We start from the raw sequence: 1,134,717 nt of genomic DNA, 5'->3' as shown, positions 1-1,134,717 counted from the left end.
ATCTTATGACACTACAACATTTGTAAAAAGCGCAAATGATTTTATAATGAATGACACTGAAAAAATATTAAATAACAGCTTTTTCTAAAGATAAGCTTAATAATTAAATAGTGGAAATGAGCAGAGCGTTCAAAGGATGCGTTCCAAGGCATTGATTAGATTGCCACTAACTTTGTGTTTTGACACCTTCGTTGTTCTTGGTATTATAGTGTCTCTTGTGCATCTCACAAAAGAGGCATTTTACTACGTCTTTGCACAAACAGCATTTATGAAAGGGACTGTCAAGCTTGCAAGCCAAAAAAAAGAGTCTCATTTGGATTTCAAGTAAAGAAACTTGGTGCATTTCATTTCAATGTATATGAACCTCTGAGAAAATAAGATGGGTTAAGATTCTCATCCCTGCTAATTTATTGAAATAGATTCAGTTTGCTTTTGTAATCTATAACGTGCATTTTTTCATACAAGGGAACATTACCATAGTCCCAATAAGTAAATAAGTTGTGCTGCTATGTGCACATACGTTAGATGAATGGTACACGAGTTTCTCAGTAAATTTCTTTTAAATGGTAAAAAGATACATTTCAATAAAGACCACCCTGTTGAATATTTTATAGTTTGCTTTTAAAAGCCCCAGAGTTAGAGTATTTTCCAAATTGAACAGTTTTTTTAGTAACTTGGATACACTGACAATAAAGTAATTGAAGAACAAATAGTCTCAAACAAAAATAAAACACAAAAGCTTTTATGAGACTACTGGATCCATAGATTTTAACCTCTAATATACCACCTTTAAATTTACTGTGGAAGAATTCAAACATTAAGAATTCTATTACCTTATTATGTACCCTGTTGACCCATCAATACCCACTCACTCTTCATCAGAATCAGAATAGAAGTGGGCCATTTTTTGGATAAGCTATTATACCAAGGCTCTTCTCAGGTGAATTTAAAAGTCCCCCAGCACTATTATGAAGAGAACTAAGAGCTGCCTCCCATACCCTGACCAATATTCATCCCTCACTCAACATCACTGATGAAATAGTTACCTGGTTATTATTACTTTTCTCTATGTTGGAGTTTGCTGTGTACAAGTTGGCCACTGCATTCTGCCCATTACAATAGTTAATACATTTTCAAAGGAAAAAAAAACACATTTTCAGTGACTGTAAAGTGCTTTGGAACATCCTGAGGTTGTGAAAGGCAATATATGGGTACTTTTCTTTTGCAGTATTTTGAAAAACATGGTGTAACTCAGCGAAACAAGCTTAATGTATAAAGATATAGGTTCTCTCCCTTGGTTCACCAAATAATCCAAACATGTAAAAAGACTTGTATTTGGAAACAGCTATGACTGTCACGTTACTACATTCCTATAAACCAGAAATTACAAATCAATTTAATGTAAGAACTGTACAACAATAAATTAAACCAGTGTCCTTTCCCCATGACTGTAGGTCCCAAGTGATAAGTATGTTCAAGTCACTGAATAATACAATTTATTCGATCAAATCTTCATAAACACTGTATAAATTATATTGCTTCTCGGCCTTCATTTTATAAAATTCAAGTAGTATACACACACCTAAATAATATTTTCACATTTAAGAGAGTGTTGTTTAGTTTTACTATTGCCCACATAATTTAAAAAATACAATTGTAATGACATGTTATAAACAGAGTGGTCCATGAAAGTCTGTGAATTTTTATTTCTTCTAGGGATTCCAACTAAAACTTATTCTGATTTCCTGCAGACGAGTTACATAGTTGTCATTTTTGGAGAAATAAGTAAATCACCCAGCTTCCTGTGAAATATGCAATATTAGTATTGAATGTGAAGTTAGTGTTTGATAAACTGAATGCAGTGTCAGTGTCACAAAACACTATACAACATATCTTGAATGACTAGCTTGACAAATTAACTTTCTCATATAATGAAACTTAAATAAAATGTGTTTATTTTACTTATGCCTTGATATAGTTTTCTATTAAAACTAATCTTTCAATCCTTCAAGACATTTTTGTGCTTTCATTTCTTTAGTCAATCACCTACACCTTTATACTTTTTTGAGAAAATATGGCATTATATAATTGATTCCGGATTTTTAAAATAAAAACACCCAAAGCATTTCATCAATAAATTAGGATTGGCTGATTTACTGTAATAGTGATAGTCTTGAAAACTCTAATTAATAAAAAGACTTGGAATAAAAGAATACTATAGCACATTTCAGTAAATCATATCTTTTCTAGTGCCTTGTTAAATGCTGACCTAATAATACATCTTTTGTAGAGAATCCTAAGTTTAATTTCAGAAGTGCAAACGCCATGTAATTGCTGAGTAATGAAGCAACTGTCTCTGAATCTGTTCATTACCATCAACTTTGAATAAATACTAAAATAGACGGGAGAAAAATGGGGGAGGGGTTGCAGTTAGATACTGGCCTTTCACCTCTGAACCTTGCATTTAATTTTAGTGAAGACTTAGACGATGAAAGCATGCTCTGTCAACTGGCTGCAAGGGTTTTTTGTGAAATTTGCCATCTGAATCCAGTTCCTAGTAATAACATAACTGTTCCTAAATTCAACATTGACGGGAAATCTTAATAAAAGGTCAAGGTATAGCTAGCCTGAGAAATAAAAGAAAAATCTTATACCATTATATTTGGAGACACTTTTTTTTAAAATTGTGGTCCAAGCACGTTGTTACAGCACAGCAGAGCCAGTTCTGTGTGATGCTAACAATGGATAATAAAATAGGAACAGTATTATTGCCAGCATTAACATCCCTCTGTCTGTAGTACACAGAGATAAATAGAAGAATTATTTATATAGTTATGGCAAAAATAAAATTTTACAGTACATGAAAATTCTGAAAATATATATCATCCGACATTCTTTACAGTACATTAAACTCAAAGTAGAAGATAAATCATACACTCAGATGTGCAGTGTTAAATGTGAGATGGGGGCGGGGAGGTGAGGTAGGTTACCAGTTTTTTTGGAAGAGTGTAAAAGTCAAACCAATGAAATTATGAATTGTGCAACTTTAATTCATAAAAATATTTTTTTCACATTTGTTTTAAATTTAACTGTTAAAAAAATAACAGAATGCATGTGAGACAAAATTTAATTTCCTTTGCACAATTCCAGTGGCCTTGCCATTATAACAGGAAGATGGATGCACCATTTGTTTTAGCTTATGTTTTCAATTGCAGGACGGACAGAAAACAGACACCTGATCTTTGATGCTCTATTAAATGTCTTGCTTTTTCTAAGGATACAGTATAGTTAGCGTATGTGTGCTGAAAGAAAATGGGTAGAAGGAATGTAAATACTGTGGCATAGAAAGAGGCCATTCAGCCCATAGAATCCATATACAGTAATCCAGTCACTTCCATTCCCTGCTCTTTCCCCCTTGCCCTACTAATTATTTTCACTCTAATGCATATCCAGTTCCCTTTGGAAGCTGTAATCATCTGTTTCCACCAGCTTTACTGGTAGTGAGTTCCTGGTAATTACAGCTCTCTGCATTATTAGATTTTTACTCACATCCTCCTTGTATCTTTGGCCAATCACTTGGAAACTCTGTCCCCTCATCCTTGAACCATCCACTAATGAAAACATCTTCTTCCTATTTGCTCTGTCTGAATCCATCAAGACTTTGTACACATCTATCAAGCATCCTCTCAACCTTCTTTATTCCAAGGAGAACAACCCAAGTTCTCCAATTTAACTTTGTTGCTGAAATTCTTCACAACTGAAACTATAGTAAAAAAATAATAGGGTGATGGAAAAGCAAACTTATTTATAGAGATCTTTGAAGATCACCTCCTTTAGAGTTCTAACGTCTGCACTTAATAATGTCTATTGACTGTAAATCTGGTGTATAGTATATCCACATAACTGACTCTTTAGAAACATGCGTTGCAAGGAGATGCGTACTATAGTCAGAGTCTGCAAAGACAGAGATAAAATGAAAAAGCCAGGAATTTAGATTTATGCAGAAATTTGTTTGTCTTGGGCAAGGAATTTAAATGTGCACTTCATTTCAATACACTGGAAGAGCACTGAAGAAGTTTGCCACTGATGGGGAGATATTACATTTGATCAAGTAGCTGTCTTATCTGTCTGCAAGGTAACCAAACTTTCTCACCTAAACGCAGATGGAACATCTCCAAACAAGTAATACAATTCTGAATAAAAAATTCCAACATTCTCACATATTTATTTGCAAATATTTTTTCACCTATCTCATCAAACTGCAGTTTGACAGAACTAAAGAATATGATATGTTTAACCACTATTTTTAACATAGTGACAGCATCTGACTGAAAAAAAATAGTTTACCTTCAATTCACATCTTCAGACACTTTGGCTCAACAATACTTTTCAACTCCAACCTCAAAATACATATTCTTCTCTCTGCTTTTTATTGCATTCAGATTTTTTAGTTACGCGTGCCTCCAAATGCTGCAATTTACTAGTCATTTTAGCTTATGAACAGATGTCCACAAGGAGTTGGAGTAATGTATCCAAATTTACTTAATATGCAAGACCAAAAAGTTTTAAGAGAGGTTAAGGTTAGATCAAGGGGTTCTAAAGGTCAAATTGTTAAATCAACATAAATATACATATTAAAATGACACCCATTTCATTTACCACTTTGTTTCAAATGGTCCATGTACAATACAAAGACAGGTTAAATTCCTTACATAATTTTAGAAATAGACATTAATCAGTTTGTGAATTCCCAGGTGACAATTTATTAAATGTTGTTAGATTGAGGATTGCAGGAAGGAAAAGGTGTAAGTTTGATATTTATTCAAGGGAAGGAAAGGAAATAGAAATAAAGAATAGACTTTTAAATTGCTGTTATTTTATATAATTTAAAAATGGTGGGTGTAGGAGGTATAAAATGGAAGAAAAGAATTAAAGTAAATAATTAAAAGTAAATAAAAGAGTTGTGAAACAGGAATACAGCTGCAAAATCAACAGACATCTTAATTTACCAAATTAAAATGTCTTAAACCAATTGGTGAATTGCTTCACTTGAAAGCAAATGAGATCAGATTAATACATTTTGTGCTATGGCATTTTTCTTAGATCAATATGAAGGAACACACTGAAAAAACATACATATGTTGAAACAAGCTGAAATTAACTGTATATTTGAGAAAACGAATCATGTTAATACATTGAATACTATTCTGTTTATTCAGATAATCACTTATGTTATGAAATGCTATAAGGACCATGGGAGTTACTAATTTTGTTGTTTAAGTTAAAATTTGCATTTAAACGTTAAAGAAATCACAAACATATAAGCGTCCTGAAAAACTGCATTGAAACTATACCTTAAACCAAACTACAATTCTGAAATAGGGGATACGAACAAAGAATGGCATATAAGCTGCAGTCACTTGGACTTTTTATCAGACTGGTCTACAAACAAACATTTTCCAATTGCTGGACAGCTCAATGACCTGTTAAGACCTTCACATTTTGTTTTAAAGAAACAACAAAGTATACTTTGCATATGTATACAATCTTTGTATCAGCATTCCTCAAATAATACCTTTGCGACATCTGGCGGCATGAAGTGTCTACAAAAATTTGTTTTTGAGAAAACTAGTTATTCTTCAGGTTCTGCTGCAAAAGGTTTTGATACCCCCTAGTGGGGGGAATATGACAATCTAGTTGTTTGAAAGCAATGAGATGGGACATAATGCAAAGGAAATGCAAAGGTCATACATGTTGGGATGGAGTGACGCCAAAACAGTACAACTGCTTCTAGCCCTAGGACACAAAAGCTAACCTATTTTTGTATAATAAAAAAATGACAGTCAACACTCACTAACAATGTAATTGTCATTTAATGCACAGATATGTCAAGTTTAAATCAGTTTTCAACATGACCTGTGTGATTCTTATAAACATGGTAAAATTTGGCAAGAGATAGGAAATCTATTAACTCTTTTATCTGACAATCCAATATTGTGAACACAATGGCTATAAATGTACCTGAGTGAGTACACAGCACATTTCCACTTACAACACTGCCTTTAGTGTTGCAACAAGTTTAATGCTTCATGCAATAAAGTTGAGAGATAAACATATTTATTTATGAGTCTCTAATCTATCCAGTAAATATACTTTGATTTCCATTTTAATCAGAACATGGACATATGATCTATTTAGACCTTATCTACTGAACGTCACTTTCCTTCCTTAAGATGACCATAAATCCTGCCACTTTCACTAAGTTGTTAGTCACTTTTCTTACAATTCCTTATGGGGCTTAGCAACAACTTTTTTTCTTCAATAACTCTTGTACGACACTTTGCTACATTAAGGTAGCTATACTAATGGAAGTTTGTTTTGTTATGCAGTTTATATTGTGTCAATCATGAACAATTTTCAGAGGTACATTCTCATTTCAGGAATACTTGCCTATAATGCAGAGAAAATAATTTGCACGTCAGCTGGATAATGTTGTCACCGCTTTGATATGTCATAATAATACGATAATCAATTTTTAATTCTGACCAACTTTATTAACTTCTTTCAATATGTGAAGAGCACATTTAAAAGTCTATGACACACATTTACACAAGGTTTCTATGTCATTGCTATTCTTTTAAAAAAACTAGTATTTCAATCATGTGAAAAAGAGAGAAAACGTAATTTACTTTTATAGCCTGCAGCTTATTACAATGTTTTTAATAAGTATAAAAATTCCACCTTAGAAAATTAACAAGATATTGGATAAGGACTGAAAGGAAGGAAATGTATAGCATGTGAATGATCAGAAGTTTACTTGACAGGTTTATGTCAAGCAGGTCAACATACAGAAATGCAATCTGTGACTTCTTTTATGTCACTAAGAGTCCATGTCTGTATGGTTTAACTGGTACTGTAGATAAGCAAGACTGAATCAATTCAGTACATATTCACTTTTTAAATTTTCATATGCCCCAGGTGTTTAATTCTTTGAACAGTATACTTTTTATTCAATATCACTGTCTGTAATATTCAAACTTCATTGCTTTATAAGAATAAAATAGGAATTTGGCACTGTTTCTTGTATTTCTTACGAAAGAAAATATGATGACAGTACACACACCACTTATCAAAAAATTACAGACTATTACCTGCTTCAGTGGGGCATATCTTGCTGGCACAGGGCCCACAGCCCACAATCACCACCAACAATCACCTTACATCCAATCACACCCTTTTTCTGGGGGCAGAGAAACCTGCATTGCTGACCCTGAGCAACTCAGACTCCAATGGCTTATATGGTGGCAGAGATTTCAAAGTATAAAAAACTGCACCTTGGACAAATGTACACGCCACTGAAGAAGTTCTGCTCTGCCAACCAGCAGCCCTTACCAGCAAAATCCCAGCCATTATTTTTAACAGTCAATCACTACTAACATCTTATGTAAAAACTGCTTTATTCTTTTAGATAAAATAATGGTGCACTAGGTTATCTTCCAAGAACAATCTGAGTTACTTTTTCTCACAGGAGCTAAAAACCATTCTCCTTCATTAGGTCACCTTCAGATTTCAGTCAGCTAGTGAGACAGTTCAATTTTAATAGAATATATATTGCTGAGCTGTCTTGCAGATATCCCGCAGCCTTTGACTAACAGGTACATGATGTTTTAGAAAATGACTTGAGCAAACTTGAACTTGGTGGGTCAACGTTATAGACAGACTGAAGGGCAGAGGCTATAATGAGGCCTACTGAAAAGTAGGCTTCAATACTTCCATTTCCTCCACTGATTTGGTCCAACATAAAATGAAATGCCTCCTTTTTACTCCCATTTGGGTCCATTATCACAGGGCACCCACTCACAAATAAGCTAATATTTTACTAGGTCAGTATAAATACATTTCAATAATAATAAATTTGTTGTTGAATGAATACTCCAGCTAGCCTATTTTAACAGTATTTACTAAACGCTACACTTTTCATCATTTCAGCTTGCAAGGAAACTCATGGTCTACAGAACATAATAAATATCTCCTTTGAATGATACCTAAATTTGTCTCTTTATATGTGATGAAGTGAAATATGAGACATTAATTACTGTTACATTTTAAGATAATCTACATAAGACCAGGCACAAGGGAGCTCTTGAACACTGAGGACTGTAATTGATTTAAACTTTAACTCTGGTGCTAGATTTTCTTATTTATTCTCTCTTGGGCTTTAGGAGAAGCACTTTGTGCAAGCCCAGAGTATGAAACAGTATATGTATCTGGATTTCAATTTTCTGATTAAAGTCTTATTCTATTGTTCTGCTCATTACTTTTCTTTACTGCTAACACAGAGTAGAAAATTAATTGCCAAAAGAAGATAAACATAAAATTTTCCTAGCTAAAAGATACTGCTTACTGAGTACCTGATCTGAATATGAAGAATATTAAGAATTGGCATTTTTAAACAGAAATGGTTGTTTGTATCCATCAAACAATTCAAAGTTACTTTGCACAAAAAATTGATTCATTGCAGCTGGAAGGAGTCAGTGCATCATGTACATATGAACTGTGAAAGGTTGCAGCCTCTATTTGAACATATGAAGGGACTGCTCCTCAAGTTTTGGCTGCACTTCAGCCCCATGCTCCTGATCTTCAGTCACCCAGTGTGGAGGGGGATGGGTCGGTCGGGGATCTCCTGGTTGGTTTGTTCCTGGGCCTGGCCAAGATGGCTATTCATGGGTCTAGGTGGCAGGCAGTTGAGAGTTCTGCCTGAGCTGATTGTCTGCCCCTCTTCCGGGATTACATCTCTGTCCGCGTGTCCCTGGAGAAGGAGCATGTGGTATCCACGGGTACAATGGGGGATTTCTGGGACCAGTGGACACCACAGGGGCTCAAGTACCTTCCAGATGGAGATTACAATGTTATAATTTGAAACTGTAAATAGTGCAAATTGTATAATACTGTAATATTGTAATAATGTGATGCTGTAATCACTAAATAAACCTCCTTTGGAAAAGAGAAAAATTGATTTATCGATAATTAGCATTGGATATTACAAATTTGGTGTCAAATAATGAATTATTAGCTAATTTGCATGAATGACTTAGAGTTAATGGAATAAGACTGCATTATAATATTTATTTAAATTTACAGCCCAGATTTTGCTGATAAACTAACAATGTTTGAATAGTGCAGGTTGTTATTAGTGTGTGTAATTTGCGGTGAATATACCATATGAATTGTGAATTCCACAGATTGTTAGACAATTTGTATGTCTCTGCCATTTGTGTCACAAAACAGCATCTCACCCTTAATCTGTCCAGGACGTTCATGAAGTCGTTGCATTTGGACAAACACCATTCATTAAAATCACCGCAGAAACTTGTCTTGTAGCTAAGTGCAATTATCCTTTAAACCAGATGATAACGGTTAATGACTGCACCTCAACCTCGTCCCAATTAAAAGTGTGGATACTGATTTATTTCTTTTTTGATTTAGAACATAGAACAGTACAGCACAGGAACAGGCCCTTCAGCCCATGATGCTGTGTCAAACCAATTAAGCTAATGACACATAATTACACTAATCCCTTCTGCCTGCACATGGTCCATATCCCTCCATTCTCTGCATATTCATGTGCCTATCTAAGAGCCTCTTAATCACCTCTATCGTATCTTCCTCCACCACCACCCCTGGCAGTGCATTCCAGGCACCCACCACTCTCTGTTGAAAAAAACTTGCCCCGCACAAGTCCTTTGAACTTTCCCCCTCTCACCTTAAATGCATGCCCTTTTGTATTAGACACTTCAACCCTGGGAAAAAGATACTGGCTGTTTGCTGTCTCTACCTCTCATAATTCTATCAGGCCTCTCCTTAGCATCCACAGTTCCAGAGAAACCAACCCTAGTTTGTCCAATCTCTTGTAGCACATCCCCTCTAATCCAGGCAGCATCCTGGTGAACCTCTTCTGCATTCTCCCCATAGCCTCCACATCCTTCCTGTAATGGGGTGACCAGAATTGAATGCAGTACTCCAGATGAGCCCTAACCAAAGTTTTGTAAAGCTGCAACTTAACTTCCTGACTCTTGAACTCTGTGCCTCGACTAATAAAGACAAGCATGCCATATGCCTTCTTTACCACCCTTTCGACTTGTGTGGACACTTTCAGGGAGCTATGGACTTGGACCCCAAGATCCTTTGTTTTGGTTTTGGTAATTTTTCAGGAACTCATATTTTAAAATTACTTTTTTTCTAACGGTCTTATTGGGCCCCTTACCCATTCCTCAGTTAACATCATTTCTCTCTCTCTCTATTTCTGTTCCTGATTTGACATCGAATTGACTGAATCTAATTCACCCTTCTCTGATAATTTATTTAATTTGATTGGTAGTGGAGATACACTTTGCTCCAGCGTACAGTGAAGCCTCAGATATCTTGTTGGCCTCCTTCAGCTGTTATAAACTAACTCTGCCAGCAACCAAATTGGAAAACCCAAACATGCTGAAGCAAGTCAAAGTATGATTTGAAGTGATAATTGATATTGTTTTGATTTAAAGTTCAAAATTTCATTACTCATAAAAAGTACTGAAAGTTATATGCAATACACATATCCTCTTCCTTTCCTGTCCGGATGAAGGGTCTCGGCCCAAAACATCAACTGTTTATTTCCCTCCATAGATGCTGCCTGACCTGCTGAGTTCCTCCAGCACTTCTTGTATATTGCTCCAGATTCCAGCATCTGCAGAAGTTCTTGTGTCTCTGTGAAAGTTATGTGCATTTTTCAAACTAAAAGAGTAGCTACTTGCAGGGAAGCGTAAATGCAACCCGTTAGAGTAATTCAAAAATTAAATAGTGAGACTTGGAGGCAAGGTCTTCCCATGTGTAAAGGCACAAGAGACAGCAAATGCTGTAATCAGGAGCAAAAAGCTCCAAATTACAGCATCTGCTGTAATCAGTCCTGACGCAAGGTCTCGACCCGAAATGTCGACTATTTCTTTGCTTCCACAAATATTGCCTGATGTGCTGAATTCCTCCAAAAGTTTGTTTTATTTTGCTACAAGAACTGTGTGTTGGGAAAGGGAATATAATTAGGAGGGTGAAGTTGGGAGACTAAATAGTATGGCAAGCAAGATGAAGGAAAAATAAAACTTTTTATAAGTAGATTAAGGGTGAGAGGGTAACCGGAGAAATTAGTAATTGGTTTATTATTGTCACAAGTACCAAGGTACAGTGAAAGACTTTTTTTTACATGCCATTCATACAGACGAATTCATTGCACAATGCATTGAGGTAGTGCAAGGTAAAACAATAACAGAATGCAGAATAAAGTGTTACAGTTAAAGAGAAAGTGCAGTGCAGGCAGACAATAAGGTGCAAAGCCATGGTAGATTGTGAGGTCAGTAGTCGATCTTATAGTACAAGAGTTCAATTCAATAGTCTTATCACAGTGGGATAGAAGCTGTCCTTGAGCCTGGTGGTACGTGCTTTCAGGTTTTTGTATCTTCTGCCTGATGGGAGAACGGAGAACAGACAATGTCCAGGGTGGGTAGGATCTTTGATTATGCTGGCTGCTTTACTGAGGTAGGGAGAAGTGTAGATAGTCCATGGAGGGGAGGCTGGTTTCCGTGATGTGCTGAGCTGTGTCCACAACTCTCTGCAGTTTGGGCAAAGCAGCTGCCATACCAAGCCCTGATACATCCGGACAGGATGCTTTCCAGGGTGCATCTATAAAAATTGGTGAGGGTCAATGGGGACATGCCATGAGGGTAAATGGAAAGAGTAAGGCACATTCGATATCAAGTTGACCATCTGTGTGTGGAACTGGAGTATGTGGGTGAGGCCTTAAGTAAATAGTTCTCATCTGTATTCATTAAGGAGGAGGACATTTCAGCTGGAGAATTCATGGAGGGGAGCAGTGGAATTCTAGAACAAAATACCATTGAAAGGGAGGAGGTATAGAATCATAGAGTCATAGAATCATACAGCTGGAAACCAAGCCATTCAGCCCAACTCGTCCAGACACACTTTTGTATTAATCCCACAGCCCAGCACTCAGTCCATCACGTTCTGTGCCTAAGTGATTCAAGTGCTCATCTAGATACTTCTTAAATGCTGTCTGCAATCTAGCTTCAACCATTCTCTCAGGCAATGCATTCCAGATACTTACCACTGTCTGGATGAAGACGGTTCCCCTCTTATCTCCTTTAAATCTCTTCCCCTTACCTATGTCCTTGAGTTTTATCTGTCTCTTATATGGGGAAAGATTTCCTGCTTTTTACTCTATTTATACCCATCATAATTTTATATATCTCAACCATCTCCCCTCTTAACCGCCTCTGCTCCAGTGAGAACAGACCTAGTTTCTCCAGTCTCTCCTCATTCAACATCCTTGTGAATCCTGGCCTGACCCCTGGTTTTATAAAGTTGGAGCATCTTTCTTCCTCTGTCTTCAACGCCCTGACGAATGAAGGCCAGTATCCCACATGCCTTCTTAACCACATTATCAACCACATTATCTACCCGTGCTGCCACCTTCAAACTCTTTGGATTGCCCCTCAGTTCCTCAAGTTCCCTGGGACCTTCCCATTCATGGTGTATGTCCTAGCATTGCTGGTACTCCGAAAATGCATCACCTCACCTTTACCTGGATTAATTTCCATCTGCCATTTCTCAGCCCATTTCACTAACACATCAGTTTATTAGATGTTTTAGCAGGCTTAGGGATATATAAATTCCCAGGGTCAGGTGAATTTGTTTGAAGTAAGTAAGTAAACTTATGATGGGAGTGAGAATGATGTGGCCTCCACAGAATTCAGTAAGGCCTCTGACAAGGTCCCAAGTGAGACACTAGTCAAAAAGTTATCATATTGATGAGTTTCTAAGATGCGCAGAGGAATAGCAGATTGACTCATAGAGCACAGAAAGAGGCCTTCAGCCCACCACACCCATGGCAACTATCAAGACCCATCTATGCTAATCTCATTTCCAGCATGTGGTCCATAGCCTTCTAAGCCTTGGCGATTCAAGTACTTGTTGAGATACTTTTTGAATGATGTGAGAGTACCTGACTCTACCACCTTCTAAGGTAGTGCATTCCAGACAGCAACTACCCTCTGGCTGAGGAAACTTTACTTCAGATCCCCTCTAACCTTCTCACCCCTCACCTTAAACCTATGCCCTCTGGTTTCAGACATCTTCATTATTGGGAAAAGATACTCACTGCACACCCTATCTATGCTCCTCATAATTATGTGTACTTCTATCAGGTCCCTCCTCAGCCTCTTCCTCCCCAAGTAAACAAACTCAGCCTATCCAGTCTCTCCTCATAACTGAAACATTCCATCCCAGGAAATACCTGGTGAATCTCCTCTGCACCTTCTCCAGTGTATTCACATCCTTCCCATTGTGTGGTGACCAGGACTGCACAAAATACTTCAGCTGTGACCTAACCAAAAGTTTATACAGTTGTAACATGGCCTGCATCTTCTTATATTCTGGCTAATGAAGACCAATATCCATGTGCCTTCTTCAAAACCTTGTCTAGTTGTGCTGCCACCTTTTGGGATCTATGAACTTATTTACCGAAGTCTAGAAAATCTTAACTGCCTGGCAAGTACATCCTTTCTTGGGTAAGGAGATCAAAACTGTACAAACACTCCAGGTACAATCTCACCTAGGGTCTACACAATTGCCATAAGACTACTGTACTCAAGTCATCAAACTTTCTCATAATAAAGTCTAACATATAATTTGCTCTCTTAATCACTTGCCACACTTGCATGTTGGCTTTCAGTGACTTGCATATAAGCACACCTCTGTTCCTTTGAGGATAAACACAACTTAGACTCTGATCATTTAACAAACAATCTGCTTTTATGTTATGAGCACTAAAATGGATGCCCTTACATTTTTCCACATTATATTCCATTTGCCATGTTCTCACCCATTCATTCAGCTTGCCCATATCCCCTTCAAGCTGCTGTTCAGTATTTCCAGCATATTCTGTTTTTATTTTATAATGGAGATTTATAATTGAATAGGAAGAGAACAATTAATTACATAATTACTTTCAATTTTGAAGAATAATTTATACTTGGGAATCTCAATAGGCTTTTCAGATGAGGTCAACATTTTCTGCAGCATATCTATCAGAGTCACATAACACTCAACTGTATTTACACTTTCTGTGTTTCCCAGCCAATTAGCATCAGCAGACATCATGACAAAGCACAATTCAACTTTAGCTTCACTGATTAAAAGGAATATCACAACAATGACAATTGATGGTTTCTTGCATGGGCAAATCAACAAAAAGAATTGTAATTAAATTGGTAAATTGGTTTATTATTGTCACATGTACTGAGCTACAGTGAAAAACTTTTATGCATGCCATCCATACAGATTACTTCATTACAACAGTGCATTGAGGTAGTACAAGGGAAAACAATAACAGAATGCAGAATAAAGTGTTACAGTTACAGAGAGAGTGCAGTGCAGGTAGACATAAGGTGCAAGGCCATAACGAGGTAGATTGTGAGGTCAAGAGTCCATTTTATTGTAATACAGAACTGTTCAATAGTTTTATAACAGTGGGATAGAAGCTAATAGACACAGATCCACTGAGAATACTCCATGATTTACAGATACTTTGTTGAATGTCATTCTGTATTTATAAGGGCCTGTAGTGCACCATGATTACAGTTACCATCATTTCCTGCTGATGTGGGGAAGGATCCTATAAGTAATGCTAAAAAAGGTGTGGTTAGATGTAACCATAGAGCTGTGTTACAAGTATGTGTTTCCTCAGTTCTGGATTATGCCATAAATAATTTATTGACTGCATCAGATTAGAAAGCATTAGCTCAGTGGGACATTCGCGTATATCCTCAATGTCCTCTCAGGTCTACTTCAACACATCACTCCTCACAGCGACTCATTTTGCAGTTCTCCTCAAATCCTGTAGCACCACTCACATTCAACCTCAAATTTATATAATGATGCATTCTTCCTATCAGTTACTATTAACAAATGTTTTTCATTTATCCACTATAAACAAGTCATTATTGACACCCAGGTCTCTTGCAGAAAAGAACATTGAGCACTAGCGAAAGTCAGAGAACTGGATCTACCCACCAAGCTGGGTAGATCCAGGAGAAAATGCTGGGGTCATCAAGCATGAAGGGATGCATTACATTCAAAAACAGGGAATTGGGAACCTCACAGCTATCTAGCGACAGAATTGCATCTCATGAAGACAGGTTCCATAATAATCCTTAGACATCATTTCCTGACTTCAAAGTCTTTAATCTCCCACAGAGCTTTCATCAGTTCTTCCTCCTCATAGCAGATGATAGGACAGGGAAAGCAGTGAATATTCATCATCTGAGGGCATAGGATATTCCTGCTCAGCTGGACGGTAGCAACAAAGAATGCATGATGTACCAGTGGTGCTCCAGCCATACTGTGGATTACTACAGAGAGATTTGAGGAATCTGAAAAGAACATGTGTCATAATGTTGCAGACCTTGCAATGATGCCTTTGTCCATGAAAAAATGCCCCCTTGCATGAAATGCATGCAATCCCTCACTGAAGCCATATACCCTATGAATTCTATTTTCAACAGGGTACAGAATACCCTAGTTTTTGCTACTTAATGTACCATTATTGTGCAGCATTATAGTCAGCCTCCTTTTGCTAGCAGGTCCATGAAAGTGGGAATGTGAAAGTGGGGGTTCTGAACAAAGTGCTTTCACCTCTTGGCCATTGTCCTGCACCTATCAGTCAATACTTGACATGTTGCCTCATTGCTTAATAGCTGGATCTTGATTTGAGTAGAACAATCTATGGTGGGGCCTTTATGGCTTCTAAATCCTTTGGGACTTTGGCCATGAATATCCGAGCAGTCAGAACAATGCTCTAAGTAGCCTGCTTAAAAGCCAAAGGGGTTGTATCCCATAGTTGGTAGGAACAAGAACGGTTAAGATTTGTAATTGCACAAACATATACACGTGGATGTTTCTCGGAAGTTAAGTGTGTTAAGTTTCAATTCTTTTGACATATATTCTAATTAAGCATTGTGACAACTACACATCCTGGAACATTGCTTGATGGTCAATGCATACTTGGGCCAAAGAGCTCGTCTCCGTACTGTACGACTCTTTGAGAATGGAGGCCTTCATGGAGGATGTGGAAATGTACTTCCTGCACAGCAGACTAGAAAGCTTTCCACACTCTGCAAAAGCAATCTAACTATGAAGTTTGAATGTCATGAGTAAAGACACAAGGATATGGATATAGTAGCACAACAATAATATTACACACATGCTCAAAGTCACTGACTACTGCATCATTAGTGTCAACCACTGCTCTATGGAAGATTCCTGTTGAATGGAGAATAGGGGTTATATTTATTTGCAGAGATGCATGATGGACATCTTGTAGCCTTCCCAATATAGCAGCTATTCTCATTGAGACATGGATTGAAAGCCAATTTGGAAACAAATTGAGACCCATAGCTCTACGCAGCCAAATTTAGCTGCATTCAAATCAGAGGATGTAAATACAGTATATACTGTTTCATTCTTACAAGGCAGTCATCCCCACTATCTTTTAATAGAGATTAACAAAGATGATTATTGCCAAATATTTTAGACACCAAAGTGGGGCCAAGGGAGAGGGTATGCTCTGGTAATGGATTAATCCACAGGTTCAAGAATTCCTTTCCCTTTGGACCTCCGCCACTCAATGTGGACTTAAGCTTAAATGTCACTTTAGAATGTACTGTATTTTGTGCAAAATGTCATTTTAGGAAAGGGTTTGAAATTAACATGACGAGCAGACACCTGGAGGCTTGTCATTTAAAATATCTCCTGGTGTTAATTACAAAGAGATTTTACAATGTTGTGAAGGAACAAAACTGTAGCAAATGAACAAGCGAATTTCAATGTAAGCAAATGTCAGATCAGCTGCATGCGCCTAAAAGGGATAGAATACCACTTAACAAGATTCTCCGCATTTTATGGTCAATGCTACTAACAGTTATGAAGAATACCTTTGAAACAGACCTTCTGGGACACTGCTAAGTCTCTTATAATGCTTGAACAACATTTATTCAAGAAATTTTCCGAAGACCTCATCTAAAAAGACTAAGTGTTATACTATTGGACAAAGGAAATAAATTGGACAGTTCACAGGAGAAAGGAAGTGTTTGGTTACGGGTTTCTTGCTAGGGGTAACCTCCAGGATTGGAATAGGAATGGGAGGAACTCATAAGGCCAGGCAAAGCAGTACCAGCTGCTGAAGATACAGAAAGAAGGGAAAGGTGTTGTGTGTGTGCCCCTGTGGGTTCAGTACATCCCTTTCCATCTGAATCCCCTCCATTAGAATCCACAGTGATACATCCAAGAACCAGTGTACTCTTTTCCCTCGTCCTCGAGTTATCCTACAGAGTCCTGCCATGGGCCAACTAGAACAACATAAGTGTGAAAAGCTCATGTATTCTGTATTACAAAAATTGTATCCGATTAGTGTTCATCCTAAAGAAATATTTAGTACAGAAACTTATGGCACAAAAAATTCTTAGCCAAAAATTTCATTTAATTCAACTTCCTGGTTCTAGATCCATGTTTAACAGTTATGAATCTTCAGGATCAAAACTACATTCAGATATTCAAATAAGCTAGTCTTATTTGCATTTTTCTTATTTGGTGCCTTTTTTTCACTCTTTAGCCAAAATAGTCCACACTACCTTAGTTGCAAGTAAGCTGCCATACTTTCCCAATAAAATGTTCCCTATGCAACCTTGAAAGTAAATCATGCTAAACTGTCAATATGAAGAATGGGACTAATGAATGAAACACAATTCAACTCTTCTAAACAGCATTCTCTAAACAACAAGCTGGCCATTTACCATTTAGTGAGGTGATATGTTACTGTCATAGGCTATTAAACCAACCTCTTAATCATCTGAGATGAAATTTCAGTTTTAGAATTATGTGGCGCCCTTTTAATTAGTTCAAATAAAGAGCATCCCTTTTTCTTAATGTGCAACAATTTAAATAAATCAAAGTCTCACAACTTTAAAGTGAATATTATTTCATTTTTATGTTTACGGGATCTCAGTTATAACATTTTATAGCCTGCCTCATTGACAGTTCAGTGTGTTGGATGTGACTTTCACAGTCTGTTGGCAGGTTCTGGGAAAGCCATCACACCTGTGACTTTGGTTTTGATTAATGAGTCTTTCAACTCATCACGACCATCTGAAGGAGGGCCATGGCCTTTGTGGGCATCAGTGATTTATTCCCTTTCACTGCAATGATACCACAGTATCTTCCGTAAAGAAAACCACACCTGTTAAAGCTAATGAAAATCTCAACATGTTGTTCCCTCAGTAAGCCAAATAACTGATGAAACTAAACAAAAGATTTCTTCAAGGAATACGAATGCAGTTTTATCATAATCTGTCACTTTAAGTCAGAGAAAAACTTTTCTCAATGACATTCTACATGATGTCAGGTTTCTGAGTCACAATTTAAAAACTTGTGTGTTGTCATCTGGACAACTTTCCACAGAACAAAATAAGATATTTGGTTGAAAGTCTTTTAATTTTCATCTGTTCTTCAGAAAATGAAGGCAATTTTTTGAGGAAAGGCTTTTCCTTTCGCTACTAAAAAGGCAAACTTGCCAATATATGCAAATTGTATATAAAGATGCAAAATCTTAAAAATAAGACAATTATTTTAGCATTCTGAAATTTAAATTTAAAAAAAAGTATTGTCCATAAGATTGATATACTTTAATAAATGGCATATTTTTCTGATGCATACTACACCATCTAATTTATAAATTTGTACATTTCTAAGCATTTTCTATGTGATAGCAGTTGACAACTTTTTATTTTAATACTTCAGGATCCAAATGGTCATGTTATATTTTCCATATTGCCATAGAAATAACTTTGCTTTAGAACAGCATGTTACACATTTATTGCATTTAAAATGCATTTAAACCCACTCCAATTGTGATTATGTAGAGATTTATTGCATTTTGCACATAAACATCACAGTGCATGATGGAATTTCGAGGCCACTCTGCTTCATATGAGATTGACTGCAGTTAAACCTCTCAGGTGGATGCAAAACCTCCACGTTTATACTTCGACAAAAAACAGGGGAACTAATTCCTGTGCCCTGACCAATATTCATCTCTCACTCAAAGTTGCTAAAAAAAATATTGATCATTAAATTGTTGTTTGTGAGAGGCAGCTATGTGAAAATTTGTTTCTGTGTTTCCTATGGTACTTCAGAAATACTTCATTGACTATAAAATGCTTCAAGGTCTATTGAAAGGGATTTGAAATGTGCTATATAAATGTAAGTTTTCTTTTATTGCATTACATTGATTGGTGCTGGTAGTTTAGTATTTGAATATTTTAGGTTGGTGCCATTCATGTCTAATATCTCCATTATGTTAGACTGGTACCTAAGATTGGTATCTAAGATTATTTTAGATTATTGAGCAACAAAATAGCAGCTGAATATGTGCATCTTTCCAAATGCAGCCTCCAGTGTAGTTTCTCGGTATGCATGATCAAAATATTCTCTGTTGCTGAATTCAATGTGTATTTTAAAACAGACAGTACTAGCTAATTTAGATGCTCAGAGGCAGTGGGCCATATTATCTGCTTTCTCAAACAATTAACATGTTTCCAGATTAAATACTGTGGATCATCTGCATAATTTTGAAGGATAGCCTGGGATTAAACTGTGGCCTATTACAGGCCTCCTGCAGTATGGACGACACACTACAGGTAGACAAATTTTATTTTCTAATAAAAAAGAGTGCTAAATCAGAGTCAAGTTATACTGCTTTTTTTCATATTAAAAGGAGTTGTTTTAGCTGTTAATAAATAGCAAAAACTGCTTCTTTTCAATATGAAAAAACACATACCTCTATTTGAACGTTTTCAAGAAAATACATATTTCATACCATATATTATAATTGCAAAGCTGAATGTAATTGCTATTTTTGTATTTTATTTGTACTAATACTAATTAATGTAATATGTAAATTACTGTTAAGCATTACACACAATCCTTTGGGCCTTCAAAAAATTTAAAGATGTGTACGGTCTTATCCTAACTATTAACATAAAGGTCTACTTCATCTGTGGAATTCCCAGTATAACCACACGTTTGTAGGAGCTCACTGTGAACAAAAAAAATACATAAGAAAAAGGAGTAGGCCACCTAGTTCTTCAAATCTACCATTCATCAAGACTACAGCTGATCTTCTACCTCACCACTACTTCCCAGCACTCTCCCATACCTTTTGATTCCCTTAATGTCCAGGAACCTATCATTCACCATTCTGAATGAATACAATGACAGATCCTTCACAGCCCTCTGAGGTGGAGAATTCAAGAGATTTACTACCTTCTCCATGAAGGAATTTCTCCTCATCTCAATCCTAAATGGCCTAGCCCTTAGTCTGAAACTTGTCCTGGGGAAACTGAGCCTGGGGGAAATATCCTTTCTGCATCTGGTTTGTCAAGCCGTTTAGAAATTTTGCATATTGCAATGAGATTCCTCTCATTCCTCTAGACTCTGAAGTATACAGTCCCACGCGTATACTTATCCAAGCTATCTCTCTGCACGTGGCAAACCACCAGCTCTGGAACCAGTCTAGTAAATCTTCACTGCATTTCCTCAATGGTAAGTATATCCTTTCTTAGATAAGGAAACCCAAATTGCATACAATACTCATCAAGGACCTACACAATTGCAAGAACATTCCGTTACTCTTGTTTTCAAATCTTTACAAAATAAAAGTTAACATCCCATTTGCCTTTTTAATCACTTGCTTCACCTGCACGTTGGTCTTCAGCAAGTTGTGTGCAAGCACACTTAATCCTTTAGTGCTATAATGCTGTCCAGCAAAGATTTCACTTTTGAACTAAAAATCTTTTTACATCTGACTAATTTAAATGTATTATTTACTGCCTACTTTGTAGGAATTAAGAAATAATATAGAAGCAATTACACTGCTGGGTATGTACACCTGACCACCAACTGATGGAAAGGAAATGGAGGAGTAAACTTACAAGTGAAGTATATAAAAAAATGTGAGAACTATAATTACTTTAATGTTAAAGAATACAGTGAAAAGAATGAAGATAGCTGAACACTGATAGCTGAAGATAGCCAGGTAATATTTTTTATTATACAGGTAAAGAAACAACAGATAAATATTTTAAAATGCATCAGTGATAGGACAATCATGTAACTAGGTGCACAAGAATGTGTTAGGATCTAACTATACTTAAGCTATGTACGTATAAATATACACAGCTAGAAATTCATCCTTCAAGGGGACGCAGGAACTGAAGCCACAGGATGTCAAAGGATGAGGTGTTCACTTTGGGAGATGAAATGTAAAGGGAGCGTACACAGTTAATGGGAGGACCTTTAACAGCATTGACTGACAGAGGGATGTAGGGGTCCAAGTCCATAGCCCTCTGAAAGTGGCCACACAAGTTGATAGGCTGGTAAAGAAGGCGTACAGCATGCTTGCCTTTATTAGTCGAGGCATTGAGTACAAGAGTCAGGAAGTTATGTTGCAGCTTAATAAAACTCAGGTTAGGCCACATCTGGAGTATTGCATTCAGTTCTGGTTGCCCATTATAGGAAGGATGTGGAAACTATTGAGAGGGTGCAGAAGAGGTTTACCAGGATGCTGCCTAGATTAGAGGGCATGTGCTATAAGGAGAGCTTGGACAAACTTGGGTTGATTTCTCTGGAGCGGCGGAAGCTGAGGGGAGACGTGATAGAAGTTTATAAGATTATGAGAGGCATAGATAGAGTAGTCGCTGGTATCTTTGTCCTTGGGTTGAAATGTCTAATATTAGGTGAGAGGGGGAAAGTTCAAAGGAGATGTGTGAAACATGCTTCTTCTTCACACAGAGAGTGGTGGGTGACTAGAATGCACTGCCAGGGGTGGTGGTGGCTGCAGATACAACAGAGGCACTTCAGAAGCTCTTAGACAGGCACATGAATATGCAAAGAATGGAGGGATATGGACCACGTGCAGGCAGAAGGGATTAGGTGTCATTAGCTTAATTAGTTTGGCACAACACCGTGAGCTGAAGGGCCTGTTCCTGTGCTGTATTGTTCTATGTTCTATGATGAGCAGGAAGCAGGGCCCCAGTGAGCCAGTTGCTGAACCAGCAGGATTGTGGTTGATAAGGAAGTTGAGTATCTAGACCATAGGAAGATATCAATGGATTAGTTAAGGTGGGCACAAAAGAATCAAAATGAATTCAGTCCAGAGAATGATGAGGAAATGCATTTGCTGAGTAAAATAACACACAAGGAATGCAATGAATCAGAATCATATTTATTATCTCTGACCTATATGATGTGAAAAGCGTTGTTTTGCAGCAGCAGTACAGTGCAAAGACATAAAATTACTATAAATTACAAAAATAAATAAATAGCACAAAAAATAATGAGGTAGTGCTCAGGGACTGTTCAGAAATCTGATGGCGGAGGGGAAGAAGCTGTTTCTGATATATATAGAATATGTAGAATAATTGTAAAATACTACAAAATGTAGACAAACTTGTAAGGTCCTCCTTACAACATCTGTGAGCTTGTGCTAAAATTAGGAGAGTTGTCACACAGACTAGTCAAGCAACAGCCTGAACTCCTCAGACAGCACCTTCCAAACCCACAACCTCTACCAGCTAGAAGGACAAGGGCAGCAAAAGCATGGGGACACCACCACCTGGAAGTTGCTCTTCAAGCCACACCATCTTGACTTAGAAATATTTCATTGTTCCTTCATGTCATCAAAATCCTGAAACTCCCTAACTCTCTCCTTAACAGCATTGTGGATATACCCACACTTCGAGGACTGCAGCAGTTCAAGAAGGCAGCAGACCATCACCTTCTCAACGGCAATTAGCGATGGACAATTAAATTGCTGGCTTAGCATGTAAAGCCCATATTCCTTGAATGAATCAAACAACAGGGGTGGGTGGGGTTAATGAATTAAGAGGAAAGGTTTTCTGCATTAGGTTTGTTTAATTAGGAGTAAAGGAGACAGAGTGGGAATTTATTTTAAGTATATAAAATGATGAGAAGCCGCAGAGGATGAACAGGTAAAATCTATTCTATTTAGCAGATAGGGCAGTAATTCAGAATTCAGATTAAAGTGAATTGGTAGAAGATTAGAAGGGAGTGTCTAAATCATTTCCCTAAATAATTTATATATACTATGAAAAGCAAGGAGTCTTCCAGAATCCCACTGCGTACACTCTCCAGTCAATAAAACTTCTGTTGAACATCACCCTTATTCCCTCCCTGCACCCATCCCCACCCCTCCCCCCCCCAGAGCCAATTTTTGATCCTGTTGCCACTCTCCTTTGGTTTTACTTTCTTGATGAATCTGCCGTGCAGAAGAGTTCCATGGTCATATCTGTACAGTTGCCTGTGTAACTGATCTATGGTTCAGGTTTTATACATCTGAGCTATAGATCATGAGATGTGAGCAATTTCAGCAAGCTCGCCTTTACTACTCATTATAAAATTAGGCTCTCAAAAGTGCTTGCAGGAATGATGAACTCATGACATTAGGTATTTGGTATTGGTATTGATTCATTATTGTCACTTGTACCGAGGTACAGTGAATGCAGTTTATTCAGTGGTAGCATGAGGATCTTTTGTGAACATCTCTGTATAGCCTTGGTCTTGAAGAGCTTCTCTTCAAAATTTTTGAAGATTAGAGAGAGAGAGCCAATTACAAAGTACTTCCAGCTCTCACAGTCTCAGGGACCTGCTTCTGTACAGATCATCGGACATAATGTGGGGGGTTTACATGCAGCATGTATGTTGAAATAGCTGCCACTTATCTTTAGATTCCATCTTAAAAATCAGTTGCAAAGCTTCTAACACCGTTCATTCAAGTAAAAAAATAATAGCAGCTGTGGTTAATATTAAGCCTACAGTGCATCCAAATATGGATTCAATATAGGTAAAAGGGAAAACATTCCCTTGACTGGACTCATTGCTGACAGATAGAAATGTATTAGTGGTCGCAGAATCTGAAATATGAACTCTTATATTCCATTAAAACATAAAAAGAGGCCATTCAGAACTACAGAGTCCATGCCAGCTCTCTAAGCATTCCCATCAGTCCCATTCCCCCACTTATTTCCTTTGTATAATCATAGAATTATAAAGTATGGAAAAAGACCCTTTGGCCCAACTTGTTCATGCTGACCAAGTTGCTTATCTGAAATAGTCACATTTGCCTGCATTTGGGCTATTGTAACCTATTTTTTCTCAGATGCCCATCAATTATCCTTCCATCCATCTACACTGCAGGCAATTTACAGTAGCCAATTAATCCTGCAGCATGCCTTTGGGATGTGGGAAGAGACTGGAGCAGCCAGGGGAAACACAGTCACAGGGAGAATGTATAAACTACACAGAGACACTCCAAAGGCCACGATTAAACTGGGTTGCTCAAGCTGTGATGGAGCAACAGTACTGCTTACACAGCTGTGCTGTCCAAAAGGAGGAGACCATTCAGGACATCATCTATACCAGCTCTCAGAACAATGTCATAAATCCCCACTTGTTGATATATTCACAGCACTTCTGATAACGTTGATTGATGCTAGGCTATCTCAAGACCCAGGCTTTTCCACAGAGTGGCTGATAAATGGCAGGTACACTTATATCACATCATAGCCAGACAATTACCCTCCACACAAATTCACTCAACAAATTCTTTGCAACCTTCAACAATGCTACTATTGCTGCGTTCCTTTCCATCAGCTCTTGCTGAGGTCACCAATCACCAAGATTTGAAATGGAACAAGCATATCAATAATGTGGCTGCAAGAGTAGAGTATCCTAGTAGTAACAAGTCTTTGGAGTCCCAATGCTCCTACATATTTCCTCCCCACATTACCACACCCTCACACTCAGAGCTGGTGCTTCCAGAACAAACCTAAACCTCAGCACTTCCCAGTGTTGCAATATCCTCCCACAATGAAGAGTTTTATTATCCTCTACTCTCAGCTTATTAATTGATTGGTTTCACCCAAAGATGTACAAAGATTGAGTTCCATTTAATTTCTACAGTCCCAGGCCCCAAGTCTATCTTTCCTTCTGTATACCATCAGAAGGATGTGATTGCACTGGAGACAGTGCAGAAGGGATCCACCAGGATGTTACCTGGGATGGAGCATTTTAGTTATAAAAAGAGACTGGATACATAGAACAGTACAGCACATTGGGTCTGTATTTTCTGGAATAGAGGACGCTCAGTGGGGACCTACTTGAGTATTACAAAATTATGTGGAGTATTGTTAGGTTAAACAGAAGTCCCCATTACAGAGGGGTCTAAAGCTAGAGGGCATAAGCTTAGGGTGAGGGTAAGGGGTAAGAAGTTTAGAGGGGATCTGAGGAAGAACCTTTTCACCGTGCATGGAATGCATTGACAGACTGGGTGATAGAGTCAGGTACTCTGACAATATTTGCGATGTATCTAGATGAGCATTTGAATTCCAATGACATAGAATGCTATGAACCAAGTGCTGGAAAATGGAAGTATACAGATAGGTACTTGTTGGTCAGCAGTTACAAGGTGGGCCAAAGGGCCTATTTCTGTGGTGTATAACTCTACAACTCTGACTTCTGAAAACTGACAAATAACAACCTTCTTCTTGAATACCCTGCCACACCCCAGTGTTTAACATTTAATGCTACCCATGAGCCAACTTCTATCTCCTGCTTTTCCAATTCCTATCTTCCAATCCTTCCTAACCAAAATTACCAGTCTCTTACATTGCAAACTTACTAGATTGCTGTGTGTCTCATTTTTAAAGGAACAGATTCTATGAACTTACATCTGAGGTGGTTGGATTACCTGAGTACAGCATGTACAGAAAAATGAGTTAAGTGGAATTCACTTTATGGAGGCACCTAGTTTTCTATCCACCTGGAGACTGGCAATGCTATCTCACAGCTTCAGAGAACTGGTTTTGATCTTGACTTTGGGATTTTGCCCGGGTGTTCTGGTTTCCTCTTAGACATGAAAGATGTGCCGGACGGTAGGTTAATTGGTTACTATAAATTGCTCCTAGTACAGGTAGGTGGCACGAGAACTGGAGGGGCACAATGGGAACGGGAATGTAAGATCGAAAAAATGGATTGGCATAAGTGGGTGCTTGATGGTTGGCATGGACATGGTGGGCTGGTTTCTATGTTTTATGACTCTAACATAAATGATAGGAATAATTTGATAACTGGTGTGGCATTTCTCCTCAAATCTGAATCAATGCTATTATACTTTGACCAAAGGCTGAATACACTTGACAACATACATCAAGGTTTTCAAATAATGCACTGCAGGTCCTCATGGATGAGGTTGAAAGGAGAGATATAGTGTGGGAAATACCATTGAATGTCAAAGGGGATTGATGGCAATGATGTTGTTTGTTGAATATGGATGGGTGAGATAATGGAAGATGTTTAATTACCTCACGCAAGATGTCAAGGTGAGTGACTTCAACTTCAAGTTCCTCATCCTATCAAATGCACCTATAGACTCATCCACTGTTCAATTCACTACCTCCCCATAACCTTCCACCAATCCCAATTGATCAGAACTTAGCCTTATCATGATATACCTCCATGGTCCTCACATATTGATTCTCACAAATACAATTCACAGTTATAGAACATAGAACAATTACAGCACAATTCAGGCCCTTCGGCCCACAAAGCTGTGCCGAACATGTCCCTACCCTAGAAATTACTAGGCTTACCCACAGCCCTCTATTTTACTCAGCTCCATGTACCTACCTAACAGTCTCTTGAAAGACCCTATCGTATCAGCCTCCACCACCGTTTCCGGCAGCCCATTCCATGCACTCACCACTCTCTGAGTAAAAAACTTACCCCTGACATCTCCTCTATATCTACTCCCCAGCACCTTGAACCTATGTCCTCTTGTGGCCACCAATTCAGCCCTGGGGAAAAGCCTCTGACTATCTACCCCATCAATACCTCTCATCATCTTATACACCTCAATCAGGATCCCCCCCTCATCCTCCATCTCTCCAAGGAGAAAAGGCCGAGTTCCCTCAACCTGCTTTCATAAGGCATGCTCCGCATTCCAGGCAGCACCCTTGTAAATCTCCTCTGCACCCTCTCTATGGCTTCCACATCTTTCCTGTAGTGAGGCAACCAGAACTGAGCACAATACTCTACAATACAATATTGAACCATGATAGTCATATCACCCATATACATTTTACAATAGTCACTGACCTTGCAGGAGAAGGTGGTGCATAGAGGAAGCAGTAGCAAACTATCAGTGGAAAGTAAGCTTTAATACCATGGAAGGTCCAATACTGGAGATCATGAAAAGGCTTTGATTACCAGTAACACTGAAATGATTGATACTGTTGGTACATATATACCCAATCCCCTTACTCTTATTTGGTTGTCCATTATTACTTAATTTCCTCTATCTGACTGGCTGCAGAGAGTGTCAAAGCACACTCCAATCACACACCTCAATCATCTCTCTTTTTCATTTCATATACTCAAGAACTGGATCCTACCAAGAAACTGGAAAACAATGGAGAAGACAATAATGATAAAAGTGATACTAATACTTGAGCTAATACCTATTGACCAGTTCAGAAACTGATTCTGCACATTAGCTCAGTGGTTGGGAAAGTGTGAAACATCAGGCCCATGTCTGCAGGAGCCAGGGCAGAGGGAAAAGGTAGCCTGGATATTAACTCAGAAAGTGAAGTCACATATTGACTCTGCTGCAGCGGGTTCATGAAAACTTTAATAGTCTAAGCTATAGAAGGAGTCCACAGAGTACACAGGTAGATGCTGAATGGATTAAAAGGCCTTTAGGAAACATGTACCTGAGGTAAATCAGCAAAGAAGAGCACATTGTTAATTTGGCAGAGATTTGGAACTCATCCTTCCCAACTTGGAACAGGTGATCACCTTCATCGCCATATCCATGAGACCCAACAGTGCAGCATCTGTTGACTAATGCATCAATTTCCATTGCAGCAAAAAGAACATCCATAAAAAAGGTCATGCTGCAGTGTAAGTTTAGACTGGTGCCATCATTTTTCTGTATGCCAATGTTCAAAGGGGCCTCCAATTTGCCATAGCATTCCATCAGTCTGTTCTGCAACAATTAGTACAGTTGCTAAGGTGTTGCTCCAGGAGACTGGCAGCAACTGCAAAGAGTATGAACCTGTCAGTTTCCATTAAAATAAAAGCACTTATGCTTCCATCATTGCCACTCTGTCAATGATCTTGCTGTTGCCAGTCTGCTTCAACTGCAGTCTGAAGCCAGGACTTCTAAGTCCAGAGTTGTTCAAAGTCCTTCTGGAAATCTCTTCAATTGAGTCAACAACTTTCCACAATCTAAGCTGCAGCTACTGGAACAGCAACAGAAGGAGCTCAAAGACAGGAAAAAGAAAATGGTGGAGACATGAAGGAAATGCACAAGAGTGATTTGTTTATTCTCATATGTATTATATATTTCCTGAATTTGGATTGAAGTATAGCTTGTCAGAAGGCTTTCATTTTTGTATTATTTTTAGAAAGAGGATGATGTGATGGTCAGAGATATAGAAAATGTAAAGAGAGTTGGACTCTGAGTGAATGGGGAACTGGGGTTAAGATTATTGGCATCAAGTATTAGCCATAAGGAGATGATGGACAAACTTGGGTTGTTTTCTCTGGAGAGTCGGACGCTGAGGGACCATGTGACAGAAGTATATATAATTATGAGTGGCATAGATGAAGTAGATTATCAGAGTCTTTTTCCCGGGATGAAAATGTCAAATACTGGAGGGCATGGGTTTAAGGTGACCAGGGAAAAGTTTAAAGGATATTTACGTGGCAAGCTTTTTTGTAGAAACACAGAGAGTGGTAGGTGCCTGGAACATGCTGCCAGGGGAGTTGGTAGAAGGGTATACGATGACAAAGTTTAAGAGGTGTTTAGATGCGAACAGGCAGGGAAGAGAGGGATACCACATGCAGGCAGATGAGATAAACTGGCATTATGGTCAGCGCAGATGTATTGAGCCAAAGGGTCTGTTCCTGTGCTGAACTGTTCTTTGTTCTAAGTAAAGGGAGAAAAGAGCTGCCTATCTTCCTTTTCTGTCATGTTGTTCTTGTTATCCTTCACTGTTTTCTCCTCATCCCCTTCCCTTGCAGCTACTTGCATGACTGATAGTAGCACGGGCTATTCCTTCAAGATAATATGCATCAAACCACTGGAAGTTATGGTATCCACTCAGCTGACAAACACAGAATTCCTTCAATGTGGTCTGGCAGTGAGGTGCTGCTTGAAGATGCCTAATATGTTCCTTGAAGCAGCATGGTTGCTATTGTACGTATGTCTGTTATGCATGTTCATAAGGCTTCCTGACTGCAGGAATCAGCTATGCCATGAATGAATAACTCTTGTCACCCAACAATCAAGCTTTGACTTGGCAGATGTTAGTCTTAGAATGTTGGAATTATCACCACTTGGTGTGCTGCCTGTGGTCCTGCATCAGCTGCATATTGAGGAAGTGCAATTCCGTTCAGTTCAGCAGGTTGGACGGAGCACAATTCAGTCCCACATTTTTTCAGATCTTAAGATTTAAAATAAAACTCCTCTCTGTTTGCTTGTCTACTCAAAATGGGAATAATAACACACAGTGGACTCAGGTGCTTAACACTGAAAACAATGATTTTCTTTTGACAAGAATAGTTGAAAAGTAGGAGAATATTTTGATTGGCATTTGTATCCAGGCAATGTTGATGCTTTCCATGTATATCTTGCATTTCTATTGTCTTGGTAAAAATAAGGAATGAGTTTATCCAGGGTTGTATTCGTGAACCCTGAATGTGATCAACAACATGAGCAACTCAAAGATCTATATTTACCAGTTTCTGTTTTTCATGCATCATTATCTTGAGTTATTGTGGAATTATTTTAGGATAAATGATGCTAATTAGTGCCAAATGGGATTAGCAACTCACCAGTTTCAATTTATTTCTTCAAATAATAATACTTTAGTTTTTTTTCACCTATGTATTATGGGCTCAATTTCCTCTTGGCATATAAATGTCTACATTATATTAATTGAATGCCTTTCATTTTATGATTAGCTAAATGCATATTTTAAACAAAATAATTCTGTTTAACTCTTTTCTGTTGCTAGAAAATAGTACTATGTAACCAATAAGTAGATAACAATCAATACTAATTAGAGTAACGTTGTTAGCTTTGGCACAAAGTAATTTTACATTTAATTCAATACTAAAACTTAACATTAATTGGATTGACATTCCCTCATCTTAATTAGGTTGATCTACTAGCTGGATCACTAACAAGTTTCTCTGTATTAGAAGGCAAAGCAAGACCATACCCTAAAAATTGCTTTTAGCAGTATTAGTATTAGAATATTTATCACACTCACATTAAGTTTCTGAATTCATCATTTTAATGAATGTGCTCAACTGCTTATTTCAGAAGGTGAACGAAATGGAGAAAGGAATATTACATAAACCAATTTAGTACCTATCTGTCAACGGCAAATAGAGCAATTTTTATATCTCTTGATCTAGATCTTTGGAATATTTTTTCTAGCTTTAGTATTGATACATACCGTGATTGTCAATCTTTTTTTTCCTCAAGTTGGACTTCCCTTGTAATTATTAATGCAATAAGATGTTCATACTGATCCTGGGTACTACAGATTAAAAGGTATGGTAATGTGTCCACTTTCTGAAAGTGCAGCTGATATTTTCTAAAGTAAAATAAACCAGGCGTAATTCCATGAATAACTGATGCATGCTATTTCATTAGTCTGGATAATACTAGAAATCTTCAGTTTTGTTCTGGTCCTTATTGGATACTTCTCTCAATGTGCATGATTGGTGAGAGAATATACTTACACCCTGATGATACAACGATGAATCTAATTATACATTCTTATAAGCATTTCAGGAAAAATATTAGCAACTTCAGCGCAATACTCATGTAACCAGGAGAACTTGAGATATTTTTTAAATTCCTCCAAAACATTTTTGCATACATTATGATAAAACTCATGATAATCTGCTGTACCTTACTTGCCTGATATACGCTCTACATTACATTAACATCCATGGTCAGAGTTATGAAAATAAAAGTTCTAGCAGAGAGAAAAATCAGCAATGACACCATGGGATACATTTCATGATTTTGTACTCAAGTGTAGATATTTACTGAATGGGAAAAATGAAAGGTTGATATGAACTACAACATTTTCTCAGTGTTACTTTGTTTCTTTTTACCTTTCAAAATCAAATGTATCTTTTCAGACTGATAAATTATCATGAGATAACTAAGAAAAAAATGGCTAAATATAACTATGAACAACATATAGAATGGAACTGAATTTTACAATTACATATTATTCCCTAGTGCTTCGAAGTATTAAAATGTGTCCTGAAATGTTTTTTTTAGATAGAACAAGGTTTCTAGAGGAAAAATTCTTGCATGCAACTAATCCCAACTGAAGGATTTTTATTTCAGTTTGGATGATTACTTTATTCAAAGTCTCATGTTTTTTTCCCCTGCAAATTAATAAATTTGAATGTATTCTGCTAAAATCTCATTCATAACGAATCAACAGTTATGGTCAGACTTTTCAGCAATTTTGACACTCATTACTACCCAAATTAAATTAGTTATGTTTAAAGTTCCAGGACCATCTCAATATTCTCTTGACTGCATGGCTCCAATGTTTCATCTGGCTTATCATCCAGAAATAACCATCATGAAGTCTGCACGAAGCGAATGTCTTTTCAATCACTTCTCAGAATGAAAAGTATGACTTTTTTTTGTATGTTGTACTAAAGTGATTAAAGGACATACTAACAAAAAATGAACCAGAACTTGAAGCTGGATAACAAATCTTTAGACTTGCTATGCAAACCAAACCTCCAAAATCACAACTACTCAGGCTATCATGCCTAGGTTTATTCAGGTAGATCTAACAATGGACGTTATTGCTGTCGTAACACTATCGCAAAGAGTTCACATGTTTGATATGAACCTAGAAGAATCTCACGTTTGTTAAAGAGATAAGCCAACAAATTCAAAGTTCAGTTGCAGAATGTTGTTCTTCATTCTATGTAGGTTTAAAACACTTCTTTTAGTGCAATGAGTTTCTAGATCAGCAAGTGGAGCTGCTTTCCTAAATTGCATTAACCATAAAGGTTATTTATTACCTACAGTTTTTTTGACCATCTATGAAATTTCATATGAATTCATTGAATATTTCCTACCAGCTGTGCCTACACATTTCTTTGTTTTCTCTACTGGGTGTGAACATGATCTTTGTGACACAAGTCTGATATTTTTGTTTTATGGACTTAATGCAATTTTCATCTTATGAATTAAAAATATTCATGATGCTACCATGGTTTCTGTGCCAACTTCCTCTAAAGAATCCTCAGAAAGTTTCCTCCACCTCACTTCTAAAACAACATAATGTTCCCAGTCATTTGTTTATGTTATACAAAATACGAATATAGAATGTAGAACATTCCTAAATCAAGAGAAAAAACTTATTGGTATAATTACCAAATTTCTACCAGGATGTGTATCAATACCAGGCAAAAGGAAATTCAAACCTTACAATTTTTATGAAAGATAGTGAGTTCAGTAAAAATAAAATCTTTATTACAGCAGGTTTAGACCAAATGTTTGTCATTTAATACAACCCATTACATACTATATAATATATGAAAAGAAAATATCATATTGACAATAAAATCACAGCTTAACACAAATTCGACAAATGAGAGCTTACAAAAAAGAAGCAACAATTTCCAGTAAATGGAAAAGAAGAACGATGAGCATGTTCAGATTAGTTAGTTATGTTTACTTTAGTGTGAAATAGGGAAGAAACAGAAAAACTAAAATGCTGAGCAAGTATCCAAGGAAGATAACTTAAGTTGTATGCATTCCAAGGACTACCTAATTAAAACATGAACTGATAACCTAAATACAGAAAAAAAAGAACATAAATGCATCACTTAGTGAACTTAATGTTGCTGTTTTGTGCTTTTACGGTCAGATTTATGATATAGTGTTGCTGCACAAATCAGACGAACATTTAATTCTTGGAAAATTGCCAGATAAGACGTATAATAAAATAACATTTAAACTTAACATGACAGTCAGCTCTGAAAAGAAGCTATTACCTGTTTGCTAGCAGTGTCCTGAAGGTCAATTGACTCAGTCCCAGATTACTCTGCAGTACTTTTGACCAATCCCAATTCCACTCAGTTATAGTTGACTGTTGATAAATGAAAATAAAGCACTGTTAGTTATTAATCAGAGTTAATGTGATCAGTAAATTACAGCCCCGACTGTGATGGACTGAATAAGAAGTAGGGTGGTCCTGAACAAGAGCTGAGACAGGAGATATCAATCATCCGCACAGAAGAAGCTTTCATTTCAATAAGATGAGAATTAGTTTAAAAATTTATTTGGTGCTGTAGCTATTAGTTAAAAAGCCAAACCAATCTGTGTTTCTCCTATAGATTTTTGTCTTTGCACTGTACTGCTACCTCAAAATAACAAATTTCACGTCATATGTCAGTGATAATAAATCTGATTCTGATTCAAACCAATTTGTTTTTCTCCTGCTTTTTATGCTACAGTACCACTTCTTATGGGCAGATTCTGAATGCGAAATTTTTAATAGATGAATTAAGTCACACAAGGATTTTTGTTGATACAATTTTAAATTATTAAAACAAAAAAAACTGATAAAGGTGAACTCAACAATCATCATGTGCAATTAACTGATATTTATGTCTGGATGGGAGGCATACTCAAAGGGAATGTGGATTAAATAATTTGTGCAAGCATGTTGTAGCCATTTAAATGTGAGATCTTCTGTATGAGGTCAGGATAAATGAATTTACTCTATTGACCTTCTTAAAGAGCATTCAGATCAGAGTGCTAAAAATGTATTGGTTTCTGGAAACGTTTGGCCCTGCCTTATTGGTGAAGGTGCTGTCCAGCAGGTGTTGGTGATTGTTTCTGAACTCACCAACGTGGGCAGATTTTGGGCATCTGCTGGTAGGTGGAGAAAGAGAAGGGAAAACTGGAACAGGAAATGTGATGCCAGTACCTGTTTGGCAATCCAGCTTTCTGAGGTGCAGTTGAATGCACGGCTAAAGAGCTGGAGTAGGAGGGAGGGCTTCTGACACCTGGATCATTGAGGTCTGATCCTGGGCAGGGGGTCCTAAACAAGAAGTACAGGCTGCATCTAAACTGGTGGGGCACAAATATCCTTACAGGGAGGTTTGCTAGTGCTACTCAGGAGGGTTTAAACTAGTGTGGCAGAGAGTGGGCACCAGAGCAGTAGGTCAGTGGGTGGAGTGATTGAGAAGGTAGAGGTTAAGTCAAGTAAGTTTAATAGGAAAAACATTCAGGGCCAGGATAATGAACATGGCAGAAATGATGGTCTAAAGTGTATTTATTTTACTGCAAGGAGTATAATGGGTAAGGCAGATAAGCTTAGAGCCTAGATTAGTAAACGGAACTACAATATTGTAGCCATTACAGAAACTTGGTCAAGAAAAGGGCCAAATTGGCAGCTCAATGTTTGCGGGTCTAGATGCTTCAGACTTGGCAGAGATGGATGTAAAAGAGGTGGGGGGAATTTACTATTGATCAGGGAGAAAGTCACAGAAGCACTTAGAGAGGAAAGCCTGGAGGGGTCATCCCCTGAGGCAATATGGGTAGAGATCAGGAATAAGAAAGGTGCAATCACTATGATGGGGTTATACTATAGGCCTCCCAATAGATAGCAGGAGACAGAGGAACAGGTATGAGGGCAGATTATGGAAAGAAGTAAAAACAACAGGGTAGTTATAGGGGGTGACTTTAATTTCCCAAATATTGACTGGGACTCTGTTAGTACCAGAGGCTTAGATGGGGCAGAATTTGTTGGGTGCACGCAGGAGGGTTTCTTGAAACAATATGTAGATAGTCCAACTAGGGACAGAGCCTATGCTAGACCTTATTTTGGGGAATGAACCTAGCCAGGTAATCAAAGTTTCAGTAGGGGAACATTCTGGAAACAGTGACCGTAATTCAGTAAGTTTAAAGATAATTATGGATAAAGATAGGACTGGTCCTCGGGTGAAGGTGCTAAATTGGGGGAAAACTAATTATAATAGCATTAGGCAGGAACTGGAGAAAGTAATCTGGGAGTGACTGTTTGAAGGTAAATCCACATCTGACATGTGGGAGTCTTTGAAAAATCAGTTGATCGGATTTCAGGTACCAGCATGTTCCTGTGAGGATGAAAGATAAGGTTGGCAAGGTTTGGGAACCTTGGATGACATGAGATATTGTAAGTTGATTCAAAAACGAAAAGGAGGCATATGTAAGGTTTAGGAAGCTAAAATCAGACAAGGCTCTTCAGGAATATAAAGGAAGCAGGAAAGAACTTAAACAAGAAATTAGGATGGCTAAAAAGGGCAATGAAATGTCTCAGGCAAATAGAATTAAGAAGAATCCCAAGGCATTTTATACAGGACGAGGGGCAAGTAGAAAGCTTAGAAAATGATAATGCCACTCAAGGACAAAGAAGGGAATTTATGTGTGGAGGCAGAGGAAGCAGGTGAGATCCTTAATGAGTACTTTGCATCGATATTCACCAAGGAGAAGGACATGGATGATGGCGAGATTAGAGAGCAGTATGTTTCTTTTTTAAGACACATTGATATTAAGAAAGAGGAGGTGTTGGGTATCTTGAAAAAACATTAAGGTGCACAAGTCCCCAGGGCCTGATGGGATCTGTCCCAGGATATTGAGGGAGGCAAGGAAGGAGATTGTGGGGGCCTTGACAGAGATCTTTGTATCCTTTTTAGCCATGGGTGAGATGCCAGAATCCTGAAGAGTGGACAGGGTTCTTCCCTTGTTCAAAAAGTGCACTAGAGACAAAGTAAGAAATTATAGGCTGGTGAGCCTTATATCAGTGCTAGGGAAATTATTGGAGAAGGTTCTCAGTGGCAAAATTTACTTGCATTTTGAAAAAGATGGCCTTATTTGGGATAGTCAGCATGGCTCTGTGTGTGTGTGTGTGTGTGTGTGTGTGTGTGTGTGTGTGTGTGTGTGTGTGTGTGTGTGTGTGTGTGTGTGTGTGTGTGTGTGTGTGTGTGTGTGTGGTTGGAAGGTGTTCTGTCTCACAAATTTCATCGAGGTTTTTTGAGGAAGTCATGAAGATGATTGATGAGCTCAGGGCAGTGGATGTTGTCTGTGTGGACTTTAGCAAAGTGTTTGACAAGGTCCTTCATGGTAGGATGGTCCAGAAGATTAAGTCCATGTGATCCACAGTGAGTTGGTAAATTGGATCCAAAATTGGCTTGGTCAAAGAAGACAAAGGGTAATGAGAGAGGTGTTTCTCTGACTAGAGGTCTGTGACCAGTGGTATTCCACAATGATTCATGGTGGAACATCTGTTGTTTATAATGTATATTAATGATTTGGAAGAAAATGTAGGTGATCTGATTAGTAAGTTTGCAAATGACACAAAAATGTGAATAGTGAGAAAGGGTGCCATAGGATACAGCAGGATATCAATCAGTTGGAAGTTTGGGTGGAGTAATGGCAAATGGAGTTTAATCCAGACAAGTTTGAAGTGGTGCACTTTGGGAGTCAAATGCAAGAGGAAAGAATACAGTAAATGGCAGGACCCTAAGTGCATTGATGTACGGAGAGATCTTGGTGTGCAAGTCCATAGCTCCCTAAAAGCGGCAGTTCAAGTCGACAGGATGGTAAAGAAGGCATAAAGCATATGCTTGCCTTCATTGGTCAGGGCACGGAGTACAAAAGTTGAGAAGTTATGTTGCAGCTATTTAATACTTTGATTAGGCCACATTTGGAGTATTGTGTGCATTTCTGATCACTACACTATAGGAAGGATGTGGAGGCTTTGGAGAGGGCACAGAAGTAGTTCACCAGAATGTTGCCTGGATTGCAGAATATCAGCTATAAGAAGAGTTTGGCCAAACATGGATATTTTTCCCTGGAGTGCCAGAGGCTGAGGGGACGACCTCATATAAATATATAAAATTATGAAAATCATAGATAAGAAAAAGACTCTGACTGATTACCCTATGTCAAATACTGGAGGGAACAGATTTAGGAGTATAGGAGGAATGTTTAAAGGAGCCATGCGAGGCAAGTGTTTTATTTTACAGAGTGGTAGATGCTTGGAATGTGCTGCTGGGGAGGTGGTAGAAGCAGATACGGTAGCAACTTTTATGCCACATAACAAGCAGGGAATAAAGGGATACAGACCATATGCAGACAGATGGGATTAGTTTAGATTGGCATCGTGGTCGGCATAGACATGGTGGGCTGAAGGGCCCACCTTCTCACCAATTATGTCAGCCTTTGACATGCCATGATTTTCTACGAATAAGATGTTAATAATTTTTTTCAATATGCTTCCAGAGGTGGAGTGTATAGCCTCTTAGCTGATGACAGAGCGACACCGTGGCTGTTATGAATGTAAAATTCCTGAGTTCAAACTAAACACCCTACTGATTGAAGGACTGATAACTAGCAGAAAAGAGGAGCTTATCTGGAAATAAATAAACCATACATATTAATTTTAAAATTTGATTTGGGAAAAGCTAAAATTATAATGAATTTTAAAAATAAATCAGTAGCAAAAGCATACAATTTATTAAGTGTAAGAAAAGGGTGTACAGTTTAAGAATTACAAAGTCTCTAGTTCAATATTTCAAATACTAGCCAGGGTTGAATGTTGACATTATGAATTAACCACTACTATGTATTACCATGAAACAAGAAGAATGGAGATTTGCTGTCTTAAGAGACATCAGGGAAGAGATATATAACCTCTTTATAGAATGGAGAGAACATCAGGAAATACATCCTGTCTAGGTCATGTCTCTATGAAGATAATGGAAGGCAAGAAAATCATAACATTTCCCTGTAAAAAAAACACTGATAAATAATTAATAAACCAATAACCCTGGTGTATATTTCCTTCCAATAATTATTCTATTATACATTTACCTGGTTAAAGTTAGTAGAGCCAATATGGTTGAAGACATGCAAAGGGTTAAACATCAAATGTTGCCGAAACCCCTGCAAAGCAAGATGCCTAGGCTTCAGTGGTGTCTCATTACAATGTGAAAAATCCTGAGAATAAATTTGTCCCTTCAACCAATCCTAGAGATGAAAAAGAGAATATCAACTTTGAACCAAACAAGGAGTGGAATAAACATGCTTATTTGAATATGTAGATTATTTTCAAACCAATCTTCTAAAACTGAATATTTTTCAAAGATTTCAATAAGTTTATGGGCATTCTGGGATAATGAGCCTGTTAGAATCAAGTTCCTCAGTTTTTACAAGAAAGAAAAATAACAAATTTTAAGTTTTTGCATTCAGAACATCTTTAGATCTCAAAATATCTCCATTCTTAAAAGTCCAGACAACATATCATGACATTAGGATAACAAAAACTAACAGATGATTTAGTTATACTTTTACAGAATGTTTTAATGTATTCAAAATCAACTATTGTTCTTAACTTTTATAATTCTTGCAATTTGCCCAATGCTCTTGCCTGGAATGGCAACCCACAGTTGCCCCACATCTGTACACATTTGGGCGGATGTGGAAGCCTGTCCTGCGAGCTGTCAACATTGCGAGTCCAATAGTGTTGTCCTAATGGCTGCTGGGCACCCAGTGGTGTACTAAGGAGGCTCCACCTCCAAAAACTTTACATCATCTTTGAAAGCCAGCAAAGTTCTAAAAGCTGTACTGGATTTTAAATCATTTGACAATGTCTCTGACATCCCCTGACATTCAGAGACATTTAAAAACTATTAAAACAGAAGTAAATAAACTTAAAAATTAAAATGAAGTTAAAGTACATTAATAATTAAACATATTAAAGGAAAATAATTTTTAATAAGTAACTTGCCTCCTAACCTTGCCCCCTAAATCTTTACCCTACATTCAACATTGACATGAAGTCAGTACAGATACTTTGTTCTCAATAGTATCAGGCTTCTTGAGTGCTGCTACAGCTGCACTCATTCAGGCATGTGGAGTATTTTCTGTCACACTTTTAACTTGTACCATGTTTGTGGTGGAATGGCTTTGGGAAGTCAAGCAATGAATTATTCACCAAAGGACACCAAAACTCAGGCTTAGTCATGTAGTACTTACATGGCTGTTGCAGTTAAGTTTCTGGTAAATATTGATCCTAGGATGTTGATGGTGGGGGATTGGGTGAGAGAAATGGTATTAAATGTCAAGGGCTAGGTGGTTAAATGCTGTCTTCTTAGAAATGGTCATTGCCTTGTACTAGTGTGGAGCAAATATTACTTAGCATTTATCAACCTATGGCCAATTGCTGCTAAGTCTTGCTTCATAATGACATGATCTGATTTATTGTATGAGGTGTTGCAAATAGAATTGAATATTTGGATTCATCAGCAAACATCTTCACTTGTGCCCTTATTACAATGAAGTAGCTAAAGATGATTAGATCTAAGACACTACCCTCACAATCTCCTGCAGAAATGTCCTGGGTTGAGCTGATCAAACTCCAACAATCGCAACTATCTTCCTTTGTGCAAGGTGCAACTGCAACCATTGATGTGTTTCCCCTTGAAGACCATTGACTTCAGTTTTATAAGGACCCTTTGTTGACAATTTTCAATACTGTTCCAACATCAAAGGCAGTCACTCTCATCTTGCCACTGCAATTCGGTTATTTTATTAACTGTATTTGCACCAAGGCTCTAATACATTCGAAAGCCAAGTGACCCTGTTGAAACTCAACTTTGAACAGGTAACTAGTGAATGTACCCCTCAACAAACTATTTACAACACTTTCCATCACATTGTTGATGATTGTGAGTAGCCTGATTGTGTAGCAAAGAGCCTAATTGAATTTGAACAGCTTTGTAGGAGACATACTACGGCACTTCCCCACGTTGTTTATATCAAGAAGGAGGAGGTGATGAGTCTCCTAAAGAACATTAAAATGAATAAATCCCCAGGGCCTGATGGGATCTATCCCAGGTTATTGGGAGAGGCAAGAGCGGTGATCGCTGGGGCCTTAAAAAATAGATCTTTGTATCCTCTTTAGCCACAGGTGAGGGTCCAGAAGACTGCAGAATAGCCAATGTTGTTCCTCTATGTAAGAAGGGCAGAAGCGACAAACCAGGAAATTATAAGCCGATGAGCCTTAAATCAGTGGTAGGGAAATTATTGGAGAAGATTTTTAGGGATAGGAGCTACTTGCATCTGGAAAAGCATAAACTTAGTAAGGATAGTCAGCATGACTTTGTGCAGGGAAGGTCATGTCTTACAAACCTGACTGAGTGTTTTGAGGAGATGACAAAGATGATTGATGAGCATAGGGCAGTATTCTGTATCTATCCTACTTTGTATGATGCTAACGCTAAACAATATGAATTGGGTTTCATTGAATTGGATTTTGTCTCATCGCTGACAGTGCAACCATTATGCAAGTGAGCAATACAGTGGTGCAGCAGGTGATGCTGCAAGTCTCAGCTTCAGTGACCCAGGTTTGATCCTGACCTGCAGTACTGTCTGTGTGGAGTTTGTACATCTCCCTGCGACCATGTGGGTTTCTCATGGGTATGTCAGCTTCCTCCCTCATGCTTGCTGGTGTATAAGACAAAGGGTGGTGGTGAAGAGGCGTTACTCTGACTGGAGGTCTGTGTCCAGTATTGTTCCACAAGGATCAGTGCTAGGACCTCTGTTGTTTGTGATATATTTAACTGATTTGGACAAAAATGTAGGTGGGCTGATTAGTAAGTTTGCAGATGAAACAAAAATTGGTGGAGTTGTGAATATTGAGGAAGGTTGTTAATGGATTCAGCAGGATATAGACCAGCTGGAAATGTAGGCAGAAAAATGGCAGATTAATCCAAACAAGCGTGAGGGTTTACACTTTGGGAGGTCAAGCATAGGGGGAAAGTATACAGTAAATAGCAGGACCCTTAGAAACAATGAAGTACAGAGGGATCTTGGGGTGTAAGTCCATAGCTCCCTGAAAGTGGCAACACAAATAGATAGAGTGGTAAAGAAAGCGTGCAGCATACTTGCCTTCATTGGTTGGAGTTTTGAGTATAAAAAGTTGGGAAGTCATATTGCAGATGTATAAAACTTTGATTCGGCCTCATTTGGAGCACTGTGTCCAGTTCTGGTTGCCACATTACAGGAAGGATGTGGAGGCTTTGGAGAGAGGCTTTGCAGAGGATGTTCACCAGGATATTACCTGGATTAGAGTATTAGCTACAAGAAGAGGATGGACAAATTTGGATTGTATTTTTTGGGGCGTCGGAGGCTGAGGGGCGACTTCATAGATGTATATAAAATTATGAGAGGTATAGATAGTGTAGATAGAATCTTTTTCCTGGGATGGAAATGTCAAATACTAGAGGGCATAGCCTTAAGGTGTGAGGGGGAAAGTTTAACAAGGCAAGCTTTTTTTTTTACATATAGAGTGGTAGATGCCTGGAATGAGCTCCCAGGGGAAGTGGTGGGAGCATATACAACACTAATGTTTAAGAGACATTTAGACAGGCACATGAACAGGCAGATAATGGAGGGATAAAGACCACGTGCAAGCAGATGGGATTAGTTTTGACTGGCATCACGGTTGGTACAAACACCTTGGGCCAAAGGGCCTGTTCCTGTGCCGTCCTGTTGTATGTTCTATTACAGTTAGAATACTAATATGGTAAATGTTGTTGGATGCTCTGAGACTCCGTGCCCATCAGCTGTTTAACTTTAGGGTGAAAGGGTTAAGGTTTAAGGGGAACATTAGAGGGAACTTCTTCACTCAAAGAGTGGTAGGAGTTTGGAATGGGCTGCCATCTGATGTGGTAAACGCGGGCTCGCTCTTAACTTTTAAGAGTAAATTGGATAGATACATGGACGAGAGAGGTCTGGAGGGGTATGGGCTGGGGGCAGGTAAATGGGACTAGCAGAATAATGTTTCAGCACAGACTAGAAGGGCCAAATGGCCTGTTTTCTGTGCTGTAGTTTTCTATGGTTCTATGGTTCTACCCACTACCATTTATGACTCGATGAGGCAGGTCTACAGAGCAAAAAAACAAACTGCTGGAAAAATTCAGCAGGTCAAGCAGCATTTGTGGAGGCATAGTGAGGGTTGATGTTTTGGATCGAGACCCTGTATCAGCACTGGAGCTTTGTATTTGAGCTGTTTGTATTCCAGCTGGACTGTAGAACTTTGATTAGATCTGTGGGTTGCTTAATTCTGTCAAGTGCATGCTCATTCTGCTGTTGAGCACACATATAGTTTTGCCAGGTTGGCATCTCATTTTTAGGTATGTTTGAAGCTGCTCCCATTTCCAATTCTCACCAAATCAGGATTGGTATCCTGGCTTGATAGTACACTGAGTTCTTGTTATTCACGAAGGATAGGGGAATAGAATATCTGTGGATAACGAAAATACCATTAATGCCCTTGGCAATGATACTAAGGCTGCGTTGATTCACAGCGGTCAGCCCCTTCATGGATATAACAACTCTATTTAAGTTTCAGTTTGTCAAACATACCTATCCACAACCCCGGCACCCGGTGATCCTGACCCTGGCTCTGGCAGCACACCAACTATTGATGCTTCACTATTTGCCTAACAAGAAGTCAAATCAATCCATCTGGTGGCAAACAGGATTCATAGAACAATACAGGAAGAGGCTCTGTAGGAAATAGCTAATTCACCAACACTCCCAGTAATACCCGTGAGTACAAAAATCCATGGATACAGAGTCAGTGGATAATGAGTGACAGCTATGATAGACCATGAAATTAGGGATCAGAGTGGAATTCAATTCTGCTTTCTGCGATGGTCCACAATGGTTAATGTCTGTTCAGTTTTGAGCTGCAAAATCTATTCTGTATCTATCCTACTTAGTCTGATGCTAGTTCTAAATAATATGACTTGGACTTCAAGAAACAATCTTCTGTCTCATAGGTGAGACTACAACCATTATGCAAGTGAGCAACACAGTGGTGCAGCAGGTGGTGCTGCAAGTCACGGCTTCAGTGACCCAGGTTTGATCCTGACCTGCGGTACTATCTGTGTGGAGTTTGCACATTCTCCCCGTAACCATGTGGGTTTCTCATGGGTATGCCAGTTCCTTCCCACATGCTTGCTGGCTGGGAAGTTAATTGACAGTTTCAAATTGTCCCTCATGTAGATGGGTGATAGGAGAATCAGGGTGGAGATGGAATGTGACAGAGAATAGGTTATAGGGAAAAAAAGTGGAGGAGCAAACAATCTGCTGGAGGAACGCAGTGGGCTGAGCAGCATCTGTGGGAGGAAAGAAATTGTTGATGCTTTGGGTCGAAACCCTGCATCAGGACTGAGAGCGGAGAGGCGAGATGGCCAGTATAAAGAGGAGGAGGGGAGTGGTGAGACAGGAGTCCGAGGTGACTGATGGACCGAGGAGGGGTGTAAGATACAGGCAGGTTGTCCAGGTGGAGTTTGGAGTAGAGGGTGGGGGAATGGGATTGATGGGACTGCTGTGAGAGCTGGCTTAGATTCAATGGGCTGAATAACCTCCTCTGTCATAAGAAAGTATGAAATATGAGAAATATCGAGCTGTGGCAAGACAAAATTAATAGTTTCTGAAATGCATAAAATGAGATAATGTTGGGAGGATTAGTCTCTGACATAGCAGATGACTGCTTCACACAAAATGTAGAGCAGATCTAGCTACATTCTCCAGAGGACTAATTTTATTTGTTACATGTACCATAAAATACACTTAATTACAATATATCTTTGGTTTTAAGTGATTGAAGTAATATAGAAACTATATAAGTCAACATTTGACCGGCAAGATATATATCTGCAGTATATATAATCTATTTTGAACAATGTTGTTATATAAAGTCTTCTCCTCATTTATTTTCATCTTTAATGAGGATTTGTAACTGATTATATTTAGATGTGCCACCTGACTAAACCTTAGCTGGTAGCAGATACTGTCTCAGGCCAATGCACACCTAATTGCTTGGTAAAAAGACCATTTCCCTACCTCATTGAGTTGGATGATGTGATAAATTTGCCTCAGGTATTCATTGCCACCTGGCTGGTGGCAGATATCCAGCAGCATCATACTTATTTTCTGCTTAGTCAATTCAGCCAAACTGTCTTTCTTCTGTGCAATGGAATCTTTGTCTGTGAGAAATGTACTGTTAGAACAAGAAAGAAAATTACTAATTAATTCACACAAATTTAAGTTAAGTCAGAAAAAAATTACAACAATTTTTTTTTAAAAATAACAATCTGCTGGTTAATGCTATGACAAAAAAAATTCCTGTATGTTCAAAAGTGCTCAGAAGAGAAACAGTAAATATGGCTGCACTGTTTAATTCTGTGTGCTATTATAAAGAAAAGAACATTTGGATGTAAAAGTAATCTTACTGAAGTTGCCTAGAAATTATATTGCATTGTGACATTTTTTTGTGCATTACCCTTTTAAAGTTTATTGAAAACCTAATTGCTAAATACAGATTTTTAGTTTGGGACCTTCATATTGAAGCTTGTTTTGAGGCCAGCAATACTAAATTGTTCTGCTTGCACAAGGGAAGCTTGCGCAATGACATAACAATTACCTTGCATACTTAAGTATTCTCTAACCATAGGGTTGAGGGTTACTTCAGTATTATTTAGCCCCTTGGTTTTCAAGCTTCACTGCCTACTTCTCACACAGAAGATGGAAATTTCCATTTTGGTTTATATCTGTCCCGTTCATTCAATTGATCTTACTCATTGAAAAAAGACAGTGGCCATCTCCCCTGTCCAATCATCTCCATTGCATCATTTTTAATGAAAACAGATCCACGTTTCCAATTGGTTCTTTGCATTTGCCTGCACCCATCTTTAGCACTAGGTGCACAAAAATTTAAAGACAATATACTTTGACATTAAATTTAAAAGTTACATCAGCAAAACACCTTCTTCGGATTCATTTCTCAGTTTCTCATAGTTAAAACTGTCCAGTTTGGTGCTGAGTTGCTGAAGACATGAATTGCATCCTCTGGTATAAATTTCAACAGACATCTCCAGGGATTTATGGGCAGCAGTTAAACTAACATACTGACAGTCTTGAATTTTATTGACCCTTCTCAAATAAACATACAATGAAGGGTTCCAGTTCTGTTTCTCTTTCTCAATTAATGTCCTTACCATCTGCTTTAAGAACCAGATTCAATACTGTTATTCCATAAAATGTAAATTTTGATTAAAGGCATCAACTGGGGGTTGAATAGTTTTATCAACAGTTAGATGTATTTGGACAAAATCATGTAACAGTTTCGTTTTTTATTACCGATAACCCAATGGACTCAAATGTTAGCTTCAAGGGTATTTGTTTGATGAAACTCTTTTCCAGAAAACAAATCCAACTAATAGTCTGAAAATACATGATAAAAGTCCTTTGACTGAATATGCAACTGCTATTAATGGAGTTGTTAAATATCATGAATGCTTAACTTCTAGTGGAATTACATCTGCAACAGGAAAGTGCAAAAGAGTGTAATATCAGATTATTATATGAATCTGCTTTCCGCAAGGATATATCATTATTTCTGCAATTCCACATGCAGCCTCGTGGATATTTGAAATGACAAATTTCTTGGTCATTGAAGACCTGCAGGGAAAGCATTTCTGACAGGTCTGTTTCCAGCTAGCTACGATTGAAGTGAGTGGTAATCAGGGTCTTCCCAGTTCTGTAGTACAGACCTGGCACTCAAACATAATTCTATTGCTTAGTACCAATCATTAGATCTAACAGTACTTAAGGGAGAGCACTTCATTTTAAGAGTACTACAAGAACTACATTCTAGGCATTTTTGACATCCATTTAACTAAGTATTTGGAAAGTATGCAGGTTCTACATTTTAAGTGAGAAAAATGAACATTATGACTTTTTTCAATAAAGTTGATCTACCAATTTATCAATCATGTTATTGAATAGCAAGTATTTTAACACTGGGACATTGACGATAAGCAGGATGCGACTATAACACAGCTCTAATTAAAGGCTGTTGGCACTTTGCAAAATTATGTATTCATAATAGTCAAGGTGCCAAGTTTTAGAAATTTTAGAATTTTCACAAAATAATATTTAAAATTATATATTTTTACTTTCTAAGATGAACTTAAATATAAAATCAATTGTGATTAGAGAACTACTATCTAATATTAACAACAATGACTGAGATTCCAAGAAATTGAATTTCAGGAAGACATCTTTTTCTGAATACCTTTTTGTTCAGTTAAGTGAACGATGTCAGTTATTTTTATCTATTCCAACAAAATACTTAGACTAGAACCAAAGAAAGTACTCGTGCTGATTCCTATACAAAAATAATTAGGAATTTTATCCAGATGAGTGTGAGGTAATGCATTTTGGGACATCAAATACTAATAGGACATATGCAGTAAATGGCAGGGATCCAAGGAGCGTTGACATACAAAGGGATGTTAGGATGCAAGTTTATAGCACCCTGAAAATGGCAACACAATAAGGTAGTGAAGAGGCCATATGGCAGGCCTGCCTTCATAGGCTGAGGTATTGAATACAAGAGCTGGGATGTCACATTGGGATGTCACATTGCAGCTGTACAAAACGTTGGCACTTGGAGTACTGCAGTGGAGTGTTGTAGGCAGCATTAGAAGTAGTGCAGAGGAGATTCACCAGGATGTTGCCTGGAATGGAGGGCTTTACTCATAAGGAGAGATTGGATAGGCTGGGTTTATTCTCACTGGAACATAGGAGGCTGAGAGGTGACCTTATAGAGGGATACAGGTAGGGTAGATAGTCTAGTTTTAGACTCCCTGCACTACGATAGTCATCTTTTTCACAGTGTGCAGAGTCTAAAACTAGAGAGCTTAGGTTTAAGGTGAGAGGTGAGAGATTTAAAGGAGATCTAAGTGGCTACTTTTTCACATAGGGGGTGGTGGTTATATGGAATGAGCTGCCAGAGGAAGTGGTCGTGGTAGATACAATTACAACATTGAAAAGGCATTTGGACAGGTACTTGGATAGGAAGGGGGTAGAGGGATAGGAGTCTAATGGAAGCAAATGCGATTAGTAGAAATAGGTATCATGGTCAGCAAAGACAGGCTCTGTCCAAGCTCCTATTTCTGTGCTGTACAGCTCTATGACTCTATCAAGGTTTGGGCAAAGATACTTTGACTGGAAAACACAGCAGGTAGTGCTGTATGGAAACACAAGAGACTGTAGATGCTGGAATCTGGAGCAACACAAGAAGCACTGGAGGAACTCAGTAGGCCAGGCAGCATTTGTGGATGGAAATGGACAGTCGATGTTTCAGGTCAAGACCCTTCATCTGAACTGGAAAGAAAGGGGAGGTAGCCTGTATAACAAGGTGGAGGGAAGGGGGAGAGCAAGAGCTAGAAGGTGGTAGGTGAATCCAGGTGAGGGGGGTGATAGGAAAATGAGGGCGGGAAAGATATCAAAAGCTGGGGAGTTGTTATCAAAAGTTAGGTAGAAGTTGACAAAGGGCTGAAGATGATGGAATACGATGGTACAGGACAGTGGATCATGGAATAAAGAGGAAGCAGGCAGAGAGGGGAACCGGTGGGAGGAGTGTGTGGGTGATGGGCAGATGGAGAGGGTGGGGGAGGGAAAAGACATAGGGTGATAGGGGCCAGTTGGATCAGGAGGAGAGAAAAAAAGCGAAACATTAGGGGAAAAAGGGGCAGAGGGGGAGAAGTTGCCAGAAGTCTGAGAATTCGATGTTCATGCCTCTGTACCTTATGCTGTCATACAGGTAGTGCTGCATTTTTTTTCAGCATTATCTAATCCAATTTTGATTATACCCAGAATTGTAACCTTTTCCACATGAAATGAAGTAAAATTTCAAAACTGGACAAGACACACCCTCTTGCCTGATATTTGCCCATATCAAATGATTTCATTATTTATGCAGTTCTCATTTCTACCTGTACCATAAAATGGACCTCAAAGCTCCAAATAAGAGGCCATAGGTTTAGGGTAAGGGACAAAAGGTTTAGCAGGTATCTGAGGAAGAACTCTGTTGATACTGGAGGAACTCAGCAGGTCAGGCAGCATCCATGCAGAAAAGCAGGTGGTCAACACTTCAGGTCAGGACCCTTCTTCAGGACTGAAGATAGGAAAAGGGGAAGCCCAATATATAGGAGGGAAAAGCAGAGCAGTGATAGGTGGAAATAGAGAGATAGGCTAGGAAAGGGAAGGAGAGGCATGGTTGGGGGGGGGATTGTGGGGATTATTTAAAGTGGGAGAATTTAATGTTCATGCCCACCGGAGCATGGGTCAAAGGTGAGGAGGAGAAAAGGGGGATAGAAAACAGAGATAGGCCAGGAAAGGGAAGAAAAGAAGAGGCATGGTTGGAGGGGGTGGGGGAGGGGGGTTTGTGGGGATTACTTAAAATGGGAGAACTCAATGTTCATTCTCCAACTTTAATTAATCCCCACAACCCCCCTCCCACCCATGCCTCTTCTCTTCTCCCCTTCCTAGCCTGTCTGTCTCTTTTCTACCCCTCTTTTCTCCTCCTTACCTTTTACCCATCCCCCAGTGAATCTGCTCTCCCCTCCTCCCCCACACCTGCTTATCACTATTTCTTACCTGCATCTACATATCACCACCTTGTGCCCACCCCGCCTCCCCTCTTTTGTCCACCTATCACTGCTCTGCTTCTCCCTCCTATATATTGGGCCTCCCCTTTTCCTATCTTCAGTCCGGAAGAAGGGTCCTGATCTGAAGTGTTGACCGCCTGCTTTTCTCCACGGATGCTGCCTGGCCTGCTGAGTTCCCCCGGCATCATAGTGTTTTTCATCTAGATATTCCAGCATCTGCAGTCCTTTGTTTTTCTGAGGAAGAATTCTTTCACCTAGAATCTAGAATACACTGCCTGAGGAAGAGACTGTCACCATATTTAAGTCAAGAAACTAGTATGTCCACATAGCAACAGAGTCTCTCAGCAAAGGGTCAATACTAGCATGTTCAAAAGTAATGAAAATCATACAGTTAATACTAAACTTGCATTAGCATATGGAAACTCACCAAATGTCATAATTAAAAATGAGAATAAGCTAAAGCTGGCCCACTGAATGTCAACTGCACTCTAGCTGGACAATTTAGTCCTCTTTTCAGAGTCTCAGAAAATTAGTAGAAAAAATGTGAATAATTATTCTTATTTTATACTTGGATCCAGAATTATTCACATCTTTCAGAATTTTTTCTTAGTTTTCTGCCATTATGCAGCATGCATAATATTTCTATTAACTGGATGAAAACTTAAGAGGAATTGAGATATAACATTAATGAAATTTTATTTACAATATACTATTACTTAATTAGGAATCTGTTATGTTTGAAGTGGACATAGTAAAATATTTCAAGATTGCAAATTAGATTTATTTCTGGATGTGGGGTTAACCCATAAAAATAGACAGGATGGCTTCCCTAATTAATCAGAAGTTAAAGAAGTTGTAACATCCATCACAGCCTCAGGATGTCCATAGGCAATGCACACCCAGTGAGGCCCTGAAGTAGAGTTAAGTCTCAGAATTTGCAAAAGGCAATACATTTATACAAACTACAAAGTTTTAAGCTTGATTCCCTGGCTGTGCTGAAATAGTTGATCCTGAGTGACATTAAGGAGGAAATACTCATGTTGTATGTTTCAACACTCAGATAAAAATGCTCTCATAAGGCAATGCAGTATACTGTAAATATCAAAAGTGAAGAATTATTGTTACTTCATTGAAGATGAGAAATATTCCCAAAATTTGAAATAAAAATGATTATATGTATGGGCTAACACAATATTTTGAAACATGGCCCTTTCCAAAATCTATGAATACTATATTCCAGAATGGAAAGGTGAGCTGAAAATTTGCTGCCTTTTTTAGTGATGTGCTATCGTCCATAGAATGAGTATAGCTTGTCTCAGATTGGTTCACAGTGGAGATGAAAATATAGCAGAGGTCTAAAATTTAGCTTTAACTAGTTTTCAACATTAGAATTTAAAAAAACACTGAAACGAACATACTCCTCTGAGATTATGATTGAGGTATGGAACATTTTGCAAATTTCCTTGTATTATGTTATGTCATGCCTCAATATACCAGGTTCCACGCACGAACTGACAATAGCCTGCTCTACCTCACCACCTCTGTCATCCTCACCTGTCCTGATTTGTCAGCTGCTTGTCTAACATACAATACTAAATGATCAGAAATTTGTTCCAGCTAAGTTTTGGGAAGACTAGAAGTCATTATGTTCAATCCCATTGATAGCATCATTCTGAAGGAAATAACTCCACAGATCTCCCTAGCTTTTGTCTGAAGCTGAAACAGACCAATCAATAATTAGCATCCTACTTGACTTTTCTACAGAAATCATAGGCCATGTTTTCATGAATATGGTAAATTATAATTAAACAAAAATCAAAATAATATCAATTCATACTCTGTTTATAATGCACAAAATCTTAAAATTAGTCCATCTCCCAACAATATCTTACAAATTAATTTATGTGACATATATAATAATTTAATGTATATTATGAACTGAACATTTATTTTTGGACATTGGCACAGTACTGAGTTTTGAAATTCATCACCAGAAGTAGTCTAGTACAAAGGGATTAGACTAATGGATTAGAAAGATGTGTTCACTTATTCATGGGAAATGATAGCAGGTCCTGTGGTGTGTTCACATCCTCCCCAGTTTGAAAAAGTGGCCAAGTTGATTGACTCTGAAATTAAAGGATTAAGGGTACAGAAACAAAAAGGGAGTGATAAAGAAGAAATGTAAATGCCTTTCAGAACTTCCTAATGGCACTTTTGTATGTACAATGGCAACTATAAAGTGGTTGGTTTTATCTTTAATATTTATATCTAAATTTCTCTTTATTTGTTAAATACTGGCTCAACAATTCTAAAAGGATTATGTTTTCCAAACAGAAGGGTGGTACAAACTATGTCATTTATCATGGATCTTTCAGGTTGACATTGAAAAAGTTAAGGCCTCTGACCAATCAGTGAATCACGTTAGTACCTAAATCATATCCTTTTCTGTCTATCACTTTGCAGGTGAAGCAGATGATTGTATTCAGTCACAGCAATGATTAATGTGTTCCTCTGTAGATTTGGGACAGCCTATCAATCATGTCATTAGAGAGAATGTGCCCTGAAAGAGGCAGTCACCAGCCAAGGAATAACTGCATTCATCTTAATCTATGTATGCACCCAGTCAGCCAAGTCAGGGTCACTATGATGAAAAACAATAATCTTTTCTTGGACAAATTATTTTGCAAAGTCAGGCATTTCTTTCATTTCTGAACAGCTTTTTTTTTAAGGATACTGATACTTTACCACTGAGACAATACTGCAGACTGAACGTTATTTTAGTAGACAATTACATTGCCATAAAGTATACATGGACAGATGAAGCAAACTGCTGCTACTTACTGTAATGCTTAACACATTGCATTATTTGAATGAAGAATAAAAGCAATTTGATGTTATAAAGTATCTATGTGATGACATTTTGCAAAACCATGTGTAATAAGATGTTTGGTAGAATACAATTCATAGTTTGACTCGACACATTCATTGCTGTTGCGGAGTCAGGCTGTTAGTCTTATATCTTCGATGAACCAAAATTTCTGCTATTTACTGGGAATTATCTACGCCCTTCCTCTCTGTGGGAATTGCATGCGGTAATTATACTTCCACCCACAGCCACCGTCCCAGGTTAAACCAGTGAGGTCAAAGTCCTGGCTGCTGGAAGGAACCTATCAACCCTTATATTCTTGATCAGACCACTTATTTCCACCTCTGTATTATCACCCGTTTTCATTCATTTCATCTCTCATCTAAAACCATCTTCCACACCTTTAGAATGATCCAATGCTTTCTTTTCCACTATACAAGCTTTACCTTATCCAAAACCATAATCCTGTTCCACAGCACACCCTGCTGACCCATGTTTCCTTAAGATTGCTGCTGGTCTCCCAACATTTATAATTTATAACTTTAATGGCAGCCTGGATTTTACTACGATAGGTCTGCAGTACATAGACCTAGCTCACAGTTGTCAGTTACTCAAATTTACTTCAGCTGAGCCAGTAAAAGTGATTTTACTTGGCTAGGTGATTCTGCAGTTGAGTGACGTGGCCCTAAGCAGTGGCAGAGCCTTCAACAACCATATGGAGTTATATGGGAGTTATGTGCTCATTGCAGCCAAAAAGTTCTATTTTAACTTCATTAGTCCACAGGACTTGTTTCCAAAATGCATCAGGCTTGTTTAGATGTTCCTTTGCAAACTTCTGATGCTGAATTTTGTGGTGAGGACTCAGGAAAGTTTGGAGAAAAAAGGGTGCAGAATTTCATGAAAAGAACACCTCTCCAACTCTTAAGCACGGGGGCAGATTGATCATGCTTTGGGCTTGTATTGCAGCCAGTGGCATGGGGAATATTTCACTCATAGAGGGAAGAATTAATTCAATTAAATACCAGCAAATTCTGGAAGCAAACATCACACCGTCTGTAAAAAAGATGAAGATGAAAAGACGACGGCTTCTATAACAGGATAACGATCCTAAACACACCTCAAAATTCACAATGGACTACCTCAAGAGGCACAAGCTGAAGGTTTTGCCATGACCCTCACAGTCCCCTCACCTAAACATCATCAAAAATCTGTGGATAGACCTCAAAAGAGCAGTGCATGCAAGGCGGCCCAAGAATCTCACAGAACTAGAAGCCTTTTGCAAGGAAGAATGGGCGAAAATCCCCCAAACAAGAATTGAAAGACTCTTAGCTGGCTACAGAAAGCATTTACAAGATGTGATACTTGCCAAAGGGGGTGTTACTAAATACTGACCATACAGGATGCCCAAACTTTCGCATTGGGCCCTTTCCCTTTTTTGTTATTTTGAAACTGTAAAAGATGGAAATAAAAAAGTAATCTTGCTTAAAATATTAAAGAAATGTGTCATCTTTAACTTTATGCCTTTTGCTTACCTCATCTTTTACTTGCTTAGCTATTACAGTAACAGAAATTTTGACCAGGGGTGCCCAAACTTTTGCATGCCACTGTATATCAGTTGGAAACTTAGGCAGAGAAATGGCAGATGGAGTTTTGTCTGGACAAGCATGAGGTGTTGAATTTTGGGACGTCAAATGCAAGAGGAAAGTATACAGTGTGTTTCTCAAAGGGGCGAACATTCAGAAACATTTCAAAACTATTAAAAATAAATAAATGTTTTAAATCAATTTAAAATCATTAGAAGCAACAAAAACACTTAAAAAATTAAAATGATTAAAACAACATTAAGCAAACCACAAATATTTTTTTTAAAAAGTAACTTGTCTTTCTTTCCCCCAGCCCTACAATCCCTATTAAAATCAATGGGGCTTGCGAGTCTCACAGCAAGTTTAATTTGACACAGAATCCAATAGCAGTTTCCCTACCTTTACCACGGGGCTCCAATCAAGTCACTAACCACAGCCTGAGATGGTCAGTGGAGCTTTATCAGTATGTTTGGAACTTCATTATTCATGCAGGAGTTCCAAAATTTACTGGCGCTTACCCTGAGAAATGCCAGCACTTTTGAATCTGAGGCATTTTAGCTGCAAAATACAGATCCTTGAGTTTCAACATATCATCGGTATTTCATTATTCTCCTTCCGTCTCAGCAACCTGCTTCAAGATCCAAATTCACTGTTCCTCTGGTTCTCACTATTTTTATCAATCCCTCCTTTATTCTTGCATTCATTAATTGTAATGCCTTTAGCAAATGAGGTGGCAAACTGGAGAATCACCTCCCAAAATTGCTCCATCTCAACATTTCCTATAATTTATTCAATGACCTCCTTAGAGTCCAGTTCTTTGATCAATATTGTGTCTTTCAAAATTCTTTTTTTCTTTTTCAATTTCATAATGTTAATAATAGGCTCCTATTAAAACTGTTTATGGAATGATGCCTTTTCCCATAAAGACAGAAAGGATTTGAATATTTTCTATTCTTAGAAACATGCCTTAAAGTAGTGCATGGGGACCCCAGGCAGTTTTTCTTCCAGTGCCACTGATTCCAGGTTTTTTTAAATCACACTGCTCATGGGCACATTTAAAATGCATGGTGCATTGATTTCTTGATTACTTTGCATCAAGCGCGTGTAGGCACATGAATAACAGGCACTTGTAGATCTCATCCTGTGCTAAATATTGGTAGGACTTCAGCTGTTAAAGAGGACCTGACCAAAAAAGCCAAAGAAAATGGTCATTGTGGAGCTTCATGTTTCGCTACATTCATAGCTTGGTCATGAGTCAGTCCCAGAACAATGATCTAAATATTCTTGCAGATAAGGTGGAAAGTCTAAGGGAGTAGGGGATGCTAGGAGGCCAGCCATGTGCTGAAATGAAGCAGCATGGCAAGAATGTGGCATGGGAATTCGTGAGTGAGTCACCATGGAACTGTGTCCAGTGCAGGAAGAAATTCCATCAAGGTTAGGGCTGTAATTTTCAAATGCTATTAAACGAATCCAGCACTGCAATACTCACACATCACACACAGAGCTATTCCAGCATTCTGGCCCATCTACACATCTCCCATCATGGCACTGAGTTTTCCCTCTACCTTGCAGGTTCCAATGTCTAAATGAACATGGGGAATGTGTTAGAAATGAAAGACTTGCATGTCATCGACCCCCTTGCCACATGGGATCTGAAGTAATAAGCAAGTATTTAATCTTCCTTTTCAGATGTCCTTTCCCCTCAATGCACTGAACGTAATACCTGATACACGCTTCTTACCAGTCTCCCTGCATCATTTCCATGTTATTTCGCCTTTATGGTTGCAGAATCACAAGAGATCACTTGGCTAATCTCTCCCAGCATGACCCCAACTTTATTGCAAACCAAACCACTGATGGAGGAAAAATCCACCAAAGAGAAATATGATGAGACCATGATGTTGTGCTTGTTACCTCCAAGAACTATCTCATGTCCTGGACACTCCTGCATGAACTGCCACAGCTCCAGGCAACCCTGTAATCTCAGTCTCTGAGGCTAACGTCAGGGTATCCGTCAAGAGGGTGAACCCACGAAAAGCGTCTGGCCCAATGGCATACCCGGCCAAGTGGTGAAGATCTCTGCAGACTGGCTGGCTGGTGTATTCAAGGACATCTTTAACCTCTTGCTTCTTTGGTCTGAGGTTCACACCTGCTTCAAAAGGACATCTATAGTACAGGTGCCTAAGAAGAGCATGGTGACCTGCCTCAATGACTGTCTGGTAGCACTAACATTCACTATAATGAAGTGCTTTGAGAGGTTGGTTACAGCATAAATTAACTCCAACCTCAGAAATTACATGGAACCCCTTCAATTTGCCCATCATCACAACAGGACAACAGCAGATGCTCTCTCACTGGTTCTCCACTCAGTTCTGGATCATCTGGACAACAGTAATGCATTCATCGGGCTGCTGTTCATCAACTACAGTTCAGCATTCAAAATTGTCATCCTCCCTAAACTTGTCATCAAGCTCCAAGATGTGGGCTTCTGTACCATATTTTGCAACTGGACCCTTGACTTCCTCATAGGCAAACCTCAATCAGTACAGATCGAAACAACCTCTCCTCCCCACTGATCATCAACATAAATGCACCTCAAGGCTACATGCTTAGCACCCTGCTCTACTCTCTTTATACCCACAACTGTGTGGCTAAGCACAGCTCCATTACCATCTATTAATTTGTTGACGACACCACTGTTGTCGGCTGAATCACAGGTGATGATGAGTCAGCATACAGGAGTGAGACAGAGCATCTAGTTGAGTGCTGCCGCAATAACAACCTCTTGCTCGACATCAACAAAACCAAGGAGCTAATCATTGACTTCAGAAAAGGGAAGTTAGGAGACCACGCACCAGTTCTTGTTGATGGGTCAGAGATGGAGAGTAAGCAGCTTCAAATTCCTGGGCATTATCTTCTCGATGACTTGTCCTGGGCCCAGCACATTGATGTAATCATGAAGAAGGCACATCAGCAGCTCTACTTTCTTAGAAGCTTAAGGAGACTTGGCACGTCAGTAAATACTCTAACTAACTTCTACAGATACACTGTTGATAGTATCCCTACTGGTTGCATCATGGCCTAGTATGAAAGTTCCAATGCAAGAGGCTGCAGATAGTAGTGGACACAGCTCTCCCCACCACTGGCGGCATCTACAGAAGACGTTGCCTCAAGAAGGTGGTATCCATCACCAAGCATCTCCACCATCTGGGTCATGCCCTTTTCTTGCTGCTACTGTCAGACAGGAGTTACAGAAGCCCAAAGTCCCACACCACCAGGTTCAGGAACAGCTACTTTCCTACAACCATCAGGTTTTTGAACCTACCTCACAACCCTAACCCTACCTCAGCAATGGAATACTATGGACCACTTTTTTCCACCACTGTATGGTATAATATTATGTATAATTTATATTTTGTATGTTGTATGTACCTATGTACCTGTGATGCTGCTGCATACGTTTTTCATTGTACCTATACCTCACCGTACTTGTGCACATGACAATAAGCTCCACTTGAACATACTGGATAATCTTGATGCATGTTTTTCAAAACATGAAGTACCAGTAACAATAGACAAAGGAATAGGAAAGCTAATAAATCTGTTCAGACTGGATTAGGGAAACAATTAACAGCCAATCAATTCTCCTTATGGCACGACTGCATAAGTATGATGGGTACCACAAATAGTGAACAATGGAGTGCTTCAGAAACATGGTATTCAATGTGAGAAATCACATCTCATAATCATAAGTTGTATATACAGAGAGTAATAGCCCTTGCAAACATGTAGAATTCTGGGTTCGCAGGGTAGTCTTAGGCATCACATGGGTGCAGGCTATCTCACCCTGAAGTTAACTTTGGGAAACCCGTAATCCTGGAAAATCCACGTCTGTGATGAAAACGTTCCCCTCTGTTCAAGGGGAAAGAGATTAAGTCAGCTCTCCATGAGTAGAGAGCATGTATGGTATCCCTTACGTAGTGGTTAGCTGCACAGTGTTTTGGAATAAAACAGCATCTCTCCCTGGAATGATCTCTAGTCAAAGTAGTCCTAGCAATGGACATGACTGGAGGTCAACCAGCAGAAGCTGAAGGTTTTTCTGACTGGGGACTTTAATTTCCAGATTTATTGATATTTGGAAAACTGGAGGTACGATTGTGGCTCCCTGTATATGTTTGCTGAACTTCTACCTGCTGGCATGACTTCTTTTTCGCTTTCCTCCCTTGGGATCCACTGTCAAGTTTGTGATGCCTCAGGTCCTTCATCTTTGGTTCTCCTCACATGGAACTTCCAGCAGGACCAGTGCTGAATCATTTGTGGCAAAGATATAATAACTGAAGAAATGACTTTTGCATTCAGCAGAAGTTGTCTTTCCAGTGACTCTCCCCTTGTAGACTTGTTAGACAGTGCAGGTGCCCTGCTGCACATGTGCCATGAATGCCTAAAGCTGTTTCCTAATCACATGGTTTTTTTAATGAGGGTGTTTCAAAAAGTACATTGCATGAGGAAATTAGGTCTTCCTTGCAGTCTACATGCTACCTGTGTAAGAAGACAACTTTGAGTACTCTGAAGTGCACAATTTTACAGTAATATAACATGCAAAAACAGAGGGATTCAATTATTTTACTATGTGAAAAGATTTTGAGCTTGACATTCAACTAGTTGATCTTCCCTAAGTATATTTTTAAAAATTGTAATCTGGCAAAAATTGAGAAAACTAGCCTTACGTATTTTGAAATGGCTACACATAAATATCCATGTAAATATGGGAAAAGAGTATTTACCTGTCACTGAAAGAGAACAAATTGATGGTTTGAAATAAAAACTTGATTCAAACATGGGTTAAATCATGAATATTAAATTTCTATCTGCTAAGTAACTCCAAATTACTCAATCCCAGTATGATAAAACTGGTTTGTGACACTTTTTCAAGATTTTACTTTGTACTTTAAATGACTATTTTACTATAATGATAAATATATTATTCTCAAGTATGTACTTTTGAACAATATTTAAAATCAGAATATTACAATTCATTGTAAGTTACCTTTCTGAGCAGAACGTTTTTGCATTTTGTAGTTGGACTTCAATCCATTTAGGTCTTTGTTTTTCCAGACAGTTGATGACCTTCCGTACTACTGGTTTGGGATTTTCCTTTTGCTGTCCCACAATGTTCAGCAGACACTCACTCACCAACTCCAGTTTCTCTTTACTCCATCTATCTATTGTAACACCTGACAGAAATTCTATGGCATTCCCACCTTTTAGTGTTTGGCAAATAATAGTAATAACATACCAAAGAAGGTATGAATTTTCGAGCTCAGGAATATTGTTCAGAAACTTTCTTTCTGCTAAATTGAAAAGGTATTTAATTGTTGAAGGCAATGAAGCAACTATTGCAGGTAGGTTATCAATTAAAACTGAAACAACCTGAGCAGCAAGTTTTGTAAAATCTGAAAAAAAAATTAGATCTTAATTAGTACTGCTATTCCTGAAGAACAACATGCTTTTATATATTTACACAAAATTAATATCTTCAGGTTATTTACAATGTAACAATGTAATTTTCAGTGAAGTGGACTTTGATTTTATTGTGGAGCAAGACTCTTCTTGGAAAGAAACCAGGGCAATTAGTATACAGACATGCCAAGGCTGGAGAGTTTATAACTCAAAGACCTCATTTTTATATTCAGGTCCGAATTCCTACCCAAACCACACAGAAATCACTTTCTAGCCACAGGAGGCGGCACAGAAAAAGGTGAGTGGGACTAAAGATTCAGTTGTCATGAAATTAACTTCATTCAGGGAATCGTTACCAAATTTTTTAACAAGATATTTACTCAGAACCTTTGAATGTGTTTCTCACATTGTTCTTACAATTGGAGCACAAATAAATTACTTGTCCCATTCTTAAAACTACGTATAAAAATTATTTTAATTGCCAGTTGTTATTAGAAGCAACAAGATTCATTTTCATTATCAGAGAACTAAAGGTTACCTACTATTTCCACATTCTCTTCTTTTAAATTCCCTTGGTATATAATCCCATTCTTTGGGAATTTTACTGAGTAAACTCTCAGGAAGCACTTGCTTATGACCTGTACCAGGATTTTCCAGCGCTTGCCACATATGAAGCAAGGAGATGACATGCTTTAAAGTTTCTTTGATTGCTTTGAATACGAACATCTTCAGACACCTTGGAACATCTGACTCATCTTCAGCTGTAAATGGTGATACCATAAATCAATTTTCAGACTTTTTACTTAAGATAAATCACAGCTAATATTTGTACTCTTTGGAGTTTTAGCTTTTTTTTGCTAATGCTAAATATAACTACATCAGAAATGTCACTGAATTTGTGGCAATTGCCCTTTTTAAACAATCAGCACCTTAATTAAAATAGACAATAATTTCAGGTGTGGTTACAGTAAATTGTCACTTTATCTCTGCAATCCAAACTGAACATTAGAGGCTACATCCAGCCTGATGGAGACTTTCTTTGCCTCAGACCAGAGCTTACACAACATCATTCACAAAGCACAGCCCCCAAGGCATGATCGCATTGATCGTAGCTTGGAATGAAATGCAGGGCAAGGGGTAAAATACAGTAATATTAATGTTGATGCCTGACACTTGCTAGATGTAAAATAACAGAAAACATCAAATATTGAAATATTAATCTTAGGAGCTGAACAACATTCTGTTTCAACTCTCCATATCTTAAAATTCATTATTTAAAAAATAACTTTTCATAGCAAAAGTAATGCAATAAAGATAGAATTCCCATAATTGTGAGTATTATTTGGAAGCTGACATCATTTTTAGCATGGGCTATTTGTGCACACTCGGATTAACTGATGTTAACCTCTTAGAATCTCCTGCAGCACAGTGGCATAGATAGTAGAGCTACTGCCTCACAGTGCCTGAGACCCAGGTTCAATCCTGAATTTGGGTCTGTCTGCGTGGAGTTTATATGTTCTGTCTGTAACTACATAGGTTTCTTCCAGGTACTCCAATTTCCTCCCATAGCCCAAAGGTATGTGGTTTGGTAGGTTAAGTGGCCAATGTACATTGGCCCGAGTGTGAAGGTGAGTGGTAGTACCTGAGAAGAGCTTTTGGAATGTGGGAAGAATATAATCTGGGGATCAATGTAATATTAACGTAAATGGGCAGACTCAGTGGGTTGAAGGGCCTGTTTCTGTGCAGTATCTTTTTATGACAAGTGGGCTGCTGAGATTAAATATCCAGTGTTGACTACGACTGATATTTTTGAGGAAACGATATTTAATAAATGTTTTTTCTGAGATTGAGAATAAAGTCTAATATTTAGGGGTAAAATGTTTGCAAATAACCAGTTTAAGTCTTTGCAATTTAGGAAATGGAAATTTTATGGCATTTGCAATCTGATTAACAGTGAATGTTGAGGACCCCTTAGTGTAAAATATGTTTGATGTCCAAATTAATCCTAAATCACAGAATGCAGTGACGTTTTAGTGTTGCTCCATTTGAATCAGCAGATTGCGTGTGTTCTTACCACTGTCCACTGCAATAAAGAACATAAACAATACAGAAAGTAGCCTAATTCTCATTGTTGTTTCCTACAGAATGGTTACTGAAACCTTTCATCCCCTCTACAAAATACTCACCATGAATTTCCTTCACAGAAATTCCAAAGCAAACAGATAAATTTTCAGGCTTAAAACAAACAATAAGTGTTTGCAGCCATTTTTTTTAAACACCCAAGACAAAACAAGTTGGATGTGGCAGAAAAAATGTGACCGACTCTCCAAAGGCCTCATTGGTTGAGGGTTCTGAAAATTTATTACTGTCTGGGTGAAGACATTTCTTATTATCTCTGTTCTTAGTGGCCAACCCCTAGTTTCGAGAATGTGAGCCCTAGTGCTAGACACCCCAACCAGCAAAATCCATCAGTATTGCATCTACCTTATTAAGGCCCTAAAGATGTTTGTACATTTCAGTGAGATCACTTCAAAATTCAAGACAGTTAATACAGTCTGCTTAATCCTTCCTCATACAATAAACCTGCCAGCCGAGGAATTAATCTGCTGAATTTACAAATCCACCATCCCAAGAATTTATCAAGTGTTCCCTTAACCAAACTACAATGCAGTTTTCAACATTAACACGCATGCAGGTCTTAAACAAACTAGAATGCTGTTTCACCACACCTGCTAAGAAAAACAATTTATTCCACAGCTGACGTTTGTCCATATAGCCTTCAAGAACAACTCCAAGACCTCTGGGCAATGATTTGCAGTATGTCATTACCATCACAATTGCTTCTATCAATGTCGATTGTTGGTCACTATTTTTTTCTTTCACGTAATCATCATCAAAATTCTCTCGATCAATAGCTAGAAAACAAAAGCAGCAATATCTTCAGAAAGAATATTGGTAAAGTTGCAAGCAATATAGTAAAAGATGAGTAAAACAAGAGCCGCCCTGCAAAGTATGCCTATAATTAAATAAGATATTGCATACATTAGGAATATATTAAAGCTGGAAAGCTATCATTCCTAGAGAATGATCACTATGAAATGGAATTCCATAGATTACAATCAGCACGTCCAGTAATCTCTGCAAAATATGGCAACAGCAAATCCGCATGTTCCATCGAAAAGTGCAATATGACTCAAAAGCACGCAACAAAAACACATTCATTCAATAAGTTAAATAATTTGCTGAGATCATAAAACAGTTCACTGAGACAGTTATTACTTAAATTACTAAATTCATCTTTCAAACCAGATGCATGCTGTTTACTCAGGGAATGATGAAATACACAATCTAAAATTTAAATTAAGCTTAGTTAGATTAGTTAGTTCCCACTAGTTCATCCTCAGTTTATGCAATGAGCCACCTTTGACTCAATCAACAAGTCAACGATTTTTCAAAATAGTTTCTCAGATCACTCATTCTGGTGAACTTTTGTAAGGATTTTAGTGCTAGGAAAGAAAAAGCTGGAAATAATTTTACTCAGTGCAACTTCGTTGTGCATCACTCAGGAACAGTTGCAAAACCTGATCAGTTTCTTTGTGAAAGGATAAAACTGTTTCCGAAATTTGTTTTGAGTTCTCCGTGCATATCACGTGCATATGCACAGAGGCCTCTGACCTCATGTAGTAATGTCAAATGGTGTACAATACCCACTTTGATGTCACTTGTGGAAAATTCATTTGTGCAGTCAAGGTCTGGGAGACCATGTCCTACTTGCAGAGAATCAAGTCTTAACTGAAGAGATAAGGCCTTTTTAAAGGGTCCAGCATTACCCAGTTCATAACCAGAGATTCCAAGGTGTTAGTCTTCTGTCAATAGGCCCTGTTATAAAAATTTTGCTTGTGCATTTTCTCTCACGCAACTCTCTCACCTCTTACATGAGCCAATAGATTGAGGGAATTTATCAGCTTTAATCTAGTAATGTTTGTAGTATTTTATCTTTGTTTGCATTAATTACTTTAAGTTCCTCATTGGTATTGCCATTCCTCAGCCTCTAAAGAAAACATGCTTGCCTTCATTATTCTCTTCTTTTGTGCATACTTGGAAGCCCTTACAACCAATTTTATGATTTTTGCTAGTTTACTCCCATTTTCAACACATGTATTTTCTGCTGATTAGCAAGCCATCTGAGTTTGCTGATAACCTGCTCTTGGACCATAATGTTTCTTCCAGTGTAGTCCCAGGTGTAGTCTTCCTCTGGGAGATTGGCTCCTAGCTTGTCAATGTGGTCCACCATAATACAGATTGCAAGTGGCTGGCTATCCTCCCACATTGACTGTGGCAACTGTGGTGAGACTCATCCCCCATGCATCAGCTGTTAAAGTTGTCACTGAAGTTGAACATCTGTCCCAAACGCAAACAGATACACACACGTGCATACACATGTGCACAAAGGCAATTAAATACATTTACATTAACTAAATTAAATCAAATAAAAATATCTATTTATCAATTTCTAGAGCCTAAGCTCTGGGAAATCTTACAAAATCTGCACTGCCCCATAGGACTCCCAAGACCCAGCAGATTCACTCTGACTCTTGCAGAAGATCTCTCTCAAATTTTTCCCCTTTCTTCAATTTTTTCATGAGTATTTGCTGCTTTTTTAAAACCCTCCTTATTCTTAGTCTTACTAGTTCTTTAAACTTAACAAGCTGCTTCTTTTAATTTAAAATTACTGTTGGCTTTTCTCATTATCTATGATTAGAACTTTACCTCGGACAATATTATTTCTGAATGGAATGTAACTTTGTTGAGAAAGTTCAAATATACAGAATACCAAATTGAAAGTATATCATTATCTTATTCAGAAATAAAAAAAAACAGAGTGTCACAGAGATAACACTCCTTCTGAAATGCTAAAAGGGGAAACATGAATATTGTGGTGGTATCACGCTGGGGTTGTTAGAAGTGTCAGAGGCTAGTCCAATGAACATTGAGATGAAAGATAACCTTATGCATATCAAACTTCCTTCGACCTTTCCTTGGTATGAGCAGGTAACAATGCTAGTCACAAATCCCAACCCGCCCCACACCCCCACCCATTACCTCTCAATTCTCACCCCATCATACCCAACACCCCCACCCCTCTCTCAACCCCCACCCCATCACCCGCCACAACACCCCAACCCCACACCAACCCTCACCTCCCCCATCCCCCAAGCCCAGGTCAGTCAAAGTATCACCTTAGCATAATAGGAAATATGTGCTTCAGCCTTATCAATAAATTTACTGATATCTTATTTAAATAAGAAAAATATGCACATCTTAACAGGTGAAAAATATTGACACAAGAAAGACTGCAGATGCTGGAAATCTGCAGCAACAAACATAATTATTGTTACACTTAACATATAAAATATTGTTACATTTTCACAAACAGTCAAAGAGTTACACCAGGCTCCTGTATTCAGTCTCATGTTAGTAGTACCACATAGCCAAATATAAATACACACTGGTATACCAGTACCTGAATCACAATAATTATTACACTATGAAAATATTGGAAAATATCAGCATTTTTGTTTTTTTTTATATATATGAAGTAAAGTATTCAGAGTATTTTCATTAATTGATCAAATGCTATGGTTTAATTTATTGTGGCTCCACAAAGTAACTTACAACCCTAATAACAATATGCTGAGGCCACTTTCATCGCAAATTACTTTATAAATTATGTGATTATGGTACTATTTGTTGCAGAACTAGTTTCTCCCATTGAAGAAAGACTGGTCATTTGATGGATCTTTGTTGCCAGTCCTCTTTGAAGAATATGTCCATCTGACTTGCGCATGTTCATCAGCTCGAAAGGTTTGCTTCTATTTGGCCCACATGCACTTGCCACCCCACAAGATCCAAATGTTCATCCAGTGTTGATAGAGTCATAAAGTAATACATCATGGAATAGGTCCTTCGTCCATGTCTCGCCCATGCTGACTGAGATGCCAATCTAAGCTAGTCTCATTTGTCCTCATTTGACACATATTCATCTACATCTTTCCTATCCATATCCTTATCCAAATGTCCACTAAATGTTGATATTGTATCTGCCTTAACTACTTACTCTGGCAGCTCATTCCATAAGCGTGCTATCCTCTGCATGAAGAAGTTACCCCCCAGGTTCGTTTTAAATCTTTCCCCTCTCACCTTAAACTTATGCCCTCTGGATTTTCGTTCCCCTTCCCTGGGAAAAAGACTGTGTGCATTCACCCTATCTATGCCCCTCATGATTTTATGCATCTCTAATAAGGTCACCCCTCAGTCTCCTCTGTTTCAAGAAATAAAGTCCTAGCCTGCCCAACCTCTCCCTATAACTCAGGCCCTCAAGTCCTGGCAACATTCTTGTAAATCTTCTTTGCACTCTTTCCAGTTTAATAACGTCTTTCCTATAACAGGGTAACCAAAACCATACCCAATACCCCAAGTGCGGCTTCACAAACATCTTGTACAACTGCAACATAACGTCCCAACTGCTACACTCAATGCCCCGACTGATGAAGGCCAATGTGTCAAATGCCTTCTTCACCACCTGATGGAATGGAAGAATAGACTCTTATTTGAATGGTCCAACAAGAGAAGGTTCCAATAGCTTGAAACACTGGTGCATGGTGCAAAGTTTGCCTTCGAAGCACCACCAGGCCTTAGTGGTCCTTTGTAAATTTCTGATTGGACCATTAAATACGAACCCTTACACCTTTCCAAAAAGAAAGCATGGGAGATAGAGGTCATTGGTGAGGTGGGAAGGAGCAGTGGAGATGTAGCAAAGGGGGCACTAAAGGAATTGTTAATTCATAAAGCAAAGAAAATGTTAAATTTAGCAAACCACTAATAAACCCTAACTTTTAACTACAACACTTGTGTCTTCTTAAACACTAAAAATATCGGTATCTGACTCTGCATGGTTAAAAATCAAGTTTTTGTATGAGTCACTCTCAAAAGTGTTTTGGATTGTCAATCCTCACTCCCTGCAAAAAAGTTATGTATCACTGTAATAGATTAATACCTCCTGTCAGAATGTCCTTGAACTTAGAGTACCTGATGGCGGGATATAATACACTCCAGCACAGAAATATGAAGGAGGCTATGATTGTTCATTTGTCAGTCTTTGTGAGGGATGACAGGTATTTGAATAAGCAAGCAAATGCAATACCCTGAACCAGTAAAGAACATGATGGAAACTGAAACCTTATTTGTACCTCTGACAAACATTAAACTGCTTAAAAATGACAACAATAAATTAGGTTATCAGATTAAAGCATGTAGACCTGATTTTTTTCCTATTTGATAAGAACTGGAAATCATTTTCTGAGAAAGGATGATCAAAAAATTGATTGTTCACTGTACACTTTAGTAATAATCACAATAACCTTAAATCATTTCATACATTTTATTTATTTGGATAAAACCTTATATGCTGATAATCCTATAAATCTTAAACTATATTTCAATGAATGCAAATGAGATGCTAAATGTTAAAATATTTTAAAACCAAAATATAATGATACAATAAAATGAAATAAACACCAGTAAAATATCCACGCAATACACATCTCCAAAATGATCTGTTAATGAATATAATTTTCAACTTACAACTAGAGCTTAAAACAAGCAATGCAAATTGGAACCTCCTTACAAAAATCCACAGAATTTATTTTCTACTGAAATACAAAGAAAGGGAAATCATGTATGCAACTCTTAAAATGATTTCAACCTTCAGCAGCAGGTTCAATAATTACATTTAGCTTAAGAAAGTTATGAGCTATTATCAGGGGTAGCTCTGGTAATAAAGAAAGGCAGTAGAGCACTTTGGCAGAAAGGAAATTGGATTAGAAGGTCAGAAACACAGGGCAGAAAACACAGGTGAGAGTAGCTTGTGGTCCCTAATTGTAGCCATATTATCGGAGAGAGTATCAATCAAGAAGGAATAGGGAACTTTAATACAATAATCATGAGTGACTTTAATCTTTATATATATATAGGAATAATAAAGATTATCAAAAGGTGGTCTTGAAAACAACATCATAGAATGTTTGAGGCGGGTCCCTACAACAATATGACCTGCACTCAACCAGAGGACAGGTTATTTGAGATCTAATATCTAATTAGAATTGTAGAATGCATTAGTGTTTCCATGAATAAGTTTCAAGGGGCTGTTGATGTCTGTAAAGAAAGCCAGTGTAGGAAATGATGCTTTGCACAATGCAAGTTCTTCAAAAAAAAGAACATTTCATTTATGAGTTTAAATTGCAGGCTATTTTCAATGATCTTGGAGAGTGAATGAAGGAAGATGCTGAGACAGATCTGGTCAAGCATAAAGCAAAATTAATTAGTAACCTTATAGTAAAGAGTAGTCTAGGGAAAAAAATAATAACCTCAATTTAATTTGGAAGTGACAAACTAAATATGAAACTAGTCTTAAATAGAAGCAAATACGTCGGTATGGTGGTTGACCTGGCTAATGTGAATTAAAAAGTATAATGATAGTTAGCAGTTGCTGACATTTAAAGAAGAATTTCATAATTGTCAATGCATTGAAACAAAAAGATTCTACAGGGAAGTGATCCATTTTGAACCCTGCAAAGGCTGTCTAATAAATTGATAGGGAGAGAGAAAATAGAATGTGGGAGCAAATTAGGAAAAAAAAAGACTGTCTGCTAGTAAGCAAAAAGAAAGAGAATAGCAAAACTAAATGTAAGTAGATTGGTTTCTAAGTCCCCGAGAAGTTGAGACAGGGCAATTAATAATGAGGAATAATGAAACAGCAGAATTATTTTCCATCTTACTTCACATTAGAAAACACTGAAACTATACCAAGACGTAAGTAACAAAAGGGACATAAGAAGACAAGAAACTGGAAACAATCAATATCACTACTGAAAAAATACTAACAAACTCGTGGGACTAAAGGCCATCAGACCCCTTGGATCTGACAGCTTCATCCCTGGGTTCTAAAAGAGGTGTCTGCAGTGATGTTGGAGCAAATTGTTGTGATTTCCCCAAAATTCTCCAGATTTTACAAAGGTACCGGTAGATTAGAAAACAGCAAAGCTAACCCTATTATTCAAGAAAGGGGGAAGAATTATATTAGGAAACTAAAGTCCTGCTAGTCTAATATCAGTCTTCAGCAAAATGCCAGCATCCATTAGTAAGAAAGTAGTAACTGGACAAATAAAAAAAAAATCATAAAATAAATAGGCAGAAATATCATAATACGTAAAAGGGAAATTTTGTTTAACACATTTATTGGAATTCTATGCGGATGTAGCCAGGAAGTAGAATAAGCAGAGCCATTGAATTTAGTGTATCTAGATTTCCAATAGGCATGCAATAAAGTGTCACATAAAAGATTATCGATAAGGGCTCATAAGGTTGAGAATAATACATTACCATGAGCAGGGAATGGTTAACAAACTGAAAAGTGAAAGTAAAGATAAGTGGAACATTTCAAACTGGCAAGCTGAAACAAGTGGGATCCTCAGGGATCAGTACTGGGGCCTCATATATTTACAATCTCTATTAATGACTTAATTGAAAGGACCAAGTGTAACATATCCATATTTCCTGACAACAAGAAAATAGCTGAGGATGCAAATTATGAGGAAGATATGGAGAATCTATAAAAAAACAAGTGTAAAAAAGATGGTGCATGGAACATAATGTAAAGTTATTCACTTTGATAAATAGAAAACAGATTTGCCTAGAAATCCATCCCCAGACAGTAAATGGAACTGAATTTTTGAGGAAAAAAATACAATGTTCTGTTACTAAGAGTTAGGAAATCTTGGTGCAACTATATAACTTTGCTGAGGTCACACCTAGAGTGCCACATACAGATTTAGTCTCCTTATTTAAAGGAAGGGTATGCTTGTCTTAAGGACAGTGCAGAGAAGGTCCTTGAGATTGATTTATTAGAGAAGTGATTTTATTGAAACATGCAAGAATCTGAAGGGTTGACAGGGTGGATATTGTTCAGGATATTTCTCATAATGGGGGAATCTAGATTGTGTTGGGGTAAGGTTGTTTCCCCACCAAATAGTGCTGAAACATGAGCTGCATGCTGTTAGGTATCACTGTGCATCCAAACACCTCCGCATGTCGTAACACTTACCAAGAAGCAAATTGTTAATGTTGCTGTTTTCCTACAAAGTTCTGTTGAATAGCACACGTAAAAATTTTATTATGTGATAGAATTTCTTAGGCTTATTTCAATTTCTGCAATTTTGTTATGCTTCAAACATCAGTTGCTTAAACTCTCTTGCATACATGTGTTTGTTGCATCTAAGCTTCATTGCTCTAATGCTCTGCTAGCACGCCCTCCTTGTTCTTCTCCCTGTGAAGCTAAGGTCATCTAAGATAAATTACTGGACGAGTAATTCAGAGGCTGGAGCTGTCAATCCTGGAGTTATTAGTTTGAATCCAACCTGGAACTGAGGAATTCAAATTAGATTTTAATTGAAAAGCAACAACCAATAATGATGTCCATGAAACTGTCAGATGGCCTTTAAAGTACATTTACCTCATTAATGTCATTTAGTAAAGAAACTTGGCCTAAATGTCATTCCACGAATATGGTAAATATGCTTAACATCTAATCGCCATTGCAAATAGTAATCCAAGCATTGAAAAAGGCCCTTTGGCCCATTGTGTCTATGCCCTGCTCATTCAAATATCTGTCAAAATGTGTCTTATATGTTGTTACTGCTTCTGCTTCCACTACCTCCTCTGACAGTTCATTCAAGATACCAACTACACTTTGTGTGAAAGTTTACCTCTCAGATCTCCTTTAAATCTCTTTCCTCTCATCTTAAACGTATGCCCTCTAGTTTTAGACAGCTGCATCATGGGAAACAGACACCAGCTATCTACCCTATTTATGCCTCTCATAACTTTATATTCCTCTATCATGTCACTTTCTACCCTCCTTTGCCCCAGGGAAGATAGACCTAGCTATCCAATTTCTCCTCATAACTCAAGCCCTCCATTCCAAGTAACATCCTAGTGAATCTTTTTTGTACCCTCTCAAACTTAGTTATGTATTTAGACTAAAAACAGATTGACTACCAAACATTGACATCTGACACAACAAAAGCAGTCTCAGTCCAGTCAACCCTCCATCACCAAAATCCATCAGGTATGAGGGCCTACTATCTCACCTGGTGTAATCTATATGACTCATCAAGGTGGTTTATGCTTAACTACCCTCTGAAATAGCCAAAAGAAAGCCAAACAATTCAAAGGGACGTTGATTACCAGAGTTAGTCACGGTGAACTATACTTCATAGCTATGCAGGTCCCAAATCCACACAGTTCCTCCAGCTAAGTGGACCTTCCTGGACCATCAGATGGATAGGTAAGAAGTCAGCACAAAAATTCTGTAAGGTTAATTCTGTGAACATACAACCTTTTCCAGGCCCAACAAAGAACATCTCCACACAGATTTTATTACAGATTACCAAATTCCTTACAGGAAGGTAATTTATTTCAACATACTTAATAGAAAATTCCCCGGTTATTAAACAAAATTTTATGCTTACGCATATTATTCAGGAGAATACGAGGTACCAGACAATCATGAAGTATAAGCAATTGCAGAAGTAAGTTCCAATCGCAGCTGGGTTGTGCCGATAACAATGTCAGGTGCTGGTGAACAGATATTTTATCATATGATGGTGAGCTGGAACACATACCAAAGATTATACTTAATTTATACTTCAGAGATTAAATGATATTTCTTCCCAAAGTTCTCAATTATGTTCCAAAAATGATTATATCAAGGTTTGTTCTCAAGGGCTTATCCAGTCTTAAGAACACCCCAGATAATTCATATCTAATATATCATATCCATTTATTGCTATTGACAATAAAACAATAGCAATATATATACTTAATGAAATGGAAAGAACAACCATCCAATGTCAATAAAACAAATGTAAATCTTATTACTAATTCCCTTTAAACCTATAGGTGACTAGGAAGATGATTATAAAATGTCTAATGATTGAAGTTTGGTTAAATTATTCACTAGGATTTAATTTGGGTATAGTGTTGATCTCCAGTCAGAAGGAAGACTTCTGGAAATCAAAGAGAATATAACTAATATGAACAAGTACAAATAAAAATATTGTATGCCTGACTAGAAACGGCTAATCCAATTTCACAAAGATTGTGACTTCACCCAGAAATGGCTGCTTTCATTATTTACTTATGGGAAAATTAGTATAGGATCACATAATGCTGTAAAAATGGGTGGTAAACAATCCAGTTTCTAGACTCACATGTCCCAAAATATCTAGTCATTTACAAGCCTTGAAATGGATAACCAGGAAGTCTGTAGCATTTATTTTTAAATCTGTAAATTGGTAAATTGGTTTGTTATTGTCATATGTACTGAAGTACAGTGAAAAACTTGTTTTGCATGCCGTTCATATAGATCATTTCATTACAACTTTCACATCAATCGTACCTGATTAGTGAAGCTTCACAATGAATTGTGTAAATATTTGGCACCGTGCTTCAATTAAATAAATCAATGGAAAGCACACTTACCCTTAATTTTAATTCGAGATTTCACATATACTTTTGTAATATGTAGTTTAATTTTCTAAATGTACCCCAAAAAATGTTGAGCCATCTAGTTTGAGCATTTTCAGAAGAAAAAGGAATGCGTAGCAAAGTTGCTGTTTGGGCTACAGTTCTATTTTACAGTTATAAAAGGTACTTGGACAGGTACATGGATAGGAAGGGTTTTGATTTAGAATTTTAAAAGTTTTATAGTTGCTTTGATCAAAAATACGTCTATTCAAACATACTCCTTGTTTTGAAATGTAAGTTTTGTCCATAGAGTCACTTGACATGTATAGAAATATAACATCTATGGGTCATATGGATGAATAGCATGAAGATCCTATGCTCTCAGAAACATATTTTGGGAAGAATCAGAGCTAGATCAAAGCAGCACATACATCAAACCTCTATGGAGTAATATACAGGATTCCCCTGTAGACTACTTCACATTGTTTCCTGGTAAAATTACAGTAATCAAAAACAAATAGAGATTCATTATAGGTGATTAGGAAAAAATATGATAAGCTGGACAATTTTAATCAACATCATAAGACACAGGGGCACAACTCATATGACACAAACATTTCAGATGAATTCCTGAATAAACTGCAGCCTTGAACATATTTGTGCAGATCTAGCTGTGTATATTCAACAGCATCAGTTTAACTATTTCTGTGGACTTAGAGTCATAGAGCACTACAGCACAGAAACAGGCCCTTTGGCCCATCTAGTCCATGCCGGCCTGGTTTTCCACCTAGTCTCTTCTACCTGCACCTGGACCATAGCCCTCCATACCTCTCTCATCCATGCACCTATCCAAACTTCTCTTAAATGTTACAATTGAACTCCCATCCACCACTTCTGCTGGCAGCTCGCTCCACACTCGCACCACCTTCTGAGTGAAGAAGTTCCCCCTCAGATTCCCCTCAAATATTTCACCTTTCATCTTAGACCTATGATCTCTAGTTCTAGTTCTGCATGCATTCACCCTATCTATACATAGAACACAGAAAAGCTACAGTACAATTCAGGCCCATACCCTTCATAATTTTGTATACCTCTCTAAGGTCTCCCTTCACTTTCCTGCATTCCAGGGAATAAAGTCCTAACTTATTCAACCTTTCCCTATAACTCAAGTCCTCAAGTCCAGGCAACATCCGTGTAAATTTTCTTTGCACTCTTTCAAGCCTATTAATATCTTTCCTGTAGGTAGGTGACCAGAACTGCACATAATATTCTAAGTTTGGTCTCACCAACATCTTGTACAACTTCAACATAACATCGCAACTCCAGTACTCAATGCCCTGATTTACGAAGGCCAAAGTGCCAAAAGCTCTCTTAGAACATAGAACAGTATAGCACAAGAACAGGTCCTTTGACCCACAATGTTGTGCCGAACCAATTACATTAGTAATAAAATACCCAACTAAACTAATCCCTTCTGCCTACACAATGTCCATTTCCTTCCATTTCCCTCACATTCATGTGCCTACCTAAGAGCTTCTTGAATGCCCCTATCGTATTTGCCTCCACCACCACCCCAGGCAGCACATTCCAGGCACCCACCACTCCGTGTAAAAAAACTTGCTCTGCATATCTCCTTTGAACTTAACTATCACCTTAAGTGCATGTCCTCTAGTATTAGACATTTCAACCCTGGGGAAAAGATACTGGCTGTCTACACTATCTATGCCTCTCAAACTTATAAACCTCTATCAGATCTCCCCTCAGCCTCCGCCACTCCAGAGAGAACATCCGAAGTTTGTCCAACCTATCTTCATAGCACATGCCCTCTAATCCAGGCAGCATCTTGGTAAACTTCTTCTGCACCCTCTCCAAAGCCTTGACATCCTTCCTATAACTGGGTGACCAGAACTGAATGCAATACCCCAGATGCAGCCTAACTAAAGTTTTATAAAGCTGCAGCATAACTTCCTGACTCTTGAACTCAGTGCCTCGACTAATAAAGGCAAGCATGCCATATGCCTTCTTTACTGCCCTATCAACCTGTGTAGCCACTTTCAGGGAGCTATGAACTTGGATCCCATTAATGGGTCTTGCCATTAACAGTGTACTGTCTCTTTGCATTTGATCTCCCAAGGTGCAACACTTCACACTTGGCCGGGTTGAAGTCCATCTGCCATTTCTCCGCCCGTATCTGCAACTGATCTATATCCCGCTGTATCCTTTGCCAGTCTTCTACGCTATCCACAACACCACCAATCTTTGTGTCATCTGCAAACTTACTAACCCACTCATGTATATTTTCATCCAGGTCATTTATATACATCACAAACAGTAGAGGTCCCAGTATAGATCCCTGAGGAACATCACTAGTCACAGAACTCCAGCTAGAATAAGTAGCATTGACCACTACCCTCCATCTTCTACGGGCAAGCCAGTTCTGAATCCAAACAGCCAATTCACCATGGACCCCATGCATCTTAATCTTCCAGGTGAGCCTCCCATGAGGGACCTTGTCAAATGCCTTACTAAAATCCATGTAGACAACATATTTACGACCCTATCTACCCATGATGCCACTTTCAAGGAACTATGGACCTGCATTCCCAGGTCCCTTCGTTCTACCTCACACCTCAGAGCCCTACCATTCACTGTACAAGTTTTACCATGGTTTGTTCTCCCAAAGTGCACCACCTCACACTTGCATTAAATTCCATCTGCTATTTTTCAGCCCATTTTCCCAGCTGGTCCAGATCACTTTGCAAGCTTTGGATAGCCTTCCTCGCTGTCCACTGTGCCCCCAGTCTTGGTGTCATCCGCAAATTTGCTGATTCAGTTTACCACATTATCATCTAAATAATTAAAATAGATGATAAGGAACAACTGGCCCAACACCACTACCTGCGCACACCACTAGTCACAGGCCTCCAATCAGAGAGACTTCTATACAAGTTGCCTTCACTCAAACATCCAAACTCCAATATGCAACTCCAGAAACAACCAGATAGAAAGGCAGTGCAGAGTCCGAATTAGGAAGTGTAAATTAGAAAAGTAAACTCTTTGTCAAATGAGGTACAGAAAATGAAATATGGAAAAGAAAACTGGATTAAGATAGAGAAATAAAAGACAGTAAGAGAAAAAAAAGTGAATTGGTTACTTTATTTTTATTTGATTTTTTTAATCCCCAACAATTATTAATGACAATTATTAAAAGCTTATAAAGTTAATTTTCACTGCCAGAGGCAGTTTGGCAGAAATCACAATGAACTAATATTTAGGCTGGAACACAGAAGCCAGAACATGTTATGGCAACTTTTGATTATTTCAATTACTTAAGTACAGGAACTTCATAATGTTCATATAAATGTAAATAGTAGCTTGATAACAGGATGTTGCCTTTGCACAGCTTATAAGAGTTGGAGTGTGGGGTGGTTGGAGGTGTGTGGGGGGGGGGCAGGAAAAGGTAAATTTACCCTGGATTGCAACTTCCATATTTTTATCGTGCATAATTGGATCACTGATCCTACTTATTCATTTTATGCTTATATAATGGTAAGTGCATTTGGCTCTCCCTCATTTTTTTTTCAGCAAAATCCATCCCAATGTATACCATTTATTTTTTAAAATTAACTGTACCCCTATGGCATTACTGGTTTGGGTTAGGGGATCCAATGTTTTATACAAGAGGAGGTGCAATTAATAAAATATGAAGGAAAATTGCCACAGGCAGCAAATATAACATTTACGGAAAAATATGCCAAACATACATTAAGACATCAGATATGAAACATCTATATTTTCATAATCAATATAAAGTACTGAATACATAAGATAGCTTTATATCACCTGAATAATACAAATGCTTAGAAAGTGTATTTGTAAGAAAATCAATTTCTTTGCTGCAAAGAAGTTGCCAGTGATGAGTTACAGGAAACAAAGGATGTTTAGAAAAAGAAAGGAGCAATAAAGATGATGGGTTTTAAATTATTCCATTGCAATGACAGGAGGTCACAAAACTTGTTGGTGAAATGAGAAGTGAGCGGGCAAAAAAAGGTCAATATCTCAGGGACTTCTGGGGGTTTAGAAGTTCTTAGGACCTATGAATGAGTGAGATTGGATAACAATCATGGGTGCTCTTCAGTTCTATTGAATGTGCATGGGGGTTCATTGTGACAGAAAGAAAGACCAAAGGTAGTTTTGATTTGTGAAAGTGACTTTGATTTGTGAAAGTGAATAATATGGCTGTTATTAGAAAATCAGAGCATATTGCATCTTTCTATTCTAGAATGATTTTAGGATTTTAAAAATAGGTGGTCTATAAGGTGGTGCACTCCTCATGCATGGTGTCTGTGTGCACCTGAAGCATTGCCTCAAAGTTCTCAACATCATCCTGAATGCTCTTCTCCATGTTGAGCAGTCCTGGGCCAGAGGTTTCCAGAAGACAATGAAGATGATGCATTTCTTCAAGGAAGCTTTGGGCATTTCATTGGATCTTTTCCCCTACCCACCTGGTAATCTCCTCCCACGACAGAGCTCTGAACGGGGCTGACCATTTGAATTCATATGAAAAGGAAGTTTGAATCCAACGTGACTATTCAAGTAAGCCACTATTCATGTGGCATGTGAACAAGGTGGACTGTCCATCATAGCCAATTAGTACTTCAATGCTGAGGATATTGGCTTGAAAGGGGACACAAACACTGGTTCACTTATCCTTGTAGGGAATTTGGACTATCTTTCTAGTGCTATTTACAGTACATGCCTGCTGTGGGTAGTCCAGGTCTCAGAACCATATATACTACTACCTGATGGACCATGAATTTTGTGCCAAGTCTGAGTTCTTGGTCTTTGTGCATCCTTTACTCAAATTTAACATGAATAATGACTGCAAAGTTTGAGGTTCATGCAAAAATAGCAACTAAAAACCCATAAATTCAAGAATGTGGACACCATACTTACCTGATTGATTCATATGAAAAGGAAGTTTGAATCCAACGTGACCATTCGAGTAAGCCACTATTCACTGGCTTTAATGGTAGAGCAGAATCGTATTCACAGAAACCATTACAAAATGCTCTGACAAAATCAAAATGGAGAAAAGAATGAACAAATTAATTGTAATTAATATAAACAAAATGAAATATATTAACATAATAGGTTAAAGCAATCATTTAGCAGACAGAAGTCTTGGTACATGTGGGTACCAATGACATAGGTAGAAAAAGAGAAGAGGTCCTGAAGGAGGAATACAAGGCGTTAGGGAGAAGGTTCAGAAGTAGGACCTCAAGGGTAGTAATCTCAGGATTACTACCTGTGCCACGTGTCAATGATAGGAAGAATAGAAAACTCTGGCAGATGAATGCATGGCTGAGTGACTGGTGCAGGGGGCAGGGCTTCAGATTTTTGGATAATTGGGACCTTTTTTGGGGGAGGCATGACCTATTCGCTAAGGATGGGTTGCACCTAAACTCCAAAGGGTCCAATATCCTGGTAGGAATGTTTAATTTAGCTGTAGGGGAGGGTTTAAACTGATCTGGCAGGGGGGATGGAAACCAGGATGTTAGGTTACAAGATGCTAAGGCAAGGGAGGAAGTTTATAGAAACAAGTCCAAGGAGGATGGCAAGAAGGACAGGCAGGTGAGAAGTCAGGATAATTTGCTGAATAATAGAAGTACAACAAATCAGGATGTTAGGATACAGAATGTTAGGATAGGGGATGAGGTATATAGGAACATGTCTAAGATAGTATGTAGTGAAGATGGTAAGAAGGATAGACAGGTGAAAAGTCAGGATAATCTGCTGAACAATAGAAGTACAACCAAATCAATAGCAGATACCGGACTAAACGTACTATATTTAAATGCACGTAGCATTAGGAATAAAGTAGATGACCTAGTGGCACAACTACAGGTTAATAAATACAACATTGTGGCAATCACCGAGTCATGGCTTCATGATGGATGTGATTGGGAACTGAATGTCCAGGGGTACACAGTGTATAGGAAGGATAGGCGGGGAGGCAGAGGGGGAGGTGTGGCCATGATGGTTAGTAGCGATATAAAATCAATAGAAAGGAAGGACATTGGGTCAGAGGAGGTGGAATCCTTATGGGTGGAGCTAAGAAATAGCAAGGGTAAAAGGACAATAGTAGCAGTCATATATAGGCCCCCTAATAGCAGTCATGAAGTGGACGATAAATTGCAGTTTGAGATAGAAAAAGCATGCCAGAGTGACAATGTGAAGATAATTATGGGGGATTTTAACATGAAGGTGGACTGGGAAATCCAGCAAGGTGGTAGAACTCAGGAAAGTGAGTTTGTGGAATGTCTAAGGGACGTTTTTCTGGAGCAACTTGTTGATGAGCCCACCAGGGGATCGGCTGTTTTGGATTGGGTGCTGTGTAATGAACTGGAGGTGATTAGGGAACTAAAGGTAAAGGAACCACTGGGAACCAGTGGTCACAATATGATCGAGTTCAGTTTCAAGTTTGAGAAGGAGAAGCTGATAGCTGGTGTATCGATATTTCAGTGGAACAAAGGAAATTACAACGTATGAGAGAAGAGTTGGCCCAAATTGATTGGAAGAGTAAGCTAGCTGGAGGGACGGCGGAGGAGAAATGGAAGGAATTTCTACAGGAAATAAGGAAAATGCAGGATAGATATATTCCAAGAAAAAAGAAGGCTTTGAATGGAAAAAAGGCACAAATGTGGATAACGAGAGAGGTGAAGGCTAAAATAAAAGCAAAAGGGGCGGCGTACAAAGAAGCAAAAATTAGTGGGAAAACAGAAGACTGGGAAGCTTTTAAAAACCTGCAGAGAGAAACTAAGAAGGTCATTAGGAAAGAAAAGATGAATTATGAAAGGAAGTTGGCGGATAACATTCAAAAGGATACTAAGAGTTTTTTTAAATACATAAGGAGTAAAAGAGAGACACGGGTTGATATAGGACCAATTGATAACAGTGCAGGAGATATTATAATGGACGATAGAGAGATGGCAGAGGAATTGAATGAATATTTTGCATCGGTCTTCACTGTGGAGGACATCGGCAATGTGCCGGTTAGTCAGGAGTCTCACGAAATGGAACTGAGTTCAGTTAAGATTACTAGGGAGAAGGTGCTAGGAAAACTAAATGGGCTAAAGACTGATAAGTCTCCCGGACCGGATGAGGTGCATCCCCGGGTTCTGAAGGAGGTGGCTTTAGAGATAGCGGAGGCATTGGTGATAATTTTCCAGGAATCGATAGATTCAGGCATGGTTCCGGAGGACTGGAGGGTCGCAAATGTAGTTCCGCTGTATAAGAAAGGAGGGAGGCAGTGGAAATTACAGACCTATTAGTCTGATGTCAGTGGTGGGAAAGTTATTGGAATCTATCCTCAAGGATGGGGTTACGGAATACCTAGAGGCGCAAGGCAAGATAGGTCCTAGCCGATATGGTTTTGTGAAGGGAAGATCCTGCCTGACCAACCTATTGGAGTTTTTTGAAGAAATCACAGGTAGGGTGGATAAGGGAGAGGCGGTAGATGTTGTGTATTTAGACTTTCAAAAGGCCTTCGATAAGGTGCCTCACAAGAGACTGGTTAATAAGATGAGAGGTCATGGAATTACGGGTAGGATAACAGAATGGGTGGAGCATTGGCTGGTTGGCAGGAAGCAACGAGTGGAAATAAAAGGATCTAGTTCTAGTTGGCTACCGGTTACTAGTGGTGTGCCGCAGGGGTCGGTGTTGGGGCCGCTCCTTTTTACCTTGTACATTAACGATTTGGATGATGGAATAAATGGTTTCGTGGCTTAGTTTGCGGATGACACCAAGATAGGTGGAGGAGTAGGGAGTATTGAGGAGATAGGAAGGTTGCAGAGAGACCTAGACAGTTTTAGGAGAATGGGCAAGGAAATGGCAGATGAGATTTAATGTTGAGAAATGTGCAGTTGTACACTTTGTAAGCAGAAATAAGCAGGCAGATTATTATCTAGAAGGAGAGAAAATTCAAAGTACAGAAGTACAAAGGGACTTGGGGGTACTCGTGCAGGATACCTTACAGGTTAACCACCAGGTCGGATCGGTGGTAAAGAAAGCGAATGCTATGTTGGCATTCATTTCGAGAGGTATAGTGTATAAAAGTAAGGAAGTGTTGATGAGGCTCTATGGGGCACTAGTGAGGCCTCATTTGAAATACTGTGCGCAGTTTTGGGCCCCACATCTTAGGAAGGATGTGCTGACGTTGGAGAGGGTTCAGAGGAGTTTACGAGGATGATTCCAGGAATGAAAGGGCTTACGTATGATGAGCGTTTGTCAGCTCTTGGACTGTACTCACTGGAGTACAGAAGAATGAGAGGGGACCTCATAGCGACATTTAAAATGTTGATAGGAAAGGACAGAGTAGATGTGGCTAGGCTGTTTCCCTTGGTGGGTGAGTCCAGGACCAGAGGGCACAATCTTAGAATTAGAGGGTACAGTTTCAAAACAGAGATGAGGATAAATTTCTTTAGCCAGAGGGTGGTGAATTTGTGGAACTCCTTGCCACGTACAGCAGTGGAGGCCAGATCAGTGGGGGCGTTCAAGGAGGAGATAGATAGATATCTAGATAGTCAGGGTATCAAGGGATATGGGGATAAGGCCAGAAATTGGGATTAGAATAGGTTTTTTTTGTTCCCCCCCCCCCCATTCCCCATTTCTCATTTCTTTTTTTCCCTTTTCCTTGGAGCAGACTCGATGGGCCGAATGGCCTGCTTCTGCTCCCTTGTCTTGTGATCTTGTAAAAATAAGCTCAAATCCAGACTTGAATATTGTTTATATTAGGCATCTCAAAGCCATTAAGTGCATGAGTATTGGCTACTGCAGGGAGCAAAAATGAATTTGTCAGGTCAGCACTGGGAACTTAAAATTTCACTATAATTGCTGGAGAGAATGTTGTAGCACCAACATTATGGCCATATTTTGAGATCTAATTCAGGTATGTTTGAGTTACAGCTAAAAACACTAAAACAGTGCCACAAGAAATTCCATGATCTCACTAGATATGCCAAGATGGGAGCTCTGATACTTGGGTAGATTTTCATTAGAGAACATTCCAAAGACATCCCGATTCTGAGTAGACAAATATTATTTTTCTTTCATGTACACAGCTCTAATTCGAAATCAGTAGAAACAAAGTTCACTCATTACAAATGTCATCATATTTGTTGTTGTAATCCTCATGAGGCTAAATAAGGATCTGTCTGCTTTTCTTGGAACCCAACGATATAGATAATAAATTACCTCATCTGAGCTATTCTCAAATTTATTACTCACAATTAGACTATTTTGACCATTGCAAGTAAATTTCCAAACTCTGAGTACCCATGAAAAATTCCACAAGTCATCTAGTAAATCATAATCAAATTGTCAGTTTTACAAATAACCAAAAAATTTGTAGATATCAATAAATATATTTTAATTCACTTACTCGTACAGTTTATCAAGTGGTGATGTCAAGACAGCTAGAACAGCCAGAAGTGCATTGCAGTGATTATGAATGGTGAGAATCCAGTGAGACATATCCTCCAACGGCTGAAACAATTCCTCAGTTGACTGGCAGACCGACCATAAAAGGTTCTCGGTGCAAAGTAGTATGGCTGTAATGTCAGTTCTGTTGAGGAATGTACACTCATTAAGTAGATTGCATGCTAAAATATTTACACGTCACATTATGGTAATGCTATGAAATGTTAAGGACTGGTGGTTAGACTCTCTTGGCTGAGATGATGATTGCCTAACACCTCCGTGGAGCAAATTTTATTTGCCATAGCTAGATATTATTTGGGTCATGGTACATGTAGACATGGACAACTTCATTTTCTGAGTTGCAAAGGGAAATAAACATTGTGCAATCATCAATGAACATCCCCACTTCCATTAAGGTGTGATGATAGAAAGGAATCAATAAAGCAGCTTAAGTTGACTGAACCTGGGACTTACCTTGATGAACTCACCTTATAATGTTCTGGGTATCAAAGAACAGATCTCCAACAAATAACCATCTTTCCTTGTACAAGGTAGAACATTTTTACAAGTCTTGCTTATCATTGAGAATTTGACCAATTTGAGAGTGTAGCCTCCTAAATCTTACACATGCTTCCTTTTTCTTCTTGACTAAATTCACCACTTCTATTGTAATCTAAGGATCCCTTACCTTGCCATCCTTGTCCTTCCTTCTTACTGGAACAAACCTGTCCTGTACTCTGTGCACTTGGTCTTTAAAAACCCTCAACATGTCAGATGTGGACTTGCCCAAAAACAGCTGTTCCCAGTTAACCACCGCCCCCCCCCCCCCCCAAGTTCCTGCCTAATACTCTTGTAATATGTCCTGCTCCTGGTCCATACCTGTCCTTATTTATAGCTATCTTAAAACTTAAGGAGTAGTGATCACTGTTCCCTAAATGTTCTTCCATAGCTTCTTTCATCAGAACTGGGGGGTAAAACAGAGATGGGCGGAAAAATGGCAGATAGAGTTTAATCCGGCCAAGTGTGAGGTATTGTAAAGGGACAGTACACAGTTAATGGCAGGACCCAGCAGTGTTGATACACAAAGAGATCTTGGGGTTCAAGTCCATAACTCCCTGAAAGTGGCCGCACAGGTTGACAGGGTGGTAAAGGTGGCATATGGCATGTTTGTCTTTATTAGTCGAGGCACTAAGTTCAAGAGTCAGGAAGTTATGTTGGAGCTTTACAAGACTCTAGTTAGGCCGCATCTGGAGTATTGCATTCAATTCTGGTCGCCCCGATATGGGAAGGATGTGGAGGCTTTAGAGAGGGTGCAGAAGAGGTTTACCAGAATGCTGCCTAGATTAGAAGGCATGTGTTATAAGGAGAGGTTAGACAAACTTGGACAATTCTCCAGAGTGGCAGATGCTGAGGGGAGACCTGATAGAAGTTTATAAGATTATGAGAGGCATAGACAGAGTAGACAGCTGGTAGCTTTTTCCCAGGTTCAAAATGTTTAATTCTAGAGGACATGCATTTAAGGTGAGAGGGAATAAGTTCAAAGGAGATGTGCAGGGCAAGTTTTTTTTTATACAGAGAGTGGTGGGTGCCTGGAATGTGCTGCCATGGGTGGTAGTGGAAGCAAATACAATAGAGGTGTTTAAGAGACTCTTAGACAGGCACATGAATGTGCAGAGAATGCAAGGATATGGACATTGTGTAGGAAGAAGGAATTAGTTTAGTGAAGCATTTAATTATTAGTTTAATTAGTTCAGCACAACATCGTGGGCCGAAGGGCCTGTTCCTGCGCTGTACTGTTCTATATCCTATGTAAGCTCACTGATCAGAAAAATTAATGCTCTTTCTCTCTCCATAGATGCTGCCCAACCTGCTGTGTAATTCCAGCATATTCTGATTTAATTTCAAACATCCAGTATCTGCAGTTTTTTTTGATTTTGAGTGCACATTCTGTTTCTATGTATAAGTGAAAAATATATGGTAAACTTGCTTCATTCAAATATATATTTGTAACAATTAAAGCTTACCTTATCTGTGAGGTTCTCTTATATGTAGGACGACACCTAGAGTACCTGGATGTCAGAATGGTTAAGGTTTCACTCAACACCTCAGCTAGGAGCTGCTGGCCTATCGTAGAGGGAACCACACTCCAGAGATCATAACGGAAAGCACAACAGTGGTAATGCCACATTTGAATGGAAAAAGAACATCTCTCTCCCTGTCAAATTAATCAGAGAGCAACACTGAGTAAGCTAAAGGTTTATGAAAAGTTATTCTATTTCCAATATCTCTATAATGGATTCAATGTGAAAAAGAAACAAATGAAACAATGTGCATTGGACTAGAGGACTGAAAAAAACCCACAGGGGCAGATTTAATAAAAATCAGTCCTCTTATTTACATTAATAAACAAAAGGAAACTAATTTGATCTAACATATAAATATATGCTGAGTTTGCAGTTATATTTTAGTTATCCAAATTATTTGCTTCAATGAGAATAAATGGATCTAAGTTGGTTATAATTGTTTCTAACTATGTAAACCAGAAAGAATGAAGCATTAGAAAGCATTATTCACAACCTTAGATCCCAAAAAAAAAAACCCAAAAAATTGGGATATATTTGCAGTATATGCAGAAAATATAACAACTTCTACTCTGTAAATCCCACAAGCAGCAGCAAAATAAATCATTGGATAATCTGTTTCTCGTTTTTATCTCCCAATAAGCAATACTATCAGAAAATTTAAAACAAACATATCTTCTTCAAATAGTAACACAGGATCTTTTATTTCTTGAATAAAAGATCTGAAAGACGGGACCTCCAACAATATAATACTCCATTTGCATTATATTTAAGAATCAGCATCTATTATGGTTCAATTTCAGCAGCCCCCTCTGTCCGCCAATTTGTAAATATATAACTTACTACAAATGACTAAATCAGAATTAAGCAAACATACATTTGTAGAACTGTCAAAAGGATTTTCAGCTGAGGTATGGGAAGTAGGGAAATCATATCCACTCGGGTAACTATGACCTAACCATTCAAGTTAACCTAGACCCTTAAATTTGTTGAAACTATCATTATCATATGATACTGAAGACTTGTTGTGAAATTTTCCCAAAAGTAACTTTCAAAACTTGAAATCATTTCATTCGATAACAGATGCTCCAATTTAAAGACACTTAGCTATGGAGCAGAAAAGCCCTATTTAATAGTCAAGGTGTGTGAAATTCAAAACTTATGTTACATTGAGGTCTCTAAAAATCTCACTGAATATTTTAATTCTAATTAAAAAGCCACACAAATTACAGCACAAAATATAGTTAAATGCTTCCTCCAGTTCTCCAGAGAACACGCAAGGTGTAATACAAATCAGAGTAGTAATTACAGTTTAGGCGTAAAATATTCCAAATAATTAGTGTGTTCAATTTAACCTAATGAAATGAACTACAGTTAATTCTATTAAACCAAAAAGAGCTATGAATCAAATTGCCTCAAAAAATGACTTAATACTTTAATTCCTTTAACATTACTTAAAATTCCATTACCATAATTAAGATGTAAGGCACCTAAAGCATCTTGAAATTTCTGTGTGTTTATTAACAATTAGGCCTAGAACTGTTTCAGCCCTGAAAACATATATTAAATGTGCAGTGTGTGAATGGCTAACAAATGTTTTGGGTGAGGCCACTGAAACAAAATTCTAGAGCACTCATAATTCATGCACAATAGCACAAGCCTTGGACATTTAATGCACTTTCTTCATGCTCCATATTTGTAGGGAAATCAGATGCACACAACATTTGTAACAAGACAGTGGAACTGATGGCAATGGCACAAAGATTTAAATAGCTAAGATCTAATGCCCAAGGAACTGAATATTCCAAGGGAATTGACAATTTTTAAGGTGGGGTACCTCTATAAATAAAGGATAACATTAGAAGAGTAGTGAGAAATGACCTTGTCTCAGAGAATCAGAAATTAGGATCTGCTTCAGTAGAGATTTGGTGGGCATAGTCTACACGTCCCCTAATGAAGGCTGTATTGTTAGACAGAGCATCAGTAGATTGAAAGAACAGCGTTATAGCATTTTAAATTATCTAAAAATGCTGAGATTGCAGAGTTCTGAGATGCAGAGGTATCTGGGTGTTCTAGAGCATGTTTCCCAAAATCCATTAAGTATTTATTGTAAGTAATTAGGAAAGCTATCAGAATGTTATCATTTATTGCTAGGGAAACTGAACACAAAAAGTAGGGAGACTATGCTTCAATTATATTAAGCATTGTTGAGATTACATCTGGAATACTGTGCACGGTGTTAGTTTCCTTATTTAAGGAAGGATGTAAACATGTTGGAAATAGTTCAGAGAAGATAAGAATTAGGAGCAGGGGGAGGCCAGTCAGCCTCTAGACCAATACCTGAAATGGACAGATTGTCTTATGAGGAAAGTATGGACAGGTGAGCTTTGTATCCAATCGAGTTTAGTAAAATGAGGGGTAAGTTGATTGAAACATAAGAACCTGTGGGGCTTTGACAGGCTGAATGTGGAGAGGAAGTTTCCTCATGTGGGAGAATCTAGCAATAGGGGTAACTGTTCAGAAATCAGGGATTGTTCACTTTAGGTGATTTTTACTTGTGTCAGAGTGTTGTGTCTCTTCGGAACTCTTCAAAGGAAGTCAAAGCAGAGTCTTTGCATACTTTTAAGGCAGATAGATTCTTGGTAAACAAGGAAGTGAAGGATTACCATAGGGTCACAGGAACATGAAGCTTAGGTCAAAGTCAAATCAGTGATAAACTTATTAAACAGTGGAGCAGAGTTGAGTGGCCTACTCCTGTTCTAAATTTGTATCTTCATATAATGTGACGAGTATTGTCGGGCCTACAGTTTGGGAGAATTCTATAAAGCATCAAAGGATAACTTTAAAAAAAGATAAAGAAGCAGGAATTGGAATATGAGAGTTAGCCAGCAATAAATGTGAAAACAGATTGGAAGCCTCAATAGTCAACCATTTAAGATTGAAATGAGGAGGAATTTTTTCTCTGAGAAGGTCATGATTCTTTGGAATTCTTCACCTAAGAGTTGTAATGGCAGAGGTGGAAATTTGAACTAAAAAGGAATCAAAGGGTATGGGCAGGGATTGGGAAAGTGACATTGAGATTAAGACTGGTTCAGCCGTTAATTTATTGAATCACAGCAAGGCTTGAGGGCTCCTGCTTCTTATGTTGTTATGCATGGATTTCTATGTTTATTAAAAACAGAATAAAATTACACAAGTAATTATTGATCCCATAGAAACTGTGACAGGGCATACTGTATAATGACCAGGAAAAATAATGTGACAGAAGAGGTAAACAAATACTTATCCATCCCAGTTTATAGTGGTAGACATAAAAGGCACACTAAAGATAGTTGGAAATAAGAGATCAAATGGAGCGAAGAACTTAAAGCAATTATCATGATTAGATAAAATGTATGGGGTACTGAAAACGCGATAAATCTCCAGGTTCTGGTGGATTGTATCCTAGATTGTAAATGAAATGACTGCAGAGATAGTGAATGTTTTGTTGTGATCTTTCAGAATCCAGAGATTCTAAAAGGTCCCAACAGATTGCAAAAAATGAAAATGTAACATTGCTATTCAAGAAAGAAAGGAAACAAAGAGCAGGTTCATATGGGCCATTTAGCTAGCATCTGAGATCAGGAAAATGCTGAAGTCCTTTATAAGAAAGTGGTATTACGACAGTTAGAAAATCTATATTTCTATATCTATAGATTACAGTGGAGAGCATTCTGACTGGTAGCATCACCGCCTGGTATGGGGGGTCCAATGTGCAGGATCGAAGGAAGCTGCAGAGCGTTGTAGACTCAGCCAGCTCCATCACAGGCACAAACCTCCCCACCATCAAGGACACCTTCAAGAGGCGGAGCCTCAAGAAGGCGGCATTCATCATTAAGGACCCTCACCATCCGGGACATGCTCTCTTCTCATTACTACCATCAGGGAGGAGGTACAGGAGCCAGAAGACCCACACTCAACATTTCAGGAACAGTTTTTTCCCCAGTGACATCAGATTTCTGAATGGTCCATGAACCCAAGAACTCTACTTCGTTATTCCTCTTTTGCACTATCTTGTTTATTTTTCTGTAACTTACAGTAATTTTTACTTCTTGGACTGTACTGCTGCTGCAAAACATCAAATTTCACGATGTATGTCAGTGATAATAAAACTGATTCTGATTCATATCACAATTAGATATGGACAAAAAAGCTTTATAAAAGAGAAATAGTATTAGACAAATTTACTCAGGTTCTTTCAGGCAACTAGAAAGGTGGACAGTAGTGAACAAGTTAAATGTAGTTTATTTCCAGAAGACATTAAATAAGGTGCCACGTAACAGGTTGGTCAACAAGGGCTCATGGTACTGAGGTAAAATGAAAAAAGTGAGTGTGCAAAAAAAAAATGACTGCCAGTATACAGAGAGGTTTGGGTGTCTTCATACGAGACACAGAACACTAGCAAGTGGGTACAGCAAGTAATGAGGAAAGCACATAGAATGTTCATCTTCATTTCATGAGGGCTGGAGTGCAGAGTAGGGAAATCTTGTTGTACCTATACAGGACATTGGTGAAACCACTCCTAGATTAACATGTAAAGAATGGTCATGGTATCAAGCATTGTACAAGGCAAACTACAAACTTGTTTTATAATTTTACTTAATAAAGAATTAAATAGTAGTCCTATTTATAAAGTGTTGATTTTTCTTTTACTATGGACATGTTATTTTGAGGCATTGCAGAGACAGTTCAACAGACTGATTCCTCATATGATGTTGTTGTTTTATGACGAAAGATTAAATAGATTAGGCCTATAATCTCTGGATTTTAAAGAATAAGAAGTGATCTCACTGAAACAAATAAGGTTCTGAGGCAGGGTAGATACTGCGAAGACATTTTCCCCCATGGGCGAATTTTAAAATGAGGAGCATTCTCACGAGATAAAGGGATCCCATTTGAGATGGAGGAAGCATTTCTTCTCTCAGAGGATTATGAATCTTAGGAAGGCATTATGCCAAAAAGCAGTGGATACTGACTCATTAAGTATATGAAAGGTTGAGACAGCTTAATATTTGGATCATGAGGGAAGCAATGATTATGGAGATCAGGCAGGAATGTGAAATTGATGCTATCAATCTGATAATCCAATGGTAAAGCAGATGTGAGGAGCCATTGGTCTATGCATACTCCTGTTACCTTATATGTAATCAGAAATGATTATTCTTTTCATTAAGCGTACAGTCAAACAAAAGTTAGACTACTACTGCAGAAACAGATGAAAGTCAAAAGATTTCCAAATTAATTTTCTCACCTCATAAAAAGATTTGGAGTCTTCCCAGTGGTGGCTTTGTGCATCCTGGAAAATACTTGTGGCACAAACTCTTATGCTGTAGCTTGTAATTTGAAATTGGATCATTCTGATGAATTCCTGATACTGCTGAATTGGCAGCAAGAACAACGGCCTACTCAGAAAAAGATCAAATATACATTTATTTAAGGCCTTGGCATAAGACAACAATCTCCAGTGCCACAGATGGTCCTGATTATTATGTATCTATCATTCACTTCCTCTTTCCCTAAAGGTGATGTTAGTATTTAAAACAATTTTATAATTTGTTCTTTGCTTTAAATTCTATCATGATCTTGATTGCATTTAGGTTCTCTTCTCACCAAAGTGTCAAAATAAAAGTAATAAAATTTTAACATTACTTCAACATTTTGACCACAGTATCAATTATGTGAAGTGTAAGTTATAAATTTGCTTTTATAATATTATATAAAAATATCAAAGTAAATAACAGTCCATCTATATGGAATATTGATTATTCTTTTCTTATTGTACAGATACAATTAGAAGACATTTAATAATGAGGAAACAGATTCATTTAATTGCTTAGTTTTATTTCAATTTGCAATTTAAATGCTTTTGAGTGTGGAGAACTTACCTTTTGCTTGTCTCTTTCAGCATATTTTCATACTTGGTTAAGTAATTGTGGACAAGTATTGCTGTGGAGAGGATAATATACAGATTTTGTACTGGAACCTTGGAAGGGACATCTTTGCTTCTTTCTTCAAGTCGAAACAGGACATCTGCAGCTACTTTGGAACAGCTATCCACAAACTTTTCCTTATTTTCCTGAAGAAAGTTTTCACAGCTTGCCAGAGCCAATGGAAGTAATGTGTCAACTTCCATCATGATGTCAGAACAAAACTAGGGAAGAATAAATAGAACATCAAATTGTTGAGTCCTGATAAAACAATGTAATTATCAAGAAAGTTGCATTGCACAATAAAGTAAGAGAACTATAATAAAATAGATTGAATCACAATAAAATACATTAATGTGTGCTTATTGCTTTATAAAAGACTAATTATGATAGCTTAATTTAAACATACTAGCATTCTGTTTCTGAAATTGAATATGTGCTTGAATATTATGAGCCATTCACAGATTGCTCGTTGGTTAATTTGGAGAATGCACTAGAAAAGAATATGCCAGTGATGATTTGTAGCTCACCAGAAATTATGGGACAAAGTGCATCAATTACAAAGACACACTTTTTTTGAGTTCCAAAGTTTAGTTAACCAAGTTTGATCCCATGTAAACACTTCAGTCAATTATTTTTTTTAAATCTCCAAATAGTTATGAATATTACTAATCAAATAAATCACTATTGTACCACAAATCAAACCAGAAAACTGCAAATGCCATATTGGGATCTTGTGACATCAATTTACAATTTAAAAATAAATGTATATTCAAATGAAATATGATTTAGAAGCACTAAGTAACAATTATTCATGTTTAACAGTCAATCTACAATATTTATCAGAGCTGAGAATGAAAAGAAGAATCCATCCATACAACCATATTGATTTGGAAATATGGCTAGACTGAATTTGCCAATCTCATTTTTGGCAGTGGCCAATACCACAACTTCTATGGATTCTTTTGCACGAGGAAAATTATCCAGAGTTTTCTCTCTTCAGTCCACTGGGGATGCACAGCTGTGCAGATGTCATAAGATGCTTGGATTCAGCTTTGATACAATTTACTCTTAAGTAAACAGCCAACAGTCACAACAAGCTTATTAGGACTAACTATTTTTTGATAAGGGTTAAGGTTAAAAAAAAATCAGAGAAAGAGAGAAATATAAAACTAGTAAACAAGGCTACTGTTGTTATCAACAACTAAATGTCTGAGGAGATGCACCCCAAGGGATAAGAACATGACAAAAATAAACACTCTCAGACCCATTCATGCCCATGGTGCAATTTTATGCATCACTCTCTCCAGTCTCCTAGAAAGGCTAACTTCTGGTGAAGGCAATAAAAGAGAAATTGCCTGATTTCCTAAAGCAATCAAGTCAGGTCTATAAGTCCACATTTATCCATCACCATAACTGAATTTACTTAATTAGCCATTCTACTATTCGTAATCTTCCTCCCTCAGGATATTAAGGCTACATAGAAACCAAACTTCTGGACTAATAGTCAAAAGGTATTACCATGAGGCTACATCTAGAATATCGATATATACATTCTGATGATAAAACACAACTTTTCATTGGGGAAAGTTGGATTTTTCAAGGGCAAAACAAATTTGTCCTAAATAAGAAGGAAGTGAGATACCAGAACATTTATTCTCTCTCTATGAATAGTCTGGCAATGTCAAGTAACTAATGTTTCTGTAATGATGAGGACTGAGGTGGTTTTAACATAACGGGATTGAGTTCTAAATGTACTTTATGGAAGGTTCATTGTTCAGATGAAAGAGAAGCCAAGGGTCAGGGTCAGTTTGTATAAACTTGTATCTCCTGCAAGTGTAGTTAACCTTCTGCATCCTCAGATGACAGCTGTCTACATTGCTTTTCCCCATCAATGAGCACTGGGGAAACACTGGCTGCAGAGCTATCTTCTAAACTGGCTCAAAGCCTTGACATTTATAATGATAAATGAAAACGCTTTGGCAAACTTGCCTCAATGAATTGTAATGTTTCTCCATATTGCAAGGGCAGCATCAGATGTCTGGAATGTTAATAAGCAAATGCTGTACAATGAATTTGTCCATTTTTATTGAGCATGGCCATTTACTCTTCTTAATAATGTCTTCATTTCACAGAGGATTTCAAGATGCTTCTCCCATAGGCCCTTTGGTATTCATCATTAAGCCAGGAATTGAGGGGTATGCTAGACATGCGGCTACAGATTGCTGTGGTGATAGTCCACAAAGATGCCTAAATTTGAGCTGCTAGATCTGTTCTGACTGTACCCTATTTAGCATGGTCATAGTATCAACACAACACAGTTGAATGTCTCTTTGGTCTGAAGATGGAACTTTGCTTCCACAAGGTCTACGTAGCAGTCAGTTTTACCAATACTGTCATGGAAAAATGCATGTAATCGGTAGATTGATGAGAATGAGGCTGTAGGTTCAGCCTTCATGTTGGTACACTCTTTGCCACAGGTCCTTCTGGCAATTTTCTCTTTCAGAACTTGGCCAGCTTGGTCAGTGCTGGTGCTACCAAGATATACTTGGTGATCAACATTGATAAGATATTTATTTATTAGTACATGGAAACACACAGTGAAATGCGTCTTTTTGCATTACTGAGAATGTGCTGGGGGCAGCCCACAAGTGTCACCACTCTTCCAGCGCCAGCATAGCATGTCCACAGCTCCTAACCTGTATGCTTTGGAATGTGGTAGGAAACTGGAGCACCTGGAGGAAACCCACGCAGATACAGGGAGAACGTACAAACTCCTTACAGACAGCGGCAGGATTGAACCCAGGTCACTGGCGCTGTAATAGCGTTACGCTAACCGCTACACAACTGTGCCACCCACCTTCTGCCCCCTTACTACTTGCAGTGTTTCCAAAGTTTGCTTAACATGGAGGAGCACTGATTCATCAGCTGAGAGAAGATGATGGTTGGTAATCAGTCAGAAATTCCCATGCTCATGTTTGACCTGATACCATGGGGTCTTGAATGAATGATGAGGACTCTCAGGCCCATGATGTGCTCGTGACTCTCCTTGAACTCTTCCCAGCTACGCGAGATGGACTCCTTCAGGTTCCCAATCATCGCGTATATTTATCTTGACAGACAGGAAGTGCAACAATTATTCATCAGTGGGGTTAATGAGATGGCTGCTTTGCTGTATGAGGAGAGATTGGGTTGACCAGGCCCGTATTCGCTCGATTAAATGAGAGGGGTTCTCATTGAAACCTATAAACTTCTTACAGAGCGGGACAAGGTAGGTGTATGACGGATACTTCTCTTGGCTGAGGAGTCTGAAACCAGGAGGCATGGTCTCAGAATAAAGGGTAGCTGAGAGATAAGATGAAATCTCTTCACTCAGAGGATGGTGAATCTATGAAAGTCTCTACCCTTAAAAGTTGTGAATTTCAATCATTGAGATCATTCAAAACTGGGATTGATGAATTTTTGCATATCAAGGAAATCATTTGATATGGGGATAGTGCAGGAAAATGGAGCTGAGATGGAAGATCAGACAAAATCTTGATGCCTTTTTGGAACCTCTTTGCCAAGTGTCTCTCCTCTTGCAATGTATCTTTATGACCTATGTTCTGTTCTCAGTGAAAATACTTGAGATGGCGATGAGCAGGGGAAGGCAAAATGATATAGACTGTTCTTCCTCTACTGCATCAGCCATTGGTTCATCATCTTAAGAATCCAGCTCCATTGCCACTTGTGCTTACCCCTCTCTCTGTTGGAAGGTTTCTTACTGGTGAGCCTGCAATGTGGAGGAAGCAATCAATGGCAATGCAATGCTGCATGTACCATCACTTATAAAAAGAGCTGAATATTTTAAACAACAGGTTTCCTTCAAATTAGGAATGAGAGATGTGTATGGAATAGAATATAATTGCACAGCATGAATTGTGAGGCCCTTTAGCAGATCCAGAGACAGAGTGTTCAACTCTCCTAATATCTGCCAGGCCAGTCATAGATAGTACTACTCAGCAGCAGGTATGAGCTGTAGACTTTTGACCACATTTTTTGTGAGGTCATGATTCACTAATGTCATTCAATATTTTGGAGTGGAGGTCCTGAAGGTCAGCCGCTCCTCCACTTGATGAAAGTTTGGCCAGTTAAACTTAAGAAAATATATTTGGGAAAAATGTAGCCTTTACAAATATGTGTAAAATTAAAGTATATTTCAATATTTACACAGCCTGTGGGGGGTAAGTTAGAAGTTGATTATAAAGTCAGAAAATATAGTTTGTGGGTAAATGGCGGAGGAGTGCAACACCTTGAATATCTTACTGGATGACTAGCAAAATGAAATAAGTGGATCAGTGCCCATTGTGCACACCACCAAGAAATTCTGAGAATAGATTCAGGAAAAGAAAGCAAGCTTTCCAAAAGCCGTCTTCGTAACGTTATTTAACTGTATCATTGCCTAAGTAGATGGCATAAGTATGCATTTTACAGAATGCTGCCTATCAATCTGTTCCATGTTTACTGTTAGCTCATGTTTACTCTTCAGATAATGTTACAGGTCTTTTATCTTTATTATCCACCAGCAGCAAATTTAGATTACCATTTATGAGAAACCTGTGCACATGTAAATCTTCAGTGGTTTTCTTGATTAACTTTTGATAATAGAATAACATTGGGTTAATCCCTTGAATATCAGATTGCATAATCTGTAGATGGAAAGAAATTAACAGGCTAAAATGGTCGTTTGATCTTTTATCGAGTTTTACATTAGTTTGATGAACTTATGGAACACAAGTGCATCACATGGCTCCTCGAGCCTACACTGCTTGGTTAATCCTTTATCTCATCCTTGATTCCCCTTGTTCCTTGATTTCCTTAACGTACAAAAGTCTATCATCTCAGCTTTGCAGAGACTTAAGCAACAAAAAGAGTGCAGAATTCCAAAGGTTCACAACTTTCTGAATAAAGAAATGCATTCTGGTTTAAATGGCTAACCCCTTGTCCTCAAGACTATACACCCCAGTTCTTGGCTCTCCAGACAGAGTAAACAACACATCTTTCCTATTAATCTCACAGGATTTGACATGTTCTGATGGCTCTCTAGACTTTCGAATGCTGTAGCTAGGCTGTCTATGCTAAGTTTCTATGACTCTCCTCCCATCTTTTGCTGAACATATCAACATTCTGTTAAACTGGCATTACCTTTGCGACTTTTTTAGGTTGTTCTTTCTCCGTACATTGATTCCACGTAGCTTCCACTGATTGTGTGCACATTGCTAAACTTTTACCTGAGCTGTAAAGGTTTGTTTCTTGCTGAAGGCATTTTGAACATGCGTCTTCAATTACCATCTTCACAGAGTGGGCTGCAGAATGTGCCAAGCCCTTGAAAGCATTTCTCCAGTCACATTCAAGAGAAACACACTGCAATTTAAAGAAAAAATAAAACCATAGTTAAATAGTATTAATAGAATTGCAAATATATTTGAATTCAAATTATGATTATTTAATTATTCCAAAATAATATTTTAATTTTTAGTACTAAAATATTCTTACCAAAATCTAATGACTTTTTATTGCAAATAATATTTATTACCACTTATTAACTAACACTAGCATAAAAAGTGTTTCACTTTAGGAGTGACTTCAAGATGTTCTCAGTCTGCATATTCATCTGTAGAAATTTATAACCAAAACCCTTTCTACTGTTCAATTTTTTCTGTCTCTCATGAACGACTTTAAAAACAACATGCTGAAATTTCCAAGACAAGAGAAGGAAGGAAAAGTGCAACGGCACTTGGGAGCCAAACACTTAGATCAGAACCAAGTTCTACCTCATGCAAATTCCTACTTTGGTGGCTCTCAGAGCATCAGAGTATAAAAAATAGAAGCAGAAGTAGGCCATTTGCATGTTTGTGCCTTATCTCTACTCACATGACAAACTCGCTATCACAGTAATTAATCCGGTTAACCACTGCACTGCCTTAATCAAAACTATGAGATTCCTTACATGGAAAGAGCAGATCTATGCACAATATTGCAGATGCAATCTCAGCAGGGCTATGTTTAATTGGAGCAGGGCATCTCTACTCTGGCACTCAAATTTACTTGCAAAGAAAGTCAATACATCATCTGCCTTCCTTGCTTGCATACTAACTTCTAGTGATTAGAGTATGGGGACATCCTGGTCCCTTTAATCGTCAATATCTTTCAGTCTCTCATCTCTTAAAAAATACTCTACTTTCCTATTTTTTTTAACCAGCAAAGTGGATGACCTCAACTTTTTCCACATAATGTTTCCACTTTCACATTCACCTAGGCTATCTATGTGTCTGCAAAATCTCTCCACATACTTCTCATGACCCACATTGTCACCTTGTTTTGTATCATCTGTGACCTTGGTTATACTACACTTGATCTCCTCATCCAAATCATTGATACAGATTGTATACTGCTGGAGCCTCATCATCAATCCCTATGGCATCTCCCTGGTCACAACCCCCCAACTTGAAAATAGTTGTTTACCCTTACCCTTTGTTTTTTTCTCTGTTAACAAATCCTCAATCAATGCTGGTATATTAATCAGAAAACCATGTCTGTTCTGTTTAATGATCTCTTAAGTGATATCTAATCTGTTCTTCGAGCCATAACCTCAAAAACTCTAACCAATTTGTCAGACATGATTTTCCTACATAATTCTATGTTGACTCTGCCCAAATGCTGAAAGGTTGTTTCTCTGGCTGTAAAAAGTCAGAGGGTTGTGAATTGTCAGAATACCCAAGTCCAGAGGGCTATGAAAACCTTGCCATTTTATATACATTTTGTAACGAACACTGATAGATATTTAGGCTCTAGCTTATCAAAGGATATGTGGAATTGAATAATAAAGTGCATCTAAGGATGAAAATTCGCCACGATTTTGTTTCGAATGGAGGAGAAATCTTGTAGGGAACCACATGGCATAACTCTGGTTCCTATCTTAAAGCACTATTGTCTACTGAAAGTGAGAATACAAACAGTGCTGGTAGCATTGTGAAATAAGAATTAAAAAATATGGTATTCATTACCATCAAACATGGAAGAGATTAGATTACCTCAGTCACAAATAGTAACTGCTCAGCTTGGATGCTGGTTTTGTTCATATCTGATGGCATGTCAGCATTTGTTAGGGTCTTCTTTAGCACTCCTAGCAAAGATAAAATTACCATACTAAAAGTTATTGATGTTATTCATTCTTGACAAACTAGATATATACAAATATCATGTCCTATTTCAAAGCTGAGCCTGCTTTCGATCTGGGAAATTGCCTAACTTTATAAGTTTTCCATTTTAAATGGTGAGGCTGATTTTTCTATTGAATGAAAACAGCAATCTGGGGGCAAAGTGTCCTCAAAATTGTGCTGCATATATTCTCTGAATTAAATATGATATGTTTCTGCTCAAACTCATTTGGATCTTGCCAAATCTAAAATGTGCCATAAAGTAATCAAATTGAACAATGTTTTAAAAAATAACTGTTTTCCTTCCTTGCATTTAAATATTTTTCATATATTTAAGAAAGATAATGTGTTGTATTATTGTTATTAATACAGCTGAAAACGGCTTTTACAATAAAGTAAGCATTTTAAATAAATGTTTGATTCATCACCTATGAGTAATATTTTAAGTAACTTAAAAGTGTTTAATTCCATAGACACATAGAGTAATTTCATTGGTGTAATGTTGTCATGTTCCACATACAATAAGTATTTAATATTTAAAACAGAAACCAATCTGAATTGAGCACTAGGCCAGTTTAGTGGACCAAGCTGAATTCCAGCACAATGCTTTTTAAACTAGGATTAAGCATCCAATCTTATAATGACACAGAAGGAAGCCATTTGGCCCACTGGGTTCATGTCTGAACCCAGCAGCCCTTTTAGTTGCGCGTTCTTGGAGCTGTGAGACAGCTGCACTAAATGATGTGTCACTCTGCCTCCCTGTTAGTTTTTTTTTGCTTAGACATCATCTGCACTTGACATCCTCAATCATTTGTAGTTAATTGGAAACTTCTGGGTAAATTCCTCTGCAAAAACTAGTGCAACTTGACAGGACCTTTTAAAATTGCACTTGATTTGGTGAAATAGCACTCCATAAAAATTATAATTAGTATAGGTATGTACAACAAATGCATTTAACTTTTAGTCAGTGTTCAAAATGTATGCATAAAAAAAAGAATGTTGGTCCCATTCAACAGTTTTATAATAAAGAACTAGAGAAAAATACTGTGAATGCTGCAGATCTGAAATCTTCCCATCTGTAAATTTGCATTCCTTTCCAGATGCAGATGTCATGCTGGAGTACAATATGATTGATAATCTGATCAGATAGGGAGATAGGTTAAATGGGGTAAATATAAGCCATCTATTGGAAGTGAGCAAGTTACTGTAAGAAAATCTGAAGCACGGATTAAATTATCATTTAAAAAGACAATCAAGAACAATGAATATAGCTTTGTTAGAAGATGGTGAAGTCTGGAGGGAACAAATAGGGTCAAAGGGCATTGCACATTTGACACAAGCTAGATGGATTTTAGCAAGGCATTTGATAAAGTCATACACAACAAATGGATCAAAAAATGGCCCATGGAATCAAGATTAAGTGTTAAACTGGATGTCAATGGCATTTTAGTAAATGCAAGACTTTTTGGAGTGAGGTTCTATGGGGCTCAATACTGGGTCACCTGCTTCTTCTGGGGTATATATATCAGTGATACAAACTTAAAATAAATTTGCTGAGCTCACAAAAAATGGCTGTGTGGTTGGCTGTCAGGAAGAAACACTGCAGACTTCAGGAAGATCACCCCCCATTATCAGATCTCACTCTCTCATGCCAAGCCACTATGGCATGGATGAAGAAAGTCAAGGTAAGCAAAGGGAACTGTACTCTTTCAAAGTATACAAGAATGGCCTGATTTTGTAAATTGATGGAAAATGAAATCAATCAGTTTAAAAGCCTAATGGATAAGACATACCTCGAACATTTCTGCCTTGCTGTGTGAAAGTGTTTTCCAAAAAGACTTCTGAAAGGAGTTCCTTCATTCTTTTTTCCATATGAAGAAGAATTTTAATCAGCTGGGAAAGGCCTCTAAGCTGATAGGTAGTGAGATCTAAGTTTCTTATCTGCTTGGTCTGTTCCTGGGTAACTGGCCAAACAAAACAAAGAAAGTTTAAATTGGTAAATTACTGCACTTACTTACACAATAAATATAGCCTGAAACTATTGCTAGCAATGATACTTTGTGAAAGTCTCTGACAGCTACTTCAGCAGAGACATTAACATGGGTTTCAGGAGTTACCTTTCTTTAAAAAAATGGGAGAGGTAAATCTGATACAGTTACTTGGAGCTGTGAAGTTCAGGACCATCATGATCCTCACTTCCATAGGTGAAACTATACAGGTATGGGACTGCCCACAGCAGTTGGCAGATTTCAGTGACCAAGTACAATGAAAATCTTAGAGATGGAAAAGAACAAATTTAGGAATAGGAAGAACAAAGTGGGTTGCAAACTTAGCAAAGCATTTCCATTATTTATAAGGCATATCAGAAATACTTAAGAATGTTGACCAAGAAATTGACCTGCAGCGTTAAAGGCACACTAGAGCATCATTACTTGGCATTCCACAACCGCTTTGAAGAGGTTGGATGAATTGCTGACATCAGTTGTGTAGATAGCATATGCTGTAACAATACACCCAGCCTTCTTCAGAACCCATGGAAATGCCTCCAACAGTGTCACCTAGAAGGACAAATGCATTTGCCTTGGTATTCTATTACCTACCACTTCCCCATAGAAAGATTGGACTCTAGGTTCTACAGAAAGTTGTATGCAAGTTTGGAGCTAGTTCCCCATACTCCAAGGCATTTCATACCACCCTTACAACAGCCAAGCATCTCAAAGTGCATGCCCATTTGCCTCCATTTGTAAGGAACTCCATTGCAGCCTTCGTCTGAGTCATTTGAAGTAGAATTAGTATAACACAGCCCCTCCAGCAAGTTGGTACTAAAGCAAAAAATAAAATTGGCGTGTTTAAATACTACGTTGTGCTAGGTTCATACACAAATTTTAGGTGGAAACAGCACTAGGATAAAGTGTTTCGAGTCCCTCATGCGTCATTACTGTGGTATAGCTTGTCCAGCATTATCCAATTTCTTGTAATCTCTATTGGAGTAAATGTGCAAAAAATAGTACTGATTATGTATTGTTTACTCAGCAAAATGTGAAATATCTATTTTAAATATTATTTGACATTCAAGTAATCAGACTTTTCAACACTTCTTAAAATTCTGAAATATGTCAACTATATGAGCAAATATTCTCCTAATCCTATGCTCTTTTTTTCAATTCACTCTTTCATGGAACTTTCTTGTCGGAAAAAAGTTCCTACAGATGATTTTAACCAGTGGTTCCAGTGGCAAAGTATCTTCACGTTGCAGTATGAACTGCGACTACACAATTTTTATATTTCAGCTTCTTATTTCATACGATTAAGTAGCCAAATGTTTAAAAACTCATACAGCACAGGAACAGGCCTTTTGACCCTCTGAGCCACACCGACCACCAAGAACTCATTTACACTAATCCTACACTAATCCCATTTTATTCTCCCAAAATTCCGATCAAACCCCTCCCAGATTCTACCACTGACCTAGACACTTGGTACAATTTACAGCGGCCAATTAACTTACCAATGCACACATTTTTGGTATGTGGGATGAAACCAGAGCACCTGGTGGAAACCCACAAGGAGAATGTACCAACTCCACACAGACAGCACCGGAATGTAGGACTGAACCCAAGTGAGGCTGGAACACTACAAGTTGCGCTTTCCTATGTAACCGCAGGAGGTGCAAATTCTGTCCTTCCACCTCTTTACTTCCTACCATCCAGGGATCTAAAGTGTCTTTCCAGGTGAAGCAGTTCTCCCAATAAGACATTCTGTATTTGGCATTTACAATGTGGCTTCCTCTACAAAAGTGACCCCGCACTTCCGTTTGTCTGCTTCGTTAATTCACCATGCCACTCCCACTCTGACCTTACTACAACAAGGCCCGATGCAAGCTTGAGGAGCAGCACCTCGTTGCTGCTTGCAAGACTCAATATTGAAATATCCAACTTTAGATTACTCACTTTATTTCTGTTTGTATGAGAACTGGCCATTTTTGTTTGCAATCCTATTTTTCTTTCCCAACTTTTTTTTTAAGTAGTCTGGTCTACATGACTTGTCCCACACTATACAATAATATTAGCAACCTATTTCACAAAGAAACTTAATCAGATCTTAACTGCTCCTTAACTGCCACATTATTTCACACTAAAGGTACAGTGGCCAATGAACTTACCGACCTGCACATCCTTGAAATCTGGAATCAAACCAGAGCACCCGCAGGAAACCTATGTGGTTACAGGGAGAATGTGCCAACTCTATTCGGACAGCACTGAACATCATGGCTTCAGTGACTCGGGCTCAATCATGAGGCAGCAGCTCTACCGGCTACACTACTGTGCTGCCCACAGCGGCAGAGCTGGTTGAGCTACTCTTTTAATGTTCAACTTAATACTCCCCTGTACTGTATTATCCAGCTGGCAACCATCATACACTTTTTCTTGCTTCGTTCTACTTTCTGCATCTTTGTCATCCAGGAAGCTGTGTATTTTGTTGCTCTCTCTTTTGCCCTTGTAAGAATATACAGCTGCCACCTCAGTACTGAAGTGGTGTGAGTTCATTTGCAACCTTGAGGGGCTACCCAAGAGGAAGAAGATACTTTATGGCATATCCACAAATCTTCGGATGCACTAGGTAATTCATCTAGTACAGACATTTCTTACTTATGGTCATACTTTTGTTTTAAGCCAGCAAATGGGAGATATTGGAGAAATCAGCTATGTAGATCAAAAAGCAAAATCTGGTTTTATTCACATGCTGGTCTGAGGATGAAGAATTAGGTACCAAAATGCAATAAATAATACTAGTTTCAAAGGAATTTATGACAGCTTTAATCCAACAGATTTCCTATACTCAACAAAGTTATACGTCTTAACACATCAAACTTACTAATATATACAGCACATTCCAAATCCACAACACTATCATAAAAAAAAGTAAAGTCCCAAAATTCCAAAGTAACGCCCCACCATTTGCATGCTCCCCTCCCAATCATACAGTCCTTAGTTGGAAATGCCATGCCATCACTTTATGGTTGCTGGATCTAAAATCTTAGAACTCACTACCCAATGATATTGTTGGAATATCTTTACTAGAAGCAATGCAGCAGTTTAAGAGATGGTTTACCAACATCATCTTATGGGCATATACAAATCTGCAATAATTGCTGGCCCCGCCTACACTTAAATAAAACATTGCAGTTAAAGTATAATTTGCCTGTTTAATGTCAGTGTCTAGTTGCTGTCAATTAATACATTCTGAACATTATAGTTAATTGCTTCTTTTTAAAACCATCTTGTACCACTACCCATACAGTTTTAAATTTACTGGGGTTAATTTTGACATTTAGTGAGTTTTGGGTAAGCAGTCTAATGAGAAGAATGCAAAATACACTTCCTGACCTAAATTTGATGCCAGTGGTTTTTAACCTCTATACTGCAACTGTGATCTGAACTGATACAAATCTGCAACTGGATGGTGGCTGGGAGTGGAAATTTGGCAAAATAGATGCTCAAGGGAATGATTTCTGGCAAGTTACAAGGACAGAGATTTTCCCGTCTCTTCTATTTTGGCTGTCCATCAGAATGAAAGGTCATGGACCTGAAACATTACTTCAGTTTCTCCCTCCACAGACACCGCCTGACCTGGTGGGCATTTCCAGCATTTTCAATCATAATTTGCATAATTAGCAGCATCAGGTGATAGATCAAATTCAAATTCCATTAAGTGGAAGGGTTGAACCACTTGTTCTATTCCAGCCAAGTTTTTTTTATTGGTTGCTTTTGACTATTTTGTGGTCAGTGTGCCTTGTCTTGAGCTTCTTTTTTTTTGGTCATCTTGCTACCTTCCAATGCCAGTCTAATCACATTGGTCTGCTAGCTGTCTGATAATAAACCAGCATTCTGGTAGGACCTTTATTAGTTTCAAATATTGACTTCATGATTTCAGAAATGTGATTGAATAGGGGAGATAAAAGAATAGAAATTCCTAAATCCCACTTTCTTGATTATGGATTAAAAATTCAGATGCTGGTTTATAGGATGCTCAAAGCCAATGAATATTTGTCTGGGAATCAGATTATCTGTGTGTTATACTTGTTTATATAACATGGTCTATATAACATGATGGATGTAAGAGAATTTAAAACAGAGGGATTGAATAACTTTTTTAATAATAAAGTATATTGGACTTAAGATATGCTTTATTAAAATTCATGCTTTTGTATTAATATTTCATGTAGATTCTGAAATTTAAACAATTTGTTATAATCAGCAACATATAATGAATTCAAATTATACAGATTTAAATGCTTCAAACCTTTCATCTATAATGCAATCATGAAAATTCTGATCACATTGTATCTTCTGTATATTATTCTTAAACAAACATTATTTATATTGGATGACTGATAGTGAATACTTTAAAGGGGAAAATCCCTTAACAGTTGTAATTTAACTGGCACTAAGTGCCATCTGAAGAACAGAACAGATGGTGTTGCAAAGGTAAACAATCATCAGATGGCTTGCTGCCAGATTCCAAGAAATATTAAACCCTAACTGAAGTGCAATTCCCTTATGGACTATACTTATTGCCACTTCATTTTCTATGTACTTTATCCACAGTGTCAATCGCAGAGCAAGCCTATTTCCAGCCTTTCTTATTACCCCTGTGGCCTAGCGCTACCATAACAGCCTTTGGTAGAAGAAATTATGTGTCTGCCATGGTCTAAAGCCAATTATTATATATTTTCTTCAGAAAGATGCCCTAACCTTCTGGGAATTGGTAATCATGAAATGATTTACCACTGATTTAATTTTCCTGCACAAATTTGTTGTCAACCATGCTGGCTACACCCAGCTGCATGAGATAAATTTCTGCCTTTTAAAGATTACACTTCAAATCTCGAAATAGAAATAGATGGCCTGGGGAATCCTGCTGCCTTTTGTATTCTAAAATTCCATTGGCAATTCGATCAGATCCACTTCTTATACAGGGAATACATATATGAAAAAACAATAAAAGGCGGCTCAATGTGGTAAGGAAAACTAAGGATACATTTCTATACTTTCAAAATTTAGCTCTCCTTAGTCTTTACTCATCATTGCTTTTCCTTTCTAGGATTTTGAGAATATATCAGAAACTTTCTAGCTTTATCGCTTCACCTTTCAAAACAGCTACCATTACCTTAAGCTTTAAAAGCCCAATCTGATCTACTCCAACTTCTATCAGTTACCAAGATAGTTCCAATGTTGAACACCACTCTGAAGTTTTTAACCACTTAATTCCATCTTCACCTAATACATTCTAAGTTCATTTCTCCATCTTCAAAATCTCCAAAAACTTCCAATGATTGTGGCCCTGCAGCTTTGTTCTCTTTAAATTCCTCATAGTCCCTATATCCTCTGTAACCTCCTCTCATTCTCAGCTCAATATTTACTCCTCATAATTCTATTCCTAACCCATCCCCTTCACCCCATCAAGCCAGCATTCTGAATTCCATACTTGTATGCTGCATCATGATGCATAAACATGACACATATTTCTAAATGGTAATGGCAAACAGGTGTAGCTGTCTGACTGCTTGTCAGACAACCAATTGTTAATGAGCCAGAATGTGCTGGAGCTGAATCATGGTAAGATCAAAGTCATAGAGTCCCTCGTGACTTTTCCCCATATTACCTTGTAAACATGCATTTTAAGAAAAAAATATCATTGATGGAATGTGGTCATTATTGGCAAAACAAACATTTATCACCCATGTGTAATGGCCCTTGATGACTCCCCACCACCAATTCATCTTGAATGCTGCAGTCCTTCTGACGAAAGCAGCATCAGAATATTGTTGGGCAAAGACTTCCAAGATTTAATCATAATGATGATGAAAGAACAGGAACGTATTTAAAAGTCAGGATTGTGTCCGACTTGGAAGAGAACTTGCAGGTGTGGTGCTCCCATATACTTGCTGCCTTGTCCATCTTGGTGATAGATTGGGCGAATACCTCCATTCAGTCCACAAGACTAACCCTGAGATTCTAGTTGCCTGTCCCTTTAATTTTCTTCAACCTGCTTCCACTCTGACCTCTGGCTTTGGCCTCTCTCACTACGTACACTTTTCCAACAATTATCAATGAGCAGCAACTCATTTTCCAACTGGACACATTGCAGCCCTAAGCATTTAATAACAAATTCAAAAATTTTGCAATAGCCTACAAACATGGAGGAAAGCCCCAAGGTCCAATCTGTTTCAGAGTGCAATGATAACAATTCTTGATAGATTCAGTCATTACAAAATCTAAGCTGCAGTGTCTCATCCCCTGAAGATCAAACAATAAGTTCAATACAATAAATTTTATTTCTGTTCTTATATCTCAGAATTTCAGTGATGGCATTTTATTTCATGCAAATACATCAAAACCCTGAACCAACAAAACCAGCACACTGCAGAAGGCTGAAAGTTTATTTATTTTTTGTGGTATTAAAGTTGGGACAAAATGCTGGGAAGGACATTAGGAGAAACCTCAGTCATCTCCTAACCGAGAATTCAGAGCGCAACATCTGAGACAAGATGACAAAGGAGTAATATCAAGTCGTTTCATCACAAGAATGTTAAGGATTTTTGCAAAGCTTCTATTTCCAATCAGGTAGTGAATTATGAAGTACCTAGAACATCCAATGCATTCTGTAACATTTTTCTCATTATATACACCTATACATTCCCACATAATTAGCATATCAAATTATATTATAAAGAGTAAACAGTAAGAGATTAAGTAAATGGCAATAAATTTAATATCAATATTTTTAAATATAAAATAGAATCTTTATCATTCAAGAAATTATGTCTGCCATCAAAACAATTAAAGATAAATTATATTGCAAATGTGTATACAAAATATTTATGAAAATTATTCAGTTAGAATTAACATATCCAAATAGATAATTGCAATAGTAAATACTACTCATTTAATCTCTTCTGGTTTCTGCCCTGCAAAGCACCATTTTGATTTTTCTTCTTGCTATTTCCCCACCACCAGAACTTAAAGTTTATCTTTTTCCATTTCTATAGTAGGTCTTTTCACAACAAAATAGAAAGAATTTAATAAGTGCAAATCTCTCAAAATTGTGAAATTAACTGGTTTATGACAGGCCTCTCCTCAAACACATAGTAAAAAAATGCATGAAATTACCTTGCAACCACTACTAAAATGGAAAAAATATGACCATCTCTAATCACCACTTTTTTTTAAATATATGCTGTAACTCTTTGAGGTAGCTTTCAGCAATGCATTTTCATATTTACTAAAAGCAGAACAAAGAGTATTCTTAAAATAGGAAAGGAGTGCAGATTAAGATTGGATGATATAGTTGAACAATTTAAATATTAAAATATTTATCATCTAATAGTACATCAATAAGAATGTTGATGGTTGTTACTTGCAGCAAGTTAGAAAGCACAGGATCATAAATAACATCCTGACCTTAAAACTCAATGCTACTTTAAGATTATCCTTAAATTAACATGAGAATTTTGTGCCATTCATCCTTCATGCCTGTGGCTGCTTGAAGCAAACAAGAAAAAAGAGAGAAAATAGTTGTAAAGTGCAGCATCTTTTACATCCACCTCAGCAAGCAAATGTTGCCTTCTTTATCTCCGCCAAAAGACCATACCTTTATCACCACAGCATTCTATCAGTATTACACTGAATCGTCAGCATGGAACACATTCAAGCCCCAAAGTGGGTTTTTCCACCCAAAACCCTGTGAATGTTATGTCTGAGCCAAGGCTGATAATGTAATAATTTTTTTATTTAAATAATAAATTCAACAAGAATCTGCATAACTATTAAACATATCAAAGTTCTTTCTAGTAAAATAAATAGCAACAGAAAGCACTGACCCACAGAGTGTACTGTTCCCTTTTGTTTGTTTAAAAATTTGTTTGCCTTTGTCGAATGCAGTTTTGTCGAATGCGGCACACTTTTCTTCAACTGCTGCTCACAAAACTTTTCAATCAAAATGTAAAGTTCGCCTGCAATATTCTGCAGGTATGTATCATTAATAAACTTCAGTACTTTAGACTCCTCCACAAGTGTTCGTAAAGCATATAAATCTTGTCTCATCATGGTTAACACCAAAGGAATCATGTTTTCAAACCCATGAGCCATTTCGTCAAAACTGATCTCACTGACGTTGATCAAGACTTTATTCTGTAGCAGATCTTGTACAGATTGGTACTGCATATTTTGATATCTGGTTAGAACTTCCGTTTCTGGATACAAAAATAGAAGTTGCTGAAGACACTGTGTTTTGAATTGAATAGTTGAAAGCATATCATTTATTTCTTGACAATTTTGAAGCTTATCAATGACAAACCGACGAAGATACAATCTCACATCATCCCACATGGACAGGGCATCGAGAAAACCATCGTCTTCAACAGCATGAATAGACGTGGTGGAAGGAATGTGAAATGAAGCTCCACAGGAACTCAGTGGAAAGACCACACCACACTCAGCAGAGAGATCCAGAAGTAGCTGCATGATCATTTCTTCCAGGCCTTTTTCAGTCTTCAGAAAATGAAGCTTGTAGTATAGGAAAAATGAGATGATAATTAGTAAATATGAAACAAATAATCAACAGAACTGACATAATATGCAACTAGTTTTACAGTCCAAAACACATACTGCATTGCGCATGACTTTTTAAGATTCCTCTTAATTTCATGGGGAAAACCACTTTACATAATGACTTGGGGGAAAAAAACCTGCCCTGCAATAAGCCTGAATTGAGTTTAAAACCATGAGTCAAATTTTGTATTATTTCCTAAATGCTACTCTAAAATACTACAATAACTGACCTTTCAGGAAATTGACACTCGGGATTGATACTTGTTGATACATTTCAAAGCAATCATTAACCCACTTTACTTTTTTGTCTTAGCTATTCTTTCCCTCCCCCCCTCAGTTCTCCTATACATAAAACACAGCCAAGAGAGGCCAATTTGGGTCTGTGTTTGTCGGTGGTGACTCAATTCAAACATAGAAGATGTTAAGGGAGCTTGATGTAGATGTTGAGATGTTTTCACTAGTGGAAGAGTCACTGACAAGTGGATATAGTTACAGTAAAGGAGACGATCGCTTAAAACTGAGTTGCATAGGAATTTCTTCTTTCAAAGGATAGTGAATCTCTGGAATTCTCTGCCCCAGAGGACGGTGCAGGCTAGATCATTAGATACATTTAAAATAGATAAAGATTTGAAAGATTAAGGAATTGAGGGTTATGGGGAACTGGCACAGAAGAGAAGTTGAGTCCAGCATAGATCCTCCATATTCATAGTTAATGGGAGGACTGTTCCCATCTTCTTGTGTTCTCTCTGCGAACAAGTGAGCAGACAGTTCAGTTTCAAACTTCACAACTGCTGCTTTAAACCAATGCACCTGAACAGAATCTTAGCTTCAGTGTTTTGCAGATTTTCTTTCTTTCTTTTAGTGGGAGAATGATTAACCTGCTTATAACACAAGTTCTATATCATGTTTATAGCCCAAGTTTCATGTGGTTTGTCTATTTTGGACATGGATTCTATAAAATGGCCTTTGAAAACCCTTGAAGCTATATTAGGATGCTTAGCCTAACACCTGCAGGAACAATTATTTTCACAAATAGCTGTCAAAGAGCAAGAGTGTGAGGGAAAGCCCCAACGTTGTGTCTGAAGTCCATCACCCACATCTCATATACTGCTAGGCAATAACATGTTTTTCCCCTTATTTAATGCAGGTTAGGTTCTCTGCACAAAGGTAAGGGGCCTAATGTCAAATGAAGTAATCTCTTGATAATAGACTGAACAGGTTATTTACTTGAATGTTCCAGCCACCAAATGTCCCTTCTCCTGACCCTAAACCTGGATGAACTAGTCTCCCATGAATCCAAAAACTGATTACAGCTTTTTAAATAGGGATCATGACAAGAAAGAGGAATGGGATCAATGAAGAGCTGTTTCAAGATCTAGCATTGACATATCAACTGTTTGACCCTTTCCATTCTTTAAGATTTTATGAAAGAGCCATCAGAAAGAGCCGCCCAATGCTCGGCAAACTGGTAGTCAAATATTCCAATGACAGATATCCAAGGTGGTTTCAAATGGGGTACATTCCCCAAGTTTAAACATAATAGTTTTGCAAACTGAGACAAGAGTAACTTTATATCAATTCCTTCCACTATTTTACAGCACTATAAAAAAATCATTTACCAGTGCTTTAAGAAAGTCAGTCAATTGATTACATGGAGTTGTGAACAGTTTGATAGAGGAAATATTGGAACTGTTTAACCATTGCAGGTAGTCAGCATTCTTCTGCCCGGCACAGAGCTTATTAAGATCTGACTGCAGTTCCCTCACAGTCTCCTCAATACTGAAAGACAAAGGGAAAAAATAAACAATGCAAATCAAATTTTAGAAAATCAGTAAGTTTATGTGAAGCGAATGATCGTTTAAATAAAAACACCTTGAACAAGCAATAATAGAGTTTTCCTCGTTTTAATCTTCACTTTTTTCAAAAAGATCTGATTAGCCATGATCTTATTAACTTGTGATGCAGGCTTAAGCAGCTGAGTGGCCTACTCCTACTCCCAATTCATATATTCACATGTTCAAATTTAGATTATTTCATTGAAATCTATTAGAATATCTTAATATGTCCCACTGCAAAATTTTGCTGGCAAGCCATTCTGGATCTGTTAAGATTTACATTTAAAAAAGTACTTCCTTTCACAAGCTTTTTACACAATTGTCTGTCCTGCATCTCTGAAATGGCTTAATTTGTAGGTGTGATTAAACTTTTCTGCTCAACTTAACATGCTGCATAACTCAATGAACTCACATCCTTTGCCTCCTTTCAATATTGTAGAAACTGGACCCCAAAAAATCAGTTGGACTATTAACTTGGTATAGTGCCAAGATATTTAGGGGTGGGGCAGTATCAGGAAAATGTTCTCCAATTTCCATATAATGCAATGGATAACTCTCAGATGACTATCAAATCTTGGATTGAGACCAGGCAATGCACTGTTGGACAATCAATTATGGCTCTTCCAGCACTGTCGTTTGACTGTGAATTTATTTGCAAATCATTCATTCCTTTATTGCAAGAAAAAGCCTAGAGGCTTCTTCTTGGTGCTTCCTTAACAGACAGACATAGTTAAGATCAGAAAATAATTTACAAGGTTGAAATTCCACAGTGCTAGATCATATTTCCCCAACAACACATTTCTTGTAGGTTAACAGTGAAATTTCCTCACAAAGCTATATATCTTCAACCAAGTAGCACTTAAAAACAGAACCATGCAATCCAATTTTTGATCAAACCTTTAATCTTCAGCCCTACTTCAGCTATACCACTGCCAAAAAGTTTTGGCTGCACATTTACCACATGTTGCTCTATGACACAGCAAACCAAACAGAATTGCTAAATTGGATGTATCATAAAGTGGCAAGTTCAGCAGATTAACATATCTTGAAGACATCACAACTCTGAAATAACCAATAACTAATAATACTTGTGGTTAAAGCAGGAGCACTCAAAAAAGAAATCTCAGCCCTTATCCTCTCCAGACATTAGCTACCCACAAATGGGAGGATTTTCCAAAATGCCTTACTGGAGCGTCAGGCAGCATTCTTTCAGTCACTGCTGGCTGTCACCTGCTCTGACATTGCACTTTTGCCCGCTAGACATCTGTTTGGATGGGAGATTGATTAAGGTCATGGAGGTAAGACATGGAAGGTTAAAATTTTCTACCCAATATAGTGCACAGGGCAGTTAGTCATCTCTCTCAGACATTGCTCACGTTGAGTACAAGTCAGGATTAACTACACGTTAAACAAATTAGCTGAAGTAGAATTGTGTGATTTTTGTGAACTAGTAACCCATGAGTTTACCAACTGAGTGCAAGATGTTTAGATATATTATGATTTAGTTCAACTAAAACATTGCTCAAAGAAATTAAAAATAATTAAATATCAAGGCGGCCCTGTAGGACTGGCATCACCCCTTGCCCACCTATGTTTACAGAGGCCGGTAATTGAATTACCACTGGCTGTGCAGAAGTCCTGACCAGAAGTTCTTAGTAAAATGACAGAAAAAAAATCATTATTCTGCAGTCAAATACCTTTGAGGTTGAGAGATTGCACACATCTTAATGTGGCAGTTGACATTAGGATACCATTCCCTTTCCTTCTACCCTATTTGACAAGAACTGAATCCCGTGTTTACTCACTCAGGGATCGATCGGCCCACAATCCACTGAGGCACAACCTCCAGTGACTGACAACATCACTTTTTCCCTGACTGCAACACTGGTGTTTGAGCAATCTCATCTTTAAAAGTAAAGCTCAAAATGCCAGTTTCTGCTTTGATCTAATGCTAAATTTGCACTCCCTCTCCCCTCTGGCCTGAGCAAACAGTACTTCAGCTCTCTTCCTCTTTCCTGTCTGGGATATGTGTCAGCTGTATGATACATATTTTAACATTACAAAGGCATAATTTTGAATTCCATTCCAGGTGATTAAACACAATGCATACTTCAAACAGATTTTAATGGTAAAACAAATCAGGGTAATTACACATTCAAAATGCCTTTTTGCTGGGGAAATAAAAACTTTACAACCTTCCCAGCACCTACTTTCTGTTGTGAAACAAAGCTGATTCCATGCCATGTCAGCTTTTGTAAAAGCTCTCAGGCTGTAATTCAGATAACAATTTGTTAGCTAATGACAATATTGTTAATATAGCACTGTGAACAATACGCCAAATTTACTAGAATGGCAACTGAACCTAGTCAGTGTCCTCTCCTAGACCAGGATCCCAGGTGTGGAAACCCTTCTTACACTGAGTCAGCTTCACTGGGCAGGCTAAATCATTGCATGCCATTCAAAGGCCTGGCATGGGAAGAGATTGCCAGGAGGACAGGGAAAAAGATTTAAGAATATGCTCAAAGCTTCCTTGGATGAAAAGCAACATCTCCACTGACTCCTCTGTTCAAAGTGGAGGTGGTGCATTTGTGATGCAAGGACCAAGCATCATGAGCACACAGAAGCCCTCCATAAGTCGCAGGAGTGGATGACCTCACAAACTATCCACCTGCCTGCCCTGCTGCCCACTACCTCCTCCCCCATCTGTGGAAGATTCTGCAGTTCCCAAAACCAGACTAGAAGCAGTCATTCTCTGTGAGCAATCAACAGTGATTCTTAAAAACATAATTTGATCACAAATAATCTGTTTAATTCAGAAGTATTCAATTGCAAATGCAAAATGGAGTGAAATACAATAATGATAATTTCCAGAGACACAAGAGACTGTATAGACTGGAATCCGGAGCAAAAAGCAAACTGCTGGAGCAACTCAGTGGGTCAGGCAGCATCTGTGGAGGGAAATGGACAGTCGATGTTTTGGGTCAGGGCCCTTCATCTAGACTGAAAAACAGAGGGGAGATAGCCATTATAAAGAGGTGAGGGGAAGGGATGAAGCAAGGTCCATTCCAGATATTTTAACATCATTTCTGAAATTCAATGGGGAATGTCACCATGAGCTACATGGGTGCCTGATGCAATTTCACTGGCAGACTCAAGAAAATATTTCACTCCCCACCAGAGATATTCGAGAATCTTAATAGCAGAGGAGGCAGCCATTTGGCTCATTGATTTCATACTGGCTCTTACTAGAGTAATCCTATCCATCTCATTTCCTAGGCTCTTTTCACATTGGCCTGAAAATTATTTTCCCGCATGACTATTTAATCCCATTATTAAAGCTCTGATTGCTTGCAACAGTGGTGGAAAAGAATCAATGTGTTCCAGATTAAAAACACTCTCTGCATAAAGTACTTTTTCCTCAGATCCCCCTACACCTTTTGTCCATCATTTTAGATTTGTGTTCCCTGGTTTTTTGAGCATTTATCAAGAGTATAGATGAGTTGATAGGGACAAATTGTTGCCATTTGCCAAAGTGTTGAGAATAGGCTGAAGATAATTAGTAAAAGAACCAAAGGTGACATGAGGAAAAGCTTCTTATTTTACACAGAGAGTGGTTAGGGTCCTGAATGTACTGCTAGAGTAGTAGTGGAAGCAAATTCATGACGTAGCCTTCAAAAAAAAGCTGTAGAATGCACAGTAGTGCAACGGTTGACATAACACTATTACAGCACCAGCGATCAGAGTTCAATTCTGGCCACTGTCTGTAAGGAATTTGTACGTTCTTCCCATGTTTGTGTGGGTTTCCTCCCACATTCCAAAGACATACGGGTTAGGAAGTTGTGGGCATGCTATGTTGGCACTGGAAGCATGGCGACACTTGCAGGTTGTCCCCAGAACACTACGCAAAAGATGCATTTCACTGTGTGTTTCAATGTACATGTGACTAATAAATATATCTTATCTTAGAAGTATCAGAAAGGAAATAAGTTGGAAGGTTCTGGGGACTGGGATAGGCTGAGTTGCCTTTACATTGATCTGGTGCAGACTTGACAGGCTGGATGGCCTCCCCTCTCCTGTTTGTTGTTAAAATGGAATGCTGGTTTGCCCCATCCATGCATTTCAAAGTTATCAAAGGATCAATCCTGCACTGATGCCACAAGATCATAATCTTAGAGTAATAGCACAGGAGATTTTTTTTTAAATATTTCCTTACTTGGAAAAACAAACTCCAATGAAATTTTGAGTTGCTGCCCTTTTGCCTGTGAAGTGCCACTTAACAATAATTGGATCTGAGAGTTTTGCTGTGCTCACTATGAACCAATACTGAAAAGCCATATGGTCTCCAACTTCTAAAGGGACAGCTTGCATACACCACTACTGCAAGTGGTGTTCCACAGAAGGGGAGAGGGGAGGAAGCAAGCAATTACCATAAAAATTTCAGTGTCTCCATGGAGGAAATCCAGAATGGGTGAAAGGTCCTTTATGCCAGGAGGATGTCTAAGAGAAACAGCCAGGTGCAACCGGCAAGAACTCATAGCAGAGCTTATCTCAGGGGAGTACTACTCAGAAATGTGGAGGAATGTTGGAATTACCATGATCTCAAAGGAAATGTGAATTTCTACATATTGCACTTGTTAGTGATATGCTTTGCCTTAGGCTTCATCACACTGACCTCTCAGGCACCCCTCATCCTGTCCACCACTCACTGACAGCCAGAGACACGTCCGTCTCTAATCCTCTTGCAGACTGACCAAGACCCAGGCAGAGACTCAGCCATCTTTCACTCACCAATTCTTAATGACAGCCAGTCACAGTCACCCATTTCTGTTTCCCCCTGAATGATGGTCAGAAAGAGACATCTTTAACTCTCCCAGATTCAATGATAGACAGACAAAGGGACACCTATCTTTCTCCCATACCCACATAAACAGCCAAGACGGGGCACCTCTTTCCTTCACCCACCACACTTGTTAACAGACAAAAATATTTCTACTTCCCACCCCCTCCCCCATAGTCAATAGCAGCTGGACAAAGATATGCATAATCAGATTCTTCTAGAGTGGGTAATATCTGAATAGACTAAATGAGCTTTGGAGGTTGTGAAACTGCTAAAAGCCTGGAAAATTAGTTGTATAACCAAGAAGTTAACGAGGTTTATTTTGGTAATATGTGGTGAATCTTTGATTTGTTTGAACTACTCACGATTAATAAAGAAATACAGTTAATGGAGAAAATAATTGTCTGGTGTGGTTTGTCGTCTGCTGCATTTAATTTAGTTTAATTGGCAACAGGTAGAACAATGAAATGCACTGTAATCCAAAGTAATCGATTCAGCCCCCACTATACTGAGGGAGATCATATATCATTGAAACATGACTGCTTAGCCCATTGCTTTTAAAGCAGCATCCCAAATGTGTGACTCCACAATGCCTATCGATGGAGGTGGAGGACACTTTCCTGTAATTCATGAAGGTGCAGAAACTTAACTAAACTCACATGGTATGTGTGTTTCTATATGTAGATGCTGATTATTGGCCTTTGTCTACGCCGAAAAGTTTTCTTCAGGGACTGTAATGCTTAGTTTGCATGTTAATTGACTGTATTAATGTTAAACTGGCCACAGTCCTCATTACGACAGAAACAATAGAAATTTGAAACTTGCAAATGCCATTCTAATCCCAGAATCCATGTTATGGCAAAAAATATTCTACTTGGAGAATCTCTTACCATTGAAATATATTTGCACAGAATTAAAGCTGTAGAATAAATGGCCCATGAGTATCTATAGCAGCCCACTGTCAATTCAGTTTCAGAGTCTACTCCTTAGGGAACCATCAGGCACACAGATACCTGTGACGGCTGTGCACCCATATTTATGTATCCATTTAGAGATCATCTTGATGAACACATTTCACCTGCTAGCTCTAGAACACAATATGTCTGGGGCTGAGCTCTCAGATACAAGCATTCAAACTGCGATTTTCATAATATTGCTATAAGCCTCATAGCCAAGCCTTTTAACCAATCCTGTGCTGGCAATGAGGTGTTTCAGAGTGAAAGCATTTGTTCACTAAGCTTAGGCACCTAACAGAGAATGTGCAATCACATCATCCTATTAACTACTAGCTCACTTATGAAATTGACACTGACAACACACATATTGAGCCAGTTTATTCCAAGTCACTAACAACTGGAGTTGGTTGAGGATGCATAATCAAAAGAACTGTTTACCATGAGGATATGACCCAGTCTTGAAAATGGTATCAAAAATGGCCTGGGATTGGCCTCACTAACACCTAGTACAATTGTGGTAAAACTTCCCCATTTCTAAATGCCAAACCCTTTGTAATGAAAGCCAATATGCCATTTGCCTTCTTAACGACTTGTTGCACCTGCCTGCTAAATTTTGATCCTTCTATACTTTACTCATTTGCTGTCTCATTTTCATTTTGAACCATCTTACCAAAATGCATGACCTCACACTGTATCAAACTATTTGCCAAGTTTTAGCCCATTCACTCAATCTATTTATATCACATTGCAGAGTCACAATATCCTCAGCATGCCTTTCCCCCTACTCATCAGTAAACTTGGACACTTTACATTCTGCCCCCTCTGCCAAGTCATTAATATAAATTGTAAATAATTAAGGGCCAAACACTGATCCTTGGGGTGCGCCACTGGTTCCAAACTGAAAAAGATTCATTTCTTTTGGCTCTCTGTTTCTATGCGATAACCAGTTTTCAATCCACACTAATGCAGTTCCTCCAATACCTGGGGCTGTTAATCTGTGGACCCACCTTTTAGGTGGCACCTTGTCAAATGCCTTTTGGAAGCTCAAATATACCACATCTACAGGTATCTATCTACTCTGCTTGTTATAACCTCATAGAACTCAAATAAATTTATCAAACATGAAACATGATTTGCTTTTATGAAACCACTGACTTGGTTTGATTAAATTAACCTTCCCTAAGTGATCAATTATTTCTTTTTTGATTGCAGACTCTCACATTTTGCAAAAGATGTTAAACCAATTGGCCTATAGTTTTCAGCCTTTTTACTTTCTCCCTTCTTAAACAAGGGAATCACATCTGCTTTTTTCCCAATCCACTGGTAACCACCACTTGCAACCCCCACTCACACCCCTGTCCCCCAAAATTCAGTGAGCTTTGAAAAAAACTTCAACCAATGGATCCACTATCTCTGCAACCACTTTCTTAACACCCTTAAGTGCAGGCCATAGATGCTGGCAACTTGTCATCCTTTAGTCCTGTTATCTCATGATTGGGATTTTTACAAGTTCTTCCATGCTAGAGGAAACTAGCCCACCTGTTATCATTGGAATATTTTCAATGTCTTCTCCACAGCAAAGACTGATGCAAAACAAAACAAAATATATAGTTTAAAGTGTCTACCATTTCCTTGCTTCCTGATATTAATTTCCCAGTCTCATTCTCTAGAGGTCCCACATTTAGCTATGCCAATCTTTTTTAAATATACATCCACAGAAACGTACTGGTCATTTTGATATTACATGCAAGTTTTCCAGCAAAAATCAATTTTCTTCTTTCTCATAAGCTTTTTAGTTTTTCATGGCTGGTTCCTGAAAAATTCCTCATCCTCTGATCTACCATGAGCTCTTCCTATTTTGTATACACTGTGTTTCAATTTAACATTATCCTTGACCTCCTCTGTTAATCTTGGAATCCCTCTTTCAACTTGGAATAAATCGCTGAGTGATATGAACCAGCTGTTTAAATATCTGCCACTGCTCATCTAATACAATTAACTGATATATAAAAAAAAACCTCTTGTCACCTGTAAGTTCATCCCCCATCCTATTACTTCCAATTTGGTTTAACCAATCCACATGTAAACTAACTTCCCTCAAGATCTCTCTATTACCCCAGTTACATTAATTTCCTTACTTCAACTATGCCCCACACCACCAATTCAGTTGGAGGACCTATATGCAAGTCCCACCAATATTTTTGATCTCGTTATTTCTTAGCTCCAGCCAAACTGATTTTGCTTCTTCTTGATTTTCAGAACTAAGATCCTTCCTCTCTACTGCACGTACAACATTTGTGAAAATCAGGGCTACCCTATCTCCTATTCCATTTTGTTTCTCTCTTCTAAAAGAGAAGCTTCATTGAATATTTAATTCTCAACTTTGGTCATTTTGCAACCACAGTTTGTATGGCTATTAGATCACACCTGTTTATTTCTTATTATGCCATTAATTCATCTTGTAACCTCCAGATTCTGTGACCCTATGTCTAACTATTGAACCAAATTTAGGGGTCTTACCATGCCAATGACATCTAAATTAGCAGTGTGGTTGCAAGTAAGGAAGATATCAATGGACTAGTAAGGTACACAGAACAAACAAATGGAATTCAATCTGGAGAACTGATTGCATTGGAGAGATTTACCAGGATGTTTCAGTTAAGAGGGGAGACTGGATAGACTGGGCTTGTTTACCTTGGAACAGAGGAAGCTGAAGTGGTACATGATAGAGTAATTCAAAATTATGAGGGCACAGATAGTGTGGATAGTGAGAAATTTTCCCCACAATGGAGACGTCTCAATCAGGAAGGGCATAGATTTAAAGTGAGGAATAAGAGAGTTAAGAGGTGATCCAAGAGAAGATCTTTCACCCAGAGGGTGGTCGCAAGCTGGAATGCACTGTCTGAAAAGGTGGAGGCAGGTACTCTCACTACATTTAAGAAGTATCTGGACAAGCATTTGAATCACTAAGGCATAGAAAGTTATGGATCAATTGCTGGTAAATGGGATTAGTATTGAAGAGGACTTGATGGCTGGCATGGACCTGATAGACCAAAGACCAACTTCTATAGTTATGACTCCAAGTATGAAATAATATGCTTAGGCAGAATAAACAAGGTAAGGGAATACATGATAAATGGTAGGGCATTAAGTATAGAGAAATAGAAGAATAGTGGTCTGCACATTCAGAGATCCTTATAGGTAGCAAGATAAGTAGATAGGGTAAAGGCATACAAGATATCTACCTGTATTGGCTGAGACATAGAACAAGAGCAGGGAGATAATACAGGACCATACTTAACCCTAGTTAGGCCACAGCTGGAACAGTGTACACAATTCGGTAACTATTCGACAAATAGGTAACAGTACCAATGAGGGTACCGAGGATGTGGCCAGGCTTTGAGAATTATAGTTTTGAGAAAGGATCATATAAGGAAGGGCTGTCTCCTGTGGAACAAGAAATGATTGAGGAAAGACTTAATTGTGGTATATAAAATAATGAGGGGCTTAGACATGATGAACAGGAAAGACCTATAATTTCCTTAGCAGAGACAATAAAAACAAAGGGCATGTTATTGGTGGAAGAGTTAGAGTGGAGCTGAGGATTTTTTTCCCCCCCACTTACCAAGCAGTGGGGTTCTGGAACTTGCTGTCTGAAAGACTATGCACCAAGAGCTAGTAAGTGAGATTAACCCAAGAAGTCTGTTGGCATACTGTTTCAGAAACAACAAAGATAATTTAATCTATGACTGGAAGCGCTGCCTAAAAGGTAAGTGGTGGCTAGAACACAAAAATAGTTCCTTGTATTGTATTACAGTGTTGTTATATCCACCTAACAGAGAGAATGGAGTTTGAATAGAAAGTCTCATCTTTAGCAAACCATCACCAAGAATACATGATTTCCTTGGTATGACATTGAAATATAGAACTACATGAGTCAATTTCGCCTGCAAGTAATACAATAGCAAATACCTGGAATTGTAATAAACCCTGTATCAAATGATTTGTGATTAAAACAAGCACATTTATTTTGACCACCTAGACATAATGGGCTGATTAGCCTTCTACGTGTCATGTTTTTCTTAGATCCTAGAACCTCTTGCACCTAATAAAGCAGTAACTTACAAAACTAGATATGAGCATATAATTCTGAAATAACTGCTACCTGTAATCATCCAATGCAAAACATGAATATGGAGAATAACCTACCCTGCTGCATTCTTCTTCAGTCTCTCATCAATGTCACTAAGAGCTTGATGCAATTCCAAATCCCCAGGTATACAATCCAAGAAGTAGCATGAACAAGAATAATCCAAATGGTAATCTCCTTTCCATGCCATCACCAACATCTGAAAATAATAGTTTAAAGAAATTATTTAACAAAGGCTGGTCAAATGAAAGAAATTCACTGACATACAATTCAAATAGAAAAAATCCAGCACCAATATAAAGAATGAGTTGGCAATGAAAGGGCCTACACTATTAATCTTGGACAAGATGGCATCAGAGTGTGGCGACTCGTTGCAAACTGCTCTCTGCAGATCTACTCATTACTTCTACTATAATCGTTCTACTCTTTTAAACTTAAATTGTATGTCATTAAGTATTACTAACAATGTTCTTTTAAATCTTCTTACAGGACTTGGTGATCTTCTGACCTCCAGGAATGATTGAGCAACTGACCCACCTCCTGGACCCAGATAGAATTGACCAGTGAGGCCTAGGATGGGCCCATCCACGTGGAAGCCTTCGCAGGGTGAAGAGCCAACCCCAGGGAGCCCCCACCACCAAAATCCGACTCCTGAACCCCACTGGAGCGCCTGATGCTGAGACCAGAGGACCCGAAGCAAAGACCCAACTAACGGGGGCCTGACGCTGACCCCCACATCCTGGCCTATCTGGAGGCCCGACCAGCGAAGGCAGAGTCCCAAGGCCTGACCCAACATGAGGCCCGACCAGAGGAGACCAAGTCCCAAGGCCCGACCTGACGCAAGACCCAACCAGAGGAGGCCAAGTCCTGAGGCCCAACCCAGTGCAGGGCCTGACCAATGAAGACGGAGTCCCGACCCGACGCAGGGACCAACCTACAGGGATACCCAATGGCGGGGCCCCTCTGGATCGGAGGCCCAACCCTACGGAGCACCGGAGGCCAAGTCTCGATGCTGAGACCCCCTAGATGCTCCTTTATTCCATGGTCCACTGCCCTCTCCTACCAGATTCCTTCTTCTTCAGCCCTTGGCCTCTTCTACCTATCACCTCTCAGCTTATTACATCTTTTCCCTCTCTCACCTATTCCCTGCCTGCATGTACTCCTCTACCCATCCACCCCCTCCCCCCCCCCCCACCTTCTTATTCTGGCTTTTGCCTTCTTCCTTTTCCAGTCCTGATGAAGAGTCTCAGCACGAAACGTCGACTGTTTATTTCCCTCTATGGATGCTGCCTGACCTGCTAAGTTCCTCCAGCACTTTAATGCTCCAGATTCCAGCATCTGCAGAATTTCGTATCTCCTAGATGCCCCCACTTACCTGCTGGGGCAGATCACTCCTCTTCAGGACCTTCAGATCTGTATGGGAACAACAACTCACTTCACAGGCCAGCTGAATCCATTCCAGGTCTTCCAAGTCTGTTCACAAGCAGTCACTTACCTTCCAGTCCAGATGAATATGCTCCAGGTCTGTCCTTAAGCAACCACTTACCAGGTGGCTCTACTCCAGGACTTCCAGGACCAACGAGTCGCAACCACTTACCCTGGAAGTGGTGGTAAGAGGGCTAGGCTGCAGGCGAGGCTGAAACAGAGTGGACCCCCCTCCCCAGCATACTATTAGCTAACATCCAGGCCATTGAGAACAAAGTTGGTGAACCAAGGGCAGGACTGACCTACCAAAGAGAACTGAGGGACTGCTGTGTGCCATGTCTCACCGAAACATTGTTTACACCTGCTTCACCTGACTGTGCCATACAACCTGAAGGCTTCTCAATCCACCGAATGGACTGTACAGCGTCCTTGGGCAAAGTTAGAGGTGGTGGGGTCTGCTTCTTAATCAATAACTCATGGTGCTTGGATGTGACAGTCCTGGCGAGCTCCTGCTCACTCTGCCTGGAATATCTAACGGTGAAATGTTGACCATACTACCTAACATGGGAGTTCACTTCAGCTATCCTGATGGCAGTCTACATCCCACCCCAAATGGACATGAAGCCTGCACTCAATGAAATATACTCTGTGGTCAACAGCCTTGAAACAGGATAGCCTGAGGCCCTCTTCATTATTTCAGGTGACTTCAACTAGGCCAACCTCAAGAGTGTGTTACTAATGTACTACCAGCACGTCTCCTGTCCCACCAGGGGCCCTAACACCCTTGATGATTGCTATACAGCCATCAAAGATGCCTTCCAAGCCACCCCTCGCCCTCACTTTGGTGAATCAGACCAGCAGGCTGTGCTCCTTCTCACTGCATAGAAACAGAAACTCAAACAGCAGGATCTAGTACAGAAAGTCATGCAGTGCTGGTCTAAGGAAATACACAGTGGCATGCAAAAGTTTGGGCACCCCTGGCCAAAATTTCTGTTACTGTGAATAGCTAAGCGAGTAAAAGATGACCTGATTTCCAAACGGCATAAAGTTAAAGATGACACACTTCTTTAATATTTTAAGCAAGATTACTTTATTTCCATCTTTTACAGTTTCAAAATAACAGAAAAGGAAAAGGGCCTGAAGCAAAAGTTTGGCCACCCTGCATGGTCATTACTTAGTAACGCCCACTTTGGCAAGTATCACAGCTTGTAAATGCTTTCTGTAGCCAGCTAAGAGTCTTTCAATTCTTGTTTGGGGGATTTTCACCCATTCTTCCTTGCAAAAGGCTTCTAGTTCTGTGAGATTCTTGGGCCATCTTGTATGCACTGCTCTTTTGAGGTCTATGCACAGATTTTCGATGATGTTTACATCAGGGGACCGCGAGGGCCATGGCAAAACCTTCAGCTTGTGCCTCTCGGGGTACTCCATTGTGGATTTTGAGGTGCGTTTAGGATCGTTATTCTGTTGTAGAAGCCATCCTCTTTTCACCTTCAGGTTTTTTTTAAAACAGATGTGTGATATTTACTTCCAGAATTTGCTGGTATTTAATTGAATTCATTCTTCCCTCTACCAGTGAAATGTTCCCCATGCCACTGCCTGCAACACAAGCCCAAAGCATGATCGATCCACCCCTGTGCTTAACAGTTGGAGAGGTGTTCTTTTCATGAAATTCTGCACCCTTTTTTCTCCAAACTTTCCTGAGTCCTCACCACAAAATTCAGCATCAGAAGTTTGCAAAGGAACATCTAAACAAGCCTGATGCATTTTGGAAACAAGTCCTGTGGACTGATGAAGTTAAAATAGAACGTTTTGGCCGCAATGAGCAAAGGTATGTTTGGAGAAAAAAGGGTGCAGAATTTCATGAAAAGAACACCTCTCCAACTGTTAAGCACAGGGGTGGATCGATCATGGTTTGGGCTTGTGTTGCAGCCAGTGGCACAGGGAACATTTCACTGGTAGAGGGAAGAATTAATTCAATTAAATACCAGCAAATTCTGGAAGCAAGCATCACACAGTCTGTAAAAAAAAAAGCTGAAGATGAAAAGAGGATGGTTTCTACAATAAGATAACGATCCTAAACACACCTCAAAATCCACAATGAACGACCTCAAGAGGCACAAGCTGAAGGTTTTGCCATGGCCCTTACAGTCCCCTCACCTAAACATCATCGAAAATCTGTGGATAGACCTCAAAAGAGCAGTACATACAAGATGGCCCAAGAATCTCACAGAACTAGAAGCCTTTTGCAAGGAAGAATGGGCGAAAGTCCCCCCACACAAGAACTGAAAGACTCTTAGCTGGCTACAGAAAGGGCTTACAAGCTGTGATACTTGCCAAAATGGGTGTTATTAAGTACTGACCATGCAGGGTGCCCAAACTTTTGCTTTGGGCCCTTTTCCGTTATTTTGAAACTGTAAAAGATGAAAATAAAAAAGTAATCTTACTTAAGATATTAAAGAAATGTGTCATCTTTAACTTTATGCCGTTTGGAAATCACGAATTAAAGATGACACATTACTCGCTTAGCTATTTACAGTAACAAATTTTGACCAGGGGTGCCCAAACTTTTGCATGCCACTGTATGAGCTTCTACACGATTGCTTTGAGTCAGCAGACTGGTCCCGTGTTCAAAAACTCAGCTGCCAGCCTTGATGAGTATGTCATCACCATAACAGACTTTATTAGCAAGTGTGTTGAAGACTGTGTACCAAAGAGGACAATATGGGTGTTTCCAAACCGGAAACCATGGATGAACTGGGAGCTCCACTCCCTACTGAAGTCGAGGACTGCTGCATTCCAATCAGATGACCCTGGCCTTTACAAGAAATCGAGATAAGACCTCCATAAAGCTATCAGAGATGCCAAAAGACAATACCAGTTCAAAATAGAAGACCAGCCGTCAGTTGTGGCAGGGCTTACATGCTATAACGGGTAGCATAGTGAACAACAGCACATCCCTTCCTGTTGAGCTTAATGCATTCTATGCATGTTTTGAACAGAAGGGGACTGGTTTGTCACCACTCACCCTAACAGCCTCCAATGCAACTGAACCTGTGGTCACCATCAAGGACTTCTGGAGAGTGAACCAGAGGAAAGCATCTGGCCCAGATGGTGTCCCTGGCCGTGTCCTCAGATATTGTGTTGTTCAGCTGGTGGGGGTATTTGCAGACATATTTAACCTCTCCCTGCTTCAATCTGAGGTTCCCACCTGTTTTAAGACCTATCATCCTGGTTCCTAAGAAAAACAAGGTAACATGACTTAATGACTACTGACTGGTGGCTCTGACATCTGCCATCATGAAGTGCTTCGAGAGGCTGGTCATGGCATGCATTAACTACAGCCTCCTGGAAAACCTCGACCTACTGCAATTCTACAGTGGACACCATTTCCCTGGCCTCACACTGATCTCTGGAGCATCTGGACAGTAAAGACACCTACGTTAGACTATTGTTTATTGACTACAGCTCCACCTTCAATACCATAATTCCAAGCAAACTCATCACCAAACCCTGAGACCTGGGACTCAACACTTCCCTCTGCAACTGGATCCTTGACTTTCTGACCAACAGAGCACAATCAGTGAGGATAGGCAGCAACACCTCCAGAATGATTATTCTCAACACTGGTGCCCCACAAGGCTGTGTCCTCAGCCCTCTACTCCCTATGTACTCATGACTGTGTAGCCAGATTCTGTTCTAACTCCATCTACAAGTTTGCAGATGATACCACTATAGTGGGCCATATCTCAAATAACGATGAGTCGGAGTACAGGAAAGAGATAAAGAGCTTGGTGACATGGTGTCATGACAACAACCTTTCCCTCAATATCTGCAAAACAAAAGAGCTGCTCATTGACTTCAGGAAAGGGGGTGGTGTACATGCACCTGTCCACATCAACGGTGCTGAGGTCGAGAGGGTTGAGAGCTTCAAGTTCCTGGGAGTGAACATCACCAATGGCCTGTCCTGGTCCAAACACAAAGGCCACGACCAAGAAAGCTCACCGGTGCCTCTACTTCCTCAGGAGGCTAAAGAAATTTGGAGGATCAGAGGGATCTTGGGGTCCAAGTCCATAGGACGCTCAAAGTGGAGGTGCAGGTTGACTCTGTGGTCAAGAAGGCATATAGTGTATTGTCCTTCATCAATCGAGGAATTGAATTTAGGAGCCGTGAGGTATTGTTGCAGCTATATAGGTCCCTGGTCAGACCCCACTTGGAGTACTGTGCTCAGTTCTGGTCGCCTCACTACAGGAAAGATGCGGAAGCCATAGAGGGGGTGCAGAGGAGATTTACAAGGATGCTGCCTGGGATGCGGAGCATGCCTTATGAAAGCAGGTTGAGGGAACTCGGCCTTTTCTCCTTGGAGAGACGTAGGATGAGGGGGGACCTGATAGAGGTGTATAAGATGATGAGAGGTATTGATAGGGTAGATAGTCAGGGGCTTTTCCCCAGGGCTGAATTGAAGTCCACAAGAGGACATAGTGTCACGAACCAGCAACAAAAGAAACACACTGAGCATGATTCAGTGTTAAAAACTACTTTATTAATCACTACTTATGATAATACGTAAAATAAAAGTAAAAATGTTAGTATGTTAGAATTCAAAAATGTTAAACCTCGAACGTTAACCCCAAAACTAAACTCTTCGTGTGTGTGTGTGAGACAAAGTCCAAAACTCCCAGTTCCGGAATGGTTCTTAAAGTTCAGTTCCGCAAGCCATAAGGTGAAACATGAGCAAGGGCTTCTTCAACAACCACCGTTGTCTGAAGATAAGATGTAGATGTAGAAAAACATAGAGAGAGTACATACGAAATCCAAATGTTCCACGATGGACCCCAAACGACACTCCAGTGTTTACTCGGTAGTGACTTCCTCACCCCGAAAAGCATCCGAACCGTGGTCGTCCACATACAAATATCTGTTTCCTTCTACAGGTCAGCAACAAAGTGAACTCCACCGGATTACTTCCAACTTCCATACATGGATTTCAGTGGCAAACACAGTTATTGTTTCTCATCCATCGATAGAGAAAACAAGCAGGCTGGTGTCTCTCTCCCTTCTCTCTCTCTCTCCTTCTTCTGACTTCTTCAACAACGTCATTACGTCCTTTATCTTCTATTGACGTAAGCACGCCCCACACACATATTCACACACACTCTCTATCTTAAAGGGACTTTCACTGAGTCCGTAACAATAGGTTTAAGGTGCTGGGGAGTAGATATAGAGGAGATGTCAGAGGTAAGTTTTTTTACTCAGAGTGGTGAGTGCGTGGAATGGGCTGCCGGAAACGGTGGTAGAGGCTGATACGTTAGGGTCTTTTAAGAGACTGTTAGATCGGTATATGGGGCTGAGTAAAATAGAGGGCTATGGGTAAGCCTACTAATTTCTAGGGTCGGGACATGTTCAGCACAGCTTTGTGGGCCGAAGGGCCTGAATTATGCTGTAATTGTTCTATGTTCTATGTTCTAGGTCTCCTTTGACATTCACCAACTTTTATTGATGCACCATAGAAAGCATCCTATCTGGATGCATCACGGCTTGGTATGGCAACTGCTCTGCCCAGGACCGCAAGAAACTGCAGAGAGTTGTGGACACAGCCCAGCATATCATGGAAACCAGCCTCCCCTCCATGGACTTTGTCTATACCTCTTGCTGCCTTGGTGAAGCAGCTAACATAATCAAAGACCCCACCCACCTGGGTCATTCTCTCTTCTCCCCTCTCCTATCAGGCAGAAGATACAGGAGCCCGAGGGGACATACCACCAGGCTCAAGGACAGCTTCTATCCCACTATGATAAGGCTTTTGAACGGTTCCCTTATATGATATGGACTCTTGACCTCACAAACTACCTTGTTATGACCTTGCACTTTATTGTCTACCTGCACTGCACTTCCCTGTAGCTGTGACACTTCACTCTGTATTGTTACTGTTTTTACCCTGTACTACCTCAATGCACTGTGTAATGAACTGATCTGTACGAACGGTATGCAAGACAAGTTTTTCCACTGCACCTCAGTACAAGTGACAATAATAAACCAATATCAATCCAGCATCCCCGGTCTTGTTGGCCTATGTTCAGCATTATGGAGAATCGATGGTGCACCCTTCAATGATTGTGACCTCTTTAAATTATTAATTGGAAGCTGCATGCTACAACCATTTGCTTGTTGAGTAGCCCACACCATGCCGTAATTTGAGGCTACTTGCTTGAGTTTATTAGGAAAATACAAAGAGTGCCACGTTCTAAACACCACACATTTTCCCTCTCCTTCATGACCGTCTTCTCTGCTGTTATACTGTGGATGACACGGGAAGACTTCTTTTAAGTCTTCACTCACTTCCCAATGCAGCAATTATGTGACAGTGGAGAGCTTTGCATAAAGCTCCCAACAGGAATAATACAGGTCTCAGACCTGAACCATGTTTCTCTTTCATCAGATGTTGTCTGACCCAAGTAATGTGTCCAGAATTGAATTTTTTTCTGGCAAGATATCTGATTGTCCTTTTTGCCTGGTCACCTAGAGAGCTTTGACCAAAACTCACTTACACCATTTCCTCAAGCAAAATGTGCTTCTGACAACTACATTTACTCATTTGGTATTACGCCATCAGAAATATTGTCTTTGTTCTATCCATTCCTCCTCCACCTTCTTTGTTAACTCTGTTTTTCTTTTCACAGATGTTGCCCGAACTGTTGAGTGTTTCTATCATTTTCTGTTTTTATTTTGGGTTTCCTGTATTTGCAGTTTTATTCTGAATTTCTGCCATTTCTTTGTCTCCCATTATAACTTCTCCCATTTCTTAACACAAAGGACTTGCATTTAACTTCACTAATTTTTTACTTTTCACATACTTCTAGAGTCTTTTACAGTCCACTTTTATGCTCTTTGCAAGTTTACTCTCATACTTGTTTTTCCTGACTTAATCTTGACATTTCTATGCTAAATTCCAAATTGATTGCAATCCTCTAGATTGCTACATTTTCCTGACTACTTTACATGCCTTCACTTTGGAATTTATTACTTCTTTTATTAGCCATGGTTGGGTCACTTCTACTTTTGAATTTATTCTCTGGAAAGGAATGTGTAACTGCTGTTGTTCCTTAAACATTGCTCATTGTCCATCCACTATAATGCTGTTTAGAACACAGAACAATTACAGCACAATTCAGGCCCTTCGGCCCACAAAGCTGTGCCGGACATGTCCTTACCCTAGAAATTACTAGGCTTACCCATAGCCCTCTATTTTACTCAGCTCCATATACTTATCTAAGTCTCTTGAAAGACCCTATCGTATCAGCCTCCACCACCGTTTCCGGCAGCCCATTCCACGCACTCACCACACTGAGTAAAACACTTACTCCTGACATCTCCTCTATATCTACTCCCCAACACCTTAAACGTATGTCCTCTTGTGGCCACCAATTCAGCCCTGGGGAAAAGCCTCTGACTATCTACCCTATCAATACCTCTCATCATCTTATACACCTCAATCAGGTCTCCCCTCATCCTCCGTCTCTCCAAGGAGAAAAGGCCGAGTTCCCTCAACCTGCTTTCATAAGGCATGCTCCGCATTCTAGGCAGCATCCTTGTAAATCTCCTCTGCACCCTCCCTATGGCTTCCACATCTTTCCTATAGTGAGGCGACCAGAACTGAGCACAATACTCCAAGTGGGTAAGCGGGTTTAATGAAGCTTCCCAAGATATTATAACCAACTCTATTCTTTAAACTAGAATCATAGAAACATACAGAAAAGAAACAAGCCCTTCAGTCCACCAAGTCCATGCTGATCATCAAGCACCCATTTACACCGATCCTTTTTTAAAGTTCTCCCCAGATTCCTATCAACTTCCCTTAGATTTTTAATCATTCACCTATATATTAGATATACTTTACAATGGTTATTTAACCTACCAACCTCCACACCTTTAGGATATGGGAGGCAACGAAAGCACTTGGTCACAGGGAGAACATGGAAACTCCATACAGGCAGCACTGGAGGTCAGGTTTCAATCTGGGTTACTGGAACTGTGAGAAAGCAGCTTTACTAAATGTGCCATTGTGCTCTCATATTTTAGTAGTTCCCTTTCTTTAAATTTAGGACCTAGCTCCATATTTTGAGTAAATCACCGTCCATCGCAATGAAACACTATCATATTACAATTATTCTTCTCTATAGGACCCTGCACAACAAGATTATAAACTAACCCCCTCTTATTGCACAAAACCTCATTTAGGTAGCCTATTCCCTAGTGGCTCCTCAATGTACTGGTCTAAATCATGTTTAACTAATCTACTGGCATTCTTGAGGACCTGAGTAGTAGAATAGATAAGGGGAAGCCACTGGATGTGGCATACTGGATTTTCAGAAGCCTTTCAATAAAATCCCACGTGAGGTTGGTACAGTTTTAGCCAAGAAAGGATGTACCTGCCATAGAGGGAATGTAGCAAAGTATACCTCCAGTAAATCAGCCCAGGTCCTTCCTACTCAAGATGCACATGTGCATGGAAACCACAGGACACAAACAGTGGCTTCAATCAGCACACAACACATGACTGTTCAACATTCTACCACATACACAAGACTCAGAAGCTTGCTGTCGATCTAATACTCCCAACCATAGAATTTGGATCTATTCCAAATTTCTTTGCCACACAATCCCGCACCATGACACTCTGCCCTCTCATCAACATTCTCTCCATAGCCTCACAAATTGTCTCTTCCTCTTCACCTCAATAATCCACCATGGGCCTTATGCATTGTAGAACGTTGTGGCCTTGGACTAAAACTGGCCCATGATCCTACACAGCTCCCAAGGATTTCTAGCTCCATGTATTCTGTGAATGAAAATCTAAATGAAGTTTTGAAGATACCATACAATGCAATGACCAATAATTTCAATGCTGTAAGAATCTTTAAGCATCATTTTAAAAATCTACCAGAGCTAGGGATGATGGAACTGAGGAAATAATCACTGAAAACTTTAGAAGTGGCAAATTTCTGAACTATAACACTTTAAAAAAAATCCTTTGTAGCGTTAAATACATTGCCAAAAATTAACCTGTTGTGCTGGATGCTTTGGAACTACCATTTAAATCCAGTTATCATTACTCAAGTACAAGATAATTGGAGATGTCAATGTTAATTGCATTTTCACACACTCAATTTCCTATATCTATCCAGATTTTAACAATTCCTGTCAAATCACAAAGTCCACATTATTTTCCTGACACACAAGCCTTTGCAGGGAGAAAGGAGCTCAATATTCATTTAATTCCAATAAAAGATAACTGTCTAGCTGGACAAATATTATTTTCACACTTGACAAGCCTTCCAGTTAACCAAGTACTTACTTTTAAACTGAAATTGCCAGCATTTTGATGTGGGCTTCAAGTTTGGCATTGATCCTTTCAAGAGTTAAAAAAAGGACTGCAGATGCTGGAATCTAGATGAAAAACACTATGATGCTGGAGGAACTCAGCAGGCTAGGACCTGAAGAAGGGTCCTGACCTGAAACGTTGACCACCTGCTTTTCTTCACAGATGCTGCTGGCCTGTTGAGTTCCTCCAGCATCATAGTGTTGATCCTTTCAAGACCTTGACCACCTCTAAGAACTGTATCTATGCATTTAAAATCTAAAAAAAATAACATTGCAGAAAAGAGATTTCAGCTTCAGATGCCAGAAATTAAAAAAATAAAACCATTTGCAGACAGGAAAATTTATGATCTGAAGGGATATAAAATTTGTAAAAATGTTTGGGTTTTGTGTGATCACTTCTACTTCACGAGGACATCAAGAGGTAATTACGTATTATGGGACCACAGTTGCACATTGACCTGTAATGGCACAACAACAGGATCACATCTGACTTAGCAAGTCCACCTGCACTGCTTATAACACAAGGAATCCTTGACCCTAAATAATCATATTCCCTGATTAATGACACCTTGCTTGAACAACTAAGATCTCTGCATCAAATCATCAAGGCTATCCCTAGAGGTCGAGGATGATGGTCTTCGTTCCGTTGATCTATTTATGGGCTCTCACCCACATCAAATACACTTTCCTCAGAGCAGTTCCACTCTGCAGGTTTAAACATTGGTTAAGATCTTGAATCAAGTAGACTGTTGCTCAACATTTGTAACAAAGTAGGAGCAAATGATCCATAATGAAAAGTCATGATACGTGTCTCTAAACCTATATAACCTAATGTCTTTCCTGTCTGACAACCAGCAGATGGATTTTGGTGTTCTTGCATGACTACACTTTGTCCCCTATGTAGCTGTAGTCTGATTATTGAAAAGGTGCTCTCAGTCACTTTAAAGGTTGCACAAATGTTCTTGCTGATTCATAAGAAGCTCTTGTCCTGGTTGGCCTGGCTTCAGACTGAAGGAGCAATCTAGGATGGCTGGCTGCAGGCAAGTGTCGAATGTATACCTTAACTTCTGCAGGAAAGAAACAATTTCCAGCTTGTCACGTCGCTACTCCAATGAGAAAGTGATCTACTTACATATGGCATATCACTGCTCATAAGGAGAGCAGCCTGGTAACATATAATATCTCTTTTTGTGGAAAAAAAGCTTACTAGAGAACCACAAGCTGCCAATAAGGTACATCCTGGTGTCCATTGAGAGCAGCAATCTGGTCAGGCATAGCATTGATTGGATCATGAGTGGCACCTCTCTGCTGTTCTTGAAGAGCTGCAAGCTGCTCCAGTTTGGCAGAGAATAGACCTCTAGCCGGATCAGAGTGAGACTGAATGGAATGAAAGACCTTTGACAGTGCCTCCAAAGTAACTGCCACCTGAACAAGTGAGCCATTTATATTAGGTCTGTGCCAAGCCCTTGCAAAGCTGTACAAATGGCTGGTAGAATAGAGGTCACAGCCTTCTGGTTCCACACAACCTCCTGTGAAAGCAACAAGGTGGACTCATCCATGTTATTACCTGCATTTAGCCAAAAAGGCCTAACAACACAATAACCATCTACCTTGTCACAGAAGCACATCAATTATGGCTCTCATCCGAGTTTTCTACAAGAGTATAAATGCAGGAAGCCTCCACACAAGATTCCCTATTTCTCCTGCTGGAGCGCAACAGAATAATGCCCAATGTATCTCCCCATGTTCTATCCTACCTTGAGGCTAGACATGTGTGAGTATTGGAAGAATTTGAACTTCAATGGGTAGACAAGGCTGGGAGTGGTGAAGGAGAGGCTGGAAAGAATGGAGGGTATTACTGTACATAAGTCTGTGCTCTTTCTCTGTATCAGACAGCTGTCTTTTCACTGGTGTGCAGTTCATCTTGACATATATGGAGAAATCATGATCATTGCTCAGCAGGGATTTTTATTCCTGTACAAGACTCTCTAATACCTCCTACCAGGAGGTTTTATTGGTGGTCCTGACAGGTTTCCTGCCTTCTCCACCACTGCACCTCAGGGCCTCCTTCCAGACATATATTTCATTGACCGACTACCTCAGAAAACCGTGCAGCTTGTTCTCCCTCCTTTGCAACTTTTCCATGGCAGCCATGTTAAGCTGCCTTTAAGTCCTGATACCTTCCTCTTATTGCTGTTCAGCAAGGTGTCAGCAGCTGTGTTGATTTACATGCGATCCCATCACAAACTGTGTTTGTCACATTTTAAAGATTCTTTCAGGTTCTTTCAACCTAATGCTGCTTCAAACTTGCTTTTGACTAATATTACAATTTTTTTTGAGATCATGGTTTGATGCTACCACTAAACTATGGGTTAGTGCTGCAAAAATAGGTAAAATCCAATTTCTAGGCACATGTATCTAGAATTCTATGACTTAGGATATCATTTGTCCTGGCCCTATCTTGATAACCTTGCAGTTTTTCCTGTGACTGTGATTAAGTTCCTTCTCTGTCCTCCCTCTGCTGCTTTTGATGTGCAGCCTTGTGAGTTCCTACTCATAATTATGATTCTCCAACCCTAGCAATATCCTCAAATCTCCTCTGCAATTCTCTTATATTGTTGCACAATTTTTCTGCACTGTGAAGCAGAACTGTACACAGTATTTTAGCAAATCCATTCTGATTATGAATGATTCACCCCTGCCTCTCTAATGCTGATTTATGATGTGCCATCAGTTTTTCCAATAATTTGTCCATCACCAATACAAGGCCGACTGGAGTATAATCTATCCCTTTTTTTTTGAAACAATTATACCAGTATTCCAAGGCATCATACTGTCAACAGTGCATCTGTCAAAGTTTGTTGGAGTATTTGGTGACATTGCCAAATCTCCTTAAGCTCCTAAACAAAAAAACTACAGGCACCTATAGCCAATGCACTGTTCACCTCTTACATTATTGAGACTCAGCTTGCTTACTCTTGAAGACCCCATCAAAGCCTGTATTATCTCTTGACTTGAATATTCCACAATAATCTAGTCAGCTCCAAACAAAAATGAACAAAGGATGACCTGTCATGGGCCCATCACATAGATGCAAGAAGGCAGCAGCTCTACATTTTTCCCCCCCCGGAAGCTTTAGATTTGGCAACGTCACCAAATACTCCAGCAAACTTTGACAGATGCACTGTGGTAAGTATCCTGACTGGTTGCATCATGGCCTGGTACGGCAATTCCAACAAACAAGAACACAACAGGGTGCAGAGAATTGTGGACACAGTCCAGTCCTTTATAAGGGCACAGCCCTCCCCACCATCGACAGCATCCACAGGAGGTGCTGCCCCAGGAAAGCGCATCAAGGATCCCCACTATCTGGGTTGTGCCCTCTTCTCACTGATACCATTAGGCATGAGGTACAAAAGCCCGAAGTCCTACACAACCAGGTTCAGAAATAGCTATTTTCCTACAATCATCAGGTTCTTGCACAACCCTAACCCTACCTCAACAAGGGAACACTATGGACCACCTTTTGCACAACCATGGACTTAACTCTTTTTTTTGCACTAAGGTCTTGTTTCTACACAGTCTTTTTTCTCTCTCTCTTCACTGTCTTGTATAATTTGTGTAATATATACTGTGTTGTTTATACCTACGTGCCTGCGATGCTGATGCAAGTTTTCCTTTGCACCCGTACCTCGCCATACCATTGCAATAAACCAGACTTAAACACTCAAAACTCTGCTGCCCAATACCCTAACTCACCCCATGTCCTGTTCATTCATGAATCCTTTTCATTCATTCAACAACCTACACTGGCTCCTGATGTGCCACTGCATCAACTTTAATATTCCAATTGTATGCATTTGTCCATGACCTGACATTTATCAAACTCTAACTTCTTCCAGCCTTTTCTCTCTTTTTTTCTGCACTGCACAAATCCTGGTTTCTTGGGAACTCCAAATTTCACTGCTTCATTACCTCTGGACTTGGAATCTTGTGCCTATGCTGCACATATTCTTTTCTTCTATTTTCTATTTTTAGAAACACCCCTAAACACATATCTAAGCAAGCTTCTGCCAGTGAAACTGGAGTTCACTTTGGAGTTCAATCCAGAGAAGTGTGAGGTGGTACACTTTGGAAGGATAAACTCCAAGGCAGAGTACAAAGTTAATGGCAGGATTCTGGGTAGTGTGGAGGAGCAGAGGGATCTGAGGGTTCATATCCACAGATCCCTGAAAGTTGCCTCACAGGTGGATAGGGTAGTTAAGAAAGCTTATGGGATGTTAGCATTCATAAATTGTGGGATCAAGTTTAAGAGCCACGAGGTAATGATGCAGCTCTATAAAACCCTCGTTAGACCACACTTGGAGTACTGTGTCCAGTTCTGGTCGCCTCATTATAGGAAGGATGTGGAAGCGTTGGAAAGGGTGCAGTGGAGATTTACCAGGATGCTGCCTGGTTTAGAGAGTAGGCATTATGAGGAGAGACTAAGGGAGCTAAGGCTTTACTCTTTGGAGAGAAGGAGGATGAGAGGAGACATGATAAAGGTGTACAAAATATTAAGAGGAATAGAGTAGACAGCCAGCGCCTCTTTCCCAAGGCACCAATGCTCAATACAAGAGGGCATAGCTTTAAAGTAACGGGTGGGAAGTTCAAGGGAGATAGAGAGTTATCTAATTAGTCAAGGTATCAAGGGATATGGGGATAAGGCTGGAAATTGGGGCTAGAAAGGAGTAGTTTTTTTTGCTCATGGAGTTTTTGTTTGCTCATGGAAAATGCCCATTTCTCATTTCTTTTCCTTTTCCCTCTCTTTTCCTTGGAGCAGACTCGATGGGCCGAATGGCCTACTTCTGCTCCCTTGTCTTGTAATCTTGTGAGATATCAGAGGAAGGTTTTTTTACCCAGAGAGTGGTTGGGGCATGGAATGCGCCGTCTGGGGCAGTGATTGAGGCAGGCACATTGGTCAAATTCAAGAGATTACTACATAAGCATATGGAGGAATTTAAAATAGAGGAATATGTGGAAGGGGTTAGATAGTCTTAGGCGAGGTTTAAAGGTCGGCACGACATTGTGGGCTGAAGGGCCTGTATTGTGCTGTACTGTTCCATGTTTTATGTTCTATGGAAACAAGGGTAATGAGTAGCACAGTTTTTCATCATCCATGAACACTACCTCGTTATTCTTTTTTTTACACTATTTTGTAATTTATAGATTTTTATGTCTTCACACTGTACTGCTGCTGCAAAACGACAAATTTCACATCATATGTCAATGATAAAATAAAACTGATTCTGATTCCGACCGCACCCAATATAAACCATTATCCAGTGAAGCCTGGAATAATAATTTTTTTAAAAAATCACTTCCCTCGCAGAAAACAAACGGTGCATTTGGAAGCATCAGAAGATGCATTCGCTGTCTATCTGCAGGCCTGAGATCAAGTTCCGAGACCTCTGCTGCCACAGCTCTAAAATAAACTACAACATAAAAGACAAAGAACGGGAACGGGATCGTCAACGACACACCCGAACAGATCAACATAAGGTGCAATAAAAGAAGACTGAGATATGTTGGGAGCTGCCAAACTTACCGGCGCGGCACTGAATTCTCTCTCGTTGCCTCCGCGCCGTGTTTACCAACCAACGCGTCGCTCGGAGACGCGCAGCAAGCGTCAGCCCCGGCGCCGTACGTGGGCGGCGGGTACCCCCAGGGGCGGCCGGAAACCGGTTACCCCCGCTAAAAAAAATATAAGCGTCGTGACAAACAGAGCCTTCGTTTTTCAGATTTAACAGACGAATTTTCTTTTTAACCCGTTGGCCTCAGTGTGACACGAGTGAGGGGAGGGAGAAGGGGGCGGTTGTTAGCGAGAGGAAGTTGCGAAATAACCGGCGCTGCTGGTTTAAATCAAGGCGCGAGGGCGGGGTGGGGACTAACGGCGGCGGCGCGAGGGCCAGGCGGGCGGGGTCTAACGGCGGCGGCGCGAGCTCGCCGGGGGTTGGCGCGCGATCGGCGGCAGCCCTGGGTCGGTGGCGGGAGAGCGCCTCAGACCCGTTGGCAATTGTCTGCATGCGCTCCCTTTCCTTGCAAAGGTAACGTACCTCAGGAGTTTGGATTTCTCTCTCTCTCTCTCTCTCAACGTGCGTCTTGCTTGCAGTTTGTCTGTATTTTGAGACCCACCCAGCCGGGTCATTCTCTTTTCTCTTCTCTTCCATCGGGTAGCAGATACAGGAGCCTGAGGGCACGTACCGCCAGACTTAACGACAGCTTCTACCCCACTGTGATAAGACTATTGAACGGTTCCCTCATACAATGAGATGGACCAGGAGTTCACGATCTACCTCGTTGTGACCTTGCACCTTATTGCACTGCACTTTCTCCGTAGCTGTGACACTTTACTCTGTAGTGTTATTGTTTTTACCTGTACTACATCAATGCACTCTGTACTAACCCAATGTAACACCACTGTGTAACGAATTGACCTGTACGATCGGTATGCAAGACAAGTTTTTCACTGTATCTTGGTACAAAGTGACAATAATAAACCAATACTATGATTATGGATGTGAGGGTTTCCTTGCAGTGCAGCTGCATGTGACTGATTTCACCCGAGTCGTGACAGTACCAATTTAGCCAGGGGATAAATTCCAATCCTGGAATGGTTTTGGTGCTCTGGCTCTTACTTCCAGGATCTTGGGTGCCATTAATTGCTTTCCCAGCCTGCCCTTTAGTTTTCAGTGTTTTGTGTCTGTCAACACTTGGGCGTTTCTGATCCTGCACCTGTTAAAGTTTCACCTATACATCTAGTCTTTTTTTCACTTTGAAATGCCCTGTTATAAACTTGCCATGTTTCTGCCTCTAATAAAAAGCCTGCCACAACCATCTTGCTGTATATCACGCTACTAAGATATGTGTTTATATGTAAGTTCAAGAAAAGCAATGGTTTCAGCACCAGTGGTTGGGGAACATCATTTTGGTCTGGAGGAAGAGATGCAATCATCATGACTATTTTGTGCCTAAAGCCAATATTATTTCCAAATTGCCACCAGCCCTTTTATTCTGTGGGCTTCAGTTTTACAGGTGAGATTGGTATTGGTTTATAATTGTCACTTGTACTGAGGTACAGTGGAAAAACTTGTCTTGCATACTGATCGTACAGGTCAATTCATTACACAGTGCAGTTACGTTAAGTTAGTATAGAGTGCATTGAGGTAGTACAGGTAAAAACAATAACAGTACAAAGTAAAGTGCACAGCTACAGAGTGCAGTGCAATAAGGTGCCAGGTCACAACAAGGTAGATCGTGAGGTCAGAGTCCATCTCATCGTATAAGGGAACCGTTCAATGGTCTTATCACAGTGGGATAGAAGCTGTCCTTAAGTCTGGTGGTATGTGCCCTCAGGCTCCTCTATCTTCTAGCTGATGGAAGAGGAGAGAAGAGAGAATGACCCAGGTGGGGTCTTTAATTATGCTGGCTGCTTCGCCAAGGCAGTGAGAGGTAAAGACAGAGTCCAAGGAGGGGAGGCTGGTTTCTGTGACGCGCTGGGCTGTGTCCATAACTCTCTGCAGTTTCTTGTGGTCCTGGGCAGAGCAGTTGCCATACCAAACTGTGATGCATCCAGATAGGATGCTTTCTGTGGTGCACCAATAAAAGTTGGTGAGTGTCAAAGGGGACATACCGAATTTCTGTAGCCTCCTGAGGAAGTAGAGGTACTGTTGAGCTTTCTTGGCTGTGGCATCTACGTGATTGGACCAGGACAGGCAATTGGTGATGTTTTCTCCCAGGAACTTGAGGCTCTCAACCCTCTCGACCTCAGCACCGTTGATGTAGACAGGTCCATGTACACTGCTCCCTTTCCTGAAGTCAATGACTAGCTCTTTTGTTGACACTGAGGGAAAGCTTGTGACGTGGTTTTGAAAATCTGTAATCATCAACCACATTACCTTCATCAGTCCTATCTAACCTCATTTTAAAAAAATTATTGATTTTCAGTTCTCCTGACTCATTGAACAGTTAGGTGGTTTGTGAATGGATGTGCTCCTTCTGCAAGGTTTCTCTGCATGTGTGGATTTGAGGTTTTCAATACCATCCCAAACATTTCTTCTTCACTTTGAGCACTTACGGCTTTGAGCCGATCCTTTTTAAGATATTTATTTATTCATCACTTATACATCGAAACACACAGTGAAATGCATCTTTTTGCATTACTGAGAATGTGCTGGGGGCAGTTCACAAGTGTCGCCACTCTTCTGGCGCCAACATAGCATGCCCACAGCTCCTAACTTGTATGTCTTTGGAATGTGGGAGGAAACCAGAGCACCCAGAGGAAACCCATGTAGAGACATGGGGAGAATGTACAGACTCCTTACAGACAGCGGCAGGAATTGAACCCAGGTCTCTGGCGCTGTAATAGCATTATGCTAACCACTACACTACCATACCACCTCTCTGTTGAGTAATCTCTTTCCATGATAGGATACTGCATAGAATGTCTGATTTGGGAGTCTGGTGTTGGCCATGCAAATGACATGCCTGCCCAAGGGAGATGATCTGAGTGTAACTGAGGCCTCAATGAATTTGCAGGATTTCTGTGTAAACAGCATTGGTAATGAATTTCCAGTGCCTTGACATGTTTACTGTAGATGGTCCAGATCACAGAAATACATGTAAGATGGGGACCACTGCTGCCCTGTCGGCCAATAATTTTTTTTTACCAGGGTTGCGGTCTTAAACTTTGAGTACTCTTTTCCTCAAGTGACTGAAAGCTGTGCAAGCACATTGAAAGGCAATGGTCTTTCTGTGACTCAAATGTGAACTGAATTGCCTGAAGTCTAATATTAGTGACAGTGAGGATTTCTGAAAGTACCGGCCACTCAGTGTTTCTAACTTATGACATCTGCAAATGTCCACACTAGATTGTAGTTTCTGAAGGTTTTGCCTCCCTTTTTAGATGCTTAATTTTCTGCCAGTGTTCAGGATGAAATACTGCAGAGATGTAAACTTTCACCTAATCTTTTGATTGATGTATCATTTAACAGTTATAGAGTACAATGAGGAAACAGGCCCTTTGGCCCTCTGCATCTGGGCTGACCATTAAACACCCATTTTATTCTCCCACATTCCCATCAACTTCTCCCACATTTTACCACTTGTCTACACACTTGGGGCTATTTGTAGTGGCCAATTAACCTACCAACTTGCACATATTTGGGATAATGGAGAAGACCAAAGCACCTAGCAGAAGCCCTGTTGAACACGAGGAGAATGTACAAACAATTTAGCAACACGATGACCACTTTACACTAAAGTGGACTTTTTTTGTTCTAATTGTGTGTTCTTGTAAAAAAGAATTGTGATTAACTTGTGTTCTTATGAATGTTGCTTATATGATGCTATGTGCCTATGCTGCTGCAAGTAAGTTCATTGCATCTGTGCATACATGTACTTGTGTGTATGACAATAAACTCGACATAGACAATGCTAGAGGTCAGGATTGAATGTGGGTCACTGGACTGGAACTGTGAGACAGCAGTTATGAGGCTGTGCTGTCCTACTGTAGAATACCATGTGGTAATGCCTGCCTCTCTCATTAATCTCCATTAGTACCTTTGGTTATTTCCAATCTTTGCCATTTCCATGCTTTCCTTGCTGGCCTCTTGTCTTAAACCCTCTATAAATTCACTTTTCTTTTATCCTGTTGCCCCAGTATTCAGTGAAATGCATCAGCTTCCTGAGCATCAATGTCATGAATTTAACATTTGTTGTCTTCATGGTCAAGTCTCCATTTGTCATTGCTCCTTCTGAATTTAACCCCATTACTGTTACTGTTTTTCAATATCTGGGCTGAATCTGCACACAGCTGCAGCTCCAATTTATCTTAAGTTAATGTATTTGATTTGCTTATTTAAAATATGCTTGATGGGTATTTGACTGTAGAAAAGGGGTATTTGATTACTGGCAGATAGAGGGTGTGAAACATTTTTTGAATGGGTCCATGGGAAATAACTTGTGTGAATGCAGTAATGATAGCTGCACGTGTTGCTTATTAAGAGCAGTAGTTCTTAACTATTTATTAAAGATCTCTGCATGACAATATTTGGCTCTTAAACTTTCTGGTTTCCAGTGCAACACCACAACTAGAATCTGCTCAGTTTAAGGCATGATTTGAGATTAGAATTCCTGCAGAAAACCTAAGTTTCTCCTTTCTTGGCCAATATGAGAGGAGGTTGATGGGTTGTGTGCCTTAATTTCTTCTATAGGGAAGCTTTATTTGCAAAATATGAATGTGATCTTATGCACTGCTAACTTTTCTTTTGCAGATGGCTGGACTGGTACAGAAACCTATAATACAATTGACTGGGTTCAAACAGCCTGAAAAAGGGGCACTTATCAAATTACTTACTCGGCTTGACTGTGTTTATTTTCATGAACAGGTAAGTCTCAAATTGATAAACTAATCTGGGCTGCTGGAAAGTCCAATATATCCATCTTCTTCAAGGTCTGTGCTACTTTTAACTTCCCACGATTGCTGAATGTATCTCCTAGCCCCTTGCCTCTGGAGTCTCTGCCCACTTCCTTATCCCATATATACAATCTATCATCACCTTAGCAAAAGCTAAACTCGTAGTGTGTGTGTGTGTGTGTGTGTGTGTGTGTGGCAAATTCCCAAACTCCAAGTCCAGGAACAGTTCTCAAAGTTCCTTTCAGCAAGCCGTAAGGTGAAACGTGAGCAAAGGCTTCTTCAACAACCACCGTTGACTGAAGACAAAACTTAAAGAGAAATAAGAGAGTAATTACGAAATCCAAATGTTCCACTTTGGAACCCAAATGATACCTCAGTGTCTACTCAGCAGTGACTACTCCACCGCATCTGCCTCACCCCTGAAAAGGCACTCGAACAGTGGCCGTCCACACAAATACCTGTTTCCTTCTACAGGTCAACAACAAAGTGAACTCCACTGCTTTGTTCGAAGTATCTGCCACCCCGAAAGGTATCCGAGACGTGGCCATCCACACAAGTACCTGTTTCCTTCTACAGGTTAACGACAAAGTGGACTCCACTGGATTACTCCAAAAATCCATACGTGGATTGTAGTGACTCAGTTACTGTTTTTCGTCCATCGATAGAGACTAGCAGGCCCCCTCCCCCTCCTCCTCCATTACGTCCTTCTGTTGACATCATCACGCCACACACACTACTCTAAAAGGGACATTCACCAATAGTAACCTAGTCCGTAACACCTGTCCAAATATTATAAAGCAATTTCTGTTTCACAAAGAACAAATAAGTATCTAATTAATCCAGTTTCAGTCTTTATTGAGGAATTTTCCACTTCTCCTTGTCCAAAAATTGGCTCTTTAAACAGTGCGGCTTTTTCCCCTCAGTGCAATGAAGTATTAACCTTTATTATGTGCTGATGTCATGACTGCTTTCCACCATGTATAGTATGTCACTGAACTAAGGTGATTAGAGACATTAGGACAGGTAACTTGGGTACAGCTGAAGACTTGTTTTTAGGTAGTGGCTTTCTTTTGGAATAGCTGTAGATAATGAAAGTCAAATGACTGAAGACTCAAAATAGTTTCATGAATTAGTGTGTCAGTGGTGACAGATTTGAAATGTGCAAGGTCCTGCAGGGTCTTGATAAGGTGGTTGTGGCAGAATCTAGAAATATACAATAACAGGGTGACCGTTTTAAAACCGATGGGGTGATTTTTGTTTTTCTCTTTCCAAGTAAGAGAGTCTCTTTGGAAACCCTGTTCTCGAAGGGTAGTGGAAGTAGAAGCAAGAGAAGGGCACTTGGCTCTTTATCTGCTTCACCATTCAGTGAGGAATTCAGAGAAAGCTTGGAAGATGTTCCTCATTGTCTATAAAATGAGGAAAAGCAGGGGATCAGTAGTAGAGCTTTGGGATATACCAGAAGCCATGACTTCTTCTCTAACTTTGGCTCTAAAAGTTATACAAAATGTTTTTCAAGGTTTTTTAGTGTTAGGTACATTTGCTCTGTATAGTTCTGCTTGTAACACAAATGAAATACCAATAGCAAGATACTTTTTTTTTGGGTGGCTTCAGGTATTGTTGCTCTCCAACACTTGGGCTGCAAACTGTTAACTTCTGTTTTATTGTCTGATGTAGCCATTTAAAATTCCACATTACATATAGCTTCTTAAATTGAACCAATCTTGCACCTTCAGAAGGACATGGTCTGCTGACTAATTGAAGTAAAATCATTACGTGTATTGTCTTTAACAGCAGCATTTTCAGTTTGAAAATAATTGCTTCAGTCAGTGTTCAGGCCATTTGAAAGCTTAAAATTTGCAAAACATGTTATGGGAGAATCTATTTTCTTGTGCATTGGACAGTAATATTCATATAAAAATTTCCCCCTTTTGAACTGTCTGAAATGGCAGTAAGTTGCAATGGCTGCTCTGATTATAGCTTATAACTGACTGCCAGTATAATTTAGTCATGAATTTGATTTATTGAAGTCTTGCATCTCATGTGTAAACAGGAAACCAAAATGTTATTTGAAATAATTGACATTGACAGTTGTGCTATGTAATTCACAAGAGGCTTAAATTGTGTACTTGTCATATTTGTCAATGATAATTGTATGTTCAACAGTGGTTATTGTTATTACTGCAAATAAGTACTTGCTAGGAAGTGATTATATTTAGTGACGAAAAACTTAAGCCACCAAAATATTTTTCTGAATGCTGGAATGTCCTTGCTGCACTGTGAAGGGACATTGCTTCGTGGTTTATCTGCAGTCCTGCTGTGAGATGCTTAACAGAACATAGAAAATGACATTTTAACTGAGGTCAATTTTTCATGCATATGGAATTGAATTAGGATTATTATTTAGATTGAATAAATTGATTATTTAACAATTAAATGGTATGATGGGGGAGTTGAAGTTCTAGATTGGGCTAATGTGCCTTACTTACATCTTTGAGAACAGAAGGACAGATTTATGATCATTTTATTTAAAGCAAAAAAACTCCATAATTATTAGAAGCACTTATTTACAATGTTTAAAAAGCTTCTGAAAGGTGCTCTGTAGAGTATTTGAATTATCTCTTCCTCTCCTAAAATAGGAATACAAGCAACAGTGCACTCATATGATAGCAAATAAACCAACCCGAAGTGAGAAATTTTTAGCAGCTTGTGCAGCTGGTGAGTAGACCTATCCAACGTTTGCCTTTTTTGAATATGAGGAAGTTATTATTGCAAATGGTATAACTACCATATCCACATAGAAATATGCACATTTTATTCCCATTTAAATATTACAGGTTGCACTTCTGTTGGAGTACAATTTCTTGCCCTGCAGCATCTGCTATTTTGCCTTCTGCTGGTCATGGCTTTGCTGTACTTGAATGCAGTGATATCTGATATCACTACCTCATTCAGTGTTGGTTATGTTGGTGCAAACTTCTGATCTTGGATTAAATCTCTTTAACATGGTTGATTTACAGAGCAAAACAGCAAGGCTTGGGTATAGGTTGATTTTTTTTTGTATTAGTAATATCATTGCACCAAGGTATGTCTCCTAACATGAGATTAGCAGGGTGTAGTTACATTTGAAGCATGTGAGAGAGAGGACAGTTAAGAGAGTGGTGAGTAATTTCCAAAGATTCAATCAGTGCAGATATGGGGTTGGTTCAGGAAAAATGGTGCGGAAATAAAACATCAGACAGGAGAATCCAGGTGGCCTATTTGTTTCCATTTCTTGAACTGAAAGCATTGCAAGTATTATTAAGTGAGTCAGGGAAAACAAAATAGTGGTCCAAGCTTTGATAACTAGGGATCTTCTAAGATTTGAACAGTAAACCATATGATGAGGGAATTTTTTTTTAATGCATAGTATTTTAATGCTTGATTGCTAAAGTGTAATCGAGACCTGAACAGACAGTTGGTAAATTCATTGATCTTTTGTCTTGAATTTTCTTGGGACCTAAGCAAAATGTTAATCTGGGACTCTTCAAAGTTCTTCTTCCCAGTTTTGCTTTCCCCATTCCTTTCTGGTAGATATCCCATGATTCGGACATCCATCCCATGTATGTTGTAACACTTTCAGAACTTTTCGCCACCTTTAGTATTTAGTATGGCTGGCAGAAATCATAAGTGTATCTTGAATAAACCAGTGGTCCTTTTGTATCTCCTACAAGCTTGCTTTATCAAATTGTAAATTCTCATTTCAACAGTTAACAAACTTTCATGAGAGTGTCTGTCTAAGCAAGCTTTTTGATACTCCTTGCTATAGCAATTTACAGAGCCTTAATTGCTATCAATAAAATATTCCATTTTGAATGATAAATTCTTGGTTCCTGTCATCAGCAGTTTCTCATGGATTTATTTACCCTTCTGCTGTATGTGTGTAATTAACTCTATGGTTGTGGAAGAAATGTACATCTTTTGGTGCTTCTCTCTTGTGTTTGAGGGATGGGGTGAAGAAGCTACTACTTTCCAGTCTAGGATGTTATTTAAATAGCTTCTGTTAATAGCTTGAAAGATTGATCTTCATGTCTCTATCTTTGAACAAATTTGACCACTTGGTTCCTTCGTCTTCCATCATAAAACTGTTCGGAGCCCAAGTTCAGATTCTCATGGTTCACTGCATCATTGTACTGTATTTGTTATCTTTACTTGCTCAACAATTCAATTAGATTGTGGCCACAGGTATTGATTGTAATCCTTAATTACTCTGCTTTATGACCAGCTAAACAACTTGATACATATTCTAATATTAATTGTCTATGGATCTAGGTGAAAATATCTCCTGAACCAGGAGAGGAATAAAAAAATCAATACTTGGCAAACTGTCATATTAAAGATGGAATAATTTAGGAAACACAACTTTTTGTTTTAGGAAAATGGGTCCTAACCAAAGATTAATATCAATGATAGTGCCAAGAGTGGCAGGTGGCTCAATGAAATCCAATACGAGTGGGGATATAAAATTCAAAGTAATACACAGTTGCCTGTACCAATGGATTCTGTACCAAAGATATGGCGTGAGGAGCTGGCTCGTTCTGGGATACCAGGAGTGTTTCACAACTGGAAAGTAGTACTTCTCATTAACGATGAAGCAAAGAGAGCTTCTTTCAGAAGGTACCATTCAATAGAACCATTACACTTGGACTATATTTTGGATTAATTTTGTGATTAGAAATGTGACTCCTGTAATATTTAAGTCATTCTTCCAATAAGTAATATATTCCTGTGTGTGTGTGCTTGTTATGAATTGAAATTATTTCATCATGGAGAACAATCTACACTTTGGAAAAGTGATATGCAGAGGTGGGAAAAGGAGTGAAATACTTGTAGCACTTTTTTAAAGCATGGTGGTATCCCAAGAAACTTCTCAGGAGAGTTGAGCAAAAAATTGATGGCCAAATGGGGGAGATAGTGGATTTGGGGTGGGAGGGGGCTGGTGGTTGGGGATCAAAATTTTGTTCTGTTTTAAGCAAATCTTAAAGGAATGAAGCATAGGATGGGCTTGGAGACGGTTATGCAGCTGACCATGAGTGTCTGAAGACAAGATAAATGAACATTGACAGAAAGCCAGAGTAAAAGAAATACCTTGTGTGTTATGCAATATGAAGGATTCAACTAGGTAGGATGAGGATAGAAAGGATTAAGTATAAAGGTGAGAATTTAAAATTGGAATAACCATTAGTCAACCATTGAATTCAGTTTTATCATAGCTCCTTAATATTACACTCAGTTAAATTCTTTCCTGATGTCAAGAACAGTAAGTATTTTCTCTGGAAATCCATGTTTAGTCCTGTAACAAGCTCTAAGTCCAAGTGATTCTGCAAAACAAACTGAGCATTGCTGAGCAGTTTATTAGTGGGGTAGATGCTACTTAATAGCAGTCTATGCACTTTGTGTCTTTGATTAAATGTGATACTTAGCCAGATTGGATTTGTTCATTAAAAAGCAGGACAGGACTTAACTGGGCAATTTTCTGTATTATTGGCTAGATACCAGTATTAAACAATATTGGAATGTGTAGAGGTCGAGCTTAATCAGGAGTATGTTGGCTTTGGTCCTTTGCTGTATCTTATATACTGACCCACTTTCTTGTTGCTTAGAATGATTTGAATTGGCTGGCTTCTGTGGAAAACATAGGCAGTGATGGATTATCCACCTGACACTTGCAAGCACTTCAGTCACATAATTTACCCTTGTGTGCTGCGTCCTTCCATTGTTAAGAATAGGGTTGCTCATGGAGATTTCTCCTCATTCAAATAACTTGGATTCACTACTGCACGTGGCAAGCCTCCTGTTTGGAACTGATCTGTTAGTTGTGGGATTGTGTATCAGTCTTGGCATAGTAGTTCCACTATTCAGCATGCATGCCTGCTGTTGTAACTTAACCAGGCTGGCACCATCCTGGGACTGCTTTAGGCATGACCTTTCACATTGTTTCAGTTGAACCAGGGTTATTGCTTGGCTTGATGGTCGTGGTAGTCTTGTGCCTCAGTTACAGATTGTGGTGGAATACATTTCTGTTGCTGATGGCTGTCTGTGCCTCATGTATGGTTGGTTTTCAGTGGCGAGAGATTTCTGAATCCATCCTATTTTGCGTAGACTGTGTTGGAGGCACCATATTCTTGCTTTCCAAGTAGGATTTGGTCTTTACAATGATAATGTGATCACTCTATCAATCACTGTCATAGGCAGACTCACCTGCAAAAATCTGAGGGACAAGGTTTAACTAAGTTTTGGGTGTATGGAGTACGTGGTGGTATATCTATAGATGTGAAAATGTACACTTAAAACAAACTTAAAAAGCAGTTTCTAAGTCATTCTCTCTTATTAGAGTCCTACATGCTGGGAAAGCAACAGTCTATCGTCAACCAAGAAGAAGCTGTCAAATTACACATGTATTAACAGAAAGCAGAAACTACACTATGGAAAGGCTGAGAAGTACATATAAGGCTCCTTATTATCCTGTGGAATACATTGGACAGTTCATTCTGCAGGTATTTACAGCTGCTTAATCTGAAGGTTTGATCTCTTGGTCGTAAGGGAAACTGGTCTTGAATGATGATTAACCTACTGCAGGATTGATCAGCTGTGTTTTTAAAGTAAAAGCTTAAAATGTTTAAATTCTATATAAAACCAGTTTTATGGATGTTTTCATGAGGACAGTTTTTGTGAAATATAGCCATTGGGTTTTTTCAGCAATTAAAATAATTATTTGGAACTTGGTGGAAAATATTCTCCTGGTATACTGACTTATTTGATTTGGACACTGCTACTAACATTTGGGTAGAAGTAATTGAGGACTATGGGAAATAGGCACAGTAGAGCAGATGAGGCTGATGGCAGATCTGCCATAAGCAGAATGAATGGCAGGGCATGTTTGAGAGTCCAAGCTGCCAACTCCTATTTTCTTGTGTTTTTGATAAGATTGGATAAACTTCTCATTGGTTTGCTCATCACCTGCTGCTTTCCTAGTCTAGCAGTTGTGCCTTTTTAGGACTTGGCCAGCTCAGTCTGTGGCAGTTTCTGGTCATTGTCTCCTACTCAGTACATTTTCTGGCCTTTCTATTTTGTACTTCCAAATGTTGCTGCATGTGGAGTATTAATTCTTCAACTGCGGGTGGATAAATGTTAACCAGGAGGAGCTTTCCTTGCCCGTGTTTTGTCTTCATGCCATGAGTGTTCGTGGGATCTGGAGTTGACATTAAGTGCTCCCAGGCCCCCCTCACCTACCTGTATGTTACTGTACCACCACTTCTTTTAGGCAAAATGTACCCAGGGATTGTGATGGAGTGTGGTGTATTAGCTGCAAGGTATAAATCTGTCAATCCACCAATGTCTTGCTGTTCTTTGACTCGTCTGTGGGGCAGGTCACCTCAGACACCTAGTCTTCCAGATGTTTATAGGCAGGACTGTTCAAGATTGGCTGGGAGCAACCTTGTGAAGATGTAAATGTTCTGATTTTTATCCAGTCAAAATGGGTGATGTATTGTAGGCTTTTCCAACCTCTATCTAGTGACACCTGATGTGCTAATGCAGAAGTCTAGCTTTGATTTATTTAAGATGGTTGAAAGTTGAGTACATGAGATAGCTGATACTAGCTTTCATTTAGTTCTGGAGTCAGTTCCTGGTATTTAAATTAAATATTTCTCCATTTTTTCCTCTTGAAGTAGAATTTGTCAAGACTGAATTACTTTCAATTCACTTCTTGGGATAAGAATTATTGAAAAGACGGACATTTATTGGCACAGCAAACACACACGAGGTGTTGCTAATCTCTAAATACTGAATAAATTGTATTATGACTTGTGTAGTTTTACATCATTGGTTCAATCATAATTTTATAGATTTACGTAAGCTGGAGACTTAACTCCTAAAGGAACTGATATTTGGAGTTAATGGGGCAAGTTCTTTTGAAGGAAGGGGAAGGGAACCTTTTATCAGATCCATTGCTGTGGAATGTGAAAGTGCCAAGCTGCACTTTTACCCACCTACCTTAGAACTGATACACCACACTCCATCACAACCCCTGACTAGTTCCTGTGCCTTAATGATTTACATTTGGTATGTGCTTATTCTATTTATTGAATTGAGTAGACTTTGAATTGTACATCAGTTACCTAATTTACAGAGGGAGATTCCAGTGGTTCCAACCTGGTCTTATGTAAGTGTTGTTAATTGATGCCTGGATTGATGGCATTCTATCACCAATTTGATGTAGTTGGATTACTTTCTTTTGGGCCCAGATGTTTGTTATCAAATCTGGTAAGAAGTAGATATTTGTTCCTGCATATGCAATATACATGTATTAAGCTCCTAAAACAGTAAAAGGGAAATTTTTATGAAATGCAATATCACAAAGTTCAAATTTTAATTTGCAGCCTCTTTGTTCTATAATGCCAAACCAGGATTTTGAGCTCTCGTGTATGAATATTGTGGATATTGATCACATGAAATCCAGTTCTTTTCTGGATTCAACATTTGAAGATACGCAGACCTTGCAGCCAAGTTTCCTAGAAAGAAAGAGTGTAAAACCTGCTTTTACTTCGAATGATCAGAGTGACACACTAAAGCACAGACTTAAGATGTGCCTCAGTTTGCCTGAGGTAAGTGGTAAATGCTTGAAAACAGCTTGTACAGAAACCACCTCTTGATTCCATTAACAAAATCTACTTTACTAATGTGCTGGTTTCAAGTTTTATGAATTTTTTTTTTTCCTGACATTTTTTTCAGGCAATACGAAGCAAATATGTGCCATCGGGTGTAGCCTGCTGTTTACATGCCTCAACTACAAGACAACACCAGGTATGCTGATTCTTAACATTTATACATGATGAATGTTGTAAGCCCTTATGGCTGTAATAGGTTGGGATATGCTAATTTTAAATTATAACACAAAGGGCAAATCATTGTGACCTAGTATCTAAAACTTTAATGTGCCACATATGGCATGAATTATGCCAAGTATATTTTGTACATAACTTTTTCTTCCTTTACACACAATTCTTTATAGAACATTTCAAAATGATCTAAGAATGGATCATGTTAGTGAGAAATCTTCTGCATGCACTTTTATTTGATAACCATGAATGACCACACTTTTAGCAATTGAGAAGTGAAACTGCAACCTGAGATGTAAACTAATTTGCTACATTCGGATCAAAGAAATGACTGGCAGTTTGTTAACAGCTGTCCTTCTTGCTGCTACTTGCTCTTAGTTTACTCAGAAGGATAAAGCCAAAGCCTATGTGGATGTCCTCCCAAAGAATGTCAAGATATTTAGAAAATATGTAATTATCTTGATAAATTTAACTATCTAACCATGCTATTGCTCTTTCTCTGTGGCAATATAAGCTGTTGCTAGCCTTTCTGTATTATTGTTCATTCTTTCCTGCAAGCCATCGTGTGTCTAGTGAAGTATTTTGCCATAACTAACAAGAAGATACATAGTTATCTCAGCTAGGTGTCAGCCTGGTTTTCAATCATGTCTTTTTGTTCTCTGTTCTATCACTTCTTAAACTTTAGCAAGGTCAGTCATTTTTGCTCTTGAGGAGGTGGTGCACCACCACCTTGAACTGCTGTGGTACTTCTGGTTAAGGTACTGTCACAGTCCTATGGGGGAGTGTGTTCTGGATCTTGGACCATCAATGATGTAGGAACAGTAATATATTTTCATGTCAACATGGTGTATGACTGGAGGGGAAGCTGCAGGTTATCGACTGGAGGGGAAGCTGCAGGTTATCAACTTCCTGTGCTGACAGAGGTCACAAGATAGGGATGTCCTATTGAAGTACCTAGGCTAATAGTGTATTTTGTAGATGGTATACACTGTAGTGATGTTTGAGAGTGGTGGGAGTAAACAATTTAGAGGTGGTGGATGGGGGTAGTGATAAAGAGGATTGCATTGTCCACGTGATGTTGAGCTGCTTGAGTGCTACTGGAGTTGCACTCCACATGGTAAGTGGAGAGTATTCCATCATGCTATGGATTTGTACCTTGCAGATGATAGTATGGCTTTGGGGAATCAGCTGAGTCACTTGCTGCAGTATAAAGCAAATTTACATGCTTGGTCCAATTCAGATTCTGGTCAGTGGTGTCCCCCAAGGATGTTGGGATATTCAGCAAAGTTAATGCCACTTGAATGGCAAAAGTGGATGGTTGGACATTTCCTTATTGGAAATGGTCATTGCCTGACACTTTTTTTTGGGTAAGACATCAATCATGTCAGAAATGGGGATATTCCTGGTACAATGTTCAATGCCACTCACCCCAGCAACAAAACTTCCATGCCAGCATACTGTCCAGATTTTATTGTACTGTACTGCTTCATTTGCTGAGGGATTTTGAATGCAATTGAACATTATATAATCATCAGGAAATATCCCCTTGTATGGAAACAATCATTGATGAAGCAACTCAAGATGGTTGTACCTAGGACACTGCTGAGGAACTCCTACAATGATATCCAGAAGTTGGGAAGATTGACTTTTCCAACAACCATAACCCTGTATCTTTTTGGCCAAGTTGAGACCAGCCATTAAAGTCATTACCCAACCCCTGCATCCAGTGATTTCAGATTTCTCAGTACTCCTTAATGCTGCATTTGGTCAAAGACAGTCATCCTTGCCTCCCTTCTGGTATTTGGTTGGTTTGGTCCAATTTTGAACCAAGTCTGAGATCTGAAGCCAAGTGGTCTTTGTGAAACCTAAACTGGGCTTTGGTTTGCAGTTTAATGGTGAGCTGGTGCCATTTGAAAGAACTGTTAACAACAGCTTCCATCACTTTGCTGTCAATTGTGTGATGGGAGATGACTGATTTAGATTTGTGCTCCTCCTTGTGGCATTCCAGTGTTGTAGCTGTACTAAAAGAGCTTGGCTAGAGATTCAGCAATTCTGGAGCTAGAGTTATCTGGTCCCTTTTTAGCTTTTGTTGTATACAACACTCGGCCATTTCTGGATATCACACAGAGTAAATAAAATTAGCTGAAGAAGGGCTTCTTTGAGGGTGGGGAGCCTGGGAGGAAGCCAAGATGCATTGTCGCATTGGCACTTGGTTGTAAATGCTTTAATCTTTTAACACTTGTATGCTGGGCTATGACATCACCGAGGTGGGAAATTTTCTATGTTGCATCCCCATTATTTAACTGTAATGAGTGGCATTGCATTTGTAGGCAGTGTGCAAAATACACTGTAGTCATTCAAATTTTTATCCCATTATTGCTGAAGTTGTACACAGTGGTGCTTTTGTTCATGATTGGAAATTAACAATTTAGTTAAGTGCCATCTCTCACTGTTTGGCAATATATTCAGTGTTTTAATCCCATTTTACATTTTTTATCTTTAATTATTTACATTTTTGCATGGACTGAACTATTGGGTCTGACCTATTCCTCCCTTTCCTCCTCTCCTCTTTACACCCACCCCACCACGAGCACTTAACCCAGACTGGGTAGTGAGACAAAGTAAGGTTTCGCCATTGAGCAGCTCTTGGGCAGTGTAGTCCAGAGGCATTGACCCTGGATTACCTTAATAGCTGCTCACTCCTGTCCAAACTGGGATTGGAGCTTCACCTATGGTCAGTCTGTGAGGACTTTCGTATTTATAAAATATCACAGACATGGAGATGATATAATAAGCATTAAAACATTAAATAATCCACTGAGATAGGAAATAAAATTCACCATCATGGAATTTGTATTTGTTGGTGGGGGCAGGGGGAAGGCTGGTGAAAAGTAAATGAACACAATTTGCTTTTTTCCAACCTACTTAATGCGCACACAGATGACAAAGTTTTGTGCCATGGAAAATCATGGTATACTGATTTCTAAGAATGCAACCCAATCCCAATAACACATGGGTCGCCTGTACTTTCTAGTTTTGGGTGTTCCACTATACTGAAATGCCATCTTCAGCATTGATCAGAAACTTGATAGCTGCCTTTGCATCTCTTCATTAATATTCAGTCTTTGTATTCTACATTCACAATTACTTCAACAATTATAATGTGCTAGCTGGAACAGGAGAGTTTTAGTTCAAATTTATTAGGGATCTTTACTGTTATGGATGATTGATTAAAGATTATCTTCATTCAAAACTGAAGTGAAAATCTTTAAGATATTACAGGGAAAGGAAAGATATTTGAGAGAACTTTACACTCATAGCTATTGATAACTGGATGATTTGTGTAACAGTTATCTGAATTGGTAAAACATTTGAAACTTTGTTTAGTCATCTGTTTCATATGATAATGTATCTACTCTATACCCCAACTGTCTCTTCTGTTGAAGGCATTCCAATACTCATTCATTGTTTTAAGATGCAAGTATTTTAATTTCATTCCATCTGGATCAGATACTTTCTCATCTTGCTTAAATTAACCCCCCTCATTTGAATAGTTTTCATATGTTTTGTACTCTTACTCTCCTGACTACTGATTCTAATGATATTATGACCACCATTTCCCAAATGCTTCCCCAAAGAACATGCTCTCTTTACTCCAATTCATTATTTGGATTGTCCCTGTTTCCTTCCTCTTTGGCTAAAAATCTACTTACCAAGAACATTTTCCATGACACATTTTAGAAACTTTTCCCTCTGCTTTTGTCATTTAAATATGCTATTTTCCAGCCCAGTAGGGTAAAAGATGCCATTATCTTTCCCACTCTTGCAGCTGCCTGCAGTTTGCCTGGAAAGTTGCTCCTCTGAGGGCTTCCCATCTAAAGTAACCATTCAAATTATATTGCTTTATGGCATGGCAATGTTTAAAAGTACCAACTGTCATCTATTACTTGTAATATTTCTAAGTTTCAATTTCTTTTTATTGATTTTTAACTCAAATATTTAAACTAAGTTGTTAATTTAAAATCACTTTCTCTTCCAGATTCGAGTAATGTTTCCTGGAGTTACCATTAATAGAATAGAAGGTATTTTGGAGGGGCAGTTCTATATGGAAGCATTGAAGGAAATGCGCTTCCATTTGTCGTCCAAGTTTTTTCCGCCAGCACGTCTTCTGCAATCTTTCTTTCAACTGATTCTGGAAGTGAGTTTTAAAAATTCAATGCTTAAGTAATTCAACTCTAATTATTTTCTATTGGCAGTGGGGAAGAGGAATTGCCAGTTTTTTCTTAATTTTATACTTGTGGGTGTTACCAATATGTAACAATCATAAACTGCCTACAGTCTACCTTTAAAAATAAAGATGGGTCCAAGATTGTGCTATACCAGCAATGGTCAGATTAACAACTTTTGCCCTCTTTGAAGTTGACAACAACTTCTTGACATCCTTACCACGCAAAACTGAAGTACAGAACTTGCTGGAAATTGTGCCTACTCATACACAAACCACTCCGTTGCATTCTTCACTAATGATTTCTGTGTCAATTCTGACACTGCATAGGATAAATGCCTTCTCCCTCTTTTTCAAAAATAAAACACAGGGCAGTATTAGAACCTGAAACATTGGGAGGCATCTTTATATCAAGTAATAACCATGCTTGTATTGCCAAACACCCCCTATCCCAGAATTTAATTTTACAAAACATGAAATTTTATTCCTTCCAGAGGAAACAAATGCAACAACTTTTTAAATGCATTCTTTTCCTTCAATCCCTGGTGTATATCTCAATCAGTACTTTGCTTCCTGTAATTTGCTGCTTTACTTGGTCACATTTAGCACAAATGCCCTATGAAGAGAACTCAACATTCAAGCAGAAACTCAGTGACTGGATGGATATCTTGCTAGCAAACCCACTTTAGGAAATTGTACAGGAGGAGAACAACAAATGTTGTTCACAATTTAGTGCAAATTTCAGGTCACTATTCATCCCTGTCAACTTGATGCAGATTCCTAGCTATTATTGCACTTGATTATTTTATTGTTTCCACCTGCCTGCTCCAAATTTAAATTATTTTCTGGTCTTCAAAATCAGAAACTAATGATAGAAACATCAAATGGTCATCACAAAATAGTTCACAAGAAAATTCAGGGGTTCTGCTGGTTCTGGACACCCCTCCAGCCAAAATCATTAAAGGCAAAAGCTATAGTTAAACTCCAATAATCCGGCATCCTCTTGCATTTGTGTATGGAACAGCCATCATGTTTTCAACAATAATTCATTGGTTCTGAAGACCTTCCCAATGTCCAAGGGACAAGGTAAAGCAATGACCTTGATCTTCTGCTTTAAAACAAAAGCAATTCTGCAAGTGCCAATCTTTTTTTTACCTACACAACTGTTCAGATATTTGGAACTAGTGAAAAGTGGCAGTCCCAGCCTTCTGCACAGTTATTGAGATTCTTGGGGCAACACAGTGTTGCTTTTGAACTCTATAAAGGGTCCAGTAGGAGATCAAAACTCTAGATTTTATTATGGTATGCTTACTTGCTGTACAAATATAAATGAAATTATTTTCGTTTCATTTAATTGAGTTTAAAGTTTTAAGGTGTTCTGTTGTTGAATATTGGAGTTTTATTTTCTTGCATTGCGCATGCCAGCAAGACCAGCATTGATTACACGTCCCTACGGGCTCTTTGAAAGTGATGGTGAGCCACATTTACTCACTGCTGCAGCTTTTGTGTTGAAGGTACTCCAATAAAGTTGTTGGTTAGGGTATTCTAAGATATAGAAATATGGCCATTCCTTCATTGCTGGGTCTAAGTTGGGAAGGTATGTGAATTGTATAGAAGTTGTAATGAGTAGATTTCCTCTGGAACTGCTTTTCATTCTTCTGGTGGAAGCGATTGTGGATTTGTGAGCTGCTGCTGGAATAGTCTGGGCAAGATTATTTTGTTAATGGTGCACAATGCAGCCATGGTGTCCTGGTGTTGGAGGGAATGAATATTTAGGGTAGTAGAATAGGTGCCATATCAAGTAGACTATTTTCTCCTGAATGGTGTGAGGCTACCTGATTGCGGAGTTGCACCTCTCTGGTTAAATATAGAGTATACCTGTGGCCTTGTAGATGGAGGAAAGTCTTTGAACTGTTGAGACTTGAGTCATCACTGCAAAATGCCACACCTCCTGACTGCTGTTGAGGCCACAGTATTTATGTGAATGGTCAAGTTGTGTTTCTGGTCAATGGTGGACCTCAGGATATTAATAGTGGGTACTTGATAGTGGTAAATGCCATTGAATGTTAAGACTAGGTGGTTAAACTCTCCTCATTGACTGGCACTTTAGTGGTGTGAGTGTTATTTGCCACTTACCAGCCATACTTGAATATTCCTCGCTCTTGCTACATGCAGACATGGGCTGTTTTATTTGCTGAGGGGTGATTTGAATTGAACACTGCAATCATTAGGTAATATCCCCATTTCTAACTTTATGATGGGAAGGTGGCTATTGAAAACTTCCAACAACCTCTGTTATCTTGTGTGACCTAAAATTATTGAAGTATTTTCCCTTGATGCCCTTTTAACTTCAGTTTTACTCTAACTCTTGATGTCCCACTCTGTCAAATGCTGCCTTGATGCTGAGGTCAAACTCTCACCTCATATTATCTGTGTTAGAACAGGAATGTAATGCAAGAATACTATCTATGACATCTTCTATAACTTTGACAATCTGGTGATGCTTGGTGAGATTAGATTTATCTTGTGTTTAATGGATAAGACACACCTAGACACTTTACCACAATGTTGGGCAAGTCCACTTTTGTAATGGTACTGGAATTGCTTGGCTAGAAACTAGGTTATTTCTGGAGCATGTAACTCCTTGGTAAAGCCAGGATATTGTCTGATCCCATAGCCTTTGCTGTGTCCTGTTCTTGGTATCATGTGGTTGAATTGAACTGGCTGAAAACAGGCCAATGTTGATTAAATCTCAGCAGGTAGCTGATTGATGTGTATCATCCACTCAACACTTCCAACTGAACTTGCTTGGAATTGCTTTAGCCTTGTCTAAATGCAGGGTCTTATCAACACTGAGTCCATGGATTTTTTTTGGAGTTGCTGCCCACCACCATATTGCAGAGGTTTAATCTGATCGACCAGTAGAATAGCTATCTATTGCATGCTGCTTTAGCTTGTAGCAGCTTCACTGGATTGGCACCTCCCCTTTTTTTAAAGCAGGTCTAATTCTGCTCATGACTTGCTCTTTTGTACTCCTTGAACCAAGGTTGATCTCCCAAGTTTGCTTCTAAGGGGAGTGATGGAAATGTGGAGCCATGAAATTTTAAAGATTGTCGTGGAATACAGTTCAGCTGGTGCTGATTTGTCTACAGCCCCTTTAATAGTTTTGATGGCCAGGTCTTCTTGACTATCCTATTTGGTCTAGCAGTAATTCTACACAATTGAATGGAGGTAATGGCTTAACTAACTGTTAAGGCCTTTCTGGGGCAGGGCCTGGTAATCTTATTCAGAAATGCCCAATGCAATCATTGACTTTCCTCGTCAGCTGGGGGTTGCATTTCGTTGGGTAGGAAGCTTCCCAGGGACATGCTGCCGGTGAAATTGTGCTTCAAGAGCAGGAGGAGGGAGAAATTAGTGAAAGATACTGATCTAGGTTTTTCTACCACTGGAAAAGTACTTTGTATTAGTTATCTGCTTGTGCCTGGGACATTGGGTAATATTGTGGCACTGTTTATGGATGTGAGGTTATATTGGTAGGTTTTGTATTTTGTTTCAATTTGTGGTGAACAAAATCTGTAAGGCTTTTATTTATCGTCTTTTAGTTGCTCATAGATGCTACCGTTATGCATGCATGCTAAATGGCAGTGTCAAAATAAAAAATAACAATTTTTGTCCATTTGAATAGTCTGATAACTTGAAAGCAGCTCCTAATTCCTGTCATCAAGGAAGACTAGTTTGACACTGCTAAGTTTCTAGCCTGTGTGCTAATAATTAATTTTTGTTTTTTTTCCTTATTTATTCCAATTCTTTAATGACTGTCCAGTCATCCTCCATTTTTATCCAATAGTATGTATCCTAACATTTGCCATGTTTTGCTTCAGAATTATTGCTGTGCTCACTGACTTGCCTTAGCTTCTGGTCCACCAATGCCACTTTTTGTTTAATTCTTATCCTTTTATTCACCTCCCTTCCTGACCTTGCCCTAACCTATTCTGTAACCTCTCACAATCAAATGAAAATTCAGAATATTCTTCACTTATTTAACCCTACCACTGGTGACCATTTTCTTCAGCAGTCTAGGCCAGAGGCTCTGAATCTCATTTCTAAACTTTTAAGAATCCTTGGTACTAATCTACCTCCTAAAGTTTTTTGTCATCAATTTAAACACCTTTAAAATGTTGCCTTTTTTTGACTGTTTACTTTAAAGGAATTCAGTAAATATTGATGTATCTGGTCCAGGTGGATTTTTATTCATGTGCTTTTCATTCACCAGAATATTGTCTATGTATTTTTATCATTTTCTATTAAGTTTCTTGCTAAGATCTGAGATTGAGAAAGGTGAGTTGTACTCAAATAGTGCAGTCAAGTTGTATTCACTAAAAACAATCTGTTTTCACTGTAGGGTAATGTAGGCCTGGGTTACTTGCACGAGTTCATCAGCATTATGCAAAGTCTAATTCTTAATCATCCACCCTGGCAACATTCTTCCACAGTGGGTTACTATATGGAGATTCTTCAGTGTTCCATTTGTAAGAAAGGAAGTTCATTTCTTTTTGAATCACTGGCAAGGTAAGAATATTGTAAATGTGAAATTCCTTTTTATGGCAGTATTTTTCAAATTTATTGTAGGGCAAATAAGGGGAGTTCCAAGTTCCACTACATTTGCATCTGATTAAGACTGAACTACCACCAGTTGCACAAGATTCAGTCTTGGGGATTTAATAAATGATTCTTGATCTGTATGAACGGTATGCAAGACGAGCTTTTCACTGTACCTCCGTACACGTGACAATAACATCGACAGCATCCTCTTCTCTGCCAGTATCCCCAGCACTGAAGAACTCTATTATGTTATTTGCATGCCTGCCACCATTCTCCAAAAAGAAGTGTTCTATTCCGAGCTGTCATTGGAAGGAGATTAACAGGTGGAAAGAGAAAAAGCTCAAAGCTTACTTTTAAAATTTGCAGGAGTAATCTGGATGGTTTAAGAATCTTGAGACTATTGATCTGCCCTCCCTGCCAGCCACCACCTGCCCCATTCTTGGGAAAGGGTGAGAGTACCACATCGGCCTCATTAGCCACCTCGATACCCACAAAACTGGAGTCATCTTCGGCCTAAGGTGGTTTGTTGAGACTGAAGGTCTGTTGGCACATCTTCACAATTGGTGAAAGGCTGTGAATATGATCAGATTTCATTTGCTTGTTATGATTGAGGGATGATAGACTTGGACTTAAAACTTATTTGAAAACAGTGATAGGAGCTTAGAAATTCTTGTGCTAATTCTTATTTTTGAAGCATAATGCATTTTATCTTTTTGGTTGTAGTTCAGGCAAAATTAATTTCCTCTCCTTGGGGAAAGTTGTATGAGTACTTGAAGCAGAAGTACACCTGAATGAAGTGTTCTACCAAGCCATTGGAATAAACTTAGAGTTAAATGACCTTTAAATTTTATTTACAGCATGGTAACAGGCCCTTCTTGCCCAATGAGTCCGTGCCGCCCATTTTAAACCCAAATTAACCTACCCATAGGCCTTTGGAATGTGGGAGGAAACCAGAGCACCCAGAGGAAACCCACACAGACACGGGAGAATGTACAAACTCCTTACAGACAGTGGGAATCGAACCCCGATCACTGGTGCTGTAATAGCGTTGCGCTAACTGCTACACTACCGTGCTGCCCCATAGAAATTACCTCCCTGGTGGGGAATTGAACCCCGGTCTCCCACTTGACCTTGTCTGCTAGGTCTCCCTCTTTGCACAACAGCGTAATCATTTAGCATTATTTGGGAGTGGGTGGAAGGGGCATCATAAGAAAAGTATGAGAAACTTGCTATGTGAATGCTTTTGTGGACTAACAAAATGAGGAAAAAATGAAATTTTCTCCTGTGAAAGAGTTTTTATCGTCATAAACGTTTCATTTGACTGTTTTGGAGAAATCCTGAGGTTGTGATAATCATGATTAGGATGAAAGTTTATGTATCTCAAGTCTTCTTTCTCAGTCAGCAATATTTTTATAATGGTGTATAATTAGGAATTTTGAATTCTATCTTTGTGATCCAAGAATCATGAGATCCAATAAATTGCCCTCCATTGTAAGGGTTTCTTTTAAATAGTTTTTGTATTTGGTCATTTGGGAGTAATTCTTTAGTCATTAACCTTACAGACATTTGATGTTATCACCTGTCAATTTTGCTCCCCTCCCCACATTTCAATTCCATCAATTTAATAAATTCAAATTGGAAGCAAGGCCAGCCAATGGTTATTATTGTACACATTCAATGCCTGTGACCAAATACTAATTTCTCCATAGACCTTTTCATCATTTTGTATGGGTTATCATTTGCCTGCATTCATAATGAACTAAATTGGGGGAAAAAAGTTGGGCAGTAAATATAATACTTTAAGTAAAAAGTTTTTTTTTATTAGTGAGTGATTAGACATTACTTTTGAATTGAAACAACACAGATGTAGGAATTTCTCTTTGCTAATCATAGAACTACCGAAACCCAGATTCTCATTTTGGCACTAAATACCTGGTGCTGTGAAATTTTCATATCATGCAAATAGTTGCATTTAATTGCTGGATCTTGAAGATATTTGTGAATTGTATCCTTTTCAATATAAAAGAAATAATGCAAATCGTTAAGGACATGTATGTTTAAAATTTCTTCTTGCCAAATTCATTTTTCTTGTATTGCTTTATCAAATTGATTTTTCTGTTTGTTGTGTGGCTCACAAATCAGTAAATGGTGTACTTTAAATGCATTAAGTAATTTTGCCACTCCGTAGCTCAGTCGCTCATGGAAATCTTAATACTGTTTTTATACAGAATATAGAATGTCTTGAAGTCAAAAATTAGTGCAATATTCTATTTACGCTGAGTAAATTGTCATTTTACTGAGTAAATTAAGATGGTGTTTTTTTAAAAAAAAGTAACAACTAGAGTAATGGGGGGGGGGGGGGAAACGAGACTTTGTGCTTCAATTATTTTTTAAACGTAGCAATGTGTCAGTGGTTTGCAGTTGCACTCATGCACCGGTAGTTCTAACAAAATGATGGTGCAGTCTGAATGTTTGCATGGAATAGATGTCTGTTGTTGACATTTTATAAATTGCTCATATATAAAAATGAGTATTATTGATCTGTGGAGATAAAGTAATGGCAGTTAACTGATAATTTCCCACAATTATCTAAGTGCTAATTTTGTTGATTGGAAAATTTGCTTATTTTTGACATTGAAAAGTCTTTTAATATTCACACGGTACAGGAGTTGGCTTAACAAAGTGAATTGTGTCTTTCTTATTGGTAGTTGAAAGTAAAATTTTGCATTTATTCCCTGCATTTCAACATTCTGAACAGGGGAAAAGTACTTTTAGAAACATGTGGGAAATTCTCTTAGAAAATGGCTTTATATATAGAGTTTGTAATCAGGTCGAGAGGTGGTAAATTTAAAAAAAAATCTCACACTTTGCATGTCTCATTGTTAATAAAAACACTTCTTCTGCTATCCACTAATTTTAAAGTAACTTTTTAATCTGGAATTTTAGATCCTGTGTTTTACAGTGAAGAACCTTGCCATCGACCATCAAATCAAGAGCTTTCTTTTTGGAACTGAAGCCACTTTATAGATTAGTACTAAAGTACTATTTTGACCTCTTTGAAGCTGAATGGAGGCTTTAAATAAAAGGTAATTAGAACGTATTATAAGGATAAGGTGGAATTTTTCCTGCTGCAGGATCTTGAGTCTTTCTTGTTAATAGTAGTGGGATCTGAAGTGTTACCATGGCTACTCCACATCAACGACTGACTAACAGTAAAAGGGGTCCTCTTTTGAATAAAGGGTGGTAATAAGGTAATGGAGGTTTTGTCTTCCTACTATGTTAAAATTTCTATGGAATTTTGAAATATTCCATTAGCCTATTTTCATCTATATCCATCCATTTCCTGCAGGTTCACGTGCCTGTCTAAACGCCTCTTAATCATTATTGTATCTGCTTCCCCCACCTCCCTGGCAGCACATTCCAGGCACCTACCACTCTGTATTTTAAAAGAAAACTTGCATCGCACATCTTTTTCCCCCTCTCACTTTAAAGCCTTGCACTCTAGTATTTGGCATTTCCACCCTGGGAAAAGGTACTATCTACCCTATCCACGCCTCTGATAATTTTGTATACTTCTATTAGATGTCTCCTCAGCCTTCAACACTCCAGAGATTTTATTTGTGCAGAATTGGTGCAGCATTTGGTTTTACTGGGAAAGTTATGTTGACATGTGAATTTGCAGTTTAAATTCAACTATAATGGCTATTTAGAATAATGCCTGTGCTGTTTTTTTTTTTGTCTGGGGAAGGACTTGAACATGATCAAGATGTTGTTATACCTATTTTCAAAAATTGCTACAACGATTGAGATTATAACAATGTTCTCTTTCACTGTGTAATAGCTGTTATGAAAACGCAAACAATGGTGGTTCTCCTATCATCCCTCTGTCTGTCCTTGCAAAAATTTTCCTGGAATACGCTGATGCAATGACTAATCCTGTAGTTGTTTTATTGGATTGTGTTCTTCAAGCAACTAGAGCATTGGTTAAAAAACCAAATGATGTAAGTAAAATTGATCAAAACAAGCAAGGTATAGATTGGTTTGCAAGTCGTTTCTTTATATTCAGGATGTGGATCTCTTGCATGTAAATAAATTGGATGTTTTCTATACACGTAGAGAATGTGAAATTAAATTGAGGGTGATTTGCATTTATCATTTAGTCAAATTTTTTCAATAGCATAATTATGCAATTAAAGTTCTGGTTGGTATGAATCATGATGAATAGTATATTTAATGGTCTTTGGATTAGGTTCTGGTTCAAGGCCTGTTAATATGATTTAGAAACAATTGGCTATCAATAGTCACTGAAGTTTAATTTTTTTTCTCAAAAGAAGCAGAATGGACGATTTTGGCAGCTGATGCCTGTTCTTCCTTTCAGTAAGATCTTGGGTTAACAGCAACACTTTCATACACTAACCCCACATCCCTTAATTAATATCTTAAAAATAATCTACTGATAATATACTTGCTGATTTGGTCTCCATAGCCCTCTTAGGAGAGAATTCCAAAGATTGACTATCCTGTCCTGATTTGCTGATCCCTTATTTTGAGATGGTGATCCCCAATTCTAATTGTGCAAGCCAGAGGAAATGTCATCTCAACATCTATCCTGTTAAGGCCCCTAAGAATATTGTACATTTCAATGAAATTAATTCTTTCTTAAACTCGCAGTACAGGCTTAGTCTGGCTAACCTCTCCTTGTATGACAAATCCATTATCACATGAATCAATCTGGTGAACCTTTGCTACACTCCTGTTGCGTATGTTTCTGTATGTTGGGAGACTAGACTGTACACCATATTCTGAATGTGGTCTCTCCAAGGTCCTATATAATTGGAGCAAGATGTCTCTATTCTTGTACTCAAATCCTCTTGCAAAAAAAATGCTAAGACTTTTTTTGCCTTCCTAATTGCTTACTATACCTGTATGTTGACTATAATTGGTTGGTGGACAAAGTCACCTTTTTGATCTCAACATTTTCAAAAAGTGCTCTCTGCTTTTTTTTCCTACCAAAATAGAGGTTCTCCCATCTTTTCAACCATGATATCATATCTGCTATCCACTTAAACTGTCATATCACCTTGAAGCCTCTACATCTTGCATCTCACAAGGAAACCTGGCATGATGCCATCAGCAAACTTAAAGTAAGATAAGAGATCTTTATTAGTCACATGTACATTGAAACACACAGTAAAATACATCTTTTGCGTAGTGATTTTTGGGGGGGCAGCCCACAAGTGTCGCCACGCTTCCGGCGCCAACATGGCATGCCCATAACTTCCTAACCTGTACATCTTTGGAATGTGGGAGGAAACTGGAGCACCCAGAGGAAACCCACACAGACACGGGGAGAACGTACAAACTCCTTACAGACAGTGGCCGGATTCGAACCTGGGTCGCTGACGCTGTAAAGCATTATGCTAACCACTATGCTACTGTGCCTGCCACTTGTACTTGATCCCCATATCCATTGCTATATATTGAGAGTAGCTATGGCCCCTATTATCCAAAATCCATGTTGATTTTGCCTGATATTATTTAAGTACCCTGTTACCAATTGGTTGTAATGGGGCAAAATATTGGAATCTGACAACAGGTTAACTGGTATGTGGTTCCCCATTTTATCATCTTAACTACTGGTGTGTGTGTGTGTGTGTGTGTGCGTGTCTTTGCTTGCTCGCCACCTTCCAATCTGTGGGAATTATTATAGACTCTATGGAGCTTTGGAAGATGACGGGCAGTGTATCTCCAAAGCTACTTTGTTCAAACTTTGATGCAGGTTATCAGGTCCTTTTGTAGTTTGCTTTATTTGGATAAAATTCTGTTTACTCAAATTTTATTCTGATGTTTTTTTTCTTCAGAAGGCGTTCTATGAAACTGCCTACATCTTGCATGGCATATTGGGAGTAGTTGTGGAATATCGACTTCTGTTAAACAGACTACGTGGAAAATCATTATCTGGTCGAACTTGGGATGATTTACAATTTTACATTCCTATATGTTGTCAAGGTAAATTGGTTTATTTATAGTTGCATGTACTGAGGTACAGTGGTAAAACTTTGTTTTGCATGCCATCCATACAGATTATTTCATCACATCCAGTACATTGAGGTAGTACAAGGGAAAAACAATAACAGAATACAGAATATAGTGTTATAGTTACAGGGAAAGTGCAGTGCAGGCAGACAATAAGGTTCAAGGTCATAACAAGGTAGATTGTGAGGTCAAGATTCTATTTTATACTGGGGTCTGTTCAATAGTCTTAAAACAGCAGATGGAAGCTGTCCTTCAGCCTAGTGGTATGTGTTTTCAGGCTTTTGTATCTTCTGCCCAATGGGACGGGGGGAGAAGAGAGAATATCCGGGGTGGATAGGTTCTTTGATTATGCTGGCTGGTTTACCGAGGCAGTGAAGTGTAGACTGAGTTCATGGAGGGGAGGCCAGTTTCTGTGAAGTGGATGCGGCTCAGCACAACTCTCTGCAGTTTCTGGTAGTCTCGGGCAGAGCAGTTGCCATACCAAGCTGTGATGCATCCAAATAAGATGCTTTCTGTGGTGCATTGATAAAAAGTTGTTGAGGATTGAAAGAGACGTGCCAAATTTCTTCAGCCTCCTGAAGGAGTAGAGGTGCTAGTGTGCTTTGTTGGCCATGGATCTGTGGTTGGACCAGGACAGGCTATTGGCGATGATCATTCCTGGAAACCTGAAGCTCTCAACCCTCTTGACCTTAGCACCATTGATGTAAACCCAAAAGACAATCCGTTGTTGCCTTAAATACCCATTATGAATTTATTTTCAGAATTACAACTTTTTCTGTAGAATAATGTCACAAGATGCTTCCCACTAATGTTGCAAACAATTTGAAACCAACCTAAACAAGTTGATATTGAGTTACGGATGACTGATGATCAGAGTCTTGAATGACACTAGCCAGTTTGTTGGAAAACCAAAATCTAGAAAAGCATGCTTGAGGTTTCAGCAGGAGATGTGTTGAGGTAAGAGGGGAGTTTGTCAATTAGCAATTGGTTCGTGAGTAAGCATAAACAGGTGAGCAGAAATTCATTTTGAGAATAAACTTGTACCAGGATTGTGAACAGAATGGTTTAGTTTCCTACAGATGACAGTTGGATGTATGGTCAGTCCCTACAGAACTTTGCTTGTGAAGACAATATTTGGCTAAAATATAGCTGATGAAACTTCTGCTCCAAACTCTGGATGCCAGATAATTCAGAGATGCACAGTGAATGAGTCAAAAGAAGTGATAATTGTGGCAGATGGCACTTTCCAGAAGATAGCATTGAAAGGCAGCATGTAGATTTTAAAAAAAACCACTATCCTTGAAGGATTTCAGAGGTAATGTTGAATGACAAGCCTCTGAAGGTGTTTATCTAGTTGTAGTTATGTAAGAATGGAATCCAGTTAGTTTGTTCTTGCTATGTGTTAGTGATCAGCCATCTCGAAGATCATGGGTAGAAAATACATATTTTTCTATCATAGTAGCACTGGCTATTGTGATTTTTGGTAAGAGCTACTGTCTATCAGAACTATGGCAAAGGCAGAAACCTGATTTTGGTGGAATCCAGATAATGAGAAGGATGGGCAGTGGTTTTGGAAGCCAAACCATGTTCAAGGACTTTGAAAAGGATAAGAAAATGAGAAATGGGGCAGGGTACTGGCCAGTGGACAGAATTTATTAATTCATATTGTTCATGGGTTTAGCAGAAATCTTAGAATTGACAGAACTCAAAACTGCTTCAAAGAAAAATACTGTCAAATATAGGAATAATAATCAATTGTGCTTGGTTTCAGAGAATTATGTGAATGCTTAAACAAAAATACTATCCTAAAGTAACTTATTTTTATTGTTATTCTGTCAGATTACAATCAAGAGGAAATTGAGATGATGTTTAAACTGACACCATCACCTTGGCTGCAAATGTTCATTGCACATGGCCTTTATAAGCAGACGTGTTTCAATAATGGCATTGAAATCTCTGAGAAATCTTTCTCACTCAAACAAATTGTGAGTATTTGTTATCAAAACAGAAATAATGTTGCAAATGCTTGGGCAGCTTCTGTGGAGGGAGCATTACAAGTTGTTGACTTTTCATCAGAACTGGTGGGTTTTGGCTGTTTACCTGAAACTGTTGAATTTGTTAAGTTCTGAAGTTTTAATATATCTAATCAGGAGATTTGCTGTTTATTGTTGCCCAGGTTTTCATTTGAACAGTGTAAGAATCCAAAGAGGTCCAGAGTGGAATGGATAATTAAAGTGACAGGCAACTGGAATTACTGTTTCAGCTAGAATGTGTGTTTGGGTCAATAGTAGGAGGGGGGAAAAAAGTCTAGTGTGGCCTGGGAAAGTGCCATGAGAAGGAGAGTGGTGGACATGAAAGGGTGAACAAGGGAGTTGTGGAGGGAATGGTTCCTTCATGGAATGTCATCAATGCAGATACAACAAAGCCAAAGCAACTGAGAAAATATAGTCCTCAGGAAGCTGGGTGGTAGGCAGTATATATCCTACACAGGTAGTAGGCAGTATCCCTCCTACGCAGCCCATAACCCTCCAACCCTCCATTTTTCTTACATCCATGTGCCTATCCATGTCTTTTAAATGTCCCTGTTGTATCAGCCTCTACCACCCCCAGCAGTACACGCAGAGACAGACACAGCTGCCTGTCCACTCTATCCATATCTCCCATAATCTTGTACACCTCTATCAAGTTGCCTTTCCTCCTCCTATGCTCCAAAGTGAAAAGCCCTAGCTTGCTCAACCTTTCTTCCAACCTTTCTTTAATCCAGGCAACATCCTGGTAAATCTCCTCTGTACCCTCTCTAAAGCTTCCACATCCTTCCTATAATGATGTGACCAGAACTAAACATGTTTCTCTAAGTGTGGTCTAACCAGAGTTTTCTGGAGCTGCAACATTTCCTCGTGGCTCTTGAACTCAATCCTCCGACTAATGAAGGACAGCACACCATACGCCTTAACCAGCCTATCAACTTGCATGGCAACTTTGAGAGATGTATGGACTTAGACCCCAAGATCCCTCTGTTCCTCCACACTGCTAAGAATTCTGCCATTGAACTTGAAGGCAGAGTACAAGGTTAATCTTCCAAAATGTATCACTTCACACTTGTCTGGATTGAACTCCATCTGTCACTTCTCCACCCAGCTCTGTGTCCTGTCTATATCCCATTGTAACCTACGACAGCCTTCTACACTATCCAACACTATCAACCTTTGTCATCTGCAAACTTACTAACCCACCCTTTCACTTCCTAATACAAATCATTTATAAAAATCAAAGAAGTGGTCCTAGAACAGATCCCTGTGGAACACCACTAGTCACCGACCTCCAGGCAGAATATGCTCCATGTATTGCCACCCTCTTCCTTGTGTGGGCAAGCCAATTCCAAATCTACGCAGCCAGATTTCATGGAGCCCATGCCTCATGATTTTCTGGATGAGCCTACCATGGGGAACCTTGTCAAACGCCTTACTAAAAATCTATATTCGCCACATCCACCACTCTACCTTCAATTTGTTTTGTTACCTCCTCAAAACTCGATTAGGCTCATGAAGCACAACCCACCCCTCTCAAAACCTTGCTGACTATCCCTGATAGACTCGCTTCTCCAAATGCCAGTGTATCCTGTCCCTAAGAATCCTCTCCAATAGTTTGCCCACCACTGACATAAGACTCACAAGTCTATAATTCCCAGGATAATCCCTATTTTCTTTGGAACAAGGGAACAACATTTGCTATCCTCCAATCTTCTGGTATCAGTCCTGTGTCCAAAGAGCACGTAAAGATCATCATCAATGCCCCAGCAATTTCTTCCCTTGCTTCCCATGGTAACCTGGAGTATATCCCATCCGGCCCTGGGGACTTGTCTATCCTAATGTTTTTCAGAAGCCCCAACGCTGCCTCTTTCTTAACCTTGATATGCTCTAGCACATTAGCCTGTTCTATGCTGACCTCTCATTCAAAGTCCCTCTCCCTGGTGAACACTGAAGCAAAGTATTCATTAAGCATCTCCCCTACCTTCTGCCTCCAGGCAGATGTTTCCCCCTTTATTTCTGAGTGGTCCTACCCTTACCCTAGTCATCCTCCTATTCTTCACGTACGTGTAGAATGCCTTGGGTGTTCCTTAATCCTGCTCCGCCAAGGCCTTCTCGTGTCTCCTAGCCTCTCCTAAGTCCCTTCTTGAGCTCCTTCCTGGTTTATCTTGTAACTCTCTAGAGCCCTGTCTGATTTTTGTTTTCTAAATCTTAAGTACACTTCCTCCTTCCTCTTGACTAAATATTCATGCAGAAATGTTTAAAATAAATAGAAGCAGTGAAACTACCTGTTATTTAGCATTAATTACAACATTGCTTAAATTTAATGTTGTAGTATCTTACATTCTTGGTGTTAGTAATATTATTTAAATGAAACATAATATTGAACTAAAACAACAATTTTGCTGTTTGAAATGCACTTGGTTCTGTGGTAAGCACAATAGCGCCTCTGCCTTATGACCTTAATTAGATCTGTAGTGACTGACTTGGTGCTGATGCCGTTCAGCTCCCACGGAGGTGGAGTAGACTGCAAAACCTCACTGAATGAATTTTCCTTGTTCTGATAGATCTCTTCATATTTAATAGCCCTGGGGAGGCTGGGAAGTTGTAGGAATGTGATGAAGGACTCCAAGGGAAAGAAGATGGACAGTGGCCTTGGCCTGAACCTTTGAGGCCATCAGTTTCTTTAACTGGTGACATGCAGAAGCAAGTGGATGCACTGGCCATTCCAGCGTGAGTAATTCTTTACAACATCACTGCTTTAAAGTGACTTCTGGGGAAATAGTTTGAACGGAAAATGGCTCGGCCTTTTGATGACCTGTATTTTGTTGCCAGCTAATTGTAGTCAGTGGCAGAAAGCCATTTTTTTTTGTTTTAATGGCTTTGGCACCAAGTGCAGAAAACTAACTTGTGAATCTGGTTGTGTGTACAAACATTAATTCTGTGAACTTAAGTTACCTGTATCTGGTAATGCTTGTTTGTTGTGCTGTATTAAATAGTACCAGACTTATGGAAAGATTATCGATTTCAAACTAATGTTTCACTTCAATCAAACATTATAGGAAAATATTCGTACAGTAAAAAAATCTGTCAATCTGCCACTTCTGAGACTTTGGTGCCAGACTGACAGATTTTCCAGGCTATAGAATGCTATTCCCATTAATGCTCCTGCACAGTTTAAATTAATTTTTTTAAGATATAACACAATAGTATAATTTTCATTGGGACTGTATCAATGTTACAGGTCTTGGTGTTTCTTGTGCTAATTATTGCACCAGTGTTCAAGCTTGATTAAATCTTCGTAATTCATCAAAATAAAATCTTGTTTGTGGTGATATCGGCTTAAACTGTAAAATAGCATCTTCCCAATTAAGATTAATTCCATGAGAAGTATGCGAGTAACAAAAGGGAAAAACTGCTTATTTTCATCTGCCATGCATAATATACTACATGCTGATTTCTGTTGAGTTTAGATCTAATGGGCTGGAATCCATCACACAAGGTACAATTGAGTTTGGAAAAAGCAAAACAAAAACTACAGGATCTGAAATAAAAATGTTGGTAACTCTCAAATCAGACAACATCTGCAGTGAAAGAAGCAAAATTCATCTACCAGCAATGTTAATTGCTTTAAATATACTTGTACAATTATGCTGCTGCTGTGATCAGTTTCCAGTTTGGGCCAGTACATGTGCCTCCTGAAGCTGGTATCTGGGGGGACTTGACATGACCCTGAGCAAACCCATAGACTTCTTTCCCTGCTGTATCCCTATTGCCCTCCTGCCTGAAGCTTTCCCATCCCCATTACTGTCTGCCCTTGCTAATCTATTTCTTTTTGTTTTGCTGCTTTTACTTAACTTCCTTCATTTGTTGAGCATTGTTGAAACCTGATGTACACAGGTGATATGAATATGCCTGATAAATTCAGATTAAGAAATTGCTTTGTTCAGTTATGCTGGGGATTTTCCAATGGATTCACTGCCAGCTAACCCAGTGTTGCCAAATGGAAGGAATCCATTAGCAAGCTCAAACCTGTATTGACCTACACACTCAGATGCTAGCAGCAATAGGTTAAATAACCATTGTTTACTTTCAACCTGGTGCATGGTGCTATTAACAACATGAAGTCAAAGTATTTAGTCCAGCCAATGTGTGCCACCATTTATAGTCCCATCATGTCTTTCATTCTCGCTATCACCATAGCCCTCCTCTTGTAAGCTCATCTAGTTTTCTTTGTGCCCTATGCTCTACCTCTAAAACCTTTGACAACAAGTTCCATGTTCATCATTCTTGTGGGGTGAAGGTTTCTTGCTGATTATATTGTGCTGATAGCTATTAAATATTCTTCCCATCAGTGAAAACAGTAGCTACTGTGCTTAATCTTCAAGATTTCTTTTAGTTCTCTGTACAAAAGGTGAAAAAAGATGAGCTATTCATTCTCTCACAATGGGTAATTGGTAGTCCATATATGGATCTGAATATGTTTGGCTACGAGGTCTGCCATTCCAAATTTTCCCACCTCATGCATTCTTGTCACATAATGCTTTAGCAACCTCCATCCAAGGAGCCTATGTTTACAATTCATTTTGCAGCCAAATAAAATTCATTGTTATGAATTGTTCAATGCCGCTACTGGACTGGTATATTAAATGTCAGTGAACTTGCAGTTTAGAAATCTGAAATAAAATTGTATATTAAACTGGACTTGTAGAAAAAAATTTTCCTTTTTTTTGTATTAGGAAGACACATCTTCCATTATCAGCAAAGAGGGTTAATTGCCTGGAAGTTAAGGAAACTAAAACTGGATCCAATAAAATGAAAGGTAAGAATTGTTCAACTATAAATTTAGTTCTGTGGGAATCACAGCTATATTTTGTCTAAATGATATAATTAAAAAAGAGCTGTTGGAATACAGATCTCTGCATGTGTACGTGCATATACCTTTTTAAACCTTCATTAGCTTTTGTCCAGTTCTAGGCATCCCATCTTGGGAAGAATATGACTATTTTTGTAGGGGATACTGAAAAGGTTTATTGGAATCTTTCTAAGAAAGACACTCCACTTCCACAAATAGACCTGAGTGTTAATTTTAGCAAACTTTGGTGATTATTCATATATACAAATCATAAAGGGTCTAGACAAAATAAGGAAACTTCCCTTTGGCAAAAGAAGTGAGAGCCAGAGGACACAAATTTGGGATCATTGGCAATGAACTAAGGGGCGGCACAAAGGAAAGTTTTGTATTTCAGGAATACTGGTCTGGTCCTCCTGTTGAGATTCTAAATCGGAGTAAGGCCAATTTTGATGGCTCAAGAAGGGATCTGGATTGGGATAGGCTGTTTTCTGGCAAAGAGGTGCTTGGTAAGTGGGAGGCTTTCAAAAGTGGAATACTGAGTACAGAATCCGTATGTTCCTACATAAAAGGCAAGGCTAACAGATTTAGGGAACCTTGATTATGGAAGGATATTAAAAGGAGGTGCATATCAGGTGTGGGCAGTTAGGATCAAATGAGGCACTTGAGGAGAATAAGAAATACAAGAAAATATTTAAGAGAAATCAGGACGACGTGAGGTTGCTCTGGCAGACTGGATGAAAGAATCCCAACAGTTTCTGTGGCTATATTAAGACCAAAAGGGTAGCAAGGGACAAAATTGGTCCTCTTGAAGATCAGCATGGTCATCTATGCATGGAGCCAGAAGAGATGGGGGGAGATCTTAAATGATTTTTTGCATCCATATTTACTCTGGAGAAAGACACAGAGACTATAAGAACTAAGGCAAAAGAATAGTGAAGTCCTGGACTGTATCTGGATTATGGAAGAGGAGGTGCTGGTTGTCTTGAGGTGAATGAAGATAGATAAATTCCCAGGACCAGACAATGTGTCCCTTTGGACCTTGTGGGAGGCTAGTGCAGAAATTGCAGGGCTACTGGCAGAAATATTTAAAACGCCTGTAGCCGCAGGTGAGGTGCTGGAGGATGGCTAATGTTCCGTTGTTCAAGAAAGACTCTGAGAATAAGCCGGGAAATAATAGGCTGGTCAGCCTGATGTTAGTAGTGGGCAAATTATTGGAAGGTGTTCTAAGGGACGGGACAGGACATAAGTATTTGGATAAACAGGGCCTGATTAGGGATAGTCAACGTGGCTTTGTGCGTGGTAGGTCATGTCTAACCAATCTTAGAGTTCTTTGAGGAGGTGACCAAGAAGGTCAATGAGGGAAAGGCACATTATCTACATGGACTTTAGCAAGGCTTTTGACAAAATCCGACTTGGGAGGCTGCTCCTGAAGGTTAAGTTGCTTGGCATTCAGGATGAGGTAGTCAATTGGATTCAACATTGGCTTAGTGGGAGAACCCAGAGAGTGGTAGTAGATGGTTGTCTCTCTGACTAGAGGCCTGTGACTAGTGGTGTGCCACAGGGATCAGTGCTGGGTCTGTTGTTATTTATCATCTATGTTAATGATTTGGATGATGATGTGGTGAACTGGATCAGCAAATTTGTAGATGACACCAAGATTGGGGGCATAGTGTACAGCGAGGAAGGCTATCAAAGCTTGCAAAGTGATCTGGACCAGCAGGGAAAATGGGCTGAAAAATGACAGATGGAATTTAATGCAGACCAATGTGAGGTGATGCACTTTGGGAGGAAAAACCAGGGTAGACTTGCACAGTGAAAGGTAGGGCTCTGAGATGTGAAGTAGAACAAAGGGACCTGGACATACAGAGCCATAGTTCCTTGAAAGTGGCATCATGGGTAGATAGGCTTGTAAAGAGAGCTTTTGGCACTTTGGCCTTCATAAATCAGGGTATTGAGTACAGGAATTGGGATGTTATGTTGAAGTTGTACAATACATTGGTGAGGCCAAATTTGGAGTATTGTGTGCAGTTCTGGTCACCTATCTACAGGAAAGATATATCAATACACTTGAAGGAGTGCAGAGAAATTTAAAAGGATGTTGCAGGGACTTGAGGACCCCGAGTTGTAGGGAAAGGATGAATAGGTTAGGACTTTATTCCCTGGAGCACAGGAGAATGAAGGGAGATCTTAGAGGTATACAAAATTACAAAGGATATAGATAGGGTGAATGCATGCACCCTTCTTACCCCCCCCCCCCCCCCCCCCCCCCCCCGGTTGGGTGAGACGAGAACTAGAGGACATAAGTTTAGGGTGAAAGGTGAAATATTTAAGGGGAACCTGGGGGGGGAACTACTTCACACAGAGGGTAGTGCAAGTGTGGAACAAGCTGCCAGCAGAAGTGGTGGATGCAGGTTCAATTGTAATGTTTAAGAGAGGTTTGGATAGGTACATGGATGGGAGGGGTTTGGAGGGATATGGTTTGGGTGCAGGTAGATGTGACTAGGCAGAAGATCAGGTCAGCATGGACTAGATGGGCCGAAGGGCCTGTTTCTGTGCTGTAGTACTCTATGACTATTTAATATATCTGTCAAGATGGTTCAGTTGTATCTTTCATAGGAATAGAGTATGTACTTGAAGGGGAAAACTGTTGAAGAGATGGCAAATGAGAATAACATAATTGCATCTTTATCACTTCAAAACAGCTGTATCACTGGGTATATAAACAAATATTGCCACCAATACAAAAATTGTTCATGATATAGCCTAATTATTTATCTTTTCTAACTTCTAAAGGTTTTATGTGTACCCTGTTGCTATAACAAAGGTTTTTTTTATTCCACATTGTTAATCTGAAGGGTGAATTGGGCCAATTTGGATATTAAATTAAATGGAGAATTTTAATTGTTTTAACATGGAGAAGCAGGTCATTTGATGTACTGGGATTGACCTTCATAATCTGACTATTTGACTATTTCGGCAGCGATGTTCCCAAGCTTCCTATGCTGGCTATTCAAAATTTTAAAATTATAATGAGGGTTGATTTTTTTTCCATTTGCTTAATTATCTTGAATCTAGCAGGTGTTCTTGCCAACTTTATCATGCATTTGGTTGGTTGCAATAGCACATTCTCAAAGCATTACAAATACAAAATTAGGAGAAGGTACAAATGAAGGAATTGAAAATAAATAAACTGTATCAATCAAGCAACTGAATTGTTATTAATAGACATTCTGAGAAGATTTTAAATTATTTAATTTTGTTACAAGCTTTATCTTGCAACTCGCATGACTATGAGCACTGAATCTTCAAGTTTGTAATGTAACAATCTTGAATGCACAAAATTTTAAGGAAAGTACTAAGGTTGAAGTTGTAAGAAACATTGGTTAAGCACTCATGATTTATGTAATATTCAGTTTTTTTAAAAGAAAGCATGCCATTTTGGTTTCTTGGAAGAATTTTTTTTGTGTGTAAGTTGTTTCAGGATGTTGAACAGACTATTGCTAAAACTTTGACTGAAGTAACTTGGCTAGATCTAATCAAGTGCATGCTTGCTTTTGTCAAAACGACTTTTTGTAACTAAAATTGAAGTAATCCATCGTGTTACTTTTTTCTTTGCAGAATTCATTGTCCAATCCAAATTACCCCAATCTGTGGAGGCAGTTAAGGGTCAATCACATTGGGCCTGGAATCGCAATTAGACCAGAAAGGATAAGGGTAGCAAATTTCTTTCCCTGAAGTCCAAAATAAATAAGTTTCTTGGTTACTATAAACTAAGACCAGCTTTTAATTAAATTCTCTGGTTGCCATAGCACATTGTCTCATTACTTATGCTGTTCAGAGTTTGGAAGCTTATCTTTAGCTTCTGATGCTCGACTGCTGGGTCCATCCAGGCCGTGAGGATTAGGAATGAGCCTTAATGCAGGATACTCAAGGATGCCTTTTGGCCTGCCTTGCCTGCTTTTGACACCAAAAGCCAATCATCAACTAGAAACTTGATTCACTGTATAAACCTTGTGACCATGAAAGCAAGGCATAAGTTTGGTATTTTGATGTAATTGATTGAACTGATTATCAAAGCTTTTTTACCATCTACAAGTCAAAAAATATATTTTCACTTCACTGGATTTGTATAGTTCTAATTAGGCAGTACAATGATATTCTGTACAAAGCTGTTCATTTAGTTGTATATTTCCTTAAACATGGGAGGCCATCTCACAGAACAATACCATTTCCCCACTAATTTTCCCTTTTAACCTGTTCTCCCCATATTCACACAATTTCTCCAAGCCCCTCTCCTCCCAGATTCTACCATTCACCCACACATTGAGCAATTTATAGTGCCAGTTCAATTGCCATGCTGCATATCAGTTAGATGTGGGAGGAAAGTGAAGCATGAAGGCGAAACTCATGTGGTCAGAAGGAGAATGTGCAAACTCCATATAGACAGCAGTGGGGGTCAAAATGAACACTGGTGGTTGGAGCTGAGGCCGCAACATTATTAGCTGCTCCGCTCTGAGCATGCCATCCACTGCATTAATTCCTACCTTCTTCAGCAATTTATAACATTGCCCAGATACCATGTATAAGCTTCTTTTCAGCAAGGATCATGGAAGTATTTCTTATTCACTGAACCCCTTTCTTCCTGACCCCACCCCTCTCCTGTTCCCAACCTACCATCCCAGTGTTATCTTTTTTTTTGCACTACTTATTTATTTTTGTAATTTGTCTTTGCACTGTACTGCTGCCACAAAACCAACAAGTTTCACGTTGTATAAGTCGGTGATGATAAACGTTATTGGTAATTAGAAATGTTTGATTTGAATGTCTATTTTAGATCCATTTAAGTTTTGTCTGTTGTTATAAAGGAAAGCAGCATCCAGTTTGTTTAGTAAGGCTACACTAATAGTAATGAAATAATTAACTAGTATTCAATTTTAATATTATTGTTCAGAGTGTGTGCTGGTCAGAATGTTAGGGAAAAGTCACTTGGCCACTGAATTGTTCTGTAGAATCTTTGTCTGAATAGCAAGTTTGGCACCTCTTCAGTACAGCAGTTCCAAAATTACAAGCAGTTCTTTTCACCTGACTTGGAGGTAGGCTATCACAATACCCAGCCAACAAAGTGGTAGTCTTTCCATTTCAAATGGTATTAAAGAATAATACAAAATGATATTTGGTCTAATGACTGGAATTGCATATCACATATTGCAAAAATGAAATTGGCTTGAAGTACATCATGCTTATAGGGATCTTGCATACTTGAGTCTTCCCATGACTCATTTTATAATCAATTAATTACTTCCAAAGGACAAAAATGGCTTCACTGACTACAAATGTGATTAATCTATTTTTTTGGAGGGGGTGGGTTTTAATATTTTAATGGTCTGCATTTTTTCTTGTACATAGACAAATCATGTAGTAGCATTCAGTGATTTGTCATCAGTTTGATCTTGTGACTTGGCTGTTACAAAAGTCATGAAGGAACCTCCGGGCTAATTTTAACTATTTTGTTAGCAATCAGCTGCACTGTGCCCTGGGTGGTAAAAGTTTTGTGCAATATTGGTAATTATAAATGTTTGCTTTTAAATATGACTTTTGTATTGGTCAAAAGCCACTTTCAACAGAACCAATCCATATTTCTAGCTACATCTAAGTTATCATTATGGTTGTGACTGAGTTCCAAAGAGAACTGCTGGTATTCAGTCCTAAACTTGAGCATACCTGCTGCAAATTGGGAACTTTGACATTTACTATTATGGGTCATGCCTCCCATTTTTTTTAAAAACAAAAATAGTCCACAGCTTTCAATGTAAGCTGTGAACTCAAGGGGCAAAGGAATTGAAGATCACATTTCCAAACTATATTTTAACTTCCATAACCATGGTCATGCTGTGATGGTCTCGTACTAGTGAGCTGATCCCAATTTATCTCTAGCTCAGTGATTGAAAAGTGAAGGGAAGTCAAACATGTGCAAGGTCCAGGGTACTTGAACAAGGGATACAAATGTACCTATTGTATAGGTTTATTATTGTCACTTGTACCGAGGTACAGTGGAAAAACTTGTCTTACATACTGATCGTACAGGTCAATTCATTACACAGTGCAATTACATTGAGTTAGTACAGAGTGCATTGATGTAGTACAGGTAAAAACAATAACAGTACAGAGTAAAGTGTCACAGCTACAAAGAAAGTGCAGTGCAATAAGGTGCAAGGTCACAACAAGGTAGATCATGAGGTCATAGTCCATCTCATTGTATAAGGGAACCGTTCAATAGTCTTATCACTGTGGGGTAGAAGCTGTCCTCGTCTGGTGGTACATGCCCTCAGGCTCCTGTTATCTTCTACCCGATGGAAGAGGAGAGAAGAGAGAATGTCCCAGGTGGGTGGGGTCTTTGTCTTTACCTCTCGTTGTCTTGGTGTAGCAGCCAGCATAAATCAGAGTCCAAGGAGGGGAGGCTGGTGTCCGTGATGTGCTGGGCTGTGTCCACAACTCTCTGCAGTTTCTTGCGGTCCTGGGCAGAGCAGTTGCCAAACCGAACCGTGATACATCCAGATAGGATGCTTCCTATGGTGCATCTGTAAAAGTTGGTGAGAGTCAAAGGGGACAAACCAAATTTCTTTAGCCTCCTGAGGAAGTAGAGGCGCTGTTGAGCTTTCTTGGCCGTGGCATCTATGTGATTTGACCAGGACAGGCTGTTGGTGGTGTTCACTCCCAGGAACTTGGAGCTGTCAACCCTGTCGACCTCGGCACCATTGATGTAGACAGGTGCATGTACACTGCCCCCTTTCCTGAAGTCAATGACCAGCTCTTTTGTTGACATTGAGGGAAAGGTTGTTGTCATGACACCATTCCACTAAGTTCTCTTTCCTTCCTGTACTCTGACTCATCGCTGTTTGAGATACGGCCTACAGCAGTGGTATCATCTGCAAACTTGTAGGTGGAGTTAGAGCAGAATCTGGCCACACAGTTGTGAGTTGATAGGGAGTAGAGTAGAGGGCTGAGGATGCAGCCTTGTGGGGTACCAGTGTTGAGAATAATCGTGCCGGAGGTATTGCTGCCTATCCTCACTGATGGCGGTCTGTTTGTTTGAAAGTCAAGGATCCAGTTACAGAGGGAGGTGTTGAGTCCTAGGTTTTGGAGTTTAGTGATAAGCTTGCTTGGGATTATTGCATTGAAGGCAGAGCTGTAGTCAATAAACAATAGTCTAATGTAGGTGTCTTTACTGTCCAGATGCTCCAGAGCTGAGTGTAGGGCCAGGGAGATGGCATCTGCTGTAGACCTGTTTCAGCAATAGGCGAATTGCAATGGGTCCAGGTTGTCTGGGAGGCTGGAGTTGCATGCCATGACCAACCTCTCAAAGCACTTCATGTTGGTGGATGTCAGAGCCACTGGTTGGTAGTCATTGAGGCATGTTACCTTTTCTTCAGTACTGGGATGATAGTGGTCTTATAACAGAATGGATAACTAATGATTTCATTTTGTTCCTGATAGTAAATGCTGGAAATTCAGTGAATTAATTTTGTGTATAATGCAGGTCAGACATTGAAGGGTGGGAAATACAGAGGATATTACATGTTTCCAGTTGTCTAGCATTTTCTTAAGTTGATAGTATGGGTGAATGGAGATTTTGGAAGGATAACTTTGTTTCTATTTAAAATAGCTGAAATGCAAAACAAGGTAGAATTCTCCAGTGATCTGAATTCAATCCTGACCTCCAGTGCTATCTGTGTAGGGTCTGCATTTTCTCCCTGTGACATGTAGGTTTCCTCCAGATGCTCCAGTTTTCTTCCATATCTGGGGAACGTGCAGGTTGGTAGGTTAATTGGCCATGGTAAATTGCTGACGGCGTGTGGGTGTGAGTTACAGAATCTGGGAGCATTTAATGGAAATGTGGGAGAACAAATTGAGATTAGTGTAAATGGGTGTCTGATGGTGGGCTGCAAAGATCTGTTTCCATGCTGTATGACTCATGACGCTATGAAAACCAAATAATTGCAGTAGATTAGTTTTTGAGCATTCTGCACTAAGCACATGCTTTTCAACATTTGTATTTGTTTAATGCTTATAATTACAAAGTATAACTTAAGATTTTCAGTTGGATAGATGATCACTTGTGTGACACTATTGCAAATTAACCCTTTTGCTGTGAAGTCATATGCCACTGACAGTGGAAACATGGGGACAACTTATTCCCTACAGGCAGCTTTTTCTGCACCACCCCCCCCCCCCCCCCCCCCCCCCCCCCCCCCCCCCCCCCCCCCCCCCCCCCCCCCCCCCCCCCCCCCCCCCCCCCCCCCCCCCCCCCCCCCCCCCCCCCCCCCCCCCCCCCCCCCCCCCCCCCCCCCCCCCCCCCCCCCCCCCCCCCACAGGCAGCTTTCCCCAGCAAGATCCAGCTGTGGTGCCTGACTCTGGACTCTTCGAGCCAATGACAAAGAGTGCAACCAGGAAGTGAAAAGTGAAGCTTGGCCAAATAGTTTGGGACTTCTACATTTATTTGGGAGTCCTGAAATTTACCAGCACTTTTGACAAATGCTGGCAAAATCCAGATTATTTGTTTTTATTAGCAGTTGTTCCACACATTTTTGATCCTACTATGTGTGGTGAGTAATAACAAACCTGTTGTATTCTTCAATTACCTCCTACTAAGCTTGGTTTATACTATATACAGTTCTATCAAATAATGCAATAGCACATTGAAGTGTTATATGCAGTTAGGGCATAATACTCTAGGGAAATACACCATAGTAAGCCCTTTCACTTGTTTAGAGAGCTCCCTTGATATCTTCCAGATCTAACAACCTCAGTGTTAAAGCTGTATTGACTTTGATTTTAAGCATTTTTTGAATCTAAGGTACTCTCCTGCCCCCTCTTGGTTGTTTTAACTTGTTATTTTCTTGCAAGTGTGTTTTTAATGTGAATGCTTTGCTAACTCACCTGTTTGCTTTATTATGGATTTGCCCTTTGGTCATAGAAACCCTACATTAAATTCCACAAGTGCATTTTACAAATTTATTTAAAAGTTGGGCAGCTAGCGAACAACAAACCAATATCAAAGCTTATTTCAATTGGTTTCAATGATGAGAGACAATATCATAATCCTGCTTTTCAGTTTGGAAAATACATAATCTGTATTTTACCATTTTAAAAAGACATGAGCTATTTCTTTTGCCTTGAACTTGTTCTGCTGGCAGCTATGCAGAATACATAATCTACTTTTAACTTTTTATACTTTCAGGTTTTGATACTACCTTTAACTAAAACTGGTTCTGTTAACTTTTGTCAATGAATTTGTAGTACATTTTGTACTATTTTGCTGCTACTCATGCAGAAATTTTTGAATTCTTTCAGCCCATACAATTAATAATTAAAGACAACTTAGTAAGTACTAACTATGTGACTACTATTCTTTTCTAGATTTATGTATTTTGGTGTCTTAATGATCATAGCTCATTACATCTTGTGGCCTTGCAGGAAAAGGATATAGAAATGCTGATTACTTTTTCAATAAAATCCTATGTTGGTAAAGTCTTTCTTTGTATAGTATATTCATCTTCGAACACTTGTAAATATTGGTCTTTTCTGGCATTCCAAGATGCTCTTTAGTTTGTCAATTTACGGTGGTGAGGCCAACTTGTGTGCATTGGCACTTTTGATTCTGGTCCAAGTTGATGGCTTTTCTTAATTTTAGTAGTCCAACATTTAAATACAATAATTTAGATAATCAGAATTTTGAGTAACACTGAAATTCAGGATTTGACCTTTGTGAATAAACAAATGTAGTTCCCACATTCAAATAGGGTGACTAGGCCTATTAGTAACAAGGAAAAGTTAAGGAATGAATCATCAGAAAATCACATCAGCAATTTGCAAACTATTGTGGCTTCCTATTTGTATACATTGGGCTCACTTTGCAAATTCTATAATTTTACAGAAAATGAACCTGTTAAAGTGAAGAAAGCTGGCAAGATTTTAAAAAGATGATTCATTTGTGTTCGTCAGTTCTGAGATGGTTGAGGCTGATCTGGGACTGATTGATTGGAAACGTTTGACTGGGCAGTGTTGTAATTTGGGAGGTGGTGGCTTCCTTTTGCTTCTTTGACAGCACAAAAGCCCAGTGTAACGAGTGGACTCTAGATTCTCAATGTCAATCTAAATGCTCCTTTTTCCATTTTGACCAGTCATGGGACAGGGATTCCCATAAATTGGTATGAATGCTGGACTTTCTGAAGGTTATTATGAGAACATTCTTGAACCATTTCCTTGGTCCACCTAGAGCTTGTGATGGAGCTTGGAGTAATGACTATTTATTTTGGTGATATGCATGCTGTGGCCTGCCCATGGGAACTGACCACATTATAGATAAGGCCTCCGGCTGGAGATGTTGGCCTGAGAGAGGACACTGACATTGGTTCTTATCCTTCCAGTTGATCTGGAGGATTTTGAAGTACCTGCTGTAAGTAGTCCATGACTCTGAGTATTGGAGGATAGGGATCACTATTGCCAAGAAAACAATGAGCTTTGTGCTTTTTGAGATCTTGATCTCCAAACAGACTTTTCCTCAGACAGCCAGAAAGTGAAAGTGAATTGTATCAGCTTTTTCTGCCTTTCACTGAGAAATGGCTCCTGAGATTGAGGATGGGATCCACATTTTCCAAAGTCTTGTTGTGGATCTTCTATTGTTGGAGAGAGTGTACTGCAGGGGCAGGTTTGTAGAAACGATGTCATTTTGCAGATGTTAAGTGTAAGGCCCATTCTGTTGTGCTTTGGTAAATAAATTGACAACTGGAGGTGACATAGGTTGAGCAGTTTCCAACTGGTCATGTAAGTTAGCTCCACTCCAGCAGGGACCTTTTATTGGTGGTAGTATGGTGAGGAAAAATTGGAAAAAGTGTTGGGGCATGGTGCAGCCTTTCTGAATGCTATTCTGCACTGAGTTGAGTCAGGTGCGGATATAATTTGGAGACTAATTTTAGAAGAATTTGATATTGAACCAAAGGCATTTGTGAAGTCCACTCTGGAATTCAAGTCACTCCAAGCTTGGTCACTTGTAGAATTGCAGTACACAGATGCTTGCATATGTGCACAGAAGCTGAGATCCAAACTGTCATCAATTCATTCCAAAGTATGAGAGAGTGGCTCTAATCTTTTGTTGTGAATGCTAAGTGTTTCTGCCAACCTGTCCCTGTATAACACATTCACAATGAAATATGAACCACTCAGGAGGAACCTCATTTATAGTGGTTAATGCTGCTTTCTTTTATTTCTCTTCAGTAAAAATGCAGTGAAGGTTGTATCTACTGCACTGCAAGATGGACAGAATCCATGTTGCAATTTTTGGGAGCATATTGCTTTTTTGACTTTGGTTGGGGTGGCAAAGGACCGAACTGGACGGTTTGCTGTGGAATGAAATCACAGGCACTCGTGTTTAGGACAGCTCAGTCTTCATGTCAATTTGCACCATGATGATATTCCTTTCTGGTTTACATTTCCAGATGTACCCACTACCTTGTTCTTTGGGCTGGACATCTCTGGCCCATTGTGTCTCACTCCAAGCATCAGAGATCCTGGAGTAACATTCAAGTATATGGCACTGTTGAAGCTGTCCCTTAGATTGCTGATTCATCAGGTCTCAAACTTCACGTTGCAAGTTTTTTTTAAATGTACAATAACTATTACACCCCAGCAATCGTGGACTTGACAGGTCTTGATCTGATGACAAAGCAGTCCATTATGACCGGAGACCAGACTGGGGTGCTCTGGCTGCACTTGGAGACTGGGGCTCATGTCCATGTACTCTTGTTGTGTACACCTGCTTTTTACCCCCAAGTTAAGAATAGCGCAGAACCAGCATTATATTTGGTAACTGCTAGCTCACTGCATTCAGAACAAGTAGAGTTTGTTAGAACAAATTTGTGTAGAAAGATTTTAAGAAATTTTGAGTAAAATGTGGCTTTACACTCACTGGAGCCATTCATAAGATGGCTAATTTATACCTCTTCAGTCTCCATTGCCTCCCTTTAGCACTCAAAATCTATAGATCTTTGCCTTGAACATTCCTGATGACTGAGCACCACACCTCTCTAAGGTAGAGATTTCCTACAATTCACAATCCATAGTATATAAGTGTTTCTTCATACCTTGAACATTAAAAGCTAACTTCTTAGCTTTGCCTTTGGCTGTCTTTCCCTCATTTCAAATTCTCCAGCCAAGGAAAGTTTCTCAGCATGTAATATGTCAGTTCCCCTCAGAATCTTGCATATCTCAATAAGACAACTTATTCTTCTAAACTGAAGTGTTAGATTTTAAAATGATTCAAATGTAAACCAGTTTGACAGTTGTACCATCAATTTATTCAATGATCATGACAGTTGCTTAACAAAAGTTAAGGAAAAGCAGTTGCATGACCTTTAAGAATTATTACATTGCTGGACTAAGTTACCCGACTGGCAGCTTGGCTTTTTTTTAATATTTCTTTTCCCCATTGACTAGCCTAATACTTCTAATTTAGGTCTCCTTTTCACCACCAGATATGTAGTCTTGGGCTAAAATTTTATACCTCTTAAGTTGAAATGAGTAATCTGCATTTGTATGGGTATTTTTCTTTTTGTTGTTCATTGAGGGCTAGACATACCATGGCATTGCCATTCATTTAAAGCTGATAAACTGGTGGTATCAATTCCTCCTCTGGCTGAAAATGCCGTAAAATAAAGTTTTCACCATATCCAATCCTTCCAGTTACTTTCTTTTTTTTAAAAAAAAAGCCTTTGACAAATCAATAGCTATTTTCCCCTCCCAGTAATTAAACTTTCTTGAACAGCATTTGCTACCTTCCAATTTTTGGGATTGTCAGAACAAGGGGAATTTTGGAAGATTGGAATGAATGTATTCATTGTTTCTGCAGCTACAACTTTAAATTCCTGTAATCTGCCCAGTTCTTCAGCAACATTCGGTTACTTTCTCTCATCGGATTCTTGGTTGCCCACTATTTCTGTCGTGTTTTGGATTCCGTTGTAAAATTATATAAAAATTACTTTTTAATGCCTCGACCATTTCCTTATTCACCATTATATTTTTTTCTGTCATTGTCTCTGTGGAGCCTGCATTTATTTCCTGTTCTATTCTTTTTGTATAGTTGTAGATGTTCTTATTTCTTAAAATATTTTTAAGTTACTTTAATATTCTATCTTTTCCTTCATAGTCAATTTATCATGTGCTGTAGCTTTCTTAAACTCTCAATTCTCAAGGTCATTTCTGCTCTTGGCAGCATTGCAAGCCTCTTCCCTAAATCTTAACCACCTCGGTTATCCATGAGCTAATCACTTTCCCCATGGATTTTATTTTTACTCTATGGAATATACATAAATTAAGAAATATTTATCTTCAAATAAACCTTTTTGAATTTCCCAGTTTACTTGTCCCTTGCGCCTATATAATTGGTGCATCTAAGTAATTGGCATTAATAAAGTTCAAAACTCAGTTTTGACTGAGCTGCACCCTCTTGAACTGAATACATGTGGTGACCCTTTTTCCCAATAGATTTCCTTACTGAGATTACTAATTAACCCTGTCTCATTATACAAGGTCTAAAATAATCTTTTTTCATCATTGGGTTCATAAGATATGGTGGCAAAAATCAGCCTGCTTTCTGTAAGCCTTTCTCTAAATGAATTGTCTATTTGATTTTCCAATTTATGAAGATTAAAGTCCCTGTGATATTATTGTTATTTACGAGCTTTTTGTTGTTGCTGCTATTTAATTCTCTGATGTTACAGGCCTTGGAGTCCTCTCCCACCAGTACTTTTAATCTCCTTTCCACCCATATTGATTCTACTTTCTTATCTTTAAGGGGATATGACTATTTATTGGGTTTCCCTGGCCACAAGCATACTTTGTATAATCTGATTTCTTTGGTCTCTTTACAATCATGGGAGTTTCCCAATAGCAGCAACATCTCCCCATTGACAAATGTACATTAAACAAAAAAAATCAGCCACATCCTCCCTCGACATCCAAATTCCTAGTTCACTGAAACCTATTGGACAAGCCATGTAAATGTTCAAAGCACTTATTCAATGGAGATTGGACTCTAAAGTATTTCTTTTAGTCCCTGTTCAAAAAAAGTGAAATTGTTCACATTGTGTATTTATTTTGAACTCTTCAGCACTCAAGGAAAAACTTGTTGGCCCATGAGTGGCAAGTGACAGGTGACAGAATAGACTTCAGCAGCATCATGATATAATTTCTCCTGGCAATGCTCTAAGTAGTTTTGCTAAAGGAACGACATCATTACATGAGTATCTGATCCAGAAGTAGGATTGACTATGTGAAATGCCTGGTTAACTTTCCAGTATTGTACAGTAATTAGACCAGAAACCAATGTAATTGCTTTTCATTTTGGGAATCACCAGGTTGATTTCTGGGATAAAGGATTTGTCTTGTGATGAAAGATTGAGTAGATGAGGGCTGTGGAAGAGCTTGGAAGAATGATAGCTGATCTTGAAACACAAGATTCTGAAGAGGCTTGAAAGGATGGGTGATTTGAGGATGTTTGCCCTAATGGTTAATGTAGAACCAGGGGGCATGGGCTCTGGAGTCTCAAGCAAGTGAACTTTTATTCAATGAGGAGGAATTTCATGTTTAAATTTTAGGAATTCTCTATCCTGGGGGTGATGGCTGCTGGGGCATTGTTCAAGGCTAAACAGATTTTTTGGATGTAATGGTTTGGGGAATTCAAAGAACAGGGAGGAAAGTATTGAGGTCAATGATTGGATAATCCATGATTATTGAATAGTGAAGCAGGCTTGAAGAACTATTAACCTTGTAACTACTATTTCTTTTGCTCCTGCTAAGTGCAAAAGAATGGTCTATTTTTGAGCTTTGAACTGTGGCTATGGTCATGACTGAATCATCGATTTAAAACGTTCTGCCACTAATTTTATTAGCATGTGTTCAGAACTGCAGAGAAGTTACAGAATGGAAAAAGACCAGTTGAATCAAATCAGTGCAATGTCAGCAAAGTAAGAGTTGGTCATTGATTTCAGGAAAGGGGGAGGTGTACATGCACCTGTCCTAATCAATGGTGCTGAGGTCAAGAGGGTTGAGAGCTTCAAGTTCCTGGGTGTGAACATCACCAATAGCCTATCCTGGTCCAACCACGTAGATGTCATGGCCAAGAAAGCTCACCAGTGCCTCTTCTTCCTCAGGAGGCTAAAGGAATTTGGCATGTTCCCTTTGACACTCACCAACTTTTATTGATGCACCATAGAAAGCATCCTATCTGGATGTATCATGGCTTGGTATGGCAACTGCTCTGCCCAGGACTGCAAGAAACTGCAGAGAGTTGTTGACACAGCCCAGCGCATCACAGACACCAGCCTCCCCTCTGTGGGCTCTGTCTATACCTCTCACTGCCTTGGTGAAGCAGCCAGCATAATCAAAGACCCCCATCCACCCGGGTCATTCTCTCTTCTCTCCTCTTCCATCAGGTAGAAGATACAGGAGCCTGAGGGCACATACCATCAGGCTCAAGGACTGCTTCTGTCCCATGCTGATAAGATGATTGAACGGTTCCCTTGTATGATGAGATGGACTTTTGACCTCACAATCTATCTTGTTTGACATTACACCTTTATTATCTACCTGCAATGTTCTTCCCTGTAGCTGTGACACTTTACTCTGTATTCTGTTATAGTTTTTACCCTGTACTACCTCGATGCACTGTGTAATGAATTGATCTGTACGAATGGTATGCAAGACAAGTTTTTTCACTGTACCTCTGGTACAAGTGACAATAATATACCAATACCAAAGAGCAATCCAGCTGGCCCCACTTCCCTGTAGCCATTTACTTGCTTTACTTAACCAGCCCCCATTTGAATGCCACAGTTGAATTTGCCTCGACCACAATCCTTGGCAGTGCATTTACTTGTTTTGTAATAAATTTTCCCAGCATCCCACTTCTTCGATTCATTTGCCAATTGCTGCCTTTATGTTGTTCCTGACCCTTCCTCCAAGGGAACAGTTACTATCTAAACTTTCTGGGACCCTGCATGATTTTTAAATGCCTCTATCAGATCCCTCCTTGCCTTCTCTGACTCAATGTCTCCAGTTTCTCCATGTAGTTAGAGCCCCTCATCTCTGGAATTATTCTAGTAAATCTCTTCTCAGTCTTTACAAAGCCTACACCAGTTCCCCAAAGTGAGGACATAAACCTGGTTTGGCCACTAAACTATTACAAAGGTTTATAGTGACTTTTTTTTTCTTGAACTCTATATATCTGTTTATGAAGTGTTTTTCTTTGACCACTAACTCAATCTACCATAATACTTCCAATGAACTATGCTCATGATCACTGTTCTTGAGTTCTCTTGTACAAGAGCACAAGAAAATAGGACGGGAATATGCCACCTGGTCTCTCAGGCTTGCTCTGCCATTCAGTATGATCATGGCTGATCTACACTGGCTTCAACTCCTCTCCCATTTTCCCTGGTCTTCCAAAAAATGTATCTACTTCCACCTTAAATGCTTCTAAAGATCTAGCCTCCATCTTTCTGAATTCTAGGGATTCACCAGCCTCTGGGAAAAGAAATTTCTACATGCCTCTGTTTGAAATGACTGGCCCCTAATCATTACACAAGTTTATTCAAGACACTCCAACTAGAGAAAACATCTCAACAGCTAGCCTGTTAGGCCCCCTTAGGATCTTGTGTGTTTGAATAAGGTCATCCCTCATTTTTATAAACTACAGACCTAAACTGTTAAGCCTCTCATATCAACTGCATTTCTCTCATTTACTCTCTGCTTTTTGATGTAACAATTTTGGCTCCATGCTGGTTTTCCCTAATCGATCCATGCTTATCCAAGTGTGTGCCAATTCTGCCCTTGACATATTTCTAATACTTTCTCTACCAATGAGATTAAACTGACCTATAATTTCAGGGTTCATCCCCACACTTTTTTGTTCATATAGAATTGTTTGGAAGACCATTGTGTAGGACTTTTTTAATTTTTAGGACAGTCACTGTAAAACTGAAATAAGATTACCTTAATATTTTAATACAGTGGGAGGAAAAATCTTTTAAATTGAAAGAAACATTTAGGAGCAAGTGAATGAATCCAAATACATCTTTTATTGAGCATGATGTGTATGGGCATTTTCTGCAAAGTGATCAGGTGCAAGTTAATTAGGTCAGCAAAGTTATTGCCTAAAGTAGTTACAGATGTGCCCCAAAGGTGCAAAGAAAACTTGTTTCAGTTCACTTGTATAGGTGTCATTATTAATCTGCAATTGTTCTTACAGGGGCTGTTTCATTACAACAAGACTGTCTTGGAAGAAGGCCCTTAAATTGTATCAATTCTCCAAAGATGAAAGAAGATACTTTTGTCGTTAATGAGGTTGAAAAGGAGGAGAATACAGGGCTGTTTGGAAATTTTAAGAATGACATCAATCCTACTGAATTTGAATCTGGTGCTTACCTCTGGTCTATGTTACTAAAAAGCTATATTGAAAATCATAACTTGCCCTTAATCCGTCATGTTATGAATGACGAATCTCTGAACAAGGTTCAAATTCTAGGTAAGAGTAGGTTTGAGAACCTGGTTAATTCCTTTCCTGACCAGCTGATGGTGCAGTATGCTGAAGATGTAAAAGCTTGCAAGGAACTTCCAAATTGTATTCAGCAAGTGCTTGGCAATCTCAGGAATGGATCTCTCGTGTTTGGAGTGCATACAGAATTGCTACTTTTGCACTTGGAATCAACAATTACTAATGGGAAAGATGCATTTTCAGTTCAGAATGAATGACGTATTTGCAACTTCCTATAATTTTTTTAAAAAGTTGCTTAGAACTAGAGACCAAATTGAAATTCTGATGGGATAAGTACTTAATCATGAAAACCTGATGCTGCTTCTATTTGAAATGATTGTTTTCTCCAGCTAATAAAAGTAAGAACTGCATTCCAGAGAAACCTGGTAATGTAACAGTACATAGCAAGAGAAAGTAGAAAGTATAATGTATGATAGTTCTTTATATCTATATTTTGTAAAATAATGCTTTGAGGAGAATTTTTTGACCTTGTTATCTAGTTATTTTATTTACATGAAAACTCTACCCACAAACCAAGATTAAGTTTAATGAACTCTAGTTTTCCCCATCTTTTGCACAGTTGTAAATCTTAATGCAATTTAAATTAAGTATTTGTATCACTGTGTTCTTGTGTGTTGTGATCCAATTTTAATGAAAGAATTAGACCATGTAAGTTTCAAAGATTTTTGGGTTTGCTTTGTACATTTTCCCCCATTGCATTCATTAGCCTACCTCAAACCATCCAATATAGCTTTAATGGTACTATCTAATTTACAGGTAAGAATTTGTTTTTAATGCAACTTATGCTTTCTTTTCTTTTTTTTTATAATTGGAGGGGTGGTCTTGAAGCCATTTTGGCCTACTGATATTCCCATGAACACTTTGCTGAAAATTAGAGGAGTAGCTTTGGATCAACTGTGTATAAAGTTGCATTCTCTTAGCTTTGGTACCAAATGCTGATGGTTTAAAATTTGCCAAGATAACCCTATTTCTGTTATAGAGCATATTGTTTGTAATCTAGTTGCTTTGTCTGTGCAATCAAAATGCAAAATAAAAACCTGCAAATACCAGAAATATAAATAAAAACAACATACTGGAAATGCTGAAAGGTCACTGACCTGAATTGCTGGCTTGCTGTCTCGCTCCAAATGCTGCCTGATCTGTTAAATATTTCCTATCTTTACTGCCTATGTATAAGGCAAGTGAAACTACTGGCCAAGATTAGAAAATTTGTGAAAGGTTATAGCATTGTACTTTGGTACTCAGAATTGTTAAGTCTTGTGTAGATCAGCTTAATGAGCCTGTTGAGCCTCACAACAAAACAATTTAAATATTGGAACAAATTTTCTAGAAATTTCCAAAGAAAAATAATTTATTGAACCATGTAAGCAGCGGATCTACATGGGCTCTATTATAGGTTAGTATCCAAGATGACTGATTTTCTGAACCTGAGCAAAACAAATGATATTTTGATACTTTATTTAAATGTTTAAATTTTCAATGCAACTATGTGGGGGGAGGGAAGAGGGAAAAGTCACACAATATAATATCTCCCTGAAAGTGGTAAAACAAAATAACTGCATTATTAGAAATATGAAATAAAAAAAACAAAATGCTAGAAACATTTAGCAGGTTAGATCTTTTATAACTTTTCTTGTGCATGAACTTAAAAACTAAAAATACTGGGAAGATAGAAAACAAGGTAACTTTAGGTGATGGAGAAGATGGGAGAGGGATGCATCGAATAAAGGGAATATCCTTAATAGGGTGAAACCAGATGATCACTGGTGGTGGTTAAGTAGCAGTTAAAATCAGATTAAGCTTCTTTGTATAATATGTAGCTAATAGGAAGGCTGTGGAACATGGCCAGCAGGCCAGACTACATTTTAAAAATGAACTAGGCTACAATGAAGATGAGCAGGAATTGCCAGTTCTAGTACAAAGTGTGAATTACCTAAAGTTGGAGAATTCCATATCAAGTCCAAAAGGTGGTGTTTCTGAAACTTGCATTGGGCCTCATTGTAACATTGCAGGAGGCCACAGACTGAAAAGTCAATGGGATGGTGAATTAAAGTGACAGGCCACAGGTAGCTGAGGGTAACTCCTGCAGATTGAACACCAATCTGTGTTTAGTTTCTCCAATGTAGAGGAGGCCACATTTTGAACACTGAATGGAGCACACAAGGTTGGAAGAAGCGCAGGCAAAACACTGCCTCACCTTAAATGAAAAACTGGGTCCCAGTATGACGGGAAGGGATGAGGTGAAAGAATGAGTGTTGCATCACCTTTCTTGTGAAGATCATTCCCCAATACTGTCACCAGAAACTATTTTGGTAGAAACTCTGATAAAAGCCCTTCCATTAACAAACTCTGGGCTTGGATCCCAAATTCCTTGGTGATGGCTAGATGACAGCTAGTATCATTCAATTTTTAAATATAAATCTTCTGTTGACTCCTGTGCATGAAAAGTTCATGGTAGTGACCTTGTTAGTCACAGGTACACTGTACCAACTCTAGGGATCCTCTCATTGCAAGTCTAATTGTCTTGGATCACTGCAGTCGAATCCAAATCCAAACACGCTTTGCACCTAGGTAGTTCTGTGTGCCAGGTAGATTCATTTGACTGTATAATGACAGGTAGGTAGATGCATTTCTTTGGTGATTGTGTTAATGTTGCACTATCGTGGTATACAAAATTTCTATTGTCTTCAAGTTACTCTGTTTGAGGTTATTGAAAAGCAAAAATCTGCAGATGCTGGAAATGGTCTGAATTATTAACTGCTTTCTCTCTCCACAGATGCAACTTTGCATTATGAGAATTTGTTTAATGTTTTTTCAAGCAAAAATAGTCTTAAGGTTCTCAAAAATAAAACTGCAACCCAATGCCACAGCAACCTTTATGGATTTTTAAGTATGAACTCCAAAATAAGGGTTATTCATCTATCTTAACTTGTCTATTTCATCTGCTCAGTATTTGTCACCTGACTACCCAGTTTTTTTTCCAGAGGTGGTATGCTTATAACTTATTGCCCAAAAGAAACACTGTAGTTATTTAACCACATTTTAAATGCAATTTATGTGCAAATACCTTCGTGATGTAATGAGCTACCCTCCAGTACCCAGAAACTGGAAACACACAGTTGGTGCATGAGGTCTCTATAGATTTTTCCTTTGCTTTTTATGCTGATAATGGATACCCTTTTGTTTTGCATTCTAAATGGTCTGATGCATTAACATTGGGTGGGTGGGGGGTTGCTTTATGTGGTAAATGACTTTAAGTGCCATTGACAGTTTGTTATAAGCTGAAATGCATTGATCAGAAAAATGTACATTTTAAATAAATTGTATTTGCAATACTAAAATGTTGAACTTTGAACAAAACCAAATTTGAATCTGTTTGGCACAACTTTATGATGAAGCTTTCTATTTTGACCATTCAAGCTAAATTGAAAGGGGTATCCACTGTAAGCCATATTAGCATCATAATAGAAAAATGATAGAACAAGGGAAAGCCCCTGTCTTTCTGCAAACATGATTTACAACTTATTTTTATTCAAGATTCTTTTAAGTATAATAACCAACTTTTCTTACCAGTTGTCAAATCTATTCAATTGTAACATAGAGATGTAGATCATCTGGGTTATGTTGGATACTTTTGTATTCTTTTGTCTTTTAACAATGGAACTCTAGTGATTTTAATTTTGGCATGTAGCAGCAATGCCTTTATATTTAGAGTTAATGTCAAATTGTGCTGACTGATAGCTGGTTTTCTTTGGAACAGCCATTCATAGCTCAGCCTTTGTTAGACTTGCTATGCATGTACCATAAGAAAACTAGCTGGAGGTTGGATGCCAGTGCATCTTACTTTCACTCTGACTCTGGGCTCATCGTTAAATCCAGCAGCAGTAGAATGATGTGCCCAGATCTGGTTGGAGGTGGGATCCCAGTCTTGAAACACTAACTCTATTCCTCTCTCCACAGATGCTACCTGACTTGCTTTCCAGAATTTTCTGTTTCCTTTTCAGATTTCCAGCATTTATGATGAAGGGTCTCGACCTGAAATGTTGACTGTTTATTTCCCTCCATCGATGTTGCCTGACCTGCTGAGTTCCTCCAGCATTTTGTGTATGTTTCTCCCGATTCTAGCATCTGCAGAATCTCTTGTGTCTGTGTTCCAGCATTTATAGTTTTTTAAATTATTTTTCACTTGCTGAAGGGAAGGCCCAGATGTACATTGTATCTTTATCTCGGCTTTATGCAAAAGGGAGTTGGCACTTGAGTCAGATCATTGACCCTGTGGAGAAAGGTAAGTGCTTGCCTTATTTTACTCAGTTTTCTTTTTTTTGTATATTCAATTTTTAAAAATTTGATCAGTTTTTTTAATCTCTTGATAGATTGCAAGCTGCCAAGTGCATTCTGGGGCAAGACCTAGAGGTTCTTTGCCTCCAACATGCAAATGGAAAGAGCCAATCAGGTAAGCAAAGTCAGCTCATTAATCTTAAACAATTTTTCTTTTTAAGTTGCTGTCATCATGTTTCTTTGTAAAAGAATGAACTTTGGTAAAATACTTAATTTTTTTTATTCCATATCAGAATAGCATTGACAGGAGAACTACACTAGATATCTTTCTGTGGAGTGTGACAAAAAAGTGCTGCAATGTTAAATATGCAGTAAGGTTATTGTTATTAAAATTAAATTCATGTATTTCTTTTTGATCTAAAAGAACCCTATCAGGACACCTGTTATGTTTGTTCTTCATCACGAGACAAACTTGGCGTGGGTTTAACATCGGAATATTTATTAAAACAAAAAACAACAGACTGCACAGACTTACAACACCAGGCTGGCTGGCTTTTCCCGCTCTTTCCAGCCACTTCCTGTTTCCCCCATGTGATCTCTTGCATTGCCTGCTGGAAACTGTAGTTCTTTATTATAACTACATAACAGCACATAATAACACACCTTCCCCCTTTAAAGAAAAAACAAACACAATACTTTGTCCTTATAAACCTGCCAAGAATCCTTGTCCACTCAGCAGCTTTCAATCAGTCTCTGAGGTGGTTTAACGGTCCTTTTTGGTCTGGTACTACTTTCCGCAGGTGTGTTGCTTTCATTTGCTGCATTGGTGTTTTCCTGGGAACTCTGGTCCACATGTTCATTTTCTCCATATGCTGCCCCTTTGATGTACTGACAGGAGACTGGTCACAGCCATGAGTTGGAGCTTGTGGTCGTAGATCTATGCGGTTCCTCCTCAGAGGTGTCCCTCGCTCCATCTGGATCTGGTATGAATGTGGATTTACTTGCTCTTGCACAACTCCTTGCATGGACCATGTGCCAGAATCATGATCTCGGATTCGCACTTGATCCCCAGGCTTCAAGACTGGTAGGCTTTTTGCTGTCTTGTCATGATTCCATTTCTGTTTTTCTTTCCCTTCCTCCTTAGCCTGTTTGACCCTGTGTGCTCCTTCAGGTGTCAACAGGTTTTCATGTTTTGGAAGGTTAGTGCATATGCATCGACCCATCAGAATTTGGGCTGGTGAAAGGCCGTTTTGCAGTGGCGAACTTCTGTAAATCATTAGACTTCTATGGAAATCCTCTCGTCCATCTTGCGCTTTCTTCATGAGACCCTTCACCACCTTAACTGAACTCTCTGCTAGGCCATTAGATTTTGGGTGATGTGGGCTTGAGGTTATATGTCAAAACCCCCCAAACATCAGCAAAGGATTCAAATTCACTGCTTTCAAATTGTGGACCATTGATACTACTTCACATGGAACTTCATGCCTCGCAAACACAGCTTTCAGGAACGTGATAACTGCTTTGCTGGACATTGATTGCAGTGTCGCAACCTCTGGGTAATTGGAAAAGTAGTCTGTTACAACAATGTCTCTTCCCATTACAGTCAAACAAATCCACTCTAACTTTGAAATACGGCCTGTCTGGTACAGGGTGTGGTGTAAGTGGTTGTGGCTCTGCTTGCTGCTTTGGTCTGTAGGTAAGGCATATTTCACATGAAGCAATAGTCCAGCTGATGTCTTGGTTCATTCTTGGCCAGTACATCACTTCGCATGCTCTACGTTTACATTTTTCCTCCCCAAGATGCCCTTCGTGTACCTTCTGGAGCATCTCCTTGCGTAGTGACACTGGAATCACAAACCTGTTCCCTTTTGAAAACCATATCTTTCACTACTGACAGTTCAGCTCTGCATGCCCAATAATCCCGAATACACATTGGACAGTCATCCTTTGCTGCTGGCCATCCTTTCCATATTGTATCCTTGAGTACTTTCATTGTTTCATCTGCCTTTGCTGCTTTCCTAATCTGCTCTGTTCTATCTGGAGATACTGGAAGAGAGGTGACGATCACGTCAACATAGGCCTGTATATCTGCATTAACCTGTTGGTCACTTCTTTTCTGTCTCGTCGACTTCTCGAGACAGAGCATCAGCAGCAAACATATATTTTGCCGGTGTGTAGATCATCTTCACATCATATTTCTGCAGCCTTATCAACATGCGCTGTATCTTCATGAGACAATCATTCAGTGGTTTGGACATAATTGAGACCAATGATTTATGGATTGTCTCCACTTCAATAGCTTGCCCATAGATGTACTGATGGAACCTTTCACATGCATATGTAGTGGCGAGAAGCTCTTTCTCTATTTGTGCATAGTTGGCTTCCGCACTTGTTAAAGCCTTTGATGCATAGGCCACAGGTTGCCATTTGCCATCATGCTGCTGCAGTAGTACTGATCCAAGGCCGTGCTGAGATGCATCAGCTGAGATCCTGATACACCTTTCCGGATCATAAAACTTCAGCACGGGCTCTTCAGTTAGGACCCCTTTCAATGTCTGGAAACACTCTTCTTGCTCATGAGACTAAATCCATTCATTTTGTTGCTCAAGGAGTGACCTAAGTGGTGCTGACACTGTTGACAGTCGAGGGATGAACTTAGCCAGGTAAGTCACCATCCCTAAGAAATGTTTCATCTCCTCTTTGTTTTGAGGCCTCTCCATGTTTTTAATGGCTGACATCTTTCTTGGGTCAGGCTTCACTCCCTCTTCAGATATGACATCTCCTAAGAAGGTCAGTGTCTTCACACCAAACTCACATTTCTCTTTATTTAATTTCAAATTGACATTCCTTGTCAATGTCAAGCACTTGTCTCAGTCGAGTATTGTGTTCCTCCTTGGTGGACCCCCAGACGATGATATCATCCATCATGGTCTTGACACCAGGTATGCCCTCGAAAATCATGTGGATGGTTTTATGGTAGATTTCTGGTGCAGACAGGATCCCATATGGCAGCCAAAGATAGCAATATCTTCCCTGTGGTGTGTTAAAAGTGCACAGTCTCAAACTTGCTTCATCAAGCTTCATCTGCCAAAACTCAGACGATGCGTCGAGCTTGCTAAACCGTTTGGCACCTGAAAACCGGGACATGATCTCCTCCCGTGTTGGCAATTTAAAATGCTCTCTCTTGATGGCTTTATTGAGATCTCTTGGGTCTAGACATATCCGTAGTGCTCCATTTTTCTTTTGCACAATAACCAGTGTACTCACCCAATCTGTTGGTTCTTCAATTTTCTGTATGACATTCATTCGTTCCATGCGTGCTAGTTCTTGTTTAAGTTTATCTCTAAGTTGAAACAGAACTTTCCTGCATGCATTGTCAACAGGAGGCACTGTCTCATCTATGTGAATTTTGTGTACACCAGGTAAGCATCTGAGCCCCTCAAAGACATCTGCATACTCTTCCATGAGTGTTGTGTGGTCATCTTTTGGTATGTGAAGCTACTGTGAAAACTCTTTTCACTAGGTTGAGCTTTTCACATGCACTCAGGCCTAATATTGGCTGTACTCTCTTTTTTACAATCAGTAGCTGTGATTTTAAGTGCTGCCCTTTGTGCTTAAAGGTCACCATACAGCCCCCTTTTACTGGAACTTCCTCTCCAGTGTAGCCTGTCACTTTTAACTTCACAGGGTAAATCTTACTCTTTACTGTGAGAGTCTTATAATCATCCATGGATAACAGATTCACCTGAGCTCCGGTGTCAAGCTTGAATGGAATTACTGTCTCATTCACAGTTACTGGAACAATCCATTCAGTTTTACCAGCAGCCACAGTCTACAGAATCCACAAAGAATTCCTCCATTTTCTCATCAACTGTGTGCACAGCTTTACAGCACCTTGCAAAGTGATTCTTCTTCCCACAGCTATTGCAGGATTTCCCATAAGCAGGGCACATCTTTGGAATGTGTTTACCTCCACATCTGCTGCATTTGCTGTTTGAGCCTTCCTCTTTGATTTGCTGTTGCTTTCGGAAACGCCTTGGGAGCTGCTTCTCGGTTTTCACAGCATGTATTGTTGTGTCTGCTCTGTCCAGCTCCTTAGCTTGTGCTCGTGTAGTTTCTGCTGACCTTTTCCTTTTCACCGCCTTTTCCAGGGTCAGATCTTTTTCCCGCAACAGTCTTTCTCTGAGTCCATTATCTGGAATTCCACAAACTATTCTGTCTTTAACTAGTGAGTTTCTCAAATCTCCAAATTCACAAGATTTACTTAGTGTGTGAAGCTCAGCTAAGTATTGGTCGAAGCTAACACCTTGTTTCTGGTCACAGGCAAAGAATTTATATATCTCAAATGTGATGTTTTTACTTGGGATAAAATGAGGAGTATTTTAATCAAGGTGCCCAACTCAAAAGCTGTCTCTTCAATTTGAAAGCTGTTATAGATGTCCAAAGCATCTTCGCCAATCACATGCAGAAAAACAGACGCTTTCAATTTTTTATCATTCCTTCCCACTCCTTCCCACTCCACTACATCTAAGTGTATGTTGAATCGCTGTTTGAAGTGTTTCCAATTATCGGCTAGATTGCCAGTAAGCTGCATAGGCTTGGGAGGACTTAGCTTATCCATAACGGGAATTCTTGGCCTCTCACCTGAATCTCTCTTGGCAAATCCGGTGACTGCTGAACTTCAGGAACAATGTGCTCCTTTGTCACGCCGGCCGGCTTTTTCTCCGTCTTTTTACAGCTTTTCTTTCATATTCACTGAGTCTCTTTCTCAATTGCACACAGTATTCGTTTACTTTCCTTGTTCAGACCTCACACCAACTTCTGACACCATGTTATGTTTGTTCTTCATCATGAGACAAACTTGGCGTGGGTTTAACATCGGAACATTTACTAAAACAATAAAACAGACTGCCCAGACTTACAACACCAGGCTGGCTGGCTTTTCGTGCTCTTTCCAGCCACTTCCTGTTCCCCCATGTGATCCCTTGCATTGCCTGCTGGGAACTGTAGTTCTTTATTATAACTACATAACAACACATAATAACACAACATCTGCTTCCATTTCTCGGGAAATCCCTCAATGTCAAGAATGACTTGTTTTAACATGAGTTCCTGTGCAGGATCCGCAGCTCTGCCATTTGTGGGGTAGGTGGAACTTGATGGGGTGGGTTGCTTGAATTGCTGTAAGCTGCTTCTACTGTTTGCATTTGACCTCTTCACGTTCATGTCAGAGAGGTTTGAGGTGCTCAGTGCTTTCTCAATATTTCTGTGCTAATTTAAGCAGAATTTGGCCAGGAATTCCTGTGAGAACATTGTATTTCATTTAAGGCTTTCAGCACATACTTGTAGTGTTTTCTCTATCCTGGAAGTTACTTGCCACTGTTGGAGCTTGGGGTAGTGCTGTGCTAAAGTCTGGTGTCAGCCAACAACTGGTTCAGTGTGATTGGAGCCTCTGTTGGACTGGGAGAATACTCTTGCATTAGTGCACCTTTCCTGCCAGTGGATTTGGAAAATGTTGCAGAAGCAGTGGCAATGCAATGCAATGCAAGGCATTAGAATGCTTTGAAGTACCTGCTGTTAAATTGTCCAGATCTCTGAAGCTGGTGCATTGGAGGTAGTAGTGTATCGTCCTGGACCTTGGTTGTTGTAGGACAGTGTTCTATGGCAGAGGCAGATTGGTGAAGGACTTTTGTATTCTTGGAGTTTGGTCAAAGGCCCACATCTTGTTTATGAAGCTTTATTGAAGGAGTTCATCCTCCAAATGTGCATAGACACAAATATCATTTGTTTACTGTAATTCATTGCTTAAGATTTATGTTCTTGTAGATAGTTGCTAATATTAATTTACTTGCTAACCATATAGGAATAGGAGATGGCAATTTGAATATTTAAATTTATTCCTCCATTTCTTAGGAATCTGAGTAATCTATCACCTAACTTCATATACCTTTGTCTCACATTCTTTAATACATTTGATTAACAATTTATGAAATTTCAGAATGGACTTGGTATTAATTACTAGTTATAGAAGATGATACCAGACACTTGCAATTCTTTGTGTGTTTAGAAGAATTTCTCCAATTCAGTTTTGAAAGGTGTGTCTAAATTTCAATTGAGAACCCAGGTCTTAAACATCCTATGGATGATTTCTCTCGAACTGGGTGACACGGTGGCTGAGCTAGTAAAGCTGGTGCCTTACCCTCCAGAGAACTGGATTAATCTAGTGCTCTCTGCATGGAGTTTACTCAATTTTCCTGTGTCCGCATGAGTTTCCTCCAAGCACTCGGGTTTCCTCCCACATCACAAAGATGTGCAGGTTGGTTGCTAATTGGTCACTGAGCTGCCCCTAATGGCAAGTGGTAAAATCTGAAGGAAGTTGGTGGGAATGTGTAGAGAATAAAGTGGGACTAATGTGGGTTTAGTGTAAATGGGTGCTTGAAGGTCAGCATGGAATCAGTGAGCTAAAGTGTATGACTATGAATCCAAGTACTACATCAGCTTCCTTTAATATCTTGAAACTTGAATCAAATCCCTCCTTGACCATCTAAATACCAGGGAGTACAGTCCTAATTTCTGTACTCATCAGTTAACCAATGGAGTCTAGGTATTATCCTGAGCTGCAACATCGATTAGGAAGGCAAAGGCCAGTTGGCTTTTATGTGGGCTTTCAGTGACTTGTGTACAAGGACACTTGGGTCACATTATCCAGTCTGTCACCATTTAAAAATTATTGTGCTTCGCTGTTTTGTGCGCCAAAATGGAAACTTAGTTTTTCCACATTATATTGTGTACGTCATATTCTTGCCTGCTCACTCAAATTGTCTATATCCCCTTGAAGCCTCATTACATCCTCCTCCCTACTCGCAATCACATCTTGTATCATTTTGCATCATCTTCCTACATTGCAGCAGTGACTAGAGCTATTGCATTACTTTTTAAAGTGTAAATTGCTTTGGGGCATCCTGAAAATGTAAAAATATCATCAAATCCACTTTTGAAATGTCTATTGAACTTTGCAAGCAGTCATATAATCAACATTTCCTATAAAGTTTGACAGCTATGATAGGATAGGGTTTGTGATTCCAGACTATCAGCCCAAAATTAAAATCTCAAAGTGGTAGACTGAATTCAATCATTCTGGCAATTTTCAAGTTAAGTTAAAAGATAAAAATTACCTTCTGGGAAATGAACTCAACATCCCTACTAATGAACAATCCTGGATTTCCACATCTGTGGGAAATGTTTTGATCCATTCCACCAAGATTATTGAACTGGGGTACGACCTAATGACACTGAGAACTATAAGGGAGGAGATGGAAGCTCTGGGCCATTTCATCTCAAATAACATCTACAGCCCAAGTAAGAGAAGGGTGTGACAATCGAGGAACTCAATAGTGCCAAGCTAGGAGAAGTTGTAATTTATTCATTTTGAAAAAACTCAAGTTTACAAAAGCTGGCCAGAACAACTTTAGAAATATCACATCCAGACAGGTAGAAATATGGTTTAGCATTTCAAAGGCAGAAAGCAAATATTCCAGTGGTAGAAGTGAAAGTGAGAATGAGGTTGGAATCTTAGCCAGGGGTTGAAGAGGCAACTATTCCAGCTCAGTTCAGACCATTAGATAAAATATGGTGGCAGCATGGACTTCATCATCAAGAGCTGATGAAAACAGCCTTTGTTTCTCAATATTAAGTTGCAAGAAATTGTAGTTTAAGACTGAATGTTAGACTTAGATATTTTCGTATGCCATAGGAGGAAGCCATTTAGTGCATTGAGTCTTTTCTGGATCACAGTTGGTCTAGTTATTAAGCCCTATCAACAGAAAATGCTGATGCCAGCACTGGTAACAAGCACCTTTCTCTCTACTCCTGATCCACCGAGGTGCTCTCATCCACCCACCCCTTTTGTTTTTCAAACCCTAGCCCCCACCCCTGCCCCCCCATTATCCAGCTTTACTCCCCTCCCCCACCTGGTTCCATCTGCCCATCACCCACACACTTGCACTGTCTGCTTTCCCCTCCTCCAATTGTTTTCATCTGCCCCTCATCCCTCCCTTTATCCGGTTCCACTTATCACTGTCCTTGTTTATACCGTCCTCATCAGATTCCAGAATCTGCAGCCCTTTGGCATTTATCACCTTCCAGCCTCTTTCTCTACCTCCATCTGGCTCCTTCTGCTCATCATCCCCCTCCTCGCCTTGTCCCAATTATCACTTGCCAGCTTCTGTCTTGATCCTCCTCTTTACACTGACTATCTTTCTACACTCAATTCTGATGTAGAGTCTTGACACAAAGTGTTGACTATCCCTCTGCCACCACAGATGCTGCCTGACCTGCTGAGTTCCTCCAGCAGTTTGTTTTTTTTTTGCTCCAGATTCCAGCACCTGCAGTTACTTGTGCCTCCACCTCTGCAGAGATACTTGGATAGGTCCCAAGGCTGTAGATTTGCCTCATTAACTTTGGAGGCACAATTAAATTACTGATCTAGTAATGAAAATATAGAAAAAATGAATATGTTGCTGATATCATTTTATTTTATGTGTTTATTATTGGAATTGTTTTCAACATTTTTCTTGTAAACAGTCAAAACTTGTAATATTTTTAAATGACTGGACACTTGCCACTGGACAGTTCGTAAATATTTGCCACCTTTTTTTTTAATATATACTATTATAAAGATCCAGGCATTAGGCACATTCTGCGAAGCTTTAATACAATGAAAACATAATTTCAAAAGATTTAATGTAAGTGATTTATACAATAATAAGTATTTTCAAATACAGTTCAATATTGTACAACATTTACAGATGCTATATTTCATTATAAAAATCAAAATAGGTGAGTGAAGGTAGGGGAGCTCCAGCAGCTGATCCCCTTCTAGTTTTCAGAAAGCAGATGCATAGCTCTGTGGTTAAGGAGCCTTGGCTAGCCGGAATTGTTTTTCTTCTTAAAAATCAACAGGCCATGACTGGATTCTTGGGTCAACTCATGGAAGTGCACCTGTTTAAACAGAAGTTTTGATAAACCAAATGATCAGATGGTTCTTTGTTAACATTGGGAAAAGCTGTATGAACAGTCAGGTTGGTATATGGGAAAATTAGTGGCCCTTTGTAAATAGTTTCAGTGACTCAACTGGGGATGAAGACAGAAGGATAACATAAATCATATTAAAGATTTTAAATAAAGCACTGGGGAAATTGCTGCCAGCCATAAATGTACAATATTGACTCCATGTGTGTTCTTGAGAACTCAGAATAGAGGAAATAAACAGAACCTGTTCAAGGTATTATTGCTGTGCAATAGGTTTGTCATGATGAGCTAATGACTATTTCCATCCTTCCTATGTTAATGTTTTTTTTAATGGGAATCAAGATCACAGAACTGATGCATCCTCAATTAAGTTGACATAATGCACATTCTACAATTAACAATGAACTGTGCAAATAACTTGCACCAATGTTACCAAACTTTATTTAAAAAGCAATTTTGTGTCAGTGAAATGCCTCTGGAACCCTCAGTTGCCATGATCATTGCAGAGAAAATAGGAATATAACTTTTGGAGGAAGTAAATTTCAGCAGGAACTCTCCCACTCACTCAGCGTCAGACTCTGACCAGAGCCTAAATATCTCTTGTCATCCAGAGTTCCCTATTCCTGTCAGCCTTGCCCTTCACTCTAACAGGAACATGCAGACCTTGAACTTTTGCTATCTCACTTTTAAAATCCTCCCACTTGCTGGATGTCCCTTTGCCTGCAAACAACCTACTCCAATCAAATTTTGCAACTTCCTGTCTAATACCATCAAAGTTCACCTTGTCCCAATTTAGGACTTTTAATTTGTGGACCAGTTCTGTCCTTTTCCATAAATATGTTTTACAACTAATAGAACTATGGTCACTGGTCCCCAAGTGCTCCCCTACTGACACCTCAACCACTAAGTCCTGCCCTTTTGTCCCTAGGAGGACAAGCCTTCTATATATTGCTTGAGAAAACTTTCCTGAACACTTAACAAATTCCACCGCATCTAAGCCCTTAGCACTACGGCAGTCCCAGTCTATATTAGGAAAGTTACAATATCCTACTATGACAACTCTATAATTCTTGCAACTCTCCCTACATACTTGTTCCTCTAATTCCCGTTGATTATTTGGGGGCCTATTGTACAATCCCAACAAGGTGATCATCCCTTCTTATTTCTCAGTTCCACTCAAAGCCTCACTGGATGATCCCTCAGTAATTTAATCTCGGACTACTGCCTTGATATTCTCCTTAGACAGAAATGCATCTCCCCCTCCTGTTTCCTCCATTCTATTCCTACCTGTAGAACCTGTACCCTGGAACATTAAGGTGCCAATCCTGTCCCTGCTTTAGCCATATTTCTGTAATAGCTATAATATCCCAGTCCCACCTATCTATCCATGTCCTGAGTCCATCCACTTTACCTGTCATTGAAATAAATATAATCTTAACAGTCTTTCCTTGCTCCCTGCTGTGCCCCTGCCTGTCTTGTTAGTGAACTTGCGGACGTTGACTTGGGTATCAACTTCCAGCCTCTCAAATGCCTCACTACTGCTTTGGATCTCACCTCCCCCCCCCCCCCCCCCCCCCCCCCCCCCCCCCCCCCCCCCCCCCCCCCCCCCCCCCCCCCCCCCCCCCCCCACCGACCCCACTGTGAATCTAGTGTAAACCCTCCCTAGTAGCACGAGTAAATATACCACCAGGATATTGGACCCCTCCAGTTCAGGTGGAACCTGACTGCCTTCTACAGGCCACTTCTGCCCCAGAAGAGATCCCAATGGTCCAAAGATCTGAATCCCTGCCCCCTGCACCAACTCTTCAGCCACGCATTCATCTGGCCTGTCCTTCTGTTTCTGCCCTCACTAGCACATTGCACTGGGAGTAATCCAAAGGTTACTACCTTCGAGGACCTGCTTTTTAACCTTTTGCCTAACTCCCTATGTTCACTCTGCAGGATCTCATCCCTTTTTCTTCCTATGTCATTTGTGCCAATGTGCACAATGACTCCTGGCTGCTCGCCCTCCCCCTTGAGGACATAACTTTTAGTAGAATAATCAGCGAAAATGGTAAGACCTTGGCCTCTGGTCTCTGGTCTCAGGTCTCCAATGTAACTGCAGGATTTTCAGACTTTACTGAAATCAAGCAGTAGGCCTATGCAGAGGTAATACCCAAAAATCTGACACAGGTCTTGTGCAAGAACTCCTGTCAGAGTGCTCAGTTAAGCAATTCAGGACTGATGCCAGGCTGCTAGGCCTTGGCTGCTGTTCTGCAAGAGCAATTGGCCATTGACTCCAATGTTAGGCTGCTATGCTCTAACTTCAACACTGAAATATAGGCCTAGACCATGCATTCTGGGTTTCCTAGTGAGAGGCCTGAGAAAGGTAGCTCTTGGAACACTTAATTTTTAATTTATCTTGCTGATAAATTAGTTTTCATTTTATAAAAATATAATGGCATGTTTATTGAGCACTTTTCATTGCATCACTCCATCCCACTTAAGAACTAATGAAATACTTCTAGAATGTAGTCATTATCATAATGAAGGAAATGCAGCAGGCAATTTACACACAGCAGCTTCCCACAAATAGAAATATAATAATGATCAAATAGACTGTCTTGAGATGTTGATTGAAGGTTAAATATTGGCCAGAAAAAGGGGTCATAGATTTTTTAATTCCTACCTGAGGGGGCAGACATACAAAGTTTGAAAGTCTATGACTCTTTCTGGTTTATGTAGTGCTAACTGCCAAGCAAGAAACTGTACCAGCTAAAGTATATTGGAAGCTCGATTACAGAGTGCATTGCTCAATGTAAAACTTAATTACATGAACCAAGGTGCCATTCTGAGTTGGTGTTGGTGACCAAGGATTTAAGCTTCAAGTGCTTTTGCTGGATGATATATGCAAATACACACATCCTTTATGTGCTTAATGATTATTGGGGATGTCCATTCCCTTTGCATGTCCTTGCAATTTATCTCAGTGCTCATATGAAAATATTGTTTGATATCCTCAGACCTGGCTGCGATACACTTGACACAAGTGATTAGATGTCTCTGACCCTTCAAGGCAAGGTATAAAATGGATGAAAGTCCACCTGATACATGTTGTAAAATTTCCCAGAAAAAGGATAAGTTTTGTTTACATTTAAGGTAATGAAACTGTTAGTAACACTGTATGCTCACTATCTTTTATTTCCTACTTTTAAAATAGCAATGCCTAGAAACTCAATTATAGCATTGTTTTTCCCAGATGAAATGCAATAACAGCTATTTCCAGATAATTTTCATCATTCTGGAAATTCAAATTGTGGGAGAAACTAGACTGTATAGCGCAGGTAATGATAGCATCCTGTGCTTAACTGCAATCATCTTGTGTAGACAAGGATGAATTGCGCTCAATGGGATCCGAGCTGTAGGTAAGTCCCATACTTTTGATCTTTTGGTGATACTACCACCACTTTCCTTCCACAACCTTAACCTGACACATGGCACTAACCTCCCCAGCTTCCCAACCTCCTCGTGCAAAAAACAAAATGCTGGAGGAACTCGTCAGATCAGGCAGTATCTGTGGAGGGAAATGGATGGTTGATGTTTCGGGTCGAGACCCTTCATTTGGACTGAAAGAGTAGACGGGACATAGCCAGTATAAAGAGGTGAGGGGAAGCGGTGGAGCAAGAGCTGGCAAGTAATAGGTGGATCCAGGTGAGGAGGGGTGATGGACAGTTGGAGGGGGGAAGGTGGAAATAGTGACAAAGACTGGGAGATGATAGATGGAGGCAACAAAGGGCTGCTGATGACGGAATCTGATATGAAAGTAAGGTGGAGCGTGGAACCAAATAAGGGAGGTGGGGTGGGCAAATGGGAACAGTGAGGAGAGGGAACCCAGTGGGAGGAGTGTGGTCTTGAGCAGATGGAATGGCTGGAGGAGGGGAAAGGAACCAGGTAACCAGGAGCTGGGGGGTGTGGGTGTATAGGAGGAACTGGGTAAGGATGAGAGAGAAAAAGGCTAGTGGGGAAGAAGGTTATCTAAAATTGGATTGTGTTCCCAATCTCCTTTCTGAATTTAACCTTTCCAATTTTGCTTCCAACTCCCATTTCCTTAGGCCCTACTGTCTTCCTCTTTGAGGTCCAGGTACTTACCCAACACCCACTCCCCCCGCCCCCCGCCCCCCCCCCACCCCGCACCCCCCAATCTCACCTTTGTTCCTGCCCATTTTTGAGGCCCAGGCTCTGACTCTCTGATCTTGCCCTCAACCCTCTGCTGGTGCCTGGGTCTTGATTGTGCCTCTCATCCTCACACCCTTCTCTGCAGGCCACCTGCCAAACCGGCCACTCCCCTGATCTCCACCACATCCCTTTCCTGACTTCAATCTTGCTTGCAAATGCTCCTCCCAATTCCTGATTTCTTTTGCTTCTCACCTACACAACCAGAGCCCTGGGTTATTGATCTATCTATGGCCACTAGCCCTCTTAATCCTCTGAGGTCTCAGAATCAGCCTGCAACACCCTTCCAGTAGCCTTTTACAGTGCTAAGCTTACAGTGATGTCTGAAAAGATCATTGGCACACTTGCAATCACCATCTAGTGCATTCAACTGAGTGCACTAGAATTTCTAGGCCTAAGTATTTATTTAATTATGTGAAGATTCATTCTAATGTTACAATCCACATGTTGGGTTAACAAGGAACTTAATTTTTTTTTATAAACAGCAAATTGCTTTAAAATAACTTTTGTAATCTTCATGATCTTCAAAAGGAATTGTGTCATCTCTAAGCATGACTGGAAGATTAATGTCTATAATGGCTCTGGAAAAAATAGTTATTTCTTCATTTAACTTAAAACTTTTTATTATATGCCATTCCTATGAGTGCACATGATGTGCCATTAGTGTCTTTCAGAGTTTCTAGAATGGAGCTGGACTGTTGACGTTGAATATTCCTTTCGTGTGATAAAGACATTTTTATTCTAGTCCTTATGAAGTGAATTTATGAATACAAATGTACAGTGCAATTACATTCATCACTCATGTTGTGTGTAATGGATACAGCCTTTAGGGACTATTGATGTATCTTTAGGACTTCTGATACATTTCCCTGCTTTTAAAATTAAGTGAGAATTAAAATGTAAATCTACCTATAGCATTCTGCACTTCATGATGAGCAGTACAAGTGTCCTCAAAATTCTACCCTATGTTGCATACAGACTCACAGAATGGAAAGGAGGTCATTCAATTGATTCTATACCAACTATGTAAAAGCAATCCAGCTAGTTCCACTTCAGCTCCCTCTCCTCAGAGCCCTGCAAGTTCAGATATTTCAGGAATTCAGTTATTTATCCTTCTCTCTTTTGAACATCACAATTCAATGTGCCTCGACTTTTATCCCAGCAATGCATTCCAAACCCTAGCCACTCACTACATTTAAAAAAAGGTTGATTTTAAAGTCACTTTTGGTTCTTTTGTCAATCATCTTCATTCTGTTTCTCCTTGTTCTTGACTTCTCTGCCAATGGTAGCAGCTTTTCTCCAGGTACTCTGTCCATAACCTTTTGATTTTAAATAATTCTATTAGATTCCCATGTAACCTCCTTCGTTCGAAGGAGATCAATCCCAGTTTCTCTGGTCTTTCTATAGTTCCTCATCTTTGGAATCATTTTGGTAAATCTCTACTGCAGCTTCTCCAAAGCCTTCACATCCTTCCTAAACCATGGTGCTCAGAAATGGACACAATACTCCCACTGTGACCAAACCGGTATTATCTATAGACTCATCATGACTTCTTTGCTCTTGTACTGAATACTAAATAAAGCCCAAGATCCTGTGTGCCGCCTTAACCAATATTGCAATTTGCACTGCCTCTTTCAACAAACAATGCACACATCCATTCGACCCTCTCTCTGTTCTTGAACTCCTTGTAGAATTATCCCCTCTAGTTTATATTGTCTCTTCTCATTCTTCCTCTCAAAATGTAACACTTAATTTTTTTTTCACTCAGCATTAAATTCCATTCACCATTTATCTGCCAATTCCATCAACCTATTTATGTTTATCCTTGAACTCATTTGCTATCCTCCCCACATTTCATTATGCCTTCACTAGCAGGAATATTATAAAGAAAAGATTGTGATTTTGAATTTTATCACTTAAAGTCATATCTAGAATTCTTTAGATTTTCTCAAAGATATTTTACTGGCTTAATACACCAATCTGAATAGCCACAACTAAACAGACCCTGATTGTCATGTAAAGCTTTTGTTTTTTTTTAATCTCATCCCGTTTAAGTCAAGGTATTTTAAAATCAGAGTCATGTGATAGATTTCTGATCAATCATGAGAACTCTTACTGAAATGTTATGTTTGTTTGGAATGAATTGCCATTCTAACTAAAATAGCTTACTTTGGTGAGGAGTCTCTGGGATCATGGCAATAACTCTGGCAAAGTTATTTTCCCATTTTAATATATATCATAGTCATTGAAAATAAAATGTTGAGTTGTAAAATGGTGTTTGTAGGAATGCCTGGCTGGAAAATCATTCAGAACACACAAATTCATGAAAGAAAATAGAGCACTATTGGTCCAAGATTTCTCAAATCAGTGCTCTATACTCAGGGTGCTCAGTCCTTGGATAAAAAGCTACAAAAGTAGTAAGATGGATGGGCTAAAGTGTATTTATTTGAATGCGAGAAGCATCAGGAATAAGGGTGATGAACTGAGAGCTTGGATAAGTACATGGGACTATGATATTGTGGCTATTACAGAGACATGGCTGACATCGGAGCAGGAGTGGATATTGAATATTCCTGGTTTTCAGTGTTTTAAAAGGGATAGGGAGGGGGGGAGAAGAGGAGGAGGGGTGGCAATACTGGTCAGAGATATAGTTACAGCTGCAGAAAGGGTAGATAATGTAGAAGGATCCTCTCTAGAGTCAATATCGGTGGAAGTTAGGAATAAGAAAGGGGCAATTACCCTCCTGGGAGTATTCTATAGGCCCCCTGGTAGCAGTAGGGATACTGAGGAGCAGATTGGGAGGCAGTTTTTGGAGAGATGCGAAAATAACAGGGTTATTATAATGGGAGACTTCACCTATCTGAATATTGATTGGCACCTACTTAGTGCCAAAGGTTTAGACGGGGCGCAGTTTGTTAGGTGTGTCCAGGACGGATTCCTGGTATGTTGACAGGCCGACTAGAGGGAATGCCATATTAGATCTAGTTTTAGGTAATGAACCGGGTCAGGTGACAGATCTATTGGTGGGTGAACATTTCGGGGACAGTGACCATTGCTCCATAACCTTTAGAATTGTCATGGACAGGGATAAGAGCAAAGAGGACAGAAAGATATTTAATTGGGGGAAGGCGAATTATGAGGCTATAAGGCGAGAACTTGGGAGTGTAAATTGGGGTGACATTTTTGAAGGGAAATGTACCATGGAGATGTGGTCGATGTTCAGGGATCTTTTGCAGGATATTAGGGATAAATTTGTCCCGGTGAGGTAGAGAAGGAATGATAGGGTGAAGAAACCATTGGTGACGAGAGAGGGGGAACTGCTAGTTAGGAAGAAGAGGGCAGCATACATAAGGTGTAAGCAGCAAGGATAGGACAGGGCCCATGAGGAATACAGAGTAGCAAGGAAGGAGCTTAAGAAAGGGCTGAGGAGAGCGAGAAGGGGACATGAAAAGGCTTTGGCGAGTAGGGGTAAGGAGAATCCCAAGGTTTTTTTCTCGTACGTAAAGAGCAGAAGGATGGCTAGAGTAAAGGTAGGTCTGATTAAAGACAAAGGTGGGAGGATGTGCCCGGAAGCTGTGGAAGTGGGTGAGGTTCTCAATGAATACTTCTCTTCAGTATTCACCAAGGAGAGGGGTCTTGATGATGCTGAGAACAGTGTAGGTGAGGGTAATGTTCTAGAGTATGTAGATATTAAGAGAGAAGATGTGTTGGAGTTGTTAGAAAGTATTGGGACAGATAAGTCCCCGGGGCCTGACGGAATATTCCCCAGGCTGTTTTGTGAGGCTGAACCGTTGGTTAGGATCTTTGAGTCCTTGTTGTCAATGGATGGTACTGGAGGATTGGAGGGTGGCAAATATTGTCCCCTTATTCAAAAAAGGTAGTAGGGATAGTCCAGGGAATTACAGACTGGTGAGCCTTACATCTGTGGTGGGTAAGCTATTGGAAAGGATTCTAGATAGGATCTATGAGCATTTGGAGAAACATGGACAGATTAGGGACAGCCAGCATGGCTTTGTGAAGGGAAAATCTTGCCACACAAGCCTGATAGGGTTCTTTGAGGAGGTGACCAGGAAGATTGATGAGGGTAGTGCAGTGGATGTGGTCTACATGGATTTTAGTAAGGCGTTTGACAAGGTTCCGCATGGTAGGCTTCTTCAGAAGGTCAGAGGCCAAGGGATCCGGGGAAGCTTGGCCATGTGGATTCAAAATTGGCTTGCCTGTAGAAAGCAGAGGGTTGTGGTGGAGGGAGTGCATTCGGATTGGAGGGCTGTGACTAGTGGTGTCCCGCAGGGATCGGTTCTGGGACCTCTACTTTTTGTGATATTTATTAACAACTTAGATGAGGGGGTGGAAGGATGGGTTAGCAAGTTTGCAGATGACACAAAGATCGGTGGTGTTGTGGATAGTGTGGAGGGCTGTAGAAGCTTGCAGACGGATATTGATAGGATGCAGAGCTGGGCTGACAAGTGGCAGATGGAGTTCAATCCAGAGAAGTGTGAGGTAGTACACTTTGGAAGGTCAAACTCCAAGGTGGAGTACAAGGTAAATGGCAGGATTCTGGGCAGTGTAGAGGAGCAGAGGGATCTGGGTGTTCATATCCACAGATCACTGAAAGTTGCCTCGCAGGTGGATAGGGTAGTTAAGAAAGCTTATGGGATGTTAGCTTTCATAAATCGGGGGATCGAATTTAAGAGCTGCGAAGTGATGATGCAGCTTTACAAAACTGTTTAGGCCACACTTAGAGTAGTACTGTGTCCAGTTCTGGTTGCCCCGTTATAGGAAGGATGTGGAGGCATTGGAAAGGGTGCAGAGGAGATTTACCAGGATGCTGCCTGGATTAGAGAGTATGGATTATGAGCAGAGACTAAAGGAGCTAGGGATGTTCTCATTGGAGAGAAGGAGGATGAGGGGAGACATGATAGAGGTATACAAGATATTGAGAGGAATAGATAGAGTGGACAACCAGCGCCTCTTTCCCAGGGCGCCAATGCTCAAAACAAGAGGACATGGCTTTAAGGTATTGGGTGGGAAGTTCAAGGGTGATATCAGAGGGAGGTTTTTCACCCAGAGAGTGGTTGGTGCATGGAATGCGCTGCCCGGCGTGGTGGTGGAGGCTGATACATTGGACAAGTTCAAGAGATTGTTAGATAAGCATATGGAGGAACTTAAGTTAGAGGGATATGTGGGAGGAAGGGGTTAGATAGTCTTAGGTGTGGTTTGAAGGGCGGCACAACATAGTGGGCCGAAGGGCCTGTATTGTGTCGTATTGTTCTATGGTTTAAGCTCCATTATTTATGCTGACTTGTTACTTGTTTGGAATTAGCAAGTTTACACTCTGTCATACTGTTGTAACAGCTAAAAACCTGCACAAATCTTCAGGATTGTATAATTGAAAATTAAGACTTTGTTTTAGTACCTGAACACATTGAAGTCAGAACTGATACTATTTCACCAATATTCTCATTTTGTCATGATGGAACAGAACATAAACTAGCATAGTTATCATCCTATTAGGAGTTTAATCAGAAGGGGTGTGATGAATTTGCCCACCCACACCATTCCCCTTGTCTGTCTAGATTTTGCCCTCTGAGACTCAAGAATTTCAGTTACATTTAACTATGATGTCACCAAATCATAGTTCATCTGTTACTCAAATGGATACAAAGGTACTTACCACTTGTACATCGGAATGTACTCTGGAGAGAAAGTCAAGCAGTTCATTGTTATCAATGAGATACGGATTGCGAAGTTTCTTTGTGAATTTGTGGATACCTATATAAAAAAAATTAAAGAAAGGAACTTGGGTAAATTTTTTCTCAACTGTTAGATTGTTAATGTGATGAATTGCAAACAATGGATAGGGACTACTTATACCTGTGAAATTAGCAAAAGTATTGACAGTCCTCAAACATGATTTCATATTGCAATTTTGCATTAATGGATCGTGTCCCAATCTTCTGATTTTAACTTGCCTTAAGATATAATTTGTACTTAACTTCATGGAAGCTGTGACACCAAAGTTCTAGTATGTTTTGCTGCCATATCCTACTTCATTTCTTTTGTATCTTGAAATTCATCATCACTGGAGAAGAGAATCCTGGATTTTGTTTAAAAGCCAGCAGATCTGCTTAAAACTGTTGGCTTTTGCCCATGTAATTGTACAGTGGTTTGGGATTCCTTAATGAAGGTGGGAGTCCTGAACTTCCACTCAGCTGATTGCTATTCAGGGGACAACTGTGCTCTGCTTCTGAACTCGGGAATTTCCGCAGGGAGCACAAACTTCTGTAGATTACCTGCTTAGCCTGTGCCAAATTAATCTGGTGCAAGTCTAGAAGGCCCATGCAGTTTAATAAGAAAAAAGACTTTGGAGACTATGTAATTTCCTTATTTTAAAAATTAAATATATTGTTTTCTAATGTCTTTATGTTTTAATTTTTCAGGTTTTTATCAAAAAAAATGAAATATCTTAGGTTTTAATAGAATTTTTAATTCAAGAACAATTGATCTCATTGATAATTTTGTCAGCCAGTGTGGCCTGGGACTCGATTTAAGCGGTTCCCAAAGCAGTTCTGGAGGGTGGGGCCCGTCAGGTTTGATAGAAAAGAACTTGCACTGAACTGGGCCTACTGATCAGCTGGGAAATAGCTTCCTGGAAGAGGCTGCACTCAGAAACCTGCTCCGGGTCATCATGGGCAGGCAACCAGCAAGCTTGATCTACTCACCAGTCAGCAGAACATCCTGACATACCACAGTTTTTCTGTAGTCAAGATTTGAGGCAATCAGTTGTACTTTACATGACTATCAGATCCTATAATGTTGCTTTAGAAAAGGAAACTAATTAGTAAACACAACTGTTTCTATTTTTGGTTAACACAAATGTTTTACAGAGTTCACTGGATAATGGGAAGATGGAAAATACAACAAACTTTGTAACTCACAGCAGGGCAGATAATATGACATCAAGCACCTTTTTCCTTGCTATCTGAAGCAGGATTCCAAGGTCTGCAAAGTTCCTTGGGAATTCAATATACCCCAGTACAGGCATCCAGTACAGAGGATAAGCAAAGTTCATTTGAAATAAATGGGGTCACTCCATTGATGGATAAGAGGAGTATTGGATGACATTGCACTTATCACCTATTGCCAATGGAATGGTCATTGAGTGGAAGGTCTGAGGTGGAGAAAACAGAAGTCCATTGTTGGTCTTCACTGCTACTCAATTTCCCCTTACCCCACAAGCTAACAGCCAGCAGCTCTCCATCTGCTACTTGGCACCATAACTTTGAGTAATGTGTGCAGAATTCCAGGAGACTATCCAACTGACCTGAACTCGTTAATGAACATGGTCATCTCATTCCTAAAAGGCAAATGTCACACAAGACATGCAAGCAATGGAAAAATTAGCTAAGCTTGACCTAATACTTAAATGTTGCTGGTGAGCAAGTGACTATCCTGTTGTTGTTCCGTAGACAAGAACAGCAAGAAGCCAGGAGCTGGATAGTAGGCTGGCTGGATTGGGAGTTGGGTTGGGGTGTGGAAATCTCAGTTGGATTGGTAGTGGATGGACAAATTAAAACTAAGTAGTCACTGGGTGATTTATGCCATTCATGGCTTGATATGACTAGCAGAGTGTCATCAACCATAAATGTGCCAGATTTCCACATAGGTGATTTTACAACAGGTAAAGCTTGTATATTTAAGAAGCCTAAAACATTCCAGATACAAATTCAAATTAAGTGAAATGAAATGCCATCCAATACTCCTCTGATCTATCATGCGGAACATATTTCAATTTAAAATATCAAAGCCCTACGCCCATTTTTACATGCAAAGTAGGCACATTGTGATTTTTTTTTTTCTTTCTTTGAACCAAGTAGCCTTTGTACATGAAATCACCTGAATCAAACCTTAAGTTTAAATAAGTTAACTTCATGCACAGTCAAGATAGCTATAACAACTTCAAGATTCCAGGAAGCTCTCAGTTCTACTCTTTATGTTGCTGTTAAAATCTTAAAGTATTTGAATGATTATGAAGGCTGAATGTGGGCACGCAGCATCAGATTTTCATTTCTATTTTGCTTAGTCAAAGTGGTTTACACACTGCATTGTTGAGCATTTCTATCATCCTCTTGTATTTCAAATTTTTGGCAATTGCAGTGTTTTGTATTTCACAATTCCGGCATTGTTTATTTCCTTTCTCTTCTGTCCTTATTCATCTCCTTCTATTTATATCTCCTCCAGATTAGCTGCAATTAGTCTTCACCAAATTCTATTGGCCTGCACCACCACTATTTCTGGTTCTGTTCCTCTTGGTCATTAACCTATCACAATCATTCCTTTTGTTCTCTCCACCCCTCCCCTTTCTCTGCAACTTAAAACGTTTGATTTTTAACTTTTTGTACTTTTCTGATGATCTCCTTCTCTCACCTGCTGAGTACTCCAGCATTTCCATTGAGAACTTAAAGAAAAAAAGTTTTACTCATTTATCTCTGCTAATGGATAAAATTCAGAAACAGCCGCATGCATTCTGTTGCCTGTCATTTTATATTATGAGATTGTAAAAGAAAATGCAGATTCTACATGAAATCATTCAGAGTATAGTAATATGTGAGGAATATATATTAAAGCAACTAAATATTTGGGTGTCTTAAATGTTATCCAATGCAAAACAGTGCACAATGAACACAGTGTGCTATAATTAGTCTCCAATGTAATACTGAAAGAAATTAGAAACTAAATATTTACAAAATAAGCAGAATTAATTTCATAAAACTATATTTAGTTTGAATATTCCTGAAGAAAGATCAATGAAATGAAATGTTAAATCTGGTTTTCTGTCCACAAGTATTTGTCAAATAACCTTGCTGAACACTTCCAGATCTTTCCATATCTATTTAGCTCGAGTTCTTAATGAAATTTACAAGCAGAATTAGTTAGTGGAACCCAAGGTCAACCAGCCAACTATAGTCTTGTACATATTTTACTGTCCAGAAATCCATCCTATTTAATGCATTAAACACTATATAGTCACACAATCCTCTGAAACTAGTCAATGGTATGATTTTTGGGGCAGTATGCAATTTTCTAACAATTATGTAGTGCATTAAGCTTAACTGCCCAGTGCTTATGTCACTTGATAGCTCACTTTTATTTTCACTCTATTCATGAACTTGTTGGCCATCCTTTGCTGAATTCAAATATCTCATCCCAGATTTACTGCACATTTTGACTACATTCTAAACCTCTTGTAATCTAATACTATCTATCTTTAACTTCTCTTGTTATTCAGGGTTGGACCACTTTTCCTGTGGGGCTTTTATTCCTTAAGGGAACAGAAAATCTTGTAACATTTTAATAGTTCAACTTATTAAAGCTCAGAAAGGCTAACCCCTTTTGTGGATTAATCTTTTAAAAAAATAATTTAATTTTTTTTTACTTTGGTGCAGAATTATGACAGTAGTTCTCTAAAGAGCAATGCTAGGCTTTAGTAGGCCATCTGAAGATCAAAAGCCGAAAAAGACAATGCCCTACAGAGGCCTGTTCTATATAGAGAGCCCAATGTGGCCTGTGTCTGAAAATGATCAACTATAGAAGCTATACAGTAAATCTACTTTAACTGTAGGGCACAAAAGCTCTTTCAGGCAGACTGCCCCTCATCCTCCTTTGTATATCTAAACTTAACCCAGATAATAGCTCTAGTATTGCACTTATAAATGGCAAAGTTCCAGGGAACTGGAACAGCAAAGTTTTTTTTATTAAATTCTGCATCATTCTAATTTCATAATGTTGGAAAATGAACCAGGTTTTACGATTTTTGTTTAAGTTGAGCTCCTACTTTGACTAGTTTTCAAGTTAATTCAATAGTTCCAAAAAATTCATTGGTTTCACTTGTTTTGGAAATATGTTGTTTTCATTTCTTTCAGCATTGCAAGAGTCCACAATTTTCACCAAATACTAAATCATGCATTTTATGGTTCAACCTTTGATGGTATTTAATTCCATTAATATATATTCTTTAAATACTTTTGTACAGTTTGAACAAGTGTGCTCTGCATGCTTTTAAATCCATGAGGCTACTCGGTCCTAATGCTATCTTAGGTTCAACAGATGATTTTTTGGCCACTGTGTAGATATATATAGAAATGAAAAAACATTAAAAGCATTAGCACCATAGTTGTGTTTTTGTTCATGAAAATATATACCCACCGAATATACTATTCAAATCTGAAAAATAAAACGGAATGTATTTATTAATTTATTTATCCATTCGGTAAGGCTTCCTAACTGAGGAAAGCCAGGTGAAACTAAGCAACAGTGAAGGAGTATATGCTCTAAAAGATGGCTAAAATTCTACACTACACAGTAGGGTTTTGGGATCCTTTGAAAAAGAAAGCTGATCTCTACAGCACTACATTTGAGGGTATTCCAAACAGTGTGCTTTTGAGTTCAATATACAGAATTGTACCTGTTCTTCTCCTACTAAAATTTTGCTCTACTTAAACTGTGCTAGAAACTGAGCCCTAAAATGAGAAAACCATTTGGGAGACTAACAACCTTTGCTGACTTTAGCGCTTTCTCATACTTTGTCATCAGTGTCATATAACTAATGAATGAAGGAGAGAACCGTGAAATTACAGGAAGGTGCCAGAAGATCAAAAAGGACAGAGCTGGAACAGTAAAACAACAAACAAAGAAGAGACAATGTCAGGGATTAGTAAAAATCAAAGAAAGCTTTTGAAGAAATAAAAATATAGAAAGCACTGAGCAAAAATGCAAATTCAGTGAAGAGGGGTGCATGGAGGAAAAGAAGATAAGCAAAACAATAATAGAAGTGAAAAATAAACTAAAGATTTGTATATAAAAAAATACATTTTGTAAAATAGAGTTTATGATAATTCAGTTTATGTCATAAAGTATTATTCATATTTTGCATTTTAACTAGAATTCTTCACCAGCGTAATGAAGACTATTGAATTCTGTATTCTGTACAGTTTTTATAAACTGAGTACAATGATTTTTAAAAAAAATTCCCTTAATGATTGTTGTCCAGGCAATATAATCTTTGATTTATTGCATATTTGGTTAATTCTGCATTATGCTGGATGAATAACAATAGTTATTAGAGAATCCAGCTCCAAATTTAGTGTTTAGCAAACTGTTTACAAACTTAATTCTCAACGTACAATATCAGACATCTTTGTGAAATCTCTCTGTGATGTGGTATGAGAAGGGTTCAAAATTTTGTTAGATTTTCATCTATCCAAATGTAAAATGAGTTATCAAACATAAGGAATATCCTTCCCTTGATCCCTCGTAGCATTTCTCGTAACTCAGTCTACACATAGATTTCTTTGAGAATGAAAACTAATGAAAGCATATCGCTGCTCTATTTGTATCTTCACTTGTAAAGCTGACAGAAAATGTACTGAGACCATCAAGCAAAATAATGCAGTTACTGAAATAGTTCGATGCAAAACATACATCTGTTAGGAGCACTTAACTTTAGTCCCTTGCATCAATATTAATTTACTCAGCGACCAGAAAATGAACAATTTGTAAAAAGTAATGAGTCCAATTACCATGCTTTCCCTGTGATAGCTATTAACAGTTCCTGAGAATCATTGCATAGCTTCTGCATTTCATTTACTGATCAAAGCTTGTACAGTCCTGTTTCTTTCACACATTCCCAGCTTTACCTTCCTCCTCATATGTAACTTTAATTTCCGACTGTAATTGTAACCAAGGAAAGCACATGATAAGACAAGTCTCACTTCAAATTAATTTACTGTTAAAAGATGGGGAAATTTAAATTTTTACATAACTGCAGGGCTAGGCAGCACAGTGGATGAAAGCTGCTAAACATAACTACAGGCAAAACCTATACAGCCAAGTATTAAGACACAGTGCTTTTTATACAATTTGATGAACCTGTGCCCTACTAATGTTTCAATGTATCAAAGTTATTGTAATATAATATTTGAATAATTAATCAGTCTCCAGTAATTATTATTGAAAGGTAAATTTTAGAGTTTTTTTGTTGTCTCAAATAATGTTACCATTGTGATGTATTAGTAAAACAAAGATCCAGTAAATTATTCTGTCTAATCAGCGATCCTTTCTGGAAAGTGTACTTGCCTAGCATTTCGTTTAAAACAGGATTGAATCATCCAAGGACAAATGACTTGCCAACATTTATCATCCAGACCTCCACATGTGGAATGTACTTGGGCAAATTATCAGAAGTTGTCCAACTCACAGTTTCTCCCATCATAGAATAAGTATGTTTAACACAACTTGAAATAATTGGTTTAAACTAGTTTGGCAGGGGGATGGGAACCAGAGCAGCAGGTCAGAAAGTGGAGGGATTGAGAGGAAGGTAGATGTCATGACCAGTAAGAACAGGCAAGGTAATAGACACGATGGGACGGACAGTTTGAAGTGTGTGTGTATTAATGCTAGGAGCATTATGGGCAAGGGTGATGCACTTAGAGCATGGATCAGTACACGGAACTATGCTGTTGTGGCCGTACAGAGACTTGGTTGAGAGAGGGACAGGAATGGATGCTTAATGTTCCAGGGTTTCGATATTTTAGGAAAGATAGAGAAGGAGGGAAAAGGGCAGGGGGGGAGGAGTTGCACTATTAATCAGGGACAATATCAGAGCTGCACGCAGAGGGGACTCATCCACTGTCACCATGGGTAGAACTCAAAAATGAGAAATGTGCAATCACTCTGGTGGGATGATACTGCAGACCACCCTGTCCCCCACCACCCCCCCCCCCCCAACATCCACTGGGACATTGCAGAATAGGTATGCAGGCAGATTAGGAAAGGTGTAAAAACAGCAGGATTGTTGCAGTGGGTGACTTCAACTTCCCTAATATAGACTGAGACCCTTAGTGCAAGAGGTTTAGATGGGGCAGAATTTGTTAGGTGCATCCAGGAGGGTTTCTTAAATCAGTATGTAGATAGTCCAACAAGAGGAGGATCCGTAATGGACCTGATGTTGGGTAATGACCCCGGCCAGGTGACTGACCTTCCAGTGGAAAAATGACCACAATTCCCTAAGTTTTAAGATAGAAATAGATAAGTATGGACCTTGCGGGAAAGTATTACATTGAAGCAGGGCAAATTACAAGAGTATTAGGCAAGAACTAGGGAGAGTTAATTGGGAATGGCTGTTTTTGGGCAAGTCCACATCTGACATGTGGAGGGTGTTTAAAGACCAACTGCACACGGTACAGGACAAGAATGTTCCAGTAAGAGGGATGGCAAGGTAAGGAAATCTTGGATGATGGGAGAGGTGGTGAATTTAGTCAAGAAGAAAAAGGAAGCATATGTAAGGTTTAGGAAGCTAAAATCAAACAGAGCCCTTGAGTATTATAAAGAAGCCAGAAAAGATCTCAGGAAGGGAATTAGGAAAGCCAGGAGGGGCCATGAAAATTCCTTAATAAGTAGGATTAAAGAGAATTCCAAAGCATTCTGTACATACATCAAGAGCAAGAGGATAAACTAGGGAGTGGGTAAGACCATTCAAGGATAAAGAAGGGAACATGTGCTTGGAGACAGAGGATGTGGGAGAGGTCCAAAATGAGTAGTTTGCATCAGCATTTACCAAGGATGAAGGACGTGGACGATAGGAAGATCAGTGTGGAGCATGCTAATATGCTAGGACATTTCAAGGTACAGAAGGAGGTAGTGTTGGGTCTCTTAAAGAATATTAAGGTGGATAAGTCCCCAGGGCCTGATGGAATCACAAGATCACAAGACAAAGGAGCAGAAGCAGGCCATTCGGCCCATCAAGTCTGCTCCAAGGAAAAGGGAAAAAAAGAAATGGGGGGGGGGGGGGGAAGAAAAAAAAAACTATTCTAATCCCAATTTCCGGCCTTATCCCCATATCCCTTGATACCCCTACTATTTAGATATCTATCTATCTCTTCCTTGAACGCCCCCACTGATCTGGCCTCCACTGCTGTACGTGGCAAGGAGTTCCACAAATTCACCACCCTCTGGCTAAAGAAATTTCTCATCTCTGTTTTGAAACTGTACCCTCTAATTCTAAGATTGTGCCCTCTGGTCCTGGACTCACCCACCAGGGAAAACAGCCTAGCCACATCTACTCTGTCCTTTCTTATCAACATTCTACATGTCGCTATGAGGTCCCCTCTCATTCTTCTGTACTCTAGTAAGTAGAGTCCAAGAGCCGACAAACGCTCATCATACGTAAGCCCTTTCATTCCTGGAATCATCCTCGTAAATCTCCTCTGAACCCTCTCCAACGTCAGCACATCCTTCCTAAGATGTGGGGCCCAAAACTGCGCACAGTATTCCAAATGAGGCCTCACTAGTGCCCCGTAGAGCCTCATCAACACTTCCTTACTTTTATACACTATACCTCTCGAAATGAATGGCAACATAGCATTTGCTTTCTTTACCACTGATCCAACCTGGTGGTTAACCTTTAAGGTATCCTGCACGAGTACCCCCAAGTCCCTTTGTACGTCCATACTTTGAATTTTCTCTCCTTCTAGATAATAATCTGCCTCCTTATTTCTGTTTCCAAAGTGTACAACTGCACATTTCTCAACATTGAATCTCATCTGCCATTTCTTTGCCCATTCTCCTAAACTGTCTAGGTCTCTCTGCAACCTTCCTATCTCCTCAATACTCCCTACTCCTCCACCTATCTTGGTGTCATCCGCAAACTTAGCCACAAAACCATTTATTCCATCATCCAAATCGTTAATGTACAAGGTAAAAAGGAGCAGCCCCAACACCGACCCCTGCGGCACACCACTAGTAACCGGTAGCCAACCAGAACTAGATCTGTTTATTTCCACCTTTTGCTTCCTGCCAACCAGCCAATGCTCCACCCATTCTGTTATCCTACCCGTAATTCCATAACCTCTCATCTTATTAATCAGTCTCTTATGAGACACCTTATCGAAGGCCTTTTGAAAGTCTAAATACACAACATCTACTGCCTCTCCCTTATCCACGCTACCTGTGATTTCTTCAAAAAACTCCAAGAGGTTGGTCAGACAGGATCTTCCCTTCACAAAACCATGTTGGCTAGGACCTATCTTGCCTTGCGCCTCTAGGTATTCCATAACCCCATCCTTGAGGATAGATTCCAGTAACTTTCCCACCACTGACATCAGAGTAATAGGTCTGTAATTTCCTTTATACTGCCTCCCTCCTTTCTTATACAGCGGAACTACATTTGCGACCCTCCAGTCCTCCGGAACCATGCCGGAATCTATCGATTCCTGGAAAATTATCACCAATGCCTTCGCAATCTCTAAAGCCACCTCCTTCAGAACCCGGGGATGTACCTCATCCGGTCCGGGAGACTTATCAGTCTTTAGCCCATTTAGTTTTCCTAGCACCTTCTCCCTAGTAATCTTAACTGAACTCAGTTCCATTTCGTGAGACTCCTGACTAACCGGCACATTGCTGATGTCCTCCACAGTGAAGACCGACGTAAAATATTCATTCAATTCCTCTGCCATCTCTCTGTCGTCCATTATAATATCTCCTGCACCGTTATCAATTGGTCCTATATCAACCCGTGTCCCTCTTTTACTCCTTATATATTTTAAAAAAAACTCTTAGTATCCTTTCGAATGTTATCCGCCAACTTCGTTTCATAATTCATCTTTTCTTTCCTAATGACCTTCTTAGTTTCTCTCTGCAGGTTTTTAAAAGCTTCCCAGTCTTCTGTTTTCCCACTAATTTTTGCTTCTTTGTACGCCACCCCTTTTGCTTTTATTTTAGCCTTCACCTCTCTCGTTATCCACATTTGTGCCTTTTTTCTATTCAAAACCTTTTTTCTTGGAATATATCTATCCTGCATTTTCCTTATTTCCTGTAGAAATTCCTTCCATTTCTCCTCCACCATCCCTCCAGCTAGCTTACCCTTCCAATCAATTTGGGCCAACTCTTCTCTCATACCATTGTAATTTCCTTTGTTCCACTGAAATATTGATACACCAGTTATCAGCTTCTTCTCAAACTTGAAACTGAACTCAATCATATTGTGACCACTGGTTCCCAGTGATTCCTTTACCGTTAGTTCCCTAATCACCTCCAGTTCATTACACAGCACCCAATCCAAAACAGCTGATCCCCTGGTGGGCTCATCAACAAGTTGCTCCAGAAAAACATCCCTTAGACATTCCACAAACTCACTCTCCTGAGTTCTACCACCTTGCTGGATTTCCCAGTCCACCTTCATGTTAAGATCCCCCATAATTATCTTCACATTGTCACTCTGGCATGCTTTTTCTATCTCTAACTGCAACTTATGGTCCACTTCCTGACTGCTATTAGGGGGCCTATATATGACTGCTACTATTGTCCTTTTACCCTTGCTATTTCTTAGCTCCACCCATGAGGATTCCACCTCCTCTGACCCAATGTCCTTCCTTTCTATTGATTTTATATCGCTACTAACCATCATGGCCACACCTCCCCCTCTGCCTACCCGCCTATCCTTCCTATACACTGTGTACCCCAGGTTATTGAGAGGGGCAAGAGATGAGATTGCTGGGGCCTTGACCGATATTTTCTTGTCCTCCCTAGCCACTGGTGAGGTCTCGAAGGACTGGCAAGTAGCTAATGTTGTTCCAATATTCAAGAAGGGAACTGGGGATAATCCTGGTAACTATAAGACTGGTGAGTCTCACGTCAGTGGTAGGGAAGTTACTGGAAGGGATTCACAGGGAGAGGATTTATGAGCATTTGGAAAACCATGGCCTAATTTGGAACAGTCAGTATGGCTTTGTGCAGGGCAAGTCGCAACTTATTCACTTGATTTTTTTGAGGAGGTGATGAAGGTGCTTGATGAAGGTAGAGCTGTGGACGTTGTCTCCATGGATTTTAGTAAGGCATTTGACAAGGTCCCTCATGGGAGGCTCATCCAGAAGATTAACATGCATGGGATCAACGGAGAATTGGCCATTTAGATTCAGAATTGGCTTGCTCATAGAAGACTGAGGGTAGTGGTCGATGGGACTTATCCATCGTCTGGATATTTGTGAGGTCTGTGACTAGTAGTGTTCTAGCTAGAGGATGTTTGTGATATATCTAAATGACCTGGTTGAAAACACAAATGGTGGCTTAGCAAGTTTGCAGACAATACAAAATTGGTGCTGTTGTGGATAGTGTAGAAGACTGCCAAAGGATACAGTGGAATATAGATAAGTTGCAGATATGGACAGAGAAATGGCAGATGTTTAATCCATCCAAATGTGAAGTGTTGCACTTTGGGAGATCAAATGTAAAGGGACAGTACACTGTTAATGGCAGGACCCTTAACAGTGTTGATGTGCAGAGGGATCTTGGGGTCCAAGTCCATAGCTTCCTGAAAGTGGCTACACAGGTTGATATGGTGGTAAAGAAGGTGTATGGCATGCTTGCCTTTATTAGTCAAGGAATTGAGTTCAAGAGTCAGGAAGTTATGTTGCAGCTTTATAAAACTAGTTCGGCTGCATCTGGAGTATTGCATTCAATTCTGGTCGCCCCATTATGGGAAGGATGTGGAGGCTTTAGAGAGAGTGCAGAAGAGGCTTACCAGGATGCTGCCTGGATTAGGCAAGTGCTATAAGGAGAGGTTGGACAAACTTGGGTTCTCTGGAGTGGCGGAGGCTGAGGGGAGACCTGATAGAGATTTATAAGATTATGAGAGGTATAGAGAAAGCAGCCAGTATCTTTTTCCAAGGGTTGAGATGTCTAATACCAGAGGGCAGGCATTTAAGGTAATAGGGGGTAAGTTCAAAGGAGATGTGCAGGGCAAGTTTTTTTTATACGGAGAGTGGTGGGTGCCTGGAATGCACTGCCAGGAGTGGTGGTGGAGGCAAATATGATAGAGGCATTCAAGAGGCTCTAGGATCAGCACATGGATGTGCGCAGGAAATGCAGGGATATGGACATTGTGTGGGCAGAAGGGATTAGTTTAGTTGGGCATTTAATTTATCAATTTAATTATTTCGGTACAACATGGTGGGCCAAAGGGCCTGTTCCTGTGCTGTACTGTTCTACGTTCTATATTAAAAAATGTTCAGGGGGATTTATTTCTTAATACCAATAGAAAATAATTTGCATCAGCCTGTGGGGTTTCTGGTGCAGCAGATGTGCTTATATTTGGAATAGTGGCTGAATGGTGCAGGACATGTGCATGGAAAGAAAAGTGCTTAATTATATAAACTTAATTTGCCATGCCTTCCTGCTGCAAACAGAACTATGAAGCACAGGGTGTCTATGACAGCAGACTTGTCAGTAATCCCACTGGTCCAACCTGGAGTGAGGTGGCATTGGCACTCTGGCAATTTACTCACCACAGAATGATAATGCTGTGCCATAGCAGTTAATATATTGTACACCGATCCCTCGCTCACCATAGTTATCAACATGCGTAATAAATCTCTTAAATGAACACTACCCTGTGGAAATAAATTCAGGTCAAGATGTAAACTGTTAGCCTTACCCCACCTAATCATTCCTCTTGCAAAACAAAATGAAGCATAATTGCCACAAAGTATAGACCATTGGTGGGGAATACTCCACCTAAGGTTCACGTTCTTTGAAGGGTAGGTAATAGAGCTTTCTCAGAGGCAAGGTTCCTTTGCTGTGGGAGATATTGAGGTTAGGGACCTAATGATTTACCATCTGCAATGCTGTTCTGATGCCTGTGAGGCTTCACACAGTCACAAACCTCCAACACAGACTCAAACTGATAATGCTCATCTCTGACCACGTTTCTTTTCTGCAGATGTACCACAATAAGACAGTGCGGGAACAAGAGAAAGAAGCTAATGTTACTGAGAAGGGAAGACAACACAGACACAAACCATCTTGATGACTGTCAGACTAAAACTGTGACACCTGTTTCTAGAACCCTCAGTAAGGGTAAACATCATCCCTGCACCCAGACTATTCAAGCCCTGTAAGAATTTTCTTTCAATGAGATCTCTCATTCATCCAAGCTCTAGATAATAAAGGGCTAGTGTTATCAAATCTCCCTTCCTACACAAAGCCCATCATTCCTGGAACCAGTCGAGTTAATCTTCACTGCATTCCCTCCATGTAAGTATATCCTCTTTTATTTAAGGAGACTAAAACCGTACACAATACCCCAGGAGCAGACAGAGCAAGGTTCTATATAATTGAAGTAAGACAACTTTACCCCGTACTTAAATCCTCTTATAATTAAGGCCAACTTATTATTTGCCTTTCTAATTGTCAGTATCTAATTGCCCTTGAATTGAAGAGCAAGTAAAAAAAAGATGGGTTTTTACCAGAATCCACTAGTTACCGGCACCCTTTTTTAAGATTCCAGATTTCTTTTAATTACGCTAATATTAAATTTTCTAGCTGCCACGATGCATTTGAAACTCGTATCTTTGGATCAAAGGTCCAGAAATTTGGCTGCTGGGTCAGGAACTTAACTCCACCTCAACTGTACTCTCCACCTATAAAAAAGCACTCAACCTAAAAAGCACTACCACACTTAGAGTATTGTGTTCAGTTCTGGTCGCCTCATTATAGGAAGGTTTAGAGAGGGCACAAAGGAGATTTACCAGGATGCTGCCTGGATTAGAGAACGTGTCTGTAAGTAAGCGAGGGCTTTTCTCTTTGGAGCAACGGAGGGTGAGGGGCGACTTCATAGAGGTGTATAGAATTATGAGAGGCAGAGAAAGAGTGGACAGCCAGCACCTTTTTCCCAGGGTGGCAATGGCCAATACCAGAGGTCATCCATTTAAGGTGAGTGGAGGAAAATTTAGGGGAGATGTCAGGGGTGGGCTTTTTACACAGAGAGTGGTGGGTACCTGGAACGCACTGTGGGGGTGGTGGTAGAGGCTGATTCAATAGGAACACTTAAAATACTCTTAGATAGGTACATGGATGTAAGAAAAATGGAGGGTTATGGGCTGTGTAGGAGGGAAGGGTTAGATTGACCATGGAGTAGGTTGGCACAACATCGTGGGCCAAAGGGCCCGTACTGTGCTGCACTGTCCTGTCTTCTTACAGGGGAAGCCAATGTGCAGTGAGAAGATTAGAGTATTCCATGATGGTTGATCCTGGAATATCTTGGTTTAATTTCTTCCTGATCGTTCCAAAGAACTGTTGCACAGGGAATGACATCAGCCCTTGTTAGGCAGTGGAGAAGTTCCCATTAGGTGCCAGGAATTGATAGACAACATGATTATTATTGTATCTTACTCCAGAAAATAAAATGGTTTTCAATTGCATAATGCTAAAAAAAATAGCATCATTGAATTCCTAGGCAACATCGTCCAAAGATTTAATATGTATCTGCCAAAAACCGTTTAATTTATTGTTCTTTCTGACTCCATTGTCTTTAGCCACATGCTTAAAACGTGGAAAGTAACTGGGCACAAACATGTCAAAAGACATCAAAAAAAAGCTGCATTCAGGTGACAGAATTGGTAATCCAGTATACCACTGATGGCAGAGGTCCAGCAAAATGCCCATAACCTATGAAACGGATGGTGGATAGAGAGAGCGCACGAGGCTCAGCAACTCACTGGCACCCATGACATGGCCTTGTACAGCAATGAAGAACGTACCCATATATGGTCCAAACATCCAAGGCCACATCCCACTGAGAGCCAGGAACGGATGGGAACTCATCAGGGACAGAGAGGTAGTCACTGGCCACTGGAAAACATCCTCAATTCTGACCTTGACACAGGCATTAGAACATAGAATACTACAGCACAGTACAGGCCCTTCGGCCCACAATGTTGTGCCAACATTTTATCCTGCTCTAAGATCTATCTAACCCTTCCCTCCCACATAGCTCCCCATTTCTCTGTCATTCATGTGTCTAAGAGTCTCTTAAATGTCTCTAATGTATCTGCCCCCACAACCTCCGCTGGCAGTGCGTTCCATGCACCCACCACTCTCTGTGTAAAACTTATTGATTCCATCCCAACCAACCTTTTCAGGCTAGGTTTGCTGCCCCCCTGACCAGCAAGAAGTTGAGAAGGCCTCATACTAATTCAAAATCAACTAGGCCTTGGAAGCATATAATATCCCAACTGAAATCTTGAAACCAAGAGAAGAACTTGAGTCACAAACCTATGGTCTCACTGCATACATCTTTGCAGAGGAGGTTATACCAGGGGGTCTCATGTTGCCAAAATCATGAAATCTTTGAATGTGGTAGCTGCAGTGAGTTCTCCCTGCTATCTGCCACAGGGAAAATCATTATTAGAATCCTCATAAGCTTGCCTCCTCCCAGTGGCAAAATAGCTGCTCCCTCAATCACAGTGTGGATTCCATCGATCTGAAGATAGAGTGGACATAGAGACAGATTCATGCAGCATGGAAACAGGCTGTTTGGCCCAGCAAGTCCATGCCAACCTATCTGTATTAATGTCATCTTCCAGCACTTGGCCTATAGTCTTGAGTGCCTAGACGATCCAAATGCTCATCAGATCCTTCTTAAGTACTGTCAGTGACTCCTCTTCCACTACTCTCAGGCAGTGCATTCCAGGTACTCACCACTCTTTGCTTAAAAAAAATTCCCCTCAGATCTTACCCCTTACCCTAAATCTATACCCTCCAGTTTTATTAGCCTCTGATAAAGAGGAAAAGGTTCCTGCAGTCTACTCTATTTATTCCCCTCAATATTTTATATACCTCAATCATGTCCACTCTGCTCCAGTGAGAACAGACCGGGAGGATCCGGTACAGACTCGTACAGTGCTGGTCTGAGGAAGCAAATGAGCTCCTACATGACTACTTTGAGACAGTGGACTGGTCCATGTTCAAAGACTCAGCTGCCAGCCCTGATGAGTATGCCACCACCATCACAGACTTTATCAGCAAGTGTGTGGAGGACTGTGTACCAAAGAAGACAATCCGGGTGTTCCCAAACAGAAAACCACGGATGAACCAGGAGATCCACTCCCTATTGAAGGAGAGGACCGCTGCACACAAATCTGGGGATCCTGATCTGTACAAGAAATCGAGGTATGACCTTCGGAAAGCTATCAGGGTTGCCAAGAGGCAATACTGACTCAAAATCGAGTCCCTGACCAGTCGTCAGTTACGGCAGGGCTTACATGCCATAACAGGATACAAGACGAAGTCGGGCTGCATAGTTAACAACAGCGCATCCCTTCCTGATGAACTTAACACATTCTATGTGCGTTTTGAACAGAAGGGAAGTGGATTGTCACCATCCACCCTGTCAGCCTCCAATGCAGCTGAACCTGTGATGACAATGGAGGACGTAAGATCAGTCTTCCGGGGAGTGAACACGAGGAAAGCACCTGGCCCAGATGGTGTCCCTGGCCGTGTGTTCAGATCTTGTGCTGATCAGCTGGCAGAAGTATTTGCGGACATATTTAACCTCTCCCTGCTTCAATCTCAGGTTCCCACCTGTTTTAAGAAGACCACTATCATCCCAGTACCGAAGAAAAGCAAGGTAACATGCCTCAATGACTACCGACCAGTGGCTCTAACATCCACCATCACGAAGTGCTTTGAGAGGCTGGTCATGGCATGCATCAACTCCAGCCTCCCAGACAATCTTGACCCACTGCAATTCGCCTATCGCTGAAACAGATCTACAGCGGATGCCATCTCCCTGGCCCTACACTCTGCGTTGGAGCATCTGGACAGTAAAGGCACATACGTTAGACTTTTGTTTATTGACTACAGCTCTGCCTTCAATACAATAATTCCGAGCAAGCTTGTCACCAAACTCCGAGACCTAGGACTCAACACCTCCCTCTGTAACTGGATCCTTGACTTTCTAACAAACAGACCACAATCAGTGAGGATAGGCAGCAATACCTCTGGCACGATTATTCTCAACACTGGTGCCCCCACAAGGCTGTGTCCTCAGCCCTCTACTCTACTCCCTATACACTCACGACTGTGTGGCCAGATTCTGCTCTAACTCCATCTACAAGTTTGCAGATGATACCACTGTTGTAGGCCGTATCTCAAATAGTGATGAGGCGGAGTACAGGAAGGAGATAGAGAGCTTAGTGGAATGGTGTCATGACAACAACCTTTCCCTCAATATCAATAAAACAAAAGAGCTGGTCATTGACTTCAGGAAAGGGGGCGGTGTACATGCACCTGTCTACATCAATGGTGCTGAGGTTGAGAGGGTTGAGAGCTTCAAGTTCCTGGGAGTGAACATCACCAACAGCCTGACCTGGTCAAATCACATAGATGCCACGGCCAAGAAAGCTCACCAGCGCCTCTACTTGCTCAGGAGGCTAAAGAAATTTGGATCGTCCCCTTTGACTCTCACCAACTTTTACAGATGCACCATAGAAAGTATCCTATCTGGATGTATCACTGCTTGGTCCGGCAACTACTCTGCCCAGGACTGCAAGAAACTGCAGAGAGTTGTGGACACAGCCCGGCGCATCACAGACACCAGCCTCCCCTCCTTGGACTCTGTCTTTACCTCTTGTTGTCTTGGCGAAGCAGCCAGTATAATCAAAGACCCCACCCACCCAGGACATTCAATCTTCTCTCCTCTTCCATTGGGTAGAAGATACAGGAGCCTGAGGGCATGTACCACCAGACTTAAGGACAGCTTCTACCCCACTGTGATAAGACTATTGAATGGTTCCCTTATACAATGAGATGGACTATGACCTCACAATCTACCTTGTTGTGACCTTGCACTTTATTGCACTGCACTTTATCTGTAGCTGTGACACTTTACTCTGTACTGTTATTGTTTTTACCTGTACTACACCAATGCACTCTGTACTAACTCAATGTAACTGCACTGTGTAATGAACTGACCTGTACAATCGGTATGCAAGACAAGTTTTTCACTGTACCTTGGTACAAAGTGACAATAATAAACCAATACCAAATAGCCTCTCCAGTCTCTCCTCTAACCGAAATGCTCAATCCTAGGCAATATCCTGCTTTGTCCTAGGAAGATCACACGCTATCACATGCTATCATGTGATCTTCACTCTTGTGATAACTCCAAGAAAAATGCAGAGTGCAGCATTGACTACTACACATGGCTTTCTTTGACCTCACTAAAGTCTTGGATTCCATCAATCCTGAGGTACTGTGGGACACCTTCTGCAAATCTGACTGCACAGAAATTTGTCTCCGTTTCACATTTGCTCCATGGCAGCAGGCAAGGTTGCAATAATTTAGATATGATGGCAGCTATTTCATTTTCACAAGTTTAGCTTTTCTGTAATTTTGACATACATAGTTGAGTATAATTATTTTTCAAATTCATAATTTATACTTTGATAAGTGTAATTCTGATTTCTCATTATTTAAGAAATATATGACTTTCCTCAAAGCAATTCAATACTTTATGTATATATATATTTTACAATCTATAATATATTAGAATTTTATAACGGTATGGACTTGCTGTCACTTTACACATTTTAAATTCCTACATCCACATTAATATTAGAAATTGCTTGCTTAAAATTATTATGTTTGAATTGCTATTTACAGTTAGTGATGACACTACACAAAGAGTTATATTATTAAAAGAAAAATAAGAACATAAGGCTTTAAATGAGAAATGAATTAGATATATGCATTCTGTTACAGTAACTCCCTTCATTCTAATCTCATTTCACTTAAAGAACCCATGTGGATACTTCTTGCCACAAACAAAGCTAAAAATTCTCCCTTTATGACTTCTGAGGAAATATATTAATTTTTGCTCATATTAAGGAGATAACCATGATTAAACAGAGAAAAGAAATGGAGCAGTTTATGAAGTTTAGCATAACCATAATTGACATTGGTTTACATGGCTCATTGGTTCATCAGTAGTGCTCTGGCCCCTCTCTCAGCAGGACAGGAATAGATTTAAACTGGATAGATGCTAACAGCATGTTGCATTACCTGAAGCTGCTGACTTTTGGATGAGGCCTTGCATGTTCACCTGCATATTAACAATCCAGTACCATTTTTCAATGTAGAGCACAGAGTTCTCCTGGTGATGGGACCACGAATCATCTCTTGATCAGTAAAAGAATCTCCTCAAGCAAATTGTTTAATTTGCTTTTAGGAGAACTTATTGTATGCAAAATTGGTTTAGAATGATAAGACTTCAAAGTTTGTGGATTGTAGAGCAGCTTATGACAGCATGGGAACATTAAAAGAGTTAAATAGAATTCCAAAACTATGTTTTGCCTAATATTTCTTTTCTTTTAGAAAATACAGTGTAATCTCCAATTAAAAAATATTTCATGATTGATACAGTTATATACAAAATATTAATAAGGATTACCTCTAGACAAGAAGTAAATGATGTCACAAATACATACTGTAATACTACCAGGGAATAAATGATACATCATACCAAGCAAAATTCTCAACAAAAATAAACTATGGAACATTTGAATAAACTGTATTAAATGAAAGCAATTTCCTGGATGGGTTAGCAAAGCAGAAGTTAATCACATAATTTCCCCTGGTTATTACAAAATGAACATATTGGTACATTTTACATCAATTAGGTAATTTAAAGGATAAATATCCATATAATTACCTTTGCTATTTGTGAATATAGGGAGTTGTTCCACACTACCAGAGTAAATCCGAGTTAATAGGCAACTCCAAAACAATCAGTAGCAAGAATTATATCAATTAGTACGCTGATGAAAGGTGTACAACAAAGTGAAGAAAGTTTAACCTACCCCAGACAAGAAGAATGTATCTCAGAGGAACGAAACAAAGGACTATTGTGCCAACAGTAAGGATAAAAACAGCCAACCAACTCAGGAATGGGACTGTCCAGTTGAAGGTACTTAAATAGAAATGAGAAATATATGACTACATGCAATGATTGACCACAGTTAAATAGGTCAATACTAAAACAATGGCATGAAAATTAAGAACACTTTTGGGTAATTCAGGGTATTAGTGAGACCACACCTGGTATACAATGTGCAATTTTGATCCCCTGATTTAAGAAAGGGTTTACTGGCATTGGAGACAGTACTAAAAAATTCACTAGGCTAATTCCAGGAGTGAGAGGGTATCACAATGACTTAAAAAGTAGATCTATATTCTTTGGGGTTTATAAGAATGAGAAGTGATCTTGTGGAAACCAGTCTTCGGGGGAAAGGAGTGGGTAGATGTTGAGAAGAATCTTGAACGAGGGGATATAGTTACAAGATTAGGGGATGGTCATTTAAAACTGAGGTGCGTGGGAATTTCTTCTTGTAGAGGGTAGAATATCTTTGAAATTCTCTACCCCACAGGGTTGTGGAAGCTAGATCATTGGGAGTATTTAAAAAATAGGTAATTTTTTTTGAATTGAGCGCCATGAGGAACTGGAACAGGAGAGAACTGGGGCAGATCAGCCATGGTCATATTGAATGGTCGGGCAGGGTTGAGGCGGCAAGAAGTCTACTCCTGCTCCTATTGTCTGATGTTCTTGTTTATTTTTAGAGATCTGTATTGCAATTTTAAGGTAAAGTAGATACTATTTATTATTGCTAAATATTTTCTTACTGTTTGCATGCTGACCATCTAAAAAAATATGGTCCAGATTTTAATGGAACAGAACACCTTTTGCATGGCTCATTTGTTCACTTACAATTATGGTTAAAATAATGCACACAAAATTTCTGGAAGTTCAACTTGATAACAATGCATTGAGTGCAACAGTGCATTTAGGTGTTGGTGAACAACAGGTTAAGTAAAATATCACCTTAAACCTAAGAGATTAAGGCTTTAAAATAAATAGGAAGAATTGAAAAACAGTGTGTGAATTTGAAAAGGAGAATTCAATGTTAATTCAGGTAAAGAAAGAGAGAGAGAGACAGAAAAAAAACTAGATTAAGTCAGAGTAAAAACAAACAGTACAGGAAAACAAAATACAATGATTAAATTGTATCGTTTTTAGAGCATGAGAAATAGTAGTAAGGGGAGGCTATTCGGTCCCTCATGTCTGGTTCATCATTCAGTAAGATCATGGCTGATCTTCTACCTCAACATGACTTTTCCGCAATAACTTCATATCCCTTGATTCCTATAATATCTTAAAAAAATCTATAGCTGTCCAGAACAATTCATAATCTGAATGAATAAGAATTCATTCTTATAACTGTTTATTCTCTGGGCAAGGAAGATTGATAGGCAGACATTAATAATTATGTCATTAAATTAATATTTATACAGTTAAATTACTTGGTGTGGTGTGTTTAAAGGAATAATTAATGTGCAAATACTCTAACTTTGTGAAAATCATGGGAAGGTTAAGGGTGGGATACTGTTTTATTAAACTTGCAACAGGCGAGCACAACATGCCCAGTAGCTTGTGGAGATTCATTGTTAATGTGATGTTTCTCCCCTGCCACAGTTGCTGGGCAATGTACACATTAAAGTTCAAGTGGTGTATTTTCAGTAAAATTTGGCATGATGTATACATTGCCATCAGTATCTAATTTATATATAAATGTGTTTAACTACTTCCATTATTTATAACAGTTGTATTTATTTTTTCATATAACATTCTGTTCATTTAAATTAGATGTATCAGGAAATATTAGAAATAAATAATCAATGAATTTATTTTATGCATAAAAAATTCAGAACATTCTGAGGAATTGGTGTTACTAAATAGAAGGATGAAGCACACATACTATTTTTCCAAAAGTTAATCATCTAAAATATTAAATCTTCTGTTAGAATAGCTCCAGTAGCATTTATGTATCATAATCAGCTTAGCAACAATCTAATTACTAGCCTTGTATGTTTCTTTGTCTTTTTCCACATATCAATTAAAAACATCATCTAACTCAAAAAAGATAAATTCCACTTTCTATTTCAAAAGCTACAAGTCATTTTTCCAAAAGATTAATTACACAAGAGCTAGTACGGCAGATCCTTATTGTAAAGGCTTGTGTGTGGAAAGGTAACTAATGGCAGGTTCAGATCATACATCATCTTGGACTGGTGCTCCCTGCCAAAGAAGTAGCATTTCACACCTAGCTCAAAAGGAATGTAAGGTCCATCACAAAAACAGACAAATACAATGTGGCACCACTCACTTTTTTACCCTTTCATAAAGGCAGGCAGCCTCATCCAGGCCATTTTGCACAGCTATACACACTTCTTGGATGGCGAACAACTTATCCATCAAGGTTTTCCTTTCAGCTTCCTGAGAGAAAACAACAAAAAAAATCATGTAATTTGTTATATTTAGATGGTACAAATTTTACAGTATAAACATTGTCGTTATTGTAATTTTTGTTATGTAAAGAAATAAATGCTGGAAACAACATTTTTGATAGGAAACATATCTATAACATAACATCAATGATCTCACTATAGTCTGCTGTAAGAGGAAAATAATTTATATTATAATCACTAATAAAATATAACTGGTTCAGTCCACAATCTATGTTACACTCCATTATAATTCTCCCCGTGTCTGTGTGGGTTTCCTCCGGGTGCTCCGGTTTCCTCCCACATTCCAAAGACGTATGGGTTAGGAAGTTGTGGGCATGCTATGTTGGCGCCGGAAGCGTGGCGACACTTGCGGGCTACCCCCAGAACATTCTACACAAAAGATGCATTTCACTGTGTGTTTTGATGTACATGTGACTAATAAAGATATCTTATAATTGGCTTCACAATATTCTATGAGCTTACCAAGATGAAGAATGTCATATTCTTAAGCTTTTGTACCCAGCATCACCTTAAGTGAGATATCCAAGGGAGCAAATATAGAATTATGAAACTCTTCCCATGCACTATATCACTCCCTACCAACCTAACTTCATTTATTGGTTCATGTGCTTCTTAGGAATCTGCTGAATTTTACACTGAAAATAGTTACATTAGAATGATGCCTAGTCATATCCATAATCATTCATTTCCGATATAGCTGGCAATAGCCTACTGCCCACTATCACTGCCTGTAGCCACTTTATGCCCAAACCTCCCTGATTTGAATGTGGAGGCCTATCTTGCTGATCTGAACAACACTGGAGTCCAGCAACAATGAAGCCCCACTGGTGAAAATGCCTGACAGCTTCAACAGCGAGCAAAGCCCCAGCTTTTTATAAAATTTTAAAGTCAACTAAAAACTCAACTTTATAATAAAACAAAAGTGAATTTCTTTTGTATAAAGAAAGCATATCACTTTCTTACCTTTCAGACCTAAGTTCTCTATTGAAGTCGGGGGCTCACACACACTGCATCAGGTCTAACCTTGGGTGAGGTAAATGCTGGTAAAAGTCTCAGCAAAACTGAACTCTACAGCTGGACATCAGCAGTGGAACAAATTGAACCATACAGCATCCAACTAATGATAGGTGTAGGACTATGCACGTGCAATCCTGGATTTGTTGACATTTAAGTTGCTAAACTGATGGCATCTACCAGCAAAATCAAGGCCAATGTGTTTTGATCTATTATGGTAAATGGCATGTTGCCTTATTCAAAAAGTTCATATCTTAATTTCATCAGTAGGTACCTGAAGATTTGCTCCAACCCTTTGTGAGAAACATTTTCTCTCATTCAGAGATCATGTCCCTCTTCCTACTATCACAAATTATGTTAGCATTCATTGTAAGACAGTAAACCTAGTTCACTGGTGTTGCAAATCTTTGGAAAATAAAATTGGGTGGCGTGTTCAAATGGTGCTTTATCCCCCACTGCCACTTTTTCACCACTACTGATAGTTACAACCACCTTTAACGTTTATCCTCTCCAGTGCACAATAATACATATCTTTACAATATCCAATTTAGATGTATGCTTCTTTCACTCCAGTTCACAAAAGTGTTCTCCTCCTTCTCCTTTTTGACAGTGATATCCAACCCTTCTTGACACTAACCACCTTCTAACTGTAAGCACAACTTTACAATGTCATCAGGTGTACACCCCGTGCACAGAGAACATTTCCCTCCCTAGATGGTTGTCCTACTTCTGATGCTGCCTGGATTATCCTAATGTCTCTGCTTCATTTCAGAATCCTACTCTGTGCTGCAGGCAAGAGTCCCTGATACCAGGTTATAGTGTAGCAGCAATCCTCCAAGAGATACTTGCAGCTTCCCATCAATTTCACAGAGACTAAAATCAGCAATATTTTTTGTTCACAACGTACCACTTAAATTTACAATACTCAAATTGTAACATAAGAAGAGCAATTTTTTCACTATATGGGTGTGATTTTTTTTGCTACCTCTGATACTAGCTTTGTGCACTGATGCTGCTAATTAATTTTGTTGGGAAATTTTTGTTCAGTGTGAAATTGAATTGGTTGGCCAAGCTCAACAATTCTTCAAGTCAACTGTAAACTCTTGAAGTTAGCTGCTCCTGATTCAATTGTTTTTAACTATTTGATGCTTGCTTTATTATAGTATTGTGATTATTATAACTCTTCGGATAGTCAAAACCTGGTTAAACTAGGAAAAGTACATGCCCCTCTCTCTTTCCCTCCCCCTCAGATCTCATATCTTGTCCATTTTATAAACCATTGGATTGCAAGGATACAACATTTTTGGTTAATTTCTGTGTTCTGGGATCACTGTGATTCAACTTATTCCATACGGTTGTTAGGAAGGGATTGGAAATGGTTACATCACAATGGTTAGGTAAAAATTTGTCCCAACCTCTGGGTGACTTTAGTGACCGTGACAAAATGTGGAAAATCCCCAGTAACTCTTTGCAACATTTGAAGCACATTGAAGCTCATCATCACAAACCAGATTCACTGGCTGAAAAGTAAAAGAATTGTTGATATGCCTTAACTGGTCAAAGTGGTGTGATATTATTAATCCTCCCTTTTCTTATTCATATGCTGAGAGCACCTTCTAAAAAAATTGTCAGGGCTGTTAAACTCCTTCTGCACCAAAATATTGTTTTTAGATTCCTGTAAAAAAAAATTGCATCATTCTGTAGTCCATAAAAAGTAAAAACGTAGAAAAGTGCAAACACAGATTATTGGCCATTTGAATTATTACTCTCCCTACTGCCGAAGTGAAAAGCTTGGTACAGTCTTCAAACCATTGTTTTTGGTGGGTTAAGCACAGTAAAAAGCTATTAAAATTTCAAGGTTCTTAACCCTGTGCCCTTACCAATCTCCTTTTTTCATGAAAAACAGACTGCTGTTTGAAAATGTAATTAATGTGGTGTTAAATGGTGCAATCTAGAGCATAAGAAAAGTCAAGGATCGGAAAGGACATTCAGTTCATCAAAGCCTGTGCCTCTAATATCCTAAATATTCCATTATATCTTTATGAATTGTGCTTAATGCTTTTCACCATACCATGTGATATTTCTTTAGGAAAGAATTTCTAGCAATATCTGTTTTAAATTCAATTTTCATGAATTTGTGCCCCCTGCTCCTAATTTTCTGGTCTAATTTGAACTTAATATCGCAGAAATTTGTTTAGTCCCAGTTTTTTGCCCTAAAGTAGTTAGCACACAAGGAATACAGAGCAGAAGATGGAGACCCAGGGCTTGCTGAGAATTAGGCAGATTTTATCAACGTTTCCAAAGAAATTGTGCTTACATAAGAATGTAACAAAGAGAAGCAGGAAAGGTCATTTGGCCCCTGGGGCCTGCTCAGTCATTTAATAAGATCATGGCTGATCTTTTACCCCAGTGGCACTTTCCTGTATTAAACACTGGATCCCATATCCATCAATCTCCATCTTGAATCTTCTTGGTGACTGAGGCTCTACAACCCTACTGCAAAAAGAATTCTGAAGATTCACCACCCTCAGGGTGAAGACATTTCTCCTCATCTCGTTTCTGAGCAGCCAACCCCTTTTTTGAGACCAGAATCAGAATCAGGTTTATTATCATGGACATATTTCATGAAATTTGTTGTTTTGCAAGTTACAAAAATAAATAACTAGTGCAAAAGAGGAATAAATGAGGTAGTGTTCATGGGTTCATGGACCGTTCAGAAGACTGATGGCAGAGGGGAAGAAGCTGTTCCTGAAATGTTAAGTTTGGGTCTTCAGGCTCCTGTACCTCCTCCCTGATGGTGGTAACGTGAAGAGGACATGTCCCGGGTGATGAGGGTCCTTAATGATGGATGCTGCCTTCTTGAGGCATCATGACCTTTGGTTCTAAATACAGTATCCCAGCCAAGGTAAATATTATCCCGACATCCACCCTGTCAAGCCCCGTAAAACTTTGGTTTGTTTTAGATCTCATTCACCTAAACTCGAGAGAGCATAGGCCCAGTCTGAGTAATCTCTCCTCAGACCTATGAATCTCCTCATAGAATCAATTTAATGAATCTTTGCTGAACTCCCTCTACCTCAACTAATATCCTTTCTCGGATAGGGAGACCAGACCTATACACAATCTTCCAGGTGTGGTCTCACCAGCGCTCTACATAATTGCAGTAAGGTGACATTATTTTTATGCAAAAAGACAAACTGCCGGACCACATGAAAGATCTCGACCCAAAATAACGACTGTCCATTTCTCTCCACAGATGCTGCCTGACCCACTAACTTCCTCCAGCAGTTTGTTTTTTGCTCCAGATTCCAGCATCTGCAGTCTCTTCTGTTGACATTATTCTGGTACAGGAAGTCCCCGGATTACGAACGAGTTCCGTTTGTGAGTCTGTTCATAAGTTGAATTTGTATGTAAGTCAGTACAGTACTTATAATTGTTATTTATTCAAGTTAAACGGACCCATTTCGACGGTTTTCGTTACGTTTCTTTTTTTATTCAGTGCAGGATGCAGCGAGTTAAGGTTCAGTGGGTCGCGGGTGATGTTAACCAAACGCGGAGTAGTTATTAGTATTTCTTTACTTGGAAGTACCTGGCATGAACCCTTGTCCTCCTCGGTGTTCTCCCCAGGATGAATTGCTTTATAGCTCAGCATAGGGAGGCTACTTGTGAGGGCTGGTGCCGGACAGGCCGTGTCAAGCAGTGCGATCATTCAGCATTGAATGTGGGCCATTACTGGGGACTGGGAGCATCTGCTTCACATGTTAATGTGCTAGGAGATATCTTTGTGGTAACAACACAACATTGATTGCTGGCCAGTGAGCTTGCACCATAAAGAAATCTCTGGGCTGGGGAAAGCTGAGCAGCAACTTCCATGATATCTAAGTAGAGCACACTGTGGAAAGAGCACACTGAAGCCCACGCCCTCCCTCCTCCTCACCGCCCAGCCCGGTGCTTCCTTCTGTACTCGGGCAGAAATCTTTCATTCGGTGAGTCCAATGCTGACAAAATATCAAACAGTACGCCGGTGGTTTGACAACATTCCTCAAAAATAAAACGATTACATAATGTCTGGATCCAGTGTTCACCACCTCTGTTCTAAGACATGGTCAGATGTTCAGAAAGCATCTAACTCAAATCGTTGTGCAAGCGAATCGATTCTTCTACAATGTTTTATGAATGAACATTAAAATTCTTCACATTCAGATGCAAATATGGACAACCATTGCATTAAACCATACATGTAAATATTTACGGTTCGTCCCGTACTAACGAACGGGCGGTTCGTTAGTATGAACCATTGTGTGTAACTCGAATTTTTTAAAGTAATAGGCTTTATGGAGGTCGGTTCGTAAGTACAGGCGTTCGTAAATCGGGCGTTCATAACCTGGGGACTTCCTGTATTCAATTCCTTGGGCCTTTCTATTTGCTTGTTCTACCTGAAAATTAATTTTTTAGTGATTTCTCCAGAGACATTCAGTCCCCTCTGAGCACCACTACTTTTAAATCTCTCACCATTTGAAAATACTCTAACTTCTATTTGTGTCTATAAAAGTATATGAATTCACATTTTTCCATTTATATTCCATCTGCATGATCTTGGCCATTCCCTTTAGTCTTTTTCTAGCCTCTTGAAGTCTCTGCATCTTCCTCACACTGTCACCCAGTACCACAGGGACCTTCACAAAGCCTCTTCTGAAAGCAGATATGAGATTTTGGTATTTGCCAGACTTGCCACCATATCATCAGCCCTGATCCAATGTTGCTGTGCTCTCACTATGGTTCCACTTGTGAATTCCAGTAAGCTTGAGAAATCCATGTGTACTGAGTTAAAGTTCCAAACTCTTATAATACATCACACCTAATGAGTTAATACTAAATTGAAATTGCTGATCTTCCTCTTCGGAGGATATTATTGCCTGCTGCCTGACTTGTTCGGGTCAAGTGCAAAAGTCAAATGGGTTGGTATTAGATTTCTCTGGACTTCCACTTTTAGCACATTTAACCCCCAACCTCTTCCAATCCCATCCACACACATGGTTAAAACTAACCCCTTGTTTACAGTTTCAGCTGTAAATTTTCCAATCAATTCTATTGTAATCCAATGTTAAAATATTTATTTTAAGTGAATGGCAATCACAGCTCAGAACATGACTGAACTGTTACTCCCACTTTCTTTCTAAACCGGTTTCTGCTAATATCATGTCCAAGTTATATAGTGAAAGGAATATGGTTTTTGACCATTCTACAATATAAAAATGAACTTGCTATTCATGCCTCCCTCTTTTCTCTAACACTCTCTCCATAGATGCACAACCACTCTAAATCATTTGTAAATTTTTGCAAATTCTACCTCTACATTTTTCTTACCGCTTTTAGTATTCCAGTGAATTCACCAAACTCCTATTTATTCTTGGTTTTACAGAATTTTTTACAAGTTTGAATCTTTCATTACAATAAATTAAGTTTGTATTTTAAAATATTTTGTATTTTAAATATTTTATTTGTATTTTAGTAAAGCATCTATGAGTAAGTCTAAATCATCAGACTGAAAGAAAAACTACACAAAAAAAATGTGATGCATTGGTTAAGAAATAGTTGCCTGGAAGTTCGTCCTTGGTTAGGAGAACAGAAGTCAAGTCAAGCCATTGTACTTTGATTCTGAAATTTATTCCACTGAAGTCAATGGAATGAATTTTAGAGGCAGAATACAACATGCTGATATTACCTTATAGCACATTTAGCACTACCAACAGGGAGTGAGTTTCTAGGCAAATGCATAGTGAAATTTCTCTTCTAGGGATGAAAGGGGAACTGCATAATTAATGACATACTAATGAAATCAAGGAAAACATTGCTTTGAAATGTTGGATTTCAAAGAATTTGATTTTGTTACTGAGTGATTAATTCCATAGAAAACTGTCATTCTCCTGTTTTCATTAATAGAGGAATTTCACCCTATGATGTGACTTGTACACTTAACATCATTAATTATTGATTAAACAATTTACCCTGCTGCAGCTATACATATTGACAATTATTGAAATTACAAAAGTAATGTCACTTCAACTGAAAATGCAGATAAATAATGCATCTCCTGTTAGTGCTTCAACATGTAATAAGGCCTTTGTTCTCTGTAAGGAAGGAAAATCATTTGTCATATGCATAAATGTTGTTGTAATGTTGGCTAAAAACAAAGTATTAAGTCCTTCCAGTAATTCAAGTATTTTCTGTAAATGTAGAAGGCTACAGCTACTGCCTTGGCCTTATCTGCCACCATTCATATCTTACAGGATAAACTAAGGCTACTGGGGAGAGTTTAAACTAGAATTGTTGGGGGGTGGGATCTGTACTGGAGGGACTGGGAAAGAAGTGTTTGGTTCTCAGATAGAGGAAGCTAGGAGTAAGTACCATAGGCAGGTGATAGAGAAGGGAAGTGTTCAGACAGGCTTGAGATGTGTCTATTTTAACACAAGGAGTATTGTGAACAAGGCGGATGAGCTTAGAGCTTGGATCGATACTTGGAGCTATGGCGTGGTGGCCATTACGGAGACTTGGATGGCTCCGGGGCTGTAATGGTTGATTCAAGTGCCGGGTTTTAGATGTTTCAGGAAGGACAGGGAGGGAGGCAAAGGAGGTGGGGGAGTGGCACTGTTGATCAGAGATACTGTCACGGCTGCAGAAAAGGTGGACGTTGTGGAGGAATTGTCTACAGAGTCTCTGTGGGTGGAGGTTAGGAACAGGAAGGGGTCGATAACTTTACTGGGTGTTTTTTATAGGCTGCCCAATAGTGACAGGGTTATTGAGGAGCAGATAGGGAAGCAGATCCTAGAAAGGTGTGAGAACAACAGAGTTGTTGTGATGGGGGATTTTAATTTCCCAAACATCGACTGGCATCTCCAGACAGTGAGGGGTTTAGATGGGGTGGAGTTTGTTAGGTGTGTTCAGGAAAGGTTCTTGACACAGTATGTAGATAGACCTACAAGAGGAGAGGCTGTGCTTGATTTGATATTGGGAAATGAACCTGGTCAGGTGTCAGATCTCTCAGTGGGTGAACATTTTGCTGATAGTGATCATAATTCTATCTCCTTTACGTTAGCACTGGAGAGAGATAGGAACAGACAGACTAAAAAGGCGTTTACTTGGAGTAAAGGGAATTATGAGGCTCTCAGGCAGGAGATTGGAAGATTAAATTGGGAACAGATGTTCTCTGGGAAAAGTACGGAAAATATGTGGCAAATATTCAGGGGGTATTTGTGTGGAGTTCTGCATAGACATGTTCCGATGAGACAGGGGAGTCACGAGAGTATACATGAACCATGGTGTACGAAGGCTATAATAAATTTAGTCAAAAGGAAGAGAAAAGCTTACAAAAGGTACAGAAAGCTAGGTAATGTTGGAGATCTAGAAGAGTACAAGGCTAAAAGGAAGGAATTTAAGAAAGAGATTAGGAGAGCCAGAAGGGGACATGGGAAGGCCTTGGCTGGCAGGATTAAGGAAAACCCCAAGGTGTTCTACAAGTATGTGAAGAGTAAGAAGATGAGATGCGAAAGGATAGGGCCTATCAAGTGCAGCGGTGGGAAAGTGTGTATGGATCCGGAAGAAATAGCGGAGGTACTTAATGAATACTTTACGTCAGTATTCACTATGGAAAAAGATCTAGGGGATTGTAGTGGGGACTTGCAGCGACCTGTAAAGCTTGAGCATGTGGATATTAGAAAAGAGGTGATGCTGAAACTTTTAGAAGGCATCAAGTTAGATAAGTCGCTGGGACCGGATGAGATGTACCCCAGGTTGCTGTGAAAGGCGAGGGAGGAGATCGTGGAGCCTCTGACGATGATCTTTGCGTCGTCCATGGAGACGGGAGAGGTTCCGGAAGTTTGGAGGGTTGCAGATGTTGTTCCCTTATTCAAGAAGGGGAGTAGAGATAGCCCAGGGAATTATAGACTGGTGAGTTTTACCTCAGTGGTTGGTAAGCTGATGGAGAAGATCCTGAGAGGCAGGATTTATGAACATTTGGAGAGGCATAATATGATTAGGAATAGTCAGCAAGGCTTTGTCAAGGGCAGGTCCTGCCTTACGAGCTTGATTGAATTTTTTGAGGATGTGACTAAGCACATCGATGAAGGGAGAGCAGTAGATGTAGTGTATATGGATTTCAGCAAATCATTTGATAAGGTACCCCATGCAAGGCTTATGGAGAAGGTGAGGAAACATGGGATCCAAGGGGACATTGCAGTGTGGATCCAGAACTGGCTGGCCCACAGAAGGCAAAGAATGGTTGTTGAAGGGTCGTATTCTGTGGAGGTCGGTGACCAGTGGTGTACCTCAGGGATCTGTACTGGGACCCCTACTCTTTATGATTTTTATAGACGACCTGGATGAGGAAGTGGAGGGGTGGGTTAGTAAGTTTGCAGATGACACGAAGGTTGGGGGTGTTGTGGATAGTTTGGAGGGCTGTCAGAGGTTACAGAGGGACATAGATAGGATGCAAAGTTGGGCTGAGAAGTGGCAGATGCAGTTCAACCCAGATAAGTGTGAAGTGGTTCATTTTGGTAGGTCAAATATGTTGGTGGAATATAGTCTTAATGGTAGGACTCTTGGCAGTGTGGAAGATCAGAGGGATCTTGGGGTCCGAGTCCATAGGACGCTCAAAACAGCTGCGCAGGTTGACTGTGGTTATGTGGTCATATGGTGTATTGTCCTTCATCAATCGGGGAATTGAATTTAGGAGTCGAGAGGTATTGTTGCAGCTATATAGGTCCCTGATCAGACCCCACTTAGAGTACTGTGCTCAGTTCTGGTCGCCTCACTACAGGAAAGATGTGGAAGCCATAGGGAGGGTGCAGAGGAGATTTACAAGGATGCTGCCTGGAATGCGGAGTATGCCTTATGAAAGCAGGCTGAGGGAACTTGGCCTTTTCTCCTTGGAGAGACGAAGGATGAGGGGGGACCTGATAGAGGTGTATAAGATGATGAGAGGTATCGATCGGGTAGACAGTCAGAAGCTTTTCCCCAGGGCTGAAATAGTGGCCACAAGAGGACATAGGTTTAAGGTGCTGGGGAGTAGATACAGAGGAGATGTCAGGGGTAAGTTTTTTTACTCAGGGAGTGGTGAGTGCATGGAATGGGCTGCCGGAAACGGTGGTGGAGGCGGATACGATAGGGTCTTTCAAGAGACTGTTAGATAGGTACATGGAGCTGAATAAAATAGAGGGTTATGGGTAAGCCTAGTAATTTCTAGGGTAGGGACATGTTCGGCACAGCTTTGTGGGACGAAGGGCCTGAATTGTGCTGTAGTTTTTCTATGTTCTAACACACTTGATCTGTGGAAATAGGTATACAAAGTCAAACATTTGTAAGCTCTGCTGCTTATTTTCACCTTTCATAAACTTTGCTTGTGTATCTTTGAGAAAAGCCTCAAACTGACATTATTCAAAGATAAATAGGAAACCACACTCTAGGAACTTGAAGCTGTTTCTTTTTACAAATATATGAGAAGTACAAGACAAGACTACATTTTCCTTTTGTGCATCTGGTTTAAATTAGGTTTGTGTGAAGTTATTCAAAAATTCAGCAAAGGACTGAAGAAATTTGTTGACATTTTCTGCACAAGCCATAGACAAAATAGGACAGGAAAGAGGAGGCGGTCAATGGGATCAGAGTTCGGCTTTACTCAAACCAATTCCACATGCCCCCCGAACCATTAGCTGTTTTCTATTTCCTGTGTTGAAGTCTTACAGAAAAATAACCTAGGCAATGAAGAGCTTTGCTTGTTTATTCTTCAACCAGCTGCTGTGTTAGCAAATAGAATTGATAAGACAGCTTTGAATAACTGTGGCCCTCACAAATGCAGTTTGAATCTCAACTTGTATTTCCCTTCTGTTGCAAAATGGTTGGAAAATGGAATTAATTCTAACATTTTTGGCTACTATAGAAAGTTTCTGAAAATAATCATTAGTCTAAGACAGAAAAGGGTATATTTTACAATTGACTAAATGACTTTACATTTCCATGTCTACATTTTCTTTCACTCACACATTTTATAGTACTTAAACTGGCAACATCTTGCTTTGTTCACCACTGCTTAAAATTACTTGTTAACAAACTCATTAAGAATAGATAATCTGATTTAATAATTTAAGGCCCAAAGACCTGGAATATTCAACACTTGTAAAACTCAGGTCTTACAAGATGTTATTTTAAGGTTATAAACATAAATTTAAAAAATATATATAATTCAGGACAAAAATGAAATGGAGCAATTGTGGAAGTAGAATAGACTTCAGAAATTAACAGCAACAGGTTTGGAATTTATTATAAGCCAGAACAAGCTGCAGGTGAAGTCATAGTAAGTTTTCTCTGCATCCATATTTCCTGTTCACTAATAGATCTGTAAATTTTCCAATGGATGTTCAATAATTATCTTGCTAGATATGTGTTTTTTGCCTGGCATTCTTTTGTCTCTTTGACCTAGAAAATGGATTCACTAGTGTCTGTTTTATACTATATGCAATTCACAGCAAATCTGACAGTTCACCAGTGTTAGTTGCACACCTAATGATGTCATTAGATGGGCATCACATTTCCTCTCTTAGATTAGTTATAGCATACAATTTATGACCTTTGTTGAACACTCACAATACAACTAGGAGTACATTGTGCTACCTACATTTGTATTTATTAAAAAGGACACTCTACTGACATTAGGAGATTTGACTGGGCAGCTCCAGAAATGATTGCAGTCTGCTCGAACTTCTTGCATACACAGAGTGTACTTAGACAAACTAGGAGTGTTCTGTTCTGCAAGTAGCTGCTTAGATATTCATTCTATGGGTGTCTCAGTGGCGACACAACCACCAACTCTCTAGTTGCTTTTCCAGGCACAGAAAGGTCTACAGTAATGCCAGCAGCTGCCACACCAGAGTTGATTATCTTTGCACAATGAATTATGCTCTAATGAGGATGCATTTAAACAGTGCTACTGTACTCAGAATAAATTAAAACAGGAAAATTACACATCCTGGTGCCTTTCTCTTTCTCAACTGCTTTATGTCAGTTTCAAAGGTCTATACTGCTTTGCGTTTTTTTTTTATATATGAGATGTGAACTTTGCTGACAAGGCTAGTGTTTTTTGCCCATTCCTAATCTCCCTTGAGAAAATGGTGGTGGACAACCTTCTCAAAATGCTGTAGTCCTTTTCACAATGCTCTCCCAGGAGCCACAGAGGTCATTGCTAGGTGATCCATCTGCTATAATGTAGTGGTTAAATGGCTTGCTATACCATTTGCCAGGGTGTGCAAAAGCCAATCGTATTGTCAATCACAAGAGGGTATTGTTTTAAAGTGAGAGGGAGGTGATTTAAAGGGGATCTTTGGGTTTATTATTTTACACAGAGAGTGGCAGAGGAGGTGGTGAAATCAGATGCAATTACTATGTTTAAGAGGCATTCAGGCATACACTTAGATAGGCAATGCATGGAAGTAAACGGTCCTAATGCAGGCAAATGGGATTAGTGTAGGTGGGCAAAAAGGTGCATGGACCTGGCAGGCTGAAGGGTCCATTTTTGTGCTGTACAACTCCATGACCTGTGACTGCAGCTCTGAAGTCAATAGAAGACACATCAGGACAGCAGATTTCCTCCCCAGAAAGGTATTAGTGAAACAGATGGGACTTTAAGACAGTCTGATAGTTTAGATCATGTGATTACTATTATTAATTGCAAGTTTTTTTTTAAATTCCAGATTATTAACTCTTTTTAAATTCCGGAGCTGTTACGGCAAAATTTGAATTTGTGTCTCTGGATTATAAAGGGCTTTGGTGAGGGCACATCTAAAATATTGTGTACAATTGTAGAATCCTCAGGCTAAAAGAAGGATCTTCATGGCTATTGACAGAGTGTGGCCGGTTGCTGGGATGGCAGGTCTGTCATACGAGGAGTGATCGAGTAGGCTTGTCCTCTGTTTGGAGTTTAGAAGACTGAGAGAGCTCAACAGGGTAGATATGAGGAGGATGGTTCACTTGTCTGAGGAGTCTAGATCTAGGGGTCTTGATCACAAAATAAGGTGGAGGACTGAATGAGGGCAAATTGCTTCACTCGAAACATGAAGAATTTTTGAAATTCTCCACTCTGGGGGTTGTGGAGGCTCAGCCTTTGATTTTATTCAAAACTGGGTTGAGAGATTTTGGATATTAGATATCAGGGATATGTGCTTAGGGCAATGAAAATGAAATTAAGGCAGAAGATTAACATGCCCTGTGTGGGTGGAGTATGGCTTCTGGAAGGTGGCTCCCTTACACTTTAAATCCATACAAGTGTCTTCAATGACCCACAAGAAGCTCTTGTCTTAGACTATTGCCAGTCTAACTGAAGGAGCAGTCTAGGATGCTGGCTGTAAGATATGGGTGAGTGTCCTCCTGCAAGGGTACCTCCTCTCTTACCTGTTTCTATGTTTTACCCATTGTAGATGGCAGAGGAGCAATAGAGGGGCAGGATGGTGCAGGACAGCATGGAGTACCTGAGTTGTGTGGATGGAATCAGAATCAGATTTATTATGTCATGAAATTTGTTGTTTTTGTGGCAGCAGTACAGAGCAAGATGTAAAGATATAAAAATTACTATAAGTGACAAAAATAAGTAAATAGTGCAAAAGAGGAATAACGAGGTAGTGTTCATGGGTTCATGGACTGTGCAGAAATCTGACGGTGGAGGGGAAGAAGCTGTTCCTGAAACATTGTGTGGGGGTCTTTAGGCTCATGTACCTCCTCCCGGATGTTAGTAATGTGAAGAGGGCATGTCCCGGGTGGTGAGGGCCCATAATGAGGGATGCCGCCTTCTTGAGGCACCAGCTCTGAAGATGTCCTCGATGGCGGGGACGGTTGTGCCCTGATGAAGCTGGCTGAGTCTACAACCCTCTGCGGCCTCTATCAATCCCGCACATTGTTGCCTCCATACCAGGTGGTGATGCAACCAGTCAGAATGCTCTCCACTGTACATCTGCAGAAATTTGAAGAGCCTTGGGTGACATATCAAATCTCCTTAAACTCCTAACAAATTAGAGCCGCTGGCATGCCTTCTTTGTGATTGCATCAATGTTTTGGTCCCAGGATAGATCCTCTGAGATGTTGATGCCCAGGAACTTGAAGCTGCTCACCCTTTCCACCGCTAACCCCTCAGTGAAAACTGGTGTGTGTTCTCCCAACTTCCCCTTCCTAAAGTCCACAATCAATTCTTTGGTCTTGTTGACGCTGAGTGCGAGGTTGTTGTTGTGACGCCACTCAGTCGGCTGATCTATCTCACTCCGTTATGCCTCTTCATCGCCATCTGAGTTTCTGCCCAACAAACACTGATGTTATTGGTGAATTTACAGATGGCGTTTGAGCTGTGCCTAGCCACACAGTCATGAGCTAGAGTGGAGTTAGAGCTGTTGTGATAACGTGTAAGCACGTGTACGTGAGATCATGAAATTTCTGGCGACCTTGCTCCAAGACCCATGGATTCTCATTCTTGAAGCAGAAGTATGTCCTGCCAAGGTCCTCTTATAACAGCCCTAGCAGGTCTTTTTACTCCCTTGGCCTCTTATTTCCTGCACCAGGGTTTCTATTTCCTCTTGAGTGAGCCTTGGTGTTCTCTCTTTCTCTATTGTATTCTCTTTCTCCTCCATGGCAGGCATAATGTATGTTCTTGGTGTTCGGCTGCCATGGGGAGCGTCACTTCAGGGGCTGATTCCCTTTGTCATTGATAAACAGTTAAATGCCTCCAGCTGTGCCAAATTGAGTGTAGTCTCATTGGGAATTGCACACATCCTGCTTTAGCACACAATTCTGGGTGTAAACCACCCTAGCGTTGTCTCAAACATATTTTTGACAAATTTCATGACTGTTTTGTGAGGAAACAGATTGGGTGTTAGTCCGACACTCAGCACATATTTAGCACTCCAATGAAGAGTGAAATCCAGTTTCTAGACATTTGTCCTTCTGATTCTTCCACTTACTCTAATCTCTTTATTTTCTGTATGCTTCATAGTTTGTTTTATTGTCCTCCCTCAGCAGAATATCTGCCTTAATTTTACTCACTCCTTTTCTCAGCTTCATTCTCTAAATCATTGCTATTCTCTAAATCATTGCTATTCTCTAAATCATTGCTATTCTCTAAATCATTGCTTTTCTCTGTCTCCTCTCCCTTCCATATATTATGGTTGCACTTACTCCCTCCATGCCTTTCACAGATGCTCCATCAGTGTTTAATTTGTATTATTTACTTATTTTACATGTGCTATGAAGCAACTTGACAACCAATATACAGTTGGAAGATGGAGACAAAGGGATCAACTTTCATTTCCAGGTAATGATTGCACATTTATATAACTTATAGTAATTATTGTGCCTTTATGTCTTGCACTGTATTGCTGCAGCACAACAACAAATTTCATGACATATGTCAGTGATAATAAACCTGATTCTGATTCTACTTATTTTTTGACTGTAGCTTATGGAACTTTATTTGGAATACGTATGTTGAGCACTGCTTATTTGGCATAACCAGAATTTATTTGCTACATGTCTGGGGTTTCTTCTGGATAAAGGAAATTCCCTCTTCCATCACCAAGACTGCTGTTAAGTTTTCAGCTTTTTCATGTCTCAATCTTACTGAAAAGCAAGATTTTGGATAATAATCTACTTAATACAAGTTACATTGCATAAGCAATTTATTTAAAATCATTGGAGCTACTGCCAATGCTGGATCCAAATGACTTATTATTACAGTGCAGTCAAACCAATTTTCATAGTCATGAGGTTGGGAATGTGTATATTGGGATGTAGTGGATAGGCCAATACCCTCATTGTCGGGTCTTCTGCAAAAATATTGCTAAGCCACCCCATACCATTGCTCAAAAGGTTGTGAACATATTTAGTATTGTCTCCTAAAGACAAGAGTTACATGTGAGGATTGATGCTTATAATGTATAGTGGAGAGTAGCAGGTACTTTCTGGAGAAAATTGCTTATTTGATTGGAAAGTGGGAATGATACATTTACAAATATTTATGATTTATTTTGTTAACTTTGAAACAACTTCTTTGTTGTTTATTTTGGGACAACATTTTACTGCAATAGGACTTACCGTAGATGTTGAGGACTATCACAATAGAGAATTTGTTCGCAACAGATTGATTGTTTGATATTATTGAATGGGGAAAATCATAATATTTGCATAATTTATGAAATACCTAGAATGTTATATGCATTTTTAAACTGATGATGACATTTCTATATTAATAGTGATGGTTATGTGATTGGTTGCAGATTTTCAGACAGCCAAGGAGAATCCATGAGTGTGACATTTCAGTCAGCACATTGTGCGTTTATGCCTCACTGTCATTCAAGGCCAAAGGCAGGGTCAGATGGGGTAGTATGGAAATAGCACACTTACCAGTGCCACAGGTATTGGTTCATATGAAGTGTGGGGCAAAATCTATTGGGTAATGAATGTCTATACCACTCTTAGCTGAAATTGTAATTTCAGATATGGGCAGTCCATTCCGGATCCTCCCATCCATTAGCTCAATGTATTAGTCTGTAGATACATAATGGAATCACTTTAAGATTGCATTCCATGCTGCATATTTTACTTGAAAAGGAATTCAGTCAGGTGCAAATTCCTGAAGATAATATCTAGTGGTCCAAAATATACATTCAACTTAACATCAATTAAATAAAATTATTTAAATTATATTCTCCACACTACATTACACATTCATTTGTACAAAACTATAAATATGCTATTTTCTGTTGCTTTACTTATCCAAAATATCAATAGAAAGAGTGTAGTATGATCATCTCACTAACAGTACATTTGTACATTAACATATATGACACTCTCATGAACTTTTCACCTTCCACATATGTAACATTACCAGAACCACCTGACTAAATTGCTGCTTTATAACTCACTGTGGGCATTTATTGTTTGTGTGCATTTATTACTAAACTCTCACTGGAACATATGCCTGCATTGGCCAGTCATAATTCATAATGAACTTTGTTTTCCAAAGAAGCACTTAAAAGCGATAAAATATTGCTCCAGACATCTGCAAAGGCAGTTTCCCTCACCTCTGTCAATAAAATTAGTATTAATGTGCTAGTAACCTGTGTCATCAATTTCAGAAAAAGCAGCATTTTAAGATTAACCACAGGCTTAATGCTGTAAAATTCAGTGATTTTAAGGCCCCAGTGTAATGTGCCCAGAAACACTCTTCAATATGAAAAATACACAAACTCATGTCAACCTTGCGGACAACCTAACCTTGCTCAATTATGTGTGACCACTTTGTTAAATAGTAAGTGTAATGGACAGATGTGCCACATGTGTAAAAAAACACTGGCTTGTGTACACACTTAAATAACATTTTTTTCACTTATTCTATATGGATGGTATAATGGCACCTTTCAAGCAATTAAATATATTGTCTGTCAATCCTTTCACAAGGCAGCTGTGCAATAGCACATTTCATTACAAAATATGCTAGCCATTAATGCTAATTTTATTGACAGAGGTGAGGGGAGGTAGTTAAGTGAGCAGCGAAGAAGCATAATGCAAAAATCACTTACCTTGCATGAGGTATTTTAACAGCCCTTTTCCTCATTTATTAGCTGGTCGACTGTATTAGATTGCAAACTAAATGAAATCACATATTCTCTCTCACATTCAAGAAACTTGAAGTTTATCACAGGTTGGTTAACAGACTAAATTCACAAAATGGTGAAAGCAATCACCACTTGTTTAATCACTGCGAGAAGAGAATCTGTACTGACATCCAATTAGCTGGTTTCCCAGTGATGGGCAAGTGCATACTTGCATTACCAAGCCACCCCATACCTATTGAAAGAAGGATGCTATTTGCACTTTAGCGCACAATCTGGAAACTCAACTTAAATCAAATGAAGATAAATTCACACCTTAATTAGTAACACCATTAGTTATCTCACTTCAGTATTTTAAATCACAGTAAACCACATGGTTCAGCTTTTGCAAATAAATGAATAAGAAAAAAATGTCAGCTAGTTAGTAACTGCGTACATCTCCACATTATTACATGTAAATTTTTGGTTGCAGCATTATTTTAGCAATAATTTAAAAAAATACCATTACACATTTTTAAAAACTGTAATGTAGTCATAAAATGTTCTATTTCACCTTCTGCAATTTTTCCAATAGATGTGACCAGTGTTGAAAACTCATCTGTGTGTGTTATTACTGAAGTTCACAGAGCATGCTGCAAGGTTAAAATAAGTGAAAGTGATCATTCGGCTTATCGAGCCAATACCTGCCTTTGTAGAGAAATCATTTCTATCCCATTCCTTGCTCTTTCCTGTTGACCCCACTACTCACAAGCTAGTTTCCCTCGTCCCTATCCATTCCCTATCAAAAGCTCCAATTGACTCTGTTTGCATGACCCCTATAGGCAGTGAGTTCCAGATCATAACCCACTCTTTGTGTGAAAAAGTTTTTCTTCACATCTCCAAATGTTGCAAACTATTTAAATATGATTCAAGCAATATAATTTATGTTCTGCAATCCACTGATGACTGCAGCCTAAACTAGTACTTAAATTATGCAAAATGCTCCAAAACAATTGCAAAGTGGTTGTTAACTTTGGCAGTCAGCTTTTGAAAAAGTTGAAGGTGTAATTCTGCACTTTCTAACACAATTACCATCAAAAGGCAACTCTCACTGGGACTAAAGGACTGACAGTCTTTCAGATGGATTGGGTTCCACTGCAGCTGTAGGCTGTTGGATTCCATTGGGTTGACAAAACAAAAATGCCTGGGATGATGCGCAAGTGTTGTACCAGAGTTTTGTTTTGCAAAGGGTAGTTTCTTCTCCTTTCTCCAAATTCCTCCCATTTACTCTGGTTTTGGGATACAGTTCAGCAAGGGGCAGCATGTCCCTGATACTTTGCCCAAGTGCCATCATTCAGTATGAGCTTTGGTGGTGAGTTTCAGTAGGTGTTGGAGAAACCTCCAGCTAAGAATGATGCCATCCTTTTTCAACAAACCAGCAGGTATATACACTCAGCAAGCACACACTTTTGGCTGATTTAAAATTGTTTGCAATTGTAGTCCTCCCTACTGGCAAAGGATGATACTGGCAGTTAACAGTATTCAACAATAGCTACTTCGAAGTGTCAGTCTTCACAGTTAATGTCGGTAGGCTATTTGACTGTGGAGGATCATATTCAAAGTCTTAACCCATACTCCCCAAGCTTTATACTCATAGAAATCGCTGGTGAGTGATTAGGAACAGATAAGCTTGCTGTTCTTGCTTCTTTTCCCCAGCCTGGGGACATGTAGCCTCTCCCACAACTGGAAAAAGATCAATTAATGCAGCAGAGATTTGATATATCAAACTTGGGATCTGACCCAGTCTCTGTAATTCGATCTCATATCTTGTAAAACATTCACCAGCTGAAACTTTGGGGAGCCAAACATTCCATTTTTGAAGAAAATGATGAGATATCTTGTTTTCCAAAAGTGAAATTTCAAGCACACTCTTCTGTATTTATATATTAAATTTCATTTCATTCATCAAAATCAAAACAAAAACCACCTCTGCATATACTGAATGATTGCTAATCTTAAATCTCTGCCAATGGACACCTGCACTGTAAACAAAACATGCAGTTCTCAGGAATGCCATCTTGTACCAGATTGCCTATGTAATATGATATCTGGTATACATCTTTTCTTGACAATAAATGTAATAGACGGAAAATGAGCCAGTGGGATTTTGAACTTAAAGCAGGATTTCAAACAGTACTTACAAAGGTGACACAGTATCAGTAAAATATTTGTATCATAGTTACATCAGTTCTTATGCTTTAGGGGGCAGTGCTTCAATGCTGTCAAAACTTAAAGTTTCTAATATGTTACAAGGTCACAGAAGGAGACCTTCTGGCCTGTTGTACCCACACTGGCTCCCATTAGTCCCATTCCCCCTCAAGTTGTACCACTGCAACTCCTTCTCTGTCATACATTTCTAGCAAATCCCACTAGAGTCTTTTTGCTATTAACTTTCACAAGGGACAATTTGCAATAGCCAATTAACCAGCATATCTTTGTGATGCGGGAAGAAACCAAGGCATCAGGAGAAAACCCATGCAGTCACAGAGAGAATAAACAAACTCCGCACAGACAGCACCTGAGGTCAGGACGACCTACTGGACTGACATTCTGAACTTATGAATTCATGGCTGGGGCTTTTCCAGTGCAGCAGTAGAACCCTGCTGCTGCCTGGGCTGCACAGATGGACTTCAGGGCACTTTAAGCCAACTGGGTAGGCCCAATACATCAACACTAGTTAAGTTCAGGCAGTGGGCCCCGAAAGATTGGCATTTATTGGCAACTCCTGGTTAGCCTTGAAGACATAGTGGAATCCCATCTTGAATATGGTTGCCAGCAGTCCAGTATGGTGTAGGAGCTCCCAATTCTGGAAGGAAATCTGGCTGGCCCATTTGATATTGATATGGGGTGCCAACTTTCCAATAAAACCAACAGGGGCAATGAGGAGGAGGCTAGGAATCCCCAGGCTAGGCAGGTCCATATCCAGGGCTACAAGACACTGGGCACAGGTCTCACCATTTAACATTGGGGTACAGTATTTGTTTGCATACATCTGTCATGTATAACAGTGGGGTATAGTATTGACTGGCACAGGTCTGAAACTGCATAAAACCGCATGGCTAACACGAGGGGACATAATTTTAAGGTGACTGGAGGAAGGTATAAGGAGGATGTCAGGGGTAAGTTTTTTTACACAGAGAGTGGTGGGTGCATGGAACGCACTGCCGGCAGAGGTTGTGGGGGCAGATACATTAAGGACATTTAAGAGACTCTTAGATAGCCAAGTGAATGATAGAGAAATGGAGGGCTATGTGGGAGGGAAGGGTTAGATAGATATTATATTGGAGCAGGATAAAATGTTGGCACAACATCATGGGCTGAAGGGCCTGTACTGTGCTGTAATGTTCTATGTTCTAAGACTGGAGTACAGGACTGGTGGGCACAGGTCTATCATCATATAACACAGGGGTATAATACTGGTCAGCACAGATGTTTCGCTATATAGCATGGTGTACAGTACCAGTGGGCACAGCCTTTCACTGCCACTAATTACAATTTCAAAGTGATCTAGTTTTTAAAAGAATTGATACAGGCATGGTGGGTTGTGAGATTCTTTAGACTGCTATCCCTGCCTCCAGTCCTTCTCCCAGAATTCACTCTTGGTCAAGGGTTGCACTTGTACATGAACTCGAGAAATTGCCAGGTAAAGCAGAGTACGTGGGACAGTGGCTATTGAGAGTGGTCAGGGAGGAAATGTGTCCAGGGGAGTGGGAAATGTTTGTCCTTTGTGAACAGCTAGTTTTTTTGAATGCTTTGGAGTGTTGTCTTTAGCACACACTTTGAGGATTGTCTTCTTTTCATAAATAGGTCATATTTAAAGAATGGTTAATGGGGCATATCTTGTCATATATTTTCTCTTTCCTCTTCACTTAAGATAAATTCATACAATGTCCACGGAAAGTTTGGCCTGTTGAGCCTTGTTGCTCTCTTATACAATGGTGTTTATTATGGCACTGCCCACCTTCGCCAGCTATATAAAGCTCCACCTACAACCAGCCACTTACTGCTAAAATACAATGTTGGCGATTTATTCCTGAACCTGTGCATTCCTTATGGTGAAGATAAGGTTGGAATTGGAATATTATTGTCACAGGTACTGAGGTACAGTGAAAAACTTATCGTCCATACAGATCAATTGACTACACAGTGCATCGAGGTAGTACAAGGTAAAACAACAACAGAATGCAGAATAAAGTGTAGCAGCTACAGAGAAGGTGCAGTGCAGGTAGACAATAAGGTGCAAGGTCATAATGGGTTAGATTGTGAGGTCAAGAGTCCATCTTATCGTACTAGGGGACCATTCAATAGTCTTATAACAGTGGGATAGAAGCTGTCCTTGAGCCTGGTGCTACGTGCTTTCAGGTTTTTGTATCTTGTGCCATAAAACTAGTAATCCATACACCAGGTGTAACAGAAACTGAAAAAGGGAATGTGACTTTAAATACCAGGCAAGATAACTTGAGGATTTTAATTTGGTGTAAAAGCAAATAGAATTTAATAAGTTGATTAAGGAGCTGTTTATGAAGCTTCTGGATTCCTGGATACACGCAAATGATTCACATGTCTTTTACTGAAGAACATCAGCTGTCCTCACCTTTTCAGGCCTACATGTTACTCCAGTCCAATTCCAACTTATTCTTTAATGTGGCAATCAAATCATTCAGTTGCATTAAACTTAGATAGTTGGAAATGTTGGGATGAATCAAGCCGCTCAGTCCCCTGGGTATCTTGGAGTTTCACTCAAGCTCAGCCAAATATTTCAGTCTGAAATGAGCTCATTTCAGACTGAAATATTTGGCTGAGCTTGAGTGAAATAACATGGAACTCCAGTGATGGAGTCACTGATCTCCCTCACATGTGCTCAGAGGGGGTCAAGGTGCACTTTGCATCTTGCATCTGAGCAAACAGTAGACAGACAGAGCTGGCATATGAATGGCTACCCATTCATTTGAATGGGGTCACCAACCCTGGGGAAAACAGTAAATGTGGGTATGTCCATGACTCTCATAGATCAGTTCAATGCCCAATCAGTGGCAAGCTGTCGAAGGACACAGGGCCTCAATTTATGATATCTGAGGCTTTCTTCCCAGTTGAAGCCTATTCTGTCGCATGGGATGGCTTTCACTTCAGCTAAGCCCTCACTCTAAATCCAGCAAAGATAAGTTCAGACAGGCAAACACCGCGATCGGGCAGTTTGGGGAGCAGAGTTGGTCCAGCACTATCCAGTCTGATTTATAGTATTTCAATAGGTGAAAACCTTTTAAATGTTTAGAGAGGTACTGTGTCCCAATGTAAGGATCAGTTGTAGATGAAAACATAGGCTAGAAGTTTAATGTGGTACTTGTGACAACTGACTGAAAAGCTCCAAGTGCTGGTAACATTGGGCCTCGTGGTTAAGCTCGTAAGCTGTAGATGATTAATGGGTCTTTTCCATTTAGGAAGCCATGTGGAATATGTGAGTGGGCAAAGCCCATGCCACAAATTTCAGTTACATTTAAGGCTTATTGCCCAAATGAAGGGTGTTGCTCATTTCTGTGATCAAAAATATGCTGCTTGAGAGTAGGACCAATGTCAGGCTTGAGGGGAAGGCTAGCTCACAGAAAACAATGAAGGAGCTCTTGGGCCAAGAGGATAGAGAAGATGTAGTTGGAGGTGTGGGGAGATTTTGGGTGAGACAGGTTGGGCGTTGGGAAGGTTTTCCAATATAACCCTTGGGGATGGCTGGGTCTGGTGCCTGAGCTGTGTGGATGTCCAGGACGGGGAATGGTTGGCAATTGGTTGGCGTTGAGTGAATTGGGAGTGGGAGAAGTTTGGGGGGGCCCTATAACCTGTTCAGGTGGATTAGATATCTGGGGATCAAAGGAATGGAGGTTGAGACTGCAGATGCTGGAATCTAGATGAAAAACACGATGATGCTGGAGGAACTCAGAAAGCCAGGCAGCATTGAAACGTTGACCGGAACACTGATCGCCTGCTTTTCTCCACGGATGCTGCCTGGCCTGCTGAGTTCCTTCAGCATCATTGTGTTTTTCATCACAAAGGACTGGAGGTGCTTTGGAACATCAGGGAGCCAGGGACCTTGGGGACAGAGGGTAGTGGGGGTCAGGATTTGGAACTTCAAGAGGTTTGGGAGTGAGATTGGTGGGTGGGGGACGATGCCAAATAATCAAAGGTAAGTTAAAGGGGTCTCAATTCAGCACTGCATTATTAAGACATTATTTTCTTCCAAGTGTCCATAATGGACTACCTAAGTTCTCCCTCAGAAGGAAAGCTGTCATCTGTGCATTACTGCTATGCAAACTGCACCAGTTAAGCAAAGGTGAATCATTCCAGGAAGTGCCTGCTGGAATTTCTGCAGTTGTGCAAAATGACCTAGATATAGTTGTTACCATGCTTCGTGCCCAAGAAACTGATTTTAACCACATAATTGATGGTTGGAAATGTTGGGACCGTAATTACATTTCTAAATTCCAGTGCACACTTTATTTTCTTATGTTCATGACCCAATCTTCATTCAGCCAGGACTGATGAACCCCACAGTTCAGACCCAAAATGTGTCCAAGTGAAATCATGCACATCCTTTGAATGAGATCTCCTAGTGGTTGACCATGAAATGGTATATCCTGCCAGTCTATCACAGAAGAGGTTATGTGGAGTCAAAGTTTTGCGGAATAGGAAGTATTAAAAATCAAAGTTAACAAAATGAAGAGTGCTTTTTAATATGAAAATACTGTGGAAAAAAATTTGCTTTGTGATACCCTGCTCATTTTATTTTAATAGATTCCTGAAACTTGTCATGATTCAATTGTACTCGGCAACCTTTAACAACTAAAGGAAATGAAAATTATTACACCAGTAACAGATGGGAATTTTTTAGTACCTTTTAAAGGTCAGACCAACTAGAATCTTTGTACTGAACTAAACAGGATGAGTAAAGGACTCCAGGGGATCAAAAAAAATAAGGTTAATTCCAATAAAAATCAACTCAGCAATTTACTAGACTGAAAGCCACAAGGACAAGATTGTCATTGTCAACTGGTGTCACATTGTTACTGCTTCCTGACACTACACATAACACAGACAATTCCGGGAACTCCCAAATACTTCCACTGCTACAAGGATATGCACTGAAAGGGTTTTCAATTAAAGGCACTTCTATATCTAACTGGATAACTTAATCTTGTGTTCACAATGTCATTTACTTTTACCCATAATGTGAAGTGGATGTTATAGAATTAGCTTGGAAAATCAAAATGGGAGAAGTATGTAAAAAGTGTATAAGAATTTACCCTGTGCATAAAATAAGAAAGAATTGCACTTTAAATTCTGAATATAAACATGGAGCAATGTTTCATAAATGAAAATTGATGGATTTGTACAAATGTGAATTAAATACTTTAGCATTTGCTCAACTGCATCTTTCTCTCTAAATCAGAATAACGTGAACAGTAACCATAAGCACTGGCTTATATCCAATAGTCATCAAAATATTGTGTTATTTCTAGATTATCATGTTGTCAAAAATATCCCATGATAGTCACTTTTCCATTGCTCATTTCTCACACTGAATCTAATTTGCATCTTTAATAAAGCTGGGCTCCACTGATTTCATCCTGCAACATTTGTTGAACAGCCATGTGTTTACATGATACACTTCTGTCACTTCGTCATTTCCAAGTCCACAATTCTTAACTGATTCTGTCTATGCCATATTATCATCATTTTTAATTTAGACTTTTTTTTAAATGGCAGTTATTTTAGAAGAACTTCAACACTGTAGATTAAAATTTTTCCTCTAGATTTAATGTCACATTTTAAATAAATTTAAAGTTATGTTATTATACACCCCTTATAATTAATCAATCATGAAATAATTTTTAGGTAACAATAATATCATATATTAGTACTATAAAGACTTCAAATTATAGACACATACTCTATTGGCTAAGCCCAACATTTGTTCTCACCACATTTTTGCTATTAATTATTCCAAAAGAAATAGCATCATCAATAATGTAAAGTCCTAACGGGGCTATATTTGTAAAGCTTGTTAAATATTTGGACATACATGACATGTTCTTACAGAGGTCAAACTGCAGAATTAGTTATAAGTCCATTTTAAATGTTAAAAGAAAACATAAATAGATGTTGTTAACATAATTTTATTGCCAAAACTGCTACAGATACCTTTCACTTGCTGAATGTTTGCTTCAGTCAGATTACTGCTCAGAAGGTATTCAAATGAGTGTGGATTAAAGTTGGAATTCATTACCTCCTGGTTAAAAAATTACTTTTAGAGGACATCCATGACTGTGATTGGCATCCAATGAATGAATCGATGGTCTTGGGATTTTGTTCTGAGCTTTAACAATAATGGATTAATTTTGCCAAAAGAATCATGATAATTACCAGAAAAATATTTATACACATTTTAACTAGAATATTCAAATCAAATAAAAAAATTCAAGTTGCAAATGATATTTGTAATTTTTACTAAGCCACAAAAATGTTGCAAAAATTGTCCAACATTTGAAAAGTCAAATGTTATTTATTGGAATGCAAGTTAGCTAATAATAAATCTGCTTCCATTTCTCAACCTTGAAACATATTTATCTCAGGTAAAGAGAATCGAATATCTCCCTGTCTTAAATCAACTTTGTTCTTGTTTTAAAAAGCATTAGTGTAATCCTGTTACATTCCATTTACTGACAACTATTACATTACAATATATCTGAGGAGTCAGGGGAATATATCAGATTTTGAGAGTTTATTTTCCCAAGTGTTATCTCGAGCTAAGCAAGGCTGTAATTCCATATTTCACCTTTTCTTTTATAATTGTTTGCGGATATTGATCTGATTTAGTTTTTTATCTTTCTACTCAAAGCCAACACATTTCTTTTATTTAATCCAGTGAAAGGTAACATAATTGCCAAGTCTGAAATCTGAAGCCTCAGATTAAGAAAATCTTAGTACAAAGGTCAAACAATTGAAAAGCTACCTCACAGACCCACACTGCAGGCAAAGAAAGCTTGATGCAAGATGAACAGATGCCAGTTGTAACAATCAACAGCTGATCAATACAAACATCGCATTATCAGACTTCAACTAATGTTTATTAATGTATCAATTTAGTGTTACTGCCTCAAATACTAAATATGACAGGATTAATGAATTTTCCTTTTGGTGAGAGCATATTTATAATCTCCCACACTTTATGCTTTGTTCTGTCTACAGCCATTTCTCCCCTGCAAAAAACTTTTTCTTTGAAGGTTTTTTAAAACAATCTAGTCATTACTGTTATAAAGTCATAGATTAATACAGCAGGGAAACAGGCCCTTCGGCCCAACTCGTCCATGTTGACCAAGGTGCCCATCTAAGCTAGTCCCATTTGCCTGCATTTGGCCCATATCCCGCTAAACCTTTCCTATTCATGTACCTGTCCAAGTGTCTTTTAAGTGTTGTTATTGTACCTGCCTCAACCACTTCCTCTGACAGCTTGTTCCAGATATGCACCACCCTCTGCGTGATGAAATAGCCCCTCATGTCCCTTAAACCTTTCCCCTCTCATCTTAAACCTGTGCCCTCTAGTTTTTGATACCCTTTCCCTGGGAAAAAGACTGTGGGCATTCACCCTATCTATGCCACTCATGATTTTATGTACCTCTATAAGGTCACCTCCCCCCCCCCCCCGTCTCCTACGCTCCAATAAATAAAGTCCTAGCCTGCCCAACCAGCACTCCCTTTAACTCAGGCCCTCAAGTCCTAGCAATATCCTCATAAATCTTCTTTGCACTTTCTCCAGATTAATGATGTCTTTCCAATAATGGGGTAACTGAAACTGTACACAATACTCCAGGTGCAGCCTCAAGAATGTCTTGCACAACTGCAACATGATGTCCCAACTCCTATACATAGTTCCCTGACTAATGAAGACCAGCATGTCAAATGCCTTCTTCGCCACCCTGTCTACCTGTGATGCCACTTTCAGGGAACTATGTACTTGTACTCCTGGGTGCCTCTGTTGTACAACATTCACCAGGGCCCTACAGTTCACTGTGAACGTCCAACCCTGGTTTGACCTCCCAAAATGGAACACCTCGCACTTATCTGGACTGAACAGCATTTATCATTCCTTGGCCCAGTTACCTAGCTGATCAAGATCCCCTTTTAATTTTTGATAACCTTCTTCACTGCCTGTGATGCCACTTATTTTAGTGTCATCTGCAAACTTACGAACCATGCCTTGTACATGCTCATCCAAATCGTTTATATAAATGATGAACAACAAGGGGCTCAGCACTAGTCACAGGCCTCCAGTCTGAAAAACAACTTTCTACCATCATCTTCTGCTTTCTATCATCAAGCCAATTATTTACCAACTTAGCTAGCTCTTCCTGGAACTAACCTTCCAGACTAGGTTTCCATGCGGGACCTTGTAAAAGGCCTTGCTAAAGTTCATATAGACAACATCCACCGCCCTGCCATCATGAATCCTCTTAACTGAAGCCAAGTTTTTTTTTCCCTTTGAAGACCAGAATAATTTAATTATTGGATATTAAATTCTGGATCAATAGTCCAGACTGGTGGATACAAATCCAGTACCTTAATCACCATGTTTCTGTATCTCTAATCTCACTGCTCTGAGAGTCTCCCCCCTGCCTGTTCTTATCTAGTTTTTACATGAGGGTCTTTCTTGCTGTTCCAGGACATCTTGGATTCTTAGGGTGAGACCCCTCAGGGTCACATTGAACAAGCTTCATCCTGAAACAACTCGAGTAGTAACTTTGACAGCCAGCAAAGTCCTGCCCCTGGCTTTGCCTACTGTCAACATTACCACGGATTTTCAACAGGATTTAAATGTCTAATGTTCAGAGACATTTTAAGATTATTAAAAATTGAAGTAAATAGTGAACAAAAAAATAAAAAGCTGAAAAAACAAATTATTTAAAATAAATAATATAAAATTGAAATAGACTGAAATAAAGGAAGTAAATTGCCTTATTATTTGCCTTATTACTGCAGCCCCACAATCCCCATTGAAATCACTGGGATCACAGATCACATCCTAGATTAGACCTTGTATGTGATAAAATATGCGCTTTCTCCCAACATCCATGCTGCGGAATCTCAGCAAGATTGAGCGCCCTCATTGGACTCCATGCCTACTAGAATAGCTGAGGTATGCAGTGCATTATAGAGTTCAACATGATTGAAGGCAGCAAAGACCTTAAGATCAGTGTTCAAGTTTCTATCCAAGCTCTGAGGATGTACTACCAATACAGTTAAGTTTAACTGAGACATTGTTTAAAATTTCTAGGCTGGAAACAGATTCACTGTGTGATTTGGTCATTGAGTTGACTTACATCTGTATTTAATCCTTGCAATAAAAAGACTAAAGGGGATGCATGTGAATGTCATCCAGACTATAGCTCTCTCATTTGTTCCACTGTAAAATTCAATGGAATTGCTTAGGTGGATGCATTTTAACATTAAATGCAATTCTGCAAAAATAAAGATTTTGGACAGGAAATTGATAACATGTTTCTTTGAAATACTATGATTCACTTCCCAATAAATGTTATTTTTCATTTCTAACTTGGTGATTTATAAGTATTATTCCCCTTAATACACTGGATTAACTGCATTCACCTGTTTTATGAAACTGAATCAGTCTGGTATTGTGCGAGTTCATAACATATGGCCTTTTTTAACTGTATTTCATCAGTATAGTATTGGTGCTGTCAAAGAAATTATACTAACTGCAGTCATTTCCTGGCTGAGGTCATCTAATTTTATTCAGAATGGACTATATATTACCTCAGAACAAAGTATACTAAATACAGTGCCACAGATTGGCATGTTCTAATTGGGAGCTAGGATTATAATTTTTAAAGAAAATGTTTTTATATGTTGTATTCTTAACACTTGACCTCTATCACGATAATTACATGAAAACAACTAGCATGGGTCTACCAATAATGAAAACAAGTTTGCAAGATATTTCAATGGCTCTGCATGGGGTGTGTCACCATAATGTTCCTGTCTCAATGGGGAATCCTGTATATCAAAAATAGCAAAAATGTCATGCTGTCTGCATATTTTTCATGGTTTTCTTGATGCATTTAGATGTTTTAATATAAACACGGTAAAATGATCAGTAATGCAGAATAGTCCTGCGGACAGGCTGCAGAGGGAAAATAGGAACTCTCAGATCTTTATGTGGTAAGTACATGTGCCAGCAAAGTGCAAATATGTGTGCAGGTGTGAGGAGTGTGACACATATCAGTGTACCTGACGATCTATTAGGGTAGAATTGATGATCAGTAGAATTTATATGAAAACTGTGTTCACACAGCATTTAATACTTGTTACTTTTGTATAGTTAACCTGCTTATTTTCATTGTGCAAATAGCACAATGAAATCACATACAAGTGCTGTAGACATTTACAGTATATGTGACTTTTGGTATAAGTTGATAAAGGTTTCCCTCAAATAACTGGAACCACTAACAGACAGTATTCATGTTGAGTAATGCATTGCACAGTAAATAAAAAAAATTATAAAAATAATTATCAACATCAGAATCACATCACTGGAGAAGCAATGCCTATGCTATTATAGATCTACATCAAGAGATGCCACTTAGTAATTGTAACTAAAACAAGATCTTTCGCAAACCACAATATAGAAATGATCAGAAAACATGGCAATAGTACTGAAACGAAAATAGAAAATGCCGGAAAAACTCAGCAGGCTGGGCAGCATCTGCAGAAAGGGAAATAATCATTGTTGTGGGTCTGATGAAGGGATGCAGACCTGACTGTTTCTCTTTCCACAGATGCTGCCTGACCTGCTGAGATTTTCACCATTTTCTGTTTTTGTTTCAGATTTCCAGCCTTTTTTTCACTTACATTACAAAAGTACAATATTTCCTGGCTGGTTAACGGGACAAGAAAATCTAAGTAACATTATTTGTTGAATCACCTATACAAATTCCAATACCACTTCCAAAGCAAAATAATACAGATGGAAATATGAAATGAAAGTAGAAAATGCTGGAAATACTCAGCAGTATCAGAGGAGAGAGGAGCAGAGTTAAAGAGCTGAATTGTGCTCAGACTGGCCTGTTCCCCACTGTCTCTCCCCATACTCACTTCCCATGCTAACCCTCTGCAACATTTAATTTTTGCGGCCATGGAGGGCCACTTGTCCTGGAGGCCATGCTGGTGATGCCAGTTCTTGGATGGCCTCAGGCGGTCATCCCAAGGCCCTACCCTGGATCACCCTGATGGCCTTTTGACAACTCGCTACTATTAAAGGACTTCTATTTGCTTTAAAGTATCTTTGATGATCAAAGGCATTCAAAAGTAATTCAACATTTTTTTAATCATTAAAAAGAAATGAAATTAAGTAATGCATTTTCTTAAAACACATTTAGTTGATACAAATGAAGTAAAACATAAAGTAAAGCTCAATCAATGCCAGTGACTCCATCCAACTGAATGAGATTGCACTAAATTCACCGAACTGGAGCTAAGAGGCAACCCCTCAGCTCAGCATGATTGATTTCCTCTCTTGGCTAAGTTGTCTCCAAGTTCTGCCCTGCTAGGCGCAGGCGTAGAAGTTAGAGATGAGCTAGCCTGCAGCTCACCTTGGAACTACTGGCAAAATGGAAGTATGTTTTGGGGCAAGATTTCAGGTCAATTTTCATTAAAAACACTAATTCTCTTCCAAAGATGCTACTTGATTCACTGATTGTTTCCAGCATTTTCTGTTGTTATTCTATTTCCCATTATATGTACACTTAACTCTATTTGCTATGCAAATTTAAAAGGAAAAGCACAACAATTTCCAGCCAATATTTCAATCACATTTTTCCTAAACTGCCATGTCATAAATGCTTGTTACACAGAAAAAGGAAAATGCATATAAGAACACAAACAAGGTCTTCATATTAAACTGTTTTTCTAAATTTTGAAAAGTGCATGGAATAAGATATCTCTTATCTTCTAGACTTCACATAGAACTCAATGCTGAATAACAGGGACAAATCTATAAGTGCCTTTGATGGGATCAATTCATTTTGGACATCTATAGTGGGCAATTAAAAAGATAAGTTGTCTGGCCTTTTAAGGATCCAACAGGATTCCTAGGAGTCATACTGAAGATTCTCTTGCTTAATGCCTGAAAGCATATTCTATTGAAATAGTGACAGACAGGCCTCCCTGGGAGTGCAATGGGGGTCTAAAGGTGTAGAAGATGGCCCAATCTAACAATTTACACATGTCTTGAAGCTTAAGCAGGTAAGATGTGTTTTAATAACAGGTTTCTGCACAGCTGGCAACATTAAACAACATCCAATCAAAGGCCCAAAGCTTAATCAATGTATCGGCAAGACAGAGGGAAAAGTGAATAAAAGAAAATAAAATAATAAAGGGCTCCAAGCAAGAGTAACAAATAATCCAGAAAACCATGAAGAACAGTGAAATTGCCAGTCTCATCTACTTATTACTTGGGTTTCTATATGGCAGATTGCATGGTGTATAGGATTCATGTATTACAATGTACCTCATATAATGTATCTAAAGCACTGTACTCATATCACAATTGATGAGTAAATAAAAAGCTTGCTAAATAATTAAATCCATTAATTACATTATATATTTTCTGCCACAACAAATCCAAGCAGGATTTTTCATTCTAATAGCTATAAATTGAGACTAACCTGAAGCCCGCGCACAACTTTGAAAACAGAAGGCCCCTTTTTCTGTTACCTATACCAGTTTACGAAGTCAGCTCTCATCAATTAGCCACTGACTTGCCCTTTCATTGTGACTAAGTGACTAATATCTACATTGGCTCCAAGAAAGACACTTTTCACAATCAGCCAATAATCTGCTAAATGAAAACACATGCAGGGGCTTATGTGACGCCCGTGAGGGGTCCTTATTGAATGGGAAACAGGTGTGCGAGTTTTGTGCCATGTAATACCCCATTTACCCCCGAGTACAAAGGTTACACGACTAATGGGTGCCTTGTGCTGCATAAGCAGTGCAGAGGCATAGGCCAAGGTTAAACATCTGGGACATATTTCACATACTTGCAGCATATGCTTCAACTTCAATTAGAATGAGGCTCTGGCACATTTATTAATCTTTTACTTTCATCTTTTAAAAAGCCTCTGACCTGACCTTAATATTTTTCAGCCTGAACAAACAGAGGAATAATGAAAAAGAGTTTCGACCTGCTAGCAATAGAACAGACAAATTTGTCCCACAGCGAACTTCAATTTATTGTGAACCTACAAGAAAAAATAATGCTTGTAAAAAGGGTAAAGAATCCCTCTGGAGTCACGTGCAGCAAATATGAAGTTTTTTAATCTACTGGATTTGATCATGGTGAATAAACACTACATTTATAAATCCATTCTCAGCCTCCATTATGCACAAAGCACACAGCCTGCAGGTCTTCCATACACATGTTAACAGTTTCATTAAAATTAATATCACAAATAAAAAGATACTTAATTAACAGAAGACATGGATTGTGCTTCCATTAGGAAGCAGGATAAAGGAACAAGTTGCCACTTGTAATCAGTTTGTGTTGTGGAAATGAATGGAGGAGTGTGAATCAGTGCTCCAGAAAACCTTGATACCTTTTCCCTTAACTATAATTTGCTTTTGACTTCACAATGGAGCTAATAAACACGTGTGCTGCAGGCAAGAAATTCATTTGTGATTGCATGCATTAAATGTAGAATATAATAATGATTAGATGTTGTACTTCTTAAATTCATCTCCAAAGATTTCATTCGAATCAGATTTTATGGGAGAGTATAATATGCATATGCTATTTTGTATTAGTGCATGTGATTGACGACAAGTGTCTGTCCTCATACATCGGTATTATATAACAGAATATATCTGATGTTTGCTTTTGATATTTATTTATACAAATAATTCAACTGCAGTTCCAGAGAAGATGTAGCTTACAATTATGTTTATTTGATATGCTTTAGTCAGATTTGCTTTTGGCTTCAAATTCATAGAGTATAGCACATATGGTGACCATCACCTCCAGAAAAACCCTCCTCCACCTGGGCAAATTTGTCACTTACTTCTTACAAATAAAATTTGTTGCTATAGGAGCCCATATGGGTCCCAGAATATGTGCAACATTCTTTACTTTGAGAGTTACTCAGGTCCCTACCTTACCTCTTTTACCTCCTCCCGCTCTTGCCCCAAGCTAAAAAAAAATCAACTTTGCAACCAATTTCTAGCTTTCCCACATCTTCACATGGTCTGTGTCTGACTCCTTTCCATTTCTCAACTTCTCCACCTCCCCTTCAGGAGAAGAAAATAATGCCAGCATTAACCAGAAGTCAAAAACTGCCACAGGTACCCTGACTACATGTCTTTACCAAGGACATTCCAAAAAGGGCTTTACTGCACTTTCCCTGGTTCTTGATCTTCCTTGCATCTGTTATGATGATGTTATCTAGCATATTTTTGCTTCTAATAAATTTTCCGTTTTCTTTTGAGAAGTTCCCTCAACCATAGTTGACAAGAGATGCACCAAATTACCTTTTATCTCCTTTCTTACCATCCAGCCTCAAGCACACTTTCCAAGTGAAACAATGAATCTACTTGTACTTTTTTCAGTTCAGTGTACTGTACTTACTGCTCAAGATGCTGTCTCCACTATGTAGGCAATATCAAGTGAAGAACAGGTGATTACTTTGCAGAAGACATTTGTTTAGTCTGCAAGCATGATCCCAAACTTTCAGTTGCCTGTCAATTAAATTATCTGTCCCACTCCCAGTTGACACCTTTGTCCACAGTCTCCTTCACTGTATAGAGTCATAGAGCTATAGAGCATGCATAGAGGCCCTTCGGCCCAACAAGTCCACGCTGATCAAGGTACCCACCCAGTAGTCCCAATTTCCTGCATTCAGCCCATATCTCTCTAAGCCCGGCCCCTCCATGTACCTATCCAAATGCTTCTTAAATGATACTATTGTACCTGCCTCAACCACTTCCTCTCGCAGCTCGTTCCATATACTCACCACCTTCTGCATGAAAAATTTGCCCATCAGGTCCCTTTTAAATCTTCCCCTGCTCACCTTAAACCTATGCTCCCTAGTTTTGGATTCACCTACCCTGGGGAAAAGACTATTACCATCCACCTTATCTATGCCTCTCATAATTTTAAACACTTCTATAAGGTCGCCCCTCATTCTCCTACCTTCCAAGGAATAAAGACCAAGGCTGGTCAGCCTTTCCCTTTAACTCAGGCCCTCTAGTCCTGGCAACATCCTTGTAAATCTTCTCTGCACTCTTTCCAGTTTAACCACTTCTTTCCTATAATAGGGCGACCAAAACTGTACACGATACCCAAAGTGCGGCCTCAGCAAATGAATTATACAACTGCAACATAATGTCCTAACTCCTCTACTCAATGCCCTGACTGATGAAGGCCACCATGCTAAGTGCCTTCTCCACCACCATGCCACCACTTTTAATGAACTATGTACTTGTACTCCAAGGTTCCTCTGTTCGCTTGCACTCCCTAGTGCCCTACCATTCAGAGTATGAGTCCTACACTGGTTTGACTTTCCAAAATGCATCACCTCACACTCACCTGTATTGAAATCCATTTGCCACTCCTTGGCCCAGTTCCCTAACTGATCAAGATTCCCCCTGTAATCTACAATAACCTTCTTCAGTATCAACAACACATCCTAATTTCGTGTCATCCGCAAACTTACTGATCCAGCCTGAATGTAAACTGGAAAAACAGCACCTCGTCATTTGATAAGGTACATTACAGACTTCCAGGCTGAACTCTCGAGTTTAGCAAATTTTAGATAATTAGCATTTCCAGCATTTTCTCTTTCTGTTTCAGATTCCTAGCATCCATAGTATTTTCCTTCTGAGCTTTCAGATAATGATTCTGCTTCTCCCATGTACATCAACCTTAGGTATTTTCAGCTAAGCTACTTCCACCTATTTTTACCTTGTGTTGTCATGTCTAGATCATTTAATCACTCTTGCAAACTGCCTTCATCAGTGTGCACTGGCTTTTCTACTAAACCCAGTGTGACTTAAATCTCCCCTGTGCCAGGGTTAAGGATATCACTGAACTGCTGCAGAACATTCTCCAGGTAGAGGGTTAACAGCCAAATAACCCTTGGTACATCTCGGTAATGACAATGTCGGCAGAAAAAGAGCTAAGATCCTGCCAGCAGTTTTAAGGCGTTAGGAAAGAGACTAAGGAGCAGAACCTCACAAGAAGTAATCTTTGCATTGCTCTCGATGTCACAAACCAGGGAGTAGAGAAACAGAAGGATCAAGCAGATGAATGCGTGGCGGGAGAGATGGTCCAAGATGGTGGGCTTTAGAACCAAATCTGAGAAAGTGGGACCTCCATACGTCCAATGGATTACCCAGTCAACACAGTCTGGACCAATACCCCTGCAGACTGGTGTGCTAGCCAGAAAAGTTTAGACTAGCTTGGCAGGAGAATGGGAAGCAGGGGAAAATGTAGAACTGGAGATGGAACACAGAAAATTAATGAAAAACAACTAGGATTGAAAATAGATAAAAAGGAATCTGGTTGTGATTTATTGTTATATTTCTAAGAGCTAGAAGTATATTGAATGAGACAGATGAATTGAGGGCACTTACAGACAATATATTTAGAGCTGTTAAGCAAACTTGGCTTCAGAAGGGGTAGGACTGGAAGCTTAGCATTCCTGGTTATGGAGAGGGGAATGAAGAAAATCAGAGCTCTGAGAAGGAATGATATGTTAAAAGTATAATCAAATGAGGTTATACGGCTTGAAGTAAAGAATGGAAAAGGGGCAATCAAACTGTTGGAAGTGTCCAGTAGACTACCAAATGGTCCAAGAGAATGAGATCAGCAAATTTATATGCAATATTTTTATAAGTGTTAATACACTATAGGACTTATAGCGGGGGATTTCAATTACTCTAAAATTAACCAGGAGATAGTCAGTGTAAGAGTATAGAGGGCACAGAACTCATAAAATGCTTTCAGGAGAACTTTTTTAGACAGCATATAGCATGCCCAGCAGAGGGATGATGGCAGTATTGTTAGTAGAAGGCCAAAGATAAAATATGAGTAAAGGTTCTGAACAGGGATATGGCCAATTGAGAAGTGAGTTAGTAAAAGTGGGTTTAAACAGTACTTCAAGGTAAAGCAGTCTTAGAGCCACGAGAGGCATTTAGGGAGATTCAAGGGATTCAGGATAAGTTCAAAAGAACAAGAGGATAAGGAAGGAAGAAGTAGAGCCTAATTGTGTGTGGAAGTGAAGGATGTGGGTAAAGTAACCCATGAATATTGTGGAGCTGATGCCAGTGCTGTAGTTAAGTGTGAAATATTGGATACGATAAAGATAGTAAAAGATGAAGTATTACGAGGCTTATTAGCTCAAAAAAGCATGAAATATGATAGCAGGGAGGATGCTACATTAATTAGATTATAGCTTGAATGCTCTATACACTTCTGTGTATACACTTGCAATTTCATTGACGAGGATGCAAACAGATTTACAAAGATGTTGTTTGTACTTGATAAGCTAGGGTTACTTTCTTTAGAGTCATAGAGTTACAGTATATAGCACGAAAACAGGCCATTCGGCCCAACTGGTCCATGCCACCCAGAATACCCCATCTAAGCTAGTCCCATTTGCCAGTATTTGGCCCATATCCTTCTAAGCCTTTTCAATCCATGTATCTCTTCAACTATCTTTTAAAAGTTGTTATCGTACCTGCCTCAACCACTTCCTCTAGCAGCTCATTCCACATAGATACCACCCTTTGTGTAAAAGAGTTGCCCCTCAAGTTCCTATTAAATCTTTTCCCTCTCACCATAAACCTACACCCTCTAGTTCTTGATTCCCCAACTCTGGGAAAAAAGACTGAGTGCATTCACTCTAGCTATGCCCCTCATGATTTTATGCACTTCTAAAAGATCACCTCTCAGTCTCCTACACTCCAAGGAATAAAATACTAGCCTATCCAACCTCTCCCTATAACTTAGTCCTTCAAGTCCTGGCAACATCCTCGTAAATCATTTCTGCACTCTTTCCAGTTTAATAACATCTTTCCTATAGCTGGGTCACCAAAACTGAAGACAATACTACAAGTGCGGCCTCACCAGTGTCCTGTACCGCACCGTGACCTCCCAATTTTTATACTCAGTGCCTCAACTTATGAAGGCCAGCGTGTCAAAAGCCTTCGTCACCACCCTGTCTACCCGTGACTCCAGTTTCAGTGAACGATGTACTTGTACTCCAAGGTCCCTCTGTTCTACAACACTCCCCAGGGCCCTGCCGTGGGGAGGATTCTTTGGAATCCTCTTTGGATTGTTTGGAGTATTCTTTGGAATAGAAGAGGTAGAGGGGAGAGGGCATTGAGAGAGTTGAGGTGTATAAAATTGTGAAGGGCCCAGATGGAGTAGATAGGAAGGAACTATTTCCATGAGCAGCTGAGGGCATAGACTGAAAGTAAATGGTGATACAATTAGAGGAACCTGAGGAAAAGTTTTCACCCAAGTGTTACAAGTTGGTCACCTATTGACTGGAAGGTGATAGAGGCAAAAATGATCATCACATTTAAAAGGTATTTTTAAATGTACGTATATGAGGAACTGTGACCTGCAGGACTAAAGGCCAAGTGCGGGAAGGAAGTCCTAATCAGATCCAAAATCTTATTGCTTCCACTTTTGTGAGGTTGTACTGATAGTAATGGTCATTTTACAAATGCCTCAGTAGCCATCTGTAACAGTGGGAGGCGCAGCACTCAGATGAACTGTAAAAGAGTTATTTACTAGCAGATTCAAAAATCCTGCATATCAGTGAATTTGCAGATGAATAACTCTTCAGCGCAGATATTTGCATGACTGATCCAACTGCAAATAGAGACATGCAACTGCAAGCCATCCATTTCCAGTAATAAGCCCACCAGGACCCAGACTGGTGATGCACAACATCCCAGAACTTGTTTCTTTCTAGTGTCTAAGCTTCTATTTCTTTCTGGTGGGTATGTTTTTTATTACTTAAAAACAGAATAAGCTTCCCTATACTTATCCCACCATATATGACTTTTGCCTCAATCACCACTGAGTGTCAGTTGTGGTGAAAATAATATATCAAGCAAACTAGCTTATTGAGTATAAATATATTAAACATTCTCAAGTTATTGAGGAAGGATGCATTGGGTGGAAATACTTTAAAAGCAGCAGATTCCCTTCTATTTGCCTGCTGGATTCTTGATTCCAATGCATCCAAAATGTAACATTATAACGTACACCAACTATACTATTTCATGGTAATCAACTGTAAATTATATCTTGATCATCTTATGTAACTAAAATCTGTAGTTCATCAATGAACACCCATGTGCAACAACATCACCGGCAGTCTCAGCACTTAGAACTAAATTAGGTAAAAATACCACGTGATATTCAGAGTACATATTATCGACAATGTTGCCTTCTGGAATGATTTCAAAGATCTAACTTAATTCATGGTTCAGAATTTGTTGCAACTCTTTGTAGCCTATGATTTCCAATCTACTCTCTCCATAAAGAGAATTCACAACACGAGTGGGGATGACCCCATCGAGGGTAAAAGATTTGGCACTATACTAACATATCTTATCCCAAATAATATTAGAGCAATGCTGAGAAAAATTAGCTGCTAACTGATAAGAAGAATGTTTGATTTGTGAATTTAAAAAAAGTTCTTGCTGATCTTACAGATGCTTTGGAATGTCGTTGCACTTTGAGGTCCTGTTTTATATCAGACCTTCTTCCCTTCTTAACATAAGAACATAAGAAATAGGAGCAGGAGTCAGCCATCTGGCCTGTCGAGCCTGCTCCACCATTCAATAAGATCATGGCTGATCTGGTCGTGGGCTCAGATCCACCTACCTGCCTTTTCCCCATAACCCCTAATTCCCCTGCTATGCAAAAATCTATCTGTGTCTTAAATATATTTAATAAGGTAGCCTCTACTGCTTCCCTGGGCAGAGAATTCCACAGATTCACTACTCTCTGGGAAAAGCAGTTCCTCCTCATCTCCATCTTAAATCTACTCCCCTGAATCTTGAAGCTATGGCCCTAGTTCTAGTCTCACCTACCAGTGGAAACAACCTTCCTGCCTCTATCTTATCTATTCTTTTCCTAATTTTATATGTTTCTATAAGATCCTCTCTTATTCTTCTGAATTCCAGCGAGTATAGTCCCAGGCTACTCAATGTCTCCTCATAGGCTAACCCCGTCATCTCCAGAATCAAGCTGGTGAACCTCCTCTGCACCACCTCTAAAGCTAGTATATCTTTCCTCAAGCAAGGAGACCAGAACTGCACGCAGTACTCCAGGTGCCGCCTCACCAGTACCTCCCTACTCTTAAATTCAATCCCTCTAGCAATGAAGGCCAACATTCCATTTGCCTTCTTGATAACCTGTTGCACCTGCAAACCAACCTTTTGCAATTCATGCACAAGCACTCCCAAGTCCCTCTGCACAACAGCATGCTGCAATCTTTCACCATTTAAATAATAATCTTATCTTCTATTTGTCCTTCCAAAGTGGATGACCCCGCATTTACCAACATTGTACTCCATCTACCAGACCCTTGCCCACTCACTTAACCTATCCACATCTCTCTGCAGACTCTCCGCATCCTCTGCCCAATTTGCTTTTCCACTCAATTTAGTGTCATCAGCAAACTTAGATACGCTACACTCTGTCTCCTCTTCCAAATCGTTAATGTATATCATGAACAGTTGCAGGCCCAGCACTGACCCCTGTGGAACCCCGCTCACCACTGATTGCCAACCAGAGAAACACCCATTTATCCCAACTCTCTGCCTTCCATTGTTAACCAATCCTCTATCCATACCAATATCTTTCTCTCAACTCCAGGCATCCTTATCTTATAGATAAGTCTTTTATGCGACACCTTATCAAATGCTTTTCGGAAATCCAAGTATACAACATCCACCTGTTCCCCTCTATCCACTGCACTCATTATATCCTCAAAGAACTCCAGTAAGTTTGTTAAACAGGACCTGCCCTTCCTGAATCCATGCTGTGTCTGCCTGATGGAACCACTTCTATCCAGATGGCTCGCTATTTCTTCCTTAATGATCACTTCAAGCATTTTCCCGACTACAGACATTAAACTAACTGGCCTATAGTTACCTGCCTTTTGCTACATCCTATTTAAAACAGTGGCATGATATTCGCTGTCTTCCAATCCGCCGGGGCCTGCCCAGAGTCCAGAGAATTTTGGTAAATGATCACAAACGCCTCTACTATAACTTCCTCCATTTCTTTCAGTACCCTGGGATGCATCCCATCAGGGCCAGGGGACTTGGCTACCTTTAGGCCCACTAGTTTGCTCATCACTACTTCTTTAGTGACAGTGATTGTATCGAGGTCCTCACCTCCCATCACATCCATAACATCTCTTTTTGGCATGTTACACATGTCCTCCACTGTGAAGACTGACATAAAATAGTCGTTCAAGGGCTCAGCCATTTCCACATTACCCAAAATTCATTCTCCCTTCTCATCTTCCAAGGGACCTACGTTCACTTTAGCCACCCATTTCCACTTTAAATAATTATAAAAACTTTTACTATCTGTTTTTATATTTTGTGCCAGTTTACTTTCATAATCTATCTTCCCTTTCCTTATTACTTGCTTAGTGGTTCCTTGATGCTTTTTAAAGTTTTCCCAATCTTCCAGTTTCCCACTACTTTTGGCGACTTTGGATGCATGAGCTTTTAGCATGATGCCTTCTTTTATTTCCTCAGTTATCCAAGGCTGGTTCTCCCCACCCTTGCTTTTAACTGGAATATAGTTTTATTGAGCACCGTGAAAAATCTCTTTGAAAGTCTTCCACTGTTCCTCAACTGCCCCACCATATAGCCTGTGCTTCCAGTCTACGCTAGCTAACTCCTCCCTCATCCCATTGTAGCCTCCCTTATTTAGGCATAATACACTAGTTTTAGATTGAACTACTGCACCCTCCATTTGTATGAGAAATTCAATCATACTATGATCATTCTTTCCAAGACGATCCTAACTACAAGATCATTAATTTTACCTGTTTCATTGCACAGGACCAGATCTAAGATAGCATTTTCCCTTGTAGGTTCACTAACATGCTGTTCAAGAAAGCTATCACAGATGCATTCTATGAAGTCCTCCTCAAGACTGCCTCGACCAACTTGATTCACCCAATCTATGTGGACGTTAAAGTCCCCCATGACAACTGCCGTTCCATTCTTATATGCATCAAATATATCTCGATTTATTTCCTGTGCCACTGGAATGTTATTATTCGGTGACCTATAGACAACTCCCACCAGTGATTTTTTTCCCGTTACTCTTCCTAATCTCTACCCAGATGGACGCAACATTCTGCTCCTTGGATCTTATACCGTCTCTCACTATCGCCCTGATCTCATTCTTAATTAAGAGCACTACCCCACTTCCCTTACCTTCCTGCCTATCCTTCTGTATTACCTGATACTCTTTGATATTTAATTCCCACTCATCTCCACCCTGCAACCAATTGAATCTATTGAACAGTTCCCTTATACAATGAGATGGACTATGACCTATGACCTCATGACCTCACGATCTACCTTGTTGTGACCTTGCACCTTATTGCATTGCACTTTCTCTGTAGTTGTGACACTTTACGCTGTACTGTTATTTTTTTTTAACCTGTACTACATCAATGCACTCTGTACTAACCCACTGTAACTGCACTGTGTAATGAATTGACCTGTAAGATCGGTTTGTAAGACAAGTTTTTCACTGTACCTCGGTACAAGTGACAATAATAAACCAATACCAATACCAATACCAACCACGTTTCTGTAATGGCCACTAAATCATATTTTTTTATACTGAGGCAAATAAAGGGAAACAACCATAAGAACACTTGAAGTCTCTCACTCACTATATCTGACCAACAAGCATTCGCTTCCTCACCACAAAGTCCACCAATATGCAAATCTCAAAATGCGTGTGTATTATTTTAAAACTTGCTCATTCTTCATACGAAAGTGCATCAACCTGCAAAATAAAACCTTTTCACTCTCCCACGGGGTATTAACATGCATGTCCATTAAATACTGCTAGAATGTTTAAGACTGAAAATGTGCCAACTCCTCTTTCAGCTGAGAAAGTTTCAATGTGCATGTACGAAAGTTCCTCTACAAAGCTGCAAGTGGAAGACTGCAATCTTTATGTCCATTTTTGGGACTGGTAGTGGTATTGTGAAATTTACACTTATCAGGTAGAACAGAAATCTTAACTCACAGCAACAAACAACTTTGTAGTGTCTTGGCATTCATCTAAAGATTAGTCCCATGACAGAAGTCAGGGCCAAGTGTGTCCACCGTAGTGCAATTGATCCCCAAAGATTGAATTTTGTTAGCAATTTGACACTGTCCTCAGCTATGTGTATGCATGTTTTGAAGCAGCTCAACACGTGAAATCCTGTTTTTTTTTGGTCTCTGATATGGGCTATCGCCAAATTCTGTAGGAGTGGGGGAAAAAACAAATGGGAAGGGGGACATGAGGATAGGCGACCTATGGCCTGTCGTAATGTTGTGTGTCCTGGATTCTCTCTTCTCCTAGCCTCAGCTTAAATAAGTAAAAGCAATAGCTTAAAGTTGAGGCTGTTTAACAAAACTTTGGGGAGCGCGAGTGATTTTTGTTAACTTTGCGTTCTGCTTTTGCTAATAGATACCTGAATAATTATTTAGATAAGGACCTGACACCTTGAAGCATTAGTTGCCAAGGTCAATTCAGAAGCTCTGCACTCTTGGGGACTTTGGGCAAGTTATTGGCTGTAAAAGGCTGTATCTAGAGTTAGGGAACACCTATTTTAAATATATTCGAATTTTTAAAAAATATTATTTTTTGCTGTGAAAACTTACATAATATATTCAATTAAATTATCCACCAGTATTTTTAAACTTTGATACACTGTGAATCACCTTTTTGTTAGTTTCTGCTGGAAGCTACTTAAACAGTATCAACATCTTACCAAAAGACTGAGTAGTACTTACAATACACACTTCCATTTTCTGATGACTGAATAAGCTCTTGCCAGAAAAAAGGAAGATATTCTAATATCATGCTGTGTCTTGTAGATAAGTACAAGAGTGGCAAGAGTTTGTGTTAGGAAGTGAATCATTTATCATCTGTTCCTTTGATGGACAAAACCATTCAAGCTTCATGTTGGAGATTTATAAAGCAACCAAGCTTTGAAAATATGACATTCTGTCTGAGACCTATTTGTCCAGCATTCTGCAACTATTCTTGTTGCATCATGTTTACACCAATTATTCAGTTTTGGGATGTGTTAATGTCCTTCTAAAAAGCAGTTTATAACCTGTAATATAGATTGCCAAAACATTTCTTACATTTCCTCAGTTATTTATAGTATCCTTGAGTGCTCTCATTATTCCTGGAGCAGTTTTAACAGAGCACAGCTTATTTCTTTCTCTAAACACAGCACATTCTTCATTTGTATTCTTTTTCTGGTATGTCATTATTATAATTAACATTTTTATTATTTAATGCGCAATAAAATCAGTCAAATCTAGAGCAAAATATTTCACAGAAAGTAACGTAAATATCAAGAATCATGTATAAGGAAGACTTTCCAGTAAACTAAAGAAACGTTTTAAATGTGTGCCAATTTCAACAGTTTTACATTCAGCATTTCATTCAAAATGCTCTTCACTTTAAAAAAAATTTGGAACTTATTCTGATTTCTCAGATGCGCTCGGGGATTTACTCTATATTTTTACCAACCACCACTGCTGCACCATTTCTAAAACTCAGTTTTCTCCTTCAGAAGTTTGCCATTTCTCTTCCGTACGGAGGATGATCTTTTTTTACTAAAGTGCATGCACCTGCATACACCCACCAACATACATGCATTAAAAAAATATGCTTAACTTAGTTACAGGCCTGAGAAAAGGCTTTCTCACTCAATTTTCTCCCTTCCATGTTGTACATACTAACAGTTGTTAAGGATGATAAACAGCTCTCTCCAATTATCTGTACTCAAACACTTCAAACACTCCTTTCCAGTCTGCAAAGCTCCATCAGGTCTAAAAACAAAAGTCCTTGGTACCTGAGGGAAAACAGAAGTGTTCAAAGGATAATTACCTTGTCAACTCTGTCCTCTTCATCCTCCTCATATGCTATCAAGCTTTCTTCTAACTCTTGCTGTTGGAGAGAAAACAGAAAATGCAGCAGTCATCAGCAAAACAGTAAAGAAAAACCATACTACTGTGTGACTGGAAGGTTCTACTTTCTAAATAGCACTAGAAATAGATAAATGTTAAACTGCCTTTTGAGGACTTTGTTGTAATGTAGAGAAATGTGGAAATTAATTCACACATAACAAGGCTCTATAAGCAACAATGACATAGAAAGCCAAATAATGTATTTTACTGGGGCAGTTTTACAGATATATATTGGCCAGCACACCAGAACTCTGAATTCTTTTAAGCACCATCTACAGATATTGCTTAAGTGGGAAAATTGGCTCCAACTTAACATCTTACCCAAAAGATTAGTCTCTTCCTAAGTAGAACCCACCTTCAGAAGCAGAGATGAATGCAAAAGTGCTACTTATCATGAATTTAGTGTATGTGACTATGAATGAATGTATCCTGAAATTGCATTGCAATCACTTACTACTGAACTGAAATATCCTCCTACCTTATCCTCTCATACTCCTTGGAACTGTTCCCACTCTCCAGTTGTAAGTTCACTGGAAAAGTGGCAGTAACCTTATTTATGTGCAAAAGTGTATATCTGCTGCATTTTCAATGAAATGGAAGCAGCACAGAAGAAACTTACAGCCTCTACATTCATGTCTCTTGAGTGGTACCATAATCTTTTGACAAGACTACTGTCCTGATCCAAGTCTATGAACTCTGCTGAATTTGTAGTGACAAAAGGAGATGTAACTCCAAATATCTTTTTACCACAAGAAACCTCCGAATGTATGGAAGATATAGAGACAAAGAGGATTCATCTAATTTATGATCAATGTCATTGTCATACTGTCATTTAGAATATTCAAAGCAGAAATCAAGAGATTTTGGAAACTCAGAGAATCAAAGGATATGAGAAGTTGAGAGAGAAGATCAGGTTACCACACGGTGGTTCAGATTCAAAGTACTAAATCGTCTACTCCCATTCACATTTCTTCAGATTAGGTATGCAGGATATCAATTGTGCCCAGCAGCACTTGGGAACAAAAGGTGAATAATGCTCACCCCTCATTGGATGGCAGGTGTATGACCCCTCATTACATATCTGTTTATTTTTGGACCCATTGTGTTTCTCTGTCTGTACAACTAATGCTGCTGGTAATCTATTTCACACAAGATAAAAGCTGGCAAGGCCCGTTTTTCCCTCTAATTAATTAACAACATTTCCATTGCAGAAAATGCCATCATTAGACTTGTATATCTCTATATAACATAAGCTTCGAATAAAACATAGATATTTAGTTGGCTTAAAGTAATATTAACAATACAAACTTAATTGTGCAATAAGAGTATTTTGCAAAAAGTGGTAGAATATTTTACAATAAAAGGGACAAAAGGCATATTATCTGCATTTTGTTACAATTTGTAAAACTTTCTCACAATCTGAGGTAAGAATAATCCTTTGCTTACAAAGCAAAATGTGTATTTTTGCAGCATTTACTGGTGCGATATTTGCATTGTACACTGACACATATCTAATGTAAAAGCTGCACTGGAAATCCCCCAAAATACTATGCCACTGTGTAACAATTTACACAGTAAACTGGTCAATGTAATGAGGTGACGATGGAAATGGAGGCTGCTTATTCCTGCTAATATGCTGACAGGTTATAGACTGGGGAATATAGAAATGTTGATCTCACTAATGCTTTAAATTAATTAATGAGTATAGCAAATCAATCACAATTCATCTTCAAATACTAGTCACTATTCCATGTTGTTTATTTAAGGGCATGAACTCCTATTTTTTCCCAAAGCAAAATGACTATATTTACAAGACACCAACATAGAACTGCTTCACACATCACAGACTCCATTGTCTTTTAAGTCGAATCCCTTACATCGTGATTAATTACTCATTTATTCCTAAACTCTACATTTTCAGATAGTCAACTGACTCTTCATAATCAAATGACTTCATCAATGAAATCAAAATCAAAAATGATAACTAAATCTTTTCATGTACATAAATGAATTTGCAACAATATCTCAGGTCACAGCTATAACAGCTCGCATCTATGCATTGTTTCTCTCTGCAGCTCAAGTTACAAGACTAAAAGTGAAGCTTGTATTAAAGGATAATTAAACAAATGCTTCACTACCTTCTTTATTTTCAAGACAAGGTGCAGCACAGGGAACTAGAATGGAGTCCAAGACATAATTAGGAATGGACTAAAAAATGGTTCAAATTCAGTAATACTCAAGACCATTGAAGAGAAAAAAAATTCAAACTAAATATCAGGCTTGAGGTTTTGCTTCTAACTCCTGGTGTTTTCTAAATGATGATACTAACCCTATAATAAAAAAAAATATACAAAATGACTTGCATTTCATGGCTAGACAAGCATTCAAATAATTGATGTAACTGCAAGATCACACTGAAGTACAGCAATAATTAATTTGGGTGATTATAAATGACTTCTTGAAAATAACTGACATTGCTTGTGAATACACAAAATTCATTTAGAAAGTTGTGTGTAATCAAAAGGCTCTTCTCAGCTAATGGCAACAACCAAGATAGAATCTTAATCAAAACTGTTTTTAGAAAAAAAAGTCTATGTATTAACTTAAAATATGATTTTAAAATAAATATGTGAACTTGTTAATAGTACTAATTTGTGTGATTATACATTTGGACTAGAAATTCTATCTCACTGTGCAATATTTTTACACATTTTATGATGGTTTTTTGATCCAGAAATCAATCGTGCATTTGGTTAACTGTACTCTATGTATATGGTATGCATCTTCACAGAGGCTATTGGATATGCAGGAGTGATCACTTGCAATATCGCAGCTGATGCTGCTGTGCTAATGCAGTTCATATGAGTTTAAGGAACGGTACAGGTTAGAAATGCAGGGGTGGATCATTACCATAGAGTGAAGTATGCATCTTCACAGAGGCTATTGGATATGCAGGAGTGATCACTTGCAATATCGCAGCTGATGCTGCTGTGCTAATGCAGTTCATATGAGTTTAAGGAACGGTACAGGTTAGAAATGCAGGGGTGGATCATTACCATAGAGTGAAGGTTTGCTTCAACGTATTAATGAGGCCATTCCTACCTTAGTTGTTGTTTTGGATTCTTTCAGTGAGTATCAGCCTCCCAATGACATAGAAAAGAGCACCCATCTCTCACCTGCTATATGAAGCAGGTGACAGATCAGCCTCACTACTAGGACTGGGATTTCCTGATGTCATTGTTGTAGATCACACTTTAAAGTTTGCATTCCATATGCAACTTTCAAAGTAATATGTGACTTCTGCACTTACCACACAAAAGGCCTACGATTTGTGATTGCCATCTATATTAGAAAATTGTTCCTGTTTGTCCCTGCACAAAAGTGGAATAGACCACCCACAAAGCAAGTTTAATCATGTGCTTTAAAGCATGAAAAAAAATTACATCCTTTTATCCATTTCATTCACAATGTTATGTGCTCTCAGATGTCTCTCTGTACTACTACAGAACTCAAAATAGATGAAATGCTGTTAGTACAACAATAATTTGAACCTCATGATAACATCCGGGCAAATAAAAAGGAAAATTATGTAGTTTTAATTTTTAATCCTTGGTTCATAAGCCATAAATAAAGAAATATTTCTTTGCACCAAATAGCATTCAAAAGTAAAGACCAGAATAAATCTAAAAATTGAGGGCATTATTGAAAGTTAAAATGGATTCATGGAAAATGACTCTTTCTACCCTCATGATACCAAAGACTTAGTTGGAGATCAATTAATCTAGCTGGTCTGGACTTGATTTCTTCAAGACCCATGGCACATAAATAGATCACAACATATGTTTGTGTGGGAATTGATTTACATTTTATGTGTGTAAATGTAATAATAGGTTATTGACATTGTATGGATTGAGGTCTGTCTAGAAACACTGAGGTCAGTCCACTGCACCTATGGTTCAGCTGACTTCACACAGATTCAATAACCTAGTTATTAGTCATTTTGATCAGTCTGTTTTACAATGCATGGTCAGTTTGTCAAAAGCTGCAGAGATTTATTAACCTGTGACCACTTCTCATTAACCTTTTGGCTGCTGACTTTGTAGGAATTTTACTATTTATGCTACTTTCTTACTTCAATTTTTTTCAAATCAGTGGGGGTGAAATTGATCTTCAGAGACCATGCAAATTGGACAATAGTGAAAAGCTTGTTTTACACCCTGCTCAGTTTTATTTTCCTAGAAAACCATTTCACTCACAGGGAGCCAATAATGAATAATTATCCAAGGTAATAATGAACTAAATAAACAAATGTTGCATGGACACCGATGAATTTGTTTGTTATATGTTTCACATTCAGGTGTTTTACATTTTTAAGATTTGAGCTTGACCACCTTTGTTCATTTAGGTAATTTAAACAATGCTAATGAGTTAGAGTCAATTTAGATGTATGGATGGCTTCCCAGCTTCTCTTTGCCTGCTGAATGATTGAGGGGAAAGAATGTAATCTGGACCCAAAGTATTTTGAACGGTGTGGTGTGTGAATCATGCATAGATTTCCAATGTCAGTCTCCACATTATCACCACCTGTTTCAGGTGATAGCAACGGAAGCCATCATCAGAAAATGCTAACGAGACCAAGAATTTGAAAATTGTTTGGTCTCTCAGTATCAGGCAGATGGATCGCTGTCCTTTTCAGCTCTTGTTTCCCTGATTCCCATCGAGGCAAAATCGAAGCGAAGAAGTTGGCAGGGGGCAGGTGGTGGTGGATCAAGTTGCTAAGTTTCTTCCGACATCTCTGAACATACATGGGCAATAATGCTGCACTAACCATCAAAAGGCAAAAAATGTACTTGGGATCAAAACAATTTGATTTAAGAGGATGCTATATGAATTAAACATTACTTGCACAATAATTAGGATTAACTCCAAATTGTTTTATTTAAAAGAATAATTTCACAATTTCAAAATCTTATCTGCTCTTTAAATGAGACTGCAGAGTTCTGACAAATTATTGCCAAGCAGATAACATCATTGGATATGAAGGCACAGTCCATCCAAATGAAAAGTTGCTTTGATTTAAATTTGCTAGCAAATTTTTATGTTTTCACCTTTTTGTTTGTTCGATTTTTGAAATCTCAGTATCACTGGTAGACAAGCACTTATTGACCATTCCTTGAGAAGGGGGTAAAGTAAGTCCACTCCAGACCTTCAGATAAAGGTACTTCCACCGTGCTGTTGGGAATTGAGTTCCATTTGATGATGAAGCAATGATGATATAATTCCAAGTCAGGATGGTGTGTAATTTGGACAGGTAGCGGTGTTCCTGTGCACCTGAAGTATGTGTCATTTTTGGTAGAGGTCACAGGTTTGGCAGGTGTGGTTAGAATAAACTGAGGCTAGTGACTACTGTGGGTTTTGCAGAAGAAATACAGTACAGTCACTGTGCTCTGGTGGTGGAGAGAATGAGTATTTAGGGTGGAGGATAGGGGTACCAATCTAGTGAACTGTTTTGTCCCATATATAGTTGAGCTTCTTCAGTGTTGTTGGAGCTGCATCCATTCAGGGGAGTGGGGAGCATTCCACCACACTCCTGATTGGTGCCAAAGGCCTTTGGAGTGTAAAAGACATGTCATTCAATGCAGGATATCCAGTCTCTGACCTGCACTTGTAGTCACAGTATTTATGTGGTTGTTTCAGTTGAGCTTCTGATCAATGGTGAGTCCTCAGGATGCTGTTATTGCAAGGACAAACTGTTGATTCAGGTTTTGAGAGTATGTTTGAAGTTTGAGAGACCATATTGCTACAGGAGTTCTGAAGCTTTTACCCTGATTTTGAGGATAACTGGGTGTAGAAATTCACTCCCCATTGAGACTGGTGAAGCTGCTTGTGGTCATGGTCTGTGAATGTGTGAGTTTAATTTATCAGTCACTGGAACTTAATTACTAAGAATTCACTCTTTCTCTGTTTAAACTCAGTGTTAAGTAGAATAGAGTTTAACTGTATTGGAGAATTCCTTTCTATAACAGTGGATATACCCCCATCATTTCCATGCCAGATTTGACAGCCTATTTTAACTAGTAATTTTAGAAAATTTAGCCTTTATCTGCGAATAACAACTGAGAAAATGCTTTGTCCATGCATGACTTAGTGATGGCACAGATATCAGAGAAGGCTCTTCTCTGGATGACAATATACTCAACTGTTTTCTGGTGGAAAAAAAAACTCAAACTGATGTCATGCCAACCCTATCGATTTGGTGTTTTCATTTTTTGCTTTTTATTCTTCATTTTTTTTTCTACTTGGCATGATATGAATTTTGAATGTAATAACACTTCAATTACAAATTTCACTATCTATATCACTCAGATCACCAAGGGCATTTCTCCCCTGGGGTTGGCAGATGTTCATTAAAAGAAACAAAATTATTTTATTTCATGAACTGTGTCTCCCTCTGCAGGACAGGTTTTATACAACATTTTGAAGTCATGGTATGAATTATTCACTATTATTTTTCATGAATTCAATAATGAATTTAATAATACAAAGAAGTAAAACTGGCTCAGGATTTGCTGAAAAGTTATAAGCTTATGAGCCATGCTACTGTTGAAATGCACATTGTTTAGTAAGAAGTGGGGAGGGATGAGTAAGTATACTCCAATGAATACTCCATATTAATATTGCTGACTGATTTATGTTCTTCCACCATTGATTTTGTAGACTCAGTACTGCACCTTTAACTGTTTCATAACCTCAATAAAATCTCTGGAGTTGTATTTTAATTGTCCATTAACCTTTTTACAGCAAAAGTAGCATGCAAAAGACGGAACCAAGCAATCTTACAACCAATGGATCAGACTGAAGCTCTGAAATCCTATCACATCCATTTGTAAATGTATTGGAGGATTAAACAGCTAACAGGAAGGGACAACTCCAGGAACATTCCCTTCCACAATGCTAGCAGGGCCCAGGATGTGTGCTAAAGACAAGGCTGAAGTGTTCATCACCACATTCAGCCAAAAGTGACAAGTAGAAGATCCATCTTGGCTTCCACCCAAGATCCCCACCATCATAGAAGCCAGCCTCCAGCTATTTCGACTCCCTCCACATGATATCAGGGCCGATAGCAATGGATACAGTAGGCTATGGGACCAGGCAACATTCTCGCTATAGCACTGAAGACCTGCGCTCCAGAATTAGCTATAACTCCAACCACCATGTTCTTCCAATAGTTAAAACATTGGCATCTACCTGACAACATGGAAAAATTGCCCAGGTATATTTTGTTCACAAAAACTAGGTCAAATCCAATCCAACTACTTCCAACAAGTCTACTCTAAATCATCAACAAACTGATGGAAGCTACTGTCGACAGTGCCATCAAGTGGCACTTACTCTTCAATAACCTGCTCAGCAATACCCAGTTCGGGTTTCACCAGAACCACTCTGCTCCAGATCTCATTACAACGTTAATTCAAAAATGAACCAAAGAACTTACTTCAAGAGGTGAAATGACAATGAATGTCCTTGAGACTACGGCAGCATTTGACTGAGTGCAGCAGCAAGGATTTCTGGTAAACCTGATGCCATGGGCATCAAAGTGAAAACATCCAGTGGTTGGTATCATACCTCGCACAAATGAAATTGTACTTGTTGAAAGTTGATCATGTCATCCCTTGCACATGTTCATTGGTGATTGCTCAACGTTCAATTCCATTTGCAAATTATCCAATAGAACATGCCAAAGGGGAGGGGAGGTGGGGTGGTATTGTTCATCATGGAAGGTACTAAAGCAGTGCTGAGTCATGATATATGTGGGATCAGTTTGGGTTGAAATTGTGAATAGCAGGGCAAGGAAGACATAAGTGGGAGTAGTTTAAGGATCCCCAAAGTGTGACCTCTCAATAGGTCAGAGTATAAATGGGGAAATATCAACAGCATGTTTGAAGGGAACTGCAATATCATGGGAGATTTTAATCTGCATATTGATCAGACAAACCAAACTGGCAAGAGTAGAATTTTTGGAATGCATCAGGGATTGCTTTTTAGAGCAGTACATTGTACAGTGAAAGATTAATAAGGGATCTGGTGGTTAAAGATCCCCTAGGGGTTAGTGACCATAATATGATAGAATTCCAATTGCAGTTTGAGGATGAACATCATAGGTCCATAACCAGTGACTTCACTTTAAATAAGGGCAATTATAATGGTATGAAGGAGGAATTCCCTAAGGTGGACTGGGTAAATGATCAAAGAGACAAGGCAGTAGATGAACAGTGGCAGATATTCAAGCTGCTAGTCGATAATGCTCGGCAATAGGTCAAAGAGAGGGATTCCATGAGAAAGACGCACGATCTGTGGTAAAGGAAGAGGTAAAGGATAATATTAAATTGAACAGTAGTGTATACAAAGTGGCAAAATTTAGTGGTAGACCAGAGAACTGGAACATTTTTAGGATCCAGCAGCAAAAGACTAAAAAACTCATAAGGGAGAAAATGAATTTTGAGAGAAAACGTGTATGTAGTACAGAAACAGTGTAAGTTTCTATGGATATATTTAAGAGGGTGCCATTGACAGCATCTATCATCAAGAATCCCCACTATCTGGGTCATGCCCTCTTCTTGCTGCTACCGTCAGGCAGGAGGTACAGAAGCCCGAAGTCCAACACCAGCAGATTCAGGAACAGCTACTTTCCTACAGCAATCAAGTTCTTGAACTGACCTGCACAATCCTAACACTACTTCAGCAACGGAACACTACGGACCACCTCTTGCATTACTATGGACTTGGATCTAAGTGTGCTTCTTTTGCATTAAAGTTTTGTTTTACACTCTTTTTATCTCTTCACTGTCTTGTATAATTTATGTACAATTTATGTTTTGTGTGTCGTCTGAACATACATGTCTGCTGCAAGCAAGCTTTTTGTTGTATCTGTACCTCACCATACTTGTGCACATGATAACAAACTCGACAACTTGAGGTAAATGTGGGGCCTCTAGAGAATGAGGCCGGTGAATTAATAACAGGAACCAAAGAAATGGCAGATATGTTGAAAAAATTGTTTGCATCTGTCTTCACCATGGAAGACATTGCCAATAGCCCCAAGATATCAGGGGGACTTATTCCAAATAGTATGTTAGAACTTACAGAGGTCTTAATTACAGGGGACAAATCATTGGAGAAACTCAGGGAACTAAAGGCGGACAAATTGCCAGGATTCAATGAACTGCATGATAGGGGTTTTAAACAAGTGGCTACAGAGATAGTGGACCCATTGGTTGCATTTTTTCATCACTCACTGAACTCTGGGAGGGTACCAGTAGCTTGGAAACAGCCAATGTGACTCCCTAGTTCAGAAAAGGAGGAAGGCAGAAGGCAGGAAATTACAGGCCAGTTAGTTTAACAGCTATTATTGGAAGATGTTAGAGTCAATAACCAAAGAGGAAATAGCTTATCATTTCGGAAAGCTGAATATAATTAAACCTAGTCAGCATAGTCTTATGAAGGTTAAATCATGTTTGACAGATTTGCTCGAAATCTTTGAAACTCTTTGAAAGAGGGAAACCTGTAGATGTAGTGTATTTAGATTTCCAAAAGGTATCTAACAAGGTGCCACATAAGAAGTTGGTGCATAAATTAGAAGCCATGGTATCAGAGGATGTGTGTTGGAATGAATTGAAAAATTAGTTGTCTCATAGAAACAGAGTTGGAATAAATAGGTCCTTTTCAGACAGGAAGGAAGTAACTAGGGGAGAGGTACGGGGATCAGTTCTTGGCAGCAATTGTTCACTATTTACACTAATGACCAAATTTGCTGATATGAAAATAGGTGGAAGGCATGTTGTGATAAGGATACTGTGATTCTGCAATGGGATATAGATTGAGTAAGCAAAAGACTGGCAAATGGAGTTGAATGTGGGGAAGTGTGAGGTTGTGCAGTTCAGTATGAGAAGTCAAAAGGCAGATTATTATCTGAATGGAGAGAGACTGCAGATGAGTGAAGTACAGAGGGATCTGGGTATTCTAGTAAATGAATGACAAAAAGCTAGCAGGCAGGTCTAATGAGTAGTTAAGGCAGCAAACGGCATTTTGGCCTTCATTACAAAGGGGTTGGAGTTTAGAAATAGGGAGGTTGTCTTGCAGTTGTACAGGGTATTGGTGAGGCTTTACCTGGACTACTGCATATAGTTTTAGTCTCCTTACCTAAAAAACAAAGGAAGCATAGAACATAGAACAGTACAACACAGGAAGAGGCCCTTCAGCCCACAAGATCTGTGTTGACCATGATACCAATCCAAACTAATCCCATCTGCCTGCACATGGTCTATATCCTCCTATTCCCTGTCTGTTCATGCATCTGTCTAAATGCCTCTTAAACATTGCTATTGTATCAGCTTCCACCACTGCCCCTGGCAGTGTGTTACAGGCACCTACCATTCTCTGTGTAAAAGAGTTTGCCTCATAAATCTCCTTTAAACTTTCCCCCTCTCACCTTAAACCTATGTCCTCTAGTAATTAACATTTCCAGCCTGGGAAAAAGACTATCTATTCCATCTATGCCTCTCATAATCTTATATACTTCTTTCAGGTCGTCTCTCAGCTTCCTACACTCCAGAGAAAACTATTCAAATTTGCCCAACCTCTCTTTATAGCTGATACTCTCTAATCCAGTATAAAGGCAGTACAAAGGGGATTTACTGGGCTAATTCCTGAGATACGAGAGTTGTTCTACCAAGAGAGACTAAATAGGTTTGGCCTGTATTCCTTGGAGTTTAGAAGAATGAGGGGTGACCTTATTCAAAGATACAAGGTCCTAAGGGGGTTTGATGGGGCAGATATTGGGAAGTTTTCACTCGTGAGAGAGCTTCAAACAAGGGGATATAAATACAAGATAAGGGGTCAGTCATTTAAAATGGAGGTAAGTAGACATTTCTTCATGCAGAGGATAGAGAATCTCTGCAACTGGTGGTGGAAGCTGGATCATTAGAAGTATTTAAACTGGAGGTGGATAAATATTTGATAGGATGAGGGATACCGAGAAATGGCACAGAAGAATTGTTGAGGCCAGCAGAAATCAGCCATGGTCATATTGAATGGTGGGGCAGGATGGAAGGCCCTGATGGCCTACTCCCGTTCCTATTTTCTTGTGTTTAGCAGATGAAGCAACCTATGCCTGCATGTTGCATGACCAGAAATTCAACTGGACCAGTCCCATAAATACTAACTGCAAGAACAGGTCAGAGATGAGTGATTCACCTTTTAATACCCCAAAGCCATTCTACATTACAAGGCAGAAGCATTATGGAGCTCTCTCCAATTTGCCTGGATAAGTGCACCTCCAACAACACTCAAGCTCAACACCATTCAGGACAAACATTCATTCTCTCCAGTGGCTGGATGGGTGAAGCTCCAACAACACCCAAGAAGCTCAATACAATACATTGATTGGTGCACCATTCACCACCGTAAACACTCCCTCTAACTCTTGTGGTAGTGGTGTTTACCTTCTAGAAAATACACTGCAGTTACTCACCTAGGTTACCAAAACAGCAGCTACCTGCAAGAAGAGCAAAGGCAACAGATTCCCCTCCAAGCTGGACAAGACCCTGATTGGAAACCATATCACTGGTCCTTCATGTCATTGGGACTAAATCCTGGAACTCCCTACTGAACAGTACTGTGGGAATACCTGTCCCAGAGGGACTGTAGTGGTTCACCACCACCACCTTCACAAGGAAAGTAAATGCCGACTCTGTTAGCAATAGTCAGATCCTCAAAAATGAACAAATAAAGTTGTATAGTTCGTGACACAAGTTTCCTTGATTTCCCATCAACCAGGTTTGCCCAGAATGAGCAATTACAAATGTGGAGTGCATTCCTTTATGTTGAAAATAATTGCTGAATATGTTAAGAATGTCAAATTTTAGTCTTTACATTTTCTTCTTAGTTTTCTTTTTTGCCTCATTTTTCCCTCTCTTAAAAGCCAATCTTTCTTCCTTCTTTATTACAGCTGAAGAAATCATCACCAGTGTGGAACAATTAAAACTGGAGATAAGCAAAAGGACAGAATTGTGGGAGCAAAAAAAGAAATTCATGAGTGGTATGACTGGAAGAGATAATGAAGATTTTATAGATGGTTGATTGTAGAGGGATTTAATAACAAGGATAAGTATTGCAAAGCTAAAGCAAACTGCTGGAGGAACTCAGCAGGTTAAGTAGCATCTGTGGGGAAGGGGGAAGGAATTTCAGGTCAAGACCCTACATCAGGTCTGCATCTGCAATCTCTTGTAGGAGGCTAAAGAAATTTGCTATGTCTCCATTAACCATCACCAATTTTTATCGATGCACCATAGAAAGCATCCTATCCAGATGCATCACGCCTTGGTATGGCAATTGCTCTGACTGAGACTGCAAGAAACTGCAGACAGTTGTGGACACAGCTCAGCTCATCACGGAAACCAGCCTCCCCCCCCGTGGACTCTGTCTATGCTTCTCGCTACTCGGTAAAACAGACAACATAATCAAAGACCCCACCCACCCCGGACATTCTCTCTTCTCCCCTCTCCCATCAGGCTGAAGATATAAAAGCACATACCACCAGGCTCAAGGACAGCTTCGATCCTGCTGTTATAAGACTATTGAATGGTTCCCTAGTATGATAAGATGGACTCTTGACCTCACAATCTATGTTGTTATGACCTTGCACCTTACTGTCTACCTGCACTGCACTTTCTCTGTAACTGTAACACTTTATTCTACATTCTGTTGTTGTTTTACTTTGTACTACCTCAATGCACTGTGTAATGAATTGATCTGTATGAATGGTATGCAAAACAAGATTTTCACTGTACCTCGGTACATGTGACAATAATAAACCAATTTGTATTGTAAAACTGAGACATTGCTGGTCTGAGGGCCAATGTAGGTCAGCAAGCAAAGGGGTAATGACTAAATAAAACTGGGTGTGAATTAGAATATGGGCACCAAAGTTTTGGATAATGGAGACACAAGAGACTGCAGATGCTGGAATCTGGAGCAACAAGCAATCTGCTAGAGGAACTCAGTGGATTGAGCAGCATCTGTGTGGGGAAAGGAATTGTTGATGTTTTGAGTCAAGACCTGCATCAGGACAATTTTGGATAAGCCATTTTATATAAGGTGCAAGGTAAGAGAGCAGGCAGAAATCCTTTGGAAGAGACAAAACTATTAGTAATAAAGACAAGGATGAGTATTTTCAACATTAGAACAGCAAAGGCAATAGTGTGGTTGGGCATTGTTAGAGAGGTGGATGTAAGTGTTCTTGATGATGCAATAGAGTACTGGAAAATTGCCTTAGGATTAAATATGAAATTGGACTAAGCAAACTTGAAAGGAATTGAATGGTGTTGCTGAGATTACTGCAGAACTTTTGTTAAGGCTTTGGACTGTCCAGAGCTCAATCTGAGTCAGTTCCAGTTCATCCACAATCTAGCATCATTGAGAATTGTTGGGCAATGCAGCAATGGATCTCAGGTCAAGAGAAGATATGAAAATGTTGTGCTGGGATTGGCAGGTCACAAATGGAAGATTACTCTAGATTTAATCTCTGCTTTTTATATGATTTCAATTGGGGTGACAGAAGAGGCAGTTTCTGAGTTGGGTGGGTGGGGGGGAAACCATGTCTTTGACATATGCTTTCTATCTACTACCAGCCTCAAAATTGTGTGCGGAGCTAGGGGAAGACAAATAGGGTTTGGTTTGAAGTCATCACTTCTCCCATGCCATTCCCAGATCTGAATAGCTTACTGACACCATCTGAACTCTCATATTAATAATAGCTACTTAGGTGATCTTCCAGATGGTAGAAAGTGAACAAGTAAGTCTTTGACGTTATTGAATTCCTGATATGTGGAATCATCCTTGTTGCTATGCTTGAGGTCTTTCAAAATATTGGCCAGGATTTTCTGATCACTGGAGGGAAGCTTGTCACTCATGCCTACCATGAAGAATTATAATACCCTTCACCTTTACATTAGTCCCCACCTATAATTAATACAACATGGAAGTCTAGAAATTGTCTTGTACTCTATTAACACATAATGAAATAAATGGTTAATTTTTGTTGAGAAAGCAGTTTAATTTCACATAAAGTAGTTAGGCTAATATTGCACAGCATAATTTCTAGTCAATAGAAATTCATGAACAGATGACAAAATAATATCAGATGAAGTAACATAAATATTATTCTTATTTGTGCCATCCACCATAGCAATGATATGCAGCATAATTTATTTAAAAATGATGAAATGAAGGAAAATCATAAATTACCACAGTCAAAGTATGAAAGAAATTAAATATGTTATAGCCAGTTGTATACTTTGATTTATATTTCCACTTTTCACTGCATATTTCTCCGTGTATTTATGTGTGCATACTTCACAGATTTAGATGGTGATATGAAACAGTGATGGAAGAAAGATATAGTTAGACAAAGTGACCATCAATATTTGTGTTTCCATCAATATTTTTTTTAGAAGGAGGAGATAAAAATGGCTTACGATTTGAAGAATTCTACCTCACTCATGTTTTAATGTCACCTTGGCTATCCAGCAGCAGAGAGTAATCTTGAGGTCAAGGGATTGGGTTGGAGAGATAGAGCTGGCTGTCCTCAATGTACATATGAAAGCTGACCCACAACTGTAATCCCTGATTTGTGTTAGACCATCTGATTATAGTTAACATAGAAATAATAGGCCTAAAACTGGGCTCAGAAGAATAGGACTTGTATGACTTCCCCTATAACATTTTATTTATCATTTATTCTTTAATTTTGTAGCCCAGAATTCACTGGGCTAACAAAGTTGCATGATATTATTTTTACTGTAACAGAAGTAGGTTCATGCTTTTTATCTTAAACCAGAATTGCACTGCTTAGGGCATATTATACTGCTCTATAATACATATATGTGAATAACACCTCCCTTATCTAAAAAATAAATAAATGGGTTATGATTCATGGAAATTCCATAGCCTATTTAACCATTCATTCAGTTATTCAAATGCACAATAATATATTGATACTACACTCTTTCAACTTCATATACACTTGTATCTCTTTGTTCTTTATGTCTTCAGGCAGTATTTGATGGAGCATTGTATCAAAAATAAGATAACCAGGGACCTTTAGTTTTGGATCAGGAGAGAATGGGAAGCAGCTCGCAAGACTTGGATCAGATGTGTGCTATCTATCATTGATTATGTATCCATGGTAAAACTTGGTTAAAGTAACTTATGGAAATTACTGAATGATGTCTTATAGACAATGTCACCTATCCCAGTCTCAATTCCAATTCTTTCACATGATATTTGGTGGGTATTTACCACATATGTTTTTTAAGGCATTTCACTATCTATACAAATATATCTTTTATGTATTTTTTTAAGGATTATTACTCTACTGCTTATTGTACCTGCTTCTGTCTTGGTCTTGCCTTTGATCTTGTGTGTTAATTTCCTTGCCACTCTGACTCATTGGGATGGACCACTTCTGGGCCTAATTAGCTACACTTTATAGGACCCATATGATATTGATTCAGCAAAACGAAAATCAGACTTGCTCTACAAAGGCATGCTATTTCCTACTCCAATTGCACTGTCTCCAACTTTATGCCTTTGGATTACTATGCAGGCTAAGATGACAAAAAGTCACCTCACAGCCCCAAGTTATAGTTCAGAATATTACAAAGTACTCACAGCATAGAATCATTTAGCCTAATAGATCACTGTCAATGCCTATGTCCCACTTGAGCCTTCTCCCACCCTTTTTCACCTGTAATTATCTATATATCCTGCTAGGAATAAAACCAGTCTTTGTGCTAAGGTGTGGTAAATAGTTAAACATTAGGAAACTTAGGAAAATTGAGGTAGAGGAAACAACTATATTTTTTCAATTAACTTTATTGTCACTAATTCATTTTCATCAGGCAAGTGCCTTTTCAAATGGCCAGCTACTCATACTCCAATCTCACCCTTGACCTAATTCATTGAGTTTCATTCCCTTCCTTTGGGCATACAACAAGCCTTGCTGAGCACTTCACTTGGATTGAATTGTAGTGCTACTTGCCACCTCAAGGAATGTTGCTGTGCTGCAGCAAGATTAGTCTGCAAGTTCCCAAGAGAGTCATATTGTTGTTCATTTTCTGTTGTAAATCCAACTAATGCTGGAGTTCTCTAAGATAAATACATGGGCCAGCTTCATCTAAGTCAGCCTGTGGGAGAAGCAGGCAACAAGCAAAGAATTCTCTTGAGAAGTCACAAACTATGTATAAAGAAATATCTTTCAAAAAAAAATATAACTGACATTGGTTACAGTTCCCTGTAATACAGAATCATATTTGGGATCCCAAAATTCATACTGGCTTCTTTGAAGATGGAAGGACCCCCTTTCTTCACCCTGCACTAATATTAATGATGTACTGACTCTGCAGTTTACCCAGAGGATGCACTACTGCTTGGGTAAAGGCTGGGGAAGGCAGAAAGGGATGAGGAAGGAAGGTATGTAACAGCCCTTGTGTAAGCATGCCAAACTTGTCAGTTTACAACCAATGAACCTCCAGGAGTTGGCAGACAACTTCAACAATTTCAACCACACAGATTATAATCCAATTTAAGAAATGTGAGCTGCATGTGTTACTTTTAGGCCTCCAGGCTAGTCCTGTGTTGAACATTAAAAGTAATTGAAACACATCTACACAGGGATTTAGATACATAACAGCAGTTATTCGCTTGTTATTCAGTGATTCTATTTGTCTAAGAGCAAAACATCACACAAGCAAATATAAAAAGAGCAAAGCTCTTTAGTAATCTCATTGTAAGAAAAGATTGACTTGTTTAGTTTGTTTAAAAAAAATTCAGTTGTGTCACATGAAATTTGACAAAAGTGAAATCTTTTGTCTGTCAGAGTTTGCCTGCTCGTTTTTTTTTGTCTTCCCATGCATGTAGCATTTGCACGGCAGGGAAGAACTGAACTCAGAATAAGTGGAACTGATAAAGCTGTGACAAAGGGTAAGTACTAAATTATTGAATGGAAACTAAAATAAAATGTAAGTTCAGTATTTTGTATTTATGCATGTCACAAAGCATTATTCTATACCTTCTGCAATGATTTTTGGGACTTTTGGTACCAACTACGGATTTTAGGTAGGGGTGGTAGGAGGAAGGAAAACAACAAGCAAGAATGCACTGCATGAGATCAGATACAAACTTAGAGTCAATGGAAAAATGAAAAGATGCCCTGTGTCCTGCTCTGACTGCATCAACCTTTGTTCTCCTGTTTATTTTATTTATTATTTATGACTCATTTACTTCTGATTTTCATTCCGTGACCATTTTGTTACTATTGCCTTGAGAAGTCCAAATAATTATGAAAAAAAAGCATGACTCCAAAGTGGTTGTGTAATGCCAGAAAGACAAGACTCTACCACTGCACTCCATGTGGAGTACAATGGTGGGGGTATATGTGTGTGTGGAGGGCAATGACAGAAGTGTTGACATCTGTCATTAGTAAGGCTCAGGGTTCCATGTTTGGCTGCACATGTCCAGGCCTCCAACACTTACTGAGGTTTCAATCAAAACCAGCAAGACTTGTCAGCAAGATTAACCTCAATAAGTAACTTAACATCATGGTCAAAAATATTCAGGAATAATTTCAAATAGCAGAACACAGATGTTTCTTTAAGAATTCTTTATAATATTTCAAAATAAAACAAAGGAAATAATTTTAACCCAAAAGACCAGTAGTTTCCAAAACACTTTGAAGTCAACACAGCGGCACAGCTAATAGCTGCCTCACAGCACAGGAAACCCAGGTTCAGTCATGACCTTGAGTCTTGTCTGTGTGGAGTCTGCATGTTCTCCCTGTGACACTTTGGCTTTCCTCCGGGTGCTCCGGTTTCCTCGCACATCCCAAAGATATGCAGGTTGGTAAGTTGATCGGCCAGAGTAAATTGCCCCTAGCGTGTAGGTGAACGGTAGAATTTGGAAGTGTGGCGGGGAAGGTTGGCAATTAATCAGAATGTGGGAAAAATTAAAAATGGGATCTATGTAGGATTAGGTAACTGCGTAGTTGATGGTCACATGGACTCAGTTGGCTGAAGGGACTGTTTCTGTGCTGCATCTCTCTGAGACCCCATGATTTATTTTCCAAATAAATAGTAAGCAATTCTATCCTAATGTATGGTGGCCATCTGATGTTTAAAGTGCTAACTTAAATAATTACATAGAGCATTGCTGGATGAAATTAGTTCACATGGTTCTGAAGCATTTCTGTCGTTGGACGCAGTTTGTCCTTCTGCAGTGCTCGACGGGCCAGATGGCCTTCTCCTACTCCTATTTCTTATGTTCTGAATATGAACTCCTTGAGGTCATTTTAGTCTTTTTCTTACTTGCCAAATTACTATCTCTCACTGTACACATCATAGCTTTGCAGACGTGACTTGTCCATCTCTATTTCAGGGGACAGGTTGGTCACAAGTAGCCATTCCAAGTCCTTGGATTTTCACTGCTACCTTGCCTCTACTTCATCCCTCCCTGGTTCCTGTGAGAATTCATTTCCATTCTCCAAGCTCCTTTGTATCTGTTGCATCTATTTGGTGAGGCCACCTTTCACATTTGTGCTTACCATGCACCTTTTCCCTCGACCACAGGGTTCCCCTTCACCAGAGTTGTAAGGGATCTCAAGTATGTCCACTTGCTGCTTCAGCTCTCATGTCCTCTCCTCCCTCCCTGAACAAAGATGGAGTTCCTAATGATCTGACCTTCCATCCTAGGAGCCTCTTCATTCAGTTGATGTTACACTATAACTTCATACACCTCACTGCAATGTCCTGATCATCATCCTCTCTCCTCCTCATTCTGAAGGGTTCATTTCATTCTTCTATTTCCACCTTCTTCTGTGAAACTGCAGGAGGTGCCACATTTGCTATTTTACCTCCCCTCCCTCCTCACACTGTCCATTAACCAGACTGCTTCATCAATAGCTTATCACCTCAGCAGCCCTGGCCTCACCCTCTTCCCTATCCCATCCAGCCCTCTCCTACTCACTGTGAAACTTAACACCAAGTGGTTTTCTCACTGTTCCAGTACTGACAAAGCGTCTCCAACTTGAAACATTAACTCTGCTAAGTGTGTTCAGCTTTTTCTGTTTTTATTTCAGATTTCTGGCATCTGCAGTCTTTTTTTTGATTTCCAGTTATTTTTTTATCTCCGATTTCCAGCATCCAGTGCTTTTTCTCTGTTGGTAATTTTACCTATCTTCTCCAATTTACACCTCCTCTAGATGTACTTTGTGTTATTCACCCGTTGTGCGTGGGAATTCAAACAGCTTCATCATCTCTTTGGTCATTTCATCTTTCCTTTTCTCCACCCTATCACAGATCTTTATTTGCAATCTTTCTTCCCGTCCTCCTTTCATTGCAGCTTCAAATTTGTTTTACTGTTAACTATGTTTTATCTTTAGCTTTGTATCATCAAGGCTACTGACTTGATGTGTTAACACTTTGTCTCTCCACAGATGCTGCCTAACCTGTTAAGTATTTCCAGTATTTTCCACCTCTAATTTCAGATTTTCAGCCTCTGCATTATTTTGCCTATGTGTGATAGCCAATGCCTTTTTACAATCACTTATAAATAAAATATTTTAATTTCCATACTTTCAATAAACATTGGGAGGAACCTCAGTTGAGCTTTGCAAGACAAATATCGCTGAGTTTCCATTTCTGACTACAGGCTGTCCCTGGGGTAATGAACAATTCCTTTTGTATAGATGTCCATAAGTCGATTTTGTCCATAAGTCAGAAAATACACAAAAATAATCACTCGATATGGCAACTACACCTCCACAGTATTGGTAATGAATGGCATCAAAAGTGCATAAGACTGATTTGAAAGAACAACTACTAGAAGTGGAGAGAGAGTGGAGAGTAGTTCTGCTGTTCAGAGGAACGAACATATGCATGTTCATCAGACTTCTAAGTTTAATAATATTACAGGAGCTCATTCGAATGTACAGGTGTCCATAAGTTGGACATTCATAACCAGGGGATGGCCTGTATTTGGAATGACCCTTGTTAAAAGCACATGCATAAACACATTAAGGTCAGGACTGGATTGGGTTTGCCCTTTGATTTCCTGCTGGTACCCTCTGTCCTGCTCAGAAACTAAATAGCAAATTGTTATAGGGACTAAGGGGTTGAAGCCTAAATGGAAATGTACACAAGACTAAATTATTGCCTCCATGAGAGAATGGGCGTTTGTCATAATTGAAGATTAAAGCAGAGGAAGTAAAGGAGCAAGAGAAAGGTTCATTTTGTTTCTCTAATCTAACAAACTTTAAAGGTTACGGCTATTCCTGTTAATTTTCTGAATTTAAACCAATGGCTAAAAGTTCAACAAACAAATTGAAACCAGAAATTATAATCCAAAAGAGCAGCACAGCATTATTACTCTTTAAAAATCCATGGTGAATCAGCATTAGAGTGTAATACTTTCTTGATTTGTTATGACTTCATATCAGCCAATACAGAATTCGGATCTAAATAATACTCTTCGCTATTTAGCCACAACAGATTCCCAAAGGGCTTCACTAATTGCATTTCTAACCAGCATCAATTAATTTGAGCAGTAATTCAAAATTTGAATTGACACAATAAATGTTTGGAAGAACTCTATATGTGAATGGTAGGTGAACAAAGTAATAGTTTTAAGCAACATTAATCTGTTGCAGAATAGTAGGGACGGTGAAGTTGTAAGAAAAAGGTTGAACTTCCAATAATTTCATAACCAAACAAGTTTTATCCCGAGGCTAATTAAGATAAGAAATGACAAAATGTGATTCTTACCATTGAGCGTAAACTGTTGTCCTTTCCTGATCTAATTAACCAATAGTTGTAGATCAGCAAAATAAGTAGCATCAGTGGGATCATAAAGAGTTCAAAGTTCCAAACTACAACAAGATAGACCTAGACAAAATAATGAGGTAAGTTGTCAATCAAAACCAAATCAAATTGAATATAATAAAGTACATTTTTTATTATCTATTTTTGATCTTTTCAGGTACTTTTGTGTTGCATTTTGTCCTCTTAAACATCATAATGGGTGCTGCTGACAGAGTTTGGACAATACTGCTATGTTACTTGATAAGCCAAAATGAATTATATTGTGGGGGCGGCCGCCAACTCCTTTTATGCACTTCATATTATAGATGTCAGTGGAGATTATATTGCAAATATCAGCTGAGACTAATACCTTAACTTGTTCTGCAGAAAAAATATATTTAAATACAGAGCCACTGAACTAGTAAATCTAACTCTATTTAGGTTAATGATTAGTATTTTCCATATAAAAAAAAGTTTTCTTTTGAGTTTGCCTGGGGAAAGGGGTCTTTCTTGCTTTAAACAGCTATTATTCTCACCTGACACTTGGTCTTTTATGACATACAGGCTAAATGAGTGATCAGCTTATCCTAGATATCTACAAAGCCTTCTCAAGGTGATATCTCAAATAAAATACATGACAAATACAGCTTTGATTTTGTCTCCCCTGTCCTCAAAGTACCACAAGGTTTCCCACCAGTGCAGAGCATAAAAGGCATTGCAAAGGTAAGATAAATCCCTACCAATTTGGTGCAGGTCTTTGAATGCCCGCAATCCAATGCTTTGCTAGCAACATTTCTTTATGTTCCTCAGCCTATCAAGATGGTATTGGTATTGGTTTATTATTGTCACTTGTACCAAGGTGCAGTGAAAAACTTGTCTTGCATACCGATTGTACAGGTCAATTCATTACACAGTACAGTTACACTGAGTTAGTACAGAGTGCATTGAGGTAGTACAGATAAAAACAATAACAGAATACAGAGTAAAGTGTCACAGCTACAGAGAAAGTGCAGTGCAATAAGGTGCAAGGTCACAACAAGGTAGATCATGAGGTCAGAGTCCATCTCACTGTAAAAGGGAACCGTTCAATAGTCTTATCACAGTGGGGTAGAAGCTGTCCTTAAGTCTGGTGGCACGTGCCCTCAGGTTCCTGTATCTTCTACCCGATGGAAGAGGAGAGAAGAGAGAATGTCCTGGGTGGGTGGGGTCTTTGATTATGCTGGCTGCTTCGCCAAGACAATGAGAGGTAAAGACAGAGTCCAAGGAGGGGAGGCTGGTGTCTGTGATGCGCTGGGCTGTGTCCACAACTCTCTGCAGTTTCTTGCGGTCCTGGGCAGAGCAGTTGCCGTACCAAGCCGTGATGCATCCAGATAGGATGCTTTCTATGGTGCATCAGTAAAAGTTGGTGAGAATCAAAGGGGACAAACCAAACTCCTTTAGCCTCCTGAGGAAGTAGAGGTGCTGGTGAGCTTTCTTGGCTATGGCATCTACGTGATTTGTAAGGTTTTTTTTAACCCCCAATATTTAGCCACTTGCTTCTGGGTATAAACCATCCAAATCTCATTTCAAATATTTTTTCCCTAATATTGTGATTTCCTCTGAGCAACCAGACAAAATTTGGTGAAATCCAATCTCTGGACATGAGAATTGAACAGTCCTGGACGCAGTGTAGCGAATGTTAAACCACAGATATGTATTTTGCTAATAATTATGAATAATTAACACACAGGTATTTCAATTTTTGTATGATACTATAATGTAGATGTTATGTTTATTTTAAATGATAAAAGGAAAAGAGCTGAATGAATGCATTAAGGCTTATATGCTTGGGAGCACTGAGATTTACAAGGGTGCAGAATGTACTCTTGGTGGGGGCTTCAAGAGTGGCTTGGTAGCACTCCCACATACTGAGCTGGCCAAGACCTGAAGGACATCTCCTCCAGATAATAAGGAAACCAACATCATGGATAAACCTGCTTGACCTTGTCCTCCCCAATGGACTATGTCACATAAGATAAGATTTCTTTATTAGTCACATGTACATGGAAACACACAGTTAAATGCATCTTTTGTGTAGGGTGTTCTGGGGGCAGCCCACAAGTGTCACCACACTTCCAGCACCAACATAGCATGCTCACAACTTCTTAACCTGTATGTTTGGAATGTGGGAGGAAACCGAAGCACGTGGAGGAAATCCACGCAGACACAGGGAGAACGTACAAACTCCGTACAGACAGTGGCCGGAATTGAACTGGCGCTGTAATAGCGTTACGCTAACCGCTACACAGGCACGGTAGTGTAGCAGTTAGCGTAACACTATTACAGTGCCAGCAACCCAGGTTTAATTCTGGCCACTGACTGTAAGGAGTTTGTACATTCTCCCCATATCTACGTAGGTTTCCTCCGGGTGCTCCGGTTTCCTCCCACATTCCAAAGACGTATGGGTTAGGAAGTTGTGGGCATGCTATGTTGGCGCTGGAAGCGTAGTGACACTTGCGGGCTGCCCCCCGAACACTCTAAGCAAAAAGATGCATTTCATTGTGTGTTTTCTCTGTACATGTGACTAATAAAGATATCTTATCTTATCTTATATGAATTTGTCCATGGTAGTATTGTGGAAGTGATCACCATGCAGTCCTTGTGGAGGTAGAAGTTCCACTTTCATACTGAACCAATCCTCCATTGTGTTGTATGGCACCACAATTGTGCCAAATGAGAAAGAGACCACAGCTTAAAACTAGGCATCCATAGTGTGGACAGTGTGGACAGACAGCATGGACCATCAGTAACAATGTACATCACAACAATCTGCCATAGAAACTGAGAAGTCCATGAGATCCCATTATCCTGGCGGCTATAATATTAGTACTGAATGCATTCTCGTTATACGAATTTTCTTTGTCCTCTATTTTAATAAAATCATCAACCTGCTATTAATGTTATGTAGTAGGAGTTCAGATCAATTTGAGGTAGTCACAGATATCTTGATGATAATCTGCGAGGGTGGGTTGCACAGTCTCTACATTGATTTTCATTCCATTCACTTAATTGATGATCCAACAAGATTATCATTCAGCGAAGATTAAAATCTGTTGTAATGCAGCATGAGGCCAAACTGGACATTCACCACATTTTACAGATATTTAGAAGCCTGTGTTTGTCACTGTTCTGATCTTCTTAAAAGTAAATATTATTCAGAAACCTGAAGCACTACAGTGGTACTGGGAAATAGGAGCAGTAGCCAGTTATTTAACCCCTCAAGCCTGATCCACCATTTGATCAGATTTCAGCCCTGGACTCATTGTGGGGCACATGGAACAAAATCCTTTCACACATGCCTGTTCAGCAGCACACAATAGTTTGGGCTTTATCACCACTGAATTTTGCAGTGGCAGCCCTGGAATAAAATATTTATTGGCCCAGTTTCAGTCCTGATGAAGGGTCTTGACTCGAAACGTCAACTGTTTATTTCCCTTCATGGATGCTGCCTGACCTGCTGAGTTCCTCCAGCATTGGCCCAATGTACATTAACAGTTTAATATGCCTAAACAGTTGCGATTTAGGCACATATTTCATGTCTATTATAGACTAAATGCTCAACAATAATATGTCTTTAGTGCTTAAAAGACATACCCATTTAAAGAATAAAGGTGAAAAAGTAAAACATTGCATGAAGGTGTAGCGGCCCGTACTCACGGGACTCGAACTGCCATCGGCAGCCGTGGGCGGACGCGCAGAAGCATATCGTAGACTAACCACGGGGCGGACCTACCGGCAGGAATCTTACGTCACATCTGCCGGAGAGGTTCTCGGGTACTTTTGCGCACGTACGCATTTTGCTTGTTACAGTAAAGTGTGCTCTGGTTCAGCCTCCACGTCTCTGAGTTTTCCTTTCAGCAACGCGTTGCATTTGGCTACAAAGGTATGATTTTCAATAATTTTTTTTATACAGTTTCCTTTTGCTTTCTTCACGGATTCTCCCAAATTTCAAGTAATTCATATGTGAACTTAAATAGTGCATGTCAATAACGCGATTGACAAAGTGATGTATCAGAGTCAAATCCAAAGCTTTCTTCAACTGATATGCAGCTTCTGACATGTGGTCACTGAATAGTAATGCACTTCCTTGCCCAAAGGTGCTGAGGCCCATATGAAGTCCTTGTTGAAACAAGCAGGATCAACACAGATACACATCAAGGGGTTTTCTTGTCGGTATGATTTATTGCAACATCCTGCAGCATTTTTAACGACAATGCTCTCAAGAAGCAGTTATTATTAAAGTAGAAATCAAAATCAGCCTTTTGCTTTTGAACAATGCTATCGGCATACAAATCATGATAGCCAGATTACCACACAGATGTAATTATGGTGATACCAATACCTTTATAAATAATTTATCTGATATTGGGGGATTAGGAAGTTTGATGGGGCTGGCTGGTGTTTGTCGTACTACTCATCACTTCAAAAAAGCTGTTTTTAATCTTATCCCATGGAAGAAAATGAGTGTCAAGGTCACGAACAAGTTAATTACCAGCACTTGGTGTTACAGTGCTATGTCCCACTCACGTTATCAGTGTGTATGTGAATGTTGAAAATTAAGTGCAATCTCAGCTACAAAGCTTAGAGGAGCATGTTAAACCCACCTCTAAATGTGCTGCCCATCATGGGTCTGAAACTGTACTCAACTTTTCATTAATTGATTTATTCTCAGGGCCTGTTTTTAATCCTCATTAATCTGTACTGATATTAGTACAGTTATCCTTTGCACCACTTCCTTGTAAACTCCACTCCTGTAATTACTGAATTGGTTTCTGCTGAAGAAAGTAAGAAAGAATTCTTATTATTCAGGCTAGCTTACTTTTGACCTGGCTATGAAATACTGTATCATGATGATGATCCAGTCTAACTGCTAGAACTCAGCTTTGTATGTTGGAGGGAAAGCTAAATATCAGCTGTTAAATCATAGTCTGGAGACACCCAGATCTTGGATTGACTTTGCCAGCACCACTGATGCTTTTGGAAATACTAAGCCCTCTGATTCTCCCAAAGACCCTGTGCAAGAAGCACAAGTGTCTTGATGGAAGCCCAGAGTAGGCAACAGGGTGGTTACAGCAGGAATCAAAGAGAATCTTCATGAAAAAAAATGTGTCTATAAATTGGTATGTACCTAATTGCGTGAATTAAAATATTTTTGCATTTAGTTCTAGCATTAAATTGGGTGCCCTTCAGAACATCACAAACTTAGCCAAAAACAAGTCTGAAACAGTGTTAGCATGATTTACACACCAAAAAAGTGCTAAAATATGACTTGCATGATTTCCGATGGGACTTCCTAATGTCAGCACATTTGCTGCAAGTACTTCGGGAAAGATGTTAGCCATTAAAGACACATTCCCCATGGGGGCCACACAATAGAAACACTCAGTCTGCCATGGGGAGAGAGGAACTGCAGTGGAGAGGGAGGCAGCTCTGATGCTGAGAAAGACTCAGGCTCCATATTTCCATACAGTGTGGAAGGAGGCCACTTTGACCCATCAGGTCTATACCAGCTCACAGAGTAATCTCATTTCCTACCAATTTTCCTTGTAACCTGTTCTCCTCACATTCCCTCCAGATTCTACCACTCACCTATACAACAAGGGAAATTTACTGTGGCTAATTAACCTGCAAACCTGCAGGTTTTTGGTATGTGGGGGGAAACAGGACTACTAGGATTACATAGGAGTACGTGCAAACTCCACATGGACAACACTGAAGGTCAGGATTGAACCCAGGTCGCTAGAGCTGTGAGGCAGCAGCTTTACCAGCGGCACCACTTTGTTGTCCCTCGAGGTCTCCTTGCTGCTTTTCCTCCAGCACTGGCTGCTGTCTGTGGTTGGCTGGGCTGTGCAGCATGCAACACACTAATATGAAGTCTCCTGACCTGCTTGTTACATACAGCAGTGTGCCCATGACTGATGCAATATGAAGTCTCCTGATCTGCTTGTTACATACAGCAGTGTGCCCATGACTGATGCAGACAATGGAATCTCATCTTGAGGAGACCAATAACACCTTCCATGAGTATCCTGGTGCTTTGATGGCTCTCAGTGTTGCTCACCATATGGGTGGAGTACAATCAGATGCAAGAAGATATAGAAGTCAATGGTAGTCCTTGTCGCACAGCTGGGAAAGCATTAGATGTACTTTGTAGATTGCAACTGGAAGTGACTGGTCCAATCTTGTGATTGGTGCATCTTCACCCAGCAATTATTTGTCGTTACCTCTCGTTGTCTTGGTGAAGCAGCCAGCATTATCAAAGACCCCACCCACCCAGGACATTCTCTCTTCTCTCCTCCTCCATCGGGTAGAAGATACAGGAAACTGAAGGCACGTACCACCAGACTTAAGGACAGCTTCTACCCCACTGTGATAAGACTATTGAACAGTTCCCTTATACAGTGAGATGGTCTATGACCTCACGATCTACCTTGTTGTGACCTTGCACCTTATTGCACTGCACTTTCTCTGTAGCTGTGACACTTTACTCTGTATTCTGTTATTGTTTTTACCTGTACTACATCAATGCACTCTGTACTGACTCAATGTAACTGCACTGTGTAATGAATTGACCTGTACGATCAGTATGCAAGACAAGTTTTTCACTGTACCTCGATACAAATGACAATAATAAACCAATACCAATAATCTGATTTATTCCAGGTAACATTAAGCTTGCACTGCACAGTGATTAAAAGATAAAAAATCCGATATCTCTAAAGGACAGAAAACTCTCCAGACTTATGCACAGGAGGCCGTGGAGGAAATAATGTTGGCGTGTTGCCAGGAATATTGGTCCAAGAACAGGAATGAAAAGCAGGAAGTTATTTTAAAATCTCACATGGGATGTGATGGAGTTCATTTTTAAACAGCAACCACTGCTCAATTAACTACATCCTCATTGTCCACTTATTAGCAAATGCTCTCATTTGAAAATGTTTCTTCCCATTCATAAACATTACCTCACCCTCAGCCTTGCTCCCACAACTTGCAGGGCACACATACTGGCTACTATTTTACAAAGGCAGCCATATATATATAAAGGAATATGTTGCTTTGAGATTGCAGTATTTGGCAGATTTCAGTCACAACCACTTGTGAAATGAAGACATCTCACTTTGAAGGCAAATACCCAGAGACTTCCCTCCTCCCCTCTATTCTCATAGCTTGTTCTGCTTTGCACAACACCTTTTCAAATTTTATATTTTATTTAAAACCAGTGGAATTCCTATCAGGCCATGAGTGGAATGTATGGAATTTTTTATATGAAGAAGAACAACACCATGCATTTCAAACATTAGCCAAATATACAAATAAAGTTGAATGCTTTTGTTTGAAATGAATAAAGTTACACCATCTCTCAATAAACCTGTAAATAGTTTGCGATACCGTTTAAGTAGGGCTGGTTGGGGATGTACCTTCATGCTGCTGTCTTGTGTGACATTGAGTGATGATCACTGAAGAGCTTCAGCCATGAATCCACAATCTCATTGTCCACATCCGGAAAGAGAAGGATTTAACAAGGGATCTCAGAGACATGGCGATTTTTGACCTGGCTATAGCCTCTGACTCTATCAGTTGGGTGGTACTATGGAACAACCTCCTCAAATCTTGCTGTCCCACAGATTATTGTCACTTCATAAGGCACATACACCATGATCCTAACCAGTGGGTCTAAAACGGAACCAATCTTGGTGAAGACCAGTGGCAAACAAGACTGTGTTATGGCCCCAACATTTCTCTCAATCTTGTTTGTCAAATTGTTGCATCTCTCCTCCAGCAGACACCCTGTGGGAGTGGAGCCAATCTTCAGAATTAATGGTAAACTGTTCAACCTCTGGCAACTACATTCCAAACCAAGATCACCTGAACCTTAGTAGCTGAGCTGTTTTATGCAGCTTACTTTGCTTGTGCTTAGAGGCTGACTTCCAAGCTGTTGTTGACGTACACTGAAGCATGTGAATAGATGGGCCTTGCACACAACAAGTACAAGGGAAAGGTCCCGTATCGATCTGTCCCTGATTGCCACACTTCCCTCTGACAATAATGGCAGAACACTGGAAAACATGAGCCCATATCTCAGGAGCTACCTTTCAAGCAGAATTCGATGATGGGGTTCGCCATTGCCTTCAAAGCACCAGCAGAGATTTTGGTTGGTCAAGGAAACAGGTGTTTGAAGGATAACATCTCAGAGCTGCACAACACCCATAGTTTCCCAAGCACCAATGATCCCTGCCTACCTGTGCACTTCTGAGACCTGGACGACCCACAGCAGGGACATCAACACATTTTAAAGACACCACTACTGGTGATGCTGCAGAATCCTTCAAATCCACAGGAATGATGTGCCCTTTGCCAGACTAACATTCCCAGGAGTGAGGCCCCAATTACACCGGCCACATCACTTGCATGCTCGACATCAAACTCCTGAAACAGATAAGGCATTCTGGGCTCTGTCGTGGTGAGTGATTAAAAGGCAGATGGAGGAAAAGGATCAAGGGTGTACTGAGAACCTGCTTGAAATTTTGCAACATCTCCACTGAATCTTGCAAAGCCCTGGCACATAAATACTCTAGAAGCGTTTGGGATGGTATCGAGGATTTCGAGGCCATGCATCAGGAACACATACAAGCCCTGCGTGAATGGCATAAAGCTCACCCCCTCACAAACTCTCCCATCGCCAGTCCTATCAGGCACCCATGGAAGAGTCTGTGTTCCCACATTGGCTTCATTAACCAGTTCAGAACCCACAATCCACATAATCCAAACATACATAAGATTTATACAGCTTTGCAAATAATGTAAAATAGATGGGAAGAGGGAAGAATGCAATGTGCAATTTTGAACTCTTCTGTCTTCGCCTTCTGATGTAAACCTAAGTCTTCATTTCTGACTATTAGACACAATCAGCCCTGTTGTTTTATCAGCCTCCTATGGTATGAAGTCTAAACTGCAGACCATGCTTCAAGTGTGACCTTGCTGATTTTTCATTATCTTCCCATGGCAATTAAAATAACCAATCATTGCAATGCCAGTGTCCCCAATAACTTGAGATTTTTTTTAATGCAGATGAATACAGGAATCAATTATTTGGCAGCATTTAAAAAGAATAGATGGGCAGCTTTATAGCCTTGAATATAATACCTCTGAAGATACAGATTGTAAAGATGGAAGGCTAGCTGAGCAGATACGCTGGCTCAACAATTCTGGCATGAAAAATGCAAACCATTAGGTCAGAAGATTTGGGACAGCTTGCTCTCAGAAAGTACAAAATATATTGATGAGTGAAGAGTTTGACCAAACAATCTGAAATTTGGACATCAATAAAGTAAATACAGCACACAACTGATCATGACCACATTTGGCTGAATGGCAGCTCATTGCCCTCACTCCAGCAGAACGAGGGGTATATGGGCACCAACCCGGTCTACATCCATAAAGGTAATGTTGTTGGTACATAGAAAAATACAGCCTTTGGCCCACTATGTCTGTGCCAACCGTGATGCCAATCTAAACTAACCTCATCTGCCTGCACATGGTCCATATCCCTCTATTCCCTGCCTGTTCATGTGTCTAGCTAACTGCCTCTTAAACGTTGCAATTGTATTTGCTTCAACCACCTCCCCTGGAAGCACGTTTCAGGCACCTACACGCTCTGTGTAAAAAAAACTTGCCTCGTTAATCTCCTTTGAGTTCTCCCCCTCTCACGTTAAACCTATGTCTTCTAGTATTTAACATTTCCACCCTGGGAAAAAGACACCGACTTTCTTCCCTATCTATGACACTCCCAATTTTATACACTTCTGTCAGCTCACCTGTCAGTCTCCAACACTCCTGAGAAAACAATCCAAGTTTGTCCAACCTCGCTGATACACTCCAATCCAGGCAACATCTTGGTGAACCTCCTCTGCATCTTCTCCAAAGTTTCCACATCCTTTCTATAGTGCAGTGACCAGAACTGCACACAGTACTCCAAACGTGGCCTAACCAAAGTATATTACAGCTGCAACATGACTCCCCAACTTCTATACTCAATGCCCTGACCAATGAAGGCAAGCATGCCATACCAATGAAGGCAAGCATGCCCTGACCAATGAAGGCAAGCATGCCATACCAATGAAGGCAAGCATGCCATACCAATGAAGGCAAGCATGCCATACGCCTTCTTTCACCCCACTCTGCACTTGTGTTGCCACTTTCAGGGAGACCATTCTGGCGCCAGAGCCTTGTGCAGTATAGCGAGACATGGGTGGGCCAGAAAAAGACCCACACATCATACGCCAATTAAAAAAAAAACTTTGAGTGATGCCAAAGCCATGTTTTGACACCTGCCAGAATTGTCAAGTTTTTCATAGTGCCTCCAAGGCTCAGAAAGAATTGAAAATTATTAACAATGAAATAATTCTAAAAAATCAAAAATGATTAAAAATTTAAAAAGTCTCTTAAAATACTGACAAAAACTTAAATAATTAAAGCCATTACTTGAGAAAAGTGAAGGCTGAGGGGAAATCTGATAGAAGTATATAAAATGATGAGGGATCTGGACAGAGTGCATAGTAGGCAGAATGCAGAGTGTTCCCACTGGTGCATGGGCAGAGGACTGGAGGTCACAGGTATAAAATAAAGGGGAAGAGAATTGATTGTGACAAGAGGAAAAACTATTTGATGTAGTGTGTGGGTGGAATCTGGAATGCACTGCCTGCCGATGTGGTGGAAGCAGTCCTTCCCGTCAGCAGGAAAGGTTTCCATTCCCTCAATGTTCATGTTGTGGATCATGAGAAGAATTTTCTGATGGTGAAAACCATGTTTCCTGGAAGCACACATGGCTCCTTCATCTTCAGGAAGACCTAACTGCCAGACAATTTCAGTGCCTTGCACTGGCCAGAGAGATGGATCATAGGGGACAACGGGCACGCGCTACTTTCCCAGCTTGCGACTCCAATGGCAGTCTGAGTGCCAACACAATGAGAGCCACACATACCAGAACCTTTGTGAAAATAAGATTCTGGTACATGCAATCTGGGGGCAGTCTGCAATAGATGCCCAGCACAGGAGGAAACATCATCTTTGTGTGTTGTACTTCTACAAACTAACACTTGGAAGAAAGTAATCAGGGGAAGTGCAACACACAGGGCTGGAGCCTCAGGAACATGAGGCAAAAGGTGAAGAACAAGAGGAGCAAGAGGATGAGGAAGACTCCTGAGGGAGATCTCAGCAAAACAAAATCAACCTCATCTCTCAGTAGTGACTGTCAAGGCAGTGAAAGACTGACTCCCTGATAGCATGATAATCCTTAAAAGCAGACTGCTAAATCATAATCCCCTATCTGGAATATGACCCTCTCCACACTCCAATCCATAACACCAGACTGGTTCACCAATAATACATAACCCAGATGACATATCAGAATCCTTCAAATCCCACTCCGAAGGGCCAACAGTGTTGAATATAATACAATAGTGAGTGAATTCCTCATCAATTTACTGAATCGCACATCACAACAGTTTTCAGTGGAGTGCAGCTCATCTCAACCTGCCTTTATCTCAGTGATGAATTAGGCTGCTTTCATTACATACTGGAGCTCCTTCTCTCTTTCCTGCACCCTGTTTCATCCATAGCAGCCATTATGTGTGTCACTGGTGTGGGGCTGCCATAGGAGTGTACCTTTAAGGGCTGACTTTCTCAGCAGAGTTGATTAAGTTGTTTGAAGCTGTGTTCCTCTGAGCCTGGTCTCATCGGGAACTGTGCAGGTCTCATTTTAACAATACATTTCTGGGTTAAACTACCCTAGCGCTGTATCTAACGTACTTTTCACCAATTCCATAATTTTTTTTTGCAGTAGATCTCATTGGGCATTAGTGCTAATATGTAACACAGGTTTAGCAAACTAAAGAGAGTAAAATCTAGTTTCTACATATAAATTCTTTCAGATCTTTTCTATAATTAGGACTTGCCTAATATTTCTGATACAGCACCACCATCTAGTGGTTATATAACAATATTTCAGCAGCAAGATAGGACAATCACTGCATTGATTTGAAAACTTTATATAACATGATATGTATGTTATATTCATCATGAATCAGCATTTTTGAAGAAGGTAAAAAGGTTCTTATAAGGCACTTTACTATAGGCTAATGGATATAGAACCCTGAGATACTGGACACCATGATCTGGGCTTGTTTTCATCACCCACCCAAGGTTGAATTGGTGTAGTCCACAAGATGAAATTCTTGGATTTTATATGTTTCTGAATTTTCACAAAGCCTATAAATGATTTATTGTAATTGTTGCAAAGTGTTGTCCTGCTATATCTTTATTTGACTAGGTTCACTCATAAAACTACTCTATTTCAATACTCATTCCTAGCTTAAAACCGATTTCATGGCATTATGCAAGAACTCAAGCATTTCAGTGTTACCATTGATGCCAATTATTCTGCAATAGCTGAAGTAGAAACTGCTTGAAAATCAAAAGTAAAGAAAAAAGAATGATAATGGGTATTCCAAAGAAACAGACCATTTGACCCAAACTGTGTCCACATGAGCCCTGTTTCACTCCAGTTACTTAGGCTAACCCTGTCAACATATCATTCTCTTCCTGTTAACTGGGTCTTACTGTGAGTTAGTGTATAAACACAAAGCTTTCGATGAGCTAGATAGTGGGGAATTGGAGGCAGGCCAGGAGTTCAATTGAATAGTCAAGGCCTTGGCAGTGACAATGGCAAGAACTGCAAAGTGGAGCAGCAGGGAGTACTGCTACCTTACAGTTCCAGTGACCCAGGTGCTGTTTGTGCGGAGTTTACACATCCTCCGTGACCCTGTGTGCTTAGTCCGGCTACTATAGCATCCTTCTGCATCCCACCGGTATGTTGGTGAGGTAACTGGCTACTCTAAATTGTCTCCAGTGTTGGTGGGTGGCAGGAGAATCGGGGAAGAGTTGATGGATATGCAAGACAAGATGGGTTACAGGGAAATAAGCAGGGGAATGGGAAGGATCAGAATGCTGTGAGATGTGGCATAGACTCAATGAACAGAATAAACTCCTTCTATGTTGTAAGAAAATTAAAAAAAATGAAGGGCAAAGTAAAGTTGGCTGAGGTAGGTTAGAGCCAAGTGTAGTTAATGAGCAGATGATTAGTTCGAATGAGATCAAGATTATAAACAGTTCACTTCAGCATGAAGTAATACTGGAATAGGGCTGAAACTGATGATTAGCCAATGTGATTTGTGGTGGCAGCCAAACTCAATGTCTTCAGCTTACCAGTTGTTTAACTGGAGTTAATTGGATGCTGATCAAGCAGGCTGACACTGTAGAGACAAAGGAGGGGTCAAGAGAATGATATTGGTGTCATTACTTTATATGTGGAAGTTGGCCCATTTTAACATGATGCCACGGAGTAGTGCATCTATACGGAGGAGATGGGGGCCAATGATAGATCCTTTAGAGACTCCAAATCAAACCACTCTATATGCATTTACTAAATCTACATCTATTGAAAACAAAATATGCATTTATATGCCATTTTTGCTGTCTGAGACAGGATATTACAGCAGCAAAAGGGGTAATAGAGTGCCAAGGAACACCATCCTTATCTACCAGTGTTGATAATGTGGACAAGCCTTGTCTGTTCAGCAATCATAAATAAATCAGAAAATGAACATACTACATGACTAAATCACAATGTGGGAACAGCAGAATAGGATATTACAGGGTGGCACAGTGGTGCTGCAACTACAGCAGCTGTCTCATAGCTCCAGAGATCCAGGTTTAATTTTGTTCTCCAGTGCTGTCCTTGTGGAGTTTGCACATTCTCTGTGATCCCATGGGCTTCTCATAGCTGCTGCAATTTCCTCCCACATTCTGGTTGCCAGATTAATCTAATCCTGTAAATTATCCCTGGTGTAGTTGGCTGATGAGAAAACTGGGGAATGGGCATGGAAGAGAAAATAGGGTACAGGGGAATAAGTGGGAACAAAGGGATTGCTCTGAGAGACAGCATAGATGAGCCTGTTGGTCTCCTTGCATATCACATGTAATATGCTCAGATTCAAAGCACAACATTGTGGGCCGAAGGGCCTGTTCTGTGCTGCATTGTTCCTTGTTCAAAGTGCTTAGAAATGCTAGAATAACTAAACAGCACTCTTTACCTACAACAAAAAGTTTCAAATATCTAATTAGGTTCCATTTTAAAGACGCAGTGATGATGAATGACTACTGATATATTTCTAAATTGGGACTTCGAGGAGTACCTGCAGATGATATTGTTCCTGTGCACCTGCTCCCCTTGTTTTTCCTGGTGATAGGGATCACATGTTTGGGGGGTGCTATTGGACTACCCTGGGTAACTGTGGAAAAGTTACCTATCATTTTGTAGATGACACACTGCATCCCGGAGGGAATGAATGTTAGGAGTAGATGGTTAGATTCTTCCTTGTTGGAGAAAGTCATTGCCTGATATTTTTGTGGTACAAATGTTGCTTGCTATCTGTTAGTTCATACCTGAATATTGTCTAGGTCTTCTGCATGTAGGCACAGAATGCTTCAGTTGCTGAGGAGTTGCAAATGGAATTGAACATTATGCAGTTATCAGCAAATATATGACTTTACGATTGAAGGAAGGTCATTGATGAAGCAGCTGAAGATATATGGAACCAAGACACTCTCCAGAGGATCTCCCGTAGTACTGTCCTGTATTGGAATGATTGATTTCTGTTAACCACAACCATCTTCCTACTTGCAAGGATGACTCCAATCATTAGAGTGGCTTCCCATGCACATTAATGTCAGGTTTACCAGTCCTCCTTGATCCCACACTCAGTCAAATGCTGCCTTGATATCAAGAGCAGTCACTGTTAGGAACGCAGTCCTTGGTCATGTTTGGATCAAGTCTGTGATGAGGTCTGGAGCAGAGTTTGCCTGGTGAGGCTCAAACTGGGCATCAGTGAGTAGGTGCCACTTCATGGCACTGTCAACATCGGCTTCCATCACTTTGCTAATTGTCAAGGCTATACTGATCAGCCAGGAATTAGTTAAACTGTATATGTCCTGCTTTTTGTGAATGGAATGGATGTGGGTAATTTTCCACATTCTCCAAAGGCATAACTCTGGAGAAGAATTAAAGAAGCATCGAAATCCATCAACTCTATTGGCAAAGTATCTGCAAAAGGATCTGTGTATTTGTTGCTGCTAATTTATTTGATGGGTTTCCTGCAGATCACCTAGAGTTCTCCATGCTTTTCAATTTGCAACATATCAGAAATAATGGCCTGGAAATTCTGTGGCATCTGGAAACATGCATTAAAGTTGCATTCCTTGGACCAACAAATATTATTCTTGAGGTCAAAATACTATCGAAATACTGCCTAAGGGTTGCATGGAATAAAACATGTCTTGCGCACTTAAAGTACTCAGGGCATTTCCTCTGCTCGTTCTGCAATGGAAAACAGGCGAGTTTCAGGATCACAGACCCCTGATCACAACTTGAGGGGAAAGGTGTGTGGGGCCACAAGGTTCAGGGCATGAGGGGGAGAGCTCACATCCAGCTGCTCATCGATGGGTTGAGATCAAGATTAGACTGGTTGTTGCTGAAGCTGGGCTAAAGGGGATAGTTGCAGGGTACTAAGGAGAGCTACTGTGAAAGTTGACCCGTGCTGTAATAAAGCAGAAAACAACAGAACCAAGGAGCATACAATTAGTGCTTTATTATTTAACACTAGCAGGAGTGAGGGATACAGAGAAAGAGCAAACACTGTAACCCGAGCTCTGTACTGATCCCCACTCAAAGATTTACATGTTTGTGTCCCTCCTTTTATACTTAATCTAAAGATACCTACGTGCAAAGTTGCACACACTTGGGCAGTTGCTTACAGCAAACATTTAGCAAAACAAGATATGCCTTAAGCACTCCCAAGCTCCTGCACATCTTACAGTCATAACTATAGTCACACCATGGTTGAAGCAATAACAGCCGTACATTATTAACCCTTACATATCCAGTTACTTTTACACTATGACAAGGGTTAAGTGCACCATTCTGAAGCCAGTTCTGTGCTGGACTCCGACTCTAAACTACGCTGAAGCTTGACTCAGATTTGCATGAGTGACCACCAAAGTTCAAATGAAAATTAAAAGTGGCTTCCTGACATACACTGCAAACCTAGGGAGTCCTCTGTATATGTCCAGCCATCTCCCTATGTTACTGCATCACAAGAAGGGAGCACTCAGTAGATTTCTTAAACTGCAGAGTAAATATACAATTATGCTTCACAATCAAGTTTTTTGTCAAAGTTCCATTGCATCGTGCACATGGATATTAATCTATGCTTTAGATTTTCTAAATCAATGTTATTTCCATTGGGAATCTTGTTTTACTGCTTTTATAGATTAAATGACAAACTATCCTTCCCCACAATCCTTTCCTAGAGGACTCCAGTTTGAACTCGAAGTCTTCAGATGAATAAGGCAAAATGAATTTTCAGGAAAGTCAAGAAAACTTTTAAGCAGAGTTATGCTTCAAAATTCTTTGAAAATTTTTCAGTCATCTGGATCCAGCACGCTATCCTGTTTTAATATTTGCATACTATGATGTAGAAGACCATTCAGGCCATTGAGGTGATGCTTATTTCCCTGTAGCCCTGCAATGTATTCTCATTTGTTCTCTCTCTCTCATTCCCAACAGCTTCCCTTTCTGCCAATTCCCTACACTTTATGGCAGCTAATTAACCAATGAATATGTTATTCACGCATGTCAGGAGAGTTAGGACATGAGAAACAGGGACAGTAGTAGGCCAACCAGTCCCTCATGCCAACTTTACCATTCAATAAGACCGTGGCCAATCCAAACTTGGCACCAATACAATTTTCCTGCTCTCAACTCCTTTGTATTCAAATATCTATCAGTACCCATCTTGAATATATCTACTATCTCCACAGCTTTCTGGAGTAGAAAATTCCAAAGAATCACAATGCTCAGAGAAAAAATATCCTCCTCATCTCCACCTTAAATAGGCAACCCTTTATTCTGAAACTACATTAGAGACATAAGAGATTCTGCAAATGCGGGCATCTGGAGCAATACACACAAAGTTCTGGAGGAACTCAGCAGGTTAGGCAGCATCTATGGAGGGAAATAAACAGTCAACTCGACCCAAAACTGTTTATTTCCCTCCATAGATGCTGCCTGACCTGCTGAGTTCCTCTAGCATTTTGTGTGTGTTGCTGAAACTACATTCCCTAGTTCTAGATACCTCTCAAGAAGAAATATCCTCTCATTTCAGTCCTCCTCAGAATGGTACACGTTTCAATAGAATCACCTCTTCCTACAGCGGACGCCATCTCCCTGGCCCTACACTCAGCTATGGAGCATCTGGACAGTAAAGACACCTACATTAGACTATTGTTTATTGACTACAGCTCTGTCTTCAATACAATAATCCCAAGCAAGCTTGCCACCAAACTCCAAGACCTAGGACTCAACACCTCCCTCTGTAACTGGATCCTTGTTTCTAACAAACAGACCGCAGTGAGGATAGGCAGCAATACCTCCGGCACAATTATTCTCAACACTGGTGCCCCACAGGGCTGCGTCCTCAGCCCTCTACTCTACTCCCTATACACTCACAACTGTGTGGCCAGATTCTGCTCTAACTCCATCTACAAGATTGCAGATGATACCACCGTTGTAGGCCGTATCTCAAACAGCGATGAGTCGGAGTACAGGATGGAGATAGAAAGCTTAGTGGAATGGTGTCATGACAACAACCTTTCCCTCAATGTCAACAAAAGAGCTGGTCATTGACTTCAGGAAAGGGGGCGGTGTACATGCACCTGTCTACATCAATGGTGCTGAGGTTGAGAGGGTTGAGAGCTTCACGTTCCTGGGAGTGAACATCACCAACAGCCTGTCCTGGTCAAATCATGTAGATGCCACAGCCAAGAAAGCTCAACAGCGCCTCTACTTCCTCAGGAGGCTAAAGAAATTTGGATTGTCCCCTTTGACTCTCACCAACTTTTACAGATGCACCATAGATGCACCGTGATACATCCTATCCAGATGTATCACGGCTTGGTACGGCAACTGCTCTGCCCAGGACCACAAGAAACTGCAGAGAGTTGTGGACACAGCCCAGCGCATCACGGACACCAGCCTCCCCTCCTTGGGCTCTGACTTTACCTCTCGTTGTTTTGGTGAAGCAGCCAGCATAATCAAAGACCCCACCCACCTGGGATATTCTCTCTTCTCTCCTCTTCCATCGGGTAGAAGATACAGGAGCCTGAGGGCACGTACTACCAGACATAATGATAGCTTCTATCCCACTGTGATAAGACTATTGAACGGTTCCCTTATACAATGAGATGGACTATGACCTCACGATCTACCTTGTTGTGACCTTGCACCTTATTGCACTGCACTTTCTCTGTAGCTGTGACACTTTACTCTGTACTGTTATTGTTTTTACCGGTACTACATCAATGCACTCTGTACTAACTCAATGTAACTGCACTGTGTAATGAATTGACCTGTACGACCGGTGTGCAAGATACGTTTTTCACTGTACCTCGGTACAAGTGACAATAATAAACCAATACCAATACTTCTATACTCCAATGAGTGTAGGTCTGATGTATTCAAAACCTCTTCACACATCAATCCCTTCATCAACTGGGTGATTCGTTATACAGCATGGAAACAAGTCCAATTCATCCATGCCGGCTAAGATGCCTATCTATTTGCCTGCATTTGGCCCATATCCCTTAAAACCTTTCCTATCCATGTACTTGTCCAAGTGTCTTTTAAACATTATAATTGTACCTGTTTCTACCACCTCCTCTGGCAGCTCCTTCCATACACCCACACCCTCTGTGTGAAAAACTTGCCCCTCAGGTGCCTTTTAAGTCTTTCCTCTCTAAACTATGCCCTCTAGTTTTAGACTACCTTACCCTGGGAAAAAGGTTGTGACTATCTACCCTCTCTATGTCCTCTATGATTTTATATACCTCCATAAGGTCACCCCTCAGCCTTCTTCACTCCAGGGAAGACAGTCCCAACTTATCCAGTCTCTCCTTATAACTCAAGCCCTCCAGTCCAGGCAACATTCCTGAGAATTTTTTCTAGCTTAATCACAGTGTGGTGACAAGAACTGCACACAATTTTCCAACTGCAGCCTAACCAACAATTTGTGCAACTGCAACATAAAGTCCCAACTCCGATACTCAATGCCTCAACGATGAAGGCAAGCATGTCATATGCCTTCTTCTCCACTCTGTCTACCTGTGTCGCCACTTTCGGGGAACTACATACTTGTACCCCAGGGCCTCACTGTTCACTGTGTGTGTCCTGCCCTGAGTTAACTTCCTGAAATGCATCACTTTGCACTTGTCAGAGTTAAATTCCATCTGCCATTCCCTTGCCCACTTTCCCAGTTGATCCAGATCCTGTTGTAACCTTAGACAACCTTCATCACTGTCTATTATACCACCAATTTTGGGGTCATTTGCAGACTTTGTAAACCTGTGAGTGTTTCCAGCATTTTTTAATGTTCATTTCAGATTTCCAGCACCTGAGCTATTTTGCTTTTGCATCAACTGGGCTTATCTGGACCCTGCTTCCAATATAAAACGGCCACAATATACTCTTTGAGCACAGTAGTTTTAGGACCACAGACATTTATCTTGTCTATACCATTTAGATAAAGAATAATTCAACCTGGCCATTTCTGAGCTTGTCCTTCTCCAGTCTAAACTTCTGCAGCCTCTTACTGCCTTATTCAAATTATCAATTCAGTTTCCTTTCTCTGACCCTTCTTTACGGGTAAACCATCTCTCCCATAACATGGTTAACATTATTTCCACAGTACTCCAGGAAGCCAATAAAAGGTAGAATACAAGTCAAAGCAGATCAGGATCAAACCATACAGTATTCAGGTCAGACCTTGCATTCACTTGCAAACAATGTTCTTATCAGTTTTAAATTCATTGTGGATCAATCTATTTACATTTGGACTATGACCAATCTCGGTTCCATAGGTGATCACTTTTTCTCTCAATGAAGTTTCCATTCTAGCTATATGATTCTTTCTGCCTTGTTCGTGCTCTTTTACCCAAGTCCACCTTGGCTTCTATCCCTACTTCTCTGGGATCTCCCCTCTTCCACTCAACTGCTTGTGGTAAGCGCTGTGGTGCTTTCATCCTTTCCCGCACTCTTCACTCTCTGGTCTCCACTGCTTCACTAATGCTGGCAGATTGATTTCATTTTGTCCTTTGAAGCTTCATCTATTCCTCATCATATCTCTTCCCTTTTGCTAATGTTCCTTTTCTTTTTCTCCATCTGGTGCCATGAAGGCACGATAAATAGGAGGCTCTTGTTGATGACATAATTGGGAGAAAAATGAAATACTAAGCCTGGCACCATCACATGGAGGTGAATTATCTATTGTTGAAGCTATAGAAACAGCAAACTATTTGAACATTTGACTCTAGGCATGAATTTCCAGAACACTGATTCAGCTTTCTATCTTCCATAACTTAAACATTCAAAATTTTACTACCCATATCTCAACTCACACCATCCCATTTATCTATTATTTCTTTGCTCACTAATTTGCATTAGCTCCTTATGAGCAATAAATGGATTTCAACATTCTCATTCACATTTTGAAATGCCTCCTTGACTACCCCTCTCGATCTATGTAACCTTCTCCAGTCCTACAACCTTTTAAAATCTCTGTACGCATCCAATTCTAATATTTTAGCTATCCTTGATTTTAATCACTGCATCAAAGGCGCCTTTGCATTCATCTGTCTCAACCCTAAACCCTCCTTAAACCTCTTCAGCTTTCAATCTTTCTTTCCTTCTTTAAAGTGTACCATAGAATCTACCTTACAGAGGCTTTATCTCTGTTTTTCTATGACGATGCTCATGTTAATCATGGTTATTATGTTAATGATGGTATACTACTTCAACTTTTAGGCATTATAGTATTTAATGAATTGATGACAGGAACAAGAAGCAAGGCAGGAAAACATAGGCCTAAAATCTGTCATTGGGAAAATGCTGGAATCAATTACCAAGTGAGTAATAACAGGTCATTTAGAAAATGATGATTCAATCAAGTGGAGTCAACATGGTTTTATGAAAGGGAAATAATGTTTGACAAATTTGCCAGAGTGCTTTGAAGTTGTTACAAGCCAGTTGGATAAAGAAGACTAGTAGACGTAATGTATTTGGTTTTCCAGAAGATATTGGGAGAGGTGCGACATAAAAGATTACTGTGCAAGGTAAGACCTCAAGGCATTAGCAGCAATATGTCTGAATGAATGAAGGACTGAGCAACTGACAGTGACTCCATATTATTGACTTGGATGAAGGAAAATATGTACTATACCCACAGTTGCTGATGATACAAAGACAATAAGATTTGCAAGTCATGAGGAGGATACAAAGTGATCTTGATAAGTTAGGTGGATGAAGGAACCAAGTATATAGTATCCAAATCTGCTGATGACACAAGTTAAAAAGAGGATTATAGATAGGTTAAGTAAGTGGGCAGAAATCTGGCAGATGAAGTGTCCTCATAGATGAAACACAGATATTTAGCATGCAAACCAGAAACTAACTAGGAAAGGAAACAAAATGTAGTATAAAAGTAGAGGAGTCTTGCCACAACTGTACAAATTGCCACAGCATTTAGAGTACTCTGTACAGCTTTTGTTTAATTGCATTGAAGGCAGTTCAGAGAATGTTGACAAATTGAATTACAAATTTGAGCAGGTAGAGCTTATGTGTATTAGATGTGGGGTAATATTATTGAAATATAAGATTCTGACAGATTTGGCAAGGCAAATGGCAGATTGGCCATGATCTTATTCAATGATGCAGCAGGATTGAGTGACCATGTAGCCTAATCACTCCCTTTTCTTCTTGCATTTTTAATGATGTCCATTTAATTCCTCTAGATTGGCAGATCCAGTAATTTCAGTTTTTAGTCTCATTCTCTTCTGTTTTAATTCCAAATGCATGAATGCATATATTTATATATTTTCAAGAGGATTAAGCATTATTATTGAATATAATTATTAATTATTCACCTTGCACTCCAATTTTACATTACAATATTAAACCTGGATTATGTCAGCACAAAACAACGCATCATAATAAAATCTGTCAAAACGTACAGTTCAGAGTAAGGACTGTCACAATGAAAATTCAAATATGCATTCTGCTGATAAGAAAAATCGTTTTGCTGTACTTTTTAAAAATCTCAATGAATGATTTCCCTTTTATTTTATTTGAAAGGTAACATAACACTCATTTCCTTAGACTAAATAAGTACCCTTGGAAAGCAAGTAATCCATTGCCACTGTCCATTTAGTTAGAAGATACATTTTTCTAATATGCTTGCAATAGTGCTTCCATTGTTTCTTTGGGGAAAATGCCTCTTATCCGTGCAAATCTCCAGCTTACTACCAGATGGGTACTAACTAGTGCTTTTCAGCAGCTGACACTCAGTATGAAGTCAGGAATTTTAATTATTCATTTTTACAAGGAGTGGAGGCTTAAGACAGCCCCTGAGTTTATGCCCATTACTGCTTCAAGTTAACTAAGGTCAAGTCAAACAAAGTTTGGCTTCAAGAACAAAAGTAGTAATGGGGAGTTCATTACTCCAGGACGTGACCCTGCCTTAAAGAAATAACATGACTCATTGACATTTTGTAGTGGCCTCAGGAAAACTGCAATTTTAATGTATCAAAGAACCACAAGACGGCCACAAACATTTTTGTAACATTTCTCACAGTGCTTTATTTATTGAAATTTAAAACAGGTGTTTGGTGCCGAGATTGCAACCAAAATATTTTCAACTTCATAGTAAAACCAGCCTTGATAAAGAAAGCCCAAGAATAAAATGCTTACATTCTCTTTGCATGCTGAACAACTGTTCTTTCTCTTTACTTGTATAATACACTACAGTGTCTATTTGTGATTCTTCAGTGCTAAATGCTTGATAAAGTTACAACAAATTTGTTTTCTTACAAAAGCAGTGATGCTTATGATCCCATGTGAAATAATGCCCTTGTCTTCCTTTCAGGTCCAGAACTGGAATCATTTTCTCCCAGAAACAAACACTACTTCCTGTCACAATGGGACTGTTCTCTCATGGTGAAACGGGAGAGAACTTAATTTGCAGGTGTACGAGTGGAAAGGTAAATGGAAATATGATCCCTGAGAGAGTGTGGTAGGTAACTCTGGGTTTCCTCTCACAGAATTTAAACAGCCAGTCTATTCAAATTCATATTTATGCAATCTTTCTCACATAAATTATAACTACCGTCTTCGGCACAACAAAACCAATAAATATTAACTCTGGCACTGCCTGTGTGCAGTAAAGTAATGCTTAATCTTCAAATTCACAATCACGCATTTGAGCTGCTTCACTCTGAAGTTGAAAGATTTAATACAATGTTTCCAATTCTTAAGATCCAGTTGCCTAGAAATTCACCACAGTCAGTGGCAGTACTTATATAGTACCAGCAGTGAATCGTGTTCTGCTTCCAATGTGTGGCGGCAACCCAGTAGCGTGTGTGCATTACCATCTGGGGATAATTTTTGAGACATGTTAGTTCTCTTCATCTCTTTACTTTGCATAAAAAAATGGATTATTCAGAGTAGATGTTGCTTTGGTAAGTAACTTTGGCCAATACTGCTTAATAACTGGATTCTCTTAATTGTTGCTAAAAAAAAAAGTGTTTTTTTCTGTTTAATACTGCAGTGCTGTACAATCAAATAGCGCCAAAATAAAATAACCAGATTAGTTGGTTTTGGTCATGGCAGTTGGAATGGAGTCTATTGCACTCCTGAACACAGGAATAGGAACTTATCTGTCTATGTTTGCTTCAGTGTGTCAAGGTTTTAGTGTGTGATGACTCATTATCATATACACTAAAGACTTGTACCTTCTGGTTACACAAATAAAATGTGATTATTTAGGTGAAGCAGCTGATCACTACTGACACCCATGCAAACTAAACCAAAATTGGTATCACCATCGGAACAGAAAATTAAAAATTTCCTGCATGTTGAGAGGAAGAAATGTTTTTAATTTTATTTTGTATTGTTTTCTACAAATAACTCAATTGTACACCAAATACAAATGGCCTTGTCCCACTCCATTGTATTTGGTGTGAAATGGAGTCTGCCTGTAGATCAGCATCTATATAATTACTAGTTAACTGCAGAATAATAAAAAAAAATGCACTTCCTATTGAAAATGGTGGTTCAGACAAGAAAAGCCTTCACATTTGAGGAATTGCCAAAGTTCTATTGGTTATCGGCAACAAGATATGCAGATACACCCCTAATGGTGCCTGTGCCTGCTTTTCTCTTGTAAGCATCATTGGTGCAATTTCTCTACCTACTAATTTGGAGCATTTTCAGGATCCGTCATGGGATTTGTAATGGGAATTCAATCGTCTCTGAGGCTGAGCAAGAGACAGGTCATCAGTCCGGAGCCTGGACTAACTTAATTCCAGGATTTCATTTGCATCTGCCGGTCGACAGCAGCTGCCAGGTTCCAGAGGAAGGAAGAGGGCTTCTTTGATGAAGTCTGGAGGGCTCTCAAGTTTCTCATTTCAGTTTATGTTACTGACTTAGCCCAGAGGGTCTCCTTTTCTCCAACGCCAGGTATTACTAAGCAGGGTGCCTGACCTGGGTGTCCCATTCAACAGCCCATTAAAGTAACATTGGAGCCCTAATTTACATTTTAGATCCCTCTGTTTTTATGAGACTGCTGCCTGATTTAGGCCAGCACTTCAGTGGCCCAAAAGTAGCTGCAATTAACTTTGCAAAAATCAATGGAAACAAGGCAGCAGTCCTTGCTAGCCATGTTAACAAATGTTCGACCCATTTCTGCCAAGCAGGTACAGGTTAATTATTTCTGCTTTATTACTGTAAATTGTCAGATAGTTTCAAATCTGCAGCAGCAGAAGTTAATTCAGTAGATTGGTTTGTTTCTTGATGGGATAACACTTGTGAATTTGCTGCTGTTGATTATTTAAAACTTGCAATAGGCATTCTTAGGGTGGTAGAGCTGAGTAAAGGTCTCACAGGTCTGCTTCACATGGGAACACTAGCAAGAGCTTAATAGACGTCCAAACAAATACAATCCGTCAATAAAACCCTGAACAATTACTACAATTAAAATTGTAAAAGGTATAAATGCCTTTTTTGGAACTTCAATGCAGTTAACCGAAAATGAAAAAGAACTGGCAAAGTGAAAAGTCCACAGAAATGATAATCTAACAAATGAGAATTGAATGTGTACTTAACAGACAAACATTTTCAAAGGTGCTCCACTAAAGTGCTAGCAAAGAAAATTTGACACTGACCCACAGAAGGGAATATTAATACTGGTGACCCAAATATTTATTCCAATTCTGCCTCATGCAAACAGGAGGGTACATCAATTTAGCTAATCACAACCTCCCATCCCCTACCTGATCCCTGGTGGCAGTGACATTTCAGGCACTGCCAGTAATGTGAAGTATTATCCAACATTACCAAAGTGAATAAAGTATTCAATACGTCTGTCAAAGAATTTGCCAAGTACTGAGTTTTTCAAAAGTACTGCATGAATGCAAACATATCTCACAAAGTTCTTTCATCGTTAATGAGGTGGTATCTGTGCCAGAAATATTTAGTGCTCTCAGATTTAGTATTATGCACCTGTTCACAAAATCTCATTAGTGAACATTTGTGTTTATTGCGATTGTAGCTGTTCATTTCTGGGAATACAGCACATTTCCATTTCCAGCTTCCACTGTCAGCATGAAGCATTCTTAATACAGGAAATAAAAGTAATAAATGCTGATTAATACCCTAATTATTCTGACTAGGGAGACCTGCAAGCCTAAATTCAAGAATATGCCGTGCACCATCAGCATAAAATGTAGGGGTTCAACAGTAACATTTTTGTGAGTCCTCCCACACAGAGAAGAGGAAGTGCTAATTTCATATAAAAAGGGGAAATGCTGCAATTACTCAGCAGATCAGACGGGATTTGTGCGAAGAGAAACGTTTCAGGTTGAAGACTCTTCACCAGAACTGGGAAGGAGACAAAAGAAGCTTGTTAAGATGAAGGGTCGGAGTGGGGGGCAGGGGGGAGAAATGGGGAATGTCTCTAATAGGGTAAAACCAGGGTGACCCTGGGGATAAGCTATAAACAAGGTTATATGGCAAATGAGCGAATGGGAGCAGTTAGAAAGTAAGAGCAGTGACAAAAGAACAAAGTGCATTCTGTACTAATTACAGCTGAATTGTGGATAAGTTTCCACCATTGCCACAGCAGAGAACAAAATATACCTCTCCTCAAACTAGATTCAAGTATTGATATTTAATTGTGAAAGAACTGTGCAGATTCTCCTGATTTCTCATCGTTCTTCTAATTTGGCGTTAACAACTATGTAGGACTATGTTGTCTCAGTGATGCCAAGGGACACCTTAATGGTAGAGCTAAGGTCAGACCGTTAGAGTTCTATCATTATCTCCTCTCCAGACATTATACCATGCTGGTTGAGATTTGATAAAGCATTTCCAAACTGTAAAAGTCCAAAAATAAACAACACCTCATATTCCACTTGGGTAGCCTCAACATAGTGGTATGAACATTGAATTTCAGGTAACCATTTGCCTGTGTTCCTTTCCCATTCCTACAGGTTCACCTAGGTCCTCTCATCCTTTGTTCACCCCATCCCCCTCCCGTTTCCTAGATTTGTTACCCTCCTCCACCTGATTCCATCTGTCCATCACCCACACCCCTATCCACCTGGGTTTCTTCTCCCTGGGCCTACCTTTCCTATCCCCTTCCCCATCTGGTTTCATCTCCCCATCATACCTCCCTTATTTGGTTCCATTTATTACCTCCCAGCTTCTGTCTCTACTTCCCCTTCCCCTCCCCCCACCTGGATCCATCTGCCTATTTTATTCCTTATCTGTTTCCACCAATCATCCATCAGCGTCTGCCTCTAAACTTTTCCCTCCCTCCTTCCAACTTGCTTCCATCTGCCCATCTCACCTGGTTCCACCTATCACCTACCAGCCCCTGCCTCACCCCTCTCTCTCAACTCTTTATACTGGTTGCCTTCCCTCCACACTGTCAGTCCCGATGCAGGGTCTCGACCCAAAATGTCGACCATCCCCTTGCCTCCACAGATGCTGCTGACCTACAGAGTTCCTCCAGCAGTTTTTTTTTGTTTTGCTCCAGATTCCAGCATCTGCAGTCTCATCTCCAAACCATGCACTTTATACTTAAACTGCAGCATCAAGGCAATGTCAGGACAGACAAGATATTTATCTTGAGTCTATCGACTTCATGTCCTATGCTATGTAAAGAACGTATTTTCAACTCAACCACTTTGTTAACCCATCAGTGAATCCAGCATTTTATGAGTAATATTTTTCAATGTACATTTTCTAATAACTTGCTCATTGTAAACATGTGGAGGTTATATGAGAATGTGCTCTGAACTTCATTATTCATGTGCAAATTTAACCTGTCCACTCACTGATAAACACCGTTTTCGGCAGTTAATCCTTCCGTTGTCCAACACTAAACTGACACCACCACCACCATACAGCTTGTCCAATGAATCTTTCAATTTATTGCACCATAGTAAACTGCGTTCAAATTTGTTTTTTTGGCTCTGTGAATGGGTTGCAAGTCTTTAGGAGGCCCCTACACCTCCATAACCCAAGGTTCAAAATATTGGCACCACAGCACTACTAATTGGAGCAGAGCACCGAGAAACTGCATTTTTCTTATCCACTGTGAACTATGGCAGGGATATAACAATACCAAAACATCTTCAGCAGAATGTTCTTTTCAGAATTCCCACAAGGGCATCTGTAACAACACAACAGCTGTCCCCAATGAGCAATCAGATGAGTTTATGTTCTGACATCTGCAAACCCCAAGACATCATCTGTTTTCTCCTCTATTGCAAGACCCTGTCATAATTGAGACATATGATATATCAATTGAGAATTCAGGATTACCTTAAGAAAGCTTCTTATCCCTAGGCAAATAAACTTGCAATTCTAATGAAATTGAAGGATTAATATTATGCTCTAATATATTGATTATCAATTCACATCCCACTTTCCAAAATTCACATAAGATCTTAATTTCTAAAATACAAATATAGTTTTGACCTTAAGCCACTAAATATTAATTGCATGCACTATAATCACAGTGATCTTCTGTGTGCCCTTTACTTTGGCAGTTTTGTGCTATTTGTTTTCATAATCTAGGAGAAAACATATTTCCTTCCAAGTCCTGAAGGGAATTTTATCTCCCAAGAAGAGGTGAATTCCGGTCTGGTGAGTCAGTAATGTGTTATCCATCTCAAATGCCACTCCAACCTGCCTACTTTCAGTTTTAATGAAAGCAAGCTGTTGGAAGGGATGGCGGAATGGTGGGGTGAGGAAGTGGTTGTGTCGGTTGTTGTTATCCAACCTGCTCATTTGCCAGATCAGCTACCAAAGACTTTTAAGGAGTCTGTGTCTCTGTCTTAACAGCACTTTCCCATGCTCAGGACACCAAGATGGTGAGACGAGTTAAGAAGGGAGAGTTTAATTTGTTAAGCACCTTTCCTGCACTTCTAGCTGCCCAGGTGGAATAAGAAAGTGTTCTCCAGACCCAATATGCTTACCTGCACTCCTGACTCTTCCACTTGCACCATTATATTCGCTTTACCCTCCATCCTATGACACAGGAGTTTCTGACATCTGACACCAGTCTATGATGACTAGCAGGAAAACCCTCCACCCACACCCTTGTCTGAGCCCATGTTGGTTGTTGAAAAGCAACGTGGTTAATTTCTGCAGGATGACTAGGAAACGTGTACTTCCAGGATTCCTGTACAACAATCCTCCACCCTCTCTTCCTGGTTCCAGATATTCAAGGTCCGTAGACCTTAAAGAGTTAAGCTGAACATTTCAAAGAGATGCTATGCAAGAATGCTTCTGATTGGATTGCCATTCCCTGCAGAAATGCCCTATTTTGTAACTGACCAGACATTTTTTTAAAATCTACAGTTGATTAACATTCAGACCTCAAAGTAATATTTCTATAATGTGACAGCCAGCAACCAAGTACAAGATTATAACAGCAAACATTAATAATAAACAAATGTCCTGCAGGTTAATTTTTTCATCTACTTAATAAAAAAATACCTAAAATGACATTTGAAAATGTGATTTAGAACTGCATTATGTTGTAGAGCACTATGTCTATTTAGAAATCACCTATTAGTATTATTAAACAAGGTATTTTGTTTTAATAATAACTTTTTTTTCATTTATTCATTTTCTAAACTGTCGCCTGAAAACAGCATAATTTATTACATAGTTTCTCCAGCTACATATGAATGTTAACATGCCAAAACAGTTGGTTAGAACAAGATGCCCTCAATGCTGATGCAAATTGTTTTGAAATGTGGAATTAACTCAGGGTCTACAATAATGGTGGTCTAATAGGGTGCTTTAAAGTTGTAAAAGATTCCAAATATATCTTGTATATATATTATATACAGTGGGGCAAAGGTTAACATCAGAACAAGAGAAATGTCTTTTTTTTTAACTTCCAAAGATTTCATCATTAATATTTCATAGAAATAGAAAAGCAAAAATCAGAAATAAATTTTGCCTTTGGTATTTCTTCAAAATGAAGCTCCAGAGTAGATTTAACAACTTTCTGCCCGAGGCACTGTACAGTTTAACAGTTCCCTGTTCTCCCAAAGGACAATATGTGAAGTTTAAAAGTAAGAGAATCTATATGCGAGAAACCATGGCTGTGCTTTACAGCTGGCGCAGATTGTCTCTTTTTCAAGTTCCTCAGCCAAATACACAAAATTGGAGTGAGATACATCATAATATCAATAGATGTAAAAAAAACTCAAATGGCACAGTAAATGTGTTAAGGTAAAATATTCAACTCTGCAGATTTGAATAGAGACTGAAGCTCCAAAATTATTTGCAAAGTACTGAAATTACTTTTCTTTGGCCTGGAATTTGCAATTACTGGCAAGCAGTCCACATCTGTTGTTGAACTATGAAGAACGAGTTTATACTGCCTGGTTTTCTCCAGAGGGATCCTATGTAGAAGGGTTGGCCTCTTTAACAAAAGGACCTTCCACATTGTAAATGCCAGGGATAACCTCTCTCACAAGAAAGCTGAAATAAAACTTTGATAGCAGGCTGACACAATCCGCCTGTTTACGTGGCTGTCAAAGAATTTAATGTTTCTGACATTCAAAAAGTATTACAAATGTTTCACATTATAAAAATATTATTTAAAACTTAAAATAAAACAAAAATTAAATCAACTAAAACAATTTTAAATAATCTAAATTAACTAATACATATCTGAGCCCTTTGTAACCATTACCAACACAAACAGTTGGGGGTAGAGAGATGTGGAGTGAGTTAGCACCATTTTTTTCCTCTCATTAGATTCTGCAAGTTTGTTTAGAACTTTCAAGCTTATTAGGAAATATTGGAAATAGATAAGAAGTTGCTTAATTTCCTCAAAATATTGGCCTTCATTTTAGAAGCAGAATATAGCAGATGTCTTTTTAAATTTGCCTGAACTGCATAACATTCAGTAAAATGATTATTAAAACTATAAAAATGCTAATAAAATAAAATCTATTTATATAATCGTTTGTAAAATTAGATACCAACATGTCAATTTCTATTAAAAATGTTCCAATATATAGGCTATCAATAAAGCTTTCAATGAAATTTAAGATAAGATATCTTTATTAGTCACATGTACATCGAAACACACAGTGAAATGCATCTTTTGCGTAGACTGTTCTGGGGGCAGCCCTCAAGTGTTGCCATGCTTCCAGCGCCAACATAGCATGTCCACAACTTCCTAACCCATACACCTTTGGAATGTGGGAGGAAACCAGAGCACCCGGAGGAAACCCACGCAGACACAGGGAGAACATACAAACTCCTTACAGACAGTGGCCGGAATTGAGCCCGGGTCACTGGCGCTGTAATAGTGTTATGCTAACCGCTACACTACCGTGCCTGGTGTTCTGGTGAGGCAAAATCTAGTAAGTTAAAAAGGGATGAGGCAATAGCTCAGGGTTGCAAAATGGGTAATGATAACCCAAGTGTGTCAGGAGGTGACAGAGCATTCAAACTTAAGAGTTTGCTTCCAATAAGTCAGATTGGGGGGAAAAAAATGTAAAACAAAAATTGAAGGCTCTTTATTTGAATGCAAAGTACTTGCAACAAAGTAGACAAATTAATAACACCAATAAGCATAAATGAGCCCAATCCAGAGACACAAAACCAGTAATGTCGAGAATTAAATATTCCAGGATATTTAACTTGTAGAAGAGGTCAGCAAAATGGCAAAGAAGGAAGGGCAGACCTGGGATAAAGAAATAGGATCTTACTTTGGAAAATCCAGAAATGTTAGTCTGGTTGGAGGTAAGAAATTATAAGGGGCAGAGGACATTTGTGACAGTTGTTCTAGACACCACAGCAAGGAAAACCAACAACCATCTACCCCCTTTTCTTTATTTTCTTCAAAAATGTTAACAGATTAGTTAAACATGATTACCCTTACATAAATCAATTTCAGATTATGCTCAATCCTTTTATTATTTTGTAAGTGCTCTTTTACCACTTCCTTAATAATTTACCATTTCTCCTATTCTTGATGTTAGGCTAAATGGTCTGCAGTTCCCCTTTTGCTCTCTCCCTCCTTTGGCAAATAGTGGGATTACATTTGTTACCCTCCAAGATGATATTCAAAATGGATTGGTATGAAGGGAACCAAGGGATATGGGTTAGTGCAGGGAAATGAAGCCAAGGTGAAAGATCAGCCACACAAAGCAGGCATGAATGACTGAATGATCTGCTGCCTTAGTTCTATTTTTTATGTTCTTAAAATATTAAACCTATTTTTGGTGAAATCAAATCACATATTTCATTTAAAAATGTTAGTACACTAAACATCAGCACAAATCAGGACTGATTTTGCATTTTTCATTTAGTAGTGGCACCAATGTCCCTTGAATATGTACATCTGTTTTAACTATGTCGATTATGTAAATCAATCAACAAACTGGTCAAAAACCTCATCAATGTGCACACAGCCAGATCATCAGCTCATTAACTCAGCTACTGCACTCCTGGTACTCTTCATTCTGCATGAGACAAGCAGCATTCTCCAAGTGAAATTGACAATAAAGATGTATGAAGAGGCCCTGGAAAATATGGACCACTTTTCATATCTCGGGAGCTACTTCTCAGTGAGAGCCAAGATTGGTGCAGAAATTTACCATTGCCTTCAACATGCTAGAACAGGCTTTGGTCAACCATTAAAAAAACCTGATGTGCTTCTGAGACTGGACAACCTGCAGTAAGCATCATGAGGCATCGAAAAGATATCACCAACATCATCCATGCAAAATCCTCCAAATTCACTGGCAGAATAAACAAACCAATGTCAGTGTCCTTTCCCAGGCCAACATCCCCAGCTATACTCCAGCAGTTCATTCACACACTCAACATCAGATTTCCAAAACACTCCATTCCCGATCTGTCACAGGATGAGTTTACTAGGCAGACAGAAGGTTCAAAGATGTGCTCAAAGCCTCCTTGAAGAAATACAACATCCCCACTGATTCCTGGGAATCTCTTCTTACTCATGCCCACTTAAAGTGGAGAAGGAGCATTCATGATGGTACTGAGAATTTCAAGGCCGGGCATTGTGAACACACAGAAGTCCTGCATAAATGGGGGAAGAAGCATAAACCACACAGGTGCCTGCCCCATCAGGTTTCTCCTGCCTCCTCTGTGGTTCCCACATTAACGTCAAAAGTCACCTCGGACCCACCACACAGGAGTGGAAGGAGAAGAAGAGATATTTGTATGGGGAATGGTGAGGCAAAGGGATAATCAGAGGCAGCAATCATGGCCCCCAGGAACCATATGACAGGAATTCATAGTATACAAAGAAGTACTTATTTTTGTGTGGCAACTTCTCAGATCCCATGTAATGTAAATGTTGGGGTATTATTGAGCTAATTGATGCCTAGATAAAGTTGATAATGATGTTCCTGTTATTGTCAAGTGGATGACTCATCCTCATTAGTAGTTTTAACAATTGTAAATGGATTGGAGCAGAATGGGGTGTGGAACTACTCTATTTTAAGTGTTCAATTCCATTCCACTGGGAAGTTTTCTCCATGATATGTTAAATTTCAGTGGATTTGGTAATTCCTTAGCATATGCATTACCCACTGGTTAAATTCACACCTTCCACCATGGCTTTCTAAATTACATGCCAAGTGTTATTCTAACAGCACAGTGACAATTAATAGAAATAACAAAATACTGAAATGGAGAGCTCAGTCAAATTGAAACAAACTCTATGTTGACATCAACAGATAAGCTAATGATACATATACACTCGGTCGTTTCTGTGGGTCCAACTCTCATTTAACACGACAAGAAGTTGAGTGTCACTGTTACAGATGCCTGAATAAATGAACCTATAGATTCTTCTTGGGGGCAAGTGGGAAGGGGAGGGATAAATATCTTACAATGGATGCTCTTTAAATGCTGCCTCACCCTTCAACCCTCCATACTCTGGTGAAGCTGCTCCATGGAAAGAGCACCTGTTAGATGGTTGAAGTGAAGGAGTTTCTCAGTCTCTAAAACATTAATGCCTAGAATTAGGATCCATTTGTGCCTTTTAATGCATAGATTGTGCAAAATGAGTGTTTGCATGTGTTCTGAAATGTTTGCAGCCATTGCTTGTTGAGGTCCCACCTATCAGGAACGTGCTGCCATCATTCATTGGAATTTGCATTTCATTCCACTCTCATATTTTGTGCATCAGGTCATGTCACTAACATGCAGGTCTAGTTTTCATGACAATAAGAACATAAGGATTTGGAGCAGGACCTTTGAGCCTACTCAATCATCATCAAAACCATGGCTGATCTTCTGCCTCAGCACCATATTCTTGCCCTATACCCATATCTCCTGATTCCCAGGTATGGTCTCACCATGGCCCAATATAATTGAAGTTTTTAGAATAGTAGTAAAACCTTGATATGTGAGCCCGATGTTGTTGCTGATTGGAGGAGTATGGGGCCACCCACAACCATGAGGCACCATTGGGCTTCCTCCACAGTTACAGAGTGGTCTCCAGAGGAAGACCCATGAGCTGATACCCTCCTCCCACCCTTGTTTTTCCTGCCTCCATCCCTCATTCTACAATATTTTCAACCCATTTCACAACCAACTGTTGGGAATGTTGGATTCGACTGTTTTAATTAGTCTTTTAACATATATAGTGTTTAATACACCTCAAGTGGCTGCACAAGGAATGGCCGCTTACCAGCTTATTGGTTCGTCCATCAGGTGAATATGTGGTTTTTTCATTGGTTGGTTTGGCCACAGGTATCTAATAGGTTTCCTGATTGGACTATTGTTAGCTAAAGAGCATCTCTTATCTCAGGTATAAAAGGTGTTGCTTTTTGTTAATCTCTCTCTTGCCCTTCCGGTCCCCTGGCCTGAGCTTTCTTTAGTTCCTTTGTCTCAGCTCATCAAAGCCAGTGCCACGTGCTCTGTGACTGTTTCTTTGTTTTAAACTTTCCAATAAAACTTTGTGAAGCACCAAGTTGTTTTCAACTCATTCCTGGACTCCTGAAAGAACCTGCGGATTTGAAAATAACCAGATCCGACAGGAACCACCCTGTTCCCCCACCCCCACACTCCCTGCTCTCCCTCATCTCCATGATTGGCAGTCACAGGCCAGGGCGTTAGGGGCAGTTCCCTGTCTACAAAACAACAATTTCTAAAAGCCAGTTGCCCAATTCTGTGATAAATTTGTAGATTGGCATTAGTGTTATATCCAGCATCCAATGAGTGCATCAAGAATGCCTAAAGTGCAATGTCTGGACATTAAACTATCAGAAGCTCTGACTAGATAAACACCAAAAGTAAACACTTCAAAAACATTGTGCAATTCTATCTGCTGGTATCAGATGAAATTAATTACAGCTATAGGCATTGTTTAACTCTTGATTAGTTGCCTTGATGTTTTAGGGATGCAGGTTACATTTAGATTCATATGCTAATGCACTTCCAGTATCAACAGCACGTCTACAAATACATTTTCTAAACTACAATGGATGCACAAGTAGAGTCAGAATCAGTCATGCTATGTCCAGAATAGAAGTATATCACATTCCAGTATACACCACCAAAAATCCTGAAGCACCTAGATTCTGACTCAAAGTCATAAAAAAAATCATGTGAATCAGACAATAGAAGATCACGAGCACAAGAAACCAGAACTGTAAAATCTGGGACAAGTCTGCAGATCCACAGAAGCTCTCAATGTGTAAAAGAGGCAGATAGTTGAATGTTTCCTTGAACCTATTTGACAGAATATACCTCAAATCGAGATCGTTGACTTAATAATCTAGAGTGCTCTGCAAATCCCTCTGCACTGTCCCAAACCTGTTGTGCCATCTGAATACAGCAACCAACAGCGCATAAGATTGCTGAACAAAAATGCCACAATCTCTGGCATTCAGTCACACCTCCATATAAAGCACACCAGTCCATCAGTCCACCATGTTGCAGATGCTGACTCCATTAAAAAGTAACTGATTCTAAATGAAGCAAATTTACTTCCAAAGGAGTGAGGAACTCAACACAGTTTAAAAAAAACTGTTATTTGCAAGTAATTAAAGAAAAGTATATTCGAGGAATCAACAGAAGGATCTTGGAAACTTCTGTTTTTCCCCCAACTATCCAAGTAGACTGCAAAATTAATTCATTCCATCTGTTATTTGTTCTTAAGGAGTTAATAATAAAAGCAAACTAGGCATACTGTGAAGTTAAAGATTGCCCCAAACTTTGAATGAGAATACTCCCTTCAGTGGCTGAGCTGCTCCTTTATGTGCACAGTAAGCAGAAGCAAGGCTTTTTCAATAATCTACGATTTATTAATTTGAGTAGACCAGAGATTGTAAATGTAAAACTAATCATCATTGCTTACTGGAGTACTTTGACATTTTTGTCTTGAAGTCTCATTAATTTCAAGGCATACAAAAAAATGCAAGGGAAATGTTAACTGATCAATACACTGCCTCTTTTATGTAGCACTACAGTTCAAATCCCAATAGGCTTTTAGACCAGAAATTAACTGTGTGAAATATCAAATGTAAATGTTGAATAGTGTCACACAGATGAGAATACAACTTGCAAAATCTCATTTAATGCAGACGAAAATGCTGGCCCAGCAAATTACCTGTACTTCTTTTAAAAAAAAGGTTAAAAGTTCCTCTGTTAAAATGATGTATTGACTTTTGCATGTGAACTTCAACTTAAAAAAATTGCCACCCTTCTATTTACCAGACAATTCGGGTGATGGGTAATTGAAGATACAGGATATCTGCTGATTAACCTATTCTGGAGTCCTACCGTTTTTATTAAATGTCACAACATCCTCCAGGCAGGCAGATGTTACTGTTCCTCAGCAGTACTCTTGCACCTTTAACATCTGGAGTTGTTTTGGTGTCAGGAGGTTATTCCTCACCTTGCATTTGAACAATCATTAAGACTAGAGGGACCCTACAGTGTTAATCCACCAGAATAATTTGGATGAGAGACTATAATTATGAAGAGACAATTGTGACAGTGGAACTATTTCTAATAAAGCAGAGGAAACTAAGGTGAGATAAAACAGTTTTTGTAAGATTTCTCACCTTCTAATGAGAGGAGTGAGAATTAATGGATCTTTTTTGACCTTATTAATACGTTGTCATGTTTAAGAGAAGAAAGCTATTAGTTTATAATATGCATGAAAATCACACATTTTTATCTTTTAAAAATGTATTTTACTCCATAAATTTAAAAATCACAATTTCAATGCTTCTCTCTGGGACTGAAGCAGTCAAGTAAGTGCACACTACACTAAAGAAGCTAGAAGTCTACTAGGTTAGGTGATCTCAGGCAAGGTATGGTAAGGGACTATAATTGTCTTCACATTTCCTTAATTTACTCCAGAATATTGAACTAGAGTTTCTAGGAATGTACAATATTCTGTAAACCTTCATGGAAAGAGTCAATGTATAGACACTAGGCAGGGTCATGTTTCAATCAACAGTCCAAGTCATCTGCAAACACTCCTTAGAAAACATTCCAGGAAAACATCCACTTGATCCAGTAGTACAAACCAGGATCCAAAATAAGGACTCCAGTATTAAATGACAGCAACACTCTTGCTTCCATTGATCCCTCGTGGTCGCAGTTTAAATGACCATAGTGAATTACCTAATCCTGCTGCATTCATGCCATGTCCTGATATTAATCTTCTCTCTAAAGCAGATGTGCACAACACCAGCTATAAAATATTGGTGTCCAGCTTTAAATTTGTAAAGTTCTGGAATCTTAGTCCCAGGTTTGAAGAAGGAGCCTCAGGAGCAGTGGGAATGTTCATCTTGGCCTCTGTGAAGCTTTGGTATTGTTTTAGCTGTGCTTCCTCCATTTCCCTCCAATCTCTGAACCACACAGTTCAGGTCCTGGTACTTCAGTTCCCTGAGTGCTGCAGACCATTTCATGAATTGGCAGCTGAGAGCTCCTGCCTTTGAATCCCTGCTCTTGGACAATTAGCGAATCTGGTCAGATTAGGCCAAGTTACAGAGACAAGGCATCGGCTGTTAAAGTTGGCCAGGTTTCATCCTCTCAGAGTGTGCACACATTACATGCCTCATGCACGTTACACCTGCTCCCCTTCCATTAAAATCAAGACCCATTCAGCATTTGAGGGAGTAAGATAAGCAATATGGCCAACAGATAACAAATCACATAGTACACAAAGTATTTCCCCAAACTTTACTTCTCCTACAAATAACAATGATATATTATGTACATATATTCATTGTTCTGCATATGAAGATTTATTAATGCACTCACTAGAATCTCAACATGTTCCTAAGTAAGCCTATTATTTTATTGAATTTAATTTGCAAATGTAGCAAAATCCTTTCCTGTACAAATCAAACCTGCTTTAATCAGTGTGCATGATTGTGCATTTCATTTCATAAATCTAAAACCCTTCAACATGATTGTGGTAATCCTGAATTGTACATACCAAGAAGGCTGTGAGACTCCTCTGCGTTGACTCCCATTCAAAGCAACTGTTAATGAAGCGACCAGTATTAACAAGCACCATGATGCAGCGCCTCACACGGTAGTAGTTTTGCTGGAGGAGCTGGAAAACACAAATAGGCTCATAAAGAAGAGCACTAGTACTTGTCCTACCCATTTTTGAAACACAAAAGCAAATTACAAAATAAGGGGAAAATGGCTTAATTTCATTGCAGTAAACAGAAATATTATTATTATTATTAGTTTTAAACATTTTTGAAGGTCAAATTCCACCTTGCTATAAAGACAGATCTGAAAATGCTGGAATCAGCTAGCATTTGTAGAAAGGAAAACAGAGTTAATGTTTCAGGTCAAAGAACAGGGAAAATGTGAAAAATTCCCCAGTTCTGATGAAGGGTCTCTGACATTAATTCTGTTTCTCTTCTCACGAGTACTGCCTCACCTGCTGAGCATTTCCAACATTTTCTGTTTTTATTTCAGAATTCCAGCACCTGCAGTTTTTCAGTTTTCCATCCTTCTATACTGACAACACAAAATCCCACCAGTGTGAAATAAGAAAACCTTTTTGCAAAATGGAATGAACAATTGATAACATAATCTGCAAGTTCTGCACAGCTGTGATTCTTGGTAACCACAATGTGTTTGATACAGATACACAAGTCTAAAATATGGACAGAAGTAGAAGATTGAGTGAGTTGCAAACTGTGGCAAAAGGGCTTGTTTAAAGGTCAGTCAAAACAGCAGAAAAGCATAGCTGACCAGCTTTAATCAGGTCCATGTTGTGAAGTACAGCATCCGCCCCTAGCACCAGAGTAGGTCTTGGATTGATTGAGGCTGCTTCATGGGTGGGAATGGGGAGTATAGTCGAGGTCACCAGAGACCCAGACATTCCTAGGATATGGCTCTATAGGACCACTCTCGCTATCCTTGATGTCATTATGGAAGACTTTGTCTTGGCCGAGCCCTTCTTTTATCCCAGCCAAAATACTAAAGAACAAGGCATCTAGGCCAGCCACTTTGCTTATCAAGCCATTGGTTCCTAATAGGACCATGATTTGTGTGTCTGCTGAGGCTGGAACTAATGTAGTGTGGAACATTATGGATCCATCCAGTTAGGTCGATCATGGCTAGGAATTTACTGGGAATAGTCATTACACCATTATTTTAATAGTGTCCCCATCAGTCAGGGTGGATATAAATTACTACATCTCGTATCATAACTCTTTCTTACATTCCAAACACCTAAAAAGGAAATGGAGACACAAGAGACCTGGAATCTGGAGCAAAAACAAACTGCTGGATGAACTCAGCAGGTCAGATAACATCTGTGGAAGGAAATGGACAGTCGATGTTTTGGGTCAAGACCCTTCATCTGGACTGAAAAAAGGAAATAGGGACACAAGGATAGTTCAAAGTAGTTAAAATCAAAGACAACTGTAGAATATTTCCTTGGAGCCTCTTCCACTTTGTCATCTTGGTTTTCTTGGAAGTGTGCAGAAACCCTAGTAACATTGCAACTTTAAGGAAATTCCTCTATAAAATGTTGAATATAAAGGGAGATTTAACAAAAGCAAAGAGAGTCAGATTAGAAAAAAAATAAAGTGGGAACAAACTTTAAATACGGATTGATCGAAGACAAGATTTAAAGTTTAATTCATATATCAAGGAATTCCTGAGCAGTCATACTTGACAGGGATAATCTCTGAAGACCATTTTAAAATCAATCAACTGTCTTCCAATTTGGCTACCTTGGATGAAGTTGGAAACTGACAAGCAAATTTTAAAATTCCTTCTGACCTTTATTCAAATCATATAAACTAAATATTATTCCAGATTTGTCCATTATTAATATATATGAATAAAGTTATAATGAAACCAAACAGCTTTGCAATAGCTTAAAGACAAACAGCACACAGAAATTGATTGGTGTACAGGTCATTCCTGGGTTAAGAATGCCCGATTTACAGACCCCTCTACATATGAATGTGCTCCCATAACATCACTAAATTCAAAAGTTATGTATATGAATATGTTTGTTCCTATGAACAGCAGAACTAGGTTCCTCCCTATCTCTCTCCCCTTTTAGTAATTGTTCTTTCTTATCAATCGTATGCGCCTTCTTTGCCATTCATTACAAATACTGTGGAAGTATGTTTACCATGAAGTGACTTTTGTGTGCTTTCTGACTTATGGACAAAATTGACTTAAGGATGACTATAAAAATGGAATCCGTTTGTTACCTGGGGATGGCGTGTAGGCAACTTCAGCAAGTTTTGGGCCCATCATTAGAACTCAATCCTGGTGAAAGGTCTCAGACTTGAAACATTTTCTTTCCACAGATGTTGCCTGACTTGCTGAGTTTTTCCAACATTTTTTGTTTGTATTTTGGATCTGCAGTTTTTTTGATTTTCATTTAGCCCTGTCATTATCTGAAGGCAGATCCTCAGCTATGTATTGGTACATGAAATGCACTGCCAGATGAAATGAATGTCTGATAGCATCAATGCTACACACATTCAGTTATAATAAAGAAAAGAAATCTCAATGCCCAAGATCAATATCATAATCTTTAAGAAAGGCCACCTCCTGGGAGCTGATAATATATCTGTGGAATAAGCCAAGTCTCCACCTAATTGCTTATCTTTTATCAAATATAACTTTCTAGAAAATTAACTTTAAGTATCTCCATCGTAACTCTGACACAGGAAGTACAGCACCACTTAAAAGACAGTACATGGATTATAAACCATTAAGGAGAAGGAAGCAATTGCCTAAGGACTGAAAAATCTCATCAATCCTTATAAGCATGGTACTACTGTCCTGTGACACACTTTTGTTTAAAGACACAAACGATAGAGTTTAAATTGGATTTAAGTATTATATTTAGATGTCATGATTACTGAGTAGGATATTCATGAGATGCAAAGCTGTAAGGAAAAAGTCACTTATTACTTTGCAAATTCTAAATGAAAGTTTAACATGTCTTCTTGGATATACAAGGTCACACAGTTATCAGTCAAGGAACTTCTAAAATAAAACATGACCTTGCTAGTTGACGCAATTCAGAACGTACAATTAACTGAAAACCCAGAAGCTAAATTTTATGAAATATAAATGACTGGAATAAGAAAAAAAACTTGATTAAAACATATTGGCCACACTGGGCAATCTAATTCCAAATCTATGGCCCAGAAATTCAATCGTATAGCACATTAACTTGAAGGACTACATGAATGAATCATATCATAAAATCAATCATGACGTTTGATCAGTATTTTGATGAAGACAAAAAGTGCCTTAATTGTGGTTCCATTGGGCCTCAGGCACAAGGAGGAATAGAAAGCAAGGGCTGAAGATAAGGATTTCCTTACAGAGGAGTTCAAAAAGAGCAAATGGGGTGTATTCCCCTGCACTTTAGGGAGATCACATTGCTTTATTAACTTATCAGAGGAGCTATTTAAGATTTACGAAGTTAGTGAAGGTAGAGATCTGTCATCATCTGAAGGCAGATCTGCAGCAATGTATTGATGCCTGGATTGCTCTGCCAGTTGAAGGTCAGAGTCACCCTGCATTTCTTTATCACAGGATGAATCCAAGCACGTCACTCTTTAGGGCAATCTGTTGCGTCGGTGATGTCACTGATGCATCAGTTCCAAGGGGAGGGAATTTCTCACTGTGTTTATGAGACAGGTGCAAGTTAGTCTCAACTGCAGACATCCCAAAAGTTCAGTGAGTGATACACTGAACCTGTTATTGCTCTGGGATACGTTTGTCAACACAGAAGGGTCATCACTTCCAGAACTCATAGACCTCCTGGTCTCCACCTGCTGTGAAATAAATTAATTCAGGTCATTTTCTGCTGTTGTGTGGAACTCCAGCAATTCCTTGTGGTTAATGTGTGCACTAATAAGGTGAACACTACCCAAGTGCTCAAGTCCTCATACAATGTGTGTGCATGAAAATCTTATGCTGTTCGCATTGGGGCAAATTTCCAAAACAATGCCATTTTCATCCCCATTTCTCTCTTGATTTCCAGTATTGATAATATTTATCAAAGTACAAGTTTTGACTATATTTCAATGGCAACAATGAAATCAAAAAGCTGCAGATGCTGCAAGTCTGAAATAAAAATAGAAAGTATTAGAAATACTCAGCAGGTCAGATAGCATCTCTGGAAAGAGGGAAACAGTTAATATTTCAGGTCAAATACCCTTCATCAGACTGGGTGTTTGCAGCTTTTTCTAGTTTTATTTTAATGTCTTTCGCCCTTTTGAAAGTGCTAATGAATGCTGGGTTTACTGGGGAATGACACTATAGCTGCTGGGAGCCATCTGGTGCAATGCTGCCTCCCAGGGCAGCAAACACATTGGCCCCATTACCCCACTCCTTACTTCCATGTACCCCTGAAACTTGTTCCTTCTCACCCATCAATTCCCCTTTCATTAGTTTTGTCATTAATGTGTATTAAAAGATAATTTACAGTAGGCAATTGACAGGTTAAGGTAGGGGTGTGGCACCCCGAAAGCATTGGGCAGATATGTACAGCTGCCCTGATAGTGAAACTGCTTATTTGACTATACATGTAGATTGAAAGGATAACAGAAGCTACTTTCACCAGACATCTGCACATATTTTCACTGGGTTCTTGACAGCAGAAACAACGGGTATGCACTGAGATTAACTACAGTTTACTTAATAGAAACAAATTAAAAGAGTCCCCAAAGACTCAATGGTTTAATGTATTTTTATTCTGGTTGTGAATATAATGTTCTAAAATACTAGAAATGGCTAATAGGCCACCTTATCTGTCTAAATGTTAGGGGATTTGTTAATTCCACACTTTGTAGACTCCATATTTGCTCCATAGAATGATACCATGTACAGTCCATGTACAGTCTGTCCAGACACCAGAAGTTTTGTGGATTTTGCAATGGAAAACAATGAGTACACACTTGGTAGGGAATGGGTAGGGAAAGAGTTATGTGTGGAAGTTCATTATTAGCATGGGCAACGCACTGTCAGCGAGTAGAAAGACCCGAGCAGAAAACTTTACAAATTAAGGAAGAACACAAAGCAGTTATGTGATATTGTTGTCAAGTAGTTGAATATACTGAAGAGCAGGAAATGCAAACAATATATAAAAATGAAATCCATCCAGATGTAGAGAAATGTTAACAAGAATATGGAAAGATGGATGAAATAGCAGCAGTTTTATGCAAATCACATTATTCATGTCATGAAATGAGAGAGAATGTTCTGCAGAAAGCAATTTACATTGTCTAAATCTCCAAGGCAAATCTGGCATTCAGCTGAAGAGCTCAGATGAAATGAGTGCAGGAGCCCCTCCCCTTAAGCCACTAATTGCAAAATTCTCATTTTTTTTACATGCAATGAAAAAATAAGCGCCATTCATCAGAATTCCTATGATAATTATAAATCTGAAATGTTAAATATGAAAAACGTTAACCCAATGAAATATTATTAAATGATGTGAAGCATCAACTGAAGGAAACATACACTTCAAACAGGTCAGCTTACTGATTTGCTTAAAGAGGCTGGATGACCTGTTAAGTATTTTCTTTTTTATTCCACATTTGAATTGGATTGGTAATTTTTCATTATTTCTTGATCTTTTTACTGTTTTGCACAAAAATAATCAGCTGTATATAAAAAATAAACAAGTTGGCCAGCTCCATTACTGTCCACTGCCAATGCCTGTGGTATTAAATTGTAGGGCAGTCTGTCCTGCATTGCCACTCCAACCCACATGGCTCATTGTCACTCTGGACCTACACGCTTATGCATGGGTCACTGTTTCTACACACTACTCATGCTTGACTTACGCACTCTGTTACTGCCAGATGCAATACCCACAAGGGATATTAACTACATCCTATGCCTTCTGTTCTCTTAAATTTGTTTATTCTTTCTTCCCCTTCCACTGTGATAAAGTTGTCTTACGACAGATAATTTCATTCTTCCTGTCAAAATATCGTGTACAGAATTCAGTCACTGCTCTGCTAATATTTGGAAAGGTTCTCATTTGTTAAGCATAATTCTGCACCTTTAGTTCTGGGTTCCTGTGTAACCCCCATTTCCTTCGTCCATTAGTAGCTCTGCTTTTAGAGATTTAGGCATTGTACTCTGGTGTTCCCATGTTAACCTTATCCCTTTTAAGACCTTCATGAAAATCTGCTTCTTCGCTGCCCCCAATATTGCTCCTTTGGCTCAGATGTCATTGGAAGACACTTTACAAAGGCCTCATTGATATTTGGAGACAAAGGACACTGGAGATGCTGTAAGTCTGGAGTAAAAAACAAACTGCTGGTGGAATCCAGCCAGCGGAGCAGCATCTGTGGAGGTGTCACAGATGCAACTCAACCTGCTGAGTTCCTCCAGTTGCTTGTTTTTTGTTCTGCTTAATATTTGTCTGACTTTGGATGTTTTTCTACACGAAAGATTAAATAACAAGAGAGGACACTGATATAATCTTATAACCTCAGCCCATTCTTGTGCACCATAAATGGCAAGGTGATAAATGCCCAGTTAATCTGCTTCACGGATTGATATTGGGCAGGACATTAATGAGAGCTCCCCAATCTCTTTTAAAGTATGCCATGGAATGTTTTAGATAAACCTGAGAAAATGGAGAGGAGATTGAGCAAAAAAGAGCATACCTGACAGTGTAACACTCTAGAGTACTGCATTGCAGTGTCACATGAGATTACACACTCTAGTCTTTGAAAGGGAACTAAATGTGGCTGTATTGTGTGCCAATCACAAAATGTACTGAAGCAATTCCCCAAGGCACCTTTAACAGCACCTTTCAAACTACTTGGAAGGGCAAGACATCTTCATGGAAACATCACCACCTTCAAATGTGCATCCTGAACTGAAAATATATCACATTTCCATCAGTATTGCCAAACAAAAAACCTGGAACTCTTTTGCATTGTAACTGTACTTCCACTGCACATATTGCCATTCAAGACAGTCCCCTCCCAATTTTATGGGGAAATTTGAGATGGTTAATTCATGCAGGCCAGAATCAATCATGTACTACAAATGAATAAAACACAAGCCGGGATGTATCTGAGCCAAGACCGAGACTTGGAAAAAAAGATAAAGGTTGGGGGTGCTGCTGTTGTTAAAATAGTAATAAACATAGTTGGTATAAATGTTAGCAGTTGTTGCTATTGCTAAAAATATACTTGGAGCCTAGACACCAGCAAGCAACTGGAAAAGAAAGTTTATCTCTAATGTGACTGTTAGAACTACTCATTCACTGGTGACAGAAGAACGCACCTCTTCTGATTAGAAGGCGCAAATGACCTGTAATGATCTTGGATGTAACATCTCTAAATTATTATCAGCATAAGGCATTAGCTGAGGTAATTCAGGGCATATAGGAGCAATTACAACATATGATGTATTTCCTGAGCAGCCTTCATTGCATTCAAGATCATTTCCCTGACTGCCAAAATCCAGCCAGGAGTCGTGCACCTTAGTATTTACATTAAAAAAAATGATCTAGACTCTAATTTATGTTGCTTCACTCCCTTAGGTAAGTATTAATGGTTGAAGACTTAATTTTACTCTCCTCTGTTACACAATACTGTAAGGAACTAAAATCCAATTAATGGAGAATACAGATTAAATCAGAATAAAAAAGGCAACTGATCAATTACAAGGAAATAAATTTCTGGGTTTTTTAATAAGGCAAGACAGCTAACCTGCCCTTGGCCATCATGCTAATTGGTTCAAAAATTTTGATGTTAAGATAAAAAAAAGACTTGAAAATTCAAAAGTAATACATTGTAAAGCATTAATATTGATATTGAAAGTTTAACTAATGAATTAACGAATTTAACTCATCAGTTTCTAAAGACATATCATACATAAGGTGCCACGGAGCAAAAGAAAACATAGATACATACCTACCACACTATCAGAAGAACTGGGCATGTCAGATCCAAGACCACCAGAGAAAGAAATAATTACTACATTGCCAGGAAGCCTAAACTTACAGTCATTTGATGGCCAAAAATCTAACTCACTGGCTTGCCAGAGTATACGGGGCACCAGATCCACAGGTGCTTAATTACCAAGGAAATGAAATGCATTGATCCCAAGAGGCCAATCAAAGGCTGGAACTGACAAATACATAGCCAGGAACCTATTAAGGAAATCCATTAAATGGATGCACAATTAGGAAACTGCTAAGGAAATTTGACAGCTGGATAAGAAGCCAGAAAAGTGAATGAAAAGCAAAATTAGAATGAAAAATGGGAAATTACACAGCTACAAATACACTTGAATACCACAATGGATCATATGAGATGCTAGGTGAGTGTACATGGGAATGGCTCAGACTTATTTATTGAATTTTTATGTATTGATTTGTCATGTGTTCTTGAAACCATTGTATTTATGTTGTGAGTCCAGTTGAGTTTTCGGTCCCTGGTCCCTGGGACGTTGATGGTGAGGGGCTCAGTGATGGTAATGCCATTGAATGTTCAGGAATGCTAATTGGTTTACAATTGTCACATGTACCAAGATACAGTGATACAATATACTCACCCACCCACCCGGGTCATTCTCTCTTCTCCCTTCTCCCATCAGGCAGAAGATACAGGAGCCTGAGGGCACGTACCACCAGGCTCAAGGACAGCTTCTATCACACTGTGATAAGACTATTGAACGGATCCCTTATACGATGAGATGGACTCTTGACCTCACAATCTACCTCGTTATGACCTTGCACCTTATTGTCTACCTGTACTGCACTACCCTGTAGCTGTGACACTTTACTCTGTACTGCTATTGTTTTTACCTTGTACTGTCTCAATGCACTCTGTACTAACTTAATGTATCTGCACTGTGTAATGAATTGATCTGTACAAACAGCATGCAAGACAAGTTTTTCACTGTACCTCAGGACAAGTGACAATAGTAAACTGATACCAATACTCAAGCAAGCCTAGCTTGGCCAAGTTTTGACCAGGCAATCCCAGAATTGAGTGACAAAGCCCAGGGCAGCAGCACGGCCCTGCATAATGGAATTGAGTGATGTCAGTGGGTCAAAACAAGCTCCATACATCAAGCTCCTCCATAAACCTAATTCACAGCTTTGCTGGCTATCAAAACCAAAGGGTTTTTTAACATCTTTGACATTCAGAAATAATTAAAATCTATTCAAAATTAAATATTGAATTAAAAATGACCATTAATAATGAAAACAAATGTCTTGCCCTTACCTTTCTTCACTGCAGCCCTACCATCTGTACTGAAATCAATGAAATCAGCGATTGTACACCAGGTCTAACCTGGCACATAATCCAAGAGCAAATTGGCAGCATGTAGCCTTTGTTCTGGTGTTGACCTCCATGGAAGCTCATTGAAGCTAGGGAATGTCCAATACGTTGCAACCAGCACATTACTATATTTACTGTGTATACTGCCCTGAAATGTATACTGTGAATCACTGGCATGGAATCATGTTATGAAATTGTCAGCATTTCCCAATTTGGGCCCAATAATTATGCTTTAGACTTTTCCACACAGCTATGATATTGTGCAAACAGCAGATGAAAAGTATTTCTCCAAAATAACTGTAAATTTCAACCTGCCACCATTCATATCGAGTCATAGAGTCATACAGCACGGCAACAGGCCCTTTGGCCCAACATGCTGACCAAGATTCCCATCTAAGCTAGTCTGATTGGCCTGTGTTTGGCCCATATCACTCTAAACCCTTCCTATCCATGTACCTGTCCAAGTACCTTTTATAACTATAAAATAGAACTGTAGCCCAAACAGCAACTTTGCTACTCATTCCTTTTTCTTCTGAAAATGCTCAAACTAGATGGCTCAACATTTTTTGGGGTACCTTTAGAAAATTAAACTACATATTACAAAAGTATATGTCAAATCTTGAATTAAAATTAAGGGTATGTGTGCTTTCCATTGATTTATTTAATTGAAGCACGGTGCCAAATATTTACACAATTCATTGTGAAGCTTCACTAATCAGGTATGATTGATGTGAAAGGTAGGGGCATATTAGAAAACTTCAATGTGCAAACAGCATCATTGCTATTATTCTGAATCCACGTTTTGAAAGATTGTTGTGATAATACACAGAAAAATGATTCAATGTGGCAAAATGTACCTCTTTGGAGATTTTCTGCTCCTCTTCAACATACTTCTCTTCTTTGGGAGTGATCGTTCTGATGCTTGCTCTTACCTGCATAGTATCACAGAGACACAAAAATGTTTCAGTCTCAGTGTAAAATACTTCCCATGGCAACCTCAGGACTGTGAAAACAATTGTTCAACATTTACACTGGCAGTCTACAGGGACAAAATTTGAGGTAAATAAAATGTTATATGTAACATAAAGTTACTCTAAAGGATCACCAATGAGACTTAACCAACTAAAAAGTTTGTGTCCAGTATAAAAAGACAAAGTTAGCACTTACAACATTAAAAATCACATCCATTTGAAGATAGATGACCCCCTTTGTTGCCCCTGTCAGATTCTTGTTTTTCAAGACGTAGGCTTTCTCTTCACCATTTTGAATCTGTGGGAAAACGACACGACAGCCGTCTGTCTCTCAGTCTCTGCTGAATACACACACCCAGCAACCCTTGACCCCAAGCTGCTGAAACTGACAGAGAACCCAAAACAACTGTGGCAACTCTGACAAGTACCTGTTCATTACCAGCACCAAGTCTGTCAAAAAAAAATAACTATCATGGGATTCAACACGGTTGTGGATTGGGCATGCGAGTATTTTAGCGTTATTACTGCAAACCTTGCTTGAGAAATGACAGACACATAGATGGAAATTTTATTAAGCAAGAAAAACAAACAATGTGTCTGCCACATTAAACTTACTGTTAGCAAAGGTATGGCAACTTTGCCAAGGAAGTCAGCTCGCCGATCCCGGTCTTCATCGTAAACTGACACTTCCAGAACTGAATGGATATCTTTAATGTTGCTAAATAGGAGACAGTGGAAAGAAAGTAAATAAAGAGTAGCAAATATAAGTAATGCGCAGCAAATACTAAATTTCATAATATAATGTATAGGTGGACAGAAAACATATAAAGACTAACACATGAAAAAGCAGTAATGTATGTAGAAATGAGATTACACAGGACAACTCATGCGTAATGAAGCAGGGGGAAATAAGGAAAAAAACAAGTTATTTATGTTCGTACTGAGAAATGAGATGTAATTACTTACATTTATATTGTGCCTTTAATGTAAAAATATCATTCAAAGTAGAGTTAGGGAGGAGGGTGTTGGGTGAGGTATGAAGAAAAGAAATAGATGTAAAAATAACGGAACAAGATACAAGCCACTGCATGTTCTTTTAAGAGGTAACAAGTGTATCGATGAGGGCAGGGTAGTAAATGTGATCTACATGGATTTTTGTAAAGCCTCTGACAAGGAGCCACAGAGGGCACACAAGAGACAACAGATGCTGGAATCTGAAGCAAAAAAAAAACTGCTGGAGGAAATGAGCGGGTTAAGCAGCATCTGTGGAGGAAAAGGGATAGGCAACGTTTCTGGTCGAGCCTCTGCATCAGGTCAGAGAGTATGCAGGGAATTTCGCCAGCATAAAAAAAGTGAGAGGAAGGGGTTAGACAGGAACTGGTAGGTGATAGGTAGAACCAGGCGAGGCAGGGATGATGGGCAGAGTTAAGAAACAGAGGCTGGTGGGCGAGAGGTGGAAACAGATGAGGAAAAAACAAAAAATAATGGGCAGATGGAGCCTGGGAGGTGGAGGGGGGGAGGGGAAGGTAAATACAAGAGGCTGGTAATAATGTGGAAACAGGTAAGGCTAGGGTGATGGGCAGAAGGATCATGATGAGGAAGGGGAAAGGGAGGGTAGGCCAGGGGAGAAGAAAGCCAGATGGATCCGTCTGTGGGTGATGGGAAGGTAGAAATGGTAAAGGTGAATAAAGGGAGACAGAGCCTAGATGGATCAGTAGGAGTGAGGAAGGAATACAGAGGGTATGGGTTACCTGAAATTGGAAAACCCTCCCCTTCCCCCACCTGGCTCTGTCTACCCATTGTTTTTTCCCTTAACTACCTCCATCTCTCACCTACCAGCCTCTCATCCCCACCTTACCTGGTTCCACCTATCACCTACCAGCCCCTGCCTCACCTTTCACCTCTTTATACTGGTTATTTTCCCTTCACACTCTCAGTCCTGATGCAGGGTCACAGCCCCAAAACATCAAATATTACAACAACAGATGCTGCTTAAGCCACTGAGTTCCTCCCACGTAGGAGACACTTCTAGTCACAGGTATACTAGCGCAAAAACAACCTTTACTATCACCCTCTGAGGTTGTTTTTGCACTAGGATACCTGTGACTAGAGGTGTCTCACAAGGACTGGTGCTAGGACCCTTGCTGTTGGTGATATACATGAATGACTTGGATGAAGATGTGGGAGACATGATCAGTGTTCATGAATGACACGAAGATTGTAGGAGTAGTTGAAAATGTGGAAGGCAGTCTTAGGCTGGAGAGAGATATTAATGTCTTGGTGAAATGGGCTGAAAAATTTCAGATGGAATTTAATCCAGTCAAATATAAGCTGATGCATTTTGGGAGCACTTCTGGTCACTAAGGTATCGGAAGGATATGATGCAGCTGGAGAAGGTGCAGAGGAGATTCACCAGGATGTTGCCTGGGATGGAGCAGTTCAGTTATGAGGAGAGACTGGAGAAGCTGGGTCTGCTCTCCCTGGAGTGGAGAAGGTTAAGAGGGGACATGACTGAGGTATGTAAATTTACAAGGGATATTGATAGGATAGACTGAAGGAACTGTTTCCCCATATCATAGTTAAAGGTAAGACTAGAGGGTGTAGGTTTAGGGTAAGGGGGAAGAGATTTAGAGGGGATATGGGGGGGGGTGGGGTGGGAACCCAGAGAATGTCAAGCACCTGGATTACACTGCCTGAGAGAGTGGTTGAAACTGGGTCACTGACAGCATTTAAGAAGCGACTAGATGAGTGCTTAGTACCTAGGCATAGAGGCCCATGGACCAAATGCCAGGTGATGGGAATAATATTGAAGGGTGCCTGCTGTACATGAATGAGTTGAGTCAAATGGCCTGCTTCCATGCTATATAATTCTACGATGCTATGTTAAAAGAGAAAGCTGTGATTGAAATGAGATGGTTTTCCAATGTTCTTACATAAAGGAGAAAGCAGATAGAAACTCATCTCTGGTCAGCAGCACTCAATATGCTATATAATAGGTGCAGTGCATTGCACGTGCCTCTGAAGCCATTGGATGAATTTTTAAGCAAGAGAATTTTACAGAAAATGTTTGAAGCTGTGGAGACAAAGCAAAGGGGAGTGGACAAAATGCCAGGCTCAAAGAGCTGAAAGCTGGAGAAAGAAAGATAAGGTAAGGCATTATTGATATGGTTCAAAGACAAAGTTAAGGATTTTTACAATGAATGCATTGTGAGATAGGAGCAGATAGTTGTGCCAGCTAAATGGGAAATGACTGGGACAAGACATAAGTGTCTGAAGTCAAAGTATTTGGCAAACAGATCACTCAGGAAGTTGAATTGATAAATGCATGGATGAGCTTTTTGTGACAGTTGGCAGGAGGGAAATGAATGCAGTTTGGAATATGGATTGAACATGGAATTTGAAGCTGAGCTATGGATCAAATAGGATCCGTGGTCTCACTCAGCTTAAGCAACTGGTTAAGGAAGGGACATAATCCATGGCATGGGAGCAAATTTACAATCATTGCTAAAAAAAAATCAGAGAACATTAGATTTGTTTATGATAATATCAGGCAAGCTATCTGACAGGGTTGAAGAGGTAGAATTGGGATTTAGCACATGGAAGTTGGCCCTATTTTCAAGAATGATGTCTTCATTAGGATACCTTAGGTAAGGAGGAGGGGAAAGCCAAGAACAGATCTTCAAGAAATTTCCAGAACTGACAGTGAAGAAAGAAAAACTGCCCAGACGTCTAATATGGGCATTCAGCCGATCTAGATAACAGTGAAACATGACAGAAGAGGACACTGTGGTTGGCTATATTGAACACTACAGCACGTAATAATCGACTCCAAAACAAAACATAATGTAAGTGAGTTAACCTCATTGAAGTTAGACATAATAAAAAGTAAAAATTATGGTAACTATTATGTGGACCCTTTTCTGGTCAACTGACCAGACCATCTATGTCTCCTTGAACTGAAAAGCCATCCTTATCTTGTCAATCACAATGACAAGTCTTTTTATCATCTTCAAACCTCTTTGTCATGCTCCCTACATTTAAATCTAAGTCATTCGTCTATACAACAAAATTCAAGGGATTTGTTACTGGGCCTTGTGGAACATCAGTGGCAATAGCCTTCCAGTCACACAAACATCCATTAATCCTTACTCTCAACCTCTTGCTACTGTGCCAGTTGTGGATACAATTTTTCTCTCTCTCTCTTGGATCCCATGTGCCTTTACTTCTTTCAGCATGCAGGACCTTTTCAAAAGTCTTGCTGAAATCCATGGAGACAACACCAACAAAGATGCCCTTATTGACCATCTCTGCCATCTCAAATAGCTCAATTACGTAGGTCAGACATGAACTTCTCCAAATCCATACTGTTCTTGATTAATTTGTGCATTTCTAAATGAAAGTTTACACTGTCCTTTTTGATAATTTGCCCACTACTGAAGTTAAACTCATTGGCCTGCAATTACTTGCTGCAAACTTTCCTCCATTTTTGAACAATAGTACAATATTCACAGGCCTCCATCCTCCAGCAACAACCTCATAGGAATGGATAATAGGAAAATGATAGCTACTTCCTCTGCAATTTCCTCCCTTGTTTCTTTTAATGACCTGGGATATTTTTCACCTATGCCTGATGATTTATTCACTTTCAAAGGACCTAAACTCCTCAATGATTCATCTTTTATTATGCTTAGCCCATGCAACATATCATACTCTTCCTTTCAAATACAACATCAGCATTGCACTCCTGTTTCGTACAGTCTAAAATGTTAAAAGACAGAGACAGATGGTCAGCAAGTCAATTCCAGCCAGTTTAACACCAACAATGTCACAATGTATACATAGATAGCAGTTGGTCATGTGATACAATACTTGAAGTTGGAAATATCCAATATTACAAAAACCACATATGTTCACTCCAACAGACCATGGCACCTGGATCTTCTCTGTAACAACAAACAATTTTCAAAAATCTTCAAAACCATTTTCTAAAAGTCACAATCTATCTATTTCTATGGTGCTTAATGAAATTATAAATGGAATGGTTAGCACCATGATACTCATTCCTTTTCAAGTTTACCTTGGATGCTACTTGGTTTCCCTTATTCCCTGAGGAGTTCAGGTGGGTTATTAACACATAAGCACACCTTAAATGGACTTCTGATGCACTTGTATGTATAGACACTGATATATCATTGTGGGTATATCAGGTCTTGCCAATTTTTTTCCCAATTCTCCCATTAAATCCTTTGATCCCTGGATAGCAGTTCAGCTGCTATGTCAGGCATCTCAACAGGTCTTCTCTCCACTCTTTATGGTGCTTCTGTTCCCCTACCAATGTTTACATTTCTTCCAGATATTCCCTACAGTTCTGGGACGATCAGAGTTCAGACAACGATAACATCTTTATATGTCCAAGTCACCCATCTTTGGAATTCATCTATTTTCTCCTTCTTATCCATCAACTTGATTGAAAACTTTAAAAGGATAATTCCTACAGGTGGTTGGTTATTGCTATTTTTGTTAATGTGGTTAATTAAATCATTTTGTACAAAATTACACATTTAAAAGGTTGCACTCATCCTTATTGCAAATATTTGTAATGTAATTTATAAATATCTGTAAAAAAAAGTTATATTAGTTCTTCCTCTAAACATATCATAGCCCTGAGGGTGCTCTGAAATTGAAATCATTTAGCATCCAAGAATAATGAATGAGAAAATAAATAGGAATGTAGATGAGTGGTGTCAGCATCTGAAGCAACAGCTGTTGCAGTGCCACAGGTACTGAAAGCTGTCACATTAAACCCAATTGGCCGACTTAGTACAGCTGGCATGGCTGGGACAGCTAGCACATCTGTCACAGTCAGTAAACTTGACACAGAAAGCAGATTTGACACAGACAAAATAGTTGGTATGGCTGGTAGAATGGGAAACCTTCAGAATTTAACTCAGAGCCATTGTATTAAGATAGACTGGTTTAACTTGAACAGGTTGTTCACCAGGTATATTGGTTAAAAAAGGTAAATACTGGGCAGGCACGATAGTGTAGCAGTTAGCGTAATGCTATTACAGCGCCAGCGACCTGGGTTCAATTCTGGCTGCTCTCTGTAAGGAGTTTCTAAGTTCTCCCCATGACTGCATGGGTTTCCTCCGGGTGCTCCGGTTTCCTACCACATTCCAAAGAGGTATGGGTTAGGAAGTTGTGGGCATGCTATGTTGGTGCCGGAAGCGTGGCGACACTTGCGGGCTGCCTCCAGAACACTACGCAAAGATGCATTTCACTGTGTGTTTCGATGTACATGTGACTAATAAAGATATCTTATCTATTGCCTGAACTAATTTGGTTAGGACAGTTGATATAGTAAGTATAAGTTCCTCATGTCATCTAGGTAGAGAAAAATCTTTTTTCAAAGCAATACTTAAAGTTCAGAATATATTTCAAAACCAGACTGAATCCTACAAAAAATTGATTCTGAAAGATGATTCAGAGAGTTCCATTGAACTGTTAGATCACACTCATTTAAAGATATTTATTTAAAATAATTAAACATGAGGTTTAAGCATCTCTCATGGTCTTCTATATTTCTCCCTATATTTTCTTGCTGCTATTGTTCTTTAAATTCAAATTTTTAGGTTTTTCATTTCTTTTCCTCTTCTGAAATTTCAGCTCATAAGATTTGATTGGCATTTCTGCTGTTTAGTATCTTGGGGAAGTGAATATTCTTCATGTGTGAGCCTACAGACAGACTATTCAATTGTCAACAAAAAATTGTAAACTTTCGTAATACATTCTAAATAGTCTACTTTTTATTTTATGATCTCTCTTCACTATGGGTTGAAGAAATTTCTGCTTTAGCAGTTAATAGATTATGGGGACATTCCTTTGTATTTGATGTAGTACTGGGAAGTGTGCATCCAATAGCAGATTTCAGGAGAAATAAAGGACTGCAGACGCTGGAATACCTAGATGAAAAACAAGATGATGCTGGAGGAACTCAGCAGGCTAGGCAGCATCCGTGGAGAAAAGCAGGCGGTCAACATTTCAGGTCAGGACCCTTCTTCAGCCTGCTTTTCTCCACGGATGTTGCCTGGCCTGCTGAGTTCCTTCAGCATCATAGCTTTTTTTCGTCTAGCTTATTTCAGGATGTTAGCAAGTCGAGCAATGCCACATCTTGGAACTGGAAGACTAATGGCCACCTTTGAATAGAACCCACCTAGTTACATCTGAATCAAACCAACATGAATTAGAAGAGTATATGCACTCCCCTATAGCTGTGACACTTTACTCTGTATTCTGTTATTGTTTTTACCCTGTACTATCTCAATGCACTCTGTACTACCTCAATGCACTTTGTAATGAATTGATCTGTACGATCGGTATGCAAGACCAGTTTTTCACTGTACCTCGGTACAAGTGACAATAATAAACCAATACCAATAATTAATTATCTCAAATGATGCTATAAGGGACCCTGTGGCCTGAGAGGCTATATTAAATAGCTCACTGATGTTATCTGATGGTTTAAAATTCTCAGGATAGTGAAAAAAAACAAAGAAAAGCTAGAAAAGCAAAGGATCCTTCCCCTTCTCCATGTTGAGAAGCTACTAGGTTTCAGAGAACTAAACTACAACCAAATCCTTGTGCATAATTGTGGTTCCTAAGCCTCGGCTATCCCCAACTTAAACCTAACTTCTCAATGCTCAGTTCTCAATTATATAACCCAAAAGAGGAAAATTATGTCATCCAAATGAGGCAAACAGAAACAGTAAATGTGAATTCCAGGACTGATTTCAGCAGTTACACAGGTACCATGTACCCCTCAAAATTAATCCCACCAGTATTTGTAAGATCAGTGAGAAAGCATCTCACCATCTTACCAGTGTTCGTCTTGGATTTTATCAGGACCACTGTGCTTCACATCCCAGTACAATCATGATCCAAACCAGAACAAAAGAGCTGAACTCCAGATGTTAGGTGAGACAGACCTCAGAATCAAAATAGTATTTGATGGTATTTGCTACCAAAAGCTCAGTAAAATCAAAAGTCAAAGAGGGTCAAGGGAAAATTCTCCAATGATTGGAATCAGATTTTTTACAAAGAAACAGGCTGTGGTGTTTTGGAGGATAATAATCTCAGTGTTAGTCATCACTGTTGAAGCTCTTCAGGGCAGTCTCCTAGGTCCAACGTTCCTCAGCTACATCAACAAGGTATTAAGTATTAAGGTGGGATATGTGGCCAGCCACTAATGAATGCAGTATCCAGCTCCATTCTCAGTTCCTCAGTTAACAACACAGCTCAAGTCCTCGCGTCAAAGTTGTGGTTAACACCCAGGCTTGTGATAGTAAGTGGTAGATAACGATCACACCACCAGTACTAAGCAATAACCCTCTCTAACAAGAGAAAGCCAAATTATCCCTCTATGACAATCAAAATCATAAAATTATCAAATCGCCCACCATCAAAAATTTGGAAGTCATCACTGATCAGAAACTTTTGACACCAAGAAGGAAAAAGGCAACAATTGAACGGCAACACTATCAACTCCAGATCATACACAATCATTAATAATTGAATAAATTACAATTACAGAGGTCCAAATAGATAGAAGTAGAATGTGAAGGGTGTCTCAAGTTACCAAATGGGAATAAATTTCTATATTGAAAAATGAAAAAGAATTGCAGATGCTTAAAATCTGAAATAAACACATAAAATACTGGAAATAATGGAGCAGAAGTGTGGTCCAGAGTACGCTATGGCCAATATTGGACCTCCAGTCTCACTTAGGTCACAGACTCCAGCTGAGCAGCTCATTAGTGAGTAATTTTCTAATATTGAATCACTGACTCTGGACTTCGAGTTGTTTTCATTTTATTTGATGCTTAGGATCACCATTTTGTTTTAATATTATTTGCAGTTTTGGGCTATTTGTGTTTTTCATTTCATAGACTGTCATTTAACTGAGATCCTAATATCCATTTTGAACAACATGATTAGGATTGACATTTATTTAGGAAATTCTCTTGCCCTTAAAGCAGATGAGAAATGAGCAGAAGTGGAAGAATAAATAGTAGATCCTGGCATGCAGCTATAGAAAATTCTTTTATTTAATAAATGTTATATCATGCATCTCCAGTGTAGTCCTGACTATATAAGCTCAATGAAATTGTCCAGTAAACACCATTATATCTATCTTAGATACCCAAACAGTTATCAGTATCTAAAGTTCTATAATTATACACAAACATTTTCAGCAAAATTATTTATTAAAAACTGCTATTCATTCACACACTGCCCTATTTCTTAATCACAATTCTTCTCCTTGGTAACCATGCAATTTAGTGTCGTAATCAATCAATCTGGTGCACCTGCCAACAGCAATTTGGAAGGGGAGTGAAATGATATGGCTGGCTGTTGAACATCAGCAAATGGCTCTTGGGATATTGCTGGCTTCTTATCTACTTGTGAATATCATCAGCATACCCTGCTGTTGCCACATCCAGTGCTGGGCTTGCCATACCTCTACCTCGGGCTTGGTAATTTACGTGGGGCAGATGGTTAGAATAAATGCTGTGCTGCCCTGAGAGACAACTTGCTTATATACATGCCAACTCTTGTGATACCCCTGCATTCTTTCAGTCTGTCCTATGATCTGTGAGGGAACAGTTCATAAGTCTGCAATGAGGCTAAAACCATGCAAGAGGATTCATTCTTGTTGATTCCCCAGCATGGTGAATCTCGACAGATTAAACCTAAACTGTGCAATCCAAGATATTATTTTGCCTCAGAATATTGTAAGGAGAATTGAAGGCTGCACACAGATCCTCTGTTGAGAGGAGCTTTTCTGCAGATGGCTCCAGAGGTGGCATAAATTCCACAGCCAATTGAAATTGAGTGAAGCTACCAACTATTAGTACTACGATGTGGCTAAAGCTCTCCTCCACAAGAGCCATCATATCACCCAAGATGATTTGCATATTCATAAATAACAGAATTAACTGGGTATAGAGGAAACAATGATTTTATGTGCAAGCACAGAATGGTACCAGTTAGGCAACTTGGCAAATGATGCTGCCCTTGAACTGACTGATGTTTTTGTCATTAAGCTCTTCCTCCTCTGCATTCAACATCATTTCCTCCTTCTTACTTGTGCTGTGCATTTCACCTACTCTTCAATTTTAAAATCTAAGTATTGCAGAATGGGTGTATCCATGCTGATGTCTAGTCAAATGAGTGCCTTTGAATGTTGCAACTGACAGGATGAGTAGCCTCAGGGGCTGTGGCTGGAGATACCTGTGGAAACACAGGCAGAGCAAATAGCAGGACAGCAAAATGTTACTATCAGCAAAATAATCTGAACAAGTGTGATTTGCTAAGGCAAGGCATGATATGTCTTTGAATAATATATTGTTGTGCTAATTAAAGGGAAGTAATATGAGCAGGTAAGTTTCATGCCAGGTTGGAGTTGTGCATCTTGATTCACATGACATTTCTCAATTAGATTAAACTCACTGGAACATAAGGGGCTTGGCACTGAGGGAACCCCTGTCTGTTCTTAAGTCTGTTCCTTTGATTCTTCAATTTTTTTTCCCTACAAACAACAACAATATCACAAAATGCTGGAAAAGCCAGTGGCCATCCTATATCCCATACCAAAGCTGTAAGAAACATGTGAGCGGTTGCTGTGGGAAGCTAGGGCTGCTTTAGCAACATCATTGCAGAACAGGAGGAAGTAGTCAATGAAATGGACTGCCTTGAAATTGTGTGAGAGGGGTTAGTTAACAAATGAAACCATTGCTTCCACAGTCAAAGTGTAGCCAATAGATTGGAAGCATTTGTCACTGACATGCAATTAAGCAGTTAAGTGTAGGATGCATGAATCCTGGTAAATTTCTTCAATGTAAGAAAACTGGTTCATTGTGTGTTCCTGACTTCAGCATATATAACCTCATTCAACTGTTCTACCACCTTCCAGGCTAACTGGACAACAACCTTGGAGAGCCATTCTTTTTCTCCTGTGTTCCTTGTGACATCCACAGCTATCTCTCAGAACCTAATGAATGAAATTACTGCACATGAAAGGCACCTGTTGCCTGAGCCATCTTGTCCCCACATTGTGAATACTTCCTGTTCTAGGCCTAGTGGACAATCTTTTATGAAATTCATGAATGGATGAAATGCAAAATAAACTTTTGACCTGTTGGTTGTGCAAACACTGCAACCAGAAAATGACTCTGCACATATTTTAATGTTGAAAAATCCTTATAAAACTTCCCTTTTTGCTCATTTCTGAAGGAGAAATCTGAGATACAAAGCCAGTTGGGGTTAATTTTCATTTTCACTGCCTCAATGATAATATAGTAGAGCAAATTGTCTGCTCATTATCGAATCCACCTAATAATCATTTCAACGATCCTCTCCGCAAAATTACAACCCAGACAGTCAAGGTGAAACTTAGCCCATTCCCATTTGGCTAGTCATTGTTAGACTGAGAGACAGATATATGGATACCTGCATGTACTGAAGGATATGCAAAGCTCATGTCATATGAATTCATTGCTTGCACAGTTTTCTGTAGGTTGTTTCAACATAAACCAATAATGACACAATAAATCAGATTACATTCTATTAAATGAATAGAACATCTTGCTTTGACAGTGTGCCATCATTTTCAGCCACATTGAACATGGCAAACTCTTCCTTTATTCTGTATAATTTAAGAGATGAAAGACCTGACCTTTTTGAATGGGATGAAGCAATTATGGATTTTTTTTCTACCGTTTTAAGCAGCACAAATTGCACTTAGCTGAGCTTTACATAAATGATGTTAGCTTGTACTTAAAGGCACGATCACCAAATTGACATTGCATTTTCTGAACAGCATGTAAAAAACTATAAATGTCTTTTTATCTTTCTTCCCTACACTTATATCTTTATTAACTATAACTATTTCATAGACAACACCAAAAATTACCTATTAGAAATGATTTATCAGAAGTACCTGCAGAATTACAGCTCAACTGGAAAAGTTATCCTGAAACTTTGAAAACACTTTCAGTGGCAAGGTGGCATGATGTATTGACACTCAATGCACCACACCATTGCACAGCAAATATGAGCTCAGGTACGGCAACTCTCTGCTATGGCATGTTCCTAATTTGACCTCTGCAGTCAGTATGCTGCAAACATTTTCTCCACTTGCAGGCAAAAAGATGAAGGCAAAAATCCCACATCTCGCAGCCAATTTACAAACTGCACTGGGAGCAGAACAGTTCTGTGCCTTTGCTTCTGGAATAGCAGATAATTGAAGAGAAGGAGAAGGCAAACATGAAGTTTAAGAATACTTCCGCTTTAACATATTTATTTTCCTAAACATTATATGTTTAATTGCTTGGAAGGCAAATTTGAAGTTGCAATACTATCTTTTGATGTCACTTGTATACTGTACTAAACACTGTACATTTTTCCTTGTGCTGCTGATGATAATTTTAACTGTGTCAAGAGCTCTGTAGTTAGGACCAGGAGACTGCATTTACACAAAGAAAGTGGGAAATCACTGTGCTCATACTCACAATGTGAAGACTTTGTTCCATACAGGGTTGAGACTCCTATGGACAGTATGTGTCTGTAGTCTATCGTTGTTCAGTTCAATCACACAAAATGGGTCACTGCTCCCTAAAGAAACATAATTTTAAATATAACATTTTTCATAAATTTGGAAATATAAGCTAATAAGTGACAATTACTTGGCAGTAATGGGAAACTGAAAAATGGATCAGATTTTTATTTGTATAACTGAGATGTAAAACATTTAATCTAGAATATTGGTTCACATAGATCAAGTTAGGCTGAGACCAGTGCAGTACTGAAGAACTGCTTACTGTCGGAGGTGCTGACTTTCAGTTGACACGTTAAAATAAATCCATGCCTGCTGCTTAACATCTCATAATACAGTGTCATTTTGCTGACTGTGGGATCCTATTGTGCACAAATCGATGGCTGCAATTTCTATATTTTTAGAAACATACTTCATAAATAATTACTTCAATGCACATAATGTCCAGAGTTCATGAAATGGGCTGTACAAATTCTTTTTTTCTCTCTCCTGCTTTCTTTGACCTCTCTTGTCATAGATAGCTTTTACTATCATACAACCTCAAACACCAGGAGAGCAGTACAGTTGAAACTGCAGATTTCATTTTGCCAATGTAATTCCAAAATCATTCACAGCAAAGTAAACTGTGAAACATCATAGCATTTCCCCCCTCTATTTTAAAGTGCAATGGCACACATTTTATCTTCTGCAATCTCATGACCTAATTGAAAACTGACAGGTACTAACCCACAATAGACCGATTAGATAATGTTATGCCATAATTACATAGTGATCTGGTCAGACGGCCACTGAAGAACTCCATTCAGTTCCAGGTATTGTACTTCAGGAAGAAAATTTGACCTCAGAATGAGTATTGCAGATCATTGGATCACTGATGTGATCCTTTAATTAATTAAATGATACAGATTACAGTTCATCGTAGACAATAGCCTGGGTATCTGAGTTTATTTTAACTATTTACTTTTTGTTGTCCTGCATTCAACAGAATTGTATGTGCAACAATTCCACTAGAATAGCTGGGCTTTCTTAGTGGAATTGTGACTTTTAGTCACCCTGAAGAGGATGGAATGAAAGTGTCTATTACATTCACTGAAAGCTAGGAATATTTCTGCATTTCTGTGCTACTAAACTTGATCATGCAGCAGAGTGACATCAAATTTAATACATCAGCTCCAAAGAGGGAAATAAACATCTCAATGGAGTCTGCCACATTACCAGGATATCTGAGATAGCTGCAACTTCTTTGATCATATAGATCAAAAAGGCCTTTCATATGGCCACAGAATACTGCACAGCTATTCAGGCCATTTAGTTGATGCCAGACAAATGTGTTAATTAAATCAAACAGCTATAGGAACGATCATGAATGTAAAATCAGTTGTCCAAAATACAACATGCTTGTAAAATAAAACAGGCATAAAAGTACTCAAACAGAAAAATAAATGAGAGACAATTGAGACAAATGAGAGACAGAAAAGAGATGGAGGCACAAGAGATACTTAGGAAGTGCACTTACAGGACATTCACTGAGATATCGTGGTTCCACATGTATACTGAAAGCATTCATTATTAAGCAGACAATTGTCTCTGAAATTCCTTCCCAATATTTTCCTCAAGCACGTTCCTGACTGGTGAGTCATTTTATAAGCACAAAGGGGGATCTCAATTAAAGCATGTAAATGCATGAAAAAAATTACAATTTATGCATGCGGTTTTCACATGCATTCTTTCCCAAATAAGTTTGCAAGTTTTTTTTTAAGCTTGCTTTTTCATTTACTCTGGAATTACCATGACCTCTCTCCTATGGTGAAGGGAGGGTAGTGATAAATTAGTATGAAACCTAATGGAAATCATAATTTTTATTAAATACACAAGTCTTTTCAGTTTCAGTTATGTTTCTTTCTCAGTGCCTTTGCAGTAGAATATACTCAAAGCTTTCAGTCTCTTTGCAAATGTGTCGACAGATCAGGCTATTAACCTGGTTAACTCATGTGAACTGATTTTTATTTCTGTCTCAGGCCAAACTCTGTTACCCTTGTTAGATAATAATTCCACAGATCTACTGGATATGCAACAACAAGTAAAGCAGTTTAAAAAATCCATATGTAATTATGACAGATGGAGGAAAGCACAACTGAAAACCCTGAAATATTGTCCAAAGGGACTTTCAACAGGGCTTATCTATATTTAACACAGGGCTCCATATGATGATATGATGATCACATAGTTATACTGGACCTATATAACAGTGACCTTTAAAGTCTAAAAAACATGCATTTTAATGTGGGGATATCATTATATAGAATGCAATTCACAACATCCAAAGAAGCCTAAGTATGTTGATAATTATATTGTAATTGTATTATTGTAAAAACTGGACTGAGTGTCACCTAAAATGTTATCTATTTTAACTGAAAACTCTGGCATGTTTAAACAATATTGAGATTGGACCTCTCTGAGAGCTAAAGCAGAATTACCTTATTAAATATAAGAAAGAGAATATTTGAACAATTACATTATTTTTATGGTTTCAAAAAGAAATTAACTTCAATTCTAATTAATGCAAATATGCAGGTAGATTTTCATGAATGATAACTTTATGTTAAATATAGTGAGCTTGGCTGCCCCTCCTTATCTGGAACAGGTTAGTGTGCATGGGTAAGCCCCACGGGCAGCAAGTTCTGGCAGCACACAGCATCCTGGATGTTCAGACCAATATCAACTTTTCATGGTGCCAGAAGATATCCAGTTATTCCTTTATTGAATCTAATGTGGGTAAATTCACACTACTGACACAAAATAGTTTTGCCCATTTTTGAAATCAAGGTGAATAGCCATGAATGGGCTGAAAATTTACATGGGTTCCCTGTATGCGATGCAAGAACTTGACAACTAAAAAACTTTAAAATCATGATTGTGACTTCTGCGTATGCAGAGTTCTCCTAAATTCTGAAACCCATAATGCAAACAGAAGAATTCTAAAGTATGAAAACCCTAAATACATAAGCCTGATAGATACTGTGTCTCAGATTTATAATGAAGCTAGCTACCAAATGACAAAACACTGAAGAGCTTTTCACAGGTTACAGTTGTGGGTGCCATTTATTATCCATCACTAATTTACTAGGTTTGATACAACTCACTAGCTCACCAATGTTTCTGAGAGGGACTTCAGATTAAGAATTAACCATAAACAAAAGCAAAGTATGCTGGAAACACTCAGCAGATCAAGCAGCATCTGTGGAAAGAGAAACAGATTCAACATTCTGTCAAAGACGCTTCATTAGAACAGTCTTTGACCTGAAATCTCTTCTTCTCCTCCCACGTGATGTCTGACCCACTGAGCGATTTCAGCATGTTCTGTGTCAGATTTTCAGCATCTTCATTTTTTTTTCTGATTGTCATGAGGAATTAGCTATGTTGTGTGGGACTGGAGTCACATATAACTCAGAGCAGGTAAGGACATCAGGTTTCCATCCCATGGTATAGTGCTGAACCAGTTGAATTTTCACAAAAATTTAAACACCAGGTTTTTATCTTCCAGGTTTTTTTCACACTGAATTCACTTCATACAGTTCCATCATGAACAGTTCTCTACATTATGAGTCTATGCTTCTGGATTGTCGCACTTTAATGTAACCTCAATGCTGTCAAAGTTCATCATTATTATCCATAATAAAAATTCCTTTCAGTTCAAAAATATTTGGTAAACTTGCATATATCTATATCTCTCCTTTATATAAATAGATAAAAATCTTATTCAACAAACTGAATAATAGAAAACACTATGGGAATATACAGATTTAAGGGAGGTAACACTTCTCTTTTGGTAAACCCAGCCTTTTAAGCTGATTCAAAACTCTGAGCTCTTTATTAAAAAACGCTATTCTGTAGCCCATAACCCTATTCCTTGACACCTCTCTAGTTTCCAATTTAAACAAGTCCCCATGAGCCCTACACTAAAGGGCTTTGTCTCCCTGTCATTGTGAAGAGAGGCGAAGCAGCCTGGAAGTGTGAAATCAAACCTCATGAGCTGAACGGTTCCCCAGGGAACCTTGGACTGCTCAGAAGGTCAAAGTCATGGGCTAGACCAGCTGAAAATGTCTGAGCACTGGTCTGTGACACAGCAGGGGAGTTGGAATTGAACACATCTTAATTAAGGTCCACAGACAGCCAAATAGGCTGTTTTCTAGACCAACTGCCAACCTTAACCCGGTCAAATTTAGAAGCACTACTAATGGCTCTAATGGTTAGTTTTGCATCACTGTTCATCACACTGCAGCTAACGTGCATTGTAGAGTATCTGATTAATGGTGATAAGCTTTCAACATGCAAAGGCCTCTCCCTCGGAGCATGCCGGGCTAGCCAAAGAATGAATAGCCCCAGACTAATTTATATAAAATTTCAACCCACTCTTTTTTTGTTGAATGATGCTGCAGTTATACTTAATCAATATGTGGGAGTTGTTAAATGAGGTATTAACGACAACAGTTAATCCCTTTTTTCTTGTTAATAATCTCCAGCAATTGAAATGCAATGCTCCACACTGAGCCATTCATAAAAGAAAAAAATATAGTCCTCTCTCAACATTTTATGAGGAGCTTAATTGAGGTGAAACACTGTGGTGGTATTCAGTTAAACAAGGCAATGAGTCATTGTGTAAAAGAAAAGAATTCACAGTTTCACCAAACGTGATTTGTTCTCTTAACCCTCTCATTCAGAAGAAAACCCCAAGTATTCCTAATTGCTTTTTAATTGAAAGGGTTAATGTAGTATTCAATTGTTGCTAAATGACTCTTTAGGGCTCTAGAAAACAGTCTTTGAAAAGAGGGAGAAAAAATCTTTTGTAGTCACGAGAAGATTTATGGCAACACAGCATGTAACCAACATTCTCTGAGGTATGATAGCTTTATATTAGTGATACAATACTCATGCTGAGAAATTGGATTTCACCATTTCTTGGTAAACTAAACACATGCTATTGTACTATGCTAACGTCCAAATGGAACCTCCACAAAAATTTGTGAAATTAGGCAAAAATCCTATGGAAAGGTAATGTGGGCATTTTGCACAGAGATTCATGAAGTAAAACGGGACCTGTCCAGTTCTTGATTGGGGGGCAGCAGTAAGAACTTGGAACTGCTCTGCCACTGAGGGTGGGATAAAGAAAACAAAATGGAAGCTTAAGGCAAATATAGAGAACTAAAATAGGAGAGGATCTATTGGAATTTAGAAAGTCTAGAACAGAACCTTAAAAAAAGAAATTGGGAGGGTAAGAATGGAGCATAAAATAGCAATAATGGATAAGATTAAGGAGACCTGAAGCATTCTGTAAGCACATTAAGTGCAAGAGGGTAATCCAGGGAAAGAATAGGGCTCATTCACGTCCAGAACTGGAAGATGTAGGCAAGGTGTTAAATGAATGCTTCTCATCTGTATTCACCCAGGGGAAGGACATTGTGGTTGGATAATTCAGAAAGGGGCACAATGGAATTCTAAAATAAATTAGTATTTATTTTACCAGCACGGTAGCGTAGCAGTTAGGGCAAGGCTATTACAATGCCAGCGATCAAGGTTCAATTCCGGCCACTGTCTGTAAGGAGATTATACATTCTCCCCGTGACTGCATGTGTTTCCTCTGGGTGCTCCGGTTTCCTCCCACGTTCCAAAGACGTATGGGTAAGTAGGTTAACAAGGGTGTAATTGGGCGGCGTGGGCTCGTTGGGCCGGAAGGGCCTGTTACCGTGCTGTATAAATAAAGTTTAAAGAAAGATGCCAAAGTGGTCTTAAAGGTGGCTAAATCCTCAGCAGCCAATGAGGAGCATCCCAGGCTGCTAAGGGAGACAAGGGAGGAAATTACTGGGGCCATGGTAGAAATTTTCAAATCTTCTCTGGCCACAGAAAAGGGACAAAGGCACCAGATGACCAGAGGACAACATAGTGCTTTTATTCAAGAAGGGCAGCAGACATAAGACAGGTAATTTAAAGCCAGTGGGTCAAACATCAGTGGCTGGAAAAACTTCTGAGGGACAGGATTAACCAAGGATAGTTAGCATGGCTTTGTTCAGAGGAGATCCTGTCTGATTAAAGCGATTGAATCTTTTGAAGAGATAACTAAATGTGTAGTCTACGTGGACTTCAATGAGGCCTCTGACAAGGTCCCATATGAGAGAATGGTCCAAAAGTTAAATATCCATGGATCTGAAATTGGCCTGGCAATAGGAGGCAGAGACTAATGATCAACAGTTGCTTTTACATCTGGAAGCCTGTGACCAGTAGTGTACTGCAGGGACCCTTACTGTTACATACGTTAAGAATCTGGATGCAAACATAGGAGGACTTTGCAGAAAAAATACTAATCATTACTAATTTTCAGGTAAATTGTGGTGTTGTTGATATGAGGGAATCTTTGGCTACAGAATTATATAGATGATTAGGTAAGAGAAATGACAGATGGAATTTAATGCTGAAAAATGTGAGGTGATGCATTTTGGGAGAACTAATAAGGTTTGGATATACACAGTGAATGACAGAACTCTAGGAAATACTGAAGAACAGAGGAACCTTGGTGTACATGTCCAATGATCACTGATGGCAACAGGTAGATAAGGCAATCAAGAAAGCATATCACAAGATCACAAGACAAGGGAGCAGAAGCTGGCCATTCGGCCCATCGAGTCTGCTCCAAGGAAAAGGGAAAAAAATGAGAAATGGGGAATGGGGGGGGGGAAACAAAAAAAAACAACTCTAATCCCAATTTCCGGCTTTATCCCCATATCCCTTGATACCCTGACTATTTAGATATCTATCTATCTCCTCCGTGAACGCCCCCACTGATCTGGCCTCCACTGCTGTACGTGGCAAGGAGTTCCACAAATTCACCACCCTCTGGCTAAAGAAATTTCTCCTCATCTGTTTTGAAACTGTACCCTCTAATTCTAAGATTGTGCCCTCTGGTCCTGGACTCACCCACCAAGGGAAACAGCCTAGCCACATCTACTCTATCCTTTCCTATCAACATTTTACATGTCGCTATGAGGTCCCCTCTCATTCTTCTGTACTCCAGTGAGTACAGTCCAAGAGCCGACAAACGGTCATCATACGTAAGCCTTTTCATTCCTGGAATCATCCTCGTAAATCTCCTCTGAACCCTCTCCAATGTCAGCACATCCTTCCTAAGATGTGGGGCCCAAAACTGCGCACAATATTCCAAATGAGGCCTCACTAGTGCCCTGTAGAGCCTCATCAACACTTCCTTACTTTTATACACTATACCTCTCGAAATGAATGCCAACATAGCATTCGCTTTCTTTACCACCGATCCGACCTGGTGGTTAACCTTTAAGGTATCCTGCACAAGTACCCCTAAGTCCCTTTGTACGTCCGTACTTTGAATTTTCTCTCCTTCTAGATAATAATCTGCCTGCTTATTTCTGCTTCCAAAGTGTACAACTGCACATTTCTCAACACTGAATCTCATCTGCCATTTCCTTGCCCATTCTCCTAAACTGTATGGGTCTCTCTGCAACCTTCCTGTCTCCTCAATACTCCCTACTCCTCCACCTATCTTGGTGTCATCCGCAAACTTAGCCACGAAACCATTTATTCCATCATCCAAATCGTTAATGTACAAGGTAAAAGGAGCGGCCCCAACACCAACCCCTGCGACACACCACTAGTAACCGGTAGCCAACCAGAACTAGATCCATTTATTTCCACTCTTTGTTTCCTGCCAACCAGCCAATGCTCCACCCATTCTGCTATCCTACCCGTAATTCCATGACCTCTCATCTTATGAGGCACCTTATCGAAGGCCTTTTGAAAGTCTAAATACACAATATCTACCGCCTCTCCCTTATCCACCCTACCTGTGATTTCTTCAAAAAACTCCAATAGGTTGGTCAGGCAGGATCTTCCCTTCACAAAACCATGTTGGCTAGGACCTATCTTGCCTTGCACCTCTAAGTATTCCATAACCCCATCCTTGAGGATAGATTCCAATAACTTTTCCACCACTGACGTCAGACTAATAGGTCTGTAATTTCCTTTATGCTGCCTTCCTCCTTTTTTATACAGCGGAACTACATTTGTGACCCTCCAGTCCTCCGGAACCATGCTGGAATCTATCAATTCCTGGAAAATTATCATCAATGCCTCTGCTATCTCTAAAGCCACCTCCTTCAGAACCCGGGGATGCACCTCATCTGGTCCGGGAGACTTATCAGTCTTTAGCCCATTTAGTTTTCCTAGCACCTTCTCCCTAGTAATCTTAACTGAACTCAGTTCCATTTCGTGAGACCCCTGACTAACCGGCACATTGCCGATGTCCTCCACGGTGAAGACCGATGCAAAATATTCATTCAATTCCTCTGCCATCTCTCTATCGTCCATTATAATATCTCCTGCACCGTTATCAATTGGTCCTATATCAACCCGTGTCCCTCTTTTACTCCTTATGTATTTAAAAAAACTCTTAGTATCCTTTCGAATGTTATCCGCCAACTTCCTTTCATAATTCATCTTTTCTTTCCTAATGACCTTCTTAGTTTCTCTCTGCAGGTTTTTAAAAGCTTCCCAGTCTTCTGTTTTCCCACTAATTTTTGCTTCTTTGTACGCCGCCCCTTTTGCTTTTATTTTAGCCTTCACCTCTCTCGTTATCCACATTTGCGCCTTTTTTCCATTCAAAACCTTTTTTCTTGGAATATATCTATCCTGCATTTTCCTTATTTCCTGTAGAAATTCCTTCCATTTCTCCTCCGCCGTCCCTCCAGCTAGCTTACTCTTCCAATCAATTTGGGCCAACTCTTCTCTCATGCCATTATAATTTCATATGGTATACTTGCCTTTCCTGGCTGTGGCATAGAAAATAAAAGCAAGAAAGATATCTGACAACTGTGTAAAATGTTGGTTAGGTCACAACTGGAGTATTATATGTCATTGCAGGAAAATGTGCTTGCACTGGAGAGAGTGTAGATGAGATTCACCAGGATGTTGCCTGGAATGGAGAGTTTCAGCTATGAGGAGAGACTGGATCAGCTGGGTTTGTTTTCTTTGACTGATGAAGGACTTGATTGAGCTAGGGCCACAGAAAGAATACATAGTGAGAAAGCTTTTCCTCTTGGCAGAAGACATAGGTTTAAGGCAAGGGACAGGAGATTCAGAGGGAATTTGAAGAATGTTTACACCCAGAAGGTGGTTGAAGTCTGGAATACCTGAGGGGGTGGTGGAGGCAATGCTCTCACAATTTAAGAAGCTTTCACATGAGTGCTTGCAATGCCATGGTAAGCAAGCTTTGGGCAGAACACTGGAAAATAGGATTAGTATTGATAGGTACTTGATGAACACAGTGGACTGAAGGCCTATTTCTGTGTTGACTGCTCTGCTGAATCCTGAGTAGTGCATCTGAACTCAGAGGATCTCCCATGGCAGCCACAGAACAGCTGCTGTGGAAGTAAGGGAGAACATGGGAGTGAGGGGACACAACAATTTTCTGCATTTCAGGACAACACTCATATGGTAATCTGTCCCGATAAAGTTCCTTGCCCTGAGGGGCTCCATACTATAGTGAGGTAATACAATGGTCAGGGGACAATGACTGCGGCAAGCAGCTCAGACATGATTAGCACAAAAATGGTTGTGAACAGTGAAGGGATCACCAGATTCCATGATTCTGACCAATGAAAGATCAGACTCACAGATACTGCATGCAAGGCATCCACATCACAGGAACTCAGCGAGTCGAGCAGTATCTGTGGAGGCAAAGGGAGAGTCCATGTTTCGGGTTGAGATCTGCAGGATCTTGACCCAAAACATCCCTTTGCCTCCGCGGATGCTGCTCGACCTGCTGAGTTCCTCCAGCAGTTTGTTTTTTGTTCCGGATTACAACATCTACAGTCTCCTGTGTATCTATGCCATGGTGCTGATCCATGGAGGTCATGGGGTGTGTCTAAAAGCTCCAATTTATGGAGGAAATGAAACACTTGATTGAGGCTTAGAAATGCCAGCTGTGCTAAAGTGAATCATGCACAAAAGTACATAGGCTAGTTTCGTGTCAAACACAATTTCAGGCATAAATGATCACTATCGTATACGACCCCAGGAATTTGCACCTGAAAAATAAATTAGCTGACGAGGATTAATCTTAAACTGCCAGAACTTCAGGATATTAGATAGTGCTTTGAATTTCCTAATATTTATTTAAATGTTATATTAATATTTTACCCCATAAATATTGATTTAGCCATGATGACATTATAGACTCTTCTTCCTGTAGCTGAAGAACTCTCCCAGAACTGCAGAGAGGACTCCATTCCTTTACCTTCACTGCAAGGCAACTCCATGAAGAAATGTAGGTGCAGTATCAATCTTTTATATGGCCTTTATTGTATTTATAAATACCTTTGATTTTGTTGACTGAAAGGGACTGTGGAGAATCCTTGTCAAATGTGTCTGCTCTCAGAATCTGTCCCCATTCTATATATGCTGCATGATAGTGTGCATGCTGCAATTCTAATCGATTTACCTAATCTCAGTGTTGACTGGGGTCACACAAGCCTGTGTCATTGGTCCATTCTTTCTTGTTGTAATGTCAATGGCCTTTTCCAGGCCAACTTACCCAACAATGATACTCAGTCAGCTCCAGTGGGTGGGTCACATTTGTCTTATGCCTGACAATGGAGCCGTAGAAATTGCATGCTATTCTGAGCTCTGTCATGGCAAGAGATTAACTGGAGTAAAGATGAAATGCTTCAAAGATGTTTTCAGTCATGGGATTTCTGGCCAGTGACCAATCAGAATGAAGAACGAGTATCTGGGAGTGGCACTGACAATATCAAGTCTGTTGACCAAGAGCACATGGATGCCCAGCAATGCCAGTGGAAAGAGTGATCACCACCCACCCACCTGCCCTGTCTAGCATTTTCTGTCCCATCTGTGGTAATCTGTGGATTCCACACCAGCCTCACCAGTCACCTTAGAACCCATAGAACTGAGGTAGAAGCAAGTCATCCTCAACACGAAGCAGATACGGATTGATATTGTAGCCAAAAATCCATATTGTCAATACAATTAAGTTAGTATTATTTTGAATAAATACAGCTTTATGCCTCCAACAAATGATGGTCTAAAGTTGTCCGGAATTCTATGATATGTATTTAATTATACAACAGAATAAAGATATTCTTGATAAACTGGGTGTTAAGGTTTGTATTCCAAAAGAAGTGAAAGTTTTTCTCTTTGATTAGCTATGATTGAATGGTGGCCATTTCACCTGATTAAACATAAACAGCAACTGTTGCCAGGTTAATCTCTGTAATGGGGATACCACAGTAGCCTAATATTATCATTTTTCACCAAACATGGAATAGAGAAGATGAACAAGAAATCTGACTGACAACTGCTCTTAGGAAGAAAATGAAAAAGAACTTATTTCAAATGTTTTGGTGCCAGATGTAACAGATTACAAATGTTTTGGTGCCAGGAAAGGCATGCTAAAGTCAGTATTGTGTAAGATCCCCCAACACAGAAATTCTGTCAAGCAAGAAAAGAAGACGAAGGAGCAAAGGAACAGATTTTTCACAAGGAATCTGTACAGCTAGCAGGGGAAATCAGGTTGGTAGTTGAATGTACTGACAGCATCAAGAAGGGGCCATTGAAAAGCAGGACTGGTGGGGGGAGAGGTTGGGGGCATGAGGGGAAGGAGGGGAAGGATTTCTGTTCCTACTATCCCCTGCAGAGAGAAGGGGTTAACATAGGAGGTGGGAGGGAGGAAAGGAGAAAGAGAAAATCAACTTGCCAATGGTCCTGCCTACTATCCCCTGCTTTTCTTCCCTTTGTCCCTCCCTCATTCCCTTTCTCCTCCCCTTCCACTTCCTGCTCTAGTAGAAGTAAAATGATTAGATTGGATCTCTTTATTAGTCACATGTACATCGGAACACACAGTGAAATGCATCTTTTGCATAGAGTGTTCTGGCGGCAGCCCGCAAGTGTCGCCACACTTCCGGTGCCAACATAGCATGCCTACAACTTCCTAACCCGTACGTTTTTGGAATGTGGGAGGAAACCGGAGCACCCGGAGGAAACCCAGGCAGTCACGGGGAGAACGTACAAACTCCTTACAGACAGTGGCCGGAATTGAACCCGGGTCGCTGGTGCTGTAATAGCATTACGCTAACCACTACACTATCGTGCCTGCCCTACACTACCATGGTAGTCTTTAACAAAATTGTCAATTGGCTAAACCACATTCCTGACCAAGCTAGCTGTCAAAGTGACATTTGATTGCTGCTGCCAATGGAAACCTATTGTGGAGGGACCTGCTGTGGCAGTGATTGTGCTTCACTCTGAAGATTCTTTCCTGTGGTCCCTTGGAAGTTCCTCCCAGGAGGATTGATGTATAGTAAGGTTCAATATATTCTTGCAATCACAGGTGAGCTGTCATTGCTCTATACTGCTTGCAAAATTCTGACAATTTTGTTTTCCCTGGCCTGGTTTTAGGAAAATCACAAGGGAGAAAGGGCAATCCATTCTGATCGTGCGTACAGCACCTTACTTTGATTTTACATATGGGTGATCCCTTTCAGTACAGGAACAATGACCATCCTTAATGGAGCACCTATAGATGGGACATCAGAAGTCAAAGCACCAAGAGCTTCAGGAGTGTCAGATTCATGACTGGGTGGCGGGAAGGGGTTGAAGAAGTGATTGGTGTCCATAGGGTGACCAAGAGGTGTCTGGGCCAACTGAACATGTGTGCAGAGTACTTAATGACAACGGCAGGGAGGGGTTGGATAGAAATGAACACTAAATAATATATTTAAGGAAGGAACTATCTGGAAGGGGATTGGCACTTTGAACTTCAGCAGACCAGGTAAGGCTAGTCAACTTCAACTAATGCTCCAACAGGCCTCTGTTTTCTGGTTAAGGACTACTTTTGTGCCATTGGCCTGCACTGTTTAAAGATCGTGAATATACAAAAAAAAACAAATTGGCAAGTGACATCGAAATGTAATTGCATAGTGTTTGATGTCACTACTCAAGTCCGGGAATCTTTGTGTATAAGTGGGTCATATACACTGGGGATCCAGATCAAATTTACAGAAGTGCACACAAAGGATCCGATTGCCTTAAGCAGTCAGGTCTTCACTCAAATTCAGTCAGAAAGCACACTAAAATGTTGCACTTCAAATTCATTACTAGTCTTGTATCCTTGGGAAGTAATTGTACCTAAAGCATATCCAAGCCAATAACATATTTTATTGTTATTATGCAAGAAATGTAGCAGCCAAATGCATATAAAAAAATTCACCAACAGCAGTCAGATAATGACCAGCTAATTTATTTGAATGATATTGATAGAAGATAAATATTGAATGGGACACTGGGAAAATCCTTGCTCCTTTTGATCTGTGCTTTTTGGTTTACTTGAGAACTGTAGCCTACATCCTTGAACTTTTCACATTAGTTATTTTAGTTTAACTGAAACAAACTGTGAATCCTTCTGATCTGTATGGTTCAATTTCATGTTGGGCTGTGTCCTTGCTGACTGAGCCATCAGCAGAATTTTAAAGTCTCTGTCCATTTGCCATAAAATATTCTCCATTGCTGCTGCAGTGTCCATCAAACATCAGACTTCTGAAATATCAACTGGATCGCTCATAGGAAACATAGGTCCAACAATTTGTTGTATATTAAAATCTTACATTGGGATGCAAATTTCTAGATCTCACTGTGAGAAATCTCTTGGGACATCTGCTTGGAAATCTTAATGGCATTTTCAATAAGGCAGTAGATTCTTTCACTTAAACCTATAGGTAAGACACTAATATCTCCCAGTTATCTTACTGGTAATAAATGACTTCAATTTCCATTGTGGAAAAGGAAACTGGATGATGTGCAAACCAGGCTGCTAGTTCACTATTACCCATTTTACGTCCAGCAATCAAACTTAAAATTATATTCATACCCACACAATGATCATTTGTGTTATGCAACAACTTGCAAACCAGTGCCTCCGATACTTCATTCTTGTAGGAAGTCAACTCCACCAGAAGAGGAGAGAATGAAGAAAAATGGTGAGACAGGAAGGCACGAGTTCTGGTCACGTTGGAACCCTGGCAAGTTGTGGATTTCAGATATGCTGGATTTTGAATCAATCAGTACACTGCTGTCTCATTTGAAAGGATTAGGAAGTCCAAAGTAATTTAGTTCTTGTGGTTGCTTTCAAAATTTCAAATTAACTTACTTCTATCCCCTCTCACCAAATCAGTGTTGAACTTTTAAAATTCTGGTGCTTTGAAAAAGACTAAATGTTAAAAGGTTTCAGATACTAAAGTCATACCTATAATTTTAGTGTCAATTTAATTTGCCTGTTCAATGGACTAAATTACTGCATATGTCATGAATTAAATCTTTGCCCAGCTCCTCACGGTATTTGATCAACCATGAGAATCCTCAGATGAACATTTCATATAAAATGGAAAAAACATTATCTGGTAATAAAATTAAATATGTGTGTTAAAGATATTGAACTTCTGAACTGCCGTTGGAATTTTTTTTAAAAATCTCTAAATCAGAGATTTTAAATAATTCACTGAATGATCCTCTGAACAGTACATATGAACATACAAACATACAGTACAAACTAGGAGCAGGAGAAGGTCATTTGCCCCTCAAGCCTGATCCACCTTTCAATAAGTCATAGCTGATCTCATTATAATCTCAGCTCCCCACTGTCATAACCTTTTATCTCCTTGCTTATTATGAATCCATCTATCTCTGCCTTAAAAATATTCACTCCTCCCACCATCCTATGAAGAAGGGAGTTCTAAAGACTATTACACCTCCGAAAGTGGAAGAAATATGACCTGATTTTTGTCTTCAATAGGTAACCTCTTATTTTGAAACAGTGACTCCTATTTCTTGATTCTCCCACAAGAGGAAACGTCCTCTCCACATCCGATCTGTCAGGACCCATCAGGATCTTACATGTTTCGGTCACGTCACTTCTTATTCTTCTAAACTCCAGTGGACACCAACCCAGCCTGCCATCCTTCCCTCATAAGGCAACCTGCCCATTCTGTGTTCCTGCACAGCTGAAAGGGGGTGCTGGAATGACACTGAAATGGAGAACAGTGACCACTCAATGTCCCATCTGGGCATGACACATGTTCTTGTTCAACAATGTGCCACCTGGTCCTCCTCTCCAAAGACTGGGCATGGAATGACAGCCACAGGCCCAGTTTTTGGTAATGGTGGTGCTCTGGCACTGCCTTCTTGTGGGAGGGGAATAGAGGGTGGGGGCGGGTTAGTGAGGAGACAGAAGGAATTGGAATCACTTCTTATGCTGAGGAAGAAGGTGGGGAAAGGCCTGGACACTCTTAGTGCTTGGAGAGGGAAGGGATCAGAGTTCACTCTTGTAGGCTGCACTGAAAGGAAGGAAGAAGGCATTTATTAAACTCAGGAGGAAATAGAAGGAAATCGTGTGGCCAACATTTTCTAATAGGAAGATTGAGAGCAGATACAGGGTGGGGATGGAGGAACAGCAGCTGCAAAGGCAGGGGATGGGCACAGTTAAGAGGACCTGGGAGGGTACTGGGGATTGGGAGAAGTGGAGTGGTAGCTTGGAAATTAAGCTGGTATCTGGAGTTCTCCCAGTGCATTTATAACACTGTTGTCCTGTGATTGCCCTTCAGTGAGGGCTCCAGCACAACATTTTTCAAGTTCCTCTGTGATACTCGAAAAGGAGTGTTGCATGGGAAATGCTGTTATCACTTACACCTCTAATGTGGAAATCATGTCATGATTCCAAGGTTGACTCATGACAGGAAGATCCAGGTCAGATTCCAAACAGCACAAATTCACTCTGAAATGGTCACAAACTAAATTGATTTTTAATTGCAAAACACTGACAAAATCAGTATTATGTGATTTAATTTCTATGGACCTATCTTTTTCTAGTGTGTCTACAATTGGAGTTAACCTGCAGGTATCTAAATTATGCAATAAAGAAGTCTAGAGGAACACTTCCTTTTCAAGATACTTTCCATGTGAACTAATTCAATATGTCAGAGCTAACACCTGCAATAAACTTGTCTACTCATTTTATGCATTAACATTCAGCTAAAGCCTGTGGTTCTAAAATACTTCCAGTGAACAGTTTCGCTAAATGGACCCAGTGCTCCCAGTTTTACTGAACCTTGCTAAATACCACTTGAAGGTGAATGACAATATATACACATCACTGTCTTCCAGATAGATTCATCTTTAATAGCTCCTGTTATAAAAGTAACAAAAAAAGGTAACCGAAAAAGTGAGCAGAACCCCAGAATAATGTAGAGCAGGTAATGTTATAAGAAACAACTCATCAGTTTTGATTCACTGAACAGCTTGGCTAGATCATGTGTCACAGTAAATATTCGATGGAACAGGAGGGCCTGAGGCTATGCTAGGACCCTAGTAGGAATGACTACTGCAGCATGCCTAACTCCAATGACAATGTACGAAAAAGCCATATCTCAGAGGTAACTATAACTCTCCAATCTCCTGGAAACATCAGCATGACATGATCACTAGAAGTGAATTAGTATTAACATTCAGCTTCTTGTTGCAGTTTCCTTCCAGTCTTGGCAGGAATTTAAGGCTTCCCCATAGCGATGAATGCCAGAGGCAGCGTTCACTTAGTTTGCGAGTGCCCTCTACTAACTATGCCGCATTCTAGGACCTAAAGATCTTGTTAATGTGTCACAAACAACTGTCCATTATGCAGGACAATGGCCAGTATCGCAAAATGCCTTCATTTTGAGACAGTCTACAGTATTTCAATTATCAAGCTAAAATAAAAACAGTGGCCTTCTGCTGATGAGAAGGCTCAAACTCCTTTCCACAATCTGTGCACAAGTGTCTGATGAAAGCCATTCTGCTACAAAAAATGTGATAGAGCAGACACTTGGAATGCTGAAACAATAATGCCCTGTTAGATCACTTTGCAGGTGCCCTGTATTCTTAACTGAATTGGTGCCAAAACATTGGGTGGGAGGGAACCTGCTGCATGCTTTACGACTGCATTATTAAGAGTGGGCAGTTGTAGCCAAGGAGCAGGATCATGAAGAGGATGTGGAATAAGGAAGGAAGGATATGCAAACTGGACATCCCTTTCAACCCAACCTGTACGTGACGAGTTAATTCAAGTGCAACACCACTGATGGCAACCTTTGATCTCAGTTACCAACAACCCCATACTCCTTCTCTCTGAAAACGACCATTACATTGCCTTCTTGCTCACAATACAGAAGTAAAAGTCGACACCAATTAGAAGTTCAAAATAAAACTTAAAGATGAAATAGTATAAAGTATTTACCCATGTGCATCACCTTCATGTCTACCTGTTTTTGCTTAACCTATTCCGAACATTCACAAGAAGGTACAAGTGGAATCAGGGAAAAGCCCTGGGCCTTAGGTCTGGATTCAGAATGTATCTTCTTAGCATGAGTGACAGCAGTCTGGGCTGATTCTTTCTTATTTATTCATTTACTGGTATCTGGGCATACTTGGCAAAAGCAATATAAATGCCTATACCTAATTACCTTGGAGAAGGTAGTGGTGAGTTACCTTCTTGAACCATTTCTTCTGGAGAAGGTACTGCTACAGTGTGGTTAGGTAGGACATCAAGGACTTCGACCCAGTGACAATGAAGGAATGGAATGTAACTTGAAGGGAACCCATTACATGGTGGTGTTTCCAAGCACATGAAACCCTTGTCCTCTTGATGGTATATGTTGTGAGCTTGGGAGATGCTGCGAGTGTTCCCTTGGTGAGTAACTGTGTATCATTGAAAAACTGCACTGCAATAGAACTGTGGGTGCACTAAAAGTGGAGAGAGTGAATGTTTAGTGCAGTGGATGGAGTAACAATCAAGTGGGTTGCTCCCCTGTCCTCTATGGTGTTGAGTGTCTTGACCAGCTGCACTCATCCTAACTCATCCTTGTAGATAATGGAAATAAGGAAATGAGTTACTGGCCACAAGATACAGTCTCTGACATGCTTTTGTAACCAAAGTACTTATGCGCGTGGTTCAGTTGAGTTTCTGGTCAGTGGTGACCCTTAGGATATTCTTGCTGGAGAACGTGATGAGGGTAATGCCATTGAATTTCAAGAGTAGATGGTTATACTCCATATCTTATTTATGGAGTTTAATCTGGGCAAGTGTAAGGTGTTGAACTTTGGGAGGTCAAATATAAAGGGAAAGTATACAGTTATTGAGAGGACCCTTAACAGTAGTGATGTACAGAGGGATCTTGGCAACGCAAGCAGAGGGTTAAAGAAGGCTTATGGCATACTTGCTTTCACTGCTAAGGGCATAGAGTATAAAAGTCAGGAAGTCATGATGCCATTGTATAAAACTTTGGTTAGGCCACACTTAGAGTATTGCATTCGGTTCTAGTCGACCCATTACACAAAGGATGTGGAGGCTTTGGTGAGGGTTCAGAAGAGGTTTACCAGGATACTGCCTGGATTAGAGGGTATTAGCTATAAGGAGAGGTTAGACAAACTTGGATTGTTTTGTCTGGAGCATCGGAGGCTGAGGGAAGACCTAATAGAAGTTTATAAAATGATGAGAGGCATAGATTGGGTAGACAGCCAGAATCCTTTTCCCCAGGGTAGAAATATTGAACACTAGAGGGCATAGCTTTAAGGTGAGAGGGAGAAAATATAAAGTATAAAGGGGTTGTGCGGGACAAGTTTTTTTTTACACAGAGTGCTAGGTGCCTGGAACGCATTGTCGTGGGTGGCAGTGGAAGCAGATATGATAGTGGCATTCAAGAGACTTTTAGATGGGCGAATATGCAGCGAATACAAGGATGAGGATCACGTGCAGGCAGAAGGAATGAGCTTAATTTGGCATCATGCTCGGCACAGACATCGTGGGCTGAAGGGCCCGTTCCTGCGCTGTATCGTTCTATGTTGTGTGTTCTATCTTGTGGTGACTTGTGAGCAGGTGCGGCAGGACAACAAATCTTTGATCTAATATGTTTTTTTATCACACTGCTGGCTATTGCATACTGTTTTGCTGTTTGGCATGCTTTTTATCTTATGTTGCAGTTTCATCAGATTGGCATTTTTTTTATATCTCTGTTGCTATTCCCAGCATGTCCTTCTGTACTACTTATTGAATTAGGGCTGATCACTTAGCTTCACAGAAATGGTAGAGTGAGGGATATGCCAGGCCATGAGTTTGCAGATTATGGTGGTGTTTAACTTTGCTGCTGTTGATGGTCTACAGCACCTCATGGAGGCTCTGTTATGCTGTTAGAGCCATTTTCTAGTCTACTGCCTTTAGCACAATTGTAGTGCTGCAATAAAGAATGGAGCATGTCCATGGTATGTGGACTGATAGGGTAGAGCCAAACCATTGAAGTGGTAGGGGTGAGGGAATAGCAGCTTCCGGAGAGGAAAGCATGCTAATGATTCATACAGCTACTACAATTGTCCAGGAATCCACCTCAGCAATCCTAGGAATATTGCTGGGCTATTTTTCACCCATTGCACTTTTTAAATGCGAGAATTCACTGCCTCAAGGCCACAGGCAGGGTTTGCATGGCAGGAAGCTGAGTTTTCCTCTCAGAAATCTAATTTTCCAATGCGGTACAAAGACTTTTGGTGGAAGCTAACTGTGTCACATCAAATGCTAAATGCACTGCTATTAGATGCTGCAATGCAACTCAGTCCATGACCATGTCCTTCTGCCCTCCTTATTGAATGAGGGTTGACTTCTCTTAAAGGGCTGTGAGACTTTTGAATCCCTTGGATGGCCATGGGCACCACTTCCATGCTGGAAAGAACAGGAGTAAGAGAAGGTCATATGGTCCCTGCTCTGCCAAACAATAGAATCATGGCTGATTCTGTACATTATCCACTTTCCATCTGATTCCATATACCCAATTCATATCCAATATAAATCAGGCTTGATGAATAAGCATCCAAAGTCCTCTCCTAATGATAGTTCTAAAATCCAGACTTGTTCTACACTCTCCAGTTAGAGGAAGCAGCATCTTATTATCTATCTTGAAAAGCCCTCTCAGAATCTCAATGAGGCTCCTTCTCATTCTTCTCTACCTCAGTGAAATCGCCAATCTAACTCAGTCAGTCTGCATAGGACAATCCACTTAACTCTGGAAATGAATCTATTCTGCACTGACCCAAGGCTCATCCTCCACCCAGGGATATACTCCAATCTCTGTTCAACAGTGCTGAGTCAAATTATGCTGGATTCCTCTATTTCTTTGGCACTGAAAGCAAGCTTTCTGGCAGGTTTCCAAATTCACCAAGCTTTTGGTTGTCTATGGCTATCAACATCCTTCTGCAGCCTTGTCTTTGAAATCCTCATCTAAATCCTCTGTGTTTGAACTCATAACATTCCTCATCCTTCCTCTAGGCAGTACATAAACTTCCCTTGCCACAAAATCACAAGAAATAGCAACAAGAGTAGGCCATTTAGCCCCCTCGAGCTTGCTTCAATATTCAGTAAAATCATGGCTGATCCAATTTATCATTCCCACTTTTCCACCCTAATCTTTGATTCCCTTACTGATTAAAAATCCCTCTCTCAATTTTGAATATATTCAAAGAATCAGCCTCCATAGCTTTCTGGGGCAAGGGAGTCAAAAGTCTCACAACCCTTTAAGAGAAGAAATTCCTCCTTAGTCTTAAATAGACTCCCTTTATTCTGAGACTATGCCTTCCAGCCTTAGACTCTCTCATGCGGGGAAGCAACCTCCCAGCATTTACCATGTCAAACCCCCTAAGAACCTTGCCCATTCTTGTCTGTAACCTGTTGTATTGGGCATCTGACCATGTAAGGATCCCAATTCTGATTTATTCATTGAGATACCCACTATCTCGGTAAGTGAGCTGGTGGTAGCAAGTAGAACATCACGTCTCAACCTTCATTTCTTGTTCCTTCTCCACTGCCTAGCCAAACTGCAATTCAAGGCATTTGAAATGGGAAAATATGCAATGATTACATTATGAAAAAGGATGGATAGATGTTTGTGGGCAACTTTCTCTGTTCCTTTGACTGTAAAACCCTGGACTTTATATGTTGAATTTAGTAAAACAAGTGAAAGTTGCTTTATACCTGTTAAAACACATTTGCATGGAGAGAAAATAAATGATAGAATAATTATGTGCAAAAGTGGGTCATATTTCTATCTTTTAGCTGGCTCTTCAGCCCTGTGGTACACATTCCCAACTGATGACCTCAGTGATACTGCCTTTGGAGGAGGTGAGCAGATTGGCTTTCCGTGTCCCCTGCTTCAGTCTCCTTTGGAATATAGCTTTTTTCGCTAAGTAGTATAGAAATACAATTTGAAAGAGGGAATGTTTTGTGATCTCTACGCGAAGGATCAGCATTGTAATGGCATTACTTAGAAATTACCTTAATTTGCCTACAAAAAACTTGAGGGAATATTTTAGACACAACTGTAACTGTAAAATTGTAACTGTCAGTTAAAAATGTGTTAAATTAATCCCAATTGAATTTCAAATACATTGCTCTATTTTCACACCATAACATAACATGCAAAACTTTTCAGTTACTTCTCTCCACGTTGTTTGTGTGGAAGATTATAGGATCACTTATGCCAAGGAGCAATGAAGGTGGTCAAGTAACTCCATCATTTATCTGTCATAATCTGATTGACATGAGTAGCTATCTGCAGAAAGATGAGACTCCATATTTAGCAAGCTATGTTTATTCATGTACATTCTCAATTCTAACATAATGATGGATTTAACAGCTGGTCTGATCCACAATATACTATTTTATTGGTTAACTGGACAATTAGACATTTAAGCAGGACCTTGTTTGACTAGCTAATGGGTTTTGGGTTACCGTAACCAAAACCATTATACAAAGAAAATTTCTAGAATAAATACTGGATTGAACTACTACACTTATGCAAGTGTATTCAAAATAAGCTGGAAACAAGATAGCACCATTTAAAGCACTGCCTGTGTGCCAAGCATATTTTTACTATTCACATGAAGATATTTAGGTACAAATATAACAGTTATCTTTTAAGAATGAAATTTATAATTTTCTGCCAAGTCATTTTGGATTCCTTGTTTCTAGAGTCATTCAGCTAATGTTACCGATATACAAGAGAATTTTCATTCACTTTAATGAGATCCATAACTTCAGACCAATTTAGGAGCTGCTCTGGAACTGTCTAAAATCTGGGGAAATTATAACCAGAAGCTTATGCAGCACTTCACACCAGTTGCATTTTTCCCCACTATAAAGCTACTTCAAAGCCCATCTGAATTTTTGGCTCTGTTATATTTATTGGAGGAATCAGAGACAATTGCATTTCTTTATTCTGTGATGGTACTAGATTGGCTCTTGATTGGATCCAAAGTAGCAGTTTCAAAGTAATATGTAAATATATATGCATTTTACATTCAAAAATAACGTATAAGCACTTGAACAGGAAATACTTATGTATCTTTCTTCCATCTTTAATATATAAATATAGAAACACAATATAGGCAATTCAACAAAATAAGACTGCATATGAAATTGCTGCTTTTTAAAAAATTATTGTGTAAAGTATTTTCCTCAAACTAATTTGACTGAATTGGGAATTTTATAGGTTTATACATTAGAACTGTAAAATTATTCATTACAACTTTAATTTCAATTTATGTTTGTGTGAATACTTCAAGTAACAGAACATAGATGGGCAAAACCAAAGAAAAATCTCTGCAATCTTCTCATATCAGAACAAGCACAAAATGACCTCTCCTTACCTGTGACATCAGCCACCATTAAGCCTTCTGCCTTGACCACCTTTACCTGGATGAATCCTATGTCTCTTAGATTGTGAAAGGATCTAAACCATGACTGGAAAGTAATACAGTGAACAATCAGTTTTGCTTTTCTAGCATGGAATGCTCCATTCTATCTGTACTCTGCTTTTTATATCTCTATGCTATGATGTAGCAAAGGTTTAATAATCTTGAACAGAGCCAATTATTTGTTTGTCCATTTAAAATTATTTCAGATATTCTTTATGCTTCTTCACATGAATTGCTGTGGGAATTTATATACCAAGACAAAACATCATTAAAATCCCACTGGTGTTATTGCTATTGCTCAATATACATAAATAGGATATAATTTCAGATGATCTTATTGGGTTTTATCTGTTTATTATTTATGGTGCAAATTGATTAAATCCAAGTTACTTTCATTAATGATTTTTATACAGATAAATGATAGAACAATAATGAGCACTGGCAACTATATCCTTTGGAATTAATCTTCCGTATCATTTACTAATATGGAGCATTTTGCAGAAAACAAAAACCTAATGGTATTGAATTTTTATGACATATGTCAGATTAAACAATTCCTGCATTAGTTATCACTGTTGAACCATATGATATGCCTAATACAATGGTTTACTCCTTATCCCCCAATCACTTGAAAAGTACTGCCAGAATTTGGCTACAGGCATATTTCAGCATATAATGTGATGGGTGAGTTGTTCCAGTGAGTGGTTTCTCTTTTCCTTTAGCATTAGTGATAAAAATACTTTTAAACCAATGCTAAACCAGTTTCTGATTTAGTGACACACTTATCAAATTTCAGTTGGAAAGCTGGAGTTCTACAAAATGGCCTCTGATTTCAAATGACACTAAAACAGTTTCCTGAATATAACACACCTTTGAATGAATTCTGGCTTAACATGGGCACAAAGACAGTGACATGAATCAAGGAAATTTAGTTATATTATATCTGATATTTGTATATTTGTGAAACTAATTGAAGCAAATCAACTTAGAAAAGTACAAGGTGATTATGGGGCAAATCAATGGTCATTATCAATGTTCTAACTTGTACTGTTGATTCCACTTAAATATTAGGTAATTCATTAAGTACTACAGAAATTCCCATTTATATTCTTCTGGGTTCCATTAAGGTAAATGAGGCAGGCGGAGGCCTACAGCCATTCCCAATTACAATGTCAAAGTGCCATTATTAATGAGGCTATTAAACACAACTCAATACTCAATGTTGCAATTGAAAGAATTTAAAATCTGTTGGTATTTATCCCGTGTAACTCTTTAAACTGTGCATATAAATAAATATAAAGTTAATTCTATAAAAGCTTTGCACTTTTCAGACCCATTTAACATTTTGGACATCCATGAAAAGAATTATTCTGTTACATAGATCATTGTTAAATGCAACATCTATCTAAAACCAAAGTAAAAGAAAATGCAGGTCCTGATTGAGTCCCATAAACAGAATTTTGCCTTTCAGAGGAGAAAATTTATTAGTCTCTGTACCATTAAGGAAAGCTCTTAAATGAACCATAAAGTGAAAAAAGTTGCCTAATCAACATGCCTGATTATTCTTAACACTTTAAAATGTTATGTTTAAGCACCCATGCATGCTTTTTCGACCCAAATCACCTAACAATAAATACTGTACTCTTTTAAAAAGTAGCTTTGCCTGGAATAATGCAAAATCCTTTGAATTTAACAGTACTTTATTAGTTTGAATATTTTATTTTCCATCAGATTATAGTTCAAGAATAAAAGTTTATCCAACGAGCAGCTAACCTGCAAAGACCAAATGATCCCAAATTCAAATTAGGGTTGTGCTACATAAACTGATATTCACCAGGGCAATGAAAGCATGCTGTAATATTTCCATTAAAAGGCAGAACCTTATCATGACTTCTACCTGATCGTTATTCATCAGGTGACTAGACATCAGATGAGAATCACATCACACTAAGCTACGATCCCATCACAGTTAAAAGTCCGATGGTATTCAAAGTGAAGTTTCAAGTGTGAATAAGAACCACTTGGCCAGAGCAAAACAAAATCTTAAGAGTGACTGAACTATTATAAAACGAAGTATAAATATCCTCATTGCAGAGGCGTTGAGGAGAATAATTGCAGTATAAATAAAAGATAAATTAAAGAGGAATTATAATATTAATCAGGGTCTATGGAGTTGTACCTTTTCAACAAAATACTGTATACTCATGATGCTGCGGATTATTGCATCTGCCTGCAGCCAAGTTAGTTGTCTCATGGGGACTGTTGCTACCCCATAATGAAAAGTCTTTGCAGAAAATATATAGTTCTCCTTCTCACCTTAGCTCTTAAATCTGATAATTGACAACATGAATAGGCTTGTTTAACTCTGCATATTCCATAAACCTTCAAAATCCTGCAGTCTGAATATTATTCCTATTTTCCTAAACTATTCTGAAGGATCCAAATATTACAAGTGTAACACAGAGCTCCTCTAAATAAATCAGGATGGAAATCAAGTCATGATGGTAAAATGTAATGGGATACGATGTCTGACTAATGCTTTTTCACTTTGCTGATCCCATTCACAAATCTAGGGGACAGACATATAATAATATTTGAATGGGTGCCTGGAGCAATACAATAAAAGACATTGGCCCCACTGAGGAAATGAAATTTGGAGATACGTCCTGCTGCTTTAAACCTCCCTCTGTGAAAGAAAATTGACCCCTAGATTCCAAAGAACTCCCTCAGGAAATAGAGGCAAGTTTTTTAAGATAATTGAACCCTCTAGGATTAATTATGTTTTTAAAAGTTCAGTTAAATTTTTCTCAATGTAAACTGTGTCTATTCTTAGAAAAGAATAGATTTTGATGGCCCATCTGGATAGGCTGAATGGATTTTCTTGGTGGCCCAGGGAATGCCTGCACATTATCTCTGAGCTGCAGCTTTTAATCTTCTCTTTAAATGGAGGGGAAGTACAACTGGTCTGGATTCCTCTTCAAATTACAGCCTTGGCCTGAACAGCCACTTAGTTTTACTCAACTACAGAACTTTTATCATATCTTTACCAAAATGGCTATGTGGTTGATAATGCAGGAGGAAAGATTTGGACTACAGACAATAGCAATTGTCCGACAAATTGGACAGATAAATGGCAAATGCAAGTTAATCCACAGAAGTGTGAGGTAATATGAAAAGTCCAACATGGCAAAGGAATATACCATAAACGGGACGATAGTGAGAGATTTGGAGGAACAAGGAGATTTTGGAATATATGTCCACAGATCCATGAAGGCAGAAAGACAGGGCAATAATGTGCTTGGAAAGCGAAGAGAATAATTTCCTTTTAGGGTTGACATTCCAAAACAATACTGAGGGAGTGCTAACGGTCAGAGGCACGATAGTAAATTGAAGTACAGTTCACTTCTTTATGTTAAAGATGATATGGCATTTTTTCAGAAATAGCAGGGGAATCATGCACAATTGTTATTACCCAACTAATATTATTAAAACAAAGTGGGGCAGATACTCATTCTCAGTTGCTTCTCTTAATTGTTAAGTAGAGTGTGAGCTGATGGGTTTCACTTTCGGGAATAGTGATTGAGCCAGAAACTACGTCAATATTCAAGAACGGAAGAAGGAAAAGTAAATGTGGGAATTAGATGAGCAAATGTGGTGAAAATTATTTTCTCCCTGGCATGGATTGATTCATGTTTTCTGTGTTGTAATATTAATAGCAATTTAATGGTATCTCCAAAACTAACACTGAGTATTACTTAGTAAGATTTCATCACTTAATTTTACATGAAAGCTATGTTAATGGTTATATACATCCTTCTAAAATTATTCTAATTACTTAATAGATTTTGTTTATTCTTTGATTCTTTTCCTATTAACAACGATTCCCTAGCAGTCTCTCATTTCTCACATTTGTTCCTTCTTCATGTCAGTGACCTCTTGCACTCATTGTCCAGACAGAGTCATTGATAACTCCATTCTATATTTATCCTGCAGACATCAAATCTTGATTGGTCACAATCTCCACTGCAATAAGTGAATAGCATGCCAATTTCCTTCACGTGTTTCAGTTGAACAGTGTAAAAGTTGCTTCTTTCAAATCTTTGGAGTAAAGCTGTTAAATATTTTTCAAAAGTTTAACAAGCTTCCACTGTGATGTTTTTTATTATTTTTGCTCTTTCTTGCTAATTATATTTTTAGCTTTTGAACCTCTGAGAAATTGTACAAATGAACTTTCAATTCTTGCATTCTAAGTCCTGGAACTCCCTCCCCAACTGCACAGTGGGAGTGCCTTCACCAGAAGGACAACTGCGTTTCAACAAGGTGGTTCACTACATCTTCTCAAGGGCAATTAGGGATGGGAAGTATATGCAGGCTTTGCTATTGTTGCCTACATCTTATAAAATGAATGAATAATTAACATGGAAAGTTTCTTTACTTTGGTTGAAGCTGTTGAATCCAAATGATCCTCAAGAAGTAACAGCATGATATAATGTAAATTGTTTTTGTAGACTTTAATTATCAACCATATTTACTTAGCAATTTCTGAAAAAGTGAAATAATAATAATAGTACATAACTGTTAGACTTTGCTAACTTTTCACAAACGGAAATAATGTGTTTTGTAAACTCTCTAGTGAGCTAGAATTTACTATTAATTCTACTATTCTTATATATTGTGGAATTGGTTAATTAGTTGATTATTGTTAGAATTTCATTCAGATAAATTTGCTTTTCAGACTCCAGATCAAATTTAAAGAATTTTGAAATACCACTAGACATTAAATGCCATTGACATAGTTATTCAAAATTAAATAATTCCACAAAACTCAAAAAGGATCTGGCAATTTATGCATATCCAAACCATTCATATAGTATGTATGGTGCTTGAATTGTGCTCAAATAACCTTCAGAGTAACACTTGAATCATCCTCAAAATGTGGTATCAATTTAGATTGGGGTAATATTCCCATTAATGTGCTGGTTTTTTAAACACCTTATGTACACTTACTGACTTAAGGTAGCCAATACCCACTTAAGACCAAACACAAATGTTTCATTTTGTTATTACTATTTTCAGTATATATGCTGTATAGACTTTTTCAAATATTATCATTCTTTCAATGATAGTTTCTTCTGGCCAGAACTCTCACATCTGATAAAGTTGCCTCTAATAAATGTAATTTTCCTTTTAGCATAAATACTACTTTTCCCTTCTGACCAATTCTTGATTTTCTCCATTAGGTTTGAGTAATGTTCCCACATTTGGAGAAGCTCTCCTACCATCTATTGCAAGCAAAGGCTTATCATTTGATAGGTGCACTGCCTCATGTCCAGCTTTCAGCCTTCTTCATTATCAAAACCTGAGTTGTGCCTATTTACAATACAGAAGATAATACTTGTTTAAACAAGTTGCCAAAGTACATACTCTTTTCTACATTGCCACTGCAGAATTTCTTTCCTACGATATCCAAAGTGTGAAATTATTTATGACCACCTTCAGTTTTTCATTCCTCCTCCATTCTTAGGTTTTCTCAAAAAGCTAACCAAGTACTACAATCTTTTTTTCTGTTCCTTCCCACTTTAAGGTTTGACCTTTCTTCTTGGTTGGGAACCAAGATCACAACAGCTCATGGTGTGATTCACCCAGCTGTGGTTAGGTAAATTTGCCCTGGGCTTGTATGGGTCAAATGTAAATTCAATATAAGGATGCTGGCGCACCATCATTCTGTTCTGTTACTGAGGTCCAGCATCAGAGCCTGGACCAGCTGGGTGGTGAATCTGCCTTTGCAATCCAATGCCAGCCAGAGTTGAATTGCTATTCATTTTAATAGGGATGCCTAACTTGGAGATAAGGAAGGAAAAAGTTCTGCTGTAATAATACATCAGACATATTTAAAATGCAACAAAGGACACTGCCCCAGCCTTGCCTCCTGTGAAGGGCTTTCAGTGCTTTCTGTGGGTGTGGGTGTTGCGGCACCTCAGTGGTATGCTAATGGTGGCTAGCCACTATTGAAGCCCAGGAATCCCTGACAAATCACTACTCCTGACCAATTGGCTCTGGGATTGGGCAGCACAGGATCCTAGTGTCCGTATAACATTTGTACAGGCATAGTGAGAGTGCAGTGATTCATTTCAGGCAGCGAGCTGAATCTAGCAATAGTTGGTACATGCAGTACAAATCAAAAATTGTTTTGTTTAAAAAAGGGAAGGCTTATTTTGCATCAGTTTTCAGCCTTGCATAAGTTAAATAAATGAGGAAGGTTGCATTTATCAGAGATTCAGTAGCCTGGAATTTGCTTTTGAGCCCAGTTTACTGTGGCTGATAAACACAGTAAACAAAACACATTCTTATTTGTTCTGAAGCAAACTACTTTATTCCAGGCATTAACATGCTCAATACTGTCTGAGTGAGTGCTAAGACAGTACTGAGCATGTTAATGCCTAGAATAAAGCCTAGAGTTGTCAAGTTAATAATTCCCTTCAGATTAGTATATGGGCATTTTCATGTCTTAAATTAGTTAATTTAATTTTCCATTTTTCTAATCCTCTCAGTTTCACAGTACCATCTCTGATGGGAGCAATAATCTGAATATGATTGTAGCCAAGTAGGCCTTGAGTTTTGCCGTGGTTCTTAATTGGAATTGTTTTCTATCAAGATACATAGTTACTGGCAACAATTCTACAAGAGGGCATCAGAATTCCTTCTGAACCTTTGGTATTCAGAATTGCTATTCTTAGATAATTAAAAATCAAGGCATCTATGCAACTCTGACATGATACAGTTTAAGGTGACAGATAAAGGAACCAGATTTAAAATAACTTTTCATCAGAAATGCAAAAGGTTTGAGATTAAACAAGTTTTAAGAATCAGAGAAAATTTTGAAGGGAATGGGAACAAGGGTGACAGCTTCAGGTGATATCATGAAAAAGAGAGGATATGAATGTGATAAACCACATTTCACTAAACAAAACTGCTGCTTGTGGGACCCGAGTACACAAATTGGCTGCTTTGTTTCCTGAGTTACAACAGTGACCAGAGTTGAAAAGTTCTTCAATGACTGCAAAGTCCATAACAGGGCAGAAATTAGGTGAGATGAAATGACAACATCACCCCTTTTGCAAGTAAGAAGTGAATGATAATAGGAAAAGTAAGGGAATCAAAGGTCAGTCTGGAGAAGGTGCAAGTGCAGAATTATTATTTTTCTTCACACCATGAGCTGTTGTGATCTGAAAAGCAAAGCCTGAACGAATGGCAGAAGCAGATTCAATGGTAACTTCAACTAAAAATGGATAAATATGAAGGGGAAAATACACTAAGAGGCTACAGAGGCAGAGCTGGGATCGAGATCAATTGGACAATTGTACCAAAGAGCTGGAACAATTGTGGTTAGCCTGTCTTTTGTCATTCAGCAGAACACTAGTACTGTCGATGACAGCAACAGGTGAAATCATGACAAGAGAAGATTTGACTGTGGTAAACTGTACTTAATTTTTTTTTTAAATGCCATTTCTGGGACCTGAGTACACAAATTGGCTGCTTTGTTTCCCAAGTTAGTTGAAAAGTACTTCAATGATGACAAAGTCCTTCGGGATGTTCTAAAGTTGGGAAAGAAGTTTCTCATTTTCTTTCTGACTTAGTGACTGGTATGCAGACAGATGGATAGCAGGCATGCCTCCACCAGAGATGGAGGAATTTCAGAAGTGGTATCCTGGAAAAGACCAGTAATACCCATCTGGTGGTTGCCCAAAGAGTCCTAGCATACCACTAAACACTCCAACAATTAAAAAGCAATTACAAATACATGCCTCTGTCCCTCACAGCCTTTCTATTCCATTGAAACAAATGGCACTTGGTCCAAATGAGTGTAGAACATGCAGATTCCACACCCAAATTAGTGAGGACTCTCCACGAGGAGATTATGCAACAGAAAGCACTTAACAAAACAATAGCAAAACCCAACCACAATTTTGAAACTTTCACATGTAGAAACCCCTAACTTGGTGACAATTACATGAGCAAATGTCAGTTATTTTGCCTACATTCCTCAGGAAAAACTGGACAGTATTTGAACAGCTTAAAGCAGCCTGAAAGAGAATGTAGCTTTCTCCTTGACATTTTTTGTTGTTTAACCTTTGTGCCCTTCACCACTGGAAAAAAATGTGTATTCCTTTCATTTAAATTTTTAATCATTTGACTTTGTATGCAATACAGCTTTTGCTGCTCTTCTAAACCAAACCTATCACCCTTTCCAGCAATGCAAGGATTGTGCACAGTACCAGAAAGGTCACAGTGATGATTTTCCATCAAGAAAAGGGATAAGATATCTCTATTTCTGAGAAAAATAAAAAAAATGTGGCCACAAAAATGTCAGCTTGATATAACAGCAGCTTAATATACAATCTTCCTAATTTCCTTTTACACTGATGCAATCCTGCTCTCACCTGCTTATTGTGAATATGGAAGAACAATTAAGAGGCTGTACGTGCCATGGTTATTCGGGCTCACTCATTTCTCTTCCTTAATGAAGCTTGAACTGTCCTTCTTGCCACATTGTGCTGGATTTTCCCCACCCACTACCCATGGGGTTTTTCTTCCTACAGTTTCAGCCACAATGCGTTTGACAAATCCTCACAGACCTCACCAAACTTTGGATGGACATTGGCAATCCCTTTCATTGGTGAATCACATGCCATGCTAGTCACCTTGGAATGCATGAGAGGCCAGGTGACAGGCTTTTGTGCCCGCTGATGACACTATTTTCATTTTACACTATTGCTATTACATAGTTGACCTGTTTTAAACAATTATAAAAGCACATGTTAGTTTATGATGTACAACCCAGTGTGGGATTTGGACAGTACATTTGACAGCATATTGAAGGAACCAGAGGAAAGCTGCAGCAGTCAGGTCGCTGGCACAGAATCTGGCTCTGTGGCTCAGAAGGGAAGGGGGGAGAAGTGGAGAGCAACAGTGGAGAGGGGACTCTATAGTTAGGGGAGCAGACAGGAGATTCTGTGGACGTGAAAAAGACTCCCAGTCGGTATGTTGCCTCCCAGGTGCCAGGGTCGGGGATGTCTCAGATCAGGTCCACAGCGTTCTAAAGGGGGAGGGTGAGCAGCCAGAAGTCATGGTGCACATAGGTACCAACGACGTAGGTAGGGAAAAGGATGAGGTCCTGAAAAGTGAATATGGGGAACTAGGTAGGAAGCTGAAAAGCAGGACCTCAAGGGTAGTAATTTCTGGATTGCTGCCTGTGCCACGTGCCAGTGAGGGTAAGAATAGGTTGATTTGGCTGATGAATGTGTGGCTGAGAAATTGGTGCAGGGGGCAGGGTTTCAGATTTGTGGATCATTGGGATCTCTTCTGGGGAAGGTACGACCTGTACCAAAGGGACGTGTTACACCTGAACTGGAGGGGGACCAACATCCTTGCGAGCAGGTTTGCTCAAGCTGTTGCGGTGGGTTTAAACTAGTTTGGCAGGGGGATGGGAACCCGAGTGATAGGTCAGAGGATGGGGCAGTTGACGTACAGGTTAATGTAGCATGTAGAGAAACTGTGAGGAAGGATAGACAGTTGATAGGGCAAAATTGCAATCAGCTGGAATGGGTTGAAGTGTGTCTTTTTTAATGCAAGAAGTATTAGGAACAAGGGTGATGAACTTAGAGTATGGGTCAGTACATGGAACTACGATGTTGTGGCCATTACAGAGATTTGGCTGTCACAAGGGCAGGAATGGCTGCTGGATATTCTGGGGTTTAGATGTTTCAAAAGGGACAGGGAGGGAGGTAAAAGAGGTGGGGGAGTGGCATTGCTAATCAGGGACAGTATCACAGTTGCAGAAAGGGATGATGTCCTGGAGGGATCATTTACTGAGTCAGTGTGGGTGGAGTCAGAAAAAGGAAAAGAGTAATCACTCTATTGGGAGTATTCTATAGACCCCCCACCCCCCAATAGCAACAGAGACACTGAGAAATAATCGGGAGGCAGATCTTGGAAAGGTGCAAAAATAACATGGTTGTTGTCATGGGTGATTTCAACTTCCCTAATATTGATTGGCACCTCCTTAGTGAAAAAGGTTTGGATGGGGTGGAATTTGTTAGGTGTGTCCAGGAAGGATTCCTGACACAATATGTAGACAGGCTGTTCGGAGGAGAGGCCATTCTGGATCTGGTACTAGGCAATGAACCTGGTCAGGTGCCAGATCTCTTGGTGGGTGAGCATTTTGGAGACAGTGACCACAACTCCCTGTCCTTTACCCTTGCCTTGGAGAGGGATAGGAGCAGACAGTATGGGTCAGTATTTAATTGGGGGAGGGGGAACTATGATGCTATTAGGCAGGAACTTGGGAACGTAAATTGGGAACAGATGTTCTTGGGGAAGTGCACAATGGAAATGTGGAGGTTGTTTAGGGAGTACTTGCATGGGGTTCTGGATAGGTTTGTCCCACCGAGGCAGGAAAAGGATGGCAGAGTGAAGGAACCATGGTTGACAAGAGATGTAGACTATCTTGTCAAGAGGAAGAAAGAAGCTTACCTAAAGTTTAGAAAGCAAGTATCAGACAGGGCTCTGGAGAGTTACAAGATGGCCAGGAGATAGCTTAAGAATGGATTTAGGAGAGCTTGAAGGGGGCATGAGAAGGCTTTGGCGAGTAGAATTAAGAAAAACCCCCGAGGTATTCTACATATATGTGAAGAATAGGAGGATGACTAGAGTGAGGGTAGGATAAGATATCTTTATTAGTCACATGTACATCGAAGCACACAGTGAAATACATCTTTTTGTGCAGAGTGTTCTGGGGGTAGCCCGCAAGTGTCGCCACACTTCCAGTGCCAACAGTGCATGCCCACAACTTCCTAACCCGTTCGTCTTTGGAATATGGGAGGAAACCCATGCAGACACGGGGAGAATGTACAAACTCCTTACAGACAGTGGCCAGAATTGAACCCGGGTCGCTGGTGCTGTAAAAGCATTACGCTAATCGCTACACTACTGTGCCTGCCCAGGGACCAATCAGGGATAAAAGAGGAAACATGTGCCTGGAGTCAGAAGCGGTACGGGAGGTCCTTAAAGAATACTTTGCTTCAGTATTCACCAGAGAGAGAGACCTTGACATTTGTGAGGACAACATAAAGCAGGCTGATAAGCTAGAACATGTCGATGTTAAGAAGGAGGATGTGCTGAAACTTTTGAAAAACATTAGGACATGATAGATAAGTCCCTGGGGCAGGACGGGATATATTCCAGGATACTACGGGAAGCGAGGGAAGAGACTTCTGAGCCCTTGGCAATGATCATTGCATCCTCACTGGCTGCAGCAGTAGTACCAGGTGATTGGAAGATGGGTAATGTTATTCCTTTGTTCAAGAAAGGGAGTAGGGATAACCCTGGGAATTATAGACCAGTGAGTCTCACTTCAGTGGTGGGCAAATTATTGGAAAAGATTCTTAGGAACAGGATTTATGAGCATTTGGAGAAGCATAGTCTGATTAGGGATAGTCAGCATGGCTTTGTGATGGGCAGGTCATGCCTCACGAGGATGTGACAAATCACATTCATGAGGGTTGAGCAGTGGATGTGGTGTATATGGACTTTAGTAAGGCATTTGAAAAGGTTCCCCATGATAGGTTCATTCAGAAGATCGGAAGGCATGGGATCCAGGGAAACTTGGCTGTGTGGATTCAGAATTGGCTCGCCCATAGAAGGCAGAGGGTGGTTGTAGATGAAGTGTATACTGCCTGGAGGTCGGTGACAAGTGGTGTTCCGCAGGGATCTGTTCTGGGATCCCAGCTCTTTGTGATTTTTATAAATGACTTGGATAAGGAAGTGGAAGGGTGGGTTAGTAAGTTTGCAGATGACACGAAGGTTGGTGGTGTTGTGGATAGTGCAGAAGGTTGTTGAGGGTTACGACAGGACATTGATAGGATGCAAAGCTGGGCTGAGAAGTGGCAGATGGAGTTCAACTCAGAAAAGTGTGAAGTGATTCACTTTGAAAGGTCAAATCTAAAGACAGAATACAGGGTTAATGGCAGGATTCTTAGCAGTGTGGAGGAACAGAGGGATCATGGGGTCCAAGTCCATAGATCCCTCAAAGTTGCTGCGCATGTTGAAAGGGTTGCTGAGAAGGTGTATGGCGTGTTGGCCTTCATTAGTCAGGGGACTGAGTTCAAGAGCCACAAGGCAATGCTGCAGTTCTATAAAACTCTAGTTAAACCAAAGTTAGAATATTGTGTTCAGGTCTGGTCACCTCACTATAGGAAGGATGTGGAAGTTTTACAAAGTGTGCAGAGGAGATTTACTAGGATGCTCCCTGGATTGGAGAGCATATCTTATGAGGATAGGTTGAGCAAACTAGGGCTTTTCTCTTTGGACTGAAGAAGGATGAGAGGTGACCAAACAGAGGTGTACAAGATGATAAGGGGCATAGGTCAAGTGGACAGCCAGAGACTTCTTCCCAGGACAGAAATGGCTAACACGAAGGGGCATAATTTTAAGGTGATTGGAGAAAGGTTTTGGGCGATATCAGAGCTAAGTTTGTTTACACAGAGAGTGGTGGGTGCATCAAACGCACTGCCAGGGATGCTGGTAGAGGCAGATACATTAGGGACATTTAAGAGACTCTAAGATAGGCATATGGATAATAGAAAAATGGAGAGGTATGTGGAAGGGAATGGTTAGATTGATCTTAGAGTAGGTTGAAAGGTCAGCACAACATTGTGGGCCGAAGGGCCTGTACTGTGCTATAAGGTTCTATGTTCTAAAAAACCAACAGGTCAATTCACAGATTATTAAATGATACCCTACGCTCCTCACAGCTGTTACATTCAAGTTGCACAATGCGTGTAAATACATATAGATTGCAGTTAAATTGGGAATAAGCTGTCCATAACATCACTGAGACCATGTGCAACTATAGAACGACACTTTACCAGCCTACCGTTATGACTCCTCTAAAATATATCTAAAAAAAATTGTGTACCCAGAATAAAAAACCATTGGATACTGACAACCAACGTTATCAACTCACTGAAAAAAGCTCTGGAAAAAAAATGCTAATTATCAGTGGTAATTCCTACTGATTAGGTTCATTAATTCTTCCCAATGATTGTAATTATTTTAATTTCTTGTCTGTGAACTGAAAATTTCCAGCTCCATACCCAGTAAATTATTTTCCTAACTCATAAACTGATTATACTTGTTAGAAATTCCAGTAAGCAATGGTTAACTAAATTAACCCACTTGTTGAAGTGCATGTTCACCAAGTGAGGAGATGTTGCTAATGTCTCATTCTATTTGTCTCAATGCTTCCCTTCAAAAACTTTCACACTTCTCCCTCCTGAACCTCTATTTTGCACCACAATCCCCACCCTGAGTCCCAGACTTGGGCAGAGACCCAGTCCTTAAAGGGGTATCAAAAAGCCAGAGGCTTTCCACCTCCCAATGGTCCAGGTGCAGCAAAAAACCTTGCCGCTAGTTGGATGGCGGTAGCAGTGTCTGTCCACTGGTACAAGGACTTAGAAGATTCCAAATTCAAAAGCAACTCAGCGAAGGAGTGAGGGATTGGATTCAACAATGCATGTGGCAGCTGGAACCTTGGAGGACTGCTGATCCCTGATTTCTGTGGGTAAGCCATCCCAGCCCACAATGTTGCTATACCTCAGCTGCCCAGTTCATTATGCCATCATATATCATCACTTTAACAATTTTTTCAGTACTTTTGACCACCAGAAAAGCTGTAATTCCACAACGGAACATTTGTCATTTTTCTCATCTGTGAAATAATGTTGTTGTTCATAAATCCTTATTTGAAAGAACAACAGTTATTAAAGAGCCACTTACTGATGGAGCCAATATTACTAAAATACAGATTTCCCCTTGCTTCATCAAATTAAATCTGAGCAGTTTCAATGAATAACCACAGAACCCTCTTATTATCAGACCCAATTTGCCAACCAAATGTAGGACATTAAATAGCCCATAGGATTAAACTGGGAAAAAGTGAACTAAAAATGAAATGAAACAATCAACGAAAATTAAAAAGAGCCAAATGTACTTTATTCTATTCTACTTAACAAAAGTATACACTTGTGAATAGCTTTTCCAAAGACAAAATGTCTCCCCATTCATTTCAATGGAAGCCTGTTTCATTAAGTGTGTAATAATATGGGTAACTGTCTTTGAGTGGATAATTTTATAGCTCAACTCTCCATTCTCACCAGTGCTAATGGAAATCTGTTAATTGTTCATTGATTTATTAGTCTATCTCATGTAAATATCACAGTCTGAGCTCTTTAACGTCTTAAATTTTATTCTGACTGTAAATACATGAAAGCATTCTTGTAAATTAGTTTTAATACAACTGCACATACTACGTTCAAGTACTTCTGTTGCGTGTAAATTCCAAATTCTTTTACATTCCCTTGAGAATGAGATGTATTTGTAAAATAATGGAAAAGCAGCCCCATACTGAAAATATCTAATGTATAAAAGAAAAATAAAAGACATAAAAGAAAGTGAGAAATAGTTGTGGAAATCTTGTAAAATAGATGGGAAGGTATTAAAGGATTAACTCCAAGGTCAGGACTGTTCACATATTTATGGAGCTAATGAAAGATTTAGGTGTGTGTCTTCATGTGAAATTTAGGTTAGCTTGGAAGTCTGTGGGAGATTAAATTAACTCAAGTCACAAAGTTGGAAGCATGTATCAATATTAATGCAAGTAGTGATGAATTTTAAAATTTACAAAAGTCAATGAGTTTACTATATTTATTAAGTTGTGCTGTTTTCACTACATGCACTACAGGTGGATGGTCACAATCTTTTTCCCAGGGTAGGGGAGTCTAAAACTAGAGGGCATAGACCTAAGGTGAGAGGGAAAGATTTAAAGGAGACCTGAGGGGTAAGTTTTTAGGTGGTGGGTATATGGAACAAGCTGCCAGAGGAAGTGGTAGAGGTAAGTACAACTCAAACATTCAAACATTGAAAAGACATTTGGACAGGTTCTCAAATAGAAAACATTTAGAGGGAAATATGTCAAATGCAGGCAAATGGGACTAGCTAAGAAAGGTACCTAGGTCGGCATGGACGAGTTGGGCCATGGGGCCTGTTTTTATGCTGTATAACTGTATGACTCTATGCCTCAAAAATGGAAGACTGCAATTTTGAAGAATTTATTAATTGAAAATAAGTATTTTTTTGCATTTTAGACACTAGTTAATTTGAAAATAGAAAGGTTTAAGTTTCCATTTCTTTAGCACTGTGACAGGTCCCTAATTAATGCATTGCACAACATACATACCAAAGTACTAAAATGGCAATAAAAGATTAGTGGCATATTTCCTGTAATTTTAATGCAACCTATTACAACAATATAATTAAGGTGCACCCTAATGAACATATTACACTGTGGAAAACTTGCATGATATAATTTCCCTAAATATGTTATGTAAGAAAACTAAAGCTAAAAGAATAATGCCACAAAACTAAATCTCAAAGTCTTGCACAAAACAATACTGCATTATCCAGATGTATATCAAACCAAAGATACTTATGCCACTAAAGGAAGTCCTTTGGTCAACTAAGAACTCTTGCCCTGCAGTCCTCAAAAGTTTTCATCCAAGGAATTTTTAATTGTGATAAAGATTTGCACTCTTCGACATTTTCAGGCAGTGCTCAGAAACCTCTGGGTAAGAAATATATTCTTTAACTATCCTCCAATCTTTCTACCAATTCCCTTAGCTGTTAACTTATCTGTCATGAGAAATGGGTACTTTAATCCATTCTTTCCAGGCACCTTTTTAAATTTGTACTCTCCAATTAAATCTCCACTCAGCCTTCTCTGTTCCAAAAAAAAACCCAGGCTAGATAATTTTTCCTCAGAGCTAAATTTCTCCCACTCCTGGGAAAATAACCGTAATTCTTCTCCGTATCCATTTCAGTGCTATCATATCCTTCCTGAGATGTGGTGTCCTGAACTATAAGGTGTAGCCTAACAACTCTACCATAATATCCTTGTTCCTAACTTCATGCCATATGGAAATTACTCCTTACGCCTTTGTTCAGCAATTACTTACCTGTACTAAGACCTTGAAGAATCTGTGAACATTCGGGTTTCCAACACTGTACTTCAAAAACAAAGGACAGTTACCCCCTTCCCTGCCCCATTACTGTTTTATACAATAACACTTAGAAGTAAACCTACATTTGCCTACGGTTATTCCTTGATGCTTTTTGCAGCACTCAGCAACCTCTGAGCCTTAAAAATAGACCCATTTAAACCGATTGTTTTATGTACAAATCACAATGAAAACCATTTGGTATGCTTTTTTAATGCAATAGCAACAATTTTCAGTGGAATTCCCATCCTTTAAAAAGTTAAGCCAGGTGTTCCATGCATGATTCACCTAGATGACATTTTCTAGTGTTGTCTTTGCACTTGATGTTCACATCAACTTGCATGACACTTATTTCTGCTTCAGTGACAGAAATTGGAGCAATAATGTGCAAGCTACACCTTCAGTTAACACTTCCAGAAAATCAAGGAGCAAACTCAGAGTATTAGCTGGGAAATAGGCATTAAAGGATCCTGACTGGGACGTTGCTGTGTGCTATCTGCACGTGCCTGCCTCAGTTTTCAATGCTATACACGCTTACCCATATTTCCATCACCTCACAGCAGCCTTTTATGCTGATAAACTACGGCTGCCACATCGAGAGTTTTTTAAGACTGAGACTCACTTGCCTTGATACCTAATGGGAAAGGTGCAGCATCTGCAACAGCTGCCAAACCTGCACAGGTACCGTTTTAGTGCAGCAATGTGAATGAAAACCACCCTGAAGATTATTTTTTAAAAAGGCATCATTTCAGAACTTTGCTTTTTTTTGGTGGCCCACTAACTGGGTGTTGGGGAGAATGCAGCACCTTTTAGTGAAACAGATAAGGGCAAAATACTATTTCTAGGCATTGCTCCTTTTCTCTGCAGGTGAGGAAACCTGTGCAGGGGATCAATTTAGTAGAGATAAGCTGATTTTCCCATTTAAATACTGACCACCCCTTATTATACTGGACCACTGGCAAATCCACTGACTGTTCTTTCTAAAGCCTACCCTGTCTACAATGTACAATCCCCGTACAATGTCCAGAACTGACTGAGACAGTGTTCTGAACAAATTCATTGCTGTACCATAGTGTTTATCTTTTATCCCTCAAATTATGAGCCTTAGCGTCATACAACTTCACTGTTGTTAGACAGGTGGGGGAAGATGGTTGTATTGCCTGTAACTGAGCTGTGAAACCTGAGAAAAGTAACATAATGGCAATCAGTTTTTGTTTCTAGTGACGGCTGCTCATCTGTGGATAGGTGGGTTGATTATTGGTTCACTTCAGCAGTTTCCCCCTATCTGTTCCTTCTGACTCTGTGAACCAATATGCCATACGGTTATCTCTGCTCCACATTTTGGTTTTGTCAAAACAAAAAAGTCACCAGGATGTTTTCCCACGTAACAAGTGAATGCTCCCAACGCAAAATTGAATTGTCATGAATATGGTAGGGTTGTAACCAAGTTACTTTTCAACCAAGGCCTGGAATCTGGGTGGTGAAAATCACCATGTGACATCCTCAGTTATTTTTTAGATTAATTTTGGGGGGATCTGGGTGTCACCGATAAGGTTAACATTTATTGCTCATCTCTATTTGCCCATGCATCGTGTGGGCTACTAAGCCATTTCAGAGAGCATTAAGAGTCAGTCACATTGGTGGATCTGGTGTCACCTCTAGGCCAGATGAGTAGGGATGGCAGATTTCTTCCCTGAGGACATTAGTGAACCAGACGAGTTTTTACAATAATCTAGTAGTTTTTGTGGTCATCATTACTAATGACTAATTTTTTTTTTAATTCCAGATTATTAACCGAATTTAACTTCCATGGTTGCCACAGTTTGATTTTGATATCAGGACTCTGGTATTTTTTAGTCCAGGCTTCTGTATTACTTGCCCAGTAATTTAATCACTGCGTTACAATTATCTGCACACTATTTTCCTTCAATACCCGGATGAATCATACAGTAAACTAAAAGGTCACAGATCAATGTATCCTGGAGCAGGCCTTCCTGGAACTACCCACAATTACTGCAAAAAAAGCTGTTAGGAAGATGTTAGAATATGGGAAAGGAAGCATCCCATTCTGACTTAGTACTAACTAACCAATTTTTCCATTAAGTGCAGTCCCATTATACAGACTGTTGGCAAACCACATGTGCACACATTCCAGGGTCCCTCTGTTCCTCTGCTGCTCACTATCCAACCATCTATTGTGTATTTCCTTTCCTCATTTTCCTACCCCAAATGCAATATTTAATGCTTCACTAGATTGAAGTCCATTTTCCCCATTTGAACAGTCCCTTGATAGTTCCCTCCAGTCTACAGCTTTGTTCCTCACTTTTATACAGCCATCCAGTTTTCGTACTTCAAACTTTTTATTCACACGGTTTATATTTAAGTTTTCATCACTGATATATTACACATAAAAGGAGGATCCTGGCACTGAGTCCTACAGTAGAAACAACTTCCTAGTTACAAAACAGCACTACGCTTTGCTTCCTGCTACTGAGCTAATTTTTAATCCAATTTACAAGTGACCAGCTTCGCTCCCTAAAACTGTCCTGAAGTGTTCCCTTTCCAATTACTCAGATATCCACCTTACTGGTACAGTATGCAACCTTTAGTGTCACGATTAAATCAAGTGAGGACTATGTCACGGCAGCTACCTGTTTTGATTTTAGCAATACAAGTGTTTGGACCTGTGGAAATACCACAAGGAATGAAAAGAATTTTTGTCTTAACGAGCTTGCTTACAGCGTTAAGCATTAAGAAAAATCAGCTCCTTTTCCTTCTCATCTTGCAAGTGGACCTACTTTCTAAAAGAATTTATAAAAGCACAGGATTAATAAATTGCTGGGCATTTGGTTGATTATTAATTCAGGGGACCACACTTATTTGTGGAAAAGGCTGAAGTCCAGAAAAACCATTTGATCTGAGCCAATTTACTTTTATAGATGTTCATATATTTACATATAAGTACAATGCGTCAAAGGGAAAATAACACAGTAATTGTTACTGAAATATTGGTTTACTTAATCTTGAAGCCAGAAAGTGTGCTTGTGTTATGAAATATATAGGCTGACATGAAGTAAGTGTCTATACTTCGATAAAAACAATCAATCAAAACAAGGTAGGAACAGGGATGGGCATAAGTGAATGAATTAAAAGAATGGGACTTCTTAAAAAATATATATTTGAAGGTACCATTTGCAGAGCATAAACAAAGTTTGCAGGACTGACATGGCATTCAACTGGTTTCTTAGTTCGCTACTGATAGCTAATGCAGGAAATAAACCTGATGAAAAATTCCCTAACGGGAAGGATCCCTCTTTAAAAACATAGTCAGCAATCATAAATGTGAATATTGGAGTTAAATGAACAGAAAAGGAACATTTCATAGTTATTTCTGACGTAAATATGTCTGTTAGTCGAATGATTTTAGCTTTAAATCAAGTTCCAGGAATTTTCTTTTGGTCAACTTATCAGTTGTACCAAGTTTACAACCAAATTCACAACAAATTAAGTTTGCTAAAAGTTCAGGCAAACAGCCACAGAAGTTATCTTGGCATTATCTCACTGCCTTTCCACCAAAATATTTTTGTATCGTAAATATAATGGGAAAAAAGCCTCTAATTTGGAAAGAAGCACCAAAAGCACTAAACATTCAAAATATTTCAAAAAAAACTTCTAAAATTAATTTTATAATGTATACAGTTTGTAAATGCAAATACATTTCAAAAATATGTTTAAGGAGCACATTTGGAGATCTACCATCTCTGTAACATGTGCAAACTGTGAACTGGATTTGAGTAGTACTCTTTAGGCTTCACAACTTCAATGAAGTAAATTATCACCGTGAACAAGGTTGAAAGAAAAGGGAATTAAAAAAACTCTTATTCCCTGACAATGAAATAAAATTTGTAAGTCATGTCACATTTAATGGTTTTCTGCAGAAATGCTCTCAGTACCCTGAGGGTTAATTACCATTTGGATTCTCAGTTTATGTTTGACTGGTGACTTAATTCATTACAAATTGTGACAGTCTTGGTTTGTTCTATGCTCTACCGCTGCTGGAATAGGGCACACTATTTTTGTGTGAAATATCTGCAGGTTCACCAATTTTCTATAAATTGATTATTTATCATGCACCCCTTCCCACCATATTTTTTTAAAATATTGGAATCCCTATAGTAGATTATTTTTTTTCCTCCTATAAATCCTTTCAGACCTCAATAGACAGAAAAGATTGAAATGCTCAGGAGATGATTCCTCTTTATTTTTTTAATGAAAGGCTGTATAATAAATTTTCTGTATGGCAGCAGCTGTCAGCAAAAGCTTTCCAGTTCAGGTCTATTATGGGAGAAGCAATACCCTATCCTATGGCACTGAGATACACACAGGGACCAGCTCTGATTGACAGCTTGTCATCATGACGTCTTATTCCATCTCTGTTATGGAGAAAATTAATGTCATGCCACCAGCCTTATGACTTGCTGTCATCTTATAACTGCTCACCTTTTATCAATGCTCCAAATAACATTTCAAGCCCATCGTCTCACAGTGGACAATTCGGTCAAGGGACATTAAATCGGACGACTGTGAAATGTCATAATAAAAATGGAATGCTAACAACTTCTTTCTAAACTAGCTTGACTGAATTTAAGGAGTGACAAAAGGGAAACCAGTGGTTTCATGCTCCCATTCCAAGGAGGTCACTAAATCGCCTTCAGGCAGCAATCCATTAATGTGCATTAAAGAAAATCAAGGGATATTGCAAGAGGTTTCTTCACATTAATGACATGAATTGAAATGTCTATTTAATTTGATGCATTTGCACATTGGTTACAAATGGTTAAATTACTGTAATACACTCATTTTCCAGGCTAACTCAACCTGATAGCAGGGTCACGGCTGCAAATAGTTCTCAGCTTTGCCAAATGATTCAAGTAATTTAAGCAAAAGAATCACAGGCACCCCCCGGCCCCTCCCCACTGCCCACCCGCTAAGCTTTTACATTACTTTAGAATTTTCAAAACATTAGCACTGAGGAACACCACTTTTTATTCTTTCACTGCCAAACTTGTTCTAAGTATTAAAGCCACATTAAAAAGAGGTCATATTAAGGGAATCTGATTCCTTGCATCAATTAATGTAGTGAAATGTCAATGTGATTACAAAGTGGTACTTGCTTCATGTGTTCACGCTGACATTTACAGTAGAATTATTGACGGATGGTATATCACCCCCACCTGAGAAATCTATAACAAAATTTGAAAGGTATCAATGAGCCTTTCATTACCTTGCAAAGGCATCACATATTTATGATTTCTGCAAGCCTAGCAGGCTGCTGACTCAGAGTCGACAGCAAGAAGAAACTCAGCAGTGAGTACAGCAAGTGCCCTGTTAATCTATTTGAACAGCAATGTAAAGCATTTGTTATCCATCCACTGACTGCCTGATAAGATAGGTCTTTATTAAATTTGGTTATCCAGTGCATGTCTGTTAGGGATGAGGATATTTTCATATAATATCCACACTTTTAAAGCTCAGTCAACTGTTCCTACTCCCATGTTTATGGGCCTAGTGTACTTGTATTCAAATAATGGCCCGCATTTCAAAATGTGAAGTTTTATTTTAATTGCAGGACATTGTCACTGTTTCTGTGGAACCTTGGTACATTGTCTTAAGTGAAATCCAGTGTAATAGCTCCTCTCTCTGCTCGTTCTGTAAAACTGCAGAGAGTGAGCTGCACTTCAGGTAAACTGCATTTCAGTATTTAATCAAAAATATTTTCATATATAAATATTCATATGTCAGCATGCTGGAGAAAAATATTTGAAATCAAATGCACAACATTATTCAGTGGTGGTTCACAGGCTTCCACAATTATACATCATGCCTCAGCCATTACTATGCCACCACAGCCAGGTATATTCCTTTGGGGTGTAGGCAAAAAGTACAAGTACTTAGTCCGAGCCAATCATACACAACTCCTTAATGTTCTTCACAGAATTTACCAACTGAATTGTTCTCTAGGATACAGTTGGTGCATGGCACACAGATAAATGGGAGAAAATGTTCAAGAGTGTTAGCTGAAGAAACAATGACATACTAGTTCTTTATGAGATGTTATTTTATTCAAGTCTTTTTCAATTTAATTTACTCATAGTCTTCTCTCTCAGCAGATCCCTGGACACATACCATTCAGACCATTTATTGGCATTTATTAACAGCTGAGATGTTCATGTTTCAAGAAGGATGATCTGCTACGTGTTCCAGCCGCAGCTCCGACCTCAGAGTAGGGTGACTGACGGCCTTCTGAGTTAGAAAATCCCAAAGGTTCATTACACTCTGGGTAAAAACAAAATCTTTTGTATTGTGAATGGTGTACCCCTTATTTTGACACTTTGATCCTTGGTTCTAGATACTCCAGCCATGGGAAACATTATCCCCGTATCTACCCTGTTATAAACTCAAGTACAGGCCTAGTCTGTCTAACCTATACTCACCTGACAAAATTCACCACTGCAAGAATCAATGTGGTGAACCTTTGCTGCACCCCCTCAAGCACGTCTGACCTCTACGTGCTTGTAGACCCACCAATAGAGAAGTTAAATGCTTCCTCAGTCAGGACAGCTCAGGATGCCAGCAGTGCTAGTGAGGTCTCATTGAAACGTACCGAATATTGAAAGGCCTGGATAGAGTGGACGCGGAGAGGATGTTTCCAGTAGTGGGAGGGTCTAGGACCAGAGGGCACAGCCTCAGAATAGAAGGATGTCCCTTTAGAACAGAGATGAGGAGGAACTTCTTTAGCCAGAGGGTGGTGAATCTGTGGAATTTATTGCCACAGACGGCTGTAGAGGCCAAGTCATTGAGTATATTTAAAGCAGAGGTTGATAGATTCTTCACTAGTAAGAGTGTCAAAGATTACAGGGAGAAAGCAGGAGAATAGGGTTGAGAGGGAATAATAAATTAGTCATGATCGATTAGCGGAGCAGATTTTGCTCCTATGTCTTATGGTTCATGTTTCATGAACAGAGAAATAAAAGGTGACTGCACTCCTTCACCATAAAGCTGGTCTGCAGTCATAGCCGGTGAAGCCTGCAAGTCATTGCCATTTTGCAGTGGTCTGCCGCACATCTGCACTTGAGCCACATTTGGACGGCACTTGAAAAGACAAGACATAGAAGGATATGGACTTAATGCAGGCAAATGGGATTAAAGTTGATAGGCAAAATGGTCACATGGAGAAGGTGAGATGAAAGGCTCCTTTCTGTGCTGTACAACTCTACGACTCTATGAAACACCAAGAGCTCTGCAGTCTTTGGCAGAGTGAAGATTTGTGATGGCCTACTGTACATCACACAACTTTGTCATCTGGCTAGATGCTGAACCATTGAGAACTAAAAGAAGAAGAATGAAAGAGGCACCCTGGACAGTCCCAGCTGACAGGATGCAGGGGACGACCTATCTGACAGCATAAACAGTAAACACTCAGCCTCTTAAGCTCCAGAGAAAGAAGTCCCAGCCTCTCCTTATAACTCAAACTCTTCAGTCTCGTTAACTTGCTTGTGAATCTCGTCTACACCTTTTCCTGACATCTGTCCTCCGGCTGGGCAACATGAACTGCACACAATACTCCAAATGTGGTCTCACCAATGACTTGTACAGTTACAACATGACATCCCAACTCCTGTACTCAATGCCGTGTAGACTGAGAAAAATCAGATGGGAAAAGGAAGATAGAGTTCATAGAGTGCTTTTGGGATAGAGTTTAGAACAGCACTTTTTGGAGTCAACCAGAGAGCAGGTTGTACTAGGCCTGGTACTATGCAACTAGGTAGGATTAATTATTGACTTCATAGTGAAGGCTGTCCTTGGTAGCAGTGATCACAATATGACTGAATTTTACATTCAGTTTGAAGATGAGAAGAATGGATCCCAGACTAATACTTAAATCATCAATAAGGGCAACAATGAGAGCATGAAGGCAAAGCTAGCTAAAGTGAACTGGCAAATTAGATTAAGAGAGTGGTCAATTGGCATACAGTGGCAGACATTTAAGGGCATCTTTCAGAACACACATGCCAATGAGAAAGAAAAAATCCATGGGGAGGACCCCGGTCCGTGGCTGACTAAAAACATTAGTTAATATCAGACTTGAAAGAAAAAGTATAAAATTCCACAAAGGTGGATGACAGGTCAGAAGATTGGGCAGAATGTTGAAAAAAAATGACTAAAGCATTAACGAAGTAGAAAAAATTAAGCATACGAGATAAAGCTAGCCAGAAATATAAAAACATATAATAAAGGGTTCCATAGCTATTTTAAAAAGAGTTAACCAAGTAACTCTTGAATCTGTAGAAAATGAACTAATAATGGAAAAAGGTGGCAGACGAGGAATATTGTACCAGTCTGCACTAGAGAAGATAAAAGATAAGATATCTTTACTAGTCACACGTACATTGAAACACACAGTGAAATGCATCTTTTGCGTAGAGTGTTCTGGGGGGCAGCCCGCAAGTGTCACCATGCTTCCGGTGCCAACATAGCATGTTCACAACCTCCTAACCCATTCATCTTTGGAATGTGGGAGGAAACCGGAGCACCCAGAGGAAACCCACGCAGACACGGGGAGAACGTACAAACTCCTTACAGACATTGGCTGGAATTGAACCCGGTCGGCTGGCGCTGTAATAGCGTTACGCTAACCACTGCACTACTGTGCCTGCCCATCTCAGCAATAGCTGTAAACTGGTAACCGGAAAAGAGGGAGAAACTCAGGAAAATTACAATCACCAGGGAAAATTGTTGGTGCTGTGGCTGAAAAGTCTTTGGTTCCTTATGGATTGAATCATAAAGGTCTTAAAAGAAATTACTGAGATGGCTGGTACTTTGGTTTTAATTTTCCAAAATCCTCAATTCAGGGAAGGCTCCGTTTGATTAGAAATGAGCAAATATAACTTCTTTATTCAAAAAAAGGGAGTCAGGGAGCAGAATCCTACGGTTCAGACAGGTTAACATCCATCACGTGAAAAAGGTTAGAAGCTATTATTACAGACGTTGTGGTTGGGCATTTAGAAAAAGTAATCAGGCGTAGTCACTGGGTTCTGTGAAAGTGATCTGGCTACTTAATTGATGTAGTCTGAAGTAGTAAATTGTGCTGTGGATAAAGGGGAATCAGTAGATCTACTACACCTAGATTTCCAGAAGGCATTGAATGAGGTGCTGCACCAAAGAATATTGAGGCAAATAAAAGCTCATAGCATAGGCCGTAACATATGGGCATGGATAGAGGACTGGCTGGCTAACAGAAAGCAGAGAGTAGACATCAATGGGTCTTTTACTAGCTAGCAAGATGAATCGAGTATTGTGCCACAGAGATCAGCGCTGGGATCTGCAATTCACTGCTGGATATAGAATCAATCAGTAGCTGCAAAGGAGAATTGGGTAGGAACTTGAGAGAGACTGGTTGGCACAATGGTACGGCAGATAGTGCTGCATCCATACAGATCTAGCAACCTGAGTTCAATCCTGACTTTGTGCTGTTTTTGTGCAGTTTGCATGTTCTCCCTGTGACTGTGGGTTTTCCCTAGATGCTCCAGTTTTCTCCCAAAGATACGTTGGTAAGTTAGTTGGCTGCTGCAAACTGCATAGATCGGTGACAGGATAATTTGGCGGGGGGGGGGGGGGTGGAATTGATGGGACGTGAGAGAGAAAGACTATAGGGAAATAAATCGGGGAATAGGACTGATGGGATTGTTCTGAGAGCTAGCATTGGTACAATGGGCTGAATGGCCACTCTCTCTGTTGTAGGAGGATATGAAAGATGAAAAATTACAAAGCTACATGCAAAAACTGGGAAAATAGGCTGATAGGAATGCTTTCCCAGGAGCCAGCACAGACTCAGTGGGACAAATAGCTCCTTCTGTGCCATAACAATTCTACATTTCCCAAAACTTATTATCTTTGCTTGGTCTGTTGTAGGCAAATTGATCATGTTTTATGGCTCATATTAATTATTTTGTTAAAAACTTCCTTATCATTAGAGATTTTTAGTTCTCACAGGTCTTTTTTATAAACAGATTTCCTCTGGAAAATCCAAAACTTTACTTGAATAGTGAACTGCTAAATTTGATTACTTAACTCCACAATACAACAGTTATGTTGTGGGAATACCAGGATTGTGTGGCAAACTGGATTAACCTTGTTTTTTTATTTCTAACTATACCATTGTTGCTATCTAAAAAGACAATAATATTAAAGTAATATAACTGACCAGGATAGATACTGTACAGGTGAGTAACTTATGAGCTCTGATTCTGTACAGATGAACTATGCTTCTTGTTCTCATCCAGTAAAGAGAATCAATTCTTTAGTTATAATCCTATACAGATGTGCTATCCTTGCAGTTCTGTTAGTTTCTGTCCAATATCTGTCTAATTTCTGTGAATTTCTAGCTTCTTTTCAAATAATTGAATTTACTGGGTTTAAGATGTGCAAAGATGTTTAAAGAATGAATGAAGTATTATTCATATCTGTTGATATTAAAAACTTCCTTATTATCAGAGACTTTTAGTTCTCACGGTTTTTTTAATATACAGATTTCCTCTGAAAAATCCCAGACTTTAATACAATAGTGAACTAAATTTGATTACCTCATGAATGTGAATTTGGGAATCCTCCTAAAACCAAAAATCAAGTGCAAAGATGCCCTTCAGTTATTCCTTTATATCAGCTCACAGAGTACTGAACATGTTGTGGCTTCACAAATGCATTGCCTTACTGAACACAAGTCAATTTGGGTTTTTATACTACAGCAACAGTTGGGTAGAGAGTAAGAGCATGAATGCAGTGATAATCTCCTGCAGGTAAGCAAAGGCCGATTCAGGTCACACACTAAGGCATTGCTGTAATAAAAAGAAACCATACATTTCCAACCATTTTTGATTATCATATTATTAAGTGACTTTTGCAAAAACAATAAGCATAGGAGTTCTGAAATTCTGCGAAGGTCCTGGGGAAAATGATTGCCAATAATACCATTTCTTAGCAGGTTCAACCACTCTCCCACGAGAACTAATTTAACTTTCAATTTCAATAAAATATCAAACAAGGATTTTGATGAGAGTTTGATGTGTGTTGCAGAACTGTGTAAATCATTGTGGATTGTTATCTTCCTCAACTGCATCATTTTAGCTTTAAATCTTGGCATTTTAGCAACATTACATATAAACTCATTTTTTACAGATTTTCTTTACATTAACCTCCCTCACTGATACTCTCTTGCTTTTTTTTATACTGTTAAAAATAAGCTTTAAATTGATATTAAGATTTAACTTTAATGTTGCTTACAAAAAATAATCTGGTAATACGTACATATCTTGCCATTATTTTACTCCATTCTTCGTTGTTGTCCAATGTGATGAGATCAGAATCATTGACAGGAGCAGTTGCTGTCAGAGTAACCAGTAGAACTATGTGACCTTTTCCTTCTGAGAGGGCAAGGTCCAGTTTGTGTGTATGTTCCTTACTTAGGCCTGGTAAGTCAATTTGACATCTGCAAGAAAAAGTGTAAAATAATCAATTGTCCATCTACAATACCTGACTGTGGAAAAAAATATTTCAGTTAAGTTGTTGCTTTTGATTTTTTTGTCCTTTTCTTGTCTAAAAATGGGCAAGAAGCAATTAAAACTTGGAATAAAACAGCAACTGGAAATACTCAACAGGTCAGGAGCATCTGTGGAGAGAGAAACAAATTTAACATCACAGGTTGATGACGTTTCAAAAGGACACTGACCAGAATCATCGACTCTGTTTCTTTATCCACAGATGCTGTCTGACTTGCTGTTTCCAGTGTTTTCTGTTTTCATTTCCTACTTTCAACATCTGCAGTTTTTTTTTGCTGTTCGATTAGTTAAACATCTGGCGTCAACCATACGGTCTACATTCCAACCTCCAACCACTTGAAGGCAGACTTATGGGTATGCCCAGAATTTTATTTTGATTATGATTAGCTGTTTGTTGTAGGCCCCAATTTCAACGTTCAAGCTGACCAATTACATTCCTCCAAATATTGAGCGTGCTAGCCATTGTTGAAGACTGTACGCAATAGCAAATTTTTGTGGGATTAGGATCTACAGGTATGAGCACCACTCAATTTTCCAGTCTAAAACCAATCCTTTCTCATCTCATAATCCCAGTAACCACTTCAACCTTACAATAGGTCTTACGTGTGGCCAGGTCTATCAAAGGGCTAGCTAATTCTCCTTTGCAAAAAAAACTAGTGGGGTGAGGGTAGGGAAGAAAGGCAGCATGAAAAGGGTTATTCATTTGCTGCCTGGAGCTTGCTGACATAAAAGTCATGGGATTCAAGCCTGGAAGAGGTTTGAGCTCCCAACTGTCACGTTGTATTGGTATACAGGTACATTGTCAATACTTTGTTCAATGACACTTAATTTGAATATCTACTCTCAAATGCCCTGTTAAAAATCATAGTCAAAATATGTCAACAGGTACGGCAATCAGTATGGCAAAATATCCAAACTTTGGTTAATTTCTTGTTGTTAAGCATAATCCTAATTACATTAAAGAAATATTGTGTATAATACTGCCATCCCCAAATTACAAGAATGGAGAGTTTGACAATTTCTGACATTAAGATATGTAGGTCTGATAATTCTGCCTATTTGTTCATGAGTATTCACAAATGCTATTAGCTGGCGAGAAGGGCAATGAAAGTGGTAACATCAATATAGTGAAAAATATGCCAAGCTTGCCAGGCACATGCTACACGTTACATGTTACAGAGTGAAAGCAATTAAAAGCATCAGAAGTTAACTGCTTGATCAGAAACATTGATTAGTGAAATAATAAACAGCAGGGTTTTCTCCATAAATTTGTTTTGTATGGAAAAGACACAATTAGTGATTCTGTGTAAGAGGTTACAATCTCCTTCTTCTTAGGCAGTCCCTTGGGATTTACTTGATTCCACTCTAGTTTCGTGACTGATGACGTGACTAAAGAGACTCTACCACAGATGGGTCGAGATGTATGAACAGAATGGAACAGAGGGTTATTTGGGTGGATGGGTATTTTGGGCTGGTGGGTAGTTGGGAGATGGGCAATCCTTCTGTTATACATGTTGGGTTGCTGATTACTCCTAACACGTGGACTCGAGGTTCTCAATGCCAACCTGAACACTTTTCCACTCTGAGCTGTCGCAGGCCAGAGATTCCCAGGGATAAATAAGTTACTTCTGGTTGGCATCAGTAACCAGTGGGATGTCACAGGGATCACTGCTGGGGCCTCAACTAATTATTATTTATAATGATGACTTGGATGAAGGGACAGAATGTATTGGCGCCAAATTTGCTGAGGATACAGATATAGGGGGCTTTGCAAGCTGATAGTAGGATTTAAGGGCCTGCAAATAGTTAAGTTAACTGAGTAGGCAAGTAGTTGACAGATAGAGTGTAATGTGAGGAAATATGGTTATTCACTGGACAGAAAAATGATAAGCAAAGTATTATGCAGCAACATTTTAAAATATTTTGATACAAAGGCATTTGGAGGTCTTTGCGCATGAAACAAAATTATTGGTATTATTGGTACAAGGAATAATCAGGAAAGCTGATGCAATATTGGCCTCTATTGCTAGAGCTGTAGAACATAAAAGTAAAGATGTTTTGATGCAACTTTACAAATCACTGTGAGACCAGACCCGGAATACTATTTAAATTAAATTTAAAAAAAAAATTTATTTACAGCGTGGTAACAGGCCCTTCCGGCCCAACGTGTCCGCACCGCCCATTTCAAACCCCCATATTAACCTACCCGTACTTCTTTGAAATGTGGGAGGAAACCGGAGCACCCAGAGGAAACCCATGCAGACACGGGAGAACGTACAAACTCCTTACAGACAACGACGGGAATCGAACCCCAATCACTGGCGCTGCAATAGCGTCGTGCTAACTGCTACGCTACCATGCTGCCCACTATGTACCGTTTTGGTCTTCATATTTAAGAAAGGATGTGCTGGCATTGACAGCACTGCAAAGAAGGTTCACTAGGTCCATTCCTGAGATAAAATGGTTGATGTATGAAGGTAGTTTGAGCAGGTTGGGGCTTCACTCACTGGAGCACAGATCTCATTGAAACATAAGATTCTGAGGGAGATTGACTGGGTAGAATCTTTCCCTTTAGTGGCTATGTCAAACTAGGAGGCATAACTTCAGAATAAGGGGTCATCCATTTCAGAAGGAAGCGAGGAGGAATTTCTTCTTGCAGAGAGTTGAGACACTTTGGAATTCCCTGCCTCAGAAAGCTGTGGTGGCAGTCATGGAATATATTCAAGGTGAAGATCGATAGACATTTAAACTACAAGGGAGTCAAGAGATATGGGGAGAATCCAGCAAACTGGTAATAAGGCCAAGACCGGATCAGCCATGATCTTACTGATGGTGAAGTCGGCTTGAGTGGTAACTCCTGTTTCTGCTTCTTGAGTCCTTATGCTCATATCTTTTCCTCTAGACACCAGGCAACCTCTTCCTGTGAAACAGCTTGGAATAGGGTCAATTTTCACAAAAAGAACAAACAAATAAACAAAGCAGTATTTATATGAACATACAAATTAGGAGCAGGAATAGGCCACTTTATCCCTCAAGACTGCTCCGCCCTTTAATAAGATCATGGCTGATCTGATTGTAACTTCAATTCTGTATTCCCAGCTACCATCTGCCCCCTTGCTTGTCATGAATCTGTCACTGTCTGCCTTAAAAATGTTCTAGGACTCTGCTTCCACAATCCTTTGTGGAAGAGAGTTCCAAAGACTCAAGACACTTTGTCAAAAAAAATTCTGCCTCATTACTTTCTTAAATGGCCAACCCCTTATTTTCATAATTCTCAATTCTCCCACAAGAGGAAACATTCTCTCCAAATCCACACCGTCAAGGCCTCACAGGACCTTGTATGTTATCCTACTTCAGGATGTCCCAATGCAACTTGTAGAGAATTGACTAAATTTTGAAGTACAATCCCTGCTATAATAAAGAGAAGCTTCTTAGCTGATTTGTACACCACAAATTTCCATAAACAGTAATGAGATGAAGGCCAATTAATGGCTGACAAGAACACTGGTGGTGGAGGCCACCAGATGTCATGTCAACAACAGTTGATGTTGAGCCCCTTCAGCAGTACTTGAGGCACAAGGTCAGGAAGAAAAGGCTGATGGTTGGATTGGGAATCAGATCAGGACCTCAATCAGGATTTGTCAGGGTTCAGGTTGGGGGAGGCAGAGCTGTGGGGAGTAATCAGGAGCTGGGGTGTGCACCTCGGAACAATAAGACCCAATTTCAGATGAATGAAGCCATCTTCATTATGCCAGGTATTGTTGCCTTTATCCTATGCCCTCGGATTCACTGATGAGTCCATTTATAGCGCGGCGGGGGTTGAAGTCAGACGTATCAGAATCTGACCTCTCACTCTTTGCTGACTACTGCGTTTCAATGCACAGGTGCAGAAATCAGAGATGAGCAGCACTCCGAGAAGGACGTTGTCAGTGATTGCCCATAGAATCAATTACAGTTTACATTTCAGTCTATTATTCATAACACTGAGGAAAGGTACATTGTTCTTTGCTGTTTTGTTCTCAAGACATTTTATATCCTCTGCAAGAGAAAGACAGGGACAAATTTGTTCTGACAATTGATGTTCTGACAATGGAGCACTGCACAGGTGCCTGCCTAGACCTTATAGTCAAATCTCTGATGTGGAACATAATCTTCTGGAAAAGTGACAAAGTTCTACCACTGAGCCAAGCCCAACACATCAATTTTTGATCCTTCTCTTGGGGGCACACTAAGTTTTTGATTAATTACCTAATAACTGAATAATTAACTGAACCAGTTATGGCTCATATCATAGTTACGTACAAGTGATTAACCTTTAAAACTTCTTCATTCCATAAGATATAAGACCATAAGACATAGGGAGCAGAATTAGGCCATTCGGCCCTTCAAGTCTGCTCCACCATTCGATCATGGCTGATTTATTTTTCCCTCTCAACCCCATTCTCCTGCCTTCTTCCCTGTAACCTTTGACACCCTTACTAATCAAGAACCTTTCAACCTCCGCTTTAAATATACCCAATGACCTGGCCCCCACAGCTGTCTGTGACAATGAATTCCACAGATTCACCACCCTCTGGCTAAAGAAATTCCTCCTCATCTCTGTTCTAAAGGAACATCCTTCTATTCTGAGGCTGTGCCCTCTGGTCCTAGACTCTCCCACTACTGGAAACATCCTCTCCACGTCCACTCTATCCAGGCCTTTCAATATTCGGTAGGTTTCAATGAGATCCCCCCTCATCCTTCTAAACTCCAGCGAGTACAGGCCCAGAGACATCAAATGCTCCTCATACATTAACCCTTTCATTCCTGATATCATTCTTGTAAACCTCCTCTGGAGCCTCTCCAATGCCAGCACATCCTTCCTTAGGTACGGGGTCCAAAACTGCTCACAATACTCCAGATGTGGTCTGACCAATGCCTTTAAAGCCTCAGCATTACATCCTTGCTTTTATATTCTAGTCCTCTCAAAATGAATGCTAACATTGCATTTGCCTTCCTTACTACCGACTCAGCCTGCAAGTTAACCTTTTGGGGAATCCTGCACTAGGACTCCCAAGTCCCTTTGCACCTCTGATTTCTGAATTTGCTCCCCATTTAGAAAATAGTCTACGCCTTTATTCCTTCTACCAAAGTGCATGACCATACACTTCCCTATGTTGCATTCCATCTGCCACTTCTTTGCCCATTCTCTCAACCTGTCCAAGTCCTTCTGCAGACTCCCTGCTTCCTCAACACTACCTGCCCCTCCACCTATCTTTGTATCATCCGCAGACTTGGCCACAAAGCCCTCAATTCCATCATCCAGATCATTAACATGTAATGTGAAAAGTAGCGGACCCAACACCGACCCCTGCGGAACACCACTAGTCACTGGCAGTCAACCAGAAAAGGACCCCTTTATTCCCACTCCTTGCCTTCTGCTAATCTTCTATCCATGCTAGTACCTTTCCTGTAATACCATGGGCTCCCATCTTGTTTAGCAGCCTCATGTGCGGCACCTTGTCAAAGGCCTTCTGAAAATCCAAGTAAACATCTACTGACTCTCCCTTCTCTATCCTGCCTGTTACTTCCTCAAAGAATTCCATCAGATTTTTCAAGCAAAATCTCTCCTTAAGGAAACCATGCTGACATCAGCCTATTTCATCATGAATTTCCAAGTACCCCGAAACCTCATCCTTAATAATGGACTCTCACATCTTACCAACCACTGAAGTCAGGCTAAATGGCCTATAATTTCCTGTCTTTTGCCTCCCTCCCTTCTTAAAGAGTGGAGTGACATTTGCAACTTTGAAGTCCTCCGGAACCATTCCTGAATCTAGTGATTCTTGAAAGATCACTACCAATGCCTCCACAATCTCTTCAGCTACCTCTTTCAGAACCCTGGGGTGTAGTCCATCTGGTCCACGTGACTTATCTGCCTTCAGATCTTTCATGTATAACTTCCATTTATTGTCCATTATTCATAATATCCATTCATAGAGAACGTTTTTGAAAGTTACCCCATAACATTATGGATTTTGTGACCTACCAGACCGCTTCACAAGGTTGTAAGGCTCAAGGACTTTCAATCAAAGTGCTTTTTTTATGGTTTATTACAGATATACTTCACTTGTGCTGTAGTTAAATTCTATCACTGATTACTTATTGTGACCTTCTGATAAAATTGATGGAGATTTAGCTAAGCATCTGGATCAGTGTAAACTCTGGATTCTGGCACTTGGAACTGAGGTGACCCAAACTTAAGCAATGCACCATATCTTTAAACGGTAGTGGTATTATAGGGAGACAAGACAAAGAAATGAAAATCATGTATCTCAACATATTCACCCATGATGTTTAAAATGAGGAAATATTCAACAATTTGGAATTTATGGTGAAACTGTAAAAGACTTTTTTTAAACATACACACATTTACATCTTCCAGTGGTAAATCACAACAATTTTGTTCAAAGCCAGTAAATCAAAGATAACAGAAGAAATTTAATATTGGCAGTGATCGGCAATAGTCTGGCAAAAATGATACATCTTTTCTGTTGTATATCATCGTATTGGTATCGTGCAAGACACATATGCTATTGAAAATCAGCTTGATCACAGAAAATTGCCTTGCATGTTTTGATAACAAAAACACACAATACAGGTCATGATGGAGAAGCCAAACCATTAAAATACATTGCAAGCATGTTGCAACTTTTATATAGCATATAGCTGATTGCTTGAAAGGTTTAAGAGCAACAGAATTAAATTTCCTTTGCATTTGTCATTTATTTTGTTACAACTGAATTGTTTTTCAGAACTAAAAAAGAGACTCGGTGTATCATTGGCAGCAAATCACCACAAGAAAATAATAGTCAAGGGCCAGCTGTCTGATCAATAATGCATGGCAGACTGGATTAGATGCTCCAGTTTAGGGTTTAATTATTCTGTTTGCCAGATCAAAGTCCATGATTCAGTGAGATGTTTCAACACGAGGCAAACCATGAGAAGGCATCAAAACAGTAACCAAAAAACAGTGAAGAGGGTTCTGCTTAATCCTTTTACTCATATTGAGCAGATGGAGATAGCATGTCAAACCATTGGACATGAATACCTCAAAAAACAGTCAATAGACCTCAACATGCAGGGTGTGTTGCAGAGAAGGTAGAGCTGTAGGAGTTGGTAGGGTTGTGGCAGGGAGTGATGGAAGGGTTGCAACTGTATGTCTCAGTTTCTTGTAAGATCCAAAAAATGTCACACAGCTTGAATTTTACTGAGGGCCTCATACACCAAAGACAAACTCAAACTATATAGGATTACCTCTGAAGACATTTGCTCCCTTGCATTTTAAAACCAAATTCACACTTTATGATGGGGTCATATACCTGGTGGCATGTTTTCTGTGGTACAATACAGGTAATTTCAAATGCAAATTACAGGAAGTCCAACTATATTTTTGAAGTTAATTGATGGACAATTCAAAGAATCACAAAGAGATACATCACAGAAACAGGTCCTTCAGCCCAGTGAATCCATGCCAATCATCAGATTAAGATTAGGATTTCTTTATTAGTCACATGTACATCGAAACACACAGTGAAATGCATCTTTTTGCATAGGGTGTTCTAGGGACAGCCCGCAAGTGTTGCCACGCTTCCATCGCCAACATAGCATGCCCACAACTTCCTAACCTGTACGTCTTTTGGAATGTGGGAGGAAACTGGAGCACCCAGAGGAAAACCATGCAACACGGGGAGAATATACAAACTCCTTACACACAGTGGCAGGAATTGAACCTGGGTCACTGGCACTGTAATAGCATTACACTAACTGCTACACTACCATGCCTGCCCATTAGACTTAATCCCATTTTGTTTTATTCTCCCAACTTTCTTATCAACTCCCTGCTGATTCTACTACTCATCCAGACACACTAGGGGAAATGTACAGTGGCCAATTAACCTACCAGTCCACATATCTTTGAGATCTGGGAGGAAACTGGAGCACTCAGAGGAAACTCCACAGAGACAGCACCAAGTTCAGGATCTTGAACCTGGGTCTCTGGCACTGTGAGACAGTGGCTCTGCCAGCTGCATCACTCTGTGGCTCAATTCCTACATATTACTGGCTAAAGTAGTGAGGGTCTCATGTTAACAAATCCACCCACTGCTTATGACAGATCCTTGAGATATGTCCATTGTGGCAGAGGCACTCACCAGAAATGTTCAAAACAAGGAATCTCTCTGAGCTTCATTTATTCAGAAGAGGTCTTTAGACATACTTAGCTGCCCAAAGTCCATCAAAACATGCTGGCCAAATAATGGGCTAGATCTTACTCAGTCTGTCTCCCCATGTTACCCCGTGACTACAAAAACCTTTCAACAATCTCAAGATCTCTGTGGGTCTCAAAGCCTGTTGTAAACATCTTTAATAATCAAATATATTAAAACAGAAATTAATTTAAATAACAAAATGATCAAAAATTGTTAAAACAGCTTTTTAAAAAAAAATCACAAAAGCCATATTAAAACAAATATACAAAAAAAATTAAAATCAAGTGTGGTAATGCTGAAAGACTGATCAACTGATAACTGGAAACTCCATAACTAAATAGGTACTGACCCTACCTTTTCCAATGATTAAAAAAACAATTGTATGATTAGGATTAAATTCTTTTCTGAGCATGATTAAATTCCCAATGAAGATATGGTAAAAATCTGACATGCACTAATGTAGAGAGGGTGCAATATAGAAAAGTTCAGTACAAATAGCAGATCGGAAATTACTTGATTATCTTTAAGTTCTTGTCTGGCCAGAATTAAAATATTATACAAGTGAAATCTAACTTAATCATCCCAAAACATGTTAAAGGGAAAAGGGCAGAGCGGATAATTGAGTGTTCCTTTTGATATTTTTAAGATGCAGCACTTACATTATTTAATAAAGTAATGACCTCATAAATGTATTAGTTATGAATAAGTCACAAGATTTTCCAATGGCTCATTTTCACATTAGTGTGCTGTTGCAAAAAGCTATATCATCAAGTAGTACCAACTGATTATTTGGACTATCCAGGTGAAGCAACAACTTGTACTTCTAATTCAATATATTGCATTTAGTAACTCATGATGTGCTCTCCTCTGCGTTAGGGAAACGAAAACAGATTGGGTGACTGCTTTGCAGAACATCTCTGTTCAGTTGATAAGGGTGACCCTGAGCTTCTAGTTGCCTATCACTTTAATTCTACAACTTTAGGCATCCAACAAAGCTACATGAAAGTTCAAGGAACAGCAACTCATCTTCTGACCAGACACACAGCAACCTTTCAGATTCAACAGTGAATTCAACAATTTCAGATCATCAACCGTTCCAGTTTTGTGTCTCACATTTCCAGCATTCAGTCCAGGTAATTTCATAATTTGTTTACCTCCTCCTATTAATACCTTCCCTGACATACCATCTGTTATTCACTAGCCTCTACGACCATTTTTCAGCCACCACTATCACCACCTGCAATGTGAAATCTCTGCTGGTCCCAACCCTATCAGAAACCTTCCCTTTTGTTCTCTCTGCCCTTCCTAACTTTCTCTGCAACTTAAAATGTTTTTAATCTCTACTCTTCCTAGTGCTGAAAGGTCATTGAATCAAAACATTAACTCTATTTCTCTCTCCACAGATGCTGCTTGATCTGTTGAATACTTCCAGTACTTTTTGTTTTTATTTCACATTTTTACCATCTGCAAAAAATTTTCTTTTGGTTTGTCAAAACTCAACTGTCCCTCAATACCTCTGAGTTCCCTAACAGAAATACACCCATCAATAATTAGATTATCAAATTTTCATCTTAGTTTTAAATTCTTTTTTGGCCTTCCTGCCCCCTCTTCTAGTCTTGTACAGTTCACCAATGCTGGCTGCATGCACATTCCAGGTTTTTTAAATCATTCTACTGTTGACAGTTTTGCAACTCTGTTGTCCCCTTCCAAAATCACTACACCTCTCACTCTTCCTTCAAGACACTCTTTGATCAAGCATTTGGTTAACTGTTCTAGTTTTTTTGTTTGCTCCGTGCCAAATTTTGTCTGATAATGTCCTTATGAACTGCCTGGGGATGTTTCACTACATTAAAAGTATTACATTAATACACCCAGTTTTTATTGTAACATCACAATGCTAGATGCTGTTTTCCTCTGCAAGGTCTCAACTTTTTGGCACTAGAGGAACGGAATGCAGGGCACCCACTAAGGTCTAATGTCCTTCTGGAATCATGACTGCTACAGTAAAAAAATGTATGGAGTGCAATATTAATATTCCTCCTTAAAGATCATCTTTATTTCTTGTAACTTTCAATTGGTTATTTTCTTGACATACTGTAATTGAATATCACCATGGGAATTCAAAACCATACTGAAGGGATGCAATTAACTGCCACCTTTATCTGTACAATCATTCCACATCCCACTTGTTGTAAGCAGCAGCTCCTAATGGAATCCAGTAATTCAAATGTGAGGCAGTTAATTGACATATTTGTTGCTCATAAGTGTATCCAGTTAAACTGGAGAGATAAGAGGAGCAACCAACTGATTTTGGTGGTTGAAAACAAATGGGAATTTGATCCCTCTGGAGACTTTAGCATGTGGTCTCCAAGAGTCGAGACAACTTTCACAGTATTTGGTTGTCCTTTTAATAAAATAAAATTAAAAGACAGGCTTCGATTTCTTAGATGAATGATTTGATGACGACTGGTAATTATTTGCCAGAATCCATCTGTTCTGTTCTACTGGAACTAAACTGGGAAAGGAACGGAGCGGAACATTGTGATTTGAACATGTAGATGTCACCAACGAGACCTAACATGAAGATTTTGTTAAAGAAAATTGTTCTATCAATTAACTTTGTAATTCTGCTGCTAGTTCGAGTGCACATCAGAAAATGGAGGTATTTATATTGTGTTTCTTCTACATCTGGGCTTCCCAGAGCACCTCACCATGAAAAATGTGACGTACACTGGTTGAATAAATAAATAAAGAGTATTCTATATTTATGTGAATTTCTAAAGAATAAGAGAATTAAAGTAAAACACTGCTTCTGACCTCAAATTACTTGATGCCTACAGTTATTGTACTGCCATGAGATGGAACTAAATGATTCTACTTCCCTTATACTTTCCTTTTATTTAAGAATATTTTGATTTCAATGTTTAACAGAAGAGTCCATGCTCATAATAGTCCAATAAACTCATATCGATGAACATGAACTAGTGCCCATGCAGATTAACTAACTTAGCATAAACAGCTGTGCTTCAATTTTTTGCGTTTGCAATTTGTTCTTCCTGCAGGAAGATGCGCGTGACTCAACATGTTTGTGAAAGACATTGTACTACCCAGATAGTTGAAGATCTGTGTATTATATGTCTGCAAATACAGAATCAGTCATTGTAAACTCTTTGGGGATTAGTGGAGATTCTTCATCACAATTACTTTAAGAGGTTTGTGATCAGTGTGCACATATAGCCTCATCCCATATATGTATACTGAGGAACATCTCAAGCCCAAATGTCACAGCCAAAAGCTCCTATTTGATGTGACTGGAGCATCTCTCTGTCTCTTTCAAAGTTCTGCTTGCATGTGCTATCGATTGGCCACCTTGCTCCAAGACCCATTTCTGCTGGAGGAACTCAATGGGTTAGGTCAGATGAAGGGTCTTGACCCAAAACATCGACTGTCCATTTCCCTCCACCTATGCATCCTGACTCGCTGATTTCTTCCAGCTGTTTGTTTTTTACTTCATTTTCCAGCACCTGCAGTCTCTTATGTCCCCATTTTTGGAATGCCTCCTTATATCATCAGTTATTTTCTGTCATCCAAGTAGCATATTATTGGCTCTGCTGTGAACATCTCTATGGGCTATTTGCTAGTGGATGTCCATTCAAATACTTCTTTATTTGCCTCACTGCTTCACAAACTTCATTTAAATGGGGCAGGTTTTTGCTTCAGTCATTAACAAATCCAAGGAGAAATTGGATTGCAACAATATCTGTCAGGCTTTGCATTTCCATTGCTGCTTTTACCTGTACTGGATCTGGTTTGAGTCCCTCTGTGGTGACTACATGACCCATAAAACAGCCATCCTGTGGCAGGAACTTTAGTTCACAAAAGCTGGATCGGGCTTTTGGAGGATTTGCTGGAGTAAAGACTCTGGCAGTTGATATTCTTGTCTTTGGAGAAGGACAGACTGGTGCACATCAACTGTTCTCCTCTGTATCTGTTCATTAAGGATCCCATCTTTCTGGCTTGGCCTCTCTCTGCCTCTTAGGCAGTCTGTCCTTCTCCAAAGACAAGAATATCAACTGCCAGAGTCTTTACTCCAGCAAATCCTCCAAAAGCCCGATCCAGCTTTTGTTGACACTTTTTGTTTTGCAGTGCTGACCCAAAGTGCATGCTCAACTACTAACATTTCCCCAAATAAACATTGAAGGTTCTTAAAACAAAATCTCATTGTTGAGTCCTACAGTCCACTCTTAACATACTGAACACTGAAGATTTGGTAGAATATCTTCAATTGTCTTCTTGGATATCCATTCAGAGCCTTATTCAAAGTACGTAGATAACCATACAGAACGTGAGCTTATTTGGCCATCAAGCTTGGTGCTCGAGGGATAGGAGTATCTGCTCATACAACGATACCTGTCTCTGCCAGTCTCTCAAGCTCAGTTTTCAGTTTCTCTTCGACAGCTACTGGAAGATGTCTTCGAGAATGTACTGCCTGCTGCTTACTCGCATCTAACTCCAATGGAATTTTCCTTCTAGTTTTCTGGAACTTTAAAATGTGTCTGCAAATTAATCCAGCAGCTACTTCTTGTTGGTTGTCTGCATTGTGCTCTTATCATTCCATTGTCTGGGCTGCATGGCTCCCAAGTTCTTTACAAGTGTCACAAACTCTGCATTGTATTTCTTTCCTTTCTTTGGATTTTTCATTTTCAGCTTACATTTGCACAGGGAAACTTCAGTTGCACAATTGTACCTTCTTAGCACTCAATTTATTTCTAAGTTACCTTCTTAGGAATGATATTGCATGTTGCACACATCATACCTCACTTCTTTCTCCTTCCATAGTTCCAAAGATTTGTTTTGGGTATTTGGCTCCCCTCCCTCTCATCTTGAGTTCCATGATGATTTTAATCTTGTCATACCCTTTCTCAAATTTCTCATGGCAACTGCAGTCAGCTTGTGGAACATTGTCAACTGGCGATGTCCCTTTCCTGGTTCTCTCCGTTTCCTACCAGTCCTTTTGGAGGGAAGATGATTCTTTGCATTTCTGACATCCCTATCTGTTTTTTGACATTCCATTCCAAAAACCAGGCAGTTTTCCTTCTGCCATTCATGGAAGTTTTCCAAGATATTTGTATACTCTTCACTGTGACTGTTCCTGTTGTGCTTTTGTTTGATTGCATGAACAGAATTGTGTTCTCCACAATCACATTCATCAACTCCAGCTTTGGACAGCTTGAAGGCGCTACAGCGTTTGACAAACTTTGCCAGGTTTAAGTCTGTTTCTGTGAACCAGGTGCTTCCTCAATCCCACAACTCCAATTCTACATGCAATCCTGTCATGTATCAACAAGTCCCTCAGATCACTTAAGTTACAATTTGTAGCCAGTCAAGTATGCGGTGGAAATCTGAAATAAAACAAGAGTGCTGGAAATACTCAGCCGAGCAGGTAGTATTGTTGGAGAGAGAAACAAGGTTAACATTTTAGGTCAATGACCTTTCATTATGCATCAAATGTCTGATTCACCGTCCATCCCTTGAAAAAAAGTCTAGTGGAGAGATTTAAAAGGAACCTGAAGGGAAACTTTTTCCATGCAAAGGGTGGTGAGTGTAAGGAATGAGAGGAAGTGGTTGAGGCAGGTACAAAGTTTCATTTAAGCAGCACTTGGATAGGTACATGGAGGGGAGGGGTTTGGAGGGATATGGGCTGAACGGAGGAAATTGGGACTAGCTGGGTGGGGACCATGGCCGGCATGGACTGGTTGGGCTGAAGGGCCTGTATCTGTGCTGTATTGCTCTATGACTCAATGCTGCTTCACAAATCCAGAGTCATAGATTTGTACAGCACAGAAAAGAATCCTTCAGCCCACTGCATCTATGCCAACCTTTTTTTGCCCATTTACAAAGTTCTGTGTTCAATCCTGATCTCAGATACTATCTGTGTGGAGATTATACTTTCTCACTGTGACTGCATGACTTTCCTCTGGGTTCTCTTATCTTAACAACGTTTGGATTAGTAGGTTAAATGGGCCACTGTAAATTGCCCCTGGTATGTATGAGAGTGGTAGATTTAAGAGGGAATATGGGGAGAATAAACTGGGTTATGGTAGGATTAGTGTAAAAATGGGTATTTGATTATCGGTGCAGACTTGGCGGGTTGGAGATCCTATTTCCATGGTACATCTCTCTATGACTGTCTTTGACATTTTGTGGGTTTGTTGTGAATCATGTTATATCTTTGAGCTACTTGCTAGCCTGAAATGTGATCATTCTCCATCTTGGCAACATATCCTGATCTCTAACCTCAATAAAACCTCAAGTTTTACCATGAGGTGGCACCAGATCTATTATAAACATAAGTTCAAATACCATAAGAAGCAGTTAGAGAAGATAAACAGTTTAAAAATAAAAATTGGCAATGAAAAAAAACTAACTTTGTGAGATGCCATTAGATTGTCCTATGACACCTAATGGTTCACAAATTTCCTTTACAGGAGCAAAATTACCTCCTTTACCTGGTCTGGCCTATAAGTGATGTCAACATGGTTGACTCTCAACTTCCCTTCTGAAGTGAACTAGCAAGCTGTATTAAAAGAAAAGGTGCTCTGAACAATTAGAATGCGGAAAAAATGCAGGTCCTACCAACCATACCCACTTTCTGAGAATGGTAAGAAACCTGCCATAAATCCTACTGTCAGTATGGTACAATTGACCAGACAGATTGATTTAAAAAATGGAAAATGATGTAACCTTCCTGCTTCTAGAAACAGGCAGCAAGCAATGCATGTCAATGACAATTTATAGACATTGTTAATAGCTTAGAGAATCCTCAATCTACCCATTTTGTGGGAAAGCTGTGTACATTAATTGTTTGACTAGTTCATCAATTGTTTGACTAGTCCATCACTTAAAGGCATTTTGAACATATAGCTATCTGATTATCTTAAAGTCTCAATGAAGTGTTTATGTGTGAAATACTAAAGTCTTCTTCTTTCAACCTTGATCCACACTAGGTATGGATCACACCCTAGGTATTTCCAGCAATAGCCTTTTATTTTTCATTTAGGCCAATTCACTATTGATTGACTGTCAGTTATTGCAATTAATTTCCCATATGCCTGGGAAATCTCAACTTAAATAAACTGATATTTTAAACTAGGAATGGGCAGTGTAATGCAGATTTCCAAATGTTCCTGTACAAATATTTACCGTTCTTCAAAAAGGATTACTACCTGTAGAAGAACAGCACATATAGGAATGTTGCATGAGCACATTAGATGTCTGTATGTGATCGGTGCCCATTTTCTGGTTTTCCTATTCATTGCTTAGTTTAAATGTGAACTCACAGAAATGACACAGCATTAAGGAGATCACATTCAGGCCATTGTGCCTGTGATGTTTCTTTGTTTGACCTTTTCGACTGGTCCCACTTCCATGCAATTTCCTCCATTAAATGGTAACCTTTTTACATTCATATATTTATCTGTTTTGTTTTTGAAATTTAGTCCTAACTACATCTCCATCACCCTTTGAAGCAGAGATCTGCAAATCACAACTACTCAGTGAATAAAACAGTTTTCTCTTAAACCACTCTTTATTAAAAGATACCAACTCTTTATTTGCTGGGAACAGTTTCTCCATACTTATTCAGTCAAAGTTTTTCATGATTTTGATAAATTTCCTTTTAACTTTCTTTCTCTAAATGAAGCAAGCCCATTCTCTCCACCAAACTAAAGTCCAACATCTGTGGTGTCATTCCTTAATTCTCTTTTGCAGTCTTGCTCAGGCCTTGACTTTCTTCCAAGTATCCAGTGCCCAGTACTGAACACATAATTTTATTAAGATTTAGCGTAAGTATTTTGACTTTGCATTCCACAGCTGTCATAAATTTACAATGGCGTAGTGGTTAAATTGCTGGATTAGAATCCAGAAGACTAGGCTATAAATTGAGTGGCACAAGTTTAAATCCCATTATGGTAAACAATTAAATAAATCTAGAAATTAAAATCTTTGTAATAATTGGAAAACTAATTGTAAAAACTTATCTGGTTTGCTAATGTCCTTCCAGGAAGGAAGTCTGCCCTATATGCAATCCTTAACTGCCCTCTGAAAAGTTACTTGGTTCAGAAGGCAATTAGTCAAACAATAAATACTGGATTTGCCAATGATACTTGCATCCTATGAACAAATAATTTTTGTTTTTAAAAAGCAAGGATTTTGTTTACGAGCATTATCTTGGCTTGCCACTTAAAGATTTGTGCATGCAGACCCAAGGGTTCTCTGTTCCTGCACCAACTTTAATGGCACATTATCTGGGTTATATTTCCTCTGCACATTCTTTCAACCACATTTCTTTAATAAACTTTATCTGCCATAAACCTGTGGAATTTATCAGCTATTATCAACTTGATCTGTTTCTGTCTTCCTCGTTCTTCAGTACATTTCCAAGCTCTCCAGTCTGAAAAACAACCATTCACCATTCCCATGCTACCTTTGTTCTTTTTAAGCTCAAAGATAAAATGTTACACCAACCAACACATAGTGGCCGGTAAAGTTCTGACTTGTTGCTGTTTCATAAACAGGAAACATATATAAAAGTTAATCAATCTGCCGCAAGGGATCTTGTGCACCAAAGCATGATGCTTCAGTATTAAGCATGTTACCAGAAGATATCTGTAATCATGGTAAATCATAGTGTACTGGCCAAGAAATTTGACGGCATTCTGCTTATTTCAGTACTGCAAAACACAGTACTTTTCCTGGAGTAAACTGTGATATAACAATTACCTCCACGTTGTTTTATATCATTCCAGAAATTCAGATAACCACTTTCTGCTGCAAGTAACACTCACATCTGATGAAAGTTACAAGTCAGATTTGCATCAAATGATGTTGTTTCTTTTTGTTGAAACATTGCTGGGGAATTAGACCATGTTGTTCCAAGTAGCAATTATTGTGTCACACTCACAGAGTAACTACAGTTTTTTTTGCACAATGTTGGCTCCCCACTGATGTACTAGTGCAAATAATGAAGTACCTCTGAAGTATTGTTACTGCTGAAACACTGCAGTTAACCTACTCAGATCCATTCCACCAACAGCAATGAGGTAAATGACAAAACAATCTCTTTTAATGATCTTGGCTGAGGGACAAATATTTCCCAGAATACTGGGAGAACTCTCCAGATTGCACTTCAAAATTTTCACACCAAATGGATCTTTTATGTTCTCCTGTAAAAGATTGTAAGTCTGACGATACAGTTAACAGTACTGCACAGACACCTACATCTGGATCATAGAGTCAAATTTCTGGAAAAGGTCTAGAATCTGCAACCGTCACACAGAGGTAAAAATGCCTTCACTAAGCCAATGCTGACATGTGTACTACATAACACTCCAGTCATTATAAAACAACATATAATTCGATTTCAAAAAGCAAAAATCTGCGGACATGAAATAAAAATAGGAAGTACTGGAGCTGAAGAGAAGGACACAGTTAATACTTCATGTCGATGATTTTTCATCAGACCAGAAAGTCATTGACCTGAAATTATAACTGTTTCTCTCTCTACTGATGCTGCTTGATCTGCCAAGTATCTCCAACGTTTTCTGCTTTCACTTATATAATTAGATTTTTTTCTAGCGATGTCTCAAGTGATATGCTCATATAAAAATACACATCTTGGAAATTCATCCCTGGCCAGGTAGCGTGCGTATTCTACTCTGGTTCGGAAAGTTAATGACACTGAAGTCAATGGAAATGCATGATTAAGGATGAACTTTAGGTACATGCCAAATGTTACGGACTGGGCATCAAACACAAAACATGTGTTCTAAATGTGAGACTAATCTTAAAAAAACAGAAGTCGCTGAAGTCATTGAATTATTACTCAGATTTACAAATAATTAGTTCTGACCTCCGAATTTGACTTACCGCAATAATTTATAAACGACTACATTTAGAATGGTGGCATGAAAGACACAGCCAAGGTTAACATTAAACTACACAGCTTGGAGCAAGTCATGAGATAACGTATATGGAATACCACAGGAGATCTATTAAATTGCTTTCCTTTTAAATGTATAACTTTACATTTACTTCCATGCAGTGTTGTTTTCTGGTTCACTATTGAAGATATTACAGTGCAGTCTGAAATGCCTCCACTGGATTGTATTCTGCATGGCATTAATTTGTAATACATATAAAAATTACAATAAGTTAGCTGCTCAAATAGCTTCGGTTCTCGAAACCAGCATTCAGTCAAAAGGGAACTAATGGTTAATTATCTGTAGGTACTTTAACATGTAGAAGCCTATTGTCCAAAAGTGATAAAGCTTGCAACCCACTGGTCAATCTAGATAGCTGAAAGTGGAAATTATCTTGACAAAAGAATATTTTTTAAGAATCAGAGGAATAACCATAATTCCCATAAGGCTGTAAACTTTCATTTTCATTTCTAATTTCTTAATACCCTTTAATGCACTTAGAATCTAGTTCTTATTGTCATGTGCTTTCAATACAAAACTCCACTAACTAGAAAGAGCACAGGTTGGCAGATGTAATTTGGTAATAGAAAATACCATAGTTGAGTGGTAGGGATGCCTTGAAATTCGCCATCTGTTAACAGCGCCAAACATGTTAGGTAGGAGCAGTTGTACGTTCTATTGCACTTCTGAAATGTGGGTATATTGGTTTCAACTAAACAAATTTCAAAGCAGAACAGAATGCATAGCTCCTAGAAAATCACAAATTTACTGGTCATGCTTTTGTTTTTCTTTCTTGACTTAAGAATTCAATCTCTAGGCCGGTAACTAATGAAAAAGAAATGCGGGTCAGGGCCAGTAAATAATTAAAGGGTTGGTTGCTGAATAATTGGTTACGGAAAGGCTGGTGAACATATTGGGGAGATAGAATAACTAGGTGGGGATAGTGGGACAAACTGAGGACTCCCATGCCTCTTCTGGCTCCACATTCTGATGATTACATTTTCAAAACTTATCTTATTGGGAGGAGACTTCTTTACAAGTGCTTGCAAAGCCATATGTGGACTTAATTGTCTTGAACACAGTTCAGTTTTGGCCACATTCAAACCAACACTATACTGCAAATGGTGCCTTAATATGGTATTAGCACCTTATTTGAATATGCTAAGGACCTAGTAGCTGTCCAGCATGAGCCATGGATGCCTATTTAGTGGCAATACATTTCTGGATCATGACTTCCTACCATAACTGATCATAAACTTCCTGCCCACCATATTGATGGTTATATTATCCCTTAAACACTCATGATTCTGTTCCACTAACTTTTTTTTTATGAGAATGGTTGAGTTTACTGGCTGAGCCTGCATTTACTGCCCCTGCTTAATCGCCCTCAAGAAAGAAGAGAGAACCATCTTTTTGAACCTCTATGGTCTTTCCAGTGAAGATACTCACACAATGGGATTGGTTAGGGAGCTGCAGAATTTAGACTTAGCAGCAATGAAGGAATGGTGGTATATTTCCAATTGAGGATGGGATGTGATTTGGGCCCCATATCTAAGGAAGGATGTGCAAACGTTGGAGAGTGTCCAGATGTTTATAAGAATGATCCTGGGAATGAAAGTGTTAAGGTATGAGGAGTGTTTGATGGCTCTGGGCCTATACTCGCTGGAGATTAGAAGGATGAGGGCTATCTCATTGAAACCTGGACAAAGTGGACGTGAAGAGGATGTTTCCAGTAGTGGGAGAGGCTAGGACCAGAGGGCACAGCCTCAGAATAGAAGGGCATCCCTTTAGAACAGAGATGGGGAGGAATTTCTTTAGCCAGAGGATGTTGAATCTGTGGAATTCATTGCCACAGATGGCTGTGGAGGCCAAGTCATTGGGTATATTTAAAAATAATCATCCAATGTGGCTGATAGGTTCTTGATTAGTAAGGGCGTCAAAGGTTATGGGGAGAAGGCAGGAGAATGGGATTGAGAGGGAAAAATAATTCAGTCTTGATCGAATGGCAGAGCAGACTCGATGGGCCAAATGGCCTAATTCTGCTCCTATGTCTTATGGTCTTATTTTAATAATGTGAACCTGAAGATGGGTGAGTTACCATGCCCTCATCCATCTTGATGACAGAGGCCACAAGTTTGGGAGATGATGTTGGAGTGGCCTAGTCAAGGAACAGAAGTGCATTTTGTAGATGCGCTGATGGTAGAAGATATGAATAAAAAGGGTAGAGGATAAGGGGCCAATCAAATGCATTGCTTTGTTTTAAATGGTGTCAGTCTTCTTGGGTGCTAGTTGAGTTACACTCATTCAGGCAAGTGAAAAGTATTCCATGATAGCCCCAACGTGCCTTATAAATGATGGAAGGTCTTTGCTAAGCAAGGAGATGAACCACTCACCACAGGGAACCCAGCTTCTGACCTGGTCTTAGATCCACAAGTTTCTATTGAATGATAGTCCCCAGGATCTCAGTTGGTTACTCAATGATAGCTGTGCTATTATATGCTCAGGGCAGGTGCTTACATTCTTCTCGGAGATGCCCTTGCCTGCTACGTATGTTACCAGAACATCACCTGCTTCTTAGCAGCTCAAGAATGAATGTTGCCCATGTTTTGCTGTCTGTATGCTTGAACTGATTTATAATCAGAGTAGTTGTGTATGAAACTGAACACTTCCATTATCAATACATTTCCAGACTTAATATGGAGGAATGTTCATTAATAAAGCAGCTCAGGTGCTTGGACTTGGAATCCTACTCTAGGGAACTCTTGCAGCAATGTCCTTCAATGACCATAATCAGCTACATTACATTGCAATTGAATAAATAGGTAGAGAAATCATAAGTCTTTGGCAAGCTCATTAAACCGCAAGGAATGTTTCATGATTCAAGTATCAACATGTCAGCTGAATCGTGAAGGCCACAATTAAGCTTGAGTAATGGAATGAAATTTGACTGTAAAACTCAAGTAACTTTCACACTTGGGCTCATTGTCACTGCAAAATTTTGAAGAGATGGTGCAGTTTGCCACCTACTGGACAAAATTATGAAATCATCTTTTCAAAAGTCTGCATGAAGTATACATTTTGCAAGGCTCTGCTCCTCGTACCAAATGGGACAAAACCAGGAATATTCATGTCATAGTTGATGGTGCTATCACCATTCACCGAGTAAATTAACATCGTTGTTCCTGCAAACGGAAGGATCCATAACTTCGGTGGATGAACATGAGAAGAACCACCAAATTTTACAACATAAGTCCAGATCAGAACAACATACATGGACGTCATTGCACCTAACTTAGTGACTTGTTGGGAACACTCTGCCTGAACAAGGCCATTCACATGAGTTGAAGTTCACCTAAAGTGTGTAGAATAATACATCTTGCATTTCAAAGGAACACAAGAGGAAAGTTCAGAGGGGAGTAGATGTTTAAAAAAATATTGGAAAATTAACCAAAGAAGGTGCTTTTAGGAGAGGTTAACAAACCTTGGTTAAGGAGTTTGGGTTTGATGAGGATGTTAAAAGGAGGAAAAGTAGAGCACAAGATGAAGAACTTTAATTCTAGAATTTGAGGAGTTAGGCAGCTGACAGCATTGGGAAAGGGAAATAGAAAAGGCCAGAGTTAGTTGAAGGTAGGTATCTTGGGGGAATTTTGGAGGATCAATGGAAACTGCAGAAGAAAAGCATATATGTCATAATGTTAATTCGGAATGGATTTTAAAGTCTGCTCACTGTACCCCAATGTTGCAGGGCTGATCCACACACCCACTGAATCTGTTGACCTTTGTTGCTCCTGTTTGAGCAATGCTTTAAGTTTAAGATTCCTGTTCTTTTTCAATCCTTCAATTCACCTCACCTCCTCCAGCCTTACAACCCCCAAAGATCTCCACACTCCTTCAATCCTGACCTATTCTTCATACAAAATGCTTCTTTCCAGTGCTGGCAGCGTGCTTTTAGCTGCCAAGCGGTTGCACTTTGGAATTCCCTCCTTAAACCTGCAGAATTTCTATCTGTTTTAAAATGTTCTTTAAGACCCAGTTCCTAGACCAAGCTTTTGATCAGCTGCCCTAGTATGTCCTTATATGGCTCAACATCAAATTTTGTTTGATGATATTGTGAGGTGCCTCAGGCATTTGGCTACATGAGAAGCTTTGGTGGGAGATTTTCCATGCCTTGGTGTTAAAGGCTAAACTCGACTGAGGGAAACAGGGCAAGTTTGATGTGTTTTGATCTTCACCAATTTTGCAGGCTGTGGTCTTCTTGCTCCATATGAACTTAGGATTACAATGGAGTTTAGTCTAACGCACCCTTTGAAAATTACATTGGTTGATTATTTTTATTTATTTATTCTTTTTACAGAGCCTGGCCATCATTTGGCAGACCAGCAGTTGCTGTCCATCACTAATCAAACTGGAGAAGGTAACAGTGACTGGCCTTCTTGAATGCTGTTAACTTTCTGGTAAAGATAGTCCCAAGGCAGTAATGGGTAGGAACTTCCTGGATTTTGATCCAGCAATGGTGAAGGACTGGTGATCTCTTTCCAAATCAGGATGGTGTCCAACTTGGAAGAGAACCATCAGACTGTGGTATTACTACATGGCTGCTGCCTTTGCCTTTGTTGGTGGATGTTGCTGCTTTGGGAGATGCTGTCAAGAGTAGACTAGGTGAGTACCTACAGTGTATTTTTAAAATGGTACACATTGCAATCAATATGCTCCAGTGGTGGAGGATATGAATGTGCAGAATGGTTAATTAGGTGTCACTCAAGTGGGTTGCTTCATCCTAGATGGTGATGCGTTTTTTGAGAATTGTAGGATCTATGATCATTTAGGTATGTGGAGGTTATTCCATTGCATTCCTGACTTATACCTTGAAGATGGTGGAACAGTTTTGGGGTGACAGTGAGTGAGCCACTCACTGCAGGATATCCAGCCTCTGAGCTTCTCAGAGGTTGGCAGTGGGGGACACAGGGATGGCGACACCATTGAAGGTTCAGAGTAGATGGTTAGACTCTCCCTAATTGGAGATGAATGTTGCTTGACCATTTTATGGCACTAATGTTACTTGTAGATATTAACTAAAGTTATTAATTAAAGATTACTCTTGATAAACAGGAGTGGTTGCAGAATATTCTACAAGAGGTGCACTAGGCAAGAGTCAAATGACTCTTAGGGATTTAAAGAGCCAGGATTAGATGTGACAAAAATGAGCTGAATTCCCAGCTGATCAAATATATAGGAGAAACAGGATATAAAACATTTGGTACTTGATATCAATGTCCTTTGATCAAAACATGAGAAAAATACTGATTAAGAACACCAATGCCACTAAGGTTGTTTGGCTAAGTAAATGGAATTATATAATTATACAGAAAACTGAGGATGGGCTTTTAAAGAATGAAAATAACACCACTGACCTGCCGATGAAGTCATCCTTCTTCAGAGAGTCTTTGTCCCACACTGTGATGTCTATGATGTCACCCTTTTCATTTGCAAGAAGGAAATCAAATTGTTCTCTCCATTGAGGATTCAGAGTTTTTAAAATAACCTGGAAAATTTAACACAAGTTATACTCAGATTTATCTAGTAAACTGCATAAAAATCAGAATGGAAGACATTCACTCTACAGTTTTGCAATGCTACAAACAATAAATAACATACTGACATACTAGCAAAGAGTTTTCGTAGGGCACAGTTGACAACTAGGAAGAAGTTGCTAGCTTTGGGAAGTGATTTTTTTCCCCCTCAACTTTCTGCTCAAACCTATTTGCACATAATATGCATCATACACCAGCATTATAGAAACATAGAAAAACTACAGCACAATTCAGGCCCTTCGGCCCACAAAGCTGTGCCGAACATGTCCTGACCCTAGAAATTACGAGGCTTACCCATAGCCCTCTATTTTATTCAGCTCCATGTACCTATCTAACAGTCTCTTGAAAGACCCTATCGTATCCGCCTCCACCACCATTTCCAGCAGCCCATTCCACGCACTCACCACTCTCTGAGTAAAAAACTTACCCCTGACATCTCCTCTATATCTACTCCCCAGCACCTTAAACCTATGTCCTCTTGTGGCCACCAATTCAGCCCTGGGGAAAAGCCTCTGACTATCTACCCGATCAATACCTCTCATCATCTTATACACCTCTATCAGGTCCCCCCTCATCCTCCGTCTCTCCAAGGAGAAAAGGCCGAGTTCCCTCAACCTGCTTTCATAAGGCATGCTCCGCATTCCAGGCAGCATCCTTGTAAATCTCCTCTGCACCCTCCCTATGGCTTCCACATCTTTCCTGTAGTGAGGCGACCAGAACTGAGCACAATACTCCAAGTGGGGTCTGACCAGGGACCTATATAGCTGCAACAATACCTCTCGGCTCTTAAATTCAATTCCCCGATTGATGAAGGACAATACACCATACGCCTTCTTAACCAGAGTCAACCTGTGCAGCCGCTTTGAGCGTCCTATGGACTGGAGCCCAAGATCCCTCTGATCCTCTACACTGCCAAGAGTCCTACCATTAATACTATATTCCGCCAACATATTCGACATTTTCAATTCAAGCAACTCCTGTCCCCGTTCAACTTAGTTTAGCTATGAACGTTAACAAAGCACAAGGACAGTCACTATAAGTTGTTGGTCACAGCTCAAATACACAGGATCGCAAGAGGCTGCAAAAGGTTACTGATTCAGCCAGCTCAATCATGGGCACAACCCTCCCCGCCATCGAGGACATCTTCAAGAGGCGGTGCCTCAAGAAGGCATCATCTATCCCAAAGTACCCTCACCATCCAGGACATGCCCTCTTCTCATTACTACCATCAGGGAGGTGGTACAGGAGCCTGAAGACAATTCAGGAACAGTTTCTTCCCTTCCACCATCAGATTTCTGAACTGTCCGTGAACCCATGAACACTACCTCGTTATTCCTAGTCATATATTTATTTTTGTAATTCATAGTAATTTTATGTCTTTGCACTTTACTGCTGCCGCAACACAACAAATTTCACAGTATCGAAGTCAGTGATAATAAATCTGATTCTGATTCCTTCTGGGGAAGGTACTCCCACAGTGCTGTTAGGCAGTGAGTTCCATGATTCAGTTCCAGAAAGGATGAAGGACCTGTGATATATTTCCAATTCACAATGATGTGCAACCTGGAAGGGAGCCTGCAGGATATGGCATTTCTGTGCACCTGCAGATTCCATGTCCTTGTCCTTCTTGGTGGTAGAGGTTGAGGATTTGGGGGGTGCTGTCCAAGTTTTTGTAAATGGGAGATACTATGTGCATTGTGTATCAGTGATGAAGTGACAAATGTTTATGGTGTTTAATTGGGTGCCAATCAAGCAGGTTGCTTTGTCTTGTACATTGGTACTGCACTCATCCTGATATGGAGAGGGTATTCCATTATGCTCCTGACATGGTGGAGAGGCCTTAGGTGTTAGGAGGTGAGACATTCATCACAGGATACTCAGCCTCTGACCTTCTCTTGTAGCTGAGGTACTTACATGACTGGTCTAGCTGAGTTTCTGATCAATGAAGATCCCCAGAATATTGATGGCAGAAGACTCTGTGATGGTAGTGACATTAATATCAAGGGCAAGTGGTTGAATTCACTCTTGTTGGAAATGGCACTCCTGTGGCATCAATTTATTTGCCACTTATCAGCCCCATGCAGACTATTTGGATGTTGGGTTTCCAACATAATTTCTGAGTCCATGTTTATTTTCACATATATGCATCTTCCATTGGGAATTTTCACGTAATTTTTTCAGCCAGTCATGACAGTGCAACCTTCTCATCCCAGGAATTAGCCTTGTGAACCTCTTCTGGACTGCCTTAATGCTGGTACACCACTTCTTAAATAAAGGGACCAAAACTGTATGCAGTACCCCAGTATAGAATCACCAATACCCTGTACAATTGTAACAATACTTATCTATCTTTAAACTCCAATGCCCAAGCAACAAAGACCAATATTCCAGTTGCCTTCTTGATCATTTGCTGCACCTTAATGCTGACGAAAGACTACATATTATTCCAAATTCTACATCAACTGTTGCATTTATTAAATAACCCATTGTATACGCAGCTATGCTAAAGTTGAGTGGATTTCCAGTTGCCTTGATTGTACAAAATACAAGCTGCTGGAGGAACTTAGCAGATCAAACAACATCAGCGGAGGCAAAGGGATGGTCAACGTCTCAAGTGGAGACCCTGCATCAGGACTGTAGTTTGTTTTTTGCTCCAGCTTCCAGTACCTGCATGTCTTTGTGCCTTGATAGTACTCCCATTTATCTTTCCCTGCACATTTCACTGTTTCACAGTTTTTTCCCCCAATCTATTTGGTGTCCATGTTCCTTGTGGTAGTAAGATCATGGCAGGCACTGATGAGAAACTTAGGCCAAGATTTATTAGCTTCATACAGTTTATATACTCTGCCCACTAAAACACTAAATAGCTAGACACTGAATTTAAAAAAATTACAAAACACTTTAATTCATTATTTGCATTCTGATTTATAATGCTTGAATTTCATTGTTACGTTAATTTTGAATTACCTTACTCTTGTATTTCTGGCAGCCCATTTTGAACTTCACATAGGGGTCACTGAGCCCATTTGGATCCATCGGCTTTAAGTCTCTTCCCTCAATTAGAGTGACACTGACAACCCCTTTCCAGAGCTGGTCCTTTTTGTGTGCCTCCAGAAGACGTGCATTCTGCACCTGAGGGACCAAACAGGAGAAAGGAAATTGTTAAAAAATAAATTAATTAATTCATATAAACACTGTTTCCTGACCGTGTATTAATGTTTTTCAGTTTGATGGATAGCAGTAAATACATGCTTAAAATGCAAAGACAACTTGCAAGAGTATTCTGTTTTGTCACCTATGCCATTCTGATCATTAGGACTGAATGTTTACTGTAATGCCTCATCTATAGAATATGTACTGAGCATATCAGACAGTATTCTTAAATCAATGCACTACCCCTATACATTAAGTCTGTTAGGAAGTTGTGGGCATGCTATGTTGATGCTGGAAGCATGGCAACACTTGCAGGCTGCCTGCAGAACATTCTATGCAAAGATGCATTTCACTGTATTTCGATGTACATGTGACTAATAAAGATATCTTATCTTAAGTGTAATGCAGATTAAGCAGTCTCTACTACAGAGGAACGAGTCTCTGATCAACATTTCCTTTGTGAATAAATTTTCTTTTCAATATTTGAGGGACTATTTGTCACAGCTATTAAAAGTGTGAAAGTACTGAAAAATTAAACATTGTAATCCTCAGAAGATTTCTGTCACTTGTGTAGTGTTCTTTATCTTAGAAGGACACCAACTGATGACCTGCCCCAAGTAAGCATTTCAATTTGTATAATTAAGATCATTGCATCTGTGCACTGGAAGGTTCTACATTCACTTCAACAAATCACCATAGAGCTAAAAAGGAATGGTCATGTCCACCAGTATGTTAAAGATGCTTTGAGCAGATTTGAATACCAATGTGCATAACCAACGACTATCTTCACACTAATATTGTTTATCTGAATACGTGGAATTTCATCTTCTGAAAATCTAGCTTAAGACAATATGGATGGTAAATATTATAGCCCCTGAAAGCCAGCATAAGACATGCAATATAGAATTAACCTGACCTTATTGCTTCTGATGCATGCAACCACTTAATATCTACACTGTCTAAAAATTACCAGGATTGCAAAACATAATCATTGCTAACCAACTCAGCTGAGGCCAATATCATGGGTTGGGTTGTTATTTTGACTGACACAGATTCACCAGATAAATCAGAGCAGCATCGAATGTTTCCTATTTCAACTCAGTTGTCAGTTGGAGAACTTCATGGCCAGATTACTTCAAGCAAAGTCGTGATGGTGATAAGAGGAGCTCGGCGCTAAGTTGTGTCAGGTGGATGGGATTGGTGAGGATGAGGTGGGTAAGAGAGTTCCAGGATGGTCAATGAAAGGTAAAGACCAGGGGTTATACAAATCATCCCTATAAACCACAACTTCTGTTCAGCAACTATAAGAAAGGAATTTATCATCCACGGCTTTGAATATTACCTCCATGTGCCTATGGTTTACATTTCAAAACCTCATCACCTATGTTGTTAGTACTTATTTGATTTGCCCAATCTATATGTAATTGATAACTGTATTACCCCAGCTGCATGCACTGTTACTCTCCTTATGTATTCCCTGCTCTACACCACAAGTACTATTTGGATGTCTATAAACAATTCCTACCAATACTTTCTTTCTCCTATTGCTTCTTAGCTCAATCCAAACTGATTCTAATTCTATACCACAATTTGTGAGCCAAGATCTTTTCTAACTACTGTAAAGATTTCTTCCCTCATTGACAGTGCTGCCACGGTTCCTCTCCCTTGCCTCTTCTTCTTAAATGTGGAGCAACCTGTAATATTTAGTTCCCAGTTTTGGTCACCCTTCTGCCTTCTCCGACATTCAATGAAATCACGTTTGGTTGTTTCCATCAACTTTCCTGCTCAAACCCCATATTCCTTGATCTATCTAAAAATCCATTAATCTCTGCCTTGGATATATTTAGTGACTGAATGTCTATGGGCTCCTTAGATAGAGAATTCCAAAGGTGTCCCCCGCCCTCTGGATGAAGACATTTCTTCTCATCTCAGACCTGAATGGCTGCCCTGGCCTTCTGGAGCTCCCGGTTGCCAGCTAGTTAGTTCGCCTTCCCATTCCCTCACCAAATTGTCCTCGGCCTCCTCTAATGCTAGGGTGAGGCTAGATGCAAACTAGAGGAACAGCAACTCATATTCCGCCTGGGTAGTCTACACCCGACAGCATGAACATTGAACTCTCTAATTTCAGGTAAACCGTTGCCCCCGTCCCTTTTTCTCTCTCCTCCTGATCTACCCAGTTCCTCCCACACCCACCCCAGCCCCCATCACCCTGTTTCTTTCCCCCTCCTCCACCCACTCCATCTGCCCGTCACCCACACACCCCTCCCACTGGGTCCCCTCCCCCACTGTTCCCACCTGCCCTCCCCACCTCTCTTATTTGATTCCATGCTCCACCTTCCTCTCCTATCAGATTCTGTCATCCACAGCCCTTTGTCACCTCTACCTCCAAGCCTCTGTCAGTATTTCCACTCTTCCCTCCTGTGTCTGTCTATCATCCTTCCTTTCCTGGATCCACCATCCTGCTTGCCAGGTCTTGCTCCACCCCTTCCCCTCACCTCTTTATACTGGCTATCTCCCCCCTATCTTTCAGTCCAGATGAAGGGTCTCGACCCAAAATATCAACTGTCCATTCCCCTCCACAGATGCTGCCTGACCCACTGAGTCCCTCCAGCCTCTTGTTCGTTGCTCCTGAATGGCTGGATCCTTTTTGAGACTTTCACCCCCACTACTAAATACCTCAGCTGGTGGAAACATCATCTCTGTATTTACCCTGTCAGTTCCAAGAGACTTCTCTATGTTTCAAGGAGATAATCTCTTATTCTTCCAAACTCTAGAGAGCAGAGTGTCAGTCTAACTAATCTTTTGGCATAAAGCTTACGAACTACCTGTGTAGTTACAGCATTTACATGACTTGCCAGTTAAGCTTCTGGATAACACTGTTATCCAGGGCGTTGATTATAGATAATAATAATGCCACTGAATGTTAAAGGAAGGTGTGATAAACTTTTGCCAGAGACGGTAATATCATTCAAGGAAGATTGGTTAAACTCTCTTGTTGGCAATCATGGTTGCCTGCCATTGTATGGCATGAATATTACTTAACCATTATCAGGCCAGGTCTGGATCTTGTTCAGGACTTGCTTTAAACTGTGATTGCTATGAAGAGTTGAAAATGGAAATAAACACTGCACAATCATCAATGAACACCCCAATTACTGACACTATGATGGAAAAAAAGCTGTGAATGAAGCAGTTGAAGATTGTTGGTCCAAGGACCCTACCCTGAGGAACTCCTGCAGTGAAGTCCTGGACTAGATCTGAAAAAGCTCACCCATGTTCCAATGTAGTAGGTTTGACTCTGAGCACTTTTAAACTGAATCTAATGACTTCAGGGAGTCAAAAGCCAGTACTCACAACAATCTGCAGTAAAAGGTGGTAGCAAGTAGGGTAATGCCACTAGAATGCAAAACTAACATTCTATCCAACATCATGAAAAATACAGCATGATGTAACAAACGGGGGGGGGGGGGGGGGGGGGACATTGAAAATCTGTGAAAGGGAAAAATGACTGATAACAAAAGGAAACATGTTTTACAGCTCACCCAATTTTAATGAAGAAGAAAATGTGGGCAGAGAATAAGACAAAGTAAAAATTCAGGCCTTTTGCACAAGCAGCTGGGAGTGATTTCACTTCTCATTTGTCTCCACCTTTCCTGTACGCTTCAATATCATATGAAATAAATTTTGCCATCATACACATCAGACTGAATCAAGTCTATGGGAATCCAACAACATTCAAGCTTAACACCATCCAGGTAAATCAACCCACCTGATTAGCAATCCATTATTGGAGGAAAATGGCTGCACTGTGTACTACCTAGAGGATGTACTGAAGCAACTTATTAAGATACCTTCATCAAAATCTCCCAACACATGGGCACTACAAGCATGGAAGGACAATGCTGACACAAATAGGACCATCACCAACTACAAGTTCCCCTCCAAGCTAAATATTAATATGACATTGGCCTAGAAATTCACCCGTGCAGATTCTCTGGTGCTAAAACAGTTAGGAATCTCTCTAACACTACTTCAAAAAGCTCAAAAAAGTTTGTGTAATTCATAGAGTCATAGAGTAGTACAGCAAATTCATTGGCATCAGTTCCAAAACAGTACCAGTGGACTCCCTCACATAACCCTACTCTGCTTCAAGAACAGGGCGAATGAGGAGTTGAACTTTCCACATTAGCGGTACCTTTACTCACAACTCTGAACTCAGGACATGGTTTTCAAAGCATCATGCTATAGTGTAAACATTACTCTTTTAGCTGGTGGACAGTATTGGCAAGGAATGTATGCATGCTAGAATGACGGAAGGGTGCCAAAGGAACCTACACAGGCTTCCAGTGATAAATCCATGCAGGAGTCAGCCTCCTTGTGTGAAGGGCATGTATGGAAGAAACTTATGAGGGGGACTAAGGGCATGAAAGCTCTCCACAAATACCTGGTTTTTGGGAAGCCTGCACTAAAGCCAAATGAGCCTTTCAGCATGAATGCAAAAGTTGCATTTATCAAAAAGCTAAGGTTCTTTCCTTTCCCAGTCGAGCAGTTCCTGAGATTTGCAATGTTGCAGTAAACAGAAATGTGTCACATGTGGCATATCTCAGCACAGGGAGTCTGCAAAGATCCTGAGGCAAGGTTTCTGAAAACTGACCTTGATTGTGAGAGCAGCAGAGAGGTTTTTGTTTTTCGTTGCTTCAGCTTTGTACAGCAATGTGAACACAGGAAAATGAAACCTGGTTCACTAATTCTTCCTCCTTAAAACCCAGCTCTTTCAACAATACTTGGATTATTTTACCTACATACATCATTGTGAAATTTAGTATCGGATTTTATTTGTGAATCACCCTCAAAGTATGTGAAAGGTGCACGGTACCTGTTGCTATTTCAAACAATTATCAAACTATCCATTACCTTGCAGGAAGGTGTCCAATTCCTTCTCAAAATCATTTTCTGTGGAGAGGACAAAATATTTAAACACCAATAAGCTGTCATTTTGATTATAGTAAATCCATTGATAATTATATGGGAACTAGTGCTGTCACTGGAGAAAATGGAGAGGACTGGGGAGAGTTTAGTATAATCTATGTGGCCTTATAATAGGTGAGAAGTTTAATAACTAAGTAAAATTAAATGAACGGCACACAGGCTAAATCAAAGGTTTAACATGAGCTCAACAACTGAATGGGGCATTTTCAAGAGATTTATAGCCTTAGTTTATTCCATTTTAAATTCCAGAATTTAATTATCACCAAGAATAGTGTATTCCTAATAAATCAGTTTTCAATGGAGAAACTGCCTACTGACCATGCTGAATGACAGAACCTAATCTGAAATATTAACAGCTCAAGAAACCTAGGAAATTAAAAGTTGACACTAATATATAAATAATCCATCAATGTTTCAGACTCCCAGTGTAGCCTAGACACCAGTAATTTATGCTTTGCACTTAAGCAAATCCTGCTATTTAAATCTGAGGTTTGGCCTGACCTGACACACTCATCCCACTTCAGTTGGAAGCTGCATGGTGTCCAAGTCAAATGTTTTATCAGATCTGGTTTAGAACCTGCTCATGGGTTCAACAGAGTTGGTGAGCACTTCTATTTAATTTGTTTGAAGACAACTTACATGTTTACAGAACAAAGTTTTCCACTTAAATGTGAAACTCTGCATATGCATGACATAAAGTAAAAACAGTACTCTCTCCTGCACAGAGTATTTAGAATTCCATCATGGAAGATGCAATCAATGTTAAATACAAATAGCAAATGCTGTAAGTGCTCCACAAATCGAGTGAACAGAGAAACAAAATTAATGTTTTAGGCTGATTGCCTTTCATCAGAACTGGAACATAACAAGAGACCTTGCAGATTTTTAACCAGGTAGAGGGGCAAAGAAAATAGGGAGGAAGGGAAAGGACAAAAGGCCAAGATAGGAGTACGTCCGAAGAGATTAAGTGACAGTTAACAGTGCAAGGCAAATGAAATGGTAATGAAACAAGTAAAGAAGTGAAAGATAGGTCTGGAGGAAGTGTAAATGCCAACTAGAGATTTCTCACCAGCAGTTACCGATCATGATATTACGTAATATTAGCCTAGAAATTTATTGGTCATATTTTTCTGGCAGTAAGACTATTTCAGCATTCTTTGTGACAGGATTTTAGAAGAACCTGCACAGACTTTGAAGAACAATGAGTTCAGGAGGTAGCCTCCTTGTGGAGGGCCCACATAGAAGGAAGTTGTGAGGGAGGGCATGAGGACCCTCTCTGGATGGTTGTACTATGGGAGCTTGGAAGCCCTGCCTTCCAGGTGAGAAGGCAGGAGTATCATATCAAAAAGGATAGTTTCCCACTTTGCTGACAGAGCTTTCCTTGTCCACTGCAAAAGTGAGCAGCAAAGTGTCACGTGTGGCAAATCTCAGCACAGAGTCTATATGGATCCTGAGATAATGTTTCTGGGAGGGAGGTCAACCCTGAATGACTTTGACAGCAGTGTAGGTATTTGTATTATTTTCCTAGAAAAATCTCAAGTAGCAAATACGACAATAGAAGAATAATGACCACTTACCCCCTCAACCTTAATTTACTGGAAGAAGCAAAATGCAATTTTTTAAAATTCCTATTTCAGGAGTTTAAGGTTTATGAGCCTTCATAAAAGTTAATTTTTGAGGGTGATGAACTTCTGATGAAACATTAACTAAGGCATTTGACAAGGTCCCTCATGGTTGGCTGTTCCAGAAGATTAAGATGCATGGAATCCATGGCGAACTGCTAGATTGGATTCAGAATTGGTTTGCCCATAGAAGACAGAGGGTAGTGGTGGAAGGGTGTTAGTCTCTCTGGAGGTCCGTGACCAGGTGTTCTGCGGCGATCTGGGCTGAGACCTCTGTTGGTGATACATATAAATGACTTAGACGAAAATGTAGATGGGTTGGTTAGTAAGTTTACAGACGAGTTGTGGACAGTGAAGGAGGTTGTCAAAGGATATAGCAGAATATAGATTAGTTACAGAAATAGCAAATGGAGTTAAATCCAAGCAAGTGTGAGGTGTTGCACTTTAGGGGGCCAAATGTAAGGGGAAAGTACACAGTTCATGACAGGACCCCTAACAGCACTGATGTACAGAGGGATCTTGGGGTCCAAGTCCACAACTCATTGAAAGTGACCATCCAAGTAGATAGGGTGGTAAAGAAGGTGTATTGCCTCATTGGTCAGGGCATTGAGTATAAGAGTAAGGAAGTCATATTGCAGCTATATAAAAGTTTGGTTAGGCCGTATTTGGAGTACTGTGTGCAATTCTGGTCACCCCATTACAGGACGGATGTGGAAGTTTTGAAAAGGGTACAGAAGAGGTTTAACAGGATGCTGCCTTGATTAGAGTGTATGAGAGGTTGGACAGAGTTGGGTTGTTTTCTCTGGAGCATTGGAGGCCGAGGGGAAGCCTGATCGAAGTTCATTAAAATCTGAGAGGTATAGATAGGGTAGACAGATGGAACATTTTTTCCCCAGGGTAGAAATGTCAAATGCTAGAGGACATGCATTTAAGGTGAGGCGGGGGGGGGGGGGGGGGGGGGGGGTGGGGAGGGGGTGGTAGGTTTAAGGGAGATGTGTGAATTTTTTTTTAAACACACAGAGTGGTAGGTGCCTGGAACATGCTGCCAGTGGTGCTAGTGGAAGCAGATACGATAGTGGCAACAACTCATGTGCTGCATGAACTCAGCGGGTCGAGCAGCATCTGTGGGAGGAAAGAAGTGGTCGACGTTTCGGGTCAAGACCCTGCATCAGGACTGAGAGTGGAGTGTCCTGATGCAGGACTCCCCTTCTCCTCTTTATGCTGGCCAACATAAAGAGAAGGGGAATGGTGAGAAAGGAGTCCGAAATGATTGGTGGACAGGAAGGGTGTGAGATGACAGGCAGGTAGTGCCAGGTAGGAGAGGTGAGTGGGGATGGAGTTGGAACACTGTGGCAGGTGAATGATAGATGGAGGCAGACAAAGAGAGGGAGGAAAATGAAAAAAAAATGGAGCAAGGTGGGGGGGGGGGGGGGGGCGGAAGGGGAGTGTGACCATGGGAGACAGCTGCTGGAGGGAGATAAGCAGGAACATAACGGGCTACCAGAACTGGAATCATATAAGTAAAGGAGGTGGGAATGGGAACCACTAGAGGAGAGGTGAACGGCAGGTGGAACCAGATGTGGGGGTTGGTGGAAACCTGTGTGTGACGTGGGTGGAGCAGGAGGGGGAAGGGGGATGAAGATGGGTGAAGGGGGGGCTAGGGGGTGGGTGGGAAAGGGGATAAAATGGGAGGACCAGAGGATAGGGAGAGGGAGAAAAAGGGGGGAGGAAAGAGTGGAAAAAAAAAAGAAAAAGGGGGTTACCTAAAATTAGAAAACTCAACATTCATGCTATTGGGTTGTAGACTACCCAGGCAGAACATAAGGAGTTGACCCTCCAGTGTGCATTAGTGGCGATAGTGGCACTTAAGAGGCTTTTAGACAGACACATGAATATGCAGAGAATGGAGGGATATGGATCACGTGCAGGCAGAAGAGTTTTAGTTTAATTTGGCGTCATGTTCAGCACAGGCATCATGGGCCAAAGGGCCTGTTCCTGTGCTGTACTGTTCCACGTTTATGTTTTATTAACTGTTTCCCTCTCCACAGATGCTGCCTAACCTGCTCAGAAGTTACAGCACTTTTTGTTTTCATTCAGATTTCCAGTATCTTTAGTGTTTTGCTTTTTGATTTATTGGCCATCCCCAGTTGCCCCTGTGAAGGTGGTGATGACGCGCCCTCTTGAACTGCAGCAATCCTTCTGGAGAAGATACTCCCATATTTCTATTGGGGAGGGAGTTCCAGAATTTAGATCTGGTGTTGAGAAAGGGGATGGTGGTGTATTGCAAAATCAGAATGATGTACAATTTGAACGGGAATCTACAGGTGACGGTGTTCCCATGTGTCTGTTGACTTTTTTTGGTGGTAGACTTCAATAGTTTGGGAGATGCTATCAGAATAACCTAGGCGAATAACTGCAGCGTATTTTGTACATGGTAACATTCAGCTGTTGTACACTGGTGGTGGATGGAATTAATGTTTTCTTGCGTGTAAAAGGTATCAATAAAGAAAATATACTGCAAAAAAATTCCTCATCAATCCTTCAGGTAATCTAAGCCATTTTGACACCAGGGTAGATTGCACTGGACACAGTCCATGCCTGATGGTTGTGTGCCCCATAATCCTCATTGCTCCCAAACTTTTGCAGCTGTGCAACTCCTAATGACCTTGACGTCTTGCTACGACACCCATTCTGTGAAGCCTGTTGGCCATCTGACAACTGAAGCTATAAGGAGACATTTTCACTGTTTCCAAATATCTCTAAGGGTCATAAACATTTAGAAAAAGTTGAAAACAAAAATAAAACTAAAATTAACAATGAACAAAAAATTAAAAGAAAATAGAAAGAAAATAAATTCGCTTAAAAATCAGAACAACTCTGGTTAGTCTAAAGTTGAGGATAAAATATAAAGTGTATTTGGCACCTCAGCTCAATGCAGAGCCCTCAATGAACTCAGAGCCAAGTCTGGAGCAGAACAAGAGTGCAGATACACCTGCATCCATCTCAGTGCGTATTATACTTCTGCAGTGTAGTGCACAGGTGTGCGAGTCTAGAATGTGCTGGCATATAAACTGCAACTTGTCAGCAGTTCTCTACATGATCCAGCCTAAATGTGGTCCCTTTGAAATTCCACACTTGTCTGATGTAGGAGTGTTTCTTGTTTCTTTCTTTCTCTTTGGTGGCTATTTCTGTAAGCATTACCATCTGATCTTTAAAACTTTAGATCTCTCCACATTGCTGTTTTAATCTTGCTATCCAGCTTTTATAAATTTTTTTTACTCGTCTCTTGTGCCCTCCCTAGCCTTTAGTATCGGTTTCTGGTAGACCACATTTTCCTTTCCTATGAAATATAATAAAAGCAGCAAGTTATTCTGTAATTTTAGATCTTATGTTTGTGACTGTTCAATTTCAACCTATCTGCATATTTGTGAGATAACAGCTTAAAGGCTGGAACATTATTTGTGCAGAGAGATCAAATTTGTATTCTTTTTTGAGGAAAAAGATTTTTTAAGCAAAAGGGTTTTCTTTCTACTTGAGTGTCTATGGATTAGTATTTCCCTTACGACATGCTATTTATTTTCACCAATTTTTAATGAAGGATAACAAGGCAATGTGTTAGTTAGTCTCATTACCAAACTGAAAATAGTTTTATAAAATACAGTGATATTAGAACATTAATTTTAAGGTGATGTACATGTGAATAAAATGAACTCCTTCAAAATATTCTCAGCGCTGCTGAACCATATTTGAAACCTTTTATTAATAAACACTACAGACCACTGAACAATACATAATACCCACCAAGTATGGTTAAAGACAACAGCTGAGTGTATCAATATCTGGGCACATATAGGCTCATTAACACTGACCACTCATGGGTAAATGAGTGAATAATTATATAGTTCTCTGCCATATAGGAATTGAATTTCTTACTAGCCTCTGTCACACTGGCACTGCCACTTTGGAAGACATCTCATAAAGGGATTTACCTGAAGACTGGAGGAGATCAGGAAAAAAAATCATCCAACAGTATTTCTTCAGCTCAAAGAGAGTTTGAAATAGAAACAAAAAAGCACAAAGCAAAGACTACCAGAGATCTTACTTGGTAGCAAGTATTATATTCTTGGTGGGTCCACCTAAGCAATAAGATCAGGTTCTAATTCTTTACATTGTCGTCCTTAGGGGGTCATCCTAAATGAACTGAGTTTAAAGCTAGAGCACAAGGTCCTAAACAATGTATGATACATGCCCTTCAAGCATAATGAGCAAAACTATTTTGCACCTCAGTGTATGCAGAGCCCTATAGAATGTACACCCATTCCTGTCTGCTGGTGACATTTACAAAGACACAGGATACTTCTATTTTAAATTAGAAGAAAGGATTAAGAGTTTGAATCAGGCACCCAATTTTAATCCAGATCACTTTCCCTTTAGAATTCTGGAATCCGGCTCCTCACATTTGACAATTCCAACACATTGAATAGTCATCTTGATGAACCAAATGAAGCAAGTTCTTTTATTAATGTGCATTAATTTTGTCAACTCCAAGAAAATACTGCTTATGGTTCTAAAGTGTGCAGACACAGCTCTCAGTAATTCAAAGCACTAAACAGCTTTGGACACATCCTGAATTCAACTATAGTTTTCTGTGCTGCAATAAGCAACCAGACCCTTTACGTATCACTGAAATGCTTTCATAAAAGCAAATGAGATCAAAAGCAACATAAAATTATCCCCACATATCTCACATTTCGAAGAATAAAATTACAAACTTACAGCATCTCTTGGATCACCTTCTCTGCACACCAAAGTAACTGTCATTAACAGACTCCCTAGAGTCTGAACAGGGCAGTTTGGGTCTTTCAGATTTAGCGTTACTTCAGTTGGTCTGTGGGAGGGAAATGTAGACAGTTTAAATACATGTAAACAAGTCTCTTTTGTCTATGTGGCTTCTTTATTTATGAATTATACTGTCAATGAAGACCAGGACTGTCCTCACTTAATTGTGTAAATGAAATTTGATCAAATATCTGTGAAAGGACTGGTACATCCTTATTTTATAAATTGAAGGCATTTATGAATGATGATTCCTTGACATTTTGCACATTGCCATTTACAATCTTCTGGTGACATTAAAGCCAAGCAATTTTAGAAAGGCCCGTTTAAACTAAGTTTTAATTTATGATATATTTTTAGCTATTTGTCAAGTGGCAATCATTGTAGAAAGAGCACCTTGAAGTGCCAGGTGCAATATCTATCCTTTTTGTCAGTGGGTGCAGTTTAATTAAAGTATCGAAAACAGTGCAGGTAAATTACCAACGATACAGCACTTTTCCTTCTAGCAACAGAGGCAAAAAGAAGAGCAGTAACAGGACCAAAAACAACGCAAGGATCATCAGCTCCGGCTTCCCTATAATTCACCCTGACTTGGCCATATATCATTCTTCCTTCATCGTCACCAATTTAATAAAATGGAATTCACTACCTAATCACCATCTCTACAAGGACATTGACGGTTCAACAGGAAGCTAGTCAGTAGATTTGTGGAGCAACTAGGGATGGTCAACAAATGTGGCATTGCCAATGGCACCTATATTCAGAGAACATCCAATGCTCTGGAATTAAAGGTCTTCTACTGTTTGTATTCATTGATAGTTAGATATCTTATGGGTTTGGATCCTCCCTCTTCTTTGCACAACAAACACATCTCATCTCCAAACATCCTCCCACCTTAGCATCTATTGTAAGGTGCCAAATTATTTGTTCTGTTTTACAGTCTTCAAAAAAGCAGACTTGGGTTATTCTCTGTTTGTGAATCACACATTTTGACGTCAGGTAGAAAATATTTGCTCAAAGTATTTGTCTGAAGATCGAAAGTACTCATTTAAGCACACTAATCAGTCAGTTTGTGGCAGGCAAATAACATTTTGTTCATGGAACTACCGCTGGGAAATTCAGTGAAGGAGCTACGCAATTTCACATTGTTGCAATAACAGATGGTGCATCAACAAGGATTGTATTGATTTGATTCCAATTTCACAATTCCTGAAACTTTCTGCTTCTGTGTATGATTTCCCAAATCATTTAACCCTCCCACAGAATGATCACAGTTTACTCCCCCATACAGAATGCTGATTCCACACCTGAACAGTTTATACAAAAGAAGAAATGACGATGTCATATATTAACTATAATGTCAGTTACCTCTTTAATTCCAATTTGGTTAGATCCAGATAGGCTGAACCCATAAAGTCATCATGTAACCCAAAGTCATAATCAAACACCTAGATGAAAGAAACTAAAATTAAAAGCAGTAGTAAACAACTTAGCTATAATAAAAGTAAACATTATGGCCTGGAACTTCCACTTGATTAAGTCTATTTATTTTTTGGCTCAATTTGACTAATTTGCAGTTCTGGTTGCATAGCTGTAGGATGTCATTAAGCTGGAAAGGGTGCAGAAAAGATTCACAAGGACATTACCGGGGCTGGAGTGCCCCAAGGCACCTCTGTTCATCCATATTTCTCAGTGCCCCAACATTTAGCATCCAGCCCTTATTTGACTTCCCATCTCACACTTGTTGGAATTAAATTTCATCTGCCAATGCTCTGCACAACTTTCCATCTGATCTATTTCTGCTGTGGCCACCAAGCCAATTTTAGGTCCAATTATTCAGCTTGCCTTGGATCCATAAGTCTTAACCTTCTGGACCAGCCTACCATCTGGGACCCAGTCAATTGCCTTATTAAAGTCCATATCGACAAAGTCTACTGCCCTGACTTCATTGATCTTCTTATCTACCTCCTCAAAAAACTTCATGAAGTTAGTGAGGCAGGATATCCCCCACACAAAGCCATGATCATCCCCTGCCTTTCTGCATGTAAATAAATCCTATCGCTTACAAATTTCTCCAATAATTTTCCTACCACTGACTTAAGGCTCACAGGCCTATAGTTTCCTGGTTTATTTCTGCTCCTTTTCTTAAATAAAGGAACAACATTAGCTATCCTTCAGGCTTCTGGCATCTCACCTGTGGGTAACGAGGATGCAAAAATCTATGTCAGGGCCCCGGATATCTCCTCCCTTATTCCTCATAGCATCCTGGGATAGATTTCACCCAGCCCTGGGGATTTATCTACCCCCATGTGCTCCATGACATCTAACACCTTCTCATTCTTTATTTAGAAATGTTCTAGAATATCAGTGTACCTATCCCTTGCTCTCTAGCCTCCACATGCTTCTCCCTGCTATATTCTCCTTAATTAGCAATGGGACTCCCCTTCCTCTTTTGCATTCCCCCTCTGTCACATCTGAAACCTCTATACCCTGGAACACTAAGCTGCCAGTCCTGCCTTTCCCTCAACCACATTTCTGTGATTGCCATAACATAACACCATAATTCCAAGTGAAAATAAATTTCTAGGCCAGTGTTCTTCAAAATATTTTACTTCAGATTTTGCTTTCAAAAGTATTCCTTGATAAATTTAAAATCGCTAACTTTTCTTTGAAAGAAATCTCCTCAGGCTTTATTTTAGAAAATAAATTATCTATGATCCAGAAGTATTTTATCATGACATCCATTACACAGGCCCTTTGGCCCATGACGTTGTGACGAACTAATTAACTAATGACACTTAATTAAACTAATTCCTTCTGCCTGTATATGGTTCTTATCTCTCCACTTTCTGCATACTTATACGCCTATCTAAGATCCTCTATCATATCTTTCTCCACCACCATCCCTGGCAGCGCATTCCAGGCACCCACCACTTTCTATGTAAAAAACGTGTCCCACACATCTCAGATATCTTTATTAGTCACATGTACATCAAAACACACAGTGAAATGCATCTTTTGTGGAGAGTGTTCTGAGGACAGCCCCCAAGTGTCACCACGCTTCCGGCACCAACATAGCATGTCCACAACTTTCTAACCCGTACGTCTTTGGAATGTGGGAGGAAACCGGAGCACCCAGAGGAAACCCATGCAGACACAGGGAGAATGTACAAACTCCTTACAGACAGTGGCTGGAATTGAACCCAGGTTGCTGGCACTGTAATAGCGTTACGCTAACCACTACACTACCCTGCCTGACTGCTTTGAACTTTCCCCCTCTCACCATAAGTGAGGCAACGTACAATACTAAGTAACAATTTTTGGACAGAAGTGAGCAGATCCATGAGCGGGATTATTTCCAGGCAGAGGAACTAATTGAAAATTTTGTGATATCAAGTTCAAAGAGCCTACAGCACTTCCACCGACTAGTACATAAGCTGGGGTATGTTTTGCGCTCCAGCTGCAGATTCTGAATACAAGTACCTTGGATAATGGAGCAGCCCAGAAGCCATTGAGCTGTCCATTACACAATCTATTTGTGTGCAGATTCTACGACGAGAAGCTTCTTCACTGTTCAGGGTGTAGGAGCAAGTCCAGTCATCTGTTCAGAGGAGAGTCATTCTGTACATTCAGATCACTTTCATCTGAAAATCCTCACAGAAATGAGGTTTTGGACACTGCTGACTAGTATTCTCAATATTCCAAGAGCATATAAATTGGGCAAAGTCAGAAGTCTTAGTGTCAAAACTGGTAAATCTAATGCTATCACTAATACACCAAGAGAAAGTCAACTTCCATCTATAAATGATCAAAAGAACATACAGAAAATCCCCAAGGTTCAAGGACAGCTTCTACCCGACTGTGATAAGACTATTGAACGGTTCCCTTATGCAATGAGATGGTCTCTTGACCTCACAATCTACCTTGTTGTGACCTTGCACCTTATTGTTTACCTGCAATGCACTTCCCTGTAGCTGTGAAACTTTATTCTGTACTCTGTTATTGTTTTTACCTGTACTACCTCAATGCACTCTGTACTAACTCAATGTATCTGCACTGTGTAATGAATTGACCTGTACGATCGGTATGCAAGACAAGTTTTTCACTGTACCTCAGTACAAGTGACAATAATAAACCAATACCAATACCATTAACAGTAGCCTGATAACACTGAATATCATCTCCTTCGATACCGTCCCCTCCCTTTCAATAATCTGCCATTATCACCGTACCATCAAAAGTCTACCCCTGATGTATCTGATGCCTTTACAAACCTGCAACCCCCTCTCTGGCTTCCCCTTTCTTTCAAATGACTTTGACTGCATTGTCAGGTGCCAATCCAATCCCAATTTTCTTGCACCTCTAGTAACTGAAACAACCCAAATCAAAGTCATAAATGACTCATGTGACTGTTACTGACATGTGCCCTTCTACACTCATCCTATTCAACCTAACCACAAGCCTCCATGCAAACTGATCATTCCACCTTCTCAGTGCATCTCCTCCGTTGGCAAGCTCTGTGGCCCTGGCTACGACTGGTCCCACTGTTTTCTCTCCAGATGCAGCCAAAGAATCTCTTGCAATGATTTACCTTTCCACCACTTCACCATTACCCCAGAAGTACCTCAAAGATTGGTGCTTGGCCTCCCATCTATTTCTCAGTTTTGCGTTGCCCCTCAGAAATCTCTCTGAAGGGAGTTGGTGGCCTTCCATCTTCCACACTCATCCAAAATTTCATTACTTGAATCCAAATTTGCACCTCCCCGTTCCTTACCATACTCACCCTTTCCCTTAGTACCCTCCACTTCTGATCTTTGACCTTTACTGGCCTTGCCTGTGTAACTTCCTCCAGTCTTACAATACTTTAAGAGCTCTATATTTGCCCATCTCTGGCCTCTTCTATTTCCTTCAATCCATATCAGTCATGTAGGCCTAAAGCTTGCAGATGCACAATCTAAACCTCTCTGCCAAAGACTAATGGGTTTATACTTACTGAATTTGATTTGATTTACATTTTGAACATGAGCCTCACTTTAATATATCCATAATCAATTAGAACCTTTAGTGGTTTTTCGCCAACCATTGGCAATGCTTACTTCACAGATCCTTCCACCTTGATGGATTGTTATGGCAGGGTCTCTAACTAATTACATTTTACTGTTAAGGATTTTTTTGCACTAGGCAGGACCTTCCTATAGTTCCCAGACAGTAATTAATTGCAATTAAAACTGAAGTCTTTAGCTAGCATCAACATAGCACACCGAGTTGGCCTACAGGCCCTTAACAACATACACAACCCTAGGCCTATGAACAAAGAAGACTGTTACTCACCAGCTGAGTGGTGGGTGCAACTGATTTGGAATTCTTAGGGACGCTTGCTGTCCAACAGTCAGAGGTTTAAATTAATGTGAATTCTAGCGCTTGTGACACCTTATGCATGACACTTGAATAGCCTGATTGGTGATTGGCCAGATCCCTGCCCATTATTGTGCCTTTAGCCAATGCAATTTTTTTTCCCTCACTGCCAATGTAAAAAATACAATTGGCTGGAAATTGATACAGAGTTGAAGATTAATACAGTTAATACATTTTCAGTATTTCTGTAAGGAAATAATGTGGTTTGTGTTCAAACCCATTGACAATACTTAAGAAGTTGATTCATGCGGCAGTAGGGTCAACATCCAAAAGGCACAAAATTAGGTTTATGATTTGGGAAATCTCATAGTGGTGAGAGGAAGAACATCAGGCAGAGGGATAGCAATGAGAGATGTACTTTCAAGTACTTGCCCAAAAGATTTAATTGGATTAGATCAACTTCCACAGTAAAGCTCAAAAATGTCTCAAATCAAATTTAAAGATCATTCACAACTTATAATGTTCCACAACAATGATAGATTTATATCATTACAAATTTTTATACGTTAATACTGATAGCAATTTTGTTTTAAGTTAACAAAATAGGAGTCTTTATAAATAGAATATCATTTTCCTTTAGCGAGCTGAAGTAAAAGAAAAACAAACAATATAATCAACAGGATGATCAGGATATGACTGCCACATCTCAATTGCATAGAATGTTCCTTGAAGGTTGCTGTTCATCTAAGCACTGAACTAAAAGGAAGGCAAATACACATCATAGAATGTGTGACCTAAAACCAAGATACTAGACTCCAGAAACCTAAAATGAGAACAGAGAATGTCGGAAGTATTTAGCAGGTCAAGAAATCTGCGGGGAACTAAACAAATTAATGTTTCTTCCAACCTGGAATAAGTTGGAAATGAAGCAAGTTTCATGTTGCAAACAAAAGGAAAGGTGCAAGACTAGATATAGATTAGTGGAATAGGACCTCATCTTCAGACCTGGCAGTTTTACAGCCCTCGGTATTCAACAATAAGTTCAACGTTTAGATAATCCACTGTTCCTGTGTAATAATTTTGCAAGACTCTGTGCATTTCATCTCTCTCCTCTTTGGTACATTAGATATCATTTGTCTCTTATTTACTTCTCAGCCAAACACACCTTTACAATCCCTGTTCAGCAGGTATCATTACATCTTGCGTCAATCTTTCCTGGTCCCACCTTATCAAAGACTTTCTATTTTGTTCCTTTCATCTCTTTCTTCTTCTCCCTGCAACTTGAAATTTGTTTCATTACAAACTTTTTGCAGTTCTGATGACAGGTCATTGACTTGTAATGTTAAATCTAATTCTCTCTTCACAAGTGCTGTCTGACTTGCTGAGTATATCCAGCATTTTCTGATTCCATTGAGTAACATTTGGATACTTTAATAATCGTGATGCTATCTATATATCTTTTCTTTTACATAGGGTGTATCAACTAGGAACCCCACAATTTCAATCACTTTTATTGTATTCCAATAAAAATGCATTGAAAAATAGAATGAAAATTGTGTACAGTAATTCCTTAGTGCCCCACACGTAACAAATAGCACACCAGTCCCCACTTGCAGAAAAACACTATACTGAAATCCCCATCGTGCATTCCGATCTCCATTTTCAATTTACAAAATGTTTCCCAGGAATGCATCCCTTTTATAAATCAAGAAAATGGCAATATGGTCTTATACAGGCAGTCCCCAGGTTACCACAGGTTTCCATTCCTGAGAACTCTTTGTAACCTGAACTACTCAAAAGTTGGCAATGAACAGAAACAATGTGTGGGAGAGGATCACAGGAACGGCTGTGACGGGAGAGCGAACAGGCATGGGAAGAGTGGGCGCCAGGCCGCCTCACTGATTGCGTGAGCAAGTGAATAACCTTTATCTGTTAACCTTCCCTCCTCATCAATGTTTAGTGACCCCATTTTAACAAATCTTATGCATATTTCCCAATCTTTATTTTGCTTTTTGGGTAACGTTTAAAAAGTTAGATAAAAATTATTCTTCTTTTTTCCCCTGAGTTCACTGTCCCTGAGAATTCTTCAATGTGACTGGTAGCTCAACCTGGGTGATGACACTACTGTTGCTGGACACCAGACATCTGACAGAACTGGTACCTGACAGCAACCAATGTTGAGAAAGTAAAATTCAGAAAGATTGCAAGATCTTTTTGGATAATTTTCTTGAAGGACATGATGGCCTGCAAAATCTGAGCCAAGTAAATAAAGTGCAATAATCATGAATGTCAGAAGGTGGAGCTCACATCCCATGGATATTCTCATTCATATTCTGTTGTGTCTTTTTATATATGCAGCTACTTTCTCGATATTTGCCTTTACTAATGTCATTTCTTGCTTACAAGGGATAATCATTGTATTCATTCCAGCGTTTCTCCCTTTTTCAAAATTTCAAAAATTGTTCAGTCTATAAAATCCATTTGTTTGTAAAAAGAGCTAATAAATTTAAACCTGTAAGAAAAAGGCTAATTTTATTTATAGTGTTTTTTTTAAACTTTCAAGATGTTACTAAGTAGTATACGATCAATAGGTGACTTTTAAGCCCCTAGTTAAGGATGGATATTTTTACATTTTTAATTCATGCGAAGACCAGATTCTTTAATTGCCCTTGATAAAGTGATGGTGTCCCAACTTCTTGAACTTCCACAGGTTGTTGGGTAGGGAGTTACAATATTTATACTCTGCAACAGTGAAGGAAAGTGATATATTTCCAAATCAGGACTGTGTGCATCTCAGTGAAGCACTGCATGTGGTGTTATTCTATGTATGTGCTGCCCCTGCCCTTCTCAATGGACCTGAGAGCTGCTGTTGGAGCAGCCAAGGTGAGTGACTGCAGTGCAGCACTTACTCTGAATTGTTCAAAGTTTGCTACCGTACAAGCCAAACTTATTTTGGCCAAGAACATATGCTGAGGCTGCACTACCAATTGGAGGGTTGTGCCCCCACTGGGAAATTAGTGGAAATCCTGATACATGTATTTTGTGGGTGAACTTCCAGTGGAAATTACTGAATAACCTACATTTGTTAACCTTCCCTCCTCTTCAATGTTTTAGTTAGCCTACTTGGGGGGAGGGAGTGGTGGGGAGGTTGGTTACTGATACCAGCACTGGTGGGATCGACTTAAGTCGTTAACAGAGGATATTTTATTTCCTCCTTAATGAAGTGTATTTCTGGACCTTTTTGGATTTCCTAAAACTCCATTATTTATAATTAAAATATCCTAAGAAATCACTTGACTGGGAAATTTTCCTGCACAACGTAACTCACTCAGAATATTTACACACTGCTGACTATATGATCTATTAGGGCCTGAAAAGTAATTAGTTTGAGTTTTCAGTCAATAGTCCCTCAATTGTGTATTTGAAGAACCTTCACCAATTTTTAGATGAAGCTATGGGCGTGTGCTATGGGCATGATCATTTGAAATAGTGATACCAGTCTAGGAAAGGCTTGCCTTAAGTGGTGGGGAAGTAATATTTAAGGCCACCACCCTCTCTATGTCAGTTGATGGGACATTGTGTCCTTGGATACGTGTACATGAGGCAGGGATTTTCCTGGTCCTGGGAAAAGAGGAACTTATTATCAAGGAGGGTGATTCAGGGCCATTCCAAAGAAATGAAGTGGAATCAGTCTGGCAGAACACTTGTTACAAACAGGCTTTTTAACCTGTGAAGGAACAGGTCTTCAACCACCATTCACCCTGGGTACCTCCTAACCCATCCTTGTCTCAAGAGTCAAGACCTGCACCAATCACAAACTGCATATTTAAGAAACATAGAACAGTACAGCACGGTAGGGCCCTTCGGCCCACAATGTTGTGCCGACCTATATAAACCTACTCCACGATCAATCTAACCCTTCCCTCCTACACAGCCCACAACCCTCCATTTTTCTTACATCCATGTACCTATCTAAGAGTCTTTTAAGTGTCCCTATTGTATTGTATCCCTCTACCACCACCCTCAGCAGTGCGCTCCAGGCACTCACCACTCTGTGTATAATAAAATCTACCTCTGACATCTCCCCTAAACTTTCCTCCACTAGAAGATCATGTTTGTTGCCAACAATCTGTTGTATATTGGCAGACACCACTTAAACATCCCCAGCAGCATACATCCTTGAGCACTATATTTGTATAGAAGATTGGGCTATGATTTCTGAAACCATATTATGAAAACATGGTGTTTTCACTGGTGTTCAGCAGTGGTGTCACAGATTAAATGTTTCACATAACACACAAAAGCATTCCACTGTATCACAGAATTTCTAGACAACTGGGTTTCAAGACCATAGAGATCCATTCTCAAATTTTTGGTTTCCTTTTAGAAACAAGAACAATAAAGTGGGAAAATGTGTAAACTGCAAGAATAAACAGAATTCAACATCGCTTATTATTAGTTAATGTGGACATTCTGCTGGGGGGATGTTGGTGATAGCATAAAACATCAATGGAAAATAATAGAACATGAAAATAATACAGAGGGTGGTGGGTATATGGAATTAGCTGTCAGAAGAAATGGTAGAGATGGGTACAATAACAACACTTAAAAGATATTTGGACAGGTTCATAGGTGGGAAAGGTTCAGAGGACTATGGGACAAATGCAAGCAAATGGGACTAGATCAGGAAGGCACCTTGGCCGGCATGGACGAGTTAGGTCAAAAGGCTTGTTTCCATGCTATACAACTCTACAATTCTATGTAAACCTAACCATTGATTTGCTATTATCTTGTTTGCATTGCCACTCAAGTTGCATTTTTCTCTATTTTTCTAATGATGCTAAGAGAAAAGAAAATCAGACAGGTTGCTAACTAGACTGCAGGTTTGCTTTGCCAATTTGCATTATTGCCCAAGACAAATCTCACCCCTTTGGCATTTATTAACCTGTAAACACAGAGTGCAGACAGTGGAGAGTTTTACCTACCTTAATGTACAAAGGTTCTGTAATATTTTCCATAAGGAGAGAAATATCTTCATCCCAAACTGGATTGAGGTTCTTATGGATTATTTTACTTCTAAAGACTTCTTTCCCTGCAATTTTAAACTTCACATATGGATCACTTGTTCCTGAAATGGTGAAGAGAATTCAGTATAAGGATATACTTCATTATCTGTGGATTAATAATTTCAATCAAAGTTATGTAAATATTTTACGTTAATAATCAATACATATTTATTAAAATATATTACATGTTGTCCTTTAGAAATATCTGTGATTGCTATTTGCCACAAACTTCATAATTTTTCTCTTTTGGCTGCCAGGGAAGAAGATTTGTACAACAAAAATATTTTTAGAACAATTAAATGTTTGATGACTTTTGTGTACATTAATCGTGTGTTAAATCTTTGCAAATAGTTTTTCAGACCTTTTCCAAAAATAACTGCCTCACAGAGGTCTGTTTAAGGACCGATGTTTAAGCCATTTAAATGTTTGTCACCAACCGACAGAACACGCATGGCAAACTTTCCAGTCTCTGGTATTTAGGTTTTTCAGTGAGGTCCAATAAACATTAAAAATTTCCAAGCTGTAATGGCAGAACAAGAGGGGGCTTTGGATGACCACATCAGGACCTTGTCGCAGAATACAACAGGCAGATTAGCAATGTAAATTCAGTAGTAATGCTGGTTCACCAATCTCGAGGTTGCTCTGTTTAACATTGCATAAAACTGGTAGAAATCCAGTCACTGGTTGGGGAAGTAATGAAGCTGTATTCTACCATTCTGAAGACAAATCGTTCAGTATTTCAGGTAGCACAAGCTATTCTTCAGCAATCAGAACACTGCAAGTTACACAAAAAGAAAAATTGAAAGCTATTAGAAATGATCTGATGGGATTGCAATGCACAAGTAACCCAGTCCCTGTTTGATGTAGAATAGAAGCCACAGCCAAGATGCCAAATTTTGAGAGTAACTGGAACCAACTGAAGCTGGGTGGCACTGATTAAATCCTTGCCTACCTCCTAAAATAAAGCTGCTTCCTGCCTGCAGCTGGTGGCGAAAGTCATTACTGAGCTTTTAAAAGCTTGGTGAAAACCATTACAGAGCATAGATGAGAGCAGACACACCATTTTCGGAAAGTAGATGAGTGGAGGAGAGAGAGAGAGAGTCCCCACAGGAAGCCATAAAGCCCTTCAGACAGATAGTCAAGAAGATTGGGGTGAGCAACCATGGAGATCAATTACAAAACTGAAGCTCCATTATCAAATCTCATCAACAACTAATTCCACCACCAGCTTTTCCTGTCCTTCCATGTGAGTCACTTGTATTTGTTGTTCAGCAACAACCAGGATTGCTGTCTAACTTTCAAATCCCACCAGTCTATCACATGCTTATCACTACTTTAAGCCCAACAACCACATCTCACAGTCATTTATTTAACCATGGCAGGCATATCAGCCTCTCTTGCAGTTCATGATGGTAGATAACTGGCAGCAGCAACACTGGACCATAAGGTTCAGGGCTATAGCCACAGCAGGAAAGGGTACGACAGAAAATGCAAGAAGCTGATCCAGTCCTAACCTCAGCCATCTGCTCTTGGAAAGCTTTAAAGAATTTTATTTCCATCAATGCACTTCTCTCCAACCGTTCAATCAAAACTGTCATTAAGGAACTATTTAAATTGTGCAAGTGGGAGAGAGGATGCTTTTCACTATGGCTGAACTCCAGGTCCACTATGCATGGTTAACAGGGCACTCATTTGAATCAAGACCTCATCTGTCAGCATTTCTATCAATTCAGTATTACATTAGGATTGATATTGTGATCTCCCAAGTCTACATTCTTTCTGCCCGTGTCAATAATGCACGCACTACTGCACTGTCCAATTTTCAGGATGGAAGAAGTCACACTAAAAATGCACACTCATGACTTCCACGTGAAACTGGAAGTTAATTGCCGCCCATAACATTGAAAAATCTTTATCAGGCAGTCCAACTTCATGATCAAATTGTTACAGAAGCACGGCTATGTTTTATAAGTATGGAGACAAAAGTAATTGGTTGAATTCTTCCACTGGCTTTAAGTAATGGGAAATTTAAAGAGGCTTGTTGCACTAATATACCAGCAATCATTTGCTATAATCAAGAATTCAAAGCATTTCATATCACTGTGTAATGTGATAGTGAGCTGTACTCCACAACATTCACTATACCTACCTGCAAATAATGGCAACATGCCAGGATTTTGCAAACCTTCAGACTATCTTAATGAAAGAAATAGATCTTTGTCAGTGTGTAATTTGTAGAAAAAGTGAAGTGAATAAAGTCCTTGGATGAATGTTCAAAATATAAATGTAATCTCAGACCAGAAATATCAATATACACTGGATTAATCAATTCCCTGTTTTGACTTTAAGATTTCTGTAAATATATTTCATCACTGCATTCTGCTTGTACAACACAGATCAATAGATAATTAACGATAAAAACAAATATACTAACACTATACGTTAAGTGCATTAATTTCCCCACAAGATGGCATTTCATTCATTGAAATCTTTTATTCACTTATCCAGAATCTGAATTATAATCACATATAAAGAGTTGGGAGAGAATTCAGCAACATATTGGTTACAGTACTAGACTAACATATGAAGTGATAAAAATCATTACCATGCAAAGACCAAAGAATGCTGAAATATTAAATGAGAAAAACAGTATAAGATTAAGAATTGAGGCTCTAGAAATAAAAGTCAAGGTTGAGATCTGCATATGGAAAGCACAAAGCATTCATTTAGGTAGCATGATCCTCTATGACTGTGAAGTTTTTAAACAGTATTAACATTTGACAGTTGCATTTCAAATAGACAAAAATAATTCCAACTGTATAGTACTGGCTTAAAAACAAGGTTGCCAGATATAACAGCCGATAAGCAGTGACCACTGGTGTTGCCACAAGTTTCAGGGAAAAAAATGCAGTTACAATGAATTTGTTTTACAATTTTAATAAACACAGGAGATTAAAGGAGATCTGAGGGACAAGTTTTTCCACACAGAGGGTGATGGGTCTATGGAACGAGCTGCCAAAGTGGTTGAGGCAGGTATAATTATAGCATTCAAAAGACATTTGGACAGGTACCTGGATAGAAAAGGAGCTGAGGGATATGAGCCAAATGTGGCCAAATGGGATTAGTGTAGATAAGCATCACAGTCGGCATGGACAAGTTGGCAGAAGGGACAGCTTCTGTGCTGTACAACTCTACGATATGGCTGAGAAACATATGCCACACACTGTCTTCCAGGTGTCCATGACTTCAATAACTTAACCTATCATCCTAATGCATCTGCAACTGAATGCCTAGCAGTGGTCACATCTTTTCCAATTTATACTTTGGTGCAATAAGGAGGAATTGAATGTTTTATCCTGTCTACACAAAAATACCATAGGTTGCTACCAGCCCGAATTCTCACCTCTGGTTTCACTACCTCCTTCCAGGATCCATCCCAACCCCCTGTTATTACACCAGCCAGAAGTTGACAAGATGTAACAGATGCTCATTCAAGGCTTGCAACTTGTTGATGGCATATGAATGAATCCAGGGCCTCAAGATGGGTGAAGTCTCTCATGGTCAGACACCAAGCCATGGTTTCCAAGATGCTAATGTCAGTGTACTATTTGTTTCTATTACTGTAACTTCTCATGCAGTTATCACAATCTTTCTTAATACTGCTCTTAATCTGTCTCCCAAGGGTTATGTTTGAGTGATTAAGAAGGAAACTAATTATTCAGACTGTTTGGCTAGGGTTGGAGAGGCAATCCTGATTGCAGATGCCAGAGAAAAGAGCATTATTCAACTGGGAGATGAGGTTTTTCTTTTAATCAGTTTACTATCCTCATAAATGATTTAACACTTGTGAATTGCATTTTTACTTTTTCCATCTATGGCTCATAGAAAGTATAAACCAGTAGACATCAACCGGACTGGAATCACTATTTTGTACAATCAAAATGTCCTTGTTACATTAAACTCACAATTACATTCTAAAAATTTTAAGGGTCTGCCCCTTCAGTACATGATATGAAAACTAACAGTTTTGTATTTTTATCGATATGTACCAAAGCAAAGAAACAGACTTATGTCTATATGGGTCCTTATAAAGTAACTTTCAATAGGCTTTGGATGGCAGTTGATAAGGGAAGATAATGTTAGTTTACAGTGTACGGTCAGGGAAGAGAGATTAAATATATGACTGTATTAAATTACCAGCAAAAGCACAATGGACCATGTAACTTCCTTCTCTACTCTATGATTCCACAAAGTGACGTTAGTGGATGAAGCAATTTTAGCTAGCAAACTGGAGGTATCCACTACTCTTCTTAAATAACGTCAGAAGATCTGAACTGTTTGGTGGAGCTTCACTTTTATTTCTTATTAAATTCAGCACTCCTTCAGTACCGCACTAAAGTCTAAACCTGTGTAATTAATTCAAATAATTAATTGAAGTAGAATTTAAATTAATAACTTACCATTTTGGAAGCAAGAACATTATTAAATGAACTAAACTAATATTTACAAAGAAATAAAAACAGAAAATGCTCTAAGCACTCAGCAGGTCAAGCAGCAGCCATGGGTAGAGAAAGCAAGTAACTGCTTGAGATCAAGGACTCATTGTCAGAACTGGAAAAATGAGAAAACATTTGTGCTTTGAGTTGCAGAGAGGGTGAGATATAGAGAGAACAGAGGGAATGCCTGTGATAGGTTGTTAGAAACAAGAGGAAAGAAACACATTGTAAAAAGTTACAGCCACATCTGTGAGGAGAGAAAAAAAGGACATTTACCGAAATCACTAAATTTAATGTCAAGTTCCAAGGGCTGCTCTGTCCCAGTCAGTAGGTAAGATGCTTACATTGGGCATCTTTGGAACAGTCTAGGAAACTGATGGCATAGAGTTCAAAGTAAATGTTATCTTGACAACTTTGCTCTACACCCTATCACAGACATTCTCTCAATATCTGCAAATTTTTATTGCTCCATTTATAAAGAAATTCAATATCAAGATATAATTCAGGATCCATGTATAATTTAGCAGCTAATGTAAGACATATTCTCCAATAACTCACTATATAACCAAATAAAGCATTTTTATTCAAGTTTCTTGAAGTGCTCCTGCAAGCAATATATTATCCTAGGAGAATATTTTCATTTTGTTAACTTATTGAAGTCTATGATTGCCAGGTGATGATTTTATTTTGAAATGAATAAGAATACTTCCTAGTGTTCCCTTAAGAAGACCACCATTTGTTTATGATATGCATGATCTGGTCTGGGCTACTAACTGGCTACATGAAAACTCATCATTGATATACAAACATATTTGCATGCATTGGCTCTTTTCTGAGTTCAGTTGAATCCTTGTTTAACGAAAGGGATTTTGCCAATGTGTCCATTGGTGTACTATGGTTGAATGCAGCAATGTGGACACAATGCATTCTGCAATACGGTGAAACAATATTGGATGTCACTTTATTTTTTATAATATATATTTTAGCTTTATTCACTAATTTAACAACGTCAAATACTGATTTTCAATAAAATATTCACTAGTCTCTGAAGTAATTGTTGAACTAAAATCCACAGATATTCACTGCTTTCTAACATAAGGAACAAACAAAAATCATAATTTAGTAAGTATTAAGTGGTGGCAACAGGAGCTGCTTAACTGTCATTGGACCAGGTGTGTCCCAAAAGAATAACAAGCCCCATGAGGGAAAATACAAGTCTACAACAGCAGTTGATACACTGTCAAATGAACCAATAGTGTCACCCTGGGGGAAAATACAGGGCACGCTAAACTTCTACCCCAATATTAAACCATTGATCTTTGCATAGTACTTTTTTCTTTATTCCTTTGTATTATAACACAATATTATCCATTGTGCGAAAGCAAAATGCTGCCAGAAATCTGAAATAAAGCCAGAAAATGTAAGAAGTATGCAGCAAGCCAGGCAGTATGTGTGGAGGAAAAATACCAAAGGTAATGTTTCAGGCCAATGGCTTTACCATCAGAACCTGAAAGGTTGTTTCTCTCTATACAGATGCTGCCTTGCTGAGTATTCCCAGCATTTTCTGTTGTTACAACACATGCCAGTTGTCTTACCCTTTAATGCTTGCTAGCACATTGAGATATCTTATTACAGTTGTTGACTAAATTATACTTGCTTAAGTTATACTTAAGTGTTGAATTTTAGACATTTATACATGCTTTCTTTGTAAATATTGGTTTAGTTCTTTCAATAGTGTTCTTGCTTCTAAACTAGGAAGTTGTTAGTTGAAGAATGTTGAATTGCCAAATGGTTGCCTCTTTAGGTGGTCCCAAAGAGACCAAAGGTTTATTCAAAGGGGAGAAGAAATTTCTCCTGGTTTCCTGGACAAAATATATATCCCATTACCAATACCTTAAATCACATTTCTGTATTTTTTTCAATTTACTTTTTCTTTTTTTTGTATCGGGCAAAAGGGCGTTCCTTCCAAAAATATTCTGATAGAATTAGAACTTTCTAAATGCTAATGGAAATCCTGAGAAATATCTGAGTGTTGTTCAATTCAGCTCCAATTTCTAGCCCATTCCAAAAGAGCTACACTCCGACTGATGCTAGGCTACATCATGTGGTCAAAATTACCAGGGGTGTTTTTCCTGCCTAATATTTAAAACATTAAAACTTTACTTATACAGCACAGTAACAGGCCCTTCCAGCTCAACGAGCCCATGCCGCCTAATTACACTCACATTAACACTTGGAGTATTGTGTTCAGTTCTGGTTGCCTCATTATAGAAAGGATCTGGAAGCTTTAGAAAGGGTGCAAAGGAGATTTACCAGGATGTTGCCTGGATTGGAGATCATGTCTTATGAGGATAGGCTGAGTGAGTTAGGGCTTTTCTCTTTGGAGAGGAGGAGGATGAGAGGTGACTTGATAGAGGTGTACAAGATGATAAGAGGCATAGATCAAGTGGACAGTCAGAGACTTTTTCCCAGGGTGACAGTGGCTAACATGAGGGGACATAATTTTAAGGTAATTGGAAGAAGGTATAAGGGGGATGTCAGGGGTAATTTTTTTCCACACAGAGAGTGGTGGGTGTGTGGAATGCACTGCCAGCAGAGGTTGTGGGGGCAGATACATTAGGGACATTTAAGATACTCTTAGATAGACACATGAATGATAGAAAAATAGGGGGCTATGTGGGAGGGAAGGGTTAGATAGATCTTAGAGCAGGATAAAATGTAGGCACAACATTGTGGGCTGAAGGGCCTGTACTGTGCTGTAGTGTTCTATGTTCCATGTTAACCTACTAACCCATGCGTCTTTGTAATGTGGGAGGAAACTAGAACACCTGGAGGAAACCCATGCAGTCACGGGGAGAACATACAAACTCCTTACAGACAGTGGTGGGAATTGAACCTCGACTGCTGGCGCTGTAATAGCGTTACACTAACCGCCACACTACCGTGCCGCCCCTATTCTTGCCAAAGGAGAAGTGCATTTTTTGAGAATCACTGACTAACAGAATTAAATGGTAAAAAGTAGGGCAGTATGGACATTTAATTCATATCCATCAGAACTGGGCATCAAATAAAGTTTTTGTGATAATTCCTCTACTTTCAGTGGCCTTCCCAAAAAAAACCTAAAGCTCAGCAAGACTGCCAGAAAGTGGAAGGCCCTGCTCACAGAGGGATCAAAGATAATGCAAGTGAAAGCAACACAATAATGCTAGTGGACCTGCTGTAACCAACATGGGATGTAGAATACCTTGAAGTTACTTAATCCTTCAAAATGGCGGCACAACATTGTGGCCAAAGGGCCTGTACTGTGCTGTAATATTCTATGTTCTATGTAAAACATTCACTCGTCAATTTACTGAGCATAATCTATTTCCATGTACAAACATACAAAAATTAAAAGTCATAGAGTTGTACCGCATAGAAATTTGTCCCTTTCGCCCTCCACGTCAACCTTTTCTCCCCATCTATACTAATCCCATTTGCCCACATTAGGACCATATCTTTCTATTTAAATGTTATCTACTGAAATGTCTACCCAAATACTTCTTAAATGTAGTCACTATATCTGATTCCACTGGCACTATGCCTTCTTGTTTTTGATGCCCTTATCATGGGAAAAAATTTGGACTAGTTATCTTATCTATGCCTCTCATAACTTTAATATACTTATATCAGGTCACCCCTCAGCCTCCTTCGCTGCAGGGGAAACAAGGCCAGCCTATTTAATCTCTCCCTATAACTAAAGTCCTTCAATCCAGGCAACCTCCTGGTGAATCTCCTTTGCACTATCTCCAGTGCAATCATTTCCTTCCTATAGTGTGGCAACCAGAACCACACACAATACTCCATGTGGTCTAACCAGCATTTTGTAATCTTGCAACATATTGTCCCAACTTTCATTCCCTGTGCCCTGAACCATGAAGGCAAGCATGCCATATACCTTCTTCACCGCCTATTCACCCATGTTGCCACTTTCAGGGAACTATGAACTTGGACCCCTAGGTCTCCCTGTTCATCAATATTCCTTAGTGCCCTACCATTTACTATATATGTCCTACGTTAAAGGAATAATTAACAATTAAAAGATCATCAATACACATGGAAACCTACCATGGTCAAGCATGGAAATACATCACTGTCCCTAAATTCCATAATTAAGCCTAAAGAATTTACATAGTAAGGTTCAATCAGAGGTAGAAGAAAGTAAATATACCTGTACTCTTTTGTGATCAAGTGCAGCACAGCCTCTTTATTCTGTGCTCACGTTTGACAGATCTGAATTAAGTGGAGCTCAGGTTACAGGGAAGGAGAGGAATAGAAAAGTCAAGTCCTGATATGCCAAAAGATAGATAAGCATTTAAAAGGTAAGAGGTGAGACTCTGCAGTGCAGGCCACGTCAATCAAATGCATGACTTTTGAAGTGGACATGCTGTTCTATTTGTACCTATAGTCCACAGACTTAGAGAAGATTTCCTGTTTTGGGAGTCTGACGTTGGGCATACGGTTGACATAGAAGCCAGAAGAGCTTCAGTGATTAAGTCAATGATCACTTGGAGCTTCGACTCCCAATTTGTGCATATGCAAGGGTTATCTTCATATTTCAACTCTGGGGTGCCCTTGGGTTAGAGTGGAGGAAACGTGGGGGTTGAACAGTTGCTCATTTGCCCTGTTGATTAGCTCCACTGAGCTTGTTGGAGGTGAGATATAGCATTGTGGTAAGCAAGACTGAGAAGTGGTGAGGCAATGACACGGCCTTGTACATTTTTAAGAAGCTGCATCTTCACACATACATTACATCTGCTACTGACCCCACTCACACTATGCCCACACTCCTCTCCCCACCTATCCAGCTTCTGTCACTCTTGGCAATCTCAGATGCATCCAAAACCCTGCCTCAGGGATGAAAATCACATTACGCTGAATGTTTTGTGGAAGATGTAACCCCCCACCATGTTTGCCTTAGATATCATAGGAAAACCATCCATTGACCCCTATACTAAACTTCTGAAAATGTTTACCTTGTCTTGTCTCCTAGTGTTAACATCTGAGACTCAAACTTAGGCAAAAGATGGGAGGGGGGAAAAGGGAAAGGCAATTGAGCAGGGAAAGCACAACAAGGTCAGGATAAGGAGGCTCCAGTGATCATATTGGTTGGGCCTCTTGCATATTGTGGAGTTGGCTCCTGCCTGGCATCTAGTCAAAGTAACTGCCTGGATACTGACGAGAGGGGACACCAATAACTAAAGGCTGCCTCCAGAAATCCAGCTCCTTGCTGTTTGGAGAGGCCTAGTGTTGTGTTCTGCATTGCAGGTGCTCTCCTACGTTGGCTCTATTCCCAGGAAGGCTTGGACCCTCAGTGAGGCTTTGTCCCTGGCTCTGACTGTCAAGGCTATCACTGTAATTGAATATTTAAAAGGTACAGAATTAAATCAGATAAAAATAAGTCTACCTTCCATTCTGCCAGTACCCTGGGAGCTGGAAAGCCTGAGAAAGTCTACACTACCCCATTGGGCTCCAATGGGAGTCCACTGGCGCTGTTCAGATGTCTGGGCATTGGGACTGAACTGTAGCAGAAATCTGTACTTCAGCTTTTGGTAGGGAACCCAAAGTTTTGTAATTTTGTAATTTTGTTAATTTTGTAACTGATAATTTTGTTATAGGTTATAATTTTGTAATTATAACCATAATTTTGTAACCAAATTCCAAAGTATCAAGTTCAAAGTCTCTCAGACTGTGGTCCACAAAGCCAGCATACCCAGAGATATTGGCAAGACCCATACAAAATGTTCAAGTCAGCTTAGAAAATAGAAAATGTTAAGGTCTTTTTATTGAACCAAAGAGGCCCTTGGTTCAACTTGTAAGAAGACTGTAAACCTGAAAGCAAAAGATAACTGACAGGCAAAAACAGCTTGAACAATGGATTTGGAGGATTATCTGTGATACTGTCATTGTTAACAATGCTCAGGATTTCAAGGTCAAAAGAACTAAACCAGAAACCAAATGTCTAGGATGTGGGAAAGGTTATCAAAGAAATATTCTGCTGTCTTAGCTCAATTCTTACCAACTCACTTAGCTTTGAAAGAGTTCTTGATGAGTGGATCAGCAAGTGTCTATCACCATTGTCAAATGTACCTCTTGTGTGGAACAGCAAACTATCAACTACGATGCATAAAAGTGTCTGTCTAATAGGATTCTCTTTACATGGCTCTGAAAGTTGGGCCACGTATTCCAAGCAGAAACAGAAGCTGAGCAATTTCCACCTTTTACAGCCAGTCTCTGGAATCACTTGGAACCAATGGATCACCAGCAATAAGATTATTAAGAGAGCTGGTCAACCTTCTATGCAGGCCTGGCTGGGCTAGAGGTTTTACCAGCTAGGGCACACGGAGCACAGTTCTCAAGATGGCCTGCTGAAGGCTGTATTCCTTGGCCAACTCACGGACCATCTCCAATGCTGAAAAAGGCCAAAGCAACAAGGCCAACCAAATTCTCTAAAGATTCAGCATTTCCAGATTACTGTAAGTTACTCCTGGTGCAGGTAAATGGCAAAATGGTCAACGGAGTGTTGATGTGCATGTGAGAAGGAATAATTTTTAGGGTTATAGGGAAATAAAGAAAGGGAGAATGGGACTGAATGGGAGACAAATTGTCTCCTTCAGTATCAAAATAAGTACGTGAGTAAGCACTGATCTTGTTGCATTTCGAAATTGTTAAGGAATTAGAAGATCTATCTGAAGATCCAAGTTCCAGCCAATGTTCTCTCTTAACCTTGCATGAACAAGCACCTATTTAATAGCACATTAGACCCACACTCCTTCACATTAGTGATACTTAAAGGATTATCCACTCCTCGTAGGTGAGCTGCTGGTTAATTTTACTGATGTCCCTGATTTCACAGGTGTTGTACTAGCTCTTTCAAACTGATAAGAGTTTTCAGTGAGACCAGTGGCAGGACTGGAGATCTGGAGGACTTTTCACAAACTTTTTGCTTCACCAAGTAATGGCTGTTCTCAAAACGGGTGCATCAGAAGGCATTTGTAATTCTGCACGTCCGTGAGAATGAGGATGACGTGCAAAGCAGAACGTGATGGATGAGAGAGGGTGTGTTGGGGAGAGAAGATTGCGGAAGACTATTTAAACCCAGTTTGTTCAAGGAGCAATTGTCTAAGTGAACTCCAGCAAGAAGTGGTGTTTGAGAGCACAGTGCTTCACTCCTGCAGCTACAACTCCAACCTCAAAGTAGAGCAAGGACTGCAGTGCCACAGCTGTCAAAGGAACAGTGACGAAGAAATTTATCCTGTGCTTCTTTCAAGGCTAGATTTGCAGATATTTACAACATTCCCGAATGTGTCATACACTGCCATTTTCTACTCAAATGGAGCTAACTGCACTTCAGTGGAGTGGCACATATCTTTAGTAGAATTGCAAGCTAACCCAAGGGCAGGATGCCATTGAATGCACATATACTGTGGTGTACGTCAACCCTGCCTTATACCAAATATGAAAGAGATTCTACTGAATTGACATCTGGTGGGTGTCTGGCCATAGGCAGGGGAACCATACAGGTCAATGCCGAGTAACGTGGCATCAGGTGTGACATCTTCATTTTGTGATAGATTGGCAGTTGCGTAAGAGACTCACACCAAACCAAGGTGTAGCTTTTGGACGATAGGAGTTACCTCAGAATGGGTCGGGATTTAAAAGTAGAGAGACTTTGTTATAGTTGTACAGGGTGCTGGTGAGGCCACACCTTGAACACTGCACACAGTTTGGTCCCCTTACTTAAAAAAGATGTAGTAGCATTGGAAGCAGTCCAAAAGAGATTCACCTGGCTCATGCCGGGGATAAGAGGGAAGACAGGTTGGTGTCCCTTGTTTAGAAGAATGAGGGGTGACCTTATTCAAGCATATAAGATTATAGAGGGCTTGATAGGGTAGATATTAAGATGGCAGAGTCACAAACAAGGGGACATGGATACAAGATAAGGGGACAGTCATTTAAAACTGAGGTGCGTAGAATTTTCTTCTCTCAGAGGGTGGTGGAGGCCAGATTAGTAGAAATATTTAAGGTGGAGATGGATAAATATTTGGAAGAACGAGCAATTAAGGGATATGGGGAACTGGCACAGCAAAGGAGGAGAGGCCAGTATAGATCAACCATGATCATACTGAATGGCAGGGCAGGCTTGAGCACCCTGGTGGTCTACTCCTGCTCTTATTTTCTCGTGTTCTACTGATAACTCCAGCAATGGCAATGCAAAATGCAAAGTAATACAAATTAAACACTCAAACCAAATTTATACATGAATTCATGCTTTGCTCCACATAAGTCAACATCATTCTTGGACACTCACTTAATGACCATCTTCTGCGTGCCTCTGTCTGTTGTAGTGTACCTACACAGAGGTTCCCCAGTGGTTCCAGCATGCTTGATGAAAGGTTGCTTATTGGCCATCTGAGAGGACTAAAGGTGGTCATGGAGGACAAGCTCAAAGAGGTCTAGCCTAAAATGCCAGCTATAGCTGGCACCATCTCTGTTGGGTGACAGTAGTCTGGACTGTTGAGTTAAAAAGCAAGAGCACTGGTGGTGTGAGAGGGTTAATGACACCCTCTTGCTATAGGCCACCTATTGCGTGTGTCTTAGCATTGTACGGAATCTGTCTCTATATTGTTCCCTAAATTACAGACAGTGTCAAACTTTGAGCTAGTGTTCTAAGTGTGAAATCTAATAATGTTGTGCCTTTTTCACAGTCTTCTTACACTGCCGGCTGTGGTTCTTGGCTATGTGAAAGGAAGGAGGCAAGTGTAACCTTGTGATCTCTATTGGTACAAAACCGGAAATGTCTGATCCCTTCTAATCTAAGTAGACTCATGACTACTTAGAGTCATAGAGCAATACAGCACAGATACAGGCCCTTCAGCCCACCGAGTCCATGCCGAACACATTGTCCACCCAGCTAGTCCCAATTTCCTGCATTCGGCCCATATTCCTCCAAGCCCCACCTCTCCATGTACCTATCCAAGTGCTTTTTAAATGACACTATTGTACCTGCCTCAACTACTTCCTCTGGCAGCTCGTTCCATATACTCACCACCCTCTGCGTGAAAAAGTTGCCCCTCAGGTCTCTTCTTTCCCCTCTCACCCTAAATCTGTGCCCCCTAGTTTTAGACTCTCCTACCCTGGGGAAAAGACATCACCATCCACCTTATCTCTTCCTCTCATAATTTTAAACATTAATTACCAAATTAGTCAAAAACTATGAAATAATTTTAGTTATCAAATTTACTGCACTAGTACTTTATTGTTTTTTGAATGTACAGTTGTAGGGTGGCTGGAAAGAAAACAAAGAGGAGAAAGATTGGTTAGTGACGTCAGCACTAAACAACATTCAGAGGAATTGGCAACTCACTGCACACCACTCCCGATTTTGTTCTTCAGTTTTTAGCCAACGTTAGGTCTCCCAGTTCAGAGGCATACTGCAGTCACACCACTCTCTCTGTGCTGTTAGCTATTCCCAGAGTTTGGATTGAATCAATGAACTTTTTCCATTAATACATGTATGATTGTGGCTGAAGTCAATAGTAGACTATGAAAATCACTTAGTATATGGATGGGAAATAATGTAGAAATAACAGGTGCACTAGGGTTTACCTAGAGAGGAGATGGAAGCTATTAGGTCACACTACCTGAGAATCAAAGCATGTTGGAACATTGAAAGTGCCTCAATTCAATTTACCTCAGAACTAATGTTGAAGGCTGTAAAAGAGTCAGAAACAGGCCCTTCAGCCCACCAAGTCCATACCCATCTATACTAACCTCATTTACCATTGGTCCATAATCATCTATACATAAGCAGTTCAAGTGTTCTTGCAGATAATTCCTAAATGTCTACCTGCCTCCACCACCCCCTCAGGTAATGCGTTCTAGATTCCAAGCACTCCCCAAGTGATTAAAATCTTCCTCAGATCCTCCCTAAACCTTTCCCAGTCTTAAATATATCTGTTATGGGGGGAATTTTCCAACTATCTGCCTTACCTATGTTTCTCAGGAGGCAAAGGAAAAGTAAGACGTCCATGCTTATACCGTCTGCAGCAGGTAAATCAGAAGAGATTGTGACATAAACTAGTGGTGGAATATGGGAAGGATAATTATAGGAGGATGCCATCTTCTTGATGCTTTCGGCCTCTCAGCTGACCACAGTTTCTGGAAGACTTTCAGAGCAATGGTCAGCAACAAATCTTCCATAAGGGTTAATGCATGCAGATATACCTCTCCTCTTACAGTTTGCTTCCGCTGCTTCTGGTCGTGTATTGCTATTGCACTTCCTCTTAAAAAGATGCAGGCTAGTTTTGACTCATAGTATTGCCCAATCTAATGATGCATCCAATTTATAATGCAGTCAGTGCCGAGTGGACACTGAAATCATTGAAGGGAGCACACAGCACAAAGTTGGCATGTTGCCTTCATTGAACTCAATGGTATGGATTAATTGCTTATCCCAATCCTTGCACCCATTATCAGGGAATTATTAAACTTGGCCCTGATAGCTTTCAATATTTGCTTTGCACTGAAATGCTAAAAGATTCTTTAGAGGTAGTTTTTCAGTGCCTTGTATAGGTTCTTAAATTTATCTTAATAATATCCAACTTCCAGTTCTACTGATCCAATCTTACTCAACACTTATTACAGCTTCATGGTGTACAACACATTTCCCAGAAGTGAGCTTTAACAATTTAGGTCTTCAAGTGTCATCATAGCAAAAGGTACCAGTGATTTTATTTCTGAAACTACCTGGATGGTTATTGATAGCCATGACACAAAAATAGATACTATTGATTTTGATACTCATGATGTTTCATTATTTTACTGATAAATTTGTCTTTTATCGTCCCAGGTTTTCTAATAATTTCATTATCACCCAATGTAATAAAGTCACTTATATCACCTATATCAAAATGTCCTTATACTATGAGCCTTTAGTGATAACAGTAACCAAATCCTTCACACCAAAATAAAAGCAACAAAATAAAACAAGGAAAACAAATTACTTTTATGAGAGAAGTGAAAAGGTGTATTTCTGTTCTATGATTTTGAGTTAGCCTTAACTTAATAATGAATAAGCATGAAGGATAGTGTAAAAACTTTTCATATGTTCAAGAACTGATCAAAATGTAATGAAGCATATGGCACTGTCTAACATATTACAAATGAAAACTAAATTAATACACCCAATTATAATATTAAAGTAAATACTGTGCAAAGAATGAATGAATATTAATCAATCAGAAGTTCATTAGAAAAATGATTTTCATTTGTGACTATCTCATGAGGGGAGGTTTTGCCCATTGTCAGAAAAACTCAAGATTTGCAACTTTGACTGCGAAACAGTCACCTAGTCTGCGTTGGGTCTCACCAATGTAGACGAGGCTCTCTAAATAGCATATCAGTTGGGTAAAATCTCTCTTTATGGCATGGGAGTTAAGCAAGGCTGGTGAGAACGGTGAAGAAATATTTATTGGGCAGGATTTCACTTAATTTTAAGGATCTGCTGGATTTTCAGACTGCTGATTTTAACTTACGGAGTATCTAGTGTTCTCCACATCTGATTTCAGAGATGGATAGGAGAGGGAGGGATGGACATTGCAGGTGGATTGGAGAAAGGGAATATCTGGAATAGGCTGAGGCCAGGTCTGGTGAATTAGCGGGGACAGTTCGAGGGTGATTACACTTTTTTGTACGAGTTGTCTCGCTAATAGCAGGGCTATATTAATGGAGAGACAGAGCCAATGTAACAGATGGATGACTTGGAGCAGAAATGGCCAGTTCTGATGACAGACAGAGAAAGCGAGATTCCTGAAGTTGGAGAATTTGATGTTGAGTAGGGAAGGCTGCATGGTGCCCAGAAAGAAGTTGAGATGTTATTCCTCAAGCCTGTGTTAGGCCTCATTGTAACAGTGCAGGAAGCCACAGACAGAAATCAGAATGGGATGTGTTAGAGAATTAATAGGGCAGGCAATAGGAAGCTGAGGGTGACTCCTGCAGAATGAACACAGATCCTCTGCAAATTGATTACTCAGTCTGTGTCTGGTTTCTCCAGCGTAGTGGAGACCATATTGTGAACAGTGAATGCAATATAGAATAGAATAAGTGAAAATGAATTACTGCTTCACCTGAAATCTCTTTTTCTTCTCTCTTTGTATCTATCTGTAGCTTATTTTACTCTTACTCACTATTTCTTCTCTACACATTTTGAACTTTCTTCCTATCCAAACTCTTAATGCTTAAGGAGTTACAGCTCTCAAGACATATTCTGATTCTTCCCTCTCGACCATGACTTCACAACTGAGCATCAGCCAATGTCCCCCGGCTAGTCGTAGACCTCATTTCCTCAGAAGGTCTTCACTCCACAGCTTCCAATTTTATAGTGCCCCAGCCCTGTACAGCTCAGTTCTGCCTTCTGTCCAATACACTCATTCACCTGGCCAACCTGTTCCTCACATTAAAAACCTTCTCCTTCAACCCCACATAACTTTCTCCAAATCGAAAGGTGCTATGGGGATTCACATGGACCCAAATTTACGTGTCCTTTTGTGGGATACATGGAACAGTCTTTGTTTCATATCCTACTCAGACCCTCTCCCTCAACTTGTTTTCTGGTATGTCGACAACGCTGGTGCTGCTTGAAAATTTCCACCCTATCAAAGGTCCATTTCTGATTCTTTTCTTCCCTTTTTGGATTACTCCGTCTCCATCTCAGGAGGTAGGTTAGCAAGAAATAATAATTACAAGTCCACAGATTCCCACAGCCATCTTGACCATAGTTCCTCCAGCCCCACTCCTGTAAGGACTCCACTCCATTCTCCCAATTCCTCTGTCTCCATTGTATTTGCTGTGAGGACAAGACTTTCCACACAAGTGCCTCTTAAATGTCCTCCATCTTTCTGAACTGTGGTTTTCCCCTCTATTAGAGTCGGCAAAGCCCTTGACTGCATCTCATCTATTTCCAGCACCTCTGCTTTCACCATCTTCCTCCTGGACTGAGCACAGAGTCACCTTGGACCTTCCACCTCCCATCTCACTAGCCTCTGCATTCAACGGATCCTTTCTGCAACTTCTTCCAGCTCCAATAAGATTCCACCACCAGACTCACATTCCTCTCCCCTCTCCTTTCAGTACTTTGATGGGACTGATATGTTTGCAACCCCTTGCATCAAATGGAGCAACTCTGTTTTACAGCACTTTCCTATGCAACCAGTGGAGATGTAACACTGGACTTTCACCTCCTCTTTCCCCAGGAGCCCCAACAGTCTCTCAGGTAAAGTGGTGATTCATTTGCACTTCATCCGATCTGGTGTACTGCATTGTGTTCATAATGTGCCCTCCTCTACGGTGAATAAACCAAATGCATTCAGTTCACTGAGGTGACCTTGAACTTTTGGTTGCCTGCCACCTTATTTCCCAGTCCCACTCCCTATCTATCTGTGACCTCCTGTACTGATACATTGAGACCCAACACAAGCTGGGTACATTGCAGCCTTCTGTATTCAATAGGGAATTCTGAAACTTTAATTAATTAACTTTTTCTGTCTGTATCAGAACTGGCCACTTCTGCTGTAAGGCTCAGGATTTTCTCTCCGTTATTACAGCCTCACCTACAGGGCATGTTGCATAGCCCTGTTATCAACAAAAAAACATAACACAGACAAAGTCGTGTAATCACCTTCTACTACCCCATTAAACAATATGACTCAACTTCATCCTTTCAAGTTCCTGTCCCCTCCACCACCTTCTCTGCAACTTAAAAGTACCATTTCCATTTCTCTTTCCCAGTCCTTAAAAAAAAATCACTGACTTTAAATATTAACTCTATTTCATTTTCCACTGTCTGACCTGTTGAGTGTTTCCAGCATTCTTTGTTTGTATTTGTTGCCTATGATGTTCTATGGTTAGTGTATGTCAATAAAAGTTCACTGATAGTACCAACAGGATTTTAATCTAAATTTTGATCAAGGATTACACTCCACAGTGAATGTAATCTATTAAAGCAAGTAATAGTTTTATATTAAGAAAATAAAGACATACAAAACAAGAGCAGGAATAAGCCACACAGAAGAAACTGTGTCCATATGCTTCCATTTCTTACCTCCCCGATCTCGTACTGCCAGGTTATGGCCACTCTTCAGTAGAACGTTCAGCTGGTACATTCCTGTGCTTGCCGAGAGGTGATCTATGTTACTTGATCTAAGTACTTGGTTCCCCTGCAGAAAGTAAATGGGGGAAAAAAAACGAATATCTATTGAAAAACTAAACTGGGATACATTTAAAAAAAACTTTAAAGGCAACTTTATAATATATGTTGTATATTTCCACTGCTTTTCCTTCAGCTGTGTCCCTCCAGTATTATCATTGCCTGCAGTGGAAGTCATACTCCACAGTGTTGATCTATAGCTGGCTGTTATGAGGTTATTATCACACTCCTTTGAAATTTTCCTCCTTCTCTGAGGAGATGTAGATGATCTCTAGTCTTCCCTGCAGAAGCATTTATGAGATGGTGATTCATTCTTGACAAGAACCCTCTGCTAATGAATCCAGCAATACATCAACCACAAACATACTGACGTTCTTTTAATTTCAAAGCAGGAAACCTTCAAACTCTCAATAAATGTTTAGTTTAACCTGTTACCAGTGTTCCTAGTTACATTCAGCTTTGAAGTAAAATTACATTTGTAGTAGTCTGTTGATTGAAGATGTGTACACAATTGGAAGGAGATGTTTGGGATTCAACTGTTTGGATTCAACCAACATTTTTGTCAGTTTTACGTCACAATGCAATGGTTCTTTTTCTCCTACTCCTTTCACTATGTTATAGCAGTGCAAGGTTACAGTGCACATTGTAAAATAATCCACTAATGCAAAGAGGAATTACATATGGTGATAACACACTGAAACCATCTGCTTTTAATTTAAGGAAGGGAAAACAAGTTGCTCATGGCTAAACCTTGATGTCAAACTGCTAGTTAAGAAAATACTAGAATAAATGAGGATTCAGTGAAGGCCTCAGGTTAGTAGACTATAAAGTGGAAACCTGTTCCAAGGTCGCAAAATAAGTTGTCAGCAAAATAAAGTGACAATGCCTGACTAGCAAATATCCACTACAAACACCTAACATGCTCATAGTGCATTTCTGTATTACACTGGCATTTAAAGTAACTCAGGAATATAAGAAATAGAAGACAAAAGAGGCTGCAGATGCCGGAATCGGCAACAAAAAACAGAATGCTGGAAGAACTCAATCGTTCAAGCAGCAACTGTGGAGGCATAAGGTGTAAGTCGACATTTTGGGTCAAGACCCTGCATCAGGACTGAGATGAAAGAGGAGCAATTGCCAGTATATAGCAGTACAAGGGAAGGGTGAGGCAGAGGTTGGTAGGTGATAGGTGAAACTAGATGAGGGGGAAGGGGTGATGGGCAGATAGAACGAGTCCTGGTGAGGACATTAGGTTACATGGCTCCGTAAACCTGCTCTGCCATTCAACAAGACCAATCAGCAGATCCAATCTTGACCTTGCTTGCAGTGCATTCTCGTGCCTGGTCCCCACAGTCCCTGATCCTCCTAAAGTCTTAAAATCGATTTACTGAAAACTTATTCAGGTTTAGCCACTTCTGTTGTGCACAATGTGTTTGCTGACTTTCTTTTAATTGTTCCAGATCCAGAAAGCAATAATGAACACACTGTAAATAGTCATTATTGGTTTTTTGGTTCACTAACCATCCAGAAGCATTAGTCAATGTAATACTATATAAGCAATATACAAGTCCCACAAATAATAATTCTTGAACATTCCTTAACTCTTGGTACAAGGTTGTTATCTTTATAAGGTTGAGTGAAATGCAATGGATTATCTAAGATGTTTCACCTTTGGACAAATCAGTCCGTTTATGGTGTTTTGAGCTTTTAGCACAGACCTTGATGAGAACTGAGGGAATCTGCTGGTTGGCTGAGTGCCAATGGGAAATGATAAAGCATGGGAATTAGTTGTAGAGTTGGAACGAGATGCAAAGTAATATAAACCACTGGATCTTACAGACATAAGCAAAGTAATGGGATAACATCTATTGCCTGTAATTTCTGTGCCATTTGGCAACTTCAGGATGTTTGAAGTGGACCTAAAGATTAAAAACTGGAATGAAAATATGTCAGTTCTGGATATGAATTTAAGATCTCTGCTGCACTTTTAGCTTGTATTAGGGACAGATACAGTTCTTTAAGCAACATTCTCATTTTCAATGCACAAGGAAGAAAGTTAAGTCCAATAATTAGAAGCCATTTGGCCTAAGATAAGAATATTTTTAGAGACAGTAATTCAGGACAAAATGATTGGCACTGGGAAAAATAGAGATTGATAACACTTTTGGATAATTTTGGATGTTAAAGAAATCAAAGGAATGTGGCAGTGTGGTAAAAGGTCCTGATCTCATTGAATGTCGAGCAACCATGACCCCCACAACCATGCCTTGGCCCATTTCTGATTCTTATGTTCTTACAAATGAAAGTTACAATGAATTTGTTAAAAATAAATTGCAATAATCTTACTTGAATAACTTCTTTGCTGAAGTAATGGAAAGGATGGGTGGATTAGTATAGTTTATACTATGTAATTAACTTTCAAAAAAGTTTTGTTAAAAAACTATAATATATTTGTAGATAAAATCTAAGAACAAAAAATTAAAAAGGGAGTGTGTGAGAATAAAATTGGCTAAGGGATGGAGAGCAGAGGATAGTGGTGAATAATTAATTTTCAGAATAAATAGAAGTGTTCAGTAGTGTTTCGCTTGGGTTTGTTTTACAAACTCTTCTCCTTTTGTGCATAGGACACTCAGAAATGAAGCAAGCAATAACACACTTCAGGAGGACACAAGGCAGATGGGTGAAACGGAGGTCACATGAAAATGAAGCTTAATTCACAGTATGTGAAGCAATTTATTGGTCATGAAGAACAAGGAAAGCCAACATAGAACAGAGAACAGTACAGCACATGAACAGGACCTTCAGCCCACAATGTCTGCACCAACCATGAAGCCAATTTAAACTGTTTGTTCGATTGTTAAAATGCCTCTTAAACATTGCAATTGTATCTGCTTCCACCAATTACCCTGTAAAGTTATGCAAAAGACTTGCCTTGTAAACTCCTTTAAACTTGCCCCCTCTCACTTTAAAGCTATGCCCTCTAGTATTTGATATTTCTACCCTGGGAAAAAGACTCAGTCTACCTTCCTTAACTATGCCTCTCATAATTTTAAATACTTCTTTCAGGTCATCCCTCAGCCTCCGGCACTCTGTAGAAAACAATCCAAGTTTGTCCAACCTCCTCTTATTGCTAATACTCTCTAACCTGGGCAACCTCCTGGTGAACAACTTCTGCACCCTCTCCAAAACCTCCACATCCTTCCTGTAATGTAGCGACCAGAACTGCACACAATACTCCAAGTGTGGGCAAACCAAAATTTTATACAGCTACAACATAACATCCTGAGTTTTACACTCAACACTCCTACTGATGAAGGCCAATATGCTGTTTGCCTTCTTTACCACCCTATCTACTCATGTTGCCACTTTCAGGAAGCTATGGAGTTGCATCCCACTATCCTTCTGTACATCAGTGTTCCAAGGATCCTGCCATTTACTGTATACTTTTCTCTTATATTTGACCTGCCAAAGTGCAACACCTCACACTTTTCCGAATTTAACTCCATCTCCCAGTTCTCTGTCCACACTTATCTGGTCTATATCCTGCTGAATTCTTTGACAACCTTTCTCATGATTCACAACTCTTGCCAATTTTTGTGTCATTGGCAAACTTACTGATCAGCCCACCAACATTTTTATCCAGATCATGTATACATATAAATGAGGTCCCAGCAGCAATCCCTGCAGAACACCACTGATCACAGACCTCACGTCAGAATGACATCGCTTCACCACTAACCTTTGTCTTCTATAGCCAAGCCAATTTTGAATCCAATCTACCAATTTCCCTACCACTGATGTAAGAATCATTGGCCTATAATTTCACGAGTTGCCTCTATTGCCATTCTTAAAAGGAGGAACAACAATGGCTATTTTCCAGTCCTCTGGGACCTCACCTGTGGCTAAAGAGGACACAAAGTTCCCTGTCAAGGCTCCAGAAAACTCCTCTCTTCACTCTCTCAAATAACCTGGGATAGATCCTGTCAGGCTTTGGGGACTTATGCACTTTAAATGAACCCCAACACCTCCTTCTCCTTGATATCAACATGCCCTAGAATATCAGCATACCCCTCCCTGATCTCACTATCCTCCATGTCCTTCTCCTTGAAGAATACTGATGTGAAGTAGTTGTTTAGTATCTTGCCCACTTCCTTTGCCCAAGTAGTCCTACTTTCCACAGTTACCCACTTGTTTTTAATGTATGTATAAAAATCTTGGAATTCTCTTTAATCGTCAAGGACATTTCATGCCCCCTTTTAACCCTGACCGACTTCAGCTTCCTAAACCTTACGTATGCTTCCTTTTTCTTTTTGACTAAATTAGCAACATCGCTTGTCATTCAACATCAACAAAATGGTGCAAGTTCAAAGAAGCTGCAGGAAGATAGATGCCTGTCTTTGAAGGTGGCAGAATATATTAAGACAGCTTTAAAAACGCAATCAGAAAATTTGCTTTATAAAGGGATAGAATACAAAGCAGCTTGTCCAAAATGCCAAGCTTGCCCAATATGCTTTCATGTAGATAACCTGAACAGCATTGGAAAAGTATTAGATGCTCTTTCAGTTCACTAGATTAGGAACAATCCTTGAATCCCATTTTAATGTTGTTAAAATTGTAAAGATATTCATTATAACAGCTTTGAGTTTAATTACAATATGTTCTCTCATCAACTAACTGTTAATTATACCACCTTTAATAGTCAATTTCTAATAACATAGAAACATACAACACAATTCAGGCCCTTCAGCCCACAAAGCTGTGCCGAACATGTCTCTACTTTAGAAATTACTAGGCTTACCCACAGCCCTCTATTTTTCTCAGCTCCATGTACCTATCCAAAAGTCTCTTTATAAGACCCTTTTAATATATTTTAATAACATTGAAATATATTAAAAGCCAGTAATCAGTCATACAGCATGGAAACAGGACCTTGTGCCCAACTCGTCCTTGCTGACTGTGTTGCCCAGTGAGCTAGTCTTCACTTGCTAACATTTATCCCACAGCTCTCTAACCTCTCCTATCCATGTATTTATCTAGATGTCTTTCAAATATTGCTAATGTGCATGCCTCAACCACTATTTCTGGTAGCTTATTCCAAATATGCACCACCTTTTGCATGAAGAAGCTGCCCCTGAGAGAAATCTCTTGCCTCTGATCTTAAATCTATGCCCTCTTGCTTTTAGCACCCCCTCCCTGGGAAAAAGACCACGTGCTTTCACCCTCTCTATGCCGCTCATGATCTTATATACCTCTATCAGGTCACCATGGAATAAAGTCCTAGTCCACGTAACCTCTCCTTGTAACTCAGGCCGCCAAGTCCAGGCAACATTCTGGGAAATCTTTTCTGTACTCTTGCTAGTTTAATAACATTTTTCCTATAACAGAATGACCAAAACTGTACACAATACTCCAAGTGCTGCCTCATCAACATCTTTTATATCTGCAATGTAACTTCCCAACCCCTCTAATCAATGCCCTGACTGATGAAGGCCAGTGTGCCAAATGCCTTCTTCACCACCCTGTCTACCTGTGACACCACTTTCAGTGAACTATGCACTTGCACTCCTGGGTCCTTCTGTTCCATAACACTCCCCAGGGCCCTACCATTCACTGTACAAGTCCTATCCTGGTTTCATCTCCCAAAATGCAATACCTCACATTTATCTGGGTTGAAAGCCATTTGCCAACCCTCAGCCCACATACCCAGCTGATCAAGATCCACCCATAATTTTTCACAACCTTCTACACTGTCTGCAACACCACCTATTTCAGTATATCCACAAATTTACTAACAATGCCAATTCACATCCAAATCATTTATATAAATTAGAAACAACAAAGGTCCCAGCACCGACCCCTGTGGCACACCACTAGACAGAGGCCCCCAGTCCGAGAAACAACTCTCGACCATCACCCTCTGCTTCCTAGCACTGAGCCAATTATGAATCCAATCTGCCATCTCTCCCTGGATCCCAGATGCTCTAACCTTCCAGACTAGCCTGCCATGAGGACCCCTGTCAAAGGCCTTGCTAAAGTCCACATTCACAGCATATACTGCCTTGTTAAATTCCATGTAGACAACATCCACTATCCTACCCTCACCTACCCTCTTGGTTACCTCCACGAAGAACTCCAGGAGATTTGTCAGACACGACTTCCCATGCACAAAGCCATGCTTACTGCCCTGAATCAGACCCTGTCTCTCCAAATGTTGGTAGATCCTGTCCCTCAGAATCCCCTCCAGCAATTTACCCACCACCAATGTCAGACCCACTGGCCTGTAGTTTCCTGGCTTGTTTTTGTGACCCTTTTTTAAACAATGGTACCACATTAGCCAGTCTCCAGTCCTCTGGAACCTCACCTGTGGCCATAGATGAAGCGAGAACCTCTGCAAAGGTCTCTGCAATTTCTTCTCTAGCTTCCCACAAGGTCCGAGAACACACCAGGTCAGGCCCTGGGGATTTATCCACCTTAATGTACTTTAAGGCCTTGAATACCTTCTCCTTGCTAATTCATATGTGGTCCAAGACAACACCACTCATTTCCTCTATTTCCTTAGCTTCCATCATTTTCTCCACAGTAAAAACTGAAGAAAAATATTCATTAAGAATCTCTCCCACTTCCCTTGGTTCCACACACAGATGGCCATGCTGATATTTAAGGTGACCTATTCTCCCTTAATATACCTATAGAATCTCTTGGGATTTTGCCTCACTTTGCCTGCCAGATCCTTCTCATATCGTCTTTTTGCCCTCCTAACTTCTTTCTTAAGTGCACTCCTACACTTCTTGCAGTCATCAAGAGATTCACTCGTTCCCAACTGCTTATGCACAGTGTATGCCTCCCTCTTTTTTTTAAACTAGAGCCTCAATGTCTCTGTCAACCAGGGTTCCTGAAACCTGCCAGCCTTGCTCTTCACCCTAACAGGAACATGCAGACCCTGAATTCTTAACATCACACTTTTAAAGGCCTCCCACCTAGCAGACGTTCCTTTCCCTGTAAACAATCTTGCCCAATCAACCTCTGCAGGATCCTACCTAACGGCTTCAAAATTTGCTCTGCCCCAGTTCAGGACCTTAACCTGTGAACCGGTCTTGTCCTTCTCCGTAACTATTTTAAAACTAATAGAATTATGGTCACTGGACCCAAAGTGTTTGCTGACAGACACTTCTGCCACTCACCCTATCTCATTCCCCAGAAGGAGGTCCAGTGCTGCACCCTCTCTAGTAGCTCGCTCTATATATTGATAAAGGAAGTTTTTTGGACACATTTCAGAAATTCCACTCCGTCCAAGCCTTTTACACTATGTTTAGTCCAGTCAATATTAGGGAAGTTAAAATCTCCCACTAATACTACCCTATTATATTTACAACGAGCTGCAATCCCTCTACATATCTGCTCCTCCAATTCCTGCTGACTATTGGGGGGCCTATAATACCATCCCATCAGAGTGACCATTCCCTTCTTGTTTCTAAGTTCTACCCATTTGGGCTCACTGGATGATCCCCCAAGAATATCCTCTCAAAGGACTGTGGTTATGTCCTCTTTCTTTAAGACGGCAATTCCCGCTCTCTTACCTGTATCTCTGTTACACCTGTGGCATCTGTATCCTGGAACATTGAGCTGTCCTTCCCTCAGCCATGTTTCTGTTATGGCTATAGATATCCCAGTGCCCAGGGCCAATCCACACCCTGAGTTCATCCACCTTACCTGTTAAGCCTCTTGCATTGAAATAAATACAGTTTAAACCAATGGTTTTTCCTCTCCCTTTACTGTGCTCCTGTCTATCCTTACAACTAAACTTGCTTTCATTGGCTACAGTATTATCCCCTACTGCTCAGAGACCCACTCCTTGCCACTCTAGTTTAAACCCTCCCGATCAGTACCTGCAATACTGGAGCTGATTTTACTTCACTATCCATGGAAAAGTATCTGACATCTATTCAATTTTACCTCCCGCTGAAAATCAAGTTAATTCACAGAACGTAGTTTAATTCAGATCTACATTTGGTCACTTTGGGTTTCACATTGATTCAATTTTGACAGCTAAACTTTAATACCTCAAAGGAAGATTCTGTATCTGTGGCAAGCACTATATGCAGTCTGCTTTCTTTCTCCACATATAATAAATAGTAATTGACACAATACACTGCACACCAAATTGCTGTTCCACAAATACAAATATATGGAGCGCTTTGTGAAACATATGCAAGAAAATAAGGGTCAGAGCTTTGAATACAGGAGTTGGGAATGAAATGTTGCAACCGTACAAGTTGTCCGTGAGACAACTGTGCACAGTTCTGGTCGCTCAGCTATAGGAAGGATATCATTAAGCTGGAAAGGAGGCAGAAAAGATTCACAAGGATGTTACTGGGATCAGAAGGCTTGAGGTACAAGAAGAGAATGGATAGGCTGGGACCATTGTTCCTGGAGCACAAGAGACTGAAGGTGACCTTACAGAAGTATACAAGATCATGAGGGGCGTAGATGGTCACAGTGCTTTTCCTTGGGTGGGTGAGTCCAAAACTGGAGGACATAGATTTAAGCTGAGGAGGGAAAGATTTAAAAGGGACCTGAGGGGCAACGTTTTCCACACTGCGGATATATGAAATGAGCTACCAGAGGAAGCTGTAGAGACAGGTATAATTACAATGTTTAAAAGATATTTGGACAGGTACATGGAAGAGAAATGGTTCAGAGAGATATGGGCCAAACTCAGGAGAATGGGACTAGCTTGGATGTACATCTTGGTCGGCATGGATGAGTTAGCCCAAATGGCCTGTTTCAGTTCTGTATAACTCTATGACACTATGATTATGATCCATGAATAGACTTCAGAGAATTGCTTAGTGCACTTATTTTAAATTCACTGAGCAAAATTAACCACAATATTATTATCAAACTGAAAAAAAGTCTGAGAGGTTGCTTATTACCTCAAACATAATCAAGCTATAGGTTAAAGTCCTGAAATGTTACATGTTAAATCAACTAGTTTTATTCCACAGACATCTTCACCTTCAAACAACAATGTTACATTGAGTATTTAGTTATTGCTACATACATTTATCATCACTTCTGATCCCATTATTAACCAAATATTTATCCAGATCACCTTAAATGGATTGATCAACATTTTTGTTAGCTTTCCATAGAAATCTAGTGTTTCTATCTCTTGCACTTTGAGAAATGCTCTCTGAAACTCAAGCTTCTCTTGACACTTCAGAAAAATGTACTTAAATCTTCTAGTTCTTCAATGTATCAGTTAATATTGAAATAATATTGAAACTACCTTTGCCTTTCTATTTTCTAAAAATATAAGTCATGTTTTCTCATACAAATTGCTTACTTCTGCCCCTACAATTTTGCAGTAACAGTTAATTTTCTATTGTAGAAATGGAACACTTTAGTACATTTGAACCTTGACATTAATGGTAAGTAATGTATGGGAGGCATACCTATGTGCCATAGGTAAAAAAGACAGAGTTGGGAAAGAATCCGATTGTCATGAGGCTGGTTGCAGAGGACTTCCCTGCTTTCCCTCCAAGAGTGCCTTTAGATCTTCTACTTTCATTTGCAAGAGCAGATGGGGATTTGATTCAGCATCCAAGAAGAAATACATCAGACAGTACACCACCCCCTCATTTTTGCTGTGAAGTGTGAGTTTGGATTAGTTACTCATGTCTCTAGGGTGGGAGGCAAGCCTCTGCGATGAATCCATAATCTTATGATTCATATGCGAGAGCACTACTACTGATTCAAGGCTGTCAATTCGATAAAGCACTGTGACATTCCAAGTCACTTCACAAGGTAGAAGGGTATAAAAGGCAAACTTTTGAATTTGCTGGTTTATTGGTTGCATCAGAGGGTGTGATGCACAATTGTAAAACAAAATAACACATAAGTGAGAAGAGCTAGATTGCTGAGACTGGTTCTGGGGCCATGATTTTTTAATAACCTGGAAGAATGGACAGAAATGAAGGTCTTCAAATCTGCAAATTATACCTGTTGGGAGAAAATGGGATTAGAAGGGAAAATTTGACAGAAGGATTTAAATAAATTGTATTTTAATAGTATGAAGGCATTCTAGATGCAAAGGTCGCTGCTTGCAGTCTGTGCTGCTTCACAGGATGGTCATAGCGGCAAGGAACTCCAGTTCAATTGAACCCATGGTGTCACAAAAAGTTTGTGTAGATTGCACATGGGGTGAATGGGAGGAATACAATCTGCTCTAATAAAGAGAGGGTGATGGTAGGATTGAATGGTTACTACTTGGGTAGAGAGTGACATGATTTCTCTTTTCAACACCTCAAATGATATGCATCCAGATCATCTCCCAGATGGTAGATTTGTTTGTTATTAATACTTGAAGTTAAAAACAGGTCTATTTCCATTTGTATGTTTGTGAATGAAAACTTTTCCTACACGTTATGACTTGATCTTTCTGGAACTGTCAGCACAGGCTAACTTGGGGCAAAAAAAAGATTACACAGGGACCAAAGGCAGTTATTTACGCACTGTTGTTTATGCACATTTGTAAATGGACTAACAACTATATCAGATATGAGTACAAAGGACATGCCTGCATGCCCTCTCCTGGTAGGGTGGATGTTGTACTTCCAGTCAAAGGTTCATGGATGTTTCCTGGCCACCACCTTGTAGCCTAAGGAGGATATACAACACTAGAAAAATGAGTGCCATATAACTCAATTTAACTCATCACACATCTTTAAGGATTACTAGTACAGAAAGAAAGTACATCTTAAAAGGGGCCTTTCATATTCTACCTTAACAAGGGAGCTAGTGAGAAGACTTACATTTAACTCTCAATATTTCTCGCTTATTAACATAAATAGACATGTCCAATGTAACTGATGAATGAGGTCTTCCACTTTGACATATGAAAGATCCAGTAAATGATCATCCTGTTAACTTTCATTTAAAATGCCATCAGATTAAAACACATCTTCACTATCTTCCAATCAATGGCACAATTAGATATTGCTGAACCATGAACAGAAATATGACATATGTTTAAAAAAGCTTCTAGACATAATGTTAAACATCAGTTTTTTAAAAGAATATTTTGCAGTATGTCACCAACTTTGACTATAATCCACCAATTAAAACTGATCCAATACACCAGCTTTTAGTTTTCATTTAGTAGCTTTCAATCTTCAGATTTGTTCAATTATTTATGACTTGCTTAATGCTTACTTCCTCAATAATCTGTCACTGTTAGCATGGCATTACTTGTGTTTCATAAAAATTGCACATGAAGACCCTAGAACATGATGTTTTTGTTTCAATATAGTACATTTGTACTTCGTACTTTGCTTCTTTATTGTCAATGGAACAGTGTAAGAGGCCACAGATTCATTGGTCAGAGCGGAAGTGGGATAGATAATTAAAGAACTAGGCAACTGCTTAGAGACAGATTCACACTTGCAAACTGAGTGAAACCCAACAGAATCTTAAGCAACAGTACTTCCTCTTCTATCTAGGCAAGTTACAGCCTTTGGGGCTCAATATCAAATTCAACTATTTCTAAAAACTTGCTTTTGCTGTTTTTATCAGAATTGTCCGGTTCCACTTTTTAATATTCATTTTCCTCTCTCACTGTTTTCATTAATTTATTAACCAGATAGGACCCGCTTTAACTTGTTTTCTCACTTTTCCAGTTGTGATAAATGGTCTTAGATCTTAAGCAATAACTCTGTATTTCTTTCCACAGATGCTGTCTGACCTGCTGACTGCTGCCGACATTTTCTGTTTTTATTTGGAATTGTACTATAGGCCCCCCAATAGTCAATGGGCAGTAGAGGAGCAAATATGTATGGAGATCATAAGTAGCTGTAAGAATAATAGGGTTGTAATAGTAGGTGACCTTAACTTCCCGAATATTGGCTGGGACTGCCATAGTGCTAACAGCTTGGATGGGATGGAATTTATTAAGTGTATCCAGGAAAGTCTTCTCAAGCAAAGTCTCAAGCAATATGTAAATGGCCCTACTAGAGAAGGGGCAACACTAGACCTTCTCTTGGGAAATCAGGCAGGGCAAGTGACTGGCTTCAGTGGGGGAGCAGCTTGGGACCAGTGACCATAATTTTAAAATAGTTATGGAAGAAGACAGAATTGGTCCACAAGTTAAAGTCTTAAATTAAGGCAAGGTTAATTTTGATGGCATTAGACAGGACCTTGCAAACTATGATTGATATAGGCTATTTGCAGGTAAAGGGATGCTTGACAAGTGGGAGGCTTTTAAAAGTGAGAGAGGGAAAGTTCACAGCCGGCATGTTGCTGTTAGAGTGAAGGGCAAGGCTGGCAGGATTAGGGAACCCTGGTTCATGAGGGATACTGAGGCTCTCATCGAGAAAAAGGTGATATACATCAGGTATAGACAGCCGGGATCAAGTGAATCCCTTGAGGAGTATAAGGGATACACTTAAGAGGGAAATCAGGAAGACAAAAAGAGAACATGAGGTAGCTTTGGCATATAGGGTAAAAGTGAATCCTAAGAGATTCTGTAAGTATACTAAGAGCAAAAGAGTAACTAGGGAGAGAATAGGGCCCCTTAAGGATTAATGTGGTCGTCTACATGTGGACTCACAGGAAATAGGTGATGTCTTAAACTAATATTTTTTGTGTATATTTACTGTGGAGGAGGTCATGGAAACTAGTGAATTTAGGAAAGAGAACAACGATGTCTTGAAACAAATCCACAATACAAAAGAGGAGCTTCTGGCGGACTTAAAGCGCATTAAGGTAGATAAATCCCTGAGGGCTGACCAAGTGTATCCTAGGACTATGTGCAAAGGTAGGGAAGAAAATCACTAGGGCCCTAGCAGAGATATTTGCATCATCGTTAGGTACAGGTGAGCTACTGGAAGACTGTAGGGTGGCTAATATTGTGGCTTTATTTAAGAAGGGCTGCAAGGACAAACCAGGGAACAACAGCTGGTGAGCCAATTAGGGACAGTCAGCATGGCTTTGTGCATGGAAAATTGTGTTTGACGAATTTGATTAAGTTTTTTTTTTGAAGAGGTGAGAAAGAGGATTGACAAGGGCAGGGCAGAAGATGTTGTCTACATAGACTTTAGCAAGGCCTTTCACAGGGTCCTGAATGGTAGGCTGGTTTGGAAGGTTAGATCACATGGGATCCAGGATGAACTAGCCAATTGGATACAAAATTAGCTTGGTGGTCGGAGTCGGGGGGGGGGGGTTAGGTTAGTGGAGGGTTAATTTTTTGGATTGGAAGCCTGTGACCAGCATTTGGAAAGGTACATATAGAGGGATATGGACAAAATGCAGACAAAGGGGAATAGCTCAGATAGGCACCTTGGTTAGCATGGACGTTGGGCCGAAAGGCCTGCTTCCATGCTGTATAACTCTATGACTATTTCAGATTTCCAACTTCTGGAATTTGTTGATTTTTCAAACAGCGACAGATTGCTTGGTTTCCAATTTTGTCTAAATTTCATTTTCCTTATAAATATGATTTAATGATTTATTCCACAATTTTGTTTCAAGCACTACCGTGTAAAATAGATTTGTTTCTTCATATTTTCACAGCATTACATGTTGATATCACATTGATAGGAAAAAAACTTTAAAAAGAACTTTGAGATACACACCTCAAAATCAACTGAATATGAAATTAGTCATCCTAAATCCACCATCTTTTGGAAAAAAAACTTTGCAGTTCAAGAATATATCTATACACTTTATCAAACTGTGAAGATTAAACAATGTTCCTGCACTATACAGGAAGACAATGCAAGAAGTGTGATAGATTCTCAACAGTACAAATGCAGCCCACAAAAGTTCCCTTCTATGGTGTGCAACAGTTTTTTTTAAATTTAACTTCCTGCTATATCTCTAGAACAAGCAGTCAAATATTTAAAATAATTTAATAAGCTAATTAACAGGTACAAGCATTCAAGCACAACATAATTAATTTCCAGCATAAGTAACCAAGTTTTACCTGAGTATTTGTGTCCTAAAATTATTCATGAATGATAAAGTATTTCTCCTAGGTATCACAGAACTTGTCCAGGGGCAGTTATAATATTGAATCTTCCTGATGGCCCCACCTTCACAGCAACTAGTCTTTAGTCAATCTAATTCATGTGACATCAAAAAATGACTGTGAACAAACACAGCTGTACCAGACAACATTGTGGCTTTGCGGTAAAGACCAGCCAGCCGGATACAGCTCAGCTGATCTCCTGTCAGCAGGAGGAAACCTTGTTGAGGTGTGAAAGTCGACCCGCACTGTAATAAAGCAGACAACAGCAGAACCAAGGAGCATACAAAAAGTGCTTTATTGTCAACGCTAGCAGGAGTGTGGGTACATGGAGGAGCAAACAGTCAGTGTTGCTCTTCCCTGCACGTGGCCTGACTTAAAGAATACAGGGTGCTAACTTAGCTTAAATACATTGTTCTCTGGCTGGTGTCCACCTACTGCACAGGCATACCCATATTTGGGTATGCTTGACCAGCTCACATGGCCATTGGTCAAACCAAGGACCCTCTGTGCAGCCAGACATGTTAACACATCTTTCACAGTTGGTCACAACCCTGTTTCCTTGTGGACTTGAGGTCTCACAGCTCAGTAACTTATCATCAATCACGCCAGATGGCTTTTGCTTTTACAGCGGCTATATAACCAGTAACCCTTTGTTCACCAGAGTTCCCTTCCCATTGTCTTCTACAGAGGTGATGATGGCAGAACAAGAAGGGAAGTATTGGGCATTCCCACATTAATGCTAGCAGTACTGTATTCCAGACAAACCAGGGTGGAGAAGCTGGTAGAGCCTGAACTGTGTCAAACTGAGGATCCTTGCAAAATGGTACAGACGGTGTCAGAGATTCCTGCATGAAGAGTAGGCAGGTTCATTGCACTGTCTCCGTTCTGCATGTCACACAAATTTGGCATTCTCGTACACGTTGTAGAAACTCTCCAGCAGGTAGTGCAATTTTTTTTGGACTTCAGTCGTTTACTCTGTTCATAGACTGGGTCCATGAGGTCTTTGCATTTATGTATTGCAGCAGAGGTTGGACATGTGTTTTCCCTCCCAATGTGTACTTAGCTTTCCATTTTACTCTTATTATCCTCACATAGCAGCATTACAAATGAATAATTCCATCAAATTTTCTTCAGTTAATAACAGTGCCAATAGCAACAAAGGGGATGTACGTCAGTCGGCAAAAGGTACCAGCTCAGCAAGCCCTGGTAGCAGCATTGTGGCACAAAACTGGTCCTTGGCGAAGGGGTCAGGGATTGGAGTGGTGAAATGCACAAGTGATAAAATAGCATCATGACACCTCATTGTGTCGCATAGAATTTAACAGCACAGAAACAGGCCCTTTGGCTCACCTCATCCATGCCAACCAAGATGTCTACCTGAGCATTTGCAACATATCCCTCTAAAACTTTCCTATTCATGTACCTGTGCAAATGAAAAAAACATTGTAATTATGCCTGCCTATACCACTTCCTCTGGCAGCTTGTTCCATATACCCACCAACTTCTGTGTGGAAAAACTTGTTCCTCAGATACCTTTTTTTAATCTTTTCCCTCTCACCATAAGCCTACGCTCTCTAGGTTTAAAAGTCTCCTTCACTCCAGGTTTAAAAGTCTCCTTCACTCCAGGAAAAACAGGACAAGGCAAGTCCCCCCCCCCCCCCACCAGACCAGGCAACATCCTTGTGAATCTTTTCAGCACCCTCTCTAGCTTCACACCCTTCCTATAGTGTGGAGACCAGAACTACACACAACGTTCCCAGTGCAGCCAAATCAATGGTTTGTACAACTTGAACATGAGGTCCCAACTCTTGTTCTCAATGTCATGGCCGATAAAGGCAAACATGTCAAATGCCTTCTTCATCACTTTGTTTACCTGTGTCGCCACCTTCAGGGAACTATGTACTTTACCCCAAGATCTCTGTTCTACCACAGTCCTTAGAGCCCTGCCATTCACTGCGTATGTTTTCCCCGGTTTAACTTCACGCTGAATTAAGTTCCATCGGCCATTCCTTTGCCTACTTTCCTAGTTGATCGAGATCCTGTTGCCACCTTAGACAACTTTCTTCACTGTCCACTCTATCACCAATTTTGGCATCTTCCGTAAACCTGCTCGATCATTTTCAGTCATCATGCTGATGTTGCACTAGGTATGATGGTATCCAAATCCAACAGATGGTCAGGCTTCCCAGTCAGTCAACCACAAATGGAAGCACACATAGAGGTTTAGTCAGAAGACTTATTCAGTAACTTTAAATTACTTCTATTCTGATTTCCTGTTGACCTGCTTTGCTGAAAAAAAAAGTGCCTTACTGTCCTTGTTTTTGTGTTGCATTAGAGTCAAGATGATATCATTGGGGGAATCCTCCATCTCAGATAAATAAAGGTCATTGAAGTGATGCCTGACTGCATTTATTATTGATACCCGTCATTCATAACTGCAGAGAGAAGCAAATATCTCTCAGTTTGAAAGATTACAGAATCACAGAGACTCCATCCACCAAAGGAAGCTGAGGTAGAAATAAGAGATTATAAATACGATGTATGATTGCCTGATTGATTATAACACTGGATATTTCCATGAAAGCATCCTATTCACATGATTACATTGAGTATTTGGCACAGCAGCTCACGATTTGGCCCAAGCACTTGTGCGTCTTCCCATCCTTCTTCAGGTAAAACTAATGTTACATCTGCCCCTACCCCTCCTCCCTTACCACTAATCAGGGCCCTAAATAGTCCTTCCAGGTGAGGCAGTACTTCACATGTGAATCTATCAGTGTCATTTATTGCATCCGGTGCTCCCAGTGCAGCCTCTTCTACATCAGGGGCATTGCTTCGTCAAGCGCCTTCGCTCTGTCGCCGTAAGCAGCTGGGATCTCCCAGTGGCCAGCCATTTTAATTCCACCCCATTCCCACGCTGACATGTCTGTCCACGGCCTCCTCTACTGCCAAGTTGAGGCTAGATGCATATTCCGCCTTGGAGGTCTCCAACCTGACAGCATCAACATCTATTTCTCTAACTTCCAGCAACCACTCCCCTCTTCCTCCCCTCTTGTTTTCCCTTATCCCTCTGGCCCCATTACCTCTTCGCTTTCCTCTCCCCCACCCTCACGACCTGCCCGTCACCCACACCTTCCTCCCTCTGGTTCCCATCTCCTTCCCCTTATTCCATGATCCACTGTCCTCTCCTATCAGATTCCATTTTCTTCAGCCCTTGGGCTCTTCCACCTAATCTCCCAGCTTCTCACACCATTCCCCACTCCCCCCCAACCACCACTTTCCTCCCTCCCCACCATCTACTTATCTTCCCCCCTCACCTGGATTCACCTATCACCCGCCAGTTCATGTTCCTCCCCCTCCCCCCACCCTTTTATTCTGGCTTCTGCCCTCTTTCTTTCCAGTCCTGATGAAGGGTCTCAGCCTGAAACGTCGACTGTTCATTTCCCTCCATGGATGCTGCCTGACCCACTGAGCTCCTCCAGCATTTTTTGTGTGTTGCTCCAGTGTAACCAGCTGTTCCCTTCTCCCTCATATGTGTCTCTAGCCTCCCCTTAAACACATCTATGCTATTTGTTTCAACCACTCTCTGTGCTAGTGAGTTCACATTCTCACCACTCTTTGGTTGGACTTTCTTCTGAGTTTCCAATTTGATAGTTTGGTGACCACCTTATAATCTGGCCCCTCATTATACTCTTCCCCACAAGTGGAAACATTCCCTTTGCATCTTATTTATCAAAAATATAATACATTTAAATAACTATCTTAGATAATTCTTCAATCTTCTTCTCTTGAGAAAAAAAACCCAATCTGTTCATCTTTTCCTGATACATAGATCCATGCATTTCTGGTATCATCCTCATAAATTTTTGCTGGACCTTTGCCACTTCCTCTGTACCCTTTTTATAATAAATAAACCAAACTATAAACAGTACTTTTAGTGTGATCTAACCAAGGTTTGGCACAGGTTTAGCATTACTTCTCCATGCAGAGCTTTGATGAAAGATCTTCAGCCGAAAATACCTCTCTCCACAGCTGATATATAACTTGCTATTTCCAGAATTTTCTGTTTCTATTTCAGATTGCTAGCATTCATAGTAGTTTGATTTTGAATCATCAGTTCAGTTTTGGTCTGATCTTTCCCGTAATTTGTTTATTGCTCTGTGAAAGTTTCAGCAACAAAATTGATGGATTTTGCTTTCCCCATCAGAAGTAACAAGTTATTGTATTTTCCTATCAAGTTACATGAAAGAAAATAATGCTGTTATTTCATACACAATGGTTTGTGAGAGGATGGGGTCAAAGCATTCATTTGAAAGAGATAAACAGATAGGTAAAAAGGTTGGTGTGCAGCTGATGGGCTGAAGGGTCTGTTTCGGTGCTGTACAAATAAATTTATGAATAGAAAATAAAGTAAAACTGTCCTTTGTGGATTATTTTGCGATACATCCATCTATCTTTTTCAAATTTCTAGGAATGAATAATATGTAGCATTGTAGCAGAACTGCATTTTACTGTTATTTTAAAATGAACTTGAGCTGCTAGATTGCACTCTCATTTGAAGTTCAAAGCTGATTTTCTAAATATTCAATTTAAAATTAATGTAGAAACTTTATTCCAGACCTCAGTTAATCAGAGATCAAACTCCTGTGAATGCGTGCCAATAAAATGAAAATAGAAATCAGACCTACACAACTACCAAAGCACATCACACATTGCCTGGGAAGAGAATACCACAGATGCATAATAAAATCCCAGTTAAATGAAAAGCGAGTAAGCATTGCTAAATGATGACTTGACCCCATCATCAATAATATTCTGTGGTGGCTATTAACTACAAGGGTCTTGAGTGAACTACAGGACCCTGTGTGATTGTATTATATGATCATTCTAGGACTCAGAATACCAACAGGCAATCACAGAATCTCTCCCCAGCAATCCTACACACTCTTGGTCTCCAATCCCTTTACTATTTTATGGTAGGTGAATCAACACAAGCAGAACAAGAGAAAACTTGAGTACACTCTACCAGCTGAATTCTTCACATTGTAATCTGCTGTTCTAGTCCAGAAGGCTAGTGGAATGGAGGATGAGAATAAGCAGTATTAGTCACCTTAATTTCATAATTTTGATGCAGTCATCTCAATAAGATCATTCTTACTGCGCTGTTTTTCTCAGCAATTTCACTCCTCTGTATCTAGTCTATCTCATATAGCTCTATCCTCTGTTCCCAATCTCACACTTTTTTCTCTTTTTCCATGATCATCACCGCCACCCCCATCACAAAATACCTTGAAGCTTTGCCCTTCTCACCAATGCCCAATAAAATGCCTTTCCTCTTGAAATCAGGTCCTCCACATCTATTATCACATCAGGGAGAATTTATTGACTTCTTATGTCAAACTGTGATCTAACTCACATCGATGACCTCCTTCTCCATTGTAATACTAACTCTGCCTGAAATCAAGTTTCACCAGTTCAGTCCTTCTCTTTAATCTTACCCACAATCCACATATTATCCCTCCCCATTTTCTCTCTTTTCAAATCCTGCTCAACTGCCAATGTTTCATGTTAAATTCAAAGCATTTTGACTCTTTATTTTGCACACAGTTATAGATTTGCAGTTTGAAACTTGCAGAATCACAACACGAAATTCTTCTGAAAGATGATACTATTGTTTTACAATTATTATAGCAGCATTTTTAACCCAGTAAAATCAAAAAGTGGCAGAGAGAAATGCAGGCAGTAATTTTGCAAAGCAAACAAAATATCTGTACATGGAACCATACAGTTGTAAAGCATAGAAATAGGCCCTTTGACCCACCACATGCATATCAGCCTTTAAGCCCATCTATACTAATCCCATTTGCCCACATTAGAACCCTGTTCTTCTTTGCCTTGTCTATTCAAGCATCCATCTAAATGCCTCTTATACATAGTCATTGTATCGAATTCCACCACCTCCTCAGGCACCGCATTCCAGATGTCAACCACTCTCTTTTTAAAAAACTTACTCCTCAGATCCCCTCAACTTAACCCTATGCCCTCTTCTTTTTGCTACCACAGGAAAAAATATTTTGACTATCTACCCAATCCATGCCTCTCATATCATATATACTTCTATCAGGTCATCCTCAATCTCCTTTACTCCAGGAAAGAAAAAGCCCTGACTGTCCAACCTCTCCCCATATAAAATCTTCCAATCCAGGTAACATCCTGGTGAATCTCTTCTCCATTCTCTCCAGTGCAATCACATCCTTCCTTTAGTGTGGTGTCTAGAACGTTATTCCACAATGGCCAAACCAGTCTTTTGTAAGGTTGCAATGCATATTCTATGCCCTGACCTATGAAGGCAAGCTTGCCATATGCTTTCTTCACCATTCTATCAACCTGGTTTTCCACTTTCAGGAAACTATGAACTTGGACCCCTAGGTCTAGCTTGTTATCAACGTACTTTAGCACCCTATCAATTACTGTACATGTCTTACCCCACAACTTCCCAAAATGCATCATCTTGCAGTTGTTGGGATTAAATTCCATCTGCCAATGCACCACCCAATTTTCCATCTGATCCATTTCCTGCTGTAGCCTTAGACAACCTTTCTTGCTTTCCACAACACCACCAATTTTCATGTGAAAATCAAAACAAAACCACAGATGCTTGAAATCTAAAATAAAAACAGAACATGCTAGAAATACTCAGTAGGTCAGGCTGCATCTGAGGGAAGGAAAACAGTTTCAAGGTGAAGACCCTTCATCAAAACTGTGAAGTAGACAAAAGAAGCTTGTTAAGCTACAATGAAGGTGGGAGAGAGGAGACATCTTTAGACTGGGACAACCAATTTTCATGTCATCCACAAACTCCTACATAACTCCCACATTCACATCCAAGTCAATAATACATAATCATAAATAGCGAATGTCCTGACACCAATCATGCTGTACACCACTAGTCACAGACTTTCCACAGAAAAACACCTTTCCACCATGATCCTCTGCTTCCTATCACCAAGCCAATTCTGGATCCAATTAGCCAGCTCGCCTTGGATCCCACATGCTTTACCCTTCTGGACCAGCCCACCATGCGGGACCTTGTCAAATGCCTTACTGAAGTCCATATAGACAACATCTACCACCCTGCCTTCATCGATTTTTGTTACCTCCTCAAAGAACTCAATAAAATTAGTGAGACAGGATTTCCCTCCCCCCACAAAGCCATGCTGACTATCTCTGATCAGTTCCGCCTTTCCAATAATTTCTCTACAATTTTTTCCCATGGTAGGTGTATCAAAAAGAAGAGCGCATAGGTTTGTGGTGAAAGGAAGGAGTTTTAATGGGTAAGTTTTCCCTTTCCATAACTACCTTGAAACTTACTAAAAGAATGCAGTAAAAGTGCAGAGTAAAGTTGATCATAATAATTTATATTCCCTTACATTTGGAAAGTAGTAAATCAATAGGGGTTTGGAGTTCATAAGTTAGACATACAGTCTTTTAGTTGGGGAATCACTGCGAAAGGGAATCATTTGAAAATTCAAGGCAGGCAGACTATCCAGAAGTGAAATCAGTAGAGCCATTTTCACCCAAAGGGCAATTGAATTACCATCGCCAACTTCAAGGAATCTTTGATAATTTATTTAGTTATTAACCATTATTCTGCCTTTGTTTTGGATGGTGGAAGATTTCCAAATTTCCATTACTTTTCAAATAATGATTCCTGATTCTATTCCTAAACTGCCCAGCTCTATATTATGCCCTCGTAGTTTGATATCCCAGCAGAGAAAATATTTTCCTCTGCATATGCTCCATTGAACATCCGAATAGATTTACAGCCAACTTTGGCTGCAATTATCATGCATATCTAGTATGACCCTTCTTGCTTTACAGTGCGAACAGTTGCAAACACTCAAGTCATCTTACAGAGTACTTCACACTGAAAAGTGCATGCTGTCCACCAGTAGAAGGTATGGGGCTTAAGAATAAGTTGAGAGCCGCAATATCTCAGTGGTTATACCCTATTTTTAAGGTGTTCTTTGGGCAAATAGGGATCAAACTACATGATTGTTCTGCCAGATTTGAGTCACTGCACACCCAACACAGACAATTCCGCCAGTATAACTGCTGTTGTTATTTTGTTAGGAAATGCATGCTTTGGTCCACAATAACTGCTCATTGCCCTCGGTAGGTTCTCAATAGGAAAAGTAATAGGTTTTTGAGTAAATCAGACAAAGCAAATCTCTCAGTAATTGAGAGATCGTGTACCTTTTGAATCAATAACCTAATGGGATAGTTTATTTTCATAAATAGAATACTTAATGCAAGCACAATTATCCAAGGCATTTAAAGTGAACTTTAATTGATGAAAAAATAGTTAAGTTCTTCAATAGTATTATGTTTAACACAATGTGGCAGATATTATGATAAAACTGTACCAATTGCACAAACTCTGCATTTAACCTAGTCAAGGCAGTACGTGAGAGAGAACTGGATACAGGGGAAGAGTGGGGGAATGAGGTTGCTCTGGTAGTCGATACGACTCGATGGACCGAAAGGCCTCTTTCTCTGTCATAAGGAAAATTGAGAAACGATGGCAACCACCCTCCTTAGTGTAACGCAGAAAGAAAGATGTTCTTCAACTAACCTGCTGTTGCTAAACAATGGATATTTTACTCTTCGCCTGTACCTGAGAGGCAAGCCCGCTATGTTCGCCCGCAGGACTCAGAGCTGCCAAATCGCAGTGCAGCTGGTGGAAATGCCCGTTGAATCCCTGGAGTTTGTGCGTTGACTCCTTCACCAACACGGAGTTCCCCAGCCAAGCCGAGGAGGATCCACCCACTCTGGACTACGTGTTTCCTCGCATAAACAAATCTTTTGGTGAAACGGTTCCTTTGGGTTACTCCAGTTCAGAGTGGACAAGACGCAGCATGCTTACTTTTGTGTGGTAGCCTCAGTGAAGGAACAGCCCAGATAAACCCCAGTATTAAGCCCGCGAACAGTTTGCAGAACTGCCGCTACACGAGGAAACCTCGCAAGTTGATCCAGGCACATTAATCTTATTGCGTATTACTCAGACCGGTGCGCTTCCCACCAAGCCGAGGTGGGAGGAGATAAACGCGATGACAGGATGCAGTGAGAATCCCCTCTTGCTGAAAACTTCTAATTTAATCCCTACAATCCATAAATAAAAACGGAGCACAGCAAATGCTGAAAACCAGCATCAGCTTTGCATTCTGCACTGTATTTTATTGTGTTTCAGAGAAACAATAGACGGAAGGAAATGTTAAAAATTATTTTCTCATCATGGTTAAGGATAAGGATAAACAAATAATAGGTTAAGGATAAACATTAACAAAAATGGCAAGATGATGACATATTTATTAATAATAAGAATTTTAAATTATAACTTCATAATTTTGGGTATGTTCTTTTCATGATTTCTTATTGACTGCCCATGTGTGGGCTAATTACTCTGCCCCAACTATCGAAATGATCTATATGAAATGGTCAAATAGTACAGACAATGCTGAAAATTATTAAAATAATCAAAAAAACAGTAAGCTAAACAATTTAACTAGAAAACATTGTCAACCTTGCCTGGGATATTAATGATCTTATACATATTTTTAAACAAACTTCATACTCAAAGCAAAAAGCAATTTGAAGGAGGAATCAGTCAGGTTCAATCATGTGTTATTATTGCACATGAAAGATTCAAAGGGAGGCTCAATGAACTTTCTGGTGGTTCCACCTATTTGTGAACAACAAGTAAGATAAGGTAAGGTATCTTTATTAGTCACATGTACATCGAAACACATAGTGAAATGCATCTTTGCACAGGGTGTTCTGGGGGGCAGCCCACAAGTGTCACCACGCTTCCGGCGCCAACATAACATGCCCACAACTTCCTAACTCATACGTCTTTGGAATGTGGGAGGAAATTGGAGCACCCAGAGGAAATCCACGCAGTTACAGGGAGAACATACAAACTCCTTACAGACAGCGGCCAGAATTGAATCCGGGTCACTGGTGCTGTAATAGCGTTACACTAACCAAGTAAAACAAAGCTATGCCAGTCCTGAAGGCTGGATTATTCTTCTGCCTTTCTGCTGCCAACCCCAATTCTGTGCAATTCAATTATTTCTTTTCATGTTTCTAAAGTTTAAAACTGTTAAAGCTGAGTCTGCTTAATCTCTCGTGAAAGCCTGCAGCCAACCACCCTGCCCTCCCTCTACCACTATCACCACTACATTCCACATATCAATCTGGTGAACCTTGAGCTGACTCCTACAATCACAAATATATCTTTCTTTAGGTAGGAAAATCTGACCTGTACACTGTATTCCAGGTGCAATCTCACCAAGGCCCTATATAACTTTAATGATTTGTCTTCAGTGTTATACCCATAACAAAGACCACATACCATTGGCCTCTCTAATTGCTGTATCTGCACGTTAACACTCTGGGATTCATCTGCAAGTTTGTGTATATTACATGGCTTTATTATCTAAATCATTGATATAAGTTTGAACAGCTAGGGCTGCAGTACCAATCCCTGCACACACCAGGAGTCACAGTCTCTCAACCCGAAAATGATCTGTTCATTCCTACTCTGTTTTCTGTCTATGTACCAATCTGTAATCCTTGCTGGTATATCTCCACCAATTCTATGTGCTCTAATTTTGCGGCACTTTATTGTAGGACCTCTGAAGGTTCAAACAGACAAATCTACCGGCCGTCCCCTATCAATTCTGATAATCATAGTCTCAAAAAACTCCAACAGATTCGTCCATACAGGTTGACTTTAACCTGATTGATTATTACTTTCTAAGTGCCTCGTTACCACTTCCTCAATAATGATTCAAGCATTTTCTCTACTACATACGTCAGGCTGATTGGTCTGTGGTTCCTTATGTTCTCTCTTCCTCCTGTGGGATTCATTTGTTACCTATGGGTGGCACAGTGACACAGCTAATAGAGCTACTGCCACACTGCTCCAGTGAATTAGGTTCAAACCTGATTCTACCTGAGACTGCCTGAATTTTCTCCTTGTATAGAATGTAACTGTATACCTGTCCCTTTACATTTCATTACCTTGAATCATTACCTTGTCCCTTCACCAGAACTCTCTCCCCAACAATTTAGTTTAAAATCTTTATCTACAAACATTAGTACCAGCCCAATTCAAGTGAAGCCTATCCCAAAAGAATTGCTTTAGTTTTCCCCAAAAATTGGTGCCAGTGCCCAATGAACTTAAACCCATTTCTCCCACACCAATCTTTGAACCATGCATTCAACCTGATTGTAATATGGATGAGATCAAGTAGTAATCCAAAGATTATTACCTTTGTGATGCTATTTTTTCCAAGTTTGGATTGTAGCTACTCAAAGTCCTTGTTATAACTACCTATGGACTGCTTTTTGCTGCACAAAGTACATAAAGTACATTTAAGTGCATAAAGGTGGATAAATCCCCAATGCCTGATCACGTGTATCCTAGAATGTTGTGGGAAGCCAGGGAAGAAATTGCTGGGGTCCTGGAGAGATTTTTGTATCTTCATTAGCCATGGCTGTGGTAACCAGAAGACTTGAGGATGGATAATGTTGTGCCTTTTTATTTAAGAAAGGGTGTAAGGGCATGCCAGGGAACAACAGACCAGTGAGCCTAACACCAGTGGCAGGAAAGTTACTGCAGGGGATTCTGAGAGACAGGACTTATTTGCATCTGTGAAGGCAATGACTGATTAGGGATAGTCAGCATGGCATTGTGCATGGGAAATTGTGTCTCATGAATTTGATTGAGATCTTTTGAAGAGGTGACCAAGAAGATGGATGAGGGCAGGACAGTAGATATTGTCTACATGGACTTTAGCAAGGCCTTTGACAGGGTCCGGCATGGCAGGCTGGTCCGAAAGGTTAGTACACATGGGATCCAGGGTGAGTTAGCCAATTGGATACAAAATTGGCTTGGTGGTAAGAGGTGGTAGTAGAGGGTAGCTTTTCAGATTGGAGGCCTGTGACCAGTGGTATGCCACAGGGATCAGTGCTGGGTCCCCTGCTGTTATTCATATATATTAATGATTTGGATAAGAACATAGGTAGCATGATGAGTAAGTTTGCCGATGATACCAAAACAGGTGGCATAGTGGAGAGTGGAAAGAGGATCGGAGGAGCAAGTTTTTCCACACAGAGGGTGGTGGGTATATGGAATGAGCTGCCAGAGGAAGAGGGGGAGGCAGGCACAATCACAACATTTAAAAAAAATATTTGCACAAATACACGGATAGGAAAGGTTTAGAGTGATATGGGCCAAAGCAGCAAAATGGGACTAGCTTAGACAGGCATCTTGGTCAGTACAGATGAGTTGGGCTGAAGGGCTTGTTTCCATGCTGTATAACTCTATGATTCTATAAGGTAAAGCATTCTTTAATGTCTCTGAAGCTGGGCTCAGAGAGCTAAAGACTGGACATTTAGCAATGTTACCTTTGTTGCAGAAAAATCCTCTCACAAACTTGTCTTCTGCCTTTACAGATTAAGGAGCTAAAAGTGATATACACAGCAATCGACATTAGAGCCATAGCATTTATTTGTTACTCTCCACTAAATGCCTTGGCCCATGGCTCTGATTATAATTGCACCTTTCAACATAACTAGGAATTAAAAGTCATCAGTAGAGGGAATAACCCTTGATCTCCAAGAACAATCTGTCAGTTCAGTACTGTGTATGAAATATGGTATGTGACCTATTCTGTCACAAAATAAATGACTCTTTGCAGCTTCCTGAATGCATGAATGTGCTGCTGGTCACACATAGTCTGAATGAAAGCTAGCTTTTGGAGTCCAAAGGCCACGTGGATGCAATTTACCTCTGGGAAGCCACTCTCGGGGCACATCTGCAAGCTCATGCTGCTTTCTGCTCTCTACTTAAAGAGACAAATTCTCTTCCCATTGAGTAAAATGTCCCTACAATATCTTGTATACCAAGACTGCTGAGAATTGGGACCCACGGCAATAGGACACCCCAAAGTCACACAGGGGGCAATGGAAATACAAGTCTTTTTTCCTATATTTCCCATTTGTCCACTTTGAGAGTGAACAGTTATTGGAGCCTCAGATTATGTTTTACATTTGAAACTGTAGGCATGCTTGATTATGTATCTGACTGCACTCACCCCATAATTTGTCTCACTTCATAGGCACAATATTCTAATAGAAGTAGTTACTGCAATACCAGAGTTGATTTTACCCAGCAGTAAATTCAGCTGTTCTGCATGGCCATATGCAAAATACATAAATAGGAATCAAATGGCAACTGCTATAATTCACGGTGTACATTCTTTCCTTTCACTCTCCAAGGACTTAATTATCCTATGATATTAATTGGGATTTAATTCCATGTTTCCTTATTTATGTTTATCAATGTTTCTGTTTTTTTTCCTTTACAGGTCAGTCTATTTAAAATTTCATTTCCACCTTCAAGCTAACGCATCACTTGACTTTTTTTTAAATGTTTGCAGGTTGCAGGCATCACTGGCAAGATAATGGTGACCTGCCTTCTTGAATTACTGCAGTTCATCTGGTGTGGCTTTTTACACAGCACGATTGGTTAGTGTTCTAAGATTACATTTCATCTCAACACTAACCCTGAAGTGGATCATCCGATAGGGGGAATAGGAATAAGAGAATAGATATTGTGCAAGCTATTATCTATTGATATTTCCTTTCTTAATCACCCATCACAATGTGGAAACATTAAAGCACATAACAATCATTCACACTTAAACGCAATAAAGCCTTTGAAAAGTACAAAGGTGTCACTGAAAAATTTGAAACAGATTGGTCTATGAAATCTAGCATTTTAGATTCAATTTAATTAAAACTCATCTGATTGATCTGCACTTGGACCTGTGACCAGTAGTCAGCTGAAATATTGATTAGCTGTTCTTTTTTTCCACATTTGTGGTGATTGCATGAATAGATGTTCATCTTAATCAGTTATCTTGAGTCCCAATTAACCTTATTGGGTCAAAGAGCCATACAGCATAGAAACAGGCCCTACAGGCCACCAGTTCTACACTGAACACTCCTTTACACTAATCCCAGTTTTTATTCTCTGCACCTTCCTGTCAGCTCCCCTATATTCTACCGCTCACTTATACACTAGGGGAGATCTAAAGTGACTAATTCACCAATGAACCAGCACATCTTTGGGATGTGGCAGGAAACTGGAGCATCCGGAGAAAACCCACACAGTCATAGACAAGCTCAGCACAGACAACACCAGAGGTCAGAATCAAACCCAGGTCCTGTCAACAAAAATAATGTTTGATCAAGGCATTTATTTGCAATGATTCACCTGAAATTTAAGTTTTAGAGTTGGGCAATTGTAAATAAATTCGCATGACAGGTAATACCCAATGCTTTGTGGCTGTACTTTCCCAACTGCACCCATTGCAGAATCTCCATGTCAAACATTAAAAGTTAATATCACATTAATAATGTAGTCAATGTTTGCATAAGAACATTTGAAAAGCAACCAGAAAGCAAAATTGGTGAACTAGTACGTTGACTTGCATTGGTGGGACTTTATCCCATTTAAAATCAAAATTGGCTCGAGTAAAGACAGAAAACTTCTCTTTTATCCTTCCATTACCAAATGTCACTGCAGTTTAATTATTACAGTTTGTGCTTAAGATTTTTAATATTTAATGCACCAATATACTCAAGAGCAAATTCATAATGGAAATCATTATCTTGTTATAACATAGTGCATGCAATGCACTTTCTTTAATTTGATTAATTTTAACACCGGATTTTTAGGATGAAATCAGATATCTTGATTTTGTATTGCTTTATGTAAAGAAATTTCGATATCTGCATAAAAAGCGAGTCCTGAAATTCCACCCGTTTCCTGCCCCTATTTCCAATATAAACACTGAGGGGCACCAAAAGATACCTGGGATCTAATTATACTAGATTCCAGCCCCAATGAGAGAGGTCTGGCAAATTCTGAAAGGCAATTCATGATCATCCTTTGCTATATCTAGGCAAATCTATAGCTTACCTTTCCTATGCCTGTGAGGAGTTTCTAGCCTCCTACAGATGCACTTGTATCCCAGCTTTCAAGGACAAATTCATATCTGGGCTAGAGAAACAAAGGACTGCAGATGCTGGAATCGAGATGAAAACCACTATGATGCTGGAGGAACTCAGCAGGCCAGGCAGCAGCCCTGGAGAAAAGCAGGCGGTCAATGTTTCAGGTCAGGACCCTTCTTCAGCGCATATTTTGGCTATATGGGACTGTGACACCTATCCTAACGGAAGCCCAAAATGTGGGAGTAATTTTGACATAGCAGGAAAAAAACAACTAGATAGCTATTATATTTTTATTTGAAGCACACAAAAAATGAGAAAAATTTTCTCTTTATCCATATTTGGATGAGTCAGCAATGGAAGATCGTGACAGCTAAAAAAATAACCTAATCCTTTAGTTTTTCAGTCCATGCTGTATGATAAAGACAAGTGATTACCAGAGTTACAGAAATTGTCAACTGTTGCTTAAAAAAATATAAATGCTGAAGATCTGAAATATGTGGGGAGTAGTGGAATTATGTAGTAATCCCTTAGCATTTGAAAAGAGAAAAGACTTTCATGTGGAGAACCCCTCTTGTGACAAAGAGGGATTGCACTTGTTTTTGCTTTGGGCCACAACTATATTTCTAACTTGCTCAGAAGAAACCTAATTCTGCGACCACCCCCATCCCCTCCTCCTATCCCATCCATGACTAAGGTTATACAAATATCTCTGATGGGCATCGAGGTGACAAATTTGCTGGGACTCAGGCTCCAAGGGTAGGGAGGAAAATCTCCATGCACCTCTACTTTTAGGTAGGCTGGCCTGCTGTGCCAATGAAAGTTTTTCTAGAAAGTTGTAAATATTTCCAAGAAGTAACCTGATAGGAAAGAAATATTAACATTCACTGAAGTAATGGAGGGAACTTGCAAAGCGAGACTGTCATGAATGAAATTTTTAAAAACTGTACATGTTAATGAAGGATCTCGGACCTGAAACATTATCTTTATGTCTCTTTCCAGCGATACTGCCTGGCCTGCTGAGTGCTTCCAGCATTTCTGTCATGAATGTTTTGGATGTAAACTGGATATAAATCTACAAGAAATAAAAGAGATTGAATGAAAGATATAGTAACTTGGATGAGTTAGAAAAATTAAAATGGGTTACTGGGATATTACATAGACCATATGGCACGTAATAAAACAGAAATAGTAAACGTGCTTATAAATATATCAAAAGTAAAAAAAAAGTTTGTTCACAGGGAATTAGAGATGAAAAATTATATTCTGCAGTGACTGAAACAAAAGCAAGAAGGTACTAAATGAACACTTTGCTTCAGATTTTACAGAAATAAAATACATTTGTTTTTCATCCTTTGAGAATATTGCATGAAACGTGGTCACTTGCCAGTGAGAATGGAAAGGTATGATAGAAAAATATGTACACATTAGTTCGGATAACAATGAGTAAGTACTGGATGTGATGACACATATTCCGTAATAGAGGGAGAGCAGGAAGGAAACAACATTCATTCTGACCACAAACTTCCAAACACATTTAAATGCAGTAGTTCAACACTTGTACAGAGTTGGTCAAGGGCTTAAAAAAAGGGAAAAATAAGTTGCAGATATATAATACCTTTTATGTTCCTAGGATGTTCAAAGGTACATTGTAGCCAATGAGGCATACTGGCAGTGTTGTCAGTGCTGTTGTGTAGGGATCTCAGCAGCACTGACCCACAGATATAAAAAATGCCTGATAGTCTGCTTTTATGATGCTAATTATAAATTGTTGGTCAGAGCATGAGGATGTCTCCCCTGCCCTACTTCAAAGAAGGGGTGTGTCCACCTTGGAGAAGACACAAGACCTCAGCTTAACACCTCACTGGAAAAATAGCTCCTCCAATTTTGCATCATTCCCACTTTATTACACTAGAGCATCAGCCTGGATGTTTTGTTCTGAGAGTGGTATTGGAAACTAAAACCTCCTGGCTCAAAGTCTGGAGTCCTACTGCATTGTAATTTCTGATTGTGTTACTTAATTGCTTTGATTCTCTTATCACCAGAAGCTTTATATAGGACTAATTGTAGCGTCCCATGATCTGGAAGACACAGAAAAAATTCAAGTATTATCTCATGTAAAACCCATAAAACCAATGGTTTCTGTGATCTATGTATTTTCATATGTTAAGAAGGACTCAATTCAGAAGGATTGAATGTTGCCTGTTTTAAAGGAATAATATGACAGGTAATTAATCTGAATTATCGCAGATAGATCACATGAGGAGGTGAAGATAAGATATATCCTTGCCACTGTCAGATTGACTTTTCACATCATTTATAGTAGAAATGCAGCCTTATGTCAATACAGTTTATTTATGGGAGGTGCTGCCATCAATTGTCTTTATTACACTGCAAAACCTTCAAATGGGCACAATATTCACTAGTGATTTAAAAATAGGAAGTATGGTTAAATCAGGAAAAAGGCCACAAGTATCTTTAGGTAACAACTCAGCAGGATTGTTAATTGGGTTGGCAATTAAGAAAAGAAAAGCACAGTACTTTTCAAGGGATTTGGGCATCCTTGTTCACTAATCATTGAAAGTGAACACATAGGTACAGCAAGCAATTAGGAGAACAAATGATCTGCTGGCCTTCATTGTGCGAGGCCGCATCTGGAATATTATGAACTGGTCTGGTTTCCCTGCCTACGTGTGATTGACGCAGTGCAGTGAAGGTTTAGTGGACTGACTCTTGTGATGGTATCGCATGAGGAGAGGTTAAGCAGACTGGGCTTACGCTCTTGAGTTTAGAAGAAGTGAGATGTGATCTGAGTAAAATTAATAAATTCTTATGAGGCCTAGCAGAGTAGATGCAAGGATGATGTTTCCCCTGCCTGAGGTGTTGAAGTGTCAGGAACCACAATCTCAAAATAAAAATTTGGCCTTTCAAGACAGATGACAAGAGATTTTGTCATCCAACAGTTAGTGATTACCAAGAATTCTCTGTGCAAGAATGTGTGGGAGGATCCAAGAAAAAGAGCAAATGATTTTTAGATATTAAGTGAATCAAGGACTATGGGGTTAGTGCGGGGACATGACACTAAGGTAAAAGGTTAGTCAAGATCCTATTGAAGAGACCGTTATTAGTTCTATTTCTTACAGTCTTGTGTCCAATTTATCAATTTTAATGTAGTACAGGAGCAATGGAACACTGGAATTCCTGATATAAGTGGGATTTGCGCAATTTTCCTGGCACTTTTACATTCTCTTGCTATGGTTACAATGAACAAATGGAGGAAATGCAAAAAAATTACCCTCCTCTTCCCTAAAGCCAGCAATCTACACAAGAACTCAAGACAATAGGAGGAGGAGGAGGCCACCAAGCCCCTCAAGCCTGCCCCACCATTCAATATTATTATGGCCTATCTATGCTGGGCTCTACTCCCCTTCTCCACCAATTCCCCATGACTCTCAATTCCTTGATCTTTCAAATCTTTATCTATCTCCACCTTAAATATATCCAATGATCTGGCCTCCAGCTCCCTCAGTAGCAGAAAATTCCAGAGATTCATGCACCTCAGTTTTAAATGACCACCCCTTTATTTTGTAGCTATGTCCCTTATTTGTGATTCTCCCACTAGTGAGAACATCTCAAAATCTTCCCTGTCGAGCCTCCTTGAGATCTTGTATGTTTGAATAAGGTTACCTATCATTCTTCCAAATTCCAAATAATACAGACCCAAGCCATCTATCCTTTCCTCATAGGACAACCCTCTCGTCCAAGGAGTTAGCCTGGTGAATCTCCTTGCTACCATGTCCTTTATGAGGTCAGATGACCAAAACTTGACACAGTATTCCTCACCAACACACTGTACAGCTGTAATAAAGCCTTCCTATTCTTAAACACCAGTCCTTCGCAATAAAGGCAAAAATGCAATTTGCCTTCTTAACCACACTTTTTATGATTCATGCACTAGATCCTTCCAAGCTTCACATATATGTAGTCTCTCTCCATTTAGATAATAACCCAACAGTTTGATTCCTCTTACTGAAATGCACGAACACACACTTCCCCACATTAAACTCCATTTGTCAGGTTTTCACCAAAACATTCAATCAATCTGTATCCTGTTGCAGAATCTCAATGTCCTGAGCACAATATGCCCTTCCACCTATGTTCGTATCATCAGCAAACTGAGAGACCTTACATTTTGTTCTCACCTCCAGATCATTAATGTAAAGTCCTAAATGATTGAGGGCCAAGAACTGATCCCTGGGATACTCCATTAGTTACATATCTCCAGCCTGAAAAGGAACCCATTTACTCCAAATCTTTGTTTTCCATGTGACAGCCAGTTTTCAATCCGTGCTAACACGTTTCCTCCAATAATTTGGGTTCTTAACTTATGCACCAGAGTCTTATGTAGCACCTTGTCGAATGCCTATCGGGAATCTAAATACATTAAATCCACAGTTTTCCTTCCATCAACTCTCTCCATCACATCCTCAAGAATTCTAGCAAATTTGCTAAACATGATGTACTATTGAACAGTTCCCTAGTACAATAAGATGGACTCTTGATCTCACAATCTACCTCATTATGACTTTGCACCTTATTGTCTACCTGTAATGGACTTTCTCTGTAGCTGTGACACTTTATTCTGCATTTTGTATTATTTTACTTTGTACTACCTCAATGCACTGTGTAATGAATTGATCTGTATGAATGGTATGCAAGACAAGTTTTTCACTGTACCTCAGTACGAGTGACAATAATAAACCAATTCCAATTAAAACTATGTTGACTAGGTTTAATAATATTCAGCTTTCCTAAATGATGTTATTTCCTCTTTGATTATTACCTCCAGTATCTTGCCAACATTAGATCTCAAATTTGTTGGCCTATACTCTCTGCCTTCTGAGTTCCTCCTTTTTTGAACAAGGGAGTCACATTTTCTGTTTTCCAACCTTCTTGGTACCATCCCAGAATTTGGGAGTTTTGAAAGATTGCAACCAATGGGTCCATTATCTGTTCAGTCACATCCTTTAAAATCTAGAGTGCAAGCTGTCAGGTCCCAGCAATTTGTTTGTCTTTAGCCCCATGAGTTTCTCGAATACTGTGCCCTTTGTGATTGGGATTTTTACAAGTTCCTCCATGTTATTTGAAATTAGCCCTTCTGTTATCTTAGGGGTGTTTGCAGTGCCCTCCATTGTGAAGAGTGATGCAAAAAATTAATTTACCACATCTGCCATTTCTTTGTTTCCTGTTATTATTTTACCTGCCTCATTGTCTAGAGATTCCACACTTACCTCAGCTGCCTGCTTCCTATTTGTATATGCATAGGAACTCTTACTGTCTGTTTGATATTATGCATTTTCTCTCAAAATCGATTGTCTTCCTTCTTAGTCTTTCACTCCTGGATCCTAAAAGTTTCCCAGTTCTCTGGCCTAAGACCAGCCCATGCCACTTTGTAGGCCCTACTTTTCAACTTAACATTATCAATCTTCTTGGTTAAGCACAGACTGTGTCTCTTTCTTATGGAATCCCTCTTTCTGATTGGGATATGTGCCTGCTGAGTGTTATGAACAAGCTATTTGAATATCTGCCACTTAAACATGTCTCTGGGTTTGATTTCTCATTCCACCTTGAACAACTCCACCTTCATACCATTATAATTGCCTTATTTAAGTTGAAGGCAGTGGTTTTGGTGCTGTGGTGTTAACCTTCAAACTGTATTTGGAATTCTATAATATTGTGGTCACTACCTCCTAGGGGGTTTTTAACCACAGGACCTCTTATTAATCCTTCCTCATTACTTGTGGCCAAATCTAAAATAGCCTGTTCCTAGGTAAGTTCTGTAACATACTGCTCTAAGAAGCAATCCCTGATGCACTCCTCAAATCCTTCTTCGACGATACCCTTGCCAGTTCGGTTGTAGATTAGAATCTCCCATGACAATTTCAGTTTCCCCCAAACATGCCCTTGATATTTCCCCATTTATGTTCCACCCTATCAAGAGGTCACATTTTGGACACCTCTAGATTACTCTCATCTATGGCTTCTTCCCCCAGCTATCCAGGATTTCCACCTAAATTCAGGTGCTGAAACGACAATGGGATCTGATTGGACAGATGGAGAGAAACAATTGCTTGAGGTGAGCGAATCTAGAACAAGATGGAGTAATTGTAAAATTAGAACTAGGTCACTTCAGAATGAAATCAGAAAGCACTTTTTTCCATAAAGAAGTTAATGGAAATCTGGATTTTGTTCCCTAAAAGGTCTTTGGCAGCTGAGATCAAGACTGAGATGGAAACTGTATTTTTGAATCAATGGCTAAGCAACCTGGATGTCCTCCTTGTTCTTATGACTACTCATTAGACTGAATGGATCATCAAAAGCTACCTAATCACAGGAATACATGCTCTAGATGGTACTTTACATGAACCAACTTATCACAGAGACGTGATGATTGACCCACCAAGCTCTCAGAAGCCTTTATTAAGACCTAGCACACCTCCCTCTTAAAGGTATAGGAAAATGTCTTGATAGAGCCTGGCACGGCAAAGGAGGGATTTGAGGACTGAGGGGCAGGTTTTGGATGGAGGGGAGAGCGTGCTCAGTTCATCATCAGCTGCTGGGCACCATTGGGGGAGGGGGATGGTGAGGATTGGGCCCAGGAAGTCTGTATTGGTGGGTGGAAGGTGTAATGGGGAAAGTGGATAGCATATCAATGGAATGGGGTCTATCACAGTCACAGTTAAGACCCCATGTATACCTACATGCAGCAAGGGGGATTTTGAGGGAAATTTAATAGCCCTTCTTCACAGTGGTGGGAAAATTCAAGTCTGTACCAGGAGTTCTTTTTTTCTTTTCCACTGGCCTTGACAAAGGCTGCTAATTGGAGACTTGTCCATCTTTCTCTACATCCCTTTTCATTAATCAGTTTTATTTTGACCTACACTCAGTTTTACACACCAGCACCTGTTTGCCCCCTAAATTTATGTCTTTGCACATGAATAATTATGGAAGCACCATTATATTAGAAAAAACGGAGTGCTATTAGCAATAAATATTTAACATACTTTATTCTTCACTATTTACAACAGATTGACATCTGTAACTGAAAATCTGTAGACAAAAAGTAACTACACAGATTCCAAAAGCAATGGTTTGTGCTCCCCTTCAGACCTCTTTCTACAAAATGCATTAATATTTTTAGGTTAAGCCTGCTTCAGAAACACAATAGAAAGGATATTCCCATTAGTTATGTGATTATAAGGACAAGCTTGAAAATATGCAGCTGTTTTGATTGATACTCATCCCTCACTCCCACAATCCCTGCTATTAATGATACAGTCTTCAACTACCTTGGCCCAAATTCGAGATATTCTACCTCTACACACTTGCACCTCTTCCCTTCTCTATTCAGCCTAAAAACCCTTAAAGCACTTTTTTTTACATGAGACTAGACCATTAAGGAAACACAATAGAAATCTTTGAAGTATGAAAGAGTTCAACAGGGCAATTTAGTGCTACACTTTACAATTGTGGGAAAGTCCAGTAACAGGAAATTCAAATACATAAGAATGATGAGTATCATAATACTAAATCATTTTTAAGTAGTTTCACTACCCAGAGATTGGTCAGAACATGGAATTCGCTGCCAGATGGAGTCGCTGAAGCCGACAGCATGGTTGTATTTCTTTGGTTTTAAGTATTCATGAGGATGAAGGAAACAGTGGGAATCAGAGAAGGGTGAGGAAAAGGGAGGAGACTTACATGGGGTAAAACACTGGTAGAGAGCCAGTGTTTGCTCCTTCTGCTGCATGTCAGACATAGAAACATAGAAAAACTACAGCACAATTCAGGACCTTCGGCCCACAGTTGTGCCGAACATGTCCCTACCCTAGAAATTACTAGGCTTACCCATAGCCCTCTATTTTTCTCAGCTCCATGTACCTATCCAACAGAAAAGACTCTATCATATCTGCCTCCACCACCGTTGCCGGCAGCCCATTCCATGCACTCACCACTCTCTGAGTAAAAAACTTACCCCTGACATCTCCTCTACACCTACTTCCCAGCACCTTAAAACTATGTCCTCTTGTGGTCACCATTTCAGCCCTGGGGAAAAGCCTCTGACTATCTACCCGATCAATACCTCACATGATCTCATTGAATAGTAGAGCAGGATCGAGGAATAGAGTATCTGCTCCTACGTCTTGTTTTCCATGTCACAGTGATATATTAGGGAAATAAATAATGATGCTAAACTCCTTTGGATGTTCAAAAGGTACTCTAAATGGGTATTGCATAAAAGTCTATGCCTCCTCTGTGCATGCAGAGTTCTGCCTACATAGGAATATTACACACATCATTGTGAGCATCAGAGTTTTCCTTACATTTGAAGATACAAATAAAGTCTTTCCCTTCACCAGCTTTGCAGTAGAAATTAGCAACTGAAAAATTGCTGGTTACAGGTGGGGTAGCAAGAGAGGCCCAGGGATTAGGGTACAGGTTGCTGGTAGGGAAGGTTATATCTGATACGAGGGAGGTTCGTACTCATGGATCAGGGCACCAGATTAGGTAGAATTCATTAGGTTTGGGTAGGAGTTTGGAGAAATAATCAAGTCAGGCACAAGAGTTAGGGACAAGAGAGTTGGAGGAAAGGACTGAGCTGGGATGTGGGGTCAGGTGATTGAGCTGCAGCTCAGTGGTCATGGTATTGGCAGAGGAAGAAGGTGAATGACATCAGCAATGAGATGGGGATAAGGTGAAAGCAAGCAGCAAGTAGAACTCCCGAAGTCCCACATGTTGAACTCAACAGCCATAGAGCAGATACTGATGCTCCCCTTCAAACAGCACAGAAGCAAATCACATTTATTTTTACTGTCACTGTGCACGTCCAGTGGCCTCTGTGAACCTGTGCATTACATTCATGGAGGACCCAGAAGTGAGTTAGCAATCATACTATCTCATTCTTCATAAAATTCAATCCAATAGCACACTAAACATCGCACAGCGTGACTGAATTTCTAGACTCATGCCCGACTGTACTGCAATTAATATGTGAATGATTAATTTAAAGACAAAGATTGGTGATTAACTCATACAGCACAGAAGTGGGCCCTTCAGCCCATCATGTCTATGCTGTCCTTTTGCCCACCTGCACTAATCCCATGTGCCCACATTAGAACCATATCCTTCTATGCCTCGCCTATTTAAGTGCCTATCTAAATGCTGCTTAAACATGGCAATTGGATCTGATTCCGCCACCTCCTCCGGCACTTTCCAGACATCAACCACTCACTGTGTACAAAAAACTTACTCCTCAGTTCCCCTTTAAAACTTCTTCCTCTCACCTTAAACTTATATCCTCTTCCTTTTGGTATGCCTACCCTGGGGAAAAGATTCTGACTGTCTACCCTATCTATGCCTCTTATAATATTATATATCTCTATCAGGTCACCCCTCAGCCTCCGTCACTCCAGGGAAAACAAGTGCAGCCTACCCAATCTCTCTCCATCACCGAAGTCCTCCAATCTAGGTAACGTCCTGGTGAATCTCCTCTGCACTCTCACAGGGCAATCATATCCTTCCCATAGTGCGGTGACCAGAACTGCACACAATACTCCATGTGCGCTCTAACCAGTGTTTAGTGAAGTTTCAATATATTGTTCCAACTCTTATATCCTATGCCCTGACCTATGAAGGCAAGCATGTCATATGCCTTTTTCATTACTCTATCTACATGTGTTGTCACTTACAAGATAAGATATCTTTATTAGTCACATGTACATCAAAACACACAGTGAAATGCATCTTTTACGTAGAGTGTTCTGGGGGCAGCCAACATAGCATGTCCACAACTTCCTAACGCGTACGTCTTTGGAATGTGAGAAGAAACCGGAGCACCCGGAGGAAACCCACGCAGACACGGGGAGAACGTACAAACTCCTTACAGGCAGTGGCCAGATTTGAACCCAGGTCGCTGGCGCTGTAAAGTGTTACGTTAACCACTACACTACCGTGGGAAAATGTTTCATTTCCTTTTGTCTGGCTGAGCAAATGTTTTTTTATAAATTGTAAATTGTAGTTGCAAGTATTAAGAAGGATGAATTTAAAGGCAGACATGGATGAAAGCTGATATTTGGAAATATTGGAATTTAAAATACCTAATCATGGAATTGACAATAGCTGTTACACACCAAACTTTGATGTTAATATCTCTGTCGATAATCACTTCTTCTCCTAAGAGAAAAATATGTTACAGGTTTTAACATCCTGAGTAACAAATAAGGTAATTTAAGGTATTTAATTAGAAAGAATTGAAAGTATTTTGCATAAAGCAAAACTCAAGTTTGGAGATGTTTTGTTTTACAAGCTAACAATTGAATGAAAATGTTTTCCAGCTGAAACAATTTAGGTAATGCCAACAGATCACACACATTCCTCTGACCCAGCCTTCCCAACTAGTTTCATCCCTTGCTGTCTTTTGACCATCCCTTTCAATCTCTCCCCCCCCCCCCCACCCACCAGTGTCAAATAACCTATCCACAATAGAGACCTCAGCTTTCTCCCCTTCCATCCCCATCTCAATGAATCCTGAGCCAGACATGCTGCTGAGCTCTTGTTGCACTGCATTTACCTTCCTGCCAGGAATCATCACCCCAGACTGTGGATCCTTCAGATTTATCTTTCTTTTCTTCAGAGTTACCAATATACTCCTTCCTGCCTCTTACCCTTTCTAGATCCATTCATCACTAACTGTAAACATGATATCAACCAGCTCAATTTTTCCACTGCCCTTACGCACTCAAGACTACCCTTTCTAGGCACCCTGCTCACTGAGGAACAATCCCAACCTTGTCATCAAACTTCCCAAAAAAGGGTCGTGAACTGACCTCTGCCATCCAGAGGCTGAACATCAGCTCTCTAACATCTTCTCATACCTCTCTCTGGACCACCAGGTCAATGTCTCCTAGATAGTCCCCAAGCTCCTTTCCTCAGGAGATCTTCCCTCCATAGACCAAACTGCTTACTTCTACCTCCTCCCTAAGATTCACAAGCAGAGCAATGCTGGTAGACACATTGTTTCAGCCTTCTTTTTACCCTTGAGAACTTATTTCTTTCTCTTCTGATTCTGTTCTTCCCCTTCTCACTCAGTCCCTTCCAATTTAAATCTATGAACCTCTGATGCTCTCTACCATTTTCACAGTTTCTAGTTTCTTGGTGCCAACTGAAAATTTTTCAACCTTAGACACCTATTCTCTCTATACTTCCGTATTACACCAGGATGGCCTGACAGCCCTACACTTCCTCCATCAACAGGGGCCTAACCAATATCCTTCTACCACTTCCCTCCTTTGCCTGAGGGAACTTGTTTGGTCATGAAGCAACTGCTCCTTCCATTCCACCCACTTCCTCCAAATCAAAGGTGCAGCTATAGGAACTTGCTTGTGCCCAAACAATGCCAAACTCTGAGATGTGTGTAACCGTCCTTCCTGACCCCACCCCCACCATCTCTTTCTTCTGGTACATTGATAATGGTATTGTTGCTGCTTCCTGTTCTTCTACAGAACTCGAAAGTTTCGCATTTGCTGCCAACTTTCAGCCTGATTTCACTTTCACATAGTCTATATCTTTCACTTATATTTACTTTTCTTTCTCCATTGGGGAGATAGGTTTAGTGAGCAAAATCTATTACAAATCCACGGACTCATAGAATATAGAACATTACAGCACAGTACAGGCCCTTCGGCCCACAATGTTGTGCCGACATTTTACCCTGCTGTAAGATCTTTCAAACCCTTCCATCCCACATAGCCCCCCATTTCTCTATCATTCATGGGTCTATCTAAGAGTGTCTTAAATGTCCCTAACGTATCTGCCCCCGCAACCTCTGCCGGCAGTGCATTCCACACACCCACCACTCTCTGTGTAAAAAAACTTACCTCTGACGTCCCCCTTATACCTTCCTCCAATCACCTTAAAATCATTCCCCCTTGTGTTAGCCATTTTCACCCTGGGAAAAAGTCTCTGACTGTCCACTCGATCTATGCCTCTTATCATCTTGTACACCTCTATCAAGTCACCTCTCATCCTCCTTCGCTCCAAAGAGAAAAGCCCTAACTTACTCAACCTATCCTCATAAGACATGCTATCCAATCCAGACAACATCCTGGTAAATCTCCTCTGCACCCTCTCTAAAGCTGCCACATCCTTCTTATAATGAGGCGACTAGAACTGAACACAATACTCTAAGTGTGGTCTAATCAGAGTTCTATAGAGCTGCAACATTACCTTGCGGCTCTTGAACTCAATACCCCGACTAATGAAGGCCAACACACCATACGCCTTCTTAACAACCCTATCGACCTGCACGGCAACCTTGAGGGATCTATGGATGTGGACCCCAAGATCCCTACGTTCCTCCACACTGCTAAGAGTCCTGCCATTAACCTTATATTCTGCCTTCAAATTCAATCTTCCAAAGTGTATCACTTCAGTTTTCCAGGTTGAACTCCATCTGCCACTTCTCAGCCCAGCTCTGCATCCTATCAATGTCCTGTTGTAACCTACAGCAACCTTCTAAACTATCCACAACACCACCAACCTTCGTGTCATCAGCAAACTTACTAAGCCAACCTTGCACATCCTCATCCAAGTCAATTATAAAAAATCACAAAGAGCAGGGGTCCCAGAACAGATCCCTGCAGAACACCACCGGTTTCTCCAGCTCAGTCAGTCCATCCTGATGATGACACCTTTCACCCCAGTGCTTCTAAGGTGCCTTCCCCCCTTCCATCAAAGCTTCCCTTCTACTATAGTTGACAGGGTTCTCAAAAAGTCTGTTCCATTTCTTGCAGTTCTGCTCTCACCTCCTTTCATACAGAGCAATGATAGGATTCCCTTCCACCCCATTAGCTTCCATATTCAACGGATTTTCCTCTGTAACGATTGCCAGTTTCATTGTGATATTGTCACCAGACACATCTTCCCCTTCTTTCCTGTTCAGAAACATAAAGTAACCAGTTCCTTTGCTACTCCCAGATTCACTCTTTCATTTCCACCAATCACTTCCTCAGTCACTGCTCTTTTCAAGGCACCTTCCCATGCAACCTCAGTAAATGCAACACCTGCCCTCTCACCTCTTCCCTTCCTACCATCCAGACACACAAACAATCCTTCCAGGTATTGCAGCGAATATAAATGTACTGCATTTGTTGCTCACAGTGTAGTCTCCCCTGCATTGTTGAAACCAAATGCACCTTGCAGAATCCCTCCATTCAGTCCAGAAGGGTGACCCCGAGGTTCCAGTTGCTTGTCATATTAATTCTCCATGTCAGTTCCAATTCTGACCCCTTTGTCTTTGGCCTCTTATACTTACCAACAAAGACTGAGGTACATCATCTCATCGTCTGCCCAGGCTCATAAAAGCTCAGGGGTCTCAGCAATGAATTCAACTATTTCAAATAACCAGCCATTCCTGTTTGTATCAGAACTGACTAGCTCTGGAAGGTTAACTCCATTTTGTTCTCTCCACAGATGCTATCTGACCTGCTGAATATTTTCAAATTTTCAGCAACTAAGATGTTTTTCCTCTCCAAAGTTTTGTATTGCACAGTTCCAGCAAGGTATTTTTAATAATCTTTTTCTTTCTCTCTCTCATTCTAGTTATCATTCATTTCCTGCTATTTACATCTCTTCCAGGCATCCAATCTGTGACCAATATGCCTGCACTACCCTCTCACACCCAACACCACCACAACTAAAAAAAACTTTGAGGTTGGTAGGTTAATTGACAACTAAATTTCCCTTAGTGTGCAGATGAATGGTGGAATCTTGTGGGGAGGGGGGTGGAGGGGTGGAATTGACTGGAATGTAGGAAGAGTAAAATGGGTTAGGGTAGGATTAGTATAAAAATGGGTGCTTAATGGTTGGCATGGATTGTTTCTGTGCTGTAACTCTCCAAGATTATATGACTCAAACTTGTCATTCACTCTCTTCTGATCTCCACCTTATTTCTGTGTTCCTTCCACACACACCACCAACACCGCGCCTCCCCCTCCCCCCGCAACTTACAATATGTTTGCTATTTCTCAATTCTGATGAAATGTCATTGTCCTGAAACATTAACATGTGCTGCCTGACCTGCTGGGAAGCTGATAACTGGGACAGCTGATAGTGAGTGGTTAGGAAAGTAAATGAAATACTTTGTTTTAGTGGTCAAGGCACATAAAAGAGTGCAGAAAGGTTATTTTCATTTTCATGTCACATTAATTAGATGATTGTATAAAATTCTGGTTACAATTTTACAGGAAAGCACTTGAGAGAGTGCAAAGATTTACTAAAATGTTACCACGGCTTGAGAATTTTAGTTATAGAGAAAGATTAGCCAGGTGCTGTTTTCTTTGGAACTAAGGAGGTGAAGGGGAATTTAATAGATTAATCAAATTATGAGTGACAGAAGGGCCTATTTCTTTTAAAAGGTCAATATCCTTGACTAATGGTGTGCCACAAGGTTCGGTGCTAGGTCCTCTGTTGCTTTGGATGAGAATGTGGGTGACATGATTACTAAGTCTGTAGATGACACCAGAATTGATGGTATAGTGGGCAGTGATGAAGGTTGTCTAAACTTACAACAGGATCTAGATCAACTGGGAAAGTGGGCAAAGGAATGGCAGATGGAATTTGACTTGGACAAGTGTGAAGTGAAACATTTTGGGGAGTTAAACCAGGGCAGGACACAAACAGTGAATGACAGGGCCTTGGGGGGCGTTGTAGAACAGAGAGATCTAGGGGTACAAATACATAGTTCCGTTAATGTGGCGATACAGGTGGACAAGGTGGTGAAGAAGGCATATGGCACAGTTGCCTTCATTGTACAGGGCACTGAGTTGAGACGTCATGTTACAGCTGTGAGTGAGACTGCTCCTGGAATGTTGTGTGCAGTTGTGGCCGCCATACTGTAGGAGGATATCATTAAGCTAGAGAGGCTCCAGAGAAGATTCACAAAGATGTTGCTGGGTCTGGAGGGCTTGAGTTATAAGGAGAGAATGGATAGTCTGGGACTATTTTCCTTGGAACAGGGGAGGTTGAGGGGTGACCTTATAGAGGTTTATAAAATCATAAAATGATTGGTCATGGTCCCTTTCTCAGGGTTGGGGAGTCTAAAACTAAAGCGCATAGGTTTAAGGTGAAAGGGGGAAAATTTAAAGGGGACATGTCGAGTAGGTTTTCACACAGTGTAGTTGGTATATTGAATGAGCTGCCAGAGGAAGCAATAGAGGAAGGAACAATTACAACATTTAAAAGGTATTTGGACAGGTAGATGAATGGGAAATATTTCAAGTGATAAAGGCCAAATGCAGGCAAATGGGATTAGCTCAGGTAGGCACCTTGATCAGCATGGATGAGTTGGGCCAAAGGGCCTGTTTCTGTGCCGTATAACTCATCAGTGGGGGACTGAAGATATTGAAGATCATTGGAGGTGTGAATTTGATTGGGGGGGGGGCAGAGATGATGATCAAAAGTCTGGGTGAATGGTGGGAAGGGATGTGGAATGATCACAAGTTGCTGGTCCTCAATTGGAATTCCACAGTTAGAGAAATCAGTGAGGCCACTGTAAGCCCAAAGTTGGGAATATTGATATGACCAAATCACTGGATGAAGTCCAATTGATAAGAACTGCAGGGGGTGTCTGATTCCTCAGGAAGTTAAGGGAACTAGGGCACTAGTTGGTGGGGTGTCAATTAAAGTAATTAAAGTATGAATCTCATACCTTACCAGCATGGCTTGTAGGCCACTTCCTGTGGTACCTGAAGGATTCAATTACTCAGAATTCTCACTCCCTGTGTTACTCCCACCTCTGCAGCTACTATTTTGTGGCCCCACTGGTCCTGTCATCCTGGATACCTCACTGCAGTAGAAATCCATCGAGATGGTGTGGTCCAGACCCAGATCATCTAGATGGAATTTTGACAGGTCACACCTAAAAACTGTTCCAAAGGATTTAAGTAATTCTAAAAAAAAATGTCAAAATTATTTAAAAAGTTGATAAATGTACTTAAGTACACCTTCCAAGTCTGTTGTAGTTTAATTTAAGGAAATTGATGGTTGTGATTATTCAACCAATCCATGATCACTCATTGGGTGCTCCACAGGTCCTGAACACGGGAACTGCTGTTTCCATGCTTCATTAATCAAGAATGTTGGAACAATTCACACGTACACACACACACACACACACACACACACACACACACACACACACACACACACACACACACACACACACACACACACACACACACACACACACACACACACACACACACACACACACACACAGCCATTCATCTTAAGGGCTAATTTAATAACTTCCAGAGACAACTGGTTTACAATGTCTTCTACAAATGCTTGTTCATTAAAATATATTCCTTCTTTTATCTCTCTCTCTCTCTCTTTCTCAAAATCCACTGTTTTTCTTTCTTCTCTTTTATTCCTTATGCATTCTAACTCAAATTCACCACATTTCATTCTCCATCTTTTGTCTGCATCTAACACAGAAATTGAAAATGTGGAAAACAAAAGGAAACTAATAATAAATATACTTCAGGGGGACTCAAATTAATTAAGTGGCAGATTCGTTTTAGACCCAATAAGTCAGGTTATATTTATGTAGAGAAGTAGGAAGTGATATATTTTGAAAAGAATAATGAACAGGGCACTAGAAATTGCATAGTACGTTTTTAAATGGTGAGCAGGAACAGAGGGATCAGGAGACTTCACATAGACTAAACCTTAAAGTGGCGTGGCAGATTGAGATTGTTAAAAATGCACATTGGAACATTGGCTTTAGAGGCATAGAATTAAAAGCCAGAAAATATTAAGCCTTTCTTAAGTCAGTTGTTTGTCTTCAGTTAAGTATTGTGTTCAGTTCCGCACATCAAATGTTAGCATGAATGTGGAGGAATTAGGAGAGGGTCTAGAGTAATATGCCAAAATGGACCATGGATGAGGGACTTCAATTATACAATGAATGCAATAAATTGGGATTGGTTTCCTTAAAGCAAAGAAGGGTTTCATAGAAATCCTTCAAAATTAAAGACCATTTTGATGGAATAAATTAGAAGTTGTTTACACAGCAGAATGATTGAAAAAAAAAGACACAAATTTAAAATAACTGACCAAAAATCACTTGGAGAGGGATTATATATTTTTTTAGAAAATCAGAATAAGATGCAATAATCTATAATGAATTACCTGAAAGAGTGGATTAAAGTAGAATCAAGTATAACCATCAAAAGAAAACTGGATATAGAGTTGAAAACTACTGAGTACCAGAGAAAAATAAGAGAGTGAGATTAATTGGATAGGTTCTTCAAAGAATACTGAGCAGGAGGCCATATTTACCCAGGGTTGTCAGGGAGAAGTCCCTTTATCAGAACCTCAGGGGGGATCAAGGAGAGAGAGGGGTCAGCCCTTCAATAAAAATATCCTCAATGAAACTTGCCACCTGATTGTAGTTGATCTTAGAGCACTGCATGAATCATAGGTCTAGTGCTGCTAAAGCCCCTGTGAATTTTATGCATCTTGGTTTTTCACAGCCTTCTGTCGCCTTAAATATAGTTGATGCAGCAGACAGTGTGAAGGCATCATGGTTGATACTGGGCATTGATTTATGTGATTCCCCTGCCTTTGGTCATATCCCAGTGGGACACTGAGGGACTGGGATCCCCTATTGTTCGAATATTGGGAAGTTGACAAGCAGAAGGGCAGGTGTTGCATCTCCTGCAGTTGCAGGGGGAAGTCCCGTAAGACAGGGAGTGGTTAGTGGGGACAGAATTAACCAGGGAGTCACAAAGGGAGTGATCCCTTCAAAATGCTGAAGGCGGGGGGGGGGGGGGGGGGGGGCAATATGTTCCTGGTGGTGGAATCATGTTGGAACTGGTAGAATTGTGAAGGATAATCCACTGAATGCGGAGGTAAAGACTAGCAGAACTCTGGTCTTGCTCTGTCCAGGAGGACTAGGAGTGAGAACAGAGGTGCCAGAAATAGATAAGATGCTGTCAAAGGCTCTGTCCACTTTGGTTTAAGATCCTAACACCATTGGCGTGATGCTATTGACCTTCCTGCGATACTATATCCAGGTCCTTGAGGTCTGACTCCTGGCACTGCTTGCCATAGCTGTCTGTTCTAGCTGCTTCGATGGGTTCTAAGCATGTGTCTAGAGGGTGTCTTGACCACCAATGAATACAAGTCACGTGTGCCATTCTACTGACGTCTTCAAAGCAGCATTCAAAAACTTTGAAACATGCTCTCTCCCACGTTTTCCTATTCTACAATGTTTCCCTATTCAGTCTGACTTCTTGCACAACTGCCGGTTCTGTTCAAAGAATATTGTTGCTTCTTCTGAGGAGGTACAGGCCAACTTTAAGTGGTGCAAACTAGCTTCAACTGTGGTGAGTTACTCACAATATCATTCCAGTGCTCAGCATTGCACAGAGCAGGCCAGCTGCTGAATTGTTCTGAGTAGGCAGCCTACCCATGCCTATTTTTAGGGGCAAACAAATTTAAACTTTGGTTTCTTAAAGTAGGCTTCACCTATCACCCTGTCCATGACACAAGTGCTCATGTAGAATTCAATCCAAGTTCAACCATCCATTCCAATCTGTAAATACTGTACTTTCTGTCTTCCAGGAAGTTGCAATTTAGTAGTTCTTGTTTTTAATGGATTCACTCTGTATTTTAGAAACTTCAAATTAAACAATCCGTTTGATTGCTATTTTATGAAACAACTTTGCAACCTTAGTGTTTTTTAAATGATAGTTTCCCCTTTTAATGTTTGTATATTGTTACTGCAGGAACTTATTTTGCACTGGAAATTTCATTATGGTTCCCAGTCGGTTAGCTTTCCAATTCAATTGCAATAGCACTTATCTGCTCCCAAATATCAACACTGCATTTGTGTTGTGCCATTTTCACTCTCCTCACAAATTTTCTTTCCTCTCTTCTTGATTTGTCTCGGGACACAGTTAATTCACAGCACAGTAGCTTCCCATTTCATACCCAACTTCAAGTATGTGTGTCAGGAAACTATTTGATCATAGGAAGCTATTCACAGTCATTTCACTGATCTTGTTTTTGCCTGGCATTCATATCTACACATTTCCAGCTGAAGATTTAAAAATGAATGGTAGTCGTGGAGGCTGAGTCATTGAATATATTCAAGGCCAAGTTATTTTCAGATTTATCAAAGGAAATGTGAAACAAGCAGGGTGGTGGAGTTGAGGCCAAGATTTGATTAGCTATGATCTTATTGAATGATGGATCAGGCTTAAGGCTTACTCTGCCTATTTTTAATGCTCTTACATTTATTCCCTCCCAGTCATTGATCATTATTTAGGTGTAGCTTCCTACAAACAGGATTGTTTTAGAAAGGAACTGATGCTCCATCAAGCAGGATGTCAAAGAATAATACTGCTGTCTATATTGGGCAAGGTGGATATCATTTACAAGCCAATAGAATAGTTTCAATCAGAAATAAATAATGGAAGTATCTGCAAGACACCACTGCAGAATTTGTGATGCTTACATTAACTGAGCTTTGAAGGAGCTGGAAAAGTAGATCCTGGTTATTAGATCCTACTTTGAAAGAAAGTGCAATGAATTCAGTCCTCTATAACATTGTAGAAAGCATCTTAGAATGTTAAATGCCTCAAAATTCATCCACGGGCAGTAGTACAAAATGCATATCAGTGCATTATACTCTGGTTTTTAAAAATCAGTCAGTACCTGTCAAAACCAGTCTGCATCTTACAAAAGGGAAGTCCACTATGACACCTGGAGATGCTGACAGATGTTCCATAACTAAAACTGACTTTGAGACATTTGAAAACTGACCAACATTGAAGAAAGCAGACTCTGTGGATTTCCAATGCTACACTAGAGGCCTTGAAGTAGGAGGTGGCCAAAATGAGAAATGCTCTGTTTGCACAGGGTTATGGGAGGTCATTCAGACACACACTTGGAAGGCGGTGGGAAGAGAAAGCTGTAGATCATTGTTGAGGGGATGTAGCGTTGCAGGAAATTCAATGACATTGTGTGTGATGGAGTCAATGAATGCCATGTACTATTAAATGCATCACCAGTCTCAGAAACAACTCAATGTACCACAACCCATCATTAAGCTACGGAGAAATCCAACAGGGCTTAATATTTATATCCTTTGCCAACCCTCATTCACTTGGCAATGTTGCAGCTCTCACACCCATGTCTTGCACACATTGCCAGATATTCAACCATGACAGCCATGCTGGCCAAACAGATTACATCGCATTCACTGACATTTGCTCTTCCCACTGCAAGTTAAAGTTAAGCATAATCACAGACAGCTGCAGCTACCCAGCTGTATCATTTTACCCCAGTCTAGGAGATAGTTTTCATCATCAGTGACCTGATCATTATTAAGTCCATGGTCCACAGTGCATATAAATAATATCCCCACACCTAATGCTCCAGCTCACATCCCGTTACCCCCTCAGCTCACACTTACTACTGGTTTTAAAGATGCACCTCTTCCTTTACCACCCTTGTCAAGTCACTACCCTATGTTACTGCCTTTCTTCTTCCAATTACTACAGCAAGGGCAGAAAGTATCAGATAAGTGAGAAGAAAGTGAAGATGAACCCATTCCATCACCTGGTTTAATGGTCTCAGCTACCAGTTCCTTCCTTCCCAGCAGATCTGATGCAACTAATGTGCATGCACTTTTATTGCCATGTTGAAGCTGATTCAACACCAGTGGCACCCAAACATGAATGCTGTAGTGCAGAACCTCATTTTTTCCCAATGATTCTTTTGATTAAGGCCTCAGAAAGAGTATTTGCAATCTTGGTATTCTAATTGATCACAAGCTATAAACCCAAAACTGTATCTGAAGAACAACTACTTGCATCTCCACAATCCTTTTTGTACCTCTGTCCCAGTAACTACCTTAGCTCATCTGTCACACCCAAATCCAAACTTCTCACTTGTGACGTTCCTCTTTGGTTGACATTATCTTTGGTAGTGCTTTGATTGTACTGAAGTACACAGATCAGACTCTCATCCTTTAAGGGAGTTATGGTGGATACTTCATATCCGAGTTTGGTGAAGCAGAAAAAGGATTTGAAGTACAACCATCTGGAAAGAACAGGTGTTGAAACAGTTCACAGCTTGACAGGAGCAGCAAGAACAGTAAGTGACCTAGTGGTGAGGAGAGGCATGCTGTGTTAGGGGTGGGGGAGGAGTTACAGCTACCTTGGGAAAGGAACAGTTACATGTTTGACAATGAGTAATTGCAGGTAAAAGGTATTATCTGTATTTTTGCTTGATAATCAATAACCTTTCAATGGTCCATGGGGTGATCCAGAACACCAACAGGCATGTCAGATGAGATATCATTTGAAATCTTGAAATGTTTGCTTCAAGGCTTCCAGATATTAATAGTTCAGCTCTCTCAGGCAATTAATTTTGGAAGCGTCCACGAGAGTGTAAATTGAATATAGTCCATTGAATAACTTTTTCTCATACCATATTTTTCATGTATGGGTTGAAGTGAATTTGTGAGTAAACCACATGCTTCCTCACTGCTTTTATAGCTTTTACCTTAAACCCTGAAATTAGTCCAGCAGATAAATTCTTCCTCTGGTCCTGCAATCGTTGACTCCTGGCAGGAAGATGACAACTAGCAAAAGCAGGGACAATGACAAAGGAGATTTTCACCAAAAGCCGGGCAAGTGAGGCCTAAGTTTCACAAATATACTAATGTTTTTAAAAAGGGGATGCTGACAACTATAGCAAACTCATCTGATAAAGAGCACTATCTATTTATGCAAGTAATTCCCTTGTGAGTAAAATAATCCCTAAATTACATTTACCCTACCCCTAATACAATCCAAACATCAAGCATAATCCTTAATCCAACACTGTCCAAACCCCCCCACAGTTTCCACCCACAATTCAACCACAACGCTAAACAAAAACCTAAACTTAACCCTGAACATTATCTAAAAAGACACTAACATAGAAATTCACCTGGGCACATTGCAAATAGTCGAAGAATCATTGAAATTCAACCTCATACCTCCTTTACACATTCTATGCACGTTTTGAACAGAAGGGGAATGGAATGTCACCACCCACCCCAACAGCCTCCAATGCATCTGAACCCACAGTCAAACGACAGATCAGTCTTTCGGAGAGTGAACCCGTGGAAAACATCTGGCCCCGATGGAGTCCCCAGCCGTGTCCTTAGATCCTGCACAGATCAGCTGACGGGGGTATTTGCTGATATTTTTAACCTCTTCCTACTTCAATCTGAGGTTCCCACCTGCTTTAAGAAGACCACTATCATCCCGGTACCTAAGAAAAATAAGGTAACGTGCCTTAATGACTACCGCCTGGTAGCTCTGATGTTCACCATCATGAAGTGCTTAAAGAGGCTGCTCGTGACACACATCAACTGAGCCTCCAGACAACCTCAACCCACTGTAACTCACCTACTGCCGAAACACGTCCAAAGCGGATGTCATCTCCCTGGCCCTACGCTCATCTCTGGAGCATCTGGACAGTAAAGACACCTACATTAGACTATTGTTTATTGACTACAGCACCACCTTCACGACAATTCCAAGCAAACTCATCTCCAAACACCTAGACCTGGGACTCAACGCCTCCCTTTGCAACTAGATTCTTGACTTCCTGACCAACAGACTGCAATCAGTGAGGATAGGCATCAACACCTCTGCCACGATTATCCTCAACATTGGTGCCCCACAAGGCTGTGTCCTCAGCCCCCTACTATACTCCCTATGACATTCTGCTCTAACTCCATCTACAAGTTTGCAGGTGACACCACCATAGTGGGCCAAATCGCAAATAACGATGAGTCATAGTACAGGAAGGAGATAGAGAGCCTAGTGGCACGGTGTCATGACAACAATCTTTCCTCAATGTCAACAAAACAAAAGAGCTGGTCATTGACTTCGGGAAGAGTCAGTGTACTCACTCCTGTTACATCAATGGTGCCGAAGTCGAGAGGGTTGAGAGCTTCAAGTTCCTCAGAATGAACATCACCAATAGCCTGTCCTGGTCCAACCACAGAAATTCCACAGTCAAGAAAGACCACCAGTGCCTCTACTTCCTCAGGATGCCAAAGAAAATTGGACATGTCCTCTTTGACTCTCACCAATTTTTATAGATGCACCATAAGAAAGCATCTTATCCAAATGCATCACAGCTTGGTATGGCAACTGCTCCGCCTGACACCGCAAGAAAACTGCAGAGAGTTGCAGACTCAGCTCAGCATATCAAGGAAACCAGCCTCCCCTCCATGGACTCATGTCTATACTTCTCACTGCCTTGGCAAAGCAGCCAACATAATTGAAGACCCCACCCGCCCCTGACATTCTCTCTTCTGCCCCCTCCCATTGGGCAGAAAATACAAAAGACTGAAAGCATGTACCACCAGGCTCAAGGACAGCTTCTATCCTGCTATTATAAGACTATTGAACGGTCCCCTAGTACATTAAGATGGACATTTGAACCTCGACAATCTCCTTTATCATGGCCCTTGCACGTTTATTGTCTACCTGAACTGTACTTTTGTACGACCTCAATGCACTGTTGTAATGAAATGATCTGTATGGATGGCATGCAAAACAAAGTTTTTCACTGTACCTCAGTACATGTGACAATAATAAACTAATTTACCTAGTTAGAAGCCTGGGGGAAGTTAGTGACCCCAGAGGTAACTTGCCCACAGAGAATAAAACAATGGGACAGCGTAATGGCATAGATGTTGAAGCTGCTGCCTCACAGCTCCAGCGATCCATGTTCAATTCTGAACTACAGTGGTCCCCGTGTGGAGTTTGCACATTCTCCCTTTGACTGCGTCGGTTTTCCTTGGATGCCCTGGTTTCCTCCTACATCCTAAAGGTATGCAGATTGGTAGGATAATTGATGACTGTAAACTGCACCTAATGTGTAGGTGAATGATAAAATCTGAGAGGGAGTTAATGGGAGTGAGGGAAGATTAAAATGGGTTAAGTATAGTATGAGTGTAAAAGGGTACCTTATAGCAGCATGGACTCAGTGGGCTGAAGAACAGACTTCTAAGTGCATGACTCTAATAAAAGGCTGCTGCCTCACAGTTCCTGAGAAGAGGGTCAGAGCCAGCCCCAGGTAAGAGAGGTGAGCATGATAGTAGGTCATGGGAGCACTCCTGCTGGATCCTGGTTGTTACTTCCAGGCCCATATAAATTAGACAGAGAGACAAAGCCTGTACACATTGGTCCAGGGCCATTCTACTATTGATACACTAAGTACCAACTAAATTCAAACCATTTTCTGCACTGCCAAATTTATATGCCAAGTGTTCATAAACACACCAATTTCCATACCATTTTTTCAGGGTAAGTTTGTATTTGTGGTTGGGTTTGATGGTGCTGACTTTTTAAGTGTTATCGGGCTATCACAGGAAAGAGATCAAATCCTGTACTTTCCCTCCCACATATAATGTTTGTTTGTTTTAATGCGAGAAATTGGGCATCCAACAGTGCGTAAATGAACAATGGACTTCATGGTAAATCAGAATTACTGCACATAGTTCACAGTTGTGACTGATTATGAGCACAGACTAAAGTTACAAAATGTTGGAATTACAGCCTCATTGCAGCACAGGAGGAGATCTTTCGGCATGTTGCACCTTTTCTGGCTTCCCGTGGAGGGACCAAGCCAGTCCCATTCTCTTGCTGTGCCGTGCAAGTTTCTTTCCCTTAATAACCTACCTTTGACTCCATTCCACACATACTGTCAGGCCCAGTCTTGCCAGTACCCAGACCAAGAGGTTTAAAAGGCCACATATCAAATGAACAACAAGGGCTATGGGCCAGGTGGCATCAGTACTAAAAGAAAGTCACATTAAACAGGAACACTTAACATGAAATCACAACCTTATTGATGAAGATATGGACATGCCAAGGGACCATAGATACAGTATGCTCTAATCAAGTCCAATTAAAAGAACAGCAACAAATATGACTGCAAAGCTACAGAGGAGTTTCCCTGCTGTCTCCCACAGGGCATGCTACTCCTCAATCATCCTTTCCTATTGATTAAAGAACTACTCCACAAATCACACTGTGGACTCTGTGCATCACAAAGCACACAACCTGTGCCATGTAACGGCTCCAAGGAGAATGAAGGATGTAGAACTGATCTCTAAAAGCCTGCAACTTTTGTCAACTGCAAGGGACAGTGGAGAATTCCTCTCAAATTTGACAGCCATTGGAAATAAGCCTCCCCTCCTTGGTACACGATGACATGCTAGCCACAATAGACCCAATCCCAGCAAAGGCAGCATCATCACTCCAACTTCCTTCTCAATTTTGTTGTTGCAATATTGTATCTCAGCTCCCACAGCTTCCGGTTCAAGTGGATCTAATCTACAGGATGAATGGTAAACTCTTTAATGTGTGTCACATCCACTCCAGAACCAAGATCGTTTCAGGTTCAGAAATCAAGGCACAGTAGGCAGATGACACTTGTTTAGTATGCACCTGGAGGTTGATCTCCAAATCATTTTTGACTTGTTCACTGCAGCATAGGAGAGAATGGGGCTTACACTTATCATCTGCAATAGATCCACAACAAGACTGCAGGAAACATGAATCATTTTCCAGTTTTGGAGCCATCTTTTAATAAATGGAGACATTGATGGTGAAATGCACCATGTCCTTCAATGTGCAATATGTTGTCTGAGGAAGAGAATTTGAAGAACATGGCTTCAAACCTTCCATAAAGTTATAGAGTTCACTGAGCAGCTGTTTTTTTCCTATTCATTTTACAGATGTTGATGTTGCTAGCATAACCATTCCTTAACTGCCCTCAGAAGGTAATGAGGAGCCACTTTCCTGAATTGGTGCAGAATTTTCAATGAAAATGTGTTGTTGGGCAGAGAGCTCCCTGCTTTAGAATCTGATGATGAAGGACCGGCGCTATATTTCCAAGGATATATTAGGATAATGCATGATTTGAAAGGGAACCTGGAGATGATGGTGTTCCCATGCATCTGTTGCCCTTCTTGATGGTAGAGGTCATGGATTTGGGAAGTGCTATTGGATTACCTGCTTCCATATACTATGGAACTAGTTTTTAATCTCCTGGGCTATTGAACATTGTGTCCTTATTTCTCCTTTTTAATTCAATATGCTTGTACCCACCCCCACCAATTTTGATTAAGCCTTTTGCCAAACATGTGTGTTAACCTCCCCAAAAGGACATTGACCCCAACAATTTGGAGGTGCCACTGACTAAGTCTGAATACTTGCTGAGTATCCTAGAACTGGTTTCAATGGACGTAATTTGATTTAGGAGGTCAACATCCTGAGAGAGCTCTCACTTTAAAATCAACTTATGGAGGAAAAGGGCATTTTTGAAATATTTAGTGAGCATTTTACTAAGGAACAATGATGTTGGAGTCTCAGTAAAGAAAAAGATAATTAAAATTCTGAATGGGTTAAAAATTTATAAAGACAAGGTACTAGAAAGCCTTGAAGTGGATAATTGCCACCCTAGACTGCTGAGGAAAGTAAGGCAGGAAATTACAGAAGTGATGGACATAATCTATATAAAAAAAAATCCACTAAATCAAGGGTGTTGCCCGAGGACTTGCATACCAGTCAGTTTAACCTTAGTTCTGGAAATAATAATCAAGGACAGAATTGGCAAGTGTGGATTGATTAGCGAAAGGCAGCATGTGTTTGTTACAGGCAGATCAAATCCAACTAATAAGAGTTTTTTTGGATGAAATAACAAATGGAAATGCAGTTGATGTGGTATACATGGACTTCAGAAATGCATTTGTTATAAATCATACACAATAAGCTTATCATCAACATTGAAGCCCATGGAATAAGAGGCTGTAGCAGCATGGAAAAAAAATGGCCTAGTAACTGGAAACAAAGCATGGCATTGGAAGGTTGTTTCTTAAACTGAAGGAACCCATACAATGGAGTTCCCCAGGGATGAGTACTGGGACTAATGCTTTACTAATAACTTGGGATTGGATGTACAGGGCACAAGTTCCAAATCTGCAGATGGCACAAAACTTGGAGATGTAGCAAACTAGGAGGTGGATAGTAATAGACGTCAAGGAGAAATAACTAGGCTGATGGAATGGATGGATAGTCTGTAGATGAAACTTAATGCAGAGAAATATGAAGTGCTACATTTTATTAGGAAGAATGAGAAGAGGCAAAATATATGAGAGGGTATGTTTCTAAACGAGGCACAAGAACAGAGAGATATAAACTATATGTGCTTAATTTGTTGAAGGTAGCAGTAAATGTTAAGAAAATGTTTAATAAAGCATGCAGGATTCTGGGCTTCGTAAGCAGAGACAGTGTACAAGAGGAAGGAAATCATTATGAACCTTTATAAGACATTATTTATGTCTAGACTATTGTGTTCAATTTTCAGCACAACATTTTAGGGAAGATGTAGACTTTAGAGAGGGTAAAATGATGATTACTGGGGGGTCTTGATCAGCTACGCAAATGGGCCGAGGATTGGCAAATTGCATTCAATCCTGATAACTTGGATTTCGGGAAGTCAAACCAGGGTTGGACTTGTACAGTGAATGGTAGGGCCTTGGGGAATGTTGTGGAATGAAAGGACCTAGGAGTAAAGGTACATAGTTCGCTGAAGGTGGTGTCACAGGTAGACAGGCTGATGAAGAAGGGGTTTGGCATGCTGGCCTTCATCAGTCAGGGCACCAAGAGTTGGGACATTATGTTGCATTTGTACAATACATTGGTGAGGCCACACTTGGAGTATTGTGTACTGTTTTGGTCACCCTGTTATAGGAAGGAAGTCATTAAGCTGGAAAGAGTGCAGGGAAGATTTACGAGAATGTTGCCAGGACTCAGGAGCCAAAGTTATAGGGAGAGGTTGGGCAGGCTAGGGCTTTATCCTTGGAATGTAGGAGAATGAGGGGTGACTTTATAGAGGTGTATAACATCATGAGGGGCTTAAATAGGGTGAATGCACACAGTCTTTTTCTGAGGGAAATGGAACCAAAAACTAGGGCGCATTGGTTTAAGGTGAAAGGGGAAAGATTTAAAAGGGACCTGAGCAGTAACTTCCTCATGCAGAGGAAGGTGTTTATATGGAACAAGCTGCCAGAGAAAGTAGTTGAGGCAGGTACAATAATGACACTTAAGAGACATTTGGATAAGTATAAAGATAGGAAAGGTTTTGAGGGGTACAGGCCAAAAATGGGCATATGGGACTAGCTTAGGTGGGCACCTTGGTTGGCATGGACGAGTTGGGCTGAAGGGCCTGTTTCCATGCTGTATTACTCTATGGGGGTCTGGACAAGTTTGGATTATTGGAACAGAAATTATTACATGGAAATCTGATATAGGTACATAAAACCATGATGGTTATGGACAGAATAGATAATGCTTTCCGGTTTCCACTGGCAGAAGGATGAAGTACTAGGGGACATAGACTGAAGATGATTGGAAAAAGAACCAAAACAAACATGAGGAAATTATTCTAAGACAACAAGTGGTTGGTATATGAAATGCACAGCCACGGATAATAATGGAGGCAGATTCAATTGTACCATTGAAAATGGATCTTAAAAAGTATCTGAAAGGAAAGAATTACAGAGTTGTTCTTCATGCAATGCCCAATCTAAGCATATGAAAACAAACTAAGGAAATTCAAAATGCATACATGCATGTGGGAGAAAAGATGGTCATAGATTATAGCTCAAATGGGATTTTGTATTGCCTCAGGTTTGCAATGTCATTAACAAAGAATGTGGGACCATGCGCTTTATAAGTGGATGTATAGGGTAGAAATTTATTCATGGTAATAAATGCTAACTAACATAACAGACACCACTTTTAAAATTTTGTTTCACTGGTGTCAATCTGAAGTTATTCTTTTCTTTCCAATGTTGAATATGTTAAATAAATTATCATCTCTGGCAAAAAGCATGTGCAAACTTAAACCAGACCCTCACAGCCCTCGCACACACCATGTCTTGAATTTGGCAAGAGATCATCTCCAGCCAGGCCAACTAGATAACAGGAAAAGAAAAAAAAAAGGTGTGCATCTATATCTTCTCTTTTACCATTTCTAGAATTCCCTCTGCTAGTTTGCCAACAACGATGTACTCTTCAAGTGTACTCACAGTTCTAATGCAGTTAATACAGCAGCCAATTTGCATAGATCAGGCTCCTTCAAAGAGCAATGTGCTGACGACCAATTAATTTCAAGGTAGTAGCCATGAAAATTGTGAAAAATGAGATTTGGAAATAAAAGTTAAAAATGTGACTAAAACCTAGGCATTCAGTTACTCAAAAGGCTTGATATAATCAAATAATCCCTGGTAAGTGTTAAAAGTCATAAAACAGATCCTCCCTATTCATCTTTTGGTATTAGCAAAAAACTCACACTCCAGGTTGTAATTTTCCAAGCTCCTATCCCAACGTGTACACACATACAATTTCCTTGGAGCTTTAACAAATAGATAAAACTGACTTACTGCCCTGGTGCACAGCACTCGGCAAAGGGAGCACCAGGATACTTGCATTGCTAATGAAAGAAGCAATCAAATGGAAAAGAAGGACAGAAGGTGAAGAAAGAAGGACTCTCATAAAAAGGTTAGAAGGCAACAAAGTATATTAGGGACACTCGACTGATCTTAATTTCCAGTTAATGGAAAAGACTGGCTTTTTTAAATCATGATTTTGACATTTATCTGTGGCACTTGTGGATGGGAGTTTTAGATCGAATTTGCCGTGATTGTGGCTCAAATTTTTATAGTTTTAGTCTCTCGCAATCCCTGAATTCATGAGCTAGAATAAAAGTCTTACATGGATTGGTAGAGTACTTCTGCAGTGAGAGCTTAGAGCTTAAAATTTCTGTTGCCCAGTTTCAAAATCTTTTGTTTATATTAAAAATCATAAGATTACTGTCACTAGTTTTTATGGGTTGATTTATTTCAATAAGAATAGTAGACTATTTGGCTCTAAAGGTGCACCGGAGATAGTACAGCTTAGGGAGGTTGCAAACTGCAGTGGAGGACTAGGAAAGCAGGGAGGAGTTGCTCATCCACTCCAAGAAGAAGCATTGACCTACAATGAGCACAATGGGACCTCTGCAATATAATAGGAAATACTTGACAAGAGACAAGCCCACAATTCCACTCTGAACACAAATGCTGCGCTGTCATTTGTTAGCCTGCTAACTGCCAATGATATACCAGGTCTCTCTAACAGCTAGAGAATGTGTGAACTCCCATATTAGGATTTCCACTCCTTACTCTGCCCTCTATTTCACTGTTTGGCACTCTATCCATCAAATTTTCTTAATTCTGGTGTGCAACCACTGTATATACAGTGGCAATGATGTCCCAGAAAGGGTACAAGATTATTAAAATGATATTTACAATAATCATCTTGGAATTACAATGCAGAAGTAGGCCATTCACCCTAACATTGATTCTCCACATAAGCAGGAGAGCTAACCACTATTGTTATCAGAATTTCTCGACAGTCTCCTGCCTTCAGCCACTATCCAGGTTATTCTTGCATGTTATACTGTTATACGTTGATGTATTTTGTACTATGATGTGACATCAGTTAAAATCAACCAAATGTTGCTTGTCATTAATAAATCAATGATGAGTTACAACTTACACATAAAGATTTGTTCAGAAAGAACATGGCAAAGCTCATTAAAATTAAATTAATGAAAAATACTAGGCAGAAATGCTAATCAATTAAGTTCATGTAGAAAAATTTGCAGATGATCTCTTCTACATGTTTGTGTGCACTATTTTTGGACAGTTATTTTGTTTTATTACACACCATCAATTAGAATTAATGAGAGGTTGTCTTAAATGGCAGCCACACAGATTTTAATGGCTGTCAATCTGGGAATCAGTGTACTCCTGGGGAGACTTTCCATGTAACGTCAGGAGCTGAAGTTACTCCGCATAATCCTAATTTTCTAACCAGAAATGAGACTCACCACATCACAGTTTTATCCCTTTTAGTCACTTAAGAGATAGAGCCTTGCTATGACATGGAGAAATAACTTCTTGTAGTGGATGCCTTTCTCATTAATCGTGTTTGTTATCTATTTCTTTCTGTCTGGGTTGCTTACATCTTGGCTTGCTGCCGTTTTGTTCCATTATCTCACTTTGGAAACTGTTCTCGTGAACCAGCAACAATTGTGTCTTTGAAATAAAAAAGTACTTTTGACAAGAAATGACCTCCTTTCTAGAGTGCTTCTGACTTTATTTACTAATGATTTTCTCTTGATATTGTGATGTGTTCTCACAATGTGGGATGGTTTTTCCTCTGCAATTCTGCTTTAACTTTTGTGGGATAAGAGTGAAAACAGTGGGGAAAATTGAGTGACATTAAAAATGAAAATATCAATGGGTATAAATCAGGCTGATCCATTTCGCAAAAAAAAAAGTTGCCATATCACCCCATGACCACTAATTCAGGTGTTTGGGTGGAAAGAGCAAATCCACTCCAGTATCTTGATAATTTCATATAAAATGTGAACAATTTAAAAGCTTTTAGTATTGCTATTGGTGCCAACCATAATATTCTAATGACTAGCAAAAATAACAGTCACCTTACAGTGATCTCTCCCAGAGCTTTATAGAAAGGAACAAGTTGGCCCACAAAAAGGTAATCAGAGTCGGCCTATTGTTCAATTTTCCATTTCTTTACCTTTGAAGATTTTCTTCACTCTTCGAAGAAGTGACTTTTTTTTTGCAAATGTAGGTGGGCTGTGAATATCAGCAAGTTATTCTCCCTAGAAAAGTTTGAGAGACAAGGCTGCAAAGACCCCACCCACCCGGGACATTCTCTCTTCTCTCCGCTTCCATCGGGTAGAAGATACAGGAGTCTGAAGGCACATACCACCAGACTTAAGGACAGCTTCTACGCCACTGTGATAAGACTATTAAATGGTTCCCTTATACAACGAGATGGTCTATGACTTCACGATCTACCTTGTTGTGACCTTGCACCTTATTGCACTTTACTTTCTCTGTAGATGTGACACTTTACTCCGTACTATTATTGTTTTTACCTGTACTATATCAATGCACTCTGTACTGACTCAATGTAACTGCATTGTGTAATGAATTGACCTGTATGATTGGTTTGTAAGACAAGCTTTTCACTGTACCTCGGTACAAATGACAATAATAAACCAATACCAATGTCCACATAGACTTACTTTCCAATTTGAGTTACTGGATCACAATTAAGGGAAACTCTGGCTGATTTTGCTCTCCCTAATCTCAGCATCAGCAGCTAATTGTGATTAACTATATTCCATGCTAGGCAGTGAACTTGTGTCCTTGGTACATTGTATGATTAAAAGAGGAAATGCATTTAAAAAAAGTGTTTTGCAGATAAAAGCACCGAAACATGGAAATATGCAAAAATAACAAATCCACAGACAAGTAGACACAAAGAAGGCAAATCATTATTAGAAAGACCAACAGCTCTACTGTCAACCAGATATCAGGCCACAGCTAGTTACAGGAATGCAATCACAGATTGCAATACTTACAAGAGACTCTCCACAGCTGTGCATTGTGAAATCTCCTACATCTAATGAAGGTCTAAGATGACTGGTCGTATGTCCCTGAGAAGAAAAGACAGATCACATTTCAATACTTGAAGAATATAGCGAGCACTCTAATGCTTTAAGCAGTGACATGAAGGTTTATGACCATGTCAGGGTCCAATTTATAATTTCACCTGTCAGTGGTTTGCAATGGATGGTACATCAATTTAATTCCCTTCAACTCATCCTTGCCCCTCTGTCTGAAAATATGACTGATCCATCAATTTAAACTGCTATTTATTTTCCCAATGAAATACATTGTGCCAAAACATAAAGTGTGCATGAAAAGGTGAGACAACAGTGCAGATTTTTCTCACTGGTGTGCTTGTTGATGGATGATCCCAACACCAGCCCATGAAATACTCATCAGCAAATTTTATTATTGTTACATGTACCAAGGTACAGTGAATAACTTTGTGTTGCTTGCCATCCATACAGATCATTTCATCACATCAGTGCGTTGAGGTAGTACAAGGGAAAAACAATAACAAAATGCAGAATAAAGTGTTACAGTTACAGAGAAAGTGCAGTGCAGGCAGACAATAAGGTGCAAAGCCACAACGAGGTAGATAGTCAGGTCAAGAATCCATCTTATCGTACAAGGGGATCGTTGAATCATCTTGTTACAGTAGGATAGCTGTCCTTGTGCCTGGTAATACGTGCTTTCAAGCTGTTGTATCTGCTGCCTGATGGGAGAGGGAAGGGTGGAGGAGAAGAGAGAATGTCCAGGGTGGGTGGGGTCTGATTATGTGGACTGCTTTACTGAGGCAGTGAAAAGTATAGACGGAGTCCATGGAGGGGAGGTTGATTTCCGTGATGGGCTGAGCTGTGTCCACAACTCTCTGCAGTTTCTTGTGGCCTTGGGCAGAGCAGTTGCTGTACCAAGCTGTGATACACCTGGATAGGATAAATTTACAAGCAGTATAGCAACCACAGAACTATCAGCTGCTGGAAAGAGCCTGTAAGAACAAACCCCCAAAGTTAATACTCAGTTGCCTTCATCAGGAGATTGATCTGGGCATGGGCACTTATACTACAATTCAAGTCTGTACATCTAATTTTTTTTTGCCCCAGAATCAGGTACATAGCTAATGACAGCATATTTTCTCATTCACTGACACAAATTGGAGCTTTTAGGGTATAAACTGCAGTCTTCATTGACTATTCACAGTACTATTGGGAGAATATCACACAAGTTAAAGGAACACGCAGCTGACCTGCTTGGGCAGCTTCAGAACTCACCTCCAAATGTTCAAATACCTTCAAAAGTTAACGGGATATGCATAAACTGCAGGGAAGTGCAGCATTTTGCTGTTGAAATATTCATTTAACTGCTGCCCCAGTAGAGGTATTGCTGGCATAAGTTTCTCAGAAATTACCTTTGTTTCTTGCCTTAGCCTGGGATCTTGTGTCTGTCAAAATGTGACCTTTCTTTTGGCAATGAAGCACTTGACTCTTCTAGACAGTGATGCATGATAGCAAATGACTGAACTGATCTTACTGATATTCTCTGGACTCAGTTTCATGGCCTTGTCCATTATTATAGCTCTCTGCCTGTTGGGCAGGCAATATTGTCTGACTCCTATTCAGCAGTAACACAACTAAACTTGGTGGTTGCTAAAGTCCAGTGGTAAGTCAACACTACTGTCCTTTGTCACAGTGGTTTTGTGCGCTATGCACACTTACAGTATCTATACACTCCAAAAATAAAATCAAAAGAAAACAGTTTTTGCGCCACAAGCCTTCCGAAAGCTTGTCACTTGAGAGTCAACAATATTTGAAGGAAAACTACCATTGTTGCACTATTGTTTAACCCAGTCCATTGAGAGATTGCATAAGTAGGTTTAAGACACTGATGTTCCTCCCTCACAAGGTCATGAATGCCCCTGACAGCCAGACATCCAAGACTGTTCCTTCATTTGACCATGGACAGTAGTCTGAAGCTGGCTTCTCTGGGGCAAAAGCCTTTTGTGGATCTTTATGGGTATCTCCAAGGACTGAAAGAGAAAGGAAGTCTTTCCTGAAGAAACCAGGCTGCTGTCACACAGGATACATTGCAGCCTAATATTAAGGTAATATACAGCTGTCAAATAGAAAAGGCATTAGGTTGTGTAACTTCACAGACAAATGTCAATATTTTCTATGTAATTTGATGTAAATTGGTAAATTGGTTTATTATTGTCAGATGTACTAAGGTACAGTGACATATAGCAGAGTTGGCAGTAATGCCGGCAGCTACCCACCAGTTCCCTTAGTCTTCAAATTTAGGCAACTCACTCTTTTTTTCTCTCTGTACCAGAACTGGCCATTTGTGCCTGCATCATTTTGGCTCAGTTATTTTTTTCTACTTACAATATATAGTCTAGTTTGCAGGGCATGTCCCACAGCCTTGCTATTAGCAACATATTACACAAACAAAGAAACATAATCTGATCCTAACCACTATGCCTACTGTCATGTTAATTCATTTGGTCTCATCCTATTAAAGATACTCCCTCTTTTTTTACCCATTTCTCTCCCACCTTCTCCGTTACTGAAAACTAACTCATTTTGCTCTCTCTTTCCCAGTTCCGATAAAGAGTTCCGGTCCTGAAACATTAACTGTTTGGCTTTCTACAGAGGCTGCCTGACCTGCAGAGTGTTTCCAATATTTTCTGGTTTTATTTCAGATTTCCTTCATCTGGAGTTTTTGATCTTCATTCTGTATCTCTGCACTAGGAACCTTGTTATTGGTACTAATTGGAAAACTTTTTATAATGTATTAAACACTTATTTTATTCTCTTTTTTTATAAAGATAACTCTTATTATATCACTCCTCTTGTGAAGAATTCTCAAGATGCTGGCAACATTCATATCTTTTTCTTAGTTTATACAGCTAACATATTTTGCAGTGCAGACATAGTGTAGCAGCTCTCAAGCATTGCTGCATGCTCTGCCGTACCTCAGCTAGAAAGGTTGCTGGTATTACGCATGCCATGTAAACATGCCTAAGCAAAGCCTTGATTGCCACTAAACATTGAGTAATGCTTTCCCTTTAAAAATTATACTGTCAGTGCAGTGGACCATATGGCTGTAAAATAATCATACTTATGCCATTGTTGCCATGGTATTTTGACATTTATGCATCTTCATTAGCCACAGGTGAAGTACTGCATGATTGGATGATAGCAAATGTTCCGGCTTCATTCAAAGAGAACAACAGCGATAAGCCAAATAACTACAGGCCAATGCATCTTACATCAGTGGTAGGGAAACTGTTGGAAAAAATTCTAAGGGACTAGATTTATCTTCACTTGGAAAGGCAGGGTTTAATTAAGGATAGTCAGCATGGCTTTGTTCATTGGAAATCATGCCTCACAAATTTGACTGAATATTTTTCACATGGGAACTAAGTATATTGATGAAGGGAGCAAATACTTATTTCTGTGCTGTAGAACTCTATGATTCTATGACAATAATTGCATATGATCTCCAAAACAGTTGATTTCTATCTCAAGAGTTTTCTCCCCTGCCTTCTTTGCTCTTACAAATACTCATTATGGTCAGCTCTAAGAGATGGATACTACAAGAGGATAAGGAAAATCAACAAGGTCACATGCACCTTGAATAGAAAGCCCCTTTATGTAGGGAACTGAAAGTAGCAGCAGTAGGTGAGAAATCATTTGAGAAACCTGTTTGCTTGGCAGGGAAGTGTTTTAACACATCAATCAAATACAATGGTGAGATGAATGAAATGCGGTGCTTCTACCACTGACCCCTCATCAGTTGTGCTCCACTGGGTGCCATGAAACAGACAAATTGGAACAAAGGCTTAAATTGAACCTCAACTGAAGTCAATTGATAGTTGTCTCGTTACTGAATGATTATGGATTTAATTGCCTTGAAATGTTAGCCCCTTGGTGCATCTACTTACCCAATAAATGCCAATCTGATCAACATGTTTTATGTGCATTACTCTTAGCTGCTGTGGCTACATACCGACGAGCTACCATCAATTTTGAGCAGTAATCCAAAGATCTCAACCTGCTAAATGTAGCTGATTTTGTGCAGAAGTCATAATTATTTTATCAAGAATTATCTTATCAAGAGGCTAGATTGTGCAGCATGCAACACATCACAATGAAATCTCTGCATCTCACTGGCATACACTGCAAGGCACCCACAGACTGACTGAATGCCAACCCAGAGAAATGTGGCGGCAATGAGTCATGCTTGACCCCAACAGGCTGCTTAAGAAAGGTGCTGGTTTAGCAGCTGGCTGTAGAGACCAAGTAAAATACCAGAAGCTACAAGAACTTGCAATAGATCGATAAATAGGCTGACTTCAGCACAGAATTACACAGAAGAGGCTTACAATGTTATTTTGTGAAGATTTCAATATCTCTGGAAGGTTCACAAACAACATTGCGTGATCCAATTTTTACAACATTATTAGCTAGTACAGCAATTTTTTTGTCCTATATGTTGAGAGTTAGCTTAGCAGAAGAGGTAAGCACGTGTCCCTTTGAAAAAACATTAACACAAGGAAAAATGTGGTTGTTAGAGATTTTACACATCTCCAGAAATTAAAATCCATCATCTAAAGACAACAGTAATTAATGGAAAATCTGGACTCTATTTTGAGTCATGTTCATCCTGGTCAAACAGGGATTGATTACACTGGGGTCAGGAATAATTATTAGTTGCCTTTGTAGCTTTTGCATTATTTAGTTCAGGCCTAATGAAGTCTGACAGCATGTAGCAACAAGATGAGAAATGGTATATAGTAAAACAATGCAATTATCTTCCCCAGATCAATGCTCTTATTTATGTATTATACTTAAGCATCCCGTGCATGTGCTTACTACTTTGACGATGGTTGTAGTTGTTATTCCGAAGCAGACATTCTTCCCAATATTACTATTTACCATGCAAGTTTGTGCAGGATTTACCAAAATTACCTGTTACCCAAGCTTCCTCAGAGGCTAAGGCTGCAAGATAACACCAGTGTAGACTTTGTAACTTCTGGATAAAAGGCTCGTTCAGATACATGGGTGATATTCCAGGAGTTTAAAGCAGCTAGATGTCTCATGGCAATCGTGGATTTACAGACTGATTTCAAAATATCTTACAAAACTAAGAATAGTGCATGCATGCAGGGGAAAATAAATCTGTCATCTTTTTTTACATATAGTCTAACAGAAAATGGAGATTGGGAGTTTTAATGCCTCTTAGTTTATATGTTCAAGGGACTACACTAAATATTAATTGTTTTTCTTTCCACCTGGCCTGTGATGGTTCCAGTATTTTCTGTTTTTATTTCAGATTTCCAGCAGCTGTAGTATTTTGATTTTGAGATTCTGAGGCGGACTAACAGGGTGGATACTGAGATACGTTTCCCATCCCCAGACACATCTTCTTCTTTCAGAGGGTTATGAATCATTGTATTCCTCTTCCCCAGAGAGCTACAGAGACAGAGTCATTGAATGTATTCAAGGCGGACCTAAAGAGATACCTCAACTACAAGGGAGTCAAGGGGTAAGGGGTTGGAGGGGGAAAGAACTGAAAAGTGGTGGTGAGGTCATGACTGGATCTGCCATGATCTTTATGAAGGCAGAGCAACCTCGATAGCTGGTTTCTTATGTTCTCACAAAGATTTCTCTTTAAGATTAAGATAAGTTATGATCATATATCAAAATTATACCCTGAAGATACCAGCAAGGTTCTAAGGAGAAACAAAGGAAATGAATGATAATTTTTAGCCCTGCATTTCAAAAATGAATAACAATATAAAATATTTTAATGGCATTAATATTAGAATGAATGAATCTTATTGTGAGTTTTAGAGGTGAAAAATAAAGTGAAAGTTTTGTTTCAAAGTTAGAGTTTGAAAATTTAACTTTTAGATTAAAGTTGAGGGAGGTTTCCACATAAAATGTTTTTGGCAACGATGTATAAATTCTCCTGGGTTATAGAATCCAAGCATCATGAAATCACACATTACTTTAATTGCAACTGAATAGAGCCAATCTTCTGCCAAGAATGACTTGGCACTGCTGGCATACGAGCTCCCAACCGGGCTATTCCTGAGCAGAGACTCCAGTGTAGCCTTCTGCTCACAATGCTGAGTGAACTCCTCATGGAGTTCAAGAGGGCAGTGTGAACTTCTGCAGAAATCCCCATTCTGCTAGATCTGCAGCAAGTTCACCTTGTGCAAGTACAGTGGGCCCATTGAAACGTATAGGAGTAATTAGCTGCCAGTAGAGCCTTTTATTTAATATAATTTATTTCAAATGTTTATAATTGTTTTGAAGTGTTTACATATTTTTAGTCTTTCAACTACTAATATTTTAATAATTCTAATGTTATAACATTATTTTTCCTTTTAACAGGTTCAAAGTGATTTTGAATACTGGTGAATGTTAAAGACGCACACAATACTAAGGTTTGTAACAGGTTTGACAGTCAGTGAGCCAACAGATAGGGCCTCATCAGCTATCAAAGATGTTGTCAGTGCACCTGGCCACTTGTGCTGGGAGAGGGCCTGATTTGCTGTTTTTGCCCTGGGTACTACTGATGTATTGAGAGAGAGCCTCCCAGTGGAAGACTGCACTCAGGACTACACTGGTAGACAAGATGGTCCAGAGAGCTGATGACTGGCAATCTTTGGGCAGTGGAAAATTGGTCCTGATAGTTTCAATAGTTAATACCAGAAGAAAATGATGGTCTGTTCTTAACTCAAGACGAATAATTTTAGATTGTAATAAGTTACCTCATTTAGTTAGTTTATAGGTTAAAAGAATGGAAGCAGGCACACATTCAGAGCAAAAACATTGACATTGATTTAGAAAAGTCTATCAAAAAGCAGATTAGAAAATATTGACATTATAATTCAAAAAGTGGAAAGTAGAACAAAGAATAGGAAAGTACCAAAACAATCTCAAAAAGAATATTTCCCAGCATTGTAGCTTACTATCCTTATAAAAGTCTTAATCCATTACTGCAAAAACTACATTTTTGTGTAGTTCCACTGTCGGATTCCTGATGCAAACTGCCTTTGCTGTCGTTTTAAATTATGATAAGTTGATGCACCGTTGCAATCCAATTGTAATTGTAAATAAAAACAGAATGCTGAAAATATTCAGATCAACATAGTTAATGCTGAAGATCAATGATCTTTCACCCAGAACTGAGGAAAAAAAAGATGAATCAAATATGTTTTAAATTGTGGAGAAGGAGGAAGGTATAGAAGAGAACAAAATGAATATCTGAGAAAATGTGGTCAAGTGAAACAGTATGTGAGTGATGGCAGCTGAGAGAGGGTGTCAAGGTTTGTTAATTGCAGTTGATAAGGAGAGGTGTATGTAGAACAAGATGAATTAAAATCAGAGAAGGAGACATAAAGAAAGAAACATTGTTCAGATAGGTTCCCTATAAGTAGCATATTTGCAGAGATCTCCCAAGTGACCCTACGCCCTCCTCCATTACTGGTAGTGATCTCAACCCTCACCAGTTCAAGGTTTCTGCCTAATTCCATCCAACCTCTATGGACTCATTTGCTCTTAAACTTTGCATTGGTGGGACCTTGAACAAAACCTTTGGGGTGCAAACTAAACACTGATAAGTGCAAATACAATTTCTAATTTAAACAAAAAGATGAAAAGTAATTTAGGAAATAAGGTGGAACATATGTTTCAATTTAGCAGCATCATTAAGGAGGCTCCATTCAGTTTCAAGGCATGTGCATTTTATTTCCCCAACTATCCTTGTCACTGCCTCTCTGGCCCTCTCTGCTGAAGTAATGTCCAAGCCATGAGCAAACTACTTCAGTACAGAAATAGTTAATGAGAAAATTGGATTGTAATTTTTTTTTGTAATCTGTTATTTTTCCCTTCATCTAAATCTGCTGCAGAATATTAATTTTAGAAGCACCTTTCTTTAATTGGATTTCCTAATCCACTAAATTTTACAAAAGCAAAAGACTGCAGTCACTGGAAATCAGTAATGAAAACAGAAAATGCTGGAAATACTCAGCAGATCAGGCAGCATCCGTGAGGAGAGAAAAATATAGTTATTGCTTCAGTTGACCTTTCATTTGAGTTCCTGCTCACAGTATTATCATGTGCCTCCAGTGACATGCTCCTCTTCTTACCGTTGTAGTAAGTTCTACCACCTTAGAAGTGCTTGTTTCTTTCTGCGTATTTTCACCCTGAACACTAAATTAGACGTTGCTGTTGATCTGCTCTTGCTTCATGTAGAGAGCAACAAAAATAAAAAATAGCATAGCATCACATCCACAAATTAACACTGCTAAATCAAAACAAATGTTCCATCTCATATCCTGAATGACTCTTCATCTTTCTGCTTGGATTAAAATTGCGTATGCATTTACAGTAACTGTTCTGTTTTGCACAAGTAGTTCAAACCCCAAAGGAAGAGTGAGTCAGGCTACCAATTATACAGCAAACCACTAAAGAGTATTCTGTGTAGCTTGTGATACTTATCTGGAATAGGAAGTAACACATTGGTGTGCGACAAACAGTTGATATGCTATAGCTACCAAACAAGACCAGAAAGACAAAAGTTTGTATTTCTCTTCAAAATCATCTCTTAAACGAATAACCAATCCAAATCAAATTCTTGACCTGATAAATGAAATATTTTCAGTGAACAATTTCACTGTTTATCCAAACAGTTCAGTTCTCTTAAAGCAATGCATACAAAAAGCAGGAGGAACTCAACAGGGCAGACAGTATCTATGGAGGGAAATGAACAGTCGACGTACCGGGCTGAGACCCTTCATCAGGACTGGAAAGGAAGAGGCAGACGCCAGAATAAAAGGGTAGGGGGAGGGGGAGGAGCACACACAGGCAGGTGATAGGTGAGTCCAGGTTAGAGGGGGAAGGTAGGTGGGAGGGGGGGTTAAAGGGAATGACACAAGAAGTTGGGAGGTGATAGGTGGAAGAGGCAAAGAGCTGAAGAAGGAGGAATCTGATAGGAGAAGACAGGTAGACCATGGAATAAAGGGAAGGAGATGGGCAGGTTGTGAGGGCGGGGAGGGGAGAGAGAAGGGATGAAGGGGCCACAGGAATGATTGCTTTGCATTTTTCCTTAAATACACTTTGTAGTACTACATTTATGAAATTAATACAGTTGGACCTAGCTCTGTGGATAGCTTGTGCCCATATACAATTATATAAGCCGGTCCCTTGGACTTAGATGTCAAATACTGTTAACAGAATGAGTGCCAGAACAGTGCCCCAGAAGATTAGGGAATTTGGAAATCTGACAAAGTTTCAATACGGCTTTCTATTTTTTGTTAGTTCATTTATGGAAGGATGCAGTGCTCTTGGCAGTGCTTCCTCAAGTGAAACCACAGAGTAAAGGAGATTACAGGTAGTGACTGGAGATACACGCAATGAAAGGGATGGGACTTCAGTAAATTTGTTATCAAAGGGGCAAAGTGGATAGGACCATAATAATGAACAAAGAGTACTGTTACATCTTAATTAAAAGAGAAAATGTTGGAAATGCTCAGACGATTATAAAACATCCATGGAGAGAACAGGCAGAGGAAGATAATGTTCTTAACCAGATGTAGCTCCTTGATTTCTTTACCAAGGAAATTCTAAGGATGTGGAACTTCCTATTCCATAGAATAGGTTAGGCAAATAATAGAGAAGTATTTATGCAGGGTCAAGGCAAGTACTTGACAAAGAAATAAATAAAAGCAAATACAGTATAAGAACAAATAAACAGACTGTAAATGTTATAGGCTGGAATGTTCAATTACTGTGTTATATCTGCAGCTCTATAATTAAGCAGATACACTGTCATGATGCTGAACCAATTGCATCTTCAATATTTATAATATGTGTTGCCTCTGGATTAGAGTAATGCTATAGATGAATGAAAAACTGTATTTTCCCAATCTGTTCATCTTGCCTACTTGCCAAATAGATGCCCTTCTGTATTAGCTGAAATGCTGAGCCACTTCTAATTAAAGTATTGATGATTAACTTAGTAGATGTTTGTTTGTAGAATCTCAAAATGATAATCAGTATCAGTTTTATTATCACTAACATGTCTTAAAAATTGTTGTTTTGCAGCAGCAGTACAGTGCAAGACATAAAGACATAATAATTTTTATGTTACAAAAATAAATAAATCATGAAAAAAGGGAATAACAAGGTCATGGACCGTTCAGAAATCTGACGGCAGAGGGGAAGAAGCTGTTCCTGAAACGTTGACTGTGGGTCTTCAGGCTCCGGTACCTCCTCCCTGATGGTAGTAATGAGAAGAAGGTGCATCCCGGGTGGTGAGGGTCCTTAATGATGGACGCTGCCTTCTTGAGGCACTGCCTCTTGAAGACGTCCTTGATGGCAGGGAGGGTTGTGCCGTTTATGGAGCTGGCTGAGTCTACAACCCTCTGCAGCTTCTTTCAATCCTGTACATTGGAGCCTCCATACCAGGCGGTGATGCAATGTCAGAATGCTCTCCACTGTACATCTGTAGAAATTTGCAAGTATGTTTGTTGACATACCAAATCTCCTCAAACTCCTAATGAAGCAGAGTCACTGGCGTGCCTCCTTCGTGATTGCATCAATGTGTTGGATCCAAGATAGATCATAAGAAATAGGAGCAGGAGGAGGCCATCTGTCAAGTCTGCTCCGCCATTCAAGAAGATTATGACTGATTTGGCTGTGGACTCAGATCCACCTATCTGCCTTTTCCCCATAACCCTTAATTCCCTTACTATGCAAAAAATCTATCTAACTATGTCTTAAGTATATTTAATAAGGTAGCCTCTACCACTTCTGTGCAGAGAATTCCACAGATTCACTCCTCTCTGGGAAAAGCAGTTTCTCCTCATCTCCATCCTAAATCTATTCCCCTGAATCTTGAGGCTATGTCCCTGAGTTCTCGTCTCACCTACCGGTGGAAACAACTTTCCTGCCTCTATCTTATCTATCCATTTCATAATTTTATGTTTCTGTAAGATCCTCTCATATTCTTCTGAATTCCAGCAGGTATAGTCCCAGGCAACTCAATCTCTCCTCATAGGCTAACCCCTTCACCTCCAGAATCAACCTGGTGAACCTCCTCTGCACCGCTTCCAAAGCCAGTATATCCTTCCTCAAGTAAGGAGACCAGAACTACACACAGTACTCCAGGTGCGACCTCACCAGTGCCCTGTACAGTTGCAGCATAACCTCCCTGCTCTTAAATTCAATCCCTCTAGCAATGAAGGCCAACATTCCATTTGCCTTCTTGATAACCTGTTGCACCTGCAAACCAACCTTTTGCAATTCGTGCACAAGCACTCCCAAGTCCCTTTGCACAACAACATGCTGCAATCTTTTACCATTTAAATAATAATCTGATCTTCTATTTTTCCTTCAAAAGTGGATGACCTCGCATTTACCAACATTGTACTCCATCTGACAGACCCTTGCCCACTCACTTAACCTATCTATATCTCTGTGCAGACTCTCTGCATCCTTTGCGCAATTTGCTTTTCCACTTAATTTAGTGTCATCAGCAAACTTAGATACGTCACACTCAGTCCCCTCTCCGAATCGTTAAAGTACATCATGAACAGTTGTGGGCCCAGCATCAACCCCTGCAGCACCCCGCTCACCACTGATCACCAACCAGAGAAACACCCATTTATCCCAACTCTGCCTTCTATTGGCTAACCAATCCTCTATCCATACTAATACATTATAACTTCTGCCATTTCTTTCAGTACCCTGGGATGCATTCTATCAGGACCGGGGGACTTTTCTACCTTTAGGCCCACTAGCTTTGGTGATAGCAATTGTATCAAGGTCCACCATGAAGACCGACACAAAATAGACGTTCAAGACCTCTGCCATTTCCACATTACCCAATATTAATTCCGCCTTCTCATCTTCCAAGGGATCTACATTCACTTTAGCCACCATTTTCTGCTTTATATAATTATAAAAACTTTTACTATCTGTTTTTATACTTTGTGCTAGTTTACTTTCATAATCTATCCTCTCTTTCCTTATTTCCTTATTGCTTGCTTGTGGTTCTTTGTTGCTTTTTAAAGTTTCCCACTACTCTTGGTGACTTTGCATGCAAGAGCTTTTAGCATGATGCCTTCTTTTATTTCCTTAGTTATCCAAGGCTGGCTCTCCCCAACCTTGCTTTAAACTGGAATACACTTTTGTTGAGCACCGTGAAAAACCTCTTTGAAAGTCTTCCACTGTTCCTCAACTGTCCCACCATATAGCCTGTGCTTCCAGTCTCCACTAGCCAACTCCTCCCTCATCCTGTTGTAGTCTTCCTTATTTAGGGATAGTACACTGGTTTTAAATCAAACTACTGCACCCTCCATTTTTATGAGAAATTCAATCATACCATGATCACTCCTTCCAAGAGGATCCCGATCTACAAGATCGTTAATTTTACCTGTCTCATTGCACAGGACCAGATCTAAGATAGCATTTTCCCTTGTAGGTTCACTGACATGCTGCTCAAGAAAGTTATCACGGATGCATTCTATGAAGTCCTCCTCAAGACTGCCTCGACCAACTTGATTCACCCAATCTGTGTGGAAGTTAAAGTCCCCCATGACAACTGCCATTCCATTCTTAAATGCATCAAATATTTCTTGGTTTATTGCCTGTGCCACTGGAATGTTATTATTCAGTAGCCTATAGACAACTCCCACCAGTGATTTTTTACTATTCCTTATCTCTACCCAGATGGACTCAATATTCTGCTCCTTGTATTTTGTATCATTTTTCACTATTGCCCTGAGCCCATTCTTAATTAAGAGCGCTACCCCACCTCCCTTACCTTCCTGCCTATCCTTCCGTATTACCGAATACCCTTGGATATTTAATTCCCATTTATCTCCACCCTGCAACCACGTTTCTGTAATAGCCACTAAATCATACCCCTTTGTACTGATTTGTGCCACAAGTTCACCGACCTCGTTTCAAATACTACGGGCGTTCAGATAAAGCCGTGGTGGTGGCTATCCCTCGAAGTCGAGGATGATGGTCTTCATTCTGTTGATCTATTTATGGGCTCTCAAGTGGCTTATGTGTCCAGTCTTGGCTCTGAAAGTTCTTCCACATTCAGGACAGGTAGTTCCAGATGGCAGATCGGGCTTTGGTTGTTTCTGCCTCCCTTTCCATTTTCTTCTCTTTTCCTCCAATTCTGCACATCTGTTGGCTTTGAAAGTTGCTGTTCCTTCTCGGATGATGGTTTGGCAGAGTTTCCTGTCCTTGGCCTTGGTTTCGCAATTGTTGATGTCGATGTTACATTTCTTCATGTTGGCTTTTAAGACGTCTTTGAATCTCTTCTGTTGTCCGCCTCTTTTACGTTTGCCTACTTTAAGCTGGGAGTAGAAGATTTGTTTCAGCAGACGTTCGTCTTTCATCCGAACAACATGACCGCTCCATCTTAGTTGGTTCTTGATAACGTAGGCTTCAATTCTTGTCGTTTTTGCTTCATTTAGCACGCTGACATTGGTTCTTCTATCTTCCCAGCTGATATTTAAGATATTTCGAAGACAGCGTTGATGGAACTTTTCAAGTGCCTTCAGATGTCGTCGCTATGTTGTCCAAGTTTCTGATGCATACAGGAGCATTGGGATCACCACTGCTTTGTACACTAACCTTTTAGTGTCTGTTCGGATGTCACGATCATGAAAGACTCTTGTTTGGAGATGTCCAAAAGCTGTTCCAGCGCATTTAAGACAATGTTGGATCTCGTCATTAAGGTCGACATTGGAGAAGAGGTAACTTCCAAGATATGGAAAGTGGTCCACATTTTCTAGGGTTGTTTCGCCAATTTGGATTGATGGTTCTATCCGATTTGTCTCAGTTGGTGACGGTTGGTAGATGATCTGAGTCTTCTTGGAATTGACGGTAAGTCCAAGTTTTGTGTACGCACGGTTGAAGGCAGTCAGAATCTGTTGTAGGTGGTTTTCTGAGAGAACTGCAACACAGTTGTTGTCTGCATATTGGAATTCAATGAGGGAACTCGTGGATGTCTTGTTTTTGGACTTGAGACGGGCAAGATTGAAAAGTCTGCCATCTGCTCTGTAGACAATTTCGATTCTTGGGGGTAGTAACCCCTGTGTTACTAGAGAATCTAGTAACCCTTGTGTCCTTTGCATTTGACTTTTCTGTACTCCATTCTTACTTTTCTCTTTTCTAACTTTTGCTCTGGTCTCTGCTTTGCTTCCCTCTGTCTTTCTGCATGCATTCCTATCCCCCTGCCATATTAGTTCAAACCCTCCCCAACAGCACTAGCAAACAATCCCCCTAGGACATTGATCCCAGTCCTGCCCAGGTGTAGAATGTCCAGTCTGTACTGGTCCCACCTCCCTGAGATGGTGATGCCCAGGATCTTGAAGCTGCTCACCCTTTCCACCGCTGACCGCTCAATGAAGAGTGGTGTGTGTTCTCCCAACTGTCCCTTCCCGAAGTTGACAATCAATTCCTTGGTTTTGCTGATACTGAGTGCGAGGTTGTTGTTGTGACACCACTCAACCAGATCTCACTCCTGTACACCACCTCGTCACCATCTGAGATTCTGCCAATGACAGTAGTGTCATTGGCGAATTTATACATGGCATTTGAGCTGTGCCTAGCCACACAGTCACAAGTGTAGAGAGAGTAGAGCAGTCAGCTAAGTATGCATCCTTGAGGTGGGCCTGTGTTGATCATCAGTGAAGAGGAGATGGAGCTATTGATCCACACTAGCTGTGGTCTCCCAATAAGGAAGTCGAGGATCCTGTTGCAGAGGGAAGTACAGAGCCCCAGGTTTTGAATCTTGTTGACTAGTATTGAGGAGATGATGGTGTTTAACGCCAAGCCATAATCGATAAACAGCAGCCTGAACGTATGTTTGCTGTTGTCTAGGTGCTCCAAAGCCAAGTAGAGAGCCAGCGAGATTGTGTCTGCTGTAGACCTGTTGTGGCGGTAGGCAAATTGCAACGGGTCCAGGTCCTTGCTCAAGCAGGAGTTCATTCTAGCCACAGCCAACCTCTCAAAGTACTCTGCTCTGAACAAGCATGAGACTTCAATATGGATTGCCCAGATCAGCTGTTAAATAAGACAAGAGGCTGCACAATTAAGAGCTGAATTCACTACATTAATATTCTCTTGACATTTAACGCCAACTCAAACTACTTCTTCTATTTAACTTCAACACTTAGTAGAGACAATATTGAAGAGCCTCTGAAAAATAGATGCACTAAAATGGGTACTTTACATCTGCCCACACCAGGAAGATGACACTGCTGAACTATCAGTAAAGGAAGATGTAATTAAGATTTTGAGTGGGCTAAAAATTGAAAAAAGAGGTACTAGAAAGTTTAGCTACACTTATAGTGGATAAATAACCCGTTCCAGATGGAATAGATCCAAGTTTGTTAAGAGAAGTAATGAAAGAAATTGCGGAGACTCTAGCCATAATCTCCCAACATCTATAGATTCTGTGGCAATGCCTGAGAGGACTAGAAAATTGCAAATTTACACCCTTATTTAAAAAAGAAAATGGAGTAGACCAGAGAAGCTGGAACAGAGAAGGTTGCGAGGAGTTCTGACCAAAGTATTCAGAATTGTGAGAGTACAGACAGATTAGATAAAGAGAAATTGTTCCCATAGGCAGAGGGTTCAAGAACAAGAACAGAAAGTAATTTGCAAAAGAACCAAAAAAGTGGCCAGAGGATTTTTTATTTTATGGAGTAGTCAGGATCTGGAGTACGCAAGGTGGTAATGGAGGCAGATTAAACTGTAGCGTTCAAAAGTGAGCTGGAAAAGTATCTGAAGGGAATGAATTTGCAGGGCTGTGGGGTGAAGGACCAGCTGGGTGGCTCTTGGTGAACCACTATAGACTTGACTAGCCAAATGGCCTTCTTCCATGCTGGGATGAAATAGCTGTGTTTGTCTTGCCAGCTCAAGATCTGAGGACTTGTATAACCTTTTTGAGCATTCTATCCAAGTGATTAATGATCAAGTTTAGTAAATGTATCTTCAAATGCCACTTCTTTCTTTCTTTTTCAATCTTTTTATCAGTTTTCAAATTAATACAGATTAATATATAACATCAATGTTTGTACATGTAATACAAAGATCAGGAGAACTATCATGGCATAGATAATCAAAAAGAAGAATAAAATAGAAAAAGAAATCTGTAGATCCCACAATCTCTTAGTAATTGAGTATAATATAAAAGAAAGGAAAGAAAAAGATTTATTATATATATAAAAAAGAAAGAAAAAAATCCCCAAATCAATACGAAAAATTATAAACATTATATATCAAACCAAACTAAACAGAAAAATTTCAAAAAAAATTTGAAAAAAGAAAAAAGACTGGACTGAAATTTCTCAATAGAAACAGAGCAATATTACGTTGTCAACTCCGTTCCTCTAAATTGGAAAGTTATTGAAAAGGGATCTATATCATGTGAAAATATTGAATAAATGGACTCCAAATATCTTCAAATTTAAGGGAAGGATCAACAGTACCACTCCTAATTTTTTCCTAGTTTAAACATAATATAGTTTGAGAAAACCATTGAAAAGTAGTAGGGGGTATTGGATCCTTCCATTTAAGCAAAGTGGATCATTTGGCCATTAATGTAACAAAGGCAATCATACGGTTAGCAGAAGCAGATAAATGGCCAGACTCTATCCTTGGTAATCCAAAAATTGCAGTGATAGGGTGAGGTTGTAAATCAATATTCAATACATTAAATGTTAAAAACGTCTTTCCAATATTTTTCCAAAAGAGGACAGGACCAAAACATATTTGTCAAAGAAGCCACATTCGATTTACATCTGTCACATATAGGATTTATATGGTGATAAAAACAGGCTAGCTTATCTTTTGACATATGGGTCCTGTGGACTACCTTAAACTGTATCAAAGGGTGTCTGGCTCCACTTCTCATTTACTGCACTGCAGACTTAGGCTTCTTCAATGTGCCCTAGCCCCGTCACTCAACTACCAACAATCTCTGTCATCAAGAACTCGCATCCAACAGTAATATAATCAACTCCATCTTCATAGACAGCAACCCTCAATTCCATTTCTTACATCTTGTACAATCTACCAACTATTCAACCATGACCGGCATATTACACGACATATGCACACATTCCCTTCTTGCAGGAAAGGCAGCAACAGGGAAAAGATGCTTCACCTTTTACTGAGGGAGGAGACAGAGAACTAGCTACACTTGCAGCAGGTATTAATAGGACCAGTGCTGGGGCTGAAAATGATTGCATCTTCATTCCTAAAATTCCTACTAGCAACTCATTTCTTCCTTATACCATAATCCCTTCTGATTTTAAAACTTCAAATGTATGCTTACACCCCTTATTTGCCCTACCCACCCACCACATCATAACCCTATCCATGTGCCTTTTCTCTTTCCAGGTAATTAACAACTGTAATCTGGCTACGTAGTGAGAGAAGGGCAAGAACATTGTGAAGATGAAGTACAATGGCACTTAATTTCATCCCAAGGCACCAGCTCAGATCCTGACACACAATGTACATTTAGAGGTCAGAGGTGGGATCTGCACATCGGAACATAAGAATGGAAGAAACAAGAACAGAAATAGGCCAGTTGGCTCCTCGAGCTTGCTCCACTGTCCACTAAGATCACGGTTTACCCACTCTTGGCCTCAACACCACTTTCCCATGCTTGCCCTGTACCCCTCGACTCCCTTGTAATTTAAATGTCTGTAAATCTCTAGCTTGAATGACTCCTCCTCCACAGCTCTCTGTGATAAAGATTTCCAAAGATTCACAACCCTCAGAGAAGAAATTCCTTCTTATTTCTGCCTAAAATGGGTGCCACCCCCCCCATTTTGAAACTACATTCCTTAGTTCTAGATAACATCCGATCTCCTCCACTACCCACACCCACTAAGGAGAAACATTCTCTCAGTATCCCTTCAGAATCTTACGTTTCAATATAATGAGCTCTCATTCTTCTAAACTTCGATGAGCATCAGCTCAACCTGCTCAGACTTTCTTCAAACATCAGTCCCTCCAATCAACCTGACAAATCTCCTCTGCTCTGCCTCTGATGCAAGAATATCATTCCTTAAATGTGGAAACCATAACATCACGCAAAACTCCAAGAGTAGTTTCACCAGTGCCCCATAATCTGCATCAAACTTCTCCTGTTTTTAAATTCCAAATCCTTTGCAATAAAGGCCAACAATCCACCAGCCTTCCTAATCACTTGTTGTTTCCGCCTGCTAACTTTTAGTTTCATGTACTAGCACACTGAGATCTGTTTACACCACATTTTGTAGCTTCACTCCATTTAAGTAAAACTTTGTTTTCTCACTATTCCTTCCAAAGTATCAACCTTACATTTTTCCACATTATATTCCATCTGCCAACTTCTTACCCAGTCACTTATCCTGTCCATATCCCTCTGCAACCTCTTTGTGTCCCTTTCACAACTTGCTAACTCACCAATTTTGGTATTAAATGCAAATTTGTTGCAGCAAATTTGTTCCCTTCATTCATCAAAATAAATTATAAATAGTTGAGGCCCCAGCATTGATGCTTGTGGCATCCCAATAGTTACTGATTGATAACCTTGAAATGATCCATTTATCCTGACTCTGTTCTCTATTAATTAGCCATCCTCCAATCACGTCAATATATTAAACCTAACCCCATGAGCACTTATCTTGAGCAGTAACCTTTTATGTGGCACCTTACTGAATGCCTTCTGGAAATCAAAAAACAGTTCACCAACCATACGGTTTGTTACATTTTCATAGAATGCCAGTAAATTTGTCAAACATGATTTCCCATTCATAAAATCATGTTCACTCTGCTTGATGATCCTACCATTTTCTAAATGTCCTTTTAATCTGATACCATCCTTAATTTATTTAGTTAGCCCTGAATGGTGCATCTTTCTCGTAGAGCCTTTCATCCTCACAGGAATATACCTTTACTGTCTAAAATGTCTCCATGTTCCTAGTCCATTTTAGACAACTCTGTCCTCATACCACTGCAAGGGCCTTTAATTAAATTTAAGATATTAGCTTACCATATTAATAATGGATTCCAGCATTTTCCCGATGACAAATTCAGGCTAACTAGCCGAAAGTTTCCCATTTTCTGTGTCTCTCCTTTCTCGAATGGTGCCATTACATTTGCAATCCTCCAGGATCCCTCCAGGCTCCAGAAAAATGTTGGTAGGTTTTAACCAATACATTCACTGTCTCTTCAGCATGTCCTTTAAGATCCCAGGTGTAGGCCATCAGGTTCAGGAAACTTGTTGACCTTTAGCCCATTAGTTTGCCTAGTACTATTTTTCTATTGATAAATATTGTTTCAAGTTCCTCCCTCCCTACAACTCTGTTCACATACCATTGTAAGTGCCTTAAACTAATATCTTAAATTTAATTAAAGTTTCAAGCTTCTCACCCTCAAACTGAATTTGAAATTCTATCATGTAATATCACCCTTACCCAAGGGATCCTTTAATCCGAGATTAATTATGCTGTCTCATTATACAATACCAGATCTATAATAGCCTACTTTTGGGTCCTAAATGTATTGCCTTAAGAAACCATTCTGAGTACAGTCTATGAACTTGGCCTCAAGGCTACTCTTTTCAATTTTTATTTCTCCAATCTATATGATAATTAAGGTTGCCAAGGCTTATTCTTCCTTTCATACAAGTCGCCATTACTTCTTGATTTATAGTGTCATAGACCATAGCTACTGTTGGGGCAGGGACAAGGGCAGTGCCAGCAGGCAGGGGTGGAACTATGTACTACTCCCACCAGTGACCTCTCCTCCTTGATATTTCTCATCAACATTATACCAACTCCATATCTTGAGCTAGGTTGCTGACCCAGGGGAATGGTAATGGATTCTATGCAGCATTAATCGGCCGTCCTCTCTCAGCATAATAACAACTGTGATTCTACCAGAGTTCGTCTGCTAGTGTCATTACAGCAGAAGAAGAAACTACCAAAAGCTTGCAAGGAGCTGCTGTAAACATTCAGGTGGCTGCTACTATGCCTCTGGGTACCAATCTTGAAGTAACCTTTGAGGATGGCACAGCACCTCAGCAATCCATCCCAACTGGATACTAGGATGTGGTAACGGCTCCTGTAGCAGCCAGAATGAAGTCAAGTATCCCATCAGGCTTTGGGAGGATACTCTGCTGCCTAGGAAGAGATGTTGGAAACCACAGAACAAAGGGGCACAAGGAAGGAAGGTCATGTAAGGGGGTTAGCCTATAAGGAGAGATTGAGTTGCCTGGGATGATACTCGCTGAAATTAAGAATGAGAGGGGATCTTATAGAAACATATAAAATTATGAAAGATATAGATAAGACAGAGGCAGGAAAGGTGTTTCCACTGGTAGGCGAGACTAGAAGTAGGGGACATAGCCTCAAGACTCATGGGAGTAGATTTAGGATGGAGATAAAGAGGAACTGGTTTTCCCAGCGAGTCATGAATCTGTGGAATTCTCTGCCCAAGGAAGCAGTGGAGGCTACCTTATTAAATATATTTAAGACACAGTTAGATAGATTTTTGCATAGTAGGGGAATTACGGGTTATGGGGAAAAGGCAGGTAGGTGGATCTGAGTCCACAGCCAGATCAGCCATGATCTCATTGAATGGTGGAGCAGGCTCGATGGGCCAGATGGCCTCCTCCTGCTCCTATTTCTTATGTTCTTACTTTCTAATCGATGCCTGGTCAGTCTCAAGTGAGAACGTAGCTGAGACAGCTTTACAGCCCCGTGGACTATCCCATTGTAAACATCCCACTGTGAGCTACCTGGAAGACAGGACGGAGGCGTCTGGGACCTGACATCTTGTGGAAAAGTACTATATGATAGATTACAAGTCTAAAATAAACACTCGAATAATTTAGAAACCAAATGGTGAAAATAATTGTAGGATGGCAGCAGGAGCAATTTGAAGTAGTTAAAGAAACACTTGCTTGTATGGATAAGTATTGGAATTAAGGCTGTGTAAAGGCAATAAAGAACTAAGCAATGTTTGGGAGGTATGTGAAGAAATGTATAAAAGTTGCCTTACAAGATGACCAGCAGCAGAAACTCCAGGGACCAACCACTGAAGAAGACTCTGACTCAGAAGAACTCGCCAAGATCAAACTCCAGCCAGGGATATCAAGAGTGGGTAATATCTGAATATAGGTAGCGGGTTTTGGGAGTTGTAGAGGTGGACTAAAGAGTTGTGCAAGTAACTAAAAGAGTCGTTAAACTCAAAAGTTAAGTGATTGTTTGAAACTATGTTGTGAATCTTTGAGTGGTCTGAATCAATCGTGATTAATAAAGTATAGTTGTTAGGCATAGACATTGTCTTATTGGGTGCTGTATTTAATTGGCAACACTCCATACAGCACACATTGACTAGCCCCTCTCTATATGACGGCTTTTGTGATCTCACCATTTCGCCGCTACCCTTGCTATTGCCTATCAGGCACCAAGGCCAGATCACCTGGTACTCATTTAATGGCCAAAGAATTGGCACGATGCATACAATGTCTGCATTTAATTATTTCTGCTTTCTGGGTAATTTTGATGCATTTCCGCAGGTTCACAGAGAAATATTTTCTGCTAAGGCATTCCAAAACAGCAGTAGAACCGAGACCTAGGTCATGCATTTCTCAAAAATCAATAATTAATGTACTTAGTCCCAAATTGGTAACAAATCCAAATTCCACTGAGTCTTTGTCAGTGAAATATTCTGTGGAGCATTTTGATTTTTTTTAAAGAACTGTCATTTATAATAATTTCACTGCTGATATAAATCGTGCTGGAATGAAAATGTTATGCGACTGAAATGGTTGTTTTGAATGATTCTGAAGAAAACAACTAGGGACCTCCTTCCAGCCAGAGGGTTGACTGAATAATTCATTTAGCATGGCTCCAGTCAGTAATTCAACATGCCGCAGCCACTTTATAGAAGATAGAGTTCAAATGGATACAAGGTCTGAAGCTGAGGACAAGTAATTGCAAAACTACTACTTCCAGAGGATTATAGATAATTCACCAAGAGGGAACATTTTTGCTTCCAACACAAATACGGCCATTGTAGGCCGTATCTCAAACAGCGATGAGTCGGAGTATAGGAAGGAGATAGACAGTTTAGTGGAATGGTGTCATGACAACAACCTTTCCCTCAATGTCAACAAAACTAAAGAGCTGGTCATTGACTTCAGGAAAGGGGGCGGTGTAAATGCACCTGTCTACATCAATGGTGCTGAGGTCGAGAGGGTTGAGAGCTTCAAGTTCCTGGGAGTGAACATCACCAACAGCCTGTCCTGGTCAAATCACGTAGATGCCACAGCCAAGAAAGCTCACTAACACCTCTACTTCCTCAGGAGGCTAAAGAAATTTGGTTTGTCCCCTTTGACTCTCACCAACTTTTACCGATGCATCATAGAAAGCATCCTATCTGGATGTATCACAGCTTGGTATGGCAACTGCTCTGCCCAGGACTGCAAGAAGCTGCAGAGAGTTGTGGACACAGCCCAGCGCATCACGGACACCAGCCTCCCCTCCTTGGACTCTGTCTTTACCTCTCATTGTCTTGGTGTAGCAGCCAGCATAATCAAAGACCCCACCCACCCGGGATATTCTCTCTTCCATCAGGTAGAAGATACAGGAGCCTGAGAGCACGTACCACCAGACTTAAGGACAGCTTCTATCCCACTGTGATAAGACTACTGAACAGTTCCCTTATACAATGAGATGGACTATGACCTCACGCTCTACCTTGTTGTGACCTTGCACCTTATTGCACTGCACTTTCTCTGTAGCTGTGACACTTTACTCTGTACTGTTACTGTTTTTACCTGTACTACATCAATGCACTTTGTACTAGCTCAATGTAACTGCACTGTGTAATGAATTGACCTGTACAATCGGTTTGTAAGACAAGCTTTTCACTGTACCTTGGTACAAGTGACAATAATAAACCAATACCAATACCAAAACCAAATTATTTTCTGAGATTTTCTTTTACAGTGATCCAGTTCAGGGTTAACTGGAATTAACTTGGAGAACTCCTGAAAATAGATTCAGAGATTTCAGTCTGCAGTTAACTTGCATTAAACTATTAAATAGAATGCAGGCAGCACACCAATTTCATGCTCTCTACTCATTTCCAGGATTGCAGAAGTCAGTTTTAACCATGCCAATGATTTCCTTGGTGTTTCAGCAAAGGGCCAATATCATGGATGCCACATGCTACTTAAATCTGGCTCCTATTTAGCTTGCAAAGCTTAAAGCTGAAAGGGAAGAGCAAACGTTGATTGATTTCTCTAGGGCAAACTGGCCTGACAATCATTGAACAATGGAAGGGACTGGCCTCAAAAGTCTTTAGAAGCTACACTGGTGGCCTTGATATAGGTGACGGAAATTAGATGAGAAGTCATTTAACAGAAGGTTGCCAGAAGACCTTCTGAAGCCAGCGAAGCAGCTAGCCTTGGAGTTCAATGCCTGAAATGCTCAGGAAGCTTAATGTCTTTGCAGAGGTGGTCAAGACTGATGGATGTCTCTTCATGTGTATAGCGTATAAACTGTACTGTCATCCTCAAACAATGTACAATTCACCATCCCGTCATTCACCAATCTCTCTCAATCAGACGCATTCCAAAAATTTGCATGCTCTACCTCAGCATCATATTTTGTACTGCTTCAAGCCTCACACATACATTTCACTGCCAGCTATTCAACCATGACAGCAAGAACACCCAAACACTTTGAATGTCACACTTCTTTTCAGGGCAAGCCAGTGCTAACCATATATAGCATATATATATTGTTTTGTTAATATTTTGTACTTCCTCAATATGCTTACATATAGCATTTTCTGTCGGGATGGCATGCAAACAAAACCTTTTCACTGTGTCTCGGTACACGTGACAATAATAAATCAATTACCTCCATAGAGGACATAGCATTTGCCCATATAGGGACCTCAGAAACCATGGCCACCGACAGGGCTAAAACCATGAATGCTGTTTATGTCTTCACACCAAATTCTCTAGTTAAGACCCAGCTCTTCTTCTAAGGTTCTATGGATTTTATGGATTCTATTCTATTCTATGGATTCTATGAATTCTATGGATAGTGAAAACTTGCAGCTCTTACTTCCTCATTTCCCATTTCATGGCAGAATTGTAGTCTCATTCTTCTAGTTTAGACATCAGAAGAATTCAACCAGAACAGCAAGGCAGTAAAAGGCACAGCTCCCAGCTCAGACATTGACAATAAACATAACTTAGAGGATAGTATGAATTTGTTATCTGCTGACAGTTGACGCCCTGCATGAAAGGGTTACACTAACCACTTGGGAGCAAATGGTTTATGAAGATGCCTTTCCACCAATAAAAAGTCTTTCACACCTCCTACACCACTTCCTGTAGCATTTTTTTTAAAACACCAAACACTTATACAAGTGTACAATCACTAAGCTAAGTCAACCAGCAGCTAAACTAAGTAGTTGATGTGTATTCAGTCATGCAAGGTTGAGAAAGAGAAATAGCTGGAGCACTGAGTTTAAAAATGGTAGTCCCAATGTCAAGTCAGTCAGTCACGCTATGACTAATTGCATTTTAATAACAGTGGTAAACTACTTAGGTGCAAACCTCTTCATCAACATGGTGCCCAGTTCATACAAGTGAATTTGTGCCATGATTGCCATTTTGTGCCTTGGATAACTTCACAACATCAGTAATCAGGAGCTACCAATCTGAATATTCTATCGTTTAAAGCCCTATCAACCAAGTGAAACAAAATGTTGCAGTGGTTGAAGGAGCACATTATTATAACAGTATATTATACTTCATGACTTTTAGCGTAGCGGTTAGCGTAATGCTATTACAGCACCAGTGATTGGGGTTCAATTCCCACCGCTGTAAGGAGTTTAAGATATCTTTATTAGTCACATGTACATCGAAACACAGTGAAATGCATCTGTTGCATAGAATGTTCTGAGGGCAGCCCACAAGTGTCGCCATGCTTCCGGCACCAATATAGCATGCCCACAACTTCTTAATCCGTACGTCTTTGGAATGAGGGAGGAAACCCATGTAGACATGGGGAGAACGTACAAACTCCTTACAAACAGCGGTAGGAATTGAACTCGGGTCGCTGGTGCTGTAATAGCATTACGCTAACCACTACACTACCCTGTCTGCCTTTTGTACGTTCTCCCCATGACTGCGTGGGTTTCCTTCGGGTGCTCCGGTTTCCTCCCACATTCCAAAGACTTACTGGTTAGTAGGTTAACATGGGTGTAATTGGGCTGGAAGGGCCTTTTACTGTGCTGTATAAATAAAGTTTTTAAAGTTTTATAAACTTTAATAGGTTCTGATATATTAAATCATTAATAATTAATTTTAACTTTAATTAACAGATTTTAAAGGAATATTTTCTTCTATTTTTAAACACAGAACTGCTGCTATTCTTGTTGAACATAGAAAACATAGAGAGGAGCTGGGGAGGCCATTTGGCCCTTCAAATCTCCTCTGCCATGCAAGATGGTCATGGCTGATCCTCCATCTCGATATCAGATTCCCATTCTCTCCCCATGCCTCCAGATGCCCTGTGTTTAGAAATCTAGTCATTGCCTTCTTAAATATATTCAGCAAACTGGCATCTACCATGTTCTCAGTCCTAAATGTCTTTGCCGATATTCTGAGACGGTGACTCCTGGTTCTAGAATCTCTGCATTCAGCTCGTTGTAGCTGGTCAGAATGCAAGGATACATGTACATCAACATTTCTGTGTTTCCTACATTTATCCACTTATACTTCATCTGCACTCACAATCCCACCAAGTTTCATGTTGTCAACCCTCATTTTCCTAATGTATACATTTTGTATACACTGGCGGCCCAAGCATTGATCTGCATGGTATCCTACTAACAACTGCTGGTCATCACAAACAAAAAAGGCCTATTTATTCCATCAACCAATTTTCTCTCAATGCCAGTCTTTTACCCGCAATCTCATGAACTTCAATTTTGCATGTTGCCCATCTGAGATTTTACCAAAAAGCTTCTCAAAATCTTTATATACCATATCCACTGTTTTTATTTCCCTTCCTTATTCTACCAGTGACATTCTAAAAGGTTAAGAGAATCTGGGTATTTACTAGCTTTCAGACATCAACTTTACCAATATTATTTTATTTTAGTATTAATTTCCTTCAGATCATCGTTTTCATTAGATTCTTGGTTCCCTAGCATTTTGGGAAAGTTATTTGTGTCGTCTTTCATGAAGACAGAAACAGAGTATTTGTTTAATTGCACTAACATCTTGTGTTGTCATAAAATTGTTCCAGTTCTAACCGAACGGATGTACATTTGTCTTCACAATCCAAATTCCTGTGCGTTTTTGGTCCTGGTACATTCTCCATTCATTCACAACCACTGTAATGAACAATCCAATTCATTTATTGGACTGCAAATGACTTCAGTTCGAAGCATCCCTGCTGCAACAAGTTTCTTCAGGTCTTCACAACCAAATAAACAGTCACGGCAGGGTAGCATAGTGGTTAGTGTAACACTATTACAGCGCCAGCGACCCAGGTTCAATCCCAGCTGCTGTCCGTAAGGAGTTTGTACGTTCTCCCTGTGTCTGAGTGGGTTTCCTCCAGGTGCTCTGTTTTCCTCCCACATTCTAAAGATGTACGGGTTAGGAAGTTGTGGGCATGCTATGTTGGCGCCAGAAGCATGGTGACACTTGCGGGCTGCCCCTAGAACATTCTACACAAAAATGATGAATTTCGCTGTGTGTTTCGATGTACATGTGACTAATAAAGAAATCTTGCCTTCGTTCTTGAAGCAGCAAACAGAGGCCACCACCTGTAAGATGTGGATCTTATTGTGCAATGAGAAGGAGCCATTGACAGGTACCACTGTTTCACCTTTCCCCCTACCAATACATTGCTGAGATGCTTAACCAGCCACTGAATTGGTTGATTTTACCATCATCAATGATCAATAAGCTGCCTCAATGGCCCCAGTACCTGCGATAATGAAGTCAGGTGTTAAAATGTCCATGAGTACTCCACCGGCCACATAGCTGGACTGCAAGTATGCTTTAATTGAGCATAACCCAACTTTCAACCTCTCCTAGTTATTAAGAAATTCTAATGTCACTGGCTTTTTCCATTTGACCAATGAACACATGGAACTTCTGTAATTTTTATATGATATATCTCAATTAGTTGGTGACTGATTACACAAGAGCACAATTTAGTTACAGATAAGAAAATCTGAAATCTTTCCTCATAATTCAGTCCTTTGCCTCCTCTCTGCACTGCATCCGGCACTTGAATGTATCTCAGTGTCAGAACTAAAAGCAACACTTGAGTTATGATGTGACCATATGATTTAATCACAACTTCCTCTCTTACTTATACAGTTCAACATTCTGCTGGTTTGTATTGCTTCAAGTCTTGATTGTTAGCTTTCAATACCATTCACATACTATGTTGCTCGCTTACTTAATTCACTGATACACAATGGTTTGTTTGTGTTAAGTATCATTTCTCACTGTTTTACTCCCTGTACATAATATCTAAATATTCCCCAGTTTCTGAAGGGTTTAATGTTCAATTACCAAATTTGAGATGCTAACATGAAGGTGGTTTATGAAGTAATCATTTGCTAAGATCGTGACTTTGCTTGCAATAAGCTTTATGCAATGGTAATATTTGGCAGCATACAAGTAGCTGTACCAGCTTCCGGTTTCAAAATTAGAAAAAAAATCATTGTATTCATGAACTCAGAAAATTACATTTGCAGTTTCACATAAGAAAGAAAGCACTTTCTGGACCTTTTGACAGATCTAATGAAGGGGATACATGTGGACATCTCTTTCTGCTCCACAAATACTCTATGCTCAATTAAAGTGTCCTTTAATTGAGCACTGGGAACAAACTCAACTGACACAATGACAGTAATCATCCCCAGCACCTCATTTGAAATCCAATCCTATGAACAGCTCCTGGATCGATCACTTGACTCCTGCAGACTCTAGACCTGAACACTGTTCAATGACTGCTGACATCACACCATCCAGAATGGTACTTAGAATGTCATTTTGGATTCTGTTCACATCATCTTCTCCTTATCCCCTGTTTGTGACCATGACAGGTGTTGTCTAATTGAATTCATGTTATCCAAATTCCCTTTATGTCCATGCATGCCAGCAGCTTAGCTGTTACTTCAGAGCTACACCTGTTGCTTTTTTTTTGGCTTCTCTTGGACTCTTCTCTACTGCTTCATCTTTCAAACTGGCAAGCTAAGTTTCTGCTCTCCTGTCTCAGGTTTCTTGTGTCCCCATTTCCAATCCCAACCCTTGCTATTCTTCTGAATTCCTTCTTTCCTGACACCATTTCACATTTGAATCATTCTTGAGCAATCCAGAGCTACTCTTTGAGTATCTCTCAGCATGCACAGACTGGTTTATTGAGACACCCAGAAGTGGTTCTTCAAGAGCATTTACCTCAATTTCCTCATCTTCCTCTGGTGCCGATCTTTCTATTCACTGCATCCCTCACAGCCTACTTTACCAACCTCGCCAATGAATCATCAATCAACACAATCTTTGACTTTTCTTTCAAAATGCATTGTGAATCATGAAGATATTCACAACATTATTGCAGATTAGCATGGACATGCTGCTAATAACAGTAAGATTGATCATGAGTGGTTGCATCTTGCCACTTATTAAAAAGCCTCGTTTGCCTCCACTTCCATTGCTTGCATCTGCCATCTGCTCCTCCTAGAAACATCTCATTCCGGATCATCCCCCTCAACTCTTCTCAAAATCTTAATTTTATATTTGGCTCCAAACTCCGCATTGCATTTCCTCAGATATCCCTCTCACTGTTCCAGAAGACTGAAGAATCCTCACAGAAACTTTAGCTGGCACCTACTTTTGTCTGGCTTTTAGCTTACATTTTCTGTTCACTGCCTCTCCTCTTCCTGGATCACAAGTTCTAATTGTTTCTTTGATTTGAAATCTATTTTTTTTTCCTTTTTCACCCTCTTCCACTTTAAAAAGTATCTAGACAAACACGATAATTGACAAGGCATTGAAGGCTATAGGCCAAGTGATGGTAAATGGGATTAATATAGATGGGTGCTTAATGATTAGCATGAACATAGTGAGCCAAATGGCCTGTTTTTGTGCTCTATGAGTCTATGACTCTATAACTTTATAGCTACCTTCCTTTGTACTTAATGATCTTTTGTTAAGACCCATATTTTATCGTTCCATCTCTTTTCGCAGTAGAATCTCCTGATCTTACTCATGCCAGAACTTAAATTTATCCTTTTCCAGAACCATCCACAACCCACGAAGTGCAGCCATTATGAATTGGTCACGATGAATTGATTTCTTCCTTAAGCAGAATGCAGGTGGTGTGAATGGCCCCTGGTTTTATGAGAATCGGCCCCTGGTTTTATAAGAATCTGGTGACAGATGACAGCAGAGGATATGAAGTGCAGTAACAGCTGTCATGCACAGCAATGAATGAGGTTAAAATTGAAGGTGACAGCTTAGCACAATAACAAAGCCACAATCCCTTGGAGAGTCGCAGAAGCCATTCATGCAATACAATCCAGTTGGTATAGATTACTGGAGCATTCGTTTCCAAATCTTTACTAAGGCTGATACAGCAAGGTTATTAAACAGTTTTCATTTAATGAACAACTACTTGAGGAGTTGTGGGAATGGCATTATCTACCACAGAACCTTTATGTACTGTGCCGGCTCTCTTTACTTGGATAAGTTGCAGCTTTCTGAACTAGACAGGGCCACCATCCTCTTCCAAGTCTCAACAAGGACAACTACTATGGTACCACCTTGAGAATGTTTTGGATTCTCTGAGCTGAACATACATTGTGGGCAGTTGTCTTTGTTGCATATTCTCCACTTCATCTTTTGCTCCTGTCACGAACCAGCAACAAAAGAAACACACTGAGCATGATTCAGTGTTAAAAACTATATTATTAATCACTACTTATGATAATACGTAAAATAAAAGTAAAAATGTTAGTATGTTAGAATTCAAAAATGTTAAACTTTGAACGTTAACCCCAAAAACTAAACCCTTTGTGTGTGTGTGTGACAAAGTCCCAAACTCCAAGTTCCGGAATGGTTCTTAAAGTTCAGTTCCGCAAGCCATAAGGTGAAACATGAGCAAGGGCTTCTTTAACAACCACTGTTGTCTGAAGATAAGATGTAGATGTAGAGAAACATAGAGAGAGTAAATACGAAATCCAAATGTTCCACAATGGAACCCCAGCGACACTTCAGTGTTTACTCGGTAGTGACTTCCTCACCCCGAAAATCATCCGAATCGTGGTCGTCCACACACAAATACCTGTTTCCTTCTACAGATCAGCAACAAAGTGAACTCCACCGGATTACTTCCAACTTCCATACATGGATTTCAGTGGCAAACACAGTTATTGTTTCTCATCCATCGATAGAGAAAACTAGCAGGCTGGTGTCTCTCTCCCTTCTCTCTCTCTCTCTCCATCTTCTGACTTATACAACGTCATTACGTCCTTTATCTTCTATCGACGTAAGCACGCCCCACACACACAAACACACACACTCTCTATCTTAAAGGGACTTTCACTGAGTCTGTAACACTCCCAATAATGCAAAGCTTTTCAAGCTCTAGAAACATTGAAAAGCTTTTGGAGCTTCTAGTTCCTGACCTGCCAGCAATAAACACTCAGTCAGAGGCGAGTATTCCCCCTGGGGGGTCTTAAATTAGGTGATGTGTTAAACCCAAAATTAAGATAGAGTCAACATTAGCTGTTACTACCTGGATGAAACCCTGCCCCACCACAGTTGAATCACACTGCCTATGGGGAAAATCTAGATGTGTAATTATGCCAGCATGACAAATTATGAATAGATAAAAATCTTGCTTATCTCATAGAGTAGCAAAATTAACACAACCATTTTCTTGAATGTCTCATGAGAAATCTCCCCATTACTTCGTTTTCCAGTATTAAGAGTGACCAAGTAGGTTAACGGATAAGGAAATGGTCCCTTTTGCTGAGGAAGCAGCTAGACAATTCCACTCTTAATGGCATTAGCCTAAAGGCATTTTGTTCATGATCTTTATAGGTTAAGCTATCAAATGGACAGAATCTGTCTTTCCAACATGACATTGAGCCATGCTATTGAAATCAGATTGCAAGTGATCTATAGTAAGCAACTCAGCAATATCTATTTCCCATATATTTTATTTTTCAATATATCTGATATCACAGAATCTTACTTTCTCTCTTGCCTAATAACTCAATAAATTCACACATGTACAAGGCTCCTAAAGAATCAGCAATTTCTTTGCTTTCCTGGACATCTTCGTATTTTCCATAAAATTAAGCCTATCCAAATTCACCAGCCCTTTCTCTAATGTACATCCTCCCATTCACCCCCCTCCTCTGCGGTCACTGTTTGTCATTAACTTTCCATCCAGAAACAGCTTAAGTTTAAACTTTACATTCTTTTTTCTCCCCCCAGATCTCTCCTAAGCATTCCTCTGGCAACATCTGAAATTCTCTCTATCCCTATAACCCTTCTCAATTACCTGGAACTATCTTTCTAAGTATCTCCACTAATCTCCTACACTCTTCCTTTGACATTCTTGAAAAGCTGCCTCTGATCCAGCATTTGCTCACCTATTCTAGCATCCTCTTTTCATCTCAGCATCAAATATTTGTTTGATAATGCTCCTGTAAAGTGCCTTGGGATGTTTACCTATGTTGTAGGTGCTACATTAATGGAAGTTGTGCTGTTGTTGTTGCTGTTGACTAAACCAATTATCAAAATCTTGATTGATAAGCAAAAAAACCACAGATGCTGGAAATCTGAAACAAAAGCAAAAATTCTGAAAGTACTCGGCAGCTCAGGCCACAGGTGTGGGGAGAAAAAGAGTTAATACTTCAAGTCAATGTTTTTTTTACCAAACTTTGGAATCTCAGAATCATATGTAGTTCTCTGATTAGTTTCATCCCCTGATCTTTCCTCATAGCCTTTGCATTTTCTCTTTGAGTTGTGCAAGTTGTGAGGTGGAGCTAATAGAACTTCTGCCTCACATCTCCATCGAACCAAGTTCAATTTTGTCATCCGGTGCAGATTCAGTGCAGAGTTTGCACATTCTCCGTGTCCACATGGGTTTCCTTCAGGTATTCCAGTTTCATCCCATAATCTCAAAAGTCAAGTGGGTTGGCAGGTTAATTGTAAATTGCCACTAATATGTAGGTGAGTGATCGAATCCAAGGGGAAGCTGATTGTAATGTGGGGAGAATAAATGGGTGTGGATTGGTGACAACGAGTTTCATGGTCTGCATGTACTGTGTAGGCCGAAGAGCCTGTTTCAGTGGTCTATGTTTATAACTGTAAAAACACCTTTTTTTACAACTTACTACTGAACCCACTTTGATAACCCTTTCAAATGTTGCAATTCAGATCATATCAAAAATATTATCACCGTCTGTTGGTTCTTTCCTATTATCTTACATCTTTGTTCTCAACTTCCCAATCTCCCCCACCAATAGAAATGCCTTCTCATTATTACTTCGTTAACACCTACACTCTGTAATTCTGAACATCCCTATTAAATCTCCGTATAATGTTATTAATATTGAACAGAACAAGCCCACCTTCACTAATCAGTCTTCATTAGTGAAGATTTTACTTTCTGGTATCATTATGGTAAATCTCGAGTCAAAGAGAGATACAGCATGGAAACAGGCCCTTTGGGGCCCCACAGAGTCCATATTGACCATCAACCACCCAGTTACATTAACCCTCATCCTCCTTACCACCACCACCACCCCCCGCCCCCAAATTCTACTACTCACCTACACACTGGAGGCAACTTACACGGCAAATTAACATCAACCCACACAAAACCCAGAGCACCCAGAGGAAAGCCACACAATCACAGGGAGAGCATGCAAATGATACATAGACAGCACCCGAGGTTGGGATTGAACCCAGGTCTCTGGCCCTGTGATTCAGCGGCTCTGCTGGTTGTGCTACTGTGCCGCCTACTCCTTTGCATTCCTAAAAGGTGGACTCCTAATCAGAGTCCATACGGCACTTACGGAAGTGCCATATCAAAACATACACCCATGTACATTCATGGAGTTAGGAAGTTATAAAGCCCCCTTAGTTTTATGGTATCATAGAAAGGCCCATGCAGGTGGCTATCACCACAGTGGTGTGGAAGGTAAGGAATTAAGCAAAAGTAAAAAAGAGAAATAAGAGACTTGGCTCACTTTGGCCAGATCAAAATCAGAGACATTAGCTGAATTACTCTGTAAAATAGTTGTACTTGTTATCGGAAACAAGTTAGTTAAATTCAAAGAAGAGAGCATGATGAGTGTCAACGAGTGATGACTTAAACAGAGTATAATTAGCATCAATAAACAGGGAATATTCTTGCTAGTGCAGAAACAACCCTGTGTGGTCTTCTTTATTAAGAATGCGCTATCTTGATGCTTGCACAGTGGTAACCGGATAACGACATGATTAGAATATGTGAAAGGGACTCAAGGAGAATTAGCTGGAGATTTTCTTCAAACACTACCAGTAATTCCAGAAGTACTAAAGCAGATTAATTGAAAGCCTGTATTAAAGCAGCATATATTTGGGAAAATGTTCAATGATTACACATGAAAACCAACATGTGGATGCATTTGATGGGTGATCAATCCGCGAGAGAATTTGCTTCAATTTTAAATTAGGAGGTGGAGAAATTAAGCACAAAGACTCAAAAGGAATGATTTCAATGAAAAACTTGGGGTGAATTGTTACTTCACTTCATGATCTGACATAAGCTGTTTTCCCCAGACATCACTCACCACTATTTGGATTACCAATGAGAGAGCAACTTCAGCATGAAAAAAATGATGCAGTGCAGGCCATGAATAAAGAACTTCTTTCAAAGCTTCCCAGGCAACCTGTACAATATAAATCTATTGACAGTGTATCAGACATTGATCAGGCTAGATATTTTCCTGTTGAATTTTTAAACGCTATCACTACCATCACAATCTTGAACTAAAAGGAGCTCCAGTCATTCTACTGAGGAATTTGGATTCATCAGTACTGTGCAGCGGGCACAAGATTATCAGTTCAAAAGTTACTACAACATGTAATTGAGGCTATAATACTGACTGGTAATGCTGTTGGGGAAAATATCTTCATCCCTCATATGCCAATTATCCCATCTGCTGTACGTTTTCAATTCAATTAACTTCAGTTCCCTGTTCAAATTAGTTTCGCTATGAGCAACAAGGTGAAAGGACAATCGCTATAAGTTGTTGGTGCTAATCTTGAAACTCAGTGCTTTTCCAATGGTCAGCGATATGTTTGTTGCTCCAGAGTTGGAGATAAAAATAATTTATGCTTTTTTTTACACCAGGTACAAAAAGAAATAGAATACTCTGAAGCACTGACCTTGCACCTTATTGCACTGCACTTTCTCTGTAGCTGTGACACTTTACTCTGTACTGTTATTGTTTTTACCTGCACTACGTCAATGCACTCTCTACTAACCCAATATAACTGCACTGTGTAACGAATTGACCTGTACGATCGGTATGCAAGACAAGTTTTTCACTGTACCTTGGTACAAGTGACAATAATAAACCAATACCAACCAATACCAATACTTCAACATTGAAATCAAGTAAATTTACACAATGTACATAGTTACATACCTAGTTAAAGAGAACAATGTTAAATATATTTTTGTATACATATTTATTTTCAATGTGTATGTTTTTATTGGCAACTTCAGTTAAATGACATAATTTTAATCCCCTAATTATATTTGTGGAATAATTATATATTTAAGTTAGATTTTATTTCAGTTACAAGGAGTGTTACAAAACCCAATTGCATGGAAACAATTGCCAGCATAAAAGCCTGCCAAGTATAGCAGCTAGTTTATAAATAAAAGTTCAATGTAATTTCAAAAGACTCTATGCAATCCATGATGTAAACAAGGAGTCTCCCGTAGCCACCTCAGAGATTTCGATGCTATCATTCACTCCTTTTATAATTATTTGTGCAATAATTTAACCCAGGTTTATAATAAACACTACTATTGATAGGTTATTGTGGATCAAACTTTAGATAATTATGCAATTTGCTCATGGTTTTATAGAATTTGACAAATTACGCATTTAATATGATTATTTAACACTTGGATAAGCTTGTTCCACACTAAAAATAATTGGCCTCAAAGCTAATTCCGAAAATTTGAAGTCTGGTAGGAAAATCAGCCCAGATAGCATCCTGCCAACCGTTTACGTTTGAATGTGGTTTTGCTGAAGGCTACCATTGCATCACTAGACTTCCTATAACGTCCATCTAGATTTTAAAAAAAGTTGCATTACTTAATGCAAATTAATTAACATGCCAAGCTTCCCCACATCACTGGATGAACTGCCTTGACGATGGATTTTCTGATTACTCTTGCCTGCAGCATCTTGTTCTGATAGCACACATTGCCTGGCTGCCTGCCTTTGTTTTAAATTTATTTAAGGGATCTGGGCATCAGTGGCAGGACCAGCATTTATTGCATAGAATTAATTCTCCTCGAGATGGAATGTAATCTGTCTTCTCATACTGTTGCACACCATGCAATGAAAGATATCAACACTGCTTTTCAGTAGGGAATTTTAAAACTGTTATCTAGGACCAAGGAAGGAATTGTGCATTGGAAATGAACTTGCACTTGGTGGTGTTCCCATGTCCCCGTTGTCCTTGCCCTTCCCAGTGGAGGAATGTAACAAGTTTGAGAGATGTGGCAGCAGTTCTGATGTGTTGCTATTGTGCACCTGGTGGCTGGTATAAACAGCAGCCACAGTGCAGCAGTAGAGAAGGCAGTGAACTTATAGGGAGAAGGATGGAATATCATCAAGCAGGTTGATTTGGCATGGATGATTCCAAGTTTCTTAAGTGCAATTAAGTAGAGAGTATGCCATCCTGCTTTTAACATCGTGAGTGGCAAGTCAGGAGACGAATCAATCACCATGGAGTAACAGGCTTCTAATATGCTTTTGTGGAATCTTTAGGCCGCAGGAGGCCATTCAGCCCATTGTGTCCATCCTAGCTCACTGTAAAGCAATCTGTTCGACCTGCTCTTTCCCTGTAGCCCTGCAAATTTTTTTCCATCAAATGCCAATCCAATTTCCTTCTGAAAACCCTGATCGGCCATATTGCCATCACCCTGAGATCCAAAACATCGTCATTCTCAAGGTTAAAAAAAATGGTTTTCCCACCCCGCCCCCCCATCCCCTCCTGCCACCACCACTCCCTGTATCTTTTGCCCATAACCTTGTTTCATGACCCTCTGGTTTTTCAGCATCTGCTAATGGGAACAGGTGCTTTATATTTAGCCTATCTAACCTCACCATCCACACTTCTGTCAGTTAATGGTTCTAATTCCTTGGACAAAAGAGTAATTGACAACCCAATTCCTTTGTCAATTTTGCTTCTATGTTACAGAGACAAATAATTTTATATGACTGTGTCTTTAATTTTGTTTCAGCTTTATTTAAAAAGTGCAAGCATGCTTTTGGTAATTTCCTAGACAGTGGGGTAGGGTTTTGCAGAGGAGTAGATGAGGTGGTTGGGGCCCCAAAGTCCAGAATACCACCTGTGACAAGTGTAAAATAATATCTTCCAGTTCAGCACTGGCTCCTAGAACCTTACTGCAAGCAGGAATGATAACCAGAGCCTAGCTACCTAACCCCAGCCCTACTGGACATGACTATATATATCAAGTCAGGTATTAAAAACACAGCAAGTCTTTGGCCCAGGCTAGTTCTTTATAAATAATTGCACTAAAGCTAAGTACTTTATTGAACTGGCTACCCAACCTGAGCCCAATGGGAATTAACAATACATTTTGAGTACAGGCCAATCAGGTCAGATATTAAAAAAAATGTTCTTGGGCTTGGATTGAATTCAGAACTTCCATAGTCATTTTGGCTTGGGATGGATTTTAACCCTGTACCCAAGCAAACCACCATCAGATATGGACAACACTGAGGCTAGAATCACAATACTAAATTTTCTTTTTATCAAATCCTAAAAAATATATTGCAACCTTGATTCGCTTAAAAATTGTAATTTTTGGGCAAAATATTTACATGCATTTCCATTCCTCCATTTATTCCCACCCCTACTGCAGGAAACCCACACCAAATCTGTTACACTGCTCCTCCCCTCCAATCCTGTAATTAAAGCTAAACTAATTCCTGAATATGCATTTCTGAATGCACATTTAAAATACTTCTTTTAAAAAAAACATCAATGACATCAGCTTGCAATAATCAGAACTTGGATCAGTGCCCTTCATATCTAAGCCAACAGCAAAATGCTGCAGATGCTAGAATTCGGAAATGAAAACAGAAAATGGTGGAAATACTAATTAGGTCAGGAAGCAACTGTAGAGAGAAAAGCAGAGTTAATGTTTCAGCTTGATGACCTTTTATTTTTAAGAGATAAGATATCTTTATTAGTCACATGTACATCAAAACACACAGTGAAGTGCATCTTTTGCGTAGAGCGTTCTGGGGGCAGCCTGCAAGTGTCGCCACGCTTCTGGCACCAACATGGCATGTCCACAACTTCCTAACCTGTACGTCTTTGGAATGTGGAAGGAAATCGGAGCACCTGGAGGAAACCCACGCAGACATGGGGAGAACGTACAAACTCCTTACAGTGGTGGGAATTGAACCTGGGTCACTGGTGCTGTAAAGCGTTACGCTAACCGCTACACTACCGTGCCTGCCAGAAAATTATTAGCCCAATACTGATCAATCCCTACCCTTTCTCATCCAAAGAAAGTTGTTCATAAATTTTGTCATGTGATGAAGGCAAGGCTTACAAGCCCCATCCCGAATTGCCCTTGAGAAGAAGAAAAAGAGGGCATTCTCGAACCACTGTTCTCCATGCATTGTATGTACACCTACAGTGCCAGATTCTTAGCCAGAAGGATGAAAGAATGGCCATAAATTTCCATAAATTTGGATGATGTGCAACTTGGAATGAAGTTGAGATGGTTTGCTGCCCTTAACTTTCCAGGCAGACGTCTTAGGTTTGGGTGGTGTTATTGATGAAGGCTTATTAAGTTGCTGCAGTGCAGATTGTGGATAATACACATGGTGGTAGAGGGAAAGCTGAATCTTCTGGTTGGTGAATTAAAGACTGTTCTGTCACACACCCAATTTGTTGCAGGGTGAGTCATTTATTGCAGAATACCCAGCCTCTGACCTTTTTAACTAGTTCAGACTCAAATATCCTGTCAACAGTTTCTGGTCTTCATAGAAATCCATTGTGTGCATGATCAGGAATTCACTGTACAATCATCAGCAGCAATGAATCAATAATAAACTTCTTCTGAGATGTTCCCTCTGGGTCAAAGACAACTTTCTGTTCTGTGGGTTCTAAGATGACAGATAAAGCCAAAGTGGGACCCGCAGATTCCACTAAATGTGGGAAGGTGGTTCTTGATGGTGCAGGATGGTGGATAGTTTGCAAGGTGGTCCTCATCCTCAGCCATGTATGTTGGATTTCTGGCTGTTCCTGCCACATGGACTTGAATTCTGAGTGCCATCCTGAATGCTACTTCTCCACACTGACTAGTTATGGGCCAAGGGTTCCCAGGGATCAGAAGGGAGCTCAGAATAGAGTCTTTGTTTTGGCAGTCTAATATCAGGCACACAAATGACATGGCTAGTTCAGCAAAGCCAACTGAATATAATTAGGGCTGGAGATTTTGGTCTGGGAAAGGACACTGATATTGGTTCACTTTTCTTGCTATGGATTATGCAGGATTTAGTGGAAATAGCAATGATGGTCTTTCTCCAGTGCTTTCAGGTGTCTTCCCCAAATAGAACAAGTCTCAATAGCATATAGGGTTGGTCTGTTGATATTGGGAGCATGCTTGTCTCCAGTTGTCTACAACTGATATTTACTCAAAACACTCCAGACAGATTTGAGATCCTAAACATAGAATCACAGAGTCAGTATGCCAAAGGAGGCCATTTGGCCCATTAATTCACTGCCAGGTCTCTGAAGAGCAATCCAGTCAGTCCCATTCCCCATCGTCATAGCCCTGCAAGTTTATTTTCCTCAAGTGCCCATGCAGGCACCATACCTATCAAGCCGAGTAGAATTTAGCAATGGTAAGATAGAAGTGAATTTGATTGCACAGGTATCTTCTGTGATCATTATCTTTTTTATTCCCCAGTTGTCTTTTTCTCATCCTAGATTCTGACTTCCATCTTGCCAGTTGAGCAACATTTTGGAAAAACATTTAAAAGAATGAATTACCTTGACTTAGCAACATTGGCATTATTCTATAACCTGAGTTTGATTAGCAATTAATTTTATTTATTGGTAATGAACGTTTTAAATCATGCTTTCCCTCCAAATCAGTTAACTTTGGAAGGTTTTGAGAAAGTTTTAAAGAAGGAAGAATTTAAAAGTGAAATTAATGAGGTTTTGGAGGAGGCATTCAAGAAAGAAGAAATTGGTAAAAGGAAACAATATTAATTGAAAAGGAATAAAACTGCAACTCAATACAATTCTTCTATTACTGCAAAGAATAGTTGGTAAGTCCTTTAAAATGTTCTGGAATGTCTTGAGGTTATGAAGGGTGATATATAAATGTAACAGTTTCTTTTCCTTTAACTATTGGTTGGTAGACTACCGGATCTGGTTATTTTCGAATCTGCAGGTTCTTTCAGGAGTCCAAGAATGAGCTGAAAACAACTTGGTGCCTCACAAAGTTTTATTGGAAAAGTTTAAAACAAAGAAACAGTCACAGAGCACATGGCACTAGCTTTACTACTGGGAGATGAGCCGAGACAAAAGGAACTAAAAATGAGCTAGGGAAAGAGTGCAAGAGAGTGATTAACAAAAAACGACAACTTTTATACCTGAGATAAGAGGTACGCCTTAGCTAACAATAGTCCAATCAGGAAACCTGTTAGATACTTGTGGCCAAAACAACCAATGAAAAAACACATATTCACCTGATGGACCAACCAATAAGCTAGGAAGCGACCATTCCTTGTGCAGCCACTTGAGGTGAATTAAACACTATACATGTTAAAAAAATCTAATTAAAACAGTCAAATCCAACAAGACCTAGGAATCTGGTTGCAGAGAATGAAGTAAAAGTCAAATGGCAAAGAAAAACAAGGTTAGCTGATCCCAGATTAGAATCAGATAACTGAGAAAAAAATAATATTGCTGGAGGCAACTGTGAAAACTAAATTCAAAACTGTCATACCATTGCTAAGTGTAGCTTGTGTTACAAATTCTGATTAAAGTTGATAATATAAAGTACATTTATTTACAGTATATATTCAGATGGATCAGACACACAAATTGCAACATGGTTGTCCTAGATATTGTTCAATAAAATATTTGTAAACAATGTGCTTCTGTGTCCATTTTCATGACAATGTAAGAGTTAATTACAATTTATTTCTTGCTGTGCTCAGAACCTGTTCCTATTGATTTGGAATGGACTGTGTTAATCTGGAGTAGCTAATCTAAATATTGTAAGGCATGAATGGTAGAATCTATTTTATTTACTAAAATGCAAGTGTTGATAAAGGAAACCTACAATCTTTAAGTAATATATATTGCATATTAAATGCAATGGTCCAGAAATCCTGCAAAATCTCTACAGGAGATAGAAGTGCAGCAGACCAGGACATTGGCCTGCCACAGTAGCTTCAACACAAAGGGCCTGTACTGTGCTGTAATGTTCTATGTATGTGCTTTGTGCATTCTTACTCCACTGAACAAAGGTGTGCACAGATTGAGGAGGCTGAACTTTCACACTGCTTAATGCCCATAAGTCACTTCACTGGTACCTTACATGACATTTAGGATGCATTCCCAGCAAGGAGAGTACTGTAGGTACTAAAAGGGTTTATTGTAGCACTATATACGTAGAGATGTATAACAACCTTGATGTCATTGGCGAATTTATTTATGGTATTGGAGCTATGCTTAGCCACACATTCATGTATGTATAAAGAATAGAACAGGGGGCTAAGCACGCAGACATGAGGTGCGCCAGTGTTGACTGTCGGTGAGGCAGAGATGTTGTTACAAAATCCTCAGAGGTCTGCCGATGAGGAACTTGAGTAACCAGTTGCAGAGGGAGGTACAGAGGCCCAGGTCGAAGCTTGATGAGGAGTTTGGATGGGATGATGGTGTTGAACATCAAGGTGTAGTCGACAAACAGCAGCCTGATGGAAAAGTTCCTGTTGTCCAGATGGTCCACAGCAGAGTGAAGAGCCAGAGTAATCACAACTACTGTTGACCTCGTGGCAGCAGGCAAATTGAAGAGGATCCAGGTCATCTCTGAGGTAGGAGTTGACCTGTGCCATAACCAACCTTGAAGCACCATTATGGTTGATGCAAGTGCTAACATACTCTATTAAATATTCAGGTTGCAAGAACAACAAGCTCAAGGTGGGAGTCAAGAAGCTGAAATCGTTGGAATGGCAGTACACTGGTTAGCACTGCTGAGCATACACTGCTTAGAATGCTTAGCACTGCTCTATGCTCTTGGTCCTGAAGTCCAAACACTGAAAGGTCCCTTCAGGCTACATGCTGCTGTGTTGGGAAAATGGTCTGAACCTTTGCCCTCCTGTGGTTCTCCTGCATCAATGAAATGGTTATCTCATCACTGCGTGGCTCAGTATGGAGGGAGCCACTGAGACAATGTGCCGAGGCTTCCTCTGAGGGCTGGTGTTGGGTGGGTAGGAGTGAGCAGAATGGTCACTGTGTGGTCAAATAGGGAGCTCAAGATCACAGCCTGTCCAATTGTGGACCACAAACACTGATTGTGGACCATTGCTGGGGACTATGTTAATAGGAGTCTGGCTGAGATGTGTCATCTTGGTTAGAGTGTCTAGAACCAGAGATGCAAGGAACTTTTTTTTTTAAAAAGATATCTTTATTAGTCATATGTACATCGAAAAACACAGTGAAATGCACCTTTTGCGTAGAGTGTGCTGGGGGCAGCCCGCAAGTGTCGCCACGCTTCCGGCGTTAACATAGATGCCCACAACTTCCTAACCCGTACATCTTTGGAACGTGGGAGGAAACCAGAGCACCCGGAGGAAACCCACACAGACACGGGGAGAACATACAAACTCCTTACAGACAGTGGCTGGAATTGAACCCGAGTTGCTGGCGCTGTAAAGCGTCACACTAACCGCGACACTATCGGGCCTGCATGGATGTTGTGACTAGTAGGAAGTTGTGGGCCATGGAGGGCATTAATGTCTGTGTGTGAAGTGGGGGTCCAGTCGCACGGAGAGTAATATCTTTGAGCTGGGGGAAGGGGGTGGAATCCCTCTTTCTGCTCTTGGCCCACAGCCATTTGGCTGGTCCATGCAGCAGCACACTCCTTCCAAGGTCAGGGCACGGTAGCGTAGCAGTTAGCGTGACACTATTACAGCGCCAGCAATCGGTGTTTGATTCCAGCCGCTGTCTGTAAGGAGTTTGTATGTTCTCCCGTGTCTGCATGGGTTTCCTCCGGGTGCTCCGGTTTCCTCCCACATTCTAAAGACGTACGGGTAGGTTAATTTGGATTTAAAATGGACGGTGTGGACTCGTTGAGCCGGAAGGGCCTGTTACCATGCTGTAAATAAAATTTAATTTAAAACTAGAACAACATCAGGCAGATTTTGTTTCCTCTTTGGAGTTCTTCTCCTCTTCCATATTCCCTATAAAAGACCCCCATCCCCAAAAAAAAACTTGCAGGGTGACCACCCAGCATTCTGACAGTACCTCTCCAGATGCTGATGGCCCGCCCAATCGTCCAAAGGTCTGTTCACATTTTAAAGGGTAGAAATATAGCATATTTTCTTTAGTTTGTTGTCTTAAGGTTAGGTGATATGGTTTGTACAACCACTTCACACCTTCAGCAACCCAGCTTCAATCCTAACCTTGGGTGCTGTCTGTATGGAGTTTTCGTGTTATCCCCAGTCCAGTGGTTTCCAAAGTTGTTTCAGTTTCCTCCCACATCCGCTGTTTAAAATTTCTTCCAGGCTGATTTCATCTTGTGGCCACATTATATATGCAAATAGTCCTTTGGGTATTTTTTTTACAGACAGAAAGCATTGACTCAGCAAATTTACTTTCAAGTGGGCATAATTAAGAGATAAGTCCAACTCAGTAAAAGTTTAGAACCCTGCCAGGTCCAAATATAAATCCTGCAATGTGATAATGGGTAGTACTCATTATCAATAATGCTATTTAGAGTGGTCTTTAATCAGTACATAACTGCACCTTTTTGTCCACTAAAATGACAGTCAGCAGGATTGCCCACTTACTGCTGGACACCATCCGGCATCCTTAATGACTCATGGATCAAACCTGCATACTGTTCAGCCTCTACAATGACGAACTTAAATTGTAGATCTGTACCCAATCCAGTCAGAGTAACCATACACAACCTTAACCCAATGGAGTAGGTTATTGCATACAATTCGTTAGATGGTAACAGTCTTTTCACCAGGGTAGGGGAGTCTAAAACTGGGGAACACATATTGAGAGTGAGAGGGGAAAGATTTAAAAGGGACCTGAGGGGCAATATTTTCCACACAGAGGGTGGTGAGTATATGGAACACGTTGCCAGAGAAAGTGGTTGAGGCAGGTACAATAGTATCACATAAGAAGCACTTGGGTAGGTACATGCAGGGTCACGACTTAGAGGGATATGGGTCAAGTGCAGGAAATTGGGACTAGCTAGGTGGTCAGCATGGACTGGTTGGGCCGAAGGGCCTGTATCCATGCTATATTGCTCTATGATTCCATTATAAACATGGTAACTTTTATCTGTTTACCATTGTGAAGAACCTTGCGTACAATTTCCTCCAGAGTTTAAAATGATCCAGTTATCATAATCCAGACCATGAGGTGTACAGGATAAACAACATTTTACACAACATTGGCAGCCATGTGGTGGACCGCAAAGATTTTAAAATCACCATTGCCTTGCATGGTCTCAAAATAAAAATGATTGATGTGTCTGCAGATTACTCAGTAATAGGGCATGGTACATATCAGTGGCTGTAATACACCTCTAATCTACAGGTGCTACAACTGTGGAAAATCTGGTAACAAAAGTGTTGAGTCCATGCTTCTGTCAACTCCTTTACAGCCAAAACATTAGGAAAATTGGATATCAATTTTAGCCAAATAAAGAAGGGGTGGGTTTAAGTTGTATGGCAAACAAAAATATCAGAAATGACCCCAGCCTGATTTGAACCACCTACTTCCAGGTTTAAATCAAGCAGAACAAAGAGGCTAAACCATTCTCGGGAAGCAGGTTGGTCATTTGAGGTATAGTCACAAGAACTCCAGCAATGGTTCTGCATTTTCCTCACATCTCCTCCACATCATTCCAATCTCTCTTCATCCACCACTAACAATCCACCCAATTCCACAGAACCACTTAACCCAGTTGCAGCTTTCCCCACCAAATGGGCAAAAAAACTAGGGAACCTGGCATCAAAAATTGCAAACACATCTTGGTACTAAAGTTCAATGGTACTTGGAAAAACCTGGACTACCAGGTTTCCCAAACCCTCTGGACCCAGGATCTTGCCTCCATAAATATTGCCACCCATGGAAATGCATGATCCCCAGAAACATGCACCTAGAAATTCATCCCTAGTTGTAGCCCTGAATATGCTATATAGTTCCTAGGCTCATATTGCACTCTGCCTCTCAATTTCATCCCATTGACTTTAATGTGCTGGCAAGTCTACATAACACACTTAATACTGTCAACCTGTAACGTATTTCTGGGAAATATTGCTTTATATTTATTGTACAAATCCACATACAGAATGGTATATAGGGAAAAAAATGATTTGCATACCTCTTATGTACACACAGAGGTTTGATTCTTCTTGCGTTTAAACAAACAATGTCACACACTCTGCCAGGTGTCTAGAGAGTCCAGCTCTTATTATTCTATTTAAAAAAAAGGTCCTCATCATCAGGACTATTGACTTTGCAGAATAATCAGAATAATACTGGAAGCCAAGTTTCTTTTAATGAGACACCAGAAATGAAGTCAAGAAAATATTTAAAATTTTGTTCATGTACGAGTGTTAATGAGATGGTCATTAATCAAAAGTCTTTTTTTCAAAGAATGCCAACAATCATCATCAGTACAGTTCCATCCATGGGATTCCATGAGTGGAAATTCAATGGACAACATGAAAGAAATACCTAATCAAATATGGAGTGGACAGAATTGGATGGCCTCAGAAAACAGATGCAGAGATCATGGTACTCGATTAACCAATCCTCACTATAGTACAGGCAATGCATCACATTTATTCAGCTTGCTTAATATAAAGATTTCAGCATCCAGACGCCACTAACTGTAGTGTTGCTCACCTTTGAACATCAGGGAGATGCAATGAGATCAGAGTGTCCTTGTACCCCAGTTGATGAAAGTAAGCATGCAAGTGCTGTAGGTGGTAACAAAGCAAATTGTATGTTGGCCTTCATAGTGAGAGGGTTTTACAGGATGTCTTACTACATGGCTTTGTAACAAGCAGAGTAATAAAGGGGAACCTGTAGATAGAGCGCATTTGGATTTTCAAAAGGCATTTGATCAGGCACCACAAAATAGGTTGGTGCTCAAGATAAGAACTCATGGTACAAGGGGAGTGTATTAACGTGGATTGAAGATTGATTAATGTATAGAAGACAAAGAGCCAGAATAAACAAGTCTTTATCAGGTTGGAATGATGTGCTCCACGGATTAGTTCTTGGTCCTCAATTACTTACAATTTGTATTGATGACCTGGATGAGGTGACAAGGTGTAAGGTATCCAAATTTGCTGATGACGCAAGAATAGGTAGGACAAGTTTGCATTGAGATATTAGGACCGTGCAAAAGAATATAGATAGAGTGAGTGGTGCGAAAACTGGCAAGTGGAATTTAATGTGGGAAAGTGTGAGGTTATGCACTTCAGTAAGAGGAATCTAAATGCAAACTTATCTAAATGGAGAAAGATTGCAGATGAGTGAAGCACAGGAGACCAAGGTGTTCTTGTGCACAAGTCGCAAAAAAGTTAGTAGGCAGGTGTAGCTTGGTCTTTATTCCAAGAAGGTTAGAATTCAGAAATAGGAAGGTATTTTTACAATGTACAGGGTGCTGGCTAGAGCGCACCTGCAGTACTGTGCACAATTTTGGTCCCCTTATTTAAGGATGTATTGGCGTTGGAGGCAGTCCAAAAGAGATTCACTAGACTAATTCCTGGGATGAGAGGATTGTGCTATCACCAGAGGCTAAAGAAATTTAGAGATTCTTTGGAGTTAAGAATGAGAGCTCATCTTATTGAAACATAAAAGATCTTTGTGAGCATAAAAAGTAGATGTTGAGATGTTTCCACTAGTGGGACAGTCTCCAATGAGGGAACACAAGAATAGAGTGTAGCCATTTAAAACTAAGAGGTGTAGAAACTTCTTCTCACAAAAGGCAGTGAATCTCTGAAATTCTCTACCATGGAGGGTTATGAAGTCTGGATCATTGTGGGTATTTAAAGAGGAAGTAGATAAATATTTGAAAGATCTGGGAATTGAGGGCTATGGAGAACCAGCACAGAAGAGGAAATAAGGCCTGGGTAAATTGAATGGCAGGATAGACAAGGGACCAAGTGGCCTTCTCCTATTCCTGCTTTTCTTATGTTATATTTGTTTTGATGTACAAATCTGGTTTCTGTTGATTTTGTGGTTGAAGCAGTGGGTAAGTGGCAAAGAGAAGATGGGAACAAGAGTTACAAAGGGAATTGAAGTTGTTTATTGGCATTACAGTCTCGTGTGTTAGCACACAATGGTCTAACCATAGAGGGTCCCTCTAGACCTATGCCCTTCCTACTCCTCATCTTCCTTACCCTAGCACTTTACCCTCTTCTACCTCTCTCTACCGTTTCTCCCTCAATAATTAGCAACAAGAATCGATCCCTCAGATTATGACAGAGCACCATTCAGCAGACTGTGATGTACACCAGCACCTGCTCCTCTAACTAATGCAGTCAGTCTCCACAGCAAATAATGAAACCTAATCAGTGTAAAAGCACCAGTGGTCCATTCTACAATTTTACAGCACAGCATTCGTCATGTGCACTTTGCCCACACACCTGAAAACTCTTGGTATATGTGGCCTCATGTTAAGCGTTATTTTTCAATCCTTGCAGCACTCTTCTGGCTTTACATGTTTTCTGCTCATTCTTCCCACCATGCTATTTAAGGAATGCCCCCTAAAGTAAACATCTCTGGTATTGAAGAAGCCTTGGCACGGACAAACCTTCTCAACTCATATGTACCACTCCTTTTCAAGTCAAGAAGTCTCAAACTATCATACAGCAGTTAGTTGATTTCTACTGAGTGTTCATTTGAGTTAGTCATCTGCAAGTATTCAATGAACCTTTTATATAGCAGAGCCCTGGGGGCAAGTGATCTTCCTGTTGTTTAATGTTAAATCCTCATTGCATATTAAACAAATGGTGGAAGATGTTTTGTTGCTCTACAATTAAGCATGATAACAATGTATAATGAACAATGTCATTATTTCCCTATTCTGCATTTTCTAGGAGGTAACAGCATCACATAGCCTTTCTAATATGCTGCACAGCATGGTTTCTACTATAGATATGTACACATTTATTGATTGCAAAATCAGAACCAAATCAGGACTACTAGCACTGAAGCAATGGAGCACTACTCAGTAAAATATTGCAGTTTCATCTTATAGACCATGTACAATCTACTCTCCCATTTAATCACCAGGGTAAATTTCTGCACTAGTATTTCCTCACCCTCAAAGACGTTTCAGAACATCCATCTGTTTTCACACCTTTGTTCCATTCTGGGTTCCAGTTCTCCAATACTGTTGGCAGCATGTAATCATTGCACACTGGGAGTATTCGATTGTCTCTATTCATACTTGGGTGCAGCTTCATTCCCCTCCCCCTCCCCCAAAAAATACTTATTAAGCTCCCATTTGATGGATTTTGTCAAAAACAGTTTTATTTTGCTGTGAGACTGTTCAAATATCCTCAATTTTCTTGGTGAAAGATTTTTAACCTTGCTTGAGGTTTGCTGATTTTAAACCTATTAGATTAGTCTCTTAAATCAAACAAAATAGCCTATTGAATTTAATCACAATCTGCAGCTCTCAGAATATTAAAGGCCTATATTATGCCTTCTCTCAAATTTCTTTTCTCCAATTAAAATAAGTTTAGTTCTTGTGAAAATCTCCTGATAGCTAGGACTTTACACTATGACAACCATTTTCTTCGGAACATTTTCAGTGCATCAATATTTTAAATGAAAACTTTCTTAGCTACAAAGAGCATTCCAAATACATTATTAGAAATGCAAATTTTCCACATTTGGTACGCAGAGCGACAAGCTTCTTTAAAAAATATTTTTTTAAAATTAACATGATAGCTTGGAGGGCTAAATTCTGGAGTGCCCACTTTTGGCCATTTCAATAATGCGTTAGTTCCACCACACACAAAATGAAGTGGTCCAAGGCACTGTGACTCTAAACCAGTCCTGAAGGCAACACTGTAGTAGGTGGTAGGTACTCCAAGCTTAATTATGTTGTCAGGTGCTTCAGCAATGGAAAGTTGTTACCTGAAATGTATTACATCTGTCAATGAATCCAACGCAATAAATACTTCAAATAGGAAAATCTTGAAAGCACCAATTTTGCAATGATGACTTGCATCTATGCAATCCACATCTGTTCTGTAGAATCAAATACATATATAGGGTACAACAATCTTATACCTGATGAACTTCAGATTACTTAGCTATACCATTAGTGAGATCAGCAATTTCCATCGCTGTCCTAGCTCATATCAAGAACCATCAACACACTGTTTACTAAACTACATAAACAACTGATTAAGAAACATGATTGCAAAATTCCAACAACTATTTTCAAATATCTCCAGGGCATCTCCCCTCCCTACATCTTAAATTTTTATTGCTCTGCATCCCTCCACAATATCCATATTCTTCCAGTTCTACTCTGATTCATTCCCAAATGTAAATGTTCTACCGCTGGCATTGGAACTACCAGGATATGCTGGCATTGGAGAGGGTCCAGAGGCGGTTTACGAAAATGATGCTAGGCATGAAAGGGTTAACATAAAAGGAGTGTTTGATGTCTCTGGGCCTGCAATTGATGGAGTTTAGAAGGATGAGGGGGGATCTCATTGAAACTTACTGAATATTGAAAGGCCTGGATAGAGTGGATGTGGAGAGGATGTTTCCAGTAATGGGAGAGTCTAGGACCAGAGGGCACAACCTCAGAATAAAAAGATGTCCCTCTAGAACAGAAATGTGGAGGAATTTCTTTAGCCAGACAGTGGTGAATCTGTGGAATTCATTGCCACATACTGCTGTGGAGGCCAAATCATTGGGTAAATTAAAGCGGAGGTTGATTGGTTCTTGATTAGAAAGGGTGTCAAAGGTTACAGGGAGAAGGCTGGAGAATGGGGTTGAGAGAGAAAAATAAGTCAGCCGTGATTGAATGGTGGAGCAGACTTGATGGGCCAAATGGCCTAATTCTGCTGCTATGTCTTATGGTCTAACTACACCTTCAGCTGCCTTAATCCTAAACTCTAAGAAGCTCTCCCTAAATTGTTCTGCCTCTTCAACACTACTTACTCAATTAAGACTCCCAAGTTTACCTTTTTGAACAAGCTTCTAGGTAATTTGCCTTAATATTTCCCTGTGAGGCTTGATTCAAATTTTTTGGTTATCCTGCAGAGCACCTTGAATAGTCCTGATGCATTAAAGGTGCTGTGTAAATACCATCTGTTGTGTTGCTGCAACTGCACTCATCCTTTGCTTTCTATGCACTTCCTCACCCAACGAATCAACATTTCCACAAAAAGTACTCTCATCCTTCTGTAAGTTCATATCTCTTCTCAGTCATCACCCTCCTCCAGTGTTCTATACATATCAGGTGAATACATGCCATTATGATCACTTATAAGTTTATTCTGTCTCTTATTGTGGAAGGGTACACTAAAACCAAGAAGAGAATCAGAGGTAGGTGCCCACACATTTCCCAGCTCAGAAGGTGCTGGAGATGGAATTCTGGCACCTTTGATGGATAGTATTGGGGAGACAAAGAGCTCCCAGCTACTTGGTAATCTAACGAAATACTGACAACCCACATGCCCTTGATATCAACAGTTAGTGAAATGCGGTTATCACCATACTGATAGACTGCAGTATTCTGCAAAACTTTACCTTGCTCACACTAATTCATTTTTTTTAAAGTATCTACGTATATACCTGTTCTGCATGCAGATATCATTGAACACCAATTCCTTGGAGGAGTGATTCCTTTTGAAGGGCACACTCAAGTAATTTCCACTTTACTAGATAAGTGACATTTTAGATGTACTGGAACAACTTGTTCAGGAGAGCAGATAGTCCTGGAGCAGATGAAGTCAGTAATACAGCCATGCTTTTAGCTATCATGTTAAACAAAAGATTAAATTTGAAGGTCTTATACAAACTCAGGAGTAGCCTCCAAGCATCTGCTCACCAGCTCAGATACTTGCATCATCACCCAGGTAGATGGTTGTGTTTTCATCTGGTGACTCAACGCACAATCAGCTAATAGTAGAGATGGTGGCAGTCTGTGGATGGACCCCTCTAATAAGGATATGATTGGCACATGTGCTGTATCCAGTACTGGTAGAAGTGAAATATATCTGGTTAATGCAGATGTAAAATGGAATTTGGATCTCTGTACTCAGTCCATCTTTTCCCTGGTTTCCCAACCCCTTCTGCACATCTTTGTTGCTATAATTATCTGTATAGTCACAGAAATCCTCATCACTGGTGTGATGTGTAAAATATTGTCCCTGTGGTTAGATGGTTGATGTGAGTTAATGCATGGTACCAGGTGTTTGCAAGACAAGGTGCATGCAAAATGGTTTAAATTTAGATTTCTGCAAATAATCCCTAAACCTTGCATTTAACAATATGGACACAGCTTAGAATGAAATGCTTAGTAGCTGGTTTTAAGGCAGACTAAAATCTAAATGTGTTGTTTGCACATAAATTTCTAAGTCTATTTTATTTGAATATTTCAGCTGGAAATTTGAATGAACCCAGAGGGAAGACGAATGATGGGTGTGCAAAATTACACAGAAATGAAATTTAAAGTCAGAAACAATAAATCAGGAGAAACTGAAAGGAGTGATAAAATTCTACAAAGTTTTGGAAAAGTTTGAAGGCTACTCCTGAATTTGTACAAGATTTTGTTTAACATGAGAGTTAAGCAACAGTCAGTTGTATTACTGACTTCATCTGCTTCAAACTATCTGCTCCTCTAACCAAGTTTTCCCAATATAGCTAAAATATCACTTACCTGGTAAAGTGGAAATTGCTCAAATATGCCCTGCAACAAAAAGCAGGACAAATCCAATCCAACCTATAAAAGCTCAGTCACCCTTGGAAAGTAATGGCAACTGTCACTGATCACACACATCACACTTACCTTCAGATAAGCTGTATGCAATGCTTAGGTTGGATTCCAAGAGGAGCACACAGTCCTAGATGCATTAGAGATTTAAAGTAAACTGAATAAAGGAGATAAAATTGCAGGGATGAGGCTAGAGTCAGTTCCCTTGGCATCAAGGCAGCAGTTGATCAAGTTCAATACAAAGAAGTCTTGGTGAAGCTGAAGTCAATGGAGCGAATGGGGAAGGTGGGGGTGGAGAGAAACACTGGAGTTATACTGACCACAAAAGAAAGTGGTTATGGTTACTGAAGGCCTAATAAATGTTATATGAAATTTGTGCTAGACTTGTACTACATAATGACCACCATCAGCAAAAGAGAGTCTATCTCCCCTCGTCATTCAACAGTATTACCAGTTGCTTAGTCACTCACCAACAACATATTTAGGAGCCATCATTGACCAAAAACAACTTGAACTGCAACAACAAAGGCTGTGAGTGACATGTTGCCTTTGATTGGATGAGGCAACAGGTATTTTAAGACAAAATTTACAATCTACTAGGCAACAATGATCCCTGCCCTCCTATATATTTCTGAGACCACATTCAGCAGGCCCCTCAAGACACTGGAAAGCCACAAGCAATACTATCTCTGCAAAATCCTCCAAATTCACAGGGAGAAGAGAACCAATGCCAGTGCCCTCTCCCACACCAACATTCGGAGCATTGAGGCCCTATTTATACTCAGTCTGCTCCGTTGGGTAGGCCACGTCATTCACATGCCCGACACTGAACTTCCAAAGTAAACACTCAGAGTAAAGTGTTATGAAACTCTTATGGAAAGATATTACCAGGTGGACAGAGGTAAAGAGTCACAATGTGCTCAGAGTCTACTTGAAGAATCTTCACTGACTCCTGGGAATCCCTGGCCCATGACTGCTCAGAGTGGAGAGGAAGTATTCAGGATGGTATTAAGAACCTCAGGATCATGCATCAGGTACAGAGAAGCCCTGCACAAGCAGTGGAAGGAGCACACAACCTCAGAAGATATCCACCCACTTGTTCTGTCAGCTATCTCCTGCCCCATCTGTGGAAGAATGTATGTTTCCCACACTGGCCTCATTAGCCACCAAAGAGGCCACAGCACCAGAATGGAAGCATGTCATCCTCGATTCCAAGAGACTGCCTAAGAAAAAGAAGACTCACCTAATTCCACAAAGCCTTCCTACTACTTCCAAAGTATGTTAGGAGTATGACTGAATATGTTCCAGTTAGCTGGATGAATTCTAGTCCAAAAGCGGAATCCTCAACTCCAACTAGGTCAGAGAAGTCACCATCCCATTCACTACCTTGAACGTGTAGGGTCCCAACCCCGAAAACATAATGGCTACAGTATGTACTGAATGAAGGATGGCACAGTAGCAACTTACCAAGGTTTCTTCAACAGTACCTCCAAACCCATCAATTTCTACAACACAGAAAGACAATAGTGGTAGTTGCATGGGAATATCCCACCTCAGAGCTCCTCTGCTAGAAACATTTAGACATCTTCATTCTTGCTGCACAAAAATGGAGATTGCCTTGTACACGCAGTGCATCATTTCAAGTAGGTGGCTTGCTAATAACTTCTCAAGATCAATTGACATGTTAGCAATGCTCACATCATATGATGAAACTTAAGAAAATCAATCTTTACAACAAAGGTATACATTTTCCAAATGTGGCAGTGCCAGTTGCATGGCACAATGGTGTAGCTGGTGGTGCTGCTGCTTCAATCCCAAATTCAATCCTGACATCCAGTGTGGAGTTTGCACATTTTCCCCATTGCTGGGTGTGTTCAGTCTGAATGCTCTGCTTTACTGCCACATCCCAAAAGCAGGAAGGTTGATAGGTTAATTGGCCACTGTAAATTGCCCCTAGTATGTAGACAAGTGGTGCAATCTGGAGAAAGTTGATAGGAATACGGGGAGGATAAAATGAATTAAGGTAGGATTGGAGTGCTCGATGGTCAGCATGGATTCAAGTGGCTGGTAAGCCTGTTTCTGCACTGTATCTCTATGACTATTTTACTATGATTCCAAGTGTCCAGAGTACCTCAGAATCTACAGATACGCCATTGTGAAGCATCCAGGAAACTGCACTTCAAATGCTAGCATGCGAGTTTGCAATAGTGATGCAGAGCATCTGCATTATGAGCTGAAGATCTAAGCCACATAACTACATGCCTTTGGTATCGAACACATAGTGAATGGAAATTAAGCCATCATTCATCTCCTGAGATTGTGGCTCATTTCAGGGAAACCGTGCCAGAATTCTGGGAACAAGTTAATGTTCAACAATCAATCATGTGGATAATTGGAAGAAGGGAATGTTTTTCCTTTATTTATTAGTCGGTTAGTCTTAATCTTCACAATAACAATGAAAAATTGGTAATTGGTTAATTATTGTCACATATACCAAGGTACAGTGAAAGACTGTTTTGCATGCCATCGATATAGATCATTTCATCACATTGGTACATCAAGGTAGTACATGGGAAAAGCAATAACAGAATGCAGAATATAGTGTTACAATTACAGAGGAAGTGCAGTGCAGGCAGACAATAAGGTGTAAGGCCATGATAAGGTAGATTGTGAGGTCAAGAATCCATCCTATCATATAAGAGGTCCATTCAATAGTCTTATAACAGTGGGATAGAAGCTGTCCTTGAGCTTGTTGGTACGTGCTTTCAGATTTTTGTACCCTCTGCCCAATGTGAGGGAGGAGAAGAGAGAACGTCTGGGATGGGAGGGTTCTTTGATTATGTCGGCTGCTTTACTGAGGCAGTGAGAAGTGTAGACAGAGTCTATGGAGGGGATGCTGGTTTTCATGATGTGCTGAGCTGTGTCCACAACTCTCTGCAGTTTGTTGTGGCCCTGGGCAGAGCAGTTGCCAGACCAAGCCATGATGCTTGGTATGGCAACTGCTCTGCCCAAGACTGCAACCTGATGCATCCAAATAGAATGCTTTCTATGGTGCATCTATAAAAATTGGTGAGGGTCAATGGGCAATTTCCTTAGCCAAGCCAACCACAGAATAAATCTAAATTCCCTTGCTTCTTTATTTTCAGTTAGTTATTTAGTACTATTTTCACTACAACACAACAAGCTGTGTAATTCTTCGGAAATTATTGTGGCATTCTTCAACAAAAAAAGTTTACAAACCTGGAAGAAATCCAACGGCTGGAAGAATGGATAAAAGTTGAAGAATCTATGTGGATCTGACTTTTATATTTGAAAATTACTGTAAAGCAATTAGATTTGTTGCCTAAAATAAATAAAAATGCAAATATATATGTTTTTCTTAACAACACACTGCTGGATTCATGCATGTAGAGTGTGTATTTCTTGATGGTTGGGTGAATAAGAGATTCCCCCCCCCCCCGCCCCACTCAATCCAATGCAATAATGAAATAAAATCAACCTATATCCAATTCTATATTTTGATTCCTTAACAATACTGCAAGGTGGTTTCCAACTCAATTCTCTAGTCAACCACTTCCAAGTTAAATGCTGCAAGATCCTCTCAAGCAAGCTTCAGAAACCTGGATGATAATATTTAAGAGTATAATTCAAGTGGAATACTAGCAACTCATTAGCAAAGGTAAATGAGGTGCTGACTCACAGAATTGGTTCTAGTCTCGATATATTAACTAACTATATTGTTAATGATAAAACATGAGAGAGTAACATAATTAATTGCTACCAACCTCTATTGGTGTTGAAGCTTGGGCCACTGTGCGTTTTTAAGCAGGGTTTGTCATTATGCTGACGGGGTGGTTAGGTAAACTTGTTGGTATCAGCCAACTCGCTAGGCTTGACCTTGATTATTTAAATTCCAAGACCTTTTGTATTGCCAGTTACCAGATGTGGGAGAATGAAATATTGTATCCCCTTTACCGGGCATCTGGGATCAGTATGAATCTGACAATAACCAATCAATCAGATTGAAGATCAATGAAACAGCCAAAGTCCATTCCAGAATATTTAATTCAGTGGCAAACTGGATACAGAACACTATTATTGGATCTATGCACAAAAAATATGAACCGCAATTCCAGCTATACAATCATTAAGAGTAAAATGGAATCCTTTTATTAAAAAGATGTGAATGATTAGAAGGCAGAATATTATAAGCTTATCTCAATTGATTATTGAAGTTTATATTAAAAAATAAGATGGAAGTGATAAAATGGTTTCTATGTCCTGGTTGGATGTTGAAAGTGAAGCAAATAGTTTTGCTCCATCTGTCAGTGAAAAGTCACTGAGAACCAAAGCCTGGACAACAGTTTACTGTTGGAAGATGACTGGGTTGAAGCTTCCTGATGATCACTCCAGGCAGAGTGCTGATTTCCATTGTAGAGAAGTCCTCAGTGAGAAGAAAATTTAATGAGGCAGTAATATCCAAAGCTGAAGAATGAATTATGGAAGGCTTTGAACTTGCTTAAATTTTGAGCAGGCCAGATGAAATTCAGTGTAGAGAATGTGAAGTACCTCACATGAGGATAATAACTCCAGGAAGAAACTACTACATAAATGGAAAGAAAAAGTGTGGAAAATAAAAACTTCTGGCAGTGCTAGTGGACAATAAATTGAATCTTCTGTAACATTGCTCACTGCAGTGTGCAAAGTAAATCAGATATTAGAATGCATTAAATGATCAATTGTGAGCCAAAATGATGAGGTAATCCTGACAGTATAAATCATTAGTGTTACAACATTCAGAATACTAGGCATAGTTCTGGACACCACAGATTAAAAAGGATATTGCAATTACTGACTGAATATAGCAGAGAATAAGGAGATACTCGAAAATAATGAGTGATTACATGAGTGGATATGTTTACAATGGTCCAGGGAAAGTTGGGAAGCAGGTGGTATTTTACAGTTCTAAAAGGAAGGAGATAATCACGAGTTGTTTCACCCTGCTCAACGTACAAGCCCAGAGCCTTGGGCCCATTGACTGACAGCTACTATCATAACTGCCAGTACATACATTCTTTTCAGGTCGAAGAGCAGCTCACTGACAAGGTAGTAACCTTCTGATCGCCCGCTCACCAGCAAAGCCAGTCTCTCACTGCACTACTGGGAGCAAGAAGCTCCCCAGATTTTGTTTGACAGCCGCCTACAACTGGCAGCAATCCAGGCTCTGACAAGAATTTTCGGTTTACCAGGATTGCTGACTGGCAGGAAGCGTCCAGCTGAGCGAGACACGATTAGGAGCTCTGTCTCAGTCTTGGACGTGGAGGAGTTGGGGAGTAAGCAGGGATCTGGTGGTGGAGGAACTATACTAAAAAGGCCCGGTACATTAAGTTACATGAAGGGAAACAATAATAAATTTGCTATCTTGAAAAATAACTGCTGAAAAAGGAAACCAGGTGTTTCCTGCTGCTTTCTTCTGACTTCCCAAAGAAAAGATAGGCTAATTACTTTCCAATGCAAAAATAAACGGAACTGAAGATAAAATTTCCTGAAATAAGAGAAATTAGCCTCTAAAGGACCTCGGAATATGTCTAATGATAGCAACTCTCCAAAGGGAGAAGGTGGACAGTCAGGAAATTTTATTTTGGCTCTGCTCTATTTAACAGGCTTCACTTCAGAACTTTATGTTCACTAAGGGCTACTTTGCATTTTAACCAGATGCAGCAAAAGGAAAGATATCAGACGGGATAGATCTAATGACATTCAGGGAGCTTATCCAAGTTTCTATCTGTTTAAGTGGAGGTAAAATTGGATGGAAAGATTAAATGTGTCCAAACAGGAGAGCTAATCTGAGAAACTCAGGAATAATGAAATGTGTTGCACATTTTCTGCAAAACATAAGCATTTCCCAAGAGCAGCATTCATTACAAGATGAAAAATGTTTTATCAACTTTTGGAGAGAGAAGATAGGAAAGGGATCAGAGAGAAGATTTTCCAGGGGTGGTAAATTCAGAGAGGGATTCAACAGAGTTGATTTCACAGATGATTAAGGAGGAATGTGGGGTCACCTCATTCTTTAGGGTAAAACCTGGACAGATTATTGAGGATCAGAGTCAGGAAGCCTCTGCTTCAATAAGATCCCAGCAAGAGACTCTGGTTCAGTCTAGGTTTGGGGGTGGTGGTGGAGGTGGGAGAGGAGGCAGTATTGTAGTGGATAAGTGACCACAATTTGAGAAACCTGTTATTTATTTACAAAGTTATGATGGAGAGAGGGAGAAAATACATTTCTTGAAGCCATCATTATTAGCTTACATATTCAACCAAAAAGCTGTAAAAACTTGTTTTCAGTCTGATAATTGATCTGGAGTATATATAGCTGATGCGCCAACAACTCTGAATGAAGTGATGGCAGGGCAAGTACCAACCTTTAACCCAGGCTTCTCCATTCCCAGCACAGTTGCACAACTTAGCAACACATACTTCACACAAGATGGAGACATTGTGCACCAAAGTCCACACCCCTCTAAATACTGATATCAAAATGTGCTTTTCTTGGCTGAAAGCACACATTTCCTCTCTGTGAAGCGTTACCACTGAGCTGGCCAGATTTTTGTTTTGGGGATTAATTGTGCAGTAATGCCCTGTAGAGATTTTAAACCTGCTAATCCAGCAGCAGTTTACACAGAAATATGTACTTGGACATCCTATACTTTGAAGGAGGCAGGATTTTGTAATGAAATTTGATATTGTTCAATTTCCAAGACATCAATTACACTAAATTTGTCTTGGTTAAACCTTGGCATATTTTTATATCCACATTATAGGTGTTGGGTATTGCCTGTAAAGTTGAGGGTTTGCGAAGTTGCTCAACAATGGTATCATCAGAGCATGCGATGGCTGGTCACATGACAACCCGCGCAGGCTGATGAGACCAAAGCAGTGTGGGATTAGCTGCTGGGAGAAGCAAGAGCCAAGATTTCACCAAAGAGCACACCTTACCACTCAGGCAGCAACTTCCAAATGGCAGTTCAGACTTTCTAGACCATTAAAATGAGAAGACAGAACATCCATTTGAAAAGTCGAGGTTAAACTTACACCCCAGCAGTGGAAACACTAGCAAATCTTATCCTTCAGGAATGGTCAGTTTGAGTAGGCAGGGGGTTAAAATGTTAAAAATCTGAAACAGAAATTCAATCAGGCATGAATATGTCAACTTCCAGTTTTAAGAAGCGGGTAACCAGTGTGTTTTCAGGATGCAGGTTGACTATTTAAACTCTTTAAGAGAACTTCAATGCTTATAGTGTTTTTATTTTTAACACTTGTTGGCTTGATTTCCCATCATTCAGGAAACTCAATGGACAAGAAGAATTTGGTCCACCGGGTAAGTAATTTTACAGAACCTTTTAAAAGGAACAGGAATGTTTCCTCTAGTTCCAACAGCTCCAAAACACAAGAAATATGAACACGAGTAAGCCATTTGGATCCTCAAACTGGTCCAACAAGCTCACTGCTGATCTTCTACGTCAAACATCATCTTCCTGCCCTATCTTCATATTTCTTAATTCCTTTAATATTTAGAAATCTATTGAACCTCCCTAGTCTTGCAGGATAGAGAATGCCAAAGATTCACCACCCTTGGTATTAAGAAATTTCTTCTCATTTCAGTCCTTAATGGCCCACCCAACATTTTGAGATTGGGACCCCGAGTGCTAGATTCCTTGGACAGGGGAGAATGTCCTCCTGCATCTACCATAAAACCATTAGACTATAAAAAGTGGGACAGAAGTAGGCCTTTCAGATCCTTGAGCATGATCTACCATTCAATAGGATAATGGTTGATGCTCTCAGAACTTTGTGTTTCAATTATGCCACCTTCCATTCTTGTAAACAGGGTAGTTCACTCAGTCCCCTCTGACACACCTGATCCGCCAACCCAATAGCCTGTCTATGCTGCCTACCATCTCTAGCTAGTGTATCCTCTCTTAGGCAAGTAGGCCAAAATTGTACACATTACTCCAGGCATGATCTCACCAAGGCCCTATATAACTGCAGCACAACATCTTGTAGTCAAATCCCCTTGCATAAAGGCCAATATACCATTTGCCTTCCCAATCACATGCTGCACCTGTACATTAGCTTTCAGTACAGAAATATACATTTCCATCTGAACAATGGAGACTCAAGAGACTGCAGATGTCTAGAACACAAATCCAAGCAGTTCCTCCTCTACTAACACCCTCCTCCGCCTGGCAGAAGGTGCTTAGCCTGAACAATTTCGCTTTTGACTCCCCCCACTTTCTACAAATCAACAGCATAGCCATGGGCACTCACATGAGCCCTGGTTATGCCTGCGTTGGTTACTTGGAGCAGCCCATGATCCAAACCTATTCTGGCACAACTCCCCAACTTTTTCTCTGCTACCTCAACGACTGTATTGGTGCAGCCTCCTGAAGAACTCATTACTTTCATCAACTTTGCTACCAACTTCCACTCCGCCCTCATATTCACTTGGTCCATTTCCGACACCCTTCTCCCCTTTCTTGTTCTCTCTATCTCCATCTCAGGAGATAAACTATCCACTGCCATTTACTATAAGCCCATCAACTCCCACAGCGACCTAGACACACCTCCGCCCACACTGTCTTTTGTAAGAATGCCACTTCTTTCGCTCCATTTCTCTGTCCCTGCCACATCTGTTCTCCAGATGAGGTTCTCTACTCCAAGACATCCTCCTTTTGCAGAAAATGGGGCTCCCCACTCCCTCACTGTGGTTGATGGAGCCCTCACCTGCATCTCCTCTATTTTGTGCACTTTTGCTCTAACCCCACTGCTGCCTAGACCAAACAGGGACAGAGTTCTCCTGTCCTTACCTTGCACCCCACCAGCCTACGCATCCGGCATATCATTTTCCGAAACTTCTGCCAGCTGCAACATGATTCCATCACCAGCCACACCTTCCCTGCCTCACCTCTTTCCGCAGGGACTACTCTCTCCATGACTCACTGGTCTGCTCATCCCTCCCCTTCCCCATGCACTTTCCCCTGCAACTGTAGGAGGTGTAGCACCTGTCGCTACACTTCCTTCCTCACCACCACCCAGGGCCCTAAAAAGCCCTTCCAGGTGAGGCAGACATTCGCACACATCTCCAACCTTGTTCCAGTGCTCTCGATGTGGCCTCCTCTACCTCAGTGAGATAAAGCACAGACTAGGTGACTGCTTTACCAAGCACCTGCACTCCATCTGCCATGGCCTTCTGGAGCTCCTGGTTGCCAACCATTTTAATTCCCCTCCCTGTGTTATTATGTAGTTATAATAAAGAACTACAGTTCCCAGTAGGCAAGGCAAGGGGTCACATGGGGGAACAGGAAGTGGCTGTAGAAAGAGAGGGAAAGCCAGCCAGTCTGGTGTTGGTTAATAAAATGTTCAGATGTTAAACCCACGCGAAGTTTGTCTCTTGATGAAGAACAAACATAACACTCCCCATTCTCACACTAACCTCTCTGTCCTCAGCCTCCTCCACTGCCAGAGTGAAGCTGAAAGCAAAAGAGGAACAGCACCTCATATTCCAGCTGAATAGTCTACAACTCTACGGCATGAACATTGAATTCTCCAATTTCAGGCGAGCTGATCGCTCTCCGTCTCTTTTATCTCTCATCCTGATCTACCCACACCCATCCCAGCCCCTCATCACCATGTTTCTTCCCCCTCCCCCACTGTTCCCATCTGCCCTCCTCACGCCCATTACTTGATTCCATGCTCCACCTTCTTTTTCTATCAGATTCCATCTGCAGCTTTGTCACCTCCACCTATCACCTCCCAGCCTGGTCGCTATCTCCACTCTTTCCCCCTCACCATCTGCCTATCACCCATCCTCAACTAGATCCACTTATCACTCACCAGCTATGGCTCCACCCCTTCCCCTCAACTCTTTATATTGGCTAGCTCCTCTCTATCTTTCAGTCCAGATGAAAGGTCTTTACCTGAAACGTCAACTGTGCATTTCCCTCCACAAATGCTGCCTGACCTGCTGAGTTCCTCCAGCATCTTCTTTGTTGCTCCCTTTGAACAATAACATTTCCCAATTTCTCTTCACTTAAAAAATACTCAGCATTATGTTTCTCTATGGATAACGTCATGTTTTTCCACATTGTACTCCATATGCCATGTTATTGCTCACTCACACAGTTTGCCTATATCCCTTTGAAGCTTCTTTCATACTCAACACTACAGGTGACCCCACGTTCTGGCCATTTGGGTAATGGAACTTCACCATTACAGAATTCACAAATCACTACCCACAGATTTGAGATACAGAATAAAATTTGCTCTCACATAATTTATACAAAGTAAATAAATACAAAATTTATTACTTTTTTTGAACTTGCATTTCTTGATACGTGTGCAGATGATGTAGCTTCACGTTACGGAAAAATCACTATACAAAACATTTTCTAGGAATGTAACTATCTTGTATGCGGAGTCATCTGTACTCACTTAGCAAATTACTTTCACGTCATCATCAAACTTGGAAATTTCACATTTGGTCCCCTCAGGTAAATCTTTGATAAAGATTAGAAATACTGATCACTGCAGTACCCCACTAGTCACAGCCTGCCAATCTGAAATGGAGCCATTTATTCCTACTGTTTGAATTCTTACTGTTAACCAACTCTCAGTCCACGCTGATAGATTACTTCCAATTCCAAGTGCTTTCATCTTATTCACCAACTTTGTCTCGGAGATCTTATCAAACAGGAGTTGGTTATTCAGACCCTGACAATCCAAATACACCACAATTGTTTACCCTCATCTACTGTCCTCAAAGATTTCCAATAAGTTAGTCAAACATGATTTTCTTTTCATAAATCCATGTTAATTTCACTCATTCATATTATCTTCTAAGTGTCTCGATATCACATTCTTTATTGTAGATTTCATATTTTCCCAACTACTGACATCGAGCTAACACATTGATAGTTCTTTGTTTTCTCTCCCCTCCTTTCTTAAATCATGGGGACATATTTGCTGCCATCCAATCTGCTGGAACCATTCCAGGATCCATTGAAATTTAATAAGATCATAACCAGAGCATCCATTATCTTGATATCCACCACTTCCAAAACCCTGTAAAGTAGATCATTCTGTTTTTGCGATTTTAGTTTTCAGGCTCATCTACATATCTAATATTTCATTTACTAACACTAATTCCTTTTACTCTCTTATTTGCACTTCTCTAGGTTCTCCAGGATTTCCAGGAGCTTTGTCTCTTCTTCCATGCTTATAGATTTGTTTAATTCCTCTTCCTTAACCTTATTCTTATTATATGTTCCCTAAATTCTATCTAAAGGACCCACATCTACAATATTTGAGCCTTCACTAATGCTCCCAACCAAGATCTACTCAATAATCCCTACCGCTAACAACCAGACAGCTTATCCTATTCTTGGCTGTTGCTTTTCCTGGAAAACCTCCCTGCCCAACATACAGTTAATCCTGTTATTTAAATTATATTCCAATTGGACAATCCATTTAAGAAACACACCATCCAAAAATTAAAACCACAAATTCATAGAAATAGACACATTCTGGTTTCTGAAAATCTACCCAGGAAATTCAGGGCCATATTTCTGTTAGCATAGTTAATCAACAAAATAGTTTGCTTTGGATTATGATGGAAATAGACAGCATTCATACTTCCAAAGGCAAATTATTTGTAATTTTATAAAGTTCTGAGTAAATGAAGACAAATGCATATAATGAGTTTAGAAAACCAACGTTGGTCTCTTATTGAGAGAGGCAGAAGAAATTAGATTGAGGAATAAAGAAACGGCAGAGGCACTAAACAAATAGATTTTGTCCGTTTTCATGGAAGACACAGAAAGCCTGCCAGAAAAAGTGGAGGTCAACAGGTCCTAAGTTAATGAAGAGCTTCAAGAAATCATCATGAGTGAAAGAACAAGTATTGAAGATGTTAATGGGAATTATAGACAATAAACCCCCAGGGCCTGATGACCTGCATTCTAAAGATTTGAAGGAGATGGTTGTAGAAATAGCAAGTTATCATTTTCCAAACTTCATTGATTCCAGAATGATTTCAACAGAACAAAAGGTACCAAATGCATTTTATCGTTGCAATTAGGATGGCACAGCAGGTGGCAAAGGATGGCACAGCTAGCATAGCCACTGCCGCATCGTGCCAGAGACCTGGCTAAGATATATGCATCATCATTAGCGACAGGTGAAGTGCCGGAAGATTGGAGGGTGGCTAATATGTTGTGTCTTTATTGAAGAAGGGCTGCAAAGAAAATCCTGGTAACTATAGACCACTAAGCCTAACATCTGTCATAGGTAAGTTACTAGAGGGGATTCTGAGGGATAAGAAATACAAGCATTTGGAAAGACAGGGGTTGATTAGGGATAGTCAGCACAGCTTTGTGCGTAGGAGATCAGGTCTCACTAATTTGAGTTTTTTGAAGAAATAACTAAGAAGGTTGATGGGAGCAGGGCAGTAGAATTGGTCTACGTGGACTTCAGCAAGGCCTTTGATAATGTTCCACATGGTAGGCTGCTATGGAAAGTTAGATCGCATGGGATCCAGGGAGTGCTAATTGGATACAGAATTGGCTTGATGGTAAGAAGCAGAGTGTGATGGTGGAAGGTTACTTCTCAGACTGGAGGCCTGTGACTAGTGGTGTTCCCCAGGGCTTGGTGCTAGGTCCATTAATATTTGGCATCTATATCAATGGTTTGGATGAGAAGGCACGGTTAGTAAGTTTGCAGATGACACTAAAATAGGTAATGTCATTGACAGCGAAGGTGGTTATCAGGATTACAGAGGGATCTTCATCAGCTGGGTAAGTGGGCCGAGGAATGGCAAATGGAGTTTAATTTGGATAAGTACAAGGTGTTGCATTTTGGGAATACAAATCAGGGTAGGACATTCACAGTGAATGGTAGTACCCTGTGGAGTGTTGTAGAACAGAGGGACCCTAGGAGTACAAGTACATGGTTCTCTGAAAGTGGCATCACAGGTAGATGAAGAAGGCTTTTATCATGCTGGCCTTCATCAGTCAGGGAATTGAGTACAGAAGAAGAGACGTTATGTTGCAGTTGTACCAGACGTTGGTGAGGCCACATTTGGAACATCATGTTCAGTTTTGGTCACCCTGCTATAGGAAAAATGCCATTATTAAGCTGGAAAGAGTGCGGAGGAAATTTACGAGGATGTTGCCAGGACTCAAGGGACTGAGTTATGGAGAGACATTGAGCAGGTTGGGACTTTTTCCATTGGAGCGTAGGAGAATGAGGGGTGATCTTACAGAGGTTATGAAATTATGTGGGGCAATAGATTGTGTATTCACCCTCAGTATTTTTCCCAGGGTTGGAGAAATCAAGAACTAGAGGGCATAGGTTTAAGGTGAGAGAGAGGAGAGATTTAATACGAACCTGAGGGTGAACTCTTTCACCCATGGAGTGGTCAGTACATGGAATGAGCTGCCAGAGGAAGTGGTTGAGGCAGGTACATTAACAATATTTAAAAGGTACTTGGACAGATACATGGATAGGTAAGGTTTAGAGGGATATAAGCCAATGACAGGCAAATGGGACTAGGCTAGATGGGAATCTTGGTCAGCAATGGACCAGTTGGGCTGAATGGCCTGTTTCCTTGCTGTATGACTCTATGACCTGGGTTCAATCCGATCCTCGGGTCCCGTCTGTGTGGTGTTTGTATGTTCTCCCAGTGACAGAGTGGGTTTCCTCCCACATCCCAAAGAATTGCAGGTTGATAGTTTAATTGTCCACTGTAAAGTGCCCCTTTTAATTAATGAATCTGGGGGGAGTTGATGTAAATGGATGGCTGATAATCTGTGCAGAATCAGTGGGCCAAAAGGCCTGTTTCTGTGTACAGCTTGAAATGGAGAAGGGGGAATAGTTGATATGGCATATTTGGACTTTCAGAAAACCTTCAATAAGCCAAAACAGTAGATATTATTAAACAACATTGGTGTGCATACGATAGAGAGAAATGAAGATTGGGTAACAGACAAAAAACAGAAAGTAGGAATAAATGGGTCATTTTCAGGAGGTAGTGACCAGGTCAGTGCCACAGGAATTGGTACTGGGGCCAGCTGCTCACAATCTATATGAATGATTTGGATGACTAGATCATGTGTAATCTATCCAAGATTGCTCATGACACAAAGCTAGATGGCAGTATGGACTGTGTGAAAGATACATAGGTACCTTAGAGGGATCTGAGGTGAGGTGAATGGGCAAGGACATGACAGGTGGAAACATGCACTTTGGTAGAAAAAATAGGAGGTTGCAATAATTTTTTTAAAAATATGGTGGGAGTGTGAAAGATGGTGTTCAGAGGGATCTACGTGTCCATGTTCATGGATCGCCTACAGTTAATATGCAGATACAGCAAGCAAATAGGCCTTTATTGCAAGAAGATTTGAGTTCAAGTGCAATGATACCTTACTCCAATTGTAGAGGGCCCTGGTGCAACTTCATCTGCAACATGGAGGGCAGATCTGGGATCCTTACCTACGGAAGTCTATACCTGTGATTCTGGGAGCTGAGTGAAGGATCCCCAGTTTTATTCTTGGGACGATGGACTTGTCGCATCAGGAGAGGTTAGCAAACTAAGCCTGTGCTCTAGGGTTTAGAAGAATGAGAGGTGATCTCATTGAAACATACCGAAGTCTTAAGATTCTTGACAATGGCGAGTTGATGCTTACCCTGGCTGGAGCATCTCAAACCAAGGGTCATGGTCAGCCATTCAGGACTGAGATGAGAAAAAAAAATCTTTGGAATTCTCCAGTCAATAGAGCTGCGGAGGCTCAGTCACTTGGGGCAGAGTTGAATAAAGTTTTTAGATATTAAGAGGCAAGGGATTTGTTAACAGTAATTGTTGAGGATGATCATCCACTTCTAGACCAAATGAGTCAAATTAAGAATAATAAAATGGGGGATTCATTCATGGAATGCATACAAGATGATTTTCTAGATCAACATTTCAAGGAGCCAACTCAGGAAAAAGCTATTTCAAATCTTTTGTCCAAGAGGAAGAGTTAATTGATAATCTTATTGTTATTCATTTATTACTATTTATTTTGTAATTTAGAGTAATTTTGCCTTTCAGTGTACTGCTGCCACAAAATAACAAATTTCACAACATACAAGTCAGTGATAATAAACCTGATTTTGATTCTGAAGGGGCCTTCAAGGAAGAATTATGATAGAATTTTACATCGAGTTTGAAAGTAATGTAGTTTAATTGAACACTAGGATTTTGAATCTAAACAATGGAATCTATGAGGGAACACTTGGATGCAATTGACTGTGAAAATGCATTGAAAGGTCGGTCAGGCAATGGCTAGCATTTATAGAATAAATGCATAATTCACAGAAAATACAATCACTGAGTTTATTCAGAACCGTGATTGATAGCTGGAGACACAGGAGACTGCAGATGTTGGAATCTGGAGCAACAAACAATCTGCTGGAAGAATTCAGCAGGTTGAGCAGCATCTTGGAGGAGGAAAGGGATTGTCAAAACCCTGGATCAGTGGACAATTCCTTTCCTCCCACAGATGCTGTTCCATCTACTGAGTTCCTCCAGGAGATTGAGTGATTGACAGATTTCTGGATATTAAGATAACCAAGTGCAGGAAATTTGCCCTGAGATAGAAGATCAGCCTTGATCTTAAGCAGAGCAGGTTCCAAGGTCCAAATTTAATCCCTGCTCCTATTTCTTGCATTCTGGCCACACATGGGTTAGTAAGAATGAAACATCATCATACCACACAGAACTGGGTATTTCTGCCCACCCAGTATGCACCAACCATCAAGCACCTTTTTACACAGATCTTACACTATTCTCTGCACGTACCCATTAACTCCCCAGATTCAGATTCTGCCACTCACCTACATAGTAAGTGCAATTTACATTGGCAAATTAACATATCATCCCACGCCTCTAGGATTTGGAAGGAAACCGGAGCACCCAGAGGAAAACCACATGGATACAAGGACAACTTAAACTCCACAACAGCAGCACCTGGAGGTTAGGATTGAACCCGGGCCGCTGGAATGGAGAGGCAGCAACTGTGCCACTGTGTCACCCTGAGACAGAAACTGAGCACAGACCCACCCGGAGGGGCAGGTAGAGAAGCATCTCAAGAGGCTTGTGTGATCTCTACATCAAAAGGCTGCAGGCCGCCCAGTACGGAGGCTCCAACGCACAGGATCGGAGGAGGCTGCAGAGGGTTGTAGACTCAGCCAGCTCCATCACGGGCACAACCCTTCCCACCATCGAGGACATCTTCAAGAGATGGTGCTTCAAGAAGGTGGCATCCATCATTAAGGACCCTCACCATCCAGGACATGTCCTCTTCACATTACTACCAACAGGGAGGAGGTACAGGAGCCTGAAGACCCACACTCAACATTTTAGGAACAGCCTCTTCCCCTTTGCCATCAGACTTCTGAACGATTCATGAACACTACCTCGTTATTCCTCTTTTGCACTATTTATTCTTGTAACTTATAGTAATTTATGTCTTGCACTGTACTGCTGCCGGAAAAACAACAAATTTCACGACAAATGTCAGTGATAATAAACCTGATCCTGATTCTGAGACAGGTCGATAAGGACTGGAATTACCTTTGATGCAATCGCCAAACACGTCATTAGCGACGGAGCTGAGCTGTATATTGTGGCAGGGACACATGGAATCAAAACACACAGAGAGGATGGAAACACGTTTATTCTCATTCCATTCCCGAGTTACTCTACAGCGTTTCCACAGACAGGCGTTGCTCCGTGGAGTTATCCGCACGTACGGAGCTCAAGAAACTCCCTGTAGCTGCGCTTTTCCCTCTGCCAGTCTCTCCCCATCGTGGACTGCCCGCGGTGGGGACGCTGCAGGGCGTACGTGTGGGAAGTGGGGAGTTTCAAGTTGAGGAGGGGGAGCAGCACTCGGCTGCTGCAGACACCAGTGTGATCGGAATGAGAAACCAGAAGTTACCCGGCAGATCCCAACGCAGAAACCATTTGCCTACTGTAGCGTGAGATTCCCCGAGAGCAGACTGCCGTGCTGCCTTCAGTGCAAGTGTTCCCTACAACTGCAAACGCTGCCCTGACCGTTCACCCATTTTGACAACTGACGAAGTTTAGGATCTCCCTCCAGGACAGAGACGTCCGTCTGAACCCCCAACATCTGCGCCTTCCCCCTCGGGTGGAATCCAAGCCTTATCGAGTGGGTCCCTACGTTAAAGTTGCTACCAATTTAAAGCGGTCTACACCGATAGGCGGCGACCACCCAGACCATTGCTGTCAGCGAATTGACCACAGCAAACACGCTGCAGACATTCACACACTCCGTTTTAAAGGCCCGAGTGTAAACGGCCCCCTGGACCCGACCCTACGCTCGCAGAAATCGGGTGTATGCAATAACAGTAACACTGCGCCAAAAGAGCCCAGAGCTGTCACTGGCAGCTGTTACTCACATCCTCCGCAGCTCCGGCCTGACTACACGCCTCCTGGTCCCGGGCGGGCTCGGGGGGGTTCGGGCATAGGTTTGAGCCAAGGGCCGGTCGCTTCTGGTGTGTCACAGCCGACCAGACGGTGGCTAAAATAGCTCTCTGCCTCACTGGCGTCACCTGTTTGGACTCAGAGACCAGCTTCCCTCCGGCTCGGGAAACCTTCTGCTCCCGCGAAGCGGAGTTGCCATTCGGACCCGAACAGCACAGGTTGGGTTGCGAGGACGAAAAGACGCGGTCCAGCACCTGCCTCTTGCTCTTCCAAGTCACTTTCCCCGCCGTTTCTCTCTTGCTGTCATCCTTCGGGTCGGACGTGATTCTGGAGCCGCCGAGAAAGGGTCTGGTCTTCATGAAGTGTCTCCGGAGGCGAGTCTGGATGGAGTGGGATTCCTGTTTGGAGTTGGTGTCGGTCTCGGCCACCGCCTCCTCCATTCTGCTGCAGTCTGCTCCAATCTTGGGGAGGGACCGACCGCACGGCCCAAGGAACCTGTGCTGAAAAAAAGTTGTAGCGCCCGCCTGCTGCCCGGGAACCGTGTCTGGTGGTCTGGTTGCAGGGGCAGTCTGCTCGGTTTCATTCAACAGTTAACGAGGAATAACCGCCTCACTGGCGTTAACACCTTGCTCCAGCTACATCTACCACACCGGCAGTTGTCCGTAGGTCAAAGCTCCTGGGGTGCCGAAGAATTGGCAATGGGAGTTAATGAGAGGGCGAAATGCTTGGATTAGGAAATTCATTCTAAAGCAAGTCACCTGCCGGCGGTGGATGCAATTGATCTGAACGCCAAAGTCGCCTCGCATCACGGAGGAAGCGAGTTCACAGACAAACGACAGCCTCCTGCTGATCGAGCTAACACGTGTCAGAAAGGGGGTGGAACTCTGAACTTGTGGATTTCGTTGAATTAAAACTAATACACTTGATTCAAACATTTACACTCAACGTAATCCTGCTGGTTGCCCTGAAAAATGAGGCCATTCGGCCCTTGGGTCCATGCCGAATCCCATCCCTTCCATTCACTTTCCTTTCCATGTAGCTCCGCCAACTCCCCTTCAGTTATTTTACCTTCACGAAGGGGTAATTTACAGTAGCCGGTTAAACTACCAACTGGGAAACGGGAGGGAAGGTGAAATTCTAATGGAAGTCTCCATAAATGAAGAAGCGGTATTCGAAGCTTCAGTGGGCTTAGAGTTAGATAGATTCCTAGGGCTGAAAGAGATTTATCCCGGGCTGTTGTGGGAGGCAAGCGAAGAGAAGGCTGGGGCTCGGAGTGAGATTTTTAAATATTCACTGACCACAAGTGAGCCACCAGATAACCGGTGGTCGCCAGACATGGTCTCCCCACCCTTGCAGCAGGGAGACGCCTGGCCATTACAGACCCATGAGCTTAACACCAATGGTAGGAAAGTCATTGGAAAAAAATTCAGAGGGACAAGATTAGTTTTTGCCTTTCCAAATGTTCATTAATCAGCATAGCTGTCCGACCAGGGACAATGCAGTGGATGCAGTTTATATGGACTTCAGTAGGGCCTTTGACAAGGTCCCACATGGGAGACTTGCATATAGGATCCAAGGCAAGTTGGTAAATTGGATCCAAAATTTGCTTGGTAACAAGAGACAGAGGTTGTTGGTAGCGAGTTATTTTTGTGAATGGCTGCCTGTGATTAGTTTTGTTCCACAGAACTGGGACCCTTGCTGTTGGTTACATATGTGAATGATTGGATGTGAATGTAGGAGGCATAATCAGTAAATTCGCAGATGACACAATGATTGATGGAGTAGTTGATTGTGTGGATGGCAGTGTTGGGCTGCAGGGTGATATTGATGTGTTGGTGAAAGGAGCTGAGAAATGGCAGAAGGAATTTAATCCAGATAAAAAACAAACTATGATGCTGGAGGAACTCAGCAGGCCAGGCAGCATCCACGGAGAAAAGCAGGCGATCATCGTTTTGGGTCAGGACCCTTCTTCAGGACTGAAGACAGGAAAAGGGAAAGCCCAATATATAGGAGCAATGATAAATCCTGAAGAAGGGTCCTGACCCAAAACATTGACCACCTGCTTTTCTCCACGGATGTGCCTGGCCTGCTGAGTTCCTCCAGCATCATCGTGTTTTTCATCTGTATTCCAGCATCTGCAGTCCTTTGTTTCTCTTTAATCCAGATAAATCTCCGGTTATGCATTTTGCGACTACTCATGAGGCTAGGACATACATCCTGAATGGTAGGATCTTAGGGAGTACTGAGGAACAGAGAAACCGTGGTGTACAAATCCAAAGATCCTTGAAGGTGGCAGTGCAGGTAGACAACGTGATTAAGGCGGCTTATGGGATACTGGCCTTCATTAGTTAAAGGAGGTCATGCTCTAAATTTATAAAACCATTGGTCAGACCTCAGCTGGAGTACAACATACAGTTCTGGTTACTAGGAAAGATGTGAGAGCATGGAGAGGGTGCAGAGAAGGATGGAGCATTTCAGTTATGAGCAGAGACGAGAGAAGCTGGGTCTGTTTTCCCTGGAGCAGAGGAGGTTAAGAAAGGACATGATGTAGGTATATAAAATTATGAGGTGTATAAACAGAATTGACTGCAGAAAATGTTTACCCATATCAGAGGTAGATGAAACCAGAGGACATCAATTTAGGGTAGGGGTAAGGAGTTTAGAGGGGATCTGAGGCAACCTTTTCCACCCACAGTGTGGCGAGTCCCTGGCATACACTGCCTGAGCGAGTGGTGGAAGCAGAGTCACTGACAGCATGTAGTCAGTATCTAGATGAGCACTTAGACAGAGAAGGCTATGGGCCAGGTGCCAGAAGACTGGGCGGATACAGATGGGTGCGCAATGGTCAGTGTGGACGCGGTGGGCCAGATTGCCTGTTTCTGTGCTGTGTGACCCTCTATGAAACTGGAGCACTCAGAGGAAACCCACTCCATCACAGAGGGAACATGTAAACTACACACAGACAGCACCCAAGGTCAGGACTGAGAGTCAGCAGCACTGGTTGCTGTGCCATGTCGGTGGGGAATGGAAAGTATTTTGGGTCTATTGGGTTAATTCTACACAAAAGAAGTTCACACATTACCACATGTTGGATAGCATGGAATGGATATATTTTCCCTTTTGGGCACAAAGGTCAAACTGCTCTGAAATTGCCAGGTGTTCACAAGGTTAGGTTTATGACTTTGTGCAAGGTCATTTGCATAATCAGAAATGTAAATTTTCCATAATCCAACACAAATAGGCGTGTAAGATAACACAGCTTTTTTATTACTTTGCTTTAATTTAAAATATTTTTGTATACTAAACGGCTGAAAATGTGTTCAACCTAAAGAAAAGGCATTTCATGGCCTTCCACCTGTGAATAACCTGATTTTAAAATCAATGAAAATGACTTTAAAATATTATACTGATCCATTTACTAATTTCGTCTGGATACATTAATCTATTTCTTTTTAAATTAATTCATTTTACTGTGTGAAAAGCCTCGAGAATGTACCTTTCATTGTCTAAATGCATTGCAGTCAGTGGAAAATTATTTCAATCAAAGGACATAGCCAGCTTCAGGCAAAATTATTATATACACTGTTAATGATACTGCAAGTTTAATTTATGCCCATCAAAAGTGACGCTTGATTTTCTGTGATCTGTTGTGCAGACCTGGCCATTTTATGATAAGATTAGTGGAATCATTTCCTCGCGTCTCGTATATTGATTCTAAAATCACATTCTGTCACAGGAGTCTGGAAAATAAATATTGACAATTTTTTCATTTACTTTCCATTGGAGTTTATTTGGAATGTGTTTCGGCATTGATGAGACCACATGCTGTCTTGAGAAATTTACTGAATCTGACCAAGCCTGATTAGAATAAAACACACTCAAAATTGATGCTTCATTGATTAACTGCTGCCAATCTGAAATGTTGGAAGTGCATAAGAGGCTCTGAATTTCTCATCACGGAATACATTTGCTTCACCATCTGATATTATCAATCATATCCACACTTCAAATTTGCCAACTCTATTGGAGGTATCCTAGGGTATTTATCATACTAACATCTGATTGTGTGTGTGTGTGTGTGTGTGTGTGTGTGTGCGCGCGCACGCGCACACACACGCGCATGAGAGAGCAAATTAGAGTGAGACTGGGAGGAGGCTGGCATATATTGGTGCTCCCATGTACAACAGCCCTTGTATTTCTAGAGTGGCAGAGAACATGGGTTTGGGAGATGCTTTCAGAAAAGTTTTGGAGAGCAGGTATTTGGAAATTTCTACTTTTGGTTTTAACCCAGCAGTTGTGCAAAAGTTTACCCATGAGGTGAAATGAAACAGAGGGTGGAAACAGAGGAATGTTTCCTCTACGTTCCTCTGCATACCGTTCATACAGATCAAGTCATTACAACAATGCATTGAAGTAGTACAAGGTAAAACAATAACAGAATGCAAAATAAAGTGTTAGTTACAGAGAAAGTACAGTGCAGGTAGTCAATAAGGTGCAAAGTCATAACAAGGTGGATTGTGAGGTCAAGAGTCCATCTTATCGTACTACAGAACTGTTCAATAGTCTTATAACTGCAGAATAGAAGCTGTCCTTGAGCCTGGTCGTAAGTGCTTTCAGGCTTTTGTATCTTCTGCCCAATGGGAGGGGTTAGAAGAGAGAATGTCCGGGGTAGAAGGAGTCTTTGATTATGTTGGCTGCTTTACTGAGGCAGCAAAGTGTAGACATGGAGGGGAGGCTGGTTTTTGTGATGTGCTGAACTGTATCCACAACTCTCTGCAGTTTCTTGTGATCACAGGTGGAGCAGTTGCCATACCAAGCCATGATGCATCCAGATAGGATGCTTTCTACGGTGCATTGATAAAAATTGGTGAGGGTCAAAAGGGACATGTCTCCTGAGGAAGTAGAGGTGCTGGTGAGCTTTCTTGGCCCCGTTGTCTACGTGGTTGGACCAGGACAGGCTATTGGTGATCTTCACTCCTAGGAACTTGAAGCTCTTAACCCTCTTGAACTCAGCACCGTTGATGTAAACAGGAGTATGGGCAGTGCCGTCACCCCCACCCCCCCCCCCCCGCCTTTCTAAGTTAATGAATCAGAATTAGGTTTATTATCACTGTCTTATATGACATGAAATTAGTTGTTTTGCAGCAGCAGTACAGTGCAAAGACATAAAATTATGATTACAAAATAAATAAATAGTGCAAAAAGAAAGGAATAATGAGGTAGTGTTCATGGACCATTCAGAAATCTGATGGCAGAGGGGAAGAAGCTATTTCTGAATCATTGAGTGTGGGTCTTCAGGTTCCCGTACTTTCTCCCTGATGGTAGTAACAAGAAGAGGGCATGTCCCAGATGGTGAGGGTCCTTAGTGATGGATGCCACCTTCTTGAGGCACCACCCTTTAAAGATGCCCTTGATGGTGGGGAGGGTTGTGCCCGCAATGGAGCTGGCTGGATCTACAACCCTCTGCAGCCTCTTGTGATCCTGTGCACTGGAGCCTCCATACCAGGCTGTGATGCAACCAGTCAGGGTTCTCTCCACCGTACATCTATAGAAATTTGTAAGAGTCTTTGGTGACATACCAAATCTCAAAATCCTAACCAAGTAGAGCCACTGGCATGTCTTCTTCATGATTGCATCAACGTGTTGGGCCCAGGATAGATCCTCTGAGATGTTGACACCCAGGAACTTAAAGCTGCTCACCCTTTCCAACACTGACCTCTCAACGAGGACTGGTGTGTGTTCTCCTGACTTCTCCTTCCTGAAGTCCACAATCAATTCCTTGCTCTTGCTGACATCGAGTCCAAGGTTGTTGTTGTGACACCACTCAACCAGTTGATCTATCTCACTCCTGTACACCTCTCAATGACCAGTTCCTTTGATTTGCTGACATTGAGGGAAAGGTTGTTGTTAAGTGGCCATGTCACTAGGCTCTCTATCGCCTTCCTGCACTCTCACTCATCATTATTTGAGATACAACCCACTACTGTGGTGTCATCTGCTAACTTGTAGATGGAATTAGAGCAGAATCTGGCCACAGTCATGAGTGTATAGGGAGTAGAGTAGGGGGCCGAGGACACAGCCATGTAGGGTACCAGTGTTAAGAATAATCATGGCAGAGGTGTTGCTGCCTATCCTCACTGATTGCAGTCTGTTGGTCAGGAAGTCAAGGATCAAGTTGCAATCACTTAATTTGTACAGATAATTATTAGTATTAATTTTAGTTTAAAGATTTGCCTCAGAACATACAACAATAGTCATTGCTGTCACTGCAACAGGTGAGCACTTGGTAGTTTCACTCGCAATAGACTTAGCAGTGGGTAAAAGAGAAGTGGTCTGTAGCAGAGCGGCCAGCTTGGAAGGGGCTGTTTTGAGGTGTAAGTGCTGCTGGTACCTCAAAGTGTGGGCTTTGGTGAGGACGGTGAGCAGCAATAAGGCAAGGCAAGATTTTGTTTTCTTTTTTCTCAAGTCCACTAGTTTACTAAAGAGGCAGTCACAGCAGTTAGTGGAGTGGTATGCTCCTCCTGTGAGATGTTGGAGATCAGAGAGAGTTCAAATTTCCCTGATGACTACATTTGCAGGAAGTGTGTCCAGCTGCAGCTTCTCTCAGACCACATGGATTGGTTGGAGCAGCATCTGGACTTACTGAGGAGCGTACAGGAGGCAGAGAACATCATAGACAAGAGTTTTTGGGAAGTGCTCACACCAAAGTGTTAGCCAGGTAGATGGGTAACTGCCAGGAGGGGAAGGCATGTAGTACAGAAGTCTCCTGTGGCTGTTCCCCTCTCAAACAAGTATACCTGTTTGGATACTGTTGGGGGTGATAGCCTCTCATATGATAATGACAGTAGCAGCCAGATCAATGGCAACGTGATTAGCTCTTTTGTATAACAGGGTAGGGCAAGGACTAGGCGAGCGATAGTGATAGGGGACTCTTTAGTCAGGAGCACAGATAGGTCTCTCTGTGGCCACAAGAGAGACACTAGGATAGTGTGTTGCCTCCCTTGTGCCAGGGTCAATGACGTCTCTGAGTGGGGACAGGACATTCTGAAAGTGAGGGTTAGCAGCCAGAGGTCATGGTGCATATTGTACTAACAACATAGTCAAGAAGAGAGATGAAGTCCTGGAAAGAGAATTTAAAGAATTAGACAGAAAGTTAATAAACAGGACTTCTCAGGATGTAATCCTGACATTACTCCCTGTACCGCACGCTAGCAAGGCAAGAAATAGTGAGATAGTACAGTTACATGTGTGGCTAAGGAGCTGGTGCAGGAAGGAGGGTTTCAGGTACATGGATCATTGGGCTTTCTTCCAGGGCAAGTGGGACCTGTACATGAAGGACAGGTTGCACACAACTTTGGGGGGGGGGGGGGAGCCAATATCCTTTTAGGGAGGTTTGCTACTGCTACCCAGGAAGGTTTAAACTAGCATGGCAGGGGGCTGGGGGTGAACTTAGGTCGCGGATGAGTACAAGGAACTATGATGTTGTAGCCTGAACTGCTGAATTTCTCCAGCATTGTGGGTGTTGCTCCAGGTTTCCAGCATCCGCAGACTCTCGTGTCTACATTTGCCAAGCACAATTTTCCCTCAAAAAGCTATATTGCCTTATCATATTATTATTTTTAAGTGCCCTATTGCTACATCCTTTGATTGATTTTGCTATCAACTGAAGTGAAGCTAACTGATCTACAATTCACTATTTTTATCATCCTCTTCAAAATAGTAATATCACACTTCTGGCTTGTGCCTTATAGATGATGGAAAGGGTTTGGCAAATTATGAACTGAATCACTCAGCTCAGCCTCTTACTTGCAGTTTTTATCTACAGTATTCACAAGATAAGATATCTTTATTAGTCACATGTACATCGAAACACAGTGAAATGCATCTTTTGCATAGAGTGTTCTGGGGGCAGCCCACAAGTGTCGCCATGCTTCCAGTGCCAACATAGCATGCCCACAAATTCCTAACCCGTATGTCTTTTGGAATGTGTGAGGAAACCCACGCAGACATGGGGAGAACGTACAAACTCCTTACAGACAGCGGCAGGAATTGAACCCGGGTCGCTGGCACTGTAATAGCGTTACGCTAACCACTACACTACCGTACCATACCATTTATGTGATGGGTCCAGTTCAAAGATGACCCTCGCAACATTGAAGATGAACTTGGTGCTGGTAATGCCAGTGGCTATACATCCTTTTGTTGGAGATGGTCATTGCTTGCCACTTCTGTGGTACAAATTTTACTTGCAACTTATAAACACATATCTGAACATTATCTAGGCTTTGCTGCTTGTATGCATGGATTGTATCATTATCTGAGGAGTTGCAAATGGAATGTTAATTTCCCTTAAAATGTATAATTGTCATTGATGGTTGATCTATAAATTCAACACTCTGATACTCTCATGGTGATGAGTAATAATTTTATAACCCATTGATGTTCTGTACCATACCCAGAAGATCCTGCACTGGAGAAGGTGCAATCAGCTTTCCAGTCATCTTTCTCACTCTCTTTACTATGCAATCAACAGCTGAAAATTGCTGAGGCAATTATGCAAACAGAATGAGTGCAAACTTTCTTGAAATCAAAGTAGGCAATACCGAAGTCACCATGCTTTGCTTTTCCTGGAAACACCACATTAGCTTCAGATTCACTCCCATTTGGCAGTTTCCTTAGAATGAACCCTAGGGTATAGCTCATCAATGTTCTGTTTGATCCTGAAGAGTGCTCTAAACACTAAATCTATGCAACTTTCAAAAATGTAGATTTTCTCATTACAGTACACGTACCTCCCTATTTCACCCCAAAGATTGTTAACATGCTTGTAAATGATTCCTGATCAATGTTAGTGAGAGGGACGAAATCATTGGCTAGGATTTTGCAGCACAGACCACAGAAACCGAGTTAGAGTGACGGGAGAGGCTTAAGATTGTTAAAGTGCTTATGCCCCTCCCTTCACTCTAACTCATCCAAAGCTCTGAATCCTATCCTACAACTTCTTTGTGTCTTTAACATAGTAACTTCTATAGTACACAACAAGAGTGTCATTAAATTCAATCTGACCTCATAATGGTATTTTATAACATTTGTCCAAAGGCTGGCCAAAGTGGTAGGATTTAAGGCATGAAGGAAGAGAAATTAAGGGATCGATTTTCTGAGCTTAGAGCCTCGGTAGTTAAAGATGTATCTGCCAGCTGTGGACCAATTAAAACTGGGGGACGAAGTGAAGTAACTTGTCAAATAACTTGAAGAGTTATAGGAGAAGAATATTACAATGAAGAAGACTACAGAGAAATTAAGTTGCGTGGGCATAACTGATTTGAAACAAGAATAAGGATTTTAAAGTCAAAGCAGTTCTTCACAAAATGCTCAGCAAGCACAAGTGATGACAAAACGACTCGGTACATCTTAGGACTTGGGGAGCAGAGTTGCGGATGACCTCAACTTTGTCGGGGTGGAGGGGGGAGTAATGGACGTCTCAGGAGTATATTGGAATAGTTAAAGCGGCAGGATATAAAGGCAATAATGAGTGTTTCAGCAGAGGGTGAGCGCAAACCAGGGGTATGGTTGGAGAATGTGATGTTAAGCTTGTAAATGGTTTCTGATAAATGTCAGTGAGAGGGAATGAAGTTACTGGCTAGGATCTTGCAGCAGAGACCAAATAAAATGGCCTTTGTCCTCCCGATGCTCATATGGCGGACATTTTGCCCCTCTTGTGTTGTATGTTGGACAAACAATTTGGAACTGGTTCAGCTGTCAAAAAGAGGTGATGGCGTGGAAAAGTTGCGGTTTGTTACCCTTTTTTCCTGTTCTCATGCAGCCTCCTAGGACGAGGATGACCGGCATCAAGTCTGGCTTTGTGTGTTCTGAGGTGACCGATGAGGCCGCGGCGGAACTGCAGGCTCCTCCGCAGACGGGGCGTTGTTGCCTCAGGTGCGGAGTTAACGCTTCTTCAATCCAATCCTTTTGTACTTGCTGACTTTCACTGATTCCCTGTCCGGCTACGTTGATTTTTAACCTAAATCCAAAAAGCGACATCAGTAAATACTGTTTTTTTTTGTTTTGCAAGCCCCGAAATCATTTAATCTGTGTTTTAAAGAACCTCTCATATTTTTACTTTCTAGTGACAACAACTTTTAAATATAGGCAGGCGACTGAAATTTTAAGAAGTTCCCATTTGCTACTTGTTTAATTAATTAAGTGTATTTTTCAAAAATAATTCTGCGGGGAATACTCCAAAGTAAACAATGCCAGGATAAAAGTTTGCAAAATGTTCGCTTTAATGTTTATTTAATCATGACTATTGTTGCAAACGAATTAATTCTCTTACACACACTGAGTGCCGGCCACCCTGTAGTAACTTGGAAACAACAGTAAACAAATATTCCGATCCAGACTTCCGGGAAAATGACCCGGTTTGTTTACAGACTGAGCCCAGCAGCCGTCAGGCGTTTTCTTCCCTTTACCCACAAACTGAAGCAAAGGAAGGAACACCGCGTGGACGGGCTGCTAGTTTTACCCGCGCTTGGTTTCGCGCCTCTGAAGCGCCGCCGAACACAAGGAAAGTCACTGCGAAACGAACGGCCCAAACACGAGTGAGTTTGCTTTTTAAAAGAGCAAAAGCTAAAGTTGCGATTCGAACAGTCGGATCTGGCACAAGGTGTTCAGTAAATTACAAGACTAATATCCGTTTTGTTTCACATTTACTGCGCCTTGATGTTCTTCGCATCGTTCCTATCAAAACGCAATTCGCCTGTCTGCTGGAATTTGCTTACAACTGTTGACTGGTGAGGAATAGTGATTTCTGGTGTGGTTTTGTTGGGAAGACCCATCCTGAAGTAGTTTCCAAATCACACTGCTGACTTGTCAGTCTAAATTGAAATACTGACTGGGGTAAAAACTCGTACAGTGTGATTCAACCCACGACTCGCCCATTCTTTCCGAAAATGCACACCTGGTAATAATGTCATTCACAAAATCCGGCAGCTCCTCTTTCTCTAAAGTATGGTCGATAGTAACCAGTCCTTTACATTTAAAACAACTGGTAAAATCAACCCTGGAATGAGATTGCCACAGTTGGGTCGTTTTGACTTTGTGGTATCCAATCTTCAAGTGGGGAGGGTGAAATTCAGTTAACAACAAACATGGTCATTCCTGGGCCACCATCAGAAAAAGCTACTGGTTCACTACTGTCCCTTGGGAAAGTGAGACAGCCTTTTTTTCTGAGTCCATTTGTGATTCCAGTTCCACTTTGTGCAATTGTTTTTCATGCTGTCAAGGCAACTATGGGTGATTAATTAATATTGTCTTGCCTCTGTCACCCTAGAACAAACAAAATAGATGGTCATTACTCATCTAATCCTTGAAGCACTAGCCTCAAGCACCTTCATTCAGCTACTGAAATCGCCTCAGCAAAATGGAACCTCAACACTCAGTGATTCCAGAGGGTTAGGAATGCAGATTTTGGATTGAAATCACATTCAGGAACTTGCAGGCTGAGAAGCATCTAATAAGCAAGGTGCTGGAGGAAATCAGTAGGCCACGCAGCATCTGTGGGAGGAAAGGAATTGCTGACGTTTCGGGTCGAAACCCTGCAGATTGGTGCAAGGGTTTCAACCCGAAACATTGACAATTCCTTTCCTCCCACAGATGCTGCTCGACCCGCTGAGTTCCTCCAGCACCTTGTTTGTTGCTCCAGATTCCAGCTTCTGCCGTCTGTTGTGTCTCCAAGCATCTAATAAATGCAGTTAATAAGAATTCTTCCAGATTTTGACCAACTCCAACCACCAGGCAGCTCTCTGTTTCACAGGTGCCTGTGGAAACACTTATCACTCAGACCCAAAATTACGCATTCGTACTGTGATTGAACTGCAGTTAGTTACAAAGAGCATGACTTATTGCTTGGTTACTAGTGTCCTAGATGAAAGATGCCATTGATCATACTAAAAACTACCTATCAAATGTATTGCCCTCTGTAGTATTTGTAATACAATAAATTGATTTTCTGTATTCTGAAGTGAATACGAGTTATAATTGTGATTCTTTTGTGAAAATAAAAACTGCAGATGCTGGAAATCTGAAATAAAAATAGAAAATGCCGGAAACACTCAGCAGATTAGGCAGTATCTGTGGCGGAAAAAAAACATCAGATCTGAAACATTAACTGTTTCATTTTCCATGAGTGATGCTTGACCCGCTGAGTGTTTCCAGTATTTCTTGTGATTCTTTTCTGCTAGTTAATCTCTCAGATTCAGTGTTCATTGTTTTTTTGTTGTGTTGTGAATGATCTAAAGTATTTTCTTTCTCCCCTATAACTAATGAAAACAAAGCAAGACTGAGGAGCATAAGAGATGAACAATATTTTGTGAACTTTGTAATGAAATAAGACTTGTGTAGTCAGTTGGATTCTCCTTAATTTGTGGAAGGTTGACGAAATCATAGCAAAACATCACCCCAGCTACTGATTTATCAGAACAAGTGAACAATATATAGCTTCTGCAGTGAGAACTAACAACCTTCTTGATTAGATAAATGAATAGATATGCAATTTGTCAAATGTCTACACACAGGTCTGCTTTCACGAGCAAAGCTAGCCTGGTACTGGAAAAACATAAAATACTGTCACAGAGAGAGTTTGAGAGAGAGAGAGAGAAGATACATTGGCAACCTCTCCACAGTTTCTTAATTTTCAGGAGTGGCTTTTGTACTGTTAACTATAATGATGTGTTGAGGTGAATATCTGTTGTTTATTGTATAAGCAGGTTGAGCCCATTATCAATGCAAAAATACCTGAACCCTCAGATGCTACAGCCATCTTCTCACAATATGACAAACTGTTTAAGATTGTACATCATAACCTCACTTTTAAATAACCAATCATGCTTCAAGTCCAATTTTCTATGCAAAAATACTGGTTTAAGGGATGGGATGCTGAACTCAAACACTAAATGAGAATTAGTACAATCCAATTAAGTAAGAAATGCATTAGATTACCTATTGCAACTACTACATTTTAAAACATTTTATTGTCTATTGATATTTACAGTCATCTCCTGTTTTTTGATCTTCTCAGAGGGCTGGTGAATAATTGGAACTTTGTTTACAAAAATGTCCAGAGAAAACCTGCTGCAGGTTCAGATTCCAGAGAAGTAAGTGTTTTACCTTGCGGTGATGATATATTGTATGAATTAATAGGGATACATTAGACTAACCAGCTTATCATATGGATAAAAATGGTGATAGGATTGTGCTATTTTGTTATCATGGAGTTATAAAAGGTAATGAACACTGCAGAATCATTAATGAACAACTGCACTCCTCATCTTGGTACATATAATACCATTGATGAAGCAGTTGAGATTGGTAGGGTTGGAACACTGTCCTCAGGAACCTCTACAGTCAGTATCTTACAGCTGTGATGTTTGTCCTCTGGAACTATAACTAGTTTCCTTTGCCTCAAGTGTATCCAGCTCCTGAAGGCTTTTCCTGTGCCCTAATCCAAACTGAACATCTAACGAGACAATTGAGCAGGGGCTACTTGGAGAAAGATTTGAAGTCAGGATTGGTGCTTGGTTTTGGGTGGACAATGATTAACGATCAGAGGTGGTTGTTTGAGGTTGTAGACAAATAGTTAAGGGTCCTGAGGGCATTGGCAATGAGATGAAGGCGGAGTGGATGAGACCACACAGTAAGGAAACCACTTGAAGGACCTGGATGGAAAAACAATGGATGATTGCATTCCCAACCAGCATACTTATTAAGCAGTGGACTCATTTAACTAATGCTAAAGCAGGTCCCAGCGTTCCAATTAAGGTTTGTTTTGGTGTGTGGGGCTACACTACATGCAATATACGCTGTTTGACATCCTTGCACATGCCTGGCAACTTCTGGACTTATGCATGGAGAACTCAGAAGTACGTGAAGTCTATGTTCTGCATGGTGTAATTGGATTGCACAGCACACAAAAAAAACTGTTCTATGTGCTGTCATTTTTATACCAGAAAGTTTGAGTATGACATGTTTATGCATCTTTAAAATATATGTTAGATGGTTGGCAAACTTTTCATAAAGCAGCCTTCTCTTAAGATCTTTGAATAAATAATATGTGCTGTAGATAAAGGTGAACCAATAAATGTACTAAGATTTCCAAAGGAGTGTGATAAGGTGCCACATAAAGATTGTTGTGGCAAATAAAAGCTGATGGTGTAGGAAGAAGCAAATTGACATGGGAAGATTGGCTGGCTAACAGGAATATTCAGTGGGCATGAATGGGACTTTTATTGATTGGCAAGATGTAAGAAGTGGTGTACCACAGGGATCAGTGCTCGGCCCTCAACAACTTATATAAAAGACTTGGATGAAGGTTTGGTTGCTAGACTTGCTAAAGACACATTGGTAAGTAGGAAATGTAAGTTGTGAAGAGGACATGAGACTATGAAAGTATTGACAGGAAAGGTTTGGAGGGATATGGGCCAAACACAGGCAAATGGGATGAGCTTAGAATGGCATCTTGGTTGGTATGGATTAGTTGGGTTGAAGGGCCTGTTTCTGAGCTGTATTACTCTCTGATTCTATGACTCTATATAGATAGATTAAGTGAGTCGGCAAGATCTGGTAAATGAAGTATAAGGTGAGGAAATGTAAAGTTGTTCATTTAAGCAGTAAAAAAAATTTAAAAAAGGACTTATTATCCCAATGGTGAGAGATTTCAGAGTTCTGAGACACAAGTGATATGGGTGAACTTGCCTATGATTCACAAAGGATTAGTATGCAGGTGTAGCAAGTAATTAGGTAAGCTAACAGAATGTTATTGTTTTGTCATTAGGGGAATTGAACACAGCTCTCCCGGGTTAATGAATATTTACCTAACAAACCTCTGCTGCAACAAAGCATTTTAATTAATTTAATTTGTCACTTAACAAAGGTTTTGCTTATTGCAATGAAGAGTAGGAAACACATTTTACATCTTGCGCAGCCCCCCCTCCCAAACACACACAATTTCCTGCCTGTGTCCATATGCGTAATTACGTATATCTCACAGCATCAGTTTACAAGATGTCAGCTTCCAAAACTAAACAGCATTCCGACAAGTTTTTGTAACCCTATCCAATGAGAATGTCATCCAAGCACCTAACATCAACTTCACCAAATGTCCCAGCAAAGAAATGGAAAGGCATAACACTAGAGGTGAAGCTGATACTGAGAAAAGGAAGGAAAGAAGAAAGAAGACATCTGTTATTGCCTGGATATTTGACGTGGCAGAGCCAATCATCACCATCATTGTGGAAAACAGAAATGGTGAAGAAGATTGCATATGCTTCAGTGAATGTTGGTTCATGTCACAAGAGGTAGAGATTGGATGATGGAGGAAATATCCACCCTGGCCCTTCCTCCTCCAACATCATTCAAGAGAAGGCACATATCATATGGGAGGACTTGAAGAAGTAGTGTGGTGAGCAGAAGGATGAAGTACCCACATTGACAGGACAGAAGCAGTCAGCAGAAACATGCAAGCCACGGGTGGCTTGGTCATATTTGCAAACATTATAATTTATATTCAGTTAAGATGCCTGGAGAGGTTCCCAGTATAGATATTGTTGCTGCCCAATGATATACTAAGACTGCAAAAGATTATGAAAGATGGTGGCCATGTGCCTGAATAAATGTTTAATTTCAGTAAGGCAGGACTTGGTTGGAACAGATTACCATTAATACCTTCATATCCCAGACCAAGAAGCCTTCCCCAGGATCTAAAGCAACCAAGGACTATATTGCAGGCAATGCAAATGGTAATTTCAAGTTTAAACCATGCCTTATTTATCACTCAAAACCATAAGGCAATAAAAAAATTTATTAAAGGCACATTCTAAGACTACATAAAGGGATACTTTGGACATGAAATTGAATGCTACCTTAAGGAAAGAAATTTGGATGATGAAGCTTTATTGATCATTGGTAATTCTCCTGGTCACTCGGAGTAAATCACTGATCCATGGAGCAACTTTAAGTTATATTTTTGCTGTCTAACACATCAAGCATGTTTCAGCCTATGGACCAAGGTTTACTTCAACATTTAACTTGCTTTGTGTGATGCATTGTTTGATTAGGGAAAACACGAAAAACAGGGGATTCACTATCACTCATTTCTATATGGAAGAAATACATCATAAAGGATGCAATCAACATCATAACAGCCACTTGGGATAAAGTGAAGCAAATGATGATCAATGGTGTTTGAAAGAAGTTGCAGCCTGAAGGAGTGAATGACGTCAAAGGCTTCCTCAATGTAACCAACAGCAAGAATAGCATTGTTTCCCTGGCAAGCAACTAAGCTGTTGACAATGTCTACATGGAACCAGTCGAGAAGGTGCTCATGTCATCTGTTGAGAAACTTGCAACTGAACTCGGCACAGCTTTGTGGGCTGAAGGGCCTGAATTGTACTGTAGTTTTTCTATGTTTCTAGGAGCAGGCAGCAGCTCAGTCAGAAGATGAAAATCAGGACCCTTCAAGAAATCTTAACATTTGAATCAAATAGAAGAGACTTTTGCAACTTACAAAGAATCCCAAAATGGAAAGTAGCATAAAGGTTGGCCGTGGCATTGATCTAACTGTTTGCTGTTACTGGAGTTGTATGAAGAAAAATGGTAAAAGTTACAAGAGTCTTCTTTGATAGTTCCTTGAATTGTCAACATTTGCTTCCATTGACCCTGTGCCAATCACGTCAACGTCATCCCACAAAATTACTCCAAAGCACCTACCTCATCCTACTCAAGCTGCTCCCCTCCACAGCCATCTAAGGTGTAAACTACTCATCCACTTCTCACACCAACTTCTTGTGTGGGAATGTGTCTCCCTCTCCTTGTCTTCTAAGTGTAACATCTTATATAACTAAAACAACATTTGTAATTTTTAAAAAATCTTTTTGACCCCAGATTACTAAAAACATAATGCTAGGTTCCTAGCTGGATTAATTCAATAAGAAATCATAGAAAGCTGCCTCCCACTGTATGAATTTTTGCATAACAAAGTGTTCTGTAGGAATCTTTATTAATCATGGGAGAGCTGTGTCAAAGATGTTATGACTCACTTATATAGGGCAGTGGTGAGACCACATCCAGAGTTCCATGTACAGTGTTGGTGTCCTTATTTAAGGAAAGGTGTTAATGCAAGGGAAGCAATTCAGAGAAGGTTCACTGGACTGGTATCTATATTGGATGGGTTGTCTTGTGAAGAAAATTTGGACAGGCCAGGCTTGTATCTTCTAGAATTTAGAAAAATAAGAGGTGACTTGATTGCAACAATAAAGTCCTGACATGGTGAATGTGGAGAGGATTCTTCGTCTTGTAAGAGAATTTAGAATTCAGAGTCATTGTTTATAAATAAGGGCAGGGATGACGTGAATATTTTTTTCTCTCAGAAAGGTCATGAGTCTTTGGAGCTCTTCTTCAGATAATAATGGAGATAGAATCCTTAAAGCTGAAATAGATAGATTCTTGATTAGTAAAGAGGTGAGAGATTGCTGCTTGCCGACAGGAATCTAGAGCTGAGTTACAGTCTGATCAAACATGATTTTATTCAATGGCGGAACAGGCTTGAGGGGCCAAGTGACCACTCTTGCTCTTCATTCATATGTTCTCGTGCATGTCCATATTATATAGTTGGATGCAAAATAAATTTAATTCAGCGCTTTTCTTCTTATCCAGAGACCACACCTTTCTTCAAGTTCCTCTAGTTCCTAGAAGCCACCTGCAAATTATGGATGATCGTATATCCAACCAGGAAAGAACCACTGCAACACTTCTGGAACAAGCTTTTCGGATAAAAGAGGACATCATTACTTATTTGAGGGGAAACCAAGGCAACAACACTGTGGAGAGAGTATCCCAACAGCTGCTGGAAGACCACATACAAATTATAACCAGTATCCTCAGGCAACTCAGCACTGACATAGAGGTACTTTGTTTCTTTTGATTACAATCAACAGTGAGTATTGTGGATTCAGTTTGAGTGGGGGTTGCTTGTCTGGACTGGTTGTTTTATATTCCATGGTGTGGCTGCAAGATCTGAAGAAGACCAAGAAACTGCATTCTATTTGATCCATTTATCTCTCCGTAAGCCTCCACATGGATGAGTATTTCAGCAGCACACCCATTTCCCCCATCCCACTGAGAGTTTTCCCTTTATCCTGTTGGTGCCTCATTATAGAATGCTTTTAAATTACAGCAAAATGTTTGTGTCGGGAGATTGTGATACATTAGGAATACACTTCTTGATCTGACTACAAATGCATCATAACATAATGTTGTGTACTTCCAACCCTTTGATGCAAGTGTCCTTCATGATATTAATCTGCAGCAATTCCAGCCTTATCCAAAGGAGTGAATGCTACAGCACAGAAATATCTGAAAGTATTTTAACTAGTTATTTTCCGAGATCATTCAGAGAGATCCAACATAACACCACTGTGCTTGGGAGGCTTTGTGGACATGTTCTGTTGCTGCACTGAGCATTGTAGGTACAGTTAAATGGAGTTGAGATGGAGCTGCTTGTAAACAGTTATTCAGAAGAGTTTGAGTCATTTAGTCACAGGATACAGAAACAGGCCCTTCCACCCGTCATGTCTGCAGTGTCCACAATTGCCCAACTCATTTTTCCTCTTGCATCCACCATCAACTCTAATTCCCCCCCTTTGATTCTCCTGCCACCCACCTACAACAGGGTCAATTTGCAGCACCAATTAACCCACCAACCAGCATTCCATTGAGATAGTTGTTAGGTTACTGGAGCACCTGGGGGGAAACCTACATGGTCACAGGGAAAGTCTGCAAACTCCACACAGACAGGCCAAAGGTCAAGACTGAACCTTTGTTTCTGGAGCTATGAGGAACAGTGGAACATTATGCATTGTGCTGGCCTACTACTGACATTGGGCTTAATCAATAAAAATAACCCTTCCTTAACTCGCTTGCATTTCAGGCTCAAAAAATAAAGTTGGAGGTGTTATTTTATTATCTTTGTGTATATGTTAAGCACAGAAAATAAAATGTGTGATTTACCCTAGATTTTGGAACAGCAGATCAGAACAAGAGATGGCGTGACTGCAGGAACTAACTATGCAGTTCTGAGCCTGGATCACAAGCATTTGACTGGTATTGGGGACTTACGTGGAAGAGTTGCCAGGTACTTGGATGGAGCACCAAGTGGTGGGGCAAATGAGGCAGAAACATTCCACCTGACTCAATGGAATTAATGCATTCTGAGTTTAGTCATATCCCCTGGGCAGCATATCCACTTGAATCAATTTACAATCTTTGCATTTAAAAGTTTACTTTAGTTATTATTTTTCATACATAATATAAAAGAGGCACATGAGATTTGAATCAAATTTTATTCAGTATTTCTCTTTGCGTGTAAGATATAATTTGAATTCTATGATGTCTCACTATGTGTCCTAATAAATTTTGAATATATAAGTAACTCTACTTCCTCAGAAGGTGAAGGAAATTTGGCTTGTCCCCAGTGACCCTCACCAATATTTATAGATGCATCATAGAACACATTCTATCTGGATGCATCATGGCTTGGTAAGGCAACTGCTCTGCCCAAGACCGTAAAAAAATTGCAGAGTTGTGGAACAGCTCAGTCCATATGAAAACCAGTTTCCCTCCATGGACTCCGTCTACACTTCCTGCTGCCTCGGAAAAGCAGCCAAATAATCAAAGACCCCTCCCACCCCAGTCATTCTCTCTTCTCCTCTCTTCCATCGGGCAGAAGATACAAAAGCTTGAAAACACACACCACCAGGCTCAAGGACAGCTTCTATCCCGCCGTTATGAGATTCTTGAACAGACCTCTTGATCCCACAGTTTACCTCATCATAGCCCTTGCACCTTATTGTCTACCTGCACTGCACTTTCTCTGTAACTGTACCACTATATTCTGCATTCTGTTATTGCTTTTCCCTTTGTACTACCTCAATATACTTATATATTGAAATGATCTGTATGGATGCCATGTAAAGCAAAGTTTTTCACTGTATTTCAGTACATGTGACAATAATAAACCAATTGCCAATTGTTGTAATTGTCCAGAATTCAAATTACTATGTTGCTACAGGTGAAAGTCTGAGCTGTTACCTTCTGTAATGTTTGACAACAAGTTTCCAATCAGCACAAATTTCCTAGCTAAAAATCACCAAAAAAGAGAAGGGAAGTGATCCGAGGTCACAGCCTCAGAATAAAGGGACATCCCTTTAAAACTGAGGTGAGGAGGAATTTCTTCAGCCAGAGGGTTGTGACTCTGTGGAATTCGTTGCCACAGAGAGCTGTGGAGGCCAAGTTATTGCATATATTTCTTGATTGGTAAGTGGGTTAAGGGTTACAGGGAGAAGGAGGAAGAATGGGGTTTAAAAAGAAATCAGCCATGATTGAATCGCGGAGCAGACTCGATGGGCCAAATGGCCTAATTCTGCTCCTATATCTTATGAGCATCAGAAGAATAAAACTTTGGTTCTACAATATTTCTAAAATGTTCCAGAATTGTGATTTTCAAATAACTGTGAATTCTAAAAAGGTTATGGCTTTGAGGATCTAAAATTTCAGTTTTTACCTGGTGCACCCATTTGCTGTTTAAATTCTTTTTAATATTTTAATTTTTTGTGCAATTAACAACAGACTAAATTTTTCCTGAACTTTCATGTCTTTTTTTGTGAATTTATAAGATTTGGATCTGCACTCCTCTACTTGTAGAGGTAGCTGCTGGTATCATTTCAAAAGCCTTCTCTCATCTGCTAGACAATAGGAGATCATGCAACTAAGAATTTTAATGATTTTGTTTTAGTGTCCTGTTCTGTCTGGTTGACTGGTTCATTAATTTCTCTGGTGGGGGATGACCTGCAGGGGCCTAGCTGCAGTTACCAGGTCTCTGGGACTGGTACTGCTGCTCAGAAGGGAAGGGTGGGAAAGAGACATGCGGTAGTGATAGGGGACTCGATAGTCAGGGAAACAGATAGGAGGTTCTGTGGCAGTGAGCATGAATCCCGGATGGTATGTTGCCTCCCAGGTGCCAGGGTCCGGGATGTCACTGATCGGGTCCACAGGATTCTTGAGCGGGAGGGAGAGCAGCCAGAAGTTGTGGTCCATATTGGCACCAACGACATAGGTAGGAAGGGGGATGAGGTCCTGAAGAGTGAGTTCAGGGAGCTAGGCAGAAAATTGAGGAACAGGACCTCAAGGGCAGCAATCTCGGGATTGCTGCCAGTGCCACGTGATAGTGAAGGCAGGAATAGGAGGAGGTGGCAGATAAATGCGTGGCTGAGAAGCTGGTGCAGGAGGGACAGTTTTAGATTTCTGGATCATTGGGATCTCTTCTCGGGAAGGTGGGACCTGTACAGAGAGGACGGGTTACACCCGAACCAGAAGGGGGCCAATATCCTTGCGGTGAGATTTGCTAGGGTGGTTCGGGAGGGTTTAAACTAGTTTGTGAGGGGGAAGGGAACCGGAGGAGTAGGTCAGAGGAAGAAGGGAATGGGGAAAAGTTAGATCAAACCGGTAGAGAGGATTTGGGGAAGGAGAAGCAGAATACAGGCTATAAAAGTAGTAAGGTAGATGGACTGAAGTGTTTACTTAAATGCAAGAAGTGTCAGGAATAAGGGGGATGAACTGAGGGCTTGGATAAGTATGGGGGACTATGATACCGTGGCTATTACTGAGACGTGGCTGACGTCAGGAGAGGAGTGGATATTGAAAGTTCCTGGTTTTCGGTGTTTTAAGAGGGATAGGGAAGGGGGGAGAAGAGGAGGAGTGGTGGCGATACTGGTCAGGGACACTGTTACGGCTGTGGAAAAGATGGATGTTGTAGAAGGATCATCTCTAGAGTCCATATGGGTGGAATCAAGGAACAAGAAAGGAGCAGTTACTCTACTAGGAGTATTCTATAGGCCCCCCCGGTAGCAGTAGAGATATAGAGGAGCAGATTGGCAGGCAGTGTTTGGAGAGAAGCAAAAATAACAGGGTTGTTATAATGGGGGACTTCAACTTCCCAAATATAGACTGGAACCTGCTTAGTGCCAAAGGTTTAGATGGGACGGAATTTGTTAAATGTGTCCAGGAGGGATTCCTGACGCAGTACGTTGACAGGCCGACTAGAGGGAATGCCATGTTAGATCTAGTTTTAGGAAATGAACCGGGACAGGTGAAGGATCTATTGGTGGGTGAGCATTTGGGGGACAGTGACCATTGCTCCATAACCTTTAAAATTGTCATGGACAGGGACAGGTGCAGAGAGGACAAGAGGATTTTCAATTGGGGAAGGGTGAACTATGAGGCTATAAGGAGAGAACTTGGGAGTGTAAATTGGGATGTCCTTTTTGAAGGAAAATGTGCCATGGAGATGTGGTCAATTTTCAAGGATCTTATGCAGGATGTTAGGGATAAATATGTCCCGGTGAGGCAGAGAAGGAATAGCAGGGTGAAGGAACCGTGGGTGACGAGAGAGGTGGAACGACTTGTTAGGGAGAAGAAGGTAGCGTACGTGAGGTATAAGTAGCAAGGTTCAGACAGGGCCCATGAGGAATATAGGGTAGCGAGGAAGGAACTTAAGAAAGGGCTGAGGAGAGCTAGAAGGGGACATGAAGAGGCTTTGGCTAGTAGGGTTAAGGAAAATCCCAAGGCCTTTTTCAAGTACGTGAAGGGTAGGAGGATGGCTAGGGTAAAGGTAGGTCCGATTAAGGACAAAGGTGGGAGAATTTGCCTGGAGGCGGCGGAAGTGGGAGAAGTTCTGAATGAGTACTTCTCTTCGGTATTCACCAGGGAGAGGGGTCTTGATGATGCGGAAGGGAGTGCTGGTAGGGGTAATGTTCTCGAGGTTGTAGATATCAAGAGAGAGGATGTGTTGAAGTTGTTAAATAATATTAAGACAGATAAATCTCCGGGTCCTGATGGGATTTTCCCCAGGCTGCTTCGAGAGGCTAGGGAGGAGATTGTTGAACCGCTGGTAAGGATCTTTGAGTCCTCGTTGTCCACGGGGATGGTGCCGGAGGATTGGAGGGTTGCAAATGTTGTCCCCTTGTTCAAAAAACGTAATAGGGATAGGTCAGGGAATTATAGACCGGTGAGTCTCACGTCTGTGGTGGGTAAGCTGTTAGAAAGGATTCTAAGGGATAGGATTTATGAACACCTAGAGAATCATGGACTGATTAGGGACAGCCAGCATGGCTTTGTGAAGGGAAGATCTTGCCTCACAAGCCTGATAGAGTTCTTTGAGGAGGTGACAAGGAAGATTGATGAGGGCAGTGTGGTGGATGTGGTTTACGTGGATTTTAGTAAGGCGTTTGATAAGGTTCCTCATGGTAGGTTTCTTCAGAAGGTCAGAGGCCAAGGGATCTAAGGAAGCTTGGCTGTGTGGATTAGGAATTGGCTTGCATGTAGAAAGCAGAGGGTTGTGGTGGAAGGAGTGCCCTCGGATTGGAAGGCAGTGACTAGTGGTGTCCCGCAGGGATCGGTTCTGGGACCTCTACTTTTTGTGATGTTTATAGATGACTTAGATGAGGGGGTGGAGGGCTGGGTTAGTAAGTTTGCAGACGACACTAAGATAGGCAGTGTTGTGGATAGTGTGGAGGGCTGTCTGAGCTTACAGAGGGATATTGATAGGATGCAGAGCTGGGCTGACAAGTGGCAGATGGAGTTCAATCCGGAGAAGTGTGAGGTGGTACACTTTGGAATGACAAACTCCAGGGCAGAGTACTGGGTGAATGGCAAGGTACTTGGCAGTGTGGAGGAGCAGAGGGATCTGGGGCTTCATATTCACAGTTCATTGAAAGTTGCCTCACAGGTGGAAAGAGCAGTTAAGAAGGCCAATGGGATGTTGGCTTTCATAAATCGTGGGATTGAGTTTAAGAGCTGCGAGGTGATGATGCAGCTTTACAAAACTCTAGTTAGGCCACACTTAGAGTACTGTGTTCAGTTCTGGTCACCTCATTATAGGAAGGATGTGGAGGCGTTGGAGAGGGTGCAGAGGAAATTTACCAGGATGCTGCCTGGATTAGAGAGTATTGAATATGAGGAGAGGCTTAAGGTGCTAGGGCTTTATTCACTGGAAAGGAGGAGGATGAGAGGAGACATGATAGAGGTATATAAAATACTGAGAGGAATAGATAGAGTAGACAGTCAGCGCCTCCTTCCCAGGGCACCAATGCTCAAGGCGAGAGGGCATGGCTTTAAGGTTATGGGTGGGAGGTTCAGGGGAGATGTCAGGGGGAGGTTTTTCACCCAGAGAGTGGTTGGTGCATGGAATGCACTGCCTGGGGTGGTGGTGGAGGCAGATACATTGAACAGGTTCAAGAGCTTGTTGGATAGGCATATGGAGGAGTGTGGGATGGGGGGATATGCAGGAGGAAGGGGTTAGGTAGTGTGAGAGTGGTTTGATGGACGGCACAACATGGTGGGCCGAAGAGCCTGTTTTGTGCTGTATGGTTCTATGGAATACATGGTTTGTCCATGGCCGCTTCTCTGTTTCCCTGCCTTGCTCCCTAGCTTTGCCTTCCTGATATATATCTCATGACTGTTCTTGCATTACAAAAAAACAATATAAGAAAACAAAAACAATCTAATTTTAAAGTAATCTCCTGAAGATTAGGAGTAAATTTTCCTTTTACGGGAGGTATACAATCACTCAAGTGCAGAGCATAAAGGAAAATTGGATGTGTAGAAAAGCATTCCATTAGGAAATGTCTGTTTTTTTTTGTCTATTTAATTTGATGCTGTGATTGTAAAGTATTGTTTTCCATTATAAGATGTGATGCTAGTATCTCCAAGCTTGCTGGTGATGTCAGTGTAATCAGCAGTGAAATACAGAAAGTAAAGAAAGAAATTCAAGATGCCAAGTCTTCTCTCAAATTGCAAATGAAAGAATTGGAAGCAAAGGTTGGTAGGAAATAACTTACATTAAATTATTTGAATTTGAATAGAGCTTTTGATATAAATTATTTTATCCACTCCATCAAATGCAAACAAGAAAATGCAAACACATTGTTTACTATTCTGTGTCTTTTTTTCCCTTTCCAAAGCAGAAGGTGGCTATTCAGCCCATCAAGTCTAGCACATTTTGTCATAAGTTATGTATGAAGGGAATGTACACACATTTTCTCATTTCCTCTCTTGCATCATCAAAATTGAATTTTTAACTTAATTGTATATGTAGAAATGTAGGTTGTGTCGGGCAAAGAAACTCTGACATACAAAGTTTTAAGAAAAAGATAATTTTAATCAGGAAAATGATTTTCCTAGAACATGGAGATTGTTATTTGTCATTGTTTTTGCAACAGGTGATGCAACTACTGACCAAAATAGACAGCTCGAAATATGAGCAAAATACCAAACTAAAGGCAGCAAGAGGGGAGCAACAACATGAACTACAGCTTCTAGATTTCAAGTAAAAGTATATTAGAATATGAAGAGTATAAATAAATAGCTTTTAATTGTTTATTACTTAAATTATTCTTGTGGATTATTCCAATCACATTCTTTTTCATGTAGTGGAGACATGTCATATGAAATAGGAACAATATCAAATTGTACTCTTAACGTTGAAGATGACAATGTGTACATTGCAGTCTTGTAACAAAAGGGTTAATAGTAACCTGACCAAACTGATTTTATATGTAGAATTGCGACACAACCAAAAATAAATTTAAATACCATCAAGTTGTAGTCATTTAGAAAAATTTCTGTTATCCAGATTTCATGATAAGTATCTTGCATTGTTCCTAAAAGTAATTGGGGCACATCACTGAGATGAATTCTGCCTTTACGTAATGCTCTAGTGTATAGAAGTTACAAGAATGTTGATATTAAATTAGTTTTCCAAGAATCACTGCAAATCAACAATATCGGCTTTTGTAAATCAGCTTTATTTTCTATTTCTTTGAGCCTGTGACTAATTTATTGATAGTACTTTAAACTATTTTTGGATGTTCCATGAATTTCATAAATATAAGTAACCACTAAACTATTCTCCAGGATTAATGCTGCGCAGTCTGAAGTACGTGCACAGATACAACACCAGCAGGAGTGGGCAGAGCATAAACTGAATAAAACAGAGGATGAACACGGACAACGTGTGGATCGCTTATTACATTTTATGCAAGAGAAAACTGTAAGCGGCTTAATTTATATTCACATAGAAAAAAACTAGCAGTGGTAATAAATCTTGACAGAATGCAAATGAAGCATGTAACTAATCTAAGAGCTACAAAATATTTTCATGATTAAAGAACAAGAATTTGCACCAATATTTTGAAGGCATTTTACAATGATAAGCTGGAGCAATGCCACAAAGGGATTTTTGTGTAATGTACTGAAGCACAGAGAATCAATGAAGGCCATTCAAATGGAGCTACGAATGAGTGGGATTCAATGCAGGACAGCAATCGTCCGCTGAGTTTTAGAGGGAACTTATGAAGAAGACGGGAGGGCGACATGGAAGATTAATCTGTAGGAGCCAAAGATGGGGCATTCCAGAAATGATTGTGGCAATGAAAAGCTGTTGCTGGATTTTCATTGGCAGAATGGAAGCATGTAAAGGCAATCCAACAGAGCTGGTAAGAGGATAATTGATGCAGGAGAATGGTGTGGTCAAACATTAAACATTTCGAAGAAAACAAGTAATTTGCTGCAGTCATAATCATAGAGCTTGTCATTCGTAACTTTGCCTAAGCTGGTCTAATTGCTACAGCAGTGGTAGCTGCACTGTGGGTCAAACAGGTGGTTATGGAAAACATTAGTATTTTATCTCTTAAGTTCATGCTTATGAATTATTGAATAAAGATTAGAGACGGATGAATAGATGGAGAGGATTGATGTATCAAGGATTCTGGGGAGATAGGTGATGGCAGCAGCTCTGTACACCATTTACAAGCAAAAGGAACCAATAAATGTCACTAAGGCTTGGAAAAGTTGAGTTCTTGCAGTTGAATTGGGGAGAAGGAGAGAGGAGGATTGAGGTGGGGACGGTCAAGGAGAAAGCAACAGCCTCCAGGAAGAGGATTTATTGACCGAAGATTTTAGGTACAAGAATAGAGGCACCTTGCTCTAATTATATAGAGCCCTAGTGAGTCTGCATTTGGAATAGTGTGCACCGATCTGGTCTCCCTACCCAAGGAAGGATATAGTTGGTAGAGGGAGTGAAATGAAAGTTCATTACATGGATTCCTGGGTTTGCAGGTTTGTTGTATGAGGAGAGATTAGAAATTATATGTCCAATTTTCTTAAAGTGATCTTGTTGAAGCATACCTAACTCTTAAGGGGTTTCAACAGGATAGATGCACAGATGGTTCCCCATGGTAGGCTCATCCAGAAAGTCATAAGGCATGGGATCCATGAAAACTTGGCTGCATGGATTCAGAATTGGTTTGCCCACAGAAGGCAGAGAGTGGTAGTAGAGGGAGCATATTCAGCCTGGAGGTTGGTGACGAGTGGTGTCCGGGGCGATCTGTTCTGGGACCCCTGCTTTTTTGTGATTTTTATAAATGACTTGGATGAGGAAGTGGAGGGATGGGTTAGTAAGTTTGCAGATGACATGAAGGTTGGAGGTGTTGTGGATAGTGTAGAAGGTTGTCATAGGTTACAAAGGGATATAGACAGGATGCAGAGTTGGGCAGAGAAGTGGCAGATGAAGTTCAATCTGGAAAAGTATGAAGTGATACATTTTGGAAGATTGAACTTGAAGGTGGAGTACAAGGTTAATGGCGGGATTCTTAGCAGTCTGGAGGAACAGAGGGATCTTGGGGTCCAAGTCCATAGATCCCTCAGAGTTGCCATGCAAGTTGATAGGGTGGTTAAGAAGGCGTATGGTGTGTTGGCCTTCATTAGTTGGGGGATTGATTTCAAGAGCTGTGAGGTAATGTTGCAGCTCTATAAAAATCTGGTTAGACCACACTTAGAGAATTGTGTTCAGTTCTATTCACCTCATTATAGGAAGGATGTGGAAGCTTTAGAGAGGGTGCAGAGGAGATTTACCAGGATGCTGCCTTGAATTAGAGAACATGTCTTATGAGGAAAGATTGAGCAAGCTAGAGCTTTTCTCTTTAGAGTGATAGAGGATGAGAGGAGACTTGATAGAGATGTATAAGATTATGAGAGGCATAGATAGAGTGGACAACCAGCACCTTTTTCCCAGGGTGGCAATTGCCAACACCAGAGGACATCCATTTAAGGTGAGTGGAGGGAAGTTTAGGAAAGATGTCAGAGGTAGATTTTTTTTTTACAAAGAGAGTGGTGGGTGCCTGGAATGCACTACCAGGGGTGGTGGTAGAGGCTGATACAATAGGGACATTTAAAAGACTCTTAGATAGGCACATGGATGTAAGAAAAATGGAGGGTTATGGGCTGTGTAGGAGGGAAGGGTTAGATTGGGGAGTAAGTTGACATAGGTCAGCACAACACTGTGGGCTGAAGGGCCCATACTGTTCTATGTTTCCCCCAGCTGGGATGTCCAGAACCAGGGTTCATGGTTTCAAAAGAAGGGGTTGGCCAATCAGGACATACTTGAGAAGTAATTTCTTCACCAGAGGGTAGGGATTCTTTGGAGGTTCATTCAAAATAAGGATTGCTAGATGTTTAGATATTAAGGCAATTAAGAGATATGGGGTTAGAGCAGAAAAGCAGCACTGAGGTTTAAAAAAATTAGCCATGACTTTATTGAATGGTGGATCCAGCAGGTGGGGATTAATAGCCAACTCCTGTTACTATTTCCAAGGCGAATAGGGTGAGGAAAGTTGTTTGAAGCAGCAGCACCTCACAGCTCTGCGTATACTGTGGAAGATATTATGGTAACAGAAGAATATGACTTGGGTTTGTAAGCCACAGCCAAATCCAACTAGCCAATCCTGTGCTAATTAGTGGCTTTTTGAAATGAGGGCATGAATAGAACTAAAAAGTAAGACATTGAATAATTTCATGATGACAGGGGCATGAAAGGCAGAGGTGAGGAAACGTGACAACAGAGGTAGAAGCATGGTGGTGGTTTGATGGTCAAATGAAAAAGTGAAAGGACATTGGAGGTGGTTTGAAGTAAAGAGTAGCAGTAAAGACTTTACACAGAAGCTCAACACAGAGAGAAACTTGCTTCCAGAGTTAGTAGCCACCTCAGAAACTGTATCAGCTTTCAATATTAGTTTGTATTGAAGGAAAAGTGAACAAAGAATTCATGAGAAAACAGAATCTATGATCATGATTAGATTGTTCATGTAACATCATAGAGGGCGAATTGTCTGTTTCAGTGTTACGGTTATGTTTTATCAAAACATATCTTGGAAGGCAACAGCAGATTTATATTGCCTCAATGTTTGGTGTGCCATGTACAATTCTCACTTGCATATTACAAACACAGACACATAATTCTGGCTTCATCCTATTTTTTTTTTCACCATGTATTTAAACATGCCAAGAGACTTTGAACAGACTTGGCCTCTTCTCTAGAGAAACCCGAATGGTGACATCATAGAACAAAACAAGTTTATTGTACAGCCAGCCATTTGGCCCAATGTGCTTGTGCTGATTCTTTGAAATACTCCATAACCCTACATTCATCATCTGCAAACACCTGACCAACTCCTTTTTAAAATGATTTATGGAAGCAGTTTACATTAGGATGGTGATTCCTCGGCTGCTTTCAGTCATTTCCTGGCAGTAACTTTCAGAGAAGCTTCATAAACAATGCAGAAAAACCACAAAGGAGGAACAAATCAATTTTTATAATGTATTGAACTAAAGCATAATCTGTGGAGAGCCAGGGGAACAGTATGTTTTGAGAGCAATGAGTTAACTTTTGTTTTACAGGAACTCGTAGAGAAGAAAATACTAGAGAAACTTAATCACATCTCTGTGAGACTAGAAAAATTAGAAGACAGACAAAGTTTGGATATTGAAGTCAACAGAAAGAAATACTCTGACACAAAGATAAATGAAAAACTTGCCAAAGCAGAGAAAAATATCTGGCATGAATTAGAAAGCATAAAGAATGAATACAGGGAAGGTGAGTGGTTAATTCCATTCATACTGTTTCAGGTGCCACAACAATAGATTAGTGGAAGGATTTTCAACTCTGGTGATTTCTTACAATCTAAAATTTTAAAGAGCAAGTCTAATCACGATCTTAAGATTTAGCTGTAGAGTCAATATTGTGTGTACTTTAATGATGCCAAATCTTAGATGCCCTGAAGCTCTAGTTGTGACATTATTAGCTTGCACCTCTTGTAACTCTGTGGGCAAAGAAGTGTAAAAAAAACATAAAAAGTAATGTATGTGTCCAACAGGACATCTTGTGAGGTGCCATGATCCATCAGATCCTGGTCCGGTGTTAGGCTTTGAATTTATATAGCTTAATTGTCATTCAACATGTTATAAAAACAAATTTTTCACTGAACCTTTTTAATTCCACGTTACATCAACTGTAAATACCTTGTCAACCTTCAAATACAAAAAAAATACTTAATACAACCTATTATATCAATGAATTATTAAAAGGGTATATGTAAAATGAAATAGAAATCCATTCCAGGTAACTTATGACAAATTTGCAATTGAGTGGCAGCTGCAGGTTGTACTCTGCTTCCAAAATCCAGTTCCCTTGGCCATATCACCCAGCTCATACTTGGCAGATTTACCTGGTTATAGGCAGTGACCAGTCCTGAGCAGCGTAGTGCAGAAGTTCTACTCTCTGGTCTTTAAACAGATGGCCAGGTTGCTACTTTGATTTCTGCCAAAGCTGTCAATGATTTTTAAAAATTTTATATGTCTACATTTGAAGACATTTAAAATGCAAGCAAATAATTAAAGAACAAACTATTAATGAAAACAAAACAACTAGAAACATTAAACTAAAGCAAATTAAAAATATTTGCCTGTTTCCTGCAGGCTCAGAACCTCCACTTAAATCAACAGGTTCAGATCCAGCACCAGGTCTAGCTGGATTTGTCAGCAAGTCCCGGAGTCCCAACACAAAAGCAAATGCAGGACTGGTTCAGTTTGAATAGCTGAATGCTGGCAGTTCCTTTCAAAGCTGTCAACCCAAGCCAGCAAGATTTGGCCCTGGCTCAATGACTGAAGCGAAACTAAATTTTAGAGGCTTCTGCTCTAGTGTTTAAGGTATCTTTATTAGTCACATGTACATCGAAACACACAGTGAAATGCATCTTTTGCGTAGAGTGTTCTGGGGGCAGCCCGCAAGTGTCGCCATGCTTCCAGCGCCAACATAGCATGCCCATAACTTCCTAACCCGTACGTCTTTGGAATGTGGGAGGAAACCGGAGCACCCGGAGGAAACCCACGCAGACACGGGGAGAACGTATAAACTCCTTACAGACAGTGGCTGGAATTGAACCTGGGTCGCTGGTGCTGTAATAGCATTATGCCAACCACTATATTACCATGCCGGCTCTATACTAACTGCTATATAAAACTAATTTCAATACCTTTGTTTCTACAGTTTTTTTTCTACAATGGTGAAATCATTAATGTTTAAAGTCATGCTGCAATTAAATTATCAGACAAGAAGTAAAAAGTTAATAATGTAGTTATCTTTCAAATCAATGTTAAGTGGGAACAAAATGTATTTTAGGAAGTTACTTTAATTACGTTTTGAGTTGAACATATTGTGCCAATCTCAATTTTCTTTTTATTATTTGCAATTATGTCTATGGAAAATAAAATTGCATTTTAGATGAATTATTTTAATATCTGAAATGTAAATTTTCTTTAACAGGATTTCAATCCATTAAGGAATCAATCAATTCACTGAATAAAATCAGTGACAGGAAGATAAAAATGGACAAAGAAAAGATTCAGAAAGACTTAAAACAAATCAGACGGCAGATAATTGATCTTAAAAGCTATCCATAAAATTCTGTAGGATGTGATTGATATCTGTAACCAGCAAGCCATTTGAAGCTTTTCAGATGTCATTTGCATAGCCTGTAGTTTGATCCTTATTTTTCTTAGTTCCAACAGTGGAATATTTTTTGAAATTAATAATCAAACCCCAAATGAATTATGTACCCCTAAAACAAATGAAATAATGAATGTCTTTTGGAATTGCATGTTTAATATTTTCTGATCTTTAGGTATATTTCGCATAACAACAAAAGAAAAATGATTTGCCTCAGAAATGTTCAGTTTGTCATTGTTCAAACAATTCAAGAAATTTCCAGTGAAATGTAACCCTGCTTTTGAAAGCTTTTATTTGTTGCTTTGGTGAACAGTAATGAACTGCGAAATTAAAAAAAAAGGCACTGCAACTCTGGTAATACAAAATAATGGAAGAATTCTGAAAGAATGATCTTTAACATCTTTTAATCTTAAGATTACCCAGAATGATGCAGAACAATGTCAGAAAACCTCCATTGATACCGAATTTAAATCTAAAATCTATTTAACTCTGTAATACATTTTGGTATTTGTCCTGGTTCACTTTTAATCACTATCAATACCTCCTCCCCTGAAACAGCTGCTCTTTTACTTGCTCCTTCTAACAGTCATTCAGGTGAAAGTGATTAAATTTATTTCAATTTAGTGCATTGTATTGACTGCTTATGATGGAATCCCTTCTAAATTGAAGAAACCAAATGCAGACAACCTTTGTTCAAGCTGCTGGGTACTGTCACTTCAATTCTCCGCCCCATCCCAACTCTGACTTTTAACATTGAATCCTGCACTTTTCCAAGAACGATCAATGGAAACTTGAAGGTCAGCAGTCAGGACCTCATCTTTAGTCCATACACATTACAAACTTCCAGATTCAGTATGCAGTTCAACAACTTAAGATGATTCTATTTTCATGATCACCTCTTTCAGATTTTTTTTAAATTCTACTTTCCTCTTATATCAAGCTCATCTTAGCAACATATCTCCTTTCCTTTCCACTGTATCACAGAACTTCGCTTTTAATTTTTCCTTCCCTCCTCTTTTTATTAAAAAGAAAAGAAACTTTATCCCTGAATTTTTCCACTGAAGATTAACCTGAAACAGCTTTTTCACTATTCACATCTGCTGGTTAACCTCCAGCATTTCCCACACTGTTTTAATTTTACAATTTTGACACTATGCTTGTTTCATAACCTTGTGTACAAACTAGATCTGTGCATCAAACTATCTTACCTGTACAGTTAACCAAAGATTTATATTTGTGTATCAGAAATTAAGGCATTCAGATGTAGTTATATTAAAAATTCAAGTGCACTTGTTTTGATTTAGCTATCAAGTACTGTAAGAATCAATTGCATTCACACAGGGCATATTTTACAAAATTAAAATTAATTTAATTATTTTTTTAAAATCAGTTTTAATATAAACTGTCAGCTGAGTATATCCTGGATGATAGCACGATTTTGTTTTACATAAAAACAAATTTATTACATCATACTTTTGAATAAAGTGCAGATATTTTCCTAGGTTATGTTGATGTCATTTATATTGTTAAAATAACTATCCCCAACAATGACACGTATCCTAAAATGTATGTGGTACTCACAGTCATTTGCCTTAGGTTACTTTGTTTTAAGAAAATTACTGTTAAATGTGCACAGGACCTTCTCAAAATCGTGTTGCTGCACCTTTGTTGGCTCCCGTCCTTTATTTTTAGGTTCTTTGCTCAGGCAGTGTTGGAAAGCCAGTCTTTATCATAATTAGAAACATCTTCAACTAGAATTGTTCAACTGAACATGCTGGGGAAGATAGTCGTTTGACTGTAATCCAATTCTTTTGAAACTGCTACATTTTTGCCCCCAAAACATCATCTGTTTGCAAATATTAAATGTTTAAAAGAGATCAATAAAGTCATCATTTCTTTTTTATTGCAAGCTGACTGATGTGGTTCCCCCTCCATTCTGACATCGGCCATGATTCCGCCATAGATTTCTACTGCAGATACCAATGAGTTTTGCTGGCAGTTCTGATTGCAACAGCCAGTGCTCAGTTGTTAGTATAGGTCAGATGCAAATCCCAGACCTCCATGTGTGCACTTTCATGTGCACAAGTCCAGGACTTACCAAATGACAGATGGCGATGCATCTATTCCTATGATCCTTCACTGGGCTTCACACAGAGTCCAACAGTGCAGGATCTGAGACCCCATTGATTTCAATAGGAATTATAGCTCTGTAGATGAAGAAAATGGGAATTAATTTTCTTTTAAATTATTTTGCTTTGGTGTTTGAAATGACTTTTGTTTTATTTTTAAAATGTTTCACTATCTTTAATTTGAATAGTTTTTACATCTCTCTAAATATTAGGAGATTTTTAAAAGAAATATCACTTACAAATTTCAGTTAGCCAAATGTCAGCTCCACCTTTGCAAGGCAGTCTGAGTATTTTGGGGGTAAGGCCTCTGCACTGCACTGCCTTTTGCCCATTCTTCAATGAGGCCAAGTCACTGGATTTAAAGGTGCAGAGGGCCACTGCAAAGGGCACTCACCATCCATCCCAAGCAACTGCACAGGCATGTGTGGACTGTGGGCAGTGATTCTGGGTAGGGGATCTTATCTACCAGGATTTCACCCATTAACAATTTCTCTCCCCACAGATGCTGCATGATTCCAAATTTCCAGTATATGTAGCATTTTCCCATTTCTACAACAGTTTCTATGCCAAAGCAGCCTTAAGATTTCACTTCAATATTGAACTTGCATATTTGCTATCCAGTAACAAATTAGAGGTATTTGAATACATTTGGTGCAAAGGAATGTTTGTCAAAAATAATTGAGACTGTCAGTGGTGACTTTAATGGTCATAAGCATAACATTAAATAAAGAGCTTAAAGATTGGGGCAAGATAATTACTTTAATTATAATTTTCAGCAGGAACTCATGATACGAATGCATAGCTTGCTGTGATATTATTATGAACTCTGCAACAAATGTCCAAACATGATTATTTCTTTGTATTCATACTGCAACATTACAGATTAATGGTCAAGTTACAATGAAAGTATTCATCTAAAAATAAAGAAATCTGGCAAGCTCCTTGGCCTTGATGACATATTCAGATGCAAAAGACAGGACAATACAATGATTGCATAGAAGAGAAAGTATGGATCCAGATAATGATATGTGGATTTTTTTTTAAACATCTATCCAAGGTGCAATGAACAATAGCAGTGGTATTGCTTCAAAAAAAGCTAGCCCGCCAGCCATAGGTACTGCTGTTAGACAGCCAGAAATCCTAGTAATATTAGCAACCAAAGCCATAGTTCCCATGCTACAGTTTATTGTTCAGGCATTCAAAGTTTGTCTTTGTTTCAGTTCAGTAATCATGATGACTCATTAAGCTTCTGGTACAGTTCTTCGACTCTGGAATCACCTTTCATTTTTGCATTTTGAAGTAAAACCTGCAAGCACAATAGATTCATTTAGAACACAAATGATTTTGACCAAATGTTGGTCCTTGCTGCGTTTCCCAAACATGAAGTTTATCAAATGAATATTTGACCCATATAAAATCAGAAATGTCAAGGTTCTCCATCCGTCTTGTGCCACATTATTTAAACTTGGTCAAGGCAGTGCAAGGGTTGCCCCAGTCATCTCAACTTGTAGTGAAGATACGGAAGAATGTGGAAGACCGAAAAGGGAGCAAAGAGCTTGTATTATCACTCACAATAAGGATTTTCCACCTCTGCTACTAGTCTGTGATGTCTCTGAAATCAAGTAGTTTGTTGATACTCAACTACCACCTTTTCATTTTCAAGTGTTTATTAGACCTTCGACAGAATCTACGTCTGCAGTCGGCACACACCTAGAGTTCCTGAAGTAGTTCAAGGTTGCTGCCAGTTATGTTCCCAAATCTAATTGTGGGGGATAGAAGAAAGGCTCATCCCTGCCCGAGCTAAATTTTGCATGGCAATTTGCCTACAATGTATACTGGCTGATACAGTACGCTGATTGGAGTTCTGCCTCTCTGGACCATCTCCTTTTCTCCTCTTAAGACACCTTTTCTCCTCTTAAACTGTTAAAAAAAACTCTGCTGTGTTCAGAGTATTTCATATCGTTACATTATTTTCATGAAGGCAATGCATTGTGTCCAAGAGAAATGAAGAAGTAATTTGGTTTAGTTTGCAGCTATTACCAGAGTCAGAAAGTTGAATGTTCAAACCCCACTGGACGACTAGCCTGATTGGTTTATGTAATAGAGGTAGTATGGTGGACTTAGATATTAAACCAAGGCTTCTTGCAATCTGATCGGATACACTTTTCAAAACATCCACTGCTTTTTTTTTTTAAGTATCCTATGGAAATGATAGTAAAAACTTTAGAGGAACAACGCTAACTAAAGTATTAAATGTTACTAATCAAAGTAAATTTAGGCTTTCTTTTACATACCAGTTCATCTTCTGTACAGCAAGAAATGCCCCAACTAACATCATGCTAAAATAATTTTTCACTGCTGTTTGTAAAATCTTCACGTGCAAATTGATATTGCCTACATTAAAGCTGTGAGCACATTTCAAAAATAATTCATGAACTACTTTAGGATTTTGAAATATAAATGCCATGTATTATTTTAAAATACTCTAGTCTTACCGTAATAAGTGCATCATCATTTTTGGCCCACAAATGTCGGAGGAGGTACCAACGTGCAACTGATGCAATGCTTTCAGTATAACCCGGCTGATATACTACTCTCTCCAGCAGCCGTCGAGTCTCCCTGGGGGATGGACACATCATTAACTCATTCTTTTATTCCAGCACATAAGCTTCTCAAAGCTTAGAAATGAAAATCAAATCAATCTGATGATTATACATTATTATACCTGCCATACTGAAATTGCCTCATCACACCTTGTGTTTCCCCAATTCCACTGGTATCCTCTTGAACACTACACACAGTTACATCTCTCTTGCCTTTTCCTTACATTTTTTAATCTGTCCTACCCCAAGCTTCATTTATTTTCCATGCATCGGCATTAAGCAAATCCTTACCCTCATTGTTAACCTCAACTCAGCATAATTCTTTCTCTTCAGAGTTTACTGCCCTCAATGTCCTTAAATATTTCCTTTTAATAAATCTATCCTCATGACCTTGCCAACCAGTCATTTTAATCACTGATATTGGCCTTAATCGTCTCATTAATCTTTTCTTGACTATTTGCCTACATCTTTCATAACTCAAGTACTCTTAACTTTTCAACCCCCTTCTTTCAACAGCTGCTGAAGTCCTATCAGGCTCCATTTAGTGGGCATAAAAAAACCATTAGTACAATTTCCATGATGAGTTGAGCTATCACTAGTGTCACAGCTAATATTTAATTCTTAATCAACATCAAAAGTTCCAAATTATCCTGTTTTACTACATTGTTTGTGGAAGTCTGTAGTGGGCAGGCACAGAAGTGTGGTGGTTAGCATAACACTATTACAGCGCTAGCGACCCGGGTTCAATTCCAGCCACTGTCTGTAAGGAGTTTGTACATTCTTCCGTGTCTGCATGGGTTTCTTCCGGGTGCTCCGGTTTCCTCCCACATTCCAAAGACGTACGGGTTAGGAAGTTGTGGGCATGCTATGTTGGCGCCAGAAGTGTGGCGACACTTGCAGGCTGCCCCCAGAACACTATGCAAAAAGATGTATATTGAAACACACAATGAAATGCATGTGACTAACAAAAGATATCTTGCATCTTAGTGCAGAAATGAACTGCTCAGTTTCTTACAACAATTACTATACTTCAAATTATTCCAACATCATGAAAGGCACTTTATATTCATTTGCCCATGAGTAAAACTTTCCACCAAATCATTTACAACCACTATTTCAGAATCTCATTTGTCTGTCTTTCAGTTCTCTATCTTTCATGGGGAAAAATGTGAAGTTATCCACTCTGAATTTTTTTTTTTAAAATAGAGAGAATTTGTGTAATGATGATGTTCAAAGGAACCTCTGTTTCTGAAGACACTGAAAATCAGCATACAGGTGTAATAACCAATTAGGTTCACAAATGGTATGTTGACCTTTATTACAAGAGGATCTGGCTACAGGAATAGTGATGTCTTACTATAATTATATGGGACCTTAGTGAGACATCTGGAGTACTGTGTACAGTTTCGATCTCCTCACCTAAAACAATATATTTGCATTGAGGGAAGGCAGGTTCCCTGGACTGGTCATTGGATGCCAAGTGAAAAATCAAAAATAAAAACTGCAGATGCTGGAAATCTAAAATAAAAACAGAAAATGCTGGAAATACTCAGCAAGTCAGGCTGCATCTGTGGGAAGAGAGACGGAGAATTGATGAAGGGTCTTCAACCTAAAACATACTGCAGATGCTGGAAATATTTAGCAGGCAGCATATATGGAGAGACGAATAGTGTTAATGTTTCAAGTTGATGACCCAAAGAACACAGATGTTGTCTATCACTATGTGATCAATGAGGAAAAAGAATGGGTTTTTGCATTTTAGAAAAGTATAGCTTGAAATGACTCAATAAACTTTATTCGCAACATCTATAAGTTCTAATAAAGTGGTGAAGTTACCTTGCTCCCATTTTAACTATAAATTGCAGAAGTGCTTGGAACAGACCAGCTAGAGGGCAGAAGCAGATTTTCTGAGCTTCATTGGTTGCTTCTTTTACTAGAGATGTCCATCGATTGTTTTGAAATTTTATCTAGCAAAAAACAGTCAAAGTTAAAATTATGATATAATATGTTCAGCTCAATTAAGGAGTTATTGAGATGCAGCAAAAGGTCAAACCTTGTTCCAGTGTTCTACATACTTAATGTATTTGATGTAGCTAGCCTCTAAATTCATTGTGCATTGTGGTTTAGTTCCTTTAAAAAATTACAAAACCCATCATGGAAAAGTGCAACTTCACTGACTTAATTGGAAATAGAAGAAAACTGGGCAAACATTCACTTGATATGATCACTTACTGGCCCCCATCTGTTTGAAAAATCTACATGCTTTCATACAATTGTCTCTCACTTGTTTCAACACATTTATATACTTGGGCATAATTGTCACAAACTTATAATGATCAGCAAATGAAACTAATTGGTATGCTAAAATATGTAAATGCAGAAAATGCCAAATATTTACATGCTTTTTCACATCTAGTACAGTGATCATTTTCAAACTCAACACGATAGATTTTGTGATACAACTCCGCAAGTGAAAATGCTCAGATGGAGTCAGGTATGATGGACGATGTATTGCTGTCTGCTGGATCCAAATCTTTCCTGATTGAGTGTACAATTCTGATGCAGCATGTAATCCTCATCATTAAAGATACTGGGTTGGACAAGAGCTGAGAATCTGCGATAGAAGTAATTACAAAGACAGAGGATGAGGCTACGAATTCTGAGATATACTCATTGGGATTAATGGCAAAGGCGAAGGGGATCCAGCATGATACTTGAAGTCTCCCAGTATTCCCATTCCATGAATAGTGTCCTTGGGAAAAGCAAACTGGCATTTTGTAATATAGGAAACTCACCAAATGTGATAACTTCAGTACTTTAGTTAATTAAACTGATTTGATTCTTGATAAACACAAGTTAAGTTGATTAATTATGAATACAGAAGGTAGCTGCTCTAAGTGCTTCTAGTTTTCAACCAACCATATCGTCATAGAACACACCACTACTGGAAATATTCCCCTTCATTGAGTGCTTGACTAAAAAGTGGACGACTGCTGTTATATTTTGTAAGATGTTAACTTAGAGTTTTGGTTCTTGACACAAATTCCTGATTTAATGCAAAACATCAAGGAAAATACATAACCTAGACTGTTTAATCACAGGGAAGAAAATAAAATCAGTGGGCCAGATGCAAGAAGTGATTTTACATATCCATTAGAAACAGTGAAACTGGTGAAAGGGCTGTGTTTTTTCTTTACAGCTCATGAACTTGAAAGGAAAAGAGGAAATTAAGTTGACAACATCTGAATGACAATGCATTAAACTTTCTCACAAAGTATGCAATGTTTCTAATTTCCAGAAAAATCAACACGGTTTAATCACACTTATTGATGCACATATGTACACATTGAAAGTAGCTACAAATTTGTAGTGTTACAAATTTTCACTGGATGACCTCAGTGAACTTGAAAAGTTCTGCACCAAATTCAGCCTCTTCTCAAAATGCCTTTATTTCAAAACATCTGGGAAAAGAGGAAAAGATCAAACCAGCTTGAAAATTTGTTCCGAAACTTGCAGCTAATTAAGAAATCCTTACCGTGCTGAGTGAAAGTGCAAGCAGTGCTAATCGGAGCAGACTTGACAACTTGCCACTCACATCACCTTGTTGTGAAGACAATTGCAATCCTTGCCTGTAGCACATCTCTGCAGCTACCATCAAACCCTGAGATTTATATATTTCTGCCAGCCACTAGTGGAAAACAGATATTCAAAAATGAACATAGATTCCTGTCAAATGTTTTATTCTTTACTTTTTACTTAAAACTTTTTACTTAAATAAATTATGAGCTGAAGAAAAGCAGCTGTGCTGGATGAAAGAATTTTCCTTTCCAAGTGTCAGCAGCAGGCATCCGTAAGTTCCATAAAGTTCTCAATAAAGAATAATAAAATCAGGGTCGAAAGCAGAAAATCACTTAAAAGTCTGGCTTCAAACCAATGAAAATCGACTTTTTAAAAAATCTGAAACCAGATTAGAAGTTGGTACGATTTCTAGAAATATTGCATCTATAAAACACAATTTGAGGGAATAGAGTGTAAGAGTAGGCAAGACCCTATAAAATTTCAGGATCAAGGGCATTTTCCTTGAACTGAACATACAAATCATCATCTGCACGAGGGACATGTGGGCAGTATAATGGTGCCGCAGATAGTGCTGTTCCCACTCACCTCCATCAACCCTGGTTCAATTCTGTGTGGAGTTTGCACATTCTCCCTGTGGGTTTCCCCCAGCTACTCCAATTTCTTCCCTCATTCCAAAGGCACATTGGCACATTAATTGGCTATTATAAATTGCCCCTGGTTAGGTGGGTGGCAGGAGAATCGGGGCATGCAGCGAGAATAGGTTATAGAAAAATAAGTGGGACTGATGGGAACATTTCAAGAGTTGGCACAGACTCAATAGGTTGATTGGCCTCTTATTAAAAAATTATGAGATGTGATTCACAACTTGGCCACTCACTTATCCAAGAAAACCAAACTAATGGAATTATTTCCAACAACACAGTACAATGCATTTACCATTAGGGATAATATGCAACAAGTGAAAAGACTTGCAACAAAGGAAAAGGGCATTTGACCAAGCCAGCCTTGTTAGCACCAATGTTTTATATTGAGCCACCTCCCAACTACCTCATCTAACTCTATTAGCATTTCTGTAATACTTAAACAAGTTTAGATGTAGCAGATGACAATTCTCTTAAAAGTGTTTTTCATATAACTGTCAGAATGTTCATTTACAAAAGAAACTAATGATATCAATGACTGAACCAATGATTCTCTTAGTGATGAATGCCAAGAACTTAAAAAGATGGTGACAATTTATGTTAAGAATATTTTTAAGCAGAATTTGTTTTAACAGATACAAACATTGACTTCAGGAAAGGGGGCAGTGTACATGCACCTGTCTACTTCAACGATGCTGAGGTCGAGAGGGTTGAGAGCTTCAAGTTCCTGGGAGTAAACATCACCAACAGCCTGTCCTGGTCAAATCATGTAGATGCCACAGCTAAGAAAGCTCACCAGCGCATTTATGTCCTCAGGAGGCTAAAGAAATTCGGTTTGTCCCTTTTAACTCTCACCAACTTTTATCGATGCACCATAGAAAGCATCCTATCTGGATGTATCACGGCTTGCACCTTATTGCACCGCACTTTCTCTGTAGCTATGACACTTTACTCTGTACTGTTATTGTTTTTACCTGTACTACATCAATGCACTCTGTACTAACCCAATGTAACTGCACTGTGTAATGAATTGATCTGTACAAATCGGTATGCAAGGACAAGTTTTTCACTGTACCTTGGTACAAGTGACATTAATAAACCAATAACAATTATGAATTGTTTTAAATTACTGCTCCAAAATGTGGTGCAAAGACAGTCATAAAAAAAGGACTACTAATGTAAAACTAAGCCACAGCATACAACATACATGCCAAGCTGTTATTGATGTGAAGTTTGACATCACTGCCTTCTTCAGCTCTTCTAAAACTGTATCAGGAAGCTGCTGGTGTGAAATCAAGAGCTGTTCGCATTGAACCTGTCTCAGCAAGAGGAACACTGCAGGATGGTCTGGGTGGTTCTTAAGTACCTAAAATAAAGGAGAGTGTCAATAAAACACCAAGCAATTTTTTTCCTTGAAAATCTGGTCTAACCTGTACACTTCCACTATCTCTTCAAAACCCTCTGTTAAACTTTTGGACCAAGTTTTAATCTTGCCTTCTTTGGCTCAATGTGGAACTTCATCCAAATACATTTCTGTGAAGCACTTGAAACATTTTCCTAAATTTTTATGTACATACAAGTGTCTGTTATATTACATCACACAGCATCTTTTCAAAACAGCAAAACTGCACGTGGTGACGGGAAATATTTTGGAGGCAAAACCTCCTAGTGGTTTTGAAGGGCATCCATTTAAGGTGTAGTAAATCCGGGAGCACCATCTTGCTGGGATTCCAATGATTTCAATGGGAATCCTTGGCCTGTGGATTAGGAAGCATCAAGCACTATTTTTAATGAATTTAGTTAAATGTTTTTAATTACAAGTATTTTATTATGATTTAATTTTTTTTATTTTTAAAATCTTGAATTCACTTACAGACTTAAAAGTAGCCACAGCTCTGTCCCCAGGTTTTTCATCTGTCAAATCTGTCAGCGGCATTTTGAGGACAGAGCCTTGGCATTTGGATCAGTTGCCACTGAGGCCATTCATCTTGATGCAACCCTACAATGTGGAGCTACAACAAGAATGCCCCACAACATCTAGTTTGCAGAGATTGGCAGAGACCTAATATGGCGACTTGGAGTGGCAAGCCAGATCCATCTCAATCCAGCCCCTTAAAGTTTCTCCATCTGAAAATGCATACTTAAAATTTCACTGTTGCAGTGACAGTACTGAATAAATACATAAATGGGAGCACGAGTTAGGGACATGACCCTTTGAGTTGCTCAACCATTCAACCAGATCATGGTTAATATTCTTCCTCAACACTTTCCTTCTCAATTCTCATAACCCTTTCAGCCTTGAGTATACTCGATTGATAATCAATTGATCATCAAGAATAGAAATAAATTTGATTTATAACCCCCTCAGTGTAGACGTTGCTCCTGATCTTGGTCCTAAATAATTAATTCAGTATCCTGAGATTATTCCCTGTAATTCTAGGCCCCCTTGTCAAGGATAACAATCTTTCAGGCACCTTCAGAACAACATTGTTTCAATTAGACCATCCCTCAATTGTTTAAGCTCCTGAGTATAAAGTCTATTCTACTCTATCTTTCATCATGGAAAAGTCCCCTCATCTCAGGAATCAATCGAGTAAATCCTGTTACATTGCTTCCAAGGCAAGTATCCTCCCGAGGTAAAGAGATCAAAACTAAACACAGCACTCTTGGTGTCATCGCACCAAAACCCTCTATAATTGTAACAAGCAGCACACAAAATGCTGGAGGAACTCAGCGGGTCAGGCAGCACCGAAAGAAGAAAATGGACAACACACAAAATGCTGGAGGAACTGTTGACGTTTTGGGTCAAGACACTTCTTCAGGACTGAAATGTCGACTGTTTATTTCCCTCCATAGATGCTGCCTTAGCTGCTGAGTTCCTCTAGCATTTTGTGTCTGTTGCTCCAGATTTTCAGCCTCTCTTATGTTATAGTTGTAACAATTAATTTTATACTCCAACTCCTCTGTAATGAAGGCCATAGCAACTGCATTCAAATTGTTTGCTAAATCTACCTACAACTACCTGTAATTCATGTACAAGGACTCCCAAATTAAGACTTTTTTTTTCTAAAATGCTGTTCATTTTTTCCTACCAGGGTAAGTAACATCACATTTGCCTGCATTATATTCTACAATTGTCCATATCCTTTTGTCAATGCTTTGCATACTCGTTGCAGCCTACTTTCACATGTAGTTTTGTCAGCCAACTTGGAATGTATTACCATTCCTCTTTTTTATCAGTCAATAAATACGGACATTAGGAGGCTATAAAAGAAATATTGCTATGTTAAGTGATGGTTAAAATCTGGAAATTCAGTTTAATGTGGTAAAATGAAAACTGTCCATCTTAGTAAATAATAAAATATATTATCTAAACTGTGAGAGACTAGAACTCTGGGATACAATGGGATCTGGTTGTCCTAGTGCAAAATTCACAAAAGGCTAGTATGCAGGTATAGCAAGAAAGCTAAGGGAATGCTATCATTTATTGCTAGGGGAATCAAATACAAAAGCAGGGCGTTCATGCATAGTAATATATTAAAGCTCCTGTTTGAATTATACAGTACTTTAGTACAGAAGGCTTCAGCATCAGAATGCCTGCCCATTTCTTTTAGTCCAGTGGCAGCCTGTTGCAGAGACCAGTTCTCCAGGGACTGAAGATAGGAAGTTGGCATGGTCTTCTCTGTTTTTACTGCAGAATAATAAAAATGTTAGAATTATGTATTATGTATCATTCCTCCTCCCTCAAAATATTCCAGTACGAGCCAATAAACATTTCAATAATTATGAATTAAAACAAGGATGCTTTCAGTATTTCCCTCAATTAGGTAATAGCACAGATAACAGGTATAACAGCTTAATTTAGCAGGCAACTGAGAAAGTTACAAAACAGCATGCAATTGATCAGCAACATGTGAGGAAGGAGGACAAGAATGTTGAGATGATATTACTAAGATGCAAGGGTTTCAGCTACTGTGACGGCAAAGCAAAAACAGACTACACAATGCTAGAGATATACAACTAAGCCCCTTTATTTTCAAACTGAATTTCAAAAATCAATTTAAAGGTTGTGCCATATTGAAATAAAAGAATGCAGGTCAAATTTTGCAGGCAACCTACCATGTAAAGCAAAATGCATTACTTACTTTTTGTAGTGATCATTGCAACAAACAGTTCCTCAGATGCAGTTAGCTTTGGAGTTGTACCATTCAAATGAGATGATATTTTTTCCATGTGGCATGCTGCCATTAAACTGGCCCACACAGCGGGATCATCTACAAAATGAAACAGACTATTAAAAACATATTAACTCTAAAAACCAGGCAACAACATTCTTCAATCTTTCATACTACAACTTATTGTACAACAGTATTATTGCCTCCCTTGGTGTTTAGAGTTTTAACATGGAGACACTAAGGCCATTATACCTTAACTTTACATTTAAAGATAAAAGAATGATTCCTTTTTAATTTTAGGAAAACATTTATCAAGTTTTTTTTGTTTAAATGCCTTGAAATAATGATGTTTCTTTTCAGTTTCTTTCTGACAAATAAATTCAACTGGATGTCCTCAGCCTTTGGTCATTTTTGTTCAGTTATGATTAATATTAATATTGATATTAATATTGTGCCTTTTGTTATTAACCACCCACATAATGGGCAAAGATATTAGAGCTGTGTATGACAGAAAACACTACACATTAAAGCTCAATGATGAACCTAATCTTCGTGATTTCCTGACAAATTCATTGCTGAATATGGAAATTAATTTCTTTATGAGTTATAAATTTATTTCCACCTGGAACAGTTGAAACAACTGAACCTCAAAACGGGAAAGAGCAAAGAGATGGAATCTAGAAAAAAAGATTAAAATGATTGTTTACAGGTGGTGGACACCAACTGTTAGATTTGATATGCATAGCACAACAGCCAGAAAGCCAAGAAGTAGATAGCCAAAAGCCTTTTACAGTCCATACGCAGTGTTCAGAATGCTTTTCATCTCCCTGGGTAGGATAAAGGTCATTTTTGAAAAAAATGAAAATAATTAAGGAATTAGAAGTTGAGTTATCACAGTTACAAGGACACAACACTATAAAAAAGGGGAAGGTTTTAAGTCCTATGTGAAGAGTTAGGGATTACAGAATTCGTGGATGAGACCAGGACTTTAAAGACTGGCAGTCTCCAGGTCCCTGTGGTCATACTAGAATAGGAATGTTAGGAAGATTAAGAATTTTACATTAAAAGGTATGTTATTACAAGAGAACATGTGCATTAGCAGCAGTTTCATGGAAAATAACAGCTTTTCTACAGGAACACACAAAGCACTGGAGGAACTCGGCAAGTCTGAACCAGCGCTTTGTGTGTTGTTCCAGACTCCAGCATCTGCGGCCTCTTGTGCCTCCAGCTACTCTACAGGGTTGGCTATATCTAAAATCAGAGAAGTTGGTAAATAGGAAAATGAACAATGAATCAAACTAGGAAGGAAATGAGCAAGGAAATAAAAGCAATCTAGAGTGGAGGTCAATAAAAACAAAAGCTAATTTAGTGAATAGGACAGCAAAACAAAGGGAGTAGAAAAAAATAATTGAACTGTTCAATTATAAAAGGAAAGAAAAGACCAAGAAAAGACATATCAGCTGGTAACCACACACAAAAAAGAAATCACAGGAAAAGGAATAGCATTAAATACAAGGACAAAAGATGCAGCAAATGCTTAAAGAAATAAAAGGGGAGAATTTGATGCAATTGCATTACTGGGAGATCAAAATAGCTGTAATAGAACCATAGCAAGAATGGAAATATATTAGGTGATAACATCTTTAGGCAGGCCAGAAGTAGCTTAGATAAAAAAGAGAGATAAAAGCTATCATTATTAAATGAAGGAACTTATAGAGTCATAGAGCAATACAGCACGGATACAGGCCCTTCGGCCCAATGTCCATGCTGACCATGCTGTCCATCCAGCTAGTCCCAACTTCCTGCGTTTGGCCCATATCCCTCCAGGCCCTGCCCCTCCATGTACCTATCCAAGTGCTTCTTAAATGATACTGTTGTACCTGCATCAACCACTTCCTCTGGCAGCTTGTTCGATATATTCACCACCCTCTGCGTGAAAAAGTTGCCCCTCAGGTCCCTTTTAAACCTTGCCCCTCTCACCCAAATCTATGCCCCCTAGTTTTGGACTCCCCTGCCCTGGGGAAAAGACTGTTACCATTGACGTTATCTGTGCCCCTCATAATTTTAAACACTTCCAAGGTCGTCCCTCATTCTTCTACATTCCAAGGAATAAAGACCCAGCCTGGCCAACCTCTCCCTATAACTCAGGCCCTCAAGTCCTGGCAACATCCTCGTAAATTTTCTCTGCACTCTTTCTAGTTTAACCACGTCTTTCCTATAACACGGTGACCAAAACTATTCACAGTCCTCCAAGTGCAGCCTCACCTTTAACTTATAAAACTGCAACATAATTTCCCAAATCCTATACTCAATGCCCTGACTGATGAAGGCCAGCGTGCTAAATGACTTTTTCTCCACCCTGTCTACCTGTGACGCTGCTTTCAACAAACTATGCACTTGTACTCCTAAGTCCCTCTGTTCCCCAATGCCCTACCATTCATTGTATAAAGTTTGACTTTCCAAAATGCATCACCTCCTTGGCCCACTTCCCTAACTGATCAAGACCCCCCTGTAATCTTCGATGACCTTCTTCACTGTCAACAATACCTCCTAATTTCACGTCATCCGCAAACTTGCTGATCGAGCCATGTGCATTCATATCCAAATCACTGATATAAATAACAAATAACAAGGGTCCCACAACCAACCCGAGGCACACCATGAGTCACCAGTCTCCATTCCAAAAAACAACCTTCAACAACCACCCTCTGCTTCCTACCTCCAAGCCAATTTTGAATCCACCTAACTAGCTCTCCTTGGATTCCAAGAGACCTAACCTTACAGACCAGCCTACCATGCAGAATCTTGTTGAAGGCCTTGCTAAAGTCCAAATAGATAGCATCCACTGCCCTACTGTCATCTACCCTTTGTGCCTCCAGCTATTCTACAGGGTTGGCTATATCTAAAATCAGAGAAGTAGGTAAATAGGAAAATGAAAACTCAAAATATTAGTCAAGTACGACTTCCCATGCACTAAGCCATGCTGACTCCTCCTAATCAGACTCTGTCTATCCAAATGCTGGTAGATCCTGTCCCGCAGAATTTATGCGGGAAAAAAATGGAGGGGGGAAAAAATGTGGCAGATCAAATAAAATATGTAACTTCAGTTTTTTGTTTAAAAGTTTCACAGCAAATATAGTGATTCAAATAAGATACGGCAATATAGAAAGACGGTGGGATTTGGAGGGTCAGGTTCACAAGCTACTAAAACATCTCAAATTGGTAGGACAAGTAGAAAGGAAGTAATTGTATATTGGAAGAGTGATGTGGCAATAGAGAGGGTGTAATGTCGATTCGCCCACGTACAGCAAATAGAGAAATTAGGAATAAGATGTCAAAAACTGGGACTACTCTTATTTGAGCATGAGATTTTATAAAGTTATGAAGGGAAGGCAAGTAGACAGAAGTAGACCACTTCTACTTACTGAGGTCTTAAATGACAGTACAGAGATAACAATAAGTGTAAAAGATTTAGGGCAGACAGCAGGAACATATTAAAAATAAACAAGAAAATGTACAGCATGCATCCTGTTAGCTGCTGAAACAAAGGACACATAAACATCTCAATCACAGCTGCTTGACAAATAGTTGTTAATGGGAATAAGGCGGACATGGAGAATAAGTAATAATACAGGCTAACTGTGCTGAGCTTCTTAATATCAATTTCTCTCAAGCTTTGCAAAGCCATTGATAGATTAAAATCAAATGGAGATTGACTGATGGAGAGAGAAAGGGGTGGGAGGAAGGGGTTAGATAGTCTTAGGCGAGGTTTAAAGGTCGGCACAACATTGTGGACTGAAGGGCCTGTATTGTGCTGTACTGTTCTATGTTCTATGTAAACATTTCAGGTCAATAACCCTTCCAGAACTGGGGAAGTGAGAAAATAAGTGTATTCTTAATTGAAGATAGGGGAGCTTAGGAGAGAACAGAGGGAGTGTCTCTGATGGAGCAGAGATCAAGGCTGTCCACTGGCATAATATTTCAGACACATCTTTTTAAAAAGTTGAATGGGGGGAGTTAGAGAGAGAATTCAAAACAAAAGAATATGTTGGAATTATGAGGCAGTAGCTGCTGGAAATACCCAGCAAATCAGGCAGCACTTGTGGAACAAGACAATCTGAGTTAAGATGGTTGGCATTACATCAGAATAGGCCAATTTTGACACAATTTTTTTTTTAAAAATTGGGTGTCTGAAATAGTTGTAATCAATATCGAGTCCCGAGGGCTGCGCCATGTCTAGAGGGACGATGCGGTGTTGTTACGCGAATATACATTGGTCTTTGTTAGAACAGTGCAGAGTGGGAGTGGGATGGAGAGTGACAAGTGACTAGAAGCACAGTTACTGATTATCTCAATTGTATTGAATATTGATTTACAACCTCACCCTATCACTGCAATTTTTGGATTACCAAGGATAGAGTCTGGCCATTTATCTGCTTCTGCTTATTGTATGACTGCCTTTGTTACATTAATGGCCAAATGATCCATTTTGCTTAAATGGAGGAATCCAATACCCCCTACTACTTTTCAATGGTTCTCTCAAATTATATCATGTTTAAACTTGGAAAAAATTAGGAGTGGTACTGTTGATCCTTCGCTTAAATTTGAAGATATTTGGAGTCCATTTATTCAATATTTTCACATGCTATAGATCCCCTTTCAATAACTTTCCAATTTAGAGGAATGGAGTTGACGACATAATATTGCTCTGTTTCTATTGAGGAATTTCAGTCCAGTCTTTTTTTTTCCTTTTTTTTTGAAATTTTTTTTTCCAGTTTGGCTTGATATATTGTTTATAATTTTTCTTATTGATTTGGGTTTTTTTTCCCCCTTTCTTTTATATACACAATACATTTTTTTTCTTTCCTTTCTTTTATATATTCATTTACTAAGAAAGCATGGGATCTACAGATTTTTTTTTATATTTTACTACTCTTATGATTATCTATGCCATGATTGTTCTCCTGATCTCTTTGTATTACATGTACAGACATTGATGTTATATATTAATCTGTATTAATTTAGAAACTAATAAAAAGATTGAAGAAAGAAAGCAGCACAGGGCTGCCCTTGAGGACTGAAGCAATGACCCAATCTACATTTGGTTTCTCCAACTGGAAGTCTATTAACCAGACAGCTCCAACAACATTGCGTCACCAGGACAACCTTGGTCTCCACCAATCACAGACATCCACCTCTCACATTTCTGCAGTTTACAAGTTTCCCACTTCTCCAGTTCTGATGAAGGGTTATTGACCCAAAACATTAACTCTTTCCTTCTCAGCAGAATGCTGCCTGACCTGCTCAGTACTTCCCGCATTTTCTGTTTTATTTCAGATTACCAGCATCCTCATTTATTTTTCAATTAAAAAAAACTGATATTGCCTCAACTGACTCAATTTCATTTTTTGGTTGATGATGATTGCTCATGGTTGCATAAAGCCACACTGAATATTGGAGTCAGAATTAAAATCAGATGTGGTATCACTGGGTCATCTAGCAGACAATCTCAGTACTTAGCAGGTTTTTCCTGAGACTGATAACCTTGGTACCTAGCTGGATATACATTAGCTATTTAACGTGAGACACGTTACTCCATCAGCAAAATGCCTTCAATTATAATTAAAATTCTCCCCTTTGGTGACCTATGAATATTTAAAAGACATTAGCTTGTGGTGGTGGTGAGAGGCAGCAATAATGGAAGCATTTTTCTTTTAATCTGAATCTCAGACTGGCATACCTGGATATAGATGGACTGCCTTTTGGATAGTCTTTAATGCATTATCCTTTTTATCAATTGCTGCATGTTTTCCTGCTGCCATCTGGTTTATAGCACTGAACAAAAGAGCATTCTGGAAGAGAAGAAAAATGAATATCATATTTATAAACTGCAAATATCCCACGTTAGGTGTCAGATTTAAGTATACTAGATCTTGTTCTAACATTGCATGTGGCAGTTGGTATATTACTCTGAAGACTAAACAAAAATAGTCACATAAATACTGTTTTAGTTTGAATTTACCTTTGAATGATGAGAACTTAGGGCCTGTGCGACCTTGCCAGCCACTATTCCACCCTACAAAAAGAAAGATTTGTCAGAGAAAGGCAAGGTCCTCTTCCCAATGATATTATTAGCCATAATGAAAATAAGATAATACCAAAGTTATTCAAAATTCAGTTCACACATCATATTCTCCCACAAGAGGTTACATTTCATGAATTATTTTACCTTTGTTAATAAAGTACAAAAGAAGAATGCCTTAACACAAGAAAAATATTGGTGCAGCTTATAGACTACTGCCATTAATACATATTGTTGAGGAAGGGGTATTTCTGATTGTGGCCATGGGTGGAGGTAGTGGATGCAAGTTACTTTCAGTGCCTGGAAGGTTGCAGCCAGTTTTCTATGCTTTAAGCAGCTCAGATCATAAAGACAATTCAAACAACCTGTTTGCTCTTCAGCAGCCCCCACCCCTTCCCCATCACTCTACTATTTCTTTATGACTGGGGGAACAATTTTGACCATTACCACATGTCACTGGGGCCCACAGTTTTTAGCAAAATTAGCATTCCAGGAAGTTTTCTGATGGACAAACCTAATCAAAAATTTCTGTAATGAGAGGACTAGCATGGTTATGATGGCCGCGGGTTTAGAAATATCCTTTAGAATTTGTGTTCTTGATATGTCCGTTGATAACAGGATTTCAGACAAAAATATAGGCTACTTACTTCTGCCTTTTGGGGAGTATGTTGAGGAACAACTCTGGATAATAATGTCCAAAGGGCAGGATCAGCTGGATTGCTGGGAGGGGTGGTGGGGTAAGAAAGTTATTAAAATTTGTAATATGTTTTTCAATTAACCTACAAATACATTTCTTGGAATAAAAGAATTCACATTCTATGATAAAGAGATTGGCAAGTCCCTCAAATACACTTACAGATCATTTCATAACATTGCAAAATAGAGATCTCTTGTTCCAGCAACAAAACAAACTTTATACATAAAATCTACATTAGAATTATCCAAGTTACATTGCAGTGACCAAGGAATAATAAATATCTAATGACTGAAAGCAACAATCTTCAGAGACAGTTCAGATATGCAGCTGTAACCTTCAGTATGGATGTGCAGCACAGATACTACTACTGATTATTATGCTCAGTAGCTGCCTCACACTTATTTCCACTTCCTTCAACCACTCTGCAAGTCTGACCTATGAAGACTGTATCCTGATGTGGCAAACAGGGCCATCTGCCTGATTAGAACTACTACTTCTGCTATTAAACAGATGGTCAGACACCAGGACTGCTCTTATTCCTTGCCTACAGACTCCATTTCATACCATTTTCTGCATCAATTTCAAATTCCCAGTATTTAAGTTTACCCTTTCTTTAAGGTTTGGCTAAAGAAAGAACTACAAATAATTCTGATAATAAGCTCACTAGGCAAAGTCACACGTGGTCAACACAAGAAGATTTGTTTGAGCTACGTACTCAAAGTGGTCATTCGTGGCTAAACTGTAGCATTTAAAATTAGCTGGTTTTCTGATGTTCATAATTTTGCTCAACATCTTTAAGTTAGCTTAAAATTGATTTGCTTTTGCCAATCACTCTGTTCACTATACAAGTCTTGCTTTAATATTTTTGGATTCAAATTTTCAATTACCAGTAATTATTCTGGAAAACACCATCTCTCTTGCATTTGTATTTCACTGAATGCAAACTGCTGATACCTGCCATAACTAACTTCAAAAAGGATCTCTGTGAAATACATTAACATTTCAAGCCTGAGCCACTACTTACACAAAATAATTGGCTGTATTACAGTTGCCATAACTCATTCAAGCCTGTAACAATATGATTAATAGTATGTTCACTTAATTTAAGCCACTGATCGAGTTACATCCATAAATTCTTTAAAATTAGATAATAAGGAAATAAATAACTTTCCACATTCAACTTTTGGCACTAATGAGAAAGGCCGAATACAAAAAGAGTTCTTAAAGGTAATAAATGTAAACTCAACCAACTGCTTCAAAACTACAAGAACAAAATTGAAGTAGCTTTGACCACTTAAGCTCAAATTAAATTGAAAGTTTTAATTATATACAAATGCTACTTTTCTGAAATTTGAATAAGACTTAAAAGTAACTGACAACAGGATCCACAATTCCCACCAAATTAATCAACATTTCACATGGGGGTATATCTGGTAATTATTTTGCTGCTAGGAGAGAAATTATAAGGAGATAAAGATCATACATCTCTTCTGTTATAAAATGAATTCTAGTCTGTATATTAAAGTATTAGTTTTAATCTCATTTCTCTTACCTATGAACAGCTTTCGCAGCCTGTCTCTGTACAGCTAAACTGTTACCTTGCAAAGAAAACATTCCTGAAGAAAGAAGGTAGGTTTCATAAGCTGAACTGATTTTATCCCAATGTTTGAACAGTTCATTAAGTGCTGCTGTCGTTAGAGTGGTATCCTTCTTCAATAGTCCCAGAGCACACAATGCCTGCAGACTTTCTAAACTGGGCTCTTTCAGCATGGAGCTGTTAGAATAAAAGCAAAAGACAATTAACTTTGTAATTTACTCTATTCTAATATGCCCGCATTCATAACTGATGTGCTTTCAGCATCTATCTAAAACAACTGAATTATTAAATACATTAAACGAGAGAAAGAAAAATAGATGCAATTTGTTTAGTGAGTTTATGCCCTCTTTTCAAGTGCAATCGTGTTAGCAAATCTTACGGCTATTTCCATACAGGCTCACAAATAGCAATCTGATAAAACAAGCAGATAATTTGTTTCTGGTGGTACTGGAAGCAATTAAGGGTAGTTAATCAGATCTGTTAAAAAGTTTAAAGCTGTTCCAATAAGGATGGATCTGAATAAGAAGAAATATTTCAAAAACTTGCAGCTCACACCAAATAATGCAAGGGTGGGAATAGTGGTTTACTCAATTCCACTACCAATGAATGAATTAGAGCAAAACTGTGCAATCCCACCACAAATAAGAGTGAATGGGGTTGGATAATGAATAACTAATTCAACCATGAAAACTCCAATAATGCCAAAGCTCAGCATGTGGGTATAAAAGACAAGGCAGAAACATTTGGCATCACCATTAGCTTGAAGTGCCAAGGGGATAATTCATCTTGCCTTTGAAGTCAACACCATTGCAGAATTCAATTAATTCCACGTAACATCAAGAAAATTCAGGGTACTGGAAAAAGCAAGTGCTAATGCTGTTCCAGCTACAGTCTGGAAGACATGCTTCAGAACTAGCCACACCTTCAACATAGCCATATAAATTTGGTATGCTAGAAGAACAGGTTAGAGCAAGCCTAGCACCTTGAAGTGAGTGATTGAATCCTCAACTACCCAAAGCCTTAGCATCATCTGTAAGGCAATACGGGAATGGGAACACCCTCATCAGCAGGATCCTCTCCAGGTTGCAGATGTTCTTACTTAGAATTATTTTCTTGATATATCAGGAACATATTCCTGATATCACAGGTCAAATTCCTGGAACTCCTTATCTGTCTAAATATGGAAGGGGCACTAACTTATTGCAAGTACATTTCAAAAATTTAGCCAGGAAACCAATCTCTCACCTTCCTCCACAGTGAGACAATCTGAAAAGTATTATTTCACTTCCTTGCAAGCAGAAATTGCAACACTTTTTATCCAGTGGGGAACTACTTATCTGATGCCTCATACTAAGTCTAAAAACATGTACATACACTAAAAGGGAGTAACCCAAAAATGTACATTTTTGAGCAAAGGTCCTTCCATAAATTATGCCACAGAAGGTATAAAAATTCTGAATGTTAGGTACAATTCCAGCTCTTCTACTTATCAGCATCTATAAACTAGAAAATAAAAACAGAGAAACATTCTGAAATTGAGATCGTAATGTAAAGTGAATTATGTTTCCCAGGTGCTTACCACTTGAAAAGTAAAGTTTTAGCATTGTCCATTCTGTTGCCTTTAAACTCAATCATGGCAAGCGCAATCAGTATTTGAGCCTTCTCTTTCTCCGTGTGAGCAAGACTTAAAGCCTTTTCATAAGCTGGAAAAAGATAAATGAGCCAAAATGTTAGTCTTCCAACAAATTAACTTGTATCCTACCAAAAAAACTCAATAAATTACATAACTTACAAAATTAATCTCAATACAGGAAGAATAAAGTGCACCAGTAAATTGCAAAATGGAAATAATTGCAGTTCATTGGATAAATACAACAAGATAGTGGAATTTCTCTCTTTATGAAAGCTAGCATATAAATAGTGCCTTGGGCATTTCCAAATGTCAGAATGGATTTGTTCCATGAATTACCTAAAATAAAATTGCAGTGACAAGAGCTTTAAAAGGCAGCCATTGGTGTAAGTAAATTGAATTGGTTAATCCAAGAACACATCATACTCGGAGATAGTTGGCAAGAAATTGAAGGTAGTGGGACTCATTTCTCAGCAGCAAAAAGCACATTTGTGTGATGAAATGCATTAGGTGCCATTTTAATAAAAGCATTAGCACATGTACACGGTGAATGGCTGCCAACGAGAATGTGAGCAGGCAGATCACGACACCAATCAGCATGCAAAGCTGATTTGCTACTAACACTGCCATCTTGGAACTCAGTGTTCCAAGCAATGTGCTCCTTTAATTGATAATCGCTGAACATGCATTCAGATGCAGGAAGGATCCACCAACAGGCGATAATGTCACTCTTTGCCTGGGCTATTCAGAAAAAAAAATTATGCAAGATACCAATAACCACAACCTCAATTCACCAAGAGTCCAACATTCCTTCTTTCTCCACAATCAAAACATTTGCTTGGTCACAAAGGTATTACAAAACCAACATTTTTAATTAAACCTGTAAATTAAATCAGGGCACATTACTTCAAAAGGTAAGGCAATTACCCTGTGGATGTCTTCTGTGCATCTCTGCTCATTATAATGCAATGTTACCCCAGTACTGTAGAATAGCTTGTGGAAAGTTGCTGACTTACAGTTGGGGTGGGGGGGGAAGAGGAGGTGGAAGGCTGGAATGCAGATGTCCTTGGAAGACAACACCATGCAGATCTAGATCAACAAGACAGACTGTGTGCTCCTACATGAACAAAGGTTGGGTTGGGGGGCAACAGTTAGGGGACTGGCATATTGGCAGAGAGAGTGAACAAATGTTCCCAGCTGAATAGACTTATGCTTCATGGAACCACTTTCACCTCTTGGGGTAGTACTTCTGCCACCCTAATACAACTGGGAGATTGCTATATTGCTGCCAGAGCCTGAAAGCCACTTTGTACACCAAAATGCAGCCACAATAAGCCCACTTGGAGTATTGTGCTCAGTTCTGGTCGCCTCACTACAGGAAGGATGCGGAAGCCATAGGGAGGGTGCAGAGGAGATTTACAAGGATGCCGCCTGGGATGCGGAGCATGCCTTATGAAAGCAGGCTGAGGGAACTCGGCCTTTTCTCCTTGGAGAGACGGAGGATGAGGGGGGACCTGATAGAGGTGTATAAATTGATGAGAGATATTGATAGGGTAGATAGTCAGAGGCTTTTCCCCAGGGCTGAAATGGTGGCCACAAGAGGACATAGGTTTAAGGTGCTGGGGAGTAGATATAGAGATGTCAGGGGTAAGTTTTTTACTCAGAGAGTGGCGAGTGCGTGGAATGGGCTGCCGGAAACGGTGGTGGAGGTGGATACGATAGGGTCTATTCAAGAGACTGTTAGATAGGTACATGGAGCTGAACAAAATAGAGGGCTATGGGTAAGCCTAGTAACTTCAAGGGTAGGGACATGTTCGGCACAGCTTTGTGGGCCAAAGGGCCTGAATTGTGCTGTAGTTTTTCGATGTTCTTCTATGTTTCTAATAAGTCATATTACTATTCTTGGCAACAAGCTACACTCACAAGACAGCAGTCTGAGCTTCCCATTGCATTACTCATACAAGGTGGCTGTTGCTTGCACTATAATATTGGGCCTCAGACTCAGCATTATGGTTGAGTCCACTAAATGTGCCACCACTTGCACAATAGAAATGACTGGCTCTAAGCTGTACCAAATTGTTGCCAGACTCCACCATGCAGTGTTATGGCAACAGTCCACAGCCTTCTGAGTATACATCAGCAGAATCTTGTGCTCCACTTCTCAAAACAGGACATGTCCTATTTTGCACCCCTTTCATCAAGGCCTTCAGGTTTGATGAAAAGCTGAAAACCTGTGCTTGACCATTCTTCAATGTTTTCTAGGTCAGTTTCACTTTCCAGCTGCTCGCACTTGCTATCAAGATGCAGACCCTCTTTAACAGGATATTTAAGCACTATAGCTATCTTTAAACAGAGATAGCCACTCATGATATTGATTCACTATGATCTGTCCAGTCAACAAGCAGCATGCTTAGTATCAAATGCAATCACTAAACTGTTAAAGTTCAGCACCTTGTGTGTAATGTAATCAGCAAGCACAAGTTAACTACACATCACATTCTATATATCTGTATTTGAGGGCTGTACAATTTAAATTAAAATAATTCTGATTAAAATGACCTGTACATTTGAACAAATGAATACTCAATGTCAAGACGACAGACTCTTCCAGTATACTCAGTTTATGTTAATTCCATGTTTACCTTTGGCACTCTCCTGAAGTTGGCCTTTCTTTAAGTAAGCTAAGGCAAGTCCAGTAATGTCATCAAACTCCATGAGTGGATTCAACATATAAGCCTGAATGGATTCCTGATAGTGACCTGCAGCACTGAAGAAAGAAAAGGTGACTTTGACGTAGCAGCGCACATATGTCCAAACCAAAGGGCAAGTTTATTCAGCAGGCTCACTCAACTGGCAAGAATCTGAACCTTGGCTAATTAGGTAAAAGCACTATATATATGGCACTCACCAAAAAATTAGGATAAAAGCATTAAAAGCATTGGGGTATGATTTAATCTAACATATTACCGAAAACCAGAGACCCAGAGATTTCATCATATTTTCCAGTTCAACTAGTTTCCTTCCCGATTCTCCTCATTCCCGTGCAGAGAGAAAAGGTACCTTAATACAGCTTCGCGGTATGTTATGATTATCCTACCTGGGTGCATCATAGCTTGTATGGCAACTGCTCTGCCCAATACGGCAATAAATTACAGAGAGTTGTGAGCACAGCCCATCCATCCCAAAAATCAATCTCCCATCCATCGACTCCATCTACATTTCCTGCTGCCTCAGGGAAGCAGCCAAAATTATTAAAGGACCCCTCCCACCCCAATCATTCTCTCTTCTCCCCCCTCCCATCTGACACAAGATACAAAATCTTCAGAACACGTACCACCAGGCTCGAGGACAGCTTCTATCCCACTGTTATAAGACACTCGAACAAAATTCTTACTCTCTCAATCTACTTCGTCATGGACCCTGTACTTTGTCTGCCTACACTACACTTTCTCTGTAACTGTAATACTATATCCTTCATTCTGTTTTATTTTCCTTTTGTACTACCTCGATGTACTTATGGAATGATCTGTCTGGACGGCACGCAAACAAAAGCTTTTCAACATATTTCAGTACATGTGACAATAATAAAACAATTACCATTAACTTTCTGCATTACAGAGGAAATATTTAGAGCAAAATCATATATTCACATGAAGAATTGATTGTGAATCACAAAGTTAGTGTATTTCCCTTATGTTAGGATTTGTGTTTACCCTGTAGCTGTTGCTTTGAAATTCCAGATTTTGAAAGTACCACATCACAAGACAATAGTACAAAGTGCATTGTAATCATACTTCTAACTGTCTCATCCCTCAGGCTAGCTTTGCATGTGCACCATTGAGGAAATCAGTTAACAGCTTTCAAATTAGAGTGATAGAACTGTACAGCATGGAAACAGGCCATTTGGCCCAACATATTTATGGCAACCAGCAGGTAACCTTCCATACGAATTCCTTCTCCCAGCATTTGACCTATAGCCCTCTATGCCTAGGCAATTCCAGTACCCATCCAAACACTTTGAAAATGCTGTTAGCAACCTGGCTTCAACCATTCTCTCAGGCAGTGCATTCCAGGTACTTGCCAATCTCTGGGATTTAGAGATTCAGAGGGGATTTGAGAGGGAGCCTGAGAGTGGTGGAAGGAGAGTCACTGACAGCATTTAATAAGTATCTAGACAAGCACATGCATCACCTCAGCACAGATGGCTACAGGCCAAGTACCAGAAGCTGGGTTTAATATGGATGGGTGCCCATTGATCAGTGTGGACATGCTGGGTTGAATGGTCTGTTTCCATAACGCATGACTCCAAGGTGGGAGAAAGGATGGGTAGAACAAAGAGAATCTCCCTGATAGGGCATCTACAAAATTTTGAATTCCATTCACTCCTTAAATAGTGTGAGACTAATGTATTTTGGTGTTCAGAGAGATATGGCCATTGTATGAGAAGCAAAGAAAGTTAGTTAGTTAGCACTAAGTTAGTTAACTAAGGCGGCAAATGGAACATTGGCCTTTATTGCAAGAGGCATGGAGTACAAAGGCAGGGAAGTCTTGCAATAAAAGTACAGAGCCTTTACGTACAGTTTTGTTCTTCTTATTTAAGAAAGAATACCATGTGAAGAAGGTTTATCAAGTTAATTCTTGGGATGAAGGGTCACCTTATAAGGAAAAGTTGAATACATACACAGTGGAATATGGAAGAATAAGAGGCAATTATATTCTGAGGGAACTTTACAGGATAAATGCTGTGAAGAGGTTTCTCCTACCTAAGGAATTTAGAACGACAGGTCATAGTCTCAGGATAAAGATTTACGATGGTGATGAGGAAGAACTTTTTTCAAAGGATTATGCATTTGTAATTCCTTGGCCAGAGAAATGTGAATGCTGAGTCATTAACATTCAAATATTAGACAGATTTTTGGACTACAGGAGAGATCAATGGTTTAAAGAAAGTAAAGTTGAAGCCAATGATCAATCAGCCATTATCGTCTGAATGATGGAGTTGGCTCAAGGGCCACGTAGCCTACTCCTGGTCCTATTTCTTATGTTTTTGTGCAGTGCCAAGAGAGGAGTGCATATGCTCATACCCATTAAGAAGGGACAACAATTTCTGATATTTTTGTACTTATATACATTTGACATGTATAAGAATATGTATGCATCCCCACAAACAATCAAAACACCAATTTCAGTATTCAATTTGACATGAGTTTCATAATTAATTTGTCTATTAGATTCAGAGAATAGTTTAAGGCGAAGGTGATGACAAAGAAAATGTGAACTTTAACCTTGCTGCCTTGTATAAAATAAACTGAATTTAATGTACATGTTGAAACACGATAATAAACATAAAAATATTCATATTATTATTTGATATTAAAACGCTCATCATTACAAAAAGTAAATAATACCTTGTCATACTCTATTCAAGTTATCGGTAAGATTTCTTTATTAGTCACATGTACATCAAAACACACGGTGAAATGCATCTTTGTGTAGATTGTTCAGAGTCACCATGCTTCCAGCACCAACGTAGCATGCTGCTATAAACAACTTACCACAAGGCTCGAGCCCAATTTCTTCGAGCAAAAGGAAGTTTCTCGTTGTCTTCTGCATTTTGTAATAGTACAACCGCTCTAAAAATCAAAGCAGCAAATATTGGTCCTATCAAAATGAAACAATTTTCCAAAACACAAAAATTAGATAGAATTTATAACACAGACCATTTATCCAACTAGTAGAGGCAGTGTTTTATCTTCTATGTTACCTTCCTATCATTCTTGGTTAACTGTGTTGGTTAATAACTTTCTCTATCAATTGTGTTTTTGAGCCACCTTAACTCCAAAGGAAACCTTGCTTGTGTGACAATCCCTCATCTTTACACACTAGCCAAGGCAGTCACCAGATTTTTTTATTTGGACATTATCAGCAAGGCCAAAGTTTCCTCATTTTAACTACACATTCCAGAAATTGTACTTGCTTCAGAGTGGACCAATAGTAAATGTTGACAATAACATTATCAGCATAACTGCAAAACCCAGGGCAATTTTTTTTTATTTGATATTAGTTGACCATTATGCACCTTGCAAATGCGGGTATGTCACTTTTGTGTTGATCAGGTTGTTGGCAAGCAGTGCAGCTCTCACTCTCTCAGACCACTCTCCCAATCCACTTATCTCTGTAGCACTGATATGGATCATACCACACTGCGTGATGGTTCTAGCAAGTGTTGGCAGATCATAGCTGCCTCTCTCTCTCTCTGGAACCTACCAAACCAAGGAGTCAAAAATCTGAAAGAATCAGTTCAATCCAAGTCCTGAGGTGAAAACCTTGGAATATGGGGGCAACAGAACAAAAGCTTGAAACTAACCTAAGCCCCTCCTCTCAATTTCCCCATCCATGGTCAATCTGCATGAACTTTGCACTGCAATATTTTGCAAAACTTTGGACAAAGTGACTAAACAATAACTCTGTTCAGAGATGCAAACAATATTTCTATTCTTCAGTAAGTTCTGATTTATGTGGAAGCAAGCCTAGAAAGAGATCATTTCCCTTCTAAATATTGTCACTTTCACTTGTCTATTATAGATTTTAAGACCATATTATTAAAATATTTGAGGATGGTCCTTGAATCAGATTTCTAATCCATGGGAGAAAATTAGTTTTAGTGCAGACAAGATCTAATTTTGAAATGGTGCAGCCCCGAGATACAACAGTCAAGCTGGAAATAGAATGTATTGTCTTTAAAAAGTTGCATTGTTTTCTTGTTCTTTACCAAGATATTTCTACTAGAAGTACAGAACATGTTGAGTGATAGATCTTGCTGATGTAGAAGAGGCCTTCTAGTTTGACAGAAATTTTAATGCCAAATTTACCTGTTCCAGAACTAACCTTGTAAGAACCCAAGTTTAAGAAATGTGCATAGAACTACATTTTAATCAAATTATTATAAGAAATTAAAGTTTTACTATCAAAATGACGATTTTAGAAATGCTTTGTGGCCTTGTACACAGAAGAACAGGTGAACATTCAAGGCTGATGTTGAAACTCAATTGAAAGACATTTACCAGCATGTAACTATGAGGTTTAGCTTAATGCATAAATTCAATGCAAAGTGATTAGAATAGATGTAAATATATGGACAGTTATTTGTATGCCAAGAAAATAAGGGGATTATATGCTGCATTAGCGTAGATGGGAGGGTTGATAGTCAGTTTGGACTCAATGGGCTGAAAGGCCTGTGGCAGTACGACACTATAACTCCATATCACAGAGCATTTGTGAAGTTCAGATAATCTCATCTGGCACCTTATTCACCTTTCCAACTTTCACAAGGAATTCCTACATGCGCATTTTAGAATTTAACTATCAAAGTTATTGTTATTTTCTTTATTCCCTGTAAATTTCTTTGCCTTGCTCTTATGAATTCAAGACTGCAACAGCAGATGTCTGCTCAAATTCAATAGCTCCCATGTGGATCCCCTGCCACATCTGCTGTAATCTCACACTACCTGTAAACTAGATATACAATAGGTGTATAATATGTACATAGTTCTAACAAAAGCATCTGCTTGTAAACTAAGCCAAATATTAATTTATTTTGCACATTCCCCCACTCTTCTTTCTGAAGATTGAGAAGACAACTGAAAGGCACACCCACATTCAAGCAGATAAGCTCTTTTATTTTACCACAAGTGACCAATCAAAGCAATGACCAGGATCCCAACTCGATCAGTGCAACTTCCTTTTCATGTTATAATCAATGACAACTCTGTCGTCTATATATTAATGGATCGTTTTAATTAACATAAGGTAATTCTTGATTAACTTCATGCATTCTAAACTTCTCAACCTATTGCCAACTTTCTTTTTCCACTTTAAGGATTGATTCATGTTTGTGTCTCCATCATTACTTTAAGTCACACCTTGTTCTTGAGCTGAAGAGGTTTTTGCACCCACCCTTGCCCAACACCCACTAGCTTTCAAAACCTAATAGATGCAAAAAATATTTTTTGATTTGCAAGATCTCATGAATCGCTCAATCTTTCCATCCTAGGAGGAAAGAACTTTGAAGCAACTTATCTACATGCATGAAATTCTGGTTCAGGGTCACGTCAAACGTTTTTATTTTATAATGCAACCCTTACCTGCGATACGCCTCTGCTGCTTGCTTCTTCAGGTTTAGATACTCGCTTAAGTAACCCAACATTGTGAAAGCTATTGGATCTGTCTGAATTCTCTCTGTTCAAAAAATAAATTAAGTCTTATGTTATCTACTTCAAACAAAACAGCTGTGCAAACCATTGTGTACTTCCTTCACAAAGTTGGATTATGATGGATTGCCCTTATTTTACCAGCATGAACACAGATCAAGTGAAGCCCTGTGGCATAAATCCTTGTTTGATTCTATAAAACTCATTTACTACCATCACTCCCAGACCCATGACATCCATGTTTTCTCACTCACTGCACTTTGAAGGAGGCCTTTAAACTTTCACTACACTTCATTTTGCCCCAACCTGTAACTTCTCCCTTTATATAATTCATATGTTAATCACCCAACTTTGCCATCCCATGCTACCTCCAACCACTTTGTCCTTCACCATCCATATCCATGTATCCTCTTCAAATGATATCTGTTCTTATACAATATCCTGCCACAAGTTACTTACAATTATACTTTCAAGCTAAGACCTGGACCTTTCGTCACCCATTTAAACTACCTGTCTCTTTGTCTTCTCAGCCACTTACTCACCCCACCTTCAAGCTTCTTGTTGACAGTTAAATTTTTTTCTCCTTTATTTCTGTTTACTGCCCATGGTCCTGCTTCAATTTTGCAAGTCCAAAGAATGAAAACTTAACTGTGTCTAATACATAATTGATTTTGACATCTACCAACTTGTGAAGTATCCCCCCTTTCATCACAGCTTTTATACTTAGACCAGAAACCCTTCCACCTTTTTCTTCTTTTGATATATTACAAAAAAAAGTCTTTGGTCACCCTGAATTATCTGCTTGGCTTGGCATCAATTATAATCTGAATATGCCTCCATGGAACACCTGAGGAAGTTTTTTCATACTGCAGGTGCTATGAAAAAAATGTTATTAATACTTAGGAAATATTGATTAATGCATCATTAATTTGCAAACCCAATATTATTTAATATTTTATTTTTAAGGTGTACGACAGTTTTATAATGGAAACTAATATTATTGATTGAGGTACTGTCAGATGTTTAAGCTTTTATTGTACATCTGTATTAATAACTATATTTATAGTTAGCAATGTTATGCTGGAAAATATTTCTAAATTAAGAAACTGTGAACATCAATTCCTGTTTAAGTGCCCAGCTTGTCACTGCATTTTACCTTACCTGTATACTTGCTCATGACAACTTGTGCAGCAGATATTGCATTCATCTGTACAATGTTGTATTTGTACAGTTCTGAATTTCTGTTCGATTTATCCTGCAGTGTTGTGCACACCCAGTGCGCATAACCTTTTGCTCCTTCAGTCTGTACAAAGGAATATTTTTTCTATTTAGTTTTCACATTGTAAAATTAAAATAAATCCTAGCAATATTTAAACCATTTTTCTTTACCAATTCAGTCCTCAATTGCATTGGCAGCTAATTATAAAGCTGGTGTCACACTTGACTCAATTTTTATACACATCTCAAAAACCTCAATGGGTAAGCATTTTCTATGGAGGGGCATATAGCAATATCTGTCATTAGCAGGATTTAACACTACAGCAGCTTCAGAGTTGTTGAAATTGTAAGCTCTTCAGGCTGCAATGATGAAAATAAGGAACTTTGAACCCAAGCAAACAGGACAATCTTAACCAATTAAATTTAAGATCTGATGAATAAATACAAAATCCTGAAAAGGAGGCTGCACAGGTGAAATTAATGCCGAATCATGTAAACAAAGAATAATGCCTGAATTACAAGAGGAAAAAAAAATCATAAAATTAACATTCTTAGAATCTTCCATAAATTCATATACAAAGCAATGATACCATGCTTGTAATAATCCATTTTCTATGTCAGAGCCCTGCATGGTGGAAAGTAACATTCATCACATCACTAGAATAGCATTTATGTTATCCATCACTGGAGTGAAATATCTGTGGTGACTTCTTCACATCCACTCTGCAAAAACAACTACTTCATAATGTTTAAACAAAAGGTAAAATGCTGTCTTTGAAGCCAATGGCAGAGCAGCAACAATCGGGCACCAACTTTTGGATCTTATCCTTTAATTGTTCTTACACCTGAAGATGGCATGCCAGTTGCAAAGAAATATTACTTTGACAGCAAATTTTGTCTGAGATGTAAATCACCAAAAATTTCCAGATCTCAGAAAGGGATTTCTTGCAAACAGTTAACAGTATTGTTGATGATAATCATTTGATTTCATAGTACCACAGGTTAGACTTGATTAAAATTAATCCTGCAAGTACAATTAAGATAGTAGAACACTTACATTGACACCAAGCTCAGTTGTATGTCTAAATAAGTCCATTGTCTCATAGCTGCCAACAGATTCCGCTATAAGTGCCTGCAAAAATGTGACTGAAAATTACAACTGCCATAAAAATAAAAAAAGCAATTTCTCTGTCAATGTATATGGAAAATATCAATATTCTTATATAAGTACTTAGAATGAAAGCAATGATATTGACAATTAAACAGTGTGTGCCAAATACATTGTGTTTGTTGCTTTAATTTGATGTCACAGACACCAGCCTCCCCTCCTTGAACTCTGTCTTTACCTCTCGTTGTCTTGGTGAAGCAGCCAGCATTATCAAAGACCCCACCCACCCTGGGCATTCTCTCTTCTCTCCTCTTCCATCGGGTAGAAGATACAGGAGCCTGAGGGCACGTACCACCAGACTTAAGGACAGCTTCTACCCCACTGTGATAAGACTATTGAACAGTTCCCTTATACAATGAGATGGACTATGACCTCACGATCTACTTTGTTGTGACCTTGCACCTTATTGCACTGCACTGTCTCTGTAGCTCTTATTGTTTTTACCTGTACTACATCAATGCACTCAGTACTAACTCAATGTAACTGCACTGTGTAATGAATTGACCTGTACGGTCGGTTTGTAAGACAAGCTTTTCACTGTAGCTCAGTACAAGTGACAATAATAAACCAATACCAAAACCAATTCAGTGTAGAGAATGTGAAGTACCTCACGAGGATAATAACTCCAGGAAGAAACTACTACATAAATGGAAAGAAAAACTGTGTGAAAAAAAAGCTTCTGGCAGTTATGAAAGAAATAATGAAAGGCAAGCAGTATATCAAAGTGAAATAAAAAGTCAACAGAAGTGAAGTGAATGACCAGTGTTGGCAATCCCTATTGTATTTTGAGAGCAAGGTAGCTTCAAAAAGGTGGGTTAGGCATTTGGTTCTTCTGCATGGCATGTCATTTGATGCTTTTGCTCCACTAAAGTTATTACATAAACAGGTCATTGTTGCATCAATGAATAGTAGCATTATAGTTGAAACTACTTTTATTGCTAATATGCTGCATCTCTTCTTTCCAAAATTCTTTCTGAATGCTGCAATACTTAACTACAGATTGTGGAAAAAATTCAAAATACAATGTTTTTCAATAAAATGGGTGAAGCTGTGCCACTATAGTACGGCTAAATCCCGAATTGGCCCAATGTCCTCTATACAATTTTAAACTTATACTAGGTGCACCAGTATTAATCAAATAGTTACAAGAAAATATAAAACTACTTCAATGAATATGATATTTTGTAAAATGTGTAAACTATCTACCTGTCCAATCCAGCACATAACATAAGAGGGTTCCAAAGACTGGGCTACTTTAAAGGCTTCATGGGCAAGCTAGATTGAAAACACATGAAAAACAAATATGGTGATAACATTACAAATGGCAATCAATCTTAAAACATATTGATAGTTAAACAGCTGTACGGTTAGAGAATTTTATAACAGCCATTTCTGTACCTCAGGGATACAATGAACAGACTGTAAATGAGTGTAGAACTACTAAATAAACCCAATTATCTTGACTTTGAATTATATTATCACTGAAAAACTAATGTTCTCAAATATTTACCTCAATGTTTTCATTCTTCAAATAAGTAGCCCCCAGGTTGGTCCATGCCACAACATTCTAGTACAAGAGATCATTACACTTAATGATCAAGGTGTAAACATTATCACTACACTTTTAAAAAAGATTTGCAATTACTCTTAATTCAAAGTTGCATGATTTAACTTATCATAACTCCTCATATCATTATGAAAATCACTTTATTTCAGCAACAGTAAACGTGAATTAATGGCAAATAGTAAAATGCATTTACTGTTAAATATGAATGAGAAATCATGAATTTACTTACATTTTGTTCAACCTGAACAGATTTAATAAATGCATGCTGTGCGAGAGCATAATTTTCAATACCTGTATCACAACAATGTGGAAAAGCAAGAAGATTCACTTAGTTCTGTGAATATTTAACTTAATATAGTTATATACATTGATAGGCTGACTGAATAAACAGACAAGCAGCATCGAAGTTTAATACAGAAATGTGTGAAATGATGCGCGTTGGCAGGAAAAAAAAAGACAATATTGGCTAAATAAGAGACCTGGGTATATATGCGCACAAATCCTATAACACTGGAAGTGGATGTCAAAAAAGTGCCAGAGACCCGGGTTCAATCCTGACCTCAGGTTCTCTGTGTGGAGGTTGCACACTCTCCCTGTGACCACGTGGGTTTCCTTTGGAAGCTTTGATTTCCTCCCACATCTGAAATTTGTGCAGATTAGTAAAATCATAGAGCAATACAGCATGGATACAGGCCCTTTGGCCCAACCAGTCCATGCCAACCACGGCACCCACCCAGCTAGTCCCAATTTCCTGCATTCGGTCCATATCCCTCAAAACACCGCCCCCCCCCCCACCCCCACCCCCACCCCAGTGCTTCTGAAATGGCACTATTGTACCTGCCTCAACCACTTCCTCTGGCAGCTTGTTCCATATATTCACCACCCTGTGTGTGAAAAAGTTGCCCCTTGGGTACTTTTTAAATCTTTCCCCTCTCACCCTAAACCCATGCCCTCTAGTTTTAGACTCCCCTACCCTGGAGAAAAGACTTATCTACCGTATCTATGCCTCTCATAATTTTAAACACTTCTATGACGTTGCCCCTCATTCTCCTACATTGCAAGGAATAGATACCCAGCCTGGCCAACCTCTCCCTATAACCCAGGCCCTCTAGTCCTGGCAACATCCTCGCAAATCTTCTCTGCACTCTTTCCAGTTTAACCACATCTTTCCTATAACAGGGTGACCAAAACTGTGCACAGTCCTCCAAGTGCAGCCTCACCTTTAACTTACACAACTGCAACAATGTCCCAACTCCTATACTCAATGCCCTGAGTGATGAAGGCCAACGTGTTAAATGCCTTTTTCACCACCGTCTACCTGTGACGCCACTTTCAATGAACTATGCACTTGTATTCCTAAATCCCTGTTTCATTACACTCCCTAGTGCCCTACTATTCATAGTACTAGTCCAATATTGTGGTAGGTTAATTAGCCACTGTAAATTGCACCTGTTGTGTCGGTGAGTGATAAAATCTGGGGAAGTTGGTGAGGATATGGGGAGAATACAAAAAATGGGATTAATGTAGAATTTGTGTAACTGGGTGGTTGAGAGTCGGTGCAAACTCAGTGAACCAAAGGGCCCGTTTCCATGCTGTATGGCTCTATAACTCTATCTTCACACCAAATTCAGCCCACCTTAAAGTTTGTAAAAGAAACTTGCACTATTTCAGAGTTGGACTGAAAAAAAATCAGTTTACACCCCAAGATTAAGTGCCATCTGGCAATACCTTTGTAACTGGCAACAACTCCAAGTGCATTCCAGTATTGATGATTTTTGCTGTTCAACATCACAGATTTTTTAAGGCACTGTTGAATATTAAAAAAAACTGTTACTGGAAATGTTTTAAAAACAGAAACAAAAGTTAGGTAACATCAAGGAGCAAATTTTATTTGTTGATTGTCCTGAGAGCCTCACAAAGGGGAATAAATTGAAAGAGATGGGCGAATAAAGAAGTCGCATAAATCAATTGGAGCCTATCTGTTCATTAATTTAAGTAAATGGAATAGCTGCTGGGCTCAGTGATAAGAATGTAATATTCCATGAAAAAGCAATTATGTCCAAACCAAATGAAGAAAATTTGCCTAATATTGGCCTCGAGCTTCAGCTAAGAATGCACTTACCAAATTCTTCTTTCCAATCTGAATTCTGACCAGTTTTGTGGAAAAAGAATGGTGCAGGCAAATGTACTGTTTAATTATTACAGATGCTCCAGCATATAGTGTTTTCGCTCACAGCTTTTTTTTTAAATATCACAGATGCTTGAGCTTAGAGTAATTGTTTTACAATTCTACAATTTTTAGTATTTTCGATTTGATTCTGTCAAGATTAAGGATTTATTGGGTGTACCGGAGAAGCCAGGCCACGATATCCAAATTAAAAGATATTTTAAGTAGTTGTGATTATAAAACTGACAGAAAAGTTTAAAATGAAATTTATTCGGGAAATGTTTTAGTCATTCAAAATTAAATTGAAGTCTCTTCTGATTGGCTCAAAAAGAAATAACCACAGAAATCAATCAATCAGGAATAGTTTTTGGAAGGGGAAATATTTATCCCAGTTTTTGGGACTGTGTGATAATTGGTAAGGTAATACATTGAAGAACACATTTTTATTGCGTATATAGATCCAACCACTAAGCAATATATGTTATGTAAACAAAAACTTAATGATTGCTGGCAGCAGAGTAAACAGTTAAACTTCATGCAAAGAGACAGTATCAGAAGTCAATTCACTGCAACACACTTTCATTTTAAAATCTGGTATATCACTTGGATGTTTAACTTCTAAATCTTGTTTGTTTCAGTTTTGTTTTACCTGCAGTGATTTTTCCAGCAATTCATGCATTGTATTTTCTTCTCCTGTAGTGGCCAGGTGTTGTACCTGTCGGTAATAATTCACACCAAGGTCACACCACAGATTGGCAGATGTAGACATCAATGTGAGGGCTCGCACATAGCATCTAAGAAACAAGTAAGTTCCAGCTATTAAAAGTGACCACTTTCCTACATAATAAAAATATATTTGCAAATATAAAATTGTAATTTTAATTAGTTTGATTCACAATTTCAACTGCAGTTTAAAAGACTAAAATTTAATTTTGCAACATATTCTATTTTAGTTCAAGAATTTGGGTTACATGACATTCAGAATAAATTAATTTAAAATTTTGTACTCACAAGGTTAGCAACCTCAACACACAAGAATTTAGATCACATATGATATATTAAATGATTAATTTAGCTTCCAAATGACATACTTTTCTTCAGTTTAAAAGATTTCATTTTTAATTTGTATGGGTAGGCTAAAGGAAAACTGCCTGTGAGGAAATCTTCCCTTCATGTACACATGGGTATAAATGAGTTGCTGGCACAAAATCTTATAAAATTGATAAACCATCTTTGGAAGATTAAAATGTGCAACTTATTAAATTGAACATAATTTACCTTCCTCCCAGGCGAAGCAGTTCATTTTTGTTTAACGCGTGCAAATTAGTTTTTTCAGTCTGTCCAATGAGAACAAAAGGGACTTGAACATTAACCTTTGCTGGTGACAGAACATGGAGTGTGGTACATGTGTCTCCAATTAGCTTCCAAAGACAAGATACATCAGGTCGATACTGCACAGCTCTACAATAAAATGAAACATAAAATATTGTCACTTAAAATGAAAGAATAGTCCTGTTGAAAGGTCATTTACCTGAAAAGGTTAACTCTGTTTCTCTCCGCAGGTGATGATGCTTGATCTGCTGAGTATTTCCTGCAGATACTGTTTTATTTCAGTTACAAGTACTGTCGTTCAAATAAAGCCCAAGGCTATCAAAACAGACGTTCAAGAACACATTAAAATATTTGAAGATTACTTTAATTTGTTTTAAAGTAGTTGATAGCTCTTAAAAATAAGTACCTGTATTTTAAGGATCTATTTAGTAGATCCTCTCATGTTAACATAGTTCCACTAAAACCACACATAAGTGACAATAGAGAGACTTAATTTTGCATCCAAAATCTTGATTTAAGACTTTTCCAAATAACAATTTTGGCATTGTGCTTTCAAATGTTGAGCTATTTGTCCTGATGGCTTGCACTCATTTTAGCTTTTATCAGTTTGGCTTAGTTCACCATTCCCAACTTAGGCCCAGAAGGCCCCTGAATTACACCCTACTGCAAGAACCTGGCAGACATTTCAGTGAGGTACTAAGAGATTACTGCAATGCTACAGAAGTTTTTCAGTTGTGATGTTTGAACCCAGGACTTCATGGAATAATTCAAAAAGCTGGGAAGTTCTCCCTCAATCATCACCCAGAATAACGTATGAACTGGTCATTAATTTAATTGTCTGTTAAGCACTTTGGAATATCGAATGAAAGAGCTAAATGAATGCAAGGCTCTTTGTACTGTTTGTGTGATCTTGCAGAATGCCAAATTGCCCACAACGTTCCTCTGGAAGAAAGACTATTGTTCAAAGGTATGATAGGCCCATAACCCTCCAAGCCCCTCCCCTCCATGTACCTATTCAAATGCCTCTTAAATGTTGCAGTTGTATCTACCTCAACCACTTCCTCTGGCAGCTCATTCCAGGTACTCACTACCCTCTGTGTAAAGAAGTCACCTCTCAGGTTTCTTTTAAATCTCTCCCCTCTTATCTTGTATCTGTGCCCTCTAGTTTTGGACTCCCCAACCCTGGGGAAAAGACTATGACCATCCACCTTATCCATACCCCTCATGATTTTATGAACTTCTGTAAGGTCACCCCTCATTCTCCTACGCTGCAAGCAATAAAGATCCAGCATGGCCAACCTCTCCCTATAACTCAGGCCCTCTAGTCCAAGTAGCATCCTCATAAATCTCTTCTGCACCCTTTCCAGCTTGACAATGTCTTTCCTATAACAGGGTGACCAAAACTGTACACAATACTCCAAATGTGGCCTCACCAATGACTTATATGACTGCAACATAATGTCCCTACTCCAAAATTCAATGCCCTGCCTGATGAAGGCCAGCATGCTAAATGTCTCCGTCACCAAAAGTTCTGGAGTAAAAGCTAGCGTCAGTTATAGTGACTACAAAGTTAATTGAATGTTGTAAAACCAAACTTATTCCTTTACAATAGAAAACATGCTTCCCCAGCCTAAATTTCAGTTTGGGTTCATAATAATCAAGTTCATGCTTAACTTTCCCCTGAAATGGCATGTCACACCACTCACATGACACTGCCATCTAGTCAAACCAGTGAGATCCATGAATGAACGAAAAACAAGTGTAAATTCTTTCTTGCATCCAGGCCAATGCTCGAGTGCAGCACTGAATGAACAGGGCAAACTGGAGTTCACAAGTGTGATACATAATCCAAAAACAAATATTTTAAGCCATTTTAAATAAATACAATATCATTTTGAACAGATGGGGCCATAATTTGATCTGATGGGGCACTTAGTGAGATCAGTCACTCATTTGACATGCCCATATATTCTTCTAGGTATTAAGTTTCTTAAAGTGTGAGTTGACTAACTGACAGCTCTTAAAAACAGGACAGGTCCTCAAGTTAACATCCCAAATAAGGGGAAGGCTAATTTTGATGGCATCAGACAGGAACTCTCAAAAGTTGATTGGGAGAGGTTGTTTGCAGGTAAAGCGATGTCTGACAACTGGGAGGCTTTTAAACATTAAGTAAAAAGAGTTCAGGGCCAGCATATTCCTGTTAGAGTGAAGGTCAAGGCTGGCAAGATTAGGGAATGTTGGCTGACAAGGAATATTGAGAGCCTCGTCAGGAAAAAGGAGGCAAGTGTCAGGTATAGGCAGATGGGATCAAGTGAGTCCCTCGAAGAGTACAAGTGATATAGGAGTACGCTTGAGGAGGAAATTGGGAGGGTAAAAAGTGTCCAGAAAAGATAAAGGTAAATTCTAAAAGATCCTATAAGTATATTAACAGGGTAGCAAGGGACAGCGTAGATCTCCTTAAGGATCAATGTGATAATCCACCTGTGGAGCCACAGGAGGTAGGCAAGGTCTTAAATGAATACTTCTCGTCTGTACTTACCATGGAGAAGGACATGGAAGCTTCCGAGTTCAGGGGATGGAACAGTGGTTTTTTGCAGCATATCAACATTATTAAAGGATGAGGTGTTGGAAGTCCTGAAGTGAATTAAGGTGGATAAATTCCCAGGGCTTGACCAGGCATATCCTAGAATGTTATGGGAAGCAAGGGAGGAGACTGCTGAGGCCCTGGTGGAGATTTTTATATCTTTGTTAGTCATGGGTGAAATACCGGAAGACTGGAGGATAGCTAATGTTGTGCCAATTTTTTTTTAAAGAAAGGAGGGTAGCAGGGATAAGCCAGGGAATTTTTCACAACTACCAGCAGGTAGGAGGTACAGAAGCCTGAAGTCCCACACCGCCAGGTTCCGGAACAGCTACTTCCTTTCAACCATTCGGTTCTTGAACCAACCCAGCAAAACCCTAATCACTACAGTTTAGCAACACTATGGCCACTTTGCGCTAAAATGAACTTTGTTTTTATTTTGTTGTAATTGTGTTCTTTGTAAAAATTGTGTATAATTTGTGTTTAATTTATGTTTGTCTTGTGAATGCTGCTTATATGATGCTATGTGCCTGTGGTGCTGCTGCCCTGGGGTGTGTTGTAGAACAGAGAGACTTGGGTGTACAAGTGCATAGTTCCCTGAAAGTGACAACACAGGTAGACAGGGTGGAGAAGAAGGCATATAGCATGGCTGACTTCTTTGGCTGAGGCACTGAGTGCAAAACAGATTAGGCTTTACTTGGAGTATTGTGTGCAGTTCTGGTCGCCTCATTACAGGAAAGATGTGATTAAGCTCGAGATGATGTGCAGAAAATATTCACAATGACATTGCCTGCATCGGAGGGCTTGAGTTATAAGGAGAGATTGGACAGGCTGGATCTGTTTTCTTTGGAGAAAAGGAGACTGAGAGGTGACATGATAGAGTCAAAGTGAAAGTTGAGTTTATTGTCATATGCACAAGTACACGTATGCACCGGTGCAATGAAAAACTTACTTTCAGCAGCATCACAGTCACATAGCATCATATAAGAGGTATATAAAATTATGAGAGGCATAGATAGGGTAGATAGCTGATGTCTGTTTCCCATGGTAGGGGTGTCTATAACCAGAGGGCATAGGTATAAGGAGAGGGGTGGAGGTTTAAATTGGATCTGAGGGGCAAAATTTTTCACACAAAGTGTGATTGTATCTGGAATGAGCTAACAGGGTGGTGGAGGCAGAAACAGTAACAACATTTAAGAGGCATCTTGTTAGTTACTTGAATGAGAGCGATAAGGAATTAATGCAGGCAAGTGGGATTACTATAGGTAGGCATGATGGTCAGCATAGACGCAGTGGGCTGAAGGGCCAGTTTCTATGCTGTACAGGTCTACGACTTTATAACTGGACATGGGAGCTGCCTGTAAAGAGAAAGCCACTGTGTAATAATTCAGCTGAATGATTATGAAATAGACATTGTAAGAATGAGAAGGTAACGCAAGTCTGAAGAATGAATTCAATGTCAAATCTGTTACAGGAAGAGATAAATGGAAGGAAAGGTGACTATTCAGAGAAAATAAACTTTAAAATTACATTTTTCAAAAAAATTTCTATGAAATGAGACTCCACACTTCTAACAGTTAATTTTCAATTGGAAACCAGAAGTTGGTAAACTGAAACTGAAAACCCTTATCACAGTATTTGTCTCTTTGCTTTGCTCCTTGCTTTTTAGAAATTGCTATAGTAGTTATAAAAGGAAAAGATACTAGTTTGCAAATAAAAGTATTCCATTTTCCCACTAGTGTGAAGGGTATCCAGAACTGAGGGCCAGGTCTTAACTCTTGATGAATAGGCTTTCAAAGAGGCCAGTTCAAAAATGGTTGTGTTCATTTAACTACCTGCTTCATCTTTACTCACCCAGCTAAGTACTGAAGTGCCTGTTCAGCTGAATCCAAAGCTCTTCCATCCAAGTAATCGCTGAGGGCACTTCGTGACATCATTAAATAGCATTCACCTAGACCTAGAAAAGAAAAACAGTACAAATTGAGGGTGCTTATATACTTAAAAGTGGATGAGGATCCTATTACTTTATTTTTTCTGCTAACATAAAACTTCTGTATATTTTGTAGTGAATTTGCAAAGAACATGACATTTAAATTGGATTGCCTGCATTCCTTCGCCTTTCAAATTATACTCTTCTGTGAACTTTGTCAGACTCCTGCCCTCATTCTGAGCAATTATGAATCTGAAAAGGGCACAGATTTCTTCCTTTTCCCCACCTCAGCCCAAAGATTACATCAGAGCTTTCCTGCATGCCATTAGCTTTAACTATACGCAGGTCTAATTCTTGGTAAAGGACTTGAAAGAAGTATTCTTCTCAGCTTTGTGGGCCAAATTTTACTGTTCCAATCCAGTGCCATGAATCATCAGCTGTGATCTCCCCACCCTTGTACTTACCAAGTCAGGATGAAGAAAGGCTACCTTGGAGGTCTAAAACATCTCAGTTTCTACTAGCATGGCCTGAACTATGGCATGGCCTCCAGTTGTGTCTGAGGAAGTATTGCCCTAAAACATCCCTAAAAACTTTGACAAAACCTCACCATTAGCTTTGTCGGCTGTAGAAGTAGTGTTTCCTAATGGTTTTGCAATGTTCCTAACTCATTATGGTTCAGAGAGTCAATCTGGGGATCCAATTTTCCATTCCCTGTAGGATCGCATGTGTTTTTACTTTTTTGACCAAACTGCCAGGTGGGATCTTGTCAAAAGCCTGGCTAAACTCCATATCAACACCATCAAATGCACTACCCTCATTGACCTTCTTGTCACATTCTCAAAAACGTCAATCACATCAGTCAGCCAAAACCACCCCTTTAATAGATCTATGCTGACAGCTTCTGGTTAACCTGTCAGAATGAAGATTTTAGACTGATCCTTGTAGAGAATTCCACCCACTTTTCCTCCACTAAAGCTAAACTAACTGGGTTGCAATTATTTCACTTATCCGTTGTTTAAGGAACGTTATAATGTTAGCAATCCTCTAATCTTCTAGCATCATTCCTATTGCCAGGAAAGATTGAAAAGTCAGTGGATCACTGCGATTTCTCCCCTGCTTCTCTGGGATACCTTTCATCTGGGCCTCAAAATTTATCCATTTTCAAAGGTGGTAAATCCCTTCATACTTGCATTTTTTTTTTAAAACCACATTACTCCCATGAAATGTTTTGCACTTGTTCATTCATACTCATTCACATGTTGATCCTCAGTTAACATAGAAAAATATAGTTTCCCCAACAGCCTGGGTGATACATCCTTCTGACAACCCTTCTGCTTCACCCCCTCCCCCCCTGTCCATCTCCTGGACATGTCTGTTCTTGCACTCTGCTTTTTTTCTTTCAATTGTGCTGTACTGCAAGGGCAATATGTACTGATGCATTAATGGTTAGGTACATCAGACTTCAGTAACATGAAACAATTATAGAAAGCACTTAGATTGAAATCAACCAACTGAAAGGAATCAGCCTGAAACTAAATCTTTAAATTGCGATGGTTAGGATCCTGCTACTCCTGAATATGTTCTTCAATCCAAGGTTAAAAGACAATGTTAGTTGGACCGTTATGCTCGAAAATGACAATACTGGTATCTATTTAGCATTATATGCTGATTAGTGTCACTAGTTAACTGGTCTATAAAATTTTGATGAACATTCACTGAGAGTGCATTACAGTTCATAACAGTGATTAATCTGCTGTGATAGACCAATATGGCATTTGCCATAATCACTAAAAATGCACATGTATATCATTTATGCCCTTTTGAACTTCTTAGGACACTTGTAGCACTCAAAAAAAACAGGTACCTCGGAACATGATTTTTAACTGATTGGTGTGCACCCATCAAAAATAAAATGTATAACATTACTCCAAGATTGTTAAGGAGGACAATTTTAAAAAACTTACCTTTGAGTGCTGGCACGTAGTTTTCCGAATTTTGAACTATCTGTTTATACTCTGTAACTGCATCTGCATACTTGCCAAGAATCTGCTTGATGGCTGCTATCTTGTAAATGTTGTACACAGCATTTGGATTGAGTTCACTGGCTTTTGTGAAGGCCTTTAAAGCAGCAGTGTAACCTCCTCTGCTGAGATAGGCCTCTCCTAAACATTCCCAGCAATTTGAGTCTTTTGGGTCTGCCCTCAAAGCTGCTTGTAAGCTTAAAAAGACAGATTGTTAACTTGGCTAATATAATCAAGCACAACAATATCATACAATAAGTTTCAAGACAACACTATCATTGTACTTGTCTGCCTGAAGCGATTTCCTTCTACCTTCAATATTTCAATCCCTCAATTGTGAAGGGAATAGCTTTACTAGGTAGCTTTAATGTCAGATTGGAATATTCCACACAACCAAATATGGATGTAGAACTACTATTAAATACAAAAATGTTACAAGTATAAAGTTACTAAATAGTTCAGAACATTTAGATTTATTTTAAGTATTCATTCTTCCTTCAGTTTTGGAAGATAACCAAATCCTGAAAGCAGTTTATGCTACAACTAATTTTTTTTAAAAATGCTTTCCAGACAAGGAGAAAAAGAATAATTTAACCAGCTTAAACTCTTTTCCAATCCTCCCGAACTTCTAATAACTATTCAAAGCCCAAGAGACCAAGTGTTTAGCTGATTGCTTCCTTCTTCCATAACTCATCTTCTTTTCACCAGGACACTGACACTATCTGTGCCAGTGCCATTTCTCCAACATCTCACTTCTCACCCACAAGCCCCAAACTCCCCCCCCCAGTGACTTACTTCCTTAGACCATCTCAACTGAAATTGCTGATCACCAGTGCTCAAACAAATAACATTTCTTACTCTGCAACAGCTTGGGAATTCTGGTTGACTCTCAGGTAATAAAGTCCTCGTCTAAGCCAAGCCCATTTGGCAGTCCCAGCACTCGAGCGATCAGTCACTATTCTCAGAACTGTCAGAGCGGTTTCCTAAAGAAAAAGACAATTTGAAAAGTTTTTAGCGTTTTGCTAATTAATAAAGTTAGTTATCTAACCACAAATTCAGCTTATTAAGCTTCAGCAATACAGGAAACCATGAATGAACCAGGAGATCCACTCCCTACTGAAGCAGAGGACTGCTGCACACAAATCTGGTGATCCTGATCTGTACAAGAAATCGAGGTATGACTTTCGGAAAGCTATCAGGGATGCCAAGAGGCAATACCAACTCAAAATAGAGTCCCTGACCAGCCACCAGTTATGGCAGGGCTTACATGCCATAACAGGCTACAAGACGAAGTCGGGCTGCACAGCTAACAACAGCGCATCCCTTCCTGATGAACTTAACGCATTCTATGCGCATTTTGAACAAAAGGGAAGTGGATTGTCACCATCCACCCTGACAGCCACCAATGCAGCTGAACCTGTCATCACAGTGGAGGACGTAAGATCAGTCTTCTGGAGAGTGAACACAAGGAAAGCACCTGGCCCAGATGGTGTTCCAGGCCATGTGCTCAGACCTTGTGCTGATCAGCTGGCAGAAGTATTTGCGGACATATTCAACCTCTCCCTGCTTCAATCTCAGGTTCCCTCCTGTTTAAAGAAGACCACTATCATCCCGATACCAAGGAAAAGCAAGGTAACATGCCTCAATGACTACCGACCAGTGGCTCTGACATCCATCATCATGAAGTGCTTTGAGAGGTTAGTCATGGCATGCATCAACTCCAGCCTACCAGACAACCTGGACCCATTGCAATTTGCCTATCGGCAAAACAGGTCTACAGCGGATGCCATCTCCCTGGCCCTACACTCAGCTATGGAGCATCTGGACAGTAAAGCCACATACATTAGACTATTGTTTATTGACTACAGCTCTGCCTTCAATACACTAATTCCAAGCAAGTTTGTCACCAAACTCCGAGACCTAGGACTCAACACCTCCCTCTGTAACTGGATCCTTGACTTTCTAACTAACAGACCGCAATCAGTGAGGATAGGCAGCAATACCTCCGGCATGATTATTCTCAACACTGGTGCCCCACAAGGCTGCGTCCTCAGCCCTCTACTCTACTCCCTATACACTCACAACTGTGTGGCCAGATTCTGCTCTAACTCCAACTACAAGTTTGCAGATGATACCACCGTTGTAGGCCGTATCTCAAACAGTGATGAGGCAGAGTACAGGAAGAAGATAGAAAGCTTAGTGGAATGATGTCATGACAACAACCTTGCCCTCAATGTCAACAAAACTAAAGAGCTGGTCATTGACTTCAGGAAAGGGGGCGGTGTACATGCACCTGTCTACATCAATGGTGCTGAGGTCGAGAGCTTCAAGTTCCTGGGTGTGAACATCACCAACAGCCTGTCATGGTCAAATCACGTAGATGCCACGGCCAAGAAAGCTCAACAGTGCCTCTACTTACTCAGGAGGCTAAAAAAAATTTGGATTGTCCCCTTTGACTCTCACCAACTTTTACCAATGCACCACAGAAAGCATCCTATCTGGATGTACCACGGCTCGGTACAGCAACTGCTCTGCCCAGGACCGCAAGAAGCTGCAGAGAGCTGTGGACACAGCCCAGCGCATCACAGACACCAGCCTCCCCTCCTTGGACTCTGTCTTTACCTCTCGTTGTCTTGGTGTAGCAGCGAGCATAAATCAAAGACCCCACCCACCTGGGACATTCTCTCTTCTCTCCTCTTCCATCGGGTAGAAGATAACAGGAGCCTGAGGACATGTACCACCAGACTTAAGGACAGCTTCTACCCCACTATGATAAGACTATTGAACGGTTCCCTTATACAATGAGATGGACTATGAGCTCATGACCTACCTTGTTGTGACCTTGCACCTTATTGCACTGCACTCTCTCTGTAGCTGTGACACCTTACTTTGTACTGTTACTGTTTTTACCTGTACTACGTCAATGCACTTTGTACTAACTCAACGTAACTGCACTGTGTAATGAATTGACCTGTACGATTGGTATGTAAGACAAGCTTTTCACTGTACTTCGGTGCAAGTGACAATAATAAACCAATACCAAACTATTTCATGCAGCAGATTTAGAACACAGCAAGTCAAAACTTTGGCCTATTACTTTGTGATTACTAATGATGGAAAGTAACATTTATCTGGTTAACAGCTATCCACAAACAGTAATGAAGTAATAACCCATTGACCTGTCGTGGTGTTTCAAGAGACTTGTCCTAATTTAATATCCAACCCACAGGACATCTGTGGGCAGGACAAGATTTAGTGATGCTCTTTAAACAATTATAGGAAATTACAGCACAGGAGGAACCTACTCAGACACAGCATCCTATTATTAAAATTAAATAAAATGAAGAAACAAACACACTACTTATATTTTATGTTTTTGTAGTCCATCTCCTATACTTAAGGATTTCCAAAGCACTTCAACAGGACTAATTTACTTTTTAAAATGTGGTCAATGTTGGTTGTGTAGGCAAAAGCAGATGCCAATTTACAAACACTGATAGCCCAAAAACAGCTGTGATGAAACCACCAGTTAATCTGTGGTGCTCTTTGAGAAAACAGTATTTCACAGAATTCCATGAAAGCTCTCAAAAAAAAGTGCAAGGGAACCATTACATTACCTGAACATGCAAACAATGCATTTGAATCAAAACAGCATCTCTCTAACAATGCAGCATCTCCTTTCTGAAGTGCCATCCTATGAATTACTACAGCTAAACCAAGCTGACACTTATAGAAAAACCAAAGAAACTATTATTCTAACTTTAGTTTCAATCACAAATCCTTAAGTATTCTCAAAATATAAAACAGAAAGAGTAAGTTTAGTACCATATCTCCAAGTTCAACACTGAGATCAACAGCTGCAGCACCTGCTTCTTCATCATTGTTGTTGAGATCGAAGGCTTTTTTATAGCAGCCCCGGGCTCTACTTTTATCTTGTACTATGTCTCGATAGTAGTGACCCAAGTAGCAAAATGTTTTTCCATTGTATGTGTCCAACTTAGCAGCCTGCATTTGATAAACAAAGTTTGAAGTGAATAAGTCTGTTTCTCAATCAGAAGTGAAACTGGAAATGATCTGAAATAAAAACTTGATTTACTTTTTCGAAAGTGTGCAAGTTCTACAAGATCTGTGGTATATTTGGCTACCATTAAACACCTTAAAACAGAATGAAGGAAATGCCAATACACTGATTTATTGCAAATGTGTTTTCATTTATCCCAGATTTTCTGAAACATGCACCAGTTGGAATGTTATTGCTTCGATAAAGATCTGGGACTGATTATCCGCCCTTCACACAGGCATAGGAAAATGGAGTGAGGAACTTGGTTGCTTCTGATACATTACACTTCTGCAAAGTGATGCTAAAGCATCATAATGTATCAGAAACAACCATAAAATTTCTTGTGTTGATTTCACAGCTATGTACAAGCAAGCTGTGGAAAGGTCAAACATAACACTAAAATACAAAACACCAAAGTAGCCCAAAAGAAATCTATACAACAGCAAAAAAATTAGTTCCAATAAAAAAAAATACTATCTTGTCTTTTCTAGTTTCCCACCATCCATATTGGAGATAGAAATATTGGTGATAACTAAGTAATTTTTTTTAAATTCCAGGTGAACTTAATTGTAAATGGTAAATGTTAACAAATTGTTCACTTCATCCTCTTTGAAACTTACCTAAAATTTTCATTCTTAATCCTTATTTCAATACATAGGCTTTCACTTTTCTAGCCATATGATTCCAGTTTCAAAGTTTGCATCAGACAAGTTACAGATCTTTCGAATTATTTATAAAGTATTCGCAAGCCTTCAGAAAAGTATTCTTTCAAACTTATCATGGAAAAATATAATGGATAAGACTACAAAAAACAAAACAGGAGCAGGAGTAGGCTACTTAGCCTCCCAAACCTGCTCAATCACTCAATAAGATCATGGCTGATCCAACTTTCCTCATTTACTTTCCTGCCTATCACCAGAACCCTTGATTCTCTTGCTGATTAAAAATCTTTCTCTTTTGAATGAATTCAAGCATTTAGTGTCCACAGCTTTCTGGATCTTGGGCTTCCAAAAACTCAGAGCCATTTAAGAGAAGATACTCTTCCTCAACTCACACTTGAATGGGTGCCCCTTGTTCTGATGCTATGCTGTCTGATCGTAAACTCTCCCGTAAAGAGAAACAACCTCCTAGTGTTTATCCTGATAAGCCCCCTAAGAATTTTACACATCTCAGTAACATCCAAGTTTGGATGAGAAAACAATCCAAGTTTGTCCAAACTCTCCTTATAGCTGATACTCTGTAATCCAGGCAAAATCCTGATCAACCTCACCTGCACCCTCTCCAAAGCTTCCACATCCTTCCTATGGTGCGACATCTAGAACTGCACATAATATTCCAAATGTGGCCTAACCAGAGTTTTATACAGCTGCAACATGACTCTCCAATTTTTATGGTCAATGCCCCGACTGATAAAGGCAAGCATGCCATTCACCTTCTTTACCACCCTATCCACTTGCATTGCCACTTTCAGGGAGTTAGGGACTTGCACCCCAAGATCCCTCTGTACATTAATGTCCTCAAGGTTCTACCATTTACTGTATACTTTCCTCCTCCTTTTAACCTCCCAAAATGCATCACCTCATACTCGTCTGGACTGAACTCCATCTGCTATTTCTCCACCCAAATTTCCAACTGATCTATATCCTACTGTATCCATTCACAACCTCCCTTGCTATCAACAAGTCAACCAATTTTCGTGTCGTCCTATTCAACCATTTCTCATAAAATAGCCAGCCGTACCTGAATCATCCTTGTGAACTTTCTCTGAACTACCTCCAATGACAATACATCTTTTCTTAAATAAGGACACCAAAACTCAATACACTACTCTAGATGTGCTCTAATACCTTGCACAGTTATGCTCAGACTTTCCTACTTTTATATTCCAACCATCTTTAAATAAAAGCAATCTTTCCAATAGCTTTCCTAATTAGCTGCTGCACCTGCATGCTAACTTTGTATTTCAAATACGAGGACTCCCAAATCCCTTTGTGTTCAGTTCTCTGCAGTCTTTCCCATTTAAAGAATACTGTTTTATCATTCTTCCTTCCAAAGCGCACCACTTCTCATTTTGTGACATTATACTACATCTGTCAACCTTGTTCACCAGTCACTCAACTATCAATATCTCTGTAAACTATTTATATCCTCCCTCCAGCTTGCCCTCCCTCTAACATAATCTCCAAATGTGGCTACACTACCTTTGTTTTCTTCCTTTAAATCACTGGTACATACTAGAGTCATAGAGTTGCACAGCAGAAACAGGGCTCTTCGGCCCATCACACACAAGTGACTTTTTTTGCCTAATCCTTATTGCCCACACTCGGTCCATATCCTTCAATGCCTTGCCTATTTAAATGACCGTCTAAATATCTCTTAAATGTAATGATTATATCTGACTGCGCCACCCCTTCTTGCAGCAAGTACCAGATCTCTCTCAAAAAAAACATTCCCCTCAAATTGCCTTTAAAACTCCTTCATTTCACCTTAAACCTTTGCTCTTGATTTTGATACTCCTACCACGGGGGAGAAGATCCTAACTATCTATCCCGTTCAACTTTTCTTCATGTCTCTTGTAATTCTTATACACCTCTATCAGGTCACCCCTCAGCTTCCTTCACTCCAGGGAAAACAAACCCAGCCTATCCAATCATGCCCCATAACTAAAGTCCTCCAATCCAGGCAACATCCTGGTGGATCTCCTCTGCTCTCTCTCCAGCACAATCACATCCTTCCTACAGTGTGGCAACCAGAACTGCAAACAATACTCCTAGTAGGATCTAACCAGTGTTTTGCAAAGTTGAAATAAAACTTATATAATCAATCATTCTTTCAGCAGCATGGATCCTAGGCAGAATTCCTTCCCCAAGATTGGCAGCTGAAACCAAGGATGCTGCTTGGAGAGAATATCAATTACACTTAAAAGTATTGGATAAAAATAAGAATATGTACTACTTATTCCCCAAATTATGCTGTATTAATTTGAAAGAAAATTGGCAATTTAGAAGACATAATGCTTACTCAACATCCCCAATAATTGTAGACCATCACTCAATCAAGAAAGACTGAATCTTGAATTATACAGAAAAAGCTTCAGAGGAAATCATGGACACACTATATGGTGTTGCAGTTAGATCACACTTTAAATAATGACCAGTTCCAGCATTCAAGGAGGCGCTTCAAAGAAGAGCCACACTTGAAAATAAGAAACGAAAAGCAAGTCACTGTTCAAATTAGTAAAAGGCAAATTTAGGACTTACATTCACATTTCAGACACTAAGAATGCTCAACATCTGCAATGAATTCACGGGCACCGAGATGCATTGGCAAGACCAAATGCAGACTAGGTGACCGTTTCACAGAACACCTGTGCTCTGTCCGTAACCCCGATCTGCATCTCCCCGTTACCAGTCACTTCAACTCCCCCTCCATCACAGATACGTCAGTCCTCGGCCTCCTCCACTGCCAGGAGAAGTCCAAGCGCAAACTGGAGGAACAGCACCTCATTTTCCATCTTGGAACCTTGCAGCCTAACAACATGAACACTGAATTCTCCCACTTTAAGTAATCCCCTCAACACCCCCCCCCCCCCCAACAACCATGCCTCTTCTTTTATTCCCTTTCATAGCCTTTCTTTTCGCTGCCCCTTTTTTCCAACCCCTGGAGGATCAGTTCTCCCATCTTCCCCTACACCTGCCTATCACCATCTCTTACTTGCATCTACCTATCACCACCTTGTGCCCACCCCACCTCCCTTCTTTTGTCCACCTATCACTGCTCTGCTTCTCCTTCCTACATATTGGGTTTCCCCTTTTCCTATCTTCAGTCCTGAAGAAGGGTCCTGACCTGAAACGTTGACCGCCTGCTTTTCTCCATGGATGCTGCCTGGCCTGTTGAGTTCCTCCAGTATCATAGTGGTTTTCTGTTTTTATTTGGGTTACAGCATCTGTAGTGATTGCTTTTATATTGTTGCTGGAGGAATATCATTGAATGTGATTTTTAAAGAGTCAGGCACCCTGAAAAGCTACACTTTGTGTCTTCATTTAAAGAACGGCAGTTCTTTTCTTCTGTAATACAATATTATTCACTCAGTTGTGGAATGGAGTGAAACATGCAAGTGTTTATTTGTAGAATCAGAACATTGTAAGAAAGAGCACAGTGGCAAGCATCTTTTCACAAACCTTTAATAAATGCGTAGCTGTTTTAGTTTTATCTTTTCTCGTCTCCTCTCCCATGAACCAGTAAGTTAGTCCAAGGTAGTAGTAATATTCTCCAGAGTCTGCTTTTATTTTCAGAGCTTTCCGGAAACTGTAGGGAAATGTTAAACTGTTATTTGCCTTTCTCTTCCAAAGAGGAAATAATTAGGTTGATATGAAAGTGAAGATGTTATAGGAAAGAACAATGATATTTTAAAATCTAGGAGCAATTTTGTCAAGCAGTTGATTTCATTTTCTCTCGTCTCCAGATCTAAGTGCAACAAAAGATTAGACCAAGCATCTTGGAGGCATTATTACGTCAGCAATTCAGCCTTGTCTTGACACAGATCTATTATAAACTGCTGGTGTTTTATTGTACAAAATCAAACCTTTTCATTATTATTGGAGCTATGTTATTTTCATATTTTGATATTAGTATATATGACTATTATATGAATATTATTGCCTGCTGTCATAACTTCAAAGTTCATTGAAACCCCCTACTTCAACTATTATTTGGAGATATTTTAAAATAATAAATATACCTGTAGGTGGAATTGCTGAACAGGTTTTTATATGTTGAAGTTTTAACTATCGTTAGTAATCAATAATAATCTCCCTTGTAGCCAACACAATAAATGTTATTTTGAGTTTGAGGTAACTGCAGAGGAGTGCCCCTATTGCCTTATCACAGGAAAAGTCATAGCTAACCAAATGTCTCCTCCTAGTGGTCGAAGAACTACTCCCTGGATTGCACCGTGAATTTTGACAATCAAAAGGTACTATCTATGGATATGATCTTCACTGCGTGACAATTTGATAAAAAAATTGCAGGGAGCAGCAATGATTAACAATGATTTTAACCTCACAAAAGCTTTTGCCTACATAAACCAGGAGAAATGGTAGATAATCCTTCTCTACAATGGTTCCCTTTCAGAAAATTATCTCCATTCTATATTTGTTGAATGAAGACATACAAGACATATGTATATCAACAGAACCAACACAGACCTAATCCCAGAGCACAATAGGGTCAAGCGAGATTTTGTCATTGCAACAACTCTCTTCTCAATATTTTTTGTTGGAGAGGAATGATGCTATAGAATGAATGGGAAACTGTTTAACCTCCATCTTCTCTACTCCAGAACAAAGGTCTTTCCAATTTCAGTCACTGAGGTGCAGTGCGTCAATGACAGGTAGATTTAGAGGCTGAATTCCATGTCATGATGACACATGCACTGAAGCATACTAGAAAATTTACATTAAACATCCATAAAACAAAGCTCGTTTACTAATCTGCCCCTGTTGCACAACAGCCTCCTGACACCTGACAATAAATGACCATGACGTGACATTGGAAAATGTGGATCAATCTCCATAAACAGAGTCATCTCTCAGCGAAGCCAAACATAAATGATGAAATTCACCACTTTCTCCAATGCACCAGTTTAACATTTGGTTCTGTGAAGAAGTGCAGAAAGCTCCAGACTTCTACCCCAGCATTTGTACTCATGGTCTACAGGGGTCAGCAGTATGCTTTATGGACATGGACTACATAAAGCAGGCACCTCAAAGCACTGGAGAGATACCACTAATTTTGTTCTCACAAAATCCTTCAAATCCATTAGCAGGATAAGCAAATCAACATCAGCCTCCTCTTCCTGACTGAAATCTCTTGCATCAGGGTTCTAATTATAAAGTTCCAGCTCAGCTAGGTATGCCCCATTGTTCAAATGCCTGATACCAGATTCCCTGAAACAGCAAGAAATTACCAGAGACAGAGAAAATGCTTCAAGGATGTTCAGGTCTCCTTAAAAAAATGTAACATCTTCACTGATTTATGGGAATGCCTGGCCCATGATGATCAAAATGGAGAAGGAGCATCTGGGAGGGACTAAGAAACTAGAGTAAACGAAAATCAAAAAAAAACTGCACACGCCGGAAATCTAAAAACAGAAAATGCTGGAAACATTCAACATGTTATACACCATCTGTGGAAAGATAGTCAGAGTTTCAGATCAAAGATGCTTCTTCAGAACTGGGAAAGGCAGAAAACAAGGTAGTTTTAAGTTGCAGAGAGAGTGGGCAAGGGATGGTTAGAACAAGAGGAATATCTGTGACAGGGAGAGGCCAGAATCCAGGGGTGGGCTGCTGGTGCCATCTGCTTGGTGGATTGGTGGGGCAGGGAATATAGAGGGTGATATATGGAGGCTGCATGATGTACTTCAGGGTTATGTGAGGTACCCAGCAGATCAGACACAGTAAGGACAACCTACTACTTAGGTCATCTATCTGCAATATTAACTTAGTTTTTCTCTCACCACTGCAATTGCCCAACATTACCCATGCCTCTGGTCTGCTTTCTGCATATTTTGCATGTCAATTTGTACATTTTTACTCCCTCTGGCTGCCCACGTTGATCTGTCAACCAGACAGTTTCATCAGCACTTGTTGCCATGTTGCCACATCCTGGCTCCACCCTGTCAGAGATATTCCTTTTGGACTAACTATTCCTCTCCCACTCCCTCTGCAATGTAAAATTAACTTGCTTTCTTTTTCCTAGGTCTGATGAAGTGTCCCATCTTGAAACATTAACTCTGTTTCTCTTGCAACAGATGCTGCCAGACAAAGTACTTCCTGCATGTTGTTTTAATTACTGAGAATCTCTAATCTTTTCATCAGAACATGGAAGTCCATGAAAACAGCCAAAGAAGCACGTCACTCCTATACTATCTATTCACACGTGCTGATCAACACCCCCTACCCCATGGGTGGATCCCCAGAACTTGGGTAGAAGCAAGTCATCCTTCACCCTGAGGAACATCCCAACAAGTAGTAGTAATATTTTATATCGAGTTTGTGTATGTTATAGAGCTTAAGCCATGTGATAGCACCATGGAGCTGTTTAAAGTTCTGATCATCAGGTGACATTAACAATGCTGGCAACGATTTTGGATTAGAGATGTGACAACATAACTGAAATCTGTACTTTTGAACATGTACAGTGACCTCAGCTGCAAGCATATGAAGATATCAGATGAACACTGCAAGTGTTCACACTTTCAAACAAAATGACAACATTCATTATCCAAATACAGCTCTCCCCCAGTTAATTAAGGGGTTACGTTCAGAAAGAATCCCTTGTTATACACAATTTCATCTCGCATGAGGTACAGTAAATCCTTAATATTTACGGGGGATTTTAGCTGCCATCTCCTCTGTGCAAGGATGAAGCAAATCATGCTTGTTTTGCTTTTCTTACCTTTGTTCTGCCTGCATATAATTTTTTTGAGTATATTCAATGAGGCCTTGGAGTTCCCATGACTCAGCCAAGTCAGGATGAGATCTTGTAAGATCTGTTGAAATCTATTAGGTAAATGGGGAAAATTTACTTTATTTTTCGGCAAAGAATCAAAATTCTGTCAAGTAGCTGTGTTGATACATAATTGGATCATTACTGATGGGAAGAAACTGCAAAAGCACTGAAATCTATATTAAAAACGCTATTTTACTTTAATTTTGATTTTTGCTCTACCATTTTATTCTACCAGAAATACTAGCTTGTTACTAGTGTTTTGTTTACTAGAAAGAAAATACATTGAAAGCAGCAAGCTACATTTGCAAAACGAACATAATCTTTAACAACTGTCCGAACATGAACTTTGTGTTCATTTCACATTTCATTTACAACCAATTTAAAACACAAAACAACCTGAGAAGCTTGTTCCATCAGACCCTTGTTCAAATAAGCTTGACCTTTCATGGCAAGTAGTACCGGTTCATTATTAGGAAGCTAGAAAGGTAAAAGTATCCACAATTTTACACAGAGATCAGTTAATTGTTCTCTAAACCATCTGTAACATTTCAATTACAACTGTTCCAGAATTCACAAGTTGTATACCAGTTTACAAAAAGTAACAGGATCCACTCAAAGTGATTAGAAAACCTCCCTTAGATGTGAAGTAAAAGAAAACATCAGCAGTGAATCAACAGGTTGTTACTCATAAGTGGATCACATTAGTATGTCACTAAATACTTGCTATTTAGTCCGAAGCAAAACAGAGACAATTGGGATTCAGATACGTCACTTATTGCATGTTCATGACCAAGCAGAAGCTATAAAAGATCTACATAATAAAATATTCAAATAGAGTGTCTGAAAATTTCAGTACTACTCTTTTCAAAAATCTGAATCACCTCTATCCTGCACCAATAATCACCTATTAATTTTCTGGATATGATTTACATTAATGCTAATGTTAAAGGACTTCACATTGGAAACACAGTGTAGACATTTAATCAGTATTATACCTGTTCCAGGATGCCAAAGGCTTGATCTGCATTATTTGGGTCACCAGATCTAACCATAGCTTCTGCTTGTAAATGAAGCAACTTGGGCTTTTGATGACTGTTACCATCGTGGATATTCTTTTCCAACCACTTCAAACCTGCAGACAGTAATCACAATGAACAAAACCTGAAAACTCAGGCAAATGTTAGCTCCTAATTTGCTTCCAGTGAATATGTGCAAAAATGTCTTATTTTATTAGCAAATTAACAGTTGCAGTACAATTAGATAATTTTCAAATGCAAACATAGAATTGCTATAAGCATATATACTCAAGTATACATGTTTATAACTACCTTTCACAGGTTTGCAACAAAGTGCTGCACTAATACTTTAAACTGTAGAATTTGCTGCTCAGTATCATCTATTAGCATTTTTTTTTTAGGAAGACCAAGTCCATTCGAAAGAATGAAGAGAAGGGGCAATAACACAAGCAAAAAATCTCATGTCGCTTTTACAGACCAGTAATTTGGCTCTGGTGCCGTCAGGACACACGCTGCCTTTTTCATTATGGTTGAAGCATGAAACAAATAATCCATGATTGGGATACGAAAGTTGTAAGACTGGTAATCCTTCAAACTTGTAAACCTCAAAACACGCTTCAAATTAAAACACACTAACATACATGCCAAAAATGATAAACATGTATTGAATCTGTCTATTCACTATTTAATTGGTTCAATTTATATTGAATGAGCAACTATAAGAAAGCTGGACACACATTGTGATAAATGGGAACAAAGGTCATAATTCAGGCCTGGTTTCAATTAAGTCCCTGAGGGGAATTTTTGACAACTGTTAGTTTATAATATATAATAATCTATTACAATATAATGATAAAACAAATGAAAATAATGTTACAATTAATACATTTTTGGCCAAAATATTAATTCTTTGTCTAACTAACGATTTTGTCTTTGGTCTCTAGAATCTATATTACTGGACACAATTTGCAAGGAATTATTCCTCTCATTGTTCTTGCAAAGAGGGGAAATTGCAAGAACAATGAGAGGAATAATTCCTTGCAAAAGAGCACATATAGAGTGTGATTACATGAAATAGCTAGGAGAAAATTCAGCTAGAAGAAAATAAGCTTATTCCTTAACGAGATGTGAACGTTTTTATTGTGCAAGCCTAGTTGGCCCTGAACTGAGTTAACAAGTCAATCACATTGGCGAATCTGGGAATCACATAGGTCAGACCAGCCGAGGACACCAGATTTCCTTCCTGAGAGACTTTAGTGAGCCACGTAGGTTTCTACTATATACCTGTACTTCCATGTTTAGTTTCTGAAATTAGCTTTTCAAAAAAAATATACTTAATAACTCAAATTTAAAGTCCCCAGCTGCGATGGTGGATTTAAATTCATGTCTCTGGATCAAGAGTACGGAACTCTGGCAGCTGGCTAGTAACTTAACCGATACGCTATCAGAAAGACAGCAGAATCAGCAATCAGATAAAAACGACAGACCTACTTAAGCAACATCAAACACCATTTTAGTATCAATGGCCAAAGGCGCAATATAGGAGAGTTATCAAAGAAAATTTGACTCCAATCCACAGAGATATTAAGGAAGATTACAATAGTTTATTTAAAGAGATACGTTTTTAGAAGTCTCTTAAAGGAAAAAAAGTGTAGAGAACTGAGATAGAATTCCAGAACTTAAGGGCTTTAAAGCTTAAGGCATAGCAGTTAATGTGGAGCGATTGAATTTCATGGATGCTCAAGACGCCAGAATTTGCAAAGTCTGGGCATCTCAGAGGATTATAAGTTAGAGAAGATAAATGAGGAGATAAATTATTAGAGTTTAGACACAGGCAATGAAGACACCATGGGGAGGATTTGCAATTAAAGGTGAGATTTTTTTTAAAATATTGAAGCAATGATTACCGGTAGTCAGTTTAGTTTGACATGTGTACAGGTCATCGGTGAACAGAAAATGGTGTAAATTATGGCATGGTAACAGAATTAAAGTTGCCCCTCAAATTACAGACCCTTAAGTGACAAAAGAGCGAAAAAGGTGAGCAAACTTAAAGCCTAGTATAGGAATAAGGATAATAGGAAACAGAAAAATAAGCACAGAAGCCAAACAAATGATTAATATAAAGAGAGGAAAACTCAGTTATTTGTGAACATCATTATAGGCCAGCAATTAGCTTATTAAATATGCAAACAGAAGAACATTCCCTACCTTGCCTGCAAGAGTCAATTGCTTCTTCACACTTGTGCATCTGGATTTGGATTTCTGCTAGATAAAGCCAGGCTATAATTGTTGTTCGTGCATGCTTTAACCCTGCAATACAAATGATCACAATGAACAGTAGGCATAAAGCAACTTAAAAGAAAAGTTGCGACAATTATGTTCATCTGAAAATGGTCTCCTCTCCTCTAAGAAACCAAAACGCAAATCGAGTGATTGCTCTGCGGAGCACCAGTGTTCAGTCCGCAGAAGCGACCATGAGCTTCCAGTTGCCTGTCATTTGAATTCACCATCCAACTCCTACTTTAACATGACTGTGGTCCTGAATTATTTATAACAAGAACAAAGGCACACTTGAGGAACAATGACTCATCTTCTATCTAGTTATAATACAGCCTTTTAGAGACAAAATTCTCCAAGTTTAGGTAACTCGCTCTTTCCTTCTGCAACAAACAATCTGGTGAAAGAACTCTGAGTCAAGCAGCATCTGGGAGGGGAAAGGAATTATTGACATTTTGGGCTGAAACCCTGCATCAGGATTGAGAGGGGAGATAACTAGTATGAAGTCGGGGGGGGGGGGGGGGGGGGGGGGGTGGTGGGGGCGGGGAATAGTGAAACAGGTGCTCAAGGTGATTGATGGACTGAGGAGGAGTGAAGAATGATTTTTTATGCTCCAGATTCCAACATCTGCAGTCTCTTAACCCTTTCTGTCTGTATCCAAACTGGTCATTTCTATCTGTCATCCTTTTGGTTCAGTTTTTACTTCTACACATGTTCCACAGCTTTGACAAAGCAGCAGGGTAGGATTCCAACTGTCTCACCCCAGTCTCACCCCATCAGAGATATTCCTCATTTTTTCTACCCAGATCTTCCCTGCAAGTGAAGACTAATATTTTTTTTCCTTCCCAGTTCTGATAAGGGTCTAAGACCTGAAATATTAACTTCCTCTTTCCAGATGCTATCTGACCTGCTGAGTGTTTTCATCAATTTCTGCTTTTACTTCAGATTTCTAAACCAATAACCTTTACCACCAAAGGGGACAAGGGCAGCAGAGACACATGGGAGCACTATTACCTGCAGGTTCCCCTCCACATCAAATCCTGGTTTTCTTCTTCACTGGTGGATCTAACTCCTGGAACTCCCCACATTACATGGTGGGAGTACCTTCCTTCAATAGGAAGACTGCAGCACTTCACCACATTCTCAAGGGCAATTAGGAACAGGCAAAGGCTAGCCTTGCCAGAGATCCTCAGATCACGGAAAATGAATGAATGTAAATGAATCACGATTCTGATCACACCAAATTCCAAATAATAGGTATGAATTTGAAATTCCTTCTAATATTTTTAATAAATAAGTTTCTCTAATTTATTTGAAGAGAACTTATTTTCACTAAAAGTCAACTAATAGTGAATTAAAAGGGTTTCCACTACAACGCTTACAGCAAAGAGGTGCTAGCTCCCAACTCTTAAATGGTACAAATTAAGCCTTCCAACGGTCACATTAATTGAACCACTTGTAACATTGATGAAAGGCTCAAAATCCCCACAGATAAATCAAGAACATAGTGTTCTGGAGCCTCTTGATTCTGGATACCCATATCAAGCACCCAAAGATTAGAAACAACAAAGATAATCAATTTGCATTTCCAAACCCTATTCAGGCAGCTTTAATAAACCTCAACTATTTTCATTTTCTGATTTACACAAGTTCGCTTAATGAACCTGCCACTTTAGTATTTGTCTGTGCTATGCACTAGACAAAAAAAAAGTGTAAAAGAATTATACTAATCACAGTGGTCTAAGCATCAAAATAATCAGTAGGTCATCAGCAAACAAACTATATCAACATTGTTTAATTACCATTTTATTCTCAAATTCTTGACAATGAGAACAATGGTATTTTCAGAGGATTGCCACACAGGAGTCATTTTACGTGGCATATTAACATTGGCGTATGGATTTAGTCTTAAAATACAAGCAAAATTCCCCAATCTAAAAACTACCTTCAGTCAGGTTTTTTGCTGCTTCTTCGTATTTCTGTTCTTGCATTTCTTTGATTCCAAGTCCAATAAGGCCTAGTCCATTTGTTGGTTCCATCTTATTAAGTCTTGTATAACACTGAAAAGCCTCTTCACTAAAGCACTCTGTGCAAAAGAGTAGAGTAACACGATCATTTAGTGATGTTACGTACATGTTAATCACCAAGCTGGAAAACTTACTTACCTGATCCCATTATCATCTTTTACCAAATTAATTCATCCACCCATACACTGGAGAAATTTGCCACCAATCTTTAAAAGGCAACCACCAAAAGTGTCTTAAGGGCACAAGGATTAAGGGACAAATGTTTAGAAAAAGAATAACTTTAGAAGTATCAAATCAGCAAAGCACTACTAAAAGCATTCAATTACCACCTGCTGTTGAGCTAGAAGTGGATTGTACAATATCAGGCCTCAACTGCAATGGGCCATGACATCTGACCCATTCCCACTTCCTGGGTCTCTGGCCTGCCCCTCAACCATTCCTGGGATTTCTAAACTCTCTCTTGGTTACTCCTGGAACCTCTGAATTCCCCTCTCGGCCACTCCCAGAGCTTGGTGTCTGCCCACCCAATCCCAGACCCATCAACTTTTGCAACAGATCATGCAAACCAAACTAATCACATCCCTGGACTGGAGCAATAAATTATAAAGTCCATGGAAAGAAAACAATAACTTAAGATAAAACACTCCAGAATCACAATATAATGGCATGTTTTAAATGCTTTAAGAGGCACAAATATTTTAAGATGTTTTTCACCCAAGAATAAATAATGCATTTTGACTTTTGCAAATTACAATTAACAAAAATAAAATTACATTACATCTGATGAAGAGTCTTCAATCTGAAATGTTAGCTGTGTTTCTCTTCCTACAGATGCAGCCTGACCTGCTGAATATTTCCAGTGTTTTCGGTTTTTATTTCAGATTTCCAGCATCTGCAGCTTTTTTGATTTCCAAAAATCACTTATCTGCAATTTTCTCTGTCACCTCCATAACTCAGCTATATATATTTTTTTGAAGTTCATTGTGCAATTTAAAAAGGGCTTTAGAAAGCTTACGGTACAACCTGCAATAACTTCTTGTACGATGCACTGTATATTTAGCTTTCAAGATAAAATCTATAGAACAGTTGGATCAATAATTTACATTCTTCCTCCAAAGTATTTACCACGTAGAGATTTGAAGACACTGTAATTTGTCCCCGAAGTGTCAGCATTAGGGAGCTTTTCCCCTACCATATCAATTTTTTTCCCCATTTACTCAGTTTTCTTTTTCAGGATCTGTGTATTGGTGACAAGGCTAGCAATCCATTACTAGTTACTAGTCCATTTCAAAGGGCTTAATAGTCACGTATATGCCACACCAGATGAGAATGGCAAATTTCCTCCTGAAGAATATTAGTGAACCAAATGGGTTTTTACAATAACCTGGTAGTTTGATGGTCATTATTCACAATTAGTTTTTTTTGTAAATTATAGATTATTAACTAAATTTAAATTCCACAGCTGCTGTGGCAGTTACAATCTGAACACTAAGTTTCATTTCCTAAAATGCAGTGTCACCCAGCAATGCACGATGGAATGCTCACTCTGTTCTATCACAATCATGCTCTTTTATTCTGACCATTTATTTCTTCACTTCTCACACCATTGATCCTGTGTAAGACATGCATTCCACCAAAATTCTGATAAATTTATGCTATTCATAATGTCAATCACCAAGACAAACCTCCAAAAAAATGTATAAGTTATATTATGTTGAATAAAGAGTAACTACCTGTTTGGATGAAATGCATGCAAAGTACTTCCAGTGATGACGATGAATCAGGGTACTGGGCTATCAAAACCTCGCAAGTTAGTTTTAGCTTATCTCTTTCGTGTGGCAGCTGAAACAAAAGTTAAAAACTATATAAAAACTCAAACTTTGATATTTAATGTTAGCACGTGGAAAACTGTAATATTTTTGCATAGTAAAAAATAGTAAAAGCATTTTAAAACTATAAAACTATTTAAATCCTATTGATTTCCTATGCCACAGTGCAACACTTCTCATTTATTTCTGTAAATATTGTGACATTTCCAGGATCATTTGCAAATACAGGCATATTTACAAAAGCAGCATATGAATTTCTAAAAGCCAGTGTCAGTTTCCAAAGCAAAAAACAGCTGAAAACATTTCTAAAACATGAAATAAACCTCATGCTGTCAATATAGAAGTCTTACAATACTCTTCTTATGGACCATCATAACTTTTCAGGGATTGCAGACCTTAATTTAAATACTTGCAGTGGAAACATTGTAATATGTAGCTGAATCTATAAGTAGCATTGTTACTTTCTAATTCATCAGTAGGAGTCTAATGATGAGCAAGCTTACTTTTGATAGAAATTTAATGTAGTCAGTAGAAAGCTTCTGATGACTGTCACTTGGAATCTTGTCCAGGGATGAAAGGGCATTTTCAAAAGCAGTTACCAACTATGAAGAGAGAAAAAAAGCAAATTGACAATGCATTATACACAAAAATTAAAAACAATGTGCATTAGTATTAAACTTTCACAACTTCAAGGTGTCCTGCAATGCTTTACAGCTAATAAAGTAGTACTGAAGTGGAGCCACTGTGCTGAAGTTGTCAAATCCATCAGCCTGATCTTACACAGCAAAGTCCCACAACTGGCAATTTCACAATCTATTTTAGTGGTATTAAAAGGCGATATATGTGGAATAGGAGATTAGGAAGGTCCCCTGCTGTTCCTCAAAGTTTGGCATGGACATTTTATGCCCACTTGATGGCAAATGCAGCTTTGATCAATGCACTTCAACTGCGGTATTTCTTTAGTCATGATACAAGACATAATGATTCTTACATAGGCCAGCCAAAATGCCTTTAATATTCTAACCCATACATTGTGGATTTGGAAGGGAGTTAGAGAAAAGGTTGGGTGACAGAGAAAGGAGATTAGGTAAAATGATAGGGGTTGGGGGTCATTCAGATAGAGGATCATGAAGATAATTGAACAGTGTGTCAGATGATCAGGGTGGAGCCTGCATCATCTGTGGGGTTCTATGGCCGCAAGAATTTTGTGTACCATTTGGCAGTACTGCACATGCTAGGCAGCCTCTCTTCACTGCTGTACCACTTGGCACAAAAGTACCAGTCACAATTTTAGTCCATGGTCTTCTTTACCAACCTTTAGATGGTCCAAGCCCCAGCGTTTGAATACCCCTGATCTAGACTTTATGTTCAAATGCTGGACTGGAATCTGACATTGAAGAATTTTCTGAATTGCTATCATCAATTAAACAACGAAACACTATTTACAGTTCATAAAGATAAAATAAGTAAATAACCTTAACTTGTAATTCTTAATTATGGCATTAATTTCTATTAATAACTTTTAAAATTCTATTTTACAACAGTAGAATCAGAGGATCACACTCTTGAAGCAGGTCAGTTAAGCCAATTAAAAATCTTTAAAAGATGTGCAACATATGGACTTAAAGTAAAAATGTATTACAACAGTTAAAATGGACTTTTGTTGTCACTGTAATAAGTCATAGAGGCTTCACCTCTGAGTCACAGCAATGTTTTTTTTAAAAGCATCAGTTTCAGCTTGGGTTGCCAACCTGATTCAATATATTCTTCGAGGTCTGATCACACCAGATTTGATCTCAACAGAGTTTGCAAATGTAAGTACCTTACTACCTATAATTTACAACTAAAGAGTTGGACGATGTATATAATTTATAAATCTCTGTGGCGAGTTTCAAAACTAGGGTGTCAATTAGATACAAAAGTGAATAATTGAAATATTTCATTCAAGATAATAAAACTCACAAAATCAGAAAAATGTCATTGCCAGTCAATAAGATAATGGAATTTCAATTCTGTAGTCAAGTGACAATTAAAGTAGTTGAAAATTCAAAAGTAAGTCTTCATTGGCTAGATTTCAGTTGATGTAGTTCATTTGCCTATTTAAATCACTAGAAATATCTTGAAGAAACTGTTTAATTCCTTTTTCCAAGAATATATGTAATTGCACTACAGTTCTGTAATCCTCTTTCCTGAAATGTAGCACATTATATTTAATTATATACTCATGGATATATTTTTCTTTAATTACTTAATTAAACTGTTGTTGAAAAGTACCCCAGCTGACCCCATTCTTTTCCCCAGCAAACAGTAGAGATAGAGTCAGTCTGTCTGTTACCTTGGCTTCATATGTGAACCCAAGATAAGCTTCAGAACACACCTGTGCCATCATTATGATGGTTTATATCCACCTATGCAAATTATCCAATCTCTCTCTATTTCAGAGCAAAGAGTTCTGCTTTAAATCGGTGGACTGGACCATATTCAGGGATTCATCTTCAGATCTGAATGATTATGCCATGGCCGTCACCAACTTCATCAAGACTTGTGAGAACGAGTGTGTGCCTTCGAGAACATACCGAGTGACACGACCAGAAGCCTTGGATGAACCATGAAATTTGCAGTCCGCTGAGGGCTTGATCTGTGGCATTCAAGACCAGTGATCCAGAATCCTACAAGAAATCCAGCCACAACCTAGGAAAGGCTATCGTGAGAGCAAAAAAGCAATTCCAAGTGAAGCTAGAGTCGCAATTGGATGTACGTCAGCTGTGGCGGGGTTTACATTACTTCCTACAAGGTGAAACCCAAACATAAATGGCAGTGATGCTTCACTCCCTGATGAGCTCAATACCTTTTATGCACGCTTTGAAAGGGAGAATAACACTACACCTGTGCGAATCCCCACAGCATCCAGTAACCTTGTGATCTCTGCCTCAGAAGCCGATGTCACAACGTCCTTCAAGAGGGTGAACCCTCACAAGGTGTCAGGCCCCAACGGTGTACCTGGTCGGGTTCTGAAAATCTGTGCCAACCAACTGGCTGAAGTGTTCAAGGACATCTTCAGCCTCTCACTGCTGTGGTCTGAGGTTCCCACCTGCTTCAAAAGGGCAGCAATCATACCAGTGCCCAAGAAGAGCAGGGTGAATGACTATTGTCTGGTAGCACTCACATCTACCGTAATGAAGTGCTTCGAGAAGTTGGTTATGGCTAGAATTAACTCCTGCCTGAGCAAGGACCTGGACCCCCTACAATTTGCCTACTGCCACAACAGGTCTACAGCAGACGCAATCTCACTGGCTCTCCACTCTGATTTGGAGCGCCTAGACAACTGCAAAACATATGTTAGACTGCTATTTATCAATTACAGTTTGGCATTCAACACCATCAGTCCCTCAGTACTAATCATCAAAACCTGGGCCTTTGTACCTCCCTCTGTTACCGGATCCATGACTTTCTTATCGGGAGACCACAGTCAGTGCAGATTGGTAAAAACATCTCCTCCTGTTAACAACATAATATTGCCCTGTTTCTACTGAGAAATTTTAGCCCAGTTTTTTTTTCTTGTTGTTTGTTTTTTTTCTGAAATTTTTTTGTTTAGTTTAGTTTATATTGTTTACAATTTTTTTTATTGATTTGGGTTTTTTTTAAATTTAATAAATATTTTTCTTTCTTTTCTTTTATATTACATTCATTTAATAAGAGATTGTTGGATCTACAGATTTTTTTAATATTTTATTGTTGTTTATGACTATCTATGCTATGATTGTTAACCTGATCTCTTTGTATTACATGTATAAATATTGATGCTATATATCAATCTGTATTAATTTGAAAACTAATAAAAAGATTGAAGAAAGAAAGAAAACATCTCCTCCTCGCTGATAATCAACACAGGCGGACCTCAAGAATGCGTGCATAGCCACTGCTCTACTCTCTCTACACTCATGACTGTGTGGCTAAGCACAGCTCAAACGCCATTTATAAATTCACCGATGACACCACTGTTGTTGGTAGAATCTCAGATGTCAATGAGGAGGTGCACAAGTGTGAGATAGATTAGCTGGTTGAGTGGTGTCACAACAACAACCTGGCACTCAACATCAGCAAGACCAAGGAATTGATTGTGGACTTCAGGAAGGGGAAGTCAGGAGAACACACACCAGTTCTCATTCAGGGGTCATCGGTGGAAAGGGTGAGCAGCTTCAAGTTTCTGGGCGCCAAGATCTCGGAGGATCTATCCTGGGCCCAACACATTGATCCAATCACAAAGGCGGCACACCAGCAGCTCTATTTCATTAGGAGTTTGAAGAAATTCAGTATGTCACCAAAGACTCTTACAAATTTCTACAGATGTACAGTGGAGGGCGTTCTGACTAGTTGCATCACAGCCTGGTATGGATCACAAGAGGCTGCAGAGGGTTGTAGAAAAAGCACAACTCTCCCCACCATTGAAGACATCTTCAAGAAGCAGTATCTCAAGAAGGCAGCATCCATCACTATGCACCCTCACCATCCATGACATGCCCTCTTCTCGTTACTACCATCAGGGAGGTGGTACAGGAGCCTGAAGACCCACACTCAATGATTCAGAAACAGCTTCCTCCCCTCTGCCATCAGATTTCTGAATGTTCCGTGAAAACTACCTCATTATTCCTTCGGTTTTGCGCTATTTATTTTTGTAATTTATAGTCATTTCTGTGTTTGCATTGTGTTGCTGCCACAAAGCAACAAATTTCATGTCATATAATTCTGATTCTAAGGTCATCTGTTACTGAAACTTTCATCCATGTTTTTGTAAGCTCTACTCCAAAACACTCCTGGTTAGGCTTCGATTCTACACAATGTTCTGCTGCCATGTTGTAACTTGCACCAAATTCCACACAACCTCTGTGCTCCCCAAACTACACATAAACTTGTTTTAGTAACAGCTCAAAATACCGATTGTTACTTTTTCCAATCTCCTCATTGTTATAAGGTAACTTTATTAGTCACATGTACATTGAAACACACAGTGAAATGCATCTTCTGCGTAAAGTGTTCTGGGGGCAGCCGCAAGTGTCACCATGCTTCCAGCGCCAACAAAGCATGCCCACAACTTTCTAACCTGTATGTCTTTGGAATGTGGGAAGAAACCAGAGCACCTGGAGGAAACCCACGCAGATGCACGGGGAGAACGTACAAACTCCTTACAGACAGTGGCCGGATTTGAACCCGGGCCTCTGGCACTGTAAAGCGTTATGCTAACAACTATACTACCACGCCTGCCCTGTTTCACCAGTCCCCATAGATAACTGCCTGCAGTTGAGTACTCCCAATATTTTACTCTAACATGGATTTTCAGCTCTCAAGGCCCTGTTCTCTGGAATTCCATCCCTAAATCTGTCTAGTTTTCTGCCTTCAAAGTGTTCCTTCAATTCTACCCGATTTGCCCAATACCTAATTTAGCTATGTTAAAGCCAGCATATACACATTGTGTTGTCATTCCCTCCAAGATGATAAGAGTATATTCCAGCATACAGTCCTTGCCAAGTAGGTACATTCTCAATTAATTCTGCCATCATTAACTTCAAGAATTTCCTGGAACAGATTTCATTAAGGCTATTGCTGAAGCAAAGCAACAGTAAATAAAATAATTACTGAATGTCAAAGGATACTGAGGTTGGCGCTGGGACTTTGATATTTGAGATATACATTAACAACTCGGATGTGAATGTAGGAGGAATGATCAGAAAGTCTGCAGATGGGAGGAAAATTTGTAGTGTTGATAGTGAGGAAGATCTTAGGCTACAGCATGATATTGATCAGCTGACAAGTTGGGCAGAGCAACCACAGATGTAATTTAAACCTGACAAGTGCAAAATGACGCATTTTGGAAGGTCAGATAGGACACATGAAGTAAATGGTAGGGCCCTAGGAGGTGTTGATGAATAGGAGGACCTTAGGGTACAAGTCTATAGATCCTCGAACGTGGTAACGGAGGTAGAAAGGGTGAAGAAGGCATAAGATGCCTTCATCAGCTGTGGGACAGAATAAGAGCAGGAATGTCACATTACAACTTCATAAAACATACCTGAAGTATTGTGTGCAGTTCTGGTCGCCACACAATAGGAAGGATGTGATCGTGCTAGAGAGAGTGTAGAGGGGATCCACCAGGATGTTGCCTGGATTGGATCATTTCAGTTATAAAGAGATTGGTTAGGCTGGGTTTGCTTTCTTTGGAGTGGAGGAGACCAAGGGGTGACCTGACAGCTGGATACAAATTATGAGGGGATAGACAGGGTAGATAGCAAGAATCTTTCTTTCATGGTGGGGGTGTCTAAAACAGGGGGGGGATAGATATAAAGTGAGAGGCAAGAGATTGAGAGGGGACCTGAGGAGGGTTCTCCCCCACCTCAGCTCCATGTACCTATTTTACTCAGCTCCATGTACCTATCTAACAGTCTCTTGAAAGACCCTATCGTATCAGCCTCCACCAACATTTCCGGCAGCCCATTCCACGCACTCACCACTCTGAGTAAAAAACTTACCCCTGACATCTCCTCTATATCTACTCCCCAGCACCCTAAACCTATGTCCTCTTGTGGCCATCAATTCAGCCCCGAGGAAAAGCCTCTGACTATCTACCCTATCAATACCTCTCATCATCTTATACACCTATCAGGTCCCCCCTCATCCTTCGTCTCTCCAAGGAGAAAAGGCCGAGTTCCCTCAGCCTGCTTTCATAAGGCATGCTCTGCATTCCAGGCAGCATCCTTGTAAATCTCCTCTGCACCCTATCTATGGCTTCCACATCTTTCCTGTAGTGAGGCAACCAGAACTGAGCACAATACTCTAAGTGGGGTCTGACCAGGGACCTATATAGCTGCAACAATACCTCACGGCTCCTAAATTCAATTCCCCGATTGAAGGACAATACACCATATGCCTTCTTAACCACAGAGTCAACTTGCGCCGCCGCTTTGAGCATCCTATGGACTCGGACCCCAAGATCCCTCTGATCCTCCACACTGCCAAGAGTCCTACCATTAAGACTATATTCCGCCAACATATTTGACCTACCAAAATGAAGCACTTCACACTTATCTGGGTTGAACTGCAGCTGCCACTTCTCAGCCCAACTCTGCATCCTATCTATATCCCTCTGTAACCTCTGACAGCCCTCCAAACTATCCACAACACCCCCAACCTTCGTGTCATCCGCAAACTTGTCAACCCACCCCTCCACTTCCTCATCCAGGTCATTTATAAAAATCACAAATAGTAAGGGTCCCAGTACAGATCCCTGAGGTACACCACTGGTCACTGATCTCCACTCAGAATACGACCCCTCAACAACCACTCTTTGCCTTCTGTGGGCTAGCCAGTTCTGGATCCACACTGCAACGTCCCCTTGGATCCCATGTCTCCTCACCTTCTCCATAAGCCTCACATGGGGTACCTTATCAAATGCCTTGCTGAAATGCAAGATGGATGAGAGGCCAATTCACCATTCTAGGAAGTTTTCCAACCCTAGTTCTGTTTACTGTACCAAACAGTTGCTGATTCAGTTCTACACATTTCTGAAATGAGGATGGTGTGTAACTGGATCTGTTTCTGGGAAATGAGGTGGGTGAAGTAGACCAACTGTCAGTGGGAGAGCACTTGATCATCTCAATGTTTAGATTAACAACGAAACAGGCAAAAAAAAATCTAAAAGAGAACTTGTTAAGTGCAGAATGCTAATTTCAATGGAATGGGAAGGATTTTGGTCAGGGCAACAGGGAACTAGAGTTAGCAAATAAAACTAATTCAACAAACTTAAAAGAAAAGACGAGTCAAGAACCATCTGGATACATTCCAACAGCGGAGAAATGCAGGGGAACCAAACCTATTGGATGACACAGGAAGTAAAGAGTGGTAACACACAAAAAAAATGGTGACTGAAGTATGTCAGGTGAATAATTCAAGCAAGAACCAGACTGACAACAGCAAGATGAAAGGGGAAGGTTAAAAAAATACCATGGACAACAAGAGGACAAGAAAATAGAATGGTTTTAACATAAATGGGATTGAAAAAGCGTTTCACAGATATAGGAATGTAATCTATGCATTGAGTCAGAGAGCAAGCTGCAATATCAAATGTACACTGTGTATCCACATTTACCAAGGAAGAGGATGTTACCAATATTTCAATGGAAGGAGAGGCAGTGGAGATAGGAATGGTACGCCCTGATGGTTAGCTAGTAGTTTTATACAGAACCACGTGCAGCAGTGCATTTAAACTCCATGCTGCACATTGCAGTTCTAGCATATGCCTTTTTAAATATATATGACTTGCATGTGGGTGTTTTGGGTCAAACTTCAAAATCTGCAGATGACACCTCCCTTGAAGGCATGGGAAACAGCAAGGGAACTAGGTTAGCAAATTGGTTAGACAGGAGACAGATGAAATACAGAGAAATGTGAAAATTAGAATGAACCAAGAAATACAATATAGTCTAAATGGTACAGCTCTAAAGAAACAGAGGGATCTATAGATATACACATACATAAGTTTTGAAAGTGGCAGGTTATATTGAAAGAACAATTGAGAAAGCACGTGGAATCATGGGCTGCTATGAGGAGAGGCATAGCAATATAACAGGAGGGTTGTTATGTTGAATACTGGTTAGGCCACAGCTGGAATAGTCCATCTAATTCTGGTCACCACAAGGAAGTGGAAGCCTTTAAAGAGTGCAAAACAGATTTTCTAGATTAGGGATTTCACTTACAATGTTAGACTGAAGAATCCAGGTTTGTTCTCCTTGGAGCACAGAAAGCTGAGCGGAGATTTGATTGTGGCAAGCTTAGACAGGAGAAATAAATAGTCTACCTGCACTGCACTTTCTCTGTAGCTGTGACACTTTATTCTGCATTCTACATTGCTTTACCTTGTACTACCTCAATGCACTGTATGATGAATTGATCTGTAATTAACAGTATGCAAGACAAGTTTCCACTGTACCTCGGTACAAGTGACAATAATAAACCAATTCTAATTAGAAACTGTACCCATTAGCAGATGGTTTGAGGATTAGAGTAACGGCCAGTAGACATGGGGGAGGGAGGGGAAGAATAGAAAGGAACTGTTTCTTTTAAAAGAAACAGTTAACAGCAAGTGCTTACAATCTGGATCAGTCAATCTACAAAGATGATAAGAACAGAGTTAGTTGTGGTTTTCAAAATAAAATTAGTAAAAAGGACAATAATTTGCAGGGCTATTGGAATTTGCAGACACATGGGATTGAACAGGTTGCTTATAAGGAGCCAGTGTGGACTCGATGAGCTAAATGGCCTCCAATATGATAATAATTACCATAAATTTCAATTCTCCATAGCAAACCCACTGAAAGATAAATCTCCATATTTCACCCCTTTGAAAGAGAAACAAAATGAATACACCTTTCAATTTTTTTCTTAAATCACACAGTACATTATTAACTCGAATACATTAAATGCAATTATTGATGAAAAACATACTGGCCTATATTTTGCAGTATTAATAAAAACAAAACTACATGTTTACACCATATTTACAATGCAAAACTGAAAGCAACTTCAGGATTTCTGCAGAGGCATGTCTGAATGAGGAATACAGAAGATGATGCCAATGATTCAGATCTATTCCGCAAATTGTTTCCACTATGAATTTAGCCTAATGGGCCAGTACTTGGGAAGGAAATTTGCTTGAAAGTTATTTGCCATTCAGTTACGTGAATGCTCTGAGAGGCAGCATGGACCCGATAGACCAAATGGGCTCTGTGTGGCAACAAAATACGACAAAAAAAAAGTTTTCTTTACCAGTTGCTGAGTCTCATTATCTTGACTCTCTACTTTGTCAACAAGTAACTGGACCATCTTCTTCCACAAATGATGAAGTTCTTGCTTATCAGCTCCATCTTGTTGTTTTATCCGTATTAATCGATTCCATGTTTTAGCAGCCTGCAACAGAGATGTCATCAGGAATGAAGTCAGCTATCTAAGTTTCAAGGTAGTAATGGAAAAGAATGCAGATAAACTGGAAAATAAGGACCTGAATTAGGGGAAGGCAGATTTCAATGCCAAGAGGCAGGACCTAGCAACAGTAGATTAGGAGCAGCTACTTGCAGGCAAGTGTACATCCAATGATTGGGAGTCAGTCAAAAGTGATATTGAGAGAGCTCAGGGCCAATGTACTTCCAAAAGTGTTAAAGGCCAGGACAAATGCTAAGTCCAAAGAACCTTGGATGTCAAGGGTTAGTTTAAAACAAAGACAAAGGAAACAAATGACAGGAATAGAGAAATGAAAAGGAGGTAGGTCCAATCGGAGTTTATAAAAAGCCGGGTGTACTTAACAAAAAGTAGGAGGGCAAAGAGGGGGCACAAAAATAAAGATTAAGGAAAACCCCAAAGCATTTAAGCACAAGAGGACAACCAGGGAAAGAGTAGGGGTCATTAGGACCGAAGACACAACACGTGTGAAGCCAGAGAACGCAGGTGAGATCTTAAATGATTACTTCTCAACTATATTCATCAAGGAGGGCATCATAGCTGGAGAATTCAGAGAAGGGACGGTGAAATTCTAGAACAAGTTACCATTTAAAAGGATGAGGTGTTAGGTATCTTTAAGGTGGATAATTCCCCAGGCCTTGATGAATTGTATCCCAGGTTGCTACAGGAAGCAATGGAGGAGATTGTTGGGGCTCAGAGATTTTCAAATCTTTTCTGGCCACAGGTGAGGTGGCAGGTGACTCAAGGACAGCAAATGTGGTATTTTTATTCAAGGGCAGCAGGAATTAGCCAGGTAATTACACACCTGTTGGTCTAACTTCAGTCAATAGAAGTAATTGGAAAAAATTCTGAGGGACAGGATTAACCTAGAAGTGGAAAGGTGGGGATAAATCAAATTAGCATGGCTTTGTCAGAAGGAGATCCTGTCTGACCAATTTGATTTTTTTTTCCCCCAGAGAGGTAACAAAGATTATTGATGAAGATAGTGCAGTTGATGTACTCTACATGGATTCCCACATGGGAGACCAGTCCAAAAGGTAAGAGCCTATGACATCTGAGGCAAATTAAATCCAACAGAAGAGGGACGTGTTTGTGGTTGGAGTTATGACTTTGTAACCACAGGGGTGGGGGCCAAGACCTTTGCTGTTTGTTACATACATTAACAATTTGAATTTGAATGTAAAAGGTGTGATTAGTATAGTCACAGATGGCATGGAAATTGGTGGTATTATCAATAGCGAGGAAGGTAGACTTAGGTTACAGCATGACATTGATGAATTGGCAAGATGGGCAGAGCAATGGCAGATGGAACTTATCCTGATAAGCTTGTGGTGATATATTTTAAAAGAACTAATAAGACTAAGACAAACACAATGAATCTTAAGCCCCAGGAAGTACTGAGGAACAGAGGAACCTTGGTATACAAGTCCAAGGATCACTGAAGGTAGCAGCACAGGTAGTGAAGATGGTGAAGGTGGTACGTGGGTTATTTAGCTACATTAGCCAGGGCATAGAATATAAGTGCAGGAAGATTACAATACAACCTTATAAAACATTGGTTAAGCCACAGCTGGAATACTGTGTGCAGCTCTGGTCACCACACTATGGAAAGGACATCTTTGCACTGGAGAAGGTGCAGAAGAGATTCACTTGGATGGAGCATTTCAATTATGAGGAGAGGCTGGGAAGGCTGGCTTTGTATTCCTTGGAGTGGAAGAGACTGATGGGGAATCTGACTATGGTATACAAAATTATGAGGGGCTTAGATAGGGTAGATAGCAAGAAATATAACCCATAACTGAAAACCCAAGGACACAGGTTTAAGGTAAGGGGTAGGAGGTTTAGAAAGGATCTGAAGGAGGATTTTTTAAAATCCAGAGTATGGCAGGTATCTGGAATGCACAACCTGAATGGGTGGTGAAGGGAGAGACTCTCTCAACATTTTGGTGGTATTAGACGAGTTCTTGAATCACCAAGGCATAGACAGCTACAGGCCAAGGGCTGGAAATTGGAATTAGTAAAGGTAGGAACTTGAAGGTCAGCAAGGACATGGTAGGCTAAAGGTTCCTTGGTTGCATGACTATGACTCTTAGTAGGATGAGACTGGACAGCTCTTTGTTACACAGAATGTTCTAGAATTCCTTTATTTAAAGAAATCTGACAACATTCAGGCCTCTTCAATACTGGACTCACAATCTACCCTCCATCTCTAAAGCACACTGACAATTCTCCAAACTTGCCTCAACAGCTCCAAACTCCCCAGTAACCTCTCGATCAGAGAAATACAGGAGTAGCAATGTTGTAGGAGTACAATCAATGCTATCTTCAACCATAAGGCAAACAGAGCCTGATTATATGGTGAAATTACAATCCTTCATGATGACTGGGTCAAAATCCTGATATTCACCATCAAGGAACAAACACAAGATCACAAGACAAAGGAGCAGAAGTAGGCCATTCGGCCCATCGAGTCTGCTCCGTCACTTCTCCCATCTAGCCCCAATTCCTGGCCTTTTCCCCATATCCCTTGATACCCTGACTAATTAGATACCTATCAATCTCCTCCTTAAACACCCCCAATGATCGGGCCTCCACAGCTGTATGTGGCAATGAATTCCATAAATCCACGACCCTCTGGCTAAAGAAATTTCTCCTCATCTCTGTTCTAAATGGGTTCCCTCTAATTCTAAGACTGTGCCCTCTTGTCCTGGACTCACCCACCAAGGGAAACAACTTAGCCACATCTACTCTGTCCAGTCCTTTCAACATTCCAAATGTTTCTATGAGGTCCCCTCTCATTCTTCTTTACTCCAATGAATACAGTCCAAGAGCCGACAAATGCTCCTCATATGCAAGCCTTTTCATTCCGGGAATCATCCTTGTAAATCTTCTCTGAACCCTCTCCAACATCAGTACATCCCTCCTAAGATAAGGGGCCCAAAACTGCACACAGTATTCTATACGAGGTCTCACCAGTGCCCCATAGAGCCTCATCAACACATCCTTACTTTTATGTTATTCCTCTTGAAATGAATGCCAACATAGCATTCACTTTCCTTACTGCCAATCCAACCTGGTGGTTAACCTTTAGGGTATCCTGCACGAAGACCCCCAGGTCCCTTTGCACTTCCGAATTTTGAATTTTCTCCCCATCTAGATAATAATCTGCCTGTTTATTTCTTCTTCCGAAGTGTACAACCGCACATTTCTCAACATTGTATCTCATCTGCCATTTCTTTGCCAATTCTCCTAAACTGTCTAAATCTCTCTGCAACCTTTGTTTTTTCAACACTTCCTGCTCCTCCACCTATCTTGGTGTCATCAATTCAAGGCAGGGCAATTGGGAATGAGCAATAAATGTGACTTTGCTAGACATCCTGAAAATAAATAAAACATTAACAAAAGCCATAGGATGTGAGCAAAACACCCTGCACAAATATTTACAGCGTATTTTCTGCAACTTTAGGCCGATGATCCAATTCTACCATACTCCAGTAATGTTGCACAGCAAGCAGCAAATACATTAAATGCTCACCTCTGGATATTTTTTTTCTTGATGATAGAGATCAATTAATTTTAAGCAGACTTCATGCCATTTTTGCTTATCAGAACTACAAGAGAGAAAAAAAATGAAATTATATACCTGTCCAATCAAAATGTATTGAGCATCTGCGAACACTATACTTACAATACGAAAAGAGGAAATTGGAATTATAATATTTATTGCACTGTTCAGCCCAAAAATAACTAAATACAGTTTTATTCCTTCACCAGTCAAATGTAACTAAGTTCCTGCAACACAAACTGCAGTGAGCATCATGTTGATTTCTATCCTCAGAAGTCATTCCTTGATAAGAAATATTTTTCATCCACAAACATAAGTGGAATATTGGCTACATAACTGTTATTCTATCTCTCATGACTGAAATGAATACCTCATACCCTCATGATTACACTTGTTGAGTAGGAAAGAGGTGATTGGACTGATAGCTTGCAAAGGAGATTTATAAATTACTAGAAAATTGTAGCTATGAGGAAAGACTGGATAAGCTAAAGCTGCCTTCTTTGGAACAAAGGCGGCCAAATGGAGACTTAATTGAGGTGTATAAAATTATGAGGGGCCTACTTAAATACTATTTCTGGCAGCGGCGGCAAACTGTTTTTCCACCTACAGAGCAACAGGAGTCTGGAACTCAAGTGTCTCAAATGGTAGTAGAGCTAAAAGCCCTCATCACAGTTCAGCAGTATTTGGACGTGTATCTGAAGAGCTTGTGATCTGCTGGACCATGGACCTAATGGTGAAAGGCAGCATTAGGATTAAGAGCTTTTTTTTTTGAAAAAACTGGTCTGGAATGACAAGCCAAAAGGCACTTTTCAGCATCATGAATTTTCTATAAATCTATGAACTGCAGTCTACCTTCCATGATTGCTTTCTAGTCTTCCAAACACTAATAAAATTGATCTTACCTTAATGTAAATTGGTCTATACTTTGAGTTAGCTCACATGCTAAATACAGTCAATTTACTGTGTTGAATGACTCAGTAATAAAAAGTTAAGTACTTCTGAAATTTGCACAGTTTAACCATGACATCACTGCAAATTGCAACCCAAATAGTGGCTGATCTCATGCCAACAACATTACTGCCCTGTAAAGGTAGGCAGAAATTTCCATCAAAAATGTTGAGTCAGATATCCTACATTGATGGTAGGTATTTGTTTTCACTTTACTTCTAATGTTGAATGAAGATATATACAAGTAAGCAATACTTGAAATTTAAACTTTCTTTTACAGTTCCAGCATTCAAGCTACTTGTATAGAACACCATCACATAGTGCATGCACGCACAGAGCTTTCTCTGGAAGACTGAAGAACGCAGAGCGGTAGACATGGATTACATGCTTTAGTAAGGCTTTTGACAAGGTCCTGCACAGTAGGCTAATCCAGAAGGTTAAGGTACAAGGCATGTTGGAAAACTGGCTCCAAAATTGGCTTGGTGTTGGGAGGCAGAGGGTGATAGTGGATGAGTGTTTTTTCTAACTGGAAGTCTGTAAGAAATGGTGTACAGCAGAGATCGGTGCAGACCTTTATATGTGACTTGAATGAGAATGTAGATGGTCTGATTAGTAAGTTTGCAGATGACACAAACATTGTTGGAGATGTAGATAGCAAAGAAGATTGTCAAAGTATACAGCAGGACCTAAATCAGCTGGAAAGTTGGGCAAAGCAGTGGCAGATGGAAGTTAATCCAGATAAGTGTGAGGCAGTGTACTTTAGGAAGTCAAATTCTGGTAGGACATGTAGAGTAGTCCTAGGCAGGGAACAGAGGGATATGGACCTTGTGCAGGCAGATTGGATTAGTTTAGATTGGCATTATGGTCAGTGCAGACATCGTGGGCTGAAGGGCCTGTTCCTATGTTGCACTGTTCCAAGAGTATGACTAAGTAAATGGCAGGGATCTAGGAGTGCTAAAGTACAGAGTGACCTGGGGTGCTAGTCCATGGCTCCCTGAAAATGGAGACACAGGTGGATAGGGTAATGAAGGCAGCATTTGGTATGCTTGCCTTCATAGGTCAAGGCATTGAGTTTAAGAGTTAGAACATCATGTTGCAGCTGTATAAAACAGCTGTTAGAGTATTGTGTACAATTCTGGTTACCACACTACAGCAAGGATATGGTAGCAATAGAGAGCGTGCAGAAGAGATTCACCAGGATATTGCATGGAATAGAGGGCTGCAGTTATAAGGAGATCGGGTAGACTGGGTTTATTCTCACTTAAATGTAGAAGGCTGACCTTATAGAAACTTATAAATTACGAGAGGCAAAGACAATATAGATAGTTAAAGTCTTTTTCTCAGGGTAGGGCAAACTAGAACTAGAGGGCACAGGTTTAAGGCTGAAATTTAAAGGAAATCTGATGTTTTTTTCTTTACAGAGAGACTGGTGGTTATCTGGAATGAGCTGCCAAAGGAGGTGGTACAGGGAGATACAATTACAACATTTAAAGGCATTTGGACAAGTACTTGGATAGGAAAAGTGTAGAGGATACAGGCCTCCTGGAGGCAAATGGGAATAGCAGATTGGCATCACGGTCACGATGAGGTGGGCTGAAAGAGCATATTTCTGTGCTGTACAATTCTGATTCCATAGGTCAGGGCAGAAACAGTAATGGCAAATGTCTTTTTAGGACAATGAGAAATAATAGGTATTCCTCCCAATCTCTCTGTTTACTTCACTGTTTAAAAAGAAGGATTTGAAACACTCGTAATCACTTCCTTTGAAAATCATTCTGAGAAATAAATTGAGCAAACATTATTAATAAAGTAGGAGCAACAGGCCAGTAATCAAATTTACCAGTTGATTCCATACAAAAAATAAATTAAGACAGCAGTTTCAGGATTGCAAATTAAAATATAATTTTGTAAATGGAGTTTTAAAATCAAACATTTCATACATTTAAAACCCTAGATTAGAAATAGGTACAGCATGATTAATTACTAATTACTTTTACATCTATTTTTTAAAAATATAGTGCGCATTTAAATCTATGCAGTTATACAACAACTATGCTGGAAAAATAATTTGCTGGTCTTTTTTATTTCCTCTTAAGTGTATAAAAATTGAGAAGGAAAAAGACCAATTACAAAATAAATACAGTTGAAGGAAAAACAAATCTGTGCTCCAGTTCCTTAAGAAATAAAACTAAAAATCTATTCAAATCCATCCTCTGGCAAGATTTATATTTTCACATGAACTAAGAATAGGTATAGACAAACAGAGCCATCTCTTAAACAAATGCATGCAACTGCACACATTTCAACTACATCCAAAAAAATTCAAATAAATTACCTTTCATACAGTTCCATTAGCTTCTGGTAAACTCCCAATAGCTCATGCCTGTTATCAGAAGCATTGTTCTTCTCACCTAAATTTTGCAAACCCTGAAAGAAAATGAAGTTGTATTAAAGAAATCCTCCTTGAAGTTTTTATACAAATTAAAACCGAATAGAATTTATAGAAGAAAATTTACTCACATTTGTACTCCCTTAAAGCAAATAGGACCTTTGTTTGGGACTAATTGAAGAAGATATGGTGGTTATTAGGGGTAGAGTATAAGAGAGGAAACAGGGTGGTAATGAAGTATTCACCAGATACTACACGGCTAAACCAGACCCTTCACCACCTGAGTGCCCCACTAGATACAGAACTTCTGTACCTAAACAGAGTATACCCATCTCCATTCCTGTCATATTAACAGACAACATTTCTACCACATGCAAATGAAACTATCACCAATGCATTTATCATCACAACCTTGATTGTCCTAATGTTTTCTTGACTGACCTTCCAAACCTTGGAAAACTCAGAGTATCCAAATCTTCACTTCCTTAATCTGACCCTGCAACAAGCTCCAAATGCCTATCACCTTTGCTCTCTCATTGTAATATTCTCATCCTTGATAATTCGAAATCCTTCTAGACCACTAAAGACTCCAAAAGGTATTTTAAGGATTATGAAGCTCCAAAAGGTATGCAACTGGATGGCACTGGAGTATCTTGTAGCTGGAAACACAGGTTCTCTCAATTTTTGGTTGAATTACCTCACAAATCCTAATATGATAATGAATGTCAAAATAACAAAATCACACTAAAAACAGGTTGACAAGAGACAAAAATGGGGCTGATGAAAATGATTATATAATAACTGTTATATTAAAACTATGAAAGATAATAATTATAGGTAGAGACCCAATTTTCTTAAGTTATGGAACTGTATAATAATAAATGTAATTTACCATGATCACTTCCATTTATGATGTCACAATGCACAAAATGTAAATCCCACTGTGTATGTCATTTGTGTAGGCACCACAGCAAACAGAAGATGCACAGTTCAAGTCAGTCAGTTAATGGGGTCATTTAGCAGTGCACCATTGTATTCCACTATAGAAGTTACATACGTCAACTTGCATTCCAGTTTTCTTTGCATTTTTGCAACTTAATTATTTTATCAATCACTGTAGCTTCTCTACTTCATTAACAATTGCTCTTTTTTTTTGATTGAATGCATTTCCTAGGTCGGCTTGTGAATAATTATCCTTAATTTCCAGCATAGGAGACAATGAGCTGGCTGATCTTGTATAATACCAAAGTTCCATGAATTATTCATTTATTCAAAAAAACTTCAACATAGATTATGTATGTTCAACTATAAGGAAGGAGAGCAATGCAGCCACATGATATGTCAGCAATTATTTTGAAAAATTTACTTAAAGGATGTGAACACTGTTGACAAGGCAACATTTTATTGCCATTTCCTAATAACGCTCAAGAAGATTGTGGTCAACTGCCTTCTTGGACTGTTGCATTCTGTCAAATAAAGGTACCACCATAAATCTTGGGTTGGAAGCTCCAGGATCTAAATCCAGCTACAATGAAGACTTCCAAGTCAAAATGCTGCATGGCTTGGAAGTGAACGTCAGGTGGTGTTCCCATGTGCCTGCTGCTCGTCTCAGTGATAGAGGTCATGGCTTTAGGAACTATTGAGAAGAAATGTTGGTGAATTGCTGCATTAGATTTTGTACTGTAACCTCAAATACAGGTAAACAATCTACTTTAATTTTCTCATTTTAGAAAAAGTGCTTTGATTCTCATTGAGACTTCTGTAAATGTCCCAACCTATATGTAGATATCAACAGCAATTTGTTTACTAAGAAATGATTGGAAAGGTTTCCAACATATGACAGATAGCTTTGATGACTTAATTTTAAGAATGGTTTCTTTTATTAAATACATTTGCAATAAGTTCTTTTAGTATACATCATGGAATAAATATACCAATCCTAGAATATTGATTACTGATTGTTCACCAGCTGCCTTGAGTAAAAGGAAAATTTCTAACACAATTTTTAAAATTGAACTTTATTGCAATTTGTGTTTACTTGACAGAAGTTGTTCTTGATTGGTATGTTCAAAAAATTGAGACATCAGTTAGTTTTAGAGACTGACAAAATTTGGCATTGACTAACATGTGTTTTTGTGTTAATATTCACCATGTTTATTTACTCGTCTTGTGAACTAGAAATTTTTCACTATGCAGAGGAGAAAATTAAAACAGGCTGAATTATTTAAAGATGAATGCTCTAGATGAGCTGACTGCAGGATTTTGCATTAATTCTATGGATAGTGATAAAAGAAAATTCAACTTGACAAAACTAACATATTCAATAACAAGCATCTTAGACCAGTGATCATCTTCATTAAATTTTGATGAGTAGCTATGTGGTTTAATTAAATGACCTGTCAGCTTTGTTTCAGGATATTTATAAGTCAAGCAGTCACAGATAAAAGGACAAATTCCCAGCAGGTTCCAAATTTGACTGACAACTATTAAAACAATCCATAAAAACAATATTGATCATTTCTACTGTAACACCCTTGTCAGAGAATCGTACTGGAAGTTAGCTGGGTGTGTATCTTACAATCATGAGCAGCAAAGTAGTATGCATAGATAGGGAGGTAAAATAGAAAAGATCTATCAGAAATAAACTGCTGCTTAAGACTTGTTCAGGGTATAAGTGGATGATGTCATTGTTGTTCTCCATTTGGAGCATGGGAAATACCTTAAACTGTGTATTATTCATTCATGTATCTTATATAAATAAAACTTTACTACTTCAAACCAAGTGTCTTGATTTGGACTTCTTGACCATGCTAAATGTGGGAGTTCATATCATGCAATGCAAACCAATGACATTTGTCACAATGCTGGCCACTTACTATAGAATGCCTACACTTCAAACAAGAAATAGTGCAATTAAGATGCAAGGAGCAACAGACTCAAATATAAGAGTGACTGTTGATGATGAACTCAAGAAAACACCTAGTACAATAACAAAAACTGAAAAATATTTCAGGTAACCATTTCACTTCAATGACCCAAAAACTTATAAAAGAAACTGTCCCATCCATACTCTTCAGACATACACCAATTCTTTGACACCCCCTCCTGGTTGCTGCCTTTGTAGTTGTTGCATCATATACTCTTAAAATTAATTTGTCCACTTGCTCCTGCTGCCAAAATCCCAGCCCTAACCTACACCACCCTCTCCAGCCTACTACTTCTAACCATGACTCTAAGGTTCATGCCATTTTCTCTTGATTAGTTCCTTGCACCAACCACCTAGAATTGTAAGTAAAATAATAACAGAGGAGAAGGTGAACATTGACAAAAGGAAAGAAAAGTAGAGAAGCAGAACTAAAGGAAAACATGGAGACAAATACCTGAACACAATCAACATGTAGCTGACAATCTCAAGTGACCATTCGGCAATAACTCAAGAGATATTTTCATAAAATGTTTTACTGAGGAAATAAAGCCAAAAATTCACCTCACTATTGGTAAAGTGTATTTTGCTCTTCCATTAACCACTGGCATAAAATAAACCATATCAGAAAATAAACCACATCATTTTCTATAAACTTAGCAGTCTTGTTATATATGCCAGTATAACTCAACTGAAACAGGCTGCACAGCAGCAAATATCAAACAACATTATGTATGATATAATTTTTACATACGATGGATTTTTTGAATCACAGAATCATATTCATTTACTTGCAAGGACACAGTTAAATCAGTAACATACCTGCCATGCCAGCAATTGGTCTGGCTCAAGTTCTGTCGCCTTTTTATATGCAGTCTTTGCCTGGTCAGGCTGTTCCAACTCTGTCGCAGCAACTCCGATAAAAACCCAAGCATTGTAGTTATTCTTGTCTTGTTTCAACACAGCCTGTACAATTAGAAAATAACAGTTCAACTATGTTGGAATTGCCCCCACCAGAAATCTGATACCTATATATTCTTCAGATATTGGTAGAGGAACAATAAAGCAAATTTAACGTTTGCTGTTTGTTTTTCAAGTGGATCCATAAGTAAGTTATATAACCAAGTAACTCTCTAATATCCAATAGATTTGAATTCAGGCTAGGTTAATGGGACAAAATGCAATACTGAATGTAAAACTTCAGTCCCACACTGACTTTCAAAGCCAGATATGACATGCAATGATTGCAATCTTTTTTTTAAAATAGCATTTGTAGGCCCTTGGTATAAAATAGCAATCTTACTCAAATGCCACAAGGTTGAATGAAATATGAAATAAAAAACCTTTATATTTGAAGTGCATTTTTCAGACAGAAATTAAAGCAGGTTGTGGACCTTGAGCAGAGTAGGTAAAACCTTATTTTGTCTTGAACTTTATTACAATGACTTGGGTCTGCTAGATGGTGATATTAAGCATTCAAATACACCTGCATTCAATTTTCAGAAGTGATTAGAGCAATGTAAAAGAAAATTAAGAAATATAATCTCTTTGAATGAGTGAAAGCAACACCCAGGAATAAGCCATCATGACCAGAAATCAAATCACAATAATTGGTTCAGGCTTACTTTCAATCCTTTTAATAAAAAGTTAGTATTTACAGAGCAGAACTGTCTGCTCAAAGCTTGGCGCCATGAGGCACTGTGGACCACCAACAGCAACAGAAATGGATACTTCTATAATCTGTAACATCATGGCCTAGAATATCCTTTTGGCCTAGGATATCCTTTTACCCTATCATCAAACCAGGCGATCAACCCTGGTTCAATAAGGAGTACAGAGGACTTGCCAACAGTTCTACAGGTCTGCCTGAAACTGAGGTGCCAACCTGGTGAAGATACAACACAGGAATACATGCTACACATCAAAAACAGCATATAGTGTAGACGGAGAGACAAGAAACTGCAGATGCTGGAATCTGAAACAACAATCTGCTGGAGGAACTCAGCAAGTCAAGCAGCATATGTGGGGGTAAAGGAACTGTCGAAGTTTTGAGTCAAAACCTTGCATTAGGACTGACCTGAAACACTGACAATTCCTTCCACCCCCCCACCCCAAACAGATGCTTCATGATCCGCAGAGTTCCTCCAGCAGATTGCTTGTTGATGCAGCAGATGGAATTGAGCAATCCCATAGCCAACAAACCAAAGTTGTAAACTCTCTAACTCACGGTGGGCAATTAAACCACCAATGGGAGGAGGCAGTTTCAAGAAATTCCCCATCCTCAACAACAGCAAGGCTCAGGAGCAAGTGCTAAAGACAAGGCCGAAGCACTTGCAACCAGCTTCAGCCAGAGGTGTCAACTGAATGATTCATCTCAGCTTCTTTCCAAGATTCCCACCATCACAACGATAATCACTAACCACCCAACTTTGGCATTATCTTTGCTAAGACCCACACCATCAATATCTTCTGAGTCACTATTAACCATAGAAAGTCAACTGGACCAGCCATATAAATCCTGTAGCTACAAGAATAAGTCAGTGGCTAGGTACCCTGCAGCTAGACTCTCACCTTCTGACACCTCAAAGCCTTGTCATCACTAGAAAGTACATGGATGTATGGAGGTCCAAAACATTCAAGCAACTAAAAACTACCCAGAACAAATCACTTGATTAGTACTGCATCCAGCATTCTAAATATTTATTCCTTTCACCACTGGTTTACCATAGCTGCAGTATCATTTACAAAATCTAAACTACTCCAGGAGCAACCCCACCAAGCCCATGACCTGCACCACTAAGGAGAGGGGCAGAAGGAAAAAGTGAACACATGCAACCATATATATATATATAAGCTTCTACAAGTACATTAGAAAATAAAAATTAGCGAAGGCAAATGTAAGTCTATCACAGTCAATAACATAAGAATTTACAGTGGGGGAGAAAGAAATGGCAGGGCAATTAAACAAATATTTTGATACTGTCTTTATGGAAGAGGACACAAGTAACTTTGCAGCACTCCAGGGGACCAGGAGTCCAATAAAAATAAGGAATAAAAGAAATTAGTATTAGGTAAAAAAAAGTTAATGGCACTGAAAGCCAATAAATTGCCAGGGCCTTATAACTTGTATCCCAGACAACTAAAAGAAATAGCTACTGGATACATTGATTATCATCTTCACGCATTCTATAGGTTATGAAACAGTTCTAGCAAATTGGAGAGTGGTTATTTAAAACAGAGAGAAAAAAGGAAACTACAGACTAGTTAGCCTAACAATAGAAGTGGAGAAAGTGCTAGAGTCTATTATAAAGGATACGGTAACAGGACACTTAGGAAATATAGATGGTCGTAGACAAGGTCAATATACATTTAAGAAAGGGAAACCCTGTTCAACAAAGTTACTTAAAATTTTTGACAAAGTAACTGATAAAAAAGGAATAGCAGAACCAGTTAATGTGATGTATTTGCATTTTCAGAAAGCCTTTGATAAAGTACCAAATAAGAAGTTAATGTGCAAAATTAAAGCACATGGAATATTCTGGCACAGACAAAACTGGTTGACGTGCAGAAAAGACAAAGTAGCAATTAATGAAATTCTCTTGGGGTGCCAGTGACTAATGGGGTACAGCAGGGATCAGTGCTTGGGCTCCAGCAAATCACAGCATACATCAATAATTTGGATGAAGGAACCAAACGCGATATTTCTAAGTTCGCCATTGGCACAAAACTGGGTGGTATTGAGTTGCGAGGACAGAAAGAAACTTCAAGGCAATTCAGATGTTGAATGAGTGAGCAAATAAATGGCAAATGCAGTTTAATGTGCACATATGTGGAATTATGCACTTGCGTCAGAAAAACCAAGGCAGAATATTATTTAAATGTTAAAAGCTTGGGAACTGTTGACATACAAAGCTATCTGGGCATCCTTGTTCGCTAGTCATTGAAAACAAAAGTGCAGATGCAACAAGCAGTTAAGAAGACAAATGGCACGTTGGTCTTCTTTGCAAGAGATTTTGAGTAAAGGAACAAGTATGCCTTGCTACAATTATACAGGGCATTGGTGAGACCACATCTGGAATATTATGTTCAATACTGGTCTCCTTACCCAAGAAAGGATATTATTGCTATAGAGGAAGTGCAATGAATGGTCCCCAGATTAATTCTTGGAATGGCAAAACTGTAATATGAGGAGAGATTTGGTCAACCAGGCATGTATTCACTAAAGTTGAGAAGAATGAGAGGGGATTTCATTGAAATGAACAAAATTCTGACCAAATGGATTGGGGGTAGGAGGGCTGGGAGGCTTGCAATAAGATGTTCAGTCACTGTAAAGTGTTACATAAGTTCCTTCATCTATGTTACTGATACTGATTATAAATAGTTGAGCCACAATTATTAAGTCTTTTGCATTACTTTTGCTTGTCATACCCTTTTAAATTATGCATTTATTCCTATTCCGTTTTCTACTATCCATTCCTCAGTCTTTGCCAGAACTTGACCCTCAAACCCCACAAGCCTTAATCATCAGTAGCAACCTCAATTGTGACACCTCCTTGAATGTGTTTTGGAAATCTAAAATTCTTGTCCTTCATTTCCCTATTAGCTACTCTACCTGTTACACCCTCAAAAGCTTGATTGTCAATGAAGCAAGAGTATACTCAACATTTGACACTCAAAATATGCAACAGATTTAAAAGGGACCTGAGGGGCAACTTTTTCACACAGAGGGTGGTGAATATATGGAATGAGCTACCAGAGGAAGTGGTTGAGGCAGGTACGTCATAACCTCAGATACTTTATTTCATTGTTCAACTAATTTTTTGATGCAACGTTGATAAGAATGGATCCAATTTTTACAAAGCACATTGTGAGATGAAGACATTGCCATTTAGATATTTGTACAACTCCAAATATCATTTAAGAAACACTTGGATAGGTACATTGAGGGGTGGGGCTTAGAGGGATATAGGCCAAATGTAGGAAATTGGGACTCACCAATGGGATTAGTTGGAATAGCTTTTTCTTTCTGACCCAGACGTGACAATGTGAATAGCCTTACTGCAAGTCAAAACTTTTTTTACGATTCTCCAAATATGTCAAATAGTTCAAAACTGTGCATGAAGTGCTATGGATCACCAGCAGCAGCAAATTCTTTGCTCTATTACTATCAAGCCAGGGGTCCAAGCTTGATTTAATATGGAGTATTGGAGTTAAACTGTATATAATCTGTCATACATTAAGTGCCACAATACCATTAGTCAATCAAGAAAACAGTCTCAAAGTCATATCACGATCTCCTAATTTTTGCAATGTAACACCAGTGTTCTTAAAAAGGTAGGTCTAGTTACAAAACAAATTGATTCGATCTAATGCATTTTGTACAACTTCTATTATGTATGCATATGATGCTCCTGACATAGAATAACACCTCTGACTTGCTATGACGTCATAACCTCAGATACTTTATTTCACTGTCCAACTAATTTTTTTGATGCAACGCTGATAAGAATGCATCCAATTTTTACAAAGCACACTGTGAGATGAAAACATTGGTATTTAGATATTTGTACAACTCCAAATGCTGAAATGACATACACAAGCAATATTCAAATGGAAATCAAGTATGCCATACAAAAAATTGGTCAAAATACCTTGCAATGTTTTAATGCCTCTTTATATTCTTTATTTCTAATAGCTTCCCTTGCATTTTTCAATGTTGCCTTAATTTCTTTACTGGACATTTTCCTATAAAATGGAAAATAAAAGTTAGAACACAACTAATATAGGATTAACAAAAGTATCTGTATTTCAATTTCATTGCTGAATTTAGTTTAACAACATGACTATTTTGGAAGGGTTAGCAAGAGAGGGAAGATATTACAGGTCTATGGAAGAGACATGTGCTCTGGAATTCCAAAAGCCCACTGACTGCTTTCCTAAATCTGTGTAGGAAGGATAGCAATTCTTTTCTGGATTTAACTTTATTGACAAATTACTGTCCGGGGAGAAGTAGCTACAAAGATAAATGAAAATCTGTCTTGGGATGAGACCAAACATCAGCATGCAACTTTATATGGACAAACTTCAAGATTTTATGGTTTGGGGTGAGAAGAAATTCAAAAATAAATACACATCTTCAGAATAAATGGATATTTTTCAAAAATATTTAATGGTCATAAAGAGAGATACAGAGCTAAATTCAACAAATACAGCTAAACATACTATTTTCAAAACATGCTTAACTTTCAGTCTAACAAAAGAGCATTAAAGCCAAAACAATCTTCCCTCTTCCTAGATGTTTCCTGAACTGCTGAGTCATTACAACATTTTATGTCAAGTTCAAATAAAAACTGAAAGTGATGTGTGAGAAATCAACTCCAGACTCACAGAATCATGAAGCCTATTCCTGGATTTCATTACATTGAGGACACTGATACTTCAGTGTAGTATTGAGGATTGCAAACAGGTTTTCTTGGCATATTTCAAAGAACTGACAGACCTTCTCCTTATTGTTAGGTCAACAAAACATCAGTAGATTAAGTTGCTATTCATCTTATTTGCTGTGTGTAAGAACTTGCAAATCACCTGGCGTATATAGCCACATAGCTGTTCTTTCAAAACCTTGCTTTGGGGCCTTTCCTTGTTTATCTTTTAGTTCTATTAATGTCAAACTCACAACATGTTGTTTCTTTACAAATGCTGATGTATCATATAGGTATCATCAGCTTTATTGAAATTTACCTTCAATTTTCTGAAATGTTGTTTTATTCCAGTGACTCAATTGTGACTTTTCAATAGCACATTTATCCAAATCAGAAAATCATGGGTTCAAATCTCACTCCAGAGACTTGAGCACAATATTTAGACCAACACTCTAGTGCAGCCCTGAGTTGTCAGAGGTGCTTAGACGACACGCTCTACTTAAATCCATTCTACTCTCAAGTAGAAGATCCCATTGCACTATCTTTTTTAAAAAGGAAGGATTTATTCCATGTATCAAGGTCTGTTCCTCAATCAATAAAAGATCATCTGGTCATTATCACATTTCTGTCTGTAGAAACTTTCTGTGAAGAAATTGGCAATCTGATTTTTGTATGGTATACGGTGACACGGAGAAAACAAGAATGGGGGTACTGAATTTGGATGCCAAGATCATATTGAATAGACTAAGCTCAAAGAGACGAATAGCCTACTCTTCTTCCTAATTTCCATGTGGTGTATTCCAGATAACGCCTCACTCTATAAGGAAAAAAAAATCCCCCCTACCCTATTCTTTACTCAGATATTTTAGTTCCTCGGGTTACAAACTGCCCTGCAAATGGTGAAGGCTTCTCCTTAACTATTCTATCAAAGCACCCATAGCCATTATGGTTAAATCTTCCCTTCACCTGTGGTGCCCAAAGAACAAGTGCCCACCCCTCCACTTAAGTCAATGAGTAAACAGCAACTAAGCCTCAAAACACAGACTAACGCTACCCCAAAGCAACTCTCCAACAACTCACTCACCCTCTGCCTCTGCCCGGCCGCCTCCTCTCCTCGGAGACACCAAGCCCAGCGCCATCCACGTGTTAACTGACGTGACGCTCACAGCGGCAGGGGTCACATTCCCCTCAGACTAGACTTTTTTTAAAATGATAACTCACACCAGAAACTTGTTAGAACGGGTAAAGTCACCCTTCCTTTCCCCTGATTCGGATTTTTGTTGAGCTGTAATCGGGTCCGTGATCACATGACCATGGAGGGCTGATGGGATTTGTAGTTCCTGGCCTGCCCGTCAACTCGTCGGTTGTCAATGGAACGTGCGGTCGGTTCAAACCGTTCCGTCCGAACCGCCTTCGTCCGGCTGTGGGTCCTGTTCGCCGCTGTCAGGGCGGAGAGCCGGCGGGGCGATGTCAGGAGCTCCCGGAGCCACGCAGGGGAGAGGCCAATGCCCGTCCCAGGAGCCAACATTGTGCTGGTCACTTGTGATTCCTTGGTAAGGGAACTGGTGGGAAGTAGAGTTGTTGAGTGCTCAGCGTCAGTGAGGCTGCGAGCTGCCGTTTCTGAGTAGCTTAGGCTATGGAGCAGGTGAAAGGCAGAAGTTTATGGTTCGTTTGTGCACTGGTTTCCGCATTTAGTAGGCAGGACTGTCAAAAACACCAACTTCTTCATTTAGCACATGAATGGAGCAAGATACGTGACGCAGGGGCATTAGTAAGCAAAGTTTAGCCCTAATTTCTTTAATTTTATTAATATTCTTATTTATTTATTTTAAAAATCTCTTTAATTTCTGAACTGATTATTAGGAGGAAATTTAAGTTTTTCTGTCATAAATAGTAAAGTTGGATCCTTGGAGTCATAAACCTGTAACATCATTTCAGATTTTCTCTTTTTTCCATAGATGCTGCCTGACCTGCTGGGTCTTAACTTATTGCAACATACGAGAGGCTATCTGTCCATGCTGACTCCCACCAGACCAATCCCATTCCCTTATTTATTTCACTGTAATTTATTCTCTCACATACTCATCAATTGATTCTTACACTGGGGACAATTTATAATGGTAAATTAATCTAACGGCACGTTGTTGGGATTGGGAAGCATCAAGAGCCCTTGGGGAAAACCATGTGATTGCAGGGAAAACATTCAAACTCCACATAGATGGCACCTTGCCATCAGGATTGAATCCAGGTCACTGGATCTGTGAGGCAACAGCACTAACTGCCAGACCAATGTGTCATCTTTTTCCAGCATCCCCTTTAATTTTAAATTTCCAGCAGTGTACAGTTCTGGCATTGTTTTCATTTCTTGCTTCTCTGTTCTCATTCACCTCCTTCAATTTAAACCTCCACCAGACGGATCACCGTGATTAACAAACCTTTACCACCCACTCTCAGCCAGCACTGCCACTATTTGCATTATTCCATCTCTTTTGGTCTTCATAGACATTTGCTTTGTTTTTACTACATCTCCCCCTTGTATACTGCTCAAAACATGCTTCTTTTCTAAATTTTACCAGATCTGATGAGAAACCACTCACCTGAAATGTATACTCTGTTTATCTCCCCGTAGGTGCCACCTGACCAGCTGAATGTTTCCAACACTTTTTCTGTTTATACTTCAGATATCCAGCGTTTGCAGTTTTTTTTGTTTTTTTTTGACCCCAGTAGCCTGTTAGATAATGGCACTTTCAGGCTAATGGCACTTTCAAGCCATCATTAATGGCTTTGATTTGGAAATACAATATAAATTATTTTATTTTTGCAGTTAATACCTAACATGTTGGACAGTGGAATTAATTATAGGAAGCAGTGTAGATATTACAGAGCGAGTTGGTGGGCAGACCAGAAGCAGTTAAAGTATTAAACACAGTGGTGGGTTCAGTGGTTAAATTTACTAGTAATCCAGAGGCCAGGAATCATCCATGTGAGTTCAAATCCTACCATAGTGTAGTGGACGTTAATTAAACAATCTCTGATTTTAAAAGGAGAGCTAATCTTGATAATGGTGACTTCAGAGCTGTGAGATTATTGTTTGAAAAAAAAAATGCCTGTGTCACTGTCTTAAAAAGGGAGAGGAAATCTGTTGTCCATCCCTTATCTGGTCAATATGTGATTCCAGATTCTCAGCAATATGGCTGACTTGTAACTGTCCTCTAAAGTGACCTAGCAATCCATTTCAGTTGTATCCTAACCATTATTTTTAAATGGAAAAGGGGAAAAATAAACGGATGGCTAACCCAGCATCAAATAGGCACCAAAATCAGCTGCAACAAAGTTGCATCTAGGTTATTAACTTCATGACATTCTGTAAACATTTGAGGACTAATGTCTAACTTGGTAAAGATCATACGTTACAGGTCACAATCCATATCCCACTGACAGGAAAGACCACCTGGAGGTGGCAGTACAGGAGTATTCGGGGGGAGAGAGTAGCCTTAAAGTCCTCAACATTGATTCTAGATCCTGTGAAGTTTCACACCATTGAGTCAAGTGTGGGTAAGGAAATCATCTGATTTCCATCTGGCATCTTTTCTCAGCTGACAAATCAGTTCTCCTTTAGGTTGAACAACTCTGGAGGTGGGGGAGAAACACTGAAAGTAACAAAGGCATAGAGTGAACTTCAGGTTTGGGCCCTCGGTGTCCCTTATGAAGAGTGACTTGTTAGGACCTTCATGGAGTTGTCAAGGAAATAGTGGCTAGGTTAGTCTACCATTGCTAACCACATCAGGAAAGCAACATGGGGAATAAAGTTTTTTTTTCTCTCACCAATATATCCAATAACAGCATTGGCAGGAGTGATCACCATACATCCTTGTGGAGCCAATGATCTGTCCATCATGTACTAAATAGTAGAGACTCTGAACAAATCTGGCAAAACTACCCATGAAGTACTGTAGACTATCATCAGAAATGTTTTCTAGAACAATTTGTATTCTCATAAGCAGGAATATCCTTCACTCTACCACTATAATCAAGCAAGGGAATCTGCTGTAGTTCAATAAAGAGTGTGCTTGAAGCATACTGAGAGCAGCACCAGGTATATTTAAAAATGAAGTGCAATCTTGGCAATGCTGCAACTCTAGAACAAAAACAACATGCAGAAGATGAGTTAAATGAGCTCACAATTAACAGATTAGATCAAAACTCTGCAGTCATTTCCAATCTAGTTGTGAGTGGTGGTGGACTATAAAACTACTAATGAGAGAACTTTCCAGGAAAATCTCTAACCTCAAAAATGACAGGCTACTGCCCTGCCCCAACAATCCTCTTGGTCATCTCTTCAAAACAAAAACCTAATCATATTTGTGAGACATGATTTCCAAGCCATGCTGATTATCCCTAATCAGTTCTTGCCTTTCCAAATGCAGATAGATCCTGTCCCTCAGAACCCTCTCCAGTAATTTTCCCACCAATGATGTTAAGCTCACCAGCCTGTAGTTCCCTGGCTTGTCCTTGCAGCCCCTCTTAAATAAAGACACAACATTAGTCACCCTCCTGTCTTCTGGTACCTCACGTGTGACTAAAGAAGATGCAACAACCTCTGCCAGGGCCCCACCAATTTCTTCTGTTGCTTCCCACAATGTCATTGGATATACTTGGTCAGGCCTCAAGATTGCCAATACCTCCTCTTGTAATAACAATATGTTTCAGGACATTACTGTTCTCTGAATTCCCAAGCTTCCATGACCTCCTCCACAGTAAATACAGATGAAAAGTATTCATTTAAGACCTCACCCATCTCCCATGGCTATACACACACACACACACGCACACACACACACAATCACACACACACACACAATCACACTAATCCTTAAAGGAAGCTATTCTCTCCTGAATTACCCTTTTGCTCTTAATGTAGTTATTGAATCTCTTGGGATTCTCCTTTACCTTATCTGCCAAGCATATTTAATGTCCCTTTTGTCCTCATGATTCCTTCTTAAGTGTATTCCTACATCCCTTGTACTTTTCAAGCAATGTGCTTGATCCAGCTACCTCTAACTGACTTGTGCCTCCTTTTTCCTGACCAGAGCCTTAATATACCTTGTCAGCCAGGGTTCCCTAATCCTGCCAGCCTTGCCTTTCAATCTCTCTATCTCACTTTGAAAAGCTTCCCATTTGTCAGACATCCTTGTGCCTGCTGACAGCCTTTCCGAATAAACCTTTGCAAGTCTATCTAATGCTATCAAATTAGTCTTGCTCCAATTTAGGACTTTAACTTGTCCTATGCAACAGGATCTAGACAATATTGAGCAATGGCCGATGTGAAGAGTAACATTTGTTCCCCACAAGTACCTGGTAATGCCAATAACAAAGAGTAACCACCTACCCAATAAATTTAGTAGTACTACCATTGATAACAACTCACCATCAACATCCAGGGGGTGGGGGTTACCATTGCCGCAAAACTGAACTGGACCAGCCTCAAAAATAGAGACACAAGAGACTGAAGATGCTGGAATCTGGCAGCCTCATAAATATTTTGGTTCCAAGGGCCGGTCAGAGATTGAGTGTTCTGTTACAAGTGATTTGCTTGTTAGCATCTTAAGAGTCTTTCTACCACCTAAAAGGCTTGACAGGAATGTGATGTAGTACTCACTAACTTGCCTGAATAAGACAAACAACACTCAAAGCCATCCCTGACAAGCAGACCTCCTTAGTTGGCACCCATCCATCAACTAAACATTCATTCCCTCCACCAATGGTGCACCTAAGCTATGGTGTGTACCATTTGCAGAATACACGGTTGTTACTCATCTGGGCTACTCTGACATCTCCCAAATGTGTAACTTCTAGCAGCAAGAAAATCAGGGGCAACAGGTGCACGGGAAAAGCCTGACCTGCAAATCCCCTCTGAGTTGCACCACATCCTGACTTTGAAATATGTAGCCACATCATCATCCCCGGGGCTAAATCTTGGAATTTCTCCCAACGGTTTTGTGGAAGTATCTTCATCAGACGGATTACAGTAATTCAGGAATATAACTCACCACTGCTTTGTCAAAGGCAATTAAGGATAAGTAATGCCCTTGCCAGCAGTACCTGCAACCTAAAAGAAACATGAAAGGGGATTAAAAAAAGCTACAGAGAGGAAAATGAACTAAACATTATTACATAATCTAATGACAGAATACCTTGACAAAAATAATGATATTGAATAGAGTCAATATGGATGTATATCAATATGTAGAGTCATCTGGCACAGTATAGAACATCTAGCACATAAGCACACTATCAACCACCTAATTCATAATCCTGCATTAATCCCATTTTATTCTCCCCACATTCCCATCAACTCCCCTAGATCCCACCACTCACACTAGGGGCAATTTACCATGAACGAATTACTCACCAACCCGCACATCTCTAGGATATGGGAGGAAACCAGAGCACCTGGGAGAAACCCACGCGGTCACAGGGAAAATGTCCAACCTCCACACAGGCGGCACCAGGTTTGAACTGTGGAACAGTGGCCCTACCAGCTGCACAAGTGAGCTGCCCTGAAGGGAAAATCATGTCTGACTTATCTCGTGTTGTTTGGAAAGTCGAATAGATAAGGCAAACCAGTGGATGTGATGTATTTGAACTTTGGAGAATGTCCCACACAGGTTAGCGCACAAGGAGGGCAATATACTGGGCTACATCTAGAAAGGTAGTACACAATTTGGTGCTTTGACTGCAGCTATTCACAGTCTAGATTAATGGTTTGCTTGTGGAGACCAAATGTCATATAATTCCAAGCTTGACAGTAGTAATAAACTTAAGATGGACTGTGAGCAAAGAGTAAGATGTAAAAAAGCCATGAAGGACATGTACACAAGGTGGGCATGGACATGGTGGACTGGAGGGCCAGTTTCTGTGCTCTATGACTCGACAGGCTGGATGCAACGATGTTGTTCCAGTGGAGTCAATAAGCTGGAAGGCATGCAGAAAAGATTCATGAGAAAGTTACCTGGACTGAGTTATGAAATTGGATAGGCTGAGACTGTTTATGTGGAATGTAGGAGGCTGATGGGTGACTTTAGAGGTTTATTAAATCATGAGGGGCATAGATAAGGGTGAATACTCACAGTCTTTTCACCAGGGTAGGGGAGTCTAAAACTAGAGGGCATAGGTTCAAAGTGAGAGGGGAAAGATTTAAAGGGGGCCTGAGGGGTAAGTTTTTCACAAGGAGGGTGATGGGTATGTGGAGCCAGCTGCCAGAGGAAGTGGTAGAGGTGGGTACAACTATAACGTTTAAAAGACATTGGGACAAGTACATGGATAGGAAAGGTTTAGAGGGATATGGGCCAAATGCAGGTAAATTGGACTAGCTCGGGCAGACATCTTGGTCAGCATGGACGAGTTAGGCCGTAGGGCCTGTTTCTGTGCTATATGACTCTATAATTCCATATATGACGTTGAAATAGCCAAAATGGTCTTGTTCAAATAATATTGAACAATCAGTAATATTCAACATCATAGGCTGTTTAGCCAAATTAGCAGAATACAGTTAGAGGAAATCAAAATAGATGGTACAGTGCTCCAAAGTGGCCTCACCTTGAGTATTGCGTTTACTTCTGATTGTAATTATTTAGGCTTTTAAATGTGGGAGATAGTGACATGATATTGTGCTGAACAAATTAAGCTAATGATGTCTAATTAAGTTAATCCCTTCCGCCTGTACATGGTCTATATCCCTCCATTCTCTGCAATATTCATGTTCCTATATAAGACCTTCTTAAATGCCTCTGTCATATCTGCGTCCACCACCTCCCCTGGCAGTGCATTCCAGGCACCCACCACTCTCTGTGTGTAAAAAAAAATCCTGCCCTGCACATCTCCTTTGAACTTTCCCACTCTCGGCTTAAATGTACACCCTCTAGTAGTAGACATTTCAACCTTTGGAAAAAGACACTTGCTGTCTATCAATGCCTCTCATCATTCTGTAAGCTTCTATCAGGTCTCCCCTCAGCCTCTGCCACTCCAGTTTGTCCAACCTCTCCTTATAGCACATGCCCTCTAATCCAGGCAGCATCCTGGTAAATCTCTTCTGCATCTTCTCCAAAGCCTCCACATCCTTCCTGTAATGGGGTGACCAGAATTGAATGCAATACTCCAGATGCGGCCTAACCAGAGTTTTATAAAGCTGCAACATAACTTTTTGACTCTTGAACTCAATGCCTCGACTAATAAAAGCAAGCTTGCCATATACCTTCTTTACCACCCTATCAATTTGTAGGCCATGAGTGGAAAAGAACATATTTGAATTTTTAAAGTTTAAAATTATTGCAACATTTCATTCATATAGGAACTTAATTTTGTTTCACATCACACAATATACAATTTTCTTGTGAAAAGATTGGAAGTTTGATTCAAATTCTGTTATATTGACACATTATTAATCATTAAGTCTCTTTATAGGATGGAAGATTGACATTTAACCCACAGAACCAGACAATTAATCTTCCCAACATAAACCTGATGAAAGACAATGGTGCACTTTTTCTCAATACCTACAGCAACTCTCCAATCTGCTGCCCTTCTCGAGCAGGTATGGTTTTAAAAACACACTTAATATTCCTAGTCATTGTAAATCCAATATAGCATTACACAATCTGCAGATGTTCCAGACTGAAACATGTTGATATGTGCACATACTTCGTAATGAGCTATTTACAGACCTCAATTGTGTCAACAAGGGAGAGAATTGCAGAGCAAAAGTCAGGCACCAACTTTCAGAAAAGGAAAAATAAGGTCACATGGGTATTAATGTTCTTGTTTCCTGGACACATTGCAACAGATTAATATTAGTTCACACTTCATAACAATGCAACAGCCAACCCCAGCATATTCTGAAGAAACAAGTGGAGAAAATTTGACCTGTGATGTGAAACTCACATAGTAAAATTACTGGATATATACAATAGGTCAGGCAGCATGTTGGAGAAAGAAACATTTTACATTGAAGAAAATTTTAATAATGTACTCATGTAATAATTGTAATGATCAGCTATGGATTTAAGAACTTAAAAGGAGAAACAGGAGTAGGTCATTCAGCCCCTCATTCACATCTCAGTGCCACTTTCCTGTACATCTTTAATTCTCGTAATATCCAGAAATCTCTCTCAACTATATTCAGCAAATGGTTCTCCATTGCTCTTTTGAGAATTCCAAAACTTATTACCCTCTGAGCAAAAAATTTTCTGAGCAAAAGAATATCCATCCTGAATGATCAACCTCATATTTTGAGACAATGCCCCCTGGTTATATATATCCCAGTCAGGGAAAACACTATATCTATCCTGTCTAGCACCATAAGAAGTTAGTATATTTAATGCTTTCTGCTGTTGTTCCAGTTAAAGTTCAAAAATTATATTGGAGATTCTAGTTTGTCCCACAACCCTCTAACAAAATAAATTAGCTCATTGAACATTTTCTTTCCATTTGATTGTTTTACCAGGAATGACGCTGCTATGTTGTTCATCTGAGGTAGAAGCCCCAAAGTAATGTGGATCCATCCTAAAATCTCTCTCCAATTTTGCCATTAGTCTTATTTTGTATGGACTGAGATAAAAGTTCAAAGGGCCTTTCCAGGATTCACAATGCAAGGCCATTGCAGCTCCACCAACATTCAAGGCTCAATACCATCTATGGCAAGCACTCCACTTAATTGGCACCCATCCATTGACTAAACAGGCATTCCCTTCACCAATGGTGCACTAAAGCTACAGTGAGTACCATCTGCAGAATGCACTGCAGTTACTCACCTATGCTGCTCTAAGAGCATATAGTATCTGAAACCTGTAACCTCTAGAAGCAAGAAGAACAGGGGCAGCAGGACATGGAAACAGCCTGACCTGCAGTTTCCCAGGTACTGTGTTAATTTGTGGCCCTTTGGTGCATCATCTTGGTAAGTGGGAGGCCTTCAAAAGTGAAATATTGAAAGTACAGAATCTGTATGTTCCTGTTAGAATAAAAGACAAGGCTAACAGGTTTAGGGAACCTTGGTTATCGAGGGATATTGAGGCCCTGGTAAAGAAAAAGAAGGAGGTGCATATTAGGTAAAGGCAGTGAGGATCAAATGAGGCACTTGAGGAGTATATGAAATACAAGAGAACACTTAAGAGAGAAACCAGGACGGCTAAAAGAGGACATGAGGTTGCTCTGGCAGACAAGGTGAAAGAGAATCCCAAGGGTTTCGACAGCTATATTAAGAGCATAAGGATAGTAGGGGACAAAATTGGTCCTCTTGAAGATCAGCGTGGTCATCTATGCATGGAGCTAAAAGAGGTGGGGGGAGATCTTAAATGAATTTTTTGCTTCTGCGTTTACTTGAGAAACAAACACAGAGTCTATAGAACTGAGGAAAAAGAGTAGTGAGGTCATGGACCATATCCAGATTACGGAAGAGGAAGTGCTTGTTGTCTTGAGGCAAGTTAGGGTGGATAAATCCCCAGGGCCTGACAAGGTATCCCCTTGCACCTTGTGGGAGGCTAGTGTAGAAATTGCAGGGGCCCTGGGAGAGATATTTAGAATGTCCTTAGTCACGGGTGAGGTGCCAGAGGACTGGAGGATAGCTAATATTGTTCTGTTGTTTAAGAAAGGCTCTAAGTCGGGAAATTATAGGCTGGTGAGTCTGACATCAGTCATGGGTAAATTATTGGAAGGTATTATGAGGGACAGGATATATAAGTATTTGGATAGGCAGGGTCTGATTAGGGATAGTCAACATAGCTTTGTACATGCCAGATCATGACTAACCAATCTTATCGAGTTTTTTGAAGAGGTTACCAGGAAGGTTGATCAAGGGAAGGCGGTGGACTTTGTCTACACTGACTTTAGCAAGGCCTTTGACAAAGTTCTGCCTGGGAGTCTGGTCCAGAAGGTTAAGTCGCTTGGCATTCAGGATGAAGTAGTCAATTGGATTCAACGTTGGCTCAGCGGGAGAAGCCAGAGAGTGGTAGTAGATGGTTGTCTCTCTGATTGGAGGCCTGTGACTAGTGGTGTGCTGCAGAGATCGGTGCTGGGCCCTTTGTTGTTTATCATCTGTATTAATGACTTAGATGATAACGTGGTAAACTGGATCAGCATATTTGTAGATAACACCAAGATTGGGGGTGTAGTGGACAGCGAGGAAGGTTATCAAAGCTTGCAAAGTGATCTGGACAAGCTGGGAAAATGGGCTGAAAAATGGCAGATGGAATTTAATGCAGACAAGTGTGAGGTGATGCACTTTGGGAGGACAAACCAGGGTAAGACTTACACAGTGAATGGTAGGGCACTGAGGTGTGCGGTAGAACAAAGGGACCTGGGAATACAGACCCATAATTCCTTGAAAGTGGCATTACAGGTAGATAGGGTCATAAAGAGAGCTTTTGGCACTATAGCCTTCATAAGTCAGGGCATTGAGTATAGGAGTTGGGATGTTATGTTGAAGTTGTGTAAGATATTGGTGAGGCCAAACTTAGAGTATTGTGTGCATTTCTGGTCACCTACCTCCAGGAAAGATATCAATAAGCTCGAAAGAGTGCAGAGAAAATTTACACGGATGTTGCCGGGACTTGAGGACTTGAGTTATAGGGAAAGGTTGAATAGGTTAGGACTGGAGCGCAGGAGAATGAGGGGAGATCTTATGGAGGTATACAAAATTATGAGGGGTATAGATAGGGTGAATGCATGCAGGCTTTTTCCCCTCATGTGGGATGAGACTAGAACTAGAGGTCATAGGTTTAGGGCGAAAGGTGAAATATTTAAGGGGAACCTGAGGGGAAACTACTTCGCTCAGAGGGTGGTGTGAGTGTGAAATGAGCTGCCAGCAGAAGTGGTGGATGTGGGTTCAATTGTAACATTTAAGAGAAGTTTGGATAGGTGCATGGATGAGAGAGGTATGGAGGGCTATGGTCCGGGTGCAGGTAGATGGGACTAGGCAGAAAACCAGGCCCGCATGGACTAAATGAGCCAAAGAGCCTGTTTCTCTGCTGTAGTGCTCTATGACTCTATCTGCAAGAGTTTGGAAAATGTGATGGAAGGATGTCAGATCTTTGGCCTCTATATGTAGCAGAACAACCAGTTAGGATGCATGGTGTTGGATTTAATGCTGCTCAGTCAATGTTTCTATTTGTGTCTAGGGACAAAAAAATTTGACTGAATGGCACCACACTCTCCATCTCTGACTTTTGAATCAAAAGTAATAATCACTTTATAGTTCATAATTTTAGAATTTTTAAAACATCAAATATATTTTCAACCTTCTCTTCACTGTTACTCCTCATGCCTGTAGCATCCTATCCCTGAAATTATCTTGCTGACTTTCTTCTGTCTTTAATATCCTTTCTCTCTCAAACGGCACTCTCAGCACCACAATTGGCTTAAACAATGCTTGCACATAGTTAGAAATAATTACTCTGGTAAATCTCCAAGATGTTATGGGTCTTTTAATGCTTCATCTGCCTGTAGTTAAATTTTCAAATTTGAAACTATTTGTCTTGTGAAGAAAAGGGAACTAAATGTGTAAAAAGGTAAGTTTTTAACAATTTCAGTGGTGATGGCCTGGATCCCCCATCAGGAGGTTAAAGTTTATATTCAAGGTCTTCTGTTAGGCAATGTCATCTCATTTCTTGATTAAACTCTCACTTCCCTGCTCAAGTTAAACTCTTTAATTGTGCAAAACAATTGGAAAATATTCACATTTGCAGAAAGGTTATATTGGTAAATTGGTTTATTATTGTCACATGTACCGAGATACAGTGAAAAACCTGTCTTGCATACCATTCAAGTAGACCAATTCATTACAATAGTGCATTGAGGTAGTTCAAGGTAAAACAATAACAGAACGCAGAATAAATTGTTACAGCTACAAGGAAAGTGCAGTGCAGGTAGACAATAAGGTGTAAGGTCATAACAAGGTAGACTGTGAGGTCAAGAGTCTATCTTATTGTACTAAGGGACCGTTCAACAGTCTTATAACAGTGGGATAGAGGCTGTCCTTGAGCCTGATGGTACGTGCTTGCAGGCTTTTGTATCCTGCCCAATGGGAGGGGGCAGAAGAGAGAATGTCCAGGCTGGGTGGGGTCTTTGATTATGTTGGCTACTTTACTGAGGCAGTGAGAAGTGTAGACAGAGTCCATGGAGGGGAAGCTGGTTTCCGTGATGTGCTAAGCTGTGTCCACAACTCTCTGTAGTTTCTTGTGGTCACGGGCAGAGCAGTTGACATACCAAGCCATGATGCATCCAGATAAGATGCTTTCTATAGTGCACTAATAAAAATTGGTGAGGGTCAAAGGGGACATACGATATTTCTTTAGCCTCCTGAGAAAGTAGAGACACTGGTGAGCTTTCTTGACTGTGGCATCTACGTGGTTGGACCAGGAGAAGCAGTTGGTGATGTTCACTCCAAGGAACTTGAAGCTCACAACCCTCTCAACCTCAGCACCATTGATGTAGACAGGGGCATGTGCACTGCCCCCCTTCCTGAAGTCAATGACCAGCTCTTTTGTTTTGCTGATATTGAGGGAAAGGTTGTCGTCAAGACAGCATGGCATCTTGGTTAAATTGTTACCCAAACAATTAAAGAAACTACAAACATTTCAATCTTTGAGGAAGGTGCCAAACAATTTGTCTTCAAAGGTAGAAGTAATTTATACACAGAAAAAAAGAAAGAAATGTTGGCAGGATGAAATGTGGGCTGATGATCTTGGAAAGACTAAAATGCCAAGAATGGATCACCCGCGTTCCTGTGGTCCTATCCCCATTATCAACTTGGAGGAACATGAGGGCGGTTCCAGTAAAGTAAGAGCTCAAAAGTTCATTCCCCCTGAACCCAGAAGGCCTAAAGTCAGGTCACTTGAGCTGACTAGTTCATATAGTACTACATACACGGCCCAGATTGTCTTCCAATTTCATCTCTATGTTCTAAGGGTAATGATTACATCAGTTAATGGCAGGACAACCTGGAATGGGATTATGAATTGTTTATGAATCTCAGTTATGCCTCAGTTGAAGCACTGTGTGCAATCTGGGCACATCTCTGTATAGATGATGGCGAAGCTATGGAGAGAGTGTGGAGATCGCCGATATTTATACCAGGGACATTTGGAAAACATGAAAATTGGGATTTTAAAGGATGAAAAGTACTGGGAATGTTCAGCAGGTCATTGTTTCAGCAATACCCCCAAGGTGTTCAGTTTTCTTCCCACTTTCCAAAGACATGCTGTTTGGTAGGCTAATTTATAACTATAAATTACCCCTGAATGTGGCAGGAGAATCAGGGGAGTTGATGAGCACATGAGAGAGAATAGATTACAGGGAAATAAGTGAGGAATGAGACTAATGGGAATGCTCTGAGAGTTGGCATAGACTCAATGAACTAAATAGCCTATTCTGAAGTAGCAAGAGAATATGAGAAGTACAAAATAATACCGCCAGAGTTAAAAACCACAAAGAATGCCATGCTTCTTGCTTGTTAAGAGGCAACGATGCGATGCCAGGAAGTTTCTTTATCAATAATTTTTCACTGTATATAAATAACTTAGTTATACTTTATAGGCCATCAACCAAGATGAGAAGCAATCTGCATGAGACAGTGGCTGGGGATATATCTATTCAAATGGTGGGTTATTTTTTTGCTGACCTGATTACCTTAAAATAGAGAGATGGAAAAAATTTTTATTTACAAAAGTAGTGTTTAAAAAGACAATCTGCTTTGTTTAATTTTTTGGTGATAGGAGGGTGAAAAGAAAAACACTTTCAGGGGTTCTATGAGTTGAAAGATCACACAATCACCCCATATAACTGACAGATGAAAATATAAGGTTGGCCATCAAGTTGAGTTGAAACCTAAAGGGTATTCTTTTTATTTTTTTGAATACATGTTTTTTTTCTGATTACCAATCCATTATCAACTCTGGGTAATGGCCAAATATCTGCACTACAGTTGGATTGCACTGTGTTTTAAATTGCTTTTGCTATAATATTTTCTTGTCACCTAATGTTCACTGCTGACGTCAAGGTAGGCAGAATAAGGCTAGTGGGATTCTCCTAGTGACAAAATCAACTCCATTCCTTCATGTTGCTTTAAAGGTGAACAGTTATAATTTGTGAAATGATTGTTACTTCACAAAATCTACTTTTAAAAATCACAATAGAACTTAAACATATTTTGTGTTGCTAATTAGAGTAATGATTACAGAGGAATTAGAATAATGAGGATTGTTACTTTTTAAAATTATTCTTTTAAAATTATATAGTCAATTAGTTGTGTATGTTGGGTTGTAAAGCTGTCTGCCTACACTGAAAGCAAATCACTGGAACATATATGAATATTTTACATGGCATTCACAACATGTCTCATTTTATTAGATATAAATACTTAATTTTAGAAGCAGACAAGTTACTAGGTACCTCATAACCATATCAAGAGGTGAAATGAAAAAAATAGGCTAAGTAATATCTGTATAAAATTCCCCCTCATTATTGATAAATAAAGATTGAGGCCAAATTCCATTTGCAGATAGTAACCTGCAGAGAGATTAATCAGGACTTAAAAAAATTAAAGGAAATGGGAAGAAATTTCCAACATAAATGTTATATTTTCAGAAACGTGATGTTAGCTAATATCCTAACCTGTTAAACTGGTCAGGAAAATGATGCTTAATCCACCTAATAATTTCCTTTATACTTGGAAATCATCAAAACCCTCAATTAGTAATCTACAATAGCAAGCAAGTCTGATTAAATGAATGATTTTTTAAAGACATAGACATGGCCCCCTGAATACCCCTCCTGTTCTCAGCACTATATCCATAGCTTTTCCTGTACATTGCTAATTTCATTCTTACATATAAAGGTGTTCCATTGAACATCCTTTTGATTTTTTCTAGCCCTGTGGAGTGGTCTATTTGTTCATTTAACAAAATCCTGGAATAATTTCAAGTGCTTGAACCCTGATTACCCCACCTGGATGAAAGTACTGCAGAATTATGGCTATTATACAAAAGTATATGGAAAAACTGATTATACTTCAGGACACCACTCAGTAAGGTAAGACAGAATTTCTTTTGAGGAAGTACTATCGAATGGTCTTTTTCCATATTTTTAAAAAGTTGTTTGTTTCAACCAGTTGTGTACTCTTCCTTGTAGCAATGACTGTGAGGTCATATCTGCACTGATAATCTCATTTCATTGTAAAAACAACACTTTAATACAGAACTGTTATATCTGCATTAAAATGTACAAGATGTAGATTTCTACCAAGTGAACAAGGAAAATGTTTTACATTTGGATCATTATGTTTTCCGCAAGTCAACCCTATTCAATCTAGTAAACTGCTGTACAGAATAGAAAAATGCATTCTGCAAATTTGTAGAGAAGGGAAAATCCAATTGAGAATCTCTAGTAGGTTGTTCTGTAATGTTTGTGTGATGCTGTAGTAGCCTATAAGAAGGCTGTCTATTCTTTTAAATATAGAAGGTTTGTGAAATGACGATGTAAGCCTCCAACAAATTATTACAGAATCAGGGGCCTTTAAAATATTGTTTGTTGCCATGTCTAAATATTGCTTATTGTTACTTATTGTGCCTGCTCCCTACCCAATCTGTTCCTTGCCATTGGCCTCTGCATGTCCTAGGTATCAAGCATGGCTTACTGACTCCCCAGAATCTTATTTGAAATGTACTGGGAATTGGAATCAAGCACTAAGTTTTGAAAATACAGCTACTTTGATTGTGATATGGATTGTACATAGCAACAAGCTCAAAGTTATGATTCTCAGTTACAAGTCCTTTAGCCTAATATTTATGAGAAAGCAGGGGTCAAGCAGGAATGGTGGTAGTTGAAGGGGAAGCCTGGAGATGTAAAGATTTGGTTGACATTAATGGCAGGACCTTGTTATAATTTTATTCTTCAGTATCCTGTCCTATTTCTGGCCAGACACCATGCTATTTAGGAAAGCTGGCAGCAGGAGTCTGAAACCAGAATCCCTATCAATTATTACGGGGAGGGACAAATTGAGGCTTGGTGCAGAGGAGGGAGTGCTGCTGAATCAGAGGGTGGGAATTCATAGAGGTAGTTGTGCATTTGGGGTCAAAGCTCATTAGGAGGCTTGATGTTAGAGCTTTGTGAGTGGGGATTTGCTAATTAATGCAGTGAGGAGAGGCTGCATTTGGGATGAGTCTCCCAACTTTCATTGAGAGACTTCAGGCAGTGCTTCCATTCCACCTGACTTCCATGGCGTGCTCCAAAAATCACTTGCCTTGTAAAGCAGCATTTGTCATCTCCATTTCACTGCCAGTTTTTCAGAATTCTGGGAAACTCAACTAATAACTCTTAACTGTAATTCAGGCTCCATATTGTTTTGTGGGAGAATGATTAGCGTGTTGCAGTGGCACGCTATCACTAGAGCTGCTGCCACACTGTTCCAGCAACCTAGCTTCAATCCTGACTTCCGATGCTGTCTGTGTTTGCATTTCTCCCTGTGACTCACATAGGTTTCCTCTGGGTGCTCTAGATTCCTCCCTTGTCTCAAAGACATGTAGGTTGGTTGGTTAATTAACCACAGTAAATTGCTCCTAGTGTGTAGGTGAGTGATAGAATCTGAAGTGAGTCGTTGGAAATATGGAGAGAATAAAAATGTGATTAATGTAAATGATTGCTTGATAGCACAGACTCGGTGGACCAAATAACCTGTTTTCATGCTCTATGATCCTGACCTTGTTTACTTTTCAAAATGGAATATGTATTTACCAAACAGCATGTACCTATTAAATTGCAGTGGACATATCTCCAGTTTTTTTGCTTTTAATCTCCTGGACACCCTTACACCTGTTATTAACTTTGGAGAGTGGAGGGGGTAGGTTTTGACATGAAGACAAGATTACAGTGGTCAAGATTTTACCTTCTGAGAAGGGTAACTGTTTTAATGCAGCAATGTATGTGCTCGCTACAACTGTTTGCATGGTTACTTTGTAAATTAAGACAGGGTGGCTCTCCATGGCAATGCTGAGATGCTACTTGCAGTGGGAATTATTTAAAATTTAAGCTCTGCCATTTTTGCCTGAAAACAAAATGGACTAATACCAAAATACAGACCTCCAAAGGACAGCTGACACAACCTAAACAAAATCATTCATCTGTCACAGCTACAAACGCAGTACTATCTTCTTCTTAGGCCTTCAGAGTGGAGGATGATTTGCTTCCACCCTAGTTTTGTGGGTTCTCAGATGGCTAATGAGGCCAGAGTGGATACCATGGACTCTTCTCTGCTGTGGATTATCATGGGCCAGGGGTTCCCAGGAGTCAATAGTGATGTCCCAATTTTTCAAGGAAGCTTTAAGCACCTTTTGAATCATGTCCTTTCATCCCTAGTAATCTCTTCCTGTGAAAGAACTCAGAAAAGTGTATCTATTTTGAAAGTAAGATGGCAGGCATGCAAATGACATGGCATGCCCAATGTAGTCATTTGAGTATAATGAGGGCCAGTGAACTTGGATGATTTTGTTCAGACTGCACTGATGGTATCATGCCTGTGCCTTGAGGTGTCTGCTGTAGGTAGTCCAGGTTTCAGAAGGGCAGGGATTACTGGTGCCTGGTAGACTATGAATTTTGTGCTAGCTATGTTCAAATGTCTCCTTCCTCAACCAAAGGCTGTACCTTCTGTTATTTAGGCAGAACCTCTGCATGCTCCTGATGCATGGCCTCTGGGTTCTCGATGCCATCTTGTATGCTCCTTCTCCACTTTGTGTGGTCATGGAACAGAGATTCCCAAGAATTAATGGTGATGTTGCATTTCTTCAAGAAGGGCTTGAGCACATCCTTAAATATTTTTGGATAGAGCTCAGAATAGAGTGCCAGTTTAAGGAGTCTGGTGTTGGACATGCACATGAAGTGGCCTGCCCAGCATAGCTGGTTGAATGTAACTAGGGCCTCAGTACTGGGGATGTTAGCCTAGGAAAGAGCACTGATATTGGTACACTTATCCTTCCAGTGAATTTTGAGGATTCTTGCCACATTGTTTCATTTCATGTGGGAGTGGTGCTAATCTTCAGAACTAATGAGAAGCCATTCAACTTATAGAGACCACACTTCAGAACCAAGATTACCCAAACCTCAGTAGGTGAGTGACAGTATACAGACAATGCTTGCATTTAGTCAGGCTCAGAGCTCCAAGCCATCATTGATGCTTTCACTGAAGCACATGAGAGGTGTGGCTTACACTTAACAAAGCACTTGATGCAGGCCATTTTGCTCCTTCAGCATGCTCCTTCATTTAATAAGATCAAGACTGAATCGTTTGTAACCCCAACTCTGCATTCCCACCCACCCCTTGTAAACTTTCACCTCTTTAATGCTTGTACATTCCTCTGCTTCCTGATGCACTCTGATTATTGTTTCCCATTTCACTACCCAGCACTATTGCCTTGTCCTTTCCCTTTAGCTTACTAAATTTGCCCTCACAAGAAGCCCCCTTCCACCATGCCTCCCCTTAAAGCCTTATCTACAGCTCTAGTTTTCAACTTGCTGGTCTCTTTATGCTGGTCTCTCCTCAATTCGAGTTAAACCCATCCCATTGCAACAGTTCCCTATTTCCCTAGTAATATGCCGGTGCCCCATGAATTAAACCGATTTCTCACGCACCAATCTTTAAGGCACATATGCAACTCTCTGATCCTGTTGAGCCAATGGCAAATTATATATGATTCAGGTAGAAATCCAGAGATTATTGCTTTTATTTTTCTTCTTTATAATTTGGACCCTAGCTGCTAGCATTCCTTTATCAGAGTGTCCTCCTCAATCATATCCACATTATTAGATCCTAAATGGATGATGAGAAATGGATCTCTTCTCTCCCATTTCACATTCCTCTTACCATGGAACCATGCAGGCAACATAGCGTTTGGAATTGGCTATCTCCCTGATTATACTGACTCCTACTACTACTACTACTACTACTACTACTACTACTACTACTACTACTACTACTACTACTGCTGCTACTGTTACTTCTACTACTACCACAACTACAACTGCTACATTTTCACTTGTTGCCCACCTAAGCTAGTCCCATTTGCCCACGTTTTGCCCATTTCCCTCAAAACCTTTCCTATGCAGGCACGGTAGTGTAGCGGTTAGCGTAACGCTTTACAGCACCAGCGACTCGGGTTCAAATCTGGCCACTGTCTGTGAGGAGTTTGTACGTTCTCCCCGTGTCTGCATGGGTTTCCTCCGGGTTCTCCGGTTTCCTCCCACATTCCAAAAGACATACAGGTTAGGAAGTTGTGGGCATACTATGTTGGCGCTGGACGCATGGTGACACTTGCGGGCTGCCCCCAGAACGCTACGCAAAAAGATGCATTTCACTGTGTGTTTCGATGTACATGTGACTAATAAAGATATCTTATCATATAAATGTCTTTTAACTGTTTCTATTGTACCTGTCTCAACCATTTTCTCTGACAGCTCGTTCCATATGCGCACCACCCTCTGCATGAAGAAGTTGCCCCTCAATTCACCTTTAAATCTTTCCCCTTTCACCTTAAACCTATGCCCTCTAGTTTTTGGTTCTCCTTCCCTCGGAAAATGGCTGTGGGCCTTCACCCTATCTATGCCCTCATGATTTTATACACCTCTATATGGTCACCCCTCAGTCTCCTACATTCCAAGGAATAAAGTACTAGCCTGCCCGACCTCTCCATATAACTCAGGCCCTCGGGTCCTGGCAACATTCTCGTAAATTTTCTTTGCACTTTTTCCAGTTTAATGACGTCCTTCCTATAATAGGGTGACCAAAACTGTACACAGTACTCCAGGTGCAGCCTCACCAATATCTTGTACAACTGCAATGTAACATCCTAACTCTAATACTCAGTGCCCTGGCTGATGAAGGCCAGCATGCCAAACACCTTCTTCACCATTCTGTTTACCTGTGCCACTTTCAGCGAACTATGTACCTGTACCCCTACTTCCCTCTGTTCCTCAATGCTCCCCAGGGTCCTACCATTCACTGTATAAGTCTAACATTATTTCTCATTTATTTCAGTAACCGTGTGGAAGCCTGGACCAGGGATGTCAAGTTTTTGCTCAGACAAGAAGGTAGACCGATAGCAGAGCTGGTCGGTAATGAATCAACTGTAAGAATCATGGACCGTGATTGGCAGAATGTAGATAAAGCAACTGAATGGATACGATACAAAGCAACCAAGCTAAATCAACCCTTTGTTCTGAGCTTGGGTCTGAATTTGCCTCATCCCTATCCAACTCCAAGTATGGGAGAAGCATATGGAGGATCCACATTTAAAACATCTCCATATTGGCTTAAAAAGGTACACTAGGGGGTTGACGATACCCTTGCTTTATTGTTATATTTACTTTTCATATTTTAATTAAGGTTCATTGTTTAGCTTTGATATATTATTTCAATATGTTGAAGGTAAAGTATAATTAAGTGTTTATGCTTTGAAACGGTATTACAGGAAGCAAATTGAGATGGTGGGAATGGGAGTAGGGGTGGTAGGATAGTGGGGTAGTGTTTCACACTACTAAAAATGTTGAAATTTAATAAATAATAACAAAATGGTTGGCATAGTGGAGTTGTTCATTTTTGGCCCACCGAGTCCATACCAACCATCAAGAACCCATTTACACTAATCCTATAATAAACTCACAATAACCTCATTTATTGTTGATGTTCCCACATGTTCTCATCAACACACCCCCACCCCCCAGATTCTACCACTCACCTATATATTAGGACAATTTACAGTGGCCAATTAATTAACCAATCCACACACATCTTTAGGATGTGGGAGCAAACCAGAGCACTTGGAGGAAAACTATGCATTCACATCAAGAATGTGCAAACTCCACACAGACAGCACTAGAGGTCAGGATTAATCCCTATCCAAATAAATCTTGTTCACTTGACTTCACTAAATTTAAAAATATCCATATGTGTTTGATGATGAGCTTGATCACAGCAAGTGCTGATTGTAGGCTTTCTATGGAAATAAATTTACATTTTTCAGCCAAATCCAGCAACAAGGTAAACCTCCATGACAAGGTTGATGACAGGGTACCATTTTTGCAAGGGTAATATAAGAGTGGTGCAAGTCATCAAGCAAGAGTGATGATTCACAACTCCTGGCATACAGTATGTATTCTTCCATCAAACTTTTTAGCTGTTTGTTGTATTAATAATTCAACATTTTATTTCTAGCAAATGCAAAACCATTATTTCTTTCTACTGTGTCAACAGGTAATGTAAGAATAAAGTTTAATGTTTTAAACCTTTGGCAAACTCGTTTGCCAGCATGATAAGGTTTTATAGGTATGATAAATATTGTCTTTCATTTTGTTGCCAAGCTTGTGTCTCTATCTGTACTAAATGAATAAATGAAATTTTCAATGCATTGTATACATTTTAGTCTAAATGTTTCTTTAGCTTCTTAACACGTAAATATAATTTTTAATTTCAACCACTCTATATACTGTTTGATCTCTTTAATTAAAGGTGAATTATCAATCAATCAGGATTCCAAAGTGGCTTTCTTTCACTGAAATGCATCCCGTGGACTTTTATTCCTCCTACACCAAGAACTGTACTGGTAATTTTACATATCAGGAAATCAAGGACATCAGAGCATTTTACTACGCAATGTGTGCTGAAACAGACCTGATGCTAGGTCAGTGATTCCTCACTTATGAAAGGTTGTATTTGACACTGTTTAGCAGTGGTGGTGACCTAATATATGTTAATTAGCTTGCTTATCCTACAAGTTCATAACAACAGTGTGAATTCCACTCGTGTCACTGTACTACAAACTTGATAGTATTAATTTCCACTACTTTGCCCTTTTACTCCACAGCACTTTCTTCAAACACTGAAATTCACAGGGCATTGCAAAATTTGCTGATGGGTTAAGTCATTGGCATAAGATATGCCAACCAATCTGTGTTTGGTTTCATCAATGCTGTGGAGATCATATTGGGAAGACAGAATGCAGTGTACTAATTTGGAGGGGTACAAATGAATTGCAACTTCACTTGGCCCTGGATGCTCTGAAGAGAAGAGATAAAAGAACAGGTGTTACATCTCCTATGGGTGCATGGGGAAGTGAGAAAGGAAGTAGATGTTTGAAATGGAAGAGTGAATGAGGGGATTGTGAGGGGAACATTTGCTTTGGAGTTCTGAAAGGAAACAGGAAAATTTCTGATGTTGGCATCATATCAAAGTGGTAGAATTCATGGAGGATAATTCATTGAATGCAAAGTCTGATGGGGTGAGGTCAAAACTTGGGGAACCCTATTGTTGCTAAAGAAAGAGGGTATGTGAACAGAGATTTGACAAATGGATCAGATGCAGTTGAGAGACCTGTTGACCGTGGTGGAGAGGAAGCCGTGATTAAAGAAAAGGGAAAACCTCTCAGAAGCATTCTGGAAAGTGTCACAACCGTAACGGATGGAATTGATACCTGATGAAAAGTGAAGGCAGGGGTTAAAAACTGCTAACGTGACATTATTTATTTATTTTTAAAGAATTGACTAGATATGCCATTCAATTATGGTACCAGTTTTTATGTTTTCTCCTACACTGGAGAAAACTAATATACACTTTTTTTGCAACACCTCACCTTGAAAGTCTACTAAGTGGAGACCTGGGAGGGAGGGTGGTGATGATGAGCAAAGTCAGCTCTAAAAGGTATGAACCTTATCAGGTAAAATTAAAAACTTTGTGTTTGTTATTTTCCAAATCATTTTGACAAAGTTTAAAATGATTAGATTTGAATAATTGTTTCTATTTACACAGGTAAAATTTTAACAGCTATTCGTGACACTGGGCTCCAGAACAAGACTTACTTAATTTTTACTTCTGATCATGGCGAGTTAGCAATGGAGCATCGTCAATTCTATAAAATGAGCATGTACGAAGGAAGTTCTCATGTTCCTTTACTGATAGCTGGACCAGGTATTTCAGGAAGACAACAGATTTCAAATTTGGTATCTCTTGTGGACATCTATCCGACTCTTCTTGGTATGTAATTTTTTTATAGTCTGAGATTAATGATAAAATAAATTAGCAAATATAATTATATTTGGTCAAGGTTTGGTAATGCAGATGATGCCATCATCTTGATAAAATCTGCATTTAAATCCATTATAATCCTGAGAGAATGAAAATTTCCTTAAACTGCAGCCTCAAAGGAATTTAAATTTGAGTTGTCTCATCAGCCTTAATTGCTTAGCACCTTTTTAATCCAATATTAAACAAGCAATCAAGCATTCAGAGATCTTGGATTTGTACACATTCTAGAACTTGACCGGAATTATTCTTTGTAATTGGAGCAACAATAAGCTTCACTATTATTATTCCATACCCAAGACTCAATTTATAAGATCCAACATGATTAGAAGTTTATGACATGGGACTTTATTAATTTGTAATCGTAATGACTTATCCACTTTATCACAGAAGTAGAGATGAACAATATCCAATTGTTACTTTTGGAGACCAATTTTCAACTCGGGCACAAAGTCGATAGGTAGAAAAGTTACGTTGTCCACCTTGAAGCAGGAATTCCCTCCAAACCCCCACCATTTCCCCAAAACCCTTAACAAAGTTACATTATTTCATTCTCTCAGGTAATTTTGTGCCTCACATTTTTGTTTTTCCTCTTTAGACTTTTTTTATGCGTGCTGCATTTTAGGAATGTTGTGCACTTCTATAATTTAAGACACAAAGCCCAAGGAATTATTTGTCTTCTTGTGTCAAAACCATTGTCATTATCAAGCTTTTCTTTAGAAATAGTATCTTCTTGTAGCTATTGATTGGTTTTTGATGCCTACTTCATTGGTAGTTTATACTTAAAAGTCAACAGTTAGTAATGCATTAATAGTCCTTCCATTAAGTGCCCTAACAACTAATGGTCTGAAAATTGTAAAGCAATTATGTGACACAATGCAATGAGGGGCAATATAGAACAAACTTCTGCCACAATAGCATTAACTCATGTGATCCATTATGTTGTGTGCAGAGACCTTTCTTCTACAAGCCCTTTTCATTGTGGGCACTGGAGCTGATGGATAAGAGAGGGATGGGAAAAAAATCTGGGACTGGGGTTTATCAGCAGGAAGAGTCACTGAAAGAGATAACTAGAAGTGAATGCTATTTTACATGATAGAATCACCAGCAGCCTCCATCCAGGATGTATATCTAATTTAAGGAAATGCTGTACCAAGTTTTTTTTGGTGAAACTCTTCTGTTTAATGCACAAAAACATTTACACTACCCAACAGAATTTGCACTACCCAACATCTGAACACTTGCTTTTTCTGTGGATTAGAATGAGCACTACACTGCATGAAAGAGCTTACTATGGAGCAGCTGATGCATTTGGAACAGATCTTGCTGTCTAATTCTGGAGGTTCAGAATGGAGCTGCCAGCATTTGGCCACTTTAATGGCAGCAATTTGAGGACCTATAATCACTAGTACAAAACATTAAACAGAATTTTTTTTGTTTTGCAAAAAGCAATTCCTTAGTGCCTCACAATCCATTGCCCTACAATCTCATTGAAATGAAAGGAAATCCCAATCCATCACCAGATCTCATCTGATGGAGTATCCAAGGGCTGATTTCCTCAGTGCAAATGCTGAGGAGTTTCAGCAAAACTGAGGTCTTGCACTAGATGCCATGTGGTGTCAAATGTGCAAGTCCCAGACTTACTGAGGTTCAAAATGCTGAATCTGTTAGACCAGGCACAGGATATGAGAAACCCCAATGATTTCAATGTATATTAGGTGGTGCGGGGGAGGCAAATTCCTGTCTAAATTTCCTCTTCTAATTTTATTAATGTTTTTAGTTATAATTAATATTTAATTTAGTCAGTTTTAAAGGGGTGAGCTACCAGTGAAACTGCTGTAAGCTCTGCACTTCTGTGCACATGCTCTCAAACACAGAAATTTGAGAATTGTTGGCAGAATTTACCGGCTTAATCCACAGTTGCATGCAGTCCAGTGATGAAGCATAATCTTACTGGGATTTCCTAGCATTACACTGGGGAATAATCACATGGATCTTGTGCCAGGTCAGATTTGGTGACCTGTTGAATTGTTGATTTCAATGGTTATCTTGAAGCAAAGATTTGGAAGGTGAAGAGGAAGGTAATTTACTTTTGTAATTAATGTTTCTTTATTTTGAAAAATTTAATTTTTAACTTGGAAAAACTATGTAAGTTGAATAATTAAATGTCAGAATGTCAGAGACAAACATTTAAAAAACTCATTGAGCCTTGCACTTTCTACAGCTTACGTGTCTAGGGCCATTGCTTTGCTGGAAGCAAATGCTGTCAAAGGAGGTTCAGGGTCAGGGCTTCCTCATAGCACCACTGAAGCTCTGCTATCAACCAGACCATGCCCCTCAAGTTTTTTTTAGTGCTGAGATCTCATCAGTTCACATGAGCTTTTCAGCAAGTACAATATTCTCTTTACCAACAAGTCAATGAGCAGAAATTAACAAGTATTCCTTTAATCCAAATGTAGAATGGATTTCTATTAAGTGATTTAAATGCAGCTTTTATTGTTATAGCAGTTTTGAACAGATTGAATGGATTTCTATTAAATAGGTTAAATACAATTTTTTATTCACTGAATTTCATTACAATGATTTTCAATCTTATTTAGCAAAGCCATTTACTTTTCCATTCAGATATTGCCAGAATCCCTCTTCCAAAAAACCTAAGTGGATATTCTCTACTCCCATTGCTACGAAGATCTCCAAACAATATTTTTGTGAAAAATCCACGACCTGACTGGATTTTTAGTGAGTTTCATGGCTGCAATGTTAATGCTTCCACCTATATGATTAGAACTGGCAGATGGAAGTACATAACCTATGCTGATGGAATTTTAGTACCTTCCCAACTGTTTGGTAAGTCTTATTTAAAAAAAAAGACAATGCTTTCTAATTCTTTTCTAGGACAGAAATAATTGATGACGATGACAATCATTCCAAATATAAACAACTTCCTCAAAATAAGAATCCTTAGTTTTGTATATCACTGATTTTCTGCTGCATATTTAATTGTGATTGGAAAGTCTTAAAATAGTAACCACTTACAAGGTTTGCTGTCTTCCACTCATTCATTTCAAATACTGTGCATATTGTTATCACTTTTTTTACTAATAAGGTTTGCATATTGTCAGTGTGTTGAGAATTAACAGCTTTACAGTTTCTTATTCATTAGTTGTCAGTTTTATACTCCATATTGTAATTTTTAGGCTTACTGCAGAAAGATCCAAGACCTATAGAGTAGTGATAGCGATGTAATCAATTCTTAGTGGGATACTAGCAGTGCAAAGGGCAAAGAGGAAGTGGAATTCCTGAGATGTGTACAAGAATCTACATATTAGTCAACATATTTTCAATGCAATTAGAAAGGAAGCAGTGCTGGATGTAGTTTCAGAAATGAAGTGGAGCATGGAACATTTAAAGAACCATAATAATATATCATCAGGTTTAATAAGTTATGGAAAAGAACATGTATCAATCATGCATTGGCTTACCTGACTGGAGCAGGGCTAACTGTAATGAATTGAAAAGGGATCAAGAGCAGAATCAAAAATCAGAAGGCAAAACAGAAAGTGAGCCATGGTTTGGACAGAATAGATACAAAAGATATAGAAAAGGGATATTTTTTTCTTTCTCTCTGTGCCATATTACTGGAGAGAACAAGCCTCAGATCCAAACAGGAGGGAAGAGATTAGATTAATAGCCAACATAAAAAGGAAGCTGTGAGTCTTTTACGAACATGATGGGCAGTCAAAGGGCAGACAAAAATGTCTGAGGTCAATTAAGGGAAAAAAGATCTCTTGTGAAGACAAAGAATATGGCTGAAGTACTGAACGGTGCTTTGCAACTACCTTCAGATAGGACAATGCTGTCAATGTGATCATAAGAAAAGAAAGTAATAATAATAATAGATAAAATAAAAACAAAAGAAATATTTAAAATGTTGTCAATCCTCAAAGTAAAATGGTCACCTTGTGTGGATAGAGAGCATCCTTGGTTATTGAGGGAAGTTGTAGTTTGAAACTCTGGCCATAATTTTCAATCTTTCATGGGTACAGAGGCATTGACAAAAGGTTGAGAGAGTTCTGATCTTTTTTATCCTGGAACACTGGCACACATACTTGGGAAAGAAGATGGAGCTGATCCATTGGGAAGGTCTTCACTTGAATTAGGCTGGGAGCTGTATCCTCACGACTGAATAACTACGGTTAAAGATAAGCCTTTAAAATAGTTATGTGTGTGAGTGTGTGTGCACATGTCTACAAATGTCGTGGGGTACGAGTAGAGAAAAATGCATGTTGTATTCAGATAAATGCTGGAATTTCTTATTAACTGAATGACAACAGGACACTTAGAAAATAATAATGGGACTGGATAGAATCAACATGAATTTATCAAATTAGCAGAATATGCATGTAATGTTGGCAGAAGAATTCCTGCAACTAGCAGAATAAGTAAGGGTGAGCTAGTTGATATGGTGCATTTGGACTTCCAGAGTCCTTTGAAGTGGTGCTATTCTTGAGATTATGAGCGCATTGTATTGCAGGTAACATATCACATAAATTGAGGATTGATTAATATTGCAGAAAATAGAGCAGGAATCAACTGATATGTGTTGGTTCAGAAAAGTGGAATGTCACACGGATCGTTGATGGGGCCTCGGCTTAATCAATGATTTTGCTGAGGGGATCAAGTGTATTATTTTCAAGTTTGCTATGAAACAAAGCTGGGTAGCTGTGTGAGCTGTGAGAAACGCACGGAGTGCTTTAATGGGGATACAGACAGGCTAAGTGAATAGCAGATTGGATATAATGTGGAATCTCTACTCCAGTAGAAAAGAGTGAAAAGGCATTTTTAAATGGTGAGAAATTGAAATGTGTTGATAGTCAGAGCGACCTGGATATCCATGTACATAAATCACTGAAAGTTACAAGTAGACTCAGCAAGTAACTAGGAAGGCAAGCAGTTTATTGGCCTCAAATCCCTTGCTCCAATGGTATAGCTCCTGGTAGAACTAAGAGTCATGTTTTATAAATAAGGTGTTGCCAATTTAAGCTAGAGGGGAGAATGATTTTTCTCTCTGCCGTAGAATCGTGGAATCATACAGCATGGAAACAGGCCCTTTGTCCACCGCACCCAAGCCAACCATCAAGCACACATTTACACTATTCCTATAAGCTCATTTTTTTCTCTCGCCTTCCCCTCTGCTCCCTCCTGCTCTTCCTGCCACCAAACTACACTGGGGCTAATTACAGTAGTCAATTAACCCATCAACCATCACATCTTTGCCATGTAGGAGGAAACTGAAGCACCCAGGGAAAACCCACATAGTCACAGGAAGGCATGTAAACCCCTCACAGAGAGCGTCCAACCTCCGTATCAATCTTAGGTGTTCGGAACTGTGATGCAACAGCACTAACCACTGAGCCATCTACTCCTTAAGTCTCTTCCTAAAAGGCCAGTAGAAGCAATGTCTTTGAATATCTTTAATGCAGAGGCAGATTCTTGACATGCAAGAGAGTGAAAGATGACTAGGCTGGTGGGAATTTGTTGACTTCACAGTCTGATCAGCCATGACTTTATTACATGATGAGGCTGAGTGACTTACTACTGCTTCTAATTCATATGTTTGTGGACCAGGCCTATACGCTCAAGTTTAAAAGAATGAGAGGTGATTCTTAATAAGCATGACAGGATAGATGTAGAGTTGAGATTTCTGCAGGCTGAGTGTCTGGAACCAGTGGTCACAATCTTAAAATAAGGGGTTGGCCATTCAAGGCAGAAAAAATATTTTCATCCAAAGAGTGGTGAACGTTACTGTACTTTGAAGTTCACCGAACAAGCCAGTAAAAGGTGCTCTTAAGATTTCAGTACAGGCAATTAGGTAATCTATCATCCCTTTCCCTTTGATCCCCCTTCCCCCCCCCTCCCAAAATGGAAATAATTAGCTTTATTTATCTTTTCCGTTTCTATCTTTTCAGTTTGCTATAAAAATAGTCCTTTAGTGCATTGAGTTTAACCTTTATGACTTTGAGACTTAGTTTAATTTCTCACTTGAGATGTCTTTAATTCTAAACAAATAGAAAATCAAATTATTTAGCTGGGGTTGGGGTAGGTGGGGGAAAAGGTTCTCTTTTGTAAGGGCCACACTTTGTTTCATTGTTTGCAATTAGGCTTGATTTGTATGCAGTCAAGAGGATGGAGAACAATTTGCCACTCTGAACCTGTTCTTTTTATTCTCTGGATGTTTGCATCCAAGCCCTCTCAATTTTTGTGAAGGTGATGATGGGCTGCTATCGTGAACTGCTGCAATCTGTTTGTAGCTACTCCCACAGTGCTGTTAGGCACTATAATCTTGGCCCAGCCATGATGAAAATACTTGAAATGTGTTTAGGTGAGGGTGGCATGTGCCTCGTATTTACAAACACCTGTTACCCTGTCCTTTTAGGTAGCAAAATTTGTGGGTTTGGAAGGTGCTGTCAAAGAAGCCTTGGTGCAGTGTTACTTTTCATATTGTATATGTTACAAGCTGTGGCATTGTGTGTCAACGGTGCAGAGCATGAAAGTTTGTGGAAGGAGTTCTGTTCAAGCAAAGGCTCTGTCTTGGTTGATTTCAACCCTGTCAAGTAAACAGGAGTATTGACTTAAGACTCAGTGGCTTAGAATTTCTATTCAATATTAATCATTAAGAGATACAGCACAGAAACAGGCCACCTATTTAATACTAGTCATGCATTAATGCTATTTTTTATTCTCCCCATATTCTGTAAAATGAGTGCAATATATAATAACTACCTGTCCAGAAATTCTGATATTGCATGCATGATGAAAACCATAATTGATCTCAGTGAATCTAGTTTGCATATGGTGATAATTACTTATATTAAAAATGTTGATTAGCAATCTCCCCACTGGCATCAATTAGTATAAATATATCATGAAGAGCTTAACCTTTTAATGTGATGTGAAACTAGTTATTATAGTAATTATTTTACATTAAATAGTCGAGAAAATATATCCTAGCTAGAAGCAACTAATCTGCAAGATGGTTCAGTTGTGGAGATGTTTTTCATGACTAACTTTTTTTCCTTTGAAAATAATTAAATATCATTAACCTAGCAAGGTCCTTTTTTCTTGCTCTCGCATTCATTCATGGTTCATTAACAGATATGGAGCATCATGTATTTAATTATTAGACGAGATGCAGAATGCTAATTCTTACCGCTAGGCGTTTAGAGGTGCCCTTTACATTATTTTGGGAGACTAGTCTCTAAGGTACTTTAGCAGCGCTTAAATAAAGATTACTTTATTTAGTGCTTTTGGTCTAAGATCTTTAACCTATTCTTCTAACCCATAACCCACAAGGACCGATGAATATATGGTGACCAAAATGCTTAGCATATTGGCAATAAGTGACACCCAAAAACAGTGGTTATAAAGACTCTGTGGTTTATTACCAAATGATATGCCACTCCAAATGGCATGCATCACTCATCCCCCCAATCCTCTACTAAAAGACTTGCGTTAAAGGCAGTTTACAGATAAAATTTGTTGCTGATAACTAATAAGAAATAGTGACTTTTTATATTGTTTGCATTGCAGATTAGGGGACCACACTGCAGAACTCCTCCTTTCTGTCTGCAGATTTAGTCCTGAACTTCTTGGTGCTTGTCCTTTGGTTCTCCATTCAGTTCCAGTTTGATATTTTGTCTTTAACGTTCTATAATAACTGCAGACCTTAACTATACTACTTTCCATTTTTCTTGTACCACACTGGATCTGAAATGACTCAGACCTGGAGCGTCAAAGGAAATGCATCTGATTTATTGAGGCAGTCAACACTCAACTGAACCTGAAGCATTGTGTAGACTATGTTCAAATGGTTCACCACATGGTACAATTTCTTAAGCAACACTTCCATTCAGCTGAATTATACATTCACCACAATAGGCAAGCTTCTACTTTCTCCAGGTTTAAGAATCAGAAATGGTTTGACATGTATTCCAGGGTAAGAGTGTGGAGAGCCAGTCAGTGCTTTGGGATAGGCATTCACTGTTAGAATACCAAAATGACTTTTTTCTCTCTTCAGCTGTTAATTTTTGTAAGGTTATGCTCCTTTCTGCCTCTTTCCTTATCCCCTTATATACTTCTTGTCCCATGATCAATGGCTGACTATGTCATGTTAAAGTAACAAATCTGTCATTTGTTCCATGCCAGTGGGCACTTCCAGTCTGCCGAGTGCATTGTTTGTCTGAGGATGCAGAAATTCAGTCATTATCCCTGGCAAATGGGGAGGAATGGTTATTCTAACATAAGTTCCACCATTTTATTATACTCCTGTTTCCCTACTTTTCTATTTCTGCTGATCTGAGGGGAACAGAACAAAAATTGCGATCAAGATTTCATTAGGATTAAGCCGTGACACTTTTTTTCCCCTTCAATTTCTCATTGCCATAGAGTCATACAATACAGAAGTTGATTTTTTGCCCATCGTGTCCATGCTGCCCATTGCACTTGCCTATACTAATCTCATTTACCCGCACTTCATCTTTAGGCTTCTATGTCTTAGCTTGTCCAGATGTTTCTTAAATGTTGTGAGAGCACCTGCTTCCACCTTCTCCTCAGAGAATGTTCTAGACTCCAACCATTCTCGTGTGGAAAAAATTCCCCCTCAAATCCCCTTTAAACCTCCTACCTCTAATCTTATAGCTATGCCCCCATATGTTAGACTCCCCCACCATGGTAAAAAAGATTCTTCCTCTGTACCCTAGCTATCCCTCTCATAATTTTGTATGCCTTTATCAGATCACCCCACAGCCATCCCTGTTCCAGGGAAAAAAAAACAACCTGTCCAATCTCTCCTTAATTCAAACAAATTTACATATATCCCAAAATTTGCTATAACCCTAGGAATTAGACAACAATTTAGAATGGGAATTTTTTTATTGGCAGTAAAAAAAATCCTTAATATATTTCAAAGTGATGAATTTTATTAATACAACAAAGTTTACCACAAAAAACATTTGTTTTTATCATCTTAAAAATACTTAATCTTTCGTCCAGTGTACTTGTTTCAAAAAATTTCAGTTTTGAAATAAATAATTGAAGATGACTATCAATATAATTCATTTATTTTTGTAATGTCATAATATTTTAGTAACATGAATTGATTTGAGATCATCTAATTAAAAATAGTTAATTGAAGTGATTTTTATTTAAAATTATGGACTTTTCACCATTTTAAGGACTATATAGTTCCGAAGTGTGTAGCCACATTTAATCAGTGTTGATCAATAAATTTAAATTTAAGGGATAGTAACATTGATTGCACTTGCAGCGAGGGTGAAGGGATTTATTTATGTTTTAAATTTTGCCTTTTTCCATTTACCATTCTGCTACAAATAGGTGTAACTTTCAAAAGCAAAGCTAAGTAAAAACTATAGTTCTATTATGCAAGTGATTACGTATTTTCACAGAGTGTTAAGGTATGGCAAAGAGAATCAAGGCCACAGTATTGTGTTAGTCTCAGTCTTGCTGTAGCTGAGGTCTCCTTGTTAAAACTGCTCCCTTATTACCTATTAGTGAATTCATATATACTGGGATTTAAGGATCAATAGATCATAAATTCTTACTGAACAATATTTACATTATTATTGAATGTATCCATTATTAGAGCAAATAATGGGTGAGTGTTTTTATGAGTTTATAATACTGCTCAGAGCTAATACTTTCTTTGTATTAATAGAAGTTCTGATATAGGATAAAATCAATAATTGGCAATGTGGAATATTATTTTGGAGACAGAAGAGAGTGCAAATGCTGCAGTCTAGAGCAAACAACAAACTGCTGGAGGAACGTAGTGGGTTAGGCAGCATCTGTGGGGACAGAGGGATGATCGATGTTTCGGATCGAGACCCTGCATCAGAACTTGGAATATTATTTTGTTTGATTTTCCTCCTGTGCAAATATTAATTGCATGCTTATACCTTGTAGTGTTGCAAAATCTTTTCAAGCCTTTGTTTTCTTGAACTAGAAAACACTGACATAATAACAACAAAAGCTATGCTAATTAGATAAGATAAGATATCTTTATTAGTCACATGTACATCGAAACACACAGTGAAATGGGTCTTTTTGCATTACTGAGAATGTGCTGGGGGCAGCCCGCAAGTGTTGCCACGCTTCCGGCACCAACATAGCATGCCCACAGCTCCTAACCTGCACGTCTTTGGAATGTGGGAGGAAACCAGAGCACCTGGAGGAAATCCACGCAGACACAGGGAGGACGTACAAACTTCTTACACACAGCGGCTGGAATTGAACCCGGGTTGCTGGCGCTGTAAAGCATTACACTAACCGCTACACTACTGTGCCTGGCCCTCAATATCATCCTAGATATCACGGTTTCTCCTTTCAGCATGCTTATTTAACCAAATAGATCCTAGAACTATCTCTTTTGTGTTAGTTCTTATTGAAAACATGAGAGCAATCTCAGCACTTTTTTTATTCAAGACTGGTAAGTGAAACGAATGAGACTTGGCTACCCTCAAAAGGTTATAAAATTGTTTGGGGGAAAAGTAAGTCAAGAACGATTCTTTGTACCAGAGACACAGGACTGGTACAAAGAAAATGCTGGAATCTGGAGCAACACACACAAAAAGTTCCTCCAGCATTTTCTTTGTACCAGTCCTTGTCTTCAATATTATGAAGTATTATATGGTGAAGCCAATAGCTAATTTGTCCAAAGTGCCCATCCAGTGGTAGAGTGCCCAGTAAATCTAGTTTTGGTGATGTCAGTTTGAAGTTGAATGTTGCCATTCAACACTGTGTTTGGGCACCAACTGGTGTAATAAATACTCAATATGGCCCACAAGTTGTGTTTGCATATTTTCCATAAAAGTATCAGGAAAGGACAAAAGCCTTTGGGCCAGTTTGTGCTGAACTAGATTTGTTGACCACAGTCCCTGCCTGCCTGTACTTCTCTGGGCCTGATGTGCAAAGTCAATCTTGCTGACCAAAGATAAACCGAAGGTTGTTTCCTCCCAGAATCTGTTGCTGCATTTAGGAATGGTAACTGTCTTCAAAACCTTTGCAATTAAATCTTTAACATTAACATGCCTCCTGACATGAATGGTGACAGAAATTTCAATACATTTTTGATGTTGTCTCTCCTTTTGCTGTGGTTGATTTTAAAATATTTTATATTGATAATAATTTTATTACCTCCCTACAGATCTGATTGCTGATCCAGATGAATTGATAAATGTTGCTACTAAGTATACAAAAATTACAAGCACGCTTGATAAGAAACTTCGCTCCATATTAAATTACCCAGAAGTGTCCAAGTCTGTTCATCAATATAACAAACTTCAATTCACCAAATGGAAAGAAAGTCTAGGAAAGAATTACACAAATGTTATTGCCAACCTCAGATGGCACCAGAGCTGGCAAAAAGATCCTGTATTTTATCAAAATGCTATCAAAAACTGGTTAAATTCAACTACTGATGGATAATTTTACATGTATTATTACCTACATGTGTAATCCTTTTCCCTATCTGCTTGCTGGCCTTTGGAGATGGTAGATATTATCCACAAATGTGAAGTCAGCTACTATACACTCACCAATGACGTGCAGGTCTACCTATGCATCACCTTTCTCGGCCCTGTACCTCTTAGGTATCTGAGATGCAATCTTGGCTGAGTCTGTTTCCTCCACATAGAACCTTGAAAGGACTACAGCTGTCACGTTATGCTCTTCCCTTCCTCACCACTGGCTTAATTCTCCTCCCTAGCCAGACTGTTTTAAGAATGGATTTTGATTAACACTGAATTAATTTTCCATCTCCTGTATCAATTTTACCACAAGGAGTATGGACTTTCACTTTTCAGCTAAAAGCATCCTCTCTTGTCTTTGATACTCAAATGCAAGTCTCCTATATCATCCATATAGACCAGCTTATTTAAAACTTAGTAGAAATGCAGTTTAAACTAGAGGGTGAAAATGAATTTAACCTTCAGCAATTAAACCATAGGTTTAAAATAAGGGATAGGTGGTTTAGAAGAGATCTGAGGAAGAATATTTTCCACCCAGAGGGTGGCTGATAGCTGGAATGCACTGCCTGAAGGGATGGTTGAGGCAGATTCTCACAACATTTAATAGGTATCTGGACAGCCATTTGAAATGCCAAAGCTTAAAAGGCTGTGGTCAAGTGGAAAATAGAATTAGTGCAAATGGTATTTGATGGACATTGTAGGCTGAAGGATGTGTTTTTGTGCTGTATGATTTATCCTATTATAGAAGATTATGTGTCCCATATTGTCAAGAATATTTGGGACGCAAGTCATTCCATGGGAGTGGTAAGCTTAAAAATTAATTATTCTAGGTTTACATTGTTGATACTAAAAATATTGGACTTGGCGTATGCCACAGACTAAGCTAAACATGGGATGGGCTTGTTTGTTCTTTAACGGGATAGTTAAATTGTGTGAGAATAGGAGGTTGTTTTGAAAGAGGGTATCATTGAAACAAAAGCAAACTGGCACAATCCAAGTGCTATGGTGCCTGCATTAATCAATGTAATGAAAGACTGATTTATAATAAGTCATTAAGGTATCCAGGAGAAACAATATTATTAGCTCCTGTATGTCAGTTTGATGGGACTGAAGATACAGCTGCATTTCTGACAGAATGGCTTATAACTTGATGGAGCCCCCTTGAAGTTGCTGCCCTTGACCATCTAAGTGGGGGGAAATGGTAAACTATGACAATAGGATTTTTGAAGGTTGTAAATTGTCTTTTGCTAAGTGGTGCAAAATTGCCTTAAAGTTGATCAGAGTCACTTTGCAGCCTGTTAAAGTCAAAAGAAAAGAAAATCAGACCGTGAAAAGCAGTAATTTGTGTTCTCTAACTTCATTCCCAGTCTTCTATAAAATACTCAATTTCCAATCTACCCAAAAACCTTCAATATTCAGCAAAATCATCCAGTTCTCTCCATTTTTCTGATGAGATCCTCTTCTCCACTGCCCCTTCTTTAACTTCGGCATTGGAATTGGTTTATTATTGTCACATGTACCAAGGTACAGTGAAGAACTTGCTTTGCATACCATTCATACAGATCAATTCATTACATGGTGCATTGAGGTAGTAAAACAACACAGAATGCAGAGTAAAATGCAGCCTTCAGTAATCTAAGCCTAAACATCGCAAGGTCCTTCCTGAATCTTTTATCTTTGCTTCTTCAAGACATTTATTGAAACCTACTCCTTTGATTATGTTTTTGGTCACATCATCCCATCCATTTCTCCTTCCAAACATTTTATGTCAGTTTTTCTCGCACCTTCTGTGAAATGCCTTAGGATGCCTTTTCTAATTTAAAGAGTTAAATGAGTGCAAGTTATCGTCTTTGTTGTGATTAAAAGATTTGTAGAATGTGGTGTCTATTGTTCATACTAAGCCACAATGAAACCAGAGTATATGAATTGTGGTTGAAAGAATTCATGAAGCAAATATTGGTGGTATATCTACCAACATAGATTTATTGTGATAATAGTTTTTTTGAGAACTACCATATTGTCTTGATATGGCATTCCAGAAACTTGTGGGAGTAATAAACATTGGCTTTGAGAAGAAGAAATAGTGAATTGCTGCTGGGCCAGATTTTAGTGGGGAAATACCATCAGTTCTGTGCAAGTTCCCAGTAAAGTTAAAGTCTGTAAAACCTGCTGACCATTCTTTGCCACTGGTATTTTTTCCCTCTCTGCATTGCAGCATTTTTCTTATCATCGAGTCTAGAGGAAGAGCATATAGTTAGGAAAATGATAGAGACCATAGGCTTTAAGTGGATTACAAACACAAGGTGTGCCCAAAGAGTTCAACTGGAGGATTGTCTGAGGCCTCATTATTACTAATAGGGCATGGTATTGATTAATAAGGTAGTAGAGGAAATGGAGTTTTTTGTCACTGAGATTGAGAGCATCATTCTGTTCTCTTCTGAATGCTTCTGACTTGCTTGCTTATTTAGCAAAGATATTCACTTGCCCAGACCTGATCTCCCAGTTTTTTCTTGTTTATCTTTCATTCTCTGAGTTTATTTTGTGCACTTCTGACTACATTTCTATTGACAACATTTTTGTACGTTTTTTGACTACATTTCTATCGAATTGCTGATCATACAACTTCATTTTCTGGGCTTCACGTTGGTTAATATTAAAATGATTACATCAGTTCAGGTGATGTCCCCCAACCTTTTAAAATCCCTCATCATGTATTTTTCATTATTAAACAGCCTTGTCCCTCTGTCCTTGCATTCTGCTACCTCCTGTCCAAAGATTCAGATCTCCGTCCCTGTCCCCCTTAATTCTTAAGTGCCTTAATTAAAGTCACAAATGGCATTCTCTGATTAACTGTGAGACAACTTGCCCTTCTCAATCCCTGTATCCCTGTCATACAATTGACCACAGTATCCTCAAATGTTTCTCATTTGTAGCTGTGGTTGGATACTCTCATTTAATTCTATTTCTATGTATTCAGCCAAAAGTAGAGTATCACCTGTGATGACCTTGCTTTTCATCCTGCACCATTATGTTTGGAATGCTCCAAGGAACTATCATTGGCTCAGTTCTAATTCTGGTGCACTAAAGCAATATCATTCAAAAACACGTAATGAGGTTTCACATCTGTGCTGATGGTAACCAACTCCACCTCAACCCCCATCCCCGTGCATCTCCCTTACCCTGTTGTTTGTGTTTTTTCTGAAGTCCTGCCATAGAATACCCCCAACTTGCTCCAGTTAAGTATTGAAATACCCAAAGCCATATGTTTCATTATTCTTTCAGTTTAGTGCTGCAATGATTGGTGCTTCTATTTGTGATGTATTTTATTTATTTTATCAACATTCCAATTGGCTTCTCAGTTTATTGTATTTTTGTTTTTAATTACTGTATTATAGTATTAATTTCTGCTCATTATTTTAAAGAATGCTGTTATATTCTTTGGGAACATTTATAAAGTAAGTATCTGTACAGAAGTCCATAAGAGATGACGATGTAACCTCTATATCACTCTATTTTAAAAGAGAAATTGAAGATACGCATGGTATTTCACATTTAAGTCTCTTTATCCATTAATGATTCACCAGCTCAAGATTACATGTATTTCTCCATATTACAACTCAGAACTGCTTTTTGGATTAATCAAATTTGTAAGTACATTATTCTTTAAAGATTTTGAATAAAACAACTGCACGATAAGTTATCCCTCATGTCTTGGCCACATTTATTCCTCAATCAACATCACTAAAATGATATCTGGTCTTCGTGGGTTTGCTGCTGTGGTAACTTGTGTGCACATTAGTTGTGTTTCCTACATCACAATTGTATTACCACAGTGACTGCTCTTCAAAAAGTATTTACTTAGCTTTTGGACATTTTGAGAATGTGCAGGTGCAATGTAAATGAAAGTCATTTTTTTAAATTTAAATTTCATGTAATCCTCTTACTTTCAATACATATTGTCTAACTTTGGTGTCAACATGGATTAGTGGTTGCAGGCTTGCCTCTGATTCAGAGGTTGAGGGCTAATTTGCCTTTCCAGAGACATGAGCATGTATTAAAAGCTGATACCTCCTGAGACAACACTGCTGAGCCAGTGGTTCCATCCTTCAACTGAGATAGTAAACCAAAACTTTTTTTCAGCTGGCTGCAAAAGGTTCCATGGCTTTATATAAAAGCAATATTGAATTAGCCCTGGTGTTTTGGTCATTATCAGTCTTTCAATTAACATCACAATAAACTTACATTAACTGGTTATTGTCACATTTCTGTTTTGTGGGATCAGGCTGTATGCAAATTCATGACTGATTTTCCTGCAATAGGACATTATGTTTCAGAATTGCGTATTTGAAATCATGATTGGTCCTAATGTACATACATTTTAATTTTCACAGAAAGAGGATTTCTGTATTGAATTATAAGCCAGGAAAAATGGTGAAACAGAAACACAAACTGAATGTTGTCTTTAAGTAACGGTGAACTGTGACGTGAATGGTAGAAAGTGTGCCATTTTCATTTCACCAAGTAAAGTGAGGATGCAGTTTGGCATAAGAAAGAACATTATAATATCCATATTGGCTAGCCAGTGTTTCCTGACTTATGCGTTTTACTTGACGTAAAAGGATACAGTTGTCCAAAACTGCTTGCAACAACTGAAAAATAACATTCACTGTCTGTTCGGTGTGTCCACAACAATTTAGTCCCCATGCCATTTTGCGTGACAAGTTATTCAAGGTACCGGAAGAAAATAGCACGGTGGACAGTTGTAAATTACATGAACAGCACTTCCTTTTGTGAATCTTCTTGCCTAAACAGAGTGAGGAATTGTGAACTGGGATTGTGAATTCTGTCTTAGCCATAGGACTTGAAATAAATGAGCTTCCGACTTTGAGCTTTTCACTGACAATGTATCCTTGACAAAAAGGCGTAAAACAATTAAGTGTTTACTTTCGAGCATCAAGATAAAGTTATTGATATGTTTTGTACTTGAGATTTTCGGTGTTGACTCCGAATTGTGACTACATTCGGTGGACCAGGGATTCGTAGACTAGGAAACGTGTCCCATTGTTAGGACAATCGCATGATCAAAATGTCCGTGGGAGTTCTCGACGGAGTGGACTCCCAGGCTCCGTAAAGTAGAAAACGAGCAGCAGGTCACTAAGAAACAATTTATGTCGATCAGTACTGTATCGCTGATAGAATGGAATATGTCGAATAGTTCAAGGGCGAACAACAATTTAATACAAGGAAAATAATGGAATGCTTAGTTATTTCACATTTCCCTTATAAGGATGCAATCTCCACTAGCAATGAAAACAGCAGTGTCAGTTTAACCAGACACTCTTCACAGAGAAGTGTGACAGGAGGCGGGCCCACAGCTGGGAGACGAGGGGTTGACAACAGAAGTTAAATGATGGACGGTGTCATCCTCGGAGACGGCAATGCTGGTGTGCCCCACCCGTTTCCCAATGGCGCATAATTCCCTCTGGAATGTGTTCTCTCTGCAGCCTTTCAGGCACGAGAAACACACTCTCTTTTCCAGTCGCCTCAAGTGGACGTTGTTGGTCTTGAAGAACAGATAGACATATGGGTTGATGGCACTGTTAGAAACCACCAAGATTCCCAGGACTGCGATCATCTCGGTGTCTGCCTCTGATATGGTCCCAAAGGCAACTTTCATCTCAAAAATAAAATAAGGTAACCCACAAACTATAAAGAATATAATAATGACTAGGGTCATCTTCAGCGTCTTTATCTTGGCTCTTCGAATAGAACTACTAGGAGCGATGGTTCGAATGGATGGATCGTGCTGCTTTCGGTCTTCGTTTCTACTTGGTTCGATGACTGATGCTCTCCACCAAACGGTCCAGAGGATTCTTGTGAACGCCACGCACAAAGCGCAAAAGGGAGCAAAAAAGACGGCAATAGCTCCAAATGTGATATACATCTGGAAGTGCCATTTGGGCATCTGGCCAAAGGTATTCAGGCATTTCCCGCTTTCTCCCTGTATTGTCAGTTTGAAGGCGAAAGCCTGGGGAGCGGCGAGCAGCAGAGCACAGATCCAAGATACAGTCGTTAAGATCTCGGTGGGGAAAGGAGACTGCTTTGGATTGACTATGACATGGAACCTTTCCGACGCGATAATCGCTATAATGTTGGAAGAAGCAATCAGTCCAAAGGCCTGGAAAACTTTGAAAAATCTGCAGGCAAGATCACCAGCCAGCCACTCATCTTCCAATATCTCCCAAATGATCTGAGGGAGTAAAGTCATGATGGAGACACAGAGGTCCGCAGCCGCCAGGTTAGTGACGAGGAAATCAATTTTCCGCCTCTTGCTTTTGCTGCAATAGATTTTATGCAGTACTGCTACGTTCCCTATGAAAGCCAGGGTGAAAATGACAGTCATGGAAATGATCCTGGTCTGTCTGTTGTAAAACGGTACTTCAAATACTTCGCTTATATTACCTAATACATCCATGGTCCACATCAGCGGAGAGAAGTTGGCTTGAACCGCATTATCCAAAGTTATCGCCGTCTCCATTTACACTTACTCGGGTTACAAATGTATCTTGGTTCGGTGTGAAGTAACTTTCACGGGTAGGGCTTTGAAGATTTAGATCTGCGTGTTGTACCTGCGATCGCTGACGGCGCAAAGGGTTTCAGAAAACCCAAATCGTTCACATCGGCGGCAGAGCATCTGTGACGACTTTGCTGTGAGATACGTCGGCTCTCTTTGCTTGTCATTTCACTTCAGAATTAATGCACGTTCTTATCACAGACCCCAGGGAAAACAACGGTCTTGTCGCCTCAAGTGGCGCTACTGTGGCATAATGTTTAAGACCTTTAATACAAATGGATCGATTACACGCGCGGGTGCAGTCTCTGAATTAAAGGTTAGACGTCTCTTGGTGCCTACCTTATATGAAGTTTCAAGTATGTAGAAGAGGTCATTGCTCCAGAAAGGCTCAGCATTCTAATTTATATTAAAGCAATTACCTTTTTTTGAAAAGGCCATTGTTTGAACCAACATTGTTTGAATCAGCAATGTTAAATCGTGATTAAATTTCAGAAAGTAACAAATGAAAACTGCATCTTCAAAGAAAATGTTTATTTATGGTGATTCTGGAGTCAAAACAAATAGAGTTGCGTTTTTTACTGGTGACATCGAATAAATTCAAATTACAGTTAGGGTCATTCCCATAGATTCTGCATGCTGTGTCAGATTCAATCAGAGCAGCTTGTACATTCAATTCCACCGCAGGCAATGCTCAGGTCAATTTTAAAGTTTCCTCCATGGATTTGGTAAATGCCAAAATACGCTGTTGCAGGGTTAAAATGTCACTTGATTTTGAACGATGTGACCGTGATACGAACGAGGAGTTTACGTGGAGAAAGCAGTTATCTTTGGCAGGAATTAGTTAACATGATAGTTCATAGTTCACGATTTGCCATCTGTGCGTACTTAAATTTAAACATGAAAGTCTTCAGCAGTATTTCTAACTTGGAATGCGACCTAATGGCAAATCTTTCAAAACTCATTATTTTGTCTAGGTAAATCATCCACAAAAAAACTGAACCGACTAGTTTCTCCCCTGTCAGTCATGACCCAATCATCAGCAAAGGAAGGAGAAATTATTATTATTTTTAATAATATTGATTATTATTTCCTGCAGGTGACATCAACTCACTAATAATCTAATGAAAATAATATTTTAAATATTCTTCTTAGCTGATAACTTGGGATCAAGGATGACTGGTTTCGCTCCGGTTCTGAGATAGTCTGTGAGACCAAAGTGAGAACAATAGACTCTATCGACCTTGAGAAAAACGTGACCGCGGCAGATGAGCAAAGTAAACGATTATTCTCAATGATTTATCGAGGACTTCTGGGAATTCCTGTCCTATAACCACTCAAGGTGGAGAGGAACGTTTGAGATGGCATTGAGCTTTGAGTTCATACATTAGGAGCACAAAGAAACCCAGTGTAAATGGTGAAAGAAGCACAGGACCTCCCAGGCTACCCATGTACCTGACCCATGCAATACCTTCTGCCTCACTGCTGGCAGAGTCTGTGGGTCACACACTGGCCTCATCGGCCATCTCAGAACCAGAGGGGAAGCAAGTCATCTTTGAACCCAAGTTATCAGCTAAGAAGAAGAACACTTAAAATAGTTTTATCATTAGATTACTTACTGTTTTATTTACCCTGAATGAGCTTTCTAAATTCCCGGACTCTATGATTAAACCAAATGCATGTTTAAACTCACCTATACTCCATTTTTAGCTCTCCTTTTAAATTCATTGGGCCTTGATTTTTAAACCTTGAATTTACAAATTACATCCAAGCTATACAAGTGTTTATATAGATTGGAACATGCATGTTATTAAATAATGATTGCTAGAATACTGCCCAATTGTGTGTTGATTGGTGAGAGCAATACATTTCATAAGATGGAAACACTGAGCCTGTGTAAATAATCTACCTGTGAATATCATTTATTGTGGTTGTCAGAGAGCATACACTAATGAGTAGAATGCTTGTTGTTACTTTTCCTCTGATGAATAATACATGTTCTGGAAGTTTGAAGAAAATTAAAATGAAGGATAAGAGCTAATTAAAACAGCATTTGATCTCTGTGAGTGAAGCAAAAGCAGCACGAAATTTGAGCTCCTGCTGTGATCTGTTTCTCTTGTCAATATCCAAGGCCAGATATTAATTTTCTCATCTGCACCATTAGTGCAAAGTGTTCATCTTAATGATTATTTTAAAATAACCCTCCATAGGAGGGGTAGATTGATGTCTTTGAAAAAAAACTTGAGCTTGTTATTGCAAAGAACGAGAAGAAAGATTCACTGATCTAATTCAGAAGCACAATTCCAAGAATGATATTAGTTTCTTGTCTAATAATGGACACCAAGTGCAATGGCAAACCATCATCTCTGTTAGATACTGGGAATGCTGGTCTGATCACTGGTAAGTCAGACTTTCACTGGACACACAATCAGTTCCTTTATTATGGTCACATTACTTTGTCTTTCGTTTGGTTTCTTTCATTTTCTTTGTATTATTCTCTTTGTCATATTTGCTTTTGTTATTTCTCCTGTTATGAACCAGCAACAAAAGAAACACACCGAGTCATGTATAAATGTTAAAAACTACTTTATTAATAACTACTTATGATAATAAGAAAAATAAAAGTAAAAATGTTAGAATGTTGGAAGTAAAAACGTTAAATCTTAAACATTAACCCCAAAAACTAAACTGGAAGTGTGTGTTTGGCACATTCCCAAACTCCAAGTCCAGGAATAATTCTCAAAGTTCACCGTTGACTGAAGACAAAACGTAGAGAGAAAATAGAGAGTAATTACGAAATCCAAATGTTCCACGATGGAACCCATATGACACCTCAGTGTCTACTCAGCAGTGACTACTCCACCGCATCTGCCACCCTGAAAGGCACTCGAATCGTAGCCGTCCACACAAATACCTGTTTCCTTCTACAGGTCAATGACAACGTGAACTCCACTGCTTTGTTCTGAAGTATCTGCCAACCCAAAAGGCATCCGAGACGTGGCCATCCACACAAATACCTGTTTCCCTCTACAGGTTAACGACAAAGTGGACTCCACTGGATTACTCCAAAAATCCATACATGGATTGTAGTGACAGACACAATTACTGTTTTTCATCCATCAATAGAGACTAGCAGGCTGCTCGCTCTCTCTCTCTCTCTCTCTCTCTCTCTCTCTCTCTCTCTCTCTCTCTCCTCCGACTGATTCCGACTGACTGCTTCAAAGACGTCATTACGTCCTTTATCTTCTGTTGTAACCACACCACACACACACACACACACACACACACACACACACACACACACACACACACACACACACACACACACACACACACACACATCACTATGCTCTATCTTAAAGGGACATTCACCTTGTCCATAACACTCCTTAGCCCCACATTACTAAATATTAGACCATAAAATTTAGGAGCAGAATTAGGCCATTCGGCCCATCAAGTCTGCTCCGCCATTCAATCATTGCTATTGCAAGAAATATTTGCTAAGTTATTTTTCATTAGTACAGAGGAATATCAAAATACAAGGCCTGCTAATAGTGCAAGACTATTTTTAACTCTGCAATTCCCTGAAGTCCAGTGAGCAAAGTGTATTCCTATTGTGGCCCACTGCCTGTACCTATAGTGCACAATATTCTTTGGACTATTGTTGTCCAACTGTATTTGTCCTTGCCAGTGTTTCAGAAACATAAGGATTTATTGTTCACTCTTTTTGTAGGTCTCCGTCATTTGCTTCTTTCTCTCTATTTTAGTACATACAACTTTTCAACTGATTTTTATTAGTACTAGTTCAAAAATGGTCCTTCTCTTTAAAATTAATTGAATTATAACTTGCTGTTAAAATGATGATGGAAATAATGTTACTTACCTGCAAATAGTCTAGCAACTTCAGATGGAGAGAAAATGCAAGATTGAACAGGTTGCTGTACAAGATGCACTGCTCTGCCACTAATCTTGCAAAATTAAAAATTTACCATAAATTCACCACTGACGTGGATTAAATGATGGACAGTTGCTGTACTTTTATGAAAGATGTGGTTAAATCTGCTATAAAATTAAATTTTGTCCATTTCAATCTTTAATGCTGTGATAATTTTAGCTCGCACTTTCAGCAACCTGACACATAAGATAATATTACAACTGAATACTGAAGGGGAATTTGAACAAGTCAAATGCCATTGCCCTGCTACAGCAAATTATAACCAAGTATTGTCAAAATCTTCTGTTTTAACTGAAACTCCACAACAGAGGGCAATGGAATGACATAACATTGGGTTTTGACATGAAGTTAATTTCAGCACTACTTGATGGTAATAATCAAGTACTACAGGAATTTGGATTCTATACTACTAGGGCAGAAATACTTATAACATCAAAGAAATAGACCAAATTAAGAAGAAAGCACGTCCATTGACATTGTTTCAGCCATTGAATTGGAAATGGAGCTGAAGCTATGAATGGGCTTACAAAATGTTGTTTGACAATGTTAATCTACTGAGAAAAAGTTTACTTTAGAAATGAAGGAAATGGCATCTATGACTGAAAATACAACTACCATTAAAAGCAGTGTAATTTCTTCAGAAAACCCCAAAGTTGAGGAAAGTTCCATGCAAATTAAGTGCAGAAAATCATCATTGTGCTTTTACAGCAGAGCAAATCAACAGCTTGAATCATAAAGGAAGATTACACAATCATCTCCATTCTGACTGGGAATTTATAGCCTTAAATTTAAAAAAAATGAAAATTTCTGATCAGGTAGATCCGGTGCCTAGAATGAAAAATATCAATGGGCAATAATTTTAAATGTGATTATTTTGTTCTTCCAATCTTTCCATCAATTCCTTCAAAGGAAATCCTTTAATTCCTGTCCCATGTGAAATGTTTTCATGTTGCAGAGACCTCAATTTGCTATTCTTCAGAATAGCAATTTATTCTGAAAAAGACAGAGAAAAGATAGCCAAACAAACACACAATGAATTCAAAAGTAAACAAAAAAACTAAACTAAATTTTAAAAAATCCTTATTTAAGCATATTGTGCATCAGATACTTTTCTACTAAAGATATAAAATAATTGAAGTCTCTATTGATTTTAATTAGACCAGATGAAAGCTTAGCACATATTTATCATTGTGTGTAGTTTTGTTGACACCAATTTTTGCTAAGTTTTTAATACTTTGGAAGGAGAGCAATTAATTACCTGTAAATCTGTTAAATTAATGTAATTTAGTAAATGGCAGTTATTGAATGTTCGAGAGTGGAGGATAGTTAAAGCTGGCTATTGCTGCTGATTTCTGCTGTAAAAACTTTGAGCAATAATCATTGAATATTATCAGAAAAATAAAGCCTGTCTAATTTTATTCCTCCTGCTCAGCTTGGGAAAAGGGAGTCCATTCATAGCACCACAACTATAGTCCTGTCTAAGGCCAGTTAATTCAGAACAGGCTATGGACGGAGTGTGAGAGCTTTGCCTTATAATTAACTCAGTTCCACATTTATCAAAATGGTGGAAGTGTTACTTGTTCTCTGTTTGATAAATTTTGGCATAACGGGTATTGGTTTCATTGAAAAGATATTCTGGCATGTGCTTGTTGAAAAGATAAAGATTTCTTGAGCCTTCTTTTAGACAAACCTGGTATAAAAATTGTCTCAGCCATGTTTACTTCTTTGACTGCCAGTAAGGAAAAGTGAAAACAATTAGATCTTAAAATGCAGCCCTGCAAACTACGTTACACTTGGGAAGTTTGTGATGGTTGCTTTCGGTTATCTGTAGTCCTCTTAGTTGGTACACAAAAGCAATTTTAAACAGGTCCATTGTGCACATTTTGTTTCTTTCTGGTCTTTCATCTTGATGATGATGTTGTTTAATACTTCAGAACTAAATTGCTTGTTTCTAGTGAAGATTCATTCTTTGTAGTGAGATGCTTTGAAAAACCATATTGATTGCCTGCGCTGCCATCTTTTCCTTGTTGAGAAGGTGAAACAAAAGCAAATTCCTTCAAAAATTCCACTGCCATTTTGCTGTAGGTTGCCTGTTAGAGTTGAGAAAGAAACATTTATTCAACGGATCACATTAATACAAAGAGAGGGTTTGTTGAAAATTAATTTGTGTATTTCTTACCTACCATGCAAATTATTATTGCATAAACTAAGTTAGTGATGACTGTCCTTGCAGGAAAGGAGTTTGCATTCAGCGGATATCCGTGCCCCATCTTTTTAAAAAAGAAAAAGCATATAATATTAACAGAATCAAAGGATTCAGCTTGGAAGTGGCAGTGAGGGGGTTTAGTGAAGGCATGACGTATTCATCCAACATCCTGTTACGGATAGTTGCTGAAATAAATATTCCAGCACAAAATCACTCATCATATATTTTAGTTGAGGTGGAACAGATACATATTTTAAACCACTTACCACAATAAATAAGCTTAATGTTTGTGCTTTGATTCTCATCATTGCCCAAGGTGAAGTTTGTTTCTAGTTCCTCCACACCCTTCTTCTAAACGTTTACAACCTTTGGAAGCCCCTAAGCGTGATTGCATATAGAATGTAAGTAGATCCGTTCATTATTACTTCTTATTAAAATATGCAACCTGGAAATCCTGTGCATGGATTTTTGATATTATTGTACTTACATCAGTTTATCCAGATCCCTACCAAATTGTCACCTACAACCAGCATCTCTGTCTTTTACACCTCACTAACAGGCTATGCCAGATTCCAGTTCTGCGCCCAGGCCATTGGGGTCTCGAGAAGCAGATTTTCCCAAAGTAACAGCCTCCACTTCAGCCCGAACCTGTCCAGCATATTTAGACTTATTAGGGACGAGTGGAGGATTTCACAGTTAAGATTAGGATTCAGACATGAATAATATAAATCCCAGTTTCTACTTGGGCAGCTACTTCATACCATTATAAACTAGCTGTTAGATAAGGCATCCTAATGGGGTAGCAGGAAGATGAAAGAGATAACTGGATTCAAAACATCTGGAGATAATGTGGCTATTTATCAGATTTAGTTTGTCTAAAGCAATTAATTTCTAAAATCATGAACATAAGTACATATGAACATAGAAACATATGAAATAGGCTCAGGAATAAGTCACTCAGTTACTCAAATTGTTCCACCATTTAATAGTAGCCTCAACTGCACATTCCAGTGTACCCACAATATCCTTTTGCCCTCTTGCTTAGAAGCTAGTTAACTCTGCATTAAAAAATATTCATAGCCTCAGGTTTCACAGCCTTTTGAGGATAAAAGTTCCAAAGACACATGATTCTCTGAAGAAAAAAAATCACTTCATCTCTGCCTTAAGTGGGCAAACGACTCCTATTTTAAAATAGTGATTCCTAATTCTAGATTCTCCTACAAAAGGAAACATCCAGATCCACCCTGACCCTGTCCAAATCTGTTCTTATTACTTCCTCATTATAGGAAGGATGTGGAAACGTTGGAAAGGGTGCAGAGGAGATTTACCAGGATCCTGCCTGGTTTAGAGAGTATGCATTATGAGGAGAGACTAAGGGAGCTAGGGCTTTACTCTTTGGAGAGAAGGAGGATGAGAGGAGACATGATAGAGATGTACAAAACATTAGGAGGAATAGATAGAGTGGACAGCTAGTGCCTCTTTCCCAGGGCACCAATGATCAATACTACAACAGGGCATGGCTTTAAAGTAATGGGAGGAAAGTTCAAGGGAGATATCAGATGAAGGTTTTTTACCCAGAGAGTGGTTGGGGCATGGAATGCGCTGCCTGGGGCGGTGGTGAAGGCAGGTACATTGGTCAAATTCAAGAGATTACTGGATAAGTATATGGAGGAATTTAAAGTAGAGGGACGTGGGAGGAAGGGGTTAGATAATATTAGGCGACGTTTAAAGGTCGGTACAACATTGTGGGCCAAGGGGCCTGTATTGTGCTGTACTGTTCTATGTTCTGTGTTATGCCCTAAAGGAGATTATATGTTTCAATCAGGTCCCCTCTCACTTTAGAAAAAACTAGCAGATACAATCCCAGCCTGGTAATAGTGTAGTAGACCTTTTTTGAACTGCTTCCAAATATGTTAACATATTTCTCTAAATAAGGAGACCAGAAGTAATAGTTCATTTGTCTCCTCGTGGCTGGTTCACCATTCAGTAAAATCATGCACCACTTACCTCAGGACCACTTTCCAGCAATAATCCATATCCCTTGATTCCTTTAATATCTAAAACTCGATCAATTGCCTTCTTGAATATACACAGCCACTGAGCCTCCATAGCCACTTTTGGGCAGAGAATGGCAAAGATTCACTACACTTTGGGTAAAAAGAATGTGACCCCTGTTGCAGCCAAAAAAAAAATCAACCCTGCATCTACTCTGTTAAGCCTTTTGAAAATTTCACACTTTTCAATGAGATCTCCTCTCAGTCTTTAAAAATCAAGAATGTAAAGGCAGTGTCTGTTTAACTTCTTCCCATAAAACAACTCCACCATCTCTTGGAGGGACACAAGTCTTTTCAACTGTCTTCCTCATAGGATGGTGAAAACAGAGCCTTTGAATGTTTTAATGGTGGAGGTAGATTCTCGATAAGCAAGGGAGTGAAAATTTACCGCAAATAGGCAGGAAATTGGAGTTGACGTTACAATTGGGCCGATTCATTCACCTAATTCCTTTTACCCTCAGGTCCCTCTGAATACCAACACCTTTCAATTACTCACTATTTAAAATAGCTTTCTATTTTCCACATTAATCTCCATCTGCTGAGTCCTTGCCATTCGTTTAACCTGTCCATATGACCCTGAAGCCTCTCTGTATCCTTCTCGAAATGCTCTGCAGCAATAAGCAAACTTGGATGTATTGTGATTGATCCCTTCATCCAAAATGTTTATTGATAATGTGGACGGCTGGGGCCCCAGTTCCAATCCCTGCACCATCCCACTAGTCACAGCCTTGCAACCCTAGTCTGATCCACTAATTTGCACTCTCTGTTTTCTGTTGATTAACCAGTCCCCAGTCCACACCAATGTACCTTCCTTAATAGCACGTGGTCCATTTTGATCAATAATCTCTTGTGTTGCACCTTATAAAGGCCTTTTGAAAGTGTAAGTTTATCGCATCAACTGGTTTGCTCTCATCTATTCTGACCCTGCCCAAATCAGTTCTTATTTTCTAAGTGACGTGTTAGCACTTTTGTAATAATAGCTTCCAGTATTGTCTCTGCAAATCATGTTGCAAATGCTGTGAGCATTTAGATATAGCACCTTAATTTACTCTTTTAACATTTTTCCATATTTTGGCCCATTTACTGCTAGCTTTTGTTCTTTCTGCTTATTACTTTAGCTTACTACTTTGTTACCTTCCAATTCCTTCTTTGTTTCTCTCCTTCCTGAATCCTTTCAAAGCTTTCCATCCCAGCAAACTCTCCTGGTAGGATATTGATCCAGTTTCCGCTACTTCTAACTCATCTGATTTGTACAGGCCTCACCTTCCCCAGAAAAGCTCCCAAAGTCTCAAAAATCCAACCCTACATTAACTGTCCAGCTCTGTATTCATTTGCCTTATCCTTCTATTTCTGTACTTGTTGCCATTTGGCACTGGAGTAATAACCTTTGATCTATAATCTTTTTCCTCACTCCTTTAAGTCTGTTCATAGGACCTCATCCCTTTTTCTATCTATGTTTTCTGGTAATGATGTGAACCACAATTTCTGTTTGTTTACCCTAGCCTTTCAGGATGCTCTGTAGTCATTCAATGACATCCTTGACCCTGGCACCAAGGAGGCAACATACTCTTTGTACATGGAAATTGTGCCAATCATTACACCAAGTGGTATGGAGAAAAATGACCAAGGAAAATTCCATATAAAGGCTTGTCCATGTCATAAACAATGAAAAATATTTTCCATTTGCAAAGAAACAGTGCAATTCACTGGATGCAAATTCACCCCCTTGTGATTTTCCCTGGGCTTGGCCTGTGTTGTTAGTATTGTTCAGTTATAATTAAAGTGCAATTCTAATGTCTTCCACTAAGAGTCAACAGTGTCACGTGGTAAACAATGGTTAGCTTTAAAGTAGGGCTAAAGCTATCACTTAAAGGTTGATGTAGCCTCTCCATCTATAGGTATTTTAAATGACAATTCCTTTGCTTTTAGCTGCACCCCTTACGAACTGTAATGTGCCTTACAATAAGTTCCACAGGAATGCAAAATTCCCTACCGGAAGACATGTTTTGACTTGTGCTTGGGCTATCATCGGTTGGTGGGAGCTGAGGGGCAGCGTCGCCATTTTCGGAAGGATTTGGGTCTGTAGAAGCTGAGGTGTTGATCTGCTGAATTTGAAGATATTGGTCATTCCATTAGCAAGCTCCTCATCATTGTGCATGCTCATGACTTTAGACATTACGTTTCTTGATCTTTTTAATACTGGTTCTCTTTTCTGTGATGAAATAATACTGGTCAGTTAAGGACTGTTCAAATAGATCAGACAGTGTGTTTTTGCATGTAAAATCTGTCAGTATACCATAAATATCAGCAGATTCACTGCAGTCATTCAAGCCTGACTTCTTTCAGTGCAATATCACTGCAGCTGGTGGATGTAAATATTTACAGTGATGCTTGCACTACTGTGTATGCATGCAATACTTTGTGAACACTCAGACATATTGCTGTGACTACGCCGGTCATATAAACTGTAAATCTTAAATGTTGTTTTGTTTTTAAAAAGGCACTGAAATCATAAACATTCAAAACAATCTAAGCCAAGTTTTGGTTCCGAAAGTTTAATCCATTTCCAGTAATGCATAACAAGCAGTCAAGTACAAGGCTTTTTCCAAACACAGATTAACTGTAAAAATTGAGATTTTAATGTAGTTAACTATCTCTTAGGTATTGTCAATCTAGAACCTCTGCGAGTAATCATGGGTTAGAGAATTGCTTGTGTTTGTATTTATAAATGGAAAACTGCTTTCGAGGCACAGTAGTGTAGCGGTTAACGTAACACTTTACAGCGCCAGCCACCCGGGTTCAATTCCGGCCGCTGTCTGTGAGGAGGTTGTACGTTCTCCCCGTGTCTACATGGGTTTCCTCCTGGTGCTGCAGTTTTCTCCCACGTTCCAAAGACGTACGGGTTAGGAAGTTGTGGACACAATGTTGGCGCCGGAAGCGTGGCGACACTTGTGGGCTGCCCCCAGAACACTCTACGCAAAAGATGCATTTTACTGTGTGTTTCGATGTACGTGTGACTAATAAAGAGATCTTATCTTATCTTATCTTATAGCTTCATCTCAACCCCATCCTGCTCTATCATCCTTCAACACTGTGACATATTCATTAAGTCGGCTCATATGTTCTGACTTTAAGAGGAGCTTATGCATTATTTCTAAAATCAATGATGAATTTTAAATCTTTCCACCAAACTCAAATGCCAAAATTCCACTGGAGATACATGGTCATCAGGCATTGAAAACTAGCTGCGTCTAGGCTTCGCCATTTCCTAGGGTTCCTTGTTAAGGCAGTTGGCAGAGAAACACAGTAAGAGTAGTCTTAACTCCTGATTTTATTATCCATTAAAATCATCATTATTCCAACTATCTTTAACTGTTGTATAATTTATGTTCTGTGTTCTGTCTGAATCAATGTGGCTGTGATGCTGCTGCCAGCAAGCTTTTCATTGCACCTATATCTCTCCATACTTGTGAATATGACGATAAACTCGATTTGACTTGAACTATTAGATCCCAGGCATGGATTAGGTTACAATACCCCTAATCTGGTCCATGTAGACAAGGTCTCTCCACATTTTCTAGCAGGGTTAGACCTAAAGATGACAGTCAGGTACAAGGTCAACAAACCCACTTCTTGAAAACATCTAGCAGTAGCGCAACTAGAACTTGCTTACCTTGTATGTTGCCTCTTCATCTTATATTGTTCTTGACAATTAGGAAGGAAATGCACTTAATCCGAAGTTCTTATTCCCGATTTGTCATAGAGTCACAGAGAGATACAGCATGGAAATAGGCCCTTTGATCCACCGAATCCACACCAACCATCAACCATCCATTTGAATTAATCCTACATTAATCCCAAATTCTCATTAATTTCCCCAAGATTCTACCACTCATGTACACACTAGGGGCAATTTGCAGCAGCCGATTAATCTACAAACCCTCATTTCTTTGGGATGTGGGAGGAAACTGAAGCACCCAGAGGAAACCCACGCAGTCACAGGAGAATGTACAAACTCCACACAGACAGCGCCCAAGATCAGAAGAGACAGAACCCAGGTCTCTGGCATTGTAAAGCAGTAGCTCTACTAGCTGCACCACTGTGTCACCCTTAAATGTCTTTAATAAGCTGTAGCCTATGGCTTTGGAATGCCAACCAAAAAGGTGCAAATTCAGAAGATCAAATTAGTCCACCCAGGCTATAGACCAAGAGACCTTAGTCAAGCAAGCAGCTGATAAAGTCATATCCAGCAGTCAACAAAGCAGGCTCCTCCTGGGTATATTTTACTTAAGATAGGATAAGATAAGATATCTTTATTAGTCACATGTACATCGAAACACACAGTGAAATACATCTTTTTGTGTAGAGTGTTCTGGGGGCAGCCCACAAGTGTCACCATGCTTCCGGTGCCAACATAGCATGCCCACAACTTCCTAACCCATACGCCTTTGTAATGTGGGAGGAAACCGGAGCACCTGGAGGAAACCCACACAGTCACGGGGAGAACATACAAACTCCTTACAGACAGTGGCCAGATATGAACCCGGGTCGCTGGCACTGTAAAGCGTTACGCTAACCGCTACACTACCATGCCTGCCAGTGGTAAGTAGAACCAAAGGTGCAGAGCAGAAGCATTATTGTCAGCATTACAGTCCTACAGCCAGACCAGGACACTTGGCAGATTTGACCTGATAAATGTCAGGTAATATTTGATCACAAACGTCAGACCCTCTAAAGGAAGATTTGCAACAACCTTCCCATGACTTTGACTGTCACCACAATCTTATAAAGTCCCTTACCATGAAATTTTTAGGGATTCCCACGGACCAGAATCCTAACTGGACTATCTGTTTTCACACTTGGAACATTATGGTTACAAAAGTAGGACCAAGGCTGGAGACTCTCTGAAGGATAATTCCTATCAAGACCACTTTGTATCTTTAAGGCTGAAATTATTATCTGTCTAAAAGGGTGTAGCATCAACAACATTCAGCAACATCGTCCAAGACAAAGAAGTAAAGAAATCCACTTGATCATCATCCTAGTGGTTCCCATATGCTGCTTGCTTTCCAACAGTTCTGGTATATTCCCTTCATAGTTACAACTGACTGCAATAGCTTGATGGAAACTGGACTAATGATACATTCTCCCTAGGGAAAGCTTCCTTGCTTCAATAAGCCATCCATCATTTCCCAGTCGAAACAACACAATGGTGGAATTATCAGTGAATCACACTTTAATTTGTCTACTGCTCCTCATGGAGTCATAGGGTCATGCAGCACAGAAACACTGCCCACCTTGTCCTTGCTGAATATCAAGTACCCATCTATAGTCCGGCACTTATTTTCCCTTGAGCCTTGTGTCAACACTCTCACCTTATGTTTAGAATCTTTGTTTTTTTTTAGCCCAGAGAAATAAGATGCTAATATCTTATCAAAATATCTTCATCTGCTCACTGCTTTCCTCCTTCAGCTACTGCACCATCGACACCTCAGCTTCAATGATTTTATATTTCATCTAAGTTTCCTGTGCTTTTTCTCTTCAGCACTTACGTTCCTCCAATATTCCTTTAATCTCTCCCTTCATATAAATTGCCATCCAGGGTTGAGACCACCTCATCATCTTCTCAATGCTTCCATTGTGTCAGGTAAAGTCTTCTCTGATTACTTCCTCGTAATGGTTCCCTTTCATCTTCCAACTTTACTTCCTGCTGCACCTGCCTCTTGAGCTGGCCAGTCACAATGCCCTCTGCTCAATCATACCCTTACCATTGATGTCCTATTTCCCATTACTCTCTCTTCTACTGCTCATTCACCTTGGTATGCCCATCATTTGAGATCCCAATAGTCCATGGGATACAATTCAGCTGTTGTCCCTCCACTGGATAGTTGGAATTTCAGTTGCCTGACCCAGTCAGTCTCCTCTTCTTTCCATTACATTCCCCCCTCCCAACCCCCTTTTCCACAATCCATCTGGTAGAACTGATCTTTTCTCTGACTATTTGATTGATCCCTGACCTTGAACTTCTTTTTGTCTCTTCGTTTTTTTCCCTGCTGCTCTCCGATCATCTCCATTTGACCCTCCCCAGTGTTGTCCCCAGCCCACACTGATGGTCTTGCTAGCATACTTGGATCCTCTCTGATCTTCTCACTCTACATGGTCTTCTGCCATTTCCCAATTTTCCCACTGGCACACTACAATCTCCTACCGGATCAAGTTCCACCTGCAATCCTCTCCCCACCCCAGATTATCAACTTGCTCACCCTCATTCCAAAACCAACCTCCTGTGATCTTCTACTCAACCGTCTGTTCTTCTCCTGCCTCACACCCAATTAATTCTTACTTCACACAACCTACTCCCTACTACTGTCTCCCTGATCTTGCCCCTCTGCCATAGTGGGAGATCACAGAAACAAACCATATTACATGATTTCTGCAAAAATGCACTTGCTGGGTCAGGATTTGCTGGTCCTACCACTTACCACAAGTGAAATTTCATACATGATGGAATGTCAAAACCTTTGCTACTTACTAAACTATCCATCATCCATAATGTTATACTGAAAAACTGTTGTTATACTGATGTTTTAGGTGAGGTTTTACTGATGTTATACTCAAAAACTGAAACAAAAATTGAGGTTTTATATTGGAGATATCATCTATTCCCAAATTAGTAACAACGTTTAAAAAAAAAGGAAATGGAATCTTTCCAGCGTGTTCAGGATTGTTTCCTTATTCAGTCAGCAAAAGACATTCATTACTGGATCTTGTAATGAGAGATGAACCAGTGCAAAATGGGAAATAAGCATAAGAGAACATCTGGGCAGTAGCAATCACAATACAATATGATTTAAAATAATAATGGATAAGAACAAAAGCCAAATTAATAGATTAGAATAAGGCTAATTTTCAGGTGAAGAAAATGCAAATATGGATGTTAAAGTTAAAAAAGTGAATAAAACAGTGGAGCAATAATGGAAATACATTCCGCCAAAACCAAAACCAAACTAGGCAGTGGGAAATGCCCCACAGAGGAAATATGAAAAGTTAAGATAAAGCCTGAAGCGTAAGCCTTGAAAAATCTTATCTTAACTTTTTCACTGAGCAGCTTAAACAAGAAGAGTTAAATCCATCTTTGGATAAAATGAGGGCTGTTAAAGGGAGGAGATTTTTTTAGATTCCTGAAATCAGTTCCTGAACAAAGATGAACCATTGAAAGTTTGTCTGAACCTTTTAAGAAAGGCACATTAGACGATGGTAGTCAGCTTAAATTAATATGGCTGGAAGAAAAGAAAAGCAGAATAGTCCGTAGGTTAAGATTAATTGGAATGTGGTGGTAAAGGCAAATTTGTATGGCCCTTTTATGAATAAGTATAAGGAATGAAATGAATAAGCATGAAGATGCACTGGAAGGAAGTGCAGGTGGCAGTATAGATGAAGGCTGGTTGAAATCTGATAGTGACCGACCAGCTCTCAAGGCTTTGTGGCTTTTATAAAGAACTGGGGAGTAATGGTAGAAGATGGGTGACATTAGGCCACAGATTGAAAAATGAAGGCTGATACATTTTTTATGCCAGGCAAGCACTAGAAGTCTTCACCAGCAATTTCTGGGGTTTCAGTCTTCCTCTTACTAATGAGATGCAAGTTGATTATATTAAAATTATGAGAAAAAATAAGGTAAAGGTGTAATATAGCACTGCATTTATTTCTATAAAAATTGGCAGGGATGAAAAGCTTAATATAAGTAATGTTAAATCTTTTGATCGTAATATTCTATTGTTCAGAATATGCACGTGGGCAGAAAACAAAAGAATAAACTAATTAAAAATTGTCGTTTTATACATTGCTTTCAATGGAAAACATCTGGTGATGTGGGAAGAGTTTAAATTCTCTGCAGAATAGCAGTAACCAATGACTCAAGCCTTAGGTCTGTAACTGTTTCTGTAATGATCATAACTGATTTTTAAAAAATGCTGCATAGCTCGTTTTCTGTATATACCTCTGTAGGCAAGGAATGTTAAAAATACATTGGATTTTCAGCTGAGCAAACACAAGGTAGATGCAGTGCACCATCTGTCTCATTCTGAAGGCTCTTTTTAAAAATCTTAAATACTACCCTATCCTTGCATCTTGAGTCCCTGGAGGCATGCTCCAGATATAATTTGGAAGTTGCTTGATTGTGAGGATTCATACAAGATTTCATATTTGGATTGATGCTAAAGATCTTCTTTAGAAAATTAGGTGTAATTTCACCTTGACCAGATGGGTGCACTGCCAGTAAGTGCAATTGACAATTGTGCCTCTAGCTGAAACACAAAGCCAGAATGTTGGGATCCAATGTTACTAATTTTCTCATTTGTGCACTTTTAACTATATTTGTCAATATAAGATAACATTCTCACCAGAGATATTAAGAAAATAAGCATCTATATCCATAATTGTTTAAATCACGAACAAAACCTCTTGTGTTAGACAGTCAACCTGGAGGAAAAAAACCTGTAAATTCAGTTATATGGCCTCTTTCCCTAACAGAATAAATATTAAACAACATCCTGAATAGTCTCCTTTACAAAATCCGCAAATACACTTTTAGATTCCTTGCATCAAGCTCAGTCCTGTTAAACATTATTGTCTAACAGAATTTGCTGACCAGCTGCATGTGACACTCATGGTGCTGACAAGATAAATTTTTTGCGTGTTACACTCAGATTTAGCACATAATAAGAAGCAATCAATGAAATAAAGTATATGTTATGATTATAAACCCCAGAACTCTTTGCTTTTCACCTTGCTGTTTTACCAACAAATGTACAGGATGGTTACAGTGCACACAATATGCTTTGCAGAGAGTTAAACAGTATGGAAACAGGCCATTCAGCCCAAATCACCCATGCCAATCAAGGTGCCCACCTGAGCTAGTTCCATTTGCCTACGTTGACCTATATCCATCTAAACCTTTCCTCTGCATGTCCCTGTCCAAATGTCTTTAAAAATTGTAATTGTACCCGCCTCTACCACTTCCTCTGGCAACTCAGTTCATATGCCCACAAATTTGTGTGTGATGTATTGGTATTGATTTATTATTGTCACTTGCACCGAGGTACAGTGAAAAACTTGTCTTGCATATCTATTGTACAGGTCAATTCATTACACAGTGCAGTTACATTGAGTTAGTACAGAGTGCATTGAGGTAGTACAGGTAAAAACGATAACAATACAGAGAAAAGTGTCACAGCTACAGAAAAAGTGCAGTGCAGGTAGCCAACAGGGTGCAAGGTCACAACAAGGTAGATTGTGAGGTCAAGAGTCCATCTCATCGTATAAGGGAACCATTGAGTACTCTTATCACTGTGGGATAGAAGCTGTCCTTGAGCCTGGTGGTATGTGCCCTCAGACGTCACCAAAGACTCTTGCAAATTTCTACAGATGTACGGTGGAGAGCTTTCTGACTGGTTGCATCACAGCTTGTTACGGAGGCTCCAATGTGCAGGATTGAAAGAGGCTGCAGAGGGTTGTAGACTCAGCCAGCTCCATTACAGGCACAACCCTCCCCACCATCGAGGACATCTTCAAGAGGCGGTGCCTGAAGAGGCAGCATCCATCATTAAGGACCCTCACCATCCGGAACATGCTCTCTTCACGTTACTACCATCAGGGAGGTGGTACAGGAGCCTGAAGACCCACACTCAATGATTCAGGAACAGCTTCTTCCCCTCTGCCATTAGATTTCTGAACGGTCCATGAACTCATGAACACTACCGCATTATTTCTCTTCTGCACTATTTTGTTCATTTATATTTTTTGGTAACTTATAGTAATTTTTACGTCTTGCGCTGTACTGCTGCTGCAAAAACAACAAATTTCATGACAAATGTCACGACTGATTCTGATTCTGAAAATCTTGCCCCTCTGGTCCCCTTTAAATCTACCCTGGGACAAAAACTGTGCCTTATCCATATCCCTCATGATTTTATAAACGTCTACAAGGTCATCCCTCACCCCCTTCACTCCAGGACAAACAATCCCACCCTATCCAGTCTCTCCTTATAACTCAATCCCTCCAGACCCAGCAAAATCCTTGTGAATCTTTTCTGCACCCTCTCTGGCTTAATCTCATCCTTCCTATAGTCTGACAATCAGAAATGCACACAATAGCCCGAGTGAATTCTCACCAATGTCTTGAATCAATGCCCCGACTATTGAAGGCAAGCAAGCTTCTTCACCACCCCATCTAATTGTGTCACCACTTTCAGGGAAATATGTACTCGTACCTCCAAGTTTCTCTGTTCTATATCACTCCTAAGGGCTCTGCCATTCACTGTATGTCTTGCCTTGGTTTAATGTCACAAAATGAATCACCTCACACTTATTTGAGTTGATTTCCATCTGCCATTCCTTTGCCCACTTTCTCAGTTGACCCTGGTAAATTCTGTTATAACCTTAGACAACCTTCTTCACTGTCCACTATACCAGCAATTTTGGTGTCGTCCGCAAACGTACTAATCATGCCACCTATCTTCTCATCCAAGTCGTTAACATATATAAGACAAACAACAGGGGACGCAGCACCGATCCCTGTGGCGTATCACAGTCACAGGTGTTCAATCTGAAAAACAACCCTCTACTACCACCAAGCCAATTTTGTATACAATTGGTTAGATTAGCATTGAACCTATTTGATCGAACCTTCCAGGCCAGCCTACAATGTGGCACCTTACCAAAGATCTTGCTAAAGAACATATAGACAACGTCTACCAACCTGCCCTTGTCAATCCTCTGGGTCACCAGTGATTAGTATTGAGATCACCTTCCCAACAATAGTTATGAAAAGGTACTCTTGGTACAATTAATGTGGTTTGGGAGTGAGCACCTCAGTTCACATATTGTTTATGTTACTATCATTTATAGATAATTTCAGTACAGATTTTTCATTCTTCACAAGTATACCTGAGATTGCACCAATGATGTCAGATTTGGAAACTCATCCTTGGCCTCCTCTATAATGCCCAATGCAGCCCGTTGGATGACAGTAGCTGCAAGATAAGCAGTGGATCACAGAGAAGAGTTTTCTCAAGCAAATTAAAAGAGAAATTTACATTTGGCATCAAAGCATAAATTACTGCAATTTGAAATAAACCGTTAAACCAGAATCAAAGTAGAACATGGATAAATGTGGCAGAATTTAACTATATGTTAAACAATATACAACAGGCCAAGCAGCATCTGACCAGAGAAAAGACAGGTTAAGGACTCTGTGGACGTGCTTTGCTGGTAAAATGATCAATATTTGTTTCTTTGCAAAAGCTTAAAAAAATCAATTTGTCAGAATTGGTTTAGGAATTGTTAACCTACCTAATCAGTTTTCAGATGGTGAATAATCTGTAACATATTCAAGGATCTAAACTGAAGTAACGAACTAAAGCCTTTAATTTAAAAAAATGATTTATGAAGCCACTAAAATGAAGATTGCTAAATTGAGCTGGTTTTGTGTTCAGGTTTGAATAAATTCATACCAATTATCTTCATTTGCTTATGAAAAAAAGCATAATGGAAATATTAATCTTATAGTTTGGGAGCAGATATCTTTCCATCCCTAGTGATAAGAACATAACAATTAAAAACACTACGTGGTTGATCTTATACCTCAAGGGCTACTTTCCTGCACTAACCCATTTGCTTTGATTACCAAACTATCCAGAAATGAATTGCTTTTCATTTTAGTCCTACCAGATCAAACATTAAGATGTTTAATGCAGAATAATGTCTCTTCTGGAAGTTCTCAACCTCAGGACAGCATTCTGTGTTGTATTTTTCTATTTCTCACATCAACCACTTTCAGAAGCTATTAAACTAGGAGAGCTTTGAAGCTTTGGACCCCTGCCTACTAAACACTGGACTGAGACTACCAAACACATTTCAAATAGAACCACTCAGAGTTTTTCATTCTGTTAATATGAGCTGGATTTGAAACCAAACCTCAAAATGAAGGTCTCTAACCCCATTCCATCCCTGCCATAAAAGTTAACAAAAACTCATTTTCACTTAACTTACCATGCCCTGAAAACTTAGAGAGAAGCTCACCACATAGCCAGCCTATTGGTCTTGTGAACATGCTAGTGTCAATTCCAAAGGGGCCTTCCCAGGAGTTGAGCCACGTTACCACAGTGAAATGGTCAGTGGGTGTTTAATAGTAAAGACTTAAAAAAACAATTACAATGCAGCCTGGGGGAGTCTTGTACTTGTGACTGAGCCACTCCTCAATGCAGCAGTGGGTAATAATATCAGTCCATTGTGATGCAGGAGTAGCTGCATGAATGAATATAACAGTAATGCAAAATTTTGCATGTTTTTGGGTTAAAAATAGCTCTAGTTTGGTTTGATCTACTCTTTACTCTGAGCTAAAAGATCGTGAGTTGAGTTCTTAGCTGGGATTTGATCCAGTATAGAACCAAAAGGAATGGTGAATAGTTAGTAGTTTGGTTAAAATCTTAAACTAGCATCTCTGTCTCACTGCTTAGGTGAATGCTAAATGTGGTAATGAGAGGATACTGAGATGGAAATGAAGAGCCTTCTCCATTCAATTCTACCTTTTCAGATGTACAGGGATGAGAGCATTTATTGTTTTCATGACAATGCTGCAGTGTGCTGCAGGAATTACATCAAAAAGATGACAACTCTGAGAAAATGTAGAACAGAAAACCTTTGCAGAATTCAACCCATGTTTTAATCACTTGCACCAATGATACCACACTAGGACTTGAGTGCATAGTTTAGGTGACTGAAAACAAGTTACTGGATGCAAAAGGGCCATTATTGTTTCTATGTTCAAAGTCAGGAATTAAGACATTTTGGCAAGGCTAATTCTTCTTGTCCAGCCCAATTTCCCTCGACAAAAGAGATGGTGAATTATTTTCTTAAAGTGCTGCATGTTGTGTGGTGAAGGTACTCCCACAGTGCTGTAATGTGCAAACTTCCATAATTTTTCCCACCTTTGATGACAGGACAGTAATATATATTTAAGCCAACAAGGTGTGTGACTTCCATTAAGAAGGAACAATGCAGCACAAACTCTATCCCATACTTAAGGGGAAATCTCATAGTAAAAGTGAAAATTGTACAATGCTGTTAAGCACAATTAACTGAATTTCTATCACAATAATAGTTTTTCACTTCTCTGAGAGAATGGGTTATGGCAAAAAGATATGACAAGAAAACCTTAGGCTAGTGCGTTGAGTATTTATGTAAAGGTTCACCAGATTGCTTCCTGGGGAGGGAGATTTGTCCTATTAGTACACCAGACCTATCATCTCCAGAGTTCAGAAGAATGAGAGATGATCTCATTGAGGTATACAAAATTCTTAAGGGGCTTCAGAGAGTAGCTCCAGATATGATGACATTCCTAGGATGGCTGTCTAGAACCAGAGGTAATAGTCTCAACATAAAGTTCATTGATTCAGGACCAAGATGAGAAGGAATATCTTCACCCAGAGATTAGCAAATCTTTGGAATTCTCCACCCAAGAGGGCCGTGGAGGCTCAGGTCACTAAATTTATTCGAGACAGAGGTCAAGAGATTTTTGAATATTAAGGTAATCAAGTAATATAGGGCTGGTACAGGAAAATGGCAAATGAGTTAAAAGATCAGCCATATATGGCGGAATAGATATGAGGAGCCAAATGGTCTACTCCTGCTTCTATTTCTTACATTATCACCAGAAGAGGAAAAATACATACTGCCAAGCTCTGTGATTAATATTTCTACAATGTATGTTTGTTTTTCAAACCAGTGAATGTGTTTGGATTAACCTATTTAAACCTAAACGTGCCATATCCAAAATTGAGTCCCAGACCAGCCGTCAGTGTGGCAGGGTTTACATGCTATAACAGGCTACAAAACGGTCGAGCAGCATCGCTGACAACAGTGCATCCCTTCCCAATGAGCCTAACGCATTCTATGCATGTTTTGAATGGAAGGGGATTGGAATGTCACCACCCACTCCGATAGCCTCCAATGCACCTGAACTCACAGTCACCATTGCGGATGTAAGATCAGTCTTCCAGAGAGTGAACCTACGGAAAGTATCTGGCCTGGATGGTGTCCCTGGCCGTGTCCTTAGATCCTGCGCAGATCAGCTGGCGGGGGTTTTTTAACCTCTCTGTGCTTCAATTTGAGGTTCCCACCTGCTCTAAGATGACCATTATCATCCCAGTATCTAAGAAAATCAAGGTAGCATGCCTTAATGACTACCGCCTGGTGGTTCTGACATCCACCATCATGAAGTGCTTCAAGAGGCTGGCCATGGCACGCATCAACTCCAGCCTCCCAGACAACCTCGACCCACAGCATTTCGCCTACTGCCAAAACAGGTCTATGGCGGATGCCATCTCCTTAGCCCTACAGTCATCTCTGGGGCATCTGGACAGTAAAGGCACCTACGTTAGACAATTGTTTATTGACTACAGCCCCACCTTCAATACTATAATTCCAGGCAAACTCGTCTCCAAACTCCGAGACCTGGGACTCAACACCTCCATTTGCAACTGGATCCTTGACTTCCTGACCAACAGACTGCAATCAGTAAGGATAGGCAGCAATACCTCCAGCACGATTACTCTCAACACTGGTGCCCCACAAGGCTGCATCCTCAGCCCCCTGCTCTACTCCCTATACACTCATGACTATGTGGCCAGATTCTGCTCTAACTCCATCTACATGTTTGCAGATGATACCACTGTAGTGGTCCGTATCTCAAATAACGATGAGCCAGAGTACAGGAAGAAGATAGAGAGCTTAGTGAAATGGTGTCATGAGAACAATCCTTCCCTCAACATCAGCAAAGCAAAAGAGCTAGTCATTGACTTAAGGAAGGGGGGGGGGGGTGCACATGGTCCTGTCTACATCAACGGTGCTGAGGTCAAGAAGGTTGAGAGCTTCAAGTTCCTAGGAGTGAATATCATTAATAACCTGTCCTGGTCCAAACACGTAGATGCCATGGCCAAGGACAGCTTCTATCCCGCTGTTATAAGACTATTGAACGGTTCCCTAGTACAATAAAATGGACTCTTGACCTCATAATCTACGTCATTATGACCTTGCACCTTATTGTCTACGTGTACTGCACTTTCTCTGTTGCTGTTACACTTTATTCTGCATTCTGTACTGTTTCACCTTGTACTACCTCGATGCACTGTGTAATTTGTATTTACTTGCATGCTTAGGTTTTCATATAATCCAAGCAATTGCTGAAGACAATTCAAAATATAGGTGGATATATTTCTATGATAGTTATTTAACTTCAGTTTCCTTTTGATAGTAATTAAGGCCAATGAAGCAAAAAAGTCTGTAACAACTTGTATGCTTGTGTCAATATGATGACTATGGCTTCTGATATCTATTGTTACTTTATGAGGTTAGCAATAAGAGTCTGATCTGAAACACAAGTGCATTGAGGTCATTGCAAAGTCATAATTCATTGCACTATGGAGAAAATTTAGTTAAGATATAATAGCACATATCCAATTAGTAACTATCAACATCCTTAAATTGAAATGAAGAATGTTGACACAGTTATAAGAAAATAACTTATGTATTTCCAACCATTTGAAAATAATACAGCATTTCATCTAACAATGCAGTACTGTTTTGTACAATTTTAAACCTTCTCTGCATATAATACAGCACCATTAAGCTAGAGGTTTTCCTTTTAGAATAACAAATATACCGTCAAGACTCTGGTTCGAGCATTTCAGGAATTCATTCCCATCTTGACCTGAATACCAAATGAGATTGCAACTAAACTGTGTCATAAATGCTGTATGAAATGCCATAGCCTTCACATGTCACTGGAGCAAATCGACCAATTTTAACAGCTGAGCTTTTCATTGTGTTTGTTGAAATGATGCTGTTATTGAACTTGATGTAGGCAGGATCATTGTAGAACTCTAGCAAACGTCTATCTATAGATTCTGACAGATAACACATTGCAAACAAATGATGATCAACGCCGTTGTCTAAAGATTAATTTACAAATTAACAGATTAACAAATTTAATAGATACAAAAATTATCAAATACATTAGAATATAGAATATAGAACACAGAACATGGAACATAGAACAGTACAGCACAGGAACAGGCCCTTCAGCCCACGATGTCTGTGCTGAACACAATGCCAAGTTAAACTAAATCTCTTCTGCCTGCACATGATCTATATCCCTCCATCCCCTGCATATTCACGTGTCTATCTACCAGCCTCTTAAACACCACTATAGTATCTGCTTCCACCACCACCCCTGGCACTTACCACTCTCTGTGTAAAAAACTTGACCCGGACAATATAATCACAATAAATCTTGAAGTATAAATTATTTTTTTCCAGCTGTTTTGTATGAAGCCCAGAAGAGGATTGTAACCACTCTAATATTCTTTAGCTAGCCAGATTTTGTTACTGTGACATGTCTTTCAGTGTCACCATTAGTAATGTATTATCTGTTGCCTTCAGCACAAGATTTTTGTGCTGCAAATTTAAGGAATTGATAATAAGAGCGATGAGACATCTGGAATCTCAGTAAATGAGGGATCAACCTTGCACCTCCTTAACCATTAGACTTAAAAATTGTGAAAGAAACAGGAACGCAATCTCACCCTAAAAATAAACCAAATGCCAACCCTAACTAAGCAGTGATAATTGTAATTAATGTGCAAATGCAGAAATTTATTGGCGTGAAATTTTCTGTCACTAGAGAGCTTCCATGACTCACCAAGGGACAACAAAACAATTAGAACCTTAACTTGTATATATTTCCTCGCATCAGCTTGTGCAACTAAGGTTGCCTGATCTCTAATGTTAAGGCCTTGCTCTGATAACCACTGTCACTTGGGGCCACACGGAGGGCCAAAAGAAGATCCACTCAGACTGCAGGCTAGGCTAAGACCTCATTTTAAATGGCCATCAAAGCTGTCAATCCATTGTGAATATTTTTTCCATATTTAAATACCCTCCATAATGTTCTAACCATTAAAAAAGTTAAAAAAATAAGTTCTTCAAAAATTAAAAAAAGAGAAAAGACTTAAAACATTTAGGTAATTCAAAACTATTAAAATATTAAATTTACTGAAACTTGCTTCCTTGCAGCTATCCTTCTCAGTTGAAATCAATGGAGTCACTGTCCCCCATGACTATCCTAAAGTAGAGCAGGATACTCAGCAGGAATGCCCAGCATCAGTGCTGAGAGATCTCTGGATTATCATGCTTGCATGAGGAGACCAAAGACAGAGCATGTCCTTGAAAAATACTGCCAATGTTGCAATTCAGGGACATTTACAATATACAGGTAACTGCTAATATTTTTCTGCAAAACTTGCAATGTAGAAACTCACAGGAAAGCTGCAGGAAAGGCAAGTGGAGTGATACAAACTTTTTCAGCAATTTCTAGCATATCTTTTCTCTGCCACAAGTTGTTGCATGATCTACTCGTTAATAAATAACAAGCCAGCTTTTTTTTTGCACGCAAATTCTGACCCATTATGCTCTCATAGTAAAAGTTCTTTGGTGCAATGGGCATGTCACAACAGGTGGTTGCAGTGATTGATGATACTTTGTGAATAACTAACTTGCTCGTCTAATTCTCGAGTTTGTTACTTCAGTTGAGCTATTTTATATTACAATGTCTTAACACATCCATTGAAATAGCAGAGTGAAAAAATGGTGTAAATATGTGAGGAGTTTCTATGATACTGTCGCACTACAATTTCTTAGTCTTTATTTCTAAAATCAATATAACTTTAAATAATCCTTAGAAATTAAATGAGAAAGGAAAGTCATGGAGTGTGCGACAGGTAGCCGGTCCAGTGTTGCCCGTTTAAGATCTGGGCCAGATTGAATTTTTGGTCTTTGTAACTCTGGTCTATTGCTCTGGATCTCTGAACAGATCAACATTGCTCTAACAAAATAAATCCCCAATTTTCAAGTCATTTGTCAAATTTTTGTTTCCTTTAATCAGACAGAATCCAGCTATGTTATATTGTTTCTAAAGCTTCAGTGCTCTTTTTATAGTTGTGGAGTTCAATTCTTCACCCTACACTTTACCAAAGATGTATTAAGGTTTTACAGAGTGACAAGTATTTTTTGTAGTATTAGTTGCTTCCTCTGATGTTCCACAATTCTGCAGTCCCAATCCCATTTGCTAATTCATAGCATTTAACCTGTTTCCATTCATTGAACGATCGCTGCTTTATTTTTAAAACCAAGATGAATCACCTCCCCGGTTCTGACCTAGAATTCCATCTGCCACACTTTAGGTCATTCTGCCATTTAATCAACATTATTTCCTTTTTCTTTAGTCTGGATCATCTACTAATCATGAAACTAATCCCTGCGTTTTATTTCTACATGCACATCAAAGAGAAATGGCCCTAAAATAATCTCACAATCTGTCACTATCTACTAACAACCACTCAAGAAATGAACTCACATTTTACTCTCCATTTTCTTCTTACTAAATAAATTTAATCTAATTTGTCATTGCCTCCTTAACTCCATTACTGTTAATCTTCCATTACAATCTACTGTGCGGTTTTACCATTAACGTTGTGTCCTCACTGACCTAATGCAGCTTCGGTTTGCAGCTTCTTGTAATATTGGGAAAAATTGTGAATTATGCTTTTCAGTTTCTCAAGGCTTCCCCCTTTCCCCCTTTCACAGGCAAAGGCCACTGAGCATTGCATGGTAAGAACAGTGACTGGAAGAACAGCTTCAGTATGGCCATGTTTGAAGATAGCAGTTCTGCAAGACTCATGTGGGGACAGTTTTCCCATGCTGGCAGGCCATCTGAAAAGCCAAAAGTAGCATTGCATCTGGACTAAATTCTGCTTGGATATGAAGTCCTTTCCAAACTTGGTGAACTCCAATTGTCTAATGCCCAGGGGTTTTCTTGTGTGGTCAAATGTTTCCCATGCCTTACTAATTGCTTCATTCATAGATTCGTCGAGCTTGAGCTCGAGTTTCTGGACAACTTGCAGTTGGGTCAGATGAAGAGGGCTCTGACTCGGAGCTGACACCTGGAGTTGTTGTACGATCCTTAAAGATCTCCTCCAGGAACCACAGCACAGCCACACCATCCCCCCAGGACTGTTCAAGGTTGGTAGCAGATGCTCCATTCCTTGTAATAATCAAACTGAAAGATTTGTCAAACCAACAATGGGCACCATAGCCATGGAGCATAGTATGGATGAGTTCAGTTTCATTTTCAAGCCAACTATCATCCAGACAGAGACAGAAGATGTCACTGTCCATTTCTCTCTCCATTTCTCCTATTCACCAGCTCTTTCCTTGCTTTTGCCCAGGTATCCCTTTCTTCAGTTGTTAAATAACCTAGTGGAAATTCAGGAAGAGGGCTCTCCACCTAGAGAATATACTTCTGGATTTCTGATGGGTGGATTATATCACCAGGACATTGGACACATAAATGGGTCCATTTCTCATCACCAACAAATGCCTGCATTGCTCCATGGTCAGAAGCTCATCCTTGTTCAACTTGGGAATCCATGCAAGTTAGACAATGAGAGAGTAGCGACCCTTCTAGTTCTGTCATCTCTCTGATTTGAGTTGTAGAATTCAATATTGAGTCCAGAAGGCTGCAATGTGTCCAGTCAGAAGATGTGGAGTCTTTCCTCAAATTTTCACTGGGCCTTATTGTAACAGTACAGGAGATCAGAGACCAATATGTCAGAGTGGGAGTGGGTTAGAGAATTAAAATGGCAGGTAACAGGAAGCTCAGGGTCACCCCGTGGACTGAACGCAGGTGTTCTAGAATGCGATCTCCCAATCTAGTACACTGAATTTGATGTTCACAATGTGGTCTCCTTCATATTACAACTACCACCAATCCAACAAGTTCACAAACTTTGCAAGCAACCACTGATGTTACAAATTCCAAGTGCAATCAGTCAAACCAAAAACCCCAATCACCGTCACTGACTTCTACACCCACTCACTGACTCTCACCTGACTACAGTTCACCAGTACCAACCTGTCAACTCTACGCCCAAGTGCTGACCGCTGGTGTCTGCCTAGCTGCTTGTTGACATCTGACCTTTGTCCTGGTCAACTCTTTCAGTCTACTTGCCTTCCTTTCCCTTGGGATTTGTCAATTCCAACAGCACCCCCAAACTTAACTTCTTTCTTTCGTGCACACGGCACTGATGCAGCATGCAAAAGAAAGCCCTTCCTCTTGTGTACGGCCAATTCAGCTTTTGGTCTCAGGCACTACCATATTTTCAAATAGTTGTTAGCATGCCACATTGCAACTGATTAACCCTCATCAGTGGGCACTAGTGAATTTCTAGGTCTGAAGCTTTAAGGTATTAGTTACAAACATATTATTTCTAACTGATACAGTAAGCTATCAGAATTGTCTAAGTGAAACATCAAGATTAGGCCAGAATCTTTCAAACACTTTCAAATTATTGCTTCATATTCTTGTTGTGTTCATCCAGGCAACCAATAGATGTGTATTTAGTATCAATAATGCTGTATTAATATGATTCTTTTCTGGTCAGTATTGAATCTAAGAGTTAATGAAGGGCCAACTAATCAAACAAATTAAGTGAAGTTGACTTTATTAATAAATGGAATAACTTGGGGTTAACATAGAACATAGAACAGTACAGCACAGGAACAGGCCCTTCAGACCAAAATGTCTGTCCCAAACGTGATGCCAAATTAAATTAAAACTCTTCTGCCTGAACATGATTCATATCGCTCCATTTTTATGTGTCTTTCTAAAAGCCTCGTAAAGGCCACTATCATATCAGCTTCCCCCACTGCCCCTGGCAGACCATTCCAGGCACTTACCCCTCCGTGTGTAAAAAAAACTTGCCCCACACATCTCTCTTAAACTTTCCCCCCTCACCTTAAATGCATGGCCTCTCATCTTTGACATTTCTATCATGGGGAAAAAAGACGCTGACCGTCTTCCCTATCTGTGCCTCTCAAAATTTTATAAACTTCTATCAGGTCACCCCTCAGCCTCCGACGCACCAGAGAAAACAACCAAAGTTTGTCCGACCTCTCCTTACAGCTCATACCCTCTAATCCAGGCAGCAACCTGATAAACCTCTTCTGTGCCCTTTCCAAAGCTTCCACGCCCTTCCTGTAATGGGCCGACCAGAATCGTACACAATACTACAAGTGCAGCCTAAACAAAGTAGTACATAGCTGCAACATGACTTCCTTACTCTTATACTCCATGCCCTGACCAAGGAAAGGTTGACAGTGGCACTGTACTGGATAGCTCTTATCACAGAATACTCTTCCTTAGGTTTGTCTTGTTGGCTCAAATACAAATATCACAATGGGTTGTCAAGAAATCAAATCATCAATGTTGCTCCCAGGACAAGATCAATCATGTCTGATTAAATGCCAGAGCAGGCACATAGGGATGAAAATCTTTTGCACTTTTGTTGACACTGAAAACCTGATATAAGATCCCATACAAGTTAGATGTTGAGAGAATAGCGACCCTTCTAGTTCTGTCATCTCTAATTTGACATGACATCGTCCACAAAGCTGTCACTTTGTGGAGTCATTTGCATCCTGAGCCATCGGGAGCTTGGAGTCCTCCTGCAACAATACAAGATAAGATAGATATCTTAATTAGTCACATGTACATCGAAACACACAGTGAAATGCATCTTCTGCATAGAGTGTTTAGGGGGCAGCCCGCAAGTGTCGTCACACTTCCAGCACCAACATAACATGCCCACAACTTCCTAACCTGTACCTCTTTGGAATGTGGGAGGAAACCAGAGCACCCAGAGGAAACTCACGCAGACATGGGGAGAAGGTACAAACTCCGTACAGACAGCAGCCGGAATTGAACCCAGGTTGCTGGCGCTGTAATAACGTTACGCTAACCGCTACACTACCATCACTCCCCCTGCTGCTCTCTAGTAAGGTAAAATGAAATGGACTCCACTCTCAGTGAATCACTGATCTTCCTCACATAAAAATGGATGGGAAACTGAGTGCTGTTGCAAGTATTTCCAGCAACAGCTTAGGAGGATGAATAAAAGCTTATGGATACAGGCATCATGAAAAGCACTAACAATATGGAACAAGCATTGAGGTTGGAGTTGTAGAGTGTTGTGGAGGGGATGTCCTTAATGAAGTGCTGATACCTTACACATTGTTTACCATTGAGATGAAAGTAGATGTTAGAAGTACCAGGAGGAAAAGGACCCTATGAAAATTGAGGTTGGGAGGGCATGTGGAGTTGCAGGAAATCTGTGGGAAAGTTTTAAGTACAGAGCCCCTGAGAATAGATCTCTTTCAGAGAGGTAAGCAAATATGGTTCTGGGGGAGTTTGACTGCGGGAAATTTATAAGCAGTGACTCCCCAAGAATGCTCTGGGAACCTGGGCCTGCATTTTAAAAGCTGGTTCTGGAAGACTGTGAATTAATAAGCAAGTTTAGAAGTCAAGGAAAACAAAAGCTGGAAAATATACAACAAAGGAATTTGGCAGTACACAGTTTCCAGGGTTACAGAAGACGTGACTTACAGCAATCAGACTTCACGCAATTCTCCCAAAGAACTCTAAATATGTAGAAACCAACAATGTCTCAGTGAAAACAAACCTGTCAATTGTATTTGATCATAGATGTTTGCTGTAGAGTCTTCAAAGTTTAAAATAACATTGAATAATTTATGCCAAAAATGTACAGACAACCATCCAAGTGCTTAAAAAGTGGCTTGTTTTAAAAGAAATGTCTTGCTGGCAAATGAGTGAACTTTTGTTGTTGCTTCTGTTGGCCACTTGTTTTTCCTCGCTGAGAAATTGTGTGTTTCTGACTTATGGATATGTTTTCAGAAGCAGAATCCTTACATAACCTAGAGAGTACCTGTATTAAATAACATATGCCTTAATACAAGGAGTCTAATGAAAGAAAACAGGAAAATATATGCCATAGATAATACTGAGCCATGAATTAAGAGAGGTGGGATTAGCAACCTAAGTTTCCTGGTTACAGACTTTTCATATAAAATAGAGTGGAAATAAATAAAAAGAGAGGGGTATGATTAGAAAATAGATTTAAGAATGTCAACTGCAAGGATGCGTAATAAAAGGATCATAAAATGAGTCCAAATAGTAAAAGTACAATCATTTTGATGGAAATTTCAGAGGAAGACAGAATAAGAAAAATGTAGCCAAATCTCTGAGTACCACAGAAACAATAGGGCGATAATAGTGGGATATTCCAGATGTCCTAATATTACCAAGGATAGAATCAAAGATATAATGGGTACTGATCCTTTTTAAATGATTGATAACAATTTTATTCAATATGTGCAAAGTCCAAAAAGAAAAAGGGCAGTTCTAAACTTACTTTAGAGAATGAAATTGGGCATGTGAGAGGGAGATCAGTGGTGTTGACCTAATTCATTTAGGTTTTGCCAAGTTATGGAGAAGAAGAAAGGTAGAACTAGAGAAAAAACTCCCATGTGGAGAATATCCAGTGGAGAATATTGTGCAGATGACAAGAAAATTATTGGAATCATCTCAAGCAAAGATGGTTGTCCAAGGATACCAAGTGTCATAGGTCAGCTGAAAAGTGGGGCAGAGTTGTGGCAGATGGAATTTAATCCAAACAAATGTGAGGTAATGCACTTTGGGAAGTCAGATTCTGGTAAAACATATAATGTAAGACAATGGTAGGGACATTAAGAGCATTGATGTACAGAGGGACCTTGGGGTGCAAATCTATAGATCCCCGAAAGTGGTGACGCAAGTAGATAGGGTAGTGAATAAAGGCAGTTGGTATGCCTGCCTTTGTAGGCCGAGGCATTAAGTATAAGAGTTGGGACAAGAAAGCTCACCAACGCCTTTACTTCCTCAGGAGGCTAAAGAAATTTGGCATGTTCCCTTTGACACTCACCAACTTTTATCAATGCACCATAAAAAGTGTCCTATCTGGACGCATCACGGCTTGGTATGGCAACTGCTCTGCACAGGGCTGCAAGAAACTGCAGAGAGTTGTGGACACAGCCCAGTGCATCACATAAACCAGCCTCCCCTCCATGGACTCTGTCTATACCTCTCGCTACCTTGGTGAAGCAGCCAGCATAATCAAAGACCCCACCCACTCGGATAATTCTCTTTTCTGTCCTATCCCATCAGGCAGAAGATACAGGAGCCTGAGGGCACATACACCAGGCTCAAGGACAGCTTCTATCCCACTTTGATAAGACTATTGAATGGTTCCCTTATACGATGAGATGGACTCTTGACCTCACAATCTACCTTGTTTGACCTTGCACCTTATTGTCTATCTGCAACGCACTTCCCTGTAACTGTGACACCTTACTCTGTATTCTGTTATTGTTTTTACCCTGTACTACCTCAATGCACTGTGTAATGAATTGATCTGTACGAACGGTATGCAAGACAAGTTTTTCACTGCACCTTGCTACAAGTGACAATAATAAACCAATACCAATACCAATACATAGTGTCGCAGCTGAACAAACCATTGGCAGGCTGCACTTGGAGTATTGTATATGTCGTTCTGGTCACCATACCACAGGAAGAATATGGTAGCAGTAGAGAGAGTGCAGAAGAGACTCACCAGGATGTTGCCTGGCTGTAGTTATAAGAAGAGATTGGATAGGCTGAGTTTGTTCTCACTGGAATGTAGGAGACTGAGGGATACCCTTATAGAGGTTTATAAAATTATGAAGGGCACAGACAGGGTAAATAGTCGGAGTCCTTTTCCCAGAGCAGGGGAGTCTAGAACTAGAGGGCACAGGTTTAAGGTGAGAGGGGAGACATTTAAAGGAGATCTGAGGTGTAAATTTTTTTCACACAGGGGGTGGTGGTTATCTGGAATGAGCTGCCAGAGGAGGTGGTGGAGGCAAATACAATTATAACATTTAAAAGGCACTTGGACAGGTTCATGGATAGAAAAGGCACAGAGGGAAACTGACCTAATGGAAGCAAACAGGATGAGCGTAACAGTTGGCATGGATGAGGTGGGCTGAAGGAGCCTGTTTCTGTGTTGCATGATTCTGTGATGCTTTGTTTCATAAATATCAGGTTTGCTAAATTCAGATGCAATTTAGAAAGAGTAGATATGAAGTTCCTCAGAGGTAAATCATTTTTCAGAGAAGTGGGGGGATTCAAGGAGAAGATATACAGTTTCAGAGCACCTTAGTTCCCGCCAAGGAAAAGGATGGATGTAGGTTAACATACAGAGTAGGATAAGACAAAAAAGAACGTTATATTACATTCCCAGACCTCAATATTGTAGCAAATGTATAGGTTACAGGGGAAACGGCCAAAACAAACTCATGGAAACAAAGAGAATCTAAAAAGAAATATTTTTTTCTGGTAAACACTAGGAAAACCTCAAAATACTTTATAAAAACTTAAGGAACAAGGGACTAACTGAAAAAAAATCAAAGGGGCAATTTATGTGTGGTGGAAAAAGGTGTATCATCTTAATATATTGTCTTTTCATTTTTAGAAAAGATGAATTTCAAACAATGTACTAATGCTGCAAAAGGAAGGGGTCAGACTTGGTGATTAGGGAATGGTGAGCTGAATGTTGGTGTGAGGTACATTGTTGGAAACATTCTGAGGGACAGGATTATTCATCATTTAGAAATCCATGCTTTAATTCAGGACAGTAAGTATAGAATTGTTAAGTGAAGGCCTTTTTTTTATTAACAATGTTTTAAATTCATTTACTTGTTGTGGCATTACCTGGCGAGCCTTTATTGCACATCTAAAGAGACAAGGAACAATAAAGAAACCAAGGATATCTAAGTTTAAATTGAGACTATAGAATGTTACATTTTCTGATAGCACAGTATGCAATTGCCCTGAAATGGAAATATATTTCCAGAGCGCATTTGGATGGGGGATTCCGGGATTTGGAATCAGTGCTGATAAAGTTATAGTATCGTGATATATTTTCAATTGGTGACGTTTACATGATGGTTTTGACAAGGCAAGGAAAAGTTTGAGGATACTACATTTTTGACGAAGTCTTGAACAAAATACCACATAGTGGGCTTGTCAGTAAATTAAAATTCTTCCGATCAAAGGGAAAATGCTGAATAGTATCCAGAATTGGCTCATTGGCAGGATGCAAAGGGTAATGGTTGACAGGTGTTTTTGTACTTTACAAACACTTTACATTGAAGCTCAGCAGGATCTAATGAGGTTTATTCCCCAATGCCATTCTCTAAGGAGATGCTTTAGAAATCTGTTTATTAAAGACCTTATTATTTCCTGTGCAGGATCCTACAAATAAAGAGCAATTAGTCTATACTTTCAATATTTTTCTCCCTGTCTAGAATGATAATTTTGCAGTGTTGTCATCAAATTTCATTTCACATCTCAGCCTTACTGAAATCCCATTGTACCTGCTCTTAATTGCTTGCCACAACTCTTCACAGTTATGAAGAATGCATCGATTATTTTAAACCAAAATAGAAACATATCATTTTCTGTGCATAGTTTAGAATGTGATAGTTTCTGGGAGAGAGAGATGACGAGTGGTTATGGTGTTCACTGAACTTGTTCCAGGTAGGAACAAAATAACAGGACTATGGAATTCAGACCACTAAGCCTGCTCTGCTATTCCATTAAATCATGGCTAATCTGTGTCTAATATTTGAAGCACTTAGGTCAATCTTTTATACTCAAAAGAAAGCAAGTCAACTTTGCACTGCATGCCTTCATATTTTGATCTTTTCAAATTTAACTTGTAAACTATTGATACTTCCAATGTGATTAGACATTCTGAAGATTGATAATCTTACTGCCTTTTCTGTTGCCCATGATCATTACATTTTTAAATACGTAGGCTGTGACATATTCTATGTTGTATCTGTTAAATCTCTTCCCCTTGATAACTTGAATCCTTTTAATGTATTTTTAAGATATTATGTTTGGATTCATGTCTAATACCATCTCCTACCTGTACTCGTCAGCCTCTAGTAGTGGTCTCTGAGCAGCCAAATTAGATAAGATAAGATATCTTTATTAGTCACACGTACATCAAAACACACAGTGAAATACATCTTTTGCGTAGAGTGTCCTGGGGGCAGCCCACAAGTGTCACCATGCTTCTGGCACCAACATAGCATGCCCACAACTTCCTAACCTGTACATCTTTGGAATGTGGGAGGAAACCAGAGCACCCGGAGGAAACCCACGCAGACATGGGGAGAACATACAAACTCCTTACAGACAGTGGCCGGAATTGAACCCAGATCGCTGGCACTATAACAGTGTTACGCTAACCGCTACACTACTGCGCCTGCCGTAATGTAACGACAAATGGTGTCTTCAAGTTTAGGAATAGGCAACCTACAAGATGTAGAAACAGCCTTTTTTTTAGCTGTATAACTTGACTTTTAAATATGATTACAGGTGACCCCTGCGTTATGGACATTCGAGTAACAGAAATTCACCCAGAGGGAATTCACAAATCACTACCCAAAAGTTTTATATATGGAATAAAACTTGCTCTCATGGGATTTATATGAAAAAAAGTGAATAAATAAACACAATTTTTTTCAACTCATGTTTCTTGTTACATGTGCAGATGATGTGGCTTTGCGTTAGGGAAAATCATGATCCGGACCATTTTCTAGGAACACAACTCCCTCTGTAACACATCCGTGGGAGGTGACTAGAACTTGCACAGTTCTGGGTGGAAAGTACAACAAGAACTTCCATTTAAATAGTGTCTTTGATGTAATAAAATATTCCAAGTATCTCACAGGACCATATTCAGACTTTAGCATGCTGGCTTAGCAGTTAGTGTTGTTGCTGCACGACTCCTGGGTCTTGGGTTTGATGCCGACTGTGGGTGCTTTCTCAACAGAGTTTGTGCATTCTCCCCCTGACTTCATGGTATCTTTCCATATTTTAAAAATGTGCTGATGGGCTAATTAGCTGCTGTAAATTTTCATTAGTATAGCTCAGTGGTAAAAGAATCAAAGGAGAGTTGATGGGTACATGAGAGAAAATCAAGTTGTAAGGGGAGAAGGGGCTGATGGGATTGCTCCGCTGGGAGCTGGCAGGGATGTGATTGGCTAAATGGCCTCCTTCTCTGCTGTGGTAAGTTGGTAGACACTCATTAGGGCAGATGACCAAGAGATTCATCAAAGAAGATTTAAGGTATATCTTAAAATGAGAAGGGTGAGGATGCTTATTAGGTGAAATCCAAAGATAAGTCTGCGTATTTTAGAGCACAACAGTAATAGAACACTGAAAATCAGGATAGGCAAGAGATATAGATTGGAGGAGCTTGGAGATTTGTAAAGATTTTAGTGCTGGAAGAGGATGCAGAGATTGGGAGAAGATGTGAAAAGATTTCAAAGTGAAGGCAATGTTAAAATTGACAATGCAGTTAGCTGAGCTGAGAGCTGATGGGTGGAAAGTATAGTGCAAGTTAGGAAGTGGGCAGATTTCACAAGGGGTGCAGCTCAAAGGGATTTTCTAATTACAATGTCTCTCAGTTCTTTGCACAGAAACAAACATAACTCAATGCAACTAATTCAGAAGACATTTTCTCTAACTGATCTACATTGTTTTCATAAATTACTGTTTTCCTAAATTGCTACTTCTGTAATGTTATTTCTATTCTCTATAGTGAAGACAGATGCAAAATTCCTGTTTCATTCATCTGTCATCTCTTTATTTTCCATTATTAATTCCCCAAATTCACTTCTGTCAGACACTCAACATGTTGCCTTTCCTTTTCCAAATACTTATAGAAACTCTTTGTTTTAAAATTTCATTGTATCTTTGTCTTATTGATGCACCATAAAAAGCATTCTATCCGAATGCATCACGGCTTGGTACGGCAACTGTTCTGCTCGTGACTGCAAGAAACTGCAGAGTTGTGGACACAGCTCAGCACATCACGGAAACCAGCCTCCCCTCCATGGACTCTGTCTACACTTCCTCCTTGCCTCGGTAAAGCAGCCAACATGATCAAAGACCCCACCCACCTCAAACATTCTCTGTTGTCCCCCCTCCAATCGAGCAGAAGATACAAAAGCCTGAGAGCACGTAACACTAGACTCAAGGACAGCTTCTATCCTACTTTAATAAGGCTACTGAACAGTTCCCTAGTACAATAAGATGGACTCTTGATCTCACAATCTACCTCGTTATGACCTAGCACCTTATGTCTACCTGTACTGCACTTTCTCTGTAACTGTAACACTTTATTCTGCATTCAGTTATTGTTTTCCCTTGTACTACCTCAATGCACTGTTGTAATGAAATGATCTGTATGGATGGCATGCAAAACAAAGTTTTTCACTGTACCTCCGTACATGTGAGAATAATAAACCAATTTACCATATATATATATATATTCTGTCTAATCATCTGGCTTGCCATCCATCTTTGTGTGATTATATACATTTTCTTTAAGTTTGATACTACCTTTAATTTTTTTAGTTAACCACAGATAGTGGGGTCTCCATCTGGAATCTTTCTTTCTCATTTGATTGTTTCCACACTGTGCACAATGCTCAAATCTCTCTTGCACCTTGATTTGGCAATTTGATAGCCTGATTTGCCTATTTGCTTAGCTTGCTCTGCTTTCATGCCCTTACAATTGCCCTCAATGAAGTTTAAAATACTATTCTTGGACCTATTCTTCTCTTCTTCAAACTGACTATAAAATACGTTCATATATAATCACTGCTACCTAGGGCCACATTCATTATAAGACAAATAGAAGACAGGAGAGACTTGGGAAAATGCTCCTCAATTGAGCCTGACCACAGAAATTCAAAGTCAAAGTCGAGTTTATTGTCATGTGCATAAGTACATATATGCACAGATGCAGTGAAAAACTTACTTGCAGCAGCATTACATTTGCCTCCTTAAGTTTGTTCCACAATGCAAGTCAGGATGTTAACCAACAGGTCTACAACAGAACCAATCTCTCTCAGTGAAGACCTCACTAACTACACACCCACGCTCTCATTCTATCAGGCATCTCCTGCCCCAACCATGGAAGAGTTTGTAGTTCCCACGTTGGTCTCATTCACTATCTGAGAACCCACAAAACTGGAATGGAGATCAGTCATCCTCAATGCTAAGGGAGTGCAAAGAAGAGTAAGAAGGATTATTTAATCCTATCTCATTGCACAGTATGAGGTCTAATATAGCCAGCTCTCTGGTTTCAGAGTGTGCAATTCTAAGAAGCTCTTCATCTTGGCTACCTTTGTCCATTTGATTTTTCCAGTTTGTATGTGGATTAGAATGCTCCCATGATTATTGCCATACCTTGTTTACAAGCTCCCATTATTTCTTCCAATATACTCTGTCCATCCAATCTCCTACTTTTTTTCTTTTTACTATTTCTCATTTCCACCCAAATTCTTCTCTACATCCTGGTTTCCTAAATTCAGAGCATCCCATCCAATTGTTCTAAGGCTATCATTAATTAAAATGTCACTCCTCCATTTTTTTCTTAGTTTCCTTCTTTGAATATTCAGGACCTAATGTACGTCATCCTACAACCATGTCTCTGTAGTGGCTATCAGGCTAATAATTATTTACACTCAAAAGTCAAAGTCGAGTTTATTTTCATCTGCACAAGTACATGTGTGCACAGGTGCAATGAAAAACTTACTTGCAGCAGCATCACAGGCACATAACATCAGATAAGCATCATATAATTAAACATAAATTATACATAATTTTTACAAGAAAAAAAAATTGGAACAAAAAAATTCAAGTCCATTTTAGTGCAAAGTGATCAGAGCGGTCATAGTGTTGTTAAACTGCAGTGGTGATTAGGATTTTGAACAGTTCACCTGTTTTATTTTGAAAGCTGTGTGCATTCCAATTATTTTTGTGAACCCTTGCCTTAACTACTGATGTGGCTTAGTTATCCCTTCATGTCACAGTCTATTTATCATTTCCTACATTAATACCTTTCTCTCTAGTCTGGTCCCTATTCTTTGATTTACTGCATCTTCCCAACTTTAATTTCTTGCCCCCGTTACTTAATTATAAATCCTCTCTATTTCCCTAGATATACAGCTCACTTAACACTAGACCCAGCACAGTTCAGATGTAGACCATCCATGGGTACAGTGTCCACTTTCTCCAGTAATGATGCCAGTATCCCCCCTGAACCAAAACCAACTTCTACCCTACCAGCCTTTCTCTAATCATATCTTCACTCTACCATTTTGAATGCAGCTCATATAAAGGTGCAGAGATTATTGCCTTCAATGTTCTTTTTACTGTAGTATCTAGCTCCTCATAATGACTACGCAGACCTTCTTTCTTTGTCTTGCCCTCATCTTTGTCATGGTGTACTTTGGAATTGTTAGCACACATATTTCAGGAAATTATTCTTTATCAATACTTTGCCTATCTTATGCTTATACATAAGGGTGATAAAAAAAGGCATTGAGTACACTAGCCTTCATCAGTCAGGGCATTGAATATAGGAGCTGGGACATTATGTTGCAGTTATATAAGTCATTGGTGAGGCCACACCTGGAGTACTGTGTACAGTTTTGGTCACCCTGTTATAGGAAAGACGTGGTTGACCTCGAAAGAGAGCAGGAAAGTTTTACAAGGATGTTGCCAGGACTAGAGGGCCTAAGTTATAGGGAGAGGTTGGCCAGGCTAGGTCTTTATTCCTTGGAATGTAGGAGAATGAGGGGCGACCTTATAGAAATGTTTGATATTATGAGAGGCATAGATAATGTGGACGGTAACAGTCTCTTCCCCAGGGTAGGAGAGTCCAGAACTAGGGGGCATAGGTTTAGGGTGTGAGGGGAAAGATCTAAGAGGGATCTGAGGGCCAACTTTTTCATGCAGCGGGTAGTGAGTATGTGGAGTTAGCTGCCAGAGGAAGTGGTTGAGGCAGGTACAATAGTATCATTTAAGAGGCACTTGGATAGGTACATGGAGGGGCGGGGTTTTGAGGGATATAGGCTGAACGCAGTGAATTGGGACTAGCTGGGTGGACACCGTGGTTGGCATGGACTGGTTGGGCCAAAGGGCCTGTATCTATGCTGTATTGCTCTATGACTATAACTCTTATGGTATCCATCCCAATCCTGGTGTCATCCCTGTCATGGCATTTCAATGGCTCCACAGCTCAGGAAGTGGCACTAACATTTCCTACAGCATGTATTTGTTCTGTACTTATCCCTTTATCTTTCAAAGCTATTTCTAATTAAATATTAATTCCAATCATTGTAAGATAATTTTCTTGGCTATTAATGAGTGCATTATACAAGAAAACACTGCACTGATCATTTGGGTCTGCTGTTAATCTTATTTAATGAAATCATTTTTAGCACTGAGTTTCTTTCAAAATTTCAGAACTCTCAGAATCTTTTTGAAGTTTTTCTCTGAGAAAGCTCTATTGTGCCAAAATATCTTGATGGTAGAAAGTATAAAACTGAACTCTATTTTAGATAGAGTCTTAACAATATATGGAATTCTTTTTTACTTACAATTTAAAGCAAAAGAGATAGATTTTTGCACCACTTGTCCCAAAACAATTGCAGGTAGACAATGAAGTGCAAGGTCAAACAAGGTAGATTTTGAAGTCAAGAGTCCATCTCATTGTAAAAGGGAACCATTCAATAGTCTTAACACCATGGGATGGAAGCTGTCCTTGAGCCTGGTAGTATGTGCCATCAGGCAGAAGATACAGGAGCCTGAGGGCACATACCACCAGGCTCAAGGACAGCTTCTATCCCACTGTGATAAGACTATTGAATTGTTCCCTTATATGATGAGATGGACTCTTGACCTCACAATCTACCTTGTTTGACCTTGCACCTTATGGTCTACCTGCAATGCACTCCCGTGTAGCTGTGACACTTTGTATTCTGTTATTGTACTACCTCAATGCACTGTGTAATGAATTGATCTGTATGAACAGTATGCAAGACAAGTTTTTCACGGTACCTCGGTACAAGTGACAATAATAAACCAATTCCAATACCAAAACAAAGGGGGAATGGAGCAAGCAGGGCCACTTCCTGCTGACCCAGACCCTGCACCTGGACTTGGTGCCCTCTGTCTCCCCTGGCCTGACCTTAGCCTGTCCAGATGTGGACGGTGTCTGTTGGTGGAGACCTCATGCCAGAAACCGACCTGAAAGCAGGATAATCCCCACCACCAGCTTTTCTGCCTGTAAAGGCTGTGAGGGTAATATAATAAATAAAATTTTAAAATAATGAATAAATAATTTTTTAAAATTATGTTTCTAAAAATGGTTAACCTTATTTAATTCTTTAAACTAAACCAAAATATTTTTTAAAACTTCATCTTTACCTCCAGATACACAGCCTGACAATATCCATTGAAGTCTATTTTGTTTTGGATCCTCTGTCAGATCTAACACTGGATCCAAGGTGATTCCACACATAATGCTGGAATGTAGCTGATCTGATAGGTTTAGCATTCCGAATCTCTCTGTTACTCCAGTACTTCAGTGTTAGCCAACAAGATTCAGCCCAAGTTGTTTCTAAATTGACAAGGGCTTGAGTCCATAATTAACTCAATGCTGAAAACTCAAAATAACATTTAGAGTTTTACCAACATAACAATTCAGCAAAAGCATCACAATCTTAAATATAATAAACAGATTAGCCAATGTCGTCACAACAGACCTCCTGACAACAACAGAAAACTCAGCTCAAGTTACAGAAAGAAGTGTTCCAAATTATTTTTCGACCAACAATGTGTACTGGATACAGAAGACTAAGAACAGTATTGGAGTTGGTGAGCCATTTGGCAATACTTTTCTTGTAATCAGGCCATGAAATTTGTTTAAAATATTGATGAATCTGGAGGTGTGTTGAGAACATGATGTTAATGCTAAATATATGATAAAATACAGCTCCCATAAGAATATTTCATAATGAAAATGTAACTTTCCTTCTCGCACACATATTGATCCATCAATAAAACATCACTATTGCATCATTTGATTGTTTTTAAATTTCATACCCCTGTGATGACTGTTATTTTTCTATTTTATATCATGGATCAAAAACCATCGCTGTTCTATGCTGTTTTCAGATTTCTACAATGGATAAGCCACTTCAATTTTTTTTTGTCAGATTTACTCATGCTCCCATGTTCTTTCAGTCTGCCCTTTGCTTTAATATGTGGTCTGAGCTTTGTTAATTTGTAATTTGTTGAGGTACTTACAGTACCTTGGCAGGCTGTCTTGAAAATGCATTGTTGGGATTAAACTCTTGTGTAAAAATTACATCTGAAAATTCATCTTCAGGTTTTACAGTAAGCCCTTTGTACCTTTGTAACCCTAGTTGTTGGCAAAGGTATTTACACTTGTAGCAACATGGGAATTTAGCAATCCAACACAAGTGATAATATGTGTACTGAGGAAAATGATGACAGATATGCATCTTCCTATAATTTTCTTGAAAACTTTTGCCTCACTGAGGGTCTTCAGCCAACATTTTCACAATTTCCGTCCCAAGATCTCTTTTTCTCATTAATGTCAAGAATTCGACAGACATATCAGCAGGTACTATCATAGAATATGCGCCGGGATTTTGCCACCAGTACCAGATTAATTCTGACATCTACCTTCCTTCAGTTTGGGGTTCTTTTGTATCCAGGGAGAAGGTATTGCTATGCAACAGAAGTGACATCACAGTGGAAAATTTCATTTGATCTCAGTACTGTTGAATAAATGTTTGAGGATGTTATTGGACAAGCTTACAATAATTACAGCATCTTCTGATAATAATGCTAACACTTATATTGCCATAATGCCCTGTTTGCAGTAGGCTCTACCGATGACTCAGTGAGAATCATGACCACATTTACTACTAATTTATACCAACTGATTTATCCCAACCTGGACCATCTTGAAATCTGAGGCAAATGTAAGAACTTAATTATGCTGGCAATTGGAGAGTTGAGTATACTCATTCTTAATGTTATGGGAGATTGTGCGTGGGCCTCTATATGCTCACATTGGTCATTATTTTGGATGATTATTTGATGAGGAGGAGTTCCAAATGTGGGTTGCCTCTCCTTGTGCCTGCAACTGCTTGTTGGGAGGAGTTCTTTATTTCCTAATAGCAATCCTGCAAAACAATTGGGAGGTGCGGCGCAGGCAGCTTAAAAAAGGAGAGAGAAAAAAATCTCCAGAGAACTTGAGGGCTTCAGTTCGGAGGACTTCGGAGCAGCTAATTTTTTCTGTTTATCACTTTTATTAGGGTTTTAAGTGTAAGGGTTAGTTTTTGTTAGGGTTTTAAGTGTAAGGGTTAGATTTTTATAACTTTCTTTAGTAAGTGTTTTAAAAGTTTTTTCTAACTAGTCGAGTGGGGGCTGGACTGTGCAGGCGCGGCGCGGGCAGCTTGATAAAGCAAACAGCTTATAGAGCGGGCAGCGGAGTGAGAGGCAGCAAAGTGGTCGGGCTTTGGCTCAAGGGGCTTCGGCGTGAAGGGGCAAGGAGGGTAAGTAGCTGGTAAGTAGGTAAAGGTAAGGTTTACCTGTTGTCTATTATAGATTTGTAGGTGGGATTAACTAGCGGGGAAGAAACAAGGTAGTCAGAAGGAGGACATGGTCATATGCTGCAGCTGTTTGATGTGGGAACTCGTGGACCTTGCTGCGGTCCACGATGGCCACATCTGCAGTAAGTGCTTGAGGCTGGATGAACTTTGGCTCAGAGTTGATGAGCTGGAGTCACAGTTACAAACACTGCACATCATAAGGGAGGGAGAGAGTTATGTAGAGACGGTCCATCAGGAGGCAGTTACCCCCCTTAGAGCAGGTACTTCTGAGGTTCAGGATGCAGATAGAATGGTGACTGTCAGGGGAGGGAAGAGGAAGAAGAAGAAATCAGGCAGGCAGACAGAGCAGGAAACTCTGGAGGCTGTTCTCCTCAGTAACAGGTTTTCCGCCTTGGAGGCTGTTGAGGGGGATGACCTGCAGGGGCCTAGCTGCAGTAACCAGCTGCAGTAACTGGCACTGGGACTGGTACTGCTGCTCAGAAGGGAAGGGTGGGAAAGAGACATGCGGTAGTGATAGGGGACTCAATAGTCAGGGAAACAGATAGGATGTTCTGTGGCAGTGAGCATGAATCCTGGATGGTATGTTGCCTCCCAGGTGCCAGGGTCCGGGATGTCACTGATCAGGTCCACAGGATTCTTGAGCGGGAGGGAGAGCAGCCAGAAGTTGTGGTCCATGTAGGCACCAACGACATAGGTAGGAAGGGGGATGAGGTCCTGAAGAGCGAGTTCAGGGAGCTAGGCAGAAAATTGAGGAACAGGACCTCAAGGGTAGCAATCTCGGGATTGCTGCCGGTGCCATGCGATAGTGAAGGCAGGAACAGGAGGAGGTAGCAGATAAATGCGTGGCTGAGAAGTTGATGCAGGAGGGAGGGTTTTAGATTTCTGGATCATTGGGATCTCTTCTTGGGAAGGTGGGACCTGTACAGAGAGGACAGGTTACACCCGAACCAGAAGGGGGCCAATATCCTTGCGGCTAGGTTTGCTAGGGTGGCTTGGGAGGTTTTAAACTAGTTTGTGAGGGGGAAGGGAACCGGAGGAGTAGGTCAGAGGAAGAAGGGGATGGGGAAAAGTTAGATCGAACAGGTAGAGAGGCTTTGGGGAAGGAGAAGCAGAATACAGGCTATAAAAGTAGTAAGGTAGATGGACTGAAGTGTGTTTACTTAAATGCAAGAAGTGTCAGGAATAAGGGAGATGAACTGAGGGCTTGGATAAGTATGGGGGACTATGATATTGTGGCTATTACTGAGACGTGGCTGACATCAGGGCAGGAGTGGATATTGAATATTCCTGGTTTTTGGAGTTTTAAGAGGGATAGGGAAAGGGGGAGAAGAGGAGGAGGGGTGGCGATACTGGTCAGGGACACTGTTACGGCTGCGGAAAGGATGGATGTTGTAGAAGGATCATCTCTAGAGTCTGTATGGGTGGAAGTAAGGAACAAGAAAGGAGCAGTTACTCTATTAGGAGTATTCTATAGGCCCCCCGGTAGCAGTAGAGATATAGAGGAGCAGATTGGCAGGCAGTGTTTGGAGACAAGCAAAAATAACAGGGTTGTTATAATGGGGGACTTCAACTTCCCAAATATAGACTGGAACCTGCTTAGTGCCAAAGGTTTAGATGGGACGGAGTTTGTTGGATGTGTCCAGGAGGGATTCCTGACGCAGTATGTTGACAGGCCGACTAGAGGGAATGCCATGCCAGATCTAGTTTTAGGAAATGAACCGGGACAGGTGAAGGATCTATTGGTGGGAGAGCATTTGGGGGACAGTGACCATTGCTCCATAACCTTTAAAATTGTCATGGACAGGGACAGGTGCAGAGAGGACAAGAAGATATTTAATTGGGGAAGGGCAAACTATGAGGCTATAAGGAGAGAACTTGGGAGTGTAAAGTGGGATGTCCTTTTTGAAGGGAAATGTACCATGGAGATGTGGTCGATGTTCAGGGATCTTATGCAGGATGTTAGGGATAAATATGTCCCAGTGAGGCAGAGAAGGAATGGCAGGGTGAAGGAGCCGTGGGTGACGAGAGAGGTGGAATGACTTGTTAGGGAGAAGAAGGTAGCATACATAAGGTATAAGCAGCAAAGTTCAGACAGGGCCTGTGAGGAATATAGAGTAGCGAGGAAGGAACTTAAGAAAGGGCTGAGGAGAGCTAGAAGGGGACATGAAAAGGCATTGGCTAGTAAGGTTAAGGAAAATCCCAAGGGCTTTTTCACCTACGTGAAGGGTAGGAGGATGGCTAGGGTAAAGGTAGGTCCGATTAAAGACAAAGGTGGGAGAATGTGCCTGGAGGCGGCGGAAGTGGGAGAAGTTCTCAATGAATACGTCTCTTCGGTATTCACCAAGGAGAGGGGTCTTGAGGATGTGGAAGGAAGTGCTGGTGAGGGTAATGTTCTCGAGGTTGTAGATATCAAGAGAGAGGATGTGTTGAAGTTGTTAAATAATATCAAAACGGATAAATCTCCGGGGCCTGACGGGATTTTCCCCAGGCTGCTTTGAGAGGCGAGGGAGGAGATTGCTGAACCGCTGGTAAGGATCTTTGAGTCCTCGTTGTCCACGGGGATGGTGCCAGAGGATTGGAGGGTTGCGAATGTTGTCCCCTTGTTCAAAAAAGGTAGTAGGGATAGGCCAGAGGATTACAGACCAGTGAGACTTACGTCTGTGGTGGGTAAGCTGTTAGAAAGGATTCTAAGGGATAGGATATATGAACACCTGGAGAATAATTGACTGATTAGGGACAGCCAGCATGGCTTTGTGAAGGGAAAATCTTGCCTCACAAGCCTGATAGAGTTCTTTGAGGAGGTGACGAGGAAGATTGATGAGGGTAGTGCGATGGATGTGGTCTATATGGATTTTAGTAAGGCGTTTGATAAGGTACCTCATGGTACCTCATGGTAGGCTTCTTCAGAAGGTCAGAGGCCAAGGGATCCAGGGAAGCTTGGCTGTGTGGATTAGGAATTGGCTTGCCTGTAGAAAGCAGAGGGTTGTGGTGGAAGGAGTGCCCTCGGATTGGAAGGCAGTGACTAGTGGTGTCCCTCAGGGATCGGTTCTGGGACCTCTACTTTTTGTGATATTTATAGATGACTTAGATGAGGGGGTGGAGGTCTGGGTTAGTAAGTTTGCGGACGACACTAAGATCGGCGGTGTTGTGGATAGTGTGGAGGGCTGTCGGAGCTTACAGAGGGATATTGATAGGATGCAGAGCTGGGCTGACAAGTGGCAGATGGAGTTCAATCCGGTGAAGTGTGAGGTGGTACACTTTGGAAGGACAAACTCCAGGGCAGAGTAAAAGGTAAATGGCAAGGTACTTGGCAGTGTAGAGGAGCAGAGGGATCTGGGGCTTCATATTCACAGTTCACTGAAAGTTGCCTCACAGGTGGATAGAGCAGTTAAGAAGGCCTATGGGATGTTAGCTTTCATAAGTCGTGGGATTGAGTTTAGGAGCCGCGAAGTGATGATGCAGCTTTACAAAACTCTGGTTAGACCACACTTAGAGTACTGTGTTCAGTTTTGGTCGCCGCATTATAGGAAGGATGTTGGAGGCGTTGGAGAGGGTGCAGAGGAGATTTACCAGGATGCTGCCTGGATTAGAGCGTATGGAATATGAGCACAGGCTTAAGATGCTAGGGCTTTATTCACTGGAAAGGAGGAGGATGAGGGGAGACATGATAGAGGTATATAAAATATTGAGAGGAATAGATAGAGCAGACAGTCAGCGCCTCCTTCCCAGGGCACCAATGCTCAGGATGAGAGGGCATGGCTTTAAGGTTATGGGTGGGAGGTTCAGGGGAGATGTCAGGGGGAGGTTTTTCACCCAGAGAGTGGTTGGTGCATGGAATGCGCTACCTGGGGTGGTGGTGGAGGCAGATACATCGGACAGGTTCAAGAGTTTGTTGGATAGGCACATGGAGGAATGTGAGATAGAGGGATATGCGGGAGGAAAGGGTTAGATAGTGTGAGGGTGGTTTGATGGACGGCACAACATGGTGGACCGAAGGGCCTGTTTTGTGCTGTATGGTTCTATGGTTCTATGGTAATCCAAAGGTATCTGGAGCTCAGCTCTTCATGTGATTGCCATAGAATCATAAAATTGTAAAGGCACAGAGGGAGGCTCTTTGCTACATTGAAGTAAGTTGAATGAAATCCCAAGTAAAATGCTCTTACACTGCAATGTACTGGGTTTAATGCCACCAGTGAGGGATGAATTTTCAGGCACACATACTATAAATGGAATAATTTTAATAAGTTTGGGTGAGAAGAAAGACCTTGGTGTGCATGTGTCCTCGAAGCACACAAAGCATACAGGGGTGATGCCAATCCTAGTTCAATAGCTAATTGATAAGAAATAGATTCAGTGTGGGCAATGAACGGGAAAACAGGTCTAAATAGAGAGATGTTGATTACTTCCTAGTTTAATGGTGAGTTACTTGAAATTGAAATCAGTGTTGAAGATGCCCGAAATCTTCTGCAGGAGGTCTTAGAGCAACTGTTATTAAATCTTGATGAAGTTGCCTTTTAGGAGTTGGAAATGGGAGCAGTGATGATTTTTTGCTGGGCTTCCAACACAATCGGGAGTTGGGGCTGTAGCCAAGGCCTCTCTCCTAGAATAGGCTGAAGGAGAAGGAAAAGGATGGTCAGGAGTGCCACTCTCTAAGAGCCACACTCCATCTTGGCTTGCCTGAACCCCTCCTAACTAGGATCCACCTATAGCTTCTTATCTGACTCTACCTGTCACCCACCAGCTGCTGACTTCCGACTCCACGCATTTCCCTTCCCCCACCTGGCCCCCTCTGTCCATCATCCACCTCCTCACCCAGTTCCACCTATCACCAGCCAGTTCCTGCCTCACCCCTCTCCCTCGCCTCTCTACACTAGCTATTTCCCCTTTACACCCGCAGTCCTGATCCAGGGTCTCGACCCGAAACATCGACTATCCCTCTGCCTTCACATATACTGCCTGATCCGCTGATTTCTCCCAGCAGCTTGTCTTTGGTTTGTGTTGAGGTAAGTGGTTCTGGCAAAACTCAAACTGAGCACCAGTGAGTGCGTTATTGGTGAGTAAGTGCTACTTATAGCACTGTCAACAATGGTTTCCATCACTCTGGTGATGATTGAGAGCAGACTCATTGGGTGGTAATTAGCTGGATTGGATTTGTCCTGGTTTTTATGAACAGGACACAGACAATTTTCTACTTTGCTGTATGGATGCTAATGTTGTTACTGTACTGGAACAGCTTGGCTGGAGGCACAGCTAGGCTGGAGTACAGCAGGTCTTCGGTACTGCAGCTGAAATGTCTGTTCCTGTAACCTTTTCTGCATCTGATGCTTCCAGGTCTTTTTTGATATCACTTGGAGTAAACCAGATTAACTGAAGACTGGTTTCTATGATAGTTTCAGGAGGAAAGTGATCATGGCTGAACATGATTGTGACTGCTTCAGTCTTTTAACAACTCACATGCTTGACCCTGCTGTTGCTGAGAATGGTGATGCTCTTGGAGTGTATTCCTCCCATTAACTGTTTGTCAACCATTCTTGATGACTAGAAGTGGTAGGATGGCAGAACTTCGATCTGATCTATTGATTGCTTAACTCTGTCCAATGTATGCAAATTTTGCTGCTTAGCACATAAAGCCTCCTGTGTTGCAGCTCCAGTAGGCTGGCACCTCAACAGTTTTACAGACAGATGCATCTGGCACAGAGAGATAGGTGATGACAAGATCAAATTGGTTTACTTCTTGTGTTGGTTCACTCACTACCTACTGCAGACCCAGTCAGGCAACTATGCCCTTCAGGACTTGACTAAATAGGTCTGTGGTGGTGCTGCCAAGCTACTCTCAGTGACAGACATTGAAGCTCCCCACCAGAGCCTATTCTGTACTTTTGCTACTTTTAGTGTTGTTCAACATGAAGGGGCACTGATTCATCAGCTGCAGGAGGATAGTAAGTGGTAATCAGTAGGAGGCTTAAGATAAGATATCGTTTATTGGTCACATGTACATCGAAACACATAGTGAAATGCATCTTTTGCATAGAGTGTTCAAGTGTCACCACGCTTCTGGCGCCAACATAGCATGCCCACAACTTCCTAACCCCTACGTCTTTAGAATGTGGGAGGAAACCAGAGCACCCGGAGGAAACCCATGCAGACACGGGGAGAACGTACAAACTCCTTACAGACAGTGGCCAGAATTGAACCCGGGTCGCTGGCGCTGTAATAGCGTTACGCTAACAGCTACATCATCGTGCCTGCCTCATGTTTACTCCCATGTTTGATCTCTTGCCATGGCACTTCATGGGGTCTGGAGCCAATGTTTATCTCTGCAAGTGTTATTCCCTCCTGCTTGTAAACCATTTTGCTGTTACTTCTGTTGAGGTCTGTCCTGCTAGTGGGACAAGATGGACCCAGGGATTGTGATGGAGATGTCTGGTACATGGTAAATTATGATTTTGTGAGGGTGTTATGTCGGACTTTTGCATGACTACTGTGGGGGACAGCTCTATGTATTTAGACATCAGTCTCCAGATGTTTGGAAGGAGGACTTTCCAAAGTCATCTAGGGTTGGGAATGATGCCATGTCTGAATTCAGTGCCCAGGTCAATTCTGGATTGTTTGTCAAATGTTATTCTTTCTCTGTTTAAATGTGGCAGTAATGGTGCAAAAGAGTGGCTTGTTAGGTCACTTCAGAGTCAACCACAAGGATCTGGAGTCACCTGCAGACCAGATAGGGTGAGGATGACTGATCTCTTCCTCCTGAAGGACATAAGTAAACTAGATGGGTTTTATAACAATCCAATAGTTTTCTATGGTCATCATTAATAAAGACTAGTTGGTATTATTTTCCTGACACATTCCAGATTATTAACTAAATTTAAACTGTCAAGGTAGGATTTGAGCTTGAATTTCAAGATTGTTAGTCCAGGTCTCTGGATTACTAGCTTGTTAATTTAACCACTACACCACCTCTGGACCCACTTATCACAATTTTCAAGTCACTAATATTTGTAGGATGCGATAGATGCTCTCTTCTAAAGGAATTCATCTTCTTTTATAGACCCTGCAAGACACAGATTGGTCCCAAATGCAGGCTCTCCAAAGGGTCAGAGAGTTATTGGCTGTACGCACATGGCATTCCAGATTACAAATGTGAACATGAAGCTCTTCAAGAACTGTACAGGCCATTACACCTTGAATGTATGGATTTTGTATGGCCACCAGCAAATGCATCTGGTAAGCCTTGTTGTCTCCTTCATTCTGAGGCAGGCCCCACTAAATAATTTGGTAAATTGGTTTATTATTGTTATATGTACTGAGCTACAGTGAAAAACTTTGTTTTGCATGCCATGGCACTTCATGGGGTCTGGAGCCAATGTTGATCTCTGCAAGTCCATACAGATCATTTCATTACAACAGTGTATTAATGTAGTATAAGGGAAAACAATAACAGAATGCAGAATAAAGTGTTACAGTTACAGAGAAGTGCAGTGCAGGCAGGCAATAAGGTGCAAGGTCATAATGAGGTAGATTGTGAGGTCAAGAGTCCATCTTATCGTACTAGGAAACCATTCAATAGTCTTATTACAGCTGGATAGAAGCTGTCCTTGAGCCTGGTGGTATGTGCTTTATCACACATGCTGCATTGGACCAACAGCTGAGTTTGAGGGATAAAGCCCCTCTCTTCTACCTCCTCATTCTGGAGGGTGCAATTGTAAATGTAGACATGGGTGATACAGAGCTCGGCAGAGGGTGCCATTGGTGTGATTAAGATGTGATTTTACTTTTGACCCTCACAGGGCTTGATTTGCAGTTCTCTCCAGGGGAGATCTTATTCCTCGTCTGCTGCATTCTGCATGATCCGGCCAGCAGCAGGTCACAGTTCAGGCCACTGTAGCAGCAGGAAACTGGATGTTGAGCAGAGATCCTGTCTGGAGTTGTTGTTAGATTACACCTCACAGCTCTAATATTCACTTAAGGACATTCTATGTTGCAATCCTTCTGCAAATGGATATCTCCGTGTCTTCTAGTGTTCTGCATGAATAGTGAAATCCAGGAACAAGCAAGTCAACTGATGAAACACTTTATAAGTCCAAGCAAAATCAAAACCAGGCCATCAAGACAAAGCACCTTTGGGCCTATCCTAAGTGAACGGGTGCCTTCACTTCTCTGCGAATTCTATGCAGTGCTCCTTCGGGATGTGGGCATTGATAGTAAAGCCAACATTTATCGTTCATTACTTACGACCCTTGAGAGAGAGAGACAGTGGTGGTGAGCCACCTTGGAACCACATCTGTGCCAGGAAAAAACAGCAACTTTGCTTCTACCCTGTCAAGCCCCTTAAAAATTTTACATTTCAATAAGATCATGTCTCATTCTTCTACACTCTGGACAGCATAGGCCTAATCTGTCACAGTGATCCAACCCAGAAATGACCTGTTCATTCCTGTTCTTTGTTTTCTGTCTGTTATGCAGTCCTCAATATATTAGCTGCAATGCTATTCATATCACCCACAATACTGTTCACCATAATTTGATTTAATAATTTCCAATGTGGTACTTTTTCAATGGCCTTCTTAAAGTCCAAATACACTTCAACGACTAGTTCATCCTTATTTATTCCGCCGGTTACAATCTCAAATATTTCCAAGAGAATTTTCAAATATACAGCATAAAAATTTCTAACAATTATGTCAAGTCAGTGTTCACTTCTGCCTGTTAGGAGTCTGGTACGCTACTATATTGGGATATTTACTTCCCAACTTGCAATAAGTTCCTGCAAAACTCTATAAACTTGCATCTTGCTGAGATCTGGGTAAGTAATTGGCAAGTAATTTCAGCCATGGAGGTGCTAAGGACTACAACAGTTTAGTTTTTGTTTTTTGAATTCTTTTTCTTTAAAACTTGGAATTAAGGAAAATGTATTAATTATTCAAGATGAATCCAGACTGTACATTTATGGAGAACCTGATCTAAAATGTAATAGTGTAGCGGTTGCTACCGCGGAATAAAACAAGACTCTACTCGGAGGATTGCCAAACAGAACTGGTTTATTTTCCCGCCTTGTGCGGGCCCTTTAAGGGAGAAAAACTCCCGCCCAAAAAAACCGGCAATGACGTAAGTCCTACGTCATCAGGACTTTCCCGCGCGCGGGTTCTCCCCGTCGCTCGGAAAGACGAGGCCCGCCGCCATCTTGGGCCTCGTCGCTCCGACACCGCGCGACCCGACTGCCGAGCCGGTTCGCCCGACTAGACGGTGAGTCGCCACAATAGCTACAATTATTGGATGATACTCAAGAGTGGAACTGAATGAACAGGTCCAGATCCATATAACCAGAGTCACGGTTATTTTATACCATGATGGATTGCGATGCTTAGTAAAGATAATGTTTTGTATGAAATGTTTTTAATGATAATTTCTGTTCCTTAGATAGATACTTAATAGAAGGTGATAAATCTTTAAAACCCAACAGCTATTTTCTTTTATCCATGTATTTCTGAGAATGACACACAGATGACAAATGTTTCCTTGGCAACCACAGTAACATCAATCAACAAGATAATTTAACCAATTAAAATGGTCCTTGAAGATGCAACCAGACAAATCCATTCTTTTAAAGCTACCTGAGAATTAATTTGTGCTATTACGACCTTGTGTCAGCATCACATTATCATCTTAACAATTATCTTTTGACATAAATAGCCAAATGAATTATTTGTGCTCATTTTAATCTAGCCGATGTTAATAACAATGAAAAAAGTGTAAAACGTCCTGCATACTCTAGTTTTCTTTAGAGATTGATCATAGGTTATAAACGAACATAACTGTTGTTTCTTTAGATAAGCATCAGCTAATAGGTTGGTCGTGTGTATCTTGCGCCTACAACATTGAAGTTGAATCAAAAATTATACATCCATTAAAATGATGTTGCTGCTGCAAATCAATAATGTGAAATAGCAGCAGGTAAAAGCTCTGTGGATGAGTAAGATTTATAAATTGCCATCTGGGGGTAAAACTAGTGTTGTGAATCAGTCACTTATCAAATAAATAATGGAATTAAGCTTCATGCAGTTTCTACAGTGGTTTGGTGACATCCAAGGTTAAATTAATGTATGGTCAATGTTCTGAAAATCTCCCCCTAGTCACTTTGTTACATGGACATTAGTTGAGCTGGTATGTTTTGGTAATGAGAACATCAGGCACAGGAGCAGGAGTATTGCTTCCTCAAGCCTGCTCAACCGTCAATAAGGTCAAGGCTGATTCAATCTTGGTCTTGACACCACTTTGCTACACTCTCCCATATCCCTTAACTCCCTTCTTTATCGTGCTCTTGATTAATGTTGCTCAATTGTAAAATGCTTCACAAATCAATGTAAGATATAGTGATACCTGAAACAAAGAACATAATATGGAGCCCCTTCCAGTAGTCAAGGCAAATGTCAATCAAATATATCTAAACATTAGTGTAGGGGCCAAATTTGGCTTGCACCAGCTCCTAGACTGACTCTCGGTAGGGCCTCTGGAATTTTACCTCAGACAAGGCCCAAGGTGCTGTACAGAGTAGACTAAATCATTTCACAGTGTTCAAACCAATGATGGGCAGGGGTTGGTTGTGGGTTGGGGTGATAATGGGGTGGGGTGAGAGGATATTGGCAATGAGGTGGGGATGTTGGGAACAAGAAATAGTGTTGGTCCGTACCTGGAGGAAAATGGATTTCCGGCTGCAGCCCAGGTAGAGCCCTTTAAGTATGGCTGAAGTAGGCCTCACTTCTTCTGTTTAGACCAGCTTTACTGTTCTTTTTGGTCTTGTAGGTGAAGTAGAATTTTGAGCAAGTGATGACAAACAACTTTTTGTGCCATTTGACTTTAATCTGGATGCCCAGCAACATTGTGCTTAGCATGTCATGTATGTGCAAGTACCAGCAACGGTCTTGGCCTGTGGACTTCCAATCCAAATTGAAAATGGAACTTCAAATCCTATGACTTGTGCACTCTGATGTATATATTTTCAGTAATGGCTAATATCTGCAAATGTCTTTGTGGATGTAACGATTCAAATAAGTAAACAAGATCGTTGAAAGCGCAGACTCAGTAAATAACCTCAGTTGGAACAAAATGCCTTAAATGCAAATTCTTGGTCAGAAGGCACACTTCTCCATGGTAACCACCATTAAGTTACAAACCTCAAGATTTTACTTATTTATAAATATTTTCTAATGATCAAGTTTAAGCTTGAAGGTTAACATTCAATCAATTTCTCTTCAGTTGTATCTTACAGCTGCACTGTTCAAAGAATTATTTTTTACTATTGCTTTATTTTTGTACAGAAGGGAATTAAACAAAGGTTTTTAGTTTTACAGTAGAATACATTCCTATTATTTTCTTGGGTGACAAAAGCTTTTTAAATTCAGTTTTCATATTAGAAATATATTTCAACAGTATTGGTATTGGTTTATTATTGTTACTTGTACCGAAGTACAGTGAAAAGCTTGTCTTAGAAACCGATCGTATAGGCCAATTCATTACACAGTGCAGTTACATTGAGTTAGTACAAAGTGCATTGATGCAGTACAGGTAAAAACAGTAACCGTACAAAGTAAAGTGTCACAGCTACAGAGAAAGTGCAGTGTAATAAGGTGCAAGGTCACAACAAGGTAGATCGTGAGGTCATAGTCCATCTCATTGTATAAGGGAACCATTCAATAGTCTTATCACAGTGGGGTAGAAGCTGTCCTTAAGTCTGGTAGTATGTGCCCTCAGCCACCTGTATCTTCTACCCGATGGAAGAGGAGAGAAAATGTCCCAGGTGGGTGGGGTCTTTGATTATGCTGGCTGCTTCACCAAAACAATGAGAGGTAAAGACAGAGTCCAAGGAGGGGAGGCTGGTGTCCGTGATGCACTGGGCTGTGTCCATAACTCTCTGCAGTTTCTTGTGGTCCTGGGCAGAGCAGTTGCCGTACCAAGCCATGATACATCCAGATAGGATGCTTTCTATGGTGCATTGGTAAAAGTTGGTGAGAGTCAAAGGGGACAAAGCAAATTTCTTTAGCATCCTGAGGAAGTAGAGGCGCTGTTGAGCTTTCTTGGCTGTGGCATCTACGTGATTTGACCAGGACAGGCTGTTGGTGATGTTCACACCCAGGAACTTGAAGCTCTCAACCCTCTTGACCCCAGCACCATTGATGTAGACAGGTGCATGTACACCGCCCCCTTTCCTGAAGTCAATGACCAGCTCTTTAGTTTTGTTGACATTGAGGGAAAGGTTGTTGTCATGACACCATTCCACTAAGCTCTCTATCTCCTTCCTGTACTCTGCCTCATCGCTGTTTGAGATACGGCCTACAACGGTGGTATCATCTGCAAACTTGTAGATGGAGTTAGAGCAGAATCTGGCCACACAGTCATGAGTGTATAGGAAGTAGAGTAGAGGGCTGAGGACACAGCCTTGTGGGGCACCAGTGTTGAGAATAATTGTGCCGGAGGTATTGCTGCCTCTCCTCACTGATTACGGTCTGTTTGTTAGAAACAAGGATCCAATTACAGAGGGAGGTGTTGAGTCCTAGGTCTCGGAGTTTGGTGACAACCTTGCTTGGAATTATTGTATTGAAGGCAGAGCTATAGTCAATAAACAATAGTCTAACGTATGTGTCTTTACTGTCCAGATGCTCCAGAGCTGAGTGTAGGGTCAGGGAGATGGCATCCACTGTAGACCTGTTTTGCCGATAGGCGAACTGTGATGGGTCCAGGTTGTCTGGGAGGCTGGAGTTGATGCATGCCATGACCAACCTCTCAAAGCACTTCATGATGGTGGATGTATTAAACAAAAGTATTAAACAAAGTATTAAACAAAATTACATTTAGGAATTCTAATCATCAAACTGAGAAGAACATAAGAACTTAAAGAAGTAGGGGCAGGTCTAGGCCATTCAGCCCATCTCCCCTGCCTACTCTACCATTCATTGAGATCATGGCTGATCATTTACCTCAGCACCACATTTCTGCACTAACTCCATAAACCAAGGTTCCCTTAAAATCCAAAAAAACATTGATCTCTATATTCAGTGTACTCAGAGACTAAGGCTCCCCAGCCCTATCGGAAAGATAATTACCAAAATGGATGACCCTCTGAGGGAAAAAATTTTTCCTTATCTCAAAGTGAAGGTCCCAATCCCTATTTCTGAGATAGTGGTCCCTGGTTCCAGATATTCCAGGCAGGTGAAAGAGAAAATGTTGGAAATACTCAGCAGGTCAGGCTGCATCTGTGGGAGGAAAAACAGTCAATGTTTCTGATGTTTTTCTCTTCCCACAGATGCAGCCTGACCTGCTGAGTTTTTCCAGCATTTTCTGTTTTTGTTTTGGATTTCCAGCAGCTGCATTTTTAAAAAAATTCTGCTCAGAGGAAACATCATCTCTAGCTTATCAAGCCCCATAAAAATTTTGGTTTTTAATGACTTCACCTCTCATTCTTCTAAACCCTACAGGCCAATCTGCTTAATCTTGACAAACCCCATTATCCCAAGAATCAACCAGTGAACCTTTGTCGTTCTCCCTTGTATAGCAAGTACATCCTTTTTTAGGTAGGGAGATCAGAACTTGTTCTAGATGTGGTCTAACCAGAGCCCCAAACAATTCCAACGAGGTGGCTTTACTCTTGTATTCAAAACTCCCTTGCAATAAAGGCTAACATATCGTTGGTCTTTCTTATTGCGAGATGTACCCAGATGCTAACTTTCACTGATTTCACTGATTGATGCCCAGGTGCCTTTGAATACCAACACCTTTCAATCTCTTACCATTTAAGAAATGCTCTGCATTTCTATTTTAGCAAAGTGGATGACTGTCTAAAGTTATATTCCATCTGTCATGACATCATTCATCACTTAGTCTGTCTCTATCTCCCTGAAGCCTCTTTGAATTCTACTTATAATCCACACTGTCACCCAGTTTAGTACAATCAACAAACTTGGATATGATACACTTGGTCTTCAGAAGTTATACACCACACCATAAGATCGGACAAGACTTGAATCCCACATTTGAATTAAAGTTCAAGGAACCTGAAGTGAAAATATCTTGAAATCATATGCTATAAATTTCCTGGGATTGGTGAAGTTTCAGTATTGGCACCACAGTACAGACCCACACTCAACGATTCAGAAACAGCTTCTTCCCCTCCGTCATCAGATTTCTGAACGGTCCATGAACCCATGAACACTACCTCATTATGCCTCTTTTGCAGTATTTATTTATTTTTGTAACTTATAGTAATTTTTACGTCTTTATGTCTTACACTGTACTGCTGCCGCAAAACAACAAATTTCACGACATATGTCAGTGATAATAAACCTGATTCTGATTCTGAGTTTTCAGGGAAGATAATAGATGAGAAACCAAGATCATTTTGACTTGAACTCCCTTTGTGTTTCAAGTAACTGAGGTTAACTGCAAGAACTAACTGTCCTACAACAACATGAAAATGACTGATTGAGTATTAAATTGCATCAGCTGTCCAAAATTCCATTATTTCCATGCTATACTCCAAATTTCTGACAGTACCTATATAAAATAGATTTTCTTACCAGGACCAGCTTACCAGCCACAGTAGCGTTGCAGTTAGCGCGACGCTACTACAGCGCCAGCAATCGGGGTTCGATTCCCGTCGCTGTCTGTAAGGAGTTTGTACGTTCTCCCGTGTCTGCGTGGGTTTCCTCTGGGTGCTCCGGTTTCCTCCCACATTGCAAAGACGTACGGGTAGGTTAATTGGGTTTAAAATGGGCAGTGCGGACTCGTTGGGCCGGAAGGGCCTGTTACCACGCTGTAAGTAAAAATTTAATGTAAAAAAATTTTTTAAAATTTATAAGGGGGGAAGTCTGCCTTCAATGCACAGTACTAATGTTTACTTAGAGGAAATAACTGTTTGGTTATTATTTTGCTTTGACAACATCTGTTTGTAATATATCTTTCCTGTTCAGCTGAAGTCTCCAATTTTTAATCCAAGTCCTCCAAAATAGAGTCTGGAATTAAATTTCAACACCAATTTCTTTTTGAAAGTTATTGATTTCCTTTCCTAGAAATAGTTTAGATTGTCTCTTGCTACATTCATAGCACTCTAATTTTGAAATACTTAACATTATAATTTATATCACCTGCAGTTGTTAATTGACTTAGAAAGTGCACAGTTTTGAAGGAGGAGAGATCGAAGTTTTTTAGTTGCAATGAAGAAAATAATTTCATAAATATTCAGAATGATGAATGGACTTCAATTACTTGTTAATACTTAAATTTCATTACTGCCGGCATATGCACTGTGGTCTAGATTCAGGAAATAAAGGTAAAGGAATTCCTTTCAGCACTTAGTATGAATTCTGATTAATTCAGATATTTTTTCATCATGGAGACTGTTTTTACATCGCTAAAGATTTGTTTCGGTAAAGCTGTTTATGGTTCAAGAGACACATAATAACAAGATATAAACTTGTTTATTGGCTTGTAGATAGTTCAGGAAACTGGTTCTGGTGACTCTTTCTTATTGGTATGTGTGCTGCTGCCATTGTTATTTGCTTTGTAGTGCATAGGATCATTGGCTGTATTGCCATTAATGAAATATGTGCTGATCTTGGCATCTGGGCCTTATGCATATGGTTCGACCATCTGCCAGTGGGCCAGATTAGGAGTCAGAACAGCCTCAGTAAGCACATGAATCTTAAGATTTATTGCCAGGGTAAATTTGTGGTCCCTCCAAAGCAGCAGCACAGAACTAATCAAATGCAGATTTCATGCCTTTGAATGACGTTGCTTCATTTATATCATCATTCCACAATCCCTGTGCGTTCAGCTGATGCAAGAGTAACATGTTGCCACTTCTATGAAGTTGCTGTATTTGCACAGTGGATGTGAACAAAACATTAGTCTTTTCTATTTCAGCCTAGGTATATTGTTACCAACTAATTGCAAGTTCGTCAGTACCACAAATTAACTATTACATTCCTTCAAATTTTAATTATTTTTGGAAATATTATTCATGTAAAATAAATAATCTGGCTACTTTTATTTCTTGCTTCATTTGTCTTTTTCTATTTCAAAACTTTATTTCCATTTCTTTTTCCATCCCAGTGAACTTCCCCACCTTAATGCACATCATCTTCCAAGTCCTTGCATTTCCTACAATTTAAATGATTAAAGCCATGCACAGGTATCTCCCTATTTGCCCAGATCCCAGATGCTTTGGTTTCTCTGCTACAATGTTATCACCTGTTGGAATTTGCATACAGTTTGGGTCTACCCTCACTTTTTATGGTAAGCTCTTCCTGCATCACTAACCACCACCCTCAGTTAAACCAGTGGAACCTTGAGTCCTTTTCACATGCTCTGCAAGTAGCTGCCTGATTAAAGTCACTACAATGACAGCTACAAATGCAAACACCAAGTTCTCGATTTTATTGTAGTTCTAATTGTTGATTGTGATTATTTTATCTCTGCTGTACACATTATATGTTTGTCCAGCCCATTGAATTTCGCATTTCCTCCGGGGATCAAATACATTACTCCATGTCAAATGGCATTTGTTTCATAAATCTAAACTGATTAAAAGGGAGTGGGGACAAACCATACCTTATTAACACATTCCTGTGCAACCCATGGAAAGAAGTTAGTTACAATCTTGATGCTCTTCAATCACATAATACTAATGTCATTAGAAATTAATCTTCTCAAGGAGTTGTCACAGTAATATTGTACAATGACTCTTCAAGCGTGCTGGAGATTGGTGGGTGGCAAATTTGTGCACATAATTCCTCATCTGGAAGGGCTTTTAAGTGAAGGCTATTTTTCTACACCTTTAATAGCAAGATCAAAAGAATCATTGGCAGTGATCGAAGACAAAGTCACCTTCCTGACCCCTGGCAATGAAATGATGTCTTCAATAGGGAAACAAATGGAGGAAGGAAGAAAATAAAATGGAAAAAATATTAAAAGTTAGGTCAACAAAAATCATCTTCTCTTTGACTCAAAACTGTTTAGGAAATTCAGGGAGAAATGAATTATGAGTATTAGTTAATAGAACAATGCTTCCTCTTACCTTAAAATTTGATACAGTAAAAAGTTAATATATTTTCTATGTCATTGTTCTGTTCCAAGTGTTTGTGTACATTTGATATTGACTTTTCATGGTAGAATGTTAACATTGTGCGAGTGTATAATTTGCATACAATGCATGAAGTGCTTGCATAGACATGCTGCATTTATATGACAAACCTTCAATGCATGGAGGGACATTTTTTAATGCTATGAAGACACTTTTTATTAAAGATATCAATGAGCTTAAAAGAGTGCAGAGAAAATGTACAAGGATGTTGCCAGGACTTGAGGACTTGAGTTATAGGGAAAGGTTGAATAGATTAGGACTTTATTCCCTGGAGCGCAGGACAATAAGGGGAGATCTTATAGAGGTATACTAAATTATGAGGGGTATAGATAGGGTGAATGCATATAGGCTTTTTCCCCTCAGGTTGAGTGAGACTAGAACTAGACATCATAGGTTTAGGGTGAAGGGTGAAACATTTAAGGGGAATCTGAGGGGGAACTACTTCACTCAGAAGGTGATGCGAGTGTGGAACTGACAGCAGAAGTGGTAGATGTGGGTTCGATTGTAACATTTAAGAGAGGTTTGGATAGGTACATGGATGGGAGGGGTTTGGAGGGATATGGTCCAGGTGCAGGTAGATGGGACTGGAAGGGCCTGTTTCTGTGCTGTAAAACTCTATGACTCTATGTTCATTGTACCATCAGTTGATTACATTCTCTTCCAATGTGTCAGCACAAACTCAATTTTCCTCCTTAATCAATGTACCTATGAGGCCTTTGTGAGGCTGTTACACAGGGCCCATCCCTTCAGTTTACAGTAGTAACAGATTCCTAAATGCCAACATTAACAATGATGTCCACATGTTGTAAACAAATAAATTTAAAAGAAAATTCGCTTGAGGATGTGTTGGTCTCCCATTGGTGTAAGAAAGGAGAATTCTCTTGGAATTTCCAGACTTTCATGTTTCAGTAATGTATAATCACTTTGTTGCAATTTAATGTAGTAGTAGAAACACATCCTTTTTTAATAAAACTTAATTTAGAATAAAACATAATTGGACCTTCCTCCTGTCCCCTGGCCTGGCTCCAGATTAGGTAGCACACACCCCAAAGTGCAAAACCAACATTCCTCTCCACTCTCAGTCCTGATGCAGGGTTTTGACCCGAAGCGTCGACAATTCCTTTCCTCCCACAGGTGCTGCTCGACCCGCTGAGTTCCTCCAGCAGATTGTTAGTTGCTGTGAGTATGGTAAACAGTGAAGGGAACAACAACAGACTGCAAAAGGACATAGACCAGCAGAAAATGACAGATGGAGGATAATACAAGAAAGCTATGAAACATAATATCATAGAAAACAGGAGGAGAAGTAGGCCATTTGGCCCTTTGAGCCTGTTCTGCCATTCAGTGTGATCATAGCTGTTCTGGGACCCCTGCTCTTTGTGAATTTTATAAATGAGTTGGATGAGGATGTAGAAGGGTGGGTTAGTAAGTTTGCTGATGATACAAAGGTTGGTGGTGTTGTGGATAGTGTAGAAGGTTGCTGTAGATTACAACAGGATATTGATATAATGCAGACCTGGGCTGAAAAGTGGCAGATGGAGTTCAACCCGGGAAAAAGTGTGAAGTGATACACTTTGGGAGATCGAATTTGAAGGCAGAGTGCAAGGTTAATGGCAGAAATCTTAGCAGTGTGGAGGAATAGAGGGGCCACACTTGGAGTATTGTGTTCAGTTCTGGTCATTATAGGAAGGATGTAGAAGCTTTAGAGAGGGTGCAGAGGAGATTTGCCAGGATGCTGCTGGGATTGGGAACATGTCTTATGAGGATAGGTTGAGTGAGCTAGGGCTTTTCTCTTTGGAGAGAAGGAGGATGAGAGGTGACTTGATAGAGGTGTACAAGATGATCAGAGGCATAGATCGAGTGGACACTCAGAGACCTTTTCCCAGGGCGAAAATGGCTAACACGAGGGGGCTTAATTTTAAGGTGATTGGAGGAAGGTATGGGGAGATGTCAGACGTAAGTTTTTTACACAGAGAGTGGTGGGTGCATGGAACGCACTGCCTGCAGAGGTTGTGGGGGCAGATATATTAGGGACATTTAAACAATTCTTAGATAGCCAAATGAATGACAGAGAAATGGGGGGCTATGTGGGAGGGAAGGGTTAGATAGATCTTAGAGCAGGATAAAATGTCAGCACAACATCGTGGGCCGAAGGGCCTGTACTGTGCTGTAGTGTTCTATGTTCTGTGGCTGATCATCCACATTTAGTACCCTGTCCAACCCTTCTCCCCATATCTCTTGATCCCACTAGCCCCAAGTGCAATATATTTAATGACTTGGCTTCAACTGCTTTCTGTGGCAGAGAATTCCACAGGCTTACCAGTACCTGGGAGAAGAAAGTTCTTCTCATCTTAACCTTAAGTGGCTTACCCCACTCTCCTTGGACTGTGACCCCCGATCCTAGACTCCCCAGCCATCAGGAACATTCTTCCTGCATCTACGGTATGTCTAGGCCTGTCTGAAGTTTGTCGATTTCTGTGCGATCTCATTCTCCTAAAATCTAGCAAATATAAGTCTAATTGACCCAATCTCTCTTCAGACGTGAGTCTTGCCATCTTAACAATTAGTGTGGTGAATCATCACTGAACTCCCTCCATAGCAAAAATATTCTTACTCAGTTCAGGAGACCAAAACTGCACTCAATGCTCAAAATGCAGCCTTAATATGGCATGTGAAACAATACATTTTGCCAGAAAGAACAAGGTTCCACAATGCAGACTAAATGACACAGTTATAAAGGATGTGAAAGAGGAATAGTGAAAAGGAACTAGCTAGAAACAAGCTGTGGAGCAGTGGCCTCAGGGGTCTCAGAGTTGGTTCGTCTGTAAAATAAGGTGTTTGCTTCCAACTGCCCAGCACCTGAGGTCTGTTCAGATCCTTCAGTTTAAATGGATAGGGGAAAAGGCATAAAGCCCTCTTCTTCTGGCTGTCACTGTCAATCATCACCCGCTTAAGAAGAGGGAGTAGGATGCATTCATTTGAAGTCACTGTAAACGCTCCAGCAGACCCAAGCATTGTCCTTCCATAATTCTTGGGTAATACAAAGGAGAAAGAGACATGACAGCACAGAAAATTGGTTTGTAGTTTACTTCACATAGTAGAGTTTCAAAATGGCCATGTAAGAGAGGTATACTTGTTAAATAAGTTAACATAGAATGGTAGCTGTTGCAAGTCTGTAATACCTGCAGAGTAACATATTTCCCAGACAGTAAGCATAAAGTTCAAGCAAAGTAATATAATTTAAACTTTCAAATGTTATACATTCTTGAAGCATTCTACCCATTGTGGTTTAATTTCTGTATTTTTTTTGTTGGTAGGAATCATCTTGAGAAATGGCACTGAGCTGCAATCTGTTTTTATGATGAACTGAAATACTGTTGTTACATGTGATCCAAACTGAAACAAAACTTAACTATGTGAATCGAACAGCACATAGGTATTTGTTTTACTACGTTAGTTTAACATGCATTATATTGACTTAGGATAATGTAACCACCAACTCCTGAAACAAATTTGTGAGTCCTTCACAGTCTAGATAGAAAATACAAGTGGGGATAAAACTGAAAATAAGTCTCAATGTGGAATTTGACATTTCTGAGGTTTGATGACATCAGGCAACCAGTGCTTGCCCTTCTTAATCTGTTGCACTCAAAATGACAGTCTGAGTAATGTAAGTTATGAAATTGTGTGTATTCAATTATTTAACAAACATAGCATACACACTATTAAGAAGGACAATACTGAATTAGTCTTATGAATTGCTTCCAAATATATGAAGTTATTTTGTGTTTCTTATTCCCAAGTAAAAGGTTAAGGTCAGACTTAAGTTGGAGGCTGACTTCAATTGTGTGAGACAGGACCTGGCAAAAGTAGAGTGGGGACCACAGCGAGAGGGAAAAACAACATCTGATAAGCGGGAGGCATTGAAAAGCAAAGTTGGTAATTGATTCATTACTGTCACATGTACCAAAGTACAGTGAAAAACTTTGTTTTGCATGCCATCCATGCAGGTCATTTCACAACATCAGTACATTGAGGTAGTGCAAGGGAAAAGCAATAACGGAATGCAGAATATAGTGTTACAGTTACAGAGAAAGTGCAGTGCAGGCAGACAATAAGATGCAAGGCCATGACGAGGTAGATTGTGAGGTCAAGAGTCCATCTTATCGTACAAGATCTTATAACAGTGGGATAGAAGCTGTCCTTGAGCCTGGTGGTATGTGCTTTCAGGCTTTTGTATCTTCAGCCCGATGGGAGGGGGGAGAAGAGAGACTGTCTGGGGTGGGAGGGGTCTTTGATGATGTTGCTGCTTTTCTGAGGCAGTGAGAAGTGTAGACAAGGGGAGGCTAGTTTGCATGATGTGCTGAGCTGTGTCCACAACTCTCTAAAGTTTCTTGCAGTCTTGGGCACAGCAGTTGCCATGCCAAGCCATGATGCATCTGGATAGGATGCTTTCTATGGTGCATCTGTAAAAATTAGTGAGGGTTAGCAGGGACATGTTGAATTTCCTTGGCCTTCTGAGGAAACAGAGGCACTGATACACTTTCTTGGCCATGGTGTCTATGTGGTTGTACCAGGACAAGCTATTGGTAATGCTTACACCTAAGAACTTGAAGCTCTCAACCATCTCCACCTCAGCATCATTGATGTAAACAAGAGTGTGAGCTCTGCCCACTTCCTGAAGTCAAGGTCTCTTGTTTTGCTGACATTGAGGGAAAGGTTGTTGTCATGTCACCATGCTGCCAGGCTCTCTACCTCCTTCCTGTACTTTGACTCATTGTCATTTGAGATTCAGCCCACTACAGTGATGTCATCTGCAAACTTGTAGATTGAGTTAGAGCAGAATCTGGCCACACAGTCGTGAGTGTATAGGGAGCTGAGGACACAACCTTGTGGGGCATCAGTGTTGAGGATAATTGTGGTGGGGGTGTTGCTGCCTATCCTCAGTGATTGCGGTCTGTTGGAAGTCAAGGATCCAGTTGCAATGGGAGGTGTTGAGTCCTAGGTCTAGGAGTTTGGAGATGAGTTTGCTTGGATTTATGATGTTGAAAATAGTAAGCGTTCAGAGTCAGCATGTCTCTATAAGGGCAAGAAGGAAAGATGGTAAGATTAGGGAAGTTTGGTTAACAAAGGAAATTGAGGGTTTGGTCAGGAAAAGGAAGGAAGCATATGTCAGGTATAGGAAATTGATATCAAGTGAGCCCTTTGGGATAAGCCAGGAAACTACAGGCTGGTGGGCTAGCAGCACGGAAACTACAAGAAAAGAATTCTTAGGGATAGGATTTATGATCACTTGGAAAGGCAGAGACTGATAGGGGGAGTCAGTGCATGGGAAATCCTGCCTCGTAAATTGGAGTTTTATAGACATAGAACACTACAGCACAGTACAGGCCAATCGGCCCACGATGTTGTGCCAACATTTTTTTGACGAGGTTCCTAAGAAAATTGATGAAGACAAGGCAGTAGGCATGGCATACATAGACCTTAGCAAGGCTTTTGATACTGTAGGCTGCTCCAGAAAGTTAGGGCACATGGAATCCAAGGTGCTTTGGCAAAGTGGATCCAAAATTGGCTATAACAAGTGGTGTACAGCAAGAATTGGTGCTGGGACCTTTGTTGTTTGTGACGTATATAAATTACTTGGATGTGAATGTCTGTGGTCTGATTAGTAAGTTTGCTGATGACATGAAGTTGTAGATAGCAAGAATGGTTGCCTAAGGATACAGTGGGATATCAATCAGCTGGAAAGTTGGGCAGAGTGGTGGCAGAGGGAATTTAATCTAGACAAGTGTGAGATAATGCATTTTGGGTCACCTAATACAAGCTGGATATATATAGTAAACAGCAGGGACCTTACAAGCTCTGATGTTCAGAAGGACCTTGGGGTGCATTTATAGCTCCCTGAAAATGCTGATGTGGGTGGATAGAGGAGGGAAGAAGGCTTTTATGTTCCTTGCCTTCATAGTTGGGACATTGTGTTGTAGCTACATAAGACATTGGTTAGGCCACACTTGGAATATTGTGTCCAGTTCTGATCAGCACACTATAGAAAGGATGTGGAAGTGCTGGAAAGAGTGCAGAAGGGGTTCACTGGGATGTTGCCTGGAATGGGTGCCTTTAGTTGGATAGGCTAGGATTGTTCTCACTGGAGCACAAGACGATGAGAGGTGACCTAATGGAAGTTAGTCATATTCTTATTCCAAGGGTAGGGTAGTCTAAAACCAGTGGATATAGTCTTAATGTGAGGGGGGAAATAGTTAAAGAAAATCTGAGGGGCAGGTTTTTCACACAGAAGTGGTGGGTATGTGGAACAAACTGCCAGAGGAGGTGGTGGCGGCATCAACAATCATAGCGTTTAAAAAGCATTTGAGCCGGTACACGGATGGGAAGGAGATAGAGGGATATGGGCCAAAGTGCAAGAAAATGGGAAAATGTCCATATATCTTCATTCTGTTAGTAGGATTGGCATGTAGGGTGGGGTGGGGGGGGGGAATCAGGTGAAGATATAAGATGGAATGACTATGACTACAAGAGTAAATGGTGTTTGTGATGATGAACAAGAAAGAGGATAGAACTCATGACTGGGGAGATGAGCTAGTGTCAAACCCTCTTTAACTTTTCTGTTTCTCCTTCTCCTGTAAGATATTCCTTAGAAGTTACCTCTTGGACTAAGGTTTTAGTCCATATTAATCTCTCTGTTGTTGGCTTAGAGCCAATTTGTGCCTTGCTGCGGTTCCATGATGTAGTTTGAGATGTGTATTAAAGATGCTATACAAATGCAATTCATTGTTAAATATTTCATTTCCTGTATTAAAAGAAGGATCAATGTTGGACAACCAGTCCAACAACAGAGGCAATAGAGTGAGTCAAGGTAGTCAGGTAAATCTGTGTGTCTCAGGGCATTGAGCTTTTAAAACATTTTTTTTATGGAATGTGGGCATTACTGGCAAAGCCAGCATTTATTGCCCATCCATAAGTACCCTTGAGAAGGCAGTGGTGAGCCACCATTTTGAATTGCTACAATCCTACTGGTGAAGGCACTTTTACAGTGCTATTGGACAGCCAACATCTGCATTTAGATCCAACAGCAATGAAGAAATGGTGACATATTTCCAAGTCAGTACGGTGTGTGACTTAGAGGGAATCCTGCAGCTGATGGTGTTCCGATGCACCTGCTGCCCTTGTCCTGGATTATGTCAAAGTTCCTGAGCAACACACAAAAAGCTGGAGGAACTCTGCGGGTCGGGCAGCATCTATGGAGGGAAATGGACAGTTGATGTTTCGGGCTGAGACCCTTTCTCAGGACTGGAAAGAGGGGAGACATCCAATTATAAAAGGGCAGGGGGAGGGGTGGAGTCAGAGCTGGTGGATGATGGGTGAATCCAGGTGAAGTGGGGGGGGGAAGATAGGCAGGTGGGGGGGGTGAGTGGGAATGATGTAAGAAGCTGGGAGGTGATAGGTGGAAGTGACAAGGGGCTGAAGAAGATGGAATCTGATAGGAGAGGTCAGTGGACCAGCGTGCCTATCACTGTCCCCCCCCCCAGCTGGATTGACCTATCACCCATCAGCTCTTGCTCCACCCCCTACCCCCACCCTTTTATACTGGCTATCTCCCCTCTTTCTCTCCAGTCCTGATGAAGGGGGCTGCCCCAAAACGTCGGCTGTCCATTTCCCTCCACAGATGCTGCCTGACCCACTGAGTTCCTCCAGCATTTTGTGTGTTGCACCAGATTCCAGCATCTGCAGTGTCTCCTTGTGTCAAATTTCTTGAGTGTCTTTGGAGTCGCACTCATCCAGGCAAGCAAGAATTCCATCATTTCTGACTTGACTTGTAAGTGATGAAAGAGAGTTGGGGAGGAGGTAGGGCGAAGAGTGAACCGAATGCCTAGGAGTTAAATTTCTCATCGATGATGACTCTAGGAGGCTTGATGGTTGTGAACTCCTCGATGGTAAGGGTAGGTGGTTAGATACTTTCCCACTGGAGACAGCCATTGCCCAGCACTTTTAGGGCAAGAATTTTACTTGCCTTTTATCAACTAATGCCTGAATATTGTCTGGGTCTTGCTATGTACGTACATAGATTGCTTCCTTTTATGAGGAGCTGCAAATGGAATTGAATATTGTGCAATCATCAGTGAATAACCCCACTTCTGACCTTACCATGGAGGGAAGGTCACTGAAGAAGAAGCTGAAAGTAATTGGACCAAGGATAAGATTTCTTTATTAGTCACATGTACATCAAAACACACAGTGAAATGCATCTTTTGCGTAGAGTGTGCTGGGAGCAGCCCGCAAGGGTCGCCACGCTTCCAGCACCAACATAGCACGCCCGCAACTTCCTAACCCGTATGTCTTTGGAATGTGGGAGGAAACCGGAGCACCCGGAGGAAACCCACACAGACACGGGGAGAACGTACAAACTCCTTACAGACAGTGGCGGGAATTGAACCCAGGTCACTGGCGCTGTAATAGCGTTACACTAACCGCTAGACTACCATGCCTGACACTGCCCTAAGGGTGATACCAATGCAGTGGTATCCAGGCCTGGGTACAATGCCCTCCAATAACCATACCCTTTGTGTGAGGTACAACTTCAGCCATTTCCCTTTAATGCCCAATGACTTCAATGTTACCAGGGCTCTTTGTTGCCACACTCTGTCAAGTGCTAATGTTAACGTCCCTGCTACTCTTCTTGTGGGAACAGGGACTTTGAGAACTTATATAACGCTGCAAATGTACTTACGTTCAGGGAACACGGTAAACATAGGCATTGCCGTTATACTATCACTTACCCCCTCCCCCGAACCCTCCTCGCACTATAAGGATGTATTATATTACAGTGGATCATTGCCATGTTTGGTAGGACCTCTGGAGCGTCGCAACAACATTAGGATTATTGGCCTGTGTTGGTTAGCTCTGTCCAGACCTGACAGTAAAGGTGGAATGAATACATTTGGGGGGGGGGGGGGGAGAGGGGGTGGAAAGTTTAGGAAAACCATCCGCTGCATTAAAAGTGCTGATGCTCGATTACTCCTGCATTATTCACTCAGGTCACCAGTTCCAAACAATGGTGTCAAGTGAGAGAGCCCTCGGCTGTCTGCGACACACGCGTTAGAGGACACACAGAGCACATTCATACAACCTCGCTGCCACAATCGGCGGCTTTTTTTTCTATCTCCCCCCCCCCCATCCCCCCCCCCCATCCTTCCAAATGACCGGATTGCTGATGAAATCTCCCTCTCGTGTTATTTACGTAATCGATCAGCATCACTCTTTTCTCTGCCTGTTTAATTGAGACCCCAGTTCGCAGCAGGATTCGCCACGTCTGACCCGTGAGTAGATCTCACGGCCGCTCGCATTGTATGTTTTGCGTTCTGCGAAAGGATTTAAACCTAATTTTTTTCTCTCTCTCTGTCTGGTGAGCTTCACTGACGTCAGGACTCGGAAGCCTGTGACTGGACCTGGGTTTGTGTGGATAGATATAAATATAATCTCTGTCCGGTGCGCAGTGACCGCCGAGGGCGCCGGACGCGGGCAGCGGCAACTGTCATTTGGTCGGTCAGCAAGAAGCGCTCGGAGCACGACAGGGCGGCTAAAGTTCACCGTCTCCAGACCCCGGCTGCCCGGTTCAGCTGACCCACTAGTTTCTTTGTTATTTTGGTCGGAAAGAACTATGAATAAATCGCGCCGTTTGCTTCCCGCTTTCGATCAGCTGCCCACAGAATAATAAGCATGTAAGTTGTAGGCGCAGATTTGCAGATGGTCGGTGTTTATTTTTTTATGTGTGTGTGTGTTGGTTCAGCCGCGATCGATGCAAAAAGTCAGGCTGGGGTGGCTCGCTCTGGGGAAACGGCGGCACAAAAGCCCCCGCCGGTTGCCCGCCGCGCACTGCACGGCTGATGTTGATCCCACTGACTCGCTATAAACCTCTCGCCTGTTCAGGTCGGTTCGTATTGTGGCTCTGGGGAACGAGAAAGGGGGCTTTGAAGAAAGTCTGCAGGAGCCGGATCTGATCACCACCTATTTCGGCAGACATGCGATTATTCGGCACATCGAAGAGAGGCGGCTGTTGGGCTTTGCCACTCATATCACCTTCCCTGCCTTCGTCGAGTACCAAGCGTACGTCTTCGGCAGGGTGAGGGTGCTGATTCACGACTGCCCGAGCTGGGTAAGCGAGCAACAAGTTACCGAACGGGACCACCTCTAACCCAGGAGCGCCGTGTAACGAGTGTGCAGCCCCCGTCCGATTGAATCATTTCTGGTCACTGTTATGTTTGTTCTTCATCAGGAGACAAACTTCGCGTGGGTTTAACATCTGAACATTTTGTTAACCGACAACAGACTGGCTTGCTTTCCCTCTCTTTTTACAGCCAGGCTGGGGTGTTGGTTAATAAAATGTTCAGATGTTAAACCCACGCGAAGTTTGTCTCTTGATGAAGAACAAACATAATAGTCACCCCCTCCCTCCACATCCCACCCAACCGCTAAACTATCCCCCACTCCCCTTTTATTCTGCGATAGGAGGTCCACCTGACCATTCACTTACTGAGGGCGAGCAGTTTTAAAGTTTGCACTTCCAAAATGTGATTTTATTAGAGGCTCGTTAACGGCAGATATTCTGTCGTTGCCTTATTTTTGAAACATTTGTTTGACATTATTTCTCCAGCGGTGCTACTTATCAATCAATTCGTATCTCGCAAATACCAAAGTCTTGTGTTCCCTTTGCGGTCAAGACATCACAAGTGTCAAAGCAACAAGAGATAAACGGGAGCTGGTTTCCCCCACTGTTCCACTCCCCTCCTGTCCTTCATTAACATCTTTTACCCCAGTGTTACTTTGGTGCATATTCCTTGAGTCTCCTAATATCTAAAAAGACTATGAAATCTCTATCCTGAATATACTTTTGCCTCTGAGTGTCCACAGCCCTCTTAGGTAGAGAATTCAAAAGGTTCACTACCTTTTGAGTGGAAAAAAAATTCTGCTAATCTCAGACTGAAAGGCTGACTCCTTATTTTCCTCTGTAGACACCACAGCCCAGAGGAGTCATCAACTCTGTATCTGCCCAGCCAAGCCCCTTAAGAACTTTGATAATATTTTAATGAGATCACCTTTCGTTCTTCCAAATTCTTGAGAGTAAAGCCACAGTCTGCTTGATTTCACCTTATTCTAGCATAAATCATAAAATGACCTGGTTTTTTTTAAAGGGAAAGAAAAACAGTTATTTTCTACCTTTTCTGGTTTTTCCTCAAGGTTTTAAAAAAAGGCATTTTTAAAGAACTCTTAAACTTCCCTTAACAATCAGTCATCGGCTGACTTCAGGAGATGCCTTTTTACAGTACTCTGCCTACACTTCCTAACAGGTCATTGTACAGTGACGTTAAAGGATTAGGCCACTTCTTTTAAAGATAAGTAGCACAAACATGCTTCAGATTTTAAGCTACCTGTGAACAACGCCATGGAAAATAAACTTTTGCTATTACAATACATAGTCATAACTCACGTCTTTAGAAGAACAAGATTTTGCTTCTGGAAATGTGTTAAGGGAGAAAGAAATTAGTTGTCAGAGATTGAAGTGCAATTAAAGTATTTTCAAATTATCATCCACAATTTATTTAAAGTTCATAAAAATAAAAATATTGGTCTTGGCTACAATGCTATAAAAGGTAATGAAAATAAGTTTTCTCTTATCTATATTCTTGTTATATTTTTAAATGTCCAGGGGAAGAAATTGTGCATTCCATATTTCAGTAACTATAGTACAGATAGTGCTGCTTAATATCCACATCACTTTTCTTGGGTAGTAAGTATTTAGAAGTAAATCAATCAGAATGTACTGTACTGTTTTGGGAACTGCTTGGGCATCTATTTTTAGCCCGTGTAAATGAAGTGTAAGTTTCATGTAACAAACAACAGGATCATAACAGTAATTGAGCAAGTGTGTATCCAATTAACATAGCTAAGAGTGACAGTGTTTATTCTTTCTACCAGAAGGGAAGAGTACAAATGTTAAAGGCACTGTATGAATGGAATATTGCTTTTTTGATGCATTAAGGCTTGGCAGTTAGTACACAGGTGCATATCAGCTCTGATAAATGAGAACTCAGGTTGATGAGCAGCACAGAATTCTGATCACAAGACCTTCCTTGGCAACAGCTGAGTATGGCACTTAGGAATTACATGGGAAAAGCTTTACCTCATGGAAGCAACAGAAAAATGCAACATTTTAAAGGAAAAAAAAATTGAAAGCTAAAAACACCCAAGTGAAATATGTCGATTAAGATATCAAATGGGACACAATGTCAAAAATTAGGCAGATGATAGCACCCTTCCATTGTGTCAAATGGATATTGACTTTTGTTATAATATAGAAAAATAAGTAAGAGTTGAAGGAAATACTTTGAATAAACCCTGTCTTAGGGTGTTTAGTTTTTCTATTATAGCAGTAAAGAATATTTGCAATGAGAAATTTTCATTTAAATATCCTTAACTCTTTCAAGTTTCAGAACTGTTAACACAAAAAGAAGGACTCCCCGAGATTCATTATAGTTGCTTCAAAGGGACAAAATTAAATACCTTTGGAAATTTTGAATCTATCTTCAGCTGCTTTAAACTGCAAAATTGATGATAAGGGTTATATAAAATGGGCCTTTCATTCTATCAAAATTGCTCTCACAAATAATAATATTTGGCTTCTTGGACCATTATTTGTATAATTTCTAAGCCAGAAAGAGATTTCTTCAAAATAGCTTGCAATAGTATGTGCAAGTATGATTCCATTTCATTTCATTTTAGTTTAACAATCAAAAATGATTTTGCTAAATGACAGAAATTTTGGGCATCTTGTTTAGACCAGGTAAACATTTCAACACTTTTGGTTTGTTCTCAAGATATGGGTTACATTGGAAAGGCATGTTCATAGCCCGTGTCCAGTGACTCCATGGAGATGGTGAAAGGCCCTTCTTGTTGGAACCCTTATCATGTCAGATCCATTAGGAGTCACCTACTTACTATTGGAGTAATATGGAATGCAGCCCAGTCTAATAGAGTGGGTTGTCCCTGAGCAACAATTATCAACCTGTTGGCTTTCAATGACGATCCACCATGGTTATTCTTTTGCAGTGCCCACCTCTAAGTAATACAATTCTATTCATGTGTTCTGATGGGATTTAGTTGCGAATCCACCCTCCAAACTATTACTTCAGCAAATACTTTCAGCTCACTAATGCTATCTTAATGTTAAAATTTTGACTCCAGACAGCCTAAGTATCAGATGCCAGGATTCTGGAAAATAAACCATCCATATTAAATGATATGTACTGTATACACTAGATGCATTGTGTACATTAGACCTGATGTCATTGAATAATGAAAGTTAGAGAGCAGGTCAGGATGTCAATAGAAATGTGAAGATGGATAAAAATGCCTAGTTTTACAAGAATTGAATATTGTTGGTATTGGTTTATTATTGTCACTTGTACCGAGGTACAGTGAAAAACTTGTCTTACAAACTGATCGTACAAGTCAATTCATTACACAGTGCAGTTACATTGAGTCAGCACAGAGTGCATTGGTGTAGTACAGGTAAAAACAATAACAGTACAGAGTAAGGTGTCACAGCTACAGAGAAAGTGCAGTGCAATAATGTGCTAGGTCACAACGAGGTAGATCGTGAGGTCATAGTCCATCTCATTGTATAAGGGAACTGTTCAATAGTCTTATCACAGTGGGGTAGAAGCTGTCCTTAAGTCTGGTGGTACCTGCCCTCAGGCACCTGTATCTTCTACCCGATAGAAGAGGAGAGAAGGGAGAATATCCCGGTTGGGTGGGGTCTTTGATTATGCTGGCTGCTTCGCCAAGACAACGAGAGGTAAAGACAGAGTCCAAGGAGGTGACGCTGGTGTCTGTAATGCGCTGGGCTGTGTCCACAACTCTCTGCAGTTTCTTGTGGTCCTGGGCAGAGCAGTTGCTGATAGATAGCAGTTGCTGATAGCGGATGCTGATAGCATCCAGATAGGATGCTTTCTATGGTGCATCTGTAAAAGTTAGTGATAGTCAAAGGGGACAAACCAAATTTCTTAGCCTCCTGAGGAAGTGGAGGCGCTGGTGAGCTTTCTTGGCCGTAGCTTCTACGTGATTTGACCAGGACAGGCTGTTGGTGATGTTTACTCCCAGGAACTTGAAGCTCTCAACCCTCTTGACCTCAGCACCATTGATGTAGACAGGTGCATGTACACCGCCCCCTTTCCTGAAGTCAATGACCAGCTCTTCTGTTGACATTGCGGGCAAGGTTGTTGTCATGACACCATTCCACTAAGCTCTCTATCTCCTTCCTGTACTCCGATTCATCGCTGTTTGAGATATGGCCTACAACGGTGGTATCATCTGCAATTAATGAAGAACTTTTTTGCCATGACTAAATTAGTTATGAGAGTGTATTTAGTATGTGGTGTGTGGAGAAAGCTGCTTTGAAGGAACAAACATTTCATGTTCCATTCTTTTTACAATCACTTTCTCCCCAGTGCTTTAATGGGGATTAGACTGATTTAAACCACCTCATTTGTAACCTAATCTTTCTTTTGCTAGCTTTTATCTTCTACCAAAAGTATTTTCTATCAATTAACTGTATGTTCTCAAGTAGGAGAACTTCACATTTACAAAAAAAACACAAGATAAGATCCCATTGACATTGGAAATTGGAGATAGTTTTATTATTGCATTATAATAGTTACTCTACAAATCACTGGAAAATTACAATGTAACTGAACATAGGTGTTCCATGAAGTGATTATCCAATCTGTGTTGAAGTGCGAGTAGTTGTTGATTGTTGTTGAATGATCAGAAGGGAGTTAACAGAAGGAATTGAAGCGATAGTCAGCACAGACTCAGTGGGCTGAAGGGCCTGTTACTGCACTGTGTGATTCTGTGACTCCATGATGAATCAAAGGGAGTTCAGAATCTCAAATCTGAGATTTTAAAATTGATCTGACAAGTGAGATGCAAGTAATCTAGACTAGAATTTACTTTTTTTTAAATAAACTGTTTTGAAAAAGATGTTATTTGAGAACTTCTTAATTAACCACACAATTCTCACAAGTGTATGTATTAAGTATCTAATCACAACTTGCATCTTTGACTTCCTGCTACAAAAGGTTTTGAGAAAGTTATTGTTTTACTAAATTAATGTTCTTCCACAATATGATACACCTAAACCATTAGGAGTCATTTAGCAAATGCCTTAAATAGTAAGCCATAGTGCTTCCAAGGGTTTTCCTTCATGAAACAATATCACATTGCTTTTTCAAATTCCATTTTTCGTTTGTGAATATTTTTGGCATGGCCTCAAATTACACATATACTTGCAGTTTTGGACCAATGGAAAGTAACTTTGGGAGTAGACATAAGTGTGATGGTATGGCTTGAAATCTGGTAGACGAGACCCCTCACCCATCTTAGCAGCTTTGCCCACTAGAATAAGACCACAGTTTTGCTGTGAAAACTATTTAATAGGTACAACAGAAGAATTTTATTAACTTTTACTATTGTATATTTTTAAGGTGAGGAAGTGTATGTTGTTGTTAGAATTTTCTAACAAAACAAGCAACAGAAGAAGAAATTTTGCTTCTGTTATCAGTGAAATACATGCAGGAACCATTTAATATTTTTTGCTGTGGGCCCACAGATTGCTGAGTCATCCCCAGTGCAGCTGGCACTGGGCATGACATGCATCATTAATTTTGCATGAATTCTCATCAGTAATGATCATGCAAAATGGATAATCGTGTTGGTTGTTTCATTGAGATCAAGAGGCTTTGATTCAGCTGCTGCACTGCAAAGTGAACCCCACAAATTTTACGTCAGGCCCTTACAATGAGGGATAATTATGATGTTTCAGTAATACAGGTGTAATTGACTTTTTGATGTTAGGGCAGTTTTAAAAAAAGCAATTGCTTTTGGTTGAGTATCCATAGGATGGAAGAGGAAGTATGTCAACTGTCTTGTTTAAAAACTGGCCAAACATTTATCACTGGTCAGGGTATTGTGTCTAGTAAAATCGCACCACTCTGTCTTCCACAAGATGAGTATGTAGAAATTAATTTTTTTTCCTGGTATATAATAGGTAAACAAATATTTCAAAAACACCTGTTTGTAGTATCTGTAGAATTTAAGTGCAGTCATTCCTTTTAACTGTCTTTAGCAGTTCAAAGCATTTGTGTAGATTTTTGGTAATCTTACCCTGAGTGCTTAATATAGCCAATGAGTCGGCCAATTCCAGCCAGTAATTTATTGAGTTTGCCTTGACCTTCTTAGAAAGCCTTGACCTGAAACAAGAAAGTCTAATTTTGACTAGGGAAGGTATTTGTTATTTATTTGCCTGAAGGTACATAAGATTTTTGGAACTCGTATATTGTGCCTTTCATGGATTGCTTATTTGACCATTTGCAATTAATCTTAGGATTACAACAAATGTCACATTCAAGATCTCTGTTATGTCATTATCTTTCAGAACATCTTCATTTTTGCCTGCAGAGAATTGGGGAAAGATTTGTACATATTTTGCTTTCAGTGATTTCCAAATTCCTGTTTGTCGTCAATTTATTCTTGGAGGATTGAGATTAGAATGTACTGCCAGTGACCTGGGTTCAATTCCCACCGCTGTCTATAAGGAGTTTGTACGTTCTCCCCGTGTCTGTGTGGGTTTCCTCCGGGTGCTCCGGTTTCCCCCACATTCCAAAAAGACGGACAGGTTAGGAGTTGTGGGCATACTATGTTGGCGCTGGAAGCATGGTGACACTTATGGGCTGCCCCCAGCACATTCTCAGTAACGAAAAAAGACAAATTTCTTTGTGTGTTTCAATATACATGTGACTAATAAATATCTTAATATTGCTGTTGGTAGACACTGTTTCTTACCAAGATCTGCCACCACATTTCTTTTGCTATTCTTACCCTCTGACTGATAGCACCAATGACAATAATTTCAAAATGTACAACAGAGGATTAAACTAAAAAGCAAATCAGATAATTTAACTTTGCCTGATTTCTTGTATCTATGTTCCAAATCAGATCTTCTACATTTATTCCTTTCTTACCCAAAATCATGTCTATTCCATTCTTTTCCTATTGAAATATAGACAAAGATCACTTAGTTTCAATGCATAGTACTGAAAATGGACTTACAACAGAGAGACAGATAATAATGAAATGTGAAAATTTTCTGCTCATTTTGTGCATGATTCTGACATGATTTTGAATCAGAAGTACATCAAACTTTGCTGTTTTCTTTGAAACACTCCTTTAGACTGCAGGGGAAATTGGAACATTTGTGGACAATCCCAGGACAACCAGTTTTTCACTGTGCAATACCTGACTAGCTCCTTACTAGGGAGCATATGCTTTTGTCCTTGGGACTCCAACCCTCCAACGAACTTCCTCTACTCCACTCACGATCTCAACCCTGATTGCTCTCCCCTTCAGATCTCTCCCCAAGATGACCCGTCTACCCAGTAGGTTCAGTAACCCACCAATCTCTGCCACTGCTGTCATACAGTCAGTCTAGTGGCCCTTTGATCTTCTGCTGTCTTCTCTGGATGGGTCTATGACCACTAGACATCTGCCCCTTGCTTGCCCTGCACCCAATCACCTCAGTTCCAAGTGGCACATTTTTGCTGTTGAAAATCTGCTGATGTTCACAGGCTCTCGGTTGAAATACTGGTAGATGGACTGCTGCTGCAACCATCTTACACACTCTGGGCAGGCAGTTAGCGTAACACTTTACAGAACCAGCGATCTGGGTTCAAATCTGGCCGCTGTCTGTAAGGAGTTTATACGTTCTTCCTGCGTCTGCGTGGGTTTCCTCCGGGTGTTCTGGTTTCCTCCCACCTTCCAAAGACATACGGGTTAGGAAGTTGTGGGCATGCTATGTTGGCGCTGGAAGTGTGGCGACACTTGCGGGCTGCCCCCAGAACACTCTTCGCAAAAGGTGCACTTCACTGTGTGTTTCGATGTACATGTGACTAGTAAAGATATCTTATCTTTGGGATGCAGTTATCTCAAAGATCAGCTGTTGTCTGATTGTTTTATTGGCATATCTGCAAAGTTTAATGGATCTACATTACTGACGTGAGCTCCCAAAATTAATGTTTAGTAAAAGCTTCCTCAATGAATTTGAAATTCATACCAAATTAATGTCCTGCGCTGAAAGATGTTTCTCCAAAAATATAAGTCTGATATATGGCCACTGTGATTTGATTTTTTTTTTCTGTAATTTGCACATCTTCCTTGTGGATGGGACCTGTCAGAATAAATTGACAATAAAATAAAAAAAAGTTATGAAAGATGTGTTCTTATTATAAGCATGAAGCAGGAACGTTATCTACATAACTGGGTGGCTGTGAGGCTGTTTATTTGCAATGCTCAGGCTAGGTTGTCAATCTCAATAATCCTTCTGATAAAGTGTAAAAACAGAAAAAGCTGAAAATAACAGGTTGGGCAAATATATGGAGGGAGAATGAGAGTAAGTGTTGTTGGTTAATGATTTGTAATATTAGGGATTGCCATGAACAGACTTAATGACTTTGCCAATATGTTGGTCAGCACAACACATGTTCTTGCATACTAGTGCATCATTTGCCATGTTAGAAGCAGTCCATTCAAACATCATACAACTTTTGATCACTTTTAATCATTTTTGCAGTATTAAAAAATTAAAATGCAATGCATATTTACTATGAAAAGTTATATAAAATAACACCACCATTTAATACTATCAAAAGAGTACTCATAACAGGCAGCCCTTGGTAGCTGAGGGACTGCATCCCTCCAATGATTCATGAGTCCATTAAATGATCGGCAGTTAATTTTCCAGTATGTAGAGGCTTTAGAGAGGGGCATGGTAGCCACTGCAGAGACACAGCTACTACTCTGGATCCTGATGATAAAATGCTCAGAAAATATTAGCATCATTTTTCATACTGTACATACTTAGGTCCACTAGGTAACACTTGATACTGGCTGTGGTAAAGAGTGAAACATTGGTTTGGGTTTGAACAATGCATGGGAAGATTCTGACTATTGAATTTTGGTTTCTTGGTGTCAATGAAAATTCTCCCCATTTCTTTGTCAGGAACTATTCGACAATGACTGGTACAGGTCACGGAATATAGTTGGGCTGGCAGACATCATTGTTCTCAAATATTCCGTCAATGACAAAACCACATTTCAAGAAGTGAAGGATAACTATGTGCCGATGATTAAGAGGATACTGAACCAGTGGACAGTTCCAGTGATTGTTGCTGCAGTTGGTACAAGGCAAAGTGGTGAGTAAGGAAGTTGCGCACATTTCTTCCAAATATATGGCAGGAAAACAGTATATGGCAGTGTTCAGAGTATTTGAGCTGACAGTCATTCTGGAAATGTGATGATTCATTAATTAATCAAAAATGGAAGAAAACAACTCATTTTTCTGCTAATCAAATCTACTTTGAAGTGTTCAAATAAAACAATTTGTATTTTGATTGATGGTTCACAAAATGGATGTTACACAAACAGACCAAAATAGTTTCCAGTTTGATATCAGGTGTAATGAGTTGGCTGAACTCGGCAAACTTAGTGCTGAGGACTAATGGTGGGAGGTATGTCATAGAGGTGTTTTTTTTGTTATCAATTGTCTGTTGATTTCCACTGGAAAGAATGACGTATGCAAGCGTGTGTGTTGGAAGTAAGATGTGACCCTATTTTAACAGGCCATGCTAGACTTAGTGTTGAGTAATGAGCCTGAATTAGTCAGTAATCTAACAGTAAAGGAACACCCAGGTAACAGTGAACAAAATTGAATTTGACTTTAGGTTTGAAAAGAGAGAGTGAGTCACAAAACAAGGCTGATGTTGGGATAAGGCAGGAAATGATATTGATATTTATTAGTCACATGTATGTCGAAACACACAGTGAAATGCTTATTTTTGCATTACTAAGAATGTGCTGGGGGCAGCCTGCAAGCGTCACCACTCTTCTGGCACCAACATAGCATGCCCACAGCTTCTAACCTGTACGTCTTTGGAATGTGGGAGGAAACCGGAGCACCTTGAGAGACCCACACAGACAGGGGGAGAACGTACAAACTCCTTACAGACAGCGGCAGGAATTGAACCTGAGTTGCTGGCTCTGTAATAGCATTACACTAACCGCTTCACTACCGGTAGAGTAAGCAAACTATAAACCCTTACAATGAACGAGGCAATGGGAGGCATTCAGAAATGTATAAGGTACATGGGCATAAACAGGACTTCAATTTCCAAGCTTTTGGAACAACACCTACATTTGCATTTGTCCATAAACCCAGATGTACATTGTTCTTTGGATGATTTTTGCGATGGTGAGGTAAGGGATGCTCTGCCCCTGCTGACACCACCATGCATGTGCCCCTGATTCACTGACCTATAGCCACACTAATTAAACAATCTGAGGCAGCAAAGGAATTGACTGTTGTGCACCCTACTAAAAATTTTCCATACAACTTATAAATTTATTCTAATTCAACATCTTTTTCAGAACAATGACTTGTAAGGTATTGGTATTGGTTTATTATTGTCACTTGTACCGAGGTGAAAAACTTGTCTTGCATCCGTTCGTACAGATCAATTGATTACACAGTGCAGATACGTTGAGTTAGTACAGAGTTCATTGAGGTAGTACAGGGTGGAAACAATAACAGTACAGAGTAAAGTGTCACGGATACAGGGAAGTGCATTGCAGGTTGACAATAAGGTGCAAGGTCAAACAAGGTAGATTGTGAGGTCAAGAGTGCAATATCGTGTGTGAGTTGGAAAAAACAGATTCTTTAAACAGATTGAAGTTCTTTAAACAGATAGAAATATCCTCACCAAGACAAATGGAACTGCATTTAATCTGGACACTCGTTCTTTGGATGGGAGATGGGCATAAGTAATGGTGGGTATTGCTGTGTAGTGGTGCAACATGGAAGATAGAGTTGATATCTTAAAAGCCCAACAGTATTTATAGGTATAAAAGGTCTGGTTGTGAAATCTAGGAAACAGAGTGAGAATTATCATTGTGTTATTTCAGGTAAGCTGTGCCCTCTGTTTTCTTTTCTCTGTCCATCTGATCCACCTAGATTCTCCCAACAATCCTCCCCCCAGTCCCTTGTCACCCAGTTTCATTCTCCTGCCCCACCTGGCTCCATCTTCCTATTATCCACATAGTTAAGCTGCTGGGTCTCCTACTCTCTTCCCCAACTGGGTCTATTTGCCTGACATCCATCCCTTACCTGTTTCTACTTGTCACTTTCCTTACTTATCAGATTCCAGTATCTGCAGCCTCTTGTGTCTCTACTTATCACCTCCCAACTTCTGTCTCTACTTCCTACACTCCCCTCCCCCCACAAGGCTCCATCTGCCCCCTCCTTCTTATCTGGCTCAACCTGTAACCCACCAGCTGCTGCCTTCTGACTCCACCTCCTTCCCCTCTTCCCCCCCCACCTGGCCCCCTCTGCTCATCATCCCCCTCATCACCTGGTTCCACTTGCCAGCCCCTGCCCCACCCCTCCCTCTCACCTCTTTATACTGGCTGTCTTCTCCCTACACTCTCAGTCCTGATCCAGGGTATCGGCCTAAAGTGTTAACTATCCCTTTGCCTCCATAGATACTGCCTGGCCTGCTGAGTTCCTCCAGCAGTTTGTTCTTCGCTGTTGAAAATGTATCATGGTAGGCTCATCCAGAAGATTAAGATGCATGGGATCCATAGTCCTCTGACTGTTTGGACTCAGAATTGGCTTGCCCATAGAAGATAGAGGGTAGTGGTCAATGAGACTTGTTCTGGCTGGAGGTCCGTGACTAGTGGTGTTCCACAGGGATCTGTTCTAGGACCTCTGCTATTGTGATATGACCTGGATGAAAATGTGGATGGGTGGGTTTGTAAGTTCATAGATGATACAAAGATTGGTGGATTTGTGGATAATGTAGAAGCTTGCCAAAGGATACAGTGGGATATAGATCAGTTGCAGATATGGTTGGAGAAATGGCAGATGGAGTTTAACCCATTCTAATGTGAGGTGTTTCACTTTGGGAGATCAAATGTAAAGGGACAGTACACTATATAGGCACATGAATGTGCAGAGAATGGCGGATATGGACATTGTGTAAGCAGAATGAATTTGTTTAGTTAGGCATTTAATTACTGGTTTAACTAGTTCAGCACAACATTGTAGGCTGAAGGGCCTGTTCCTGTGCTGTACTGTTCTATATCCTATGTTCTATTATTTTGTTGAAAGGCAGGTCTGATAAAGCGTTGTACAAAATAATCGCTATTGCTGATGTCTTTGATAGTTTCCTGTTGCCAAAGGCAAGTTTTTTTTTTAAATGTCAAATATTCAGTGACATTTATGAATAATTTAAACAGTTTAAATAATTTTAAATATGTCATTAATTACGTAAATAAAAATAATAAATTTAGTCAGATCGACATTTAATTACTGCAAAATAATTAAAAACATAAATATACAGTGAAATAAAGAAAAGTAAACAAGAACTTAACCTGACGTTACCTTTTTAATGAAGATCCATTCTCATTCAATTCAGTCGGATTTCTCTTGTATGCCAGCTATGGCTAACATAAAGCTAACAGCCCTCTAGCTCTGATCCAAAACCACTACCAGACTTAATGATGAGTCCAGCAGCAGAGCAGGAGGTCAATTGTACTGCATCCAGGTTAATGTTCCACTTTCAACCTATGTCCCCCCCAAGAAGTTAACTGGACACTTATCTGCTTGTAATTTGTAATTAAACCTACATTTATTTACAGGTGAAATTATGTACAATATGGCTTATTCAAGCTTACAATACTGTAAATAATTATTGGCTGTCCTGTGTGATATCGGAGAACAAATTGTAACAAAAATACTGAGCTGAAATAATATGAAAATTATATAAAAAACGCAACACAAATCCTTCACTGTGTTGAAAAGTGCCTGCTGCAAAACAGATGATGTTTATCTATTTTTTAATTAACTCCCTTCAGTGAAAACAAGCTAGCTTGTTTGACAAAGTGTCTCCTGCATGACATTAAATTATATTAAATTTACTTCTGTTTCATGCCATGAGTGGAAGCTTTAGCAGTGGTTTAATTTAGGGTGAAACAAGTGTTTAATAGACTATTGATGTTTAAATAGCACAGCATTCATTGTGCAGCTTTTGTCCGATTATCACTTTATTTCAGTTCAGTACTATTGTTAAGGTTTGTTCTCCAACACACAGAACAGGTGATGGTTATTTATAATGACATAAACTTGATTAAGCTAATATAAATATTTCCATCTGTAAATAAATGCAGGTTTAATAACTATCAATATCCCACTAACAATAAATGGCCAATAATCTGTTCTTTGGAGTATGTAGGTTGAGAGTGGAATGTTAACCAGCATACTAGATGAGCTCTTTTGAACAACAATTAATTCATGGGATCTTTTCATCTAAGCTTGAATAACTGAAATAGGAAGAAATCGGTTTAATATTTTATCTGAAGCGCAGTTCATTTGCAGTCTCGGCTCAAACTGATGCCAGACGAATTTAACAGTATTCCAACTGTATTGGAAAAGTTCCTTTACAGTTTAATGAACTAATGTGAAGGATTATTGTGGTGCTTTTCAGCTTAGTATTGACCCGCACCTTTCGTGAAAGTTGTTGCAATTAGTATTCAGAGCAAACTGAAGCATTATTATGCAATTCTAGCATTTAGATGGCATCCAGCTTTGTAGCCTTGTTTTTCAGCTGGGTCTTTGCTGTTGACAAGATCTCAGTTACCTCGCTCAAAGTTATGTTTTATTTTGTGTGAATAAGATACAATAGGATGAAACTGGTATTGAAACAAGGTGTACAATGGATGACTGTGAAGGGGAAAAAGTTGTGCAGGTATAAAACAAGCTGTTGATTGTCTGTCACCCAAAGGAGATTAATTCCAACCCCAATGTTTTTAATCATTGGGGCATCTCAAACCATTAGTTATGTTTAATCATTGGAAATGTTAACTATGTAGCAAATTTAATTTCACAGTCTGTAGCCTGAGAAGTATAACAAAGATAATAGATTAGATTGTGCTTGATCTGGCATTCTGATTGTGTTGCCCCCTCAGGCTTTTCCTGGGCTGTGTTTACCTTCCACGGCACCAATCAATCTGAGAGCTGGCTTGTTCTAGCTTTCCTGCAAAACAACGTACCATGACCCATGTCTAGGCCTCAGGCAGCACATCCTGTGATCCTGCCCTCAGAATGCCTCAGAACACTCTACGTAAAAGATGCATTTCACTGTGTGTTTTGATGTACAGGTGACTAATAAAGATATCTTATCTTAAAACATATAAATGTAGTTCAAAAGGATTAAAAATATAAAAATTATTTTAAAAAAATATCTCGATCTACCATAAATTAATTGCACAATTTGATATAAAATAAGAAAAATAAATCACGTACATCCATTTGCCATTGGCCTTGATTTTACTTCAGTTCATCACTGCAGAGGTAAGCAGTTGTCTCACACTTACGTCCTAGGTATCTATAAAGAGAATTTGCTTGATGAAAGGCTACTGAACCCAACTGGCAAGATATATAGCTAGATGCTAAAGCTTTTCTCAAGTTAATCTGGTTATTTGGGTGAGCCAGAACAAGCCCTCCAGCTCAGCTTGATCCAGAACCACCACTGGACTCAATGGTGAGTCCAGCAGCAGAGCAGGAGGTCAAATGCACTGCATCCAGGTTAATGCTCCACTTTCAACCTAAACCCCCCAAGAAAGACTGCACAGGAAGAGACTGAGAGACCCTTAGGCTGATAGCAAAGCCAAGCTTTTAGCTGTGTCATTTGTCTGAGATGTTTTTTCAATACTTCTGAAAATCCTTGACATTGAGAAGCACTGAGAAGCTATTCAAATGAAATAAACTAAAATCTAAATAATGTTATATAAAAATAAGAATACCTTCAAGTATTCTTGTCACAGGGTCCAAGATCCAACACAGCTTAAATACTGAGGAGTTCCACTGTCAGGCTTCCCTGCATTGAAGCACAGTGACAAAATCTCTCTTAGGAATCGCTCAGCAGTTTAGAGAATTCCATATTTGGATACACATGCATTGAAGTCCTGAACTTAATGGCATTTATAAGAGTAAACAACATGTTGTTTCTTCCCAAGTAAGTGCATATTGTTCTTAAGTCTGTATTTAAATCCTTACTGACGGTCTTAGCACTGGAACCCATGAACTGGTGTGATGTTGGAGTACTTATTCCTCTCTGAAGATGCCATCCATTGCTGCTTATACAATATGTGTGATGTATTGTCACCTACATGTTACACTCACATGGTACCTACTGAGGATCAAAGATTTTAAAAATCCAGTTATTATTAATTCAGTGTTAAAGAGTACATGGATCTCTTGAGGGACAAGTTAGATAGAAGAACTTCAAAAGAATAATAGATCGATTAAAAGAATTTAAAAATAAATGAAAAAGCTATCTGGAAAGAAAACAGAGAAAATAAAGTAATGCTAACACTGTGAACATCCATAAACCAATATTCTGCTTCATCCTATTTCATTGCCGAATGCCAAGCAGTATACTTCCTTAAAAAAATATTTATTACCATTGTTTGAGTCACGTGAAATCAAGTACCTTGAGCTCTCAGCTATCATCCTTATTAACCTTTCACCGACTTCATGCTTGTACTGAGCTTGCATGATTCTTAGTACTTTATTTACCTCTCATCTTTAATCTTAGCAAAAATATGTTTTAAAAATAATCCATGACAATGGAAGTAAACAATGTAACCACATTTCAATGCCGCTCTATTCCGAAACTTCTCAAATGAATTCACTGTTATGAGTAGAAAGAGCTCATTTATACCACGATAAGGTGATTAATGAAAAACCTAGATAACATTCCACACTCTGTATTTTACTTCTTTTTGACTTGGATTTCAAGAGCAGAATGAGATTGGAGGGTTACAATAATAAACACAGGTAACTGCGATGTTTTTCTTTTTTTATTCTCATCTCTTGATTTCAGGCACTCCTTGAAATAATTTTTGAACTCTTGAGATCTGGAGTGCTTTCCCTTTGGAAGAATATGATGTACAGGAAAGAAATACAAAGAGGGTGACTGTGATGTGAGGACTTGATTCTAAGAAAATTTCACAATGTTTTGATTAACATGAAGAAAACAAATATATGATGAGCTTAGATAACCCCTGTCTCAGAGAAACAATTACAACTAGCTGGTAAATCTGTAACTGGAGGGCATGGTTACAAATTCATCACCAAAACAATGAAGTGGAATTTTATTCCTTATGCAGAGTTGTTTGAACATTTATTATTCTACCAGAATCAATCGTGGAAGCAGAACCATAAAGCTTTTTTTTAATAATTAGGTGAATAAATATTTGAAAAAGAAAACAAATTAAAAGGGGGAATAAAGACAATAGGACAATAGATAAATCATTCATCCAGTTGGTACCGATAGCTGAGTGGTATTGTTCTCTGCTCAGCTTTATTTGAATGGTGCTGACTGTACAGAGTGATGCAGACTGCCTGCTGAATGGCTCTGACAGTACTGAGTGGTGCTGACTGTGCTTGAAGTGTCAAATTAAGCCAATTGAAAGCACTTCTAGATCTATTCTTGTTCTTTGAAAATAAAAAATCAGTACCTTTGAAGTAAACAATACTTATTATGTGCACTTTTATGTGATTGTGTATTTTTAATATATGCAAGCACGTTGCTTTCATGCATCCCGTAGATCAGGGTACGCAGGCAATATGGAATACATTAAAAAATTTACATTATCTGCATATTCAGAAAGCCCTTCACCCAAGCATTCTCTCAGGAGCAGTTCAGCAGATTTTAGTTCAGTGAAAGAGAACTGTTTTAAGTATATTAATATCTTGGCATGATGTGACTATCATTTTTATTCTGGTTTAATCTTTCAAAAGTGGACGAGGGGAGTACTGGAATATTTAATCATGGATTTTGTGAAGTACAATTCACACTTTTACTAACTAGTTTTATACATCCAGACTAAGAAGGCTGTGTGGTAATTTATCCATTTTCAAATCCATGATTTTTTTTCTATTTGTCTTGGTAAATCAAAGCAAAATTTATGTTCAGTTGCAGAGTAAGGGTTAAATTCAGATGTTAGTGTTTGAGTGAATTCACTTATTGGCTATTCATATCTCAGAGCCTAGTCAGTAAACCAGAATATTCTCCACTGTTATTGACCATTTTGTAATGGATAATGTACATTCCACAGCTTTTTACCAATTAATTAGCTCCTCAAAAAGTCTGTTTCTAAATTATATATTCCCAAATCTTTGTTGATTGGCTATAAATGACTACAGAGGTAATTTATAGGGGTTTTGTCATGATGTTTTGCTGCAAGTTTGGAGTCTTGCTAACAACAATCATGAATCTGATGGTTCATCATCCATGCCAGCCTTTTCACCCATCTATACTAACCCCATTTTCCAGCACTAGGTCCATATCCTTCAACACCTTGCCTATTTAAGCATCTCTCCAAATATTTCTTACATGTAGCAGTTGTATCTGATCCCACCACTTTCTCTGGTAACACATTCCAAATATCAATCACTCTGTGTATATATAAAAAAAAACAACTTTCCACTCAAATTCTCTTTAAAACTCCTTCCTCTCACCTTAAACCTATGCCCTCTTGTTTTTTGATATCTCTACCAGAGGAATAGGATTCTGACTATCTACCATATCTATGCCTATTGTAATTTTATATATCAGATTATTCTTCAGGCTCCTTCACTCTAGGGAAAACAAACCCAGCCTATTCATCTCTCCCCATAACTAAAGTCCTCCAATCCAGGCAACATTTTTGAGAATCTCCTCTGCATTCTCTCCAGCACAACCACATCCTTCCTATTGTGTGGTGACCAGAACTGCGCACAAAACTCCTAGTGTGATATAACCACCATCTTGTAAAGTTGCGACATATTATCTCAACTTTTATATTCTCTACGCTGACCTATGAAGGCAAGCATGCCATATGCCTTCTTCACTGCCCTATCTACCTGTGGTGCCACTTTCTGAGAACTATGGACTTGAATCCCAAGGTCCCTCTGTTCATCAACATGCATTAGTGTCCTGCCATTTACTGTGTAAGTCCTAATCCTATTTGTCTTCCCAAATGCATCACCTTTCACTTGTTGGGATTAAATTGCATCCATCAATACTCTGCCAAACTTCCCTCTGATCTATATCCTGCTGTTGATTTAGCCAACCATCATCAGTATCCACTGCACCACCAACTTCCATGTCATCCACAAAGTTACTAGTCATAACTCCTATGTTCACATCCAAATCGTTAATATATATTTATCACAAACAGTAAGGGTCCTAGCTGCAGTCCCTGCGATACACTACTGGTCACAGACTTTGAATCAGAAAAGCATCCTTCCACCACAACACTTTGCCTTCAATCACTAATCCTGTTTTGGATCTAATTAGCCAGCTAACCTTCTAGACCAGCCTACCATGCAGGATCTTATCAAATGCCTTACTGAGGTCTGTATAGACAACATCTATTGCCCTGCCTTCATTAATTTTCTTTGTTACCTTCTCAAAAAATTCAATCAAATTAGCGATGCAGGATTTTCCCTGCACAAAGACATGCTGACTATCCCTGTTCAGCTCCTGCCTTTCCAAACGTACGTAAATTCTATCCCTTTGGATTTTCTCTAGTAAAAAGTGGCATGGTGGTGTAGCGGTTAGCGTAACGCTATTACAGCGCCAGTGACCCGGGTTCAATTCCCGCCGCTGTCTGTAAGGAGTTTGTACGTTCTTCCCGTGTCTGCGTGGGTTTCTTCTGGGTGCTCCGGTTTCCTCCCACATTTCAAAGGTGTACGGGTTAGGAGCTATGGGCATGCTATGTTGGCGCCGGAAGAGTGGTGACATTTGCAGGCTGCCCCCAGCACATTCTGAGTAATGTAGAAAGACACATTTCACTGTGTTTTGATGTACATGTGACTAATAAATAAATATCTTAATTTCCCTCCCACTGACATAAGGCTCACCAGCTTGTAGCTACCTGGGTCATCCCTGCTGTCCTTCTTAAACAAAGGAACAATATTAACTATCCTCCAGTCTTCTGGCAACTCACCTATAGCTCACGAAGATGTAAAAATCTCCTTCCGGGCCCAGATATCTCCTCCTTGGCTTCCCATAGCAACATAGGATTGATCTCATTGGGTCCTGGGGATTTATCAACCGTTATGCATCCCATAACATCTAACACCTTCTCTTTCTTAATACTGACCTGCTCCAGCTTATCCACGTACCCCTCATTGAACTCATTATCTTCCACATCCTTCTCCTTGGTGACTATAGATGAGAAGTATTCATAAGAACATAATAAATAGGAGCAGGAGTAGGCCATCTGACCTGTCGAGCTTGCTCCCACCATTCATTGACATCATGGCTGATCTGGCCATGGGCTCAGATCCAGCTACCTGCCTTTTCCCCATAACCCTTAATTCCCCTACTATGTAAAAAAAAAAAATTTATTTAACTGTGTCTTAAGTATATTTAATGAGGTAGGCTCTACTGCTTCCCTCAGTAGAGAATTCCACAAATTCACTACTCTCTGGGAAAAGCAGTTTCTCCTCATCTCTGTCCTAAATCTATTCCCCCAAATCTTGAGGCCATCACCATCTAGTCTCACCTACTAGTGGAAACAACCATCCTGCCTCTATCTTATCTTTCCCTTTCATAATTTTATACATTTCTATAAAATCCCCTCTTATTCTTCTGAATTCCAGTGAGTATAGTCCCAGGCTACTCAATCTCTCCTCATAGGCTAACCCCCCTCATCTCCTGGTGAACCTCCTCTGCACCACCTCCAAAGCCAGTATATCCTTTCTCAAGTAAGGAGACCAGAACTACACGCAGTACTCCAGGTGCGGCCTCACCAGCACCCTGTACATTTGCAGCATAACCTCCCTGCTCTTAAATTCAATCCCTCTAGCAATGAAGGCCAACATTCCATTTGCCTTCTTGATAACCTGTTGCAACTGTAAACCAACCTTTTGCGATTCGTGCACAAACACTCCCAAGTCCCTCTGCACAACAGCATGCTGCAATCTTTCACCATTTAAATAATAATCTGATCTTCTAATTTTCCTTCCAAAGTGGACAACCTCACATTTACCAACATTGTACTCCATCTGCCAGACCCTTGCCCACTCACTTAACCTGTCTATATGTCTCTGCAGACTCTCTGAATCCTCTGCACAATTTGCTTTTCCACTCAATTTAGCATCATCAGCAAACTTAGATACACTACACTCTGTCCCCTCTTCCAAATCATTAATGTATATCATGAACAGTTGCAGGGCCGGTACTGACCCCTGCAGCACCCTGCTCACCACTGATTGCCAACCAGAGAAACACCCATTTATCCCAACTCTGCCTTCTATTGGCTAACCAATCCTCTATTCATGCTAATACATTACCCCCAACTCCAGGCATCCTTATCTTATGAATGTCTTTTATGCAGCACCTTATTGAACACCTTCTGGAAATCCAAGTATACAACATCCACCTGTTCCCCTCTATCCACTGTGCTCATTATATCCTCAAAGAACTCCAGTAAGTTTGTCGAACAGGACCTGTCCTTCCTGAATCCATGCTGTATCTGCCTGATGGAACCACTTCTATCCAGATGTCTCGCTATTTCTTCCTTAATGATCACTTCAAGCATTTTCCCAACTACAGACATTAAGCTAACTGGCCTATAGTTATCTGCCTTTTGCCTAATCCTTTTTTAAACAGTGGCATGACATTTGCTGTCTTCCAATCTGCCGGGACCAGCCCAGAGTCCAGAGAATTTTGGTAAATTATCACAAACGCCTCTACTATAACTTCATCCATTTCTTTCAGTACCCTGGATGCATCCCATCAGGACCAGGGGACTTGTCTACCTTTGGGCCCACTAGTTTGCTCATCACTACCTCTTTAGTGACCGTGATTGTATCGAGGTCCTCACCTCCCCTCTCATCGCATCTATAACATCTCTCTTTGGCATGTTAGATGTGTCCTCCACCCTGAAGACTGACAAAAAAATAGTCGTTCAAGGCCTCAGCCATTTCCACATTACCGAATATTAATTCCCCCTCTCATCTTCCAAGGGACCTAAGTTCACTTCACCCACCCTTTTCTGCTTTATATAATTATAAAAAACTTTTACAATCTGTCTTTATATTTTGTGCTATCTTCATTATTATTACCTGCTTAGTGGTTCTTTCTTGCTTTTTAAAGTTTTCCCAGTCTTCCAGTTTCCCACTACTCTTGGCAACTTTGCATGCATGAGCCTTTAGCTTGCTGCCTTCTTTTATTTTCTTAGTTATCCAAGGCTGGCTCTCCCCACCCTTACTGTCCTTGCTTTTAACCGGAATATACTTTCGTTGAGCACCGTGAAAAATCTAAGTCTTCCACTGTTCCTCAACTGTCCCACCATATAGCTTGTGTTTCCAGTTTCCATGAGCTAACTATTCCCTCATCCCATTGTAGTCGCCCTTGTTTAGGCATAATACACTGGTTTTAGATCGAACTATTGCACCCTCCATTTGAATGAGAATTTCAATCATACTAAGATCATTCTTTCCAAGAGGATCATTGCACAGGACCAGATCTAAGATAGCATTTTCCCTTGTAGGTTCACTAACATGCTGTTCAAGAAAGCTATCACAAATGTATTTTATGAAGTCCTCCTCAAGACTGCCTCGACCAACTTGATTTGCCCAATCTATGTGGAAGTTAAAGTCCCCCATGACAACTGCTGTTCCATTCTTACATGCATCAAATATTTCTTGGTTTATTGTCTGTGCCACTGTAATGTTATTATTCGGTGGCCTATAGACAACTCCCACCAGTGATTTTCTTTTTATCCCTTTACTATTCCTAATCTCTACCCAGATGGACTCAACATTCTGCTCCTTGGATCTTATATCATCTCTCACTTTCGCGCTGATCTCATTCTTAATTAAGAGCATTACCTTCCTGCCTATCCTTCTGTATTACCTGATACCCTTGGATATTTAATTCCCACTCATCTCCACTCTGAAACCACGTAATGGCCACTAAATCATACCCCCTTGTACTGATTTGTGCCACAAGTTCACTGAACTTGTTTCAAATACTACGGGCATTCAGATAAAGTGCCCTTACACTCATTGTCCTTTTAGAATCTAGTAACCTTTGTGTCCTTTGCATTTGACTTTTCTGTACTCCATTCTTACTTTTCTCTTTTCTAACTTTTGCTCTGCTCTCTGCTTCCTTCTGATTTTCTGCATGGATTCCCATCCGCCTGCCATATTAGTTGAAACCCTCCCCAACAGGACATTTAGGACAGTACACAAAATGTGCTGGAGGAACTCAGCATGTCAGGCAGCATCCATGGAGGGAAATAAACAGTCGATGTTTCGGGCCGCGACCCTTCGTCAGGACATTTAGGACCTTGCCCATGTGGCCTGATTCCACACACAGTTTACTCCTTTGGTCCATAAGAAGACCCATTCTTACCCCAGCTATCCTGTAGAATGTTTTGGGATTCTCAAAGTCTTGAGATGTCTTGGGATGTTAACCTTTCACTTTGAAAATTCCTAAACAGTATTTGATTTTTTTCTTTCCATTGTGATTTTTATGGAGAAAAATGACCAACTATCATCTTGGTAATTCTGTTTAGATTTAATTTTTTACTCAATCTTATTTTGTTGTCATAGATCTATTTTATCATCAGTTGTTCTTCTATACCAATGTCAAAACTTTATGTACTTCCATTGTGTTGTATCCTGCAAGAAAATTGTAGTGAACTAAGTCATTTGGGAGGTCAGTGAAAGGGGTACAACTTCAGCTAAGGTAAGGTCCCAACTTTTTGCATTAATTTCCACAAAGCCTTGGAAGGGGCATTTGAGTTGCACCTGAAAAAATGTAGGTGTCCTCTATCCCCACCCTCATATGCACATCCCTCATTGTAATGATTTTACCTTCTGGTCCTTCAGAAATAGCACGACCCTCCCTCCTCCCTCCACCCTCTCTCATATACCCCTTTTCTGTTGACCTCCAGTTTCATTCACTCATGGAGCCATTCAGTGGGCAGTGATCAGCTTACCAAATTCCCTGTTGGCTTTCATCAGTTACTGGTATTCCTCCAATTGCTTTTAATGTGTTTCAAACTTATAAGTGGTCCACACCTTTCTTAAATATCGAGGATGCGCACAGGACATGCCACTGAGACACCATTTTTGGACAAGTATTGAAAATCTGCTCCAAACCAAACATGCTGACTCTGTTTATTGATTCGTAAGCTGGATGTAAGATGAATGAGGTTTGATTCTGCAGAAGTACAATCGAGGTATTGTCATCAGTTAAATTTGATTACTTTAATTCCAAGATGCCATTTTGTCCATGGCAAAGTAATAACTAAATTTCACAAGTAATTTGTTGTGAAATGTTTTGAAAGGTGAGGAAAATGTGAAATTGTAGTCTATCCATTGCAAGGTTATCCATTCTTTCCTTTATTTGAAGCAAAAACTATAATTTTAGTGAGATATATTTATCACATCAAATGCAGAATGCAGCAGGTAGAATTTGGTAGGCCTGGATCATTCCTTAGTGCTTACCACAGAAAATGCATCAATGCAGCAGAGAGTGGCTATGATAAAACAAACTGACAATATTAAGAATTTATTATAATAAAGCTGCCACATCCACATGAAATAATGCAATGGAGTGGAGAAGGAGCATTTTGGATATATTGAGAACCTCAAGGTCCTGAATCAGGAAGACACAGAAGCCCAGCATCAGCCCACCAGCTCACAAACTACCAACACGCCTGTTCCATCTGCTGCAAAAGAAATATTTCTATGATAATTGGATATCAGGGGACATCTTAATTTCTCAACCTGGAACCTGGTTTATTCATTTATTTTCTACAAAATTGACATAGGAAAACAACTCGTCTTTTATTAGAAAAGAATCTTTGGGCCTGAACTCCCAGGATTCCTGCCTCTGTGCACAAATCTGCACATGGATCTCATGAAGAAACTCATCAAAGTGTGTGCAAGGTTCACCAGAGAGCTTGGACCTGAACCCTTGTCCAACTGGCCAGTTCACTGGGAACTTTGATGAGCACACTTGGCAGAATTTCCAGTGTAGCCCGGGTTAGGATGCTCAGCTGTTCTTTTCATTCTGATCTTTGGATGTAACTCCCCCAGTAGATGTCTAGAAATTGGAAGGAACTTGTAATGGCATAATTCAGCGATTGGTGTGCAGCAAGCCACTTCTGAGGCCCGAGGTGCATGGAGGCTTTTTCTTCCAGTGCTTCACAATGCTACCCTCCACGGGGGTAAGTCTGGTGCCAGCTTTGGAGGGTCACTAGAGAAAGGGATCATAGATGAGGGATTAGAAATGGAGGACTCAGTATGTTTGATGGATACAGGGCTCAGGTTAACAGTCAGTCTTCAAGGATCACTGGGAATGAGGTTGCAGGCAGGGTAGTGTAGCGGTTAGTGTAATGCTATTACAGCGCCAGCGACCCAGGTTCAATTCCGGCCACTTTCTGTAAGGGGTTTGTATGTTGTCCCCGTGTCTGCGTGGTTTTCCTCTGGGTGCTCCGATTCTGTAAGGGGTTTGTACGTTCTCCCTGTGTCTGTGTGGGTTTCCTCTGGGTGCTCCGGTTTCCTCCCACATTCCAAAGACGTAGGGGTTAGGAAGTTGTGGGCATGCTATGTTGGCACCAGAAGCATGGCGACACTTGCGGGCTGCCCCCAGAACACTCCACGCAAGGGATGCATTTCACTGTGTGTTTCGATGTACATGTGACTAATAAAGATATCTTAGTCAGAGGTGAGGTAGAAAAAACATGAATTATTTACAAAAGTTATTTGTGATGTTGCTGGATATTGAGGGAATATAAATTTTGCGTGACTTATTGGAACATTGTATCAAATCTTCAGCCTATTTTTTAGAATGCATCACACTGACAGTTTCATCCACACTAACAGCAAATATCAGAAAGTGATATCAAAACTACCTTAGGGATTCTGATAAATATTATATAATTATTTAAAAGTCTTGCTGCAGTTTGGCATCTGCTGAATCACACAATTTGATGCTCAACTACCTCTAATATCCTCTGCCTGACATTATGATGTACAGGGGTGCAGATGAATGAAAATGCAATATCTATACAGCAAAAGCCTAGGGATTGTTCTTTGTGTACTAGTCAAACATTATCTTCTATCTTTTTGAATCATTACTTTTTAATCTATTGATCCTTATCTTTATATCATTTTATCTTTAATGGTTTATGGGAATAACAAAGCTAATTAATTCACACAGATTTCTTTTTGCTTTCAATCAACGGACTAAAATGTAAAATTTATCTCCCACATTAACCCATAGAGCAGGGAGGAGCTTTAATCTGTCATCTTCTGGCAGCCAAGCAGCTAAAATAGCAAGTGCAAAACATTGCTGTGCAAGACAGCTGTTAAATTAAGTATTGCAGAATTACAAATTTTGGGATCAACGACCTTGAGGGCTTTGGAGATCTTCCTGTATAAACTGTTAAGTCGATGCTGACTGATTGGTTGATATTTGCTTACTGCACGATCCACCCACTACAACACTGACATACTGTGGCTGCAACAGGTTAGTGGGATAAACAGCAGAGAGTTAATCGGATTCTTTTGGGAGCTTCCCACAAATTCATGTCCTACTTACCTGGAAGGAAATGGATGGCTGATGTGTGAGCATACCATCATTCTCAAGTTCTCTTTCACATCACATACCATCCTGAGTTAGCCACGCATTACCATTCCTTATCACTGGGTTAAAATACTAACAATGTAAACCTAACAGCATTGGAGAAATACCTTGCAATATGGACTAAAGTATTTGGAAAAGAAGCCCAACAACCTCCTTCTGAAGGGCAAGAATGGATGAACAGTAAATTATATTTCTGCTGGAAATGGCCTCATCCAAAGAATTTAGTTTTCATTCACACTTTCTTGTTTTACCTTTTAAGTCACTATTTTACAGCCTGTCCTTGGCAGTTGTGCCTAGAATAACATGCCCTACAGGCAATATTGTTGTCAGTCCCAACAGAATATCTTTGGCAGAACCTTGTTTTTCTAGTATCCCTTTCCTGCTCATTTGCCTTGAGCAATTAAGGTGCTAAAGAGGTATTGTATCTCCGATGTGTAGTATGTACAAAAGAAAAAATGTGTAGAAACTCCTCACCACTACACCACCCCAAACACAAAACAATTGTTTGGTGCTCAGTTCCCCATTTGTGTGATAATGAATCAGATGTGATGCCAAGATTGTATGGTCAGTAAGAATGGGGAAGCTTTGAATGAGGATTTGTGGTCAGATTATCATTAATAATGCCAGCATTATTGTCCCACATTAAGATAATGTATGCCTCTTGCCCTTTAACACAGAGTCCTACAAAGATGACAAGTTGTGTGGGATGATCATTGGGAAAGTGGTACTGCGGTACAATGCCAGGCTTATCCTGTTGTCTTAAATTGTAGCTAACGTGTTTCTCTCTGCGGAGCTGTTTTAGGCTAAAGTATGAGCTTAACACACTTAATGCTCTGTTGCAGATATATTTCAAAATTACTGAAGTAGTCTCGAAGAATATGACATGTATGAGCTGTTCAACTGCTTCTTCAAACAAAAACCACTTGTCTGGAGAAACTGGTGACATGAATATAAATGTAATGTGTTCTGTATTCTTAGTCGAGAACTTTGTCACTAAGCGTGACTTTCCCACGGGAAAGTTTTTTTAAAAACTTGTTTTCTTACAATACAGAGCCAGAACCACATATTTCTTTCAAACAGTTCTCTCAGAATAGAAGAAATAATTTCTTCAATCCTGTGGCACATACATTTTTTCCAACCCATCCTCGAAAGCATGATAAAATTTTAATGATTTTCTTGCACTAATTCAAAAAATAAGCATGATCTCCCTTAATCATGGTTTCCAGCTGACATTGGGCTTTATTTGAATAGCGTAGGAGGCTACAGACAAGAGTCAGAAGGAGAATTAAAGTTCCAGGCAATAGAAGCTCAGGGTTACCCTTGCAGGCTGAATGGTGGTGATCTGCTAAGCCACTGCCTTATCTGATTTCTCTTTTCTTTCCTACATAGGTAAAATAATAGGTGTAGGATCTTCTGTGGTTGCACAAAAAGTTGCCATGAGAAGCAAAGTCATTGGTGAAGATGGAATGCTGAAAAGGGAAGGGGACAGGAAGATGTGTCTGATGGTGGAATCTTATTATAGGCAGAAATTGTGAAAGATGATCCATTAACTGTGGAGGCTGGTGGAGTATAAGGACCAGGAGAGAGAGTGAAGGCTTCTTGGTCTATCTGAGAGGAGAGAGGGTGAGAACCTCTCCCATGGTTTCAATCATGGTCAAAGCCATCTTCACAACCAATTCCTTCACAGCCAACACCTACATTCCTTTCCTTTCTTCCAATCCAATTTACTTCTACGTATGGCTCTTGGAGGTATTCCCCAAATAATTCCATTTTCATATGGTCAACTGTCTAGTTGTTGCCTACATTTTAATCAGGAAACCTGCAAATGTAGATCTTTTCATCCATTTCCTCTCCTCTAATTCTGATGCCTTTGTTCAGAGTGAGAAATAACATCTTTCCCCATCCCAATCATTTGTCAAAGTCCTTGCTCCTTCATGTTCAAGGGGTGTAGAGAAAGATGGCTTACAACTTGTTTAGCCATCTGTGGAGAAAGAAAAAAACAAAGCTGATATTTCAAGTTGATGGCTTTTCATCAATAATGCCACAAGTTTTTAAGTATAGAGAGGCCAAGGAAGAGGAAACAATAAAAGAGAAGTTTTATGAAAGAGCAGAAGGCAGATTGACTGACCGAGTGCACCAGGCAAAAGGAATACTATGACAAGCAAAAAAAAAAGATGGATCAAGAACATTAGTTCCCTAAATGAAGTATTTATTCCCCTGGGGATAGGCAACATATCAGTGGGGGTCCAGGGGATAAATTATGTAGTGACAGTTTGAGTTATCATTACAGAGTAAGGCTTTATGCATTTAGTTTAATGAAGGCTGATAACAAATGTTCATATTCCAATTCATCTCAGCTCGCAAACATTTTGGGTTTTGTAAGCCTGTCACTTCCTCTTGTCATTTGGTCACCTTGTGTCTCAGGTTAGTGGCAATGCAGATGGGAAACTTGCCATCTCTCAAATTTTCGTGTATTGTTAACTGCTGTAGAAATGATTAATCTTCCAATCTACATCGTCATGGCCCTTGCACTTATTTGTCTACTTGCATTGCATTTCCTCTGTAACTGCACCACTATATTCTGCATTCTGTTTTCTTTTTACTACCTCAAAGTAATTATGTATGGCATGATCTGTCTGGAGGGCATGCAAACAAAAGCTTTCCACTCTATCTAGGCACGTATAAACCAATGCCAATACCAAGATACTTCTGCAAAAATCATTATGAACTCTGGGATGGCAGCGTTCAGTTGAGATAAAGAATTGTCTGTGCTTATTTATTTTAAATTACAAAGTCCATCCATCAAAAGGAAGACTGTTTCAAATGGTGATTATTAAAAATACTGAGATGATTTTAAGAATTATTTAATTATGTTCATGAAAAAGATCTAATAATAATAACTGTCATTTAAAAAGTTAAAGTATAAAATACATGTGGCAGCTAATAAATCTAACAATAAAGTTCAGGAATCCTGATCTAGAGGACATGTAAAAGAAGAAAAGCAGAATCATTAGTAATAGCTGCTGTCTGAAAAATTGCATCAGTGTTGAGTCCACAAGGCTGTGAGTACTTAATGGAGATAAGGTACTGCTTACATTAGAATTGTGTGGGACGCTGAGAGATATCAGTGTGGGAGTGGGACAGAGAACAAAATAACAGGTGACCGGAAACCCAGAGAGAGAGTTCCAGATGGAATGGTGATGTCTACAGATCGATCGCTTAGTTTATGCAGGCTTCAGGCCTGTTCCTGATGCAGTCTCTTCTATTTTGGGGAAACTAACTTTGTCCATCTCATTGGTATTGGTATTGGTTTATTATTGTCACTTGTACCGAGGTACAGTGAAAAACTTCTTACATACTGATCGTACAGGTCAATTCATTACACAGTGCAGTTACATACATAGAATTTAAGTTTAAAAGTGTAGAACGATTATAGTAAGGGTAATGAGTAGATCTGTGGAGAGCAGCTTGCAACGAGTCGCCACGCTCCGGCGAACATGGTCAAGGGTCCTCAAGAAGAAGCTAAAGCATATAAGGAAAAGAAGACAAATAGAAAGAATTGAAAAGAAAATAACTAATGTTATCAAATGATTTCACAATGTAAAGGGTTGTTAATCCCTTAAAGTAAACTAGTAAGATTTTCAAGGGCATACATTGTCACTGAGATGGAATTGTTGATTTAAAACATTGCAAGGGAAGGAAAACAGATCACAGTCAAGTTATTAGCATAAATTGGCTATAATATTGTAAGATTGTCTGTGAGGGAATTTAAAGCCAACTTACCTACCAGAAGAAGGAGAAAAGGGGCCAGAGGCACAGACTCCCTTGGAGAAGGATGCAGAAGGACAAGAAGAAGGGCTCTGGCTAGGTGGGAATAAACCCAAGGGTCTTCCAGAAGATACACATCTCCCTTGACCAGTCTAAGGAGCAATGTATCCTGAGGCTAAGATTTTCAAAAGCAAGGGCAAGGGAGATCTGTCATTTTCTGCAGGCACGGGTTTGTGACTGCTTGCTCTGCCTGTAGAAGTGAAGGTTGCTGTCACCCTGAGCTTCTTACTCTCTGGATTATTCCAGCCAATGATGACTGATATATGTCATACCTCACAGTTTGCAGCTCACTGCTGCATGCAAAGCATCACAAGTGCTCTTTACACAATGATAAGGAATTTAGATCTTTCTCTTCAAATGGAAAGCAACAAGGAGTCTGGGAACACAGATTGTCCAGACTTCCATCACTTTGCTGGTGACTGAGAGTACTCCGAGTCCAGACTTCCATCACTTTGCTGGTGACTGAGAGTACTCCGATTGGATGGGAATTAGCTTGATTTGTCCTGCTTTTTATGAATGGAATTACCTGGTCAAATTCCTGCATTGCTAGGTGATTGCCAGTTTAACTGTACTAGAACAGCTTAGCTAAAGGTGTAACCAGGTCTGGAGTGCATGCCCATTAGACTTTGCTCTCTGACGTTTTTTCATATCACGTAGAGTGATTCGAGTTTGCTGAAGTCTGGCATCTGTGATGGTGGTGAACTCAGGAGGAAGCTGTGGCAAGTCATTCACTTGCATTTCTGAATGAACATTATTACAAATCCTTCAGCTTTGATGTCAAAACTCATGTGATCAATGTTGAGGGTGGAGATGTTCTTGAAACTTCATTCTCCTCTGGACTGTTTCATTGTCCATCACCATTCTCAAATGGATGTAATGGGACTGCAGAGCTTTGATCTGACTGGTTGATTGTGAGATCACTTATCCTGCCTATTGCTTGCTGTTTTGTCTTCAGTATTTATCGAGTTGTGTGTCGCTGCTTCACCAGGTTGCCACCTCACTTTTAGACATGCCTGATTCTACTCCCAGAATGCCTTTTGGCATTCCTCATTGAACTAGGTCCCCTGCCTTGAAAGTAAAGTAGGGTGAGGGATATGCCAGCTATGTAGATTACGATGATGTACGTTTCTGTTATTGTTAACGGTGCACAGTGCCTTATGGATGCTGAGTTTTGAGCTGTGGGATCTGTTCCACACAAAGTGATAGAAAATGTCCTTGGTGTGAATACAGGACATTGTCTCCATAAGGATTCTCTGATGGTCAGGTAACAAAACTACCATGGACTGATGCATCTGTCACAGGTAGATTGGTGAGAATAAGGGCAAGAGTTTGTACCTTGTGTTAGGTTGGCTCATTCCTTGCTGCAAACCCAATCTGGCAGCTGTGCCCTTCGGGCTTGGGCCAGCTCAGTATGTGGTATTGCTACCAAGCTACTCCTTATTAAGGGTATTGTAGACACCCAGTCCCCTTCCGCGCCCCTGCCTACCCAGAATACATTCTGTGCCCTTGTCACATTAATGGCTTCTTCCAGCAGGAAGAGCATTAACTGAGGGATGATGGTAGTTTAACTGAGGGAGGATGGTAGTGGTATTCAGGAGACCAGGTCCTTGGGATGTGATGTCAAGTGCTCAGCTCTCTGGTGACCTCTCCTACATTGGCACAACACTTTGGCCCTTGGAGGCTTCCTGGGTCCTCAGGTATATCGGAGTGCCCTCAGGTAACTCTGCATCACCTCAGACTACAAAATCAACAACAATGAAACTGAGTGTGTACCCAGATCATTCATGCCCTGATCCAGATCATTCTTCACTGAAGAGCTCTCCAAGCTGCATAATGAATGCCAGTGGTAATTTGATCGAGTCCTCACTTCCCCTTTAAGAAGTGCAGGCATGGCATGAATAACTGGGGGTTAGTTTCAGCTAGTTCATGGTATTCCTGAAGTTACTTGTGCTTAATGTGTTTAATGGTTAAAACACAATGGCTGGCACCTTGTTGATGTGTTTCATGTGTTCACCTAACAAGGCATGCATCACCATTTTAGTGCATCATTTTAGGAGTAATTAAATTTCTTGGTCACATTCCAGAAGTGTCCAACCTTTGCTCTGTTCTTCTAGAAATGTATCCCTGGATGGTAGTACTAAATTGATTCCAGGTCAGTAAATGTTACATGCTATCTGGTAGCATTAGTGCATTTGTACTTTGCTCCCAAAATTCATTACATTAAGTGCAATGAGTGAATGCTACTCTGTAGTGTGCAATTCATAGCGACGCAGGAGGAATTAGTCAGCAGCAGGAGAATTCCATATCTCTGAACTTGAATGTGACTTCCTGAGCAATTGTAAGATTAGATCTCCGAAGTCCACACTCAGCAATCGTCATCATATTTCAGGTTAATATTTTTCAGAGAGGAAGTGATGACAAGCCAATGAAATTGGACACTAAGGAAGTTTGTGCATATCATTGTTTAGCATTACTCAGTCATGTCATGGTGGTAATTCACCCTCTAGGTTGATTGTTTAATGACTTTGAGCTCAATCACCATTCAGATAACGACACAGGAAAATTTGACATAGTCAATGTCATAGAACCAGAAGGAAAGATGTTAGGTGGTACCAGGCCCACTACACCCCTGTCAGCTTTTGAATGAGCTATCCACTTATCTGATCACTCCTTGTGTACTTAATATTAACATTTATTGATGTAATATTAAGGGGTACTCTCTATAAGGATACCTTGGTGGACATGATGTTTTCTTTTTAAGACTTGACATCATCTTGCTCTTGGTGGCCACAGGAAGTAGCCGTGAAATGGCTGTGGGCAGGCACGGTAGTGTAGCGGTTAGTGTAACGCTATTACAGCGCCAGTGACCCGGGTTCAATTCCGGCCACTGTCAGTAAGGAGTTTGTACGTTCTCCCTGTGTCTGTGTAGGTTTCCTCTGGGTGCTCTGGTTTCCTCCCACATTCCACAGACATACGGGTTAGGAAGTTGTGGATATGCTATGTTGGCGCCGGAAGCGTGGCAACACTTGTGGGCTGCCCCCAGAACACTCTACGCAAAGATGCATTTCACTGTATGTTTTGATGTACATGTGACTAATAAAGATATCTTATCTCTTATCCTCTTCTCTTTTAAAAGTTATTTTGGATTCTACTTTGCTCACTGTTTCTGATAAGTCTTAAAAATTCCTCGGCCTAAAAAAAATTCCTAATCTCTGTCTTCAATCTTCTTGGTGATAATCTTACCATCATGCCCTCTAATTATCGATGCACTATCTTTTTTATACCACACCATCACCATAGATCTCATCTTAACCTTCTACTGAAAGAAAATCCCTGGATCTTCTCATAACTAAAACCTGGTATAATATGTCTCTGCACTGTCTTCATTATTTGACACTCTTCTCGCAGTATGTGGGATGAGTAAAATTTATCCCAGTGCTGTTAATATGTGATTTTTGTGTGTGCATCTAATGTTCTATTTAGTACTGTGTTGTCAACTCTTTCTGTTAACATTAATGTAACTAACTCCCCACCCCAAGTCTTTCCTGCTCCTGTAAAACTTCATTTAGAAATACTTTTGCATCAAAAAAAAGAAAAATTCTCGTGTCATCGATACTGTACATCACCATTTTAAGTGCAAACTAATGAACCACATACACTGCTGTCACATTGCGTTTATCTACGTTTACTTCATGTAAACTCATAACTCCCAGCAATTGTTGTTTGGCTGGTTGCCATTTCGTCTTGTCTTCCTGCCACTGTTTGAGAATGCACCAAAACATCTTGCCTCCCTAATTGTTAATATCACCTTGCTTGAAATATTCAGTGAGTCCAGAAACTTAACTAGGTTCAGTGAATGAGTACAAACTGAAGGGAGAGCAGCCCTCACTCTGCATAGGGATATCTTGGTGGACATTAAGCTACTTTTTAGGACTTGACATCATCTTGCTCTTGGTGGCCACAGGAAGTGGCTGTGAAGAAGGTAGATCCAAAAGGAAATGAAATGTAGAGAATTCAAAAATGTTGATTACTGATTTCTTCACTGACAGGATTTTTTGATTAGTGGATCATGCCTGAAAATGGAAATGGACATTCTAAACAATAATGACTTCACTTTTCATTGTATTATTTTGGAGTATCAAGGTGATATTTTCATTAGTCCTTCAAATATAATGCTCTTAGAGTGACTATGTGCTGAGTGGTTTGAGTCTAATATCTTTACACAATGATTGTGCCAGTACTTGTAATTTATTTGTAATTTTTGTAATTTATAATAATTTTATGTCTTTGCACTGTACTGCTGCTGCAAAACAACAAATTTCACGTCATATAAGTCAGTGATAATAAATCTGATGAAAAACACGATGATGCTGGAGGAACTCAGCAGGCCAGGCAGCATCCGTGGAGAAAAGCAGGCGATCAATGTTTCAGGTCAGGGCCCTTCTTCAGGACCCTTCTTCAGTAGACCTTATTCAGAAGGGTCCTGACCCGAAACGTTGACCGCCTGCTTTTCTACTCGGATGCTGCCTGGCCTGATGAGATCCAGCATTATCGTGTTTTTCATCTAGATTCCAGCATCTGCAGTCCTTTGTTTCTATAATAAATTTGATTCTGATTCTGATTTTGACCTGGCGTTTATGTCAACTTCTAAAGATATGCGACAAAAGTTTATTTTTTAAATTGGTTGTCCATGTTTCACAATCTTTTGGTTTGGACGGAGGTGGGGGGGGAGAAACAAAATTTGCTGTGAATGACTGCCATCTTGCCCCTTGTGTTCCAGCTGCATCAGAAAACGTTTGATAAAATGCATCCAGCCCATGTCTATTGTACCAATGGTATAATTTGGTTTCTCATAAAAAGAAGCAAAGAAATCGGGCCATAAAGTGCTTGTCTTTTTCTTTGCTATGTATATCGTTTTCCTCTGAATTCAACGTATGAATCATTAGTGCACATTTTTCCTTGACTCCTGCTATTCAGCAAATTGATCAGTACAGAAGCCCAAGTGTTGCTTGCCTGCTATACTGTAACAATCTAGCTGATACCCCCACCTTCCACACACCCACACACACACCCACACACACACCCACACACACACACACACACACACACACACACACACACACACACACACACACACACACACACACACACACACAAATGACTGTAGTGGAGGAGGCAGAAGGGAGGAGATGCTGTCAGATGCCTTTTTCTAATCATGCAGTCATGGGTATAATGATAGCATTTTGATTCAGGAAAGAAAGGTCCAAGTGGAATCACTACTCCTCATGAAATGAAATAATCTGTGTCTGCATGCAGCATGATTTGGACAACATTCAACATAGGCAGATATGACAGTGACCTTCACCCTGCAGGGCAGTGACCACATCCATCACAAGAGAATCTAACCACTTCTCCTCAATATTCAATAGTGTTACTTTCCCAGCTGTTGTGTTTGACATCCAGAATGGTCACAAACCAGAAACCAGAAATTTAACTGTAACAGCCACATAATTAGATGCTGGATAGTCGGCAAATGATTGAACTCGTGGCTCCTCACAGCCTTTCCATCATTCACAAGGCACAATGTCAGAAAAGCAGTGGAATTGCCAGCACTTTCATGGATGAGTGCAGCCTTAACTACACCGGAGAAGCAGCTTGGACATCCAGGACACAGCAGCTTGCTTCAGGCACCTTGGACATATAGTCATTCCACAATCAACACAGTGGCTGCTGTGTGTGTATCATCACTGAAAAGGAAACTGCTGCATCTTGCTGAAGCCTTAACAACAATACCTCCAGCCTACAACCTCAATCATGCGGAAGGCAGAAAGTACATTGGAATACCACTATGTGTAAGTTTGTAAACAAGTCAGTCATTGCCCTTACTGGGAAATATTGCCCATGGCCTGCAAGTGAAGAAAAAGAACAACACAAAGCCTTTCCAGCACAGCTTCCAACTTACTTTTGCTCTGTTGTTTCAGGGTCTGTGCAACCACAATAATATATGCGAGACAGCACCAGCTTAGTATGCCAAGTCATATTTATTCATCCAATCAAGGCAACAAAGATAGAAACCTTAACCAATTAGCCTTGTGCATTGCCTATCTTTCACTTGCCATTGGTTGCCTGTCCTCCTACCCCTACACAATGCTCTCCCAGCAACTGTAGCATGGCTGGTAGAAGACTCTTCACTTACTATAGAGATCAATCGTCTCATCACCTCTTGATTTCCTGAGGGTAGTGACCTGGGCCCATTCACCTTCAGCTGCTTCATTAGTGACTTTCCTGTCACTCAAGATCAGAAGTGGGAATGTTTGCTGAGAATTTCGCAATGTTCAAATCCATTCACAATTCCTCAGCAATAAAGCAGTCTATACCTGCCTGTAACATGACCCAGACAATACTCAGACTTTGCAAATGCCAGGCAATGGTCATCTTCAGCAAGAAAGAGTCTAACCACTTACCTTTAATATTTAGTGGCATTACGATGGATGAATCCTCCACTGTCAACACCTAGGAGGTTACCATTGACCAGAACTTCAACTGGACAAGCCACATAAATACTGTGGCTTCAAGAGCAGGTCAGAGGTGGAGTATCCTGACACTCCAAGGCCATTCCACCGTTATAAAACACAAATCCACTTGGGCACCATCCAGGACAAAGTAACATGCTTGATTAGTATTCCATCCATCACCCTAACCATATATTTCCTCTCCTACTGGTGATGCACAGTGACTACAATTGCTCAATTGCAATGCCTCCCAAACCATTATCTTGACAAGGGCTTCAGGCACATGGGAAACCTACCACACACAGGTCCCTCTCCAAGGGACACAGCATCCTGACCTGGAAATATATAAGATATCTTTATTAGTCACATGTACATGGAAACACACAGTGAAATGCATCTTTTGTGTTTAGCGTTTTGAGGGCAGCCCACAAATGTCGCCACGCTTCCGGTGCCAACATAGCATGCCCAGACTTCCTAACCCACACGTCTTTGGAATGTGGGAGGAAACCGGAGCACCCGGAGGAAACCCATGCAGACACGGGGAGAACGTACAAACTCCTTACAGACAGCAGCCGGAATTGAACCCGGGTCGCTGGCGCTGTAAAGCATTACGCTAACTGCTACACTACTGTGCCTGCCATATTGCCACTCCTTCATTGCCATTTGACCTACATCCTGGAACTCCCTATCCAAGAGCATTGTAGGAGAACCATCACCGGAAGGACTGCAGTGGCTGACCACCACCTTTTTGACAGTATTTATGGAGGGTCAATAAATGCTGGCCTAGGCAGTGATGCCCAAATCTCGAAGAATAAATAATTAATTTAAAAATACTGTGACTCGGTGTGTTTTTTCAGATGTCAAAGTCTTGGCATTCTGTCAGTAAAATGTACACTAACAGCAAGATCCTTCTGTCAGATATAATTTGATTTAATAATCTAAGTAAGATTAAGCTGAATTTACTTGATTGAATTTGGCATTCCTGCACTGCACAGCAATCGCTATGCTATAAATTCAAGACTAACTTTAGTTATGTGGATAGAACAAAGAAGCTGGGCTTGTTCTCCTTGGAATAGAGGAGGTAGTAAAGGGATTTAAAATCATGGAGGGTAAAGACTAAGAGAAATTGTTCCTATTGCCCAGGGAAAGCAGAGAGAAGGATCAAGAAACAGGGACATAGGATAAAGATAATTGATAAAAGATCTAAATGTGATATGAGGAAAACTTATTTTTAAACACAGTGAATTGTTATGATTTGGAATTCAGTGCCATAATTATTAGTGGAGGCAGATTCAATTACAGCATTCAAAAGGGAGCTTGATATGTATCTGAACTGAAAGAGTTTGCAAGGTTATGAGGATATGGTTGGGGAGTGGGTGTAGCTGGATAGAGATGGTATGGACTCAATGGCCTCCCTCCGTGCTGCAACCATTGTGTGATTCCATGAAGTTTTTGGGAGTCTCAACCATCTACCAATTGCTATAAATGATTCCTTAATTTTACTCAAGGGGGAGCAGACATTCCCCTGAGAATTCTGGTTACTATTTGTCCCTCTGCTAACATTGGCAAAATCAGATTATTTACTTATTCAGCTCATTGCTACTTGCTAGATTTTACTGCATGGAGAATGGCTAATGTTTTTCTACAAGCTATGCATTTAAATAATTGCAGCAAAGTGTTGTTACAGACTGGATAAGATGCTCTAGAAATCTACTAGAGGTGTCATATAATAAAGGTTGCATTGCCTTCGGAGATCTAAATTACAGAAAGTCTAACTAATCTGTCATTATTCTGTTTAGTTGTGAGATTTATATAATACTTAGAGGAATATTTTTCTATGAAATTCATGAAATTTCAAAATTCTCAACAGAAGAGAGTCCACCTTGTTCCTGCCCATTGTGCACATCAGATAAAGGGAGCTGCGTACCTTTCTATGAGGGATTAGAACTGTCAAAAGACATTGGAGCAGCCTACTTGGAACTTCATAGTCTCAACGACTTCAATGTGGGGAAGTACTTCGGAGGAGTGGTGAGCAAGATTGTTATGCTTTCACTGGGTAGTTATTTTCTATGATACAATATTTTAAGATAATATTATTTGCTTCGCAATCTACTGTTAGATCAAATGATTACAGAGAGACTGATTTTGGAAATTATTGTAGTATTTAGCTTCAGTGTGTTTTCTTCTGAAGATGACGGTGGAGCGTCTACTATTGCCACTGCTAGAGCCAAAGGGTTGGGAATGTATTTTTTTTCTAGCTTGCTTATACTGTTACACACACCATGCATTTTGCTTTTCTCTGTAAGGGTGTTGCTCTTGAGACTGAAAAGAAAACACTGTTTACATAAAACCTTTGCTGGACCAGGTTACAAACTTCTGCCTGGACCCTCAAAAATGGCCATTGTCACCATTCAGGATGCTTTAACAATTAGCATCAATAGGTATTTGGTTGATGATGATATTAAAGGCTTGAACACCATGTATCCAATTACTGACCTTATATCTGGCCTTCCATAATTGACTTGCAGTGGGAGCTGTGGAAAGGCTCCATCACCAGTACAATTTACTAGCAGTGTTAAAGGTTTTAGTTGTAATTAAGTTCAACTTGTTTGGACCTTAGAAATAAATCTGACATCCTAATGTTAATCTTTAACATTCAAGATAAGAAGAGAAACTTTGAATGTTGCAAGCCTCAAATTAAAAGGCTGAAATAGCCAGGAGGCTGCCCTGCATTGATCTGAACAAAGTTGGGTTAATGTTTGAAGGAATGAAGGTTTAGCAAAGGGTTGCAATTAAAATGTTAACATGCATTTTCTCTTTCCAGAAGCTCGTGGTGCAACTTGCTTGCAGTTTAAGATTTTAAAAATAAGCTTAGAGGTTTAGTCCATCAAAAGGTTGAAAAACTGACTTTGTAAACCTGTAGAGACTTGAACTAGGTGGCGCGGTTTGGCCGTCGATTCTTATGATTTGCCCCTTAATGTGTAGAACAGGATATTGGTGCTTCAGTTTGCTGTGCGCTGGAAACTTAGGAGGTACTTGTGTGCCCAAGCCTTCTGGCCATCTGTGAAGACACCCCTGCAGATAGTGAAAAAAAGCATAGGAGATAGCATCACCCCTGACTTTGTTGCACACTTTCTATTAACCAAATGTTGAGATGCAATGTCAAAAATTTGGGACCTTATTACATGTTTACAAACTTGATCGGGTCGGTGTGCAATCTGAAGAGACCATTTCTGTAAAGCTCAATTTTGGGTTCTGGGTGTTGCTGGCAAGGTCAGCAGTTCTTGCCCATCCCTAACTGCCCTTGAGTTGACTTTTTGAACAGCTGCAGTCCTTCTAGTGGAAAGTATTTCTATTGGGGAAGGAGTATCACTATTTAGACCCAGAGATAGTAAAGGAATGGCAACAAGTTTCCGTGGTCTGGATGGTGTACCAACACTGGACATGTGGCACAGAAGTAGGTAGTCCACATTGGTGTATATGCTCCACTCCAGTCTCTGCTTCATCTATCAGTGTAACTGTATTCCCTTCGGTAGCCTCCCCTTCAATAGATCTAGACTGTTCACTCAAGCCATTTCCTGTGAAAGCAAGGTCAGCATTCAGACTACTTCTTGGATCAAGAAGTTTCTCTGAGTTATTTATTGGAAGACAATCTTATTTTGACAGCCCCTAGTTAGGCACTTCCCCACAAGTGGAAACATTCTCTTTGTGCCCACTTTATCGAAACCTTTCTTCATTTTAAGATCCTGTTAGGTGACCCCTCAATCTTCTTTACTGAAGAGAAATGTACACATTCTTTCCTGATATGTATAACATCACATTTCCATCATCTGGAGAGATGCATAATATCTTGAAATGTACACCATTTCCATGCTGACGTTCTTTGCCCATTTATACTAATCCCATCTGCCTGTATTGTCTTTCTATCATGTCCTTCTACACCTTGCCTATTTAAGCGCCTCTCTAAATGTCTCTTAAACTTAGTGATTGTATCTGATTCCACCACCTTCAGCAATCACTCTGTGTAAAAAAACTCTTTCCCCTCAGATCCCCTTTAAAACACCTATACCCGCTTGCTTTTGATACCCCTATCATGACAAAGTGATTTTGGCTATCTACCATATGTAAGCCTCTCATAATCTTAGATAACTCTATCAGGTCACCCCTCAGCCTCATTTGCTCCAGGGAAAACATGTCTAGCCTATCCAATCTCTCCTCATAACTAAAGTCCTCCAAAGGGATCAACATTCTGATGAATCTCCTCTGCACTCTCTCCAGCACAATCAGATTTTTCCTGTAGTATGGCAACCAGAACTGTACATAATATTCCAAGTGTGATATAAGCAGTGTTTTGTAAAGTTGCAACATATTATCCCAACTTTTATATTCTGTACAGTTCTCATCTAACCCTGGAAGTTTATCCACCCTTTTCTATTTCAAAACATCTAATATCTCCACCCTCTTAATACTGATATGCTTCAGACTATCAATATACCCCTCTCTGAACTCACTATCTTCCACATCCTTCTCCTTGGTGAATACAGATGAGAAGTATTCATTTAGGACCTTGCCCATATCCACTGGCTGCACACATAGATCACACTTTGGTCCCTAAGGGGATATATTCTGTCCCTGGCTGTAATATCTGTCCCATTCTGTAATATACTTACAGAATGTCTTCTGATTCTCCTTAATCTTACCTGCCAAGGATATTTCATGGTCCCTTTTTGCCCTACTAATTACTTTCTTTTTGATGTATCTTTGGAATTTTTATTTGCATTGGAGGACTGTACAGGTGCAGTCATTGAGAATATTAAAACAGGAATTGATAAATATTTGGATATCAGAGGAATCAAGGGTTATGAGATTAGTGCAGGAAAGTGGTGCTGAGATAAAAATTCAGCCAGGGTCTTACTGAATGGTGGTGCTGCCTTGAGAAGGAGAAAGGCCTACTCCTGCGTCTCATTTTTACATTCTTATAAAGGAATTGTGGAGAATGCCCATAAAGGACAAATGACATGCATAACACATACATAGGCATCAAGGAGGTGATAGCGTTTATTGTGAATTTAAGTGATGGGACATAAGGTGTACAAAATATTAAGAGGAATAGATAGAGTGGACAGCTAGCACCTCTTTCCCGGGGCACCAATGCTCAATACAAGAGGGCTTGGCTTTAAAGTAATAGACGGGAAGTTCAAGGGAGATATCAGAGGAAGGTTTTTTACCCAGAGAGTGGTTGGGGCATGGAATGCGCTGCCTGGGGCGGTGGTGGAGGCAGGTACATTGGTCAAATTCAAGAGATTGCTAGATAAACATATGGAGGAATTTAAAATAGAGGGATATGGGGGAGGAAGGGGTTAGATAGTCTTAGGTGAGGTTTAAAGTTCGGCACAACATTATGGGCCAAAGGGCCTGAATTGTGCTGTACTGTTCTATAAGAAAAGTATAATTGGCCATTTGGCTGCCAAATATGGACCTTTGTAACTTGGCAAGAGCCTGTCTTTCCAGTGGAAAATAAACTGCATGCAATAAAATAGAATCATTCAGCAGTACAGGTTCTGTGTACATTCTGCGTAAAAACATTTTTCCTCATGTCATTCTTAATCCTTTTCCCCTCCATTTTACATCTGTGACCTCTTGTCCTCTTCTCTTCCACCAATAGGAACAGCCTTCACTTACCCACTCTGTCTAAACAGTTAAAAAGACAAAGGAGTAGACCCGAGCCAAATCCTTCAGTCTATCCACCTCAGCCTGGCACTAACGTGGTATTTTGGTGATTGTAAATGCTTTCCCCATTTCAGCTTCATTACTTTTCTCAGGTAAAAGCGCTGTCAGTCATATGTCAAAACTTGGATGACATTCAAAAACCCCTTGGTGGTTGTGACAGCTTCAATAATTACAGTGAATACCAATGAAGTTGCTCCCCAAGCGCCATCCAACCAACCATCCCCTTTTCGAACTCCCATCCAGTTTGTAGCCCCACTGCCTGGGAGCCCTGCAAAAATAAATCTAATGAGGTGAATCTAAACCCAAACTTAGAAAGGAATCTTATATGAACAGAATGAAAGGAACTTCTTTGGCTTTATCAGGGAAGCAAATAGTTCATAATTCCAGGCACCAACACAGGGAAATCATGATTGCAAAATTTTAAATAAATTTAATTGTGGACTACTGAATAAAACAATTTAATGTGCCTCCACAGCTGCTGAAACCATCAAAACAGTAGATTTCTATTTGATAACAATGACATGGTTTGTGTCTGCGGAGCAGAGAGAGCAGAATTTCCCGCAGTCTCTCAGAATTGTCCTGTAGTTTTTCGTATTTTGGCATATGCCCATGTGATTTCTCTCCTCTCTGCGGCAGTTTGTGGGCGTACTGCTGCATGGCCATAAACACTTGAGCATTCAAAGGGTTGTTAGCTTGTCAGCCTTTGAAGGAACTTCTCAAAGGAAGTGGAAGAAAGTTTAAATGGCTCTCTGGTTATACAAATGTTTTGGAGGAGTGAGCCTTACACGAGTTGCAAATTATGTAAACCACATGTTTTAATAATTTTTCAGGCTATAGTCATCGCTGGCATGGCCAACATTTTTAATGCCCATCCCTAATTGCCCTTGAAAGGCACTTTATTGAACTGCTGCATTCTTCCTTGTGAAGGACTGAGGGCAGTGATTTTTAGGACTTAGATCCAGTGGCAATGAAGGAACAGTGTCCAAGTCGAGGTAATGTCCAACTTAGAGGGAAACCTGCAGAAGGTGGTGTTCCTAAGCACCTGCTAGCCTTGTCCTTATTGGCAGAGGTCGCAGGTTTGGAAGGTGCTGCCAGAGTAGGTTAGGTGAGTGAGTGGAACGCCTTTTGCAGAGAGCACGTAGTGCTGCTGTGGTGCACTGGTGACGGACGGAATGAATGTTTACAATTCTGGATGGGATATCTATCAAGAGGATTGCTTTGTCCTGGATGGCACTGAGCTTGTTGGGTAAGTTTCACTCAGCCAGGCAAGCAGAGGGTTGTCCATTATGCTCCTGATCTGTGCCATGAATTTAGTGGAAGAGCTTTTGGGGTGTCAGAAAGTGAGCCACTCACTGCAGGATACTAAATGTCTGGCCTGCTCTTGTAGCTACAGTATTTATGTGTTTGGCCCACTTAAGTTTCTGGTTAGATGACAGGACAGGATGTCTTCGATGGGGGACTTGGCTATGGTAATGCCACTGACTATCAAGTGTAGGTGGCTAGATCCTTTCTTGTTGGAGATGGTCATTGCCACACACTTTGGTCACTTATCTTGCACTCATTTATTAACATTTCTTGCCACTCATAAGCCGTGTGTGAATGTTGACTAAGTCTTGGTACATGAGGGCATGGACTGCTTCATTTTCTAAGGAACTGCGCTTAAAATTAAAGATTGAGCACTCATCAGTGAACACCCCTACTTATGACCATATGATGGAAGAAGGTGATTGATGAAGCTACTGAATATGGTTGGGCCTAAGCAATTGCCCTGAAGAACTCCTGCAATGATGTCCAGGGGTCAGGATGATTGACCTCCAACAACCACAGCTCAGAGAATCCTTTACCACGAAAGATGGTGGAGGCCAGAGTAATGAATATATCTACCCAAGTAGTTAGATTTCTAGACACAAAAAGCATCAAAAAGTATTGGGAGAGGAGGGGAATATGGCATTGAAGAGAGGATCAGCCATGACTTCCCTGGAGTGAAGGAGGCTAAGGAGTGACCTTATGGAGGCATGTAAAATCATGAGTAGCATAGAAAAGGTGGATAGTCTTTTACTGAAGGAAGGGGAATCTAAATCTAGAGGGCATAGGTTGAAGGGGAGAGGAAAGATTTGAAGGAGATCTAAGGGACGTTTTTCACACAGATGGATTAATGGAACGAGCTGCCAGAGGAAGTGGCAGAGGTGGGTACATTTAAAAGACGTTTGGACGGGTACATGGATAGGAATGGTTTAGAGGGATGTGGGGCAAATGCAGGCAAATGGGACTAGCTGGGGTAGGTACCTTGGTCATCATGGATGAGTTGGGCTGAAGGGCCTGTTTCAGTACAATGATATGACTCTATCATTGTACTGGATAGAAGAGCAGACTCAAAGGACAAATGTCCTGCTCGTTTTTTTCTCTGTTTCCATGGGAGTACTTTCACCAGAAGGACTGCCGCAGTTCAAGAAGGCAGCTCACCACCACCCTTTCAATGACTGTTATGGATGGGTAGTAACTGTTGGCCTTGATACCAAAAGATGTGTAAGTCAAAAAAAAAATGAATGGTACAAGTCCTGCCTCCTGCAGCATTTTCCGAGGCAGTGATGTCATAGAGTCATGGAGTGTGATTGAATATTTCCTAATTACCTGAATGGCTGGAGCTACCACAAGACTCGAAAGCTTATCACCGTCCAGGATGAGGTGGTTTGCTTTATAACCGCTCCATCAACTGGCCTAAACACGTAGCAAAAAGCAAGCTGCTGGAGGAACTCAGTGGGTCAGGCAGCATCTGTGAAAGTCGACGTTTCAAGTCTAGATCCTCCATCAGGACCCATTCCTGTGGAAGTGAAGTACAAATTGCATTGTTTCTTCAACATGATAATCCAGTTCAACATCTGTGTGAACTCAGATTTGACCTTTAGTTTTTTTCTGCAGTAAATTTACATCAACTGATGTGGGATGGCAAATGCACCAATTTGCATTAATAGTTTATCCCTTTCTTTGTCCAGATCCATTTGAGGAAGCCAGATTTATCTTAGGGTACTATTCTATGTGCTCAAATGATTCCCCCATAAGTAATACTACTAGTACTAGTGGTTGGTCTCTCATGTGCCTGCTTCTTGTGGAAAAGCCTGTAACTTCACTCTATATCCAAAGAATCTCAAATAACCCAGATATGGGACACCAAATGTCTGAATTCACCGTCTTATTTAGACAATGTGTGGTTATGAATCAATAAACCATTCATGCACTGCCTAATTTCATATTCCATGACTCGTTTGGAAAATAAAACAAGCTACTGGTCACCATATAAATTTCTTATTCTACTCAGGGATGACTGCTTTGATAGAAGAGCACTTAACTGCAGGAAAACTGATATTTCTGAGGAAAGTCCCATATTTAGCTTTAAATAATGGATTGACATGGGAAGATATTTCCTAATGTTTTTCCCAAGAGGCCAGTGAAGGATGGTATTCTGAAACTTATCCAAAATACTCTATCATGAAGATTAATAGCCAACTACTTTTCTATTTTGGTGGTGGGAAGCAACTAGATAAATTTAACATTGTGTAACACATGCAGTTTTCATACAATTGGAGGGAACTGGATTTATACTTCGTACAAATTGATTATCATTTAATTTTGAACTTTGTTCTCCAGCTATCCAAATCTGTGTGATTTTGATTCTTGTGCTTATGCTGTGTATGATTTTACAGTTGGAATACTTCATCATTCAATGTTTAAAGCAGAAATCTTCACAGAAAAAAAAGAAAAGGAGTAGCAGACCCCGACTAATTCCACCACCTAGACTTAAGGAGCCAGGTAAGAGAAGATAATGAAGGAGTGTGTCTTTATATGGCCTACGTAGTGGGAATATGGAAAACTGCCAATCTATTCTATTGATTTCAATTAACTCCAGGAAAATGAATTTCATTTATATTGTCAAACATTCCATCATTAATATTACTTCATCATTACAATTGAATGGTCATCTCAACATAAGGGTCAATCTTGGGAATAAGCACCAAAATACATCAGAGCACTATCTATTTCTGGAAGTTGGCCGTGAATCCAATCCATCTGGTTAGGGGAAACTGTCCTTCAGCTCACTGGAAGGGCCTGAGTAAACTATGTAAGGCATCACAATCTAGTTCTTAGTTATTTAAGGTTTAGGACACAAAGCTGTCCCTAATTTAGTATTTAAAGAATTAATAATATAATTTACTAACACACCATTTAACAGGTTAACATAATATTTCCATAGAACCATAGAACCATACAGCACAAAACAGGCCCTTCGGCCTACCATGTTGTGCCGTCCATCAAACCACCCTCACACTATCTAAACCTTTCCTCCCGCATATCCCTCTATCTCACATTCCTCCATGTGCCTATCCAACAAACTCTTGAACCTGTCCAATGTATCTGCCTCCACCACCACCCCAGGCAGTGCATTCCATGCACCAACCACTCTCTGGGAGAAAAACCTCCCCCTGACATCTCCCCTGAACCTCCCACCCATAACCTTAAAGCCATGCCCTCTCGTCCTGAGCATTAGTGCCCTGGGAAGGACGCGCTGGCTGTCTACTCAATCTATTCCTCTCAATATATACCTCTATCATGTCTCCCCTCATCCTCCTCCTTTCCAGTGAATAAAGCCCTAGCACCTTAAGCCTGTGCTCATATTCCATACGCTCTAATCCAGGCAGCATCCTGGTAAATCTCCTCTGCACCCTCTCCAACGCCTCCACATCCTTCCTATAATGTGGCAACCAAAACTGAACACAGTACTCTAAGTGTGGTCTAACCAGAGTTTTGTAAAGCTGCATCATCACTTCGCGGCTCTTAAACTCAATCCCACGACTTATGAAAGCTAACATCCCATAGGCCTTCTTAACTGCTCTATCCACCTGTGAGGCAACTTTCAGTGAACTGTGAATATAAAGCCCCAGATCCCTCTGCTCCTCTACACTGCCAGGTACCTTGCCATTTACCCTGTACTCTCCCCTGGAGTTTGTCCTTCCAAAGTGTACCACCTCACACTTCTCCAGATTGAACTCCATCTGCCACTTGTCAGCCCAGCTCTGCATCCTATCAATATCCCTCTGTAAGCTCCGACAGCCCTCCACACTATCCACAACACCGCCGATCTTAGTGTCGTCCGCAAACTTACTAACCCAGACCTCCACCCCCTCATCTAAGTCATCTATAAATATCACAAAAAGTAGAGGTCCCAGAACCGATCCCTGCGGGACACCACTAGTCACTGCCCTCCAATCCGAGGGCACTCCTTCCACCACAACCCTCTGCTTTCTACATGCAAGCCAATTCCTAATCCACACAGCCAAGCTTCCCTGGATCCCTTGGCCTCTGACCTTCTGAAGAAGCCTACCATGAGGTACCATGAGGTACCTTATCAAACGCCTTACTAAAATCCATATAGACCACATCCATCTCACTACCCTCATCAATCTTCCTCGTCACCTCCTCAAAGAACTCTATCAGGCTTGTGAGGCAAGACCTTCCCTTCACAAAGCCATGCTGGCTGTCCCTAATCAGTCCACTATTCTCCAGGTGTTCATAGATCCTATCCCTTAGAATCCTTTCTAACAGCTTACCCACCACAGACGTAAGGCTCACCGGTCTGTAATTCCCTGGACTATCCCTACTACCTTTTTTGAACAAGGGGACAACATTCGCCACCCTCCAATCCTCCAGCACCATCCCCGTGGACAACGAGGACTCAAAGATCCTTACCAGCGGTTCAGCAATCTCCTCCCTCGCCTCTCAAAGCAGCCTGGGGAAAATCCCGTCAGGCCCCGGAGATTTATCCGTCTTGATATTATTTAACAACTTCAACACATCCCCTCTCTTGATATCTACAACCTCGGGAACATTACCCTTACCAGCACTTCTTTCCACATCCTCAAGACCCCTCTCCTTGGTGAATACCGAAGAGAAGTATTCATTGAGAACTTCTCCCACTTCCGCCGCCTCCAGGCACATTCTCCCACCTTTGTCTTTAATCGGACCTACCTTTACCCTAGCCATCCTCCTACCCTTCACGTAGGTGAAAAAGCCCTTGGGATTTTCCTTAACCTTACTAGCCAATGCCTTTTCATGTCCCCTTCTAGCTCTCCTCAGCCCTTTCTTAAGTTCCTTCCTCGCTACTCTATATTCCTCACAGGCCCTGTCTGAACTTTTCTGCTTATACCTTATGTATGCTACCTTCTTCTCCCTAACTAGTCGTTCAACCTCTCTCGTCACCCACGGCTCCTTCACCCTGCCATTCCTTCTCTGCCTCACTGGGACATATTTATCCCTAACATCCTGCATAAGATCCCTGAACATCGACCACATCTCCATGGTACATTTCCCTTCAAAAAGGACATCCCACTTTACACTCCCAAGTTCTCTCCTTATAGCCTCATAGTTCGCCCTTCCCCAATTAAATATCTTTTTGTCCTCTCTGCACCTGTCCCTGTCCATGACAATTTTAAAGGTTATGGAGCAATGGTCACTGTCCCCCAAATGCTCTCCCACCAATAGATCCTTCACCTGTCCCGGTTCATTTCCTAAAACTAGATCTAGCATGGCATTCCCTCTAGTCGGCCTGTCGACGTACTGCGTCAGGAATCCCTCCTGGACACATTTAACAAATTCCGTCCCATCTAAACCTTTGGCACTAAGCAGGTTCCAGTCTATATTTGGGAAGTTGAAGTCTCCCATTATAACAACCTTGTTATTTTTGCTTGTCTCCAAACACTGCCTGCCAATCTGCTCCTCTATATCTCTACCGCTACCGGGGGGCCTATAGAATACTCCTAGTAGAGTAACTGCTCCTTTCTTGTTCCTTACTTCCACCCATACAGACTCTAGAGATGATCCTTCTACAACATCCATCCTTTCCACAGCCGTAACAGTGTCCCTGACCAGTATCGCCACCCCTCCTCCTCTTCTCCCCCCTTCCCTATCCCTCTTAAAACACCAAAAACCAAGAATATTCAATATCCACTACTCTCCTGACGTCAGCCATGTCTCAGTAATAGCCACAATATCATAGTCCCCCATACTTATCCAAGCCCTCTGTTCATCTCCCTTATTCCTGACACTTCTTGCATTTAAGTAAACATACTTCAGTCCATCTACCTTACTACTTTTATAGCCTGTATTCTGCTTCTCCTTCCCCAAAGCCTCTCTACCTGTTTGATCTAACTTTTCCCCATCCCCTTCTTCCTCTGACCTACTCCTCCGGTTCCCTTCCCCCTCACAAACTAGTTTAAACCCTCCCGAACCACCCTAGCAAACCTAGCCGCAAGGATATTGGCCCCCTTCTGGTTCGGGTGTAACCCGTCCTCTCTGTACAGGTCCCACCTTCCTGAGAAGAGATCCCAATGATCCAAAAATCTAAAACCCTCCCTCCTGCACCAACTTCTCAGCCACGCATTTATCTGCCACCTCCTCCTATCACTATTATTTAATAGGAGCTCTCCTTAGAAACACGAAAAGAGTATCAACTGTGGCGTGATGGGAAGTGTGGGTTGGGGGAGGTGGTTGTCATCAAGTACAAGGCACTTTCCAGAGATTGGGATTCTAGTCAATAGTTTTACAATGCCAGTCAATATGAATGGAAAAAGACAAACCCCGTTTCGTGTTCACGATAATTGTTAAAATTATTGACAGAAGGAATGTTAAGGTTAGGAGATGTAAGAAGAACTGTCCAGAAATAGATTGGGATAGTAAAGAATGGGAGCAGTTTCTGTGGAGTGTGCAGGAGAACCTTCTTGATCAGGAGTCCTTCTGGCCTAATGAGGTAGATGGCATTGTTGGGAAATGAGCAGGTCAAGTGGAGTGGCGAAACATCCAGGAAAAGGTGAACATATTATCATAAGGATGAACTATCAGAAAAGGTCAAAGAGGGAAATGTAGTTGATGTGGAATTTATGGACTTCCAAAAGGCATTTGATAAGATACCACATAACAGGCATCTTAGAGATTGGAACCCAAAAGGCCTATGGCAACATGGATAGAAAATTGACTAAATTACAGAAAACAGAGAGTGGTAGTGAATGATTGTTTGTCAGACTGGAATTGTACAATGTACCTCCCCTGGGCCAATGCTTTCTTGGGTATATGTATTAATGACTTTCGTTTGGGTATTCGGGGGACCAGTTCCAAACTGGCAGATAATGCAAAGGTCAGAAGCACAGTGGACTGTGAGGAGAATAGACTTTAAGGAGATACTGGCAGGATGGTGGAATGGGTGGAGAGGTGACAGCTGAACTTTAATACTCAGAAATGCAGTGTTAAATTTGTTTAACATATGCAATGTTAAATTAAGTCTGTGTGATTTGGCCCGAAATGTCGACATTTCCTTTCCTCCCCCAGATGCTGCTCGACCTGCTGAGTTCATCCAGCGGATCGTTTGTTGGTATAGGGAGAATAGGTGGAGAAAATCTGTTCCCGTTTGCAGAGCTAGGGTTCATTGAATGAAGGTGATGGCAAAAGAACTAAAGTTAAGACAAGGAATTTTTTTCACAGTGATTGGTTAAGATCTGGAATGTGCTGCTGGGGACAAATTCAATTACAGCCTTCAAAAGGGAGCTGGAGATATATTGGAAAGGAAAGAATTTGCAGGGCTATGGGGAGCAAGGTTGCTGAATTGCTACTACGTACAGCCAGTCTGAGCTTAAGAAGCAAATCCTCGCTGTAACCATTCTGTGTTTCTGTGAGCCTAGACATCTGATCAGTTCTGCAACATTCATTTTTTCAGAGAGAGCCTAAAACAGGTATTATGCTCCATATTTGCTTTTCTACTGATCGTAATGTCTGTTTCAGCTCGGGACTTAGAAAAAATGATCTACTGCAATATTTTTCAGGCATTTTTTGGTGTCTGACCTGTGATGAATTGCCCATTTTTGCATCTTATTTACATCCAAGTTTCTACTCCAAGAAATTTGGCTTAATTTTTTTTTCAAAAAAACTAAATATTACTGTACAGACTTTTGGAGTGGGTATGTGCATAGTGAATCTAGCTTAAAGTAATATACTTGCTAGGTTGTTCACTTCTCACGTCAGTAACAAATAGAAAATCTTAATACGTTTCCATTATACATACAGTATATATATTTTTAGTCTCGTACAGAAGTTGATCCGTGGCTCTTGTTTTTCCTCTAGTCAAACTGCCGTGTTTAAAGATTGAGCCATCCCGGTACCACTGTGACTTGCTAAGCCTTTTCTACAGCTCTCTGTGTACGGACGTGGTTTTTTCTTCCAAGGATGGACAAGAGGTGGCAAGGGCTCACAAGCTTGTGCTGTGCACAGCAAGCTACGTCTTCATGTTACTGTTTGGTCTGGAGATTCCTGGAAATCATGGAGAATTACCTGGGAAGATTGCTCACAATCTGTTTGTAATAGAAAAAGACATTGCATTGAACTCCAGCCAAACTTTACTTCATAACAGCCAGCCAGTAAGGGTCATCATTTTAGACTCACTGCTCTGTGCCTGCTTCTCAGAGGTCTTGAAGTTCATTTATGCAGGTATAGAACCTGTACTGCTGAAGAGTTAACATGCAGCTTTACCATCCCAGAAAGTTATAATTTTGTTTTGTTTAAATTACTTTCTTGAATAGCCATTCTGGAGCAGCTTGTATGTAGTCCCAAAGGATAAAATTTGAAAGAAAAATGATTAACTTGTAATTGTGGATGAATGGGAAACCAGCAATAGGTCAGAATGCTAATTATTCATTTCTGGGACTTGGTTGAGGCTTAGCTAATAGGTTGGTCCTCCCATTAATATACAGCACAGAGTAAGTTTCTTTGTGTGATGACAATACCAAGCCGTACCCTTTGTGCTTCTATCCTATTGCTGAGTCTAGCCAAATAAAACTCTTCTGCTCATTGTAACAGATTTTCCACTTCTGGCTTAAGTTCTCCAATACGTTCTTTACAAATAGCCATTATCACCTGGCCTGTGGCATTTTCTTCACAAACCCAGCCATTGTGCAATGCTTTTCCCCTTCTTCAAGCTCTCTCAATGTTCACTCTGTTCTTGTGAAAATTACACAAGATTAAGATGTTGATGTAATACCTGAAGTGCACTTGAGTGGACTTAATTTGTGCAGTCTCAGTGTTACCCCCAGATTTTGCAGAATACATTTTTCACTTGGACCTCACAAAGTGATATTATACTCTGCATTACCAACATAAAAACATAACTTTAAGGTATGACTTCCAAATAACAGATTAATGATATAGAATGTTAGCAAGACGACCTCATTTGTGTTCTACTGTTTTCACTAAATTGTTAAACTGGGAGAATTACGTGGATTCAAATATCTTGAAGGGATTCCTGCCCTTTGTGGTCTTTCACCTGCTCCACTAACCTGTAAACTCAAAAGGAAGAGTATCAGGTTTGGGGGAGATGTTGGCATTGGCCCACATTCTACCTGCCACCCCCCACTCTACCCCGTCCTCCAGTAAAACAGCCAACGGTGCCCACTGAAAAAGCTGCAAGTTGACTTTGAGCATCCAGGCCATATCTCAGCTATGTTAACTCACATATGTCTCCCAACTGAGTGGCTGGTGTAGTGGCCACCTGCTGTCCAAACTAGAATATGATTGGCAGAACCTGTTGGAACCCTGTGCTTGGAGAGTAATTAGTACACACTATAAAATTATTGCTTGTTCTTAATTCCAGAGAGTGTTCTTGCAATGCCAAGACTTAGGAACAATTTAGTAGTAGCTTAATTTGTTTTGAGTCACTAGTTTCTGGTACTTTAGAACAAGAAGATAAAAATAAGAGTAAACTTTGCTTTAAGAGCTTTGTTTTTAGCCATAAGAGCTTAACATAAAGTCTCATTTGTAAAGTTCAGAATTCAGTCAAAAATAATGTATTAAATTTTACAATTTATAATTAGGTTTGACAATAAATTATAAAAAGGTTTGATCTGTGACCAGGGACTGACAGCTGGGATGAACTAAAATCGGTCCTCTGGAAGAAGTTAAAAAACCTAGAAGAAGTCAGGCAAGTGCTGGAAACACTCAAACTACTCTTCAAATGCAACACTAAGGTATGTTAATAGCAAATACATCACCAGGAACTGGGAGTCTCAGTTTTAATCTATTTTACTATTCTTTAAAGCAATTGTCTAGTGGTACAAACAGTGGTATAAAATTATATCTACTCCACAACAGTGTGTTTCAATATTCTAATACTCTAATATTCACAGTCGTGAATTCCTCTCTTGTTTTTCACCATCATCTTTTCTACCCTCTCTTCCCTTCCACCCAAGAACAGGTCTTTTGTTCTTTCCTCCCTCTCTGCTCCCCTTCTGTTGTCTCTGTGCTTACTTAAGACCTTTAACTGTTTCCTCTACTGATGGAAAGTTGCAGACCTGAATCATTACCTCTTTTCCCCCCTCTTTCTACAGATGTTCCCTGACCTGCTTGAGCATTTCCAGCACTTTTTCTTGTTATTTCTGTTTTCTTTCTTTCAGGGGAGGGCGCAGAGGGTGTGTAGAATGAAAAGATGGGAAGTGGATGAATCAATCTAAGCTGCTGCCGGTCTCCCAGGTCCTGATATTTTCCTGGCCAGGACGAGGACACAGATTCTGCCAATATCTGAATTCCAGTACAGTTTTCCAGCTCCTTTTCCCGGCTAGTGGCCAGAAAAGAAAACCAGTAACAGGACACTTGACGGATTGGGAGTGGAATTAGAAAGAGAGGACAGTCAGTGATTGAAATTGTGAGAGAAATTCGTGATCAGAGGAGGGGGAAGAGGCCCCACTTAGCACGGGAGATAGAGAGACAACATGACAAGGAATGAGAGAGTGAGGGCATAATTGTGAGGAGAGGGGGGAGGGGAAGAACACGATTGGCTGCATTGGGAAGGGAAGAACATGATTGGCTGCATTATGAGGGGAAGAACGTGATTGGCTGCATTGTGAGGGGAAGAACATGATTGGCTGCATTGGGAGGGGAAGAGCATGATTGGCTGTATGGAGGGGAAGAGCATGATTGGCTGCATTGGGAGGGGAAGAACATGATTGGCTGTATGGAAGGGAAGAACATGATTGGCTGTATGGAGGGGAAGAGCATGATTGGCTGCATTGTGAGGGGAAGAACATGATTGGCTGCATTGGGAGGGGAAGAACATGACTGGCAGCATGAAGAGAAAAAAGCAATCTGGATGGAGAGGGAACACTTACAAATGGGAGGAGGAGAGAGAGCAGTTTACTCAGGGAAGGGGGGAGAGAGAGAGCGCATGGTCAGGAGGGAGGATATTGAGGCTGCAATCAGGAGGCTGAGATCAGGAGGAGAGAGGGACTACTACTGCTTTTCCTGCCTACCAGGAATGCTGCAAAGGCTGCTCCTGCTTCTGTTCCCTGCTGGATTCCTCTGCCTTCAGAAATACCTGCACCACGATAGTCAGTTTTAGATCAGGCTCCCAGATACAATAGTGAGGTGTACAGGTATTCTTGCAGTGGAATACTCAGTATCTGTGATGGCTGCCGCTGTAAATCAGCAGTGGGCATTTTCATCCCTTTGCATCAAAAAAAATCCAACTATCTTCTAAATAGTAAGAAACTGTTGCAGAACAAAGTGCCTGCGTTCCCAAATTTCTGAAATTGTTGAAGGGAGTGGGCAAGTACAAAGAGCAACTAAACATTTTCCTGGGTGGACACCGAGGAAAATCTGCTTTGCTATTGATTGCAAAATATTTGTGTTAAATTTAGAAAGCCTTAGCAGACTTTTTCATGAACTTTTCAGATATGCAATTGTTTCTTGCAATGTTCAAATGATTTATTATCATCCAGAATGCTTCAACTTTTCAATTTCAGGGGATTCTAGCTAATGAAACTAGTAGGGAAAGTTTCCTCATTTGTTAATGTACTTCATGTAAAGACACAGGGTAAGTTACACATGTGACACACTGTGCACCATAATGTCAGCAGAAGGGGACAATGTAATGATTTTCTGCATAATTTACAGTGCAAGATAATTTGGTCATTCTCCCTCTTCTAAACAAAAGTCGATAAATGCTTTTTTGGTATAAGAGTTACCCATTAAAGTCTGCATGTTCAGCAAAATGTACTGGTAATGGTTTTTCAGTTGTGTAAGCTCACACAATAGACACAATTGTATCACTTTAACTTCCATTCAGTGTTTCATAATCACAAACTGGATGGAAACCAATAGTTTATTAATGTTCCCATTTAAAACAAGTATCTTCATCATGATACATTGATACTTTCAAAAGGAACTACTCTTATGATAATGATCTGCAGACTTTGAATTGATAAATGCAACTATTGAAGCATTGGCCTTGATATTGCTCTGTTTGAATTTAAAATGGTAAGAATGTGTCAGCTCTCTTTGTTGAGCAGATTGCAGTGAATAAACTCCCAAATAGCTGTACACTGGAGCAGGAAAACAATATTCAGTGTTCTACAATGACACATATATGGAACTTCTATGTAATTCTGTCTTAAGTTTGTTGCATTTTGGTGGAATCCTTAAACAAAACATATAAAAAAACATGTTTTGAAAACTGAATTTGCCGTATTAGGAGCTATTTGGGAAAGTGCAAATGATTAAAACAAATTATCCAGTATCCTTTTTCATATCTTTCAGATATTTTATTCCAGTGCAATCGACCACCAAACATCAAAAAGAACAGAACAGTCTCAAAGCTGCTGTTCTTCTTTAAGTCTTTTCCTCAAAAACCCTGACTTAGCTGATGTCATCTTTAAAGTACAAGGTATAGATTTCTTTGAAAAGCAAATAACTGCAAATGAAATTCCGCAGATTAAGGGTCCTTGACCCAAAATGTTTTCATGGTTTCTTGCAGATGTAAATTTTAGTAATTTTTATGTCCTGCACTGTACTGCTGCCGCAAAACAACAAATTTCACGACATATGTCAGTGATAATAAACCTGATTCTGATGCTGCCTGACATGCTGAATATCTCCAGGATTTTCCATCGTTAGTATAGCTTTCTTTGTTCGCAGAAGAAGTAAAGATGTTGATGCTCTGTGGAAATGCATTATTTAGTCTTGGTTTGTAATGTTCCTAATACTGCTCTTTACATAGTAAAGAAATCCTTCAAATCACAGCAATTATATCCTAGGAAACAGCAAATATAAAACATTACTTTGGGATATATTAAGGAAGCACTTTATGAGATTAGGATTAGGAATAAATTAGGAATAACTATGGCAGATACAAACACCAGTAATTTAATGGTGTTAGTATTTGTCATACCCTATTTCTCACTGTATAATGGCCAGCATTGCTGCAGAACATTGTGCATAACTTTTTTTTAAATCTCATCTCTCTGGAAACATTTGTCACAGCAGGGAACTAAATATTAATGTCTTTTTCATAGCTTTGATTGAAACTACAAAATAACTTCTGTTCTTTAATGTAGTTTTTTTTCTTTATCTTGGAGAATTTTGTAAGGAATACCTTATGATGCTGGAAGTGGAAGGCAGTTTATAGCTCCATCAAATGCCATCGTTCATTAGGACAGAATCAGGCAGTCATTCCACCATGCTAGAAGAACTCTTTCAAAGAGCCATCAAGTTAAGCTCTCTCCCTGACTCATTCACAATATTATTCCCTTCAAGCACTTTCCTCTTCAAAGATGCTTTTAAATTTGAATCAACCCTCCCTGATTCCCCTCCCCACCACTCTCTCAAGCAGTGCATTCCAATTAGTATTGGTATTGATGTTGGTTTATTATTGTCACTTGTACTGAGGTACAGCGAAAAGCTTGTCTTGCATACCGATCGTACAGATCAATTCATTACACAGTGCAGTTACATTGAGTTAGTACATTCATTGATGTAGTACAGGTAAAAACAATAACAGTACAGAGTAAAGTGTCACAGCTACAGAGAAAGTGCAGTGCAATAAGGTGCAAGGTCACAACAAGGTAGATCATGAGGTCAGAGTCCATGTTGTCGTATAAGGGAACCGTTCAGCTAATGATTAATGCATAAGAAAGTATTTCCACAGTAAAGAAAAATAAATAAAACTGCAGATGCTGGAATCTGAACCAAAAGCAAAAATGCTGGAAGAACTCACTGGGTCATTCAACATCTGTGGAAAGAGAAACCAGTCAATATTTTGGGTCAGTGACCCTTCCTCAGAAGTATTTCCTCATCTCTCCTCTGTTTATTTATCATCTATTTATATCAATGCCATTGTGAACAGTTTCTCTTTATTTATTCTTTGTATACACTTCATGATTTTAGAAAAATCAAACTGGCACCATTCTAGTAAACCTGTTCTGCGCTCCCTCCAAGGCTTTCAAAGTTGTCAGGATGATACAATACTCCAGTAAGTGCCAAACTACTGCTTTAGATAGGCCACGTTTTGCACTCTATGCCAGTATTTGTAAATACTGGCATCCCATCTGGGGAATGAACAGCTTTGTTAACCAATCCTGCCACCTTCAAAGACATCTTCATTCTTCCCTCTTGCACCTCCCTTAAATTTGTACCATTTAGCTTTTAATGCCTCTCCTTAATCTTCATTCCAAAACGTATGATCTCTGTGTTAAATTTCATCTGCCACATTCTACCAGTGTCTCTATGTATACCTGAAATCTATTATCTTTGATGTTGTTTACTATAATTTCATGTTTGATGTCATATGTAAATGTCAACATTATACTGGGTATTCCCAAGTTCCATTTATTCATATATATTGAAAATAGCAAAGGTCAGTAATGCTACTGAACTAAGAGAACATTATTTCCTCCTCCTATTCAAAAGACCAGTCATCACCATTACACGTTTGTCTATTATGCCATGCCTGTTTTGCATGAATGCTGCTACTCCCCACTATATTCCATGTCCATCAGCTTTTCCTGTTTATATGCCAACTTGTAAAGTGCTTTCTCAAAGTCCCTATACACAGTATCAGCTGCACTTCCTACATGCACCCTATTATCAAAAAACTCCCCTGAGTTAGTAAAACACGATCTGCATGGAACAAATCGTTACTGTTCTCCTTTATTAATGCAGAAATTTCCTTGCTGCCATGTTACATTAACTTACATTAATTGCCAGTCTTACCTTTATCTAACTTTTTTGAGCAATGGGGTAAGTCATGGAATCCTCCAGTCATCTGGTACAACTCCTGTATCTAAGGAGGTTTGGATGAGCACCTTGGAATCTCTATCCTTACTTATCTTGTTTACCTAAGTCAGGGTGCATCCCATTTGGACTAGTGGACATACCAAGCTGGAAATTTATTCCTGCAATATTGCAGATGAAAATCAGCTTAGCCCGGAGCACAACAATTTTGTGTACCCTTTCCAGATGTTTCAGTGCCCTTCAGGAATTCAAATCCTAACCTTTCAGCAGGATTGTCGTTTGCCCGAGCACTTTTCTTCCAGTGTACAACTCCACCAAATGACATCAACAGTCATGCAATCTGCAAAATTCACTTCAAAGAGTTTTTCAACCTGATTTTAAAAAACAGTTCTTTATTATTCACAACACAATCAAGTTTTAATTATTCTGTTTCTCCAGAAACCACGCTATTTAAAGGCCAGCACTCAAGCTGCATTTCTTGTCCTCGTTTAGACTTGTGACTGCCTGGGACGCAAGTATAGGAAAACATGCATGCGCCTGGATCATTGCCTGTGGAGTCTAGGTTATGGTCCTTTCATCTTCCTAGTTGCTGCCAATGATCTCTGTCAAATCTCATGCTTTGCTGCTCACTGCTACACTAATGAACTCATTTAAACCAACAAGACTTTACTTAATTTTCCTTTAGCCCACAACAGCATGCAGAACAGGCATGAGGATTTGCCTTCATTGCAGACTTCCCCAAAGTGCAGACATTCATGACTTTATAGCGATCTCCCTGGCAACCTCCTTCCAGGCTCTAGCCCTTATGGTACTCCTGGTGACCCCATGAACAAAACATGCCTCCTGTGGACGCTGTTCTTCTCGAGCCTGTCTTGGTTCTCTGACTCCCTGGGAGCCCTTTCCAACTCCCCTCTCATTCTTGTAGCAACCATTTATTCAAAAGAAATGCTCCCAGTAGCTAGAAGTATTGCTTGCAATGTGGCATATCTCTGTACAAACTGGCTCCAGTAATTGCGACACAAGAGATTCTGCAGATGCTGGAATCTGGAGCAACACACACACGCACAAAATGCTGGAGGGACTCAGCGGGTCAGGCAGCATCTATGGAGAGAAATAAACAGTCGTTTCTGGTCGAGACCCTTCATCAGGATCCCTGACCTGCTGAATTCCTCCAGCATTTTGTGTGTGTTGCTCCAATAATTGCAGCTGCTAAACCAAATGCCAGCAGCTGTGAGAAGTTGCTATACTTTGGTGGGGATAGGAACAATGTTGGTTTCTGTATAGAATTACATGGTGAAATCAAACAATGATAATCTTTTTTTGTAACAAACAAGACTTTGGATGATCCAAAAATTGTACAAGCATCTTTAAAAAGCAGTCATTACTAGCTGATCCACATTACTTTTGGCCTTACTAGTATCTCCCCTTTATCTATTTTTATCTCATCTCATCTGGCATCATGACAAACATCTTATTTACAATGGTTTTGACAAAGCTAGTTTTCTTGGTAAACACCAAAGCAATGTACTTTTTCAGTGCCATAACTAATGTTGTTTGGATCAGTCTATAAAATGACATTATTGTGATTTTATAATTGTGCTCATTTAGGATTTCTAGCAATGCATTTCATGGCCATTTTGTCAACATGAAAGTTTGCTTACTGAAATAGAAAAATATAATTTAACTTCAGAATTTGGAGCATGAAAGGATTGAAGCCTCTATTCCAAGTATTGCATTTTCTCTCTGCTTGAAGCCCCAGTGAAGACTATTATATAAAGAAAGGCAGCTGTTTTGCCTTGGCTAATACTAGTCTGCATTGATTGTTAGATTACTTTTCCATTTTAGGAGATCTCTCCCATTGGTTCAGCATTTCCCATCAAGGTTATTATCTTCTCTATTAAATATGCTGCAAAAGCTTTATCTTAACTTTCTTATTTCAACTCACACTTCTCATTTGAAACCAGGGAACATCACCTGTCTTAAATCCAGAAATACTCCACAAAAATGTCAAATGTAATGCACATGGAAAGCTATTACTTGAAAATATATATTGTGAAAAGCAATCTTCCTTAAGGTGAAACATTTTGATTGCTCTAATTTTATGGTTTGGTTGTCTTTATCCATGAGAAATCAGAAATATTTGTATCATTTGTGGCATCAAAGCAAATGAAATAACATTCCCTTTTTCTTTTTCTCAAGGTATTTCTATATATGCTCATAAAGCAGTATTGGTGGCCCGTTGTGAGGTAATGGCTGCAATGTTTAGCGGAAACTATGCTGAAACAAGAGCGTGTCATGTTCCTATTCATGGGGTTTCCAAGGAAACCTTCCTCTCTTTCTTGGAGTACCTGTATACTGATTCATGCTGCACAGGTGAGGAACTAATTTTGTAGAGGTAGAGGGAGCAATCTGCAAAAGTAATAGTCAAGATGTTTTCAAACTTCACCATTTAAGCTGAGGTGAAAGTATCTGCACTTGAGATCTAAACAATTCATGGGCTTTCAAGGAACTCTGGTCAAACTAATTGAATCAAGGGGATTCTCTCCACTGGCTGGAGTCAAGCATCAAATAAAGGAAGGCAATTGTGGTTATTGTATAATCTGTGGCCCTAGACCTTGATCAGTAGTTTCTCAGAGCAGTGTAACAGAGCCGACTATCCTTAGTTGCATCTTCAATAACCTTTCTTCCAATGCGAGGTCCGAACTTGTAATGTCCATTGATGATTAGTCAATGTTTGATTCCATTCACAGCTCCTCAGAAAATAAAGCAGCCCATGAGCGGGTGCGGCAAGACCCAGGCACCAGTCAGGCTGAGGCTGATATGTGGCACTACACAAGTGCAAAGAAATGACCATCTCCAACAGGAAAGAGTTTAACCAACTACCCTTCATGTTCAAAAACATTACCTTTGCCAAGTTTCTCCACCTGTGGTAATACTTAACCGGAAGTGTAACTGGACCAGACACAGAAAAACTGTGACCTAATGGCAGGTCTGAGGCCAAGTACTCTGCGGCAAATGATTCAACCCATGACTTCTGAAAGCATTTCATCATATACAAAGCACCAGTCAGAAGTGTTACTGTACGGTACTATACAGCACAGTAGTGTAGCGGTTAGCGTAACGCTATTACAGCGCCAGCGACCTGGGTTCAATTCCCGCTGCTGTCTGTAAGGAGTCTGTACGTTCTCCCTGTGTGTGTGCCTGGGTTTCCTCCAGGTGCTTCAGTTTCCTCCCACATTCCAAAGATGTACGGGTTAGGAACTGTGGATAAACTATGTTGGTGCCGGAAGCGTGGCGACACTTGCGGGCTGCCCCCAGCACATTTTCAGTAATGCAAAAAGACGCATTTCACTGTGTGTTTCGATGTACATGTGAATAATAAACTTCTTATACTCTCCATTTGCCTGGATGACTGAAACTCAAACAACGCTTGAGAAGCGTGACACCATCCAAGGCCAAATAGCTCCTCGAATGTGCCCATCAACCACCTCAACCGTTCCCTGCCTTCACCCCAGCACACTGTGGCTGCAGTGTGTCACATCTACAACATGTGCTGCAGCTTTTCGCTCTGAGTACTCCAACTGCACATCATTTGTACCTAGCAGTTGGGAGCTACAGCATCACTGTGATAAGAAATCTAGATTGACAGAAGTGATAGGACCTGTTCAAATATGTCAAGCTTGTGTACAATGATTATTTTTTTAAAGAAAGGTGCTTATGTGTTCAACTTCTTTGTCTAGCCAGCATTCTCCAAGCGATGGCTCTACTAATATGCGCTGAGATGTATCAAATACATCGGCTGCAGCAGATATGTGAGGCGTACATTGTGACACAGTTACAGAGCATGCCCAGCAGAGAGCTCATATCAACTAACCTCAGCATTGTCAACTTGTTTAACAAGGCAAAGGTAAACCAGCATGTTCAGATAATGAAGTGTTTCTGCCATTTACAGCAGTAATGTATCTTTGAAAAATTAGTATCATTTAAATTCATTTTGGCCTTATAGAACTCTAAAAAGCATATTGATTTTCAGTTCAGGTAACGCATATATTTTGCTATTTTGATTGACAAGAAAAATCATGTTCTATGCTGAATCTCACAATCTCATAATTAAGCACTGTCAATACAATTGTTGTGTACTTTAAGATGGTTAAACAATTTATTGAAAAATTTGCAATTTTTAATCAAAAAATATTTTGAATTATTAATACATTAGACCAGCATCAGGAAACAATCCATTTACATTTTTTTTTGCTAAAATTAAGAATACTTCAATAACTTGGTCAAACATCATAAATTGCACAAAATTATATTAACAATGTTTAACTGAATTTGAAAAAGTGGGGCAGAAATTTGACTTGGATGGTGAAACACAACTATATTGCAGCGACTGGTGATGACTGTGGAAGGTCAATGCACCTACTTTTGTTGACTGCACATGGACTTGCCTTCTTCATTGGAGTCAAGGCAATAATCAAAACCCTTCCAAAGAAACACTTTTTTATTATATTAATATTATCATATTACATTATAAGATGAAAGGGAGAGATAAGGATAACAAACTATTAATAGAAAAAAAGTTAACAAAATCAAGGAATGTGAATAGCTTAGTAAAAAAAAGCATTGAAATGTGATTTTTGGTTGTAATAGTACAACTGTAATTCTCTGTCATGGAACCTGTGTGAGCTGGCTGTCCCACGATTGTTGACAAGTAGGTAGCATCTCTTCAATTATTGGTAAAAATGAACAATGTAATTTATAAAATACCTTTACAACCTCCATGGAATAATTCAGCCATGCACCCAATTTTCCAATGCACAGCCAAAACTAGTGAGGCTCCATGCAAATGACAGAGCCTCATAAAGATGGCCTCAGAATATCACAATGCATTCCCCTATTTCTGCATATTATGCCCCTTATAAATTAATCGACAGTTTTCAGTTTTTACTCATTGGTTTGATAGAATGGGATGTTTTTGCCTTAGCAGAGACCGAAAAAACTGGTGGGCATGCATTAGCTCTCTAGTTTACTTTAATATGTGTAATAATTCACAATATTAATAGGATTATTAGTCCTGGCGTTTTGAAACAAAAGTTTGCCAGAAATTAGATTCAAGTGCCACCCTTAAGGATGGACAGGATCTCCAGAATATTGGTGCTGACAAGTAGTCCAACCAAGGCACTAAAGTGTAATCAATTTTAAAATGTCAGAATCAGAATTATTATCACTGACATATGTCGTGAAATTTGTTGTTTTGCAATAGCAGTACAGTGCAAGACATAAAGACATAAAAATTACTATAAGCTACACAAATAAATAAATACTGCAAAGAAGAATAACAAGGTAGTGTTCATGGGTTCATGGACTGTTCAGAAATCTGACAACGGAGGGGAAGGAAAAGATAATAACGTTGGTGCGTTATTACCTTAACAGTGCAGTAGCACTTTCCATATCATTGTTTGACACACCTGTGCACCACCTCTAGATGATGTGAGAACAGTAGGTTAACATAACCCAGTTGCTAATAGAGCCTTGTGTAGTACATGAGCAGAAATGAAGAATATCTACACTGTAAAGCGGCATCTTCAGAGCTTGCATAGATGCTGTTTCCATTCATTAGTTATTCTTCTTCAATGAATTATAAATGTGGTTGCCTGAAAATTAATGTTGTCACATTGAAGAAAATATTCACTACAGGCTGCTAAAATTAATGCTAATAATTATAGTGACTAGAACAAGATCAGTGCTTCCCATCAAAATTAGTGACCCACGAAGGGCACTTTAGCTTCAAGTTTGATATATAGTAAACAGTGTCTACCTATCAGTTTCCATCATCTTTGGCCCATTGTCACTTCCACCCAACGCCTCCCAGTTTCTGACCCTATTCCCACTCTCCCCTCCTCCATCTGCCTATCACCAACACCAGCTCCTGCCCCTCCCCTTCCCTTCACATTTTTATACCGGCTCTCTCTCCTCTATCTTTTAGTCTAGATGAATGGTCTTACCTTAAATATCGACTGTCCATTTCCCTCCATAGATGCTGCCTGGCCCACTGAGTTCCTCCAGCTTTTTGTGTGTTGTCAACTTAAGACTGGAATGAGTTTTATCTTATTAGTTGGGCACAAAACTGCACTGCAGATTGTGGATGTGGCCAGCAATGGCAGCATTTATTGTGTGTTTCTAATTGCCCTTGAGAAGGTGCTGATCACTTGATCCAGTATAATCCAATATGAAAATTTCTATAACAGGTAACATATACACATTAGTGACTTTGCTGTGGTGCAAAACTTAAAAGTCCACATTGTAGTTTCTTCTTGTATTAGAAGTTTCTTTGACTGCAATATTGTTGCAGTCTGCTGTATGGCAACTCTTGTACCCAAGTTCTCCATCCACCTTTTATAATTTTTAAAAAAATTGTTAATTTTGATATATACTGAAAAATAATGACTTCCATCTTTTTTCTTAACATTGATCCAGAAGAGTAGAATTGGAAGGTGCATAAAGAGATGGTAGATATTTAGACCATTTTAGTTACAACGGTTACTAAAAGGCAAACAGATAGCCAGTATAAGGTGAGGTAGTGGCTTTCATTTTACTTTTGGAAATCCATTCAAAGGCGTGTGACATAAGATCATGGAATGAGAGCAGAAGAGGAATTGAGGTAAATCATGTGCATTTTTCCAGTAGGTAGCATTAGAGGAATACATAATTGATCGAAAATAAAAAACAATGTATATGACAGTGCATGTATTTTCATGTTTGTATGAAATATTTGATAAATTATATGTAGGTTAGCAGAGGCAAACCTTTGAGCAAAACAGTGAGTGTCTCCATAAGCTATATTAGGCAATATTGTGTCTGGCACGGGCCATCTCCTGCATTCACCCCCATGCATTCCTCATGGTGCACCTACCTTCTGTGGTCCCATGGATTTGATTGAGTTGGAATTGTCCCATTAAGCAGAGTAGTGCTTCAGGTGGCAGATCTTAAGGGCCTACCTTTGGGATACCCTAGTGGCATTTTGACTGCTCATGCTAACAAAGGTCTTTTAAGCTGTTTGAGAAGGTCTCTGATAATCAGTAACATTTAAAAATAGTTGAAATAGAATTAAGTAAATAAATATTATTTTTTTAAAAATTACTTAAAGCCCAACTAACTGATATAAATTAATCAAAAACAATAATATTAAACAAATAAGGCAACAAAATAAACCATTTACCCTTGCTTTGCTTTTCCATTCAAGTCAGTAGCACCAGGCAAAGAAATGAACCACATTCCATTGAGCAGCTGGGGCTGTTGTACAACTGAAGAGCCACCTAGAAAGAGCTTCCGACCCCACAGCTCAGCACAACCAAGCTCTACCCTCTGGGCTCATTGCTGAGTCCAGCAGCGGAGTGGGAGCTGACATCTGATTTCCATGTGTGTTCCACATTTCAGTGTTGCTGTTCACAGATGTCAAGAATACAGTGACCTGCACAACGCTGTCACCCTGCAGTTCTCTCTACAGCAGAAGAAGAGTACAATCCAGGCCATTATAGAGATTGGAACATACATAAAGTCAATGAGCTTCCCAGTCTGCACATTGTCAGCTAGAGGGTAAACTGGTCAATGTCACAATATGACCAAAAGAGTAAAACATAGAAAACATGCATATCCATTGCTGTAGAAAAGGCACGTGGGGTTTCTATATCTTGTGACCAATTCTCATTGCTAGTTTTACTCCAACATCAAATTTCTGGATGAGTTTGCTATGGACTTTTGCCCATTTCTGTTCACATACTTTAAGGAAGACCATTTTTGTTTGCAATGGACAGCCCACATACTACAACTTGATTACTCTGGCCATTTCAAGATTACAATGGAAACAATTTTTGTGCTGCATTTTAATCTGAAATACTTAATTTTCAGTTCCACAACGCGACCAGATTGTCTACCTGGTTACTGCATTTCATTGCCAGCAACTACCTCATCTTCAGTCAGAAGCTGGAATTTCAGGAGCTTTCTGGTAAGTGTTATATTTACATGAACATTGCAGCGTAGCCACAAGGAAAACAAACAGTTTTACATCTCTGTAAGGATTCATTCTTCTTCACTTACTGTGAGGTAAGTCAGCTTTCCTCTTGGCATGGTATTGTTGCCATAAAGACCACATCCACCTCTGTTAAGGTTCTGCACCAATTATTTTCAACATCTTCTTTCCAAAGTGGGGAAAGCGTTTCCCTGCTTTCCTTCAGTTTTTACCAAAACTATTCAACAGCCTTTCTATCAAAGCAAAATATCATTTCTATGACCTTCCTTCTTCACTGGTATTCTAAATATTTTGTGCTTCTGTTTCCAATTCTCAATCCTTGTTTGCCCATAGAACATAGAACACTACAGCACAGTACAGCCCCTTTGGCCCACAATGTTGTGCCGACATTTTATCCTGCTGTAAGATCTATCTAACCCTTCCCCCCCACATAGCCCCTATTTTTCTATCATTCATGTGTCTATCTAAGAGTCTTTTAAATGTCCCTAATGTATTTGCCCCCACAACCTCTGCCGGCAGTGCGTTCCACGCACCCAACACTCTCTGTGTAAAAAAAACTCACCCCTGACATTCCCCTTATATCTTCCTCCAATCACCTTAAAATTATGCCCCCTTGTGTTAGCCATTGTCGCCCTGGGAAAAAATCTCTGACTGTCCACTCGATCTATGCCTCTTATCATCTTGTAGACCTCTATCAAGTCACCTCTCATCCTCCTTCTCTCCAAAGAGAAAAGCCCTAGCTCGCTCAACCTATCCATGTCCGGCATAAACAGTTAACAACTTGAGAAATTCATCATTTCCTCCACAAACTTCGTTAAATAGCTCTGAGACACAAATTACCTATCCGAGAGGAGGGACTAACCTCCTTGCAGAGAACTTAATTAAAATTGTATTGAGGCTTTAAATTTGGCAGTGCAAGGATAAAAATTAAGATTTCAGAAAAAGGAAGGATCAAACAAGGACATATACCAGATAGCTTAAAATGGTTTTGAAGTACTTGTGCATAAACACAATGTAGCATTGTAAATTAGCAAGGCGAACTGCAAGCACAAGTGTATGGGACCCCAATATACTGTCAGCAGCAGAGAATTGGTACAAAGAGGGGGAATGAAGTGATGCAGCTGCCTCCAAAGACTGCCACTGGCCCATCAATGTCTGAATGAAGCATGAGAAGGAGGTCAGAGTCTTAAAATAGCGGCAGCTTTTTAACTTGCTTTCTCATCTATCTCTGCATCATCCAAGTTAATTATGTAAAATTTGAAAAAGATGAAGCTGCGTTCATCACAACTTGCCAGTCGGAATATGATCCCTTTATGCTTTTCCTGTTTCCTGTCTATCTTCTAACCATGCTGACATGTTACCTCTTGCAACATTAATTTTATTTTTCTGCAATGACCTTTGATGCGGCATTTTATTAAATAACTTCTGGAAATTCACCAATAGTTCTTTATCCTCAACACAAGTTACTTCTTCAAAGAACTCCTATGACTTGTATACAAGGACACCAAGGATCCTTTGAACATGACCACTTCCCAATTTGTCACCAGTTAAAAAGATAACTATATTTTTGTTTTGAGAACCCAAGTGGATTTTCAGACATTTTCTACATTCTATTCTATCTTTCTTGTTCTCGCCTTAGCTTTTCCAATTCCTTACATCCTCCTTACTATTCACAATCCAATTTAGTTTCTATTATCAGCCCCTCTCAGCCAAATCATTAATATGTATTGTGAATAGCTGGGACCTGAGCACCAATCTTGGATTTACCTCACTACTCAGAGCATGTCAGCCTGTGTGGATTCCTTTAATCCCACTTCTTTGTTTTCTGCCTGCTCAGTTCATGCAGCCGCCTCCAAAGACTGCCAGTGGCGCACCAGTGTCTGAATGAAGCATGAGAAGGAGGTCAGAGTCTTAAAATAGCTGACCAGTGCTCAGTCCATGTCAGTACGTTACCCCAACTCCACGTGCGCTAACTTCCTACATGGGACTTCATTGAACATCTGCAAATTTAAACACACCGCATCTACTTATTTAATCTACTAGTTTATAGCCTCAAAGAACTCAAATGGATTGGTCAAACATGATTTCCCTGCAATAAGTGATGGAATGCTCAACAATGATGTGTGAGATATGCTGACCAATGAAAACCGACAGATGCAGAGAGAATGGTAAAGAGCCTTTTAATTCACATCTCTTTGTAAGTCTGCTGGGATTGGGACAACTAGGTCGTATGAGGTACCTTTAACAATTCCATTTCTGTCAGTAATTGCAGCAGTACACGTTGTGCACCAGATGACTTCATTGCATGTGCCAATCTTCTTTAGAACCCAAGTTAAAAGGATTCCCCAGCATGTGTAAATCATCTTTTTAAAAACAATTTGCACATGCCAGTGATTGTACGTAAAAAACATGTGCAAATGGGCCACAATTCTAAGCAAAAAAAAGCATAAAAATAGGAGGAATGTAATTCCGATGAGGAGAAATGAAATCTAACCCAGTTGGATCGGAATTAAAAATTGCTAAGCAGAAGTATAATTAGAATATTAAAAGGCTTCTAAGAAAAGATAGCTCTGGAACAGAGTTGACATATTCCCATGAAGGAGAAATGAAAGCATCCAAACCTCAGGCATCTGTGATGGCTAGAGATAGAGATTAAAATGAGACAGAAAAAGGCTTATGACAAATATAAAGTTGATAATACAGTGGACAACCAAACAATATTGAGAGAGATGATAAGGGTAATCAGTTTAATGCACAAGTGGACTAACAAAGGGTGTTTGACAATGCCTCATACAATTCCCCTTAAAGCAAAATTAAAGTCTATAGGATTAAAGAGACACTGGCAGCATGAATATGAAATTGATAAAAGGAAGGAGCAGAGAAAATGAAAAATAATTGTTTCTCATGTGGGAGAGAAATAGACAGTGATGCTCAGAGTTTAGCGGTAGGACTACAGTTCATTTGAAATACATATATGATTTGCACAGAGAATGTTTCTGAAGTTTGTACATGATACAAAATTCAGAAATGTAGAATAAAAATGAGACAAATAGTAATCAATTTCAACAGGTGATAGAAACCGGTGAGACGGGAAGGTATATGGCTGATGGATTAATGAGATGACTCTTTGAGGCTGCAGAGACCAAATGGCCTTTTTCTGTTCTGTATCGTTCTATGATCTTTAATATTTGGCAGCTTTACTCTATTCATTGACAGGATATAGCCATCCATGGCAAGGGGAGCATTTATTGTCCATCACTAAAGACTTGCCAGACACTTCAGTTAAGAATCATCCACGTTGCTGTTAGTCTGGGGTCACAAATACATTGGGAGATTTCCTTCCCTAAAGGACATTAGTGAACCAGTTTTTAGTAACAGTCTCGTAGTTTCATGGTCCCCATTACTGAAACTAGCTTTACTTCTCCCCAGATTAATTTATTTGAATCTAAAAACTACTATGGTGGGTTTGAACATGTCCCTGGATCAAAGGCTGGTCCTAGTCCAGTTATCAAGTAGCATGCTACTGCACTCTATACTGCATGTGATTCTACTTTCCTTTGCTCTGACAAAATGAAGAATTTCACTAGAGATATCAGAGACAGTTCTGTATTGTGCCCTCAGAGCGCTCAGGTACAGAGTTGGCACATTTCCATGAAGGCCACGCAATGCACCGATATTCATGGGCTCCAAGAAAATCAGCCCATTTGACTCAGCTGAATTTTGCTTCATTACTTCTGTGGTGCAAGCATGGCACAGAGAAACCTAATTGTGTGCCAGAATCCTACCCTTCTGCAATTCAGCAAATTATTGTTGCCACACAAACTATAGTAATTATATTTAACCCAGGAGAATATGAATAAAATACTTTAAATTTCTTACCAGTACTGTTGTATCACTCATATTGCCAATTTAACCCATTTGTAGTGATTGTGTCAGCTGCATTTTTATTGATACACTGTACTGGCCTAGAGCAGCTTATTTTCACCTCTGATAAAATAGGTCATTCCTGATTAAAGTGGGTTTTAATCTACCCAAGCCATAATATCCTTTGCAGTGCCAACAACATGATGTTACTAAGCTAATAGCGTTACAAATAACAAACAAGTGGGACATGCATAAATGAGCAGCTGCATAAAAGAAGTTGGAACAAGGAAACTGAGACCCAACATCAACATACGGTTCCATATCAAATTTATTTACCATGTTTATAGTTAAAGTGCTCTTTTACTGCTAAAATAACATGTATAATTAGTGCTGGTGAGAAAAACTAGAACCTCATTATGTATAAATATTTCTAACTATTAGCAGTGGCAGACAAAGCAGTAAAAAGCAGCAAGATCAGAATTGATAGTTAATGGTGTGGAAAATCTAGAACAGAGGTTTTAAAAGATGATTTTTTTTCCTGGTAGCTTTTCATGATCTCTAGCAGGATAATGTGTGGATAACTAAAGAGATAAAAGAAGACATTTTCCCATTTTCACTGCTCCACTGCCTGGAATGCCAACCAATTACCCTTGGGATCAAAGGATTCTACCTCACAGTCTAGTAAAGATGCAGAAGAGTGAGGCGGAACCAGACAGGCCTTTACACAATTTCTCCAAGGCTTCTGGTCTTGCAACTGGAGAACTATAGAGCTTTGCCAACTCCAGTTCCAGGAATTTCATGCCCAGTTTGAGCGACACAATGGGCTCTTCTGAATCTTAGGTGGATCTGTGATGGGTGGCTAGATTGCACCATGCACCTGGTTTGTCACTGATTGCCTGGAGTAATATTAAGCAATTGAGCCTCGAGTCAAAATGCTTGGCAATCTGATTCAGCATACATTGGTAGGTGGCCATTTGGTGGCAGTTGAAAGTTTACTGCTTTGACTGACTGGGAGGGCCAGTCAGATCAGAGGTGAGATTTTGACAGAGTGGATGTCTGAGGATACACAAAGTCTAAAAGAGATGAGTATATGACCAAGGGTTTATTCGTCATTAAGATAAAAAAAATGTTATCGGGCTTCTCATTTATGAATCATTTTTGTTTGTGATCTGGAAGATGATAACAATGACACCTACATAGTGTTCAGTAGATACAAAAGCAGTGATACATTGCAAACTCATCAAGTCCATACTGAATCTGTGCAAGGACAATTTAGCTCATCCCTCTTCTTCATCCTCTCCCCTTAGGCATCCATTTTTTCTTCCACTCAAGTACTTATTCAGTTCTCTTTCCAATGCCACAATCAATTCTGCCTCCAGTACCCATTCCAGTAACCTGGCTACTCTCCAGTGGTCATCCCAGACCCTAACAGTCATTGGTGAAACATTTCTCCTCATGTCACTTTTGGTTCTTTGGACAATCTCCTTTATTCTAGGCCCTCAGTTTATTGGCCCTTCCACCAAGTTTCTCCCTATCTATTCTCCTTTTGATTTTTAATAGGTATTAGGCCCCTCTTTTAAACTTCTAATCCAAGGAGAACAACCCTAAGCTTCTCCTATTTATGAACACAACTAAAAATCCTTATCTCTCAAGTTATTCAAGTAAATCTCTTCTGTACCCTTTCAAAAATCTTTCCTAAAATGTGAAGGACACAACTGGACACAATTCTCCATTTGTGGCTGAATCTTTTTTTTAAGTTCATCATGACATTCTTGCATTTGTACTCTATGCCTCCGTTTATAAAACTCAGGATCCTGTATCCTTCTTAACCATGTTCTCAACCTGCCCTGAAGTACAAAAGTGAATTCTTGCAATTGAATGAATGAAGGCAAATTCTAGTAATTATTTGTTATGGCATGTTTCTTGAATATCAAGAAAACCCCAGCAACTTCTTGAAATAGTGTGATCCTTGGAGCTTGCTAATGCAACATCTTGAGTGAACTGAAAATGTTTCACTTAATTAGAGATGTGTGTCATAGAATTATGCCTGTTAGGCTCTTTTGAACTATTTCAAATGGAGTTTCCACCAGACAGGTCTTTAGAAAAAGATCATAAGATAAAGATCAAACAGTTCATTAAAATAAGTCCTGTGACAGCAGCATTGTTAATTCTGTTATTCTTTATTACATTTATGTGCAGACGAAGAACAAGCATTTGTGGAAAGTCACAGATGGCCCTCAAGTTCTTACTTGCAGGAATTGACCGAATACAGACACCATGTTCACTCGGGGAGATCTCGTTGTATTCTCATGTAATAGTTTGTTGAACTGTCCTTGGATACCTATTGAGGCTGAAAGATCGGACAGTTAGAAAACCTTGTACTATCGTAGTAAAACAAGACTGAAGCCAACTGATGTCACAAGAAACTGCTGAGTATGAAGATTCACCTTTTTCCACCACATTTTTTTCTCTCTGTAGGCATGAAGCTCTTGTGACAAGCCCAATCATATCCTGGACTACATACCAACATTAAGACAACTCTAACCTTATTTCATGATGAATTTATTGGTCCTGTCCATCAAATGTGAAGAACAGTATTTTACATACCTTCTTATTCAACTTGCTGGTAGGATTTAGATTTTGCCACATAGGTTTTAGAAATAAACAGTGATGCATATCAAAAACATATCCAGTTTTAACTACTGAAGAGAAGTAGTTAATCCACATGTCATTACACCACATACTGACTATGAATTAGGCCAGACAACAGGAACTGGTTGCCTCATGAGTGTTGCAGGTGTTGCCTTTGCAATATTGCTAGAATCACATTATAATGATATTGTATTGAGGTATAACATTCCTTAGAATGGAAATAATCAAATCTGCATTGGGCTTGATTGCGCTCAAGGTGCCTGGCACCCACATTTGACTCTATGCTCTACCCTGAGCTTCACTTACTGTGTTTGGGTCTGTGGTTGCAGTTGAGCTTGGGTCTGGATATTATGGCCTTTCCAATAACATAGAGTAGCCTGTAAGTAGTGACTAGGCCTCAGGTGGCAGATTGTCAGTCCCCACCCTTAGAATGGCCTGATAATTTGTTAACAGCTCAGATAAATTGAGACATTTAAAAACAAATTTAAACTAATGGATTTACTTGAAAATAGCTAGAACTACTGGAAACTAATTAAAAATAAAATAAACAATTCATTTACCTGTACCTATCTTTTAAGTCCATGTTGTCAACCCCAATCAGGTGAATGGATTATGCTTCTAACATTGAAACATCTGTCCATTGTGCTTCACTGGGGCAGAAGGAGGGCAAATGTGCACACATCTGACCTGCTGCTCTGATTTTGGTGTTGCAAAGTTCGGGACTGGAAGTCAGAGGTAAACTGACCAGCAACGAGGATGTCACTCATATTCTCCATGGAACCATTTTCACCCAGTGTTTTACAGAATTTTCCCTAGGCTGGAGGGATCTCTTCCCTTCCAGTATCAGTTACCAACTACAGAATGTCCTCAAATCCATTCGAAGTTCTATTGAGTCAGGTAGTATTACAATGGTGATTTAGTGTTTAGACTTAAAGTTCAGTCACAGCTCAAGTGTACAGTTCTGGTCACCACTCTACTGCACAAATGTAATAGCTGGAGACCACACAGAAGAGATTTATGGATGTTGCTAGGGGGCTAGAGAATTATAGCTATGGAGGAGAGGATGCAAGGGGTCTGGGTTGTTTTCTTTGGAACACAGAAATCTGAGGGGAGTTTTAACTGGCATACTGAATGATGAGACTCAGAAAAGGTAAACAGAAAGGTCCTATTTCTCTTATTAGGGAGGTCAGTAACTAAGGGACATATATTTAAAGTTAATTGGCACAAGGATTAGAAAGGAATTGAGAGATGGAAATCGGGAACTCACGGTCTAAGAGGCTGGTGAAGGTGAAACACGTATCACATATAAAATTACCTGGATGAGTCCCTGAAGAGCCATAGCCTGCAGGGCTATGGACCAAGAACTGAGCAGTGGAATTAATCTAAAGCTCAGTTTTGGCTAGCCTGGCCACAATGAGCACATGGCCCTCTTCTCTGTAATTTTGTGCATTACTCCATCCTTGGGAGAATGAAACCATTGTTGCAGTAAAGAAAGCAAAATTCTGCTGTCATTGGAATCAATAACATCAGCCAATTAAATAGTAACATTGGAAATGCACAGACACGTTCTAGATCAGGGATTCAAAGGAAGAAATAAGCACGTTAATGTTTTATATACTCTATAGAAGACCTCAAAAGGGATTACACACAAAACATTAGTCTACAACAGAGGGACCAGATTTTGAGCATTAATTGGTCTTTTTCTTTGATCTGATGTATATTTATAGCATTTTCGTCTTTTAATTAACATTTCTGGAATAGGAAGTCACTACATTGCAGAATAAGGAAAATTATTTTCTATTCTGAGGGGATCTACAACAAGGGGTTGCTATCAGAAGTGAGGAAAAGGTTTAGAATAAATTTTACAATGTGCAGTGGCTATTAGAGCATAGATTGCTTTGCTTTAGGAAGTGTTTGAACGAGGACAGAATTAAACTTTTTAAGAAAATCTGGAAACAGGTCAGTGGCAAGAAAGCAGAGATGTGTAATGAGAATTACACTAGCAAAGACTAACCTGGGCAATGGGTTAGAAATTAATCTTTAGTTGCTAATGTGAAAGAGAGTATTGATTGCCCATTGAATGCCTCTGATTCCTTTGGTTAAAAGAATTTAGTACGGGGAAGAGTACAACAGGCAATCAGTACAAACACCCAGTTAACACTAGTTGCCAAAGTTGTATTTCTACCCAACTACATCCAAGAGGCCCACTTCTCTCCTACGTGTTTCAATGGTTCTGTAATTGGAATACAATTGAAATATTACCCACCACCACCCACTCCCTCCCCAAACTATAAACACGCAGATTTTAAATGGCTAATTATGTTTTATTCACCATATTGCAACTTGCAGTGAATAATCATAACACTTGTGGTATGGCAATATAATAGCAAATTGCACATTTGTTTGTTAAGGTGAACTTTTCAGTACTGTATTCGGAAAAGAGGAGAATTTTTTTTTCCGGTGAAGTCATTGGGAACATCTCTTTGGTGAGGGTTTTCTTAGTCTTTTTTTATAAATGGCATCAGTCATGAATAACACATGACTAAGACTACCAAGAGAGTGAATTGCTACCTCACCTGGAAGGACTGTTTAGATCCCAGGATGGCAAGAAGGATAAGAAGGGCATTTCTGCTGCTGAGTATTGCCAGCATTTTCTGTTTTTATTTTAGATTTCCAGCATCTGCATATCTTCTTAAGAATTTTCAGTGTGGCATTTCTAGTGGTTGCATGGGGAAATGCCAAAAGAAGGGGTTGGTGGAGAACGAAAAGCAGACCAGAAAGTTGGGAAGGGGACATTCCCTTCAGAATGCTGAGAGGGGACTCTGCCACCAGGTACATTTTGCCAATATAAGTTTAAGGAACAGCACTTCCCCCTCTATTATAGGGACATTTCAGCATTCCACATTCAATATTGAATTCCACAGGGAACTTGCTCTTCCTGCTTGTGTCAGGACTATCCAGTTCTGCCACAGAACAAAGGTCTGTAATATTGACTCAGTATCTCTGTCCATCAGCATTGCCTGCAGCACGTTTCACATTCCTTTGCCTACGTTTCTTTCTTTGTTATTTCTAAATGCCCACATTAACCTACCCACCAGATTACTTCAACAACATCTTATCCCCATGACGACCATGCTCTCATTCTAGAGATATTCCTTTTGTTTTATCCATCCCTCCCCTACCCTTTCACCAACTTATAACTAACTTGTTTTCTCTTTTTTCCTTCTGATGATGGGTCTTTGATTGAAATGTTAACTCCCTCTTTCCACAAGGTTTCGCCTGACCTGCAGAATATTTGCAGTATTTTCTGGTTTTATTTCTGACTTTGCAATTCCAGTTTTTTGATTTTCTTTTCCTGCACCATCCCTAGCCTAACACAAGTCAGGGAGAAAATTTCCCATCGTGCAGTGATACTCCAGGCAGAGTCCAACCTTCGAGTGCAGTTTTAATTATTGCAGAAAATTAACTTGGGACTTGCATTTGCATTGGACTTCCAAACTTCCCGACCGCTATGGAGATAAATACTGGCAGGTCCTCATGGAACTACCACTTTTGGAAATGGATATTTCAAGCCATTGGAATTTCATTGTCACTCACCTTACCTAGGATGATATGGCACCAATGGCAATCAGCTTCTCTTTCAGCACTCCAGTGTCATGCAGCTGCTTTACATCTGAACCACCTCCCACACACTCAGTCCCAATGAATACTCGAGGCACCTATAACAGAATCAGAACTATTACTTTCAATCAGAAAGGTCAATACACAATTTACACCATAAATACTGCCTTAATTCTATTTGGCTATATTATTGAGCAACGATCAAACAATATTATTCAGATTGGTACAATGCTGCTGAAATGGTAATAACTGGAATAAGAGACCCAGGTTCAGATAATGACCAACCATCAGTGATTAAGGGGGAAGGTAGGACTTCAGTGAGCCCCTTAGCCATAAATTCAAGAGATTAAATGGATATTTCCCTCAAATGGGAATATAGCTCATGTCATTCCCGTTTTAAAAGGAGACAGGATAGAGCCAGGGAACTACAGACTCAATCATCGCACACTTCAGGGGATTCCACAGAACATCCACATTCAGCAGTGACAGAGACAGAGAGAAGGGACGACTCAGAATACTCAGCACAACTATTTGTAAAGCATCTAATTTACTGCAAAGCTAATTTAAGTTTTGTTTTAAAGGAGCCACAAGATCAAGAACGAAGGGAATCCAATAAGGGGTCTAACTGGACCTTCAGAAAGCCTTTGTTGTTTTATAAGATAAAATCTTACTAAGTAACATTGGTATCAGTGGGAATTTGATATAAAACAGAAAATGATGGAAGTACTCTGCAGGTCAGGTGGCAACTGCAGAAAGAGAAGTTAATGTGTTGGGTCAGTGAGCTTTCATCATTATGTCATACAGAGAGCTTGGAATAGGTTCCATTATCACTGCTAAAAAAAACTACTGGTTAACACATGTGAACAGCCTGGAATGTGGACCCTCATACAGCACTAGACCTCACATGGCTCATTGGGAAGAATTTTCGTTTTTGACTGGGGAAGATGCAAACACATCATATTGAAAGTAAATAGATTACTTGTTTTGACTGTCATTAGCCCTGGGATTTTTGCTTGTTCTGGAAAATTACATGGCTTTAGAAGTGGTGGGGGGGGGGGTGAAGGGGGGCTGGAAGTGCGAGTTCTTGGAGCTATTGCCATTGTCTGCAGCAGGGTTGGACGCACCAGTCGGTGGGTTCCCGCCTGCTGTACTCTTATATGAAAACTGGTCTGCATTTGTACTGCAATGAAGACTCACTGCTCCCGGCTGACTGACACCTGGTAGCATTCATTGACCTGAAACGTTAACTCAGCAGGTGAGGCAGCATCCGTGGAGAGAGAAACAATGCTGCCTGACCTGCTGAGTATCTCCAGCAATTTCTATTTTTATTTCAGATTTCCAGCATCAGCAGGTTTTCTTTTTTGCTTTTTAACTGACTTTCATTATGTGAATCCCAGTGCAATTTGCTAAAGCAACCACTCGGGATGTCCAGCAAAAATAATGGCCCAGATTTACCAACAGCTTTTCCTGCACTTCTAATTAGGATATATCACAGCAAGCACAAGCATTAAATCAGATGAAACGGGCTATTGTTCTGTCACTTGACAAATGGTTTGTGATATCTTAATTTAAAGCTATCCTGATGATGCTTGATTTTGAATGTCATGGATTAAACATTTGACATTGATATACAATCACTGAGTTGTCTTTTTTTAGGCATTGTTTATTCTTGAGACACATCACGGTAAACCAACTTGTGAAATAGTAGTTTAGCAATAAAAAAGTTAAATGACACATGGAGAAAAATACATTTTTTTGTAAGGCAGCAATGTTTAACAGACCAGGGCCCAGGAATCTATCTGTGCAACTCCCCAGAAAACAATATTGCAGATGAAAAATGCTTACCAGTGTTAAATTTACTCGGAATTGTGTGCAAAAATCAGTTAAGCCAATAAGATATGGACCTTTCATGCAGGAATTAGTAATGCTGTTTATCTGAGATTCAGCTTGTCCATATGATGTCAACAGCTGTATAATGCCCCAGGTTAACTTCTGGTGATATTTTTAACCACATTTGTTTTAATCATGACTGATGCTGTTCACTCACAGAACCAACTCAAATAATGCTGACAACTCTAAATGAACATCTGTTACAAGCTCAGATTCACCTCTTCTTCAGTAACAGGCAGAGTACTGCACAAGTCTCTGCCAAACAAACCTCAAGTATACTGATCCGAAGTGGGATGCCAGTCACCAGGCGGTTTCAACAGATCCACCCTCAAAATTGCAGCCAGAAATGCCTGTGAGCAATGAAATAGTTCCACAAATTTGTAAAAAAGTAAGACAAAGGCATCTGAGGGGGAAGGAATCCCTTACAGAAGGAAGTTGCCAGGGGATATCAGTAAGAGCTTGAGAGGTCTCTATGAGTGCCTGTACTTTAGCAGCCCTGCACTGTTACTAAATTACATATAACGAAAATCTAAGGTCTCCAGCTTCTCTGGGAGAGTTTTATTTGGGATCAGCAATGCAGCAGTGACAAAGTGTCATATATGGCGTATCCCAACAGAGCCAGCCATCGAAGATCCAGAGCTGTAAAGGAAGGTGCTAATAATGTGGGAAATTTGATCCCTATTAAACAGAAGTGCTATGCAAGGGAAACGGTGCCTACACTTTTAAAAAAAAGCATTTGGAAATAGTGTTAGGGAGATCGCCAATGCCATTTCAGTGCCAGAAAAATGGCACAGATGAATTTCCAGGCCCTGGTGAGTAAACAATACCTAATCAGGAATGCAGAAATCTAAATTGCAAGGTCTACATTAGATACAGCTGAAGCCGACAATTTACACCACAACCATCTCCCATGCCGATGGTCCGCATTTTCCCAAGAAACTCCAGCATTTCCCAATATAATTGTCAAAATGTTCAGGACTCTTGCATGATCGTGGAAATCCCAAACTTCCAGCGCAATTCCTGACCTGCGATTTGCTAATTGTACACTGATCCGGATCTCCTCATGAACCTGAGATAGGTAGGATCTGGCAGAAGATCGACGACTATTTATTGTTACTGAATGGAGGCGAGGGAGAAGAGCAGGTTTCAAGTAAATTAACATTTGTTGAATTATTTGAATGTATTTAAGTTTCTAATTTTTATCTTTTTGTATTAACTGTTGTTAATAATACACTTTTAGCAGCATTGACTGTGACTATCAGGTGCATTTGTCATCATTTAAACTGATTGGCCAGCTGTTTCAGTTGGAAGGATCCAGCTGGTGCTGGTTTTGGAGACCAAGTTGCTACTGGAAGATCTGATTCAGTTGCAAGAAGGATTTGAACTTCCTAATGCAGTAATGAGCACCTCCATAGGATAAACAGTGAAAAGTGGATGCCAAATAGCAGGACAGGTATTTGCCTGGAAATCCAGCCTCAATATCACAAAATCTGCCATAATTTTCAGAGGAAGACACGACAGATTGATGCGACTATACAGGATGTTTTAATGCTGCAAACCAGGGATGAGTTACTAGAGGATTAGTCTATGGTATGAAATGTACTCCACTGACCCCTGAGAACCTCATGCCTTGATCGCTCAAGTTGGAGGATATGTTATTGAGAACCTCGAGACCTTATATCGGAAGCACACAGAAGTCCTGCATAAGCAGGAGACCATCTCACAAACTACCCACCTGACTCCTGTCCCACCTGCAGAAGAGTCTGTGTTTCCCAGTGGCCTCAATAATCACCTCAGAATACAAAAAATGCAGGTAAGTTATCCTTGATTCTGAGCAGCTGGTAGGACTTGCATTCTACTTTCAAATTGCCGTTCAGTTGATGCAGTATTTTGAATTCATGCCATTCTTATCAACATTGGATATTTAGAGGATGGGGGGTGGGGGAATTATAAAAAGTGTACCAATATTTTCTGTCCCAATTCTTCAGTGGGGTGCTATTGCACAAGCATTCTCTCTGATCCAGCCTACATTAGTCATGATCCACAGAATGTTTGTAATCTATCACCTAACAAACATGCCAGGCTTTTTCTTCGAACATCCTCCCAGCTGGATTGCTGCAGAGCATACACATTGGCAGCTCCCGCTGATTTTCTATTCCCTGGTCCAGCCTCTGCTGATTTAACAAGAACTAAGTCGGCATTTGTTGTGGTCTCAACCATATTAAATCAGTGAGCTCTTCAGCATTGCTGCGTGGGTTTCCTCCGGGTGCTCCGGTTTCCTCCCACATTCCAAAGGCGTACAGGTTAGGAAGTTGCGGGCATGCTACGTTGGCACCGGAAACGTGGTGACACTTGTGGGCTGCCCCCAGAACACTCCGTGCAAAAGATGCATTTCACTGTGTGTTTCGATGTACACATGACTAATAAAGATATCTTAATTGTTACCACAGTTCAAGCGACCCCACTCCCAAAATCAAAGTTTGAATGCATCTTCCAAAATGACACAATTAATATCCGACCTTAACAGGGATTAGACTCCACAAGCAAAATATTTTCTTTTACCCTCATACAACTAAGTATTTCTTACTGGCTACCTTACTGAGATAAGGATATTTAGTGGAAGTAGATAAATTTTTGAAAGGTCAGTTAATTGAGTGCTCTGGAGAGCTGACACAGAAGAGGAGTTAGAGCCTGGGCACCAGCCATGACTCTATTGAATAGCAAGGCAGACTTGAGAGGCCAACTCCTGGTTTCCTCCCACATTCCAAAGATGTACGGGTTAGGAAGTTGTGGGCGTGCTATGTTAGCGCCAGAAGCGTGGCGACACTTGTGGGCTGCCCCCAGAACACTCTACGCAAAAGATGCATTTCACTGTGTGTTTCGATGTAAATGTGACGAATAAAGATATCTCATGTTTTTTGGTGCATTGACAGAGATACTGCCTTGTGGATGAAATAATAGGCCACAACATTATCTGAATGAGCTGCAACATTATCTGAATGGTGTGCTGTACCATTCACACACTTGTAGCTGATAAGATACTCTATCAAGTGAATTTCGCTACAATTTACTTTTGTGGAAACTGCATAGTGACAACTTCTTATACCCAAAGATGAATGGTTTCATAGAGTCATACAGCATGGAAACAGGCCCTTTGGCCCAACTTGTCCACTGTGTTGCCCAGCGAGCTGGTCCCATCTGCCCACATTTGGCCCATAGCCCTCTAAACCTCTCCTATTCACGTACTTATCTAGACGGCTTTAAAGTGTTGCTAATGTGCCTGCCTCAACCGCTATTTCTGGCAGCTCATTCCAAATACACACCACCCTTTGTGTGAAGAAGCTGCCCTGATGTCCCTTCTAAATCTCTCGGCTCTGATCTTAAACCTATGCCCTCTTGTTTTTAGCACCCCCTCCCTGGGAAAAAGTATGTGCTTTCACCCTGTCTATACCCCTCATGATCTTATGTACCTCAACTGGTCACCCCTCAATCTCCTACTTTCCAGGGAATGAAGTCCTAATCTACACAACCTCTCTTTGTAACTCAGACCCCCAAGTCTAGTTAACATCCTGGTAAATCTTTTCTGCACTCTTTCTAGCTTAATAACATCTTTCCCCTAATATGGTTACCAAAACTGCACACACACTCCTATACTCAGTGTCCTAACTGATGAAAGCCAGTGTACCAAATGTCTTCTTCACCACCCTATCTACCTGTGATGCCATTTTCAGTGAGCTGTGCACTTGCACTCCTGTCACTCTGTTCCATAAGGGCCCGACCATTCCCTGTACAAGTCCAACCCCGGTTTGATCTCCCAAAATGCAAGATCACATATTTTTCTGGATTGAAAGCCATTTGCCAATCTTCAGCCCACATATCCAGCTGATCAAGATCCCCCTGTGATTTTTCATAACCTTCTACGTTGTCTACAACACCACCTATTTTAGTGTATCCGCAAACTTGCCTTGTACGTTTCAAGCGCTCCTGTTCAGAATGGAAGTTGTTTTAGACTTTAAATAGTGTTAGCTTTGTTCGTATTTTTCCTTTCGGAGCCACGCCAGCATATACTGTCAACTACAAAGTTACCCTGAGCCTGAGCAAACTATTTGTTTAAAGCAACTCTGACAAAAAGATCAAGCTCTGTATTGGGTTGCAACCGGCTTCCATGATCACCATGAGCTGCACAGCTTCTTAATTTGGATTGGCCAGTGGCGTCACTTCCAGCCCTGACTCACACGCTGCAAGGAAAGAGCCCACTTCGAAATGTCTGGTTGAGAGGGAAGCGAGAGGGGGGGAAGGGGAGAGAGAGGGGGGGGAGAGAGAGGGGGGGAAGGGGAGAGGGAGGGGAGAGAGAGGGGGGAGGGAGAGAGGGGGGAGAGAGAGGGGGGGAAGGGGAGAGGGAGGGGAGAGAGAGGGGGGAGGGAGAGAGGGGGAGAGAGGGGGGAGAGAGAGGGGGGGAGGGAGAGAGGGGGGAAGGGGAGAGAGAGGGGGGAGGGGGAGAGAGAGGGGGGAGGGGAGAGAGAGGGGGGAGGGGAGAGAGAGGGGGGGAGGGAGAGAGAGGGGGGGAGGGAGAGAGAGGGGGGGAGGGAGAGACGGGCAGAGAGAGTGGGGGGAGAGAGGGAGAGAGAGGGGGGAGGGAGAGAGGCGCAGAGAGAGGGGGGAGAGAGAGGGGGGGAAGGGGAGAGAGAGGGGGGAGGGAGAGAGGGGGGAGAGAGAGGAGAGGGAGAGTGAAAGAGGAGGAGAGGGGGGAGACAATCAGAGTTGGAGGATGTGTGCATTTCTCTCTCCGCGTTTCTGGTTTCCGCGCTGCAAAGGTTCGCCGGCAGGGCCAGCTTCGCTGTAGAGCGCTCAGTGTGCCCGGGGAACCCGCCCAATGCCAGCCGAGGGGCAGGCAAGGCAAGAGGGGAACCGCCGCTGCCACTTCCAGCGCCGAAGGTACGGTGAAAGGCCACTCGGCCCCGCCGCCTTCCTTCTGATCACTCCTCCCTGCAGCGGGCGGTGAATCGCGATAGGAAATCAGATGGCGGATAAGATCATCCGCCCACGATCGAGATCTGTGTATCTCAACTCTTCCCCCCCCCCCCCGTGAATCCTCTCTAAAATACGCGTTGAAGATGCAAATAGTCTCTAAAAGACGTTGAATAGCGCGGAGATTACACTGGGCGGGCGAAGGGTGGGCGCCGGCGACTCCAACCCACTGACAATGACTGTTGCCGGGACTCCCGTCTCCCAGCAGACAGACATTCGCCATGCGCCGCTTTAAGTCAGCGCACTGCATTGTAAGGATCCTGAAGGCCCGAAATACAGTTTACAGCTTCAATTAACCATATCAGAAACACATTAAGACGAGAAACATAATCCCAAGTTTCACATCAGAAGAGAGACATTTCAGAAATAAACTCACCGTCCTGGCTCCCGTTATATTTTCCAAGTAGTTTTGGATCTCTCTCATCTCGGGATGGTCTGTAATGTCGTAGATCTGCAGCCTGTCTTGCTTGAAATCAAAATTTTCCAGCACATTCTTGGCCAGTACACAGTAAGGACAAGACCCTCTGACGAAAAGAACCACTTTGTCCGGCTGGATTTTTTTGTCCACGTACTCCTGAGCCATGTTCTCTTCTGCTGTCACTTCAGTGACTCAGCACCGGGCACAAGCGCCTTCCCTCCCTCCTCCAGCCTTTGAGGACTGGGAGGAGTGGCGTTCATTGAAATCATTTGACGCGGGCTTTCTACCATAGCGGAGGGAGCGGCAAATTTATTTTAATACGATGCTGTCTCCGGCGTTGCTCGGATTATTGTGCTGGCAATCATGATGTTTGTGTCTGTTTCCATGCAATCAGGGTCTGTAACACCCCTTGTAAATGAAATAAAATCTAATTTAAATAATCCCATGAATAATTAGGGGGTTAAAATTATGCAGTGTAACAAATTACCAATAAAAATGCACATTGAAAATAAAAATGTACACAAACATTGCAGTTAATATGGTTCTCTTTAAGTGGATATGTACCTATGCACAATGTGTGAATTTACTTGATTTCAACGTTGAAATGCTTCGGAATATACTACATTTCTTGCATTTGAATCCGGTGTAAAATTGCATACATTGTTTGTATCTCCATGTCTGAAGCAGCCAACGTAGAACTGACCATGGAGAAAAAGCACTGAGTTTCGAGATTAAGGCCAACAACTTTCAGTGATCGGCCATGCACCTTGTTAATGATCATAGCAAAATTTAGTCGAATTTGCGAAGTAGATTTGTGGGAAAAAAATGCGTCTGGCAATGCCTGCAGACTACCAATGCGATGGCAAACCTGCCCTTGTGTTTTGAAGGTGGGATTGTTACCCGGCTCTCTTTTGTCTTTGGTTACGCCAAATGAGTTTTTCTTTCGTGAATCCAGGGCGAGAGGTTTAATCTGAATATATGTGACTGATAGCTCCGTCTAAATTATTGTAGCAGTTTGAGGTCTCAGAACTCCTGATTTTTTTTCCATTGGAAACTAATAAGAGAACATTTGAAAGCATGAATTATAATTTCCATTTTTTTCCTGAAAATACAAAGCGTTAGGAATGCTGGTTAATAAAGATGCAAGAGTCTGAGGAGGAGCTATAAGAATAATTCGGGCTTTCTCATTACTACTGCACATTCCAGGGGAATCTCCTTTTCATTCTAAAGCACAACAGTAAATGTAAGAAATGGACATTGATCCAATTGAAACTATTGGCTCAGAAGCCAGAGTCAACATTTGGTTTATAAGCAAAAGCAGATGGTTTCCAAGGCTGCCAAATGCAATTTCTTACTACAGCTTTCCTTCTTTTATCAGCACATGCTTAGCTGTTTGAGATGCTAGGTTTCTTGCACATAGCTTTAGAGAGGGTACAGAGGAGATTTACCAGGATGCTGTCGGGATTGGAGAGCAAGTTTTATGAGGATAGGTTGAGTGAGCTAGGGCTTTTCTCTTTGGAGAGGAGGATGAGAGGTGACTTGATAGAGGTGAACAAGATGATAAGAGGCAGAGATCGAGTGGACATAGAAACATAGAAAAGCTACAGAACAATTCAAGCCCTTCGGCCCACAAAGCTGTGCCGAACATGTCCCGACCCCAGAAATTACTAGGTTTACCCATAGCCCTCTATTTCACTCAGCTCCATGTACCTATCTAACAGTCTCTTGAAAGACCCTATCATATCCACCTCCACCACCGTTTCCGGCAGCCCATTCCACACACTCACCACTCTCTGAGTAAAAAACTTACCCCTGACATCTCCTCTATATCTACTCCCCAGCACCTTAAACCTATGTCCTCTTGTGGCCACCATTTCAGCCCTGGGGAAAAGCCTCTGACTATCTACCCGATCAATACCTCTCATCATCTTATACGCCTCTATCAGGTCCGCCCCTCATCCTCCGTCTCTCCAAAGAGAAAAGGCCGAGTTCCCTCAGCTTGCTTTCATAAGGCATGCTCCGCATTCCAGGCAGCATCCTTGTAAATCTCCTCTGCACCCTATCTATGGCTTCCATATCTTTCCTGTAGTGAGGCGACCAGAACTGAGCACAATACTCCAAGTGGGGTCTGACCAGGGATCTACATAACTGCAACAATACCTCTCGGCTCCTAAATTCAATTCCCCAATTGATGAAGGACAATACACCATATGCCTTCTTAACCACAGAGTCAACTTGCGCAGCCGCTTTGAGTGTCCTTTGGACTCAGACTCCAAGATCCCTCTGATCCTCCACACTGCCAAGAGTCCTACCATTAATACTATATTCCGCCAACATATCTGACCTACCAAAATGAACCACTTCACACTTATCTGGGTTGAACTGCATCTGCCACTTCTCAGCCCAATTCTGCATCCTATTTATGTCCCTCTGTAACCTCCGACAGCCCTTCAAACTATCCACAGCACCCCCAACCTTCGTGTCATCCGCAAACTTACTAACCCACCCCTCCACTTCCTCATCCAGGTCGTTTATAAGAATCACAAAGGGTAAGGGTCCCAGTACAGATCCCTGAGGTACACCACTGGTCACTGACCTCCACTCAGAATACGACCCTCCAACAACCATTTCTGTCCCTGCTTCATAAACTGCCCGCACCGCGCCTGTGCAGTCCAGCCCCCACTCTACTGCTTAAAACTTTTAAAACACTTATAAAAAATCTAACCCTAATAATTACAACCCTATTAAAAACTAACCCTTATAATTAAAACCCTAATAAAAATGATAAAAAAGAAAAACTTATCTGCTCCGAAGTCCTCCGAAGCGAAACCCACGAAGCAGTCAGAGACTTTTTCCCAGGGCAAAAATGGCTAACAGGAGGGGGCATGATTTTAAGGTGACTGGAGGAAGGTATAAGGGGCACGTCAGAGGTAAGTTTTTTTACACAGAGAGTGGCGGGTGCGTGGAATGGGACAGAGGTAGTGGGGGCAGATACATTAGGGACATTTAAGAGACTCTTAGATAGACACATGAATGATAGAGAAATGGAGGGCTATGTGGGAGAGAAGGGTTAGATAGATCTTAGATCGCACAACATCGTGGGCCGAAGGGCCTGTACTGTGCTGTAATGTTCTATGTTCTAAACTGGGAATTAGCACTTCCTTCTGCACTTGAGTCTCTCTTGCTGCACCGTTGGCAATGAGCTGTTGTTTCCATTGAATTCCTTCAGAAACCTTCCACTTTATGGCATCTTAGGGCAAATTCTATAGTTTGGCAAAACTTATCAAAATTGATGCAGTATCAAAAAAGAATGCAAATGCAGTGATGCACCAGTCAAAACAAATATTTTAAAATATACATTACAACCTGAAATTTTTCATAAACATGATCGCTACTTGAATTAATTTGTTGATTGAAGCAAAAAGGATCGGCTAGAATTTTAACTCAATTCTTATTCATTTCGAATGGAAAAAAATCAGGGGTTTTGGGACCCCAAACTTCTACAATAATTTAGACTGCGCTACCATTCACATATGTTCAGATTAAAACTCTTGCTCTAGATTCACGAAAGAAAAACTCAACAATTTTCACTGAATTAAAATTAGGCCCCATTTGGGCTATGGAGGGCTTCCTATCATTTTTTTAAGGAACAAAAAATGAAGAGTGGAGTGCACATCTATGTGTTAAACCCAACTCGCACAGCAAATTCCAGATATCTGGGTGACTTCGCTACTGAGCTGTGCATGGGACACACAGACATCCTGCCTTATTCCATCATTATTTTCTATGTTCTATTAGATTTAAGCATTAACTGTTTATTTTGCTTTCTAACTTGTTTATATTATCGAACTTGTACTTCGTCCTTCGATCAACCTTGTCACAAAAAAAAGCCATGTTGCATACGTACAAATTATATATGTACGGGGGGAATTTTCCACTGTCTCAGCAAACATCCTTCACTCAAAATCACAAAGGTAGACAATCAGATCTACTGCTGTTCTTGGCCGAACCAGACAACCTGCTTGAGCCCTACAAGGTCCGACTATGTTTGGGGTTCCCGACGGCTCAGTACTGTACTTCGGAAGCAAGTACACCATTAAATCCTCTGTGCATATCTTGGTTATACCTTTCTGTGTTGAAATGCCTCCCAGAATTAGTTATGACTTTCTTAAAATTGCCCCGTGTGAGGGAAATGTGCCCGGTGAGCGATGACCTCAGGGAGGGGGGTGTTAAGCATAAAAATGTGTTGGGGGTTTGAATTCGGTTTGCTTTTAATTTTACACCCGGGCAGAATCGACAGTTGCTTGAACCTTCGATATGCGATTGGCTTTTGCAATTCCTATATTACAACACGCACTGCACTCAAAGAGCTACTTCATCAGTAGCCCTAAAGTTGTAAAAGGTGCAGTATAAAAACATATTTCTTTCAGCAATTTTAAAAATAAGTATGGAAGTAGCTGTAGATCTATTACACCACATGCTTGTTTGTTCTATTGTAATGGGAAAATCACTGTAAATGTTGGAAACCTGAAATGAAAAAAAAAGCTGGAAGTAAATCAGGCAGAGTGAAACATGGTTAACATTTCAGGTTATTCACCCTCCATAAGATTTTGAAATAAAATATAATATATATATTTGTACATGTGATATTTATAAATGACCTGGGTGAAAGTGTAGATAGGTGGGTTAGTAAGTTCACAGATGATACAAAGAGTGGTGTTGTTGGGATGGCTGCACAGGTTGATAGGGTACTGCCACTTACTAGTCAAGGCACTGAGTTCATGAGTCTGGAAGTTACGTTGCAACTTTATAAAACTCTAGTTAGGCCACATCTGGAGTATTGCATTCATTTCTGGTCACCCCATTAGAGGAAGGATGTGGAGACTTTGGAGAGAGCGCAGAAGAGGATTTCTCCTGCTTTTTGTGGAGCAGTTTTCCATAATGTTGGGTTGGTGTCCATAGTTTGGTTGATAGGGTGGTAAAGAAGGTCATAGTTGAGTTCAAGAATCAGGAAGTTATGTTGCAGCTTTATAAAACTCCAGTTAGGCCGCATCTGGAGTATTGCATTCAATCCTGGTCGCCCCATTACAGGAAGGATGTGGAGGCTTTGGAAAGGGTGCAGAGGAGGTTTACCCACATGCTGCCTGGATTAGAGAGCAAGTGCTACAAGGAGAGGTTGGACAAACTTGGGTTGTTTTTAAGGTGAGAGGGGGTAAATTTAAAAGAGACGTGTGGGCCAAGGCTTTTTTTATAAAAAAAAGAGCGGTGGGGGCCTGTTCCTGTGCTGTACAGTGCTATATGTTCTAAAACCAGAAAATACTAGAAAACCCTCTGCAAGTCAGGGAATATTTGTGAAAAGAGAAACAGAAAGATTCAAGTCAAAGACCCTTCATCAGAACCAGGAAAGAGAGAAAACAAGTACAGTGTACCAGTTTGGGCAACGGAAATTCGCCCATATAGAATTAACAAATCACTGCCAAAAATTTAAGGTGTGAAATAAAAATTCACTCTTAGGAATTCATATTAAAAAATAAGCAATGCAGGGGCACACTGTCTCAAATTCCTTCAATAATTAAAAGAAACAAAATTAATTGAAAACATTCATAGACCAAGGACTAACTAAAGCACCAAAATATGAACTGCTTAACTTATAGTCTGACTGGCATAGGATCAGAGAAATGAATTTCCAATGTATTGCCTGGAAATCTCAGCCAATGTCTCTGCTGTTGGACTCTATATGGACCCCAGCAATGGAACAAAGTAACAGTGCACTGGCATCCGTCATTCCGCTAATCCCAGGCTTACTTACAGCGGTTCCGTACAATTCCAGGATTTACCTACTTGAAAGCTGCTGAATGCCAGCTGTTTGCGATGTTGTGATGTCACTGTGTAGGTTTCTAGCATTTGTGTCATCTGGCTGAAAATCTTGGCAACATAATAGACACAGCACTTCAAAGCAGATGTATTGAGGGAAATGTTAAGGTGACACATAAGTGCAAGTCTTTCTGTTAAACTTCAAAAAAGGACTAATTGAGATCAAAGCACAAAATGATATCCATGAAAAAGCATCAGCGGCACTTTGAGTGGTGAAGTGTTGAAACCATACTCCAATGTTAGAAGTGGTGCAAGATATTTAGCTCTCTGGGGTTTCCTGGATCAAAGTGATTGTGATAGCAACAAGGTTCATGAATGCATCTCCACCTATAACATGGGATTTGATGGAAAAATAGGGTTCCCATTACAGAAGGTTGCGATACAGACAGTCTTGTCAGAACACCACCCCTCCACAATGCAGAGTTACATTGTAGTTTTAATTTGCAGAGCCGATGGAGGAAGGGATACCCAGGAGAAAGAGAATATCCCCGATAGGTGAGGCCAGAACCACCTACTTGATCCTTAAGGCACTGTCCGGTTAACAGATTAATGAGGGCAGTTAGGGAGAGAGAAAACAGACACCGGAAGATGTTAAACTGTAAAATGCAGATGAGAGCTATTTGCTCAAATTTGAATGCAAAAAGAGGATGCTGGAAATGCCCAGCAGATTAGGCAGTGCTGGTGCAGAGAGAAAAACTCAGTAACTATTACAGATGGATAACCTTACAGCAGAACTGGCCAGTTCTGATATAAATCGAGAACTAGAAATGGGTGTGTTAAGAAATGTGACAAAGTTAGAGATGGTGAGGGGCATCAGGAGAAATGATGTTGAGGTAGAAGTCTGATCAGTATACCCATGGAGCTTGACGTGTTTGGAGATGATGCTGGGGGATGACACAGATCAGAAATGGGGGTGAGTCGAGGGTAGATAGATGTTCTGGGATTTCAAAATTAGTGGTGTGTTGTGGGACTAGAAGTCATTGCAAATGACCCACTGGTTGTGATTGGACGGAAAAGCAAGCAAGCAAACACAGGTGAATTTTGTTTGCTCTTGGAGGAATTGCAATGGGCAAGGATCTTATACAGTAGACAATGGTGCCAAATCCAGAAGCACGAACTTTTGCGTGGTCATGGTCAGCTGAAAAGTATCATGTGACTTTGATAAAAGGCCATTTCAGTATTGTGATAGGACCAGAGTGGGATACTTCAACAGGATATCACAGTAAAGGTGGGCATGGAGCTCGAAGTCTGGACTGTGTTCCTCTACTTTGAAGAAAAATGGAAGGTTGGAGATGGGGCTGTAAATTACAAGGTTTATTTTAAGAGAGTGGTGGAAACAAAGGACTTGGACAACCCAGGGGCTTGGGGAATCCAAGAAGAATTTTTGCTCATTGGGTTAGGATATGGACTAGGGTATCCAAACGTTTATGTTCTTGATCTTACTGTTGGAGTCCTCGAAATGGTTATTATAGATGGCGGGGGGCGGGGGGGGGGGGTGGTGGAGGGAATCAGGGGAGAAAGACTTGAGAAGGTACTCTGTTGTTGTGAGAGCAACAAGATTATTTTTGCATTCCGGGATGCTCCGGAAACAACTAATTTTGTTAAAAGAGATTAGGACACTTTATGTGGTCACCAGATCTGGATGTGAATGTCTCGTGCAAATTTTCAAGACTGTCCCCCTTGAACATAGGAGACCACTGTGACAGAGTAACAGTTCTAATGTGGACATGGATGGAAGGGCCTGATTGACCAGGGTGGTATTTATAGGGCCAAAGGCTGGATATTCAGGAATTTGAAAATGCTGATTTTAGCGAATTGATAAAGTGTTTTTCCCAGTGATAGTGACAGAGGTAGATAAGTTGAAAGGGACACAAGACATTGAGTACAGATGGCTCTATTATATTAACAATTAACGTAGAAAGTCCACATGAAATGGTAAGATCATGGTGTCTGTGAATACTGAATTGAATTGAATTGAATTGAATTGAATTGAATTGAATTGAATTGAATTGAATTGAATTGGTTTATTATTGTCACTTGTACCAAGGTACAGTGCAAAACTTGCCTTCCGTACTGTTTGTACAGATCAATTCATTACACAGTGCATTGAGGTAGCACAAGGTAAACCAATACAGAATGCAGAGTACAGTGTCACAGCTACAGTGAAAGTGCAGTGCAGGTGCAAGGTCATAACAAGGCAGATTATGAGGTCAAGAGTCCATTTTATCGTACTAGGGAAACATTCAATAATCTTATAACAGCGGGATAGAAGCTGTCCTTGAGTCTGGTGGTACTGCTTTCAGGCTTTTGTATCTTCTGCCTGATGGGAGGGGGAAGAAGAGAGAATGTTCTGGGTGGGTGGGGTCTTTGATTATATTGGCTGCTTTACTGAGGCAGCAAGAAGTATTGACAGAGTCCATAGAAGGGGGCGGCACAGTAGTGTAGCGGTTAGTGCAACACTATTACAGTGCCAACGATCGGGGTTCGATTCCCGTCGCTGTCTGTGAGGAGTTTCTACGTTCTTCTGTGTCTGCGTGGGTTTCCTCCGGGAGCTCTGGTTTCCTCCCACATTCCAAAGATGTACGGGTAAATTTTAAATTTTTAAAAAAAAATTTATTTACAGCGTGGTAACAGGCCCTTCCGGCCCAATGAGTCCGCGCCGCCCATTTTAAACCCAAATTAACCTACCCGTACGTTGGGTGGCGCAGACTCGTTGGGCCTGTTACCACGCTGTAAATAAAAATAAAGAGAGGCTGCTTTCCGTGATGTTCTGAACTGTGTCCACAACTCTCTGTAGTTTCTTGTGGTCCCGGGCAGAGCAGTTGCCATACCAAGCCGTGGCACCTCCAGACAGGATGCTTTTTATGGTGCATCGATAAAAGTTGGTGAGGGTCAAAGGGGACATGCCAAGTTTCTTTAGCCTCCTGAGGATGTAGAGGCGCTGGTGAGCTTTCTTGGCCATGGCGTCTACGTGGTTGGACCAGGACAGGCTGTCGGTGATGTTCATTCCCAGGAACTTGAAGCTCTCAACCCTCTTGACCTCAGCACCATTGATGTAGACAGGTGCCTGTACACTGTCCCCCATTCCTGAAGTCAATGACCAGCTCTTTTGTTTTGCTGACATCGAGGGAAAGGTTATTGTCATGAACATGAGTAAGAGATAAGATGTAGATATGACATGGAAAAGAAGTTTAAGTGTGAATTAGGAGGGCATGAATTCAAAGGAGGAAAAACAGGGTTAGAAGTGCAAGTTACTGAGGATGCAAAGTTTCTCACTGCAGAGGCCAGGGGAGGAAAATAATAAAATTATCTTGGTAAGATGCATGACATGGCATTTGGGTAGCTACTGGAGAACAAGTGTAGAATGGGGACTGCAGAAACTGCAATCTGCTGGAGGAAGTTAGTGGGTCAAGCAACATCTGTGGAGGCAAAGAGATGGTCAACATTTCAGGTGGAGACCCTGCATTAGCACTGAACATACAGGGGTGGTCAAAGGAGGAGAAACTGCTAAAGAAGCAGAAACAGACCAAATGTTTTTTTTCAGTTTTATGGACCATGCTGCAGATTTGGCAGCAATGGGTGCAGGAACCAGTGGAGTGTGACAGCAGGCAAGGAGGCTTCACTAAGAGAGACGTTTTGTGGAGAAGCTGCAATTGCTGATCTGCTGGTGGAGTTCACAAGGTTAGCCGAGGGAGGAGCGAGAAAGATGCAGAGGTAGACCAGATCAACTCCTTGCAGGTATATAGGCCAGGGATATTGGCGAGTGAATGGATGAGAGTGTTGGGGTTTGTTAATGGTAAGGATGGTGATGGGAACTTTGAAAGGCTCTTCACCATCCAAGCTGTAGAGGGAACACTAAATATGCTGTTCTCCTAATATTTAAAACAAAATCAGGCTGTATTTACTTTTCAAAGTGAGATACATTGTATGCTTTTAAACAAATGCAAAATCTTCAAACAAGTTGAGAAGGCTTCTTTTAACTGTTGGGGGAAATCCTGAATGCCAAATCAGTGGCTGCTGGTAAATAGGGTGCCAGCAGATGGCACTAGATAGCCATTAAATATTATCCCATGTTACACAAGAATTGCCTAAAATTAAAATATTTCTTTAAAGTATTTTCATTCACACTTGAGTTGACATGATGTATTCTTAAAGTAGTGTCAAAAACAAGATAGTTATGTAGTCCCAGAATTGAAAGCTTCCGGGAGCTCTTAAATAAAAACTAGGATTCATTTAATTAGTGTAAAACAAAAAATAAAAGACTGGAAATGCTCGGCTTGTCTGCCTGCACTCACCGAGGGAGAAACAGGGAAAATGTTTCAGGTCAATGCCCTTCATCAAAACTGGAAAAGTGTGTTGCAGGGAGGAGGAAGGTGGAGAGAACAGAGGATTGGAATTGGAATTGATTTAACGTTAGACTCAATGTTAGCTTATCGGGAGAAGCCAGAGAGTGGTAGTAGATGGTTGTCTCTCTGATTGGAGGCCTGTAACTAATGGTGTGCTGCATAGATCGGTGCTGGGCCCTTTGTTGTTTATCATCTATATTAATGATTTAGATGATAATGTGGTAAACTGGATCAGCAAATTTGCGGATGACACCCAGATTGGGGGTGTAGTGGACAGCAAGGAAGGCTATCCAAGCTTGCAGCGTGAGTTGCACCAGCTGGGAAAATGGGCTGAAAAATGGCAGATGGAATTTAATGCAGACAAGTGTGAGGTGATGCACTTTGGGAGGACGAACCAGGGTAAGACTTACACAGTGAATGGTAGGGCTCTGAGGTGTGCGGTAGAACAAAGGGACCTGGGAATACAGACCATAATTCCTCGAAAGTGGCATCACAGGTAGGTAGGGTTGTAAAGAGAGCTTTTGGCACATTGGCCTTCATAAATCAGGGCATTGAGTACAGGAGTTGGGATGTTATGTTGAAGTTGTACAAGACATTGGTGAGGCTGAATTTAGAGTATAGTGTTCAGTTCTGGTCACCTACCTACGGGAAAGATATCAATGAGCTTGAAAGAGTGCAGGGAAAATTTACACATATGTTACCAGGACTTGAGGACTTGAGTTCTAGGGAAAGGTTGAATAGGTTAGGACCTTATTCCCTGGAGTGCAGGAGAATGAGAGGAGATCTTATAGAGGTATACAAAATTATGAGGGATATAGATAGGGTGAATGCATATAGGCTTTTTCCCCTCAGGTTGGGTGAGACTAGAACTAAAGGTCATAGGTTTAGGGTGAAAGGTGAAATATATAAGGGGAATCTGAGGGGGAACTACTTCACTCAGAGGGTGGTACGAGTGTGGAACGAGCTGCCAGCAGAAGTGGTGGATGCAGGTTCAGTTGTAATATTTAAGAGAAGTTTGGATAGGTACGTGGATGGGAGAGGTATGGAGGGCTATGGTCTGGGTGCAGGTAGATGGGACTAGGCAGAAAACCAGGCCGGCATGGACTAGATGGGCTGAAGGGCCTGTTTCTGAGCTGCAGTGCTGTATGACTCTATTATTGTCACTTGTATCGAGTTACAGTGAAAAACCCGTCTTGCACACTGTCCATACAGATTGTCTGTGCTAGGCTAAAGTTATCAAGGTAACAATTATTTTTAAGTTATTGTAGTTAGAGAGAGAAAAGCAAAAGAACACATTGAACACAAGGTAAGTGGGCTGACAAATGACAGCATTCAATTCAGAAAAGTGCGAGGTGTAGCATTTTGGAAAGTCAAACCAGGGTAGGATTTTCACAGTGAACAGTACAGCCCTGGGAAGTGTTGTAGAACAGAGGGACCTCGCAGTGCAAGTACACGGTACGGTAGCATAGCGGTTAGCGTAACACTATTACAGTGCAAGCGATTGGGGTTCAATTCCCGCCGTTGTCTGTAAGGAGTTTGTACGTTCTCCCCGTGTCTGCGTGGGTTTCCTCCGGGTGCTCCGGTTTCCTCCTACATTCCAAAGACGTACGGGTTAGTAGGTTAACATTGGTGTAATTGGGTGGCGCGGGCTCACTGGGCTGAAAGGGCCTGTTAACGTGTTGTACGAATGAAGTTTATAGAGTTTACATAGTTCCCTAAAAATGGCATCACAGGAAGACAGGGTGGTGCAGATTTGGCATGCTGGCCTTCATCAGTCAGAACACTGAGTACAGCACTTGGGACATTATGTTGCAACAGTAGAAAACGTTGGTGAGGCTGCACTTGTGTACAGTTTTGGTTACCCTTTCGTAGGAAAGGCATCATTAAGCTGAAAAGAGGGCAAAGATTTACAAGAACATTGCAGGACTCAAGGGCCTGAGTTATTGGGCAGCCTGAGAGGTCGGGCAGGCTAGGACTTTATTCCCTGGAGCATGGGAGACTGAGGGGCAACCTTACTAGAGGTTTATAAAATCATAAGACCATTAGACATAGGAGCAGAATTAGGTCATTCGGCCCATCGAGCCTGCTCTGCCATTCGATCATGGCTGATTTATTTTTCCCTCTCAACCCCATTCTTCTGCCTTCTCCCTGTAACCTTTGACGCCCTTACTAATCAAGAACCTTTCAACCTCCGCTTTAAGTATACCCAACGACTTGGCCTCCGCAGCCGTCTGAGGCAATGAATTCCACAGATTCACCACCCTATGGCTGAAGAAATTCCTCCTCATTTCAGTTCTAAAGGGACGTCCTTCTATTCTGAGGCTGTGCCCGCTGGTCCTGGACTCTCCTACTACTGGAAACATCCTTTCCACGCCCACTCTATCCAGGCCTTTCAATATCCAGGCCCTTCCACCGCCAGGAGAAGTCCAAGCACAAACTGGAGGAACAGCACCTCATTTTCCATCTTGGAACCTTGCAGCCTAACAGCATTGAATTCTCCCACTTTAGGTAATCCCCACCCCCCTTCCCCACAAACCCCCCACCACGCTTCTTCTCTTCTTCCCTTTCCTAGCCTCTTTTTTTCTCTCTCTTCTTATAATTTGACCCATCCCCTGGTGGATCTGCTCTCCCCTCCTCCCCCGCACCTGCCTGTCACCATCTCTTACCTGCATCTACCTATCACCACCTTGTGCCCACCACTTCTGTCCACCTATCACTGCTCTGCTTTTCCCTCCTATATATTGGACTTCCCCTTTTCCTATCTTCAGTCCTGAAGAAGGGTCCTGACCCGAAACGTTGACCGCCTGCTTTTCTCCACGGATGCTGCCTGGCCTGCTGAGTTCCTCCAGCATCATCGTGTTTTTCATCTAGATTCCAGCATCTGCGGTCCTTTGTTTTTCTCTCTTCTCTCAATATTCAGTAGGCCTCAATGAGATCCTCCCTCATCCTTCTAAACTCCAGTGAGTACAGGACCAAAACCATCAAATGTGCCTCACACATTAACCCTTTCATTCCCGGGATCATTCTTGTAAATCTCCTCTGAACACTCTCCAATGCCAGCACATCCTTCCTTAGATATGGGGCCACAGCGTGCTCACAATACTCCAAATGTGGTCTGACCAATGCCTTATAAAGCCTCAGCATTACATCCTTGCTTTTAGTCCTCTCGAGATGAATGCTAACATTGCATTTGCCTTCCTTACTACTGACTCAACCTTGAGGGAATCCTTCACTAGGACTCCCAAGTCCATTTGCACCTCTTATTTCTGAATTCACTCCCCATTTAGAAAATAGTCTACTAAAAATTCCTTCTACCGAAGTGCATGACCATACACATCCCTACGCTGTATTCCATCTGCCACTTCTTTGCCCATTCTCCCAACCTGTCCAAGTCCTTCTGCAAACTCCCTGCTTCCTCAACACTTTCTGCCCCTCCACCTATCTTTGCATCATCCACAAACTTGGCCACAAAGCCCTCAATTCCGTCATCCAGATCATTAACATATAACGTGAAAAGTAATGGACCCAACACCGCCCCCCGCAGAACACCACTAGTCACTAGCAGCCAACCAGAAAAGGTCCCCTTTATTCCCACTCTTTGCCTCTGCCAGTCAGCCAATCTTCTATCCACGCTAGTACCTTTCCTGTAATACCATGGGCTCCTACCTTGTTTAGCAGCCTCATGTGCGGCACCTTCTCAAAGGCCTTCTGAAAATCCAAGTAAACAACATCCACTGACTCTCCTTTGTCTATCCTGCCTGTTACTTCTTCAAAGAATTCCAACAGATTTGTCAGGCAAGACCTCCCCTTAAGGAAACTATGCTGACTTCGGCTTATTTTATCATGTCCTTCCAAGTACCCCAAAACTTTATCCTTAAATAATGGACTCTAAACATCTTACCAACCACTGAAGTCAGGCTAACTGGCCTATAATCTCCTGTCTTTTGCCTCCCTCCCTTCTAGGCTATGATTGGCATGACAACTTCCCTTCATGAAGAGTGAATGCACACAGTCTTTTTCCCAGGGAAAGGGAATCAAAAACTAGAGGGCATAGGTTTTAAGGTGAGAGGGGAAAGATTTAAAAGGGACCAAAGGGGCAACATCTTCACACAGAGGGTGGTGCATAAATGGAACGAGCTTCCAGAGAAAGTGGTTGAAGTAGGTAGAATAACAACATTTAAAAGATACTTGGATGGGTACATGGATAGGAAAGGCTTTGAAGGATGTGGGCCAAATGCGACTAGCTTAGATGGGCATCTTGGTCGGCATGGATGAGTTGGGCCGAAGGGCCTGTTTCCGTGCCGCATTACCCTATGACTCTAGTTCCCTCTCCCCCCCTTTCACAAATGGGAGGATCATTTTGGTATCCACAGGAACAATTCCACAATCCACAGAGCCTTGGAAGATAATAAGCAGAGCATCCGTTTCAAAAGTTGGGGGTGTAGATCATCACGCCCTTGGGAATTATCAGCCTTCAATCTGGCCAACTTCTTTAGTATTATTTGCTTGACTATTCTTAACTCCTGTTTCTCACCAGTCCTTGATTCTCCAATGTATTTTGCAGGTTTTGTGTGTCTTCTTCCATGAAGACAGGCACCAGATAATTGCTTAATTCCTGTCCCATCTCCTCGTTTCCTACTATAAATGCACCTCTTCTGCTGTAAGGGGCCTGCATTTGCCCTCTCTATTCTTTTAATTGTTACATACTATGAAATGAGTTGCTATTCTTTGAACTACTTGGTTCAACAATGCCCAGTGTAAAGGGCCAAAAGGGTTAAGGCGAGAGTGGGATAGAAGTTACAGGTGACTGGAAGCTCAGAGTTAGTATTGGTATTGGAATTGGTTTATTATTGTCACTTGTACCAAGGTACAGTGAAAAACTTGCCTTGCATACTGATCGTACAGGTCAATTCACTACACAGTGTAGTTACACTGAGTTAGTACAGAGTGCATTGATGTAGTGCAGATAAAAACAGTAACAGTACAGAGTAAAGTGTCACAGCTACAGAGAAAGTGCAGTGCAATAAGGTGCAAGGTCACAACAAGGTAGATGATGAGGTCAGAGTCCAACTCACCTTTTAAGGGAACCATTCAATAGTCTTATCACAGTGGGGTAGAAGCTGTCCTTAAGTCTGGTGGTACGTGCCCTCAGGCTTCTGTATCTTCTACCTGATGGAAGAGGAGAGAAGAGAGAATGACCTGGGTGGATGGGGTCTTTGATTATGCTGGCTGCTTCGCCAAGGCAGCAAGAAGTAAAAACAGAGTCCGAGGAGGGGAGGCTGGTTTCCGTGACATGCTGGGCTGTGTCCACAACTCTCTGTAGTTTCTTGTGGTCCTGGGCAGAGCAGTTGCATACCAAGCCGTGATGCATCCAGATAGGATGCTTCCTATGGTGCATCGATAAAAGCTGGTGTCAAAGGGGACAAACCGAATTTCTTTTGCTTCCTGTGGAAGTAGAGGCACTGGTGAGCTTTCTTGGCTGTGGCATCTACGTGATTTGACCAGGACAGGCTGTTGGTGATGTTCACTCCCAGGAACTTTGACTTTGCGGACTGAATAAAGGTGTGTAGCAAAGCGGTTAACTGAAGTGTGTTTGGTTTCCCGGTGTTGAGGAGACCACATTGTGATCATAAATGAAATACACTGAACTGGAAGAAGCACAAGTGAATTGTTGTGCACCTCGAGGAGTATTTGTCCCTGCATAATAGGAAAGCATAAGATAAAGGACAGGCGATGTATCTCTTGCAATTACTAGGAACAGGCCACATGGAGAGGAGATGCAACAGGGAATAGTCCCTTCAAAATACTAAAACATGAAGGGGAGGGGGATGCTGTCTGGCAATGGAATCCTGTTGAAGGTGGCAGAAATATTGGAGTATAGTCTGTTGAATGTGGAGCCTGGTGGGGTGGAATGGTGAGGACGGGAATCCTTCCTTGCTCTGGCTGTAAGTAGTCCTTGTTTTCACATAACACCTCAAAGTCTGATCAGAACAGAGGTGTAGAAACAAGGAAAATTGAATAGAGTCCTTCCAGGTTAGAAGGAGTTGTAGGAATCTCTAGGCTTTTAATAGATATTGAATGTTCACCTATCCCTTGAGATGAAGATAGAGACAACAAGAAAGGGAAGAGCCATTTGTGAACCATGTGAAAGTTAGAACAAAGTGGAAATTGGCAGCAAAGGAATTAAATTTTAGAGTTCTTTATGAGTGCAGGAAGCAGTAGCAATGAAGTACTTAGTGCAATAGAAATGGAATTGAAGGATGGGCCTGAATAGGACTGAAACTGGGACTCTTACAAATATCACATCAGCATTCCCATAGCTATACTTTTGATCTGATTTTTGCTCCTATTTAATGTATTCTTTCTGTTCAACCAGAAGCATTTATATAGCACTTTTTCAACTTTAAGGCATCCCTTAATCCTGAGAGACAATTAAGTACTTCTGATGGTCTTTTGAAGGGAACACATAGAAACAAACTTACAAAGAAAGATAGTAAGAGTAGGTCATTGAGTTGTGCAAGCTGGCTCCACCATTCAATATGATTCTCCATTGTGATAACACATCCCCACTCTTTCTCCATACCCCTTGAAGTCTTTGTGAATAGAAACCTAGTTAATTCCTTAAGTATATTCAATAATTTGGACTCTACAGCCTTTCTGTGGTAAAGCATTCCACAGGTTCACCGCCATCTGAGCGAGGAAATTTCTCCTAATCGCTGTCCTAAATAATTTATCCTGTCTCCTGTGAGCTGTATCCCAAGACCATGAGACCCAATTCCAGAATCTGTATAGTCAGCAGACATATCGTCCCTACATCCAGTCTGTCAAGCCATCAGAATTTTGGATGTAATTGGTTTATTATTGTCACATGTACTGAGATACAATGAAAAGCTTTGTTTGCATGCCATCCGAATAGATCATTCCATACGCAAGCACGTTGAGGTAGTACAAAAGGAAAACAATAACAGAATGCAGAAGATACTGTTAGTTACAGTGGACAACTAAGGTGCAAGGGCCATGACGACAAGGTAAATTGAGAGATCAAGAGTTCATCTTTATTGTATAAAAGGTCCATTCAAGAGTCTTGTAACAGCGGGATAGAAACTGTCCTTTGGTGTGGTGGTACGTATTCTCAAGCTTTTGTGTCTCCTGCTCAATGGAAGGGGGGGGGGGGGAGTGGGAAGGAAAGAGAGGATGACCAGGGTGGTAGGGGTCTTTGATTATGTTGTCTGCTTTCCCAAGGCAGCGGGAAGTATAAACAGAGTCAATGGAAGGGAGGCTGTTTGTGCAACTCTCTGCAATTTCTTGTGGTCATGAGTAGTATAGTTACCATACCAAGCGGTGATGCATCCAGATAGGATGCTTTCTATGATGCATCTATAAAAATTGGTGAGGGTCATTGGGATAAGAGCAGGAATAGGTCACTTAGCCCCTCAAGCCTGTCTCAGGCCTCGACTCTTCTTCTGTGCCACTTTCTTCCTCTTTAAATACCCTCCAATGATGTAGTCTTCATAACTCTCTGGGACAGAGTATTCCAGAGATTCACTGGCCTTTGCGAGAAGTTGTTCCTGCACATCTCAGTTTTAAATAACTAAATAAGTCTCCTCATTTGAAATTCTTCCGTTAGTGGAAACATCTCAACATCAATCCTGGCATGCTCACTAAGGATCTCGTGTTTCATGAAGATCACCCCTCATTTTTCTGAACTTCATAGAATATAGATCTAATTTCTTTAGCTGCTCATGATAGGTTTGTTTCAATGAGATCTTCCTGTGTTCTTGTAAACTGCAGTAAATACATGCCTCGTTGACCCAATTTCTCTAATACAACAGTTCCATATCCCAGAAATCAGCTTAGTGAATCTCCTTTGTGCTCCATCTGTGGCGTGCATCCTTTGTTAGATAGGGAGATCAAAACTGGAAATAATACACCTGACATGGTCTCTCCAAGAAGCTGTATAACTGTAGCAAGACACCCTTGCTTCTGTCTGCAGAACACCTTGCAATGAAGGCCAACATACCATTTGTCCTCTTAATTGCTTGCAGTACCTGCACGTTTGCTTTCAATAACTGGTGTACATAGCAGCTAATTTGCACACAGCATTGTCATAATAATTAGTTCTGTTTTTATTGATTTCATGCAAGGCATCAAGGCCAAAGAGAATCCCCTTCCACCATCTTAAAATGATGTCATATGATCTTTCCTGCTTACCAAAAGATATTTAGGGCCTTGCATTTAACAGAATCAGAACAGAAACTTTGGCAACTTGTTCAAAAAGTAATCAGGTTAATTCCACTACCAGAGCTCCTTTCCCTTGTATTGCTTCAATTCTTTTACACTTCGGTAAAGAAACCACCATTTCCAACAACCCTAAAAAAACTGTACTGGAGTATCAGCTCAAAATTTGTGTTCAAAGCTCTGGAATGGGACATGAACAGATATCCCCTGAACCACTAACACATGGCTGGAGACCTCATCTTTATATCAACTGTAAAATCAGTACTTCATACAACAGTAACCATCAACACATTTACTAAACACCATTTATATTGTCCATTTGCAACAAGTGGGTGGCGTGGTAGTGTAACACTATTACAGCACCAGCGACCCGAGTTCAATTTCCGCCGCTGTAAGGAGTTTGTACGTTTTCCCTGTGTCTGCATGGGTTTCCTCCCACATTCCAAAGACATACAGGTTAGGAGCTGTGGGCATGCTATGTTGGCACCGGAAGCGTGGTGACACTTGCGGGCTGCCCCCAGAACACCCTGCGCAAAAGATGCATTTCACTGTGTTTCACTGTACGTGTGACTAATAAGGATATCTTATGTTACAAATTAATGAATAAAGAGCAGAAATCAAAAAAGCAAAATACTCCACATGCCGGAAATCTGGAAAAAACCAAAGTGCTAGCAATGCTCACAAGGTCAGGCAGCATCAGTGCATTCTGATGAAAAATCACCAGCCTGAACTGTTTTCCCTCTCCATAGATGCTGCTTGACCTGCTGAGTATATCCAGAATTTTGTTTTTTATTATTGTAAATAGATTATAATCTGGGATTCTTACTGTAGAAATTCCTCCAGTTCAATCATGATCCAAAGTTTTATGTTGCTTGAAGTCTGAGCATGATCTAATTGCCCGAAAGGAGGGGAAATTGAAAATGAAAGCAAAATTTGCTAGTGCAAGTATCAGATATCAGTAGCAAGATCCTCCCATGCAGATCAGAGATTTCCATGAGGAACACAAATTTTCTTTTTGGTAAGTACTAGTTTTTCTAATATACCAATCCATCCAAATCAGAATAAAATTTATTTCCAAAACCTCAACTTTCTGCCTGCAGCTCTTCTTAAAACCTTCCACCCACACTTTAGGTCATTCCACTTGCTCTTTTAATGGCTAAATAAGTGTCAAATTTTATTAGCTGATGTTTTGAAATGTCCCAGAACATTATATTGCTTTAAATGCAAGTTCTGCTTGTACACCAAATCAAACCAATTAATTATTTTTCTGTTCAACATAGATAATGGATTAAAGCACAATAAAAGAAAATAGAAACTCTGACCTGGGTTTCACCAGGATCATTTGGCTTCAGGCCTCAAGATCCCTTTGGGCAATAAACAGATGAAAGAGCTAAACTCCAGAGATCAGTCAGAAATGACTGCCCTTGATATCAAGGCAGTAACTAAATGCAGTGCCAAGGATTTCTGCAAAGCTGATGGCAGTGGGCATTGTAGGAAAAGCCTCATATCTCACAAAGTTGGTTAGGGCTGTTAATCATTCCAGCCCCAGGACATCAATGGAGTTCCCAAGGATACTTCCCTCAGCCCAACCACTTTAAGATGCTTGATCTAACTTCTCTTCCATCAATAAATGAGATGTTGATTGCTTGCTAATGAATTCCATTCAGAATTCCTCTAGAAATAAGACCCTTGTGTCTCTATCGAACCTAGACACGTTCAGGCAGGGGCTGATAAATGCCATGAATCATCCATGCCATGTGTTGGTAAAGACCATCCCCAATGAGTATCTATTTACCCAGTTTTGTCAAGCCCAATGCCAAATTTCTCATTATCAACATTTGGGCATGGTGGGGGTGGGTACTGCTGGCCAGAAACACACTTGAACCAGCCACACAAATTCTGCAGCTACTGATGGTGGGCAGAGAATGGCTATCCAGCAGCTAAAGCCTTTCTATCAGCCACAAGAAATATTGGGTATATGATGCAACACTCTCCATTTTTGCTTGGCTGACTGACTCTTAACAGTACTCGAGCCATTTGTAAAGTAGCAGTCCTTCTGATTGCCATTCCCCCCATCTCTGGCACACCACTGTCACACTGAAGTTATTTGCTAAGCTACTCTAACAGAATCTCCCAAACCCTCAACTTCACGGAGAAAGGTCAGGATAGAATGGTACATAAAGAAGATCATCACCTGAAATTGAACACTAGTGGAACACTATTTTGACCTTTGCTTCATTGTCATTGGATTTAAATTCAGGAAATCCCTATCCAAACACACTGTGAGAGTATCCATCAGAAGGGTCAGCAATTTGCAGCCGTTGCTCACTACTCACTGATGTCCACATTCTATTGAAAATGCACACATTCCTTTGTTTGCTTCACAGCACCATAAAAAATAGCCAGTCTTCCAGAAATAAAACACAGATTGCTGCTCAAAGTCAAAATTTTTTTTCTTGTATTTTGAGGTTTTTTTTTAAAAAAAGCAAGTTTTTTAATGACCACATTATAATTGCAGAAAATTTACTAATTTAATAAAACACAAGACTCCTCACATATGCAAAGTTGACATTTTAATGTATACTTTAAATAAACTGCTTACATTACATGTGGAATGGAGGCATTGTGGCTCAAATATATATTTTTTTAAATCAGTATAAACACTCCTGTGGCATTTCCAGTTTTAATGGTCCAAACTAAAGATTTACTGTGCAATTCCAAAATCAAAGACATTCACAGCTGCTATAAGTGGCTACCAAGAATCTAGCACATTCTATTAGGTTTTAATTCCATCCATTCTTCATTACATGTAGCATGTGTTTCCAAAACAACTTGAACAGCTGGCTTCAACAGCATCCATCAGGGATATGAAGGGAGACACAAATTAACAATAAGCATTGAGGCAAAACCTTTTTCACCTGGCACACATTAATACCAAGATTTTAAGACAGATATACAATAAATGGAAACCATACAAGAAATGTGTTGGGGGGGGGGGGGGGGGAGGTGGGGGAAGCTAATCAGTTTCACTAAGAAATATTGTTTTACAAGTCCAATAAAAATATTCAACATTGCTGAGAAATTAGAATGACAACTCAAAATTAAATACTGTGATATGATTATACCAAGGTCTTTGTATTAGTATAATACACATATACTATATGCAAGTAAATAGCATTTGTTACTGGTTTTTGAAAAAGCCATCCATGTTAAGAATTGTTCAATGCAAAGTATTTGTCCTAGTTTACTAAAACCGATTATAGTAAGAATGGAAATTAATCATCTTTATTTAGGTGCTGCATACATTGCCACAGTTTCGCTGATGAAAGTCTTGCATTGATCACAAATTGTCATCCACTATGATTTTAAATTAGTTTTGGGTTACTTTTAAAAGTGATTTTGGAACAGTGGTTTTCATTTTCCATTGGAGAAATTGGATTGCAGTGCAATGAAAATTTTTTCAAAAAAAAACCCACCATGAATAAAATATCACTGCTTGGAGTAATTTTTAAAATGTTATACAATTTATGAAGTCAGGCCTTTGACAGCTGCAATGCAACACCCTGGAAATAAACCAGACACTTGCAATAATGTATGCTTGTTTCAACAAAGCCTTGAGCACATCATTTTTACAGTACAATTGACATCTTTCCAGTAATTTCATGGATTAGATGTTAAAAGTGTGACATTTTCATGCTTTAAAGTACGAATTACCAAGTACACAAAAATGAATAAATTAAGACTTTTGCTGTGCTCCTGCACAGAGCATTAGTCCAGCAGGTGCTACACAATACGTTTTAAATTGGCGTGGGCAGCTTTGGTGTAAACACTGGTTTGCAAATTTAGTTAGTATTAGAATTTGCTACAACTTTAGAATGGTTTCCAAAATGCAAATTGCTGGTAAGCATTTATGCAGTAGAGCTTCTAAAGCTAATAATCTATTTTTGCAGAAGTCAAACTTTAGTGTAGCTACTAATGAATAAGTGCTGAAGTATTCTGTGGTTTGAATTTGGCTTTGGACCATCATTTGAATCCTCCAAATGGAGTCAAAATTTAGAGTGAAAATTTGATGATCATACACAAAAAAAAGCTCCCTAAGCCATCATATTATTAGGATGTATATTTTGTGTGCTAGGGCATGCTACTTTGTTTTACAAAGTAATTTTGCTTACATAAAAGTTTGAGTTTACGGGCACTCTAATATTAGTGGAACTGATATGAAAAAAAATCTGATTACAGACCAAACCTGCAACACTGACCTATTCTCTTCCCTATCTCAAGCAAAACCTTTTTGACCTGCAAATTCTGCAAGGCCACACTTGGATTACTCAATTATTGTTAAACAGCATAAGAAATAAAGTAAACAGGCAACTCGGCAGTGTTATATTTAACATGTTAGGCACCTCCAAACATTATTTTTCCCCCCAAAATGGCTACCAGTATGATTTGGCACTAATCCCTAATGACATTATAAATACTTATGAATCTGCCAATTTTTATTTTGGATCAGTAGGTCAATAGTAGAAATATCTAATATTTCAGAGTTTGCACCAGAGTAACTTCACAGACATTAAAGAGAACTTTAACACCAATAATCACTAACAATCAAAATTAACATTTAAACACATGCTTATTGCACAATAGGATGGTTGAAGTAGACACATATGCAACAGTGACTGCACCAAGGGGAATTCCAAATCTCACTGCAGACATTAAAATTAAGGTACTTTATACAATGATCTTAATTCTAGATCAGTTGGCTTCAAGGCCTTCCAGAAAAGTTCAAAGTTTTGACGATGCAGCAAGTTAATATTTTGTTGGATATATCCAAAGTAAGCAAGCAACTTCACTGAATGATTGCTTAAGACTGCACGATGCATACAAAGCAACACACCATAAATTAACTTTCAGTTAAATAGCAATTACATTGCTGGTGTCAAACACTATCCCATATCATTGATAACACAAATTTACCAATGCAGATAGATCCCAAGTCAGGAGATGACTGTTTGAATAAACATAAAAACAAATCCAAGTCAGGATATGCTTATCCAAGGACACCCAAGCTTTTTGCAGATAAGGGATCTACAAATTATCAATGCAAATGCATCTAACATAATAGTTCTGGCTAGTTAAAAAAAAATCTTCTTTCATGGACTGGAGAACTTGTAAAATGGGAATAACTAGTAAAACATTGATATAAAATGATTGTGAAGTGCAAATCAAGTTCAGTGTGAATCACTTCATTGATGAGTACTGCAAATATTCCAAGAATAATGCATTGCATTTGAACTTGCTTTCATTGACACCTAAATTTAGATAAGAACAGGTATTATAGTTACAGCATGGCTGAAGATACCAGAAATTGGAGTGAATTGGGGAGACAACAATTTATTAAAGATTCAACCAAACAATTTGGCAAGCTTTCCAATATTCATTTGTAAACAATGCTTCCCCTTTCAATTGGCAGCACTTTGAAAAGACAAAAATTACAAGTTATTAGTCTTAATATTTATCCAAAACCTTGCATCTTCCAACCAAATAACTTAAATGTTCCCACATGATAAATTAACTACAAATCAACTGAAATACAATGCACTGATTTAAATACAGAGACTTTACAAATTCAAATAATTTCTTTGCACTGTTTGATGGTCGCAGTGTTATGAAATACATTTTTTTATTATATTCCTGGCACGCAGAAGAACAAATCTTAAATAAACTAGTACATGCAGGTGACTGGTGCTTTGTATATATTTTTTCTCCAAAAATACTTTAAAGTAGTATACAAATAGGTCTCCTACGTGAAGATTAATTTAATTTTCCCAAAACTATAGATCTCTTTCAAATGTTGCTTGGTAGCAATATTTCCTTGTTAATAAAGCTGATAAATCACTTGAAATGGAAAGGCTTCAACTTCTGAGGAGGAAGTGGTACATTTATAGGAAAATACCTACAGTAACACATCAGATGTTTTGTCCTGAGCATTTGGTTACTGAGAGCAGATTTCTCTTTTTCCTCTCAAGATGTAAATTCTCACAAACACACCCACACACAGAGAGCAGGCCACAGTTAGTTTCCCAACTGCATGGAAAAATGGGAAACTATGTGGCTAATGGTCATTATATTAAGTGTGCATAAACAAACATCTTAAGGCAAGGGGCACAGGGACTGAATGTTGTTTTCACTTTAGCGTATGGTTTGAAATTCCAGCACAGTGTAAAGAATCAGGCAGTTCGTAGTGCTTATCAAATTTTTCATTCACCAAATCTTCAACATTTCTCTGAATACTTTGAGAATGTGCAAATTGCCTTGGGAAGCTTCAACCACTTAAGGCAAACATTTAAATCAGCAGAATACATAGAAAGTTCTGCATACCTGTATTTATTCAAATGTTACAGTGTTTGTTAGTGCTATCAATTGTTAATGTACAAATCAAATCAGAGGATAAAGGACAGTCTAAGTACTTTGTCTAATGTGATGTATTTGGCTAAACAAAAATGTGTACATGAGTAAAAAGGATGGAAGTTTTAAAGCAAACAGCATTTGATAAGGAGGGTGCGGCATAGTTTGGGCATTTCAGGAAGTAACAAATCAAAAAATAATGAAACCTTTGAAAACGTTCAGAAATTTCAGACACCATTCCTAGAATAACATTTCCCAAAAATTCAAAATAAATTAGCTTATTACACATCTCCTTCTGATCACGAACCAATATTGCAAATGTCCAGCGAATTCTAATGCCATGATTGTTGTTGTTGCTGGTCATAATCTGCTATTAGTCTCTTAATATGAGCCAGTTTATTATGCAGATATTCACATCTATGTTTCTCTTCATGGTAGTTGGGACTATTCTGAAGACAAAAGGAAATGCATTTAAATTTTAGGTGAAGTACTTCAATCCATGCCACTAATGAACAAAAATAAACATTACCCATACCTAGTATTAGCTATACTGTGCACACATTATTACAATAATATGCTTTGTTTCGACATGGTAGTGTAGCAGTTAGCTTAGCGTTATTACAGCACCAGCGACCTGGGTTTGATTCCGCCGCTGTCTGCAAGGAGTTTGTACGTTCTCCCCGTATCTGCATGGATTTCCTCCCACATTCCAAAGATGTACGGGTTAGGAGCTGTGGGCATGCTACGTTGGTGCCAGAAGAGTGGCGACACTTGCGGGCTGCCCGCAGCACATTCTCAGTAATGCAAAAAGATGCATTTCACTGTGTGTTTCGATGTACATATGACTAATAAATATCTTAAAAATAAATATCCATCTTAGATGCAATTCAAAAGGTTGATGCAACCACAAGGCAATGCAGAGGGCGAACACACATGCAGCAAGGTCTGGCACAATAGTTTTTGTGGAACTGAATTCATACTAAGGTGCTATACATTCAAATATATGCCTGTTATATGCAAATATAACAGACTGCTACTTGTAATTTCTTGTAAATGGCCACCGGTGGCCATTTCCCACAGGCCATCTTTATTATGCTGCCACTTCCATGGGGATGCTTAGAATAGCAGGAGAAAATAATTTAGGAACTGGTGTGCATGCTCAATGACAAGCATCTGAGGAAAATTGACTACAGTAAAACACTTATTTTAATGGAGTGAGTGATTAAGATCTGAAGTTCATTGCTGGAGGGGTAATCAAGGCATGTTCAATCACAGCAATCAAAGGGGAATTGGATAGGCAGGGTAGTGTAGCGGTTAGCGTAACGCTATTACAGTGCCAGCGACCTGGGTTCAATTCCAGCCACTCTCTGTAAGGAGTCTGTATGTTCTCCCCATGACCACATGGGTTTCCTCTGGGTGCTCCAGTTTCCTCTCACATTCCAAAGACGTACGGGTTAGGAAGTTGTGGACATGCTATGTTGGCGCAGGAAGCGTGGCGACACTTGTGGGCTGTCCCCAGAACACTATGCAAAAAATGCATTTCACTGTTTCCATGTACATGTGATCAATAAAGATATCTTATCTCAATAGTTAAAAGGCAAAAATTTCCAGGAATAAAAGGAAATGGGGCTAATTGGATTTCTCTTGCATAGAGCCAGCATGGATCAATGGGCCAAAGAATTTTCTTCAATACTGTGACTTATTACTCTGTAACCCAGACCTTCCCAAGTGTTGGAAAAAGATGCTGTGCTGCATTTGGTATTTAAACCCTAAATTAGGGTCCAAAATTTTGATTCAGGACAGAGATAAACTATTAAATGTAAATTGAGCCATGAAATATTTAAGAATAGCTGGTATAAAATCTCAAAAAAAACTTGGCATAGGGTTTTGATACCAACATAATGCAAGCTGGAAATGACAATGTGAAGATAGTGCACTATTTCAAAATTAATCACCAACCTTTGTAATTTTCCAGTATTCTTGCAAAACTTCTTCATCAATAATCTGCAAAGTAGATATCTATTACATGAGCCCAAACATTGCCAAAGGACATTACACAGTAATTTACTCTAAGTTTCAATGCCTCATTGTTTAATATAGTAATAAATGCAGAAAGTAACAATGCATTGCCCATTTCACATTTTGTAAGGCACTCTGACTTGCAAATCAATGCTCACGAATTACCAGAATGATGTGCATAGGAAACATTTAATTGAGTAGGTTCTAAATAGCCATCCTGAAATTTATTAACCTGCATGTTAGTTTACAATTTGAGTGAACTAAAATTGGCTTAATATTTCAGAAGAGAATTTATAATTGTCATGCAAGTGAAACACACCAGGTATCTCCTTACTGAAGTCACAAAATTTGTCATTTTTACAGATTCTAGGACTTACATTAAAGTGGAATGTTGATTCCATGACATATATCCAATGCAAAATGTAATAATCAGTATTATTTAACATATTGTATCTTAAGGGTAAATGATTGAATCTGATTGAAATGATTGAATCTGATTGAATTTAAGGTTATGGATAGAGTTGATGAGGGTAATGAGGTTGATGTGATGTGGACCTCCAGAAAACCTTTGGTAAATTGCCACATCACATGTTTTATCAGGAAAGTTGACTCACATGAGGTAAAAGGAACATTTATAGCATTGATACCAAATTGGCTAAATAACAAAGAGCATCGTGGTGAATGGTTGCTTTTAGGATTGGGATAAGGGGAACAGCACTTTTGACTTTCGTATTATAATATGCAGGTGTGAAAACTAAGAACGAGTTGACCCACGTGGAACCTTTGGCTGAAGAGCAGCTTGATAAGATCCTGTGTGACTGAGAGCATTAATGCTTTGAAACATAGGGCGACTAATTTTGTGTTCTGAAAAATAGTAACTTTGAGTCCTGTCAGCAAATTCTAAATAACATTATCAAGCCCATGCATGACAAAATTAGGACACACAAAAATGTAATTTGATTCTAATTACAACTTAGTGAATAGCTCAAATAAACCTAGTTATGCAACCCAGACAAACACAAATCATTAATATCAGAAATCAACTGCAGACTTTTAAACCAGACTGCAAATTCATATAAAATTTCAAATTTCCTTAACCAAGCCTTAGTGAAAGTGTGGTGCACAGTTCTTCCAACAGTCTTCAAATGATTTTGTTGGTGATTTCGATATTTACTGGAAGTCTGTACATTTCATCCTCTCCATGCTTGGTGAATTAGGGCATGGCCAAGGTCCAATGCTCCCAGCTACGAATTGCAATAACTGCTAGACAATATGCCATGTAATTTCCACCATCAAATTAAGCTGCTTGGTTTCAGCACCAACCCACAACTCCATGGTTCAAAATGGATTCTGATATCCAACAGCAACACATACACTTGTGCAAACTTTGCTTGCTCAAATATATTGTGATGGGGAAAATAGGAGCAGATGTTCGTTCCTTATGAATTACTAAATCTCATATTATTAGAAGATATTCAGAATACTGGAACTTGCCTGGATACAAACTAAAAACTCATGTTGCCATACACAAGAACCATTATTACACCCTTGATAGATATTTACAGAAGTGAAGAAACTGAAGTCAGCCATTTGACTTCACCAGAATGACCTCCGAGATGCTAAGATTGATGTATAAAGTGAGATTGAGTCAATGGGGCTTTAAAATTTCACAGTCGATATAATCAAGGGAATTCAAATCTACAAAATTCTTATGTGACTGGACAGATTAAATGCATCAAGGACGTCCCTCAATGGACGGGGAGTCCAGTTCCAGCAGTCAGCCATTTAAGACAGAGGAGGAGAAACTATTCCAGCATGTTGAATTCTCTACCACAAAAATCAGTTGAAGCCAGATATGCTCAATGAGTTGGAATTTTTCTTCTTTCAAGGACTAGAGAGATTGAGTGTTACAGGGAGAAAGCTGGATCAGCATATTGAACTGGAAAGATCAGCCATGATCATATTGATTTGGGAAGTAGGGAAGGGGGCCAAATGGTCTTGTCTTGCTCCTATTTTTTTTGTTTCTGTTGACTCTTTGGTCAGGGTTAACCAGTGTGAGACAACCGCAAGAATAGAAAAATAAAAATATCTGAACAGATTTGTTTTCAAGGAAGACTATAATCATACTCATGCATAACTGTCAACCAGTTTAGCGTTTCACACCTATGAATATACTATTTCTCCCAGAGTAAACATTTTCTTCACCACCAGAACTTAATAAATGGCTACTTCATTCTATGTTATCAAGTGAAAATATACAAATGAAATATTGAATTCCATACAAATCAAATACCCAAGGTTAATTCTGTTAAGCTACACTCACAGGAATCGGTCTGTACCTGAAGGATACACATGCAAGGAAATTATAATAATGTGTAATGGCATTTAACCAATTTAGACTTTGTTCTACTAAAAGTCGAGAAGTGCTTATACCAATACCTTGTACTCTTCAGTGTTAGGAGAGAGACGCTTCCGTTCTGCATCCAATTGCAAAAATCGCTTGGTCACCCTCTCTAACCTGGCGTGCAAACTTCTGTATTCACCATACTCTGCATTAAAGTCATCTTTGTAGTTTTGTCTCTGTTCATGTGACACAATGGCTGCATATTTGCTTTGAGAAAAATAAAAGGATTATGAATTATTATACATTAAATGTATCTCTTTGCTTTCTCAGCTACAAAGATTTGCTTTTTATTAATATGGATAGGTGACTTGACTGAAACAAGTGAAGTCAAGGTGAAAAAAGTCTATTTGTGCACTAGATGGCTCCACTATTCTTCTGAAGAGCACTTCCAACTTGGGATAGAACCACTGAAAAAATTCATGCAAAGAACATGAGTGGCTTTGTTCATACTGGAATGTACTCTGAGGAAGTGCAGACAATTTAATTACCTAAATGAGTCAAGTTGTTGCCAGATTATTTCAATACCAATAACAAAACTAAAGCATGGGACAATATGAATGGAGTGAAGTGGGAATAGCAAAAATGGCCCCTACTCATTTTCTGAAGATATTGCTGGAAGCAGGGTACTTCTGTTCCAAGTTACTATATTGGTGCTACGGAACAAATAACTTCTTTTAAAAAAATTACATAACCCATTGAAGAGTTGGATTGTAAGTACCTGTTAAATGATGCTAAATTTTGCTAGGATTACTTGCTTCAGCCTCATTAATCTTGGTCCAAACTTGGACTAGCTTTTTCCTCGATCTGAAATCTACATTAATCAGAGTATACAGAATTTCCTAGCAATCGTATAATTAGATTTTACTTATCTGAACCCTGTTTTTCAGTTTTCTATTGTAACAAATTTACATTATTACTTTTTCTCCCTATCCATTCCTGACCATTTCTGCAACTAGTGTTCCTCATTTTTCCAGTTGAGGAAGGGCCTTTGACCTGAAATGTTAAATGTTTCTCCCTCCACAGGTATGGTCTGAGTTGCTAAATGTTTCCAGGATTTTGTTTTTTTTTTAAATTTCAGATTTCCAGCATCTACAGTTTTGTTTTAAATTTTTATAAAATGGAAAACACTGGGAACACTCAGCAGACCAGACAGCATCTGTAGACAAATCTGCAGTAGACAGGGCAAAATAAAAAAGAGGATGTTTCCACTTGTGACAGAGTCTTGGACCTGAAGGTACAGTCTCAGAATAAGGTAGCATCTATTTAAGACTTGTACCAATACCTCATACTCTTCAGTGTTAGGAGAGAGACTCTTCCGTTCTGCATCTAATTGCAAAAATCACTTGGTTACCCTCTCTAACCTGGCGTTAGAGAGGAAGATATTTTTCTCTCAAAGGGTTGAGAGGCATTGGAACTCTTTTCCCAGAAAGCTTGAAGATTCATTTCTTGAATACATTCAAGGCAGAGATAGAGTTTTAATTTGTAATAGAATCAAGTTATGGGGAAAGGGTAGGAGAGTGGATAACCATGATCTTATGGAGAAGCACAGTATACTCTAGAGGCTGAATGATATACTCATACATCTATTTCTTCTGGTCTAGATTAATGAGGCTATTTTAAGAGAAGGTTCTCCATATGTCCAAATATCCACAATTACCCTTCAAAATATATTTTTAATTTCATATATATTTGAGGCACCATACTACATGCAAATGGGATGCCATATTTTTCTACATCGCAACAATGACTAGTCTTCAAAAGTACTGCACTGATTGTGAAATGTTTGTCCAGGGATTGTGAAAGGTACTTTCTTTCTATGCAAATGAAAAATGAGAACAAAGCTTGTTGCTAGTCCTATTTTCAAGAAGTTATTATGTAACTTTTGGAAAGTGGTCATTGAATGAACAATTTCTGCCAAGCCTTTCTATATTTGTTAAGTCTGCATGGGATCACTTCCTTAATCTCCACTGCCTGTTTCATTTTCATTGAGATCATAGATTTTCCAATTAAAATAATGCATCATGTTTCTAACTTTCTCACTTTTGAGTAGAAACTCAAACTTTTTGACAATGTACATTAAGTATATGAGCCTTTCCTATACTTCACAATAACATTTCTTTTAGAGTGAAAGATAAAGGAAAACAAAAAAGATATGGGAAACATTTTAATGAATAGGTCAAATAAAATAGTACATACAATTTTAATGGCTAAATTTAAAAATCTAAACAAATCAAGTAATAAATGGCAGTTTACTTATTTTATTTGAGGGAAGGAGGATGCAAAATACAAAAGTAGAGGATGTACATTTACTTACACCAAATAGTCAGGTTTTTTGGTTGGTAACGTAGAATTGCTGGAACCAGTGCACTTCATATTCAATCCTGTAAAAAGGACAGAGCCTTGTGTATATCTGTCAAAATACAGCAGAAGGTACAGAAAAAGCAGTAAACCTTTGACCTTTGTCATACTGCAGCTAAAACTTGTGGGAACACTTTTAATGCTTCTGTATTGCATTTTTTTCAAATGGAAATAATGCACTAGTTTGAAACTCTGCAGATTATAAACAGCAGCAGCCATATGGTCAGTTCTGTCACCACCAATAACAGCTCTCAAGTCCGTAACGGTATTAACTGAATTACCTACACAATGGAGGTCAAAGCATTAAGATCTCCACCCACAGCCAGTCTCCTACTGTTTCTAAATCCTGCAGACAAGGGACCATTCAGAGATTAATTTATTAAAAGCAGCAGATGTGACTATAATGAAGAATGCAATTTTAGGACCTTTCCCACCCTGTGTTTTAGGACACAGCACATACTAAAACTAGCTTAAAGTACGTGGGTCTCACACTGACTCCAAATTTTCTTTTTGTGGCTGTAAAATCCAAATAATATTAGTTCCCGCAACATGAGACAGCAAGCCACAAATTCTCTTCTGGATCAAAGCCAACTTCAAAAATCACCCAATTCAAAAGAAGTAATTTTCAGTATTCAAAGCAGATACCATAAAAATTTAAACAGTGAACTCTCTTTAACACTGACATTTTGATTACTGGCCAATTAATGATTTAGTATTACATCAGCTGTAAGAGTTCTTACCTTTTACTTCAGTGTAATTACCAATAATAAAACATGGAGCTTGTAACATTCACATACTTATTTAATAAGTCTTTGAACATCTTGCTCACACAATGCAAGTGGAAGTATTACAGAAATACATTGTAGTTACCCTGGATGGAGATAACTTTGCTTGCCAAGTGGATCTACAGGTTAAAGCAAATCATTTTTCATTGACCTCTTGGCTTCAGAAAGACTTGGAATTGTGGGGTCCTGGCTTCCAGTATTCCTGCTCATTGAGATCACTATCCAATTACAATTCTGTATGCATTATAAAGGTATGAATGAGAGAAATCCAGAATGCTACTCAGGAAGGACAAGGAAATAGTGCAGGCAAGTCAGTGGGGCAAGGATAATCAAATTCTGTCAAGCAGAGTCAGATTATTTAAAGGTGCTGTATCTGAATACACAAAGCATTCATAATGAAGAACACATTAATGAGCGCAAATAAATGTAAAAGAATACAATACAATTGCCACTACTGAGACATGGCTGCAGAGTGACCAAGGCTGGGAGCTGAATATTCAAGGATATTGGATACTTAAGGACAGTCAAAAAGGAAAAGGTGATGGTGGCATTGTTAGGAAAGGATGAAATCAGAGCAATGAGAAAAAATATTGTCTCAAAAAAATCAAGTTGTTGAATTGGTCTAGGTGGAGCCAAGCAGCATCAGCAGGCAGAAAATATTCGTGGGACTTGTCTATAGATCTCCAAAAAGATACAGTAATATAGGGAATGAGACTAAACAGGAAACTGGAGATACTGTTAATAAGAGTACTACAACAACCCCATGGGTGCATTCAATCTACATATAGACTGGTGACAACAAGGGAGAAGGCCAACCTGAAATGGATACTGTATAATAAGGGTCAATTGTTTGGAGTCCTTGTGGGTAGAGTGATTTTAACTTGACACTTACAGTATAGCAAACATCAGAAATAAAATTTCAACAAATAGAAGAGAAATTCTTAGTTCTCATGTAACTTCCAATTTAAATCTTAAGGTATTGAACTCAAACAGTTAAGTTTCCAAATTAGTTTTTCCAGTACAATAAAGGTTAATGACGAAAAAGTATATTCTTGACAAACTTCGTTTTCCCCAATGTTAAGAGCAACACACCCACAATCATTTCGAAAACTTCAAGGACATTAAATGCATCCATTGGTTTCCCTCCAATCATATCATTGTGAAATATTTTCCATTGCTAATATTTTGTACATTCAATAGATAGATCCATTTTCTCCTTGCCCTCAACATCAAAAATGCATTTCACTTGATTTTTGGTTCATCATTCTCACATCTTAATTTTTCAATTGTAACTAGGTGACCAAACACCAAAGTGTCTGGAGACACAAGACAGCAGATGCTGGAATCTGGAGCAACAAACAATCTGCTGCAGGAGCTCAGCAGGTCGTGCAGCATCTGTGGTTGGAAAGGAACTGTCGACGTTTTGAATCGAACCCCTGCATCAGAGCTGACTGATGTGCAGAGATGAGATGGCCAGTATAGAGAGAAGAAGAGTGGTGAGAAAGGAGTCAGGCGATTGAGGGACTGAGGAAGGGTGTAAGATGACAAGCAGGTCTCCTGTGTCACTGAGTTTTAGATATATTTCTGCCCTTCCACTTCCTAGAGTCATGCAGCACACAAACAGTCCCTTCATCCTACCATGTCCGTGTTGACCATTAAGTACCCATCTTTGCTCATCTCATTTGCCAGCACTTGGTCCACAGCCTACAATGCCTTGGCAATTCAAGTGCTTGACCAGATACTTTTTAAATGTTGTAGGTGTATCTGCCTCCACTTGGGCAGCGCTTTCCAGATTTCAGCCACCCTCTGGGGGTTTTCTTCAGATCCCCCTAACCTTCTTACCCTTACCCTTGCCTGAAACCAATGCCCTCTGGTTTTAGATATCAATATTATGGGGAAAACTTTCTCACGGTCCATGTTATCTATGCCCTCATAATTTTGTTCATCTCAATCAGGTCCCCCCCCTTCAGCCTCTGTTCCAAGGAAAACAAATCAGCCTACCTGTCTCTCCCCATAACTGAAATGTTCCATTCAAGGCAATGTTTTGGTAAAAATCGTCCACACCCTCTCCAGTGTAATCATGTTCTTGTGGTGCGGCAACCAGAACGCACATAATACTCCAGCTGTAGCCTCGCCAAAGTTTTATAAAGCTGTAGCATCATCTCTATTCTTTTATAAACTTGTTAAACATTTTTTGTTTCTCATACTTCTGCTCTCACCTTGCCTCCATACAGAACAGAGATAGACCCCCAGTCCTCTCACCCTATGAGCCTTTGCATCCAGTGAATCATCCTTTGCCATTTGTGCCAGCTGCAACAGGATCCCACCACCAGCAATATCTTCTCCCTACCCCTTTCCTCCTCCCACAGGGAACAGTTCCTCTGTGACTCCCTGGTCTGCTCATCCTTCCCTGACCCCTGGCACTTTCCCCTGCCCTCACAGAAGATGCAACACTTATCCTTACACCTCCTCCCTCACCACCATCCAGGGACCTAAACAGCCCTTCCAGGTGAAGCAAAGGTTTACGTGCACCTCTTCCAACCTCATCTTCTGCATTCAGTACTCCTGATGTGGCCTCCTCTACGTCAGCAAGACCAAGCGCAGAAGGGACAGCAAGTCTACGCCAGCTTCCCAGGTGCTAACTTAGTCATCCCGTTACCCATCTCCTTATTTCTCTGTACCCTTGCAACTTATTCCGTTGCACGGGTAGTCATCAATTCCCCTTTGTTTCTTCTTGCCATTAACCTACACCAAGCAGCAGTATACCACAGCTAAGTAACCTCCAGCACATCTTTGGGATGTGGGAGGAAATCAGATCACCCTGGGGAACCTGAGGTCACAATATGCAAACTCTGCACAGACAGTATCCAAGATCAAGACTGAACCCAGGTCCCTGAAGCAGCAGCAGCACTAACTGCTGCACCACCACACCACCTGTAATTTAAGACTCTTGTATAATGGGAAACTAATTTCCTAACTTCCAAGGTTAGATTATGAAGATTACAAATGTTCACATAAATACCACCAACTGTGTCAGATGCATCTTAATTAGATGGTTTACCATGCTTTATGTCTAATAGCTGGACACAGTCAAATCATCTTTTTACCAATAAATCAAGTTTGTAGACTATTTAGGCGGCAAGGTAGCGTAGTAGTTAGCGCAACGCTATTACAGCACCAGTGATCGGGGTTCGATTCCCATCGCTGACTGTAAGGAGTTTGTACGTTCTCCCGTGTCTGCGTGGGTTTCCTCCAGATGCTCCGGTTTCCTCCCACATTGCAAAGATATACAGGTAGGTTAATTTAGGTTTAAAAATGGGCAGCGTGGACTCGTCGGGCCGGAAGGACCTGTTACCACGCTGTAAATAAAATTTAAAAATTTAAAAATTAAATGTGTGTGAAGGGGTTGGGACATGAGAGCATACAACTTTGCTTTAACCTGCAATGATGGTTATGATCCCTGTCTGGGTCATCTTCCTCTGTAGGGACAACAGAAAAAGGGAGAATATGAAGCAGTCTTTTAAAAAAAAACTCACTAGGGACTTGGTTGCTTGCAAGCATCTTTGGTCTTGTTCTGCATTCCATAATGTGCCCTCAAGTAACAGTTGCTAATTCACATCTTACATGCCATTCAAAACATCCCACATATAAATTGCAGCCATTTACTCAAAACTTGAGTTTTCCTTTTATGTACTTAGCAACTAATATCTACAATGTACAACTTTATTACATACCCGAATCAGAATTGGCATCTTTAACTTTAATGGGTTTGTGTTCCTCAATTTCACTTCGGTATTCTCTGCTATCCGCTTCATTTTTCACCTGGTTCTTTTCCTTTTCTCTTTCCTTGTCTTTGTGTTTTTTAGCTTTCTTTTTTGATTTTCCATTAGAAGAACAGTCTTTACTGATGACTTCTGAGCACTCCATTTGGTGTGGTGGACTTTCTACTGTAGTCCTAGAGGTATGCTTTTCGTGCTGGTCCTCATAACCCTCACCAGTTTGACCAATAGTATCAACTGGCAAATCGGGAGTTCCCCTTCTTTCTGGTGTGCATGGGGAATTGGAGTTAGAATTCACAGTATGAACAACAGAAACTGGAAGTGGCACAGGCGGTGGTGCAGGGGGAGAAGGTGGTGGAGGTGGAGGATGAGGAAGAACGACTGGAGCAGTAACACTGTTTTTCTCACCGGAGGGATTTAAATCACCATTAAGGGTTGGCTGCACACGATTGGTCAGGTGAGATATTCTGGGCTTCTTGCTTGCTAGTGGATCAATGAAATCTGAAGGTAGTAATCGCTTCTGCAAAAACATTGATGATAATATTAAGCACTGATTGATTTTTCAAAACCAAATACTATGCCAAATGAGGTGATTTAATCTATAGGAATACATGCACACTTTACAGCAATTTCCCTTCACCTTCAGATAATTATCATAAATCAATAACAATGCTGTGAATGTGTGCAGTGAGCTACTATGATACTCCCTGACATTTGGGATCTTGATTAGAATCAAGTCCACTAACGAGGAGTTTAAAAAAAAATCAGCAAGTTATTTACATAAGGGAGTAGAAATTATTCTTCAGGAACTGTCATTGAAATGCATTACCGAAGACGTGGTTGTCATTTTCTCCTTGACAAAGACAAGGAGAAAAATCTTCCATTACTGTAAGATTTTGACTCAGACCAAACAATGTGGGGTCTTGAACACAGTGCTGCAATTCAGAAAAACAGTTCACCAATACCTTCTCAATGGCAGAGAAGTACAAAAAGCCATCAAGGATTATAACAGAATCCAGTGAAGAGATAAAGCCATTGGTATACATTTAATTCATTAGAAAAATAGGTGCAATTCCAGAGGACTGATGGATTGCTAACTTGCTATATCTGCATGCTAACTTTGTTTCTTGTAAAAAACCCTCCACGTAGCAACATCATATAGTCCCTTCCCATTTGAACAAGAGTTTAAGAGGAATGAGAGGTGACCTTACTGAGATATGCAAGATCCTGAGAGGCATGACACAGTAGCTGTTGAGATGTTTTCACTACTGGGAAAGTCTCAAAAGAGGAGACACTTACAGAAAAAAGGGTTTGTTATTTAAAGTGGAGATACTCAAATTTCTTTTCACAGATCGTGATCAATCTCTGGAATTTTCTACCCCAGATGGTTGTGTTTGCTAGATTATTAGAAGATAATTAGAATTTCTTTCTAAAAAGCTGGTTGGAATCCAAATTGCATTGCCTGTAGATGTGGTTGGAGCAGGTTCCACTGTGGGATTTAGAAGGAAATTTAGTAAATATATGCTGGAGAAAAATTTGCAAGGCTATGGAGAAAGGGTCACTACATGGAACTAGAGAGCTGGATGGTGGACCATTTTACGATTGCATGGATGTTTCTAGTCAATGATAGCCCCAAGGATGTTGATGGGAGATTCCAAAATGCCATCGCATGTTACAGGGTAGTGATTAGACTCTCAGTGTAAAGTCATTCACTGTCACTTGCATGGCGATTTGCTTCCTGGCATAAAATTCAAATTGAAAACAGGCTACACAAGAACAACATTACAAACTTATTTCTTAGTGTTAATCAGAAAATCTCAGCAAGGCTACAAAATCAATCCCTTTTTAAAGTAAGCAGCCAATTGAAAAAGAGGCTTGATGCTTTTGTTGCATCAAGTACATAAGACCTGCATGTTAAAAAGCCAAACATCTCTTTTTTTGTTCTCCTGACTCAATAATATCTTCTTACATATGGGAAAATAAACATCCTAGATTAAATAAAGTTCATTTTCAGAAAGCTAAAATTAATGGAGGCTTTGCTTTACCCAACTTTAGGTTTTATTACTGGGCAGTCAATATACGAAATCTTACTTTTTGTTACATTATTTAATCATGAGGCCTGTCCAGCATGGGTTTCTTTGGAAGCTAATTCTGTTAAAAAGAAAATTCTATTATTTCTTTGCTGGGCTCTTCACTTCCGTTTATCAATAAATAAATTAACTGATAATTTGGTAGTTAAACATGCTTTGAGGATTTGGTTAGCAATTTAGAAAATATTATGGTTTATCGAGAATATCTTTGTCCAGTCCTATTTTTGCTAATTTTTTTTTAAACCTTCTATGACTGACATAGTTTTTAAAGAATGGGATAGATTGGGTATTACTTGTTTTCAGGATCTGTTTGTTGGAGGAAATTTCTTAACATTTGAACAATTGTCAACTAAATATAATTTGCCAAAGACTCATTTTTTTTTTGATATTTGCAAATTAGAGATTTTCTCCAATCTCAATCACATACTCTCCCTATAAGTCCTGATAAGAACTTACTAGATCTAATTTTTAATTTGAAGCCTTTTTATGATGCTTCAATATCTAAGATTTATGGCAGGTTATCAGGAACGAATAAGGTCCCTTTAGACAAAATTAAAAACACTTGGTAACATGATCTGCAGATTTCAATTTCTGAGGAAACTTGCAATCAAATTTGAAACTGGTAATACTTTATCATTATGTGCACATCACTCTCTCCTTCAATTTAAAGTGGTCCTAGAGTTCACCTGTCAAAGACAAGTTACCCGCATTTCTATTCAGACATATCTCCTTGTTGTGACAAATGCAATAATGGAGAGGCTTCTTTAATTCATGTTTTGGTCATGCCCGAGTCTGGAAAAAATACTGGTTAGAGGTATTTCAAACCTTTTCCGTACTTTTTAAAATAAATTTTAAGCCAAATCCTTTAACTGCATTATTCGGGATTGTTGGAGAAAAAGATATAATTCTGGGAGACTTCAGACTTACACGTATTGGCCTTCATTTCTCTTATAGCTAGGAGGGCTGTATTGCTTAATGGAAGAAAACTACTCTCCCCACTCATGCTCAGTGGTTACGGGATGTTATGTCATATCTAAATTAGAGAAGATCCGTTGCTCTATTTCTGGATCTATTCTGAACTTTCAAATATTATGGGACCTTTTTTGGAACTACTTTCAAAACCACTGATTGGTGCTTAAAGTACAAACATTGGCTAATACTACTAACTGTCTTTAGGATGTTACTAAAGAGCTTCGGTTTTTGGTAGTGGGGTTAGATTTTTTTTATAATAAAATTATTCCAACTTATCAATACTAATTAGTTATCATTTTTGTTATTAATAGAAGCATTGTATTTCCTAGTGTGATTCAATAAATCTATTATGTAACATTTTGTTTTGTTTTCCTTTGTTTCATGCACTTTGTACTTATTTGGAATTAATAAAAATATTGAAAGAAAGAAAAGCCAAACATCAACTGAAATGCCATCACGTTACAGAGAACACTTTGCAACAGGTATGTGCATTCACCAAATAACATCTATCAAGTTGTAACTTTGTCACATGGTTTCTTCCTGCTCCAAAGCAAATCAGAAAGCTTGAATAGAGGAAAAAAAAAAATCTGCTGATGTAGGAGACCCAAGATAAGTAGAACATGTTGTAAATACTGAGCAAATCAGGTAGCATCTATGAGAGAAACAGAATTAAAGTTTCAGGTTGATGACATTTCAACACAAGGAAATCAAACCCAAAACTTCAACTGATTCTCTCCTCCCCCCCCCGGCTACTGTCTGACTATTTTGAAATAATATAATTGACAGATAAGATCAATTTTATCAGTAAAGTTCATTGCAAAACTTTGTCAACTGATTTTTTACCAACATCTGGTGGGGATGCAGATTCTCTACCTTTAGGGGAGCCTGATGAAACGGGATCTGTTGATGGCTGTTGGAATTCTGCAGCTGGGATAATTTCCTGTTTTAAAGATTCAGAGAACAAAAATATTAGAGCCTTCTTCTCACCACGGGCCCATGCAGTTAGCCTATATTTTTTCCCTTGCATTCACAGTATCAAAATTTTACCTTTACCAAAAAACAAACCTGCTGCCATGTGATAGTTATGAGGTGTTGGTTTCTGTATGATGAAGTCCATGAAGCTAACAAAAATGAAACCAGTGGATATTTCCATAATTATAAAAACATTCCAGAACAAGTTTCAAATGGCTCTTTTTATACTAACATCCTTGGTTTAATATGAAACTTTGAGAAATGAAAAAATGTACAACACTGGCAAAGCCAGCAATTTGATCCTAAGCTACATTAAGAACAAATGATGCACACACTCCCCATTTTCATTTGGTATGGCATGCTGAACTACTTACTGTGGTTTATGCCAAACAAAAATATTCTAAACTGTTCAGCAGGTCAGCCTGATTTTAAAAACGCAATGGTCACATTTCAATTCTGTCAGCTGCAGCTCTTCAACATAGTGGCAAGAGAATCGGGGCTAGAAGTCATCCAGAAAGACAAGTTATTTATAATTTTTTTTTGTTTCCTTTGAACTAGGTAGGAATAAAGTGCTTCTTTGGACCACATCTGTTCTAGGCTCCCTGTCCCTTCCCTGATCACAGGGCTCTTTCAAATCCCCTTAACTTTACTTGACAGTGACCAATATTCTACAGAAAATCCTCCTTTCACTTTCCACCCAGGTCCTAAGAAAAGGAAACAGACTGCAGGGTACCAATGTTCAGTGCAATGCAGAACTGGAATTGCAATTCTATGTCTACTGACCATGCATTACACTCTAAAGTAATTGTCAGAACAGAAATTGTTTAATGACTAGACTTATTGTTTCACAGTAGCTATCTTAAACAGTTAATCTTCCCCCATCAACTAACTTACCTCCCCATTCCAAATCAATTTAGTTTTAGCTCTTTCCTTCTAGGTTAAATCAAGCCATATGGCAATGCATATCTGATACTGAGGTCGCAATTATTCTACCTGTAATGAAGTGGATACCATAACATAATACATTCAATAAAGGTTTTAATGGAGATAGTTTTATGACAGCCTTGGAGAAAAAAGTGATCTTGCCTATATTCCCTCACAAATTTAGCATCCAGTTTCAACACGTTCCAAGCTCAAATAGTGCATTAGGATTCGAAGTGATATACTGCAAAGATTTACAAGGAAATCCCAAGAAAATTTGTATTATTTAGGTAATATCTTAAAAATTAATATAGCTCTATACAAGTGGCAAACACAAATATGTGAATATTACACTCAAGGCACCCATCAGATGATAAATCACAAATTGTTTTATACGATACTGATTTGCATCATTAACACAGAACATTTATATCTTAGAATTTAATTTGTTTTGTAAATGTACAGAGAGATAGAAAAACAATATTTCAAATCCAACACACTTGAAAACCAACCAGCAAGCACATGCGATAGGTGGCTGGATTTGGTGTGATTTAGGAAATGTGCAAAGATTTAATTTGACTGACTTTTGCAGAGTAAAATAGACATTGTAAGAAAACGCTTATTGTGATGTTGAAGCTGAAACAAAGCGAATTTAAAAAGCCTGGAAAGCAATTCCAAGCAAATATATAAACCAAGTTGGAGTCCTTTAATGGCAACTCTTCAATCAAAAGATTTATTGCAGAAACAGTAAGCACAAAGCAATTAAAAATGAATCTAGTACCTGTGTTATTATGCAGTTATAATAAGAACTACAGTTTCCCAGCAGGCAATGCAAGGGGTCACATGCAGGAACAGGAAGTGGTGGGAAAGAGCAGGAAAAGCCAGCCAGCCAGGTGTTGTAAGTCTGTGTAGTCCTGTTGTTTTTGTTGTTTTTCAATAAATGTTCCGATGTTAAACCCATGCCAAGTTTGTCTCATGATGAAGAACAAACATAACAGTACCATCACGAATGAAGATGCAGAGCTACGGTAATAAGTAGTCTTATGTTGGTTGGTGCTCCAAATGATCTCCCTGCTGGTTTGTTTACCATGTATAAAGGATTACAAAAATCAGATCTCTCAGTAAAATGGTTTTCCCTCAGTATCTGGACCATGTTAATACTTTTAAGTTCCTTTAAATACTTTTCAGAAGTCTGCTTGTTTTTTTTTAAGTAATGAAGGTCAGAGAATTTTACTAATCCACATTTGATTTACCTGGAAACCACTTTGTCAAATAACTGCCGATCCTCTTCTGAGTATCCAGGCCAGTCCCGCTGAACCTCCTTATACACAAAATCCTTCACTGTATAGGAGTTGTCTTTTGGGTTTATATTAGCCACCTATTTAGAAAATAAACCTTTGTTAAAAACCAAGAGGACGGTGATTCAGGATTACCAAAATTACAACAAAATACTAAACTACAAAAAACATATTTGGGTCTTGCTTGATAGTTTTAAAAAGTGATACAAACAGGTACCTCAGCAAAATACACTAGTTTAAACACAGAAAGTTTCATAACCAGTACAAGAGAATGAAACAGCAGCTTGAGGAAGCAAACGTGAAAATTCATCAGCAATACATACAAAATGCTGGAGGAATTCAGGTCAGGCAGCACCTATGGAGAGAAATAAACAGTCGACGTTGTGTGTCGAGACCCTTCATCAGGTCTGGAAAGGAAGGCGGCAGAAGCCAGAATAAGGTGGTCATGGGAGGGGGAGGAGTACGTGCAGGCAGGTGATGGGTGAGTTCAGGTGAGGGGAGAAGGTAGGAGGGTTGGGGAGGTGGGGGGGGGGGGGGGAAAAGGGGGAGGATGCAAGTCCTTCAATTAATAGCAACCTTACAATTAGGATTTTCTGAAAAGTACAGGGTTAAAAGTATTTTAGAAGAGGAAAGAGATGGAAGGATGAGTGAATTAGGTTTCATATTGACTATTGACTGAAAATGTTTGTAAAATATGTTCTTTAAAATATGGTAATGTGGAAAAGTGGATCAAACAGGCAGCCAGAGAACACATCGCGTCGGAGCAGGTCATTCCACCTTTGAGCCTGGTCCACTACTTAATACGATCGTGGCTGATCAGCAAAATTCAGTACCCTGTTCTTTTTCTCGCCCCCATATCCCTTGATATCTTTAGAACTATATCTGATTCCTTTAAGAGATTTAATAATTTTGCCCCAAGTGCCTTCTGTGTTAGAGAATTCCACGGGTTCGTCACTCTAAAGGCTTGGTACAATTCTATACAAGCAGACTCAAGATGCAGAATTATATGGAACGCCCCTCAAGAAACAAGGGGATATGGTGATGGTGCACGCATACAACCAGTGGCAAACAGGCTTCAGAAACAGAAGAAGAAAACATAAATCAATATTTCAAGAAACCTTAGTCATTGGTTTCTATTGTACTAATAATTCTTAAGCACATACAACCTCAACAGAAATTAAATCAGTTTCATTCAGCTGATAGTGCATCTGCTGCAAAGGTTATCGGTTTAAATGCTAAGATTACAGCATTTTACTTTTGTGCAACATTTTGGTTAAAACAGTATCCCATGCATAAATCAGGCAGGTTTAATGTAGCGGTTTGACAATTGTTCTCTATTCCATGTTGCAGTTATTTTCATCCACCATGTTTGTCACTTTGCTAATCAGAAGGCTATTCACTTAACTGTCTATTTCAAATGTGTGTATAACATGTACAATATATACAAGATGTACAACTGCTTAAAGAATCAGAGTCGTAATGGTGTGGCAGGCAAACAGTAAACCCCAAGGAATTTAAGCTGGCTCTCCAAAGAACAATTCAGGCAGCTCTACTATTCTGCTCACTTCTCTCCCTTAATGCTTATGTAATTGATAGTCCTCCACTTCCACAACCCTCAAAGGCAGCGTGTTCCAAGTCATTATCATTTGCTGCATATAAAAAAAAATCCTTGCACAGCACATGCATCTCTTGCCCAAGACCTGAATTGCAGTGCTCCCAGTTATTTTGTCACACAAACTAATATGAACAGCTTTTGTCTGTTATTTAAATCCATCATTATCTTGTGCAACTACCAAATCTGCCTTCTCCCCACTCTCCCACCACATAACTTACCTTGCTTCAATTAAAATCTGAGCATCTCTAACCTAATATTGTAGCTGAAAGTACTCATCCCTGAAACTGTTCTGGTAAATTTCCTTTGCATTCTGGAGGACCTCCAAATCCTATCCATGGTGTGGAGGCCATAATATTCAAGACTTGAAATACTTATTAAACAGAATCAAACTGTGCGTGTGTGCGTGCGCAACAAGGAATTGTTTTAACTCATAAAAAAATGCATGAAGTTGTTACAAAATCTATTAACAAGTAATTGAATAACAGATTTTTGTTCATACGTCTCATCCCTCATTGCCTAATAATTTTTGGTTTAAAAGTTAAAGGGTTAATGTCCTTTGCTGCCATTTCAAAAACCTTAAAAAAATAATCAAGATCTATCATGCGGGAGTTTAATCATTTATTGCAACAGGATTTTTTCAAGCACTCTCCTTTTTAACCCAAGTCATGGAAGGCATGATTCCAAGGAACAATCAAAGGACAGCAAACAGTTACAAAAAACACATTAAAGGTAATTTTCTTGTAAAGTAATTTACTCTGAAAATTGTTAGTAAATGTTGTTTTATGACACTGACTCTGGCAATGACAGCCAATTGAAAATCAAGACATCTTAACTAGTTTCAAACTTTACACTTTTGTTCCATTTATGCAACAGTTTTATAATTCATGCCATATGCAGACAGTTGCAAGCATTGTGTCTTATTGCAAAGACTACAATGCCATGAAAGTGACATATTCATAATATATTCAACATATACATTCATTAAGTCTACTTTTAATATTGAACATTACAACTGAATTTGTTTAGCAAACAAAAGTCAAGTTTTCTAATCTACCACGTCACTTTGAGCTAGTAGACCTTAAGGAAGTGGCTCCCAAACTAGGTTTGTGGCAAGTGGAGAAAGACTCAACTCAATACAAGAGAACTAATGAATTAGTGGAAAGTATTTCAGTCACTAGCATATTGAAGCATGATCTCTGTTTGATCATCTTCACATTTAGGCCATCTTGCATTAGAAGCAGCACTCATGAATACCCAAAACCTGCAACCTCATGGCCCTTGCTCTACCACTGCCACCAAGCCAGAAGCCTACACTCACTCACTCAGATTTGGAGAGGTGCATACCTGGTGAAGAAACACCAGACTGCAGAGATGTTAAATTGTCAAAAGCAGCATATTTTAAATAGAGGCAAGTAGCTGGGCCACTAACAGTTTAATTTTTTTTAAAACAGTTCTTCACATCACACCGTAATTGGTGATAGATAAATAAGTAGCAGTGATAGTTCCATAAGCATTCTTATCCTCAATTATGATGAGGCTTTGCACACGAGAGTAAAGACAAAGCAGATGCTTTTACACCCAGCTGCATCTAGAAGTTCTGGATGGATGAAACATCGGAGCTGCCTCTCAAAGTCCCCACCACCACAGAAATCAGCCTTCAGCTAGTTCAGTTCAGGATATCAGAGAAGACCCAATTAGCAAAGTCATTAATTCACAATGAGGTGCTGAAAAGAGTTTCCAGAATTAGCTGCATCTCTTGTCAACCTGTTGTAGTGGAAAATTGTTTAGGCATTTCTTGTATAGAGAAAGGACAATCCAATCCGGCCACAAACCACCCCAATCTTCAGTCAATCACCCATGTGGCACAAAGCATCTGAAAAAGAGATAATCAAGTGGCACATCCTTTATAGCTAGGAGAACTTGGCAGCAAACTTCATTACAAACTTGGGTTGAGGAGACCAAACAACTGATTTGAGAGTGGTGAAATGAGGCACTGCCCACATCAAAGGTGAATTTGATTGTGTTGCCACAATAAAATTGAGGTAAATTGGAATCAGGAGAACTCTCCATTGGTTGGAGTCATAGACTGCATACAGGGAAGTGTCTGCAATTTGTAGAAGCTGAACATCTCAGCTCAGGACTTTGCTGCACAGGAGTTCTTCAGGGCAGTGCCCTAACTCAATCCTCTTCTGCATCTTATTCCTTGAACACAAGGTAAGAAGCGTTAGCAATCACTAACAGTTGCTCAAATCTATTTGCAGCTCCTCACACAATGAAGCAGTACATATCTGCATGCAGCAAGATGGGGGCCTGGGCTGATCTGTGGCAAGTATAGTTTACAGCACACACAAGTGCTACATGGAAACCTTCTCCAAGAGGAGTTTAACTACTTCCTCTTGATATTCAACACGATCATCAGGTAATTAATTACCCACTATCAATATTCTGGAGGTTACTGTTGACCAGAAGTCCTAAATGGAGTATCCATATACAGGCAGTAACAAGTCAGAAGCTGGCTATTCTGTGGTGAGTGACAAGTGAAACATTAAAGTGTTTCTGCTTCACCCAGCAGGGACATGTGCAGGAATGTTATAAAGGTTCCGGCAAATTGAAATGAGCACATCCTACACCTCTCTTCCAAAAAAAATTGAGACAAAAATCAGCCTAACAAAAAATAGCAAATGCTGGAAACAGCTTGTTAGTATAATTAGCTGTAGAAAATATAGGAATCCATTGAGTGATAACAGATTTATAAAAGTATAAATTTATGAAATAAGAATAAATTATTAAATTTAGAGTTTGTTGAGAATTTAACTAGCGTGAATAAGCATACCATAGATAAAGAAGAGACAGTGAATATAGTGTACTTTGGTTTCCAAAGGCATTGACTAAAGATTACTGCACAAGATAAAAACTCATGGACCGAAGGATAACATTATGGATAAAGAACTGGTAAACTGGCAGAGATCAGTACTGGATTCCCATTCATCTACAATCTATACTGGGCCGAACCACACTGGCTGTGGCCAATGATTCCATTCAGAATCATGGATGTTCAGCTGTGGAAAGGATCGGACTTAGATGTTTAGCCAGTAAAGGCGAAGATAGTGGGTGTGCACCTGTTTGTTTACCCCTTGCTGGACTCCATGTTGTTCAGCAGCAGGACCCAGTCTTGCAGAAATTTCCCAGTATTATCATTTGGACCTTGTACCAGGTCAGACTGGTGCATTATCTGAAACACCATTGATTTTTGGTACATTTCTTGGGCACAGATTTAGAAGGTAACAAGAAAGGCAAATAAATTGTTTTTTATTTGAAGATTTGCATGCCCCTCCTTTACAATCTCCTCTCTTCCCCCACTCCCTCTTTTTTCCAAGTGCTCTTGCAGTAAGAGTTGGAGCTGAAGCATTTAACCTGGTACAGGAAGGTTAGGCTCAGTTAAGAAATATGGTCAACTTGGAAGACTTGACAGATGTGTGGTGAAGTTAACTGACGAAAACTAAGCACTTTAGATGAATAACTAAAACAAAAGTCTCATTCATTTGGCAAAGAAATTGGTCAAAGAGAATGCAAGAGACCACATTGGCTCAGAGTAGGACTGTCAACCCTCCAAGGTAAATTCAGGAGTCATCAAGAATTGAATGACTGCTACAGAACCCAGGTGAAAGAATAGTCTTAGGGATACAAGATTAAGGAGCATCCTTTTTCTCCAGCAGACCATCCTAATTTTTTGGAACATGCTCAGAAATCTAGGATATAGATTTAAAAAAAAATGTTCATCAGAAAGTCAAAAATCATATGGTTAATTTGTTTCCCAGTAGATGTAGAAGATCCTGCTCTGCAGGAATAGGCGAGCTGTGAGATCAATAGTGAAGTGTGGAGATAGGAACAGTGTGATAAAAACTTCACAAATAAACCAAGAGTTGATAATCCTGGTTCAGTCAAATTCAATGAAAAATCTTGGAGATGAGCATCACCTTTCAATAACAAAAACCACACAAATGTGCATGCCTATTTGAGATAAAATAAAGTCACATATGAACGAGAGGCCCGTTGCCCACTGTTTCTTACCAACAAGTAGTCATCTATATCAATCCAACTTACCAAAATTTTTATGCCTTGGCAATTCAAATGTTTATCTAGATAGTAGAGCAGTTAAGGGTTTCTGCCTTCTGTGGGTAAAAACAGCTCTTCCTCAGATACCCTCTGAGCCTCTTACACCTTACCCCAAGTCTATACCCTCTAGTTTTAGACCCCTCTGCCATGGGGGACATGTTTCCCACTGTCTACTGTATCTGTGCCCTTCATGAGTTTGTATACCTCTGTCAGGTCTCCACTCAGCCTCCTCCACTACAAGGAAAACAAACCCATCCCATCTAGTCTCTCCTTGTAACTGAAATGCTCCAACCCATGCAACATCCAGGTGAATCTTGTTTCACGCGAGAGGGTCCAATCACATTCTTATTGTTTGGTAACCAGAACTATACACAGCTTTGGCCTAACCAATGGTTTATAAATTGTATAATAACCTCCCTGCCTCTTCTATTCTATTACACCAGCTAAGAAGTTTTCCAGTACGCCTTCCTCCTCAGTTCCCAGCACAAATTTCTGTGGTACACCACTGGTCACAGGCTTCCAATCACAAAAACCACCCATCACCCTCTGCCTTCTAATACCAAGGCAATTTTAGATCCAATGCGCCTTGGACCCCAAGTGTTTGGATCAGTTTCCCATGTTTGACACGCAGACTCCCTGTATTCAAGAGGGGCCTTTCCATTTACACATGCTTCCCTTTTTGTCCAACCCGCAAAATTCCATTGACGTCCAGTATTACTCCAGGTAGCTGTTCCCAGTTTTCTTTGCTAGATCCTGTCTTAAGATATTGAAATCAGCCTTCCTCCAACTCAGGACCCCAACTTTCCAGGCCATCCCTATCCCTTTCCATAATTACCTTGAACTTACAGAATGATGGCCACCATTTCCAAAATGCTCTCTCACTGCCACTTCAACCACTTGCTCAGCTGCATTCTCTAAGATTAGGTTCATAATGACCTTCACTGGCTGGACTACGTAATCCTCCAAAAGCTCTCCTGAATGCACAAAAACTCCACGTCCTCTAAGCCTGTCACACAAAGGCAATCCTCATTAATAGCAGGGAAGCTGAAATCCCCTACAACCTTATTATCCAGACACCACTACAGTTTATCCACATATCTATCCATCTCCAAAATTCCTGGAACTAAAATATTACCAAGGTTATTTAAACTTCTCATAACTCAAATTAAAAGAGGCTCAAGAATAATGCAGTTTAACTTTTCCTCTTCCCTGTAATGATTGCAACTAAACTTTAGCTGCTACACTTTTCATTCAGGAACGACTGCAGAAATCAACAATGGGTACACTCCAATTTAAGCTGCACGGTTTCAGGCACCACATAAATAAAAGCAAAGCATTTATCTCCACAAAGGACGTGATCTCAGAACATTCTGTCTGCTGAACCAAGGAAAACTGATATTAAACTTTCATGAAAGAGCATGCCCAATGCAAAATAATAATATAAAAAGAGAGGAAAGAGAAGAAAGTCTCAATTTGGAAAAATAGTATGGGAGAAAAAGGTTACCAGCCACAAAATGCTTCAAAAGCCATTTTAAGTTTATAATAAGAATTGCTTGGGTAATAGTGGCAGCCAATCTTGGATACATCCTCCAGCTCCACGCACAGATTGCCCCTCTAGTACATAATGGGCCCTACTCTTTTCCTGGTTACCTTCTTGCCCTTAATATACATACATGAACAGAGGGACCTAGGAGTACAAGAACATGGTTCCCTGGAAGTGGCATCACAGGTAGACAGAGTGGGGAAGGCAGCTTTTGGCATGCTGGCCGTTATCAATCAGAGCATTGAGAATAGAAGTTGGCACGCTATGTTGCAGTTGTACAAGGGATTGCAGCCACATTTGGAATACTGTGTTCGGTTTTGATCACTCTCCTATAGGAAAGGTGCCATTAAGTTGGAAAGAGTGCAAAGGAAATTTACAAGGATGTTGCTGGGACTCAAGTGACTGAGTTATGGAGAGAGGTTGAGCAGGTTGGGACTTTTCATTGTAGAGTAGGAGAATGAGGTGTATAAAATTATGATTGGCATAGATAAGGTGAATGTGTGCACACAGTCTTTCTCCCCCCAAGATTGGGGAATCAAGAACTGGAGGGCATAGGTTTAAGGTGAGAGGGGAGAGATTTAATAGGAACTTGAATGGCAACTTTTTTTACCCAGCAAGTGGTGAGTATATGGAACAAGCTGCCAGAGGAAGTGGTTGAGGTAGGTACATTAACAACACTTAAAAGGTACTTGGACAGATACATGGATAGGAAAGTTATAGGGTGATATGGGCCAAACACGGGGAAAATGGGACTAAATTAGATGGGAATCTTGGTCAGCATGGACCAGTTGGGCCGAAGAGCCCATTTCTGTGCTGTATGACTCTATGACTCCAATTAAATACTTTTCTGGAAGCATAGCTTAGGAATGGATGCAAAAAGCTGTTTATGCAAGAATAGACTAGGTTTTAAAATAAGGCAAATTCCTACATGCATCCAGAGTGATAATGACGACAAAATTACCTACAACTTGGGGAATTATGCACAGGCAGTAAAACAAATCCAGAAGTTGCTGCCCAGAAACTAGTCCTCATAAATGTGCACATTTGCAGCCTTGTCAAACAAACCCTGAGAAATGAGAATTATCACAAAAAATGTACTTATGATACTCAAAATGCTCTGAAAATATACACTACTGAATGAGGTCAGAGTTTTTAAAATCGTCCTAAAATCAATTACTGCTCAGCCAACTTTCTGGCCTTTAAAAAAAAAGTGTGGGTGTGGTAATTCCCACCCCCCACAAAAAAGAATGTTTTTAAAATGAAGTTTGCTATTTCAGATAACTTTTGCTTCTTTATATCACAATCTATTACTTGAAAATGCTTAAAATCAATTTTTTTTTTACTTCCCAGTACACTATGTGAGGTTTTCAACAGGGCCATGGATTCCCGAGAAATGACATAATAACCATTATCAAAAAAAAAGTGAAGTCCATGCCAATGAGACAGATCAATTTCTGTGGGCCAGCTTCTCAGAGTTCTGTGACACATGCCAATGCTTTGCCACTCATCAAAATCCACACCAGGGTTTAGAGGGACAATGGGCAGCAAGCATGGAAGAATGTGCAGACTGGTTTCTGCTGTTGCAAATAAGCCAACCTTTCAATCCAATGCAACAAAGATTCATTTGTCTAATCCCCAGTTCCCAATTAGTCAGGACTGAGGGGGACATTTTGAAAGTTTTGCGACATGCCAAGTATTTCTATCCATTAAAAAGAACAATCCTATTCATGTAGGTACAGAAAAAAAGAACATTCTCACAAGAAGATAGTTTAAATTGACAAGCCTGTAGGCAAATCCCTGCACAAAAAGGGACCTATTGGTAAACCCCCACCACTTGCCAGAATTCGTCAATAAAATGAAGAAAGCCCACAGTTGAGGACAGTTTTAATTGGTTAAAATTACATTTTTTGTCTGCATTCTGCAAATCTCTATTTACATTTTACTGCTTTAAAGATCAACACACAAGTACATGCTATATGGAAACAGACATTTCAGTGCAAGGTGCATTGAAGCTCCTAAACTGGGGTGTTTTAGCTAAACTTAAATTTTAAAAAGTGCCAATAACTACCTGTAATAAACAATTACAATATGACTATATAAAAATGCAGATGCAATATTGAAGTGAAGTAAATCAAATTACTTTGGCTATAAATAAACTGCATAAATACTTGACTGCAAGTTGGCACACAGCAATAGTAGCAGCATATGGGACAGTTGTGAAGTCAGAAAAGACTACACTTTCCAAATCCTCCCCTCCAACACTTCCAAACATGGCAAAAACCAGGCCCATGGGCAATGCAGGTTAATACAATATATAGTTACATGATGACAGCCATGACACTGCAAATATTGTGCACGATTTACATATCTCCAGTATAGAAAGGCATAACCAATGTTACTTAGGCAAATCATGACCAATCTTTTTAGCTGCATTCAACTTAGAATATCATAGAGCAAACTATGCATTGAATTTAGAGAGATTGTTGTTAATTTGGTATAGATACAACAGTAATGTAGAAAAATCCCAGCAACAATTCTCTTACAAACATTTTAAATTATTTTTGATTTATGTTAGAGGAGCACTATGCTGAACAAGTGCATGGCTTACATTTTATGTTGCACCAAAATAGAATACAGCAAATATTCTATCAGCCCTTGAGGTGGTAAATTTCAAATGTCCACAAGCAATCCAGTCAATTGAGGCAAAGAGCTCAAAGCCAAAATCATTATCATGGCAGAAATTTACTTCTGTGACAGAGCCACTTTTGAGTGTTAGAAACAAATGAGTTTCCATTCATATAGCTAATCTAGACAATTCTACAGAATCACCACACTACCTCTGAGCAAACATTGCAAGGAATAAATCTGTCTGTGGACAAGAATGTCTTGACGGTCAGATATATTGCCCATTATCCCTCTCCTCCACTTAATAGAATTGGATCTTGCCCAGCTCCAGCAAAAATTTGGCCCCAATTCTTACTAAGCAGTGGATTTCTGAGGTAAAATTGCAGAAGTTGAGTAAGCAGAACCCTAACCATCTGTTGATTTATAAAGCCTCCACATACTGATTAAGCTCATTTTCTATTATATAATAACCACACTTCAGCAGACAGATTTTATTCCTCCTGGCCTTTTCAGGTCATCCATTTTCATGAAAACAGCAACTGATTCAGTGGGTTCATGATCTTGAAAACAAAGAATAATCAGATCATGGTGGAAAGATTTAAAATTTTAGAATTCCTTGACTAAGATCAAGATCTAGAAATGCAGAGGAACTTGAAACTGGTGCACTGGGAGAAATGTAATCAAATGTAATATTTTGCTTTAATTTTAAATACTTTAGATTAATTTAAAGTTATTGAATAGTTTTTAAATCTACTGATTTGGTGGGGAAAGACCTGTAACAAAAGGAATAATTTTTTTTAAAAAGAGGCAGCCCATGCAAAAATGAATTGAGGAAACAATTCTACCATACACCTAGTGGAAATCTGTAGCACTCTCTGAACTAGTTATAACTGCTGGAATTTGGTCAAATGGAATTTTCACAACAAAGATCAACATATTTTTATTTGGAAAGAGTTTCATAGGATGTGGAGCCAAGGTTGATACAAATATCAGATATTATCCAACAGAATGACCAAGCACATTGAAGGGCTAAGTGGCTTTATCTTGAAATTAATGTAGCAAATTTGGGATGGACTGATTCAAAAGATAGAATTTATGTAGCAGATCACTTGCACTGATCCAGGAAACTCTAGTGTTTATTATTTGAAAGGCACTCAAAATTTTGTAATTATATAAAATTCTAACATAAAGCAAAACATGGAGCCCATAGTACACAAATAAAAGCAAATGACTTTTCAAGTTATTGTTGAAAATTACTTAGTGTATAGTTCATGAGAGAATAATCTGCTTTACTCAATATTAAATGTATAAGAGGTTTGCAACATCCATAAAGCTGCAATTATAAAGGGTTAAAGTTTTATAAAACTGAAGCACTGGCCACCATTCCTTTCCTCCTGATTACAGCGGACTTTGCAGTTTGATTTGAATGATTGGCTTTGTTAGACTTTATTCAAATTACCAAATGGATCAAAATTTGAAAGTGCACAAATTTAGATAGGAAAATGTATATTGTCTGCGAAACTATTTTACCTGAACCAGCTTTACTAGCTAGAAAGTTCACATGCAGGTTTCAAACTTCTACAATATACATAGCATTAGATGGCACATTTAGAAAAATAAGCTGCCAAAAAAAAGGAAGACAATGGGTTAGTCAAATTAAGATTTCAATTATTCCTACTATCAAGAACTAGCTTGAAGAATGATGTATGAAAACTGCATCTGCCACTACTGACCTGTTGTAGAATTGGTCCAAGAGAATTCTTGTCTTTCTGACTAACACCATCTTTCTGTAATCGAGCCAGAAGCTCTGGTTTCTTGAAAGGTTTTAGTACCAATAAGTGGATCGCCCTATCCCTATATGACCGCTGGGATACACTGCTTGTATTGCACTTCCTTATTGTACTTGCAGGATTAATGGGGGTTGACCGTTTCCGTTCAGGTACAGCATCTGGGATGCCTGGTGCTGGTTTACGAATCTGCACTCGCTTACCTAGAAATAGTACAAAAACAACTTCTAAATTAAAAGAAAACCAAATCACAAGAAACTCAAATTGTATATTTCTGTTAAATTAAAACTTGTTCCATTCCAAAGTGAGTGTATACTTAATCCTTGGCCAAAGCAGTTACGGCAACATTTTTGATGACCAGTATAAATAAGTTTACTTTATAATTAAGTGAACAAACTTGGAAACTATGTTCATGCACAAAATAAACTATGAATCCACTTTCATACATCATAAACAAATGATCTTTCTCATCTGCCATCCTCCCAGCTATAAAAATTGCAGTTGTGCAAGACATTGAAAATATAAACTTTATTGAAAAATTACTGTTCTGATGGTCTATTCTGCTAAATCAGTGCAACAAAAAAGCCTTAAAATACAGTCTTTATTAGCACCCATTAAATATTATCAGACATGCTAAATGCAAAATTCCAGGTGAATATCATGACATCAGTGAATTAAGGCATGAAATGATTTCAGTGACAGCACTACACATCTGATTGACACCAGTGGGAAAAAAATGGGCAGGCCAAAAGCCCAATGGCATAAGATGGACTTGGTGGATTGCTCTGGGAAAAGACAAAGGTACAATTTGCAAGTACACAGGAAAAACTTATCCAGAGCTTAATTTATTTGAGGCAAGACAAATCAGGCAAGCAAGTATTTAAAAAAAAGGTGTAGCCTGGCTGTGATTAAAAACTGAGCAAAAGAAAAAGCTGACAAATATTATGGGTGCTGAAGAGAAAGCCTGATAACTTTATAGGAGGTCTGTAGTCCCAAAAGAAGGTGTCCCTCTTTGGGAATACAACCACTAAAAGCACAAGTTTAAGGTGTGTATTCCCTTGCAATGTAGCAAAAGAATCTGCAAGACACGCCAAAGGTGCAAAGCCAGACAAAAATTGTCAGCAAGCCAAAGTTGACGCAAAGGAAAATGTACAAAATTAAGTAGGAGGTGCAAGGTAGTGAGAAATTTCCAACTGAGCCTAGACTTCTGGCCATGAATTCTGAGCAGGGAGGGATGGTCAGAGTTACAAGGATGGTGAATTCTTAGAAGAGAATACAGCAATAGGAGTTGAAGGAATTTAAAAGAGGGTCGGGAGGCAACATCATCCAATAAGTACAGAGGCAATGAACAAGTGCAACTTGAATTATGGAGAGAGTTTGGCATAAATTGAAATTCATTGAGGGTTGAGATTGGGGCACCAGCTAGTAAACATTATATATATTAACTTTGGAAGTGACAGCAGCATAAATGGATGGTTTTAGAAGGTTGAGAGCACAAACAAAAAAACTTTGGTAATAAATGCAGTTGGACTTTGTGCCAAGTCTGCTAATCCATTTGGGTATCAAAAGAATGCTATGAGCAATTAGTTCCATCTTGTGACAGAGGTGGAATTGGTAACAAGAGATGCAATAACGAGGTCTTCCCCTCCACCCACAAACGAATGATGGCTGGAAATTGTAGGTAATCATATGAATCAGACAAGAGGGCCAACAACACAGAAGCAAAGAGGTAGAAATGAGTTTTGCAAGTGCACGTCTTCAGATGTAACAAGGAAAGATTCATATGATGAAAGCCAAGATAATCTGAGCGGCTTCCAGAGTAGGAAAAATCCATTACTGTAGATGCTCTGACTGGGACTGAATTTTCAAGAACAGGATCAAAGAAGAGAAGTTTCAAGTGAATAGCAGTTGGATGAAGAATTGTGCAAAATGCAGAAGAATGGGGAGAAATAGTACACCAATCACAGTGATTGTTACGTGCTGTCTTAATTAGTACTGCAGTAGGGATCAAAACACTAACATGTACTTACCACAGTTCTGCTCGACATACTCTATAAAAGATACTGGACAGCAAAAGTTATTTAACTAAACCGACACTAGAAACTAAAAGTAACAAACTATCACAAATTTAACAGGTCGGGGCACATTTCTCTAGATAAGATATCTTTATTAGTCACATGTACATCAAAACACACAGTGAAATACATCTTTGCATAGAGTGTTCAGGGGGGTAACCCGCAAGTGTTGCCACGCTTCTGGCGCCAACATAGCATGCCCACAACTTCCTAAACCATACATCTTTGGAATGTGGGAGGAAACCAGAGCACCCAGAGGAAACCACACAAATGGGGAGAATGTACAAACTCCTTACAGACAGCGGCTGGAATTGAACCTGGGTCGCTGGTGCTGTAATAGCATTATGCTGTTTCTCAATCCTAAGCAGGCACAGTAGTGCAAGCTGAAAAATCTCAAAATAGTCATTTTTAGGTTATGAACATTTTTGATAGAGTATATGTTCCTTCAGGTAGATGGAAATATTTCAAAACTTGGGGCAGGAGGCAGCATAAATATAACAAATTCAACAGTAGAAACATAACTAGAGGTTGATTGAAAGAATGAATAGTTTATGGTGAACATAAATTATGCATTTAAGAGAAAAATGGACAAACATGAGAGAACGAGGATAAAAGGATATGCCAATGTCAGGAAGAGGGCAAAAGCATACTTTTGTAGAGCATGAACACTGGCAAAGAGAAGGGAGCCAATCGATCTGTTGAGTGATTTGCACTACAAGTGAATAAATTCAAACATGGAGTTACAGAAGATAGACAGGGTCGGGAGGCTCATTTATGAGTGCAAGGAGAAATCACAGAAAAGAGCCAATGGAATCAACCAGATGTATTTCATCATAAATAAGATGCTAATTAGTAAACTGAAAGAAATAAAATCTTCTCAATTTTAGAATTCTTTGAGCCCCTTAAAATACGGGAAAGTAGTAACAAAAACCTTAACTTCACGGTAGACATCACTTCTTTTATTTTTATCCACTTTGTACCAATCATGGATGCTACAGCTGTGTCAGCTAGGTACTGCAAATGAAAAATGCTAGCATGGCCCTAGTTTGAAGAGCCATTATCGGTTGTGTTTTTATATCTAAAAATGCACTTACTATATACAATTGCATAATGAAGGCACTGAGAATACAGATATGACATTTAGCAATGGAGTTCAAACTCCAGCTGAGATCCATTTGCAGAACAAGCTTACATGGATAAAATCCTCAAATTCCAACACTTGAACTCTCCCAGCCCATCCAGACATACACTAAACTAATACCAATTTTCTTGGCAAGTGTGACAAAATCATTTTCCCTTTGCAAACATGACACTTGTCACATCTGGTATATGCTCACCACTAAATACCCAATATTGCAGATATTCCTTGAACAACTTGGATAGATACATAACCTTCATATTAAGGACGACACTGCATAATGCAGATGCCCTTGGCAAGTATTCTAGAAAGCAGTACAAATTTTGTCGATATCCATTATGTAAAAGAAATTGAGCAAAGCAATTGTAGTGGCACACGTAGATATGTGGAAAGGTCTTTTAAAGTTCTGAGATCATGACAAGTGTAGATAATATTAAGTGTCACCAGAACTATATTAATTAGCCATTCTCAAATTCCTCCAACTTACTCTTGTATCACAATGGAACCTCAAAAAAAAACACCCTTTGCAGTAGAGAGTAAAATTTGTATACCAATGGCAACCAAGAAAATCTTTATTTTAATTCCAGTTTAGGAAAAGAGCAAGTGGCAACACCAATACAGTTAATCAACTGGAAAAAAAAGTGGTTATCAGGTTTCCACATATCCAATCTGATGAGAGGCCATCGATTTGAAACATTATGTTTCTCCATCCACACATACCACCTAACTTGAGTATTTTCAGCATTTTCATTTCTTAAAAAAATTGAGATGGAGCAAATATCCCATAAAAATACAAAAATGGAGAAACACCCAAAATGCTAAGTGCCAACAGAAGGTCGAAGTTTCATTTTCCTGCAACAAAAACACTCAAGTCTATTAGCAGGTCCACTTCATCATTGCTGCATCAAACACAGGCAATTTGAGGCAGATTTCCACATTCTAACCATAGTCTGAGCAAACAATTTATTTTAATTTAGGGATATACGAACATGGTCATTATTCAGCTATAATGCTTACAAAAAACTGAAAACACACCATTAACAACAAAACAGTGGCAAGCATTTGATTAATATTTCTGCACAAGGAATGGTCATTATATGAAAATAGTTTACTCTCTTCCAAATTTTCCCCACCTACTCACTTTTTCCATCAGGTCCCTCACTCCCCCAAGGAACAGACATTTAAATGCCTCAAACTATAGTGCTAAATATCTGTTATAGCCCATATAAATATCAATAAGAAAAGATCAATACTGACAAAAAGAATTCTTTCAATTGAGTGATTTAGAACATAACTAGAACTTAACTCATTATTTGGCACTGGTTGCCTGATCAAAATAAAGATCAAAAGCAATATTTTAACAATTTCATGCAAATGAAGATTTTTTTTTCATCAAGACCTACTTTCAAAATTGTGTCGAGCTCTCTTGTAAAAATTTATGTCCAGGAAAACAAATGTGTAACTGATGCACATTTTTCTGGCAGATGCAGTCTGCAGACAATTAATACTTTCAGATTTAGTTTATTCTGTTTAAAAGGTACAATAACCATAATAACAAAATCTGCAAACTTTGATCCTGTAGTTACTTTGATCTGCGGTTATTTCCTGCTTGTTGGGCTAATAACATTTCACAAATGTTTAGTTTACAGCTGATTCATTCTAAAACAGATGTTCATCAGTATTGCAATACCAAGAAAATCTGACCATCCTTGACTGTCATATACCTTCCAAACTGAGTCTGTTCTTCAGAAATTTCTTGAGAAAATTACTTCATTCTCGCTAAGATATTGTGTCAACAGAATCCACAATAAATTTATGTATGCTTGCTGTCTTACTACGAGGCTTTCTTGCCACCCAAATTCTCAACAGCCATATTATGTTGGGCTGAAATCTACAAAAAGTAAAGATTCGTGTTTACTTAACCAGCTCCAATGACACCTGATCTTGCAATGCTTCCCACTTGCTATTTAAACCAGAACGCCTCTGAAAATTAGGTCCTGGCTATGCTACTGATGACTCTAGGTACCATATTTTTATTAACGTTAATCTTACTTTGAGTAATCTTCATAATTTATAGCTTATTCACAGAACATGCATATCCACTGCTAAAATTCAATGTTAAATCAGTGACATTCCAAAACTGCAACTGGATCACAGTTTTTTTTAAAAAAAACACCTTTAATATACATTTAACAGATCGATCCTTTTTTTGGATGATTTTGAACAATTTTTTTTTAAAAACTCATTTTTAGGATGTGGGCATTGCTGGCAAGGCCAAGATCTATTGCCCTGCCTTAGGTGCCCTGAACAGAGTGCTTCACTAGGCAATTTCAAATGCTATTTTAAGAATCCACAACATTGACATGGGTTTGGAGTCCCATTTAGGTCAAACCAGGTAAAGATGGCATACATCCTCCTCGAATTAAATTAGTGAAAATTTGTTAAAATCTATGTTTTGTAGGAGTAAAGAAGAGCTAATCTCAGCGAATTCCAGATTTTAAAAAAAATTAAATTCCACAGGTAGATTTGAACTCAGATCTGCAAATTGTTAGTCCAAGCCTCTGGTTTACAGATATTTAACTTAATGACCATCAACATATCCTATATTCAATGCATTTTACCAACAAATTCTATTAAATGGAAAGATGTTTAACAATATTTTCAAGTGAAGCAGCCTTCCCATTTGATGGGAGATTTTCTGGTGTTCGAAATAAAATATCCAGCCTTCTGCATGTTCCATATGTGACATAACTATACAAAGCAAGATCAAATCAAGTATGCATTACCTGATCAAAATGCAAGGGAATAAATCAAATTTGAAACTGTGCAGATGAACTTCCAAAGAGACCGGCCTGTGGGATTTTACAACCTCAACAGAAAATCCCCTGAGAAATATCAAAGGGCATTTGTGCCATTTTCAGCGTTTCTTTGACTATTTTCCCAAAATTATTGCAACATTGAGAACCCTACAGACGTTCAGTAGCATATTATTTTTCCCCAAGCCACCAAGAAACATAAATGAGGTAAGAGAAAAGCTCAAGATAAATATAGAAAGTAAAAATGTTGATTCAATCACAACAGTAACTAGGTTGAAAGACTTCAACTATAAAAGTCAGTTCTTGACATGGTATATTAAGTTAAATAACTCAAGATTGAGGTAGGAAGAATTTAAATCACTTCTAAATAACTGAAAATTTAAAAGGTTGGTCAAAAATATCAACCATAAAGAATTTTAATTTATTTCATTAGACTTTACTGTGCTGTCAATTCATGAATAAATTTGGCCGAGTCTATACAATCACCTAATAAATCCAAGTTAACACAGAGTACTGAGTGCTTTATCATCATGAATGGCATCTGCCTGCTGAGGTGCAATTCAAAATGCAAGGACATATCATGGAGTTCTCAACCATCATGAAAAATTCTCATCACTGCTGCTTGCAGAGTACATGACAACTAATACTCAAAACATTTTGAAAAACAGGAAGTGAAAAATGAAAATGCTTTACTTTTAAATTCTGCAAGATTTAGATAATTGCAAATTGTGCAGTTAACAGTTTATGTCAGGTCTTAATTTTTCTTAGAAAATTAAAAGGGAAGGGAAGACGAGTTGGGAGTGAGGGGAAAGGAGAGAGATGTGTAGAGGAAGGGGGAAATTAAACCTGCCCTGATGATGCCAGTTCTAATACCTACTCTCAGCCCTCCACTGGTTTGGAGCAACACCAGTTGGGGTAATTGCCCTACTACTGGTACTGTTGGAACACACTCAAACTCTGCCTCTCCTTCCATATCTGCCTGCATCTGATGCAGCAATGGCACACATCCTTTGCCCTTCTGGAACTGACTCAAGTTCAGTATCAGAACACCAGAAAACAGGATCGGAGTAGGCCATGAGGCATTCAGGTCTGCCCCACCATTTAGTACCAATGAACATGGCTGCTCTATGCTGGCCTCAACTACTCTTCTGTGCCATTTCTACGCACCGCTCCATTCCTTGATGGATCAAATATTTATCCGCCTACACTTTAAATACTTCTAATGATCCAGCTTCCACCGCCTGCTGGGGCAGAGAACGCCATAGATTCACTACCCACTGGACAATTAAGAGAGTGAGGGTATTCAAAATATGGACTGGATCAGACCAGATCCAACCAGCACCCATCAACCTGGGCTCTTTGTTTTTCTCCTCAGGCACTTTCCCCACCTATAGAAACTTACATTGCAAGCTTAGCAGCAAATGCATTCTAAGCTGAGGTACTTGATGATGAGCAACAACGCCACCACTGCTGAAGCATGGATGCAGAAAAGGCCAGAATTGAGACACACAGATCAAATGAAAGCTCAAAGAAATTTCAACCTGATGAGAACTTTAAATGAGGATATGAGAAAGCAGAGTAAACCATATAGCTTCTTGAAGCTACTTGGCTGGAGGTACTGTAGATATGAGGTCAACAGCAAAGAACTTCATTTAACTAAGTACTTTCCTATGATACATTCAAAAATTAGTATTTAATTATTTAAATGTGCTTAAAATTGCAATCAATGAGACTTTTTAAATCATCTGATTAGCAGTAGTTCATAAATTGCTCAACAGTCCTTCACACATTCCAAAATGTAATATTCTAAAAGTTTTGAAATTAAATAAAACTTGTGCCTTTTACCATCAAATTTGGCATGTCACCTCTAATGCAATTGGCTTCTCAGCCAGATTAATGATGACAATGCTAGATCTCCTTGGATTAATGCCCAACAGCAGGCATGAGTAAAGGGGAATGCTGCATCATAGATCTGCTATTTTTTGTGGGGAGCTTTTAAGGTCAGTAACTAGTAAATTACTTCAATACATGCACCAATTTCTGATGAACAATTTTAAATGTGTTACACCAGTTTTAAACTCATATGCAATTCAGAGTGGAGTACAATGTAAATTAATTTGAAGAACATTAAATGAAAACTTTGTCAGCCATAATTGGAAATTTTTTTGTACAAACAGAATAAACTTTACAAGTCTCATTTTTTTCCTCAACATCACAGCTTCCCATGATAGTCGCTTGAATTTTGCAGGATAAAGGATAAAATCGTTAGCATTTATCATCCTCGATTAACCAACAGCAACATCTCCTACATTACTGCCATTTAATTAACAAACTTCACAATTTTGTATGCATACAGAAATATAGAAGATGCCATCAGCAATTTGCCACTTGGTGCTAATCTGCACTCCAGTACTGGATTCCACATGCAGTTCAGGGTGGGAGGAATGTGTTAAATGGTCTACCTTTACATTTAGAGTTCTGTACCACTTAGTTTAAATGAAAGGAGTACTGCATCATGAGCTTCAGGTAAATATATTCTTAAATAACCAGTTTTGAAGAGATTAATTTAAAACTAGTTATTATGTCTCAAGAACTGACTTGCTATTTTAACAGGTTCATAAGGGTTTGAGTTTTTAAAAAAATGCATTAATTAAAAGTTCTTTGCTTTAGTTTGCCAAGTTTTTAAAAGCTTGAATGATTTTAAATGTGTACATTTTTAAGGAGTTTGGCAGACCTGGCTAAGCCTGTGGATAAGACTTAGCCAGCTGTCAACATTTTGTTTTAAAAACAGCTCATTTGAAATGGCTTATTTTAGCCAGCTCACATGATCCTCTCGCTGGAGAATTCCTCTTAGCAGTTTCTAGTTAACCCCGAGTGTACTATCCGAGGCAAATTCGTATTCTATAAACCAAGATCAGGAGACACTACTTGCCACTGACTGTAAAGTCTGTTGCAATCTTAAACATTCTGAACACGTTGAGTGCTATGGTCTACCTGTGATCCAACATTAGAAACAATCATGACATACACAGCAATTCCCAGCTCAACATTAAAATTCTCTTGGTTATCTACATCAAGTATCATAAAGCTATTTTCCCAAGATAGAGACCAAAGCAAGTCAGTGCCATAAAATTGATAAAGCATCCTTGCAAACTGGTCTCTAAAGAAACAGCTTGCATCCAAATAGCATATAATAAAACTTCATGGCACCTTTAATAAGAAAAGGTACGACACTGAACTACAACACGAAACGTTAGCATGGGTAACCGGAAACTTGGTTAAAGAGGCATGTTTTAGGGAACTTTATATAAAAGGATACTGCAGAGTATAAGATTATTACACATTACAATACCTTGTTGATTTGATCACTTGTACAAAGTTATTGTATAATGCTATCCCTCAATATAGTGCTGACCTGTGGTCACATAGCAAGTTTAGGATCACAATTAGAAGGAGTTTTTTCCCCTTTGCAGATGCTGCTGATATAAGCATTGTTATTAGATGCTAGGAGTGTCATGTGCTTTACCTGATCTAGGAGATTCCTCATCTATTGGAAAGCAATATACATAAATAAACTTGAGGCACAACATTGTAAACGAATATAGGATGTTGCAAGTAGGACTGAAATTCCCCACAGGAGAGCAAGTACAGATCTAGTTGCTACAGCTGAAGTTGGTACTAATAAAGAAAATACAAGCCATTCCAGAGAGTGCCAAGAGCTATGAACAAAAGAACAGATCCTCAAGGATTAGGATCTCTGTACTTTTAATCTATTAGCACATTGGCAGAGAAATAAGGGCATTGATCTGAAAGTATTGTGCATGGAAAAGGTTCCACTGAATGGAATACTGGCATTGGTACAGAGACAGGAAGGAGCTGTACTATTGAGAATGGGGCCCATCTCAACAAATAGACGTCGAGATGTTTGCACTTGTGGAAGAGTTTCAAATGAGGGAACACACATGCAAGCTGAGCAGACAGTCAATTAAGACTGAGGTGCATTGAAATTTCTTCTCTCAGAGGGTGGTGAATCTCTGGAATTCTCTGCTCTGGAGAATTTTGGTTGCTAAATCACTGGAGTCGTTTAAAGTGGAGATAGCCAATTTGAAAGATTGGGGAATTGAGGATTATAGGGAACTTGCACAGAAGAGATCCATTGCTCCTACAGTACTCACTCACTGTCATCTCTCCCACTACCTCACTGAAGCCGCTTGCTAACCAGAACCATTCTCTGGGGATCACAGACTCAAAAGGACCTTTGGGTTCAAACTACTCGGTGCTTTAGGAGCTTCACTTTTAATCTGCGAGGTCTAGATCATAACCAGTTGCAGTCGAGGAAAAGGTTTTCCTCACTGTAGTCGAGGAAAAGGTTTTCCTCACTGTAGTCGAGGAAAAGGTTTTCCTCACTGTAGTCGAGGAAAAGGTTTTCCTCACTGTAGTCGAGGAAAAGGTTTTCCTCACTGTAGTCGAGGAAAAGGTTTTCCTCACTGTAGTCGAGGAAAAGGTTTTCCTCACTGTAGTCGAGGAAAAGGTTTTCCTCACTGTAGTCGAGGAAAAGGTTTTCCTCACTGTAGTCGAGGAAAAGGTTTTCCTCACATTTATACCTCCTGCCCACCTTATGCTAATAATCTGTGGATTTCCATCCTTGAATCTGCTGATGGAAACATTACCAAATTTCCTCACACCCTCTGTTGTTCCAAGGAGAACCCCAGATTCTGCCAGTCTAGCCTTGTAGCTTACATCCCTCATTTGCAGAACAATTCAAATCTTTGTCCTTCTCTAGAAACTTCTCTCTCAAAGTATTGCAACCAGAGTTGGATGTAAAACTCCTGTTTCACCTCAAGTGCCTTAAAGATTCTACACAACCTCTCTACTTTTGTGCTCCATGCATCTACTTACAAAATCCAGGATCCCATGTGTAGCGGCTGCTACCGCGATGCGAAAAGAAAGACACAAATCTGTGAGTTGTAGAACAAGACTGATTTATTTCCTGCCGTGCGCAGGCCTTTTAAGTCAAACGGTTCCCGCCTTCCGAGAGAGGAAATGATGTATGTGCTACGTCATTAGAGTCTTTTCATGCGCGCGGGTTCTCCCCCATTGCTTAGGGAAGACGAAAGCCCAGTGCCATCTTGGGCCTCGCCACTCCGACGACGTGTGCCCCGACCATCGAGCTGGTTCGCCTGCTCAGACGGTGAGTCGCCACACAACCACCCCACCCCCCGCCCCACCAAAGAACCGGTGATACGGTCCCCAAAGTTCGTGGGCTGTGCTAGCCGTCACTTAGGTAGTCGGCCTCTGCGTCACGGTGTTGGGACCTCAACCAGTTGTTGTAGGTCTAAATGGGCCAGTTTGGGGCAGTCCGTCGTGAAGACTTCCTCCTTGCCCCCAATGTCCAAAATAAAGGTGGACCCATTGTTTCTGACAACCCAGAACGACCCCTCGTGTGGCTGTTGCAACGGTGCCCGGGGTGTGCCCCTGCGAACGAAAACAGGCTCACAGTTCCTTGGGCTCACAGGATGGGGATGGACCATGTCGTGAAGTGGGGATCAGTGCCAAGCTGCCAAGCCTCTTGCACAGTCTTCCCAGGACTGCCACGGGTTGTTCCCCTTGCCCCCTAAGGGCGGGTATGAACTCCCCTGGGATGACCAGGGGTGCACCGTACATGAGTTCAGCTGATGAAGCGTGGAGATCCTCCTTGGGGACAGTGCGTATGCCAAGCAGAACCCAAGGAAGTTCGTTGACCAAGTTAGGACCTTTCAGGCGGGCCATCAGGGCTGATTTCAGATGGCGGTGGAAGCGTTCTACCAACCCATTTGAGGGTGGTTGGCCGTGGTGGTGTGCAGCTGCGTTCCTAGCACGTTCGCTAATGCAGACCATAGGCTGGAGGTAAATTGGGCGCCTCTGTCTGAAGTGATGTGGGCCGGAACACCAAAGCGCAAGACCCAAGTTATGAGCAGCGCCCAGGCGCAGGAATCGGTCGTGATGTCCGAGAGAGGGGTTGCCTCTGGCCACCTCGTGAACCAGTCCATGATGGTAAAAAGGTACCGCGCTCCTCTTGAAACTGGCAGGGGACCAATAAGGTCTACATGAATGTGGTCGAACCTTCTACAGGTAGGCTTGAACTGCTGTGGCGGGACCCTGGTGTGCCGTTGGATTTTTGATGTCTGGCAATGCGGACAGGTCTTGGCCCACTCACTGACCTGTTTGCGCAGGCCGTGCCAGCCAGACAAACTTGCTGGTGACTAGTCGGACAGTCGATCTGATGGACGGGTGCACCAACCCGTGTACCGAGTCGGAAACTCGTTTCTGCCAGGCTGCAGGAACTATAGGGCGGGACTGACCGGTTGCGACGTCGTACAGGAGAGTCTGCTGACCTGGGCCAACTACAAAATCTTGGAGCTGCAGGCCTGAGACTGCGGTTCTGTAGCTGGGCAGCTCATCGTCGACTTGCTGTGCGTCAGCCAGGGCCATGTAGTCTACACCCAGGGACAGGCTGTGGATGGTCAGTCTGGAGAGCACATCAGCAACGATATTGTCCTTTCCAGAGACATGCTGGATATCCGTTGTGAATTCGGAAATGTAGGACAAATGTCGCTGCTGGTGGGCTAAGCAGGGATTGGAGATTTTAGAGAAGGCGAAAGACAAAGGCTTATGGTCAGTGAACGCAGTGAAAGGCCTGCCTTCTAAAAACTACCAGAAGTGCCGGATTGCCAGGTACAGCGCTAGTAGCTCCCGATCAAAAGCGCTGTATTTAAGTTCAGGTGGCCTAAGGTGCCTGCTGAAAAACACCAAGGGTTGCCAATGGCCTTTGATTAGTTGTTCCAGTACCCCACCAACTGCGGTGTTGGATGCGTCCACTGTGAGGGACGTTGGGAAGTCTGTCCTGGGGTGGACCAGCATCGCGGCGTCTGCTAGGGCTTCTTTGGCCTTAATGAAGGCAGCCGGGGCCTCGTCATCCCAGGCGATGTCCTTGCCCTTGCCAGACATCAGCAAGAACAAGGGGCGCATGATACAGGCTGCTGCAGGGATGAAACGATGGTAAAACTTGACCATCCCAATGAACTCCTGCAGGCCTTTGATCGTGTTGGGACAGGCAAAATAGCGGATTGCGTCTACCTTGGCGGGTAGGGGTGTTGCTCCCTCGCTGGTGATTCTGTGGCCAAGGAAATCAATAGAGTCAAGCCTGAATTGGCACTTGGCTGGGTTGATAGTGAGGCCAAAATTACTGAGGCGGGAGTACAGTTGGCGGAGGTGGGAAAGGTGTTCTTGGCGGTTACGGCTGGCAATGAGAATGTCATCTAAATAAATGAACACGAAGTCCAGGTCGCGGCCTACCGCATCCATCAGCCACTGGAAGGTCTGCGCGGTGTTCTTAAGGCCGAACGGCATTCAAAAGAATTCGAAGAGGCCGAACGGAGTGATGAGCGCAGTTTTGGGGACGTCGTCAGGGTGGACAGGGATTTGGTGGTACCCCTGGACGAGGTTCATCTTGGAGAAGATGTGAGCCCCATGTAGGCTTGCCGCGAAGTCCTGGATACGAGGGACGGGGTAGCGGTCTGGGGTGGTGGCATCGTTTAGGCTGCGGTAATCGCCGCAGGGCCTCCACCTGCCAGTGGCTTTGGCGACCATGTGCAGGGGGGGGGAGGCCCAGGGGCTGTCTGACCTGCGAACAATCCCCAGCTCCTCCATGTGGAGGAACTCCTCCTTCGCCAGGTGGAGCTTGTCTGGAGGTAGTCATTGTGCTTGGGCGTGAAGGGGTGGCCCTGTCGTAATGTGGTGCTGCACCCTGTGTTTGGACATCGAATTCTTGAATTGAGGTGCCAGAACCGATGGGAACTTGGCTAGGAGCTTGGTGAACTCGTTGCCAGACAGGGAAACGGAGTCCAGGCGCGGGGCTGGTAGGCTGGCTTCTCCCAGAGAGTAAGTTTGGAAGGTTCTGGAGTGCACTAGCTGTTTCCCTTGCAGGTCGACTAACAGGCTGTGGGCCCGGAGGAAGTCGGCTCCCAGGAGTGGGTGGGCGACGGCGGCAAGGGTAAAGTTCTAAGTAAAACTGCTGTCGAATTGTAATTGGACTGTACGGGGACTGAAAGTCCGTATCGTTGTGCCGTATGTGGCTTTGAGGGCGGGTCCCTGTTGCCTGCTACGAGTGTCGCGGCCAGTTGGGGGTAGAACACTGACCTCTGCTCCAGTATTGACGAGGAAACGACACCCGGACTGCTTGTCCCAAATGAATAGGAGGCTGTGTTGGTGGCCAACTGCCGTAGCCATCAGCAGCAGCTGGCCCTGGCGTTTCCCTGAAACTTGCAGGGTGGGCGGCATCGACAGGCCTCTGCGCCCCACCTCTGATGGTAGGAACACAGCTGGTCATCAGTGTCGTTGTCTGTTTCTGGGGCGTGGTTGCTCGGCTGCTGGTTTAAGGTAGGCGTTGGGCATGCAGTCTGGCGATCTGGCCGACGGATGAACTGCTCTCGCGTTTGGCCTTCCACAGGACATCTGCCCGGGTGGCTACCTCACGTGGGTTGCTGAAATCTGTGTCAGCCAACAGCAGGTGAATGTCATCGGGCAGCTGTTTGAGTAATGCCTGCTCGAACATCAGGCAGGGCTTGTGCCCCTCAGCCAAAGCCAGCATCTCGTTCATCAGGGCCGTTGGAGATCTGTCCCCCAGGCTGTCGAGATGAAGCAGGCAGGCAGCACACTCATGATGGGAGAGACTGAATGTCTGAATGAGAAGGTCCTTGAAAGCCGGGTACTTGCCTTCCTCCAGAGGAGACTGGATGAAGTCTCCGACTGGGCGGCTGTCTCCTGGTCCAGGGAGCTGACCACGTGGTAGTACCAGGTAGAGTCGGAGGTGATCTGGCGAAGTTGGATCTGGGCTTCAGCCTGGTCAAACCACATGCGGGGCAGAAGTGTCCAAAAGGTGGGCAGATTGAGTGCCACTGCATTGGTTGTTGCGTTGTTGGTCATTGTGATGGTCCAAAATCCATTTGGACCGTCGGGGTCACCAATGTAGTGGCTGCTACCGTGATGCAAAAATAAAGACACGAGTCTGAGTTGTAGAACAAGACCGATTTCTTTCCCGCCGTGCGCGGGCCTTTTTAAGTCAAACAGTTCCTGCCTTCGAAAGGAAATGAAGTATGCACTACGTCATTAGAGTCCTTTCGCACACGCGGGTTCTCCCCCGTCGCTCGGGGAAGACTAAAGCCCAGCGCCATCTTGGGCCTCGCCACTCTGATGACGCACGCCCCGACCTTCGAGCCAGTTCGCCTGCTCGGACAGTGAGTCACCACACATGCTTCTTTACCACATTCAACATGTCTTGCCACTTTCAAAGATTCATGCATATATACACACCTAGATCCCTCATTAGGAAAATGGCAGTCAATCATTGCCTCATTTTTATGCCAAAATGCATCACTGCACTAAATTTATTTTATTTCATCCACTACATCTTCTCATTCTTCTAGGTCACCAACTCCTTGGTTATTGACAAAATTCAAGTGTTTGCATTCTTTGCAATCCCATTTCCAAGTCAATCATTATACCTCAAAAGCGATCCAACACTGACCCAAGGAATATGACTGCTTTTCAGACTATAGGATGTATGACAGTGTAATAGAGCTTACTCTTTTCTTAGATTATTTTCTCCATTATTCCAAGCTAACCTCTACGTTATGGGTGTCAATATTGGTGACAAGATTTTCATTTGGGACTCTGATAGCTCTGAAGATTCATCTAGATGACATCTAACACACAAGAATAGTAAAAAATGATGGTCAGGAGTAACATGGGCACTTCAGAAACTAACACCAGTCACAACCTGACTGGTTCATGGGGAAAACTAGAAGAATCTATAATTAAGAAACATAATTAGAAATGTTTGGTTGAGAGTCAACCACCATAGATATATGATGGGCAGGAGAGACCCAAAGGACCAATTTAAATACTTTGAAGGAGGAACCCAAAGTTGTGGATGGAGGAACATCCAAGGTAGCTAAGGAACTAAACACTGGAACTGATGGCTTTGTGGCCAGGTTTGCAGATGATACAAAAGATAGGTGGAGGGGCAGTTAGTGTTGAGGAAGCAGAGAGTCTGCAGAAGGACTTGGACAGGTTAGGAGAATGGGCAAAGAAGTGGCAGATAGGATACAGCATCAAGAAATGTACGGTCATGCACTCTGGTAGAAGGAATAAAGGTGTAGATGAAGAGCGAATTCAGAAATCGAAGGTGCAAAGGGACTTGGGAGTCCTAGTGAAGGATTCCCTAACGCTTAACTTGGTAGTAAGGAAGGCAAATGCAATGTTAGCATTCATTTCGAGAGGACTAGAATATAAAAGCAAGGATGTAATGCTGAGGCTTTATAAGGCATTGGTCAGACCACATTTGGAATAATGAGAGCAGTTTTGAGCCCCATATCCAAGGACAGATGTGCTGGCACTGGAGGTGGTTTACAAGAATGATCCCGGGAATGAAAGGGTTAACGCATGAGGAGCGTTTGATGGCCCTGGGCCTGTACTTGCTAGAGTTTAGAAGGATGGGGGGGGGTTCTCATTGAAACCAACTGAATATTAAAAGGCCTAGTGGACATGGAGAGGATATTTCCAGTAGTGGGAGAGTCCAGGAATAGAAGGGCGTCCCTTTAGAACAGAGATGAGGAGGAACTTCTTCAACCAGAGGGTGGTGAATCTGTGGAATTCAGTGCCACAGACGGCTGTGGAGGACAAGTCATTGGGTATATTTAAAGCAGAGGTTGATAGGTTCTTGATTAGTAAGGGCGTCAAAGGTTATGGGGAGAAGGCAGAAGAATGGTGTTGAGGGGGAAAAAATAAATCAGCCAGGATGGAATGGTGGAACAGACTTGATGAGCCAAATGGTCTAATTCTGCTCCTATGTCTTATGATCTTATCATGGATTTGAAGCCAAAATTATGGAACCAGTTGAGAAATTTGTTGAGTGGTAGAAGACAGTAATAATAACTGTCAAATACTTAAATTGGTAAGATGTGATTAGTGGCATTCAGCATGGCAACTGCAACTATTCATTTATAAATGTCAGGGCAGAAAGTTACAGTACATACCCAAATCTGCTAATGGCACGAAGTTAGCGATCATTGCAATTTACTATGTCCCTCACAAAGATATTAATAGATTAATGAAATGGCAAAATGGATTTTAATGTTGGCAAATGAGGGATCATCCATTTTGAACATGAGGATAGAATAGTGCACTTATTCTCACATGGTGAAAAGCTTGAGGCAAAGGAAGTCCAAGGAGATTTGGAGATGAGTGAACAAAGACTAAAATGTCACAGATGGCTGGAGAAAGTTGTTAAAGGTTCTAATGGAACGCTGCCCTTTCATTCAAATGTTAAAAATACAAAGAGGATAGAAATTATGCTACAGCTGTTTAAAGACCCAATTAAACCAAACCTGTCAATACTGAGGAATAAAAACAGAAAATGCTGGAAGCACTCAGCAGCTGAGGTAGCATTTGTGGAAAGGAGCAGAGTTAGAGATGGTGCCTGACCTGTTGAGTATTGAGCATTTACTGTTTTTATTTCAAATTTCCAGCAGGATATTTTTATTGTCAAATACTGTGGAGTTCTGCACAGCCACTTTAGGAAAAATATGCTGGACTTGGGAAAGTGTAATGCAGACTTGCCAGAATGATGGCTGGACTTGGGCTTAAGTGAAGAGATTATACAAAGGGCATACCTTTAAAAATAAAGTACTAACAATTTTAGGAATGAAGTCAGGAGAACATACACCAGTCCTCATTGAGTGGTTAGCAGTGGAAAGGGTGAGCAGCTTCAAGGTCCTGGGTGTTAACATCTCAGGGGATTTATCCCAGGCCCAACACAGTGATGCAACCATGAAGAAGGCACACCCGATTTATTTAGGAGTGGCCCCATTTCTTTAGGAACTGGATGAGATTTGGTATGTCACCAAGGACTCTGACAAATCTCTATGGATATACAATGCAGATCATTCTGACTGGTTGTACCACAGTCTGGTATGGAGCCTCCAATGCACAGGATCGCAAAAGGCTGCAGAGGGTTATAGGGTCATCCAGCTCCATCACAGGCACAACCCTCCCCACCATCGAGGATATCTTCAAGAGGCGGTGCCTCAAGGCAGCACCCATCATTAATGATCCTCACCACCCAGGACATGCCCTCTTCATGTTACCATCATCAGGGAGGTAGTACAGGAGCCTGAAGACCCACACTCAATGATTCAGGAACAGCTTCTTCCCCTCTGCCATCAGATTTCTGAACAATCCATGAACACTGTCAGTATTCCTTTTGTTTTGCACTATTTTTGTAGTTCATAGATTTTTATGTCTTGCACTGTACTGCTGGCACAAAACAACAAATTTCACATCATATGCTGTTATAATAAACCTGATTCTGAATGGAATTGGAAAATAGCACAATTTCACCTCTAGTTTGCAGATGGAATTAAGTCAATTTTATTTAATTCTGAGCATTGTTTTTTCAAAGGTATTAAGGGACACAGGAAAAAGGCAGGTACAATTGGAATTTAAAATCACAGACCATCCATAATCACTCTCAAATGGCAGAACAGGCTCAAGAGGCCACCAGCATTCCTATATTGAAAAGTTCTTATTCTGGTCAAATGAAAGTTAAATTTGCTCTTACCTACATATCTCCCACCAGGTTTAATAACTTTGGTACTTCGACTACGGGTTTCCTCCTCTGCTTGAGTCATGCGTTCTCGAGTGATCAGGTAAGAATCATTTGTTGCACATATTGTAATTTTATCCTGTATGCTTCCAAAACAATCCAGTTCTGCAACACCATCACTACAGGCAGAGAGTTTGAAATGTTAGATTAAACATGACAGAAGCTGCATTTAATTTTAAATTGTCAAGTTATATTTGAACATAGGTTCTGATAACTTGTGCTGAATCACATTAATGCACATAAACTGGTTATTTGCATCATTTATTGCATTTCATAAATATTACAATTCAGAAATTATTGTACATTTCAAAGTATGCTAAACAATGGAAATGACAAAAACTCTGGCAGTACACTTTCAGCTGTATCAATCCATTGAGGGAAAGGTGTGGAACAATCCATTGAGGGAAAGGAGTGGAACAACACGATTTTGCAGCCTAACAAGTTAAACTTCACTATTTTAAGTTTGTTTTAGCTACTAAATTGTGTAACCATCTTTCAACTATCCACTCTCCAGTGGACAGTGCTCGTGTTACTGGATGAATAATCCAGGATCTTGGATCAACCAATTCCACAGTAGCAGATGGGACGTTTAAATTCAGATGACTAATTTACTATGAAGTAAAGAGAAAACAACCCTGAAACCACCGGATTATCATGAAAACCCCCAAGTGCAAAGATCCAGAGAAGGAAATCTGCCATCTTTCCTAGCTTGTCATTCTAGGAATACAGTAATGTGATTGACCCTTACTTGCCCTAACAAGTTTCTCAATTCAAGGGGAATTAGGGATGGCTAATAAATCATACCTTGAAGAGTAAAGGTTCCCCCAAATGAATTAATAACATTGAATGAAGACAGCTACGCAAATCTGTTTGGATACATTTTCCTTTATTTACTAAAATCACTGAGTCAACAGGAGCATAAAAAGCATTAGTAAATGAGAAAAGAATCCTGTAATTGGGCAGTTCTTTCATCGTCTCAAAAATTGATATCTGCCTGCATTTCTTTTTTATGCTCACGTTGACACAAGTGCTCAACCAACATTGCTTGAAATTGAATTAAAAAAAATAAGTTTGCTTCAGTGACACCTGCAGTCTTCCAGTAGGTAGATTTCCCACTGGGTTCCCAGAGGAGTCTACTAGTGCAACACAGGCTACAACATTTCAAATACAATTACACTTGCAGGCTTAAATAAGATGCATTAGCTTAATTCCAATTTGCACAACATGTCCTAAAATGTATGTGGATGCATGTGGTTTCAATCCGCTTCACAACACAAATATGTAGGGAACTTTACAGTTGGAAAAAGTAACCAATCTCACCAATTCAGACCCCAGAGGCAAAATAAGTGTGCCAACCCATTGTAACCAACTGGAAGGCAACAAATCTGTGGCATTATTCTGCATGCCAGTGCTTGCTAATTTGCTTATTTTTTCCAAATTTAATTTCAAACAAAGTTGATTGAGCACTTGTTAGGTAAATCCATTTTGTAAAAGGAAAAATTACTGAGAAGGCACCACTTGATATCAGAAAATTAGATCAGATCAGCAAGTTGAGGCTCTTCAAATGATCCGCGTGACAAACAGAATTATTTATCTTAGTCCACATACACATAACCATGAATGGTTAAGTAGCCTGCAAGATTCATCCCCAAACCTGCAAATTCCTACCATTTAGTTTTGTAAGATCAAAATATTGCCCATGATATTTCCACCCAAAAAAAATAAGAAACCAAATATTCAAAGGGTGATCTAATACTTGAATGTAACAAGGTAACTTGGACATTGAATGTAACGGTATCTAATGAACAGAATGTAACAGTGTTAAAATAAAATGAATTTTGTCATTCAATGTGCTATCTGAAAAAGCTTATTTAGAATACCTGGAGATATACTGCTGAACACAGTCAAAGCTTCCCTGAGGGTTATCTTTTCCAACATTGGATACATAAAAGTCAAAATTTCGTCCTTCATTATGGTTATCTGTTCTTGGAATCTTTATCAACTATGGAGAAAGGAAAATAAATTTATATTAACATTTTTGATCTGAAACAGGCTTCCCTTGAATAAATTAATATACCTTTCCTACATAATGCCTGAAGAGCAATGGAACGAAAGAAAAAAATTAAAGCCATTTACACAAAATGCAAATGACATGACAACCTTTTCCTCAATGTCAGCAAAAACAAAAGAGCAGGTCATTGCCTTCAGGAAGGGGGGGCAGTGCACATGCTCCTGTCTATGTCAATGGTGCTGAGGTCAAAAGGGTTGAGAGCTTCAAGTTCCTAGGAGTGAACATCACCAATAGCCTGTCCTGGTCCAACCACGTTGCTGCCACCACCAAGAAAGTTCACCAGCACCTCTACTTCCTTAGGAGGAGGAAGAAGATATTTGGCATGTCCCTTTTGACCCTCACCAATTTTTAATTGATGCACCATAGAAAGCATCCTATCCAGATGCATCATGGCTTGATATGCCAACTACTCTGCCCGTGACTGCAAGAAACTGCAGAGAGTTGTGGACACAGTTCAGCACAACACAAAAACAGCCTTCCTTCCATGGACTCTGTCTGTAGTTCTCACTGCCTCAGTAAAGCAGCCAGCATTATCAAAGACCCCACCCATCCCAGTCATTCTCTCTCGAGAATGGCTGAGGATACAGAAGCCTGAAAGCTTGTACCAACAAAGCTCAAGGACAGGACAGCTTATATCCTGCAGTTATAAGACTATTGAACGAGGTCCCTAGTACAATAAGATGGACTCTTGACCTCACAATCTACCTTGTTATGACCTTGCACTTTATTGTCTACCTGCATTTTTTCTGCATTGTTATTGTTTTACCTTGTACAAATTCGATGATCTGTATGAATGGTATGCAAGACAACCTTTTCACTGTACATGCACATGTGACAATAATAAACCAATTTACAAAAACTGAACTAGCCACTGTCGGCAGAGATTAATATTCAATCAAGCTTACTGACATTGGAATTTAGACAAAATTAAATACCAACTGTTGGTAAATTAGGGCATAAGTAGCACATTAATAGCTATAATAATTACAGAAATTTCAAAGCACAAACTGAAGTTACACAAACACCAGTGCCTGTTCACAAGGATATACAGATCTCCACTGGTTAGGTTAAAGCATATGATTTGGTAGCCACATACAAAATCTTATTCTTTTCCCTTAATCATCAGATTGGAACTGCCTCAAAGGACCAAGACTAATTTCATTGTCAAGTATTATTTCATCTTGTATTTCCTCAGCTTCAAATAGAACACAGAAACAGGGTCTTTCAGCCCAACTCATCCATGCCAAGCAAGGTGTCTTCCTGAGCTAGTCCCATATGCCTGCACTTGCCCATCTCTCGCTAGACCTTACTTGTCAAAATGTCTTAACCATTGTAATTGTACCCAGCTCTAACACTCCCTCTGTCAGCGTGTTCCACAAACCCACCACCCACTTTGTGGAAAAAAGTTGCCCCTCAGGTCCCCTTTAAATCTTTCTCCTCTCATCTTAAACCGGTCCTTTCATTTTAGACTCCCCTACCCTGGGGAAAAGACTGAACATTCACCTTATCTACACCTTCATGATTTTATAAACTTTGGCAAGGTTACCCCTCAGCATCCTATGCTCGAGAAAAGAGCCCCAGCATATCCATTCTCTCTTTATAACTCAAGCCCTCAGTCCTGGTACCATCCTCATCAATCTTTTCTGAACCCTCTTTAGTTTTATCACATCCTTCCTATAGTATGACGACCAGAACTGCACACAATATTCCAGATGCTATCTCACCAACATCTTGTACAGCTGTAACATGACATCTCGACTCATGCACTCAATGCCTTGTCCGATGAAGGCAAGTGTGTCATATGCATCTTTCACCACCTTGTCTACTTGTGGCGCCACTTTTAGTCAATTATATACTTGTACCCCTACGTCTCTGTTCTACAACACTTCCCAGGGCGCTGTCATTCACCATGTATGCACTGGCCTGGTTTAACTTCATTTACTTAATTTTTCATTAAGAGATACAACAGCTTCTCACTGAACCACTTTCATTGACAAAGCATTCCATATTTCAAGAATTTTTTGCTTATTTTTTTTTCCCCTAACTCTCTACTCTTTGGTGACAATTTAGGTCTGACACTGGTTGTCAGTTCCTTCATCAAAAGATCATTCTGGCCACTATTCACAGACCCATCTCCAAACGTGCTTTCCTCTGCAAGTCCCTGAAAGGAAATTAGTATGGTTGGACTTTGGGTCCTACAGTTTATTGAAGCAAATTACAGGAAAAGAGCCATCAACAAAACATTCTTTATTAAAAGGCAACTCCAAACTAATAGCAGTGGCTGGTACAATGCATCGAAGGTCACACCATGTGGTACTCTCATTCTTAAAGTTACACTAACCCTTATTGCTTCCCTTTAATAAATCTAACCAACCTATTATGCCAGTTGATCAAAAATCATACAACCTAAGATATATGCATACAGTGATTTAACAAAACATTTACTTGAAATGTGTTAACTTCACTCAGGAGCTGTAGTTGTACCCATCCCAACCATTAGTAATTCCAGTTGATCACTTCCCCAGATGTACATCAGACCTCACATTTTTACTATAATGTTACCTTACAATATGGTCTCAAAAACTATGCTTGTAAATGTTGTACAGTAAAACTCCAATAATCAGGTACCCTTGAGACTTTGGTAGCACTGGACTAGCACATTTTCAGGACTATTGGATGTCACTCCCATTAATACCAAAACATACTTTAATTTTAACTGTGTTACATAGTAGTCAAATAAACTTTCCAATAAACCCTGCGAGCTTGAAGGGAACAGGAAATATACAAGGACCCCAGAGCCCAACTCCAGCTGCAAGCCTGCCCACATTCCCAAACCCCAGTTCTGGACCGATACCTAGCCCAAGGTCTGGACTCCTGCTGCACTCTAGCTGCACACTCCACTTGCACGCTGGACCTCCGGCTCACATTCTGGACAAACGAGCACGCCTGGTGCTGGACCACCAGGATTTCCCAACAGTTGAATGTCAGGTTATTAGAGTTTTCCTGTTATATTTTTATTCTAAGCATTGTTAGCATTTAACTTAACACAGGCTAACAACAGTTGTCAATTTTGATAATAGCCACAATTATATCTTGTATTTTCATACATTATTAGATAACAAACCTAATTACAACTTCAACTTTGGTACTACTTAAGGCTCTCCAACTTTGTGCATCTGTGTCGCTCTTGCATCCTGAATTCCACACTATTCCTTGTGGACACTTCTTCCCTGTTGCCCTTTTTGAAGTTGCAAAGTCATCCCCTTTGACTTTCCTTCTGTTGAAGGTCTCCAATTCTTGCAATTCTAATGATAAGCCTTGCATCAGGTTGACAGCGAGCTTGCACATTGTGACATTTCTCAGAGGACCTTTGCAACTATTGAACCCGCCACAGCAACGCAGTCTTTTTCACACATCCAACATCAGCAGAAATTCATGCCCTTTGTTAACTAAACAAAGTCTCATAGAAATCCAGTTCCTCTCAAAATCACCTCATCTTCCACAACAGAACCATCTGTGCCAAATGCAACTGAAATCATCTTTGATAAGCGCTGAACCCTTTTGCCTTCTATCTTCTCTGTGGAATTGTGTGATGGCAGACCTGTCATCATAAAACTCCAGTGAATTAGGTCTCGAGCTGTCTGAATACATTAGACTCTGTTCCACTTGCTGCAAATATGCTAATTGCACCAAAACTACTAAGTTACTGCATAAGCTCTGGTTCAGATTGCCAATGACAGACTGTCATTTTCTCTGGGACGTCTCATCCTGTTTCATTTACTACCTTCCTTTGCAGGCTCTTTTCACAAGCATGTGGAATGCTTCTGCAATGGACACAATTAGCCCTGCTAAAATCAGCCATGAAAAAGCAATTTCTATTTTATTTGCTGCCCCACAGTAAAGTAGGCCTTGGCCCAATTCTTGCAAGCAAACAAAAATTTTTTAACAATATTTAAATTTCATTCAATAATTTTTTTTAAATCCCTCTTAATGTCAGTGATGGACCCGTCACATCTAGACAAGTACAGTCATAGTACTTTCTAGAATGACTGCTAAGAATCATGCTCATAAGATGTCTCAAACACACAACTCCTGTCATTCAAGAGGTTGCAGTGCTGTTTCTGTCACAGTGCCCTCTTTTGCAGCAGATAGTTGTTGGGTATGCTCGCTTTCTTTTGCTAGCCTGGAGTAATTATTCAAACTTGGTCACAGCGACCTTGATAATTGCTCCTGCCTGTATAGGCCATCAATGTTTTACAGAGTTGAAGTACAGCATTTTCACACACATTGCAAATCATTTTTAGCGAATAATCAATTGGCTTTAACCAAAACAAATTACCAAATACCCATTTTGCTTTTCATCTTTCCACTTGACAAAAAAGGCTAAAGCATGCATTCATTCTCCACAATAATTGGCATTATAATTATATGCCAAGTTCATCCATTTCCCTCTTAACTCATAATGAAATTAGAGAACTATATTTGCAATTTACCAAGCTTGGCCGGTGTTAACCCACCATCAACCTGCTAATTCCACGTTTAAAGTTGGAAAGTACTTGGAATATTACACATTACTTGTTCAGAATTCAAGTGTGTCTGTGGTTTCGGAGTGATTTGATTATAGAAAAGGGTACATATAACATATAATGGATACCCAGACTCAAGAAAAGCAATAAGCAGAACTTGATGGGAGGCAAGTAACACCAAGGTTTCTAGAAGTCTGACTCAACTACAGTTGGAGGAAAGAATCAGTGACTGGGGAGTAAAGACCATAACTCAGATTATACAGTAATGATTGCAGCAATACTTCAGGACCAGATTTCTTCATCTAGCTATATATGATAATCCTGAATCTTCAAAGACTACACATATGGATAGCTCTCCAATGAAAACAAGCCAAAAATCACCTGAAATGACATGAATTTAGGTTTATGAACTGGACTCTCAGTAAAATACCATGAAAACCTAAATCTACATGCACAAGATCTCCAATGTTTTTTTTAAAACAATGAGGCACTAGGCCATGTCCTCTTGCAGGGTCTTGACCCAAAGCTTCAACCATCCCTTTGACTCCACGTATGTTGCTTGACCAGCTGAGTTCCTCCAGCAGTTTTTTTTTTGTTCCAGGTTCCAGCATCTACAATCTCGTGTCTGCACAAGGCTATAATTACTGCTTAACAAATTGTATAGCCCAAAAAAAAACTAAACATGCATTGGAGCAATATTTCAAAATAAAGGCTTTTAAAATTAATTTCAAAGAAGATACTTCAGCTTCTACTTTAATCCCATGAATGTCTGAACTTTACTTGGTACTTTATAATTAAAAAGTTGATATGAATTTTCTTTTTGCTTTCCTATGGATTCTTTAACGGGACTCACTACTCAGTCAACTGGAAGACATTACAGCTTTTTAAGTACCAAAGGCTCCTTTGAACTCTTCTCTGACAAAATCAGAAGAGGGCATGTTCTTGCTACAGCAGACCACAAGGACATTGTGGGAAACTATATTCCTAATGTAAAGCACCATCATTTAATCATTGCCGATAAATTCTGGCTGAGCAGTTTTGGTCTTCCCAAATATGTAGTTGCAGGGAATTTCTGCCCATCCAGTATTGGATGCCACACAGACAATGCAGCAATTGAAAAAGAATGCAGAGATAGAGATGATAAACCAATGCCCAAAAAAAGTTTCAATGTAAGAGGTGGGAACCATATCATTTGGTGATCTCTTGCAAACTTACTGATGCTCACTCTTAAGTGCATATAGCTAGTACAAGTGTGCAGGAGTCAGACCTGAAAACAGCATGAAAACATACCCTTTGGCCCACTGAGACAATGCCACAATTAAGTACCCTTTTACAGTAATTCTACACCAATCCCATTTTATTCTCCTTCACCCAACTTCCCATCAACTCTCTCAAATTCTACCACTCTCCTAAATGTTAGAAGGAACTTAGTAGACAATTAACCTATCAACCTGCCCATCCTTGCAATGAGGGGGAAAACCAGAACACCTGGAGGAAACCCACGTGATCAAAGCAAGAATGAGCAAATTCCACAGACAGATCAGGATTGAATGTAGGTCACTGGAACAAAGACATAGCAGCTCTAACAGCTATGCCACTCTCATGTGGTATAGGGAGAGATTAAAAGAAAATATACAAATTAAGATTCAAATGGAATGCTACAAATGAGATGCATGGATATTTGAAATGCATCAAGGGAATGTAGTGGAAAGATTAACAAGTGCAACTGGAAAATACAGCTTGGGTGCTGGCCAAATTACACTTAAATCACATTACCTACAAGCATGTAGGAGTACTACTGTCAATGAATTATCACATGTATTCACTACACTCTACTGTTTAGAAAGTTGAGTTTATGTGGACAATGGTATGGAGTTTGAACAGCAGCTAAAGCAATTTAAAATGTAATAGTGCTATTATTTGGAAGTGGTTGATGATACAATTTCACACTCTTCAGAAAGCTTGGCCTTCTTTTCCATCAAAATACATCATAGCAGAACTTTGAATGGTTGGTCAATACACCTGGTTGAGTATTTCAGGTAGCACCCCAAGATACTTCTGCTTAACTCCACATGGGAGCAATCAGAAAAGAATGGATGGGACAAATGGAATTGCGCAACATCTTATGCTCCGCCCATTCATGATTTGTCAGAATTCATTAAGAGGAAATCTCCTGCATAACAAGCACTGTTTCAAATAAAAACATCTTCCTGGAAACAAAACCAAAATTTTACTATTCATTAAAAAAAATTACAGAAGATCCGTAGTAATAACATTTATAACCAACAGCTACACTCTTATAGGCATCTCCGGTTTCAAGAATACACCCATTGTAATTGAGATTGTAAACAAAACTAGAGCAAGATAAGGCTACCACACAGCAAATGGGATAAGGTTCAGCAGAACTCACATCATGGAATAAGAGATCTCTTAAGCTGTCACCATAAATTGTATAAGAATAATGTTATTCTCCTCACACTGTTGGCAGTAAACAGTGGCAGTAGCCATTAATACGATTTGCTGAGATACAAATCATATTTTCTGCTAAGTCGCAATTGTAATTTTGAGAAACAATTTCATATGCAAGTATCAGTCTACCATCAACCAAGCCTTCAATACATGTTGTAAAGGTTTTAGTCTATTCCAGTGATTCAAATGCATCAAGACCACATGGCATTTTAATACTCAACTTCCCATATAGTAGAATGTAGTGAATACATGTGATAATTCATTGACAGTAGTACTCCTGCTTGTAGGTAATGTGATTTAAATGTAATTTGGCCAGCACCCGAGCAGTATTTTCCCATTGCACTTAGTAATCTATCCACTGCGTTCCCTTGATCTATTTCAAGTATCCATGCACCTCATTTGCAGCTTTCCATTTGAATCTTAATTTGCATAGTTTCTTTTGATCTCTCCCTATACCACTTGGCCAAAATTCTTACCTCTGGGGAGGCAAGCTGTAACAGAGGAGAATCTCAAATTTGTCCAGAACTCAAAAGTTGCAAGTACTTTAAATAGCAAAGACAACAGTGCCAGACTTCAAAGTGACAGGAACATGCTCAGTTTATTATTTACATGCTGAATGCTGCCAACAGCATGGTTAAAAAAAACAAGTAATGAAATTACAGGCATTTCAGATAAAGATCAGCTTGCAATTTAACAATAGGTTGCTGTATACCATTTTCCCCCCATGTGGTTTGTTCACTTAAATGGACAGTTTACATTAAATTGCACAAAGTTTTTGTCATCTTCTGCAGATGTGGCAGTGATAACAGGCAACCTTTAATACATTTTGGCTAGCATGCCACAACATAACTGTTGGCTTACCCAGAAATGCCTGCTCATGCACGAAAGAATCACTCGCCTTTCACAAGTATTTTTCTTATGCAGGATAGAATTTTAACAAACATTCATGAAAAATGGTAAATTCTGTCAAGCTTCATGCCCCAAAACATAATCTTCACTTAAATGGAAGACAATCAAATACTTTTGTTAATTTGCCAAATATCAAATTGTGTTCAAATATTCATTTATTAATCTAGTGTTCTGAACTCCTCTCATGCCAAGATAGTGCCAGAAGGTTCTCCAAATTGCAGTATTTATAAATGTAGCCCAACAAACACCATCACTTCCAATTTTAACAGGACTAGATTCATATCAGACATGTTCAAATGTTTTTGATTGGCCAGAATAGAACAGGAAAATAATTTAAATCTAGAAATAAGATCACAAGCCAGTGCCACGTCCCACTATACGTCTTTTGATATCACAAAGCTCAAATAAACAATGCACAGCTATCAGGAAATTTAGAGAAACAAAGGACTGCAGATGCTTGAATCTAGATGAAAAACACTATGATGTTGGAGGAACTCAGCAGGCCAGGCAGCATCTGTGGAGAAAAGCAGGTAGTCAATGTTTCGGGTCAGGACCCTTCTTCAGCAAACCTGAAAATGTCCTTGACCGCCTGTTTTTCTCCACGGATGCTGCCTGGCCTGCTGAGTTCCTTCAGCATCATAGTGTTTTTTCATCAGGAAATTTAACTTACTGTGATGGATGATATAATTGTACAGTAAATATGTATGTGTGTGTGCAACTTAATTTGAAACAAATCAGCATCCGCAGCATCCAAACAGCAAGTGGTACTGGTCTTGGTCCTCTGTTAGATTAGTTCTGACATTGCACATCCTCCATTATAACTTAACTAAAATGGAAATATGGATTTCTACAACCATCCAATTTGCCAAAAAACAGCAATTCCAGACACTGCTTGTTGAACACCCCAAGTTAACCAAAAACCTCTTTCAATCTAAATCAATTTTGTATGAAGCATTAGAGTTAGGGTCAGAGAGAAATATGGTGCACTGACCATCAAGCACCTTTTTTCTTAAAAACACCAATCCTACCGTAACCCATTTCATCCTTCCCACATTTCTGTTAACTGCCCCCAGAATCAACCACTCATCTATACACTAGAGGCAATTTACAGTGGTTAATTAAGCTACCAACCCACACATTTGTGGGACATGAGGAAACCCGCACAGTCACAGAGAGAACGTGCAAATTCCACAGAGTCAGCAGCAGAGGTCAAGACTGAACCCAAGTCGATGGAGCTACGATGCAGCCATTCCACCAGCTGCACTATTATGCCATCCTCTGTTCTTTTTAGATCCAAGTGGCACTATTTTTCATTTAATTAAAAATCCAAGAACGTTGCCTTTATTTACATGGAACATTACAGCACAGTACAGGCCCTTCGGCCCATGATGCTGTGCTGACATTTTATCCTGCTCTAAGATCTTATTTGGAAAGTCCAGTCTCTCTTTTCTCTGTAGGGTTTGTCACCACGGCCAAAATGATTCATAGAAGAGGGCACAGGACTCTGGGCATTTTTTTTTAAACTGGAAAATAAGATGTAATACGACTTATTATGGACCTTTGGATTTGGCCCACTTAAAACTAACTTGATTTTTCTCTTTCTTAGTTTTCAACTTGAAATCTTAATTGTCCTTTTCACAGATGCTGCCTGATCTGCTGAATGTTTCTAGACTGGCAATATGGCCACTTAATAAGTGTCCAAATCCTTTAATGAGTCTTGTCACATTATTTCCAGTACTTCACATTCTTCCCCAATGTCAATGTCTGTTTCTTTGAAGCGTGGGGTGAAACAAAACAATGGACTTCCATACACATTTGAGTCCCTAAAAGACCCATTTCCTTTAAGATTTATAAAGCCTCTCATGATTTTTCTTGATTTTATCCATCACTTAAAAATATATCGACTCTGTCTTCCTAATTTCTGTCTTAATTTCACTGTGCATTTTGCTCTCCAAGTTTTCTGCAGTATTGAGTCCTTGGTATTTACTATAGGGTTCCTTCTGACTTTTTCTATTTATCTTGTGCAACATCCACGGAGGGCTAGGTACGGGAGTTCTCTTTTATTGGGAACATATTTGAGGGCCAAGACCAAATGAGTCCCATGGTTCTCATACTGACTTACCTTCAAATATCTGATTCTAGTCCACTTTACCAACTCGTAAAAGCCTGGTAAAACTTTCCTAACCAATTTAAATCCTATACACTTGCATTTTTACCTTTTGCAAATCTATGCTCAATCTAACTAAATTATGATAGCCATTTCCTGTCAGCCTTTCAATTTCATCTGGTTCAGTCTCTAAAATTAAATCTAGTAAGGCTTTCTCTCATTGGACCATTTAAAAAAAAACTGGCATGTAGAAAGTTCAAATGTATTACAACATTATTGCCCTAATTAATGTTAATGCTGGTCAAAATTTCCTTTTTAGTGTAAATGTCTGCTTCATTCCCCTCATCCATTTTTGCTCTTCAAAATCTTGCCCATATATTTGCTCCTCACCCACACTGTTTGGAGACCTATAGTACAATCTCAGAAATAGGAATGCCCATTTTTTGTTCCACAATTCAACCCATGTGGCTTCATTTGTTGATCTTTCCATAAACTCATGTCACCTCATTGACATAATTGTTTCCTTAGCAAATGCAGCTACTGCCCCGATAATTTTATCTCCTTATATCACCTTTGCTGAAAATCCTTTTAACCATGAATGCTGCACTGCCATTCCTGTCCATTTGTATTTCAACAATGGCCATAGTAGTCCCATATCTTCAGCTCAAATTTCACTGACTCTGCATAAAAGCACTGCCAAACTACTTGGTCTTTTCTCCTCTCCCTCCACTACCCACTTCCCAACAACCTCCCCCCACCCCCAACCTTCACCACCAGATTGTTTCCTCCTTTTCCCAGACTTATTTAATAAACCCATATCTTTCACATCCTATGTTGCCTTGCTCCTTTCTGAAACTGCTTGTCAGGTTCCCATACCTGTCGAAATGGCACAAATAAACTTCTCCACAAGGAGACTGGTCCCAACCCTGTAACATGCAATCATCTGCTTTACACAAATGCCCCTCCCTCTAAACCAGGTCCAATGACCCAGGAGATCAAAAAGTGTCTATTTTCTTGTCAACCACAGCTTCACATGTACTTTCCCATATTTATACTCAATCGCAAGTGGCAAAGGCAGTAATCTGGAAATTCTAACACTGAAGACCAGCTTTTTTAGATCACCCTTTACACCCTGCAATTTGTCTACAGGGCATCATGCTCTTTTCTACCCATCACATGTACCAACCTGGACCTCAACCTACTATGGTATACCATCCCACCTTGATATTCTGCAATAGCTCAGTAATATATTCAGTCCTGGCACACAGAGGTAATTTAGCATCTGGGAACCACAAATGCTTGTCCCACACCCTTCTACTCCCAGTGAACCTTCAAATTTCTTATCACTACTTCTACTTTTATTTCTATCCCAGCTCTTTAAAAAAAGTGTTGTGGGGTTAGCTCAGGAAGTTCCCAGAATTCAGAGGCAATACCCTAGAGACAGCAAGATGTACTCAGAGGATTCCTGTTGTTCTCTCTCTGCCTACAGGTACTTAATCTGTGGGATGACCTGCTCCAGGAACATGCATTCTGAGTAACTCTCAGCTTTACTTACTCAGAACAGCTGTGCCTAATGCTACTCAAAGTCCAAAATCCAAGTCTTCTGTTTTTTGTCAGACACTTCCTGCATAGTTCTCCAGGATGCAAGCAGCTTCCTGGATTTCACACATAGCACCAAATGTGTACTCAATGGGACCAAAGGTCTTTGCCATGTCTCCATTTGCTGGAATAACTAAATTCTTCAATTCTCTAACCAATAATTAACATGTGGCTTTTCCATTAACTACATTATTTTCTGAACTTAATCATCTTAACTTGCGTTTAAAAGAAAACAATACCTCTTCCCCCCTTTACCTAATAACCACACTAACTAAACAGCAGACCATGGTAAGTTCTTCCATATAGCATTCATTTAAGTTGTACTCAGTCACAAAATCCCCACCTAGGAAAGGTTACAAAGGCAGAGCCAGTAGCTGCATGGGTTTAGAATAAACACAAACTTGAATAAGATCTATTTGGAACTCAAAAAAAAAGTTAGTTAAGACTGGAAACTCACCCTTGATGACACAGGCATGTAAACCCAGGTGCTCAGAGATAGCTGGAATAGCCCAGGGGATTTAATACTTGCATTTGAAAACCTTAAGCAGATTTTGTACTTGTGCCCCACAAAGATCCTTAATCATACAAAAAAAATCACCAACCTGCAAGTCCCATGGAAGCACCAAAGACAAATTCAAACACAATGAAATGATATTACCAGGATATCAATTACAGTTTTATCAGGTTGGGAAGATCAAAAGAAATAAGTCAAAGCCGCAGTTTTGGTTTATAAACACTGAGTAATCCTGACAACCGACTCAGTTGGAAAAAAGTGTCCAATTACTACTTTCTATAATCTATAAGCAGAGCAAAATGTTCAAATTTGGAACGTAAACTATGTAATGTGTGGTTCTGTGTTATTTACTTACCAGTTCTCCCTTCTGCTTGGCAATTTCAGTTTTAACATTCTTAATGCTTGTAACAATTGGAAATGTCATTATTTAAAATGATTTAACATGCACTGCAAACCCATTAAAAAATTAATGCAACAGATTACATTTCTAAATCACATTAGCAATCCTGGCAGTCAAACACTCGTCAGCTCCATTTTCAACCAGAAGTGCAAAACATACCTTCGCAATTTTCTATTGTTTTTACAAAAGCAACTGTGTTAGGCTCGTGGAGAGCAGATAACCTGCTACCAAATAGACTCAGACAGTTAACTCAGAAGAAAAACATTTTGAAGTAGACTGAATTAAATCAACATCCGAGATTTAATTTGCTTTTCTTTTTAAATCATTTTCTGGAAAATGTTAAAACTCTCTCGATTGTTAAACCACTAAATGTTGGGAAAGTGTGAACATTCTGGAACATACATCGGCAAATCTTGCTGGCCCTGATAACATGTGCAATTGGAACCAGTGCTCAGCTACTCAAACCAGTAGTCATGAACTTGCATGCACCTGCTGGGTCTGGGCTTGCTATCAGAATTTTTTCTCGGGGGGGGGGGGGGGGGGGGGGGGGGGGGGGGTTGTGGGGAGGTGGTTGTGGGGAAGAGAAGCTGGGAGCAAATCAACCACTGCATTCACTTGATTCAAAAGTATTTGACTATTATATCTAATGCCAGAATCAAACTATCCAATAACCACAAGCTGCTAGTAAAATACTATTTTGAATAATAAAACTATTAAAAATTAAGTTCTTCTTACCCCTTGAAGTCCTTGGAATTGTATTGTTGGCTGAGAAATGGATGAATTCTGAAAAGAAAACATAAGATCAGTTAAACTGATGCAAACTGCAGAAAATGAGTCATGCTGCCTGATCTGAGTATTTCCTTTGCATTATTTTCACATTTCAAGTATCTATACTATTTTGCTTTTGCAAGTAGTTAACTATTTAAAGTTCCATTTGAAAGATATTTTCTAAGTAATTGCTGTTTCAAAGTCATATTACAATGACAATTTGCATTGCAAATGAAATACCACAGGAGTCAGAAAATCCAACACCAAACCACTTATTATGACAGAAAGGTTGTGCATGTGAGGAGTAGTACAGACAAAAGTAATACAGTAAGGTAGAGGGTATTGGGACTGAAACTGAACAAATTATCCAGCTGGATATCTTTCTTTCCAATTCTATCTTTGCACAACAGTGGAATTTTAGTTTAGGATTATGAAATACATGTATAGAATTACTGGTTTTTACTTACCCGAAATATAGTAAGCATCAGCCAATATGAATCTAGGGAATTTTCATCCACAAACTAATTAACTGCACACAAGGAGTATGGAATTGTCTTGTGCCAAAAGAACAATATTGCTTCTATTCTACTACCTGGAAAGTAAATCTCTGACTGATATTCCCTTTTCTCAAAGTATTAACTTCTTGCTGGGCTGTAGGGTATGAAAGTACCACGTACCCCCTGTACCTTATCCAAATAGCCATTGTGCATATATAAAGGTCCTCCCTAAGCTAGGAACAGCTTGCAAGTCAGAAATATGGTGGCGAACCGAGTTCCCATACAGCAAGAGATCTTTACAGTCCCGCAGCCACTGGCAAATCCATCCCACTGGTCTCCCAAATGCTCGTTTGTACATACAGGTTGTATACAGGTCAGGCATTCGTAAGCTGGGGAGGACCTGTAAACCCCAAAGCATCTTGTGTTGAAATATTCAAAGATGAAGTCTGAGAGAGCAAAACCCATAGGAGCTGGAAATCTGAATGAAACCAAAATATTATAATTAGGCAATATTTGTGGATGTACAAATGTAGAATTTCAGGCTGATGACATTGCAACAGAATTAATGATGCAAGTCATCAACCAAGAACATTCTCCCTGCATAAATGCTACCTTACCTGCTAAATATTTTCAGTTATTATAGCTATCTTGCTTATCCATGCATAAACCATGGGTGCATGCACTCTCAGCAGGTATTACAAGAGAGCAATAAATCAGGATGGGTACTACGAGATAGCAATCAATCAGCAAGACATTTGACAAGATCCTACATGGTGGATTGTTCCCTGGTCCAGAAGGTTAATGCACATGGGATGCAAGGCATGCTGGCTAATTGGTTCCAAAATTGGCTTGGTGATAAGAGACAGAGAGTAATGGTGGAAGGATGCTTTCCTGATTGGAAAATCTGTGACCAGTGGTGCACCACTGGAATTGGTGCAGGGACCCTTGCTGTTTATGATATATAGTAACAACTTGAATGTGAATGTAGGTAGTATGTTTAGTAAGTTTGTAGATCGCACAAACATTGGTGATGGTGTGGATAGAGAAAAGGTTGTTTAAGGCTACAGCAGGATATAGATCAGATGGAAAGTTGGGCAGAGCATCGGCAGATGGAATTTATTACTGACAAGTGTGATATGATGCATTTTGGGGAGTCAGATGGGGTAGAATATTATATATGTAAATAGCAGGGCACTTAAGGAATGTTGATGAGCAGAGGGATCTTGGGTTCAAGTTCCTAGTTCCCTGAAAGTGGTAACGCACATAGATTGGGCAAAGGTAGCACATCGCATGCTTGCCTTCATAGGTCAGGGCAACAGAATATAAAAGCTGGGGTGTTACTTTGCAACTTCACAAAACACTGGTTAGAACACACTTGGGAGATTGCGTTCAGTTCTGATTGCCACACTATAGAAAGGATGTGGTTCTGTGGGAGAGTGCACAGAGGAGATTCACCAAGATGTTGCCTGGATTGGAGGACTTTAGTTATGAGGAGAAATTGGAAAGGTGTGTCCATGTTTCCTGGAATGAATGAGGGCAAGTGATGACCTGGCAGAGGTATATAAAATTATAACAGGAATAGATAAGGTAAATGGTCAGAATCTTTTCTCCCCCACGGCAAGGGACTCAAAAACAAGAGTTTTTGATATCTAGGACTTACTGCCAGAGGTGGTAGTGTAATCACATACAATCACTATGTTTAAGAGACATTTATACAGGCAAGGTACAAGAAGGATGCAGACCTAGTATGAGAAAATGGAGTTGGTGTAGATGGGCAAAAAGGTTGGCATGGACGTTGAGAGTCAAAGGGCAGATTCCATACTGCACAACTGTTTGATTCCAAGACTCCAATTAACACTTACTAAGTTTCCCCTCTAATTTGGAGGCACTGAGGCAAATGTAGAGCTTCTGCAACCCAAGATCAACTCAACAGATGATTAACAAACCTTGGGACCCCCCCCCCCCCCACACATTCTTTGTTCCTCACTCGATAAAGTTATTACTTTCCATTGCTTTGGATTCCAATATCAAAAGAATTGAAAAATTGTAGTAAACTCCCACAAATGTGGAGTATTTTTTTAAATTTTTCCTCCATTGATGCCATTTTCCTGTCTTAAAAATACATTGACTCGTGCACATTTCTGAATATGTTTAAAAAGTTGTTTAATATTCCTTCCACTGGAATGGAACACTTCAAAGCTACTTCTAACCATCACTACACTGGCTGAGCACAATCAACTCAGCAATAAGCAATGGTCAGATCTTTTTGAAATTGCACTTTGTGTGAATAATACCTTTCTCTATATAGATTCTGCCAGCCTTGCCAAGTATTTCTAATTTTTTTTTTGAAAAATGAATAAAATTATGACAGGGAAGGAGACTTTTATAATTCTTTCCTTACAAGCAACAAAGGGATAAAAAGTGTACTATTCCCCTCAACTAGCTCATCCAACTGTGTATCCCATTCCTAATATGCTGAGCTTTCTCAGTGATCTGTTCCAAATGCTTGTTCCTTGAGTCTATTTTAAACGTAGTGCTCATTGCTTTTAAATTTGTGGCCTTTTGTCCTGCAGGCCTGGATGACCTCAAGATTGTAGCCATGGCATTTAATACTTATATATGCATATTTGTATCACATCTCAATGAAGTCACCAGTAAAACTTATTCCAAGTATCAAAGAAAGTTTCTCACATCTTTCCTCAGAACTCACACCTTTTAGAGATTAAATGGTTCCTGCTTACCATTTCTGCATTTCTTGCAATACAATGAGCACAATTTCTTTTATGTAGTTATAATACATAATTTTAAATATCAAAAATTCAGTTTTTATATGCATCTCTCATTGAAAATATCAACCCTCACAGTACTTGTCTTATTCTGTTCCCTGCCAGAGTTAATTATTAAATTTCATTGGCCATTCATTCCCAATTATTTACATATCAATCTTGCTACATAAATTTAAACATGAAAACTGCCATTGTCCAAGTTTACAGTTGGTTTTACTACTTGTTTCATTTATGTAGCTCGGAAGCACGAGTCCTAGAAATTAGCACCTATACCAGATACATGCAAACTGTATTAATTGCATATACAAGATAAAAAGTTTTGCACACAATCAGCATTTGGAACAGGTTGCATTTACTTTCTCATCATGCTGAAGTCTATGGGAATGTTTCCCAGTAATCTTGCATCGAAGTAAACTCGGCCATCTTATAACAGCTTACAATGATTGCTTTTGTTTATTCAACTGCTGCAATATTAATCTGCAGCCTAACAAGTAATAATGTGTTTGCATATGACACAGAAAGACACATTATGCTTGAGACTATATTTGTCATATATGCAAGTACCTAAAAAAATTATGCAAAAAATTAGACTAGCCTCCAAAAGGTTGCTCTGACCTCATTTTGTAATACTTTGCATCCGTCACATTAACAACTCAAGTTTGCCTAAGCAATAACCCTACCGGAGAAAGGATTCCGATGTCCTTATGGACAAAGGCCAATCTGTAAATTTTGTTAGCCAATGAGTCATTCCTGTATGTGCTGGTTGGGAAACAAATACTTTGGTACACTACTGCTCTCTGAAGATAAATAACATACACCATTTGTACATTTATTTTTCCCCCCCAAAGGCTGTTAGATAGCATTAAAGTATGAAGTTCCATGTCAAGGGTTACAGTGTCACTAAAAAGGCTACAAAGTTCATTGTGTTTTTATTTAACTGATGAGAAAGTCAAGGAGGACAAAATATTTTCTCCTGCAAATCTGCCAATTCCATTCTCCCTTTCTAATTTCCCCACCTAAAATATAAAAAAACCTCATCCCACCTCAAGTTGTATTAGGCTGAATATTACAAATATCTTTCCTCATATAATGCACAATAGCAAAATGGTACCATTACTATATTTAATGGACAGTAGTTGTAAATACGCTCAAAAAGACACAATTCTTCAGGATTCCTCATTCCTTCCATTCTATCCTCTCATTTTAATTTACTTTTCTTGACTTACTCAGTTTTGCCTCTTATTCAAATTCCTGTTCGGCTGCTCAGTGATTCCCCTACTTTTATCAAAAAGATTACAGAAAGCAAAATAAAAGGGTCTTCAGTTGAGAAGCTCAACAATTATAAAACAAATATACATATAATACATCACAACTTTGAGCAAATGAAAATACTGGAAATATTCAGCAGGTCAGGTAACATCTGGTGGAGAAACAGTTCATTACTTCACATCAATGACTTATCAGTAATGCTATTGAAGGTCAACAGGTGTGCAATAACTAATTCAGGTTTTGCAGTACTAAAGTAATGTAAAAAAAACAAGTGGGAGAGAAAATATTCTCTATGCTGCTACCAGACAAAATTCTTAGTTCAAAAGTTCAATGATGCAAGGAAATAGATATTGTTAATTAAAACTTGTTTAATCTGATAGACTCACAGACAGAACAACTTTCAATGTTGGTATGCAGTGCTTTGCAATTATTTAAACAAAGCAACATTTTTCCTAATTGCATGAATGGAAGAATTTCATCCAATCATTATCCAACAAGGTTAAAGGAAACTTCAATTAATTTAAATCAGCATGTATTGGAATTAATATTCCATAAGTAACACTGGGAAGTGATTACAGGTAAACATTTACAAACGTGTGTGCAACACATCAAAAATATTGTAACCTTAACTTTAATCAATTCCTTTAAATAAATTTTTAAAATGGATGACAGTTCAGTAGCAAGTTTAAGAAAAATGGAATAAGCCTGCCTGAAAAGCTGGGCCAACTGCCATTTAGAAACTAGGATATCTGAGCAGAGCGTTGTGTTTTTACAAAATTAGATGAATGGTGAAGTCAAGCAAATAATTTCCATTGGTGACCTTTACATAACAAACTAAGAAGAATCAAATATTAACAGCAATACACATTTGAAAATATTAATTCACTTTTATACCTGGGTAGTTCATTCTAATATAAACTAATCAAATACCCTTTGCAAGGCTCCATTTTGTTTCGGAAAAGACAATTGCTCCTGTTTAAATACTTCTGCTTAAACTTATTCAAGTTCCAGCTTCATAAGATCACACATTTTAGCAAGATAACTTCCTGATTTATGCACAATGAAAAACAATAAATCTTTCAAAATCCCAGGCCCACAAAAATATATTTTAAAGAAAAAGGTCAAATCGGAGATTACCCATTAGTAGATGAAAGTCCACAAAACCTAGCATGATCAAAATCTTAAAGCATGTTGTTGAGAATATCAGTTTTCATCTGGTGTGAGAAAATAAATATTAACATTGGACACCAACTGGAATGTCTCAAATCTTGAAAATTAAAGTCATTTATTTATATTAGAATTCAAATATCTATTTCAGCCCAACAATTAGATGAATTTGCTTATTTCTCATGTGATGAGCCACAACCCAAACCAGAGACACAAAACTTGTTATTTCCAAGTCTTGGGAGACATACTTCAGTCTATTATAAAATGATCCAAGTTAGCAAGCTGCCAATTTCATCAGTTGTACTCTAGAACTTAACATCAAGATCTTTCAAGTCCACATTCTTTAAAATATTTAACTATGGAGCTCCTAGCTCTCTGGTCCTTTCAAGACCTATCATTTTTCATTTCAACCGAGTGGGACAGATGCTTTTGTTTAGTAGTGTGTGGTTGTATTGTGAAGATGAAGGAAACATCCGACAGATTTAATGAAATGGGTACAAAGGCAAGGGTAAGAATTACGAACACGATTCTGCTTTGCTACAACTGAAACGTAGGCACAAGATCTATTTTATATTCCTCAAAAATTTATAACAAGAAATAGCTATGCAAATGTGTACATCATACTTCTAAACAAAAAAACTGGTGTAAAATACATCTACTCATCCCTATACCCTTTTCCTCCATCCATGTTAAATTTTCTACCATCTAAAATGAGTCATGGAAGTAAGAAACAAAAGGCCATAACCCAACCAAAGTGATGCCCTTCCGTCCACCCAACAGCAATATTCAAGAGAGACAATTTACAGAAAGCAGAACAGATTACAAAAGAGATCAAGGTAAAGGACTTTTAATGGATGCAGATCTTTAACAAAAAAATCTAGAGTGGCCTATTATTATATACAGGTTTGAAATTTGGCAAAGTAATCAGAAACAGTATGTATATGTTCATATATTTTGCCAAATTATTACATTGCTAATAACGTGCTGACAGACACCAAAGCCAAGTATCAATTCCTTAGGTGTCTCCAAGAATGTTAGAAGATAAAGAGTCAGGAAACAATTCCACTAAATTCATTTTACATTGTTAAATTAGTTGAGAAACATCAGAGACTGTTCAGTTTGATTCCCAGACTACTATTAATTCAATTCATTCAAATCATAATGCATTACAAATCTTGATTTTTCACCAGTGAAATAGACTTTCATTTTCTCCACTCACTTTCAATGATTGAAATACTGTTGGCAACTGATATGGGTCAGCAGTGATAAAGTCAAGTTTTGTCTCAGATGAGGCAAAAGCAAATCACAGATTCAGTTCCTATTTCATTCAACAATTGGCTGCAGCACCCAGATGAAGGAAGGATAACAGTCTGCCCACTTTTGATTGCTGCACAATTATCTTCAATTCAATTACGGAGACCAGGTTAAAAATAGGGCAGGACACTGCCAAGTAATGATAACTTTTTTTTTTGAAGTACTGGATGACAATGAACCTCAAATAGAGTTACTCTATAAGCAGCCCTCCTAAAAGTGGCATACTAACTAAATTAAGCTTTTCAATTTACTTGTCATGCAGCTGTGGACCCATATTGCATGAGTGCACCAATGCAGTTGAGGCTGAAATCAACATTAAATATTTAAAAAGCAGTATTGCATTCAACTATGAATCAATTAAGGATACGGTTGATAACAGATTACTTTAATGATTAAGCAGATTCAACAATTTTGAGAGGAAAGCTTCACAGATGATTTGCAGATTTACCCAGTGTGGAGGTGGGAGGGGAGAGATGGGGAATAGAGGGAGATAAACAGGACCATTGGGATGTAATATCAAAGATCTTTGGAAAATCAAGATAAAGGTTAATTAAGTATAATAGGGCATAGGATGCAGGTAATACATTAACTGATGAGGATTGATTAAAGGGAAGAGAAGTGTTTTCAGGTTGGTAGGCTAATACTAATGCGATGCCTCAAGAATTAGCTTTTATCATACTTGTTAATGACTCTGATGAACCAGAGACCTGCTGATAGTACAAAACTGGATGAGAAAGATGTATGAAAAATATGAAGTCCACAAAGGGGCATTGGTTGATTGAGTGGACAAGATAACAACAGATGAAGTAGAATGCTCTATATTACACAAAAAAGCTAATTATTCATTCAGTTAATAAAAAGCTGGTTATTCATTCTAGTAGCAAGACTTTTAACATGGGGAGTAACAAGCAAATGTTGGTTGATCAAGGAATCTGGGAGTGCAATTTCATGAAGGATATTCAAGGATTGCCTATATTTTGTTTGATCACCTGCTCCGTTTCCTGTGGTTATCAAGTTTCAAAAATGTCATTAAATTTCTAAGTTTAATTATGTTAGAGGTATTTTGTAAATCCATTACTGGAGGCTCAAAATAAAGCAAGCAAAAGTAGTATCATAGTGTCCATCAGAATAATTACCATTCTGGCATTGTTGATCATTTGCATACTGCCCTTTAGTCACATCAGCAAGAGGAGTCAAGTTTCACTTATTCTCAAGAAACCCTATTTATTTTTCCATAGCCCGCATTAGGCCTTCATTACCTTCAATCAAGGACAGTAAGCATACACTTATTCAGGGAAAGGTTGCTTCTGACCAACTTGACTACATTTTAATGCTTTTGTGAGATGTACACCTTGTTGGCAAGATCAGAATTTCACACACATCTACAATTAGTTATCAAAGGTGGTGACAATAAACAACTGCTTTGAATTACAATTCTTCTGAAGGCACTCGTAAAGGGTTGCTAATGATTGCACCCTGTGACGAATAAACAACATTTTTCTAAAATCAGGAGGGTGTGCAATTTGCAAGCTATGTTGTTCCCTTAGTGCTACAGACCTTGTCCTTCTCGCAGTTCCAGTTTTTATTGGGGCCTGCTGAGGAAGTCTTAGCAAGTTGCTAGTCAGGTCAGTAATGGCCTACATTGCAGAAAGGCCATCAGGAATTTAGTGAATAATTAAGGTACTGATTCCTTTCTCCTGGATGCTGTCCAACATCCAACCAATTAGCAAATACTTTACACCACACTGTCAAATTACACCAAGTATGAAAATACTAAGAATATCCAGTCTCTGACCCACTCACAGCCACAGTACATGACACTGACGCAATTAATTTTGTGGTCAATTGTTACAGTCAGGATATTTATGGTAAGACTGCTCACTAAATCTCATGTTGGAGATGGTAATTGCTCAGTGCTCAAGGCATGAATGTTAAATGCCACCTATGAACAGCCCCGCTCCTGCCCCCAGAAAGGTCCAGTTTTATTTTGTATGCAGGCACAAATTACATTATCAAAGGAAGGAATAAAATTGAGCACTCTGCAATTAATGGCTAATATGCCCACTAAATTATAATGATATAAAGGTCACTGTCAAAGCCGAAAATTGTTATATCCAAGACACTCTGAAGAATTTTTGCAGCAATCTCCTGGGGGCTGAAGTAACTAACTTCCAACAACCACAATGATTTTCCCTTGTGCTAAGTGCAGCTTCAACCAGTGGGAAGTTTTCCCTTTGATGTCACACCATCATTGGAATTTGCCTCTGGAATGCAGTTCATTTGCCCATGTTCAGACTCAACATACAAAATAGACCTAGTCTGGCAGAATTCAAACAATACCAGTAAGCAAGTAATTAACTAGTCAATTACTCTTGTGACATTTTCTATCATTTCATTAATAATTAAAAACAAAACTAAAAGGGGAGGGGTGGAAGCAGAACTGAGCATGTTGAATGGCCTAATTAAGAAAAAAAACACTTGTGTAATTTTAAAAAAAAACTTTGGCAGTTTCCTAAATAATTATACGGAAAGAGCTTGGCTAGAGGCACAGCCAGTTTGGGAGTGTTGGTCTTGGGCATCACAGTAGGGGTGCCATCAAGCTCATTGTGCAAGAAACTAGTTAGGACAATCATTTCTTGATGTTACATGGGGCATATTAAATTGTAATAAAAGATTTATTACAATTGACAATTACAGTGACAGAGCTAGATCATCTACTCACCACTTCTAGCTGATGATACTTGCAAACACGTCAGCCTTGCTTTCTGTACTCACCTGCTGGGCTCTGCCATCATTAAGGATGGGAACGTTGAAGCCTTCTCTCCATCAGCTATATAACTATCCACCACCAATTCGCAATTGGACGTGGCAAGACTGCAGAACTGTGATACGATCCACTTGTTGTGGGATTGCTAATCCCCATCTATACCATGCCACTTCTCCTATAAAACTTGTATGTGGGGTCACACAACTTGATAGAAGGTATCCACAAGTGTGAAGACCAGATTTCATTTTCTTCACAGAGATTATCTGGAGGTCACTCTCACCAATACAGTCATGGTCAGATGCAACAGATACTGGAGGAGATAGGTTTTTCCTTCATGTGGTTCTTTCATCACCAGCTGAGAATCAGTCTGATAGCAGTTTCCTTCAGAACTGAGCCAGTGATGGCGCTACCATACCAATACTTGATAGACACTGATGTCTCCACCTGGGGTGTATTCTCTGCCTTCATCTAGGTGACGTGCAACATGAACTAAAATACCAAATTCGTCACCCGAGAGAAGGCAGTGCGTAGTCTTCAGGAAGTTTTCTTGCCTGTATGAACTTGATGGTATGAAACCATGCAATCATAAGTCTATGCTGGCACACCCAGTGACACACTCTTCCCATTATATATAGCTGCACCACCACTTTTAGAGGATTTGTTCTGCTAATGGGGCAGGGATTATGAATCCTGAAATATTCGATGAAAGGTATTTCAGTGAGCATGATCATCAGTATGTTGCTATGGGACAGTTTGACCAATCCTGGCATAGGTAATTGAAAAGGTAACAAGGAAAAAGCTTTAATTTCTTAGCAAAATTTCTTCAAACAAGGCTTTTGACTAGGTAAACATTACCCCCGAGATTCAAGGGAGAGTGGTGTCAGGTCAAAACTGGTTCAGTGGTAGGAAAAAGGATAATGGCTGACACGAGTTTTAGTGCCTTGAGCTACAATTGCATGGAGTACTGAAGAGCTCGGTACTATGTCACTTGCATTCTGTGCTTAACTTAAAATGTACAGGCTATGATTTGCAACAGTAAAAAAGTGCCCAGTTAGTTGACAGCAAGGAAAGAAGGCTGTGGACTTGGGAGATATTATGAACTGTTCCGGTGATCAGAAAAGAGCTGGATGTACTTCCATGTGCAAAAGTATGAGGTAGTGCATTCAAAAGGCAAAAGAGGCAAAGAGATATACAAATTCTGAGGAACAATAGGGCCTTGTCACAGATCCTTGGAGACACCAGGCCAGGTATACAATTTTAAGAACAATTGCTTTTATTGACCAGGCAAAGGAGGACAGGAAGTTCATGCTAAAACTGGACAACACTTCATTTAGGCCACAGGTACAGTCTTACATTCTGTTCCAGTTAACACATTACAGGATGTAACATTACAAGAGAGGTTTCAGAGATGATTTGATGCTGTCCGGACTGAGGAATTTTAGTCATGAAGATTTAAGTTACTAGATAAGCTGGAGTTCTTTGAACAAGATTTAATTGAGATGTATAAAATTGGTAGAAAAAAAATCAAGTGAACGAGTCTAGAATTCACTGCTTAAAAGGTATTTGAGACAAATACTCTGTTCAAAGAGCACTTGATGCACTTAAATAACAAAGGTACAAACCAAGAAATGGGAAGCAGAATAGGCTTGATATCTTTACCTGGTATGGACATGCTAGGCCTAACAGTTTCCTTCTGTGTCACAACTTTAATGATTCTATTTAGTAAAATGGATTTAACACACCAAGATTAACATACTATAAAAACTCTTGAAATAATTAATACAAACTCATTTTTGGCATTACTGACACAGGGAAGAATGTCATGGGATCTCTTTGCACCAAGAGGCATACTTCCATATGTCAAGGTTGCATCTGTGAAAGTTGGTATTCAAATATTGTATTCACATTAACTTTGTACTGTGAAGTCATCAGTACTTAACACAATATTATACTGAAGAGTGAAAAATGTGTTGAGCCCTGAATAGACTTTGATTACATCCTCCAGAAGTCCCACTTCTTTGTTTCACTGTCAGACTCATGGTGCAGCAGAGGAAAAGCTAAAAATTTTGCATCAACGTTACAATTATGTTGCGAATTCACTTCAACTTAACCAGTATTTTCTAAAAAAACAATTTTTTCTCGTTTCCCCCCCAGCCCCTGCCCCCAAAACTGGGCAAGCCAAATTGGCTTAAAGGGCTAAATTTAGGTCTGTGAGCATAAATTTGTTCCAATATCTTCAGATTTAAGAGCTCGTATCACATTTTAAAACACTTTTGTAAATATGGAGCTAAAGACCAATTCCCCATGGTGGGCATCTATTTTAACCAACTTTAACTGATCAATTAATGGAATGAATAGAGGTCAATTTCTTCCCAATAAGCAAACACTTCTGATATGTTTTTATTATCAAAATGCAGTCTAGTACTTCACATGAATACAGTACCGATATCAACTATGCACATGCTTCCGATTCCCAAGAAAAGCATTTAAAAGGATTTATTTATATACTTAAAGCAGGCCTTTATATAGTAGTGATCGTCAATCTATTTTTAGTTAGGTACAGAGCACGGTGTACTGACAGTTACCACACTAAACGCTTCTGATTGGTTTTCAGGAGCCTGATTGAAATCAGGGAGATTAACTCCAAGATCCCAATTTTATATAATCTCCAATAAATATTTCTTCATTGTAATCATTCCTTAGATTTAAGGAAAACTATCTTTTGGGGTTGCAGGGTGAAGGGTAAGAACAGCCCAATACAGAGATTTAATGAAGTCATATGCACTTATGTAAACAATTGCTGACTAGTTGGGCTATACTTTTCATTCCCTAATTTGAACCTTTGCAACATTGAACCTGAATATCCTGCTCCCCTCCCTGCCCCATAACACACCAAGTTTGTATTTATTTCCTCCAACTTATTTCTTCAGTGTACTCAAGCTTTTAAAAAAAAAGTCACATTGGCAATGATGCTTAGCTACATCATTGTTTAATCAATTTACAGCCAATTTTAATAATTAACATCTTTTTAAATTCAGATTTCAGTAACATTGAAAGCAAACAGTACAAAGGGGTGGAAAATAGCAATAAGAATTGAAGCCAAAACTATCGCCCAAAATACTTTTTTCCAATATCCTTCCAAAATTCTATTTTGATATGTTCAATATTTATCAAAATGCAAATACTGTGGTCGAAGCTGAATTTGCTAAAACTGACAAAGCAACATGTCCAACCAGATACGGTTTTGAAAAACAGGCAAAATTGGCTGCACTATTGACCTTCAAATTATTAAACCAATGACATGCTAGGAATAAAACGAATTGGGATACCCTGCATTACATCCATTAAAAAGTTTCCCATTTTAAGACTGAAAATGTTAAAAGCATAAATATTTGCTGCAATGTCAGCTGCAAGGAACATTTCCTGTTTGTCAGAGTAATTTAAACTGGGTCAAGAAGAATAGATGCATAACATTTTAAATCTAGTTCTCATCCCTGCACAAATATAGTAGTTACCTTCTATAATTTCCTATTAGTCTGATGGCAAGATACAGTATGAAAACAAGATCCATCTAATTATAAACCATTTTCACTTGAGAATAGAATGAGAGTCATCAGATTCTTCACTCAATTATTCAATCATGTACTTGATGTTCACAAGATACACAACTAATTGCCAAAAACAAAATCATACTGTTGTCCACTATTGTCCGTAGAATTAATAGTAGCTAGATCAAAGTAGATTATGGCACTGCATCATGTTGTTTAAAATGAAAGTACCTTAGAGTCGGGTCAGTGAAAATCCACATCTTCTGCAATACACGAGAACAATCTAAGTTTCTTATTTAGGGTTTTTAACTTTGTTGAAAGCATTAAGTAAAATTTAGCACAGGACCACATGTACTATTAGGACAGGTGATCAAAATCTTGGTCAAAAGGTTTTAATAGGCATCTTAAGAAAAAAAAGACTAAAGTGAATTAGAAACTATTCAAGGGCTTAGGGCCTAAATAACAAAAAAGGGACAATATTCAAAGGTCTGAACACAAGTTTGAATACACCACAGCATAGGGGGATTTTAATTAAAGTAAATAGGTTTGGAATTCAAATATTGCCATGAAACTAGCATATTGGCATATCCACCAGTACTCTTTTGGGAAAAGAACTCTGCCATTCCTACCCAGTCTATTCCATTTATGGCCCACAGCAATGCAGCCCTCTGAAGTGCTCTAGGTAATCCATTCTGTTCACTGACAATAAATGCTCCACTTGCCACATCCCATGAATAAATAAAAAAAGCACCATCGAACAAGGAGATAAAAATCATGCCAAGAGACCAGAACTGGAATGACGCAGAGATCTGAGAGGGTTAAACAAGCTACAAACACAAGAATGGAAAGTGCATGTGAATGCAAGTCAATGACTGCAAGGGTGAGAGGAGGGTCATTGTGTGAATTAGGATACAGAAAGAACATATTAGCTCAAATGTATTTAGGGGTGGTATTACCACCAAATGGGAAGTCAGGCATGGCAAACATTAGAAAAGTCAGATTTAGATGGTGATGAGGACAAGGATGAGGGTTTAAGTAGATTTAAAGACAGTGAGTGGATGTTACCAGTTCAGTTGCTGGACTCAATTTAATTTTAACCCTGTCAGGCAGATGTTACAATTGGCTTCAAAATCCTGTATATTACAGGGAATGTGGTCAGAGTAGCAAGTAAGAATTAGGCTCTTCTGGAGAAATGAATGCTGTACAGTTTTGGCGGACAAGGAAAAACAAAAATCAGGACTTTATCATGATAGCCTAAGCTCAATGAAAACTGGTCAGTCAGTGGGATAATGGAATTGTATCCTGCAAGAGAGAGAAAAAAAAATCAGCATCTTTTGAAAAAGCAGGAAATGATCCTATTAACTTGCCATCAAAGAATCATTAAGAGCACCTTCTGTATGCAGATCAATTACAGGCAAACTACCGTCCGCAGGATATCTGAAGCAAACAGCACATTATCATCAGAACTGGGAGCCTAGAATGATTTCTCCCATTGAGCACCAGGGGACCTTAACCTCCCATTAGGCAAGAATAATTAACGGACCACATTTGAACCTAGGGTTTCCTGGTCCACGTGACAGATCAACTGGAAAATTAGGTAACATTGTAACAAAAAACAGAAATCAAAAATCCATTAGTTATACGTTGTATAGGAACTTAAGTGCAAGTTTCTGCATAAATGAAAAAAATTAGGGATCAACTAGCTCTCCACACAAATATAACATTCAAGAATAAATATTCATACTTTCTCTACATAAGCAGATTATATTAGGGGGCATTTTAAAGTTCTTGTGGGACTGTACAGCCTTTGCTTGGATTTTCCATATCTAAAAAAAATAGATCAAGGTTTAAACAGCATTTCAATTGGATACAATTTGAAAACTTTAAATAGATAAGGTCTAAAGTTTTTTTTAAACACAAGGGTTAGGCAAGAAATGCAGTGTTTAATATTGACAATGCACTGTTTGCTCCTTGCTAGTTTAAAACAACACGTCTTGCTGGAGTGCCAATATAACAAATTGCCATTGAACAGAATTAACTGAATAGGTACTGCTGCAGTACTTTAAACAGCATGCTCAGATCAAGCTTGCTGACACAGCAGGTAGAGCAAACTCTCTCCCAGCCCAATCACGCACAAAACCTGCGGGCCAAAAGATACGTACGCCTACAATATTTGTTGTAAGTCACAGTACTTGGATTTGAAATACTGTATACCCAAACCTGTTAGCAGTTCACCATTAACATGCGATCTGCAAGTTCTTTCCCTTCAGCTTTTAAACAAACCTCAAAATAATGCGAAAAACAATTAAAGTTCAAATCAAAACTCAGGAGCCCTTTGAAAATATACAAAGCGCATTTGCGCTCGAAGCAAAGGACGCTCTTATGAACTGAAGGTACGACTTGAGGATTTGACGTAGACCATTTTTAAATGGACGGAACTGCAATTCTAGGTCAGCCTGGCGTCTGGGCAGGTTAAGTAGTCAATGTAATGACAGACGGCTTCTTCATAAATTATTCATGAAATTAGACACGATGGCAAATGTTCATTTAATGAATATAACATTATTTGAAGAACAACTAAAAGATAAGACGTTCTGCACTTCTGAAATAAGATTCACCCACCAACGAGGCCACGTTTGCTGTGCCAATACTACCTACGCAAATTAATCTGCAAAATGACCGCCTGCAGGGAAAAAAATGTTAAAGTCTAAAGCCAAGCAAAGGAACATGGCAAGGGGGGATAAAAAAGCTCGCTCATCTCCCAACACAAACCACCAAATGTAAAAAAAAGCATTAAAGTTAAAATGGGTGTCCGGTATTTTTGGTTAAGTCTGTGTGTATTCATTTAGATTCAATCACCCTGCTGGGCTGGCTACTGCTGGTGCCAGACCACCACCATCCGCCCCCCCTCCCCACACACACACACCACCCCAGCCCCCCACCTTCATACACACACACACCACCATATCTTAAAACGGTTTAGCAAGTTCATTTCAGATTAAAAATCTCTGTCAGTTATCCCGAAAGACTAAGTGAAATTCTAAAACTGAATTTTCAATTCACTGAATTTGACAATCGTTAATCATCGCGTTTTAATGGTTATATGGAATATGCCTGGAGCTATTATGCAAATACGGTATGTCGCGATTGAAATGGCCACTGCAGAGGTTAATCAGCCTCGCCTAATCGCTTCCCAACACACATCACGTACTCGGTGTCTCCATTTAATAATGGTGTTAGAGAATCGTCTACAGTCACGCAAAACTATTTTAAACAACGAAGTTTATTATTTCAGTTACAAAACATTTCAATGTCATGTCGTATCAAACTTTACCCATTGCTATCTGCTGATAGAATTCCAAAATGTGTATTACATATCGTTGAAATTAAATGTCAATTAACATCTGTTAACGAAATAGCAGCAGCAGTGGGCGACAGAGACACCGATTCCAGTCTGTTGAGTTCTGTTTTAGGGGAACAATCCCAGCTGGTCAAGTTTTACTACGGCTATGTATGGCAAGTTATCGGTTCGGGGGTGGGGGGGGAAGGAAACAAAATATTAGAAACAAATCTTGTCAACAAGACTGTCAATTGTTTTCTCTTGCGCTTGGCTTCTTCAACCCATATAAAAAAAACTACTGGAATTTGGGGAGAAGACTTGTGGGGTTTCCCCCCCCCAGAACGCGAAGGTTTGATTGAAATATATAATGAACTAAACCAATGATGGTACAAGTTCTTTTTTCTTTTAAAACTCTTTCCCTTCCCCCCCCCCCCCGCCACCATCTCGCCCCCCACTTTCCCACTGTCGGCATCTGAACTGTCAGTCAGCACTTAGTCCCGTTAATGAAAAGTTGAAATAGCGTTTAAAGACATCGTAAACCTTCCCCGCCCGCACCTTTGCGTTTTGAAAGGCTTCCAGCGCTCGGAAGGCTGTCTCTGTCAGTTTGACATGAAAGACGGTGACTTTGCCGGGGTTCGCCTTCCCACACGACAACCCGTAACGTTGATCCTCAGCAAGCGCTGCCGCCATCTTGGACTCGGCCCTCCGGCATCAGTTTGATGTCCCTCTCATCGTCCACCTTCCCCCTCCCTTCCCGTCCCTTCCCCGGGCTCTGAAGGAACCATCCAGCAGAGCAACCGAGGAGGTAACTGTGGGGCAAATGCCTGCCACCCAACTTCTTTGGACGAGCACATCCCGCCCAGCTCGCCGCCTCTCGGACTTTCTCATTGGCTCGCCCGTCTCTAGCCCACCGATTTCGCTGGCTGATGTCCCCTGCTTCGTGATTGGTCTGATGAACCGTCCATCTTCCTCCCTCGGCCCAATAGGAAACAAGCGAATGGGGGGGGGAAATACGATCCTTTCTGTGGTGATTAGCAGAACGTTGGCCGGCTGGTGGGGGCGGGAGTTAAGCGCAGCAACGTCTTGACGTCACGCCGTCGGTCGGAGGCAGTCCTCAGAAGCATGACCGCCCTCCGGTCCTCACGGCGCTGATTGGTGAGGTGACGTCACGGGCCGGCGATCACAGATCAAACTGTCATATCGGTTGTAATCGGATGACGTACATTGGTGTCGGTTTTAATATGTAAATGAGGCGACGTCAGAGCCGTGCCGAGAACTGTCAGCGGGGATGTTGCAGGTTCGCGAAGTGACGTCTGTTGCGATGAGTTACCTCAGGGTAAAGTAACTCAGATTGCTCACGTCCTATATTGCCACGGTGACTGCACTTCAGAAGCACTCCAGCGCTGTAATGCACATTCGGACGTTGTAGTAAATTGGTTTATTATTGTCACTTGTACCGAGGTGCGGTGAAAAACTTGTACAGCATACCGTCCATACACATCAATTCATTACAATCGTGCATTGAGGTAGTGCAATTGGAATTGGTTTATTATTGTCACGTACTGAGGTACAGTGAAAAACTTGTCTTGCATAACGTCCATACAGATCAATTCATTACAACTGTGCATTGAGGTAGTACAATTGGAATTGGTTTATTATTGTCACATGTACCAAGGTACAGTGAAAAACTTGTCTTGCATACCGTTCATACACATCAATTCATTACAATCCTGCATTGAGGTAATACAATTGGAGTTGTACCAAGGTACAGTGAAAAACTTGTATACCGTCCACTAGAGCAATTCATTACAACTGTACATTGATGTAGTACAATTGGAATTGGTTTATTATTCCCTTCTTAACATTTCTGGTCTAAGGAGAACAATCCCAAGTTCTTCATTCTCTCCATGTATTGCATCTGTGGTATCAGCCTGGTAAATTAGCTCTATCATCTCAAAGCCTGGACATTTGTTCTAAAGTAGGAATTGAGGAATTGGTTTATTATTGTCACATGTACCAAGGTACAGTTAAAAACTTGTCTTGCATACGGTTCACCCAGATCAATTAATTACAGAGTGTATTGAGGTAGCACAAGGTAAAATGATACAGAATGCAGAACTAAGTGTAACAGCTACAGAGAAAGTGCAGTGCAGGTAGACAATAAGGTGCAACGTCATAACGAGGTAGATTGTGAGGTCCATTTTATCGTATTAGGGAACTGTTCAATAGTCTTATAACAGTGGGATAGAAGCTGTTGAGCCTGGTGGTATGTGCTTTCAGGCTTTTGGATGTTCTGCCCGTTGGGAGAGAGAAGAAGAGAGAAGAGGTTGCGTGGGATCTTTAATTATGCTGGCTGCTTTATTGAGGTAATGGTATTTTATAAATGAGTGTCTTCCTTTCGTTAACTGATCAAAAAAAAACCCCATAGCTTTATTGTTGTCACGTCATCATATGCTTGAAAAGTTAAATCTGTATCTCTTTTCACAGATATCTCGCTGGCCTGCTGAATGTTTCCAGCATGTTGTATTCATATCCCATGGCCATGTCTCATTGACAAAATAGGGGATTGACAGCTTCTAATGTTGTGACTACTATAAGAAAATAAAAATCTAAGGAATAGGAGCATTTGGCCGTTCGAGCCTGTTCTGCCTTTCATCAAGATCTTGGCTAATCTTCTTCTCCCAACGTAATTTTTCTCATTATCTCCATTTGGTTCCTTGGATAACTAGAAACCTAGCAATCTCTGCAGTCAATGACTGAGCCTCTACAGCCCTCTGGGGTAGAGAGTTCCAAAGATTCATCACCTTTTACATGAAGGAATTTCTCCTCATTTCAGTCTTAAATAGTCTACTCTTTAGTTTGAGACCATACTAGATTCCTCAGCCAGCAGAAATATCCACCCGACAACCAGTCCTTTAAGAATGTTGTAACTTTGAATGAGATCTCCTCTCTTTCTTCTAAACTTTAGAGAATACAGGTCTCATCTGCTCAATCTCTCTTCATACTGTAAACTAGTCATTAATGGCATCTGTCAAGTGAATCTCCATTGCACTCCCTCAACGGTAAATATATCCTTTATTAGGTAAGGAGGTTAAAGCTATACACAAAATCTAGGTACGATCTCAACAAGACCCTACATTATTGCAATAAAATATCTTTATTTCTATTCTCAAGAACATAACACAAGAAAATAGCAGCAGTGGTAGGTCATCTGTCCTCTCAGGCTTGACTTGCTCTTCAATACTATCACAGCTGATTTGCTCCAGACTTCAACTCCTGTGCCAGTTCCTCATAACCTTCAATTTCCCAATCTATCAAAAATTATCTGTCTCCTCTTTAAAACCCCCCAATAATCTCGTATCCACAAGAGAATTCCAGAGGTTCATCACACTCTGTGAGAAGAATTTTCCACACAGCTCAGTTTTAAATGACCACCCCTTTATCTTATTGTTGTGTTCTCTTGTTTGAGATTCTTTTTCCAGTAGAAGCATTTCAACATATAAGTTATCATGCTCCTTAAAATCTTATATGTTTCAATAAGGTAACCCCTTATTCTTCTAAATTCCAAAAAATACAGAGCCAATTTATTTTGCCATTTGTGGTAGAACAACTCTCTTATCCAAGGAATTATTCTAGTAAATCTCTTCTGGACTGCTTCCAAATGCTTGTAAATTGAATCTTAAATAAGGTGACCAAAGGTGTGTGTCCTCATCAATGCTCCTTAACAATACTTCTCTATTTCTAAACTCCAACCCCCTGTTATAAAGGCTAATATACCATTTGTCTTACTAATTATTTGGTGCACCTCTCTGCTAACTGATTCAAATCCACTGGTAATGAAGGCCAACATACCTTTTGCCTTCCTATTTACTTGCTGTGCCTGCATGTCAGCTTTCAATAACTTGTGGTCAAGAGCAGCTAGATAGCTTTGAGCATCAGGGTTATCCCATCTCTCACCAAATAAAAAATATTCTGCTCTTCTATTTTGTGCACAAAATTTGATAACATCACATTTTTCCACATATTTATTGCACTGCCATCCATGTTCTTGCCCACTCACTGGGTGAAGATGGAGGTTGTGGAAGATGCTGTCTCACATTTTGACCATTTCCAGACTTATTTTGTTTTTATTTTAGAGTTCAATTTTACCTTAATTATTGTTGAGATGTAGAGTTAGGTGTCAGTGTTTACATGGAAGCTGGCCTTGTGTCTTCTGATATCTTAAAGGAAAGTATGTGGATGAGTTGAATGAGGTCACAGACATGAAGAAAGTGAAAACTGGGATCATAAAAATAAGGCATTGGTGTAGATTCTGTGGTATTACTGGATAGATAAGAGTAAATACACTACCTTTGAATCTGCTGCATATATTTGAAGACTTCATCAGTAGATACTTCCAGCTCTGATCAACTCAACCAACCTTTAAATACAAAGTTAACCACATAAACTTAGTCTAAGTTAGCTACAGGTCCTTTGTGTTAGTGCAAAGTCCAACCTGCAGTTTCTAAATGCTGTTGTAATCTAGAAGAAAAATCATGGCCATGTGTTTCTAATTATAACTGTCAAAAAAGGATCCCAATAATATTGGACGTTTCCCTTTACATTCTCCCAAATGCATTCCTTTGCCAACTTCCATGTCCAAAAAGCTAACCACCTATATTTTGTTTTTTGCATTATGTCTTGTTCACTCATTGTCATGCTCTCTTTAACCATCACTGACACCCTAACTCTAAATGCATCAAAATGTTGATATATAATTATAAATCCTTCTGCAGACATATTGGCCGTACCTCTTCAACCATTTCCAATTCTACAGATCACTTTAAAGATTTCTAATTCTGGCTCCAATGCAATCATAATGTCAGCATTCTTAAACTGGACACCGGATCTCTGTGCAGTTTTCGGATTTTGTCACGTCTTTGCAGAAAATACAGCAGAAACTCTATATCTGCATATCTAAATGTGGTTTATATTCTAAGTCCAACAAAATTCTGGTGGCAGGGCAGGAACGACTTCATGGAAATGCCTGGCTTTCACACCAGATTTTAAGCTATCTTGTCACCACTCTTGAAACTTCATCCAAAACCCAACCATTGCTCTCTCTGCCTGTTCAAATCTCCTCAGAATCTTCCACTTTCATTGTGCATTTGCTGACTTTTATTAATCATCCATGAAAAGCTCTTCAGGATATTCTATCATGTTAACTGCTTCATTTAAATTAAATTTGATCTCAACAGAGAACATAGAACAGCACAGGAATAGGCCCTTAATCTGTGCTATATTGTCCTATGTTCTCTGTTCAGTGCCTGTACTGACCATGCTGGTTGCTTTATACACACCAAGCTGCTTCTGCACATCTTTGAATGCAAAATTGATAAATATTTTTTGAAAATCTTGGAAGCAATTATTGCCCTTTTTATATGATTAACTATAGGCTTGAAATTTTGCTGTTCCTGTAAAGGGTAGTGGGGAATGGGGGCTCTGCCAGCTTTGTGTAGGATTCACTGGTAGTTAAGTTCTGCTGCTCACAATACCTGATATGCAGCTAGTAGAGGAAGTCTTGTAGGCTGTTAATCATGTTGTTTTCGGGGCATATGGGTACAACTGTGATGGTGGTGTAAAAGAAGGTGGGTTAGGGAGGATTCAGTCAGAATTGGAACAGTCAGTAGGAATGCCTAATCCTCTGACTGCATTATTTGGGATTGTAGGAGAAAAACATAAAATTTTGAAGAGTTCTGATCTACACGTTTTGGCCTTTATTTCTCTTATAGCCAGGAGGGCTGTGTTGCTTAAATGGAAGGAAGTTACTCCCTCTCCCTCTACTCAGGTTCAATGGCTATGGGATCTTATGTCATACCTAAATTTAGAGAAGATCAGTTGTTCAATTTCTGAATCTAATTTAGACTTTCAAACATTGTGGGGACCTTTTTCGAACTATTTTCGAAACCTTTGATTTGGTGGTTAAAGTACAGATATTGGCTAATTATTATTATCTGTTTAGGGTGTTTTTTTTGTCTTTTTTTTTACCAAACAGCTTTGGTCTTGGTAGTGGGTTTAGATTTTTTTTATAATAAAATTACTCCACTTTAATTGTCATTAATTAACTATCATTTTCATTTATCAATACGGGGTATTGTGATTTTAAGTATGATTTAACACAATGTATCCTGTAGTATTTTGTCTTTTTTATGATTCATGTACTCAATATTTTCTATGTGGAATTAATAAAAATATTGTAAAAAGAAAGAAAAGCAAGGAATGAGAGTTGGGGAGAAAAAGTAAGTAGAATCAGAGAGAGTCTGTAGGATCTGGAGGTCTGAGGGTATTTGGAGATAGGATTGGGGGTCAGAGGGATTAGTTATAGGTGAGAATGGGGGTCTAAGGGGTTGTTCACACAAGGGATCAGGAGTTTGGGGATGGTGTGGTTGCAGGCAGGATCAGGTATTTAGTGTAGGGTTTAGCCACCGTTAGTATTGCGGGTTTAGGGAACTGGAAGCAGGGTTGTTCTGAGACACACTGGAAGGTCAGATTTGGTCAGATATGCAATCTTGGACCAGCAGCCCCTGGGATAACAAAAATGGGGGATAACAGAGAGGTTCATGACAGTGAGCACTGTTGGATCCAGTTATTTTCGAATCCACAGGTTCTTTCAGGAGTCCAGGAATGAGTTGAAAACAACTTGGTGCTTCACAAAGTTTTATTGGAAAGTTTAAAACAAAGAAACAGTCACAGAGCATATGGCACTGGCTTTGATGAGCCGAGACAAAGGGAACAAAAGAAAGCTCAGGCAAGGTGACAGGAAGAGCAAGAGAGAGATTAACAAAAAGCGACACCTTTTAGACCTGAGATAAGAGATGCTCTTTAGCTAACAATAGTCCAATCAGGAAACCTATTAGATACCTGTGGCCAAACCAACCAATGAAAAAACCACATATTCACCTGATGGACAAACCAATAAACTAGTAAGCGGCCACTCCTTGTGCAGCCACTTGAGGTGTATATAACACTATACATGTTAAAATACAAATTAAAACAGTTGAATCCAACAGCACTTAAAGGAATCTTTCCTAGAATGTATGACACATGAGGCTTCCCCAGCAACATACTTGGTACTGTCAGGGTCTCTTCAGTTGCTGCCAATGTAGGCCCCTCTCTGTCTTAGGTTTTCAAAGGCACTACCAAAATATGTTGCATTCTGCAGGATGGTCTCCAGCCACACACACATAAGACCATAAGACATAGGAGTAGAATTAGGCCATTCAGTCCTTCGCGTCTGCTCCACCATTCTATCATGGCTGATTTATTTTCTCTCTCAACCCCATTCTCCTGCCTTCTCCCCGTAACCTTTGACACCCTTACTAGTCAAGAACCTATCAACCTCCACTTTAAATATACCCAATGACTTGGCCTCCACAGCCACCTGTGGCAATGAATTCCACAGATTCACCACCTTCTGGCTAAAGAAATTCCTCCTCATCTCTGCTGTAAAGGGACATCCTTCTATTCTGAGGTTGTGGACTCTGGTCCTAGACTCTCCCACTACTGGAAACATCCTGTCCACGTCCACTCTATCCAGGCTTTTCAATATTCAGTAGGTTTCAGATCCCTCTCATTCTTCTAAACTCCACGATTGCAGGCCCAGAGCCATCAAAAACTCCTCATACATTAGCCCTTTCATTCCCAGGATCATTCCTGTAAACCTCCTCTGGACCCTCTCCAATGCCTGGACTGACTTTAACTTGGATGTCAAGGTTGTAGTCATTCTCATCTTCCTAGGCTTCAAATATTTCCAGGTGGACATTGCTGATCAGAGCCAACTAACACAGTTGCTCACTACAGCACTTGAGAGGTCACTGAATTTTCGTGTCCAAGTGGAAGCAACTTCACATCCTTTGATTTCATTTGCATTGTTGCATGTGGATTTTGTTAGTTATTGTAAGCTTCCCCAAGATCCAGGCTGGTCAATGCCTGCAATTACAGTATGTGGCCATATGGGCTTCCCTGCAGAACCCACAACTCTTGATGAGAAAAATGTTTCTACTTTTCTGGAGCAACACACAAAAAGTGCTGGAGGAACTCAGCAGGTCAGGCAACATCCATGGTGGGATTTTCTCATGTTTAGTGCTATGCTTCTTGAAAACTCATATGATTCCTTCATCTTTAGTAGACAGAACTGTCCTGAGACAGAGAGAGAGAACGAGAGAGAGAAGATTTACCTACTCCTTACACAGCTTCTGATGGCTCTAGCTGATGTCACTTCATTGAGAGCCACTGACAATAGAAAAGGGTGCCATTGGCCTTTTCAAGATGAAATTCTGCTCTTTGGCACCAGTCTCGGGTTGCCTGCAGGTCACAGCTAACAGATGTGGAGACAGTATCGGTGACAGAAACTCAGATTCAATCTTGACTTTGGCTGCTGTCTGTGTGGAGTCTGCACATTCTGCCTATTACTGCATGGGTTTCTTCTGCGTGCTCTGGTTTCATCCCACATCCCAAAACTGTATGGGTTGGTAGGATAATTGGCCACTGTAAGTTGTTCCCAGTGTGTGGATGAGTGGGAGTTAATGGTATCTGAGGGAATAAAATGGGATCAGTGTAGGATTAGAGTAAATGGGTGATTGATGGTTGGCATTGACTCGGTGGGCTGAAGGGTGTGTTTCTGCGCTGTATGACTATAACTTTATAGATATTTCTTGATTGCTCTATAACTTCACCAACAGACACCTACAATTATACTTGAGTGGACCGGCAAGGAGACAGCATGCTGGAAGAGCAGGAACCACAGAGGAGGATCAGGAGGAGCAAGATGAGGATGAAGATGGGTCTGACTTGAACAAAATCAGGAGGAGAATCATGAAGAAAGGAGACAGTATCTGGCTGGCCTGTCACATAAAATGGAGTTTCTCATGAAAATCCAGCATGATCATTGATTGTCCCCCAAGAATACTTTCTGCTGTACACAATCCCTATCCACAGCATGAAACACCTGAATATTGCTGGATGCAGTTACCACTGATGAAGACATTCAGCTGCACTACTTCTGACGTGTTAAGGAAATCATCCACTGACTTACATTTCTTACACCTACAAGTCACTCATTGTGACAAAATGATACATTTCATAAAGCCCTCTCATGTGCATACATTAGATTCCTCAAGGATATCTACTTGGTTACTGGACCAACAGGTCAAATGGCTTAACTTGTTACTCTTAAAAACCATTTATGAAGGTCACTGAATAAATGAGTCACTGCAGCTGACAGCAATGGTGATTTAGTTAAATGACAAGAAGGGGATACAGTCCTGTCACGAAGGTTGAACATTTCAAGGAAATACATTTTGAGCCATGACATTACCTTCCAAGAAACATAATGGTCAACTAATGTTCCAGAGTCTAGACCAGGATGATGAGTGTTCACTCACTTCACACCATTCAAATATTAATGCTCACTTAGCATGGATGTGGATCCTTTTATGCATAGCAGGGCCACTAAGCACAATTGCTAATTTTTTTTGGAAGCATCTTTCACCAGGAAGACTAAGTCCTTTGTGAACTACAGGCACATGGATTCAAATGCTTTCTGGTTGCAACTATAGTCAATGAAGGATGAAAAAATATAAAGTAATGCCACTACCTTAGCTGATTGGTTTGATTTATGGAAGCCCATATTCCACAGTCTGCGAGTATGTCATTAAATCATATCATGATTACAATTGCCTTTGCATGGACTCAGTAAAGAAATGATCATCCTGATATCCTAACATACACAAGTTTAAAGCATCGGGACATTTGCCTCTGATGTTCTGCTAATAAGCTGTGAATGTAAAATCTCAATGTCATGGTGAATCTCTGTAAGTGAGATATAGACCTCACACCATATCTTTATCAGGAGCCCTAAGGCCAGTGAGACTTAGATCCACATTTTGGAACATCATATGGGAATGCAAAATACATATTTCATTCATGATATGTATTTGAAACATTATTTATAAGTGCAAACTATGAATTCAATGTGATACAGTTTTCTTAAGCATGTTCCCTGTGATCACCCTGTAGCTGGTCTTCACTATGTCCAAGCTGATAGTAGTTTCCTTTCTCAAATTGTGTCCCTTAGTGAAAGTGCCTCATAATTTAAATGTTTCTTCATAATGGTGGTTGTTCTATACACTCCCTGAACACAACATTAAATAAGTTTTTCTTAAAATTCTCTCATTCACCAGTCTGCTAAATAAAATGATCACTCAAAGCCTGACAAAAAATATCTGGAAATTACATCTCTAATCACATGTTCCTCTAGTCCTCTGGTGAAGATGTCAAACCTGCAACTCTCTGAAATTGCTGGTGTCCCTTCTAGGCTTTTACTATGTCCTTGTATGAAATCTCATCCAAAATTTATGGCACTAGCAGACTCACGAATATCTCATGTCTCCAGATCTACTGACAGCGACAGTATCATCTTCCTCTTCTTGCGCATCATCACATTTGCCTGTCTTTTGTCCTCACCTGAGTCCTTGACAATCTTAATCTCTCTTACAAACATTTCCACTTGTTCCATATAAATGGACTATGGCTGAAAGTGGCTCACTCAAATGTCTCCGGGTCACTGATACAGCTAACGCATCCATTGACTGCCATCATCACTGTTCCAACGAGAGACCACTGTTCTCTATTTCCTTTGCACTATCCTACTACTTCTGAAAGCTGCAACATCCCAAACTTAATACCAATGTAATATCTGTGGGCTCTTTTGTGTAGGTGCACAAGCAAATAACAGAGTTGGAGTTATCAGCTGTCATATATATTAACAATTTGGATAAGAATGCAGGTGGCATGGTTTGTAAGTTTGTGAATGATACCAAAATTGGTGGTGTAGTGGACAATAAAAAAGGTTGTATAAGGTTACAACAGGATTTAGGTTAACTGGGAAAGTGGGCAAAAGAATGGCAGATGGAATTTAACTCAGACAAGTGTGAAGCGATGCATTTCGGGAAGTTACATGGAACAGTACAGCACAGTATGGGTCCTTCGGCCCACAAATGTTGTGCCGACCTATATAAACACCTACTCCATGATCAATCTAGCCTTTCCCTCCTATGTAGCCCATAACCCTCTTTATTTCTTACTTCAATGTGTCTATCTAAGAGTCTTTTAAATGTCCCTATTGTAAGTTAAACCAGGGTAAATTGGTAAATTGTTTATTATTGTCACAGGTACTGAGGGACAGTGAAAAACTTTGTTTTGCATGTCATCCATGCAGATCATTTCATAACATCAGGACATCAAGGTAGTACAAGTGAAAAGCAATAACAAATTGCGGAATAAACTGTTACAGATACCGAGAAAGTGCAGTGCAGACAGACAATAAGGTGCAAGGCCATAATGAGGTAGATGTTGAGGTAGATTGTGAAGTCAAGAGTCCATCTTATTGTCTTAGAGGTCCGTTCAATAGCCTTATAACAGCGGGATAGAAGCTGTCTTTGAGCCTGGTGGTACGTGCTTTCAGGCTTTTGTAATTCTTCTGCCAGCGTGGGTGGGGTCTTTGATTATGTTAGCTGCCTTTAGAAGGCAGCGAGAAGTGTAGACAGAGTTCATGGAGGGCAGGTATACACAGTGAATGGTAGGGTCCTGGGAGGTGTTGTAGAACAGAGAGACCTTGGGATACAAGTACATAGTTCCTTGGAAATACAGAAGTTGGGATGTCATGTTACAGCTTTACAAGATGTTAATGAGTCTGCACTTGGAGCATTGTGTGCAGTTCTGATCGGCATACTATAGGAAGCATGTGATTAAGCTAGAGAGCGTGCAGGAAAGATTCACAAAGATGTTGCTAGGACTGGAGGGCTTGAGTTATAAGGAGAGACTGGATTGGCTGGGACTGCTTTCCCTGGGGTGAATGAGGCTCGGGGTCGCTTATTGAAGTTTATAAAATTATGAGGGGCATAGATAAGGTGGATGGTCACAGTCTATTTCCCAGCGTAGGGGAGTCTGAAATTAAAAGGCATAGGGTTTAAGGTAAGAGGGGAAAGACTTAAAGGGGACCCAAGGGGCAAGTTTTTCGCACAGTGTGTATATGGAGTGAGCTGCCAGAGGAAGTGGTAGAGGCGGGAACAATTACGACTTTTGAAAGACATTTGGACAGGTTCATGGATAGAAAAGATCACGAGGGATATGGGCTAGATGCAGGTAAATTGTAACGGCTTAGTAGGCACCTTAGTTGGCATAGATGAATTGGGCTGAAGGGCCTGCTTCGCTGCTGTATAACACTGAGACTCTATCTTTTATTAAAGGCAGTTGCTCTCAACTAACAGTAATGTCCCTAACAACAAGATATCCAAGTCATATCATATGATAACCCAAATTCTTGTTACACTTACACTTATATGCGTTACAACTAACAACTATAAATAACCACACCTGCCCTGTTTGTTGCCGACAGGGATTTCCTCTTTTTTGTTTTAAATTGGATTCTTAGGAGGGTATAGTATCACATATGTTATTAAGCCTTTGTACATCAAAATATATAAGTGTACCTAGAAATGTACCTGGAAACCTACACAGGTTGATAGGGCAGTAAAGAAGGCATATGGCATGCTTGCCTTCATTAGTCGAGGCACTGAGTTCAAGTCTCAGGAAATTATGCTGCAGCTTTATAAAACTTTTGTTAGGCCGCATCTGAGTATTGCATTCAGTTCTGGTCGCCCCATTATAGGAAGGACGTTGAGGCTTTGGAGAGAGTGCAGAGGAGGTTTACCGAGATGCTGCCTGGATTAGAGGGCATGTGCTATGAGGATAGGTTGGACAAACTTGGGTTGTTCTCTCTGGAGCGGCAGAGGCTGAGGTTTATAAGATTATGAGAGGCATAGATAGAGTAGACAGTCAGTACCTTTTGACCAGGGTTAAAATGTCTGATACCAGAGGGCATGCATTTAAGGTGATGGGGGTAAGTTCAGAGGAGATGTACGGGGCAAGTTTTTTACACAGAGAGTGGTGGGTTCCTGGAATGTGCCGCCTGGGGTGGTGGTCAAGGCAAATACGATAGGGGCATTCAAGAAGCTCTTAGATAGGCACATGAATGTGAGGGAAATGGTAGGATATGGACATTGTGCAGGCAGAAGGGATTAGTTTAGTTGGGCATTTTATTACTAATGTAATTGTATCAATATAACATTGTGGGCCGAAGGGCCTGTTCCTGTGCTGTACTGTTAGAAACATAGGAACATAGAAAAAAACTACAGCACAATTCAGGCCCCTCGGCCCACAAAGCTGTGCCGAACATGTCCCTACCCTAGAAATTACGAGGTTTACCCATAGCCCTCTATTTTTCTCAGCTCCATGTACCTATCCAACAGTCTCTGAAAAGACCCTATCGTGTCCGCCTCCACCACTGTTGCCGGCAGCCCATTCCACGCACTCACCACTCTCTGAGTAAAAAACTTACCCCTGACATCTACTCTATACCTACTCCCCAGCACCTTAAACCTATGTCCTCTTGTGGCCACCATTTCAGCCCTGGGGAAAGGCCTCTGACTATCTACCCGATCAATACCTCTCATCGTCTTATATACCTCTATCAGGTCCCCCCTCATCCTCCGTCGCTCCAAGGAGAGAAGGCCGAGTTCCCTCAACCTACTTTCATAAGGCATGCTCTGCATTCCAGGCAGCATCCTAGTAAATCTCCTCTGCACCCTTTCTATGGCTTCCACATCCTTCCTGTAGTGAGGCGACCAGAACTGAGCACAATACTCCAAGTGGGGTCTGACCAGGGACCTGTATAGCTGCAACAATACCTCTCGGCTCCTAAATTCAATTCCCCGATTGATGAAGGACAATACACCATATGCCTTCTTAACCACAGAGTCAACCTGCGCAGCCGCTTTGAGCGTCCTATGGACTCAGACCCCAAGATCCCTCTGATCCTCCACACTGCCAAGAGTCCTACCATTAAGACTATATTCTGCCATCATATTTGACCTACCAAAATGAACCACTTCACACTTATCTGGGTTGAACTGCATCTGCCACTTCACAGCCCAACTTTGCATCCTATCTATGTCCCTCTATAACCTCTGACAGCCCTCCAAACTATCCACAACACCCCCAACCTTTGTGTCATCCACAAACTTACTAACCCACCCCTCCACTTCCTCATCCAGGTCGTTTATAAAAATCACAAAGAGTAAGGGACCCAGTACAGATCCCTGAGGTACACCACTGGTCACCGACCTCCACGCAGAATACGACCCTTCAACAACCACTCTTTGCCTTCTGTGGGCCAGCCAGTTCTGAATCCACACTGTGTTCTGTGTTCTAAGTATATTGTTGGACAGCAAATCACTGTTCAATTATTCCATGGTCAACAATGCTACCACCTGGAAAATGTACTTTGTATGACAATCATGTTCGTATTTTAAGTATAGGGCCCAAACGTGTAGAACTCCGTTTCGGTGTTAGCCATTTCTGAAAGGATCACAATATTTTTTCCAAAGTTGATTTGTTTGTTTATTGAATACTCAGATATAACAACTAATCAATTCTGAAAAACAATATTGCATTATTTTCACATTATGTATTTCAGAAAAAGAAAATCCACGATTGCTCAACCTTTCCGCTTGCTCACCTGCAATGCAATAGCACATGTTTAAATGGGCATGTATAAAATAAAAAGGTACACAGTTAATTCTCCTTTCTACAGTTCCCTGCTACCTGTATTTGTCTTCCTTCCTTTCCTGAAGTTGTTGTTTTCTCTCTGGGATACAGATCCTGCAGCCCTGCCTCACACAAAGTACAGGATTTCTAGATTTAAGGAGCTCGGAGACTTACAGGCTAAAAAAAAATTGTTTTGTAAAGATTGCCAACTTTTACTTAAACTAAATCATAAGACTTTATAAATATTGCAGAAAGTGATGTGTAATCACCCTCAATTTTTTCTTCACCATGTTCTCCTAATTTGAAACAGTCTGCATAGAACAGAAAAACTTATTTAAAAAATCACGTCTTATTATAGAATCATGTAATAACAGAAATTTGCGACCTTTAAGGAGGCCTTTCTGACTGTTCTATCCATGCCAGCCAAAATTAGACCATGTGAGTTAATCCTCCTTCCCACCTCTTGGTCCACAGCCTTGTAGGTTACGGTTGGTTAAATGCTTATCTGGGTAATTTTTAATGGTGGCAACTCCCCACTAATCCGTTTATCAATCAAGTTAAATCCATCTCCCCTAGTTATTGTCCTCACTGTCAAGAGAAATAGGCCCGCCTGTTAACCTTATGAAGGCCTCTCATGATTTTATATACCTCGATTAAATCTCCCTTCAATTTCTTACCTAACAAGCCTAACCAACCCATCTCTTCTCATAGCTAAAGCTCCTCAGCAATGGCAATCTCCTCACAAATCTCTGCACCTACTCTTAACACATCTTTCTGGAAGGTCGTGACAGAACTGTACACAATACCCTAGCCATTACCTAACTCGTATGATATACTTTCCTTTGTATCCCATTGTCTCAATCAGCAAAGGCAAATTATTCCTTATACCTTCCTAACCACCTTATCTCCCTGGCCAGCTACCTTCATGGATCTTTGGCATGAACTCCAAGATCCCATTATTTCTCTGCTCTTCTTAGGATCCTATTCCACCTCTTGTTTTTACTCCCCAAATGGATCAACTCACATTTCTCTGGATTGAATTCCAGTTGCCATTTTTGTGTTCACCTAATCAGGTCGCTTGTGTCTTCCTGCACCCCAGAACTTTGCTTCTCACTGCCAACTATCTGCCAATTTTGGTGTCATTTGCAAATTTCTGAATCATGACCTGTCCCTTTAAGTCCAAATCTTCATGTATACCACTAAATACTGAACCTTGTGGAACCCCAATGCATCTAGCCCACCAGTCACTGGAACTCCAGTCCACTATTACTCTACTTTCTCTCACTAAAACAGCTTTTCTATCCAGCTTGTTTCTTTTCATTGGATCTTGGCAATTTTTTACTGCCTGCCTGCTTGCCTACCATACTTCCAGTCCAGTGATGTTAGTATTATCTCATTTCCTAAGGATTTCAAAACTTCTAACCACATGAATTGTCTTCATTTTTCCATTCCAGCTGCATTGTCCTCCAGTTTTCAGATTGCATTTGACACAGTTACCCTGTAGTCCCAATCCCTGCTGTGGATCTATCCATATCCATCTTTCCCCTTCCCTGTCTCTGCTTCCACCTCAAAATGCAACACATTTTAAGACCGACAAAGGCTTCTCTATTTTGAAAGTATTAAAGTGGCTTATTATACTTATCAGTCACCACTCTAACTCCAAGCTGAATGTGAATTGCTTCCATTAATAAAGCCTTGTTACTCCAGCCTTCCTATCCTTTCTCTTGCAAGGTGCAAACAACAAATTTTACTTCAATTTTCTCTATAATTTGTTAAGGTAAGGCTTGTTTATTTTGATTGGCTGGCGGCTGCCGCTCTACAGATATATTAATTCATTAGTGCCTATTTCTACTTCAAATTATCAGATGATTTGCTGGTGTGATGACCACCTTCATAATATTTTGCTGGTACTTGCTATGAATTTACTTTGTTCGTTGGTGACTGCTGCTCCATGAATGATTATTCACTTGTATATCTGAACTAAATGAATTTATTAATTGGCAAGCTCCATTTACTGATTCAGTCAGTTCCAGAGCTAAGTTCATTTATCAATTACGAGTGGTTGCTTGACTGACCATTAGTGTCCTTTTGCTGTCACGTGAGTACTTATACGTGTGGGGCCAGAGTGTGAGTTTGCTTGTTATGGCTGAAATGTAAAAGAATGGGATAACTTCTAACCACAAGAATTGTCTTCATTTTTCCATTCCAGCTGCATTGTCCTCCAGTTTTCAGATTAAATATTATGTTTTCAGATTAAATATATTTAATTTAATGTCTATTCTTAATTTTATTCCATTAGTTTTAAATTTCCCTGTCATTGTAGGTTTCTTTTGTTCACTGCCTTTGAATCCATTGCAGAAAAGATCTTTGGCTACATAAAGGTAGATTATGTTTTGAAGACTTTCCAGGTAATGACTCGCCACGTACAATGTATTAGAGATTAACTACTAATAAAACTTGCAACTTCTCTTCCCAGATCTCTCAAAGTACTTATTAAGCTTCAGGGTTGTCTGGAAATTTGGAGTATTTTCTTTAGTGGAATTGTATTACTCACATTATTAATCAAAGGTGTTGTAATGGAAGGAAGTTATCACTTCCGATAGATGGAGAAGAAGTCAGTTGCACTGGGGTATCCAGTGTTCTTGTTGCCACCTAATGAGGAGTTTTGGCACTATCCCTCTTGTGGCACTGGGAATTATGCATAACCAGGCAAAAATGTAGAGAAATCTATTAGGTCCTGAGTCTGTGCCACACTCTCTCCTCATCCCATTTTCCTCACTCCCGAACTCCCCTAGTGTATCTCATCCATCACATCCTTGCAGCAAGCACACAGGGAAGGATCACATTTGTGGTGATTAGAAAGTCTTATGCACCACTGCATGCATTTTCCATCAATTTCTCCCACATTCCTGCAAGTCAGCCATTTTACCATTGAACCATTTACTTTAGTTGAAAAGTTTCTTGTAACTTTATCTTGTTTGTGTCTACATCCATCACGTATTACTTCAGCGATATCATACTGGGGCTTTGCAATATCAATGTGGCAGTATGGAAAATATTTGCCAGGTTAACATTGTGGCATTTTTGAAAAATAGAATTCAGAATGAGAGAAAGTCTATCTGCAAAGAAAAATCTCATAATTTTCACTTCTTTGCCTGAGGCTCTTTCCAAGGTGCTACAGGCAATATTTCCTGTATTTGTCAGTTAGCGGGTCATATATACGCCTGTCAGACTGCCAGTGTCTCCTTTGCCAGGGTGATCAATTAGCCTGCTCAATGGATGTCAGCAATCAAAATGAAATGGCTCTGCGGTCTGCTGCATTGGCTGGCAGAACTCATAAACTGTTCACTGGTGGCCATCAAAGTAACAGAAAACCAGCCAGATGCATCTGTAGGTGGTAAAAGATTTAATTCAATCAATATGTAGCTATTCAGTGATCATTAATGCAGAATAATGTAAGTTTATGCCAGATTTCCAGGTAGCTGTCATGATCAGTTGTCTTGGCAGTTCTTTTATCAGTTTAAGGATGTTAGTGAGTAGCTGCTAGGAGACAAACACAGCTGAAGTATCAGCCAGAGTCATTGGACCACAAGGATCACTTTCAATAAAAATGCGCTTTTGAAGTACGAGTTCAGTGTCTTAAATAGCTCTGGGAACTTAGCTTATTATGACTCATTGAGGTTCTTATGCTGGAGGTGTCATGGAGCAGACATAATGACATCCTGAGAGAATGCCACGTTTCTCTCCTCTGATGCCACTGCCGTACTTAGAGGATTCATCATGCACTGAGTATATACAGGGAAATAAAAATTACTTTAAAGTCCTTCTCCATGTGGCCTGCCAACCTTTTCAAGATGGTGCACATGCTAGAACCCAGAAACCTGGCTTCTGATAACCTTTGCTGTCAGGTTTGACTGTTATTATGCAATGCATGTTCCATTAAGATCAATGGGATATTGAGAGTTTCTGAAATAACAAATGGGCAGGAAACTGTCATCAAATCCCCAGCAAAACATCTCATCTCAGTACGGAGAGATGGGTGATTGGGAGGGGGGGAGAGTTGAATTTTACCCCACTTTCCTCCTTATAGGATTCATTTTTTTATATTTTTCATATAGGTAAGTTTTTTACACAGACGGTGGTGGGTGCGTGGAACGCACTGCCTGCAGAGGTTGTGGGAGCAGATACATTAGGGACATTTAAGAGACTCTTAGATAGACACAAGCATGATAGAAAAATAGGGGCTATGTGGAAGGGAAGGGTTGGATGGATCTTAGAGCAGGATAAAATGTCAGCACAACATTGTGGGCCAAAGGGCCTGTACTGTGCTGAAGTGTTCTATGTTCCATTTGTTTTTGAACCTAATGTATTATTAATGTTCCTTAGTTTTTTAAGTCAGTGTAAAATGCTGAATAGCAAAATGAGTCTTACAGGACTGATGTCCATCATTCCCCTTAATATGATTCCACTATGTGCTCTACTAATGAGGGATGCTTCCTCATGTCTTTTGGAGGGAGATTTTTAATCCATTAATACAGGATGCGTATATTGCTAACAATGCCAGAATCTTTTGTTCATCGCCAATGGCCCCTGAACTGAGGAAGCAGTTAACAATCAACTACATTGGTGGATCTGACAGATAAACTGGATAAAGATAGTAAATTTCCTTCCCTGAAGAAAATTGAACCAGATGAGTTTTCACAACAATCTAATCCTCTCATTGTTATTGTTACTGGGACCAGCTAATTTATAAAAAAATGGGATTTACGTAACTACTCAATTTCTAATTCCCCAGTAACCATGATGAGAATTAAACATATCTTTGAATTAATGGTCTAGAATTCTGGCTGCTAGAGCAATAATGTAATCACTGCATTACTATCCCCACCAATGATAGAGGGTCAACTGAGTGAGACCATGTTGGCCCTTTTATACAACAGGTTGCCACTCCTTCCTCACACTGACCATCACCACCACTTTTTTCTCCTCATCTAAGCATTGTGGTCACTAGAGTCCATGCAGAGTTGATTGAAGCTGAAAAGTTCAGGGAAGATAACTAGTGTGGCAGCAGTCTATCCTTGGCTATGAAGCACACATCCACTGAAAATATTCTTCTTATACAAATATCAAAAAGGAAGTTGTTATGATAGGAATAAGGAGAGATAAAAATGAAGGGGAGTCTACTCCGGTGGCCTGCATGGAGCTATGTAGCACCACTGGATTCCTCAACCACCCTACTCTTCTGGAAAATACAAAGGGAGCAGGCACAGTAGTGTAGCGGTTAGCGTAACACTTTATAGTGCCAGCGGCCTGGGTTCAATTCCAGTCACTGTCTGTAAGGAGTTTGTACGTTCTCCCCTCCAAGTGCTCCGGTTTCTTCCCACATTCCAAAGACATACGGGTTAGGAAGTTGTGGGCATGCTATGTTGGCACTGGAAGCATGGCGACACTTGCAGGCTACCCCCAGAACACTCTATGCAAAAGATGCATTTCACTGTGTGTTTCGATGTACATGTGACTAATAAAGATATATTATTTTATCTTATTAAAATCTGGGAAATACATACAACACAAATGAGGCAAATATAACTTCAAAATAGATATTTATAATGAGTTGTTAAGGCCACTGAGTAAATGGGGCATATTATTTAAACAGATAAAACATAACTAAGATTGTCTTTGAAGAGCTGTTGGCCTGCTTTGTGCAAGGCAGTTTTTCAGATCACTTTCTGAAATATTTCTATTTACTGTGAATGGATCCTAAAGGGAAATCCACCTGCAAGCTAAAGCACATTAGTTGGTGACATGCAAAATCAATGGAAAAGGGGATCTTATGAAATTAAATATTTGAAGAATAATGCTTTCAATATCAGAATGCTCCTATCTCTTAAAATAGAGAGCAACAATTTAATAAGACATAATAGAATTAAGCTCAACCCCATTAAAAACAGATTTACCACACCGTGAATGGAGATTAATCCCGGAAATGGTGGTGTAGCGGTTAGTGTAATGCTTTTACAGCGCCAGCAACCCGGGTTCAAATCCGGCCACTGTCTGTAAGGAATTTGTACGTTCTCCCCATGTCTGCGTGCGTTTCCTCCATGTGCTCCAGTTTCCTCCCACATTCCAAAGACGTACGGGTTAGGAAGCTGTGGGCATGCTATGTTGGCACCGGAAGAGTGGCGACACTTGCGGGCTGCCCCCAGAACACTCTACGCAAAAATATGTATTTCACTATGTGTTTCTATGTACATGTGACTAATAAAGAAATCTTATCTTAAATATCTGCAGAAATATATTCTAGTATTTACAATGGGGCAGTACCACCTCATTTCAGTGCAAATGGCCATGGAAGGACAAAATCATGTATACAATGATTTTGTTTGGATATTTGTTGAACTTTGGATGCTAAGTTTAATTGTTATTAAACATGTAAAGCAGAATACACAATTGCTGAGATGTTTTGTTTTAATTTTCAAAATCAAGATATTCCTGATAAGGCCAGCATTTAACAACCATTCCCATTTGTCCTTGGGAAGGTGGAGCAGAGCCATGATTTCGACTCAGCAACAATGAAGGAACATTGTTGTACTTCCAAGTCAGGGTGGTGTGTGAATTGGAGGGCAACATGTAGATGATGGTGTTTCCACACTCCTAAAACCCTCGTCCTCCTTGGTGGTACAAGTTGTGGATTTGTGAAGTGCAGCAGGAGTAACATGGACAAGTAACTGTAAGATAAGATAAGATAAGATATCTTTATTAGTCACATGTACGTAGAAACACACAGTGAAATGCATCTTTTTGCATAGAGTGTTCTGGGGGCAGCCCACAAGTGTCGCCATGCTTCCGGCGCCAACATAGCATGCTCACAACTTCCTAACCTGTGCATCTTTGGAATGTGGGAGGATTACGGAGCACCCAGAGGAAACCCACGCAGACACGGGGAGAACGTACAAATTCCTTACAGACAGTGGCCGGATTTGAACCCGGGTCGCTGGCGCTGTAATAACGTTACACTAACTGCTATACTACTATGCCTGCACTGTAGTGCATTTTGTAGATGATATCCACTGCAACCACTGTGCACCAGCGGTGGGGCGGGGAAATTCAGTTAATCCAGATGGCTGCTTTGCCTTGTATGATGTTGATTTTCATGTGTGTTTTTGGAACTGTACATATGGAGTGTATTCTGTCGCATTCTTGACTTGTGCCATGTAGATGGTGGAAACACTTTAGGGGGTGAGTTATTCAGCACAGTATACTCAGCCTATGACCTGCCCTTGAGCCTTGATATTTATGTGGCTAGTAATATTGCATTACCAACTCAGTAACAACCTCTCTCCATTAATACATTTTGGGAAAAGAAACAAGGATTGGTGCTCTTAATGAAAAGAAACTGAAAGATGTGGATGGTAAAAAAAACCTATCAACCTTCGCTTTAAATATACCCAATGACTTAACCTCCACAGCTGTCTGTGGCAATGAATCCCACAGATTCACCACCCTCTGGCTAAAGAAATTCCTCCTCATCTCTGTTCTAAAGGGACATCCTTTTATTCCGAGGTTGTGCCCTCTGGTCCTAGGCTTTCCCACTACTGGAAACATCCTCTCCACATCCACTCTATCCAGGCCTTTCAATATTCAGTGGGTTTCAATGAGATCCCCCCTCATCTTTCTAAACTCCGTCAAGTGCAGGCCCAGAGACATCATGATCCTCATATGTTAACCCTTTCACTCCCAGAATCATTCTCATAAATATCCTCTGGACCCTCTCCAACGCCAGCACTCCTTCCTTAGATATGGGGCCCAAAACTGCTCACAATACCCCAAATTACCGATGCCTTTAAAGGCCTCAGCATTACATCCTTGCTTTTATGTGTTGCTGATAGTTGGTCAAATGAGGGTAACTATTCTGGCCCTTTTGATAGAACAGATTGTCATTCCTTCCTTAAATTTACCCTCATCACCACCACTTTATCCTAAGTATTGTGGTTACTTGGTGCAAGCATCAGAATCTGTAAAGGATTCCCATGCATAAGTAGTAACTTGCAAGGGTGAATGATGATGCAAAGTTCAAAGAAATTTTACAATAGCTTTAATGTAACAAAGCATCCCAAAGCCATTAACAGAAACATTAGCAGACAAATATGGAGCCTTATGGAGAATACCGAGCCTTATGGAGAAATATTAGAACAGCTGTTCAAAAACTTGGTCATGGGGTGGTTTTTAATGACCATCTTTAAGGAAAGAGAGATGTCAAGTTTGAGGAAATTAATTAAAAAATTTAGGGCCTCAATGTATGAAAACAGGACCCCCTGTTGGTGCAATAATTAAATGTGGTGATGATTAAGACATTAGGAGAAGGCAGAAATCTTGATGGGTTAGAGTAATCTATTCAATTCTGAGTGTAGTGTTATAGAAAGGGCATTGAATCTATTGCAATTCTTACAGTGTGGATTTACCAACCTGTTGCTAGAGAAAGAAGATTATAAATGCTAGACTTAACAAAATAGTGCTATTCATGATAAAGAAAAGAAAACCAAGAAGATATTTAAAAGAAGTAATTAAAATTATGAGGCATGTTCAACCATAGAACCATAGAACCATAGAACCATACAGCACAAAACAGGCCCTTCGGCCCACCATGTTGTGCCGTCCATCAAACCACCCTCACACTATCTAAACCTTTCCTCCCGCATATCCCTCTATCATGGAGAGAATAGATGGGAATTAGTTGTTAGAGACTTCTTGATGATCAGCCATTGTTAAAATCCCTGAGAGAATGAGAAAAGAACTTTGGAGAAATTATTTACATTTAAAATGATGTGGTATTGAATGTTTTACTAAAGGAAATATTCGAGGGTGAGAGCATTGCATGTTTTAAAAGACAGCTGGATATATTGTTTGAAGCAGAAAAAGGGAGAAGGCCTTGGGGAGAGAACAAAGCCTGTTCATCTAGACTGCACGCTCTCTTACAAGAGTTACGATGAGAAGATGAAAAGTAAAATTAGTGCTTGAAACAAAATCATCCTAAGCTTGCCCTGTGAATTTACAAGCTTTTGGATGATGACTTTTCAGTCATTAACTTTACCTTTGTAAGAGAGGGTTCGTCCAAGAAAGAAAGCCAAGAAGATATTTAACAGGTTATTAAAATGATGAGGAATTTTCATGGAGAGAATAGAGGACTGAGTGAGATGAGTGCTTGTTGGTTAGAGGTCCTCTGCGGATTCTTAACATCAAACAAAATTCATTTGCAGATTGTGAAGATTAATGCAAATGAGAATGAAAGAACTCTAAAGAAGGTATGTCATCTTTATTTGATGTCCCATCACAAATTGTCTCTCTGGAACTCTCGATAAACATTGTTTCAGCTTAGAGGGCATTTACTCACATGATACAATGCTTAGAGAAGTAACAGCCTTAAAACAACAGTTTTATTGTTTTTTAAAAAATTACATATGCTACCACAGTATTCCAGTTGATGCTCAGCTTTTAATTTGCATTGAGATTGCACAGTTGGAAGAGGCTGATCTGTGATTTATTTGGGTTTAGTTTTAGTTGACTAATAGCATTGTTTATAGTCATCCTGGCCTGTGCAGCTGTTGTAATGTGTTTGATCTAGACAAAATCCTTTGCTTGTGCTCCTATCATCATTTTGTATGTATATATGTTTGGATTGGTGGGTCATTTGTGTAAATGTTAAAGAGCAAAGGTGGAAATAGACTCCCCAGGATTAGGCTATTCAATTTTGAATGCTAGCTCTATGTTTTATTGTGAGTTCAATGCAAAAATATTTTCCACACACTTCGATCATATGGACCAGCTAAGGGTCTCTCATCACATCAAGAGACATTGGAGCCACAGTGCAATCATCATTGTTATGGCCCTGGGAGTCTTTTTGACCACTGATTCTGCTACCACCATTCAATGGGTAAGTCTAAATTGACTGAGGGTGGCTTGCTCTATTCTTTTGTTAAAGACATAATGTGTTGGTATTTAAATCTCAGTGTGTATATGCTCATGGAAAGAAGGAAGAAAAAAAGCACAAAAATTGTGCTTTTGTTTGACATCTCTACTGACCTACATTACTGTAGCTGAAATTACAAGCAATTATTTGCAGGGATAGAAAGGACCAATTTTCAATCTCGATTGACTTCAGTTTTTCATAGGATTATGTTTACGATCTAATTAGATACATTTGGCTTGTGTTGCTGAAATCTTTCTTTAATGTACTGAAGTGGAGGGATAATAAATTACAGGTTTGCAAATGTAGTTGTAAAAAGCAGGTGTATGTGTTAACAACATTGGGATTAATTGATCTGCTTGTAATCTGGAAAAGCTGGAGGAAGGCAGTTACCTGTTGCTGGTTGCACGTCAACAACCACTGGGTGCCTTCAGCCAAATACTCATTGTACATGTGTTAACCTGTGTAGTCATCATCAACAAGCTGTTGAACTGTGGGAAACATGACAGCTGAGCATGCTCCTGACCTTATCTAAAGTACACAACTGAATAATTGCCAGTAACTGTTTGAAGTCAGGAATAAGCATTGAGGCAGAATTTTCCTCCATCTCCCCTTAGGATGTTAAGGCCAATTTCAGTGACCTTTCTGACTTGGCTGAAGCTAATTAACTCTTTTCAGTCCAGACACTGAAGCGGTCATTTCTGTTTGTATTGCTCAGAACCACGCGATGCATTTACCTTCTGTGGCAAACACTAAATGGTTGAAACTTAAAAGCTTAGAGAATTTTTTGTTGAGATTATATTGTCAACAGTAGAAAGTGATATATGTTTTACAAGGTATGAAAAGAGAGAAGGATATTGCTATCATTTTACTACTTCAGAATGACAGCTGGGTTGTGACAAAGGCACAGTAATTGATGTTGGCCTATTCTGTGTTGCAAGGCAAGATAATGGACAATATGATTGAAGATATATGTGCTACCTGCCTGAAGGTTGGTTCACTTCTTCAGGTAATTGAGCAGGTATTGTGTGGAGTATTCCAAAATTGAGATGGTGGAACTGTGTGCAAGGAGAGGGAAATAAAGGAATAAAAAGAAATTCATTTGAACCAACCCCATATCCTTTTTATCACCAAGACTCCCTACTCACATCTTATTCAGTCATCACCTCTGTGTTCATGGACTTCTATTGGCTTTCAGTACAGCTGCCCCTTGATTTGTAAAATCATGTGTATTTTCAAGTCCACCAATGGCCTTGCTCCATCACCTCTCCCTGTCTACATAATCTCCTGCAGTCTTTTAACAGTCCTTGATCCTTGCACTACACCATTTCTGGCTTATTGCATATACCTGACTTTCATTGCTCAACCATTGGTGGATATTCATGCAGCAGCTCAAGACCTAAACTCTGGGATACCTCCCGAAGCTACTTTGTATCTCTCCATATCTCTCTTTGTTTGAGATGTTCCTTAAACCTTGTTGATCAACATTTTGGTCACCAGGTGTTCTATTGCTTATGTGGCTCAGTGAACAATGTTATTTGGTGATCACTCCTATGAAGGGCCAGATCAGTTTGCTATAGATGATGCTTATTTAGAAAACTGTCTGTTGCACGGAAAGAACACCAGGCTCCACAGGAACTACAAAGAAACACTGTTTGAAACTGATAGGTCTTAAGGCAGCCATAACAATAAAGTGGGAAGAGATTATCAAATGAGTGTAGACACGAGAGAATGCAGATGCTGGAATCTGGATGCTGGAGGAACTCTGTGGGTCAAGCAGCATCAACCATCCATTTCTTTCCATAGATGCTGCTTAACCAACTGAGTTCCTCCAGCATCTATGGAGGTAAATGGACAGTCAATGTCTCGGGGAGAGACCCTTCCAGATGAAGGATCTCAACCTGAAACGTCAACTGTCCACTTCCCTCCATAGATGCTGCTTGACCCACTGAATTCCTTCAGCATCTTGTGTGTTGTATCAAATGAATGCATCTTGATTCCAATACTTCACATACATTCCAATACGTTACCACCAAAAGTTAAATGACTCTTAACCAACTTCGTTGAAGTACAAGGAACCAGCTACCTTTTCCAAGGAGGATTATGTCTAGCACATCCAACCATTTCTTCTTCAGTCCATTAAATTGCTTCATGAGGTTCTCATTAATGCCGACGTGGTAATGTGATGCCCTTTATACTCCCAGTCTTTGCTCAGTTATCCCACTAAATGCCTTCCATGGAATGGAATTGGTTGCTTCATCTGCCTGTAAGTGCACATGATGGACGGTTTGTGGGCAGCAATGCTTTACTGCATCTCATACTTACTGATTACCTTAATTATCATTTTGCTTCCTTTCTCTCTGGGCGAGATGCAGGGGAGGGGCAGGTACTGAAGTCCAACTCTGTCTTATATTGCTCGACTAGAAATTAGCTTTGATCTCCTCAGAAGATTGATTTAGTTGATTTAAAACAGAAGTATAAGAGCAGAAGCTGGCTGTAGTTTATGTGTAGCGCTCTGCTATATTTTCTTCACATCCACACCCATAAATACCTTAGAAAACTTTTTCTATCTGGTTGTTTTGTGATCTTTGTTCCTTCAATAAGTTCCTAATCTCTTTCAGATGTGCCTGAGGAAGAACCATAATCATACTGGCCTCTGAGCCATTTGAAATGCAGAATTACCTGAAAATGTTAGACTATGTCCAAAGTAGCTGATTTTGGAAAGAATGGTAATATTTGGCAAACCAAGTTAACATTGTTCAGTTCAAAATTCTTAGTTCTTAAGATCTGTTTGTGTTTTGTTCATGAGTGCATTTTCCATCTTCTGATCATTTAATTCCTTCCTTCCTTGCACAAAATAATGTCAGCAATCTGAGAGTGAGGTTACTGCCTGTTCCTGAGATAGGGAATCTGCATTCTATCACTTTAGGACAAAATAGTGTACTTTTGAAAATAATAATTTTAAAATACTGAAAGATGGACAACTGACTACTTAAATGTTTTATTTTACTGGTATTTCAAGTCCTTAGGAAATTTGATAAATCAAATCTATTGTCTGGTTATTTGTCCCAGGGTGAAACTGGACCTTTTCCCTTGTGTTACTCTGACAACAGAATAATTTGATATCTTATTGAGCAGTGCAGGGATTAATACACAACTAGTGGTAAATGTTCACTTCCATTTTTAATACCTCACTGGAAAGAACAGTGGTGAAACATGATTGATGGGGAGGAGCTCATAACGGAGCTCATTTTGCTTTTCTAAATTAATTGGTATTGGTATTGGTTTTGTCACGAACCAGCAACAAAAGAAACACACTGAGCATGATTTAGTGTTAAAAACTATTTTATTAATCACTACTTATGATAATACGTAAAATAAAAGTAAAAATGTTAGTATGTTAGAATTCAAAAATGTTAAACCTCGAACGTTAACCCCAAAACTAAACTCTTCGTGTGTGTGGGTGGCAAAGTCCAAAACTCCCAGTTCCGGAATGGTTCTTAAAGTTCAGTTCCGCAAGCCATAAGGTGAAACATGAGCAAGGGCTTCTTCAACAGCCACCGTTGTCTGAAGATAAGATGTAGACGTAGAGAAACATAGCGAGAGTAAATACGAAATCCAAATGTTCCACGATGGAACCCAAACGACACTCCAGCGTTTACTCGGTAGTGACTTCCTCACCCCGAAAAGCATCCGAATCGTGGTCGTCCACACACAAATACCTGTTTCCTTCTACAGGTCAGCAACAAAGTGAACTCCACCGGATTACTTCCAACTTCCATACATGGATTTCAGTGGCAGACACAGTTATTGTTTCTCATCCATCGATAGAGAAAACTAGCAGGCTGGTGTCTCTCTCCCTTCTCTCTCTCTCTCTCCTTCTTCTTCTTCTTCTGACTTCTTCAACAACGTCATTACATCCTTTATCTTCTATTGACGTAAGCACGCCCCACACACACATACACACACACACTCTATCTTAAAGGGACTTTCACTGAGTCCGTAACAGTTTATTATTGTCACTTGTACCGAGGTACAGTGAAAAGCTTGTCTTACAATCGTACAGATCAATTCATTACAGAGTGCAGTTACATTGAGTTAGTACAAAGTGCATTGATGTAGTTCAGGTAAAAACAGTAACAGTATAAAGTAAAGTGTCACAGCTACAGAGAAAGTGCAGTGCAATAAGATGCAAGGTCACAACAAGGTAGATCGTGAGGTCATAGTCCATCTCATTGTATAAAGGAACCGTTCAATAGTCTTATCACAGTGGGGTAGAAGCTGTCCTTAAGTCTGGTGGTACGTGCCCTCAGGCACCTGTATCTGCTACCCGATGGAAGAGGAGAGAAGAGAGAATGTCCTGGGTGGGTGGGGTCTTTGATTATGCTGGCTGCTTCACCAAGACAACAAGAGGTAAAGACAGAGTCCAAGGAGGGGAGGATGGTGTCCGTGATGCGCTGGGCTGTGTCCATAACTCTCTGCAGTTTCTTGCGGTCCTGGGCAGAGCAGTTGCTGTGCCAAGCCGTGATACATCCAGATAGGATGCTTTCTATGGTGCATCGGTAAAAGCTGGTGAGAGTCAAAGGGAAGCAAAATTAAACAAGCCACATTTTTGCTGTACACAGCTCTCCTATTAATTTTCCTACCTGCAATGCACCAAAGCACTGTTTTATGTCCAGAGATTAAAAATCAAAATCCATCTCTTTTTATTTACATTTTGATTGGCTCAACAAAATGAAAGTGATTACAATTTACAACAGCGTGGAACCCACTTTTGCTAGTCAGTTTCAGTACGATCAGATTTCTCTAGGCTTTCCTTGTTCTGCCATTTTCTACCAGTTGCCACATCAGCAGTAACAGGGTTTTTATTTAGAGTGGAGTTGCTTCTTAGAAGTGTAAAATAAGGTAAATAAACAGCCTGGAAAGCTGAATTGGGCAGTTATAAATAAAATCACATTTTATCTGGAGACTTGTTCCCAGCAGGTTGGTAATTCAACAACATGTTTTCTCTGAATTCAGGGATCATTTTCTATACAAAACTGGAGGGGAAAAAAGCAGTGGGATGAAGTGCATAGAGATTAAATGCCTCGGGTTCACCTTCCTGCTGCTTGTATTCCTCACTTCAGAAACTGATATTGTGGAATTCAACTCAGTATTGATGGACATGTGGGAAATAATAAGTTACGGAACTACAGGAGAAAAAGACTGATAGGCTTTGCTCTACTGGGAGCTGGCATGTATCTAATGGGCCTAATATTCTCCATGATCCTCTCTACCCTGATTGAAAATCAAATTATTACAGGTGCTGTAAATCCCATATTATAACAGCAAATACCAAAAATCCTCTCTGCTGTCTTCCTCTTGATTCTCTATACCTGCCTTTCCTATGACTATCCCTTACTGTGTGATCCTTTCTATCCCCCTACTATTGCAATACTTTCTCATATCCTGGAGTTCCAGTCTCCCTGATTCTCTCTATCCCCTTCCTTTGTCTTCTTCTATCCATCCTCATGTCAATCCACTCTATCCCCCTTCCCCCCACAACCCTAGCTAATACTCTGCTCTCCAAGGCTTCTCTACCAACCTTCTCCAACACCTTCTCCTGTAATCATCTCTATTCACTCCTCTGTAGACCTCTCCCTTCATCCTTACTTCACTCTGTCTTCTTTCCCCTGCCGTTCTCTCTCTCTCCCTTACTTCACGATCCTCTCTATTTTCCCCAGAGAGCCTCCGTATCCTATTTACCCCCTTGATTTTCTCTATAACCCTGTCCCATATAGATCTCTCTCCCATTTCACCCACAATGCTCTTTTCCACTTGATCCTGTCTCATCTCTCTTCTGAGATCCTCTCAATCCCTTCCCCCAACCTCTTTTTCCCTTCTCTCATATTTATCCCTACACCGTTACAACCCACAATTCCCTCCCCCCCTTCACCCTGATCCCTCCCCACCCTCTCTCTCCCTTCTGGATTATCTTCTCTACTCCCCTTCTAACCACTGCAATTATCCCCTCCACCTCCTATCTTCTCTTTCTCCCTTTCTTTTCCTCTTGCCCAATGATGCTCTCCATTCCACTTTTCAGTGATCCTCTCTAACCCCTACACTCCTTTGTCTTCTCAACTAGCCTTCCTTCTGTGATATTTTCAATCCCCCTTATCCACACAGTTCCTATTATCCCAGTTCCCTGTTCTCTTCTGTGTCTTCATACTGTTTCAGTCCTCTCTCTTTCCCTTCCCACCATCCTCTCATTCCTCCCAGGTGATGCTGTCTTTCCCTCTTCCCCAGCAATCCTCGCTATTCTCCAGTGATCCTTTCTCCTCTTCTTCCCCTCCCTCCCATACCCTTTCTCCAGGCAGCAGCTGGAGAACTTTGCAATATTAACCAGGTGCAGACTTTTCCTGCACATGGCAGGTCATGGACATCCTGTTTCATAAAGCAAGGATTTTTTATTCATTTTGGCATGACTCCTTGCCGACGTCTTGGCAGGACCAAACAAATTCAGAGTGTATCCAGCTTCCTCAAGTTACAGCGAGCTGCAAATGTGACCATCCATTGCTAAACCTTTCTAAGTTCCTTAGCAGGAAGGAATTGTATCTCCCCTATGTCTATCTGTCCACCAACAATGCATTTTCTAAGTAACTGCCTTCTTTGTTTTCAAAAGCTTAATTCCCTCAGGTACAGCAGTTCAACTTGTCAGCTTTTTGTAAGTAAAGACATGAAGGGGAATAAGACTTTTTCTTTGCTTTGTTAACACTACTGTCAGTATCTATGCAGCAATAATAATCAAACTTCCACTTATACACTGTATAGCACCTTCCACTTCACGTTATCCCAAAGTTTTTCCACAATCAATGATTATACTTTTGAATTATAATCACTTCTGTAACACAGAGAACCAGCATCCAGTTTGTGAACTGAAAATTCTGATAGACAGCAATGAGGTAATGACCAGTTAAATTGGTAAATTGGTTTATTATTGTCACAGGTACTGAGGCATAGTGAAAAACTTTGTTTTGCTGCCATCCATACAGGTGATTTCATCACATCGGTACAGAGGTAGTACAATGGAAAAGCAATAACAGAATGCAGAATCTAGTGTTACAGTTACAGAAAAAGTGCAGTGCAGGCAGACAATAAGGTGCAAGGCCATGACAAGGTAGATTCCATCTTATCATACAAGGGGACCATTCAATAATCTTATAACAGCAGGATAGAAACTGATAGAACCATATAATTTGGTTAATGAACAATAAATAGGGAGAAAATAAATTGTAAGAATAGGCGAGCAAGAAATTAAGCAGACAGTCCTTCAAGTATATAAAGAAGAAGAGTGCTATTCTCTTAGAGCAGAGGCTTTCAACCTGTGGTCCGTGGATTCCCAGGGGTCCGCGGTGGGTTGCCAGGGGGTCTGCGAGCAAGCCAAGAAAAAAATGGAAAAGCGACCTGTTACAAAGACGTAGCTTACTTGCTTGCTCCAGTTTTCCACTATTCAGAAAATGGGCCATATCTATTCTATCTGTTATAGGAGGCAATCTTAGAGGCTTAAACGGTGTTCCCTTATGGTAAGCTGTCGCTTAATATTCGATTTGTGTAGTCAGAGTAGTCAGTAGTGTTCATTTCTCACTACTATTCTGTTGTGCACTGTAGTGTTAGTGAGACTGAGTGACGTTGTTGGTGTGCCTTAATAATATTGCTTACTTACCGTGCACTTACGCCACAGTGACGTCACTGTTAAGCGAAAAGTGCGCAAGCATGTAAATTTTAGATTTGTTTTGATAATTTTGTTTTCCGTAATAGTAATTAAACTGTCCAGCGTGTACTGCTGAGTATGGAGATATTTCTGAAGAGAAAAGCTGACTAGAAACCGGAAGATTCTGATGACGAAGGGGATAAGGGTGACCGAAAGAGAAAACAACGCAAGTACGATCCAGAATACATTTCATATGGCTTCATCGCAGTGGGGACAAATGTGGACCAACCTCCCTGTGTTGTGTGTTTGCAAACACTGTCCAACAATGCAATGAATCCAGCAAAATTGAAGTGCCATTTAACAACAGTGCATCCAGATATTGCCAGTAAGCCGAAGGAATATTTTGAGCGGCAAAAGGAGCTGTCCCTCAAGCAGAAAGGCAAAATGACAGCCTGCGCCACTGTAAATGAGAAGGCTCTTCACGCATCATATTTGGTAGCATTACGAATAGCACGTTCCAGAAAGCCTCACACAATTGGAGAAGAGCTTATACTGCCTGCAGCAGTAGATATGTGTGAAGTTGTACTGGGAAAAGAATTCAGTCAAAAACTGAAAGCCATTCCACTGTCTGATAACACAGTAAGCAGAAGAATTGGCGATATGGCAGAAGATATACAGAGCCAACTGATAGCACGTCTTGAGCAAGTCAGATTTGCGATTCAGCTCAGTGAAAGTACTGATGTTGCCAGTGCTGCACAGTTGTTGGTTTATGATTGATATTGCTGGGAAGGAGAGGCTTTGGAAGACTTCTTGTTTTGCAAGGTGCTCCCAGGGCGTACAACCGGTGAAGAACTTTTCTGTGTGCTTGACACTTTTTTTGTACAATCGACGTTGGCGTGGACACAGTGTATTGGAGTATGCACGGATAGTGCTGCCACAATGACGGGATGGAAGTCGGGTCCAGTCGCATGAGTGAAAGAAGTAGCTCCACATGTAGCAGCAACCCACTGCATGATTCACCGTGAGGCTTTGGCTGCAAAGAATATGGATGAAAATCTTGCGGATGTGTTTTCCACGTGCATTAATATCATTAACTTTATCAAAGTCAGGCCGCTCAATCATCGTTTGTTTGAAAACATATGCCGTGAAATGGAAGCCGAGCATAAGCATTTGTTGCTACATACAGAAGTCAGATGGCTGTCATGAGGCCGCGTTGTGCAGCGTATATATGAATTGCAAGATGAACTGCTCATTTTTCTAAGTGAGCATAACGGGTCATTGGCACAGTTCTTGACAGATGAGATGTGGGTTGCCAGATTAGCTTATCTTGCAGATATTTTCAACATTGTGAACAGCTTAAATCTATCATTGCAAGGACCTGGCTCAAATGTTCTGAAAACGCATGACACAATCAATGCCTTCCAGAAAAAAAACTCCATATCTGGAAGGGAAGATGCGAGCAAGGCACCTATGATATATTTCCGTTGCTGGCTGACTTTCTGACAGTGAATGAGACTAAGACAGTGGCCATTGCGAGCACCGTTTTGAACCATATTCAACAGCTGTCACATTATTTCCATGAGTATTTCGGCAACGATGACATGAGCATGTTTGATTTGATTTCAAATCCGTTTGAATGCATGCTTACTGATTTAACTGGACGTGAACAAGAAGAATTGGCTGAACTGTTCAACCGAATGTCACTGTTGTTGTTCTGGATAGCATGTTCCCAGGAGTATCCACTGCTGTCCGGCAAAGCCGTCAATGTTCTGTTACCATTTGCAACCACTTACTTGTGTGAAATAGCATTTTCTGCAGTCACTGACAGGAAAACCAAATACAGATCAAGACTGAATATTGAGGATGACATACGCGTACGTTTGTCACACATACCACCACATTTGGACAAACTCTGCAGTGCAAAACAGGCACAACCTTCACATTGAACTGAACACTGAAAGACACCGCTGGTAATTATCGGTGATTGAAATAGTCACTATTTCAATAGGGCCTATGTGCAGTAATTTAAGTGTTGTATGCATGAATTATCGATTGTTTGATTTTGTGGGCTTTGGGAGTCCGCCATCTAACAAGGACATGTTCTGGGGGGGGCCGTGGCGTGAAAAAGGTTGAAAACCACTGTCTTAGAGGATAATACTGGATATTTAACAATTGGAAGTAAAGAAGTACCTCAATGACTACCTTCCAGTAGCACTTACATCCACTGTAATGAAGTGCTGTGAAAGGTTGGTTATGGTGCAACTCTATCCTTGCCTCAGAAATGACCTGGATCTGCTTCAAGTTGCCTTTCACCACAACAGGTAAACAGCAGATGCTATTTCACTGGGTCTCCACTCTGTTCTGGACCACTTGGATAACAGGAATGCATACATCAGGCTGCTGTTCATTGACTACAGTCCGGCATTCAACACAATCATACCCTCCAAGCATCACCAAGCTCTGGGCCTCTGAGCCTCCCTCTACAACTGGATCCTTGACTTCCTCATTGGCAGACATCAATCAGTACAGATAAGAGACAACATCTCTTCCTCACTGACCATTAACACAGGTGCACCTCATATGCCCCTGCTTGACTCTCCATACACACACGACTGTGTGGCTCAACACAGCTCCAATACCACCTACAAATTTACCAATGACACCACTGTTGCTGTCTGAATCACAGGTAATGATGAGTCAGCATACAGGAGTGAGATAGAACACCTTGTTGATTGGTGCCACAATAACAACCTCTTGCTCAATGTCAACAAAACCAAGGAACTAATCGTTGACTTCAGAAAGGGGAGTTAAGAGACCATGTGCCAGTTTTCTTTGGTTGGTTGGTGATGGAGAGAGTGAGGAGCTTCAAATTCCTGGGCATTAGCATCTCAGATGACTTGTCCTGGGCCCAGAACATAGATATAATCATGAAGAAGGTACACCAATACCAATACCAGCACCTCTACTTAGAAGCTTAAGCAGATTCAGCGTGTCACCAACTACTCTAACAAACTTCTACAGATGCACTGTAGAAAGTATCCTGACTGGTTTCATCATGGCCTGGAATGGCAATTCCAATGCACAGGAACACAGGAAGCTGCAGAGAGCAGTGGACACAGCTCGGTCCATCACGGACATGGCCGTCCCCATTACTGACACCACCTACATGAGGTGCTGCCTCAAGAAGGTGGTATCTACCATTAAGGATCCACACCATCTGGGCCATGCCCGCTTCTTGCTGCTACCATCAGGCAGGAGGTACAGAAGCTGGTACAGAAGTCCCACATGACCAAGTTCAGGAACACCTACTTTCCTATAGTTATCAGGTTCTTGAACTGACTTGCACAACCCTAATCCTACCTCAACAATGGAACACTACACACCTCTTTCTCTACCATACACTTGTTTCTAGTTGCGTTTTTTGCACTAATATCTTGTTTTTCACTTTATCTTCACTGTCCTGTATAATTTATGTTCTGTGTGTTGTCCGAATCTATGTGCTTGTGAAGCAAGCAAGCAAGTTTTTCATTGGACCTGAACCTCACTGTACTTGTGCATATGACAGTAAGCTTGACTTGAAATTGAACTTGAGTTTGAAGAAGTTTTTTTACCTATTGTCACAGCAGAAAATACTAAAAATATCCAAATCATTTTAGAAAATTTGGGGGAGAAAAGTAGGGAGAAACCTAAGATACGAGGAAAAATGTACTAGGAAAACAATGAGAGGCTGACAAGTCCCCTGGAGCTAATGACCTGAATCCTGGGATGGTGAAAATAATGGCTGCAGAGATTGTCTTTGGATTTGTTGTAATCTCCCAAAATTGATTAGATCCTGGATTCGTCCCTGTAAATTGGAAAACTGCAAATTGTAATTCCCTTATTCAAGAAAAGAGGAAATTATAAGCCACCTAGTGTGATATCTGTTATGAGGTAAAGGCTGGACTTCATTGTTAAGGAACAGCAGGACATTTGGTTAATCATAATAATATCACACAGAGTCAAAATGGTTTTATAATAGGGAAATCATATTTGGCAAATTTGATTCCTTTGACCATGTAACGTAGGGTAGATCAAGGAGAATCAGTAAATGTAATGTATCTGGATTATTTGCATTCAGTGAAGAGCCATGTAAAATATTACTATACAAGATATTGCCCATGGTACGTGGAGGGGTGTGTGTGTAATGTATTGGCATTGATAAAGGATTGAGTAACAAAGAAACAGTCATGTTGAATGGGTTATTTTCAGGTTGGCAAGCTATATTGAGTGACATGCCACAAGGTTCATTTGCTGGGACCTCAAATGAGAATCAAATGATGTAGATGAGGGGACTGGGTGTATTGTGGATAAATTTGCTAACAATGTAAAACAAGTTGCAAAGAGGACACAGAGAGTACAAACAGGGGCATAGACTAAACAACTAGGCAAGTGGGAAGAACAGAAAAGAAGAATATTATTGAAATGAAGAGAGATTACATATTGCTACAATACAGGGGGATTTAGGTGTCTTTGTACATGACACACAGAAGATTAGCACTCCAAAAATATGTGAAGGTAATTAGAATGTTGGCCTTTGTTGCAAAGCAAATGGTGTATGGAAGTAGGGAATTCTTGCTACAACTGAATGGGATGTCACTGATACCATGCCTGGAGTACTAGTTACAATTTTGTTCTTGTTTTGGGAGAGCTATTGCTGCACTGGAGACAATTCAAAGATGGTTCACTGGATTCAATCCTGGCAATGAAAGGTATACCTCATAGAAGATGGAACATAGAACAGTAGAGCATAGGGACAGGCCCTTCGGCCCACCATGTCTGCACTGACCATGATGCCAATCTAATAAATCCCATCTGCCTGCACGTGGTCTATATCCCTCTATTCCCTGCCTGTTCATGTGTCTGTATAAATGCCTCTTAAATGTTGCTATCATATCTGCTTCCACCACCTCCCCTGGCAGCATGTTCTAGGCACTTCCCACTCTCTGTGTAAAAACTTTCCCCATAAATCTCCTATAAACTTTTCCCTTCTCACCTTAAACTTACGCTCTCTAGTTTATGACATTTCCACCCTGAGAAAAGACTCTATCTACCCTGTCTATGCTTCTCATAATTTTATGCACTTCTGTCAGGTTTCCTCTCAGCTTCTGCGCTCCAGAGAAAACAATCCACGTTTGTCCAATGGAGGTACAAGAGACTGCAGATACTGTGATCTGGAGCCTACTCCTGCTCCTATTTACTTGTGTATTTGTATCCTTGTAAGAAAATCTAACAGAAGGGACATAGCTTCAAAATATGGGCTTACACATATAAGACAGAGACGAGGATGAATTTCTTCTCTCAGAAGATCTTGTATCTTTTGCAAATTTCTAATCAGAGACTGAGGAGGCTGAATCATTGAAGAATTGCAAGGCCAAGATAGCCATATTTTTGGCCTATAGGGGAGACAAGGGTTATGGGGAACAGGCAGAAAAGTGCAACTGCGGCCAAGATTAGATCATAATGATATTGTATGGCCGTGCAGCTCAGAGGTGCTGAACACACAAGGCCGACTCTTGTTGAATATTGGGAAAGCCGTAAAACTTTGGAACAATAAGTCTGTTGCAACCACTCAAGTGATTTATGAAAAGAATGGTTCATGGTTTGACGAAATGCTTTGCTCTGTTCCAGATAGGGTTTTCCGTATGATGGAAGTGTATTGTGTATTGCACTCAAGAAAAGAAACAGGAAGTATAGCAGCATTGATACAATGTTGGTTGCTGGATAGGAAAAGGTTTTTGGAAATTCATTTTGTTTGTTGAAAAGAGTTAAGAGTTGCTTATCCTAGGGCTACAGCTGAGTGTTTTCACAATATGATCTAGTTACAGGAGATAGAGTTGCAGTTTCTTTTATTGATGGCTGCAGGAGCTTGGCAATCAATGGAAAGTACATAACATACTTAAGAAGGACAGACAGGATAGATAAATGAATGACAAAAGTGATCTAAAGTAAATGTTGGAAAATAAATGAATAATGGGAGTTTGCACTTAGTTTAATAATAGCCATGGAAAGTCCACTAGAATTTCATGAAATAAAGAAACAGAGAAAGAAACAGAAAGAGAAAAAGAAAGAAAGAATCATTTATGTATGTCTTGCAAGGCCTTGGCTAATTCCAAAAGCTTACAGCCAATTAAGTATTTATGGAATATTGTCACTTCTATGATGGAGGAAACAAGGCAATCGGTTTCTACAAAGGAAGCTCCCATAATCAGCAATATGATAATGACCAAATAAACTATTTTAAAATGTTATCAATGGAGGGATAAATATAGGTCAATACCCTATTTTAAAGTTGACCCAAGCATATTTTACATTCACCTGAGAGAGCAGACATACAATAATATTTCACCTGAAAATTGCACCTCCATTAGTTCAGAACATTTCAGTACTTTGCTGGTTAGTGAAATTTAGTTGTGCAGTTCTCTGGAATAGGACCTGAACCCATAGTTTTCTGATTCTGTGGCAAGAATGCAATCAACTGAGTCATAGGTAACTGAAATAAACTGCAGATGCTGGAAATCTGAAATACAGGGAATGCTAGAAATACTTGTTCAGTCAAACAGAATCTTTGAAGAGAGACTGGCTGCTGCTGGGTATTTCTACCATTCTGTTTTTATTTGAGTCTGTTAATGATTTCTGTGAAACTTGTTGAACTCTGCCACTTTATCAGAAACATAATGGAACAACATGAGTTCACCATATTCCAACACACTTCTGGAGAAGATATGGCTGCTGGGCAGGTGCATTGTTAAGAAAGATTCCCAGCATAATTTTCTCAAAGTGCAAGTACAAGCTGATAAAGCACATGTAATCTAATAATGTAGGAAAGATGAATTATGATGACAAAGTTGTAAAATTCATTAGTCAGGCCATACGTCTACATATCTGCAGAAGAGCTTAATCCCTGCTGTGCTGTACTCAGATAGGTGCAACCAATTTTTAGGACAGAAGCTTTTTCTGTAATTAGTAACACATGCATAGAGTCATAGAAAATTTATGACACAGGATGCCATTATGCCTGCCATGTCTATGACAGTTATAAAGAACTGCTCAACCTAATCACACCTTCCAGAATCTGATCCATTGTCATGAAGACAATGTGAGTGATTTTTTTTTCTTATTTTTTCTTTAATGCTTCCACCAATAAATTTAAATCCATACCCGTGCGTTGGCTCCTGAGCCAAGAGAAATGCATCTTTGCTATTAATAAGTCCTTCATAATCTGATATACCTCATTTAATTCTCCTCTGCCATCTCTACTCCAGAGAAAACAACCCCAGCTTCTCTAATCTTTCATCAAATCTAAAATGTTACATTTTTCAAAACCTTCATAAATCCCCATTCATCCTCTCTAGTGCAATCACACCTTTCCTGTAAGGTGGTGACTCAAACTTTACACAGTAGTCAGGTTGTGACCTGACATGTGTTGTACACAACTCTATCATAAACTCTCTGATTTTACATTCTAAGTCTCGGCTAATAAAGAAAGCTTTCCATATGCCATTTTAACCACTTGCCCTTTTCCTTTACATTGACTCTAATGTCCCTCTGTTGATTGATTATAAATTTGCATTTAAACTTCCTTCACAACTTTATGTACAAACATACAATTTAATAGAATGATTAAGTGATTTGGCCCCTCAAGTCTACTCTTCCATTCAGTAAGATTGTGTCTAATCTGATTGTAACCCAACTGTATGTTCCTGTTAAAATAAAAGGCAAGGCTAACAGGTTTAAGGAACCTTGGTTATCGAGAGATATTGAGGCCCTGGTAAAGAAAAAGAAGGTGGCGCATATCAGGTAGAGCAGTTAGGATCATATGAGGTGCTTGAGTATAAGAAATGCAAGGGAACACTTAAAAGAGAAATCAGGAGGGCAAAAAAAGGACATAAGTTGCTCTGGCAGACAAGGTGAAAGAGAATCCCAGGGGTTTTCTATAGCTATATTAAGAGCAAAAGGGTAGCAAGGGACAAAATTGGGTACTCTTGAAGATCGGTGTGGTCACCTATGCATGGAGCCAAAAGAGCTGGGCCTTGTGGGAGGCTAATGCAGAAATTGCAGGGGCCCTGGCAGAGATACTTAAAACATCCGTAGCCACATGTGAGGTGCCGGAGGACTGGAGGATGGCTAATGTTGTTCCATTGTTCAAGAAAGGCTCTAAGAATAAGCCAGGAAATTATAGGCCAGTGAGCCTGATGTCAGTCATGGGTAAATTATTAGAAGGTATTCTAAGGGATGGGATATATAAGTACTTGGGTAAACAGGGCCTGATTAGGGTTAGTCAACATGGCTTTGTGCATGGTAGGTCATATCTAACCAATCTTATAGAGTTTTTTGAGGAGGTTACCATAAAGGTTGATGAATGAAAGGTGGTGGATGTTGTCTACGTAGATTTTAGCAAGGCTGGTCCAGAAGGTTAAGCCAATTGGATTCAATATTGGCCTAGCGGGAGAAGCCAGAGAGTGGTAGCAGATGTTTGTCTCTCTGACTGGAGTCCTATGACTAGTGGTGTGCTGCAGGGATTGATGCTGGGTCCGTTGTTGTTTATCATCTTTATTAATGATTTAGATGATAATGTGGTAAACTGGATCAGCAAATTTGCAGATGACACTAAGATTGAGGGCAGACAGCGAGGAAGGCTATCAAAGCTTGCAGCATGATCTTGACCAGCTAGGAAAATGGACTGAAAATTGGCAGATGGAATTTAATGTAGACAAGTGTGAGGTGTTGCACTTTGGGAGGACAAACCAGGGTAAGACATACACAGTGAATGGTAGGTCTCTGAGAAGTGTGGTAGAACAAAGGGACCTGGGAATACAGATCCATAATTCCTTGAAAGTGGTGTCACAGGTAGATAGGGTCGTAAAGAGAGCTTTTGGCACTTTGGCCTTCATAAACCAGAGCATTGAGTACAGGAGTTGGGATGTTATGTTGAAGTTGTACAAGATGTTGGTGAGGCCGAATTTCGAGTGTTGTGTGCAGTTCTGGTCACCTACCTACAGGAAAGATATCAATAAGCTTGAAAGAGTGCAGAGGAAATTTACAAGGATGTTGCTGGGACTTGAGGACTTGAGCTATAGAGAAAGATTGAATAGGTTAGGACTTATGGAGCACTTATAGAGGAATATAAAATTATAAAGGGTATTGATAGGGTGAATGCATGCAGGCTTTTTCCCCTCAGGTTGGGTGAGATTAGAACTAGAGGACATAGGTTTAGGGTGAAAGGTGAAATATTTAAGGGGAATCTGAGGGGAAACCTCTTCACTCAGAGGGTGGTAGGAGTTTGGAACGAGCTGCCAGCGGAAGTGGTAGATGCGGGTTCAGTTGTAACATGCAAGAAAAGTTTGGATAGGTACATGGATGGGAGGGGTTTGGAGGGATAAGGTCCAGGTACAGATAGATGGGACTAGGCAGAAGATCAGGTCGGCATGGACTAGATGGGCTGAAGAGCCTGTTTCTGTGCTGTAGTACTCTATGACTCAACTCCCCATTCCTGCCTACTCTGCTAACCTTTCACCCCTTTGCTTAGAAGAATCTGTATACCCTGCTTTAGAAGCATTAAGACACTGAACTTCCATTGTCCCTTGTGGAAGAGTTTCAAAATCTCACAACATGCCGAGAGAGAAAAAAAAACACCTCATTTCTGCCTTAAATGGGCAACCATTTATTTTTAAACAGTACCTGCTGGTTCTAGTTCTCCCGCAAGAAGAAAGATTCATTCCACATCCATCCTGTCAAGACCCCTCAGGATATTACATGTTTCAATCAAGTCTCCTCTCACTCCTCTAAACTGTGACAAATGCAAGCCTTGGCTTTCCAACCTTTCTTCATAAGGCTACTTCAAAAACAATTACCTTTTTTAAATAAGGAGACCAATAATGTACCCAGTGCTCTAGATGTTTTCATACAAGTGCTCAGAAGTGAAGCCTGACCTCCCTCCCTCCTTCTTTATTTGATTCTCCTAGTACATAATAACTGATATCATTCTGGTAGCTTTCCATATAACTTGCTATATCTGTACACCAGATTTTTGTGGATTATGCAAGAAGACACCCACATCCGTCTCCATCTCAGAGCACTGCAGTCTCTCACTATTTAGATTATATTTTATTGTTGTGTTACTTCTAAACACAAATGTGTAAGAAAATTGTCTTTCAATTATTTGCATGAGTAGTTTTCACCCTGTGCCCCTAAAAATTATTTAACTGTAGACAGGATAGATTTCATACTTTTAATCACTACAACAATTTAACTAACTTTAGAAACTTAATCTCAGACATTAGCAGCAAACTTCTTGGTTTTTCCAAAGTACTGCTTACAACATGTAATTACTTCAAATTTAATTGCATACAATCGATGATTCTTAAACTGTGCAACTCCTGCTTTTGGATTTTATGTATGAAGTGGACCCAATATGCATTATTTTTAGCTTTTCTGCATGTTACATTGTAGAAAAAGCCTTTTTACAAGAACATTTATCTCCATAGAAATAAAATTCTTCACATTAGTTTCTTTAAGCTAGAAATTCTTTGGTGCCAGGAAAAGCATATTGAAGCAATGCTGTACTGGAAGAGTTGCACCAGTTTTGTGTGAGGTTCCCCATCAAAATTCCATCATTTATATGGAAGTAAGTCTAGGCTTTCCACCCATGCATTGTCAAATTTATTAGCCAGTTGTCTCCTATTTTGATTTTTCATTGAAGAAAAATACTCTGTAGAGACCTGTTGGTTCAAAAATGATAAATATGATTGTGTTGCACCCTTTTTCTAGACCTAGGCTGACCTAATATGTTATTTCCTAAATGGCAAATTCGTGTAACAACTACATACAAGTGCACACACATTCAAAATCAGAAACATTCATTTTGTGCTTCACATGAAATATTTAGACTCTGAGATTCCTTAGATAGCAACCCAGTGATGACAGTAGTATTCCAGTGCTTACACTGTTGAATCCACTCTCAGCAAATGAAAATTAGACCGTGATATTTCTATTCCAAAGAGTGCCAGTATTATAAGTATCTTTCATTTATCTATTGTTATCCTTCTCAATTTCACGAGTGCCTTGCCTTAACCACTAGATTAAAGGCTTGCTCCTCTTTAGTGAAATATTTACTGTAATGAAAAGATTTGGGTTTTTCATGGGAACCCTTACGGGCACTTGAGCTCATTCAATGGCTGCCTGCACTTGATGGAGGCTAGTAGTGCAGGCAAATCCTAGAGCTCAAGATGCAGTGTCTGGTCATTGAAATTGACAACATGAACCCATGTCTGCATGAAGATAATTGCTGGGGTGAATTCTATGACGTTGCAGTGAGTAACAAATTATGAGACGTTGCGGAGAGGTGCTGCAATAGATTGTAAAGGTCCTATGGTGAGGAAGCTGAAGGCCTTGGTGACTTTGACCTCCAGAGAGCGTGGTCCATGTACGAGACCATGGCTGAACACCTTCCCACAGCATTTCACATATCACAGTGAACGCAGCCTTGGAAAACCTGAACCTGCAATACAGTGCAACAAACAAGATGCTGGAGGAGCTCAATGGGTCAGGCAGCCTCTCTGGAGGGAAATGGACAGTCATGTATTGGGTGAAGACCCTTCATCCCCCCCTCCATCTGGTTCTGGTTCCGTCTGCCATTCACTTCTTCCCTAATGGTTCCCATTCCCACCTCCCTTACTTATCAGGTTCCAACATTGGTGGCCCTTTGTGTTCCTGCTTATCACCCTCCAGCAGCTGTCTCTAATGTCCATCTACCCTCCCCCACTTCGTTCCATCTGCCTTTCTTTTTTTTCTCTTTGTCTCCTTCCATCTATCATCCACCTGTCACTTTTGCAGCTCTACAAAACTCTGGTTAGATCACACTTGGAGTACTGTGTCCATTTCTGGTCGCCTCATTATAGGAAGGATGTGGAAGTGTTGGAAAGGGTGCAGAGGAGATTTACCAGGATGCTGCCTGGATTGGAGAGCATGGATTATGAGAAGAGACTAAGGGAGCTAGAGATTTACTCTTTGGAGAGAAAGAGGATGAGGGGAGACATGATATAGGTATACAAAAAATTAAGAGGAATAGATAGAGTAGACAGCCAGCACTTCTTTCCCAGGGCGCCAATGCTCAATACAAGAGGGCATGGCTTTAAAGTAATGGCTGGGAAGTTCAAGGGAGATATCAGAGGGAGGTTTTTCACCCAGAGGGTGGTTGGTGCATGGAATGCTCTGCCTGGGGCAGTGGGGGAGGCAGATATGTTGGTCAAGTTCAAGGGATTGTTAGATAAGCATATGGAAGAATTTAAAATAGGGGGGTATGTGGGAGGAAGGGGTTAGATGGTCTTAGGCGTGGTTTAAAGGTCGGCACAACCTGGTGGGCCAAAGGGCCTGTATTGTGCTGTATTGTTCTATGTTTCTATCTCCCAACTCCATTCCTCCCCTTCCCCTACCTGGCATGTTTGACCCTTCCTCAGTCCACCAATCACCTCAGGCTCCTGTCTCACCACTCCCCCTCTCCTCTTTATACTGGCCACCTCCCCTCTCCAATTTCCTATATAAAATTTCAGTTAGGTTGCACTGGGAGTGTTGTGTGCAATTCTGGTCAACCCATTACAGGAAGGATGTGGAGGCTTTGGAAAGGGTGCAGAAGAGATTTACCAGATTGTTGCCTGGATTAGAGGGCATGTGCTATAAGGAGAGGTTGGAAAAATTTGGTTTGTTTTCTCTGGAGCGTCAGAGGTTGAGGGGAGACCTTATAGAAGTTTATGAGAGGCATAGATAGGGTAGACAGTCAGAATCTTTTTCCCAGGCTAGAAATGTCAACTACTAGATGATATTATTGAAGGTGAGATGGGAAAGTTTAAAGAGATGTGCGAGGCAGGTTTTGTTTACACAGAGAGTAGTAGGTGCCTGGGATGGGCTGCCAGGAGGAATGATGGAAACGGATACAATCGTGGCATTTAAAAGGCTGTTAGACACATGAATATGCGGAGAATTGAGGGATAGGGATCATGCAGAAGGGATTTTGTTTAATTCCGCCTTGTGTTTGCCGTAGATATTGTGGGCCAAAGGACCTGTTCCTGTGCTGTACTGTTCTATGTTCTCAGTCCTAATGCGGGGTTTCGACCTGAAACGTCAACAATTTCTTCCCCCCACAGATGCTGCTCGACCCTCTGAGTTCCTCCAGCAGATTGTTTGTTGCTCCAGATTCCAGCACCTGCAGTGTCTTGTGTTTCCCCCAAATGCAATTTTCAGAGACATCTTGGTAGGGTGTGCTGTGTCCGAAGACTGACTCTGTGGGAGCAGGTCCTTTGCAGATGGGCATGTCTTTGCCTCATGCTTTCTGATCCCCAACCCTCCTGGACCATTCCCATACTGAAGACTCCAGTAAAGAGTTGCTGCCGCCAGCGGTGTCATGAATGGGGCACCCACTGGATATCAGCAACTAAATGCTGGGGGAGAAAACACACACGTTTTGTTTGTTTAAGCACTCTGTGAACTTTGGAAGATGTTTGAGCAGCCTGCAATGAGCTTGGAAGCTGGTCAGTCAGGTTTCTCAACATGAGCAGAGTGTCTCTTTGAAAATGAGAAGAATATAAGACATGGGTGCAGATTTAGGCCATCTGGACCCTTGAACCTGCTCCACTATTCAACATGATTGATCTTCTCCTTTAAACACCATATTCCTGCACTATCCCCATATCCTTTGATTCCTTTGACAACCAGAAATTCAGAAACCGCAATCTTGAATGAAATCAATAACTGAGCTTCCACACCCCTCCCAGGCAGAGATTCCAGCCATTCACAACGTAATAGAAATAAATGCAACAGAAGTAGTATTTCAGACAAAAGCTTCAATTTATATTGCTAACAGAGAACATGTTGGTGTTGGCTACCAATGAGTAGAAAGCTGCAGTGAGAAGGGGAATGGAGATGGAAGAATGAACCAGAACATCCACAAAGGAAGAGACCATTCAGAATACTGAAATGGAAGGAAAGGTGTGTTTGGTGATGGCTTCACATTGGAAATGTCTGAAGTTCCAGAGGCAAAGCTTTAACATAGATACTGGGAAGGTAAAAGGTAAGGGCAAAGAATTAAATTCCCAGTCCCAGTGGGAATACCCTTGCTCAGTAATACAGCCAATATAATCAAAGATCCCACCCACCCGGGACATTCTCTCTTCTCCCCTCTCCCTTCACACAGAAGATACAAAAGCCTGAAAGCACGTACCACCAGGCTCAAGGACAGCTTCTATCCTGCTGTTACAAGACTATTGAATGGTTCCCTAGTATGATAAGGTGGACTCTTGACCTCACAATCTACTTCGTTATGAACTTGCACCTTATTGTCTACCTGCACTGCACTTTCTCTGTAGCTGTAACACTTTACTCTGCATTCTGCATTGTTTTACCTTGTACTACCTCAATGCACTGTGTAATGAATTGATCTGTATGGACGGTATGCAAGGCAAGTTTTTCACTGTACCTTGGTACATGTGACAATAATAAACCATTCCATTTTGTCTAAGCCTCAGGATTACCAATGCAGTGGCTTATCCACAATATTTCAGTCTTCATGTATAAAGATTCCCATGAACACCAGTTGCATATAACATAATGACATCAAAACAGATCTCACTTACAATGAATCAGGTAATGAACAATTTGAAACTTACAAAATATTCTGCAAAAGTATTTCCATAGCTATCATGTGCTGTGCAATGTTGTGGTGGTGCCAAGGAGCGTTGTACAGTTCCTTAAAGTAGCTACTTACGGTTGACAGAGGTTGTCAGGGGAAACTTCTTTGAAGACAGTGGTGAGTGTATCTTTCCAATTGTTTGTCCCATTGCATCCAGTGTTATCTCCTGCAAAGATGCCAAGGTCTAAAGATTGATCTTGTCACTCCAGTTTCCAATGTCAGTTTTATGTTGAGACCTTTACTTTCCTAAAATTATTGACCATTTACTACAACTTGGCACTACAGTACGATTGGTCATTGTGCTTCCTAAAACAAGAGTGAAAGAACATGCAGGATACATGTGACCATTGTGCAAATCTTTTCACCAGTGAGGACAGTGTGATTTTTGAAAGGGAGAAAGAAATGGAATGAATGTTTATGAGTTGCTATTTAAACATGCAACGTATTAATGGAACAATCCTCAAAAATAAACTTGACATGTCATTGCAGCACAATGTCCAGTTCAAGAATGTCAATGATCTTAAAAACAATCACTGAAAGGAGTCAAATGCTTTTTTTGACCTCACAATCTAACTTGTTATGACCTTGCGCCTTATTGTTTACCTGCACTTTCCCTGTAGCCGTGACACATTATTCTATATTCTGTTATTGTTTTACCTTGCACTACCTCAATGCACTGTGTAATGAATTGATCTGTATGAACAGTATGCAAGACAAGTTCTTCACTGCACCTCGGTACAAGTGACAATAATAAATCAATTCCTAATTAAGAAATCATTACTTCATCTGGAAGTTTGACCTTTTGGAGATAATGTTTAAACTTGCCATTCCAAAGACCCTCAGGTGCTTTTCACTGAAAAGCGTGCCATAGAATCATAGAACAGCACAGAACATGCCTTTTGGCCCACGACACATGTGCTGATCATTTGACCTACCCACACTTATCCCATTTCCCTGTATTAAGTCCATATTCTTCTTCTCTGTGCCTATTCAAGTGCCTGTTTAAGTGTATCTAAACATAATGATTGTCTCTGTCTCCATCACCTCCTCTGGCAGTGTTCCAGATATCATCTGTTCTCTGTGTCAAAAACTTTCACCTCAGATCCCTCCTCAAATCTCCTCCCTCTTATTTTAAACCTATGCTCTTTTCTTTATGACAGCCCTACCATGGGAAAACGATTCTGACTATCGACCCTATCAATGTCTCTCATAATTTTAGATATATCTATTGTATCATCTCTCAGCCTCCATTGCCCCAGGGACATCAAGCCCAAATTATCCAATCTCTCCTTATAACTAGTCATCCAATCCAGCCAACATCCTGGTGAATCTCCTCTGCACCCTTTCCAATGCAATCATTTCCTTCCTGTAGTGTGGCAACTAGAATTGGACGCCAAATGCGGCCTAACCAGTGTTTTGTAAAGTTGCAATGTAGCATTCCAACTCTTATTTCTTTGCCCCACCCTGTGAAAGCAAGCATGCCATATGCCTGCTTCACCACTCTATCTACCTGTGTTGTCAATTTAAGGGAAATATGGACTTGTACCATAAGATCTGTTCATCAAAATTCCTTAGTACCCTACTGTACATGGCCTACCATTATCAGACTTACCAAATTGCATCATTTCACACTTGTCAGGATTATATTCCATCTGCCTATGCTCTGCTCAGCTTTCTAGCTGCTCTATATCCTGCTGTAGCCTTAGACAACTTTCTTTGCTCTTCACAGCACCACTAATTTTTGTCTCAAAAAAACAATCAAATTACTGAGACAGGATTTCCCCCACACAAAACCATGCCAACTGTCCTTAATCAGCTCTGCCTTTCCAAATGAACATAAATCCTCTCCCTTAGAATTTTCTCTAATAATTTTTCTAACACTGATGTAAGGCTCACCAGCCTTTACTTACCTGGCTTATCTCTGCTGCCCTTAAAGGAAATAAAGGAACAACATTAGCTGCCCTCATGTTTGCCATTTAAAGCTGACAACAGAAACCCCTTGGTAAGGATAAATTCAGCAGCCATTTTAAAAGTAAATGAAAATCTGATGAAGAGTTTTTGACCTAAAATGTTAATTCTGTTTCTCTTCCACAGATGCTGCCTGACATAGAGTCATAGAGACATAATAAAAACAAACTTTAAAACTTTATGTTTTTAAAACTTTATTTATACAGCATGGTAACAGGCCCTTTTGGCCCGATGGTCAAATATCCATGCTGACCATCAAGAACCCATCTATACGAATCCCATTTACCAGTACTTGGTCAGGAGCCTACTTTGTCTTACTGTTTCAAGTGCTTGTCTAAATACTCATTAAATGTTATGAGAATATCTGCCTTCACCATACTGTGTTTCAAATTCCAACCACTGGTTGAAAAAATTCTTCCACAGATCCCTCCTTATCCTAAATGTATGCCCTCTAATTTTACACAGCTATGCCATGAGGAACATTTTCTTGCCATCTACCCTATCCGTACCTCTCATACTTTTGTATATCTGTCAGGTCCTTCTTCCGTCTTCTGCTCCAAAGAAAGCAAATCCCAACGTATACAGTCTCTCCTCTGCTCTGAGTGTTTCAAATTTTTTTCTATTTTTATACCAATTTAGAAAAAACTATTTTGGGAACTATTAAACCTTCCAGCTTAATGATCCCAGTGTTTGATATATACCATACTGGGAATACATCAATATTATGCCACGAAGAAACATTGAAAAACCCAGTGAGATTTTGCTTTCTGGCATGAATGTGGAGCATGTTACGACAAACATGCAAAGCTTTCTACCAAAGCTTTTCCTTAAAAAGTGCCTATTCATCATTGTAGTAATGAGCTACGTTTTTCCTTTTTCCATTTTTATCTCATGTAGCAAATAGATTGACAACGTAAAAAGAACAGAAAATGTCATAATAGAGAGAAAGAGCGAATTTTCTAATTAGTGATCTTTCATCAGAATTGGAAAGAGAGATAAGCATGATGCAGAAAATGGAGGGATTGGGGGGAGGGGGCAAAACAAACAAAATATAGAGTCTGTGATAAAATGGAAAGGATGATGCTGTGAGACAAAAAGGGATGGTAATGGGGCAAGTAAAGAAACAGAAGATGGATTCATACTGAATAATAAAAAGTGTAAATGTGAATCACAGAATCATTATCCAAATTATTGAATTTGAAAAAGGGCCTGTTTTTGTGCTGTGTGACTCTATAACTTTGAATCAGGTAAACCTTAATGTATATGGTCGAATGATAAGTGCCTCAAAATTGAATGGTTCTTGCTTAGATGCACCAGGCCAAAGAAGACATCTTTTCCTCCCACTGGAAAATTAAGTAATGCATGGGACTTACCAGATGGTGTGTCTTCCATTAGGAAATGTCATTCCTCATTTTGCAATGATGAAGAAGGGCAGGCATGGTAGTGTAGCGGTTAGTGTAATGCTTTACAGCGCTGACAACCTGGGTTCAAATCCAGCCATTGTCTGTAAGGAGTTTGTACGTTTTCCCTGTGTCTGCATGGGTTTCCTCTGGGTGCTCCGGTTTCCTCCCACATTCCAAAGACGTACAGGTTAGGAAGTTGTGGGCATGCTATGTTGGCGCTGGAAGCATGTGGCGACACTTGTGGGGTTCCCCCAGAACACTATGCAAAAAGATGTATTTCACTGTATGTTTTGATGTACATGTGACTAATAAATAAATATTATAAGATCTTATCTTATAATAGGGTGAGTGGTCACAGGGGAACAAGGCCCAGAGAATGGGGGAAAGACATTGGATGGGCAGTTGTCGGATGAAATTATATGGGGTCATTTGGTTATTGCACCAGCAAGTTGGTAGAAGGGTTAGATAGGAGATTGGAAGGAAGGTTCCATATTTGGCAGGCTTGGATCAGCTGAAGGAGAAAATATAGATCTCGTCTGAGGGATCGAGAAGGTATTAAGTAACTACATTACCTAAACAGGACCTGTCTGGGATAGCTTCTCACATTATGAGCTGGGACTTTTTCAAGCAGGTGCCCTTAATACCCCTGTACCATTGTGGACATAAATTTCAGAAAAGGTACTGAGATGTGCATCAGAACATAGAGGACCAAAAAGGAAGATCACAGGCTCTCCAACTTGCAGTAAGTCCCTGATTATTCTTTACATTTTATATTCATTAAAACAGAATTGGACAGTTCACAAAAAACATGGCTCTATGTGATCCAAATGGGAGGCAGGCGTGTTCCTTTAGCTTTTGTGGAGTTCATTTGCAACACTGCAGGAAAGTAAGGACTGAAATGTTGGAATGTAGGTAACTAAAGGGGCAGGATCACACTCCTGGACTTCTAACTTCTGAGTTTTCCAGAAAGGAGTCATCCAATCTGCATTGATCTTTTTCCTAGGGTAGAAATATATACTAGAGGACATGCATTTAAGTTGAGAGGATGAATGTTTAAAGGAGATGTGCAGGGCAAGTTTTTTTACACAGAGAGCGGTAGGTGCCTGGAACAGGCTGTCAGGGTTAGTGGTGGAAACAGAAATGATAGTGGCTGTTAGATACAGTAGATACATAAATATGCATGGAATGGTGGGATATGAATCATGTGCAGGCAGAAGATATTTAGTTTAATTTGGCATCGTGGTTGGTGTAGATGTGATGGGCCAAAGGGCCTGTTCCTGTGCTGTACTTTTCTATGTTCTATCTTCCCATGGTAGAGAAAGCTCAGCAAGTAGGCAGCATCTGTGACATTTTAGGTCTGCAAAACTTTGTCAGAAATTGATTTGTTTCAGTGATACTGGGTCTGATCGTATCACCCAATATCCCCCCACCACATAGCAGTAAGTTGCGACCACAACACACAGTGCTCAGAGTTGTTTGAGTGTCCTCCCAAACACCTAAATGAGTCCAGCAGGCTAATCCTGAGAGAGATTTCACATCACTTGGTATCCCTCTCTGTGCAAGGAGGTAAAATGACTGACTCCATCCTGCCCTGACGATGTCTGCGAAAGAGTTACGCCCACCCCAAAAGCTCATTTCTCAACTTAGTCAAAGCCTGCATGTTAAGCTTGCCACATATCTGCTCCAGAAACAAATGTGAATGGGATTCAATATTAACTGTTTTCCAAACATCAGCAGTAACTCTGTGACATACAGTGACTACATTGAACAAAGTATTAATTGATTCTTGGCTATTCATTGTTCTATTTGTTTCAGCTATTATTTCAACAGTAATCAACAATTTGACAGCATATTTCTTTGACTTTTGCCATGAGAAAATGAAATTTCTGGCATGAAGATATATGAACAGCTTAAAATTTAGAAGATCACTTGACCTATATTCCATTTCTTGAAGAGCTGACTTCCCTTCAGAGGATGAAATAATAATTTTATGGACTATTTTGGACTGTGTCCAAACCAATTGCAATATTCCACATGGAATTAAGATAAATTTTTATGTCTGTGATATGAACATACATCTTCTCAAATGGGCTAAAATTGCATTCTAGTGACCCCCTTCCCCCATCACTACTACCCACTCCCCAGTTCCCCACAACCACTCCTCCCACCTCTTGAGCCCAAACTGAGCAAGAGACTCTTTCCTTTTCTGGTGTCCCATTCAGCCAGAGGCCTCTCACCACTCACCACTCACCACATCTTCCAAGAAACCCCAGCAGAGTTTGGAAGCTGGAAGAGGGATCTGCCAGCTGCTGTGAAGACTGAGGTATTCAGCTCCTCATAGTGTGGTGAGTGATCCACTTCATTCATTGGAAAGTCAATGGCTGCTGATGAACTCCATTTTCCAGCCTGAAAACTTACCAACTATAGGCAAATATGGCTGCACACCTTTAGAATTCCCCTGCTCTCTTTTGTTACATAACATTTATTGATAACAATGAATCAGATAATGTATTAGAGACAGGTGGGATATTTAATTCACAGCATGCAATCGATTGCATAGTAAAACATTTGAATTTATTAAACAGACTAGAGCATCTTCCCCAAGTAAAAACAGGTTATTTTCTATAGAAAATTCAGTTAGTGGTGGATAATAACATATAAATTGTGGATATAAAATGTGATTTACAACAGTCATCTGGCTTGATTAACAAGCAAATTGCTCAATCATCTCTACAATACCTGGCTTGTATCATTATCACTGTGTGCCCTCTTTTCAAATAATGCTATATAGTCTTTTACACCTGGGTCAGCAGACAGGACAGTTGTTACCAAGCCTCATGATCTTATTATGCTCTGGCAAGTCTATCACAACCATTCCGTTTTTTTCCCTCCATCCCTTCCCTTTTTGCCTGCACCTAAAATTCTGTTTGTATCTCTAACCTTTCCCAGTTCCAATGGAAGGTTATTTTCCATTTATAATTGCTGATTAGCCTGCTTTATTTCTAGAATTTTTGTTTTATCTCATGTGCATAGATTATTGGAATGGAAATTGGAGCTAGAACCTCCTCACTAAAGGGAGAATGCTGCACACTGTGCTGCAATAGATGTTCAATCAAATCAGATACATCCAATTGTGACAGTGAAAATGAGGCTTTGAGGCTGCACATTACATCATTCCCCATACTGAAACATTGTCCCCAAAAAAATCATTATTGTATTTACCATATTGTGGAAAGTAAAAGTACAATGGTTTTACTGGGCTGTTATGAAGATTTTAAACAGCATACTTCCAAGTGAATGAAATATTCATCTAAAACAAAAAACACAATTTGCCTTTTTTCACCAGCATCTATTTTCTTACTGATTCTTGTCAAATTACTGTTTTTTTTTTTGCTGCATGAACGTCCAATTATAGTCACTAAAAGCAGTGAGAATCTCTGACAAAATTATCAGTTGGATTTGCCAAGCCTATTGAAATACGTAAGTGACTTCTGGCAGATTGGCAACCCCAGAGTTGCAGTCAGAGTAAAGGAAGTATCTCACAAGTGCAAAGATGAAGTCTAAAGGAATGCTGTTGATTTGGATTCTTGTCTGCATTTCTCAACTTTTCATGGTTTCATCAGTTGTGAAGCAAGTCAAAGGAGTTACATAGCAACATTTCTTCATTCACACTGTAATAAAACCAAGAAAAAATGATTCACATAAAAAGTGCACCATGCTGACCTGCAAATCCTTTTGTGTGGCAAATCTTTGCCTCAGCCAAGAAACATGGGTTGCAGTTTGTACGCTATTGACAACTTTCTCTGTACAGGGAATGCTTTGCTGGAACAAAGCTGTGGTATGTGAATGAGAAGTTGGAACCTATTTAATGAGCTCCAGATGTTTAACACAGACAACAGGTATCTTAGCTGAAAGTTATACTCTTCCAAAATGTTGTTTGACGTACTAAAAATGTCTGGCATTAAAAGTGATATGATTTCAATTTACTATCTATTAAGTAAGCAGCAGTTTATAAAAGCAGTTGATCTCACCACATTTACGCATGTTTCTTCTGTTCAGTGGATGGCTCGATGTTTCTCAGCATGAATTGAATACTTATAAAATGTGGAGGTGGATCTACATGTCGTTGTTTTAGTCAGAGAGAACTGGCAGGTACAAGACAGAATGGAAAATGTGATGGCAAGAATCTTAATTTGAATGGAAGGAAAATTAGATGACTAATGCTCCTGGTATGCATTTCTCCTCAGCGTTTTGTCCTTATTATACACACTTGACACACAGACAGTGAAATAGTTAAATTTCTAGAGTGTGGAATAAACCCTTGACCTGGTGACCTAGAGGCAACAGTACAACACTGAGTCATGGCTGACATTTTTGGAAGTTTATTAAGCCAATATTTCTCCAAGAGAGAAGGAATGAACCAGTCCCAAACCGCTATCTACATACTTCCACTGTCCAACAAAGTCTACCTGGCAACAAAAGAGAATAGAAACACTCAATAATGTTTTTTCACTCTTTAGCTGAGGACTACTGACGTCAATTGTTGCATTTCAAATGGTAAACTCAGCTGATGAATGTTAATTTGTCCTTCAGTTCTGATTTTCTAAGATAAGATAAGATAAGATATCTTTATTAGTCACATGTACATAGAAACACACAGTGAAATACATCCTTTTGCGTAGCGTTCTGGGGGCAGCCCGCAAGTGTCGCCATGCTTCTGGTGCCAACATAGCATGCCCACAACTTCCTAACCTGTACGTCTTTGGAATGTGGGAGGAAACCGGAGCACCCAGAGGAAACCCACGCAGACACGGGGAGAACATACAAACTCCTTACGGACAGTGACCAGATTTGAACCTGGGTCGCTGGTGCTGTAAAGCATTACGCTAACCGCTACACTACCGTGCCTCTCAGAGAAATACAACATAATCCACTAATACAGACAATTCTTGAGTTACATAAAGGTTCTGTTCCTGAGAATTGTCCATAGGCTGATTTTTCCATGTCAGAAACTTCCATTTTCTGTAATAACCCGCTTCGTATCCCTCTACATACACTTGCTATGATTCATTCATTTCATTTAATAACCACCCTGACACTACCCATAATTAAACTGATGGAATGTATACTGTATCCAGTCATTAATGAATACCATGAAACATTTTACTATTATTACTAGCTAGAAAAATACTTTAAAAATTAGTGGGACAATATGCGTTAAGTTGGATTTCCATAAGTCAGGTCATTTGTAAGCCAGGGAGCCCCTGCATTTTGCAATCTTCTGCTGGAGTGACTTCTGCGAGATTCACATAATAAAAAAAGGCACTGGAACTGGAATCGTTTTGAAACCCACAGAGTCCTAAATATTCCATTTCTGAGTATGCCAAAGGCTAAAATGATGAAGACGTATAAGTGGAATATGTAAACTATTGAAGATGCTTTACTATTTTAGGAAATCTTTTAGTAAGTCTCACTAGCAGAAGGGCTCACAAAATTGACCATCTGGTAAATCAGGGGTTGACAGTGGAGTTTATATCAGAGTGATTCAGAATGAATTTATCTGGTGCAAAGACTGAGCTACTGGAGGAACTCAGCAGGTCAGGCAGCATCTGTAGAGGGAAATGGACAGACAGCATTTCGGGTCAAGACCCTTCATCTGGACTGCCAATAAACGAACAATCCAAATGAAGGGTTTCAACCCAAAACATCGACTGTCCATTTCCCTCCGCAGATGCTGCCTGACCCGCTGAGTTCCTCCAGTAGCTCGTTTTATTGCTCCAGAGACCAGCATCTGCTGTCTCTTGTAACTTCATTTATCTGGTGCTTTTCAGGACTTGAAGGTGTCCCAAAGGATTTTAAACTCAATTGCTTCAGAACATTATCCAAGTGGCAGAACACTTCCATTAAGGGCTCCCATCTAAGTTGATAAGCTGCCTCATCTAGAAAGTTAGACATTTAATATAGCCACGTGGCACAAAATGAAAGAATGATATCTTGGATTTTAATTCCCATTCAGCCTCTCTGCAATTACCCTTTATCTGTCAGAGATGGTGCTCCTTCCAGCATCCTTGCACTTCACTGTGAGACATTATTTTTAGTGCATACGCAATACATTGAGACAAAGGAAATTACAAATCAAAATGAAGATGTTCCCCCGCTCTATACTAAGTACGATTTAAAAGAGACTAGTACTTGATTCTACACATACTGACCTTCTCAGCATGTTAGCTACTGGCAAAAGTTGTTCTTGTATTCCTCACATTAATTCTCATATTTCTTTATTACATAGAGGAAAGACATTTGGCCCATGGAATCTCTGCCAGCTCTCAGAACAATCCCAGCAATCCCTTTCCCCCGGTTAGTTTCCTTATTCTTTCCTCTCTCAGATGTCTATCAGCTCCACCCTGATTTTCCAGTCACCCACATGCACGAGGGGTAATTTTACAATAGCTACTAAATCTATCAACCAGCATGTCTTTAAGATGTGGAAGGAAACTGGAACAACTGGTTACAGAGAGAAAGTGAGACTCCGCGCAGACAGCACTGGAAGCCAAGATTGAACCTGGTTCCCTGGAGCTGTAAGGTTCTGTGATATGGACTGGTAAAAAGAAAGTGTTATGTATGCACAGAGCACGAACTAACAATGGTGCAGCAGAACAAACGTCTTCACTGATTCATATTAATCAAATACAGAAACTGAGTAACTTACAATTGCAGATCCACGAGAAGGTCTGTGGAGACCTAAAAGCATGCGAGTCCCCGAAGTCCCGCACCAAAAGTGAAGTTGTGTATATGTGCGCGCATGCGTACTGCCACATTCGCGCTATCAATATGCTGGACAATTGACCGACCGGCATGCGCACAGGTGCGCACATGCGCATTTGCTGCATTCTCTGTATGCTTCGTCTGTACGGTTCATCCCTCCCCCCTATAGGAGGGAACTACAGGGGAAGAACATAGGTTAGGTGAACATAGGGGAGTGTTGAGGAGATTTTTCTGCCGCTATTCTGCCTGGTATCGGTCAACCGGACAACGCACCCTTGTGGACCGCAGTAGGGGGCGGCTTCTCGCTTGGTGCCTTCCTGATTAGCTGATGCCAAGGTCGGTGGGCTGTGAAGGTTCCCCTCTTGATGAAGCATTGTTGGTTCATCTACTTGAAAGGTAGCTTCGTCGGCAGGAGATGCTTCTGTGGCTTTGCTGGGTCCTCCGTTGGTCCGCTGGAGTACGTGATCCAAATGTCGCCTGACAATTCATCCATCTGGCAGTTCAAGTTCTGCAACTTGATTGTTACAGTGTCAGACGATGGCCAGTTGCCTGTTTTCTTCGTGCGTGAGTCGAGTGTAGACTTCATCATTGGCACCAAGCGTTTGCAGCCTAGTGTGGGTTTCACAGTTTTGTCTCATGGCCTCGTTTGCTACAAATTTGTACCTGGACTGCCGGCTGCAGAAGATCCAATCTGGTGTGTAATGTGCGTTTGAACGTTAATTCAGTGGAGGAGGTGCCCGTTAGTTCATTTGGGGTGATACGGTAATGGAAAAGGAAACAGCTTAATTTTGTCATCAAATCACCTTGTGTTTGTTTAGAAAGGCCTCGTTTCACCATTTGCACTGCTCGCTCAGCCAGGCCATTTGTTGCTGCGTGATATGGAGCTGTTGTCAGGTGTCTAATACCATTCTTCTCTACAAACTCCTTAAATCCTGCACTTGTGAAAGCTGGGGCATTATTGGATATGATCATTTCTGGAATACGAAGTGTAACAAAGACAGACCATAGTTTAGTTATGGTGGTTATTGAGGAACGTGATGTATAAGTAGGTAACACCTCTATCCACTTCGAATGGGCATCCACAATAACCAGAAACATGTGTCCCCAGAATGGTCCAAAATAGTCGATGTGAATGCGCTTCCACGGGGAATCGGGCCAGGCCCATGGTTTAAGGGGGACTTTTGGTGATGCTTTTTGTGTCTTCTGACAAATAGGGCAGATGCACACCACATTCTCAATATCAGTGTCAACTTTCGGCCACCACACACAGCTTCTGAGAAGTGCCTTCATTTTGACTACCCCAGGGTGAGCATCGTGCAGGTCACGGAGTCTGCGCTTGCGGCCTTGAGGGGGAACCACTACTCAACTGACCCATAACATGCTGCTATCCTGTAGGCTCAGATCATGTTGGTGATTTGTAAATGGGTAAAATTCGGGTGAAGGGCTGGTGGGCCAACCAATCTGTAGTGCTCTTTTTACCTGTGATAGGAGTGAATCATGGGCTGTCCACTGCCTAATGAGGTGACTTTTGATTGGTGTTTCTTCTAGGCTTTGTGACAAGTGAACAACCTCGAACGGAAGGGTGCCGGATGCTGTGCCCTCGACAATTGGTAATCTGCTTAAGGCTTCAGCAATGACATTTTCGTTTCCAGGAGTATACTCCATTGTGTAGGAGCAAGCAGATAAGGTCAATGCCCATCGTTGCGTTCTCGGTGATGATATTTGTTGAACCCTCGTGTCTCCCCCATTCAGCCTAGCAGAGACTTATGATCTGTGTTGATTTCGAGAGGCCACCCAAATATGTGTAAATGGAAGTGCTTGATGCCAAACATAATAGCTGGGGCTTCTCGGTCGAGCTGTGAATAATTCGTCTCTGTCTGAGACATTGTCCTTGAAGTGAAAGCAATAGGCATCTCTGTTCCACAAGGCATTCGATGTTGGGGGGCGGCCCCGACCTTATATAGTAAGGCGTCACATTTCATGACTATAACCTTTTCAGGATCACAATGCACCAACATGGATGAAGAACTGAGAGCAGTTTTTATTTGTTCAAATGCCTCTTGCTCAATTCTTGACCTTTCCCAGTGTTGGTCCTTCTGGAGTAGTCGGTATAAGGGCTCTAACACCGTAGCTGATTGCTTTAAAAACCGGTTGTAATGTGTGACTAGTCCCAGGAATGAGCATAACTACGTCATGTTTCGTGGATGTGGAGCCTCTTTTAAGGCTTTGATTTTGTGTTCCTGTGGATGGAGATCCGTTTTGTCAACTTTGAAGCCCAGGTAATCAACTGAGTTGGCCAAAAACGTGCACTTCTCCTTCTTTAGAGTAAAACTGGCTTCCTCTAAATGGGAAAGTACTCTGCCTAGTGTCTCAAAATGATGGGACTCTGATGTACCGATTTCTAAAATATCAAAGTATGCACAGACGTGAGGAATATCCTTGACTAAGTTATCAAGAAGGCATTGGAATATCCCAGGTGCAGAACTCACTCCAAATGGCAGCCACTTGTATTGAAACAGGCCTCTGTGTGTGTTGATTGTCATAACATCCCTAGAATCTACATCCAGGGTGACCTGGTTGTAGGTGTGTTTCAGGTCTAGTGTTGAGAACTGTTGGCCTCCCCACAGAGATGCATACAAGTCCTCGATCCATGGCAGTGGATACACTTTCAGCCTTGTCGTGGGGTTTGTGGTCAATTTGTAGTCGCCACAGATGTGCCCTGATCCATCGGATGGGTACGATTGGAGCAGCCCACTCTGAGTACTGCACTGGCTCTGTCACATCCACTCTCTGTAGGCGGTCTAGTTCTTCTTCTCCCTTTGGGCCCACAGCATACGGCATCAGGTGGGCCTTGTAAAACTTCAGCTGGCAGTTCTCCTTAAATTTGAACTTAGTCACGGGACTGTGGCATTGACCTGACGCCTCGGCTTGGAATACACGCTGGTGCTTTCGTAGTAGAGTATTCAGTGCAGGGCTTCCCCCAATACCATTGATGCAGGATAGCACTGATGGAACATATTTAATCCAGTTTCTGCCCAGCAAATTAGGTCGTTAGCCTCCCCTGACAACGTGCACCGGTAAGTGGAACAGGTCTCAATGGTGGATCACTTCTGCCGTGAATACACCCCATACGTCGACGCTGTCTCTGGTGTAGCTGCGAAACACCGAGTTTGGAGGTTGTAGTTTTGGAACCCGGCATAAAGATGATTCACGTACCAAGATGACGGCTGACACAGTCTCCAGCTTAAATTTCACGGGCTGGTTGTCCACTGTGAGCATAACCAAGTATGGAGGCTGGTTCTGGTTGCCCAGTTCATGGGTTTGGAAGACAGTATTCACTTCTTTGTACCGGCCCTCTCCTTGCATGGAGTTGGTGATCGAAATCTGTTGCTTTCCCACAGTGTGTTGCTTTGTGAAGCACACCTTCTCGAGGTGCCCTACCTTCTGACAGAACCGGAAGATGGTCTTTTGATGCTTGCAGTGGGACCACTGGACATGACTTTCACCACAGCGATGGCAGCTCTGTGAAGGCTGATGTGATTTTGACTGGAAGCTGCGGGTCTGCAAATGCTGGCAAACATTGATGTTTTTGGGAGGGGGCTCTCGCTCCAGTACTGCCTGAATAAGTGGTGCTGGGGTCGGTTGAATCTGTGTAAGGCCCCTTTTGACTGCCTCCCCACAGTGAGCTGTGAAGCATGCTTTGTCCCAGGACAAGATGTGCTTTTCGGACAGGAGATCCTCATGTGTCTTCTCATCATAGACTCTGATAATCAATGCTTGGATAAGCATCGCTTCTTCAAATTTTTTCGGTTGGATGTCTTTGTATTTGCATTCCTGCACAGCCAGAGTTAATCTTGTAATGAAATCATCTACGTTCCCATCGGGGGTCTGTTGCAGCTGTGAGAACCTGAAGTGTGCCATAAAGACATTGTCCTGCATCCCCCAAACATTGTCTAAAGCCTCAAACACACTGGCCAATTCAGCTTTGTTCTGTAAGTGCAGAGCGTCGAAGTATTTCTGCCTGAGTTCTCCCAAGTGCATGCGAGGCAGCTTGAGTTTGGTAGCTTCCTCCAGCTCCACCATTGGTGTTAAAACTGGTAGAAGTTCAATGTAGTCCTGGAAGGTTTTCTTCCATTGTAGCCAGGTTTCTGGTTTTGGTTTTGCCAAAGTTGCCGCCCAAAGTGGATTAGGTGCTTGAAGTAGAGAGGCCATTCTTGTTTTTATCCTCGTCGCCAATTGTTATGTATGCACGGAGCAAGAACAACAACGGTGCAGTAGAATTAACATCTTTACTGATTCATATTAATCAAAATAAATAAACTGAGCAACTTACAACTGTAGATCCATGAGAAGGTCTGCGGAGACTTAAAAGTGCGCGAGTCCCTGAAGTCCTGTGCCAAAAGTGAAGTTGCGCGCATCAGCCAGTGCTTGCGTGCGTATAAGCATGCACATGTGTACTGCCACATTTGCACCATCGATCCGCTGGACGATCAACTGACCAGCATGCGCATGCGTACAGGTGCACGCATTTGCCGCATTTGCTGCATTCTCCGTACGGTTTGTCCGTATGCTTCAGAAAGATAGCAAACTTATATAAACTTTGATTATGAGACCTGTAATTGTAATTTCTTTCACAATAAATCTCTGCCTGATTTTTCAAATTTAAAGTGATATCATTTGCAAAATAGTTAAGCTTAATTTTGAAATGGTAATTAATTCAAACATGTGCAAAGTCCTTTCCAACCTTGTGCATTGGTGGTTGTAAGTGAGCATTTTGCCACAATAAATCTTATTTGTTTGCTGGCTAATCGAATTTACCTTGTTCATGTAATTTCCTGATTGGAACTCAGGAAGATACAGATGGAAATACCCCATTTAGCGCTTTAATCTTGCTCTGAGGTAGTGAGCTCGAGGATAATCTGCAATTTAACTCTGCATACCAATATTTGCCCCATACTTACGGTTACCAAAAACCTTTTACCTCAGATTTAAAATTAATGACTTAGTACCGATTGCTCTTTGCAGAAGTGAGGCTTCCCTTATAAGTTAAATTTTCTTATATATCTAACTATGCTCCTGAAAGGTCTTGGTCTAATTTTTAGTTTGTCTTCTCTACTTCTGCAGATTTCTCTTTATCTACCCGATCATTATTCTTCTTTTGAAAACTCTGATAAAATTGCTTCTCAGCCTGTTGCATTTCAGGGAACTTGACACCAATCTTTTGGAGTGCAGATTTCACTCTGGTTAATCTTTGCTGGACTCGCTCTTGTTCAATGTATATTTCTTATGTTGTTGTGTTCATAATTGCTAATATTACTTCAGGTTTGGTCTAAACCGGGGCTTCATATAGGTGTAGCTTAACTTGTATTCCACTGAACTATAACATGCTCAACATTCCAGTAATCTTATTGATTATTTTCTATACCTATCCATGACATTTTTACAGACCCAGAAGCCTCATTAATCCTCCATTCCTTTGAGCTTTTCACAATTGTAAAACTACTCAGTTATGTGCATTTAATTTGACAATTTATTAATTTGTTAATGTCACTTAGTAATTTGAAGCTTCTACTACACTCAGTACAATGCTGCCTATCTTCATGTCTTCTGCAAGCCAAGTTCTATGTTTTTCTATCCCATTGTTTAGAGAGTGTGCAGAGGAAATTCACCAGGATATTACCTGGATTGGAGGACTTTAGTTATGGGGAGATATTGGATAAGGTGGGCTTGTTTTCCCCAGAGTGAAGGAGGCTAAGGGCGACTTGATAAGGGTATATAAAATCAGGAGAGACATGGATAGGGGAGATGGTCAGAATCTTTTTCCCAAGGTAGGGGATCAAAAACAAGAAGGCATAGGTTCAAGGTGTGAAGGAGCTTTAAAGGGGACCTGAGGGAAAGTTTTTTGCTCAAATATTGGTTGATATCTGGAACATGCTGCCAGAGGAGGTGGTAAAATCAGATATAACTATTACATTTGAGAGGCTTTTAGGCAGGCACTTGAATAGGCACGGCAAATAAGAATACGGATCTAATGCAGACAAATGGGATTAATGTAAATTGGCAAAAAGTTTGGTATGATGGACTGAAAGGGCTGTTTCTGTGCTGCACAATTCTATGAGTATGACTCATTATCTAAGTTGTTTATCAATATGGTAACTCATTATAGTCACACAATAGTTTCTTGTGGGAAACTATTACCCACACCTTAACAATATTTGTCTCCTGCACTCAGTCAATTTTCTAACCCGATCAATAATTTGCCTTTAGTTTCATGAACTTTATCTAACAGAATCTTATGAAAAAATTTATTAATTGCCTTCTGGAAGTCCATAAAAATTACATCTGTAGACATTTCCCCTGTCCTTTATTTTAGTCTACACTTTAAAATTTTTAGTCGGTTTCACTGGGCATAAACTGTTTTATAAATTATGTAACGTCAACCATGAGAAGTATTTCCCAGTATTTCATTGGCATCATATCCCTAGCAAATCCTGGCAATGATTTTATGTAATAGTTCTCAAGAAGATAAGGAAGATGAAAACAGTAGTACATTAATACTTTTTTTAAAAAGTTGGGAATCTAAAATAAAAACAGAAACTGCTGGAAATACTCAGTAGATCAGGCCACACGTGTAGAAAGAGAAAAAGAAACCATTTTATCTGAGTTGCTTTTATCTTATGTGTTGAAAGACCAGAGCTGGAGAACCATCACCCTCCACTCCCTGCACCCATTTCCCATTATCAATGTCAATTTTGTTTTGCAGTGTATGTTATATTCAATTCCCTGCTAATTTACAGAGACCATTCCAGGAAACATCCAAATCGATGCCAATGGTCAAAAGATCGAAAGTGAATAAAATCAGTGCAGCTGAAGAATTTTTCCTGGACAACTGCAAATTTTTTTTTACTGTAAAAATGCAGAAGCTTTGAATGGATGGAAAGTAAAATTCTTTAGATTTATGGAGAGCTACGATGCCAACCTGCAAAAAAATTATAGAATAGTCATTCCCTTTCTTTGCTGCCCTTCAATTTTTCTTTCACATTGAGTCATATTAGATCATATGTCTTGAGAGTAAACAGGAAATTGAAAGGAAGCATCACCTCAAGAGTAAGGAAGTTAGTACAAGTTTCATTCATTTTCGATTTGTAAGACGAGATTTACAGTGAACTTCTTAAGACTGGAAAAGTATACTTCTGTACATATCGGACCTAAGTTCATGACATATGCAACTACACGACAGTAACACATTTTAAATATTGATCTTAGGTAATAGATTTTAATTTAAAAGGCTTCATTTGTCCAGATATATTGATATATAAGAAGCATAGTTTACTTCTCTCATATTTCAACTGCCCTTTAATTGATGGTTGTTAACAGGGAGTTATGTCAAACTGAGATTGCAGATAGCCATAATTTGATCAAAGTTATATCAATACAGTAACTGCATTTTATCTCTGCCTTGTTTCCTGTGTTCAGTGCTTTAAAATTTGTAATTGCAAATTACGCAATGCATCCTGTTTCGGGTTCTGGCTTCCAACACTTGAGTGTCACGTCATCAGCTGCTGCTTAGAAGTACAACTGCCAGGATTCACGAAGGCCATTTCTCCAAGTCTTCCTGATCAGTATTTTAACAAACTGAAGCATCTATTAGTTAGAACCAGATTCATAACAGCCACACAATTGAGAGTCAGCACCAGTCATACAGACCTCACTCAATATAGATGAGCTAAAGATAGCCAAGGAAACAGTCATTTGTGTAGTCATAGTTCAGTGACATTGTGGAAATTCACTGTGCAGCTCATGATATAACTTCCTGATTTCATTTTGGGAATTTTGTTCAAATTCCCCATGGTGACATCATAAAAGTCGATCAGTAATATTAAAAAGGAAATATTTCAGATGCTGAACATCTGAAAACAAAATGCTGGAAACACCCAGCAAGCTGGAACAGGTAGCCTCTGTAGAAAATCTGGCGCAGTCAGGTGACCTTTCAGGGGTAATTTTGACTTTGATTGATAGTACGAAATGGGTGATACTGACCACACGTAGTACATAGAGTCATGGAGTTATACAGCATGGAAACAGGCCCTTTGGCCCAACTCGTCCATTCTGACCAAGGTGCCTTCTCAATTGCCTGCATTTGCTCCCTATCCCTCCAAACCTTTCCCATCTATGAACCCGTCTAAATGTATTTCCAATGTTGTAATTATACCCGCCTCTACCACTTCCTCTGGCAGCTCGTTCCATTTACCCAACACCCTCTGCATGAAAAACTTGCCCCTCAGATCCCCTTAAATCTTTCCCCTCTCCCCTTAAACCTCTCGTTTCAGATTCTCCTACACTGAGATAAAGACCGTGATCATCCACCTTATCTATGCCCCTCATGATTTTGTTAGCCTCTATAAGGTCACCCCTCAGCCTCCTTCATTCCTTGGAAAACAGTCCCAGCCTATCGAGTCTCTCAAAGCTCAAGCCCTCCAGTCCCGCAATATCCTTGTGAATTTTTTCTGCATCCTCTCTAGCTTAATCACATCCTCCCTACGGTATGGTAACCAGAACTGCACACAATACTCCAGATATGGTCTCACCAAAGTCATATACAGCTGTAACATGATATCCCAAATCTTGCACTCAATGCCTCGTCCAATGAAGGCAAGCATACCATATGTCTTTTTCACTACTTTGTCCATCTGTGTCACCACTTCTAGGGAACTATGTACTTGTACCCATCAGTCTCTCAGTTCTACAACACTCCCTGCAGCCCTGTCATTTACTGTATTAGTCCTGCCCTGGTTCAACTTCCCAAAATGAATCACTTTGTACCTGTCTGAGTTAAATTCCATCTGCCATTCCTTTGTTCAGTTTCCCAGTTGATCTAGATCCTGTTGTAATCTGAGACAACCTTCTTCACTGTCCAATTTTGGTGTCATCTGCAAACTTACTAATCATGCCACAATCATTCACATCCAAATCGTTAATATATATGACAAAGAACAGGAGACCCAGCACCGACCCATGTGGCACACCACTGGTCACAGGCCTCCAATCTGAAAAACAACCTTCCACTACCACCCTCTGACTCCTTACACCAAGCCAATTGTGCATCCAATTGGTTAGGTCACTCTGGCTCCCACGTGATCTTACCTTCTGGACCATGCAGGACCTTGTCAAAAGCTTTATTAAAGTCCATATAGACAATGTCTACTGCCCTGCCCTCATCAACCCTCCAGGTCGCCTCTTCAAAAAATTCAAATTAAATTAGTGAAACACGATTTTCCACACAGAAAGCCATGCTGACTATCCCTAATCAGTTCTTGTCTTTCCAAATGCAAATAGATCCAGTCACTCAGAATCCCCTCCAGTAACTTTCCCACCACTGATGTTAGGCTCACCGGCCTGTAGTTCCCTGGCTTGTCCTTGCAGCTCATCTTAAATAAAGGCACAACATTAGCCACCCTTCAGTCTTCTAGTCCCTCATGCATGGTTAAGGAAGATACAGAAGTGTCTGCCAGGGCCCTACCAATTTCTTCCCGCAGTGTCCTAGGATACACTTGGTCAGGTTCCAGGGATTTATCCACCTTAATTCACCTCAAGACCACCGACACCACCTCTTTCATAATATCGATATGTTTCAGGACATCACTGTCCTCTTCCCTGAATTCCCTAGCTTCCATGACCTTCTCCTCTTTAAATGTTGATAAGAAGTATTCATTTAAGACCCTACCCATTTCCCATGGCTCCACACAGAGATGACCACACTGATCCTTAAGGGGACCTATTCTCTCTCTAGTTACCCTTTCCCTCGTAGAATCTTTTAGGATTCTTCTTTACCTTATCTGCTAAGGATATCTCCTGTCCCTTTTTTGCCCTCCCGATTTCCTTTGTAAGTGTACTCCTACATCACTTATACTCCTCAGGGGATTTACATGATCCCAGCTGCCTATACCTGACATATGCCTCCTTTTTCCTGATGAGAGACTCGATATCCATTGTCATCCAGAGTTCCCTAATCCTGCCAGCCTTGCCCTTCACTCTAACAAGAACATGCTGGCCCTGAACTCTCCCTATCTCAATTTTAAAAGCCTCCCATTTGCCAGACATTTACCTGCTAACAACATCTCCCAATCAACCTTTGCAAGTTAGAGACACAAGAGACTACAGATGCTGGAATGTGGAGCAATAAGCAATCTGCTGGAGGTGCTCAAGGGTCGAGCAGCATCTTGGGGATACCGGGGGAAGGAATTGTCAATGTTTTGGGTTGAAACCCTGCATCAGAACATTTGAAAGCTCCTGTCTAATGCCATTAAAATTAGCCTTGCGCCAATTTAGAACTTTAATTTGAGAAATAGTCCTATCTTTTTCCATAACTATTTTAAAAATAATAGAATCATAGTTACTAGTCCCAAAGTGCTCCCCCCTGACACTTAACCTACAGCTCTCCCAATATTCATTTCAGTACGGAAAATTGAGAGACATGTATAAGAGGTGGCAAAAGAGGTGATACCTCAAGATCACCCATTTTAATGTATCATCCAAACTGAAAATTATCCCTATCCATTGTCTGCATCAGATATACAGTGAGTTGGAAGGGAACTAGCTTCTTTTACATAGAGCAAAAAACAAACTGCTGGAGGAACTTGGTGGGTCAGGCAGCAGCTGTGGTGGGAAATAGACAGTCGACATTTCGGTTATCCAGAAGAAGGGACTTGACCCGAAATGTCGACTGTTGCCGACTGGCTGGGTTCCTCCAGCAGTTTGTCTTTTGCTCCTGATTCTAGCATCTGCAGTCTCCCGTGTCTCTCTGGCATAGAAATTAGATTGCACCTACTTTTGGTGCTTTAAGACATCATAGGGTTGATGTTAATTCCAGATCAGATCGCATGCAAAACAAAAATCATAAAATTGACCAAAATTTAGTTTGAAATAGTGCAAGGGTCATTTACACCAAAAAAAACGAGATTGGAGTGATGAGACCTCACTCATCTATGCAGCAATCAGGGAAGGGTGTGAGCCCTTAAAGACATACATTCTCATGGCAGCCACACAACCCCATCACACCATGGCTACTATGGAGGGAACAGAGGCTGAAGGCAGAGGGAGACAGCTCTCATAATCATTCAAAGTGACATGGAATATCTGGCAATGAAATACATACTTGTGCACTGGGGATTAAGGTGGGGGCTTAGGAAACCAACACATCAACACCACACCAAGCCCATCCTAAGAATAACCTGGCAGATGCTATAGTAGTTTCCTCAATGGATTAGAAACCCCAAACAATGAAGCAATGCAGAAAGAAATTCAGTGTCTTAATGGGATATGTCAGGATGCTTGGCACACCATTGCACACCAATTCCTACTGGAGATCAAAGCAGAACATAGAACAGTACAGCACAGGAACAGGCCCTTTGGCCCACAATGCTGCCCTCAAATGGGTAGACACATGAAATAAACATTGAAAATAGAAATGTTCTCTATGATAAAACCAATTTAAACATCACTGAAAATGACTTAAAATCTATACTGAAACATTCAATGGTTTCATTGCTGTGCCTGACTGCCTCAGAAATGAAGGCAATTTGAAGAACCTTTCACCTCCAGGGCAATCACCAGTATCTCCCAATTTTATCTGTAAGCATAGTAAGTTTGTGGGAAAGGCCTGTTGTGGGTGAATTGAAACTTAACCAGAAAACACAAACGTAATTGATTCTACTTACAACTCACTCAAATTTTTGGCCAGGTTGCACTTTAATCTGGAATCAAAACTGAAGGAAACAAAGGAAACTTCCCCAACAATAACAAAAATAAAGATTAAATAAAAAGCCATTTAGAATTTTAAATGAATACTTGATAAACTTCATCATGCAGTTAAGCATCCTTTAATCATTGAATTTGCTGTCATCCAGGGAAAGTCCTAGTCTGTATAATCTACCAGCTGTTATGCTTTTATGCCAGATCCTTGGTATCCCTCTGAAGGTTTAAACCTGTGTCCTCTGCAAACTAGGTAGAACAAAATTGTTAAATCACTTCCTTTAGATTCTGTGATAAGATATATGTATGTATCTAGATGCAGCATGTCACATGAGCATACACAGATCCTAGATGTGGAAGCTCTGTGACAGATGAATTATTGATGGTGAGTGGCAACAAGAACACATGATTAATAAGGTTGTGTACTGATATGAAAGGCAAAAATGATATCTGGGACAGATCTTTTATTTAAAATGCTAATTATTCATGTTAAACTTTTCCTATCTTTGCTTTTTTCATTTCTTATGAAAGTCTGGACTCATCTTCCAAGGATAGTTGATTAGTGTAGCTTTCTCTTAGTACAGGTATTTGGCAATTTTGAAATTGTTTGGGCATATGTGCAAATTGGATGTCACATTTCCTACATTACACCGGTGATTAAACTACAAAAATAATTGCTGTAAAGTTAATTTGAATGCTGTAAGGTCATGAATGATGCCACACACATGCAGTTTCTTCCTTTTTTTGAGCATATCGTAACAAACATCTTGATGATGTTGACTTATTTTACTGAGGTCAACTCAACAAAATGTACATACCTAGGAGACTCATACAAAGTCAATAGAAACAGACAATGATTCTACCATTTCTATTTATATCTAAACACTCCTTTTATTTTTTCACTGTCTAATTTTCACTCCCCATTGCCTTGGCCAATCCTAACTTTTCGTCACTTATTGTTCCCATGATTTTCAGGCTTTCTTTTTCATTCTTTGTTTTCTCACACCTTCCAAATGTTTTCCCTTGATACATCTCCAGTTTTTGGCATTTTTGACATCAATGTGGTTGTTCTCATTGCAAATGCAGCCTGACTTTTGATTATTTCTAACATTTCTGGTTTCACTTTGGTTTTATTTCCATGTATAAGGATGAAAGAAACTCAATCCCAATCTATTCAATGAACCTTTTACATCCAAGTTCAGCTTCAAAAAGTAGACACCCAATATCCTGATAAATATTTTGTTAAAGGTGTTGGAGAGCTGAAGCTCTTATAGTTGATATTGAACTGGATTCACAGTTTCAAAAATGAATTGAAACTGCATGACTCATACAGTGGGAGATACAGAAATAGCATTTACTAATCTGCAGCATTGAAAACCAGGGGCACAGGCCAAATAAAAGGGGCAGTTGCCTGTTCAAATACACTGATCTTCTTAATGTTGAGTAGAACTGTCATTTCTGTGATATAGCTATGTCTATTTCAATGTTTTGCATTTGCACAAATATGAATTCAATTATTCCTGGTATGTGATGAGAAATAAGCCAAGATTCCTCAAGTTAAGAAATAATATAAACAAAGGCAGAAGATTATGGCGATAGTCAGAGAGCCCTCCATTGCATTAAATATACAAGGGAAGAAATTCTGCAATACCTTTTAAATAGCAGGGATGGACTTCTACCATTAGTTTGGCCTCATGATGACCTTATTCCAGATGCTGATGGTAAAACAGTTACTATAATAAACTCTGTGTGCACACATGTGTTGACACAACAAGGACAGCACCTTGGTGAGGCAGATCAAGGTCAGAATGAACTCCTGCTATTCTGAAAGAAAGACTCAGATTGGACTGATGAAGAATTTTAATTATATTTGAAGTAATATGTGGTCCCTCAACTGTCAGGAATCAAGCCTTCTGGGGACTGCAATATAATAAAATTAGAAGAGACATGCCTGTGGTTCCATTCCTTTGATTATGGAATGCAAGATCATATTGGGCTAGGTCATTCTTAATCTGGTCTGCTTACTGAATTTGCCAATCCAATGGCCCAATTAAGCTCTGGACCTCACTGCCAAGGTTGTCCCACAAGGTGGAGTGATCCACAATTGGTTTCAAGGCCTCAGGTGGCCAATCCTTTGGCCCCATACCCAGATCTCCCAAATAATATTTCAACCTTCCATTGAACATCTCTTAAGTACCTCTAATGACCTGAGACACTTAAAAATATTTCAAAAGGATTTAAATAATTAAAAATATTGAAGTTATTTGAAAAACAAGTATTAATAATAACATAATAAATAAATTACCCCCATATCTATAAAAATAATTAAAAACATTGAGCCAAAGTAAAATAAAAAAAAATTACCTGTACTTATATTTTCAATCCATGTCAATATTCCCATTGAAATGAATGAAGCTATGTCATGCCTGACAACCATGGTTCTGTCCTTAGAGTAAGTGTTTAGGTCACCTGTGGAATGAGAGATCATGTGTGAAGGCAACTGAACTGGGACTAACTTCCATGCTGTAAAGCGTTAGAGATGAGCTGATCCTTGAGTGACACCTCACTGTGGGGTCTCTACTGAACCAATAATTTGACAATGGTGTAGAAATTTGGCTGATACAGATTCTGCTGGAAACTACACATCCTGCCCCTCCACCTTCCAACAACTTCATGCTTGGGATTTGTAAATATATCTTTTAGAGTGGTTATGCAGCAACAATGAAGCCACATTCATCAGTGAGCAGAAACTGCATATGTGGAAATGCCATGTTTATATTCTGCTGCCAGTGATAGTAACTCCAGGGATGACTCAGTAAGCCTGACATATTCTTATTGTTTATTTAACCTTTATCAATAGAATGTTTTCTGACTTAATGATAACTTGATTGACTTGATGCCTTCAGTTTCTTCTTGTACTGTACTGTGGAATATTACATAACTTAGACTGGAACCATCAAGGTAAACACATTTGTTTATTGTTTCAGAGGACACTCATCTGAATGTGTGGTGTGGTACTTACAAGGCTGCAATACTTAACAACAACATGACACAGTTTATTAAGGTAATTGCCACCCTACTGACCTTAAAACAACACTTACACTTAACATTAATATATCACAATAATAAATTGCAAACATCAAATAACATTGAATTATTTTTCCTATTTGAGGAATGCATCCATAATGTTTTCAGATTCAGAATCAGGTTTATTATCACTGACATACATCATGAAATTTGTTGTTTTGTGGCAGAATACAGTGCAAAACGTAAAAATTACTATAAGTTACCAAAAAATAAATAAATGAAATAGTGCAAAAGAGAAATAGTGAGGTAGAGTTCATAGGTTCATGGACCGTTAAGAAATCTGATGGCAGAGGGGAAGAAGCTGTTCCTGAAATGTTGAATGTAGGTCTTCAGGCTTCTGTACCTCCTCCCTTATGGTAGTAATGAGAAGAGGGCATGTCCTGGATGATGAAGGTCCTTAATGATGGATGCTGCCTTCTTGAGGCACCACCTCTTGAACATGTGATGATGGCAGTCCATTGGTACATTTTGGTTATGAAGTGAGGGAACTTTCTATCCTTACAGAAACAATTATGACCAGTGGAAAAACAAATGGGATGTATACATTGCTTCTCCTTTGAGAATTGTTAACCGAAAAATGTTACCTAAACAGCAAAGCACATCACAAATCAACACATTCATCTAACCAGTCAACCAAGAAAGTACTAGAATCCATTCAAATCTTAGTGAGAGAGTGAGTTCACACAATTTTTGAGGAGATTATTTGCCATCATTCAATCAGTTGTTTTGGGTTCTGGAAATAACATACAAAAGTCACGCCTGCTAGTCTGACAGTCTCAATAATGCAGTAACAATCAGCAACATTTTCATTATAGCAATTGTTTTAAGAGGAAAATAAGCTCTGGACAAACATGACATGGAGATGGTTCCGCTTTGAGGTTCAGTTCCTAAATTCACTTCCAGTTCTGGAAACTACTGATTTCTACCTCAAAGTGTGTAAAAATAATTATTTTAAAATTGAGGAAGAAAAAGTAATGTTTATATGCACCTCAGGACGTCACATTCTGAAATAGTTTGGAATAATATTCTTAATTTAGGTAAATAAGGTGTTAAGAATTCAAGAAGATCTAAAGATGAATGGGCAATTAAACTGCTTTTTCCAATATTTGTTGAGGAAGCAAGTTGACCCAGGAACTTAGATAATATTTTTAACTTCAATCTGAAGTACCCAGATAAAAAGAATCTTTAACAATCAGTAACATTTCATCTCAGCACAACGATGAAGTGTCAGAGGTTTGAACTCCTTATGTCAGATCCGAACCTACAAGTTCCACACCCTAAAGCTAAGTGCTACCAACTGGAATTACCTGTGATCTTATTGTTTTCTAATAGAACTCGACTTTATAAAAGAAAACAAATGTCTGAAGTATTGGAGAACATTCTCTGATGGGCAGGTGGAGGGATAACCAATCCTGCACGCCATATTTCAGAAGTGGAGTACAATGTTCAGCCACTACTATACAGAATGTTTAACGCTGCTGCTAAGGGCTGAATTTCTTAGGCATCTGTTCTTTTCTGCCCCAATAGACATCATGCATATCCTTAAATGCACCAATTCTGTTTTCCTTAAAAGCATCTATTCTGTTCTCTGCAACTAAGCACCATGATAGCATGTCTCACAGAATGAGTACTTTCAGAGTAAAGATGTCCTCCTGAATTCTCTATTGGATTTATTTATGATTTATGTGCCTGAGCTTTGGACACCCTCACATATGGAAACATCTTTCTTAATATCAAACTTCTCCACAATTTTAAAGATCATCCTTCAGTCCTACTTTTGCTTGTGGAGAGTCCCAACATGTTCAGTCTTTCCTAATATTTGGATCCTCTAAGTTCTGGTATCATCCATGTAATTTCTTTTTGCACTTTCTCCAGTACTTCTATATCTGTTTTCTAAAACATGGAGCTGGGAACTGTGAATCAAACTCTATAGACTTCTATGTTGGTTTAACTTCACTTCTTGTTTTTTTGAATTTGATTAAACTTGAGACTTATATTTCTTTAAGAAAAACTCAATATTGGCATTCCAACACTGAAATACCTTGTGGGTATTGTACAGTTGGATGACAGGAGAGGAAGAAATATGAGGTTTAGCAGCCAAGAATAAGCTGCATGGAACTTTAAATAAAATTTACCTCAGTTGTCCTGAAGTAATACAGCTCAGGCTCTGCCAAGAGAAAGACATACAATTTTAGTAAGGAAAATAGTTATGATTTTTTTTCTAACTGTACAGTACAATGACAGGAGCAGCTGTTTCAAACCTTCATCTCTATGTCTGTTTATAAATTATAATTGAGAACAGGAAGTAATATGTCCCCATCAGTGGTAAGTGATTGGTGGCCAGCAGAACAAGTTTCACCAAGGATATTCATAGAAATTTCCAAGAAAACCACACCCTCCTCATCTATATAAACATTCAGCCTAATTACAAGAGATTGCCAAATGTTTGTGTAGTCCATAAAATATGATGTAAAAGTCACAAATGCAAAATTGACTTTGTAAAGTCACAGTTCAATTTGTGTACTAATATCAGTAATGCCTTACTAGCCATTACTTTTCAGTTTGTAAATTTGAAAGCATTGAAAGCCAGGCAAATACATTCCATTGGCAATGTCTGCCTGTATTTAAAAAGGTAACATATATGGAAGTTGGGCAGAAATGATCATGGATTAATGCAGCCACAGTACTGAGTTTTCAGACTTCAGGATAAGGGAATGGGTAAAAAAAATCCCTGAGATTAAAAAATACATATAGTTCCAATTGTTGCACTCAGTGGTGAGCTTGCTGCTAATCACGGTAGTGTAGCAGTTAGTGTAACGCCTTACAGTGCCAGTGACCTGGGTTCAATTCCGGCCACTGTCTGTAAGGAGTTTGTACGTTCTCCCCATGTCTGTGTGGGTTTCCTCTGGGTGCTCCGGTTTCCTCCCACATTCCAAAGACGTACAGGTTAGGAAGTTGTGGCCATGCTATGTTGGCACCAGAAGCGTGGCGACACTTGCGGGCTGCTCCCAGAGCGCTCTACGCAAAAAGATACATTTCACTGTGTGTTTCGATGTACATGTGACTAATAAAGAAATCTTATCTTAAAAAAAACACACTTGGATTTACTTTTGCAGCTCCCCCAGCAAGAACTTGAGGAAGGGAAGTAGTTTCCTCATGCACTGCTGAGTCCCTGTCCAGTGACAGGGTCTTACATTGAAAAAGAAACCCAGAGTAAACCTTATCCACACAGCAACTGAAGAACGTTGGAAGCCTCCATATTCCCTGGTTTAGCTCGCTGGTTGTCACATATCTGAATGTTTCAGTATATTTCCAGTATTCAGCAGCATTCAAAAACTATTTAAATTCCTTAAAAAAATTAAAAATGTGAAAAAGTTCTCAAAATCTTTTATACAGACTCGACAAAGTAAAAGAAAAATCAAATGAACTATTACTGAGTTAATTCCTTGAGCTGCCCCCCTCCTTTGAAATGAATGGAGGTTGTCTCTTACCCAGGCCCAACTTGGCATAGGTTGTTGAAATAAATTCTTCTCTGTAAGTTGTAGACAATTTTCGCATCTTCACACTCCCTCACTGAAATCCATGAGAACAACATAACAGCACATCTGCAAAACTATCACAAGCAACTGGCTGCAAATTTGAGACTTCAGTACTTGCATATAAATCCCAAGGATTAACAGACAAACAGAAATTGCCAAAGTTTCTCCAGAGCATTTAGGTCACTGGCTTTCTTTACTGGTGTAGGCGTCACATAACTAACAGTTTATTGGAAATCACGGAGTGAAAGCATACACAAATTTCAGGGTCCAAAAAATTATGCCATGGATTACTGAAATGCATATTCACAGTTATAAACTGTATTCTGTGAGTAATGCCATGTGGTTACTTAGATGAGGTGAGCAGCGATAAACATTCATCTAATGACAAGGAGGAGAAGTCATTGATGTGGCCTAATTTTCTGAATTGTCATAAAGAGTTTTGAAAATAGATGAAAGGTTTTGACTACACTGTTAGTCAATATTTGTGTTTTCAAGGTAAAAACTAATAGTGATGAGGAAAGGAACTTTTTCCATTTCAAGCAACAGTGTCAGCTTGAAGCAATAGCACAGCCAAAAAGAATTACTTTGCTCACTCTACTTTGTCTCACCCATGTGCCTTAATCTGCCACTTCTCTGCCCATATCTGTAACTGATCTATATCCTGCTGTATTCTTTGACAGTCCTTTACACTGTCCACAGCTCCACCAATCTTGGTGTCATCCACAAACTTGCTAATCCACCCATCAACATTTTCATCCAAATCATTGATATATATCACAAACAACGGGGGCTCCAGCACCGATCCTTGTGGAACACCACCGGTCACGGACCTCCAGCCAGAATATCAGCCTTCTAGCCCTACTCTCTGTCTTCTATGAGGAAGCCAGTTCCAAATCCAAACTTGCAACTTTCCCTCGATCCCATGCATCTTTATCTTCTGAATCAACCTCCCATGGGAGATCTTGTCAACTACCTTACTACATTCCATGTTGATAACATCCAGGGGTAATTCATACACTTTTAAACTCCATACTTAAATAATGTATTTGGCTGAAGCATGCTGCAATAAGAATTCCTTTTTCAAAACATTCTGAAGTCTTGTTGGACTGGACTTTTATCATATTGACTATTTTGTAAGTTGGGTGTGGCACAATATAGTCATAGAGTCATACAGCACGGAAATGGGCCCTTTGGGGCCCATTCCCATCCGAGCTAGTCCCATTTGCCAGGTTTGGCCCATATCCCTCTAAATCTTTCCTATCCATGTACCTGTCCAAGTACCTTTTAAATATTGTTAATGTACCTGCCTCAACCACGTCCTCTGACAGCTCATTCCATATACTGACCACTCTCTGGGTGAAAAAGTTGCCCCTCAGGTTCCTATTAAATCTCTCCCCTCTCACCTTAAACCTATGCCCTCTAGCTCTTAATTCCCCAACCCCCCTGGGAAAAAGACTTACATTCTACTTACTAAAGACTTGCTAAATATTTATCAGACTTCCTTTCAACAAAAACTCATTGAAGCCTATATATAAAATAATCACAAACCTCTCATTACAATTATGGAAAATTGGCTTTCTATTTCAGATATACCAATATTTTGTAATTTTAGTATATTATGTCAAAATGTTCACTTTCATCGACTTTCCTTATAATTAATTCACCTTATCTGATGTTTTAATGAATGTTTGCACCCTATCATGGCATTAATGCCCTTCATAATTTAGACAACCAATACTAGTAGAAAATGCCAGCTTCTTTGTTCTTCCATTCCGTGATATGCAGTTGAAACCCAAGATCACTTTTTTTACAGCCTTGTTATCAACTTGTACTCCCAGTGTTAAGGTTTGCTTATCAGACTCTTAAGTCTGTGCTTGTACATTTCTCCTTATCAGAGCTTGTTACCTCCCTTCTTGCTGCATTAAATTTAATGAGACATCCATCGCCCTAATCAACTAATCTGTGCACCAGCTTCTGCTCACATAAATTCCTTTTCACAATTAACCAATGTCTTTTAATTACCTGTGAATTTTGATATTATGCAACTACAATCAGGCAATGTTCTATATATACAGTATATATATATATACTGTATGTATGTATGTATGGTCATTAATTGAATACAATAACCTTAATAATGTTTGTTCATATGTATGTGGAAATAGAAAGAAGGCTCAAGGACTACAGATAGAAAACTGTTCAGTTATGCGGTAGGTAAATACAGAGGAATATTAAGAAATATAAGACTTTAAGTGCTCAAGTGACTGTATCTTGTTTCTTATAATAACTGCAAAATGTTGCACTTTCTTTGGTCTAAAAGCAATCTGGGGCCAGATTGTGCTGATAGCTAGCTTCCATGGCAAACTGCCAGCGAGCTCCTATGCACTGATCAGTGCGTCCTGATTTCTACACTTGAGCATTGTTAAAGTAGAATTCAGGAACATGCTGGAGGGCAGATGCTTCTATATTCAACTTCCTGATCTGCTGCTGGGCCAGGCACTGAGTCCAGAAGGCAGCGCTCAATACTTTACACACCAAAAGCAACCTTTCAGCATTATGCAGGGATGCCTGACCTATCTAGCACAGCCATGTTCATTTCAAAGAGGTCTCCAATCAGGAACAATGCCCCTATTTAAAAGAGACAGAACTGGGGAAACTCATCATTATTATTCCTTGAGGGTCAATCTCAGATGTTAGAGCACTTTGTGCCTTCTTAGCTTCCAGATGATTAAATCATTCAGGACGACCTAGGGTTTACATATTGTTTTTAAAAAAATGTGGGGGTTTATTGCAAGACCAGCTACAATCGGGCAGAAGATACAAAAGCTTGAGAGCATGTAGCATCAGGCTCAAATTCAGCTTCTACCGCGCTGTTGTAAGACCCTTGAGTGGACCTTTTATACGTTAAAGATGAACCTTTGATCTCTCAGTCTACCTTGTCATGACCTGTGCACTCTATTTGTTTACCTGCACTGTTTTTTCTCTGTAACTGTAACACTGTGTTCCGCATTCTGATTTTTTTTCCCTTTTGTACAACCTCAATGTACTTATGTATGGAATGATCTGTCTGGCTGGCATGCAAACAAAAGCTTTTCACTGTATCCCCGTACACGTGACATTGATAAACCGGTTACTAATTAGGTGCACCTTATTGGCTGTTGTGGCTTGACATGCAGCTCACTGATTTAGACGGTGCCTCTTGCACAAAACTCCAGGAATATTTTCTCTAAAAGAACTGACCTTGTAAAATTGCTCAGTCTATAAATTTGTAATCTCCCAATAATATTTTCAGAATCAGAATCAGGTTTATTATCACTGGCATATGACATGAAATTTGTTCTTTTGTGGCAGTACTACAGTGCAAAGACATAAAAATCTATAAACTACAGAAATAAATAGTGCAAAATAAAGGGAATAATAATGAGGTAGTGTTCATGGATCATTCAGAAATCTGATGGCAGAGGGGTAGAAGCTGTTCCTGAAACATTGAGTGTGGGTCTTCAGGCTCCTGTACCTCCTCCCTGGTGGTAGCAATGAGAAGAGGGCATGTCCCGGGTGGTGAGAGCCCTTAATGATGGATGCCACATTCTTCAGGCACTGCCTCTTGAAGATGTCCTTGATGGTGGAGACGGTTGTGCCTGTGATGGAGCTGGCTGAGTCTACAACCCTCTGCAGTCTCCTCCGATCCTGTGCATTGGAGCTTCCATACCAGGCGGTGGTGCAACCAGTCAGAATGCTCTCCACTGTAAATCTATGGAAAGTTGTAAGGGTCTTTGGTGACATACCAAATCTCCTCAAACTCTTGCAGGTGAAAGGAATGGAAACAAAAAGCAATGGTACTACCTGCTGTAGCTGCATTCTGTGGTGGAGTGACCTGCGTTGAAAGGAGTAGAAACAAGAAGCCAAAGGAAATAAGAAACAAAACCTAAAGAGAGATGTAAAGAATAAAGGAAGTAATTAAGGTAGTTCAGTGATGCCCAGAAGAAATGGAGAGTGGAAGTGGCATTGTTTTCTCTGGAGCATCAGAGGCTGAGGGGCGATCTGATAGAAGTGTATAAAATTATGAGAGATACAGAGAGGGTAGATAGTCAGAGTCTTTTTCCCAAGGTGGAAATATCAAGGGCATAGGTTTAAGGTGAAGGGGGGTAAGTTTAAAGGACATTTACAGGGCAAGATTTTGTTTTGAAACACAGAGAGTAGTAGGTGTCTGGAACAAGCTGCCAGGGGGAGCAGTGGAAGCAGATACGATAGCAACATTTAAGAGGCATTTAGACCAGCACATGAACAGGCAAAGAATAGAGGGATATAGACCATGTGTAGGCAGATGGGATTAGTTTGGATTGGCACAGACACCATGGGCCAAAGGGCCTGTTCCTATCCTATACTGCTCTATGTTCTATGTATGTATTTTGATGCACAATGCATCAGAGCTGTGTTAGACAAATTGATCAGTAGTTTTGTTTTTCCTGTTCGCCATTGTTTATTTATTATGTTCTTATAGTAGTTACACATTTTATAATCAAATGGGGTTAATGAGAGCTGATCCCCATTGTTGGCCTTGTTTTATGCTTACAAACACAGTATCCAGTGCCATTGCTGACTGCCTTTGCAAAAATCAGCACTATTCTTCACAACATGACAAAAGATCACTGCTGCTCCTGGTCCCTGGACTTCCATACTCACCACCAACCCCAGTCTCATACCTTGCCATTTCCCCCGTCCCAGCTGACCAAAACCACTGACTGCACATTCTGATTATTTGCTCGATACCAAGTCTATCAGGGGCATTGTTTTGCAGCTTACACTGTGGATGAGCAGAATAATCTGAATGATTTGCATCACCTTCAGGATTTTCATCAATTACTGCACGTGTCTAGACTTCAGAAATTGGTATCCAATATATTTTATAGTAATGGTGAACATGTTATCCATTATTCTCAATGCAAATCCAGGCCAATGTGAATAGTATCCATCTGAAAGGGTATGGGCTCTTATAGTTAAGGCCTGAAATAACAGCTACATTATTAGGTTGAAACAATGCAAATGCTTAGCTAGAGATAAAAGGCTGGAAAGCTACAGACTAGACCAACAAAACATTAACCTGCATACTGCTGAACAACAATCATGAACAATAACAAGTGGACAATGCTGTAAAGAATGAGTAGAAATAAATGCTAGAACAAGGCAAGCAACAGTATGCCCTGGTTCAATTTTCAAACAAAATTTTTATGCAAACTATAAACTGAATTATCTAAAAAAAACTCGCGTTTCCCTCACACACAAAGCAGATTGAAAGCAAAGAAAATGCACAAAAATAATAAATTATTTTATTACTTATATTTATTTTTACTGCATTTATTAATCAAGTATTTATGAAAAATGCATCTTAACTAATCTAATGGCTTTAGTTAGATGGAGCTATTTATTACTATTTTAAATTATGACCCTGGTAAAGGAAATATGAATTGGTTATTATTTGTATAATGTAACTTAAACTTTTAAGTGTTGCATTCTAAGTTATCTTATTAGGTTCAGTTAACTTTACAGTCACAAGTAACAACAACAAACTTTTATAAGTTTTGAGGTATAATGGCCACTTGTAATTTGCTTAGGGCTAGAGAGATAAAGTTTACAGATGGGTGAGAGTGGAAAAAAACAGTGGATTAGTTACTGATTTTCAGTAATCTCCTTATCACAAATTTTTAACTTTGTGATAATGTCAAAACTGTATATGTGTTGAATGCCATTAGCTGAAATGGCCATTCCTAATATTTTGCATTTGGATCTAATTGCTCTCCTCATTTTATCCAAATTCCTGAATCTACGAAAGCTCACCTTCTGTTTGAAATATCCCAACATGAATATTTGCTTTGGATCCATCTCAAATACCTTTCTAATGATAGTAACAGTGCTGGCTTACTCTCGGCTATGTTTACGCTGTGAGGAGATAATTGAGTGAGACTGACTCAACATTTTTCTGGTTAATGAAGAAAGCACTTTTTAATGTACTGGAGATACTGGTATAGATTTACAATAACAAAGTCCTACATGGAACCGAAAGCCAAAAGCAGCAACAAGATCTTAAGATATCTTTACTAGTCACATGTACATTGAAACACACAGTGAAATACATCCTTTTGCGTAGAGTGTTCTGCGGGCAGCCCGCAAGTGTCGCCATGCTTCTGGCGCCAATATAGCATGCCCGCAACTTCCTAACCCGTATGTCTTTGGAATGTGGGAGGAAACCGGAGCACCTGGAGGAAACCCACGCAGACACGGGGAGAATGTACAAACTCCTTACAGACAGTGGCCAGAAATGAACCCGGGTTGTTGGTGCTGCAGTAGCATTACACTAACCACTACACTACCATGCCAACAAGTACCTTTCTTAGCCTCAGGACATCCCATAATGCACCAAAACCAATAAAGTATTATTGAAGTGCAAATGCTATTCTAATGCAGGGAAATCCGGTGGTCAAATTATTCACACCAAGATTCCATAAACAGCAAGATTATCCCTTTTAAACAATGTTACATGAGAGAGAAATTTTTTTTAAAATTTTACTTACAGCGTGGTAACAGGCCCTTCCGGCCCAAGGAGTCCGCACCACCCATTTTAAACCCAAATTAACCTACCCGTACGTCTTTTGGAACGTGGGAGGAAACCGGAGCATCCGGAGGGAACCCACGCAGACACAGGAGAACGTACTAACTCCTTACAGACAGCGACGGGAATCGAACCCTGATTGCTGGCGCTGTAATAGTGTCGCGCTAACCACTACGCTACCGTGCCGCAGTGTATGTTGGTCAAGACAGTGAGAGAACATTCCTGCTCCTAATTGTGTTAGAATGTTTTTCTGTCCCTCTGAGAAAGCCAATATAGGCTTTGTTTAATGGACTCAATTATATTTAATTTTTGTAGCATGAAAGGCAGGGACAAGCGGAGTTTGATTGGTCAGATGTTGACCAATCCTCTGTGTTGCACCTGCTCTTCAGCCTTGCACCAGCTATGTTTAGTGTTAGACCTATTCATTTGAAAGGGTCATCAATTTCGATTGAAAAGGTAAGTGTGAGTAATTGGTCTTCTTTCCCTCTTTATCGCTGTTTTTAATTAATTTCCAGTACTTTAAATTGTTTTTAAGTAATCATATTAGATTTGCATATTTTTATTTTCTGATTATGGAGATTATTTGAATTACTCAAAGCTGTTTCGCTGCATCGAGATGTCAAAAACCAGTAAGGACAGGGTTTCAGGATCTGCTGCCTGAGGCCAAGTTCCCACTCGCAGGACCGCTCCACTTCACATTGAGGCGCCACTCAAGGTCAGTTGGTCCTATGGAGCCACATAAAGTAAGTGTGGTCATTGTCAATGCACACGTAGCATGCTACACATGGCAGATCAGATCGAGCATTATCCAGCCTAAAATCCCACCTGAATGTTAATGGAATAGAAACTTGTTCTTGGCCTCTTAGACTAAAATAATGAGTATTGGATTTCACTTTAAATTTGACCTATTGAATCAGAATCAGGTTTATTATCGCTGACAAAGGAACCAAATAAGATGGACTCTTGACCTCACAATCTGCCTCATTATGTCCTTGCACTTTATTGTCTGCTTGCACTGTATTTTCTCTGTAACTTTATTCTGCATCCTGTTATCCTTGTACTACCTCAATGCACTGTTATTATGAAATGATCTGTATGGATGGCATGCAAAACAAAGTTTTTCACTGTACATCAGTACAAGTGACAGTAGTAAATTTTGGAGCACTGTGATGTATTTGCATACAAAGGTTCATGTGATCAAAGGGAAATTTCTAACCCAAGATGTTTCACAATACTGCACCTGGCTGATACTCCCCTGAAGAGATTATGACCCCAGGGAGGAATTTAACAAAGCAAGTTACTTTCATTAGGCTCAGAATGACACCTAATTGCCAGAAGTTGAAGAAAAACAATGGTGTATGTGGAAAAGGGTATTTTAAAGTTGACATTGATGAAATTAAGTGATGTAAAATGTGAACCAAATCAATTTAAATTATTCCTAGATTTACAACTGTATTTCTGCTCAAGGCAAGCTTCAGTTATACTTTTAAGAAAAGTGGTTAATATGCAGTAACCAAAAACCAATCTGCATTCCCAGGATAACATAAAAGATCCAACAGCAACATTTCAAAGGAAAGTTATCCCAATATCTTACTCAGCATTCATCCCATGGTCAATATTATTTAACAAAAAGCTTATATTTGTGGCAGCCAAATTGTCTGTGCAGGATCACAGCAAGATTGTCCATTATATCGAAGGGATGAGATGAGCAGCCTTTTTTTCAACAAAACATGAATTTGGAGTTCAGCCATGTGGGGCAGTGCATCCCACTGAATTTTCCTAAATATTCAATTTTAATGCAAAAATCTCTCACATGGGCCAAAGTCTCCATACTTAACTTCTAACAGATGCCTCCAATACATCTGGAGTTTCCTATATTTTACAGAATGACATCCCCTCTCCTAGTTATTATGCCAAGAATAATTCTTTTAAGTGCCCCTTAGATTTATAATGTTAGAACATAGAACATAGAACATAGAAAAACTACAGCACAATTCAGGCCCTTCGGCCCACAAAGCTGCGCCGAACATGTCCCTATCCTGGAAATTACTAGGCTTACCCATAGCCCTCTATTCTACTCAGCTCCATGTATATATCTAACAGTCTCTTGAAAGACCCTATCATATCTACCTCCACCACTGTTTCCGGCAGCCCATTCCACACACTCACCACTCTCTGAGTAAAAAACTTACCCCTGACATCTCCTCTATATCTACTCCCCAGCACCTTAAACCTATGTCCTCTTGTGGCCACCAATTCAGCCCTGGAGAAAAGCCTTTGACTATCTACCCTATCAACACCTCTCATCAGGTCCCCCCTCATCCTCCGTCTCTCCAAGGAGAAAAGGCCAAGTTTCCACAACCTGCTTTCATAAGGCATGCTCCGCATTCCAGGCAGCATCCTTGTAAATCTCTTCTGCACCCTCTCTATGGCTTCCACATCTTTCCTGTAGTGAGGCGACCAGAACTGAGCACAATACTCCAAGTGGGGTCTGACCAGGGACTTATATAGCTGCAACAATACCTCACGGCTCCTAAATTCAATTCCCCGATTGATGAAGGACAATACACCATATGCCTTCTTAACCACAGAGTCAACCTGCGCAGCCGCTTTGAGCGTCCTATGGACTTGGACCCCAAGATCCCTCTGATCTTCCACACTGCCAAGAGTCCTACCATTAATACTATATTCCGCCAACATATTTGACCTACCAAAATGAACCACTTCACACTTATCTGGGTTGAACTGCATCTGCCACTTCTCAGCCCAACTCTGCATCCTATCTATGTCCCTCTGTAACCTCTGACAGCCCTCCAAACTATCCACAACACCCCCAACCTTCATGTCATCCGCAAACTTACTAACCCACCCCTCCACTTCCTCATCCAGGTCGTTTATAAAAATCACAAAGAGTAAGGGTCCCAGTACAGATCCCTGAGGTACACCACTGGTCACCGACGTCCATTCAGAATATGACCCTTCAACAACCAATACGACCCTTCAACAATACAAACACTTCCTCAAAGAAGTCACGTGAGCTTCTGTGTAAAGTGGTTGGGAAAAGTATGGACCTCTGATATTTCTTTCCTGCAACCCTGAAGTTGCACAAATGCTCTCTGTGGCATAAGCTACAATATTCTCTTAGTTGACAGCTGGGATGACAAGGATATAACTGTGGAGGTTGTATAACTGTCAGGGATTCTACTCTGCCGGTTTACAACCCAGATATTAAAAGTGACAATGTTCTCCATAGATTTAACTGACATTTAGTAAGTTTAATGCAGGGATCTGTGTGAACTTATATTTAAACAAATATAATACTCCAACCTTTTGATTTTCAAATGGAATATTGTTATTGTAACTAATTTCTTTCTGTCAAAATATTTTTTAATTCTCTGTATATGCGCAGACTTGCAATAACGCAGCAATGAGGGTCAAGATGTATGGGTACATCAGAGATGCAAATTACCAAGAGTTGTTTTGGCACAAAAGTAGTAAGACTATTGCTATGGTAAAAAATACAAGCACATCCCTTCTGCTCATCTCACAATTGACCACCAGTTGATTTCAATTATCCTAATATTGAGATAGTTTGGATTTTAAGAAACAAAACCATTGAAAAATAAAAATTAAATGAAACACAAGATAAAGTTACAAAGTATGAAAGGAGAAAGCTGAATTATAATATGAAGATCAGATTATCTATTTGAATGTGAAAATTTAAAAGTGTACTTTCAGTGCTATGCTGCTGTAATGCCATCTGTAGCAACATTATTTTTTCATTTGTGACCTCATATTGTGTGCTAACGACCTCAATGACTATATAGATCTGCAATATCTCTTTTTGTAGCGCATTACAAAAGACAGTGCATGTTACTGGCATAATGGGTCTCAATGATGTGATTATATACCATAAATGACATCCACATAAGATAAGATATCTTTATTAGTCACATGTACATCGAAACACACAGTGAAATGCATCTTTTGCGTAGAGTGTTCTGCGGGCAGCCCACAAGTGTCACCATGCTTCTGGTGCCAACATAGCATGCCCACAACTTCCTAACCTGTACATCTTTGGAAAGTGGGAGGAAACCAGAGCACCCGGAGGAAACCCACGCAGACACCGGGAGAACGTACAAACTCCTTACAGACAGTGGCCGGAATTGAACCGGGGTTGCTGGCGCTGTAAAGCATTATGCTAACCGCTACACTACCGTGATTAGTCAAACACAATTAGTTTGAAGCTGTTTAGGTTTAACTAATTACCCCAATCTTAGCAAAAATATTTGGATCAGCATCAAGGCATAAAAATGATTTAATAACTGCAGTAATACTGCAGTTCATGATCAACACATAATTAACCAAAACATTCTATTCTTGAAAATAGTTCAGCTATTCTAGTAGCAAGTTTCAAAATAATGTAGATGAAATAGCACACTTACCAAGATGCTTCAAACCATTGATTCAGCAATAAGCAACATAAAACCACCTGCAGGTTAGCAGATAATTGAGATTGGCTTTAGAGTACTGGGAAAAGCACATGTGAACAATATTTGAAAGTTAGGTCAAGAGTCCGCAGATGCTGGAATCTGGAGCAACAAACAATCCGCAGGACAAACTTAACAGGTTATAGGAGGAAAGGAATTGTCAATGTTTTGGGTTGAAACCCTACCGGACTGAGTGTGGAAAGGTGAGATGGCCAGTATAAAGAGGAGAATTAAGGGAGAGCTTCCCTCTCCCTTTAATGGTTCCCATTCTCACATTCTTTACTTATCAGATTCCAGCAACTTGTGTTCCTGCTTATCTCCCTCCATCAGCTGTCTTGAACCTTCACCCTCCCCTCACCCCCACCTCATTCCATCAGCCTCTCAATTTTTTTCTCTCTTTCTTTGTCTGCCTCCATCTATCATTCAGCTGCCACTGTCTCCCAACTCCAGCCCTGCTCTCCTCCCCTACCTGGCTCAACCTGGCTGTCATCTTACACCCCTCCTCAGTCCACCAATCACCTCAGACTCCTGTCTCACCGCTTCCCTCCTCTTTATACCGGCCATCTCCTCTCTCCACTCTCAGTCCTGATGCAGGGTTTTGACCCAAAACGTCGACAATTCCTTTCCTCCCACAGATGCTGCTCGACCCGCTGAATTCCTTCAGCAGATTGGTTTTTGCTTATTCAGGTCATTATCTGCTCCTGTACTTTCTACAATCAAAAAGCAAAAAAAAAACACAAATACTAGAATAAAACCAGAAAATTCTGGAAAAACTCAACAGGTCAGACAGGATCTGTGGAAGGAGAAACAGTTAAGATTTCAGATCAAAGACCCCTCTACAGAGCATATTCTAGAAATCTGAAATAAAGACAGAAAATGCTGCAAATATTCAGAAAACCATGCAGCATCTGTGAGAGTGAAACAGATTTCAACTGAACATTTCAACTTCACCTTTCACTAGCTGAAAGCATCTCCATGGACACTGCCTGACCTGTAGGATGTCCAAAGCTTTTTTGTTTCTGATTTTTTCTTTACCTTAAATGCTTGTCTACTCCTTTCCAAATGTATTGGTTTGGACCCCAGGTGTCCCAGTGGTAAAACACTCTATGCTCTGATAATATTTTAAGGAATAAAATTAAAGGAATTGCTTCCAAGCTTTTTTCCTTCTTTGTTGATTTTAAGATTGTCTGCTTCTGTGGAAATCGGTCAGTACCTTGTCTCTCTGCATAACATCAGATACGCATCCTTGGCATCATCCCAGTGAATCTGTATTTGTATGCTTTCAGTTGCTTAATTGTCCTTCATGTAATAGTGTGCCTGAATTGTGCAATATCCCAAGGTTTTCTTTAAGTGTTGTTATTCAAGCTTTATATTTGGATTATTGGAATCCTAAAGTGAAATTGAAGGAACGTTTGTTTTAGATGGCTGTCTAATCCTGAAATGTTTATTTGTCTTCTCTGCACAGATAAGATAAGATTTCTTTATTAGTCACAAGTACATTGAAACACAGTGAAATGCATCTTTTGCGTAGAGTGTTCTGGGGGCAGCCCGCAATTGTCGCCACGCTTCCAGCGCCAACATATCATGCCCACAACTTCCTAACCCATACTTCATTGGAATGTGGGAGGAAACTGGAGCACCCGGAGGAAACCCACGCAGATGCTGACTGACCTGTTGCATTTCTAGCACAGAATACTTATCAAGATTCTTAGAATTGACTCTGCCCTTATCCTGAATTCTCAGGCAAAACCAAGAGTGGAGATTGCTGGCACATTGAATTTCCAACTACTTACCATGAGAAAATGGATTAAATGAAGTTTGTTTTTTTACCTGGTGAACAGGATGTTCAGTTTACATCTGTATTTGCTGAAGATACATACTCGATGGCTGTGTTAATTTCTAAAACCTTTACCAGCAAAGTGTTTTTGAACTCTCACTATTTGTAGTATTATCATTCTGTGATCTTTATTGTGGTTACTTTGAATGTCTGTAACTGAATGATGGGGTAAAACACAAAGAATTTCACATCCTAAATGAGACCATTCAACCTACAGAACCAGCACTTCAAGAGTTATATGTTTGGTTTTATTTCCATACATTACAACTGCACCAAAGTTGTAGGGCAGTTCAAGAGAGCAGTTAAAACATGTGCAACAAACAATATGCTGGAGGAAATTAGCAGGTCAAGCAGCATCTTTTGGTGGGTGGTGGTGGAGAGAACTGTTGATGTTTCAGGTGGAGACGGGAGATAGCCAGTACAAAGAGAAGAGTTGGTGGGGGGGGGACGTGGGTGGTGGTGAGACAGGGGCCAAAGGTGATTGGTGGACTGGTGGGGGAAGGAGTGGGGATGAGGATGACGGGCAGGTTGAGCCAAGTAGGGAAGTCTGTGTGGACCTAATGGGTAAAATGGCCTCCTGTGTTGTAATCTTTCTGTGATTATAATGTAAGATTTTTCAGTTCAACATTTACATAAGGTTACACATTTTCACACATTTGTGTAGTTTCCTCAATATTCTATGAGGTCTAAGCTAAAAATTGCAGGAAATCATGTAATTGATTTCTTTCTTATCCCTGTGCTGTTAATCCGGTTTTATCACATTAATATTCAGTCCACACAAGCTATGTTACTACTTATCTCCCTCTCACATGCCCACATTGTGCCTATAACTATTGACGTGTGCTAATTATTGTTAATAACAGAGCAAAGTGTTTCTTTTAAATAATGTGAATTTATCAGGAGTAATGCTTTTGTCTTGGATCACGATATTAACCATTCATGTCTATTTCTAATTAAGCTATTATGTCTATTTGAGATACTTAACTGAAACTGAAACCAGCTTTGTTAACTAGGAATTGATTTTGATTTTTCCAGGACATAAGCCAGATTTGAAAATTGCACCATGTAGAATCCACACGTTGCACTGCTTCATAACAAATTTTTGTGAGGAATTGTGAAGTTTTTACTGTGTTGGATCCCACCTGTCTCCCAGAAGCTCCACCATTGTCCCTACTCTCAGCTGAGCTGAACACGGAGAGGTGATCTAACAGGCTTCACATCCTCAAGGTGGAATGCAACCAGGCCTCTGCTGCTGTAGGACAGAGCCCCTGCTTCTGGGTCGCCCCGGCAGCTGGGATCTGAGCTTTGTTTCCTGCCATAGATTTCAACTGATTTTAACTTTCTCTGATAATCATTTAAAAATTACTGAAATTTAAGTAAATAATTATAAAATTATTACAATTAAAAAAAGTTAATGAAAAACACACAGATATTTAGAAGTCATTAAAGCATTTCACTAGAGCAAAGTAAACTAACTGCCTCCTAATCCTTAGGCTTGGATTCCCTATTGAAATAAATGGGTTTTCAGATCCTGCATTGGATTCCATTGGCACAAGGTTGGAGAGGCAATACACCAATCAGTAGGAGTGGTTGGTTCAAACTGACAGTTTCAGCTTCCCGAATCGGTCAGCAAGTTCCTAACTATAGCATGTGTGTGCACATCTGGGACCTAGTTCCATTTGAATGGCTGCACAATAGACAGCAAGATTAGGCCCAATACTGAATCCTGCATGTTAGATTTAAGATCTATAAATGCCTCAGCAATGCACTTATGCATTTGTTGAAACAAGTATGTGGGGAAAATGATGATAAGCACTGCATTTGTATTTTGTCTTCAGAACTGTATTTCTCAGTTTAAACAGATTTTCACAGCAATATTCGGTGCAAGATGTGGTGTGCTCACTACTTCCTTCATGAGAAAGAGAAATAAAGGACTGCAGATGCTGGAATCTAGATGATAAACACAATGATGCTGGAGGAACTCAGCAGGTTAGGCAGCATCCGTGGAGAAAAGCAGGCGGTCAACGTTTCAGGTCGGGACCCATCTTCAGGACTGAAGATAGGAAAAGGGGAAGCCCAATATATGGGAGGGAAAAGCAGAGCAGTGATAGGTGGACAAAAGAGGAGAGGCGGGGTGGACATAGGGTGGTGATAGGTAGATGCAGATAAGAGATGGTGATAGGCAGGTGTGGGGGAGGAGGGGAGAGCAGATCCACCGGGGGATGGGTCAAAGGTAAAGGGAGAAAAAAAGGGCTAGAAAAAAGAGAGAGCGGCTAGGAAAGGGAAGAAAAGAAGAGGCATGGTTGGGGGGGGGGGAGTTGTGGGGGGTGGGGGAGGGGCTTGGAGAGTGGGGGAGGGGCGTGGGGATTACTTAAAGTGGGAGAATGTAATGTTCATGCCGTTAGGCTGCAAGGTTCCAAGACGGAAAATGAGATGCTGTTCGTCCTGTTTACGCTTGGAATTCTCCTGGCGGTGGAGGAGGCCGAGGACTGACATATCAGTGATGGAGTGGGAGGGGGAGTTGAAGTGACTGGCAACGGGGAGATACAGATCACAGTTACAGACGGAGCACTGGTGTCCGCAAAATGGTCACCTAGTTTGTGTTTGGTCTCGCCAGTGTAGAGGAGGCTACACTTGAAGCACTGAATGCAGTTGATGATATTAAGAGAGGTGCAGGTGAATCTCTGTCTCACCTGAAAGGACTGTTTGAGTCGCTGGATGGAGGTGATGGAGGTGGTGTAGGGGCAGGTGTTGCATCTATGGCGGGGGCAGCGGAAAGTTCCCAGGGTGGGTGCAGGATGGGTGGGAGGGGGGAGGAGTGAACTTGGGAGTCACGGAGGGAGTGATCCTTGCGAAAGGGAGAAGGGGGTGGGGAGGGGAAGATATGCTTGGTGATGGGGTCCTGTTGTAGATGGTGGAAGTGGTGGAGAATGATGTGTTGGATACATAGCCTGGTAGGATGAAATGTGAGGACAAGGGGGACCCTATCCTTGTTGGGTCTGGGAGGGGTGGGGGTGAGAGCAGAGATGCGGGAAATGGCAGAGATACGGGTGCAAGCTCTCTCCACCACAGTCGGGGGAAGACACGGTTAGAAAAGAAGTTGGACATCTCGGATGTCCTGGAGTGGAAAGCCTCATTGTGGGAACAGAGGCAGCAAAGGCGGAGAAATTGAGAAAAAAGGATCACGTCCTTGCCAGAGACAGGGTGGCAGGAGCTGTAATCGAGGTCGCTGTGGGCGTCAGTGGGTTTGTTTAAGGTGTTGGTGGATAAGGGATTTTCTGAGATGGAGATGGAAAGATTGAGGAAGGAGAGAGAGGTGTCAGAGATAGTCCAAGTGAATTGGAGAGCAGGGTAAAAATTTGTGGCGAAATTTATGAAGCTGTCGCGTTCCGCACGGGTGCAAGAGGTGGCACCAATACAGTCGTCGATATAGTGGAGAAAGAGTTGAATAATGGGGCAGGAGTAGGCTTGGAACGGAGACTGTTCAACGTAGCCAACGAAGAGGCAGGTATAGCTGGGGTCATGGCTATGCCCTTGGAGTGCAGAAAGTGAGAGGAATCAAAAGTGAAGTTATTTAGGGTAAGGACAGGTTCAGCCAGGCAGAGGAGAATGTTAGTGGAAGGGGACTGGTTCTGTCTCTGGTCAAGAAAGAAGCATTGGGTGCTGAGGCCACCATGATGGGGAATGGAGGTGTATAGGGACTGGACATCCATGGTGAAGATGAGGTTGTGCATGCCAGAGAACTCAAAGCTATGGAAGAGTTGGAGAGCATCTGATGTGTTGTGGGCATAGGTAGGAAGGGATTGGACCAGGGGGACAGGATAGTGTCCAGGTACGAGGATATGAGTTCTGTGGGGCAAGAGAATGCGGAGACAATAGGTCTGCCGGGACAGTCCTTCTTGTGGATTTTGGGGAGGAGATAGAAGCAAGCAGTCCTAGGCTGTGGGACTATCATGTTGGTAGCTGTGTGGGGGAGATCTCCCAAGGTGATGAGGTCAGTGATGGTGCGGGAAATAATGTCCTGGTCGTCCTTGGTGGGGTCATGGTTCAGGGGTAGGTAGGAGGAAGTGTCCGAGAGTTGGTGTCTGGCCTCTGCAAGGTAGAGGTCAGTACGCCAGACTACCACAACATCACCTTTGTTGGCTGGTTTGATAACAATGTCAGGGTTGGTGTGGAGGGAGTGGAGAGGAGAGCGTTCAGAAGGGGTGAGGTTGGAGTGGGTGAGGGGAGCAGAAATGTCTAGACGGCTGATGTTGCACTGACAGTTGGCTATGAATAGGTCCAGGGAAGGTAACAGGCCTGGTGGGGGAGTCCAGGTGGAAGAAGAGGTCTGGAGGCGGGAGAACGGGGCATCAGAAGGGGAGAGGACTCCTTACCGAAGGCACGGATGTGGAGGCAGCAGCAAAAAGAGCTCGGCATGGTGCAGGGCTCGGAATTCATTGAGGTGAAGGTGTAGAGGTACGAAGGTGAGGCCTTTGCTGAGAACAGACCGCTCAGCCTCAGAGGGGGGGAGGTCAGGGAGGATGGTAAAGACCCGGCAGGGGTTAGAATTAGGGCTAGAAGAGGAAGGGTGGAGGGGGATGTGGGGCTGGGCTGGTGAGAGGAAAGGAGTGAGAGTGGTTGGGAGTGGTATAGAAGTGTGAGGGGAAAAAAATCTCTCTGCTTTTACCAAATGTCCCAGTCACATTTAAATTTCCCCAGTCAACCTATATTGACATAGGTCCAGATTGATTAAATCTGAGCATGGTACAAAATGTACTAGCTGATCCACAAGAATAAGGTTTCGTCCTGAACTCAGTGGTAACTTGATGGAAAATACTTCAAGTATGCAAATAATCATAATTTGAACATTTTAAAATATCACCATACCTGCAGATATTAAAGTAAAATATTACTGAGGCTGAAAATCTGAAATAAAAATACAAAATGCTGGAAGTACTACTCAGTATCCATGCAGAGAGCAAAGCAGTTAGCGCTTCAGGCCAATGATTGTTCATCAGAACGTTCATCTAAAGGCAATGTTAATAGATTCAACACAATACAAGTACACATGGAATGATTGGAACATTGTGATCTGTGTCATTTGTGAAGTGTGTGTCTTGTTCCTTGATGTTGTACTTTTCAGAAAACCTCAGCAAGATTTAATTTTCCCTCTCTGGCTGGGCAGTAGCTTCTTTGTCTAGTTTTAATTTCCATTAATTTCAATTTTGTGTGTGGGAGGTCCTGTCTCACAATTATGATCTGTTGCAAATCTGGGGGGGAGAAATGGCAGCGAAAGTTTAATCTGCATAGGTGCAAGGTGATGCATTTTGGGAGGTCAAATGCAAGAGGAAAGAATATGGCAGGAACCTTAGGAACATTGATGTACAGAGGGATCTTGCATAGCTCCCTGAAAGCGGCAACACAAGTGGATAGGATGGTGAAAAAGGTGTGTAGCATGCTTGCCTTCATCAGTCAGGGTGCTGAGTATAAAAGTTGGGAAGTCACATTGCAACTGTATGAAACTGGTCAGGCCGTAAATGGAGTACTGTGTGCAGTTCTGGTCACTGCACTAGAGAAAGGATGTGGAAGTTTTGGAGAGGGTGCAGAAGAGGTTCACCAGGATGTTACCTGGATTGAAGTGCATTAGCTATAAGGAGAGGTTGGACAAACTAGAATTATTTTCTCTGGAGCATTGGAGACTGAGACGTGTCCTGATAGAAGTTTATAAAATTATGAGGGGCATAGATAGGGTAGATAGTTGGAGTTTTTTTCCACTGGGTAGAAATGTCAAATACTAGACAGCATAGGTTTAAGGTGAGAGGGGGAAAGTTTAAAGGAGATTTGTAAGGCAAGTTTTAATTTTAAGAGATTGGGAGGTGTCTGGAACACACTGCCAGGGGTGGTGGTAGAAGCAGATATGATATCAATGTTTAAGAGGCATTTAGATAGATACATTAACAAACAAATAAGAGAGAAATATGGACCGTGAGCAGGCAGATGGGATTAGTTTAGATTGGCATCATAGTTGGCACAGACATAGTGGGCCGAAGGGCCTGTTCCTGTACTGTTCCATGTTCTACGTTGTAAGGAAAGTCATGTAGGAGGTAAACTGGGAAGCTGGCCACCTACTGCCCATTTCCCAGCCACTACGGACAGTTGAACATCACCCTCCATGTCTTGACTTGTGGTCAGTATGACCAAAGGGAACTTCTTTTATCCCAACGAATGAACAACCACCGGTGAAGACAATTTGTTCCCCTGAATTAACCCCTCAATTAAAAAATTCCCATTTTAAAATTTTAATCTAAAGGATTTCATGGTTACAGAGCAGACAGTAATTAAGTAGAGAATCTGGCAAACTTTATTATTGGTATTGGTATTGGTTTATTATTGTCACTTGTACCGAGGTACAGTGAAAAACTTGTCTTGCATACCGATCATACAGATCAATTCATTACACAGTGCATTTACATTGGGTTAGTACAGAGTGCATTGATGTGGTACAGGTAAAAGCAGTAACCGTACAGAGTAAAGTGTCACAACTACAGAGAAAGTGCAGTGCAATAAGGTGCAAGGTCACAACAAGGTAGATCGTGAGGTCGTAGTCCATCTCATCGCATAAGGGAACCGTTCAATAGTCTTATCACAGTGGGGTAGAAGCTGTCCTTAAGTCTGGTGGTACATGCCCTCAGGCTCCTGTATCTTCTACCCAATGGAAGAGGAGAGAAGGGAGAATGACCCGGGTGGGTGGGGTCTTTGATTATGCTGGCTGCTACACCCAGACAGTGAGAGGTAAAGTCCAAGAAGAGGAGGCTGGTGTCTGTGATGCGCTGGGCTGTGTCCACAACTCTTTGCAGTTTCTTGTGGTCCTGGACAGAGCAGTTGCCGTACCAAGCGTGATGCATCCAGATAGGATGCTTTCTATGGTGCATCGATAAAAGTTGGTGAGAGTCGAAGGGGACAAACCAAATTTCTTTAGCCTCCTGAGGAAGTAGAGGCGCTGGTGAGCTTTCTTGGCCAAGGCATCTACGTGATTTGACCAGGACAGGCTTTTGGTGATGTTCACTCCAAGGAACTTGAAGCTCTCAACCCTCTCGTCCTCAACACCATTGATGCAGACAGGTGCATGTACACCGCCCCCTTTCCTGAAGTCAATGACCAGCTCTTTTGTTTTGTTATCTTCTTCCTGTACTCCGACTGTCACACAGTCATGAGTGTATAGGGAGTAGAGTAGAGGGCTGAGGATGCAGCCCTGTGGGGCACCAGTGTTGAGAATAATCGTGCCGGAGGTATTGCTGCCTATCCTCAATAATTGTGGTCTTTTGGTTAGAAAGTCAAGGATCCAGTTACAGAGGGAGGTGTTGAGTCCCAGGTCTCGGAGTCTGGTGACAAGTTTGCTTGGGATTATTGTATTGAAGGCAGAGCCGTAGTCAATAAACAATAGTCTAACGTAAGTGTCTTTACTGTCCAGGTGCTCCAGAGCTGAGTGTAGGGCCAGGGACATGGTGTCCGCTGTAGACCTGTTTCGGCGATAGGTGAATTGCAGTGGGTCAAGATTGTCTGGGAGGCTGGAGTTGATGCATGCCATAGCCAACCTCTCAAAGCACTTCATGATGGTGGATGACAGAGCCACTGGTCCGGTAGTCATTGAGGCATGTTACCTTGCTTTTCTTTGGTACTGGGATGATAGTGGTCTTCTTAAAATAGGTGGTAACCTCAGATTGAAGCAGGGAGAGGTTAAATATGTCCACAAATACTTCTGCCAGTTGATCAGCACAAGATCTGAGCAAACGGTCAGGGACACCATCTGGGCCAGGTGCTTTCCTCGTGTTCACTCTCCGGAAGACTGATCTTACATCCTCAACGGTGACAAGTTCAGTTGCATTGGAGTCTGTCAGGGTGGGTGGTGACAATCCACTTCCCTTCTGTTCAAAACGTGCATAGAATGCGTTAAGTTCATCAAGAAGGGATGCGCTATTGTTAACTATGCAGCCTGACTTCGTCTTGTAGCCTGTAAGCCCTATGTGTGAGATTTGATCCCATTTCTATCAATTTTTCTCTCTGTGTTCACCAATGATTCTTTTTCACAGTAAAGCAAAGGAAAATAGCATCATAGAATCATTATGGCACAGAAGGAGGCTGTTTGGCCCATTGAGTCCATGCCAGCAATCACATTCCCCTCTCCTTTCCCACACCCTGCAGACTCCTGCCCCTCAAGTTCCTATCTAAAACTCTTTTGAGAACCTTGATTGACTTTATTCCTAGCAGCCTTACAGGCAGCAAGGTCCAGACCAAAACCATGCTCTAGAGAAAAGCTTCTTTACACATTCCTCCTGTCTCTTTTACCTATTGCTATGAATCCCTTGTCGATAAGCCATTTACAAATGGGAACATCTTCCCTCTATTTACCACCATAAAATAAATTTGATAATCACACACTTAACCTCATTATGAGAATATCTCAATGCATTTCACAATTTTCCAGTGCAATCACCATCATGTGGGCAAACCTAGATGCACACAGCAAGGTTCCACAAATGAAACAAATTATATAACTAGCCCAGTTAATATGATCCTTTTGCTCCTATGATTAAGGGAGAGTATAAGTCATTTACCTCGCTCTTCAAATGCAGGCACACTTGGTTAAACCACTTCTTGGTTTAATGCCCCATCTGAAAGGCTCCACTTCTAACAATAGATCACTGCTTCAGGACAGCAATCATGCTCAACTCTTGGAAGTCACAAAGCTCTAATTCAGAAGTGAAAGTGCCATCAATTGAACCAAGCTGTGACATTAATAGTGTAATTGGACATAATAAACAGAACTGCTCAGTCATTCTGAAAGAAATTTCTTTAGGAAATCTGGCAGGTTTGTAACCACCAGCTGCATGAGACCTGTACTTTGGGAACCAGCAGCATAAATACCTGCCTGACATTGAATAATAAAGGAGCAATTTACAAAGTGAGAATTCTCTTAAAAGCCTCTTTTTAATTGACATAGAAGTAGATGCATTTTATAAATGCCACATAGCACAGTTCCATGAGTGCATGTTGCAATATACTTTTGCATAAGTCATTTGGCTACCATCTGGATGGAAAAATGTTTTTATTTTTAAAGGGGTGTCCAGTGACTAGGCTTCACAGTATCAGACATGGTTAATTATATAACATGAAATACAATCTTGTTTGGCTGGCCTGGATCTGCTATTAAATTGTAACAAAAAATGTTAATAAAGAAAAAAATTACAAATGTTCTGTGGCTTCTTAAACAATCTTGTATTTTGTGAACAAGTCTCTCATGATACTCCTCTCCATGATTTAAAAGAAGAGCAATTTATCCCATGTAAATTATTCAGGGATGTATTGCTTAATCTATAGGTTTGTTCATTATATGGTGGGGTCTTCAGATCAAGAAGAATTTAGTAATGACTGCCAAAATCTGAAACCATGAATGCCTGTAGTTTTTGAAACACAGGGATAAAATGTAAACAAGTGTAGTCTTGAGAATACTGACTGAGATAATGGGACCACAATCACTGTATAATCCAGGACATGGGAAATAGATGTGATCTGAAGCTGATGAGAATGCTAGAAAGGGGGACTTTGGATCAATATATTGACAGCCTTGACAGACAGAAATTGACAGAAATGGTCTTGCCAGTTAACAATTTTGGGGGTTAGGTCCTTGCCACTTTACTGGAGAGGGGAACTATCAGAATCAGTTTTATTATCACTGACATATGACGTGAGATTTGTTGTTTTGCTGCAGCAGTACAGTGCAAGAACATAAAATCTATTAATTACAAAAATAAATAAATAGTGCAAAAAAAAGGAATAATGCGGTAGTGTTCATGGGTTCATGAATCGTTCAGCAATCTGATGGCAGAGCGGAAGAAGCTGTTCCTGAATCGTTGAGTTTGGGTCTTTAGGCTCCTGTACCTCCTCCCTGATGGTAGTAATGAGAAGAGGGCGCGTCCCAGATGGTGAGGGTCCTCAATGATAGATGCCGCCTTCTTGAGGCGCTGCCTCTTGAAGATGTTCTCAATGATGGGGAGGGTTGTGACCATGATGGAGCTGACTGAGTCTATAACCCTCTGCAGCCTCTTGCGATCCTGTGCATTGGAGGCTCCATTCTAGGCTGTGATGCAACCAGTCAGAATGCTCTCCACCGTACATCTATAGAAATTTGTAAGAGCCTTTGGTGACATTCCAAATCTCCTCAAACTCCTAATGAAGTAGAGCCGCTGGCATGCCTTCTTCGTGATTGCAGCTAGGAGAACAGAATGTTTAACAGTCTCGGCCTCTTTCCGAGTTTAAAATTACAAGCAAAATTTCAGGAGTCCCTATCCCTGTCTGTACATGCTGTCTTAAAAATAATTGGTGGACTCGTAATGAGTTTTCAAATTGATGCACCTAGAAATTTAATAATTTTATGTATGTTTTATGCGATTGAATTGAGGTGTAAAATTGATCAAGGGGAAAGGGAGAGGCTACATTCCAAGGTGATAATTCAAAAGCAAAAAGTGAGGAAGTTTTGCTTCAATGAAGAAGCAAACAGTTGATTCTGTTATATATTTAAGGAGGATCTTTTCACAAATTTTAAGTCCTGCATCTTTTGAGCAGTGGCCAAGGAAATAACTGTGGTTCCCTGGATGTTGGGAATAAAATCAGGCCCCTAAAACTAGGTGGATTTGTTTTCCTGCAATAGCAAAGTCATTAAATTTTCCACTCCCCTCCAAGATACTGTACATCAGTTGTTTGACTAAGATTGCACTTCACCCTGGCTGCCTGAAATAACCATGGTTCCATGCCCTATTGCAGTGGGGAATAAACTCTCCTTCTCTCTTTGATGATATACACTTCTAATTCACAATTTACTCATGTGCATTAGGGTAAAAAATATACCATCATTTCTTGGTCTGGGCCTTTATGTTACTCCAGATCCATGGCAATGTATTCAATTCATAAATGATGAGGAAACCACTCATTGTATTAAACCATGACATCAAACCGTATTAAGAATGTACATGGAACATAGAACACTACAGCACAGTACAGGCCCTTCGGCCCATGATGTTGTGCCGATATTTTATCCTGCTCTAAGATCTATCTAAGCCTTCCCTCCCACATAGCCCTCTATTTTTCTATCATTCATATGTCTATCTAAGAGTCTCTTAAATGTCCCTAATGTATCTGCCCCCACAACCTCTGCCGGTAGTGCGTTCCACACACCCACCACTCTCTGTATAAAAACAGTCTGACCACCAGAATCAGCTTAAATAATGGGTTTGGACATAAACAGTGGACCCAGCAAAATCTTTCTCACAAACATTTGGGGCTGATGCCCAAACTGGGTGAACTGTCCCCAGGACTAATCAAGTATGTCCTGCCCTGTCCCACTGGTAAGTTAGACACATCAAAGGTAGTGATTCAGTGACATACAGATGAAAAGCAATGCCTCTGGCAGTCCTCAACATCAGTGCCAGAGCCAGTAAGTTCAGATGGCATCACGTCAAACAGAGGCAAGTAAACTTACTTCTGATTATCACCTATCACCCACCTACCAATTTGGTACTTGTTCATGTTGAAAATCACTGAAGGTATCCCAGGCAGTGAATACGAGTAGACATTTTGATGTGTATCAGCGAGAATGGCTTGGGTGCATCACTAAAATGAACAAGCTGGCTAAATCCAGAGAGACATTGGTTCAGCAACAGATGGTGAGAGAACCAACACTTACGGGTGTTGACCTTCTCCTCATTGGTATACTTAATACAACCACATCTGTCAATGGCAGTAATGGTAGAAGTAACGAGCACACAGTCCTAGTGGAGATGCCACTCCGTCCCAGTGGGGACACCCTCTATCCTGTTGTATGGCACTACCATTGTGCTAAATAGATTCAAAACAAATCTAGCAATTCGAAATGGGTCATCTTGCAGATAATGTACATCAATTGTGTTCCACCACAATCTAACCTCATGGCCTTACTCTACCATTAGAAGAAGCCAGGAGACCAACCCTTAGTCAATGAAGAGAGAAGAAGCAGGCAGGGAGCTACAATAGGGTTATCTAAAAGTAAGGTGCCAATCTTAGGAAACTACAATACTGGGTTATTGTTCACTAAAGAGAAAAAGCAGCTTCCAGTAGACAGTGTTAACTGAACCCATCACTGATGGATCAGATCAAAGTTCTGTAGTCCTATCACATCCGGTCATGAATAATGATGGAAACTTAAACAGCTAATGGGAAGAGGAGGAGGCTCCAAGAACATTAGCGGCCACTATGACTGCCAACGCAATATACAAATGCAAAAGATCAGACTGAAAAAAATTACATCTTCATCCAGAAGTACTGACTGAGTGGATGAACCATTATTGGCATTTTCACAAGAACCTTAGCACAGAAGACAGCCCTTCGCAGATTTGATTACTCTATATAATATTGAGAGTTAGCTGGATATGCAAGAAGCCACAGAGCTTAAAAGCATTCCAACTACGGAACTGATATACTTCAGAACTAACTGCTTCTCTAATGAAGCTCTTGTTACATTTGCATCAATGTGTCAATGTGGAAAACTACCAGATGTGTCCTCTTAACAAAATACAAACAAATCCAATCCAACTAATTATGGCCTCAATATTCTCCTC

At 39.8% G+C, this 1,134,717-nt stretch overlaps 11 protein-coding genes, 1 long non-coding RNA gene and 1 pseudogene across 36 annotated transcripts in view; 6 read left to right on the top strand and 7 right to left on the bottom strand.

Moving 5' to 3' along the window:
- kiaa0825 (KIAA0825 ortholog) overlaps positions 1-135,359 on the bottom strand; it is a 279,512-nt gene extending 144,153 nt beyond the window's left edge. For 3 of the 12 annotated variants that reach the window (XM_052020304.1, XM_052020307.1, XM_052020309.1), the window contains exons 1-19: positions 134,818-135,060; positions 118,487-118,626; positions 108,269-108,428; positions 105,920-106,604; positions 97,830-98,000; positions 95,911-96,002; positions 94,022-94,240; positions 88,796-89,061; positions 88,162-88,312; positions 82,815-83,005; positions 80,753-80,935; positions 76,267-76,383; positions 70,314-70,453; positions 61,455-61,640; positions 59,268-59,486; positions 58,313-58,718; positions 44,204-44,360; positions 38,159-38,314; positions 33,292-33,386 (exon numbers count right to left, since the gene is read on the bottom strand). In XM_052020304.1, the coding sequence (XP_051876264.1) occupies positions 33,292-33,386; positions 38,159-38,314; positions 44,204-44,360; positions 58,313-58,718; positions 59,268-59,486; positions 61,455-61,640; positions 70,314-70,453; positions 76,267-76,383; positions 80,753-80,935; positions 82,815-83,005; positions 88,162-88,312; positions 88,796-89,061; positions 94,022-94,240; positions 95,911-96,002; positions 97,830-98,000; positions 105,920-106,604; positions 108,269-108,428; positions 118,487-118,626 (3,734 nt within the window). In that variant the 5' untranslated portion in view covers positions 134,818-135,060. Of the gene's footprint in view, positions 1-33,291; positions 33,387-38,158; positions 38,315-44,203; positions 44,361-58,312; positions 58,719-59,267; positions 59,487-61,454; positions 61,641-70,313; positions 70,454-76,266; positions 76,384-80,752; positions 80,936-82,814; positions 83,006-88,161; positions 88,313-88,795; positions 89,062-94,021; positions 94,241-95,910; positions 96,003-97,829; positions 98,001-105,919; positions 106,605-108,268; positions 108,429-113,156; positions 113,306-118,486; positions 118,627-134,817; positions 135,061-135,325 lie in introns of those variants that run through there. The other 9 variants (XM_052020308.1, XM_052020306.1, XM_052020310.1 and 6 more) reach the window with 6 other exon arrangements.
- LOC127572935 (SMC5-SMC6 complex localization factor protein 1-like) lies at positions 135,168-158,155 on the top strand. The gene is made up of 10 exons (XM_052020662.1): positions 135,168-135,316; positions 139,544-139,657; positions 142,323-142,401; positions 144,098-144,339; positions 146,057-146,219; positions 148,104-148,328; positions 148,456-148,527; positions 152,602-152,760; positions 157,190-157,356; positions 158,113-158,155. The coding sequence occupies exons 4-10, from the start codon at positions 144,218-144,220 to the stop codon at positions 158,153-158,155; spliced, it is 951 nt and encodes a 316-aa protein (XP_051876622.1). The 5' UTR covers positions 135,168-135,316; positions 139,544-139,657; positions 142,323-142,401; positions 144,098-144,217.
- A 2,189-nt stretch (positions 158,156-160,344) lies between these two features.
- Positions 160,345-189,308, top strand: LOC127572743 (SMC5-SMC6 complex localization factor protein 1-like). Of its 4 annotated transcripts, none has more exons than XM_052020330.1 (7): positions 160,345-160,475; positions 161,231-161,390; positions 163,254-163,398; positions 165,265-165,410; positions 168,020-168,185; positions 170,192-170,274; positions 187,610-189,308. In XM_052020330.1, the coding sequence occupies exons 5-7, from the start codon at positions 168,151-168,153 to the stop codon at positions 188,110-188,112; spliced, it is 621 nt and encodes a 206-aa protein (XP_051876290.1). In that variant the 5' UTR covers positions 160,345-160,475; positions 161,231-161,390; positions 163,254-163,398; positions 165,265-165,410; positions 168,020-168,150; the 3' UTR covers positions 188,113-189,308. The 4 variants fall into 4 exon arrangements, with proteins under 4 accessions (XP_051876290.1, XP_051876289.1, XP_051876292.1 ...); XM_052020329.1 differs by having other exon boundaries at positions 163,251-163,398; XM_052020332.1 differs by having other exon boundaries at positions 187,610-189,278.
- Positions 189,309-200,718: 11,410 nt separating this feature from the next.
- LOC127572741 (multiple C2 and transmembrane domain-containing protein 1-like) lies at positions 200,719-610,618 on the bottom strand. 4 transcript variants are annotated; one of them, XM_052020315.1, is made up of 22 exons: positions 609,779-610,618; positions 540,618-540,692; positions 478,754-478,868; positions 460,037-460,179; positions 451,065-451,144; positions 449,637-449,748; positions 443,164-443,202; positions 438,064-438,228; positions 434,917-435,047; positions 411,026-411,206; positions 383,502-383,595; positions 360,652-360,754; positions 348,698-348,800; positions 348,279-348,380; positions 347,969-348,043; positions 337,781-337,900; positions 299,511-299,630; positions 278,558-278,617; positions 233,488-233,597; positions 231,127-231,236; positions 211,110-211,207; positions 200,719-201,193 (listed from the first exon to the last, which is right to left on the bottom strand). In XM_052020315.1, the coding sequence occupies exons 1-22, from the start codon at positions 610,241-610,243 to the stop codon at positions 201,119-201,121; spliced, it is 2,676 nt and encodes an 891-aa protein (XP_051876275.1). In that variant the 5' UTR covers positions 610,244-610,618; the 3' UTR covers positions 200,719-201,118. The 4 variants fall into 4 exon arrangements, with proteins under 4 accessions (XP_051876275.1, XP_051876277.1, XP_051876276.1 ...); XM_052020317.1 differs by lacking the exon at positions 337,781-337,900; XM_052020316.1 differs by lacking the exon at positions 443,164-443,202.
- A 9,675-nt stretch (positions 610,619-620,293) lies between these two features.
- On the top strand, positions 620,294-642,746 carry fam81b (family with sequence similarity 81 member B). The gene is made up of 9 exons (XM_052020661.1): positions 620,294-620,401; positions 622,879-622,954; positions 627,510-627,759; positions 628,868-628,986; positions 634,598-634,727; positions 635,129-635,235; positions 635,823-635,958; positions 639,642-639,837; positions 641,566-642,746. Exons 2-9 carry the CDS (start codon positions 622,914-622,916, stop codon positions 641,700-641,702), a joined length of 1,116 nt encoding a protein of 371 aa, XP_051876621.1. The 5' UTR covers positions 620,294-620,401; positions 622,879-622,913; the 3' UTR covers positions 641,703-642,746.
- A 430-nt stretch (positions 642,747-643,176) lies between these two features.
- Positions 643,177-733,376, bottom strand: skic3 (SKI3 subunit of superkiller complex). Of its 3 annotated transcripts, none has more exons than XM_052019423.1 (41): positions 733,270-733,376; positions 731,278-731,371; positions 726,449-726,592; positions 722,650-722,741; positions 719,337-719,412; positions 715,613-715,753; positions 706,300-706,398; positions 705,701-705,809; positions 703,886-704,026; positions 701,872-701,973; positions 699,643-699,779; positions 699,044-699,124; positions 698,594-698,697; positions 695,317-695,443; positions 690,901-691,080; positions 687,934-688,058; positions 687,019-687,272; positions 684,979-685,081; positions 680,490-680,672; positions 679,861-680,005; positions 678,773-678,851; positions 677,274-677,335; positions 676,988-677,044; positions 676,684-676,752; positions 675,367-675,441; positions 674,253-674,394; positions 673,026-673,119; positions 670,437-670,514; positions 667,524-667,648; positions 664,831-664,954; positions 663,207-663,428; positions 661,605-661,677; positions 660,898-660,951; positions 660,616-660,727; positions 654,846-654,974; positions 654,267-654,391; positions 651,908-652,066; positions 650,016-650,168; positions 648,317-648,447; positions 646,373-646,496; positions 643,177-645,183 (listed from the first exon to the last, which is right to left on the bottom strand). In XM_052019423.1, exons 2-41 carry the CDS (start codon positions 731,365-731,367, stop codon positions 645,106-645,108), a joined length of 4,698 nt encoding a protein of 1,565 aa, XP_051875383.1. In that variant the 5' UTR covers positions 731,368-731,371; positions 733,270-733,376; the 3' UTR covers positions 643,177-645,105. The 3 variants fall into 3 exon arrangements, with proteins under 3 accessions (XP_051875383.1, XP_051875382.1, XP_051875384.1); XM_052019422.1 differs by having other exon boundaries at positions 733,133-733,355; XM_052019424.1 differs by lacking the exon at positions 733,270-733,376 and adding an exon at positions 732,368-732,387.
- Positions 733,377-733,379: 3 nt separating this feature from the next.
- arsk (arylsulfatase family, member K) lies at positions 733,380-771,383 on the top strand. Of its 2 annotated transcripts, none has more exons than XM_052019425.1 (8): positions 733,380-733,601; positions 740,512-740,641; positions 747,969-748,128; positions 753,122-753,404; positions 754,592-754,763; positions 755,888-756,112; positions 758,786-759,007; positions 767,382-771,383. In XM_052019425.1, the coding sequence occupies exons 1-8, from the start codon at positions 733,419-733,421 to the stop codon at positions 767,660-767,662; spliced, it is 1,656 nt and encodes a 551-aa protein (XP_051875385.1). In that variant the 5' UTR covers positions 733,380-733,418; the 3' UTR covers positions 767,663-771,383. The 2 variants fall into 2 exon arrangements, with proteins under 2 accessions (XP_051875385.1, XP_051875386.1); XM_052019426.1 differs by having other exon boundaries at positions 733,471-733,601; positions 740,501-740,641.
- Positions 771,384-773,044: 1,661 nt separating this feature from the next.
- Positions 773,045-774,241, bottom strand: LOC127572933 (probable G-protein coupled receptor 150). Its single transcript, XM_052020660.1, has one exon. It carries the CDS (start codon positions 774,239-774,241, stop codon positions 773,045-773,047), a length of 1,197 nt encoding a protein of 398 aa, XP_051876620.1.
- Positions 774,242-798,281: 24,040 nt separating this feature from the next.
- LOC127572932 (carnitine O-palmitoyltransferase 2, mitochondrial-like) lies at positions 798,282-802,034 on the bottom strand (annotated as a pseudogene).
- A 42,511-nt stretch (positions 802,035-844,545) lies between these two features.
- Positions 844,546-917,416, top strand: rhobtb3 (Rho related BTB domain containing 3). Of its 4 annotated transcripts, none has more exons than XM_052020141.1 (12): positions 844,546-844,922; positions 845,131-845,356; positions 854,312-854,504; positions 883,239-883,393; positions 890,797-890,902; positions 896,258-896,620; positions 898,040-898,152; positions 900,716-900,842; positions 905,387-905,560; positions 906,928-907,094; positions 911,096-911,192; positions 917,280-917,416. In XM_052020141.1, coding segments are annotated over exons 1-12 (1,839 nt in total). In that variant the 5' UTR covers positions 844,546-844,920; the 3' UTR covers positions 917,396-917,416. The 4 variants fall into 4 exon arrangements, with proteins under 4 accessions (XP_051876101.1, XP_051876100.1, XP_051876105.1 ...); XM_052020140.1 differs by having other exon boundaries at positions 883,236-883,393; XM_052020145.1 differs by lacking the exon at positions 896,258-896,620 and having other exon boundaries at positions 883,236-883,393.
- glrx (glutaredoxin (thioltransferase)) lies at positions 917,242-928,924 on the bottom strand. 2 transcript variants are annotated; one of them, XM_052020146.1, is made up of 3 exons: positions 928,648-928,924; positions 921,330-921,451; positions 917,242-917,430 (listed from the first exon to the last, which is right to left on the bottom strand). In XM_052020146.1, the coding sequence occupies exons 1-2, from the start codon at positions 928,852-928,854 to the stop codon at positions 921,335-921,337; spliced, it is 324 nt and encodes a 107-aa protein (XP_051876106.1). In that variant the 5' UTR covers positions 928,855-928,924; the 3' UTR covers positions 917,242-917,430; positions 921,330-921,334. The 2 variants fall into 2 exon arrangements, with proteins under 2 accessions (XP_051876106.1, XP_051876107.1); XM_052020147.1 differs by having other exon boundaries at positions 921,335-921,451.
- Positions 928,925-952,522: 23,598 nt separating this feature from the next.
- Positions 952,523-1,034,472, bottom strand: ell2 (elongation factor for RNA polymerase II 2). The gene is given in 13 exon segments (XM_052020082.1): positions 952,523-954,001; positions 955,512-955,556; positions 958,011-958,182; positions 960,290-960,356; positions 964,853-965,417; positions 968,807-968,868; positions 968,871-968,899; positions 971,106-971,230; positions 982,783-983,039; positions 1,001,524-1,001,687; positions 1,003,449-1,003,570; positions 1,016,899-1,016,946; positions 1,034,175-1,034,472. Coding segments are annotated over 13 exon segments (1,908 nt in total). The 5' UTR covers positions 1,034,310-1,034,472; the 3' UTR covers positions 952,523-953,884.
- A 23,058-nt stretch (positions 1,034,473-1,057,530) lies between these two features.
- On the top strand, positions 1,057,531-1,121,727 carry LOC127572967 (uncharacterized). Its single transcript, XR_007956718.1, has 4 exons — positions 1,057,531-1,057,567; positions 1,105,513-1,105,589; positions 1,116,357-1,116,473; positions 1,121,714-1,121,727. It is a non-coding gene; the product is annotated as an uncharacterized LOC127572967 (long non-coding RNA).
- Positions 1,121,728-1,134,717: the final 12,990 nt, after the last annotated feature.

Source organism: Pristis pectinata, chromosome 7 (genome assembly GCF_009764475.1).
Source record: "Pristis pectinata isolate sPriPec2 chromosome 7, sPriPec2.1.pri, whole genome shotgun sequence".
Lineage (NCBI taxonomy): Eukaryota > Metazoa > Chordata > Chondrichthyes > Rhinopristiformes > Pristidae > Pristis > Pristis pectinata.
This window is presented reverse-complemented; position numbering and strand designations above follow the sequence as displayed.

Excerpts from the sequence above, each read along its gene's own strand:
- LOC127572935 (XM_052020662.1), top strand. The coding sequence starts at position 144,218 with ATGGATTCTGTACCAAAGATATGGCGTGAGGAGCTGGCTCGTTCTGGG. Across the intron at positions 148,329-148,455 it reads TGTGCCTCAGTTTGCCTGAG|GCAATACGAAGCAAATATGT; the intron begins GTAAGTGGTAAA and ends CATTTTTTTCAG. Across the intron at positions 157,357-158,112 it reads CTTTTTGAATCACTGGCAAG|TTCAGGCAAAATTAATTTCC; the intron begins GTAAGAATATTG and ends TTTTGGTTGTAG.
- LOC127572743 (XM_052020330.1), top strand. The coding sequence starts at position 168,151 with ATGCAGAAGCAAGTGGATGCACTGGCCATTCCAGC. Across the intron at positions 168,186-170,191 it reads GATGCACTGGCCATTCCAGC|GAAGACACATCTTCCATTAT; the intron begins GTGAGTAATTCT and ends TTTTTGTATTAG. Across the intron at positions 170,275-187,609 it reads TGGATCCAATAAAATGAAAG|GGGCTGTTTCATTACAACAA; the intron begins GTAAGAATTGTT and ends TTGTTCTTACAG.
- LOC127572741 (XM_052020315.1), bottom strand. The coding sequence starts at position 610,243 with ATGGAGGAGGCGGTGGCCGAGACCGACACCAACTCCAAACAGGAATCC. Across the intron at positions 435,048-438,063 it reads GCCAGAAATACAAGAGTAAG|GTTATTTTAAAAACTCTGAA; the intron begins GTAATTCAAAAT and ends TAAATTTTCCAG. Across the intron at positions 299,631-337,780 it reads GGAGTCTCACAGCCTTCTTG|GTCTATCTTGTTGTAGTTTG; the intron begins GTATGTACAATT and ends TATTTTGTCTAG.
- fam81b (XM_052020661.1), top strand. The coding sequence starts at position 622,914 with ATGTCCAGAGAAAACCTGCTGCAGGTTCAGATTCCAGAGAA. Across the intron at positions 627,760-628,867 it reads AACTCAGCACTGACATAGAG|ATTTTGGAACAGCAGATCAG; the intron begins GTACTTTGTTTC and ends GATTTACCCTAG. Across the intron at positions 628,987-634,597 it reads TTACGTGGAAGAGTTGCCAG|ATGTGATGCTAGTATCTCCA; the intron begins GTACTTGGATGG and ends TTCCATTATAAG.
- skic3 (XM_052019423.1), bottom strand. The coding sequence starts at position 731,367 with ATGTCCAGTAAAGAAATTAAGGCAACATTGAAAAATGCAAGGGAAGCT. Across the intron at positions 701,974-703,885 it reads AGCAAAAAACCTGACTGAAG|GGTTAAAGCATGCACGAACA; the intron begins GTAGTTTTTAGA and ends TTTGTATTGCAG. Across the intron at positions 645,184-646,372 it reads ATGATGATGCACTTATTACG|GTTTTACTTCAAAATGCAAA; the intron begins GTAAGACTAGAG and ends TTGTGCTTGCAG.
- arsk (XM_052019425.1), top strand. The coding sequence starts at position 733,419 with ATGGAACGTGCGGTCGGTTCAAACCGTTCCGTCCGAACCGCCTTCGTC. Across the intron at positions 748,129-753,121 it reads TCAGGACACCACTCAGTAAG|TAACCGTGTGGAAGCCTGGA; the intron begins GTAAGACAGAAT and ends CATTTATTTCAG. Across the intron at positions 756,113-758,785 it reads CATCTATCCGACTCTTCTTG|ATATTGCCAGAATCCCTCTT; the intron begins GTATGTAATTTT and ends TTTTCCATTCAG.
- LOC127572933 (XM_052020660.1), bottom strand. The coding sequence starts at position 774,241 with ATGGAGACGGCGATAACTTTGGATAATGCGGTTCAAGCCAACTTCTCT.
- rhobtb3 (XM_052020140.1), top strand. Across the intron at positions 890,903-896,257 it reads ACCTAGACTTAAGGAGCCAG|TCAAACTGCCGTGTTTAAAG; the intron begins GTAAGAGAAGAT and ends TTTTTCCTCTAG. Across the intron at positions 898,153-900,715 it reads TCTTCAAATGCAACACTAAG|ATATTTTATTCCAGTGCAAT; the intron begins GTATGTTAATAG and ends CATATCTTTCAG.
- glrx (XM_052020146.1), bottom strand. The coding sequence starts at position 928,854 with ATGGCTCAGGAGTACGTGGACAAAAAAATCCAGCCGGACAAAGTGGTT. Across the intron at positions 921,452-928,647 it reads ATATAACGGGAGCCAGGACG|GTGCCTCGAGTATTCATTGG; the intron begins GTGAGTTTATTT and ends ATTCTGTTATAG.